Source organism: Podarcis erhardii, assembly GCF_964252035.2.
Source record: "Podarcis erhardii genome assembly, chromosome: 5".
Classification (NCBI taxonomy): domain Eukaryota; kingdom Metazoa; phylum Chordata; class Lepidosauria; order Squamata; family Lacertidae; genus Podarcis; species Podarcis erhardii.
The window spans coordinates 49,615,456-50,536,545 of NC_138509.1; the positions used below are offsets into that span (position 1 = coordinate 49,615,456).

The window sequence follows — 921,090 nt, forward strand, 5'->3', positions numbered from 1 at the left end:
CGTTTAGTCATGTCCGACTCTTCGTGACCCCATGGACCAGAGCATGCCAGGCACTCCTGTCTTCCATTGCCTCCCACAGTTTGGTCAAATTCATTTTGGTAGCTTTGAGAACACTGTTCAACCATCTCGTCCTCTGTCGTCCCCTTCTCCTTGTGCCCTCCATCTTTCCCAACATCAGGTTGTTTTCCAGGAAGTCTTCTCTTCTCATGAGGTGGCCAAAGTATTGGAGCCTCAGCTTCAGGATCTGTCCTTCCAGTGAGCACTCAGGGCTGATTTCCTTAAGAATGGATAGGTTTGATCTTCTTGCAGTCCATGGGACTCTCAAGAGTCTCCTGCAGCACCATAATTCAAAAGCATCAATTCTTCGGTGATCAGCCTTCTTTATGGTCCAGCTCTCACTTCCATACATCACTACTGGGAAAACCATAGCTTTAACCATATGGACCTTTGTCAGCAAGGTGATGTCTCTGCTTTTTAAGATGATGTCTAGGTTTGGCATTGCTTTTCTCCCAAGAAGCAGGCGTCTTTTAATTTTGTGACTGCTGTCACCGTCTGCAGTGATCATGGAACCCAAGAAAGTAAAATCTCTCACTGCCTCCATTTCTCAGCATTAAAGGCAAAGGTACCCCTGCCCGTACAGGCCAGTCGTGACCGACTCTAGGGTTGCGCGCTTGTAGTTGTATTTTTAAGTGTGTCCACAGAGTCTGTAGGGTTTCTTTTGTTTTTTTTAGAAAACACTTACAGGATTGTCATTGGCACCTATTAGATATCACTTGTGATGTCAAGGGTGACAAGTGAAATAATCCAATAATGAAAAAGTGAACTGCCAGAGTAGACAATAGCCCCCAATACATTCCCAGAAGCTTGAACCACCTGTGAGTTTAACTCATCGTCACAATCATCATCAATTTTCAAGGCTGGGTACTCCTCCACTGTACCAGTCTTGCTGGGGAATAGTTAGCTTGTTGGTGTTTTTTTTAAGTGAATACCAGTAAAGCTACCCCTGCAAACTCTCAGGTGTCCTGACCTTACCAAGAGGATCCTCTTGGTAGTACCACTGCCCTCAGAAGTTCAGGGTGGTGGTGGACTGAAAGAGGGCATTCTCTGTGGCAGCTACTAGGTTGTGGAATTTCCTCCCCACAGAAGTGCATCTGGCAGCTTCATTATAGAGTTTGCATCATATGCTGAAAACATACCTCTTGACCTTGGAGATCTGACATTTAAGTTAGTTTTAAACTGTTTTTAATACTGAACTTCCAAATTGTTCTGACCTGAGCCCTGATGGTGAAAGGCACGCAATAAATTGAATAGAAATCATAACAATGCTGTTGTTGTTGTTGTTGTTGTTGTTGTTTTGCTTTTAATTAGTGATCTGAAATATGTTCTTTTCAGGCACAATAATGAGCATATAACATCAAACGTATGGCCATTCTGCCCCCATGCTTCCATTCTTTGATATGGGATATTATGCATTTTTAAAATGAGGACTTGTTGTTAAAAGACTGTAACGGAAAAGAGGAACACAATCATTGATGGCTTGGCTGATCCCTCACAAGAATCAGCCAAAATATGAAATACTAATCTATGATACTGTAGATGCATTTTGTTCATTGTCTAAGCCAGTCTTCCCGAACGTGGGGCTCTCCCAGTATTTTGGACTACAACTCCCATAAGCTATGTTGAGTTGCAGCTGGGGGAAGGCTGATCTGAACTGATACTGAACTGAAACAGTATTGCTTATCTCAAGATGGATGCGCACTCTGACTTGTCTTTGAATCCTGTGTTTATGGAAGGCAATCAAAGCAGCAACATAACATATCTAGGTGGAATATGTTTGCTTCAGCCACGTTTCCCCTTTGAAGCTGAAGAATTACACAAAATGAACACAGGGATGACAGATGTGCATGCTTAGGACCTGTGTCACATGTTAGGGCACACAAGTGGGAGGTCAGGTCCCAATGCCTTACCAGTTAGGATTCATGGTTATGAGTGTCTCTGTACTCCAACTCAGTCTAAGTCAAGGGATATTATTTAGACATTGACACAGAACAGATCTGGAAGCATATGAGGACAATCATAACTTTTTTGCCTTTCTTTGCTAGCCAAAGTAAACTTTTCCGACATTTTCTTCATTTGCAAAGATTTGTTTAGATGATTGATGTTCTTAATCTTTTTTTGAAATCAAATCTACTGAGTTTCATTTATGAGCATTTTTCTTTGCTCAGAATATCCGGTGTATTGCTAATAATCCCATGTATCCTTAGCAATTTGGAAATGTTCTGTTCCCTAGCATTCTAATTAAAAATGACATAAGATCCATCTTTTCTTTCCTCATTATTTCAAGAATTACTCATCTTTGATTTAAGAATCATAGACGTTCATACACACACTTTGTGCAAGAATAGATTAAATGAGCCCCAGACTGTTCTATGCGTAAGACAATGGTGACTAATTTGAACATTTTCATATACAATATGTCACCATAAACTAAACTCACCCTGCATAAATGTTTCTTTTAACCATAACTTATTCCAGTGCTGCTGAGTGATTTGTTCAGACCATACTGATTTATATTGATCACAATTTTATCTGAGAAGGCTTTATTCCACTTTGTCGTTACACTGATTTTAAACATTCTATTCATTTTTGTTAGTATAATGCCACTTGTTCTTTTAAACTGAAACACATGCAAAATGAACACACCAGAACTGTAGGAGCTGTGAAAACCACATTCGGTTGGATAGTGTTTACTAGTAGAAAATAGGTAGTCTACTGCAAAGTCACTATTGGAAGTCCATTGTTGAGAAAATGAACAATGAAATCCCTAGCACAGTTATTGCAGGCCCAGGCCCAGGCCCTCTAAGTCGATGGTGAGGTCTGCAGGTGCCAAGTAAATATTGGGACACATGGGTTGGATTCAAATTGGAAACAACTCTATTGATTACAGACAAAAAGGTTCGGCTTAGACATTGGGCATGTATCCAATGATCAACCAGCCCACCTTCTGTTTGATGAATATAGATATAGGGGTGCCCCTGCAGTGTGAACTGCATCCGGTGAACCCAATTGGTTGGGGGGGGGCTATGGCCTACCAGCCCCTGAGTTGGGTGTCTGAACATGAAACACTGCCCTCCAAGATCCCATGTCCCTAAGGTTGTGATGATTGCTGTGAGGAAGGCGAAACCTGCAGACCCAGCCTGAACATTTTGCAGGGAAAATTACTCTGAAAACAGCAACTGATCAATATCCATAGCAAGGTCTGAAAATTAGGCTATCACCCTTATGACAGCCATGAAACCATAGCAAAATAGGACTTCCGGGTTAGCGCCATCGACTAATGGCGGATTCCCTCCGAGCTCCTGAGGGAATCGGCTCCGCAGGATCGGGTCTTGTCCGCGGCGGCGACGCGGGGACCCTTAAAAATCACAGGCGCGGATGCCTGTGAGCGTGGTGACTCGGCGGGCACCATTTACGCCCCCCAAGCTGCGAAGGAGCCTTTTTAAAGGCTCCGGAACGGGGACGGGGTGCGGCGCGGTGCTGTGAGTAGACTGCTCCTTCTGCGGAGTGAAGCCACAAGCCATTGTCGGAGAGCACTGACTTTTTCCTTGGAACAATTGGATTTTAAAGTAACAACCCGTGAGTAATATGGAATTTGGATTTAAAGAAAAATTTTGTTGAATCAGGAACGAGCGGGGAAGGGTTAAAAAGGAAGTCCGCCCCCCCCCTTTGTAAATAAGCTAAAGCAAAGAACCGGCTATCTAAGGTCGAGAGAATCCTTTTTTTCTTTTTCTAAAAGACTTTAACCTTCATGGTTTGACACTATAAGAAACTTTACTGGAGGATAAAAGATTAACTTTGAGAGCTGAAGTTTCACCCCCCCCCGGACCTGGGAGCGTCCCGCGAGAGAGCCTGACGATGAAGTATTGAAGAGTTTGACAGCTGTCAAATTGGCTGTCAGAGGAAAAAGAGAACTTTGTTTCTGTCGCTTCTGCTGGTTATATTTGTTACAATTTGTTGAAAATAAGGAAGGGCTGATACAAACTAACTTGATTATTGGACTTGAGCTGAAGACATTAAGGAACCAAAATCCCCCTAGAGGGGGTTTAGGGACGTTACAAGAATGGCTGGAGGAGGGAAAATTCAGATTGAATTGGATAGAACATTTGTTCTCTTGGGAAAATTACAAGGCCAAATCAATGTTTTGGCTACAAGCGTCACAACTCTGGTCTTAGCAGCAAATAATATTGTTGAAGTTGATAAGGACTTGAAGCAGGAAGCCTATACAATTGGACAAATAGAGAAACTTGAGAGCCATGAGAATATGGAGAAGGAGACATATGTTGCCCCTGAAGAAAAGGAAGGAGGAGCTGTAATTTCGCAGATGTTAAAGGAGAGCTGCAATTTGTGGCCTGACATGAAGGCAACAAAGGAGAATAAAAACTGGAGGTGGAAAGTCTGGCCTGAATTGGAGAGTGCAAAATTGAGAGATCTCCTTATGTGGGGATCTGAAGACCAAAGGATTATAAATTTGACCAAGGTGGAAGTTGGAGCTATGGGGACACTTGGACTTGAAAGGAGTACGAAACAAGATTTGGAGTACCCCATAGGCTTTACTTTAAGCATGAAGGGCTGGCTGGAAAAAATATGGATCCTGTTGGGCCGGAGCCTCTCCGAGATTTGGGGTCTAACATTAAGGACTATCAAAAAGGCCGATAGAGAGGAATTGAAAGAGATTTAAGAGCCTCGGACGTGAGATCTCCAGGCTAAACAGTATATTAGACTGATGAACATTTGTTGGGGACTGAAACCGGGAAAGGGGTGGGTGGTGTTTGGGAATCCAAAGGGTATATAACTATAACTTGCTTTGTTTTTTACTTTGTTTTGCTATTTGTATGGAATTTGGGAAAGCCGTGGAAGGGAAATTTTGGTCGACTTTAGGAAAAATGTTTAAGAATGAGCAACGATGTATAAGTATTGATGTTTAAGTCTGGATATAAGGATTTGTTGAATTAATAATTTAAATTGGAATACAAGAAGGGGAGGTGTGAGGAGGTCTGAGAAACAAGTTAAATGAAAATAAGTAATTGAAATTTTATGTGTTTTTTTAATTGTTTTTTAAGTTTTGGATTTTTGTATTTTTGTTATTTTTTGTCTAATTTTGTTTTTGTGTGGTTTTTGAAAATGCCAATAAATATTCATTTAAAAAAAAAAAGAAACCATAGCAAAATAGGGAGGGTGGAACAGACAGCCACGTGGAAACTGTGGTGCCAAGTACAGCAGAGCCCACATTATGTTCCCTTTGAGCTGACCTGGATGGGTGAAGTCTTCCCCCAGGTCTGCTCCAGTGGCCCCGCCCACTAGGAACCCAGGTTGGTGCTGATTGGCCCCCAATGTCTTGCAGGATCTCCCTGACCCCAACGTAGCCACACAGGGTGGGAAACCAGTCTGCCTGTCAGGCCAAAGCTAGGAGCTGGCTCCCCCCCACACACCCTGTTATAACACTGAGCCTACAATGCCACTTCTGGTAAGAAGGCAGGTGGGCAGGACAAATCAGCCCGAGTCATGTGGCTATGCTTCACATTGATTGCAAATTGCATGGAGAGGTACCCATCTGCAAGTATGCTGCTACGGTATCATCGGAAGTTCTTTTATTCTTATCACACTGTATGACACTCATATCTTTCATCCTATAAAGTTACTGCCTTAGGAAGCAGGGGTGATTATAGAGCTTAGAAATGAATTGATTAATCTGACTTAGGAAGTATCTCAGAACTTGAAATTTCTAAATGTTACTGGGACTGGTATAATTTACTGTGGGTAGAACGGTGGACAGTGTTTAGTAGTGCTGGCCTGCTTTTTATAACCGGGGAGTGGACCTGAGTGGAGACTGTAACACTCAGGTCCTCTGCCTAAGCCCTGCCCCCCAGGCAGCCATGGATTGGCTGAATTTGAACTGAGGTCCTGGCAGTGCCCAGAATTCTCTGCGGTGGCTGCAAAGGAGTGGCAATGATTGTGAAAACATGGCGAGGCTCAGTGGGCATGGGGTGGCACTGTGGCAGGCCACAACCACCACTTACCACTGAATTGACAGCCATTCCCTTTTTTATTTTAAACAGCACATGAAGTTCAATTCCGTGGATCCTGTGGTATCCCACTATCTGTAATCTGTTTATAAATGAATGTCCACAGGCTCATTATTAAATATACAGTATTGTAATATATATCTGGAATACAAAGCTTACTCTAAAATCAAGAGTTGTATTCTTCCTATAATGAGGTGCTCTGCCAAAGAAGATTCAGACGTGCAGCTACAAAGGAAAATGTGTTCTGCATAACATCCCATATTGACCTTTTTGGCTCCTCTCAACATTTTGCAGTAAAAAAAACCCCCATGTTGATACCAGAGTTGGATCACTGGTATGTTTTTATATACAACTTGCTCTTCCCACCCATTTGCTCACAAACGAACTCAGCTCCAGGCCAAGTCTGCATCTGCCAGTCCTATCTGTATGCTACTGTTGTATATTTCCTCATGCTCCCTCAAACACATCACACTACTGTCTCTTTACACTGTAGAAAAATGAAAAAATGTTCCTTAGTTGTCTCTTCTATTCCCAGTGTGATTTGTGGCTGGTGAAGAAGGCAGAGAAGGTAGAATATAGTACAATGAAAACTAAACTGAAACCTAAACTGTTAGATGCCAGACTTCCCATTGTGACCTGAGCACTCCATTACGTAGCCCACAATTACCAGGGCGAATTCCTCCCTCCCCACATTTTAAAAACCATAATCATATGTCAACTCATGAAAATATGTCTAGAGCGTGAAAATCTAAACCGGTGAGAAAAACTGAGGTACCAATCACATGCACAGGTGAAGAACTTGTGTGAAATAATTTTTATATCACAGAATAGTAGGCACTTAAGTGAAGCAATCAGTTTAAAAATAATGATTGTTAAGTAAGATTAATAGACAATATTCATATATGACATGTTAGATCTAAAATGACCTTTAGAGAAAGTTAGACTAAGTTCTACCTGAGCAAGACAATAAGAAATAACAAGCATCCAAACCTCTGCTGAAACTTATTAAAAAGGGATCATAGGCTGAAATAAATCTACATTAAACACTAAAAGAGAATGTGGCTAAATATTCATAGAAAATCTCCTTCTGGTAGCACTGACTCAGAAGGGAGCACCATTGTTTCCTTTTCCTGGTTTAAAAGGGGTCGGGGAAGCACACAAGGAACCTAACAGCACTGGGAAATTGCACAGACAAGCACAGAACTGAGATAATAGTGACAAGGTCCACGTTATGTTGAATTGTGTGCTTCTGCCAGAGCTGGTGAAGATAGAATGCAGGCAGGCTTTTAATGTTGAATATGGGAATGGGAACACTGCCAAAAAAAAAATCTCTCAGCAAAAAGAAAATGATTTGTTTACAGTTGCTAGACACCCTTGCTAATGAACAGACGAAAGAAAAGATACAATATGTGTTGCGAAAAACAGGTTCCATGTTTTACTAGCAGGAAATGCAGAGGATGATAAATTTAACAACAAAGGCTTACAAAAGCAGCATTTACTCAAATGCTACAAAGACTTGTTTCTCTGACATTTGAATCAATCCACCATATGTTATTTATTTGACTGGAGATTTTTTTTGTATAACAGTTTCTGCAACAATAAAAAAAGAGACAGTGGTAAATAGCTAATTGTTTTGAGCATTATCTGTTCTTTACTGTAAAAGGTAAAATAACTAAAGATTTTTTAAACATTCTTTGGTATTTGCTCACACGTCTATATCCATGCAAAATCTGTGGAGAGGCAAAGTGAATTGTGAGACAGAGGAAGGCCCCCACTCCGCAACTACAGAGAATTATTTTGGGATGAAGGAGAGAACAAAAGAATAAGTTTTGGTTCTCTGTTTCTAGAAATGGGGAAGGATTAGGTTCACTCCACGATTTGGAAAGCTTCTGCCTAGTCTGCATCTGACGATCAGGCTCGGATCAGAACGTAGACATGTGGCTTAGATCACACATCTACAAAACTTTTGAACAGCATGGTTTGATTCAACATATATTTCTTTGTATGAGGTGATCTGAGGGGCTTCCTGGTTCATTCGTTCTTTTAAACGGCTTGCAGCTGCTTGCAGCTGCTAGAAAGCACAAGGATTGCTGCACTTGTTGAAAATGTTTTAAGTAAAAAGCCCCTGGAAGCAGCAGTACATTATGATGTTCCAACTGTTCCTTGGTAATTGTATGGAGAAAAAGATCACTAACCCGAGGCACTTATAGGGACATTCTACATGGGGGCAGCCATCTTTTCCTCCATACAATTACCCAGGAAGCAGGATTTGTACGCAGCTACAAACAGTTTAAAAGAAAGAACCAGGGGAACCCTTGCTCCACATCATAAGTACTGTACTTACAAAACAATTTCCATCAGTTGAAAGCATGGGATTATTTAATAGGGTTTTCCCTAAAAACTTGCATGGATTTGGGACAAGTGGACTATTCAAATGCATAGACTGGATTGTGACTTTTTCTCAATACAGATGCTTCAGGTTACAGACTCCGCTAACCCAGAAATAGTACCTCGGCTTAAGAACTTTGCTTCAGGATGAGAACAGAAATCGCATGGCGGCAGCGGGAGGCCCCATTAGCTAAAGTGGTACCTCAGCTTAAGAACAGTTTCAGGTTAAGAACGGACCTCCAGAATGAATTAAGTTCTTAACCTGAGGTACCACTGTACTGCAAGACCCAGATCCCTCCCATTTTATATAACTACGGCCTCCTATTGTCCCAACAGCAGCTGTTAGGTTTAGGTTCAGCAATAGCACATGAAGGCAAGTTCAGTTCTTTCTCTGTTTCAATTCCAGGGATTACCATGGATGAGAAGGCAGGACTCACCCAGAAGCAACTGTCAGCAAAGAAGGGAAATATGCATGTAACAGCAATGGTTGGAGCTGTTTTGCAGAGGAGGCAGCATTTTATCTCAAATCCCTAATACTTTCCACTAAGGTAGGGAATCATTATCTACCAGTTCTCCCAAGCCAGTGCCTCTCTTGAAACAAATAAAGTCATGGAAGTCATGGGAAATAAAAGGAGTGGCATGGTTATAATGGGAACTAAATTTCTTCTTACTAGTAAATCACTATCTGAAAGGCAAAGAACTTCCACCTGTCTGCTAGTATATTGTTTATTCAGAAGTGTTGTATGTGCAGAAAAATAGAATCTCCCCAACTAAAATGATCAAACATGATAAATGTTAAGTTTAAAGGGCATACCATCTGCAGAAATTCAATTTCCGTTTGAAGAGCCTCACAGGCATTTTCCATTTCATCTTCTCTGTAACTCTCCAATTTCTTTTTAAGCCTGTGCCAACATTTAAAAACAAAACACCTGATATGGTGAGGCTGTCAGCTGAATCTTTCTCTTCTTCACAGCAGTCCTAGTTCTTAATTCAACCTTGATCATCCTAGCTGTCTCCCATTAAAAGTCCTGTAAGCTCCCCAACAATGTGTGGATCACATGTCACTATCCAGTTATAAATCAGAGAGACTAAAGTTTGCTAGATTGCTTGATGTGATTTAAACTGCATTACCCAAGACTGTATAAATCACTGCACAGTACTGGCAATTGTTTAGTGATGTGAAGAAATTAGACAATCTCCAGGAAGAATATATATCTCCAGAATAAGTGCTGTAAGACAAGCTTAAGTTAAAAGACTGTATTTTTTTCCTCTGTGGGTTTGTGTGCACATTATAACCTATGATGAAATTATATCCTAGTCATTCAAAAACTTCATGATTTTAATCTTTAATCCTTGCCTTTTATAAGTTCTTATGAAACTTGTTCCCAGAGTTGGTGATCTTCTCTGCCTATTGCTTACCTTCTCCAAGGGTTTCAATAATCTCTTTTCCACTGCCAAAAGATCATGTCATTCTTTAACATTTCATGGAACATATTTTAAGTCAGGAGTAGCCAATATGGTGCCCTCCAGACACTCTTGTGTTACAAGTCCCATCAGCCTCAGCCAGCATAGCCAATAGCCAGGAATGATGGAGCTGTAGTCCAAAACATCTGAACACCATCATGTTGGTCACCATGTGTTAAATAATGGATTGCTGGTGGTGCACCTCTCCTCCAATTTACTTTAATGAAATCAACGACATACATTCGAGGTTCTCAACTGCTGAAAAGGGAAAAAGACATCTAGTGTCTAATATTATATCTACATGGATCTTCTGTACCATCTGGATCATGACACTATCAAATCTCATTGCTTCTCATAAGCTTTTGTGTTATTTTACAACATAAAATTTTTAGAATCTCATGAAAAGATACTGTGTAGCAACATGCATTGCCTCATGACACAGAAAATGTATTCCAGATGCTCAAAGATTTCTTGCTACAAATGTGTCAGCACCACAATACACAAAGGTTATGTCCCACTGTTGTCCCATTTTCCAGAAAAGGGAGAAAAATGCAGGCAAAATATGAGGAGCTAACCAATATCTTCCATGCCAGGAGACAGACCAATATCATTTTAATGTCGATTGCTGGAAGAAAATGCTTTTAAAAACAAAAAACAAAAAAACAAAGCCCAGAAATATACAGGCATCCCTCCCACTTGCGCATGATCAACTTGCACATGATCATGTATACGTGCAACACCAGGAAATAAATAGATGATTTAATTCATACCAAGAAATGGAGGGAAAGAGCTGGAGAGTCCCCGTGGCTTGCAAGGAGACCTTTCCTGGAGCCCAGAGGACTTCAGTGAGGGAGGAGAAGAGACTGAAGCAGCAGCGGGGCTTTGTTTAGGCTGCTCAGCCCCCCCACTGAACAGCTGGTGTGTAGGGTACTGCAACAGCTGCCACTTTCCTGAGCATCCTCCTGCCAGCCCTAGCTTCAATTTCAGTTGTAGATATTTTTGGTACAGTGTTTTTGATTTTTGGAGAGTAGTATTTTGGAGAGAAAATAGCAGAGAGGGCATTTAAAGAGTGCTCCCTAGTTATGCAATGTTCAGTTATGCATGCAGGGCCCCGAAACATAACCCCCACATATGTGGGAAGTTCGTCTGTAGTGTGAATGGGAGAATAGGATATAAGAGACAATCTCCTTTTCCAAAGGTGTTTACCCCAGTCCCTCTGCCAAGAAACCCCTCTACGTTGTAGAGAATGTTCAGGCATTTTCTAAGGTGCACACTCGCAGTTCATGTAGGACACACAAAATGTTTTACCTAGAACAGTGTTCTCCTACAACTGCATGTTAAAGTCGATTATTAGTAGCGGCAGGCAAGCGGACATTCACCAATCATCACCTTGAGAAGCCTTCCCCAATGTGGTGCCCTCCAGATGTTTGCAACTCCTATCATCGTTGTTTGTCATCAGGAGGGCATGAAGTTGGGGGAAGTTGTTCTTCAGGAATACCTGGTAAACTTCTGAAAACCTTAGGTTCCCTGGAACATAGCTTCCACATAATGTAGGAAATTGTGCCCTTTGAGACTACATTGCATTCTTACAGAAACATTAGTAAGAGCTTTCCTTGAAGAGAGGAATTATAGTTACAGAGAGCAGCAAAAGATTCACTTTTCTGTTGCACACCAAAAATGTTTTGCAGAACAATAATCAATACTGCATGTTAGTCAGTTTTAGACTGAGCCTTCTTTAAAATGGAAGTAAGTTTGAATTTGACAGTATGTTCCACATGGGGAATGTTGTGAGCATGGTATGAAGTATATGAAGTGTTCCACTAGCACAGAAACAAGTTCCTACTTTAACACCTGCATAACATTTCATCAATGGCAAAGAAAGAAATTAACACAGAAACTTCCAATAAATAGGCTATATTTTGGTGGCAGAAGACGAAAGAAATCTACTGATGTTTGGGGATTATGGTCTTTTTATTCTGGCTTGTTCAGTGAAGCCTCAGGATTGAAGAACAGGCAGGCAGCTCATTGAGTGTCAGCAGCAATAACAAAGCAGAGCAGAAATGGCGACTAATATGGGAATGGAAGCTTCTTTATATGGGATGTCTTCTACTTGGGAATGGAAAAGCTCTGAAACTAAGGAGTCCATATACTGAGTACTACCCATTATATTTGCTTAAGTGGATACTTGCTGGACCAAGAAAAAGCTATTTCAGATCTTTTAATGGTCCACAGTATATGCAGCAATAAAGTTATACTGCAGTCCTTGTCATACCTGCCAGAAGATAGTAAAATGGAAGATAAGTATAAAGTTGTGTTAAACCCATTCATGATAATAGAGGAGCAATTTCTGGGGTCACAGTGGTTATTTTGGGATTGCTAAATGAGCCCATATAGGGAAAGGATTATATTCTGGTGGTAGTAAATACCGGTATATCACAGTGTGGGACCTCGACTGAGATTTTATATATATTGAATGTTAAGAAGATTCAGAAGCTTACCTTGTCTATAAACAACATTTCATTGTTTAAATATTACTTGGTAATATCTCTTCCACACAAAAGGGTTATGCTGAACATAATGGCAACATGTAACCTTGAATTAAAAGGAGTAAAAGGAGTACTAATCCAAAACCCAGCTCCATAGTTCCACTTTTTGTCTGCTTTTATTTGTATATGGTGGTCCCTATCACTTGCAAAATTGTCTCTTTCTTTCTTTCTTTCTTTCTTTCTTTCTTTCTTTCTTTCTTTCAATTACATTTCTTTGTTAACTAGAACAGGTGTATTTTCCCAAGTACAGCTGCAGTGTATGTGCCGATTTAAAGAAGAAAAAAGTCCTAAAATGAGCATGTACAATACCCTCAATCTTCCATCACATCATGCATTTTTGCTTTTTAAAAAAGGCACAGACCCAAAGCCTCTGAGCCTGATCCTATGGTTGTTTTTTGTTGTTTCTGCTATGCACTGCAGACAATAAGATCTGCCAACAAATTCATTTACCTTATGGAAATATAGTTTCAAGGATGGCAATACTGTGTTTGTGTCCTGATTTAGCTTAAGCATTTGAGATGGCCACAATACAATTAATGTATCATACACGTGATTTGGTGCACTTTTGCACCTGATCTATTGAGTCAGATAGCGCACAGCAGTATAGCATAAGACAGTCAAACAGCTGTGTAAGGCTGGTTCTTTGCTATGGCCAGGCCCAAGGGCCCACACACATCCTTACTAAGAACACAGGACCCCTCCTGGGTCAGAACCTGTTTACTAACAGCCATTCCCTCTTGTCTGTCCCTTGCGTCTGGTGCTCAGAGTCCAGGAATGCTGCAAATTTGAAGGGTCTGTTCTAGCTGTAGGGTAGCTCAGACGCACATGCAGGAACATGATTGATGTTGAAGAGGCCTGGAACCACCTTGGCTATGAATCCTGGAACACCTGCTCCCTGCCTTGCAGGCCTTTTTCCACCCAAGTGGAGCCCTGACTGGCCCTGACTACAAAAGCTGAGGCTGCTGAACGGACTCTTTGGTGGTGTTGCTGCTGTTGTTGTTGTAGCAGGGTGTTGCTGCAGTTTTTTTTGTATCTTTGTTTTAGATCTTCTTGTGATTTATGTGGAAATTGTTCTGTTAGGTTGTGTATTTTTTTTAATGTTTTACTGATTGTTTAGGACTACTTTTGTTATGTTGTAGTTAAGTATTTTTTAAATGCTTTAAGTCACCTTGAGCATGGTTTGAACAGTGGAAAGGCTGCAAACAAATAAAAATATGGATGTATGTATGTTGCTTTTGCTTGAGCTGTTAAGAGAAATGTCTAACTGCTACTTGCAAAGTGCTCTGAAGCTGTAAGGCACTAGATAAACAATTATGCATTTGGTAGAAACATTTGCTTTTCTCGCTGAGTTTTGCGAAAGGCAGTAAAAGACGTTTTTGTTGCTTCATGCTCCCATTCGGCTGCTTGATTTATATGGTTAATTCTTTGTTTTGTTTTGTTTTAAATAAAAAGCTTGGTAATTTCAATATACCCCAGACCCATCCCTTCAAGAAACAGGGAATGTATCTGAAGTTACAGGCTGCACAATCAATGTTGTGGAGACACTTAAGTAATGAATAAATAATGGAAATTTATCATTAAGTCTGGAGTGAATGAAAATATTTAAAGTTATACTTAACCAGAAATTTGTGAAAGTGTAACACTAAAGTAATAACAAGAATATTAACCATATATAAGGTTCACTATTTGATGCACTTTAAATGCAAACTTTAAATGGGATGAAAACATACTATGAATATTTAGCCACTTGTCTGAGCAGGACAAAATGCAGCTCTGAGCAAAATTATTAAATGCCAAAGACCTTACTGAGCTAATGTGTGCATACTGTGTTTCAACAGTTTGGTCAATTAGCAACATTATATTATGTATATTTGTTTAATAGTTCTGTGGGTTTTAGGTCTGTTTTACCTAAATTTTTATTAAGTACACAACTTAGAGAGCTCTTTGACTCAGTGTTTTATAATTATTTCTAAATAAATTAAGTAAATAAACAAAATCAGCATGAAATAGCTGGACTTGAAACTAAGGATATTCAATCCACATACCAGTTAAATGAATGTAAATTGATACAATCTAAAGAGTATTGTATAACAATGTGAGAGAGTGACTTTTAGAGCAGTCCTTAACTCCTGGCAACATGGATGTTTCTGTTTCCTGTTCAATGGGAAGAAGAGCTTCTACTAGTTATCTTAATATAATAACACTGTTCTTTCTATCCTTTTAAAGGAAGGAGTAAAGATTCGTTTTAGATTCTTAAAGGGTATAGTTATATTTTAACTGCCTTTCTCCCACCTTGCTTTTCTCTCGGCCTGTTAGTCTCAGCAATCAGCCTAACCATTCAGTAAGACTGGTTTTATTTTTGCTCTGAAAATCTATGCTTCAATAATTACTGTGAGATTTTGGAAGCTTGAAATGAGTTGATCCAATAAAAGATTATTTCCCGTACTATATGCATCTCAACCAGCAGAACGATCACGTTTCTGAAAAGTCTCCACAGCAGGAGTGGAAGATATAGGTCTAGAGGAGGACTGTTCTGGCCTAACACGTTTAAAAAAGGGTTACAAGCTAATTCTCAGAAACCACTTGCCTTTTTAAAAGACCTGAAGCTTGTGCCTGCTAACCAAAGGGCTTGAAGGGCTGCAGGGGAAAACTCATGAGCAATTGGTATTCTGTCTCCAAAGCCATGGGTAGGCAAACTAAGGCCTGGGGGCCGGATCCAGCCCAATTGCCTTCTAAATCTGGCCCACAGATGGTCCGAGAATTAGCGTGTTTTTACATGAGTAGAATGTGTGCTTTTATTTAAAATGCATCTCTGGGTTATTTGTGGGGCATAGGAATTTGTTCATTATTATTATTTTCAAAATATAGTCCGGCCCCCCACAAGGTCTGAGAGACAGTGGACCGGCCCCCTGCTGAAAACATTTGCTGACCCCCTGTGGACCAAAGCTAATGAAGTGACTATTCACATTCTGGTAGTTGTAACAAAGGTCACGAATTGGAAGTGCTCTTCCAGGCACCTTCATCACCGTCCAAATACTGCTTATGCAGCAGTATGAGGGAATTGTGCACTATTACATAAATATCAACACAACCCACTATAAATTAATATTCCTTAATCCAGCATATAGGCAGCAGGAAGAATGTCCAAAATATTATATTTGTGAGACATATAAACTGGAGTAATGTTTATAGATAACATTACCAAACTGGGCAATACAAGGGCATTCTCATGAAGTCAGAAGTTTGGGAACCTGAACCCTGCTGGTTCAGCCTCTTGTCAGAAGTACACTTTTTTGTAAGTAAGTAGTACTCTACCTAACAAGCCTGATATCACTCGTAGACAGAATGCTTTCTAATTGAAGAATTTTTTGTGAGGCAAAAAACATTAACTTTTTTTTTTCCTTTAAATGTTTTTTCGCTTTTCTGTTTTGGTGATGTTTGTGTTATGATGAAAGTCACTTAATAAAAAGAATTCAAAAAAAAAAAAAAAACATTAACCAAGTGACTAAAGATGCAAGCATCAAACTTCAAAGCTGGAGACAAATATCACTTGTGTTCATACCTACTAAAACTTACGTAAATTGATAGACGAACTGCTCTCCCAAACTTTCCTGTGTATGCATTTGTGTAAGGAAAATTACTCCCGAGCAAATTTCCAATGACAGAATTTACCCTAGAGCACGTTTTTATTGTTGGATTATAAACCTTGAAATTGGGGTTCATAATAGAAACCCTGACACAATTCTAACTATAATAACCCCACTGGGCATTGGTATAAAAAGTTTTAAGAAATCAGTTAGCACATTGTCATTACAGAAACTCATTCTGCACCCCAGAGATTACTCCAGAGATGGGTATTTCTTGCTTATAAAATTTAACATAAAATTAAATTGAACATATTTGTTCAAAACCAACAGAATCATGGCCCTCGGCAATGCACTGTTAATATGAAGGATTTGTTCAGCTCTAGTGGACATATTTCCTGGATGATTTATGTGAATGCAGTGTCATTTGTTCTTTCATGGTTTCAGTAATGAGCTTTCTTAGGCTATAATAAGAAATGTAAGAAGCAATCCTAGTTCTTTCAGATTAGTCAAGTAAACAAACGCCTTAACTATTAAATAACACAAAGCAACTTCAAACTATTTCAATATTTCCAGGCTTCTGAAAAGAGTGCAGAAGTTCACACTCTAAAAAGAGAAAACCCTTCTCTAAAATTTCCCTCTGAAATGGACTAACAGAAGAAGAATGGGGAAAAGCAGAATGCCATTCAAACTTCTAACTGTAAATGAATCCAGTCGCCTCATTTTATCTATGAATGAAAATATGGCTTTAACCTGTTCCTATGGGGGGACGGGACATGAAAGGCAAATATAAACCAAGGTTCTGCTTTTTTAGTATTTGTGCTTTCCCACTAATCTACAATAAATTAATTTTGCATATTCACTCCTCTTTTCACTCTGTTTTTTGTGACTTACAGTTAATAATAATTACTTTTTGGTTCACCTTAAATAGGTGGTATATACTGATAAGATAAAATACATTCGCTCTTCTAGGCAATATACTCAAATGCTTTTAAGGATTGTATGTTAGTAGCTGCAACACTGATATACAGATGTTGCACATAGTATGATCTACTACACAATAAGCTTTTAAGGAATGGGAAACTCCTGGTGTTGGTGAACCCTAAATCCCATCAACTGTAGCCATGATTAGGGATTATTCAGGGCAGCTGTAGTGAAGCAACATCTGGAGGATCACAGATTCCCCAATACTATGTTAAGCATTAACTCTCCCCACATGCAGTTAGCATCAATGTGAGTAGAGGGTTTCCTGCAAGGTTTCTAAATTGGCCCTGATTCCAATATGTAAGAAGTAATCCTAGTTCTTTGAGATTTGTCAAGTAAACAAACCCCACAAGTGACATATAGGTTTATGCATGTGAAGGACCTCCAGTACCAGGGCCATGTGTAGGAAATAATTTATGAACCAGAGAGTCCATGCCAACACCCAGCAAAGAGGTCCCACAAATACAAATCAGAATTCTCTCCATTCTTTTTCAAGGAGGGAAACTGTGTGAGGTTTGGATGTCAGTGTGGATGCCTGGCCCATATGTTACTTCTGCATATGGGTGTGAAAATGGGGCTGCTTTGCATGAGATAGTTTTAAACATACTGTGATGTTGTCTTCACAAATCATATGCCCACTGTAGGACAGACAAAGCAAATCAGATCATATTATAGGTGTCTCAAATTGACACCATACGTCATATGGCTGGAGAGTTAGGCCTGAGTGGTGCATTCTGAAATACCAATTTGCCCCAGAAAATAAATGTATCACAATAGTACTAAAAGCTTTAGGCAGTAGGTAACTCAAACTGATGATCAAAATAATCATCTTTATGCTAAACCTTTTACAGTCCCACAAATAAACTTTCTTATAAAGAATGCACTGCTTTATGACACGTTTTCATTTGGCTTTTACACTTAACATCTTAAAGCTCTGTATGTTGTTAAAGCTGTTTTGAAGTTGGTGGCTAGCATGCTGAGAATACAGTGAGATTCTGCAATTGATTTTCATGGAAGGAAATGGCAGTATTTTGTCCTGACACATGATCATATAATCCTGTAGGATAATGGGCCTTCTTCAAAGCATGCTACATTCTAGTTTGATGGCTTGGTGGATCTTTGCTGTCAGTGGAGTGCATTTTGTTACTGTAATATTTCTTTCAAACTAGCAGAACACTTCAAAGCATCTGAATCCTCTGCTGTGACACCTAACCTGCCACAACTGGTGTGAAAATGAAAGCATCTTTGTGAAAATGTCTTCTAATATTGAAACCCTTTTACTACTGTAGGCAATTTTCTGAACAAGGCTTTTTTTTTTAAAGGACCAATTCTTTTTTCATCATTAATAAAAAAAAGATGTCCGTCATGAATATAAATGAGGAAAGGGGAAAACAAAACGCAGGTTCTGCTCCAGAAAATTTGTGAAGAGCAAATTCAAGTTGGTGTGATCTTGCTTCTGGTTATACCCTGGTAACAATGATTTTAATGGAACTGTGGCACAGGATTGTAGCTTAACAGTCCACATGAAAAATGGCGAGCATTTTTCAGGCAGTCATTCTGCTTCTAATGACTATGCCTGCCTCAAGGTCTAGCTTGCATCTTAGTTCTATTATACAGGAAAAGTAGCTGGAGTGCAAAGACCTCAGTCTGCAGAGTCAGATCCTGGAAAGACTCTTGACAGCAAAGATGGCTGAGTCACTGTTAATTCAAAGGCTCCTCAAGCTGCCAGGTCTTCAATAAACATCATTCTCTCTCTTCAAGATGATACAACATTTTTGCTTTCTTTATTTAGTTACAAAATTAGTAAAAGAAGGGGTTTCAGCTCAGACGTAGATCACATGTACTGCATATGTTCAAGTCCTATTATTATCTTTGTCCTAGACCACTCTTACCTCACTTGACAACCTTTTATTGAATGCTTTGCAGACTAGACGGCTAGGAATAAGCATGGTACCTGACCTGCTTGTTTCTTATCTTTGTTACAGCTACCACCTACAGACTATGTATGCTGGTGAGCACTGGCTCTGATGCGCCAGAGAGGTTTGTCAGTAGAGGTGTCACAGCCTTCTCCTACCGGGACAGCTGCAGCAAGGTTTCTTCCCATCACCTAACATCGTATGATGCCATGCATGAGACAGGTAAACCCACATGTTAAACTGAAAAAGAACAACTGGGAGTACAATCTTAAGTCCAGCTGGTGGTAGAATTTGGTGCTTTTTTCTGTTGCCTTCTCCCAGGATGGAGAAGGCTAAAACATCTCAACTGGTGACAAACATCACTGGTCTTGAGGCAACAGAAAAAGCTGCCTAATTGAAAAAAGGGGTGAATTATAGATGAAAAGAATCAACTATCCCAATTTTTTTGTTGCAGCCCCAGCCTGAATTGGTATGATGTCCAAGAAACCTGTGAGAGGTGGGGGACTTCTGAATCTGGCCCACTGGCCAGATCAAGTTCCACAGCCCTTCTTCAGACAAAGCTAAGTTGTGGGTGCTGCTCTAAACAGTGGCTTGGCTGTGTTCAGCAGCCTGGCTGGCCCTCATTTTCCAAGGGCTTAGCAGACTGCCCAATGGAACAACACAAAATGGTAACATAATTCCCAGAGGAATTTCTATAGTTAAAAAAAGAAATAAACTACATCAAATTGGAAGTACTCCCACCTGAAAGGTGTGGTATTTGTCCACCCTCAAAGACTGTACAATCCTGTGAAATTACATAATAATAATAATAATAATAATAATAATAATAATAATAATTCATCTGGTCTTGGCTGCACAGCAGTCATGTTAGTGAGGGAGTTTCATTAGCCACACTTTGAAACTAAACTAAGCTGTTCTATATTTAATTAGTTCTGTCTCCAACAAGATTCCAAAGTGTGTATTGTCCTCAAAAAAGAAACAATTAAAAAAAATCGAACAATTTAATCAGTCAACCAACTCCTATGGAAGTGTGTTATTTTCCTGCTGAATTGTCTTCTTGTCAGGTCTATTGATGTTATGCCTCTTTCATTCAGTGTTAAGAGATACATAATGCAAAACAGCTTATCATTTTGAAAGACCAACCAAAATCCTTTTCCTTCTGGAAACTACCTCTATGAATCGAAAAGTAATCAAAGCTAACTAAAGTAATAGCAACTCTTGGTGCATGTTAGGAGGTATTATCTGTAAGATTACTTTCTTAATCTAGAGATGTTGCATGAAACACACCAGGTTCAGTTCTTCAACTAGTTGTTATACTTGCCTCCTGAATTAAAATTCAAGCCACAGAAGAATTACCAGCATAGCCCACTCCACAAGTGCCAGCAGGCCAACATCCATCCAGACTTCATCTTAGGTAAAGGTAAAGGGACCCCTGACCATTAGTTCCAGTCACAGACGACTCTGGGGGTTGCGGCACTCATCTCGCTTTATTGGCTACAGGAGCTGGCTTTCGTCCGCAGACAGCTTCTCGGTCATGTGGCCAGCATGACTAAGCCATTTCTAGTGAACCAGAGCAGCGCATGGAAATGCCGTTTACCTTCCCACCGGAGCAGTACCTATTTATCTACTTGCACTTTGACGTGCTTTCGAACTGCTAGGTTGGCAGGAGCAGGGACCAAGCAACTGGAGCTCACCCCGTCGTGGGGATTTGAACCGCTGGTCTTCTGATCGGCAAGCCCTAGGCTCTGTGGTTTAGACCACAGCGCCACCCGTGCTTTTCCTTTAACCTCAATTTATCCAGTCAGGTCACTGGTAACAAGAGTAGCATACCAGTCCCACAGCTACTGGAAAAAGAAAGGTTTCTCCTCCACCACCACCAACCTTGGCATGCAGTGTACAGGATAAAAGGCCTTCCTAGTATGTTTATTTTAGCAGGGATTTCAAGTCAACCCCCTTCCTAATTCAGGAAGGGGTCTGCATTAAACTGTGGCTAAAACGAAGTCATCGTCCACCCCAACCCCCCGTTTCAGCTGGCAATTGGGGATTAAATCCTGATGTATGGGCCAGTGCACAAATAAACCCTACCTCCTGTCCATTAAAGGATGTCACCAACTGATGTCAGCTGATTTGACAAGTGGGTGTGGTTTTGGGAAAATCATCTTGTGAACCACATTGGAACCTCTGGTGGGTCTACACTGGCTTGTGGGATGGAGGTAGCCTACCCCTGCACTATTCTATGCCCCTTGGAGATGCTTGAATGCTCTTCTTTCTCAAACTGAGTTTACAAGAAACCCGATGCTTTGCACAGCAGCCAGAGGATCAGAGCAGAACACAACACTCACTGGCTGACCCTTATGTCAATCATGCAGTCACACACACCTCCTTCTCTAAGCAGATTTTCAAGTGCCAAAAAATGCCTGGGTTTTAAAATGCTTAACAATTCACTTTAAATCCAGGTAAGTATGTAAGGGGCTTTGTAAAAGACCCAAAGTGGACAGTTTTCCTGAAGCTCAGGGGAAGGTACAAAGAGGAAGAGGTAATCATTATTTGATTTCTAGTCTGTATGTGCAGTTTGAAAAGGCAGGAAGAAGCACAGTTCACTCCAGTATACAGCTCTTGCATGCAGGTCAGGAACATCACCGTTGCCCAGAAAATAAGGTTTAATCCCTGAGCCCTTCATGGCGGTGAAAAGCGAATGTCAAAACATTCCTATTAGTAACGGGCTATCCCACAGTTACATGGATATCTTCCCACTGCTCTATGAACTGTTGACTAAGCATCTATCTTTTTTAGTTAAGGGTACTTCCTGTTTGAATACAGGAAAAGGCCTTTGCTGAAGAGGTATCAAGATTTAGGTAATACTGCCATAGAGGACCAATTTCATTAAAGAATATGGGGATCCCAGAAATAATAAACTGGTATGGTGTTTATCATTGTTGTGATATGTTATCTACAATTATTAATGCTGTTCCTTTATTCAATCCCTACAAAATAAAATGTGAGCAGTCATAGTCTAACTGAATTTTGTTGAGTTGGACAATCATTGCCTACTTGCCTTTATGCTGTTCAGTAGCAGGGCAGGAGCATTTTAATTGAAATCAATAGGGCTTAAATTAAACACCTTCACAGACCTTTGAAGGGCTTGGGTAAGGAGGTGAATACTGATGCTTCAATCTTAGATTAAGGAAATACAATATACATGTGTAAAATCTTGAATAATGGTGCACTCATCCAGTTCTGCCTCTGAAATAAGCCCAAGGTGTAAAATGGCAGATTTCCCAAAAGTGCAATCTTTGACGTGGTAGTAGCACTTTGTCTTCTGGTGTTCATCATATGATTTGCAAAATAAGTAACTATATTTATCAATAAATCTTGACAATTCTTTATAATTGCTTTGCATCATATTCAGCAAATTGCAGAACTGCATTGCATTACTTTTCATATAAACATCAACACTTTTTTCAATTATTAAAAAACAAACATACCTTGCACTATTTGAATATCTTACTGATTCAAATAAGATTATAATTCTGCACCCACTTACCTTAGGAATACAGGAAGGTGTTTTAAGCTGAGTCAGACCATTGGTTCATCTAGCTGATTGGCTGAGGCTCTCCAGGATTTCAGTCAAGAGTTTCCCCCAGCTCTACCTGGATATGCTGGAACTGAACATGGGATCTCTTGCATGCAAAGCTCATGCTCTACCATTGAGTTACTGCCCTTCCCTAAAGGGAACTTCGAGTAGACATGCAAAGGATTGTGCTGTAAGTCATTTGCAAGCCCATGCACACTAACTAACCTTGATCTTCAGCACGTTTATATTCATAGTAAACACCCCTTTCCTAATCATGCTGTATTGAATGTTAAATGACACTGCAATAGCAAGATACTCCAGGAGAAGTGTATTATTCAGAAGGAAGATGACAACCTCATACATCAGAAAAGCTAATGTACCATAATAGAATAAATAATGCAAAAGCAAGCTGTAGTGTGCTGTACCACATCAGCTTATGGATCTGCAACTAGTATTATCATTTAAAGTCCCCTTTTGATGTATGTTCCATACATACGGTTTTGCTCCTACACACAAATTCTGAAGCAAAACATTTCATTTAGAAGATTTTGTTCATGCTTCAACTACACTTGAAGAGAAGGAAAGGGGCTTGGCAGATCTCCTTTGCTTTACCCCTTTAAAATTCTTCATTCCCTATGGAAATGGTGCCAGGTTTAGGGAATGACTGAGCCTCCTTTTGCTCTCCATGATGCTTCCTCCCATACAGTCACTTACATAAACACACACACCATATCAACCAGATTCATGTTGTTATTTTACTTCATTATGAACGCATGTTAGCTAAAACAAAATTCATCTCAGATCTATGCATTTTGGCAGGATACCTTTACCTTGCACATTCTGGATCGGTCTGCGGTTTTTCAGAAATTTTATTTTTTTCTGTTTCTAAACACTTTGTGGTGTTTTTAGCTTCTCTTATTTCTTCTTCAAGATCTGAAAAAGAAACAATACCTTTCTATTATGATTTTATAATACAGTACTTTATTATGTAATGGAAACCGTAAGGAAGGGCTGTAGTTGAGTGTGCATGTAGCTGAGAACATACTGAAGGTCCTGCTTTCAGTCCTTGGTATCTCCAGCTAAGGATGGGAGGGAACCCTGTCCGAAACCCTGAGGAGGAACTGTCAGTCAACTCAGTCAATACTGAGCCATATGGACCAATGGTCTGCCTTAGTCTAAGACAACTTTCTATGTTTCTCAGTTGTTTTGCTGCACATTAAAAGAACCTATTATTAGAATGAAAAATTTGGATGATAGTTTTATGACATAAAAAACATTCAGCTGTATTTAAGTCATTCCCACTCTAACAAGAATATGTGATCATATATCAAAAGCCCGTGAATACTAAAGGCTGGAATACAAAAAATGATATGCAGGTGCATGGGAGAAATGCATGAAAGCCAAAGCTTCAATAGTAGGACTTTGTGTAGCAGGTCCTATTGCACAAGATACAGTATAGGATGTGGAATGATTCCTGTATTACAGGCAGTTGGACTAGATGACCCTTGGGGGTCCTTCCACTGCTACAATTCTATGACTGTATTATTTTTAAACAAAGCCTTGGATCCAATGCAGTCTGAATTGCTAAAGCTGCAAAGAAGGGCAGAAAATGTTTTAAATCCATATTCTTTAAATTATTTGTTCATTAATGCCTTGATTAATATTAACTTAAAAACTATTAAGTCCATGATGTAGATATAAACATTCATCTGTTGTTGAATGTTTTTTGATCAGAATCATTTATCAAATGTACTCACACTATGTCTGAACATCAAATCAGGTGGTGATCAAGTGAACAATATACCTTTGAGTTTTCTCTGAAAAGTACACAAATCCTTCTTCAGTTCATTCTTCTGCAGCTGAAACATTTTTAACTGAACATTTTCATGTTTCATTGACTCTATTTCTAAGAAATTGATAATTTTAAAATTAGGTTAAAGATTTAAGTTTCACCACATAACCAAAAAACTCTGTTGCAACTCTTCTCAAGATGTTTTGAAAAAATAATTACATATGTAACCATAAATATATAGGCTATGCTGCATTTAATAATCCCATATGGAATTACCTCTTATGTAGTGACTGACATATGTACGTTTTAACTATTGCACAGAAATTTTGGTAATTCTGGATGACATCCAATGTCATGCAAGTGGAATTCTCCTCCTCCCTACTGCAGCCCTCTGCCCAGCAACAAAAAATTATTCTCCAGAGAGCCCCCTAACTCTCTAGAGATTTTGGAAATATACTGGGCAGGGGCATGGTATCGTCAGGGGGGAAAAGGGGGGAATTCATTCTGCCAATGGTGTTCATTCCAGTGGTGGACAGATACCATTAGACTTCTGTTGGTGTTGGTGTTGCCAGCTGGCTTGGGCTCTATTTGTGTGGAAAGGCAGAATATAATGCATAAATTTAATTTGGTCCTAAGTGTGAACATGTCTTTTTTAGTTTATTAGAAACTTGGGTATTTATTATCAACAACAACAAAATTACTCAACATACTGTTTGTCAAAAGTAAGAGCTGCAAATGCAAGCAAAGCTAACAAAATTTATTTGTATGATGGCAACAGCTGTGCAGTATACAATCACTGTAGTTTATGTGTTTTGTTGGAGAGCTAACAGCTTTCTATTTGTTCAGGAGCTAATAGCACAGTTTGAACTCTGTTCAATGTTATATTAACTACTGCTGGTTCTCATTCTTTCCTTCTAAAGCTTCTTGAATTCTCGAGTACCTTGTACTAAGAAGGCAAGATAAAATCATCAGGTGAACTGTGTTACCATAATCCAATAAACTGTCCATGAGAGCCTGGCAAATTGTTCTACATTGGCACAATCCAACAGGGGGGAAATGTTTTACTGTTGGAGAACAATGGCGAGTGATTCAACATTTTTTTTTTGTATAATAGCACAATGATCCTGTGAGTGTCTAAGCATTTTAAATAAAGATTATGACTCTGAATGGGTGAGTATTACAGTGTTTATATTGTACCTAGTACTGTTGGGAAAGGGTAGTTCTTTAGGAGCATCTATGCAATGCATTAATGGGCTGAACCGAAGTTCTTCAAAAATGCTACTTGCATTTTTTGTTAAATCTTTACATTAAAAATACATTTTTTAAAAAGGCAAAGTTGGTAGCAGTGTCAAAACAGAAGCATAACAATTATTGTTATGTAGATTCTTTCCAATAATACGTATGGTTGAATATTTTCTTGAGTTCTGTTACACCAATACATAACAATGCTGCTCCAATTCTCAGTAAATAATTTATCAAGTTGTCTGCGTGCCCTCACTCTTACAACATTAGCTAATTTTATCAGATGAGTCAGTTCCCAAACTCTTACTAGCCAGTCTTCTAACACAGAGATAAGGGTCCCCCCACCCATTATAACATATCTATATGAGCAACTGTTAACAAATGTGTTACCAATTCCATATCCACAGGAAAAATTCATAGCCTTAACATACCCAGACAATACAACCAATGGGTCTACCATCAAACCATACCCTGCTGTGAGTTTAATTTTGTCTATTATAGTCTTCCTGAATATCACATTTCAGTTCACGAATATCACTATGAAGCATAACAGTGTTTGATGCTCCACACCTTCAACATATATTAACTGCCCCACTGCATATACTGCTAGGTGTTGCAGGTGTTAAAAACAGGCAAATGCTAATTTATATTTTTTTAACCCATATCTTATAAATTTGTTCACATTTTTGTGAAATGTGTTGCCAAATCCTTTTCCATACTTCTGGAGTGTTTTGTCTTTGCTCTTTGTCTCAGTTAATTTTACATGTGTTTCTAATTATATCCAGTTATGTGTGATGTTGCAGCTTGTTAGTGTAGGGGGGAAACACGTTGTGTTTGTCAGCTGAAATACAACTTTACTTGGTTTACAGCAAGTAAGTGGGGCTGGCATAGCAGTAGACTGTAGCGTTTTTTCCATCAGTCTTTGTTGTTGGAATGCTAGTTGCCATCAGTCAGTTGTGAAGCAACTAATACGTGTTGGCCATCATTAGACCTTGATGTGGTGCAAACCAGGTATCTGGGGGCCCCTGGGCAAATGAGGGGCGGGACTGATGCAAGGCCTGGCCCCTGCAAGCTAGGGATCTAATTGGGTCATAATGCAGTGTGTGCATGTTCCATATTTCATTGCCTTGAGCAATGTGACATGTAATATAATTTCCAAAGTAGTATCTTACTGGCTGCATACTGTCACATACTATTGCTTAAGGAAGCAATGGTCAGCTACAGGGGGCTAAGCAGTTACAGTGGCTTTTGAATTGCAGGAATAGATTTGGCAGCAGCTCCCAAAGCAACAACAGTGGCAGATTCTACTACTGTATTTTTGTGATTGTTTGCTGCCTTGCACCCATACGTGAGGACAGGCAGAGGATTATAATGTAGAAGGAGAAGACGTATTCTTGGGGGGGAGGACAGTATTTTGTGCATTTGTTAGAAAAGACAAACTATAGAAGTTAGGCTTTTGATTTGCTAGCAACACATGTAATTACAGTTCATGGATGAAAAATGCAAAGGCATTTTTAATTCAGTGTTATCTATGCTAGCTAAAGCTCAAACTGGCTTGCAATAAATATTTGCAATGTCTGATGTTTAGTAGTGAAAAACAGAAAACTGTATACAACAACTATTCTCTTCAATCTTTAGCAGTGACTCATGGATGGGATTGCGACTGGGGCAAGGACAGGTAAGAGTCTTATCTCTGACCACCTGTCGTGTTCAGCAATCTTAATATGTTAAGAGTACCATGCAGTTAATGTTCCCTGCAACAAGGAACATGCTTGGTGCTCCAGTATAGCATGCTGTTCTTCACTCTAGGAAAATCATTACCTTACAATTTAATGGGACTTTTCAGCTTGGAAGAAAATTGTGAAATTGTAGTGTCATGGAACTGCAACATAGTCATTCATATTCTCAGATAGTCCAAGATAAAATAATTAAATTCAAGACATACCATTTCTCAAAACATTTTCTTTTTCCTCTAATTCACATATTTCAGCCTTGACTCTTTTTTTAATTAAAAGCTCCCTTTTGGATGTTAACCCATATTCACTGTTGAACTCTGTAATTTCCTTCAAAAATCTCTCATCTTCTATGGCAATTTTTTTCTTTGTACCCATCTAATGGTGACATAAAATAAAGTAACAGAAAGAAAGAAAGAAAGAAAGAAAGAAAGAAAGAAAGAAAGAAGACTTCGTTAAAATACAATAGAATACTATATATGAAAATTATATATGAATGTATGTTTAGAGACATGTAAAAGACTACCTGTTATTTATTCTAAGTATTTAGAATCAACCCAGGGTGCAAATATGCAAAATGTAAACCACATTAAACAATAAAATCAAAACAATATAAAATAAAGCACAGATTTCAATTACAAACAAAACCACCAACAGCAACAAAAATTCTAATGCCCAATGTATGTTTGATTAAAGACATATGTTTGATGTTTGAATTGACTACAGGAAATATAGGAACTTCTTCATTCACAAAGATTTTTTTGTGAACATAGACGTTGTAAATATTCACTCTGAACGTGCTATGGAAATGAATGAAACATGCATTTTCCTAAGATCTACTATAACGTGTTTGCTTATGCACGGCTCGAAGACTCTGAAGTCTCCCTCCAATAATGCCTTTATCTGAATATTTCAGTGTCATGTTCCTGTCTGTGAACTTTTTCTATAATTAAGCGTACTTAATGTAAGGTATTTGTCTTGCCTTCCACCAACATGGTCTGAAAAGCTCATTCTGTTATGATCTCAGCTGCTCCTGCCAATCAGGTGGTGTTATGAGGTGGTCATCCCATGTAAGATAACACATGGTGTTCAGGAGACTCTTGCAAGAAGCACATGACTAATCAAAACATGAATTTGTGGATCCCCTTCTTATTTTTTTTGTAACATATATGGCATGAAGACAGTGCATTGATTTCTGTGAAGTGCTTGGGTGTGTTTTTTTGACACAGCCATACTGGCCCTGAAAGTTGCCAGAGAGCAAAGAGCTGCTAGAAGCTTCATTGAAAAGAAATAGATGCTTAATGTTAAGAAAATATTTGAAATTTAATAGTGGAAACCTATACATATCTACTCACTGAGTAAGTCTCATTGGGCTGCATTGGGCTTAGTCCTGCTTGGACCAAATCCTTAGTTAGTAAATATTAATAACTCTTGACAAATCTCAAAAAATTGAAAAAGGTGAGTTCTTTGGGGTCATCTACATTCCTAGTATCACTTTGTGTGCATGGATCTCCTCATTCTGCCCACTGAAAAGGCTGTCAGGCAGGACTCCTACTAACAGTAGCCCTTTGGAAAGCCCCATTCCAGAGGTATGGTGGAGCTGAGCCAGCCTGGGGTCTGCTAGATCTTGATCCATCACCAGTGCTGTCAGTTGGCAGCACCAATGTGGGCCCAATCAGTACGCCAGCTGCAGGCTGACAGCTCAGAGAACATTTTTGCCTGCTGCTTGCCTTCTGCCCCAGAGGGCCTAAGGAATGAGGCTGAGAATGTGTGTGGTTGGGCCACTACAGAGGTTTGTATTGTTCAGCTAGTTATCGCCCCACTGAAAGCTATGGGAGAACTTTGTTACAATGAACTTGTTCAGCTGCTTTCAACAGGACATATTCAAAACAAACAAACAAACCCTGAGCTGGACTGGGGACAAAGATCCTGGGCCTTTTGTGTTCAAATATCAGCTCATGTACAATTTAGCTAATGCTGGGTGTCAAAAGGTTGAAGATTTCTGGTCTAGAACAGTCTCACTGAGAACATACAAATGTTTCAAGCAGAATACTCTTCTGATTAAGAAGTTCAGCTTTCTGGCTTTCTAAGCCCTCTTCTCTTTTCTTCAAAAGCTCCAAGTCTAATAGCTTTCTAGATAGCAATTGAGCCTGTAAAAAACCAAATTTTAAAAAGAGTCATTAAAAAAACCCTGAGTACAGTTGTAGTTATACAAAGTTATTTTACATATGCAGGGCCCTTTGCATCAGAACTCTAGCAATGTGAGGTCTTCAGAAACTGTATTCTTTATACTGTTCTGTGATTTAATTAACCATACATAAGCAGTAGTGGCTGGTTTCAAGGAGCAGCACCATGGAGTCACTCTCACCAAAGACAGCATTGGGATAGGGCAGGGTGGCCAAGAGGTTAGGGTTGTGCAGACACACTTGTAGGCCCACCAGGTTCTGTCTGGACAGCTATGACCTAACCACTACATAGGTTTTGTTTCTAAAATTAGAATTTGTTTCTAAATCAGGTTGTGGGTGCTCAGTTTTACCTGACCAAAGGGTTCCCTCACTACTGATACAAACTTGGCATTATTGCTGCCACCATCAGAAGCCAATGCAATGGGGAACAACAGGGAATCTAAATTAAAAGTTTCCAATATTTTAACCTCTAGAAGAATACAGTGCCCCCAAATGTCCCTTAGGATATCCTCCTCATGTGACTGCAACCAAGGACTAAACTCTCAGAAGCACCTCCTGTCAGGCCTGGTCTTCCCTGACACCTCCATCCTAAAAGAATTGCAACACAGGAGAGTTTTCTTCTCCCTTTCCTTCATTTATTCTTTACAGCAGCATAGTAATTAGGCATGTTCAAATAGCAGGAAAAAAAAACAAAACAAAAAAACAAGCTGGGTCTTTAAAAAAAGGATTAAAGTTTACTGAGTACATGTTTATATAACTACAAATTAACAAATGAAAAGTTCACAAGTTAATGGCAAGCTCTCCTCTTTCCTGCATTTGACATTCCCCCTCCCCTTCCCACCAACCCCTCCATTTTTACAAAGAGTCTGCTTATTTACCTTGGTAACTGAGAATTTACTTCCTCAGGCCACACTGAAGGGTTTGGGGGTTGGGCACCTTAGTTATTCCCAATATCCGAGTCCTCAGGAGGGTAACCCAGATCAGCGATGTTGTGAGTATGACTAGGCAAACACTCCTGTTTGCATCTTATAGTTGCAAGTACAACCAATGCAGGCATGCACACATGAGCCTTGAATAGGCTTGTCCTTACTTACACCTCTCTCTTCTTCTACAAAGCACAGAATGGAGTATGTCACTCCTCCATATTGTGCAAAAGATAAAATTAACGCCACTGCCTGGGGAGAATGCTAGTAGTACCCTGGATAATGTAGCTACTCTTTTGCTGTTTGCATGGGCATCCTCCACTCTCTACTGAGCAGCAGAAGTGAGTCCTCTTAAAACAATACAGGAGACCCTCTGCACCCAAGAAGAGTCATTGAAGGCACCTATCTACACAGCGATCTGTGCCTTCTAAGGCTCCTGCAATCAACTGTTCATGAAGTGGCTGCCCCTTTCTGCAGGAATATTGGAAGTAAAAGAGTAAGCTGGTAGAGAAGACAAAACAAATTCCTTCCAGTAGCACCTTAAAGACCACCTAAGTCAGTTCTTGGTATGAGCTTTCGTGTGCATGCACACTTCTTCAGAAGTTTCCAGACCCTTCTATATAGTGAGAAGGTGGGGAGGGGTATTACTCAGAAGGGTGGTGGGAATGGGTGATTGGCAGATAGCTGTGATGAGCCTGTTGACGACTCTTAACGACTGCAATAGGTCTTACAGGAAAAAGCAAGGGGTGAAAAGGTGAAAAATGGCTTTGTCATGTATAATGAGATAAGAATCCAAGGTCTTTGTTCAGACCAGGTTTTTCCATGGTTTTGAGTTTGGTGATAAGTTGTAATTCAGCAGCTTCTCTTTCCAGTCTATTTCTGAAATTCCTTTGTAGTAAAACAGCTACTTTGAGATCTTGTATAGAATGTCCTGGGAGATTGAAATGTTCTCCTACTGGTTTCTCTGTCTTGTGATTCCTGATGTCCGATTTATGTCCGTTTATTCTTTGGCGTAAGGTCTGGCCTGTTTGTCCAATATAGAGAGCTGAAGGACACTGTTGGCATTTTATGGCATACACAATGTTAGACGATGAGCAATTAAATAGTCCCGAGACTATTCTTATCTCTTATCTGAGTAATACCCCTCCCCACCTTCTCACTATATAGAAGGGTCTGGAAACTTCTGTTTCAGTGTATCTGAAGAAGTGTGCATGCACACGAAAGCTCATACCAAGAACTGACTTAGTTGGTCTTTAAGGTGCTACTGGAAGGAATTTGTTTTGTTTTGACTATGGCAGACCAACACGGCTACCTATCTGTAACTGGTAGAGAAGAGATGGTGATCTCTCCTTCAGCCATCACATCCCACTGCAATACTAGCTGCTGAGAAAGGGGTTTTCTGGCTGGCCAGCCAGACCATTCAGTGGATCTTCAGTATGGGACTGCTCCCTAAACTACCTATTCAATATAGTCTTTAGAACAGCATTTTTGAAAAGGAAGCATTGAACCTTGAAAGGCAAAATGCTATAATTCAAGTTCTAATTACATGCTACCTAGTTTTTCAGAACACACCAAAAATTTATATTTCCTGGGAGCATTTCCTTGACCACAAGCAGTCTCTGTGAAATAGATGTCAAAACATCTTTGAACTCTGAGGTTCAGCTACATGAGGTTTTTTGGGTTTTTTGCTGTTGCCCTATATTTACAGATATGAGACTGTGCAAATTCCTAGACATATAAAAATGTGGAGTAAAACTTATAGGAATTTGGAAAAGGAACTTATGTGAGCAGCATTGCTCAGTGCTTAATATATATTACACTAGAGATCTCCAGAGAGACTGGCATAAGGTTATGTTTCTGTACTCGGGGGTGGGGGGAGATAAGTCATGCCAATTTTAATAGCGTTCAGTATTTATTTCATCCAGTGAAGGCAATGCATATTGGCTTTTCCTACACTTATAAGGTGTAGTCTTAAAAAAAACCTGATACTAACTAAACATGCAAGTAAATAGGCATTGACCTTCATGTAATTAATTCTATGGGTTTAAAGCTTTAATTGCTTTAGGAACGCTTTTCCAGTTTTCCTCATTAGTAATTCACAGTAATTGTTCCCTCACTTTCACAACCCTCTGTATCTACCATGGAAACCATAACTGTAAATTAGAATGAGTCAATAGCAAATTAGTGACATGAAAATAGAATTATGATTGTCATAAATTAGTTTTACAAGCAGCAACACAATGACTGTCATTGTGTAATCTGGCAGAAGGACAATGGGGCTCCTGTTTTGTGACCTGGGTTTACTGCTAAGGCAGAGGTCATGTAAAATACTCTATGTGATGCCAACCTAATACATACTTCTGCACAGCTCTGTAAATTCTGTCTTTCCATATTATATCTATTTGGTTTTTCCTGCAGATTTGTGGTGTTCAGCAAAAAAGGCCTACTGAACAGGGTTGAAACATTGTGGGCTTTTTTCATGTGGGAACTCCGGACAGTCCTAGAAACCAGGCAGCTACTAGATTTGGTTTGAATTGCCCTCAAAATGTTCTTCACTAAAATGACATAGTATGTATAAATAAATAAATAAATAAATAAGTAAATAAGTAAATAAATTTCAATACCACCTTTCATCCGGGGATCACTGTTTACAAGATAAACAAAACAAACAAAAACAATACCCCCAAAGTTTAAAAAACCATAGATGGCCAATTTTCTTTAACCGCCTGAGAGTTAATTTTATTGTGTACTATTGTATATTCTAATTGCTATCCTCTGTACCTCTGATTCCAACTTTCTTTTTTCTCCATCCAGTTGTTCTGTTAGTTGTTTAGCTCTTTCATTAGCTAGGGTTATTTCCTGTTTAACTGCAACACAAAATGAACTTTTAGACACAAAGAAGATATTTGTGCAAGCAGTATTATAAAATTTGCTGCAAAAGTAAAAAATAGGGCTGCAAAAGTTTCATTAGTGAGGGACATTTTACAGTGGGAAATTTACTATGAAGTTGAAGGTTGCATGTTTCTTTTATGTATTATGTATACCGCCTGAGAGTTAATTTTATTGTGTACTATTGTATATTCTAATTGATTACTAAATATTTGATTATTGAATTCGAGTTGTTTATTTTAAAGTCATATTTTATTATGACTTATTTGTATGGGATCAGACTGTTATAAGGTGAGTGATGTTTGCTGTATATTTTGTTGTTTCTTCAGCTTTTAATTGCCTTGTGCATATACAGAAAGGTGGTATACAAAGTAAAAGTGGAATGAAATAAGTCTGAAGTCAATGCCAAGAAGAATCACACAGCCTCATCTGAACTCAGTAAGCTGTTCTAGTTAGAAGTTATTTGTGGCTAGCCATAAAAAAGCTCATTTCCCAGAGTTCTGCTTCACTCAGTAAGAGTCTCACACAACTTCTCTAAAATCAAAAGAAGATAATCAGAGAAGGGGACACAATCCAAAGTTGTTTATACTTCCTCAGAAGTGAGCCCCATAGTGTTTTGCATACCATTTAAATTGCCTATTTTGCATTTTTACTGTAACTCATGAATGCCCCAGGATGGGGTGAGAGGACAGCCCCTCCCCCCAAAAACCCCCATAATTCCCTGGTTCTCAGTTTTCATTTAAAAAGCTCAAGTCTAGGATTCATAGAACTGGAGCTGTGAGACAAAAATGTCCAGGCTCTATTCCCGTTTTCTGGTGCTGTGAACACTTATTACGCAGAGTAACCCAGGATTGAGGTAGGCATTTAAAACAAAACAAAAAAAACCACAAACACATTAGGTGGGTCGAGGGGATTAATTTGGTTCATTTAACGTGTGCCCAGATGACAAGCGCTTGCTTCAAATTCCACAAGGATGGTGTGGCCACCAACCTTGATGCATGAGACGCTGCATGCCCTCTACTTTTTGCTCCGTCAGGAAGATATACTGGAACAAGGAGCCTAGGTTCATTTTAGCTGTGTCTCCTGGAAAGGGAAAACGAGAAATGCCCTTTTCAGCCAGAGCGCTGAGCTCAAATATGAGGGAGCTTGCTTGAAAGTGGTGCCTTGGCAACTACTTGTATTTTGTTCCTTTGCTCCTCGCCCACACAGAACCACCCAGCTGCCTCTTCCCTCTTCCTGTGAGGCGGCTCTGTCCATAACAAGGGCTGAGCTGGTAGAAATCTGGACAGAGCCACTTCACACTTCTGGCGGGGGTTACCTTTTATATTCCCTTCACCCAAAAAACCCCAAACCCCAAACAAATGCCTTGCATGACCTGAACTAGCACACGATGGAGAAAGTTTTATCATAGTTCCTCACCTTGGTGTGTTAATTTATTTACATCCAGGAATTATTTTTTATGACGGGGGAGTATTCAGAAACATAGCCTTACAGCTGCTGCTTTGAAGTGGTACAGTCAGCAATTCTCCCTGCTCAATTTACATTCTTATTTGCGAGGTTAGGTGTGTAGTGCATTTGCAAAGTGTCTTAACCTTTTTTCTTTCTGAGGCTTCCGCTCATCTCAAGGTGGCTTACTTAAATTTAAATCACAATAAAGCCTATCGGTGAGATACAACAAAATACCAGGTTGTAGTTAAAAAAAGAAGTACTTTTTAAATAATTACTGATAGAAACGGTAGATGGCAAGCACTATCGTGGAATACGCGTCCTATCTTATGCACAGCATATATTATCTGAAAAAGTACGGTTTTAGTTTATTATTTGCTTCCGATTGTCTGTTTTGCTCATATCCAAATAAAACTGAGTAGTCGGCTGATAAGACTGCAGCCCTACATCCACTTACCTAGAAACAGGCATACTGTATATGGGATTGTACTGTAAGGATGGGAGTGACCACTTGCTCAGAAGTTAGCTCCATTGAGATCAATGGGATTTGCTTTTCAATGCACTTGTATAGAGTTGCCCTGTAAGGCAGCAATTCTTTACACATTTAATTCAGAGTGAATGGCATAGAACAAAATGGAACTTATTTGTGAATAGACATAGGTTTGTGCTGCATAAATTATATGATCAATTTTAATTGAGTGAAAACACTAGTTAGAATAGTGCTTCAATTTATGAACATGATATGAATATGATATGAATATGAACATGGGATTAATTCATGGTGGAGAGCACTTTTGTCTTTTTTTTTCACCTGCTACCTATCTGCCTATCTTACTCGGAAGCAAAGCTTTCTCTTCTTTTTCTTTTTTAAATGTAGTAGAACAAGCAAGGTAAGGGAAAGGGTTTTGAAGGTGAACTTGTAGGAAACTATATTTTTTTAAAAAAAAAAAACAGCAGTGAAGCTTTTCACCCTTAAAGGTCAAATGAAGAATATAGGCAAAAATGGAGCTTTAGGATGTCTTGATATACTTGAAAAAGATTGGTGTAAAATTAGGAGAGAGCATAATGGTACGCCTGGCTCAAGATGGAGGAGACATTTTCCAACATTTTGAAGATGATATTGCTAAGGGATCAGCTGGTGCCTTGATCAAGCTGTGAAAAAGTTGCTCCTGCTGGGCTTGGTAGACACAGGAACAGATTGTCAGTAAAAGAAGAAAGTTAAATATCTGTGGACTGCTTTAGACATTATTTTCACAGCACGATTGCTGTCAGAATGAAGCACCACATGGATCCCTTGTGTGTTGGAAGCAATGGTTTGTATTCAATGTAGATCCTACTCAGAGTAGACCCATTCAAGTTAATAGACATAACTAAATGACATTCTTTTCAGTGGGAATAATAATAATAATAATAATAATAATAATAATAATAATAATATGCCGCCCATCTGACTGGGCCACTCTGGGCGACTTCCAACAAAGCATCAAACACAGTAAAACATCAAACATCAGAAACTTCCCTGTACAGGGCTGCCTTCAGATGTCTAATGAACCAGTCAGCAGATGCCCTGTACAAGGATTACCTCTTCTACTTTCCCTCTGCTCACCCCAAAAATGGCTCTGGGGAGGGGGTGGTCCAGAGAACCCCTAGAATAGCATGCAGCGGGAGGAGAGGAAGGATTGTTTCATCTGACAAACTGAAATGCTTGTGCTTTGCGTAGTGCATCATTGAATTCCTCCCTCTACTTAGACCTTAGCTGAATAGAGCCCCATATGTCCCCTGTACTGTGGTTCACACAGTTTCAACTACAGCAGCTAGTCACTCTATTTTCAGAGGAGGTAACTTTCTGGCATGCAAGAAACTGATTAAGCCATGTGGGGAGTCACTTCACACAAATACTGCCTGTGTTGAGCAGCATCTGTCTCATGGATGGGGAACCTAAGCGCCTCCAAATATTGTTTGGCTCCAATCCTCATCAACCCCAGACAGCATAGTCCAGTGTGATGGGACCTATAGTATAACATTTGAAAGTCCTATGTACTTCACTTCTTCAGTGGCTACCAAAACTACAAAATGAACTTTTAGACACAAAGAGGAAATATGTGCAAGCAGTGTTAAAAATGTGCTGCTTGTAGAAAGGTAGACTACATTTGAACCAGGGATCTCCTGATTCATGACTCCATATATATCTACAGTTTTATGTTATGTATATCTTTGTTTTTAGTTCAGGAATATTTCTCTCTCTCTCTCTCTATATATATAATGAAAAATATACATAAAGGGTTGCAAATTAGTGGCCAAATAGTTTGGAAAACAGCATAGCTCAGGCTGTTAATGACAATTTTATTGTACATCTTAAAAATAAACAGTAAGATTTTTGTAAACATTTGCCTTGCCCAAAGAATGATTCAGTTTTATCTTGTAGGTTGCAAAAGTACCTCCATGCTACCATCTACATCTGAATCTGAATCAAAGAGCTGTAATCAGGTCATGTTTTTTCCTAATGTACTTTAGAACTCATAATTTACTTTTGCAGTCAGCCAATGTAAGCTTATGTTGTGTAACATCCTGTTTTCAGATAAACAATTAAAGTAGGTCAATGTGTAGATTATTACTAGGATAGTAATGGATTATTTCAAGGGCAATGTTTGATACTCATAGCGCCAAGTTCTAATGCAAACAAGCCCTTAAATCTTAATGTTTGAGAAGATAATGCATATCTCTCAGAAATGCTAAGTATCGTAATATTATTACAGTAACCTTTGCTTCCTTTCATATTCTTTCACATCACCTAGTCTTGTTATATAATTCTTGCAAATGTTATTACTTAAAACTTATGCATTGGGCCTTTTTACCAATCCAGTCTAATAAATAAATGCCATTTCCCCCCTTTGTTCACTGGAGCAAATGCCTCTTTTCCCATATTTCTGTTTTGTGGAACTCCTACTCAGATCCAGTGTACCTGCCAAAACAGATTTCTAAACTGAAATGGATTCATAAATATTTGCAGAGTGTGTATATTGCTTTAGGACTAGGCTTATGTACTCAGTACTAGAATTGTATGAGCGATCCCTGTAGAGGATTTATTGCATGCCCAGTGTCTGATAGTTCCAGCATTTATTTTATTTCATCTATGAGTTTGGCCTCATCATCAGCCTAACAAAGACCAACATCCTGGGTCAGGATGTCGTTGTCACTCCACACACCAGCATTGGTGACCATGTGCTTGAGTTGGTAGACGATTTTGTCAACCTGGATTCCATCATAACCAGCAACCTCTCCATTGACATTGAGTTGGACATGCTCAACACATAAGCCTGAACTGGACTCCTTGGCAGGTTTTGAATAAACATTCACAAACTTTTTATTGATAATAATCAGCTAAATAGTTTGAGGATCTATACAACTTTGTAACATGCAGAAAACAGCAGTCTCAAAGAAACCAAAGACTGGAACTGAGGGAAGTCGGGGGTGGGGGTAGGGGTTGTGTGGGAGGGAGGAAAAATAGGGGAAAAACAAGGATGATATGTTTTTGGATAATATGTTTTGTTTTAATTTTGAATAAAAAAACTTCTAAAAAAACATAAGCCTGGTAAACCTTCATCTTTGTATTAGGAAATGGCTCACCTCAGCAAAATGCTAACATTTAATACAAAGATGAAGGTTTACCAGGCTTGTGTGTTGAGCATGCTTCTTTATGGAAGTGAGTCATGGGCAACTTACACATGACAGGAGCAATGCATCAGTGTGCTGTGTCAGGAAGATTTTGGGCATCACATGGCAGGACAGAGTCTCAAACAAAGATGCACTCTCCCAAGCCCATATTCCCAGCATGTTCGCACTTCTGTCTTAGAGATGACCGTGCTGGCTTGGAAGATGGCAGGATCCCCAAGGACATGCTTTATGGAGAGCTGGTCTCAGGCGCTAGGTCTGTTGGCACACCAACTCTGTGTTACAAAGATGTCTGCAAACGTAACATGAAGGCTGGCAACATTAACCCTGCCATATGGGAATCCCTTGCAGACGATTGCAGTACCTGGAGACAGACCGTCAGGTTGTGTATCCACAGCAGTGACGAGAGGAGGAATGACTGCTGGAAGGAGCACAGAGAGAAGAGATGCCATGGTGCACTTGTAGTAGTAGCAAAACTGGATGCTGTCATCTGCCCCACCTGTAATAAAGCCTATCTGTCCCATATCAGTCTCTACAGCCACAACAGGTGTTGTAACTTTCCAATGGTTTGCCTTTACCCGCGAAAGGGCATTGTTCCATTGTCTCCCGAGACAGGCGTGTGCCAAGAACAACAAGGGGGTCAGAGCTTCCATTCAGACATTATCAGCCATCCTTGAAAACTGCTCAGCCAACCATGGATAGCTGCTCTAGAAATCTGCAGCTTGCCAATATGTAAGAACAGTAGCATCTGAACAACTGCCCACTGCTGCATAGTGTTATCTTTAGAAGAAGGCCCATGTGTGTCAAAGATATCCTAAACACTTGGCACATTTGAAAAGTACACAGCCAAACACAGAAAGGACCAAAATATGGATAAATTTTAAAAAGGAAGGGAGTGGCTTTATCTACACATAATGCCAAATAAATCTAAGGCTTTAGCCTTAGAGTGTATGAGAAAGTGAGAAATGAGTGGTGCACACAGAGAAAAATCAAAGGTGCTTTGTTCCTCTCCCATTTTTGTCCTGCTACCTCAGATATGCAGATGACACAACATTGATGGCAGAAAGTGAGGAGGAATTAAAGAATCTTTTAATGAGGGTGAAAGAGGAGAGTGCAAAATATGGTTTGAAGCTCAACATCAAAAAAACAAAGATCATGGCCACTGGTCCCATCACCTCCTGGCAAATAGAAGGGAAAGAAATGGAGGCAGTGAGAGATTTTACTTTCTTGGGCTCCATGATCACTGCAGATGGTGACAGCAGCCACGAAATTAAAAGACGCCTACTTCTTGGGAGAAAAGCAATGACAAACCTAGACAGCATCTTAAAAAGCAGAGACATCACCTTGCCAACAAAGGTCCGTATAGTTAAAGCTATGGTTTTCCCAGTAGTGATGTATGGAAGTGAGAGCTGGACCATAAAGAAGGCTGATCACTGAAGAATTGATGCTTTTGAATTATGGTGCTGGAGGAGACTTGAGAGTCCCATGGACTGCAAGAAGATCAAACCTATCCATTCTTAAGGAAATTAGCCCTGAGTGCTCACTGGAAGGGCAGATCGTGAAGCTGAGGCTCCAATACTTTGGCCACCTCATGAGAAGAGAAGACTTCCTGGAGAAGACCCTGATGTTGGGAAAGATTGAGGGCACAAGGAGAAGGGGACGACAGAGGATGAGATGGTTGGATAGTGTTCTCAAAGCTACCAGCATGAGTTTGACCAAACTGCAGGAGGCAGTGGAAGACAGGAGTGCCTGGCGTGCTCTGGTCCATGGGGTCACGAATGGTCGGACACGACTAAACAACAACAACAACTGGAACTTAACTGTGGATAGGCTTCAAGTTACTTTTGAATCTTTGCTTGTGGTTTGTCTTCCCCAAAGAACAAAACTTGAATGCCGGCCATGGTTTATTTGGATTAAGCCAGCTTCAGTGTTCATTGTTCAGTGTTCAGATTAAACACTAAACCAAACCATGACTTAGCTCCTAGTAGCATGGCAGCAGGAATGGGGGAGAAGCAAAGTGGCTGTGCTTTGCTCACTGTGCATTAGCATGCATTCTCATCCACACTAAGCCATAGTTTGACTTAGCGTTACATGTGAACCAGGTCCCTGTCATCAGTGATGTCTGGATTGGACAGTTCTAAACTTGGTTTATTGGGAGTTTGTTATGGGCAATTTCAGAAACAGATTAATTCGATGTACTGCAGTATCCTGCTACTCCCAGAATCAATGGTGCATTGCCAATGAATTTGATTGGCTGAAACCACAACTTAGTCCTTTGTTAGTAAATTTGTTTGTACTACAACATGCCACTGAATCAACTTGTTCCTTTGGACTGGAAATGAATTACTTTAAATTGCATTTTTTAGCTTCCCAGAAACTGCTGAACTCAGACAATTACAACTGAGCTATATCCACTTTACTATAAGCTAGTGGATTCCAATTCCTTTAAATCTAAGGGTGCTTCCCACAAGAAGTAAATCTTTTTTTAAAGTCACTAGTCTCTTTGTTAATAACATCCTCACTGATACTACAAGTGTCCAAAAATTAAGTGTTTTTTCATTTCCTAGTACAGAAGAGTCTCATTTCTTTATGACATGAACAAGGTAGTGATTGGCAACCAATAATTTTCATCTTTAATTTAAATTATTGCTTTCTATTACTCTTCATTTCTGGAAAACTATCATTTGGATTTTTAAAAAAGCTTCCTATATTTCATGCTGTATTAACCATTTTTCATAAGTTTTTTTAAAAGGTATTAGCGATTAAAAGGCATCCTTACATCCCTATTTTTACTTTATTTACTTAAAAGTAAAGCAGAATAATTTCAATAGAAGGAAGAGCTAGGTCAGGGTTAGCTAACGTGGTGTCCTCCAGATGTTTTGACTACTATCAGGTCCAGCCAGAATGGCCAATGGTAAGAGATTATGGGAGTCCAAATTATTTGGAAGACACCATCTTTGCTACCCCTGGTCTAGGTGAATGTGCTGAATTTCACAACTTCATGACAGAACAACATGCTCTGTCTCTACCTTATTTCTTCTCTTTGCAAATGAGGCCAAGAAGGCAAGCTTGTGAGGAAATTTGTGGGTGAGGAGAGCGCTTTTACTCCTTCCTTTTGGCCATCACTTCCTCCTTCAACTCCCCTTGCAGAAACGTCCCCCAGCCACACATGGAAGGGTTTTAGACCCATGCTTCATTTAATTGTCACAGCACTCTCAGGTGTATTTAGGATCACTCCCTTTTTGGAATTAATCACCATGGAAATTACTGGTACTTATTTCTAAGTAAATTGAAGGGCTCACAGGTAATATTAAACCGTGCATAACATTATTAGGATGAGTCACAGTACTTGTGTATTTCCCCATTCCCTTACCTCCTCTGCTGTGACCATGAAGAGAGATCAGAAACTTGCAATACCATTTTAGATTAGCAACAGTTTAGCATTATGGCTGAGCTCTAAACTGTGGTAAAGCTTGTTTCAGCAAACCATAGTTATAAATGAGCACAGTTTGTCCAAATTCAGATGATATATAGAACTGTGTTTGATTTAAATAGAGATGAAAGCTTCTAAACTCCTAACGTCCATGCTTGGGCAGCAGGCAGTGGAGTGTGTGATCTTAGGGCCCCCTCGCTTCATTCTTGTAGAATTAAATTATGCTTTGCCTAAACTATGGCTTAGCATTACATCTGAACCAGCCTAGTGTATTTACTATCAGAGCACCAGATTTTTAAAAATAGCACAACAAACAAGGTACAAAATAATGTATTGTTGCAAGTGAATATTTTATTCAGCTTGGCTAAAATGGAAAATTGTATTTATACTTCTAGAAGCTGTGATATGGCTTTGTAATAATTGTGTCAGATTATATGGAAATTTATGTCCATTGCAATTCAAGTGATTGATGTGAAATGTCAGTGAAGAACTTGTCTCATTGTGCTTTTCCATATTAAGAGGCTGTTCAGTGTTTCAAGATTAAGGGAAATGGAATGACTTTGTTAAGTAGTAAACTGATACTTTTTGACATTTAAAAAAATCTATATGATTTCAAAACATTTAACACTTGAATAACTTGATGAATGTCTCTGAAAATCACTGGGAAGTGCACCTACCATTTTAGTTTTGCTTCAGAATGAATTAGAGTCCTTAGCATTTCTCTAGCAGGTAAACAACTTTTCAGCAGATGTTTTTTGTTAAGGGAAGCAGCTCTTTGTATTGTGATATCTCAATTTCTGTCTTGCATCCAGGATTTTATATAATTCCATCTGTGGGAAAATACATTGGCTCTCTTCCTCTGTAGGTTATTATAAAAGTGAGGATTTTTGAAAACCCTTGAGTTTTCTGTCTATTGTGTTTGTTCGTAATCACACTAACACCTGTTTTATTACTGTTTGGCAACTGTGCTAAAAATGAATAGACACCCACGAATATAACTACAGTATGTTCACAATAAGCCCCTTAATATTTGACTCGTTTTGCCCTGTTTATGCATTGAATAGCTGGGCTGTGCCATAATCGGCCAGGTTAAAAGGTGGCAACCCTACTGTGTATGCGTGTGTGAGAAACGAGCACTGTGTGTGTCTGAAATATTTTGCAGCTTCTCCTTTGTTTAAATTAACAATGCACCTTTCTAATATGTTGCCCGATTTTGTTTTCCACCTACTACTTTGGGTATCAGCCCTTTTCACACAGCTTGAAGTGAGTGCATGGAAAGAAGGCTGTTGGGATTGCACCTGCCAGCCCCACCCTTAGGTAAAGGTAAAGGGACCCCTGACCATTAGGTCCAGTTGTGATCGACTCTGGGGTTGCGGCGCTCATCTTGCTTTATTGGCTGAGGGAGCTGGCGTACAGCTTCCGGGTCATGTGGCCAGCATGACTAAGCTGCTTCTGGCGAACCAGAGCAGCGCACGGAAATGCCGTTTACCTTCCCGCCGGAGCGGTACCTATTTATCTACTTGCACTTTGGCGTGCTTTCGAACTGCTAGGTTGGCAGGAGCAGGGACCGAGCAACGGGAGCTCACCCTGTTGCGGGGATTCAAACTGCCGACCTTCTGATCAGCAAGTCCTAGGCTCTGTGGTTTAACCCACAGCGCCACCCGCGTCCCACCCCCACCCTTAAGTACCATGTATTTTGTCTGTACAAGGGCTTGTACACCTGAAATCAGTAAGTTTTGTATGTGAGAGAACTCTACTTGTCATTTTTGCAGGGTGCAGTTTTTACCCTGCAGTCTACACTCATTAGGATGAATATGCACAGCAGTGTGGATCGGCGGGGAAGTGGTTGCAGGGGTGACAAAAGGGGGCAAATGCCTTAGGCGGCAGGTTTAGGTGGAGCAGCAAAATCAGAGGCTATTATTTGGAGCTGCCCAATAGCCTTCCCTTTTGGGTGTGCCTTTACGCCAAATTAACAACACTGCTACGGAGTCCCATTAAATGGGGTTCTGACTATGTACAAGACCACTCCAAGGGTGAGGAAAGAAAAGCAAGATGCCCGGTGGGTGGCCTGTTCTGAAATATGTTCCCCACTTTAAAACAATAAGGCTGGCCCTTAAAGCCTCCAGGTGGTACATTTGTTGTCCTGCTGTCTGTGAGGTGTGGTGGTCCCCCCAGACTGCCAGATCTGCTGGGGACTTGTGAATAAAGTCTCTGCAATCCCAAGGAGAGATAAGAAACCATTGTAGTCACCAGTGCTGTCTAGATGTCTGATCTCACAGAACCCAAACCAGGGCTATTGCCTTGGCAATATTTAGAACCAGATCCACCAACTGCTTGTTTCCTCCTGCCTCTGAAGGCCTGTGTGGGTCCTGGATGGAGACAGAGAGATGATTGCACAGTGTCTGGAATATCACAGTTCTTCCTTCCCTGTCTCTCCCTCCCCCTTGTGTCCACCCAAATGAGCAGTGGTGCTGTCAAGGCAGGATTTTGGGGCAGATGTTCAAGGTTCCATTGAACAGGATGAACAGGACGCCCCCCAACACATCAGGACTGCCTTACCAATGTTTTAAAGTAAACAAAGGAATATACTGTACATTACCATCTAAAAGGTGTCAAGGGTGAAGGAGTAGGCAGATATATAAGGTGGTATGACCGGGGGTCTCCCAAGAGCAGGAGGCCTGCCTTGCCACATTCTGAAGTGAAATAATACACATTACTTTCCAAAGAACTCCCACACGCCTCACAAAGCTATGAAGTCCAAGTCACCTAAATGCACATTTTTAGGAACGGGGGGCAAAATTCAAAATCCCCATCTAGCATTACATTTAAAATGACACACTCCCAGCTGCTAGTAAACCAAGATACTGAGAATGACAACAATAAGCACAAATTGTGTTTGTGACCTATTTTTGGAAGGGCCCCCCTAGAAATCCTTGGACAGCACTCCACTTATCTTTTGGATTGAATGAGAAGGTCACCAGAAATCATACAAATTCAAAACCCCACCTGGGTGAGGATGGCCCAGGAGTGTAAGACTGCCAACCGAAAATAGATCTCACACTCTCTTGCCCTTGTATTTTCTTCTTACTTCATATGAATCAACCTTAAACCCCCCCCCCATATAATCCTGGTCCTTTTTCAGATGAAAATGAGGGCACCACTAGATGCACCACTAGCAGGCAGAGGAATTTTCAATGAGACCACAGTGCACAGGAGCAGAGGTTTAATTATTCCCTCCCCAGCTACAATTCCAACAAAAATCACAGCTCTTTTCTAGGGCCGATGACAGAGGAAGGGGGATCATCACTGGGAAATGGTTAAATTTCCCCAGCACACTGCAGACCCGATGAAATCAGCGCACTCTGTACCTGCAATCTAACAAAGCAAAAGAAAATGCCTTGCTGTGCTTCCTAGTGATGCTTTTAGCATTTCATCTTGGTGGTTTCTGGACTAGCCATCAAACCAATTCAATTCATATTTAGAATCTGGAATATAGTTATCATAAGGCTTTGGTATGTACATACGGCATCAACATGGCTTCAGCATTCTGTTGGTGGGACTGCCCCGAACATAACTCAAGAACAATGTTTTAATGCCTTTTGGTTTCAATACTAATTTCTGTTTTATTTTGAACAAGAAACAAATATTCTGAGATAGCAATGAATGCAATGTGACACTTCTTTGGGGGTTTTTGCTGAATATCCTGAAATATGTGTCTGACTATTGTAATTTCCTTTTGCTGAATTGAACTATTGATACTGGAAGCATGACCTCTTTTGTGACAGTAGATCTTGACTGAAGAATGCTCCATTACCTCATTTGCACAGCATGGAAAGAAGAAAAATTGGACTATTCATTGGCAGTCATGGTGGATGAGAACAGGAACTAAATACATCTGGGCATTGAATGTAGCTGAAATGTATGGTTTATGGGTTCAGACCAGGTCAACTCCCAAAAAAAGCAATATTTTCTCTGGAGAAGACAGGCATCCCAATCCACAAATGGTGTAAGTTTCAATGCAAGGGGACTGTAGGGCAGGGAGCCAAGAGGAAAGTGAAGCCATTGAAGAGGACTGGGTCAGGAGCCATGGATGACAAAAGATGATTTAGTGCTACTGGATTCTGGCCTAACCAGTTTGTGGATTGCAATCTAATAGAGAGGTTTCCCTGAGCCAGGCTACAAAAAATATATATTGGGGGTTCATTAAAACCTGACTCAAAGGAGAGCTGCTCTTTATAAGTCCCAGCTGGATCAAAATTTGAGACAGAGAAGAATGGTTGACTTTCTCAACCCACCAGTTTCCCCCTGTGGTACGTAATGGAGCAGTACTGCTTTCCAGCTCTTTAGCTACATGCAGGTAGAATGAGCATCATGCTACCTCTGAGAAAGGGGTCATTTTTTCAAGCCCTCAGTTTGACGAGAAAAAATCACCAGAGCTCTTCCATATCTTTTTCAGAAGAATTTGTGTAAATTCTGAATCAAGAGCTTTGGAAAGCACACCCATCTTTAAAGTCTTCTCCTTGTGCTTTAATTCAATTTGACATTTGAATCCCTTCTAGAAATGTGTCCAGAAGGCAAGCCTTTCAAATCTGTTCAGCACAAGGGTCTTAAAAAAATCATTTGTAAGTTCATACATTACTATAGTTCTTTTCAAATAGTAAAAAAAAAGAAGGCTCATCACCATATCACATGTTTAATTACATGTTAGTTAGAATTGTTATAAAATTAGATATTCAATTATAACATAGAGAAAAAAGCATTAGGTTGGCTATGACCATCATATTTTTTTTAATCCAAAAATGAATGAACAGGATTATTTCTTTATGCATTTATCACTTTGTGAGCTATAATGACCTCCAGGTCCAGCTATTAGTGACTACCAGTGGTGGGGTAGTGGTGCTTTCCTGGCCTCCCATTGTTGGCATTGCTGCGGCTAATAACAGGACCTCAATCTTTGATTCTTAAATACACGCGTGGGTGACTGTGTCTTCATGTCTGAATTTCAGCGGTTTATTTCAAGTACAGGTCTCTGTTGGCACACATCATCACGCTCTATGCATAGGTGAAGCATCAGTTTTGAGAAAAACATCACAGATAAAAACAAACCAAGTATTATTTATCAGAATAAGCACTCTCACTATGGCTATTTGAGTCCATTTGATTGGCTGTTCTTACTTATGTGAGACACACAGAAATAAATCTTGTTTTATCTCACTGGAAATACTTTGTTTTGGTAGGGAGGAGGAATAGGAAAAGGAAACAAAATTGTAATGAACAACAAATGTTGTTTTCTTGTCCAATCATAACACATTCTCATTCAGATTTCTGTACATAAAAATTACCTGTGTGTGACCTTCTCTTTAAATACAGTAATGTAGAAGATGGCACTATGTGATTAAAGTTTAAAATGTATATGTATTTATATTGGCTTTTGCCATACATCTGTATGAATGATTTTCTTTATCTGATAATAGCTACATTACCCATCTAATTACATCTCCCTCTCCCTCTTGTTTTTGATAAAAGAAGGCAGTTCTTAGACATTTCCATAACTGGATATTTAAAATTGAGGTTAGTGTTGTTTTTCATTGATATTGTCAAGTCGTTCAGGGTATTACAAAGAATAAAAGGAATGGTGTCCTTTTATTAAAGAACAAAGGCACCTTCACGTAACACCCACAAACCTGATCTCCACTATTATTCCACAATGGCATACGTGAGCTGGCATTCTGTGGAAATTACTTCACCCTATAAAAGGAAAGGCATCTTGGATTTTGGGATGGTGAAGAGACAAATAGTATGTTTGACAGTCAATTCTTATGTAGTGGGAAATCTTGGTACAGAGGTCCTCCAGGCCACCAGCAGCACCTACGCGTTGGAAGCTGCGTAAGCAATGCCACCCCGCCTGCACTCTTCTGCTGGCTGCTACTGATTTACTGTAATCCATAGGAAGTGCAGTCAGGGAAGAAGGTATTCCCAGGACCACTCCTTGAGTAGCACATTTAATCTCCATGGCTGCAGCTCAATGGAGACAACAAATTGTGTGCGCCTGTCCATCATTACAATTTTTTCTTCTTCACAGAACTCCTTAGACTACGTTGCAGAACAGGGGGACTGTGACAAAAATGGACTCTGTTTATTTGGATTCAGCTTTGATAGGAACTGTTGTTTATTATATGGGAATGCATCTCCTACTTGGCTGTTGGGGAATTATAGGTTTAATGTGCTATACCTGACCTACCCTGAGGCTCTGTTCAGAAGGAAGTAGAGCTTCATGGTGGATGTGAGAGATGGCACCTCTCTTGTCTGAGGGTGGAAAAATTAAAAGGCTCCTAGGCTTCCCGTCATCTGTAACCACCAATTCTTTTCCTAGAATACTCTTTGAGAAATGCTGCTTTAGTTACTGATCCATAATGGAACCTTTCTTCTTATCTGATAACTGCAAAGTTTATTCAGGAGTCTGTGTCGAGGGATTTTATCGAAAGCTTTTGGAAAGTCTAAGTACACAATGTAGACTGGATTAGAGCTATCATATGCTTGTTGATGCTCTGCAAAGAATTCTAAAAGGTTAGTGAGGTAGGACTTACCCTTGTAGAAGCCAAGCTGGTTCTGTTTTAGCAAGACTACTTTTTTTCAAAAAAAGAAAATACAACAGATATAAAGCCATAAAGTAAATCAACGAATACGCCTCCTAAACAATTCACAACTGGAAAAGTAAACAAACAGAAACATAGGTAAAGTAGAATCCGAACATGCACTGAACTAACACATGAATGAATAAATGAAAGATCCATCTCATTTAAAGCACTTCCAATGAACATTTAAAGCACATGACATATCCCAAAGAATCCTGGGTATCAGATGTGCTGCCTTGCCCCCATGACAGTGGGTGCCCGGGGCTTGCTGACATCACCATGGTGTGTGCGCATGCTGACATGACGTTGGCACACCCTGCAGCGTGCTGACATCACGCATGCGGTGGGAATGTGCGCATGCCGCCAAATAGAACCTTTGAGGTCTGGGCCCCTTCATAAAAAATTTGTGGGTGCCCGGGCACCCAGGGCCCTGCATAGTTGGTGCCTTTGCTGGGAATTGTAGTTTTCTCCTGACAGAGCTGCAGTCTCCAGCATCCTTCACAAACTATAGTCCCCAGGATTCTTTGGGGGGCGTCATGTGCTTTAAATGTGATTTGGACATGCGTTAAATGTGTGGTGTAGACCTGCCGCTAATCATAATTAAAAATTGCATTAACCATAAATATTACAGTAAAGCAGGCATGGGGAATCCCTGGCGCACAGACCCAATTAGGCCTTGTCGGGGCCCATTTGTGGCCTGCAAGGCCATTTCCCCAAGGCTACATCCACCTTCTCCTCACCTCGCAGCATATAGTCTCTTGAATCCTTCATCCTGCCATTTCTTCCTATCTTTCAGAGTAATCAGGGCTTGTTCTTCATTATGCCTGACAATTCCATCTTTAACAATGCTTTCCACAAGTTTCCCAAGAACAGATGTTAACCTAACAGCCATGTAATTTCCCAGATCCTCCCAGGGTCCCTTTTTGAGAAAAACTGTGTTGCATTGGCCACATTCCTGTCCTCAGGAATGGTTGATTGAGTAGTTATTAGTAGCTCCACAGGACTTGAAATACTGGATAATATTGCGTGTGTGATCCCATTTCCTCTAACACATATGCAGCAGAAAGGAAACAGATGTCATCCGTTTACAAATGCCAAATTGTGCAACACCACATGTATCCATAATGCAAGAGGTTTTGAAATAGCATGAATACACTGCTAAAGCAAGCTGATCATATGAAAACCCAAGTTTTAAACTCTATAATGGGATTGGCCAGCCTTTTTGCCTGACAGGGGCAATCTATATTGGTGCCTATATTGGCTGGAGCCAGAGCCTAAGTCAAAAGTGTTCTGGATTGCTCCTTTTGTGGTGGAATTACACTGAAAGGAGGGCACCATAATTTTGTTGTTGAGAAATGACAAAAATTGTGAGAGGGACAAAACTCTTGGACATAAAAAGCCCTGGAAAATGCTATAATACAAGAAAGCTTCCGCCTCCTCATGGACCATCTAGTCTAACGGATCACTGCAACTCATGAGGCTGTCTCCATGTATGGCATCTTCACAAAGATTAAAGCAGCTCGCTGAGTCACTTGAGAATGAAAACGTTAAACTTACATTGTCCAGAAATGCTCATGTAAATTTAAAAATGTCTCCCACATTCTGTCAAACAATAACAATCAGATGATAACATAAATAACAAAAGAAAAGCTTCATATATGAAACCATGTACAGTCCCACATCACCACTGGCGGCTGTGGGATATTCCCTTCTACATAATGAGGACTTCCTCACTCGAGTAGGTAGATAAGTTGAATTTTTGTAGAATTTTTTTAAAAATAGTTTTTGTTTTTGATTCTTTTGGGTGGGCATATTTCAGTCAACCAGATGTCAGTGCAAAAGAGGTTCACTTCGAATTTAAAGAATCTGAGCCCAGGAATTTCTGTTTTAAGTACCAGAATGGAACTTCTGCATAACAATCCACTCCGGGTCGTCGTCCCCCCCCCCCCAATACTTTCTTCATATCAGCAGTATAATTTTGGGGTAGGGTGGGAGTGTTGTAATTGTTGGGATTGTTTAAAAAAACTGGGAGTTGGAAATCCTTGTTGATCTACTTCAAATCACCCCAAGATCTACCAGTAGATACTGATCTACCTTCTGGCCACCCTTGCATCAAGAGGGCAAATTATAACAATACCGAACACATTTCATTAGTAATATGTCATACCTCTAGCAGTCCCCGAAGCTGAGCTCCTTCCTGAAGTGCAAATTTATTGCTATGAGCTTCTTTAGGGCCGGGCCCAAGGAGTATTTTCCCACATACATTACATAGTAAAATAAATTATGAAAAACATACCGATTATCGTTTCTTGAAATTTCATTCTGAGAAATTAAATACCATATTGACCCGAATTTAAGCCACACTTTTTTCCAAATTCAGGCTGTGAAAAGTTAAAGTGTGGCTTATATTCGCGACCTTACCATGCCCCACCCCCCCAAGGAAGCAGCCCAGGAGCACAGGGCAATGGTGTGCAGCCTGCCCAGCACTCCCAAGTCTCCCCCGGTGCCAGTTTGGGGAGGTAGTGCCTGGAGTGCCATAGTGCTGGGAGGCGGGCTGCACCCACAAATAAGCCTTGAATTTTAAAGACGTGGCTTATTTGCAGGTGTGTCTTATATTTGGGGCAATACGGTAGATTCAGAAATTGTGTCAGATCTCACCTGTGGCTGATTTCTTTAGCACTGTCTTTATGCAGTAATATAAATGTTACATGAAGAGAACACAATCATTCATACAGGATATGTCATCTGTCTCCAAACTTGGCAACCCTCAAGTAAAAAATATGGAGTGTTATGGTGAGATTAACAATGATGATGATACAAATATTGTTCTTGCCCTATTAGATGTCACTAGAGTTGTGCAGTTTTCAAAAGGCAGTTGTTGACAGTTGGCTTGCATATATAAATACAATTGTATGGAACTCTTGACTCTTATATAAATAGCAGAGATAATTGCACTGATCGGTGGAGAGACTAACAGAAGGGGAACTGGGATACTTTGTTAGCAAACTTGATTACCGGTATTTACTCTGGTGTTATATCTACAGTTCCCCCTGGAAGGTCCAAAACTTCAACCAGGATAAACATTGTACACAGCACTTGCATGAATTTAAAGAGCTAAGTTTGGTTGTTTTACCCCTCCAGCCTCACTTTGTTCAAACCTCTGCTGTTATTTAATACTGCCACTTTCCTGTGCCCTCCATCCCCTCTCCCACCCGGACTTCATGCAAATCCAGGATTGTGATGCAGCAGCACAAATCCTCCAACAGCAGCTGTGCAAAGACAGCCGTACAATTTTATGAATATAGGGTGTGTGTGTGTGTGTGTGTGTGTGTGTGTATCCTAGATCCCTAAGTTACTTAGCACCAAACACAGCAATTATATCAGTAATGAATTTGTCCATCCATGTCAAATAATAAATACGTTTTAGTGATATAGGTATGTATGTATCAGGCTCAGAGTACCTATTTAGCATTCAACAGACTGACTTGCCTTCCAAGGTTTTGGCACGCTTTTCCCTTTCAAATTAATTTGTGTGTTAATCCCTTGCAAGAAATCAATTTGAGTCCAAAAGCTCATTAGTTTGAATATATATTTTTAATTAAAGTATGGTTAGCTTTGCTTTTTTAACTCCACCATTTTTTTCTCTCAAACTGAGCAAGCATCTGGGCAGTAGAATAACAATGGGTTTGTGTTTGTTGTTCTTTGCTGCCACTCCCTTTTCTTCCAGTTGCCTCTCTTGTTTCTCAGGGGCAGTCTGAGATTGGAAGTGTTATCTCTAAGTGGGTGTGCTTGAATAATCCACCTTCAGTTCCAGAATATGCCATGGATTCTAAGATGACTGTATAGAAGGAAATCACAGAAGGAAAGTGTCCCATCCTTCCCACTGCAATCACTGGCCTCTCCAGAGGGCGATGGGGACCCCCCTGAAAAATATGGAGTGGGAGAAAGGAGCTAATAGGGGAGGGGAAATCAACCAATATCAGGCAGAGATTCTCCTAATTTTGGCTGATTCTCCTCTCCCACTGTACTCCCACCCCATTATTATTCAGAATGGCCACAATCCTCTGGAGAGGCTTTTCGGGGATTCAGGCAGGTGCCTTCTGTTCACTTATCTTAGAATCTGAGCCTATGAGAGCAATCTTGTGCAAACTTACATGCGAGTAAATTCCACTGGACACAGTGGGACATAAAAAGGTAAAGGTAAAGGATCCCTGACAGTTAAGTCCAGTCGCAAACGACTCTGGGGTTGTGGCGCTCATTTCGCTTCTTTACTGCTGAGGGAGCTGACGTTTGTCCGCAGACAGTTTTTCCAGGTCACATGGCCAGCATGACTAAGCCGCTTCTGGCGAAACCAGAGCAGCGCACGGAAATGCCGTTTATGTTCCCACTGGAGCGGTACAGTGGTTAAGAGAGGTAGATTCGTAATCTGGGGAACCGGGTTCGCGTCTCCGCTCCTCCACATGCAGTTGCTGGGTGACCTTGGGCTAGTCACTCTTCTCTGAAGTCTCTCAGCCCCACTCACCTCACAGAGTGTTTGTTGTGGAGGAGAAAGGGAAAGGAGAATGTTAACCGCTTTGAGACTCCTTCGGGTAGTGATAAAGCGGGATATCAAATCCAAACTCTTCTTCTTCTATTTATATACTTGCACTTTGACGTGCTTTCGAATTGCTAGGTTGGCAGGAGCTGGGACCGAGCAACAGGAGCTCACCCTGTCGCAGGGATTCAAACCGCTGACCTTCCGATCGGCAAGCCCAAGGCTCAGTGGTTTACACCACAGCGCCACCCGCGTCCCTATACAGTGGGACATACTTCTGAGTAAATATGCATAGGATGCTGCAGCATAGCAACCAGTTGTGCTTCGATGGAATCTGAACAATTCACATTTTTGGAAGAACCCAGTGAACTGTGGTAGTTGAAGAAACCTTGCAAGAGGATAGAAGTGGAGTAGGTTTCTTTGAAGACAAGGGACTCAAAGAGCAAACTGATGAGTGAAACAACCCAGGATGTTTTAGTAAAACTGGGGAGACTTGCTTGCAAGCAGTAGCTTGGAAGGAACAGAAGGGAAGAACTGAATTCCTCCTATTAAGTTATTTCCAGTTATCCTTTCAAGTGTCTCTTGCTGTGAGTCATCCTCGATTTTGCAAAAGTCCTGGCTTCTTTTCATGTGTTGAGAATGAGATTGTCAAGGAGTTAAGAGGAGGACATGAGGCTTTGGAAAGAGAAACAGCTTTTTAAAAAACAAAAACAGTTTGAGATTTCTTGTAAAAGGATATTGAAAATGTGTGTGGCCAGCCCAAATGGTCTTTTTTTGCTATTCCTTCCCACTACATATAATGCCACATTGCCCAAAAAGTTTTTCTTTTAAAACAGAAGCTGATTCAGGAAGTGGAGGAGCACCTGGCAAGTAGCATTTAACTATAAGAAAATTAAAAAGTTCAGCTGGATCCAAAGGCCGCCTGGTCCAACATTCTGTTCTCACAGTAGCCAACCAGATACCTATAGGAAGTCTAACAAAGGACCTTAGTTACCACAGCATTGTTCCCAGTTATGATTCTGAGAAACTGGAATTCAGAGGTATACAGTGGTACCTCTGGTTAAGAACTTAATACGTTCCGGAGGTCTGTTCTTAACCTGAGACTGTTCTTAACCTGAGGTACCACTTTGAGGCTTCTCACTGCTGCTGCCACACAATTTCTGTTCTCACCCTGAGGTAAAGTTCTTAACCCGAGGTACTATTTCTGGGTTAGCTGAGTCTGTAACCTGAAGCGCCTGTAACCCGAGGTACCATTGTACTGCCTCCTGCCGTAGAACATAGCCGTTGTAGCTGCTATTCACTGATAGCCTTCTCCTCCATGAATTTTTCTAAAGCCATCCAAACTGATGGCCCTCACTGCATCTTGTGGGAGCAAATTATGTAGTTTAACTATGTACTCTGTGAAGAAGCACTTTCTTTTGTCTGTCTTGAACCTTCCAACATTCAGCTTCAGTTGATGGCCCCAGGTTCCAGTATTATGAGAGAGGGAGAAAAAACTGTTTCTATCCTCTTTCTGCACACATGCATTTTGGACCTCTTGCAGGAGAACAGCAGCTAATTTGGAGTAGAAAAAATGACCAGTAGAGAGAGATAAGTGCTGTGCTTTCCCTCGAAAGAGGTACCTGTTTTTCTGCCTCAATCACAGGGTGTTTGTTTACAATTTTGGTGGGTGCAGGGTTGTGCTTACCATATAATTTCAAAGTACTGTAGTCAACATGTGTGGCTGTGTTGCTCTCAGTGTCTGTTTCTTTCCATTAAACAGTTCTCCAATGTTCTGCAGCTTCTCTGGCTATATGTGTTTCCTGGGCTTGTTTGTTCATACAACTCCAGCTACCTGCATGACACTTCAAAAAGTATAGAGGAGAAGTCCCTGCACTGAGGAACATCTAATTCATCACGGGGGAAACAACACAGGAATCAGGAAAATGGAAGCAGGTAATCTGGCCTACGTTTTATAGAGTCTGCAGACTTCTGAAAATGGCAAACATATGTTTTTCCTTGTGTCAGCTTGAGATTTGGAGTCCAGTTATTCCGAGTGCTTCCAAATGGGACCTTAATGTACAAACGAATCACTGAGATATCGTAAAATAGTCATTGACAATAAGGTTTTGTTTTGTACTAATAATATTTTAAGATGTATTGGATTGCTCCCCAATAGGGTAAATTCTGATTAAATACAGGGGAAGGATACTAGGTGACATTTAAATGCCAACAATGTTGTTTTGGCCATGCAAGAAACTTGCATGCATGAGGCACACCGATCCCACATTAAGCACCAGTTTGGAAGCACTTTCAGTCTCTGTTCTGTTTTCTTTCTGTCATATTCTCTAATTCTTTGAGTTTTAGATTATTTTCTGAAAAACGAGAGTTGTTATTCGCTTGGATCAATGAGAAAAAAGAAATTAAAGGAAGCCTGTATTTGTTGAAGCTGAATTCAAATACTGAGAGTTGTAGTTTATAGAAAATAACTGGAAATCTTTTGTGTTCAATTTGAAATTTCCTTTCTCTTTTTTTAAAAAAGTCATTGCTCTAGAACGATATTTTGTCAGTAATCGAGTCAGAATAATATGTCCATTATTTTAATACTTTGATCACAAGCCACAAAGCAGAGATTTGGAGTTACTGACTGTTTTGCTTACTTTGGTGTTTCAAAAACTATCTCTAAAGGAGGAGCAGGATTTAATTCTCTGCCAATTGGATCATCAGCGTCTGCATTCAGATGGCTAACAGGTTTGTTTGGGGCTTTCATAGTATAAAAATGGATGTGCTGCATGCTGAATTTTGATTATGAAAACATTTTGACAGATATTTCCAGACAGACATGAAAGAATTAGACCCTTTTATCACCGCAAAAAAATAACAACAAAACCCTGAGGTGGTTTCGGTTTACATGCTCAAGATTCTTTTATCAAATCTATTACCCATTTTCTTGCCTGGGTGTGCAAAATTTGCTTATGATGATTGCCAACTGAAATGAATTCTTAAGTATTAGTGTGTATAGTTGAGAATTTAAGTGGTGTATTGTCCAGTGGTTAGAGTTCTGAGAATAAAATGGTGTGATATCTTGCTTCTTAAAAGGGCTTTTACAGTATATTATTACACTGTAAAGAAAGTATGGTATTTTCAGTCACAAACCTACAGTTCCAAGTGCTGCACACACTGTTTAAATCACATGGGAGTCAATGGGATTTAAGCCTCATAACTATGTTCAAGATTACTCCCTAACATAATATATGCCTCATAAATTAGACTATCAGTACATACTCTTTCTTGGAAGTAAGTGCCACAGAGCTCAATGGGGCTTGCTCCCAGGTAGATAGCATAGAATTGCTGTCTTAATTAGCTTTCCTTTTTGACCCATAAAAAAATCAGAATAAGGGTTATTTAAAAAGGACATTGACTTGTCAGGAGTCACCAAATTTTCAACTTTTATTTAATAGATCTTGTCTACATTGAAGTGAGCTATTACAGCTGCCCGAAAAGAAAGCACTGTTTGATGTCTTGTAAGCATAGTCAGCAATCAATAATTTGAAATTTGTGCCATTTGTACCTTTAAAAACTGGCACATCGTTTTTTATTCCATTTAATCTGCTTACTGTAGATGAAAGTGGGGGTTGAACTGATGCCACAAAGAACATTTACTCATGAAATGGTGCTCGTTTATCCAGCAGTAAGTATATCATTTTGACATTTATTTGCAATATTAATTGTACTTATTGATTAAATTTTTGCACATATTGTAAATTGATTCAAAATACCGCAGAAGGTGACATTATTCTGGTAGCTGTGTGCTGCTATGGTAAATAATCACAATAAAAAGCATATTGTCTGTTAAATAATATTTTTTAAAAGAAACTGTAAAACATAGAGCTAATAAATTAAAATCTTCTACATATTTCATTCCTGGCAAATTGGAAATGGAATGATGAAACATTAAATTAAGACCTCTAGAGGGGATCACATTGCAAAGCATGCTTATATTGACCCCATCTGCACTACACATTTAAAGCAGTATCATACCACTTTAAGCAGTCAGAGCTTCTCCCCCCCCCCCAAATTATGTGGAAGGTAGTTTGTTAAGGGTGCTGAGAGTTGTTAGGAGATCCCTATTCCCCCTCACAGAGCTACAGTTCCTAAAATTCCCTGAGAAGAGGGATCGATTGTTAAACCACTGTGGAAATTGTAGCTCTGTGTGGGGAGTAGGAGGTCTCCTAAAACCTCTCAGCACCTTTAAAGAACTACAGTCCCCAGGATTCTTTGGAGGAAGCCATGACTGTTAACAGTATTATAATACTGCTGTAGATACATAGTACAGGTCTCTATCCTGCCCCACCCAGAGATCAGCCCATACAGCGGTGGGACACATGCTTGGTCTCCTTGTGTGACTCTGGTTTCCCACTCCAATCCAGCAATCAGATGATAGGCTCCATTGCTGGATCAAGGAGGCTGTCTGAAGACCACAACAAATCTTATGTTAACAGAAGCGGGTGATAGAATCCCATGAGGTACACTCACCATAGCAATATCAATTCTCAGTAGTTTTATGGCTTATGCATCCAAATATGGCATCACCTGAATAAAATAAGGAGGTATTGGCTGACTCAGAGGAATTTCCAAGTTTGCTTGCAGAAATACTATGTTAAAATTTTTAGTAAAAAACTTAAAGCTGTGAGGGCTCTACCCCATTTCCTCCTCAATGTAATCCAGTTGAGACTGAGCATTCTTTGTGGCCATGGAATGCTAGCTGACTGTTGGGGAGGCAGGGGAAACTCAAAGTCAAGTGGGACAGGGAATATAATGGAGTGGAGTATCTAGAATCCTGAATAGGAAGCACTTCATGGTGCAGTATATTGTGGCAGGTCCAACCTTTGTCTATTTACCCTAATGAGTCTTAGGACTTTAAACCCTTAAGGATCTAAGCCACAAGAATGATTAGTGTTGCTACAGGACAGCATTTAGTAACCATCCAGAGATTTGGGTGATTGCTGCTAATCATTAGCAGGCAGATGTCCCCCAATTCTCCCTTGACCTGCTTTCCTACTGGCTAACTCTTCTGCTCTGTGCCACACTCACGAATGCTCCAGGCCCAGTGGGGCTGGGGAGAGGAGATCACTGATAATATCTGCCAGTTGTATTCTGTGCTGCTAGCCTCAGTTGGTTGTATTTTTTACTGCTAGCCTTTGTATCTTTATTCTGCCACTAGAGAAGAAGAAAGCAATGGAAAGTATGTGTCATGTGATATGAGTTATAACATCTAACTATTACATTCTGCCACAGTCTGCCTGGAAATAAGAAATGGGCAGTCCACAGGTTAACTTAAACAATAAAACTTCTGGGAGAAGAATGACATGAACTAGTCTTTGGGGCTACTCAGACATAACACGGAATTAAACCATGGTTTATCTGCTAAATGTTAGCATTATGACCATAATCAGGCTTGAACCTTGGGTTCACACATTCCTTCCTAGTTCCCCTTTCTCCTTTCTCCTTCCTTGACGCGGAGATTAGAAACTTCCAGTCACGGAGACTTCCGGGTTGGTGCCTCCGGCAATGGCGGAATTCCTCTGATCGGGAGGAATTAGCCCCGTGGAAATTAGGGTCTGGCCGCCACGGCAAAGGCGGAGACCCACTAAAAATCACAGGCGGGAGAAGCCTGTGAACGTGGGATTCGGCTGGCACCTTTTGCGCCTCCCCTACTCGCGGGGAGACCCGGTTTCGGGGATCCAGAGCGATGTGGGGTGAGTGGCGCGGTGCTTCGAATTGACTGCTTCTTTCACGGAGTGAAGCCGCATTGCTGTTGTCAGAGAGCGCTGACTTTTTCCTGTGGACAATTTGATCTTAAACAACTACCCGTGAGTAGAACGGAAAATTGGATTTTTAAACGTCTTAATTTGGCACCGAAACGGGGAGGTTTCAAACAGGAAGTCCGCCTTCCCCTTTTGTAAATAGATTGAAGCAAAGAGCTTGTAAGCTAAAGTCTTGGAAAGTCATCTGTAAAGGATTAAACTTCCATCGGCTAAAATCATTAAACCCCCAGAGAGTGAAGAGAGTGAAGAAAGTTAAATTACCACCGCTCTGAACCTGGAAACGGGCTGCTAGTAAGACTGACATTTTGGGAAAGTTCATTGACTGTGAATAAAATGTTTGTTGACAGCTAGTTAAATAAGAGAAATACATTGCTTCCATTGTCTTCTTCTGCGTTTAAAAAGGAGTAAAAGTAACTGAAAATTGAAACTAATTTTATTGCTTGAACTGTGCTTAAAAGGATTGATACAAATAGAAATTGTTTCCCTCTAGAGGGAGCCTTTGAAACTGTTACAAGAGTTGAGCAGGGGGATTCTCCAGCTGCAAGATAAAAAACGTGAGAACCAGGGATTGACCTTGGATCGGTTAAGAATGTCGACAGAAGAAGCCTTAGTGATTGCACTATGTAAGATAAGTGATTCATTGGAACAGCTCCACAAGAAGACGGATGTGATGACTATTAAAATTGATAATTTGGGACAAAAAGTGACTAATTTGGGACAAAAAGCGAACATCTATACAGAAATTATTCAGGAATCGATACAGGAACCTACTTTGACATGGCAAACTGTGGAGAAGGCGAGGGAGAAAGTTGTTGTCATTGAACCTAAAGTAATACAAGTGGAGAGGGAGAGAGCCCCAGCCTTGCAGAGGCAATTTGATGACTATAAGTTGTTGCCTTCTGCGATTGAATTTAGAGAAAGTCAGATTTTGAGGATTGGAGCCCTGCTTGGACTGGAGAAGGAAAGTTGGACAGATCACCTCATGCAGGGACTTACTGACCTTTGGGACCTGGACCTGGGTCAGGAGGAGATTGGAGTTGTGGGGACCTTCAGATTTGGAGGGATTTTGAAACACGTCCTGAAATATCTTTTGGATTTTAGTTTTAACTACGGAGATTTGGCTGACCTGTCAAGAAGGAATAAAAACATTGCTAGGTCAGAGCTTCCCCGAGATCTACTCTTCAGTATCAAAGGAAGGAAATTAAGAACAAGATCAGCAGAAGACAAAGTAAACTGCATGTATAAATATGAAGAAGACCTGCAGAAGGGACTTGGAAAAGAGTTAAGAGCCTCGGACAGAAGATCACCAGGTTGATGGACTACATGGAATTGACGGAAATGACTGGCAGAATCCGAGACCAGGGAAAAGAGACGGTGGAAGAAGATTGGAAAAAGTTTAAAGTTTATTTATAGAAATACTGTAAAATTAATGAGTGTCAGAAAAATGTTGGAATGAAATTATATGGCTTTAGTAGAAATGTTATAAGGAGTTAAGCATAAATAAGTATTATAGTATTAATGGAAAATAAGGTTAAAATAAGTTAAGATAATTATATGACAGAAAATAGAGAAAGATGGAAAGGAATTGCTGAAACAATTAATAGAAGTGGAACACAAAAAGGGAGGTGAGAGGAGGTCGCTGAAACAAGGGAATGAAAGATAAGGTATTGAAATGGTATGATGTATGTTTTTAAATTGTTTTTGCTTTGTTTTGTTTAGTCCAATGTGTTAATGTTGTGTTGTGTATTGTTTATATATGGTACTGTATTGTTTTTTCTTTCTTTTTCTTCTTCTTTTTTTCTTTTTTTTTCTTTTTTGTAAGGTTTAAAAGTAATAAATATTATTTTTTTAAAAAAAGAAACTTCCAGTCACAAGCAAGTAGCACACTACGGTTTGCTATTTGGCCATACCCAATTAACTTGATTGACACAAACCATTACTTGCTTGCAAATCAGGATTTCAAACCATAGTTTAATCCTAGTGTTGAGGCAAATCATAGTTTCTCAGGTTTGGTTGGAATGACAAATTATGGTTTCCTTTGCTAAACCCGTAATGGAAGGTGAGGAGGAAGGGGAAAGGAAAAAGTGTACAAGCTTTGACTCATTTGTTTGTTCTCATACCATTAAATCATAATTTAGCCTTATGTCTGAATACAATTCTTATGCCCCAGATACAATATATGTATGCACACATAAATATACACATACATATATATTACCTGACATGTGAGAAGCCCACCTACTGTAGACTAGTGAGAGCCACTGTGTGCTGCCTGGGAGCTCTATGCCTTGGAAATAAAATGCGACATTTTCCACTGAGTTATTATAGCCACTAAAATAAATGACACTAGATAGAAAAAGCCATGTCAAAAATAAAATTAAACATACAGGAAATTAATCCGTGCAGAACCAATAGCAAAAATTATGGTTCTCTTTCAAAGATGGTGTGGTCTGCTATACTCACTCACAATTATGGCTATGATTGGCTTTGCAAAGCTTCATCTCCCCCTCCCCCATGCCAAATCTCTCCCTCCAAGTGCAATTCTGGCTCAACCACTTAAACTGTGAATAAACAGCATATTCTCCAGGCACATCATCTTTCCTGCTGACTCCTCCTTTTCGTTTCGATTTTAATACAATGAAGAGTTGCTGGAACTCTCATCTTATGCCTTATGTAAGATTTTCTTCAGTGTAATTTCACTGAATGTCCAGATGGAGAATAAAAATAGTACTTTATTAAAAGGGCAGGGGGCTTTGATGGATAGGCATTGCCCACTCATCAGACTGCTCTGGTAGTTGTGGAAATTAAAAATGGTTCTCCCACTTGTACCCAGACATGCGCTGAAAATTGTATTACAAAATATCTACTTGCTAGGCTGTTTTAGTCCATGCCACAAAAACTTCAGATATTGAGAACTTTGGGGGTTACATAGGATATGCTTATAAGAGCACGCACAAAATAAAGCTGATCACAGTCATTAGCTGAAAACTATATATTTTGTAGCTAATAATTCCCGCTCCCCAAAAATGTGCATTTGAAACAAAATGCTGATTTTATAAAAAGATACCTGCAGATGACAAGCACCTAAAGAGACACCCTCTCTCCTTTCAGGCACAGGACTTCTATGATAGACGTGTGCATTGCCTAAAAAGAAATTGCATTGCCTAAAAACAAAGAAAACTTGTGTCTTGGTTCAGAACCATTGTTTCCCTGTGCAAATATTATTCAATCGACTGATTAAAAAAAACCCCTAATATGAATAATATGAATAATTAGGTAAACGTGTCTTTAATCAAAGTCCTAACCGTTGTGGATTAGTGGTTTTCAATCTTCCTACACCCAGGGGTCCCCTTGACTTTTTTGTTGAAGATGCTGCTGGAGTCTGCTCTAGAATGCATGCTCAGTTCATACAGAGTGCTCCCCATGCCACTGAGGCTTCATTGATGCCTCTTTGGTACTGAGAGAGCACCCTAAGCATACTCTGCATGATGCAGGGGAAGATGGCCAGTGATGGGGGTCTTTCAGGGAAGCTTGTCCACCACGACTGATCTTCTTATTGAGCAATCTTGATATCCCTGTAAGGAACCAGGGGATTCCCTGCAACACTGCAGACAGCAAGGATCCTCCCTCTCAAAGTATCACTTGCATTATCCACTTGCATGTTTCCCGTCTTTATGCAAGCCATAGATTCTTTAAGCTACAGCTAGGGGGCTCTGCTTGTCCATCTTTCAGCTAACAAGGCCCTACTGGGCAAAAGGGATAGGAACAGGTCACCTGAAAAGTAACTTCTTTCTCTAGGTCTTAAAGAAAGCCCTAAAGTCTTAAATAACAACCCAATCTCATTAATTACATCATTTTAATAAATGACTTGGTATTTCTCTATATATTTAATTCATGTGTGTGTTTTTATTTAATGAAAGATTTAGGAGTTCCTTCGTTATTAAGGTTATTCTGTATTAGAATCTTTAATGGAATTTAGAAACTAGCACTGTAATTCTATGCATATTTCATCAGAAGTAAGTCCTAGGTGAATTTCCTCCCAAGTACACTGTAGGTATATATAGAACTGCAGTCTAAACCATATTTGGAAACAAATGTGTAAAGTGTAAGATAATCTGTTTTTAAAGAACATATTACCGTATTTTTCCGTCTATAAGACGCCCCCTTTTTGGGGGGACTTCAAGAAAATGGGGGAGATGTATCCGTGTATAAGACGCCCCCTAATTTTTGACATTTTTTTTTAGGGGGAAAAATCTAGTCTTATACATGGAAAAATACGGTATTTAATTGTGTATAAAGCTTGGAAGTTTAGAGAAACAATTATTTTTGCAAGTTATAAAACTGCATAGGTCTAACTACAATCCACTGGTGGAACATTACAAATGCAAACATTTGCTAGATAGTGGGATCAGCACATCACATAGAACAATGTCTAAATCATGCTACCATGCCCGCAAACAAACACACAACTTGTCATCTGGCTCCAGGCTTGCTAAAAAAAAGGCTTCTCAAACTTCTTTCCAAAGGAATATAAGTTTATTACACTATTTATATCCTGTCATTTTTGAACCAGTGAGTCTGAAAGGTAGGTAACAGACTTGAATAGAACAAGAACAAAATACCCATTAAAACAATAATTTTAAAAATACAAAAAAAAAAAACCCACAGAAAACCAGCCAGCAACTAATTAGGCAGCAGTAAACAAACATCAAAATCCCAGATGAAGAAAACAAAACAAAGCAGCAGAGTATCCAGAGAAAGCAGGATGTTTAAAACAATACAGTCTAAACCTCTTGATGCTAAAAAGCTAACAGAAGAGAACAAGCTTCACAAGGAAGAGATCTCCAAATCATCTGTTGTACTGCAACAACCCTGTGTCTTTCTCTAGTTGACCAATGGTAGAGGGATCTAGAGTAAGGCCGCTGTGGAAGAACTTAAAAGTGTTAGTGGGTGTGTATGGGAGAAGGTGGTCCTTTCAGTATCCTGGAGCCAGATCATTTAGGATTGTGATGGGATGGTCCTTCAGACACTAAACTCCAGACACCAAAGTTGAGGCAATAGCTAATGTCAGGGACTGGTTGAACACAGAGAAATGGTGGGAGGAACCAGCTGGAGAACCCCCAAGGGAACAAGGATTGGAGCCAGGGGATTGATGGTGGGATAACGATGAGTGATCAGAGGGAGAAGACTGGAAGGAGGAGGTATCAGAAGCTGACGAGGTAACAGGGTTTAGTGAGCAAGAAGAGTCTGTGGCAGAGAGAAGTCCAGAATCAGAAGCTGAAGCAGGAGATGAGGGAGACCAAGAGGCAGAGAGGATTCCGTCTGGTGAAGAGGCACGGGTGTCTCCCCCTCCTGCTGCGAGGCATGAAGCAGGAGAAGCAAAGACATAGGTGCAGTCTCTGATTGCTTGGGGAAAGCCCTGGGGAGGAGGAGACTTTGACAGCTGTGGGAAGATGGGGATCTTCAGTTGCTACAACTCCTTCATAGGGGCAAGACCTACCAAAGAAGAGTTGCTATGCTCGTTAGACCTGACACTCCTGTGCAGATCCTGATTCTTCCAATCAAGAGTTAACTCTGCTTACTTTGTGTGATTTAGTGCTGGCTCGCCTCTGACAGCTGTTGAGCATCTTATTGGTGAAAGAAGGAGAAAGCTGTCTTCTAACCTACTTCCTCATAGCTGCATTAATATGAAGTGCCTAAAACTTTTAATTGGAATTCTTTTGGGAGGAAGCAAGTGAAATGAGAGATGCTGTCAGCAAATGCAGTTGCATGGGCTGTGATATTTAGAGCAAGCAAAGCAAACAGGCATCAGTCTCTGGTGATTTTGATATCTTGGCTCTCTGTCACTAATGAAAGGAAAGCTTTCAACGGTGTCATTTTACATAGGCCTTGGACTGCCTGATATGATATTACATCAGTAGTTTAGCCTCGGCTTTAATTTGTGCTTAGGCTGAGCCCCAGAACATAAGGGAGTATGACAACAATAATGCATTTATGAGCAAACTCAGGCAGTGAGCGGTCACAGGATGGTAGCCCAAACAGGGCCACTGAGTTATAAGAGAGAGGTAACAGCATGTTCTTGGGATCCTGGGGTTTGGAGAAGTAACAAAAATAGCAACAAAAAATGTAAGCACCTAAGGAAGGCAGCCCCTGCCCAACAACAACAAAGGTCCAATGAAAACTGAGCATGTACCATGGAGTGTAGAGTCCCAATTGGAAAAGAAAAATGAAATGGCGATAGGTAATGGATTGTCCAGCTTGGAGATACTGGCTGACTGCAGCCCTGAACAGGAACACTCTTTTTAGGAAGTGGGATACACTGAAACGTTTTACTTCAGATCCCACTTGTCTCCTGCTAAAGGACAGTCTTCAAGGCATTGCCAGCATCTGTCAAAGGGCAGGCCCTTCTCCAAGCAACTTGGCACCTTCAAGGCAGTCTTTTGCCCTCAATCTCGCTTCACTCACCTCTCTGCCCTCTCCTCAATATGTTCCTGCAGTTTCTGGCTTCTCTTGCTAAAAGGAAAATATTATCTGTGCCTTTTCGTTTATTTCACTGAGACTGAGTCTATGCAAAGAGTCCCAACAAGGTCTGGCAAATATGTAACATGTTCTCTGGATGTGGTCCAGCCACTGTAATAATTTAGCCTACCTGTCAATCTAACCTTACATTGACTTTCACGGTGTCCAGCAGGAAAAGACTTAATTAGAAAAGAATCTACACATGGAGATGGCTTGCAAAGCAAACCCTAACTGTGGATGGATATACTAATTATTGTGCATTGCCATTTTTTGTTTGTTTGTTTGTTTATGTATATATTCCTGGGATTTTTACCCTGCTTCCCCGCTAAATCTCCTATGACAATCTGTTTTATAAGCTTGTTACCTGGAAGTACAGATTCCCAGAAAGAAAGAAAAATCCAAATTGTTCCATCTTAATTATGGCTCCTTTATGAAAAAACTAAATGAGACTTACATAGTTGAACATAGAACAAGCTTCACTTTTCTATTTTAGGGGAAATAGCAAGGGTTCCAATGAAAATTATTGCATTATTGCACATTTTCTGTTTCCATTTCAGTCTCTCCCCTTCCTCTTCCATCATTCCGCTCTCAAGTGTTGGCAGCCATTAATAAATTCATTTTTCAGGGTAAAAGGTATTGCTTGGCATTAAAAGTCTTATACAACAGATTTGGTGGAGGGGGACTGTTGAATGCTGCTTTATACTACAAGGCATTTCAGATCTGCCGAATGCCCCTTACACTATTGAAGTTAGATATGGTAGAACTGACAGGGTCTCATTTATCCTATATGTTCCCTACTGCCCCTATTACATTATCATCATTCTGTTCTAGATTCAACTTTAAGGAACATTCTCTCAGAATGGAAAACGAAAGGCTACTTTAGGAAGCATGATTTATTTATTTCTAAAAGAAATTATAGATTTATTATTCAGAAGCAGCTTCCTCTGCCCATTGGTGACCTGTACGTAGGACGGTTGCTTCTCCTTCAGCTAAATAATCTTTGGCCAGATTCACACATCCACACCCAGGACACCAGGCCTCTTAACAAAATCATAGGCTTGCAGAACTGTATAAAGAACTGGTATTTATTCTATGGGATAATTTGATGGACTAAAGTCTGCACGGGAAGGTGACAGTGGGAGTATTCTGGAACCTAAACAGTGGGATAAAATATGGACGGAGAAATCAGTGTAATCTATCTCAGCCCATATGAGGGAGACCACATTATATCAGCAAGAATATCTGACTCCAAATTGTTTAACAATAGAAACAACAACATCCTCTAAATTAGACTACTAAAATGAAGAAAGCTTGGGGGTAACCAGAGATGGATTTGTGTGTGTTGAAGAACTATGCTGTATACTTGATGGCGCCTCCAATGGTCTTGAGAATCAGAAAGAATTCTGTGCAGCTCCCAATTCTTTTGCAAAGTCACAGTTTATTAATATGCTGCATTTTTTTGCTTAAAGCAATTTACAAAAATTAAACATACAATGGTAGCACTACAGCTGTAACCATAATGCATAATAAGAATCACAATGTTGCTACAATGTAACAGTGGCAATTCAACAATTAACAATTCATTTAAAATATATCAAAATTAAGTAATCATACAGATTACAGTATCTCAAAGTAGTTCAAAAGGTGATAGTGTTGGTACCTTGCAACCCCACCAGTGTTTATAAAGGTAAAGGGACCCCTGACCATTAGGTCCAGTCGTGGCCGACTCTGGGGTTGCGGCGCTCATCTCGCTTTATTGGCCGAGGGAGCCGGCATACAGCTTCCGGGTCATGTGGCCAGCATGACTAAGCCGCTTCTGGTGAACCAGAGCAGCGCACGGAAACGCCGTTTACCTTCCCACCGGAGCGGTACCTATTTATCTACTTGCACTTTGACGTGCTTTCGAACTGCTAGGTTGGCAGGAGCAGGGACTGAGCAACGGGAGCTCACCCCATCGCGGGGATTCGAACCGCCGACCTTCTGATCAGCAAGTCCTAGGCTCTGTGGTTATACCTAGACTCAAAAGGTCAGAAGAGTTCTTCTGTCAGCAGCTCCTTTGTGAAGAAGACTCTCAGGTCAGGAGTGAGGAGCATCAGAGGTGGAAGAAACTACCTTGATATCTAGCATAATAGCCCCCACCTCTCTCTCTCTCCCGCATCCACTTCTATATGCACAGAGTGCTTCTCCCTTTCTCCTACTCCTGTTTTACTCTGTCCATATTCAAGATATTCCTTCCCCAGTTCTAAAGCAAACGTGAAATCATTTCCAAATTCTATCAATATTAGGAAGCAGAATGCTAGTTAAGCACATTGACCATTAAGTGAATCTATGTAAGTATATCCAGTTTACATAATTGATCCCACCTTAAAAATTGGAGTTTTCCTTCCGGTTATCGGCCTTACCCCACCCTTCTACTAGTGTTTATGATTACACTTGATAATTGCTTAACAGTGATGTGGTCCTCTTAGGAATCAAAGCAAAAAATGTTTGAATGAAACTAGGCAATCTTCTGAGTATAGTGTTGTTTTGAAGGCATCTCTTTGACGGCTATCACTGCAAAAACTTTTCTTTTTCTTTTAACAAACAATTGACCCACCAATGTGCTGAGTTTTAAGCTCTCTGGTATATTATTCTGAACCATGCTCATATGATTTTTTTTGCATTTTAAAATAATTTTATATGTTTATATGTTGGTTGAATTTGTGATCTTGTCTTTTTATGTTGTAAATTGCCTTGAGCAATTTTAATGGAGACAAGTTAACAAAATTTTTTAAAAAATAAATGAATACCAAAATGGTACTGGTATAAATTATTTCATTTCATTTTGATGTCTTAAGAATTGTCCAAAATGTATCTCATGGATTCAGCGGCCTTTCCCAGTGTTTGCTCCATAGCTGTGTATTGGCAAATTGTCAGTAGCCAGGTATGTGGTACAAACTTTTATTTCCTTCTGCTTATTTTAAACCTGTTCTATATAGTACAAAAAGGGACAATATAAGTTTGTAGGGAGTATATTTAAGGAATGACGGCACTGTATGAAAGGAAGTCTGCATACCTTGAGTGCACTTTGTGGCATGAGTCCAAAGTGAAAAAGGCTGTAAAAAAATATAATCATATTCTATAAATATACTATTGCACCTGTATTGTATCAAAAAAAAATGGGCATGCTGATCCTATAGTCCTTCTAAATCAGCAGCTGCTATGTCAGGGCTAATGATGGTGTAAGTAGTCATTATGCTATGTGCACACTCAGCAGCATAGTCAGAAGGAAACTGGAAAGCAGTCATAAACGTTTCCTGGAGAAGGCAGATCTGGCCACATGCCTGGTTGTACACACACATACCGCTGAAAAGACGCAAAACTGCAGTTAATGCAAAATGCTGCAGCCAGAGTGCTGCCAACAGCCATTGTTCAGAAAATGAGGCATCATTATTGTTTGATCTGCACTGGCTTTTTGTAGTTTCAGAGCACAAATGTTGGTCATTCAATACCTTTAAAGTCCTAAATGGTTTGGGACCAGGATTTTTAAAGGACTATCTTTTTTCTCATGAATTTACCTGCATGTGGAAGGAATCAATACAGGTCCTGCTCTGGTTACCACCACCCACAGAGGTGTGATGGGTAAAGACATAACAGGGCCTTTTCAGTTGCTGCTCAAATACTCTGGAACTCCCTCCCCTATGAGACCTATCTGGCTCCCTCTTTGTTGGCATTTGCACAATCAAGTCTGTCATACTATGTTTTGGAATAGCTTTGTTTTTCTTTCTTACTTTGATATTTTGTTATGTTGTGCAGCTGGAGGTTTTTATTGCTGCTGAGGTTTCATGGCTTGTTACTATTTCTGTTAATGTTATTAAAAATGTGGGGGGGGGGCAGAAAAGTGGTGGGTCAATATCGGCAAAGAGAGAGAGAGAGAGCTACAGAAACAAGTGCCAGAATAACAATGCTCACAGGCACTTATAACTTGTAAATTGCATGGTTAATTGGTGAAGACAACAAGGACACCAGACAAGGCATGGTGGTGGCCAAATGACCCAGTGATATCATTTATCCCAGTATGCACCCCAATGCACTACCAGGTAATCAGAAAGAAGACACAGCATCTTTCTTCTACAGAACAAGCCACCATAGGACAAGAATAAACACATAGTGCTCTAATCTCCAGGACTCTCTACATGCAGGAATATAGTCCCTTGTCAGCACTGATTCAGACAGCCTTCAAACTGCTACACTTTTACCAGAAAAAGCAACTAGATGCAAACAGGGAAGGGCTGTTCCAGGTGCATGCATAGTAAGTAGTGTTTGGTCCAAGTCTGGTTTGAAGATAAAGAACCATAAGGGAACATAACAGGGGCATTGAAGTTGTCCATCAATAGTTAGTGCATAAACAGCAGACTGAGCAAGAACAAAGGTCGCCTGGTCATTGTCTTCCCCACTATGGTGAGATGTACTGTGTGTCTGCTTTAAAATGGCAGTAATTATAGCTAAATTTGCATCTACACACAAATTAGCCTATGCAAATTTTAGGTATATCTGTGTCCTCTTTCTTGCAATAAGTGGCCACCTTAATGCACAGAGAATCCTAGGGCACAGTGGAAGGAATCAATTCCTGCTGTCAGAATAATGGTCCCACATCGGCAATTATCAGAACACTGCCAACATCACCACCATATATTGTGTTTTTGTGAGGGGGCAAAGCACTTATATGTGAGAGAGGGCCACATGCACAAGGAAGAAGAGCAGAAATGGGAAGCACCAGGAGTTGCCTGCTAGATCAGAGAGAAACAGCAGTATATGGAAAACAGAAGGTGGGGATTTTAGTCATGCCAGGAGGAGATGGTGGAGTGACCACTCCCAGGTAAAGTGTACCTCCTGGGTGTCCTGCTGCCAGCAACAAAGATTTGGGTGTAAGGAGGGGTGAGCAGTACAACAAACACTCAACCAGCCACACTATAGACAGATTCCCAAGTCACACAGCTACAGGAGCAGATAGAAGGTAGACTCGTCACTGGTCTTTCTAGTCTCTAGCTCATGGTATGCCCCTTTCTTTCTCCTCATCCCATTCATGGCACCCAGGGACAGCACCCATATAGACTAGAACAAAAGAGGGGCAGTGTGGGCCTGTAGACCAGCAGAAACAGTGCAGACATGTAGTCCCATCTTAATCCTTGATCATATTCTCACAGAGAAATGGGAAAAGCCATCCAGATACACTGAAGGGACTGCTATAATATAGGGGGGAAAGGAGGATGGTACAAGGATCAATTCAGGTACATATTTGGACTCTAGCAATGTCTTTCTTTTTCAGTCACACCTCCCCATGATCTCTTTGTTGATTTCCAGTGCTCTGGCTATTTATCCCAGCTAACCTTACTGCCAATTCCCATATCACTTGCTTGCAGACCTCTGCACAGCTTAGCACACCAGCAATAGTAATCAAGGTGGGTGCATTGCTCTGGCCAGTATGCAGATCACAGCTTCTGATGGAGTACCATGGCAGAGAACCCACTGTTAAAAGTTATAATTTCAATATACGTAAGATGCTTTGCTTGGATGCATTGTATTTTAAATGCTGTAATGGGAAGTTTACCTTAGGCAAAAAGGTTCCACTTTGGTAGAAGCGTCAAAGAAGGTTGGTCTTTTTACATTAGAGTGAGATAAGCTACCTGATGATTCATCTCTGAAATCAAGAGCTGCAGAGCTCTCACAGCAGGAAGCTGAAACTTGAGAAGCTTGTGTGTGTGTTTGTTGGAGATGGCTAATAGCAGCAGCAGCAATGGTTGTGCATAAGTTCTGCAGTGATGAACAAGCTTCATATCTCCCTCTGGGACCAGAGAGAGGAAAGTTTGCTGAACTACAGAAAGGACTGAACCTCATTGCTTGTTTGCAATGTGTTACTTTTTTATTTTGTATCAGTTACCTTATAGTCACTAGTATTTAAGACAGTTCTGCAGTAAAGCTTTGGAGAGCATTCTTGTGGTAGAGAGATTTGTTTCTATACAAGGTTCAGATCAGTGATTCCGCTGAACAACTCGTAACACTCACTGCTTCCAACCCCAGTGTGTGCCCCATTAAAAGACAGCTGAGGTGAGTAACAAGTGAGAGTATCCTTTCTGCTCACCATCACAAAGAGCAGAGGCACAGCAGAAACCAGGTTTATTGAACAAGATCAGTGGTAGAATGCAAGCAATGCACAGAAGTCTTATCAGTGGGGTGGATGAGAAGCAGTACATACAATAGGCCAATTCTGCTAATTTATTGATATGGTTTACAAAGATTCCATATTATAGCTGGTGAGTCATAATTCAGATGTGTTTTACTGAGGATACACACACACACGTTATCAAAAACAACAGTCAACAAAGCAGAAATAAGGATGAGGTGATCCCAGTTCTGGCACTGGCTTCTCAGTGCATGTTCAGGTTTACGCATTTCTCACTGCAAATACTAGAGCTGCCTGTAAAGAGAGATTGAGTCTTAAAACTAATACTACAGAAATTGTAGCTCTCTGAGGGGGACCCTTAACAAACTACAGTTCCCAAGATCCTTTGCAGGAAGCCACAACTGTTAACTGTTATTTGAAGTGCTTCAAATGTATAGTGCGGATGTGGCTGAAGTCTTGGACATGGAGGATAAGGCTATCAATGGCTATATTCTGCTTCCACTGTCAGAGGCAATACACCTCTGAATACCAGTTACTGGGCACTGGAGGTTGGGAGAGTGGTATTGCAATCAGTTACTGCTTGTGGGCTCCCCTTGGGCATATGGTTGACCACTGTGAGAACAGTATGCTGGACTAGATGAGCCTTTAGCCTGATCCAGGTGGATCTTATGATTCCCTTCCACTGTATCTCAGCTCTGTTCATTTTTTACCCTTTCTGCTGGATCTGCTCCTCTGATGAATGACTTTGAGCAGTGGTATCCTCCTGCCAGTACAGCAGTATTACTATACACGTGTATATGCTTCCTGCTCAAGTTATTGTGTTCCTCTGGTGTTGAGGTGTTCATGTTAAGAATGATCCTATATAACTTGAGGACTGGATTGTTCTACAAAGTTGATTGAAACATGAGGTGGAAAATACGTAGAAATATACAAAAACATATTGAGACTTGAGTCAACAGACAAAATTCAAGGTATACACATCAACCATTATACTAAGGATAACACAAATTTCTTGATCTTTGCAGGAAACTGTTTAGATTTAATGTTCTGCTCATCTGTGAGTGTAGATTATATTAATTATATATGTAATGAAGCTTCTAATTCTTAGCCTGTGTCCTGACTTGGTTTTATTCCAAATAAAAATAAAACACACTGTTGGCTTGTTAGGTCTGTTTGGATATTAGTTGTTTATTTTGCCATTAATATGGAGCTGAGTATCAGTTTTCAAGCCTTCTTAGCATATGCTTTATATTGTTATGTTATTTAACATTTCTGTTGATGTTTTTGCAAATGGTAATTCCTCATACACAGCTGCCATACCTCAGAGGAGTTATTGCTGATTTATAGTAGTGATAGGAATGGCTATTTATACTGTGTCTATGAAACCTATTATATTATATTTTCAAAAAATAAGATAGCCGGATCACATCATCCAGATTGTACTTGAAGACATTTGCAAGGTCAATTTGTGGCTATATTTAATTAGCATTTCAGAAGACATGATCACACTTATCTGCTTGGAAAATTACTTAAAATAGCTCAAGTTATGCAGCATGTAACACCCTTGTATTGATATTACAAGGAATTAAGTTCTATTTACATAATATATTTAAAATTGAAGTGCAAGTCCCACTCTAGATTGTGGGCTTAACCACAAATGTTCCAAAGTCATTTAGTTTAATGGCAAAATAATTACTAGATGCTGCCTATGGTCACAATCCAGAGAAATGAAGGAATCCTATATACCCTTACCTGGGATTACATTTCATTGAACTCAGTGGGTCTTACATCAGAGTAGACATGCATGGGATGGCTGTTAAGGTTGCACCCTAAGGCAGTGTAATATAATGTGCTGAGTGCTGGATTTGGAACAGGGAGTACAGCAATCTCTGATTAGCCATGAATCTCAGAAGCAGCTTTGATCAGATCACAAACCCTCACCTGACGTAAACTATGTCATGGGCTTTGTTGTGAGAACGATGAAATGGGATATCTCTATGATGGAAGAATGGGATGCAGTATGATCAGTAAATTGTTGTGCATACTTCTGGCTTCCCACAACACGGTGCCCTTCAGATGATGTTGAACTCCAGCTCCCATCAGCCGTAGCGAGTGTAGCCAGTGGTCAAGGGTGATGGAAGCTGTAATCTAAAATATCCGAAGGACCCAGGCTTGGAGAGGCTCATCAGTTCCTGGAAGTATAATTAACTACTATAACAATTTGGCATTTGTATTAGCTCATCAGCTATTTTGAGCCACCAGTGTATGTATGTGTAACATCTCCTTGGTTTGGTTCTTTCGCTTATCAGAATGCTTAGCTATCCATAGGTTTCAATGTTCCAAAGTCATTTAGTTTAATAGGATTTTCTATATGGATCCTCATATAAACAGTTCTGTGGTTCATGATCTTTTTTCCTAGGGCAGATTCATGAGCTGACCAGTCATTTGGCATGTGGCAAAGCAGACCGGCAATCATTTCAGTTCACCTTCAAAGCCCTCCATAACACCTAATTACATTCCCTGCAGTGTGTGAATAGCATTGCATGCATTCTTCCTCTGAACATGATGCGCTTCCCACACTTAACATATTAACAACTTGTAAGAATGCTGGGTATGAGCCATAAACCTGCTGTGCTGCTAAGGGTAAACATAAGAAAGTGGCTTACAGTTTCAACTGGGTGTCTTTTTCAGCCTAACTTGGAGATGCCAGGGATCAAACATTCTACAATCAAAGCATGTGTTCTAACACTGAACATTGCTCTTCCCCCTGTGCTGTGCTGTGTCCTAAGCTACATTCAAACCCGCCCCCCCAGGCCTTCCAGCCCGAGAAACTCCACAGAAATCTGGGGTCTTGATACTACATGACTTTACCACTTGCGCAACAATCTCTAAGGCTATTAGGAACAGTCATAGCAGCTGCTACCCCAAAGTTGCCCAGTTCCCAGCTGAGTCCTGTTGCAATAGCAAAGACCAGTCACAAGCTGCATCATAAACTGTGTATGGGCCATCTAGTACCCTCACAGCATATATGGGGTGGGGTGGCATTCAACTATCCGCACCGCTGCTGGAAGAGGTTGCACCAGTACAGCCCAGCAATATTGTGATCCTATCCTTAGGCTGTAGGACAAAGTAAGGTTACTTTTTAAAGTTAAGCTCCACTGAAGTCACTGTTAAGACTTCAGTTGACAACATGTGGCTAATGATATGGTCATCTTGTTCCATTCAAAAGTCTATTAAGAAATAATTTGTGGCCTGCATTTGTGAGTTTTTAAAAATAATGTCAAAGGTTCTCTCCTTTGCCATTTAGTCATAATTTACCTCTCCCACTGATCAGTTTAGGCTGCAGTCCCAGGCACAGTTTCCTGGGATTAAGCCCCATTGGATTGACTTAACTGATGAGTAAACCTATACAGTGGTACCTCAGGTTACATATGCTTCAGGTTACAGACTCCACTAACCCAGAAATAGTACCTCAGGTTAAGAACTTTGCTTCAGGATGAGAACAGAAATTGCGCGGCAGCTGCACGGCAGCAGCGGGAGGCCCCATTAGCTAAAGTGGTGCTTCAGGTTAAGAACGGACCTCCGGAACGAATTAAGTATGTAACCATAGGTACCACTGTACAGTTAGGATTGTGCTGTTACCTTTATGCATACGAATAGACACTATTCATCATGATATGAACTCCGTTCTTTAAGTAAATGAGAGACAGTTTTTGTTCTACTGCCCAGGATCTTTGTGAAACTTTTGACTTTTCCTTCCTGCTTCTTTGCAAACGCCACAACATCTGTAAATATTAAGCTGACTTGAGTTTTGCTATAAGTGCAAAGGGGACAAAATCTGGAATTTTAGCCTAATTTGCATTTTTGTTAGACTTTTTGGGGATCTCTATATAAGTAGCAATTGTGTGAAAACAACGAACAGCTCTCTGCTTGAACCATCTGTCATGAAGTTGTGACATATGTTAGCTTTGTCTATTCAGCAGCCAAGTGAAAATTGATACACTGAACTAGTATTTGGCTCAAATTATTGCATATCTGAATATATATCATAACTGCATGCTTGCGCATACATCTCTAAGCCTCATGAAATTTGCAAGAGATCTGTCATTCATGGAAAATTCAGCATATTTTATGTGTAGTTCTGCATATAAGCCAAATGCACACAATAGCTTGCAGTACTGTTCTCTGGGCTCCTTGTACTCTTCAGGCCAGGCTGGCTATTGTGCAGCCTTTGATAGGCTGTGGACCACAACTTCTATCAGCCCCAACCAGCATGACCAATAGTCTAGGATGATGGGAGCTGTAGTTCAGCAACATCTGGAGTGCACCATGTTGGCTGACTTTGTCTTGATTTGACAGTCAAATCTTATGCATGTTCACTCAAAAAGAAGTTTCACTGTATTCAGTGGGGCTCAGTCCCTAGGAATGGTGATTAGCAAGGGTGCCAACGAATAAAATATTGGGGGGGGGGTAGGAAAGCCCTGCCCCACATAATCACAAGACACAGAGCATGCACACCATTTGAATAGCAGTGCCCATCGACTGGGGTGGGGGGGCTCAAATATTTTATGGTGGGCACCTTACAGTGTATGTCTAGTAAGAGGTCCCATTGAATTCAGTGGGCCTACTCTCAGATAAGTGGATACAGAATTGCTGCCTTAGTAGGTAATAACAAAGCTCTTCTGAATAGTCACTTTTCCTCTAAAAGGGGTATGTGTGTTCTCTAACTTGCCCAGGGCCGAATTTAGATGAAGAGAGGTCCCAGGCTACTCCACTTGTGAAGCCCCTCCTCAACCCCCACCCTCACAACTAGAAGAAAATGGAAGAGTGTTATAAACAAAATTGAGTGAAGCCAAGGTGATGATGGGTATTTAAAATTCTGCAATTCACAATTTCTCCTCTAAAGGACATAAGATATTATTGTTAAATACCATGGTGATTTTAAAAAATGCATAAAATTAACACTGAAAAACTTTTGCAATAACTGAACTTTGGGCAGGCCGGGCCTTCCTATTATATACTTGCTGTGATTGACAAGGCATCTGACCCTCACCTGAATCTCATAGCTCCCCTGACGAGTGCTTTGGTCTGCAGCCACAGTGTGGAAATAAAGGATAAGATTGCCCACCAGATACCAGGCACTCTACTATTCAAATTAGGCCCCAGTGTTTTTGTTACAATCCCCTTCTCAATTAAGTAATCAATTTTAATTTAGAATTTAAATTCTAAAAACTTTCTTATTGTTAATTCGAGCAAGTAAACTATTGCTCTCACTTCATTACAAACAGTATTTCTATGTGTAACACACTTGCAATTAACCAGCTATAAGGATTACTGGTAATAGCAACAGTTTTCCTATAACTTGATATTATTGCTGGATAGTTTTGATGAACTGCAAAAGCATTTTTTAGTTTGCTTTCTGTTGCCACCCTGGAACTTTTCATTAGTGCTACTTTGTTTGTACGATTCCTTGCAAATGAAGGAAAACAACTTTTCTGCTTGTATATGTTGATAATATAATTTTGGTTACTGAGTACAAACAAGATGATACAAAAACAAGATTGGGTGCAGGCTTGGCCAGGACATAGGCATCCTGACTGTGACAAAGGTGACCTGTGTGCTTGCTTGCTTGCTTAACAGCTGTTGGGAACTTCAAGGTCCCTGCTCTCCCTTCTTATGGTCTTTGTACTGGACCTGGAGACTCCAATAGAGAGCATTCCATGTCAAGAAGGAGGGCAAGTGGGCACCCTATCAAATGACAGGGCAGGAGCTACATGGAGCAGGGCCTTTTCAGTGGTGGTGCTCATTGTATGCCTTGCTCTTCCAAGACCTGCTCTCTTTTGGCCTGTATTTTGGAGCTTTATAATTTAGGAAAACTTTGGAAGAACTGGTTGACAAGTCATCAGTCGCTGATGTATGAGCGGATTCTATTTGCTGCTATTCTGGGCTTCTGGTGCACCAGGGTTTACACCAGTGTAATATAGTTGGCCAGGATGCCAGAAGGGATACAATTTAGAGCTTTCTCCATTATCTGCACAGCAGGGGGTGTTCAGTCCACAGTGCAAAGGCTGAGCTGAAGCATTCCCTGATGGTTACCTGCTTTCAGCAATAGGGGTCGCTGTTTGGTAGTAGCCAATTGGTTAGCTGACAGATTCTAGAGCTCCCTATTGGTGGCTCTTAGGTAATTCACAAAATACAGAGTCCATTCATAAAACACAGTGTTCATAAAGCAGTAACATAAATCTCCATTTCTACATATTGGGTGTTTATTTCAGTGGTTCAACGTACAGGTTTATGGCCATGCTGTAGTGTAGTGCTTATGCGACTGTGAATAAAAGCTGGCTGGGCTCATTGTCTCAGGGCTTGGGGAGGGGGCAAGAGGTGACAAAACTGATTTCCAATAAGTGCCCTCCCTTTATTTCAATAACAAGTCCTTGAGTTTGTACTCTGAATGGTGACACCAGGGGCCTAGAAGGTGCAGGGCTTGTCAGTCCAACCCCTGCACAGTCTCATCAGGGCTGGCCTTAAGGCAGTTGGAGCAATTTGGCCAAACTGGGCCCCACGTGCTGCTCCTAAGGGGGCCCCTGCACCAGGGCAATCTAGGTGGATTTTATTTATATCTATAAGATTTTGCAGACTTTGGCTGTGAACTGGAGCCCTACAATATATATATATATATATATATATATATATATATATACCCCAACTTTTACACGGGAAGACACCCGAGGACACCAAAACCTGCATATATATATATATATATATATATATATATATATATATATATATATATATGAAGCTGCTCCTCACTGCTTCAAATTGGGCCCCACGTCTCATAGTTGCTAGACCTGAGTTTCCCTGCCCTTGCATGAAGTCTTGGGTTTACAATTTTGGGAGAGGGGAGACTGTGGCACTGGGGAGAGGGCAGGTTGGTGAGGCCCCTTAGATTTAGACGCTCCGAGTTGCCCTGCCTTTGCATGAAGTCTTGGGTTTGCAATTTTGGGAGAGGAGAGGCTGCCCGCTGAGGAGCGGGTGGGTGGACTGGCGAGCCCCCCTACGTTTTTAAGCAGACGTTGGACGGCCCACTGCCATGGGTGCTTAATAATGGGCTGTTCAGAAGACCCCACAGGCCATAAATTCACCTCTGACTCCACCTATCAGTTCCTCATTTTTCCACCCTTAATGCCAAATTCCTTCATTTCTTTGTGTGTCCTTTCCCTCTTCGTCTAGGTCAGCGCCGGCGGCAAGACCCTGGAGGAGAGGCGTTCCAGTCTGGACGTGGAAATCGACTCTTTGACCAGCATCCTGGCTGACTTGGAGAACAGCTCGCCTTACAAGCCGCGGACACAACAGGTCAGAGTTGGGGAGAGATGGCAGGGGGCCACAGGGCCCAGGGGCCACACTCTGCCTCTTCTCTCGGACGGGGGCTTGAGCTGGGGCCATACATTGTCGCATGTTGCCTGTTGCATTCAAAACAGACTGTGAAAAAGTGGCAAGGTATTTTTTTATTTTTCATAAATACCGCGTAGAGCAGCACGCTGGTTCCTACCACATCGGTGTTCCATGCCTCTATTCTGTTAGCAAACTGTCTTGAGAATGATGCAAGCCACTTTCCTTGGAGGTTTTTAAGCAGACGTTGGATGGCCCACTGCCATGGGTGCTTAATAATAATAATAATAATAAATTTTTATTTATACCCTGCCCTTCCCGGTTCAAAAACCGGGCTCAGGGCAGCTTACAACAAATTTAAGAGGCCCTAGGCTTCAGCCTACTTAGCCTATGCATAAATCCGGCACTGATCATGCCTTTATAAATGACATTTGCTTGCTTTCTATAATCGCTTGCACTGGGTGCTATAACTAGATTTTAAAAACCCCTAGTGGTTTTAATATGATAAAATCTTCGATAATAAAAAACATGTTAGTGCTTTACTGTTTAACGGGTAGCTTTAACTGTGTGGCATTAAGCAAACATTTGGTATCAACAGCCGCAGTAAATTGAAGCTAGTGGGAGTTTTATCCTTGAAAGGAGGGAAAGGTAATGTTGCAAAACCTTCACTAGAGCATTTCTTTTTGGCGAATCCCCTGCGTGATTTCCTCATAGCCCAGGGCTGAGAGGAATTGCCACTTCTTTGAAGTCTTCCTATCAGTAACAATGATCGAGGCTTCTGAGGCGCGCGAGGAGTTGAGAGACCCCCCCCCCCCGCTCATGCGGCGTCGATCCAGACCGCTGCTCCTTCCCCGGCGCGAACCGGAAAGGCGGCGTGTTTCTGTGCGCCTGAGCGCGTCCCCCCAAGCACGAGGACCCTCGAAAGGCGAGGCGGCCTAAAAGTTTCTATCCAAGACAAGTTGGGGAAGGGAAGCGAAGAGGCAGGAGCCGCTGCTGGGCAGTACTTTGAAAACTGCAGGCCGCCCGGCGAAACTTAAGTCACCTTTCCAAAATGGACACCCACCACCTTGGTTTGTTACGAAAGATTCCTTCAGGTTTTGCTTGCGGAAGAGTTCCCGCTCATTCCGAGACGACATTGCTAAAGAGCTACCCTAGTTGGGTCGTTTTTTAAAAAAATAAAAAATCCCGCCCACTTCCACGTGCGAAGAAAAGCGTACATTTTGGCGCCTTCCTTTGGCCATAAAGAGCGCCAAATGCGTCGTTGAACCCAGATTTGGGAGCTTGCTGTGAGGGCGAGAGAGGGGGAAAACTTTGGGGAAGGCAGGTTGGGTGAAGTTCCCCGCCGCGTTTGCGTTCGAAAGAGTGGGACCTATGGACATATATACGTCTCCAGAGAAGCAAGTCCCATTGAGCTCATTGGGTTTCCACGCAGGTGAGCGACGCCAGGACTGCAGCGCTGCCTTAAGCTGGGCGAACGGCGACACCCGGGCGCGCGGCTGCACCTGCTGGAAGAGCCTCCTCCGCCGTCCCCTTCCGCGGGATCAATAGCTCCGTCTGCTCGCTGCGTGCGCCTCGTTCTCCAACAGAGGGGGCAACGTGAGCTCAGAAGAAAACCCCGGCAGCGATACAAAAGGCGTCTCGGAGGGTTTACCAGGCGCAGTCTCTCCCGCTCTTCTGTGTCTCCCCCCTCCACGCCGCCGCTCAACGAGGTGATGGGCAAAGCTAACTAGAAACATTTCTAAAAGCGCCTGCGGACTCGAGGAGGTGTAAACTCCGTCAGGAAAGAGACGGGAAGGGGTGGTGGTGGAGGAGGAGAGGAGGAGGAGGCGCAATCGGGCCAGCCCGGAGCCGCACAGACACCATGATGAGTTGGAGTCGCCTGTAAAGGAGAAGGAAAAGCGGATTTGGCGGAGTGATCGTGTGTGGCCGCGGGAGTGGGGACAAGCGGCTGGATATTGATTCCTTTCTACCCCCCCCCTCCTGGTTTTTTTGTGTGTGCCTCTTTCTTGGAGTCGCTCCCCGGGGGCGAAAAAGTGCCTCCCCTCCCTAAGAGGCAGGCGAAAGCTGCTCTTGTGTGTCGCACTCGCGCGCTCCCCCGGCGTGAGTCCCCCTTTCTCCCCCTCCCTCCCTCCCTCTTGCTCTTTCCCCTCATTGAGAAAAACACACTCCTGTTTTCCAAGATGCTGGGATGTAAGATCTGAGAAGAGAGCCTTCGTCTTTTTCTTCTCCCTTTCCTCTTTTTCTTCTTGCAGAGCAGCCGCTCTTGCTGGTACTGGTGCTGTTGGACGGAGAGGACAGAGGCGGGCGGGGTGGGGGATTTTTCTCGGGAATTCCGTGGATATGAACTTGGGGGCTTTGGAACCGCGCTGGTTTGGAATATCGACGTGCTGATCGCCTCTTGGAGTGGCAGAAAACGAGCGCACTTGGGGAGGACGACCGGCAAAAGAGCAAGATGTCTCTGGCCACCTTATACTTCGTTTTGCCCTTAATGGGTAAGTGTCTGGTGTTTTCAGGCTCGGGCGGGGAGGGGGGGCTCTGTAAAGTTCAAGGCTTTGCTTTTGTGGGGATCTGAGATGTGCCAGCCTGCTCTTTAAAGAGGGATCCCTGAAGTTTTCTGTAGTTTTTAAATCACAGCTTTGGCAAACATCCTTTGACAGGGACAGAGTGCTCATCAAAAGATCAGAGGAGATCTCAACTATCTGTTAGCAAGTTGGAAGGGAAACTTTCAAACCATCTCAACCTTGGCAACTTGCTGAGAAGGGAAGTGGGGACGTTTATGCATGAGATGGATGGTTGCATCTTCTGTTGGGGAAAATGGTTTATGCCACAAATCTGCTCTGTTTTGACAATAGGCATGATGTACAAATGTGTGTGTGCATGCCTGTGTTTCCATAAGCGAGAAAAGAAATGCGGTAAGGAAGGATCTGGGGTGGCTACGGTCTGCTTTGACTGCTTCTGTGAAAAGTCCTGGATGGAGAGCAATACCAGAACAAAACCCTTGTCAATTTGTACCTTTCCTGTAGAAAGTATAGTAATCACAGCCTTTTAAAGAGATCTCTCTCGCCTAGCTGTTCACGACTGTCATTAAAATCACAGCAAACCCTTTGTGAAAACTGAGAGCAAGCACTTAACCCACTGTTGCTGCTCTCAGCAGCGCATGAAGGAGAAGAGCATTGAATTGAGAGAGGGAGTAGATCTTTTACTCCACAAGTGAACCCCTGTGGTTTGTCTTGTAAATTGAAGTAATCTGGGGATTCCTGGTCTGGCTGTAGTTAATCCAATAAAATTTAATGAATACTTTTCTGGGAATAACGTAAGGTCCAGGATCCAGGTGTAGCAAAAATTCAGTTATGTTCCCAAACTCTTTTGATGCTGGAGAAACTGGCTGTGTAATAGGGAGGGAGAACCTCTCTGTATGTTCTATTGGGGCATTCATTTTGTAGGGATGCAGTTTTAAGTACTTGATTTGTAGGGGGGGGGGGTAGGGAAGGAAGCTGGATTTTCTGTTGGGAAGCTCTGTTTCCCTCCTCTACTATGCTTGATGGGGGAGGAAAGGGAGCTCGAGTAAAGCATTCACTCCCTTGCTTTCCCCAGTACAATTATTTATGTCCTTTTAGAGTCCCTCCTAAGTTGGCATCTCTGTCAACACACAGCCTCAAATGTGTTTTCTTCTCCTCCTTCTCTTTGAATGTAGAAGTCCTCTTGTCCGCAGAAGTGAGTGGGCTGCTTGGAGGGGAACGCCTGGATTGTGTGAAAGCCAGTGACCAGTGCCTCAGGGAGCAGAGCTGCAGCACGAAATACAGGACACTGAGGCAGTGCGTGGCAGGCAAAGAGAGCAACTTCAGTCGGGCGACAGGCCTGGAGGCAAAGGACGAGTGCAAGAGCGCCATGGAGGCTCTCAAGCAGAAATCTCTCTACAATTGCCGCTGCAAGAGAGGCATGAAGAAGGAGAAAAATTGCCTACGTATTTACTGGAGCATGTACCAAAGCTTACAGGGTACGTTACAAAACACTGAACCATTCCACACTCCCCCCCCCACTTTCTGATTAGCATGGGGTTCCCCACCTCTGCTCCTCTGATCTACCATGAGCTGACCTTGTAATTCTCGTTGTGTTCTAAGGACCTTTTCCAGCCACCCAGGCAGAGCAGCTGTTGCTGCTGCAGTCGCCTGTTGTTGGGAAATGCAGGATAAAAGATTTCCTCCAGGGGGACTCAGCTGACCTTTGTAAACTGAAGTCAAAAGATTAGGGCATTAGGTACTTTACTTCTCTACCCCAAAGGTTCCTCAGCACTTGTTAATGAGATCAAACTTCACAGGGTTGAGGGGGTCACTCCTCACCCACTGTGTCAAGCTGTAATTAATTGTTTCCTAACTGACCCGAAAAGTTACACAGGGTCTTCATTTTAAAAGCGGCCTCCTTTCCGCTTGTGTACTTACGTAAGCATATGGCTTGTAGGATTGTAGATACTTTAGGGGAAAGGGTCCAGATGCAGAGAACCTACTAATTGTTCACTGTTTAGAGTATTGAACTTGACAAAATGTTCATTGATTCCTGATGCAGCAAGACAATACAGTATTGGAATCTGACTCTGTTGATTTGGGAATTTAAGACCCAGTTCTGTTGTCCTTGATATGTTTTATAATATCTCTTCCAAAGCTTCCACACCTGTGGCACCTAATTGAAATCAATATTTTAGTCAATGACAACACTGAATAATTTAATGACTTTGGATTTATTGGTTTTAGCTTTCACACTAAATTATACCTATTACTGGCTAGTCTCTACTGGATATTACATCCTCTCACTTTTAAAAGAGAGTGGCTGCTTTTACTGGGCACATCTGTACTGATGTAAGTCCCAGTGAGTTCAATGGGGCTTACTCCCAGGTAATTATGTGTAAGATTGTAGCATTTGATTCAGTTTCATTGGTTCCCCTTGTCCCAAGTAAGGGAAGATAATATCCAAATGCAAAGTAAGTCACAACTCTGGATATATGGGAATTTACTTAATAGTCTTATAACCACACCACACCACAAAACTTCCCTCCCCTTGTATCTCTTGAAATCAGGATTATTTCAGGTAACCACCTGTTCCATAATCATTCCATGTCATGGTGGAGGAGGAAGGGGAGCTATTGGCAAAATACTTCTCTCCTGAAGCTTCTGTAATGTAAAAGAAACCAGATTTTAACACTAGCTTCTTAAGAATAAGTGATATAGGATGGGAATGAAAAAAGACCTTCCCTCATTATTTTCGACTATATACTGGGGTGATGCAGCATGATGCTATTTAGCATTTGTCTTCACTACAGCCACAGGAGGGAGGCGATAGTTCTGCGGAAGCTATATTTCTATGGTAGAATCACTAACCCTACAGCAAAGGGTACAAGAAGATGGGGCAGGCCTAGGTTTTGGAGAAGGGGCCAGGGGAGGAAGTGGTGACCCAGTTGGGGCAAATAAGTAATGGCTGGTTGGATTTGTATGTTGAGCTTTATAGGCTGGAACTTCTGGTTGTATTGAGGTTTCAGAAGGTAATAAACATGGGAGAAAAACAAAGCATTTTTTTGCATTGTCCTTAGGGAATGACTTGCTTGAAGAGTCGCCTTATGAACCAGTTAACAGCAGATTATCAGACATATTCAGGCTAGCACCAATTGTATCAGGTAAATGGATTTATGTTTCTTTTTCTGAACTGTGGGCTACTAGCTAACTTTCAAAATTGCTTGTGAGGTTGTTTAATAATGTATTTCCTTCCATTTCAAAATGAGCACAACTGGTTCTGTAGTAAATGTAAGTTATAGTCTGGGTACCTATGGAAAAACCATATGGGCCTACTGTACCACGAATTCTACTTTCACACATCGTACAGTCCTACACAGGTTTCATTGGATGTTCAACTCAATTGTGTATAATGGGGGTTGATTGCTAGTAAGTGTATTTAGTATTATAGCCCAAGATTGCAATCCTAAATGCATTTAGTTGTGTGTGAGCCCCACTGAAAGCATTGGGACTTATGTCCGAGTAGAAATGTATAGGATTGCAAATGTAATGATGTAAGCTCAATCACTGTTTGTCCATTATAAATGCCTGACTCTTTAATAGACAGACTGGGCGAGATTGCATATGTCTATCTCATCTCTGGATGACTGCAGCATCAAGTGATCACATCAGTTTGTGAAACAGTCATCCCAGACCAAATACCACATATAGAGCATTCAGATCATCTGACATCAACTCAAATACAGTCCATACATTAATTTGTGAATCACCAAGTACTAAGACATCCAGTGATGAACACGTATTGTGTGTGAATAAGATATGTGTCACTGGTATTTATTGGAAATTATGTTTTACTTTTTGTTCAGCATAAGTAGCTATTGTTAGACTGCTGCAGGCAGTGTATAAATGATCAATACTTCTAGTAACATTGCATTTTTTACAGTGGTGCCTTGCAAGACGAAATTAATCCGTTCTGCGAGTCTCTTCGTCTTGCGGTTTGTTCGTCTTGCGAAGCACGGCTATTAGCGGCTTAGCGGCTATTAACGGCTTAGCGGCTTTAAGAAAAAGGAAACAAACTCGCAAGAACTCGCAAGACGTTTCGTCTTGCGAAGCAAGCCCGTAGGGAAATTCATCTTGCGAAGCACCTCAAAAAACGGAAAACGCGTTTGTCTAGCGAGTTTTTCGTCTTGCGAGGCATTCGTCTTGCGGGACACCACTGTACTACTTATATTGTGTTATTAGGGGAAAGAAGTGTGTGTGTGGGGGGGGGAGGCTAAGTACACCTGCAGGTGGCAATCTAATTCTCTGCCTCCAGAATTTACAGTGCAACACCTGGTGATTAACGAGGCCTGTGTAGATTACCTCGTTTGACACTTAAGCACTTAAGGCAAATGAAATAATACCCTATCACTTCTGGGACAGGAAGAAATGAGTGTCTCCTTTATAATGATTTTTAAAAACTGCTTGCATAAATGATTCGTTTTCTCGTTGTTCTTTCAGCTGTTTTGCTTTCAAAAGTCTCTCCTTGTATGATAATCCTTAGCAAGTCTAGTACTTTCTCCTTTATGGAATGGGACTGGATGCATTTGTGCTTCCAAATTTAAATTACATTTCTTGTGGATAAGAAATATTTACTGACACCATATTTTTTAGGCATTGCCACAATCTTGCAGTCTGTTACATTCAACTATAGAATTCACTTTATCCACAAAATAGGACATTTCTGTTGAAAACTGGTAATACAGTACCTGAGATACCAGCCAATATAACATTTGCATGTTTGCACTTAAACTCACTGCTCAGTTCCTTGGTGAAGACAGGAACTGTGTTGGCTAGACTGTGAAATGGTGGGGAGGGAGGAGAGACCTAAAATATTAGAGTAGCAGAGTGCCAGGATAAATGGTGTAGAGAGGAAATGGTTTCTTGAAGGCTTTCCAAATAAGTAATATATGACAATTTCATCTGAATAGGCCAATGCAAACTTTGCAAAGCGAGCTCTTAATGTTCCTTTAAATCATTTTAAGATCAATGTTTATCTTCCTTTTAAAATTAATTTGATCAGAACATAAGCTTCTTTTCTGCCTCAGTTCTGATTTCTTTTTCTTTTTTAGCAAAATGGGTAGGAGTGGGTTGGAGGTGTTTATTTAGGTGTTAGATTCCTGGAACTTGGTGCAACAGTGATTATAACTGATAAGTATAATCTACTTAGGCAAATTGGATCTGTTCAGTATTCCTCAGTCTGGTATTTCCACACATTCAGTAGAAGTTAGAGATGTGCAGGATTAGTTTTGGAAAGAATCACGAAGAAGTTTCATTAGCTTAAGCTTTTTGATGAATGTGGACAACAGTATGTATATGTGTGTGTCGTGCTGTGTGTGTGTGTGTGTGTGTGTGTGTGTGTGTGTGTGTGTGTGAGAGAGAGAGAGAGAGAGAGAGAGAGAGAGAGAGAGGTGTGTTCATTTTCTCAAAATCGAAGGCATAAATAATATTGCTTGAAGAATGTGGTTGATTTTTCCAGTAATAAATATGTATTTATCAGTTTGGAATAAAAAATTATTGTAAGTCTGCTTCCATTCTTGTACACATATATAATTAGTTCATGCAGTGTATTTTCTACTTCACATAATTTAGTTATTGTTGACAACTTCCAGTATCTGGTGCACCATATCTTTGCTCTAGCCATGATATTTCATATTAACTCTTGGTTTGCCAAAGGCACAGTTTTTGTTGAAGGTCAATAAAAGCACCAAAGGAGCTAAATGAAGTTTAATATCTGTTATTTTTTCACTTTTTATAACAAAAATTTTCCAGAATTTCTGTGCTAATTCACTTGACTGCAACATATGAAGATAAGTGTCTTTTTATACTTCTAACTATAACCTGGTTATAAAGCTATTCTAACAGATTGGTAGTATTGAACAGCAGTAGATACCTCTTAATTATACTTTACTGTGCAGCTAAGGTTAAATTATCAAACCCTTGCATGTACTGTACTCTTTCCACTTCACTGCCTATTTAACCAGGGTACCAGAATTTTTGTGCTGTATTCTCTGATTTTGATTTTTGCTGATCTGATTAGCAAACTTGCTTAAGGCAGGGCTTATATCTGCTCTTCTGCCAAACCTGGTCAGTGTTTACATATTAAGCATACTTCAGACAATGCTTTCTCTTGTTTGGGTTATATATAAGTATAACTGAGGTCAGATGTTGGCCCTTTTATAAGACAACAATTTTGTGTGCCTTCTGTGTAGCTTTTCCTTACTGTGCTCAGAACAAGCTTCTTAATAATTGATTTGATGCAATTTGGGAACTATCCATAACTGTCTTTTGGAACAATTGTGGAGTGAACAGTAGACTGATGAAAATGAATTGTTCACTCTTCTTACTTAGTGCATGCTTCTTTAATAAATGCAAGTTATGATTTTCCGGTGTCAGATATATGATGAGCTTAGCAGTTCTCATACGTGTGTGTGTGTATTGTTTTTTACTGACTGCGTGGTTGCTTTAGCTGTAGTTGTAAGTGTATGCTGCTGCAGTTGAAAGGCACATTGTGCTAAGCAAATAGGGCACAGTTATGCAGCTTTTGATTTTAGAAATTATTTACTTTTCCATGTGGAGGGATATAGTTGGTAAGAGTGAAGGAGGCTGGACTGTGCAGACTTCTCTTATATTAATGTTCAAGGGGACATCAGCATTTACACCAGCCCTCCCCAACATAGTTCCCTCCAGATGTTTGGAACTACAACTCCCATAATCTCTGACCATGGATCCAAATCATCTAGGCTGTGGAAACATCTAGAATGGGGAAGGTTGTGTAAAGTAGGGGTTTTGAGCTATTTGTGGACTACAGCTTCTGTCATCCTTGACCATTTGTTGTGCTGGCAAGGGCTGATGGGAATTGTAGCAAACAACATCTGGAGGGACTTTGAATTAATTCTGAGACTTTAGAGTCAAGTCCTACAAATCTGTGGTAAAGTTGTTGTTTTTAAACCTGAACAGTCTTTCAAATATAGAATTCTAGAATTTTGTGTTTGAATAGACATGTTGTGGAAGGAAGTGGGGTATAGCTAGGTGTTGTGGAGAAATGGCCTCATTTAATAGGTCCTCTCTTAACTTTTATCCTGCATCTACCTGAAATACAAGGCCAATGCTTGAAACAAGACTTGTCTGGCATCCTTTCCATTATCCTGTCTCCGGACCACATGTCCTCTGAATTAAGGATTTTCAAGCCAAGCAGAACTAGACCCCAGCTTACTTAATTCTTGTCTTCAGAATTTGGATATGCAGCAGTAAAGTACCAGGAGCTATCTTCCAAGTATACTTCAAATTAGATAGAATATTTCTCCTTTTTACCAAGAAAACCACACACTGAATGTCCTCCTTTATTATTACTTATTATTTATTGAATTTATATACTGCCCTATATACGGAGGTCTCAGGGCAGTTCTCAGTAGCTGCAGTAGGTCTGTTTCCTTTGGTGTGATCATGATACTTCTGTGAATGGAGAAGGCACATGAGTCTTGCAAATTATTATGATGATCATTTATTAAATTTCTATACCACCCTATACCTACAGGTCTCATGTGTTGGTCTTTCCCACCTGATCACCACTGGGCCAGAGTGGGAAAAAGCCGTGTGATCTATCCCATTCATTTAAAGACTTTCTACACATACAATCCCCAGTGGCAAAAAATAGCACCAAGTGGCTTCATTCTGCTGTGGATGTGAGAGGAGAGGGCTTTTAAATTCACCCCATTTTATTCGGATGCATTAATTTCAATACTTACTGGCAGTCCTGCTGAAGACTTCTATTAATGAAAACAAACCAATAAGTAATGTCAGCAGGGGATATCCAGGTAGACTTCCACTTAGGTATGGGTATCTTAGATAGCTCGATCAGCTCAAACTGTACTTGCATGTAAATTTGGCAATGGCTGCTTGGTATCCTGACCAGTTTTGCTTGGACCCATTTGACAGGTGTGGCAAAAACATAGGCAGAAATGCACATGACTTGTGCCCGCTGGTCTACCAGAGCTTTTGCTGCATGAATGAAGTGTCAGTCTGAACCTTTATAGCAGGATGTTGTAGGACTGCAACTCCCATCATCTGTTACCATTGGTCAAACCTGGACATCAATCTTCATCTCGAAGGCGACAGATTAGCGCCCGCAAGGCAGCAACCCAGCATTATTGGCAATAATTGCTTACTGTGGTGGTCCCTATTTAACTCTAGTGAGGAAAATAATGGCAATTAGGTATAAGTTTGGGTTTTTCTGTCCTACTGAATGTTGGACGGCAGCTGCAAGACTCATTTGGGAAGGAATTTTTATGCATGGCGACCAGAGTCTTTTGAGTATCGTTTGCAGTGGCTGATGCAGCATGAAATTGAACAGGCCCACTGAGTGGGTGCACACACCTGTACACATTTCTAGATCAGAGGCAGCGTCCAATGGATCAACTTCTGATACAAGTGTGAAATGAAATAATCAGAAATACAGAGGTGGGTTGTGCTGTGAATTAAAAATGAAGATATATTCATCTACTTTCGTATTGCTTTTATACAATTGAGCTGGGATATTGTGTGATAACAGTTGGGGGTGGGTGGTTTAGAATGCAGGAGTCAGAGCTGGAAGGGGGCTGTGCATATGTATTTTCATTGTCAAAAATTTATTCTGGAAACTTGATATGGTGGGGAGCTTGCTCTTACAATGCTACTGCGTTGGCACACAGGCAAAACATAGCTTTTAATAGTAGCATTATTGTGCCATTATATGCCTTTCTAAAAATAAATACAACTCAAGATGTACAGAACATAAGAATTCTTACCAAAGTCTTTTCAGTAGCAAAGCATATAAAGTTTACATTTTTGATTATCCTTACGAATGAGAAACCGGTTACTCGCTGGTGGTGGCAGATCTTGATACACGTACAGTGGTACCTCAGGTTAAGTACTTAATTCGTTCCGGAGGTCTGTACTTAACCTGAAACTGATCTTAACCTGAAGCACCCTTTAGCTAATGGGGCCTCCCACTGCTGCCATGCCGCCGGAGCACGATTTCTGTTCTCATCCTGAAGCACAGTTCTTAACCTGAAGCATTATTTCTGGCTTTGCGGAGTCTGTAACCTGAAGCGTATGTAACCTGAAGCGTATGTAACCCGAGGTACCGCTGTATTAGGAAGCAACAGATAATTAAAGAAGTGTGAAATTCAAATATGTTAGATATGCGTACTAGAGAGTAAATTGATGTATAAATTTCACTTGCCTGAATATGGAAGGGTTAAAAGTTGGTAGAGTGGTGGAGCCATGCACACAAGCTTCACCCCAGTGTCCCCTTCACACACTGGCTCCTCTCATAATTTCATGTGTTGAGTGTGAAGGTGCTTAGAAGCCACTGTGCTGTCATGAATCGTGTTGAAGCAGGTTTCCCTATCCCTTGAGGGCTCTGAAACACATTCAGCCAAACAAACATCGAAGCCTCCTGCAGACCACTCCCAGTGTGCAAAAATCTGAAAGAAAGTCCACTTTTTGAGAATGTTAGCATGTGTTCAATATGTTACTACTTTTCTGTAAAGTGTGTCTGTGCTAACCGTTATTTTTTATGTTTATACCTTTTCAGAAGCATTTTCATATTGTGTTGGTACTTTTCAGCCAAAGCATTTGTATTTTTGACTTACCTTGAAGGATGAGAGTGGATATGAGCTATGTTGTGGCATTGAGGATGGGCAAACCTAGCAAGGAGAGACTTGGGGCGCTGGCCTCTTTTGGACCATCCTTCAGCCACCAATATTTGGGTTATCATTTCAACCAGCCTTCCATCCTGTCTAGTGCTACCGTTGCCAGATACCAAACAAGCTCATCATAAAATAACTCACATCCGTAATTTGATGCTGAACACCTTACTATACCTTTCACCTTCATCTGGCTCTTGTCATATTTGTTTACCCTCCAGTTCTCCATCTCCAGTGGTAAGTGTTGTGCTATGGGTCTATGGCTGTTGGAGAAATGGGAGATTTGCAGGGGATTGATATTTAAGAAGGGAATTCTCATGGGATGACACGATTAGAACTCCTTATGCCTGGTGATTTATCACAGTTGCTTCAATCTCACTTGTCGCATACTTCAAATCTAAGGTAGGCAGAGTGAGTGGGGGAATCCTTTGCCTGCAGAGCTTCCCTGGGAGTTCTTCATTATGGGGAAGTGGAAGGGGCTAATAGAGGACAAAACTAGAAGGTGTCTGTGATGAATCAGCTCGGTGGTGCAATTTTGAGAAAGGAGAAATCTTCGATAATAAATATGTTGTGGGCAATGACTGAGAAGGGCAACAGCATAGGACATTTCTCTGTCTGGATCAGAAAAGGGGAAGTTTTATACTGCTTTCACTTTTTATATATTTATGAGTTGTTATAAAACTCATAACATTGAAAAAACAACAACTCCAAAGCAGTGCACAAGAATTTAAAAAATACAATGTAAACACCCAACAAGGATAGGATAAAATACAGTTTTACAGGGCCACAATAAGTAAAATACAGGGTACATGTCCTTACTCTAGGAAGGCTTTTGTAAACAAAAGGGCATTGGTTCATGTCTTGTGTCAGCAGAGAAAATATTCCAGAGTGCGTTCCACTATGCAAAAGGTCCTGCTCTGTGTAACTACAGAATCGGGATGATGTGGGAAATGATTATTCCCCTCCCCCAGCTTATTGACTTCCGCTTCTTTTTACCAGAATATGGAACAAAATGTAGGGGCATTAAGTAGACTAGGACCTGGAAGACCAGGGTTAAAATCAGCAATGAAACTCACTGTTTGACCTTGGGCAAGTACTGTTTCTCAGCTTAACCTACCTCAAAAGGTTGTTGTGAGGATAACATGGGGGAAAGGAGACCCATGAATGCCACTTTGAGCTCCTTAGAGGAAAGGGGTCATGTAATACTGATAAATAAGATTTGGAATCCAGAAAAAAGCTCAGCCTAAAAAAGAATTTTGGTTACAACTAGGATATTCAGACTGTCAGGATAATGGTGAAACAGGCTGCAATGAACATGGTCAGGGACTGGAACAGCCCAGCCTGGTTCACCACAAACCCTGCAACTTTCTCTGCTCCCCTATGTGTGAGGGGGAACCTTCACAATGGGGGCTGAAAAGCGGTAAGTCCTAATACTGAAATGTCAGTCACATTGTTTTTCTGCTCTGTGACACATGGGAGGAGCATTTTTGCAATAGGTGTGTGTTTGGATTAGGATTGACAGAATGGTGCAGACACCTGATTGACTAGAGAGCAGGAGATTGACAGAAATGTCTCTGCAAGCCTCTGTAAATTCCCCGAGGTAAATAATGTGTGTGGGACAGGCAGGTGTGTGTGGCTTTGAGATTGGGGTGGGGTGTCTTGGTGTTCATATTGGGAGAGCTGTGCTCTGGTAACCCTAATACAGAGCTGTCATAACTGTGTTGCGACATGTTATTGGGTCAGCTGTGGTGTGTAGGTGTGTTGCGTGAACGCTCCCAGTGCTCTTCCTGGGGCTGGAAAGGGGCTAGTTTAACCTCTGGTTTGCTAGTAAAACTGAATTACTGTGTCGCAAAATGATGCATGTCTAAAAAGTGTGTCACTAACATGGAAAGTTTGGAAAGCTCTGCCCTAATAGAAGAGCTTCCAATGCTTCCCACACAGTGTTGATGGTGAGGCTGCTCAGTGTGACTGATCCCTTTTTATGTGTTTATCTTGCTTGTGCGTAGCATGTATGAATAGGACTCTTGTGTCACTATTAATAGCAGAAGTTTTGCTGGTCTGAATGCAGCTATAATATTGGAAATGGTGTTGGTATCGTAGCTGCATTGTTTAGAACAGTCCTGTCTGTCTTGTAGTAACAACAACCAGAATATGCTTTTGACCTTGATGTCACCTTTTTGTCATACAAGTCAGGCATCCATTTTCAAGTAGTTTTACATAAGAAGCTGATATGAATATGTGGAAGTGTTTGTGCCCACTGACATTTCTGACTGTAGATTCTGGTAGCAGAGGCAGCCAACTTTGCTTCCAGGCAGACAGCAATTATCAGCGTTGTGCATGGATGCTAGTAGCTGATGCCTTTTTGTATGTGTGTATTTTGTGTGTGTGTGATCAGATTGATCCTTGCAGAGAAGGAAATCTTGTTGCTTCACTGTTTCAGCAACTTGCTGTGTGCATACTTTGGGTTTAGATAGCTTTCTTGGTTCTTATCTGAATATCTTATGTAATGTTGTGACTTTCTTGGCCTTTTTTAAAAAATGCAGTTACTCATGGAACATTTCCAGTGTCCAGTCTTCCTTTTCTGCTAACACAGTTGCCCTCTCCCCATGAGGAAAGGGATGCTGTTGTGTCAGTGACATGTCAAGCCTAAATTCCCCAGCTGAATGACCTCCAGATTATGAGTTGTGGAACACTTTTGGATGGGTTACCCCTGGCTGCTTGGTTGTGTATGCATTAAATTTTGCAGAACAGAATATTGCTTCGGAAAGTGAGTGGGTGAAGGAAGACAATAAGACAATCCAGAACAAAGGTCACTTCTCTGTTGTTAAAACTTTGTAAATCGTGACGTGTAGATTGCGATGTGTTTACACTTTATAGAGTTTGGCTTTTCCTGATACTCAAATATCTGGTTTTCCCCTGTCTTTTTTATTATACTATTTACAATTTACTGCCTTGTATTACTCTGGCATCAGTTAGAGTTTGCAGCATACATCAACTGTTGATGGTTTGTTAGGAACACAAACACAAAGTGTGTGTGTTTTAATAAAAACAAAGAAGATTTCTTGTATTTTAAGAGGCAGTGTAAACAGGCTATTCTGGGATTAATCTTGCTTAAGCTTTGGGAAAGAATATTGTTCTAGTATATAAATTTTAGAAGCATGATTTCATGAACAGTTTTTGCTTTGCTGCAGAGCAGTTTTTCCACAGTAAACTTGACAATTGTTTGTGTGTGTGTGTGTGTGTGTGTGTGTTTTCATATTAGCATTTTGCTAACATTGTAAAATGAGCAACATGGCAGTTTTCTGTAGCTAAAACTCATGCAATTACTTGGAATCATTGCTATTGAAATAAGTCATTAACACAATTTCAGTTATTTACTTGCTCAGAAGCACTTAAATGGCAGAGTCGAGTGAATGAAAGGCAATTTTTGCAAATGTCAAGTTATTGTCCTATGTAGACTGCTCTCCTGCTACAAATGCAATGTAAGAGATACGCAGCACAGCACAAAAAAAGTAATGGCAGAAAAATAGCCCATTTTGGCTTTAGAAATGTGTAGAAGTGACAGGTTTTTTAAAAGAGCTGATGATATCAGACAATTTGAGCAGCAGAGATGCATCCTTGCCCTCAAAATCTACATGAATCCTATTACTCTCTAGTATCCAAAAATTACATTTTTCCATTAAAGTTTTGACACCAGCAACTGAGGTGCAGAAGATGTTTCTGATTACTTTAAAAAAAAACAACCACTTTGTCTGTAATGCCTAGTGCTCAGGCTTGGGTATGTCAGCATAGAATTCTCCATGCTTTCTTAATCAAGTGTCCATCTTCATTGCCCTAATGGATAATTCCATTGATTTCACTTGACATTATTTTTCCCCTTCTGCTGTTCATTCCTTACTCTTTTAAATCCAGGCTTAGTGAACTCCCATCAGTTCTTTGGGAAATATCTCTAATTACTCCAGATCCATAGTTCCTTATGCCTTTGGTTATGTATTGTCATTGATTGTAGCTGCCACAGATAGAGCTCTCCGTTTTGGCCCTCTTCCATTTTGAGTTCGTCTGCTATCATCTCTTGGGCTTCCATTTCGACTGCAGAGGTTAACTGGCAAAGTCTAAGAAATGAGGCTAGAATGCCTTTGCAGTACTGACACTCTCTGTTGCAGCCTTTCCCTTCAGAGTTGGACTCGCAGCTCTCCATCAGTTCCGGCCAGCAGGGCTAGCAGGGCCAGTGGGCAAGGATGATGAGAGATGTAGTCCAAAACATCTAGAAGGTACCAGTTGGGGAAGGCTGTTTGACTGAAATAAAAAAGAGAGTGCCCTAGCCAATATACTGGCCTGGGAACTCTTTGAGGATGCATAAGTCAAATCTCCTCCATTTCCTATTCCAGTTAATGTAACACTCCGCCACTCACTAATTATATGAGCTATGGAACTCCTGGGCACAATAGAATTTAGGAATTTCCAAAGATGGATTAAGATAGTTATAGAAACTGATGTCAGTATTTGCAGCTGATTGTGCCAAGCTCTACCTCCATCTGCCCACCATTTTATGACTAGTTTAGCCTTCACCACAATTTTGTGACTGGTGGGCCTCAGTAAAGAGTTTAAACTTGGGTAGTCTCTTGCTTGCTGTCTCTTGTATTAATGCTCAGAGCAAGATGATTTGCAGATCTGCATGGTTTACTTCGTGTTTAGATGTTACTAAATAAACATATTCCAACTAAAATTTCTGTTGTTCCCTGACAACATTAAAGCTATTCACATATCAATAATTTAAGTATGGATATTTTATGATAAAACACTGACCCTTTTTTAGATCAGTAGGGAACTGATCTAACTTTGGGGATGAGAGAAGACATTTGGAGTGTTGTTATGGGGCAGCCGCCGAGACCACATAACACCGGTCTTGAAAGACCTACATTGGCTCCCAGTACATTTCCGAGCACAATTCAAAGTGCTGGTGTTGACCTTTAAAGCCCTAAACGGCCTCGGCCCAGTATACCTGAAGGAGCGTCTCCACCCCCATCGTTCTGCCCGGACGCTGAGGTCCAGCGCCGAGGGCCTTCTGGCGGTTCCCTCATTACGAGAAGCAAAGCTACAGGGAACCAGGCAGAGGGCCTTCTCGGTAGTGGCACCCGCCTTGTGGAACGCCCTCCCATCAGATGTCAAAGCGATAAATAACTACCTGACATTCAGAAGACATCTGAAGGCAGCCCTGTTCAGGGAAGTTTTTAATCTGTGATATTTTAGTGTATTTCTGGTTTTTATGGAAGCCGCCCAGAGTGGCTGGGGAAACCCAGCCAGATGGGCGGGGTACAAATAATAAATTATTATTATTATTATTATTATGGGAGAAGTAATGCTTTTCAACGACAAAGCCACAAAAGGTGCTACCTGCCCATTGGCTATCAAAGTTAAAAATGTTATTGCATAGATATATAGAGTTTAACAGAGATGAACACTTAGCAGATTTACATTAGTGATACCTAAAGTGGCAGATTAAGATTATCTCAAGCGTTCTGCAGAAATGCTAATCAAGCCCATTGATAATTATTAATAATTATGGATGCTGCTTGATTGAGCAGAAGAAAAGCTATTCAATTTCTCACCTTTTAAAGCTTTCGGAATGAAGTTCTGATCAGGAAAGCAATCCTACACGCTTATTTACATTGAATTGGTGTTCATGTGCATAACTGCACATGTGCATACTGTAAATGGATGTGGACCCATTTGGGTCTGTGGAATCCTTGTTAATTGTCATTGATGGGTGCACAAAAGATGGCGAGTTTGCAAACTCTCCATGAATGTACCACAGATGTTGTGCAAAATTGTGTGAAAGGGTGTGTTGGAGTAAAGAGAGAACCCTGAGGGCGGAATAGTTGTAGCTCAGTTGCAGAGCCCATGCTTTGCATGCAGAAATCAAACAGTTCTATCTTCTAGCAGGGCTGTTACAGACCCTGAAGGGCCACTGCCAGTCAGGGTAAACCTGACTGGGAATATTTTTTTCCTATAAAGGACTGTGTACCCACAGGAAAAATGAGCTGCCAGAGCCAAAATTTGGGTGCAGCCAGGAATGGGATCTAAGAAGCAGCTACGTAGGAGACAAATATAAAATGGTCTAGATGTGCTCCTGCTTATGACAAGCTTCATTTAGAAAAAAAGACCTTTTTGCCTCTTTCCCTCTTACTGCAGCCTTTCTCTCTTCTCCCATCTCCCATCTCTCATCTCTCGTGTGTGTGCGCGCACACACACACACACACACACACACACAATTCTAAGCTTAGGTATGCAACCAGGGTGCACAGTGCAGAAGGTTTCTTGGGCATGCTAATGGGTGCAGTGCTGCACACAATGGAATCCATCGATCCCCTGGCCCAACCAAGAAGATATTGATACAGATGCTATACTTATGCCCATCTCATTCTCCAGCAGGCTAGGCAAGGGAGACAGGCACTTTGAAAAGCCCAAGCACATTACCAATCTGAGAGCTCTGTCGCATGCACTTCTCCCTGGACAGATCCTTGCCATCTGCTGATTGCTCTCCCTTGTTTCCCCTCAATCAGAAAAATAAGAGAGAGTAGTGCAGATGCAGCCAAGAGGTACAGAAGAATCACTGCAGGAGCTAGATTTTGGAGGGGTGGGGCTGGCCTATCAAGTCTCTTGTGAAACCTCTTCATGATGGGGATGAGGGACAGCAAGCACTGCAGCCACCTCATGGTGGAAGGAGGAAAACCTTCCGCCTTCTCCAGTGGAAGGAGGAGAACCACCAGAACAAGCTGTCTTGGGGTACTAGATGTCATTTAGCTGTGGGCCATATTTGGCGCAGGAGCCGGGTGCTTCCCACCCCAGGCATAGATACCAATGGATCTGTGGTCTGACTTGGTATAAAGCCGTTTCCTGTATCCCCAGCTTATAATAAACCTTTCAATAAAGACTTACATCCCAACATTCTGTCACGTAGTCAAAGTGAGGGGTCAAAGCTGACATCTTTCCCCCTGCAAATTAATAAAAAGATTTTAAGCAAAGGTATTTCCTCTTATAGAAAGTCATGAAAATGATGTGTGCTCTTATATTAATTGAAGGAGACAGAGAAAATGTGGCATTATTTTATTTGGCTGACAGCCATCTCACTTAATTTTAGTTTTCTTAAACATGAAATGGAGACTGCAAAACATGAAATGTTCAGATAGCTGATGAAGTAAATGGCTTTGATGCTTGGAGAGGTCAAATTGTATGTGTTTCTAAGCAAGCATTCCCCAAGGCAGACGATGTGCAAGATGTCTCTTCCTGTTGTTAATGCCCCACCTTCACAGAAGAAAATTAAAGAGGATACTATGAGGAAGATGACTATGGCTTTAATCTTATCTGTAATTTTGGTGTTGAAATCGTTGGCAGTTTGGAGAAGTGGGGTTTATTTGACAGCTTTGTAGTGCCTACTGTCAGAGGGGCAGGGGGAAGACTTGAGTTGATCTATAGTTGTGCTCTAGGGGAGATGTGGGAAAGAAAGCAATGATTTCATAATGTTTGCTGTGACTAAGTGGAAGTTTTATAGTTTTTATTTTAGTTCATGCAGTTTTAGGTTCCCTTTCAAGCAAAAATAACGTTTCCATTCCAACAGCTGCAAGCCTGAGTAAAACTATTTTTAAAAAGAGAAAAATTAAATAGAATAATTCATTACATTGGTTCTTCATTTAAGAAAAAGCCATTGAGCAACCTGGCTGCTGAATTCCACACCAGCTGAAATTTCTGAACTGTCTTCAGAGGCAGCCCCATGTATAACATGTTGCAGTAATCTAACTTAGATGATACCTTGATTGCAGAGTGAGTTCTTAATGGTGTATGGCACATCCTTCCAAGAAGAGGAAACTGTCTTATACTGGTGGCACTGGTATTTCATTATGTTTCCCTTCTCTCTTCTTGTATGGATATAGACCAGACACGGTCCAGTTTAAGATGTTTATTCCAAATGATCTTGACATCCCTTGAGCTTTCCTCAAGGGCAATAGTCACTTGGTAAGTTTTGCACAGACTATATATAAGGTCCATTTTAAAGTGCTGTTTCTTATCCTCTTGATTGATACATTTCATACAATTTATATACCCCTTGAATGTAAAAAACCTCGGGCCTACAAGGAAGGTGGAAGACTACCAGGCAGAGGAGATGCAGCTGGGTGGGAATAGATTCAGTCTTCTCAAACAAATTCATTTACTGTGAATTTGTTTTCATTGTTCCCCAATAAACGTATGTTAGCTTTGTATAATTATCAGTGAAATGCAAACTTAAAGAGCCTGAACATCTTCTCCAATATGTACAGTACATCCACACAGTGTTGTTGGCACAATAAGACTGTGACAGAAACATTTACTCTGGAGCACACTGATGAAAATTGGAAGGTACTACATTGACTTTTGGGAGCTTTGGTGTTTCAGGACCACAGACAAAACCCTGCACAGCAGGGGTTTTTATTTGTTATTAGTCTTTTTAATAACACTATAATTATGCTTTCCAGAGTTAACTGGTGCATAATTTAAATATGCTTACATTTCTGCAAAATGTCAGGTTTCTTCTTTCGTTTTTTTAAAAAATGATCAGTTAAGTTACACTGGTAATTGTGTGTGTTCCCTTTAAAGAGTTTTAATTAGGCATTTCAGAGTTAATTTATAGCAGGCCAGGAATGGTCACAGTTGGCTGGCTAACTTTGGTTTATGTCCTTCAGTGCCTCTGTCACAGCTTCACAGTATGTAGGTAACTTTCATTAATGCTAATGGAGCTTAAGCTTGTAAATTCTTCATGGTATCAATAGGAGAGTAGATTGCTTTTTATTTCATTTATAGAAAACTCTAAAAGTAATGGGCTGTGGAACTACTTTTATAAATCAATCCCTTTTCAAAGCCTACAAAACAGTAATACACTATTGTTCCATTTTGCCTTATTCCAAAATTAAGACTGCAGTCCCAAGCATATTTACTTACTTCCAAGTCCCACTGGCATCAAAGAGCCTTCCAATTAATATGCTTGGGATCAGGGTGCAAATCTGCAGAACCCCAGCACAAACAAGAGATTACTATTCATTGCTTTAAATGAGCAGGAGATTTAAATATGTGCATGTAATTCCATAGATGAAAGAAAACTAAACAAAAGGCATATCAAGAAGCTAATCAATAAGTAACTATACCCAGGACAGTGACTTGAGGCAAAAGAAATTGATTTGGTAAATAGCAATTTTTCCTCTCAAGCTAAACTCAGTGGGATTTTTAGAAAACAATTGCAAAAGACTGTAATGCAGGCTATAATCAGTGTCTTGGCCAAAGTACTGTAAACAGAAGGAAATTAAGATGCTGTCATTTAAAAGAAGGCTTTGATTTACAAGTTGCTGAAATTATTTTCCACAGACCAAAGAGGACAAATGTTTTCCCCCACTCCTTCAAACAGTAAAGTGCACTAATTTAATAGCTTGGGATTTTGTTGTGGGAATTAATATTGAAGTAAAGTGTTTCTAGGCACTTGATTTACTCTGAAATCAGAGTGACAACAGAATCCGGAAGATAACTGCAGGACGGTTTGGTACTGTGTGAATTCATGGTGGCCAGAGAGGCCACAGCTCTGCTCCGGTAAGCCACATTTCCATCTTACTGCGGACACGGGCACAGTGTTTCTCCCATGGATAAAAGATGGACGTATTGACAGGATAACAAATTGACACTACAACTTTATGGGATTAAAAATTGGCCAAAACTTTATTGATTACAGATCTCAGTAGGCTTTGAGTATGTATCCTGAATTTGCCTTAAGATTGAAAGCAGAGATTTTGGTCAAGGTCATGCCTGGGTTAAGGACCATCTCGAGTTGCAGGTCGACTAAGCTGACACTCCCCAAGCTGCAGTTGGAATTTCTATCTGCCCTCTGCTTGGCTTCAGGACAGAAACTTTTGTCCTTTACTATAGACCCTTTTACCGGGATATACTGTAGTTTAGCACCTGCATAGGGTTGGGGTGATGCACCAAATCACCCCCACATCCAATACTAGACTCCATCTAATGCCTTATCCACTGAAAGTTGTGATGATTGCTATGAGGAAGGCAAATCCCTCAAGTGGGCCCAGTTTGATTGGAGGCAAATTACTTCCCAGCCCTGAATATGGTGACCATTTAGAACAACAGCAAGGTCTTGGAACCAAAAGAGCAGTATATAAGGTGGGCGGGAGGGTTGCCATTATGCCAGCTGCACTGGTTTAAATGTTTCCACAGTGGACTGGAGTGAAGACTTCACTCTGATCTGCTGCTCAAGCTCCACACCCCGCTCAGGCCATGATTGGCTAATTCAAATGAAGATTTTGGTGGGCAATCCCACAAGCCCTCACAGCCAGCCAAGGAGAATTCCAATGGCCAGCTGCAAGGGGAGAATGTTTTCTTTGTGCCCTGGGAAAGCTGCGCCAGGCCCCAACTGTCGTCCACCCAGAATTGGGGAGAGCGTCCATTCTGTGATACGCAGGTGCTTTGCCACATGTAATGCTATGCCAAACTGAGTATGAATGAGCGTGAGAGTCCTCACAGTAAAAATCTTGGCCTATTCACTCCTCCCCAGGTTGTGCTCCTGCACTACACAGAGCTAATCCAGAGCATGGCTTAGTTTTATATCTGAACCCAGGCTTGTGGTGTGTCTCCCTCAGATATACCATGAACGATAAACTAGGAACAAACCTTGGTTACAGCTCATGGTTCGTCTGGATTCAGTTTTAATGCTGTATGAAACTATGGCTTTGGTTCTGGTTGTTGCGGCTGCAGGAAGATTGAGGAAGGAGCAAAATAGAAACATGCCTGTAGTTCATACTTTACCATGGTTTGGCTTAGTGTTACATGCAAACTGGCCCCTAAAGAACACGAGCCATGCTGGATTAGACCAAAGGCCCATGTAGTTCAGCATTTTGCTCTCCAAATAGCCATGGGATACCTATGGGAAGCCCACAACCAGGATATGTTTGAAATAGCTCTTTCCTGCTCACAATCCCCAGAGACTGGTATTCAGTGACATGCTGCCTCTGATACTGGAGGTAATATATCACCATCATGAGTAGGAGCCATTGATTAGTCCATGATGACCGTCCATGAATTTTACAGCTGCCGAAGTTGGCTATTATCGTCTTGTGACAGTGAATTCCAAGTTAAACTATGTGTTGCTTTTATCTCCTAAATCTCCCACTTGGTTGATCTCAGGTTTTAGTATTATAAGAGTGGGGGCAGGGGGAGGGAGGGACAGCCTCTCCTTATCCACTTTCTGCACACCATGCATAATTTTATATACCTTTATCCTATCCTCTCCCCAGCTCACCTTTTTTTATAAACTAAAAATCCCCAAATCTTTTAATCTTTTCTCATTGGGGAGTTCTTCCAAATCGTTGATCACCTTTTTGCCCTTTTTCCAGTTCTATAATACCCTTTTTGATAGGTGGTGATCAGAACTGCACATGTATTCCAGTTATGATTGCACCATAAATTTGTATGAAGGCATTATGACATTGGCAGTATTATTTTCAATACCTTGCCTAATTACCCTTAGTATAGAAATCATTCCCCCCCCCCACAGCTGCCACACACTGATATTTTTATCAAGTTTTTGATCATGACTCCAATATCTGAGCCAGTCACCAGTTCAGACCCAATTACTAGAGTTAGGGGTTTTTGTTTTTGTTTTTTTGTTCCAGTGTGTATCACTTTGTGTTTGCATACATTGAATTGCATTTGATATTTTAATGCCTGTTCACATAATTTGGAGGGACCCTTTTGAAGCTGCTTACAGTCCCTGTTCGTTTTACCACCATGAACTAACTTTGCTGCTCATTCCTAACTATTTATGAAGAAGTTTTAAAAAAGCATATAGTCTTGGAGAGCCCAACTTCTTATATCTCTATATTTTGAGAACTATGTTTATTCCTATTTTCTGCTCCCTGATCTGAAACCAATAACTGATTCATAAGAGGACTTATTATGGCTCAAGAGTCTCTGGTAAGGAACTTTTGCAAAAGCTTTTTGAAAGCTCACCATGAAATGGCTACTGGAGTGTCTGTTCACCTGCTTGGGTTCAAGACAATATTGTCTGTGGTTAGGATGCAAGCTTTTCAGGGCAATGCAAGCCTGAGTACAACTGATGGAGCACGCCTACTTCAATAATATTTAAGACAGAAAGGCCAGGGGCTTATTTTCAAAATGTAAATTTTGTAAACATTTGCAGAGATGCAGAACAGGTGGTAAGCAAATCATTTTTTTGCACGCAGTTGTGCCATCTGCCTACAACCTGATCGTAATCACTTTTTTTTTAATGTGTATGTGACAAAATTGGGCATGGGCCCATGTTTGATTTTTAAAATGCCATTGTTAAATCACATTTAAGTTGTTCCAGGAACAAAGACCAAATAGAAACTTAGAACAAATAAAGATTTGAGCTGTCAGCTTTGTATTGATCAATTATTGCTTGACCACATGGAGATGTAAGAGGCTTGACTGCAATTGAGATGCACATACCCTTTACAAAAACAGTATAGTATCATTTATAGTGCAGTCCCATGCATGTCTCCCCAGAAGTCAGTCTCATTGAACTTAATGAGATTTACTCTCAGACAAGTGCGTAAAGGACTACAGCCTTAATATGAAAATTTGGAGGGTTTAGACATTTGACTGTAACAAAGTTGTCTGCATATACAGGATAATAAAATAGTACAGGGAAATAGTAGTGTACATGTTGACAAACAGGACTTCTGTGCATTGCTCCTGCATGAACTCGTTCCACCCCACTCATTCCCATGGAAAAGGAAGCCGCACCCCAACATCATTTAGGAAGAAAAAGTCATGCTCATAGTTTCTATCCAGAAACATTCAGCCATTCTTCATTTTTTGATTGTGTGCAACCTCTGCTTCCTAGCAGAAGCCTTGCTTGTCAAGTAGCAAGGGGCTGAAAAATTCAGCTGGAACAAGTTACTAGACAAGCTGTCAGGTAACAACTGTTGCGTGTTGAAGTCAAGTCAAAAGAGGTAGCTTCTAGTTCACCAGCATTCAGTGAAAGCTGCCAAGGTAGCTCTGTCAATTGCATTTTTGACTTTATTGTTTGGAGCTATGATATTAGTGCTTTTAGATGTAATACTGTTGGCTGGTGGTCAAGGCAAGCAGGATGGGACCGTTTCACAGGCGGGGAGAAGGTTGTAAATTCGTTTGCAACCTGACTTTTTTGTAAGGGCAAAGATTTCTCATTTCAGAAAACACTTCCAGCAGTTTTTACCCAAATTTCTAATAGCGGAAGAAAAGTTTTTCCTTCTGACCTATTCTGTTCTTTTCTGCTGCTCGGTGTCTTTTGTCATCGTGGAGAAACTCATTGAGGCTAAATGTTTTATCTCCTCATTTCCAAAATAAATGTTGAAAGGGTAGAGGAAGGCCACCTCTATAAATAAAATATCCAGTCTATCAACAACATATAGAAGGATTTGATTTGGAGGTGGTGGTGGTAAGGGTTTTGCTTTTCAAAAAAAGTGCCTGTGATTTAAGCATTCAGTGGGCTGCCTTCTAGCTGTGACTCCCAGGTGCGTGCTTATAAAACCGTAGCAGCATGTTAGAGGTGTCACTTTTTGTGCTTTTATGTTAGGCATGTTTTAGTTATAAAGCAATATTAGCTTGCGTTCAGCAAAGAGAGTATTCTGTTATGGGAATGTTCGCATTGGTGGACTGCACATACTCTCTTGCTTTCACTTTGAAACCGTTCTCCGAACAGGAAAGATGGGGAAACCTTTCACTGACAGTATTCATGCACTGATGAGAACTCTGCTCCCTGCCCTGATACAATCATGTATAATTTTTATTTAATGCATTTTTATCAAGAGAGGTAATGTAGTGGCACTGCTAAGACAATAAGGACCCAACTGCACTCAACATTAAAAGCAGTACCAAAGGGGGGGGGAGCAGTACCGAATCAATTTAAATAGTTATGACTTCCCCTAAAGAACCCTGGGAACCATAGCTAGTTAGAGGTGCTAAGCATTGTTATGAGACTTCCAGGCCAGGCATGGGTGGGGTGTCATTGCTCACTTGGCTTCCTAAAGCTATACATCGCCATCAGTTACAAAGTGGAGGAGGGGCAAGGTGGCAGGGAGCTGCATACGGGCGGTGGGGGAGCACACAGCTGGTTGGCACTGCTGCTGCATCCACACTCCCCCTCTTGGTAACTTGAAATGACTCACTGTATTGAAAAGCCAGGTGATCAAGACCATTCCTCCCTCGCTCTCCTAAGTGCTACTGATCCAAGCACAGAAATGTGAGGACTCTATGAAGCTAGCTCAGTTAACTATTTTGTGTTATATATTTCTGGATGACTGCTTGGAGTTTTGGGAATGTTAAATGCTTTTGAACTTGAATGTTGGTAGTCAACACTTGGCTCCTCCATTAGAAGGTTAAGAAATTTCCCATGTAAGAGGAGCCCTGTGGGATTAGCCAGAAGTCCATCTGGGCAAGGATTCTTTTCTCACAGTGGCCAACCAGATGCCTACGGAAAGGCCACAAGCAGAATATGTGTGCAACAGCATTCTCCCCACTTGTTATTGCCAGCGACTGATAGATGGAGGCACATTGCCTACAACAGCAACGGTAGAATACAGCCATAGTCATCTTTTTCCTGCTTCATTGTACATTATATCTCAAAAAGATACGTGAGCCTGCTGGTGCTTTGTTCCATTGTCCTTTGGTGATGTCATATGTGTTCCTGGCTTTTGAAATGCTTATGGGAAGTAGATAGGATTCATAGGCCAGGAGTGCTCTGTTTCATTCTTTTGGTGGCTGTTGATCAGGAAGTCCCAAGTATTCTAGAAAGTGTTACAAAGTCAGTTCAAGTCATCACTGAAATACTGGCATCATCATCGCAGTCCACAGCAAACCACTCCTAATTATCAATTGCTCCAAAGAACATGGCTCAGCAGAATTCTGCCATTCAATGAACCAAAGTTATCTCCGTCAGCAACCTTTACTTAAATCTTCCAAGAGACATTTTATTCAAAGAGTACTATCTCTCATTGCAGTTCTGAAATGTATCCTAGGATGTCTGTCATGCTTCATTACATTTTATACTATAGTTAAAATTTAAACAAGCATATTTTCAGCATTTTTTCCTTGACTGGAGATTAGAAAATGTGGAGATCAATCCAAGTAAATATGAAAGGTGTCATTTTTATGTTTTGGATGGGTGGGTGACAGAACAGAAGAAGGTGACATTTTATAGTTTACATAAATAACTTTTTTTGATGCTGAGAAAGAAAAAGCTTTGCTCTGGTTGTTATTCCCTGCATCATATAAAAAAAACCCCCACAGCATTTAATACTGTGCTATACAGTTTGGCAAGATTTATTTTCTATGAGAAGAAGGTGCAGCATTTGAGTCTTACTCTAAAGCAAGTGGAACATAGCTTTTCTCATAAATGTGTTTTATTGTGGCTAAACTATTAATCAGTGATATATAACTTAAGTTTGTAAAACTTCGCATTGAACTATTAATTATGTTTTCCTAATGATGAAAAAACAGAATTGATTCAGAGCTAAGTAAATGATTTAAATCCATTGATACATAGAGAATATGGAAGCTATTTCAGAGACAACGTACATGGGATTTGTGTGTTTCTTTTATATCTTGTGTATGCACAGTATTGCCGGAACTTAAGAATGTTGTAAACCAAAATTCCCTTTGTGCAAGCAAAATTAACAACCAGCATTTTTTAAAAATGTGTCCTGCTCATCCATGTATGTTCATTACCTAAGCACTGCAGTATCCAGTGATATCTTGCATATGTTTCATGGGCAAACACCACAGGTAGAATTTTATTATTTCATCAAGCACAATGCTTTTTAGTGTAGGCATTTCACACGTTTAGTCACAAGCTGTAGATTCTTTGTTCCCTTCTTGAGGTTGAGGCTGCTACTCTCTCTGGCTTGCTCTGCACATCACATTATCCAAACCATAGCTTAGCGCAGAAACACAGACTCCGGGATGGGAGATTGCCGCCACTTATTTTCTTTTGCCATGTTCATTTTGCTGCCCTGCCCTGAGTGAAGTGATAGTTTGCCTTAGATTGTGGCAGTACCTGAACTTGTGGTTTAAGTCTCCCAGACAGACAGCAAATAGGGACCCCTTAGAGCTGGTGCCTATGCTATCTCTCCTCTGAGGCTGAGCCTGCAGACTGACCAGTAAGAGAGCATAGGCTCAAAACAGATGTCTCCCAAGCCACACCCATCAACCTAAGTCCTCTTGACACAGAAACAGACAGTGCTTTTACACCTGCTACACAATGAAAATACTGAGGATCTGTTTTGAATATTTCACAAAAGTCAGGTTTTCCCCTCTCCAGTACAAGAATAACAAGGATGCTGTGTTGGCAGAATGCCCAAAAAAGGAGAAAAAACAACAACTGTACTACTATAAATAGTAAGCGCAGAAAGGCCCAAGGTAGCATTACTTTGCTAGCAGACATATCTCTTAGGTTTAAACAATGCCCTAAACTATTAAAGGTTTGAATAGGACAATTTAGTGTTCTACATTTTATACGTTTAATCATTGTTTAAAGATAATTGTAGTAAAAATTGTTCCTTTTCCAAATATTTGTTTTAAATTATGTAGTTCGGTATGCTTTCTGAACCAAGCTGATCTGGAAAAATGTGTGCCTTCTAAATACCCCATGCAAGGCCATGTGTCATTTGGGAAAATTTGTGCAGAGAATTGGCATCCCTAACCACAGGAATTAATAAACGTAATACTGGAAACAAGGGACCTTTTGAACCTCTTTATTCAGAGCAGCATGAATTTTATAACTGCTGAGTGTACTTCTAAGATAATTAACATTTTAAGTCTATACAAGATAATTCTCCCTAGTAAAGAGGGAAATGAAAGAGATTCTAGTGGTTGACAGCCTTCTCTTTTGTTGTTTATCAACATAGAACTGAAATAATACTTGGTAGCCATCTTTGACTCATAGGTAGAAAAGTTTATTCCATAATACTTCCGGGTTAGCGCGAACGGCTAATGGCGGATTCCCTCCGAGCTCCGGAGGGAATCGGCTCTACTGAGGACGGGTCTTGCCGTGCCGGCGACACGGGGACCCTCAGAAACCGCAGGCGCGGAAGCCTGCGGACTTGGTGACTCGGTGGGCACCTTAAGCGCCCTCCCCGACCCACGAAGAGCCTTTTTAAAGGCTGCGGAGAGGGTACGGAGAGTGGCGTGGTGCTGAGAGTAGACCGCTACCTCAGTGGAGTGAAGCCGCAAGCCATGGCCGGAGAGCGCTGACTTTCTTCCCAAAATTTGGACTGGATAACAAAGGACCCGTGAGTAGTGGAATTTGGACTTTAAAAATTTTATCCTGTGAATTCGGCACGATCGGGGGATGTGTTAAAGGGAAGTCCGCACCCCCTCTACTTATAGACGATTTAAAGCAAGGAACGGAGAATTAAGGCGGAATGAATACTGTTTTGATGATTTAAAAGTTTTTCACAAATTTGATAGAAGAAGATTTTGTGCTGGAGAGAAAGGGAATTTTGGAACTTTGTGTGTAATCCCCCCCAAAAACCCGGGAGTGTCCTATTTGGGTGCCGGAGGAAGAAGTGAAAGGAGTTTGACAGCTGTCAAAGAAGCTGTCAAACGGGCGGACAAAGTAAAGAATTTTGATATTTAACAACTCTTGGAATTAAAGTTGATACATTTGGACTGAGGCGATTGGAAACAAAGTATTGATAATAACAAAGTAACAGATTATTGGAAAAGGACTACTAAATAACTGAAAGCCCCCTAGGGGGAATTAGTGACATTACAATGGCTGCAGAGGGAAAATTACTGGCGGAGATAGAAAAAATGTTCTTTCTCGTGGGAATCCTGCAGGAGCAGAGTATGGCTTTGAGTAAAGTTTTTATGACCTTGAATTCTGAAACAAACAACTCTGCTGAATGCACAAAGGAGACGCATGATAAAAACTCTGCAGCTGAGCAGGAAGAGATGCCTTTGGAATTGACAGAGAAGAAAGAAGGAGTTCAGACACTACAAGTGGAAAATATCAACCAGGAATCTGCATTGTTAGAGTATGAGCAAGAAGACCTTTGGATTACAAACCTGCGAAAGATGAGAAAGAAGAAGAGAGAAGTCCCTGGAGTACTTGGAATATTAAAATTAAAAAGAATAAAGCAACATGATTGGGACTTTCCTCTTGAGTATGGAAAACTAGATGGTCTTTCGCAGCAAACACTCTTTAACATTCTGGATGAAAGAAAATATGATGTGACTCTGACTGAACTCCTTCGGGGTCTTAGGACCAACAAAGAGGACTACCAACATAGTTGGCAGAGAGGGACTGACAGAGAATCAGACGCCTCGGACGTGAGGAATCCGGGCTAAGAACTATTTTTTGTTTGTTTTTTTTTAGACATTTGTCTGGGAAGGGACAGAAACCGGGGCAGGGGGGGGAGAGAATAGAACTATAAAATGTTTTGTTTTGTTTTACTTGGTCAATGTGACCTATAATTAATATAATAAAGGGAAAATTTGTGGAGGGGAAGTTAGATCGACCTTAAAAAAAAAGAAATTAATGATTATAAGAGAATTGGATAAGTTGAATATAGATAAACAAAAAGAATTTAATTTTTAAAAAACAATATGAATATCTTTAAGAGGTTAGGTAAGAACTTGCTGAATTAATTTTGGAACTGGGATGTAAGAGGAGGGGGTGGGGGGAAGTCAATGAAAGTGGGTAAAGAAAATTAGGGTATGTAATTGTATTTGTGTGTTTGTGTGTTCTTGTCTTTGTGTGTGTGTTTGTTGTTATAAAATGTAAAAACCCAATAAAAATTATTTTTTAAAAAAGAAAAGTTTATTCCAAATGATGTAGAATAAGCATTGCATGACAGCGAGGGTAACTTGCCTGTGCCACATCTTTAAGACATTTTGCCCATCGTAGAGACATTAGAATTGATGCCATCTTTTCCACCTTGCAATTTAGTTAAGATTGCAATTCACAGGAATCGGAGAGTAGATACCTCGTACTTGGCACTTAGGGAATGGCTTCGTAGCTCTGCTGTCAACCATCCTTTGTGCTATCATAGCTACACATAGCTTCAGGATTGCGGTGATATTTTTCCTCCTGAGAATGATGATTATGATTTATTGAGGCTGATATCAGCTAAGTTATCTAACAGAAAATTGCCTCAATTCAGACATCATAATAAACCATAGTTTGTACAAAAACATCATAGCAAATCACGGTTTAGAACTGCCTTCTTGTTATTATTTACACCTACTCAGCTCCCACTCAAAAGTTTGTTCCTACCTATGGAGCTGCAGCACCTGGAGGCATTGTGATGGCCGTAACTGTGGTGTGTCAGTTCAGCCCTTGTGCCAAGCTAAATACTTAGCTTTGCAAACCATGATGTGTGCAATGTTTTCTGATTTTGGCCTGTCAGTTGATCATGAACCTTGATTTGTCAATTTGGGCATCACAACAAAGCCTAGGGCAGGCTGGTGGTTAAGCTGAGACTGTGTGGATGTACCAGCGGGAGTGCCAGATTGGCTCCAGCAATGCACCTGTCCAGGCTTAACCTTACCACTGCTTTGCACCAGCACCATCCAGGTAAGCTGCTGTGCCACAGTGTTGGGATCGTAGCTCCATCATACCAGCTGCTATTTGGCATATGGAGCTGCCCCTGCATGGAAGTCAGTAGGAAATACTTTGTGGGAGTGCTTTGTTCACATCAGAATGCATACAAAGAATTGCTGGTTTGGTGCAAATGTCTTGGTCTAGCTCTATAGAAGATTATACACCCCCATATTCAGAGATTGTAGTGTACAATACCTTCAGCACCTTTGCTGACAAAACACTGCACTTGGTTAGTTTTTGATATGTTGTTGCATTTTATTGTATTTTATTGATTTGTATGTTTGTATACTACTCAGAGGATTTGGTTGATGTGCGGTATAGAAATGCCACTGACAAACAGTCATTGGACTAACAAAGGATGGCTGTGTTTCTATTACTGTAGGATAAAACCCAAATTCCTGGAGGATGCTCTGTGTCTTATTTTGTATTCATGTACATGGGAGTGCCTTCTGATTTGAGTCAGATTTTCAGTTTTCTCATTTAGTTCCCCCTTTTCTTTTATGTTCCCAAATATATGTTAGAGAAATGAAAATATTGACCCAGTTAGGAAATGATGAGCCGCTTTCTGTCTTTTTTTCCTGTTGTGTGTGTGTGTGTGTGTGTGTGTGTGTGTGTGTGAACTTCAAAAGTATTTTGTTTCTTTCATGGAGTGGGGTTGTTCTTACAGCTTTTACTTGGGAAAGACCACACTTCCTCACCCCATTTTCAAATGGTTGACTTAATTTTTAGGTCAACCAATATATCATGTTTCTTACCCTTTGAAGTCATAAAATTAGACTAAAGGTAGTGTACAGAGCAATTTTAAAACCGTAGCTCCTTAACAGGTGACAATTGACTATATAACGTTCTCAAGAAAAATGAATATTCAGTTGTGTAAATTGCAATGCTTGCATCAGGGAATTTTTTCTTCTGTATGGAGATAGGTATCAGTTTCCTAAAATTAATTATAGAGGTATGTATAATTGTGTGTATGTTAACTGTGTATATGTTGAGCTTAAATATCATTTGACAGAAGGAAATTCCCCTCGCAGAGTTCCTTGGGTAGAGTCATTGTCTGTTAAGCATGTCTGAAGTGGTTCAGTCTACTCTTCCACCTTAGCATTTCACCACCTCATTCTACTGCATGTGTATACCCAGACTGAAGTGCAATATGTTCATATGGATACACATTGGAAGGCTGTCAATTTGCTGCCCTGCTTGTCTGAGGTATCTAGCTGGCTGCCATTGGAAATACAACTGGGTTCACCCTTGGCCATATCAAGGCAATTCTTATATTATTTTGCTCTTTTCTCTTCTTGCATACTTCTTTGGACCGCAACGGTTCACTCTGTGCCTCTTTATACTTGACATTGAGGTATATTTTTAGGGACCTACTATAGTTGTGACTGTAATTTGTTTTAAAGAGTTTTTAATGTTGTATTTTACATTATTCTGACCTATGATGAAGGGTGGGTAATAAATAATAATAATAATAATAATAATAATAATAATAATAATTTAGCAGGTAGTTTTGTTATTTTGTAGCTTAAAGTAGTGTCACTTGAGTTGCAGGACAACTGGAAAATGACTAATCTATTTGCCTACTTCTAATGGTTTTGAACGCCTGTTGACTTCAGATTCTGCTCACTTGAACTGTGGTTTGAATAAGGAAAGAACCAAAAATCATTTCTTATCCTGATCTTATCTATTCTTCTGTGCAAGTCAGATCAGACTCTGCCACTTTCCCAAGCCCTCTCTGCTTTCTGACAGGCTTGAACGAGAGACAGAGTTGTGTCATAAGTTACACAGTTGAGGGTTTTAAAACAACAACAACAACAACAAAAACACAGAATAAACTGCTTCTTTTTCTTAGCTTCTCTGCACTACAACACAAATTAGAGAATTGGCTGTTCCAGAAGCCTTCTGCACATCCCAGAGGTGGGGATGGATTTGGTAGTGAGGATGGATAGAGTCTAGTCTTATAAGCCAAACAGATAACTGTAGACTTACGGATGTTAATAGTTGTTACACATTAGGAGAGATGAGTCCTCTCACAATGTCTTCATGCACCTCATCTTTAATTTTTCTGATTGTGACATTAGGTTGGCAGTTTTCCTATGAACCTGCCCACTTGCTGCATTCACCATCAGAAGCCTTCATCCAAGTGTTGCTACTGGAAAAACTGCATTTGACTGGGTGGCACAACAGGGCCTTTTTTGTTGTGGTACCCTGTCTCAGGAATTCTCTCCCTAGAGAAGTCTTGATTGGCTCACTCAGTGATTTTTTTTGGGGGGGAGGGCTCTCAATTTTCCCCCAATAAATAAATAAATAAATAAATTGGTCTTTTAACCTGCTAAATGGATATTTATTTCTTTTCTCTGTTTAAATGTTATCTGTTCTGAGTAGAATGATTTTAATGTTGCAAGCTGCCTCAGGGCCCTTTTGAGGTCTGAGAGGCAGGATACATATAATTTTTATACATCAGTAAGTAAGTGCTTGCATTGATTCAGAGTTCCCTTTAAAAAAAGAAACAAAGGGGGAAAGTGGGAACAGAAAGAAACAGCAGACGTTTCTCTCACTTTCTATGTCCTTCCTGCCAGTCAGGCAAGGCATTCACTAACATTATTACAGCATCTTTCTCCAGGCAGCTAATCTTGATGCTCTGGCAAAAATCCAATTTTGTTTATTTACCCCTGTGCTTCAAAGGTTTTCTTTTTAATTTTAATAGCTTTGGCTATTCTTCGCTTCCTTTCCTAAACTTGTAATGTAACATCACTGCTTCATTCCTCCCACCTGAGTTGCTGTGGTTCACAGCAACAGGACTTGCACTTGAGTGAAGTGTAATTGTAAAATGGCAATAATAGATTGTTTTTGCTAAAGGATTTTGGGTGGAAGAAGTCACCTTGTATAAAGTGTATACTTGAAACCATAAATTGCGGTTCATCTTTTTTTTTTAATACAAGTTTTTAAGACACTTAGGAATGCTCAAAAGAATTTGTTAGGAATCAGTCCAGTCAGCAATATGGACCCAAAAAACCCTGTCTCGGAGCATAAGCTTTAATTACTGCAGACACGCAGAGGCTCTCTGGCTAGACAATGCTTTGGAACCAAGCTCTCTGTGTAATGGCTATTGACATCCCTTTATATATTATTTTAAAATTTGCAAGTTGAAATAAAAGCCTTACCAGAGAGTTATGTCTTATACAGTCAGGTTCAGCAGATGTTTGCATTTGAGTTTACTAGCTGTTAGCATTCAATAAGACCTGTCATATACCCTATGAGCTCTCCATGGGGAGTATGTATGTTTATGATTAAATTAGCCAGTGGACTCATAAATACAACTCAAAGAGCATTTATCTAGAGAAGTCTGAAAATATTGATTTGCAAAGTAGGAGACATGACTTTAAAAGCAGTTTGAGACACATCTGCTTATACAAAGGAGAGGAGGGAATGCTTCTATAAACTTAGGATAAAAATATATAGACTCGTTAATTATAACCTTAAAAAATGATAAAAAGAAAATAAATTAACTGAGTGTGGCTTTGCTCCCATAACGTTGAAATAGGTCTTTGTTTTGATAGCAGTGCTCATGTACTTAAGGGATGCCCAGCATCCCAGTCCTGTGATCTCCCTAATGACTCAGTAGCTCGCTAGAACTTTCAGTCTTGTGCCAAGGACCATGTGTGTTAATAATAATATGAATAAATAAATAAATAAATAACTTTTATTTATATCCCGCCCTCCCCGGCCAAAGTCAGGCTCAGGGCGGCTAAGATCAAATATGTAACTAGTATAAAATCAAACAATAATGAAATTACCTCCTAAAAACTCTTTCTGGTACTCGTGGATGGTCTGGTACTGTGACTGGGATGGGGAAAGGAATAGGACAACTTCTTATGGGCCCATAGAATATGCAGAGCCAAGCACAAAGCTGGGTTAACTGTAACTTGAGCCCAGTACTGGCTTGTGTTTTGGGGAAGAGCTGTGGAATTGCCTTCGCATTGCAGGCGGTACTGCAGCTTTACATGATGCAGTTGGGGCAGAGCAGCAACGAGGTTGGGGCTGAAGGCTGCAACAGCAAGAATCCTGGATTGGCTCTGCCATCCTGCTCCAGCCCCACCTAGGTAAGTTGCAGCAACAATGCTTCTGCTTGAGCCTAGTTCAGGTTAACTTTTGTGATGTGGTTGCTGGCTGTGTTAGGCTCCTACATTGCAGACCTGAAGTTTCACGTGATTTGTGTGATTTGAATTCCTCCACACTCCTCCCCATCTAACATAAAAGGTATGTATCTATGCCAGGATACCATGATGATGGGCACTTTGGGGCATTACCCATCATATGGGGGAGCCAGTTATGCGAGAGTAGAAGCCTGGCTGCATAGCTAGTGTTGGAGTAAGGCAGTTGGGGGACTTGGGGAAGTTAGAGGTATTCTAGGAAGATGAGTAGAGCCCGATAAAGAATTGTGTTGTTCTTGCAGCAGTTCCACTAATACTATGGGTGCAGGTGATCACAGGATTAGAGTGTTGGGCTACAATTTAGAACTGATCTGTTCCAGGTAACAGTGATAAGTGGCATTATTTAAGGATGTGCACTTTAAATACACATGGATGTACTGGAGTGCACTGTCTGCCTGATCAGCATACCACTGAACTAGAGTACTTGGGTTTAAGCCAGTTGAGTCCCATAAATCCAAGTTTATGGATTGAACTCTTTAATAGTTAATACCTAATTGGTCAAGTTGCATAAGTCTCTCCTAATCTGACCTGGTGAAGGCCGGGGGGGGGGGGGCGGGACGACGACAACGACCATATAGACTTATCCCTTCCATACAGATTTGCATCATTCATTTTTCATTTTTCTGTTGTGTTCTTTTGTTGTTCTTCCAACATTTCTTTAAACTCAGCTGTTATGGGAACATTGCACTTCAGAAAGCACTTGAAGGAGAAAATCACTGATATTTAGTAGACTTGCTGTCCATTTTGCATCATTCCAAAAATGATGATCAAGGCTGACTATTTGAAATGGATAGATATGATGTGAAGAGAGCTGTAAAATCACTCGGAACAATAGTATCAGATTTGGGTGCAGGAAACATCTGCAATTTCATATCCTTCTCAAAGGCAGAAATAAATACTGGGGGAGAATGGCAAGTCAAGACTTGCCTAATACTAATAAAGGAAAGGAGGCCAACAACTAAAGAAATAGCAAAACAGTTCAAAACATGTTTCACAAAGGGATTTTGAGCAGCAAAAGTGGAACAATACTGTCATAATTGATCTATAAGACTTGCAAAGAATAGACATGAGGATCTAAAAAAGCTGTTCTTTTCTGTCCACAGTCTTCAGTGTCACCAAGTTTCGGAAGGTTGTCTTCAGGAAAAAAATTACCTTGAAAAACATGGAACATTGGCATTGAGAAAAATGCTATAAAACAATTTGACTGGTTCACACATTTAGAAGTCAATTCTCATTCTTCTCTGTGTCTCTTTGTCCTTGTAGTTTCTTCCTCTCCTAGTGCAAGCCTGTACTTTCACTTCCTTTGCTCTTGTCTCTGTTCTTCCCCAGCACTTGACTGAAAGCTGAGGCAAAAGTTTCCAAATTTTGTTTTTAAAAGTTGTCAATTCTGCAACAAACCAAGGTTGTAAGTGAATTAAAATGTATAGCACTTACACAATTTATTCTAGGTAGTTTTAGAAAAAATACTACAGGATTCTAACAGCTTCTTTTCTTACGTCTGTACCAATTGAGTTTGGATAGCATGCATGCATGACAATTAATTGTCCATTGTTCTTATTCAAAGTCATTTCCCTCCCAATTAGCTTCAGGAACTCTCATTTAAGCAGGCTAGCTCCCATTTATGTTTGCAACAGAAATTAGTTTTCTTTGTTTCATATGTTTTCAGGTTTTTATTTATGTATTCTTTATTAAATGTATTTCCCAGTTTTCAGTAGTTTTGGAAGTTACTGTCTACTGCAGTCTAGACCAGTTTTGTTAAAATGTAGCTCCTAGTAGCCGTTGGCAGGGCAGGATCACTCTATTTACCTGAATCCCCTCACCGCTAATGCTGTGGCGTAACTGGAAGGGTGAGAAGGAGGCTTGAGGTGGCAGCAAGGTCAGTGCAGTGCAAACACACTTGCGGGAGGGCTAGCTAGGCTTTCCCAGTGCATAGTTATTTGGAAACAATCAGTTTTTATTTATGGCTTCTCCTGTCAGACATAGTGAAAACTGACCATTAATAAAACAGTAAATGTTTCAGAGAACATTCAGAACAATCAGATTCTGTAAACTTGCCGTTTGCAAGAATTCCATCCATTGACAGCTTTTTCCTTCTTGTAGTGCCAGAACTCTTAAAACTTTTTAAGAATATGCACAGGTTGGTGGTATACAAGACCTGCCAAAAAGTAAAAAGCCACCATGAATCCACAGGTCCAAAGTGTAAACATTAGAGGGTTCACCTGTGTTTCAAAGGCCATAGAAATCACTTTAGCACTTGGGGACGCCCTTTGTGACAAGTTATATGAGATTGACAATATTGTGACCAAGGTGGTGGTACCAGGAAATATTAAAACTGGCAGTCTTAATTGGGCCAAAGCTACATGAATCATATATGTATATAAAAGAGTCTTCAAAGTACGTTAATCAGTCCTCAATGAAGAAATCCCTTTGAAACAATTTCAAGGATCCTCCGACTGCCACAGAACCAATGTCAGCTTTAAGGAGAGAGTAATTGTCTGGTGGATTCATCACTGTAATGAGAAGTTGGCCATACGTTGACCTCAGACACACTTGTAAAGTGCAAGTCTAAAGCTATGCATCCCCTAGCCTAGAAGTAACTTGTGTAATCTACACATCAGAAGTTTAACATCTGACCACCTACCTCACAACTATATTAGTGGGTTAAAAAAAAAAAAACACCTTTAAAAAATGCCAAACCTATTTATCCTCTGCAAAATAACCTACCATTCAACAAGAAATCAATAGTTTAATTTTAGCATCTCATGTGCACAGGATTGCCTCTCAGCAACCACACAGGTTAACAAATGTTTACTTCATTTGATTACTAGGCCAGAATGGGGAAAAATAGAAATCAACCCCATACACTTTCCTCTAAAGAATTAATGCAGCACATTCCTGCAGTAAAAGCAATTTCAGCATTCTGTGCACATGGGGCCAACGAATATGGACGAAACAGCCCCCACTACTGCAGTTATTCAGTAATCTAAAGTTTGCATACAGGCGAGTAACTGATCCAAGAATTTTCTGCTGACAGTTTGTTTTATAATCCGTGTGTGATTAAAAAAGAGCACTGCACAAGATGTAGGGTTGATTTCTAAACTAAAATAACTCATCTGGATCAATTATTTCAAAATTAACTGACTGAATTAAGCATAGCAGAATTATGTTTTCTGTTGTGGATTAAAAAGTAAATTTTAAATATTAATTGAACAATATTAATAAAGTGCTTATTTCATTTATTTAGCTTTTGGACGAGTTAGTAATTTCATTCCACATTTCCCACATCTTAATTTTGCATTGACACTTATGTTCAGAATCATTTAGAAAAAGGGTGTAGAAAGGTGAGCAATGTCTTGAAGTAATCAACATTTAAATATTTTTGGATCAAATTTGGAGTGAGATATAGTACCAAAGAGAGGATCATTGGCAGTAACAGTGAAGTGAGCATTATTTGATCAAACTGCTCCAGAAGTGGATATGATTTTGCAACTGCCTGTTCTTGTCCTAGAAATCACTCTTGAGATGGCAAGAAGTTGACAGGGGTAAAATATACTAGCAGTTCTTGCTCACATCTAAAAAACAGCATCTCCCCTTTTCCTTATTTCCTCTTGAGAGCTTCCAGATACATAGATGGAAATTGGTGGCTTTCTTACTAGCAAGTGTTTCGAAGATTTGGAGTAGATGCCTAGCACATGGTTTTCTATTAGTTTTGAATGCTGGGTGGCAAGACAAGTAAGCAGAAGGGGCTACGTTGTTGACATTGTAGTTGAGACCATACATAGTACTACAGTGGTACCTCAGGTTACATACGCTTCAGGTTACACACTCCGCTAACCCAGAAATAGTGCTTCAGGTTAAGAACTTTGCTTCAGGATGAGAACAGAAATCACGTGGCGGCGGCACAGCAGCAGCAGGAGGCCCCATTAGCTAAAGTGGTGCTTCAGGTTAAGTACCATTTCAGGTTAAGTACGGACCTCCGGAAAGGATTAAGTACTTAACCTGAGGTACCACTGTATTTGTGAGAGTATCAGACAAGAGGAATGTCTCTGTATATGGGCTTCGTGGGGTGGTGAATGCTTCCCTCCATGAGGGAGCCTTCCCAGACCCGCTGAAAGAGGCGGTTATTAAACTGCTTCTTAAAAAACCATCTTTAGATGTGGCCACGATGGCCAACTATCGCCCAGTCTCAAATCTTCCATTCTTGGGGAAGGTGACTGAGCGAGTGGTTGCTGAACAACTCCAGGCACATCTGGAAGAAGCGGACCATTTGGATCCCTTCCAGTCGGGATTCAGGCTTCATCACGGGACTGAAACTGCCTTGGTCGCACTGGTTGATGATCTCCGGCGGGCTAGGGACAAAGGTGAGAGCTGTTTCCTAGTTCTCCTGGATCTCTCAGCAGCATTTGATACCATCGACCATAACATCCTTCTGGACCGTCTTGAGGGGCTGGGAGCTGGGGGCACTGTCATACAGTGGTTCCGCTCCTTCCTCCTGGGCCGTGTTCAGAAAGTGGTGGTGGGGGATGAGTGTTCAGACCCCTGGGCTCTCACTTGTGGGGTGCCTCAGGGTTCTGTCCTCTCCCCCATGCTTTTCAACATCTACATGCAGCTGCTGGGAGAGATCATCAGGGGGTTTGGGCTGGGTGTTCATCAGTATGCGGATGATACCCAGCTCTACCTCTCTTTCAAATCAGAACCAGTGAAGGCGGTGACGGTCCTGTGTGAGTGTCTGGAGGCGGTTGGAGGATGGATGGCGGCTAACAGATTGAGATTGAATCCTGACAAGACAGAAGTACTGTTTTTGGGGGACAGGAGGTGGGCAGGTGTGGAGGATTCCCTGGTCCTGAATGGGGTAACTGTGCCCCTGAAGGACCAGGTGCACAGCCTGGGAGTCATTTGGGACTCACAGCTGTCCATGGAGGCACAGGTTAAATCCGTGTCCAGGGCAACTGTGTACCAGCTCCATCTGGTACGCAGGCTGAGACCCTATCTGCCTGTGGACTGCCTCGCCAGAGTGGTACATGCTCTGGTTATCTCCTGCTTGGACTACTGCAATGCGCTCTACATGGGGCTACCTTTGAAGGTGACCCGGAAACTACAACTAATCCAGAACGCAGCAGCCAGACTGGTGACTGGGAGCGGCCGCCGAGACCATATAACACCGGTCTTGAAAGACCTACATTGGCTCCCAGTACGTTTCTGAGCACAATTCAAAGTGTTGGTGCTGACCTTTAAAGCCCTAAACGGCCTCAGTCCAGTATACCTGAAGGAGCATCTCCACCCCCATCGTTCTACCTGGACACTGAGGTCCAGCACCGAGGGCCTTCTGGCGGTTCCCTCACTGTGAGAAGCCAAGTTACAGGGAACCAGGCAGAGTGCCTTCTCGGTAGTGGCGCCCTCCCTGTGGAACGCCCTCCCACCAGATGTCAAAGAGAACAACAACTACCAGACTTTTGGAAGACATCTGAAGGCAGCCCTGTTTAGGGAAGCTTTTAATGTCTGACAGACTATTGTATTTTAATATTTTGTTGGAAGGCACCCAGAGTGGCTGAGGAAACCCAGCCAGATGGGCGGGTATAAATAAATTATTATTATTATTATTTTTATTATTATTATTATTACTCAGAAGGCCTATATCTACCTTTCATTCTGCTTAATGTTCTCTTTGAGGTAACAAGTCTGTCGTGGGCACTGACCTTTTGAACTTTCTTTCCTCAAACATGATGGCTAAACTTGTGAGCTCACAGGAGAAAGAAAAGAATAGAACTTCTAAGGTCACAGGAAGGAGAACAAAAGGAAAGACCCGTCCACAGAGGAGGGTATAGTACTTGCATCAGTGAACTGTTGGTCTTCATATGCCCTGAGATACCTTTATTTTTATTTTGTTTTATTACATAAACTTTATATACTGCTTGGTTGCAAAACAAAACAAAACAAAAACCCTCAAAGCATTGTACAAAAATGGTGCTGACTAGGGGTGAGTGAATATTTCAGTTGAGATTTCTCTCATTTTCTCATTTTTCCAATCTTCAGTTCTTCACATTTCCACATTAGTTTGCAATTCTTAAATTCTCTTGAACATTTGTCAGTATTTTAGTGTGAATTTCTTCTAATATACGCATTCTGCAGAGCATTTTTGTATGTTATTGCATCTATACACATCCTTTACCCTAATGTATGGATTTTGGTGCACATTACCTCGCTGAAGAACTCCTTTGCAAAATTTGGAGAAGTGTGAATTTGCAAGGATGGCTGTTTGGGTTTCTGGGATGCCCCACCCATCAAAAAGAAAAAGAAAAAGTGAATTAAGTAGGTTTCCCTTTAAATGCAAGCAATCACATTTCTTTCCCATCCATAGTACTGCCTGTTAAAGAAAAAGAACAACAACCTTGACTGGTGAGTGTGTTTGATTGCATTATCACTCCAAAGACTGGATGCATTAAAAAAAAAAAAAAGTACAGCACATGTGATAAATGGGAACATATCTTATGCTGCCATTTTTAGACAATATCTCAGCCCTTCACCACATGGTAACTTTATTTTCCGAGATGCTGTGGAAGAGTCAAAAGTAGTTTAGACCTGTCATCAACCTCAACGCCACTTTCTCTAATGGTGCTGAATCTCTGCAAGTTATTTCCAAGAAGAGTTGACGGTGCCTAAGGGGCGCCTCAGTGATTGACAGCCATTGTCAGCAAAATGTCATTTGCCTGTGTCAATAGGATTGGGTTCCTGTTCTTTCTCATGGGGAACCAGTTAGAAATACCCCCCACTACACAGTGCTTGCTGAAATTATATAAAACACAGAATCCTGATTAATTTCTACCCCACTTGAGCAAAAGTGGAAACTCATTTTGATCCTAAAAACAAAATTGTGCCAGTTGTAATAATCCTGGCCAGTGCTGATGTAAGTAATCTTAATTTACTACTTAAAAAGTCTTTATATGTTTTTGTGCTATTCAGCAGACAGTTCATTTTACAGCTGTGACTTCATAGTGACATGTAAAGCTTGTGTGTGTGTGTGTTAACATCGTAGCTTAACCTTTGCTAACTGACAAATGTGCACCCCACTGTCCCCATATCCAGTAAATATTTCTGGCAGCCTGTGGATGAACATGAAATCTAATCATACGCCTAGTAAAACTGACAAAATGTTAATATGGTAAATGAAAATGTGCCTCTTATGTGTACAAAACTCTCTTTTTTCATGTAGCATCATCTGCATCTTGTGTATTACATGGGTTCTGTTTGCATCCTAACTGGAGACGAGATGTCACTTGAAAAAATTGCTTACTACTTCATGGGAGACCAGTATGAATACAAGAAATGTTATTCTAATTTCCCTAAAATGTTCCTTAAACTGAAAATACAGGGCACAATCCAGTTGACAACCTTTAGTGGGAGTTTTAAGTATGTCTTTATGTTGCTCCCTTAAAATTCATAGGACTTTCAAGTGCTTAGCTTTGGCTGGATGGTGTCCATAAGTTCTGCTCCCCTTTAAAACGTTAAGCTAGACAGGCATGTGTTATTCTTTGATTGTTGTAATTTCTCTCTCTTCCCTTTTCCTCCCTTCCAATGCAAGAGGGAAAATGTTGATGTTCTATAACCATCAGCAGAAAATGGCATTTGCCAAGGTTTAAATCACCTGGCGAGGCTCCGCTCTCAACTGACAGACTTACACAAAGACTTTCTGTCTTGTTTGTGTGTGATCCATCAATGAGAAGATAATATGGCCAGCCAGCAGAGAAGAAATCAGAGCTTGAAGAAACTTTAAATGCAGAAAGAAAAGTAAACCAATATTTTTTAAAGCCTTCCTCCACATTCTTCCATCATGGTGCCACATCTTTTTGTTCAGCCTCAGACTGTTCTTCCAGTGACCATTTTGGATTTGGCATGGTGTTCAGTGCAGAAAATGCATCACACATCATTACTGTGTAATGAAGAACACCCGCTCTCGCACACTCCCCGGTATCTGACATTGACATGCTCTCTGGTGCTTAAATTGGCTTTGACTATTTCAGCCACAGTATTGCAATGTGTTACTCTATATTCCATCACAGAATTACCCCTACCACTGTATAGGACTTTACCTGTATCTACCCTTTCACTTCCAAGCCTCTAGTTGCTGCTTTATATTGCTGAAGGAATCAGCAATACTGAGAACCAAATATGACCACCTACTCTAGATAAACCTACTGTTGACCCCAATAAGCTTCTGCTTATAAGGTAAAGCTGTGTCATAGCAACTGGAATTGCATTCACAAGATCAGGAGGAATGCTGTTTTATCATAAATAGGTAACGTGTGTGTGTGTGTGTGTGTGTGTGTGTGGAATGAGTTAACTTGGAACACGAAAGGAGCACCAAGACCAGAACAGAGATGACTGATTCAACCTCAGTACTGTGATTCAAAGAGCAATCTGATTTGAAAACACTTGCCTTCAGATATATGTGATTATGAAGCATGCATCTCATGTGTGCAAATTTTGCACATCATGAGTGGAAACATTCCATGGAGACCGGTATGAATACAATAAATTTTGGAGGGGTGGTACTGTTACTCTCTTGCAGCAAAAATGGCCAAAAGTCATGTGGCAACTTGAAGGCAAAGAGATTTAATCAGTTCTTTAATTATTTTTATACAAGAAATGCCATTCTAATTCAGAATTTGCCTAATATATGATGAACAATGTTTGAACCCATGTCTCCAATAAGCTACACAATAAAATTAGAAAATACAGTGAAGGGACGAAGCAAAACAAATGTTGAGATGCATTGCTTAAGCTTCATGATCACTAAGAAATGACTGCAAGGGATTTGGAGGGGAGAATTAAATATATTGTATGTGCCAAGTTTATGCCGGGTGAAGAACATGTCATTGAGAAGGCTGCTTGGAACCAACATGGCCACTAATATTTCAAAATGGTGCATAAATTATGGCTTTGCAACTGCATGCCTCAACATTTTCTAATTGCCCTTGTCTCTGCGAGTCTAAATAACTATTTTGTGTGTTGGTGTTTTGTAACTGGTGGTTAAATACTTTTTCCACACTAGCTTTGCTGTAGCTAGATTATTGGCTTCTGGGAACAAGATGCAATACTCCAGGAAACATTCAATGCTGTTTTTGATGGATTATTCTGCAGTGATTATTCTTGACGTTATGTAAGTGTGAGTGTGTTTATCTGTTTTGGCTGGGGAAAGCCTTCCTATGTGCTTTTTATTTCCTACACACCACCCCTTTCCCAGCTGCTCCTGCTGCCAGCACAGTTTTCACCTCCTGGCCAGTGTGCGTAATGTTCAGCTTCTGTAGCTGCTAGCAGTATCTGTCAGTTACTCAGCCAAGAGATAGGGCACACATACAGAGATGTTTGGCATATTCACTTCTGTTCCCTGGTTACCAGGCACATGCCACCTGCTACCCATTGGCCCAAATTCTTCTATCTGATCTTTGGTGTGTGGCAGTGGGCTCAAGAAATTCCACTGGGCTGGATTTTATGGTGGCACAACGGTATTGGCTTGAGTATTGGGTATCAGTTCATTTAGAAAAGCACAACACCGTGCAATATTGTTTTGCCACTTCATGTAAAACTCCAAGTAGATTTTTGTGCTTATGTGCAAAGCCTGTGGTTTGATGGATTTTAAGCCGCCCCACCCCCACCCCATGACAGGAGCAGTATTCATGCAGGGAGGTAGCACCACAGATTTCTTTGCTCTGTCCCCTTTCCAAAGAGTTGCACACGTCCTCTAGAATGTATGGGCTGTACTCCCAGCTTAGAAAAGGAAGCAGATGTATATCAAAGAGCCACAAACTTCTTGGAGCTTCTTTTGTAATTCATTAAGAGGCTGCCCAATTTGGTACAGGGGATGAGGGAGCATGTGCTTCTGAAGCGTAGTCATGCTTTTAAAAGAAGAGTGGATTTTGCATGGGACATCCTTTTCCATCAGATAGTACCAGTCAGATCGTTTAATGTCTCCACCTCTCTATCCACTCAGATACAGTTAGTTAATAATGGAAATTTGATGTGAATTATTACTTTCTAGATTAGGGCCATAGAGTTTGAAGAAAACCTATATGTCATCTAGTCCAGAACTAGGTGCCCTTCTATAAGACATGGTACCATCAATCTGGATGCATCCCCAACAGTTGGTCTTTCAGACTTCCTTTGAATAATAAAGGACGGGTGTTATGTGGTCTCTGCAGCCGCTCCCAGTCACCCGTCTATCTGCCGCATTCTGGATTAGTTGTAGTTTCTGGGTCACCTCCAAAGGTAGCCCCACATAGAGCACATTGCAGTAGTCCAAGCGAGAGATAACTTTGAAAACTCTCAAGAAAGGAAATGCTGCCATCTCTATAGGATGACTGTTCCAGTACTGAATAGTCAGTGAGTCCTTTCTAATATTTAATTTCAGCCCTTAAAAAAACAACAAAAAAACTCCAGTGTATACAGTTAAACACGGGTTTCCCTCTTCATTTTCTTCTATTATGCTATTACAGTGAGAGCTGACAGTCAGCATTTCCAGATGTAAATACCTCAATCTGAGTTCTAAAAGGGCACACATTTGCTCTCTGTTATATGTAAGCTTAAATCCTTTAATTGTACAAGCCGCAACAGTCAACAACATATAAAATGTATGTCACTCAAGAGATTGATTTTTCTGAGTCTATTTAATGTTCCCTCCAAACCAATAAAAGGGGGATGCATCTAGAGGTTTTATTGACAAGTATACTTTGTTTGACAGGGAATGTAAGCACTATTTCAGCTTTTGTACCATCACTGTTGCATCTCGCATGCTGCCTTCCGCAGGGCTACGAATGCTTCTTTCTGAGGGAATTACTATGTGGTCCATAGGACCTCCCAGGAACTTTTACATGCAATTATAATGCTTCTTGTCATAATGGCCTCTGATCCCACCCCTCCTGCAGCCACTAGTACCACCAGTCTGCTCTGGAGGACTGGAGGGCTCTCCTGAGTGTGTGAGGTGACATGGAAGGCTAAAGTGGGACGGAGGAATGCCTCCCCAGGACCACAGCTCCTTCATTGAGAGAACAGGAGGCTGGGCTAGATGGATCATTGGCCTGATCCAGCAGGCTCTTCTTATCTTCTCAAGGGCCCCTCTGGATCTAGCCCTGAGCATGGGGTTGGCAACTTAAGGCCCATGGGCCACAAGCAGCCCATGGGGGGTCGTTTAACCGGCCCATGGACCCCCCCACCCGCTCGGGGACCCCCCCCACCTGCTCGATCGGCTCCCTTGTGTTGCAGAGCAGAGCGGGGACCGCCTTCCGCAATGCTGGCTCCTGCAGCCAATGGGACACTGCACACACCTCCGTGCCAGAAGGAGCACCGGAAATGGCGTTTGTGCATGCGCTCGCGCAGTGCGCACTCCAGCCCACCACGGCGTCTGCGGGACCGTGAACCGGCCCAAGCCACACAAAAATTTGCCGGCCCCTGATTTAGAACAAAGCACAAAGGTAATTAAGTGGGTGATGTATAATTTCACCATTTGAACAGTTTAGGGAATAATGCTCCTTTCATTTTGAGTTTTTAGATGGGCCTCCATCTCGTTGTGGGAAGGAAAAAAAATTTGCTAGAATTTAAGGCGCTATTATTACCACAGTTCCATTATTGACTTCATACAGAATTCAACCATGACCTGGTTTATCCTGCCATTCTTTGAAAACTAGGAAGACGCTGGGGGAGGGTGGTGAATATGAATAGATAGAAAGGTTAATTTTGCAAGAATTAAAATCTAGAAGTGCTGTTAAAACGAATATAAATCCTGTTTCCTTTATATTTTGTATTACTTAATAGAACTAACCTGGATGGACCCTCTTAAATGGGCATTTGAGTTTTTAAAGACTTTTAATATCAGATGATAAATAGGAGGATCACAAGGAGAGTGCAGAGTAGCACCATAGTGCTGTGTAATAATGACAATAGTACAACTTTTCCTGTATCAGGTCATGATCCTTACGTTTTGTGGACATGTAGCAATAATGAAAAATATGTCAAGATGTTTGGAATAATGAGACATCCATTGGGCCTGCTTATTATAATAGAGCAAATCAATTGGTGTTGTTACACATCCCAAAGCCGGTTACCGGGAATTGAGCAAGTGACCTTCAGGACTTTGAATGGGTGTAACAAGGAAACATCCACAAAGGCTGGATCTAGACACATCAAAGAAGTGTTTCAGTTTAAGGCGTTGTAAATTTAAACAGGGAAAACAGGTAGAGAAAAACGGGACTCCACATTGCCATCTGGTAGCACAATGTTATACTGCATATACAATGCATATAAATCGTTTTTTCTTTACCAGTCTAGCTGAGTCCGAAGACAGCATTGAAAAATGAATGGTGGGTCCTTACCAATTGCTTCAAAATGTTTCCATTAATTTAAGGGACAGGTGTATGTATAATGCAGTTAAAATGCTGCAATTTAGCACTTGTAATGTATGTTGCCATTTCCTACAGAGTTAAAGGGCATAGTTAGAACTGTGCCAGTTTAGTTGATGCTGCTGGATATATGAGGCCTCTCCTCATTCACATTGTAATGGCTGAAAACTTTATTACCTGTTGTCAACAAATGTCATTTAAATTTAATTTTTGAAACCAGAATTTAAATCTTAGGCGTGTACTTCCGTTATAATTATATGTACTCATTTGAGCAACATATGGTGAAAATGTATAAAGCTTATCAGAGTTAAGAATAAGAACAAGAAAATGAGGCTTTTATGATGATTGCACCTGTATGGGGGCTTTAGAAGCTTGTGATCTGAATCATTTATAGATGCACACTCAACACGGCTCGAACATAACTAGTACTGTGTGCTTTTATGCTGACTAAATGATAGGCAAAGCAGTTTTCAACAAATGTCTCCCAGTAGGCTGTCATCACAGAAGCCTTGTAATATTGCTTTTTAACCTTCGCGCTGGCAGCTATCCAGAAATTATTACATTGATACCAAAGCGCTTTGCACCAGCCTTGTGCCCTTTGGGCTGTATGGGAACAAATGAATTTTTAAGTTTATCTCTCCCTGCACCTCTTGTGTTTTATGTGATAAGAACATCTTTCAACCTCTTTTTTTGCTCCATGCTTGCTAGAACGTAGGGAGCCAACATAATGCTCGTTCTAAGGGTGGCTCATATGAATTTAATTTCTTTGATAGAGTTAGGGTTTTGCTAACAAAGGATAAACTCTGCTTGATAATATTCAGCTTGAATGTTGTTCATTGTAATTGATTTAATTGGTTTAAAAGCCTTGGCTTAAATTGTAGTGTGGGTAATTCAAATAGCGCTGCAGCGACTTCTGTACTTGTAAACCTTTTTATTTGTTACTATATGTTTATGAATATATTCAGTTAATATTCATTAAAGCATTATATCACTGGAGGGTATGGAACTTCTGAAGCTATTTAGTTGAAATGATACAAGGAGACAAGCTTTGGATCCAGTTTATGTATCTAAGCTATGTTTTAGGGTCAAGCTATCAGGAAGTGTGTATGGTCTATTTCTTAGGAAGCAGAAGTGTCCACTAGACAGCTTTCTAAATTGGGATTAAGACATTTTTAGGTTCTGTTCCAGCTCTGACACTCTCCTGTGTAGTGACCTTGGGTAAAACAGTAGTGGACTTTCAAAGCCCATTTCGCCCCCAGCACCCTTTGCATTTTCTGGATGATTGATTCTAAAACAGCCTCTTTGAAAATCTAGTCTTCAAAGATTTGTTGGCTGTTTTCTCAATGTATAAGAGAGCAGTGGAAGCGACCAGTGTGCCAAGTGGTCAGAATTTATGTCACAAATTTGCTTGGTCATATGCATGATTGCAAATGGGGTGAGATTTTTGTTTCCTTGCAATGCATTCCAGCACAGCAGTGGCTAATATGGTGCCCTCAATATTTTTGTTAAACTCAACTTTCCCTAACCAGGGAAATTGTTGCTAGTAGCTAGGGATGATGGGAGTTGGAGTCCAAGAGTTGTCCTAATCTGGTTCTAAACAGTGGTAAAAGTTGGGGACCTTATCAGGTGATAAACTTCCTTATATATTAACCACTTGGCAATCTGTAGTCTGTATATTTAATCTGTGGCAGAGGCTATTGAGTGGGGAAAGGTATACCCCCCAAAGACCTACTGCTCTCCAGACTCCAAACTTCCATCATCCTGTGCCAGCATGACCAGTGATCAGGGTTGATGGGAGTTATAGTTCAATTTCTCTGGAGAGCACCATTTGGGGGAAGGTTGCAAGCTATAATGGCAAAAGTTGTATTTTAAAGAACAGCATGTCTTCCCTGTTTTTTCTCTTTAGTTTTAAAATCTTAAGATTGCTTTTCTAGCTGTTGTTTATGTACAGTACGTTGAAAGACTGAAAGATTTGCAGTATTTGTGAGGAATTGAAAATACTAACTTCTCATGTGTTTTGACAGAAACACCTTTTAATATATAAATAAAATACATTCTTGCAGCCTAAGAAAATTATTTATTGTTGGAATACACAAGGCAGAAACTGAAAGAAACTTCACTTTCTTTCTGAAAGAAGCTTGAGTGCTACAGGTGGGATCTTGCTCTAGCCCAGAAAAGTAAAAGATCCTAAATATAAATGTAAATTGTCAAATTACTGTAATGTGTTTAAGGGGGTGTCTTTCTTTTAAAAAAACTGTCTGAAATGTGCTTCCCTGAGTGCTTTGTGATGAGTGGACTGGGGTGTGTTGGGGTGTGTATGTGTGATTAATGTTATTTTGGTGTTTTCACAGTTTTAATAGAAGCACAGTATTCAGTTAGAAAGCCGGAGGGGGGGGGTGGGTCCTAAGAGAAAATTGTTGAAAGGGAGAGGAACATGTTTTATTGATTTCTGTTGTGGGAGGTGGTTTGCACCAGTTTGACTAAGCTTAGCCTGAACAATAAGCATATAAGAGTAACCAGCATAAGGGAAAGAACAACATAAAAGCTACTGCAGCAATGCATGGAGGGATAGGTCTTCATTCCATAGCACAGTGATGGGAAACCAGGAATCTTCCAGATACATTTTTGGACGACAGATCCCATCATCAAAAATGGCTGGCAGAGAGGACACTGACATCGCTGCAGCATTCTGGGGCAGAGCAGGGTAGCTATGAGGACGGGGCGCAGGAGTCCTGCCCCAGCACAGTTACAGGAAGTAGCAGTTATGTTGGGAGGCCAGGTCTGTAATTATGAACCCTCCCCGCTGCCTACTCCTGTCCATCATCCTTGGTTATTTGCCATTCCTGCTGTGGTTGATTTAATGTCTGGAGCAGAGTTTCCCAAACTTGGGTCTCCAGCTATTTTTGGACTACAGTTCACATCACCCCTGACTACTGGTTCTGCTAGCTAGGGGTGATGGGAGTTGTAGTCCAAAAACAGCTGTAGACCCATATCTGGGAAACCCTGGTTTGTAGGATAACAGACTCTCCATCCCTTCTTCTGTAGCAACAGAAGAATTCAGCAATGTAGGGTGGAGCAGTAACAGCTGCAAAATGCTACAAAGCCAGCGGTGGTACTCTGCATTGCTGTACTTTGCCATTCTTTTACCAGCTTTGGGCTTATTGTTCTTCACAGGAAAACCTCAGTGCCTTCAACTTTCACTCTATGATGTTTATCTCAGGAAACACATAACCTTCTCCTGATTGGTCCCAGTTGGTATTGTATTTCCTCCTGTAAACAGGCTGCATAGGCTTGGATGTTCTCCTTGGAAATATCCTCTCTTTTCCTCTATGGCTCAGCAGACAGTCATCTCTCGTCTTCACTGCCTCCTCTCAGTGCAGCTGTTCCCAGTTGGCTTCTCTCCTAAACTCCCTGGGAGCTTGGCTTGCAGAGTTCTTCAGTAAGGTTTCCTCACATGATAGTACTGATGTGCTTTCAGGCAAACTTGAGAAGCATTGCATAAGAGTGTAGCACTTACCTCCTGCAGTAAGTGATAGTGAGTGCTTCCCCACCCACCAGCCCTTTCCATTAGTCAGTTACTGTGATGGGGAGGGGCAGTCCTATGGTCACACTGAGTCCTCTATGGAGTCATCTGAGTCTGAAGATGGCAGTGTCATGTCCTCTGGCTGGGGTGGAGGGTGTGCCCGCTGGCCCTCCAGGATCATCAGGCATCAATGCTTTTGGAGAATGGTCTGCATGCCTTTCACCTTCTGTTTTGGAGTCCTCTGCTTCATCTCCTGAAGAGGACTCAGACTGCTGGTCCCTGACATTAGCTACCAAATGACGCTCTTGTCATTGATATGTAAAGCCCCAAACGATTGTGTACTCATGAGGGTGGTAGATAGTTGGTGGAGGACCCTGGGTGCGGCATGTCTGTTTTCCAGGGTGAGAGTCTGGGAGGAAAAAGGAAGAATCCCAGGTGAGAGATGGGAGGGGCTGCTACTTTCTGTGGGTGGTGGGGACTGAGAATTGCCATTAGGAGAGGGCTGCACATTTTACTGTTTCTGTTGTATTTTTGTAGCTGTTATCTTATTGTATTGTGAAAAACTTTAATTAAAAAATCTTACTTAAAAAAAATAATAAAGCCCCAAACAACTTTGGGACCAGGATAGCTAGTGGACTGCTTCCCTTGGTACTGACCAAGCCAATCTTTAAGATCTCTCAAGGAGACTCTGTTGGTCATTCTGTGACTGGTGAATTGCCATTTGGCGACAACACAGAACTGTGCCTTCTTAGTGATTGTCCTCCACCCTCTGAAATAGCTTGTGAGGTGGAGACAGCAGTGGCCTTTATATGCCTTTGATATGTTTGCCCAAGTTTTCCTTGTATCTGACTCCATGATAGCACCAACCCTTTGGTAATTTGTGAGGCAAAGGCACTAACAACCTTCAAGTACTGTTTAAGATCTAAATGCTTACTGAAGTTTTGACTATTAATTTATTTTTGTTTTTGTACATGGCTCAGTTTTGATTGTGATATGCAGCTGTGTTTTGTTTTTATCTTGTTGATTTTTGTTGTGTTTGTTTTCATGTAAACAGCTTAGCTTTTTTATTTATTAAGCAGTATAAAATGTTTATAATAAATAAATAAATATTGGTAATAATGGTACTTGCAAGATTCTAACCTATGAACGTGGGTGTGGGTGTCCCTGCTTTTCTTTCATGCTGTGGGATTCTTGTCCACCAGCCAGACATAATCCACAGTATAAAGATGTCAGCCAGATTCCATTAATATATTTATTGGAGTCTCACGAAGCCAAATGCTCCCAACCCTCTTTCACTTGCGGGAAGAACAATTGAGCTCATGAATAAGTAGACTGTCAGACCTGGAGGTTTATAGCCAATCTCCATTAAAAAAAAAAAAGAAGCTACTTGAGCTGTTGCTGGGCTTTTACAGGTCATGAATACCTGTGCCATTTCAAGTCACTGAAGACGGGCCAAAACGCACCCTTTAATATAACAGATTTCAATCTTTCTGTCAGGTGCTGTGTCTCTGGGCCTTGACAGGAGCAGACTTCAGCAATTATAGAGGACTGAGGTAGATGGGGGCAAGCTGTTATGAAGGCTATGGTCAGGGGAGATATCAAAATGGTCCTATTAGAATGCAAGGCAAGGTAGGTCAAGGCAGAATAAGCCAGGCAGGTACACAGGCATAGATGCCAGCCAAGTCAGGGTGGGAGAAGATTGTCTGTCCTGGTGTAGAGGAGCTATGAAGTGCTTTCTGGGGATGTGCAAACTATATTCATTTAGTTCCATGCAGTTTTCTGCGTTGCCTCCCCTTGCTCCCTGAGACTTCCAGAAAATTAACAGAACATTTCAGATACAGTGGTACCTCGGGTTACATACGCTTCAGGTTACAGACTCCGCTAACCCAGAAATATTACCTTGGGTTAAGAACTTTGCTTCAGGATGAGAACAGAAATCGTGCAGCGGCGGCACAGCAGGAGGAGGAGGCCCCATTTGCTAAAGTGGTGCTTCAGGTTAAGAACAGTTTCAGGTTAAGAACAGACCGCCGGAACGAATTAAGTACTTAACCCGAGGTACCACTGTATGCTTGTTTTTCCTGTGGTTTCCAGGAGGTTCCCCCTGAAAATAGCACTTACACAAGTGGTAAGGTACATGTTTAGATTTAGCATTCACAAAATCATGCAAAATCTTGCTGACTGTGCCACAGTTTCCATTACACCTTGCTACTTTGCGCATGTGCGTGTGCACCAAGACAATCTGAGAAGAGCAAAGGAGTATATGCAGGCATGTGCATTCAGACCGTACTAGAAAGTGCCACCTGCAGGGTCAAAAATGTTTTCTCCTGTTTATGTTGTGCATTTGGTTTTGCCCATATTTCCCTAGCTGTATTTCCCATATGCTGAACTTAAAGATGGAAATGCACATTTGGATGCACATCCCAATGCATAATGAAATGTGTGCTCAGCTTCTCTCACTTTAAATCCTGCCTCCTAGTCTTCCATGGCAGAAAGTAAATTGGATAGATTTGGCCATCAAGAAACTTCAGGATATTTGTCCACACTGATTGGGGGGGGGGGGATATCTATGCCAGATTTTGAACTGGCAGGTTGCCATGACATTCTTGTGCTTTCCCTTGACCCCAGGTTGCTCAGGTAAGCATAACAGGCAGTCCTGGAGGTTATATACAGTCATACCTTGGTTCTCGTACATTTTGGCTTCCGAACACCACAAACCCGGAAGTAAGTGTTTCGGTTTGTGAACGTTTTTTGGAAGCTGAACATCCGATGCGGCTTCCAATTGAGTGCAGGAAGCTCCTGCAGCCAATCGGAAGCCGTGCCTTGGTTTTTGAACATTTTTGGACTCCCCATCCCAAAAAACTTGCTTGAGAGGCCTTTCTGTTTGCACCATCTTTCAGTCAGATAGAAGAGCAGTGGGCCATTGCAGGCAATACGAGTCATCTGCATGCCATCCATATTCCCATGCAGGTGTCCTCTCAAGCAGATTTGTCAAACTCAAAAAACTTGGCCAGTTAGAAGGGGGAAGACATAATGGGGATTTCTCGTTCTCCATAATGGGTCTATTATGCTGCCTGTTCTTTTGCAAAGAGAGTTCAGGCATAATGCTCACACATGGTTTGTTTTAATGTCTGAACAAGAGTCTGAAACTGGTTTGTAGATCAGAGTTATTGCTAACAGTGGTTTGCAGTTATGTCGCATTTCATACAGCCAGGCTATTGGCAACCCACCCCAAGAAGGTGTTGAACCATAGACATGGGAGTTGATGTGCCTCAACAGCCTGCTTGCTGTATTATGGGGATGGGAGTAAACCTATGAAGCACAATACTAGAATTTCCTTTTTTTTTACACCTGGAAGTCTAAACCATGGTGTGGGTCAGCCCAAACTATGGCTTCATGCCACATGTGAACACAGCTGGGGGGGGGTTATGTTGTTATGTTGTTTTTACATGGTTTTTATCGAGTAGGTTATTTCATTCTCTTGTATTTAAACTTTATTGTTACTTGTGTTTTAATGCTGTACTGTGTTCTGAATCCTTTAGTTAATAAGTGTATTTAATAAGTACTAATAATTAATAAAGGCACAGCTTGAGGAACATCAGCTTAGAACTCAGTAATATAAGCAGAACCAAATATTCTGAAGCTATGTTGCAGGTGCTTGTGGTACTGTGCTTATTTGATTTAGTTTGCAAGAAAACATGTTTCTTATATTGCTCTTCCTTTGTTAAAAACATGTTACTTCCTGTATGGTTTGTGTGGCACTGAAGTGCTACGGGAGCTGTGCTTACAATTAATGATGATCATGATAGATAGCACCTTAATATGAGCATTCAGCATCTTTTCATTTGCATGGAGAATTCAAAAGATAATTGGAAGGGAAAGAGTATGGCTTTTAATGCCACTATTTTTTTTCTAAAGTGGCACATGCCCCCTCCCAGAGATAAAGAGACATCAGTCTCCTAGAATTATATAATATCATAACATACAAGTAAAGCTAATCAGATATGCCACATGCCCTCATTTTGTAAGTGCAATAACTCATTTGGCTGTTAGCAAAGCTTTGCTTAGTGATGCATCAATAATTAGAAACTGTCACAGTCTATATATGAAATAACACTTTTTCTCCCTTTGCTGTTTTGTCCCTTATTAATAAAACGTGTATATCACATTTTATCTATACAAACATATTTTCACATATTAATATAACTCTGGACTACTTTTAATTCTGTGGCATTTTTAGAAATGTAATTAAAAAAGTCAAGCTAATAAAATTTGTTATGAAGCAGGCAAAGAGGACAGGTTGTTTTCCTAATTTCCTGTGTGCATGCATGTGAGTATGTGTGTAGCTTAATAGTTTGCAGTTTGTGGTGTGTAAGTAAAGCAGATATAAATGGACATTTACAAAGCCTCTTAAATACAGTATATTATCAGCACCTATATGCCTATACAGTCGTTCCTCCGTTTACCTAACCCCCTGGTTACATAAATTTTGGGATGCGCGTGTCGCAAACCTGGAAGTATTTTACCAGGTTTTGTCACGTGCGCATGCACAGAAGGTTGTGGAAACCTGGAAGGGATCCCGTCCGCAAGCGGAGGTACCACTGTACTGTTTGCCATTGTTTTTAGCAAGCCTTGCCTGATGGACAGACTTTTTCTATGGTTGATCTAGCAAAAAAAGACCCAGATAACTGTGATTATGGTGCAAAGTCTCTATGCCAGTACCCTTTAGTGAGGATCTAGAAAGCCGTAATGTAGTCAAGTGATGGCACACCTGTGATGAGTATAACATGCAAATCAATCCCCACATCTGGTTCATATACATATGCTTGTCACATGAGCACTGCAGCATTAATTGGCGAATTACATGTGCAAATAAGCCATGACAGATTTAACTTTCACATTGGCTCACATTGTTCTGTATTTCAAGGTTAAATTAATTGTTTGGCAGAAAATCCAGGTCTGATCAACCTAGTTACTGTCAAACTGCTGAAAAAATGGCATGGCAAGGGTGCAGTTTGGTGTATGGAAGCAACAGAAAGGGGGCAAGGTGCTTCACCTTCATGCTGCCCCTCCACAGTGGCAGTCTGGACAACGATTGAGCACCTTCTCCTCTGCCACAGTCGCTATTCTCCTCCAAACCATACTGTCTTTTGGTATTTTTCAACTATTTAATGATGGTTCATTTTGAACTCTAGTGTGCTATTAAACTAGTTTAGTGCTATTAAATCTAGTTTGGTTCTCAACAGAAAAAGTTCACACTGACCCAGCTGAAGCAAAATGAAAAGCAAAACACATGCATAAGTGGCCTATGGTGAGCCTTGATCTCATGTGCCCCCTCCCCTCACTTTTGTTTTTTAAACAAACATAGTGTACCCTGTGACACCTGAACTCATGGAACTATGGTTTGTTTAAATTACAGCTAGTAAGAACAAGGAGTGCATGCCTAGGAAGCACAACCTCGCTCAGTTGCATACTGGAAAAACATTGTTTCTTGTTACATTTGTGTCATCGCATGATGAGAAGAAATCATGTGAAGCTCTAATTCTGTGGAGTGCAGGGTGTTTGACCATATATTGTTTTATTGGTATTATTTAGATGGTTGTATAATAGATTTAAGAAATAAGCCCTATTCAGCCACTCACTGGCATCTGCCTGTCTTGGGAGACGATGGAAGAGTGTACCTTTGGGGGTAAAGTCTGACTGTTGGAGAGTTACAGGTCCTTGCTGTGACTGTAGACACTGATATGGGAAAGACAATGTTATACTTCAGGTGGGGCAGATGAAGACGTCTGGTTGTGCAGCTACAGGTGCACCAGGGCGTTTCTTCTCTTTGTGTTCCTCCCAGACACTATCTGGGTTAAAATCAACTCATGTAGAGGACACAAGGACACACACATTGTCCCCACTCCAATGTCCCTGTCTGTTCCATTTCCAATCTTATGAAAGCCCAAAGGGGGCTTTCGAAACCTTCCCCACAATTGGGGACCCTGTTAATCCAAAGGTGGGAAGTGAAGGTGAGTGACAGGGATGTTTGGAGGCAGGTGACATGTGTACTGCCACATCATCCCTACTAAGGTTTACTTTAACACAGATAACCCCAGGCCTGAATAGGTGTACATGATATCACAAAATATAACTATACAAAGTATTCATTTATTTTTGCTGTTTCATATCATTGAAAAGTCTGCTTTTTACAAAAAAAATTGTAGAGATTCTGCTCTATCAGCTATGCTATCAATTTACCTGCATTTCACTACAATGATCTGATCTGTGGAATTCAGAAATGAAACACTGGGCTCAAGCCCAGTGCATCACTGATTATAGAAGTGATAAAAGCCACATTAATTAGTTTAATACCATGTTGAGACTACAAATTTATTCCATTGTTATTTTTTTAACAACAACAAAAAAAAAATCAAAGCATCAGGTGACGTTCTCATTGTAACCTTAAAAAATATTGTACCAACCATTCTTTCCTGTTGTTTGGAGGTGCTGTTCCTGAAATAACCTGTTTTGTCGGAACCAAAAGTGAGCAGCTTTAAGTGACACCATCAACGGGGGAGGGGGGGAGGATCACACTTCTGCCTGAAAATGTGTTACTAATGCTACTTCTAACACCTAAGATAACTATAATTGAAAGTGATCTAAGGCAAAACAATTTCTCTGCTTTATCCAGTTTTTTTGCTTTGTATGTGTTGAAGGCACTCAGTACACAGCCATTTCCTGAGCCATTCAACCTTCACCAGGCAATAAGTGGAAAACACGTATTCTTGCGGGAAAGGTAACATGATCATAAAACAACAACCAAATTTTATCCAGGGAGAAGAGTAATACCTGTAAGTCTTGGTAGCCATATAAACTATCTTACAAGTGACTGGCTTTTTGACCAGGTTTTGGTCAGATAAGACTTTAGACTGCCATCTAATTGTAACACTCTCAATTATACAAGCTTGGCATGTGGGAAAGCAAAATGGGAGAGTTTTACACACTCCCTTCGGTGGCTTTCTATGGCTGGGTGCAGATCTAAAGTTTTTTGATCTCTTAAACGCCACACGTGTCTCTCTCTCTCCTTGACAGTAAAAATGCAAGAATAATAAATGGTGTTACTAATCTTTCATGATACCCAAACCAGCTCCCTGAGGCACATGCTGCATTCTGACTAATGGTAAAGCCAACATTTATTTTTTGCACTGATGCCAGTTCTAACTGTGGTTAACTTTAAACCAGAGTCTGAAATCAGGATTTCAATCTGGTTGCAAACTTAAGATGAAAGGAGAAGTGAAAGTGGAAGGGTAGGGGAAATTTACACAAGGAGGAGGAAACAGCTAAGAGATCACGAAGAGTCAACAGCTTGCACTGGGTCTCTGTGCATAGAAACAAAGAAGGAACTAAGGGCACTCTTTGAGGATGTATGCCCTCCAGGTGAGCCATTCTCCTCCCTCCCTCCCTCCCTCCTTCCCTCCCTCTTCCTCCTCCTCCTCCTCATGAAAATAATCATTTTATTACCATCTCATGTGCTTGGTCCCCACTCTGTATTCATCAGTTGTGGCTCCTAGAAGCTGTTAGCATGCAATAGTGGCCACAGCATGGAAAATGACTTTGGCTGGCTAGCTAAGCCAGGTGAGGGGAGCCAATGAGACTCAAACCCTCAGTGAGTTAGGAACTTCCCCTGCATGCAAAGGCAGGCTCTGGTGAATTGAGCTGACAAGACCAAAAGTGGTTCCAACAGTCAAGAAGACAGTTTCTGCACATGCTGTAGAGAGAATGCTGGGAATGCAGCCCTTCTAGAAGAGGGAAAGCTTTGATCTTAAACCTCTGCAGCCTTGCAGGACATCTTTGGGAAAAGAAAAGGCTAAGGAGTAAACTACACAAATCTGGAGTGGAGTCCCTAAGGCAGTTGGATGGCACCTTGTACGCCTCCTTCCAGCAACTCCTGCAGCCAAGCTGGTGCCAAACGTATTGCTTTCCTTTCCTTTGAACCACATCAGTGAGGTCTGTGTAGCCCAGGACCTTCATATACACTGCCCAGCCTTGCGCCTCAGAAGGTCACTTTGGTGCTGCTATCACAGCAGTTTGACTTCACCCCTGGAGACGCACTCCATTGTCTCTCGAGACAGACGGATGCCAACAGCCATTTCATGTGACATGTGACATTCGGTTAATTTTTTATTTTCAGGTGACATAGTGCTCTAGTATACATCATCAAAATCAAATATGTTCTCTGGCTTGTCTGGACAACATCAGAGCATGAATGCTAAATATGTTACTGGTATAGTTGGCAGAGGGGATTGCTGCTTACTGGAGAGATGTTACAGAGTCTATACAAATGCATCAAAATTCTTCATGGTGATTGAAAGACATGCAGGTAATTGAAAGAGGATTTTAAGAATCATGATTGTGTGGGGTCTTAAAAGGCAACAGTTGTCCAAAGCTTCCATTTGTTTCCTTTCCTGTAACATTGTGGCTGGAACTCTTTTGATGTGAATTGTTCTTACCAGTGTGACTGTATTTTTGGCAGTCCATTTTTTACATAGGGTGATCCTTAAATGGCACTTTGAAGCTACACGTAGTCGGAAAAGGTAGTGTAGCTGCCAGCTTGTTCAGGAAGTATATTATACTAATTCGCCAAGGAATTCATGGTTTTTCTGGCTCATTTCTTGTGCCGTTCAAGATGTTGCCATCATCCCACTATGGAAGTTTGCTTTCCACCTGGAGCATTACTGCTTGTCACATCTAGAATGAGATGCCTGGAGACTGTACAATTTGCAGACAGTTAGACATGAACACTAAAATATTTATTATATGTGTGCTTTATGTAAATTAACTTGCATACGAACTACTCACAATGAAAAGAGCATGCTGCTTCAGTAATATGGTGTCACAGACTAGGACAACTAGTTCAGCACAGTGGGAAACGTTGAAATGTTTAAAGCATGAATGGCTAGCCCCCAAGGGCCTGATCTGACCCTCGAAGGGAAAAAAGGCAGGCAGGCAGATGGGTTCCAAAAGCCAGCAATAAAGGAAAACATAACCATAGAAACCCATAGATGGGCAGGGTACAAATAATAAATTGCAATTACATAGATTCCTCATGGGTGGCACCTTCTCCAGTGGAATGAATAGTTCAGACTAAGTAGTACGTTCTGAGGCTGGGACTTTAATAGAAGTTAGTGGACAGGGGTTGGCAATTGCAGGTAAGCTCGGTGAGTTCTCAACCAGGTGACAGGGTTGGTACTGCAGTTTGAAGCACCGAGCTCGGTCTACCAGCATTGTGACTGATGCAGAGCACCAGGTTGGTTCAAGCAGGCCCTACGTTGAACCCCCACAGCATCTTATTCACGGTCAATCCGAAACATACTTTGTTGGGTCAGACAGGCAAGTGGTCTGACTCAGTTTAAAGCAATTCCGTCGGAGGTTTTTTAAAATAAAAATTCACCTTAGTGCAGGAATTGACTTTCCTATGAAATACAGCATCACAAAGAGCCTTCTGTCTAGCCATTTCTCATCAGCAGCTTCTAACAGTATAAATCCTTTTCACTACTGCAAACCCTACATATAAAAATCTAAAACTCTGAATTCTAGCCATTATGTGTTTCTAAATATGCATTGATGTGGCCTAATAATTCAGAATGCACAGAGAGAATCTGCTGGCTCCATGGAACTAAGGGAACAATGATACTAAAGGTCATGGTGCATAACTAGAACAATCTATTCGTTGTGCGGTTTCTTGTTTCTTTTTTTAAAGGCTATTTTAAAGGAAGGGCTATTGACTTGTAACAAAGTCTTTGGACCAAAACACTTAATACTGGAACTTCTGAGGTTGTACCTAGAAATACATGAATATCTTTTGGAGGTGGGGGGTGAATGCATACTATAGAAGGTCAGTAGAAATGTATGAGCAGTATTTATTTCCTTGCCTTTTGTTTCACAAATTGCTTTCTTGTCATATGCACCAAATTTATGGTGAAATGTGTCTGATTACAAAAGAAGTAACATGAATGGTAAGCCTTTCCTTTAGTAAATGCTGTGGCCTTTCCTGAATTCTCACACCCCTCTCTCAGCTGGAAAGGCTTTGGGTCAGGATGCTGTTGTCTGACTAGATTAGATGTTTGATTAGAAAGAATTACCGAGTAGACAAAATGGATTACAATAAATGAGCATGCATTGCCTCCCATCCAACACAAGGAAGCTCTGAATGCACCATCATAACAACTAATAGTTTATAAGCGATTAAGTGGTCACCTTCTGCCCCATTTTCCCCTTAGGCATTTGGTGTCAGCAGTTGTGGAAATGTGATGGGGGAGAAAAAGTAAATTGTGGCTGGAGGATAACATTGGGACTGAATTTCTTCGTATTCAGTCATGGATGTGACATGTCCATCAGGAACACGAACTGGAAAACCTGCTATCATTAGCAGGAATCCAGAAACCCACTTGCTGAGCACAACTGTCCCTGAAAGGCACCCAGTAGCTCCCCACAGGCTCTCATTTGTGCTTTGGTCCGAAGAAAATGAGAAGCAGCAATTGTGTCTCCTCCTGTTCCTTATTGTATCAAACTTCAGTGCAGGTGAAATGAAATCCTGTCTTTCTCCTGGTCTTCTTGTTGTCTGGCAGAGGGATATTTTCAGTTGTGATGAAAATTGGAGGAGTGTAAAAAATGAAGAAGACAGGAGCTGATGATTGATTTTAAGATTTTCAAAATTGAAGGAAAAACGAGAGAAATGCTGCTACTTGTTTAAACATTTAGCACATCCTAAAGGACTTTGTCAGTGGAAGCAGTTGGTGGCAAGGAGTTGGAAAACAGGAGTTTCCTTTCAGTTGTGCTGAGCTGTCGGGAAGATACAAAACATCAGGAGTCTTTCCCACTCTTTCCTTCTTTCTCCATACTCCAGTGCAAAAATGAGAAATTCCTGCATTTCCCCAGACCAACTGCATGTGACTGGCTGGGGCAGTGAGAGTTAGTGGCCAAGCCATGCTTTGTGGATCCCTGATCCTCAGTCTTAGTTTAGAAATAGAAGTAGAATGAGAGAAAAGGATACACCCATATAGGGAGATGTCTTATTAGTCGATCACACATTGAATTAAATTAATAGCAACCATCAAATGCATTAAAATAATAAGTTTAGTGATATACATCAAAGTAGTTGACTGAGTGAACTACATCCTACACTGGTTGTGTGTGACCTTCTGAATTACAAAGGGGGAAATATATAGGCTGTCCAATAAATTTTATGTATTCATTGAGTATGCAAGAATGATGGCTGATATTACATCTATAGTAATGATGCCGATACAGTCATATATGCATTATTTTTGTTTGATTGACAGAATAATTAAATCTTAAGTCAATATGCCAATGATTAGGTTTTTTTCCTGAATTCTAAAATCAACCTGCCTGGAGATTTTCAAAAAGTGAGATAAACTCACAACTCTTCCAATTCTTAACATTATTTTTAGTTTTAAATATTTGCAGATAAATCATTTTTTAAAGCTTATTAAAATGTAACATGAATATTTTTCAACTATAATTTATGTTATCACTGGTGCATAACCTTTCAAATGAATAATTTACAGCTCTGAGTAGTCAGTTTTGATAATCTATCATAGTATATTATGTTGGCATTCTACTGAGAGATCATTGGTCAAGTAATAGAAGTTGGGGTGGGGAATTGAATCCGTTTGCCTATCCTCAGCCACAGACATTCCTTTCAATTAAAACCTATTAGTTTGATTCCTGAATGCTAAAACTAAATCTGTTTTGACTCATTTTGGAGTCTTTTAAAAGAAGAAAATGGAGCATAATATATTGCAGACCCAAGAGTAAGACACTGAAAAATGTTTCTCAAAAAATTAAAATGCATAGTATATTAAGCTGAAGAATGTTTTGAAAAGGTTGGTTGGATGATGGAAGGAATTAATTTGCTCTTGCCTTTTAGTAAATTGGATATTGCATTTAGAAAAGCTGTGGAATTAACAGTGGTTCTGTTGAAAGGAACTGGGTTTAGCTTATCAAATGTGGGGGAAATCAAGAATGTCCTATTTATTTGTTTTTATTTATTTTAAAATATTAAGTGTCTGTTTTTTTGGGGGGGTGAAGTCCATTCAAAGCTGCTTACAACAATAAGAAAGAGAAGTTATTACCAAAACCAAAAATAAAACAGCTTCAAAAGAATAAAACACACTCTGTAGTACGGCAGCATAATAATACTCCGGCCTCCATCCAGCAATTTAGACACAAAAATTAGCCTTCTAAAAAACCTGAATTGTACTCACACACTGCAGTTCTGCTGGGAGGGAGGTCTAAAAGTGTGGAGCCACCATAGAAAAAGCCCTCTGTTGTGGTCGCCTACATCCATAGAAACCAAGGTCTCTTCAGGCCCTCCAATAAAATATTTGAGGGGACTGCCCCCCCCCATTGATGGGCATTGCCATTGAAGTGGTGTGTGTGTGCCATGTCTTGTGATTGTTTGTGCAAGGCAGGGCTTACCAGGGCCCCCAAATATTTTATTCAAGTTGGCACCCCTGCCTACATCACAGACCCAGGAGGTGGAGACACCAGAGGACCTCCAATTGAGTTCTCAGTGTTCAGGCAGGATAGTATGAGAGTAGCTCTAGCCAAAACAGTTCAAGGCTTTAATGGTTAAAACCGGCACTTTAAATTGGGGCTGGAAATGTTCTGGCAACTGGTATGGCTGGTATAATACAGATATTGTTGAAGCTGACCGCTGCACACTACATGGAGTGCTTTACAATAGTCTAGTTTTGTAAAGATCACTGTGGCTGGGTCTGCCCCTCTTGAGAGGGGTGTGGTTGGTGTATCAGCCAAAATGGATAAAACCCTTGACTACCAATGTTATCTAGGCTTCTTAGTCGCTTCCAAACTTCAGGTTAGATCTTTTAGGGGACGTACTACCCTATCTTAAACCAGTTGTAGTCCTCGTTCCAGAACTGGCACTCTCCTTACTCACAGGACTTCCATCTTCCCTTGATTTAACCACAGGTTGTTTGTCCTTGTCCAATTCAGTGCCTCCAGCACTGCTTCCCAGATTCAGTAGCCTATTTGATATCTGAAGATGGAAAAGAAAGGTAGAGCTGCATGCTATCAACTTGCTGCTGGTGTTTTAGCCCAAGCATCCACATGGCTTCATACAGAGGTTTCCTGTAGCATGGGGGCAGAAGTGACAGTCATAGCTGTCAACGTTTCCCTTTTTTAAAAGGGAAATCCCCTTATTCCAAATAGGATTCCTCTCAAGAAAAGGGAAAAGTTGACAGCTATGGTGACAGTACAACAAACTCCCCGCCAGTAATTGATCAATGCCAGCGCCCCCTTAAAGTTCTCAGGAACCACTCTTTTGTCCAGGAGATACATCAAAATTTAGAGTCCAGCTAGACTTACCAGTTATTCACTAGATCCTGGCAATAACCTTTTTTACGTCAATTTATGTGTCAATTGCATGTTAGGTCGAATTTTGATATTATTCCCTTATTATTATTGTCCACTTTCCATTTGGACTATGATGGCAGTAATAAGCTTTCCCAAACTCTGTAGTCCAAATTGATAAAGCAAATCTTTATTATAAATCTTTCTTCAAAAATCATTTACTCCTCTCATTTCATTGATGTAAGCTGCTTTAGGATCCTATCCAATCTTTGTAAACTATTAAAAACCAGTGGTTTGATGTTGAAGCACTATACTTCTCTTCATTTCCTCCAGTATGCAGTACCCTTGATGTACAAGACTCTTTACAGAGCGAAGAGCCAGTCTTGCTCTAAAAGAGCGTACAGTATAAATATCTGGTTTTATGGTTTGTTGAGCAAGCACACAGGTGGTTGTTGCTGGAAAATTACTTCCATACCATTGTAGTAACATTGCAGCCTATGGGGCTGTCCTGATGAAACAAGGAGATTCAGAAAATTGTATCGGCACTTCCAATTACATTGCTGGAAGCAGTACTGTAGCCATGTTCAAAGCTGTTGCACAGCACAAAGATAGGGTAGAGCAGGAGCACAGCTATACACATGATGCATAATAGGGCTAACCTATCCTCCTTTTCTCGCACAGAACTAACAACTTTAGGTTCTCATCTCTTTTGGATTTATGTTTAACAAAATTTATATAAACAAAATTTATTTATATAAATTGTTAAATTTATATATTTAACAAAATATTATATATATTTTTAAAAAATATTATATATATATAATTTATTTAACAAACTTTATATAAATGGCTAAGCCATTTACAAGAAATATTAAAATTATCAATACAAAACAGTCAATCTTAACTGTTTTTAATTGTTTTAAACAGTAGGATAGGTTAAAACACATCAACATCCATGTGTCTGGATGGGCTTGCCTAAACAAAAACATTTTAAGCAGGTGCTGAGAAGGGTATGGAGAAGGCATGCGCCTGATGCCAATAGGCAGGGAGTTTCAAAATGCAGGTCTAACCACTCTAAAATATTGATTTCTTAAAACTGTGAAATGGGTATTTTGTGGTACTTGTATCAGTGGCTGAGTGCGCATATATGACAATCCTGCAAGTAAGCTGGTCCCAAACAATTAAATTCTTCATAAACCAATAGTAACGTCTTGAACTTGGTCTTGTAACGAATGGGCAACTAGTACAGCTCTCTGGGACATCAGTGCTATATGCTGTTGCAACTGTGCTACAACTTTCTGCGCTAACAGCAGTTTCCGGGTCAAGTGCAAGGGGTCTGAGATTTTTTGTATTTAAAATTCAACCTTCCTTGTGAGCTTAATTGCTTGTCCATGTCATTGCAGAAATGAACATAATAGGATGTAAATATGTACTTCATAGATATACGTTATGTTCACAGAATGCCTTTCCACTAAAGTCAGGACACCCACCCTCTGTTCTGTGGTACAGAGTGGTGGCCTCAATTAGGTTCTGCCCCAGTTGCCAGGATAAGATGCTGCATTTGTTGCCTTGCTTTGGCAGTAGAAATGGTTTAGGGTCAGGCTGCTAGACTATGCTGAGTGCCTCATTTTGCAATAAATGTTCAATAATGGTTTTTGCAAAACAAAACAGCAATGCAAAACAATTCATGATACTCAATAAAATTACAACCATTTGTCATCTGCTAATTTTTGCAAATCATTCAAAGCGTGAGCTGTGTGCCATTTCCCTTTAAGACAGCTAGATCTTTTAATTTAATTTCTGTAACATATTTAAGAAGAGAACAATGTTTTATTGTGCAAGTTATTACTTTAATAATAAGGAACCAAAGAAAAGCCAATATCTTGGATCAGGCTTGGCAGCTGCACAAATATTGAAACTATTGTTTGAGAAAGTGGAAGAAAAATAGTTACTTCAAGGTTTACAGCAAAAAGCAAAAAGAGAAAAAGCAGGGGGGGAGAAGAAGCAAAATTGTACCGTAAGTTAAATTAAATTAAGATAATAATTGTTACTTCTCATTATGCTGTCTCTTTCCCCCAAGAGCTGTTATTTCTTAGTAAATATTGTTTGATTGAATGCTTAAGGTGCAACCTTTAACATATTCTTTGAAGAAATAAATTCAGCTGGGTGTTCGCCCCACAAAAAAGTAGGCTAATATGGCTGAATCAGAAATAAATGTATAATTAACCCCTTTTCATGAGAAATTAACATTCATTTTCTTGGGATTAGCAGGAAAGAGCATAATACAGGGCAGGTTTAGCATTCTCAGTAACCGTCTCAGGGGACCTTTAACACTCTTACAGGATTAGTGCCGCCAGTGATTCATCTGGTTACCATGCATACAGAAATAGTGCACAGCTTCTGACCATCAAAGAGGCTTTCCTAATTATCAGCTTTTACAAGTGAACATAGAAAGATTAGAATATAAATATTGTAGAAAGATGGCTTTAGGGTTCTTGAGGGAACAAGATAAAATGTGCTCTTCCCTCCAGGGAATAGTAAGATTGTTGAATGAAACTTTGCTGTATTGTTTGTGACATACCAGCATTTGGAAGATAAATCAGAATGTGTGTGTCCCTTTCTACAAGGGCATTGCATACACATCTCCTCTAACTTGGATTTATATTTCCTCTAAGGAGGTGGCACAGAAGATTCTCTGGGGCAGCCCCAAAGCTGTGAATTTCCCTACTCGCAGAGGTGTGTATTTTATATACAGCTTTCAGCAAATGCTGAAGATGTACAGTGGTACCTCAGGTTAAGTACTTAATTCGTTCTGGAGGTCCGTTCTTAACCTGAAACTGTTCTTAACCTGAAGCACCACTTTAGCTAATGGCACCTCCCACTGCTGCCGCGCCGCCAGAACACTATTTCTGTTCTTATCCTGAAGCAAAGTTCTGAACCTGAAGCATTATTTCTGGGTTAGCAGAGCCTGTAACCTGAAGCGTATGTAACCCGAGGTACCACTGTACTTCTTAACCCTGGCCTCTGACACCTAAAATGTGTGTTTTCAGGGCCCACCCTATTCTTGCACCTGCACTCTGTTTTAACTGTTTTTCATTCTGAATTGGAAATAGTTGTAACCCTGGTGAAAGGCGGATAGTTTAATGATGATGGCGGCGGCGGCAGCGATGGTTGTATAACACAATGATGAGTTAATGGACACTCTAGGACTTCTAACTTTGGAAATTAAACATGGCAGGTGACTGACCTGGATTTTAACTCAGCAGGCATTTACATACTGAAAAGTGAGTCAGTCATTATCAAATTTCTTCAAACATTGTGGTGTCAGTTGCAACCCATTTGATCATTACAAGGAATTTGAGAGAATATGAGTGATGCATGAACATGGTGATAAATTGGTTAATGGCTTAAAATTGCCCCCCTCCTACCTCTTACTGAAATCATTTAATGCAGTGCTGCGGCCTGCTGTTTTTCATTTCTCTGCTCATGTTTCATCAATTAACTTCAGTGACTATATTTTGGTACAGTTAGTCTAAAAGCTGCCTCATATGCTACCTCTCTCTGCTCGTATTTCAAAATCAATGAACTGGACTGGCAAAATGGATCACAATGCACATCCTTGAAATGTGGGTCTAGTAAGAAAACAAAGTTTGCTAAATACCTCTTACAGAGGAGGTACACTAAAGTCCCACTGGGCAAAGTGAGTGAAATGGGGATTCCGTGCTAGGTTACATTTTAAGAATGAAGAGTAGGAACAAGTATGAATGGAAGCAGCTACAAATAGCCAAAGCACAACTGTGTCCTCAACGCAGATATTTAGAGGAATGTAATGTTCTTTTTGGCAAAAAGATGTTCAGACTGAAGCTTTCTCCATCATAGCACCTGCGGTCTCTCAAGTTGCTAGTTGCATCCTGGAGATGCTGTGTTTATCTTGGCAGTTCTTCTTCACGAGTTCCATTCAGTCCCACATATGGGGTCCTGTGTAAAATAAGTAAAATCAAGGGGTACAGATTCATAACTGAAGACTGTAGTAGGCTTAAGATCATGTAAATGCATCTTCCTAGTAAATTCAATATTAGCCTTATGTTGTGAAAGGTTGGGCAATGGTGACCTAAAAATGTTGTAGACTGTAGTCTTTGGTCAGTTAGTCAATGGGACCATGGAACTCAGGCAACCAGGGGAGGGTTGGAATTCTGGGATTTAGAAGATTCCAACACCATCAAGTCACAAGCCAAGGACTTATATATAGCAGGCAGGGATCTGGATTTTGAGGAATTTGAATTGGCTGATTTAGACATCACAAGTAACTAACAGAATCTCCTCATATTATTCCAGGAAGAACGAATCAAGTTGGTTCACTTAAAGATACAGGTGGGACAAAGTCCTTGAGCATTGCTAGACAAGACTCATGGATTTATGACTTGGGGCTCTTATTTTCACAGTCACAACATTTCTTAAGAAGGGCTTTTTGCTGTAATGTGAACAAGAATGGAGGTGGCAAATATGAAGGATCTTTAAAAGAAGGGAAAATACTGAAAGAAAATAAAGTGAGACAACACATGACTCTCTAGGGGAAAAGGTCTGTTCACCTGGTGCTTTCTGTGTGGTCAGAAAGGAACTCTTTGGGAAGGCATTGGCTATCATGCCATGCGTGGAATGTTGCTGAACATGAGTGAGCATGAATAAACTTACACAGCTTTCTAGAGGGTCCCATTTGTGGTCCGCGTATGTGCTTTCCTACAACAGTTATAGGAAAGGAGCTCTGATTTCAGCTGTAATGAAAAAGGATGCACCATGACTTTTCCTTCCTGTAACCCGTCAGCCACCATCTGCTCCCACCTCTGAAGAAAGAAGGACTTCTATTTGATCCACAGAACTGGGGGAAGAAGAGAGGGTGGGAGGTGAGGGAATAATGGATTCCCTTTGGTACCATTTAACGGTTTAGGAGTCTTTCAAGAAAAAGTTGGTAGCTGTACAGCACAGCTCTGTGCATGTTTACTCAGAAGCATGGATGGAGGAGAATTTTGATTCAGTTATGGGTGAACTTACCAAATTTGTTCTTTCTGGAATGATACATGAGTTGAAACACAACCTTCTTTTGAAATTCACACGTCTCCAAATTTTGCAGTGCAGTTATTCAGTCAAGTAATGCATGCAAAAATGCATGTACTAGGTTAAGCAGGCATGAAAATGACTATATTAGTTAAATAATACACAAAATGCATTATATTAGGGAGTATTGCTTTGCAAAAATATGTATAAGGCAAAACTGCATACAAAAATGTATATATTTGGAAGAATTCATAATAAAATCCTGAAAATTTTCATGAGAACTTTTTAACAACAATTCACAAACTGATGTGAAAATGTGGAAAACTGAACTTAAGAATGAAATAATGAGAAGCTGAGGGTGACTAAAATGGACATATTCAGGGCCCCATCTCTACTCAGGTGTAAATCCTACTGTGTTCGATGGCTCTTACTTCTTATGTTTAGGTTTCAGCCATACTGTTTTTATGAATATCAAGCTTCCATTTGTAAATACCATGATTTTCCTGAATGCATTTTGGTGATATACATGACATATCCTTAACCTTCCTTTTCTCACTATCGCAAAATGCAATATATACAACAGTGTAGGAAGCAGAGTAGCTCCAGTGAAAAGTGGCTCTACATTTGTCTTCAGTGAGTCTCTTTCCACAAATCTTTAAGATTGCAGCTCTGCAATGGAAGGGGTCATTCAAATAGCTCTATAAACATAAGTATCCCCCCATGGATTTTTTTATATATTTCTAATTATTAAGTAATAACAATTTTATGTTGCATGGGAAAATATTAATTTCTGATAAGTAATAGTAGTCCACCACTCTAATGTGGCTTTGCATATGGGATGTGATCGTGGTTCCCCAGCAGAACAAAATGCAAACGAACAAAATGCTTGATGCACACAAAACAGGATTTGGGGAATTGAAGTGAGAGATTAAGTAGGTCAATTTAATCACTGAGCGTGGAGAAATTAAATATTAAGCAATATGATGATTAGAAAAAGTTAAATTAGCTAATCTTACTATTTTCCTGAAGTGGTTCAGCTTTTGCTTTCCTGTGCTTTTAATACATTATGGCATATGCTCCCTCAGTGCCATTCTTCTATGTTAATATCCTCCAGTAGTGATTACATATTCTGATGCACTGGAGACAAGCATATATTTACCCAGCTGTGGCCCAAATGAGTCCTACAGAATCTATAAAATGTTTTAGTAGGCTGGTTATAACTTATTGGATTATTATTATTATTATTATTATTATTATTATTATATTTTAGTTAATGTATGTGGAGCTGTACAGATCATCCAAGTGGGGAGTCAAATGGATGCCCCTGGTATCTCAACCTTACGGCATCTCTAGTCCCTGGAGCCACTAGGAGCACACCAAAATAAATATAATTCAGTAATAATTGACTTCCCCATTTATCTGTGCTCTTTTACATTAAAACAAAAAACAAAAAGAAACTCAGCCCTATATTCACTAGGTTTGATAGATGTTCATGACTGAGTTTTATGAGATTATATAAATGCATTTTATCATGTTTGTATAGCATTCAGAATTCTTTTAAAAACCAGATTATGCTTTAAAAAGAGATACTGGACCTGGCTCTAGATTTAGTAATGCTTAGAGGAGATCAGTTGAAATTAATGTGAATTAAGTTAGTTATTAGTAGCTTAACACTATTAATAGGTCTTACTCTAAACATGACTAAGCCTGGATCTTTGTACAATTAATATTTTTAAATGGATATATATTATTTTATCCATCTTTTTAGTGATGCTCATCTGGTGTCGACAGCCATGTTTGGTAGACACTTGATTCTTCACAGTTCTTGGCTCTTTTTGGGTTAGGGTCAAAGGGTCTATGTGGCAATATGAGGAAATCAATCTTAGTGACATATGAGAGAAATCTTCTGCTTTAGAAGGTCTCCTTTGTGCTCATTTCTGTTATATATGACATAACTAGCCAAGAAACAACTTCTTTTACCCTTCATGTCTGTTTTTCACTTCCTCTTATATCCCTCTCCTTTCTCTTTACACCTGAACTTCTGTAATTACCCACATCAAACTCTAACACAAAGAAATATGTAGTTACTTGGAAGTAACAGCCAAAGCATAAGTCCATCTGTTCTATAGTGTTATAGCACAGGGACCATGTTCAGATATTAGCCTATGCATGGAATCTGTTGAAACATGCTGTGATAAGCCATAGCACAAATGATTTTAAAGGTTGTGACAGGAACCATGCCACCTGTGGCCTAAGTTACTCAGTTGGAAATAAACCTACAGGAACTTTAAGCCCTTGCATGCCCACCCAAGGAAGAAGCATGTGAGTAACACTGCTGCCACCTCCCTAGGCCTCTCAGGTAGCCAAAGATCCATCTGAGAGGAAAATGGAATCTTGGAAGCAGTCTCATAAACATCTCCAAGATTGGAGAGGATAAATAAATACCGATGCCGAAACAAATCCCCTCTGCAGTATTGCACTCCTGGGAAAGATTGCTTGAGAGTTTGTGCCAGACTGTCTTTGCTATAGGGACAGCGTGCCACAACTGAAAAGGCCCTGTCTCCAGTCACAACACTCCTTCCTTCAGATGGCAGCTTGAACTGTGCCTGGAAATGGACCATCCAGAAATAGACAATCCGTCCTATGTAGATTAACCCTTGAATATACAGTTTGGAAACTAGCTAGTGCAGAATGCTGTAGCTAGGTAGTACTTCTCTGTGCAGTATACAGGCGGAGACGGTTTTGCGTGCGTCCAGTTGACCCGTGACCTCTGACGTACGCGTACTTTTGGACCTGGAAGAGGGCAGAAGGGGAGGTGGAGGGGGAACAGGGTGGAATGGGAATATGCACACTCTGCTGGCATTTGCAGGGGCCAGGAACAGAATCCCTGCACAAAATGGTCGCTGCCTGTAGAACACCTACCTGATGAGATCTGCACTTGCTGCCTGTATGTTACAGGGCCCAATTTAAGGTGTTGCTGTTTAATATACAGAGCCCAGAATTACTGGGGACCTAGGTATTCCACCTGTCTCCACTCACACTAGCCAGCCCAGGTGCCAAGATCCGTGGAGGGGGCCTTTCTCATGGTTCCACTGGTGAGTGTTGCTTGCTGCTTAGGGATGCAAGAGGTTCTTGTTTATAGCTGCACCCTGACAATGGAGCTCCCTTTCCCTAGAAACATGGATGGTTACTTCTTGGATGAGTTTCTGTCACCTTCTTAAAACAAATTTGTTCCTCCAGGCTTATGCTTTATCTGGTTAAGCTTGCTCTGGATCACAGGATTTTTGCTATTGTCAAATCTTTGATATTTTACTTACATTGCAGTGTTTTAAATTTGTTACTTTATTAATTATGTTGGAAATGGATTTGTCACGACACAGTCTGCCAATACTGGAAATTAATAAATAGCTGTCCAGGTGTGCAAGGGTTGAACTTTAGTAACGAAAACTTATCCATCGGCCACCTGTTTGCTTCATGGATATGTTCCAGTTTTACAAGTCCATATAAAATGTTTTTCCACTCTCCCCAGTCACTCAAAAGTTCTGTATATGAAATTAACTAGGGGAAAAGATAGATACCAGTAAGTTGAAATCTGCAGTAAATGCATATATTTTTCTGATTGCAGAAACTGGGGTTTTGGAGTACAAACTTTACAATATTTGGCATAACTGTAAGACAGGTGTTCAGAAAACTAGAATGATGCATTACTGCTGGACAGATATAAACTAACATCAATAGCACTGAATATGATCAGAGAAGCGTGGGTCTGTTTGCGCATGAAAATTCAGTCTTGTGAAATTGTATTTTCCCTTTGAGTAGAAACTGTTCATGTTTACCACACGGATGGATCATTAGTGTTGTGCTAGATTGGCATCTCATTTTGGACATGATGTACCTGATTGTTTGAGCAAACCGCAGCAGCGTGTATCAATGACTGTAATTATCGTATTTGTCACTGTTTTCTGCAACAAGTAAAGATACATAATTCAAGCTGACAAGTACAAAGATTTTATTGGTATGACCCTCGAAACCCTAACTCCTCATTAATATACAGACGAATGCACAATATCAATTAAGTGTAAGATATAGCCTCAGGGCTTCTTGCCATTAGAAGCAGTTAACAATTAATAGTGTGACTGCAAGTTGTTTTTGTTACATGTTTCCTGTCACGACATTGATTAAAAAAGAAAAGAAAAACTTTTACATTTTAAAACTCTGTTTAAAAATTAGCACGTGTATGTGTTCCATGTTTTGAATTATTATTTCCTTTTGTGGTTTTTTGACTCTACCTCGGAATGGAGTAAAAGTGAATACCCTTTAAAATGAAGCTATTGTTTATTCACAAATCAAATAAGCTAGCGACAGCTGCCCTAGTGGCTTCCTCATTCAGTTAAATTAATGCCTTAGGCCTCAGGGTGAATAGTCTTCTGGGGAGAATGTGGGCATTTATTTTCGATTCCCATTCAGTGTAGGGTCTTTTAATGCCAAATCCTATTTAATGTGCTCATGTTGTGTTGAACTGCGTGCAAATGTATACTGTGGGCCACTTGATAGAATTCATACTGTTAAAGTCACATACAATTTATGCTTGAAAAGTAAGGCCTTCTGTGTGGAACAAGCAGCACATGCTTTTGTTTTTACTTTAATTTAAGGCTCCAGAGAAGCTGGTGAACATTTTATGTGACAGATTACTATGCTCTTTTTTAAAAAAAGTTTATAAAACTTAACTAATTAATCAGGACTTTATGGGCAACTTACATATTTAGTTCTTACATTTCTGCCTCCAAGGAGCTCAGGCAGCATACATTGTTCCCCTCTTCCCCTCAGTCTTATCCTGACCGCAACCCAGTGAGGTAGGCTAGGCTAGGCTAGGAGAGAGCAACTGCTGATAAATTTGCATTAAAATGCTGGCAACTGTTCATGAGGATTCTTTTTTAAAATTGTTGCAGAAATATGGAGAGCTCAAGTTTTAAGACTGGAAAAACGAGAAACTTAGGAGACTTGAAGTGGACAGATTTGGCCATCCCTAGTGTGAAAGGTGCAAGTATGGCGGGGGGGGGAGGCAGCAGCAGGGCTGTGCCCAACCCTCAAAGTTGTATGGCTCGTCCCACTTCCTAATAAGTTGGAACGATAATGTCTGAAGAAGGGAGACTGCTCTGCACAGTGTCTCTCTGTCTGATTTAGAACAGGGTTCAAAATTGCATGGAGAAGCTCCATGCAGCCAATGGCAGGAGGAGCTGCACAACTTTGGGGGTTCGGCTAGATACATGGGCTTTCCGCCACAATTGCCCTCTTCCACGTGGTAATTTGCAATGGTTGTCAGATTCTCAAAACAGATAAAATGGGATAGACTGCAGAAGCACTGTCCTGGCCCATATAAATCAAGCTGCTCTCCCGTTATAGTGATGAGCGTGCATGCCCTCTTCCCCAGCATATGATGTACCATTTGGTGCTCCATACCAATGCCTGATCGCTTGGAGGATCTTCTTCCTGTTTTGTTTTGTTTCTTGAGTGACAGAAATAATACTAGCATAAACTGAGCTCAGTATACGTTGCCAGGATCTATTCATGCTAAGCTGTCACGCTCTGATCAAAATATGCACTGTGAAGTGAATTCCCCCCTTCCTACCAGGCCTATGTCCTCCATTGTAGCCCCATTGATTTCCTGGAGCTGGCTGCACTTTTTGCAGATAGCAGAAACCATGCAAAAGCCCCATGTGAAATGGAATGAGACCCAGACTGTTCTCCTCTGGCACGTGCCAAGGACTCGGGGAGAGGGAAGGCTTGGTGGCGACCACAAATGCTAGTGAGAACTCCTTTTATCCTACGTGTAGAGAATCATTTGCCCATTTTGGCAAAACCTGCTTGAATATACAAAAGCATGAGTATGATGCCTGCTATCTTTTTCTTTTTACATTGCTATTTACTTACCTATTTCTTTGCTTTGTCTTTCTTACCCACCTGTTCAAATATGACACTAGGAACTGCTTTCCTTTCACACACAAGTAAAAAAACCCAAAACCCTTTCATATTTTTAATTAACCCCCTCTAGCAGGCTAGAACAGAACTCTTCTTGCATATATTTTCACTAACTAGCTTTTTTGTCATTGTCAAAGATCTAAGCAATGCTATGCTTGGGCATAAATTCAATTAGCATTTCAATCTTTGCTTCACTTGAATAGTTCAGCCGTGTGCTTAAAGAAGGACAATTCTGCGACTATAGATAAATAGAGAATTTAATTTTTCTTTCTTTAAAAGAAATATGGCCTAACCATGTCAAGTGAAATTGAAATGGGGAGAGATTAGCCATAGCAGTTACATTTACATTGGTTTTTCCAGCAAGCCTTCGAGATTCCTTCCGCTTCTTACAGGCTGGAAATTAGTAGCTTATATAAACTTGCTGTATACGCTGCCTAGGAATGGGCTAAATCCCATTTGCGTGTATTGTATTAAAAACATGCCATTCTGCATGCACATACAGAAGTATAATTTTTGCTGCCAGTTGAGGCAAATCACCTAAATGCTTAGATAGTTTCAGTCTTTCTGGTGGCGTGGGGGGGGGGAGCTCTAAGTCTTGGAGTTCTATGTTACAGTAAATAATTTACACATAAAGGCGGCCTTTTGCTGGCTAAATGTTTTTCACTCATCATATTATTTCTTTCTATTCACTCCCCTTTGGAGATGCATTCCAGGGGCAAGATTCACCACTCGCCACTACAGTAGGGCATGGTTAGCGAGAGAAGGAGACTGTGAAAGGAATACTTTGAAATGTTAACAAGCAACTCTTTGGCAATTGTTTTACTGACAGCTCTGGAACTGGGTACTGAATCTTTCATGTGCACTGCCTGATGTAAGGCGGCTTTGTTCTTGTGAACATCCCTTCTGTCTGAGGCAAGGGATCCTCCAAGCCATCCAATATGCAGTTTATCTGCATACCAGATTTTCTTTCAAAGATAAAAAAAACCCACTCTTCTACCTCTCTACTGTGTAAACAATCTTCTTGTGATTTCAGAGTACTTCAGTTTATATCCTCTCTTTGAAAACAAACCCCCTTAATGATATTTGAACATGAGTTCCAGATGTGACAGTTTCGAAGACTCTTCCCATGGGACTTTGCTAGTAGTTTCATTTGCCCAGGACGCTTTATTAGAACAGCCTTTTGCCTTCCCCATTAATTTATTTCTCTTTTCCCCTCTGTACATTGCTCATTCCTAGCAACCATTACCAGATCATATCCATAGCCTAATGAAGTAATGGGAAGAGCAACATTATACAGGCGACAAGCCCTTAAAGTGCCCTCTTTCTCTCTCTTTATATATGTGTGTGTGTGTGTGTGTGTGTGTGCGCGCGCGCGTGCGTGCGCACACACACGCACACACGTCACAGTTTTGCCTTTCTGTAGAAATATATTTTTAAAGGATCTGAGGATATTCACTGGCCCAAAACGTAAAACTTTTCTCAAGTGAGAGAAATCAGGTTGGCATTGAGTACCAGCCAATATGATGTCTCCAAAAGTTACCGGTAAATACAACACAGTACAAAAAGATAGAATTGTTACAGAGTACATCACACCAAAGACTCGGGAATGTCTTCCCCTCTCAGGTGTAAGCAGCAGCAATGCTAATGAATTCTTTAACACAAGGTAAAGAATGTGACTCTACATGTAAACATTTTACTGAAGTGGTGGCTTTCATTGTTAGTACAGGGGTAGCCAATGTGGTAACCTCTGGTATTGTCGGACTACAACTCCCATCATCCCCTCCATTGTTCATGCTGGCTTGGGCTGATGAGAGCTAGAGTCCAGCAACATCCAAAGGGCACTATGGGTGGCATTCAGTGTCAGTTCTGCTCAGAATAGACCCATCGAAATAAATGGGCATGGCTAACTCAGGATTTCAGTGGGTCTGTCCTGAGTAGGACTTGTACAATCCCATGTCAGACATCACTACCACCCCATATTGGTATATTGTATGTTTTAAGTTGCATTTAAATGAAATATTGTTTTATTGTCATTCATTTATTTCAAGTATTTATATACCTTTTTTTTTTAAAAAAAAAAAGCACAAAGTGGTTCACAAAGCACTTTACAAAACTTAATGTTTCTCACTCTCATATTGTGTGAACAATGAAGAGCAGGCTATAAATGGTTCAAACAAACAAACAAACAAACAAACAAGGATGCCCTTATCTGTCTCCTTCCATCCTTTCCTTTTCAAAACATGTGGAGAAAAGAATGCAGTGGAAATGGTCCTCATTCACATTCATTCTGCAGCACCTTCCATAAATCTGCCCAACTATTTATCTGTGCCATTTTGTATTTTCTTTGTTCTTCCCAACCATTTTGTTCTGTTGCTTATTTTGTTTCATTCTGCTAGTCTTCCGGTTTGCCTTTTTTCTGTGTCTGGAATAGCTGCCTTGGCTTCAGCCAGATGTCCTCTTTTCTTCCGGCTTTTCCTTAAAACCCAATTCCCCTACCCGCCCCCCCCCCCCCAGCAAACCTTCCTTCCTTTGTCTTTGAATAATCTGTTCGGCTTTTCTAGTCTGAATTTGTAGTGACATGCCATGCATTTGTTTTTGTGTAACAATTTATTTGATGCATGGATTGCGTATTCCTAATGTTGAGAAAACTTGAAGAGCTAAACAATTCCTTCTGAATTATTATTATTAGTATTATTAGTATTATTATTAAAATGATGAAAGCAATAGCAATTACAGTTGCCTTTATACAAGTTCACATTTTCTTTCTTATCAGAGGTTTAAAGACTGACGGAACAGCCTTTGTTTATGTCAGCTAAAACATTATTCAACTCTGAAGCAAGAAGAATGCTTTGAATTGTAAAGTGAAAGATTAGGGAAAAAATATGAAACAAAATAACTAATCCTTTAGAAAAGGAAGGAAATCATTCAAACCCATAACACAATTTGAATTTACTGTTAATGACTTGTAATTTACTTTTTTTTCTCCCTGAAATGTGCTTCTGTTGCATTAATCAATTTGGCATAGTCGTGATATATTACATTTGTGTTACATTTAGCATTTTCATATCCAGACAATCCTTACCAGTGATGATGCCTTATAGCTAACGCAGTTTAGTTAGGACAAGCCAAGAATAAGGCTTTAAATAGAATTTGCATCAACAACCAAACAGAATGTACACAAGAAAAAGATAAGCTGTAACCTAATATGTCTTGTTTTATTGAACAGGAACTAGTTGAATCCATTTGCTTTCTTTTCTCATGATGGTTTTACAGCTGTAACACTGGAAGGAGATGTGGGTGGAAATGGTGGATTTGTTTGTGTGGGCCAAATCATAACCGAAAGCCAATCTTTATGACCAATTGTTTTTACCAAGTCGATAAAGCTCGATAGATCTGGCCCAGAACACAACTGAACTCTGTTTCTAGATGATGATTATGTTGTTGCATGTTAGCAGTGCCATTTTATCAGGCAGCTAAGCTTTAAATATTTTACAAGGCATTAGAAGGAGTGCTGTTGTATCCAAAGATTTAAATCACATATAGTCTGTGGAGTTTGTTGTCTAAAAATGGTCCTGCATTTTTCATTTATGACCAAAGCAACATTCTTGTAGAAATCATTAGGGCACTATATCTGGGAGACTAACCAAAGATTAGTCAGTTTCCTTGGGGTCGGGCTTAATGTTCATATAGTTTTTCGTTTTGATTCATGAAACGTGAATCCTATAGCTCACTGGATTACTATTGTTAAATTATGCAAGTTCTTTTAACCTATTACAATGCTTCCATAGTATTTGTTTCAGCATTGTTACCACACTTGCTCTGGGCAGTGGATGACTGGGGAATTTCGTCTGGTGCTAGGGGAACATTTTGCCTCTGCAGCGCCTGGCTCTATGCTATCACATCAGTAGAACTGGCCCACTCACTGGCACAATTTGCAACATTAATATGAGCACAGTGTGGCTCCCATCAGTGGTTCTGCTTTCTCAACTCAAAAAAAAATTGACTTCCACTGAGAAAGGAAAGCAAAGGCTATCTATCTTGGATCTTCTTGTGCTCAAGGTTTAAGGGGGATATCGTTGCTTCTCTCATTCCTGCTAATATTTCCTCCAGTTGCAGCCATTCTCCTTTGATCATATGGTTCCTTTTTGCTCCTTTTCTTTTCACCTCTCTCTTCCACATCTGCATCTGTGCCTTGGTGACCATTTTGGAACATCTGTGATCTTTCTGTAACTTTTGCTTGCTTGGTCCCAATCATTCTTGTCATGAACAACTTAGTGAAACATAGAATCATAGAATCATAGAATCATAGAGTTGGAGAGACCACAAGGGCCATCGAGTCCAACCCTCTGCCAAGCAGGAAACACCATCAGAGCACTCCTGACATATGGTTGTCAAGCCTCTGCTTAAAGACCTCCAAAGAAGGAGACTCCACCACACTCCTTGGCAGCAAATTCCACTGTTGAACAGCTCTTATTGTCAGGAAGTTCTTCCTAATGTTTAGGTGGAATCTTCTTTCTTGTAGTTTGGAACCATTGCTCCGTGTCCGCTTCTCTGGAGCAGCAGAAAACAACCTTTCTCCCTCCTCTATGTGACATCCTTTTATATATTTGAACATGGCTATCATATCACCCCTTAACCTCCTCTTCTCCAGGGTAAACATGCCCAGCTCCCTTAGCCATTCCTCATAAGGCATCGTTTCCAGGCCTTTGACCATTTTGGTTGCCCTCCTCTGGACACGTTCCAGTTTGTCCGTGTCCTTCTTGAACTGTGGTGCCCAGAACTGGACACAGTACTCCAGGTGAGGTCTGACCAGAGCAGAATACAGTGGCACTATTACTTCCCTTGATCTAGATGCTATACTCCTATTGATGCAGCCCAGAATTGCATTGGCTTTTTGAGCTGCCGCGTCACACTGTTGGCTCATGTCAAGTTTGTGGTCAACCAAGACTCCTAGATCCTTTTCACATGTACTGCTCTCAAGCCAGGTGTCACCCATCTTGTATTTGTGCCTCTCATTTTTTTTGCCCAAGTGCAGTACTTTACATTTCTCCCTGTTAAAATTTATCTTGTTTGTTTTGGCCCAGTTCTCTAATCTGTCAAGGTCATTTTGAAGTGTGATCCTGTCCTCTGGGGTGTTAGCCACCCCTCCCAGTTTGGTGTCATCTGCAAATTTGATCAGGATGCCCTTGAGTCCATCATCCAAGTCGTTGATAAAGATGTTGAATAAGACCGGGCCCAAGAGAGAACCCTGTGGCACCCCACTAGTCACTCTTCTCCAGGATGAAGAGGAACCATTGATGAGCACCCTTTGGGTTCGGTCAGTCAGCCAGTTACAAATCCACTGAGTGGTAGCATAGTCAAGACCGCATTTTACCAGCTTCTTTACAAGAATATCATGGGGCACCTTGTCAAATGCCTTGCTGAAATCAAGGTAGGCTACATCGACTGCGTTCCCTTCATCTACCAGGCTTGTAATTCTGTCAAAAAACGAGATCAGGTTAGTCTGACATGACTTATTTTTCAGAAATCCATGCTGACTATTGGTGATCACAGCATTCCTTTCTAGGTGCTCACAGACTGTTTGCTTAATGATCTGCTCCAGAATCTTCCCTGGTATTGATGTCAGACTGACTGGGCGGTAATTATTTGGGTCCTCTCTTTTCCCCTTTTTGAAAATAGGGACAACATTTGCCCTCCTCCAGTCTGCCGGGACTTCGCCTGTTCTCCAGGAATTCTCAAAGATGACTGCCAGTGGTTCTGAGATCACATCTGCCAGTTCTTTTAATACTCTTGGATTCAGTTCATCTGGCCCTGGAGTGCATCCAAGAGTATTAAAAGAACTGGCAGATGTGCTGACGTTTCAAGAGACTTTTAGTCAAGCTTTGTGACCAGTGCAGATGAGCTGTGTTTGCATGTGACAGGAAAAAAAATCTAGCAAAAATTCTAAGGAAAAGCAGTTTAAGGAGAGGGGAAATGGTGTGGGGAGGCGATATTAGATCCTTTCCTATCATTTCTATCATTCAGGAGTAAGGACCTGTGACCCTCCAGATTCTGCTGTACTACAACTCCCATCATTCCTGGTCATTGGCCATGCTGGCTGGGTCTGACGGGATCTGGAATACAGCAGCATTGGGAAAGGCACAGGTTCCGCATCCCTGCGCTAATTCAAGTCAACCCAGCCCCCTCCAGCTGCTTTCCCTATATATGGATTCAGCTGTGCGTTTTTTCAGCCAAATAAGTATTTTGAAACTCATGGGTGGTGGTGGGGGGTGGGAGCCATTTGGAAGGATCAATTTGGAGCAAGAAATAACAGGTGGAGAAACAAGCACCCATTTCCTTTTTCATTTCTTCCCTCAAAATTGACTTTTCCAAAACTGATTTCCTTTAGAAAAACTGAACTTTAGGTTACATCCTTATATAAACAACATATAGTACTGTCAGCTGAGTAGATCTGTACTATGTTGTACAGTACGTCATTGAACAGTAGCACACTGGAATAGGAAACTGGCTGGAGGCGAATCAGTTTGGAAGAGAGAATATCTGTGGTGAAAGAGAAGTCCAGTGAGGCTCTTTTCCTTCAGTCAAGCGACTCTGACATTGCCTTGTGCCTCCAGGAACCAAGGGATGGAACTACAAACTCCATGATCCCTGGTGGTAAAAGATGCAGTTCACATCACTTACCTGAAGGAGATTCCTCATCTTTAGAACTCTTTGCCTACTGCTATCCTGGTTTCCTTCCCTGTGGTGAATTTGTTTCCTTTTGGACAGGGGGACAGGACTGTGGCCAGTGGAGATTTTGGGGGGTGTTATTAAAATGGAGGGTGGGAGGCTACTTGAGGTGGGCTAAGCTCAGCTGAATTACGCTTGCAGTAATTTGAGCAAAACTGATGAAAGTTGCCGTATCTCAGATTACTCCACTGGGCCATCTAACTTACCATTGGCTACACTGACTGGCAGCAGCTCTTAAGGATTTTGGTGAGGAATCTTTCCCATCCCTACATGAAGGTGTTGAACCTGGAGCCCTTCATGTACAAGGTGTGTACTGCAGCACTGAGCTATGGGCCCTCTCTCAAAGTTAAGCCTCCTTCTTTCTCACCCTGTAGAATGTGCTTTCTAGGTTCTGTGTTCAGTTTTTGGCATCCCAGGTTAAAGGATCTCTGGTTGCACAAAGTTGAGATTCAGTCCATGTTGCTTTCATATGTTCAGTTCAAAGTTTGTGCCTTCCAGATGTTTCTGAACTCTAGCTCTCATCAACACCATCCAGTATAGTTGATGGCCAGGGGTGATGGGAGTTGTATCCAGCAGCATCTGGAGGGTTCTGGGTTGAGAAAGACTAGGCTAGCTGCTTCAAGTGGCTATTATCTGTTTATGAAAACTTTTTTTTAAGGCAGCCATCAGACCAATTCATGGAACTATACTCCAGGCAGTCTGCACATTGGTCCAGGAGGTGCAGATCAGGTGAGCCCGCTTGAAACCATCAAATTAATCAGGCACCTCTAGAAGCCTAGGAAAGACTTCATAGTAAAACTCAGGAGAGCTGCTGTTAGTAAGAGACTTCGGCACTAAGTATTTAGTATCCCTGTACAAGTCTGGAGAACATATTTCCATCATTAATGTTGTTATATACAGTGGCATTTCTAATAATACTAAATTAAACATTATTTTCTACTGCTGTTCTACCGAGAGAGAAGAGATTGAAATAGTTCCCACGTTACTGGAAAGTTTACTGTAGTTGTTAAATAGAAAAGCAAATATGTATAATCAAGAAAAATGTGTGTGGGATGAGAAGACGAGCATAGCTGATGTTGATAGATATCTTATTTGGGAAAATCATTCTTGAACAGCTCATCCGTGTGAAAATAAGATCCTTGTAAGACTGCCAAGGTCAGTGAGGCCTGCAGTGATCTGATGAGTAAGTGCTGGTTATGCCTGGAGGTAGAATTAGCTTCTGAACCCAATTCCTCACGATATTTTTAAAATATTTGTACAGAGAGAAATACTTGTCATTCTTACTCATTTGACTGCCTCCGCCTGCTCTGGTTTTCAGACTGTGAGGTGCTCCTACAATATATAAGACTTATTACTGCTATTTTACCTGGTATTTAATGCCAACAATGTGGTGGTTGATGGAGAGAGTGCAGAAGTGACATGGTGACTGCCCAAGGAAATGGTAATCTAATTTAGATGGGAGGAATGAGGTGTGTGATGATGAAACATAGCTAGTGTAACTTGTAACAGAAAGTGTAGTAGCCTTCCATAAAGAAAAAACAAACAAATAAACAAGAGGAGACCTTGTAGGACTTTGCAGGATTTTACTCTTTGTGAATTGCCCTGGATGTATCTGTATGAAGTGTGGTATACAAATACCTTAATATATATATTTTTTTGGAAAATAAAAATTGTCAGATGTGATGATGTGCAGTCACCCAAGGTTAACGTCTGTTACTTCCTTGCCAGGAACAAGCAGAGGCACTCAAGAATAGCTCCACAACACTTGCCATGTCCCAGTGTGAAGCCATCAACAAACACCTCATGGGCACTATTACAGAAGTTTATTAAAAGGTGCAGTATGACCTATAGGACATAATTCGCTTGTCAATCCACAGGCATAGTCCATCAAACATAGCCAGAACTGCAGTTTTAATAACATATGTAGGCGAGACTTTAAGCTGACAACTGTCCAGGGTAAAAGCTGTAAAGGCTAGGCAACTACTGTATTCAACAGCCTTCACTGTAAAGTGAAGGTTGGGTAGAGGACAGTAGCAGGCAAATTGAAAACATTGGCTTCTGAAGCGAAGATGGGCAACCACAGAATTAAGGACGCTTTGTTTTATTTTACTTATTGTTACATTTTCCCACTACCTTTCCTCTAAGAAGCTACATTTTCCCACTACCTTTCCTCTAAGAAGCTACCTTTCTCCCCTTCCCATCTCATATGGTGCAATGTATAGGTTCTGATCGTATAAACACGAAACTGGAAACTTACCCTTGTCTCGTGGTTTTAGTGTATTTATCTTCCCTCTTGGTTTTAATGCATCTCTGTGGGGATTATTGTATGTCTGTGTTGTTATTGTTGTAAGTTGCTTTGAGTTGCCCTGGGCAAGATAAAACAACTGACAAATATAATTAATTAATAAAAATAATATTAATGCACCAATTTTCCAGGCCAACAAATGGTACTAACACCATGCAGGAAAGGAGTACAGTGGTACCTTGGGTTACATACGCTTCAGGTTACATATGCTTCAGGTTACATACGCTTCAGGTTACAGACGCCGCTAACCCAGAAATAGTACCTCAGGTTAAGAACTTTGCTTCAGGATGAGAACAGAAATTGTGCTCCGGCAGCGCGGCAGCAGCGGGAGACCCCATTAGCTAAAGTGGTGGTTCAGGTTAAGAACAGTTTCAGGTTAAGAACGGACCTCCGGAACGAATTAAGTACTTAACCTGAGGTACCACTGTACATTGGAGTCTATAATCTTTTGCGGCCTGTGTTCCATGGGGTGGGTGGAACTACTGAAAAGGCCTTCTGCCTGGTTCCCTGTAATTTCACTTCTTGCCGTGAGGGAACCACCAGAAGGCCCTCAGAGCTGGACCCAGTGTCCTGGCTGAATAATGGGATTGGAGACGCTCCTTCAGGTATACTGGGCCAAAGCTGTTTAGGGCTTTAAAGGTCAACACCAACACTTTGAATTGTGCTCAGAAAAGTATTGGGAGCCAATGTAGATATTCTAGGACCGGTGTGATGTGGTCCCAGCAGCTGCTCCCAGTCACCAGTCTAGCAGCTGCATTCTGGATGAATTTTAGTTTCCAAGTCACCTTCAAAGGTAGCCCCACATAGTGCGCATTGCAGTAGTCCAATCAGAAGATAACCAGAGCATGTATCACTCTGGCAAGATGTGACTAGGAAGGTAGGATCTCAACTGGTGTACCAGATGGAGTAGGGAAACAGTTGCCCTGGGAACAAAGTTGACCTGTGTCTCCATGGACAACTGTGAGTCCAAAATCACCCCCAGACTGCGCATCTGGTCATTTAGGGACAGAGTTATCCCATTCAGGACCAGGGAATCCTCCACACCCACCTGCCTTCTGTCTCCCATAAATGTTACTTCTGTCTTGTTGGGATTCAGTTTCAATCCATCAACCAACATGCACCCTCCAACCACCTCCAGACACTTACACAGGACATGCACCACCATCACTGGTTCTGATTTAAACGAGAGAGAGAGCTGAGTACATGCTTATGAACACTCGGCCCAGACCCCCTGATGATCTCTCCCAACAGTTTCATATAGATTTTAAAAAGCATCCCCTCTTCCACCCAAGTCAGTGTGAAAGTTTAGTTTGCAGCAAGCGTGGACAGCAGTTACTATACTAGCAGTTCCAAATTAATCTTCAAAAGAAGATTAATATGTGTAACCCTTGAGCTGCTTCCCAGCCATTCTCCACATCTTTTGAGAGGGTTGTCCTTAATCACAGAGAACATGGGTGAAACTGTAAGTGCATATAAATTATGTCAATTCCTGTGCCAAATATACTGTTTGGAATAATTCAGCATGTTATTGTCTTGCTTGTCTGCACAAATTACAGATGCAAACTAAAAGGGGTCAGGACAGCAGGGCTATTGCTGCTACATATATTTAATGTCAGGAATACATGTTGAATAGTACTGAGCATGAAAGTGGTATAGCTCCTGTCCAGAGAGTTTACACTCCAAGGTGGATGTACAAGTCAGAGATGGAGAAAGAGGTTTGGGACTGGTAATGAAAATCTCTGACTAAACTAGCCTCTATCTCTTCCTAAACAAACAGCTGCTCCTTACTAAACAAACTAATACACACACACACACACAATACTGTACATACAGTGGTACCTCGGGTTAAGTACTTAATTCGTTCCGGAGGTCTGTTCGTAACCTGAAACTGTTCTTAACCTGAAGCACCACTTTAGCTAATGGGGCCTTCCGCTGCCGCTGCGCCGCCACAGCATGATTTCTGTTCTCATCCTGAAGCAAAGCTCTTAACCCGAGGTAATATTTCTGGGTTAGCGGAGTATGTAACCTGAAGCGTATGTAACCCGAGCTACCACTGTATTTAACAAATGTTATCTTCAGGGAGAATTCAGCATTCTTTTAACCCTCCCGCGAGTGACCATTCTCACCAACAAATCTGATGCAACAGAGAGACTGGCTTTCCTGTTTCCTTGAGCTACACTTCCCTTACCCCATGTCAGACAGGTTGAAACAACTACCAACCAGCAGGAGAACTGTGAATTAAAGCTCAGATTGACCCCACTTGCCTGTTCTAAACTGAGGCTTGCATGGGTGCTGGCTAAGTTTGGCTATATACACAAGGTCAGGACCATGGTCAGCTCACCATGAAGTTGGCAGGAAAGGACATCCAAGACCAACACCAACAAGAATAGAAATGCATCTCCAGACAGCTTGGAGTCAACCAGGAGTTTTTGTGGAACGCCCTCCCATCAGATGTCAAGGAAATAGACATTTATCGGACTTTTAGAAGACATCTGAAGGCAGCCTTGTATAGGGAAGGTTTTAATCTTCGTTGTTTTACTGTGCTTTTATAAATTGTTGGAAGCCTCTCAGAGTGGCTGGGGCGGCATATAAATTATTAGTATGATTACTATTTATTTATTTATTATACCCCGCCCATCTGGCTGGGTTTCCCCAGCCACTCTGGGTAACTTACAGCAAATATAAAAAATATAGTATTGGTGTCTGGAGATCCCTCCATTCTTAGAAAGGCTTTTGGGACTTGAAGGGGTGGTGTCCTGTTCCTTGACTGTTGGCTTCAGCATTCCTGGGGAGCAGTTTTCAGCAAGGCATTCCCCACTGTACTTCCAAGAGTTCTGATGAGGAATCCTCAGAATTAGAGAAGAGGTTCAGAATGACGTCCCCATGCATAACAGATGAATGCAGCCCTGACTCTTGAGATTCTCCTACCATGGGAATCTCTGGCAAACATTTGAGGCACTCTTAGGGGGCTGTTCCTGCCCCCTTGTCTTTCTTATCCTTTGTGTCATCCAACTCCTCTAATAGCAGGGAGCCCATGTCCTGGGCCAGGACTCTACTTTAGAGAGATGGTGGGAGGAAAAGAGTGGGGGAGGAGGTTGCTGAACTTTCTCCCACCTTGTACCTCATCTCCTTGCCCACCATCTCCTGATGTTGTGATCCCCTCGGTTGGATTCTTATACTGGAATTGAGCATGACTGAGAAAAAAGTGCCTGGGGGGGAAAGGCTGACGGGAGGTTCATGGCGGGGCAGAGCGGGGTGGGGGGAGAGGTCCACGCTTCTCAACCACATACATACATACTTTCTGTGTGATTGGAGTGTGCTAATTTGAGCCTCGGTATCAACACATAAATAGCAAGCTCTCCAATAATGCCAGTCTTGTTTTAGTACAATTGCATGTCTCAATCCTTACTATGCCATGAAGTCTGAATTTGCAGCGCAGTGTTGCACCCCTTCAGCGTTCCAGTTCTTTGATCCCCTTGCTTATTAAAAAATGCAAATCTAAATTGTATCTTATTAATGTGTTTCTTTGTGTTAAAGCTATGGGGGGTTAAAATCCCAGCTCTCCCAGTGCATTTGGATTTTTAATGTGCAAAGTGCAACAAGAGCTAGACTTTCTGCAGGCTGTATTTACTAATCAAGTGTTATGAAAAGTTTTTATTATGCTTCTACTTCTTGCTTTCACAGAACACATGGATATTAAAAGAGAAATGAACCTCATTGTTATACAAAAGCTGCATCTTGCCATAAGTAAGATGGAGTAGTTTTCTGAAATGTGATTAATAAATTGATAATGGGACAAGTAGAACACACACTTCTCTCCACCATGTTAATATGATTTTTTTTTAAAGGTGATGGTTGTGTGTGTGCTTTCCCATAAACTTAAGCTATGAGGTATATAAGTGCTGTGCAACAGCTTCGTCTTTGTCCAGCTCATATATAGCAGCTTTTAGTTGGAGTCGACTCCCTTTCTCTGTCTGGGGGAATCAGTGGGAGATGGAGCTTTTTAAATATACTGATGCAGTTAAAGCCATTAAGCTGCTCTTGACATTCTTGTATTACTCACCATGACTGCTGTAACTCTACCTACCTCTCTGGTCAGTAAAAGCTTTCTCTGCATGCTTAATGTTTCTTCCCTTATCTTTACAGATTATTTTCCAATCTTTTTTTGTTTTTGATAAAAACTGTGCATTCACTTAAGCCATCGAGACTTGATGTGGATCATCCTGACTTAGGGTTTTATGGAAATGAATCACAGGGCTTGTAGAACAGTGTGGTAAGCCTAAGGTCTCTTGCCTTTAGTATTGATGCTTTTTTAGGGTGTACTCTGAACACACATGTTTATTGTACCCCAAAGTGAGGTTTGTCTTCGAAGGAAACCTCCTTTCAACCTTTAATGAGTGCTGGGGTGTTGACAAATGCTTTACACAAGAACTATACCTTGAATGATTAATTGTCAGGGCTTTTCTGCAAAAATGGGGAAGGATATATTCACATAGGGTATCATTGCTGCCTTGATCCCAGAGAATAAGAGAAAAGTAGGGTAACAGGAAACCTTCTGAACAGAGTGTAATCCAATAACACACATCCTTATGCTTGCTTCATCTCTCATGGAATGACTAAAACCAAAATCTGTATTGCATTGGTATTTATATTTGGACTATTACAATGGGTCTTGATTGGCTTCAGTTCTTGGATGTACAGGCTTCTGCTTCTGTAGTGAATAGCAGCTTACTTTCCATAGTAAACATACATAAAGTAAATCTTGGTCCAATCCCTTTGATTTGTGAAGGCATTGCTGTACTTCTTCTTGTTGTTGTTTGGCAAACACACCTCTCGTGATTAAAATGTGTGGGATACAATGCTGTATCTCCCTTGTTTATAATGCCATTCCATGTTACATTCTCCCACAAAGTGGACTAAAAAGTGGGGAGGTCTTAAGTTGCATGTACTATATCATCTTCCTTTGTCAGTAAACCCTACAGCTAAAATCTCTGAAATCAACTTTACTTGAATGAGCAATGAGTGGTGCTTAGAGGGGGCCCCTCCCCCCCATCCAACAATGGCCACTTTCAACAATCCATCCTCGGTTGCTTAATGAGGACCAGGGTTCCCAGGGATAGGAAATATGGCACAGGGAGAAGGATGTGCAGTTTTGATTAGAATTGCATTAGGGGTGCAGTGTCTGACCCTGTCCCCTCTGTTGCATAACTAGGTCCGTTCCTACCACCCTCCTCATATGGTAACTTCTTAAGTGGGGAGCTTGTGATTCAGAACCCAGCTCAGTCAGGGCTCTAAATTGTGCAAGGAGTCAATGTGACTTCTGCATACGGAGGGCAGTGGGACAATGTGATGGAGGGGCTGAGACCAACCAGCATGTTACCACTCGTCGTAATAATATAGGAATATAGGCAACTGCCTTTTCCTGAATCAGACCATTGATCCGCCTAGCTGAATATTGTCTACACTGACTGGCTATGGCTTTCCAGAGTCTGGGGCAGGAGTCTCTCCCATTCCAACCTGGAGATGCCAGGGATTGAACTTGGGTCCTTCTGCACGCAAGGCAGATGCTCTAACACTGAGCTACAGCCCTTGAGGAAAACCTGATGTGTGGATATTACTCTTGTTCCATTCACTTCTTTTGCTCTTTCTCCTATTCACCCTCCCTCTGATATCAGTTGTTAGCCATCTCTTCCCCTTGACATTTTTTCCTGCTGCTCCTACGTTTATATTCAAATGTCTTGTTACCCTTCACCTCAGATTTTCTTCTCATTTCATTTTCTTTTGTTGATAAATCTCTTTTTAACTCTCCATTTCTTCCATTCCCTCTCTTTACCTATCTTGCATTTTTGTATTTTAGAGCAAGCCACAGTTTTGTTTTCCCCATCAATTGTAATGTGCCTTGGTTGTGGATGTCATATATGTACATGGCCTTAGGATGAAGCGTGGGGTGTAAACATTAAACAAACATACATACAGTTACTTAAGCATCTCTGTTCCATTGATGGAAGGAAGCTCTCTCAGCTATTGTGGCTGGTCACTATCCAGTTTACCACCTTTGTCCAGAGATGCATGGTGGACCACAGGCTACAGCCTTTCCTGACATCCCTTAGGTCATTAGTTCAAGACCAACTGCTGATAACCTTTTGTGAGCTTTGTAAGTAATCATCTTCATTTGCACAACACTTAAATGAAAATGGCTGAAATCCTGTCTTTGCATCTGCTGGAATGAGAACTGCTGCACTGTGATCCTTATATGTTCCAATTCAGCATTCTGCTCAATAAAACCAGGAGCTGCATAGTCAGCCTGAGATGTGGAAATGTATTGCACTTCAATTTTAACCGATTCTTCCAAGATGACTGCTCCCATGCTTTGAAGGTTATCTTCGCACCTACAAAGACTTGAAACGTCTTTCTCACACTTTTCCTTCTTACTAAAGGCAGATACTTTCAGAATCATGACAGGAAACCAAAAATGCCTCTAGGCCTATGTGCAGCCTTTGGGCTGCATGTGGCTTGTTCCAGAGGCATTCGAGTGGGAGAAGTGTGGCAACGCAGAGTGTCAGTACCATGATAATTCCCTGAATACTTCAGGAGAGATAGAGAAGGCTGCTTATTTACAGGCAGACCTCACTGTGTGGCAACAATAGTATTATTATACTTCTGTACAGCATAGCAGTTTTGTCAAAGGTGATGATTTGTGACAAATAAAAATGTCCATGTTTTAAAAGGCCACCCCGTTACCTTGATCTGATTTCACGTCAAGGACATAAGGTGCAATGGGTCACCAGAGATAAGAATAAGACTTAGAAACCTGTGGTCCCCATTAAAGACCGATCTAGATTAATCACATGGCTCCAGCTGCCACGCACATTAACATTACAAAATAAAACCCAGTTTAACAGCCTAATGAATCTGGTCATTTTGGTAGATATTCTTCACCAGGACATCACTGAATGGCCATTCCCTCCAAACAAATAGCTCTCTCTGTGCCCTTTTATTTGAAAGCACCCAAAGGTTTGAGTACAAGCCTCCTAATATGGAAATAATGTTCTTTGCCACCACCTTCCCTGAGAAAAAAAGAAAATGGTCATTGTTCATTTGCATGTGCCGTGTGTGTATACAGATTTAAAATTGCCCTAATCACTGGGCAATTTTCAATGAATTACTTCTGCTGGTACAAAGATTTGTGCCATAGCATGTGAAGCAAACCCTCTGAGGATCCAGCTACAGCCCCCCAGCAGTGATTTCTCTCATCTAAAAATAAACTGCCACAATTTAAGGAGCCACCACTGAGAAAGTTACTTGTATAGTTTTGGAGGGCTTAGCCCACATGTTTCCCTTTACATGTGAATGTGTCATCAGGGACAGCCAGGGTGCATCGTATGGAACATTTCCCCAAGTTTCCCATTTTCTATAGAAAAATGCAGCTATCCAGTGCTTTAGTGCACTTTTTTCACCTATGCAATAGATAGGAGACATAAAATCATTATATGCCACCTATTAAGACAGAATGTCTGGAAGGTCAAAGTGACCCAATCATAGCATTTCTGCGAGCCCCGTGTGATGTTTCATGAGTTAGCGGGGCAGAGAAATGTGACATGGAATTGCCCTTGGTTCCCCAGGTGACCTCCAGAGTTCAAGGACCTCACTACAGCCTATACATTCTTCCTCAGTAGGCAGTTATGTACAAACTGGCTCCCAGTGTGAAGCTTGCAGAGAGATACAGCGGGGAGAATGGAGGATTGTGTCAGGCCAGATCTGTCCATATTTCAGCATAATTCAACCCTGGTGCTCCCACGTTTAGGTCAGACATGGGCCTGTTCTGAACTTTTATTTGGTTTGCCTTCAGATCTGGTGTGAAGGAAAGAGCAAATTGTTTGCATTAGCAGTGCTAGGGTCTAAAATTACTAAATCATTTCTTTTCTTTGAATAGAGAACTTTCCCAAAAAATTTAAATAATAATACCATTCTCTAAAGCAAAGTGGAATGGTTCAGGTTTTGATCCCTATCAAGATGGTGGTGCACTAGGGTATAGGAATGGGGAACATGTGGCCCTCCACATGCTGTTGGACTACAACTCCTGACTGGGGTAATAGGAGTTAGAATCCCACAGCATCTGAAGGTCCACAGGTTTCCCATTCCTGATACAGATAATTCACTATTCTTACTGTGAAATATGTTTCAGAAATTCACAGCAAGAGATCTTCTATCTTGTTTTTGAAAGCTACTTTGTGCCTTGGAGACTCTACTACAGTTGTGCAGGAAAGGCTTACACAATCAGACCTTTAATGTTCATTTCATTACAACTTAGCTGTGAAAATGTGTGTTGATCATGGAGGAGATTGGTGGCAATGCTCTGGCTTCCAGTATTCATTAATTCTTGCACATCCAACACTTCTTTCCCATATTTAAGAGCAATTTTATTTCATTTTCATCAGCTTCTGCAGCCACTATGGCTCTAAAAAGATATGAAATGCTGTCATCAGGTAAAGCATTACAGTTATTAGCATGTCAAAAGTATAAGCAAGTCAGAGTGTATGTTTTATGTCATTTGTTCTTCGGCTCCACTAGGCAAGAAGACATAAATTGCAGCCAGTCATTTTATGCAATTGACAAATAAGTCCAAGTTTTGCTTTCATCTGCTTTACTATTAGTTGTCGTTCTCTTGTAAAGGGATGAATGGATGCACCCCATTTGGCTTAAAGCAGCAGATCTATATACAGTTAATTTGTGGATAAATATGGGTTTCTACTATTGATGTTTCTCAGTTCCCCACAAAGTGGTTATATTAATACGGAAACGTTATTAATCAATAAGTAGCTCTTTAAAAATACATCAGTAAGACTAGCCAATTGCCTTTAAGTACATATCAAAGGCCACAGAGCAATTTGATGTACACTCATGGTCCATTAGAGAATATCAGGCATTTTAATTATAATTTTTTTAAAAGCTGCAATGAGCCTAACAAAGCAATTTAAAATTCCTTCTTTGGGCATGAAGAATTTGCAAGCCTGGTTGCCTCTCAAACCAAGACCCGGTTCTGAAAACCATTTAGCCACATGATCACCCCTGTCTCATTTTCCTGAATAAAGGATATACACATTTAGATTATAGAGATAAAGGGCCAGACCCGAGCAATAAAGCTAGAATAGCTCCGCTGAAGCTTACAGAGATGCTTTGCTTTCATGGCCCTATAATTGACTCCCAATAGTTTCAGAAGAGTTATTCTATATTCACACCACTATAGCAAGACAGAATGTGGTCTATCTTGTATGTACAAAGGCTGCCTTAATTTTGACAGGTATTTGGCTGCAATCGACAAACCACTTATTTTGAAGCAATCTCGGTTACTTTAATAGCTTACTCTGGAGTAAGTGGTGTGTAGATTGCAGCTTTTAAGTTACAGAAGTTAAGAGTACATTTGGTTGTTATTTGGCAGGCCTCTATTCATAGATGGTATTGATGGTATTGATGGAAATGATATTGTGATTGTCCAGAAAGAGCAGGCGTTAGGAAGAAGCAGTGATTACTGGGCACAAAAGGGGAGAGTAATAGGTGGGCCTCTATATATAGAATGTTGTACGAGCAGAGCAGGTGACAAAACTACGGTTACTAGACATGTACTTTACAACCCAATCTTATATCCTATATCCCAGTTTTGTCTTTATACACCATTTACCCAGCCTTCCCCAAAATAGCAATACACGCACACAGCCCAGTAGAAATGCAATGCACAATACATTTTGCTGCCCAAGGGAAAAGACAAGATGCCATTTCCTCCTATTCCATATTCAGATGCTGACTGGACTTGTAATTGAATATTTTTTCAACAATTGGCAGTGGGGAAGCATTCCTCACTTCAACGGAGGGCAACAGGCTAAGTGGTTACAACTACAGCTCTGATCCCCAACTTAGAGGATTGGCTTGGAGGAATAACTGAGGATGCTGCCAGTGCCACCATCCTTCCCCCGGCCTGTATATGAGATAATTTGGCATACTCTGCCTAATAATATGGTTGATCCTGGTAATGCATTTAAATGGCAATGACTTCTTTTCTATTTTTGAAGCCTAAAATGGCAAGTCTTGTGAGAAGGGCAGAAGAGCAACACACATCAGATTTTAAACCTTGGTCAAATTCATCCCTTAGAGGTCGCCGGCAGGCAATTGTCCCTTTCTATTTTGAACACTTAAGGTATGCTAGGTTAAGACAAGATCCTCTTTTGAGAGCGAATAAAGCTAAAATACCACCAGCAGTGCAGTCCAGCATTTGGACATGTGTGCGAAAGCCAGTACCAAACAGCTGGAGAGAGACCAGGTCTCAGAGTAAGCTGAAACATCATCTTCAGGAGCAGAAAAGGCTCCAGAGTTGCTCCAACAATTGCCAAAGTCAAAGTGAGCTTTTCTATCCTAGTACAAATCCAACTGTCTTCATAGGCTCATCTGATTTATAATCTGGTTTTGGCTTCCCAGATACTGAATTCTAGGGTGTTAAACCTGCTATGGGGTACACAATTCTCTTTGATGAAATTTCAACATAACATTTGAGAGACAGGCTCTCTGCCATTTTCTTGAGCTGGGAGAAGGGCAGGGGCTCCCCCTGATGCCATGCTTTGCTTTGGGGGGTTACTTGGAGAGCAGGAATAAGTCATGGAAAGCAGCAAGAGCTGTTGCAGTCTTTGAAGTCCCAAAACTAAGCATGATACCAGGGAGAACCTCTACTTTGAGAACCGCTACCCTTATCCAGACGGAATAAGGGCCGCTGGGCGCACACTAGCATGCTGCTGACAACATTCGCCAGCAATATGAGGACAGTGCCACCATAAGATTTGGAGGGATGGTCCCATACTCTTGCCGTGGCCACTGTTTGAATCTTGCACACCAAGGACGGGAAAGCTTTTTGCAGCCCAAAGGCTGCATTCCATTATGGACAATCATCCGGCGGGGGGGAGGTGTCACATGCCAGTGAAGGGCATGGCCAAGAGGCAAAAGTGGGCAAAGAAAAGAATTAACCTTTCGCCCTTGCAACAGTAGGCTATATTTACATACATTCACATATTCTTCTCTTCCTTCCATCAAGGCAAGCAAGAAGCAAGATCAGAATTCAAGGCACAAACACGCAAGGGTGTGAAGCAAGTGTGTTGAGGGGCATGTCCTGGGAAGAAGGGTATGACTGGGGATGGCATATGGCTGGGGCAAATCCTAAGGGTCAGCTGGTGAGGCCTGGAGGGCCATATTTGGCCCCCAAGCAAGACATTTCCCATTCCTGCTATACAGTCTCGGAGCCATGGTAATTGTGTATATACATGTACGTATGTATGGACACTCCCCTGGCTTGCACCCTGCAGAGGTCACTTTGGTGCTGCTAATGCAGCAGTTTGACTTCACTCTTGGAGAAGCTTTCCATTCTCTCTCGAGACAGGCAGATGCCAATCACACAAATGCACCACAGCCACACACGGCTTCCCCTTCCTCTTTATCAGTCCTTTTGAACCTCATTGTCAGCCTCATTGTTATTGGTAGGCATTTATTCTTACAAAGGCTGATGTTTAGGTTTGGTCCTGCACTTCTAATTTTCACTGTGGCCCTAGTAAAACCCATTTCATTTCATGTGTCTTGTGCCTTTATTCCTGTGTTCAGTCAGAAAAATAAATTTGGGCTGTTCTCTCTTTTGACTACGCTCTTAAGCTTTTTACAAAGCTCTTAAAGGTTGATGTAATCATACTTCGGATATCCATTGTGTGATACCTCATTTTTGTGTTATAATTTACAGTCAGGCTACTCTCTCTCTCTCTCTCTCTCTCTCTCCCCCCCCCCCAATCCAATACATTCTCGAGTTCTATACTGTGCTCCGCTTGAGCTTCCGTGTTTAAATAGATTTTCCGCCCTCTGTCTTCTGTCCACACAGTCCATTATCATATACAAGCAATCTGCTGAGAATAGTGCGAGGTGTAACTGATCGTTGTCCACTGCAAGTGAAATATTTAGGTGAACATTAGTCACTGTTTTAGACATGCTAGCTTGAAGTGGAAGCAGTCAATTATAGACTAGAGGCTTTATGGCTACATTATTACTATCATACTATTAGGTTTCAGTAGCAGTATTCTGTTTGATCGATCACTTCCTGGGACATTGATGGATCACTTTGTTCTCCAAATGTCAAATATGTGGGACTTCTATGCTCTATATATTTACTGACCCACTAATCTACTCTGGATACCTTTTATCTTCACTGTGTTTTGCTTTAGTAGGTAATCATTATTCATATTGTTTAAAGTCTCTGCTGCATTTAATAGTATTCTTAATCATGCCATGTCTTTTGAGGGCCTTTGTACAAATTGACTACAGGCAACTGCATCTTTGATACTGTATTTCTTTCGCACAAGATGGGTTTGCACAGAGGTTTTCATAGGCTTCAGATGCACATCCAACCCCAACCAGTCTTGCCCAATGGATCTTCAGTGTGCATTTGAGAGCCTCACCAGTGTACACTACAGGCAGGAGTAACTCAGCAGGGGTGGTGGTGGTCCTATGCAGGTGGTGTGGTGTGTGACAACCTTGAGCATTTCTGGCTATTTCAGGGACATTGTGCATACATCTGGTTTAGCACTGCAGTGTCAAAGTGGGAAGAGGGGAATATTTTTTGAGCAACGTAGATTGCAGTATAATTGGAGTCCCCCTGTGGAAAAGTGGTTTTTGTACTTTTTCCTTCCCAGCTGCAAATGCGAACAGAACATATGTTGCCAAAACCCTGTCCACTGTTGCATTCTGAGCAAACAAATACAAAGGCAGCCGAGTTTCAAAAGGCAATGTGTAGAGACTCTGACATGATGCATTTGAAAAGCATCATTTTAACGATGGCCCTTTACTGTCAAAAGCATTCTGTTAATAGGAAAACGTACATCTCATGTGCTATTAATCTTACTGCTAAAAAAAAACAGGAAGAAATCTTTGGAGGGGAGAAATAACTGCTCACTTCTCTTTTCCTCATATCCTGCTGGCCCTAGGTCAGTGACATGTCAGTCTTCTATAGTATTAATATTGCTTATTAAAATGCTCCTGATATATTGTGTGAATGGAGAGGAGGAAAGGCTAATGCAGGCCTGTTGTTCTAGCACACATGGTAGTTTCTGGTTATCTTTTCAAATCTGAGGGGTTGAATCCAGGCTCAGGGTGCAGTCCAAACCCCTGATCTGCTGTACTGTGAGGTGAGGGTGGATGGGGTGGAGATCTCTCTCTGCCCAGAACAACTCCAACAGCTTCCTACTCTGGCCATTAGTGGGCTTCCTGCCAGTGGTAACCCATGGAAGACTCCCAGACTAGACGTTGCAGGGATAGGGAACTGTTCAGTTAGGCTGAGATCAACTGGATCCTAAGACAGCCCTGTTGTTGTCACAACAGTATCAGGCCTGATCTGGGCCCGATCACTTGGGTATATCCTGGACAGAATTTTGCCTGTCCCCTGCCCCAGCTGCCATGAGCAAGGGACTGCAGAAGTAGCAGTGGCTATACTGCATAGGAACATAGGAACCTGCCATTTTCCCAAGTCAGACCATTGTTCCATCTAGCTCAGTCTTGTCTACACTGATTGGCAGCAGCTCACCAGAGTGTCGGCAGGGAGTCTCAGCCAGCCCTAGCAGGAGATGCCAGGGATTGAACATAGTGCCTTCTGCATGCAAAGCAGTTGTTCTCCCTTAGAGCTACACCCCTCACACTTCACTATTGCTCAGCCTGTCATTCTTAGAATAGACAGATTTCAGCATCTCTGGTCTAAGCACAAGCCCGTCTGTCTTCTCAATCGATGACATGTTGTGCTGCAGTTTTATTGGATCCCACAAACTGAGCACCTGTTGATAATTTAAGTGGCCTATCAAAAAAGCTTGTACATTTAAAGAAAGAACAATGGGAATGCTCATCATGTGCCAACTGTGCTTCTTGAATCAGTAAAGAAAAAATGTCACAACGTGAAAGGAGCACACACTTGTTTTGGCTATATAGTTTAGACTGGAATGCAACAAAAGAAAATGACTTCTGGCACTTCAATAATATATATTCTACCTGAATGAAATATTACTACGGGGCAGAGTCTTAAGCTGAAAAATTGCCCCATGGTAACAATGATGGCTTGGGTTATAAGAGCTTTACTCACAGAAGTACACAGAGGAAAAACATTATCATTTCTTCATCTTTCCTGCAGCTCTTGGGATGGTTGTGGCCCCTCAACAATGTGGAAAGGGGATTGGAAGGTTACCAGCAAAGGGCACCCAAAATATTGAATCTTATGACAAGGATGTTCACAGAAGGAAGCTTCTCATCTCTACGGCCCCCAGCAGTCCCATGTGACACATCCTATGTTTATTTACAGAACAATAGAACATAAAACCATAAAATAAGAACCATATACAAATTTGATACCAGACATTAAGTGGAAAGATGTGTTCTTAATTGAAATGTTGTTCAGGAGCAGACTTTAAAAAGCTTTCTGAGGCTGCGGGAGATAGAGTGGGTGAGAAACTTTACTTGCATGAACTTACCTTAGGATTCAAACTGCTGCTTTTTAAAAAGAATGTCTCCAGTGGTATTGTTGATGAACTTGCCAGAAATTAAGGATGCTGTTTTTTGTTTCTGTTTTTCATTATTTTTAAGATTGTGTTTCACTGGTACATGACTCAAGTGACTCATTTACAGAGCTGTGGCTACCTTCTTTTTAAATGATAATAGGTTTGCACCTATCCATGCCTCACTATTATTACTTTTTTTTAAAGGGGAGAAGTAATTAATTTATGGAGTTAATGATTTTGATGGGGGAGAAAGTTGGTGTTGGATTGATTTTAGTTTATTTATATGCTGACTTCCGAAAATGAGCTGTGCCCAAAGCAGCTTATAGCAAATGTCCACCTTTTAACAAAATACAAAGCATTGGGTGGGGAACAGGGAGCTGAAGAGAAACCAATTTACAAAACACATTAATACATTCAAATAGGGCAAAAATAAGTATAAGCTGAGGAAGAGAAATGCATGGGAGAGCAATTCCAGCTGCTGATGCTGGTCTGAGTAGAGTGATCACACTACTTACCTACTTATTTTCCCAGGCACTGAGTGCAGGGCTGGCAATGCTGCTTTCTGCAGGGATCAGCTGTGCAATTGAGATTTCCACAGGGAACATGGCTGTGCAGCTGATCTAGGAAGCATGACTTCCTACTTCTGCAAGTATTGCCTGCACAACTAAGTTTCCTGTGGGGAACTCAGTCCCACAGTCACAGCTCTACCTGCCTCACACCTGACGTCACGCATGACTTCAAGTGTGGGGCATGCGGGTGTGGTTTGGGGGAAATGGTCTCACAGGCCAGATTGGAGCCCATGCTGGGCCAGATTTTGGCCACAGGCTAGAGGTTTTCCACCCCTGATTTATACTTTCTTTCCAGTGGAAATGCTTGAAGTGGCTAAAGACATGCCACAATCAGCATCAAAAGTAAATTCCATTGTTAACACAATCAGATAAAATGGAATGTATCACTATGATTCTTACAACAAAAAGATATATAACACACATATTTGCATACGTTGCTTTAATAAGATGTAGTAGATTTGCAGTAGCGCACACCAGCTTGAGTACAGAACAGCCAGTTGCTGTTTGCAACTTATATTGCAGGAAATAAACTTCTCTCTGCCTACTCCCACCCACAAAAACAGTTTTTTTCAGTTATCAGGAGGGAAATGAAGAATCTGGTTCCTTCAACAGCTGCTGTAGTACCTTCTGCTATTTCTGTCCCGTGCTTGTTTCACTTTGACAGCTCTAGTCATGTCAGACATCACCCTACCTCTCTGCCTGTTGCCATCAGTGCAGCATCTGCCCCATCTATCTTGATGATGCTTGGGACAGATCATTTTTAAATCTTATACAGACTTTGTGTCACTGTGTTGACTAGGGGTGGCTCAATCTCCTTGTGCAGACACAGCAAGCAGGTAATTATTTGCTCAGGGCTTGACCCTCCTATGTAATATGCAGGAGTTGCATATTACTGTAGACACCTTGGGGGATATGCTCAGGGGCTGCCAATGTTCTTCTTGGGGTGACTGTCAGGGATCAGCATTGCTGGGCATCTGCCAAGTCCCACATCCCACTACATTGGAAAGGCCCACTGCTAATTCCCCAAACTCCTCCTTACTCTGGATGCCAGCTCACTTTGACAAGCCAAGGAACAAGTAGGGTGAATTTTCATGAGATTCTCCCATCCCTGTGTCCAGGATAGAAAAATAAAAACAACGCTGCCCTTGAGGCAAAAATGAAGAAGTTTCCCTAGTGCCAGTGCTAATGGTGAGGCCCACCTCTGAGGAACTGTTGGAAGAATTTCTCCTCCCTCTTGAGAATTTGCTGAAATGGTCCCCTCAGCTTCTATCCCTTGATTAGGCTGAAGAATTCCAAGAAGCCATTTGTATATAGCTCTCTTGTCAACCTTTTCCTGTAGTGTTCTCTGTTTTTAGATTATCTTTGAAATGAATGCTTTTCTGAGTATGTCAAAGATTGCAGGAAAATCTGTATCAAATACCTAGATGCTGGTTTGCTTCTTCATACAACCCCTTTTTGGAATAACCCAAGTCAACTTTTTCTTGTAGTACTGCAGAGTATTACTGAATAATCACAGGTCGTGAAAGCAGAATCAAAATGCTTTACCTACTAAGCACATTATGTGGATGATGAAATGTTGTGGACCATGTTCAGTTTTTATGGAGTCATTTCAGTTTTTCCTGTCCTTATTCAGGTCAAGCTTGGTCCTCAGTATTTTCATCCTTGGTACTACTACCGTGTCCATGAAGCACTTGCAAGCTGAGAAGCTTTGGAATTTCCTGTCCTGCTGGGTAGATTCAAATGCTAGGTTAAATAATGCATGAACCTCAGATTTGTATAATTGATCATTGTATGATTTATATGGTGTAATTATAATTAGGTTGAGAGAGAAATTTTTGAAAAGCCAGCTTCCTGGTAGCCAGAGCCATTAACTAGCAGTAAGCTGCCAAAACAAAAATTAGGTGGGAACAAAGCCACAGAGTTCAAAATATGTGTCCTAGATCTGATTTATAACAGTACTTTCTTCAGAAACATGTACAATGCCTTCTAATTTGTAAGTAGCAAGGGTTATTTTACAAATTGGAGGGATAATTTTTCATTTGATTGTTTTAACCTAATCAAATGCAAACAACTGCAAAACTGCAAAGAGCTAATGTATAACTAAAGTAGAAGGTGAAGGAGGTTGAAGAGGTTAATTAAAAATGTAATGATTGCATTTGCTGAGACAGCACTATTAATCACTTTACATCAGTGATCATATGACTTGCAAACCATTGATTATGTTCAAGCATTTCGTTTCTAATGGTGGAACATTTTGTATACTCAGGAACACTTGTTCACTTCAAGTATTAAAGGAAACAACCTGGACACATGTCCCATCTGAGTTTTGCAACAAAGAAGTCCAGTTTCTGCAAGTTTGGCATAGGAAGAATAAATTGCAACAGTCCCACAAATCATGCCACAGATGTTGCTGATGAACGAGCCATTGGTCTACTGATCACTTGCAGCCTTTTGCACCATCAGATAGATCAGGCTTCCTCAACCTCGGCCCTCCAGATGTTTTGAGACTACAAGTCCCATCATCCCTGACCACTGGTCCTGCTAGCTAGGGATCATGGGAGTTGTAGGCCAAAAAACATCTGGAGGGCCGAGGCTGAGGAAGCCTAAGATAGATTTTGTTGGAATGTTGCATCCCTTTCCCTTCTGCCTCTCAGGACCTTAAGCTAAAGTGAACTATAAAAACCCAGGAGCTGAATACACAACAGAGATTGTTTCTTACTGCTCTGGCTTTGCCAGTTTCTTTGGAGTATATTTTAAAACTCCCGGTGAATTCTGTGTGGGGTGTGGGCATTGCTGCAAGAATAGTTTTTGTGTTAGATACAGCTCCACTATCCTCCTGCAGGGATGGCCTAGCTCCAGAGACAAACTGGATGTGGCTGGCAGAGGGAAGGGTCCTGATAGGGGCTATCCGCTTTAAAACTCTGAGGGCACACCAAGCGCAGAGTCTTGGCAGCCACCCAGAATGCGTTCGCTGAATGTGCACTCTGAGAAAGCACAAAGAGAAAGTGCTTGTGAAGAGCTGGTCGTGAATAACTTAGTGAGGACGAATGTGAAATTAGAGGGCAGAGAAGTGGTGATATGTTCATCAGATTCATCAATTTCTACCACAGACTCATTCAGTTGTTGAACAGTGTTCTGTTGAGGATTAATGCATGCTCCAAAACCAGGACGTGCAAAAGAAAACAACAAGATCTGGTATTTTCTAAACTTCTACTGGTTTTACTATCATAAGCTTAAGCAACTAACCTTTTTCACCTTACAAACTCACTCTGTCTTACTTCAGCTTACTAAGAATAACTATCGACTTCATCTAATTAACTGACCCAAGAATTAGTCTTGAAAATAACATATCCAAGATCACAGGAAAAAGAGTCTTAGAAGACTCATCGTAGTAAAGGTGTGGTGACTAACACCTCCATTACTAACCTACTCAATCAGATGGGGGGGGTGGAGGAAAATTTGAAGCTGAAACACCTTCTCCTTTATTTTTTATTTTTTTCACGGGGCTAAAAAGGAAAACTAACATTAGCTAACTGTTTTGGCTTATATCACCCAGGGACTAATTGGGAAGTAACTAAGTAACTGTCTCCCAAGTTATTCTGTAGTGACCAACATAGCATTTGTAAACTTCTTTACATAATATTTTGTGTTTTAGCTAATATTTTATTAGCTTGTGTGGTACAGTGGTGCCCCGCAAGACGAATGCCTCGCAAGACGGAAAACTCGCTAGACGAAAGAGTTTTCTGTTTTGGAGGTGCTTCGCAAAACGAATTTCCTATGGGCTTGCTTTGCAAGACGAAAATGTCTTGCGAGTTCCTTCGGGGGTTTTTTCCTCCCCCCCCCCTTTTCTAAGCCGCTAAAAGCCGCTAATAGCGCTAATCCGCTAAGCCGTGAATGGGCTTGCTTCGCAAGACGAAAAAGCCGCTAGACGAAGAGACTCGCGGAATGGATTCTTTTCGTCTTGCGAGGCACCACTGTAACTGGCTTGATCTTCCCTACAAAAGTAGCCATGCCACATGCATTTTAAATGCATTCACTTTATTGTGCTTGAAAAGATATGGAAAAAGTAACTGCTTTGCAACCTGAAAATTTACCTGTAACTTGGATTATTGCTTTCTCTAAAAGTATGAATTTTAAAACTCATCTGTGACAATATACATAACTAATTATTTTTATGGTAATGTTTATTGGATACTGAGGGTGTTCTGGCAAATGACCTGTGACCAATGTAACATGAGCAATGCAGTATGTGACAATTAATTGATAGAATCCCACAACCACATGCCCTCAAAGCAAACCCTTGTGCACTTGACACTTTGCTATGCATTCACAGCCTTGTAATAAACTCTGAGGCAGCTGAATATACACAAAAAGTAACTTGAGTTATTAAACACATACAAAAACATACCAAACAGAGTTCTCTGTTTTTGAAACAGAGAACATTTGAATGAGGGAATAAAGCAAGGAAACTATTGGTGTACTAAATAAGGCAGAATCAGCAAAACAGTCACGTCTTCCCAATAAAAAGAAACGTCGACAGGCCATGACAAATGAGGAAATTGTAGTGGAATTCTTAGAAAATTATTCCAACTTAAACAAACAAGACCCAGGAAAAGGGGACATAGAACAGTAGTTAGCAGATAAAACAGTGCCATGTTTAACAGAGGGGGAGAGCAATAGAACCTAGATAAACCAGTAACAGAAAGAGAGATATTGGAAGTGATTGAAGAATTGGATTTACAGCATTGTATTATAAAATATTTGCACCACAAATAGAAATGTTCCCATAGGAGATAATGGAAATCATCAGCTCGTTATGCAAACATTTGCCTAACAAATGATTTCCTGAGAACACATTGTGTTGGTAAGTGGGACCTGCACATACTACAGTATTTACCGTATTTTTCCCTCTATAACACGCAGATTTTTTCTCCTAAAAAGGAAGGGGAAATGTCTGTGCGTGTTATAGAGCGAATGTGTGGTCCCTGGAGCCGAAAAATCAGGCAAAAATCAAATCGCGGCGCTGCACTGAGAAGCGAAACCTGAAAAGAGGAAGTGGCTGCTTTCCTGCATTCTGCCTCAGGGTCTTACTGCCCACCCTCCTCTGTTTCGTTGCTGTGTTTGCTGAAACGGAACAAAGAGCAGGGAAAGCCCCTCCCCTCCAGGCAAGCTCCGGTGCTGCTGGGGGAGAGGGAGAGAGAGGGGGGAAGGGAGAGAGGGGGGGAGGGAGAGAGAGAGGGGGGAGGGAGGGAGGGAGGGAGGGAGAGAGAGAGAGAGAGAGAGAGAGAGAGAGAGAGAGAGATATGGCTGGCTTGGGTGGGGGGAAACTTTTGCCTTTCTTTCCTCCAACCCGTTAAATCCCTCTCCTGCATTCTTAGCCAGCTGCTTCTCTGCACACCCCTCTCATGTCCCTTCTTTGTTTTTCCTTCGCTCCCCACTTAAAATGTGGTTACCCAAAAGGCATCAGAAAAGGATTCTTGGATTTCTACAAGCATTTATATGCAAGACGAGAGAAAAACAATATAAAGAAGATAGAGAAATTTTTGAAAGAAAAAAAGGTGCAAAAGATCCCGACAGAAATGAAAGACAGACTGAATGCCCCAATAGAGAATGAGGAAATTGTGGAAACTATAAAACAGATGAAAAAAGGGAAGGCACCAGGACCAGATGGATTTACAGCAACTTATTACAAAGAAATGAAGGGCTCCCTGACGGTACCACTCAAAGAAGTTATGAATAATATTTTGAAACATCAGGACATACCAGAAACATGGAAAGAAGCCTTTATAACACTCATACCAAAACAAGACTCCGATCTCACACAAGTGAAGAATTATAGACCGATATCTCTGCTAAATATGGATTACAAGATTTTCTCGGGTATTTTGGCAACAAGACTTAAGAAGATACTGCAACAGCATATCCATGGAGATCAGGCAGGTTTCCTTCCTGGCAGACACATGAAGGATAATGTAAGAAATATAATAAATATTCTGGAATATCTGACTGCCAGTAATGAGAGACAGGCCGTCCTAATGTTTGTGGATGCAGAGAAAGCGTTTGATAATGTTTCATGGGAATTTATGTTGAAAAATTTAGAAATGATGGAAGTGGGAGAAGACTTTTATAATGGTATAAAGGCAATATATTCAGAACAGAGAGCAAAATTGATTGTAAACAATGTAATTACAGAAGATGTGAATATAAAGAAAGGTACAAGACAGGGATGCCCTCTTTCGCCACTGTTATTCATTACGGTTCTGGAGGTCCTGTTGAGTTCTATTAGGCAAAATGAACTAATAAAGGGGGTAACAGTAGGTCAAAATCAATATAAAGTTAAAGCCTTTGCCGATGATCTGGTAATTACAGTGGAAGATCCGACAAGAAGTTTAAAAGAAGTTATAAAAGAAATTGACCAATTTGGAAGAGTAGCCGGATTTGTACTAAATAAGAGGAAAACTAAACTTATGGTGAAGAATTTGGACCAAAGTCTGATGGAAGAAGTGCAAAGAGAAACAGAGATGGAAGTGGCGAAAAAAGTAAAATATTTAGGAATATGGTTAACTCAAAAAAATATTGATTTATATCAAAACAATTATGTGACAACTTGGAACATTATTAAGAGAGACCTCGAAGTGTGGAGTAGGATGAAATTATCTTTTTGGGGCAGAATCTCTTCAATTAAGATGAGCGTGCTTCCAAAGATGTTGTTTTTATTTCAAATGATTCCAATAATCAAGGGGACAAAGATCTTCAGAGAGTGGCAAAGAATGATTTCCAAATATATCTGGCAGGGCAAAAAGCCACGAATACAATTTAAGTTACTAACTGATGCGAAAGAAAGAGGTGGCTTCGCCCTGCCAGATTTGAAACTTTATTATGAAGCATCTTGTCTCTGTTGGTTAAAGGACTGGATAACACTAAAAAATAATAAGTTATTGGACTTGGAAGGGTTTGACAACAGGTTTGGTTGGCACGCCTACTTATGGTTGGGAAAGAAGAAAGCTCACAAAAGTTTTGCCAATCATATTTTTAGAGGTGCCCTAATAGAAATATGGGATAGGTACCAAAATATTTTGGAACCAAATGTACCTCATTGGTTATCCCCACTGGAGGTCATGAGTGTTAAAAAGACAAACATGAGAGAGGATTGGATGACTTATGGAGATATTGTAATTAAAGAGGGGGGGAAATGGAAATTGAAGCAATATGAACAAGTTAAAAAATATGTATATGATTGGTTGCACTATTTCCAAACAAATGAAATGTTTAAAAAGGATTGTAAAGAGAGGAAATATATTGAAGGAGAGTCTAGATTTCAGAAAGAGATAATAAATAATGATTATAAGGTTTTGTCAAAAATGTATAAAATGCTATTGGAATGGCAAACAAAAGACGAAGAAGTTAAATCGGTTATGATACATTGGGCCAAGGATTTTGGTTATAATATACAGCTGACAGATTGGGAGAAGGTATGGAAGGAAAATATGAAATTCACTGCATGTATGACGATAAAGGAAAATATCATGAAAATGGTATATAGATGGTATATCACTCCCGTTAAACTTGCAAAAATGTATAAGACATGTAATAAATGTTGGAAATGTAAGGAGAAGGAAGGGTCGTTTTATCATATGTGGTGGGAGTGTAAGAAAGTAAAAGGCTTCTGGGAAATGATATATAATGAGTTGAAAAAGATGTTTAAATATACGTTTGTGAAGAAACCAGAAGCCTTTTTGTTAGGAATTACAGGAAGTGAGATCAATAGAAGTGATTATAAACTTTTTCAATATGCAGTGACTGCGGCAAGAATTTTAATGGCTCAAAAATGGAAACAAGAAGATTTACCAACATTGGAAGAATGGAGACGGAAATTGATGGACTTTGCTGAATTAGATAAACTGACAGGAAAAATCAGATACCAAAAGGATCACAAGTTCATACAGGACTGGAGAAAGTTTACGATTTATCTGGAAAATATATGTGATGAACAGACAACGCTAGTCGGTTTTAAAGAGGCTTTGTGAGGAGAAAGGGTGTTGTAAGAGGGGAAAGAGCTGTAAAGATTCACTAACTAGCAATACAATTATAAAGGAAATGTGAATTAAATTTTAAAATCATGAGGATTGTGGAGGGAACTGGGGGAAGTCTAAAAGAATTTATGTATTATATTGGAAAGTATGTGTTATTTAAATTTGTAAAAGAAAAACTTTTCTAAAAAATTAATAAAAAAAATAAAAATAAAATGTGGTTACAAAGCATAGATCCACATGGATCCTCAGGATCTTTGCATTGAGTCACCCCAAATTCACCATCAGATCACATAGCATGTCCATGGCTACAGCCTGCCCCCCCAAAAAATCACGCACCCACTGTTGCCTGGGGCTGCAATGGTGCAAAAACGTGGTTAAAAAGCATGGATCCACATGGATCCTCAGGATCTTTGCATTGGGTCACCCCAAATTCACCATCAGATCACATAGCATGTCCATGGCTACAGCCTGCCCCCCCCCCAAATCACACACCCACTGTTGCCTGGGGCTGCAATGGTGCAAAAATGTGGTTACAAAGCATGGATCCACAGGGATCCTCAGGATCTTTGCATTGGGTCACCCCAAATTCACCATCAGATCACATAGCATGTCCATGGCTACAGCCTGCCCCCCCAAAATCACGCACCTACTGTTGCCTGGGGCTGCAATGGTGCAAAAATGTGGTTACAAAGCATGGATCCACAGGGATCCTCAGGATCTTTGCATTGGGTCACCCCAAATTCACCATCAGATCACATAGCATGTCCATGGCTACAGCCTGCACCAAAAAAATCACGCACCCACTGTTGCCTGGGGCTGCAGTGGTGCAAAAATGTGGTTACAAAGCATGGATCCACAGGGATCCTCAGGATCTTTGCATTGGGTCACCCCAAATTCACCATCACATCACATAGCATGTCCATGGCTACAGCCTGCACCAAAAAAATCACGCACCCACTGTTGCCTGGGGCTGCAATGGTGCAAAAACGTGGTTAAAAAGCATGGATCCACAGGGATTCTCAGGATCTTTGCATTGAATCACCCCAAATTCACCATCAGATCACATAGCATGTCCATAGCTACAGCCTGCACCAAAAAAATCACGCACCCACTGTTGCCTGGGGCTGCAATGGTGCAAAAACGTGGTTACAAAGCATGGATCCACAGGAATTCTCAGGATTTTGGCATTGGGTCACCCCAAATTCACCATCAGATCACATGTCTGTGGCCACAGCATGAAGCCCAAAAATGATACATCCACTGTTTCATTCAGAATGTTTTTTCCCTTGTTTTCCTCCTCTAAAAACGATGTGCGTGTTATGGTCAGGTGCGTGTTATAGAGCGAAAAATACGGTACTTCCTTCTGAAAGTCTGGTATAGGTTTTTAGCCAATGAAGTCATCCTGTGAGTGCAAGGACTTCCACTTGTGCATTGGATCTCTCTTCCTTCTCCTCCCTCCACATGCCCCCTCCCCATCCTGCCATGGTTTCTTCCTAAAATGGCTGCAGCCCACCAGCTAAAAAGAGGCAAGGGGAAAACTGTTTTCTCCAATCTCTCCCTTATCACCTTTTCCATGGTTTGTGCCTGAAAATGGCTGCTGTCCACCAGCAAAGCACAAACAAGTAAGGAAGCAGAAAAACTCCAGTTGTTAGGGTATCTCAATAAGCCATGTATATAGCGGTTTGGGTATAATTCTTTGTGTTTGGATAAATGAATTTTCACAAAGGAAGCAGTTGGATAGTGTGATCTGCATGTAATCCCAAAAGAAAGACAAGTTGTGTCAAACGTATCTTCTTATCTTTCCTAAATATAGGGAGAATTCAATGTCTGCTTGGCCTCCCCTCTCCTTCCTTTACTTTGCTGTTTTGGGGTTTCCTTACATTCACCCCTAGCAGATTAACTCTAGCAATCTAGGCAATGTTGTGTCAGAATCACATACTAGAAAGTCAGACAGCCCTAATGGGGGAAGAAAAAGAAGGTGGGGAGAAGAAATGTCTCAGAGCTACTCATAAATATGACATGAGGGGAGAACTCTTGGCCAGTCCCAAACAGACAGTTCCTTATTCCTAAGCATAAAGTGGAAACTTCTGCCTCTATTCTCTTCAAAATAGAATGCTAATGTATTGTAAATGTTACACTGGCTTCTGATCTGTTATTGAGCACAATTCCAAGTGGCACTGACCTAGAAAGTCCTAAATAGCTTGAGACTAGTGAGATTACTGTTATGTACTGAGTTGAGTAGGATCCAAACTGCAGCAGTCTGATTGGTCCTAGAACAATAGGATCCAAATTGCAGCAGTCTGATTGGTCCTAGAACAATAGGATTCAGAATGCAGCAGTCTGATTGGTCCTAGAACAATGCAGCAGTCCACCCAATCATGCTCCAGATATAAGTGAATCCACAACCTGATTGGCTTACAGTATAATTCCAGAATTAGCCAATCATGTGCAGCCCATTGTGTAAATAATGTATATAAAGCAGATACTTTGAGGGGACTTTCATTCATTCCTCCTCACCACTATGAGCTGAATAAAGAGCATGAAATCACTTTGCGACTCTGAGTATATTTCAATTACATTTTCTACAATGAATCTGCCAGGCATTTAGATCATTTGCTGTGGCCCTTCTTCCTTCTGAAGCAAGTTTGATAGTGACACTACAAAGGGTTTTTTCAGTTATGGTGCCCTGCCTCTTGGTTTCAACTTTGTTTTCTTTTCAGAAGCAGGTGAAACCCTTCTTATTTGTCCAAACCTTTCAGATGCTTTGTTGTTGTTTGGTTGTTGTTGTTGTTGTTGGTTGCTGTTGTATTCATTAATTAATTTTCTATGCTGCACTTTATCCAAAGATCACAGGGCAGTTTACAAATAAAAACACAAAACACATAATAATAATAATAATAATAATAATAATAATAATACACCAGCCCAGCACATTTAAAAGGCCATAGATTGTCTAACAGCCAAAGGACTAGTTGAAGGGGAATGTTTTTGCCTGGCGCCTAAAAATATATAACAAAGGCACCAGTTGAGTCTCTCTGGAAGGGGGCACACAAAGAAGGTCCTCAGATGGTGATTTCAGGTTTGGGTCGGTCCATGTGAGAAGCAGTGATCCTTGAGGTATTGAGGTCCTGAGCCATTTAAAGCTTTATAGGTCAAAACCAGCACTTTGAATTGGAGCCCAAAACTAATTGGCAGCCAGCACAGTCAGGCCAGGATTGGCATTATGTGCTCAAACTGCCTTGTCCTGGTTAGTTAGCCAGGCCACTGGTGCTTTGATTTGTAGGTGTTGTTTAATACTGGTATTTTATTTTATTCTGCTCTGCTATGATATCCTTCTTTCTATGATTCTTTAAATTATACATTGTTGATTTGATTTTGTAAGCTGCTCTGAGAGCTTTTGCTGAAGAGTGGCTAAAAACAGCTTTAAATAAATCTACTCCACCCACCATTCTGATTCTTTAAAGTGAAGCAATGTTTCTCACCCACAGTAGGCTTCAGCAGAAGTAGCAGAATAAACCTGGAAAAGAGCCTTCCTAAACTCCACTTACATGGGAGTAAGCCTCCTTGAGTTCAATGGTGCTTATGTCTGAGCAGACATGGTTAAGATTGCAGCTGAAACATATCATTCCCACCCTGCCTTGAAAAGGACTTCTTGTAAATGCTGTGCAGAAGGTCATTCCTGAATTTTGACCCTCTGATAGTCAAAGACTTACTTTGGATTTCCACCCTAAATTTATTCATGGCCAATTCATAGCTAAATCATCCTTGCGCTCACAAAGTCACAGTCCAGGGGTCATGCCTCTGTGCTTAAGCACATCTTCTGCATGCAAAATATCTCAAGTTCAGTCCTGGCATCTCCAGTTAAAGTTCTCAAATAGGCTGAGCTGGAAAGAAACCTCAGCCTGAGATGTAAATTACATATTGCTTTGATCATATTGTGTGTCCTTGAGCGTAACAGTCTTCTTTCACAAAGAGCCACACAGGGAACCTAATAAGAGTCCCCCACTCCCTGCTCCAGTGCAGGCAGCAGTTGCAAGGGCCCAGTCTGGATTAGGACCACAGCAAGGGGCAAAAAAATATATTGCAGTCAAGGGTAAATTGACTAGAGCTTATCATGGGCGGAAGTCAATGTAGTGCTATGACAGTAGTTCTTCCAACACAAGCTTACCAGAAGGAACAAACCTCTTCCACCCCCTGCACGGTGTTTCAGGGATTCTCCCAATGCCCAAGAGCCAGTTTTGGAGTTAATGGGTGAAAGTGGAGGAAAGCCCCATTACTTCCATAACTGAGTGAGCATTTATAAACCTTATTTATCCTATTTATTTTGCTTTAGCAATTTATTTATTGTGTGCATTAAAAAAAGAAGTAAGCAAGAATTTAGCCTAGGATCCAGAAGTGCCCACTTTGCCTTCAGCTGAAGTCTCCATGAAATGAATGGCAGCTTTGAGTATAGAGAATGGTTTTCACCGCTTAGTTATTATAAACTTAAAATGTTGCTCAAGGGGAGGCTTCCTTTCAGATTAATGCTTAATGTGGTTTTGGACACGGGGTGGGGGAACATCCAGGGAGTAGAAATTAATCAGTAAGTAATGCAATCTCTTTGAAACAGTCTACATGACACTTGAGAACTCAATTTGTTGATCAACAAGTGCATTTAAATGTAACATTTGCCAAGTGGCAGAGAGAGAGCAGCAACAGCAGGACCTCGAAGGATCAGTTACAAGAAGCACCCCCTTTATATTATCTGATTTTCTATAATATTCATGCAAGTTTTATTGGAAAAGAACATAAATTTGAAAAATAAGGATAATTAAGTGGGGCTGCAGTACTAAAGCAAGGAACTAGAAGCTTTTTCCTGCTTTATTTTGCAGTAGCAGCACTTTAGAGAGAGGCCATTTATAAGAAAGAGAACAGTAGTTATGTTAACATGGTAATTAATCAAGTTGGAAGGAAAGAGGAAACAAGTTGCGAATTGACTTCTGCAATAATAAAAAGGAATACTGAATGATACTCTGTAAATTGGCAAGGGGCTGGTAAACAGTCCCTCACTGTGTTTTGGGGATTTTGTATGCACTAAATCAGCTCTCATTTTGACACCCTAATCCAGCAAGAGAGTTCTGCAGGCAAAAGCCTGCTCTTGCATATGGATTCCCTTACCGCACCGGGGACCACACAAACAGGTCGGATACACAGATGTATCTTTGCATCTCTTGGTATACATCCTCATGTACATCGTCAACTGAAATCACCAGCATCATGGGGGTGCTTGTTGCCATCTGTCTTGCTATACCAATAGGAACTAGCTTCCTCAACTGCTGTGTTAGGCCATGGGACAGCCTGTTCACCAAAATCTGTGTATTAGGATCTGAATGTGTAAAAATCTCTCTCTCTCTCTCTCTCTCTCTCTGTGTGTGTGTGTGTGTGTGTGTGTGTGTGTGTCGACATGCCTTTGTCCTATCTTAACTCTATTCACATCAGCCCTCACCCCCCCCCATTTTACTTGGAAGTAGGGATGTCAGCGAACTCTGACAAAAATGAAAATGGAAGTGGAAATTGCTGGTGCTTGCTTATTTGTCACATATCAAGAACGAATATACCGGTAAATCCAGTGATTATGATTCATATTTGCTGTTGTGGTTGCTTTCAGTCTGGAAACGATGTGTAGTTGTGCCCCTCCCACACCATTTGCATGGTGCTTCCTTTACATGGAAGTGAATTGGAAGGAATAACATAATGACAATGTAATTTATGTAATTATGTAGTATACGTAAGTTACACAATTGTGCCACAGTGGGCAGCAAGAGGAATAACATAGGTTTGGGTGGAAGAAAAACTGCAGTGGAATAGAAACAGTTCTGGATGTGACTAATACACAGTGGTACAGAAGGCAATGTCTTTTTACAACCCTGCTTTGAAGCAAGATGTGACTTAAACAGCACACAGCTAAAGCGCTTACTGTTCTGTGCTTTCCCCTTTGTGTTTAAATGCATTTATTTGTATAGTCCCATTTGAGTGTTTTAGTCACCCATGGGATTATCATTGTGTGAGGGACAGTAGGGACAATGGCATTAGCTCCATCCCCTCCATTGCCCTCCCAATTGCTTTCCATATGTTATAAGCAAATGTCTGCAGTCTGGAACCTTGCTCTACTTGGCTAGGTTCCTTGTATGATGTAGAACCTTGGAGAGCCCCCTCCTCACTTCAGAAGTTAATCTTTCAGGTAGCTGAAGGTGACAGTGATAAAGGAGAGAGCTGCTATGCTCATACCTGCTCTCCCTTATAGCCTGGGGGAATGGATTGCCTAAATTGTGCTCATGTAATATTAGCATGCCCACAATCAATAGCCTTGAGTACTTGAGTACTCTGCACGTGTGCTAATGCAACCTTTGCCAACCAGGTGCCCTCTGGATGTTTTGGACACATCAGCCTTCAGCAAGCATGTGCTGGTTGTGGCTGATGGCGGTTGTAGTCCAAAATGGCTGGAGGGCACTAGGTTGGTGAGGGCTGCACTAATGAACATTGCATGCTGATGATCCAGTGGCTGTAGTAAATGTAGTTATAAATGATGGGATGTGCATCATGTATGTAAAACAGAAACAGCCACAAGTTGCTCCCCTGCTTACCCCTCCCCTCCCACTGTCATTTCCTCTGTGTGTCAGATTTTAGATAGTAAGCTAATTCAGGTCAAGGACCTGTCGTTTTAGTACCCTGTAAAGCACCATGTACTCTGGGTGTAATATATAAATAAATAATAATGTTTTGAACACAAATGAGGTGTTTGCTTATACACTGTATCCTCTGCAAATCAGGCCCCGAAGTCCCTGTGGCGACAGTAGCAATTATTCCTTCATAAATGTGCTTGGGAGAGAGACTTTAAGCATAGTAGTTGGCTTGGTTATGTGCTAAGTCAATGGTAGAACTGGGAGACGTTTGCCAGAACAAGTGGCCACACTGTATTTTCTAAATTAAATTAATTAATGAGGTTTACTCAAAGTCTTGTTTTTCTTGTTTTTCTTGCTAAATCACCCACAAATCCTCACCACTGCCTGGTTCCATATAGCTTGTGGACTGAGAGTGGATTTCTCTGCCGGATGCATAAAGAAAGTTATTCTGATACATAATTCCCTCTGGTTTAGTGTTGAAATCATATAGTGTAGTAACACAAGAGATAGCTGCCCAAGCCTGTATCAGTTGTCTTTGTGTGGTTTTGCTAAGCAGTTTTGCTATTACAGCTTTGCAACACCGCCTCTCCCGTGAGTTTCTTACACTTCCTTTCTGAGAAATGGAAAGGGAGTTCTCTAGTACATTTCCACAAGCAGAAGCATCACACCCTGTGGCTACATAGCAGGGAAAACAACAACTCATCAGCTCCTTTGTACTAGCTTGGACACTGGAGATTACTCCTCCCAGTGGGGCTGGAAAGGTGGACTTGTGTGCTCATCTTTCCTTCTGTGCGATCAGGATGTAGAATATGGGAAGTGGGGGAGAAAGGAGTTTCATTTTTAAAAATGAAACTTGGATACAAGCCATAGTTGCAATCTCTGAAATATTCATAATGTTTATTTTGGAGATAGAATCTGAAAGGCTGCTTCACTTATTGGGATACCAGTATTATTAGGATACTTCCATATGATCTAGAAGGGCCTTCCCCTTGTACCCTCTACAAGTTTCTACAAGCTCCCATCAACCTCAGCCAGCATGGCCAGTGGTTACGTATGATGGGAGTTGTAGTTGTAGCCTTTGGGGAAGGCTGATCTACAACAACAAGCAGTGATCGCTAGGATGTCAGAGTCAAACTACACATTACGTCATTTACATGGTTTGCCTCTATGTGCATTTGTTCAAATGTACAATTTGTTCATGTGTACAAATGCAAGAAATCCTAAGCCTAGCTGTAAAAGAAATCTAAACATATAAATAGTTGGATATCCATAGTTAGGCTTTGTACTCCATCTTAATTCTGTGTTAAACATATTATTGTGATTTATAAAACAAGTCGATACATATTTCTGGGAAACAACTCCCACTGTGTTCAGAGGGATGATCCCATTCCCTAGTAAGTGTGTTTAGGATTGCAGACTTAACATTTATGACCCAAAATTACACAAACCACAATCCAGCAAGGGCGAAGTACTTTGAAGTCCAATTGATTTTTAGGGGAAGGTGAAATAAATTTCTTCACATTCCCTTTGAAATTGATGAGATTTCAAAGTGCTTGACTTTGCCTGGATTGTACCCACTTAATTAGATATAAGATGTTCTTGTCCTACCAATATTAAGATCAGCCAGATTCGAAGGAAATAGTTTTGTGCTGATCATAAATGTGCTAACTCTTTAACAAATTAACAGCCCTCTCTGTGAATCCTCATAAGGTTGTATCTGAAGTCAGAATAACAGGTGTAACTGGGGAAGATGCATAGATTTTCATAAACATTGAGCCTCAACATCTGCTTCTGTGAAAAATTCGTCTCATTTATGAAGAAAATAGGATATAAATCACCTAATAACCGTCAAGAATGTCCTCAAAGTATTCTGCAGGCATGTTCCAAGTTGAAGTTAATGCGACTTGCATCTGCAAACTGCTTTGAAAATTAAGGGGTGTGACTGTTCTGAACGTTAAATACTTTCATGTTTTATATAATTCCAGTTGCTGCTAATCATAAATTTGCATGTCGCAAAACATAGGCACTCTAAAGGGATCTCAATACGTGCAGTAATGCTTTTCTAATCTGTGGTTTGTGGGTAGAATAAGGAGATATTTGTATATTGTGGGTTGTATCCAGTATCCCATTCACACAACGAACTTCCCATTCCTCTGCTTGTGTGCTCCATGTCTCCCCTTAAATCTGCTCTGGAGGGTTGGGGGAACCCCAGAACTGTTTTGCCAGCATATTGGGGGGGGGGGAGAGAGATGTAATCGTTGGTTGCAACTCATGTTTTTCAAAATACAATGTTATTTTTGCCTTGACAGAGGTTCTGAAGTTATAATCTGTTGCCCAGCAAGAGCTGGAGGGTCACAGGTTGGCTTCCCTGCTTTAGGATTTTTTTTAAAGCCCATGAAAAGTGTGAGATATTATTTGCACCCAGTAATCTCTCATTTTGTTTGTTGTTGTCATTTTTGAACTTTGCAGCTTTACGTAAATATATATTAAAAAGAAAGGGCAACATAAAATTTGACTCTGGGTTACACTAGCCAGGCTGTCTTTGTGGGACACGAGAGACTGGTGTGATGGGTAACAACAATGTGTATGTCTTTGTCTCCTCTACTCCTTTGGAGACGCTCAGGTCTCAGTGCCGTTGAGGAAGACTAGCAAGGTGATGAGTAACAGAGATCCAGTCTAGGCATCACCTCCCCTCTCTATTTCATTCTTTTCTACAGTCTACTATGGTGGGCCCTGAGCTGATGGTAGTTTAAGAATGTAATCTCTGTTTTGATATGTGACAGCTCAGAACCCATTATCCAGTAGATTCTTGGTAACTGCTTATTGAAGGCAGCCTAGTTTAAGGCATCCTGCATAGCATTTGCCTTCCAGAAACAAATAGGCATGTAATTACTCTGTAATCACATAGTAATTAGTGTCTACTATGCCTATATTGCATAATTATATGCCCTGCAAATTACATGGAAATTATACTTGGATTTAGTATGCATTTCTGCATACTGTGTTGTAGACAAAATAAACTTGAGGTTTAATATATAATTATAACTGCAGTAATGTTGAAATTCTGTAGAATGTTGTAGCTATATTTTGCCAGTTACAGGTTTTTACTATGGCATAGGGACTGCCATCCTCAAAGTCCCGTGGTCACACTGCCAGCGACTAGAAGTAGCAGTACATGGCCTATTGGTGGAGGTGATCATGCATCTAGAACCTGAAATGTGAACCAGGACATATATGAGTAACCCACCCACATGGTCCATGTTCACAAAATCATCCCGCTCTCTCTCTTTTTTTGGGGGGGGGGTTGTGGAGCTGGAAGCATCGTTCAAGGGGATACACCTAAGTAGGGATTTATGTAGATCCTAGTTTTCATTGAAGTACCGTACATTGGGCAGCTGCATGTGAGCTTAGGGCTGCACATTGCTGCATATATAACCTACCCTCATCTCCATCTGTTAGCTCACCTTGGTGGCTTGAGGATCACAGCTATGAACTTGCACGTAACTCTGAAATCCTACCACCTATCTTTTATTTTATTTGTTTATGATCAGCTCTGGTGCCAGAAGTTTCTTGAGCTGACAAATGTCCTTGATATCTCAATAATACAAATGTTGAAGCAACTCTATAATCCTGTTTCTCTCCTCCCTCCCTTCTTTTTATATATGTATAGTGGAGCCTGCCATATCAAAGGGGAACAACTGTTTGGATGCAGCAAAAGCTTGTAACCTCAACGATACCTGCAAGAAATACCGATCAGCTTATATAACCCCCTGTACCAGCAGTGTGTCTAATGAAATCTGCAATAAGCGGAAGTGTCATAAGGCCCTGAGGCAATTTTTCGACAAAGTCCCCCCGAAGCACAGTTATGGGATGCTCTTCTGCTCCTGCCGAGACGTTGCATGTACAGAGAGGAGACGGCAGACTATTGTCCCTGCGTGTTCATATGAGGACAGGGAGAAACCGAACTGCCTGAATTTACAAGATACTTGCAAGACGAATTACATCTGCAGGTAAGATAGCACATGGCAGTGGAGTGATTAATGAGGTAGCAGAAGGAACCTTTGGTGATGCTGAAATTGCGAAGGCTGGCAAGTAGTATTTTCGCCAGGGAACAGGACAATCAGAAAGGAAAACCTGACATCTTTAACAGAATAATAACATCTCCTTAAGTCTACACATTTTAAAAATACCTGGTTTCCCTTGGAGAAACCTAGGAAATGTACGAACTTTTTCCAGGCAGAGTTCTGCAGGTAATACTTTCTTGGCAAATAATCATGAGTGAACACTTAATTAAAACATATTTGAAAGGATGAAAGAATAATTTGGTAGAATTGTGAATAGTTTCTGGAACAATTTGCAGTTTCTTGTGGATTAACCCCTCCGTTTGGACTCTGACTTGCTCACAGCCCTGATAACAGGGCCAAGGAGGAAGGGTATTTAGCAGGTTGAAAGGGGAAAGAGATTCCTTTCAACGATATTATGGAAATGACTTACTAAGCATCAGTTTGAGCTATTTTACAACAGATGTGGGAAATCTGTATTGCTGAACTAAACCGCCCATCATCCGTGATGGGAAGCCATGCAGGCTGGGGCAAATGGGAATTGAAATCTGTCTAGGACAGTGGTTTTCAACCAGTGTGTTGTGCATCCCGAGGTGCCTTGAATGATGGTCAGGGGTGTCACGGGCAACATTGGCCTCTGTCACTCTTCCCTCCCTCCTCTGATATCCTCTTGAGTGTCTGTCTCCCAAAGGCTTGCACAGCTGTTTATTGCAGCAGCGCTGGCTATAAGCTCCATAGGTGAATGGTGCCTCTGGGAGACACCTCTCTTTAGGGCGGGGAGGGGGTAGCTCGGAGACCAGAGACAGCAGCAGCAGCTGCCTGGAGAGAGGAGTCTGAAGGAACACTCCACAAGAGAGGGTGTTCGAAAAAGGGTAAGAGGCTGCCAGCTCTGCAGGCAAATAGAAACATAACTGGGCTCCTGAGCCCCACAGGGGTGCCGCACAAAGAATGTTGTTGGTTAAGGGAGCCGTGGACTCAACAAAGTTGAAAACTGGTCTAGGAAATCATGTTGTTGCAGTAGATGAGCTCATGAGAAACCCCTAAGCTCCAAGATTCTTATTTCTATTACTACCAGCCTTTTCTTTCTGCAGTCCCTGTGCTATGCAACACCTCTCCACCCCTATGTTAAAGTATCTATACTCAAGTTGCAGTAGAGCCCTCATCTGTCTCATGCATTTATTACTAGCTCTGCTGGCAGGACTCATTAGTTGAATCTGCCCGGAGAGAACAGGCTAGTTTATGCTTGAAATACAATGTTTTGCGAATTGCCTCCTGTGACCTTCCCAACAACTATTTCCATAATCCGTCCTTAGCACTAGATAGCATTCCCTTGATATGTAGATCACATGAAAGGCCTGCACTTTCCTATGTATATTTCTGCTAAATTGCACAGTCCTGGAATAAAATACAGCTTCAACTTATAGGCCTTCTGTTCCTTCTCTTTTGCTCCTTTTTCCTATCTGAATGGTAGCATTTTCACTCCGATATCTGTTGCATTTGCTTGTGGGAAATTGGAAAGGGAATGGTTAACAAAAATTGTCCTCATGTTTGAATGTGCAGCATGAATATTTCCTTTAAGTGCCATCATTACTTCTTGCGCTGTCTTCATTCATTTCAGCGTCCAAGTTGCTTAATGCTATTTCATTTTCTCACTTTTCACTCATCTTTCCTGACTTTACGCCTTTCGTTCTCCATCATTGCACAACCCAGCTTCCTGGTCAGAAAAATGTTATTACTATTTTTGAAAGCGACAGGAGTATGAAAATGGATTTCTTCACAGATTACCAAATGCAGTTCTCTTTCCATTCAAAAATGCTGTACAGTGGGTTTTACCTCTGAGAGCCTATCTATTTGGGGTAATTGTCTGAGACCTAGTTCACACTGGCAGTTCACCCACCTGATTGCTGTAGTGCTAAGTGATGACTTGCATGTGTGAATGAGCCATCTCAGGTTTAATACCACCAATGTAATTTTAGTATTGACCAATAGCGCCACATTTTTCTATGAGGCTAATTTAAGAATGGGCAGGTAGACTCACTCATAATGGCTTGGGAGTTTCTGAACTGAGAGAGCTTGTCTTCCATTTCCAGTGTTCTCCATCCCTAGTGCTAATTTTGACATTCTGCCTATCTCTTTAAAACAGAGGTGACGCCCTTGGCATAATTTAAAGTTACCCTTAATATCATTTCATGGAAAGGAGGGAGAAAATTAAGCAGGGGGCAGCAGAGAGAAGATATCAGGGAGAGAAGCTACATCCACACCATACCTTTAAAACACTATTATACCACTAACATTTATGGCTTCCACCAAAGAATCCTGGAAACTGTGGTTTGTTAAGAGTGCAGAGAGTTCTTAGGGAACCTCTCACAGAGCTAAAATTTCTGGAGTGGTTTAATGATCAATCCCTTTCCCCAGGGAATTCTGGGAATTGTAGCTCTGTGAGCTGAAGAAGGGTTTCCCAATGGCCCTCAGCACTCATAACTATAGTTCCCAGAATTCCTTTCGGGAGAAGCCATGACTGTTAAAGTGGTATAATATGAATGGTGCTGATATGATCAGATAGAGAAAAGGTGGCTAAACCCACTTTAGTACCCATTTCTGGCTCTGATCTGCCCACTGCTAGTATGTGGCTCCTGCCGGTATATGGACCTCTGAGAGACAAAAGGATGCACAGCCCACCTTTAGGGGCTTGACACATGCTCCCACTGCTCCAACAGAACCGTTTCTCATCTTTCTTTTCTGTTTTCTGCAACAGCCTAGAAATACTTGCAACTTACAGCACATGGGTAAATGTGCCACAGGAGCACCTGGGAGTCAAAAGTGCATAACTGTATACTCTATTGTTTTTTTCTGGCCCTGTCAGGGGAAGTTTCTTTTGGACAGCTGGAAAATCCTAGTTGCATAGCATGGAAAGGGACAAGATCCGCAGCACTAGAGGCCTTTTATGTAATGGCCTAGCCTAGGCCTTAACCTGCCAACCTAGCAGTTCGAAAGCACGTCAAAGTGCAAGTAGATAAATAGGTACAGCTCCGGCGGGAAGGTAAACGGCATTTCCGTGTGCTGCTCTGGTTCGCCAGAAGCGGCTTGGTCATGCTGGCCACATGACCTGGAAGCTGTACGCCGGCTCTCTAGGCCAATAAAGTAAGATGAGCGCCACAACCCCAGAGTCGTTCGCGACTGGACCTAACGGTCAGGGGTCCCTTTACCGTTACCTTTTTACCACTAGTGCTCTTTCGGAGAAGTTGGGACCCAACTGTTAGAACCCAACAGGGCCCAGTCCTGTGAATGGCTTGTGGGATCCAGACTATTAGTGGATTGAAAATCAAATTAAGGTACATAATCCAGCAAGTGTAGCTTCTGCATGGATGCTCTTCATATCAATGCAACTTGCATGGAAGTGCATTTGATTTATTTACGCCAAAGAAGGCAGCATGCCTGAGCGTGAAACTAGATGTTGTACCCAACATGGAGCTGCTCTCTCTTAAATTTTAGGCACATTCACTTTACTTCCCCTGCCAGGAGTAAACAATGATTTGGGAGAAAGGGTATATATATTCTCTCTGACCTTCTAGTATTGTGATTTGCAATAACCTCCAAAACTCCTGAAGAGACCTGATGCTCTTGGTCAGCCTTTGCCAGCCTGGTGCCTTCCAGACATTTTGAACTGCACCTCCCATCACCCCCAGCCAATGCAGCTGATGATGAGACTCATAGTCCAAAATCTCTGGAGGGCACCAGGTTGGTTAAAAACTGCTCATAACTCTCCCTTACAACCTTCTTTTAACCAGCCCCTAATAATGTGCAGTGAGGACAGAGAAATGCCCAGTAAGTTTGCCTAAATGTTACAAGAAGATCAGAGTGGCCATGAACAAAAGGCTGGTGTTTTTGGAACATCAGTCCCACCCTCATCAGTAGGAATATGTTTTGATTAAAGAAGCCATTGGTCCTCTGAACATTCTTCTTTATCCCTTTTCATTGTGGTTTTCATAGCCATATCAGGTTTCATCAGATACATTTGCTGATGTTTCCCACTCTCTGCAAGAAAGCTGAAGTGAACCTTTCCATGTCCCCATGTCCCAGTATTGTCATACTGTTTGTTTAGCAGTTGCAGGCTAAACAAGCACAATTATATGCAGTGCCCTCTAGACACTTCTTTTGAACAGTGAGAGTTTTGTTTAATTTTGTTTTCAAATTGGAAGGAATAAATCAACTGAACAACACTTAAAAACATGTCTGGTAGCTATCAGGATCCCTGGTCTTTTGGGAAGATCATTATCCATTTACATCACACATATTAAAACAATAAACAGAGCAGTTTGCACCTGGGATATATAGAAGTCCATTTCTAAGGTCTTGGAGTACTTACTGAGGCTTTCCATGTACTCTCAGTGTTCATTAAGGCAAAATGGACTTGCAAATGCTGACATGCAGACTGTCTACTATCTTTCTCTTCTTTAGCTGTCGACTGACACTCCTTCCTTAGATGTGTTTGTGTATAGATAGTTAGACGTTGCTAATGTATTTTACAAAGAGTGGCTATAAAGTGTAGTATTACTCAGAGTAGACTCATTTAAATTAATGAACATGACTAAGTTAGGTCCATTGAATACAGTAGGTTTAACCATGAGTAACACATAGTTAAATACCACCCAGTGGAAGTACTTTCAGTACTACAAGTACTATGGAAGCACAACTGGCTGTGTAGGGCCACTTTCATTCATAAGTGTACTTTTATTATCTAAAAAAATAGAGATGTGGCTGAATCAGCTGCAATCCCAAGTTCCTGATGGGGAACCCAATCTTGCAGCTCATCTCTACAGAAAGCAGGCTTGAACTCACCACCCATCACCAGTTGTTGGATTGAAAGTGTTGTGCAAGAGACTCTGACATGTGGACAACACAGTGCACCTGTCAAGCATCTGACTGTCATAATGATGCTAGTGATTGACAGGTGGGTTGTCCCACCCACCTGTCAAAGTTGGCCTGTTGAGGTGGGGAAAGATAGTGATCTGGCCAGCTGGACCAAAAGGGTTCTCTACCCCTGTTTTACTTGGTGCACAATGTCTGCAGTCTCTAAGCCAGGCAAGTACTCACGATGTCTGATCCAAACCCATCTCTCAATAAGCATAATGACCAACTCTCTCACTACCAAAACCCTTTCAAATATATATTGGATGCAAGAGTATATGGGTTTCTTCTAATAAACCATTGGCTCTTCATCAACACACAGAAATCTTCCTTCTCCAGGACAGCATGGAGATCTGACAGCATAGGAGTGGAACTGCTCTACGATGTATATTTTGTGTACATACCTCTCAGCTTTTCAGGTTACCTACCTTGGACTCAATGGGAAATACATGTTCCCTAAGAGCCAGGAATTCATTATACTGCTAACACACAAACACACACACCTGCCTAGAAAAGGCACATAGTGATACGTTCCTCTTCCTTCCACATTCCTGTTTCCTTTCATATCCTGTAGGTTGTGAGTCTTCGGACAGGTACAATCTTATATTTTAATCTCTATGCAGTGCTTAGGAAATGTTAGGTATTTTATAAGTGTTTAATAACAATAGTAATAATAATTCAAAGTGCATATTCACTGAATAACCCCCTTGACCCTGGTGGTTTCCTAGCCTCATTACCACTTTGTCTTTAATCCAAAAGCTGCATTCATTCTTTTAAAAAGTTATGAGATCAAGTGTAGTTTGTTTTTAAGTTTACTGTATTGGGAGACAGGAGGAATGGTCTCCTTGCCTGCCCTCTTGCTGTTGCTTAATCTGCCCTGCTGGGTCTCCTTTGTTCTCACATATCTCTGGCACCCTAGCAAAGTACCCTTAAACCTAGCCTTAGGGTTTCTAGGAATGAGTTATTGCACAGAATTCCAGCCAGCAAGCCTAGCACGAATTGGTTTTATCGTATATCTTTATATTTTGATGAAGATGGAAATAAATGTGCCAAACTTAACTTCCAGTTGCAGCCCTTGGTGTCTTGAGGCTTGAGTTTGGATTCACTGGGGGAAAAGTTTTGCTACTTGCTTGCTTAGTTTCTATATATTAGTCTTACCTTATACACCCTCCTAAATTATTGATGTGTTTAAATAAAATTACAAATGGAATGTATACCTAATTGTTTTTAAAGAAGCCAGGCAAGGCTACGGGGTTCAGTATTAATCCATTCATACAATGTAATAAAGATTTGGGGAGAATAGGGAATACAGCAGAGCAGAACAACTCAATATCTCTTAAAATAAAAATGTAATTAAAGCATATTCACATCTTGTCCTTTGCAGCTGCTGTATAGATAATGGTCAAAGGAAACAGCTTGGCTGCTGTTGGGGTAGAAGTAGCCAAAAAAAGATATTTCTTTCTTGGCTTGCTTCAGAATCCAGATGTGTTTTTGTACTTAAATAAATAAAACATAGTTCTTAAATAGGAGTCTCTGCAGGTAGCACCATTAAGGACGTTTTATGTCACATATGCCAGCTCCACGCACCCCTACTGAATACCCACCAAAATTTAATACAATGAAGCAACTTTCAGAGCACAGAATTTAAATAGCATTTTAAAATATATATATTTTCACTGTGTTTTGTGGAGCTATTTCAAGGATCTTATGCAAATTCTCTTTGTATATTCATTGGCGTGGGTCTCCTTTAGACACAAAGAGCAAACAGGTGCACAATCTGCATGTGAAAATCTTCTCTGAAAAGCACAAAGGAGAGCTATATCCGAAGTGAACAGGAGACAGTTTGCTCCCATATGTATGCGATATGAAATAGTAAACATTGATTTTAATACCAGTTCCTTCATGTTTTGAAAATGCACAAGCATTTCCAGTAGACAGCGGTCTGCAAAATATATCACGTAGCATCCTCTGTAACTATAGGATTGGCTAGACATGCAAAGCGTATTATGTGTCCCAGTCAGGAGCCCTATGGATGTGATCTGTTCCCAGAGCTTCCATGCAAGGGAGTTTTTGCAGTACTGTAGAGAACTCTGTACACAAAGAGATTCCTATCCATTATGCAAATGCATAAGCTTGTTTATGCACCGTGGTTCATATGCTTACAAGGCATTATCTAGCAAACCGCACAGTATTGTCTCATAGTTGAAGGAAGACAAAACAAAAAACACCCCCCTCCCCCATGACTGAGATTCATTTCACGGCCAGTAACATTTAAAGTTCTGGTGTACTTGCAGTGGTCACCACACATTTGTGGGGCTACCCCCTAATACTGTTCCAGAAGCAACAATTAGTGTGGAATATAGCAGCTAGGTTTTTGAGATAGACCTATAACACTGTCATTAAAGGCATTGCACTAACTGCTGATATGACACCCGAGCAAGTTGAAGGGTTTAGTATAAGTCTCTAAACAACTTTGAACCAGGCTACCTTCTCCCTGCCTGGTCACCAAGATCACCAAGAAAGGCCCTCCTGGTTGTTCCACAGCCTTCATTCATCCATATGGAGATATCTAGGGAAAGGGCCTTCTGAAATAAGGTAATACACCAATATTGGTGAATCTTCAGTGCATACTGAAAACATTTCTGTTTTTCCATGCATAAAAGCATAACCTGCACTGTGCTTCTACAAGCAAAGGAACCTATTGGGAATCGCATAGGAATCGCATATTGAGTCAGTCTGGCTGGTAGATCGAATGCTGGTTTGAAGTTGGGTTCACAACCAAGTCTCTCATTGATCTGATTTTAAGCTCTGTTCCTGATAACCAAAATGGGAATTATAGTGACCTACCACATAACATGCAAGGACAAGCAGTATAAAGACTTTAAAGCACTTTGAACATTATAACTGCTATATAAATGATTAATATATATCAAAGAAGAGATTATTGAAGCATGATATGACTTACGCCAACTATAATGTTCATGTATATTTTGAAACATTTTAAAAACATACATTATTTATTCAGTACAGAGCCTATTACATTTTATGCCACAATTTATGAATAAATCTACAAATGTGTACTGCAGGTTCCTTATTGAAAGTGTGAGCTTTCATGTGTGAAACTCTTTCATTACCTATATTTCAGTTCCTCACATTTTCAAGTTATTGGAGCATTTAGAGTGTGCAAAGAATGCAAGGCCAGGCCAAGAGGTTTTCCGGTAGAACATTCTCTTTTATGTTACCTGCATTTGATCTTAGTGATTTGTTATGTACACTGGTTTTTAATGCATAGGGTATAGGGGCAGACATTTAGTGACTGCTTATTTTATTCAACTGCTGAACAAACAGTAGAACTAAAAGTTAGGCTTGCAAGAGGAAATAGAGGAGGTTTTCAGTGAGCATTGGTTATATGGACAATGACAAGTTTTGGGAGGTGCCAAAAGAAAGTGATTTGACTGAAGCCACAAGGTTGTTCATGTGAGTAGTCAATCAAGGCTACTCTCACACAGCCATTCAATGAGATTTGCACAGAAGTATCTTGTGGGTACAGTTCTAATTTAGGGGATAAAGTTAAAACAGTTTCCACAGCCAGAGGTCATTGGGTTATTGGTACAATTCATTTAAGCCTTGTTGCTATATTTCCAGAAAAGCAGCCTCCTTATTTTAGCTGCAACATTTCCAGTGACCTGATATTATAGCAAAATATGAAAATGAACAAACAAAAAGTTTGCCAACCTTGATAAATAACAAGCAAAGAATAAATACTTTGTGTACAACATGTACAATTTCACAACTTTAGTGTCTGAGCTACCAGCTCTGAGCCTAGCCTACCTCACAGGGCAGTTGTGAAAAATGGGGGGAAAGGAAAGTCAGTGTACACAGTCTTGAGCTCCTGGAGGAAAGCAAGAAAGAAAAATATATAACAAGCAACAAATATGTGCAGTTTCACAACTCCCAGCAAAATACATACAGAAAACATTTCGGCAACCTTGATTTAAAAATGTCCTTGTGTTTAAAATACAGCCTATAGGAATTTTAATATGTTGTAGCTTTAAGGCAAATAATTATCTTATGGTTGTATTTGCTTTGCTGTGTGTACACACACACACACACACACTACTCTTACTCCTACTCCTACTTTTATTGCCTAGCCTTCACCAACAGGAGTTGCAACAATTCAAAATTTGGTGTTAAAAACAGGTAAAACAAATCACAGTTACAGGAGTAGGATGTCGAAGTCCAGGGTAAAGACGGTTACTGCACATTAATAAATAACAGGCCAGTGATGACAAATAGACTGGTAGTGGTCACATGGGAGACTAATAATAATAATAATAATAATAATAATTGTTTATTTATACCTCGATCATCTGACTGAGTTTCCCCAGCCACTCTGGGCAGCTCCCAATCAAGTGTTAAAAACAATACAGCATTAAATATTAAAAACTTCCCTGAAGGGCTGCCTTCAGATGTCTTTTAAAAATAGGATAGCTGCTTATTTCCTTGACATCTGATGGGAGGGCATTCCATAGGGCAGGCACCACTACCGAGAAGGTCCTCTTTCTGGTTCCGTGTAACCTCACTTCTCGCAATGAGGGAACCTCCAGAAGGCCCTCGGCGCTGGACCTCAGTGTCTGGGGTGAACGATGGGAGTGGAGATGCTCCTGCAGGTATACAGGACCAAGGCCATTTAGGGCTTTAAAGGTCAGCACCAACACCTTGAATTGTGCTCGGGAGCCAATGCAGATCTCTCAGGACCGGTGTTATATGGTCCTGGGGGCCACTCCCAGTCACCAGTCTAGCTGCTGCATTCTGGATTAATTACAGTTTCTGGGTCACCTTTAAAGGCAGCCCCACGTAGAGCGCATTGCAGTGGTCCAAGCGTGAGATAACTAGAGCATGCACCACTCTGGCGAGACAGTCCATGGGCAGATAGGGTCTCAGCCTGCATACCAGATGGAGCTGGTAGACAGCCGCCCTGGACACAGAATTAACCTGCACCTCCATGGACAGCTGTGAGTCCCAAATGACTCCCAGGCTGCGCACCTGGTCCTACAAGGGCACAGTTACCCCATTCAGGACCAGGGAGTCCCCCACCCCCACCCACCCCCTGTCCCCCCAAAACAGTACTTCTGTCTTGTCAGGATTCAACTTCAATCTGTTAACCGCCATCTATCCTCCGACCGCCTCCAGACACTCACACAAGACATTCACCGCCTTCACTGGTTCTGATTTAAAAGAGAGGTAGAGCTGGGTGTCATCTGCATACTGATGAACACCCAGCCCAAACCCCCTGGTGATATCTTCCAGCAGCTTCATATACATATTAAAAAGTTTGGGGGAGATGACAGAACCCTGAGGCACCCCACAAGTGAGAGCCCAGGGGTCTGAACACTCATCCCCCACCACCACTTTCTGGACACGGCCCAGGAGAAAGGAGTGGAACCACTGTATAACAGTGCCCCCAGCTCCCAGCCCCTCAAGACGGTCCAGAAGGATGTTATGGTCAATGGTGTCAAAGGCCGCAGAGAGATTGAAGATTAGAAGGTGGGACTGCAGTATCATATATATTTTCTCAGTAGGAAGGAAATCTCATTTATTTCAAGGGCATTACTTCTGAGTAAAACATACCAAAACCACCCAGTTGTGTTTCATCCTGTAATGGCAGAATACTTGGGGAGTGTTCTTCTTTTGATTGCTTATCAACAGTGATCAAGTGTCCTTAGCAATGGCGCTGCCTGTTGACTGCCAAAGCATTAGAGCTGCCTCTGTGTTGTTCTAACTTTGTTCAGAAATTTCTGATTGAATTCCTTTTTTTAAAAAAAAGAAAACTAAGATTCTGGGACCCTAGAATCATAGAATTGTAGAGTTGGAAGGAATGTAGGAATCTCAGCTAAAGCATCCAGGACAGATGACCATCCAATTTCTGCTTAAAAATCTTCAAGGAAGAAGAGTCCATACTACTGTCAAACAGCTCTTACTATCAGAAAGTTCTTCCTGATGTTTAGTCAGAATCATCTTTCTTGTAACTTGAAGCCATTGGTTCAAGTCCTACCCTGCAGAGCAGAAGAAAACAAGCTTGCTCCTTCTTTCATGTGGCAACCCTTCAGATATTTGAAGATGGCTATTGTATCTCCTCTCAGTCTCCTCTTATCCAGGCTAAACATATCCAGCTCCTTCAAGCACTCCTCACCCAACTCCCTCAACTAACTGTTCTTCATAAGGCTTGGTTTCCAGACCCTTGATCGTCTTGGTCACCCTCCTTTGCAGTGCGGTGGGTATTTTAAAGTGTGGCCAATCCAAACTAACAATTATTGTAATCATGCACAGTTATCTTCACTTTGCGTTGTTTTTAAAGGATGACCATTTATTAACAGACTCCACAGCTTTCATGAAAATTGGTTTTAAGAAAAAGCTTGCTGCTTTCATTCCCAGTGCCCACCCTTTAAAATGAACCCAGAAGTTCCTTACTTTTTGTTTATAATGACCCAAGCAGCAAGGATTTATATGAGAGCTGGGTCTAAGAAGGAAAAGAGAGATGCTTTGGAGTTTAAATGGAAAACAACATTTCACACTTCCTCCTTCACAGTTTGCTAACGTTCTGCTGGGGAAGGTCATGAAGATGAAAAGCCTGGCAAGATGGGGGTGATGGAGCCTTTTCAAAAGAACGGGAAATGGCAAGCAAGGGGGCCAAAAAATGTAATCACCAATAGTTGCACATTGCTCTTTTCCTTTTAATAGTTCCTCACACAGCTCAGCTTCAAGCTTTAGGACTCAGACAATAGGTCTTTTGTTAAGCAGTTCTGAAAATTGCACAGCAGTATTTTGCTCAGAAATATAGAAGCTTATCAAAACCAAAATTATCCAAAATGAATGAATGCTGCTTTGTAAGCAAATGACTAAAAATGCAGTGTTCACATTAATATTTGGCCTTCTTAAGTTAGGTTCTGGCTTTTATTATAGAACTCCTTGATTTGCTATCCTGAACCAATCAAGTCATCTTTGACACCATCTGCACTATAAATTTAAAATACTATGATACCAGTTGAAACATTCATGGCTTCCCACCCCCCACCCCCTAAGTGTAGTTTGCTAAGGGTGTTCAGAGTTGTTAGGAGAGCCCTGTTCTCTTCATAGAGCTACAATTTGCAGAGTGCCCTAGGAAAATGAATTGATATTCAAATCACTCTGGAAATTGTAGCTCTGTGGGAGGAATATGGGTCTCCTAATGACAGCCTTAACAAATTACACTTCCCAGAATTCTTTGGGGGAAGCCAAGACTGTTTAAAGCAGTATAAAAGTATTTTAAGTTTATGGTGCTGGTGAGTGAGGCCCATTAAGCCCTGTTGAAACCACTATGTGGGCAATGGCAATTTTGCTTTGGTTAAGTCAAATGGCTACTGAAATATTTTGCAGGAGAAACATTTGTACAAAAGCATTTGTTTAGTGGCACTCTTGGCTCACTGCCGTTTCCCCTTTTCTGAGAATTGTGAGGATCTAGAGAGCAATATCCTTCATGCCAGCGGTCACCATCAGGGGTTTTATCTTGAGATCAACAGTTTAGCTAATTTCAGACTCTAATTTGTTTACATGATCAAGTGATTAAACCAAGGCCACAGAAGCAAGCTGAAAGCAAGATAAAGAGACCCTGGTTAATTAGACGCTTCTCTTCCATTGTAGAGTAAGTGTCCATATGAATAGTACTTTGATCATTATCACTAACAGAGCTGAGTGGAGTTCAGAATTTACTGCCAGCACAAAGTGACCTAGAGTTTTCTGAGATAGTAACTCAAGAGCAGCCTATGATATTGAGAGTAAAGGTGTCTGGCTTTATTTTACTGGGATTTCCATACCCATGTAAAGTAGGATAAAACTGGATGAACTCATCCCTGCCCCCTTCCAGCACTGAAATTACTCTTGAAAGAAGCATCACCTGCAGCCAGTTGAATAGCTGCACTGTGACATGTTGCACTGTGCCCACAACAAATTATCCAGTTTGCAAATGTGCCCATGACCCCCCAAAACATTTAGCTATCCCTGCTCTAGCATCTTAGGCAGAGGTTTTGCGCATTATCTCCTTTCTTAAACAAGAGATACCATTAATTGAACCTGGAACTCTCTGCAGGCAAACTTACTCTTCCACAGAACTACGTATGATCTCTTCCACTATATAACTGCCTCTTAATGCCAAATGACTTTTTTTGAAACAGTGATTGCACAGTGATTATCTAATCCTGTCTTTTGTTGTAGTTGGATAGGATAGCGACTCTGAATCATCTTCAGAAAGCAACTGCATAAATCCGTATTCAGGCAAACATGTTGTTGTTTACCACAGGAGGTGACCTGGAAAATAGTTATTGACTTGGAAGGCTGGTGCTCATTTCCATGCCCTTTCTATGCATAATCTGCGAGCAATTTGCATGAAATTAGATACAAAATTCTGTCTGGTAGACATGTTGCACACAAGATCTGTGGATCTTTAACTCTTTGATTTGTGTAGCTTTTCAACTTTTACAAAATGCTTAATTACATATTGCAAAGCACATCAGGCCCAATCTCAGCAGTTCCTCCTTGTCATAAGATAAGGTGACTCAATAGCTCTTCTGATTGTTAAACTCAGAAGGACAAAACCTTGAAATTGCTCCCCTAAAGTATGAAATAAAGGTTGGAGCACTAAGATGTAAAGCTATAATGCATCCTAAGACAGTTTAGCTTTAATTTCTTAGCTATTCAGACTTTGCTTCAGCAAGTTTTTCTGCGTGCCCAAGTGCATGGTGGGCTACTGTTGTTTTTTTAAGATGGCAATTAAGATTCATTGGCTTTGATTTCTTGGTATTTTTAATTGGCAGCTCCTCAACTAAAATAATAAATATTGGATGCTTCCTTAAATGTTGGGTAAGTCATATGTTGATCACTCTGTTTTGCCTGACCTAACATTCATTTTAATAGAACATCTACTGCTACAACTGATAGTACTATTGCTACTGCTGCTTGCTGCTTCAAGTATAGGTGGCTGTGAAAGAGTAAGCTGGTAAATTATTTGAATGGGGCATGGTGATGAGCGAATAATCCGGCACCATGTAAGGAGATCAGGAGCAAGTCAGCTACTGAGCATAAACTAACAGATAAGGAACCTCTGGGCCTCCAGATGTTATTGAACTTCAGTCATTCTTGACTGCTGGCCATAAAGGCTGGGACTCATGTGAGTCGAAGTGCAACAACATCTGGAGAGTGCCCCATTGCTGAAACAGGATCCAAAATAACATGTGAACTAGCCATTAGGAAATTTCTCCCCTTATAAAGGATTGCATACCCAATTGGTTGACTAAGTGTTCCAAACGTTCAATGCCACTGTACAGCAGGGTTTAAATTTTCAAGGAGTTAACTGCAGAAGGTTTATACAACTCTAGGAAGACCTTGTTCCCCATTTCTGTAAGTTAATCGGGATACAAGTGAGCCTCTAGTGGAACTCACCCTGCGAACTTCCATAAATTGACATCAGGATAGATTTGGCTTCTTGTGTATTGTATTGCCCATCTGCAGGCAGTGTTAAGGGAAAAAAATGTCAGCTAATTCCACCATTACACTGTGCTGGGTTTTCTAAAGGTTATGTATATCAGTGTGCATTAGAACATAGAATGAGAATATTTCTTTTGGCAGTTTATATATCATAACAGCTCAGTGAAAATCTAAGTGAAACTAAAAATAGAGTATGATGTTATGCTTCTCAGCAGTTTATGTGCTTGCATAAACAGGAATGTTAAATATCTTAATATTCATTTTGCATTCAGTTTTAAATGCTACCATATTTCTGTGCCAACTAAAAAAGGCAAGTTCACTCTCCCAGATTTGAAACAGAAGGTCAGTAATATGCATTGCAAAGCGAAGCTTTGAGTTCCCAAGACTTGGAAGTGAGTGACATAAAAAAGTTTCATGGTGCATATTTAGTCTAGATTTCCTAAATTGGCTGGCTCTGACCATTAAGAGATGATCTTATGTTCAAATATATCTGTGTAGGCTATATTTATTCAAGTGCAGACTGTAAACCCTTCAGATTCACACATTCTTATAAATCACAAGAATTGCACCTCTACTCAGTGATATCAGCTAGACATTATTCAATGTTTCTTCATGTTCAAGAGCTGTCTAGGATTCAACCTATCCCATTCATCATCCTACCATTTTTAATCACTCATAATGAAATGTCAGTCTCCATTTCAAAGTACAGATGACTAGAAACACCATGGCTATGACAGCTACAGTTCTGTGGTTGCCAGGCCCATTCACTGTATTGCCAGGTTGCCCTAAAAAGTCTGAAACTGGCACAGATTTTTTCAGAGTTGGTCATTTGAAAATGTAGACAACTCATATATATATATATTCATAATAGACTAGAAAACAGATGGCCTTCCATATTATGAGAATTTGTCAAGCCTTCCATAGCTATACATCAACACTCCCCCTTAAAAGTCTTCCTAAAATATTTCAAGGGTCTGGTGACACTGATGATGTTATGCATTAATGCAGTAAAAGCCGCCTTCAAGCTCTAAGCTGAAATCTTATCCTGATGACTAAAGTAAAATAGAATTTTTTCATTTATTTTAATGGAGATAGGATTTCATACACAGACTAAAGCTAAGGCTGGATTTACCAGTGAATGAGCTGAGATTCATGAATAGATTCATAGGGTTCTGACGGTGTGTTCTGGAAACCCTGTACACAGTATGGCAAAAGGCTAACATCAAGTTTCAGATATCAAAGCACCTGCATCCAGCTTGGATAGGCAGGTGCCCCAACTCTTCTCGTTGATGCACTGCTGCTGTAAAGTGCAAGCAGGAATTTGCACAGGAAAGCTTTTCAAGCTCTGGATTCACATTCAAGTTCACCTTGGGACAGGAGCAGCAGGAGCACACTTATTTTCAAAGGAAGCTTAAGATACAAATGGCAGTGGATGCTGCAATGTCTGACGCCACTGGCTGAACAGAAAGGGGATGGACCCAAATAAGAATCCTAAAATATTCTGCGGTTGGTCCCCTGAGCACACTATTGTAGTGCTGTTATTATTGTGGAGATAGGCTAGGAATGTTAAAGCCACAACCATTACATGGAATTTAGAATGTAGGAGAACTTAATGAGGCCAGGTAAAACCAAAGCTTAGTTTGAGCAAAGATCTCCAGATAATAGCCTAGAGGGTTTTTTTGTTTGGAAAAAAAAGAGGAGATTGGGGGCGGGGACATAATAGAGGCATTTAAAATTATGCATTGTTTGGAGAAAGGGGAAAGAGGGAAGTTTTTCTCCCTCTAATAGAACCCTGGCTTGTCCAGTGAAACTGAGCATTGGGTGAATCAGGACAGACAAAAGGATGTACTTATTGAGACAGCACATGAACTGTGGAATTCACTGCCACAAGATATAGTGATGGAGATTAACTTGGGTTTAGTCAAATGCATGGAGGATGAGGTGGCTGATGGCTACTCCTCACAATGGCATGATACCTTCAGTATCAAGTGGCATGCCTCTCAACACCGTGTGGAAACACAAGTTTGAAGAGCGTTTGGTGCCCTTGTCCTTCATTTGGATTTCCCATAGTCATTTGGTTGACCACTGTGAGAACAGGATGCTGGGCCAGATGGGACCTTTGTTTGATTCAGCAGGGGTCTTACAATGAATATTCTTAGGTTAACACGTTTTTAAAAACCAAAGTTCAACCTGAGGACCATATGCAAAATAATAATAAAGTGTCCTTTTGATTCTGACCAACAAGCATGACATAAAAAAAACCTTCAGTTTAAGGTGTGGGATTATGACACAGAGACCATGACTTCTAGGCATCCTTAACTCTGGCTCCTTTTGATTTTAAATAAGTGTTCCAAACAGAGAGAGGGGGGAAAATCAGTGTGGCACTAAATGGGGTGTGCACACAGGGAACAACAGGACTCACTCCCCCACCATATTTTTCTTCAATACGCACCCAAATGTATTTCAGGAAGTTCCCCCAACCCCCCATAACAGATTTAGGGGGCATGTGGGGAGGGGAGAGGGATGGAAAGTCCTGTTTCATGAGTGGACATTGTTCTGCACTTGTAACAATTTAGTTGAATCCCACCCAGGAACTATGTCTCAGAGGTTAAATGCATGTTTGGAACTTACAAGGCTCCATGTTCAATCCCTGGCCTCTTCATTTAAATGGCTCAGGTAGCAGGTGATGGGAAAGACCTCACTGGAGACCCTAGAGAGTTCCCTCTAGAAAGCTAGCCTGGTAAAGTATAAGACAGCTTCCTATCTTTAAGAGAAGTTGAGTAAATATTCACAATCCTAGCAGTGTATTTTTATTCAGATAAGTACCCCAAAGCCCATCTTATCTCTTAAATACCCAATCAATCACTACACTCTGCAGGTGAGGGCCTCCTGCAGGTAGTATCAGGAGGTTTGTTCCTTTCCATACAATGTAGGAATCACAACTTCAGTGATGTCACCTATTTCCTTCAGTTGAACATTAGTAGGAGCTTTCTCTTAAATTAGGGTATTTTGGCTATGCGTCTCTCTCTCTCCCCCCCCCTTCCATTTTTCAACAAGTCTTTTAAATTAACATCTTTTCCAGTCTGCATCTGTATTGGAATTGTTTTTAGGATGTTTTACCACCTGTTGTTTGCTGTCCATGGCTCCTTTAGGAGAAAGGGTGGGAAATTTAATATTAATAATAACATAGAAAGATGAGAAAGAGAGAGAGATTTTGTTAAATATCTGGCTACTCTATAGCTGTGCTCTGAGAGTAGAGCACATTACAAGATTAAAAATAAGACACCAATAAGAACAGAGGCTTCTTAGCCCATTGTTTTCATCTGGGAAGGCAGAATCACATTATAAATGTTTAAAGTCAATGAAAGGAAGCAAAACCTCACAAAACATGTTTAATATAGGATTATTTCCTGTGGAATGCCTTCCAGATGTTTTCTCACACCACCTTCTAGAAAATATAGTCTGAGGTCATTTTTTTAAAGGCGATAAATAAAGTCCTGTTTTTTGTCACAGTGTCAGAAAATTGTCATTCTCGCACTTTATTAAATTACCCTGGGTTCATGATTTGCACCATATTTTTCAAAATTCTTTGTTTCACATTAAGGCCAATGTTATAAGAATATTTTTTCTGTTGACTATAAATAATCTTCATTTGGACTTGCTTCCGAGGCCGACAATTTTCCCTTTGATCTCATTGCAGATCTCATTGCAGACCCGATCTTGTAGTACTAAGGATTTTAATGCTCAACTGTCATTGGATTACATCTGTGGCAGATTCTTTTGTCTAAATATGTCAGACAAATAACCATGTTATATGCAGAAAGTGGTGAAGAGAAAATATTCTTTGGCTGTTTTAACTTCTACACAACACTTTCTATCCAAGGGCAGCATCAACAGAGCAGCAGAGAAATGGGAGGGTACAGTTATTTACTTAGCATTTCTATCATGCCTTTCAATTCACAGTGGATTACATAACAAGATAAACAAGATAAAACACAATCAACTATATATTGCATCTGAGTTGCACGCAAGCTCTGGAATATATATATATATGCCACATTAGATCGGAACACATTGCTTCCTTCAGCTGAAAGGTGGCCCTTTATACAATTTATGCTCACTTGTCATTTGAGCACCTCTTTTTCCTTTGAGCATACAACCATGTGGTTGATATGGTTGTTTCTAGTAAGCATATTAAGGTAGGGGGAACCCTCTCTTCATACTGTTAGTTTAAAGTAGATTGGCCTTCGCCAACTTGGTCTTGTCTCATTGTTTTGGAACATAGCTCCCATGAGACCCAGCCAGGATGGCTGATGGGAGTTGTAGCCCAAAACATCTGAGGGACAGCAAGTTGGAGAAGGCGGTTTAACTAAAGGGTGCCTCTTGTTTCTACACTGGATAGTCCTTTGGTCTGATCTAGTAGGGCTTTTCTTGAAAGCTTCTGTGCCTTGGTTCTGTGCTTCCTCATATTTTCATGCTTCTTTTCAGATTGATTTTTCTGATTAAATGGCTTTTATGGATGCTCCTGTCTGAAATTGTCCTTCCTGAAAACTTCAGTGGTGCTTTATTGTAAATTTTGATGTAACATTCCCCTTACGTAAAGGGGGTATGCCTGCCAAATGGTGTCTAGACACTTGAGCAGAGTTGGCTAATTATTAGTCACCCCATGCCTTTGTCCTCAGGAATGGGAGAGAATAGCAAGTGCATCTCATGAATCCAAAATGGAAGCTTTAAGATCTTTTGTTTTGCTTTTTCTTACTTAGCTATCACAGTCTGCCTTTTCTACTGGAAGATGTGTTCACAGTGGAAGTTAATCCATTAGGGTGAATGGGACACTGTCCCATCAACCACAGTATTCTCTCAGGCAGCCCCAACCTACATGCCTTCTAAGCAGTGCAGGGGTAGCACTGCCTGTCAGTTTCATCATTCTTAGTCCATGTGTTGTCCTTGTAGAATTCAACAGGTAGGAGGATGGGGGCAAAACTAGAATTAGCTAACTCAGCCTGTCATTGGTTCTAGCTCAACCTACTGTTTGGGCTCTTTGTCTTCTGCCCTTCCAGTCCCAACAGGCACCAGGCGCTACTGTGTGCTAGACAAACAGGATCCATAGTCACCAGTCTTTTGTTCTCCTCCTTGACTGCCCACCACCTTCTGAAATCAACCTTGGATCCAGTCCTGGCTTAGTGGGTAGGATCAGCAGATTCTGTCTTCTGCCATCTTCAAAAGAGTACCAGATTCTGACTGGATTCCAAGAGCCTTTTGTTGTTGTTGTTGTTTTTTGTTTTTGTTTTTTTTACATTGTACCATGTGCAAGCCATACACAGAGACAGATCCATCCACTCACTCAGATTGCAGTTTTGGTTAATGAGGTTCTTGATGTTCTTAAGTGAATTTTACCTCACTACACAAACTGTTGCAAGTGAGTTCAAAATCACTTCTGTTACTTCTAATCACCAAAACAAATTCCTTCCAGTAGCACCTTAAAGACCAACTAAGTCAGTTCTTGGTATGAGCTTTCGTGTGCATGCACACTTCTTCAGATTCTAATCACCAGTAGATCAGCCAAGGTCTAGGTCAATAAATAAGTATCAAAAGGAGAATACATTTGTAGAAATTTGGCACAGTTTTCTGAACACAGAGGCCTCAGTTCTTTTCAAATGGATAATACACACTTTACAAATAGCATACACAGGATTTGCCACAGTTTAGTCGAGCAGCCATAAAAGGCCAAAGTGATAATTGCTTCAGATAATTTCCAAACATCAATGAGCTTTTCAAGAATTTGGAATAAAGAAAGGTTTAAAGGTCTCAACTATTTTGATTACAATGTCATCACATTTCAATACATACTGATATGTGTACGGAAATGTAATACTGTATATACTCGAGTATAAGCCGACTTTTTCAGCACATTTTTATGCTGAAAAAGCCCCCCCCTCAGCTTATACTCTAGTGAGGCAGTCGGCGGCGGTGAAGGGATGAGCGGCTGGTCCTGCCGCCACTGCCCGCCTCTCGCAAGAGCAGGCACAGGAGCCACGGTTGGGAGAGGTGCTGCACTGCACTGTACCTCTCCCAACCGCAGCTCCTATGCCTGCTCTTGCGAGCAGCAGAGGCGGCGGCAGAGGGACAAGCAGCCCAAAAGGAGCCTTTTCGGGCTGCTCCTTCCTCCTCCACCGCCTTTGCTGCTGCCGTCGTCGGCAGAGGAAGAAAGAGCAGCCTGAAAGCAGCCCTTTGGGGCTGCTTGTTCTTCCTCCGCCACTGCCGCCGCCACCAGGTATGTGGTGTGGTGAACCAGCTTATACTCGAGACAATAAGTTTTCCCAGTTTTTTGTGCTAAAGTTAGGTGCCTCAGCTTATATTCGGGTCAGCTTATACTCGAGTATATACGGTAAGTATAATTTTCTTTTGTGAATTAGTGGATTTGCCCTGGCCTTTCCATTATTATTCTGTGTTTTTGCTCTGCTCCACATACTGCTTGGCATTCCTTCCAGTCTAACATGGAGAAGTTCTAAAATTATCCCAGTATTGTTAGTAGTGGATGCTGTGGTTGGGCTCTATGACTCACCTGACCTCCCTCTGCCTGGGTCACTGCTGCATGCAGGGACAGAGAAGACAAGGGACAAGGTTGTCACAGGGCAAACATGCCAGCAGAACCAATCTGGTGGCTCTGCTGGTGCATTTACATTGGGCCAACCTTGCCACCACCTCACCCTCTCCATCCCACTATGCAGCAACAACTCAGTCAGACAGAGGACATGTGAGCAGCACAGTCCCACCATGCTGCCCCCTACAAATAGGTGCATGTGCAATTTGACACAGTCTTCCATTTCTTCTATTTAACTGCATATTTTTTTCTTTTTCCATTCAAGTTACTGATATGCACAAATGCGTCTGCACATTTATTCAGCACAGCACAAAACAGAAATATTGATGCAGTCACGGTCACCATCACATTAAGATTTGTTTTTGCACTGTGCACTGGTGCACGTTACAGATATGGTTGAGGAAGAATATGAACAAAAGGGAGTGGCAGCTTCAGCTTACTGCACCTAAATAATATCCAAAGCAGAGGAGTTATAGAATCCTCAGACTCAGTAATAATCTGCAAACAAGGCCAGGGAATTGGACTTCTGGGGGTTATTTTCATGGGGACAATATTGTATGCATCCCTTCCTGACTCCAGTGATTCACATAAAAGCCATCAGAATAAAGTTCAAAAGTTATCCAAACAGTTTTATTATTCATCTCTGAATTAATCCTAGCCTGCTTCCTTCCTTGATGTTTTGCATCCTACAGTCTCAAGGTCAACACTAAATTATAAAAATTAATCAAGTATATATTGTTCTGTCTAGTTGGCCTGCTCTGCCCTGATATGAACTGTGAACACTGGAGATTTCTGGTTGAATAGGTTCCTACTCCTAGAAGAGTAGTATAACTCTATGTGCATTTAAGATTAGAAAAGTCTTTGAACTTTTGCAAGCTTACCCATCCATCTCTGCTTTCAATCCACTCAATAAAGCACATTAGCTCTCTTTACAAGAATAGATCAAATGATAATAGCAAACAAAATTAATTAGTCTCCAGAGACCTTTCCTTTTAAAAACTTGCAAGAATTTACAGATTTGTTCTTGGTTTTTTGCTTTCCAATGGTAAAATGTATACAAAGGATAACTGCATAAAGTGACAGTTGACAACTGAAATATTCAGGTTCTCAGGAACCTTTACTTCTTTACAATCACTTGTGTAGGTTTTTAAAATTTATTTTTTGTGGACAAGAAGTAGCAATAACTGCAGGCTTGCCCTTGAGTAGGAAATCTAAATAATTAAGATAATAATAACAATTAAAGCGCCAAGGTGGAAACAGAATGGTTCACAGTAGAGTAGCAAGTTCATGATTTTCCTACATCCTCAGAGAGTGTCAATATGAAAGAGATCATACTGTGTTTGAGGCTGATGTGGAGTTATTGATCAAATGGGTGGGGGGAGCATTGCTGACTGGTAGAGCACATGCTATGTCTGTCTATAGTCCCTATAATCTCCTGTTAAAAACTTTCTCCACTGAGAAAGTTCTCTCTCTTTCTGCCTGACATGCAGGAGAGCTGATGCCAGTCAAGGGAGTATTCAGGCATCTCTTGCTCAGAGACTGTGTAATAAGAAAACAGAATCACATTCACTGGCCCCACCCCTTTCATGTTTCCTTTGGCCACAACCCTATGGGGTTGTATCGGTTCTGGGCGGTGCTTTTTTTCTAGAAAAATAGGTGCCGGTACTAACCATAAAGTTGTTACAGTAAGTGTCACACTTTTTAACAACAACAAAAAGAGGTGTCAGTACCACGTACCCTTGAGTACCCCTTGAAAAGAAAAGCACTGGTTCTAGGTAAGAAAAGAATGAGTTTATGCTATCACTTCATGGTGTTGGGTGATGGCTGGATGGCCATCTGTCATGGATGCTTTACTTGACATTCCTGCATTGCGGGGGGTTGGGCTAGATGACCCTTGGATCCCTTCCAAATCTATGATTCTATGAAATTATTCTTTGCTAAGTCCTCTAAGCACACGCAGCAATTGTTTTGTTTTTGTTTGTTTTACTTACTCTTCTTAAAATACTATGCAAAGTTCAGCAGGAATGGGTTTCTTATAAGGTGAAACTATAATCATTAAGCTGTGATGACAGTCATGTGCCTTCATTGAGAGAACTGCTTGTAGAACTTTGGTTTCTTAGTTTTATACATAGATAGGCTATCTCTGAGATGTACCTGTAGCCGGACTGGGGGGGGGGGGGAGCGCCTCTTTTCCTGAAAAACATTAAGCTTCTACAGTTCTGCCTAGCACAGCATTCATCTTCTGTTTATTACACTGTCAGCCATTTATTTCATTAATGGGCCTAATCGTGTGAGCGCAGCATGTCATAGGATTGCGGGTAAGCACAGCTGTATTTGCTCTACCAACAACAAAACTAAATTCTGTGCTGAGGGGAACTGAATTCTCTGCCAAGAAAGTTTTGTTCTTTAATCTGCATGCTTTGTGCCAATCAGGCATCTTTGCCCCATTTTCTTTCTTTTAATTCTGTTTGCGCTAACCACAGGGAGGGAAGGAGTGAGTGAAAAAAGGTTCAGAAGCTTAGCCCACCCATCACTGGAACTCTTAGGTCACATCCGCACCATACATTATAAGCACTCTTGTACTACTTTAATGGTTGTGGCCTAGTCCAAAGAATCCTAAGGACTGTAGTTTGTCACAGAGCTATACTTCCCAGCACCCTTAATAAACTACAGTTCACAGGTTTCTTGGAAGGAAACAACAACTGTTTCAAGTGATTTTTTTTATATATATATAAATATTTATTAAAGTTTTTAAATATAAATGCACAAACAATAAACAATCTTACTTCTGTCACAAACATAATTTCATCACTTCTTTGGACTCCCTCGCGTCTCCCGCTCCCATTTACATCGTTAAAAGTTTTTTCCAAACAAATTATCAACTTGTTTACAATCTCATGTCCACTCATTCAAATATAATCTAGCACTTCTTCTAAAAAAAATTTTATATTTTCTTTTAGTCTCACTTATCATCAAATTTAAATCTACTTTAGTGGTGGCCAATTTTTTATAATCTAGCATCCTCCTTAACATTCAACCAAATTACAATGTTTTTGTAGATACATCTTGAATTTCTCCCAGTCTTCCTTGTTTCAAGTGATATTAGTGTGCTTTAAATGCATAGTGCGGACGTGACCTTAGTCAACAAACCTCTTGATATTTCACTAGGTACTACTCACACACCTTTAAACTTATACATCTTGAATTTCTCCCAGTCTTCCTCCATCTTCATGACCCCAGTTAAACTTGCCAAAATATACCATTCGTCTGATAATAAATGTTGGAAATGTAAAGAAAATGAAGGAACATTCTTTCACCTCTGGTGGACATGCCCTAAGGTGAAGGTCTTCTGGGAAATGATATATAATGAGCTGAAAAAGGTATTTAAGTATACCTTCACAAAGAAACCAGAGGCCTTCCTTCTGGGTATTGTCGGCCAGAAGGTGTTAAAGAAGGATCGAACATTTTTTATGTATGCAACAACGGCAGCAAGGATTCTCATCGCAAAAAACTGGAAAACTCAAGATCTACCCACACTGGAAGAGTGGCAGATGCAGCTGATGGACTATATGCAACTGGCCGAGATGACTGGCAGAATCCGTGATCTGGGAGAAGAGAAGATGGAGGAAGACTGGGAGAAATTCAAGATGTATCTACAAAAACATTGTAATTTGGTTGAATGTTAAGAAGGATGCTAGATTATAAAAAACTGGCCACCACTAAACTAGATTTTAATTTTGATGATAAGTGAGACTAAAGAAAATATAAAATTTTTTGGAAGAAGTGCTAGATTATATTTGAATGAGTGGACATGAGATTGTAAACAAGTTGATAATTTGTTTGGAAAAAATTTTTAACGATGTAAATGGGAGCGGGAGACGTGAGGGAGTCCAAAGAAGTGATGAAATTGTTGTGATAGAAGTAAGATCGTTTATTATTTGTGCATTTATATTTAAAAACTTTAATAAATATTAAAAAAAAAAAATAAACTTATATTTGTGACCATAGAAAGGGTGGAAATATATTTATAAATTAAAATTAAATGTCATATTCCTGCATCCTAGTGCTGCCTGCAGCGTGTACCCCACCAGCTGGAATGTGGTGAATGTCCAGAATGGGCAGGGCCTTTTCATTAATGGCACCAACTTCATTGAACTCCTTCTGCAGGGATTCCCTCCTGGCTCCAGCATTGTACCATTGTATGCCTGGTTTAAAAAAATGGCTTTAAAAAAGGAAAGGCCTTTGGAACTGGCTGGTTTTCTTAGTCCCTGTTTTCTTGCTACTGTGCTGGGGATTGTTTTCCATTTATATTGATTAATCCTACTGTGTTAATTTGCTGGGGGGTTATGCCTCTGATTATTTCTGTTACCAGGTATTCTTGTTCTTTTTGTTAATTGCTTTTTGTCTATTGTTTTAACTTTTTTGCTGTTAGCTTCTCTGAGGTCATTTGAAAGATAGAGTGGGCTATTCATTTAAAAATAAAATAAAATAAACTGATACTAACCAATCCAATAATGTGAATATGTCAATTTTTCAGCAGTCCCATAGTCACTTTCACGTACTACACCCACAATTGCTGGATTAGAACCCTAAATTCAGAACCCACTGTGCATGGACACAACAAGCACGTCATCACAGTTTATACATTGCACAGTTTTAAGGATCCCTTCCTCTGCCTCAGGCAGTGGTAGTTGTTAGTGCTGCAGCTTTTCTCATGCACTTAAATTATAAGCTGAGGGAGGTCTAAGGGAGGCTTGGGAGTGCAACAGCCATTTTATGTGGTATTGAGCAAGCCATCCAGCACCCACCTTAAAACTATTCTGCACCTTTCTTCTTTTTGTAAGTGAAAGTATTTTTGGGTTTCAAATGACAAGCAAAGAAGTGCTGTGTGGCAATTTGAAGGATGCCACTGTAAGTATTTTTGCAGTGCAAACCACTTGACGATGAGGCTCCCAGGCATTTGCTACATGATCAATTAGCCCACCTGCTCAGACAGATCTATGGGTAGAAGAATTCAACATAATATTCCTCCAGTCATTCCATCAATCCAAGCATTTCAGCTTGCCAGGCATAACATTCTTCCTTCTTGCCTCCCAAAAACACGTGCTTTTGGAATTTTTCTGACACCCCCCCCCCGCCAGTTGCAGGGGGCACGCAGGGAGAGTAGTGGGGAAAGCCCCACTGCACAAGCGGAAATCCTTGCACAGGGCTTCTGCTGAAGGGGCTTGTTAGGTGAATCCCTGCCATAGTCTCCTTACATATTTCAAATGCTGATGAAAGAATCTCACCAAGCGAACACTTCATTGATGGATTTAGCTGTTGTCTCTACTTAGCAGGAGTGTTCTGAGTGCTCTGTCATGTATAAAATGTGCATTTTCCAGAGCACTGGCTGTAGGATTTTATCTTATTTTTGCCCGTTTATACCTTAACACTTCTTTGCTATGCACCATTGAGATAAATGCTGTGTTTAAAGATGGTACTCTTAACAGTTTCAATGTGTACAGTGTATGTGTGTAAAGGAGAATTAAATATTGACAAAAAGAGAGAAGAGTGCAAAAGGTAAGACAGCCTGGAGGTTTGGTTTTTAAAGATATGTATTTTTTTCTTCTTCTTCTTACCACATTGCAGATCTCGCCTTGCAGATTTTTTCACAAACTGCCAGCCTGAGTCACGATCTATTAGTAGCTGTCTGAAGGAAAACTATGCTGACTGCCTCCTTGCTTACTCCGGGCTTATTGGTAAGGCTTTCCCCCCCTCCCTTGGGTTTGCTTTTTTGCGGGGTGGGGATGAATAGGTGGGTGAGAAGAGAGGCTTTTTTTGGTGTGTGGTATGAAAATGAAACAAAGGGCAAGGGGAACTCCATGAAGTTGTTGTTGTCGGCATCCATCTCTCTTGGGAGAACATGGAAGAGTGTGCCTTTGGGGGTGAAGATAAACTGTTGGAAACTGCTGTGGTGCTAGAGACATGTTTTGTTGCAACTGGGGCAGATGAGCGCATCTGGTTTCGCTGGTGCAGATGCACCATGGCATTTCTTTTCCCTGCGTTCCTCCCAGTCGTCATTTCTGCTCTGGTCACTGCTATGGATACACAATCTGACTGTCTGTTTCCAGACTGTGGTCATCTGCAAGGGATTCCCACATGGCAGGGTTGCTGTTGCCAGCCTTCATGTCATGGTTGCAGACACATGGTTGTAACACAGAGTTGGTCTGCCAACAGTCCTTGTGCCTGAAGCCAGCTCCCCATAGAGCATGTTCTTGGGGATCCTGCCCTCTTCCATTCTGTGGACATGACCACAGGAGTGCAAGCATGCTGGGAGTGTAGGCTTAAGAGAGCACATCTTTCTTTGAAACTCCGTCATCCCAAACCCCAACAACATCTCAGGCATCTTGAAGATTGTGTTGAAAAGCAGAGATAAAAGAAATGCTCATCAGCCACGTATAAGCACAATACCAGGACACAATCCATGCATAGCTCAACTCTTAAAGTTCTTTTCTATTTACCTTTGAGTTAAAATTAATGAAATTTCCAAGGCAGTAAGCCTAAGTAAGCCTAAAGTTCATAGAAATGAAAGCAAATGGGCAAAAGGTTTGTGTACCAGCGAAGGAAGAATATTTTGAATGAAAGAGCCCACATGTGAAGTACTCTTAAAGAACAGATTCTGAATTACCTCTAGTTGGGGACTACTACTAACATACTAGTAACCGGTAGCTTTGTTAGGGAATGTCCCTCAAACATCATATCCAGCTACTCAATGCAGCCATACCAGGTATATGCATGGAAAACTGGTTCCACAAATGGATCTCCTTTGCTGTATTAGATCACCTGACTGGTAAGATTTAGGACCCCCCAGAATAATTAAATATGCAGCTAATCACTATATTATTTGTCAGTCTCTGTGCCCCCACTCTGCATTCCTGGTATCTACTTGTGGGTGTGGAATAATGTAATAAGATAATGGTGTGGACAAGCAGGTTTCACTACTGAGACAGAGACTGTTTACCATAAGGAACATGTTAATGTTCTGACTTTCTGTTGGCAGTTCACTTTCTTTTTCCCCATATAGATGGGGGGGGGGTGATTGCATGCACAGTTAGTCTTTATGTTTATCTGAACTATTGTTTAGAGCAAGCTTTTGAATATCCCACAAGTAACCTGGGTGAAATTTCCTTTGCTATGAAAACGACTTCTCCTTTCTAGGGAAGGATAGTTTCCTTGATGAATGAAACCAATTATCTTCTAATTTGTTTCCAAGAAGTCTGTTTGTGAATGACCCCCTGTGTCCTTATTAAATGGTTTCTGAGGTACCTGTCATTCCCAGTGAAGGCAAAACTATCCCTTCAGATCGTTATCGTAATTAACATTTGGATTTATCATTGCTACTTCTGCTTGAGTGACTGTCAAGTACCACTGGCTTCACTTCAGAGCAAGACATTTGCCCACAGTGGACATCCCTGCATTATAAGAATGAACCGCAATGAGCTTTTGGCTCACATTATCCCACAGCAACCTCAAGGAGGAGTTTGGAAGTTTTCACTTCTGGTTTAGATTAACAAGAGCTAGTGGTGTCAGCTGAATCCAACGAAGTTTTGACTGTTTGAAAGACAGTAAGTAAGCATTAAATGATGGATCAGAAAGCTAGCTTAACAGACTGATGACAGAGATATCTCTTGATTTGGAAAGATGGGTATTACTCAGGTGTAGTATTTGGGGTGGAATAATACACATAAGATGAATATCTTGCCATGGACAATTTTTGATGCTTTGTAGTATTCCTTTGTTTTTCCTGAAGTCATTTTCAAAAACATAATACGGCAATTCAGAAGTTTCTTTGTGGGACATTGCTTCCCTTTTTACTTTAAAAACTGCAGCTGTCAATATTGGAAGAAAGATTTAATTTTCCAGATCTTAGACTGTACCATAAGGCATATATATCTTTTAGCTCAAACAAATGATTGGCAAGCTTCCCCCGCCCCCCTGCAAACAGCCCTGGACAGGTAATCATAAAGATGATATACTTGGCACCCCTTTATGGATGGATGGAAATAGGGTCTATGTGTATAAAAAGGAAAGGACTATTTCCACCTGCAATTTCAGCAGCTAGAGTGGTGTGGCATATAACGTATCATCAATTACATTTTGACCCATATGCTCATGCTAAATTAACTCTGTGGGGAAGGATTTGGACATAATGCTTAAGTATGCTTAAGTGAAATGAGAAGCAATTGTTCCATTCTGAACCTCACCCCAGAGGGACTCCCTGGATGGACTGTTGGGCCCGTGACTTGCTGTGATTTGTACTCACCATGTTAAACTGTTCTTTAGGAACATAAGAAAAGCCTACTGGATTAAGCCAATGGCCCATCTAGTTTAGCATTCAGTTCATACAGTGGCTAATCCGATGGCTGTGGGAAACCCGCAAGCAGGACCTGTGTACACGCCCCACTCCTGCACGTTCCAGCATCTGGGATTGTCGAACATAATGACTCTGACAGTGGAGGCACACTCCATTTTGGTATTATGCTGGTTTCTTAGTGAAAGCGCTCATCTTAAAGCAGTGAACGTCCAGAATGTAATAGTCAGATGGCAGACTAGATAAGGCTATGTACACCTTAGCAGCTTAAAATGCAGTGAGGGAATTTCCCCACCCCACTGCATTTCAAGTTGTATTTGCATGTTGCTGTACACACCACAGAGGGGTGTGGATATGTACACTTGATGAGCATTACATATTTGATTTCCCTGCACGTGCAACCTCCCCCCCCCCGCAAACTCCTATTCATGTAGCTGCCATCTGTGTGTGTTTTGAGACACACCTCAGCTTAACTGTAAAGTGAATGTGGCACACTTTTTCAAATCAAATGGAAATTGGTTTGAGAGGAAAGACATCAAACAGCAATATTTCTCAAGAAACTACAGGATAGATATGGATTGTGGCTAACATCATGTGTCTACGAGTTGAAACAACAACAATGGGAGTATGCTTGAGCTAGAGTGAATGGTAATATGTACACAGCCTAAGTATTTATTTGTGAGTGAAACATGAGAAGGAAATGGCATGAAGACTTATATATTAGATTTGTTTCAAGCTCAGAGTCTACAGCTGTCATGAAACTTTTCTAGCTGTTTATGGTAGGTGTGAAAACCACAGCTCAACTCCTATAGCTGTTAAAAACATCTTTTCTGATGAGATACCACAGAAGCATGAGCTGGGGGAAGCATGAGCAAAACAGAATGCTCTCACTCAGAAAGACTATGTGTTAAGATATATTACTAGGTTAGGGGTGTGTGTGTGTGTGTGTGTGTGTGTGTGTGTGTGAAATACTCAGTGATCCAAATAGCTGTACACCATGAAATTTCAGGGATCTCTCTCTTTGTATGTAGATATGTACAAGTTAATTAGTAGCTTTCTGTTTTTCTGAAAAACAGTTCTATGTTATTCAAATAACTGCATACATTTTCACTGACAAATAGTGATGAAGGAAATACAACTACCCTGTTTTATTTTCTTGGGCCAAAATGGCAACACTTCTCAATACTTATTGGCCAAGTTTGCTAATCATAAATAAGTATGATGACTGGGGAAGTATGGTAGCTTTCAAAAATCTTGGGAATTGCTTTTTTTATTGAAGCAAAGGCAAAAGGATGACTTAACTAGCTGCAGACAAAAGAAGCTGACTCCTGGACAAAGAACTCGTGTATCTTAGACATCAGATCCAATCAAGTGATGTATGGATGCTAGCTGCTGGCAAGAAATAACTTTGGTACTAATGGATAACTCAGAATAACAGCTGCTGGCAAGTAGTTCCCAGACACAGGGACTTTTGCTGAGGATTTTATTGGAGCCATTATGCAATTTAACCTTAAGGATAACCCAGTTCCAGCAGAGAGGTACTTTTCTGTTTCCATGGGCAAAGATACTGCACAAATGCTTGAAGAAAGACTGCAAAAACACTCTCTGGCATCAAGATCAAGGGAATGGGTCTCTAAGGAAGCGAAATCAAGTGGAGATCTGACTTTGGAGGGGAAATGCACATTCTTCTTCCTTGCTAGCAGCCCCAAGACACAGTCAAGAGGATGGAAACTGACTAGTGTAACAAGAGTTCATGCCTTGCTTACTGCTGTTACTTTGAAAAACTCACAGGCTTCCAAAACCAGCCTTTCATTTTCTTTGGGATACCAAGAGCTCTTGTCAGCCTAGTATTAATCTAGACTCCAAGGGCATATATGTTCATTCTGTGGTTGTATGGCTACCTGTCCAGGATTCCTTTCTCAACTCTCTTACCATGTTTTTTCCTACCCATATTGAGAGCTAATTATATCCAATATGTGGAGGCTGTCCACACTACAAGTGTAACCTTTCAAAACCACTTGCTATGTTCCCTAGCCCAGCTGCATGGAGATTCTGCATGCTGGCAGCATCTACCTCCACAAATTAGCACTGCTTATATGGATACTCTCCATGTAAATGTGCCAGTGTGCATAGCAAGTGGCTTTCACATGTTCTGGTCAAGATACAGTATGTGGGGTCCTGCCAGTTATCTCCATGTGGGAGCCATAATATTAAAGTCAAGTTAGAGAATATAGACTGCAGATGTATAGAGAGCCTGAGAAGTGGTTTTTAAGTGATAGAAAACATTTACCTCTCACTTTTTAGATGATAAGGTGATTGCCACAGAATGGTGACTTGAGGTATCTATCAAATAGGAGTCCACTGCAAAAATGCCTTATGACATGGAAATGATGGATAGCAATCATTCCAGCACACATTTGCCACATTAAAGTGGTCATGGAAATTAATATGATACTCTCTGATGCACAGGGAACAAATGCTATGTCCTAATTGGATGTGTTAATGGTGACCAGATAGATCAGTCATAACATATTACTTTTTTCTGTTGAAGAAAAATAGTGGTTTGGTTTTGTATTATGCTTTTGGGAACACTCTAATTTGCATTAATACAAATTGTAAACACTTAGTGGTATGTGATTGAAAACACCAGAGGGACAGAATGCTGCGTGGAGTGCTCCTGTTCAGGGAGCCAGCCAACCATGCCATCTTATAGAATACACCATTTCATTCCCCCTCATCAATAGGTAGGTAGGTAGGTAGATAGAGATATGAACGAACCTTGGGGTTTCTGTAAGCATGCCAATTCCTCCCTGTTGCTCCTCAGTAGTTTCATTTTGGCTATATAGCCATCATCACTGTGTTATCTGAGATTAGCATTAGTACACATGACCAGAGAGCATCTTCAAATAGGTTCACGTTGTCTACCACTTCTGAAAATCATGTAATTATCCACGCAGGAGAGACCGAAAGACAATGGGGGAGGGGGCAGGGACTCAAGTCCAAGATGTTGGCTAGAAGAACAAGTCAAAGGCAGGAGAAATAACCTATGTGCTTAATTTCACATCTGTACTCAGGTTCATATTCCATATTTATGTTATTTTTTCCAATGTCTTTCTAATAGGGAGCACTAAATAAACATATACTTGCCTTTCCCATCCCTGGTGATACTAGCCATGCCTTGGCAGCATTTCCATAATTGCATTTTATCATTTCAGAACCTAAATGGTTTGATGCATTTATTTCCTGTTCTGTTCTGGCCATCTTTGGTGCCATTCAGAAAGTACCCAGAGCTCTTAACCTGTTTTCATGTAGTTAGTTTCCCATTGCTACACTGAGGAGGATCTTTCTTGTTTGCCCCCTGCACTCAGCACCCCCCAAAGCATATCATCATCATCATTATCATCATATACACTCTACCACTCCACTTTAAATACTCAACATTACAGTTATTAAACACGTATGGTGGAGTATCTGTGGCAACACTACCATAGATTTTAATGAGACAAAATTACACCAACAATGTTTAACCCTATTACGTGCAAACAACTTTAATTTGAATTGTGCCTGATATTGATGGATTTCTTATTGCAGACATAAATTCAGAGACAAATACCATAAAGGAGACCAGAATACAAATACAATCCATTTGTAAGCAACCACAGAAACCCATTTAAAAAAACCCCACAAGGATCCCTGGAACAGCAAAATCAGACCCTAATATTTAATGAGAAGCAAATAATGAAAAACAAATTTTAACTTTGAATAGTGCTGGAGATCTACCATGTTTCATTCCTGTTGTGTTCTAATAAAACAGGTGTGAGGAACCTCTGGCCTGCTGGCCTTATTAGACCCAGCACGGGTCACAGTTTTGCCCTCAAGGCCGTTTCCCCCCAAGTCACACCCACCAGCCCCACACCTGACAGATACAAATCAGAGCTGGCTGATGATTATTTTCTGAAAATGTTAATACCTTCTCTGTATATTACCTTGTACAAAATACCCCCAGTTCTAAATCAATAAATAGATTTCTTGTATTGGATCAGCTGTGGGCATATTTAAGGATTTCAGACATGTAAAAATAGTCATAATCCTCCAAATTCATTTGGTGCTTTCTATAGCATTGTCATTCCTACTTCAGATTATCCAAACATAATGGTTGTTCCTCGGTATCACAAAATAAGTGTAGTTGCAATGTTATTCAAAATAAGTGATGATCATTTTAATTTAAATTGTTGTCCTTAAAATGTTAATCTGACCTTTGGTTAATATTTGAGGAACCACCTGTTTGCAGGCTCAGGACAACATCATTACACATCAGTGACAGTTTATGTGTTCTGGCTTCATACTCTTCCTCAGAATTCATCAGGCCATATTTACCCACTCCCACCCCCCAAAAAATATTCTCATCTCATATCTACTCCAAGCTTACTTGTGTATTTTAGCATTTCAATCCTGTTCTCCTTCCTTCATCTACAAGATGATATTCATTTCTTGATTGGGTTTCTGGGAGGATGGTGGGTTATTGAAAAATAAATAATCACGTTTTGTTTTGTTGTTTCTTTTTGTTAATAGGCACAGTTATGACTCCAAATTATTTAAATTACAACAGTCTCAGTGTCGCTCCGTGGTGTGATTGCAGCAATAGCGGGAATGACCTAGAAGAATGTCTGAAATTTCTGAATTTCTTCCAGGATAACACTTGTCTTAGTGAGTACCATATTTATATTCTATAAAATATCTTCAGTGATGTGTTTATAGAATAATATATGCAGCAACCTACAATGTAGGGGCTCGTTTACATAATCAAGAATTAACCGGGGGGGGGGGGAGTCCTGTATAAATGAGCACAAATTCTGGGGTGTTTCTTCCACAACATGCCCTCACTATCTATGCTGAGTGATTCATCAATTGCTGTATTTCTCGATGGATGCTCTCAACTCCACCCATCAGCATGAACTTCCCTGGTGGTACAGCTTAGATCTTTGTTTATGCCACCTCTGTACAGAAGGCTGCATTCTGGCCATGCAAAATCCAGAGGCTTTTACAACCATACTCACATGTACATTTCTCCATCCTCCATCCAGGCAAGCAACAGGCATTATCACAGCTTGAGGACACATTCCAGACAGACAAAAACATAGAGCAGGGCTAGTGAAGGGTGTGGCCTAGGGAGGAGGCATGGTCTGGTGAAAGGCCAGATAGAGAGGCCTGGGAGGCCATATAGGGTGCCTGTGCCTGAGTTTTTCCATCTCGGGTTTAGGGAACAAGTAACTTAAAACCATGGTTTTGATCCTGGCTGTTTCCCTAAACCGTAGTTAAGACTAACCTCAGTACCAGGTTTGCACATAATGGCAAACTACAGAGAACTGCAAACAGAAGGGAAAGCGTCCAACCTCCTTGCAGTCACGCTAGAGGAGGAATTGGGAGGGGAGAGTGCTGAGCCTGAGGCTCGTACCTATAGTGCTAAACCATAATTTGGTGTTCCATCTGAACCTAGCCATTATCTCCACATAGGAAAAATATCGTATGGGAACTGGGAAATGGCCTTGTGTTGTGCAGCTTTAGATCTTGGTTAAATGTGAAGTGCTTAACTAGGCTGTCAGACCTGTTTTCCAAATTAGAAACGTGCTTCAGGAACAGTCCACATAAATTGAGTTTAAACTCAAGTTTCTTAAAAAGAAGTAACAATGTAGACGTATGGATGCCTAGCTAGTTAAGCATCAACAGGTCACACTCAGCACTTATGTATAAACATACTTAATTGTTTGAATAATTTGCCAATTTGGAAATTGGAAGCATTGCTGCACCAATAGATGCTCTGTTTTAAAAGAAACACCCCAGTTCCATTGTCCTCTCTCTTGCTGTCGGAATAAAAATGTTAATGAAGATAAAGCAATGACATTAGAGGACACTGTGAGGAAAAATTATACTCACCCTGGCAAAGCGACCTTTTCTTCATGAAGAAATTAAAGGTGTCCCTGTTTTAATAGCATTTCACAGAAGGGGGATAAATGTTCCATTATCCTTTTTTTTGTTAATGGGCTGACTTTTGTAAACCTTTATTTTAAATAAAAAAATATTAACGATGCACAGTGTATTATTAAGTGCCGGGCTGTTAATCTGCATGTGTTTTAAATATCTGTATAACAGACTGTCACATTCTGTTGGGACAGTAGCCCTTGCCTCTAATCTTTCACCCTTCTTGGCTACCACAGTGGCTCAAAGGATAGGGCAGTGTGTCATTGTTTTATTGCAATTATTAAAGGTTTCTCAGCCGGCTTAAATGCAAATTACTGGTGCAGGAAAATCATGTGGTACAATCTTCCCATGAATATAGCACTTCAAAATGTAGGTGAGGGGACATCATGACTGAATGAAGAAAATACCCTGCCTATCAAAAGCTACTGACAAGAATGATTGTAGGTTAACGCTCTCATTGACATGCACAGTAGCTTTCTATGTGCACATATACATGCTATTTTTCTGTGTGCAGGTAGTCTCATTTTCTTCAGGGGTTCATTAAAACCTGCATTTCCCCCTGTCTTTATTCAGAAGAGTTACAGCCCCAAGAGGACTGTACCACTGGATCTTCTAAATGTGCACTAAATGGTTTGCACATAATAGTCTTTAGCTCCATGAATGTGGGTGATGGTGTTTTTAACAATGATATGTCGGTTTATTTCATTCAGGGTAACTATCTGTCAGTTCTCTGGGATCATTTTTTAGTTTTCTATAATGTGCTGCAAGGCATGAAAATCCATACAGATTTTCCTCACTTCTCGTCACATCAGCCTGTGCATTTCTGAAGTCTATAAATCATTTCCCACATTTATTAGAAGTTTTTTTTAAAGTTAGAATTAAATGCATCTTTCTAAGATAAGAAGTAAAAGTGAAATAATTTATAGTAAGTTGTGGATGCTATTGAAGGAATGTATTAATAACTCCTTGCTCACGTCCCCAGTGAAATGGTTTATTTCTTATACAATGTGTTTGAAATAAGAAATCCCTAAATCCATGCTGAGTCCCCAAAGACCTGATTAAAAACTGTTTTTCTATTCATTTGTATGTATGTTTGTTTGTTTTAAAAACCCAGCCAATTTACTCTTACCATAAACAGAGTATTTAATCCCATGAAAACCTACAATAAGCCTTTCAGTTTTTCCATTTTCAACTTCTAGTGTGAGTGTGCTTCTCCCACCTATTTATGTATATTCTGTTTGAAGACTAGAAAGGGGAAAAGAAAAGAAAAATCTTTAAAATACCTCTTATTTTTTGTTGTATAAAAAAAGCCATTATTATAAATAAACCAGTCAGTTCCTTGCTATTACCATTTGGCTTATCAAACATATTGCATTGATAGTATATCCTGGAATGGTGAGCTCAATTATTTATAGACTACCTAAATGTGGGTTCTCTAGATTTAGGCCTCATCTACCCTGTATATTTAAAGCAGCATCTTACCACTTTAAGCAGTCATGGCTTCCACCACAGAATTCTGGGAGCTGTATTTTGTTAAGAGTGCTGAGCCTTATATTTCCCACACAGAACTACAATTCCTATAGTGGTTTAACAACCAGTGTTTCCTGGGAACTCTGAGGATTGTAGCATAAATTGGGTTTTCAACTGCCTATAGATGTACAAATATTTTGTGTAACTTCCACACTCGGTGCCTTTGTGCCCTGAGCAATCCCACTGCTGATGTGGCTCTGTGCTGGCATGTTAAAAAGGCAGCCTGTAAGTCTGAGTTTAAACCATTCTATTATTATTAAAAGCATTGCATTCCTTTGTCAGATGAAAATAAATATGTGACCCACAAACTTAACGTTGTAGGGGTGTTTCCCTTCAGGAAGTTGTTGAGGTAGTGTTGTCCATTTTAAACTATTTCTTCATAAACAGAATTGGCTCTGTGATTTTTTTCTGCAGAAAATGCAATTCAGGCCTTTGGCAATGGTACAGACGTGAATGTGTGGCAGCCCTTACTACCTGTCCAGACAACCACAGCTTTAACTACAACATCTTACAGATCTAAGATAATGGGACCCGAGAACACCAACAATGAAATACCCACCAACAATGACTTACCAGCATGTGCCAATCTTAAGGTAAGGAACTCCTCAGGCAAAGAAGTCTTTGGGTGAAGTGCAAAGAAGGAATAAAGAATTGTGTGTCAAAGGAAGGATGCTTTGATGCACATGCAGAGTAATCAGACAGTCTTATCTGTCCCCTGCTACCTCCAAAATATTGTTGGTGTGATATCGGCACATATTGTATTAAACCAGTCACTCATAATTTCAAAAACCCTTGAATCAATCATAGGCTGAACTGATATAAAAACGGAGGATCAGAATGTGGTACTCTTCCTTGAACTGCAACAGGTTTGGATGTTTTTTTTATTTTATCAGTGTTCCCTGCCTGTATAAAAACCAGGTATGGGAAGAAAGTAGGTTGTCTTAATGGGTCATTGGTAAATGGCTGGTGACTTCTGGTTGACCAGATTCTTGCTAAGAGAGGTGGGCCTTGACCTGGTCCAACTAGACGTTTTGTGTTTTTAAGCAAGTGTGTATGCTCAAGATTACTTGAAACAGATTAATTATTGGGGAGGGCCATAGCTCAAGTGGAAGTGCCACAGCTCAGTGGATGGGCATCTTCTTGACATACGGAAGATCTGTGGTTCAGTCACCAGGTAGAGCTGGGAATGTTCCCTGCCTGAAACCTTGGAGAGCTGCTGCCAGTCAGTGTGGATACTACAGCTAGAGGGACCGAGGGTTTAACTGGGTATATGGCAACTTCTTCAGTGAACCATGACAAGTCTAGTAAAAAATAATAATAGGGAGAGTAGATTGTGCAATACTGAAGTCAGGCCGCCCCTGAATAAAATGTTTAAAAATCTGTGGGCCTAACTACACACTATATGCAAACATTTAACATAAAAACCATTCCAGACTCATTACAAACTGAGCACAAGCACTGAAGTTTTGCCTACTCTCATAATCTCACCAGCACAGTTGAAATACTCCACCGCCACAGCTGCCCCTTCTTTCTAAACATGTGAAATTCTCTTAAACTCCTGTACTGACTTCCTGCTACAGCATCAGCTTTTTGTGCTTCAGCCCCCTAAGTCCGCCTTGGCCTGCCCTCTCTTATCTCTCTGCTCTTATATCTCTCTGCATCCCTGTCCATGACCTTCAGTTCCTCCGCCACCTCTGGTGAAAGGTCTCCTGCTCTCTCAAACAACTCTGCCTTTTCTCTGTATCGTTGGAACTGCACTCAATACCACCTGTGTGATGTTACATATCTTACCTTGCAGTTGCCTCTTTAAAACTTACTTGTGCCATATTTTAGATTGTAAGCTCCTTGGAGGCAAAGACCTATCCTCTTGCACCCTATATACCATCTGCACTATAATGTACAAATATATACCGTATTTTTCCATGTATAAGACGCCCCCTATTTTTTTAACCCAAAATTAAGAAAATGAAACCCTAAAATAGAAGTGAAAATCTGGATGATTGGCGGTGGCAAATTGTTTATCTTTTTGGGGGCGATCACCCTCAAAGTTTCCAGCATGAGGTGCATGCAGTGCACTGTGGTGCAGAAGCAAAGGCAGTGACAGGGGCACCACATGCTCCCCCTCGGTGGCAGCTGCTGCTGCAGAGAAGCAGGCTCCCAAGCAGGATGCCAAGGAAGAGCCGGGGGAAGGCAGCAGCCACTCTGCATCAGGCCATGCAGTTGAGCAAACTGAGCTGAGGAAGGTGGTGAGCGGGCTGGGGGCAGAGTGGGAGTTTGAGAGGGGAAGACAAAAAAAAAGGAAAGAAGGGCAAGGAGAGGTAGCTGAGGCAGCTCTCAGCAGCGGCTGTGGCAGCTGCTCTCAATTCGATGGTTGAGCCAGCGGGGGCTTCAGGAGGTGAGCCAGTCACCAGCATACAGCCCGGGGGGTGGGGAGAAAGGGGGGACGGCAGCAGGAGGGACCACCTCAGCCCAGCCAAGCCAAAATTCCTCCAGATGCCCATGTTCCGTGTACAATACGACCCCCTATTTTTTACTATTTTTTTAAAGCAAAAAACCTTGTCTTATACACTGAAAAATACAGTAAATAAAGATTTTCTCTGCCATGGATATATCTGGTCAGGCTGCCCTTGGAAGCACCAGTGCCATCAAGTCTACCCTAGACCACAAACGATGACAATGTAAAAGATGGTTAATTTTTATTACTGTGAGGATTCATCCTGAATATGGAATGTTTGTGAGGAGGAGACTTCTGTAGGTGAAATGGGCCTGCTGCCATGTTTAAAAAAAATGCCTTGCATTTTTAAGGGGAGAGCAGCAACAAGATTTCTGTAATGAGCAAGTGTCAGCCTGTTGACCGCATTATGTCAGATAATGCTGGAAATTCAGGGGATAAGTGTAAATCTTCTCTAGTAATAAGCATTTACCCAATTTTCTAAATGTTTTAAATATAAATTATTATAAAATGGCAATCTCCGTTCTGCATTCATGGTGCATCTTTTCCTGCAAAGAGACAAACCCTTTCAGAATGGTAGCAACATCAGGAGGAGCAGCAGCTTTCCTGCTCTGGCAGAGCCACAACAATAGCCTCCCACCAGCAGCATCGCTAGGAAGTTGTGGGAGGAGCAACTTTGGGGCTGTGCAGATGCACTGGCAGTCAATCTGCAGACCCACAGATGTGTCTGCGCAATCCCAATGTCACCACCTTGCCCTTCCCCCTTTGGGGAAGGGCCAAAGCTCAGTGGTAGAGAATCTTTGCATTCAGAATGTCCTGGGTTCAATCCCTGCCGTATTCAGGTAGGAATGGAAATGTCCCCTGTATGAAAACCCTGGAGAGCTGAGCTGGATGAACCAATTGTCTGGCCCAGTATAAGGCTGTGTGCCCCTTTCTCCCACATAGTATATGGTAGGGACACTCTTTCCAGAGCCACTCTTGGTCAGGAATAAGCCATGAAAACAAAGGATTTTCCTGAGGAACTGGAAAACTTTGTTCCTCTTACAGGGCATGCATGCAGGGTACCAAAGTCCCCTTTAAACACCACCCTAGCTGTTCCAAAGCTACTTACTTGTGAGCATCTAGAGAACAAAAGCTCAAAAATAAATTATCAGTGATGTGGGTAGGGGCCTAAGGTTGCTCCTTTCCACAGAACCATCCTTTCCCTTTATAGCTGGATCATTTAAACATTACCCCAGCTTATCAGGAGATGCCAATGAAAAAACAGCTTTCATGCAGGTAGGGTATTTGTTTAAAAAGGCCTCAAAGTTAGAAGGCTAAATTAAAAGAATACTGGTATACCATGAAGCAAGGGGAAACAGGGAAATAACCATGATAGGGCCACAACAATAGCCTCCCAGCAGCAGCGTCACTAGGAAGTTGTGGGAGGAGCAACTTTGGGGCTGTGCAGATGCACTGGCAGTCAATCTGCAGACCCACAGATGTGTCTGCGCAATCCCAATGTCACCACCTTGCCCTTCTGCCTGCCCTCAGAGGCCAAGATAGTATAGACATGGGGAGCCTGTGACCTGCACTCCAACTCCCCTCAGCCCCAGCCAGAATGGTTAGGAATGATGGGAGTCCACAGGTTATTCACCTGTGCTCTAGGGGCTTTTAAGTGATCGTAATCCCTTACCCCTCCTCCCTATTTCCGGCCCACACACTATCAGCATTGAAGCCCACACAGACAGTGACAGGGACCAGTTACAGGCAACTCTTTTGAGCTACTCTGTTCTCCCTTGATCTTAGCAAGTACAGCACCGCCAGTGGATACAAATCACGCTGCTTTTTCTTGCAGCCTTTAGATTTGTCCCCGTGTTCCCTCTTCAACAAAACACCTACGTCCCTTGCTGCGTTTCCTATTTATGTTCACCCACTAACCAATTACAAATCCATGAAGCTTCCACGCCTGCTGTGGCTTGAACCTCTGAGTGCCGCATTGAAGCTTTTAAGCCCAACTTCTGACTAAATCCTGCATGCCGCTTGCTAATAACAATACTAATAAACACTCAGCTTTAATATAGCTGCTTATGATCTCCAAACACTAGGCATGGCGCTAAACACCTGCAATTTTCACTGAGGCTCACGAAGGGAACCCAGAGCTAAGTGCTTCCCTGCATGCTGTGAGTGGTGCTTAAGCCCTTGTCTTGAAGACTAATCCTTCCCCTGCACTCCCCTTTTAGAGCCTGTTCTTCTAAGGAAGTAAAAGATCATCCACACTTATTTGCACTCTGCACTGAACAGCCATGCCAGGCCTGAGAGCACATAGGTATTATGCACACATTTGTTAATTGCAATATACAACTAATGCATTGTATGTTTCCCAGTAGCGTTCTGCAGTATCATAGAACTGCAGTTAGAATACTCTCAAGCAAAGGTTTTATCCGTTCAGATATGTACCGTGTGTGCTGTGGTAGAGAAAAGGGGACTATAGGAAGGATTCAGCTGCTGTGTCTCACACGGATTGTGACTGCAAAAACCCATGAATGCAACCTCAGCTCAACTTTTCCCTGCATGTCTCCTGCATGTTGTGGCTGCCAGAACACTTTCCAGGCAGACAAGGCCACTGAGCCTGAGGGCTCATCTAGACTTCCGCTTGTCCTACTTCATTCCCTCAGGAAAACTTGTTCTTTAGCGCTGGATCAGAGCAAACATCAATTGGGTTTCCTGCAGATGGATGTTTGCTTCGATTCGGTGCTAAACAGCAGCTTTTCCTGGGGAAAGATGTGGAGCAAACAGAAAACACCCTGAATCCATTCCTAGAAAGCATGAGACAAGCAGAAAACTGCTTGGTCCCAGGACTGTGGGTGCCTGGGGCTGTGCATGCTGTGGGCGCTCGTGCGCCTGATGTCAGCATGCCCCACAGCATGCTGACATCACACACGCATGTCAACATGCATGCTGACATCACACACGCACACCCCCACGGCATGCATGGCCCCAGCACAAAAAAATGTGGGTGCCCAGCCCCTTCATGGGGAATGTTGTGTTTACACCCTCAAATCTATGTATGCAAGTCTGCTGGTTCCCTCAACCTTGGCAGCAGCAAGGTCTTATAATGGGAACTCTTGCAATAGGCTTCCCTTTGATCCTGCAGCAGCATCTTAGGCATATGGATCAATGTGAAATGGATAGCAGAATCCATGAGAACTACGTTTCCCATGGATTGTTGCAGCTTAGACAGTGCCAGTGCAGCACTGAGGCGCTAATAAAGGCCCTACTGGAAGGTCTCTCTGTTGCTGACAGAGCTACAGCCTAAATAAGTTTATAAAGCTTCCAGTTCAAGTCAACATTTCATTATTTCAAATTGCAAAGAGATTTTAAAAACATTACGAGAAGAGTAGAGTATTCCACTATGTAACAGAATACTACTATTAAATGAAATCTCATTTGGAAATGATATTAGTGAAGCAACAATTGATTTCAAGGCCTAACATTTCTAACAAGCATCTGAATAATGACTTCAAAGATGTGCCATGTAAGCCCTATGAAGACCATGAGTTGTATCCAGAGAGTTAGTTGAATTGAGTTCCCATTGAAATCAGCGGTATTTAAATTAAGTAATGACTACCTTGTCCCATTGATTTCAGTGGAACCTAAGTGCAACTAACTTAGCCTGGATCCAGCCCACAACACTTAACAATGGTTTCTTAAGTGTTACGACCAAACACCTTGGTTTGGCTACAAACCAAAGTATGATTCCATGGTTTGATTCCATGGTTTGAAGCAAATTTTCAAGTTTTGGTTAGTTAAGTATTCAATCTGCCCTGATAAAACCATAATGGGTGCAAGGTGATAAGCATTCCTTCTGATGTCTCCTAGGTTAAACCATGGTTTTACTGTAGACTTGCTTGGGAGAGGGGGGTAGTTCTTAACCAGGGTTAAGTAACAAACCTGTTAATCACTAACCATAGTTAAACATCCTGTCTGCACAAGGCCACATTATGTTTAACTATCTGTAGCTTTTCCACATACAAGAGCAGGGATCATGGAAATTAGTGAAATCTTTTATTGCTCTGGGGCATTTTTAAGACCACTTACAATAAGCCTGAAAAAAGAATGCATCAACAGTGGCTTAGCCTGTATCATTCTTGCTGATAATATGATGTGCAATTAATTCTGACATGGCAGTTTGGCAGGCTACCTAATGCTCTGTACTTTACTACCTCAGGAGGTTAGTACTTGGCAATTTCTATGACATTTTATACAAATCAATCAAATACTTACCATCATTTTATTATAGAAGAATAATATATCTTCCAAGCACTTTTCAAAGGAATGATTTGTATGTGAAATGCATGCACCCCAGAACACCTGCACACACATTGGATGGGTGCTGTGTTGTCCGGTCTTGTAATCCACTACAGTCATACCTCGGGTTGAATGCGCTTCGGGTTGAGCACGTTCGAGTTGCGCTGCACGGCAACCCGGAAGTAACGCAGCATGTTACTTCCGGGTTTTGCCGCTTGTGCAGACGCTCAAAATGACGTCACGCGCATGCACAGAAGCTGCGAAAAGTGACACACGCGCGCGCAGACGTGCCGTTGCTAGTTACGTTTGCTTCTGGATGCAAACGGGGCTCTGGAATGGATCCCATTCGTATCCAGAGGTACCACTGTACTCTGCTCTAGAGCATTTTAGAAAGGAGCTTAAAGGCACACTACTCTGACACTGCTGTTCTGACACAATTCTGACTGGCAGCAGGACACCAGAGAAGAGAATAGTGCCATTGTCTTGGTGAGAGATAATCAGGGTGTATTCAGAGATTTTGCCAGGGAGTCACAAAGAATGGTCAATATTTTCTACTATTCTGCAATCTCACTTTCAGACACGAATGGAAGTATTACCAGTACCACTCCACCTCGGTTTATTGTGGCACTATTTCCGGGAGTAGAAAATGGGTCTCATGATATATTGTAAATATGCATTTTTTTATACTTCTATTATATGCAGATATTTGGCAAAAAGCTCTGTATGAATTTACTCTCTGTAAGCAGGTTACATTCTACAGTTTTCTGGATCCTAGCAGTGGTCTGTCTCTTGATGAATGGGGCAAGTATCAAATGCAGGGGGAAAGAGTATATATATAGTCACAGAGCAACAACAGAGGTTTCAATTCCCTGCTAAATAAATGGCTATCTGCTGTACACAGTTAAGTATTTTGCCTGAGTCCATATGCCTAAACTATCTTGCTTAACAGTTTCCACTTCGGCTGGAGCTGTCTGCTCCCCCTTTTCTGATTTTGGTTCCTCCTTCCCCCTCTTTTCCCCAGTAGGCTTCCAAGGGGCAGAAAGCTCATTTATAATGAGCAACACTTATTGCACACTCTCAGGTACCTCCATTTTCTCCTTCTGTACAGCAGGCTCCCAGGAAGTGGGGGAACCAAACTGAAGCAGCTTTGCCAGCCAGCCCTTCTCCTCCTACACCTTCCTTCCCATGACATGTTCCACGGGAGTAGAAAAATCAATCAGCAGCCCCTCAGCTCTTTGACTGCTCTCCCCATCTGGATGCCTGGCAGCTGGGCTTCTAGGTTACTTCCACATGGACTCTCACTTTGTTCTCTAAAGAGGCTTCTTACTGCTCACCCACTCTGTTTTGGTTGGTTTGTCTATTGAACAGCTGTCTCAGCGATTGGTATGATCGCAGAAGCTGCTCCAGTCTTTGGTTGCTTCTCTGCCTGCTCCATTTGCTGCTTGTGGCGCTCCTCCATCAACTCTGCAGCATCTCTTGGAGTACATGGTGGGTTGTCACCCAGTGATCAAATGGAAGCAGTTCAGGTTCATTAAATTCAGAACCTAAACTTCTTTGTTTCAAACTATCCAGGAGATCCCAATTTCAGTCCCTGGAATCTCCATTTAAAGGGACCAGAGGGAGGGTGGTGAAATGACCTCTGCCTAAGGAAGCCAATGCCAGTCAAAGTAGGGAGTAATGAATTAGATTGACAAAGAGTCTGGACTGGTAAAAGGCATTGACCTATGTTCCATATGTCAGTGATAGGGACTGAAATCATTGGTCTAGCCTGGAGATTTTCAAATACACAACTGGAGGAATCAGTTTTGAGTGTGTACTAGTTGGGGAAATGAGAACGGAACTGATATACTGGGACTAGAATTTCTGTGTGCATGCATTATACTTTGTCAACCTATCCTATCCTATTCCAGAGAAGCCAAAAGTCCCTATAGTTCTCTTCTCTTTGACCCTGCAAAACATCCTTTAACTTCACCCTATTCAGCCAAAACTATATAGCCATTCCTTATTCCTTAGTCTAGTGCTTTTGAAACCTAGTTATATTAATTGTTACAGCAGCTTTTTTTGTGACACAGAGATCCCCAAACAATATGCCAGAGGGCAATTCTGTGAAAATCTAAACCAAGGCAACACATGGAACTTTCATCCCAAAGTGTAAATTGTCTTTGAGTCATTCTTTTGAGCTACTTTTAGAAAAACCCATTATCATATGGACATCAGGGACAAATCTGGCTTTGTGAGGCCAACAAATTCATTACTAGTTTTTTAAAATATATACCTTCTTTTATATATTGCTATTACTTCATTGGGTCTAAACCAAATGCACAATGGTAGCACACTCATCAGCAGTTTAGAATGCCTTATGGAGACATTTTCTATATTTTACTTTTACTATAAACCCAAGGAAACAATTATAATCTCAATGAATTGTAACTTAGCACTTCAGTCATAACATAAATCTAGTTCCCCTCTTTTGCATATATCAAGTATATATCTACATTTTGGATCTTTTGAGTGTCCTGTTCATTTGTCCAAATACAGTGTGTATATGTGTATTATTGGATTACAAAACAGTAGAATTATTTCATCAATAATAAAGATTTATCATTCTTTAAAAAAGAAAGATTCTAGTAGCCTGAGCATCTTTCTTGTATTATAATACACCATTTTATAGTTAACTGTAAAACCTGAGATTACGCCTTTAAGAATCATGCCGTTTTGTTTTATAGTTTAATAATTGTTCATTTGAAAACGAATGTGAACTTCCTAGAAACTAATGTAATGACTTATAAAAATAGCATTTTGCCAAAAGCTACTGAGCACTTCTAAAGAGCATGGATATTTTACTGTTATAGTTGCTGTTCTCAGGGAGTACTTTGCATATCATTCCTACACAAAGGAGAAGCAGGATTTGCCATTAAACCTCAGTTTGCCTTCACTATTTTACTACAAGATCTCCTCCTGTGGGAATAATGAAGAATAGCTAAGCATGGGAATAATATTATATGGCAACATTAGGTCATATTAGTTCATACCAGGTTCTATACAGAGACAAGTGCCACAGCTTTATAAGGCCTTTTGTCAAGTTAAGAGTACTCTTAATGGCACCCTCCTTTACTCCTTGCTTCTGGGTCCTACTACTACACATAAAACAGCTACTACATGGGAAGAGGAATGAATTTGTAGCTATGTGGCTGTTCCTTTCTGCAGAGCGGCAGCTATGCACATTATGTCACCATGCAGATTGGCTGCTGCCACACCTCTCCCCCCCCTCTCCTCCCAGACACAAACCAGTGACAGGAATGTCATTCTGCCAGCACTGGAATGCATATCTGTCTCCCCTGGTAGCGGAGAAGCCTCTGCTCAGGTGCAGTTTTCAGCACAGTGAGACACTGCATGTGAGAAAGGCTGGACCTGGATACCATTACCACAATAAACTTAGGCCATTCTTAAAACTAAGCATGCAGTAAGCTTACGAAAAGCAGCCACAAGGTGGGAATACAGTGGGTCTGGAAGAAGGGAACCATAGGATTACCATCCAGTCCAATGTCAGAATTTAATTTTACAATATAACTGGGAGAAATAAAATTACTGCTCCTTATCATCTAAGATACTGTTAAGTCTTTCAAAAGACATGCAGTGAAGTTTCGAAAGTTATCTCCTCCCCCTCTTTAATCTTCCATTAGCGTACATCAGGGGCGAGTCCATTGGAATAAGGAAATATGACACATTAATTCAGATGGGAACATGCTTGTCTATATTTTAATGGGGACAAAACTGGATTCTTTCCTCTCTCTTCTTAATTGCAAGCCCTCTAGCATACTTTGAGCAATGTAAATAATGAGTATAATTTGCTACAGGAAACTGAGTTCATAAGAGTTCCTCACAAACATAAAGTACTTTTTTTAAAAAGAAAAAAAAAACCAAGCGAAGGAAATGGCTCCAGGGAAATAAGTGCATGAAAAACATTCACATTTATAACAGTCCTGTTCAGACCAAATTTAATTTTACTAGAACCTTTTGGATTTTTGCAAATGAGATTTCTAGAGGATTTTAGTAACCCATTTTCAAAGTCAAAAAAGGAAAAATATCCCGTTATCTGTTGAAACTTAAATTCTGCCAAGAGTGTAGGGTCTAAGAAATTCCTCAACTGCCTCGCCAACAATTTCATTTCCCAGAAGGTAGAAGTAGTAACAAGGAGGTCATCTTTCTTGGACCTGGACCTCATCAACAGGGAGGAACTGATAGTGGAATTACTGGATACCTTGGGAGGAAGTTATCATGACCTCTTGGGTTTCCTTATATGCAGGCAAGGGAAAGCTTAATGTAGGCGGACATCAGCTCTGGTTTTTGAAAAGCTGAAGGAATTAACTGAGTGAAATCCCATACTCAGAGAGAAGGGAGTCCAAGATGGATGGGAGTTTCTTAAAGGTGAAATATGCAGACTATTCCAACAAGAAAGAAAAGTGGGAGGCATCTAAAGACACCAGTGTGGCTGCATAAAGAGCTTACAGATGACTCTGCTGTAACATCATGTTTTGTGACATTGTGCTGATGCAAGGGTCACTACTCTGCAGTCCAGCATTTCTTAGTTTGTCACCACATCAGGTCTGATAATCATAGAATGGTTGAACTTGTCCAGATGAAAAAGACAAAGACTGAGCTGGCCAGGCTAACCTGCAAGGACATTGTTGACCATACTTCCCAAAGAGGCTAGATATGGCCTCTTGCTTACACAAACCTAAATGTACAGCTTCTCTGACATGTAACTCACAGTACCTCTACTTTTCCTAACTCTTTAATTCTATTCAAGATATTTCCCCCTTCATTTCAATTAGGGCTGTTTCCAAAATTCTCTTCAGCCAAATTTCTCCATGGAGTTTGAAGTTCTGAAATACATGGCTTTGTTTCTAGGTAGTGAACCTTTTTTTTTTAAAAAAAAAAAATGATTTACAAGACAGAGTGAGCCCAGGGAACACTGAAAGGAAAAGAATAGATGAAATCCACTCATCCTTAATTTCAGTAGCACTGACCTTCATATAATGTATTCAAGGTACAAGACATGGGCTATATGTAGCCAACTGATGAGATATTTGCATTGTTTTCTTCTCTGGATGAAATAGACCTAATGATTCTTTAAAACTGGTATTGAGAATATTATCAGGTTGAAATGTGTATCTTTGAGATATATGATGATAATTACTCCAGAACTGACAGAAGTGTCTTTCATAGAAAAATAAAATGTGAAACTTTTCTTGGGAATGATGTATTCCTTTAATATAAAGAATCAAACACTCATCCTCTGGTTTTCCTCTGTCATCCTGTTTCAGTTAGGTCTTAAGTGTCCAAGTCTCATGCAACATTGGATATATGCCTTTACCTACCTAGATCTTGGTTCACTAAAATTGGCTTCCAGGAACTGGAGGTCATGAAGATTGCATAGAGCTGAGTTTGCAATAATACAAGGAAGGCCATAGTATGATGTACACAAAGGCACAGAGTTAGAAAGTCCACAGTATGTTCGCTTCCAATACCACTATTCCACTTTCAAAGTGCCTGTTAATCCAGTTAGCTAAATTTCTTGGCAGTACAGCCACACTGTATTGCCATACTTTATGCAATTTCCCTGCAGTGGGTTCTAACTCTTTTTTGTTTAAATAATCATTACCTCATTGCTGCATTCCTTTCAATGAGGGGTAAATTTGGAGGAATGTACACGTGGAGGTCATTCACAAATAACTTGCTGCACTTCATTATTATTATTATTATTTATTAAATTTGTTTACCACTCTTTATCCATAGATCTCAGGGTTGTTCTTTAATCCAGTCCTTGCAGTTGTTTCATTCTTTTCCTGTCTCTTAATTTTCTCTGTCCTCTTCCTTAGTGCTTACAAGCACCCTTAGATTTCACCATTCTTAAAAGAAAAAATTTCCCTCATCTTTTTTACAGCTACGGTCCCATCTTCTTAGATTCCATTCATTCTGTGGACTTCTGTGAGAATGCCTTCTTCGATTACTCATTTGTGTGTCGAGGTTACCAAGCCACCCCAATAAAACACAATTCACACAGAATTTTTGTTTAAGATTTTTGGTATAATTTTGGCCACAACTTTATTAAAATACAAAAAATGTGAGTGGTTGCTTAGGCATTGGTTGCGACTATCTGACCCCGCATGGGGACAGACTGAAATTCACACGCCCATGAAAGTCAGAAAGGGAAAACATTTTGGGGAGAAAGATGGAGCTGGGTACCATGCCCTCACCTCTCCCCAAATGCTCCCGGGGCTCTTGCGTGGCCCTAGCCCCTTGACAGGGGTTCGGAACAAAGCATGGTGAGCCCCTGGATTCCTTTAACAGAATACCCTTGCAGCAGCAGCATTGGAGGGGCAGACACAGCCAATTCATGCCCCTCCACCAACCAATTCTTAAAACCAATGCCTAACCGCAACCTTACAAGTTGTGACGATTTGCTACGCAGTAGGCAAAAACCAAATGGCATCAGCCAAGTGGACACAATTCCTACCAGCAGACGACCCCATGACAGGCATAGCAAGGTCAAGCGAACAACCCTAAATATAGGGAGGGTGGGCGGGTGATCCGATGCGTGCAGCGAAAAGAGGAAGCTAAACGCTGCGCGCATGGAATATATGGCTGTCAGTCACAAAATGGCAACATCAAATTCTCCCCAATGACAAGAGGAGCCCAATCGCAATGGTGGCCAACTATCTTTACCCGCCCAGCAACAGTGGGATGTCTTGTTAGACCCCACCGCAACACGTGCTCTCCATGAAGGAGAACACACTTTGCCCAAACTTACTGAGGCTGAAATCCATAAGATATTTGTTATGCCAGAATGGAGATTTGGAATCCCATTGGTGCCCTTGTGCTCACAGAAGGACTTTTGATCTAGAGACCGCGTCTGCCCATGGAAGAAGACGGGAGGGGATTTTTACCAGTTCCTTCTCCTACCTGCTGTAGCTGTTCCCCCCAGGCCACATCCCCACCCCGCTGTTTCTGGACTGCAGGGGAAGAGCAAGTTTACAAAAATGACTTGTCTTCCTCTTCCATTAGAGGAAGTGTCTGCTGGATTAAAAGCTCTTCCATGAGCACAAGCACGCCAGTAGGATTCCACCCCCAGTCTCAAATGTGTGAAGTAAAACGTCACTGCCCTGGAACCCTTACATAATGTTTTCCCCTAATACCAAACCACTCACATTGGATGACACAGCTTGTAAGACTGGTGCCATTTGCATGTTTGTATTTAATGCAGCATCTGACTCATTACTGCTGCTATGTAAACACCGGCCATTGTGGTTGTCTACAGATGCTCCACCCTCATGGAGTGATTTGTTGCCAGGTAAAGTGTGGCAGCATGGGATACTTAACTGGTTTAAGTTTGCCATGTTCAAATATTTTCTGAGAGCAGGAATGAGTGATACAAGACATCATCACATAAATGTTGCAGTAAAAATGTAGTAAACTGATCAGAAATACTTCTGGGTTTCAGTATGTATAGACAGAACTACTGAGAGATTTGAGAGACACTTTGGATGTTCCAAGGAACTAGCAGTAAAGAATGCACAAGTTTCCCCTTTCTAGGTGCAGGTGTTCCCCCTTTGTGTAATACCCAGCAGTGCTGTTTCCTCATATCATGTGAAATGGCCCTGATTTCCGCATGACACTTGGGAGCGTTATGTAAAAGACAGGAATGTCTCCTGTTAACTGCAGAGTCCCTATCCCTGAGAATACACAATTCAACCCAGAGAGAACATTCTCCACTAGCAAGACATCTGGTTCTCCAGCTCTTAAAACTTTCTTATGTTCTGGGAAAAGGCTTCCTTACTGAAGATTTTGCCTGCTTTCATTTTCTTCAACACTTGTCATGGGGAAAATTATACACAATAACTTGTGTGAATTTTGCTCTCCTCTCTACGAGAGATCATTTCTTAGGCCATTAATCTCTCCTTCTAGGGATACCTAAATCATGCCTCATTTAGACAGGCTGCACTTCTGCTTAACCACCAGTCTCTGTTCTAATCTCTTCGCCATTTTCCATATACATTTTTCTATTCCCTCCCCCTTATTTTTAACACTTCCCTTGGGAGCTTGATGTTGTTTCAATAAAAGGTGTGGTGCTTTACCTGCATGCAGCAATGAACAAAGTATATTTGTTTTTCTGTGTTTTTAACATAGGGGTTGTGTGTTCATCAGCCTTCTTAAATGCTGGGAACAAAGGCTCCACTGCAATCCTGTGTACGCTTCCTTGGGAGTAAGCACTTTGGAACTCAGTGGGACTTGCTTCCAAGTCTGCCTAGGATTTACCGTATTTTTCGCTCTAGAAGACTCACCTAGTTTTTGGAGGAGGAAAACAAGAAAAAAAATATTCTGAATCTCAGAAGCCAGAACAACAAGAGGGATCGCTGTGCAGCGAAAGCAGCAATCCCTCTTGCTGTTCTGGCTTCTGGGATACCTGCGCAGCCTGCATTCACTCCATAAGACACACACACACATTTCCCCTTACTTTTTAGGAGGGAAAAAGTGAGTCTTATAGAGCAAAAAATACGGTAGCTGCATGATCTGAAGAGATCTCTCCCCAAAAGTAAGATCAGGGGCAGAGAACTGCTTGGCTAATGAGGCAGAGCCAGGTAATAATCACATAAGCTAATAGTGAACTCAAGTTATCCATGTAGCAGTCTTTATGTAGCCAGAATGATATCATATATGCCCAAGAGAAAGATAGGAGACTTGAGGAAGTAAAAAAGAAGGCTTAAGGGTGTGGCAACTTCAAAGCAGCCCAATGAGGCCTGAGCATTGGCCACAGAACACTGGCTGACTGTTAGAGGGGACAGGTAAAAGAGGAGAATGGAATAGAAAGGCTAGAATCCTGAATGGCAGCACATCACACTGCAACATTTTGCTGCTGGCCCCACTTGTGTATACCAATTAATGGGAAACACTGTTCTCCAAAGGCCATTACTTATGCAGCCAAAATGGCACCACCCACAAACAAGATGCTTGGGATAAGCCCAAGATTTACGTACAAAATTCCAAAAAGCCTTGGGGTGGGGGGGAACCTAAATGGGCAAAACCTCCAAAGCAAGACAATGAGAACTGAGCATGTTCGGTAGTCTTGGACTGCTGACTGCTTGGAATGAGAGGTGAAATGGAAGAAGGCCTGGCTGATACTCAAGAAAGTTATATTTCTTGAATACTCAAGAAAGACTCCAGACTGCCAACATTTTTGGTGCAAGACCCACTGGTTATGGTCTACTTGCCAGACATGGAAAGCTTCTGTAATTCACAAAACTATAATGCAAAGTCCTCAGATCATCCTGGACTATAGAAGAGAGCCTCAAGAATAGTGATGAGTGTGTGGACAAAGTGCATTTATGGTAGCATATGGGTTATCAATGCTGCCCCACACAATGTAACATCTAAAATGGAACACATGCACCTCCCTCTGTACCTCTGAGTCCCCCGTTGCAAGCAAGTAGAAATGAAGGAGACACTTTTCCAGCAAATATGAGAGTCTGAAGCCATACTCAGCCTGACACTGCCAATAAAGAATTACCGTATTTTTCGCCATATAGGACGCACTTTTTCCCCTCCAAAAATGAAGGGGAAATGTGTGTGCGTCCTATGGGGCGAATGCAGGCTTTCACTGAAGCCTGGAGAGTGAGAGGTGTCGGTGCGCACCAACCCCTCTCGCTCTCCAGGCTTCGCGGACCTCTCCGCAAGCAGCGGGAGCCCAGCGCTGGGCTCCCGCCGCTTGCGGAGAGTTGCCTTAATGCTGAAGCCTGCGCGCGCTGAGCTCAGTGTGTCCAGGCTTCACGGACCTCTCCGCAGGCAGCGGGAGCCGGCGCTGGGCTCCCACGGCTTGCAGAGAGCTGCCTGTTTGGGGGCTGGGGTCGGGGGAAGCTCGGGCTGCCCCCACCCCAGCCCCGCGCCTGGGGGGAAAATAATTTCCCCCCTTTATTTCCCCCCAAAAAACTTAGGTGTGCCTTATGGGACGGTGCGTCCTATAGGGCGAAAAATACAGTATACATGCAGAACTTTATCACCTTGGATGAAGGACTGCTTTCCGTTATACCAGGGCAGGGATAAGGAACAACTGGTGAGAATTGCTTGCATTTGTCTGCGCAATAAAGAAGCTTCTATGAGGAAATTAAAATTTTAAAACCCACCCATATTCTTCCTGAATTTTTCTCCTTCATTCTCTGGAGTAGCACAATAGTGTTCCATACAACTGCTTTAAAATGAATGGTTTCTTCTTGCCTAGTTATCTCATGCTCCAGGCCATGTGCATAAAAATAAAATTTTCCTTAGAATAATACCTTTGATATGTTTTGGTTTTTTTAATAAAATGTCAAAAGCCTTAAGTACTAGGTATGAAATTAAACGTATTTCATTAAAAAAAGAAAAGAGGGGGAAGAAGAGTAACATGGGCATAGTTTTATTTCCACAATAATAAATGATAAAGATGTGAAGGAGCCTGTGAGTGTTTCAAATATAATAATGAAAAACTCAGAAGCATTCATTTCACACCATATGTTGGAATTACTTCATCACAACCTGCAAGGACAGCACATATAGAGGAGCTGTATCTTGCCACTTCCTCAACAATATGCCTGAACCTTTACAGCAGTCAAATCTTGTTCGTAAGAAAATAAGTCAAACACAGCCATTTAACTGAAGTGTTTAACATATGCTCTTAATAAAAGACATTAGCAGTGCTAAAGTTCTGAACATAAATATATTTTTATTCTGCTTTTAACCTGTCTTCTCACTTTGCCTATAATATTCAGCGTGCATTTATAATCAAAGACTGGAAATAAATCACATTTATTTCATTCCCCACTGACTTTTTATTCCTAGGTGTTCTAATCAGTTGCCTCACCTGAATAATAGATCTCTGCATTACCTTTAGACTGTTCTCCACACATTCCCTCCCCTCCCCTGCTTCCCAATCTATTATTTGGTTTCTGGAACACAATGAACTGTCACCCATTTTAGTATCTTGACTTTAAAATCAATGAGAACTTGGAATGCTGTTTATTCCTTCTTTACACAAAGAGATTCTGTATATTTCAGCTGGTGCAGTAATAGCTGAAATTGGCTCAAACCATCCCAGCCTCCTGGGTCTTTAGTGAGGACTGCAAATAGATTGGCCTTCACTCCTATCTTCACCAGTGCCTATTATTACACCATTTTGTACCAGGTTCTTAAATTGGGGTGTCTGAACGCAGTGCTGTGTTTCGGAGGACGTCATAATGTATAACTGATTAATACGATATTCCTATTGTAGTTTTATTCCTTGCAGGTAATCTTCTTAGAGTGGTTGTGTGGTATCTAAAAGTGAGAGTTGAGTGGTAGAGTACATGATTTGATCTTCCTTGGAGACCTGGCACTGGGTCTCCTTGTTATTTAAATTAAAGTTGTGGGGAATGTTACCTGCGCAAAGGCCATCCCTTCAATGGCAGTGAAGCTCGGGGACATCCTCGTGGGGAGATACATTCCAACCCTTTATAGTTGCCTTCAGCATTGTGCAAAGGCTGTGTTCCTCAACATGGCATTTGGGGTCATCTGTGTTTGAGGCAACTTCTCCCCAAGCTGATTTGTTGGGCTGTAATTGCCATACTAGGTATCAGGCTTGGAATGAAATTCTGAACATGCACAACCTTCATTCAGTTTAACCCTTCCTTCCTTGCCCATAATCCTGGAACGAGAATCCTCCCATGATGCAGTTAGCCTTAGGAAAATAGAGCCACTGACACCAATGGGACACAAAGGGTAACTGTAGTATGACAACATCATAAGATCCCTGGTAGATTAAGCCAGCTGGTCATTTAATAATTCTGTTCTCACAGTGAAGCCCACAAACAGATGAGTCCTACAGTGCTCTCCACACATGTGATTCCCAAGAACAGGCATTCAGTGGTATACTGCTTCTGATTGCGGTCATGGCTAGTAGCCACTGATAGCCCTATCATTCATGAATTTGTCTAATCCTTTCAAAAGCCATCCAAGTCGGTGGCCAGCACTACATATTGTGGGAACATATCCCATAGTATAACAGGGAACCATGTTTGTTGGGATAGTGGCTGGCAAGCAAAGGCATAAATATTCCCTCCCTGCACTGTGCACTCTCAGTGAAGATCACCTCCCCCAACATCTAGGATTATTATTTCTTAAAAGTTATCCTGGTTGCTGCAAGATATGCAAGTAATGTAATGTATAGTTAGTGCCTTAGTATAAAAGTATTTGTATATAGTGATCTTTGTTGAATGTTACTCAGTTCTCTGGAATTTTGATTGGGACTGATGGGAGCTGGTGAAAACTGTGCTAGAAATACACTGAGGGTTTCTTTCAAATACACACATAAGATTGCATTGTTAATGCTATTCCACAAAAACACAGCGAATGAAGCACAATATAGTTTTTTTTCTACACATCTTAGCAGTTAAATCTTGTCTCATGAAATTATGACTGGACGTACATGGTTTATGCTGAATATTCTCTTCTTGGCAGCTTTCTATAATTTCACTCATTTATGTAGCCAAAACATAACGCATTTATTTCCTGTGAACATAATTTTGCATAATCTGATAATTAGAATATAATCTGATAACTGGGGCTTCATACTTTTGTGAAATATACTGCATAATTATCAGAGAGATGTTATAATTGGTTTTTTGTTAAGTGAGATTTCAATTGCGGGGGGAAAATATGTTGCATTATAGTTTTTAATCCACCGGAAGATATTAGGAAGTTATACAAGGGAAATGGCAATACTTAGAGCCTAGTAATCAGATCTTCAGGCCCACTGACATTACTGGTGCTAATTTCTGAATAATTATGATCTCTTTGTAGAATTGCTTTTACACCCTGTTCTGCAACAATTCTGTCAATGTCCCAGCCACCTTGACTATAGAGGAGAATTAAGTAAATTCAGCATTGCATACAGTGCTATCTCACATTAGCACGGTACTGGCTCAGTTATAAAAACTACTCTGTTCAGATGTGCTCACCCTGTTACAACTATTCTGCAGAATAATGGACTGAGAGTAACCTGTTTCTCAAACTGTAGCTAGATTGGGATCAACACACCCCTGGCTTGGAGACCTCCCTGCACTGTTTAAATCAATGCAGGACAGCAGCAAAGGCAAGGTTTGGATGAGTGTGTAATCTGAACACAGGATCATGGTTAAGGTCTCTCCACCTTAACCATATAAGAAAAACCTTGGCTACAGGTTGTAGTTAAGGAGGACAGACCTGCTCCTTAACCACAGATGATACTGTGAGTAGCTTAGATGTTGCGCTGACCTAAAAAGCATATGGAAGAGCAAAGCAGCTGCAATCTCTTCCTCAGGAGCCAGGATGTTTGCACAAAACCATATCTGGCTTAGCATTGTGTGTGAACTCAACCATAGTAAGAAGTCAGTGGTAGGAGCTCTCTTAGGAAGCTACCTTTTACCATGTTAGATCATTGGTCCATATAGCTCAGTATTGTCTCCACTGACTGGCAGTGGGTCTCCAGGGGTCTCTTCCAGTCCTACCTGAATATGCCAAGGATTCAGCCCGAGACCTTCTGCATGCAAACGTTCTACCGCTAAGCTATGGCTATTCCCTTCACCTTCATCTCTGACTTCTCGGTACTCCCTTCACTGCCCTGTAAATTCCTTGAGATAACTGAGACTTGAAACCAGAAGTGAAACAAACAGAAGAGCTAGTGACTGACACTCCTAGTTGCACGTCTTAATGTGAGAATAGGCTTAACACAATTTAAGCATGTTGCTTAGAAGAATGGCTCTCAGCACCAACATATGTTCTGTGAAACCACCAGCTTTCTTCCAGACTCATGTCTTGGCCGTGAAACAGAACACATCTAATTATTCTCCAGTTGACATGCAAGAAATTGGATAAACGCCAACAGCAATGGACCTATCAAGTTGTATTGTACCATGCTGTTGTACCAAAAGGACAATTACTTCAGTGCTTTGATTTACAGAACACTTTTCATTTATTTTTTTTAAAAAGGTTTGAATATATATCATTGATATCATTTCAATGGTTGATATTCAGATTCATTAAATTAAAATTATAGAGCTCACTAAACATTACTTTATAGCTGTCCAAATTATGACACTGGGGGTGATAGCTTGACTGAATACTGGCAAGTTTTAATAATGTTATTATGGGTAGATTATAATTAGGGCTGTGTATAGTCAGTGCCAAAAAAGAATTCATGCTCGTCAGTAGGAAACCCACATTCTATATGCACATTGCAAGGAAAATTAAGTAAATTTATTCCAAGTACAAACTTGGGTGTTTCTGATTATAGAGCAGACCTTGACTTTTTGACAAGAACTGATGTGATAAGATTGAAAAGAGGCATAAGAAAATGGAGATTAGTGGACGACAATAATGAAAAACAAGTGAAAATGTGAAGGTGCTGTGAAGTTGGGAAAAGGCAGGAAAGTAGTGAGGGAATATAATTTTTAGAACTTTGAGGGCCAGGCTTGGAGCGACATGAAAAGTATATTTGCATTTAATGTACTCTTTTTAAAAAAGCAACTGATGGGGGCTGATAATTAGCAAGATCGCAGCAGGAAGGGAGTGGGAATTTGATAGGTTTTTAAGTGTGATTTTCAGCAGGACCCAGTGCAGAGGAGAATTTGTATAATTATCATCCCACCGCCACCAGTGGTTGCTATCTGCAAATTTGAAAATGCATCTGTGTTGCATTTAACATCACACGTAGTTTGGCCTTAAGAACAGAGGTGGCAGGGGAATTACCTTAGATGGGAAGTACTACAAACTCTGGAAGTTATGCAGGAAGAATCTACTTTGGGGCATTGGTGGTAGTGCAGAGGGCTGTACTCATGCCTAGTTTGCACCTACATATCCAAAACTTTTGGTCCACAGGCAAATATAGCTCTGCAGAAATGCCCTACTCACAAACAACTCCAAGCCTGAAGGTGTTTCTAGTCATCGTCACGCCTTGATGGTGGAAGGAGCCACAATACTAAAATCCAAAGCAACTGGCATTATTGCAAAGTGACTGTTCAGTTTTATATATGAAATAAAAAAAAAACCAGTCAGCCTAAGCTGCTGAGTTACTAAGCTAGCAAAAAGGGATTCCACAAATGCTTTTACTGTTCTGTTTTCTTCTTTGCCTTTCTTTATGCAGAAAAATAGTGCTAGCTGGAGGCAAATCAATTTTTTTAAGGTCACATTATGAGAATGGCATAATATCCACTAAAAATAGGAGGCGTAAAGCTCTAAGAGTTTATTTGAATCAAACAAATGAGTGACTGAAAAAGGAAGCTCATCCTTAGCTGGTGAGTACATCACACTGAAAGGCTGTTACCAGGACACATATTTTAAATTGATAAATCAATATCTGATGAGTTCTGCTCTCTAATGTTAAGCTGCTGCCAGAGAGAGGAGAGCAGGTGGCATCTTAGCACTGGCCACAAGATGTTGCAGATAGAACCATGAATGACATGGAATTCACACTTTGAATCAGTCTGCTGTCTTTGGACACATTCACAGCAACGCAAAGAGAAGAGAGGAATCAGCTTTGGCTGATTTGACACACATACCCTATCCAAGGCTCCCTGACCCAAATATCTGCACCTTAGCAAAGGTTTAAGCATTGAAATTGATCAAAAGAATGGGTTTGTGTGTCTAGCTTGTCAGTTTTGAACTATGCCCTACTTTCGAAGGTGCTTCTAGAAAAGCAGAACTTGCCAGATAGAACAGAAGTCTGCAAAAGACAGCGGAAAAGATTAATTACAATATGAAAGCCCATCAAATGAAAAAAAGACAGCAGTAGTGTTTTGGGGTGAGAAGCAAATGGCAACCAAGACTAGAAGATTACAGAGCAGGAATTTGTTGGCCACAGAAGTAGCACAGAAAATTTATGTGACATGGGGGGGAAAGATGGTAGTTGTGGGAAAAGGCATACCATGGTTAGAAAGTTATTTGCTGACCCTGCACAGAGGGAGAGAGTCAAGGTTGATTAGCAGGAATAGTATAAAAACCCCTATCTGCCTCACAGAGCTACAATTCCCAGAGTGGTTTAACAGTCAGTCCCTCTTTCCAAGGGACTCTGGGAATTGTCATGCAGTGAGAGGAATAAGGGTGTCCTGACAACTCTCAGCACCCTGACAACTCTCTGTTCCCAGGATTCTTTAGGGGAATCCGTGACTATTGAAAGTGGTATGGTGCTCCTTTGAATGTATAGTGCAGATGGGGACCAAGTCTCTTGACGGCTGCTTCCACCTCATTTACCTCCTTGGCAGCTGTAGTATCAAACCAGGCCCTCTCATGTCATTCTCCATTTCTGTTTTCCCGACCTCCCCCAAGCATCTAATAGAGAGCTTTGGCCAGCACACAATGTAAGGGTGGGAGCAGGCTGTGTCTGGATACTGTTGAAAGGCAGAATAGAAGATGAAACTTCTGACATCACTGAGCTTCCACCATGGGCTCTTTAGTACTCTGTTCTTCCTTTGCCTCCGCTTCAACAATAACTTCTACACAAGGAAAGGAAGGGTGAAGTAGGTTTGTATTCAGTAGAGTCAAGCATGTGTGTGCCAAAGCACAGAGGGGGTGAGGCCTCCCCAGGAGTGTCCTTGCACAACAACTAGCAATGTTAGGGAAGGGGGTGCCATTTTGGAGTGGTAGCCAGAAGGATGGGTGTGATCACTGGGGCCAGCCCCTGCCTGGATGGTGTCCCCTTTTACTAGGCTGAGAGGGGGCCCTTGCTTTGATCTAACCTTGATCCTGAAGCCACCAACACTGCCCACCCCCACCCCCAGCTTCTTCCCTGGCAGTTGCAGATCTCACCAGCTGCCCTACAAAGCACTTCAGCCAGTAGGAATGATCGGCAGGGAAAGGCAGCAACTTGCTCTTTTATCTGGCAATTTCCAGGTCTGATCCGAGTGGATCTCCCACCACCACCACCGTTTCCCTTTGAACCCTAGAAACAGACCTCTCAGACCTTTTCCTTCCTGCCCAATCCAGGATCATGCCTGCTCATCCCAGCCCAGATGTCACAGGTGATGTACGGTGTATATGGCTGATGGTGATACAAATGCCACCTTCCCAAATTTGCCACACACACACACACCCCAGCAACTCCCCAGTTTGCCCTTAAACAAATATATCACAGGGTGGCAGAAAAGGGGAGGGAGATTTGGGGGATTTCCCTACCATTGGCTCCGTCTCCAGTTGTATTTTCCTGTGAGTTAGCCCTTCATAGAAAAAAGACATCTACTTCTGCTTCATTGACTATGCAAAAGCCTTTGACTGTGTCGACCACAGCAAACTATGGCAAGTTCTTAAAGAAATGGGAGTGCCTGATCTCCTCATCTGTCTCCTGAGAAATCTCTATGTGGGACAAGAAGCTACAGTTAGAACTGGAAATGGAACAACTGATTGGTTCAAAATTGGGAAAGGAGTACGACAAGGCTGTATATTGTCTCCCTGCTTATTTAACTTATATGCAGAATTCATCATGCGAAAGGCTGGGCTGGATGAATCCGAAGCCGGAATTAAGACTGCCGGAAGAAATATCAACAACCTCAGATATGCAGATGACACAACCCTGATGGCAGAAAGTGAGGAGGAATTAAAGAACCTTTTATTGAGGGTGAAAGAGGAGAGCGCAAAATATGGTCTGAAGCTCAACATCAAAAAAACGAAGATCATGGCCACTGGTCCCATCACCTCCTGGCAAACAGAAGGGGAAGAAATGGAGGCAGTAAGAGATTTTACTTTCTTGGGCTCCATGATCACTGCAGATGGTGACAGCAGTCACGAAATTAAAAGACGCCTGCTTCTTGGGAGAAAAGCAATGACAAACCTAGACAGCATCTTAAAAAGTAGAGACATCACCTTGCCAACAAAGGTCCGTATAGTAAAAGCTATGGTTTTCCCAGTAGTGATGTATGGAAGTGAGAGCTGGACCATAAAGAAGGCTGATCGCCGAAGAATTGATGCTTTTGAATTATGGTCTGGAGGAGACTCTTGAGAGTCCCATGGACTGCAAGAAGATCAAACCTCTCCATTCTTAAGGAAATCAGCCCTGTGTGCTCACTGGAAGGACATATCGTGAAGCTGAGGCTCCAATACTTCAGCCACCTCATGAGAAGAAAAGACTCTCTGGAAAAGACCCTGATGTTGGGAAAGATGGAGGGCACAAGGAGAAGGGGACGACAGAGGATGAGATGGTTGGATGGTGTTCTTGAAGCTACCAGCATGAGCTTGATCAAACTGTGGGAGGCAGTGGAAAACAGAAGTGCCTGGCGTGCTCTGGTCCATGGGGTCACGAAGAGTCGGACATGACTAAACGACTAAACAACAACAACAAGAAAAAAGATTCACCATTCCTGCTGTCAAACCAGAAATTTAAGAATTGTTATTTTAAGAAATAATTTTTTAAAGGAAGTGTATTGCCTAATAATGTTGGTTTGAAACATTTCCCCTTCGTATTGCAGTTTTTTATTTACTTTCCTGCCCGTGAGTCATAGGGCACTTCTTTTACAGCCTCACTCTCAGGCTTATCACTGCAACCATAAGGACCCCAAATCCTCCCTCTCTTAAATAGAAATCTGAAGGTCTTACTATTTCAACATGAGTTAATGGATAAAAAAATAGTCGTATGGGCCATATGTTCTGTATCTCTTGGTTGGATACTCAGGGATTCTTGAAAATGTAGCTTTGAATGTATATCAGAAACTGCACTCATATTTTAATGGACTGGGGGGGAAAGTTAGAGGATTTCTTTATACAGCTGTACTAAGGTGCACATCTAGCTAAAAGCAACAGCTCTACAATATCCAGGGTTTGTATGGGGGAGATTTTGTTATTTGTTTTATCTGTTTGTAGCAGCTTTTCCTTTTTCTAGCTACTTTTAATACAGAGAGAATATTCAGGGCATTTTGTGTTTAAAAAGACACTCTTATAGGTAAAAATGTAAAGGTAAAACAGTCATTTTATATTTCACTTTATTGTTAACAAGCAAACAAAAAACAGTTCTGTTTTCCAGTATTTTGTCATGCATCCTTTAAAAATGTAGTCTGCTTTTCTTTGATGTCCTGGAAACGAAAAGGAGGTGCATCAAAGCCCCAACAGGTTGACTGTTAAGCAAGTCTGGCGCCATGATGCTGCCATTTGAAATAATTTCATTAAGATAACTGAGAAAATATGATCTGAATTGGGCAGAATATTTTTCTGACTAGTATGTAATTATGAAGCAATCGTATTGCCCAATCCTTACTTGAAAGCAACTGCCACCTACCTAGTGCAAACAGGACTTACTCCCAAGTAAACCTGTAGATTATTACATTCTTAAGCAATTTGACCACAGATAATATTTATGCTCTAACAGTGGATTTTCCTTACAGCTGATTCAGCACCCTAGTAAAGGTCAGGCTTCTTTGTAGTGCAAGAGTGCAAGGCTGATTGCCTCCACAGCTTAAATAGCACAGCACCTCAGCTTTGTGGACTAGAATTGTTTTATGCTGAATTGAATCCTTATTTTAGCAGGCTCTGCTTCTGATATGCACTTTGCTTGTTTTCCCAGTTGAAAGTAATTTATATTGCAGCGTATTGTTGGATCGCTGGGCTAATAAGAAAACACTATTGACAAGTCTGATAGATGCAGCTTGTGTTTAGGAAGAGCAAAAGAGTTAAACTGATTGCATTTTTACAGTCAAGTGCATTTTGCGCTTTATAGTTTGTGTCCTACTGTTAAGAAAACAGGTTGGATGAATAGTAAATCTCTGTAATCAAGAGAACAAAAGATTATGCAGTGGTGTTTGCTATGAATATTTCAAGGAGATGGTTGGCTGGAGAATAGTTGGGGAAAGGAAGATACTTTCCTCCAGCCTTTTGTTGCAAGGCTTCCTAACAGGGTTGTCAACTTACTACTCAGCCACTGTAGCTGTGACTTTTAAGCACAGCTTGAGGTTTTTATCCCCATACTGCAAACATCTGCTGATTTCTGTACAGAAGGAAACTGTTAAGGGCACAAAAGCCTACCATGCTGGACACACACACCCCACCCAAGTCAACTGGAAGTCCTACTATCTAGGGACACTACCAAGAAGAATTTACCCCCTCCAAATAAAAATGGGGGGTACAGTTTGAAGACCATTGGCTAAAACAGGATTGGACATCCTTCTGGAGGCCCTGTTCCAGTGGTGGACCAGGTCAAGAGGGAAAGTTGGTGGAGCAAGGGATGTAATTCTAACCCTTGCACGGGAGGCTGCAATTCATCCACACAAAAGTCAGAGGATTCTATGCACACCCATTTTTCTCCACCCACCATAAGACAAGCAAGAGGCATTGTCACAGTTCTTAAGGTACTCATGGAGAGTGTGTCCTGGGGAGAGGAAGCATGACTTGGGGGGCGGGGACTGTGGATTCTGCTCACAAAGTTACTATTTTGTTTCTAATGTATAAGAAGTAGGGTTTTAATCAAATTTAGTTTCAGTTGTTTGATGTTGTTTGATCATACTTGACAAATTATCAAAAAAATTCAAAAGTCAGGTTTTGCTTTTTAATGTAACCACCCCCACAAAAAGACTTTGGGCGGGGGGTTGTAACTGAATTCCACACTTGGAAATTCAATCAAAGCAATGAAGTCATTAGTTTTGTTGGAATCTGCATGCCACACTGTTAAGGGTTGTGGTGAAAAGTTCAGAAAGACAACTGGATATATAAAAGAAGTAATTACACATTCTCTCTCTGAATTCTGTAGTAATGTATGGCTTCAAGGCAAAGTAGTGGCGCACTGGAAATCCCTATCAGTTTCACCAGTGCTTATTCAATAATTACATTTCTGAATCTTTCATATTAACAATATTAATGTTATCATTGACATCTGTATTCCAGTTGGAAGATACTTTGTAAAACATTGCCCAAGTTACATTCAATTTTGCTAAATTTCAGACTTGAACATCAAAATTAGAAATCAAAATATAAATGCAGAAGTTAAAAGTTCTGTTTTTAACTGGGAAGATATAGTAATTCAGCCTATATACAGTTCCTTGCTCTTGAAATCCTGCTTTGAATTAATACAACATTATCTCTTGATTTTCTCATCAGCACAGAACACTAGCTTAGTGTGCAAGCCATTATTAGAGACATTAATTTTTCTTGCACTAGAATTACACCAGTTTCTCTTTGTCCTGTAAGATTGGGGCAAAAAAAAGAAAGGATTTGTCCCTCAGGATATAATTACTGGGTACCATGCTCTCTGCACAGAATTTTATATATATTCTTTCCATTGCCTGTGATTTAGTGATACACTGCTACTTTATAGTACAACAGTCTATGCCAGGTTTTCCATTATAACCCCTTTTTACAGGTTTATAACTCAGCAGTAAAATGTACTCTTCCAATTTGAAACTTGGCATGTTACATCTCAGTCTGGAAGCTAACTCCCCACCCCCCACCCACCCCTGAATTTTTTTACTTTACAGAAGTAAAACAAGTGGGCATGTATCTTTATTTCCTCTAACTACAGAAGCTATACTTTACAGGAAAAAACAGTTTACTATTTTTTGCTGATGTTGTTATTATGATCCATTTTATCTCCTACGCTGAAAAGTAACTGAAGACGGTTTTGCTGTGTAGCTTTGTTCCTGATGAAATTATGTTGTGGGGTATACAGGTTGCACCTAATGTGCTTAGTTAAACGAAGGATGGCTGGTTTAATGACACCTTGATAGCTTTGCTAGAGTCTTTCCCCTTTTCATGGAGACCTTGGAAGGTAGCAAGGAGATGGTCCCATGTGCCAGGGTTGCAACATATCTGTTAGAAAGTTTGTTTGTGATTTGAAATAGTGTTGTAATTAGCAGTGTTCTTTGGAGCAAACTGGGACGTGGGTGGCACTGTGGGTTAAACCACAGAGCCTAGGGCTTGCCAATCAGAAGGTCGGCAAGGTGAGCTCTCATTGCTCGGTCCCTGCTCCTGGCAACCTAGCAGTTGGAAAGCAGGAAGTACAAGTAGATAAATAGGTACCACTCCGGCAGGAAGGTAAACGGCGTTTCCGTGCACTGCTCTGGTTCGCCAGAAGCGGCTTAGTCATGCTGGCCACATGACCCGGAAGCTGTATGCCAGCTCCCTCGGCCAATAAAGCGAGATGAGCGCCGCAACCCCAGAGTCATCCACAACTGGACCTAATGGTCAGGGGTCCCTTTACCTTTGGAGCAAACTACTATGCATTGCCGTTTGAACATACACAGCATGTACAGTCTTAAGAATCTTATGCTGCTACTAATGGTAGGTTACTGATATCAAAAGGTATTTATTGTACTGCCTTTGAATTGTAATGCATTTGCATTTATTTGGTTGGACCAGGGAAGATCTTGTTCTTAGACCAAAGACTTGCACAAAATTGCTTGTAAGCTGTAGGATTGGAATAGATTGAAAAGGCTGAAAACATCATGAGTACCATCTTCCTTTCCCAATGAAGCATCTAGCACGCCCTTAGACCTCTAATTGCATATCAGCATGGCTCACTACAAGCATCAAACAGTATAAAATATTACTTGGAATAGTTAGGTGCTTAGTGGTTCAGGTATGTTTTAGTACCTGCTTTGAAATCTATGGCAAAAAAAAATCTCTTAAAGTTGTATTCAGACATGAGTTACATTGTTCTCCCATATAATAAGCCTGCAATTTATGCACATTTTATTTATGCACATTCAGCTTTATGTGCCTTGAAAAAAATGGAAAAAATAAAAATGGAAAGAGGGTGGATGTCCAAGAAAAAAGACTTTGGCAACCCCACCCACCATTGAACTCAATGTGTTTTGACTCTACACAATTTTTGGCTTTAGGCACACTTTCCAGAATGTAACTCCAATGTAAACTGCAGACTTAAAATTACAAGCAAATGCCAGTCATAGTATGAGAACTAATAAGAGCTGCAGCTGCAGTCAACTTTGGTCAACGACAAAACTATCCACCATTTGATTTGATACATTTATACCCAAAGGACAACTAGGTGACCCTTTGGGCTATGTGAATAGACCATTTACTCTTGAGTAATCCAGTTTTTATTATGAGAATAACTATTCCATTCAGGTTAGTGATTTGGGGGTACACTGCTTTTTCATTCTCTTAGAATAATCAGCAATGCCACCTCCAATATTATTGACCACGTATACTTATATAGTCACCTCTTTGTCTTTCTACAGGTACCAAAGCAGAGTTTCAATGAATCTGTAGCTACGGAACTGTGTGTGACTGGGGTAAGATTTTTCACCTTGTGTCAATTGCTACTAGCAAAAATATTCCTTTGAATAAAGTTTTTGAAGCCTTTCTTCTAAGAGGGCTAGAGGTTACACCCTACAGAGATTGTGGAGGCAAATCCTGCCCCATCCTATATTGTTGTAGTTAGTTCTGATAGCAATGACAGCCTCGAGTTCAGTCCCTCTTACTGATTAATCTGCCAGCCCTGCCAAATAGACAATGCTGGGAAGCAGTAGCAAAGTATAGCTTATAAGACCCCCAAGTCCTCTTGACCTTAGTCATCCAAAACAATTATTGCCTTTAATGAATTCATTAGAATTTTCAGTAATTGTATATTATTATACAATAGCATAGTATGCCCAGTTGGTGTTAACCCATGACATGGCCTGCTCAGTGGTGGTTCTCCCTTTGACAAATACCCTTCTTGGTGAGGTGTGTCTGTCTCCCTCATTACTGACATTTCAGAGGAGTGTTTAAACATTCCTGTTTACCTAGGCATTTGATAGCTGAAAGATACTAATCCTGGCAACACTGAAATCACTGGCTGTGAGAATGTGATTGCTTTTAGAATGTTTTGATGATGTTGATGTGTTTGCCTCCCTGGGCTCCTTTTGGAGGAAGGGTGGAATATAGATGGAAATAACAATAACAAACATTATTATTATTATTATTATTATTATTATTATCATCAACAACAACAACATTAGTAGTAGTAGTAGTAGTAGTAGTAGTAGTAGTAGTATTGGTAGTAGTATTGGTTAGGAGGCTCAGATCCATGTCCAGAATAGCCATTCACCTTCAGCCATGTAGCAGAAAGGTAATTGCATTTTTAATTCTTAGGAAGCATGTAATTTTCAGGTCACATGATAATTACCCTTTATCTATGAAACGTAATTAACTGGTAATCTGCAGGAACATGGCTCTTCGCAAGACCCTTAAACATAGTCGATCAGATTTTATGGCTGACAGAATACTGATCTTGAATAAATGAAATGACAGTTGCTTAAACCATGCCAGGAACAGGATTGGCCATTGACTACCACTAATGCTCTCTCCTGTAACTTTTGGCGTTCACCCTTAGGTTATTCTACCACCCGACATGAAAACACTAGCTAAATGTGCATAACCATCAACCACATGTGTGTCCCCATTTTTTAAAAATTTGTTTTTATGAAAAAGCTTTGCTTACTATCTCAAATCACACCTGGAAGTCTCAACCTCCTTTGTATAGAATAAGGGTTAAGATACAACCTTGATAGAGGGCTTTGTATTATTATTATTTTCTTCCTCCTCCTCTTCCCTTTGTTCTCTTTTTTAATCTTTTCTCTTTTATTTTTATTTAGATTAGTTTAGCTTTTATTGTATTCTGTGTTGAAAACTTGCAATAAAAAAGTTGATTATTGGATCACACTGAAGGTAACATGAGTATTACTAGAAGTTTCCTCCCCTGCCAAGACCTTCTGGATCACTTCATTCTAGTGAAGCTGCCTGGTCTGAATGAGGAAAGTAGCTTGCAGGCGCAGCAAAGTAGGGATCATTGAAGAGCAATGAAAAGATGCAAAGATATGCAGGTGAAAATTTGGTGACCAAAGGAAATGATTCTGTTTTGCAGAATGCTCTTGGGAAAGGAAGCGTGGCAGGCGGCTCCACTAGTCACATGTCCTCTGACAATTCATCTCCTCTTCGTATAAGCATCCAGCCAAGCACACTTCTCATGCTGGTGGCAATTGCACTCTCATCTTGCTTGTGCCCACGTTCATCAGAAACCTCATATCTGCTTTAACAAAAGGACTTGTACAAAGAAAAGGAAATAAAATGAAGCTGATTTGTTCCCTGTCCTCCTCTGTTAATTGTTCTGATATAAAAGTTCTAGGAGCTAAGTTGAAGCACTTTGCTTAAAAAAAATAATAGTTCTGGATTGTCATCCCCGTCTTCATTATATTATATCATATTATATTATAATTTCCTAATTTTTAAAGGACGCTTCTTGTGTTACTTAGGAGCCTTGTGAAATACTTGATGCAGTATTACATTCCAAACCCAGAAGGCTTTGGGACATGCAATGTTTTAAAAGAGATGGAATGTCAATTTGCATGTAAATCATCCAGATTTCATCCTTTCCTTTCTTTTTTGTTTTCCTTGTCATCGCCTTTAAAAAAAAAAAAAATCTGCCCAATAAAAAAGAGGCCATGTAGCTTAGAATCCTGCTTCTCTCATTTGCAGCACAATTAGCCAGGAAGTTCTCCTGTGCAAGACCCATTGTAATAAAGGGGATCTCAGCCAGAGCACTTGAGTGCTTTTGTGCAGTTTCCAATTATTTCAGTGTAAGATGAGAGCAAAGACACACCTTAGCTGAAATCGGTTCCAAAGCCAAAGTCATGGCTTCCAATTGGAGTGGACCTGCTTTCAAAGGGGATCCAGGATACCCTTGATTTTTCTGACAGGTTTGGGGCCCTTTTCATAAATATTTGCTATGTGGACCTCACAAAGACGTGGCTCCCTGGGAAGTCTCCTGCATACTGAGGAGGCAGCAGTCTTGTCACCTTCTCCCTTGGCAGACCAGAGACCTCTAAGAAGACAAGGGAGGCCTTGCATAAAGAATTTCCTGGTGGATTTTGGCCTTGACTGTTTTTAATTATTATTATTATTATCGTCAAATTAAACATATTTTGAAGTATATATATTAAAAAGGGATCAGGCTGTTGACATATGATGAATGTCTTCCTGGAGTGTGAATTTTATGAAACTTCTTCGTGTTTATAGATGGCTACCAATGTTTTAATGTTTTAGCATTCTCTTCCATGTTTATATATGTAAGTGGTTTTGCAGTCCTTGCTGTGAAACCATTGTAAGTCATATACCAATGTAATACACGTTTTCTTCAAAATTTCTGAAGAAATAGAGAGCGATATTAAACTTTCTAACACTGCTTTTATTTTTCTGATTATGATCATTTAGCCATGACAAAAAGTAAAAAAGAAAAGAAAAACATATCCTATATTAACAAGAAACAACCATTGTGAATATTTCAGTAACCTAAAATTCTTTTATCTTTCTGAGGATATATTTTAAAAAAGACAGAAAAGTTCAGCTATACAACTGTTGGTCTTCTTTATTGTAATTATACAGTTTAGTTATTTTACTGTTGATTGAATAAAAATGACATGAATCTTAATTATTCTAAAGAAACACCATTATCTGCCTATATTTGCTTCTGGGGAAAGAGGTACAGTATAAAACTTCGGCCATTTTCAATTCCTTGCCCAAATACAGGAAACAACAAGCATAGCAGATGGCTAGAAGGTTTGCTCCATTTTCTTCCACACAAACAGGTGTGGGTGTTGCTTGACCTTCTACGTGCTGTGCTGGATTGCAGAATATGGAGCTTCCAAATAGCTGATTATTTCACATGCTCAGTATATCTGATGTAGTAACTAGTACAATCTTTGAGCTGAGGTATTCCTGCAGACATAATGGAGTTTCCAATCAGCTGCTTGGATATACTAAGTGTGTTAATTTGGCACCCAGTGGTAATGTTCCATATGGCCTGTGTTAGGACATCTGAACTAGATCTAGTGTAGCTATGGGGAACCTGTGTCTCACCTGATATTGCTGGACTACAATTCCCCTCAACCCTGATCATTGACCATGATGGCTGGGACTGATGGGAGGGAGTGCAATATCTGAAGAGCAATCCATCTCTGTTCTACTGCAACGAGGGTAAATTGGTGTTAGTGTGGAGGCAGCATCCATTTTCTTCAAATGTGTAGTGGAAAAACTATAACATGATCCAGAAATCAGTAGAAAGGGCCCACAGTGAGTATGAATCAGTGACAGCACTGAAATAACTCATCTTACTACCATGTGGAGGATTCCCTGGTCCTGAATGGGGTAACTGTGCCCCTGAAGGACCAGGTGCGCAGCCTGGGAGTCATTCTGGACTCACAGCTGTCCATGGAGGCGGTCAATTCTATGTCCAGGGCAGCTGTTTACCAGCTCCATCTGGTACACAGGCTGAGACCCTATCTGCCCGCTGACTGTCTCGCCAGAGTGGTGCATGCTCTGGTTATCTCTCGCTTGGACTACTGCAATGTGCTCTATGTGGGGCTACCTTTGAAGGTGACCCAGAAACTACAACCAATCCAGAATGCAGCAGCTAGACTGGTGACTGGCAGCGGCCGCCAAGACCATATTACACTGGTCTTGAAAGACCTACACTGGCTCCCAGTACGTTTCCAAGCACAATTCAAAGTGTTGGTGCTGACCTTTAAAGCCCTAAACGGCCTTGTTCCAGTATACCTGAAGGAGCATCTCCACCTCCATCATTCTGCCCGGACACTGAGGTCCAGCGCCGAGGGCCTTCTGGCAGTTCCCTCACTATGAGAAGTGAGGTTACATGGAAACAGACAGAAGGCCTTCTCAGTAGTGGCACCCGCCTGTGGAACGCCCTCCCATCAGATGTCAAAGAGAAAAATAACTACCAAACTTTTTGAAGACATCTGAAGGAAGCCCTGTTTAGGGAAGCTTTTAATGTTTAATAGGTTATTGTATTTTAGTGTTTTGTTGGAAGCCGCCCAGGGTGGCTGGGAAAACCCAGCCACATGGGCGGGGTATAAATAAATTATTTCTTCTTCTTCTTCTTCTTCTTCTTCTTCTTCTTCTTCTTCTTCTTCTTCTTCTTCTTCTTCTTCTTCTTAGTGGGATTCTGCTATGACAGAGACAGCTATTTTAGTGCAACCCAGTGAGGCAGATATATATGTTAGCTATTTACAATGACCAATAATTGTCATGTGTAACTGATTGGTGGAGAGTTCTGCTTCTATTTGCCTTGCACAAAGTGACTAAGGCAGCAATCCTATATCTACTTACATAGGATTAATCCCCACTGAACACAATGGGATTTACTTCTGCATAGATATGTATAGGATTACACTGTTAATCTGTGACAACAGAAGCCAGTATGTGACATTGTCACATTAACACATTTAGGATTAAGATGATTTCAGTAGACCCAAGAGAGTTTACTGCAGAATGATACCATAGTTTGAATTGTAAAGCACTAAGAGTTGCAGGCAAAGTATCAAGTTTCTTTTCAAAAACAAAAACCCAACAGTAGTCATTTGCTTCCAGCTCATGGGACTGCTGCCATGAAAGGTTTGAAAGATCAGAGCCTTGCATGGTTTAAAGGATTTTATTTGCTATATTGCCCTTGTACATGATTCAAGTCATTTTGATTTTCATTCACTGAGACTGACTCTCTATGAAAGATCAGGAGGATATTGTTTAGTGTCTAAAAGGGATTCCTGAAGCCTTCAGATATCATCAGATAGGCAGCACTTGTCCTAAGGACTGTCTTTATTCTGAATCTGGTGGCTTGGTGGCACTTAAAGTAAAGGAGAAGTGGCTACATTATCAACAATGATTAGCTTTTGATGTTATTAAAAGTGGGAGACAGCTACACAAAACAAATGAATTCATTATTTTCCATTTAGTTTGTCATGTTTCCAAGAACTGCATGGCATATCAAGCTGTGCTTGAACTTCCAGATGTATTAAATATTTTTAAAAGACAATTCTATATCAGATGGGTAGGAAATAATAATAATAATGATAATAATAATAATAATCCTGTAAGTATTCTGGAATAATTTCAGGCCCACAACAACCTTACTTCTTTTAAAGTGATGAGATACTACAAATGGCTTTTCAATAATGCTTAAAACTTATTTTTGCAAAAATAAATTAGGGCTGTTGTGCACATTGACATTACTTGTTTTCAGGGGCAGAAAACGTTAGTTCCAAGTGCATCAACAACAGTTTGAAGATAAATGTATCACATGGGTACAATTGTTTGAAAGCCAGGATTGGCTGTGGTACCCTGTCAAGAGTATATTTGAAAAACCTGGCTTTGTGCTGTGTAATGTGTGAAATAACCCATGGAGGATACTATTACCAGTCAACTTTAGTGTATTTTTCCATGTAGAAACTAATCAAAAAATTGCTTGGGGAGGGGGTAGTGACAACATCAGATTGTTTAATATCCACAACTGTAATTCCTTGTAATGGTTCTAATGAGTTATTTACACACGTGACTTTTTTTACTTTAAGTAGCAGAAACTTGGCATTCCCCCTCCATGCATGCAGCAATACTGATCTACATGTGGAACAAGACTTGAACACAGAGAAGATTCAGGAGAATAGTCTACAGACACACAAGACTGCTGTGTCGGAAGCAACCACCACAAGTGGATAGGGGTATATGCTGACGGATGCTATTGTGTTCAGCAAAGGTGGTCTACCATTTGTGTGTGAATTCAGGCAGCCACTAGCCCCTCTTTCCACAAGACATGTTGTTGGTTTTATCAAAGATGACAGTGCTGATCATACTTTTGGCAAGGCAGATCCTTGAATAAAGGTAGGATATTTGTATCCTGTTCCTAGACTATCCTGAATTCTGGATCAGGGCCAATATCCACACCAATTACTGTTAATTCCAATATAGTGAATTACTTATTCTAAATAAATGGTCTGGACATTGACTGAAATTTATTTCCCCACAACATCTCTGGATAAATGCAGAGATTTTTTATTATTATTATTATTAGTTGACTACAGCATGGACAATGTCAATATAGCAAGGTGACCTTGTCAACATAGTCATTATCTACAGCACTGAAGTAAGCAAATTGTTCCTTTTTTATTTTTTGCCTGCTTCCATCTACTCTAATTGCACGTATTGAGTAGTTCTCACTGTGCATGTCTGTTAGCTATAGAAAATGCATGCTGCACAAAGACAGTTAAGAATGCAAGCACCTTTGCATGGTGATGACGGCCTGTATTGGTCTAACTTATATTAAGGACAGGGAAGCCAAAACCATTTTTAATGTTTTGTTTTAATTTTCATTGTAAGAAAGTACTGTCATTTCAAACTGCATACATATTGTACTTTTAAAGCACATTTCCTCTTCTCCCAATGAATGATAGGAAGTGTAGTTTGTTAAGGGTCCTGGGAATTGTAGCTCTGTGAGGGGTAAATTACAGTTCCCGGGACTGGGGCTTTAAATGTATGGTATGTATGCAGCCTCAGTATCCCCATCAGCATTTCTGCATGATAGTTTCTCAGATTTGCAAATGCACCGCTTGCTCCAATAAGGCTAGGGACCCCTACCCACATAATTGAACTCAACGGGACTTACTTCTGAGTAGACAAAAGCAGGCAGGATTGCACTATAATTCATATATTTAGCTGCAAGAGGTGCTTCAGACATTCTATACAAGTAAGGAAAATAAGAAGTACAGATGCATAATTGGATAAAAACCATGCACTTTGTGATGTGTTCTGGGGGCTGCAGCTCCAAGCAGATATTTATAATTACATAAGTTCTGCAAAACATTAAAGTTTATGAGGGCCATCGTTTTGGGAAACAAATTAACAATTTAAGGCATGCTCCATGAACGTGCTCTAAGATTGTGAAGTACAGTGGAACCTTGGGTTACAGATGCTTCAGGTTACGTGATTTCGGGTTGCGCACCGCGCTAAACCCGGAAGTACCAGAACGGGTTACTTCCAGGTTTCGGTGCATGCGCAGAAGCGCTAAATTGCACTTTGCACGACCCGTGCGTGCGCAGACCTGGTGATGCGAGTTGCGAACATGCCTCCCGCACGGATCACGTTCGCAACCCAAGGTTCCACTGTATTAGAGAAATGTATAGAAAACTACTCAAGCTGTGGGAAGAAAAGGAGAACCAGCATCTTTTTTACAAATGCATTCCATCTTGTGCCTTGCACATTTCCCCTAATTAATGTTTCTCAAATGAGGCCAGGAGGATGCTTGGGAACAATTCGAATCCTATGAGAAGCTATTTTCCCAAACTGTTGAATACTGAATTCAACAACAGCAATTCAGGATAAGGACTTGAGAAAGGAAAGATGAATGGAACATAATAAAGAAAATTGATTTTGTAATAAGTTTATTGTTGGTGGGTGGGCGAAAAGTCAGAATAGCGCCAGTGTCCATCCTCAACTAGTGTGTGGTGAGAGGTTTTGTCAGGGGAATAAGAGTCATAATGGAGGAGTATGAATAGCTTGCTTGATTAGCTAGTTAGAAGACAAGCAGGTGGGTCTGTACCCACCCCCACCCTGCACCCCCCAAAAACATTGCTAACAAACCTGATACTCTGGGATACATTTCCTCTTAAAATTAATGGTCAAGAGTGAGTCAGTAAAACTGTCCCTCTTTGCACCAGTTTAGAGTACCAGGCATGCTTGCACATACGTAGAGGGAGATCACCAGTTATGTCAAAGGAGGCAATTGATCCATCTGTCCAAAGCGGTGCACATGGGGATTGGCTCCCTCTGCTATAATGGATGTTGGAGTTCCAGCATCAGATAGCTGGATCAGAGCACCTTACTAATTCCTACTTAAATGACTCCAATATTATGGCTTGGCATTTCCCTCTAATTGCTGACTGAATGCAAACAGTTCAGGTTTGCTGGAAAATTCAACATGCTCATTTTTCTCCTGAAAATTGCTCTGTCTTTCCAGCTCTTACTTATTTACTTCTAAATGCTCTGAATAAAATATTATGGCAAACAACCTTTAACTGGCCAGCTCTTCATATACCTGGGGGCCAAGAGATCCCAGCAGTCATTATCTGCCCTCCTGCATTATGCATTCCTCAGATTTCAGACAATGTATGCTAACCCACCACTTTCCACAACATCACCTCAAATAGATTTGCTTGTGATGAACTTGGCAGAAAATTAATCCAGTTGACTGTGAAGGATTTCTCATCTTTTAAATATTTGCTTTCGCTTACCAGCTCACTTCCTCCTATGACATTTCAATTAGCGGCCATTCAGAGTCTCTCTGACTTTGGAAGGTCATTTTACTTTTGTTCCTTCTTGTTGCATTTTCCCTCTCAAACGTTAGCTTGGCATTCCCTCCCCCTGTCTCCACATTTTATTCTTTTTATGGAACGGAAATTTGATCAAGTCCATCAACATCTTAATTTAAAGGCTCTCTCATCAAAAGCCTGTGAAAACATGGCTGCAAAGAGGGGGAGGCAGCTGGGTACACTTCCCACGGGCCTTGGAGGGCTAAGCTGGCCAGGGGGCCCTGCCAAGGGCCTACCAAACTTATGGTGTCATGCCAAGAATGCCCCGTGTCTCCCAGCCGACTGGGGGCTTAATGGGCAAAATAGCCATGGGCAAGATAATCATGCCTATCTGTATGCACTGCAAGGCTTCAACATTAAATCTGGACCTGAATTACTGTGTACTAGCATGTAGCATCAGATCAGATTAGGTGCCACATGATGGCGCATCTTATGGACAAGACTCCTGCCCTAGGCCTCAGACAAGCTCTGTATGGGCTTGTGTAGTGATTTGCTTTGTTTTCCTCAAAATAAGACAGCTAGTCATTTTCAGCTTTCCTTTATCACTTACAATAGCCTTTCATTCATATTTCATAGTAATGGTCTTCAAAACAATCTGAACTTGAATCTGCCCTTTCTGCCACTTTAGTAATTAGTAATGAGGGGTAGCCAACGTAGTGCCCTTCTGGTGTTTTGGACTACAACTGCCATCATCCCCAGCTAGCACGGCCAGTGGTCAGGGATGGTGGTAATTGTCCACAACATCTGGAGGGCACCACATTGACTATCTGTGAATTATATTCACCTCTGTTCATTAAACATTTAACCTGTACTTCTGAAGTTGTTTGTATAGTATACTCCGTTCCTTTCCATTTTCCTCTCCACCACCAACACCAACACCCTGTACTCATAAGTCTTCTATATATTTTCATTCATTGACCTATAATAGTATTTGGGTGGGTGGGTGGGTGGGTGTGTTGGCTTTTGATAGGAATCAAACAAGGCTTACCATGTCCTATACTTTGCTTCTAAGTAACTTAGATATGGGATGAGTAGCATGTGCATTGTTAACATATAAAAATAAGATAATGGGGTAAAGGCAGTAAATGTGGTAGGTCAAATGAGATCAAAATGGATGCTGGGTGGAGAGAGTAATCTTATAGCTTTCAAATATATTTTCTAAATCACATTAAGTCACATCAAGACATCATCTGCACAATCCACTCTCAGATATTTTCAGTGGTTGTCAGCAATTGGTTGAACAGAAGAGTCATCCGTTTGTGGGTCTTCACTGTGAATGAGTATTTTTAGGTAGAAAGGGACCTGATGCAGTAACTTAGAATTTTATGAGTTGTATCAAATGCTACACCTATTCAGAGTTAACCTACTGAAGCTAATGGACATGATTAACTTAAGCATATTATATTCAATGGGTCTACTCTAAGTAGGACTCAGATACAACCCTATACTTTTACAACTCACTTTTTTACTCTTTGGCTAATTCATACTTACAAGCAAATGTGGCTTTTAGGCAATCAGATATTTAATTCATGCCCCTGCTTTATTATTTAGGAATCTTGAGGCTTAGCAATAAATACAATCCGCATTTCTCCACTTTGTTTCATTTGTTTCTCTTGGGATAGGCCTTGAGCATCTGGACTTTATTAAAAGCCGCCTCTTTTATCCTTCTTATTCAGTTCTGCCTGTTCTAAGCACTGCTCCTGTTCCACCAAGGTTTTCCTCCCTAAAGGTTTCTCTGACCATTTGACTACAGCAGCTGCAACTTCTGTCTCTTTTCCTCCATCAGGTGCCAACAGCAGAATTTTGTCATGCAGCCACTAGGAGTTAATTACTGACTGGATATAGCAGCCAAGTTTGAGGCCAGTCAGAATGAGATTTTATTTTTTTTACCCCGTCTTGCCTTTCTTTAATACTTTCACATTCCTGCATATTCGCTCCCTCTGTTGATGTGTCCTAATCTCATGGTTGGGATTTTCTATGACTTGGTGAGAATTGGTATTGTGTATTTAAGTATGATTGGATTTCTTATAATCACCAGAGTACCAGTCTAATCAACCTTCTTTATGATGGGCAAGATCTCCCTTATAATCATAATATCCTGAGTGTCTTCAGCACCTACAAATACTGGTAGAAAAGCAGAGGAAACAAAACAGCCCGCATAGCCACACTTTTATTTTGCCTTGAGGGGGGATGGACTTCCAGAACAGATAGCAGAGCTGATCTGGTAGATTCTGTTTGTTAGAGAAGCCATTTCCCTTCTAAGGTTGCATTTCCTTCCAAGTGTAAGAGCTACAATTTCCAGAGTGGTTTAACCACCAATCCTCCCAGGGAATTCTGGGAATTGTAGCTCTGTGAAGGGAATAGTGGTCTCCTAACAACTCTCAGTACCCTCAACAAACTACAGTTCCCAGGATTCTTTTGGCAAAGCCATGACTGTTTAAAGCATTATGATAGTCCAGTTTACTCCAGATCACCCCATTCTGTGGTCATGAAGCTGCAGGCTGTTACACCAATGGATTGTTTGAAATAGTGTTTTTCCCTACACCGCATCCCTAATTCATCCATGTGAACTGTGGGGCCAAAATGGCGTCCGGCACTCTTCTTAGCTGCGTCACTGGCTGTCCGTGCCGGTAAAAACCTCTTCCAGCTTCCTTAGCTCTCTTAGCAGAGTTTACACAGCGGGGAAAGCTGTTGCTTTGTGTGGGTAATAATTCTAGGGATAGGTCACATGCTTTCATACTGCAATATTTAAAAGCAGATTTATTCCCACCAATGAAGTAAAACTTCCAGGTATGAAAATAAAAGAAAAATCATTAAGTTTCTATGGTTTTAATATTACCCTCATATCAAAGCTAATTGCAAAAATGTTGTACTTCTTCTAGAGTCATATACAGGCTAATAAAAGATAATGATGCCCCATTTCTCAGTCAACTAACTTTGTTGCTTTCCATTGAAGTTACTATTTTTTTGGTGTTTGAGGGCTGGACAGAAGCTAGTAAGCTACTTATTGTGATAAGACTTTATAGGAATGTTACCATTTTTCTAAATGGCATGAAGCTCTAATCTGTCCCCTAAATTCCCTAAATCATTTCACACTGATGGGCAGAATTTCTGTGAAGCAAGGAACTTGAATGGGCTTCGGGAACTGGTGCTGGTACTTTAGTGACCTTTGTCCTATAAGGTCTTCTCTTTACCACACATACTGCATTGCTTTTAGGTAAGAAGAAAGCCTGTAAATCCAGTCACAAGGCCTACAGAGATTCACTTGAAGACTTAAGGGTGCCCTGGTTTTGCTTAAAGTGATTTCTATGAAGCTGTATCTCTCATTGTGCAGTATTGAAAATGATTAACTGTGATTAATCCTGCTCATGCTGGGAAAAGCTGTCTGAATGCCCCTGTCACCCATGAATTTGTTGGAGTTTGTGTTATTTTTGTATAACGTAAGTAGTTAAGAACTGCAGCAGACAGGAAATAGAATGCAAAGTTTGGATTAAATAATTTTATAGTCTATTAGAATATTACAGGGATTATATGGGGGTAGGGAGAGATCAAATAAATTATAGCATTTGATAGCCAGAATATTAATATACACTGTGAGTGGGCTCTATAAAAAAAGATCTTCCACTCAACTCTGATTTGAATGACAAATTGCCCACCTTAGTTTCTATTTGAAGGCTATCCTCGTAGCAAATATTCATTTTGCTAGCTTTTATAAATGATAAGTACATTGTCCTAGAGATTTCTGTATCCTCCTCCTCTACCCTTCCTGAAGTGTACAGTGGGTCAGGCCTCCTCAATCATTCTGTCAGGTACATTGCTGTTAAGGAACAAACACTGCTATCCACTGTTTCCCCTTGACGCTGATTTAGACTTGGAGTCCATTCTTTGAACTCGTGACTTTGGAAGCAATTTTGTTTTTCTTTATCTGTTGGTATAATGCTCTCACATTATGCGCAAAAATATACATAGCTGAAAAGGAGAGTGGGGTGGAATACCAAATAAACTTTAGTTCTTTTTAAATTAAAAAGAAATAAGTAAATGTCATCTTTTTGTGGGGGGTCAACAATTCCATTACAGGATAATTACAAATGCTTTGACTGTCTGGAAAGAGGCTGGGAAGAGGCAGTTAAGGAACATTGCATCCAATTTCTGATTGTGGCCTGGCAGACCAAGCAATAGACGGGTGGCCCTTTAAAGCAGCACACACGGCAACTGGCACTGTGCAACTGGATAGGGCGTCCCTCATATAGAGAATGAGCAATGGCTGTCAGATGGAAATGGTTATGTGAACAGAATGGTACACTAGCCATCTGCTCATAGTTTCTTTCTTGCTATCAAAATCCACAGGACAGAAACAAGAGGTGATGCAATTTTTCAACACAAAGCTACGGAAACAGTGGGATATAGAAGGAGATGGCCCTTCGAGACTCCAAACTTTTAAGAAGTTCCAGCCTTTTATGCTGAAAAAAACAACGGGCACTCTAACACTGCTTTAAGGAGCTATCCAATGAAAGTTGGGACTAGCACAGCAATCCTATACACACTTTTACCTGGGAGTGAATCTCAATGGGGATGCACTTTTGAGTAGACACAAGTAGGATTTTGCTGTATACTTACTGGGGAGTAAGCCCCACTGAACGCAGTAAAAATGCATTAGAATTTTGCTAAACATCTCATTGGTTTCATTGGAGTTGCTTCACAACAATAAGGATTTTGCTTAATTTTTAATGAAGCTACCTGCCCGTACCATTAAATTATAGCATCCTGCAGTGAACTGCATGACCCAGGAGCTCAGCAAAAATAGGAGCCACAATTTCTGTGAAATTGAAACTTGAATCAGCCTGGTACTATGCACACTTACTTCAGAGCAAGCCCTGTGGAACTCAGTGAACTGAACATTTGCTATGTATGGCAAAAGCCAAAGTTCTGTGAAATTTGCTCAGTGAATAATTTACAACTGGATTCTTGGCCCTGATTGAGGAATTGGTAAATAAAATAATAGTGTGCACGCTTTTGTTGGAAAGCGGATCATAAACATCCATGATGCTTTTGAAGAGCACCTTTCTGAGAAAACATGGAGAAGGAGTAGGATGGTTCCAAGCTCACTATTAAGATGTAAGTTACTCTGCCCTTGACAGCACATGAGACATTGGTTCAGAGAGTACAGGACATTTGTTTGGTTATCATATCTAAGTCGTGTGATAGCCTACTTAGTACCTCCATCAGTACTACTAAGGGTCTTTAAAGTGTCTGGGAGAAAGATGTGGGTGTAGAGAATGACAATGCAGTGTGGAATAGAATCTACAATTGGAAACCTTTCAGGTCTATCTCTGCACAAGTCACAGAAAATTTCCTTAAATTATTGCAACAGTGCACCTGGTGGGCAAGGGTCTCATTGATGCTGAAGAGGGTGTCCAGCTAGAGGTACTACGTACATCTTTGGTGGGAATGTGTGAAAGTGAAGACTTTTGGGAAGAGAGTACTTTGAGAAATGGAGCTCATCAAGAGAGGGGGGGCATGGGCTGTGCCTGTTATCTATAGTCATGGATGAGAATAAGAGAATTTTATGTAAGATACTGGTTTTGCTCATGATTGTGGCAACTAGGCCTGTTGCAACACAATGCTGGAAATATGAATGCTGCATGTCCATTGACTCTCTGCTCTGCCTCCGATGGAAAATCTTACACAGCATCAGCATGTTATTTGAGGTCAATCACTTTGAAACAAGGCAAAGCACTATTTACTTCATGAACAGGACTGATACAAGAAGACATATCCCATCACAGTATGACCATATCTTAAAAGCTTGAACTGAACATTTGGACTCCTCTGACATGCAGCATAACCCATAAAACAGAGAGCAGAAGCTGTCTAGTACTGGTTGACAGATGATGTTTAAATTTTCAGTTTATAAGTTTTCAAAATAATAATTAACTGATAAAAGTTTAAATAAAAGAACAGATACTCTAACAATGCTGTGAGATTCTTTGCTGTTTTCCCACAATAGTCTAACAAAGCACGACCACTTGAATTTGAACATTAAAATGAACTATTTATAGATTCAAATTTCACTTTATTTATTTGTTTCTTTAGTGAGATTAGACATTATTACACTTTTGACTTAAAAAGGAGGGAAAGCATATCCTATTCACAGTCTAGACTCTTAATATGATACTTTAATAGTTTGTATAGAATAAAGCTAGCAAAGGGATAAGTGGAATGTTGAAGCTGACGCGAGCTAGCAATAAAGCCTAAATTCCTTATATCCTCCTTTACCAATTATGGTAACTCTTATGCTGCAGGATTCTTACATTCTGGGTCAGGGAAAGCACATACTACAGGTGAAGATTCCAACGTTGAATGCTTATTTCTAAAGGGAGGGAGGGGGAGTAACAACAGCTCTGTGACAGAACACCTGCTTTGCCTCCAGAAGATCCTATGTTCAAGGCCTGGTGTCTCTAGTTTAAAACGATTAGATAAGGTCACAGGAAAGATCTCTGCTTGAGATCCTGGACAGCGGCTGTTAGTTAGAGTAAACCTAAGGTGGGGAACATTTTCCAGGCAAGGGCCACATTCCATTCTAGGCAACTTTCCTAGGGCCACATGCCCATTGGGGGGCAGAAGCAAAAGTGGGCAGAGCAACAAATGCAAATGCTACCTTTATACAGCAGGGTATTTTCTGCACACACATCCCTCTATCTTCCACCCAGGCAAGCAAGAGGCATTATCAGAGTTCAAGGACAAGGACACAGTTCTGTCAGGCAAAATAACCTCATGTTGTAAAGCAGAACTGATGAAATAGAGAAGCCTGGGCTATATTTGAACCCTAGCCCCGAGGTTCCTCCTCTCTGAAGCAAATAATATGGAGTTGCATGACCTTGTAGTATGGCCTGAAATAAAGACGTTTCCTGCATTTACAAAAAGTTCTTGTCCAAACAATGGAAAAAGAGTTCTGGCCCAGTGCCACATGATACACCAGGTTTTATGTGTAAGCTCTTTTCTTTAAATGCAGGGTTAAATCTTCTGACTTTATCTTTGTCCTGAGTTTTAAATACCACCAGTTGGTACAGCCCCAATGCATTAGCCATATCCAGATGTTAAACTGTAAGTGATGCCCTTTGAGGTATGCACACAGCATCTGAAACAGTTGTCCTGTCAGTTCATGGAGCTGCTACTGTATGTGACATGGGACCAGGCTATGGAAAGGTTGCCTGCTCACTTGAATGCTAGGACTATCCTCTATCAAAGGCAACTATCTCATCCCATAATGATCCACACAGTGTTCCTCTCTAACAGTGCAGGGTGCACCAAGGTAGGAGAGTCAACAGTGGATGTCGTGCAAGGCCTGTGTTCCACACTTGACCTCTATCCAGTTGCTTGCTGCAGCATATTAGGATGAAGAAGGGGAGGGGCACAGCAGCAGTGAGGTCAGTATGGTACAAACACGCCGGTAGAGGCAGCCAGCACATTAACATTGCACTGACTTTGGCATGCCCCTCCCTCCTTCTGTCCCAGTATGCTGCAGTAACTCAGCCAGACTCAGCCCCACTTTCCCATCCGCTGCTGGCCAGAGCAAAAGGCCCCAGGTTCAATCCCTGGCATCTCCAAGCAAGGCGGAGAAAGGCTTCTTCCTGGAACCCTGGAGAGCTGCTGCCTGTCAGTGTAGGTAATATTGAGCTGGATGGCTCAGTAGTCTGATTTAGTAGAAAACAGCTTCTTTATGTCCCTAATACGCCTCGCTCTGAAAATATTTCAAGAGTTTGAAGGTTTGCATACTGATATTGTAGCATTTTAATTATGTATTCCCCTGCCCCTCCCCTCTGATTAGCTATTGTGCTTGCACAAAACCTTCCAACTTGGTTTAGAAAAATGCTGGTAGTAAAAGATGCTGCCTAGTACACATGAAAAAATCTGTCTGTGCAACCCAGTCCTTGTCTGTGTTTCTCAGTTGCCTCCACTCAGAGGCATTCTGCATGAGACATTAACCTTACATTCGCTATCCAGAGCTATTAATTTCACTTGACTTCGTGTCTTAAGGTTAAAATCATTAATCAGAGTTTTTATCATTAGCTCACTTTCCTCTTCTATTAAGTGATTGTGATCACTTACTATTAATGAGTCATGAAGTTTTAATAAATTTTTCTTAGTGTGAGATTGCTAAACAGTAATTATGACACACAAGGTATGGATGGTTTCCTCCTCAATGTAAATTTTTGCCTTATGTTGATTAAAGAAAACCAGAAAACAACTTGTGGTTTTGAGATGTCCATCTCTACCATTTTTATAGGCAATTAAAAAAAAAAATCTAACACATATCTATTCTTTCATTATTGGTAGATCTGTTGTATATATGAATCTTTATGAATCTTTATGAATAAATGTTCTGGTTGTGTGTGGTTTACATAAAATGATTCCAAGCCAAAGAGGCTGATTACAAAGCCCACAATTAAAATATGTAATAGCAAAATCCCATGCATACGTACTTAGAAGTATGTCCCATTGTTTTCACTGCGGTTTATTCCCAGATGTGTATAGAATCTAGTGTTTTATACATTTAGGACATTTATATACTGCTTAATCATTAGGATTTCTAAATGATGGACATAATAATAAACCACACAGAGAATAAAACACTAAAAAGTCATCATAAAGCCAAACACTACCTTAAAATGCCTGCTGGAATAAGAAAATCTTTGACCTATTCCCGAAGTTTTGCAAGAAGGCTGCCTGCCTAATTACAGCCTAACTCTTCTTGGACTTTTATTTCTTTTGCAACTGTAGGTGGGCAACAAGATTAATATTCACCTTTCCGTTCTAATACCAAAACAGCATAGCATAGCATGCCATAAAAGTCATGTTTGCATATATGGCTTAGATTCCACCCCCCGCCCAAAAGAAAAATATCATGAGGCAACCAACGCCACATGCATTGCTCTGTCTTGGCTGGTTCTTCTGTGTTTAATTGACTGTTTAACACACAACTGCCACCCTTGCACCCATTTAACCATAGGATATATAAATGTGATATAAAAAGAAGCTAACCTGGACCATGAAACAATGTGAAAGGTGCATTAGAAAAACCTAATTTGTGCTGTTTGTAGCTTTACTCCAGCTTATATTTATACCAATATTGGTACTGTGTCTCATTAGCAGTCCACATTTTATTAGGACCATTACGCAGGCATTTATTGATGCATAGGAGCCAAATGATCTGGACGGAACAAATGGTAGAAAGGGCTATAATTGTGTCCAGATGGATTCACTAGTATCTTTGAAGACATTATGAGTACTGTGACTGCTGGAGAATTTGCATTTTGACAGTCTGCTAGAACAGTCTGATAGAAGCTGTATTTCTAATGTCTGACCTCAAATTGTGTCTTTTGATTAACCCAAACTTAGCTTTTCTTATCTCTGGAAAGGTCTCACATCCACAGAATCACTACTTTGAAAACTTCTCTTTCAGAGTCAAATGTATAACTTGTCTCATATGATATTGGCCATTGGCAAGAATTATTTATACTATCAGTTGTCATAATCTCTTTCAGAGGACCAGTGAATATGTGGAGGGATTGAGGTTCTTGGGATCATGACCCACTCCTGGCTTTCATGCATTCATCTGCTCTTTAAGATGTGGAACATGTATGCATGAAGGCTCTTCTCCCCATGCAACTTGGTGCCCTGAAAATGCAGAATACACACACACACACACAGAGAGAGAGAGAGAGAGAGAGAGAGAGAGGGAATGAACCTACATGTGCACAAGTTCTATATACATGGGCTCTGTTCAGAGAACCAAGTGGGAAGCAGGAACCACTGACGTGAACCTGACCACTGCCCTACACATTCACTGGTCCTCTGAAAAGCACTTTTGCTGTCTGGAATCTCAACTCGGCTTGTTTTCAAAGGTCTGAGGAACTGCTGGCTGTGATCTAAGCAAAGTAAAGCAAGTCACACTGAAGAAGGGGTTGCTGGTGATGCCTAATTAGTTGTAGAAGGGAAAATCATCTTTTGACCCAATTCATGTGACCACAACCATGGGTTAAAATGCAATGTGGATGGAGCCCAGTCCATATTTCATCAGACAAAATGGGTTGGGTAATTTGGCCCTGGAAGTCAGATGGTATTCACCTACTACACCATTGGTAGGTCCTTAAAACTTATTCCTATATATAGTTCTGATACAGAGAGATGCTGCATAGAACTGAGAATCTGTATGCTGCCTGCATTCCTTCCTTTAAAGGATGCCAAGTGTCATAGTTCAGAGATTTTGGATGTGTTTCCTTTGTGCCTGGGATAGCAAAAGCCAAATACTGCTAGTCTCATTATCCCAGCTATATAGGCGATTCAGAAGCTCTTGGAAGAAGTAGGAAAAATCTATAAAGTTTATTATCATTCTACAGACTGTCTCATGTTGGCAGAGTTCAGTATGAAACAATATTAACACTTTCAGTCAAAAACTTCTTTGGCAACTAAGGAAGGGCATACATTTAGCACATCCAATGCACATTTAAAGCAGATGACATCCCCCAAAGAATCCTGGGAATTTTAGTTTCCCCCTCAAAGAGCTCCAATTTCCCAGCATCCTTAACAAAACTTAGTTCCCAGGATTCTTTGAGCAAGGTTCTTTGCTCTAAGTATGTTTTGCGGATTTTCTCAAAGATTCAACATAACTGATTTCTGAGAGGGGATCAAAGGAGGTGAGGGGTCTGGAGGCCAATTCAGAAGAGGAAAGAATTGAGGAGTTTGGGTATGTTTAGCCAGGAGGCGAAAAGAGATGATACTGTCACATAATTGATGGAGCAAATTTGTTCCCTGTGCTTCCAGAGGTTAAGATTTGAACTAACAGGTGCAAATAGAGGATTTATAAGGAAGAACTTCGTGATGACACAAGCTGCACAATAGTAGATTGGGCTGCTTTAAGAGATGATAGATGCTTCTTAACTTTCCACCTATCTGATTGCCACCTATCTGGGATGCTATAGCAGTAGATTGCCTGCATCAACAGGGGTTGCTGACCTTTGGGATCCTTTCCATCTCTGTGATTAGAATACAGGCAGCATGCTTGCACACTGTCCCATGTCAAACTCCCTACCAATAGAAAAGAAGAAAGGTTCTAATGTAGTATTTTCTCTATGCCAGTTTAGTTTTCTGTATGCACCAAGCAAAATGGCACCAGGGCACAAGTAAGATAGGATTGGATCCAAGAACACCTGGCAGAAGGCAGGCAAATAGCAAGCTATATTACAGTATAGTACATCCCTCCACTTGGATGCACCAGTTATCATAAATGTCACTTCCATCTGAGTGTTGCCCACTGACATCCCCACATCTTCCAAAGTGATTGCATGGGGATTTCCAAAAGTATGAACCCGACTACATTTAAGCCTTTCAGTTTAATAGTACACAGTTATTTAAGTAATAGCTGAACATTAACAGTGGATAAGCAGGATGCCATTCTATCCAAAGTAATCTTTATGCCCAAAAAGCATTAATAATGATCATTTTTATCACTTTGGGTAGGGATGATTAACTGATTAGGCCAATATTGTCCTGTGACTATTGATTGTTTCCAATTATCCTTTCTAGAAAAGCCTATGTCCCAGCTTCCACTACTTTGCTGTAAGCAATACTGTGAAATCATAAATTCATAATTCTTATCTTTACTGTGCTGAAGAAGTGTCTGTGTGCTTTTTACAAGGCCCTGCAAGGCTGTGCGTTTTGCATTTCATCACTCTCTAGGTACACCTTGGCTTTTAAAAAAATAATGTGAGATTTTAAGCAAAGAGAAACACCATTTTAATTTGAAACAATAATGCAATACCAAGGGAGTTATGGCTGAAAGTTCATAACCATGTGTCTATCAGAGGTAATTTCAGTTTAATTGCACCTAAAATTGATGACCAGCTAACAAATAGAGAATACTCATAATGGCTTTATTTAAATATCCAAGGTCAGTTTATGTTTATGAGCAGCTTCCAAAAAGTGAGAAATGTGGGCTGGTGGATTCACCCCAGCTTGAATACTAGCGCACTGCAGCAGCTTTCCATTCCAGAGATCCCCATCTACCTCCACCAGTGAATGCCAAATTACAATGGGCTTTTCCAGACAAGATAGCACCCTCTATAAAATCCTTCACAAGAAAAATCTCTTCTAGTTTGTTTTCTGGGCCAGTTTCAGTTGCATCTATGCTTGCAAGCTATTCAGTGCTTAAGTGGTCCTCAAAGGTTACAATGTCCATATAAGTTATAAGACATGATATGGTAACCTAGGACACAACAGAGCTTCCTGAATTAACTCCCTGTGTTAATGAGTGAAATGGCTGGCCAAGCAAGAAAAGTGACTCCACAACACCATTGCAATAGCTACAACAGCTTCCCTTTTTATTTTATGAAGTGTTTTTCCTATCTTAGTGCCATCCGCCCCCCCCCCCATGGGAAAGGGCATGTGAAGATTCCAACATCTTCATAAACCACTTGGATTAAGGAATTGAGGGGATGCCAATCAAATTTGCAGATTACACCAAACTGGGAGGGCTAGCTAATGCTGTAGAAGACAGAATCAGGATTCTTGAAGTTTGATCCTTAGATACCAAATGGATTTCTGTTTTGGTAAGCTTCTGTCCTGTTCATCATTGAACCACCAGATTTTCAACACTATCCTAGTAAAAGCCTGCTCCTGATGTTTTCCATTTCCACCACATTCACTAAAGTTGGCTTTTTGACTTCCCCATAATGGAGAAGGGCTGTTGTTACTCTGACTACTAGTGACAATCTAAGCTTGACAACCAGCTGATATGGAGCCTTGATGGGCCATGCCTGAGTGACCAGCTGTAATTATGTACATGTTGAAAACACCATCTGACAAGATGCTGAAGTACACTAATGCATTGAAAACAATTGCCCTTAAGCAGAGCACTCTTCAAAATGAGGGACAAAATGAGGTATATAAAATCCCCTGGGAGGACCTTAGCTGTGAATATGAATTTAAGTGCACCTGAAGAGAAAAAACAGAAACAGGCTTGAGAATGAAAAGTGACATGAGTCTCTCCTTGTGTTTATTTAAATCTCCCACTTATAAAACTAGTGACTATTTTACAATCTGCAAAGCCTCTTCACAAAATATCTCCGCCACCTTCTGTCAAACCTCTAGCAGAGGACAGAAACCTTTTGCACAAAGCCCTGTCCCTACAGAACGCCAGGCATTGCTGTGGTTTTTATAAGTGACAGAGGGTGTTTATTACATGGGAAATCACCGTCTTTTCATAGGAAATTGGTCCCCTCGTGATTTATGTGTGGATTATCTCCATGCCAAAGTAACAGAAGGCTGAATGCTCTGATGATTTAAACTGTATATGTTGAACATTCGTAAGCTAATGTTTGTGGTCAAAATGCCCTAGGATGGTGATGTTACAAGAAACCAGAGGAACAGATCCATTTAAAAATATTTATTATGAGGCAAATATCACCTTTTTGCAGGAAACTAAGGAGGAAAACATTTAAGGAAACCTTTTGATGTTCATTCCAACTATAGCAATTAAAGCTTCATTTGAACAGGCACGGTGAAATATGCCATAAATCAATAATCTGCATCATATGCTGACTGGAGGAGGGGATGTTATGTAAATATGGCCTGGACACTGGCCATTTGGCAGAAGCAAGGAATTTGTTTGGGTGAAGGGGGTCCATCAAATTAGCAGATTAGAGAGTATAATTTATGGAGAGAGACTGAGGTAAAATACAGTTCTGCCTTTGTTATCAATCCCCTATTCACTAGCCTTGTAAAATACAGTTCTTCACAGAATCACATTCTCCAGGATGATAATGTAGCCATGAATTGATAATAAATAATCAAGTGGGAAAGGGGAAAAAACATAGGTTTTTTTCAGGGGGATCAAACTTGTAGAAGATGTACAGTATAATATCTGAGGAGCTAATACAGGCTAAATTCATACCATACATTTAAAGCATATTTAAATGACAGTTCCCAAGAGTATTGGGGGGGGGGGTTTTCAATGTGTGGCATAGATGCAGCCCTAGGTCCTGCTCCTCAATATCTCTAGCAGCAAGCAGTCTAAATCACCTTCTTAAAGGTAAAAAATTAAATTCCAGTGCTTGTGTGGGGATTAGGGAGTGTAGAAGGAGAAAAAACCCATAGGATTTCATTTAGTTTAAGTATGAACAATTAGAGAGGATAAATTCTTGTTATTTCATTCCAAAATGCTCTATTTTCTGTTGATACTTCCCTAAATGAAAGAATGATCACACCAAACTATAAGCATACAAATGTAAAAGGGTGTTGGAAAGGAATAAAGGAGCAAAAAACCAAACCAAAACAAAACAAAACAGGCATCAGAGGGACAGTCAAACAATGCTTCCTTGCAAAAGAAAAGTTCTCCAATTATCCATGTAGAGCAGTTCATGTAGGGCAGTTCAAAGGTGTGCTTATTCACCTCCCTCTGTAATAAATGTCTAAAATTTCTATTAAAATGTAATGTAGCCATGAATTGATAAGTGCTGTGTTTGAATGGGATAATTCTAGAAGATCTGTATGTGTGTTCTCCTTGCCTTACCCCATTTCACAAAGGATTGAGGCCTAGGGTTGCGAGGTCAGGAGATCAAAGACCCTGAAATTTCAAGGCCCAAATCTGATATTTAGGAGTAACCCTAGTGATGTCACAAGGAGGGCCCTGGTGGTATCATTAAGCATGAAACATTAACCCTGAAACTTAAGTTTGTGAATGGCTCTCATGAACAGCAGATGTTAATAATGAAATTGCCAGTTAGTACTTTAAGCATTTAATTTCCTTCTCACCTCACTATTTACCCACACACACCCTTCACCAATACTTTTATCATTATACAATTGACTACTCTTTAAGGTGCCCCACTACATTTTTGCTTGTTCAGAATAAAATAAAGAATATACACTGGAACATGTAACTTTAATAACAGCGCATGAGATCACCTGCAGTGCAGGTCTACCTTTCTGGCATATAAATCAATCTAGAAGAAGTGAGGAGCGATTAGGCGGGTGTGGTGTCACTATCACAAAAGAAATTAACATTCTGAACCTCTTTCTGAAATCACAATTTATTTCCCAAGCCCTGTGTTTAAGGCACAGTATGTGATGGGTGTTCCAGTCCACTTAAGTAAAGATGTCAAAGATACTCTTCACCTTTCAAAACTTCTATTTCATGCACAGACACAATTTATTCCCCAAGTTCTGTGTTTAAGACACAGTTGGAGGGGCCAAAAATACCACTGGGCTAGCAGAAGGCTCCTTTCAATCTAGATTTTATTTGAAACAGTCCTGGTGCTGGAAGGGAAAAAACCTTGCTGGACTGGGATTGGGAACTTCCCAATTCAGCCTTTTATTTTCTTCTGCCTCAAAGGCAACTCCCACATCAGTCATTTACCCCTGAAATGATTTTCTAGTCTCCACTTCACTCTAAATGAAGATAAATAAATAAAATACCTTTTCCAGGCTCTCCAGTCTCCACTCAGTCTCCCAGCACTCCTGTCTCCTTGGGTCAATGTTTATCCTTGCCTCCTCAGAGCTGGATCCAGAAGAAGTCATCCAGTAATTGTGGAAGGGAGAAGAGGCAACAGGTTTGGTTCCTGCTGCTGCTCTTCTTCATATGCTTTGTTACCTTTTGTGCCCCCCCCCCCTCATGCCAGGCTCATATGTGCACTCATAACTGACTGAACTCCCCTAAATCTGCCTCTGCTCATAACCCTTCTCCTATTTAGCCCAGTCCATTTTTTTTTTCTCTTCTTGTACCATGCCTCTCACCTCTGAACCCAGGAGGCAAGAGGTTAAATGGGAGGAGGAAGGCACCTGCCCTGAGAGGTTATGCATTTATTTGCAACCAGCTCCTGCTGTTCTGAAGCTTTCAAACTGCATGCACAGTCTTGATCTTAATAGTAATAAAAATTTAAAGGTGCTCTTCCCCACCTGGAGATCCAAGCCCTCTCCCTGCTACTTGGGGGGCTATGGCAAACTTGAAGAATTCAGATTTTCCCTGGGGGTCTGACAACCCTAGGAAAGAGACCAGGGGCTGCTTCCTCAAGTGTAGACTTTGAATCCTGAAATGTGGTGTGGAGAGGAGCTAGGGAGCTTGTCTCTTTGGCAGGAAATGGTGGGCACCATAGCACCTGCAGGCACCATGTTGGTAAGGCCAGATGTAGGTAATATTAAACTAGGTAGCCTAACTGCCTGATGGGGAGTCCTGCATTCCTGGCACAAGGCCGCAGGTTTAATCCTCGGCATAGTACTGGCAACTGAAAAGATTTGTAAATATGTGGGGCAGGGAGAAAGGAGGGATACTGAAGACATAACAACTCCCCCTCCTCCAAAGCATTATCTTGAGTTTGGGGGCAGAAGTGAAATTCAAACCCAGGTCTTTGTGGCTTATCATGGCTCACAAGTCGAGTGCCAGCATTGCACCAGGAGTCTTCTTGTAAAGACTTCTTCTTGCCCAGGCTCTCCCTGATCCATAAGATAGAACTGTTGTTTATGGCAAACACTTTTCTATTTTCTAAATTTCTATTTTAAATCTTTTTCTTCTTTCTTCTTTTACTCCTTTTTTCTTTCTTCGTTTATTCTTTTTCCCCTCCCCCTTTGTTTCTGAATATTGCTTTATAGATGTATAATTATGTTTATGTGTATATGTATATGTATGAAATTTGTTCTGTATTTCTTTTCTTATTTGATATTTTTTGTATTCAATAAAATTTATTAAAAATAAAGTAAAAAAAATAGGACCTTGCTTTTATTTGAATTCCCTGAAATCCTGTTTTCATTGGTTTTCAACATGCATTTATACTAATGTTTTACCAATTTTGTGCTGTATTCTTGTTTAAGTTGTATTGCTTTTACAATGTGTGCTGTGTGTTGTTTTTTTAAAAAAATATTAAGCAGTTTATAAATGATTTTAAATAAAATACATGATCACATTGATTGATCCTGAGGCAAGCACCTAACTAGGCCCGGCAGACATATTTCAACTAAAAGAGAACTACTCAAACCGTAGGGGATCCTAAGTTTATTTGGGATGGGGACCACACAGTGACAAAAACAGTGTTCATTTGTTTTACAGGTATGACAGGTTCAAAAGCCCTCAAAGCACAAAAAGTTGGCAACTCAAGCTGAAAGGAAGGAGCCAAGCCTCCGCTGCTACAACTTCCCCTCAGCCTGCTTCTCCTGGTCCCTCCCTCCTAAACTCCTCCCACTAGTAACTGCCATTTTCCCCCTCAGCCGCCATGTCCTTTTTGTGACATCATAGGCCGCCTGTAGCTAACGGCAACAGCTGAGGAGGCATCAGCACAACCTCCCTAGCTATCTAGGCCTGACAGTTGTGGTGGCACCTCAGCAATGATTTGATCATTATTAAAAATATTTATAGCCCATACTAAACTCAGGCTTTTGACCGTAGGTTATCTGTATTTGAAGAAAAATATGGAATGGACATTTGTGAGGGACAGGGATATTTATTTAGAAAGATAAGGTGGCTTGCACTTAGGCCCTGCAGCGCTCTTCATTGCTTTCACAAGAGAATGGGGGAGGGGGGCGTCTTAACAAAGCCTCACCAGCTTCTAGCCCTGTGGTCCTCTGCATTGATTTCATGTGTGGTTTTAAGAAAGCTTCTCACTGGACTGGCTTCACACATCCACAGGAGAAAAGAGCACAGAGAAAATAAGCTCTTACCCACATTGCTCCACCAGCTTCTGCTTGGCAACTTCGTCCGCTATCTTCAGCCTGCCACCTTGCATGGGTTCATCTATTCATGAATATCCACCAGTTTCCTTTCACAGATCATCTTCACACACATACATAGGCATATTCAAAACCTCCCACCAGCCAGCTTTCAACTGCCTTCAAGCCATAATCCCTTTCAGGAAGTGAACTTGCCTTATTATCCTGCCACAGTATCCCACAGCCAGATGATCACCTCCAGCCAACTACCAATTTGCCTCCAAACAACTGAGGGAAAAGACTGCTGAATGTCTCAGCTGTGTTCTGCTGGGGAAGAGGAAATGGCTCACCTTTATATCCACTCAGCTGCCATGTACTTTGTTGTCCATAGTCAACGGCAACAGCTGGAGATGCATCAGCATAGTCTCCTCAGGCTTCAGAATGGTGAGTGCACCTCGGCAGCAATTCATTTGTATGTTTGTTTGTTTGTTTGTTATTGTTGTTGTTTAGTCGTTTAGTCATGTCCGACTCTTCATGACCCCATGGACCAACCTTAATCTGTACTGATACCAGGGAGGGGCATGCCATAAAACAGTTGTAGGGGACCTTTTTCTGCACCCAGGGTTGCATGCTAGTGGTGAATGGGGGTCAGAGGCAGAGGGGAGTGCCCCAGCCAATGTAACTCTTACAGTTGCACGGTAGGCTATATCCCAGCAATGAAAAACCCAGAGGTTTCTGTGCCCCCCATCCCCACCTTTCAATCCACTTAAAGCAAGAAGCATTAACTAAGTTCAAGGAAACATTTCAACCAGGTAAAATCACTTCAGGGTGTGGCATACAGTTGGTGAGGAGTATGGGCTGCATTTGACGTGTGGGCAAGACCTTCCCCACCCCTATCATAAAGCCCAAGGGTTATATCTAACATGAACTGCATTCAAAGTAGACCTGTTGAATCAATAGGCTTAGTAACATAAATTCATTGATTTCGATGGGTCTCCTCTGAGTATTTGGATATCGCTTCAATTATTGAAAACACCAGCCCACAAAGACACTTAAAAAAGCTAAACAGAGCAAAAGGCTAAAACACTAGTTTACCATTAAAAAAACCCCATAAAAACTTGAGAGCACTTAACCTAGTGACCAAAATTGTTTGTAATTGATCCCTTATTGTGAGAGTTAAGTCTACAAAGATGCTTGAATTTTCAGCTCCACCAACGATTGCCAGAAAATGTATTAGGCTCTTCCTGTGCCTGTACATTAGGCTCTGGCCTTTTTCCCCCTCCCCCATTTGGCAACACTTCTATTGCATGAAACATCTAAGGATTCAACCCATTCTAGAGGTGGAAATATTTTGGGCCAAGAACAATACAAAGTAAATATACTCCAGAGTTCCATATCTTAAAACCGTGAAAATAGCAGGTCAGATTATCTATTTTCAGTGGTACAAGGTATCAAGTTTTATTTATTGTCCTTCGCCACAAAAGGCTGCAGGGTTGTGGACAAAAATAAGAGAATATAAAAGCATACTATGGAATTAACAGAAACAATAAAATAATCAACCTATAAAATAAGGATCCTTGGGGTGAGCTGCTGTTTCGTAGGGAGGTCATTCCGCAGACATGGAGCTACCAACAAAAAGCTCTTCAAAAGAGTGGGGAAGAAGACATTGCTATGTACACTAGCAACCAGAAGAGGGAAAGTGTTGGGATGTTTTCACTGTCCTCACCAATCACCTTGCACAGATGTAAAATATCTCAGGACACTAGGTCTGAACACAGGTCCTCATCATGGAGGTTTCATTCCACCCCCACCCCAAAAAAATGGCTCCATATGATCCTGAGCTGCTAGGAGCTTGTCAGCAACCATTGGCGCCTGCCCCAGATGACCATATGAATCCACCATATGAGCTAGGACTGAACCAAATCCTATGCAGCAGTCTGGTTTTTATGAACATTGCTTCAATGTGATTCCAACCAGACCACATGCTTGCTGGCTGCAGAGGTGCTTTTATAAGCGATCTGGTAGACTCACCAAACATGTAAAGCAGGTCAGTTATGGCATTCACATAATGCATAAACACTTCCATCACTATTACAACTCAGACTGCTTTATAACATATATCAATAAGATCCAAACAAGTAATTTTTGAATAGCTACATCAAAATCAGTGGGACCACTTCAAAACCCTGGAGTAACTTACTTGAAGATAGCCATGGTGTCAATGTGGAGTGATGGAGCATATGGAGTGATGACCAACTGCACTGACAAAGTCATAGTCTAGCTATTTATTTACTTTTTCATATACTTTCACATCCCTAAGTAGCCCCAAAGCCGATTGTGTTGATACCTAGCAACATCCCCAACTCTGCTTTTATACCAAGACTCAGAGGTTCAGAACCTCCCTCAGAATTCTTCTGTCAGTAGGCCCCTTAGAAGGCCCCTAAGGCAAGAGGGTGGGGCATTATGGGTGGAAGAAGCCATTGTTGTTGTTGTTGTTGTTTAGTCGTTTAGTCGTGTCCGACTCTTTGTGACCCCATGGACCAGAGCACGCCAGGCACTTCTGTCTTCCACTGCCTCCCGAAGTTTGGTCAGACTCATGTTTGTAGCTTCGAAGACACTATCCAACCATCTTGTCCTCTGTCGTCCCCTTCTCCTTGTGCCCTCCATCTTTCCCAACATCAGGGTCTTTTCCAGGAAGTCTTCTCTTCTCATGAGGTGGCCAAAGTATTGGAGCCTCAGCTTCACGATCTGTCCTTTCAGTGAGCACTCAGGGCTGATTTCCTTAAGAATGGATCGGTTTGTTCTTCTTGCAGTCCATGGGACTCTCAAGAGTCTCATCCAGACCATAATTCAAAAGAATCAATTCTTCGGCGATCTGCCTTCTTTATGGTCCAGCTCTCACTTCCATACATCACTACTGGGAAGACCATAGCTTTTACTATACGGACCTTTGTTGGCAAGGTGATGTCTCTACTTTTTAAAATGCTGTCTAGGTTTGTCATTGCTTTCCTCCCAAGAAGCAGGCGTCTCTTAATTTCGTGGCTGCTGTCACCATCTGCAGTGATCATGGAGCCCAAGAAAGTAAAATCTCTCACTGCCTCCATATCTTCCCCTTCTATTTGCCAGGACGTGATGGGACCAGTGGCCATGATCTTCGTTTTTTTGATGTTGAGCTTCAGACCATATTTTGCGCTCTCCTCTTTCACCCTCAGTAAAAGGTTCTTTAATTCCTCCTCACTTTCTGCCATCAATGTTGTGTCATCTGCATATCTGAGGTTGTTGATATTTCTTCCGGCAATCTTAATTCCGGCTTCGGATTCATCCAGCCCAGCCTTTCGCATGATGAATTCTGCATATAAGTTAAATAAGCAGGGAGACAATATACAGCCTTGTCGTACTCCTTTCCCAATTTTGAACCAATCAGTTGTTCCATATCCAGTTCTAACTGTAGCTTCTTGTCCCACATAGAGATTTCTCAGGAGACAGATGAGGTGATCAGGCACTACCATTTCTTTAAGAACTTGCCATAGTTTGCTGTGGTCGACACAGTCAAAGGCTTTTGCATAGGCAATGAAGCAGAAGTAGATGTCTTTCTGGAACTCTCTAGCTTTCTCCATAATCCAGCGCATGTTTGCAATTTGGTCTCTGGTTCCTCTGCCTCTTCTAAATCCAGCTTGCACTTCTGGGAGTTCTCAGTCCACATACTGCTTGAGCCTTCCTTGTAGAATTTTAAGCATAACCTTGCTAGCGTGTGAAATGAGTGAAATTGTGCGGTAGTTGGAGCATTCTTTGGCACTGCCCTTCTTTGGGATTGGGATGTAGACTGATCTTCTCCAATCCTCTGGCCACTGCTGAGTTTTCCAAACTTGCTGGCATATTGAGTGTAGCACCTTAACAGCATCATCTTTTAAAATTTTAAATAGTTCAGCTGGAATACCATCACTTCCACTGGCCTTGTTATTTGCAGTGCTTTCTAAGGCCCATTTGACTTCACTCTCCAGGATGTCTGGCTCAAGGTCAGCAACCCCACTACCTGGGGTGTACGAGACATCCATATCTTTCTGGTATAATTCCTCTGTGTATTCTTGCCACCTCTTCTTGATGTCTTCTGCTTCTGTTAGGTCCTTTCCACTTTTGTCTTTTATTATGGTAATCTTTGTACGAAATGGTCCTTTCATATCTCCAATTTTCTTGAACAGATCTCTGGTTCTTCCCATTCTGTTGTTTTCCTCTATTTCTTTGCATTGCTCATTTAAGAAGGCCTTCTTATCTCTCCTTGCTATTTTTTGGAAATCTGCATTCAATTTCCTGTATCTTTCTCTATCTCCCTTGCATTTTGCTTGCCTTCTCTCCCCCGCTATTTGTAAGGCCTCGTTGGACAGCCACTTTGCTTTCTTGCATTTCCTTTTCATTGGGATGGTTTTCGTTACTGCCTCCTGTATAATGTTGCGAGCCTCCATCCATAGTTCTTCGGGCACTCTGTCCAGCAGATCTAAATCCTTAAACCTGTTCCTCACTTCCACTGTGTATTCATAAGGGATTTGATTTAGATTGTATCTTACCGGCCCAGTGGTTTTTCCTACTTTCTTCAGTTTAAGCTTGAATTTTGCTATAAGAAGCTGATGATCTGAGCCACAGTCAGCTCCAGGTCTTGTTTTTGCTGACTGTATCGAGCTTCTCCATCTTTGGCTGCAGAGAATATAATCAATCTGATTTCGATGCTGCCCATCTGGTGATGTCCACGTGTAGAGTCGTCTCTTGTGTTGTTGGAAAAGTGTGTTTGTGATGACCAGCTTGTTCTCTTGACAGAACTCTATTAGCCTTTGCCCTGCTTCATTTTGCTCTCCAAGGCCAAACTTGCCTGTTGTTCCTTTTATCTCTTGGTTCCCTACTTTAGCATTCCAATCTCCTATAATGAGAAGAACATCCTTCTTTGGTGTCACTTCTATAAGGTGTTGTAAGTCTTCATAGAATTGGTCAATTTCAGTTTCTTCCGCACCAGTAGTTGGTGCATAAACTTGGATTACTGTTATGTTAAAAGGTCTGCCTTGGATTCGTATCGAGATCATTCTATCATTTTTGAGATTGCAACCCAGTACTGCTTTCGCAACTCTTTTGTTGACTATGAGGGCCACTCCATTTCTTTTGCGGGTTTCTTGCCCACAGCAGTAGATATGATAGTCATCCGAACTGAATTCGCCCATTCCCGTCCATTTTAGCTCACTGATGCCCAGGATGTCAATATTTATTCTTGCCATCTCATTTTTGACCACATCCAACTTACCCAGGTTCATGGTTCTTACATTCCAGGTTCCTATGCAATATTTTTCTTTACAGCATTGGACTTTCCTTTCGCTTCCAGGCATATCCGCAACTGAACGTCCTTTCGGCTTTAGCCCAGCCGCTTCATCAGCTCTGGATCTACTTGTACTTGTCCTCCGCTCTTCCCCAGTAGCATGTTGGACGCCTTCCGACCTGAGGGGCTCATCTTCCAGCGTCATAACTTTTATATGCCTGTTGTCTTTGTCCATGGAGTTTTCTTGGCAGGGATACTGGAGTGGCTTGCCGGTTCCTCCTCCAGGTGGATCACGTTTGGTCAAAACTCTCCACTATGACCTGTTCATCTTGGGTGCCCTGCTCGGCATAGTTCATAGCTTCTCTGAGTTCTTCAAGCCCCTTCGCCACGGCAAGGCAGTGATCCATGAAGGGGGAAGAAGCCATTACTCAATAGCAAATGCAGTGTCCCCACACAATCCATAAATCAAAAATTGTGTAGTAAATACAACACAGAAGTTGATTGTCCACAGTAATGAAGCTGTCTGATGAAGCAGCATTCATATTACCAAAGAGCTTTTCTGCAAAAAACAGAGGTGGGGGTGGGGGTGGGGGTGGGAGAGAGATTAGGTTACCAAAACCTATTACTGGTCATTCTGGCCTGACTCAACGACACATTGAGTTAGCTTGTATTAAGATTTCTTCCTAGCTTTTATCTTTCAGGATCTTAAACAGTCATTTTTCTCTAAGCATAACAGTTTTGTCTATTGACTGGTCATCTGAAACTTCTCCATGTAGCTTCTATGAGATCATGCCTTGGATGCCTTGATGGATGATTCCTTGGAATGTTTTCTTGAATTTTATAAATGCTTGGTAGCAGTGAGGAGTACCTTCTCTCTACTGCACTGATTCAATAGCTACTAGCTAGCTGTCTGCTACAACAAACGGATTCTTTTTTCCTATACAGTACAGTCATACTCATGTTATGGACGCTTCAGGTTACATGTTTTCAGGTTGCAGACCGTGGAAAACCCGGAAGTACCGGAACGGGTTACTTCCGGGTTTCGCCGCTCGCGCCTACGCAGAAGCGCCAAGTTGCGCCTGCGCAGAGAATGCAAACGTTGTGGGTTGCAGATGTGCCTCCGTCATGGATTACATCCGCAACCCGAGGTTCCACTGTATACATAAAAATTTGATGATGTTGCCCCACTGCAGTTCACATGGCTTCAGCGTGTAAATTTACACTAAGATTGCTTTCTTAGGCAGAGAAATAGTAGGGAGTATAGCATCAATAAAAGTTGTATATACTACTACTACTACTTATTATTATATAGCTGGCCATAAATATTATCTGAACAGTTTACAACAAAAAAATGCTAAAAATACAATCTATAATTTTAATAAACAAATAAACAAAAGAAGTAAAGGCAGTCAAACCTGCCCCACCCCACCCAAATCTCTAAACCTTCTTTACATAAAACAATTTACCACCAAGATTTAGAGAACAATTAATAACAGGTCCATTAATAAGGTGAATCATCAAAGGCTGTTTAAAGCACTACACTAAGCATGGAACTATGTCTGAAAAGCAAATTCCCTAACCCTAAATCTGCAACTGATTAAAAGATAAGCGATAGGAAGCAGTCATAATGGTCAATTTTTAAATGAAGAGAAATGAGAAGTGGGATGGGGTGGTAGTGGCACTTTTCAGTATCCCTTAATGGCCTTTTATGTGGTGGAAATAATGGAAGGACAGCAACCTGATGCATAATATCCCAGTCTTCAGTTAGTTCCTGCTGCTGGAGGTCATGTGGTTAATGATAAATGTTCCCATGCTAGGACACTGCAGTACCAGGGCTTGTGCTGTTGCTGTGAAATGAAAACTCCAATGCTGGTATTGCTGAAATAGCAACTTCCCTTCTGTTGAACCAATATAATGAGGGCCCATTCTCACTATTCCCTCAATGTGTGTTGGCTGTGGAAATAAGTAAGCCTATGTTATGTGTCAAGCAAGGAAACCCAGGGTGAGTGAGCAGTGCCAGTGTCGTACACTGAATGCAGGCTTGATCAACTTTAGACATTTCACCTCAAAATGTAGACACTAGATAGGCACTTGCTGCAACTTAGGCTGAATGTAGCATGTAAATTTTGCAGGTCAACCACCTTGCCACAGGCTGATGCAATTAGAACTCCACACTGCTTGTTCCTGAGGTGGAAATGATACCTCAGAATATCTGCAAATATATTAACGGGCATCAAGTGTTACAAACATTTTGACTTATCCTTTTCACTGGTACCCAGTCCTTCTCTGGACCTAATTCGAAGTGCTAGTTTTGACCTTTAAAGCCCTTTGCAGTTTGTGACTTCAGCTGTGTTATGGTGGGAGGGTTGCAGAGGAATATAGCTCCAAGACCTTTTTTCAGAGCAGTAGCAATGGCAAGTGATTTGCCTGAGAACCATGGTAACTGACAGACCCTCTTTGCTCCAGCAAGTGAATGAGTGAATTCAAATTTGGATGTGACCGATTAACATAGAAGAAATCAGAGGCTTGATGCTTCTTTCCTTTTCTTTTCTTGGGCTCCTACTTCAGGTTTGCATTTTAACTGCAACACCTATTTGCATGTTTTGCATTTCTGACTGAAAGCTTAAGGTTGCATTTCAGCTGGTTGAAGATCTTTTGTTGAAGCTCAGTGGCTTTCTCAAGCTGAACCTATGCACTCAGTAGAAAGGATATTGATTTCAATGATGTTTACTTCAAGCTGGGAAACATTTTTTAGGACTGCAGTCATGCAGATTCTAATAAATTGGATCTTGTATTATGTAATGCTACTCTTTGATGTGTATGTGTTTGAGTATAATAATGGATCAACATATTTGCCTTTAGTTTTGGACTCTTGAGGGTATAGCTATGGAGGCTGTCCTGATGAGTTCCTATACTTCAAAGTTTACCACAATACCATTGTACTTCACTATCAGAAGAATTCCCTGTTCTCACATTGCCTACTGTTCCTTGATATCTTTGTCTGACACTTCTTTCCAGTACCCAAATGAAATATGGTAAATGATAGAGAAAGGTCCTTTTCAACAGTGGTCCCTGAGTTGGGGAATGCTGCCCCCAGAAGGGCCACTTGTTGCTTACTTTAAAACATATATATCAGGCCAATATATGGTCTCAGGCCTTTTTAATCTTTATTATGCTGCGCCTTGCATTGTTTTAGCTTTGTGAAAATTTTCAGCTTTGCACCAGTTTTAAATATTTAGCGCTGCCATGTTTTATTCTCCTGTTCTCTGCTAAGTGGGTTGTCCTGATTTTAAACATGTAGTTCTGCTATTTTAATTAATTATAAGGTGAATGTAGTGCAACAGAATATTCTATCCCCTCCTCTCTCTGTGCACCCGCTAAATCTGATTCTTCATAGGAACATTTTTACTGCACTGCTGATGTTGATGGGAGGGCCCAGGGTTGGGGCTATGAACAGTCCTCCTCACATGGCTTACTTTTAACTCCTCAGTGTTGCAGCTGTCCATGAAACTCTGCATGCAGTAGTCCAAGTCCGCTGGTGGCTTTAAGGTTATGAAAAGGAGTGGGTTTTTTGTTTCTTTCTTTCTCCAAGGAATTGATGCAAAGCTAATATTAGAGTGATCAGAAAAGATTGCAGCCAGATGAACTAAAACCATATGCTAAATGAACTGAATCAGATGAGCAGGGTGACTTTAACTGATCAGTAGATCAGGGTCATTCAAAGCTTGTAAGTCGAAAGCAGGCTGCAAAGTGCTATATAAAGATAATTGAAACAAAGGGAGCAACTTAACAAAACAGCGAATGAAATTCAATGTGGATAAGTGCAAAGTGAGACACATTGGAGAAGTAATCCCATGTAACGATAATGTTGGCTCCAAAAAGACAGTTGCCAAAGCCAACCTGGTGCCGTTGTTGTCTTTTCTATATTTAACAGCCCTGGAATGCCAACTTTTGAGGCTGTGCTTTTTCAGACACAGCAAATTAGGCCTTAATTCCAATAGAGAAATGCATGCCATTATCTGAACATTAGAGATCATTGTCAATGTGTGCTAACCACCAAAAATTAAGAGATAGGGAGCCATCCATTATCCCCATGTTGTGTCTCCCTTATCTGTTCTAAATGCCCCCTTTCCTTTGTCACTCTAAAGTGACATATGTCATCAAGGAAAATATGATTTATTGGAGGATGCACATCATTTTTCAGAATGTATGATGACTGCTCCCGTAAAAAATAGTGAGCAAGATGATAGTTCCTTCCATGAGTTGTATAGAACACTATCTGTGAAGGTTAGGTCAGGTTTTATGTCAGCAAAGTACATTGCCAGCCCATGATAATAAACAGTTTTTAAACACCAAGACAATCTAATACCCTAATTATAGGTCTTGTCCAGTAAAACAGTTCCTGTCAATTCCGTTATCAGTTTTACACCACAAATGGTCCTTGCTAATGAAGTTCCCTGCTCGTGAATATGAACGGTTAGTGTTTTTCCTCAATATGCTATCTCATAGCTGCCATCTGGAGACACATTTTTCTTGTGATAGTGGTTTGATACAGAATGTCTAATATTTGAGAGCAGTTTGCCGCAGAGATCATACCAGCTCTGAGGAGAGTCTCCACACTAGCACTAGCACTAGCACTAGCACTGAAGTACTAGGAATCTGTGGCAATATTTCCATAAAGCAGATGTGAGGAACTTTTGCCCTCGTCCCCGATATTGTTGGACTACGTCTCCCATCAATACTGACCCATTGGCAATTGGCAATTCTGGCTGGACCTGCTAGGATCTGGAGTCAAACAACATTTGGAGGGCAACATCCCTGCCTAGAGCTTTCAGTTACAGTATTATGCCTCCTATATGGAGCCACTGCCATTCAGGAATACTTCTAGAGACTTTCACATGGTGGATATTACATAGGATCTAAATTTGAGGGTTCCTGTTCCGAAACAACTGAAACTTTTTTGGGGGGTGGCTAAAAGGAGTTCTCTATGATTAGCAAAACATTCTCATATTTATTTATTTAACATTTTTAATTACACCTTTCAGAAAACATTTCTCATCATATGGCAAATATATGAGTTAAGCCTGCAACAGTGTTTAAACACCACATAATTTAAAACTTGGAAAAACTGCCAAAGACATTATAAAATAGTCCTCACCCTTAAAACAATACAGCCCTGTACACAGTATAATAAAAATAAAATAACTTTACAGGAGTAGCCCTTTTAAAACCTTTTTTTTTTTAAGCTGCAGAGAATAAATATTGCAGGGATGGGACGAGCCTAATCTCCCTTGGAATATCAAAATCTGGAGAGAGGATGCTGCAATAAGAGGGGAAGAGCTTCTCCTCCTGCCCATTTGTATGAGTTCTGCACTATGTCAAGCTGTAACAAGAGGGTGCTGAAGGTAAGGGAAATAGATTCTTTATGGAAGTAACTATGGCAGGTGGCAGGGGTTGACTGAATGTCCTACAGCTGTAAAGACTGACTGATAAAGAACAAGCTCTGTTAAAAAGGAAATGAGGGGAAAGACATGACACCATACAGTTCCTGCCACCCAGGGACTCATTCATGTATGCTTCCTGAAAGGGAACATGATAGCTTGAGTGGAAAGGTCCCATTTATTCAAAGGCCAAAGGGGAAAGATTGTTTTAAAAAATCAAAAAACTTTTAATGGATTTGTGACAAAGGACACCAATGAAACAAAGTAACACCTGTTCTCTTGACCCAATCATTGGGGGAAGTGCTCCTCTAATCAGGAATGTTTTCCAGACAGAAATCATAATGCCAATTGAAAAAATGGAAGCATCCAAACAGTGTTGATGCTACCAATGGGGGGGGGGGGTAAGTTGGGCTGGTAGGGATGTGGGGGAAATTTGATTAAGTTCAAATTTAAATGCAAACCTACCTAAGGCTTCCCACAGGCATCTGGTTGACCACTGTGAGAACAGGATGATGGAAAAGATGAGCCTCATCCAACAGGCTCTTCTTATGTCCCTGTGTTCACATCTTATGTTCTAATTCACACTTTCTGAAACAATGTGTTAATGGAAACCCAGCTATAGTTCGCACTCTTCTGAAGTGTGCAATGCAGTCCTCCAGCCAAGTAATATGTATAACAATGCCTATACTGGGCCAAATTGTGCATAAAAATGCATATACTCATGAAAATAACATAAAAATGCAATATATTATAGGAAATCGCTTTGCAAACATTTGTATATTAAGAGAACTGATGTGAAAATGTTATAAATTGGCTGGAGAAATGAGAAAAAGAGAGGAGCAAAAATGGACAGATTTAACCATCCATGGGGACTGGTAAAAGGAAGTAAATAGTAGGAGCTGGTGATCAGGGATGGAAGAGAGGAAAGACAGTAATGCCAAATAATGAGGAGTTTGGAATTGCAATGGTGCTGTCATCTACATAAGAACTTTTTCTGTTAGAAGATTGGATATGCATAACACAGGAGTATTCACACTGAGAGACTCTACAAACACAAGGCATTTAGGAAACATGACCACACAGGATAGCTACTCCATGGAAGCCATGACAAGGAGGTATTCAGGTGATCATTACATTCCCCTGTGAAGATATTTCCAGCTGAAAGTGGCCATCTGTGACCACCAGCAGTGTCTGTTCAAATGCTGAATCCCACAAGGATATAATGCGCAAATCACAGGAGCCCTGTGTCCCTTGCCATAGACAGAGGGAAACAGTAGGGTGACAGGCCCAAGTGGAAACACAAGCACTCTGGTTTATCCAGACATTCTCTGTCCCCCTCCTGCCTTTTTTCCACCTCCCCTTGTGCCCTCTCAAACCCAGGATAGAAAAATCATCCCACTTTTTGGGAAGGAAAGTGCCAACCTGTCACTGAAAAAGCTGTAAGCGGAAGAAACATTTAATACCATGAAAATATCTCTGGGTGCTCTCACAAAAAGAAAAAGCAATGGGAAGGTGAGGCTGTATATGTGTATGCGAGAGAGAAGACAGTACTCACTGTACTGATAAACTTTAAAATGTGATTTACTCTGTGAAGGCAGCAGCCTCAGACATCAAAGCTTCAGATTCAATGCAGTGTCAAAAAACCATGAAGCTTTAAGACTCAACCAAGCATCGACACCAAGCTGAAGAAGAAGCTTTTACTCTCGACACCGCTGACTGAACGGATTAGGCTTTAAAACACACACATACACACACACACACAGAGAGAGAAAACCCTTCATAACCTTCTCTCTCTAAAAGCTGCTAGTGGGGAAAATAAATGACTGAATTTTGAGTGTTTGCCCAAGTGCCTCCTTATTTATCCACTGACTTCCTCCTAGTTCTCTGCAGATTTGTTAGGAGGCCAGTGCGAATGCACTAATGAATTAATTATAACCAAGATATCCAGTGCCCCTTGCAAGGAGCAAAGCAAATGGTTTGGAAAGGATGCCCTTCGTTCTGTCCTGAACTTTTAAATGGAGCAGTTATGCTGGAAGGGTGAGGCTTCAGGTTGCAGCCCCATTTATTTATGAGCTGAGTTCCTTTGCAAACAATAGCAGGCAATATTTAGCTTGGGGTTTGAAAGTGTATCTAATATTCAAAACCCACCTTGGAATTCCCTACCCTCTTTCCCCAGCAAGATTTCCCAGTGACTTCGTACAGCATATGACCTTCACATTTCAGCACTAAAGCCATTAGTCAAATGGCAGGTGCTTTCTGAGCGGTCAACCAAAAAGACTGGCATTGACTTTAATGAGCACTTTTTTAAAAACCACCTATTACTTTCAACCAAGATTGTGGTTCTACACAGGGAGTAAAAATGCTAATGCACAAATTAGTAAAATAAGATTAAAACTACCAATTTCTGACCACCTTTACTTTAGAAATCTACAATTTCTTCCGTGGGCAATTTCTGCTGCAATATACAGCAGCGTAAATCAGAAATAATAACATTGATTCTTCTTTTTCTTCTTCATCATCATGCATTGATCTCTCTTCTCAAGCCTGATGCAGAAAGGACAATTTAGCAGAGAAGAAAAACAATGGCATGAAACATCCCTAGTAAAAAAAAACCCTGGTTACCTCTAAAAGGCATCCCTCCTGGCTCTTATTAATGCTGAGATCATTTATGAAGCACTGCATTTTTATTTCTGGAGTCAGGGCAGCCAACCAAGTTTAGTGACATGGAACAAGTTGTCAATAGCTTTACAGACCTGCAGAGGATTTTAATTGGATAGGAGCATTTGGAAGTGTGTGTGTGTGTGTGTGTGTGTGTGTGTATGCTTAGATAGAGGGAGAGGGCATTAGCTCTTCTTAGGAGCAAAGGATGTGTCCATGCACTTCAATGCAAAAAGAAACTAATTCATTTTGTATCTTTCATGGCAAAAATTCACCAAATCACAAATACTTTGCCTCTAGCACAACAATGGAAGAAGAGATCTAAAAGTGTTCTATGGCAGGCAGTTTCATACTCTGGTATTGCCTTTTTGAAAGATAGATCATTTCAGACATTATCATTAGCTTGGAAACATTTTTTGAAATAAATTTGTCTTTGTTGCTATCCTTTCTTCCTTTATCCCCTTAACGTGCCAAACCTATTTTAACCATCCTAGCTGTTCAAACACAGTCCAGATTGGAATGTTAATTCCATAGTAGATCCAAGCCACAGTGATATGAACTTCGCATATCCAGACGCCTCTGTTCCAGTGGTTTTCAATCATTGGCCTGTGTGGATAAGTGCCAAACCACAGACTTTCCCCTGCCAGTCCACAGCAAGGAAGTCTACTGCTATGGGTTGAGACCCCTTCATTTGCTTCTCTATTTGTCAGCAAACCACCATCTATCCCCATTCGCAAATGCTTAGTTGCTTACTTGATATCCCGCAGGAAGCTGTCTTTGCACAATCCGGCCGTTTATCTATCTAGCCCACTACTGTCCACACTGGCTAGCAGCAGCTCTCCAGGTGTAAGACAAGAGATACTCTCAGTCCTTTCTGGAGATGCTGGGAGTTGAACCTGGGACCTTCTACATGCAAGACAGATGCTCTTCCACAGTGTTTCTTATATAAGGCAGAAAGTTGAGCTCAGCTTTTTACAGCTATGTGCATGAAATCATTCACCATAGACTCCTGCCGACGATTTGTTGGCAGGCTAAGAGCAAGATAAGCAAACTCTCCACAGAAGCCCTCTCAGCTCATTAGACTAGATTACACTACAGCACCACCCGCAGTGTGAATAAAGCCTCAGTATACAGCATGCATAAGTATATAGTAGCAATATCCTTGGTCAATTTCATATGTGAAGAATAATGGGTAAGGGAAACAAACACTAATTTTTAACAAAACAAACAAGAAGATTCAAAATGGAAACATTAACCCCATTAAAAGGTTTAACATGAATGCCCAGGGGGATCACTGACACTCACATCATTCACCATGTATTCAGAAAGGAGCCTTTTAAATTGTTCTGATACACGTGTTTATGTGTTGCTCATTACCAGTAATGTCACAGGAACAATCTACTAGGTGCCTGTGACATGTAATGGAGACACATATATTGCTTACAGCAGTGCTGGTGGTACTGCAAGGAGCTGCTTTTGGCTCTTTCCCTGGAGTGCATGAAGTACGATGAAAATATCCAAGCAGGTTACATCAGGGGGAAAGTTTTTATGCTAGGAGTAGTTTAAGTTGAGTGCATAACAAGCAGCCATTGTGCACATTCACCATGCCTCATGGAGTATGTACATAATGGCTGGTTGTTATGCACCCAGTTCAAACTACTCCTAGCATAAATGCAGGGAACAGTTGAGTAGTGAGCGGGAGGAGCCTGTGGCCACTAGAGTGAAAGGAGAATTTTAATCACTATTGCAGGGAGAGGGATGGGTTGCCCACCTCTGAATTAGTGATATTAACAAAGGGTATGCTACTTGGAAAGTGGGCATATTGTCCAGAGAATGTGTAAAATTCAGCTGAGACAGGCTTATTCCCTCAAACTTGTTGGAAATTATGCATGATGTCTGGAGAGCATACAAAATGTCAAGTTATGTGCATTCTTCATGGCCTGTGGGAGAGTCTGTTTATTGAGAGTCTGTTTATTGACTGGGAAATGTACACAATTTCCTCATGGACAATGCATGTGTATGTTCTTCATTAGGATGAATGTGCACAGGGTGCAGTTGCTCTGCACATTAGTCCCTCAGTTCACATTATCCATATTTTATATCTATATGTATACCTATATGTGTATGCACATGCCATAGGAAATATCAGCTCTACAATACTGCCATCAATTATCCAGCTGTGTTTCCTTTGACTTCACAAAATGCCAAATCATCTCCTACATATTGGGTAATACGTTATTGTCTATGTTTTAAATAAAGTGTCCTGGACATGCAACAGCGGAGTTAAAATTGCATGCAACTGATCAGTGTTCATGGTTAAATGTAATCCAATGAGACATTTCTCCTCTGATTAATTTCAAGTGCATTGTCAAAGATGGTGTAGACAACATCAAATTTGCAGCATGAGGCGGCCCTGATGTCTCTCAACTTCCCTACGATCTGTTATGATTAGTGGGTAACAATCATCACGCCCCCCCTCCCCCCCAGTTTTCAAGAGGGAGACGGATCAAATACCAAAATACAGAGGGATTCTTCATGCTTCGCCAACAGAGGACGGTCTTTTGTGTATTTGTCAGATTAACATATTCTCGGATGGCATTTCCCAGAGGGAAATATCTGTCTCAAGCTGTTTCTTTCAGGCTCTTGCACACTGTCTGAATGGATTGTTATGAAATTGCATCACTAATGCTTACAGCAGAGAAGCTGCTTGGTGCACAACCACAGCAAAATCATTCACATCCTAGCCACCGATGTGTACTTAACTAGTGTTCACACAGCCACACAACTTCCTCCTCAGTCACGAAGGGAGACCCACCACAGCCCACTAATAAAAGCAGCAGAGAGCTTTTAATTTTTTTGTAAGTCAAAGTCAATGAGAAAACACCAGAGGCATTAACGTTACCAGCCATATGTGACAGAAAGCTCCCTATCCACAGCAGCTATTTATCTTGTCCAAGCATTTTACAAACTCCTATACCTCAATATTTTTGTTCTCAGACAGGACTAGAACGTTGAACCAAATGGTGAGAAGAGTATAGCCCTGCTTGAGTATTCCTCCCCTGAACTGTATGAGCGGCAGGGCAGAGGTGCACCCAGTGACCCCAACCCAGCTCTTGCTGCCATGCTGCCCCAAGCCCTACCATCTATGCATAGGGCAGAGGACCTTTCCCAGCCACAGGGTTCATTCACTTATTGGTAATCTCCTGGGAACTGTGTGTCAGTGGTGGGCAGGATCAGAGGGGAAAGTGGGTAAGACCAGAGGCAAAAAGTAAGTGAAGCAATGGATTTGTCTCTTACCCTTGAACAATAGGCCACATTTCAGTCAGGCTTTGGCCGGAGAGGGCGGGATATAAATAACTTTATTTATTTATTTATTTATTTATTTATTTATTTATTTATTTATTTATTTATAAATGTCAAAGGCATCTACACTCCACCATCTACGCAAGTAGGAAACATCACAGTTCAAGGACACATTCCAGACAGAAGCACTCAAGGAGTGCACAGAGAAAGTGCTATTTTTGTTCTACGGCAGTTTGGTTTCTGACAAATACTGCATTATTCCTCTTGCTGTCTGCTCTTTAACATAATTTACGTAATTTACACAAGTTATATAACTAGTTTATTAACCTGCGTACCTTACACACATTTCAATATAACGGAAATGTCAAAACAATGTTTAACATACAGGTCCTGCTTTCTGCCCGCTCATTAAATGAAAACTCGCTTAACCAAATGTAAAGAATTATGTCCAAACCTCACTATGCACTCTGCAGATTCAGATATTCAAAGAGCTGGAATTTACCCACTTTCTTTTTTCCCTTGTCTCTCTTTTGCTGGTTGTTTACAGCCATTTCAGGAAGCAATAATAATAATAATAATAATAATAATAATACTTAAACCCCATCCATCTGACTGGGTTGCCCCAGTCATTGAAAAAGGGTGTGTGAAAAATCATAAAAAACCCAGATTAGAAATGTTCCCACAGGAATCAGCGGAACTTGTGGACTTGTTATGAAGTTGACATAATTAATAATGGAATTTCTATTGCTCCTCACCTTTGCCTTAGATTTCTACACCATTCATCATCAACTTCATTCTTCCAAAACACTTGACCAAGACCACAAAGTACCGGTAGTAAGCTAAATTATGTAATCAGAGCAATATAACTACAGTGGTACCTCAGGTTAGGAACTTAATTTGTTCTGGAGGTCTGTTCTTAACCTGAAACTCTTCTTAACTTGAAGCACCACTTTAGCTAATGGGGCCGCCTCCTGCCGCTGCACCGCCACCACACAATTTCTGTTCTCATCCTGAAGCAAAGTTCTTAACCCGAGGTACTATTTCTGGGTTAGCGGAGTCTGTAACCTGAAGCGTATGTAACCTGAAGCGTATGTAACCGGAGGTTCCACTGTAATTGACATGATTTTCTTCATTTATGCACAGAGCTGTAGAGTTCACATGGCCCTACCGATGGCTTTGGAAAGCTGAGCAAAGTAAAAGGAATATATTTTTCTCACACTCCCCAAAAATGTGTTGGGAGATGAACATGTGACATATCCTGAATGCATCTCTAAGCTGACATTATCATCTGTGCTGTTATTGGGCCAGATGGAAATAACTGAGCGCCATTTACAAACTCAAAAGCCAGAAAGGTCCTAATTTATATTGTTTACCAGGTCCAGCTGCTCAAAGCAAATGCTTCTCTTCTACTCCCACTCCCCCTTCTTTCTCCCCTAAGGTAAGTTTGGGCTTAACATCCCCATCAATCAGAGACAATTCTTTTGTGCCAAGATGTTGACGTACAAAGTTACACTTCCCTTTGGAAAGCAACATGGCTCTTTTATTAAACTCATCAGTTTCAGTTGCCAAGGCTGAGAGTTCCTAAGTTGTCAGAAGTTGCTTCAATGCCTGATGGGAATGTGAAGGGGGTGGTAGTTGTGCCTACGATTTCTGGGAAGACATGTGTCCAGGAAGAACACTTGTCATGACTGATGTGCCAGCCTTCTGAGAGCAGTGATTAAAAATGAATATTATGAGATCTTAGGTCAAACTAATTTGCACTTTCTCCATCCTGCAGACATCAGCCAGGGTGAGTTTATAATGCAGATACACTACCCAACAGCAGTACAGGCAAGGGCAAGATTCTGATAAGCACACCCATGTGTTGAAGTTGTCACTTGTACAGACAATTAGATTTACTAACCAGCTGTACGAGTGAAAGTACTCAAACACATAACTATCTGGCTTTTTCTGAGAGAAATGCTTAAAACATGTATATGGACAGGTTTATTTGATTGGTTGGATGAACTATAAGTTACTCTTAGGTTCTGTAGAGTAGAGCATTCAAAATAGTAGCATGCACTATTGTTCACTTTGTTTACAGTTTTAAGAAATGAAAAAGAACAGAGCAAGAGTGACAGAGATGCACACAGAAGGCCCCATTTTCAGTTCTGTGCACCTTTGTCGGAATGTGGAGCCCTCCAAACATTTTGGACTCCAACGCCCATCATTCCTAGCCAGCATTGGTCAAGGTACCACTGTATTGAGTCTGATGGACCAGTGGCCTGACCTTGGTATACTGCAGTTCTGACAATCATTGGAATAAATAAACATAAAAGTGAAAGTGGTGTATTTTAAATAGTATAAATGGACTGTATTTTGGGTAGATCTCGAAGTCCACCTTTTACATCAGCTTCATTTGATAATAATAGTTCTGACACTGGTCATTCTTTTTCTGTTTTAGTACAACTTTTATAAGAGGAGAGCCTTGTTCCAGACTAGAGGCTTATGACCATGACCCAGGAAAGACAAAACATTGGTTGTATCCAACCAGAGCTGAAGCATGTAACACCAAAGCAGTTTTGTCAACGGGGTGGGGTGGGGTGGGGGAGAGCCTTGGCTATAGCTACTGTTCATCTGATGGTGTTTTACTCTCTCTCTCTCTCTCTCTCTCTCTCACACACACACACACACCTTGCCTACATTTATTCATTATTGTGTACAGCTCCTTCACAATTTGCATTACATTTTGCCTAATTATGCTATGGTTGAAAACCTGCCACTGGTTTGAGTTAACTTATTAAGGATTTACAGTTATATGAACTCAGTATGCATGCTAGCCAAGCTGCTGCCTATTTATTGCAGCACATACAAAGATAGTTTTAGATGAATTCCTTTTCAAGTTCCTTTACACATCTGTGATAAAAGGCTTTGGATGTGAGCCTGATCCATTCAGTCACTGGAAGTTTTGCCTTTGATTTCAATGGGATATAGACTGAATATTCCATTGCACAGAACATCCCATCATGTTGTCCCAAGGGAATGTACAAGTCAGGCAAAGGTGCAGAGATGCCATATGTTAGATGTCTTTCTATTGCCATTTGCATTTCCTTTGGCACACTAGATTGAGAACTAGTTTTAGCACAGGTTAAATACAGAGACATACACATAACTAATTCTTTTTCTGGACCTCTCTGCCTTTGTGATCCAACCCTTTTCACACTTTCAGGTTGTTAGTAATGGAGTCTCATCCCTTCCATATGCTATATGGATTCTATCACTTTTCCCATTTCTGTAAAGGACAGGTGTCTACCCTGCCTGACAGGTCTGAAAAATGAATGATTTTCATTGCGCCATGATAGATACACTCCCTAGACAAATCTGATCATGATCTACAGACAACTTCTTTAGAAGATTGACTCAAAGCTTGAAAAATGGTGTGCATATCCCCTTGAGAAGTACAGCTTCTCTCTGAAATAGGAAATAAATTATCAGTGCTCCGTGGCTATTCCATCATTTTATCCTCTGATGGAAAAGAAAAGCTATTTGCCTGTTTATCACAATGATCATCGAAACGAGGAAACCTTCCTGAGTTAGAATTGGAAGCATGAAGATCATCAGTTTTTATTTTTTAAAAAAACCTATTTCGGGGTATATCTCAAGTACCTTGTTATTAGGACATTTTTGTAATGTTCCAGAAATCCTCTGATAACATCTTGGTAGGACTTTGATCTTGCCTCCCTAAAATTTATTTAGATCTGCTTATAAAGTTCATTCTTTATTAAACGCTTGATGGCAGAATCTTGTGGCCATTGTGTAATGCCATGAGCTGATCTAGGTTGTATTTTTCACTGCATATTGGTAATTGTGAACCAGTGTTATGAACACCCAGATATACAAATAATGAGTCACCTATCTCTTGGAAGAGAAGGATGGCAGAGGAGTGGCTCAAACCAGGAGCTGGTGAGTTGTGTCAAAGTATCTTACCACAGGGCTACTGAGATATTTTTTGGGCTATGGAGATCAGATCTGGAGCTGCGTCCCCAGCCCTTAGCCCTTCCAGCTCACTTATTCATACAGCCACCTGTTTTGTCAAACACATTACTTGTTCCCTCACAAAGTATTTCTTGTGGAATATAGAAAAGTACAAAATATTTAATTCTTATAAACTACTCTAATGAAAGAATTGTTCTGCTTTTAAACACTCCAGAGGTGGTCTTTAGCAGCATCAGCTGCTTGAAAGCGCAATTGCAAAATGCCCTGTGCTGTGCTGCATTTTGATGTCCCATTAGTTGGGATTTCAAAGCACAATATCACCTGATGTCACTATGATGTCAGGTGATTGACAGGTGGGCAGTTCATCCATCTGTCTGAGCCTATCAGGGGTGAAGAGATAAGGTACTAGCCTCCTGGGTCAGAAAAAGTTTCCAACCCCTTATCTGCAGCCAAGCCCCTCTACCCCTCTATAAATTACTTCTTGAGTCTCTCAGGTTAAGGCATCCTGTACACACCTGGGAGTTAGCCTATAGAACTCAGGGGTGAGGCTAATTTTGAGTGGACATGCATAGGATTATATTGAAAGAGTCCAAGCCAATTTTTTAACTACTTGGTCCTGAAAGAAATATACTTTCCTTTACAGAGATGTGAAGTTCTTTCTTCTTACGGTACTGTAATTCCTTCTCAGCTATACCCTGTTATTGTCCATGATAAAAAGGATGCTTTCATCTAGTGGGGGAAATCCCCCCACCATCTTCTAAAAAGTTCAATTAATTTCTTATCTTTATTAAACTGGTCCTAATTTAATTCTTATGGCTTTCTACAAAATGGAGCACAGTTGACAGACTGTATAGCATTTTTAAATACTTTAATTGTTTCTCTGCCACTTGGAACAGAGATAACATATTTCTCTTCAGCTTTAAGATTCTCCTGCAGCCATAAACTTTGAATATAAATATGATACATGGAAACTGGGGCCAGTTCTTGCACCTGCACAAAAGTGGATAAGATGACGCTGTCTTTTTGTGTCCGTCAGATTCTGTATGTATGTTCATTTGAAAAATGACTGGGAAAGAGCATGAAGCAATTACAGTAAGGGATTTAAGCACAAAGCCTGGCATTGCTGATTGCAGGCAGACTTCTAATCCAATTGAATCAGTGGCTGTTGCCCTGAAGTACTTAATATCAGCCTTCATGATGTCTGAAGCTTTCCTTCTTTTCTGTTTTTCTTTTTGCTGTTATTCACCAGCATGTAAGTTAAAAAGGTAAAGGACCCCTGGACTGACCTTGGGGTTAGGCGCTCATCTCACTTAAGGCTAAGGGAGCCAGTGTTTGTCCTCAGACAACTTTCCGGGTCATGTGGCCAGCATGATTAAACTGCTTCTGGTGCACGGAACACCATAACAAGTGCCAGAGCGCATGGAAATGCCGTTTACCTTCCCACCACAGTGGTACCTATTTATCTACTTGCACTGGTATGCTTTCGAACTGCTAGGTTGGCAGAAGCTGGGACAGAGCAACAGAAGCTCATCCTATCACGTAGATTTGAACCACCAACTTTCTTTCTTTCTTTCTTTCTTTCTTTCTTTCTTTCTTTCTTTCTTTTGTGTGTGTGTTTATTTACATAGTTCTTTTTGTCTGTATAATTCTAAGCACCATATCATGGGTTCCTTGGTGGTCTCCCATCTGGTCACCTCAGCAGACCCGCCAAGTGTCCCAATTTTCAAGGGACAGTTCCAGATTTACAGAAGCCATCCCAGTTTCTGATTTGACCCTGGAATGACCTGCTTTTCCTTAGGACATTCCTTTTTTTCATTGGGAAGGGAGGTTTTTTGGTAATGTTTAATGATGTTTTTGTATAAGTTGGAAATGGCCGAAAATCATCATCATCATAATGGAATAAGAAATTCCTATTTTCATGGGAGAAATGTCGGAGGGTATTAGACAGGTATAGGACATAGCTAGTGCTCAGTAGATGAAGGAACAACTGCAGCTGGAATCCAAAGGAATAGGAAAAATTTCGCATATTTATAAAAAGTGGAACATGGAAGAAAAGCCGTATGAGAAAACTTAGTAGCATCACTTAAGAGGAACAGTGCTTGTGGCTTCTCATTTTCTCAGGGCCAAGGGTTGCTGGGTCATCGGGTTCATTGTGACACCTCCCTCTGCTGGCTTATTGGTTACCAGAGTGCTAAAAGGCCTAGTGATCTCCTATGGTGGGATCATTTTGTCTGTGTGAAAGAAAGGAGATGGACATGTAAGTAGGATTTCTCTCAGCATATGAATTCTGCGATGATAGCGAATTCATACTGAGCATAGAGGAGTTAGGGAATACTAACTGTGAGCCCCATTTCTCTTTCTTTTCTAGGCTTTCCATACTGAGAAAAGTCTTTTCCCGTCTGGGGAGAAAAACTAAGATTTCTCCTCTCCCAGAGACCTCGCCCACAACCTCCCCCTCCACACCCCTCTTTGAGAAGACACAAAAGGTAAGCCCCTTCAGCATATAGATGTTGCTTTCAGAATAATATTAGTCCCTAAGGATTCTTAGGAAAGGTCTCTCTGTAACTGTCTGAGGCCTATTTGAAGGTTCAGAAAATAAACATATCCCATGTGGTTCTTTGTTTCCCTGTAAGCTCTGCAGACCTCCTGCCATCCTGATCTGGAGGAAGATGGCAGGAGGGAGAAACACCAAGGAAAACATGAAGGTAATGTCGATTTCCAAGGATATGTTCAGGGTAAATAGGAAAGTCCCTATAAAACAGTTATACTTGCTAGCCTTCTCTTCTTTTCCATTCAGATGATATAATAGTTGAAGACCTAGGGGGAGAGCAGGGGCCTTAAAGTTGTCCATCATCTGTGCAGCAGACCGAGAAGACAAACAGGTCACCTAGTCAAAGTCATCCCTGCTAAGATGAGAAGCATCTCTGCTATCTCTTCCAATAAAAAATTCAGAAACAATCAACCAGAGCCAAAGAATGGCAGTAGGGATGATAATTTAGGTAAACCCAAGAAGTTGGGTTTAGACCACAGTGCCACCTGCTCCCTTGCAGCAGCATGCTCATCAGCATGTATTGGTAACATAACGGAACATCTACATTAATTAATTAATTAATTAATTAATTAACTGCCCTATACCCAGGGGTCTCAGGGCGGTTCACACTACAAATATAACCCTCCTTTGAGAGCTGTTTATAGATTCACTGGTGTGACTTCCCCAGTGAATCTATAAAACAGATACTTGGGAAAGATGCTAAGAACTCATTTCATCACTGGCCCATGTGAGTTTTGTTTTGTTTTGCACCAATGATTCCAATATACTTGCCCAGTGAAAACTCTTCTGCTGTGCACCTGCTCTCTGCTCATAGTGCATTGTCACCTGGATGGCACAGAAAGCTCTATGGAGGACTGGTGGGTGGGTGCTTCACCGTTATGCATTTCCTCCAGTGCTACTGATTTACAGCTTTTGTGTTAACTGTACAAAGCAAATCCATTCCTAGTAATTCCACCAGTTTGAATAACCAGGCAACCAGGATACACATGCAGGGCATTATGTAAGCCCCAAGACTACATCTCTGTTTAAGTTCAGTGGGATGCTTTGCTAGCTCAGTGAATGTTGTGTTTTTCTACAAGTGTTACAATTTTATGACGTGACTCTAAGAAATCTGTTTATGCTGATACACTCATAGGGCTTATATAATTGGTTGCATGCATATCAAATCCTAATGGAAACTATTGCCATCACTTCCCAATTTGGGTAATTAGAAATAATAGAATGGAGGGACTTGTTTTTCTGTGGCCTGTATATGACCTTTGAAAGCCATCTCCCCCGTATGATGTGATTACAAACAACATGAATCTCTTTCTGCTTCACCTTATTAGCATTTATTAATACCTGTGGCTTCTTTCCCTTCAGTTTATTTTCTTAAAACTGCAGCTATTGATATGGGGTGGAGAACACTGATTTAGCACCTATGGTGTAAAGCTTATCTTGATCTTAACATTTAATCTCCACTCTTAATTTGCCAAGTTTTCTTTCTCACCATTGCTTTTTAGACCTTGCCTTTCACCATACATAGGCCTATAACTATAGGAAACCAATTCTTGGAAAAGTTGGCAGCTATTCAAAGTGGAACAGAGTAAAGACACCACATTGGATGATGACATGTTGGATGATGGATTCTGGTGCAATCTAAAGGATGCAACAGCTGTCCAAAACTTCTCCTGTGTGTGCGTGTTCAGCTGATAAGTGTCACCAGCTGTGGTGTCTTTGGGGGCAGGGGAAAAGATGGTCTACAAGGTGGTGCCATATTAGAGAACTGGCCCAGGATGCATGGCCACATGAAGTATTGATGCCAGAGAATGAAGCGCGCGCTCGCTCGCTCTCTCCCTCCCTCTCTCTCTCTCTCTCTCTCTGTGTATGTGTAGAAAAGCATCAACTCCCAATCTACTTGGGTAGCTTAAAGCTAAAGCTAGCTCTCTTTCTCAGAATTAGAATGGCTGCTAGTTTCTTACCAGATTTCATTATCTATAACAATAACAATAAATAACAGAAATGAAGCAGAAGAATTGTCATTAAATTTTGCACTAAATCTCATAGTTCAGAACAACAGATATCCTTGAGGATATAAAAGTATCACGGAGAAAGGAGGCTTCTAATAATGTAATTATGTCCTCGTTGCTATGGTCTTCGGCATCTGCAGATTTATTAAAAATCCAGTCTTCTGTTTTCAGTCAGATAAGGAGGAGGGTAGCTGAAGAAAAAGGGGAGCAAATAATGGGAAGAAGTGGAATGGGAGGTAAATTTCTGTGTGTCAACTGAGCAGCAGGTCAGAGTAGCACAGCCTTTGCCAAGCTGGTGCTCTCTAGATGCTTTGAACTCCAACTTCCATCAGCCCCAAACTGCATGGCCATTGTGGTCAGGGATGATGGGATTCGTAGTCTAAAAATACCTGGAGAGCACCAGATTAAGGAGAGCTGGAGTAGCAAGCAAAAGATAAGGAAGATGACAACAACTGTTTGTACACAGGAAAGGAAAAATGGGGGATAAGTTGTTATTAAGTTCTTCTTTCTGCTGCCAATAAATAATCAAAGGAGAATGATTCACAGCAACTGAGAGGATGCATGTAGAGTTTTTAATTGTCTTCTGCATCATTGCGACAAACCATCTAAGTCCAAAACTTTCTCCAGAATACAGCCATATTCCCCTGTGAACACATAAGCATAACCATCTCTTGTTTGATCTGTTATTCAGAAACTGATATAGACTCATCTTCCTTTATCGTTAATGACATACCAAAATCCATAATAATTATACTTAATCTTTTAATACATAACTAGTTATTTCTCATTTTATAGCCCTTTTGTTATTTTTAGTATGTTTCTAAGTATTATTATTATTATTATTAATAATAATAATAATAATAATAATTTATTATTTGTACCCCGCCCATCTGGCTGGGTTTCCCCAGCCACTCTGGGCGGCTTCCATAAAAACATTAAAAAATTATTACATGTAATTGTGCCTTTTCCTCATTATGGGGCATTTTGTTTTGTGCAATTGTTGTGTAAAACAACTGCACTGTTAAACAAATTTAAAGTTAAAATACTGCTTCTGAAACAGGGATGTTCCATTCTTAGTTATTGTTACAGAGTTTGGGGGTACAAGGGCACCCATAACTGCTAGAGTCAGTGAATGTTAGAAATTAATAAATGGTAGAATTTATATAATATTTGTAGTGTTGAAGGAAAGATGCCAGACATTAAATTAAAAATGCAGGCTAAACCAGGAAATCGCTTGGGGAGAAGGGCCACGAAGGTGTAATTACAAGACAATGGACAGTCATTGACTCTCTTGTTTGAGCTCTGAGTAATTAACAGAGTTGGGAGGTTACAGGAGGCAGAGGCAGATATAGGATAGCATGACTAGTTCTCCCACACAGGGCACAGGAGCCAAGAGTGTGCTGTCCTGCATGCTTCCCAAAGCCTAGTAAGTGCTTGCCCAGCTTTGGGAAGGAGTCAGGAGGGCTCTGGGATCCTGCCAGAGCCTCATACCAAAGCCTAGCACCTCCCTAAGCCGACTTTGAGCTGGGGGGAAGTCATCAAATTTTGGCCTCACACAGGGCGTCATATTGCCAAGATCTGCCACTGCAGGAGGCATGATGTCACACAGGAAAAATGTATTCGTTTGAAAATCAGAGGTCTGGGTTAAGCGGGGAGCAAGCAGACAGATGGGGAGGAGTTGCTGGGAGCAGGGGTTCTTGGGGAAAAGAAAGGAAGTGGGCAGGACTCCATGAGCTGCTGTGACGGCCAAAACCACATTGGCAGGCTGGGGCCCAGAGGCCCAGAGATGACAGTCAGGATGCCTTGGTAATCCAGTGCTGCACTGCTGAAGGAAGAAGCTCCTCTTGAGATATAATGCTGTGAACTCTCTCCAAAGTAGACCCAGATGTAAATATGTGTACAATGGACCATATTTCTTAAAGACAGTAGTCTCCACTGTGCCTTGATTTCCCAATGGAAACATAACCCTTAGTGATCTTCTAGAACCCCCTGGAATCTTGCTATTGCTCAGCAGAGACTGGGGGTAGCGTGCAACCTCTGTAACATTATGATAGCTGAAATCATTGATAGATTTATCCACTACAATTATGTCTAAATCTATTTAAAAACAAACTTACTCTAGTCACTAGTTTAAAGTATGCCTGGCATTTATTCTCTGATTCCTTGCTGAGTACAATGGATTTTCATCTCTAGGGTCCCTGTAATGGGAGTGCTTCTTCTATCATAACTACTAGAATCCACTAAGCTTGGAGCAGTAATGAAAATCATCCTGAAAATTATGTTTCTGGTGGAGATTTGCCTCCATAGGTGTCATCATATGAGGCAAGCACTTTGGAAATCCTGGTTGCAGCTTGCAGTGGCTCATTTGGCCTTGTATAGGAGATTGTAAAAAATGATACAGCAAGGCTTTGGTATAATTAAACAGACTGAACTGAGAGCTAAAAGAGGGCAATATGTTGTCCTTGCTATTGGACCAAGATGGAAAGTCTGTGTATATGTTCTTTCAATATTGCAATAGTGAAAAGTCTGAATTTGAGCTAGGAAGAACACAGGCAAACCTGCCTGGGGAGAAAATTCACCTTTCATTAAAGCTGAGCAAACTTGCCAAGACTGCCAGGCTCAACATAAGCTTGATTAAGGCCAATGGGGAACTTAAAAATCAGAGAAAGAGCATAGCACAGAGAAAATTTAAAAAAAATGCTAGATCAGTTATAACTAGCTAAAGGGAAATCTGGCAGATAAGGCAAGGTGGGAGTGGGGAGAGCTGAGGCTCAGTAGTATTGATTAAAGGATGGGCAATTGCCAAGAAAGACAATATAGCTTTATTTCAGCATCCTTGCAATGTGTAGGGCATCTGTACTTGTGCAACTGATGCCTTGCACTTGTATTTCCCACCAAGGATGAACGACCACTTAGCCCAGTGGTGCAAAAACACTAAGATACAAGGCATCTCAGTTTGCAGGGTGAGGTGGAAGCTATTTGATGAGCTTACTGGGTTCAAATGGCAAAGGACTTTCAGGCAGTAGCTACACACGTATGATGGGTACAATCCTAAGGGGCAGCATAAGGCATTTTGGCACCTGAGGCGAAATGCCCTGCTGCCACCCCTGTGAGGGCAGCACAAACTCCGTAAGGCCTCTCCCTTGCTGGGTGGGAAGAGCATACTTTCTGAATCTCCCTCACCCACCCACCAGTGGTGTTTTTCATTGGCTCTTTCCTTCTGGAAAAGCCAATTCAAAGCCCTGCTACAGTGCCAGGTGGCAGGGGGAAATGTCCCGTCCCCCCCGTCCAGCAGCAAAGCTGGGTGGCGAAATGGGTGTGCTGCCCTTTGGGTGTGCTGACTGAGGCAGCCACCTCACCCGGCCTCATGGGCTGGCCAGCTCTGCCCTTACTTTTCAGACTCAAATGCTCCACTTGCTACAGGTAAGGAGGAAAACTTCTGAAAGAAAAGTTTTAGGTGAGCTTTCTTCTTGCTCTGCTTGTTTTCTACTTGTATGAATTATTTTTAAACAGAGAAGCTGTGATTCCCTCACCTGTTGTCTGAAGTGGTACAGTCCATTCTACCACAGGTTCTGCAGCATGTGGATATCCAGCCTGTTTGACCCTCATATTTTCCACATCCATTAAAGCTGATATTTTGGATAGACTGAACAGATTGCATTGCCAGGCCTGTCATTAAGCTTGTTGTTTCTGTAAATCAGGAGTGGGGAAGCTGTGGCCTTTCAGATGTTGCTGGACTCCAGTGCCCATCAACTCCAACCAACACGGCCAGTGGTCAGGGACAATGGAAGTTGTAATCTAGCAAAATCTGGAGGGCCTTAGGTTCCTCATCCCTGTGTTAGGTCTTCCACAACATAGACTGATGTCTCTACTCTTGCTTATGTATTAAACCTTTTCTCCAGCACCATCTGTATTTCCCATCTCAAGTCCAAAAAAAGTCTTTGGCCACCCCAGACAGCTATCTCAGAACAAGGGTCAGCACAACATGGAAAAAATAGAAAAGACTCTGAAGTTTCCTGCCCCTAGAGGTTGACTTTTTTCGCAGATCAAAAGCTTCATGATGGAGCTTCCTTGACTGAGCAAGACAACTCGTGTAGCTGGTGTTTTCCTTTCAAGGTCACAGAAGCTTTCAAGAGGGGAGGTTTAAATATGCAAATCTCAGTGGTCCTGGCATCTACCTCTACACTTACTGTTATGAGACTGAAAAGGCAGCCCAAGTAGTTGAAATGGAGCCTCTTGGAGCCTTCATCCATTTAGGAAATTGGAATCAGCATGATGGCCAAGAGCAAGGTTCACTGGAGCATACTGGATAAATGTGACATGGCTTTGTGCCATTGCAGTACCCCTGGCACTATGGGCTATTGCAGATTGGTGAATACATCTTGTTTGCTTATACTATGAAGAATTCCCTTTGGCAATAATGCTTAATAAGACAACTCCTGCTGGCTTGTCTCTCTTGTCCTTCTGAGGGAGGCACTAAGAACATGGCTATTAAATGAAGAGGTCTCCCTGGTGATTTGGGATATGATCTACTGAGAAGTTTTCCTGCACAAATCTCATTGAACTGAATGAGAATGGCATGCAGATGGGACCTGGCACCTTTTGTATTAATTTCAAAGAGAATTGCACAGAATACCTTCTCCAACTGACTCAGTGCTTTATGCAGTATGAACAGGAGTATTGATATGTAGGGTAGTGGTGAGAAAAACTATTCAGCGTTCATGATATATTGCTCTGCAAACTATAGAAGCCTGTAAATGTGCTCTACTATGCAGATCCAGAAAAGAACTGAAGACATCTACTTACTAAGAAAGATATCAAGGCCTTGGAAAGATGGCATGACCAACACAAATGTTGTAGTTTGCAGTGTAGTGTTAAACTACATCATTTGTGTCACGACTAGCAAAGTTTTTTAGGAGGCCACTGCCTGATACTTACGTCTTGTGGAAGCAAACCTGGAGCACATTGAGGCATTCTGAGGAAAACAAAATGGCAGTTACCAAAATAAGCTCTACAGGCTCTCTCTGTGGTTCAAAATGATGAAACTCTTGGCCCAATATGTTTGACCAGTATCATTACTGTGTGCCGAACAAAGTCCACTCAGTTCTCATGTTGAATTGTACTAAACATCCTTGTACAAGCCTTTTTGCCTTATGCTTTTCTATTTTGGTTTTCTATTCTGTTTTTGCTGAAGCATTTGTCTTATAAGAGGTGTTCCGACACACTTCAATAAGCACACACAAATAGTTGAGCTGTGCACATGTGCAGTTTTTCACATGTAACATTCAATAGGTATATAGACTTTTGTACCTGTATTCAATAGCTGGGCTGTACCAATCAGTAAGTGTACATTCTTTTATACACATTTGTAGATGTGTAGAGTCAGTGTTCAGTGTAACATGTGAGAAGAAATGCTAAATAAATTCATTTGATGTGACCCTCAGAACATTCAGATCACAACATTGTTGGCATCCATCTGTCTTGGGAAACAATGTAGGAGTGAACCTTTGGGGGTGAAATCAAACCATTGGAGAGTTACAGCTTCTGTGGCTGTAGAGAGCAATACAGGAGAGACATATTTTGTTGCATGAGGGGCAGATGAAGGCATCCAGTTGTGCTGATGCAGGTGTTCTATGATGTTTCTTCTTTCTGTGCTCATCCCAGTGATCATTCCTCCTCTGGTCACTGCTGACTGATTTCCTCCAGATGCTGTGGTTGTCTGCAAGGGATTTCCACGTTTCCAGCTTTCATAATCACATTTGCTGACCTCTTTGTAATACAGAGTTGGTTTGCCAAATGGCTTGATGACTGCAGCCAGAGAGCACTTCCTTGGTGATCCTTCTATCTTCCATTCTGTGTACATGACCAAGTCAGTGTAGATGTTGCTGAGAGAGAAGTACAAGCATGCTGGGAATGTGGACTTGCGAGAGCACATCTTTGTTTGAGACTTTGTCCTGCCATGTGATGCCCAAAATCTTCCTGATGCAATACATATGGAAAGCATTGAGATGTTGCTCCTGGCAGGTATTAGTTATCCATGACTCGCTTCTATAAAAGAGCATACTCAACATGCAAGCCTGGTAGACCTTCATCTTGGTATTGGTCATTAGCACCACATTCTCCTATATCTTTTTGAAGAGGTGAGCTATTGATGGAGCTGCCTTGACAATATACTTGTCCAGCTCAGCATTGATGGAAAGGTTGCTGGTTATGGTGCAGCCCAAGCAGAATAAAATTATCTACCACCTCAAGCATGTGATCATTAATGCTGGTGTGTGGAGTGCTGATGACATTCTGACCCAGGATGTTGGTTTTTGTCAAGCTGATGGTAAGGCCGAACTCCCTGCAGGCTTGTGCAAAATGGTTGGTGAGTCTCTGTAGAGCTTCCTCAGACGGCAGAGTCAAGGCTGTGTCATCTGCAAACAACATAATCTCAACGTGATGTTTTCCTAACACTGTCTCCAAATGGTCTGTTTCTGAAAGATACAGGTAAAGTGGCACATAGTATTGGGGAAAGGGGGGAATGAAATCATGTCATATCATTATTTGTATGTTCAGCTAACACAGTAAAGATAGTTTCAATCAGACACAGTTTGTGATGCTATCAGGCTACCCATTTTCCATCTGTCTTTTTCCGATGTCTGGGTTGGTTGACCAATTTTTCTAGACACACTTTGGATTCCAATGGCTCAATTAAATGTGCTAATATGATCAGAAGAAAATGCCAAATGATTCATTTCCTTCCACTTCACCCACAGGGCACCTGTTCATCGCTGTGCTTCTTTGCTCACCCACCCACCCATACCCCAGCTTGTTGCAGAGCAAAGGAAATAGCAAAGAATAAACCCGCCAAGCCCTGGTGTTTTGAGAGGCAAAAACAACAGGAGAACAGCTAGTGCTGACCCTTGTTAAGGGGGCTGCTCCTTTTCTTTGGAACTTGCAGGACTGGCAAAGCAGCTTTTTAATTTGCTCATGTTTTCTGCCAGCTGTCATCTTCGGATTTAGCACTTTGTGCTGGCTGCAGTATGTATTGACAGTATGCAGGATGGGTGATCCCTGACCCAGGAACCTTGCAATTAATACTGACAAGCCATACAGAACATCAGACAGAATGCAGCAGGTGACTAGATGGTACATTTAACACAGGCCAGCGTTGGATATATAGACTTTAATATAATGGCAGCGCTACTGACTTTGGCTGACTGCCACTCATAAGCTTCACAGGGAAAATATGCACTTTCAAAATCTTCCTTCAAACACAGCAAATGCCATCAGCATTGGCTTTTAATCCTTCCCTGGCTTTTAATTCAAAGACATTTTGAGTGTCAGGTCATCTGTGTTTGTAAAGGCACCCCATTATTGCAATTTGACAGCCTAGTCAATGTATGCCACCCCCAGTGCTTCCAAGACCACAAAACAAGCAAATGTACATTAGAAGAAACAAAAAAAATTCCTTCCAGTAGCACCTTAAAGACCAACTAAGTCAGTTCTTGGTATGAGCTTTCGTGTGCATGCACACTTCTTCAGATACACTGAAACAGAAGTTTCCAGACCCTTCTATATAGTGAGAAGGTGGGGAGGGGTATTACTCAGAAGGGTGGTGGGAATGGGTGATTGGCAGATAGCTGTGATGAGCCTGTTGACGACTCTTAACGACTGCAATAGGTCTTACAGGAAAAAGCAAGGGGTGAAATGACAAAGCTCATACCAAGAACTGACTTAGTTGGTCTTTAAGGTGCTACTGGAAGGAATTTTTTTTGTTTTGACTATGGCAGACCAACACGGCTACCTATCTGTAACTGGTACATTAGAAGAGTAGATTGAAAGCAACGCTGGGCTATTGTTGCCCTGTCCTGTCCAGATTTACCATGGTGTCTGAAGCAAAATTGTGGATCCTCTGAAAACAGCATGTAGGATACGTACCAGGAAGATGAATGGTAGCTCAGATCTTTCTAGAATGCCACTTTGTACCGCCATCTTTGTAAAATGGAAAGATGAGATTAGGAATACTCCATGTACTTAGGCAGGATGGAGAGAGAGAGAGAGAGAGAGAACGAACTTTGGCTGATTATTATCCCATAGAGGTGAGGAACCTTTTTCAACCTAAGTGCTGCATTTTCTTGTAGGCAATATTTGGGGTGGTGGGTGGGGTATGTGCCAGTGGTAGGTGAGCCCAGACGCAAAAGTGAGTGGAGCAATGAATGAGAATTTAAGCCTTTGTACAGCAGACTAGTGTACACACACACCCCCACACCCCCACACACCCACACCCCTACCTTTATGCTGAAAACCAGTTGCTGGAAGTCACAAGTGGGGAGCACTGTTGCACCCATGTCCTTCTCATGGGCTTTCCATAGGCATCTGGTTGGCCGCTGGACTGGATGGGTCTTTGGTGTGAACCAGCTGGGTTCTTCTTATGTTTTTATACCAGACATGATGGGTGTCCAACAACACCTGAAGTGCCACAGGTCCCCCTTCCTTGTATTAGATACAGTAACTGCTTTCCCCTTTGCAGTGCTGTTGCTTAATAGTTTCTATCAGTCTCCAAATTATTCCCTTTCCCTTTTTCTTTTTTTGTTACTGAAAAGAATCCATTTCTGAAGGAGAGATGAAGTCATCCTAAGAAGTTCAACCTGGCCAAGCAACTGGCTCTTCTTGCCAGCACTTAGAGTTACTAGTCTGTCATTTGTCATTTTTATTTCCATTGAAATTTGCAGAGTGCTTTTAATCTTTATGGTTAATCTTCACATCTGGCTCATGAGGAGACTACTTTTATGTTTTTTTACACAGGTGGGGAACTGAACCTAAGAAATAGTGACTTTCCCAAGGCCACAAGGGAAAATGGGGGAGGGCAGAACCTACCCACCACCTTCTCAGATAGGAGGAGCCTTTTCAACAGGTGTAAGGAAACAGTTATTGAAATTAGCCCAGTGCATATCAGGTATAAACCCTCTTTTCTCAGGGACAACTAGTTTTATCAGGCACCACTTTTGAGAGAGTGGAATTGTGTAAGGCTAACCCTAAGAAATGTGTGATGAGGCAAAACAGCACTTGATACAAAATATTTGCAGAATCACAAAGGCCTAGGGATACTGCTCAAGGCTCACATGCATCTACCTCTTCTCTCCACAACTCTACTCAGGAAATTGCTAGTTTTCTCCAGGTTCATCCACCTGTGGTGCATGGAAGCTAAAATCTATCATAATTGCCTTCAGAAATCTTCTTTTCCCATTAGCAATTCCCTGATGGCAACATAAAGAAAATCGAAAGTCTTCCATTGCATCTTTAGCTATAACCTACTTATACATATTTAATAAGAGAACAAACTTACTGTACTACAAAAATATGGGAAACTGCAGACCTTAGCATTTTCCACCTCAAAATTAATTTTATTTTTAAAATTAGTTCTCTGTTCTCTTCATTCTCAATCGCGGATTGGTTGCTGCATGTTAAGTTATTTGTCAAAGGCTGGAAGGATCTGCCCTAAATATATACATTCTTGTCTCCCATGATGCCTTTGGGAAATGTAACAATGCAAATTCCCAATATCTCAGCCAACGTGCATCCCACAGACCCCCCAAAGTGTCCCTATTTTCCAGGGACATCCCTGATTTTAGTGAAGCTGTCCCAGTTTCTGATTTGATTCTGGAATGTCCCACTTTTCCTTAGAATGTCCCTATTTTCCTGGGAGAAATGTTGGAGGGTTTGGAGTTACCTGATCCCCAACCCATCTGAAGGCAATCCTGTATAGAGATTTTTTTAAAAAATGTTTTATTATGATTTTTTATATGTTGGAAGCTGCCCAGAATGGCTGGGGCAACCCAGTAAGATGTGTGCGATATAAATAGTAAAATAATCATTATGGAATGGGATGTCCCTATTTTCCCTTTGCTGAAGGGTATGATCCCAGGATTATCTCAACTATCGCTAGTTTAATGAAAGCATGACAACTTATGGCCATGAGAATATGAGTAATAAACATAAATAGAACCCTGATCCATATATTCAGCAAAGTGTTTGTTGAAGGATCTCAACCATAACCTGTTGAGTATTGCAGAGCATACACAGACTGTCCAGAAGCAGTCAGTTGCAAGTTGGCAGGATGAAGCAGGAACAAGACGTTGCTACTAGTAACTTGGTTACTTATAGGTTTATTAGAACTTCCTGACAGTAAGAGCTGTTCGACAGTGGAATTTGCTGCCAAGGAGTGTGGTGGAGTCTCCTTCTTTGGAGGTCTTTAAGCAGAGGCTTGACAACCATATGTCAGGAGTGCTCTGATGGTGTTTCCTGCTTGGCAGGGGGTTGGACTCGATGGCCCTTGTGGTCTCTTCCAACTCTATGATTCTATGATTCTATTATTTACAACACATTCACAAGTTACTATATACAGGATACAGACATGGATCTTAACTCTCTCTGAACAAACTCCAACTATCAGAACAACTACTGACCAACCAGCCAGCCAACCACAGGAAGGTCATGAGTCATCATGCCTATGTGGGTGACGTCGACCAATAGCAGAGTTGTATCCAAGGTCCTATATCTCTTCGGCTAACTCCTTAATTGCTTCTGTGGGAAGCTGCATCAGATAGCACATAGGCAAAAATCCCAACAGTGTTATATTAAAATATCATGGGGGAGGAGTGACACAAGTCGTCTTCCATGCATAGCCTCCAGTATGAACTGAATCCTCTAACCCACAAATTAGAAAAGTCCACACAAACCAGGCCTTCATGTGATTCATGCAAAAGGTTCACACAGAAGCAATCCACATGGAGGAGGAGCGTGGGTCCTCAAAATACTTTTTTTTTTTTTTTTTTTTTTGCTATATGGAATCTCTTTGCAATCTATGATAAAAACATGCTCCGGTGATCTAGTCTAATCTGAACCAAAATAATCTGAATGTAATCACAGCCATGTTTTCCATTTGGAGTTCATTGCAAATTCATTTAATGCGCCAGCTCAATAAGAATTGTGAGTACTGTCAAAGTTATGCAAAAATGTAAGAAATAAGCAGTGCTTTTTCTGGGGGGATGAAGGGGAATGCATACCCCTAAACATTTTTGTGAATCTTTGTACTTTTGTCCATTTACTGTATTTATTTTTCCCAATTTGAACTATAAATTTGAACTACAAAATGGTGATTTTCTTGAGTCAAAATGAGAGTACCCCTAAACATTTTTTTAAGAAAAAAGCACTGAAAATAAGAAAAATAAGAAAAAATAAACAATGTTGCAAGAAATAAAAAATAAAAAACTTTGGAAAAAAATGCATGTGAATGCAATTTGCCAAGGAATGCAATGGGTCTTCTCGGCCAAGGCTTGGGTTGATGGGACTATGCCAAAATTGGGAAATGGATATTCTGGTAAACTCTTGAGTTGGGGTATTGCCCTCTCTACTTTGACCCAATATGTTTGCTAATCAAGAATTACATACTGTTCCAACCATTAAAAATGTCTGTTATCCTGCAGTTTAGCTATTTGATGTCTCCATGTGACCATGCCTTTGTTACAGTTGAGGGGTTGTTTAATTAAAAGTACTATAATTTCTTTTTCTGTCTCAAAGCAGCTGGTGTGAATATTGTGAGAGGTTTTCTTCAGGGATCTCATTAGAGGGTCTCTTAATTACCATTTAGCAATGCTATCTTGACATATACCAGGTAGTGTTCAGTCTAAAATTCTTAACAGGTGCCTTAAATTTCATTTCTCAAAGCACTTATGCCATAAGTGTCCTCTAATGTCATTACGTTAACTATAGAGCAAGAGGATTATAGTTCAAGGAAATGTCAGCTTTTGCCTGGCATTTTAAAACACAGAAGCAGCAGGAAACATGATCAAAAAGCCATACATACCATGAGCTATTGCATCACTGATGTGGAAGATGCCACCAGTGGTAGAAGAAAATTCAGCAAAACACTGAACAGATGACTCTGCTACTCTAATGGTTCTTACACTGCAGTGCTGCACCAAAGCATTTTCCCATATCATTGTGGTTTTGTGAGAAACATTGGGGCATGAAAGCAGCTCATGTTTTTCCCCCTCTTTGTCACACCATAACCCCCGTTTCCAGATCTGACAATGACCTAGGGAGGGACTGCAGTGTGGATCTCTCACACATGCAGAGGTTTAGCAGTCCAGGGTTGCAGGACAGCAGGGTTGAAGACTTGTTACTATTTTTGCAGCAGGGTCCAAGTCTCCAGAATCTTAGAACTGCTCAATCAGCCCAAAAGGGGGCTTTTAAGCCACTGAGGAGTTTCCTCACCCTTTGTGCTGATTAGACCCAATCAGAGTGAAAGAAGGTGAGCCTCTGAGGATAGGCTCCTGGGTCAACCTGGAGCACAAGAGGTCAATAGGACTTTCTCCCACACAAGCAGGCAGAGGATTGCAGCCTTTGTTCCTTTTGCTTTCCTCTAGGGTTCTCTGTAAATAAATCATACAGCACAGAGGACCAAAGAAGGCTCTTATCTTCCTTCATTACACCCCAGTTACTAAATTGTAGTGGCACAATAGCAAACAGTATTTTTTAAGAACTTGAGTAGGCCCAGCTCCAGATTTGGCAGGAGGTGGGACATGTGGGTCTGTCTCATGTGGGTCTCAACACTGACCAGGGTCCCAGGGTCCCTGCAACCATTAGCCTCTTGTGTTGGTCACATTCAGTTGTGGGATTACCTGACAACTATGGTTCTATAATGTTCTAGCCTTTCTTCTTGTGTTCAATCATTTACTGGCTCCCCCAGTGGTGGTGACAGAGCTGTTATAGGCCAGGAGCTGAGGAGTTCCTCAGCTCATAGTACATTATAGCACTGCAGCCACCAGCCCACAAAAGGAAGAAGGGGGAGACAGACAGCTCCAGCAGCACTGCTGAGGGCCCTAAGGAAAGCATCAGCTCTGACATTAATCCTGGTGGGACTTGCCAGTGTAGGCCCCAGGAAATGCCTTGGTATGCTGGGTGCTAACATTCGGCTGGTATTCCAGCATAGGTTTGCCACCTGTCCTAAAAAAATGGGATTGTCCCTTTTTTTGGACAAAAGTGTCCCCTGTCCCATTTGGATTTCAAAAGGGACACCTTTTCCCCCATGTTCAAGCTCATCTTTGTTCTCCTCCTCCTTAAAACTGTGCAGGCAGAGGATATGTCCAGTGGGGAGGGAGGAGAGAGAGAGAGAGAGAATGAGAGAGAGAGAGAGAGAGAGAGAGAGAGAGAGAGAGAGAGAGAGAGAGATTGCATGGGCAGGGCAGAGCGTGGGTGCAGTTCACTGGTTGGCATCTCCCACCCACCTCCCTTCCCTTACTCCCTGTCACTGTTGTTGCCACTACTGTATTACACACCCCAACCCCAGGAGCAGCGCCTCCCTTCCTTGACACCGTTGGGTGAGAGAAGGAGGCAGCCAGCCCAAATGGTGGCTGTGTCACTGTTTGTGCAGCTGACAAGGAGCCTGGCCCAGTATGAGTGACAACAAAGAGAAGAGAGAAGGTGTGACCTCCTTTCCCTCCCTTGCACCCTCCTTCCTTTCCTCTCGCTAGTGCTCCTCCTCAGCTGCTGCTGCCAGTCTACCATGGTGCAGGTCTGCCACCACTTGGCCCCCTCTGCCGCCCCAACCTGCCCTCTCCTCCTCCTCCCTCCTCTGCGCTTGAGCCTCTTCTGCCACCAGCATTGGCAAGAAGCTGGAGCTGTGACTGTGGGAGCTGGCCATCTACTCCTGGCCCCTGCCCACCTATGTGATTCGAGGGAAAGAGCAGGGCCAGGGTGGTGAGGGAGGCAAGAGGCAGAATGCAATGAACTCCCCTCCACAAAGTGGGCGAGGATTTGTTGTTATGAGAGAGTGTGTGCCCCAACCTCCCCCCTGACCTGTCCTGTATTTTGCCTGACCAAAGGTAATACCAAAGGAGTAATCCTACTCCAGCATCATAATACTCCCACCCCCATCTGTCAGTTCTCTGCATCAGTAATAAGCGACTGGATTTCTTAGCTGTGCTTTTCTCATAATTGTTACTATTGCAGAGTTGGTAGCTGTAGTTTATTAGCAGCCTCTATGGCAGGCATACGCAAACTCAACCCTCCAGATGTTTTGGAACTACGACTCCCATCATCCCTAGCTAACAAGGGATGATGGGAGTTGTAGTCCTAAAACATCTGGAGGTTTGCATTTGCCTATGCCTGTTCTATGGGCAAAACCTGATCTATGAACTGAAGCTCTTATTCCCCCCCCCCCCCTTCTAGTTGCTCTGTTCCTCAAGGCTTGGAAATATATTTTTTGTGGAGTTTCTCCATTTAACCACACTCTCATCTACACACAGATAAGAGATTTTCCTTCCATCATAAATCCCTCCCCTTTCTCTTTTCCCGTTATTTGCTTGGAAGCAGGGTTTTCACATGACCACTTGAGGGAAGCAGCATCTCTAAACAAACAAACAAACAAACAAACAAACAAACAAACAAACAAACAAACAAACAGCTGTCTCTACCAGACAAAGTATTCTGTCTTTGAACTTGTATCTTTCCTCTCCTATATCTCTGCAAGCTTTTACTGTGGCAGGGAGTAAGGTGTTGCCTTGTAAAAAAGAATAACCACTGCCTACAGACAGAAAATATTTCTTTTCTACTTCTTCCTCTTCTCTGCAGCTCCATTCCCCCTGCTGTCTGTGTGCTTCTACCACTGCCTTCTGTAAAACAGCTACCGCCTAGATCACTAAATCTTATGTGAAGTTACCTTTTGTCTCCTGAACTGCTATTAATGACCATCTCTTATTCACCCACATGACACGTCTGCTCTCATCACTTTTACCCCTTTGACCCACCCCACCCCCTCCTCTTAGCGTCGTTACCATTTTACTATCGTCTTTGTGTTCCTCGAACAGGCAAAGCCATTAGTTTGCATGGCTTACTTAAGAGAGCATCTCTAGACAGAATCAAGCATTTTAATGCCTTACTAATTTTCCCCTTCAATTCTTCAACCTGACAGGCCTCACCATTACAGAGCAGGTTGCTCTGCTCTTTAGCAAAATGTCACTGTGTGACCACCCCCTTCCTTTTCACCATCTCTTGTTCTGAAGGCTGAACACTTTTCGCAAGCCAGAATTTGAGGAGCAGGAAAGAGTAACCAAGATGCAGAGGGCATGAGGCAAACCATACTGTAAATAAGCATTCTTCTTCCCTGTCTTACCACTTAACATGCTTATTTTCTCTCCCCCACCCCCCTTGATTAAAACAGAAAAAGCAACACTTCCTTCTGTTCATATGTTCTGTTTGACACTTTATGCCAGTGCAGCTTGTGAGGGCTTTTAAAAGTTCACTAATCCCACTCTTTCTAATATTATGCTGCTGTGGGTGATAGGAATCGAGAGGACAGAGAAAGGTGGAATAAGCAGGTGGGGTGGACACTCCATTGCAGGGGTGCTATCTTGAATAAAATATTGGGGGGCCCCAGGTAAGCCCCACCCTGCATAGTCAGTCACATAACACAGTTTACACACACCATTTGAATGGCAATGCCCATCAACTGGCAGGGTGGGGGGCTGGCTCCTCAAATATTTTATTGAGAGGGCAAGACCCCATGGCCTCTAGGAGTTGGCTCCTATGCTCCTTTGGCATCAATGGAAATTTCCATTCCCCAACAAATAGCAGGTTGTCAGGACCACGGTGGAAGCCCAAAGAGGTAACTCAGAACAAAATAAACAACAAAGAAATGGATCCCTCTATTTGTCAATAGAGAAACAGCACTGAAATGGATGCATTTAGCTTTGCTTCTAGTTTGGTCACAAGCATGCTGGAAATATTCTCTTTGGTATGGGGCCAGATAAGTGTAGAGGAAGATTATAATGCCACTCTCTTGCTCCTTTTGTTTTATACTGTCAGTTGAGACTATACAATAACCGTCAACACAGAAAAGTCACAACATGGAGACTTTCCACAGCATTTACTTTCAATGTTTTAGATGAAAAAATGACTCAAGATTGATTTACAGATTGATATGATTATACAAATATGTTTTCTAAAGCTCACCTTGTGGCAACATTTTTGTCAAAAGTCTGAGCACTGGACCAGGGGTAAGCCAACGTGGTGCCCTCCAGATGTATGGCAATAAAATTCCCATCATTTCTGACTACTGGCACGCTGGCTGAAGTAGATGGGGGTTGGAATCCTCCACCTTCTGGAATGCACCTCATTGGCTACCTGTGCACTAAGTTGATGGTGGGCCAAGGGCTCAGGTCTAAAACAAGAGAGATGCTGGTGGTCTTGTAGGAATGCAGCTCTAGAGAACAGACTAGAGAAATGAAACCTTGTCAGGGGCATAGGCAATACTCTGTAAGCTACCTTGAAGTACCATCTGCTGGCTTTTACATGCCATCAGGCCTCCCCTTTGGTCTGCTTGCCTTCTGGAGAGACTGAGAAGGTAATTTTGAGCACGGTAGTGGAGTAGTGCCTTCTTCTGCAGAACATTGTCATAATCACTCTCCCCACACACCATCCATTGCATGGATGATTCCTTTATAGCTTCCAATAGTCAGAAGCTGCTCTGCAGTAGCAGTCAGGCGCCTCCTCCTCTGAGGTGAACGTTTGAGTTAGATATTGGCATGATCCTGACAGTTTCCCCGTCCAAAATGGTTAAGTAACTTCACCATAAAACTCCGACATCCATTGCCTATCAGAAATTTGAATGTAGGTCTCCACAAGGAAACTTCATTTTTAATGCTTGCCACATGGTATCAAGTTAGGAAAGCATCCTAAAGGACCACGGATTCTCAAACTATTTTTTTGGCTGAGGGGTAGATAAATCTATATTAATATAGATCCATACCTGGAGGGTTGATTGATAGTAGCATTGGCCTTTCCATCCTATGATCTGTGGGAGGACTTCCCAAGGCCCAAAGGAAGCAACAGATCTCCCCCTCCAAGGGCAGAGAAAGAAGTCCAGCCTCAGAGAGTGATATCCCATGTTGGATTCCACCTCTCCAATGCTGTGGAAAGTTCTGAACCCTTTGTCCTACTGATGATGGACCTTTGATGTCAGTAGGGATAAAAATGGACTTCGGGGTGAACCAGAGGAAGCCATGGATCTGAAGGACCCATCACCTTCTCAGCCTTCCACTACCTAGCCCTCCAAAACCAGGGAATAAACAATACCATTTCTAGCCCCAGAACTTATTCTCCCCCCCCCCTTTAAAAATGAAAGTAATATACACAGTGAAAATGAAGGAGGAGCACAACCATGTTCCTCCAACTTCACTTTGGTCCAAGATGAGGAAGATGAACTGCTGGTTCTCACCTCCTGGCTCACCTTAGAATTGCCTCCTCTAGGAACAAGGAAGGCATGTCAGGATGAGAACTGTGTTGTCAATAACTGAGTATATATAACCCTTTGAAAAACCACCAGCTTTAAAATGTTATTCCAAGAGCTGAGTCATCCAAGATGCAGATTGTAATCCTGTACATGTCTAGTCAGTACAGGAGTAAGCCCCACTGTGTATAGGCTTGCAGGCTTAATAGCTTTAAATATCTAAGACAAATAATAAAAGGGAGCCCATCTGTTCATGGACAAGCCATACTTAATAGCTTTCAGCAGAAGTGGCTCTTTTCATATTCTCAGAAGCACCACTTCAAGCAGTAGGAGGTTCTGGTGGCATGAAAGGTGTGCTTGTCTTAGTTCCACATGGTTCTTTTACATGCACATTTATATGACTGCAGCACAGTAACCCAATTCTGTCTTTTCTTTTTCTTAGTCAGCACAGTATACAATAATCTCTCATGAGCCTAAATCTTGCAAGTTCTGTAGAGGTTTGGCAGACCTGTCACTTTCCTTACAATACAATGCATTCTCAGCTTGCATTCATTATTAGAGAAATATTATTTGTCCGAAGATTAGTCAGTCCCAGTGCTAAGCTTTAAAGTTAATTTGTAGTGATTTATCTAGGACAGATATCAGGAGGTTACAAACAGCAAAAGTATACACCCCCCCTGCCTCTTGCAATTTGAGGCTTCCGGGAGAGAGTGGCAACATGCATAAGAAAATGAGCAATGCTTCCTCTCCAAAACCAGCCTTGCTTCTCCTAAGAGCAGTGGCTATCAAGGGAAAGAAAACCAGATCCTGTCTCGCCATGAAATAACAGGAAGTAATTGTTCTGGGCATTATTATTATTAATTAGATTTGTATACAGCTCTACATCAGAAGATCACAGGGAGGTTCACAACATAAAAATAGAAAATGAGAATACAAAATACATAATAAAACAAAAACAAACCAATAAAATTTCTCACAAGCACATTTCAAAGGTCATAGAATGTTAATCAGCTCAAGCCCTGGTTACAGAAAAATGTTTTCATCTGCTGCCTAAATATACTCAACAGATGTGCCAGGTGAGCCTCTCTTGGGGTAGCATTCCACAAACGGGGAGCCACCACAGAAAAGGCCCATTCTTGTGGAAAAGTCCAGCAAGGCAGGGAGCAGGTCTTCCAGAAATCACAACCAATATGGCCTCCAACTTCTTCATCAGCCTCAGCTTTTGTAGCTGAAGTCAGTCAGCCCACCTCACCCACCCTAGCCAAGCAGAAAAGGCCTGCACTGCAAGGAGCAGATCTTCCAGGACTCACTGCCAATATGGGCATCCATTTTCTTTTTTTAATATATTTTTAATTAAAATTTTTCGCATTACAATAAATAACAGCTGCAAGGACTACAAACAAAACAAGTAGAATACAGAGTCCTCTCCCAGAGGCAATTCTTAGCCCCCACCATCTATAGGGTATCAATCCATCCCCGCTCTCACCTGGGATCCCTCCTTTTTCCTCCCAGTCTCTCAACCTGGGAGAAGAACATTTCCCTGCCTCCCATCTCTAAGAACTATCTATCACCTCCATGAATACTTAACCTCTGGAGCTTAACAAAGCCCCCAAACATAGGACTCCAAAGAAAAAAGGAACAAGAAGAAAAAAGGAAAGAGAAAAAAAGGACAAAGGGGGGGGAAACATTAGGGATAGCGAAAAGGGGCTTCTGATTTTCTGTCTGCCAGTTACATTTAAAAAAGATTATTTAAGACATTCAGTGCATGTTAATATCCATCTTCTCCATTTTCTATTGCACAATATTTCTTTTAAGTCAAAGTGTCTCAGAATCATTCATTTCTTTTCCCCATGAAAAGTCCAAGAGGGATTCCCAAGTTGTTGTTGTTGTTGTTATTGGTGCTTAATTTTACCTCCATTAATTCCCACCACCATTCCTCCGTATTTGGTAATAATAAATTCTGTCCATATTATGGGCATCCACTTATAATGTTCCGGCTCCAATGCTATGTCAGAATGAGCAATCATCAGCTGGATTTCTTGCTTGGAAAAAGTCCAAGATCAGCACAGAAGGAAGACAATAACAAAGAGAAGGGGACATGGAGAGAAATAGGTTCTGAAGGGGCGAGCAGGTACTGTCAATACAGATGCCTTGAGTACATGTTAACACAAGTGTGTGAATTGCTAACTTGTACAGGGAGAGCTGGATCACACCATTCAGCCTCATTCCCGGCATTTCACAGCTGCCAGCCCTGCCCTCAATATACATGCATTGAGCATGGACATCTGCAAAGGGGAAAACTGTGCACATAAGGGTGTATGAGCATATATGTCCACTTGATGGGAAAGCCATGCTATCGGAGTTACCAACTGTATAGAGACCTACATGTGTAGGTTTGCCCTTTGCAGACACCCAGTCTCAATAAATAGACAGTGGGACTGGCAAGACATGCAGCTTTGGGGGCAAGTTATGCAAGAGGTTCAATCCCACTCCTTCTTCAGGCATAGGGTTAACACATGCATAGGACAAGCGTGCCAGATAAGAGTGTGGAGGGAGCCCGGTCTTTTGCCCCAATATTTGGTATGATGTCTAATACCAGTGTTCCCAAATTACATGGGATCGAATCCAAGGTCGTGCTCAGGTCAACATTCTGTCAATTCTCCTTGTAAAATGGAAAGTTCTTCTCTTCTCCTTGTAAAATGGAAAGTTCTTCTCTTCTCCCTCTGCCCCCCCCCCCCGCCCAGAGGAGCTCATCCTAAAGAGTTGGTGAGGTTTAGATCATTATTTTAATAAGTGACAGCGATGAGAGTATACTACTGTATTTCTAGCACTAGCTCTATTGTCTGTTGCAAGGAAGTACCAGTCAAGGAGGAAATTTTATTTAGTGCTACATTTGGTAGAACACTAATACCATACGGAAAACAGGTATTAAAATATGCTTATTCAAGAGTCCTTTTTATGCACCTTATAAATATTGCTGACATGAAGATAATTAAATGGAGAACAGAAATTCATGACTGGTTCTAGAAGAAAGAACAATGGATTTAATCGAGACCTTGGCTTCATGAATTAATAGGAATTTGCCACTGGTTGATGTGCAGGTAAGACAGTAGTTGCAAAAAAACAACAACCCGAAAATATGTAAAGTGGTTATATATTTTATTAGAACAACTTTCACTGGTGAAAGCTTTGCAGTCACCAAGAAGTCTTCCTCAGGCAGAACTGAAAGCTAATTCTCAGCACTATAAGGATTTGTTACTTTTATTTTGAGAGGGCTTTTTAGAGCCAGTGTTGTGTAGTGGTTAGAGTGTTGGATTGGGATCTGGGAGACAAGGGTCACACTCACTCAGCCTAGGGTTGTTGCGAGGATAAAATGGGGAGGGAAGGGGGAGAACCATGTATGCCACCCTGAGCTCCTTGGAATAAAGGTGAGATATAAATGTAATAAACAAAGGAAAAATAATAATAACATGCTCTTATTATTTAAACCAAACAGTGTGATTGTCTCTGCTATATCATTTTCTGTTTCCTGCTTTCCAGGGTTGTTCATACATGCAGTATTTCTGCAGCTCTTAAATGTGCTATTTGTCAAAGCAGGCTCTCTCCAGATGTTACGTGTTTTGCTGTGTGGGACTCCTTCCTCATCTGATATGTTCTCCTAGCAGAACAGAATAGTGGTGCAGTTGTTTGAAAGCCAGTGCTCAAAGATCAGGAAAAGACCTTTCTGGAGCACTAGTATGTGTATAGGTGATCACTTTGAACCCTTTTGACTTCATGCCTTTAGCTATAAAACTGATGGTTGAAATATCCAACTTAAAGGATTCTGCAAGAATTGGCACTTTTTGTAGTGATTGTCACTACAGCATAGTGCAGTTAGACAGCTCTGAAGAAGGGAGGCAGCATACTCTTCTACTTAAATGCGCAAGCTGCCTACTGGAGTATTGAACTCATGTTCAATTTTACATTCCCCAGTTCTCGGAGTCAGGTGGCAAAAGAAGCACCTGTCCTATTTTTCAAGTGTTGGATCCTACTTTTACCATTAAACACAAACTGTTGTATGGGATTCCATGACTAAACCTAAATATTAAGATTTCTGTAAAGTTTTGGCAAATCTAAAATGTGCAGCAAATATCCCACTCCTCCATTTGGAGAATTGTCTGTACAAAGCTCCATTTCGTCACAGTTTCATGCAGAATTATAGACAGACCGCAGTTATTTAATTAATTTGCTGCCAACCTATTTTGAAAATTGATGGCACCAGTTCAAATGCTATAATTTAAATCCAGACTTGTTGCTTAACAACATCTACGCATATTTCCCCCCAAGATGTTTTCTCATTTGCTCAACATGTACTTTTCATCTACATGCAAATTTTTAATGACAGTTTTATGACAGCTGTAAATCAAGCCTAGTTTCAGCTTTAAGCTCAGGATCAGTTCTGACCTGAAGAAGAGTTGATGCAAGCTCTTATGAGAGAGATATGAAAGGCTGGTGTACCTTTAACTGTGATGTGACAAGCAAAATATTTTGCAGGTGACCCGTGTCCCCATTGCCTGCATCTCTTTGTCAAACAACAGTTAAAAGCATAAAAGCCCTGTAAAAAAAAAAGTTGGCAGACTGGAAGCAGAACTCAGATGCCCTGCAGCTGTATATAATACAACTGTTTTGTATGCATAAATTAATAGGTGAGGTGTTTCACATGAAGCTAAACATGATGCTCTGATGGTGTTTCCTGCTTGGCAGGGGGTTGGACTCGATGGCCCTTGTGGTCTCTTCCAACTCTATGATTCTATGATTCTATGATTCTATGATATTTTGCTAATTAATAGCCCATGGAGAGCCCTGCTGGATCAGAAAAAGGGCCCATCTTGTTTCCAATAGTATCTACCCAGACACCTCTGGAAATCCCATACACAAGAAATGATGACTAACTCTCTCCGCCCCCCCCCCCCACCTTCTATGTCTTCAGGAACTGGTATTCAGAGGTATCTGGCCTACGAAAGTGGAGGGTATCTTTCATAGCTTAATACATTGAAAGACATATCCACCATTAATCTGTCTAATCCCCTTTTAAGTCACCACACATTTTTTGTGTATGAAGTTCACAGATTAAATATGCTTTGTGTGAAGACATACTTTTTGATGTGGTATGTGTTGAATCTACTGCTTATTTTATGAGCAACTCAAATTTCCTGTATTATGAGAGAGGATGAAACATTTTTCTCTATCCATTTTCTCCACACTGTGCATACTGTTATAAACCTCAGCCATGTCTTCCTTTAAGTCACCTAAACTAAAAAGCCCCCACTGTAGTCTTTCATTGTATGGAAAGAGACCAAACCTCTTGATCATTTTGGTTCCCCCACCCACCCGCTTTTTTACACCTCTTTTCCAGGTCTTTGATGTCCTTTTTTTGAGATGTGGAAACCAGAACTGTGCACAAGATTCCAAATTGCTGTAAATCAAGCTGGTGTTAAAGGCACAGCTGCTAAGGGCTGGCTGAAAAGTTGTCAGCTCCTAGTCAAGTCTCCAGATCTGCAGGAACTGACATTTTCCCTCGTGGAAATAGCTGAGGATACATGTCAGCTCATATTGCCCTCTGGGGTTAACATGTTAAAATATTGATTAAGGGAATGTCAGAAACTGTTTACAAATATTTACAGGAGGTAGAAAGAACATAATCTTTTTTGACAAAAAAATAAAAATAAAAGAACAACTTTGGCTACAGAAGGGTCCAAACAAATGAAATTTATGAAAAGCAACCTACAATGCTGGTACTTATTCTGAGATGGCAGAGCAATAGGTCACACATCTAGTTACACTAAGAGGCCAGGAGGTCATGCAACATGATTAATAACTGGCAGGTATTAGCGCCTGTCAGAATTGTAAGATTTGAGGAGATGAGGCAGAACAGGTAAAAAAGTGAAGTACAAAAAGGAAACTGAAACCTTTCATTAGCCTTGCTTCTGTCACAAAGCATTGTCATGCATTTTGTGCCAGAGTAGCACAATACAGCATTCAGGAAAATGCAACAGCACATCAGAAAAATCATGATTAAAGGAAGTGTCTGGTCCTAATACTAGCTGTGATGTTCTCCTTTCTCTGAGAATGCAGCAAATAAAAACGTGCTGTTTTGTGCAATAACAAGACAGACAAAGAGAGTGGTTGGAATGTGTCGCCCCCCCCCCCCGATTCTTAAATTGCTCTGAGCTGGATGGATAAGTGCCCTGTAAGATCAGAGCATATATTCCCCAAGGACATAAAATGATGACCCTTGAATAAATGCCAAGTCATGTACTGGGACAATTTTTCTCAACAAACAAAAAAATATTGCAGCATTTTAAAAATACAGATCTTTATAGAGAACCCTATGATGTTCTGGTGTTTGTATATAATATTATATATACACATATACTAAAGTAGTTAAGGTATACTATTATTATGGCAAGTATAATAGCAGAATTATGGTAATGTGAGATGGGGAGAGCATGAGAGGTAGGTAATGAATGGCTGAGAGTTTGAAAGTGAGTAGTGAGAGAGTTGAGGGTCAGCCTGAGTCAGGAGTTCAGAAGATAGAGTGGAGTGTGGAGAGTGGAGTGTGACAGTGGTGGAAGGGAAGCAGGGTTGATTAGTATTATAGGAACAGCCGTATGGTAGCCACAGTTAGGACTGCAATAAGGTAATAAATAAGAAACCGGAATCTTTGAAACCATATGCTTATGTACAGAGTTATGTTGAAAACTGTGTTTATTTTTAATAAATCAGTTGTATTACACCACATACCTCATCCTTGGCTACTTTAGGGATGAAGTGTTCCAATAAGGGTTATCTTTGATGGCAGTGGAGATAAAGGGGGCATTGAGTGAAATTCCCAATAAAGACCCAACACACAGCTTGAATAAAATGGAAAGGTAGTTCAGGGGAGTGTGGGAAGTGCCAGAGTACCTCAGGGTAAAAGGCATATAGAATCATAGAATTGTAGAGTTGGAAGGGACCCCAATGGCCATCTAATCCAACCCCCTGCAATGCAGGAATCTCAACTAAAGCTTCCACAGGCAGAAAGGGGTTAAGATTGATTCATATTATTTCCCACTTTTCACTCCTAGATTACCTTTAAGCAAAAAATTATCTTGTTTCCCTTCATGAGTTACAGTTGCTCTAAAAACTTCATGGACCTCTCCTATCCAATTGTGTCCTTCTAGGGCTTGCCATTTGTGTGGCAAAGTCACACAATTTAAATTTAAAGCGGTTCAACCTTTTTTACTTTCAGCAAGTAATTTCCACATCAATTTGTCTGCCATGGAAGCCTAGAGGTGATGTTCTAGGGCTTGTTTTAAAGCACAGGTGGGGAAACTTTGCCTCTCCAGATATTACTGAACTACAACTCCCATCAACACTAGCCAGCATGTCCAATTATTAAAGATGGGAATTGTAGTTGAACAGTATCTGGAAGGCCAAAGACTCCCCTGACCTTGTTCTATAGCTAACATAACACTAAAAAGATAATCATGGTGGTGTCATGCAACTGCTACTGAGGTGTTCTGTAAATTGGGTACCATGACAGAAAAGGCTCAGTCTCTGATCTGCACTTGCCAAACACATGTAGTGTGTTGAACCTTAACAGTACCTCACCTTTCTCTTATCTACATCCTACAGTGGAACGAAAGGATGAAACTGCTAAGAAATCAAACATGTAAACTTTAAGGATTAGGCTCTCCATTCTCTACACAGAATAGCATTCAGAGATGGCTCATAGGACTGAACTGGGATACACTGAAAAAGGAGGTTTCAAGAATGTGTATCATTTATTGAACTCCACTTCTGGTTTTTTATCATTCACACCTTCCACAAACTTTACCTCCAGTTGATAAAATGGCCTTTGAAGATTATTATCATGCTGTTTTATGGGATCTGAATAAAGAAACAAACAGGAAGCTTAATTTATGATGGATGTGTCCCTCAAACCTTTTAGAGCTTTTCTGCTTGATTAAAAATTCCTTGTTCCTCTTCACTGAATTGTTTAGAGGATTCCACCCCCCGTTTCACAGTCTCTACCCTGATTAAAACAAATTATTATCAAAGATCCCCCCACTGAATGAGGAATCATTAATTGAGGAACATGCAATGTTCCTTAATTACCTTTAGAACAGTTGGAGAACAAATAATCTTGGGTTTCTAAGGGACAGGCGTGCATCATGCATTGTGGCCTCATTCTCAGCGTTTGCTGGAAGGAAACTCTATTTTCAAATACTTTGGGGGAATATCTCTACAAGCCTCAGTAAACACATTGTGAATTGTTGTTTTTTCTAAAGTGTGTGTGTATAGGGGGGATAGCATACTATTAGGTGAGTAGCTGTAATAGATGTCTCAGATAATTAATAGGGTTGCCATATGTCCTCTTTTTCCGGACACGTCCTCTTTTTCCATAATGAGAGTCATCATAGAGATCCATAGTTAAAAGTAGAAGTCAGCAAATGTGTCCTCTTTTTTTGCTCTTCAAAATATAGCAACCCTAAATTAGAATGATAATAGCTGTTCATTTGTTTTACAAGGGCCAACTTTAGTTAAGAAATCAAGTGTGTATTAGTGATCTTATTCTGGAAATAATATAGAAATGTCAGAAATATGGCAAATGTTAGCATTTACTGGTGAGATGTTAAGAGATACTAAGTCAGGACAGTATGACTACTCAGAAGGCAGAATTGAACAATAACCAAGAATACAGAACCTTGCCAGAGCTTGGGAAGACCTTGTTGCTAGAGCAAGCCTCAGCTGGAACATACCGTACATCTTCCTGCCTAGAAGGACCCAACAGTCAGCCTGGGTGAGCAGAGTCAATCCAAAAGGTTCATATGTGAAAAGGCTGTTGGCTGAAGTACCTGTACAGTACTGTGAATCACCCCAAGGGACAGTCACATACAAATCCAGCAGTTTCTTATAGGCCCTTATGGAAATGTACACACCCCACTTCCTGACTGCACCCAACTTTATGGCCCACTTCAGTCTTCTAGAAACAGCAGGGAGTGGCAAAGAATAGAATAGGATGCACCATTCTCTGTAATTTGAGCACTACACCAGTCTCTCTTTCTACATGGCCAGCAGGTTGTGATCCACATGTGCCAAGCTGGGTGAGGACAGAGAAAGCTAGCTTATTTAACTTTTAGAAGAGAAAAAGCTCACTGAACTCTTTCCTTAAATATAGGAGTGCCCATGAAAGAATGGGTCACAACCCAGTTTTCTGATATTTGTCATACTATATTGGCAAGATACACGCTACTATTGTAATTTTAAAACTTTAATAAAATGTTCTATTTACATTAAGTTTAGCTATAGAAGGAAGATGACAAAATGTTAGGGAGAGATCTGTGGAGAATAGGGTGATCAGATGCAAAATATAAGTCATAATAATAATAATAATAATAATAATAATAATAATAATAATTTATTATTTGTACCCCGCCCATCTGACTGGGTTTCCCCAGCCACTCTGGGCGGCTTCCACAAAGACCAAAAATACACTAAAATGTCACACATTAAAAAGTTCCCTGAACAGGGCTGCCTTAAGATGTCTTCTGAATGTCAGGTAGTTGTTTATCTCTTTGACATCTGATGGGAGAGCGTTCCATAGGGCGGGTGCCACTACCGAGAAGGCCCTCTGCCTGGTTCCCTGTAGCTTTGCTTCTCGCAATGAGGGAGCCGCCAGAAGGCCCTCAGCGCTGGACCTCAGCATCCGGGCAGAATGATGGGGGTGGAGAAGCTCCTTCAGGTATACTGGGCCGAGGCCATTTAGGGTTTTAAAGGTCAACACTAACACTTTGAATTGTGCTCGGAAACGTACTGGGAGCCAATGTAGGTCTTTCAAGACCAGTGTTATGTGGTCTCGGCGGCCGCCCCCAGTCACCAGTCTAGCTGCTGCATTCTGGATTAGTTGTAATTTCCAGGTCACCTTCAAAGGTAGCAACCATCTGAATTTGTGTTTGTCCACTTGGTACAAGAAGATAACTGCGCTTAACCCTCTATCATTTCACATTTCAGTAATTGCAGCTTCCAAATTCTGGTTAGCTTTGCAGAATATGGCAGATCTTGCTCTTCCTGGTATGAGAACTTCACATTATCACAGCCCAATATGTTAGTTCTTTACATTATGTGTCCTCCTTGAATGAAAAATATAAATGACACTCTTCTCATAAAAGCAAAATTTCTAGGTATGGGATAGCAAAGCAATTTTCCTTCTGTTCATTTTGGAGTTGTAAGTTTAATACCTTGATGGGCTCACATTGCCTTTACAGTAAAGCTGTTTGTTTCTGCTGAAATATAAATATTTTAAAGATAATGGGTGCCCGACTTCAACTTAAATAGCTGTTGATGGTAAATCGCTCAAGCAGGTCTCCCTAGAGGATGAGAATTGCTGATGTTTGCCTATACCGTATACTCATGCAAACACATGCAAAATAAACATAATGAATGGGTGGAATTCAATGCCACTCTATTATGAACTTGTTGTCTGTGCAAGCATTTCAGCCTGCCAGATGGAACAATCCCCCCTCTTTCCCCACCATGTGCTGTTTTGGGAGTTCTTCAGACCTGCCCAGAGCCAAATTCAGGGCTTGTAGAGGTGGGGGTGGGGGTTCCCCATAGCAAAAGCTGAAGTCCTTGTTCCGCTGAAGGGGATCCTTGGTGAGTCCTGTCCAATATTCTCCCCACAGCTATAGTGGTGCTAACCAATCTTGAGCAAAATGCTTTGCCTGCATAAACCACTAAGACCTCTGTATAACATGTTCACATTTCAAACAAACCCAAGATTACCTAAGATGAAAGAACGTTCAATTGCCTTTTTTATTAGATGCAAAAAACACTTACGAAAATGGGCTTGTACTTGCGTTGTTGATTCCTGCTCATTTACAGTATTGTGATTCATGTGATAATTGCCAAATGGAAAAGTAACCATAAGGTAATTTTGCAGTAACTTTGAGCCACAATTTTTGGACAACAGCAGCTTTTGAGTGAGCTACACACTTGATGAGACAAGCACTCAACCATGCCCAGGAAAATGATTTCCACTGTGTGTGAAAGCGCTCTTACCATGTGCGTATAAATTGTGCTTTGCGTCTTTTAGATTTCACAAACAAGGTGACCCAAAACTGCAGTGCCAAAAATGAGAGGCCCTTCTAAAAACACTCTGCTGAGTGACTAAAAAAAGAGTTTAAAAGTAACATTCAATTGCCTAATAAAATAGTGACATTATCAGAAGAGTATCTCCAGGGGATTTGCACAAAGAATTAATTTTGCCCATTTTCCTGAATGTGTGTGCTCCTTTGATAGGTCTGGCTAAGCTATAGTGAAAGGTCAATGGGTAGTCTAATAAATGAGGTCAAGACGGCTGCATGGCAGTCAGAATGCAGTAGTTTATTATTTCCCCGGGGGGGGGGGAACCCTCATCTTCAATACAGTTGTCAGAATGGAGTATTTATTAGCCATTGTAGCTTAGGGAGACATGAACATTTATGTAAGTAGATTGATTGCTGGACCTGTAGCCAAGGCTCAGTGTAGATGACAATTATTTTCTTCTCACTTATTCTACAACAGCCCAGCAAGGTAGATTGCTAACATTTCACTGTTGCACACAGAGAGCTCATGGACAGGGATATCAATAAGCATCAACTAAGACAGAATGGCAAATCTTGACCTCAGACTTCCAGCTCCCTCCTATCGCTTGAATTCTCACACACAACACATACCCTTTCTCAAGAGAAGTTTGATAAGATGGAGGCAGGTGGGAGGTATGGCCAATTCCATTTGGATTCCTCCTGCCATGCCTGAGGAGCAGCTGGATGGTACGTGTGCAGTCAGATGTGAAGAACAATCAAACAAGTGTCTCTTTTTTTGGAGAAAGAAATAGGGAGGGAGACAGAATGCAGCTGCTCTGTATTGACTAACTGGGCACAACAAAAAGAGCCAGACAAAAATGCAACAATCCAAGGATATTGTTGATTATAATTTCTTCTTTTTTCAAAGTATTCATAGCTATAGTTCCCCAACAAAATTTGGGTAACAACTCTTCCTCAAATGGCTTATATACCTCATTTGTGTGTCCACAGACACTCATGCCTCCTAGGAAGGTGGGTATATTTCCTGTATTCCTCACTATTTTGGACATAGCCCCTTGTGTGGCCACAGAACATAGAGAGCAGCAGTAAAGTGCCAGTGCCATGTGGTGGTTGGTGGCCATGGGAACTAGTGAGGCAGAAGACCAATGAGCCCAAACAGTAGGTGAAGCCAGAGTCAATAAAGGCAGAGCCAACACATTCTAGTTTTGCCTCCATCCTCTTCCCTGCTAAGTTCTACAAGGGCAACACTCAGACTAAGGAGGATGAAGCTGACAGCCAGTGCCACCCTCTGGAATGGTTGTAAGTAGGAAGGTAGGCAGGTGGCGGCTGGCTGAAGGCAGATTGAGGTTGGGGGGCAACACCCCATTTGCCCTAATGGACCAGCCTGAACAGGATTACACAAACTGTAAAGTATGCAACATCCTGACTGCCAGGAGCTCTACACACACACACACACACACACACACACACACACACACCAGTATCCCTGATTTTTTGGCTTTGGACCTGTTTCTAAGTGAATCTTCCAGGTTTGCATGCCATTTTTAGGGTGTTCAGTCACAATTAGGAGGAAGGAATGGGCAGGCCTACAGACTACAATAACAAAAAATGCTTAGAACACTACCTTCACAAATGCTGCCTATTGTAACGCAACGTGTTTCATTAAATGAAACAACAAACACATTCTTAGTTGCAAATGGAAAATCCATCAGACAATAACTTGAATTCTGGCCAGTAACTTACAGGCATAATACTTCCTCTTGTTCTGTTTGCAGCTGAATGGACAATAGCAATTGCCTGGCGATTTCAATTAGCTGAGCTGCTCAGCAGTTTTTATTAAAGATCACCTGAATGCCTCAGTGTACTCCGCTGTGCCATGGCCTTGCCTGATATAACGTATATGGTGGTTCTGCAGGCTGATGGATGCTCTGGATAAAACCAGAAGAAGACTGACATAAATCCCAGGCCCACCGGAGTCTAGCTTAATTGGACAGACTCAAGAATACTGAATAAAATATATCTGGTAATTTGAGAGTCGCTGGATTTAAAACACAACAGTGCCATATTATGGGATAGAGAAGGGACCAATGCGACCTACACATCATCATATCATTTTACTTCACTGTAATGAATCTGGATAAAATTCCTACATCCTCATTAGTTACAATTACTAGAATGAATTAGAATCCCAAGAGCATGCACTGGAAGGATAGGAATCAATCCACCCTTTTACCTTGTTCAACCACCCCAATCTTGTAAAACAGGATGGTGAAATTGTTAACTAATCCACATTAAAAGATCCTGAATGTATGTCCCTATCCTGTGTAATTGGGGGGTTTTGCATACTTTTTTGTAGAGCAGTGTACAGCTTGCTGCTTGTATTCTCTCAAAGGAGAATTCAGGGATGCTGCATTTTCCTGGCATTCAAATCATAGTATATCACACTGATAAAATAAGCCTCAGTTGTGTTTGTTGTTAAGTGTTGGAAGCTATAGGCTTTTGTTTGTTGTTAAGTGTTGGAAGCTATAGGCTTTTGTTTGCGATAGTGGTTGTGCCTTTGACATTATAGTTAATGAGCCACAGATACAGTAGTGCAACTCAGCAGTAAATGCCACTGAGTGCAATGGGACATATGCTCAGGTATCTGTGCATAGGATTGCAGAACTTGCCCCATGCTCTTGCAATTTTGTGCACTTTTATAAAGTTTTTAGTTAATTTTGCATTGTTTAATTTATATTATGTCTACTGTACAGAAGAACTCTAATGCCTCTTCATTCATAGGAACATGGGAAGCTGCCTTCTATCGAGTCAGACCATTGGTCCATTTAGCTCAGTATTGTCTCTACACCAGGACCCATAACCCTCCAGATATTGTTGGTTTTCAACTCCCATTAGCCTGATGAGAGTTATAGTCCAACAACATCTGGAAGGTCATAGGTCACACTCTTTAGCTGCACTGACTGGCAGATATTTTTCACTCCCCCTGCCTGAGTCTTCCCCCGTATCTCCCTGGAAATGATAGAGACTGTGCCCCTTTCTGTAGATGATGTATTCATTCATTCATTCACTCACTTATTTTATAAAATTTGTACACTGCAGTACCCTACGCAGCAGTACCCTACACAGTCCTTCCCTACTGCTGTCTTTCGAAGTAGAAAAGTGGCAAACACCAGCTCATCTCTTTCTACAATTGAATTTAGTCCTTCAAAAAATCCTGGAACTCCAAAATCTTAAAAGCCAGAAGAACAGGCCTTTTCTGTGGTGGCTCCCCATTTGTGGAATGCCCTTCTCAGGGAGGCTCACCTGGTGCTTTCATTACAAAGAAGCTGCCTTACCTGCCAGCTCTCAGCCAATATATGGTATCTCTGTCCCCTTCATCAAATCACTCAGTGTGTCTTGGGAGTCATAGAATCATAGAATTGTAGTGTTGGAAGGGACCCCGAGTCATCTAGTCTAACCCCCTGCAATGCAGGAATATCAGCGAAAGCATCCATGACAGATGGCCATCCAATCTCTGCTTAATAACCTCCAGTGATGGAGAGTCCACGACCACTGTTCCACTGTTGAACTGCTCTTACTATCAGAAAGTTCTTTCTGATGTTTAGTTGGAATCTCCGTTCTTGTAACCTGAAGCCATTGGTTTGAGTCCTACCCTTCATAGCAGGAGACAACCAGTCCATTTTCAGTCTCTTGAATGGCTTAGCTGGAAGTGGGCACCCTCATATGCATCTAATGAACAATCACTGTCTTGCTAGGTCCTGCCCCTGTGTCAGGAGGAGAATAATCACAGCCACACTTCAACAATTCCTTACCTCCCTAGTTTAAAAACTTTTTTGCAGTAGCAGAACCCTACACTTTAAACAAAGCTTTGCTGGCATCCTTGCAGCAAATTATTTTTAAACATTTTTTTTAAAGGGAGAGAGATTGATTATTGGTAGAAGAAGCAAGGGAGAGCCAGCCACAGCAGCAACTTTTAAAAGCAGCAACTTTGAGACTTTGAAAAACTTTGCTGCTGATCTCCTGATCTCCTCTGACGGGAGAAGCCTTTGTTTGTCATCCTTAAAGCTTTGGCTCTTATCAGAGAGAGTTCTTATATCTCCATCAGCATTAAAGGAGCAGCATATTTAACTCTTGCTGACAGGCTGCAGCTCAAAGAAGGTGCTAAGGGGCAGAACAGGGATTCCCATGACAAGTACTTAGCCCACTAGCAGTGCCGCGCGGACAGGGTGCCGCTGCTTATCTTGCTTCACACGACTCACATCTCTACTAGTGACCGAGGAGGGGGATGGGCGAGGCAGCGAGGAGCTGCTGTGTCTGCATTGCACTAAGGTGCCCACTCCCGTGCCCTTTCCCGTCTTGGTAACCTGTAGCAACACGCGGTGTTGGGAAGCTAGGAAAGCAAAGTAGCGGGAGGGAGGCCCAGGACCGCCGCTTGAATACTGCATTTAATTCCCATGAGCGCAGCTCAATGGAAATCATACATTGTGCATGCTTGCCTACCATATACCATTACATTTCTTTCTTTCTTTGGGGAATGCCCCTTAGCAGAACTCTGAACAAAATTTGAGAAAAGCTACGTTTCGTCACAGAGAAATTCCACCTACTGTACTGTTTGGACTGAACATGTATCTATTCTAGATAGTATAACTGCACCCCATTAGCGTGTCTGGAGGTCTTCAGAACACAGCCGTGTAGCACACAGAAAGGGCCAGCCTCATCAGTGCCTCCAGCCAATTGAATTGCAGCATTTTCTAACAGGGCGGTTCTAATTAACGCCCCCAACCAACCCAGCTGCAGTACTTTTCTTCGACTTTGTTAGGGTTAGAGCGGCCATTTTCTAGAGAGGGGGTTGCATGTCTCTGGGTGGGGAGCCGACTGCAAATATATGTATGTTATGGCCTTGCTGGCAGAATATTTGTTTGCATATGTGTGAGAAAAATAGAAGGGACCTGGAGAAACTGGAGTGAAGTGGAGCCCAGCATCAGGGGAAAAAATCACCTCAGTGGGTGAGTTTTTTATTTATTTATTCTTCCTCAAACAAAGCTACAAAAGTGGAAAGGGAGCTAACTGTGGTGTGTGTGTGCTTAGCATGACTAATATGTCCAGGCATTTAAAAAAAAAAAAAAAACTTGCTTTCCCCTTGATAAGCCTTTATTGGCTGGTTACACAACAGCACCAAGATGCATTATTTGAGTTCAAGGACACATTTTAGCCAGGCAGAAACACTTAGGAGGCAAAGGAGGGCTAGTGGGAAGTGTGGCCTGAGGGGAGCAGGTGGCCTGGGGAAATTTCTGAGGGCCAGATTAGAGTGGCCTTGGGGGCCATATCCCGCCCAACTGAGGTTCCCACCACTGCACTTGACCAGCTGTCCCTCAGCATAATATTCTGAGTATACCCTTTGTCACTATTCACCAGTAACTTCTAGGAAGGCAATTGAGCTCTGTGCTGGTCTCAGTACACTGATCAGAACATTGTAAAAGGAATCATATAGAACTAGCTGCATAATTTTCTAAATTTCTACACAACTTTCCAGGGAGGAAATAAAGTAGAACCTTTTTCATTTCCAGCGTACTTCTGTTTGGGGACAAACTAACAGGAATCTCAGGATCACTTCTCAAGACTTAATTTTGTACTTGGGTATAATACATGTGCGTACTGTATAGGATTGGTAAGTTACAGTTAGGTGCTGTGTTGGTCTGCTGTAGTCGAAACAAAATAAAAAAAATCCTTCAAGTAGTAGCACCTTAGAGACCAACTAAGTTTGTTATTGGTATGATCTTTCATGTGCATTTACACTTCTTCAAATACACTGAAACAGAAGTCACCAGACCCTTATACAGTGGTGCCCCGTAAGACGAACGCCTCGCAAGAAGGAAAACCCGCTAGACGAAAGGGTTTTCCGTTTTGGAGGCGCTTCGCAAGGCGAAAATGTCTTGCGAGTTCCTGCGGGGTTTTTTCCCTTTTCCCCCCTTTTCCTAAGCCCTAAGCCGCTTATCAGCTGATCCGCTGATAAGCCGCTTATCAGCTGATCCGCTAAAAGCCGCTAAACCGCTAATAGCGCTAATCCGCTAAGCTGTCAATGGGCTTGCTTCGCAAGACAAAAAAACCGCTATACGAAGAGCCTCACGGAACGGATTAATTTCGTCTTGCGAGGCACCACTGTATACGTATAGTGAGAAGGAGGGGAGGGGTATTACTCAGAGGGGTGGTGGGAATGGGTGATTGGCTGATAGTTGTGGTAAACCTGTTGATGACTGTTAGACTGCAATTGGTCTTACAGGAAAAAGCAAGGGATGAGATGGCTAAAAATAGCTTTATCATGTATAATGGTATAAGAATCCAATGTCTCTATTCAGACCAGGTCTCTCCATGGTTTTAAGTTCAATAATAAGTTGCAATTCAGCAACTTCTTTTTCCAATTTATTTCTGAAATTCTTTTGTAATATGGCAGCTACTCTGAGATCTTGCATAGAATGTCCTGGGAGACTGAAGTGTTCTCCTACTGGTTTCTCTGTCTTGTAATCCTGATGTCAGATTTATGTCCGTTTATCCTTAGGCGTAGGGTTTGGCCTGTTTGTCCAATATAGAGAGCTGAAGGGCACTGTTGGCATTTGATGGCATACACAATGTTAGAAGATGATCAATTAAATAGTCATGAGATGGTATGTTTGATGTTGTTGGGGCCAGTAATGGTGTTGTCTGGGTGTTTTTGGCAGCAAAGTTGACATCTGGGTTTATTGCAGGCTGGCACCAGTGTCCATGTTAAGTCTGGTTGTTGTATTATTGTGGGTGAGGAGTTGTTTAAGATTGGATGGCTGTCTGTAGGCAATGAAAGGTCTTCTTCCCTCCCAGAGCTTGAGAAAGAGAACTGTCATTGTCTAGGAGAGGTTGTACAGGTGAAACTCAAAAAATTAGAATATTGTGGAAAAGTTCATTTATTTCAGTAATTCAACTTAAAAGGTGAAACTAATATATGAGATAGACTCATGACATGCAAAGCGAGATATGTCAAGCCTTTATTTGTTACAATTGTGATGTTTATGGTGTACAGCTGATGAAAACCCCAAATTAACAATCTCAGAAAATTAGAATATTAAATGAAATCAGCAGAACAAGGACTGCAAATAGAGCAATATTGGACCTCTGAGAAGTAGAAGCATGCACATGTACTCAGTACTTGGTTTGAGCCCCTTTTGCATCAATTACTGCCTCAATGTGGCATGGCATGGATGCTATCAGCTTGTGGCACTGCTGAGGTGTTATAGAAGACCAGGAAGCTTCAATAGCAGCCTTCAGCTCTTCTACATTGCTCGGTCTCATGTCTCTCATCTTTCTCTTGGCAATGCCCCATAGATTATCTATGGGGTTCAGGTCAAGCAAGTTTGCTGGCCAATCAAGCACAGTAATCCCATGGGCATTGAACCAGGTTTTGGTACTTTTGGCAGTGTAGGAAGGTGACAAAGTCCAATTGGAAAATGAAATCAGCATCCCCATAAAGCTCGTCTGCGGAAGGAAGCATGAAGTGCTCCAAAATCTCTTGGTAGATGGCTGCGTTGACCCTGGACTTAATGAAGCACAGTGGACCAACACCAGCTGATGACATGGCTCCCCAAATCAACACAGACTGTGGAAACTTCACATTGGACTTCAAGCATCTGGCATTGTGTGCCTCTCCATTCTTCCTCCAGACTCTGGGTCCTTCGTTTCCAAGTGAGATGCAAAAGCTGCTCTCATCAGAAAAGAGATTTGGGGAGCCATGTCAAAAATTAGGGGGTGTCTTATACACGGATATATTTCCCCCCATTTTCTTAAATCTGAATCCCCCAAAATAGGGGTTGTCTTATGCATGGGGTCATCTTATAGATGGAAAAATACAGTATATTCACTCTGCAGTGGAGAGAGTGAAAGTGAAAGTGCTTCCTTTGTCCTGCATTGATGCTTTGGAACCTTACATTTTTTTAAAAAAAAAAGCCATTTCATGTGTGATTTTCTGGTGAAAACGAAAGGTAAAATATAAATGCAAGTCAAATACTATGGGAATTCTTTTTAAAAAATCTGTTATATGTTTCATGCTAATGTAATTTCACGAAAGTATAAATTTCAAATTTCAGTATAGGAGGGACTAGTGTATAGGAGTATTCATGTATCTTATCATTTTATTTCAGAATTAAAAATAGATTGACAGTTGTTTCCTTCCCCATTTCTTGTGCTAGCTTAGTCAGTTTTGTACTAATGATGAAATTCTCTTCATCAAGTTTTTACCCTGTTCAGGCAAGTACATGACACTAATTCAATATGTCCTATAATAAATTATTGTACTGATCTGCCTGTAGAGGCAGCTGGTGAGGTGGTTCTCTTACAGGGTTCACCCTATAAGTCAGTGGTCATGTGTGTATGATCTTAACAGTGCTTAGTTTATATTTCCGTTGCTATTTTCTTAACGTTGTTAATATGCTTCTATAGATTATAAATTCTGTATCGATTTGTTAATCGTATAATATGACTTGTTTTAATTTTGTTCTTTGGTTTATTTTTTTAGTTGTTGCTTTGTTAACAGTGTTTTATAGATTGTAACCCACTGATGATTTGTTATTCTGTATGATTAATTTTTTTATTTGTGATGTTCTATTATGTTCTATCATATCATTGTTATTTATTGTTTGTAAGCTTCTTTGGGATTCATTTGAATAACAAGTGGCATAGAATTATAATAAATCAAATTACTCGTAAGGATACTATAATTGAGTTTTGGGTTAAACAAACTTGGGGGGGGCGGTCCTATTCCAATCTCATGATTTGTATTGCTGTTAGTTGGGCTTCTCTAGAAAAGAGGACTGCTTAAACGATCAAGCCTTGGAGCAGCCACACTGGGCTGGCCGGTCCATCCTGAGATGTACTTCTCCCTCTCCCACTCCCTCCCTTCACCTCCATTGCAGGGCCAGGCGGTCCTGAGGGAGGAGCCAGTAAGCTTGTTCTGAGGTGCCCTGCTTCAACTGCCAGCCAGCCAGTGCTGCTTCCCTTTTTCTCTGGGGTGCGCTTAGAGCATCTGATGGCCATTGCCCCCACCCACTTCTTCACCCAGCTTGGCTCCCAATGGCTGGCCATAGTGGTCCCCCCCCCCCCCCGGGCTCCCCTCCGGCTGCTTTGGCAGCACTGTTGGTCCTTCCTCCCCTGGCTCTAGGGCTCTTGCAGGGACCCGACCCTGCTGTGGACACCCAGTCTGTGTTCCCTTGAGACACCTCTGTTCCAGGTAAAGTTAGGTGGGAAGGTGCGTGGGTGGGGGCTTTTAAAGCTGGCAATTATTAAAAGTGCCACGGAGATACAAAACACAGGAGTGTGAGGAAGAGCATTGAAGAGAATCAACATGTGGAGACAGCAGGGTTTCAAGACACGTGTCAAGCCTTGCCTGTGTGTGTGTGTGTGTGTGTGTGTGTGTGTAGGAGCATGGCGGGGATACATGTGAAGTAACTCCCTGGAAGGGATATACTGTATTGGCATTTCAGGAGTCAGATATCTGGGTTAAAGGGTGTGTTGGGAAGGATAAGGGAACATGTGAATGAGTGGGCCTGATGGATGTTGGGAGTGATATTGGGGTGGTAAGCAGGTAAGAGTGTACCTTAAAGGCCTTTTGGCAGAATCAAAAGTTAGGAATGGACTTGGGGGTTAGGTGGCCTGTGATCTGTGTGTGCGTCTACACGGAGAGGCAGACTGTATTTGGCAGTAACATCCCAGAGTTAGGATGACTGATGAGTAGAGAAGTTGAAGCAATATCAGATAGTGCCTGCTGAGAAGGAAAGCTACTTGGGGAATTTCACACAGTGAAATTCATGACTGAGTGGGAATTTGAACCCTGATCTCCCAGGTCCTAGTCAAACACTCTAACCACTATACCACACTGGCTTCCTAGAGTACTTCTGCTATGGGGAAGCTATATAAATTAAGTAGGTAAATAAATAAATAAATATGGGGAAACATGTTATAATAATAATAATTTTAATAATAATTTTAATATTTATACCCCACCCATCTGGCTGGGTTTCCCCAGCTACTCTGGGCATCTCCCAACAGAATATTACAAACACGATAAAACGTCAAACATTAAAAACCTCCCTAAACAGGACTGCCTTCAGATGTCTTCTAAAAGTCAGATAGTTTTTAATTTCCTTGACATCTGATGGGAGGGCGTTCCACAGCGCGGGTGCCACTACCAAGAAGGCCCTCTGCCTGGTTCCCTATAACCTCACTTCTTGTAGTGAGGGAACCACCAAAAAGCCCTTGGAGCTGGACCTTGGTGTCTGGGCTGAACGATGGGGTGGAGACGCTTTTTCTGGTATACTGTCACTTAAAGAAGGATCTGAAATACATTCCTTGAAGCTTGAATTTGCTTTATTTTGGATTGTTTTATTTGATGTTTTAATGTGTTGTAAACTGCTTTGAGATTTTTTATTTAAAATATAAAGCAGTATAGAAATGAAATGAAAATAATAATAATTATTAAAAAAAAACCTTGGGGTGGTGGTGGTGCCTAGACATTCTGTTGTGACGACCACAACCTAGGTTTAAGGTACCATTGGTGATTAGCTTATATATCTAAGTTTCTAACACTGCACCCCAATCTCCGTCCAGTGATGTAAGATTCCAGGGGTATCAGACAAGCTTCCAAGGGTCTGTGCTCCCTTTTGGGACAGTGAGGCACAGCAGAGACTGTGATGTTTTTGTGATATATGGTTTATTTACACATATATACAACCTGAACCTAGATGAAGGGATTGCAGAGTATTCACAGCCCGAATGGGTCTGGCCTTCTTCTTAGGCGCAGCATTGGATTCAAAGAACAGCAAAAAGCTGTGTTTCCTTTGTTCCAGCCTGCCACAGCCAGCCCACTTTGTATTCTACCCCCACTTTCTCTACCACCTTTGGTCTCTGCCCACCAACACACAGCTGGAGGAGGGGCCCCTCCCTCCTGATCTTCGCTCTCTTGCTGGTTTCCTTGATGAGCCATTATTCTGCTTTGTTCCTAAATGACTTACTCTCAGCTAGCCCTGTCAGATATGTCTGGCTTGTTAGCATAAGCTAAACCCAAGAATTTCTGTGTTTGACACAGTTTAATCAAACCTTGATTAATTCTAACTTTTACTAATTCTAGGATTTATGGATGTCTTGCACCCACAAAGCTCTGGCACCCCAGCACATAGCATTATGTTCAGCCTGTGTAAATAAACCTTATGTCATAGAAGCTTCATCATTCTCTGGTGACCGTAATTTCAAGGAAGTCAATTCCAAGGGATAGACAGGGACCCACTCCAAGATGGAGTTTGTGCATAAGAATATGCTTTTCCTTCTCCAGCACTGTGGTAGTTGAACAGTGGTGGGTGGCAAATGCTGGCATTCAACTGCCTTACTGGCCTTCACTGCATATCTGGATGTTCAGTATTGCCAGGACAATGTTAATATGTTGTGAAGATGTACTGGAATGTCTGCTGATAAATCACAACACAAGCTGGTATCAACCAGTACAAGAAGTCTTAAGATGGGGCTGTAACTCAAACTCAAATGAGTGGCACTAACGTTGCAAATATATGTTTAACGGGCTTGATTCCTTTGTAGGAATAAAGTGTAGTATGTATTTTGAGATCAAACTAATGTCAATGGCAGTGGTCAGTATATTGATGCTGCTATAGAAAAGTCGGAGCCATTCCTCTCTGTCATAAATCCTAGCCAAAACCGTCATCAGATCTGATGCAGTGGCATATTTCTTGTTGACTTCAGTGGGTGAGATATGCATCATATAAACACAAAGGGATGGTTCATTTGATACAGAAAGCTAGCAAAGTTAGAACAGACTAAAATAGTCTCTCCCCCCCTCCCCCATTTCAAAGAGCAGCTACTGTAAATAGGTGCTAGCATTTTACAGAAGGATAGTGTAGAATATAGGCCAGAAACTGACTGACTGATTAGCTGAGATGGATGAGAAGGCCATTCAGCATACTAATGAAAATAAACTAAATTTGGAGATTGCTGTAACACATTTGGATGGTGTCCTAAAACAAAGCAGTTTCTGTCAGCTATTAGAGAAGATGGGCTGATGCAGCAAGAAAGCCATTATATCAAAACTTTGATTTGCCATCAGCTATTTTTAATTAGCTGTGTAAAGTGGAGACTGTCTGTCAATGAGAAACAAGTAAAGTTTGAAGTCCAACCCACATTTACTCATGCTTTGTAGCAAACACTTCACCGTCAGCATAAGAACATAAGAAAACCTGCTGCATCAGGCTAGTGGCTCATCTAGGAAGGCATTTTGTTCTCATAATGGCCAGCCAGATGCCTAAAGTATCCATGACAGGGGCCTATCCAACCTCTGCTTAAAAACCTTCAATGATGGAGAGACCACCACCTCCTGAGGGAGTCTGTTCTGCTATCGAACAGCTCTTGCTGTCAGAAAGTTCTTCCTGATATTTAGTCAGAATCTCTTTTCTTATAACCTGAATCGATAGTTTCAAGTCCTACCCTCCAGAGCAGGAGAAAACAACCTTTCTTCATCTTCCATGGGACAGCCCTTCAGATATTTGAAGATGCCTATCATATCTCCTCTCAGTCTCCTCATTTCCAGACTAAATATGCCCAACCCCCTCAACTGTTCCTAATAAGGCTTGGTTTCCAGACTCTTGATCACCTTGGTTGTCCTCCTCGGCGTATGTTCCAGCTTGTCAATATCCTTCTTAGACTGTAGCTCCCAGAACTGGACACAGTACTCCAGGTGGAATCTGACTAAGGCAGAATAGAGCAGTACAATGTCTTCCCTTGATCTGGACACTATACTTCTGTTGATGCAGCCTAGAATGGCATTAGCTTTTTTTGCTGCTGCATCACACTGTTGACTCATGTTAAACTTGTGGTATACTAAGATCCCTAGATTCTTTTCACATGTACTACTGGCAATCCAGGTGTCTCTCCATCTTAATATTTGTGCAGTTGGTTCTTCCTGCCTAAGTGTAGAACCTTACATTTGTCCCTATTTATTCATTCATTCATTCGTTAATTTTGTTTTGGTTGTCCAATCTGCTAAGGTCATCTTGAATTCTGATACTGTCTTCTTCGGCACTAGCTACCCCACTAAGTTTGCTGTCATCTGCTAATTTTATGAGCAATCCCCTCAATACTTTTGTCCGCATTGTTTATAAAGATGTTGAACAATAAAGGACCCAGGACACAACCCTGTGGAAGCTCACTTGTCACTTTCCCCCAGGATGACGAGGACCATTAATGAGTACTCTTTGGGTTGGGTCAGTCGACCAACACCAAATCCACCTAACAGTTATCCAATCCAGACTACAATTTACCAGCTTCTCCACAAGAATATCATGGGGGGCTTTATCAAAAGCCTTACTGAATGAGTGAAGATCATACAATAGAATGTGAATAAGAATACTGATGTGAAAATGTGGAGAGCTTAAGGGTGGGAAAATGAGAAACTACAAGAAACCAAAGTTGACAGATATGCCCATCCTTAAACCAAGGGTGGAGTACTTCTGGCCCTTGAGCTGGAAATACAGTGGTGCCTCGCAAGACGAAAAGAATCCGTTCCGCGAGTCTCTTCATCTTGCGGTTTTTTCGTCTTGCGAAGCAAGCCCATTAGTGGCTTAGCAGATCAGCTGATAAGCAGCTTAGCGGATCAGCTGTTAAGCGGCTTAGCGGATCAGCTGTTAAGCGGCTTAGCGGATCAGCTGATAAGCGGCTTAGCGGCTTAGAAAAGGGGGGGGGGCGCAGGAACTTGCAAGACATTTTCGTTTTGCGAAGCACCTCCAAAACGGAAAACCCTTTCGTCTAGCGGGTTTTCCGTCTTGCAAGGCATTCGTCTTGCGGGGCACCACTGTAGTTCACAGCTGAATTTCACCTGGGCTTTTCAGTTCCTTTCCTGCTCAGCAGGCAGCAGCTGAGAGGAGAAAGTTATTTGGTGTTGTGCAGTCTGTGTAGCTGCAATTCTTTTCTCTGCAAGATAATCCGCTGCAGGAAGATCAAAGTAGAGGGGGAAATACTCTGGATGAAATCCTTGCAAACATGGTTAGCGTGTTGGACTGGAGAAAACAGGTTAAAATCCTCACGTAACCCAAACCCCATTGGCTTAACCTAGTTTACAGGTTGTTAGTCCTCCTAATCAATCTTAGTGTATTGGTAGAAGAGAGCCTTTCATGAGTAATTCTGTCCACATTTTTTTTAAAAAAAGTTCAGATGTAAATGCTTGTCAAACCAATTATGAGACCAACACAGGAACTCCCACCATTTATTGCTGATTTTAATTGTCAGCTATATAAAAATTGCTTACTATCTTGAAGTGTTGATAGCAACACTATCATTCTTTTAAAATTAAACATGAGGCCCTGCTATCGTCTTTTATATTCTGCATTCATTGATGGGGCATTATACCTGATCCCACTTCCAATAGTGTTTCCACCTGCAACAGTTTTGGCACACATACTGTTTTATTTTGTTTTTTGAACAGTGCGTGCCCAATAGCTGCTTGCTATCCAAACCTTTCCATTCCACAAATATTCTGGGTATGCTTTTTGTTCTGCTTTTTTGGTACTGTAGTACAATAGTGCCCCTATTATTGCCCTGGATAGCAATAATGTGATATTGTTTGGGAAGCACTGCAAAACTAATAAAGCTGAATGATGTGTGGATGGTCCAGTATACCGTAAATCCAGTGTGTCATGCACAATTACTGCTTCACTGCTATGTTGCAGAATATACTTTCAAAAAACGCTGGTTTGGTAGGGTTCATGCTTTGCCAGGGTAACTATTTCATAGAATACCTGTCCAATAAATGTAGGTAGACTCACAAAATACACGAACTTTTGGTAACTAAATCATGTTGGGGAAAATTAGGAAATTTATAGCCAAGTCTTTTATTTGTCTTTTGTCTTTCTTCAAATAATCATCTTACTCATCATACATGCCAATTCTAATGATTTGTTTTCTTTAAGCAAATCAACATTACAATGACAGAAGGGTTTTCTTTTTTAAGAAAAAAACCCAGACTCTTATTGGAGTTACAATATTTCTTTTTTTGATAATTTCTGACAGAAATCAATTTTGCCCTAATTCTGGAAAAAATTATATGTAAATAGGATCATATGAATAGAACATATTGGCATATAAGTGCTTGCAGAACTGGGTCCTTTGTTTAGAATAACAACAAAGTGAGGTAAGAACAGTCAACAAAAATCATCACACTGTGACAACATAACTTCAGCATAAGAATCAGGTCTCCTTTTGAAATGTGAAACTATTTCAACAATCATGCCAGCATAATTTATCAATGTGCAACTAATTAAAACAGCATAGCAGTCATGATAAAATGTAACCTAATGACCTCGGATGAGAGGGAACTACATACTGTACAACAGTTCCTTTTGATGTATTTAAATTCTTTTCTTTTTTTTATACATTCAGTTCTCATCCAAATTAAGTAGTCAAATGATAATACAAAAGAAAAACACCTACCAACTCACAAACAGGGCGTTATTACTGCTACTGCACCATCTTGGCATGCAAGTAACTATGTAGTCAAAGTGTAAACAGTGAAATGTCTCCCCCTTCCGGAAATAAAATGATTTTTTAATTAAAAAATGCAGGTATAATTATAAACATCAGTTATATTTGTATAGCTTTCATAATTAGCACAACTCCACTTTAAGTTAGAGTTTATACCTCTGCTGATAGATAACTCCCATACAGGCAGCTGTCAAACTAAGGACTGCTACTTTGCCCTTATGAGGAAGTTCTTGCAAGACGACTGGGTGGGGAACCTGCCGTGACCAGTTCAGAGTGCAGCTCAGCTCCAAAGAAAATTGTAAATTTAGTCTTCTTCATTTCAGTGATGCTTAAGTTGAAGAACTAAATACGTAAATTTAATTGATCTTGAATGCATTTAAAGTTCCCTGAATTTGAGACATTAAGCCTAAATATAAACGTGCTTCATCTGCCGCCACCTTCCGCAAACAACTTTTACATTAAATATTATGGTTGGACTCCAACATTAGTTATAACTGGAATAGACCTACTGAAACAAATGGATTTGATAATAATAATAATTTATAACAATAATATATTATTTATACCCCGCCCATTGATTTTCAGTGGGTCTACTCTGAGTATGACTTAGTTGGGTACCACCTTATCATTCACCTATTGAGTGACATTCCACTTATGATCAGAGAGTTGGGGGAATTTCCAAAACAACATGGGAGGTGGTGTGGCAGCAGAAGGGAAAATGAACCAAAAATTGGTCCCGCTCCTCTGTGAGTAGTTACCTCTGCTGGATCATTGTTCCTTCTGTGAATGGAAGGGCTGAACTGCATAATGAAAATAAAACAAGGACGCTGCTTGATCTTTTCTTTAAAATAGTCAAAAAATTCCCTTTAGCTTTTGTTGATAAGGTGATCTCACATACAGGAAAGTCATTCCAAGAGTTCCAAGTGACAAAACTTCCTACAAGCCACTGGGGACTTTATTTTAGGGTACAGTGGAATTACTTAAATGCAATGAATACGAAGAGCTTGGATCTGTTGCTCTGAGAGGGAGGGCTTTTAATAACTGTGATAAAGGGGTAAGTGTGGCCAGGGCAACATTATTCTGCAAATAAGCGGATATGGCATTAATTTTAACACTGGACATTGAGGCTACCATTTGCCACAAACTTGAGTATGCTTGAGACTACTGTAATCAATAGACATCAGCATGCTTAAAGCTACATTTGACTTCAGCCTTCACAATTATGTTAGTTAAAAAAGCATCAGATATTCTTCTGCAGAGAGTCTTGCAATTTTTCTACTCCTGGGTCTTGCAATTTTGGAGATGGCTATTGGGGGAAAAGGGATCTTGGCTGCTGGACACGCTTTCCCAAACTCAGTCGGATCTGATAATGAGTTAGCTGGTTGGCATGGAAGACAAGCATGTACTCTTTGCTGTATTCACCATTCTGAATTCTTACATAGTAGAAAAGTCCAGTCTTCATCCTGCTTCAGACCTTAGACTGTGGCAGGGTCCTTTGGAAGGCAGAAATCTTTGATATGCATAAATCCTTTCAGAGGTTTTTTTTGTTACATCTGGCTCATTGAAATACATGGTTTTTGCTATATCTGCCTATCACAAAGTTCAAATTATGCCTTCATATCAGGGTAATGATAATATTATTTATATCCCTAATAATGTCATTTTCTGCTTTCTTAAGTGTGTGTATCTCAGCGCTAATCAAGCTGAGAAACTGAATAACAACACTTCTAGCTATATAACAAGTCCTTTAGACTTACTTTAATTTTCCATGATATATTTCCTTCCACATTATAAAACAATGTACTATCTTTTTCCAGACATTTTTATTTATTTCCTGATATGAATAACAAGACGTGTGGAGAAGTATTTTTCATATCATTACTGATGTCAGAATCTTTTCATAAGGTCCTCCAGTATATTCACCTTTGTCATTCCAGATGCCCTGCTTTGGGGCACAGCAGAAAGAAGGTGCTAATCTATCTGAGCCTGGAGGTTCTTACCACCATTCTTACCACCATCCAGAGGTTGCCTCCATAAAACCTGAGGCTGTATTTTAGCTTACAATGGAAGCTCTTTAAAAAAGAAAAAAAGAAAGAAAAACATTACAGAATATACAAATGTGTTATTTTAATCTCAGACACAAGTTCCTTGACGTGTTGAAAGGTGGTGTTTTCGATTTCTGACTGCCGAATTCTTATCTTTACACTCTGAGGGCTTCTGTTGTGAAATGTCTATCAGTGCACTTGCAATTGCCAGTCCTGGAAGGAAAAGGAAAAGAGGAATTAACATTCTGCTATGAGAATACTTTTTCCTGCTTTCTCTTTCTACTTTCACTGAGAGGAGCTTCTAATTCCACTAGAAACTAGCTCATGAGCAATTGAATCAGACTTGCCATATGATTGCTTGAGCATTTCCTCCTGGTCTGGTACAAAAGTTATGAGAGAAAACATACAAAACTGCAGTATTTTAAGCACAGAAATAGTTTTATTTATGTATTGCCTTTAGGAAAGCCTGGTGGAAAAAGAAAACCCCAAACTAATAATACCACTAACTAGCAGCGAAACTGATATAGTAGAATACCCCTGTTTTCATCTAAGGAATGTTGGAGGGTATGACAAAAGTAAATAAGACACTTGTCACACACTGTAGCTGGGTTTTCATATAAACAACAACAACAAAGCAATACCAGAAGCCAGTGAAAGCAAAGAGTTATAGTCCTCTGTCCCTGTGCCACAGTCCCAATCCCACTCCTTCCCTGCTGGCTCTTTATTTTTTTAAAAAGATAGACGTCCAACTTGTTGCTTAGGGTGTATTACCGTATTTTTCGTCCTATAGGGCGCACCGGCCCATAAGACGCACCTCGTTTTTTGGGGGGGGGGGAAATGAATAAAAAAAAATTATTTCCCCCCCAGCCGCGGCTGCCGCCCCAAGCCTTGCACACACCTGCCCGAAGCATGGGGCACCCTCCGGAGGTCTCCGTGTGCTTCGGGCTGCAGGCTGCCGCCCCAAGCCTCGCCGGGCGCGCAAGGCTTGCGGACACTCGCCCGAAGCATGGGGCACCCTCTGGAGGTCTCCGCGTGCTTCGGGCTGCAGGCTGCCACCCCAAGCCTCGTGCGCCCGGTGGGACCTCCCTCCCAAGGCTTGCGGACACTCACCTGAACCACGGGGAGCCCTCTGGAGGGCTTCCTGTGCTTCGGGCGGCAGGCTGCCGCCCCAAGCCTCGCGCGCCCGGCGGGACCTCTCTCTGGAGGGCTCCCTGTGCTTCGGGCGACAGGCTGCCGCCCCAAGCCTTGCGCGCTCGGCGGGACCTCCGAGCGACCTCCTCGGCGTGAGGAAGTCCAAAGATGTTATGAAAAGATGTTATGATATATGTTATACTGTTTTTTATTTTTGCATTCATGTTTGAAAAATCCAAATAAAATATTATTTAAAAAAAAAAAAAGGCTTGCGGACACTTGCCGGGGCTGCAGGCTGCTGCCCACAAGCCTTGTGAGCCCACGGGAACTCCCGCCGGGCTTGCAAGGCTTGCGGATAGCTTCCTGAAGCCTGGAGAGCAAGAGGGGGCGGTGCGCACCGATGCCTATCGCTCTCCAGGCTTCAGCGAAAGCCTGCATTCGCCCCATAGCATGCACACACATTTCCCCTTCATTTTTGGAGGGGAAAAAGTGCGTCCTATGGGGTGAAAAATACGATAATTAAGGCTTGGGAGACACAGATTTGAGCTATTTTATCTAAATACTGCTTCCCATCAAGTGAATTGCGGTGGGTGGGTTAGGATTAGGGGTGTGTGTATTTATGAGACAAGCAGTACAAAAACCCAAACAACAAAACCAGTACTATAAAATACTATCTACAAGAAGCACTGGGTTTTTTGGATAAAAAAAAGAAGAGAGGTGCCAGATCATATCTTGATAAAAGTGCTGTGGGTACCAGCACAAAATGGCTGCCATGGGCTGCAAAAAAAAAGACATTATAGTTCTTTGTACCATTGAGCAGAATCACGAAAAGCACATTAAAATCCCCAACCATGTTACATACTTAAAACAAGATCTTAAAAGGCCTGGAAGAACATAAAAGACTTATGCTGGCACTGAGGACATCAGTATGTGTGCAAGGTCAGGGGAAAGGAGGCATCAGTGAATTGCCTTACTAACTACAACTCTGTGTGTTTTGTCAATTAAGAACAGCCATGAGAATGCTGATACTTAAATATCATACAATATTTGAAGATTCTTGACTTTGATTTCTAATTGTGCCACCATACACTGTTCTTCAGTTCACTGAGTGGATATATAGCTTGTCAACATGTCAGTATGCAAAAATTAGATGTATCTGTAAAATATTCCCTCTCATACTTTTTACTGAATCAAAATCATTTCCATGTTGCAAAAGCACAGATACAAAGGGCAAAATCCAACATGTGCAAAGAATGTTTCATGGCTTGTCAGAAGACCCAACGGGGTTCAAAAGGGACAGTTATTTCTCAGGGGGCAAAGTTAAAATGTAGAAGTAGCCTTTTGGATTCACTATATGCTTTTCCAGGTTCCACAAGAGTAGATCAACTTGTTGAAAAACTCTTCCCTGCTGTTCACAGAGAAGAAGCCTAGTTTATCTCTCCCCACATCATTCTGGATGCTGTCAGATGCTTCCCCATGATACTAATTATGGCAGCATCTCAGGGCAGGGCCATCTTTCTCCTCATGAGTCAGAGTATTCTTTTCACTTGCTTTGTTGTCCCACAGCCTGACTCTTGTTAAGAGCTGTGAAGCTCCTACAAAGATGCTTCCTTTAATCTTCCTCCCTGCTCAGGATCACTTCCTCACATTGCACTAAACACATAGTTTGGTGATGCTTGTTTATTATGCTTCAGGTAGCATGGAGGGGGGATCAGATCACATGTGGTGCGTGTGAAAAATACCTTTTGTAGTGGTCCCAAAGAAAACTTGCCTGGAATGCCTGTTTACCACAGAAAGGAAGCTGGCACTACCACCATTGGGAACTTCTTTCCTATGACAAATAGCAGTGTGTGTGTGTGTGTGTGTGTGTGTGTGTGTGTGTGTCATCTGTATCTGTATGTATGTATATATGTATAGATGTTTATTGGAACTGCAGCATGAGAAACTGCACCACAGTCCTTATTCCTTTTGCACATGTGAATGCTATTTAAATTACATAATCAAGCATGCCTTGCCACATTGTGTGATGTAGTTTGACCCTAATTCATATCCTTTAATGGATCCATACAAATTAACATACACAAGCATGGGGCCATGAAATCATTTCCCACATCATATTTGCCATTCTCTGACTCTGCATCATTCAGTAGCACTATGGCATTGGTGGCTGGAATAGCAGTGTTCAGCATGAAATTGTCCTTCGTAAGAAGAATTGCTAGGGGTTGTAGCCAACGGTAGTTGGAGTAGACCCACTGAAGTTAATAGAAATGGTTCATTAATTTCAGTGGGCCCTTTCTGAAGAAAGCTTAGTTGGACAGAAAACCAGGACTTGCTTTGAGCCCTTGGGATGAAAGAAAGATCCAAATTAATTGGTGCCCGCCAGTCTTAAAAATATAACCTAGGTTGCAGTCCAAACACATTTACCTGAGAGTATGGTTAGAAAGAAACATGCACAGGATTGCATCATTAATGTGGTTTCAAGGTGCAGAAAGACATCAGACATCCACAGGACTCTAAACCCAATGTTCAGGCTACTGAAGAACTCTTGAATTTGTGAGTAAGTCAGGAAGAAATGTGTATCCTGGAGGTTGGTAGAGAGCCCAAGTCAGCTTACCATAGCTGTCCAAGGACCTTTTACATCTTTATTTCTCCTTTTAGGTCATGCTCTGATAAATACCAAATACGGTATGTTTTCATATGTTGTGTGTGTGTTTCTGTACTGCCCACTCCTGCTTGTAGTTGAGAAACCTCTTGTTTCTGTCTTTCTCTTTGCTCTGAGAACAAGTTAAAAATTTCCATATGCATGGCTCTTGTCTTAGACTGGTTCCAGTTGATATTAGCCTCAAGTTTTCACTTTCATTGATGCCTTTCTAGCACATACGACTAGTGCTTTGGCTCCAGTGCAAGGCCAAGTCTGATGCCCTTGCACCAGACTATGACCTGTCCTCATTTCCAGTGCCAGTGCATCCACTTAAGTGTCATTCAGTCTCCACAGACCAGGTCATACTAGTGAATTGATTTAGTAGTAAGCAAACAAGCAAGCAAGCACCAGATTGATACTTGCTTGTCAGCAACTGTCTTTAGTTAAATCTTCAAATGTTACCGCTTTCCTGTTACAGTTAGTGAACTGATCTAGGATCAGGCTAGGGATAGAATGTGCTCCCCAATAAAACACATCAAGGCACTTTTTACCGGACACCCTGAACTCACAAAAGAGCTGAACCTAACATGCTTTTCCCAAGTTTTCATTTTCTTGAAATATGCTTTATTGGATGCTTTTCCTCTTACTCCACTATTCAGAAGGAACTGCTTCTTTTCAATCTAAAACTGCATACTGGGACATGCTTGCATGCTGTTAGAGTTCCATTAATATCAAGTCACTCCAGAAGATCATTTTTCAAAACGTCACACAAATCATCCAATGGAATTCACTTACCGTGTTCTCTAGGCCCAACACAGTTCCTTGTTATCAAAGCAGTACAATTAACTAGGGGAACAATTCATTACTTCAGACTGGCGGTCTAAAAGAATTTCATTTACCAAGTCAAAATGATGCACAGACGCTGCTGGCAAGTATAATTTACATCAAAATGCAACCAAAGAGTCAATAAAAATGCTGGGGCTTAAATATTTATTATATGCTTTACCTTTATTTAATAGGGTTGTGTTTCCAAACAGTTAGAGTTAATATTATTGGCTGGAAATGTAAATCCTATGATATCTCCCATTTGTCACCCCTAGTTTCATGGCTTGTTATAATTTACTTCATGCATTCCCCCTTTAAAAATACTCCCTTCTGAGCTGAAAGCCTCTGTTTCTTCAGTTCTGTAGCAGTAGTACTGTAGAATCAGCATGGTTCAGTATCAAATCACAGAAGCAGAATTAATGAGTCACATGTACAGGTCAGAAGCTTCTCTGTGATCTTGAGGTCAGGAAATTCCAAGTCCATCTTGGAATGGGATTTATCAAATCAGTTTTAGCTTTACAGAAATGGGGATGACTATTTTCATAACCTTTGGTTAGGAAACAATCTATAGTTTCCTTTAGTGAATGCTAGAGACACCATTAAAAGGAGCGGCCAATCCAGTATGCCAGAGAAAATGACATTATTATTTTTAAAAGACAACACCAGAAACAAGAAAAAACAATATTATCTTGGTTGTACATAGAACAACTATAGTCTTCCCTAGTGGCAATTTAGTGGTAATAGTTGATCCTCAAGCACTAAATGCCTAACTATAAAATTACTGGTGTGCGGATTTTTTATTTTTAACAATTATGCAGAACAATTAATAAGTACAGAAATAAAATGTACCACAATAAAGCAGATTGCCTTGCAAACTGTGGTGTGCAATTTAAGATGTAAGTGCAACACTTGAATTTTACATTTGAACAATAGGCTTTGAAAATGGATTCATTCTGAGATAGCTTTCCCCGCTCCCCACAACTTTTGCAAGAGCAGGCAGTACTATACATTTTAATTTTCCAGCAAAACAGCTTCATTAGGCGTGAAAGGTTAATTGCAGGCTTAAGTGCAATTCAGGGAACCACACGTGAGGCTTTGGTGAATAGAGCCGCCTGCTACAGAAGGCAGTGAGCTATAAACTGTTTGCCCTGCTGAAATGTTTTACTACCTCATTTACTAACTGTCTTCTTTTACTGCTTGTATTTGTAGTTCTTTTAAACCTTTAATAGCTACAGTTTTATTTCACTGTAATCAGATTTAAATAGAAATACCCAGGCTGGGATGTTTGAATCCTCCCCCCCCCCCATTTTGTTGTATACAGCTACATACTAACTGATGGAAGACCATATTACCTTCCAGAATAAGAAACCAACATTTTATACTTTAGTTTTATTTGCTGGCTGAGAAATGTAAGTTTCCCCATTCCTCTATTGTTCATTTTAATTAAAAATTTATCATGCTAACGCTTTCTCCTTTGTTAAAGTGAAGGGTGTTAAAGATGACCTGCTAGTTTTGGTTAGGCGGATAATTGGAATACATCCCCCTTTTAAATACATATTATTGTAAGATACCATTCTGGATAGATAACTTTATTAGATTAAATTACTGGCATTTCCACATTGTTATGCAGAATCTGAACATTCACAATACGGAACACACTATGATAATTACAGTAAAGACCCATCAGTGTAGAATCTTTAATACTCTAAATGAAAATTAAAGAAGTTAACCATAATGTCACAAAGAAATTTAGAACAACAACCAGATTAGGCAAGAGTTGTCATGCAGGCAAGTTAAAAACAGAAAAGATGGTGCTCTAATGCTGTTTGAAACCAAAAGCTTCACATTTCAGCATTGCTGCAATTTCCTTGGTTAGTTCCCCCCCCCCAAAAAAAAGCTCCTGTAAAAGCCCAGGAACTGAGGACTAAATGCAGCTGCATTAGTGCAATGAACTCATTACTTAGTATATTAATAATATCAGAGATCCCTGTACCTATGAAAGTTAATGCAAATGGCTCTAGTGAAATTTCAACCCTACTGAGAAAATAATGGGAATTAGAATGGCTAATCAGTGGTTAACATAGATCACCATGGAGCTCAACAAGTACATCTTCATTTTTATTTCATCAATACTATTTATAATTACACACTGGGCATTTTTACTAGGTTCTGTCATTTATTATGATCGTTTCAGTGCACTAAAGCACTCTGCAAGCACATATGAAAATATCCTGGTTCATCAACTCTCATTTATAATGGTGTGAGCACTATCTTAATGTTATGCCAGGGTTTCTACTCTTGCTAGCCTTATTTATAAACATTAACTTCACTTGCACCCATTATTCAGAGAGAGAGAGTACATTTACTGAATGCATCGTAAACCGAAGAAGAACTGAAAGGTACAAATCAGGTGCCCTTAGCCATCCTTTCCTCATCTCCCACCTCTGTGTTCCAAGATGCTGTGTTGGACTCAGCTCACAAAGCAAGGCTGCATTTCAGCCCCCATTCATTTCAACTGGGTTTATCTGTAGCCAAACCCTATTAAAATGAATCAAGGTGCTCTCATTTCCCATCTTCTTTTGTTTTATTCCATCATGGAACGAAAGATGGCATACATGTAGTTCTCAGGCAGTCACCTTTCAGTCCCCAGTTTACCGTCTCTGTTCCCTTCCTCCAGGCTCCCCCTCTCTAAGACCCTGGTGTCCTTCATCAAAACAAAACAAATTCCTTCCAGTAGCACCTTAAAGACCAACTAAGTCAGTTCTTGGTATGAGCTTTCGTGTGCATGCACACGTCTTAGAAGAAGTGTGCATGCACACGAAAGCTCATACCAAGAACTGACTTAGTTGGTCTTTAAGGTGCTACTGGAAGGAATTTGTTTTGTTTTGACTATGGCAGACCAACACGGCTACCTATCTGTAACTGGTGTCCTTCATGTCACCTTTAGACTTCTGCTTCCCCTCTCCCTCATTTTTGGCTCACTTCTACCTCCTTACCTAAAGTACCCTCTTGTTTTTCACTGTCAGTTTTTGGTTAGGATGTGGAAAAGTATGTCCATTTAAGTAATGATATGAACTACAACTCCATTAAATCAAATATTTGTATTGTAGGCAGATGAGTGCTATTTTCTTTTATGGAACAAAATCCCATTCAGTAGTACTTTGTCTTGGACTCACCACATGGAAGCAGCTGTCACCACAACTGTCATCCCTAAATATGTAGCAAAATAAACATTCTCTGAGAGGCAATTATGTTGGCAGATTTATAAACTAAAGTGCCTTGAAATAACCTTTGGAAGCAAATTTTGGAAGCTAAAAAGATCTGTGTTCAGCAGCTCCCTAACACTGCACCTAACTTCTTAAAAATCCAATTACACAGACTTCTTACTTAGCATAGATATTTGATGCATGATAGATCCTTTCCACCCAAATAATCAGTTTCTACTTTTAAAGTGTGTCTGCTCATTAATAGTGAATCAGTTAATCATAAGAAGACGCACCTCTGCTCTCACAATGCTGTTTGTTCTTCTAATTTGATTTCAAGGAAACCCTTATTCACTGATTTGTGACTTCACAAGAATATAGTGTAGTATGTTAACCACACCTGAATCGTGTGTGATCTCCAAGGTAGAAGAGAAAACTCCACCTTACCTTATTGTAAACAGTGAAGACTCTGCAACATTAGTGACTTACAGTTTGTAGTTTGCATTTTTCAGCTGATTCTGTTTTCTGCTATTAAATCAGTGTCAAAGCAGATCAACAAGAGCTAGGTGATTGGAACTTAAAGGATGGAAAGCTGTAACTAGGAAGTTAAAAATTTTCCCCACTCCAATTCTACAGTCAGTAACCTCAAATCTTATGACTGGAATAAATTATGCAAAATGATCAGTGCACATACATATGCATATGCATGTTCTAATTCATAATTCAAGCAGAACTGCTTGTTTCTATGTTTTGCTTCATTTTAGGGAAGTAAACTTTTTTAAAAGGGGGTAAATGCAAATAGGAGACCCTGTAGTGTGATAAGGATCATCTAATTTTATATATCCCTTATGACCATGCTTTGGAACAGACTTTTTTCTTCCCAGAAATACAGAAAACTAAAGCATTTATCATCCATTTACAGTTACTAGTATAATCTCCTTTAATCCATGTATTTACCCTGGAAATCTCATTCTGCTGTTATCCCACATGCCAATCAGAATGAGCTGTTGACAGAGAAATGTCACACATATCAAAGAAATGATAGCCCTTGAAACACAAAATGTATGTCTTCATTTTACCCAGACTTTTTCGCTTATGTTTTCTATTTTACCTGTTCCAGTGAAAGCCCAAAGCCTTGCTAAAAATATAATCTGTTGAATAAGAGTATTGGGTTTTGGAAATCCTGGTTTAAAATCTGTGGGGGAGAAACCTTTCTTAGCCTCAGTTCACCATCTGAAAAGTGGGTGAGATAAGGAAAAGCACACTATAAAGCACACTGCATACTTAAAGTAATATGGAAATGATCAATAATACTAAATTGGGAAAGCAACAGAATCTTCAGTTTTATCGGAAATGTCAGTGGCTTGTAACAATTTCTTTCTTTTCATTCTTTTCTTCTTTTGTACTGAAATTAATGATAACATTCTACAAAACTGATATTTGATGCTATCCCTTACAAAATCCTGCCATTTCCAAAGAGATTCACGGTGCTTCATTTTCACTTCAAATAGATGCCATATAATAGGGAAAACCTGCTCGATCTGAGTAATGATCAAAGCATCACTATCTTTGCTGCTGATATTGTGTTTAGGTTTGACAGTCTCCTGATAGGAGCTTAGCAAAGGAGAAAGAAAAACATTAGAAGCATAAAGTGTCCCATTTGCTTTTGTCTCAGATACTCATTTCTTCTTGGTTCCTTGTTAAAATCTATCCTTGTCAGACTACTTCAAAGCTTCCCCATACTCCACATTTTGCCACCTCCTCCATGGCAAATCCAACTCCTTAGTGGACATTAGCTGTGGCCCATGTGGAAAGCATGCTATTCTTCCAAGTCCCTATCACCAAGCAGTAGCCGAAGGAGAGAAAGCTATGTGCTTTAAAGTTTAATCAGTTTTGGATTTGTTTTATCTTCCCTATAAAACAAATGTACTGGTTGCCACTATCCAGTGAACAGGAAGAGGTGATTTTCACAGCACAAGCCATAGTTGTCATTTCAGAGGTTTACTGCAACAATAGTTTTCCACTCCAAGACAACAAAATTTGGGTACCTAGTCGGGCAAGGTCTGGGCTGGAGCCCAGTGCAAAAGGAACAGAGTGCATAGGAAACTAGCAGAGACGTAAGTCTGTTATTACATTACATGTACATAGGAAGCTTCCATGCCACAAGTCAAATCCATCTAGCTTAGTATTGTGAGCACTGACTAGGAGCAACTCTCCAGGGTTTCATACAGGGAGTCTCTCCCAGTGTTGCCTGGAGACGCTGGGGATTGAATTTGGGACTATCTACATGCAAAACTGATGTTCTGCAGCTATAGCCCTCTTCCAAGTCTTCTACTGCCAAGCAACCCTTCTATAAATGATGCAGGCCAACACAGTTGATATGACATAGGCTACAAATGTCTCACATAGGAAGAACTAAAAGTGCAAAACTAATTTAAGACCATGTCTGTCACTCACATAAATAGTATTAAGAAATTACACACCTGGAAAATATTCTAAAAATGTGTATCCATTTTACAGATGGGAAACACTGAGAGTATCTAGTTTGTAGACAGCTTAGTCTATGAATCCATAGCAGAGAACCCAAAGTATATAGCTCAAACAAGTGGACCAAACTACAGGCTTCAAATCAAGCAAGCCCATAGAAAGAACTCAATCTGCACAAAGCAGATTACCCAGTCTTAGGGCTTTTTGAGGGTTCCAGTCAATCAGTCTTAAGAGGCTCCTCAGTGTCCCCTTCTGATGCCTTCTCCATACTTCTAGGCAAGACACTCTTACCTAGGGGAAAGAGAAGGGGGAGGCAGTGATAGGCCCTCTCAAAGATGGGTGGCTAATCTTTCCCAATGGAGATTAGAATTCAGCTAAAACTCTTAGGTTTCCTGCTGGCAAAAAGATGCTCAGTGTTTCATTTCCCACTCACGGTATGGTTCCCGAATGAAGTCCTCAATCTCAATTCTGGGTAGAAATAGAGAGTCTACATCTGTGGGACTCACCTGCCCCAGTATGCATACTTGCACAAAGCATATATGTGCAAAATAAAAATAAAAATACACAACTTTAAAATAATAATGGGAAATCAACATTTGCATCCTTTGACTGGCAATACGGGGCCCAGAAATCCCCTAATTGGTCAAGTTGGTACCTTTCTATCAGTTTTGCAGCCCTAACATCAGCCCACTCTCATAGACAGACTTGGGAAATAGGATGTAATATACGGAAAGACGCCTGAAGGATAAATAAAGGTAAAATGCAGGAACAGAAAGACAGTGTGAGGCTGAGGGAAATGAATTTGGAGGGAGAATGGTCAGGGTTACAGTTATGAATCATTTATATTTGCCTTGCTTGTTTTCTGCCTTACAAGGAGAAATCCCTTGGCCTTTTGAAGAATGACTCTTTTGCATCTAAAAAGCCTGTGTTATCCAAGACCTCTGAGCAGGGGTAATTGTAATCTAATTGGGACAGTCAGTTCCAGCTTTTATGCAAAAGAGCAGCAGACAGAGCCTAGTTACCAATTGCCTGGGCATGTAACAGCATCTTTTTTAGTTTTAGTTTTGTCCTCAACAGCAATGTCTGAAGAACAAGTTGCTTTTCTAAAATTTCCTTTCAAAACTGGAACAATTAGTTGACCCACTTCTATCTCGCTACACATACTCTCAATATATTCATTTCTGGGGTGCCTCTAAACTCTGAATTAGATTTGTGTACCTAGATATCTTCAGATGGACTGAACTTAGTGCTGCAGTTGGCAAAGATGTTACACGACAACAGAGGTTGAAGGTCTTGTACTGTATTTTGTATTGTAGAACTATATTTTCCTTCACAATTCACAAACTTTACTTGGTGACGAATATCTTCTTAGACAAATTATTATGGTGAACAAAAATTCTGGTACACCACTTTAATCAAAAGTAGATACTATCTTCACCTATAATGTCTTCTATTCTATCTGCACCCATAATGTGTTCTCTCTTATACATTACATTCGGTAAGGCTGAGTAACTACCAGGATCAGAAGCGTTTGGGGGGGAGGCAGTTGCTAACATTCTGCTTTAATACATTGTCGACTTTTTCCTTTAAGTTTGGGGGTTTTTTTATGAAAAAAAATGTTTGTTAAGCAAAATTAAAATTTTCCAGTTATTCAGCATCCAGCTGAATTCTGCCATTAAATATTCAGTGCATCTCAGATTCCATTGCTAGCAGTCATAATGACAAATAAATAATCTTTGGTATTTAATTCAGGATTAAGTCAACCAGTTCTTAGAATTTGGAAAGCAGATTACTGTGTGAGACCTCCAGGCCTTCAAACATTTGTGATGCATGGCTAGTCAGATTATCTGCAGTACACCCATAAACATCAGACACATCAGGGGAAAAAAGAAAGCGAGAAAAGCAAAATACTAAATATCCTCCTCTCAATTTTGGCTAGCTCCATGACCAAAGCTGGCCCAATCTCATTCAGCATATTGATTTAACTCAGTCCAGCAGAAATGACTAGGACTTTGCTCATAGGTTTGAGTCACAGGAATGTTTTCCATTGAGCAAGCTAATGTGGTGAAGGAACAGTTACAAAAAATGTTGCAGACTCATAAATAATGGAAAAAGTTGAAGCCATACATCAACAAATTATGAAGGCTGCTTTCCTTTTGACAAATGATGTGAATTTTTTTCAAAACTGAATTTTTCATATAATATATATATATATATATATATATATATATGCTTTCGTAGATTTTCACGGGTACAGGAATGCAGGTTTTGGTGTCCTCGGGTGTCTTCCCGTGTAAAAGTTGGGGTGTCTAGGCGACGTTTCGACGAGGTCTCACTCGTCATCTTCAGGCTGGTGCTTTCGGCTTCTTGTTACTGGAACAGAGCTGGATCTCAGTGTTTGAGTTCCTATAAATACTGTAGAGGGGGTGTGGTGTATAGCCTCCAATGTTCTGGGCAGAGAGGAAGTTCCCAGGCTAGTGTGCCTTTTCTTCTTTTGTTCCTTAATTACTTGAGAGATATCTTGAGTGATTTCTTGAGTGATATCCTGAGTACCACTTAGGTGGGTCATTAGGTGTGGATTAGTTGTTAAAGTCTTTGTGTCTTGACCTCTTGAACTTTGTGAAGAGTTTTCCTGAGAAGATGGCTGTACTGTACTTTGTTGTGCTCTGGCTTGGCTTCGTGTATCGGGGCGAGCTGTGGTTTTGTGGCTTGTGTCAGCCAGGTCTGTGTAGGGATTGCAGGGGGGTGCAGCATCCGGAGGTGCCACCATGGATTGGCTACTGGATGGTGTCTGTAATTCATCTGTGGAGAGGGTCTGGGTTTGGGTCTGGTGTGGTTGATTGGTGTTGGCGTTCTGTGTGCCTCTGGATCTGGTGTCAGTTTTTGTGGGGAGGGCTAATTTCCAGATGTCTGGCAAGCGGGATGTGTCGTCACGCTTGTTCATGTTGTGAGGGTGTTTCTCTATCTCGATGGCTTCCATGATTATTCTCTTGTGGTGATGTTCCGTGTTAAAGAGCAATTTGGAATCTGCAAAATTAATTTCGTGTCCTGTTTCTTTCATGTGTTGGAAAAGAGAGGAAGTTTTTTCTTTTTCTCTCTTTTCCAACACATGAAAGAAACAGGACACGAAATTAATTTTGCAGATTCCAAATTGCTCTTTAACACGGAACATCACCACAAGAGAATAATCATGGAAGCCATCGAGATAGAGAAACACCCTCACAACATGAACAAGCGTGACGACACATCCCGCTTGCCAGACATCTGGAAATTAGCCCTCCCCACAAAAACTGACACCAGATCCAGAGGCACACAGAACGCCAACACCAATCAACCACACCAGACCCAAACCCAGACCCTCTCCACAGATGAATTACAGACACCATCCAGTAGCCAATCCATGGTGGCACCTCCGGATGCTGCACCCCCCTGCAATCCCTACACAGACCTGGCTGACACAAGCCACAAAACCACAGCTCGCCCCGATACACGAAGCCAAGCCAGAGCACAACAAAGTACAGTACAGCCATCTTCTCAGGAAAACTCTTCACAAAGTTCAAGAGGTCAAGACACAAAGACTTTAACAACTAATCCACACCTAATGACCCACCTAAGTGGTACTCAGGATATCACTCAAGAAATCACTCAAGATATCTCTCAAGTAATTAAGGAACAAAAGAAGAAAAGGCACACTAGCCTGGGAACTTCCTCTCTGCCCAGAACATTGGAGGCTATACACCACACCCCCTCTACAGTATTTATAGGAACTCAAACACTGAGATCCAGCTCTGTTCCAGTAACAAGAAGCCGAAAGCACCAGCCTGAAGATGACGAGTGAGACCTCGTCGAAACGTCGCCTAGACACCCCAACTTTTACACGGGAAGACACCCGAGGACACCAAAACCTGCATATATATATATATATATATGCTATCTTGTTTGTATAAAGTTGTAAGTCTGAGCACAGATTAGTGCTTCTATAGCACAGGAGAACTTTCCCCTCTTATTTACCACTATGACATCTGCTTTGATCCAGCACGGATAATGCTATAACCCTTGTCAGGAAGCAAAAGGAATATTTTGTTGATTGGTGGAAATACCTGTTTGCTCCATTTCCCTTTTTACAGTAACTTCCCATAGCCCGACCACACATAGTGTTGACTACACTAGATCACTAGCAGAAAGGTGAAGGAGGGAGAGAATGACCTGATTCTGATCTGCGTACTGAGCTCAGGGCAAAAAGGGGATGGGGCAGTCATTTGTGCTGGCTTGCACATAATACAAAAGTACAGTTTAGCACATCATCAGGGGTGGCTATTTTTTAATTACTGTTTTTGCTGTTGGCAGCAGTGGGCATCAGCAAATCAAGAGTGGGTATGGTCAGTGCATGCATACATATAGAGGCAGGTATGCACATACAGTGACTACATGGACAAGCCTCAGTGAGCCTGAGGAAACCTGGCTTGTGCATCTCCTTCCTCTCTTCCTCCTGCAAGGCTAAGAGGAGGAGGACTGCTGATGAGTTAGTTGAATTTCAAGGGTTTGCAACTTAACACCATGTGAGAACCAGGAATCCTGGTTTAGAACAACAATTAAACAATCTGGTTTCAGGATCCATAGTTTGAAGATGCCCTGTTTAGCGACTAACCACTATTTGTTGTAAGCAAGGATCCCTGATTCATACCTAGCCCTAAGCTAAGGTATCTTTGAAACTGAAAGTAATCATGGTAGAAGTCTTCCTCCCAGCAACGTGGTAAGGGGCGTGTGCAGTCCTGATGCTTTGCTCAGGCTTACTGAGGCTTATGTGTGAACCAGCCCACTGTGTGTGTAGCCACTTGCCTGTGGAGCATTCTTCATCATTGCTCAGAGCTTTTTGTGTCCCTTGGTGAATGCATGTGCACCACATTTCAAAGGCTGGGATAGGTTTATTGTTTTCTTAGTAAGAAGCAGCCCAAGTTTTAATTCTATCTCATTCCAGTTTGATTTTAAAAAAGATGAAACCAGCAAAAAATAAATAAAAAAAATGGATGCATTTGTCTGAGTAAATTGGTCCTCTTTTCTTTTCCCTCCCCTTCGTTCTTTCAGCTTGCCTTTCCCCTATGCATTATTTCAGCACAAAGATCTCAAGGCCACTTGTCTACAGAGATGCTAACACAGAGAGTTTTATTACTATAGCCATGCTTCTAGTCCAAAGGGAGACCATGACAACTGCTTGCTAATACTTCTCATTCCTGGCCTCATTCTTTATTTTGAAATTCAGTATTATTACAAGCAGATTTTAGGGCAACCTTGAATACCTGAAAAGGTTTAAATATTTATGTTATTTGTCAATTTTTCAATTTAATCACTTAGTAAGCTTTCCCCTTTCAGAAAAGAAAAGAAAAAACAAAACCGCTTTCCTTGCTTGCAATGAAAGGTATGTAAACAACTTCTCACATTTGGGAGGGTTTCTCTGTTTTCTCCTTCATTTTCCTTCTTTCATTAATCTTAATCCAAACAAACTTTTATTTTAACACCTGGAGATGAACAACATTTCAAATTTGCAATCTGAAAAGTTTGCAGCTAATGATTGCATACTGTAGCTTCCCTGTCACCCTTTTCCTTGACTTCACCATTCAGATTTCCTGCCACTGGCTGTGTCAGAGGGAGAAGAGGAAGCAGACTGGGAGGAGCAGGTGTTGGAAGCTGAAGAGGTAACAGGATTTAGCGAGAAAGAAGAGGCTATGGCAGAGAGCAGTCCAAAATCAGAGGAGGAAGCAGAGGCTGACGAGAGGGGCCAAGAGGCACAGATGAGGCAGGCTGCTGAAGAAGCCAGCACTAGGAAATCTGTAGCCCTCCAAATGTTGCCCTACTAACGGATCTATGGTGAGTGAAATGTTGAATCATTTGCAGGCGACAGATTCAGGGAGATGATTCTTGTAACAGGTTGGATGTGGACTAAGTTTAATTGAAGTAACCTTCCTCTGAAATCAATGGGACAACTTAAATTATGTCATGACTAAGTCCCACCAATTTCTGTTGCTACTAAGTTCAACTCTGGATCCAACTCAGTGATTGTTAAAATAGCTAATGAAAGCTCTAACCTGCAAAGACAATTTCATTAATAAGGGACTTCCTGTTGCACAGCCTGGTTTTTTGTTACCATTACTTGGTAGTCCGATATCTAATGGATGATCTGTAGTACCTTTATATTGACCAGGAAGACACTTATATAATCACTAGCAATGTGATTTAAGATAATATTTTTGGTCTTTCTAGCTCATGGGTTGGCAAACTAAGGTCCGGGGGCCGAATCCGGCCCAATTTCCTTCTAAATCTGGCCTGCGGATGGTCCGGGAATCAGCATGTTTTACATGAGTAGAATGTGTCCTTTTATTTAAAATGCATCCCTGGGTTATTTGTGGGGCATAGGAATTCGTTCATTTTTTTCTTCAAAATATAGTCCATCCCCCCCATGTCTGAGGGACAGTGGACTGGCCCCCAGCTGAAAAAGTTTGCTGACCCCTGTTCTAGCTGCTTTCCTCACATGTAAGAGTGACTTGCAAACGTGATGAACTAACAACTTCTGAGCCAATAGTTCATGGCTCCTCTCTGCTACAGGAATTTTCACAATCTTAAAGATTCATTTGCTAGGAGTATTTGATCTTAGCTGATGAATTGATCGCTGGCAGTAGTGAGGAAAAAGATAGAAAGCATTTTATGAGCTGGTCCATTGCTTGAGATTGCAACACATTTTTTTTCAAATGGTCCTCTATTCATACCCCTCACATTGTCCATTCTAGTCCATATGCTTTTCTAGGCAGCAATAAAGCATACAAATCTGAAAATAATTGGGTGTGAACAAATTCAGTGTTTAAGAGCAGTTTGCATTGGTGATGGAATATTTGCTTTAAGAATTATTTTCAGGAGATATTGATTGACAATATATTACACAACCACATCTCTGTGCTCTTGGGAAGGCGAAAAATCATTCTCTGCTTAGCATTTCAAATAGTGTCCTAATTTAAATGAGATTTCAACTTTAATGCTTCTTTTTTTAGACTTCTCATTTGCACTACTGCAGTCTTTCAATCCCTTATTAGTCCAAGTATACAAAGTATATTATCATCACCATCAAGATGTGCTTGATGGTGATGATAATAAATACAGTAGGTTAGCATATAACCTCACATATTCAAATGTTGAATGAAAATAAAACTGATTTATTTTCTCTTGTCCCAGCTCAAATATAATGGTACTTGCTGGTCATTATGGTTAAAAAAAATTGCTTAATTCACATGTTGTATCTGCATAAAATTTTATGAATCCTCAAGTGTAATCAAGTGATGCTCATCCATTATGTGTATAATTAGTAAATAATACTTATTTCCCAATAATTTTAGGCCGAAGCCCTCTGCAAACATATAATGCTATGCATAGATGAATGTATGGTGGTGGCCAGGAGTATGTTTGCTGGCCTAGCCCTGATGTCTGCATGTTCAATGGCCCATCTCCACAGACATCTACACTTATACATCCAAACGTACATATGCTTTGAATATGCAAACTGTATCTTGACAAAATGGGGCTGTATGCATTGAATTCAGAGAATTTACATGAGTTGACAGTTTAGGGGAAGAGACCAGCAGGCACAAACATAATCCCTTCCACACGTTTATCTGAACACAGATTGAAAATCAGGACAAATGTATTCATTTTAAATGTATGTACCTTTCATGCAGTACTTGTCATGAAGAGTTTGTGTCCAAATACAAAATCTTAAGTGAAGATCAGCCCTTAAACAATTAGGTAAATAGGCCTAAAAACCACTCAGAGGCTATGTACATATGACATTTTTTTTCTAGAATCAATGGAGACTACAAGTAGTCTCTACGTGTTGCCAAGGGCTGCCAAAAAAGGCCTCGAGGGTCGCATACACTCCCTTGGGCCAGGTGTTTGACCACCCTGTCCTAGAAGCTGCCCATGTGACCTAGGTCACATGACCTAAGTGCCCCACTAGGTCTAAGTTTTCCCAGCCTCCATTGGAGTGTATCCACTCCTGCCCAATGATATTGTGGGTGGGTGTATGCTAAGATTGCAGTCAGCACTTCCTTCCTTCACCTGAGGCATATGCAGGAAGGAAAAGGCATGGATAACCTAATGAAGGGGAGGGTTTTCAAATTTATATCAAGTAACCATACCCACTCTTGTGGATGGTAGGATCTAGAATCAATCTAGATTGAAAGTAGCATGTTGAATATGAGCATGAATGATTCCATAATGAGAAAAACTACATGTTTGGGCTACAGATGGGTTATTGTGTGCGCAGGCTGAGTATAATGAATGAGCTTTTTATTCTAACTATGAAAGTGTCTTGGAACTTGACATGAAAAGTTGAAATATTTATCATACTTGAATCACAGGGGACAAACCGAGGAAACTAAAGCAAGAAGTTTTTATTTGTGAATTGGTATTATGTTCTTGTCCCAGAATGATAAATGTATTTCTTTATTAGGGAGAGAAATGCTTTCAAGCTAACAGTTCCTTCTGTATATTCATGGCATGTTCTCTTACCAGTGATGTTTCTTTAAATCTATGTCATACACTGGGTCCATATATCAAATGCTTTTTATTCAAATTCTTTAAAAATGTAATTGTTCGACTATCTTAGTTCTAATTCTTAGTGGTTCTGGGGTTGAGAGGGTTGGGTATGCAAGAATGTCCCCGAGGAGCCTATTTTAGTGCTGCAGAAGTTGCTGGGATCAAAGCCTCTGGATCCTGTATCATTACTATTATTATAACATTTCTTGTACTGCAACCTTTCTCACCATCAGAACCCATGGCAGCTAGCAACATCCATAAAATACAACATTAAAAACAAAGTTAAAACCAGAATCTGCAGCAGTGGTTCCCAAACATCCCCCCATCCCAACTGGCCCACTTGAAAATTGCTGAGGGTCTTGGCAGACCACTTAATAAATTTTTTGCATATTACGTAGCAATTGTAATACAGCTGCATGGTTTTTAATGGTATTTTACAGACATGCTGCAGACTGCCTGAATGAAGCATGCAGAACACCGTTTGTGAACCTCAGCAGTACAGTAATCAATAGCATACAGCAATCAGTGGTGCTGATTTGTGGGGTCACTCCAGCTACGATTCAAAGGCCTGCATAACAAATAGATCCGAAGCTATCACCTGAGTGTGTAAAACTGCAAAATCTGTACAGGGATGTCACTGATGGGAGAGTCAAGGGGGCTATAATAGCAAGGCCTCCTCTACAGATCTCTGAACCCAGGTTGCCTGGTTATGAGAAATGCTCTTTTTCAAATACACACATATGATCCAAGATAGGCATCTTCTGTGACACTGAAAGAATCCTGCAGTTCAGTTATCGAACTGCACATGGATTTGCTGGCGTACCAACTATATTGGTGCTTCAAGCAACTGTGTGAGTTGCCTGTACACTTGAGTGAGCCGTTACAAGAGTGGTTTCATTGAGGAATTTGGTGCAAAAAAATGTAGGTAATGGTACCAGTCCCAGTACTGAAATAAGTCAGTACACATGTGAAATCAGTCAGTTTTATATGGATTTTAGTAGAGATGCCCACAATATTTTTAAAATAACATGCTCTTGTGACAAAATCCATTTGTTCCCTTTCACTATGTGTTAATTCTCCATTTCTTATCACCCTCTTAATTTCTGCTGAATGAATTCACAATTCCCAGCACCAATGGTTTATACTTAAGTTGCCTGTTTTCACAAGTTAACAAGAAGCATTCTGGTGTAAACATAACAGTTAACATATTCTCTATTGTGACTATTATATAAGGAACAGAAGAGCTTTTGATTCATCGCAACTCAGAGTAACTGGTGAGTGTTGTGTGTCACAGTTTATTAACTATTTAGAATTATAACTAACCCTTCAAATATATCATTAGAGCAGCTTTATAAGGAAATCTGAAAAACACCACAAAATAGCTACTGCATTAATAATCTTAAAAGTAAGAACAATTATAAATACAGCATCAAAATAAAAAATTATTTTTTTTTAGAAAGCTAAAAAACGACCAGCCCTGGGAAGAGTGGATTCCAAGTAAGCTCCTTCTGAAGCCAGGGCACCCCACTAAAAGCTGTCTCTCCAGTAATCACCTGCTGCACCTTGGATGCTGTGGAGGCAGATAGAGAAAGGCTCTGTTGAGAAAGGATGGATGGAACAGCACGTGTGGAGGCACAATTGTGCAGAACGGGATTCAGTTCTGACAGCTTTATTAAGCTAATATGCAGAATTGCATGGGGTTTTTTTTAGCAACTGTTCTCTGCTGCTTTATCTATTTGTTGGTAATATGTTTCTTGCTTTTATTACATTGTTATCAGCCACTTTAGAAGTTTTAAAATAAATGTGTTGCTGGAAGATTCCAGGTGAGGAAATAGTGTCATCTAGCTGGGATGGTTGGGTATTATCCTGGTAAGCTGCACTAAAAAGCCAGCTGTTGAGAAAAGCCATTTCTGTTGGATGCTAACCATCTGGCACTGTTGCCAAGCAATTGGCTAATGCCTCTGATTTTATCCTAAAGCTCCCACACTAAACCCCAACTGCTGGCCTGCAATCCCTTTGGATTACCCCAATGCTGAAGACGACGAGGGTTACAGCAACAAGAAGTAGTAAGTACTTTCACTAAGTAAACAAAGTGTTCTTCTAGGTAATTAGAAAATACTGTGAAATATCAGGAAGGTTTTTTTATTTGGTTAGACTTCGGCCTACAGGTGTCTTAAGTTTACCCTGACACTGACAGTCAGCCTCCTTGAGAATGTAGATCCTATATCCAGAGATCTTTGGGTAAACCAATTTCTTCTTTCACCTCTGCCTCCAAAGGCTGGTCTCATAGGACTCCGTTTCAAGAACAGACCTGTCAAATCTCCCAATTGCCTTTCATTACTGAATAACTCCTGTATGTCCCAGAGGACAGCTGTGTTAAAATAACAACTTCTCATCTGATCATTTCTAAAAGCAAGAAAGCTACTTCAAGTTATTTCCCTTTTTAATCTATAACTCTTTATCAAATGGGGAAGAATTTCATTTCTGGCTCAGGTTCTGATCCTCTGCTATTTTTCAAAAGAGTGATAATGTGTTCTTAGGATGTGTAATATTGAAGAGTTTTTAAAAATGGGATCGGATCTGCTGAACATACACTTCTGCAGTTAGTATTGATGGGCATTACTCAATGCACATCAAGAGAACAGTGAATGGCTCAAAGTTTTTAATTAGTGCTCAAAATCAGTAAGTATGTTTTACGCTGTGAGGCACTAAGAAGGCCAGAAAGTAGCTGAAATTTCTCCTTTCTTTTAGATGTGAATCTGTGTAGATTCCTGGCTCGGCCCCAGGTATTAAGGAGTGGGAAAACATAAAAGAATGTCATTGGACTTAGGATAGAATAATTTTTAGGTTGATAGTAAATATATGTATGTATGTATGTATGTATGTATGTATGTATATCATGAGATATACATTCTCTGAACTGGAACAGGGGGGATGAGAATCCTTTGCTTGGATAAGGCAAACAATATATTGGAGGACAAGAAAGCAATTAACAATGAAATTCACTGATGCAAAGAAGAATAAGAAAGGAAGTTCTAGAGATTAAAAGCTTCCTGAAAAAGTCTCTGCCTTCTATTGTAGTTGTCACAGTTGAAAACTCTGCACAATCCATATAACCATGTGTGTTATAAAAAAAGAAGCCATTTACTTTTAAGTTATAGCACATTGCTTTGACTTTAAAACCTCACTATAGAGCAGTTGGACTGTTGCAAATTTGAAGGTTTCATTTGAAAACTTAACTCGTTTCAGAGAAGACATGCATAAGGTTATGCTGTAAATGAAATATTAGTGGAATTAAAATACTGGAACTTATTTTTAATACAATAATGGCAATCGGCACACCACCACCAACCAACTTTCTACACCTACATGAGACGAAGAACAAAGAAGCAAACAAGACAGAATAAATAATATGGCCAGAGGAAGCAGGAGGAGTGACATTAACTCTTCAAGAGTGCACTGTGAGAACAAGTTCTTGGAAGAGAGGAAAAGGGACCAAAAATAAAATAAGAATGGCCAGAAAAATGAGCCATAGATACTTTTTCAGAGAATATTGCATTTTCTAGTCAGCCCTGAAAAGGTAGGATAAAGTTCTCCTGTGAAGGTCCAAAGCATCAACTGATGTGAGACGTTGATGGAAGAGGGGATAAACTTTAATTAACTGCATGGCTGAAGCAGACTGAAAAAAGGCAAGTTGAAATGAGCCAAAGCATGAGCTGACCAATCTGGAGGTAAATGAAGGTTGGAGCACTGAGATTTAGAGAAGCAAAACTTAGGGCTCTTCAGACCTCAGTGGCAGCATTGGAAACGGGCTGTCCCATTCCATCCTATAGTAATAGCCATATATTTCTCAAGTTTCAGGCTTCAGTCCTGCTTTCCTGCACTAAAATGGTGGCATCAGAAAAAAAATAATGGGCACAGAAGTCTATTTCTAGGTGGAGTTATGTCCCACATGCTAAGATCTCATAAAGAAAATACCAGTACATTTTAATGACAGGTATCCAGCAATGGGGGTGCATGTGTGCAAGTGAGGGAGAAGCTCCTTGTTTAGGAGGAGGCATCTGCCCCCCTCCAGCACTGCTCCCCCTCTAATGCTGCCCATGCTGCACTGTGTTAGTGTTTGGGACATACCTGTCTTGATGGGGGGTGGAGGGAGAAGTTAAGAGGGGCTGAATGTGAAAATGAAAGGAAGATTTTCCATCGTTCTCTGTGCGGGTTGGAGCAGTTCAAAGGCTCGAGGATGTGAACAAGGTGCTTGGGATTGGTCAGGGCGACCACTCTGCACCCTTGCTCTTCTTTGCTGATTAAATCTAGCAGGGAGAGGATAGCTGGCAGGGCCCAGGTGGTGATTAATGGTGGTCCCTCATAGAATTGTAGAGTAGGAAAGGGACCCATGGGTCATCTAGTCCAACCTCCTGCAATGCAGGAATCACAGCTAAAGAATCCCTGACAGGTGGCCGGCCAACCAACCTCTGTTGAAAAGCCTCCAGTGATGGAAAGCCCACTACCTTCCGAGAGAGTCCATTCCCGTCAAACCTCAAATAAAGCAAATTGGTTTATCGCTCTTAGTTTTGCTCTGTTGTATCTTCAGCCCAAGGCACTTTGATTGTCTAAACCAGAAAGTGCCATATAAATCAGCCTAGTGATGTCCGAGGATACATGAGATCTTACAACATGTGTACAAAGTCCTCCAGTGATCTTTAGATAAAAAAGCATCTGTGCAGGAAGAAAGTGGAATGCTAAACAGAGAGAGAGAGAGAGAACACTGTAGACACCACACAACTGCATCACATAAATATCAATATGTACTAATCTGAGCACACAATTCCAAATACCCTGATCCCAAAAATATTTCCTCAGAACTGTTCCACTTCCAGGTAAAGCTGAATAAATCTTAAAAAAAACCCTTATTTGTCTTAATTAAAACTAAAGCCAAATATAATTAAAGGCTTCTGTCTACCCTAGATGAGTACACTGTGCCCTCCCCAAGCATTCATTCATAATTAATGCTGCTTTAAAGGTACATTGAATTGAGGATAAATTGTTACGCAGTTGTCTGACTATTCCAATTCTGTATTCAGTCGCTTGGGGTCTGAATGCAAAATAAGACATTTCAGCTAATGCATACTGTAGTTATAAATGTATTGGTTGGACATCTGTATAAATTCCCACCGTACAGTCAACTAAAATAATATTTTTGTACTATCTATTACTCTTTCAGTAACTGAATCTTTGAAACATCAATTGTATGTGTACTCTTGGCAAAGTGAAAGCTTCATATTCTTCAGTGTTTGAAATTTATGGCTGTGGAGGATTCCAAATATAATTGGTTTATTAGAATTAAGATTTTAGCACTCTTATATGGGGATCTCCTTACTGCATTTCAGTTTACGATATTTTCCATGTTCATACATTTGCTTTTGTATTTTATGCAGCTTTTCATTTGTATGAAGTGAATGGATGATTTCTGTCTTGGGAGTAATGAACTTGAAGGCCATACCTAATCTGCATATGCCAATTTGATATATTTAGCATCATTTTAATTAATAGATTGGACACTAGACAACAACTGGAAGTGTTAACCCCAAGTGCATGAAATCCATGTATCTATGGACTATGAAAAATACACGGAAATGAACTTTCATCGTTCTTCTAACAGATGAAAAGAATCAATTGAGAAATCTAACATTCTCTTAGTTAATATCATTTGGGTATGGAAAGCCATAGTTTATTTTTAAGTTACTGATTAAGAAATAATATATAAATATTGTTACTGGGCCCTCTTTTTTTTCTACAGGAGGACTAGAGAGATACTACAGTCAGTTGACTAACTAGATGATACTCTTTCCTGGATTGCTCCCTCACGTGTGCAAGAGCACACCTTTCTCCCACCCACTTGACACACCTGTCACAACTCTCATACTGCTGGGAGGGCACTGCTACCGAGAAGGCCCTCTGCATTCTTTGGCTGGGAAGTGCTCTTGACACCATGTGCATTTACCTTTTTCACACGATGAGTGGCATTCAGCTAAGTTTTACTCCTAGTAGACCCACTGAAATTAATGTGTTCATTAATTTTATGTTCTACTTTAAAACTTAGTTGAATCCCATTCTGTCTCCATATGTGGATATCCAATGAGGGCAAGGAGAAAAGGTTTCATCTCGCTCCCCAGAACACACACCTGGATCAAAGCATCAGGCAGTCTAGCCTGTAAAACATTTTGGCATCCATTTTAAAGTCCTGCGAGAAGCATAGTGCTGTTTGCTCAAAATTATTTTGTAATTTCTCTGGAGATATTTGATTGTGTAACAGTATTGAAGCTGGGAGGGGGGTGGATTATCTGTTTACCTAGTTCATTCCCCTGCCACTTCAGAACTGCTTATTCCTGTATATTCTCTAGTGCTTTGCTTACAGTCTGCTATTGTTTACTAAGGACATTTAATCCTATCATGCAAAGCTCTAATTGTTTAAAGCATAATTATAGATGTTAAATTGTTTTGCTTTTTATGATAAAATGTCCTTTGGAGAGAATCAAAACAGAAATTAAATGAATGTAAAATGGAATTATAAAAAGTCACTAATTGAATACTAGGCAATTAAAATTAGAAGCTTTTTGATGAAATAATTATTTTAATTATACCGCGCACTTAGGTTCACCATTTGTAAACACTTCAGCGTTTATCATTAAGATGGATTTTCATGTACACTTGTTCTGCTTGTTTTATTTTAGAAAAACAGGCACTCCAGAATGCCCACAAGGACCATCCACAAACTGGTTCAATCAAAATACGTTGACTCAAACTGATTTAAGTTCAATTGAAGCAAATAGAATTTAAGCTCAATTTACATGGTGCACTACACCAGCAACATGGCTATTCCCACGACACCAAATTTCATGGATACCTATATATTTGTACAGCTGCCTGCTTTATGACCAGTTGCATCTAAATGTTAAGTTGAAAGAGCAGTATTTACATAACACTATTCAATCAGAAAAAGTCTACAAGAGCTATTGTAGGGGATTGTAAGAATGCCAGTAAGGTTCACTTCCTATATTACAGCCTTGTGTTACAGAACTAGATGAATTAGCAAAGGTACTTCCTCTTGATTGCCGCAAACTCCTGTGGGTCCTTGTAATGTTCCTAAGCATATTCATCCAGCCCAGGTTACCTTTTCAAATACATGATTAACTTGCAGGGATATTCCTATGCAGTTAAAATATAATGGCCACAGTCCAAAACCCCACAAGGTTTTCCGTGTACAGAGAGAGTTGCACATCAACAGGGGCCACCCTATGTTCACAATGTACTTCCCATCATAGAAGATGGTAAGGCAAATCCAGCAGACATATATCTGTCTGCATCAGTGCCACTGAACTGGGGTCAATGTAAAGGACAGTTTTGCATGATAAGCAAACTACCACAATAATCTTCTAGTATGTGGCCTTGAAATTAATTAACATTTTATAATTGTATCATTTATAATATGTATCTTCCTTTTAATATGCTGCAGTTCTTATTTCACTGACCATCTCAAATTCACAAAGGAGGTCATTAATATTCCTACTTGACTGATGAATAAATGTTTATGAGTAAATGTTGAATGTTTATATATTGCATGGTTTATTTGTATTGACTATATCCTAGGACATCACAGTGAATGGCAGGCTATAAATAAATAAATTTGGACCTGATCAGATTATATTTCCCCCTGGCCCAGCCCATCACATAGAAGGGAGCATAAGTGTTCTTATCTTCCCTGCCTACCAAGTGCTTGCAATCCCTGTTTTTGAAGCTTTTGAAAATGGCCTATGCACAGAAAACACAATGTGCATTGGCCAACACTATGCAGCCATCCTCTGGGAAAAAATATAAAAATCAACCAAACTATTTCAGCCTGTGTATAATAGATTTTCTGACTGTATTTGCTGCTAGGGAAATGCCCCATAGTCTACAGAGATACTTTATGTAGACCTATGGGAAGCTTAACAGAGGAATCCTATACATATCTACTGAAAAGCAATTCTCACTGAATTTAATGAGACTTGCCCCCAGGTAAGTGTATATAGATAGGATTGCAACCTAGAAGTGCTTCATTCTGTCCTTATGGGTGGCCTTCAACTAAGTTTTACAGTAGACCCAGTGAAATTCGTGAACATGAATAAATGAGGTTTATTCATTTAAATAGGCTTACTTTAAGTGTAACTGTGACTATAACTTAGTTGAATTCCACCCAATATCTATAAAAGTGTATGAATGCCATTAGAATCAAAACAAGGATGTTGTTGGCAAATAAAAAGCTTTTTGAGTGAGAGGTCGAGAGAACTTCAAACATAACAGATTAATTCAAACAGATTACCTTAAAAAGAACAGGGAGTAAAGTCCCATACCATTCCTGTTTCAGATTAGTAGAAAGCTTGTTTTGGTCAGCTCATTATTTGGTTAAGGATAAGGATCATGAAAATTGACTATTTTTGTATACGCCTGGTTATCATTACAGCATAAATTTGGTATTTTGTGTCTCATATTTTAAGCTTGTATTTTTAAAGTTTAGTTGTTAATTAAAAAATAAGTTTAGTTAAGTTTTATTCCTTTAGTTATAAAGGACATTATTTTTATTCACAAATGAGTATGTGTATGTATTCAAGTGTTCACCTTTAAAAAATATTCCCTGGGTGCACATCTTGATGAATGTGCTGTGCATGCCTTTGGAGATAAAGCCAGGGTGCTAAGAAGGCTGGGTATGCTTCCCCTCATCACCTCATAATGGTCCAGATCTACAAGTATTGTCTGATCTAGCCCAGCAAAGCTAACGTGGTGCAAAATGAACTTTTCCTCCCAGGAATTAACATCATGGTTCGCAGGGCCAAGACTAACTGGTTATTTGTCTAATATATGTTTTACATCAATGACAGCAACTAACTTTGACTGGAGACCAAAAGGACAAATAATGAACAAAAACAGTGAAGCAAGCCAAAGTTCACTGCTAGCCCCAAGTAATTCTTAAAGACAAAACAACACTTTGTTACAACACTGTTCCACACAGCACATTTAGCAGAGATATCCAGGGGCCACGACAGCTGAGGAGGGTGTGCTAGACAACCTTCCCTCATTCTTGTATAAGTAATGCAATGAAAAATGTTTTAAACCTCAACCTCTCAGGATTGTAAAACGCAGCAGTATAAAGAGATTGGTATAATTGTGCTATACAGGCTGTGCTAGCCCTGCTTCTCATTTAAAAAATCCTAAAAACGATCTAGTAAGGGGTGAGGTTCTTTCTAACCTACCCCTTGCTCAATCCAAGAGTCTTCGGTTGCTCCGTATTCCAAGAGTTTCTAATCCAGCAAGCATGTTAATGAATAACCCCCTGCAAATAGTTGTTTTCTTTTCTATAAAGAGTTATGATTGATTACTTTGTCTATTATGTTTTTCTATTAACTATTATTTATTAAGATTTTTACTAATCTCAGTTGATTACTGGTGTGCAATATCTGGCATTGCTACTAATTCCGGAAGACTCAGCACTTTTTTTATCTACCATGTTGTCCTCCACATAGATTAGTTACATGGACACCTGGTCCAATAGTACAGCTATTATGTATTTAATTTTTCTCAAGACAGCAGTGACTTATCTCTGATTTGCTTATCTGTTTGCTTCAAAATCCCCTGAACATGTGCAAGTGAAACTTTAAATAAGATGCCCTTGCATGGATTTAAATGTCTAGCTTTAGGCATCCAAAATTGAAAATTCTGACCTCATTCACCCAATTTCCCACACTATAAAATGGGACAAAGACTACTTAACTCAGCTCACCGGGTTGCTGAAAGGCCTAATTTAGGAATATGTTAGTGTAGTATGCAATTCTAGCGCTATAGAAATTTAAAGCATTTCATAACCGTCCATTCTTTATCTACAGTTCCTACCCGCCCCCCCTTTTAAATAGTTATCAAATCTTTTGACTAGATAAGTGAAGCTGGTTCTTTCACATGCCACTCAGTAAAAAAGAAAAGGGGAAAAGCGTTAACTCAGTTGAGCACAAGATACCACAAAATAGTCCCCAGTGGAGCCAGCTGATGAGAGGGTCCACTGTCCCTTGTGCCACTGCCAGTTCAAGCCTTCCTTGAGGGAGGGGGAAAGAGAGCCATATCCATAATGGCTGTAACTCGGTGTTACAGCAAATACTTTACACAGAAAAGCACCCAGGTTCAATCCCTGACATCTCCAGGTTGTGCTGAGCAAGATGTCTTGACTGAAATCCCAGAGGGTTGCTGCCAGTCACTGTAAACCATACTGAACCAAATCGAACTAGACCGACCAATGGTCAGACTCTGTATAAGGCACCTTCCTACATTCACAACTGCCTTCCTTAGTTGTGATTCTATGATGGCATATCAAGTATGGAGAAAGCCCTATCAACAACACTCTGCAACCTAATTCCTGAAGTACAAGCCTGTGTTAGGAGGGTCACTCAAACAAAGGGCTAGTTTACATGCTATCACAAGTGGTAAGTTTTTTGCTGTCACCATGGCAGTCTACCATCTTGTGGGCAGATGATGTATACACATTCTAAGGAGCAATATGGAAGCAGCCAAAGAAGCCATTTGCTACCACATTGCTAAGCATAATTTAACTATGTGATTAGATGGTTGCAATCCTTCCACATACAGCCAAACATATCATTACATAACAATTCCCCCTCCAACTGAAGTTTTATGGGCTACATTTCAGAAACTGACAGTATCATTTGGGGAGGGGCCGATGGATTATTGAGCAAACTATCAAAAATGAATAAAATATAAAGAGCTTACCTCTTAGATCATTTCCAAGCATATAAACTTTTATCATACTTTTGAAAAAGTGTCAAACCACTCGAAGGAGCACTTAAAAAATATGACTTATGAAAAACTGCTTTTACAGGTAATAGGAGCTCTGTAAAAGTCCTTCAGAAAATGGAGTTGCCTCCACTTTCAACATAGAAAAAGGTATAAAATTTGTGACAAATGGGAGTAGCTAGGACAGAATCATGGCCTTGACATTCAATCAAAGGCTTCTGAGATTGGTAAATAGTTCTGACAACAGATCGCATGTTTATGTGATAATAATTGTTCCCATGTTCACCTGCTATGAATGATATAGTGCCTAGCAGAGTGATATGGGTGTGATAATAAATAAATAAAAATTCAGAGGCAAAATAAAAACAGACAAGACAGTTTCTATATAGTGTTGTTTTCCAACCAAGATTGCCCTTAATGTTTTTTTTAAAACTGTTCCATTGTGAGACAAATCTTGGATTGTTTTGCTGTTTGAATACACAATTCTGTTATTGTTCACTCTCTGTGCCTCCTCTAAGGCTCCCTCTGTACACAGTGAGCCACATGGGAATTGCTTCCTATGAGATTATCCCAGGCATAGACAACATGCTGCCTCCAAATATTATTGGACTGCTTTTCCTATGGCCAATGGTCCAACCACACCTGGAGGGCACTATATTGGCTACCCTGTCTATCACATGTGTCTGAGGTATGTGTATTGGTGGGCAGGGCCAGCCACAATTGTAGAATGATGGGCTCATAAGACCAACCGAGGTTTGCAGACTACCCGAATGCAAGGGCCAGAGCTCAGTGGTAAAGTATCTGCCTTGCATGCAGAAGGTCCCAAGTTCAATCCCTGGCATCTCCAGGTAGGGCACAGAATGCCCCCTGCCTGAAACCCTGGAAAGCTGCTGCCAGTCAGTGTAGACAAAACTCAGGTGCATGGACCAATAGTTTGTCTCCATATAAGGTAGCTTCATACGTTTCTATCTTGTAGCAAAAGCAGCAGAGTCATGTGCAACCATATAGAATTATTAAGTTGTAAGCTTTTGCTAGCTAGAATCCACTTCATTGGTGGCTCTCTAAGCCTATGCCACATTAAATGTATTATTCTTGGTTAGATTTGTTGCAGCAGACCAACACATCTACCCTTCTGGAAATTAGTACACGGTCTAGTACACGCTTCCTTAACCTCTGCCCTGCAGATGTTTTTGGCCTACAACTCCCATGATCTCTAGCTAGCAGGACCAGTGGTCAGGGATGATGGGAACTGTAGTTTCAAAGCATCTGGAGGGTTGAGGTAGAGGAAGCCTGGTCTAGTATCTGCAGAGTTACATAAGAACCTATTTAATCTATCATCCTGTTCTTGCAATGGTTACCAGATGCCTGTAGGAAGCTCATTTGCAGGACCTGAGTAAAACAGCTTGTGTTTCCTAGTAACTGGTATTCAGAGGCATACTGCCTTTGACAATGGAGGTTAACATAGCCATCAAGGCTCATGGTCATGTGATAACTCTGTGAGCAAGTGGCTCCCACCGTGCTTAGTATTTGTGTGAAAGAGGATTAAAATTCCACTCTACGACTGCCATATATTAAAGGGCACCTGCTTGTAGCAATGTGGGCACATTCCCAGCAACAACTGTGTTACAGTTTGCTGGCAACACCAAAACGAGCAGCCAACACCACCAAACTCCCAATTAGCCAGGAGTAAGTCCCATGAATTGGATTGGATTATCATCTGTGTATACAATATATATAATATTTCAGTCCAGTAGGACAGCATCTCATGCAGTTTTACATATTTAATATTCACAGCTTTGACAACCATTTGAGCAACATTTAAGGTGATATTATATTAACATAATCAGAAAAAAAATTCCTGTGTGAATGACAAGAGGAGATGCCTCTCCCCTTCAGGGGCTACTTGAGGACCTTATATGTGTGTCCACAGTACTACAAAAGCTTGTACAAGTTCTTGCATTATCAAACAGGTTTGATAGCAGTTACCGTGTTTCTGGTTCCTCAAGAAGTTGCACAAGCGGAAGAACATCTTCAGACTTAGATTCACTTTTCTCATGCTACTACGTGTGTCTATTGGAAGGTTTTAAACAGAATTTCCATGAGTTGCAAGACAGGTTATGCATGCAGAAGGGGACCTTTAGATTCCACCCAATTCAGATAGCTTCACTGTTCCAGATAATTTTGCTTCTCTATATAGTATTGTGCATGGGTGTCAAATAAATTGTATTCACTGTGTCACATCAGAAACCTTGGAAACTGCTACAGGATGAGTGGAGTGTACTCAACTCCTTTATCTCAGGAAAGTTTAAGACTGCAATAATTCCATGGAATTTTAATGTGAATATATAAACAAAAGTATTAATAGGGTGAATACCTAGTAATTTCGCCTTTCTAAATCTTTAAGCCTCTTAAATGTAATTATCAAGTAATCTACAGAAGCATGTAATTAATGTGTGGATGCATGTTACTGTACTGTGTAAGAAAATCCTATGTATTTACTATATGATTGTATTCAAATTTCAGCACGTACCAGGAAAACAAAAGTTTCTTCAAAGAAAAAAAAGAGTATCAGCCTACACTAAGAATATATTCTATTACTTTGCTTTTAAGGAAATATCTCTGAAGAATGTCAAGCACAATAAAGGCATATTCCCCTAACATGAAAGCTCACAGAATGCTTACAGTACAATCCTATATATGTCAACTAAAAATTAAGTCCACTGAGTTCACTGGAACTTAAGTCTCAGGTAAGTATGTACAGGAATAGACCCTTACAAGACCAAATGATGGCATTGTGGCCTCTTAGGAATGTTCATGTAACATGCAGTTATGCCCTTACAAGCAGAGCTGGCAACCCTTGGTGGATTGCACACACAGAGGAAACTGCAAGTCAGCATGCTCTTGCTCTAGGTTGACATTTAACAGAAAATACCAATAATAAACATACACACACACTAAAATCAGAAATACTATGCTTTGGGTTTGGAATATTTAAGAGCCCAAGTTAATCCCAACACACAAAATTCAAGAGAAAGTTCTCATTTGAATGAAAGAAGGGGCATTTCCTCCTCTTGCAACGTTTCCCCTCTGGATTGCACACAGTCCATCTGGACTTTTAAGACAGTTTTAAGGAACCTATTTATTAAGTGTTAAGCCAATTTTCTCCATGCAGTCATTGCCTGACCCTCCAAGTTTGAGAAATCTGATATTTCAGACAACACAAGAATCAAAAACTTGGTAATGGCAGTAGGGTGAGGGAGGCAGATCAGAAATAGAATATAGATTAAGAAGCAACATCGGGGAATTTTCCCCCATGGTGCATATTTCTCATGCAGCTGAATGTATATGATATATGAGGAACAATTTCCTTAACAATATTTTTACTGCTTTGCTCTACTATTTTTGCTCTTGCTGCTGTAGTACCTGTCATCAAAAACATATCTCCAACTTCACAACTTTTTGTCTCATAGATTTTTTTTTTACTTTGTCACTCACAAACTACCTGCATAAAAACACACCTCAAGCTCCTGAAAATGCATTACTCTCACCAGCTTATTTCCATAGATTTAAGCTAAGGAGGATGCTTGATTAGCAAACATCTTTCACCAAAAGAATAATCATTGCTATGACATCGCCGCTCTGCTTTCACCAAGTGCCTCAGATTATACATCTGCCTTCCTAGGAAGTATCATTTGTCCCTGTAGCATGACTCTGAGGCTCTTGACAAGTGACTGTTCACCAAAAACAAAAATCTTTTGTGAAATATTTATATGCACATTCACTTTTATCCACCTATCCCTAGTACACATTCCAGAATAAGAAAAACCTGCTGTTTAACAGGATTGTGGCTGCAAATTCACTTACGAACATCTATTCACCTATAACTTAGCTTCCACGTACACACACAGTTTTCCATGGTTACTCAGTTGTGGCTTACTTCATCTACAGATTGTAAGCCATAGTGAAGCTCAGGACATTGTGGTGACACTGCCCATCTACTGCAAACACACTCCCTGCTTTACATATATGCTTTAATTTAACAGAGAGAGTGGCACATATTAAAAGTGATAAGACTGTACTGGTGTGGGGAGGATGGCTGGAGAGGGGCATGTATAAGGAAGACATCCATTTTGGGCATGTGTCTATATCATTCTGAGACAATATGTAACAGCTCAATCCTAACCATGCCTACTAAGAAATAAATCCTGTGGAATTCAAAAGATATGTGGAGCTAGGACTGCAGTCTAATGACAAACTTAAAAGAAAGTCTCACATTTATATGTAAACATGCCTAGGGGTTGGCGCCTTTGTTAAAATAAATTTAATCATTAGATTTTACAGCCAGAGCAACACTAACACATCAGTGTCACTCCAGAAACCAGATGAGATCATTTGGAACCCCAGAATCATGGGGGAACTTTGGGTGGGGTTAATTTCATTAGTATTGCTTTAGAAGCATGTGAATGACATCCAGTTATACAGTGTGAGTCTTTTAAAAGAGGCCCCGTGGAACATGTGCACTCTATATCCATGGGGCCTCTTTTAAAGGACTCACTCTGCATATTCCCTCCTCCCGAGGACTTTAAATAATTTCATAAAGTTCCCAATAGATGAGCCAGAATCCCCCCATTTTGTAGGCTGTGTAACTGGGGCAGCCTTTGGTACTTTTGAGAGATAAGGATATGCAAATTTTAGGGAGTGTATTACTGGACCACTGAAGTTTGATTATCTAGATGAACTGTTTCCCAAACTTGGGTCTCCAAATGTTTTTGGACTACAGTTCCCATCATCCCTAACCACTGGTCCTGCTAGTTAGGGATGATGGGACTCGTAGTCTAACAACAGCTAGAGACCCAAGTTTGGGAAACCCTGGTCTATAAGCTGCTATGTTCCTCCCCAGAATGTTCCATTCTGAAGGGATGGGGGGCAGAAGTGAACAGGAGCTGCCATTTTGTTCTCAGAATACCCTTTGGAATGAAGCATTTGGAGAAAGCATAGTGGCCTTCAGCAAATTGGAGCTTAGCTCCAGTAAGTCTCACCCTTCCAGATTCCTCCTGAAAATAAAAAAAGAAGGGAATCAGTTTTGCCCCTTCTTTCACCCTCACCCACCAAATTCAGGCTGAAGTTTGGAACTGCCAGAAGTTTGGCCCAATAGTATAGCAAAGATACTTCGCCATAACTGAATTGTCTAAAAAATTCCACCAGCTACTGGGAGACATGAGGCATTCCAATATACATTCAGCATGGATGCAAAATAATTATACTTCATGCAAACACAATCTATTTTTAATGATAATATTATGTTATACAAAAAAAAAATGGCTTGAGACATATGCTACTAGCAGTTGTGAAAGCATTATTTGCCTAATTCATTTTTTATTTGGAACATAAACCTCCCAATAAATCTACACTATATAGCCCTATACATAAGCAAGAAAATATATGCATTAAGAAAAAAATGCATATGGTAGTTTTACTCATACTTTGACAGTGAATTACATCTGCAGATTCCAGTACTTTCCTCTGAAAAGGGATAAAAAGTACATAAAGCTTTATAAAATATTAATTTTCTTATAGTAATGGAAATTTCTTGAGGTCTGGCTATTCCCAGAAAAACTAGCAATTTTCTGTTATTTCCCCCAGGAAATAGGCCATAATTTGCTGCATTTCTTGAATACAATTATTTAATATGTTGGAAGATAGAATTTGTTAATGATGTGAGTACTTTGCATTCCGGCACCGAATAATTATAGAAATTGTGTCACATGACTGCTATTGTGAAGTCTGAATTTCTTAAATGCTCTTTTTCTTCAAAGATAAATATTATTTGAGTCCTTTTCACAAGTTCTAAGTCTTAGCTAAGCATTTCAGCTGATACAATAAGATACTGAGGTGGCATTGTAAAGAATCCCACATACATTTCTCAGAGACACATGCAGGAAAATAACGTTTGCAGTATTTTTCTTCATGGAGGCTACTTTAAGAATAAATGACCTTTCTGTTCAAAACTAATAGCAAACAAAATTGGTCCCAATTGTGTGCCGAACAAAAGAAACGAGAAGTAGTACATTAGCTTCAATCAGATGCATTTTTCTCCATTTCAGCCTCACTGGTCTGTGAGCAGCAGGGAAGCATTAAAACATAATCAGGGTTTATAACAAAGGCACACAACTGTGGAGAAAATCACAAACCCACTCTTTAATTTGTAACAGGTCAGGTCAAGAATAAAGTGTGGCGTTCATATTTTGGATCACCAAAGCTAATGTGCTTTAAACTGGGATCCAGATACATGATCGGATGCTTTCTTTTTTAACAGTACAGAGATTCTGGCAGTATACCTAACAGGAAAATGTCTCTCTCCCCCCTTCCCCCTCTCAACATCTGACAGATCAGCTCTACAGTTAAAGCACAACAGGTGTATGCATTTGAAGTACCATCCAGATAGATTAGGATGCACTGTTAGCAAAGTCTATTGTAAAAGAAAATCTTCTAAGACTTTTTTTTATTGGGGGTCTGATTACTTGATGATTCATTCGGCAACCCATGATTTTCTGGTTCTCAGGAATGGTTAGAAAAACCAGGTGGAATCGATGAGTCCCCTTTTCATTCCTGATCTTTAGAATGGGAAGTTTGATTGCACCTTGAAAATGGTACCTTCTTCAGGTATGGTAGGTAAAAGCAAAGTAAATGACTTTCTCATCATAGCTCCCCAGCTATAAAATGCCTTTCCAGTGGAGATTTGCCCAGCAAAATGTTTTTGTTCACCTAGGCATTTTAACTTGTGCACATTTTAATTACCGTATTTTTTGCTCTATAAGACACACTCCCCCCTCCTAAAAAGTAAGGGGAAATGTGTGTGCGTCTTATGGAGCGAATGCAGGCTCCATGGCTTCAGCGAAAGCAACGCAAAGCCTCCGGAGCGCAGCGAGAGCACTCCCGCTGCACTCTGGAGGTTTGGGGCGGCTATCCCTGAAGCCAGGAGAGCAAGAGGGGTCGGTGAGCACCAACCCCTCTTGCTCTCCTGGCTTCGCTTCGCTGGAGAGGCACTGCGCAGTTTTCGCTCTCTGTGCAGCACCCCTTCAGCGAAGCAGGAGGAGAAATGGAAGGGGCTCCGTTTCTCCTGGCGCTTCGCTGAAGGGTGCTGCACAGAGAGGGAGAGAATATTTCTTTTCTTGTTCTTCTCTAAAACTAGGTGTGTCTTATGGTCGGGTGCGTCTTCTAGAGCAAAAAATATGGTACTAATGTTTTATCTGTAGTTTGTGTTTATGTTGTGATGTAATGAACTGTGCAGTGACCTGAAATTCTAAACAGAATAAAGGATGGTATAAAAAGCTTATAAATGAACAAATAATACCTCACCCCTATAAGAGAAAGTAAATTGAATAAAATGGGACTGTAATAATTGTATCATCCGTGAAAGTACAATACAGTGGACATTACTATGGCATCTCTAGAAGATTTGGGTTTCCAAATCTTCCTTTGATTTTCTATAATTGGTTGAAAGCAGATGTTAAAATAGGGGTGCCAGATGATAGCTAATATAGTGCTATATTATCCAGCAATGCCTGTCCCATGGCCAAGATAGTTCTATATTTACTCAGAAGTCCAAATGATCAAAGAACCACTACAGTTTTAATTATATCATTTCTTATTGTTCCTTGGTTAGTACAGCAGTGCATCACTGATGAACTGTGGTTTAATTTTGCTTAACTAGTCATTTCCTGATCTTTAATTAGATTTCTATCATGATTTATTAATCTTTTTATTACAAAGTACGACTGTTTCACACTTAAAGACTGAAAGGAAGCCATTAATTAAATTAATTCTTGAGGGAGCAGGAATCGATCTATTATGGGGCAATTAATGGACAGTTCATTAGTTGTGCTGGATACAAAACCAGGGTCAGAAGATACAAGTAAGAAACTTCTAATTAAAGGCACTGTAGCCCAGAAAAGACTTAACAACACTTTGCCATTTTAACAAACACATTGTGTGATAAAAGAGAATTGGACAGCAGAGGAAAAACTGGTATGCAATAGGTCAGAAATTGGTAAATTTTCTCTAAAAATAAATAGATGGACAACAGATGGAATTACCAAACTAAACTCAGTACAAAAGCAACCCTGATCTCTTTCTATTGTTGTATGTGATCCACTTCAAAATGGAACTCCTGCCTGGCTCTAACCATCGGTATGAGAAGGAGCGGCTGTAGGGTGGTTATCCCACACCCTGCTGGAAAGACCACTCAGATCCAACAGCATTGGCTAAAGGGAACTGCACGCTGCCTCCATCCATCAACCGGAGGAGTAAGAGCTGTTTAATTGTCATGTGTGTTGTTTTCTATTATTGCAATGTGTTAGAACAGTGACTTCAAAATGTGAAACAACAAATAAAATGGCTGCTTTGTTATGCATGCAAACTTTCTATGATATAATTATGGAGTTTTGGAATATCTGTATTTTGAAAATCATCCACTACACAGTCTTGCAGTTGCCACAAGTACATGTAGAAGCTGATGAGCCGGGATGTCCAAGTCAATGACTAATCTTATGAAAGCCCTGCCCCCACCGTTTTTCTCCCTCAAAAAGTACAACTGAGATTGGGATGTTGCAGGCCATACATTACTTCCTTTATGACGGAGATGATCCACTGGCGGAGATTTAAATATATGAAGCAGAGCTAATATTCAGTAAATTTCTAGTAGAATATCCAGTAGGAATTTCTAATAGAACACCAGTATGATCAAAATTCCACCCTGCACAGAAACTAAAGTGCTAAAAGTATTGAACCATCTAAATATCCAGATCTGTTAATCCAAATACAAAAATGCAGGCCCTAACAATGTGCATGCTTATGCTTGACAAGGTTTGCAGATTGTTCACTTGAACTGACAGAGCAGGGGGGATTTATGATTTAATGCAAGCTTTTATATAAAATTTGAAAATGGGAAAACTTAATGAGAATTTTCATTATTAGGAAACCATCCACCATCATGAAAAATTAATTATTTATGGTAAGAAGATGCATGATACTGTGTCTTTTATTGCAATTTCTTCACATGTCACTAGGCCTTTCTCTCTTTTTCTTTTTTCTTGATCAGTGGAAAAATCAGAGATAACCAAATACTTCACTGAAGCATAACGTCAAGGAGATAGTATTTGAATAAAACTCCAGATTTTTAATAAATGCAGGGGGTGGGAAATTACAGAATTTCTTAGCTCAGTATTGATGGACCTAAGTTATCTGATTATATAGCTGTATCCTAGTTTTAAAGAACAGCATTTATCCCATAGGTACAGATTATCTGAATAATTTACAAACTCCCTTTAGCGAATGCATTCTACCATTTAATCCTCAAAAGCAAAATACCTGTTGTATATCCCAGGGTGTTATGCACTGCTTACTCTCTTTGCTAACTTATAATGGTAAAAGTTCTTTCCTCTGTATAACATTTTTGAACAATTGATTTATTTTGCAATTTGATAGTGCCCTTGCATAGAACCAACTTATTAAAGAGGATCAGAGACACTGATGGACCATGTCCAACTCAATGCAATAGGCTAGAATCTGTTGACCCCATCCTGCTCATCAGCAGCTTTCATGATCAATGGGACTAAATACAAAGACCTGTGTAGAATGTTATACTAGGAAGTGATATAACAAAAGTCTTTTGCCTTACATATAATTGCTACAAAAAGAAGCGTTTACATCTCTGTTCTCATCAAAAAGTTTCTCTGGGGATGGCCCTGCCCTAATTGTTTTAAATTCTTTAAATTGCTTTTTAACGTGTGTTTTATAGTTTGGGTTTTTGTTTTAATTATTAGAGGTAAGATATGCCTGGGAAGAGAGGAGCAGGGGGGACCCCAATCACGGTGGTTCTGGATAAAGCTGGGTATGGTGTGGGGGTGAGGCAGGCTGGGAAAGGGGCACATAGCACAGTTAGTGCACCAGCCCCTGCTCCAACTTTGGGTATTGTGGTTATCCTGTCAGCCAGCCCTTGGGTCTGTTGAATGCCAGATTGGCTTTGAATACCACCTCCCACAACCATGGTCTGACTGTGAATGAGGAGATCCCTCTGGCCTGTATTTCTCTGAAATGTGGATGAAGTGAGCAAGGCAGAGTAGGTCTCACCCAGCTATGTCCACTGGGGACTCGGTCAGTACAGCATTAGAGCAGACTTGAGGCTGTAGAGATTCCATCTTTTTGGGCTCTCTGTCAAGTTGAATGGGGGTCAGGAATGTTTGCTTCTGGCACTGGGTAATCAGGACAGATGATGGATTCTGCTGGTTTACTGCCCACCTCACTGCCTAGCAGTCTTCCTGCTTTGATAAAGGGCAGTGATTCTCTTGGATTCTGAGTAGCATTCACAACCATTGGCAATTGTATCCTATGAGGGCTGAAGCCATGCGCCATAAGAGTTCAGCTCGTTTTTAAAATATGTAAAAGTATTCAATCGCTGAGTTTGAGCAGGTTTTAAAAGACTGTGGTCGATTTGTTTTTCAGTGGTTTTTAAAATGTTTTATGACTGCTGATTTCCCACCTCCACCCCTCTAAATGATTACCTTTTAATTTTCTTCTTCCATTCATAAGCTGCTGCTAAAACCTAGGCTGACATAGTATTGGGCATCAGTAATAAATGAATAAAAGTTTGAAAATAGATTTTAGTAACCTTTATTGTGGGCAAAAACTTGAGGATATTTGTCTAAATGTAGAATAAAGGATATGGCAAAAACAACCAACCTCTAAGAAGCAAATCCTGACAGGGTTTTGCCAAAGGCATATTTCAAATGGCTTCCATAAATAAATAAATAAATAAATAAGAAAAAGAGCTCAATAACTAAACTTTATGCTGCTATTTCAAGGTGGCTTTAGCAATAGCACTTCAGTCACTGCCCCTCCATTAACATATCTAGGTGTCTCAAACTATATGCACCAGCTGTGCTTCGAATTATACATGCCACAAACAGCTAGCACTCTTTGCATCCCCATCTCAAGGTTGCTTCCACAGAACAGCCCTTTTTGTGTTGCTCTTTTGCAATCAGCTGGAAGTGGAATTAAATTCAAGGCTGAAATGAAGCACTCCCTCCAAAATATGGTAAAGGTAAAGGGACCCCTGACCATTAAGTCCAGTCGTGGCCGACTCTGGGGTTGCGGCGCTCATCTCGCTTTATTGGCCAAGGAAGCCAGCATACAGCTTCTGGGTCATGTGGCCAGCATGACTAAGCCACTTCTGGCAAACCAGAGGAGAACATGGAAACGCTGTTTACCTTCCCGCCGGAGCAGTACCTATTTATCTACGTGCACTTTGACGTGCTTTCAAACTGCTAGGTTGGCAGGAGCAGGGACCGAGCAACGGGAGCTCACCCCGTCGCGGGGATTCGAACTGCCGACCTTCTGATTGGTAAGTCCTAGGCTCTGTGGTTTAACCCACAGCGCCACCCGTGTCCCATCCAAAATATGTTACCCTACCTGCAAACTCCCTCTTTGCACTTCCTGCTGCTTCCAGTTTCTACTTTCTCTGTAGGAAACTAAGTAACTTGAAGCATACTAAGCAAAATACCCTGCAACAGGGCACTTAGAAAAAGAACCTAGCAGCATGAAGGCTAATTTCTGCCAGCGAGAGGAGGTGGCAATGTGAACCTCATATAGACAATGGTTAGTGCAGAAGTAAAGGGTGTTCACAGCATGTAAAGAGCAGAGCAAACTTTGTTTCCTTTGTTGGTCTTCTACCTTGGACTTGGAAGATCAGAAGGTTTGTCAACACACAGAATATTACTATGTGAACTGGCATTTCATAACAAGATGTATCATCAGCTGAAGTGCCCATTAACGCCATGTAGAGAGAAAGGTGTAGGAGAACATATGGGCAAAAACTGAGCATTGCAAATAGGAATGTATAAAAACCGTCGAGAGAGCATTTTTACCTCAGTACATACTAGTCTAGCTTTCCAACTTAACAGAAAAATGTCAAAGGGCAATTGGGAGTGAGACGATGTACAGCCAGAATTTATTTAAAAATCTGATTGTATACATGTGAGGTCACTATCCTAACAAAAATGATAAATTGTGAGGCATGTATATTGCATCCATGATATGCCTGAGCTCTGGCAATCCTGGTGTGCTTTGTTTTTCCATTACCTTTAAAGTATGTCTGTATTAGCTCCCATTCAGGTTGGTTTCTTTGGCTTTCATTTCAGTTTGTCTCTCATTGTCTCCGATTAGCCCTCCTTTGTTTCTGTGCTGAGCTTTAGGCACTTCCAGTACTGTATGTGTGTACCTCAAGCTCAGCAGAGGAACTCAAAGGACAAGATGCACCATGTAGAAGAAACAAATCATCTTGCTGATGTAGGAAGCTGGGACCTCCTGAAAGGCAGGAGACATGAATCTCCTGCCAATCAGTTTCATAGGATGGAGCCTGAGGTCAAAAAATTTTATGAGGGAGAAAACTTTCCCCCTCTGGTTTCTCCATATCAGGCATTATATATATATCAGTTATCTCTCCCCCCCCCCAACAGCTCTGTAATATCCTTTGCAAGGTGTGGCATTTCTTGCAGCACCTGCCCCATCACCATGAGAAACACCGAATGCATCAATTACAACATGCCTCTCCAAGGGCCACTCAGATGAAAATCACGCAGCCGCTACCGAGTCATCCCCAGGCATTCAATAACTCTGATCTTTCTTCTCACATGACACAATTTACTTGCCTGAGTGCACACCTGGGAACAGCTGGGAACACTCACACAAATATAAAACTATTGTCTCAGCCAGCCTCCTTTTGTCTTCTTCTGGATATTGCAGTTCTAACAAACTGCATTAGGATTCTCTTCAAAGTCCCAGACACAATCTGTTATTCACACTTCTTTTTCATCATTTTCTCATATGACGACTAATCTGCACTTTCTTCATTGTAGGCAAAAAGATGAGGATATTTGATGGGAATCATTTGTCTAGAGAAAGGATAATGGATTTGCCTGCAGTTCTTTTAACAAAAACCAATCAGAGTATCTTGGACTTTGTGATATTGATCCAAAAATTCATCAACAATAAAGAATAAAAAAGAATTATTTTCTTTCTCCCTCAACTCACACCTTTGTACCTAGGCTAGGCAGGCACCTGTATATGTAACAAATAACATGGTGCACAAAGCTGTGTTACAGATGATTTTATCCTCTTTTTTTATTCCCACACAGCTTTAATATAATATTCCTAAATTATAAATGACTTGAGGTTTGCTTCACAGCCATTCCTATATGGATACTTTATTTCCATGTCCTCAATATCTGAATGAAGCACAAAGAAATTTAAGTGAAAATTACACAAAATATGTGTCAGAATCGTAATGAGAGCCAAAATAAATGTTCTCAGGTGGACATTATTAGTGCAAGAAAGGGGTTTGTGGGGTGGGATGGGGACATCTCAAAAACATTCCTTTTCCATCCCCGAATGTCTGCCACTCTGCTGTTAACTTGCTGCTCCAGGCAGCTCCATTAATGCCTTCTCCACCACCACCAGGGGGGCTTCTCCCATGCAGACTTCTTACAGCCAGTTGTGTGAGATCTCGCATTGTGAATGTGATGATTTCACAATGTCAAATAGCAATTCAGAAGTGGCACTGTGACAATGTCACTGAGGGCAAATGTTGCCAGGTTAGAGGGAGGACAATATTTTCACATCACCTTACCATCACTCTGCAAGTAAGGATGGCGGGGAGAAAGAATGAGACCATGCTTGCCCTGGATGCATATCAAGTGTGCAGGAAAGGAGAATATGATGTTGGGAAAGATGGAGGGCGCAAGGAGAAGGGGACGACAGAGGACGAGATGGTTGGATGGTGTTCTCGAAGCTACTAGCATGATTTTGACCAAACTGTGGGAGGCAGTGGAGGACAGAAGTGCCTGGCGTGCTCTGGTCCGTGGTGTCACGAAGAGTCGGACACGACTAAACGACTAAACAACAACAGTGGGAGCCACTGTCACCAGGGTGGTTACCCACCTCCCCAGACAAAGCTGTAGGAAGACAAATGTAGCTGCTATTGTGACTACTTTGCTACATCCTCCTAGGCGGCTGCCAACACACACACACACACACACACCCCGCAAACAATGGAGACACTCCCCCAGCATCCTGCACTTGAATTACTATGGGTAAGATGGGAAATACTCCTCTGTTCACAGCCCTCCCCAAACACTGAAAGCAAGCCCTCTTTTTTTTTATTGACTGCCAAGAGACCTACAAAGTTAATCTGTTTCAGCTCAGCTCTGCTTAAAACACTGAAGAAGATCAATTATAGTACATTACACAAGGAGGTGGCTCTTCCTCTAACTGTAAGGCGAGCATGCTGGAACAGAGACTGCGCTTTAGTCCTGAGTGAGAGCTAAGTCATTTAGCATCCCATAAAAGTGCTCAAGAGGTTTTAGAAGCAAATATATGCACTTCATGGCTTCAGTCTTGAAACTGCTCTGCCAGTACAAGTCTTGTTTACTTCAGTTAGAGAGCTGTAAGAATCCATTTGTCTTGAGTGAATTACTACAGTCAAGGCATAAATAACATTCTAGATTCTCTGTAATTATGACAGTGTGTGTCTGTGTGCATGTGGGACTTTAACCATAGCATTCCCCAGCTTAGTTTCCTACAAATACATCATATCTCCATGGATCATTTTCAGTATTTCAGACAAATTTATTATAAATGACAGATTTAGGGTGCTGACAAGATTGCTAGCTTATTTCTCACCATTTTGATTTAGGAGGCAAAAATAGTCAAGTTTTACTTTAAATTCATCCAAGTTTGGATAATCAGGGTCTTTATCGCTTTGTGAATGAACTGAGAGCATTATGGAGGAAAGATATGATTTGTTACTGAAATGCTTCAGAATTGGCTATGGCTTTCAACTGCATTTCTTATAATCAAGGTCTATTTAGGGTGAAGTCTTCTGTCTCCTCCATGTCTTATCTTCTCACCACTTCAAACTCTCTGGGCTTCTCATCTGCTTTTGTAAAAAACAACAACACAATGTCTTCATTCTCCTATAACCTAAATATCAGCCAATCTAGCCAGTGTTGCAGAAACTGTGGCTGTTATTAGCTTGTTTTTCAGACAGTGATTTTCTCAATTACATCCTTAAAACTAGCTCTGGCATTTTGTTTTTATTTTCTTGTAATAGCTTGCATTCTCTTTGGAGGCTTGCTGGCTTCATGTATTCAGCAATTAACTCCTGGCTTCTTGCTGTTATGACAGTACTTTGTCTTTAACATGTTTTGCGAATACATCCTTAGGAAAACTATCTTAATTGGATGCTATTAAACTCATTTTGTCTGGAATACAGAGGGCTTCTATTAAGATATCTCTGTGCAATCATTGATTTGGTTTTAATAACTATAGTGTGAAGGTTGAGGGAGGTTAAATAAGAATGCCTTCCATGTCCCAGAAAAGTCCTAAAATTGCCATTTGTCTTGACCTTTCTCTCTCCCCTACCTCAGTACACCACACATATTAAGACTCCCATCATTTATGAGATTATGAAAATTTATAACTTATTTCTCAGAATGCATTGTGGGTCCAATACCATTAGTATGTTATTGGTAGAAGGTATTCTTAACTTGCTCATCAAACACTCACCTACTACTGGTTTGGTGAGTATCCAGATTGCCAATTCAATGAATACAATATGCCCCTGTAGTATGTCAATTTAGTTCCTGTATGCATTTGAAGGGCACTGAATTCCAGCAAGGAATGGTGCCCACGTACTAAATCATTTAATAGCAGAGATAACAAACTGTATATGCTAAGAGTTTTTCCATGATTACCAGTGATAAGGGAATACCAAAACCAACAGGACTTAATTAACAGTAATAATAGTAGAGCTAATGGTGATATTAGCTCCATAAGAAAGCTGCTGGATTCAAAGACATCAAGCTGTTTTCAAAACTCAGTCGACTCTGTAGTTTTTCTGAAGCAACTACTGAGGTGCAAGTATTGCCTAAGAATTTTTCCATCCTACAGAAATAGTTGCATATAAATATCAAAATAGCTTGTTTGCTTTTAAATATCAGAATGGTTTGCTTACAAATATCAAAATGCTAATTAAAGCACAAGACAGTGCTGGGGAATAATTGCCTACATGAAAGTCCACAGCAAAGAATGTCAAAATACAACATTTTAGCTATTTGGAACTAATGTGTGTGGAATTTCTAGAATGGGAATGGTAGATGGGACCCTCCTTGTGTGCAGTGACCTTCAGGCCTGTTCTAAAGCTATACTTTGCTCAACTATTCTGTTGTTATGAATGGCGTTATTTATCTGGTTAGGTCTATTCTTTCACATTTTCATTTTTAGCTCAACTACATTGTCTTATTATTTTAATATTAGTATTTCAGGAATTTATAAGACTTTCCTTGATAAATTGGAATCAGAATTTATGCAATAAAACAGAAAGCCAAACATCCATAGCACATTGCTCCCAAAATTAGTATAATGGCTATTTATGGGTTTCTGGGTGCCAAAATTGGCCTAGGGAGGATTGAGCCAATGTGCTGCCCTCCAGATGTTGTTGGACTACAATTCCCATCAAATCCAGTCAGGACATCAATGGCTGGAGTGGTGGGATCTGTAGTTCAGTAGCTTGAAGGCACCATGTTGACTACTCCTAATTTAGAGAAATAACAGGGTGGGGACGAAAGACCCCTTGAAACATACAACAAAGAAAGGAAAAGTTGTTAGGATGCACACACATACACCATTGGAGGATTTGGAATGCAAGCAATTGCAACTTAGGGGTTTACGCTGGAAAAGTGACAGTTGCTTTGACAAGTGTATAAATTTGAAAAACTGCAGCTAATCATTCATAACTTTGTGAGAGAAAGGACAGCTACAGATTGAACCACAGCAATTTTTGAGACGGGTGGAGGCAGATTGATATAAGATAGACAAATAGTCCTTGAGACAGGATGAAAGACCATGCAAGCCAAGAAAGGGTATAGAAGGAAAATAAGAAAAGGGATAAAGAGGGGGAAATGTGTATCTCAGCAAAATAAAAAGGAAGAAAATAAGGCAATGGAAGTTATCACAAGCAAATTAGCATAGCCCATTAGTAACAGTTTGAAATAGGAAGAACTTAAGCAAGGAGAAGTGAAAGATATGAATGTAAATGATAAAGAAGAAATCCCTGTGAGAGAGAAAATATCTCTTGACAGCAGTGCTTAAGTTGAAGAAATGGAACTGGAAGGAATTTATAAAGTTAATAGAATTCACTATTTACTCTCAAAAAATGTAAGAGCATGCTCACATTACCTTTAACTAAAAGGCAGGAATATACAACGCAAAAGTAGTGAAAAGGGAGGGAAAAATTTCAATTTAATTTAACTCAAAAGACAAGAATAATAGTCCAAAACAGGTTCACATAACGTTATGTGGAAAAAGAAATAATGAATGTTTCTAAACAAGACAACTGTAATATTGAAAACTATATTGTCAAACAAAGAAAAAATATCAATAAAATTACAGAAGAGTCGTAAAATGCAGTGAAAGAAACATAAGGAAACAATGTATAAATGTAACACGCCCACCCAAAAAGAGGGAAAATCTATATCCAGTCATCAAAGCTTGTTATTAACATACCTGTCCCAAAGGAGAAAGCATTGAGCAAGGCATGGTTTTTGAATCACATAATAGTACACCAATGCTACTGGACCCAGACAATTTAACACTGGAATTCTGAATGGATCATTTGGTTGTTTGAAAAATTATAAAGAGCTATTTTTAAAAATGCAAAGAGAAAGGTAAGTCTTTTGGCATAATATATTGAATGGAAAAACTATGGAAACAGCAGTATATTGATGCCTTTCCAATCTAGGCAGATGTTTGCATACATCTGTGCATTTGAGTATTGTTTGTGTGTTGGGGGTGGGAACAAAAAATGATATATATGAAGCTTTCATCCACTCACCCAAAAGTGTCTTGCATGACAGTTAAGATTCCAGATTTTTTAAAAAGTGACACCTTGGAAAATCATGGTTTAGCAAATGAGCCTGCAACCAGCCCACAAAATCCGATTCAACTACCAGAAGCACAAATAGCACAAGAGGTGGAAATATACTTTTGGCTTTCTGTGCAAAGGCAGACTGTTTGAAATGGCTGAAGAAATCCTTTATACAGTTGATTGCAAGAATGGTAGTGCATAAACACATTTCTTGGATGCTCTAGGAAGTTGTGAGGAAACTATCAAACTTTGTTGCACGTAATGCATGACGAAAGATGAACTGCATTTCTGTGAGTTTGACTGGGATAGCTGAACTGGTTTTAGTGGGACTAAGTTAACAGCTACTTAAAAGGGAAGTGAGGGGCCAAGGCATGTGAAAGTTGCTGCCCTTTGCAGTCCTACCCCCAGCTGAGATTACCTGAGTTGTCCTATCAACTTGCCATGAAACCTTGTGGTTCTAGTGTTAATGCCAGGTTGATCCATAATGAAACACCTACGTATCCAGGACTCAATCCTGGATAAGGAGGTTTACCTGTCCTGAATCACCAAGTGCTGGCTGAGTAAATTGGAGAAGCAGATTTCACTTAGCTTTGTCCACCCAGTTTCTTGGGGCATCATCAGTGTGTGTTCCAAGGCTAGGCAGAGGTAGGATCATTGTGATCTGTAGAGATTTAATTCATCCAGCCTCGCTCGGTCAACCGCATGATCTGCACATGCAACCAGGAAGTCTTGGGCAGATTGGGCGACTGGTCTTGTTAATGCACTCCAGCTCCCACAGGGTGTGTTCATAGTATGTGTGATTGACATGTTTTATAGCCTTTTTCACTAATAGCAACTTTTTTATCTGTCAAGCTTTTACTATAAATGTTATCCTTTCCAGCATGTCTGTGAACCATTTTCTGGAGTTTGGATATGCCAAAGTGGTGTCTGAACTGGACAAGGAAAGTATAAAACTTGCAAAGCCAACCTGCTTACTTGAATCACAATAAATCTATTGTTTAGGCACTGCAGTTGTGCTTGAATCTGACATATTTATATTGTTCTTAGTACAAGGCTTCTGGGGCTTTGATAAGTGGTTAGCTTGGCAAGATAACTGGATTCCCATCAATCAAGCTTGATATATTCCATTAGAGATACAAAATCTCAGTGGTCAATTTTATAGCCCTGATAATTATATTCTATGCAAAACTGAGTTACCAAGGATGCATTTATCAATCATAAAAATTAATTATTTCATGATATATATCAGTTAGATATGTGAAGGATATATGTTGATGTGGACAAGCCAAAAGCACAATCTATGTTTAACTAACAGAGATGTTTTGAACTTTCTCATACTTGCCTCCAAATTAATTGCTGCTTTATATATGTAGCATAATAAATAATGACAAAGTGTTGAACTTGCACAATGACTGGTCATATTTCTGAAAATCCCACAAAGTACATACGGGAGGTGGGAAACAGGGGAACAAAAGTTGCTGGCATAACTCCAATGAAGTTACTAGAGTTATTATTAATCAGCACTTTCATTTCATGAAGCACAGATCCCTCACTATGCCCACATTAAGATTTTTGGTGTTTGAGGGAAAGGGAATGAACTGAGTGAAAAGATGTTGGTAGGAACTGGGTGGAAACAGTGGAGACTTTGGGCTCTCAGATTTCAGTGGTGCCCTGTGTGATGCTAAGATTCACACACCCACCCGCCTCTCACACTCTGTTCTACAGCATTGTTGTGGCACTCCCTGCAGCATGGCACACTGGCCATTCCACCCTAAAACTGCCTCTGGTGAGGCGTTGGCTGCCATCTATAGTATACAAGTTAATTGTGCTGAATATTTCATAGAATCATAGAGTTGGAAGAGACCACAAGGGCCATCGAGTCCAACCCCCTGCCAAGCAGGAAACACCATCAGAGCACTCCTGACATATGGTTGTCAAGCCTCTGCTTAAAGACCTCCAAAGAAGGAGACTCCACCACACTCCTTGGCAGCAAATTCCACTGTCAAACAGCTCTTACTGTCAGGAAGTTCTTCCTAATGTTTAGGTGGAATCTTCTTTCTTGTAGTTTGGATCCATTGCTCCGTGTCCGCTTCTCTGGAGCAGCAGAAAACAACCTTTCTCCCTCCTCTATGTGACATCCTTTTATATATTTGAACATGGCTATCGTATCACCCCTTAACCTCCTCTTCTCCAGGCTAAACATGCCCAGCTCCCTTAGCCGTTCCTCATAAGGCATCGTTTCCAGGCCTTTGACCATTTTGGTTGCCCTCCTCTGGACACGTTCCAGTTTGCCAGTGTCCTTCTTGAACTGTGGTGCCCAGAACTGGACACAGTACTCCAGGTGAGGTCTGACCAGAGCAGAATACAGTGGCACTATTACTTCCCTTGATCTAGATGCTATACTCCTATTGATGCAGCCCAGAATTGCATTGGCTTTTTTTAGCTGCCGCGTCACACTGTTGGCTCATATCAAGTTTGTGGTCAACCAAGACTCCTAGATCCTTTTCACATGTACTGCTCTCAAGCCAGGTGTCACCCATCTTGTATTTGTGCCTCTCATTTTTTTTGCCCAAGTGCAATACTTTACATTTCTCCCTGTTAAAATTCATCTTGTTTGTTTTGGCCCAGTTCTCTAATGTGTCAAGGTCGTTTTGAAGTGTGATCCTGTCCTCTGGGGTGTTAGCCACCCCTCCCAGTTTGGTGTCATCTGCAAATTTGATCAGGATGCCCTTGAGTCCATCATCCAAGTCGTTGATAAAGATGTTGAATAAGACCGGGCCCAAGACAGAATCCTGTGGCACTTTGAAGAACTGAAGGTTGCTGTGCTTTTCTTTTTTACGCTGTATACTACTATTACTCTAACTGTGAGAGTTCATCTCTTTCTTGTTTAGAGTGATGGGTTTTTTAAAATCTTATGAGATAGTGTGAGAGACAAATTAGGATGAAAAGGACAGAAAAATGTGAAATAAGCATACTGTAAATCAGAGAACGACATAGCCCTGTGGAGTATACTCTGTCTTTTGCTTTTTATTGGCATCCTGTGGTCCATCAACGAGAGTTAGGGGCAAAACTGTGGCTCAAGCAGGCAGACATATGCTAAGATTTAAGGGAGGGTGTGCCTCTGAGCGCACGTGCAGCCAAGGAATTTGTGAGCAGTACCAGAACCAAGTTCACAAGTCCTTTCACTCCTTTCACCCCACTCCTGTTTTTTCTCCTGATTCCTCCCCCACCCCACCCTGGTGGTGGTGGTGGTGGTAGTGGAAGGATCTAACAGAAAATTTCTATACATCTTCTTCCCACCCCTGCTATAAATCAACAGTACATAATTTGATGGAGCCCTATAGCAGAGTCCCACTAACTGTTCCTGCTAGACCCTGACATGTTCCTGCTTTCTTAGTTCTAGTCTAGCCCCCTCTCTCTGTGCCTGCTACATTGATGCATTATTCTATCCACCCCATCTGGCCTATTTGCATTGTTTCTTCTCCACATATTTGCAACAAACTTGTCCATCCCTCCATGGTACTGGCGAGCCTTGTGTCATTGCTCTGCCTGTAGCTTAATGGGCTGGGATGGCAAGCTATACTTCACACTTCCTAGTTAGAGACAAAGAGAAACAACAGAACCAGGGAATACTGAGCCCCTCCTCTCTTTGTAGTAGAGAACCCCCTTTGTCCAATTATTATATTACAACCCAGCCAATTAATCCAAGTATACTGGGGTGGGGGGTGGGATAATTTTAAATAGACCGTTTGAACCTTGGGCTGCAAATAGATGGTGTTAAACACAAAGGCATTCATCAGCACTGAGCACCCTTTTATAAAGGATTTCACTGCTTATAAGGTGATTTTTAAAATCCACATATTCATTCACTAATGATGAACTAATTAATACTTTCCAGTCTGGTAATTAATTATCTTAAGTTAGTGCATTTCAACAATCTTCAGCAGGAAGTCCCAGAGAAGTTATCATTCTTATAGTATCATGAAGGCACTTCTATATTAAAGTGATACCTCAACTGTATTGAATACCAGACACAATGATGCAATGAAACATCCTGACTAGCCATATTTCTAGCTCCCCCCAACTATCTGGCCAGATAAATGAAATGTTCAACATCCCTGAGAACTGTGATTTTTTGTTTGAATATATGAACTCTAGATTTACATATCATTTATGAGGTGCCTAAGTTTGAAAAATCTGGTTTCTATAGCTGATGTCTTTATAACATACAACGATGAGGGAGGTTAGCTTCCTGTTCTGTTTCCATTTTAATTTCTGACTTGACAACTACAGCACATATTATAGTAATAATATCTCTGCAGTCACATATGAAACCATTTCTTCTTCCAGCACTGAAAGGTGTGAGATGAAAAGATTCTTGAAATTGGACAGCTGCAAAGTTTTAAGTGCTACTTTTAAGCCAGAACTGTCCCCATCATGCTTTCAGAAACACTAATAATATATAAAGCCTTGACATCCTTCCGACAACATTTTCCTGAATCTCAAATTGCTCATGCATTAGAAATTTTCTTAAAAGGCTCTGAAGTATATGGGGAGGGCCATTTCTCAATAGTAGATTACAATCTTTGAGCTGCACACAGTAGTTTCTAGTTCAGCACCAATTCTCCAGTTTAAAAGGAACTCAGGCTGGGGAAGATTTCTCCCTGGAACCTTAGAAACCTGCTAGCACCCCTTTGAGGACCAGGGACACATTTTGAATTTTGAGAGAGTGCTGTGGGTGAAAGTCACAAAAATGGCTTGTGGTGGGCATGGCATAACACAAATTACAGGGAGTGCAGTCATTTCTGCTCCCCCCGCACAACCTAATGTTTACCATGGAAAGTCAGCTATATTCTGCTGGTCCCGATTGTAGAGCTACAGCTGTTTGCTCCAATTCCAATCTTAAATCAAAGCCTAAATTGCCATTAGGTACCCACTTACTGGGAGTAAGCCCCGTCAAACACAAATATTTAATTCTGAATCAGATATGTATACCATTGTACTGTAAGTGATATTACATCAATCCGTCTGTTCCACAGAACAGAATAGTTGTACAGCTAGGTCAAGAGAGTCCTTTTAATCATAATGTGTACTTTCTGCATATAACAACTCATATAGCGTTGTTACAGAACAAGACAAAACAAGTAGCTGATGTTAAGAGATGTAAATAAGTTTTTCTATTATACAAGGGATTTCGAAACAGCAACCCTCAACAACAGTAGTTGTTGGACTACAAATCACCTCTGACCATAGGCTCTGCTGGCTTAGGAAGATGGAAATTGGTGTCTAACAACACTTTGAGAGCCCCAGGTTGCATATCCATGCATTATACAACAGGTAAAAGTATTTTAAAAATCAAGAGCTGAGGTCAAATTCTTCTCTTGGGGCAAGAAAAAGGTTTTGTTTGCTACTCTGCTCTCGTCTCTCTCAAGAAACAGATGTGGTTAATAATAACCACAGTTGGTTTAACCAGCCAGCTTCAGAAACTATTGTTTGAAGGTGACTTGTTTTGAATACACCATATTTAATGTAGTACCTCTGCGGGAGAGCACCTCTTGCTCCTTCTGGGGTAATTTGTCTTCCTTTGGTCCCCACCATGCACTCAGCTTTCACCTATGACTCCTAGAAGCTGTCAGTATGCGATAGGGCACACCCCAGGGACAGCTTCAACTAGCTGACTAAATCAGGTGACAGTAGCAGATGGGTCTCAAACCCTCGGTGAGTTAGGGATTTACCTTACATTTGAAGACAAGCTCTGGTGGATTGAGTGGATGCGATTAATAGTGGGTCCAATGGTCAATGTGGTGGTTACTGCATGTTCTGTAGAGGGAAGTGGGCCAGATGGAGCTCATCAACCTGGGAAGGTAGCTCATCTAGCAGAAGGAAACTTTGATTCTATACCTCTGCTGCCTTGTGGAATACCTTTGGGAGAAGAAAAGGCTAAGGAGTAAACTACACAAATCTGGAGTGAAGCCCCTAAGAAGGCTGGATGGTGCCTTGTACTCCTCCTTTTGGCAACTCCTGCAGCCAAGCTGGTGTCAGAACTATTGCTCTGCTTTCCTTTGGATCACATCAGTAAGGTCAAGAGGGACATCTTGTTGTCTTGGCAGTTCACAACTTCCAAACTCACTTCCCAGACTTGTGCGCTGGGAGGTTACTTCAGTGCTGCCAATGCAGCAGTTTGACTTCACCCCCTGGAGTGCACTCCATTGTCTCTTAAGACCGACAGATGCCGCCACCACCAACAGTTTATCAGTCTAGATTTCATTTGAAGCTTTAATAATGGAAATAAAAGTTTCTGAACTCCTTCTCCCAGCTATGCAGAAGAAAGGGAGGGGAGAGCTCAGGGGTTGTTCATATCTTGCTAAACCATATGTGACATCTGAATGTGGCCATTTTTTAGGTTATATGACATGAAAAACATCAGAACATGTCAACAATTAATAGTCTTCACTGGCTGCAGTTTTAGCATCTGTTTGGTAGCTGCATAAAATACTTTCTGGGTCTTTCAGTTAACAATCAAGCACACAGTATCTGTAAAATATAGGGGACTCCTGTGTATCATCACTATTCTGCATAGCCTGAAGCTGCACATCCTGGAAGCATACAATATATCAGCATTTTGACTTATGTGATGTAAATTGCTCATTACCAAAATCAGAAGCCACCTTTTCACCCTGCACCGCAAACAGTTTACTTCAAAAGTTTGCACAAAAATGACATGGTTCTGGAGTTCAGCCAGTTTTTCAAAGAAGTCCCTAAATGGTAACTTCATGTGTTTGTTATCTATCTTGAAAACTTTTTGCTTTTCCTTTGATGGCACTGGGATGTTCATATCAAAAGAAGGAAAAGCAAACCAAGAATTCATGGAACTAAAGAAAGCTTATCCCTGTAAATTGCTTAAGGGCCTGCCTGAGGAAACTGGTTCTACTTGAAACAACATTTTCCCCCATTCATGAATTGGTTTTCTTTACAATTTTGTATCAATTTCGTTTAAGATAGTGTTCTACCTCAGACCAGTGTAGACTAGACAAATATGTCACCTTGGTAGTTCTGGAAAAGTGTAGAGATATATAAATATTTTAAAGTACCCCCAAAAAAGTTTGATGTGTTTTGTATAATGCAAAAATCTTTTCTGAGGAACAGCAAGGTCCCAGTAAAAAAACCAAAAACACCCACATTTGAATGCATAAATAAATCTATACGTGCATCAAAATGGTCTCAAGTTTGTTTTAAAAAGGGGGGGGGGATATATCAGACTTTGACTCATTTACTTATGGGTACAGTGATATGAGGTTATATAGACAAATACACACACATCTTATACAGATGATGTAGCATGTGATCACATGGAGGCTGGTATGGGGACTGCATTTGAAGACCCAAACCCTGAGCGCCACACATTCATTGGAACTTATGAATGGTGCCCTTGGGCATAAAGGTTGGATGGTCACAGGCTCCATTTCATAAAACTCATGGCTTGCATTTTTGCACAGTATTAATTATGTAGACAGAGTTTGAGGGGGCCCCTACATAAAGCGTGCTGCAGTGTGTCCTCTATTGCTGAGCCTAAGTCAGCTGTCAGCTGTTGGTTGAATTAGTACTGCCCACCATTGTTCCAACAAATTGGAGGAGAACACCCCTGAAGACTAGGCTCCCCCTCCACCTGTCATGTAGTCTGCACAGGGAGACAGTGACTAGTAAGTTTTGACAAAAAAAACCCACAGTGCCATCATACTTCACACTCTATTTCAGTAGCTGAATGGCACAAAGAGAATGCACAGCTCCTTCCTGCCCAGGTAGAAGCACACATAGTATGTTGTCTTCATATGCTTTAGCTTTTTGCTAATCCACACATGCAGAAAGGTTGGCTGTTTGAAATACTGCCAAGTGGCGTCTGCTTCACATAGCAAGTAGTTTGGGTGATGCGTCTTCTTATAGTAGCATTTACAACTACTGTTTTTTAAGTGATATCTTAGACTCTTCTTGGCACAGACTTAACGAATAAAACCACATGGATAAAAAGGCACATGCCAAAAGATTGGCACTTTAATGAATGCTGCAAAAACACATCTAATCTTAGAAAAATCTATGAAATGTTTCTTCTATTTATCTAACATGTTTGAAAAGACAAGAAAAGGGAAACAGTTCAGATGATAATGTGCCTCACTGTCTCTCCTATACATACAAAGTGGGGAGGGGAAGCAATATCTCACCTTCCAGGTCTTACAGACCTGTCCCACTAGACACTTACTAGTGAGCATAATGTTTGACTAGGCCTTATGCACATTGCATTATAGCTGAGCTGAAAACACCAAGAGATGTTTTCCAGCTCAAAACAGCTGAAAAATAGGCAGGGGTCAAGGAGTAATTTGGGAGAGATTAAAAGAAATTTAGGGGGACTTATCGTTGGTGGGTGGCAGTAGGTGATTTTAAATTAATTATTTTTCTTCTGCCAAGGTTGTGAGAAGCAAAACTGCAGTTGGAGGCTGTTATTTTCTTTTCCCCATAGTCTTGTTCATGGGCATTCTGGTGGGGGGGGGGATGGCTATTGCCAAAATAATTATGGTGGTTCCCCACTAGAGACCTCCAATAGCCAATTGCTAGACTGTTTTGTAATGATACTAAATACATATGTATTTAAATTGCATGCCAAAGGTAACACTCTTCCCAAATATCTAAATAAATGTTGCCCTCTAGTAGCCCCCAAACTTCAGCACTCACAAATTTAGGTGCAAGCCTTTCATAACTGCCATATGCAGAGTAGCTTCTATGTGGGTAGGCCTGAACAGAGTGATGAATATACCAGGCAAAATTCAGGCACATAAATGGGCAATATTGCCTTACACACCATCGATTGTACATATATGCACCCTAGTCAATCATTTTGTCCTAGCATAAATTACTGATTGCCCCGGAGGAGGCACTGGTGCACCAGAAGTGCAGGGACAGAAGCCACAGTTTTAGCTCTGCTAAATGTTTCCTAAATCTGTATGATATAGACCACTGCACTTGGATATGATCACCAAGGGTTATATCCAATGTGCAATAGACTTCTGCTTGTGCAATGGAGCTGACCCCCATGATTTGTGGGGCTAGTAGTGGGGAAAGAAGAAGTACCATTGTCTAAGTACAGGTCCACTTGTGTACACACACACACACACACACACACACACACACGACTCATTGGTCACTATTTACTACAATGCAGGCATTAGGAAGTTAAATACCCAATAAATAAGGTGCAAAACGCACTACAGAAGTATAGAAACTGAATTTTGTAATTAATTGTGAGATTCTCTCCTTGCTCCCCTTTTTGGCTTTAGTCTCAAACACATTTAACTTAATCCAACTCTAACTAAAGTTAAGGAAGGGGGAGAATCAGCCTTCATTATTTATTTGAAAGATCAGTAGACCAGACCTCTAGTATTATTAAAACCGTAATAACAACAGTCAGTCAATTGTGCTTTAACTATTAACATACAGTAACAGCCGCCCTTTGCCAGTTTTTGTTACCTCTACATAGCTTTGCAGGAAGCTAATCTACATTTCCTAGTTAAGTTCCTCCCTTCACATGAAAGTGCTTACACTTTGGGGCAAATGTATCAGGGGGAAAAAGAATGTAAAAGGAGAGAAGACATTTTGAAAAGGATTTATGTGATTGCCCCAAATCCACCTCAATAATAGGAAACAAAATCAATATATTTAAAGCTATTTTAACAATTATAGGGTGTGCAATCTATTCAAAGATTTTATAACTTAGGTCGTGACATATTGGCATATCTTATAAAGCAACCGTCTCCTACATCTGCCATTTACAAATGTGTGTCTTTTTTCAATATTGATTCCATAAACAAAGCCTCTTCTTCCTTTGTAGCTGAAAGGGAAAGCAAAATGATGCAGGCATAACAGGAATGGGAACAAACAGTGACATCCGGACCCAATGATGCTTTTTATTTATTTTTGATTGATTGATTTTCTTAATTAATCCAAAGTAGTTTGCATTACAACATCAAGGAGTGGGAAAACAAAAAATATCACTAGGGTCTTTTGTCAGACATAACATTTATGTGCAGTGTTAAATCTCTACGGCAGCTTTCATTTTATATGCAGGTCAAAAGCAAGCAATAATTCCTAGTGCTTGCAGCTGTGTTGATTCATCCATTGGGTTCCATTGCTCTAATCTTCCTTTCATAACTGTACTGAATGGTGATTTTTGTTGACTGCTTTCATTGTGTGTGGCTATGCCTTGCATAAGCAAAAACTGCTGCAGGTCCTTCTTGGCATACCTGCACTCCTGCTAATTCACTTATTTCCTGTCTCACAGCACTGCCTGCTGTTTCATCCCTAGGCTTCCTGTGGCCAGATTCCCAACTACTGTGCCAACTTCTCTGAAATTATGCAGGATCTTTGTGCTGCCAATATACATATACTATGTGGCAATCTCCCTTTCTTACCTGTCTTAGGCTAAAATACCAAGTCTTTGCTTGCAAGATCCTGTATTCAGAACAACTGCAATAAATAATAAAAAGTACTGTTTGGGAGTTTAAGGGAGTATTTTTCATGAAGAAAACAGTGGCATAATTTTGGTTATTGCTGCACCAATATGCATGGTATTAAGTCAGCCAACCCCCTAAGTGTGATTTCAGATGCATTTAGATTGGTAGTATCCCACTTAAGGCATTGTGTCTGAAGAGGGAACTGCATGGGAAGGGGGTGCAGGAGTGCCCTCCTAGTGTCCCTCTTATTGCCCACTCAATCCCTGACTATAGTGTGTTAAGCCCAAAGGGCTGAAGTATATTCAGTTGACGGGCAGGGGGAAGATGACAGGAGCTGAGCAGCGTCTGGTTTGGAACAAGTCATCTCTCCGTTGTCGAATGTTTCGGTTCTCAAACGCTGAAAACCCAGAAGTAAATGCTTCCATTTCTGAACGTTTTTCAGAACTCGAACATGCAACACGGCTTCCGCTGAGCACAAGAAGCTCTTGCAACCAATGGGAATCTGCGCCTCGGTTTTTGAATGTTTTGGAAGCCGAATGGTCTTCCAGAACAGATTACGTTCGACAACCAAGGTACAGTGGTGCCTCGCAAGACGAAATTAATCCGTTCCGTGAGGCTCTTCGTATAGCGGTTTTTTCGTCTTGCGAAGCAAGCCCATTGACAGCTTAGCGGATTAGCGCTATTAGCGGTTTAGCAGCTTTTAGCGGATCAGCTGATAAGTGGCTTATCAGCGGATCAGCTGATAAGCGGCTTAGGGCTTAGGAAAAGGGGGGGGGGGTAAAGGGAAAAAACCCCGCAGGAACTCGCAAGACATTTTCGTCTTGCGAAGCAAGCCCATAGGGAAATTCGTTTTGCGAAGCGCCTCCAAAACGGAAAACCCTTTCGTCTAGCGGGTTTTCCATCTTGCGAGGTGTTCGTCTTGCAGGGCACCACTGTACCACTATATGGCCATTCAAGAGAGGGAGGGGTAGAGCTAGGCATTGAGAATGTAGGGGCACATGCCAGCAATTCAGAGAGGCTAAAGTACCGTTGGCTAAAATGCAAGTGTCAAAGACATCTGAAAAGAAGTGTTTATATGCTTAACCTTCAAGCCAAGATGGGTAAGCTAGAGTCTTAGATGGCAGCACAGACATAGTGGGCATAACAGAAACCTGGTGTAATGGCCCCATTTTTACTGCACTGATTCACCTCACCCAGGGAGAAAAGTAGTGGTAGTAAAAAAAAAAAAAAGGTTGCCATAGGGATGATAGGAGGTAGGAGAGAGTGAAGGAGAAGAGGAAACTCAAGTGCATGAGTTGTTGTTGGCATCTGTCTGACTTGGGAGAAAAAGGGTGTGTGTGCCAGCAGAGCAAATAGAGGTGGAAGAGAAGAGGATGGGAGCCGAGATAGTTGTAGGTGTGTGATATCAGCCAAATTTGGGAGGCAAAGGGGGCAATGAATGAGGACAAATGGGAGGAAGGCCTAGAAGTGTCCTATACTAATAGCATGACACCTGTGAAATTTTGTGGGCAGTTCCCTAGTAATTTCTAGAAACAAGCTGATAGCTTCCAAGGTATCCAATCTAGTTAATGGATTGTTCCATATGCTAGCCTGCAAAATATGGGCAAGTAAAAGTAGCATTTAATCTTCATTAAGCTTTCCTTTAGAAACTTCGGATTTTTCTGTAAAATAACTATTGCTAGACTTTTCCACTGTGTCCTAAACATGCCGAAATGTAATGATGTGGTAAGAAATGCCATATGTATGTGTTGCAGTGACCATTATCACAGAGATATGAAATTCTTATAGCAGAACAGTCCTCTGCCTTGAAAGCTCTGACTCTGCATTTTTAGTAGCTTAAGCTCCTCATTGCACAACAAGTTTGCTGGGAGATTGAGTGGTAGACCAGCTTCTGTCTAAGAGCAGCTGTATCCAAGGTTCTAGGAAGGACTAAATTATAGCTCTCCAAGACTTTGGGCAGTAAACAAAATAAACCAGACAACAGGAATATAAAGGGCAATAAGGTAATGAATAAATTATCTGGAAAGAGCCAAGTGCCAATGGTGCGGCAGCAAGTGAAGGAAATAACGAACTCAAGGTCTGGCTATGTAGTTTGGATGAAATATTGAACCACATGGAGAGAACAATCTAGGAGCAAAATAAATTCTCAAGAATGAAGAGCTGAGAACGTGTCATTGCAAACAATAAAAAAAAACCTGGAAACCAAACTTTAGGAATAGGGGTAGATGCAAAGATTATAAATCTTGGTTTCAAATCTTTGTGGGCTAGTTCAGAGTAAGGAAAAATATGAAGAAAAATAAGAATCTTACAAAATATTTCACCCAAACATATAATTTAATGTATACTAAACAAAGATAGCAGTGAAGTAGACAAATTTATATCTGCTTCAGCTAAGTAAGCAATAACTAAATTTACACTTACTTGGAAATAAATCACACTGATATCAGTGAGGCTCACTTTGAGTAAACGTGCTTAGGATAGATTTGTAGAACTGTAGGGTTCAATGGAATTAAAAGGTCAGTTAGTCCAAGTTGGTACAGAGACTTCACATTCAGGCATCAGTCCCTGTTATATTAATTATGGTTTATCACAAATAGTGATCCTGAGGAGCAAAACATATCATGCTAGGGGTGTTTAGTAGGTCATGAAAGAGGTTTACTAAAGCAAATCCAAAAAGGCAAAAGGTAACAAGACATGGAACATTCCACAGGACAAGGTGAAAACCTGATTCTGATCAGTCATTGCTTTCAAAGTGTGTTCTTCTTGTTTAATTTTCTTGTTGCATTTGCCTCAGAAAATGAATTAATTTTATTTATTTATTTATTTATTTAATGTATTTACATCCCACCTGTCCCCCAAGTTGGGATTCAAGGCAGCTTACAACATTTTAAAAATGTTATTATAAAATCTAAAGTAATGAAAACAAATTAGTTAAAAACAATAAGTACAATAAAGAACATTGAGAACCAGCATCAAAATATCAATTGCCCTGACAGCAGCCCAATATCGTCTGCATCTAGTTTTCAAAGGCATCTCTGAATATGAAGGTCTTAGATTGCCAAGGAAAGATAACAAGAAGGGAGCCAATCTAACCTCTCTTGGGGGGGGGGGGGATTCCGCAATATAGAGCAGCCACAATAAAGGCTCTCTCGTTTGCCAACACAAGAGCAGTAGCAGAGTATGAACAGCGTGTGTTAAGCTAAGACCTGGTCCACAAAACCCAGAAGATTGTGTGATAAAAATATTCCTGGACTTCACTACTTCACTCATTTATTTATTTTTAGGCGGGTAGAATTGCAAGATTCAATGCCCAACTGAGTACAACAACAATCCCCTCCACATTAAACACACACACACACACACACACACACATATCAGAGAGAAGTTACAGATAGGTAGCCGTGTTGGTCTGCCATAGTCAAAACAAAACAAATTCCTTCCAGTAGCACCTTAAAGACCAACTAAGTCAATTCTTGGTATGAGCTTTCGTGTGCATGCACATTTCTTCAGATACACAGATACAGATATCAGAGAGAAGAATGAGTATGAGATTTTGTGTAAGAAGGTTTTTCTTTGAGAGGGAGAGGTTCATAGGCAAAAAATATCAGTCATGAGATCCACGTGTGAAATATGGAATGGTATGGTACAGCAATAGTTTTACTGCTTGATCTAGTAAGTTGTGGAGTTCAAGGCAAAGGAAATACCCAGAGCTGCAAACCAATCTCAGTATTAAAAGCCCCATAGCAATATTGTAGAAGATCCAACAATATCAGATTGAGTAGTAGAAGAATAAGACAACACATTTTGAGGTGCTGTTTGCAAGATAAGAGAAAAGAAACCAGCCCCATCCTCTAGGCTTGTGCCAGTCCTGTGAGAGAACAAATGCCAGAGCTTCTGACTGATTCAGCAAAGATCAGCACGGATGGTGCTACAGAGAGGCAGGCTTGAGATGGTTTACTATTTACAGTAAAGCACTGTAGGTTAGTTTCTATATTTTCAGCTTGCATATGGGAAATCTATTGACTTGTCCTGCTATTTGCAATTAAGCCCTAGCTATTAGCACTAAGGAACAGATAACTCATTGCTACTTTTAGTTAAGGCCTGAACGCAAGATATGTTAGTGAATTCACTTAAGAAATTTCAGATCTAATTAGAAATTGATTTTTCTCTCTTTTTATTGTATTGTTTAAAGAGGGAAACAATACATTTGCATTAAAACTTTCAAACCCAAGCCATAAAAACAGGTATTGAGAAAAAAGTTGTAACAATTTAAGTGGGTACACATTATTGTGTATCTTGTCATCTCAAAGCATTAGGAATATTACTCTTTTTCTAACAAAAAAATACTGTCCATCTACCTACCTTCTCTGACCCTGTCCTAATGCCTTGTGTAGGGTTTCCAAACTCTCGCCAGCCAGCTGTGAAGTGGGTGCTTGGGAACTGCAGCGCAAAGTGCGCTGCCAGTCCTATGCTCAGCACTTGGGGAAGGATTCATCAGAGGGCTGGCAAAGCACATATTTCTCCTCCTTCCTTTCTCCCCCTCCTACATTTCACAGGCTTTCTTTCGCTGTTTACACATGTTCCCTAGATGGGGTAATTGATTTTATTTTTTTAAAACTTTGTACACAAAGTTAATTTTTATCCAAGGTACCATCACAAGGTCCAAGTCTCATTCAACATAATAGTACCTAAGTTCCTTTCCCAATCCCCTTAGCAGAGAGTAGGTCTTATTTTTAATTTTATCATCATTTTATACAAGACCTTTTGAATTACTACTACAGATTAATACTTCAAATCTGTTTATTCCTCAATAGACATTACCAGTATACATAAAAAAATGTAAAGGACCCCTGACAGTTAAGTCCAGTTGCAAACGACTCTGGGGTTGCTGCACTCATCTCGCTTTACTGGCCGAGGGAGCCAGCATTTATCCAGAGACAGCTTTCCCGGGTCATGTGGCCAGCATGGCTAAGCCACTTCTGGCGAAACCAGAGTAGCGCACGGAAATGCTGTTTACCTTCCCGCCGGAGCAGTTCCTATTTATCTACTTGCACTTTGACGTGCTTTCGAACTGCTAGGTAGGCAGGAGCTGGGACCGAGCAATGGGAGCTCACCCCATCGCAGGGATTTGAACCACCGACCTTCCGATCGGCAAGCCCTAGGCTCAGTGGTTTAGACCACAGCACCACCCATGTCCCAACCGGTATACATATTTTATGACAAATCTGGAAATACTGATACAAAAGTACTCTCCAACTTCCCATAAAATCCATATATATAATGTTTAAAACTATTGTTCTGTACTAGGTTTCCTATCCAGACATATATTCCTCTCAAGCCTCAATATTTCCTAAGGTATCATTACCCTTGATTTCTTTATTTTCTTATACTGCTGTTACATAAAATAAACTGAGGAAATTTACAGATTTTAAAAACTTGGCCCATACAGAGGACACTACCTTGCAGGACAACCTGAAGTGACAATAGGGGTGTGCATGAAGTGTGTGTGTGGGGGTGTCCATGTGCACTGAAAAGTCTTACTGGCTTGTGCTGGCCAGGAAGGAAAAGGGAGGGCAGATGTTCTGAATTTTTCCCACATGGATCTTTGCTTTTTTTTAGTATTTCCTTATTGGCTCCAATGGAGGGAAATTAGTTACATCATATTGAGACTGGCAAAGGAAGGCTGATTCTGGGGCTTCTTCCATGAACGAAGGGCCCATATAATTCAGTACTGGGTATATCAGGACTATAGGCATAGACACACCTCCATTAATGGGTAAATAGTAATGGATGAGGATTTGATTCCCCCCCCCCACTTTGAGGGAGATGAACCAACACTCAATTTTCTATCCATATAAATAGAAAAGTCTTAGTTTGAGAGCTTAGGGGTTAGAAGGCAGGACATAACTACTTGGTACCCAAAGTTTGCTGTACTTTGTACTGTGCTTGCACTTTGGTTTTAATGGTGTACTTCTCATGAGAAGAAGCAGATGATGAAATAACAGCAACAGTCTCTAGCCTATGTCCTATATTAAATTGGGAATATTTATTCCAGTTTCAGAGTTTCCTTTGTGGCTATTTGAATTGCAGAATTTCCAGAGCATCTATATTTATATTGTGTGGCTACATAGTATTCCCCAGGCTGTTTATTGAAATGTTCCAAACTGCATTTCCATCACATATAATTATCCACTATAATTAGCCCCACTGTGGCATACTAGTCAATAATATAGGGGCTGGGAAGTGGCAGCTCTCGAACAAATCTGACCCTCTGAAGGGCAAGGCTTCAGCTGCCAACAGCAAATTTAGGTTTGCTTTCCTTGCCTTCTTACCTGACACAAACATTTTAGGCACTGGGGAGAGGAAGAGCAAAAGTTGAGGGCAAAATAGGGAAGAAATAACAGCTGTACATTCGGTGATGAAGCAGAGCAAACACCCTCAGGAAACTCTCCAAGAAACATAGTAGTCAACAAGGAACATAGGAAGTTGCCTTTGTCCATGTAGTTCAGTACTGTCTACACTGGCTGACAGCAGCTCTTCGGGGTTTCAAATAACAGACATTCTCAGACTTGCCTAGAGGCGCTGAGGATTGAACCCAGGACAACTACATGCAAAGTTGTTGCCTAATAATTTTTCTATGGACCTTTCCTTCTGCTAGAGTAAATATGATAGACTAAACCTCTTCAACTAAATCTCTAATGCCAGGCCAAAAGATCTCCTTCCAATTTTGCTACCCCTTTGTGGGTTGCAAATCAGAGAGGGGAGATTTTAGCAATAGGGAGTGGGTAAACCTTTGCTGAATAGTCAGCGCCAGCACTTCTTTGGGTGGCCATCCTGAAGTCCCTTCAGGATGATGCTAAGTAACATCATTTAGAGAAATGGTTTAGAAGCAAAATGGGGTTATTTCCCAACGTCCCACTTTGAGTAGAACGTTCACTGTAGCAGACTTCCATCTCAGAGAGACTAACAATTACAGTTGGCGTGCTGGTTTAAAACACATACTGCTATGTTTTAATCCTAATGCCCATCCTTTTTCTAAGCCCATCCTGGCAAACCTAAAAGAATCCCTTTTTTATATTTTACTGGAGGCAGTCTTGAGTTCCCATATTAGGTGGAAAGGCAGGCAAAAACAAACTAGACAGGATCATCTGGACACAGTACCTTGCAAACAGTTTCAAATGTGGCGTCTTTATAATGAATAGTTCCTTATAAAAGTGTACATATGTATACACAGGTGTGGTACTAGTCTTTATTTGACTGGTCTGCTGAGAAGTGTGAAGAAGCTGGAAAGGGGTTAACAGTTTGAACGGTAAACATAAAGGAAGCGCAACAAACCATGCCTTGTCAGCTTTGTTCTAATTTTCCTGGCACAAAGCAACAACTCAAAGGAAGCCAGCCTTTTCAGTGGTGGAGCAAAAAATGCTTATTAGCTCACTAGGCAAGGCAAAAAGGAAAGAAAGAAAGAAAGAAAGAAAGAAAGAAAGAAAGAAAGAAAGAAAGAAAGAAAGAAAGAACTAGACTTCAAAAGAAAACAGAAGTGATTGAATAATAAACCATGTCGTTTTGTTTATTTATTAAATGTATATACTGCCAACAAATCATAGCTCTCTGGATAGTTCACAAACCCATTGAAAGTACAACAAACTAAATTCAAGCCATGAAAACAGCAAAACCATTTATAAATAATGTAAACATAGGGGGGACCCAACACATCTAAAACCCAACAAAGGCATAGCATCTAGGATCAATTTTATATCAGAAAAACAAACAAACAACCAGAAGCAGAATAACATGGTACAGCTATCTAAAAGCACCAGATAACTATACCCATTAAAAGGCCTTGGAGAACAAAATAAAGGTTTTAATTTGTCTATAAAAGACCATAGCGTGGGTGCCAGGCTATCCTTTCTGGGGAAAGCATTCCCATAAGCATGGTGCCACCACCAAAAAAGCCCTCTCCCTAGTAACAACCCAATTCACTAGGTAGGGGGACCTGGTGAAGGGCCTCCAATGAGGAGCTCAATGAATGAATGGGCAAGTATATATGGGAGAAGGTAAGTTATAACAAGTTGACAAATTGCAACTGGTCCTTATTCTGAAAAGCAACTTGTATGGTTGGACAACTATAATGGAGGCTGATTCTTCTATAATTCTTTTTTTAATGTAAATATCCAATCAGTATACACTTAGGATAACAACAAATGAATCAGAGCCATAGCTGCTATTTAGGAGAATTCTTACCTGACTGACCAGGTGGTGGGACTCCTGATGATCCTTTTGGCAGGCATAAAAACACCGTAAGTACTGCTGCTTTGTTTCCTGAGCAAGGCTCAATGGCAATTGGCTTTGGAGAACCCTGAAAATGGAGAAGAAATTGTATTACGTGATCTAGGTTATTTTATATTGCTACATATTGGATTCTTCACACAAAACATTTACAACTATCCACAATAAAATAGGAGCCTCAATGTTTCCCTGTGAATAATCCTCGTTGATTGTTGTTTTAAATGAACCTTTCATTTCATTGACTTAAATACAGGTTTTCATGAATAACTTGCATTATTCAATTAAAGTGGCAAAAGAAAGAAAGAAATGACCTAAAAGATAATGATTTTCATTTCAGCAAATTTAGTAACATATGTTAATTACTGAAACATTCAGATCAGCAATATGTTTTAGCACTACAGTTTCTCATAGGATTAGTATCACTCAACAACTTATACAGAAAGCACAGTGGGAAGAATACTGTGTTACATTTTAAAAAATACTGTGTTACGTTTTTAAAAACAGCTGTGCTTGCAGTAGTTCCCCCACTCCCACCACACACAGAGAGAGAAGGAAAAAGGAAATATATTGCTAAAGCTAAAAGGTGAGGATTTCTCCCCTCGCATTTAAATTAAATCAAATATACATGAAGAAAATACTTTTGTTAAAATCAAAATGATAACAAATTGGACTGATCTAATGTGGTATACGGGACACGGGTGGCGCTGTGGGTTAAACCACAGAGCCTAGGATTTGCTGATCAGAAGGTTGACAGTTCGAATCCCTGCGATGGGGTGAGCTCCCATTGTTCAGTCCCTGCTCCTGCCAACCTAGCAGTTCGAAAGCACGTCAAAGTGCAAGTAGATAAATAGTTACCGCTCCGGCGGGAAGGTAAAGTGTGTTTCCGTGCGCTGCTCTGGTTCGCCAGAAGCGGCTTAGATATGCTGGCCACATGACCCGGAAGCTGTACGCTGGCTCCCTCGGCCAATAAAGCGAGATGAGCGCCGCAACCCCAGAGTCGGCCACGACTGGACCTAATGGTCAGGGGTCCCTTTACCTTTACATTTAATGTGGTATACAATATATTTTATCCCCTTGTAGGTAACCAGAAACATGTTGCTGCATTGTCAAAGAACACAGAAAGGGAGGGTGTTCTGAACCCAGGTGGCCTGTGCTAGTGGTTTGATGCAGGGATACCAAAGAAGGATGTCAAAAACACCAGAATGGCCAGTTCTAGTGCTTTCTTACGGGGAGATGTAAACTTGCAACACAGCCTCTAAAGCTTCACTGCCATTGCAGATATGGTTCAGACATTGCGGCAGTGAGAGGCCATGATGACTTGTCCGCAAAGCGCTAATATGTTAAGCATAACTTATACAAAAGACAGCATACGTCCATTGGGCCAGAATCTATAATCAAGCCACCTGACCCTGGCAACTATCAATTTCAAGACTCCCTTTCTAGGCCAACAGGCCACCATCCCAAGGCCCACAAGTAAACACAGCATCAAAGCACGGCAGTTAGCATATATCAAAGCAAGTGCATTCATAAGCATACATGAGCTCATACTTGCAACAACTGTCAACTAGTCCCAGGGTTATCTTGACTACCAATATAGTATTTGCAGCCCTTCTGGAACAGTCTTGCCTTTGGTTCAACACAGAGGGGGAAAGCAAAGCTCTGCAACAGGGGACAGATAGTAACTTGCTTTTGAAGCAAAGCTAAAAGAGGTAATGCAGAACATAGGGAAGAATAAGATCTAATAATTCAGAACAAAGGAAGCTGTCTTATTCTCAGCCAAACCATTGGTCTATCTATAGCTGTGTCCACTCTAGAGGTGTAATATGTGCTTGGGTCACTGTTTGTGTGTGGGTTTGTGCTGCTTTATCCCTATTTCTCCCTCAGCAACCTGTACAACTGTCTACCCCATTCAGAAGCATCCTCCAAACTTCAAAAAAGGGTTTTTAAGGAGATTTGAAAGCAGATGGGGGCAGGAAAGTCACTGTTAGTCAGACTTCTTTAATTGTTTGTCTGGACTGGGGAAAAGTGGAAAGCAAGGAAAAGTAGAAGAGTGTTCTCTGCTCTCCACCACCTGGTAAGCATACAGAGACCAACCTGCACATTGGCAATGCTCAGAAATAGCATCTCGAATTCAAATTCAAGCTATCACCCCAATAGTTCTTCCCTGGCTGGAGATCAGAGGAGGTTGGCTAAAGGGATTCCAATTCTGTTCCATTTCTAATGTCATCAAAAGTATTATTAGGTCCAAACTGGGCCCAGAACTAACCAAGCTATTCTGCAATTTTATTTAATTTTAATTGAAGAGACTTCAGTTCTGAACTGAACATGTCCAAGTGTGTCTCCCCTGCCCTCCACTCTGAACTGCAGTTGCTACTCTGGCAGACAGAACTCACCTTGGAATAGTTTAGTGCTTTTTTATCTTAAAATAATATCTGCATGTGGAATTTCAATTCTGGCTACACTTGTGTGACCATTCTTTGGGGTGAAATCCAGTTCTGTTTGCATCAGAGGCGAGGGGCACAAAAAGCTCTCCTCCACAAAAGACTTATTCCTATTCATTTTATTGAAGCAAATATATATGCACATTTCCTTGTGCACACAGATCTATTCCCTTTTTTGGACTTTATGGGGCATCTCATGGATCTTTCACTTGGACTGAATACAGATGCATAACTATTTTCTTTTTAAGAGGACTCCCTGGCATTCATATATGAGCACATCAATATAAGTCACAGCAACACAAAATTTCTTGAGTGTCTAAGAATCAAGAAGTAGCAAATACACACAGTACAGAATGCAAATCCACAAAATTCTTAGCACTTGAAACTGATTTATAATTAGTCATGTTTCCATATTTTGCATTTGATAAATTATATGAATTTCTCATTTCAGAGCTTACATGTTTAATTATGTATTGAAGCTATTTCTAAAACCTTTGCGGTCAAAACCAGTCATTTTACCCTCTTATGTGTAAATATTTAGAAAGCAATGCTGTCATGTTCTTAAGACAAAAAAGAAAAATATCCAAGGGGAAGCTCTGTCAATGGGTTTTGATTTGTAGTTCAAAGCCATTAAACTTTTCCATTTACATGCAAAATACAAAACTACATGTAAATGTCAACTGATTTAAGGATATAAAAACAAGTGACAGTTTAGCAATGCTAAATATGCTGACATGCAATTCTGCAGTAAGAGAAGAAAATAGTATTATTTTCCACTGCATAAACAATTATCAATTTCTATTTAATTAACAGAAAGTAACCTTTATTACTCTAGAAGCGGGATACATTTAGTGAGCAAACATGCAGAAAAACTGAGATGAGATATATTATACTTATCAACATTTCCCTGCACAAGTCTGCTTGTGAGTAAACTCCCCAGAATTTATTTTAATGTAAAGGTCAGAACTTAAAGGTGTTTACAGCAATTTGTGCTAGAATTTATTGTGATAAAGTTAAGGAGCAGAAAAAGGAGCAGCAAACGAGAAATTGTGGCAAACATATATATTGGCCATCAGAAATCATACCGTTGCTAAAACTGCATGCATTGAAACTTCCAGCCCAGCCAACCTACCTGGTCAGCTGATTTAAAGATTCTATAGCCAGTGGTATAGCTGATTACATACCTAGTTGTATAGAACCCTCACAACATGAAAAGTAAATTTGGGCACTGCAGACATTTGTATGAATCAGTCATGATTTGTTTAGGAATCAAATTTTACCATTCAGGTATTTAATATTTCCCCTACCTCAGCTTGGAGCAGCTTTGGGGAGGGGTATTATTTAAATCAGCGCTGCGTTGTTGAGATGTTGCCTTAATCCATTTAGTCTCTGTTGATTCCCAGATACAATTTACCCACTACCACCTGCTTACTGGCTGCGGAGGAAACTTACAAGTCCCTGTTTTGTAAAATACCAAAATTAAAAGACTTTATGAGATCTGATTATAGCTCTCCTAAGCCTGGGTAGTTTGGCCCTATGATTATGGATCAGGAGCCACTGGTTTCCATTTTTGGCATATCCCCTGCCCGTAAGACAAAAGTGGTTTAGTGTGATGCTGTTGTGTCAGTGTTCAGTTGCTCCAGAAGCAGCTTAGTCATGCCACAGGACCCGGAAAAACTGTCTGTGGAGCAGACAAACGCCGGCTCCCTCGGCCTGTAAAGCAAGATGAGCGCCGCAACCCCAGAGTCATTCGCAACTGGACTTAACTGTCAGGGTTCATTTAAAAATGGCTATATAGATATGTGAGAGACAGCTCTTGATTTTTGAAATTCACATCAATAAAATATTTTCAACTGCTAAAACTTACAGAATCTTAAGGGACTTTTGTTATTTTAATTTTGTGTCAATAAAATTCTGATAACATATCCTGAATCAAATGGTATTACCATTAACAATTTTCAACTGAACTTCATCAGAATCAAGTACATCTAGCATTTTCTGGTTTTGCCTTAGAAAATGTTTTATAGCAAGTTAAGGCTGGGAAAGCAGAAGTGCAATCTTAGTGTATATCATTTCAAGTTTGTAGGAAGAGACCCAGGCAGCATAGAGCAAATGATAATAATTCAGATACCCTTAGGTTTGTCAGTTGTTTAAAGATAAATACATAACCATAAATCAAAGTTATTTCAGTGGGACAAGACACATTCTTTGAAATGTACAGTTTATCATACACTTTCCACAGCTTTTGGGGGGAGAGATAAGGCACATGCTTGTTTACCCAAAGCACTTAAGAACTGTGATTTATTTGCTGGAATTGTCACATTTTGGATAGTAAGAAGAAGTAGCTGTTAATGGTGTGCCAAAAAACAAAGGGGGGGGGGAGAGCCGAAGACTGTGAGACAGTTAATAAACCATTTGGAGTGGATAATATATGGAGGAAACAGATGTCTTCTTAAAAATAAACTGGGTGTGGGTGGGTGTCCTCCCTGTTTTCCTTTGTTGGCCTGAATGAATAAAGCTTACAAAAAGTTGGGGGTGGGGGGAGATAAATACATAAGATACAGTCCAGTAAAGGTTAAGCACATCTGAGTGCCACTGATTTCAGTAAGTGACAGTTAAGCATATATCTAATTTTCTTGCACTGTTAATTATTTCTTAAATCATGGTGTCTGTGGCAATATGAAGATAAAAACATTTCCCATCCTTTAAAACTCATATAAGCCACAGTAAACAATTTATGAACCCAACAGTTATCCTAATTTGCATTTGATTTGAGTTTTCGTTGTTGGTTTTAATATTGTATTTAATCTTATTTAATTTTTGTGTATTAGGGGTATCTGCAGTTTGCCAAATATTTATATGCTGTGTTTAAATCAAAATAACAACAGTCCCTAACCACTGGCCACGCCAGCTGGGGCTGGAATGAGTTTTAGCCCAGAAACATCCGGAGGATCAGTTTCCCCACTTTTGCCCTGGGGTTTGCAACCGGTCAGATTCTTAGGTGGGGGAAAGTGATACATGTTTTCTGCATGGTAACGCCTGGCAGAGACTTACTCTGCTCGCAATCACCTTCTTGGAACTTAGTCCACGAGCTCAACCTTCTGGCTACAACATCAAACCAATTTTTTTCCTACTTTTGTTTGTTTGTGTCCCCCCACAATTCACCCCACACACCTGATGATGAGTGCGGGAAAACTCAAAAGCTTGTCACATTTTTCTTGACTTTTTCATTGGTCCTAAGATATTACTAGAATGTGGACTTTAATAATATAAGATCATTTTTATTGAGCTCAAAAAAATTGTCCTGATCCAGCTAGGGGCAACGTGCATGGCTCTCTAGGAGGAAAAGGAAACATATGCTGAGATGGATGCTGTACTGTTCCTAGCAGTGTAGAAACATAGGTTGTGCTTGCATAGCTCTGCTCAAAAAATCAGTGCTAGTGATCAGTTCTTTTGGGTAAGGCTAGGTTTCATTTAGACAAATGAATTTCTGTTCCTTTTTTTGCAGCAGTATGCAACTAGATTCCGGTAAAGATGAAAAAGGATTAATAAAATCCTTTAAAAATATTCACTATCATCACAAAGTGAAATGAGCTAAATGTGTGAAATGTTCTCTACTCATTTATATTCCAAGAAAAAGAACACCCATTTTATTTAAGTACTTGGTCATCTATTTTCTGGGCAGTCATTTGAAAGCTAGGTGCATCTAATTTTTAAAAGTGCATTATTATGCCATAAAGACAAATAGATCACGAAAGACTAAATGGCTGCCATCTCTTGCCAAAAAAGCAATTAGAAAATTGGATAAAGGAATTAATGTGGGTATGTTACACCTGTCAGCAGTAATAAGTATTTTGACATGAGCAGAATAAAATTTGACACAGTGCACAAATACTGATCTGATCCACAAAGTACTTAGAATGCAAACAACTACGCATTAATCACTTCCGTGTCGCCAGACGAAAACATCAGAAAGCTATTCTTATCACAATTTGTCTATAAATAAAAGTGAGTCCCTGAGCAGCCTGAATAAATTACCCCTTTGCAGATAATGATAATTTACACTAATGTAAAAATTAATTCTTAATCACATTATTAACACTGTATTTATCTGGTGAACACCAACTAGAGTAAACATGATTGCTTTGTACGTAAGCAATCAAGTGAGTTGATTTGATGCAATTAACATGGGCAAACTCAAATCCTCACAGCTACGTTCTATGGTTTGTGGCAACTCTAAGAGGTCTGTTCCCCACCCCCCCGCCACCGCCGCCAAAAGATCAAACTTCACAGGAGAAGAGTGAACAGGAAAATAAGTGGTCCTAATATCTGCAATGCAAGAAATATTAACTGTGCAATTCTATTTTTCTTCTGCTGGTGTACCTGGCTTTTGCTCCCACTATAACATGGGTGCAATGATGACACTGCACTGGAGAGCTGTTGGAATGTTTCATCGAAGAAATTTAAAGCTCTTTTTGGAAGTTCAGGATCCTTCCAAGAGTTCGCCAAACCTGGGCTTGGAATCCTACCATACTGTGCTGTGTTTTCAAATTTCCAAGCAAGGATAAACAAAAGACTATTGATTTCTCATTGTTACTGTCTGTTAAGGAGTTTGGGGGAGCTGCAAGATAGCTAGACAACTGCAGCCCCCCCCCCCAGTGTCCACCTTTCAGGGCTCTTTACAATTGGAATTCCTGCCCAAAATTATTAGCTTTACACTAATTGTTAACTATTCAATATCATTTTTGTTGGCTCAATTATTTTACTGAAAGAAAAAAATACTCAATGAATAATTTAAGCATTAATGAAATTATTACACAAATGCTTTGACTGGAGGAAAATCTATGGTTCAGGGGGAATATTCTTCAGAAAATATTGCAATTGCACATTTGTTCATAAACTGGATAAGGGATCTCTATTGGCTATCAGATTTATTTATTTTCACTTTGCTTTCTCACTAAATGTTCTTGCCTTTAAAGCCATTCCTAGTACAACAGAACATTTTATTTTCAGCTTACTCTCAAGAATGAACTTGAACATTGTCGATGTTTTTGCATTTCTTTACTGCAATGTTTACCAGCTGAGACTCTCTCACTGATTTACAACTTTAATTAATTAAACTCCAACCCCCCTATGTGGTAGGTTAGCATTATTATCTATTCAGAAACAGTGATCTACTGAGAGGCCTCTCTCCCTTGGCTTCTTAAAATTCTGCCACCAAAGTGAAGGGAGAATTGAGCTAATTTCCCTTTCTCTGGCCAATTTCCCTTTTGCCACAGCTAACTCACTCTTGTCAAAGGCATATTTATCCTCAGGGTTCATACAATTATATCAAATAAGTACATTATGTTCTATTTCCAAAATTCACTGAAACATTAGGGAAAACAACAACACAGAACAGTGATAAAGGTAGTCTGGACATTTCCCTCTACAAAATACACTGCAGATACTAACCATAGAAAGATGACTTCTAATCGCTTACACAGGTCTCACTCCAGCAAGGTTATAAAAGTCATACTCTAGCACAAATAGATGGAATTTCCAGCTATGCAATTTATGACAAAGAAAATGAATATGATCGTTCAGCAGGCAACACAGATCTTGATCCCAAAGCTGTTGATCAAGAACAGCAGCTTTTTAAATCACTTTACTGTGAGGCCATAGTTGCAGATATTACCGTATTTTTTGCTCTATAAGTCTCACCTTTTCCCTCCTAAAAAGTAAGGGGAAATGTATGTGCGTCTTATGGAGCGAATGCAGGCTGCGCAGCTATCCCAGAAGCCAGAACAACAAGAGGGATTGCTGCTTTCACTGCGCAGCGATCCCTCTTGCTGTTCTGGCTTCTGAGATTCAGAATATTTTTTTCTTGTTTTCCTCCTCCAAAAACTAGGTGTGTCTTGTGGTCTGGTGCGTCTTATAGAGCAAAAAATACGGTAATTTGTTCCCAGTGCATTAGGAGATCTGGTCCTAAGAAATAGGGAAGAGGAGACTGCCGGAAGGGAGAGCTAGGGATTTAGGGAGGACATTGGTTGTGGAAAGAAAGAGTGGAAAAGGGAGACTACATGAATAATGGGAATGGGCAAAGGAGAGAGGAGTCTGAATGGATGATTGCAATCAAATGTACCTGATACTGAGGTCCATGCCTGGCAAGTACTAAGATCAACAAATACACACATATACCTATTAAAAAATGGAGAACAAAGTGAATCACTCTCCTTAAAAAAATCAGTAAAGGACTATAAAATGCAAACTTGGCAATATGTTTTGGCAAGAGAAAAAATCAGCAGTGTAACAAATTACTCTGTGCTATAAATACTATACTCTTTGCAGGCAGCTGAATGTTGGAAAAACATGTGCAAAAGTGATGGAGGCATAAATGAGATTTCATTTCTCCTGCTCTTCAACCATCCACAGGCAGACCCAAAGTTGATGTCTTATCCTTTATAACATTTTGTTCCTAAGAGTATCATTAGTATTGAGAGACCTTACTCTTTATCCATAGTGGATTATAAGAAAAATACATTTGGATATTATAGAAAAGCTATTACTATTCAACCGTAGTTGAGAGAAAGGAAATCAATGAGACATTTCTCTCATACAGAGGAGCAAAAGGTTGCCAATGTTATAGTAAAATTCCCATTATCTCTGAAGCCTAACTGCACAATGGTACCTCCTTGAAGAGAACCATGCAACTTCATCCTATCATATTACGTACGGGTAGAGCTCATCTTATGTTGACTTTACATACACAATCACTGCTTTATGAAGATTGCAGATTTGTTTGTTTTTTAAGGGGCAGGATTGCAGGAACTGCCCCCCTCCCGAAGTGCTTTCTGAGATCTCATGGAAGCTCTTGCATGACCTACTGAGAGTCCAGTAAGCAAGGTGGGGTACTTAAAAAGCTCTCTGCATTGGATTGGGCAGGAGAAAGGCCCTCTCAGCACCAGCTTTGGACAGGTAGGGATGGTCACATGGGAACTTCAGAGAAACCATGCCCATACAAAATGACCTGCATTTCAGTCTCTGCCTATGGTTTTATGCCTGCCACACTGACAAATGTGGCAACAGGAAATATTTTACTAATTTGCTAAATAATGTGGCTTTATTTCCTATCTGATCCCTGTTCTGTTTTCACTTCACTTTTTGAGACCTGTGCTGCACATTGTATGCTGTTGTTATGTAAATCAGCTGAGTCCTATGCTCAAGCTAAGATGGCTGCCATTAGACCAAGAAGATGGTTGGTATCAGGGTTACCAAATAAATCAGTGTAATAACTACAAATATTCTGCTTTCTGACACAATCTAAGCTTGGACAATTACCCAATTATATCTTCCCCCATCTTCCAAACAACCCAACCACTTAGCTAACCATTGTTCATTGCAAGTAGAGGATAAATAGCAGGATCATGGCAGGCAAAGTTATTCTTTCATAGGAGTTCCACCTTACTTCAGTAGCAACCTACCTTCTCATTCTCTCTCTATCTCTATCTCTGGACTTTGGATAAAGCCTAGATCTGTGTTCCCTCATTGTTTGATGGAACATACAGGACAGAATCTGCTTGGCTATAGCATTGTATCCCGAATTCACACATCCAGGAAGCCTCTTTGGTCTTGGTGCAATGTGAATACTTTCTTGTTCCAGAAGACATTTTGGTTGGGTGTTCTCAGAACTAACCTGAAACGATGCTATCATTTGACCCTTTTTAACTCTTTCAACTGAGTGTCTAGCTGAAATTCTGCCACTATTTTAGTTATTTCTTGAACTTATTTTTAATGTGGTAAAAATGTTGTAGTGTGGAACAGGGGTGCCATCTCGCCCTCAGAATTGTGGGTGCCCACCACCGCAACATGTACATGCGATGTCACACACAATGCCTACACATAGTGTGTGTTCCAGCACAGATTAGAGAACTGGGCCAAAACAAACAAGATGAATTTTAACAGGGAGAAATGTAAAGTATTGCACTTGGGCAAAAAAAATGAGAGGCACAAATACAAGATGGGTGACACCTGGCTTGAGAGCAGTACATGCGAAAAGGATCTAGGAGTCTTGGTTGACCACAAACTTGACATGAGCCAACAGTGTGAAGTGGCAGCTGAAAAAGCCAATGCAATTCTGGGCTGCATCAATAGAAGTATAGCATCTAGATCAAGGGAAGTAATAGTGCCACTGTATTCTGCTCTGGTCAGACCTCACCTGGAGTACTGTGTCCAGTTCTGGGCACCACAGTTCAAGAAGGACACTGACAAACTGGAACGTGTCCAGAGGAGGGCAACCAAAATGGTCAAAGGCCTGGAAACGATGCCTTATGAGGAACGGCTAAGGGAGCTGGGCATGTTTAGCCTGGAGAAGAGGAGGTTAAGGGGTGATATGATAGCCATGTTCAAATATATAAAAGGATGTCACATAGAGGAGGGAGAAAGGTTGTTTTCTGCTGCTCCAGAGAAGCGGACACGGAGCAATGGATCCAAACTACAAGAAAGAAGATTCCACCTAAACATTAGGAAGAACTTCCTGACAGTAAGAGCTGTTCGACAGTGGAATTTGCTGCCAAGGAGTATGGTGGAGTCTTCTTCTTTGGAGGTCTTTAAGCAGAGCCTTGACAACCATATGTCAGGAGTGCTCTGATGGTGTTTCCTGCTTGGCAGGGGGTTGGACTCGATGGCCCTTGTGGTCTCTTCCAACTCTATGATTCTATGAATTCTATGAATTCTATGAAACCAGGTATGCCCCTTTTCCAGATATATTCAATTAGCCTTCCCTGTTGTTTTTCCATTCCTTACTGTTCCACAGACGTTCAGCATTTTTGGGCCACTGAACACAGTCCATATTTTGCGCCTTTTTCGTGACAAGGTGTGGGGTGAAGTGCCCCATTAGATTTCCTCACCTAAATATCCTGCAAACCTTGGGGTTCTGTAGAGCATGCTGATACCCCCCTCTGTTTCTCAGTGACTGTTTTGCTTACATTCTCACCAGCTGAGTTGGCTTTTAAAGGGGGTGATTTTTAAAAATCTGTATTTTACTTTTACCTTTGCTACCTGCCTTAATTTCCTGGCAAATCAGAAAAGCTTTTAAACAAATAAAGAAAGATAAGGACAAGATAAGAAATGGCCTTTGGTATAAGAATAGTGTTTACATTCTTTTTTATAAATTCAATCCTTTGAGGGTTCCTTAATCTGCTGTACCTCGTCCAATGAAGTGCTGAACAAGCATGAGATGTTAATAGTTATATATCACATTACGAAATTGTTTTGCAATTCATCTTATTAATGAATACTCCTGTAGATACTATAGGTGATAGCCAATTTGCACCTATCTTTTTCCCTTTAAAAATAAGATTCAGCTAGTTCTCTAATTAAGCAGCTGTAAACAGAATGGTTGCATAATATGGTTTCACCAGTGGCTTACTAATGGCAATATGTTGTTGTACTGTACTTCTGGGGATATACCACTTTCACTGCAATGCAGAAATTACTCTGAGAATGAAAGAATCCCACAGTCAAAATAGGAATTAATATCCTTTTTAATTAATTCAAAGGCATTTTTGTTAAGGGAGAACATCATGGTTCTAAAACATTTTGGCACTTCCTGATTCTAAGCACTTAACACAGACTGTGATGCATTCCATAACTATTATAAGTGATGATAGTAATGCATTTCAATAATGGAAAGTAATAAAATATGCTAGAAATGTTCCTTTTTCAAGGGAAACATACCTTAATTTTATTATGGTTTGTTGTAGGCAGTCATTTTAGAACTTGGTCAAAGGAGTCTCAAATAAAAGAATGCCCTTTTTATTAGATAAAAGAGCCTTGTTGTATGTTGTATTTCTTCAAGAACAGTGGAACAATACAAGTACAGTCCATGGCTTTCTAGAAGTACTGCCAGTATTCCATGGATGATCTAAAATTGTAGAATGTATGTAAGAGACTTGTACCACTACTCCAGATGTATGGCCAGAAAATGGGGTCCGCTCTCTAAGAAATCTCATTCTCCCCTCCCTTTTTAAACTTTGGCCAAGTTCTTCCACTCTCTACCTTACCCCTGACTTAAATCTCTCTACCAGTCTTGTACCCAGCAGCTCTCTCAGCCAATCCTGAAAGTGAAGCAGCACTACTGAAGGGAACTCTTACCCGTGGTTCCCAATTAGGGGTCTGCAGAACAAACCCAAGGGGCCTGCAGCCCCATCCCTTGCCTCCCCCCAACTAAACTACTGTCATTTTTGCAAGGCAATACTGTATCACAATTTTTACGGCCTGTTTTAGCGCTGTGCGATTTTTCAATATATTGGTCAAAATCGGTTTCGAAACCACACCACAATAACGATTTTGACCTGGCAATACCCAGCGATATATCACTCCTCGTGCAAGGGTGAGCAGGGCGGTCAATTTCAAGACACTGCCGATACCACATGATTATCTCAGCCGATAATGCTGCTGATCTGAGCTGTGCTCACACTGAGGAAAAACAGCACAGCCAGCTGCGAGGTGCTGCTTTCCCCTCATGCTGACATAGAACAGGACAGCTGATTGTCCTCACTTCAAGGCACCGTGGCACTACCTTCCTCTGGCACTAAGGCGGAGCAGATTTTCTCAGTCAGCAGGAAAGCTGCAGCAGCCACAGTAGTTGTGCATCTTTACTGGCGGCTGCCACCACCGGCTGCCCCACTGATGGAAGCATGATGCACCCCATCCCATCCCCTCCCATCCAAACCATGCAGTGGAGGTGAATCCACTTCCTCCTCCCCCCATCCTATATCTGCAGCTGCTCCTTCCCTCATCCCCACGCCTGATCTGCACGCCCCCCACCCGCGTGATCTCTGTGACTGCTTTTATTTTCAAAAATTAAGAGTTGCTCTAACTCCAGAATGGAGTCCTTGAGGATGACTTGCCTTTACTATGATTAGTACAACCATTCACACTTTTAAATTTCTTTTCTGGGGGGTTGAAATGGCTTACTTATTGTGCTAATATAAATAAATTAATGGTGACTGTTAGCAACTTGCAACAAATACAAGATATATATTATAGGGTCGCAATGTTGATAAGAATACCAACTTTGGTAAGCCTTCATGCAAGCTAGTAAAACCCCTCCAGCCCACTCAGTCTTGTTATACATCTGCCTATATAGGCATTTTTGTATGCAGCTACTCCCTTCAGATGTACCCAGTTTCAAAACAAGGACTATTTCTCAATAGTAGGTTCCCTTTGCCAGTAGTGACATCAGCTATTAAAATGTTACAGGATACTAAAGTCCAGCTGCCCTTTGTGAAAGAAGGGTGAGAGTATGCAAGTATCTCATATTTGTGGAATATGCTTTGTGTCCATGAAGAAAGAAGACCTGTGTAAACTTGGCAGGTATCACTGTATGTAAAGATATTAAAAGCTTAAATGGATGCACTACAGTGATTATAATGATGTAATTGCTACGCCAATTCCTGGCTAGCACCGTATTGCACCTAATTAGTCCCACATCATACCATAATTAAGGAGTAAGGTGCAAAGAATGCAGTCTTAGTCAACAAAGTCAGAAAGACAGCTATGAAAGGAAAACAAAGAACATTCTAAACCAAGCTAAAAGAGGAACAAATAAAATGCCTGCTACAATCTTGACAGATGTCTGTCTATTCAGCACAACCTGCTCATGATCATAGATTGAACAGTACAAGTCTGTTTTGTTTCCTGACTTCTGCTAAAAAAACACAACACAATTGTAACCCAGCTGAAATTACTATAAAAATACCTGTATTTCTCATTTATCTAAGTAATAGAAGATTCACAGCTGTGAAATATTATATTTAGACGAAGACTGCAACAGCCCACTTCTGATGGAAAGACATCTCTTTCTGCTTTCTACCAAGACACAACAGACAGGGTGTAGACACTCCCTGTTAATTAAATCTAATTGTCTTCTCTATGCCTTTCTCTGTCTATCTGATTTGAAGACCACTTCCCTGAGATCTAAACCTGTAATGTATATGGATCCTTTACTCATTAGGTAATCTTAGGAAAATTCCTAGGGTTCCTTCCTTGGAGTAGACAGCCAAAAGCCTCTAAGGAAAGAGGAGTCAGGTACACAAGGTAGGCTCAATAGAGATTTATTAATCATTAAGGCACCTCTGAATGATCAGCCACAAGGCTATTGCCACAAGCATGGTCTGAGAACAGTACAAGCCCTTAGGGTCTTCTTATACACTCTTCACTACACTATCAGGTAAATACACGCAATCCTTGTGCCCGTATCATTTATGCAATATTATTAGCTAAAGCTATGCGTGAACAGCTTGTGGACTCTCTACCTGGCCTTCCAATTGGACACACCATATTTGGAGTTGTTTTCCACTTAGAAACTCCCATTATCTTACTAAGGTGTTATCCTCAATCATTCCTTTTCAGCAGGTTTTGGCTTGCATATTTTGTTACCTTTCCCTCCCAAAATTGTCCTTGGCAATTCTCCTTGTTTGTGCTAACTCCTTATCATTACATTGCGATATGTTTTCTTCCTCTTATCTGAATAGCTATTAACCTCCTATTAAAAGAACATAGTTGCTGAGGTGTATAACACACACACACCTCTCTAACAGTAAGAATGTCACAACATCTCTTCCCATAAGTTGCTGTGTTATCCCTTGATACATTAAAGCTTAGAGTCTAGACTGAGCAACAATTTGCTGTTTAACCTTCATATACTCTCCCATTTAAGGATGGCTAAATGGCTATTTCAATATTTACTATCTGGAATCTTTCTTCTAGGTCAGGGATGGGGAACCTGTGGCTCTTCAGATATAGCTAGGCTTCAGCTTCCCTCATTTATGAGCATTTGGAGTTGGAGTCCAACAGCAGTAGGAGAGCAGCACTGATTAGGAAGCCCAAATCAGAGTTAATGGTGCTTATCAACTTGTAAAAGGATGTTTTACACAATGCCTGGTTTTATTTACTATGATTCCAATGTGGACATTTGGGAAGATGCTTTACCTGAGATATCCTGTTACCTACAAGACATTGGAAACATGTTTGTGCCTGTCATAGGACATAGGCCACATGAAAAACTTCATGCAGACCAAGGCCAAATGGATGGCCACATTAAATCCAGCAATGCTCCCAAAAAGGTATCCTTTAAGTTCACCCTTATTTTTTGGCTATCACTTGAGCAGCCCTGTCTGATTGAGCCATATGCCCAGCATATGCTTTCCCGTAATACCACAACCTTTATTGTTTATATCTCTGATGGTCAATATAAGCTAAGATAAAAGAAGAAGAAACAATAGGTACGGACCAAGAAAGGTTTGAGGCAGTGTTACTATATCAAGTTTAATCATGTAGTTACTGCTCTGTTGTGAAACAATATCTATCACTGCAAAGCTGATTTTACATTTCATTTATTCATTTATTTATTTATCTTATTATTCACTTGTCAGCTGAAGCTCTCCAAACAACTTACATTTAAGAAAAACATGCACATATGTTATATAAAATGGGTGATATTCAACTCAGCTTTTCTCAAAATAATCCCCTGAAATTAAAGAACAACTTAGCCATGTTAATTAATTTCAATGGGTTTACCCATACTTGAATACCACCCAATATTTTTATATGAAGAAATCAATCCAGTTCATTATCTCTGTTTAGACTTGTATGCAAAGTAACACTTTTTAATCTGGGTGGAAAACAAATAATGGTGACAGTGACTAATGGGCATAAATGCTAGAGACAAGATACACAGAAGACAAGGGTCAGTTTGCAAACTGGTTCAGAAAACAAGTTGATTGACTTGGACAACATTCAGGCATGGCACACTTCATATCAGTTCTGAAGAAAATCTGAGACTTCATATGTCTCCCCATTGACTTACATGAGGAAACAGAATTGGATAAAATTTGCAGGCATAGTGAATGAAGTTTGCCAAATTTCACAGAGATAGGTACAGGAGGTTTTGCACAAGGTGAGTATTTAAAGTTTGGGGGAAATTATTTATTCTTTCTTTTGGGGGGGGGCATTATCTGAAAATGACAAACATCATAGACATGCCCTTGGGTTTAACCTAAAAAAAAATTGAAAGATGGCTGCAGGGGGCAGAGGGGTTGAGAAAGAAAGTTGTTAAGGTAAGTAACAGGGAAATTTATATTTGAGGGAAATTTTTATGAAAATAGTGTGCATAAAATTTCAGGAGCTAAGGACCTTGTTGAATGAAAGGCAGCTTCAGGGGGGTTTTAGTTGGGATGTTTTCTGTTCCTTCTATTATCTCTCCCGAGAGCACTATGATTGGAAGGAAAAAGAGTCTTGGGACGGGAAAATTCTAGTTGTAAACTAGAGCTCTCAAGTCAGAAAACTACACCCCTACTTGTCCATCTGCCCTCCAGTTATTTTCCTTATATGGAGAGCTTAGAGGGGGAATGTAATCTTTTTAAATAGTCTGACATTGCCTGGGTCTTCCAAATGAGACTTCAGGAGCAGCACTTTAAGCTACTTTCTTGAAACCCTGCTTCACTTCCATCAAAGCCTGAATCACTCTGAAGCAGCCTGCTGTGGTTCGGGATTCAGGTTTCATCCAAAGTGGGTACACACTCCTACCTATCAAAGTAGTACAACTTACAAATAAGCATAGGATTGCTTTGCATAAACAGGTTGCTATAATAAAACAGCCAACCCAGTCTGAGGCAGGCACCCGATGCAAGCAACAGTTTGCAACCAAGTGCCACTCAAATATTGCCAGAACTGGCTCTAAGGCTATTCTTCCTCTTGCTAACCAATCCATGCAATCTAGGATCAGAACTCCTTGGGAGTGTCTTCAGATTTTTCTGTATGCCTTTTTTCTGTGAAAGATAGCCAACATATAAAATTGATTTATTCATTCAGACAGGTTATTTGTCACATTACTCAACTCTGCTAATATATTGTCTGCTATTATAAAATCCTATAAGCTGCCTCTAGCAAAGGTTTCTTCAAACGATTTGCATTGAACAGCTTTTATGGGATTATTTCTAAAGATTTAAAAGCAATCTTAAAATCAAAAAGCTTGTGAGAAATTCAGCTGGTTCACATCTGACCAAATAATCAGATACCAAAGCCTGAGAAAAGAAAAATGGCTAATTTTAACTTTAAAAGATGCTTACTGTGTCTACTACAATGAACTTGAGATCACTCAGCTATTTCATATTGCTCTGTGATATCCTAGCACTTTATGAATTGACTTCATCTTTTCACCAACTTGTTATTTTGCTCTCCCCCCCTTATGAAGTAAGGAATTTCTTAACTTTCTGTTCTTGATACCATAATCTTGATATCATAATCAGGTCCCTATTTTCTGCTTTTTTAAAGTTTGCTAAAAGAAAAAGAGAATGAACATGAATGGGAATAACAAAATAAATGGAAGGGAAATAAATAAGAAAACAAGTAGAATTTTTATGAATAGCAACAAATTAGTATGGAAATCAATGGTGGGTGAACAAAGTGAGGAAACTAGCCATCCAGAAGTTGTCAGACTCCAACTCCCGTTAGCTCAAGCCAGCATGACCAATGGTTAGGGGTGATGTAGGGGTGATGTAAGTTGCAGTTCAGCAACATCTGGAGGGACACAGCTTGCCTTAGAATGACTTTTTAAAATGTCTAAGTTGCAAAACTTATTTAAAATATGAACTAAAGATAAGCATTTTATCCCATTTACAAATGCAATTTGTCACTATAACACTGCATGTTTCACTTACACATCACTACAACCCAAATGCAAAGTAAATAGTTCAACACGTCTATTGACAGCTGTGATAAATTACAAGAAACTGAATGAATAAAAAGGTACAATGTCTACCATCACAGAAACTGGGAGATTGTAAAACAACAAAAACCTTTAATTAACTCAGGAAATTAAAACGTGACTTTAATAAAGCAACCTTAATAACCAGACACACTCAGATGAACTCACTACCACATATTAATCAAGAACAAGAAGTAATTTCAGGTACATAAACAATTAGGTGCTTACATACTGCTAAAATTAAGCAAAATACAAATACATTTTACATGGCTGCTCAGATAAATGATAAAACCCCGATATTAAGGCGCACATACACACAACCATAAATTACAAGACTCTAATTATCTTTTTTAAGGCAGTGTTGATTTAATCATGACCATTTATTATATAACAAGCAAGCTTAACTGGGAACCATGCAATTTTGGGGATGTGGGTTTAGTAAGCTTAGCTGAAAAGTTTCCTGTTTCCAAGTCCTGCTGATTTTTATTGCTTCCTGTTGATGATGCCTTTATCATTAATTATGAGAAGCCTCTGAATTGCCCCTTGAATTACCCCGATATCTGTTTCTATGCAGTGCAGCTTTAATTATCACTTTCCTTTCATATTTTCCCTTTTCATCTGAATTAGGGAAGTAACTATATTTTGATATGAAAGACAAAAAATAAATAGAATGAGAATAAATCATAATGATTCATTCCCACTTATGAAAACAAAGACAGACAGACATTGGATAAATTAACAGAGCTATTCAATACTACAGTGGTACCTCGGGTTAAGAACTTAATTCGTTCTAGAGGTCCGTTCTTAACCTGAAACTGTTCTTAACCTGAAGCACCACTTTAGCTAATGGGGCCTCCCGCTGCCGCTGCGCGATTTCTGTTTACATCCTGAAACAAAGTTCTTAACCCGAGGTACTATTTCTGGGTTAGCAGAGTCTGTAACCTGAAGCATCGGTAACCCGAGGTACCACTGTATTCATAAGTTGTGATTAACAGAAGCAATGGACAGACTCCAGGTTTTTTTTAAAAAAAGACCCAGAATCTCTGAAAATCCACAGTAGTGGAAATCTGGCTGACACAAAAATGTTTTTCCTTCAGTCTTTTAGACTTTTCTTTTCTTTTTTTAACCTAGTAGTTTGGCCTATAAAATGGGGTAGAACAGAGTGGCTTTTGGTTTTAAATCTTTTCGCTTTTTAAAATGTACTTTATTGTTGTGACCTGCCCTGAGATTGTTGAATTATGAAGAGCAAATGTAAGTTTCACATACAGTTTTCACTAGAAAAGTGTGTGTGTTTGTGTGTGTTGGCATGTTATGTCCCCAACCTTCCATAGTTACTAACACAGTATTATATAGTTTGGCTCCTGTGTTAAATAGTTTGGCACAACTGGCTGACACAAAACAACCACTTACACAGATACACCTTTATTACAGCAAGTCACTACAACATTATCACACATTTAAATATAGTTTGGAATTTACACCATTGTTTGTCTTTGGTCTCTTATTCCCTGAACCTTCATATTTGGATCATTTCCGTGTGTGTGTGTGTGTGTGTGTGTGTGTGTGTGTGTGTGTGAGAGAGAGAGAGAGAGAGAGAGAGAGAGAGAGAGAGAGAGAGAGAGAGAGATGCTATGAAGTCCTATAACCACTGTAACATCATAATGTGTGGTGTTGGGCTGGAACTGGTGTTTGTGTTGCTTATCTTTAGCACTTACATTTTGGAGCAACAAGAATCAGAGCAGGTAAACAATAAATTCTTCATACTCTCCCACTCCTCTACCATCATTTTAAAGAACATCTTAGACAAGTGAGGATATCAGAGCTTAGACTCTATTTAGCCATGTTTCTCAGTTTATTTAAATGCATTTTGGCAATTTACAGTTGTACTGCATTTATTTGCAGCAACCATTCCTCTCAGTTTACTCATTTCCTAAAGGAAATTGCAAGTTAATAGAAAAAGCAGCACTGGAACTGCCTCACATCCTATAGTTATTAATTAAGCAAAGTCTGGTTCAGTAACTCTGGATACTAAAAAAAATAGAGTTAAACAAAGTGCAGTGCTTCTTGAAATGAAGTTTCAACTTTAATAGACATTTTATTTTTTTTAAAAAAATATGTATTAGAATGTATATCTTTTTTTAAAAAAAGGAAAGGAGCTTTTTAAAATAAACATGCAAAATGACCATTTCTAGATTAAGCGGGCACAATATATCAGAAACCTACAGGCATCAACTTGAATCTCTAGAAATATATTATTCTGTTGAGCAAGGAATGTTGTTTTGTAATCAACAAAGCAAGAAATGAACTGTTCCATTAATCACATATAATATGCTTAGAAAACTAATGGACAAAACTTTTGAATGTATCTGATAGCCATAAACTGTATGGGCTAATTGCACTTGTAGCTGGCATAAAATGTTAAGGAAGTGGACAACATGCTGAGGAATTGTATATAATCCCAGGTTCTGGCAGTTCTGTTTCTTTCTGTCTCACTCCCTCTCCCCTCACCCCACCCCAAACCATTTTCCTGAAATGTAACAGGTTATCATTACAGAGACTATTTGAATCAGCTTCAACAAAAGATACAGACAAATCGGTCAAATGTATCTGTACATTCTGAAGAACAGTGAAAAATGCAATTGTTAAAGCTTTGTTGTCCTGAGAAGACAGAAGATGTTATGCATGTTAAGGAAATATCAACAGAGGTTGGCATCTTTAGATGCTGCTGATACAAGCTGCAGACAAATAGAACAACAAAAGCATTTGTCAGATGAGTACTCTGGAACAACACACATCTAGTTTAGATAAATTAAGAGATAGGAACAGCTGCCTGAAATGTGCTTCACTTTAAAAGCAAAACAGATGGGCTCTACATTTCACTAGGTTTCAAGAAAGGCAGAGAGAAAGCCACTTTTCACGAGCTGATCACCATTCATTCAGGTTTGCTTTAAGTAAGCCATTATTTCTATTAAGCTTTCTTTTGCGGTTCCAAACAGAATACATCTGTCACAGTAGGAACAGGGGGAGATAGATGCTGAAGGTCAGCTGGTTGGTAAATGAAACTTGCTATGGTGTGCTATCACAGGCTGACTTCATCTATGTGGATTCTGCTTCAAGCAGTGTGGCCAATTAAACACTTACACACACGAGCAGCAAAAGAAATGCATCTCCAAAAAAGATGACAAAAGAAGTTTGTAATAAATTTGAAAATGTTCATTTATATATAGAGATGCAAATTTAATAAATAATTTATATTATTTAAATAGAAATATAATGTGTCTCATATCTTGGTTGTGGGCAAAACTGTGACTAGGGTACCTGTGTGCCTGCTCAGTATGTAACTCAGGAGCCAACTGTTGAGAGGCAACTTCAGGACCTCTCCTGCTTTCCCTTCTTAGGCTTCTTTATCTTTAAACTGGAGTTGGGCCAGGCAGCACTGTAATGTAGGACTCATGGCCACCAGGGAGCTTGCAAGAGGAGGAGGGGTGAATTAATGCAATGCTACCTAGAGCTGAGTTAACACTATTTACTTTTGAGTTTGCTTTCATTGAAATTCACCACCCTTATTTTGGGTATTACTTTGAATCAAGCCTATTCATTTCATCATAAACACTGGAACGAACAGCTCAAAAGTTGCCAGAAGCTTTCTTGAAACTGTGAACCCCCCTAAGCTAGCCCATTTCAGGAAAGAGACACTTCTTGGGCTCACAGAAGCACAGTGAGTTTATCAGAATCAGCTCAGGGAACATGCCATCCCTCAACACACCTTGTGTGTTGGCAAACTTTAACCGCCACAATAGACTTCTCCACTTCCCCTGGTGCATATGAAGGCACATCTTATACTCCCCCAAACAGAAAAAAAATCACACTTTAATGTCAAATGTATGCCCAAGAATGACTACAACTGAAATCCTACACTCACTTTCAAGCAAACACACATAGGATTGTATTGCTAAATTATTAAAGAAGTTTTATGTAGTAGGGGCCACATATAACCCCTTCTTTTATAATGAAATAGTTGTGTTTCTAAGCTGCAAAAGTTTATACAACTGCTACTTCAACCTGCTAAAATGAAACCCTCTCCTATTAAAGCTATGGTTGCCATATCTTGAACAAAAAGGGGGAGAAAGGGGGGGGGGAGGACAGCCCAAGCCACTGCCATCCCGAGTCAGGGAAAGAAGGGCATGGGTGCACAGGGTATATAGCCTCTGCCAGCCTCCTCCAAACCCGGACATTTCCTTTAAAATGTAAAAGTCTGCCTGGATGCGCATGTTGGCCCACCCAAAAAAGGGAATGTCTGGGTTTCCCCCTGGATGTATGGCAACCCTAATTAAAGCTGATAAATTAGAGTAAATTAATATAGTTCATGTATCATCATGACAGAAAGTCTATTGTATCTTTGCTGACCCTATTTATTTTTAGTTTTGAAAAAGGAACAGACAATTGTATTCTTGTACTTGTGAAAGTGAAAATGATAGCTGATAGAAGTTGTTGTTCTTTTCTTAAAGGCCAGTCACTAGTCACTACCAAAATACTGATTATTTATTTACAGTATCTGGATGCTACCTTTTATTAATATAACCAATAAGCAGGTTTTGGTGTGTTTTTACAATAATAAAAAATTAAATCATTTAGGATTTATCCATAGCAGTTTATGGCAGCAGGTTATAGCTCAGATCAATAGGTGATTCTATCCAATAAATATCCTATATTTTACTTGGTTATTGGGATACAGCAGACATTTCCTTCTACTTAGCTGGGCTCTGTCAGCAGGGAGTGTTCTCACTGCATCCACCAAAGTATAGTCAGGCCAAAATGTACCAGCAGATGCATTTGTACTACCAACTGGGACATTTTGATGGCAGAGCTGAGTCAACCAAGGATCTGTTGGATCCCAAGTCAGTCCTACTACTGGCAATGTGCACATCAGTCCCTAACAAGCATGGTCAATGGCCAGGGATGGCAGAAGTTGTAGTTCAGCAATGCCTAGAGAGCCAAAGGCTCTCCCCCCCCCCACCTGCCCTAATGCCAACCCTAAAACAAAGCCTAGGCTGCAATTCTTACCTGGGAGTTAGCCCCATTAAACACAAAGAGGCTTGCTTCTGAGCAGATATGTATATCATATTTTAAGTTAACTATACAGAGAATTCTTAATGAGTGCCTGGACTTCAGCTCTTGCAAAGCAGGAAACATGCCTACACCTCTTTGCAAAGGTTTTACGCTTTGCATTTGTGTGTGTGTGTGTGTGTGTGTGTGTGTGTGTGTGTGTGTGTGTGTGTTTAGAAAATAACTTGTTTGGACTTAATCTCAGATGACCCCCACCACAGGGAAGATGCATCCTAGTTGCTTGGAAAAAAGGAAGAGCAAACTGTGTAGATTCTAAGGACTAGAAAATTAGAAAAAAGCAGGGAAAGTACATGAAGGGGAGTGGAAAACAAATGCTCTTTAGGACCCATGGGATTTCTAGTGCCTGGTGTCCACACAACTTACTCATCAATTACAGCTCTGACTTCACATAGCTAAAACAATGAAAGGCGGGAGGAGCCAGTCTCATTTTGCAGACTTTGCTTAGAAAGTACCTGCATATTTTGCCTCATACATTTCTTTCTAGGGGGCTATTTTCATTTTAAACAATACTTAATTGTTTTAAGCAAAAGGTCAGAGTCTGGAGGCCCTGCTGGCTGTGGGCCCAGTCCATCAGCATCCTCTGTACCCACTTCTCAGCAGCCTTGAGCATAAACTGTGGGCTATGCTACTGTGGGTTATGCTAGATGACTACAGTCCTTTAATGTTTTAATACTTTGATTATTTTGTTCATTTATACTACAGGCTTCAAACTAATGACTCTGCAATCTGTCCAAATAAAATCATACAAATTTAAAATTATTAACAGTCATTTCATAGTAAGAGGATTAAAACCAAAGCAGTACTATCTACGTTTATTTAACTAAGCATACTAGATAAATCAATATTTTACTTCTGGAAAGCAATTCAAATAATTTCAAGGAGTTCCAAAGCATTCATTTTGCAATACAATGGTTTACCGTATATACTGGAATATAAACCGACTTTTCCAGCATATTTTTATGCTGAAAAAGCCTTCCTTGGCTTATACCCAAGTGAGGTGGGTGGCGGTGGAGGAACGAGCAGTGAGAAAGGAGCCCTTCCCTCCGCCACTGCCTGCCTCTTGCAAGGGCGCTGCACTGTGCCTCTCCCAACCGGGCTCCTATGCTTGCTCTTGCAAGTGGCAGAGGTGGCAACGGAGGGACAAGCAGCCCAAAAGGAGCCCTTTCGGGCTGCTCCTTCCTCCTCCTCCTCCGCCTTTGCCCCTGTCGGCGGTGGCAGAGGAGGAGCGAGTAGCCCGAAAACAGCCCTTTCAGGCTGCTTGTTCTTCCTCCTCTGCTGCTGCCACCACCAGGTTTGTGGTGTGGTGAACCGGCTTATACTCGAGTCAATAAGTTTTCCCAGTTTTCTGTCCTAAAATTAGGTGCCTCGGCTTATATTCATGGCGGCTTATACTCGAGTATATACGGTAATACCAAGGCAACTAAATATAAAAGTGTTTGTTGTTGGCCACATGAACAATGAGTGCGATCAGACCTCTTTCCCAGTGGAGCTCTGCTCTGACCCTCTTTGGTCAGCCTCTAGATTTCTTTGGTTTATCTGCTCTGATGTCACAGGGCCTGTGCTAATGGGGGAATCAAACCCCTCAGCCTGGCATTGGACAGGTGTTCTGATATAAACTGTCTTGCATCTGCTTATATTGCAGATATTAATATTACACAGTTAGAAGTGAGTGTGAAGTTAGAAATGGAGTGAAAACTGACTCCATTTGAAATGAAACATTGTCAAGGCCCAGTAATTTAATACTTTACTTGCAGAACTTTCTTCAAAACAAAACAAAAACATCCAAATAGTTCCATAAGGCATATACCAGTCCAAGGCATAAACACAGCACCTTACAAAATATGAAATAATTCCAGCAGACCTAGAAGCAGATGTCTATGTCTTCCCACAACCTGCATTCCAGCCTGCATTCTGCCTGAGCCTGTTTACACCAAGAGCTTCATTTACATCCTTATTCTCACAAAGCCTGGGAACAAAGAGCTCCAGCCACCACCCTTCCAAGATTAAAATTCAATACCTCTCATGTGATCTAAGGTTAAGCATGTTAGCTAGCAGAAAACAACAATAGTTGATCAACTCAGTTAAAGCTCAGGCTCCCTTAGAATATTGCTGTGGAATGTTCCAGTTTTAAACTATTTCACCATTACTTATAGCCAGCGTGAATTAAACCAATTATACTTAACAGCTTAGGGAGCTGGATTGTTTGACATAATTTTAGAACTACAACATTAAACATACATCTAAGTGTAAAATGGCTGAGTAGCCTTAAATATATTTTTGCTGATTTTGTCTCTGCTTTTGCTAGACTTATGTGGACTATAAATGATTTACGGTATTTTGTTTTGCCAGATTTTAGAATATCCTTACATAAAATTAATATAGGCAAATGGGGGAATTCATCTAACCATACAAATCATTTTAAGTTTTCCCCTAGATCTTTGTCTCTCTCTGTGTTAATAAGGTTCCAAAAAAGTTATGTTGGTTGGTACAGAGCTGTCGGTTAAATATGCTGGATGTTAGACCAGTAGGACACTATGAAATCCACAGAGTTCTTTGTGGGATTTCAAGACAGCTGTAAGATGCTTTGCAGAACCTGCAGTGCAAATTTCTCTCCCACATGTTCCTCTTTTCTTTTCCAGCTGACAGTCCTGACCATGAATTAATCAGTCAGCTTCCAGAAACATAGTTCATAACAATAAGAAGGAAACCAGGGATGGAGAGAATGGGTTTACACCAGTAAGTCCACAGAACTGCTGTCCAAGCCTGTTGTGAATAATGATACAGCCTTTGTCCTCTGTTTGCTTGATCTGAATTTTTTTAACAATAGGAGCTCTTTAGCCAGATTTGAAAGTCAAATAAAATAATAACAAATGATTAAATCATTATACCTTCATTTAACATGGATAGGATGGAATAAGTCTTAATTGCACACATCTATCCCTTTCCTATGATAGGTGTGGAAAGCAGATACTTCTTCAGTCTAAAAAGAATCAATGAGTATGCTTTCCTTCTAATACTTAGATCAAATATTAAATATCACCAGATCTTTGGCGTTGAGGAATGGTCTAATGCCTGACAAGGATCCTGAGGGGAAAAGAACACTGAAACTGACTTTTACTGTTTTAGGTCCTAACACACTCAAAATCCTTATTTTTTTCCTGCCACTACCTCAAATACAAGGGGGAGAATTCAACATAGTGCCAATTTAAAGTCCTTTAACTAGTGGGATGACTTGTGCAAGAGAACATGCAGGAAGACATCAAGAAGCCTGGAGGGCTGCATTTGGCACCTGGGCCTGAGCTTTCCCACTCATGACATATATATGAATAAACAAAGCTTCCGCCCCAAATAATTGGGATCCTCATAATTTTCCATGGTGATTACTTATGCCTGCCTTCTTTCTTATTTTTCTTATTTTTCACGTATTTGCTAACCCACCCACAAAATGATCATTTTGTTCATTCAATATTTTTCAAGCATCTTTGTTAGTGCAAAGGACTCATCCAAGGCATTTGGAAATTCCAAGCAGACTATTAGCACATTTCTTAGTACTGCACGTCATGACAGTTGTCCATGTCCTGATGCCAGCACATAACCATAACATTTTACCACAGCACTAGTGCAGAGAGGCATAGCAGTTACTCTTGCCATAAGAACAACCTGCTGGATCAGGCTAATGGCCCATCTAGTCCAACATCCTGTTCTCACAATAGCCAGTCAGATGCTGCTGGGAAACCTGCAAATGGACCTGAGCACGAAAGCACCGCCTCTGCACTGCGGTTTCTAGCAACTGGTATTCAGAAGAATGCTGCTGCCATCCATGGAGGCCAAGCACAGTCATCATGGTTAGTAGCCATTGATACCCTATCTTCCAAGAAATTGTCTAAACCTCTTTTAAAGCTATCCAAGTTGTTGGCCATCACTGTGTCCTGTCAGAGCAAGTTCCATAGTTTAACTGTGCACTGCTGAGTGAAAAACAGCAAATAATAGTGTTTCATCCCAACTGCAACATTTAAGTGACACACTTCAGCAGCTGTGTCACACTGATGCAGGCCATTAACAGTTCTGCAACATCCTAGTAGCCCTCTGTTCTTTTTGACTAAGAAGAGTTGGCAAAATCCTATGCCTAGTCAGGCCTAAGGCACAGGCAGCTGAATCCGAAGCTAGGAACTAGGAGTCATGCAAGGAGTCAGTACTAAGGGTCATTAGGAGTCACAACTCACCAGATCAAGACATTTGCCACCCAAAGTCTTATCCTAAACAGGAAGTCATGTATAGCCCTTGTTAAAGAGCATCAGTACCTGGGAATCCTTTAATGTCAAGAAGATATTCTGAACTGTAGTCCTGCTGGCTGACCACGTGAAGAGCAGCTGAACCAAAAGAGAGGCCTCCTGGTATTGGGGCGTGTGCAGAGTGCCCATTCAGCACACCATCAGTATGTGCCAATGGAACATATTAATACCAGACAGTTTGGGTAGGGTCAGTACAATGCAGTTCCCCAGCTTAGCATAAAGTTGTAGTAGAGTCTTTCCCACAGCATACAGTCTCCTTATAGTATTCCAACACAAACTAGGCACTGGCCAAAGGCAGGGGGCCAAAAGCAAACTTGCTTCAAACACAGGTGTATTTATACTTTAGGTTGTGCTGAGTCACTATCACATGCTTGTTCACTCATGCTTAACTAGATGCAGGTGCAGGACGAGCACACCCAAAATTAACCAGCACACCTAACTTAACCCTTTCTTATCCTTTTTCTCTGCATGAATAAACCCTTATACATTAACACCTGGTTCTAGCGCTGGTGGATCTCAATATGACATGCACGTCTTCTCTTAAGAGGAACCTAGCCATATAGCTCTGTTTGTCAAGGCTAAGAAAAATGCTATAGTAACTAAGGTTGTGCACCCTATGCTTTGCCATTCCAACCAGATTAGATCACTTGTCTCCTTGTCTTCTATGCACGTTCTTGTTGATATATCCACTAAATAGACCATTTACACAATATTTAGGAAACTGCCTTAAATTTGATGGATAGAGAACAGTAATTAGGGATGGCATAACTGAGAAAATGTCAGTGGAAAAGGACAATTTTAGAAAAACACATGTTTCCACCTCTAGGGTTTTTTATTTTCTTTCTTTGCAGAGCCATGGGAAAGCAGATTAGTTTTCAATGATGAAAGATTTGGCGCTGTCAGTTAACAAACTAATGTGCCAAGTGCTGTGCTTTTTTGACTGGTATTGGCTGACTTTTAAAGAGTTTTCATGTGAGAAGTCCTCTCCAGTTTTTGATGTAGCTCCATTACAAATGAATATAAACCCTTTTAGACACAAGACTTATTTTTCAACCCACTTCTAGTTAACCTGGCTATTATTTAGACATGTGCAATCTACTAAAGCGTGATGAAGAGAAATTTTCTGAAGTCATCCTGAGGGCTCTCCAGGGCACAAAGCCAAGACACAATGTCCTGCCTGGATACTGAAGATGTCAAAGCCAAAGCAACAGCAGAAGCCCAGTATCACATTTTAAGCTCTTTCCAATCTATTTCATTCAGCTAATGAGGTGAGTTAATGAGGCTTTCACCTGAACACACAAGGGTTTAAAATGGAGAGGGCACGTATGCAAACCTCATTCCCGACATCTCCACAATATGCAGGCACTTCTTCATGTGTTCAGCACAAAGGTCTGACAGGGCCTTATAGATGCATTCAGTTAAAAACACACAGAAGCCCTCCTACTATCAAGAACCCAAACACAGGGAAGCTTCTAAGTGAATCCAACTAAATGTGCTCCGAAACTGTATTCAGATATTCATTCTGAAGTTTGTGTGAAGGACTGAAGAGGCTCCTCTCTGTGCGAATGTTAGGGGTGAGGTTTGCAAGCTACACTTGCAATTTCTGGTATCAATCACCATTGAAATTTTTAGCCCCTAAACATTTATACGTGTTACATATATTTCCAGGACATCAATTAAAAAAGCAACCAGCCTTTTGTGCTGACTATACATAAGCTGCTTGCCGTTAAGAGGTTTCTGATATTTCTCCACACAGCCACCTTACAGGTTTTCATTGAATGCTCATATATTACTACGCTACTGAAAACGTTTCTGATAGCTGCTTGGGGTATTGTGGCCATAGGCTGAAATAATTGCATCTGAGTGTACTGAATAACAAGCAAACAACCATTGACTTTTGTGTGCAAATCAGCTAGAATACAAATTCTGCATGTTGGCATAAGCCCAGAGTTGTTTGAATTGGTCTTTTGAGGATTTTTTTTTGAAGAGACTTTTATTGTGTAGAAATATCCAAAATTATTTTCATTATAAGTTTTCATTTGACAGCCTTATGATTTCTTGTCTAATTAGTGAAGGCATTTTGTTTTAAATAAGTTGCTCATTGCCAGCATCCTTCCCAATTTTCATCAGAAATGCTAAGTTTGTGACAGCATAATTTTCATTCAGTTATTATAATTGCAACATTAAAATGAAATACAGGAATTAAAACTTGAGGGGGTGCAACTGAAATAAAATATAAGAACTTTTACTCATACACATTTTGATGGCATTTACTCATTTATAGAGTTCTGCAACCTCTGGTAGGTGTTTGAGAATTTAAGAAGCCATCTAGGCGAGGCTACCAGAACTGTGAAGGCATCATCAGTTGATGGATGAGCAGCAGCAGTAGGACAATGGGAGAAAAATGGTAGTGAGCACATTCTTGATTTGATTCTGAAGAATGGGCTGGATCCAGACTTGTCTTCAGCAGAACTCCACTAACAGGTTGCTCCCAGATACAGAATAAGGAAGAAGTGACATAGATGAAAGTTTAAGATATATGAATAGCTAGTGTGTGTGTTTTCACTTACTATAGTAGAGACTGTAGTATGTGTTCTGATTCTAAAGCCAATGATGGCAGCATCTTAATTGGCGAGGCAAAGGCAAAGGCACAAACAATTTGTATGAAGAGTGCGGGAAGATGACATCCAAAGTGATGCTAGTCTTGGCACCACAACTCCTGATAGTCTAATTTTGACTTTCTGCTTTAGGGGCTTCCTCAGCTAGTGACAGTAGTTTGAAATCAGCTAGTGATGATTATTGCCAGACAACTAATTTGGTCCTATATTTGAGTCTAGAATTATTCTTCAACACATCAAACGCGGTGCCTACTACACTTCCTGAAAGATGGTTACACTACTTGGCCCTAGTATAAGACTGATATCTGACCACAGCATGAAGGGGGGGGGGGGCACTGGGCAAAATGTATCATGGATTTAAAAAGGCAACAACTCCTAGGCTGCAGTCATCAGACTAGACAAGGGATGGGAACCTCCAGATGTTGTTGGACTCCAATTTCCATCAGTCCCAGCCAGCCTACCAATGGTTATGGATGATGGAAACTGTAGTTCAACAACTACTGGAAGATTACAGGTTTCCCATTCATGAACAAAACTCGTCCCATTAAATGCTGCCATCTCACATCCAATTACACATGCTCAAGCCTGTTAACATCAATTGTGCTATATGAACATAATGAATCAAAGGATTCAGCTCAACAAAAGCAATACCTTGTAATATGTAGTAATATATAGAATTTGCTTTTGATTTTCAAAGTATATTTTGAAGTGAAAAAATTACAGGTTTTTCATCTTCCTAGTCTAAGTAAAGAACTGCCTTCTATTGTACATGTATGAATATTCTGTATTGTCCACATTTCAAGTGGCTAGAATTTTCTTAGGAGTAAATTGCATAGCCTGTCAGACTTTGCCCTGATAATTAGCATCTGGTTTTCCTTTGTTTAATTGTATTATGCTTAGGGTCAGACTTCTTAGTATTGGCAAAGAGAAGAAGTAATGACTCCAGTTTTTTGGCACTACCATAGCTTTTTAATGAGTTCTCAAAAATAAGTGCCTGTGGTAAATGAAGTTTGCTAACATCAAGTGTGTTCTCTGCTCTGTAACAAAGTCTCCTTAAATTGCCTTAAAAAAATAATCAGAAGCTATTTATTTACAAGTTGTAAAACATAAATCTGCAAATATAAAGATGATAGCTAACTATAGATCCCATTAACATGTAAAATATGAAAAAACAATGTAAAAATTATTATTATTATTATTATTATTATTATTATTATTATTATTATATGTGTGTGTGTGTGTGTGTGTGTGTGTTGTTGTTGTTTAGTCGTTTAGTCGTGTCCAACTCTTCGTGACCCCATGGACCAGAGCATGCAAGGCACTCCTGTCTTCCACTGCCTCCTGCAGTTTGGTCAAATATCTATCTATCTATCTATCTATCTATCTATCTATCTATCTATCTAGATAGATATAGATAGATATAGATAGATATAGATAGATATAGATATCACACAAGCATAATGCACACTTCTATGAAATCTTGAAATTATTTCATGTGACGTGATCCACCAATGTGAGTTGTCCAAAACTGATTTTAAACTAAAATATTATACATAATGGAGCAGCCATAAGCCTGCACTGTCTTCCATTTTCCTTTTAATTTCTATTCTGCAAAAGGATTCACTACATCCCAGACATCAAGTCTGAATATTAATTAAATTGCATCCTCTTTTCCGCCTGGTATCACCCCTCTCCTCTTCCTTTGTTCGTGTTCTACAGACACAAACTATTTAGAAAGCATCCACACATAAATATGGTGAGCTGGAGATCACAATGACTAGTACAAATGCTGTTAGAATTATTTTGCAGCTAGAGAAAAACAAAAGAAATCCAAGACCTCATGATATAAATCAGCTACACAATCCTACTACTTCATTTAACTTTTCCCACATAATGTTAATGGGTGTAATGTTTCTAAGAGTCTAAACAGTATCTTTTCATGATGCAGGAAGCAGATGCTACACAGCTAATATGTATTGATGCTTTCCTGATTACTGGAACTGTGTTATCATTCAGAGACTGAAAAGTGATTATTGTAGACTTCTGAGTAAAAGATAACTTCACATAATTAACATCCTCAAAAGCTATGCATAACTTAATCTTTATTAATTCCTAAAACACCTAGGTTGGGTAAAAAAAAGCACAGCTTGAAGACAGATGCCTTCAGAAAATGGAATCATTTATTATGCAACAGCCCTTCCAAATATAATTACATACTACTCTACTATTTAGATTAAGATCCGTCAAATAACCCAGAAGTTTTTATTGGTTTTTAAGAAATATTTCCCAAATAAAATAGAAGTTATGCTACAATAAAAAAAGTTACACTACAATCTCTATGGTTTCTGGAAAATACAACTTTGTGGCTCACTTTCACATTCTGATCTAGAGCAATTTTGGGGAGGGTTGTTTGTTTTGTGGGGGACTGTCAGCCTTTTCCCCCCTTTATGATTTGTTTAGGAGGGCTCTGAGTATTTTAGCTGGGGTTTTTTGTGGGGGAGGGATTTCTAAGCACCACCACTTTTTCTTCTGTGAAATGTGTGTTTTGTGGTGCCCATGACATTTCTTACATTTCTACTTGTGCCCCAGGCCCAAAAAGTTTAGGGACCCCTGCTATTCAACATGATAAATTACACACACATACAAAGGGTTAATTTTTTTTGAAAATCATAAATGTAGCTTTCTTTCTTTGACTAAATCTTTCATTATCCTTTGTTATACCTATTTTTATTTTATTTTATTAACAGACATGATCTTATAGAACTTTTAGGTTTTTTGAACACATTTGTATCTTATAAAGACAAAACAATTGAACCCCTTTAGTTGTAACTCTGGATGCTGAGAGAGGAACTCTCAAGTGCTATTATCTCTGGAGCAATCAAATACACTATAATTTGTGGACTACATGGAATTGGCGGAAATGACTGGCAGAATCTGAGACCAGGGAGAAGAGTCGGTGGAAGAAGATTGAAAAAAATTCAAAGACTACTTGCAGAAATATTGTAAAATTAATGAAAGTTAAAATGATGTTGGATTGAAACAAACTGGTTTTTGCAATAAGGGTAGATTGAATTCGCAAAAATAGATTGACAAATAGATGAAAATATATAGTTACAGTATGTTAAGATATTGGATTAAGGATAAAACAAAGAGGGAAAGGATTTGCTGAACTAAACATGTGAATTGGAATACAGAAAAGGGAAGTGTGAGGGGGTCAGGGAATCTAGTAAATGAAGTTTAAGCTATGAAAAGATGGACTTGTTTTTAATTGTTTGGTTTTTTTTCCTATTTTGTATTCCGTAATTTTTTCCTTTTTTTTTCTTGTATTTCTGTATTTCTGTATTTTTTCTTTAAATGTCATATTTTGCAACCCATTTATTCCTCCAAAATCTTAATAAATATATTTAAAAAAAAAAACAAAAAACAAAAACAAATACACTATAATTTGTGCTGTGTGTGGCAGTTTTGAAATATGTCAAGATGTGAAGTGATTCATGCTTTTTACTTTTATTGACAATGGATTTTAATACTTTCTGGTATTTATAGTGTCAACTTTTTGACAGCGAACTGTCAGGGAACTGCCATCGGAACCAGAGGTGGAGGCAAGGCTCCAGAGGGATGCCGGAGAGGGTCCCAGTAGGGAGAGAGGCAGCCCATCCGCTGGGGAAGGAAATCAGCGTAGCACCAGTGGAGGAGGGGGGCAGATGGGGGAATTGGAGAGAAGGCTCCAGGACTCCTCGCCGGAGACCAGCGGGGAGAGCACGGGTCCTCCGCTGCCCACACCCTCCCTGCACAGAAGACTTCTGAGCAGGGAGAGTAGGAGGAGACTGGGCATCAAAGAACTTCTTTGCTGGAAGAAGTTCAAGAAACGCCCACTGACGGATTCTGCCAGCGATTGAGACAGCCACGGATGGGTGGCTGTCTGGACAGAAAGGGTTCACCCAGGTAACCCAGCCAGGTGTGGCGCCAACTTACACACGAGCAACCCTTAGAACCATTACACGAGCATTGCATTTTATTTTCTCGTTATCCGAAAGCAAAATTATTTGACTTAGAACAAAATTAAGCCTCTCACTTGACTACCACTTCTGCGCCTTCTTCTCATGGATACTTCTGCAGAGACAATACTACTTGTGATAAGGGAAAGAAAGAAAATGAAAGAGAAGAATGAGAAGAACAGCTTGCAAAGGAGAAGATGCAAATGGGTCTTCTCAAAGGAGTATATCCAACATACAAGATAGTGAAAACATATCCCCTCTGTAAAAGCACTTGTATTTGTCCTTAATAGTAGTGCCAAACCTAGAAAGCACAACAGTCCGGTTTAGTGGAAAGCCCTTCTTGCTTGTGTGAGTGCACCCTTCATTATTCAATCAAGTGCAAATCTCCCCTGAGCTTTCCTGCACTCACAGAGTTCCCAGAAAAGCAAGGGGTTCCTTATCTATTTCAGTAAGACCTGGGAGAGTCTTTCTCAATTCAAGGAAGTGTAATACAGTGGTACCTCAGGTTACATACGCTTCAGGTTACAGACTCCACTAACCCAGAAATAGTGCTTCAGGTTAAGAACTTTGCTTCAGGATAAGAACATAAATCGTGCTCTGGCAGCGCGGCAGCAGCAGGAGGCCCCATTAGCTAAAGTGGTGCTTCAGGTTGGGAACAGTTTCAGGTTAAGAACGGACCTCCGGAACGAATTAAGTACTTAACCCGAGGTACCACTGTATTTTTATTCTACTTTACACTCGGTTTATGGGTGATACCCAACTAAGTTATATGGCGTGCAGATCCACTGGAAAAAAGCAGTGTTTAATGTTTTATTGTGTCTTTATATATGTTGGCAACTGCCCAGAGTGGCTGGGGTATAGTCAGAGGGGTGGGGTATAAATAGCAAAATTATTTTTATTATTGAATAGGGTGTCCCTATTTTCATCAAGGAAATGTTGGAGGGTGTGAAAAAGGAGGGTGCGGAGGAAAATGGCCTGTGTGGTCCCCTTACAGAAGGATCAGGAACTGCAGGTCCACAACCAAGAATGACTCAACAGGCAGCTTTGCTCTTCGGCCTATGCAGCTATTAAACTTGGTGCAGGGGGAACCTCTTATTGATGCCAATGAGAGCTTTTTTCTAAATGCTGCATGGGAGTGTTTTTCTTGGGGAGGGGTGGAGAGTGACAGCAGAGGAAGAAAGAGAGAGACTAATGAAGTGGTGGAAAGAGGAGTGGACTGCCAGAAATAGAGAAAATGGAGGTGGACCCACCCCACTGCTGGCTCTGACCCTACTCAGTTTTGACTTGAGCCCAACCTGCTGCCAACCGTGGCTCAGCACACCCCTGAGGGACTGTCTGCAGTCCTTGACATAACAAAGGTTTTCCCCTCCCCAACACTATCATTTTACAATATCTTGGAAGAAAGGATTAGGATTGGGAGGATTAGTTCCATGCACTTAAAAATCTTTCTCCTCCATGCTCTATAGGAAGGTTTCAAGAAGAAGGAAACGAAACAGGACATATTCAGTTGAGTCCCAACCCAAGCTTTTTCATGATATATAGCACAAAGGGAGAAAGCTTTAGGAGGGATGGGAAAGAGAAGAAAGGTGTTGTTTTTCCCCTACTCCCACTCCTGAAATCCCTTCCCGCTGCCGCACAGTTAGCCTCTAACAGTGCTACAAATCTCCTGAAAACGTGGTTTTATATTTTTCAGGTGAGCAAGTTTTAACAATTGAAGTTGAGATATAAATAATGCTAGAGTTTAAGAATGGCAGTGCAATTAAATATATCTTAAGAATTGGGATATAATTGGGATACACAAGAACCAAGCAAGTTAAATGAGAAACACGGTTATAGAAAATTGGTTAAAGGGTTAATATTGACTGAGCAGTCATTCAGTATATTAAAGCAACAAATCTATGTGAACACCCAAATATTCATATTGGCTGACCATAACTTTAATATCAATTCACTGAGTCTGTTAATGAATTCTTGGCATTTTAAAGTTGGCTAAGTCATTAAATATGACCCAAAAAGCCCAGCTTGGAACTACTTGTTCTGCTAAAGGAAATGGTATGGCATTAAGCCAGTGAACCAGAAGCAATGCAGATTGTTTTGCATTTACCTGAGCAAAATTCTTATCTTTATCTAAAATACACAAAAGTAAATCCTAGATGTGGGAATGTCAATGCATAACCTTTCCACCGCTCCAATTGAAAATATTTTCTAATACTGCCATTTCAAATTTTTACAATAGTGAAGGAAGAAATTCAAGATAATAAAAAGTCCGTATGACTTGGGCTGAAAGGAGAGATGAAGAAAAAGAGCCCTGCACAGTGAAAAAGTATTCAGGCTGAGGTTTAGACATTCTGGTTCTGCACCCTTTAAAAGTTTGGCTGTGAACCTCCAGGTTTTTTTTTAATCCGTTTCAGATTTGCAATTCAAGGATGGGTAAAAGGGTTTTTTTATGTGCATTATTCATTGTTCAAGGATAAACGGCTGCCAATTTCTAAAAAGGCCTCAGGAGGTCTATTGCTTGGTTGTCATAGGCTAAATTTATTCTTTCTGGAGCACTGTTCCATCTTTTCTGCTGGACATTAAAGAGGAAGGCTGCCTTTACTGTGAGAAATGAACATCTGAACAGCTCAGTTCTAGAAACAACGTACTATATTAGAAAACTGTAGAGTATCAAAGGTAAGAAACCATTCAAAAAGGTTTTCCCCACTCTATGAACATACCTTGTTCTCAGGTGCCGACATAGGTTCTACTTTAAATCATAATCAAATGCTGGCTGGGCATGAATCATAGTTACTTGTTGTCACTGAAGAAATCTTGCAGGTGAGTTAGCCGACTAATTCAACCCTAAACACCCCTTCTCAAAAGAAAAGTTCAGAGTTCAATGCAGCTTGCTTCCAAGTAAGTGGGTACAAGATTGCAGCCAAAGGTGCTCTGTGAAAATTGCTTACCTGAAACTTTCCTATAGTACTACAGGTTGTAGGGCCAGCCCAAAACATTGGGTGATATTCAACTGAGGTTTACTCAGAGTAGAGGCATTAATGGACTTAGGTTAGTCATGTTCAATAATTTCAATGGGTCTACTCTAAGTAAAACTTAATTGAACACAATTCACTGTGCTGCCTGAGGCAGAGAAGCAAATGGCTCCCACTCAAGTGAAGGTGGACATACAAACAACTGGACTTTAAAGGATTTATTATTATTATTTCACATCAGTAAGTAAAGGTGAATATGGACCTGCAAACCCTGAAGAACTGAGGTGGGGCCCAATATAAATATTTGTTATAAGGTAGAGTCTATCTTACTGGTTTGTGAACAGGCTGGTGTGCGTGCACCACATCATGTGATCAATTATGCAGGGTGGGGCTTACCTGCCCCCCCTAATATTTTATTCAAGTTGGTACCCCTAGCTGCAGCCACCACTAACACTTCTCAGCATCAGCTACCTGAGGCAGCATCTTCATTTTGCCTAATAGTAGGACCAGCCCTGGAGGGTTATAGCTTGAGCTAAACTGCAAACAGTGTATGAAAAAATCACATAAGAATCCACTACAATTTGAACCATATCCCTATCAGCCATGTGTAAGGGGGGAAAAGACATATCATATTAGATAGGTATTCTGGTAATCTGTTTCTATACGTGGACATCACAGAAACTTTCTGTTTTTCCTTTAACTATTCTGTTCATCTGACTTATAGCCTTTCTTTTTTTGGAAAAGAAAGAAAGAAACTTATATTTCAGAATCTACTGAAATGATAACACCTAATTTAAATTTAATGTTTAATTATCTTCCCTCCCTTATACATTTAATAAAAGAGACTAACCATTTAGCACTATACAGGATTGCTGAAAAACCACACAAAATCAAAGCAAAGTTCAATTGTACTAGAACCATTTGAGCAGAATTCCAGCTATTTTCACAACCGACACTTGAAATAGTTCTCATTTTTCCTGCTCTTGTAAATTAGAAGCTAATACCAAATGACCCAGAATAAACATTTGATTTATCAAGTGTTCTATTTTGCATTCTATCATATACTAACAATACTCACAAATAGCATATTTGAGAGAAGACATATTTAGCTTCTTTGGCAAAATTTACAAAATGGAAAAATGAATGTGAAGTGGTAGTTTTGTATTTGGGCACAATGCCTCCAGGATAAAACATAATCTCCAGATGCTGAGATTTCTTTTTTACAAGTTTCTAGCGTTTTTAGAACCTGAGATATGAGGGAACATGTACAGACACAATTCTTCTCCAAATATTTTCCATACCCCCATTATTTCACCCTGGTTTTAGTCACAGTATATTAGGATCATGTACATATATAATGCATGGTTTAAATCTATGCCCCCATCTTTGCCACCCCTTTGCTCTCTCAAACTGATTTTTCTGGAACTGTCCATACTAACTAGCTCCTGACACATGTCTTCCACTTCCACTAGCTTTGAAAGAAAAAAAAAAGGATTAATAAAGCTATTAAGGTGTTTATGTGAGAGAAAGAGAAAATTTTCCTTAAATATCTTATGACACTGCTATACAAATTTCAGCCAGATTTTGTGGAGTATCTGAACATTTAAATTGTAAGTTTTGGCTTTAATATTTTTAATGGTGTTATTTGTACTGTATTTATGAACTTCAATAAAAATAAAGAAGAACTTGAATATGAGCAAATACTACAGTTTAGCTACAAGATATATGTACACGGACAGCATTATGTGAGTACAAGGTACTGCAAGTAGTTGCAACCTGCAAGGAAGCAAACTAACGGCAGGGTTCTGTAGTTCCTGTTTATCTGCAATACTTTTGAGTCCCGATGTGCCCTTTGCACATTCTTCTGTGTAACTGTCTGTACTTTTTTAGTAATCAGTCCTTGTCTAAACAAAGATCACAAACTCCACCTCCAAGCAACAGTAATATGCACTACAGTTACTGTGAGATTCAGGAAGCTGCTCCCTATGTAGTAGTTGAGAATGCACTGTGAAATGCCACAGTTCAAATGACTTGAAATACTACCAAAAGCTGTTCTCCTGCTACGCTGTTCTCATTGCTAAAAGGTGACTGTGGGTCAAAATCAGTGCTTGGATAAACCAAAGCATTACAGCTGTTGAAATACTTAAGCCCTGTGAGATTTTAAAATGATGTCATAGCGATGCAGTTATTACACGTCTGCCATCAGATCCGCTGATGGCAGTTGTGGTTTGTATTCAAGGGGCCCGAATAATTGAAACAATCCATCTGCTCTATGTTCTTCTCTGCCTCTCGTTCTCTCACTCTCTCCAGCTCGAGTGTGATTACTTGCTGCCTTGTGATATTTGCCAGTGATGCCATACTTAATCAAACAGCCGCTTACCCTCTGGATCTCTGGAGAGATATGTTGTAGTTTTAACAACGAACTGTAGACAACTGAAGCTATCCACCTGTTCTGGGCATTTTTATTACCGCCAATATCTGATGAGACCCGATATTTGTCAGGGATTATCAGTCCTGCACAAGCAATTGACAGCCTTGTGCATATTTCATGAAAGCTGATGGTGTTCTAATTCACCATGGACCCCAAATCATTGAAGTAATTGACCCATTCCAGGGCTACTGCTTTAGTTTCTGTTAGAAAAGGACATTTGCCTATTGTCATGTTCACTTTAAAGGCTGCAGTGGGTATAAGCCTTAATTACTTTTTTCCACAAGACAGAGTAGACCGTAGAGGGAAAATCATATTATTTGCATAGCTCATTTTAGTGAACTCCCAGGCACTAATCTGCTCTCCCTGTTCATGCCTTTCGGTTTGGTTGCCATCTCAGCATAAATACTAGTAAATGAATACAAAGAAAAGAAAAATGAAAAAGAAATATGGTTTCCAATATCAAGCTACTTTCAGGAGCACTGCTAGGGGAGAAAAAGCCACGAAGATTACAGAGCCAAGCAATTTAACAGTGTCAGAGCTTGATTTTTCAAGTGCAGCTAAAGAATGGTGGTTCCTTCAAAGGAGCTGTCAAATATTTTACAGTTGGACCCTTACATTAAAATTACATGCACTATCTTGCCAAGGGCAAGAATGTTGACCAATATAAAGACTGTACATTAATCAAAACAGCAGGCTACCCATTAACAATTTTTATTATTTTCATTGCTATTGTGGCAATAGCGGCACAGTTTATTATTTATTCATTTATACTCTGCCTTTCAAGATAAAGCGTTTCCAAGATTGCTTTTTAAAACATTATTCACCATACTGAAAACTAAGACAATTAAACAAAATCAAACCATCAATACAAACATTTTAAACCACAATCTAAAAGTCAGGTGAGGAAAAAAATAAAATGTGCTCAAATAAGTCTTGTGAAATAAAAAGGTATTGTCGAATTTGCCTGGTGAGGGATTTCCACAGTTGTGGTGCTACCAATGAAAAGGCCCTGTCTCAAGAATCCATCAAGCTGACCGTAAGCCAGAGAGCAGGGCAACTGAAGCTCATCTTGGGGTTTTGGTTGAGTTATATGGGCATAAAGGCACCTTCAAATAACTTGGTGCTAGACTGCTTAGGCTTCAAAAGTCAGTACAAGATGTTTATACAGAGTTCAGAAACAGACCGGTAACCCGTTTACTGATGTAAAGCTCTTGTAATATGAGACATATGCCTACGGTAGTTCCTCTCAATATCCTGGCAGATGAATTCTATATCTATTGTAGATTCCGCACCGAAGGGACATAGGAAGCTGCCTTATACTGAGTAAGGCCATTGGTCCATCTAGTTTGGCATTACCGTATTTTTCGTCCCATAGGACGCACCGGCCCCTAGAATGCACCTAGTTTTTTGGGGGGGGAAATAAAGGAAAAATTTCCCCCTTTATCTCCCCCCCCAAACCAGGTCGGGGAACAGCGGGATGGCGGCGCTGCACCTCCCCGCTGTCCCCCTAGCTTGTGGGGCTGCCCGATGTCTTCCCGAAGCGCGGGGCACTCTGCTTTCAGCGTGCCCCGCGCTCTGGGAAGTAGGCTGCTATCCGCAGCCTAGAGAGCCCTGCAGGACCTCCCGCGGGGCTCCCTCGCTGCGGATATCTGCCCGGCGGCGAGGTGCTCTGCTTCAGGGCACCCCGCGCGCCGGGCAGCAGGCTGCTATCCGCAGCGAGGGAGCCCTGCGGGACCTCCCGTGGGGCTCCCTTGCTGCGGATATCTGCCCGGCGGCCAGGCACTCTGCTTCAGGGCACCCCGCGCGCCGGGCAGCAGGCTGCTATCCACAGCGAGGGAGCCCTGTGGGACCTCCCGCGGGCTCCCCAAGCTTGCTGATAGCTTGCTGAAGCCTGGAGAGTGAGAGGGGTCGGTGCGCACCGACCCCTCTCACTCTCCAAGCTTCAGCGAAAGCCTGCATTCGCCCCATAGGACGCACCCAGATTTCCCCTTCATTTTTGGAGGGGAAAAAGTGCGTCCTATAGGGCGAAAAATACGGTATATACAATGTTTAGCAGCAGCTCTAAAGGGTTTCAGACACGCTTTTTCCTAGTCCTACCTAGAGATGCTGGGGATTGAGCATGAAACCTACCACTGTACTATGCCCCATTTTAAAAGTAGTTCTGTGTAGAGAATATTGCAGTAGCCGGACCTGGATTTAACCTGTGCACGAGTAACCGAAGCTAGGTCCACCTTTTCCAACTAAGGTCATTGTTGGCAAGCCACTTGAAATTGGAAAAGGCACTCCTGACCAATAATGGCAACCTGTGGATCCAAATATAGCAATGGGTGCAGGAAAGTTCCTGAACTGAGAACTTGGGTCCTTGGGGTGGGAAGGGGACTGAAACATCATTCAAAACACACAAACTACCTCTCAATTATAAGCATTCCCATCTTGTCTGAACTCAGTTTAAGCTTGTTCACCCTCACCCAGTAAAAAAGCCTCTTGACAGCAGTTCTTGATGCAGTCAAATTACATTGGTTTGTTTGATTTGAAATACATATAAATCCTGTATTCACTAGATTATGTCATCCAATTCCAGAACTGACTGTCTTCATCTTTAAGGTAGGAACTTGGTTGTGTTCACAACTTATATCCTGGTAGATTTCCAAGAAACCTGTAATATGTAGATGATTGAAATTTAGCATACCTGCAATACTTACACCATGTAATATTTGCACCAATACCATCTAATGTTTCTGCAGTAGAGTTTTCACTACTATCTATGGAGGAGTTCAAACAGCTTTGAACAAATAACAAAATGTACTACTGCACATCTTCCCCTGCTTTGAAGGACTTTTTGTAACATCTGCTGTGTTTCTTAAGCTCCTTCCACTAAACTTGTCTCACCTTTCTTTCCAGCTCTGTAACTTTGCACATATGAACAATTTGAGAGAGAAATGATGTCGAAAGCGTAAAGGAGACATTTAACAAAACTGCTCATCTAGGGAGGCTAATCTAACAACACCAAATGGGGCAGTTAGGCATTCCTTGTACTCAAGCTTTCTTTACAGATATAGGGCATACTGTTTCAAAAAGTCAAGACAATCTTGTTGAAAAGGACACATTTTGCAACTAAATTATACCATGAAAATGAACACAATTTTTGTCAGATATTGTCTTCTGTTAAAATTACTTTGGAAAAAAGTACAGAGTTTTCTTTTTTAAAAAAAGGTCCACAAACTGACTTCTAGACATAGGATTGTTCAAAATCAACTTGCAAAACTATTTCAGTTTTTACTAGTGCACTATATACATTTTCTAATTTTAAAAGTGATCCTAATATACAGACCTGGTAGAAAAACGATTTGCAAAATAAAATTTGACATATTAAAACAATAAAAAAGAACTCATTTTCTTGTATCTGGCATTCAATGGAATGATTTATGGTCTTCTCTGATGACTGACCAATATACAACGAGGGGTGGGGTAAAGAAATTACTGTTGCATCTTTGCAGGCTGCGATGTGTAGCAATGAGAGAAGGGCATCAGACAGACAAAACAATGACTTTATTTATGTGTTGTACTGTGTACATGAAAATGAGTTGAAGAATTATAAAGTCAGAAGAGTGACTTTATTTTAGGATAATTGGTGCTGAATAATAACAGAACAATACACTGTCACATTTTGTCAGCAGTGGGATTTAATTACCCTCCATTAATTATATCTATGTGTCAACAAAAGGGCAGAAAACAGACCTTTAAAAGAAGACAAAGAAAGTCATTCTACAGACTGATGGGATTACGATGAATAAGAAAGGGAAGGGAATAATACAGTTTTGTGGCTCAGAGAAAGGTATTTTTATATCCTAGACAAAGTAGGTGAAAATGTGAGACTGAATCATAAGTGAAAGGAAAGGGTGGACCTATGATGCAACACCCACCAACGATTATTCCAAAGCACAGAGTCATGGGCTGTTTTATTTGGTATAACAAAGAAAGATTAGAGTTTTAGGATCTCTTCAAAATGTTAGGTCAGGACTCACCAAATAGACTGAAGGATGCTTGTTAATCAGTAACAAAGACACCAACCAAAGTGGGTGTTGAGGCATGATGGCAAAACAAGTGCCCTCTGGGAGGATTTTAAAAGATAAATCCAAAGGAGAATAATGTTGATAATCAGAAGTGTTTGTGTACCACACGAAGAGAAACACTTTCCTGTTTCCCCTCTGCCTAAGCCTAGGTTTTATTTAAATATTAGCAAAATGCCCATCATGAATTGTCTAAGGATTGGGGGAATGCTTATGTATTTCACAAATAGTAGATCCAGATTCATGAAGTACGGTACATGAAGGAAGGCTTTCTAAAATGTACTGAGACTGCCAGTAGTGTGTGATGAGGACAACTTTTCACTGAGGTGGTAAACCTGTGCCTCAGCTTTCCCAGCTGCAACCCTATCCAAAGAAAGCAGAGTTGGCCTTAATTATACAAGCACTGGTTGTATTCAGACTAGAATTAAGACCAGGACACACCATCTAGGCTCTGAGTCCTAGAAACCATCTAGGCTCTGAGTCCAGGGAGCAGGCTCTGAGTCCTGCTCCCTGCCTTGCAGGCCATTTCCCACCTGGCCTGGGAGAGTAGGGCCCTGACTGACCAGCTACAAAAGTTGAAGCTGCTGAACAGATTCTTGGGCTGGGGTTGGTTTGGATGGGGGGGGGCAGGGTTGTTGCTGTTGGCTCTTTATTTTAGATTTTGTTGTGATTTATGTAGAAAATGTTAAGTTTGGTTTTGTATCTTTGTTTCAAATGTAGACACCTCCTCTTAAATGCACAGTGACTGCAGCTTATGTTTTCAAATCAGATGGAAACTTGTTTGGGGGGAAATGCATCAAGCAGCAGTATTTCTCAAGAAAGTACACTATGGATATGGATTGTGGCTAACATCTTGTGTACATGGCTTCAGACACAAGCTGTGGAAACACACTGGAGCCAGACAGGTTACTTACCTGTCACTGATTGCTGAGTAGAATATTGGCTTTGTTTGTGTTGAAGGGATTCCCAAGAAAACAAAGCACACTAAGCGGTGTAGTGTCCCACAAGAGTCATTTTATACATATTACAAGCTGCAACAGAAGCACAAACTGTACCTAATGACTAAAATAGCTTCCCATGTGTAAAATTGACACTTAAGACACGTTCAGTTGCTCATTGTGTAAGCCTAAACCAGACTTCTGCTTAGTCATCTAGGACCACTCTTTCAGACAATGGCTAGCTAGCTTGTGCCATGGGTGGAGGATTATTAAGCTGCCCAAATCACTGTATTTATAAAAAAATTGCACTTGTTATGAACAATCTTGCAACAGAAGAAAAAGACTGAGGGTGAATAGACATTTCAGATAAAGCTTATATACTATTATAGTATAGCTCACACTATTATAGTAAAATTGAGCATTCCAATAAAATATTGCAATGCGCTGATTTGTAGCATTCATGGTTTTGTGGGGAGGTTTCATATTCAGGAGAAGTTGGGAGAACTGTGCAGCAAGTGCTATTTTTATTATCATCTTGTTGCAGGCTCACTCCTTCTGATAGGCTGAGAAAGATTTGAAGGAAATGCTGAAGGCAGGGCCCACTATGAAGTCCTACAGTCCTGGAGCAGAATTTCTTTGTGTCACCTGAATTCTTTATCCTTAGATGCTAGCACAGAGGTATTAAAATAAAGTAGGTGCCTGAGCATTTTGACACGTACAGATTATGCCACTATAACACATAGGGTTGGTAGAGCCAACAATAAACTCTTTCACAGTACCATTTTCACAGCAGAGGCAGCTCCTGAAAAAATAACAGTAGTAACAGTAGTAACAAGACAAAGAAGGGGCAAGGTAGATCATGGCAGGAGAAGCTCTGTCTCCTATACTGAAATATTTTTAAACACAAAGAACTATTTAATTCTAATTATGAGCAGATGAGGAGGCATTTGCTTTGCTTTGTGCTCTCCCAGAGCCATCTATGTCTAAAGGGCATTAGGCAGCAGTCCACACCAAGATTCATTATGCAAGCCTGTGTTTTGTATGTGACTAATAAGGGATTTGCCAAGCAAACAAAAGTAGAGCATGCACCATTTTCCATGCTTATGACACTGAATTGCGCTTTAGTTGCAAAAGCACAAGTCACGGTTTGCATTGTTGCAGCTAAACAGAATCTATATGAATGAGCAGCTGGCCTAAAAAAACACCACATCTCTGCTGTTTGCAGATCTCTAATGATGAAAATGAAACTTTAATAAAAAAAATATTTTAAAATAGCTTATTCATTATCATGCTTTCCATTTCGCAGAGGCAACAAGCAGCAATATCCCAAGCATTCTAAATAATTCAGGACACAGATAAGGCCAGCAGCAATGATGAGTGCATAATAGTGATAATAGGGCCTACCTTCCTTTAAAAAATGCATTATACACCCATTATCATTTTAGGATACTCTCATTCAGCTCTAGGCTGGTTTCAGAGTGAAGGTTTGGGAGAGGTTGTTTGGTTCTCCTCTACTGTTAGCAAACTTGGGGGAGTTATTATTGATACTCAGATGAATACATGAGCAAGAAATTCTAGGTAATGTAGTTTTCCCAATGCCACTTACTGATGTCTGTAAACTACATAACACAATGTAATATTTGCATCTGGCACACAGCCACAGACATGTGCCAGCTTTCAGACTAGCAAAGATGGGAGGGAGGTCCTTGCTTTGCCATTGCTGTCAGTGTTTGAAGCAAAAACAAATATTAAGTGAAGGGGACAAATGGGAGATGGGTAAGGGGCTGCCAGTTACTGGTGAAGGATGAAGAGAATCAGATCCAGTCACACTCCCAATGACAAGGTCCAAATCAGGCTTCAGATTGGACTCAAAATATCTCAGCATTGTAACACTTTTAAGACACGAAGCCAAGTTAAGATTGATATGATGTTTGATTAGTTGGCATATACCTAGAGTTTCATCCATGTAGTCCCAACTTTATTCAACACAGATCTTTGTGATGGTTGTGGTAATACAGCACGAGAGTGCAGATTGGAAGGAAGTGGAATCAAGAAGGCCAAAAGAAAACTATTTTGGTGCATTTCTACCTGTCAGCATGCACCCAAAAGAGATGTAAACTTGTTAATTCCAGGAACTATAGTTTAAAACAAGTTTATGCTCTCCATAAATCCTCCTCAAAATTATCTGCTGCAAATTCTGAGAATGAATATCCATTAAATACTTAATTTCTACATCTGTTTCAAAACAGACGTTTCATAGATTACGAACATCTTACAACTGTCACTGCTGGATATTTGACTTCTAATTATTGACAGACATTGACATTTTAATAATAATTAAATAATTGACATTATTTTATTTATTTATCTGACAGCAATTATATTTAGCATGCAGTATTCAACAGGTTGCATTTGATAATCAGTGATATTGTTTAATTTTCTCTGTGACTCTACCACTGTCAGAAATTCTGTTAATATTTTATCATACATTGCCTTTCCTATCACCACAGTCAGTGGGTGGAAAAGGTATATTTCTAAGTAAGCATTCTGACCTACTGTTTGACCCTTATTATGCATTTTACCCCTTAAGTGTTCACATCTTTTCTGCATGTATGCTGCTGCTCATAACATTTTTTGCAACAGAGGGACAAAAGAAAGACCATGGCAGACGATAAAAATTAATGATAGGGCCGATAGTTCACACATTCTTTAGCACGGTGTTGAGACATAGTGATTAAATATATCCACACTCACTCTAAAGCTGCACTGTTGACAATGCCTACTGCAACTATTGTGTGCTGGCCTCTTTTAGATATCAGATGAAACAGAGGAGGCAGTACCCTAGCAGTCATTCACAGTAAGCTATAGTTAGGCAGTTTTGATGCAACTGTCTTGGTTCTTAAGCTGTCATTTTTCTGAAGTATTCCACACATCCCACCTTTTCTACTACGTTTTAAGTAGTTTTATACTGCCTGTGGCAATCCATCTCAAGATGATGGTCAAGTTAAAATGTAGAATAATAAAATGCAAATGATAACCCATACCCTGGTTGCCATGGAAAATTGGGGTGTGTGTCCTCTGGGACACACTCCTGCGTGAGTCACGATCCCATGCAATATCACACCCAGCATCTTTCGGGGCTGTGCCTGCCAAAAAACCTGTGCCGCCATGCTCTTGAGAGCACATCCCCCCCCACAATGGGATGTCCTGATTTAACTGGGGCAGTTGAGGGGTATGCTGATAACCCAAGGGCACCATTAATTATTCCTGACATGATGGATACTACCACCAACAAACACCAGAAAATGCTTGAGTGCACAGGTATAGTGTGCAGGTTTAACAAGAGCTGAAATACCACCAATGTTGGCTGATGATAAAGAGTTGTATCCAAAGGCGTCCTTCTGTGGGTGGACGGCATATCCTAGTCACTGAAGGGTTATTTCATACCTCACACTAGAGTGTTGTTAAACTAAATTCCAAAAATATGTTCTGCATACACAAAAGCTCACACAACCCCAAAGAGAATTGCTATAGAACCTACTTATTAAAGCACTGTATGAACTCTTGTGGGTGCTTGTGTGCAAGCATTTATGGAAAAGCACTAGTGGTTAGTTTCTTCTCATTCAATTATTTGGATCCAACGCATAATCCATTAGGGAAAATGGCATTTTTACATGAGCCAAGTTTGAAAGATATACAAAGCTATTTCAGGAAGGGTACACACAGTGTTTCCTTTTTCTGAGCCACAGTAAGATGGGAATAGCAAACCCATCCATTACCAGACAGGCAGGTTATAAAAGTAAGACTAAAAAACAATAATAGCTTTAAAAAAGTTATCATGCCTTATTGCTATTACTGAAGGTACTGAATAACAAGCTGGTTTGTTTAAAAATAATCAGCTACAAACTGCTAGTTGTCCCTGATATTTTGCAAAGTTTGGATTTCTCCAGGGTTCGTGGAATTTGTTAGCCGCAGGACTGCATCAAAACCCATCAACTGATGTAAAGAGAAGTTGAGTTAATTACTAAGAGCTCCTCAAAATAGTTAAAAGTTTAATTACTTGGAATAAACTTGGTTTAACAAACAGCAGCCAGCATCACAGTAATATTTATTGGATCACTACACACTCTGTGATCCAGTTTCAACTCTCTATTGATATAATAAATTTATTTACTTACACACAGTTTTTTCCCCTGACAGGGACTCAAGGTGGCTTACGGATAAAAATAAGAACAGCTAAAATCATAGGGGGAAATCATTAAAAAATGACTGAAGACACACAGAGAGATAACTACAATAAAAGAGCATGGCACCAGCCCTTTCGTTAAAAGCAATATTGGCTACACTGACTGGCAGCAACTCTTCAGTTTCGCAGGGGTCTTTCCCAGCCATACCTGGAGATGCTGGGGGCCAACCTGGGACTCTGCATGTGAAGCAGATGCTCTACCACTTATCTGCAGCTGCTACCTGAACTCATTTACCCAAGTTCTGCTTCCCCCTTTGGTTGCAAATCTGCTCTGCTTAATGGGAAAAGGGGAAACATGAGGCAACAGAGAATCATGGATATGATAGTAACAGTAAATGTTTAAGAAAGAATAACAGGAATGGAGAATTCCCCTCAAAATCTTAACTTGCGCCTTTAGGCAACCACTGCTTGCCCCCACCTCAGACGAATATGGATCTGTGAGTATTTTAAACATGTAGCCCGGCTATATCCATGCTCATGTTGTGGGTGAAGTAGTTTTTATATTTTTGCATAAGCAAATATATATTTCCATTCGAGCTGCCCTGAAAGCATGGGATTTGTTGTAAATTCCATAATTTAGCACAATTTAACATTCAGTTTTGCATATAATTCAGAAACTCTTAGAATTTATTTAATTAGATCATACACAATAATTCAGTAATTCATCAAATGAAAACAAAAGTGGTAACAATATTAATAGTTAATTTTCTACACAATATTGGAATGCAAAAATAAAAGTATAATTATATTGTGATTACAGATTACCTGGTCTCTATTGAGAAATTATGTGCAATGAAGGCATGTCAACAGAAATTGTTATCAAACAGCCACCTTAAAAGGTATCAAATATAGAGGGTTCGGGTGCACAGAGAAACTAACTCGTGAATACTGATTTTCAGGGAAGGACTAATGTAAATGGGCTTTTAGCTAAATTGGAGCTGCTTCACACTATAGCAGGATCATCCCTTTGTTTCAGCAGATGGGGATATAGCCAGTCAAGTGGCAGAATAAGTTAGGATTGTCATATTTCAAGAGGTAAAAATCCGGACACAAAAGGTTGTTGAGCTTTTCTGGGGAATTGCCTGATAGCCCCTCCACCGTCGCCAAGCCCAAGCTGTTCACCCCAGAGTCTGAACCAGAGCCGCCTGCACACACAATTATTATTGTTATTCCTTTTTTTTTTTTTAAGGCTTTAAAATGAAAAATTCCCCTCGTATGGGCATGTAGGACCCCCAAAAGAGGACATGTCTAGGAATTCCTGGACGTATGACAACCCTGGAATGTGCTAAGTCAACATCTAGGCTCAGTTCATGAGTTTCCCCGAACATCATTATTGACATATTACAGTAAAGTTTGAAATAACTGTGTGTGTGTGTGTGAGAGAGAGAGAGAGAGAGAGAGACAGACAGACAGACAGACAGACAGACAGACAGACAGACAAAGAAAGAATGGCAGGTGTAATTATTGGAATGTCATTACATGAGGGCTTCTGAGACCAAAGGTGGTAATGGACTAGAATGTTGACATTTCACATGGCCTGTCCCTTTCATTTCTCTACTTCATATTTTACTAGACATCCCAAGCCATATGTGGGTATCCTTGTCAATACAAAAGGGTGCCAATATGAAGTCCAATGCTTTTAAATTAACAAACTAAATAACATATCCTTTGTACAGTACAGGTTTTCCTTGACCCATAAGATTACTAAATTTCTGTTTTTATAATATTCTGTTATTGGTCTTTATGTTTCATCTCTGAACAATGTTTTTATAATACTATTTATCATTTTTAATTTGTATTTCTGTACACTACTTTGAGATTTTAAAATATTAAGTGGTTTATAAATTCTTATGATTAAATAAATAAAGTGTCTTGCATAAGTGGTAGGACTCTCTTTAGCTTGTAAATTCCCAAGCTCAAAAAATCAGCATACTAAGTCCCATCCTGACAGATATCCCTCCACGTATTAATTTGAAACCCCCTGACTTCTGAGCACACATTTTTTGAGGCTCATACTCTTTGGATTTGGATTTGATATCCCGCCTTTCACTCCCCTTCAGGAGTCTCAAAGCAGCTAACATTCTCCTTTTCCTTCCTCCCCCACAACAAACACTCTGTGAGGTGAGTGGGGCTGAGAGACTTCAAAGAAGTGTGACTGGCCCAAGGTCACCCAGCAGCTGCATGTGGAGGAGCGGAGACATGAATCCGGTTCCCCAGATTACGAGACTACCGCTCTTAACCACTACACCACACTGGCTCTCTTGATTCCCTACTTTGTTTCTTTGATCTATGTTGTTAGCCTCTTTCATGAATTGGAGGCAATTTCATCACATGCCATGCTGTACACAGATACATTTACCAAAATTATCAACATGACATTTCATTTCTGAAAACTTGGCCCTAAGATACAAGTAAAATCTACTCCAGTTCATCACGGAACCATGGTTAAATTCCTTACAGAGACATCGTGTCTACTAGTATTGGTGTTTAAGGAACGACTTTGCAGGGTTTGAAATAGATTGATTTTTAAAAAGCTTGAACTGCAAAGTCTTTGAAATACCACCTCAAAAATAGGTCAGCCTCTAACTGCTTAGGTGCTGCTACAGAGCATGAAAGTCTGGATGTGTTTTCTCATGCCTTCTCTCCTTTTGGGAGTTCCCATGGATCATTTCTCTTTGCAAAAAAAGAAAGAAAGCATTGACTAAAAGTCTCTTCATCCACACAAACCGAGCTATCAGTGGGGAAGCATCAGCAAAGTTAGTTCAGATATTGAACAACAGTCCTAACAAACAGCAGCGTAAAATTATGCTGGTGGAATGTCATGGCTATTATTTAATTGTTGTATTCTTTTTATGAAAATTTCACTTACAATACAATCCTATACTATGTCTGCAAAAAAGTCCCATTCAGTTGAATATTCACTAAGTGGGTATAGGGTTCCAGTCTCAATCTACTTTTAAAATAGATTGACTTTATTGTAGACCTCCAAAGGATTTTATTTCATTCCTTTCCTTTCAACTTCCTGGAGTATAACCTGTCTGCTTTACGCATATTTTGATCCCATTTAAAATAATTACTACTCAATATCTTCTTGATCCTTATACTTACATTTAACAATCAAGCTAAACTGAGTACAAATTGCTAATCTTCATTTACTTGTTAATAGAATTCCACAGGATGTGTTGCTTAGATTTGTTGCAAAGCAATATAAGATCCACATTAATTGGAAAGCATGCAACAGCATTGTTTATCCACACAGTCTGACAAAGAAATGGATAATTAGAATTCAGAGCTCTGTTTTCTGAGAAACAGCATATATAAATCAAACATATATTAGGAAAATAATTATCACTAACTATATATTAATAGACCTTTAGTATAAGGTCAATAAATAATGCAAGATAAACGCAGACTTAGTTATAAATTATTGTAAGTTGTGAGTCAAATGAACTGTAACTTGGATAATTTACCACAACTGCTGAAGCTACATGAAGAGTACAGTGGTACCTTGGGTTACATACGCTTCAGGTTACATACACTCCAGGTTACAGACTCTGCTAACCCAGAAATAGTACCTCGGGTTAAGAACTTTGCTTCAGGCTGAGAACAGAAATCGTGCTCCGGCGGCACAGCAGCAGCGGGAGGCCCCATTAGCTAAAGTGGTGCTTCAGGTTAAGAACAGTTTCAGGTTAAGAACGGACCTCCGGAAGGAATTAAGTTCTTAACCCCAGGTACCACTGTATACTGTATTAAGATAGTGCAATTTATAGTGCAAAGCAATGAAAGGTTATTCACAGGAAAGAACAAAATGCTTTAATGGTGCCTGTTTTGGATGAGGTTCCAAGAGAGGATTGAGGAAGACTGGAAGAAATTTAAGACGTATTTACAAAAACATTGTAATTTGGTTGAATGTTAAGAAGGATGCTAGATTATAAAAAATTGGCCACCACTAAATTAGATTTGAATTTGATGATAAGTGAGATTAAAGAAAACATTATTTTTTTGGAGAATTGCTAGATTATATTTAAATGAGTGGATATAAGATTGTAAACAAGTTGATAATTTGCTTGGAAAAACCTTTTAACGATGTAAATGGGAGCGGGAGACGTGAGGGAGTCCAAAGAAGTGATGAAACCACGTTATGATATAAGTAAGGTTGTTTATTATTTGTGTATTTGTATTCAAAAATCTTAATAAATATTTATATATATAAAAAAAATGTTTTGGATAAGGTTCCCTCCCTCCGAAAGAACAGGTTTGTAGCTTTGGGATATAGGATCTTTGGGATACTTGAAAATGGAGGCTTAAGTGCCTTCAGTGTCTGTTCCTGGACAGGGATAGCTTGGTGACAGTGGTCCACCCCTTGGTAATCTCTAGACTTGATTACTGATATGCACCTTAGGTGGGGCTCTCCCTGAATTTGGTCCAGAAGTTGCAGCTAGCACAAAACGCTGCTGTACTGTAGTTGCTCACTGGGAAAACCTATAGACAACATGTGTGGCACATGGGTTGAAAGTGTTGCATTGGCTGTCAATATGCAAGCAAGCTTGACGCAATGTTTTACTACAGGTGAAGAAGCCCTATACAGTTCTTGGCCAGGGTATCTAAGAAGCTGCCTATCCCTCATACATCCCAAACGATCACTTAGATCTAAGGATGAATGCAACTCTCTCGTTCTCTCCTCATCCCGCACAGCCCCTAAATCTGTTTCTGGGTTCCCTCAATCCTCTGGAGTGAATTTACAGGGCATGTGGGAAGAGGATAGGGTGGGGAAATTGAATTGCATGGCTTAAAGTCCTTGCACTAGTGGAACTCTTTAGTTGAAAACAGCCCCATGTTTTAATAACCTTTTGTGATCTGAATTACGTTTTGTATTCTGTTTCTGTAAATTATTATTTATTCAGAAATAAATAACTATCATTAGAACCATTAAATTGATTCTGTTCACATCTGTGTTTTAATCTGTGACCTAACATTTTAGTTGGATTTTCTTTTTGTACTGTTATCAAATACCATGCTGCAGTGCATTCCAGTACCTAGAGACTGTGCTTCAACCAACCTGTATCTTTCCTTCAGATACTTTTAACAGCATTGCACCAGTATACTAAATCAAAAGCACAATAAGAATTTCACATGCTGCTTTGTACAAGGTTGGACTAATCCGGGGGGGGGGGAGTGTATATACTATCTTTATGTAAATACAGATTGGGGGAGAATCAATTTCCCCCTTGCATAGTTACTTGTTTTTGTATCATTAACAAAGTCATATCTTCAATGTGAGCTGACGAATCTCAGGAGGGGAAAAACCCCCCAATCTCAGGAGGGGAAAAACCCCCCAATGATTTTATTATTTCTTTGCTTATTTAGGGAGCTTTAGTTTTATCACTGAATTTTAAAGTTTAAAAATATTTCTGAAGACAGTGTAGAATAAAGATAATAGTGTAGAAATTGCTTTCTGTATACATGAAAGATACTTAATATCAGATTACGCCTGTAGGGCAAATGTGACTTTGTCATGTCAACCATAGAGGCCCAGCTGTATTCTATAGACTATAGAGGAAGAAAATGTAAATAGTTGCACTTTTAAATAAAATAAATTGTTCTCTTGAGCTATCCAGGAGCTGTGTATTATGCAACAGATATAGAAAGTAACCTCAATTTCTGTACTCTCAATATCATGAAGACAGCATCTTAATTTAGCAAATATAATTACAGGAAATATCAGACCCCTAAATCATTACTACTTTTTTCCTTGCCTCAGGGCAATTTGTAGCCTGAAAGACAGAAAATAATGCACATAGGGAGCATATTTTGCACCCTCAAATTCTGCTGTATTTTATCTTGACTCTAGATACAGTTTAAATCTTTTAGTGCAACATTAGCAAGACATATTTTGCTTTTTCTCTCTCTAATTCATGCTTATTTCTTTCTTTCGTTTACATTTTCCAGAATACCATTGCTCACACACAATGTAACAATGTAACTATAAGCAATTCTGGATATTAAGTGGCATATAGAATTCATAGAATTCATAGAATCATAGAGTTGGAAGAGACCACATCAAGTCCAACCCCCTGCCAAGCAGGAAACACCATCAGAGCACTCCTGACATATGGTTGTCAAGCCTCTGCTTAAAGACCTCCAAAGAAGGAGACTCCACCACACTCCTTGGCAGCAAATTCCACTGTCGAACAGCTCTTACTGTCAGGAAGTTCTTCCTAATGTTTAGGTGGAATCTTCTTTCTTGTAGTTTGGATCCATTGCTCCGTGTCTGCTTCTCTGGAGCAGCAGAAAACAACCTTTCTCCCTCCTCTATGTGACATCCTCTTATATATTGGAACATGGCTATCATATCACCCCTTAACCTCCTCTTCTCCAGGCTAAACATGCCCAGCTCCCTTAGCCGTTCCTCATAAGGCATCGTTTCCAGGCCTTTGACCATTTTAGTTGTCCTCCTCTGGACACGTTCCAGTTTGTCAGTGTCCTTCTTGAACTGTGGTGCCCAGAACTGGACACAGTACTCCAGGTGAGGTCTGACCAGAGCAGAATACAGTGGCACTATTACTTCCCTTGATCTAGATGCTATACTCCTATTGATGCAGCCCAGAATTGCATTGGCTTTTTTAGCTGCCACTTCACACTGTTGGCTCATGTCAAGTTTGTGGTCAACCAAGACTCCTAGATGCTTTTCACATGCATTGCTCTCAAGCCAGGTGTCACCCATCTTGTATTTGTGCCTCTCATTTTTTTTGCCCAAGTGCAATACTTTACATTTCTCCCTGTTAAAATTCATCTTGTTTGTTTTGGCCCAGTTCTCTAATCTGTCAAGGTCATTTTGAAGTGTAATCCTGTCCTCTGGGGTGTTAGCCACCCCTCCCAGTTTGGTGTCACTCTTCTCCAGGATGAAGAGGAACCATTGATGAGCACCCTTTGGGTTCGGTCAGTCAGCCAGTTACAAATGCACTGAGTGGTAGCATAGTCAAGACCGCATTTTACCAGCTTCTTTACAAGAATATCATGGGGCACCTTGTCAAATGCCTTGCTGAAATCAAGGTAGGCTACATCCACTGTGTTCCCTTCATCTACCAGGCTTGTAATTCTGTCAAAAAACGAGATCAGGTTAGTCTGACATGACTTATTTTTCAGAAATCCATGCTGACTATTGGTGATCACAGCATTCCTTTCTAGGTGCTCACAGACTGTTTGCTTAATGATCTGCTCCAGAATCTTCCCTGGTATTGATGTCAGACTGACTGGGTGGTAATTATTTGGGTCCTCTCTTTCCCCCTTTTTGAAAATAGGGACAACATTTGCCCTCCTCCAGTCTGCCGGGACTTCGCCTGTTCTCCAGGAATTCTCAAAGATGACTGCCAGTGGTTCTGAGATCACATCTGCCAGTTCTTTTAATACTCTTGGATGCAGTTCATCTGGCCCTGGAGACTTGAATACATCTAAACTAGCCAAGTATTCTGGTACTATCTCCTTAGTTATTCTGGGCTGTGTTTCCTCTGCTGAATCATTTGCTCCAAATTCTTCAGGTCGGGCATTGTTTTCTTTATCGGAGAAGACTGAGGCAAAGAAGGCATTGAGGAGTTCAGCCCTTTCTGTGTCCCCTGTCTGCATTTCACCATCTTCTCCTCTGAGTGACCCCACTGTTTCTTTGTTCTTCCTTTTGCTACGAACATACCCATAAAAGCCTTTTTTGTTGCTTTTAACCTCTCTAGCAAGCCTGAGTTCATTCTGTGCTTTAGCTTTTCTGACTTTGTGTCTACACGTGCTGGCTATTTGTTTGAATTCCTCTTTGGTGGTTCCCCCCTTTTCCATTTTTTTGTACACATCCTTTTTTAATCTTAACTCAGTTAAAATTTCTTTAGATAGCCACCCTGGCTTCTTTAGGCACCTTCCATGTTTCCGTCTCATTGGTATTGCCTGAAGTTGTGCTTTTACTATCTCCCTCTTAACAAACTCCCAGCCATCATGAACTCCTTTTCCTTTTAGTATTACTGTTCATGGGATCTCACCCAGCACTTCCCTAAGTGTTATGAAGTCGGCTTTCTTAAAGTCAAGAAATTGAGTCCTAGTATGCTTGGCTGCCCCTTTCCGCTGTATTGTAAACTTCAGAAGAGCATGATCACTCACGCCTAATGATCCTTCCACTTCTACCCCACTAACCAGGTCATCAACATTGGTTAATCTAAAATGGCTGTTCCTCTTGTTGCCTCTCCCACTTTCTGGACAACGAAGTTGTCTGCAAGGCCAGTGAGGAATCTGTTTGACCTTATGCTCTTGGCTGAGTTTGACATCCAACAAATATCCGGGTAATTGAAGTCCCCCATTACTACTATCTCCCTTCCTTTTGCATGCTTGGCCATCTGTTCCAGGAAGGCATCATCTATGTCCTCCGTTTGGCTTGGGGATCTATAGTAAACTCCCACAATATAAATGCCAGAAATAGATAAATAATAGGTGGAATTTGAAATGATGACTAGTCTGAGGAAATAAATTTGAAAGTTTATTCCTTCAGCTGTTGCCAACATGGCACAATGGGAAATCAGCTCATATTACTCTTTTTGGTGTGTCTTCGTATCCATGTTAACTCTGATCTTTATCAAAGTACATGCTAACTCCTACTGCTCATTAAAGCTGTCAATTCCCCCCCTCAGCTTCATCTGGCTCATAATTGAAATTCTTATTTTAAGAGTGTCATTTTAACGTTATTGCTAGCTATGGAATGTCTTGTGAAGATTGCAACATTAGAGTTAATTTGGCTCCACATCTCTGTTAATGGATACTGTCTGAAATATAATAAACTGTGGGTACTCAGACCTCAGCCAAAATATGTCAAGGTTACTTTCCCAATTACTGCAGTTTGTTAGACAGCAGCGAACAATTGGGTATCATTCTTCATGTCTCTCAGGTTTCAAATTGCTTATAAGGTCTTTGTTATGTTAGCAAAAGTGAGTTTTCTAACAGCATATGTCATGATCTCTCCTTGTGACTATTAATTAACAATGTTTATGTACTTCACTGGTATGTATTTACTCTTGAGAAAAGTTGCATTAAACCTAAACTTCTAACAATACACTAAATGACTCTATTTTTAAAATGTGCATTAGATGTGATTTCACCAATATTAACATTTTTTTCTATTTGTAAAAAAATAAAAATCTTTCTTTCTTTCACTGTTTGTGCAGTGTAGCTTATTTTAGAAAGTTGCATCTTCATGCTTCCAGTCATAAACCAGACCAATCTTGATTTGGATAGGAATATGATGATTAATTAAATTAAACATGTTTATTTGGATGTAGTTTCAATGCATTTTTTTCTTACTTTACTAAGCAGCCTCTAAGGAGTGTTATGCACACAGCAGATACTCCAACAGAAAAGATATGTACAGTTGCAATAGCACAGAAGATGTCTCACATGGTCATACCTGCAGCAGCAATGCTCTACCCTAATGGATCAACTATCCTGTTGTGCGGAATTACTGAATTTTCTATCAGTTTGTAGTGGTGGGGGAAATGGCTTTTGAACTGTTACTGGTACTCACTCCATTCATATGCCACACATTTTTCTGTTATGCTAGTATGCTACATTGGACAATGGTGGCTGCAGTTGGCACAGTTGCACCAACACACTCTTCCGTTGGAACAGCACTGGGTTAGTGTTGCATGCCAATACTATAGCCACTTTTCTCCGTCCAGCAAAGCTTTTTGCAAGCGTTGGCATTTATAGAATGAGGATATCAGTGTGTGCGCGCACTGTGCACTGTAGGTATCACGTGTGCATGGTGATGCCATTTTCGTAGTTATTTGGTGTGATTCTAAATGCTTTCCCTTTCCCCTCTTGTATGGAAAGAAGAGTGAGAAGGAGCTTTCTGTGTCTAATTCATAGTAGAATAAATTATAGTAAAAGAATATGCATATAAGTAGCTGAAGATCCAAAATTATACTCTCACTGTCAAGCATGTTTTATGCCAGAAATACATCAACACATTGTGACATTATTTTTCTGTTAAAGGCATTCCTTTTTCTGTTGTAGCAATTCACAGGAGAATTGTAATTCCTGATCTGATGGTCCTGTCTTCCTAGCTTAAGGAAAGCCACAAGGGAAAAAGAGGATTCAAGTTGGTTGTCTCTGGTATAAACAGTCTCTGCAGCAAGTGTGGAATAAATCATGGAAGATAAACATTGCTCTGGGGCAGAACAATTTCTTTCACACATCAGAGACACTGTAGATTTTCTGTAAATCAGTACCTTACACATTAACATTCAAAAATGCTATTTGTGAAGACTCTTGAAGTAGGATAATTTTGATGGTTGACACAGAAAACACAATAAAGGTACTTGCCTTTATAAGGGGCATAAGAGAAAAATAAGCCACGCAACAATATTATGTCTTATTATCTAGGCTGCTTTCATGTATTCATGTTTAACAAAAACTGGCATTGAGCTATAATTATCTCAGCAATGGATGTATGCCTGTACCTGTACCTTGAAATATGTCAAGGTTATTCACCTAATTACCTCCATAATTTTTAGTTATTCAAAGATTCTCTAGACTAATTTTTTTTAAAATTGCTTAAATGTTGTTCTTTGGGAACTAATATTTAAAATGAATTTACACTTCTGTTTGACCTTATTTTAACCTCACTTGGCATGTTAGCAAGTGCATATTATTAAAGCAAGTTAAGAGGTTATTGGCCCTAGTCACTAGATCTAGGGAATGCAAACCAATAATGTAAAGAGAAAATCCTAAAAATTAGATTTGAGCCTTGACAGAAGCACAGATATATGAAGACAAGGGGCTTTCTGCTAGATTTCTGAAGTTCATTTCTCAGTTTTAGCAACACAATAGAGCTAGGGTTTTGCATATGGCTTCTAATTAAAGGTAAGGAAAGTTATGAGGGATGGGGGTGGGGAAGATCACATTTTTTTTACTATCAATTTTTCTAAACCAACCCCAAATATTATGATATTCAACACAATTCACAAAATACAATTAAGCCAAGGATGAAGAACGTATGGGGCTACGGGTGTTGCTGGACAAAAACTTCCATCATCCTTGACCGTTGACTATGCTGATCAGGAATGGTGGTGGTTGGGAGTCCAACAATATTTGCAGGGTCACAAATTACCCATCCCTTGACTACTCTGTGTCTTGATCTGCCTTGCAGCTGGACGTGACTCTCCTTGGTTTGGTGCTTAAGCCATTCCATTAATCCCTGGAGTGCTGGCATGCAACGGATTCAAGAAGGCTGTCTGACATATGAACAAAGGCCTTGCATCCCATGATGAAAGAAAGTAGGGATATAAATGCAAGAAGAGTTTTAAAAATAACAGTATAGGTTGAGGCAAAATCTTCCCATCAAAATGCTACAGTTAAGTATGGTTAAACGTGCCCCCAGCTTCTCTCAGAATGCAGCTGGTAAGTCTTCAAATATTAGAGAATGCTCAGAAAATACTCTCCCCACCCCCAATGCCAAGAGAGATCTAAATTGGCTCCTAATTGCCAACTTGGGGTTTGATTTCTGTGCATTCTGATGGAAACTTGACATACTGATGTTTGAATTATGGAACATAAATAAGGCCATATTAGGTGGATGCACCTTCCCTAATATCTCAATAGAGGTTTACAGGCATGGTTCCACAGGAACCAAAAAACATTTAAGATGCCATGCAGATATTCCCCTTCCCCAACCTATTTCCTTTCCAAGGTGGCAGCTCCCGGGACATCATTGTCAACCCATACTACTTCAGTATCACAATTGCCTAAGCCAACTGTGTTAAGCCCTGCCTTGGGTAATAATGATATGTTGATCTTTCCATTTGTGGAGTCCCTAAAATGGCTGGATGGCATCTTGTGCACCTCCTTCCGGCAATTCCTGCAGCCAAGCTGGTGACAAATGTATTATTTTGCTTTGCTTTGCATTACATCAGCAAGGCTGAGAGGTGGGTCTTGTCATCTGAGCAGCCCACGGCTTCCATATACACTGCCCAAGCTTGCACCACAGAGAGGTCACTTTGGTGCTACTAATGCAGCAAAAACAATGCAGGAGGTAGAAGTTGCAAGCTGTAAGCTCAACCTGATTGGTGTAATGTGAGAGCCTTACAGGTTCCCTTTGTCAGTGGGGGAGATCATTGTGTCTCACTGGTCAACTACTGCCCGCCTTAAGCTGGGCAGACCCCAGTTAATTAGGTGCTGACCTGCCACTGTCCATCTGCTTCAATGAGCGCTTGGAGCTCTGAGTACATATGTGCTGCATTAGGAATATTTTAGGCATCACATGGCATGACAGTGTCTCAAGGCACTTCTGTATCAGCGATGTCTATGCTGGCTTGGTCATGTCCATAGAATGGAAGACAGCAGGATTCCCAAGGATGTGCTTTACGGGGAGCTGGCCTCGGCCATCAGGCCTGTTGGAAAACCAACTCTGTGTTATAAGGATGTCTGCAAATGTGACATGAAAACTGGCAATATTAACCCTGCCATGTGGGAATCCTTTGCAGAGGACCATAATGCCTGGTGACAGACAGACAGGTCATGCATCCACAGCAGTGGCCAGAGGAGAAATGACTGCTGGGAGGAGTGCAGAAAGAAGAAATGGCATGGTGTATTTGCGCCCATGAAACTGGAGGCCTTCATCTGCTCCAGCTGTAATAAAGCATGTCTCCCCTATACTGGTCTCTACAGCCACAGTAGATGTTACAACTCTCCAACGGTTTGACTTTACCCTCAGTAGCACACTCTTCCCTTGTTTCTCAAGACAGAGGGATGGCAACAACATGATCTTTTCATTTAGTAATTGTGCCCATTCCTAGACATTTATTTGACACAGATTGGAAGCCATTAAGGAGGCTTAAAATGGCAATTTTATTACTTCATGGATCAAAATCATAACGTAACAAGGAGAAATATGAGAGTTGTTTCTTTTCATTGTAATCTCAGCATGCACACCTGCTGACAGGAAGAAGAGAAGCACAACAGTGGCCTGGGATTGGTGATGGACTCTGAAATAACAGCAGTAATTATACTACGCAATCATCAAACAACAACAACAACAGCAGATGCCATCAAAAGTGATGGAGAAATGGACAATATATCATGATCCAAATCATTTGTTCTTTGCAGTTGGTAAAAAAATATAGTCCACTGTGACTCTTAATTGCTAATCAGTTGACATACTGAACACAAGAAAGCAGTTCATCTAATATATAATGGTATAAACCAGGCAACAATTTATTCATTTGGTCCCAAGATTAAAACTATCAATAGAATTTGGTGTTTTGCTTGCTTCATGCCCTAAAAGCTTTGGCCTTACCTCATCTGTCCCACATTTTCTATTCTTCACCACTCAGCAATCCATCATAACCCCAAATTTAATGCAGATAACTGAATAGCCAGCAATTTTTTTTCCATTTGGTTATTTATTATTTATTGGGAATATCTCTGTATATGCGTTTTGTTGTGCACAAATAGTTATTCATTCCTACAACTTAATTTGCTAAATTTTAAAAGATTCTCAGCAAGTCTTCCAATAAACATGGTTTACAGTACCATTTTTGAAGCAATGGCCCTGAGAAAAAGGTAAAATGTTTTGTTTTGCACTGACTAAAAATTTAGAACACAATAAAGTAGGGAATAAGCAACAATCCGTGTGTTCATTCCAGTGAATCGAGTCATCTACAGTGTCATTTTCTTGTAAACTTTGCATACACAGTACAGAAATTGTATTATGCTTGAAAACATCACACTTCTGTATTTTGATATTGTTAATCTCAGAAACGGCACACTTAAATATATTAATTAATAAATTATGCTATTACTATGTCAACATATGACAAAACACCTACACTTAATCAGTTAAACTTTATATTTTGTTCATGCTACTGGAGCATGAAATATTGTGCAGCTAGAAATCTTGTATTTCCATTCCAGTAACTTTTATAGCAATTGGATTAAGCAGAGTGTGCTTAAGGCATCATTTCTTAAATATTAAAAAATATTAAATCAGATTTTTTAATACCTTAAACTGAAAACATGGGCTGATATCTTGCTTTTTTGTTTTTTAAAGTGCTACCTCTACTGGTTTACTGACTGGTTTACTGACTTTGCGGTTTCCCCCATTACTGACTTAGCGGTTTCCCCATTCAGATTCCCCACAGGGAGAAATGATGTGCATATTCACTGTGCGCCTCATCACGCAGAGTGCAACCTCCTAGGTTCAGGTCCTGTGTTTATATATTCAGAGGGGCTTCCTACCTTTACCTTCAAGGATAACATGGAAGAGCACAAATAAATCAGGATAAGCTCAATGCCAACTCTCAGTCTCTTCCTAGAGAGAATCTGGGGTGGGAATGTGTGAGGGATTAATGTGTGAATATGCTCTCAGCAAACTCTTTAAAATTGCTTCTAAGTAAATGGTTTCCAAAATGCTGGACAAGCCATGTTTAAAAGATAAATATAGTTCTTAAGTCTTTTTTTTAATTTACTCTGGATTTGGCTTTAGACCCCAATTATTTTGTCTTTGCTCTACAGTGGTACCTTGGGTTACAAACGCTTCAGGTTACATACGCTTCAGGTTACAGACTCCGCTAACCCAGAAATATTACCTTGGATTAAGAACTTTGCTTCAGGATAAGAACAGAAATCATGCTCCGGTGGCGCGGCAGCAGCAGGAGGCCCCATTAGCTAAAGTGGTGCTTCAGGTTAAGAACAGTTTCAGGTTAAGAACGGACCTCTGGAATGAATTAAGTACTTAACCCGAGGTACCACTGTATTTTATTTCATTCTTAGGGTGATACACAGTACAATGTTAATAGGATTTAAATAGACTTGAGTCAATGGGTCTGCTCTGAGTATGATTAGTGTTGTATACTTAGTTAATACTGTGGAAAGAAAAATATCGATTTGAGCATTTCGAAAGTAAAACCATAGGCTTAGCATAATAGAAAAAAATGAAAAGCTAAGAGACATATATGCCCAAGCCACAAGAATACATGAAAAACTATTCAACCTGGGTGAAAACAAAACAAAACAGCACTATCCTACATGAGAAAGAGTTGTGGGTAGTCAAAGGTACTGTATTTTTTGCTCTGTAAGACGCACCCAACCATAAGATGCACCTAGTTTTAGAGGAGGAGAACAAGGAAAAAAATATTCTCTCCCTCTCTGCGCAGTGGCTCTCCAGCAAAGCGGAAGGATAAACGGAAGGGGCTCCGTTTCTCCTCCCACTTTGCTGAAGGGGCGGTGTGCAGCTTTCCCTCTCAAGAGGCTTTGCGTGGCTATCCCTGAAGCCAGGAGAGCAACAGGGATCGGTGCACACTGATCCCTCTTGCTCTCCTGGCTTCAGCGATAGCTGCACAGCCTTCATTCGCTCCATAAGATGCACACACATTTCCCCTTACTTTTTAGGAGGGGAAAAGTGAGTGCGTCTTATAGAGCGAAAAATACGGTATGTATAAAGTCAACTCTTCCTAGACATGACAATTATTATTATTGTTGTTGTTGTTGTTGTTGTTGTTGTTGAATTTGTTGCTCAAGCAAACAAAAGCAAGTTATAACCAATAAACCAACCAACCCATTACATTAAAACCAATGCAAAAAATATATACAATAAAAACATTCCACCCACTTTTATAAGGTCACAGACAATTAGGGGCTAAAGGCCTAGTTATAAAAGAAAGCATTTGCCTGGTGCATAAAAATATACAATGCTGGCATCAGGCAAGCTTCCCTGGGCAAAGATATGCTGTATGCTGAAGAAGCAAAAGCATGGTTGAGCTGAAATATTTCTGCCTTAACTCAATGCTAAGTCTTTTATTCTATTTACCTATTGGATAAAGAACAGAACAGAAAAGCTTTTAATATATATATATATACATATATGACAAATGTGTACTGTATCTAGACCATGTCCAAGTTCAGCCTGTATGTGTGTATGTTTAGTTATATAATTGGGGGATTCGAGTCAAAATATAGATTTGTGTTTAATAGTTGCAGAATTAGAAATATTACAAGACCAATGAATCTGAAAATAAACATGCAGCAAGATTTATAGGATTTTCTTTCCTACAGAAGGAAGCACTATTGAGAGTAAACCAAAATTCTGTTTTCCTTTGAGGCAGGTATTGTGCCTTGATATAAAAACGACAGAATATCTTTTTCTGAAAATAACATCCTTCATCAAGGTATCACAAAATGTTTTTTCAGAAAGAACCTGCCATTAGCTAAGGAAAAAAGAAAGGTCTTGAGGCAATATCTCAAATGAAGAGATTCAATAGCCTGAGAGACAAAACGTTTTCCAGATAAATGAGGCAGCCTGAGTGGAAGGGCAATTTCTAGCTACACAGAGTTCTGACAAGTTAGAGAAAAACATACTGGATGAAGAGATGGGGTGGGGTGGGGTGAGTAAGAGGTTGATATTGTATGTTTTGAGGTCAAAGTGTGGAGCAAATCAGTGGAGATGCAGAAAGGTAGAAAAGCAATTTGGAATTGGATTTGGAGAAAGAAGAAAGCTAGAAAAATGAAAGAAAATGGGCTGATACAATCTTCCATTTCCTGGGGGCAAGAATGGCATGAGGCTACACATTTATGGTCACTCTAGTATAGACTAAGGAAGGAATAAATAGAACTCCAAGAAATAATCCAAGAATAGAAAGAATAGCATTCACTGGATAGACAATGAAGAGTAGATATAATGCTAGTATGGACGTTAGAAACTATGGTAGAGACAATGAAAGGAAGAGAGGATAAGGACAGGGGAAACTTAGTTGTGGAATGGAATCACCAAAGTATTAGTTTCACCACAAAATTGGTGTCACACCTATTGATGTCACACCACAGTGGAGAGACTAATGGATGGTGGTAGCATGAATGATCAAAGGATGGGCTTTGTTGGGGAAGCATTGTAAATCAGCAACAAAACTGACACTTCACTAGAAGGTGACATTTTAAAAGCTGATCACACAAGTGGAGCCATGAGAATTCTGGAAAAAAAACCACCCTGTAAGGGGGCAGTGTGGAAAAAGAGAGAGAGAGAAAGAATCAGAAATGGAGTAATCAGAGCTCCTAGTCTTCCTGTCCCCCCAAAATGAGAGTGAAGATCAGTTGCTAGCAAAAGCTCCCAGTTTTTAGAACAATATAAGAACTGCTACGTGAAGTACCTCCCTTTGTTTGTCCAGAATCTCCCAGCTTTTAGCTTCTCTGATGACACTTAGTTCTAGTGTTAGAAATCCTTTCTATCCGCTTTCTCCACACCACTTATAATTTTCTGCAGTTCTGTCACGACCACTTTACTCACTCCAAATTAAAAAGCCCTAAATGGTGTAAATTGTCATTGTAGGGGAGTTGCTCCAACTATTAATTTGGTCCCTTTTTTCTGTACCTTTGTCAGCTCTACAATACCCTTTTGAGGTACAGTGACCAGAAATGTGCATGCTTCCAAGTTTATGTAGCATTATAATATTAAGATCATGTGGCATGATTGTATCTTCACAGTAAAATATGCTATGCTTTTCTATGAAGTCAATTTGGCAACAAATGTAGCCTTCTACACAGGAGAGAAATGGAAGTAAAAAGGGTCTGTGAAACAGATCAATGAGATGACCTGTGAGGAAGAGGTTGAAATAATGTACTTCCAGTTTCTGCAGAACTTTTGCTATCAGAAAGGGGTAAAAGAAGTGTACTGCTGATGAAGCACACATACCAGTTTCATTTTGTATAAAATAATCAAGTATGCTTGGGTTGCAGATTTTAAAATTGCTCATTAAATTATTTAAATTAAGCAGGAATATGAGCCCAGCAAAAAAATGATGTTGGTTTGCAAAGCAAGTTAAAAAGTCCTCCCACTTTATTGGCAAGGGAAAACAGAAAACTCGCTTGTTAGTATAAACTTCAATTAGCTGAACGCACAAAGCTCGAGCACTGGATTGTATTGTACGTTAAATAAATCACCCTGAATTCTTAGCAGCCACCAATGGCACAATGGCAGCCAACAGAACTGAAGCTTGGGCTCAAGCTTCCTGACAATACAGACTTCTAAAAATTGTTATAACTGCTTTTATTAACGAGGGGTGGGGTGGTGGATTTATTTATACAGCTTTGCAGAATAACTTCAAATCTCACTGGGACCAAGATCATTCAAATTTTAAATATATACAAGGAAATATACCACACAAGTAAGGTCTTGGAATGTGCTGAGTAGGAATGCACAGCTACTGAAAGTGGGAAAAATATAAATACTTCTATAGCACAAGAAAAGCAGGCAAATATAATAGTACCAGCACCAGTTGGAGACATATCCTCAAATTGAGGGGCACACTGCCATTTTAACCCCAAGCTGTCTGCACTGGCGGAGGAAGAGGAGTGCAGGGGGAGTGCACTGCCCCCGGCAGCGTGATCCCGGTGTGGTGCCATCGCGGCTGCCCCCCGCCCGCGCTGGGCACCACGCCCCCACAGGCGGCGCACCCCGCCCCAGGACGTGCACCCCGCCCCTGTGGGTGGCGCACTCTGCCCTGGGATGCATGCCAGCCCCGCCCCGCCTGTTCTCCACCCCCCGGTGCTGGAGCATGAAGCGCTGCCACTGGCTGTCTGAGGTCTGAGTTTCTGAAGGCTATTTAAGCCCACAGATTTCTGAACCGATCACAACTACATATATGCAAGGCTTCCCTGGAAAAAAAAACCATATAGAATTGTAGAGTTGGAAGGGACCACAAGTGTCATCAAGTCCAACACCCTGCAATGCAGGAATCTTTAGCCCAATGTAGGGCTCAAACCCATGACTAAGAGTCTGATACTCAACCGCCTGAGCTTTGACCTCATAATTAGCAAATGAAACAAGAGGCAGGAGAGGCTAGTGATCATGTGTCCTGCTTTACAGAAGATGCTTCTCTGTTTGAAGCACTGTTCAGTGAAACCATCCTGTATTAGAAGGGCTGTCTGGACCAATTCTAGTTTAGATATAAAGAATCATGTGACTGTGGCAGTGCTGTCACTTGCTGGGACCAGGATGGTGGCAGATGCAGACCTGCATCTGCTGCCCCTGACAGTTTGATGATACCACTGCCCCGTCCTGGACCCAGCAAGCATCCGTTCCTCAACTCCATCTTATACATGGTGGCTGACTGTTGATAAATATGCACCTATACATGTGTATTCGCAGGAATAGTACAAACGTTAAGCAAATATTTGACCTCTTTTTCAATGATGCATTTCTTATTTTAGTTGGTGGGTTAAGTGGTCATGGTAAAATATACTGTTCTAAAATCAATCATTCAGTCAATCAGCTAGTCATCTGGTTGCCTCCCCAACCATGGCTCAGCCAGAGATATGCCAGTAGAAGTCCCTCATTCCACCTGAAGCTGGTTCAGCTGAGGCCAGCATAAGTCATGTTGAAAATGCTAAATCCTCACTCTGCTAAATCTTATGCAAAATCCTCACTCTGTTCAGCTCAGTCATGAGTCCATGTAAACCAACAAGAACTTAAACTGGCAAAAAAGAGTGGTGCAAGTCTAACTCTATTTAAAGGCTTCTTTTCTCACTGCCAGACTTGGGCAGAATCAGTTGGCAGTGGCCTTGCTCCTGAACACGGTTTGTGTCTTGAGTACTTTATGCTGGTTTAACGTCAGGCAATGTAAATTATGCCGGCTTCCTACTCTAAGGTAATATCCAAAAAGTGAACACTGAATGTATAACATCACACCAGAAATAAAGGAACAGTACCTGACAATCAGCATTAAATGCAAATAAAACATCCATCAGTGTGGAAACTGACAGCATTATGTATGTCAGGAGAAATATTAATGTGCAACATTTTCACCAACAAACCAAGTAGAAGACCTATAGTACTGTGGGTAATGGCTACTCTGACATTATGTTTTGTCTAAACAACCCACAGTCAATATAACATCACTGGAAGTGACAGAGTTATTACAATGTCAATAAAAAAGTGGCACGACTTGATACCTGATCCAAATTATCCTTGAATCAAATTTGACAAAATAAGGTCGGAGAAAGAGGTTGAAGTGAACTTAACTTGCAACTGTACTAATGCTGTAAGTGGGAGGTTTTATTTCAACAATGCAAGGCCTACATGCAAATACTTCTACATTCTCTTGGGGAAGATAATCATATGAAAGTTCCACGTTGATTCAAAATATAGTCAACATTCGGAATGCTATGTCAACTGATGCCACCTAACAAATACAAAACACATGCAAGATTGCAGTGGTTGTTAAAACAAACACAATTAGGATAATGCTATGACCTCCTCTTCCTTGCAAATCTCATTAAAGGGATGGAGTTAGATAGTTTCCAATAAATCATACTGTAACTGTAGTAAATCTAAAAATGGGATAGTATGGAAATAGCCTACTTTCATCGTACCCTCTTCAGTAAAATAACTAGAATACAACTATAGGGCTAAGGAGAACTGTGACTATTTAATGTGATTTTTATTACAGTGGTACCTTGGGTTACTTACGCTTCAGGTTACATACGCTTCAGGTTACAGACTCCGCTAACCCAGAAATAGTACCTCAGGTTAAGAACTTTGCTTCAGGATGAGAACAGAAATTGTGCTCTGGTGGCGTGGCGGCAGCGGGAGGCCCCATTAGCTAAAGTGGTGCTTCAGGTTAAGAACAGTTTCAGGTTAAGAACAGACCTCCGGAACGAATTAAATACTTAACCCGAGGTACCACTGTACTTTCCTTTTGTAAGTTCAAAAAGACCTGTAATTTAATTTTATAAGACAAGGCTCATCCTTTGTATTGAACTCTATGCAGCAGATACCACACGCCAATCAATACATTGCACCATATTACTTTAATATTCAGGGCAATGCACCTTTTTGCTGCAGATTGCAATCCTCTAGTGGGGAAAAACTGAATAGTATCCAGACTGTGTATATGTTAATAAGGCTAGGCTGAACATATCCAAGGAGTGAGTACTAACATCAGAGTACAATTATAGGAGAAATAAAGGAGGAAGAAACCCTAATAAGAACTCAAAAATATAATTAAAATATTTCAGCTTCCACAGTTGTTTCTAAATAAAACATGTCATAGAAAATGGCAGCAATTAACTTTTGATGTTTACTTCTAAAGTTTAATTATATAAGCTGTAAGTAAACAATCCACAAGCCTGTGCTCCCACCACCCACCCTGTCCCTTCCCACCCAAATAGAGCATAACAATATTGCTTTCCAGATTAATTACATAAACTTTAGTTTTGTATGCAGCTGTTGAGTCATCATCCTGAATAGCTTGGAGCCTCCCTTTGTTTCTCTCCAAAAGGGAAATTCACCAGACAGCTGAAGATGGGGGTGTTGATGTTGACAGCTGCATTCCCTGGTCACAATCTAGCACAGCTTATTTGGCAAGACTGATTGTTTTAATGCACTCTGCTTTGAAAATACTCAAATTATGGCAGCAATAAATATTGTCATCAGTTTCTGTTTATTAGAAGGACTGAAAACTCAACAAGAGCTGGTCTTTGGGATTACAATGAGCCTGGTATACAGTAGCAGCATCTCAGCTAAGTACTTATAAAGGCATTTCCATGAAATCCTGTTATATTGCAATGAATATGCTGTTGGAAATACTGGTTGCAGGAAATCTAAGTTTCTTTACAGAGGTATCACTCTATGTTGGACTGCACAGTTCTTCAGTACTGAAACAAAAAAAACATTTGCAACCCCACTCCATTGCTAACACATCAGTTGCAACTGTACAGTTGTAATGGGTAATAATAATCCTATATTAGGATCAAATGGTACATTCAATGGAGGGTTAAATGGTACATTCAATGCATAAAAGGTAAAGGGACCCCTGACCTTAGGTCCAGTCGCGGACGACTCTGGGGTTGCAGCGCTCATCTCGTTTTATTGGCCGAGGGAGCCAGCGTACAGCTTCCGGGTCATGTGGCCAGCATGACCAAGCCGCTTCTGGTGAACCAGAATTGCAGTTTATCTTCCCACCGGAGCGGTACCTATTTATCTACTTGCACTTTGACGTGCTTTTGAACTGCTAGGTGGGCAGGAACTGGAACCAAACAATGGGAGCTCACCCCGTACTGGGGATTCAAACTGCTGACCTTCTGATCAGCAAGCCCTAGGCTCAGTGGTTTAGACCACAGCACCACCTGCGCCCCTACATTCAATGCATAGTATGCAGTTAAATCTCTGTTTTTTCTTAACTGCAGTCACAACATGCAACTGTTATTGGCAACACAGCACGTGGAAGGGGATATATATATTGCTTCCTTCTCCAGCTGAGATCCCCTCCCCAAAGAAAAACAAATCCCCCAAACAGCTATGAGGATTATTATTATTATTAAGCATTGTAATTGTGCAGAGACCAATACTGAGGACTTCAAGGGAGGGAAGGATAAACCTCCTCTCCCCATGAACTGCAGTCCTGATAACAAACACCTCCACAACCCATGCCTGCATCACTTTGTGACATTTATTTGTTTATTTAAAATAGAGACGGAACTAAACTATTTTTAATGAAAAAGAAAAGGGATATGAACAAATTTATCACCACTCCTTTATAGCTTATTGAGCTCTATGGCCATTTATCTGAGCATGGGATGGTACCCTGAGGTTTTTATAATTATCTGGGAGTGGGCACTTAGGTTCTTTTTTTCCCTCCTGGAAAGAGGGTACTGAGACAATCAAGACAAAACTTAGATTTAAGAAAAACTGGAAATAACGAAAGCTAATTGATAATTTGGAAGAATTCTAGAGCTGTTTTTGTTCTAGAAAAGATACAGTTCATAAACAAAATACTGTAAAAAAGGTATAGAAATATATGAATATGACTGAATAAAAAGAGAGTCCTAATTAGATTAGTCATTATCATCCTCTATTTGTAGTTCTTTTTTATTTTTAGGTGACTCTTCCAGAATCTATTTCATGCATTATTACACTATTCCAATACAGCATCCCACTGCTTAGCATATTATAATTTCTCTTTCAGAAGTACTGCCTTTACAATAAAAATGCCGTAATGTAGCCATTAGTCACAAACGACAACATACTCTGTAGACAGTACTCTCCAAGCCTCTCAAATAAAAGTAGAATAATGAAATGTAACACAAAGCTCATTTTAAAGAGCAATCTCAGTTAATTAAGATAGATGTGAACCATTAACTAGGGGGCACTATGTACTCAGAGGACTACATTTGAGGCTTGTTTAATATGTGCATCTTAAACTCTTTCAGCTCTTATCCACCAAGAAAGGGCTGCCAGGTGAGCAGATTGTCACTCCAACCTCAGCTAATAGATTCTCCAGTGGCTTTTGTTACTGCTCATGTCATGCTACTGAAACGATGAGCCTCAAAAACGGCACAACATATGTAGCTACGACTTGTCAGCTCCGGGTAATCACACTCGTCTTGGTTTCAGAAGCAGATGCAGATGAGAGTAGCATTATCAGTATGCAAATTGAAATGGTCCCCCATCCCCACCACAGTTCTTACCTCTAATGGCCCTCGTAGAAAGTCTGTTTGCTCAGCTCCTACTTCAAGTGCTACGTCCACAGAAGCAAAGGGACGGCTGGCCATCTGCTGCCGCTCCCGCATAAGTTGCTGATGGAAGGAAAAAGAGGTTTCAATGAAATAACTTCAAAATATGATGCTCAGTAGCTGAATTCACTTAACATTTATCCAGTAATGGCAACTGACATTTCCAAACAATATATACCAGGGTTATCTTAAGTGGAGTTTCGTGGTCTCCAGACATGCGAAAAGGTCCCAGAGGCCCAGGGAAGTATGTTCTTACATGGTCACATGGCTGGACATGCAACATACCACAGCTTTTCCAGGGTCTAACTGGATTATGGTGCAAACAATCCCATTCCCACTAATTCCTTTACTTTGCAAAACTAAGGAATTTCCATGGCTATCCAAACCAGGTTTTAGTGAGTATTGTGAATGGTTGCTTGAATTCAGTTCATCCTCAGCCTTGATAAAGGATGCCACTTTCTTTCTTTAGCTATCTTTTGCTAAAACTGTATTATCAGCATCTGCCTGTACTGAATCTTGAATCTTGAATACTGGTACAAGAAGGTCAGCTGACTTCAAAATTACTACCTCCTTGTTAATGTTTCAGAGTAAACCCCTATACCACTTGTGATGACTATTTGTATATTTTCACAAAGGTTGGAACAAGGGTACATAAATTATGCTTTCCCTTAGTACTCCAAGTAACTGTCAAGCCCAGCCCAGCCCCCCTCTTTGTTACACACACAGAGGATTTCTTTAAGGAACATGAAGAAATGGTGGCAATAAATTTTCATCTGAAGTCTGATCAAGAGACAAACTCAATGAACCTGTGCCAAGAACAAACACTGTCAGCCTTTAGATTCCCCATGCACTTGTACTGAAACCAGATGGAGTTATTAGTGACAGTGTCTGCAGTTTATATGCTGTCCCTTCCCTTATTACTTAAACATGAAGAATAATGTCTGAGCATTAGAGACCTGGTGCCAATGTAACTGAGGAACCTGAAGACCTACATTATGCTCAGGTTGCTTAGAAAGCCCACTGAGGTCATGCCAATGTTCAGTGAGCCACAGTCACATTCTCATAAGCTAATTTATATTTCCCCCTCAGTCTCTAACAATAATACTAATTAAACCTGAACAAATAAAAATGGTGAGCAGCACTAAATAATACAAATCTTTCTTCACTGGATGTATGAAATGAATAAAAGCAACATTAAATATTTAAATCAAATTAATTATCAAGTAAGTTTCATTGCTTGCTTGCTTTTTTACATGAAAAAAAATATCTCATGGTACCTAGAAGGAACAGAAGTCAAGAGCTGTCAGGACAAGAACCAGGAACCTCTGGGTAACCCAGTGTATTGAGCCACTGAGGCATAAACTTATATAGCTGCATGGACAGCAACAGGTTCCAAGCACTGGAATGACTGTTCACTGGCTCTTCTCAACAAGAAGAGCTATAAAGATTTGCTGGTTAGGCTGTTTCTGGGCAACAGTAGCCCTTCCCAGCTCTGACTCTTGCCTTGACCTCTCATTCCTGGTTCCCTACTCCAACACAATAGCTACTTACAACTCGGCTCTTAACACAAAATCATGTAATACAATTTCTTTTAATATTGTTTTCACAGTAAGTTCCTTAGAATTTTTCATCAATGCTTCAGAAGGCCCCTTCAATGTAAATTCAGCTAGTACTCTAACATTCTCTACATAAAATTCCCTTTGAGATAATAAAGGGTATGCAAGCAAATTCCTCATGACACCTTATTACTTAAGGCTTTTGATTTAAGGGCTACGACAATGCAGCAAGTACATCTGGTAATGTTTTTCAATCATCTTACTTTCACATTTGTATTTCAAATGTGGGGTTTCCTTTGTGAATAAAAGAACACGGCTCCAAAATGAAAATATAAAAACCCATGCAATCATGATATAAGGGGAATGATACTCAAAACAAAACCCGATTTCTATAATCATAGATCACGTCGGCTAGTGCAATGTTTATTCACAGGCTTTGCCCATACATACAAGATATGCAGAGGTAGAATACCATTTGCTAGTTGCATTGGCAAAACAATGCTTTTATCCAAAAGTAAATCAGAAATTGGGCACATTAGACACTTAGATGCTCTGTGAGAAGCATATGCACTATACTCTGTTCAATACTCTGGTAGCTTCTTAGGAGTAATTTAAGGGCTGAAAGCAGGGTAGCAAAACTCTGCCTGCCCCTTCAGAGAAAATGCTACTACATGAAAATAATACAATACAAAAAATAATAATAAATCAGGAGTATGCTGGTGAAGAAGATATTTTTGACTGTTCTTTTCAGCATGTATCCAAAAACACATGCTTTGAATATAAGAGGAAGTAGGAGACTTGGCATTAAGGAAGGCACTGTTGGGAAGTTGTTGATTGCATGACATCTCAGAAGGGTCCACTGTCTACCCTGCTGCTGACCCCAAATACCATCTACTGCCACCCAGGCCTGGCCCTCCTTTCCCTGATGAAATTCAGGTAGCTGTGGCTGGCACCTGCCCTTTGAATTCCCTCACAATCCCTCCAGAGCCCTGATACAGCATTGACTCTACAGAAGTTCCTCAAAGGGTTTTGCCGGGACTGTAAAGCTTTTGTACTGACCTCAACACCTTTGTTAGGAAAAATTCAGAACTGCCCAGAGCACCAGCTGCTCAGATTGTATGGGATCAGTTTCAATTGTTTGGGCCTGATGATTTGGACAAGATGCTTGAGGGTATCTGGGCTACCAAGTGTCTTCTTGATCCTTGTCCATCATGGCTGATAAAATCTGACCAGACAGGAATGACTGAGTGGTTTCACTGCAGGAGAGAGTTGTTCTGGCTGCCCTGAAGGAGGTGAGGGTGCACCCCCTGCTTAAGAGGCCCTTCTTGGATCCTGAGATCCCTGAGAACTACAATTCAATTGTGAATATCTCGTTTCTGGGCAAGATGCTCAAGAGCGTTGTGTGGTTATATACCTGCCTGCCATGATTCAGAGCAGGCCCCTTTCTTCCCCATGGGTGATTCCCACTTCAACCATCGGGTAAGGTTGATTTGATTCACAAACCCTACTGTTCCCAACATAGATATTTATTCCCTCCTTGTTCCTGTAGTAAATCTTCAGTCACCCCTTCTTCCCTGACATGGAGAGAAACACACTTCATTTTGTTGGGCTAGCCCTGAGACAACCATACCCTTCCCTTTGTTCTCTGTTTAAAACATGGGTAGGCAAACTAAGGCCCGGGGGCTGGATCCAGCCTAATCATCTTCTAAATCTGGCCCATGGACGGCCCGGGAATCAGTGTGTTTTTACATGAGTAGAATGTGTCCTTTTATTTAAAATGCATCTCTGAATTATTTGTGCGGCCTGCCTGGTGTTTTTACATGAGTAGAATGTGTGCTTCTATTTAAAACGCATCTATGGGTTATATAGTCTGCCCCACCCCCACAAGGTCTGAGGGACAGTGGACCAGACGCCTGCTGAAAATGTTTGCTGACCCCTGGTTTAAACCAATAAAGAATGCTAGATTGTGCCACTCAAAGGTAACTGCCAGGTGGTTATAAGAGCTAGATATATGTGGGTCACAATTCTACAAAAGCAACAGAGACTTCATGGTAAACTCTAAAAGCAAATTAGATTAGACAGCCTTTGTTAACCCAAGAAGAGGCTGACACTACCATTAAGCAGTGAGACAGTTGCATCATGTGGTAGGTTCTGGGAGCAGCAGCCCTCACCCCCAGCCATTCCTTCTGAGACCACCCTGACCATTACCAGTGCACCACTGGTATCTCACATACTCCCTAAACTAGCCCACTTCCTTCAGATGCACTGAATGATGTTATCCATCCTCAGTGTAGAAACAAGATTCAGTGGCCAGTCGTATACATGGAATGAGGAAGGACAGAAGCATTGTGTCTTTTTCCACAGGTGGCATGATATATTGGGCCGGCCCTGGCCTGAGACTTAAAACTGATGTTACTTTGGACAGGTTGCAGGAGCCCTGTGAGAGCAATAATTGCACAGGATCAGTTGTATGCAATATTTTACACCTAAAGAAGCTTTAAAGTACATTTCCTCTAGAACAAGTACCCAGCAAATGGTAGCTAAATAATCTGGATGGAAAGCTTTGACGGTTCAAGTTTGGCCCCTAGAATTTTGTTATTTCCTCTAGACCAGCTTAAAAAATCCTGAGGTATTTTTTCCTGTGCTTCATAGGCCCATCATATATAGCTCATTGGTTTTGAATGTTCAGCTTCACTAATTTCACACACACAAAATTTAAGTATGCTAGGAGATGAGTTCCAGGACTCTTCTGAATGTTTGTTTGGATTAAGAGTATAAATGATCAAGAAGGATACTGCCAAGATATATTTTTTTTAAGCCCACCCATTTCCAGGAAATTCTTAGGCCCTGTACCAAGAATTTTATTTTATTTTTAACTTAGGTGTTGTAGAAAGCACAACATTATTGTCTTCAAGGTTAGTGAATCAGGTACATAGTTCAATTTGTATTTCTTATCCTCAGTGGCCAACATTTACTTTCAGAGAAGTGAAGAATAAGAAAGCAAGTTATGAATTTACCATAATAAGGTAAGTTCTTGTCATACAACAATGACCCACTGCATTGCCAGAGGCACTCAAAGCAGTTGCATGAGCTCATTCAAAATGTCACTGAAATCAGAGATCACTCAAACTAAAGTTTTACTGGACATGTTTTACATTTATTCCCAAATATGATAATGGGCAGATGCACTCACAATGATTCAAATTAAATGGCATGATTTCCTGAGAAATAGTCAGACTCTGCCTTCTCTGAATTATTAGCTCAAATAACTCACATTTAGAGATGGGTGCACAATTATACAGCTACATCTGATTATCTAATTCTTGCATACTTATACCCTGCCCAAGTATTCCTAGTGATTTTAGTAATTTGAAGACTGTGGCCTGTCACCCCAGAATTCAAAGCAATTATACAATAAAATATTATTATTAGATGATTGAAACTTATTTTACTTCTTTCTTTAGCCTTACCTGAGTGTGTTTCCCCCCATGGAGTGGGGTAAGCTTTGAGCACTCTCAGATAGCTTTGATTATCTAGATTCATTTCTGCAGTTTTTGTACTTAGAACAGAGAACGTCTTGGACAACCTTGGTCAGGTGAAGGATAGGGAAAGTAAAAGTGCTTTACTGGGGAACTTGCTTTTCATGAGAAAAGTAACAGCTCCAGTCCCATGCATCTCCAGTTAGAGCTGGGGAAGACTCCTGTCTGAAAGATGAAATTCCTCCTGGAGAGGCATTACCAGTCAGTGTACAGTGTAGACAGTACTGAGATAGATGGACCAATGGTTTGACATATATCAAGGCAGCTTCCAGGACCAGTAGCTGTAGCATCATATCTTTCAGGAATTGTTCTTGCTCTCCTCTTTGAGGAGTTGCTTTTGATGATGACTACTTAAAAATTTAAATTTGTGAAAAACACAGCATCTAGATTATTGACTGGCACTAGCTGTGTGGAAAAATTTGGGCTCCTATAAAAACATATTCACTGGCTTTCTGTGTGATTCCGGCCATAATTCAAAGTACTCCTTTCTGAACATTACATCTATTTATGGCTTGGGATTTGGGAATTTGAAGAACTCCCTACTCCTTGAACCAACTCAGTCATAAAGTTCCTCTGCAGATACTCTTCACTGGGTACTTCTGCGTTCTGATTTGATTGAAATCAGGTGTGTGTGTGTGTGTGTGTGTGTGTGTGTGTGTGTGTTGCCTAGTTATACAACTACCTCCTCAGAGATGTTGACCAGGCCCTACATTTTAGGTGCCAAATAGAAGCACATATCTTTGTTCATGGTTTCATGGAATTACAATATTTGTTCTTGCTGCTTTTTTGGAAGCATACTGCTCTGTTGTGTACTGCTACTGTTTACCGGTATTTCAGTCTAGTTGCAGACTGTTTATTCTGTTGTTCTATAAATTTGCTTTCTTTTTAACACATTTGATTTTAAAAATTTCAATTTATGTGTTTTGTTTTAACCTGAAACCTGTTTTGGGAATCTTCTTTTAAGATAGAAAGGTTGAATAGTATTACAGTGGAGCCTCGCAAGATGAAAAGAATCCATTCCGCGAGTCTCTTCATCTAGCGGTTTATTCGTCTTGCGAAGCAAGCCCATTGATGGCTTAGCGGATTAGCGCTATTAGCGGTTTAGCGGCTTTTAGCAGCTTTTAGCGGCTTAGCGGCTTAGAAAAAGGGTGTGTGTGTGAAAGGACAAAAACCCTGCAGGAACTCACAAGACATTTTCGTCTTGCGAAGCAAGCCCATAGGAAATTCGTTTTGCGAAGCACCTCCAAAACGGAAAACTCTTTCGTCTAGCGAGTTTTCCGTCTTGCGAGGCATTCGTCTTGCGGGGCACCACTGTATCTTAAATAAATAATAAATAGTTTCTGAACCCTTGCTTGGAAACTTGTCAAAAGTGTTTGCATACTAGTTACATGTCTCAAGGAGACAGTTTTAATTTCTGTACAACAGAACTCTTAACAATGATGGTGATAGTTATTGGAAATGTCTCTTTATTCTAAATGTATAGAGATCTTGAATCTCTCAGTGTAGATGGCTACATCTTTTCCAATGTTTTTCATTCTGTTTTTATTCCAAACCCACTTCAGCTTCAAGTTAATTATATGAAGAAGCACAGGAGCTGATTTTCCTTAAATATGAAGCAGTAAAATATGTGGCAAGTTGGAAACTAGGTAATTTAAGAATGTGAATGATCACTCCAGATTTTTGAACATAACAGAAGAAAGATACCATTGTTGGGTTGAAATAAACGACATTCAACCCAACATACCATGATATTCAATGTGTATAGCAAATAACTGCTAAGGTAAAATCTGTTAGCTTACAGTTACTTACTTATTATTATTTTTGCTTATTATTTATAAACATATTTATATCCTGCCCAATCATAAAAACATCACAGCAGTTAACAATAATACAGCTATATAATAAAATGCATAAAAAATTAAATAAGAGAATATCAACTATCATAATTTTCAAATTAGTATATGACTATTCCTGTTTGGATTACATGTGAAATATAGTAGAAACAATGACTGGTCTCTCTCTCAAGTGGTTTTGTGTGTGCAAGCTTAAGGTATTTTAGCTACTTCTGTGTGGCCACTTTTAAATTCTAACAAGGTTTCCAAAGGGCTCATTATTATAAATTCCAATGGATGACATGCATTAAGTCTTACTTAAGAAGAAGTATTGAACACACTGAAATTCTGATCAGCTGTTCAGAAAATTCTATCACATTAAGTCTTTCATTTACACAGTTCTTTTGTACCTTGGATTCTCCATTACATTTAATAAGTTTGTGCACTGACACAATGCACTACTTATAGCAGGTTTACAAAACTGAAACTCGATAAGAAAAAAAGATTCAACCACCAGCAAACTCTCCACTGACCACACACTCAGAAGAAAAGCACTTGGTTCTTTTTGTCTGTTATTCAGAATTGTGCCTGGGGAGAAAGGAGGGGGATTTAGAGCATAGAAAGAGAAAAAGAGACTTCAGTGTTTTGTAATAAGCTTTGTATGAGAGGAAATGCTTACTAATTGAATGTAACGCTTTGTGGGATAAGGTATTTCAAAAGAAAACTCCAGTTGCACAGGGCGTTTTAATGAATGGGCTTACAGTAAAGTAATAAACAAAATAATAATTCAGGAATTTAGGAAAGGGCAAAGTTGAAAGTGAAAAACCACGTTCAAACATTTCCTCATGGCACCCTATATATGTATCTATAAATCAATGAACCATAGAATGAGTGGGAGAACAAGCAGGAGAGACAAAATATTGAAGACACAAAATTAGCCCAAAATTTAAACTCGAGGATTCAACTGAAATGCAGCGAGAGCAGGTACTCCTGGCAAATATGGGGCTATTGTGTGGTGGGGTGTAGTTTATTACTTGAGAAAAGTTAGGAAGAAACACTTTCACAATCTGTCCCACTTTTCCATGAAAGAAACAGTACCACTTGTCACAAAACTATCTCTAGGAACCCCGAAATAAATGTGAAAAGAGAGTGAAAGATGACCATCCAGAAATGCACAGATGTCTCACACATCTTATCAGATTGTGGAATACCACCATAAAAACAGCTGAAAACAGTTGCATTTCCTTCCCATCTCTTAGCTTCATTCTCCTATGCCAGTCCTGAATCTTTTCTTTAAAAGAAAGGGAAAGTACAGGAATGCACTCCTTTTTGTGTGTACACACACAACAAGAAATGATAATACACAATACATCTTACTACAGTGGGTAAGACTCTCACCAGGTGACCTAGGTGCTAACTGTTGACAATTTCAAGGCCGCTACTCTCCCTTCCTCTGGTTCTTTATCTTTAAATAGTACTTAGATCAAGCCCTTCCCACAGGAGACTGTAACACAAAGTACATGGCTATCCCAGCTGAGAGTTCTGCCTCAACCAACTATGATGATCCGTTAAGCTGGGATCTTTGGTCAGTTCTTTCAGACTGTGTGATACAAGCTGCTTGGGTAGCAAAATGTATTGGGCCAACCCTGAATGTGCTTGTGAAAAATTATTCATACAACTAATTTGTCACAGCACAGGATTGCCTAAATCCATGCATGGGGGAAATCATCCAACCACAAGTGGAACAGTTATTTAGTTCAGTTCATATACCCAGAAACTTAACGTAGTCTTAAATGCTACCTTAAAAATACCTTAAAAAATACCTTAAAAATCTGGGTAAATAATGATGGGCTGTTATTTGCATTTATAACAACTAATGACTAACACTCACACCGAACCTTCACAGTAAATCCCAGTAAATCCCAGTGTAGTGGTAAGAATACTTAATTACAGATTTTACTTGTTTTGCAGAAACTACACCCTGTCTCTGCTGGATAGTAATTAACACACATTACTACAGTTATAGCACATTTCTGAAATTGTATAATTAAATATTGTCTGCTGTAAGGCATTTATGACAGCATCAGAAAAGTACTGTCAAGTTCTTACTAATTCAGAAACTATGATATGTGAATTTGGAACACTTTCAAAAAACCATTTCTGAAATGATGAATACCTTACTCAATTACACACCAGTTTTATTTCCCATTTTACAGGTAGAAAGAGGTTATCTTAAACAACTGGTCTCCATTTTATTACTAAAAAACACAAAATAACAGTTTCACAAAAATCTGTGAAATAGGTTCCAACCTCTTATCACTGAAAAAGGCAACTTGGAGAGTTTCTTATCTTAAGCTCCAGTGGGGTACTATTTATAAGTCAGCCTGATAATTTGCCTTGGTTGAACATCAACTGGTATTTTACAGAAATGACAACATTATGGGGTGCTGTAAAATATTTAGTAGTATCTGAAGAGACTAAGTTGCAACTTTGTGGACCTCTGAGGAACTAAGTAAGGGTTACAGTCAAAACCATCCTATTATTTATTTTGTTCAACATGGGATTTTGGAAATACTATTTCCATTAGATAACTATAATTTCAATGTTTTTAATGCCATAATTTAAATTTATTTTAATTAATGAAACACCATGACTCATTAATAAATTCAAATGGAGCTTATGCCCAAACCTTAGGTAAATGTCATTCTACTTTGTCCCACAGGACACTTAAATCAAGTTTTGATTCCCTCCACCCCAAAATAATGTTGCCTCCTTGAGGAAGGAATATGAAAGAAGAAGGTATTCGGAATGGGAAGTTGGAGCTATTTCCAAAGTTGGCTTATTTCAACTAGTTCAAGAGTGAAAATGGTTTGTTTGGGTTTGGACGACACAGAAAGCTGCAGTTAATCCAAACTGAAGTGAAAGTTCCTGAACTCCTCCTCATGGCTGCACCAATGGATGAGGAACTATATTAGCTGAGGGCTTGCTGCAGTTTATTCTCATTACCACTATAGCCAAATGAAGTCTGAGTATGAAGCTTCCAGAAGAATGACTTGGAAAAAATCCCAGCACATACACAAAAATGATTTATCTCTGGTGAAAGTTTTAAAGCAAGGTAATTCTTTTACCAGTTTACTTGGAAAAGTACCATATAGTTGTTCAAAGTTTATATGAGACTATACCGACTGCAGAATGACAATTTCTCTATGCCTTTAAAAAATATCTGAGCACGGAGGTGGAGTGAAGCAAGCATTATCTGAGGAATCTGCTACTGTTTGCCACAGGGGAGACACGTGAAGAGCTTCATGTACTTTGTGTCCTGACTTTAGACAAAAAGATATAAAGGATTATTTAAACAAGGCATAATCCAACAGGCAGCAGCTAAGATACACTTAAAATAAAGAGTAAACTTGTCCTTCACCCCCTTTTGTATTTCCACCCCAACCCACTCCAAATGGTACCAAAAGGTCAATTCGACCTGTATCCTTTTTGGAAGCCAAATACCAGGTGCTTGTAATTTCCCCAGAACAAATCAAAAAGAGAAAAAGGATGATCACTGAAAAGGTCAATTTGTAGCTGGATCTAAGGAACATTTAGCGTACTGTATGTTGTTGCTCAAAGAACAAAATGTGAATCCGCCACTTGCTTAGTGCAAACAGAAGGCTACAGAATAAAACTGTGATTCTCCCTCCATTGCAAAAAGCCATCATTCCATTCATGGTGGAAACTATAGCTATATAGTTTCTTTCCCCAAATACATAAGTGTGTTCTATGTGCTTATAATGCAAAGCGAAAGTATGCTGAAGACACATACACGAGTGACCCAGAATTATAAAGTAAAACTAGAGATTACAGTATCTGAATGTACAAATTTGAAATTCTGCATCAGATATCATACATCTGGTCTTCTTCTCTCTCTCTCTTAGCCTATCCCATGCACTTTCAAAATGGAGGAAGGAAGGCATGAGCACTACCATCTTGCATACCCTCCAACCTTTTTCTGATGAAAATAGAACGTCCCATTCCATAATGATAATTTTACTATTCATACCCCACACATCTTACTGGGTTGCCCCAGCCACTCTGGGCAGGTTCCAACATATATAAAAACATAATAAAACATTAAACATTAAAAAACTTCCCTATAAAGGATTGCTTTCAGACCGCTCAGGGGGTTGGGTAACTCCATACCCTCAAACATTTCTCCAATGAAAATAGAGGCACCCTAAGGAAAAGTGGGACATTCCGGGATCAAATCAAAAACTGGGATGGCTTCACTAAATGAGGGACGTCCCTGGAAAATAGGGACACTTGGTGGGTCTGCATCTTGGAATTCAGTTTTATCATGGAGGCCACCATCTGGCATATATTGCCATATCTAAAATAGGCAGGCCAGTTTTGTATTAACGAACACCACATGCATATCAACATTCCATGTAACACTCATGCTTCAGTCAGAACGAAGCTCAATCAGAAACGTACATATGCCATAGCTGCCAACAAGGAAACCAAGAGCATGATCAGTTTCAGAGGACGTTAGGAACCTCCTAAAAGTCTGCCAAATGTTTTCAGATTGATCCTGAAAATGAAAGCAATCTACATACGACAGAAGCCCTATTCGCATGTTCTGAACACAATGCATGGGGAGGGAAAAACAGGAACAAATACTAGCCCTGCCCCCACTTCCCTTTCCTCATTGCCTTCTGCATGTTGAATGACAGCTCTCTTCAGCAAGGAAGCCTTCATGAAGGCTTTATTTTGGAGTCTTTATTTTCCACGGTTCTAAAATTCATGGGAGTCACAACAAGTGGAGGCAGTTCCCTTGTTGCAGAGAGTCATTCTTCAATATGTTGTGGGCAATGGGGGCAGGGGCGGGGCTAGAATGCTATCCCTTCCAATATGTTGGTTAAGCCCTATTCAGACTGTCTAAATTGGATTTCCTGGTATTAAATCCCAAACAGAACCTGGTACCTTAAAAACAGCTGCAAGGGCCCTGAAGTGGATCACAGAAGCAGAAGAGGGAAAGAGGATTAACGTTTCTTTGCAGTATTTTCTTATCTATAATCTAGACCACCACACCACACCCTGCTGCTAGTCCTGTTGGATGAACGGGGTAGTACCTATATCAGGCATAGGCAAACTCAGCCCTCCAGCTGTTTTGTGACTACACCTCCCATCATCCCCAGCTAACAGGACCAGTGGTCAGGGATGATGGGAATTGTAGTCTCGAAAACATCTGGAGGGCAGAGTTTGCCTATGCCTGACCTACACTGTGTGTGTATTTTAAACCTACAAGGTTAGCAGAAGCTTTGGACAGCAGGTGGGAGGAGAAAGAAATTTCTGATGGAGAAATGGTGTTGCCCTGATCCAGGGTCTCCCACTTCCAAAGCAGCTGTATATGATGAGATTGATCATGGCTGTCCTGAGGGACATGAGGTTAGCTTTTTAATGTGAAAGGTTATTCAGAAAGAAATGGCAGATATTTAGAACAAAAATAACATATCAACTCCTACTTGTGATATTATTTCACCTTAAGAATTCATCTCCTAAAGAAAGAAACAGGGATCAATATAAAGCTCTGGATTCAGTATGGTGCCATAGTGTTCTGGCTTCTTCTCACTTAAGTGTAGTGCTAAATGAGACCTAATCTGGTTATCTTTTTCACTTTAGCAGACTAGGAGTTCATGTTGAGCATTTATGTAGCCTTATGATAATCATGTTACAGGTTTCTCAAGAGGTACTTAAATCTTCCAGTAGCCCCACCTGACTCCTGCACTTATCTTTTCTTCTTAATCAAGGGCATTTTAAAAAAAAATCTATTCAGCAAAATTTGATTATTTTGCTATTAGCTAGTGAAGCTATTTTCTGTATGGGATAGAAGGGCCGTAAAAAACACTTACACTGCAAAATTCTTATATATGTAGCGAAAAAGTGAGGCAGGGGGAAGGGAACACAACTCTAAATTATCCAGCCTAAACATATTGGCTGCACTGCATGTTCTAGTATTATAGTAAAAGGTAAAGGTACCCCTGCCCGTACGGGCCAGTTGTGTCCGACTCTAGGGTTGTGCACCCATCTCACTTAAGAGGCTGGGGGCCAACGCTGTCCGGAGACACTTCCGGGTCACGTGGCCAGCGTGACGAAGCTGCTCTGGCGAGCCAGCACCAGCGCAGCACACGGAAACACCGTTTACCTTCGCCGCTATAAAGCGGTACCTATTTATCTACTTGCACTTAAGGGTGCTTTCGAACTGCTAGGTGGGCAGGAGCTGGGACCGAAAGACGGGAGCTCACCCCGCCGCAGGGATTCGAACCGCCGACCATGCGATCGGCAAGCCCTAGGCACTGAGGTTTTACCAACAGCGCCACCTGTGTCCCTTCTAGTATTATACCCAGGTTCAATAATATACACAGGAAAATATTTAAATATTTGTTTGTATAATTTCAGAATGCAGCAGACTAATCTGAACTACTAACATCATATACAGAAATGCTTTTTAACAGTCCAAGTCTGGTGTCATACTCACACTGCCTGTGGTTTAGGACTGGTGTCAATACACCCTAAGCAGACCCTCTTAGGAGCTGCCCATGCCCTGCACACAGCAGACCTGTCTGTACAGGATGAATGCATGCTTTGGGGGGCGGGGGGGGGGAATCAGGATAATGCGTGCAAGGTCCCACCTCAATGGTTCTCAATAGGCTCTGACCATGTGAACCATACTCCACAAAAAAATTACATGGCACGTAGTGGCTCTGTCATGGAGCTCAGGGACAGGATCACCAGGCACAATCCTATTCCCACCACCATAATCATGCCATGTGCTTCCAAAGGTGTCCTGCAGTATGAAATTCAATCCAGGGAAGTAGGGCTGGGTGTGGAAAGGAACCCTCTATCACTTCAGTGGCTAAGGTTTAAAAATTGCCCTTGCTTGTTCAAATATTGCCTCAATTGAGTTTAATGAGTTGGAAACAAAGAGCTATTCTTCTGGCTGCCACAGTATTTAATCTGCAAACACAGGCCACAGATGATAAAATACTTTTTTAAAAAAAAAATACAAATGCCTGTCTTCTCTTGGATGGCCACTATCATTGCGGCAGTGTAAATCAAACTGGCTTTTTGAGCTTCAGTCAGACTGTTTTAAGAGGGGAAAGTGGAACAATTTAGAGTTCATCAATTATATCACATCAAATTAGCCTCCATCATAGACTCAGCTCGACGGCTTTCATCTATTCTAATTTACAACAGAAAGGACAGCCAAGTACAAAATAGTAGCAATGACAGAGTCAAAGGGAAGCTCTTTGGCTTTACTTAGCAAGAGTGATGGTCCTTTTCAAGAGCAGCTTCCTTTTGGATCAAAATCTCCAGCCATAATTAGTTCCTTAAGTCCAGCTTCATCAGATAGCTTCTATCCTCATTTAAGGTACTGGAACGATAAACATCTTTTTATCAATCCTGTAGTTTCTGTCCTCCTACAAGTCATGTTTTATATGTAGTTTATATCAGACAGGGAACCTGTTGTTGCAGCTGAAGACCTTAAAGTGAAGCCCTTATCAGGCACAGCAGTTGTATGCCACAAGCGATCTATTCTGCTAGAAACCATCTCTTACGTTTACTTATCAATATATAATGAAATGCTATCAGTGTAACTCAATTGACTTTTATAATTTGGTATTCACTGTGAGCATTTCAATACACTGCAACAGCAACTATTTAAATCATTGTGAAAGGGTACATCACATATTGAACCATGTGCAGATTTCATCATTATTCAATTGTCTAAATTGGCAAAATCCACTCCCTTGTGAAAGGTTATTTCAACAACCTCTACACAAAGTCCTGCAACTAAAACACAGCAAAAACCAAATTAATACTGAGTCTTTGTACAAATGGGGTGCTTAAGAAAACACCCTAAAATTTCTTTGTTTTGCTTGGTGGATTTAGAGGCTTTCACCATTCTACCTTGTATTTAAAACTAATGCCCCATCTGCACTATACATTTAAAGCAATACTGTACCACTTCAAACCATCATGGGTTTTGCCCAAAGAATCCTAGAAACTGTGATGTATTAAGGGTGTCAAGAGCTGTTAGGAGAACTCTATTCCTCTTATAGAGCTACAATTCCCAGAATTCACTGGGAAGAGGGATTCACTGTTAAACCACTCTGAAACTATAGTTCTTTGAGGGGAATGGGGATCTCCTAACAACTCTCAGCACCCTAAACTATAGCTTCCAGGGCAACTGTTTAAAGTGGTAAGATACCGCTTTAAATGTATACACAGATGGGACCAAAGCAAGTTAGCAGATCTATTGACTTGACAAAGCATTTATGTTTGTTTGTTTTTTAAGTATTTTTAATGACTTTTGTCAGTGCAACAAAATAGCACTTCATGAGACAAAAGCTAAAACTAAACCAAACCAAACCAAGGCTGGCATGGAATGTTACATGTTTCTGATTACATAGTTTCAAAATTATTTCTATCAACTCAAGAACGTTAAATGACTGGCTCCATGGTTTGCCTAGGAGTGTCAGCGACCTTTTTTCTTGTTGCTAAATAGTTGTTTTTTTCTGTGCAACTTTATGAACTACCTTGGATAACGTTAAAGGTAAAGGGTAACGAGGACAACTCTGGGGTTTCAGTGCTCATCTCGCTTTATTGGCCGAGGGAGCCGGCGTACTGCTTTCGGGTCATGTGGCCAGCATGACTAAGCCGCTTGTGGCGAACCAGAGCAGTGCATGGAAACACCGTTTACCTTCCCGTCGGAGCGGTACCTATTTATCTACTTGCACTTTGACGTGCTTTCAAACTGCTAGGTTGGCAGGAGCAGGGACCGAGCAACGGGAGCTCACCCCATCGCAGGGATTCAAACCATCGACCTTCTGATCGGCAAGCCCTAGGCTCTGTGGTTTACACCACAGCAAAACACAATTAGAATAAACAAAGTTCCCACGATTCCCAGTAATCCAGGAAGCATATCTGGAATGTCCAGGAGATGAATTATAGTTCTCATTCTTCTACCATGTAGAAAATTGCTGCTTCTTTAGACTCAGAGGGAGAAAAGAATTTAATTTGTTTCCTTGTAATGGCACAGAATCTGCCATGTGTTGATTTTATATGACTCTGTAAAACACTTTCACAGCTGGTAACTATTTTATTAATTAACATGTATTTATCAAGAAAAAAGACAGTGTTCTGTAAGGAAGTGGAGAAGGAAAATAGTGATATATGATCTGGGATACAGAGGAGCTATATGCTCAAATAGATTTCTTCCAGGAAAATTGCATTTATGAAAACAGTGGGAGACCCAAGGATAAATCTGTGATGCCCAATTGTTTGCTTAATGATTGCTTCCTACCTCTGAGGTTTCAAGTATCTTCAATGTCTCGTATTAAGGGATGAGCACATATTGAACATGGCACACATGTAGGGCTCAGTGTGAGTAACAGCAATAGTCTCTGTCACTCTTACCCACAAGGGCTCAATCTTATCATGCAGAATACGCCACTCAAGCAATTTACAGCTTAGGTAGATGAAATGGCAGTAGTGCGTTCTTATGGGGTGAGAGAGAGAGAGAGAGAGAGAGAGAGAGAGAGAGAGAAGAAAGAGAGGGGGTGGGGAGAGAGATTCCAGCTCAAGGAAAATATCCAGGCAGCATTAATTAAGGAGAGACCTAACTGAAGAAAATGAGAGTATTGAAAAAAATCATGCTGTGGAATCAAGGTCAATGGATACAATCCAGGGGGGGAAGAGCTTGCTAGAAACCAGGCACTTCTCCAATAGCTGAGTATGCCAATATTCTGTTAAAATACAGTGAGCACAATGCTATTTGATGAAACGTACGGGTGACAGCTCCAACATTTAGCATATTTATATTCAAACTTCTTGAGTAAATTGTTCTTGGTAACAGAGCTAATTTGGAACTGGGCTGTAAATTAGTTGGAAGAAGAGGTACCAAACATATATCAGCTAGAAAGATACCGGGCAAAGGGCTTGGAGTGTCCTAAGGTAAAGGTAAAGGAACCCCTGACCATTAGGTCCAGTCGCGGATGACTCTGGGGTTGCAGCACTCATCTTGCTTTATTGGCCGAGGGAGCCGGCGTACAGCTTCCAGGTCATGTGGCCAGCATGACTAAGACACTTCTGGCGAACCAGAGCAGCGCATGGAAACACTGTTTACCTTCCTGCTGGAGTGGTACCTATTTATCTACTTGCACTTTGACGTACTTTCAAATTGCTAGGTTGGCAGTAGCTGGGACTGAGCAATGGGAGCTCACCCCGTTGTGAGGATTCGAAATGCTGACCTTCTGATCGGCAAGCCCATGTGAGTGTAGTATAATAGCAGAAGGAGAAGTTGGCCCAACTCTGTTATCCCTTACATGAGAAGTGATTGGATTTGCCCCATGGCAAGTCATTGCCCTCTGAAGTGTCAGAACAGAAAGTTGATCTTTAGACTTTCAGGGACTGATCCATGTCACTACAAAACCTTGTTAAATAAAAATGATCATGGTAGATTGCCTCTTTCAGAAACACCTTAGTACATAATTTCATTCTATGTCAGTAACTTCTTATAGAAATTTTTAGAATTTAAATTTTCACTCCAAAGTCAAGAATGCAGGTTTATTCCTACTGAGAGGTGTTCATGCTAGTCTGTTGCAGATAAACCAATAAAGTGCATTGTGACACATTCAGGGGTGCCAACTTGGACAAAATATTGGGAAAGCAAGTAAGCCCCACCCCACATAATCCATTACATGATGCATTTGAATCACAATGCCCATCTACTTGGTGAAGATCAGCCCCCTCAAATATTTTATTGTGGGGGCTGAAGCCCCCATGGCCCCTAGAGGTTAGCTCCTATGGGCAGATTAAAGATTTTTTTAAAAAAAAACTTATTATGGCATAAAGTCTCTTAAGACTAGATTCCTCTGATACATAAGGTTGTATGTATATATAAACACATGGGTCTGGTGTAAACAATGAAGCCAGAGGGAAAGTACAGGCCTAACTATAATAATTTAACTACCACCATCTGAACTCTATATATTTTATTTCTCTCTGATCACACAGTGTCCTAACCTGAACTATACCTGTAACTCAGAATAATATGGCTAATTATGTAGATTCCAGTCCATGAGGGTGATACTGTAATGACTATATTATTTGTCTTTAAGACAGCAGTGGGGAACCTTTGGCCATCCAGATGTTTGGCCATGCTCAATTCTTCAAGTATTATCTGTACAGATTACAAAAACTCATTCCTGAGTTACCGCATTTCTGAATTTATGTTTACAAATTCAAAATGTATCACCACAAATATTCTGAAATGCTGTTTGGGCAAATGCTCCTGTGGGGAAATTCATATTGCTGGAAATATGAAAGCTGCAGACACAGCTGCTTGGAATTTGTGCAAAGACTCACACGTGCATCAGCATACAATCAGCCACATGGTTGGTACCTGGTTTTAAAACAATGCAATAAAAGCAAGGGGGGAAAGCAGCTAATTATTCCATAAACCGTGTTCTTCAAGCCACACAATTTATTATAATTTTGAGTCATTCCCATTTCAGTTCTTGTGATTTAGTCAGCACAACTGTAATAGTTAGTTGCTGTTACGAAGCATATTTAAGTGATTTGTAAAAATATTAACATGCAATCATCCTTATCTTGTGGACAACAACAATTTCTGATATTTTCCTTGGTTTAAAGGAATGCCAATTACATCTCAAAGTAACTTTTAAGAAACTGACATATGAGGGGAGTTTATCCCAGCAAAAAGAACCTGTTCTGAGTTATGGTACCTGCCCTCCATTGCAACATTCTATAGTTCCCCTACCCAGTGCCAGGTTAAAATATAATATTCTGTCATAATTGTTCCTCCCAGGACTTGAGAGTACAAAACTGAATAATATAATCTAAACATTCTGGAATATGTATACATACATTTGCACACAGCAGAGCTTTATTTATCAGGGTACAATACATGGTTACAATAGATGGGAAAATAATAGGGAATCTCTGTACATATTTTCCCTTTGCTCTGCTGTGTTTCCAAACCTTGTGTCCCAACAGGCCAAAGCAGATTGAAGGAAGAGTATTTTGTTGTGTTGTTTTTTTCTACTCCTATAGACATGCTTAGTTGTAATGGCACATGGAAAAACTTGAACTAAAGTAGCTGCAACAGGCTTGTGTGCAAAACAAATGTTTTGTCTTGTGTGCAAGACAACAAGTGTCTGTTGTTTTCAATTACTTTTTGGATGCTCTTGGTGGCCCGGAGTGATATAGTTTTGACTGATCCTTCAATTTTATTCCCCCCCCCAAAAAAAATGTTTACATTCCTTGCATGTCACCTTGAAAAGGTATTCATATTTTTAAAAGCGGCATAGAAATCCATTGAATAAAAACCTCTATAGCTCATACAGTAGAGCATGAGACTCTTGATGTCAGGCTTGTGGCTTCAAGCCCCATGTTGGGCAAAAGATTCCTGCATTGGCCTAGATGATCCTCATGGTATCTTCCAACTCTATAATTCTATGATTCTCTCTCTTTTTTCACCAGCTGCATCTGCCACTCATATCCAGATGTATGGTTCTGCTGCTGCAGGTAACAGACCTGCCAGACAGTGCATATATAACCGCCAATACCCCACTATATGTCATGTGAAACACTGGGAACACGGAAAGGTGTTGTATACTGAATCAGTCTACTTTTCCATCCAACTGGTATCATACACTGTGAGTGGCATTGGCTCTATAGAATCTTAGGCAGAAGACTTTCACATCACTGCCTCTACCACTGGGCTATGGACCCTTCCCAATGCCACCAGTGCTGCCCCCTCCATCTATTTCTGTGGCACATTATGGCTTTTGTGTCACATAAAAGCTGGTACCCAGTAGAAGGAATCCAATAACTGCTATAAGGGCAAGACAAATGCATGATGGATAGGTCTATCAACCACTAAGAACTACCGGTAAATCATATGCAACCCTCATGATCCAAGCCAGCACAGGTCAGAGTACCAGAATGCTGGACTGCTATATTCTCAAGTTCCAAATTATTTCTTCACACATTCATTGCTGCCAGTGTTGATAGATTAGTTGCTAATTGAAAACCAGGAACTTTACCGTGTGCATGTTAAGTTGGATAGGAGATAAGTTATTGCGAAAAGACCCTAGATTAAAAAATAACTTCAGTTCATCACTTTTTTCATTCCTCTGTAGCTTCAAATTTGCCTCTCAATGATGTAAGTATATCCAAGACTGGAAGTGTTATCTCAGGATAAGTGATTGTATAATTCCAGAGCATGACGTGCATAGCTTGTACTCCACTGTGTTCCAAAATCTGAATGAATGGTACAGAGAAGGAGTGGGTACTGTGGAAGTAGCAGCAAGTAAGTATGCTCATTGATCTACCTTGTAGAATCTATGTAGCTTTATCATTCTGATATAATATTTTTCATGCAAATTTCTCCTTATGTCAGAAAAGAACCATGGTTTCTGCAAACAGGGAAGCAAGTAGGGAGGAAAAGTCCTGAATATCTCTCAAAGCTTATCTGTGAAGGATACAGCATATATTACATAAAGCTTCATTTACTTATTTGAATTATTTCAATAATTAAGGTCTTGTAATTAAAGATGTTTTAAAAAACTTTTTTAAAAAGGAAATAATCGCTCCCCTGCATTAAATCTTAACACAACTTGTGAGGTTACAGATATGATTTTATAATATTAGACAGCTTCTCCTGCAGCACAATGTAGTAAATATTCATGCAGTCCAGGGTTGCCCTGAAAAAATATTTGTATTTGAGGGGAAAGGGAGGAGGGCAAGGGCCGAAAACAAGGCCAGGGCATTGCTTGCACATATTTGCTTCTGTTTAAATCTTTTTTTAAAATGCACCTTTTGATACTTCTCATGACTACCATTTTTAAATTTAAGGCATTTTTAAAGCATAATCATGTATATATGCTGCAGTTATACAGCTTAAAAAAGTTATTTCATGTGGATGTCAACTTCATCCAACATCCAACTATCTAGTCATGTGAATGTACAGATCCAATTTCTTCCCAATATGACTATTGTTTATTAATCTGAATGGCTATTCTGCCTTGTCTTGTATTGTCAGGATAGCATCTGACCCAGACCCTACAGAGAACTCCCTCTGAAGAAGTGTCATGGAACTCAGCTGAGAAACCCAGTACAACTCAGGACCTGGAAGAACCCACAAAACTCTCAATGTAAGCTAAATTGTCCCAGTTCACGGATATCTCACCTGAGCCCCTGATAACCCATCAAACCACAGTCTGATCCCAGATTCCACCCCTCCCCATCACCACCTAGGCCTCAAGAGCAAAGGCAGTAGCAGACCAGTGAACATAGGAAGTTGGCATAGAAATGCTCTTTTGACTGTCAGAAGACTCTATTGCCCCGGGATCTCCTTGGGAGCAAGGGTTCAATGAGGAGGAGGAGGAGGAGGAGAAGGAGGAGGGGGAGGGAGAAGACTCAGCTGTGACCAATGATTCAGAAGACAATCCAAAATAGGAAGAGTTGGCAGTGTCAATATACGTCTCTCAGTCTCTTTTGGACCCTTTCTCAGTTAGCAACTCCCTACTGAGCTCATTGTCCAGCAAACAGAGCCTCAGAACTCTCTGGCTCACCTCCGGCTCTGACTCCAACTTCCACTCTAGGTGCTTGGCAAAGACATGTATATTCTGCCATCTCTTATCATCTTGGGAGTGGCTTACATTTCCTGCACTAGAGTGCATAACTAAGGGGATGGAGGTGGCCTGAAAAATGATGAGCATGTATTTAAAAACTGGAACTTGGGTGCAGATAGAAGTGCACACACTTATCCCATATACTGGAATGGGAAACCTTTTTCAACTGGAGGGCCACATTCCCCATAGGTAACTTTCCGTGGATGGAATGCCAAGCACTTTCAAGTGCCTCTGAAGCTTCTCCTGAGGGTTTGAGATGCTTGAAGGTGCAGTACCACATATAGTAAAGGTAAAGGGACCCCTGACCATTAGGTCCAGTTGTGACCGACTCTGGGGTTGCGGCGCTCATCTCGCTTTATTGGCCAAGGGAGCCGGCGTACAGCTTCTGGGTCATGTGGCCAGCATGACTAAGCCGCTTCTGGCGAACCAGAGCAGTGCACGGAAACGCTGTTTACCTTCCTGCTGGAGCGGTACCTGTTTATCTACTTGGACTTTGACGTGCTTTTGAACTGCTAGGTTGGTAGGAGCAGGGACAGAGCAACGGGAGCTCACCCCGTCGTGGGGATTCGAACCGCTGACCTTCTGATCGTCAAGTCCTAGGCTCTGTGGTTTAACCCACAGCGCCACCCGCCACCCAACCACATATAGAGCTGTGCAAATTACACAGCTTTAACTATACGGGCCCCAATCTTATACTGTATACAACATTGCCTCTATTTTCAGATCATAAAGTTCTTTTTATAGATCAGTTATATTCGATGTGAGACTTCAATGTTGTATACAGTATAAGATTGGGGCCCGTATAGTTAAAGCTATGGTTTTCCCAGTAGTGATATATGGAAGTTAGAGCTGGACCATAAAGAAGGCTGATTGCCGAAGAATTGATGCTTTTGAATTATGGTGCTGGAGGAGACTCTTGAGAGTCCCATGGACTGCAAGAAGAACAAACCGATCCATTCTTAAGGAAATCAGCCCTGAGTGCTCACTGGAAGGACAGATCGTGAAGCTGAGACTCCAATACTTTGGCCACCTCATGAGAAGAGAAGACTCCCTGGAAAAGACCCTGATGTTGGGAAAGATGGAGGGCACAAGGAGAAGGGGACGACAGAGGACGAGATGGACGGACGGTGTTCTCGAAGCTACAAACATGAGTCTGACCAAACTGTGGGAGGCAGTGGAAGACAGGAGTGCCTGGCGTGCTCTGGTCCATGGGGTCACGAAGAGTCGGACACGACTAAACGACTAAACAACAACATGCAAACACTATATTTACTCTTTGGTACTCACATCACTTACACTCACAATTCATCTTCTCTTTGTTTGATGAAAGCTGCAATAACTATATGAATGTTCAAGGAGATGCATTAAAATATATCTGAAAATTCACAAAGCCTCCATTGAATGCAAAGTGCTCTCAACCATTTATCAATGCTCATCTTTTAATGCTACAAGCAGACAATTCAAGCAACTGGAAATGATGATACCTGCAGCACCTAGCATTGGAAACAAAACATACTGGTACCATTTCCCTTACAGCCTACACAGGCCAAATTTTAGTATTTAACCAGTCAAAGATAGGTAAAGATAACTTTTTCTTGTAGGGGAAATGAATGCAAACATTGTAATTGATATAATTTGTCATTTGCTGTTTAGAAATGTGCTTTTGTCATTGACAGCATTGACATGATGGCTTGGATTTTATAGCGACCATACTTCCCTAACACAAACATATGCATTCATTCATACAGAGAAAACAAAAACTTGAGATATGTTTGTCCTGTGTTTACTTAGATGAAGCTAAAAGTGTGAGGTTTAGTAAAAAAAAATATTGAGGAAGAGTTGTTAAACATCCTCTCTCTAAACAGAAAGGTTGGATAAACTGAAAGGCTGGATACAATCACATCAGCTCATTCAAGGTAAAACCAAAGGTGACAGAGGAAAGAGAAACTGGGGCCAAGTTTGAAGCATTGAGTCATCAAGAGATGCAATTCTACAGTTAATGACATGAAACATATGGCTGCTTCCTACAAAATATATACCAATCAAGCAGAATGTATTTTCCCTGGGGTTTCCCAGTAACAGACACAACTATAATGGCAATGCATTACAAAAAAATAAATAAATCTGCCAGATATATCTATATTGACACATCATAAACAAAGTCATGCAACATGTTGCTAATCAAGTTTTGATCGTACAGTGGAACTTATTGGAGAAAATATGTGAAACATTAAAACACTTTGACTTTTGACTCCAATAGAAGCTTGTTAAAATTTTACTCTAATTTTTTCAGGTTCATGGCACCTGAGGCACTCAGGAGCTGGAGCTGGCTCAATTTAGTCAGAAAGTGGCTATTCCATTGCTTGATTATTTCTATGCTCCTCGTTGATAATTCTGTATTCTCTTATCCCATGAGATCCTTAATAGGAAGAAATCCCATTGGATGAATCTACCTTTCCATAATAACCCACATTATTAACAAGGCTATGACTCCTACAAAAGTGGAAACCATCTTCTGAGGATTGTAAAAACATTAAAAAAAAGAAAACCAAAGTACAAAGAAGAAACTGTTTCCTCCCCCACCAAAAAATATCACGGTCACAGTAATAGTTAATACCATGACAGACATGCCTCAAAACCATTCTTACTAGGAGCTCCCTCAAACAAAATGGATGCAGCTTCAGTCAGTATTTTAGAGGATTGATACACTGATAATTTCCAGAGAGATTCCTATTGTATTAATATTTGTCAAACAGTGCTTTTATGGGAACCGAGGAAGGATCTGGATGCAGGTTATGGCTAAGCTAGAAAACAATAGCAAGGGGAGGAACCATTCAATGCAGTATTTCTCAACTTGTTGTTGGGCTTCAACACCCATCATCCTTGACCACTACTCCTGTTAGCTAGGGATAATGAGAGTTGTAGTCCAATAACAGCTGGAGATCCAAGTTTGAGAAACACCGATCTGAGAATGTATTGTATTAGAAGTGTTGTAATCAGTGCTTTTTTCCTTTAAAAATGTTTAGGGGTACTATCATTTTCCTACTCATATTAAAATACTGTCTCTCAATGAGGCCAAACTTAGATTCACAAAATGTTTAGGGGTATGCGTCCCCCCAGAAAAAAAAGCACTGGTTGTAATAGAAATACACAATGTGTTGTAACAGAAACACATGGAAGAGATGGCTGTAAACCTAGAGCCTCCTTGCCATGATCTTGACAACTGCTCATCCACGTGTCTGGGCAGGTGGGTTAGAAAGTTAGAAAGTGGGGTGTAAAGGCAAGGAGATACCAGTAGCCATGTTACTGACTGCCTTCAGGGGGAACAGCTGCCAGTGAAAAGAGCAGCAGATCCTGGGATTGGACTCAGCAAGCCCAATCCCTATTGGCACCCAAAGAGAGAAGACAGGCAGACAAGAAGATGACAACTGCTGTTCCTTGCTGCTGCTGCTGCTGCTGCTGCTGCCCACCAACTCAGCAGAACAGTGACAATAAAGACCAGTGACTGTCATTAAGTGACCGTGAGGATGCTCTTTTTTGCTACTTACTGCTGCTTCTGCTTCAGTGGGTGACAAAACTGAGATAAACAGCAGCAGCAGCAGCAGCAGCCACCACCTGTCCTCTCCCTCTGGGACATTGCATGGCACTTGTAGAAGTGCAAGTTCTGAAGACTGAAGTGACTGAACTGGCATATGTGGGGTAAGGTGATCCCTTAATGTGCTATGCTTACAGACTCTCTCATCAAGCTGCCACATTTTTCATTAACTGTAGTTTCCGAACCATGCACATGTAGAGTCCATTGCAGTAGTCTAGTCTTGGTTACCAATGCCTGAACCACTATGGCCAAGCTGTCTGGTACAAGAACAGTTGCCTTACTGAAGTCTGTGTAAGATGCCCCTAGCCAATGAGGCTGCTTAGACCTCCAGTGACAAAGGTGAATCCAGGAGAACCACAAGGCTGCATACCTGTTCCTTCATAGGAAGTGCAACTCATCCAGAGCAAAGAATTGAAAAATATATCAGACATGAGAACCACTCACCCATACAGCCTCTGTCCTGCCAGGATCCAGGCTCAGCTCGTTTACCCTCATCCAGTCTACTACTGCATCCAGGCACTGGTCCTGAACCTGACCACCTCACTTGATTCAGATGTTATGAAGAAATAGAGCAGAGTGTCATCAGCATATTGATGGCACCTTGCTCCAAATCCCCCAAGACCACTCTGAACAGTTTCATGCAGATGTTAAACAGCACTGAGCACAGAATACAGCCCTGTGGCACCCCACAGCACAATTGTCAGGGGTCAGAAAAGTAATCTATCAACACATTTCTCTGGACTCTGCCACTTAGGTGGGATCAGAATCATTCTAACACAGTGCTCCCATGGAGCCAATCTTGGAGGATGCCATGATCAATGGTATCAAAAGTCACAAAAAAGTTTGAGAAGAAAGAGCAGTTGCACTGCTCTTCCCTTTGTCCTGCACTCAATACAGTGGTATTTCAGGTTAAGAACTTAATTCGTTCTGGAGGTCCGTTCTTAACCTGAAACTGTTCTTAACATGAGGTACCACTTTAGCTAATGGGGCCTCCCGCTGCCACTGCACTGCCACCGCACAATTTCTGTTCTCGTTCTAAAGCAAAGTTCTTAACCTGAGGTACTATTTCTGGGTTAGCGGAGTCTGTAACCTGAAGCGTCTGTAACCTGAGGTACCACTGTAAAGGTAATCTTTCAAGACAATTAAAATCATTAATTCAACACACCTCATGTAGGCAGTGCTGGTTTTGGCATAGACACAATGAAACAATCAATTAAAGGATTTCATTAAAATTTAGTAATTATAATCATTATTTCTTCTCATTAGCAATGGAACCATGGAACTTCTTAGGTGACATCAACAAGTTAATATCGGAAATCATACCATGACCTTTAGAAACATTTATTCACCATTACATTATTATCTGTTTTCTGTAAATTGCATCTCCATATTAAAGACATTTAGAATACACTAGCATATCAATAATTTCCTGATTTCCTGGGAACATACTCTGCTAAAGTCATGAAGCTCTATGTCATGACATTTCAACACTATTTTATCATCCAGAAATGTTGACAACATAAGAGAGGCATTTGTTAAGTTTAAAACTTTAGGAACCAATATTGGTCACAGATCAGTTATGTTTATTGCAATGGAATGTCTAAGTTATGTGCTTGGGGTGGGGGTGGGGACAAAAACAAGAGTGTGCTTGAATTGTATTATATGACATTCACAAACACAGACTGAAAGCATTGAGAAGTAGTACTACAAGGTATTTAATAACAGCAGTTTGTCATTTCCTTATAGGCAGTGCTTTTTTCTGGGGGGAGGCAGGGGTACGCATGCCCTAAACATTTTGTGAATCTAAGTTGGGCCTCACTGAGGAGTAGTATTTCAATGTGAGTAGGAAAATGAGAGTACCCCTAAACATCTTTTTAAGAAAAAAAGCACCACATAGGCAACCTTCCAGGTGCCACATACTGGTAATGAATGGGGCAAAACAACTAGATAGGGCATAAACATGTGACTGTTGCATTATAAGAGAAGGTATACAAAAAATAAGAGGTTTCTGTATGTGCACACAGATGCACACAGCATCTATGCATGCCTCATCCTGGCATTATCAAAGTTCAAGGGCAAATTCTAATTAGGCAAAAATCCTTGAGGAGGCTGGAGAGGGGCAAGTCCTGGGGACTCCCGAAGGTCAGATTAAGAAATTTGGAGGGCCATTTGGTCCTCGGCCTTGAGGTTCCCCACCCCCGCTCTACCCATTTCCTTCACTTTAACACAAGGAATAGGAACATGTGACCCTCCAAATGTTGTTGGATTCCAGCACCCATCAACTCCAATGACCAATGGAGCTTTAATCTATCAACATGTGATGGGCCCTTCCTAGGTTATGGCAAAAAAACCCACACAGTACAATAGTATATTTGTATACTATTTGTATATACCGTATTTGGGATGCAGCCATGGCAAAGTGCCTAATCAGGATGCAGACATAGTAAAGTGCCTTTTTTGCACTAAATACAGCTCACTAAATGAAGAGAGCATGCATTTTTTGGGCAAAATTTATCCATTTCTGGAACATCTTATACTTAAATTAGGTTACTAGTGTGGTGCTCTCTAAATGTTGGACGATGGCTCCCATAAGGCAGGATGGGAGCTGAAGTGTGACAATATCTGGAGGGTATCCCATTGACCACCCTCTGTGTAAATGAAGCAAAGCATTAAAAAAATACATATGAAGTTGTTTCCTTTAGAAGAATGAAGGAGAAGGTACATTCTGCCAGCACTAATGATTTACATTGGCAGGAAAACGTGACAAAACAATTGGAGATGGCATCAAATTAGCATTTGGTGTTAACCACTGGGGGGGAAAGAGCAGTGCTTATTAGTCTCCAATTGAAAAACTCATCTTGGGGCCTGGATTGCATGATTTATTTGCTTAAGCCAAACAGGCCCTTCATCAGCTTCTGTCTTTCCTTATGTTCTCATTTCCCTGCAAATATATGGTAATCAAGGTCCTTTTAACAGATGTTCCTCCAGACTCATTAACTTCTGAGCTTCATTGTTTATGTTATCCAGCAAAAGCTAGTTTATAATAGAAGACAAGGAAAAAAATAATTAAAAGCACAAAGGGCTACTACTAACACAGAATTCTGCTGATATAAATTACACGGTGATGCAGGCAATCAGATTTCAATATGTTTGCATGCTCTCTTAGGTGAAAGGAGAAATTTCTAATATCTCCAACAAGAAAGATGGTTTGTACCTATGTGAGACTACAGGCAAAAGAGTGTGAATTAGAGCACTGCAAGTGATCTAAATATTAAGTCCTCTGATTATTTGCAATGACTCAAAAATGCACAAAGCACATTTGAATCACAGCTGCCAGGGGAAGAGCTCCTCAAATTAGGTAGGGGTTTTTTTGGGGGGGGGGGTACTGTACATGCAGCCATCTTTGGAAACAAACTCCTCAGAAAGACAAAGGAGAGAGCAATTTCACAAATAGTTCCCAGCAACCGAAAACATTTTTTCTTTCCTAATTCTAAAGATTATAAAAATACCAAGAATCCATCTAACTCAGTGACTAGCCAGACTCCACAAACCACCCCCTTGTTTATCCCCCAGCAACTGGCATTCAGAAATTCAGTGATTCTGTATATGGATGTGGGCTAACAATGGCTAGCCCTGACTCCTGGTACTATATTTGAGAGAAAGTTATCTTTTCAAGTTCTCCATGCCATACATCATTTTATAAATTTCCATTACGTCCTTCTCCACTTACTCCTTAATCTCTTTATTTCTAAGCTAAAAAACACAAAATGCTTTAGCCTCTCCTTATAGATGTAATTCACCCACTTGGTCATTTTGTGCATGTTTTTCTGTACCTTTTAGCAAGAACATAAATCAAAAGTAAGGCACATGTTTGGCATGTAGAAGGTCCCAGGTTCAGGTAGCATAGTATATGGTGTGACATAGGGATATGAGAATATGTCAATTTCAGTTTCTCTGTATTTCTCATTCCCCCCCCCCAATATTAAATTTAGTTTGCAGCTTAAAAAAGTCCTCATGAAAATGCATCACTGTTTCAGTGCAAATTTGTCCTTATACCATTTTTTGTATACAAATTTGCCTAATACACATATTTGCAAAGCAATTTCCCCTATTATAATGCATTTTTTCTCTGTTGTTTTCAAGAAATATAAGCCTTTATTTGTTCACTTTACACTAGTATATACATCTTTGTAAACATTAGGTGATTGGAGAACAGCGTTGCAAAATTCAAATAATTACAAAGAAATTATCTGTTTCAATTTATGTATTGCTCCAGAATTACGTAGATCCACCTGTAAATGTGACCTGAATCAAATTTCTCCCCCATCCCTAAGTAGAGTGGAGCCGAGTATCTGCACTGACCCTAGCACTCAGTGCTTTTTTTCTAGAAAAATATGTACCTCACCATGAGGTTGTTACAGTAAGTCTCTCTCTCTCTCTCTCTCTCTCTCTCTCTCTCTCTCTCACACACACACACACACACACACACACACACACACACACATACACCTGGTACTGCATACCTTTGAGTACCTCCTAATAATAAAAAAAACTGCTAACACCACAGGTGATGCAAATCTTAAATAAATATATTGGACACAGTTTAGTCACTTGGGCTGGGATCAGTTTCATTTACTACAGTCTTCTCTTGAGACTTCCCCATCTTAGCTTATAAAAGCAGGTCTGAAAGGACAGATTGAGTGAATTGAGGGGGTTGTGAAGACTTCATTGAGGGGGGTGCAATGCCCACTGCCTTGAAAAAAATGGAGGTCCATCTATTCCTTAAGAAGATATGGATAGTAAGGATGCTTACAAAATTCTCTCCATACCCATTTCTCCTTAGATTCTAGAGCTCAAAATTACCGGATCTTGTTTGGCAACATACTGATCTCATAACCAAATCACTCATTCTTCCATTTCTGATTTCCAGTCTTTGTTTGAGCATAGGAAACTGCCTTATAGGGAATCAAACCATTGGTCCCTTTAGCTCATTATTGTCTACAATGATTGGCAGTGGCTCTCAAGGGTTTCAGACAGGATTCTCTCCCAGCCCTACCTGCGAGATGTTGGGGAATGAATATGGGACCTTCTGCAAATAATAATAATAATAATGATGATGATTATGATGATGATGTTTCTTCCCCGCCCGCCTGGCTGGGTTTCCCCAGCCACTCTGGGCGGCTTCCAACAAAAGATTAAAAATACATTAAAACATCAGTCATTAAAAACTTCCCTAAACAGTGCTGCCTTCAGATGTCTTCTAAACGTACTCTACCACTGTGCTACGGCCCTTCCTGTTACATACACAGTTACACATGTTCCAATTGATAACAAACTGGCAAACAGCACATGTACCTCTCATTCTGAATTCAACTCTATAGGTTTTCCACGTGAAACAAAAAGGTTAAGCAGAAAGCGGGTTAGAGGAAGACCGTGTAATGATAATAATAATGGAGGGGCATGTGCATAGTAGAATCCACTTATCCCTATATACCATACACACACACACACACACACACACACACACACCAAGAAATAACTGTGAACAAAAAGAGTTCTCCATTCATCAATTAATCTGTTGTTGTTGTTTAGTCGTTTAGTCGTGTCCGACTCTTCGTGACCCCATGGACCAGAGCACGCCAGGCACTTCTGTCTTCCACTGCCTCCCGCAGTTTGGTCAGACTCATGTTTGTAGCTTCGAAGACACTATCCAACCATCTCGTCCTCTGTCGTCCCCTTCTCCTTGTGCCCTCCATCTTTCCCAACATCAGGGTCTTTTCCAGGGAGTCTTCTCTTCTCATGAGGTGGCCAAAGTATTGGAGCCTCAGCTTCACGATCTGTCCTTCCAGTGAGCACTCAGGGCTGATTTCCTTAAGAATGGATCGGTTTGTTCTTCTTGCAGTCCATGGGACTCTCAAGAGTCTCCTCCAGCACCGTAATTCAAAAGCATCAATTCTTCGGCGATCTGCCTTCTTTATGGTCCAGCTCTCACTTCTATACATCACTACTGGGAAAACCATAGCTTTTACTATACGGACCTTTGTTGGCAAGGTGATGTCTCTACTTTTTAATCTGTACTTAAACGCAAATACATGTTACTCCAAGGAATACAAATGAGTTTATTAGAACTAAAATACTATTTTTAGTAGCTTTATCAGAGTAAAGGTTACTAAGAGCTATTATGTTAGCAACCCTATCCTTCACATTCCCAAATTAAATCATCATGCCTTGATATATATCCTGCTGACTAATAAATATCACCCACTATGGATTAAGAAATAAATATATCATATTTTCATAAAAATTGATTATGAAGTATAGGCTACAGCTTTTGTGAGTTCCAAGAGACTATTCCATTCATCATTCTTAAACTGAGATAAGCACTCAAATAAAAGAAATAATTCCGCATGGAGTTTGATTTTATTGTTTTTTCTGTTAAGAATCAAATTCAGCAGCAGGAAGTTGTCTGACTTTGATGATAAAAGAAAGAAACGTATGATCAAATGATGTGTGGAGCATGCATCCAACCCCTTTAGGGAAAAGTGTCTTGCAACATAAGAAGACGTAGGATGGTAAGGTTCAGTTTTTAGGGGTATTCTCTTGCCCCCAGTACCATATCAGTTCTTATCATGGATACAATAACACCTACCTGTTAGATGGTTTGGCAGTAATGCTTCTGATCTTGTAAGAGATCAAATGTAGGCCATGGAATTAGGTGGCCCCTTCCCCAATACAGTGGTACCTTGGGTTAAGAACTTAATTAGTTCTGGAGGTCTGTTCTTAACCTGAAACTGTTCTTAACATGAGGTACCACTTTAGCAAATGGGGCCTTCTGCTGCCACTGCGCGATTTCTGTTCTCACCCTGAAGCAAAGTTCTTAACCCGAGGTACTATTTCTGGGTTAGCGGACTCTGTAACCTGAAACGTCTGTAACCTGAAGCGTCTGTAACCCGAGGTACCACTGTACAATTCTTTCCCAGACACTGTGTCAGCAATTGGTCAGATTGGGCACAGGTTGAGGGCCACAGCTACTGAGAAGGAACCTCAACCAATCCAATCCAGCTGTGCTGCCACTCACAGACCCCACCTATATTTCATAGATCTGTAATATATCAATACACATTGCATTTTGGGTAAATTAAGATGGCAAGCAATCACTGAAGATGGGGGTCAAGCTGGGCTCCCATTCAAAAGTGGCACTGCCATCATCCACTACCAAAATGCCCCCAGAGATCTGGTGGGGGGTGACAGTGAGTTGTAATGTGAAGGGAGGAACTGCTGGACACTTTGAGGGACTGGAGTATGTGAGTTTGGGAACTCAGACTCACAAGGAAAGTTAAAAATAATAAGAATGTTTCTTTGGCTACATCTGAAGCAAGAGGAAGAACAAGCAACCAGTGGATCCCTTGCATGGAGAAGATAGAGAAATGCTGTTGGGTGACAGAGAAGGTGGAACTGCTCAACACCTACTTTGCCTCTGTGTTCATCCAGAATGAAAGCAGTGCCTAACCTGGGGATAACAGAAGAAACAATGCAAGGAGGGAGCTACAGCCCAAGATAGGAAAACCTAGCTACTTTAAATGAATTCAAATATCCAGGGCCTGATGAGAACCTGGTAATATGTGGACTGGACAAGGTAACTGTGAGGTGGATTTGTAGTTGGTTGACTGACAGAACCCAAACAGTTTTCACTAAATGTTCCTTGTCATCCTGGAAAAAAGTGACAAGTGGGGTGCACCAGGGGTCTGTGCTGGGCCTGTTGTTGCTTAACATCTTTATAAATGACTTGGATGAAGGTATTGAGGGGATGCTCATCAAGCCAAATGTATTGTTTCACTTTCCTTTGGACCACATCAGCGAGCCCAAGAGGGAGGTATTATCGTCTGGGTAGCCCAGAAGTTCCCTATACACTGCCCAGGCTTGCGCCATGGAGAGGTCACTTTGGTGCTGCAAATGCAGCAAAAATAACACGTGGCTGGGGACACTGGGGATAATGCACTTACAGTGGAGCAACTAGTTAATAAAGATGCTTGCAAAAGTCCTCCTTGATTAATTTCTTCCTTGAGTTTAGGTTGTGAAATTATCAGAACCTTTTACCAGACCAGTACTGATAATGTTGAATTCTGTAGTTCTTCCAAAATTGTATTTCCAAAACCATACTTCTACAATTTGTGCTGTACATAATGATGAATGGACTCTGGGAGGAAGGAAGACATTCTATTAAACTAAGTTAAGGGGTCATGCAGAAATAAAAAAGGGAAAAAGAAGTTTTAAAATCCTTATTTTAGAAATGCCACAATCTCTCCCCCCTCCACATAATTTACACTCTACAGGAATGCCACTGCAAAATAAAATACAAATACAGGAAGCACATTTATTTTCTTCACTAGAAGCAGTAGCTTAATTTTTAATTTTTAACTGGTGTACTCTTGAAGAAAATAAGAGTAAATTGTGTGTGTGTGTTCATTTTTCCATGCTGGAATGCTTGGGAAGAAAGTAAATATTTTTTAAAAAAGATAAAATGTGTGACATGCAAAACATACCCAAATAACTTTTTCATACCATGAAAACAACTGGCACAAAACTAAAGATTTAAGAATAAATGAGAAAATAATGAAAGGTATGAATCTTCTCATCCCTTTTATTTAGCTTTACTGTGACTTTCCCAATTCATTTGCTGGAAGTACCTGGATGTTTTAAAAAATCCTAAACCTATTATTTCCATAATAGGTGCTTTCTTCTGAAAAAAAGCACCTTCTTCAAAGCCTGCATTTTATTTTATGGGCTATGTATTAAAGATCAGTTTCTGACATCTTGTTATATCCAATATGTCCTCTAAAAAGAAAAAGCATTTTCAGATACTGGTTGATTACAAATGTCAATTGGAAAAGTTTGTTTAGTAAAGAAATAGAGGTGAAAGAATGCATACCCATAAGTCCTATTCTGCTTTGTTGTTACTGCAGATAATCAACATTTCTCTTGTGTACCTTCTGTAATTCACCTATTTATGAACCCTTTCAAAGAACAAAATGTGATTGGCATACAAAAGAGCCCAAAGTGGGTGGTTGTTGGTTTTTTTGTAAAGTCAATTCATTAAGCCAAAGCACCAGAACATTATTTTTCTTTCCCAGCAGGTATGTTTTAAAATGTACTGATCTGAATGCTAGGAATTGCTTTGTTTAATAAAGTAACTTGGATTTTGAGTTATTCTTGCTGTTTGCGTAACTACCAAGAAGCCTGTAATCAGGTTTGCTATAGCAAGAGATAAATGATTTTGGGCTACAGCTATTTTATATATGCTAATATATTTATCTGTATCTCTTGAAGATCAAAAATCTTCCATCCTGCCTTTATTTGTTGCTTTGTAGCCTTCCAGACACCTTTGGTCAATTGATAATTTAAAAATCTGTTGCTACTGAAAATTCCTTCAGCCTGTTTATGGGGCTTAAATTGAGCCACACCAAGGGCAAAGAGCAGTGTGTTTATGAGTGGGGAGAGCAGTGCATTTTTACATCATAGAGTGGGAAGCAACCACAAAAATGATCTAATCCAGCCCATTACTGATGCAAGAAATCTACAGCATCAATGGTTGGTGGTAATCCAACCTCTGCTTTAAAGGTACCTTCCGCTGCCTTCCAAGCTGATCCATTCTAGAACCGTTCAAACCATCATTTTCTTCCTAATGTTCAGTCTAAATCTTCTTTTTCAAAATTTATTTTTATTAGTTTTCAAATTATTGTAGAAACATGAAGACAAATGAACAATAGGAAAAATTCATAATATATCCAATGAAAGGCAGAGCATACAAAACCTAAACAAATTAAATAGCACTCTATTTAAAAAGAGCATAACATCCATGTTCCTCTAGATAGCATTGGGGAGAGATACCTGTAAATCTGAAACTAAACTACAGTGTATGAAATAGAAGCCCACCATACTGAGCAGAAATGACCATAATCTTCCTGTCCCTTAGAAACCCGTAACTTATGTCTTATTTTTCTTCTGCAATAACTGACCTCCAGAGATTTTTGATATCATAAGGATAAAGCCATTTTTAAAAAAAACAAACAAACAACAATTTCCATTTGTTGTGCTACAGAAATCCTGGCTGCTACCAGCACCAATGTCTTCATAGTACCTGTCTGCATATTCAGTAGGAGAAAGTTGAATGATTTTTAATAGTTTGGATATCTCCTAATAAATTTCTTTCCAGAATAAGGCAATCTTCTTTTCTTGTAATTTAAACCCACCAGTTTGGGTCCTATACTATGGAGCAACAGAAAACAAATTTGCTACACCATATATGAAGCACGATGATGATGGCTATCATGAAAGCCTCTTAATCATCTTACCTCTGGTCTAAACATACCCAACTCTTTGCCCTTTCCTTAATTAACTTACTGTCCAGTCCCCTGCCTCTGTTGCTCTTTTACAGTTGTTTGTTAGGAACACAAGAAGCTGCTTTATACAGAGTCAGACCACTGGGCCATCTAGCTCAGCATTGCCTACACTGATTGGCAGTCACTCTCCAGGGTTCCAGACAGGAGTCTTTCCAAACCCTAAGTGGAGATGCAAAGGACTGAAGCTGGGACTTTCAGCATACAGAGCATGTGCTCCAGCACCAAGTTCCCAGCCTTTCCCAACGCTCTCCTCCTCCACTGTTGCCAACTGAGTTTGCCAACAAATCCTTGAAGCATGTTCCCAGAGCAGGCTGGTGGGAGGCAGGAGACAGGAAGTCACAACACAAACAGCTTCCTTTTCCCTCTCCACCACAGCTATGTCTTGCGCGGGGTGGTAGAGTAAATTTGCCATTAGACTATATTATCCAATGTTGTAAAATCTTCACAAGTCTGTTTCCATGTGCAATTCAAAGTGCTAACTAATTCACTCACATAACTCACATTTAAAAAAGCTGCAGATGTGGGCAGTCAGGGTAACTGAAGGACATTGCGAACCTACTCATATAATGAGATATTCAGTGGAGACCCATCAAAGGTGTTCCTACCTTCAGAGACAGGACCGGGGAGACCTGGGTTAGGGCTTTTTCTGTGGTGGTTATGCAATACCATTACTGGATATGTCTAGCTTGCACCATCTCTTCTCTCCCTTGGAGTACTTTTTTATTCTCTTGAGAATTTGATGATGTATTAGAAAATTGTTTGGCTGCTCTTTTAAAATTTCCTATAGTTTGGTTTATTGTTCTTTTTATTAGTAGTATTTGTTTTGTTTTTTATCTTGTAAGCCTTCCTTCTTAGGGCATTTGAAATTAAAAAGTGGGTTATACCTTTTTCAAAAAATAAACAAGAAGCATGGCATCAATCTCCAGTTAACCCCAAACTCTGTTAGATTTGGAAAGAAGGACTACAGCTCAGTGGCAGAGCACATTCTTCATATGCTGAGGGGCCCAGTTTGAATTTGAATATCTACAGGCAGGATTGTAAAAGACTCCTGTCTGAAACCCTAGAAAGCCACCAGGAGTCAATGTAGATGAAACCGAGTTAGGTGAATCAGTGTTCTGACTTGGTAATAGATGGGTTCCTACATTCCCATGTAATATTGTCCGTAGTATTTTATGCATTCTAAAACTTTGTTTGCATTTTGATAAGTTATACACTTCTCAAGATGTTGCATGTAAAATACTGTATGTTTTCACTGCACTTTCAGAAACAATTGAAATGGCAATCAAATCATTCTATTTAAAACATTTAATAGGATCTGTCCTGTTCCAAACTCCATCCAAATGAAGTGGAGTTTGTGTATTATAATAGAAAGAGTAGCTCATATTTCAAGATTTAGATCTTGAAGGAACTTTAGACACCAGGGAACAGACTCACACCAGAAGAGCCATATGTAAAACCTCCCTATTTTCTCTGCTTGCTGACAGGATGTGAAGACCAGAGAGGAAAAGTTTAAATCTCTCTACACTCAAAGCATATGGAACTTGTCAAGCCAGGGGCAATCAAGCCTAGCTACTTTATGCAGGAGAAAGGAAGAGGAAATCTGGGATTATAAAATCCAATACACAGAGTGAGAAATCAGTCTGTCCATGAACCATGGAAAGGAACTCTTTAATTCTTTTCATTCAGTAAGAAAGCTGTGGCATGCTGAACTTCTGCATTCAGTTCATGCATGAATGCATGTCTTAAAATGTAACATAAAAGTAATATTTAAAATTTAATGCAACTGCAGTATAGCACTGGAACAATAAGGCGTAGGACTGATCTATAGCACAAAAAAACAAACTGAATAGCTTCCTGGTTCAGCACAGCAGGCGAGAACAGTGATGGCCCTTTAATAAAATGGAGTTGTTGCTTTTAAAAAAAATGCTGAAATGTTATGGGCTTTTAAATAAACAATGCTTGGTGTGTTTATATTGCTTTGTGTCTCCCTGATTGTATCCCATTCTGCAAACCACCTGTCCAACTTAAGTTTGATTGGCTATGTATTGTCTGCAAATAATTCAATAGGAAACAAACAGGTTACTGTTGTATTAAAAACAGAAGCGTTGTGGGACCTAATATTATTGGTCAGTGTAGGAATTTTCCAGGCATCTGGTTTTCAGTCCACATTAAATGCAGTGGATTATATCTCTGTAATTGAAGATGATGAATGATCTGACCCTTTGAAAATGCATAATGAGGCCCAGCACAGAAAAAACACACACCCTAAAATTAGGCTAAATATAATTTGTGCGTGTGTGCACACACACGCACATGTGCATAAAAGAGAAAGAAAGAAAGAAAGAAAGAAAGAAAGAAAGAAAGAAAGAAAGAAAGACAACTTGACAGTATCTAGAATCCCAGTAGGTGCTACTGGTTGGCTAGTAAGATGCAGAATGTGAGTAATATATCTTCCAATGTGAGAATTAACAGCCTACCAACACTGATTTTGTAAGCCATGAAAGAGACGTACAATGTCAAAATAAGTTATAGGATTTGAAGAGTATGATTTTAAAAATAACAACACTTAACCTTTTGTTTGGAGATTCCCTGACTTCTATGACCAAAATTGGTAGAATTACTATAAAATGTTAGACTGGCTTTTTAGTTGAATCACGGAAGGAAACTAAATTACTCTGACATATATTAATGTCACCTTAGCAAGGGTAATATCCATGTTTGTACACAGTAACTCATTACCACAGTGACTTTACCAATATATCAGCTTGGAGGGCACGCTTATGCGTAACTTAATCAGCCTGATAAATTAGCACTTCCACACTGGCATTTCACACTTGGATGCCATGCTGTGGCAAGAGCCTGTCTCCAGACCAATCTGCCACTCTTATAGGATATTTAAGTCAGAGGTCAGTTAATTTTCCTTATTGCCTTTCTCCTGTTTGCAGCTGGTCATCTGCTCTCTGCAATACATTGAAAGGGAGCAAATGCCAGATGGAGATTCTCTTGACAGATACTGCAAAAGGAATGAGGCTGTGATGGGCATGGCAGTGAGGGAGGGGTGAAAAGGAACAAGAGGGATTCTATGAGTCAACAACAGACATGGATGAGAGTCTGAACAAAAGAGAATAATTGGTTGCCATGCTATTCTCCCTTTGCATCAGAAAAGCATGCTCAGAATGAAGTAGGGTGAGGGGAAGCAGGGGTCTTTCCAAAGTATGCAGCCCCTGCTCCTAGCAATGTGCTTTAAAAAATTTAACACAATAAGGAAAGGGGAATAGGATCATGTACCAAGATACATAACAAGTGAAAAGGCATCAAATTTGAAGCATATCTCTTTTTGTTCAGTGCCCCTAGCTGCTCTCATTCCCCATATAGCATTCAAGTCAGTGGCTCAATGATGCAAACAAGATGGAAATTTGGGATCAACATGGCCTATTGCCTGAATTGTTCTTTCTCCATAAGGATTTAAATATGAATGGAGAAATCTAGCAGCTGGTGTGAAGAACCAATTGTATAGGTCCCCACTTCTATTGTGCACCCATTTTGCCAAAAGAAATTTAGATAATGGCTCTTGATTGTATTTTAATACAGAGTGATATAAAGACACACACACTGAATCACAACAGATTGAATTAATCAAGTATTAAGTGAAAAGTTCTCACTTGGCTCTAACTATAAAGATTATCACACAAGAGACACCATGAAATGTGATATATGCACCAGTGTTAATTTTATGGCATCATGCACATTTGTAGGGGAAAACTATTAATGGCAAGTTCAAGTGGCAAAACATACACAAATCTTTGTTGCAATTGTGCACTGCACACTGTGTGGAAAGAAGTGTCATCCCTGGAGGACATTTTCTGCACTGTAAAGTAAACAAACCTGGATAGAATCTCTTCTGACAGTTTGCTTTAGAGGGAATATTTTTTAGCATCCTCCTTCTCTCTCTCTCTCTCTCTCTCTCTCTCTCTCTCTCTCTCTCTCTCTCTCACACACACACACACACACACACGTACGTACATTTCTTGATGGAAACCAAACTCAGCTAAGTAAAACAGATTTAAATTTGACAACCAAACCAAATTTAGTAAGAGAGTACATCAGCTAGAGTTTCACAATTTAAAAACAAAACAAAATTGTTGAAGAGAAATTGCATGTTGCCAACATCTTAGGATCCCACTATCAGATCCGTGATGGTCATGGGAAAGTCTATGCTGTAAAGCTGGTTTTCCAAAAACTGTACCAACTACCAAGGGAAAACATTTTCAGAACGTACCAAAGGTTGCTATTATAGACTCTCCAAGTGTCCCTATTTTCCAGGGATTTTCCTGAAGTAGAGAAGAAGAAGAAGAAGAAGAAGAAGAAGAAGAAGAAGAAGAAGAAGAAGAGTAGTAGTAGTAGTAGTAGTAGTAGTTTGGATTTGATATCCCGCCTTTCACTCCCTTTCAGGAGTCTCAAAGCAGCTAACATTCTCCTTTCCCTTCCTCCCCCACAACAAACACTCTGTGAGGTGAGTGGGGCTGAGAGACTTCAGAGAAGTGTGACTGGCCCAAGGTCACCCAGCAGCTGCATGTGGAGGAGCAGACACACGAATCCGGTTCCCCAGATTACGAGACTACCGCTCTTAACCACTACACCACGCTGGCCGTTCTGATTTATGATTTGATCCTGGAATGTCCTACTTTTCCTTAGCAAGTCTCTATTTTCATTGGAGAAATGTTGGAGGGTATGATATTTGAGCAATATATATTATTGGAGAATGATGTTCATTTACTTAATGGCTCAGTAAGTAAGACTGTTGACTTTGCTAAAACACTGGAGACATGTTATTAACAGATGCCAGCAGGTCATCGGAAAAAATATCTAGGGGCCTTAGTAGACCACAAGCTTAACATGAGCAAAAAAAGCTGATGCTATTCTAGGCTGCATCTACAGAAGTACAGTGTCCCGTCATATTCTGCCTGACTGAGTGCTGGGTCTAGTTCTGTGCTTCACCATTTAAGGGTACTGACAAACTTGTATGCTTGGAGAGGAGGGCAACTAGCATGATCAAGGGTCTGGAAGCCAAGCTTTATGTGGAATGGCATGTTTAGCTTGGTAAAGAGGAAATGAGAGGAGAGAAAAGATATGATAGCTGTAAACAATTAACCCTTTCAGATGACATAATTGGGTAGAACAAACATGTAGGATGGCAGGCCCTCCCCCAAACTAGAAACATTCAGGAAACTTTCTGAACATATTTATGTACAGAGTTGCTGTGCAGTGCTGTATGCACCCATTAAGTATACCTGGTTAGTCTGTGTCCAACCTTCTGCTTTCATTATCCAATTGTGTAATTTCTAAGAGTGACAAAAAATATAATTTTATGCTAAATGAGGGAAATTAAATCATATAAAGAAGTGTTGTGGAGTTTATTTTGTTGTTGTTTTTTTACTGTCCCACTATAAAGAAATTCCTTCTCTGTTGCGATTTGCCACACTTTGGTGCAAAGCATCCTTCGGTAAATAAAAGGATAAAGGCAGGCAGGGGTAATCTGGATTCAGATCCCCCACCCCACCACTATTTGTGTATACTAACAACACTGAGCATGCTGACCATTTCTTAGGACAGGCACACACCAACCTCATCCAGTAAGAATTGTGGTTTTAAAATTTTGTGTACTTGTGTAAACTCTGATCATGGAGTAACAACCAATGGACTATGACTTATGGGTATTTTTTCTTAGTGAGCCTGACAAGTGATATACCTTTATTTGTCTAGGGTAGCTATTACTAATATGTTTCTGAAAATCATGATCTGATTGGTGATTGTTGTTATAGTTAATTTGGTAAAGAAATGGGGGGGGGAGGAAACCCTCAATAACATTTTCAGACATTTAGTTTCAATTAAGTTTTAGGCGTCATGGCGTCTTTTGGTAGCAGGACATTTACACACAGAATGTGAAGTTCAGTTAAATCTGTTTCCACATTATGATTAAGTACTAAAAATATATATGTAATAGTTTTCTTTTTTCTTTTTTTTAAAAAAGGTTTTACTTATTACGCTTCTCAGATTTTTCTTTCTTGAAGACATGATAAGCATCTAGGTTATCTGCTTTCTTACTGTGAATTTCTCCTGCATGTTTCTGTGTATCACTACAAATGTTGGATGAGGTGCCAAAGCACTTTGTTAACAAACTTATTTCCCAGATGTGGCTAAAGCAGGGACAGAAGGCTCAAATGTTCTAACATACCTAACAATTCAATTACAGTTATCTTATGGTGCCATCATGTATTTTTCTTCAACAATCAAACAGCCTCGGCTGGAAACTCTAAGCAATAACATAAATAAAGCACCATCTGGCAAGAATAATTAAGGAAGGCTGGAAATAAAACATTAATTAGCACAGTATTTCAAACGACCTTCAAAGGCCTGATTATGAAATTATCTCCAAAACAGGTAATCACTTATTTCATGTTGCAGTTAAATTTAACTAAGCATGAATAAATAATTTCACACTCTGAACCTACTACTGCATGTTATTGACACAAACCAATGATCAAATTGTTTTATTTTGGTATAACAACAGCCGTGAAATAGACAACAAATAAAATATATGTCAGAACCAGCTGCACTGTACTGTTGTCTCAGGTAGTAGAGACAACAAGTACATGATAGCTGTTGACCTTACAAGCTTCTATTTACAAAGGACTTCTAACATTTCATGCTGATTTCACTGTACTCCTTATTGAAGTAAAATATTAACTTTTCCTTTTAAAAGGTGTCTCATTATTAATGATACTATTTCTTAACCTCCCCTCTCCACACAGGATGCAGAAGCATGTGAGCCTTTGGTTTTCACACTCATTCAAGTTGCATTCAGACAGCACTTTATTCCTTTTTTCTCAGTGTTTCCTTAACTTGATTTTTTTGTGTTTCATGTGATCTTTCACACAACATAAAAGCCACTTCTAAAAACTTAGAAGCATTTAGTGGAGGTTCAGTGCTAATTTCTGTGTTCATTGCTTCCAGAAAAAAATCCGATTTCAGCCCTGCTAACCTGGAAAACCCAGAAAATAAAGGGATCAATTTTGGGGTGGTATCCCAGCATACAGTTGTTTCCCACAATTTTCATGGGGAAACAGAAGTGCTCACAATCGTAAAGGGTGTGGTGTGGTGACATGTCTGATGATTTCTGTTGTTGTGTCACACCACATCCACTAGTGTGAATGAAATTTAGTGCAACATGGTGGCATATCAATCAAAACGCCACAGTTCCACAACGCAACAGGTAAAGCATTGTAAAAGGAACATTAGAAACTGGGACAGATGTGATAGCACTATAACCAGAATAGCTAGTACAATAATGGCCACATCTGAATGTCCCCTTACTATTCCAAGATTATGCAAGTAAAACATCCTTTGTCCTGTAGGTGGAGGCCTCATCCAACTGTCCTTAGGAAAAGGGGGTCATTTCCCAGGTCTGAGTCTACTCAGCTTTTAAGATGCATGTTTTTCTAGATTCCAGGAAGCCAGCACTGATTGACTCCTGTACTTTTCAGGTCCTCAGCCTTTAGAAAACCTATACTGACTTTTTTTAAAGCCACCACTAGATGTAGATTCTCGGGACGCGGGTGGCGCTGTGGGTAAAACCTCAGCGCCTAGGACTTGCCGATCGCATGGTCGGCGGTTCGAATCCCCGCGGCGGGGTGTGCTCCCGTCGTTCGGTCCCAGCGCCTGCCAACCTAGCGGTTCGAAAGCACCCCCAGGTGCAAGTAGATAAATAGGGACTGCTTACCAGTGGGAAGGTAAACGGCGTTCCGTGTGCTGCGCTGGCTCGCCAGATGCAGCTTGTCACGCTGGCCACGTGACCCGGAAGTGTCTGCGGACAGCGCTGGCTCCCGGCCTATAGAGTGAGATGAGCGCACAACCCTAGAGTCTGGCAAGACTGGCCCGTACGGGCAGGGGTACCTTTACCTTTTTAGATGTAGATTGCTGAGCTGAATCAATACCATAACAATTCCTGACATTCTTACCATTCCAGTTGAGGTAAAACAGAATTGAGGTGATTCTACTGTCACTAGGCAGTTGGAAGTTCAGAAAAGCCTCACTAGATTTTAAAGGCCCTGGACTAGAGCCCAGAACAATGGATTAGGAATTCAGTTGTCACAGATTACTCATCTTGAGTTTGTGAATGAAATGGGGTAGGAAACAATGAGGGCAGACTCATTGTGTGCCTCAAGCAAGTCAGCAGCCATCAACTCCAATTCAGTATCTGGAAAATGGGAATGCTCATGGCCTCCTTTGAAGGGTTGTTAAGGGGAGAGGGAGGAAGCTATAAATAATGTATTTGCTAGATTAAAGGTGCCATGTAGATTATTAAGAGTAGCAGGCAGAGGAATAACCACTGGATGCAGTCCTGCTTCCCTTAGGCTTTGGGGGCTTGAGATCAATACCACTAGTCTTCAATTATTCAATATCTTAAAGAACGAGAAACAGACATGTAATTTGAAATACCTGACTCATTAACAAGTGCCTCCCACTTTAAAAGGCAAACAAATCCACTGGCACTTTGTTTAATTAGTGCAGATTTTAATGTCAGTGTCACCGAGGAATGCTGTAAATGTAAAGCCAACAGAGAAATTTGGATAATCAGTTTTACAGCCTTAACGTAACATGAGGTATGAAGAAAAATGGAGCAGACTAAACTATTAGATGGGATATCTGGCTAACATCCACTTATGTTACACTTAAGTACATGTGGGCAAGTCCCCGTAAGCTCCCAGAAATACAGATATGCACAGGTAGACATGTCTAAGGATTGTATGTTGAAACCACTGCAGATACTTTTATACCCCTTGTTTACACTTTACACCACAAATTTTATACATTTGTCAGTATAACATAGGTCCAATTAAAACTTATATTGTAGTATAGGAGCTACTGTGTGACATGATCCAGTCTTACACTGTCTTGCTAATGTTTGTAGAGTACCACTAGAGGGGCAAGAGGGATGGCTCCTTCCCAAACTAGTGCCACTACTTTACTTTTGTTGGGGTAATAGCATGGAAAGCAACCACACAGCTTCTGCACTGCAGAATTGTGTTTCAAAGATTACATTTCCTAGGTACTTAGTGCACAGTCAAAAGACACAGATGTATACAGAGTCATGTTTGTTATTTTTGACAATACAACTGCCCCAACTATCAATGAGACAATCAACTTAAAAATGAGCACTGCTGTGTCTGCTTGGTAAGAGGAACTACTGCAGCACAAAACTTCAGCTGACTACAACATTCTCCAGTCCAAATGCTCTGGCTGTGCATAGCCCATCTCTGGAAAAGGCCTTAGGTTGTAATTGTACACCTACTAATCTAGGATTAAATCCCATTTAACTCAATGGGACTTACTTCTGCTAAGACGTGCTTATGCTTGTGCTGTTGAATTTAGGTTGAGGAATGCTTAACTAAGCGGAGAACTGAAGTAAAGTTTGTTACTGTTCTGGTCAATGACTAAGATGAAACAAGCATGCAGGGGTGGGTGGAAGAGATGAAGTACTCTTAATACCTATGCCTGTTATATAACTTTCAATTGATATTTCCCAACCCACAACAAAAATTGTTGTGCAAAGTATATTCTAGGATCCATAGAAGTATTTCCTATATGTTGCATTTTAAATTACCTAAAATAAAATATATCTTAAAACATCATCAGTGGTTCTTGGCCACTTTCTGTTCTAGAAAGGTACGTATTTCACAAACTTGAGGAGCCTTCAATTCTCCTCTTCTGACAAATTTTCTATCCTTTTAATATTCACACTATTGTGTTTTTATAAAGGAGGACAATCTTCCACTAGAAAATAAAGTGGGCTAGGGAAGAAGATCATAAGAATTACCCCATAACTAATTATCTTCCCCATGTTTTTATTTTGTGTAAACTGTATGTTTTATTACACACACACACACACACTACCTTTTACAGCACTAAGAATATAATATTTCAAGGTGGAACTTCCATCTAAGAGCTAATTAACAAACTTTAATTACTGTATCTTGTTATAATATTTAATACCATGCAGACAATGAGCCATGGGTCTTCATTAAGTGACTGTCACCTTCTCCTTATCCCTAGGCTGTGGGATTTCAAATGACCTGGGCAAACTTCTTTTGGAATGAAGCCAAGAAAACATCCTTTATTCAATATCCAGACCATGATCAAACTCCTGAACATCCCAGACACCATCTGGAAAACCAGACACATGGGTCAAAAAGCTTCCTTGGGGAATCTGAAAGCCAGCCGCTCTGTATACAGATTCCCCTCTATCTGTAGAGATCTTCCAATTAGGGATAAAGGAGATTGTTGTGTTTAAGGCAGAAGGAAATTCAGAAGCTTTGGAGAATTTGGGCTGATGCAGCTGTGTCTCAACCCAGCAAGGTTTTTACAGATATTACATGAAGAATCCTAAACGTGTCTTCTTCAAAGTACATCTCCCTGAGTTCAATGGGACTTGCTCCAAAGCAAATATGCACAGGATTGCAGTTATAATTGCAAACTTAGAACCTGGGAGCACAGAGATTTTTGCATTTACACCAGTTACTAACAACTTTCAAAATCCACCTACACATGACAGGTGATATGCATGAACAGTCCCACTAAACACTGCATGCTTCCTGCCAGGTTTGGCTTTGTAATTATGGCTGTTGTTGTTATTTCTTTTTGTGGTTGAAGGCAATCTAGTACTAAAGCTCTCAAAAAATGGGTGAAGAAGCGTTTTGTCTTTGTAACAATCAGAGGTAACCCTGACATAAGAGGGTGAAGGAAACTTTCCTCTAATCTGTGGCCCTCCATATGTTGTTAGACACCAACTGCAGTCAGCCCCAGCCAGCATGGCCAACGTTCAGGGAAAGTGGGAGTTGCAGTGCAGCAACATCTGGAGGGCAACAGGTTAGCCTCCCATGCTCTACATGCTCAAAAGCATTTAATCTACAATATTGCAACAATCTTTATGAAAACCCTGTACAGAAGACCTCTCTTAAAGATGCTGCTGGAAAATTTTGTTACTATTTATTGAATTCATGATTAGCCTGCACAAAAAGCTCTAGATAACATACAAGTTAAAACAAATAAACACACATACACAAACACAACTAGCATCTATTACTATTATTTTTGCAATAGCAAAAGAAATTCATTTTAGCAAAGTGCTAGCATAAGCATTTTATATTAGATATTCACTCTAATCTGAATATGAGGTGAATATGAGTTACTAAAGCACTGGATGATAGCTAGATTTAAAATATGTTATGGCTAACGATTCCTGAGTATGTGGAAAGTGGCTCCATTAGGCTTAATAGACTCCTAAGTATATGGATTTTCTGCATATTATTTGCTTACTAACCAGTGCCCAATTAAACTCATTGTTCCAGTTTAATTTTAGCTGCCATAAAACTGAGTGTAGATTTCAGAATGGCACAAGTCCATCTCAGCCCAAACATAGGTATCGCAAATCTTCTGAACCATACTGTAAATAGGTCACTACTTAATATGGTTGATCAAATTCAAGTGTCATTAGAAACACTAATGAATTGCTTTTTTGTGTAGCATGAAATGGAAAATCTGTCTAGCTGAAGTCAGTCAGAGAACAGCAAGCATAAATTGGCAAAGATAATAAAAGTGCATGATAATTATGATATACTGCATATCAGAAATATGGATTTATTTGATACGGCTTAATACATTAAATAATACAGAAGAAAAGAAGGTTGAGGTTTTATCAAAATATTTTTCTTCATGCCTCCCCTCTTACATTTTTTTTAAAGGGGCATGCTTCAATGACATTATTATAGTTTCATTTATTTCAAAAGAACTGCCATAGTGTAATGTCTCTTAATGACACCCACTCCACCATTCCTTTGATAGTGCCCTACTGATCAAAGGTTATCATGCACAGATGGTATTAAGACAGGCAGAGATTAGAGGAAGTAATCAATTTGCAGGAGAAAATAAGTCTACTCAATTCCAAATTTATCTATTGGTGCGCAGCACATTCTTGGTAAATCACTTCATGTGCCTGTGGCTGCCAAAGTGTGGTCTATGGGCTAGGAACATGCTACCTACCAGGACCGATGCGACTGTATAAACAGAAATGTTAACGCCTTTGTCTTTAATTTAAATACAGGCAGAGTTTGGCTGGGAGAGAGTTGCTACAATTCTTTGCCTCAATTGCAGCTGGTGAGGAATTTGGGCTGCTTTCTCTCTCCACATGTCATGGAAGACAACGGACTTAAAAAACAGAAGCCCACACTGAAACTTCATTGTGCTATGGCTGGGTGGGGACTCAGTGACTCTCTCCCAGGTAGAACTGCCTCAGATGCAGACCATGGAAGCTTAGGAAGAAAAAAGAGCCACCCAAATAGCAATTAGAAAGAACAGTCTAGCTCTAATGGTGGCTATCCTTCCTGGCCCAGCTCCCACCTTCTAGGAGAAATAGGAAGGGCGCAAGGGGAAAAAACTATGGAGGCGGACCAGTAACCAACCTCAAACATCAACCTCTTATCTCAGCACCTTCCTCCATCTTCTGGGGGAAAGTGGGAGAAAGTGGGAAGAATATAAGAAGGGGAAGAAGACTGAGGAAGTTCAGGTGGAACTAGGTAGATTTTTTAAAAATTAGACATGTATTTGATTTATTGAGAGAGGAGGAAGCAGACTTCTGACAATTTTCCTGAAAATGTAACCCTAAACTCAGCAAAGTTAGTCAGCGAAGAGCAAGTGCTGCTATAAATGCTTTACACAGGTGAGTTGAATTTGCCAATATCAGGGTTGGCCCGCCCACCACAAGCAGAGAAGCAGCACTGGCAGCAGCTGGCACCAGTGGGGCGGGATGTCAGGATCCATTTTGCCAGACACAACCCCCCTGGACAATATCAGTAACCTGATATTATTGTGCTACATTAGTGATATTTCCTTAGATTCCTCCATTGTTTCCTCAGTTCTGGAAAGGTTTGCAGGTACATTGATGGCTGGCCATAGGAGCCATAAGGCAGATGTTGCTACAGCATTTGTTTGGCTCAGACTGAGATATTATATAGGAGCAAGAGACTCTGTCCCTTCTTGGCTCTCAGATCTAGGCAGATGTTTGTACATGCTTTCCTCTCCTCCTGGGTAGTCTTCCATGATGCAACTAGCCAGGCATCTTTCCCATGAGGTCCAGAAGTTCCTACCTGTCGCACTTTCTCCTCTGCTTCCACTGCCCTGTGTGTGACAAGGGGAAGGCTGGGCAACACTGAACACTGACATCATCATGGAATATTCTCCTGCTGAATTTGGCAAACAATATCAATGAAAGAAACAGAAGTTGCTCACTGCAATGTGATTATGACAGAAAAAAGTAAAGAAAGAAATGCCCTTGTACTTTTAATAATAGAAGAGATCAATTTAAAATCTTCCATCATTATATAACAACTCTTAGGATCATTGACTGTAATTAAAAGGGTGCTGTTTCCATTATTATTATTATTAAGGATGTGTGGACAAAAAAAATCAACAGACACAAGAGATTCTTAATGCTTCATGGGATTCAGAAACAAAATGAGTTAATGGCAAACTGTAAAATCCTCTTGAACAGAAAATATCTGTATACAGTTTCAACCCTGGTGCAAAAATATAATAAAAAAGAAATCTAATTTTTGAGTCAAAGGTAAAAAATATTATAGCATAGCACTGATTTTTATTTCTAAGTGGACTGGAAACAAAATATGCCAAACACAAGACAGAACATATTGTACAACTAAGGAATTTAATTCAAGGACAGATGCCTAAATCATATACGGTCCAAATACAAAACTGTTTAGTCCAGAACCCTGTTAGCTGTAAGCATCCTAATTACTCAGACAGCTGATGTTTCAAATGAACTTAAGCCATCTTGGCTGGAGTACAAGTTAGACATGCTGCATTGTGCTGTTTTGTCCTTAGACTTCAAAATCATACCATGATGAAAAGGGATATATCAATTATCTACAAAGAAATGTTTCTGTAGAACAGCCTACTGTATTCTGATGCTGAGTGCCTATTTTGCACGTGACTGGTGAAATACGCAATAGAAAAGATTTAAATGCTACCTGTTCCATGAAATGTCACATAGGAAAGGCTTTTGTAGCAACAGAAACATACAAATCAGCCCTGAAATGTTAATCAATACCCACTAGGATACAAATTAAATTGACACTTGAAACCTCTCCTTTTCTTCTTCAAAAAATGAAAGGCCAAGCAGATACAAAATGGAAAACTTCAACTAGATATAAAAATTGCAAAATTTAAAGAAGGAAAAGAAAAGCGGCAAGCAAGCAAGAATTAAAGAAAGAAATATGTAGTGTTAAAAACATATGCATTGACTTCTACATAATAAAAAAATTAATGTATAACCTTGCTAACATGGCATGAGGAAAATGCCTCTTCCAATATTTAGATCATGGGATGGCTTGAGAAGAGGGTTCACCAGGTTCACTGGTTGAATGAACAATTCTAGTCTGATTAATTGGAGCAGGACATGTGCCCATCTTCTCTCTCTTCTTTTTCCTTCACCTGGCACACCTGGCATTTTAAATCATAGCTGCCCATTATGTCCAAAACAGGAAAGTGATTTCAGAACTTCTTACTATCCAAGATATCAAAACAGTGTCAGATAAATTTGGTTGAATAGCAAGAACAAAAATTTAGCCTCTGGCTCCACAAAGCAACATACAGTACTTGGAGAAAGAAACCTTGTTGGCTGTGCTTTTCTGATACTCTTATGGGATATGCAAAAGGACCAAGTTTCAGGTCCCAGGATATTTAGCTATAAGAGATTTCACACTTGGATGCAGAGGCGTACTTAGGGGTTAGAGTGTATGATGTATATGTGTGTGGTGATGCGCCACTGCTCTTGTGGTGACATCAAACACAGTTTCCCTTCCTTCTTGCATCATGGCACAAAGGTGTGCTGTAAAGTGATGTTTTCAAGGGGAAGGGTGGAAGCTGGATGGACCAATGGTCTGAGCATATATAAGGCAGATGCAAATATTCAGCTTCCTAAACATCACAGGGCCAGAGAGTGCAGGCCCCCAGCTATGATATGTCCCCCTTTTCTTCAGAGATTCCAACCATATAGCCTTGTATGGAATGGGCCCTGCACGGAGCAGTAGCACAGTGGAAAATCTACTATATAAGTGGTATAAGGTTCAGGGAAAAGAGTAGAAACATACACAGTTTAATATTAAATCACAGTGATTCATGCATGGACCACGGGTCTCTCTCAGTTAAATATGCAGCTTATCCGTGTCATGAGATGCCTCATCATTTGTCCAGACACCTTCAACCTATCAATTCTATCTCCCCCATTTTCATCCAGTTGACTGTCAGTATTGGCTAGTTATTTATCCAGCAGAGCTCATTATCCACCACTTGATGGTAGCAACAATGCTGAGTTTTTGGCACTTCCTGAAAGAGCCCAGCTGATGACCCTGTAGCAGAAATCCAGCTGTCACTGACACTGGTTGTTTTCCAGTGCCAGCTAAAAACCTGTCGCTTTCGCCAGGCCTTTTGATGATCGGAGGTTTTTATGTATTAGGCCACTGAGGTTTGTAGAAAGTTGTTGTTATACTGATTGATTTTATATTGTTTTAATGTTTCATTGAAATTATATCTATGTGCATGTGTATATATTTAGCTTATGAAAGGAATATTATCTTGTATATTTTACTTAGCAGTTGTTCATTCTTGATATCTGCTAGCTGCCAGGTATTCGGTTCCTAATTCACCAGGATTGTTGCCATCCTTTATGTGACAGACAACATAACCCATGAAATGTCAGATGTCAAACTTCCATTATTACTTTAAATGTATGTCTTACATATTTGCCACAAAACAGTTTAGCATCAAAAATCTAATCAACACAGTTATGTAGGAACTTGTAGTCTTTTAAATTTATTTGACAGAGACCCTGGGGGCATGCCTTTTATTCTCATGCTTTACCTCGTCACAAGATAATTATTTTTTATGCCAGCCTCAATTCACAATTCAGTGAAGGACTAAAAATGATATAAATATTTTATACAGCATTTCTGTGTCAGTTATTGCCTGCCCTCCCCCTGCAACAATATGACCGTGAGCTCCTACTGCAGTTCAAATGAGATGAAGCTAATCACAATTTAAATTATATCATACGGTTACTGTTCACGAAAGCGTTTGCATAAAGAGGGGGTGAGTTGAGGGAGGAAGTGTACTATATTTAATGAAATTGGCTTTGGTATCTGTTGCCTCAAAAACTAATGGCAATTTTCTCTCAGGAATTTCACACTTTTAAAATATGTAGTAATTTAGGGATCAGCAAAAGAGACCTGCAGGATAAATATGATCCCCCTGACTTGATACCATTTCTCACTCCCCTTAGTAGGAAAGATGCAGAACTGAGCATATGAAAGAAAGAAGGAGACTCTCTTCTCATATTAACTACCGTATTTTTTGCACCATAACACTCACTTTTTTCCTCCTAGAAAGTAAGGGGAAATGTCTGTGCGTGTTATGGAGCGAATGCCTGCGGGTGGCGGGGGGGATCTGCTGCAGTCGTGAGCAGAGGATCCATGGTTCCCCTTCCTTCCCTCCTCTGTGATTACAAAGCATGGATCCACATGGATCCTCAGGATTTTTGCATTGGGCTACTCCAAACTCACTGTCAGATCACATGTCTGTGGCCACAGCATGAACCACAAAAATCATATATCCACTATTTCATTTAGAATATTTTTTTTCTTGTTTTCCTCCTCTAAAAACTACGTGCGTGTTATGGTGTGGTGCGTGTTATAGAGCGAAAAATATGGTAATTCATTTTCCTTCCTGCATTCTCTACCAAGAAGTAAGACCAAGTCCCAGGGTGTGTGTGTGTGTGTGTGTGTGTGTGTGTGTGTGTGTGTGTGTTTTAGGAAGTGCACCAAGTGGTACAGTTTTGTTAATTGGTGAGAAGGGGGCATTCTTATAATTACTTCCATTCTAAAGATTTTTTTGGGGGGGGGATGTAAAAATAAGAATATGCAAGGTGATTGAGCCCTGGGCTTAAGCCTGCTAAGGTGTCATGCTCTCTCTGTCCATTAGAAGTCTATAGGGACTAGCTGTGAGGTGGTTACTAATTAGTGAGGGAAAAGCTTTTCTGCACATGGTAGTTTTCAACAGTATGCCATGACACCCTGGGGTGACTTGAATGATGGTCAGGGGTGCTGCGAGCAACACTGGCCTCTGTCTCTCTTTCCTTCTCTCCCTCCTCTGATGCCCTCTTGTGTCTCTGTCTCCCAAAGGCTTGCACAGCTGTTTGTTGCAGCAGCCCTGGCTACAAGCTCCCCAGGCAAATGGTGCCTCTGGGGCTGGCCAAAGGGTGCTTCCCAGGCCCTGTGGGGCAGTGGGAGGATGCACCTCTCTTTGGGGTGGGGTGGGGTGGGGTGGGGACAACTCAAAGTCCAGTGGCTGCCCAGAGGAGTCCCAAGGAGAAGGCGGAGGAAAGGAGGCTGAAGGAACACTCCAAAAGGGAGCATGTTCAAAAAAGGGGACCAAAGGTTGAAGAACACTGGGCTACAACACTTCAAGACTGCAGGTGAAAGACAGTATAGCTTATCATGTTCAGTAACTTATTGCCCTTGTAAAATGATAATGTCAAGGAGAAGGATATAGCCTTGTCTTCTTCTTGACGTTAGTGCTTCTTTTTTAACTGGATGAAGCATTCAAACATCTTACAGCCTGAAGTGGTACAGTCTCGCAACAGATGCATAACATGGGGCTGCTGAATGTGTGCTTGTAAGAAACAGTAGACACAATCTGCATGGGCTGTAATACAGAAATACCTCTGTGAACGTCCATTTCGGAGAAGTTCTGCGGCAAATCCTGAAGTACCGGAACAAGTTACTTCCGGGTTTGCCGCTCGCCCATGCGCAAAAGCACTAAATCATGCTTCACTCATGCACAGAAGCGCAAACATCTCTGCGCACAGAGCGGCGCTTTGTCGAGCGTCCCTTTCGTCGAGTGTCCTGGGCTCCAGAACGGATCCCGGACTCAAAACAAGGTACTACTGTATATAGTAGCTATGTATTTGTTCATAGAGGTCTGTTCCATCTCACTTAAAAAAGCAAGGAAATACCATAGATTTTTCATGTCATTTCAAGCATCCTGATAAATTTCTCTCTTGTTTACTGTCTCAGTGATGATAATTGTTATCTACTGACAAACCAAATTCAACTGACTCAACAGCCTGGTTGTACAGGAGTTGCAGTGCAAGGCACTCACTCACTTGTGAATCAGTCAAGAAAGATTAAAGCTGAAAAGGCTGCAAGTAAAAAGGCTAAGGTAAAGGTTCATCAGGCTGAACAGATCATAAGAGACAAAGGCAGAGAAATTTCAGAAGAAAACCATGTCAGTAGGCCATATCATAGAGAGTTCTGTGGCAAGAGAGTTAAGAGGACAGATAGAACATGGGTCTGCTGAACTGGAGAGAACTGACTTGTAGCTCTCAGTCTGAACATTGGCTCAGACATTATGAATATTTGTTTTAATTGTTTACAAACCGTAGATGTGTGATTTTAAGATCTCTCTGAGAGGCCCTTTTTTGGTTCCCTCCACTCGCTGAAGCAATGTGGGCAGCATCCTCTGACAGGGCCTTTTCAGTCATGGTGCCACAACTCTGAAATACTTTCGCCAGGGAAACTCACCTGGTGCTGAGCATGCTGAATTTTTGGTGCAAGGTGAAAGCCATTTTTAAAAAAAATTCCCAGTTTTAAAGAGGGAAGAGGGAGGTATATGTGGTTTTATCTGGCCCTGGTTGTGTGCTGCTTCTGTTTTGTTATGTCTTATGTTGTTTTAGGCAATTCTTATGTTTGAGTGTATTGTTCCTATTGTAACTGTGCTCTACTCCAGACTGCACATGTGCTGAATGTATGAGATATTAAATGATGTAGTAGAATAAACAAACAAACAAACACTATACAAGTCAATTACCAGTTGGCTTGATTGGATAATTTTGTCTACATCATGGGCTTATTAGCTCCAAGTGATGGAATTTTGTTGACTTTAGTCTGTTTTTTCATGTATATTATTTATACTACTTCTTGATTATCTGATATTTGATGGCATCTGTCTGTCTCGGGAGACAATGGAGGAGTACGCCTTTGGCGGTGAAGTCAAACTTTTAGAGAGTTACAGTGCCTGCTGTATAGACCAATACAGGAGAGATGTGTTTTGTTGCTATTGGGGCAGAAGAATTATCTTCTTCTAAAACATTCCCTTCCTCTAGAGTGTTCCTTGTGTGTTTATCTATCCAAGGCTGATTATTATATGAATCTTATGAACAGACCTGCTTCCTGTCAAACTTAATGTACAATAATACATTAACCTTTAAGGTATTCACTGGTTTCATCATTGTTCTAGTCAAAGATTACACTAGAAGATTTTCCATAAGCTTCTGATTGGATTCAAACAGCTCCAGCAAAGAAGCTCAGTGGGGCTTGAAGACACCACAGATCATCCGATAAATAATGATTTCAAGTTCTGCTGGATTGGTATGAATCAGATGCACTCTGGCACCAAATTTAAAATGTGGCAATGAAAGCCCTGCTTCCAAAGAAAAATTAGGAATACATTTTGACGATCCTGACTGCTCCTTTACAACCATGTGTTCATCTGCCCCATACCTGATGTCAGGTGTGGGGCAGGTGGGCATGGCTTAGGGAAAATGGGCTTGCAGGCTATGTTAGGACCCCTACCAAGCTTAATTAGGTTTGTGGGTATCATAAAGTAAGTCATCATTATAATCACCCACAGTGCAGATTAGGGTGAGAGAGAGAGTGAGGGACAGATAGTGTCTGAAGCTGAGGCTGAAGGAGTGAGTTGTGTCGCAATCTTTTTAATGCGAGCTATATACAAGTATTTACAAAAGCAGTTCATACAGAGTACCTGCACCTTAGGGCAAACGAATACTCTCCACCACAGCACCACCACACCACACCACACCACACCACACCACACCACAGCACAACCACAGCACAACCACAATTACTGTTGAACAGGCTTTCCTTTTAAAACAGGTGATAGCCAATCACATTCCTGCTGAGTCACTCTGACCCAGCACTTCACAGAGTATTGCATCAGCCTGTTGAAGCCTGCAGACTTACTCATCATCCTGCGAATCCCAACACTCCTCCTTAAGTCAAAGGCTTGAGACCTAATAATTCTCTTAAGTCTCGAAATTTAGGAGCATCCAAACATTTTGTATACAAATCCGCCACATTACATTTTGTGTTACAGTGCTGTACCTTTAACACATTTCTTTCCAAATCATTTTTCACATTTCCGTATCTTATAGCAATATGTTTACTCTTGCTCTTAAAGTTCTGTTGGTTAGCAAGCTGTTGTGCAGCCATGTTGTCACTTAGCACAGTGATTGGCATTTCAGAAGGTATTCCAAGTTCTTTTGTTAGACAAGCAAACCACTCTATTTGTGACACACATTCACCTATGGTTGAGTACTCTGCTTCACAAGTACTTGTGGCAACAAATGTTTGTTTCTGGGATTTCCACTGAACCAGGGCATTTCCAATATATATGGCATAGCCAGTGGTAGACTTTCCATTTTCTCTGTCCCCCCAGCTGGCATCAGCGTATGCATACACTTGCTGATCATATCCTGTATCCAGCATCAGTTTGTAATCTTTTGTGCCTTTCAGATACCTTAGGATTCTTTTAAGTGCTACCCAATCTCTCTGAGCCGGGTCTGCACTTCTTTGGCTTAACATGTGCACTGCCAATGTTATGTCGGGTCTTGTCCAACAACTTAAATATAACAGAGAACGCAACAGAGAATGAAATGCTGTTGCATTCTCACATTTTTGTCCTTCTGGTTCATTTTTGTACTGGGTAGTTATGGGAGTGTCAACCTCATTTGCCCTCTCCATTCCATATGTCTTCAGTAACTTTTCGATTTTTTTCCTTCTGACTCAGATAGTAGACGCCCTCTTCATTTCTCTGAACCTCTGCTCCTAAGTAATTCTGAATCTCTCCCAAATACTTCAGTTTGTATTTGTTACCTAGGCTGTTTATAAACCAAAACACTTGCTTTTGTGCAGTTGTTATTAGACAGATATCATCAACATACAAAAGTAAATAACAAACACTTCCTTGCACCATTGCTGAATATAAACAGGAATCAGCCAGGCTTTGTTTGAATCCCATCTTTTTCAAAGTTGTGTCTATGCATTCATGCCATAGACGTGCACTTTGGTGTAAACCGTATAGTGCCCTTTGCAGCTTTAACACCATGCTGTCTTTTTCCAGCTCATAACCTGGTATTTGCTGTAAATACTGCTCGGTGTCAATAGGAGCATTTAAATATGCTGAGGCAACATCAAAATGATTAACTTTTAACCCTCTCAGACTTGCCATTGCTAAAACTGATTTTACTGTTTCAGCCTTTGCTGTTGGGGCAAACACTTCATCATAATGTATCATTTTCCTTTGTGTAAAGCCCCTTGCAACCAACCTGGCTTTCCTCTGACAACTACCATCAGCCAGCTTTTTCACTTTAAAAACCCACTTACAGCTTATGGGCATTTTACCTTCAGGATATTCTGTAGGTACAAACACATTGTTGTTTAGCAGAGAGTTATACTCTGCCTGCATTGCCTTTAACCACGCCTCTTTCTCTAGAGTAGGTAACTCTTGCACTTCTTCAAAGTTTTCTGGCTCAGTTACACAAACCTGGTTTATGGTGGCTGGGAACCCATAACGGTCTGGAGGTTGACCTTTATTACTTCTTGCAGACCTCCTTGGTTCATTAATCTCACCCCCTGGGCTACCTTCAGGACTGCTTTTGGGGTGGATTGATTCTGGAGATTTACCGCCTCCTGTCCCTGTTGCACTTTCTTTCCCCCCCTGCTCCATGCTAGCAGCTGGAGAAAAATGCTCAACCTTTACCTCCTCCCTTTCAGTTTCTCTGGGAGAGCTGCCAATTCTTAGCTTTGTTTCAGCTGCCTTATCAGGTACGCTCGGCAGTAAAACTTTTTCTGCCAGCAGGTTTGCATGTATCTTGGGCCAATTTCTTTGCTCATTAAAGCTGGCTGATCGACTATAACTCAAAAGATTTTTATCATCTTCAAACCTGTAGGCTTTCATACCACTTTCATACCCAAGAAATAGCAACTGCTGTGCCCCTTTCCCACCTTTTCTTCGGTTCTTTACAGGTATGTCAACCCATGCCTTTGTCCCAAAGATTCTCAAATGTTGCAAACTGGGACTTTTGTTATAGAGAATTTTATAGGGTATGTCATCTAGTACCCTTGACCACAAGTGATTCCCAATACAATTCACGGTCTTAATACTCTCAGCCCAGTACTTAATTGGAAGATTTGCATCTGCTAACAATGCTTTCATTTGTGTGTGCAAGACACCTCCCCTACGCTCTGCTACTCCGTTCTCCTGAGGTGTTGCCACATTGGTAAGTCTATGTTTAATCCCTTGGGAACGCAACCAGTTTCTTAGGGAGCTTGCCATAAACTCTCCTCCCCTGTCTGTCTGAATAGAGCACACCTTTTCGCCAAGTTGCCTTTCTACCCTTCTTACCCAGAACTTCAAAGTTTGGGCAACGTCAGACTTTTGCTTTAATGGATAGACCCAGCCAAATCTAGAATAGTCATCCACTAGGATCAAACAGTACTTGTTTTGGGAGACACTTGGTGGAAAAGGACCAGTTACATCAGCATGAATCAACTCCAGTGGTTTTTTGGTTTCTCTCTGGCTTGCTCTTGCTACTGGACAAGCCCTGCTTTTAACCTCCTTGCAGATATTGCAGTCTAAGTAATTATCACAACTTTTAATGTTTTTCATCCCCCCACACAACTCCAATGTTTTGTTCAGCACCTTAAAGCTAACATGAGCCAGACGCCTGTGCAGGAGATGAATACACATATCATGGGTTGGGACATTTTGCACATTCGCAACCTTAGACTCACACTGCAGTACATACATATTAGTTCTAAGGTTAGCATTTGCCGACACTGCCCCATTTTTCTTTATCTGGCACTGATCTCCCACAAAGTTTACTTCAAAGCCTGCTTTTGCCAAGTCTGGAATACTCAGGAGATTGTTTTGCAAACTAGGCACACACAACACATTCCTGAATCTGTGTCCCAGCTGTGGGAACACAACCTCCCCCTCACAAACCACATTAGCTTTCTGGCCCGTAGCAAGACTTACATGTTTTTTGTTTGAAGCCCTAGCATCAGTTAGCAATCTTTTTCTTTTACAAAAGGTTTGAGAAGCTCCACTGTCCAGAACCCACAGCTCTTCATTTTCTTGACCATCTGCAGACACCCAAGTGGTAGACTCTCTCTGCTGCCTCCTGTGCTTCTGCTGTTTTTGTTGTTTTCTCGGGCAGTCCCACAGCAGATGTCCACTGGACTTGCAGCAAAAACACCTTTTTACTTTGTTGACTACCGGCTGGTCTGCAGCAGCTCCTCCTGGCTGTTTCTCCGGCTCCCGACACCTCTGCTCTTCACGGCTGTTGTTCCCTCTGGGATGCTCCAACAGCTGGGCTGAGGTCATCTTTCGCTCTGCACGCCTGTCCTCCTCTGCATACAACCGTCCAGTAACGTATTCCAGAGTCAGCTTATCAGTCTCTACAGACTCGAGGGAATTGACCAGCATATCATAGCTGTCATCAAGGGAACTCAGGACTATAAAGACTTTGTCCTCTTCCCCCACAGGCCTCCCTCTTAAGGCTAGCTCCTGGAAACAGCCTGTTAGGAATTTTAGGTGGTTCACCAGGGAGTCCCCCGGTTTCTTCTGACACCGGTACAGTCTCCTGGTCAATGTTATCAGTAAGCCAGCTGTCTCTCGCACATGGACAGCCTTGAGCGCATTCCACACCTCACTTGCCGTCACCTTATCAGCTACGTAGACTAGCTGGTTGTCGTCCACTCCAAGAATGATCGTAGCCAAAGCTTTCTCATCCTTTTCTAGCTGGGCCTCTGCCTCTGCCAGCTTTTCATCGTCATCCTCATCCTCCTCAGGGGGCTGCGGTGGAGTTTCCACCACCTTCCACAGGCCCTCACGCTTGAGGAAGTGTTGCATGTGGACCGACCAGATGCTGTAGTTTGTGGCCGTCAGCTTCTCCAGCAACATGCCAGTTCTGGACTGCTCCATCCCTGTAGCTCACCTCCAGCACCCACGGCTAGATAACTGCTACCTGTACTCTTGCGCAGCGGAAGCGTGCTGGGCCCATAACCCTGTCGCAGTCTTTTTAATGTGAGCTATATACAAGTATTTACAAAAGCAGTTCATACAGAGTACCTGCACCTTAGGGCAAACGAATACTCTCCACCACAGCACCACCACACCACAACCACAATTACTGTTGAACAGGCTTTTCTTTTAAAACAGGTGATAGCCAATCACATTCCTGCTGAGTCACTCTGACCCAGCACTCCACAGATTATTGCATCAGTCTGTTGAAGCCTGCAGACTTACTCATCATCCTGTGAATCCCAACAAGTTGGTGGGTGGGAGGGGCTGAGGCTGAGAGAGTGTGGCTAGCCTACTTCATGAATTTATGGCAGAAGCAAGATTTGACCTGGGAACTCTCAGAGTCATAGCTCAGTCTCCTAGTCACGTTGCTAGTTCATAATGAAAACACAATGAATTTTTAGCAACGCAAGCCAGTGATTCTGAGTATCTTCGCTAAGCAATATACACCAATTCCACAGTGACCTTATTGCTGGAAGAATTGGATGCAGCATTCCTGGATGAGAAAGCCAAGAGAAATCTAATTAGACAAATGCATGATGGTTCCAGGGTGGTGGTGGGGGAGTGCATGAAGACTTAACTGTATGAAAATAAGACATGCAAATTGTGCCTGAGAATCGCTAAAGATTAAATGAAGGAAGCCAGCTTTCAAGATTTGCTGCACATTCACAGCCAGAAAGATTTTCAGACTCACAGCTTATTATTAGCAGGCAGTTATAAAATGAAACACAAAGTATCCATTGATAAAAGGCTCTAACCATGCTATACTAACTTAACCCCCAGAGCTGTGTTAAATCTACACACCAGTAGAAATCTATTCCAGGCATTACATAAGTTGCTTAACCACCACCAAAGGGATCTAGTCTTCTAGTCCTGCACGTTGTGAGATGACTGTTACCTCTTGAATATCATTTAATAAGAACCTTTCTTTAATCACATACTGGATATAGTATTGTATATCTCTTCTCTTCAACATCATAATCTAAGTGTTCCATTAAGGTGAGATTCTGAGGGGACAAGAGGAGTGTGTGGTCACAGACATGGCCAGTGCTACTCCAACAAGGTAAAACAGTCTCCAAGTCATGATAGGCAATGGCTCTACTGAGACAACATTGGTAACATATTTATTTGATTGTCTGCTTTTGTTTAATTTGTTGTTGCTTTGTTCTTTTGTGTAAATCGTTTGGGCACCTCCCTGGTCAAGGCAGAAAAGCAAAATATATACATTTTTTGTATGAACAAACTTGTTTGCAGGGCACATACATAATTTAAAAATCCAGACTGGCCAAATACACCCTGACTAATTGAGTGTTTTATTTAGATATTGCACAATTTATACATTTTATTCTTTTGAAACTGACTATGAATTAAATGTACCAGGGAGAACCCTGAAATGCTGGTGTTGGTAAACAAGACTTACTGGGCTTTCTGCAAAATATAAATGAAACGGAAGCTTCCAAGCACATGGTAATTAAGAGCCAAACACTGGAAACCATTCCTTTCTCTCTTTTTTGCAGTCTCTTAGTACTTTGCTTTTTATGTTGCTCAGTTCATATCAGTCTGCTTTTTTAACAACTCAATCTCATGGACAATTAAACAATACCCACAGAGGTATACAAATGTCCGACCCAATCAGTTCCACTTTATTAAACCTCTTTCATTGTTTTGTTGCATCCGGTACAATACAATAGTAAAACAGTCCTGTGGTTTGTAGCTGCCTTTCTGAATATATCTGATGAAGTGAAACTACCAGAGTAGTAGGTTCCATTAAAAGCTGCAGTAAATAAATATGCAAGGTTATGACACTTATTTATTTATATTTAAATTCCAGCTCCATTATAGCTCAGGGCTAAAAAGAACTTACAAGCATGACAGAGTAGTTGTTTGTGCTGTTACTGTGAATGGTTTCAGGATTTATGAAGATATCAGAAAGGAAAATTGAAGCCACTTCCACAGGCATTTACAGTGGGAGGAAATTACTGTTCTTTAGTGAAGATTCTAACTGGAGGTTTTGTCCCTCTCTCTGAAAGCAGGCTAACATGATTGTTGGGCATGAGTTTTGTCTTAAAATGTCACTGGAGTTTCTGTTGTAAACAAACAGCAGGTTTTGTCAAGCACGAAGTAAAGTCAGTTTTACAACTTACTGGGATGAAACATCTTTAATTCCAAAGATGGCTACAACTAGAGTATACCTTATCTTATGTTTTTGTCTACATACATTTTTAATGTTATGTATTTTGCCCACATAGAATAAAATAAATTACTTAGTGCATATCTATACTTTAGGCTCACAGTGTTTTCATAAAAAATCATGCCTTTCCTGGTAATAACTATCACAAGAGCTCCCATCTTTACCATTTATTGTGACCCTGAGCTATTACATTTCTTAAATCTCAACTGCCATCAACTTTCTGTAAGTCCTGAATTTCTCCTTCAGGCCATTTTGAGACTTTATAGTTTTTAGTATATATTTACAAATGTAATAACTTCTGCATACCCAAGGTATACCCCAAGCATGCCGGAATCACTACTTCATTTTTATGTAGAGATATTTCACTTCCAAACTAATAGGCAGTCACCCACCTGAGTATGCTATTAGAGGGAATGATAAACAAATACGTTAGGTATGGTTATGAAACTAGCCAAGAAATAGAATTAAATCATTTGATGCTAGGAAAAACAGTCGAGTATAAAACAGTACCAAAATAAGTAGTAATAGAAGCTCCTTCTCTGGATTTATTTAAAAGAAAATAGATGAGTTTCTATCACGCATTATTTAATTTCAGAAAATCTGGCTGCTGTTGCAGAAAGTTGACTCAGATGAGCCAAACAGTCCTTTCCATCTCTCTTCTCCCCTTAATGATAGCAATTGTTAACTTGAATGTCACCTTCAGTGTTCACTATAACCTTAAAACATACCTTCAAGTTTGATCAAATTTATTATGATGCAAATACCAGGAGCACTAAGGATTGTGCAATAACTGCTAGGAAAGAAGATGGATGGGATCCTTTAGTAGCAATATTTCCCTCTCTCCAGCCTTACAACACTGCACCCAGAAGCACCAACTTGCGCTGAAGACTGAGGGGGCAGCTGTCACACATGTGACGCCACACAATTAAACCCTGTGTGTGTGTGTAACCAGTACTCACATACTGTGTTAAAGTATTTGTGGAAGAGAAAAGCTTATTAAGGGCTTGGAGAGAAGAAAGGGTGCACATTCACAGAGCATTACAAGAGCTGTGACTGCAAGTGAGAGCCAGCTGGCGCACACAGCTCCCTTCCCTCCTTGTCTCACTCCCAGTCTCCGCTCCCAAGCCTCAACAAAGTGCTGATGGGCCACAGAGGGAGGGGACCTGAAAAGCGAGAGCCAGTGCCAGGTAGCAACAGTGTTCCTGGGACTTTCTCACAGGGGCAATGCCCATCAACTGCCCCTCCCCCCAAACGTTTCTTTTAGGGGGGCAAAGACATCTCAGTCCCTATGAGTTAGTGCCCATGACTGTATCTGGGAGCATCCTGAGGGCACCCCATGACCTTTATAGACCTTGGTTGTCCTCCATACCCCTCTTTGTCCTGCTTTTTGCGCCCACCCAGTCTATTTTCTGTTACAGTACAGGAATTACAGTTGTTTGGGGCTGAATAGGATTTTTATGCCTACCTGCAAATTAGCTGGCCTGGGCAAGTATTTTTGGCTGCTCTGTCTGGATGCTGGGGTGTGGCAGGAATATGGGGATGGTTGCAATGATATAGGTTAGTTTGACTGCATGATGAAGTTGGTCACATGGTTTGGCAGGAAGCTGCAGGAAAGGTTAAGGTTCGATAAGGTAATAGGTGAGCACTCTAGGTACCTTTGAAGATGAAGGGCATTTAAGGAGGCCAGCTTGTATGGGTTGTAGGGTCCTGGAAGTGGGTGGGGCAGGAAAGCCTCTTTACACACCATGAGTTGGGGCCCAGGCTTTGAGGCTATGCCTTGTTGAAATTAAGGCTACCTTCCCGTACTTCTCATTTCCCCAAAGATGTTATTAATAAAACGTGACTGTAGTTCAACCCATCACTTGTATCTCACCTCTTGATACCTGGGTCTGGTCACAACTGGCACATAAAGGTTTTGCACAAAAGGTTGATGACCCCCCAAAGTCTCCAGGATAATTCCAGTGTTTTCAAATAGAATACATAGCTTTGACAGTGCAGTACAGACCTTTAAGTAATAGTAAATGAAACTATTATATACGAATCATTTCTTAAAGTGACTGCCAAAATTAATGCATTGTTTCGGTAATAATCATGAATCACCTATGACATATTGGGGCTATCTAAATGTACAGTAATAATAAACTTTTGTTCAATAACATTATAGTTTTTGCAGTCTTTGTTCTCTGACCAAGAGGGCCATGACTAGCAAAATTTTGACTTGGGAGTTCAGTCTCTTCTTAAACTTTCCCTAGAGACTGCAGTGTCAGTATATGTACTGGCTTCAAGCTTTATCTGACAGTAACATTTAGATCTCCTGACTATTAATCTTTTCAGCAGGGAGGGCAGCTTTAAGGAAGGTCATTTTAATTGATGTCTATGAAACAATAATGCTTTAAGTGTTGATTATCTTTAAGAGATCTATTACAATTTGAGCTGCGATCTGAAAGTACTCAAAGGTCTAAGCTGCTGCTAATGCTAAAAATAGGAAGCATATTTTAGTGACACATATCTCCCTTTAATTTTCACTGCATGGCAGGCTTTTATGGCAGACCACCAGCGAAACTGAAATAGTTAGACTCATATCCTAACAGCCACTGGTACAGTAAATGTATACAACCTGTCACTAATTTTTATATAACTTCTTCATTATCTGCAGATTATACAAATTTTCTACATCTAAAATCTGAGTAGTTTTCAAAGGACGTAATAAGGGAGACTAAAGTGAATTAATGGCTACAATTGTGTCAAAAGTCATTAAAGCAAAAGCTCCTTTCATTAAACGGCAGCATGAAAAATAAATTGTTCCTGAGTAGTTGAAGTTGCAAGTTATTTCTAGATTATTAAGAAAAATCTATGATATAGTTTTACTTACTCAATGGGGGAAAGGGGGAAATTTCTCAAAGTCAACTTCAGTTTGGAGAAATTAATGCCAGCTTCAAGAAATAGTAGAGAGCTAGTAAAACATGTGGATCATGACATTTCTTTATCTGCAAAGCTCAAGGACAACATACCAATGTACAGTACAGCACAATACAAGACAGGGATGATACACCTGTTTCTGAACTTTACCATTCAGATGGGAGCTCAGATGATATAATAATCTCTCTCTCTCTCTCTCTCTCTCTCTCTCTCTCTCTCAGACACACACACACACACACACACACACACAGAGAGAGAGAGAGAGAGAGAGAGAGAGAGAGAGAGAGAGAGAGACTCTTGTACATGGAGAACTAGTCTTTAGACAGGGAAGACTACAATCCTTCTTCCCAATGTGAGCTCCCCATCCAGTCTGTCAAAATACATAGGGTTCTATCCAGTGCTGCAACAGACTTCATCTGTATAACAGAACTTCTCCCTCCTCCCCTGCAGTCCCCTGTGTACTCTCAAAACCTGTTCCAGAGGATTGGATGAGTGTCTGTAGCAGATTTGGGAGATACTTGGAGAGGAAGGGGAAGTTCTACTGTGTGAGCGGAGTGCTGGATATACCGTATTGGCCCAAATATAAGCTGCACTTTGCCCCCAAATTCTGACTGTGAAAAGTTAAAGTGTGGCTTATATTTGCAATCTTAAGGTACCGGTATGCAGCCAGGAGCGTGAGGCAAACAGCGACAGGAGCGTGGTTCCCAGTCCTCTCCCCCAAGGCTGGGAAGGCAGAGAACGAGGAAGGGGAAAGGCTGCCGGCAACGCAGCGCCCCCCCCCCCATGCAGCCAGGAGCAGCGAGGAAGGGAGCGGCTTATATTTGGGTATTTTTTCTTTTCCCCCCTCCAATTCTAAAGGCGCTGCTTATATTTGGGCTAATACGGTAACCTATAGAAAACTACTGAAGTTGGACTTTTAAGGAGCATTTTATTTGTGTATTTCTGAGGAAACCAGTATACAGACTGACACAATATCCGTAAGCTTTGTTAGATATCTTATGACATTTTCATGACATGTGAATTTCATTGCAAAGTCCAATTTCAACATGTCCACAATGATTTCGGCATGTTAGCAGTTTCAAAAGAACAAGCTATAATGAACACCCAGAAGCATTATATACCAATACCTGCATTTCAGCTCTTACTGGTATTGCCCTAAAAACAAACAATATCCCTGGGCGCTAAGATATCACTCGCTCTCCAGAAATTTGCTGGTGGTATGTGCCATTTGACAAACTCTAACCATTGAAGAGCATTCACCCAATTGTTATGTGGGTCAATGGAGGTGAAAAGTGTGAGGTGGATGTTTGACAACTAAAATGTAGCTATTACTAATGTCATTCACTAAAACAGATCCAGTTATAGCTATTGGAATAAGAAACCTTACAGAACAAAAACAAAGCAAAACAAAACAATATAGCCAGGAATGAGTTACAGTACCAAAGTACACCTGCCAGATCCAAATTCAAGACAGAAAGGTACCAGTTTGTACCTTCAGCTTCCAGCACATTTCCTTTGGCCTCTAAGTTTGTTATTGCAATGGAAGAAGAAATTTGTCATAAATAATTTCCAACTTTCCCCGCTACATAATTTGTTTGTTTGCTTGCAATGTGCGGCTAGACCTGAGGTATCCTAAGCAGTTTGCTGTGTTAGGACCTTCATGAAGGGCAGCTGCTCTCAGACTTTTCCACCACACTGCAGTCTGGACTGAACCAGGTGATCTCAAGTGGGTTTGCTATTGTCTATTTTAATTATGCACTGCTTTTATAGTTTCAGGTCATATAGAAGCCATTTTGGCATATTGTTGTTGTTTAGTCGTTTAGTCGTGTCTGACTCTTCGTGACCCCATGGACCAGAGCACACCAGGCACTCCTGTCTTCCACTGCCTCCTGCAGTTTGGTCAAACTCATGCTGGTAGCTTCGAGAACACTATCCAACCATTAGCAGTATATAAATTTAATAATAATAATAATAATAATAATAATAATAATAATAATAATAATACTCTCTTCCCTGCCACTGGTTTCAAAGCAAGGTGCTATACTAGTTGACCCTTTGGTTCCTCCAGATCTATTATGTCTGAATATTCATTCATTCATTCATTCATTCATTCATTCATTCATTCATCCAATACCCGGCGGTCTCAGGACAGTACACAGAATAAAATCAAAATATAAAACCACAAAGTACATTATAACAACAACCCAATAACCCCCCCCCCCAAAAAAACCCGCAGGCCTAAACCCCAATTGAAACAGATCCAGAAAATCAGTTTATTTCAAAAGTGCATGGATCTGGTCTGCAAGCACTCACTCCAAAAGCTTGCTCAGCAAAGGGAGATGAGCAACTGGCTAGTAGTTAGTTAGGTTTTCCAAATCTAGAGGAGGTTTCTTAAGGAGTTGTTTTACCACTGCCTCCTTCAAACAGGAAGGGACTGTCCCTTCTCATAAAGCGGCACTGATCACCTCCCTGGCCCAGCCAGCTGTTCCCTCCCTGCTGGATTTTATCAGCCAATAGGGACAAGGGTCCAGATCGCAAGTGGTCGCCAAGCACCTTGTCCACATCTTTGAGCATTACCAACTGAAACTCATCCAACACAACAGGACTAGACTGTGCTCTGGACACCCCATGGAATTCATCTGCTATAACAGCAGAGTCAAGGTCTTGGTGGATGCAAGCAATTTTATCCTCAAAATGCTTTGCAAACAAGTCAAAGCGAGCTACCATTGGTTCTACCACCTCCTTTGGGTCAGCCTATAAAAGGCCCCGTAAAAGCTCTGCTGGACAACATAATGAGGGTGCAATGGAGGCAGCAAAGTATGCCTTCTTTACTGCCTTCAATGACACTAGGCACTCCAATTGCATTCAAGCCATCTCCCACCTTGTTTTAAATTTCAGTTGCTAAAAAACTAAAGCATGTATTGATCTTACCAGTTTAGATCAGAGCTTATTTGTTTCAAGTAAACACCAAAGACATGGTGTTATGGTAAATCACAGCATACATCCCTCCTTACCCCTATTTTAGAAGTTTAAATCAAAGTTTGGGAATGTCAATTAGCCAGTGAACTGGTAAGTACCACAGACCAAGTCTTTTATGCTGACCTTGAACAAGAAGCAATTGTGGAGTATCATTACTGCATTTATACTGTTAGTTGTATAAGAAGTCTGCGTGTCCCTCACACATCACCGTGCATCAGTGAACTGTAACAGATTCTGACAGGTATACTGTACATCTCCACACATTGTGACACTTTTCTTCTGACAGCTGGAAAGGAAAAGCTAGACACTATCACAATTCTCACATTTACTTGGAGAGGATGTTTTGTCCATGCCCCACATGTTGCTGAGAAAAGTGTAGTAGGAGAATGGCATATATTTAAAACAACCAGTTAAACACCTCAGTTTTTCATAATGTCACATCAAAAGAAACAGGTATTTGCTGCTCTTCAGAACTTGGACAATTTATCTGAAGGTTCTGTGTGTAACACTGCCATAGAAACCTGTGTGTTTCTATATAGTGTTGCCCTCCTATATCTAGTAGCCTTGTTCTATTAAAAAAAAAAACCACGACAAAGGCTATTTGCTGTAGCAATAATATTTGCATAGTAATTGCATGTGAGGACTGAAGCTTGGAACATCACAACAGCTCTCCAAGAGATTCTCACAAATCACATTTTACCTCACTAAATGTCCATAAAAAATCTGAACATTATTATTTAAAAGAACTAAATGCTCTTTTAGAACATTTTAGAACTGTGCCATGGAAATGAGAAAGGGATAAGAGAATTAGTTAATGAACACTTTTGACAAAAGATTCAGGATATGGGTAAATTTTCTGAGACATGCTAATTAAAGTCACCGCCTCCTATTACTAGTTTTGGCAGCTATGCAATTAATTTAATGGAAATGGCAGCGCCTACTTACCCATATTTGATTCTAATATGCAGATTCTGTTTCACACACTTGATCTGCATTTTTTTCCTTTAAAAACATCTTAAACTGGCACAGCATCAGTCTACTACTGCCGGAACACTGTATAATAGTGTGTGTGTGTGTGTGTGTGTGTGTGTGTGTGTTTCACCATGATTTCCAACAGCAAATCACAATACTTATAGAAAGACTAATGAGAGACACTACCACGCTGACAGGGGTTGGAAAGAAAAGAACAAAGAGATAAACCAGATGTAAGGACAAGAAAAAGAGAACCACAATATGGGCATTTCCTGGGCAAGCTGCTCAAATCACTAGCCAATTGATGCTTAGTGACGCCTCTGGGGGAGACCTGTGGCCTTGGGCTTTTAGATTTCCATAGTGAGCTCTCCCCGCCCCCCTGTGAGGCTGACATTCAAGGTGATTGTTTTTCTTGGGCGATTGCAAAAAGGAGAGCCCCTTTGCAGATTGGATCACTTTGTCTACCATCTCAAGGCCTGGTGGAGGTGGTGGTGGAATTTGACACGCATGTGTCTGCTTGACATGATGTTTTTCTGGTACAGCAGTAGAGTCCATTGGAGAGGGTGGGTCCCTCGGCCTGAAAGTGAGATGAGCACCACAACCCCATAGTTGCCTTTGACTGGACTTAACCGTCCAGGGGTCCTTTACCTTTATTTTACTGGGCCTAGAAAATTCTGTCAGCACCCCTGCTATTCAGGAATATGTTGCTTGTACTTTGCGTTCTATCTTTGCTGATTTTGAACAGAGCACTGGGAGAAGTAAAGAATGAGTGATTAGTAGTTTAGTCAATAAGGTTGGTAGGATGACAAGAGAAGCTGCTTTCTAAGCTAAAACGGGGGAGGGGGTTTCAACTGGTCGTCAGAAGCTTCTAATAAAAAGCCACTATAAAAACTATTAAAGCAACATTATACACATTGAGGTTAATAAGCAAATAATAATAACCATAATTGACCTGAACTGAGCGGTAAGTGAATTGAAGCAGACACAGGCTACAGAATGTATAGATTTGGTGAATACTGCAAAAGGGCTTTAAGTATATGCTTTGATATTTTCTGAGCTTTTCACATGACAGAAACAAAACTCAAGGACCAATATCAATGAAGTACAGCAGCAACAACTGTGCCCCTGGGGATTGGGCTGAAGAATGTTATTATGATAGCCCAGTCAGTTTTTCTTTCACTGAATAAGCTTATTAATTCTATACACTTCACGGGTCTTATTGTGAATCAAGAACTCGTCCAGGGCAGACAAGTGTCACCCTCTCCAATCTACAAAGAGGGTAATTTAAGTTCAACAGGGACACTTATAGAGTGCTGGAAATAGTAGCCAGGTGTGCTTTTATCAAAGAAAAAATGTGTGCAGCTGCACTACTAGAAACATGTAACTTGCACTACCGCATATTTTTGTATTCCTGCAACTAAAGGGCTATGGATTTGTATTGTTCCTTTGTGATGCTGCAAACATTTGTATCAATTGTAAGGAAACCACTACTTTTCTGTGTAGAAAGTATAAGAATGTGTGCCATCAGAAGTGGATTTAAGCAAGCCCAACCGGTTTGGTCGCACTGGGCATGGCACCTCGGGGGTATCACAGGGAATGTCACAACTATGATTCAGAATGGAGCGCAAGAGGCGGAGGGGTGCTGCATTTTGGCATTGCATAGGGCGTCACTGAAATTTGAGACCCCAAGATCTGCCACTGGTGCCAGAGCAAATAACATTAGGGATTCTATCCATTTTGGTCAGATCCAAGCAGGTTTCCAATAAAAGGCATCAAATAGTTGCACTGAAAATTGGTGGGGCATTAATGTGAAGCTAAACATTATTCAGTCATCAAATTACTTGTATATCGCCCTTCTAAGCAGAACCCATAATCTAAATTCTATTCATTTTTATGAGATTTAGACCCCATGTTTCTCTAGATTATGACCCAGGATCTAAAGTAAGAAGGCCCAGTTTCACCTCCTAAAATGAAACACCCTATTGTGTTACTTTCACTAAAGTCTTTACTGAGCTTTCAATTTCTGTGTTTAGCATCCAAGGTAATTCTTCGTTTATTCAGACAGCTCTAAGCAAACCAATGAGCTTTCTTATCTATGTTCAACGCACATTATATCAGTTAGAAGATTACCACCAGATTGTTTGATTAATATTTCTAAAAATGAATAAGTGCATTAAATAGGTAAATCATAAACAATACATTTCTTGGGGGGGGACGACACTGAATCATGTTTTGATGGTTGTCTGGAAAGTTCCTGCTTAGCATTGGAATTTCATGACTCATTTTGCAGAAAGGAAAAAGATAACTTTGTTCTTTCAAGAACCTGACATATTTGGAAAAATCTTAAATGCATCACTAGGTTGCTTTACAGCACAAAGAAATAAATATACATTCCAAAGTCACAAAGCTAGAAGTCATGATAAGTCATTGTCTCATTTTTCAATGAGCCTGTCCTTGCAATAGCAAGAGAACAAAATAGACACCAAAAGCTTAATAAGGCATAACAGGGCATAATAGCCTCAAACAAAGGAAAAAAAAAAGATTGTTGTCCTAAGCCATTAGTCATATTACTACTCAAAGGAGAAGAGTAAATCAGGGATGGGGAGCCATCTATCTGTCCTCAGAAAGTTCCCATCTGGAACCGGGGGAATCTTCTGTTTTGCCCTATCCCTCCTCCTTTGAGCTCCATGTTGGCTGCATGAGGAATGGGGAGGGCAGCAAAATGCAGGCACTGGACACTACAGTGGGTGGGGGATAGTTCCTCTACCTCTCCCCCAATGCTAGGATCCAAATGCAGATTGAGGCCCCAGTGTCCGCAACAGAAAAAATCTATTTAAACATATTGATTCTTGTTTGGTAATGCATATCAAATGGTAATCTGGTTTTATGCATGTATGTGCATATGTGTTTAGGATATGTCAAGGGTGTGTGAGTATGGGTGGGTGTTAAGGCTGCGATAAGGGTTTATTAAGGGTGCCTACGGCAAGAGCATGTCTTGTAAATGCGTGTGTGTGTGTGTGTGTGTGTGTGTGTGTGTTAAGAGTGTATGTGAATGAGTTTGTGCTTCAAGAGTCTGTAATTGTGTTCATGTCTGGCCCTACCCACTGCTGGAATGGGTTTACACCAAGGTAATTCAGCCCTTGGGCTGAATTTTTTTTCTCAAACTTGGTGCAAAGGAACCAAAATTATTTATCTGAATTATTCAATCTGATACAACTCCAACTCTATGCAAGTAGTACTTTTTATATATGATGATCATCGAATATCTCCTTTCCCTATCATTTCAATAACTGAGTACAAAGTGTCATCCTTAAAGAGACACAGAACTTAGAAGTGCCCCAGAAGAAACCCCAATAAAATATATAAAAGTTATATCATCATAATGCTTGGAAAACTGCACCTCACAATCAAGAAACATTTTTTTGTACATGGAGGAGTTTCATAAATATCTTCAATGCAGCAATGTAGAAAGAGACAAGGAAAAACAGAATATACTAATGAGATCATTCCTGGTGTGATGGGGGGACAATGGGGGAGGGAAAGGTGCTCTCCACATGTTTAGAGGAGTCTCTTTTGCATGCAGAGAGCTTGCAAGGTGTCTTGGGTGGGGTGGGAGTTGGTGAACTACATGAGCTAATCCCACCTGGGTCCAGGATGACAGCTTGGAATAGACTATTGTTTCATAGTCAGTCTCTCATTTGTTTATGTAAGGGGTAGCCCATGTGCTCACTCCAGGATATTGTTGGACAACAACTCCCGACATTGGTCATGATGGCTGAGGCTGATGGAGTCCAACGGCATCTGGAGGGCAACTATCGTGGTTACCTCTGCCTTATATGTTGTTGTTGTTGTTTAGTCGTTTAGTCGTGTCCGACTCTTCGTGACCCCATGGAGCAGAGCACGCCAGGCACTGCCTTATATACTGTTGCGGTATTAACATTTGACTACTGCCTAACGGACAAGGTAGCTGTCGGGCGCTACATTTGAAATACTGAGAACCAAATCCCTACACAGTCAGAAATCTCTCTGCCTAACCTACCTCACAGAGTTGTTATGAGTTTAAAATGGTGGCAGTAGTAGATGATTTATAGATGCCTCTCAGAGCTCAGTGTAAGAAGGGTATGATATAAATAAATAAATTTCCAGATACAATGGTACTCAGAAAAAGGAAACCACTGAAGTAATTGCTGAAATTTATGTTGGATATTATTATTATTATTATTATTATTATTATTATTATTATTAGTGACTGGGGAAACCCAGCCAGATGGGCGGGGTATAAATATTGTTGTTGTTGTTGTTGTTGTTGTTGTTGTTGTTGTTGTTGTTGTTGTTGTTGTTATATCCAACATAAATTCCAGAAATAAATAAATAAATAATAATAATAATAACAATAATTAAAAGGATGGGGAAAAATAAAATCTGATAAACACAATACTAATTTACCTAAAATGCTGGCATGTTTTCTTTTCCCATTTCCACCCCTGAAGAATGCCTTTGTCCAGCTTCTGGATGAAATGCTACAGTATATTAAAATGAGTCCCCATCACCCAGACAATTTAATGGCTTCACATTATGTAGGACACTTTATAACATAAATAACAGACAAGAACATTTTAAAAATAAACCTTCGAACTCTGTTGGTAATAACATCATAATTATAATTTATGCACACCCTGGGCTTTTCCACTTCTTTCCACAACTCCTTTGTCATTTTTGTAGTTACTTATTGTGTCATGACATTATTGAGACTAAGAAAAATCTTCCGGCTAAGCATCATGCTGCAGAAAAGACTTTGTACTTTGACACTACAAAAGTTGCACAACTAAAATCACTGTTTTTCATTAACCCCCCTCCACTGTTGGTACGGTGTGAAGCCTGGAGAAAATGTGTGCGCAGTTAGGAGTTTTATGACATCTGAATCTCAAAAGGGAAACAGGAATGCAGCAGATAATGTCCCTTGGTTGCTTCTGACTTCTAGACTTAGCAACCTGATGCCTCATTCAGTCCCTAGGGCTTTGTGTCTGACAGCCATTGGGGACAAGCAGTATGATGCCAAAAACACAGTAGAAACAGAAAGTGCCACAATAAATAGTGTCAGCTATGCATTTGACTATAAACAATATTTGTATTTTTAGTTCCCCATTTGACTTTTTCCCCTTATGTTGCACAATTCTCTCTCTGCTATTTTCAAACTACTTTGCTCTCACCCATGAGCGAAAAGATCAGAGGACATTCAGGTTAGCCATCTTTGCTTTCATCTCACCCTTATTATTATTGCTCATCTGAGTAACAAGATGGGGGGGGGGGACCCTGAACTTAATACAAAGAAGGAATAATGTAAGGAGACATGGTAACAAATGATTTAAATATTGAAGAAGGTGAGTTTCATCTATAATATATAGCATTTCTGAAAAATACAACCAGTTGTAATCAGGTAAGATTAAGTAACTCTACATTATACTTAAGTTGTTTTGTGTGTGATATGGTGTTACTCTTCAAGTGAAATAACGTGCTTTGGACAGCTTTTCAATAAAGTTCTTGGAAGTTTTGGAAAACATTTCCTCCACTTTTGTGACATTCATTATCTTTTTACTTCAGAGCCATTGTCTTCTACTGAATGTGAGATGGGAATGCTGGGATTCAAATTAGTGAACAGCCATATGCTGGGCATATTAGCACAGCCACCAGACTTGTTCAGATGAACCCTCAAAGAATGGATCTAAGTCCTGCCCCATATATCTTCTTGAGCATCATGTTCCTCCCAGCCCTTGACCTTCCTTGACCTCCCAGCCCTTCCCTGTGTTGTGCAGTCTAAATGGGGTTTCTGTTCACTAGGGCACCCTTGAACACTAGTAGACTGCTGTGCTCAACTGATGATCCTGTTTTAACAGGATTCCCAACCGGCAAAGGGTTCTATTCACACTTTTGTTGTGATGGTTCTCACTTGTACAAATTACCAGCAACTCTGTTTTACTGTCCATGGCAGCCATTTTTTGCTGGCAGTCACATCATTTAGGGCCTACATCTTGGTGACTACAGTATGCAGGATTGCAATAAACACATATTATTCCCCCCAAAATCCTTATTCCCATCTTTGAAATGGAATTTAAGATGAAAATACCAAGTACATCTAAATTTAATGGCCCTTGCTTCATTATTTTAAAAAGAAAAATCAACTAATAAGCTCCCATGCCACCAGCTCTAGCATTTAACCTGTAACAAGTGAGACCCATCAAAAAGTTGCAGTGTGGAATGCAAGTAGGCCAAAATTCAGTGAGGAATAAAGGGGCTAGATTTATTGCCTCACTCCTCACTCTCCTTCCTGGTGAATACCTGATTGAGTGGGATCATCCACAGTCTTGGAGTACATTGTCAGCTCTACTTCTCCTTTTAATGCAGGTATGGCAGTGGATGTGCGGGACCAATGTCTTGCCTTAGTAATGGACTAGATGAGGACTGATAAACTGATGCTCAATCCAGACAAGACTGAGACAATAGTAGGTGGTTCCCTAGACCAGATGGGTGGGGGTGGCTTGTTTTTGATGTGGTTATACTCCCTCTGAAGGAGCAGGTATGTAGCTCAGGGATCTTCTGGATTGATCACTGTCACTTGAGGCTCATTTGGCTCAGTGGTTCAGGGTACCTATCATCAGCTTTGGCTTGTGACCAGCCCCCGCCCCCCTCCAATAATCTGGACAGGGATAGCCTAATTTATTTTGTCTATCTGTTAACTTCTAGGTTAGATTGGTTGGCATTTTTCTTGGGATAAAATTATTGCAATGCATTATACATGAGGATGCCTCTGAAGCAGATTCATGGAAACTGCAGCTCATTCTGAATTCAGTGGCCAGGCACCTCACCAGGGCAAAACGGACTGAGCACATAAGACCTATCCTGGCCCAATTTGCTTACCAATTAGTTTCCAGGCTCAATTCAAAGTGCTGGTTTTGACTTATAAAACATTATGGCTCACAAACCCATTGCCTTAAGGATTGTATCTCCCCATATGAACCAACCTAGACCCTGCAATTATCATCTGAGGTCCTTCTGCATGGGAGTTCTGGAAAGTGGCAACATGAAAATGGGCCTTTTCTGTGCTGACTCCTTGCTTGCAGAATGCTCTCCACATGGATGCTTGTCTGGTGACATCATTGCATAGCTTTAGGCAAAAATATTTCTCTTTTGCCAGACCTTTCACTTTTAATTATCAGTGTGTGCCTTTTAATCCTGCCTTTTAAGAATAAAAATATGTTCTTCTGTTTTGTTTTATATGGGTTTTAATATATGTGTTATTTATTTGTTGTTGCAAGTTGTTTTGAGTAACCTTTGTGAAAAGTAATGATAATGATGATGGTTATTATGAAGACTGCATATTTCTGACAGGGCTATCTGCATGCACAGTTGGATCAGGGGCAGTAACTGCAACTAAGAAATGGCACTTAAACCACAAACATATGTCTCTGCTGCAGGCTATATAAACAGAGATAATCAATGGGCAGTGTGTGCCATAGCCAAAGAGAGCTTTACATTCACACATTCATTTGGATCATAGCCACTGCCTAAATTTATGAACATTTCTGAAGACCGCTAATCCTTCCAAAGCTTCTCTTGGTGCAACATCTATTAAAGTACTTGCCACCATCTAGTATGACAAAGGCCTTAGTTCTTATAATTCCTTTGCCACATTTGTTTATCCAAACAAACAAAAATACTATTATCTCAGAACAAAAGAAACTGTCAGAAGGATTTATTATTATACCTATGAAACAATCTAGTCATTTTCTGGTGTTCACTGTCAATAGAGTAGCTATTATAGGAGCCTTGATCTTTAATTTCAAGACTGATAAAGAATTATTTGTTGAAAATTCTGAACAGAAATTCTTCTAAAGATTACACTAAATTGGTTGGTGTGTAGCATATAGTGGTCAAATAGGAATGTAGTGTAAAAAAGTATCATTGAAATGTTGTAATATCAAAACATCCATTTTTTGTGAAATGAAAGGTAACTGTTGTGACGGTGGTATTAGCTGAAAAATAAAATGCTACATAAAATGACTCTGAACTTGACTTTAGTGGCTTACACATATATGGTGAGGGGGTAGGACCAAACAAGGAAAAACCTAGATAAGAAGTATACAACACCAGAAAACCAAAGACATAACCAATGGACAAAGTTAAGAGGTTTCTTTCTTTCTTTTTTTGAAGTGACCCAGAAAGAGAAAAAACTGTATCCATGAGAACCAGACTGAGATCATGATAATCATACAATGATTCTGAGGATACAAGCTTGTTCAACAGGAAGAACAAAAGTGCAATTCACATGCCTGAATAAGCCAGCTAATCTTGTTAGGATATGCATTTATGTAAAATTAGTCTGTACATCTCTGTCAGAAAGCAGCACTTAGACCCTTTTAATTTTTATGGCCTATGGCAATAAACGATTGTAATCATTTAACAATCAGACTCTTTACCATTCAGATTGGTTTTCTAAGAGCTGCCACAGCCAATAGCTCTCCAATTTAACAATGGTGAAACTGAACTCATTTCTTTTGACTCGCCACATTCTGTGTTGTGCATTTTGCATTATTGAAATAAGTTTCTGGGCTAAAGCTTCCTGACCGAGTGCTAATACACCCACTGTGTCATCTAGAATTCCATCCATCTCATACCACCGGCTGATGAACAATGGCAACACAGAGGGCAGACTGCCTCGAGTCTCAGCATGATTGTGCTGTTATTGACCACGTTTCCCTGACCTTTCTTATTGGTGGTTCAAGGCCCTGTCTTTCATCAGGGATCATTTCAAATGAATCTGTTACAAGAGGCTTCCGTACAAATTACACATGTTAAATAAACACACTTTTTCGAAAGCAGGGCATGTCAAAAGAGCTTAAAATACAACCATCTGTGGATTGTATATGTTTGCTATAGCAGCTCAGCTGCTGTGCATTTGTAAATGCTTTGGCCCAAGAGATTCAAGGGAGGAAACTGTAAAAAAAGGAGAGGGAGAAGAAGCTGAGTAAGCAAACATCATTTGAAGAATTCAGGAAAGCTTAAAATAGCCACTGGGGAGCATAAGTATATTAATCTAGGTCACATTTGTAATCACTGCTAAGCAGCTAGAATTATTACATGACTATTCATTAAAACAGAAAACTTATTGAAGACAAATACTAAATTTGGATTTCTGTTAAAAGTCTATGTGACTCAAGTAACACCACTAAAAACAATTCCACCAGCCCATCAGTGCTGGCCTCAAGTATTTTCACACCTGAAATGAAAACACTGAATGACACCTCTAAACCATTCATTTCTCAAATGAGGAGAGAACATCATAAATTAAAAATTTATGCAAAGTTAATTACTATTGCCTTTAGCTATCCTTGGGGAGGGGGACTGTTAGCCTCACCCAAACTACAAGAATGTTTGGGTACCCAATTCCTCCAAAACCACTTACAGAATTCCTCTCGGAAATGTATAGGTGACCTAACCTCCCTTGTGCCTTTATGCTCAATTTAATGTCACAGGTACCAGAAAGTTCAGGGAACTTGCTTAGTTTAATGCTACTGGAATGTCCGTATCTTCAGCAGACCCACCCCCATGATTTCCTGCCACTTCTCTTTTATTATAAATGAGATTTCCAAATGTAGTTTGTGGATGATTGCTGAGTAGCTCATTAACACCTTGCCTATTGTAGCCATGAAGGCTTTGATCATCTTGTTCACTGTACTATTTCTGGTACATTTTCCCAAGCGCAACTTTCAAGAAACTCAAGATCAATTGGTCCTATATTCATAAATGCTTAAAAAATGTTGACCTAGTGAGCAGCAGCTGTGAAAAAGCCAAATTCCCATGCTAGGGATCATTAAGAAAGGAATTGAAAATAAAACTGCCAATAGAATGCCATTATACAAATCTATGGTGCAACCAAGGGACGCAGGTGGTGCTGTGGGTTAAACCACAGAGCCTAGGACTTGCCAATCGGAAGGTCGGCGGTTCGAATCCCCGCGACAGGGTGAGCTCCCGTAGCTCTGACCCTGCTCCTTTCAACCTAGCAGTTCAAAAGCACATCAAAGTGCAAGTAGATAAATAGGTACCACTCCGGTGGGAAGGTAAACGGCATTTCCATGCACTGCTCTGGTTCTCCAGAAGCGGCTTAGTCATGCTGGCCACATGACCCGGAAGCTGTACACCGGCTCCTTCGGCCAATAAAGTGAGATGAGTGCTGCAACCCCAGAGTCGGTCACGATTGGACCTAATAGTCAGGGGTCCCTTTACCTTTTTATGGTGCAACCACATTTAGAATACTGGTGGCATAAACTCAATTTATATAAGCAGAATTGGGGGGGCAATCTACCTTGAGCAGGCTGCCCCTTGAATCTGCTAATTCACATCCCAATGATTTATACTGGCCAATGAAGAGAGGAAGTTTGCTTTTACTGACTTATGTAAACGTAACAGTGCCACTGTGTTTGCTGAGGTTCTGGTGGATTGCTTGAGGAGACTGGATTCAATTTTCAAATAAGCAGCCTTCTACTCACACATTCCTATCCAACCCCCTTGTAAGTACAATTATCTGATATATTCTCTGGAGAAGCATCTAGTAGCATAAGCCCAAATTACCACAAATAAGTTATAATGCATATTAAAATGGATGGCAGTCTTGTTGATAGAATAGGAGTCTATCCCTTGCAGTTACAAAATATAATATTGCAGGTATTTTAAAAATAAACAAGCCCCCCGCCCCATTTTATTGGAAACCAGAGGAGCTTAGTAAGCTGCTTAGTTTAAGCACCAGTGTTCCAAGGTGGAAACTATTCTGCAATAACCAAAATGAATTATAATTTTCTCTGGCTTGCAGTTGATTCAACTTCAGTCCAGTGAAACCTCCATTCATCTTGCTGATTTTCAGTTACTAGCATTCCAGGTTGTTGTCAGTTTCTGTAATTTTACAGTCATTCATCTGTAGAATGTGAATACTAATGTTGCCTAAAATATATGAGCATGAGCTTGTGGTTAACATTATGCATAGGACTGGTTCACACATGTATGGACATCACTATATTGGTCACCACCTGAACCCTCTTGAGAAGTACATTCTGGTACACTGAACATATATGGATGGGAAGTGGACTTGTGCCATCAGCCGCCCGTCACAACCTATAGAAGTTCATTATAATGGGTGATAGCTAACAAAGTTATACTCAAAACAGACCCATGGAAACAAATGGACTGAAGTCCATTATGTGGATATCATCAAATATGTATACATACATAGTCGGTGACCGATAAACATGCAGGTATGAACTGGCCTTAATTTGAAAGAGGACAAATGTGATATCGCTGGTCTACTGCTGAACAGCATGTACTTGCATACATTTAATCCTTGCCAAAATTTTGTACTTGGATGACATACCCACCCCAACCACCTCTAACGGTTTAACGAAAAGCATTAAGACACAAGTGTCTGCAAGATCAGCCCTAGGCATATAACAGAGGAATAATAATTAGCAAAGCAGAGGGAGCTGGATAAGAGCCAGCAGACAAAAGGAGATTGGCAGAGTTACTCAAAAGCAAATACAATTTTAAAATACTTCCGAAAGCTTGGATGAAACCAGGATCTAGCATCATATGAAGAGGATATCTTAATTGCTCCCTTGTCCTTAATATCCCCAACACCTTGTTTCTTGTCATATCTGGCCAATTACAAAAAATAAAAATAAAAAATCTCAGAGCAAAACTGCAGCCTATACCACCCCTTTCACTGAATCATTAAATCAAGTGTTTACAAGTGTTTCTGCTGCAGAATTTTATCCTGTACTGTGCAGTAAATAGTTGTTGCTGAATGGGGATAATTTTCAAATTTGCTTGCAGTCAATTATGCCCCTCCCTTAGATGTCCTGTGAAGCCGAAGATTTTAGACTGTACAATCAGAACCCTATTTATTACCCGGGTGTCAACCAGAGGTATCAACTACATCTGCCTACTTGACCTAAGCATCTTTGAGTTGCTCAAAACCTGTCCCCTTCCTTACCCCCAGCACAAAGATGTGCCCCCTCCAGAAGGCAGAGAACAGAGATTTTAAATGGAAGTATTTAAACAAAAGTACTATTTTCATTATTCTGTAAAAATTACAATCCACTTTATAACAACTAGCTACATCGGCTGTAGCAGTGCACATTTTTGTTTTAATTGTCAAAATACTGACTGATTTCAGATAATGTATGAATATTGGCAAGCAGTTTATCACATAGGAAATGTGGGGAAGTTTGTTCATTTCTTATACATATAATAAAGCAGTGCAATACAGATGTGTCACTAGTTTTGAAGTACTACATGGTTCCCAGCCTCCAGATACTGGCTTGTATGTTTTCTGTTGAATGAAATTATTTCTACCTATCTTTCCATATGTTAGTACAGCCTTTTGTCAACATTTCCTGTTTCTTTGTTTATTGAAATACTGTTTTGTGCTCACAAAATAGTTAATATGCACTGAGATAGTATGCAATATGATAAGCTGGTCATCTATATTAGGTCCACCTACTTATACAAGACTCAATTTTGCTTCTGTATTAAAAACATCAATACTGTATTACTAGTAACTTTAGAATCTTTAGAACTCTGGAAGATTAATTAATTAATTAAACACACACACACCACTTCATGTGGGTGAAATATAAGTAATTGGGGGAGAACTGGGTCCAAACTAACAAAATGAATTTCAACAGGGACAAATGTAAGGTTCTACACTCAGGCAGGAAGAACCAGTTGCACAAATATAAGATGGAGGACATTGTACCCAGTTTTGGGCACCCGAATTTAAGAAGAGAAGATGGAACATGTGTAGAAGGGGGTAACCAACAGTTTTCTGTTGACACTCCCTTTGTTCTATGTGCACTTTGTGATAGGGAATTTCATTAGCGCAAGCAGTTTCTGAGTTCTGGGCGCATACTGCATCTAAGATTTTAGATTAGAACTGCAGAGTGGAAGGAAAGGACGGCCTCTTTCTGCCTCCCCACTTCCAGCTATTCTCTGAAGACTGGAGAAGTGACCCTCTTAAGAATATTAGGGGGGTGGACAGGGGAAGGACTAGACCATGTGAAAAATGAACAGAATATTTAGCTGCAGTTATTTCATTTTCACCTTTGTATTCTTGTTATAAAAAGTATGCCTAGACATTCCGCTGTTGCGCCCATAACCTAGGTTTAAGGTGTCATTTAACACCTAGCTTTCATATCTCAGTTTTTTGCACTGGCAATCAAGATGATACAAGGGTCTGGAAACCAAGCTTTATGAGGAACAGTTGAGGGATATGGGTATGTTTACACTGAATAAGAGGTGACTGAGAGGAAATATGATAGCCATCTTCACATATCTAAAGGGCTGTCACACTGAAGATGGAGCAAGCTTGTTCTTTTCTGCTCCAGAGAGTAGGACCTGAACCAATGGCTTCAAGTTAGAACAATGGAGATTCTGACTAAACATCAGGAATGGCAAGAGCTGTTTGACCATTCAAAGTGTTGGTGCTGCCCTATACAACCTCGGCCCAGTATACCTGATGGAGCATCTCCATTGCCATCATTCAGCCCCGACACTGAGGTCTAGTGCCAAGGGCCTTCTGCCGGTTTCCTCACTGTGAGAAGTGAGGTTAGGGGACCAGGCAGAGGGCCTTCTTGGTAGTGGCACCCACCCTGTGGAATGCTGTCCCATCAGATGTCAAGGAAATAAACAACTATCTGACTTTTAGAAGACATCTGAAGGCAGCCCTGTTTAGGGAAGTTTTTAATGTTTGAAGTTTTATTCTCTTTTTAATGTTCTCTTGAAAGCCGCCCATAGTGGCTGGTGAAACCCAGCCAGATGGGTGGGGCAGAAATAAATTTATTATTATTATTATTATTATTATTATTATTATTATTATTATTATTATTAACAGTGGAACAGACTCCCTCGAAAGGTGGAGGCTTTAGTTGAGATCCCTGCATTACAGGGGGTTGGACTAGATGATCCTCGTGATGATACTATGACAAATTTGATTTGTATGCATGTGTCAAATAGAAGAAAGAAAGAAAGAAAGAAAGAGGCGTGCTAGAATTGCACCAGTATCTTAAGTCATTGGAATTTACACTGTGAACTCATTTTGGTTCATCTTTTGAGGCAGTTTTATTTTGGCATGCAAGACTTTTTTTACTGCTCAAAAATACTGTGACAATATGCCATGTTAAGTCTGTCTGTCTCATAAACATCCACTTGAAGTGCACAACAAACAAATAAAACACTTTATTTTTATTGCAGCATTAATTAAAACATTTAAATGAGAACAGTGTTTATGCTCTTATGAAATCAAGGTTATATAGTGATGAAGTTTATGGGATTACATGCAACAACCATGAAAGATTCAATGCTAGCCAAACAATCAGACAACACTTTGCCAATGTGGTGAAAAGAAGGAGTGTTAATATCCGTAAGAGATCTTCACTGCCAGTTCCTACAATCTGGTTAATGGAAAATAAAACCACTTAAAACTTGGCTCATACAGTATTGGCATGGGGTGGGGGGTAGGTTTAATGGGCAAAGGCTCTTAACCATGCAAAAATTTGCATTGCAAATAGTTGCTTCCAAGCTCAAGCTCTCCATTTTTCCACTGTTTGTGAGGAATTGAACAAAAGCACATTTAGTGAGGTAAAAACACGCTTGAGCAGAAATTCCAGCTCAACTAGCGCCAAGCAAGGTGTTTTTGTATAATGGAATAAACATGCATATCAAGTGTAAAAAGAGTCAAAGCAACATCCTTCCCAGATAATAACAGCCATTTTAGCCGAACAGATGGCCAGGTGGCGATATAATGCTTTGTTAACTTTGTAGCAAGGACATAAAATGGATTCCCCCCCGCCCTCACTTTATCATCATTGAAAATAAAAGGGGAAGTTGAAGAGAAAAGCATACCCTTAGAGCTGTTTATAATTCATCTGCTGGGTAAGATTGTTCCTTTTGCACAAATCTCTCATAAACTTTAAAAACTTTATGAGAATCTACTTATAAGACTTCTTTTTCCATTAACCTCTTGTTGGAGGCATTAACAATTCTATATAACAGAAAATGGCAAGGCTGAAGTACAAATAAACATTTAGATAATATTTCTAGTGTCATTCCCCCAAAATGGCATACAACACATTGTTTTATTGCAGTGCTTTCTTGCCGAGTTAAGGGTTTTTGTGTCAATATAATGGAGAGAATGGTGTTGGTCCAGTTAGAGAGTTTGAGTAACCTCTTCCTTTCAGGCATTACAGGAGTTTTCAATAGAGTTTGGATGAGAAACTATTTTTTTCTGAGGGAAAGCGCCTCTTCAATGGTGGTCCCCTTTTCCTCTACAGTACGTGTCTAGTGCCGACACTGTTTACCTTTTCATTTCAATTAAAAACACATTTCTTTGCCCAGGTTTATGGAGGGAATGAGGTCACTCCACAGACTAAAAATTCCTCATGGTGACTCAGCAAGCTTTTAAATAAAATTAAGCTTATTAATTTTGGGAAACCACTGAGAGCACCTCTCTATATCATGTGAATGTTGCATAGATGAAAAAACTACTTGGCTGCACTTGGTCCATCACAGGTATTGTGATGAGATATGGAGTTCCCCTAGGTATGCAAGTTTAAAGTAATTTAGTGCTTTATAGGTCAAATGCAGTACCTTGTATCATTCCCAGAAGCCTTGGCATTATGTGTGCATTGGCATTTAAGCACTGGCATAATGTGGTCTGACAAGCTGCCACTAACAAAACTCTCCAAAGAATCTTCAGATGCATCTATACTCTGATAGACCAACCTGGAGGGCCTATCATCAGATATGTTCCAGTGTTTTCTCTTGAGAAGTTCTCTACTCTACAAATAAACAAAAAATTATACTATCTACCAAGTAGCTTTCAAGTTTAAAATGACCTAAGCCCCAAATTGTTTTTCGGCACGGGCTAATCCTGTGTTTCTTGTCATCAAATGAAAAGGGAAATGTCATTAACAACTGAAGGTACAGTGTTTTGTGTCACAAAATGTTTCAAACTAGTATATACATAAATGTCAAATGCACATGAATCCTACAGTTTATAAAAATCACCCTAATTCACTGTGAAATCCCTACAACATAGGTGTCAGGGAACTGCCATCGGAGCCAAGGGTGGTGGTAAGGCTCCCCAATGATGCTGGAGAGGGAACCAGCAAGGAGAGAGGGAGAGCTTCCGCTGGGGAAGGAAATAGACGTGACGCCAGGGAGAAAGAGGGGGCTGAGGGAGCTTCGGAGGAAAGGCTCCGGGACTGTTCCAGCGAGACCAGCGGGGAGAGCACAGGACCTCCCCTTGGGACGCCCACTCTGCGCAGAAAGCTTCTGCGCAGGGAAGCTAGGCGACGACTTGGTGTCAAAGAACTTTTATGTTGGAGGAAATTCAGGAAACGCCCACTGACGGATTCTGCCAGTGATTGAGACAGTCACGGAGTACTGACTGTCCAGCCAGGGGAAAGTTTTAACCAAACTACTCAGCTTAGAGCAGTTTGCGCCTTACGCACAAGCAACCCCAAACCCCATTACAATAGGTAACTTTTAATTTGTCCTCTTTCAAATTGCTATGTAATGAGTTAAGATACAAAAGGTCTCTAGGGTTTACTAGACAACATATTTTAGAATATTTGCATCATACTGCATACTGTCAATCAGAAATAACATGGCACTAAATTAAGGAAGAGTACTGGGAATTCTTTGCCTTTTAAAAAAAGGCAATTTTGCATGCTTTTTAAAAACTTAACAAAAAACTCTATGCTCTGCAGAACAGAATTTGATATGAGCAGTATGCTGCTTCAATTCATTACAATAAAAAAATGACAACAGACCTATGGTATTAACTATGCAATGGGTCTTGCAGATATTGCTTGTGATTTTGAGTTTATATTGTAAGCAATAGTATTATAGTTTTAAAAATGATTGCATTACCATGTTTTACACTGTATTTAGGAAACTACTGGTACGTACGGGAGATCTAAGGATATGCGCCAGGACTGCATAATAAATGCTCACAATTCCATCTTATTTCTCCAGCTTCTCTTCCACCACAATGCATTTCTATCCTTATTTCCCTCACCACTGTGTTTGCCAGAAAGAAAGAAAGAAAGAAAGAAAGAAAGAAAGAAAGAAAGAAAGAAAGAAAGAATCTACAAGAAGTAGCAGCAGAAAGCAATGCAAATGTAGAATTCAACAGAGCTTGAAACAAGAACTCTGTGAGTTATCAAAAGTCTTGTCCCTTGAATTACTGTATTCAATTAAACATGATATAGGCAATCCAATACAAAAGATCTCACATTTTGTTAACATTTTAAGCATTTTAAAATAGTGACCATTGAGAGAATAATTTGAATTGAGACCAGGAAGCTAGGGTAGGGGTAGGATCAACGTTTTCCTCTCAAACCTTTTGAAAGAGTCAATGTTTCAGAGGAAAGAATTTAGACAAACTGCAATATGTTGCACATGAGCAGCATGACCAGATAAGGGCAAATAGCACCTGGGAGTCAATCTTAATTGGAATAGCTGTGCATAAAAAAGACCACCCCACTCCCCGTGTAGTCATAGCCAATCTAAGTCCCCCAACCTCTCGCCAGCTGCTTTTAACTTTTCTGTTTGCATGCAAGATATGCTGTCATGTCTACTTTGACATGTACCATCCACATTTGTTCAGCCCACATCAAAAATAATGCAATAAAGCTGGAAAAGGTACAGAAAAGGCCTCAAATGGTCAAGCAGTTTGAACAGCTTATCCCTGTCAGATGCTAAAGAAAAAAGATGATTTAGGAGAGGTGTGATAAAGGTTTATAAGTTGAGCATTGTATGGAAAATCTGAAGAGAAAACTTTGCTCCTCCATAATTCTCAAACTTCTGGCTGTTCAATAAAATTGCCTGGATATGGGTTCAGGATAGCCAAACCAAAAGGAAGTGGTTTTTTTCACTCAACACATAATTCATTTATAAAATTCCCTGCCACAAGATGTGATGATGACTTTAAAGAGGGAATTGAACAAATCTGACCAGGATAAGTACATACCCTCCAATGAAAATAGGGACATCCTAAGGAAAAGTGGGAAATTCCAGGATCAAATCCGAAACCGGTATAGCTTCCCTAAATCAGGGACATCCTTGGAAAATAGAGACACTTTGAGGTCTGTAGGTCAGTCAGTGGCTATTGTCTAGGAAAGCTAAATAAATAAATTTCAGGTTCAAAGGTACTATCCCCCTGAATACTGGCTGCTGGGGAGCTGCTGACTGCTGGACCAGGTGGACCATTGGTCTGATCTTGCCAAACTCTTATTTTCTGATAGGTAGCTCTTGTGGGTAGGATGAGGAATACACAAGTACAGAGAAAGAATCCAGTAGTTACCCTCTTATCTTTATTATCATAACAAAAGTTTGAAGGTAGATCTTTGGTGGCTACTCTTGATCATGAAGTATCATTTCTGAGAAAGGCCTTAAAAACGTCCAGCTTTGGAAAACCAGGTACAAAATTAACTCAAAAGTTCTGTTACTGTAATTCTAAGACTTGTAGGAGGATACCTATTTTAAAAATTAAACACCAAATTAAGAACCAAATGAGGTAATAATTTCTTTTTCGTGTTTCCCTTTTAATTGCGTACACTCAAAAATAATCAGGGGTCTTTGTTCTCTGGATCCTCAACAAAACATTTGTAAATTATGTTAAGAGCAAAAGGACCAAACATGTCTTTGAGAGAGGCTTAACTAGACACTCATTATTGTTTTCCTTAGCTCAAGTCACTGTAACAAAGTTTGTAAGGTTGGAATTGATAAATATGGGGCTTGAAAGGGAAAATGTGGGTGCTGGGCTGGGGAGAAGGGATAACATTTGCTCACCTTGTTCACCATTTAGTCTGACCTGACTCCAATCTTCCACTTTCAAAGCAGGCTTGTTTTATATAAAGTCACTGGCTATACCCTTTAATAAATCAACAAATTCCCCCTTTTGGTTGTGAAAGTAATATCTGATTCACATTCACAACAATACTGTGAGGTTTTCTCCCCAAAGGATGGCTCAATGAATATAGTAGTAATCTTCACAGCTGGTCAAAGTCCAGCACTTGCTGATTTGATACATATGATGACTTACTTCACATCATCAAGGGACTATTTTTCTGTTGTTTCTCATCTGTTATTTAGTCCTTTATTTCACCTAGGGAAATCTGGAAGTAGTAAAATCTAATGCACTGCATCCAGACTCAAACATACTTAGAATGGACCCATTGAAATTAATAGGACTTGCATTAGTGTCTAACTTAAATCCGATTCATTCCAATGAGTCTACTTTAAGCATGACTATGTCTGGAAATAATACAGTATTTTTAATACCCAAAGTGTTTATATTTCAGGTATAAGAAACGGTTGAAAAAAATGATCAGTTTACATCATCTGAGGCCCTTCTTCGTGTGCCTCCTCCTCGAGATTTCCGGAGGATGGCAACATGAGAACGGGCCTTCTCTGCAGTGGCTCCCCTTCTGTGGAATGCTCTCCCCAGGGAAGTTTGCCTGGCGCCTTCATTATACACCTTTAGGTACCAGGGAAAAGTGTTCCTTTTTAACCAGGCCTTTGGTTGATCTGGTTTACATCCTATGCCCTTTTAAAATGGGAGGGGGGGGGTTATTGGCTTGCTGTTTTTATTTTGATTATGTACTTTGTAGTTTGATTTTACTCTGTGAACCGCCCTGAAACCTCCGGGTACAGGGTGGTATATAAATTCAATAATAATAATAATTTGTATTTAGTCCTGAGTTAGCTAGTTAGCTAGTTTATTTCTTACTCCCCACAAAATGTCTCAGCTTGAAGGAAGAATACTTCAGCTTGCTGGCTTTGCTTGAAATTCTTATTAATCCATTACATTTGTTTTCTTTATTTAAGTCATATATTACAGAATGCCTTTTCTATTTCTGCGCTGCTTCACCATTATGGCAACTATACCAATAATGACAGAAACAGCTTCTTAAATTAAAAACATTAATAAAAGCATGGCTTGTAGAAATTGTAAAATTAATGCTGTACATAAATAACAAACCCAAGATCTGATTAGCTATCCTTTTTCTTTTTTTTGCTGTCCCTTAGTTCAGAATACTACTGCAGCAAACTAAATTGTCACAGAGAATTAAAAAAAAGTGTGAGTGTGCAGACAAATGATAATGTTTCATGGTACTATCTGTCCTTCAGTTGTGGATTTCTAGGTATAAATTGTAAAATGAAATCATGAGTCTATCAATATATCAGATTTCTCACTAATCACTTTCTGTGGAACTGCCATGCTTTGTTCACTCTCACATATTTGATGCTGTTAGTCCATTGCATTCCGATAAGCCTATGTTTTTTCAAGCCTGATTTCTAGGAATTTGGTTTACGTGTGATAAAACACAATTGCAACATCATGCTGTTGAGTGAGGACAGGCAAAGCACTCTTAAGGCTCCCTACTGTTGTCATCAGAAGAGCTTTGCATTGTGTCTACCATGAGAGTTGCAGTTGGCAGTAACATGGGACAGGACCCTCTCAGTAACAATCACCAGCTATTTTTAAGACTAATTTCCTTTTTTCAGGCTTTCTGTTTTGATTACAGTATTGTTGCTGCATTGGATTTTTAGCTTTTACCTGTCGCTTTTAATTGCTCTTTTCGATTTTATTTGCTTTTATTCTGGGGCATAAGCCTCGGCAGTGTAATATGGAGGTCCTGGGCTGCCCAAAAAATGTCTTGCAAGGCAACAGATAAATTATTCATAGGGTTTACTCGCAAGCCCTTTCTCATGAATGAGTGTAACCGCAAGGCAGTGGAGGTTTCAGATCAGAGTTTTCTTTCTCCTAGATGAGCTACCTTCCCCTGCCCCTCATCTCAGCATATGCAGAAACCACCTTCTTGACCTTGGATCCACTATTGGTCTTGTCCTCTCAATCCACTGGAGCCTGCCTTCCCTTGCAGGGGACAGACAAGTCCCTAACTCTCTGATGATTTAAGACTCATAATTTTGGTCCTCTTCTAATGCTCTCTTCCAGAAAGAATAGGCACCCCGAAACACAGCTAACTTTTGAAAGTTACACTTCTCTGAATTCTGCAATGCTGTTCTACAGCCATATAAATGTGTACAAGAATGCTTATAATGAGTGTGTGAAGATAAGGTACAAAAATACATATGGGGGAAATTGCTTGCAAAAAATATGCTTATTATAATAAATGTGAAATGATGACAAATGTTTGTGAGCACTCTTTACAGTGTGGGGTGTTAAGGGAGGAGCAGTGCTCTTTCTGGGGTACTTTGTGTATTCCAAAGAGCTTACTATGTACTATTTAATATTTAATATTTATAGGAAACAGAAAGACAAAATCAGTGACACTCCTAACAGCATATTTACAGCCTTCTTTCACAGAGGAACTAAGCATTAACCTTGCCAAAGAAATCCTGAAGCATTTTTCTCATTTAAATTGGGATTTTCCCTAGCTTGCAATTGAGTATTATTGCAAATCTCTAAGTTGTATGAAAAACAACCAATTTCCTTATCTTACCATTAGTCCCACATAACTACAATCATATTATCTTCTCAGAAACTTGTATTAAATATGCAGGACACGCACTACATACAACAATAAATTGCTGCCAGCCATGATTATGTGTACCCGCATTTATACAAGTTATTTTATTGTTATCATAAATGCCAGCCATTCAACATCAAAGGCACCTTCAGTTGAGATTTAACAAACATCTATCTTAGAAAAGAAAACTGCAATTGCAATAATGGAGCATATTAAATATGTTCAGCAGAGCAAATGGAAATGAGACTAAATGGAAAACCTTGGTAAGTGACCAGTGGTATCAAAAGAACAAATGGAAATGAGACTAAATGGAAAACCTTGAGAAGTGACCACTGGTATCAAAAGAGCAAAAGCGTGTATGGGAACTGCAATCTAAAATATCATAATTTCACACTCCCCCACCCCCTTGCATGTGAAGAAAACTACTTTGCTACCCTTTGCCAGCTGGCTGAAGATCTTGGGAGAATGCAGCTTCCAACCATGCAAATTGTATTGGCAATTACCTTGTTTAATAAATAAACACAATATATAATATGATTTATGAGCAAGTGGTTCATTGTTTTGTTGATAAACTATTGAATACCTCTGTTCCAGCAAGTTAAGTTATTTATTAAATTCATGAGCCACCTATGCCAAAGCCTCTAGGCAACTTAGAATAAAATAATTAAAGATATTCAATATAAACAAATACAACCTTTCAAATTAATATGGCGTAGCCAGCCTTAACAAACGAACAAAAAAATTGCCTCCTCAAGGACAGACCAAAGAAACTCCATAAATGATGTTAAAGAATACTAATAAAAATGTAAAAATTGTTTAAGAATCTGAAAGAAAGAGGTGTTCCTTCAGGTACTGGTATCCCAAGCCATGCAAGGATTAATTCAGCAACCTGAATTGTTGCCTTCCCAGGGTTCAAGCAGAAGACACCAAGAAATGCATCAGCAAATGCCCCATACCATTTTCCTCGTAAATGGCACAATGTGAGTGAGAGAAACAGAGTGAAGTTGGATGTGTTTAAGACAACAAGGTAACAGAATATGGAACTGAGATTCCATGAGCACTGTCCTCAAGAGTCCCTTCTCTAGCTTCAACTTACTGCTTCACCCACCTATCTTCTGGTTTACAATGCGTTAAAACAAACTCTTCAAGAGAATTCAGGGTTTCCAAAGATCTGAACTAGGGATGTAGCTGAGCAGTTCCAATTTGGAAATGTTTGGAATTATGCATTGAACCCATACCATAACACAGTTTGTATTACAATTGTAGCTTCCCACAGAACATAGGCCCTCCTTAGTAGCTACCTCCTTGTGAAAATCAAATCCCCATAAATTCTCCTGCCTGAAAAGCTGTTCCTCTATCAAGGGCACAATCAAGGCCACAGCAAGCATCTTTCTCCCTATTGTTGCTGTCTTAAAGACTGAGCCAATTATGAAGCTGGAAAGCCAGAAGGGTTTGAAAACTATGCAGTGCATCAATCAGAGTGTCACATGTAAAAGTATCAGCCTGTAGGGCAGACTTCATTGGCCTGTGCTTTCTACAAGTCTGTTCTTTTTTGGCTCACACAGCTGAACTGGAGAAGCTATGTAGATGAGACCTTCAGGGACATGGTGCCCTGACCCCAGCCTGATAGATACTCCCCTCCTAGAAACAGGGATTCATCACTCCAAGAAAGTGTAAAGTGATCTTTTAGAAGGATCCCATTCCCTTCTAAAATGGATATTCATTTATATTCTGAGTACACTCTCCTAGGGGTTAGGAACAGAGATAGAGAAGGGATTGTGAGGGTGTCATGCCCCCAGGGAAACAGACTCAAAACTTTTCTTGAGTCCAAGTCCAAGTTACAGCATTGTAGGGTCTCCTAACAGTACTCGGGCTAGGCTTAGGGCCAGGAGAAATTCTAGGGAAGGCTGATCTTGAGGGCTCCCTGGTAGGAAGCAGCCTGCAGATCCTGAAAGAGTCTTGCAGAACTTATTGGTAGCTGTCACTCCTAGAGCACTTTTAGATGGCCTGGTTCATTCTAATTTGTTTCCCCGTAATTTTCCTTATCACAAGAAGCCTGATCTTTTAGGGAAGTGGGTTTGTCACACAAGAGATCAAAATCAGCTTTAATACTACAACCTGAATTTGCTGGTATGTGAATGAATCCCACTTGAAAACCAGGAACATCTGGAAGTGCCCTTACTCTTTTGAGAGAGATTCACCAGCCTTCTGGGAATGAGTTCTGTGGCTGGGATTTATGGGACTTCTATCTACTTCCTGCTCACCCCTGACAGCTTAGTATATTCGAATATAGTTCCTTTATGAGATTCTGCTTTGCATTTCTTCGCTAGCTGGCTGTATCCAAACCAATCTCAACTCTTTCCTTCCTTACCTGTGTCCTCACAGAACTGCTGCAGCTGTAAGTCATGGTACTGAGTTAAGTCTGCTGGCAGCAACTTGCATACATCCTATAGAGAGCTAGAGCAGTGCCCTCCTTGTTTTTCCTTAATTATTCTCCACTTATGAGAAGAAGCATCAATTCCCTTCTCTAAGTGCTGTGGGAATCCATCAGCCTTGCTACCCACAGCTGCCGCCAATCAAGCTTTGAAGGCCTCTTTGACCATAGTAGGAAGAAAACTTGTGCTAGCCATAACCCACTGGGAAAGGGAGTAGAGCCTGCCAGCTTTATCTCATGTACAGGATGGAATTCATCACCAGCAACTGCAAATGAAGCATCTATATGACTTCCCATGTAATGTCAGATCAAATTAACAATTTATTCTAAGTAGACATCCCCAAATAAAAGTATAGAAATGGTTTCATTGTGTTGATTACTTGTGTTTCAGCCGATTTACCTCTCTTGTTCACTATACTCAAACCAAAAGAACCAGCTCATTTTTCACAATTGACTGGTGCATAAATTGAATAGCACAGATAAAAAAATAATGGTCTGTTCAAATATTCATGATATTCCCTATAGTATCGTTCAACAGTCCTAAAATAACACTGCATCCATTTTAATTAGATTTTGCATTTCAAAGCATTCTTTCCACATACAGGCTGATTTTATATGTCTTATATCAATACTTGAAGATAAAAGAAAAGCCAAAGGTTATATGTAAATTATTAATTATAAATAGGAAAAAAGTATGGTTAATTTATCTTGGCATCCATGTTAAGCAAATAAGTAGCTGCTCAGAATAATGGCATTATAATAAATTATGGTCTACAGTGAAAATTTTAGTTCATGACAAAGATAAATAACATTCTATAGGATGCTGTGGGCTCATCAACATTTGGGCATCATTTAGCTGTTAAGCCAGTCCCCCCCCATTCAAATTGTTCCCCCCCCCTTTCCCCCCTTTTTAAAAAATCCCTGCTCAAGTATGTGCAAAAGCACACAGGCAAATCTGAGTGATCAAAAGAAAAATGTATATAAAAAGCTAAGCTCCTGACATGCCCCTACTATCCCACTGCAAAAGAAATTAAAGCAACTGTAAATCCTCAGCACACACTTTTCAGATTGCTGTCCAATATATCTGGTGTAGATTTTTTTATGTAGTTTGGTTGTACAGTTTTCTGGTTTTGTGCAAATCTGAGAGAATCAAAAGAAAAATGTATTCTTCTGTTCAGGAGCACACCAGAAATCATTACAGTGGTACCTCGGGTTACAGACGCTTCAGGTTACAGACACTTCAGGTTACAGACTCCGCTAACCCAGTAATAGTACCTTGGGTTAAGAACTTTGCTTCAGGATGAATACAGAAATCGTGCAGTGGTGGTGCAGCGGCAGCAGGAGGCCTCATTAGCTAAAGTGGTACCTCAGGTTAAGAACAGTTTCAGGTTAAGAACGGACCTCCAAAACGAATTAAGTTCTTAACCCGAGGTATCACTGTATAAGTACAGCTGAAAATGAAATGAAAGCAGTGAGGAAGTAGGGCAAATGGAAAGGAAGGTAGTAAAAAATGACATCTGATCCACCCACTGAAAAACACTGAAACAAATTGTATGTGAAGGCCAATTTGAGTAGTTTGAAATTTCCTCTAATTTACCAGATTATCCCTGTATCAGGTGAACCCAAATTTACACGTGAAAAGCATTGAGATTGGATTGTCATGTGGACTACACAAATTAAATGGGGCAGCTGCAAGCACACAGTTAAACATGGTGTTGGCAAACCCTATATTTGTAATATTTACCAGACTTATAAGTCATTCTCTATACACTCAAATGTGTTTACTTCACAGATGGCTTGCACCAGCATTTCATGAAATCAGTGGGCTCAGTTTGAATCTCTTGCTGGATCACAGCACAGCTTGCCAGGAAGGAATCATCATACAGTAGGGGCAGCTCAATGCTAAGTGGGTCCCTAGAGTCAATTGGCAGGGTAGCCAGGCCAGGACTTGGGGTCTCAGGGACAGCTCTGGCTGATTGCATATAGGCTGGGGGGGGGCACAGCTTGCTGTTGTGATGCTGCTTCCTACCAATGTATGTTCAGTATGTTAGCTATGATTATTTAATTAGACCTAATAAAATTACTCACAATTTGAATTCAAATAATGATTTTCAATTATTTGGAAACAACTTTGTGCTGCTCAAAGAATTAAAATACAAAAGAGTGGTTTGTGTATACAAAGAAAGAGTGGTTATTTAAACAACAAAAAAGTGGTTATTTAAAAGGACAAAGAAGGCATTGACAGGGATCCAAAGAGTTAGTCTAGATAGGGCTTGGGTGAACCCAGTGTTTGCTTTCCTTTCTGCCTGTCTTTGATAAGTAAATGCTCACTAAGCCACCTCATAAAAAGGTCTCGGTGTAAAAATCAGTTCCTGTGGAGTCACAAGCCCAAAGCCATCCTGGGTATAGAGAAGAGTCAGCAGTTATTTCGATCCCAGCTCCTGTCAGTGAAAATGTAACAAGCTACTGAATGTGAAACCTGAATCTCCATTTTGACCTGTATTTGCTTCTTACTAATAACCACATGACTAAAAAAAAGCTCCAACTATAATATTCAACGTCAATAACATCAAAGCCTACACTTTTGCATAGGAGACCTATAAAGAAGAAAGCATTCACTTATAATACCACCACTTAAAAGTCTCTTCACTAAAAAGCTGCTGAACCTCTGGCTAATTACTTGCCTCAACTTTTGCAATGGATGTATAAATGCCCAATTCCAACAGAATGTAAAATTGTCATTAATGAGGAAGCACAGGGCCATTGCATTTCAAAGCAGTTCTGTTTCAAGTACTGATGAGGGGGATTAGTTAATGCAGACCCTTAACAAAAATAATTCATAAACTAGAGATTGTTCACCTTTGAAGGCAGACATAATTTTGGTGACCAACTCCCAATGTTACCTCTGGAGAGCAGAACACCAGGAACAATGCTAGTATTAATTCCACGGATACTTCCCATATACAAAATATTTTGTTCATAAAAATGGAAATAACATTTACTTGCGAAAAATATTTAATTATGTGAACAGGGTGAGGAACTTTAGGCTCACTATACAGCCCTCAAGACTCTTTCAAGACCACAACTCTCACCAGTTTTGCTCCATTCCCTCCTCAAGTGATTTACAATGCCTTCTACACCATTCAGCCTAAGAACCTGCCCAGCACTGTAGAAAGACATGAAGGAAATGGGCTTGGAGCATATAGCAACCAGAAGCAGGATGTAGCAGCAATTACAGTGCTTTTGGGGCATTGTGCCTTAACATGAAATGCAAATGAGGGCCCCTGACTGTGAGAAAGCTTTCAAGCATGTCCAACTGTGAAGATTCTGCTATTCACAGGCACCAATGATAAGCTTAATATAGCTTCTAGTTTGGCTCATGAGACCTTACATCTGCACACAGTGCCTGAGACAGGCACAGCCCATCCTTCAAATGAAGTTGCAAGAAAATAGACTGCCCTCTGGTCCACTCCTTGGGCATTAAAGGTGGGTCTTGCATGCGCACCCTACCTCAGTAATGGCAGACTTTCCCTCCCACTTACCCTCTATTGTAAACCTCTGACTCCTCTGCAGAAATGAGTCTGTTGACCAATGACGTTGATATAGACTGTTGCTCATTTTAGGGCTGGGAGGAATTTTGCCTACATGCAAACTGGCTTTAATTATGGGGAGTTTCCACCTACCTCATAACAATCATCACAACTTATCTAGATGGGAGAGGCACTGGCTGGGTCCTTAGGAGGAAGAGACACTCTACCCATCCCATATGTATGGGAATTCCCTTAAGTGACCCTGGAGGGTAGCATTCTCTGTCCAGAAGCCCAGCTTGGGGGCTGAAGGACCAGAGCATCCCCTACCAGTGGCTGAATGGGGCCTACCAGAAATGGTTTGTACCATGAGGAACCCCAGCATCAGCCAACCCCTGTCTTTTAGTGAACAACATATCAGCCAGTAAGTGGGCTGGTTGATTAATGGATATATGACCAATGCCTACACCAAATCTATTCTGCTGTAATCAATAAAGTTGTGGCCCAATTTCAATCCAACACCTGGCTATATGTTGTTATTTGCTGCATGCACCCCCACCTACAGCTTCACTGGACTTGGCCTACAAAGAAGTAAGCACCTCTGAACATAATGGAACTAACTTCCATGAACACATGCATAGAAAAACATGATGTAAATTTGCTAAACTTAAGTCCATTTTAAAATCAGTGAAACTTGGGTTCCTTTTAATAGAATATGAACTGAATCCAACCATTCAGGATTAGTAAACACTTGGACACAATCATTATTCAAATCTCTGACATGTATTTAACCATAAATAGCAAGACAACATGATATTAACAATGTTTACAGGTACTTAAAAAAATATATCCAATTTCTCTATTGGCAGAAAAACTGTTTAGATTGGAATAATTGACAGAGGTTGTGTTTTAGTTCTCTGTCATATTAATTCTAACCAAATATATTAAGTCATGCTTCATAAGTGATTTGTGTATAAGCATGGATAAAATTAATGGTTTGTTCAAATAATCAGAATATTCGCTCTGGTATTTTTTGCTGTGCCTTAATTTAAGATTAAATTAGTTTTAATTAGCTTTTGCATTTCAAACCATTCTCCTCACACATAGTATAATATTATGTGACTTATGTTGTATGCAGTTACATGCAAAGAAAGTCCAGAGCAGGAGCACTTTATTATGAAGAGCCTCGACTCATGAGTAGGAGCTCCCATGTTGGACTTTCTCTGTATACAACTGTGTGCAATGCATAGATGTTGAAAGAAGGAAATGTGATGTCAAGGGAGGAGCAAAAGACACAGTCCAGCTCTACACTCTTTAATGTGTTCCTCATGTGTAGAGCATATAGGCTACAATCTTCAGTTTGTAGATATAAAAGGATGCCCTTTTTACGTAAAAGGTTGACACATGCAAGTCTGTATCATTCTGCTTTGCATTTAAGCACAAAAGGAATGTGTACATGAAAGAGTTTTCAAAACATGTTTCATACCTAATATTTTCAGAGTGCATGAGTGCTATGTTTTGTGGAAAGTGTAACAAACAACAGTACAATGGAAGTCTCAACAGCTACATCATAGTTAAATCAATTTCTTTGCAATTAAATATTTTTCCTATGACTCTGGAATAGTATTCATTTTCCCACCTCCCAATTAAAATAACATTATAAATTGACCTAATTAAAGTAATTAAGATAATGGTCAGATGACATCATTATCGTTCTACAGTCAATAATGAGCTATTGGAGGATTTCAGGAAGGTTACAAAATATATCAGGCTATTTTAAGAAGCTAGCTAGCTAAGCAATAAATTGGGGTAACTTGAAGTAACTATTTAGAATCTGATAAGTAACTATTTGCACAATTTTATCCTAATGTTATATAATATTCAAAAGATATATCAATATTTAATTTCCATTAACCCCCCCTGCTTATGAATATTTATATATGAATTACTTGTATATTGGTGTGACACTATGCACCAGTGGAAAAGCACTTCTGTTCACACAAGGAATCTTCCTGAACCCCATCCTCATGAAGCTCACCGTGCCCCACCCCATGCCATTCCTCTGGAGAGGGCCTCAGGAATGGCTTTTGGAAGGCCAAAGTGGCTGCAGTGGATGAGATGAGTCAAGAAAGCATAATTTCATGAGCAGAGTTGTGCTCACAATTCCAACCCGATATCTCTTACTAATAAATGGACTGGATACACTTGCACAAGTATTTCTTTGTGTCCAAGTCATTATGTCTTAAAGTTTGACATGGAAGCTTTGACGGCTACAGGGGTGACATATTTCTAAGATCAGCTTAGCCGGTAAAACATTTATTCTTATCACAGTGATATTGAAGTTTCTCAGAGCAACAGTTTTAAATCACCATCTAATTTATTCAGTACTATTATACCGTCGTGCAAATGCTCATTGAGTCTTAAAAGATCCGACCCAATTTAAGCTGTGGATGCAAATGATGATTTTTTTATTTTTTATTTTAATCAAGCTGTGACCACAAAGTGTCCTCTTTTGCAGCAGCAGCTTGAACTGAAGCTATGGCTGTAAGTGCAAAGAAAGAATCAAGACTGCCATCTAAATGTACTTCAGATTCTTATTTTCAAGCTGAATACAGCAGGCACCATAACAGAACTGAGCATCACTTCATGTATACTAAACCAGGAAGAGGGAGAGGTGGGGCAAATCCAAAGCTATGTTTGCTTTTTAAAGTTAGGTGCTCCTACCTGCCCTCCAAACAAGCCAAGAAAAAGGGGCAAAATATCCAGGTGCACATGTAGAAAGAGCAGTTGTGGACAGAGTACACCAAATATATGAAAACAGGGCAAATATCGAACTAATCTGACCTTGGCCAACTTTGAAAAATTGCAGCTAACCCTTAACAGATATTTTTGATTTATTGCTTACAAAGGGGATGTAAAAAAGTAGCAGCACAGTTTTTTCACAGGTCAAACTTGTAGTAAACTAGCCACGTTTATCCAAGCAAAGAAAGTAGATTATCCTGTACTGCCTGAATATGGCAAGAAAAAAATGTTATGTGTGAAAAGATTTTGCTTAATTTCCCAAGTGTGACAAGCAGGTTGCATGTTCACCTGCAGCTCTGAGACAAAAAAAACCATCATAGTAATTCCAGTGTTACTGATACCTCTCTTCGTCGAGAAGCCCAGCAGGTTTGTTTGATTTTCCAGACCACGGCAGCGACCAACAACAACGACAAGAAACAGCTGCAAAAGTAAAACATGAAAAATGAATGAGAGACTAGAGTGTTTTTGCACAACCCTTTCTGAAAAGCATTGACATTTGATGGCATGAAGGCAATAAGACTGGAGAGCATATTCTAACAAAGGCGAACTAGCAACGAAACAAAAACATAGTCCACCAATCCCTAGTTCTCTTGGTGTCTGATAACAAATGCCACTTATCCAATATGCATATCCAGAAGCTGTAATTTGGTCAAATATTACGGTGGTCAACAGCACAGCAAAAACTTGCATTTATTTACTGGCAGATTTTCTGCTTTGCTTTCCATCACTACAAATGACCAAGGAAGTTTACAACAATAATAAATCACAACCATTTTGTACTGAAACCAAAGTTGAGGGAAAGTGCCTTCTTACCATGCACTCCTGACAACTAATTTTTATCCCCACTGAAACTTTTGGGGAAATATTCAAGGACATTTTGTATTTATTTATGGCATTGCATATGCCACCACCCTTTATAACTAAAAATCCTAAGGCAGTTTGCAACGTAAATAAAACAAAAGCAGTTTTTCAGAGAAAGCTAAATAAAGGGAAATTGCAATGGGGCAAATCAAGGGGAGGGACCTTTCCCACCACCAGCAAGTCAAGCCTGATTCTTAGAAAACTGCTGTTACAGAGAATCACAAAGTTCTCACAGAGAGAAAAGAGTCAGATGTTCATATGCCATAGACTTTTAAGCTATTACTGTCTCACTTGGGGTTGATTATTGGATTCCCCAACACCAAAATACTTTTAAAAGTACAGTAGATAAATATCAACAGTGAAATTAAGTTTGCATTAATATAAAAAGTTGGTTTTGTTCTTAGGCTCCCAATGCTTTCATGCTTTTGAGTTCCTGTAGTTTCACAGTATTCAGGGGTTTTAGATGGTCAAGATATTAATTTCTTAGATTGCTTGGGTTGGTAAATCAAGCAATACTAGTTTTTTCAGTGCACTGTGTGAAATGCTGTGAACAGCATTTAAAATAAAATTGTTCTGTTACACTTCTGTAGAGAACAGCACTTCAGCAAAACCAGTTTTCATAGAACTGCAATAAGCATTCTCTGATGAAAACAGGGATGTCCTAATGAAAAGCGGGACATTCTGGGATCAAATCAGAAACTGGGACAGCATCTGTAAATCCGGGACTGGCCCTGGAAAATAGGGACACTTGGAGGGGCTCTGAATTACATTCACAAGTAATGTAATTTCCTTAAATATGGATGCCAAAATTCTGCTAGAGAATATAAATCCCATGGCTCACATTTTGGAATTGCACACCAACTTGCAATTAAAGCAGTATCCCTAATACTATTGTATGTGAGCGCTTCTGGTCATGCATAGAGATTCCAACACACCACAGGAATTTATTACTTAACTATAGGGTGTTAGATGGGACTGAAAAAAACTTTTCTTATTGTTGTTAAAATGATTCATTATAAAGCCAGCCTATAGGTGGTAGTCCACTAGGCTTTACTCAGAGTAGACCCATTGAATTAACAACTGTTTTGAGTTAATGAATGCTTTTGTTTGTTACTATGTTGTGCATTTTTGCATTTTTATATTGCAAACCACCCTGTGATCCTTGGATGAAGGGCAGAATATAAATTTAATAAATAAAAATAATAAATATGACCATGATCCATTAATTTCAACAGGCAAACTCAGAGTACAACTTATTTGAATGAACCTTTTATCTGTATCTGCATGCTGTGCTTTATTGTTAAAACCACATTTACAATAAATACTTTCTTTTTCTATAATCTATGTCTTACATACTTCTAGCCTGGGAGGATTCAGCTATGCACACTGGACAGTGCTTTGTTTGACTCCACCTAAGGATTATTTGGGGAGAGAGTGTTTTGGCAACCACGTGGGTGATGGTTTCACAGAGGGATTCCCAAATACACATGCCTATCATTCACCATCTTAACATTAATGCCATAGACTGTTGTGTTTCTCTTGCACCTTCTGACTGAGATTGACAGACTCTCTCCCTGCTGAAGTTCCAGCACTAGATGAAGACTTTCCTATTTCAGCAAACATTTTGAAGCCATCTTCTGTTTTATGATAAATTTTAACTGTTCACATTATCTGTATTTTATGTACACAGCTTAAAAATCTTGGACATTAAGCAGTATACAAATGCCTTAAACAAATAAAATAAAGAAGTGACAGGATGCTTTATTTGCAAGCAATAGAAGTGATGAAGATAGTTTCAACCTATCATCCATTGAAACAAATGCTGAAACTCGCATTGATTATATTTTATGTTTCTCACTAGAATACATTCAGAATAGCACATGTATCATTCAATGCACAAAACTGCAGCAAACCATCAGAATACTTAATAATAAGCACATTAGTTAACAATTTGGTGCTGCCATTTCCTGATCAAAAGCAAAAGTCTTCAATCATTGGTTTCCCTTTTTAGTTTACTATATGTGCTTTCAAAGCATTTCATAACTATCATGACAGCATATTCTGCTCTGGTATGCTAATGAGGGGTAAAAAAACAAGATATATGGTAGAACTCTATTCATTATCACTATATTTCCTCAGCAGACAACATACAGTATTGTTACTCAAGGCTGTAATGAATTCCAGCTGTTATAGATCACTTGCCCATTGTAACTGAATTAGTATTCATGTTTAATTATGCCAATTTAAAATATTTATGTGCCAGTACAGACACAGACACACTTCACAACAATTATTTGTATAAATATACTTGAGTAATGAACATCACAAATTCAGGAAAGGTCAGATAAAATACAAACAGAAAATCACATGTCCTAACATTAACCTATAAGCCTTTTTATTTGGAAAATATTTTTTATTCATGAATGGCTCCATATCTTTCCATGCATAAAATATTTCACATGCTTCCAAGGCTTTTTGTATTAGTTTGATGAATGTATAACTTTATTTTCAAACAATTTTTTTATACATTCCATTCTAATTGATTTATATAGAAATATCAAAACAACTGCAACTTAGAGGACATTATGTTGAAGGCTTGGTGCTAGTATAAACTTCAGTAAAACTGAGTGGCAGAGATACTACTTTCTCAATTTATCTGTATACAAGTATTGCTGTAAAATGTATTAGAGATAATAAAGCTGTTAGATGATCTTGGATTTGTTACTCATTCAGCCTCATTTTGACTTTGTTGTGAATGCTAACCTGGATCAGGATTATAAAAATACTTAATATATGAAAAGCGCTCTAATGTGATTAAATAATTATCATAAACTAGCTTATCCTTGCTGTGAAAACAACAGCAGCAGCTGCAATCTGAACTTCCTAATCTGTTTGTAACTTGCATGCATGCAAAGGGATTCTATGTGAAAGGATAAGAAAGGATATTTCACCTCACAAACATTCTTAATTGATTCTCATTTATTTTATGCTTGGATTTTCTGGAGCTGGGAATGTGAAGAATCTTGGAGGGACTGGTTGATGACAGAAGCAGAGTGAGTGAATCACAGCTACTGGTAGTAGTTTGGAAGCAGATTATATCATGACTGATGTGTAAAGTACTGGAAGTCAAAATCCCAGGAACGTAACATCGTTATCTCACTGCTGGCTAAGAAAAGATGCTTCTGCTACAATAGCCAAGGGAATGAACTAATTCTGAAACAATTTTCAGCTGCTTAAAAGGTCTCCTCCTCTTATTGGTAGATCAGATTCCATGCACCTGCTTTCCAAAACTCAACATCTCATTCAAGTCTTAATGTGGAACCAGCATACAAACAGCTGGTCAATACCTCTCCTTTCAACATAGCTGAGCTGTTAAGGTACAGAAACACCTACTTCATAAAAATGAAATGCTGTGTGGGCCATGCAGCTTAATTAAATTATAGGACCAACTCAAATCATAATTATCAGCAACAAGATCTAATAGAATCTGCAACCACAGTATAGATTACCTGAGCATGATATCACATTTCACAACTGAATGAGTAGGACTGTCATGAACTGGCAGGGCAACAGAAGAGAAGGAAGATGATCCTGGTGAAGGGTGTTGCTGGGACTGGGACTGGGAAGGAGAGGTTGGTGTAGGAAGTACTCACGAGGTGATGGAGGATGGCAAGGGGATGGGGGCCAGTGCACAGGAAACAGAACAGAAGGACCCACGGTGGGCTCTGAGAGATAGAGAGGAGCTGGAGGGATGTTCTAGGAGGCAGAGGCTGAGGCAGGCAGGAGCCCACAGCCCAGCTCACTAGCTGACCGGGGGGGGGGGGTATTGCTAGCTATGGAAGGTGGTGTGTGATTTCTCAGGTGGAGTAGGCTCAGAAGAGGTGTGGGTTGCATGCTTCAACTAGCCCAGATGTTGCAGTCAGCATGCAAAGTACAAAGTGGAAGCAGAACTAATGTCTGCTCAACTTCCCAGGTTGGTTGGACCATGGCTTGGATGTTCTAGGGAGCTCTTTGAGACTATGCATGTGTGGGACTGACCTCCAGGTGCCCTGACCCCTGGATCAGCTGCAGAGATGGGAACCAGGCTTGATTGGACCATGGACTTTGCCCTGCCAGACTGTGCACTAGTATCTACTGTGGGATTGTGCACTCCAGAGGGACTTGCTACCAGGTGGCTCAGGACAAGGACAAATAGAATGGTGATATGAAGCACATATGTAGTTACTGTGTTAATCATGGAGACTACACCATCTCCCTTCCTTGAAGTCAGGAGGAGGAGGCCTTGCAATTTCTGAGACTGTCTCTCTTGACATCCAAATAAATCTGGCCATATATCTAGACTCAACTCAGACCTAGGTCTACCAGGATTACGTCATTGTGGGTTGTTCAGCTTCCAAACAATAGAGGCTTTTAAATCTGGCAAAGCCAACATATTGGCAGCAGTGTCATACACTAAAATCACTGCTTGTCATTTAATCATGTATATGAAAGTGTAGGTGAGACCATGATTTGCCAAAAAAACAACACAAAGGTACAGCTCAGCAAGACTGAAATGGAGGAATCTGACATCATGGATATGTTGCTCTTTCTCGATGCATGTTGGAATTTCTCAAATTTGCTTTTCTGCTTAAAGAAAACAACACTTAATTTAATTCTGATAGAGGAATTGAATCATTTTTTAACATCTCATTCAATCTTGTGAATAAATTCTAAAGAGATTTCAACAGGATGCATCTTGCACAGCACAAGAACAGGAAACAGCCCTGTCAATATTTTCAACTAGAAAATATGTAAGCTCTGCTGCAAATCAACAAATCAACCTGCAGAGGTTTTTTTCTGTGATGGAATGAAAAAGGTAAACTAACAAACATTAACTATATCTTACATTGCTGTTGTTGTTGTTTAGTCGTTTAGTCGTGTCCGACACTTCGTGACCCCTTCGTGATCTTACATTAGCAAATTCCAAAGTTTATGCATTGTGTGAAGAACTACTTCTTATAGTCTGTCCTGAATTTTCCAACAGACAATGGCATTGGGAATAGTGAAAGGCAAATTCTCCGTTCTTCAATTTAGAATTGGCTTTTTATATATGAAAATTTCAGATGACTCTTGGGGTGAAAAATTAATGTTTGCTGAGAGTTCTCTCTAGCTTATGATGTTTGCACATGCATGTTGAGAGGCATTATTATTTTTCCTCTCAGGAATAGTAGTTTGATTTCATCTCCCTGGCACCCATTTTACAGCACAAGCCATGATGGAAAGTTACTTAGAAAGAGATGAATTAAAGACAACAGCCCACTTTTACAAAGTTTACAAGAAATAATCAAAATAATTGATCAACCTAAATAAAGAAGATACTTGCCAAACAAAATGCTGCTTAACTAGTTTCTATGGTCACATATACTTCAAAACAGTAAACAAAGTGCTTCCTTTAGATTAAGAGGTTAATATATTAAGTTTTTTTCATGCACCTACCAAGCAGTTTGTTCAGCTTTAATGTTAATTATACATGTGCAGAATTTCATTTACTATTCCAGGTTGGAGATTATCGCCTTGAGGAAATGGCACTCAACTCATAATATATGTGAGCATTGTAGGCAGACAAATTCATATTCAAATCAAGTAATTACAGACTTCAGCAACATATTTAATTGGGGAAGCAAATCGGGATATACATGTGAACAGGATTCCTGCACTTTGTGGAGCCAACTAGAATAATAAGGTGTGATTGATATTTTGCTCATCAAGAATTATTTTAGTGGTTGATTTCCTATGAACTATGCCACATTCTTTCACTTATTTTGAAAATATGATTTGCAAGGCATGAGTATCACAGAACAGGATGTCAGTTGAAGCTGAGCAATCACCTCTTCACAACTTGTACGGTTCAACAGTGTGAAGAAAAGAAGGTACAATGACATGGCTTCTGAAGTTGTTCATCTAAGCAGAGCTCAAGAGATGTCAGTGGATATCTAGCTATAAACCTTCATGCCAAAGCAAGAAATCAAGAACTAACTGAAAAAAATGAATATGGCATGCTAGACAATTTGGCTGTTTTGGGCCATGACAGCACAATGTTATGTGGCTCCAGTTCTTCCTGGACTGTTTTCAGAAGGGGATACAGGGGGACTGGTTTGTAAGGCAGCTCAGTGCTCTATGCTATTTAGTATCTTCATGAAACTGCTACTATCTCAGCATATTATTACCATGCTAATATAACCATACTCAGGTGGACTATCTATAAAGAATTAGCTCACTTGCAACTCCTTCCTCTTTACTGGCATTAAAACACCACTTTTTAGCCAGAAATGTAAGCAAAGTTCAAACGTGGGTTATATAAAATAAAATAAACTATTAAAATGCAAGTGCAATCAAAAGCCATTTAAATGATAATGTGTGGTTTTGCTTCTGAAGTGGAATTCTCAAATTAAGTAGCAGAACCCAAATTCATTTCAAACACACCATACAGAGAACAGTGCTGTTTTGCATAGAAGATATAAGTCTATTTATATCCACTGCTTATACTTCTGTGAACAGTGCCACTCACTTAGCCACTTTACTCCCCATAAATTGTGCCTAGCAATTATACTTGTTTGTATTCATTCCACCGTAACACAGTAAGAACTGACAATGGATGAATGTCCACAGTTGACAAGATTAGTAATATCATTCAAAAACAGTTATTACAGGTAACTTCATCCTATAAACCAACTTGTTTCAACCCAACTAAATGTCACCCAAAACTTGGCAAGGTGGACAAATCTACCATTCTACCATAGAAAGGCCACTGGTCCTTAGTTTGAGGGCACAGATTGTGCTCCATATATTCAAACCTGGAGCCATTTTGGTACTTGGATGACCCATGAGACTACCTAAAACACATTCCCTCTACAGAGAATAACTGGAAGGACAAATCAGTGGATTTTACTCTTTAGAAATTCAACTGGATTTGACATATTTATGTTACCAAATTCTCTATCATGTCAAACACATGAAAATCATGCATAATCTGAATAGATTTTGGTACTTAATCCCGTGTGAGATAAAGGATGTATCAGATGCCAGAAAAAGCTTAATTGACAGCATGTGCGTAACATACAGTGACAAAGCTCTCACAATTTAACAACATGCTGTCAAATGAAAGCAAATACTCTGTAAACATTTTATAGTATATGGCCTAATAAAGTTCTAGATTTGAACTCTAGTAACTCTGCAGTACCGCCTTTCATCTATTTCAAAGAAGAAATAAAAAAGATTTATAGTCAGGGTGGTTTAATTTTTAAAAAACGGAAATAGATCTTTATAGGATAAATAAAACTTCTGACCCGCTAAGTGTGATTCTGTTTCTGTTACTCCTGGAAAAGACTTTCATATTTTACATTCTGCACCTATGCTGAAGGATAAAATATTGTATATTTCTTCAAAGAAATGAAGTTGATTTAAAACATAATGTGTGACTGGATGCATGAATGTCTATTTTATTCCACATAAATGCTTCAGGAAGCTAGTGCATGCAATGTGTTCCTTCCCCAAAGGACAAGGTGTTAAACAGAAATGCACCCCTGTCCTTCACATGATACATTTAGTATGCCTTCCACAATACATATGGCTATTAATTTCCATATCAGAAGAAGTACATGCAATAATTTATGCTTGGATAACCTACAAGAAGCTTAAAAGGGAGGGAAAGCTGTTCATCTTCTATTTTGACACCTGGCTATGCTAGTGCCCAAGCCTATGCCCCATACCCTGCTCATGGAGTCCACAGAATTGAGCTCCCAGGTTTCAACCATTCCACAGCTGGTTTCACTACCTTGGCTCTGGTGAGTATTTAAGGGTATCACCTCTAGATATCTCTGCTTCCAGGAACAGGATGCAATGGTAGGCGCAACTGTCCAGTGTTATTCTGTATCAGCTATCATATTTTATATCAGCTACCAATTAAATCAGACTATTTGGTCACAGCTCACAGCCTACTTTATGCAGTAAATTTCCACTGTATTTCCACTGAAATCTATGAGACTACATTATGACTGCACATGAGTAGACAGTATGTGGACTGCAGCCTTAAGATTTCTTTCTGCATTTTGTTATCTGTTGTTCTTTCCAAACTGTCCTTTAGAGTCTGATTGTAGGTTGTTTTCACTTAAATTGATTTATGAATATAAAATGTAATCAGAAAGCTATGCAGTCGTGCCATTGTAAACTAGACCTCTATATGGACATTAAAGTCATGCCTGAGCTGCAGTATGAACATTAGAAGGCTGATCCTAAATTCAATCAAGAAACTCAAAAGCTACATACCAGCTCATGAAAAAAGACAAAGAAATTCCAAGATCCTGTAGCCTTTTCATTTCAGAAAATGCCCTGACACATTTTGAGCTTTACTGCTTTTCCTCTCTATGCTACTACAATTCATACATATTAACCAGCTCGTATTGCCTTTTTATGCAAACCCTTTTATTATAAAATCAACATGTTCACACTGTGTAATGTATTTTTATTGGATGACATGAACAAATTGATTTTATAATAAAAGCACTTCAAAATAAAGGTATTCTTCAAACTTCCCCCATTGTCTATTTTATAGTGAATGTACAAGCCCCGTTCCCATGATATTCATGGCTCAAATCTGCCACTTGCAGGCCTGCCTGTTCACAGCTTCTCTGCCTGTGATCCAAGCCATCTGATTTCCAGTAACTGAGGGAGTTGGAATTCAGGCTCCTCCCATCATCAGCCAAACACCTAACCTGCTACTACCTAAGGAGGAAAATCATAATAGGTTGGGCAGTAATGGCAACAGGCAGAAACTCAGCAGGTCTTTATGGTCCTATGGCCCTTTGTCAACTATCTTACTCTTCTCCTTTCTATGTAACTTCTCCTTTTTTTCCTCTCTGCAGAATGTCCACTTTCTGTGTGCATGTCTGAAGTAACCTCCTTCTCTCTTAGCACCATCCTGCTATCTGCACCAAAGGCGCGCGCTCTCTCTCTCTCTCTCTCTCTCTGCAGGTGAGAGAGAGAGAGAGAGAGAGAGAGAGAGAGATTGCCTCTTGCTGCCATGTCTGGTGCTTTAAAGTGGACAATCATGTGGATCATTATTCAAAGGATTAGTGCCAGATGTTATTCTTAATACAGGATATGGAAACTGGTTGTAACTTGTCAGTGGTGAAAGCTACACTACACATGGTAAAAGGTTATTATTTCATATTTCCAGGACTAAGCCACAGTATGGAAATATGTTCTGATGGCTTGCTGTCAAATCATTCTTTTAGTTTTACAGAAATAATACTTTTGTTACTGAAAATCTGAACTGTTAAAAAACAAAGTGCATGCAACCATAAGTAACTGTTCCTCAACACATTAAAAGCTTTAATGTATTTGTTTATTTGGTTGGTCTGGTGATCACTGTGTTTGTTTCTTCAAAAACAGCATTTGAATTCAATATTTTATGCCATATGCTTAATTTCTGACTCAGAGGTGCTGGGGTGTGGCTTTGCCCAAAAGTCATGCTCATGATCTCCAACATACATTTAAAGCATGTCTTGAGTTACATTTTAGTAGTCTGTCAGGATCCTGCTGAGGGTCGTCTAGAAGTCATCTAGCCATAGGAGAGTTGAGAGGGCAAAGGTTGATGCAGGACATGATGTTTTAAGGAACAAGCCTGTTGTTTAATGTAACCTTCTCAACTCCACACCCAGCTTACACTCTGTTGCACATCCAAGTCTTAGAGATTCATTGTCTTAGGCAGAAGAGCCACAATGGGGCCATCTATAACTGGGAACTTTAGCTTGTCCATTATCGCTTGGATCAGGATGTAGTAACTGTTTGTGCATGTCATAGCTTTGCAATTTTATAGCCATTTGGCCTTGAACCTTTTCCTAAAGATGGGGTGGGCTGATATGGATTCTCACTTCATGTGTTCTTCTCACACCACAAAAGCACTCCTTGAGGTAAGGTAGCACAGAAATGTCTACTGGGTGATTTATTCTACACTGACATGACCTTGCACAGCAATGCTATGTCGTGCTGCTGTTGGAATGGCCAGTGCAATGAGCAATCTTCTGTATCAGACTCTTCGCCCCATTCATCCTCATTATCACTCATAGTCTGGGTGTGGTCTGTTGCCCCAGAAGAGGTATTGTCTGTTTCCTATAAGATTTGTACCATTGTTAGGTTGATGCACCTTCTGGTCTCTGCCCTAGAAACCATTTGCGCTTCAGCAGATGGATGGTTCTATTGCAGCTGTGGCTGTTGAGGAGGTGCAGACTGCAGGGCTGGAACTACAAATGAAATTAAAGCTTGAATCTCCTTGGAGGTGTCCACCTGCGAAGCTTCCTTAAGGGTTAACAGTAGTTCTCTGTGCAGCTGCAGTCGCCATGGCAAAGTTTGTGTCAGGAGCTGAACTCTCTGCTGTGGTTAAATGTTATGATTATGGGTTCCGCACCAATATTATTTTATTTGTTCTAATTTGTTTGTTTTGTTTCCTTTTGATTTTTTTGAATAAAATTCAATTTATTTAATTAATCCTCTCTTTTAGAAATGGCCACTAGAAGTAAACAATACACTCAAAATGACAACCAGGTGTTGTATGTTTTATGCTGCCACACTCAAATGGCTACCAGATGTTGTCCCCTGTGTCTGCTAATGGAGTCTGGAGTGGCATGATTCACAGGAACCTAATATGGAAGTTGGAGAACTGGCAGGGGGAAACGAGCCATTAAAATATCTTGCCGTTGCCTCTACTCTGATCTGATCTGGACTATAGCCTGTGGTTGCAGTTTCTTAGGGGCTAACCACTGACATTAATGGAGGCAAGGAAAGGTCATTTAAATGCTGCATCTGATTGTGGAGATAAGAAATAAAGGCTGGGGTCAACTGATTGTTGCGCGGCAAGGGGAGTTGATCTACTAGCAAACCCAGGTTAATCAGGTGGGCAGTCTAGGATTAAGTATTTATCATTCTACAATTAATTTTGTAATCTATCTACAATTAATTAATTAGAAAACTACAATTAATTATTTAGCTAATTAGAAAATGCACACACCATGAAATAAAATAAAATGACAAAAGTAATAACACAGGAAGGAAAAAAGTGGTAAATTCAGCCATGTGGCAAATTCAGCCAGTGTTTTAAAGCATCTGGCTCAGACCAGGACCCCTAGATGTTTCCACCTCCATGGGGAAAGGGAACAGTAGTGAAGCCAATGTAAGGCTACAGGCAGCACACAAGGCAAGCAAGCACTTGGACCAATATAATTCAAAGCATTTCTATGAAGAAAGTAAAGTTCCTGTCTTGGATCCCTAGACAGTGCTAACGCCACCCAGGTCCAAGATGATCAGTATGGGAGATAGGTGCATTACATTAAAAGCAACAAATAACTACAGTGAAGAGTCTGTACAGGGCTGGCCCAACCATTAGGCAGAGTGAGGTGGCTGCTCCAGGCAATAGTTGCTGGGATGTGAGGAGCAGAAGAGGTGTTGAAAAACAGATCTGTGTGTGTGCACCATGGCCTGCCCCATGTCCCCTAAGCAGTGTATTAGCAGAGTTGAAGTAACATTCAACTGCTAGTCTAGTTCGATTCTGTACATGGAATAAAGCGGGGTGGGCACAATCTCATAATTCACACTGGGCAGCCTTGGGCCTGTCCTAAGCAAAAGGAAGAAGCAGCTTCAAATTCTATAACTTATTTAAACATTATTTCCTCAAAGCTGTAAGGAAGAACAAAGAAAATATACACAAGCCAATATAAGATCCCTGTTGCAAGTCATAAAAGAACACAGTATATAAAAGGTGCTGGTAGGGAACCATTCCTACACAGCTGCCGAGAAAATGCACCTCTAAAGGAGCTCCAGGGAATACCTGAGGGATGCAAGCTATCTTGGCATTCCAAGCAAATAAATGTTAATTGCTCATTCCCAAGTAAGACTGCTATGAGAAAATGGATGGCAAACAACAGGATTTCAGGCTCTGAGTATCAAGCCCCCACTCTCAAAAAAAATGTATGAGAAAGCTAATATATACAAGTGTTTCTGTTTTGTTTTAAGGAAACAGCTTTATTAGTTACATTAAGCCAACTTATTAACTGTCAAAACACTTATTTCCATCAGACTCACAGATGCATTAATAATAAATTTCTGTCCCAGAGACTCACAAATGGTAGAATGTAAATCTGTTAAGCCATTGCCAAGAATCAAGCTAAAAAGAATTACAGAACCCCTTTTTTGCTCTACCATTTCATTGATTGGGATAGGAGAGCAGTGCGTCAAAGGGGGATGGAGTGTTTAATGGAAGGGCTTTCCGTGTGGAATGAAATGTCAAGGACATTTGCACAACTGAGGCTATAAATTCCACTTACTCTGGACAAGTGACATATGTAATTGTTCATAATGTAAAATCTAAAACATAAATGAACATTTAAACCAAGTTGAAATGCATTTTGGAGTTATTGTAGTATTTTCACTCTATTTGAAAATACATGATATGCAAAATAAAAAGTTATTAGTGAAAACTTAATAGCCAAGGGTTTATACTTGTCATACAGTCTTTGAAGCTAAATGGTGGCACCCAATATTGCTCATACTCAGAATGGACCCATTTAAATCAATAGACAAGTAATTTAAGTGTGTCTTAGTTGATTATTATCCATTATCTGCAATCCCTTGTTTGTTCCCAAAATGAACTGTGAAATAAGATTTACTCACACATATATTGGGGGGGTGTGTGTGTGTGTGTGTGTGTGTGTGTGTGTAAACAGAACCAAAGCAGATTCAAAGGGCTCATTGGACTGGTGCAGATAACAATCTATGGATAAGAGGTCTAGAATAAGTTGCTGCACTAGGTGCTTTCCTGCTCTCTCATACTAATTCCCCCCACATGACTTCATCATGGTTAAAATATGTTAGTACCAATCATAGTAATGGTTTATAACTACTCATTGGTTCATCAAAACAGAAAAAGGGAGAAATGATTTGGGGGAATGGAAGGAGGTTACAATTGCAGAGGGGGCAGAGGAAGAAGGGAGTAACATCCGTTCAAGTCCTCTTGCTACTCTGCTGCAAAAGCTGCCAGCAAAGTCAGGGCTTTAATAGCTATTAAGAGAAGAAGAGAAAGACAAACCAAGCAGCTCTCAGCCACAACCGTAAGCTCCCTCCCTCAAGTGGTTTGGCTCCCCAAAATGAAACTGGAAACAGCCAAAAATTACTATCCGCAAATAGGGTGGGAGATTGGAAGTGGCTGTTTTGGTTCACCCCTAGTTTAAGCTCCTTTCCGTAAAGGAGGCTCACCATTCAGGAAAAAAAAGTTTGCAATCAAACCCAAATAAGAGCACAACAAGCAAAGAAAAGTATGAGATAATCAAGAAGCGAGCCATGTAATACATACTTGTTATGATTCCAGTTTCACATGTTTGAAAAAATACTTAACCTTAAATATGGGAAGACAGCCGTCAGAATGCGAGTGTGACTATTCACAAGTCAAATCACCAAAACCGGGGGGGGGGGGGAGCTGTGGTACTTCAGTACCTGCATAATGTAGACTGTGTAGTCTATAATGTTTTTAAGAATTATACAAAAGGGGTAAAATATCCAAGTTTGAACATCACATAACTTTGCATATATCAATTGTAGAATTGTTGACAGTGGAAAATTTACCTGAAGAAGGTAACAAAAAACTGTACCAGGTCCATGATGGTATTGTGTTGTGAAAATGCGATCTGAAAAGAGAAAGAAAGTGGGGGGGGGAAACATGGTCATTTTTTACTGAGGCTACTTTAGACAAAGGTGTTCTTTCTAGTTGGTTAAATGAAAGCAGAATGGCTGAAGTCAACCTGTTGTTGATAATATACATCATTTTCTAAGGCCTACATTATGTAAGCAAATTATGTTACCAATCCATCAAGTCTAACCATTTTGAGAGGGGTTTTTGTTTGTTTGTTTTTTTACAATCAAGTGGTGTATACATTTTATCAAACAAACAAACTTGTCCTGCATAATATCTTAACTCCAGATTAAGAGCTGGATGGACTGGAAACATGAATGTATTATATACGAACCTAAGCCCAATTCAATATACGGTATTTGACTTGGGTAAGAACATAATTTTAATAGCAATATGTTATAATATTAAGGCTACAATCCTTTGCACACTTACTTAGGAATAATATGAGGGCTAGTCTTTTGTTTTTGCCTGAATTTGGAAGGATATTTGGGGAAATAATTCAGGGATAGGGGCTTATAATTATGGCAGGGAAAGAGGGAATATTGGTGACAAAACACAAAACGTATTTTATGCTGGTTAATTAAGATTGTTAAATTAGTACAAAGCAAATAAAATAATTCAGAAAAAACAAATATATTGTTACACGCCACCCTAATTCTGCCAAGCAATAGCAAAATGCCAGGGGTCCTGGCACTTAACCAGGGTTTTTGTTCCTTTGGAATGAGACACACTGGAGGCTAGTGTCTTTAAGAAATATGGTTTATTTTACACATATTTACAACCTGGGTTTTGATGCAGGAAGTTCAGAACACTACATTCCAAGAGTGTTTCTTGTTGCTCATCTCATAACTTCAGCAAGCTTGGTTACCAAGCAGCAGCCAGTCATGTTCCCCATTTTCTCAGCGTAGTCTCTCCCAGCCAGCACCGCATGAAGCCCCCACTTCCTCAAAACCTCTGATTTTGTGAAAGGACACATTTTTTCTTCTGTGATATCACACACCCCATTACCCTTGGCCATCTCCTCCCGTCCCAGCTTACATCACTGAACACTGAAATCTTGAACCTGACATTTGTCTTTGATCACTACATTTTAGAAAATGGGATACAAGAAGCTTGTAAGATATTTCAATCCAACACATGAAAAGAGGCTTCTACATATAGTTTTCTTGCTAGATGAACAACAATAGGCATGCATGCAAATGGCAATACAGGCAAGTTCTGCTCCCAGGTTCATCTGAATGCACAGAGCCATTTTCAAAAAATAGTGCTCTACTCTTCTTGCTGCAGACTGGATTTAACAGACAGTTGACAATTACAGATTTCCAAACCATGGTTGAATGTAGGTCTCTTGGAAGATTCAAAATAGTTTACACTAGTCTTCTCTTTCTTAAGTGTCAGGCAGAGACTACTGTATTTTTCGCTCTATAAGACGCTCCAGACCACAGGACGCACCTAGTTTTTGGAGGAGGAAAACAAGAAAAAAAAAATTCTGAATCTCAGAAGCCAGAACAGCAAGAGGGATCACTGCGCAGTGAAAGCAGCAATCCCTCTTGCTGTTCTGGCTTCTGGGATAGCTGCACAGCCTGCATTCGCTCCATAAGATGCACACAAATTTCCCCTTACTTTTTAGGAGGGAAAAAGTGAGTCTTATAGAGCAAAAAATACGGTAATTTATCATGGATGAAATCATTAAGCCCAGGGGTTTACCTGGGACCAAGGGCGCCAGCTCCTGGCGGCTGAGTCCTTTTGCCCTCCCCCATGCCCCAAAAACATGGAGGCAAAGCACGGAGCTGAGTGCGGCTCAGCTCCAGTGGTGGCTCCTTCTCTTCCTTCTCTTCCTCATGCCGTGAATGAAAAATGAGTGATTTGCTTGTGCGTGGTAAGCTATGGTTTATGTCTTACAGCAGAGCTTTCCAAACTTTTAATGTCGGTGACACACTTTTTAGACATGAATCATTTCGCGACACAGTAATTCAGTCTTACTAGCAAACTAGAGATTAAGCTAACTCCTTTCAAGCCCTGGGAGGAGTGTGGGGAACATTCCCGCAACACACCTACACACTGCAGCTGACACACTAACGAGTCACGAGACACAGTTTGGAAAGCTCTGGCTTACAGCTTCAAGAAAACAGCCAAAGAAACGCACGTGACTTGCAGAAATAATTTCCCCCAGTTAAAAACCAGTATCAGGCAGCAGAACTAGAAAAGACCTCTGCCTAAGGCTTTGGAGATCTGTCATTAGACAGGAGGGACCATTTGGGGCTACATAAACCAATGATGTAAGACATATATTTCAGTCTGTAGGGTTTCTTCAGAGTACTAGTTTTAAATGGGAAGATAAAATACAGATAAAATATAAACAATTTCCAACAGAGTTCTATCATAGTTATATTATTAAAAAGCCATTTGTTGAAGGAGGTTTTACATTCTGCATGATGAGAATAATTTTCACTTATGGTATAAGCATTCATTTGAATTGTTCATTACACACATACACAAATATATTATCAAGGAAAACTACTGCAATCAATAATCACAGTCCAGTTGATTATACCACGGTAGTCATATGAAAATATTTTAACCTCAGTTATTTCATAAGCAGGTAAGCATGTGAATTTTCATCATATCAAAAGGCAACCAAATACACTATTAATGAATAAATGATGTATAGATTACTGAAGAAGCTTGTGGATGTAATCTCAGAGCCTCGGTCAATACCAAATCCCTCTTTTTAAATGTTTCATAATCTCCTCTAGGAAGGCATCACCCAAATTTTCAGTCTGGCTTGGAAGTCTATAGCAGAAACACAGAGTAAGGTCACCGTTGTTTCCCTCCCCTACAATTTTTACTCATGTACTCTGAATCAGCCTTCCATGCCTCAGGCCATGGACCTCTTCACAAGTATAAATTTCCTTTACATATAGTGTTATAGATAGTCTCCTCAGTGTGGATGTTAAACTCAAATCAGAACCATTTCTCCCTCAGTCAAATCGTATCCTAATCCCTACCTCACTTTTGAAATCAAGTCCTATCTCTGTCCCTGTCAAACTCCAGCTCTTTCCTTCTCTATCCCTAATTTAAGAAACTCCCTCAGAAACTGCTTGTCTTATTCTCTCTCCTGCCCCCTGCTCTGGCTAGCTGTCTTGGTAGCTTAATCATAGAGAGGCTCCAGCACTCTGGTGGAATTTCTGAGGGACTGCATCACCGGACACTGGTCTGGCACTGCTGTCTGCCACACCATCTCTTACCAGAAGTTCTTCCTCAAGGAAGTGGAGACCTTGTCAGTAAGGCATGAGACACTTAATCTCAAGATCGTGGGTTCAAGCCCCACATTGAGCAAAAGGGTGCCTGCATTTCAGGGGGTGGACTAAATGACCCTCGTGGTCCCTTTCAACTCTACAACTCTATGATTCTATGAAGCCAAACCTTTCATGACAACAACACCTGTGCGGCCAGTAATTTACTTCCAATATTCTCCTCTCTCTTCCTGGTCCACAACCTTCAGCAGGAAGGAGTGATGAAGAAACCCACTTGTGCCCCAAAACCCTTCAGCTTCCTGCCCACAGTCTCACAGTCCTATACTATGGTAATTCAGACCATCATAAATGTGAAGGACATGCTCACAGGCATGATCACAAATCAAGTTTAGGGAAGTTAAGCATGATAAGCCAGATTTCAAACTTCAGATTTACAATAAATGACTCCAATCCACAAAAAGTCTAAACCAGGCTTCCTCAACCTCGGCCCTCCAGATGTTTTGAGACTACAATTCCCAGCATCCCTGTCCACTGGCCCTGCTAGCTAGGGATCATGGGAGTTGTAGGCCAAAAACATCTGGAGGGCCGAGGTTGAGGAAGCCTGCTCTAAACCTTCCAATACTTCTCGATGACTAGGTTTTTATTTTATTTCCTCCACACTAAAATACATGTTTCTGCCAGCACCAGTTATGACAGCAAAAAAAAATATCTTTTCACATTCATTAATTACATTCTTTCATTTTTCATTGTTAATAAATTAAGAAATTATAAATAGGAAAAACAAAAAAAGACAGTAAAACTTTAGCAGAGGGGTTACTAATCATTGAGCCCTGATGACATATTTAATATGATACGGTTGGGCACAATGCAAAGTAAACTGCCTGGAGAGTGCTGATATGGATACTTAAACTCTATAAAATTATTACTTCTTACAGTATCATCAAAAATTGTAATTGAATTTCTTCCTGGATAAAATTATTATGCACTCCCACAGAGCCAAAATGCATGTTCTGTCGTAGAAGGAGTTGGTATTGACAAAGTCTTAAGATTAACACATTTTAGTGTCAATTGTCTGCTATATTTTCCCAAGGAAAACTAGTAACACCCCTTCCGACTAAGACAAACTTTCAACTTTAGAAGTACAAGAGACAACAATTAGATACAAGAAGCAAATGAAAAAATGTTATGTGGCATTTTCATTTGGAGGAACAGGAAAAGAACAAATTACAATTTCCTGCCTCGTTTTACCTAAAATAAAATTCACTATATGTGAAATATCCAATTAATAAGAACTCATTTAAGAACACACGACACTAATATGGGCTAGTATTAAAAATGCCTTGCCATGTTGCAGGTTGTGGAGCTTCTTCTTCCTCAGTGTTTGATTTCCAGCTGAAATATGTGTACGTGTATAGACACATCCACCAGCTCTGTATTAAATCTGGGACACATGGTAAATGGGAGGGTGATCTCTGTGGTATCTGTTCTCAACAGAGTAGAGCAGAGTTCCCACCAGGTGCAACAGGGTGGATGGGGGACCACACAAAATACCTTGTGGTGCTCCATAAGCCAGTCATAAAAAAGTACTGTTTTAAGCTGTGCTACTGCCCTTGCATCCCATTTTTTGAGGTTGAAATAAACCCTTTTTAGGCAAATGCCTTCCACAGGTATGGAGAATGTGTAGGAGGGGAAATGAAACAGCATCTACTGACCCACCTCAACATCTGAAAAAGAGACAAATGCTCTCTACATTATCACAAATGCTGAACATTCAAAGATTCCCATCTGGGTGAAGAACCTATGGCAGGTTCTGTTTTCACATATCACATCCATCAGATAGATATTGGGGAACTCATGGATGACAGTCAATGTGGGATTAAAGGTAGAGATAAAGGTAGATCGGCAGTTTGAATCTGCGTGAAGGAGTGAGTTCCCGTTGCTCTGTCCCAACTTTTGCCAACCTAGCAGTTTGAAAGCATACCAGTGCATGCAGATAAATAGGTACTGCTGTGACAGGAAGGTAAACAATGTTTTCGTGTCCTTTGGCGCTTGTTATGGTGTTCCATGTGCCAGAAGCAGTTTAAGTCATGCTGGCCACATGACCAGGAAAGCTGTCTGCGGACAAACGCTGGCTCCCTCAGCCTCAGTGAGATGAGTGCTGCCTTTGACTGCACTTAACCATACAGGGGTCCTTTACCTTTAAAGGTAAGAGTCCCCTTCAATGTGTTTGCTGCACAAGAGGAGACAGTTAATTTGAAAAGGGCTCTAGTGACCAACTAAGTGGTCCCCTAGCGAGCATAACTATTATGAAAGGGTTTGAACCCTGGTTTTCCCCATCTTAGTAGGACACTCTACATACCACATCAGATTTCTCAATAGGACCAAAAGTAAGGTGCAAAGTGGGTCCCCCCCCCAAGGCCTCTGTTTCATGATGCCAGAAGTGCTTAGGCTCTGGTGCTCTGAAGCTGACAGGAACATTAGCACACCAGGGCCTGATTGCAATCCCAGACTGGTGTCTGAATGCTTACAAACTGAAATCATTCTTCTTCATAGAAACAATTTAGTTATAAAACAGAACCCACAGACACAATCCTCCATTATTATAGCCTACTACTGCATTTAAAGTTTAAAGTAACTGATGAGTTTTATATTTGTTTAAAAATATTCCATAACATACAGTGCTGGAAGACCCATACAAAGTTCAAAATGTTTACCCTTGCAGGCACTATATATAAATATGTGTGTTTGTGTGTACATGTATATATAATTTCTAGCTATCCTAGAGCAGCACGCTTATTAAACAAATGGTTTGCTGCAGTGACCTAATAAAAGTGGTAACAATCACATGTGGGGTTTTTAATACACATATAACTCTCTCTTTTAAAAATCAAATTGTCAAAGCGTTCTTGCAGTTTGGAAATGGTTGGTTGGGAAATGTAGAAAGTGAAAATGAGTTTTTTACCTGAATATTGAAATCATTCATAATTCTACACTAAGCCTGCAAATTACGGAGGTTACATTCCACAGATCACATCTAAAGTCAAAATTGTGTAAAGTCAAAACCTATTGGATTAAATGGGAGATGGGATTGCCAATGTCTTTCATCCCAGAACCCTGCCTGTTTTATTTTATTTTTTAAAAATGCTATGCACATAAGACTGAATACACACAAGTTAAATATTCATAAGTTGCAGGCTTAATGCATTTGGAAAATCTGCATGACATTGGTGAGATGCCAAGGAAAGGGTAAAGCAGTTTCCAAAATATAAAGACAGCAATTTTTCAAATGTTATTTTTATGAATGAAGCTAGTGCTATAAAACTATGGAAGCTATGGAATAATAAAAACTGTGTTTTTGCAATAGTGCTTGTGCTTTACTTGATTTCACCAGATTAGCATATTTATGAGGTTACTTGCAGAGCCTCAAGGTTTAACCCACAAATCAAAAGGTTTTTATCAGCGGGAGTAATAGATTACATGGAAGTCTGTGGCCTATCATATCCCAAAGGTACCCGCCTTTCATAACATTTATGTTTCTAGTGCTACTCTGTAGAAATCCCATTTTGTGATCTTTGCATGGCACCAATTCCATCTGTACTTCGTTGAACATCCAAACCAGGTTTCCCTCAGCAGATCATACAGGCTCATTCTTGTAGCACCTGCCTTTGTCTTGATCAGCCATTGATAATACCATGAAAAACAGAGATGCGCACAGTCTCTCTCGTTGGCATAGTCAGGATATTTCAATCAAATGAGAACCAAAAGTATATTTTTATATAAACATTATGACCACCATACTCATCTTGTAAATCCAGTGAAACTATTTTGATAAGGAAAACTTCATGCTGGACAGACAAGTTTTCATTAGTACAGCTCAGTGATGGCCTTACTATTAAGAAGAGTGAGGCAACTGCGCCTGGCAATTAATTTAAGGTGCTATGAAAGGGAAGCTTTTTATTATTATTAAAAATAATATTTGCAAATGAAACAACAAAGTAAAATACACCATAAAATAGTCATAAAGGCAAGGAGAATAAAAGTACATGCTTTTTTAAAGTTAAAAAATGAATAATATAAAATATATTCTATAGTGGGATACAAGTTTCATATTTAAACAAAATTTATCAAGTATTCATAAACCTCACCAGATAAACTAATATTTAGTAGCAATGTGACAACCATGAAATTGCTTGGTCATATAAATCCCAAACAGCCCCCAAACAGATCCAATGTCTGAGGGGTCCATGCTGCCCCTGGCAACATGTATCTCATGGGTCACTTATTCAGAGATAGCAATAAACACAACTTTTTAAAACCCTAAGTCCAAAGAGTAACAAGTTGCATCCTTCAATCCTTGAGAAATCACCAAATGAGCGGCGACCAGAAGATATAAAATTCCTGACAAATAATATTGACATTAGCACCATCAAAAATGAATAAAAGACATAATTTCGGATCCAAAGTGACCTGTTTGCCAATAACAATACTAATTTCTGTTATAACATGGCAGGAGTTAAGAGTTCAACAGCATCTGGAGGGCCATAGCTTCCTCATACCTGTCATACAGGATCTTGCACAGACCATTGCACCCAGCTGTCATCAAAAGCACCATACATTTGATAAACAATGAGTGTGGGGAAGCAGGTTATATTATCATGTCACCTGGAATTTTGTAAAGCAAGTCTTAATCTATGTGAGAGATTGGGTCTTATTTTACAGAAGAAGGTGTGGCATACAGCTAGAGAACACGAGAGAAGACTCAAGAGAACAAAGGTAACTTTCTATTCCTCTGGCTGAAGTGAGGAATAGTAAAAAAAGCAACGTCCACAGCAGCATTTCCTTATGAGATGGGAAACGATAGGTCACTCAAAAGTTTGGGATGGTTACATGGGTTGCTAGCATCCTAGAGGAAAAGCCTAGGAGATGGTGAACAGCAATGGTTGCTGACTGTTCCTAAAATGCTATCTTCTTTTACTCCTTTCTCTCACTACTTTGAAATAGGCTTATGGAAAAAAAACAGCCTGATAGCAGGATAGTGATCTGGCTGTGTACTCCAAACTAGTCCTTCCTTTAAAGGATCGCTGTGTGGATAGTTGAGAGCATTCTCCTCAGCTTGTTATCATACTCAGGAAAAGTCATTCACAATTTAATTCTAGTTTACCTGCCTGCATCTTTTCTTGCAAAGCATGGCAAACTGCTCCCTCTGCTAGTTTTATAATCCCATGGTAAACAAACACTGTACTTAAATAAGGGTGAACGCTAGAACAAGTACTTTAAAATTATTTATATGTATACCTGAATGTTACTGCCTTTTATTTGAGAACCCTGGCATTTTCTTATGTTCCTTAATTCATAAAGAGGTGGGAATATTTTATGTAGCCCCTTAGGGGAAATGTCAAATACATTAACTTGAGAGTCTGGTAACCTGAGATGCTCTTCTTAACATAACCTCTGATTGAAAGATGCCAGAACATCACCACAGCAATTCAAGGAATTGTAATATAGCACTTCATCGCGCTTCACACATATTCATAACAGTCCCATTGAAATTTCAGAAGTGTATTTTCAGTACTTCTACAAGATATGGAGTTCTCTCTTTGTAACTAAGGGGGATTTATATTCATGCTTAATAGTCCCTTCATGATATGATTTTTCCCCCACACATGGATTTATTCTGTTTGCAAGCTGCTGTTTTAATTAAGGAAACCATTTGCTATTTTCACAGCAAACTCCATGGCCTGAATGATGGGATCTTGTCGAGGGAAAAGGATGTACTTCCAGTGTCCAAGAACTGCAGGCTTTCAAGTTGCAAAACCTCTCAGTCAGGAATGGGGAAACACGCTTTATTGATCTGTGACTGCAGACACTTGCTCCCAAATATACCTGTGGTATATTTAGGGTCAACTGCCTGTACTATAGGAATATGGGGTGAAACAGTGAAACACAAAATGGGAGGGGTCATGACTTCCATTCCAAGAGCTATGAGGTCTGCTTCACAGCTGTAAGGAAGGATGCAGCATGGATCATGATGTTTCATCATAGCACAAAGCCAAATGACTACCCATGCATTCAAGCCCAATTTGTGACATACATAATCAGAAAATATAGGGACAGGGTGGTTTCAATTTTTGCATTTTCCCATAAACGTAATAAAATGCATTTTTCTTTCAATTCAAAAGCTTGTTGTATGCAGTGAAGTCATCCCATTAGCACAAGGTCTTCTGCCTGCACCATGAGGCTTCCTTTTCCTCTCTTCTTCCTGTGCACCCTTTCAAACAAACACTCAAATCTGTTTTGTGGGCACCCTCAACCTTCTGGAGTAGTTCGAGGGGGCATGTAAGAAGAGCAGAGGAAGAGGAAGTCCCATTGCAAAGACAGAAGTCCTTGTCGTAACAGGACAAATTTGTTGGCTACAATTCTACATTTTAAATACAGGCAACCCCCCATATACATGGGGGTTATGTTCTGAGGCAACGTGAGCATCAGTGAAATCACATATATTTGAAACACCATTGAAAAAGACTGCAGACACGCTGCTCCACCCCCACCATTTTGTGATGTTTTGTGACATTTTTGGGTCACTTGCTGGTTTGGAGTGATGTGTGTATGTGTGGCCACACACATACTGAACGCATATAAATGGGGGGGTTAGCCTTATATTCTTTATTGGTTGTACAGTCTGTTGAAAACCATTAGCATTAGCTTTTCAGTTCTTAGTGTTTGTACTCTCAGAAGACAGGCCTACATTTTGCCAAAGCATCTTGTTCATTACAAGTATTATCCCTGTGAGACATATGTAATTTGAACCTTCCAGAACCCTATGATATATAAACAGTAGTAACTTTCCTTCCTTGCCATATTAAAATCCCACAAACCAAAACACTTCTCTACAAGCCATGCACTTCCTTGAAAATCAATTATTTCTACCTACAGCCTTAATGGAAAATGCATCCTATGAAAAGTAAACTATCTACATATCACAGTGCTACAAATCAACACACCAATTATTTCTGCACATTTGTTTACATTTCCCAAAGCATCAGAATGTTGTAAAGGAAAAACTATTTATTTTCACTTCTGCTTATGTTCAATAATTATTGATCATTTTTCTCATTTCACATTTTGTGTTTTGGGGGGCAGGGGAGCAAATACGCAAATGTCAAAAAAGAAAATCGAACGTCGGCTATGAATCATATTCATATATATTCAATTTAAAAAAACCTTTGATGCCCTTTCTTTTTATGACCTAAAAGACCCAGAGAAAGACTTCAGTGTTTTTCCCCCTACAGTGTATTTCATATTCTTGCATCATTCCTCCCCTATACATGGTTAAACAACCCTGAAAAGACTTTGAGCATTTTTTACACCCCAACATGAATCAAAGACATCAGAACTCAGGTACATTTGCAGGTCAATCATTTGATTACAATATTATCAAATGCAGATTTTGCAAAATGAATGACTCCCCTGCTCGCATGGCGAACCTATTTGGGCTCATCCGCGAAAACTGATGGATCCTGATAGATTCCAACAAGCCTTGCGGGACCCTGCTCCTCCTGGCGACTCATTAGATGACCTTGTTGAGGACTGGAATAACCGGCTCTTGGCAGCCATTGATGAGATTGCACCTAAGCGCCCTCTGCGACCCCGTCGAAACCGGGCCCTTTGGTTTACTGAGGAGCTCCGGAAAATGAAGCGGCTAGAGCGAGTATGGCGACGGACTCGTGACGGAGCCTCCAGAACATCTTATAGGACGCTTATGAAAGCCTATGAGATGGCTATGAAAGCTGCTAAGAAATCTTACTTTGCAGCTTCCATTGCATCCGCTAGCTCTCGCCCGACACAACTTTTTAGAATAATTAGATCAATAACGTCCTTACGAGGACAACCAAATTTAAGCACAAATTCGACCCACAACTGTGAGGCATTCGCGAACTTTTTTTGCGGAGAAAGTCCTGTTGCTCCGCCGTGACCTCCCTGCCAATTTAGATACAATGACTGAACTGGAGGCCCCTCGACTGACTTCAGGTCCAGTGTTGGACCATTTCGATTGAATACTCCCTGCTGATGTGGATAGATTCCTCCAAGTTAGTAGGCCCACCACCTGCCTCCTTGATCCGTGCCCGTCTTGGCTGATTAGGGAGTGTCCAGATGTTGCGCAGACCCCCCTGGTTGAAATTATCAATTTGTCCCTTGACACAGGGACATTCCCAGGGGAACTGAAGGAAGCAGTGGTATGTCCACTCTTAAAGAAAACTTCATTAGATCCCTTAGACCTATCCAATTACCGCCCAGTTTCAAATCTTCCATATCTGGGTAAGGTAATTGAGAGAGCGGTTGCTGAACAGCTTGGTAGGTTTCTGGAGGAAACATTGGCTTAAGGACTTCCGGTCAGCGCCAGCGATTAATGGCGGACTTCTCCCGGAGCTCCGAGAGAAGTCTGCTCCGCGGGTTCGGGTCCTGCCGCTACGGCAAAGCGGGGACCCTCAGAAATTGCAGGCAGTGAAGCCTGCAAACAAGGAGGCTCGGCGGGTGCCTTAGGGGTCTCCCCAAACCATGAAGGAGCCTTTTTAAAGGCTTCGGAACGGCGCAGGGGGAGCGCGGCACTGAGAGCTGTCACCCAGTCTGTGGAGCGAAGCCGCATCGCCATTATCGGAGAGCGCTGATTTCTTCCTGCAAATTGGATCCAAAAACAACTACTCGTGAGTAGGACTAAAAAGCGTAATTGGACTTAAGAATTTTACAAATTCCGTCACGGGAAAAGGTACAAAAAGGAAGTCTGCCTTGGGAAACTGCTAGCATAGCAGTTGAAAAAAAGACAAAAATTAAATATAGTTACAAATCTAGAGATTGAAGGGAGAATTGTTCAGAAACCCGAGGAAATTAGAAAGTGTTTCCAGAGATATTTCAAAGAACTTTATGCACAAGGGCTGCAGAAAGAGTTTGAGGTGGATCAATATGTCAAAACCAATGGATTACAAAAAATACCCCAGGAAATGAGAACAATCCTGAATGGTAAAATTACACGGCAGGAAATCGAAAGTGTCATACAGAACCTCCAACTAGGCAAATCTCCAGGCCCTGATGGACTTACCTCCAAATATTACAAGGTTTTGAAGGACTACTTGATACAACCCTTGATGGAGGTCTGTAATCAGATTATGGAGGGGAGGAAGGCACCGGAAACGTGGAAAGAAGCTTTCATCACATTGATACCTAAACTAGAAACTGAAAAGACCCAACTTAAGAACTACCGTCCCATCTCACTCCTAAATGTGGATTATAAAATCTTTGCGGACATTTTGGCAAATAGATTTAAAAAAGTCCTTAATGAAGTGATCCATAAGGACCAGGCAGGCTTTCTCCCTGGTAGGCATTTGTTTGATAACACAAGAAACATCATCGACATTTTGGAACTTTTACAAACAAATCTTAACAGTAGAGCGGTGTTAATATTTATTGATGCGGAGAAAGCCTTTGACAACATTTCTTGGATGTTTATGAAGAAAAATTTGGAAGGGATGGGAGTGCGACGGGGGTTTGAAAATGGAATAGAAGCAATTTATTCAGAGCAAAAAGCTAAATTGATTGTTAACAATGTGGTGACAGAGGAGTTCAAAATAGAAAAAGGGACACGACAGGGGTGCCCCCTATCACCTCTATTATTTATTTCAGTCCTGGAGGTGCTATTGAACATGATCAGAAAGGACCGGTTGGTACAAGGAATCGAGGTCGGAGTGAAACAATACAAACTGAAAGCATTTGCAGATGACTTGGTATTAACATTACAGGAGCCAGTCTCTAGTTCTAAAAGAGTTTTAGAATTAATTTCTGATTTTGGTCGAGTGGCGGGATTCAAGTTGAACAAACAAAAGACTAAGGTTTTAGCAAAAAATTTGACATCTACAGAAACAGATGAGTTCCTGAAAGAGACAGAATTAAATGTGGTTAAAAAAGTGAAATACCTAGGGGTGTATCTGACCTCCAAAAATTTGAATTTGTTTAAAGATAATTATGAGAAATGTTGGTCAGAAATTAAACGAGACATGGAAATTTGGTCAAGATTGAAACTTTCCTTGTTAGGTCGAATAGCAGCTATAAAGATGAATGTATTGCCGAAAATGTTATTATTGTTTCAGACCCTACAGATCGTGGACAAGGTGGAATGTTTTGGAAAGTGGCAGAAGGATATTTCTAAGTTTGTTTGGCAGGGCAAAAAGCCCCGAATAAAGTTTAAAATTTTAACTGATGCGAAAGAAAGAGGGGGATTTGCCCTGCCAGACTTGAGGTTATATTATGAATCTGCAGCCTTCTGCTGGATGAAAGATTGGATTTTGCTGGAGAACACTGATGTCCTAGATCTGGAAGGGTTTGATAATGCTTTTGGGTGGCATGCATATTTGTGGTATGACAAGGTTAAAGTTCATAAACTGTTTAAAAACCATATTGTTAGAAGAGCAATTTTTATGGTCTGGACAAAATACAAAGACTTATTGGAAAGTAAGACCCCGAGGTGGCTTTCACCGGTGGAGGCCAAGGCACGTAAGAGACTCAATATGGAGGCCTATTGGCCAAAATATTGGGAAATAATTGAAAAAATTGGAGACAATTGGAGGTTACAGAGCTTGGAAAAATTAAAAAACAAGGTGCGAGATTGGTTGCATTATGCCCAAATTCAGGAGGTTTTTAAAGTGGACAAAAAGGTGGGATTCCAGGTGGAAAAATCGAAATTAGAGACAGAATTGTTAGAACCAAAAAATAAACTGCTCTCCAGAATGTACAACTTGCTGCTTAAATGGAACACACAGGACGAGATAGTCAAATCCGCCATGATAAAGTGGGCACAGGATATTGGACACAACATTATGTTTGAAGACTGGGAAAGGTTATGGAACACCGGAATGAAATTCACGGCATGTAGTGCCTTGACGGAAAATATTATGAAAATGATATACCGGTGGTACATGACCCCAGTCAAGCTTGCTAAGATATATCACCTGTCTGATAATAAATGTTGGAAGTGTAATGAGGCGGAAGGGACATTCTTTCACCTCTGGTGGACATGTCCGAAAGTGAGGGCCTTCTGGGAGATGATTTATAATGAGCTAAAAAAGGTATTTAGATATACCTTACCTAAGAAACCGGAGGCCTTTCTTCTGGGCATTGTAGACCAGAATGTGTTAAAGAAGGATAGAACCTTTTTTATGTATGCTACTACTGCAGCAAGAATTCTCATCGCAAAGCATTGGAAGACACAAGATTTACCCACGCTGGAGGAATGGCAGACGCAGTTGATGGACTATATGGAATTGGCTGAAATGACTGGCAGAATCCGAGACTTGGGAGAAGAAGCAATGGAAGAGGACTGGAAAAAATTTAAGGACTATCTACAAAAACATTATAAGTTGTATGAATGCTAAGAAAATGCACCTTTTAGGAAATCTTAGCCCCAGCAATAGCAATTAGGTGAAATGAAAATTAAGGTACAAGAAATTTGAGGTGGAATTAGGAAATAATTTTATTGTGTTTTAATTAAAATATATAAGAATTGGTGTACAATATTTGGAATTTGATAACATGATAAATTGAAAGATACAATAAGTTATGAAATAAGATGACAAATTGCTGAAGTTTGTATTATAAATAATGCAAGGTCTGGAGGATGTGGGGAAGTCCAGTAGATTTGATAAAAGGATTACGGAAATTTGAAACTTTTATATTCTTTTTCTTTTATCTGTTTTTCTTTTCTGTATCTCTGTATCCTGTAAAATTAATAAAAATATTTTTAAAAAAATAAAAAAACAAAAAAACAAAACAAAAAGGAAGTCTGCCTTTTCGATCTGTAGACACAGCAAAGCAAAGAGACTGCTAAACTGTAACCTTTGAAGACTGCTTTTGGTTAAAACAAAATAAAAAAATTCCTTCCAGTAGCACCTTAAAGACCAACTGAGTTAGTTCTAGGTATGAGCTTTCGTGTGCATGCACACTTCTTCAGATACACTGAAACAGAAGTCACCGGACCTTTCTATATAGTGAGAAGGTGGGGAGGGGTATTACTCAGAAGGGTGGTGGGAATGGGTGATTGGCAGATAGCTGCGATGAGCCTGTTGACGACTCTTAACGACTGCAATAGGTCTAACAGGAAAAAGCAAGGGGTGGGAAGGTGAAAAATGGCTTTGTCATGTATAATGAGATAAGAATCCAATGTCTTTGTTCAAACCAGGTCTCTCCATAGTTTTAAGTTTGGTGATAAGTTGCAATTCAGCAGCTTCTCTTTCCAGTCTATTTCTGAAATTCCTTTGTAATAGAACAGCTACTTTGAGATCTTGTATAGAATGTCCTGGGAGATTGAAGTGTTCTCCTACTGGTTTTTCTGTCTTGTGGTTCCTGATGTCGGATTTATGTCCGTTTATTCTTTGGCGTAAGGTCTGGCCTGTTTGTCCAATATAGAGAGCTGAAGGACACTGTTGGCATTTTATGGCATACACAATGTTAGACGATGAGCAATTAACCAAAAGACCTAACACGGACACTGGCACCAGAGCCTGCAATAAACCCAGATGCCAACTTTGCTGCCACATACACCCGGACAACACCATTACTGGCCCCAACAACATCACACATACCATCTCGGGACTATTTAATTGCTCATCGTCTAACATTGTGTATGCCATAAAATGCCAACAGTGTCCTTCAGCTCTCTATATTGGACAAACAGGCCAGACCTTACGCCAAAGAATAAACGGACATAAATCCGACATCAGGAACCACAAGACAGAAAAACCAGTAGGAGAACACTTCAATCTCCCAGGACATTCTATACAAGATCTCAAAGTAGCTGTTCTATTACAAAGGAATTTCAGAAATAGACTGGAAAGAGAAGCTGCTGAATTGCAACTTATCACCAAACTTAAAACTATGGAGAGACCTGGTTTGAACAAAGACATTGGATTCTTATCTCATTATACATGACAAAGCCATTTTTCACCTTCCCACCCCTTGCTTTTTCCTGTTAGACCTATTGCAGTCGTTAAGAGTCGTCAACAGGCTCATCGCAGCTATCTGCCAATCACCCATTCCCACCACCCTTCTGAGTAATACCCCTCCCCACCTTCTCACTATATAGAAAGGTCCGGTGACTTCTGTTTCAGTGTATCTGAAGAAGTGTGCATGCACACGAAAGCTCATACCTAGAACTAACTCAGTTGGTCTTTAAGGTGCTACTGGAAGGAATTTTTTTATTTTGTTTTGACCATGGCAGACCAACACGGCTACCTATCTGTAACTGCTTTTGGTTAAGTGTAACCCATTGATAAAAAGCAAGAACTAACCCCCCACCTAGCCAGCAGGAGCGGTGGGGAGAATTTCTGTTGAAAGTTTATTTCCTGCATGAAGGGAGAAGGGAAATTATATCCATTGTCTTTGCATCCTGAGGGAGGACTGCCTTGAAAGAGATAAAGACCTCTTAATTTTGGAATAACTTTAGGAACTTTACTGAACTTTACTGAAAGTTACTGTATCTGAGACTGTTTTTTAAAACTGTTACATATCTGCAACAAAAAGCTGGAACTAAGGCTTTCCCCTTTCTTTTAAGAAGAACTGGGGGGGGGCTACAAAAAGTATCCTTATTCTAAAAGACTCTGTAACTAAGCTGAGAACTTCCCCCCCTAGAGGAGACTTTGTTACTTTTGAAACAACTAAACTACTAGAAGCCCAGCCAGTGGAAATTTCCTATTGAAAACAAACTGCTAAGTGTGGGACTGACCTTGACTGGGCATGATAGTGGCATGGCAAATGGTAAAGAAAAGATAGAATCACTTCAGGAGAAAAGCCTCAGATCCGGTAAACATTACAGAAGGGCCTCATTGACAGGAGCAGCTGCAGCCTCACAAAAAAAATCTAAAGCTATGTCATCAGAAGATGTTTTGGCCAAAGCACTGGAAAAAATAAATCAATCTTTGGAACTTCTCACGAAACAAGGGAATGATACAAGTAAACAAACACTGGAAATTGAAGATTCTTTTGTGGAGATTTTTAAAGATATTCCTAAGCCTATTCTAGATGTGAGAGGTGACTACAGAGAGTTAGTCATATTATTGAAGAAAAGCAGAATCTTCTTTAGATGGGAATTTCCTCAAGGCCTGTCTTTTAAATACAGAGGGGGGAAAAATAAGAATTAAGACACCGAGCGACAAAGACAAATTTTTGAGAGAACACGAAGAAGATCTTGTGAAGGAGGCGGAAGCTGGAGAGGAACAAACACCATCGGGAAAGGGAATCTTGGACTTAGCAAACTTATCGTTTGGATTGCAGCTACCAACAGAAGAGGAACAACAACTAGGAGCTGTAGGAGGAGTAAGTAAATAACCCCATCATGGCTTTGCGACTTCTGAGCTGGAACTGTAATGGTTTGAACATCCCTCGGAAGAGGAAGAATGTATTTCATATATTAAACAAGCAACAATTGGACTTAATTTGTTTACAAGAGACACGTGATGAGAACACATAGAAGATTACTTACTAACAAAAAATTAGGACAAGAATTTGTCTCATCTGATAGAGGGGAAAAAAGAGGAGTTGTTATATATGCAAAAGACAAATTGATGCCGAAATTGAAATTTAAAGATGAACAAGGAAGATATCTGGCAATTGAAATTCAAATCCAAGGACAGAAATTTTTGATTGTAGGAGTCTATGCACCAAATGAAAGTAAATCTGAATTCTTTAAGAAGTTGCATGAGATCTTGTTGGACTTTTTAGAATGGAATGTAATTTTGATGGGAGATATGAATGGAGTTGTTTCCACAAACATGGATAAAGCGCAAAGACAAGTAATATTGAAGGATGGAAGACTACCAAAAACTTTTTTTGAATTGACTGACAATATGGATTTGGTTGACATTTGGAGAACAAAGAATCCCCTTGAAAGAGAGGGAACCTTCTTTTCTGAAGCCAAAATGACCTGGACTAGAATTGACCAAATATGGGCTACTAGAGGATTGGCACCAAAGATAAAAAAAGTGGAAATCTGCCCAAAAACATGCTCTGACCATAACGCCGTGAAGATGGAAATGAACCAAACAACAGCTGGCACCTTCAGATGGAGAATGAATGACACCCTATTCAGAGACAAAGAATTCTGTAAAAAGGCCCCAAAAACATTGAGAGACTATTTTGAGATCAACCTGAAGACAAACGTTGAAAAAAGAGTAATCTGGGACGCAAGTAAAGCTGTTATGAGAGGGTTCTTGATACAACAAAATGCAATAAAAAAGAGAAGCCAGAATGCGAAAAAGGATAAGATTTTGGAAAAGATAAAAGAAGGAGAAAAGAAATTAAGATCAAAACCAAAGTCTCAGGACATCTTGAGAGAAATTAAATTATATCAGGTCCAGTATATGGAATTGATGAACCAAGAAATAGAATGGAAAATTAAACAAATGAGACAGAAGACCTTTGAATCCGCCGATAAATGTGGTAAATTTCTGGCTTGGCAATTGAAGAAGAGACAAAAACTGAATACAGTGACAAATTTGGAAGTGGATGGAAAGAACATTTATAACCCAACTGAAATCAGAAGCTGTTTCCAGAGATATTTTAAACAATTGTATGCACAAGGGCGACAAAAAGACTCTGATATAGAACAATTTTTGGAGAAAAATGGATTGAAGGAAATCTCAAGTGAGGGTAAAGTACTTTTGAATCAGAAAATAACAGAACAAGAAATTAGAGAGTGCCATTCAAAGTATGCAACTGGGCAAATCTCCGGGGCCTGATGGACTGACTTCCAAATATTATAAAGCTTTAAAGGAATGGATACTACAACCTTTGAAGGAAGTCTGTAACGAGATTCTTGAGGGGGAAAAGGCACCTGATACGTGGAAAGAGGCCTACATCACGCTTATACCGAAGACAGAGACTGAGAAGACCCAACTTAAGAACTACCGCCCAATTTCTTTACTAAATGTGGATTACAAAATCTTTGCTGACATCTTAGCTAGAAGATTGAAAAAGGTATTGATGGGGGAGATTCATAGTGACCAAGCAGGCTTTCTCCCGAGAAGACATTTATCAGATAATGTAAGGAATATAATAGACATTTTGGAGATGTTAGAAGTTAATATAAACCTAACTCCTAATTCCTTTTTGTTAGGAATTACAGGAAGCGAGATCAATAGAAGTGATTATAAACTTTTTCAATATGCAGTGACTGCGGCAAGAATTTTAATGGCTCAAAAATGGAAACAAGAAGATTTACCAACATTGGAAGAATGGAGACGGAAATTGATGGACTTTGCTGAATTAGACAAACTGACAGGAAAAATCAGATACCAAAAGGATCACAAGTTCATACAGGACTGGAGAAAGTTTACGATTTATCTGGAAAATATATGTGATGAACAGACAACGCTAGTCGGTTTTAAAGAGGCTTTGTGAGGAGAAAGGGTGTTGTAAGAGGGGAAAGAGCTGTAAAGATTTACTAACTAGCAATACAATTATAAAGGAAATGTGAATTAAATTTTAAAATCATGAGGATTGTGGAGGGAGCTGGGGGAAGTCTAAAAGAATTTATGTATTATATTGGAAAGTATGTGTTATTTAAATTTGTAAAAGAAAAACTTTTCTAAAAAATTAATAAAATAAAAAAAAAGAAGTTAATATAAACACAAAAGCTGTTTTGATATTTGTGGACGCGGAGAAAGCCTTTGACAATATTTCTTGGACCTTTATGAAGAAGAATCTCCATGGTATGGGGGTAGGCCAAGGGTTTCAAAACGGTATAGGCGCAATATATTCTGAACAAAAGGCTAAACTTATAGTGAACAATGTGATTACGGAAGAACTTAAAATTGAGAAAGGGACACGTCAGGGGTGCCCAATCTCCCCGTTACTCTTTATTTCGGTACTGGAGGTTTTGTTAAACATGATAAGAAAGGACCAGTTGGTTAAAGGGGTCCAGGTCGGAGCGAAACAATATAAATTGAGAGCTTTTGCAGATGATTTGGTACTTACATTACAAGAGCCAGAATCTAGTACTAAAAGAGTTTTGGAACTGATGCAAGAATTTGGTCAAATGGCAGGGTTTAAATTGAATAAGTTAAAAACTAAGGTATTAGAGAAAAACTTAACAGATATTGAGAAAGAGAAGTTTCAGAATGAGACAGGTTTAACTGTGGTTAAGAGTGTAAAATATTTGGGGATCAACATGACAGCTAAAAATATGAACTTATTTAAAGATAACTATGAGAAATGTTGGAAACAAGTGAAAAAAGACTTAGAAATCGGGTCAAACCTTCAAGTTTGAAAGCTTCCTTTCCTTGTCTGGTCGAATAGCAGTTATAAAGATGAATGTATTGCCTAGAATGTTGTTTTTGTTTCAAACTTTGCAAATTGTGGACAAGATGGACTGTTTCAAGGGTTGGCAGCAAGACATTTCTAAATTTATCTGGCAGGGCAAAAAACCCAGGATAAAATTTAAGATTTTAACTGACGCAAAGGAAAGAGGGGGATTTGCCCTGCCGGATTTGAAACTTTATTATGAATCAGCAGCTTTCTGCTGGTTAAAGGACTGGCTGCTTCTCGAGAACACAGACATTTTGGATTTGGAAGGATTTAACAATTTCTTTGGGTGGCATGCATATTTGTGGTATGACAAGGTTAAGGTGCATAAAGGTTTTAAAAACCATATTGTCAGGAAAGCATTATATAATGTCTGGATTAAATACAAAGACTTGCTGGAGAACAAAACTCCAAGGTGGCTGTCACCAATGGAGGCAAAAGCTTTGAAAAAACTTAATATGGAGGCTAAATGGCCAAAATATTGTGAAATTTTAGAACAGGAGGGTGATAAATGGAAATTGCAGAGTTTTGAGAATCTAAAAGATAAAGTGCGAGATTGGCTTCATTATTATCAAATATTGGAGGTCTATAAGTTGGACAGGAAAATTGGCTTTCAGGTGGAAAAATCAAAACTGGAAACAGAGTTGCTAGAATCCAATACTAAGAATTTGTCAAAAATGTATAACTTGCTGTTGAAATGGAATACACAGGACGAAACAGTTAAATCAGCTATGATTAAGTGGGCTCAAGATATTGGTCATAACATTATGTTTGCTGACTGGGAAAGGTTGTGGACCACCGGTATGAAATTCACGGCATGTAATGCCTTGAGAGAGAATATTATGAAAATGATCTATAGGTGGTACATGACCCCAGTCAAGCTTGCAAAAATTTACCACTTACCAGATAACAAATGTTGGAAATGTAAAGAAAATGAAGGTACATTCTTTCACCTCTGGTGGACATGCCCAAGGATTAAGGCTTTCTGGGAAATGATATATAATGAAATGAAAAAGGTATTTAAATATACCTTCCTGAAGAAACCAGAGGCCTTTCTCCTGGGTATGGTAAGCCACGTGGTGTTAAAGAAGGACAGAACTTTTTTTATGTACGCTACTACAGCAGCAAGGATTCTCATAGCAAAGTATTGGAAGACACCAGATCTACCCACTCTGGAAGAATTGCAGATGAAGATGACAGAATACATGGGACTGGCAGAGATGACTGGCAGAATCCGAGACCAGGACAAAGAGACAGTGGAAGAAGATTGGAAGAAGTTTAAAGACTATCTTAATAAACATTACAAAATTAATGAAGGCTAAAAAGATATGGGTTTTAAAAATTAGTGGTTTGCAGGGGCATTGATTAAGGAAAAAGAATAGAATTAATAAAAACTATGGGAAATGTGGGAATGGATTTGCTGATAAAATAAATGAGATTAGAATACAGAAGGGGGAGGTGTGAGGAGGTCAGTGAAATTAGGTTTAGAAAATATGGTTTGAACTTATACTTGTTTTTGATTTGTTTGTTTGTTCGTTTATGTTTTTATTGTCCTTTGTGTTTATATGTGTTTATTCAAAACTTTAATAAATATCATTTAAAAAAAAAAAGAAGAAACATTGGCTTTAGATCCATTTCAGTCTGGTTTCCGTCCTGGTTTTGGGACCGAGACGGCTCTGGTTGCCCTAACAGACGATCTCCGTAGACAGCTGGATCGAGGCGGGTCAGGACTGGTGATCCTTTTGATCACCAGCCTTTGACATGGTTGATCATGATCTTCTGGACCACTGCCTCGCAGACGTGGGGATACAGGGCATAGCCCGTAACTGGCTGTGCTCTTTTATCTCTGGTCGGGGACAGAGGGTGGCACTAGGGAGGGAAATGTCGTCGCGCCACTCCTTGGTGTGTGGAGTGCTGCAGGGCGCAATCCTCTCCCCAATGCTTTTTAACATCTTTATGCGCCCCCTTGCCCAGATTATCCGGAGCTTTGGGCTGGGCTGTCACCAATATGCTGATGACACTCAGCTCTATCTGCTGATGGATGGCCACACCGACTCGGCCCCGAACACACTGACCAGATGCTTGGAAGCTGTGGCTGGATGGTTTCGTGGGAGCCGATTGAAACTAAATCCTTCGAAGACAGAGGTCCTATGGCTGGGTGGGGATGGCATGGGGATGAGGGACCAACTCCCTTCTCTTGCGGGGGCCCGATTAGTGCCATTGCCTTCCGTTCAGAGTTTGGGTGTAATCCTTGACGCCTCCCTTTCCAGCAACAGCCAAGGTGACATTTTTCCACCTTCGCCACATCAAGCAGTTGGTCCCTTACCTTTCCCTCCCCGACCTGGCCACAGTGATCCATGCGACGGTCATCTCCAGGCCTGACTACTGTAATTCGCTCTATGCGGGGCTGCCCTTGAAGCTGTCCTAGAAACTCCAGCGGGTGCAGAATGCTGCAGCGAGACTCCTCACGGGTCTCTGCCATGGGAGCATATTCACCCAGTGCTTTTCAAGCTGCACTGGCTCCCGGTGGAGTATAGGATCAGATTTAAGGTGCTGCTTTTGACCTTTAAAGCCCTTCACGGCCTAGGACCCTCGTACCTACGGGACCGCCTCTCCCAGTATGCCCCACGGAGAGCCTCAAGGTCCATAAATAGCAACACCCTTGTGGTCCCGGGCCCTAAGGAAGTTAGATTGGCTTCAACCAGAGCCAGGGCCTTTTCAACTCTGGCTCCGGTCTGATGGAACGCTCTGTCTCACGAGACCAGGGCCCTGCAGGATCTGATTTCTTTCCGCAGGGCCTGTAACACAGAGTTGTTCCGCCTGGCCTTTGGCTTGGAGCCAATTTGATTCCCTCCCTCCCTCTCTTTCTTTTTCTTTTCCTTCTCCTTCTGCGATGAGGCTACATTTTAATATTTTAATGTTTCAATATTTTAATGTTGTATTTTTTAATTTTGTTTTTAAGTTGTAATCATTTAACTTGTTTTTATTATTGCTTGTAAGCCGCTCTGAGCCCGGCCTTGGCTGGGGAGGGCGGGGTATAAATAAAAATTATTATTATTATTATTATTATTATTATTATTATTATTATTATTATATAGTGCACATATCTAGTAAGATTAGAATACAGTGGTACCTCGGTTTATGAACTTAAACCGTTCCGGAAGTCTGTTTTTAAACCGAAACTGTTCTTAAACTGAGGTGCGCTTTCCCTAATGAGGCCTCCCACCGCCGGTGCTCTTCCACCATTTGGATTACGTTCTTAGACCAAGGTAAAGTCTGCAAACCAGGACATTACTTCTGGTTTTGTGGAGTTTGTAAACCGAATCCTTCATAAACAGGGCTGTTCTTAAACTAAGGTACCACTGTATGTTGATGCATGTACTAGTTATCATATGAAGTACATTAGTATCTATTAGTATTTAGCAATACTTTCTTTCCAAAACAAGGTATGTACTAAAAACAAAAGAATTAATTCTAGTTGTAACATGCTGTATTATGGATAAAGAAAGAGTTGACACCAAAATAATGTGCTTTGGACCCTTATATTGCACATCCTTACTAACACTCAAACATCTGGTAAAATGATTAGGTATTGTTTGGGAAGAGGGAGGGGAGTGAATTCACTTCCCTTCTCTCCCTTCTGAATAGCCAAACAGTGGAAGTGAAGCATTGTTTAAGGGCTAGATGTATGTAGCCCTAATGGTGCATTTGATTCTCACAGTGAGAAAAATGCCCACAAAGTTTATTGGTATATGCATACAGCCTCTATCAGGATTGGGGCAAAGCTATTTAAAGGACCAAGACATTGGTTTTTTTATGTAGTGACATTTGACGTAATAGGAAAAGTTCTATACCTTAGCCCTAAAAGTGAGTTCCTAGTGATATGGACTATATTTTACAGGTGAACCTATAGTACTAATATTATTCAGACCAATTAAGATTTGAGAGCCCAAATTTCATTGGGTTGCATCAGGAGTGTGCTCAGCAGACTTCTATTCATACTTGAAGAAGGGGGCAGGGAAACAATCCTCACCTGAGCAGTACAAGAGGTGTGGTGAGGACTGCAAGTGGAAGGAGGAATCCGAAAATAGAGCCCGGCTCCTTCCTTCAGAGGGGAGCGAGCCTTCAGATGATCTCAGTGCTTTTGATGAGCAAATTGAGCCTTTCTGATCATGGAATAGTCAAATTGGCTCCAACCATTGTTTCCTACATTCTGATGCCATAAAACAACACCTTGCATGAAAAGATTCACAAATAATTCTCACAGAAAAGTGCTGCTGTCATCTGAATTAACTTCTTCTGGCACATTGATGTGGTTCACACATCATGCTAATCCATATAGGGGAGGGGGTTAAAAGTCATGGCTTGTTTAACTGGGTCTGGTCTGATCAAACGAACCATGGTGAAGGAAGCATGCTGGGTTCACATACAACATCAGTCACAATTAAAAACAAATCAAGGTTCATAAGGAAACAACCATAGCTTCAAATCATGGTTTAAGGACAGTGAGCAAACCACAGTTGAGTGGCTGAGCAAGGTTCATATGTTCACACAGACTGCTAAGCTATATTTTAATAAACTATTTTAATGAACCATGGTTGAGTATTATGACTGAACCAGGCCATCAGCTGCTTACCCGGTCACTCTTACTCAATATTTTTAATTAATATTTTTAATTAATGTCTTACCAATTCAAGACCTGCCAAGTAATACACACATTCACACTTATTAATTTTTAGAGCTTATCTTGGGGGGGGGGGGGATGATTAGCTTTAAGCCTGATCATCTTACTAAACACATCTCTCCTTTTCTAAGCCCAGAAATTGAATTTGTAAAGTGAATGATTCTGAGTATGATTCACATATATAAAGTAAATTTAAATTATGACATCAGTTGCCAATCAACTTAACAGTGAATTACCAAATCCAATTTACTTAGAACCATGTAATTTAGATTAAATTAAACTTAATTCAATTTAAACTGTGATGTATAAATGTTGATGAGTTCTGCTGCTGAAGAATGCAAAGTACTGTACCTCGGCGTGGTCGTTCAATTGTTGAAGATAATAGTGCTTCAACTACTCAGAGTTAATGTGCTTTCTTTTGACATGCCACAATACGTACTAGTGTTTCATATTACAACAAAGGGTATATGAACACCAGTAGGAAAATCAAGCTGCACTTCAATTCCTTGGCAGCTGCAGTTCAATTCCTAGATGGCATTAGGCTGGGGAAGGCTAATCTATAGATCTGATCTGTATTTCATGTCTTGCACACTGCTTCCCATATCTAAGGAGGGGGCATATTTGCCTTCACCTCCCTTCTTAATAAAATGATAGAGGAGGAGTTAGTTGCTCCTGCAGAGAGGGGAGGAGGCTAGTCATGTGAGGCCCTCCAGCAGATAGGGAGGAGCTTGGTTTTATAAGCCTGCTCGTCCCCCAACTGTTCTTCTTTGAAAATTTGAAGTGTCTTCCCTCCCATATAATAACAACAACAACAACTTAATATTTATACCCCGCCCATCTGGCTGGGTTTCCCCAACCACTCTGGGTGGCTTCCAGCAGAATATTAAAATACAATGATTCATCAAATATTAAAAGCTTCCCTAAACAGGGCTGCCTTCAGATGTCTTCTAAAAGCCCAATAGTTGTTTATTTCTTTGACATCTGACATATGTCGGGCTTGGCCAGCTGTCTGTTGAAAGGGCTGAGCAGGAATTTTTGGGGGGGAGATTCCTTGATTGGTCTTACGGTCTCCCTGCTTTTTGCCTACTCAACACTGCTAGGACTAATTTGATTGGCACTCTGGGAGTGGGGTGGTTTGGAAGCCCTTGGTAGGCATTGAGTATGGCAAGAAGGAAGTGTGTGAGGAAACAGTTGGGAAACTGTAGCATAGTTGGGTAAAGCATATCCTTCAGTAATCTGCCAGTGCTGATTGCCTAGGCGGGCTTGGAGAGGGTGCCTGGCATCCACATTTTAGGTGAACACTCAACAGTGGGGCCTAGGTGAGCATGCTGACTACATACTCAAGGTTTTCCTAGCAAGGTGGCAGTTATTTCCTCCCCATCCTTAGCTGAGGAGCCAAAGCCTGTGGCTGCATCACATACCCAGAGTCCTGAGTGGATGCGTCCCTACCAGAATAAATTCAACCCTCACTTCTTTTAATTTGCTTAATGGGGTCAATGTTGGTTTGCAGCTCCTCCATCTTGTCATATTTTAATATATAAAACCTTATTCCAATGCTGCCTCATGAGTCTTCTTTTGGGCATGGGGGCAATATCTACTGCTGACAAAGCTACGAAAAAGGCTTCCAAAGGCTGTTTTTAAAAGTCTCCTGGGCTATATGTAGTTTCTAAGCTACTAGTATCAAGCACAGTTCAAAGAAGCTCCTGAGCTTTGGTGGCAAAGGAGAAGTGCAATACAGTGGTACCTCGGTTTTTGAGCATCTCAGAAGCCGAACATTTTGGTTTTCAAATGCTAAAAACCCGGAAGGAAATACTTCCATTTTTGAACACGCCTCGGAAGTCGACCGGCTTCCGCTGAGGTTTTTTTCAATTTTCTCAACTGAAATTGCAGACCACCCTTTGTACCTCAGTTTTTGAATGTTTCGGAAGCCAAACAGTCTTCTGAAATGGATTATGTTAGAAAACCGTGGTACCATTGTATTTGACCTTATCTGACTATGCTTGGCAAAGCTCCCTGACCTTAAAGCTTAGCTAGAACCCTGTTATAGCCACACCTTACTACAATCACACTGGCTAAAAGAAGGGCCTGTGGAGGAAATAGATTAGCTGAACTAGTAGCTTCATACTCAGTAACAACTAGAAATCTCAAAAACTTACATCCTATATACCACACAACTCTCCTCAATCCTTTTACACCAATAACTCCAAGAATGGCTGGTTAGGACCTTATTTGTCCTGCCCAGAAATGGAGTTCTCTGCGCAAAGCGATCCAAGTGAGTGGAGTGGTAGTGATGGAAGTACCTAATATTAGAATATATCTGTCTGGCTGAGGCAGAACTCTCACAGGAAGCTAACAATTTAACAAAGATACGCTGAACTTAGAAACATCTATTAAATTATGTATCTAACAGTACAAATATGCATTCATAAGATGTAAAGAAATACAAGAGCTTCAAAAATTCTTAAGTGGGAATATAGTAACTCCAGAAGCTTCAAAATTAGCTTCTATGATGAATGATCCTTGCACCTAACGTAAAACATTTGTATCTAATTTCATCTGACAAATGTTGCAGAGCATGCACAAGGAGCCAGAGCTGAGGCAGGGAGTTAAGACACCTATACCAATTAAATGTATGAGCGCTTGACAAGAAGGCTGCTTCCATTCTCTCAGGAAGCAATTTTTATCACTTCTTTGAACAACCAATCAGTCAACAGCCCTGGCCTGAAAACCCAGCACTAAAACTCCCACCAGCTGAACTCAAACAAAGCAAGATCCAAGTTTAAGATAAGCTGAATTACCTATTCAGGCATGCTGAAGTTCAAGGCTGTGTTTACTTAGAACAGCCTTTCCCAACTTGGTGCCTTCCAGGTGCTTTGGACTACAACTCCCCTTGGGCTCAACCAGCATGGCTAATGGTTAGGGATGGTGGGTTTTGTCATCCAAAACATCTGGAGTGCACCAGATTGGAGAAGACTGCAGCGGAAACTGCACCGGTAAGGAACATTGTTTTCCCCTTCCTCTGTGGCATCAGTCACCACTCCAACCACCCCTCCCAAATTCAAATTTATTTGTATGCCTAGCAACTACCACAGCTAAGGAAAGAGGCAGGCAAAGATTCCTAAGCTTGGGTAAACCAGTGTTGTGAGAGTTAAGTTGGGAATTCCCTACTGAAATTCTCTAGTGGAATGGACAAGAGAGCAGTTCCATCCACTATTAAGCTCCAGTGGGACCCGCTGAGATTGTAAATGTCCAACCTTCCTGCAGTTTCCATCTAATCAAAGCCTTACTGTCCCTTAGAAGTACTGTAACTCTCACTGTGAAATAGACAGCTTCTCCGCTGCTCCCCCTGTTAAACAGCAGCTCCTTGGGAGGACATACCTGGACTTACTGGGGGGGGGGCAGAGGTGGGGTTACAATGGTGAGTGCTTCCCCAGCACAGGCATGGGGAATCTGTAGCTTTTCAGATGTTGCTGGACTACAACTCCCATAATCCCTATTCATTAGTGATGCTGATTTAGGTTAATGGCTGTTAGGAGTCCAACAACATCTGGAGGATTGAAGGTCATCCGCCCCTACCCTGGCACATTTGGGCTAAATCTACCCCTTCCCACGCCCTCCACACACCAAAAATAAAAAGAAAGAATAACTCATAGAAAAGTTTGTGCCCTGGACATGGAGAAGTGGTTTGCAAATGTGTTCAGAGAAGTGTGAACTTAGCAAGCATGGTAAGACTGTTGTCCTGACGCTCAGTATGGACAGGCCCTTTGGGGGCTCTTCACAGTTTGTTCTGGCTTTACTCATTCTGACAAATTTGATGTCTTCAGTAAGCCCTGTCTGCTTTACTGTACATGACTTTAGATAATTTAGAAATAAGTTGAACAGCATTGCTTCTAAAACAAAATTATTCTTAAACATATATTTGATTTTCATCCAGTACAGTAGAAACATTCAGATCATATAAAAAAGGAGACAATATATATTTTAAAATTAATTCTTTCATAGGTGAAACAAAGGAACAGTGTTTCCCTACTTAATGTTTTCTGTAGGTGGTATAGAAGTGCACTTAAAGCAATTTCTCCCAGGAGATTGGCAGTAACAAGACATTCTGGAGGCAAGAACAGTATTAGTAAACAAACACTGAAATATTTTTATGCTAGCAGGCTACCCACTGCTTTCATTCCAATACTGTTGAAATTAAAACTAAATACTAAGCTATGAATTTTAACATATGCCACTGTGTTTTCCATACAGAAAATTATGGAAGCAATGTCTATATGCACGATGCTGATGCACAGTGCATGTTAAAGCTTTCCATGAGTGATTTTAAAAGGATTTTTTTAAAATTTTACAGTATTCATTAAATGTGAACAATTGCCTCAGAAAGCCTTAGATTACATTATGGGAAATGCTGCGTTTAGGTAACTCAAAGAACGTATAATACCTATAAACACAGAGTTTTATAATTTGCTATTTTTCTCAAATTTTACATTGTTTCTAAATATAAGTATAAATGTTTCTTGCTTAAGGGATTCAATTTATTTAGATATTTTGCTCACTTTCTGGCAAAATGTTCTGCTTTGGGGTAATAAGACATTTGCTTGTGCTGTATTTGTTGCACTTTACAATAATTACATATTTGTTTTAAAAGGGTGGGGGAGGAGGGAAAGAGCTGCAGAACAGACATAACTACAAAACATTTTTTCTCTCTAGAATGAGGAACCTTTTCAGTGTGCATCCAAAATACGTTAACAAATATAAGGGAAAGGCGGCAGAATTTGGTTCCTATTCATTAATCCATGGTTCAACAATAATTCCTTGTCTCTGTACCAAGCAAGCAAGGAGCACAGACCTTGGTAATGGGCACCTAGGCACTATAAATAGGATTTATGCAAAGCTGCACATAGGTTTAGAAGATTTTGTGCCAAAGGATAAGAAGAGAACATTAGAAAAGGGAAAATGAAGCATATGTGGAAGGAAACCATTTGAAACACAAGTGTTTCATCCACCATAAATATGGCAAAGTACATTCCATTTAAGATAACTGCACTTTCTTGCAATAGCAATTAATTTTGCCCTCTGGTATTTGAGTTGTGATTTTATTTTATTGACAGGAAACTATATAAAGGTAAAGCTTATCAGATTAATAACTGTATTTACCAAACACTATCCCAGGTTCTTGAAACTTTTGTTGGAGAGACATAAAAGAGATGGATGGAAAAAGTTGATTTGCCCCACTTATCTGTGGTCAGGGGTTAATAAAATATTATCTCTAGTAGCAGGGAAAGTTTTGCAGTTAACCCTCCAAAATAGCCTACAATCTGATAAAAATGGAAGCAAGGTCAGTCTAGCAATTCTAAAAGGCTAAAAATAAAAATAAAAATGAGAATGCTCTAGCTAATATATAATGTATAGTGAATCTTGCTAAAAGGTCACAAAAGTACTATAACACATTCCAATAAGAACTCAAAAAATATCATAATTATATGCACTTTTGAGGTCCACTATGAAATAATAATGTATGAATTATGTACAATTTAAATTGTTGCCATTTATGCCCACACATTTCATGAGCATGACTTTGACATGCTTTTGATTGTCAATATGATTGAATACTTAATAATATCTTGGGCTCAAGCATTAAAAGCATCTCTCTTTTAAACAAATGTATATTTCATTTTAGCATTTATATAAAGCATGTTTTAATTAAAAAGAACACTGTTTCTTTTCCTAGCGTTCATATAAAATAGTAAGAGGTAGAGTCAGAGAGAAATTACGAGAAACCCATTGTCTTCAGCGGTCCAAGAAAACAAGCATTTAAGACAAAGGATAATTAATACAAAACAAAATTAATACTTAGCCAGTTATTATGGAATTCAAATCAGTGGAAGACAAGTGCAAGGTATTATTTAATACAATTGTTGTGTGAATTTCTGATGTTTCAGTGCTAAAATTCCAGATACCAAATCACTGTCTCACATGGGGGGGGCATTCTGGTTGTGTACATTAACTGAATGTGCTTGAGGTCATGGCCTAATGCACAATTTCATACAGTTATTTATTCTCATTATTTATTAAATTTATATACCTCCTTCATATAAAGATCACAAGGTGGTTTACAGTATAAAAACACAAAATACAAAAACCCTCCCCCAACACATTTAAAAGACCATATATTGTTTAAGAAGCCAAATGCCTGGGTAAAATGGAATGTTTGTTACCTGACACCTAAAGATATGTAGTGAAGGCACCAGGAGAGCCTCTCTGGGGAAGCTACTGCAGTAAAGGTCCATTCTTGTGTTGCCACCCTCCAGACTTCTCATGGAAGGTCCCTGATCGCAGGGTCTGCATCAGTTCATATGGGGAGCGGTGGTCCTTGTGGTATTATAGTTGCATAGTGCATCACATAGGCCCCTTATATTTATAAGTTTGGTTCATTTACAGCTATCAAGGCAGAAGGCAACTTGAGGCTTTTCCCTAGCCTGTGTGTGTATTCCAGACTTAGCCATACTTGGTAGCTATGACTAACTTAAGTCTCATTAATTTCAATGAGCCTACTGGAAGCATGAGAAAGTTTATATGCAATCTATCCATCTATCTATCTTGATATAGATATATTTGTGGAACTGCTTACTACCAATTTGTATGTTGGGAGGCGAATGAATGCATATGATTCTGTTTCCAAGTAGAAGATTGATATCTTTTGATACTTGCTTTAAGAGCCCAACAGGTTGCCAGCACCGGAGCATGCCATTTTACAAATCGTAACAATTTCTCCAAACTAACACAACTCTCTCACATCCCTTTTACATTATATGTTTGTGGCAAATCAGCCACAAGACTTTAAACTTTCCCTTCATCTGCAGATGGTCATTCAATCACTTTCATGAGTGAGCCTCCCTTTTTGGAAGAGCTAGGAGCAGCCAGAGGTCCTATGTTCTGTGTAATATGGCCGCAATTATTATTCCTTTTTTTAAAAAAAAAATTACTACTCTCTTGGCTATGCAGACAGACTTCCATCATTTGAAAACAAAAACCTCTGTTCACTCTGAACACATTATGATCATATTAAATAGGGCTGAGATTTCCAATGTCACCTAAGGAAATTTGAAGCACTGTTCCTATTAAAGTTAATGGACAGAGAATATCCAAATCCCTTTGAAAACTGCAGCCAATAGATATGTTACCAACTGCAAAACTTGACAGCTGATTAAGAGAAATCTATCTTTCATAATGATGCAGTGGATATAGTACAAGTGGAGCCTTATTAGAAACTTAACCAAATTATTCCAGAAATTCACGTTCTTCTCTGCATGATATAATAGGAGGGGAAACAAGCAAGAGCTATTTGATTTACTTCATGATATACTGATTTTGAAGCTTTAGCTCACTTCAGTGTGATAATAAATTGCATTAAGCCCCTGTGTGCTGTTCAATAGCTTGCTACAACAGTATTAATGAAATTAGAAGGTCGTTCAATCTAATTATGTTTGTTTTCAGTTCAAATTAGAAAGATGTCCGTTAAATATTCAATTTACACAATATCTGTGCAATTTTATATCAGAATGATTAAATCAGAATGAGGAAGTGGGACTCAAAATTGATTTAACCACTGGAACATTTTACAGACAATCAACATACACAATAGGAGAGGTACATAAGCCCTTAAGGAAATGGGGAATGCATACAAAATCCCCCACTCAAGGACTTCCGGGTTAGCGCGAACGGCTAATGGCGGATTCCCTCCGAGCTCCGGAGGGAATCGGCTCTACTGAGGACGGGTCTTGCCGTGCCGGCGACACGGGGACCCTCAGAAACCGCAGGCGCGGAAGCCTGCGGACTTGGTGACTCGGTGGGCACCTTAAGCGCCCTCCCCGACCCACGAAGAGCCTTTTTAAAGGCTGCGGAGAGGGTACGGAGAGTGGCGTGGTGCTGAGAGTAGACCGCTACCTCAGTAGAGCGAAGCCGCAAGCCATGGCCGGAGAGCGCTGACTTTCTTCCCAAAATTTGGACTGGATAACAAAGGACCCGTGAGTAGTGGAATTTGGACTTTAAAAATTTTATCCTGTGAATTCGGCACGATCGGGGGATGTGTTAAAGGGAAGTCCGCACCCCCTCTACTTATAGACGTTTCAAAGCAAGGAACGGAGATTTAAGGCGGAATGAATACTGTTTTGATGATTTAAAAGTTTCTCACAAATTTGATAGAACAAGATTTTTGTGCTGGAGAGAAAGGGAATTTGGAATTTTGTGTGTATCCCCCCCAAAAAACCCGGGAGTGTCCTATTTGGGTCCCGGAGGAAGAAGTGAAAGGAGTTTGACAGCTGTCAAAGAAGCTGTCAAACGGGCGGACAAAGTAAAGAATTTTGCTATTCAATAACTCTTGGAATTAAAGCTGATACATTTGGACTGAGGCGATTGGAAACAAAGTATTGATAATAACAAAGTAACAGATTATTGGAAAAGGACTACTAAATAACTGAAAGCCCCCTAGGGGGAATTAGTGACATTACAATGGCTGCAGAGGGAAAATTACTGGCGGAGATAGAAAAAATGTTCTTTCTCGTGGGAATCCTGCAGGAGCAGAGTATGGCTCTGAGTAAAGTTTTTATGACCTTGAATCCTGAAACAAACAACTCTGCTGAATGCACAAAGGAGATGCATGATAAAAATTCTGCAGCTGAGCAGGAAGAGATGCCTTTGGAATTGACAGAGAAAAAAGAAGGAGTTCAGACACTACAAGTGGAAAATATCAACCAGGAATCTGCAGCGTTAGAGTATGAGCAAGAAGACCTCTGGATTACAGACCTGCGAAAGATGAGAAAGAAGAAGAGAGAAGCCCCTGGAGTACTTGGAATATTAAAACTAGAAGGAACAAAGCAATATGATTGGGACTTTTCTCTTGAGTATGGAAAACTAGATGGTCTTTCGCAGCAAACACTCTTCAACATTCTGAATGAAAGAAAATATGATCTGACTCTGACTGAACTCCTTCGGGGTCTTAGGACCATCAAAGAGGACTACCAATATAGTTGGCAGAGAGGGACTGACAGAGAATCAGACGCCTCGGACGTGAGGAATCCGGGCTAGAAATATTTTTTGTTTGTTTTCTGGACATTTGTCTAGGAAGGGACAGAAACCGGGGCAGGGGGGGGAGAGAATAGAATTATAAAATGTTATGTTTTGTTTTACTTGGTCAATGTGACCTATAATTAATATAATAAAGGGAAAATTTGTGAAGGGGAAGTTAGATCGACCTTAAAAAAAAAGAAATTAATGATTATAAGAGAATTGGATAGTTGAATATAGATAAACAAAAGAATTTAATTTTTAAAAGCAATGTGAATATCTTTAAGAGGTTAGGTAAGAACTTGCTGAATTAATTTTGGAATTGGGATGTAAGAGGAGGGGGTGGGGGGAAGTCAATGAAAGTGGGTAAAGAAACTTAGGGTATGGAATTGTATTTGTGTGTTTGTTTGTCTTTGTCTTTGTGTGTGTGTCTGTTGTTATAAAATGTAAAAACCCAATAAAAATTATTTTAAAAAAAAAAAAAAACAAAATCCCCCACTCACATTAACTTGCCCATTCACTTAGCATACAGAACTTCTTTTTGCACTGGAGTAGAGAGGGAAAGTCAAGAACTTTTGGTGCACAACATAAGGACACACAGGGCTTTAAGATAATGCACTTACCTAGCGCTGCACCCATAATGGATGCTCCTGTTCAGGGTTTCAACTATGCCTCCTTCATTAAACTATAAATTAAAAGGTAAAGGGGGGCTCAAAGAGGCAAATTATTTTGCTCCCTCCTCTCCTTTTATTTTCCAACTGATACTTAACATATTCAGTTCCCTTTAGAATGTTTTTGGAAGGGATTCTGAGCTTTTAAAGCATTTTGTAATTTTATATAGCTGGAGATTAATCCAAGCATGTAGATACCTCCCTCCTAATTCACAATGGCCCTGTTTTGACTCCAATCCTGTTGACATTCAGGATTGAAAAATTGTTATCTTTAAAAAAAAGGCATCTGGTAAACAGATGTATACACTCGTTCCCACAATGGCCCTCAATTTCTGAAACCCAGGAAGGGTGGGGAAGTACTAACTGAGGGGAGGGGACAACACACAGTGTGAATACATCCCACCAAGCACTGCCCACCAGTGTAAGATGGAAACATGACAGTTGAAAGTGCTTGTGTGTGGATGAAGAAAAAGCACACAAAATTGCACATGAAAAATTCTATCTGTGTTACCCATGTGCACATTAATACTTTGGTGTATGTATAGCCATAGGCAAACACCATCCTTTGCTATTCCTGGTGAACAGTATTGCAGCCTTAGTTACTATTTTTAAACTCCTTAGTTTCTTGCTGCCTGATTTGTATTTAGCAACATATGTATTATACAGGAGTATAATACAGGAGTGACAAATGCCCTTTAAACACTGTTCTCTGATTGTGGTCTCTAGTGTCAGTTCTTCTATGCACTCTGGTGATCAAAGGCCCAATCAATTTGCCAACATGTGTTCTGAGCCTTTTAACTCAGCAGCAGCACAGCCTCCCATTGTCCCTGATTATGGTTTCCCCCTCCTGCTTCCAGTCCAGTGACATATGCTTCTATTTGTGTAAACAAGGACTAAGATTCTGTGATTTATCCTTGAGAGATAATATCATGGAGGAACACATATCTCTGTCTCTTTCAAAGAATGGGTCCCAGAGCTGTTAGACCTCTTTCTCTTTCTTACATAACTTCAGAAATTTATGATTTAATCTATTTCATGGATGACATCTGAACTTCAGACTTGATTGGACTTAGTCTAGTCCAAGTATCTTCAAACTTTTCACACCCAGGGTCCTCTTTTAACCCAAACATGTATTTGGGGACCCATTTTTAACATTTTACTATATATTTGCATGGTGGCAGTTCTCTTGCTGCGACCCACTAGCAGGCCCTGACCCAGCAGTTGATACAGCAGTTGTATATAGAAGGATCACCATAAGGTTTAATAAACCTCTGCTTTCTCTTTCCTGTGCATGGTCTGTGCATGCATGCATGCCCCAAATCATATCATTATGGGGAATGGGAATCCTGTTCACCCATCTTCCATATTTCCATATAGTTGTTCTCCTCCACAATTCTCTCCAGTAATGCGAGTTTGTAGCTAAGTGCAAATGCTCTCTACTATGTCCTGCAACCACACATGGTTGGAGGACTCTTAGTGGACTGGATTACACCCAGTCTAATTTAGTACTATATGGTACCATCCATATAATGTGATTTTTACCCTTTGGAAATATATAGCAAAGTTAAATGAAAGTCACTTGAAGACTCAATGGAATTAACATTTGTGAAACATTGCTTACAACCTTTTTATACTGCACTAGTTTCTAATTGCCTGATTTCTTCCCTTGTCTTGTAATCAATGTTAACTAGAAAAGTTAATACGTTTTGCAAAAGAAAATTCATTAGCATTTAATTTAGATCTCTTCTTCTGTCCCCTATATAGCAATCTTTACAAAGCTTTAAAAGTCTACAAGGTTAAAACAACAAAAAGTTTTGCAAACGGTTAGACAGTGTTATAAAACATTCTCTCACAAACTCTTTCAGCAACATTCTGTAGTTCAATGCCCCCACCCCTGGACCAAGAGCTTTCTAGACTAGCATAAAAAAAGTGGCTATGCATTATATATATATGTGCAAGGATATATAGCTATATTTTATACTTTCATTTACAGTTCTCCCCAAATATTGTGGCCTTTACTTAGAAAATTAGTTGTTCATATGTTCCACTGAAATAAACAGGATACTTTTCAATGAGACTTCAGTAAAACTAACTTTCTCTGGGTTTGAGTATCTGTTTTATGTTACATAGTAAGCATTCATAATCTAGGCATTCTAATATCTATAAAGCTGCCCAATAGACAATATTATATATAGACAATTGCCTGAATTTTTCAGTGTTATTACTTTAGTTCTCCAACATGCCTCTACTTATAAAATTAAGACCAATTGCAGTAACAGAGAGGGCCCACTCCCGACCTCAGCCCACCTGAGCTGCGCACAAGCAGGTGGAGACTATGCCTGTATGTAACCTGTTTCTGCTCCTCCTGCTTCAATCGTCTGCTGGTTCTAGGAGACAGTGGAGCATGAAAGGTGGGGGCAGGAGGTCGTGGTAAGCTCTTGACTCTACACCAGCCTGACCTATCTCTCCCTCCTCCTGCACCTATTCTTCACTCGCCATTCCTGCAGCTTCTCCTGCCTCTGACTCTTGTCTCCTGGCTGTTACAGGCTCTCCCAGGTCACTGATCCCTTCTTCCAAGTCAGATGCCAACCCCCTTCTCCCAGTGCCCATTCATCCGTATCCAGTCACCACTCCTCAGCGTCCAGTCAGTCCCTGACACTGCAGAGTGCCTTTTATCTGCCTTGGCTGGTGTCACAGCTGCACCCCTATCTGGACAGGGATAACCTAACTTCTAACATCTATTCTCTGGTAACCTCTGGGTTAGATTACTGCAAGACATTATATGTGGGGCTGCCTCTGAAGACGGTTCAGAAACTGGCAGTTAGTTTCCAATTCAAAGGTCCAATTCAAAGTGCTGGTTTTAACCTACACAGCCTTCAACAGCTCAGGGCTGCAATACCTCAAGGATCACCCTCCCCATATGAACTGACATGGACTCTATGATCATCATCTGATACTCTTCTTTGTGTGCCCCCTCCATAATATGTCCTGAACATGGAAACACAAGTGTACCTTTTCTGTGGTGGCTCCCCACTTGCGGAATGCTCTTGCCAGGGAGGCTCACCTGGCACTTTCATTACATATCTTTAGGCACCAGGCAAAAACATTCCTCTTCTCCATGTTCTTCCTCTATGATTCCCAGGCCTTTGGCTTATTAAAAAATCTATGGCTTTAAAAAAATGTGTGGGAGGGAGTTACTGTTTCTGTTCATTATTATGGCGTGTATTTTTGTGTTTTAATATTACAAACCACCCTGTGATCTTTGGATGAAGTGTGACATAGAACTTAAATTAATTAATTGATTGATTAATAATTGTTGGGGGAAAGATGGGTGGCCCACTTACAAGTGAATTATAGTGAATAAAGTATTATAACGAGACATTGTGGAAAACATGATGTTCTGCTGATAGCAAGGCTACCGTTGCTTGCAGCATTAACCAAACAACTTTATAAAAGGGAGGAGGCACTGTGTGACGCAGTAACTCCCCACTTGTAAATTTTCTCCCATCATCTCCTCTGGGAAAAAAAAAATCAATGAAATCTTTCCTTCCACGTGCACTACATAGCTTATGTAGGGAGTTGCACTACAATCTGAATTTACTTGAACAGAATTGTTGGTGCAACCCAAGAAACAGTAGATAGAAAAGCCACTACTTCCTTAAGGTCTACTGTGCAACCCAAGTGAGCTTAGTTTTGAAACTAAAACCTTGCTACCAGTTCTTAGAGCCAGTGGCACCACAGGAAACAATGTCTTTTCAACTTATTCTCTGCAAAATTTCTGAACATTAAAGCTGACAATGAAAGCAGCGAGTTTTCCCATGGCATCATACACTTATACTGCAATCCTTCACATTTCTACTCAAAGTAAGCCACATTGGGCTCAACAGAGCAGACTCCCTGGTTAATGGGTTTATGTCTGCACCCCTGGTGAAAATACTAAGCTGGCAGCTGAACTGTTTACTGAGAGACTTGTCAGAGGAGCAGTTCAAAACAGGGGATAAACCAAATTTATACAAACATTTAAATATTGTTCTTGTAAACTTTATATACACCCTGAACAATAATCAGAAGAAGAAAATGTGGCTCATTCACTTAAAGAAAGAAAAGAGCAGTAATCATGGATCCCTCTTTCAACCCTTCAGGATACGCCTTCCACTTACAATAGAAGCAAATTGATTGCTTTGCAAGTAATATCACTGCAATTGATTTTTCCCCCATACCACCTCACTGGCACAGACAAACACAATTTTTAAGAAGTATTTTCTAAACAAATGCAGGGTTTTTTATAGTGAATATACATGAATTTAAATTAACTTTATTAGGTTAGAAAAATCAGTGTAATCATTTCACAAAAAGTGCTTAATCAGCTTAGGGAGGTTATTACAGGCACAGTATGCATTAAGCAGCATTTCCCCCTTTTGTAATAGCTATGGGAAAAGTAGGAGCTGAGGGGGGGAAATCTATTTCCATTGATGCACAAGAGATTAACCACTTGAATACTTCCTAATATATGGGTTGTATAAGGTCAGGCGGAGAAACAACCATCTAGAGCTATTCATGACTATTTTCACTCAAGAACCGCAGCTAACCATTCTTAGGGTGTTGTTGAACATCACTAGCTCTGCAGTATGACTGCTGTGTTTTGAATAAGCAGTCAAAAATAATAATGTCACATTAACATCAATAGAAACTTTAGAGGAACCACTGGGAGAACAAACCCAAAATTTCATTCAAATCATTAGTACACTATAACAAATACTCCCATTTCTTATATGTCATCGATATGCACAATTTTGCTATTGTGGATCCTCCAGTAATATCCTAGAGGAATATACTCTATCCTTATTCCTTCCTCTCCATCACTTTGAAATGAATGCTTATAAATATTTAGGACTGTGGTATGAAAACAAACATTTCCTCGAGGAAATGCTTAATATCCTGTCTTATTCTCTTAACCAATGTAAGTATTATTTTAAAACAGCCAGGAGGATTTTAATGCACGGACACTGCCTTGAAGCAGATCCCTGGTGTCCTCTTCTGATAGCTAGAGTGACCATCCCCTGAAGTACTTGACAAGGCCAAGGGCTGAGAAGGGCTGATCACTGGACAGCCCAAACCATATATATATCTATATTTACAAAAAGAATTCTGAGCAAAAATTATCAACCATGACCTTCCTAGCTTTCCATGGCCCAGTACATCATGAGTATGAATTATTAATGCTTTAAGGTACAGCCAAGATCTCACAGCACACCCTTATGGCCTGAGTTACCAGCCACATCCTTTGTTTTGGAATGAAAGTAAAATCTATAATTGATTAGATTTGCTATTAAACATTAAATGTGATAGCTACATTTTACTTAATCGCATAAATTAAATAAACATTGCAGAAGCAAATCTCAGTATACGCTTGTAAAATATCACAGCTATATCTTTCATATGAAATACAGTATGTACATATATATATATCCTTTATGTTCTAGAAATCAGCAATGGATCATGTCTTGGTCTGGGTGAGGGAGAACCCAAAGCGATCAGTACATTAGTTTGTAAAGATCTTATCTCAGGCATTCAAATGATATACAAATTAAAACAGTGTGTGATTGGAGACTAATTATTTCTCAATTAGGTGTTTTGTTTTTAAAACATCAACTGAACTATGAACAGTATTCCCACTCCCTGACAAACTGTTTTAAATATGTTAATTTTTGTACAGTCACCCAAGAGATAGAGAATGATGCAGCTAGAAGCAGTGTTGAATGCCACCTAGTTAAACTCTTGGACTATGAAAGAAAACTATAATGTCCCCCAAGCAAATTTATTCAGATGTATCAAATCTTTTAATACCTCACAGTTTCCCAACCAAATTGCTCTATTTCCAAACAACCACCACCAGAATTTTCTCTTTATATCCAACTGCACTTATTTCCTGTTTTCCAACTAACATTAGTTACAATTTATGTTATAGCAACATTTTGTACTATGTAATGGTGAATAATATCTTGAAAATATTTTAAGTTAAATTTTACTTTAAACTTTTTCTGTTTAGAACTATCCAAAGCTAAAATGAAAGCAAAGTTAAATGCAGTGAAATATCCAGAATTTAAATTTTAAAAAACCCCAAAGTTCTCAATTTGATGCTTAAAGAATATAAATTTTGGTACTTTACAAAGCTATCTAAAAATAATATTCCATAAAATAATGTAAATGTATCCTAAATCCATTTGAGTTTATTTAAAATGACAGGATTTGAAGACTTCTGAACAGAGTCAACAACTATTGGCTTAAAGGTTGTCCCATACATCAAAGGAATGTTCAAGTCTTATGTGAAGTATCAAGCCCAAAGAACCATTCTGAGGGCTCTATGTCCTGTTTTTATTAGAATTCATTTTCTACCCTTATTTTACAACAGATTTTACATTTACTAAAATGATATATTCAGAATAGTTTTTTAAAAAATTAATGTGCCATGCCACAATGTTGTCAATGCCCAATCAATATTTCAAGATTTATAATATTCGCATACAGCCATATTACTAACAGTCACCCTGGAAGCCATTAAGGTGTTTAGAAAATTGAACCTTGAACAGTAAATCACTGTTATTACATTACTTACATTGCTGTGAATGGCTCTATTTGCAGCCTCTTGAGCATGTATGTGTGTATGCATGTATTTCTTCTATATGAAAATAAGAAACAGCCTTAAGCCTTAGCATATGAAATGGTTCATGTTCTTCTTCAGCAATTGACCTAATATCTGCTTGTGTTACATGAATGAATGAAAAAGGTTCAGTTCTTCAGAAGTTTTTTGGTTAGGGGTTTCCAAATCTACTGAAAATCTGCCTTAATGGACAGTGAAATCAGTGTTGTAAGTATATTTCTTGTTAACCATTTAAAATATATATTTGCAGAAATCAAGCCAATAGATCTGTAAGACAGTTTATCACAGAGTCACTGGGCTGGCGCAGACCACAGGTGATCAAGTTCAAGTTTCCATTCAGAGAGGGGATTATTGGAGAAAATACAAGTTGCAAAAAGGTTTATAAGTTAAACTGTCTGCTACAGGTTTTGGAAATAAAAGCTTAGCAAAAGCAGGTGGGTGGGCATTGGGTCTCACCTAACCCAAATATTCCAAGGTCATCAGCATCAGCCTTCCACCACAAGGTTAGACACTTCCATATACTAAGCCCCTTCCTTCAGCTCCTCAGATTAACATTCATAATCCAATTTTAGGTATGTCATAAGTAGTTAGCCAATAAATACACTTTCATTCACAGCTGTGCAAATAGATATTGATGAATCAAGCAACTGAGCAAAGCCACATTGACAAAAGTCTCAAAACATCACGAAAGAACAGTTACCGATTCCAAATGCAGCACACATTCATACCCAGAGCACGAATCATGAAGGCCCAATTTAAACAATACTTATTCTACACACACACACTTTTCTATATGTGCCAAGCCTGGTAGCAGGTTTTGGCCTCACATACCATTGTTGTGCCTCCCTCTCTCCCGGCAAGTTATAAATGGTAACACACAAACCAGATCAGTGAAGACCTCTTGTTTAAATAAATGGGGCATATCAACTTTGCTTGTTTCATATCCTACATCAATTCCTGGATAGTGATAGTGACCACATGCTTTGTGTGGAGGTGCCCTTAAACATGCCTTGGAAACTGCAATTGGTATGAAACATGGCTGTTAGACTGTTATATGGTGCATTGAGTTAGAGTCATATAACAATGTTCTGTTCTGAACTGAAGGTGCTATGAAGTCCTTAACAACTTGGAAAATTGATAACTGAAGAAACACCTCTCTCAATACTGTCCTATCCAAGCAATGGTCTTTTCAGGGGCACCCCATATTTGAATGTTACATATGATATGGTTACAGAGGAAAGGGCTTTTTCTGTACTGGCACCTCACTTATAGAATTTTCTCCCCACTGAGAGCCACCTGGCAGCAATCTTGCCTTCATTTTGGCACCATGTTAAAACTCCCAATTTTACTTCTTAGATGTGTGGTTTGCATGGTCTACTTTGAAGACAGCAGATGAAAAGCCTTTCACTGTAAAAGTTCTAAATGAAAATCCATTGCTATCTGGGCTTTGTATTTTAAACCTGTTACTTAATCATACTGTTTAAAGGAGGAGAAAAATAATGTTGTCCTACTGTACTATTTTCGACAAAAAAGTCGAATCATTATGACATAATTTCTGCATGATTTCTGCAGAGGTTACACACTGTAAAATATTATATTGAAACCTCAGGGTAAGCAAGAGAGGACACTACTGAACTGAAGAAGAAAAAACTTCATTGGAAAGTTCTTTTTGCTGAAGAAAGCATTCTGAAATAGCTCTGAACCACTAATGTTCGAAACAATCATTTTTATGTTGTGTGTTCAACAGTGCAGAAAGAATTAAGACCAATACGTGTTGAATTTTATTGCTGTGTTGTATATTGTTACACATCTGAAGTACATTGCCTTTGAAACTGTGGGGGAGAAAACATATTTAACTTTTCTCTCCCATTTTAGTACATTTGTATTTTTAAAGTTTATACCAATGTCAAATTTTAACCTCGGTATTCATGTAAAGAGCTTTTGAGGAAGGCAGTATGCTTTCTGCATGTATTCATTCACCTATATACATGTAATTATATAGAACATATTCTAAATATATATAATATATAAGCAAGAAATACCTTCCATGCATGATTCTGCCATTTAATGAACACAAATTCCAGCTGCTAACTGATTAAATGATGACCTAACAAAAATCAGTTACTCTTTAGTGATCTTTTACCATCCTTGCACACATATATTTCCTGCAATCAAGTTCTTAGCCTTTGGATTGTTTGTTTTGAATTAACATAGCAATCACTCTCTGTCGCTGTCTTTCAGTCCATAGCAAGCTAATGCTATATGAAGACAGGTGATACAAAGATGATTCAAAAATAGCCTAACCTAGTAGCAATATTTATAAACCAGCTCATTATCTTATTCCTTGTGAATAGCTTATTTTTCCTACTGGAATGCCCCACTGCAGACATATCCCATATGACTGAAGGTGTTAAAAGTATCAAAAAGCGAAGGCCAGTATAAGGGTATTTTATTCCAGTACTGTTTTTCATGTTCATAACGTTCACATATCCATGGATACTCAAGAATGAGAGCAGAGATGTCATGGAGATAAAGTTAAACAAATATTTTCAACAGTAGTTACGAAGAAGGAGAAAGTAGCAAGATTATTAGGTCAAAACAGAAAAGGGAGTGAAAGGTTTAATTACCTGGATAAAATGCTACCTTTCTAAATGGGACAATATATATACCATGCAGATAAGATATTAAGGTAACATAAGCTGATCAGAAAGAATTAAAAGTACAGCTGACTTCATTTGGATTTTGGAGGTTAGACCATAGGAGACAGTGTGGTGCTAATGATGATGGCATTTGTAGTAATAAAATACAATATCTTTCATTAGTTTTGCATACTTTTTGAATGCCCCATGTACACTGGAGGTCCAAATGTCCCAAGAGTTGGCAAAGCTACGCTATCAAATGGCCTACATTGGATGTAACACTGAAATATGCTTTATGTGAACATGCAGAAGCAAGCCTTTGGGTTGGCCATTTCCCCTTAGCATTGATTTGAAGGATGCTGGAAACATCCACTTCCCAGTTTAAACTATTGTTGTGCTCAAACCTGCAGGAAAATGTAATTAGTTTAAGACACCCTTCCCTAAGCTGGTGCCCCAAGTAGCATGTCAAATGCTCAGAGATTATGGGAGCTGTAGTCCAAAACATATCAAGGGCACCAGGTCGGGGAGGTCAAACAAGTCAAAATTAAACTGTGGTTTATGGTCATGGCTTGTTAACAAGCTATGATTTTGCATTATATCTGAAACAGGGTTAATACCTGATGTCTCTGCCCATGGTCTCCACATACGAATTAGCTCTGCACACACAATGGGAACAGTGTTTTTTAAAGAAAATAAAGTTAAGAATTTTAATTTTGGATCCAGTCATAAATGCCTGACTCATGGAGTCTGTTGTACATTTCTAAGTATCCCTGAGCCCAAGAACAAAGCAATATTGACTTAAATACATATTTTAAGGATTGAACTTTTGGGCTTCAATCCTATACTACCTTACGTAGAAGTGGTAAGCCCCATCACAGTTACCTCTGCGTAGGCATGTATATGTTTACACTGTCAGATGGCAAAAGAAGTATTAGAGAAGAGACACTGAAGCTAAATTTAAACATTGTTCATCTTAAATCAAATACTTCCAACTTTGTTTTATTGTTATGGAATACTTGGGTCCATGTACTAAATAATTATATATTTTCATAATCTTTGTATATATCCCAACATGTATAAATAGGTAGGTGAAAGGTAAGGAGTTTTGTATCACAGAAGCAGCTAGGAACAACATGACTAAGCAGTTGAGTTTAAGTTTCCATTCTGTAGAAGTATAAACTTTTTTCTTTCAGCAATCAGGTCTCATTAATTCACAAGGTTTTCAGAGAACTACTTGTTTTTTAAAATGATCAAAAAAATAAACCATGCATTAAAAAAATATGAACCACACAGATTTAACACTAAAGGAAACACCACAAGGCATTCACAATGACAGGGCCTTCCTCCATAGACAATACAGCCAGTTTTGCAATTCTGGTGGTCAGATCAGAGGAAAATGTTAATTTAATATAACAGAAGTATCATAGTTGTTATTTATACTAACCTGTATTTTGATTGGCCATGAAAAGTTGCTGACATATACATAGAAAGTGATGTTTGGGTTGCTCCGAAAGTTGAATTTTTCACAGGAAAAACTATCTCTGTATTCCTTTATATTAGCCCTTGAAACTACAGGAATCTCTTCTCCTGATATCGTTCCAGCTATGAGAGTACATAAAAATAATGAAAAGCAAGCCCATTAAAAAAAAAATAATTAGCTTGTAGTCCATTCCATCTCAAGGACACACATGGTGGGGCACAACAATAAAACTAACAGGTATCTAGATATCCATTACTATAACAAAACTGTAGACGGAAACAAATTTAAATTCCTCAAAGCTGCTTAATTCCACCCAGTCCAAGGAAGGAGAAACAGTTTCAGAAAATGCACATTCAGCCTTGGATGAATATTCAGGAGAAAAGAACACTGAATTGTGCTGGACAGAGTTCCTTTCTGCATACTTTGCTGCTTGAATCAAGCACACAGTTCATATGATCAAGACAGCACACTGGATTCATCTTTAAAATTATGATGGAATATTATGGGGAAAGATCTCTAAAGTATAACATCTCTATAAGTGACTTCTATACATTTTCAAAAATGGCATGAGGAATATAAAACAAACATTTATACATATATCCTTTATATACTAGCAAAGATTATGAATAGTTGTTCAGATATTATGAATGATTAATGAAACATAAAATGGATTTGAAAGTTATATCAACTTTATCCCATTTCACCACACAGCTAATACAGTTTCCTCAAGTTACACTAAAATTGAATAAGTTATTCAAGTGTGTAAAAAATGTATTTTTCTTGATTGTGAAATATTACTTTAGTATCTCAACTATTCTTAGGACATCTCATATTCAACTTATTCCATTTGTAAGACATGAGAATCTTCAGCAATTCTGTTTGATCTGTAAATTGCTGAGCTGGTAAAAAGAAACAAAAGATCCCCCCCCCAAAGTAGGGGATTTCAAGCAACAATGAAGTAAAAGTAAAAGAAACTACACCTCAAAGAAAGTATTATTAATTGGGAAACACACATTTGATAGCAAACAAGATACTGCCTCTAATATGCAGAGTACAGTGTGGGGTGGAGGCTGCAGGAAGAACAGCAGGGGGGGGCATTTGTCATTTTGCTTCTGTAAGTATTCTCCAGACTCGTGGAGGGGAAAGTACTGGGGAGAAAGAAGCTGGAACAAAGGATTTCAGTGGGAAATGGGTGAATGAATGTATTAAGCTCCCCTTCCCATGCTGCTTCTCCCTTCAAGTGACCACCCACACTCACTTTCATTGCTGGAAGTAATCATGAGAATGAAAATTCCATTTTTACCATGCATCTAGTTCCACACTAAACAGAACTAAGATTCAACAATGTACACTTTCAAAATCTGGAGTGGGAGTCCCATATTCTGCTTCACCAGTAAATGTTTGCATAGTAAATCATCCCTCAGTTTACTTAACAGTGTGTAGAGGGATGTGAATATGTGCTGCAGCACAACTCTCAATTTCTCTATGTGCAGTGCAACCCCAAAACTGCACTTATTTAGTGCAAAGGTCTGAAAGGGTCTTGTAAACATATTTGCAAGCCTCCTTACAGTTAGGAACAATGCCTGATTATGAGGAGGCTTCTTAAGTACATAAGGTAAATGTGATTGAAAGCTGCCCTCGGACCTTCATGCTAAACATGCAAAAGTCAGGCTTGAGGGGGTATAACTAGTAACAGAGGTCAGACCTACAGCTGTGCCCCAGTTTTCTGCAAATTTTCACCCTTGCATTTGCAGGATGAATACCTGAAGAGGATTTGTGTCACTGTATTTTTTACATGTTTAAACACAGACACACAAACACACACACGGACTAACTGAAGGACAAGGATGCAATGACAGGTCTCTTAGTGCTAGTTTTATGCAGTAATGAAACTTTGTCTCATTTTACTGAAAATCACAAAAAATTCTTTAGGGACCAGTACAGTTTGACTGCCCATGGCACCAGTGGCGTAGCATGGCTTGTCAGCACCCGGGGCAAGGCAAGTAATTTGCGCCCCCTAACCCGTGGATTTGCGCCCCCTAACCCTAACCCCCAGATGTTGTGCCTGGTGCGGCCGGCCCCCCCTGCACCCCCCACGCTACGCCACTGCATGGCACCATCTCTTGCCTCCCTATTAGCCCCTTGAACTATTAACATCAAGTTCTTCCTATTCAGCAGTTTGTGGTAGTGCACCTAGGTATGACACACAATCTGCAATGCTAGCACAGATCTCAGAAGAACAGGGAGTGCAGGTCTGCAAAATACATAGATATACAGTGGATACACAATGTGGAGCTACACCTGGCTGCAATTCATCAGTGTGTGTACACCATATGTTCACAAATGTGCATCTCTCTTTCAAATGTTGCGGTGTTCCACAGGTAAAACCATAATTGACACCTGGAGAAACAGATCTGTCACATAAAGTGTGAAGCGCCTCCTGTTCTTAACCATTCTGCATAATTAATTAAAAATGCAATCAATGGTGCTCTCCTTGGATATATTTTCAGAAAGTCAACAGAACCAATTCAAAGAAACTTTCTAAACAAAGCTTTTTATTAAAGCCAATGGAGAAACTGGGTTCAAAAGTTTGAAAAAAAAGATAAGCAGGTTCTTTTATCAGCACACACAGAAGGATTTTATTGTTTGATATCAACGTTAAGGTTAATAATTAAATTCCAGGCTTGAACACTGAAACAAAGAAATTAAAATCTCAGTCTCTGCAGTAGTTAAGAAAGTAATTTATCTTAATTAAAATCACTGCGTTCATAACACTGCGATTCTAAAAATTTAAAGAGCATACAAGGTTTTGCTACCCAAGTAATTTTAATTGAATAGGGAAGAAAGTTAACATGTTAATGAACCTTTATTCAGATTGCAAATTATCTGAGTTTTAAGTAATATCATTAATAATAGCATAATGAGAATGGAAAAAGAATACATTTTATTAAGCTTTACTAATAAGAAACAAAAAGGCAATCATGTAAATATAGTTAGATGATAAGTACTTGAGGGAATATGGAAGTAGAAATACATTATGGGCTTTCTTACCTGTAGAGCCAATTGACCAAGTGATATTCAGGTTGAAGTTGTTTGATGCATTAATTGATATGTCCAAATTTTTGTTTGACTAAAAAAATTAAAAAGAAAATATGAAAATTACATAAGACTATTGCTTAAACAAGAAATGACCTTATTTCAACTACAGGTGTTCAAACATATGCCCTGATCTTAAACACACTGGGCATGCTCCACTGACGTAGTTTTTCACATGCTACAAGGCCTTCGTCCTCTACAGCTGATGACAGTGAAGGCCTCCATGAACTTGCAAAACTGCCATAGCTAATAACGGAAGCTCTTTGTGCATGTTACCGTATTTACTAGAGTCTAATGCACCATCGAATCTAATGCACACCTCAATTTTCGGAACCTTGAAACAAAAAAAAAAGTATTTGCCGGTGAATGTAAATGTTCTATCAAACCTAAGGCGCATCTTAATATTCATAACATAATTTGGCCAAAAAAATAGAGCATTAGATTTGAGTAAATACGGTAGTTTCTGGAGTGCAATCACTACTGATTTCAAGGGGCTTCCCATTGATTTGCTAATGGACAATTCCCCACAGCCACCAAAAAAGCTGTTCTTCTAGAGCAGGCTTCCTCAAACTCAGCCTTCCAGATGTTTTGAGACTACAATTCCCAGCATCCCTGACCACTGGTCCTGCTAGCTAGGGATCAAGGGAGTTGTAGGGCAAAAACATATGGCAGGCCGAGTTTGAGGAAGCCTGTTCTAGAGAAAGTAGGCTGCTTATCATCAATACCAGAAGAAAGGAGTAGTAGTACCTTCCCTGCCCTTGCTAGTGAAGCTGTAGGGTTGTAGGAAATGGCTGATTACATCAGCATATTAGCTAATAAACTCAGGAATATTTAACTGAAAAGGAATATATCCAAGAGAATATAAGACTAACAATCTATCCATTTCACATGATAATATAAAATTGAACTTGAAATTTTATTTATAAGATTCAATGAAATTAACATGGACCCAAATGTTTTCCTATATTTTTTAGCTATAGTAAAGTCCAAATTAGTTGTTTTCTCAAGCAAGATTTCAGATTCACACCGTAGAAGAAGGTTGCAATCCTATACACACTTACCTGGGAGTAAGTCCAACTGAAGTCAATGAGCTTACTTCTAAGCAGATATGCATAGGATTGCACGGTAATTTGGTTAATTCAGAATTAAGGTGTGGAGCACCTCTTCAAATTGCATGCTCCTGAGAAATAAAAGCTCAGCCATCAATGTCAATAGCTCTACAAAAAGGCATCTAAATTGCTACTATATTTGTAAAGTATGTGATATTATTAGGAAAAATGCTACGAACTGCAGCATTCCCATCTCACAGCCACACAAGATATGTTTCAAGTTAATGTGTTGCTGATGAGTGTTTTCAGAGCAGAATTATTGCACTTCTCAGATCTGCTAAAGCATAAGGAATAATTTTACATTAACTCTGCATAGAGCTAGTGTCATTGCATAGTTAAAGGTTTTTAAATTTATCATGTAGTTATTAACAATATTTTTATACTGCCCATTAACAAACATTTATCTGCAGTACACACAAAATAGTCAAAATAAGAATACAGCTTGAACATAAAAATGAGTATCAGAATATAAGCAGGATAAAACCAGCAACAGTAAAAACAGTAGTTTCCAAGGTCTAAAAAGCAAGAAACTTGTTTCTAAAACTGAAAAATCTGGGACATATAGTCTACACCAGCTCCCAAAAAGTCTACAGTGTAAGCACCAGGTTAGCATTTCCATCAGTGAGAAGCCCTCTCCCTAATGGCTACCACCTAACTTCACTGGTAGAGATACCTGGAGAAGGAACTCTGAAAATGAACTTCAAGTCTTGAGAAGTATATATGGGTATCCTGGCTTTTAAAACAGCAACACTTTAAATATGGAATGAACACACACAAACACACACTTTATTTAACTTCTATAAACATCTGCCCTATCCACTGCCTTGTCCAAGAAAAAATAAATATTTTTCACACCTTACAGTACTATCCTAACCACGTCTACTAAGACATTAGTCCTACTGAATTCAATAGGGCTTACTCCCAAGTAGGTGGGGCAAGGATTGCAGCCTTAACAAGGGATTAATTGCAGTGACAAGCAGCTATTCATCCGCATACAAGTGAGGAGGCACTGTGATATGCTCCACTGCAGAAAGACTGAAGCTAGCCAGCAACCAGTATGAGAGCATTAAGAAACATTTGGGCATCTGCAGGAGTGAGACAACTTAATTTACATATGTGTGGAATGGAAATTGATTTGAGTCCTAATGGATGAGGATATATATTTTACTTCAAAATCTGAGTTCAGTTATTATTCAAAACCTGAAGAAACCACTTGTTTTCCCTGAACTGAAAGTTGTTTATTTCATCCCTTCTTACTACCTTTTAGTTCCTACAAACAGTTTTAGAAAACCACCAGATATAATGGATACCTAGTCTACGATCACTAAATAATCATATTAGAGGCAGTTACTTATATTAGCTCACCTGTTCAGGATTTGCAATGAAGTTTATGGCAGTGTGATGGCGATCATCTTCTTGTAATAAGCTGAAGGTAAACTGATAGTCAATCAGTAAGCTGTCTGTGGACAAAACATTTAGAAATTAGCAGATGAGATTGTCTTATATTCAGATATATCTGAAGAAGTGTGAATGCACACGAAAGCTTATAACCAGAACAAACTTAGTTGGTTTCTAAGGTGCTACTGGACAATTTGTTTGTTTATTTAGTCATGAATATTGTACATGGTTCTTCACTTGATTTGTTTGTGCTTTTATAATGGAAATAATCCATTTTGACCAGAGACAGGTGTTCCAACAGACTAACAAGTCCCTGGACTACAGCCCATGATTTTCATAATGTGGCACTGAACCAGTCTGCTAATTCCCCCCTAAAAGTTTATCAGTTAAAAGGGTCCTTTCCAGTGGTATTTGTAATGTTGCTGGAGGTTTTTTTTATATTGATGAGAGTGCTGGGGGGGTGTTGTTAAGTGGTCCACTGAGACCTGTCCCCCTGTAATTTTTAAGTGGTTCAAGAAACCACAAAATTTGAGAAGCACTGCTCAATTAATACTGTATGATTGGAAGATCATGGAATTGACCTACAAATCTTTTCACCTTTCTGTGGTATTGCATTGGTCTGCTCAGTCCTTCTATCTCAAGCCACAGCATGGAAAGAAGCAAGTGGAATGCAACAGTACTATGGGTCAGAGTAAAATATTGCCAGATCTTTACCATGAATTCTATTTGAAAAATTTAAATACTCCTGTAAAGCTGTACTATGCAATATATCTGAGTCACACAGCACAAAGGTCCATGAATTCTAATCATGGTCATATCTTTTCTAATATAGTTTTGCATTTCAACTGTTATCATTCTTGGATAACAGTCCTGGCAGGAGTCCTAATTTGTCTTTGATGTCATTATCCCCAAAACATGTTCTTGAACTTCTAGGACAGTGACAATTATCAGGAGAAAAAGACTTGCCACAAACCACTTAGCTATCATCCCATGTTGACAAAATGTTCTTTAGAGTAAACTATTGTAACTGCGAGAAGAAATCAGTCATTCCCCCATTACTTTTGCATAGGAAGTACCGACCCACAGCAACAGCAGAAATATCAAGATGATAACACAGAACCTATCCCACATAAAATGCAAGAGCACATAGTGTCTCCCCAACCACAATTCTACAGCTCACTAGTCAGGAGGCATACATGTAGAAACCCTTAACAGAAAGGTTAAAGTACATCTGAATGTCAATGATTTGACAGAGAACACCCACAAATCACATTTCTATTGGTGCTTTAAACATACACCACTCTTCACCCCCCCACCCATAACTAATGTTATGCTGATCTTGAGCATGGAATTGAGCCCTCAGTGAGCATATTCTTCTGACTAAACTGCACTCCTGTCATGCCCCAATTACACTTAACACTGACTTAACATTATGTCATTAATGTCATTGCTACGCCATTATGTCATCAAAATACCTTTACTTCAATGGTGAAATTTGGAGATCCACCGACATAGGAAATTTAGTAGCAATCCTAACTTCTTCCACCAGCATCAGTCAGAGTATGTGTCACCAGTATTAGCAAAATTGATGCCTTAATTTAAGAAGAATGGGTGCTATTTTCTCTGTTAGATTTCCTTCAGCTATATCCAATTACTAATGTCAGCCACAGGAGTGCTACATTAATTTAACATAAATACCAAAGGAAAAGAGAGCAGCTCAGCTGGGAGTGAAATTTTAGATTTCCATACCCAGCCACAACATTTATGAGGTTATCTGCAGTTTTATCATTTTTGCTCCTAAGTTTCAGTATGGGATAGCTTCCCCAAGAGGTTATGTTTCAACGATATTCCATATTACAGGTGTCTGTGATGTTTTAAAAAATTAAGATGTGGTAAAATATTGAACCTGAACAAGCAGCATATCACATTGCTATTTTTAAAATGCAAAATAAGCAAGATCCATGTAACAACACATGTTTACCTTGGTATATTAACAGAAGGTTCAGTTTATTACCAAAATTCTTCTGTTAGCAAACATGCCTGCACAAAGACTTTTAATTCTATCACAAACATTTAATCAAAGGTACAGATTATATATCCATAACCTTTGCATTCAAAACACAGACTATTCAAGAGCCTGTTTGAGTTTACATAAGACGGATTCACAAAAACAAATTACTTTAATTAGGAAAGAAGTCTGTATTGATTGTGACCAAATTAAAGTGAGATGTTTAGCATTAGGAGAGCAGAAAGGCTGATGACTTTAAAGCAGCCAGACATTATGTTCCTATCATCTCAGTGGCATCCATGTTAAAACAGCTTAAGCAACAGTATTTACCTACTCACTGGAGTAGGTAAAAGGGCCACAACACAGGGCAACTAATATAGAATTTGTTATCAGGAACCACTCAGTCTTTGTTAGTACAGTGGTACCGCTGGTTACGTACTTAATTCGTTCTGGAGGTCCGTTCTTAACCTGAAACTGTTCTTAACCTGAGGTACCACTTTAGCTAATGGGGCTTCCCGCTGCCGCCACACAATTTCTGTTCTCATCCTGAAGCAAAGTTCTTAACCCGAGGTACTATTTCTGGGTTAGTGGAGTCTGTAACCTGAATCGTATGTAACCTGAAGCATATGTAACCCAAGGTACAAGTGGAATTGTGGATGAGCCCTGAGCCACATTACCCATGGTCAAGACAACAGAATTCCAGCAAAAAACAACATACAGCTAATTTTCTAGCATGCTTTGTGACTTAATTTATTTGTTCCCCAAGTGGTCAACCTAATTACATAAAGGGAATAAAAAAGAAAGCACAACCATGGCAACAGATAACATATATCAGCACTTTACCCCAATTAATATAAAAGGGGTTCTTGTGAATAGAACAGCACATTAGTGGTGGAATGACATCTTGACTCAGGGAGGGAGGAGACAAAGGGAGGGGAAGTACCAATGGTTTTATTGACAGGCGGATCTTGGGGTATTCAAGTGCTTGAAATGCAAACATTTCAGAGGTCCTCCCATATTTGAACAGCATATGGTTTATACAATGTAATCATATGTAAACGCAAAAAAATTCATAATGCCAATGTGCATGGTGAAAAAATTGTAGATAAGACACTTCTCTTTTGGCTACAGATCTGTAACTATTATATTGTTCTGCAGCTTGAAATATATACTTAATGTAGTACTTGAGTCAAATTATCCAGATTCATCTTTACTTTCAAATCTTTTCGTTTTTATACATGTGTAATTCACAGTATGTTTTTCAATAGTAGTAATAAAAAAACAAAAAACAAAACCCCACAGTGTTAATTATAATGGATTTTCTTAGAGCTAGCTGTTAAATGTCTCACATTCAATACAGATTTCCTTCTTAAGTATGAGACAAAGTTTAATGAGGAGCAGAAGTTGAAGTATACATTGACTTTTATTGTATTAATATTTTAATTTCTAGTGATATTTTAAATAATTGCTAATTTACCGGGTATCAATTTTGAAAAAAATATTTTTCCTGAATTATTATGTTTATGTGTGCCCCTTATCTTCCTCTGACCACTCATTGTCATCCCACCATCAATCCCCTGACTCTGAGCCTTCTTCCCTTAGGAGTTCCCCAGTTAGTGCCTCCCACCACTCCTCTGCCTCCAGCCAGTCTACGACACCATTTGCGAAGCATGCATGTGTGTGCATATTTTCTTTTCTATCACATCTTGTATAGTCAATTACATGACTTCAAACTCAGTATAAATACTGCACTAAGTCAGAGCAGAATTTTTTTACACCCACTATGGACTCATTAAGGTCTACAAAAGGTCAGGACCATTCTCAAGCAAACAGTGCATATAAATAATTTGAACATTTTGCTACAAATAGAAGAGACATTAGTGGTTATTGCTCTGAAGAAAAGTTAACACATGCACAGAAGTACTTCAAAACTGGAGCATTCATCTGGATAAGCAAGAGTTGTCCGAATCAGCTCCACATGTCTGCAACGAGCACTGTAAAACTATATCTCAAGAACTAAAGAAAAACCACTATTTAAGTAAGGAAATAAAAGTAAGAAAAACGTGTAAGCAACCATTTAATTTCAGTAAAGCTGCTCAATTAAGGAGCAATTCACTTTCTAGTGAGCGTAAATGACTCTAGTGCAGGTTAACGAGTATTTTGTTTTTGTATCCTGTAGGGAATACGGACATTGTTCTAGTCAAATCCATATAAGATATGCCTTAACATTTGGCCTCTTAAAATGTTTGGCTGTAGCCCATGAATGCTCAGGAAAACAACATACTGAGGGAAAACCTAAACCTCCAGAGAGGCAATGTTAATGCAGTAAACTATTAATCCAACTACTGCCAACACACGAAAGTCACTTTTTCCATTCAACAAGTGGAATTTGGTATATATGGCTCTTCTAATCAACTACAATAGCCTGATTGGAGCAGTATACTTGATGTGGGAGGCATTCAACTAGTGCATTTTCTTTAACCTCTTCAATGTCCTCTCTCAATCTGGATGAAGGACTCAAGACTATATTCTCTGCCAATAACTTTAATGCTCAAATCTGTATAGTACAGAAGCGAGGCAAGGATCAGTGACACAGCAAGTGCAAGGCATGACTACGCATGGATCTGACCTTTGGGTGAGCTGGGCTGAGCCTGAGCTGTCCATTTGCACCAGAGCTAGTATCTCCAAATTCTGGGGAGTATGTTACCGTATTTTTCACTCTATAACACGCACCACACCATAACACGCACGTAGTTTTTAGAGGAGGAAAACAAGGAAAAAATATTCTAAACAAAACTGTGGATGTATGATTTTTGTGGTTCATGCTGTGGCCACAGACATGTGATCTGATGGTGAGTTTGGGGTAGCCTAATGCAAAAATCCTGAGGATCCATGTGGATCCATGCTAAAGTCGCCCTAAAGTCGCAGGGGCGCTGGAAGTCGCAGGGGCGCTGGGGGAGTGAACGGGAAGCAAGAGAAGGAGAATGATGCCTCTCACACAGAGAGACACACAGAGTATTAATCCTAAAGTTGCAGGAGAGCGCAGGGGCGCTGGGAGAGTGAACGGGAAGCAAGAGAAGGAGAACAATGCCTCACACACACACAGACACACGGAGTATCAATCCTAAAGTCGCAGGAGAGTGCAGGGGCGCTGGGAGAGTGAACGGGAAGCAGGAGGAGGAGAACGATAGCTCAAGCACACACACACACAGCCCCTACAGTGGCTAATCCAAAATCAGACAGCAAAAAACTGCAGGCAGGGACAGAGAGCACAGGGTTGTTTTAAAGCAGCCAACCCTGCTCTGCTTCTCTCCCTCCTCCCCAGCTGGGCTGGCTGAAAAGCTTTGCTGCTACTTAGCGAGCTCAGTGGGGAGGAGAGAGGGACATAGAGCACGGGGTTGTTTTAAAGCAGCCGACCAGACAGGAGCCACCTCTCCTCTCCTCTCCTCTCCCGCTCTGCTTTTCTCCCTCCTCCCCGGCTCGGCTCGCTTACACCCGCTTTGCTGTTTCAAAGGAAGCCACGGACTGCTCACGACTGCAGCAGATTCCCCCGCCATCCGTAGGCATTCGCTCCATAACACGCACAAACATTTCCCCTTACTTTCTAGGAGGAAAAAACTGCGTGTTATGGAGCAAAAATTACGGTAGTTTATGCTTGCTTGCAAAGAAAAAGCAGGTCATGGCCAGTTCCTTTTTTCTAGAAAAAAAAGTTGCCAGTACTCATTGGCGGCTTCTATGCCTGCTCTACCCCAACCATCACGAGCGCTGCCAGTGTGGTGACCAGGCTGCCATGGGCCAGCAGCAGAGCACAGTGCACGGTGAGGTAAGCTCGTCACAAACTGCGCTTCCCACTCTCATGCTCCTCGGGGAGCAGGACTCGTGTGCTTCAGCCAGTCCCAGTAGGTGGTGGCCAGACTCTGGTGGGACTTTGTTCATGCAGCGGCTCCCCATGCAGATGAGCATCTCTGGGCAGGGAGATGCCAGTACTGTGAACCAGTGAGTATCGCAAGCACTGATCATGACTATTTAAGGGTTATTGTCTGTGCCTAGATGAGCTCATATGAGGTATAAGTCAGAAGGAGCTGCCAGTCACTCAGCACAAATTAGAGTATAAGTAGCCCTGTATTTGTAACGCAGTTGGGGTGGGGTGGCTGGCTGGCAGGCACTGATCTATGCTGAATTTCTGCAGGGAGACTATTTGCTGAGAAGACCTATTTCTAAGCTGTCTGTCTAGAACTAAAGGCAGTCAGAGGTAGGAACTGCATTGTACTTTTTACTGAACTACCTGTCAGCGCTAAGGAGACTCAGCTTCCATAAAGCATGATTAGTTTGCATACTATCAGTGGTTGGTTTGGGGGGGGGCAATGGCATTTTGCTGGTGTCAGCAGCACTGCATTTAACTGAGACGGGGAGGGACAAGGCAAAGCAAGGGCAAGGCAGTGGAACTCTCTGTTGGTAGCAGCTCTCCAGGTGCCACTTGCTCACTATTACGAAGCCAGAGCTCCTCTGATATTGCTGCCACCTCACCCCATCCCTGTTCCAAGAAGCAGCAGATCACCAGTGGGAGGACACCACTGCCTCCAGCCTCCACCTGCTTAGTAAGCCACTACAGCAGTTGCTTAAATCGAAAGTGACCATTTTTCAAAAGTGTGGTTAGCAGTACTCAACTTTGCAAAGAACAGAGTACCACGCTGAACAAGCAATTTCAGCATAAGGGTGCAGGTTGTTTAAATGGCACATAAAGTCTTGATGCACGATATAGAGAGAAGGTCAACACATCCACACATTTAATAACTGTTTTGTGAAGAGCTTCCCTTTCCTTAACAAATTGCATTGTCATTAAAAATATTTATGAACAGTAACATACAGAATTAAGACTCAGAGCAGGGATAGGGAATCTGCAGCCCTCTCACATGCTCCTGGATGCCAACCTCCATCAGCCCCAAGGTCACAGAAGACAGGAGTGGTAATACAATTTTGAATTGTATAGATTGCATTCATCATCCAAAAGAAAGCTTCTAAAGGACCAGTATTACAAAATATATTTGTGCTATTTTTGCTCACTTGTTTAATAAGAACAACATTGTAACATGTGTTTCATCCATTTTTAAAATTCTTTTTAGGAGACTTTCTAGTATTAAACAATGCATGTCATTATCAAACTATTGTATATATATATTTCTTTTGCAAGCTGTACACTGTTCAGATGTTGTCTTTTATTTTTGCTAAGTTATTTGAATACAAACTAGTCAGATCCATTTATGTTTCCAGAAGTGTGACTTTCATGATAGTGCTGTTAGCAACCATACAGAATGTATCTGCAGACAAAACATGCCAGAATTGTTTATTATAATACCGCTGCCAAAGCTGTTTCAAATTGGCATAACTTATTTTTCTTAAGTGCTTAGGTCTATAACAGGCTGGGCTAAAAGTGAAGTTGTTTTGAACAACTGATATAAACTATTTTAATGTCATCCATGGTATATGGGATTCTCGTAGTTAGACTGCTTGATTTTGTATGCAGGTGTTACTGGACTCCAACTCCCATCATCCCTGCCCACTGACTACGCTATATAGGACTAAGAAGCTGCAGTCCCAGAGTCCACACCTGTTCCATTGGAGAAATAATCCCCATTCATCACACGCAAACATTCCACACCCAATGATATGAGTAGGTTCCAAATGCTTCACCTCTGATTTAGTTGGGATCATCTTCAGTCCAATGATCTCATCTATCTGACCCCCACTTTCAGACACTGATTTACAGCAGACACTGAAATATAAAGCTGGTTATCAGAATATTGATAGTAACTCACTCCAAAAGCTATGGTGTTAACCAGCCGTTTCATATAGATGTTCATCAGAGGAATTCATTCCATGAATTCTGTTTAACACTATAATCTAAACTCTAAGAAGCCATAGTGTCATCTCCAATGATACCCTATTAAAATAAATTGAGAGCCAGCAAACCTAAACTTCAACTGGTAAATGGAGATAACAATACCAAGAGAGGGTCATATACTCTCTGAATAACAAGATAAATTGGGGTGATGAAGATCATGATCTCACATTCCTGAACTGGATCAAGTCTCAAGGTAAATCAGGGATCCCCCTTAGCTTCCAAGTTGTTTGTAGTCTTGGGTGTTTTGTTTTTTTAAAGAAAGATAAAATTCATGACACATCCCTCCTTTCTTTCCTGTGAAACAAAACCAATTCAACTGTGGATATGCCCAGAGCTTGAGACAGAAGAGGAAGGAGAGGTGGGAGGACCTTGTGTTTTGACTGAAAGGTTTAGCTTTTAATCACGCTGAATTATATTCCAAAACCACCCCAATCAGCAAAATTTTGGGGGAGGCATATTAAAGTAAATGTACTGAGTTGTTCTTCATGTGAAGTCTTCTTCTCCAAGCTTTGGCTGTGAGAGTAGTGTGTAAAGGGTAAAATTATACTACAGCAGTACCTCAGGTTAAGAACTTATTTTGTTCTGGAGGTCTGTTCTTAACCTGAAACTGTTCTTAACCTGAGGTACCACTTTAGCTAATGGGGCCTCCTAATGCCACCGTGCCGCCGCTGCATGATTTCTGTTCTCATCCTGAAGCAAAGTTCTTACCCCAAGGTACTATTTCTGGGTTAGCCAAGTCTGTAACCTGAAGCGTCTGTAACCTGAAGCATCTGTAACCCGAGGTACCACTGTATTAGGGTGACCTGCTTCCTGGTTTAATTCTAGCTTTAGAGTTGCCTGAAAATGAAACCACTGGTATGACTAAGAGATTTCATTTATGTTTTTGCAGTCCTCTCCCTTTCTGCTATTCTGCCTGGCAACAATCCACATTTCCCACCCACCTACTCACTGAAAAACTCACTCTCTCAAACTCAGTTCCTTGTGTGGGTAAGAGGGATTCTTTTATCCTTATACAAAAGGCTTGTATTTTAAAAGCATGTTTGCCCTTAGCAAGTTATACCAACAGTTCAACAGATGCAATTACACAGTTTAACCCCAAATACTCCAGTAGTTGCCACTACACCCTCACTTCCTATTAATCTTTGCTTCTGCAACAATTTATCAACTTCCTTTTATAACCTACCGTAAGTTAATGCTAACACCTGTTCTTTGCTTGCTCAAGTTTTAACACTGAAAAAAATGTCTTTATTGAAAGAACAGCCACAGTGGGAAAGGATTGAAACAGTCTAGGAGGGGAGATATGCTTTAGGGTTGTTTTATGCAGGTGAAAATCTTCAAGGAGGAGATCATTTGTGTTTCTTGCCCAATTACTGCAGCTAGCTAATAGTAAGAGAACTGTTGATTCTGTGATGCCTTGTCACTTCTTGGGCAATGCAAAGAGATACAGTTTGTTTGAACGTCAGTGAGCCAAATCTTGGTTTATTTAACAAGTCATAGTCAAAAACAACCATGGCTTATTGTTATGTTCAAACCAGGACGATATCCGATATAATGCTTGCCGGATCAGCTAAGAATAGCACACCAGCAAGATTCCCAATCTGTACCTAGAACCATACACAATGTTCACAAAATCAGGGTCAAATACTTTTTGCAACGGATATCTGCAACAGGATAATATCTGGGGTAAAATAAAAGCTACTCTACCCACTGACTTTCATGCTGGGCTTGATCCTGGACAGAACTTGATACCTGTTTTTAACCTTTTTTACCTGTTACGAGTATTTGTACAATGTAGATGCAGTACATCACAGAGCATTGCCGAAGTTCATTGCCATATCTTTGGTGCACTTGTCCTTTCAACTATTACATTTTTTATATGGCTTTCCTACTGAAGGGCCCTCTAATTGCTATTGCCCCACATCAGGCTCATAAATATTTCATCTTAACAAAGCATATTTTTTCTTCTTCCCCACAGTTCTTTGCATTAAACAAATACCTTGTTTTATTTTACAATGGGGGAGTTGGACAAAAAATATTGCTGGACAAGCTTCCAGCAATTAATTTATTACAATACATCTGTCCTCTGTTCACAACAGACTAAAGTAATTTTGAATTTTATGTTTTTAATATACACCACTCTGGGATCTATCTGCAGATGAAGGGCGGTAGATAAAACAAATTAATAATGACAACATCAACAACAACAACAGAGCCATGAGGCAGTTACAGATAGGTAGCCGTGTTGGTCTGTCATGGTCAAAACAAAATAAAAAAATTCATTCCAGTAGCACCTTAAAGACCAACTGAGTTAGTTCTAGGTATGAGCTTTCGTGTGCATGCACACTTCTTCAGATATCTGAAGAAGTGTGCATGCACACGAAAGCTCATACCTAGAACTAACTCAGTTGGTCTTTAAGGTGCTACTGGAATGAATTTTTTTATTTTGTTTAGAGCCATGAGGAATAGCCTCAGTAGAAAATGATTTCTAGCTTCCCGTGATTGCTGAAGGTACACCTCTTTGCCCTGGCTTTTGACACAGATGTATATTCTTAGGATCCTCCTTATTTCTGTAATTGTAAGCTGTTTTAAATATTGTGTTTTAAAAGCTTTTGCAGATGACCTAGTTTTGACCCTGCAGGAGCCAGAATCTAGTACGAAAAGAGTATTACAATTGATTCAGGACTTTGGTCGGGTGGCGGGATTTAAATTAAACAAACAGAAAACCAAGGTGCTGGGAAAAAATTTGACAGACATAGAGTCAGAACGGTTTCAGAGAGAAACAGAACTAACTATGGTTAAAAAGGTAAAGTACCTAGGGGTAAACATAACAGCAAAAAACCTGAGTCTATTCAAGGATAACTATGAAAAATGTTGGTCTGAAATTAAGAGAGACTTGGATAGTTGGACAAAATTGAAGCTTTCTTTGTTAGGCCGAATTGCTGCTATTAAGATGAATGTATTGCCAAAAATGTTGTTTTTGTTTCAAACATTACAGATTGTGGACAAAACGGAGTGCTTCCGGAAGTGGCAGAAAGATATATCTAAATTTGTCTGGCAGGGCAAAAAGCCCAGAATTAAGTTTAAGATATTAACAGATGCGAAAGAAAGAGGGGGCTTTGCCCTGCCGGACTTAAAGTTGTACTATGAAGCCGCAGCTTTCTGCTGGCTAAAAGACTGGCTACTTCTCGAAGACACTGACGTGCTGGACCTGGAAGGTTTTAACAATGCTTTTGGTTGGCATGCATACTTATGGTATGACAAAGTTAAGATCAATAAGGCCTTTAAGAACCATATTGTCAGGAAAGCAGTGTTTAATGTCTGGACAAAATATAAAGACTTATTGGAAAATAAAACCCCAAGGTGGCTTTCACCTCTGGAGGCTAAGGCCCGAAAAAGACTCAATATGGAGGCCAAATGGCCAAAATATTGGGAAATATTAGAAAAAGATGGAGACAATTGGAAATTGCAGAGTTTGGAGAAAATGAAGGATAAGGTGCGAGACTGGTTACATTATGCTCAGATTAAAGAAGTTTTTAAAAATGACAAAAAGTTAGGGTTCCAGGTGGAGAAATCAAAGTTAGAAACAGAATTGTTAGAACCAAAGACCAAGGTACTATCTAGAATGTATAACTTGCTGCTAAAATGGAATACACAAGACGAAATAGTTAAATCGGCTATGATAAAATGGGCACAGGACATTGGGCATAACATTATGTTTGAGGACTGGGAAAGGTTGTGGACCACTGGGCTGAACTTCACCGCATGTAATGCTCTGAAGGAAAATGTTATGAAAATGATATATAGATGGTACATGACCCCAGTTAAACTTGCCAAAATATACCATTCGTCTGATAATAAATGTTGGAAATGTAAAGAAAATGAAGGAACATTCTTTCACCTCTGGTGGACATGCCCTAAGGTGAAGGTCTTCTGGGAAATGATATATAATGAGCTGAAAAAGGTATTTAAGTATACCTTCACAAAGAAACCAGAGGCCTTCCTTCTGGGTATTGTCGGCCAGAAGGTGTTAAAGAAGGATCGAACATTTTTTATGTATGCAACAACGGCAGCAAGGATTCTCATCGCAAAAAACTGGAAAACTCAAGATCTACCCACACTGGAAGAGTGGCAGATGCAGCTGATGGACTATATGCAACTGGCCGAGATGACTGGCAGAATCCGTGATCTGGGAGAAGAGAAGATGGAGGAAGACTGGGAGAAATTCAAGATGTATCTACAAAAACATTGTAATTTGGTTGAATGTTAAGAAGGATGCTAGATTATAAAAAATTGGCCACCACTAAACCAGATTTAAATTTGATGATAAGTGAGACTAAAGAAAATATAAAATTTTTTGGAAGAAGTGCTAGATTATATTTGAATGAGTGGACATGAGATTGTAAACAAGTTGATAATTTGTTTGGAAAAAAATTTTAACGATGTAAATGGGAGCGGGAGACGTGAGGGAGTCCAAAGAAGTGATGAAATTGTTGTGATAGAAATAAGATCGTTTATTATTTGTGCATTTATATTTAAAAACTTTAATAAATATTTATAAAAAAAAATAAAAATAAATATTGTGTTTTAATGTTGTCAACCACCTGGGACCTTAGGATGAAGGACAGGTAATAAATTTAACAACAACCCTAATTTAGTTCTACTATTTGAAATTCCTTAAATAGTAATAGGTCTTGAATTATATTCATGTATGCAAAAGTGTGAAACAAAGCAACATGAACAGAGCAAGAAAACTGGGTTTGAAAGAAATATGGTAGAAATGAATATTTATGGCAAAATTGCTTTGGTTTGTGGTGGGGAATGGAAGGACAAATTGATATTCAGAATGTGGGAAATTACACTGGGAAGATCTTGAAAATACATTAATATAAATTCTGAAGGGTACCTTGGAGGGAAATAGATCAGTAGTAGTAGTAGTAGTACTAGTAGTAGCTGTTGTTGTTAAAATTGTATATAATATATAATTGTATATAAAATTGTATAATAGGGGTTTAGAAATGATAAAATGATAAACAACTCCAGGCACGCCTGGAAGAAGCGGACCATTTGGATCCCTTCCAGTCGGGATTCAGGCCTCATCATGGGACTGAAACTGCCTTGGTCGCACTGGTTGATGATCTCCGGCGGGCTAGGGACAAAGGTGAGAGCTGTTTCCTAGTTCTGCTGGATCTCTCAGCGGCGTTTGATACCATCGACCATGACATCCTTCTGGACCGTCTTGAGGGGCTGGGAGCTGGGGGCACTGTCATACAGTGGTTCCGCTCCTTCCTCCTGGGCCGTGTTCAGAAAGTGGTGGTGGGGGATGAGTGTTCAGACCCCTGGCCGCTCACTTGTGGGGTGCCTCAGGGTTCTGTCCTCTCCCCCATGCTTTTCAACATCTACATGCAGCCGCTGGGAGGGATCATCAGGAGGTTTGGGCTGGGTGTTCATCAGTATGCAGATGATACCCAGCTCTACCTCTCTTTTAAATCAGAACCAGTGAAGGCGGTAAAGGTCCTGTGTGAGTGTCTGGAAGCGGTTGGAGGATGGATGGCGGCTAACAGATTGAGGCTGAATCCTGACAAGACAGAAGTACTGTTTTTGGGGGACAAGAGGCGGGCAGGTGTGGAGGATTCCCTGGTCCTGAATGGGGTAACTGTGCCCCTGAAGGACCAGGTGCGCAGCCTGGGAGTCATTTTGGACTCACAGCTGTCCATGGAGGCACAGGTCAAATCTGTATCCAGGGCAGCTGTTTACCAGCTCCATCTGGTACGTAGGCTGAGACCCTATCTGCCTGCGGTCTGTCTCACCAGAGTGGTACATGCTCTGGTTATCTCCCGCTTGGACTACTGCAATGCGCTCTACGTGGGGCTACCTTTGAAGGTGACCCGGAAACTACAACTAATCCAGAATGCGGCAGCTAGACTGGTGACTGGGAGCGGCCGCCGAGACCATATAACACCGGTCTTGAAAGACCTACATTGGCTCCCAGTACGTTTCCGAGCACAATTCAAAGTGTTGGTGCTGACCTTTAAAGCCCTAAATGGCCTCGGTCCAGTATATCTGAAGGAGCGTCTCCTCCCCCATCGTTCTGCCCGGACACTGAGGTCCAGCTCCGAGGGCCTTCTGGCGGTTCCCTCACTGCGAGAGGCCAAGTTGCAGGGAACCAGGCAGAGGGCCTTCTCGGTGGTGGCGCCCGCCCTGTGGAATGCCCTCCCATCGGATGTCAAGGCGATGGACAACTACCTGACATTCAGAAGACATCTGAAGGCAGCCCTGTTCAGGGAAGTTTTTAATATGTGACATTTTAGTGTATTTTTTATCTCTGTTGGAAGCCGCCCAGAGTGGCTGGGGAAACCCAGCCAGATGGGCGGGGTACAAATAATAAATTATTATTATTATTATTATTATTATTATTATTATTATTATTATTATTAAATGGGTTTGGTTGTTGCTGAAGAATTTAAGAAGCATTCTTTGGGGTCAGATCAAAGTGCTTCTCGTAAAGCCTTTGTGAGAGTTCAAACCGAATATTCACAAAATACCTGTCTCTGTTATGATCTCCCTTGCCTCAAGGCCCAAAAGATGCAGCAGAACCCCAGAGAAGTTGTCTTTTCCCAGCAGGGAATGGGACTATGTATCAGAATCTCCAGTGAGAAACTGATACTATACACACCATTCCTGGCAAGATGACAGCCTAAGGACACCCCGAAGTAAAAAACTGCAAACTAGAAAAAACTGCAGAACAAAAATTTCTAAATAAGGCTATGGTTATTTTTGTCTAACACCATCATTATGTTATATCACATTTTGTGGATAAACCATCTGCTAAATCTATTATTTCCTACATATTATATTGCTACTCTAATTCAAGATGCAATTTGTTCCACTAGCCATCCTTAAATACTATGGAGATTTTTAGACAGCTTTTATTCCTAGATTACCAAATATTGAAAGTACAATGACAGTTTGTGGTGATCATCACTACTACATTTAACAGTAATAAAAATAGCCTCAATCTGCAAAGTCAATTAGTGTCAGATATAATTGCTGAAGCTCATTACTCCAAGTCAAGCATGACAGCTTTACAATTACAGTAGGTATTTAGTTTAAACAAATGGTGTCCCAAAAGAAAACTAGCAATAAAAAGCCAGTAGCAGAAAATCAAATTGCTAGGCCGTATCTTACACTTCACCCAAATTATTTGTGGTAGGGTTTTTTTGCCTCTGAAACCTGCCATTTTTTTTTAGATCTTGATTGGAAATTTCAACTTCATTGATTATAAGCAATTTCTGCTAATGCATACTAATATTATTTTAGAATATAAACTAATGTCCACAAAACATTGTGAATATAACAAGCTATTTAAGTATAGTAAGGCTGCCACCTAGTGCTGGATAACACTTTCTACTGCTCTTTACTAACTAATGTTTAAAGTAAAAAATTAAATACTTTTTTACATTAAAAAATGTGGCATTAAATACACGTGATTACTTAGAAATTATATGTGTGCAAATGTATATTTGAAAGGAGCAGAATGCATTCTCTTAAGTATAAAAAGTATCTTTGTACAACAAGGTTTACTCATTTTAATACCTTTCAGAGTGGAGGAAAACGAATTTAATTACTATATAGATATATACATACAAATAATCTAGTAACATAATTAGGAGTGTTGTTCTCCACAGCTTGGTTTGGGGGTGCCCATGAATATTTCCACACTTGAATCAGAGTTCTCATTTGTTAATCCCAATCACTCTCCTCCACTGCCCTTTCATATAGGCAGTTACTGCAGTCACTATGTGGATACCTTGTTGTTCATCTGGTGACTAGGAAATAGCTCCAAGACATAACCCACCTTCTACAGCCACTAGATTTCTAGGGTGGTGGCATATCATTGAACACAGAATCACTTGCCAAAAAACAAAAAGAAAAGAAAACCCAATACAGTCATACCTCGGGTTACAGACGCTTCAGGTTGCGCTTTTTCGGGTTGTGGACCGCCGAAACCTGGAAGTACCGGAATGGGTTACTTCCGGGTTTCGGCAGTCGCGCATGTGCAGAAGTACTAAATCATTATTTGCGCATGCGCAGACGCACCAAATCGCAACCCACGTGTGCGCAGACGCGCCGCTGCGGGTTGCGAACGTGCATCCCGCATGGATCACATTCGCAACCCGAGCGTCCACTGTACTATTTTGGAGAGTTGTTACATGAAGATGACTCTGTGACAAGATTCCTCTTAGCCATTGCTCCCAAGATGAAGAAGTAAACACTTGACATTGTGGGGAAACAGAATAAAACAATTTCTTAGTGAACAGGAGTGATTAATTTTAAGGATACCAAATACCAGTAGCTCCTCCAAAAGTGGTAAAACAAAGCAATAACAAGAGAATGAAAAGCAGTCATGAGGCCACACCACAAAACACATACAGTTCAAGGCCTTCTCCCCACAAGGGTTTGGTGGCACTGACTCCAGGAACAGTTCTGACACCACCACAGGGTCTAGAGATGCAGGGCCCCTGAATGGAGCTCTTCCTCCAATCCAGTTCACGTTCGATGGTACCTCCTGGACCAGAATCGCCTGTGAAGCCACTACCCTCATCTGAAAGGCCCTTCCAATCTTCACCTCCAACCTGGCACAAACAACACACCCAGCTAGTCAAGCAGAGCAGTTACTGAGTGCAAGATTTCAGGCATCAAGACAAGCCTTTTATAAACATTTTTATCCATCCCAGATGGGCAGAGTCAGGGGCAGTTCGTCAGTCCAGACCACATCAGGATATTGAGGGTTATCTGGGCTATAGGCTTTGTTAGGAACAAGTGGTCACATCAAAGCCATCTAAGGTCCTGCCACCTCTTTGCCCTTGTGGAGTTACAAGGCCATTATCAGTGAAACTAAGATACTGTCTGATAACAGCTATTCCTGAGAAATATTTAAATTTGTTCAGGGCCTATAAAAATATATGAAAGAATAGGAGGGGGTTTAATGGTATATATAAAGGGGTCATAATCTGAACTGAACGCAGGTCGACGTTTGGATGAGGACTATATCTTCAAATCTAAAATGTCAGTTCCTGTGATAAAGCATCGTTCTTTGTAGCTCAACAGCTCTCACATTCAGGGAAGGCAAGAAATATATCTGAAGAGAATGTTATCGACACTGCTTGGAAATTGCCATCTCTTAATTTGGTTATATGTTCCATAATTATAGAGAAAGGTGTTAAGCCTCTACACGAGTCAAGTTCACAAAACATTAGCCCATCTTTTCTGTTTCCCAAACACTAGTGGTCCAGTTTTTACTTGGCTCACTAAACAATTGTTAACTCAAACATCTTTTTTTCTGAAAAATATAATTATTAATGATGTTGTGCTCTCACCATTTAGCTTAAATATGATTTGTTAAAACCACAATGGTGGCACCAGAGCCAACCAATTTTGCCTATCACTTAAAAACCATCTGTTTCTACAACTTATTCACTTATACCCAGGAGCACAGATTCTGAAACCGCATGCATTGCAGATGCTGATATATGAAGTACTAATCCAAAAATTTGGATGCTTCTTTTATGATCTAGGATCCATCAACATCTATAATTTTGGCAGTTACTAAAACAAAAGAAGAATAAATACACTGTGACAAAATACTGCATTTGCAGCCTGTCTTGGCTCATAAAACTATCATTTGCATCCAGTCAGAATTCACACATATGTGCCAAATCAATTTGTTCACTAGTCACTAAATATAATGTTGGCCTAAATCAAAATGGCTTGGGATATGTAATATGAATGTATAAAACATTTTATGTATACAAATACCAGATATTTAGTGTGCACATATAGAGATCAAAGAGAAAACCAAAACATCCAGCAATTTGTACCATCTGTATTTTCTTACTACACATTTACCAGTATTTCGACCTTGCTTTATATAGAGTTGTTTAGTCCAATGAGTGCCTAGAATACAATCCTAACTTCCATTGTTGTTGTTGTTGTTTAGTCGTGTCCGACTCTTTGTGACCCCATGGACCAGAGCACACCAGGCACTCCTGTCTTCCACTGCCTCCCGCAGTTTGGTCAAACTCATGCTAGTAGCTTCGATAACACTGTCCAACCATCTCATCTTCTGTCGTCCCCTTCTCCTTGTGCCCTCAATCTTTCCCAACATCTGGGTCTTTTCCAGGGAGTCTTCTCTTCTCATGAGGTGGCCAAAGTATTGGAGCCTCAGCTTCAGGATCTGTCCTTCCAGGGAGCACTCAGGGCTGATTTCCTTAAGAATGGATAGGTTTGATCTTCTTGCAGTCGAAGGGACTCTCAAGAGTCTCCTCCAACACCATAATTCAAAAGCATCAATTCTTCGTCAATCAGCCTTCTTTATGGTCCAGCTCTCACTTCCATATATCACTACTGGGAAAACCATAGCTTTAATTATACAGGCCTTTGTTGGCAAGGTGATGTCTCTGCTTTTTAGGATGCTGTCTAGGTTTCTCATTGCTTTTCTCCCAAGATAACTCACATTAGTTTAATTCAAACATCAATGGTGAAAAAACATGTTGTATTCCAAATCATTATCACATCACTTATTTTTGTATTTTGTTTTTAATATTGGCAAACAATTAATTTCAGTAGACTAGAGTATATAAAAACCAGCGCACAACAAATGTCTACTTACTGTGATAAAAAGGGTCAATTAATTTTTCAGTTAAACACTATCAGTCATGATATGAATGATTTAAGCAAGCAAGATGCATTGAAACCAACTGCTCGACTGCTTTTTATATGCCGACCACTGCTTTACATTTCAAGTGCCCAGTTGAGGAATGAGAAATCATAATATTCTTAATAGTATTCTTGGTATCATGAAATGTGACACACTTGGTGGGGTAGTTGGACTATTATGAGAGCTACAAAGTTTATCCTTCAAACATCTTCCAAAACTGATTTTTAAACAGTAGCTTCAGTTTTCATAGCTTGTCATTTTCCTTTCTTAATTGTGAAATCATGGCATGACAATGACATCATTTGGTAAAAGATTCCATAATTCTATATACTAATCGCAGATTCTTTCTGGAAGTTTCAGTTCTTATGCAACCAAAACAGCACCATCCATGCACATGAGTGTGGGATCAGTAGGTTTGAGGGAATCCCAAGGTTTGCAGAAGTAAACACTTTATGAAAACCACACTAGAGGAGAATCCAAAAAATAGCCTAATGAGGAGTAATTGTGCTCAGTAGTCATATAAGTGTCTGAGGTGGGAGGAAAACCCAGAAAACTGGAGGCAATAAAACAAAATCTTCTGGCTGATTAGCTGGAATTCTGAACAGAAGTACTTCACACTGTAACATTTTGTTGCAGTAATATATTAGTGATGATTACCATCACAGTAAGTGCCACATTTTTAACATGTGGGGGGGAAATGTGCTGGTACTGCATACCCTTGATTACTCCCAGAAGGAAAGCATTGATTACATCAGTACCTGCTACTTATACACGTCAGGCTAATTATGGTGCTGGAGGAGACTCTTGAGAGCCCCTTCGACTGCAAGAAAATCAAACCTATCCATTCTTAAGGAAATCAGCCCTGAGTGCTCCCTGGAAGGACAGATCCTGAAGCTGAGGCTCCAATACTTTGGCCACCTCATGAGAAGAGAAGACTCCCTGGAAAAGACCCAGATGTTGGGAAAGATTGAGGGCACAAGGAGAAGGGGACGACAGAAGATGAGATGGTTGGACAGTGTTATCGAAGCTACTAGCATGAGTTTGACCAAACTGCGGGAGGCAGTGGAAGACAGGAGTGCCTGGCATGCTCTGGTCCATGGGGTCACAAAGAGTCAGACACAACTAAACAACAACAATTACTTACAGTTTTCTTCAATGCTGAATAATTTATTGCTTCTAATGTCTGCAGTATCTTACGTTTTCACATAATAATTACTTATCCACCTATTCTATCTACACATTTGTGCATGTATAGATTTCTCTCTCTCCCTTTCATGTGTCATTAGGAGCAATCCAGTCTCTTTACTTAGAAAAAAAGACACTCAATATCTTGGGAGATCAGTACAATAGAAAACTCCTCCAGAGTTGTATAGCTTTGCTATGGTATCAGTATTTACCAAATCCAAACAAACAAAAAATATTCCACAAACCATGAGTATTATGTGAAGTTGTTAGAACAGTTGAGAATCAACTCTCAATAAATGCATTCCTATCCGTTCTTCCTTTAAATTATATAGGCACCTCAAACTGCATCCATTCCCATGAGGATTTGTAACCTGAATAAACTGGTACCTGTGCAAAACACCACAAAATAAACTCCTACTTTATTTTATCGTTGATCTGCTTTATTTTCTATAAAATTTATAACCCACATTTTGAAGAAGTTCCTCCAAAAAAAAAGCTTCTGCATGTTCACACATATGGAAGATCATGAAACTGTTGTCCTAGAAGCTACTGAGATATTTGGCAAAAGTTAAGCAAAATTGCTCAACATGATGTATACCACAAATTTCCATTGCTTTCTAAAACTGCTTTATGCATTCAAGCAGGATGTACCTAAGATTTCACTTGAGTATTCACGCCTAAACACCTGATTGGTATTTGTAATTTAATTTAGAAGATTATTTAAGGGATGAGGATGTTTTGTTTTTTTCAAGGACCAACAGTTACTCATCAGTAAAGCAAAATTCTGTTTTCATGAGTTTAAGACAGAACTGTAGCATGTGATCAGCATAAATCTTTGTGACATAGCAAAATATAATTTAAAGGAAACATTGAGTGACTTTTTTGAGAAAGGGTTGTTTCAATGTCTGGACAGTTCAGCTGAAGGAAACAGATGGAGGGGGACACAGTGTCTCCAACAGCATGCTATTATTGCTTTGTGCAGTTATAAATTTTTGCAAATATCTGGATCCAGTCATGGCTAGTCAGTGATGCTGGCAAGGATGGATCATTGGTTCGACTTGTTCTGATTGCTTTTCCAGAAAGTACAGAACATTTGGCTGTACAAAGAAGCAATCCACGTGAACGTGAATAGGCAGAGACCATCCAATGAAATGCAATTGACCTCCATGAAATTCCTTGTAAAACTGCGGTTTTAAAACCTTTCACCAATGCTCTGTTTCTTTCAAGTTTTTAAAATCAATGTGAAAGTGAAAGGTGATTAAATTTTGGAATTTTACTAATCACATTTTAAAGCTGTCTGCATTTGCATTCATCACCATTACTTGTGGCTGCAAAGAAATACTTCCTTTTGTTTCTCTAGAATATCTCACAAGAAGTTTTAGAAATGTATGGAATGCTTGATTAAATTAAAATGGGTGCAGACAGGGGGTAAAACCTTCTCCCTTAACTCAAACCCTCATATGAATGCTTTTAGGGTTTCATTTGGTTTCAGAGAGCTTATAATACATGTTACTATTTCCCATTTTGTGTTAAATTGCAACATGAGTCACATGGGTGTGGGTGTGGGTCTTACTGCCAGCATGATGCTACTATAATTTCAATGAGCAGGCTAACATCATGTTCACTTTGCATTAAAGTGGATGTTAATAGCATACTCTTCTTGATGCTAAGGAACTTTTATTGATTGCCATGCACCATGGAACTTACACCAGTATCTACATGGATTAGGCACCAATTTTCAATTCCCTGCACCACCCATCAAAGCCACTGATCAGTAAAAGAGTTGAAGGCAATTCAAGATGAGTTAATAACACCAGAGACTAAAATCCCCCTGGTCCTAGAAATTAGCTGTTTCTAGAGAGTCATTTCTGAATCACTGCATATTATATAGAAAGGTATCATGCATTTCCTCACTCCGGGCAACTGATGGTTGACAAACTAGACTCCTCGGTGGCTTCAGTTGGTCAGCGTGCTCAACCCCTGCTCTAGGTACTTGCTCTTTCTCCAGCAATTGCCGCCTGAACTGTGGGTGTCTGTGCTCACTGAATGTACTGCAAAGACACATTAATGACCTCAGTACTAATCCATTAAGATCAAAGGGAGCATGTCCTTTTATTTCTATAGGACGGGGACTGCATCTCTACAAATGTGAACAGCTTCCCACAAAGTCTAGCATTAGGGAGCAACATGGAACAATTGGATAGAATATATTTCCTCACGTAATAAAAATTGTGTGCACGCACATATATGACCATATGCACTTGATAAACTTCATTATAATTATATATAAATTCATGGTTCCTCTTTTTTAAATGCTCCACTGCAGAAACTCTGGACCATTAAGTGAAAATTCTGGACCATTAAATTATCTGTGAATTGAAAAGTCACTCTTGATATAGAAACAAACAAACCAATTAGCCTGTCATCCTTAGGCACTTTAAAGCAGAGTGAAGAGCCCCCATTAAACCAATGAAGTCCATTCTAAGGGTTCCACCATTAAGGTATCCCCCGCCCCCCAGTGAAACTCAACATGCCTTTTCTTGCTGCCAGAGTACTAACACCAAGAGAACAAAGGATCTGGTTAATGAAGCATCAAGAGGGCATATAAACTAATGCAAGAATTCGGAATTTATTCACACTATTGGGTTAAGGTTAACAACTGGCATATGGTATCAGTGCAACACTACCAAATCTTTACATTATTTAAAAACCTGATAGAAGACAAATAGCTCTGGTTATTTAGAGGTGAAAGGCTATCTGGATATGGCACAATTTTTCTCAGGCAAAGAAGATTTATGAAACAGAGCTACTAGAAAACAATAATGAATAAGACCTTCCTTGTAGGTGTCCAGAACCCACAGTTCTGTTGGTGTCACATCTTGTTCATCACTTAAATTTGTCTACATTTATTTTTAGAGGGCAAAATAAATCTGCAGAAAACCAGAATATCTACAGAAAGAAAACAGATTCTGTGGCTATCACTGTTTAGACCTTATTGACATTCTCTAAACTATTTAACGCTGCTTAATTTACATACTTTACACAATATCTGGCTGATGCCTTGGTTTTCTTTTTAAACCTTTGTCCAAGTTTTGAATTTTATCTAACAAGCTTAAATAAAATTAACACAAACTACATACATCTGGCACTATTGTCATTTAATATAGCAAGACACAGAACATCTAGAAATTTAAAGCTATCTCTTACTACCTTTATAAACTCTAGGTCAGCATTAGCCTCATTGGTAGATGTGAGCCAGTTATTATTTCCCACTTTTATTCTATTTATACTGAGAACTATACTAATTTCACACACAGGGCAATCACAATAACAAATAAGGGCTTATCCATACTTACCTTTTGCTTTGCTCTTTCCAGGCACAGGTCTACATTTAAAAGCTCCACATTTGAGTGTGTGTGGTTTTTTGTTTTGTTTTTTCCCCAGAGCTTTTCCTTTGAAAACCTACTCTTTAGTGCTCAATCAGAGCAATCATCAATTTGGGTTTTCTACAGATTGCCATTTGCTCCGATTGAACTTTAAGGAGTGTGTTTTCATGGGGAAAGCTCCAGAGGCCCCCCCCAATGTGTTCAGACATGGAGCTTTAAAGCACAGACAGTGCCTGGGAAGAGTGGAGTAAGAGTAAGTATGGAAAAGCCCTAAGATAAAGATTCTGCTTTTCACAAGTGTCTCTTGCCCTTCCCTAGGAATTCAGATTCGCGTACATGAGACTATCCCTCAAAATCATCTTGCAATATGATTAGCCTGAGGGAAACTCACTTGTCCAAGCCTCAGCCAAACCAGAGACAGAATTAAACCCAGGTCTACTTAATTTCCAGATCCATTACTCCACGGTGCCATTGACTAATATATTACTAGATGAAATACACATCACAAATGAAATGATAACTAATGGACCTCAGTCAGGAGTTAACATGCATATTATTTAATGTGCAACATGAAAGGGCAATGAATTATACTAATACTTACAGTAGCATGTTCCCCTGAGTGGATTACCAAGGTATCTGTTTTCAGAATCACAACTGCAGAAGAGAAAAGAAATAATCTGAGCATTATCAAATAACATAGCTAATTAAACATTTTTTGTATGAATGCAATATTTTGGCAATTAAACTTACATAAGAATTTATTTAATTTCCCCCAGAAAATAAAGTGTGTTTTTTGTTATTATTTATTCCATCTATAGCGGCAGATGGGGCTCATCAACCTGACAAGGTAGTCAATCTAGCAGAAGAAAAACTCTTGAGAGATACCTTCAGAAGAAGAAAAGGCTAAAGAGTAAACCCTATACAAATCTAGAGTGGAATTCTTAAGATGGTTGGATGGTGCCTTGTCTGCCTCCTTCCAGCAACTCCTGCAGACAAGGTGATGCCAAAAGTAGTGCTCTGCTTTCCTTTGGACCACATCAATAAGGCTGAGAGGGGGTCTTATTTTGTCATCTGGGCAGCTCCAGGACCTCCATACACACTGCCCAGGCTTGTGCCCTGGGGAGGTCACTTTGGTGCTGCTAATGCAGTAGTTGGACTTCACCCCTGTAGGTGCACTCCATTGTCTCTCGAGACAGATGGATGCTAACAATTCATTTATATTCTGTCTTTCCTCCAAGGAGTGGAGCTTAAGTCGACATCCTTGCTTCTCACCCCCCTCCCCTTGAGGACTCACTCACAGCAACCCTTCCCCAGTGAACAGGGCCCAAACAGAAACACTGGCCGGTGGGAAAGTCTGCCCACCAAAGTGGCCGGCTTGGGGAATCCCCCAACTGTTGGCCAACTGCCCAATGTTGCTCCCTGTGCCACGCTGCAACCACTCCCCATCCCATCACTGTATGGGGATTTGAACATGAGGACTCCTGCCACTAACTATTGCAGCACACTGGCTCTCGCAACATTCATCTAATAATGGTGATTTAAAAGCTATATAAGCAAATACAATAAAGAACTACAATAGTCATCCACGCCGTATATAACAAAACCAGAAGCTAAAAGATCCCTCTCATGTAAGAAAGAATCTAGTAACTTGTACAGTACTACCTCGGGTTACATACACTAAAGGTTACATACGCTTCAGGTTACAGACTCCGCTAACCCAGAAATATTACCTCGGGTTAATAACTTTGCTTCAGGATGAGAACAGAAATCATGCAGCAGTGGCGCAGCGGCAGCAGGAGGCCCCATTAGCTAAAGTGGTGCTTCAGGTTAAGAACAGTTTCAGGTTAAGAACAGACCTCCGGAACGAATTAAGTTCTTAACCCGAGGTACTACTGTATTTCCTATTACAAAGCTGACTTTCCAGTTTAATTCACCTTCAGTACTCAAATACTGTCTTTTGACAAGAGGAGGTAAAAATGAAGAAAACATTTCATCTTAGCATCTGTCCTCGGAAAACTGATGGAAAGTATTGTTGAAGATAAAATAACTAAGCATACTGAAGAACAAGCCATGCTGAAGCAGAGCCACTGTAGATTTTGCAAGAGCCAGTCCTGTCTCACTATCCTATTAGAGTTCTTTGAAGCATACAGATACAGGTGATCCAGCTGACATAGCATACATGGACTTTAAAAAAGGCACCTCACTAAAGACTCCTGAGTCAGCTTAGCAGTCATGGAATGAGAGGAAAGGTCCTCTTGTGGATCAGGAATTGACAGCACAAAACAGAGAGTAAGAATATGGAAAGCAACTGAAAAAGTGTGGACGAGCCTTTAGTTACCACTGAAGCTGAAGCCCATCTGTTTGTGTCTTTGGGCAGGAAAGAGCTAAGCAAAAACATGCTTGCCTTGCATATGCACAACCTCATGGCCGATGCAGGTATGGGTGCCTTGGCTTATCCCAAAGTTTTAGAAGCATCCCACACTTAGGCCTCCAAGAATATGGAAATGCATAGAGGTGGGAAGGTGAATTTATCTCCATTTTCATTATGTACCTCTGTGTTGTTCATCTTAATACTGTACATCCCAATCAAATACATAGTATACTCATTTTATGCTAAAAGTATGTGAAAGATTAGCACAGAATGATTTTACGTAATAGCACAAAATATATAATCAGCGACATTTTTAAAATACAACCTGAATCTTTATTCAGGGTTTTTGTTATATGTTTAACTATTTTGTCTTCTATATGTCTCAAACAGCTCATTTGTTTATCTTCAAGGTTTGAAAAGGCAGCATAATAGTAAGTGAAGACTTCTATAGAATCAAGAAACCCCTAAATGAGCCCATTAGTGGGGCTATACTAGACTAAGAACTTTAAAGCCATTATACATCCTCCTTTACATTTCTTTACTTCGTAATGCCATCACTTATGATTAGAGTATACATATTTTATACAGCAAAATCAATTTGCTGGTAATAGCTCACTTTCACTGCAACAATAAACTTCAGTTGCACCAATTTTTTATTTTGCTATCTTCAGCTACAATACTTTAGCAACTGCAAATAATACATGATGTATTCCTTACATTTTGTTTGCAAAAATGAATGACAAATATTTGTTTTCATAGATATTTTGATAGTAGAATCTACACCATCTCTCAAACCTTTTTTTTTTTTTTTGGCAGAGATAACCCTCCCTCACCTCTGTTAAAAGATGAATACAAGCACAAACTAGCAGTCTCTCTACTTTTCCTTGCTTATATTGTGGAACTTCCATGATAGACAAGAATTGGTTTTGAAAATTTGTAGCTAGCAACAATATAGCGCACAGAATATATTCTCAATATCACATTCATCCATTCATTCATTCCCAAGTGAGCAGGAATACAACTCTTTCATTGTGTACATATGCTAGGCATATTCACCTGGTATCATCATCATTATCCTTTAAATGTCAAGTTGGTCCTGGTTTTTTGAGTTTTCAAAAGCAATTAACTGATCTATTTGTTTATTTCTGCTCTTTTACACGTTGTCTTGTTTATTTAGGAAATCTGTAAAAGTCCTCAAAGAGGCTAACAAAATGCATATAAAATACAGTAAAATACTCTTGTCAAAATACCGTCAATAAAAAGCTGCAAATACAAGACAAAACCTTGGATCTAAAGGTGTAGTTGCATGAACAGAAGTCATTTCCATTTGTGCAAAGAGGGTTCCCAATTTTCAGCAATTCCCCCTTTCTGCTGCAAAGCTCTTGCCTCATGCTCCACCAGCCTCCAAGAGCAGATTTTCAGGTTGTGCAGGTGACAGAAGAAAGGTGTCTCTCTCTCTCTCTCTCTCTCTCTCTCTCTCTGTGTGTGTGTGTGTGTGTGCGTGTAGCTAGCTCTTGAACAACACTTCATAGAACTCTACCACTGCCAGAATTTCTTCCAAAGTCACATTTCTGGAGCCAATTCAACATAAATTTGTAGCAGTAGCAGAATTAAAACTAATCAAATACCTCCGAAGATAGGAAGGCCCCCTTTCTGCTGAAGGCCCCTTCTGTTCAAATGGGTAGGAAATTGGCTCCAGAGCAAAATAATTAAACTCTGCCAGACTTGCTGTATTGTTGAGGTTGGGGACTGGCTATGCAGCTTTACTCACCTCCTAGACCTTGGCCACTAACTTACATTGCTACAGCACTTAGATTTTGATCTCACTGTCCAGACCCCAGAGCACCTAGCCCTGACACTCTGTTACAGGGTTAGAAGAAAAGCTCTAAAAATCCCAGCTGGGAAAGTGTACAGGTTCAGGGCTGCGGATAAGCACGTGGATAGGAAATTTAAAGACCAATTTCCCACACTATGCTGTTGACCTGCAGCACTTCCTCTCCATCACCACTTCCCTGTCCAGTTAGCACTTTAAGGCATTATGGGGGCTGCCAGTTTTCTCGAGCTCACAACTTGAATGTGACTAGTTATAGGTAGAAAATTAAACATATAGATCAGTGATCATTTGTCCTAAATGGCACTAATGAAATACTACTACTGCTTTGGCATTATACCAAAAAGTACATTTCCAAGGACAAATGCAACAGCATTTTAAAAATATTAACAAAATCTCTAGTTTGTTCCAATAATACCCAGTCTGTCAAACTCATTACCCTTCTGTTGACTGGCTATTAATAGTTATTTCTTAATATCTCTCTGAGTCCTTCTTGGGAGGTCAATATATAGGCCAGAAGAAAACAAATCAATGCATGTTTCATGCATACAAGGTGGTCACTATACCAACACCCTGTTTTATTTTCAACATATTTTCCATTTGGTTGGTTAAAGGACTGAGGCTTTTAACTACTCACTTGCATTTAGCATTGTAACATTATTTACTTGTAGTAACTTGTAGTAACTAAGGTAAAACAAGTAGTGAGATACTGTGAATTTAAACAGCGTAAATTGATGGGATTTGTCAAATAACAATGTTGTCATTTGACAAATAGGCAGAATGTATGTCTTCTGTTGATGGGTGTCAACAGAATTTAGAATGGAAATCTTTATATCTATGTTGCAGAGATTATTTTTATTATTTTAAACATTCACACCCCACCTTTACAGAATGAATCCAAAAAGGTTAACATCATAACTTACCAATTTTAAAAAACAATTTGATAACAGTCTCCAGAAATGTAACATGTAACCATGAAAATAAGCTGGCTTTCAGAGGGACAATGTCAGTTTAAATATTATGCTTGAAAGTCTTATTTAAACATCCAGTATATATATAGTATTGAATATTTTATGAGTTCCTGAGAAAAAGGTATTGCTTTGTCCCTTAAGTGATTATTGAGAACCCCATGATTCCATATGCTCCCAACATACAGGGGATCCAAATCAGGATGCTTGGTTTTTTTGGTCCCGAGCTCTCACGACAGCCAGCTGACTCACACCAGAGCATAGGACCAAAAACCAGGAGATTCCTGGGTCCAACCATAAGCCAAGAATGGCTTCTGTAATTCCGGGATGTCCTGCTTAAATCGGGACAGTTGAGCAGTATATGACCAGTTCAGGGGTTATTCAAACCAACTGCCATAAACTCCAGCTGAATGAAACAGGCAAAGAATCAACCACAGCATCTGTATTTTTCAGGCACAAGTTGCAGGAATTTTAATATTATGCTCACTTATTTGTGATCCAGTAGTATCTATTCTCTTATCTATAACAGTTCATAGATCTATATAAAAAGAAATGTGCCCTAATGTGAAACCTGGATAGATTCCAAGCTACTTTGTCACACTAATATCATCTACTCTAAATAATCAAGGTGCCCCTTGGCCTTTCAATTCCCTTAAGCATACAGTACTTAAAAAGTGTAAGGTATAAAGTTTAACAGTTTTAGCTGGGAATTTCTAATAAAGGAAGAAGGAAGGGCTATGAATTCTTTTCATATAGTATATGCAGCAGACAACAGCATCACACATCATTTTAATCAACAGTATGCAGATGTAATTTCAGAGCCTTTGTCTATAATCTTTGAGATTTCTTGGAGAACAGGTGAGGTCCCTGCAAACTGGAGGTGGGCAAATGTTGTCCCCATCTTCTAAAAGGTGAAAAAAGTGAGCTTGATATGATACCAGGAAAGATCCTTAAACAGATAATTCAGCAGTCGGTCTCTGAGCACTTAGAAAAGGATGCTGCGATTACTAAGACATACCATAGGTTTCTCAATAACAAGTTATGCGAGATGATTCTCATTTCTTTTTTTGATGGAGTTACAAGCTTGGTGGATCAGGGGAATGCTGTAGACATGGTGTCTCTTGATTTCAGTAAGGCTTTTGACAAAAGTCCCCCATACTATTCTTGCAAGGAATATCTTGTGAGGAATTTACCACTGGTAAAATGTGGGCTGAACGAGGTAACTGTTATGTGGCTTTGTAGTTGATTGACTGACCGAACCCAAAGAATACTCATTAATGGTTCCTTGTCATCCTGGACCCATTGTTGTTCAACATCTTTACAAATTATTTGGATGAAGGAATTGAGGGGATGTTCATCAGATTTGTAGATGACACTAAACTGGGAGGGGTAGCTAATGCTGCAGACAGAATCGGGATTCAAAATGACCGTAACAGATTGGAGAGCAGAGCCCAAACTAACAAAATAAATTTCAATAGGGGCAAGTGTAAGGTTCTGCACTTAGACAGGAAGAACCAGCTGCACCAGAATAAGATGGGGTACACCTGGCTTACTAGCAGTACATGTGAAAAGAATCTAAGGGTCTTGGTGGACCACAAGCTTAACGTGAGTCAACAGTGTGACGCACACAGCAAAAAAAGCTAATGCTATTATAGGCTGCATCAACAGAAGTACAGTGTCCAGATCAAGGAAAGTGATAGTATCATTCTTTTCTGCCTTGCTCATAACACACCTGGAATCCTGTGTCCTATTCTGGGCACCACAATTTAAGAAAGATGTTGACAAGCTAGAACATGCGCAGAGGAGGGCAACCAAGATGAACAAGGGTCTGGAAACCAAGCCTTGTGAGGAACGGTTGAAGGGGCTGAGTATGTTTAGCCAAGAAAAGAGGAGACTGAGAGGTGATATGATAATCCTCTTCAAATATCTGAAGGGCTGTCACATGGAAGAGGGAACAAACTTGTTTTCTCTTGCTCTGGAGGGTAGGACCTGAACCAATGGCTTCAAGTTACAAGAAAGCAGATTCCGATTAAACATCAGGAAGAATTTTCTGACAGTAAGAGCTGTTCAACAGTGGAATGGTTTCCCTCAGGAGGTTTGTACTCTCCTTCATTGGAGGTTTTTAACCAGAGGTTGGATGGCCATCTGTCATGGCTGCTTTAGCTGACATTTCTGCATGGCAGAGGCTCACTAGATTATCCTTTGGGTCCCTTCCAACTCTACAATTCTTTGATTCTATGAATGAATGCATCAGATGTGAGGAACATGCTGTCCTACAGATGTTACTGGACCACAACTCTCATCATGCATGATCAGTGGCCAAGCTGGTTAGGGCTGGCAGGAAACAGAGATCATCCGGAGGACCACAGGTTTTCCATCCCTTGCATAAACCACCAGCAAAACTTTCCTTGGTTTTCCACACATGTAGACATGTAAGAAAAGGTGATCTCTAGATAAGAGAGTATAGAATTCAACACTTCACTTAGCACAGTCATTAGCTTTTCCCCAAGTCTATGTTTATCCTCACTGCTTCCTTCCTTCCTTTACCTTCCCCTTCTGTTTCTTACCCCAAGGAAGTGAATAAAAGATACGAATCAATGTCAAAAATCAAATTCAACCATTATGTTAAAGTATACAGCTGTCCAGTAGCAAAATCTGTATTTCTGGCTGAACAATCTATGTTCTCTAGTAAATAATTCAGTATTACAAAAGTCCTGGATTTTCACATCCCTCTGTTGTAGTAGTTCATACAAGATACCACAAGTCCAACAAATATTTGCTAATTTTGCCCCACAGATACACACAGAGATTGTTAAAATAAGAATTATTGTATGTTAATGTATTTCTAGAGGACAAAGGATCAATCATTGGACAAATCATTATGAAGAAAATGTTTTCAACCAAGTTTCTAAATGATATGATTAAAAATGTAACACAAAATGAGTCAGAGTATCTTTTTCCAGACACACTAAACCAAACAGCAAGCAAGACACAAAACACAGATTTAGAATGAAATATTTATAAGTGGTTTCAAAGAAGTAAACATAATAAATACGTTTAAAATGACATCCAACTATTATCCCAATTTATGTAAATTCTGACAATGCATTTTAAATAAGCATTTCAAAAACAAATCACCAGGAAACTTTCAAGTATTGCTCTAGAGCTAGTATCTTTTAGCGTATTATTGTTCAAGATGGTCTTTCATTTGATTCTGTGCATCTTCCTCTCTGCCTACTTCGTAATAGCTATGGCTCATGATGAGGCACTTTGGCATCACTATTATATAATGTTTCTCCTTGATGTTGAAATTTCCTCTTCACAGCAAATGAAAATTAGAGTATCTAAGTGCTGCAATATAAAGATTCCTAAACTGGCTGCTGGGGAAGCTAATTTGCAAGTGCTAAAAATCAATCTTTCAGATATTGATACATAAAGTAAGCAGTAGCCTACAGAAAACAGTAGGCTCCATTTTGTGTTGTCTCACTGGCTTACCTCATTAGCAAGAAATATGAACATGGCTTATATTTAACAAGGATTCCCCAGAATTCCTCTAAGCTCAGTTTTGATAGTTCCCATTTTCACTGATACAGTATAGTCCTAGAAGATGCACAAGTTGCAGTGGATATTGTGGGGAGAGGGCCTTCTCAGCATTGGTGCCCATGAGTAGAACCTCATTTGTGGAGTGGCTAGGAAGACTCCCCTTGGTGCCTACCTTAATAGCATTTCAATACAGGCCAAAGATCATTTCATTTTCCTAAGCCTTTTAAATGTGAAAAATTAATTCTGTTTTTAAGATGCTTTTTAAAAATCTGCTACTTTTAGATTTTATTGTAATACTACATTCTTTTTACTTTTATTTATGTATGGGTTATGCAGGAATAAACTAACTAGGTCTCCAGGTTAGCAGGTACACCTCTCAACAGGTACGAATCTTGTCATCCATTGTTTTCATCCTCTGTTATTGTTGTTATAATCCTCTATGTCATATTATATTTACTTTCAACTAGACGGAAGAATAAAGAAGATGTGATGCCGCAGGATATTGCCTGGATCTCCCAACTTTTGGATGGAGAAGCACAGGGAAGGTCCAATTTTGATTGGGAGAAGTGGAGTTTGATCTGTTCCTCCTTGAAAGTGGAATATATCTACACATACTATAAAGGGCAGCATTCTTCTTTTTTGGCAAGTGATAGATTGGGGAAACGGTGTGAGGAGGAAGAGCTTAATTACCCATCTCCCACACTGCCAACGTTCTAATAAAGAGTGGAGCCTATTGCAGTTGTTATAAACTAAAAAGAAGGCAATTGTGGTTCTCCAGCATCACAACTGTTTGATCCCAGACAATCAATGGCAACACCGAGCTAAATCTTATCCATCAACAAAGACAATATTTCCAGTGGATCATACAGCTGCAAGTATCTGGTGTAGGACAACTCACTCACAGGCTAGTCACTGTGGGCAAAGTTTGTCTAAGGAAAAGGCCCTAGTAATACAGAAACATTTTGCAGACTTTGTTGCATTGGGCAGTAAACTGCACACAAATCCAGAGTGGAGTCCTTAAGGCAGGTGGATAGTGTCTTGTATTGCCTCCTTCTGGCAACTCCTGCAGTCAAGCTGGTGCTAAACGTATTTCTTTCTTTTCCTTTGGACCACATCAATAAGGCCAAGCCGGGGGGGGGGGTGTCGTCTGGGTGGCCCAGGACCTCCATACATACTGCCCTGGTGAGGTCACTTTGGTGCTGCAAACATAGCAAAATCAATGCAGGAGGCAGCAGTTATGAGTTATAAGCTCAACTTGAATGGAATACGGTACAAGTGCTATGTTGTCTTTGTTGGTGGGAGAAATCATTGTGTCTCACTGGTCAGGTTAATAAAAATAACAATAATAATAGTAATTTATTCATACCCTGCCCATCTGGCTGGGTTTCCCCAGCCACTCTGGGTGGCTTCCAAAAGAATATTAAAATACAATGATTCATCCAGTATTAAAAGCTTCCTTAAACAGGGCTGCCTTCAGATGTCTTTTAAAAGTCTGATAGTTGTTTATTTCTGTGACATCTGATGGGATGGCGTTCCACAGGGCAGGCGCGACTACTGAGAAGGCCCTCTGCCTGGTTTCCTGCAACTTCTCTTCTCGCAGTGAGGAAACCACCAGAAGGCCCTCGGCGCTGGACCTCAGTGTCTGGGCAGAACGATGGGGGTGGAGACGCTCCTTCAGGTATACTGGCAGAGGCCTTTTAGGGCTTTAAAGGTCAGCACCAACACTTTGAATTGTGCCCAGAAACGTACTGGGCACAATACATACTGGGCACAATCCGCCTTAAGCCTGGCAGCCGCCAGTCAATAAAGTGTTGACCCACCACTGTCCACCTGCTTCAGTGGGTGCTTGGAGCTCAGATTATCACTTGACAAGAGGACTGAACTACTGCACCAGCAAAACAGAAAAGAAACCAATTCTCTTCCACCTAGCAAGCTGGAATGTCAGGACCATGTGTCCTGGCTTGTCCACTAATCTGTGGCAGGTCAACAACTTTTCTGAACCGTAGGCCCAACAGAGGGCTTGTGGGAGTGGTTAGATGCAGGTATACAGAAGAATGATGCCTTAAACACCAGAGTGATCAATTCTATTGCTTTATTAAAGAAGGGTATAGACTTACAGCCTGCCAGGTCTCCTAGGCATTACATGTGTAGAAGATGGGCATCACTGGCCATGAGCTGAAAACGCTTAACATTGACATTGCCACTGTACAGAGGACCAGAGTCACTTTGACTGGCAGCCTCTGAGAGAAGAACTACACCTTTTTCTGGCACAGAGGACATCCAGAAGAACCATGTATCCATGGCGTAGATTTCACAGTGAAGAACTCTCTTCTGTCTGCAATAGAAGCAACTGAGGGCTCAAAACATTTGCTTTTCCTCTGCCTCTCAACCACCTCCAGTCCAGTTAACATCTCGAGCTTCTACACACAACTCTGAACTGAGCTTGTGTCTGCCTCAATCAGTCTACCCAGTCCCTTTCTTTTTGCCTTCACTGTATGATTGTTGAAACACCTGAAACTTCTAAACACATCATAAATAACAGGCTCTAAGGACACTTAAAGACTTTTATCTTTATTTGAATTAAATTAGTTCTGCATGCCAAAATCTTCCTAAGCCAAACATATTAACATCTATTTTTAGTAGTTGTATTTAGACAATTTACTTTTTCTTTCCCCCTTTTTAAATAAAAGAAAGTATAAAACTCTTAGCTCTGAAGTCACACAAGTTCAGCAATGCTGTAAAACAGCTTTACTTGTTTTCAGCTCAGTTGCATTGCACTGGCCTTTTAAAAAGGACTTGCTTTATTCACAAGCACTTTTCTTTGCAAATGCAGCCCTTCACGTTCCACTCAATCCTGCTATGGAAGCCCCCCCCCCAACTTTCAGGAGCAGATAAATGGGCAGTGAAAAGAACTGTAGTGGAACCCCCTACCCCCACTTCACCCCCATAAAAGCCTTCTTGCATCTAAAAGCTTCCCGGTTCAGGATTTTAGCTTCAAAAACCACCTTCAAAACAAAGATATGCAATAATAATAATAATAATAATATTTGGAATGTAACAAAGTGCACTCTGAGTTAATGCCACCTCAAGCACTGTCTCCAGTGATGGATGAGGACTACTATATAGGAAAACAAATATTTTGTATAAAATCAGTAGTGAAATAGCTGAAGGGGAAATTGCTTCTGGGAAAGGAAAAGCTCTCTTGGCAAGTTCTGCATGAAAACATTCCAGAGAATCCACTCTATCATTATTTAATGTTTGCAGAATATTCTACAACCACACAACAAACTCTTCTTTGGTCTGGTTTACATAGCAAGTGTTTGAGCTTTTGTTTTAAGAGCTGTCAGATTAATGTGTTCATGTATATATTCTCAATATCATTCAGGGGCAAAATCATTTTCTTTCATCCTGCTAAAGGATGTAGCAGCTTTGAACACAAGTTATTTTTTAATGTAAGAACATGTTCTTCATGCTTACAATTTAATATTACTTGTTTCCAGGGGCAGTATGTTCCATTTTGCTGCCTGAGGCAAAATGTGAAGGTGTCACAATTCTGCCACCCCCACGAAGCCTCCTTTATCTAGGTTACGTAGCAGAATCCAGAAATCTCACAGGAAACTGCCACCACTGCTGATGCCACTTCTCCACAACTGCAGAGGCGGCGGGTTGGGTGGGGCACCTACAAGCGGCACTAACTTGTAGGCTTCTGCCACTTGAGGCGGTTGCCGCAGTCTGCCTCATGGGCTAACAGGCTCTGCTAGATAGCATGCCAGAATATGCACAGTTCTCCATGTTAAACAGTTTAAAGAAGAATATAAATACAAAACTATGCTACCAAAAAAAAAAAAGGTTTATGCACAGTTCCTTTCTCCAACTTTTTTCTCACTCCCCCCCCCCAAAAAACACAAAAAGAAAAGACAACAGGGGAAGACAATGGGAGTTGGGGGGATGGGGACTAATCTAACAGCTACACGAAAGAATGTACATAGGAACCTAGGTACCATTAGTCCATCTACTTCAGTATTGTCTGCACTGACTGATAGTGACTCCCCAGAGTTTCAAGTGAGGGTCCCTCTCAGTTCTACCTGAAGATGCCAGGATGAGAAAAGAGGATGAAAACAGAGTCCTTGGTTGAATTTTGCTCTAATTTGCATTCTCACAGTAAGCCCAACCCCTGCTTGAAGTGACAGAACAGACAAAATCATAAACTGAAGGCATAATGGAATATTTTGTGTTTGATCTACACATCATCCATTTTTAACATTTGTACTGCAGAGACTCTTTGAAAAAGGCATTTTAAAATGCATCAAAATTGGTGATGGGAAAACTTTCCTCTGGTCAGCTTGAAACTGGCTCTTTAAATTACAGTGTTATTCAGAGACCTCAGCGTGGGTGGTACACATATTTTTCCCCCAAGAGTTCTCTCCAGGCTCAAATGGTTGTCATTAGATATTACTGCTCGCCCAAATAAAGGGAATTAAGCCCTTTAAGAGCTCCACTTGAATGCTCTAAGATCTCAGTTCCCATGACTGTCTGCTATTGCATCCTATCCCAGGGAGTGGGAAGTTGACCTTCCTGTTCAGTACAAGGTAGCAAGTAGTGGCCCCTTGGAGCTCAAATTCTTTCCCTGCAGTTCTTAAGAATTTGAATAGGCTGTCAGCTCCCCTGCCTGAACTTTTATGAAATCCTAGCTCCTACATCTTATAATACTGCCTTACTGGTTTCAATTATCCCTCAAAATTTCATCTGCTTTTGCCAAAATCCCTGCATAATTATCACAGATTTGGTAGCCATCACAGGGTTACCTGGGAGCAAAGCCAGTGAAATTGCTGGGCCCTGGAAATGTGCATTATCTCGTGTTGTCTGACCAAGCAGATGAAGCTTAGCCATTTGACTATGCTGAATCTTAGGCAGAACATCTTTTCCTGCTCTCTTTTCCTGCCCATCCCAAATCCCTAATTCCTTGACTTTTTTAGATTGTGGTGGTGAGGTCAAACACGTTGTTCCACAAAGGCTGTGTAAATTCAATTATTTAACTAAGTTGAATCAAGAATATTCCCTGTGGTTGGTTCCAGATAAGCTCTAGGGATTGCAGAGCTCTCATGTTGCACGGGTTAGAAGCTTTCTTATGCTTGCCTATAGATCCCTGGAATCTTAAAAATAAACGTTTAGTGTCCTTGACTTGGACAATAATTAAATTAAAATCATGTTCTGAGCATGTGCAAAAGCTCAATCTACATTCCAACCCATTGAAGTATTTATGAGGATAACAATGCACAAATGGGATGCTTCTGATTATTACAAGATGGCTAACTTGCAAATTAGAAACTTGGGGGGGGGGGTTCATTTACATCAGAGGCACACACACCATGCATATATAAAATGAACTTAATCTGATTTATGCAAAAGTTTTAACACCTATTTCCATTCTATAAATACTGGTAATCAATTAGTTTCACTGAACACACATTGGAAAGGTTGAAGGGATCTTCTTATTATATCTACACAGGGGACTACAGATATTCTTCTAAGCAGAAAATAGTCCCTTCATTGTTTTTCGTATGGCACAGGTGTAAGAGCTAAAGCTCTGAAGGCAGCATTCTGTTAATAGGGTCTTTCATCAGTAGGTTCACATACCCCTGAGATCTTTCCAAAGTGTCTCCTTGAAGACATGATGGTTTCTAAGAAAATATTCCCCGTTGCATGCATGGAAATACTTACAACATATGTACTGGGGGAAATCTTGGCCAAGAAAAGTCAGAATTTGTTCCAATATTTAGTCCTACTTTCTCTAAAAATGCAAATCTAAGGGCCAAGCTAGATGTGACATCAGGAAACTTGTGATAAGATTTCCTGTGTTTCCCCCACCCACAAAGGTCAGCGTAACCACAAGCTGCTCAAATTGTTTCCCTGATTCCTTAATTGCTGCCCAATCTGTTATTTTCCCCAAGGAAAAAAATGTAGGTATAAAGCAGAACGAATAGCTATAAGGGCAGGTAATCCAGATCAGGAAGCTGGGGAAAGGGCTAACTACTCGTTCCTGAACATTCCAACCCCAGTCTGACTTGTGGTGCTGGGCAGCTGCTTTTACCTTGTAGGAGAAAAGTAAATCTCCTAACCATAATAGCGCTATTAGCTATTTCCCCCTTTTAAAACATATGAAATAATATGTATTAAAGAGGAAAGTTCTACTGTGATTAAACCAATTTCTTATATGAAGGACTAATTACCATGTGCTATAGGAGGGCAATGGCGAAGTTCAAATGATTGGATCCCTGTGGATAAAGATTTCACTCAGACTGTTATGATTGTGATTAGACTTAAGTCTTGGAGAAGCATTAGTCATGGGCTATATCAACAAGGTCATTAGGTCCCCTAGGGTATCATCTACATAATTCTGACAAGAAAATTAGTTTTATTAAGCATTCAGATTGCTTTATGGATCAATTTTCAAACTACATAAACATGGAAATATAAATAAAACCAGAACCTGACCATTAAAGTATCCAAACTTTCAGTTTCCAGGTATTTTCTAGGTTATCTAGTTAAATAAAGTTATAGTTAGACATTTTAGACATATACAGATTTTTTTTTAAAAATTAAAATACACACACCCCACAACCTTTCCTTTTTCAGACACTCGCATAAATCATTCAACCTTCAATAAGGAAGATACAATCACCACAAAATCTACCTCTGCATAAAAACAAATAGCTAACACCCAAGATAATGTGGGCAATGAGTGTAGCCAAGAACACCATTTCATCAATAAAGCAAAACAAACATACTGGCAGCAGTACAATCAACCTCATCTCCTGCACACCCACACCAAACAGGATACTGCTGTTTATGTTTTCCCATTCTGAGAGCTGAAGAGCTTGGGAGAGTTTCTATCACATTCCCTGAGTTCTCAGGGGGGAAACCCAAATACACCATACTTTATACTGTGTATTTTATTGAATGTAGTCTCAGACACTGTTTCCTAGAAACAGAGGAACTAACACCAATTAATCTGTTTATTTCTATAGAATTGCTTTTGACATTGACATTTAACTTGTGGAAAACATCCTACTCGCATCGTAATAATAGGAAGCTACCTTATACTTGAGTCATACTACCAACTCTAGCTAGCTCAGTATTGTCTTCACTAACTGGAAGTGGGTATCCATTATTTTATACAGCAATCTTTCCCTGCCCCATCTAGACACAACAAGGATTGAACATAGAACAGCATGAAGACAAAGCATATGTGCTATCACTGCCTGAGTCCCCCTCTCAATGAACAGCTACAAGCATTTGTAGCTGTTTTCCCAACATGTAAATGGTGTCATGATCTTGTCTGAGTTGGTAACACTGATGCTATGCTGCTCACACAAGTAGACCAGTCACAGAATGTTCCTAATGATAATTCCCTCTTTCTAATTCAAGTCTTTGCTTGCTCTTAAACATGTAGCCAAAACCACACAACCCTTACACATAAGGGAGTTATCGGCACACTTGGGGTAGCTCTGAGGTTTGCAGGGGATGAACACCCGCCCTCCAAGGTAATTCATTTCAGGCTAAGAGGCTACTGCAACACAAAAAGTTGAATGCTAAGCAACTGGTGATGGGACAATAAATATTTCCCACAAGAATTGCCAATCAGGGCAACTCGTCTGGAGTCCATTCCATACCTGAGTATCCCACATGCAGTATAGAAGTGGAACAACTTAATGTTAAAAGATGCATATGAATGTTGATAAGGTTACAGGTAGGACAATGCCAGACAGAAGAAAGTTTTTGATTGTGGTTAGATGCTTGTGTTGGCAAAAAAGAAAATCAATCAGATTCATGCACCCAGAGTTCTTGTACCTCTCAGTCACAGGATATATTTTCTCTTTTCAGTGAGAAAACCCAGTGGAAATCCAAGTTTTTGTGCTTGCAAGTGACAGTTCCTCCTCCCACCTATATGCAAAGGAAATGGTGTCTGGGACAATGCCTGAACATGGAGGCTTGTAACTGAGAAGAGTTTCATTCCAATGGTATTTTATATATTTTTATATCAAACCTTGAGAATAACAACCATCAGAGCATAGTACTTAAAATGAAGTCATTTTATACCATTATTTTTTATTGTGTAGAGTTGAGTTCTATTCTCATATCTCTATAACCTTGCTTAATGATCCTGGGGTTAAAGTTTTGTCTTTTCTTTTTCTCTCATCTGAATAGTGGAAGTCCAATTTACACTATGCTAAGTTTATTAATGTCAGACTAATCATTTTGATATATATGGAAGGAGTAGGCTGCAACTGGCATCTTTGTAGGCAATTAAAAAAGGCAGTAAGGTCAAAACAAATAGTATCTATGCCAGAATGAATGGATTTTAGTACCAATTAAGAATTTCTCAAATAAATATCAGCGCACAAGTGCAAAACTAAAAGAAATCAGAAAAACATAACAAAGAAAGTTTTGCTTTTGCCCATTTTGTATTTGTCAAAAAGTGAAACCCGTTTCTTATCACTGCCTAATTACTACAGACCCGTTATGTAATGGCTTTCTTATACATTTGAAGAGCACCAGAGCAAGTGGTATTAATGATAGCAGGCAACAAGATGGAAACGTAACATGAAAGGCTACTCTCTGTCTTCAAGCAGAAAGATGAACACTATAGCTAAAACATTCTTTATTCACACTTCACACTACTGCCTAAAAGAGAGGGGGGAAAGGGTAATGAAAATAGCAGTAGGTTGATGCACACTGCATCCATTAGAGGCCATAAAAAGAAAGCATTTCTTTGCTACTCCAAGAGCTTACTAATAAACACATCCTTTCACCAATACCAATCCAACTTAGTGTTTCTTTATTAGCTCCTTTTGTTCCACTTTCCGAATATGAATGTCAGGGACTGGAAGGACTCTGACCAGTGTCTAACAGAGGCAAGAGGCCAGGGGATTGACCTAGGAGAGAAGGCCAATGATTTATATGGTTTGGTGCCACCCATAAGGCAGAAGCGGCGGGGTGTGTGTGTAATGGTCACAGCCATCTGAGTCAGAGATGAGTGTGCAGGAAGTGTCAAGAGGAAAAGGCTGTACAGGTGAGGGACACACCAGTTGAATTCCTTCCCTTCCCTTCCCTTCCCTACCCCACTGAATCCTAGAACCAGGAGGGGTGATGGCTTCCATGTAGGAGAAGCCTCAGGCTGCACACGCACACCCTGTCAAATGATGGTACATAAGTTGGTTAGGAGGCAACTGCTCCTCAGGGCACAGACCTGAGGACAGCTGCCTAGAGGCTAGAAGTGTGTGTACATATGTATCTGGGCCACCATGGGAGTTTGTATGTTTGTCAATACAGAATTAACCCCTTGGCTGGGGGTGCCTAGGAAAAATGATAGAACAGACTTGAGAGAAGGAATGCTTCCTCACCCCTTCCCAGCTGTCCTTCTGTTTGTGTGTGTGCATGTGCCAGAACATACAAGCAATTATTAAAATCACAGTTTTCCAAGCAAGTTTAAAATCACAAGCAAGACAATTTACCTGCTTCCCAAGAATTAGAGAGCAACATAAAAGACATTCCTCTAGTTTTGTATTTTTTTAATATCTGACTTAGTATAGCTGCATTTTAAAATAAAAGGGATGGTATTCAACTAAACTTTACTCAGAGTAAACCCACAGAAATTAATGGATCAAACTTAGTTATGTTCCAAAGAAAGAAAGAAAGAAAGAAAGAAAGAAAGAAAGCAAGCTCAGAGTCTAGGGCATCTGCCCAGGGCACCACTCCAGACTTCCTTATTCACATATATGGGTTCAAGGCCCTGTACTCTTGACCTGCTATTCCTGCCTTATACCAAGTTAGACCACTGGGCCCATCTTGCCTAATACTGTCTCTCCACAGTTTCAGGTACAGATTTGCATCAGACCCTTTACATTGCCTAAAGGTAAATGTAAAAGACCCCTGACAGTTAAGTCCAGCTGCGAACGACTCTGGGGTTGCAGCACTCATCTCGCTTTACTGGCCGAGGGAGCCGACTTTGTCCGCAGACAGTTTTTCTGGGTCATGTGGCCAGCATGACTAAGCCGCTTCTGGTGAAACCAGAGCAGCGCACAGAAACGCTGTTTACCTTCCCGCCGGAGCGGTACCTATTTATCTACTTGCACTTTGACGTGCTTTCGAACTACTAGGTTGGCAGGAGTTGGGATCGAGCAACGGGAGCTCACCCTGTTGCGGGGATTCGAACTGCCAACCTTCCAATCGGCAAGCCCTAGGCTCAGTAGTTTAGACCACAGGACTATCCACATCCCCCAGTACATTGCCTATTCATACCCAAACAAGTGGAAGCTTTGCTCTAGAATTTTATAATTTCCTTCTGGGACTATTAACCCAGGAGGTATATTTGCAGTTTATATAGGCCCTTGGCAGAGGTCTAACTTTTCATATCACCACTATAGATCCATTCAATCAAATTATGTTTTCAGTAATATTTCATTTTTTCTAACTACTTCCAATTGTTAGAAAAATAGTTTTCTAAGAAGACTTCCCCCCCTTAATTTAGAACAATCTGCCAGCTCAACAAATGGCTTTACTGAAAACCAATTTATACAACATATTGATTAACTATGAAATAACAGAGTAACTATAATGTCAGAAAAGTTTTAAATACAGTCCACAATTCACTGAATCATATTTTTACACAGGAACCGATAAAAACAACAAAACCAAGCCAAATGGCAGACTCTTTTTTAAAAAATAAGAGAGTATGTTTTCTGTCTTTATTTAAAGAGAAACAACTATTAGGAAATTTGTTGTTGAGCCAGTATTTCATTGGGAATCAAAAAAATAATAAATAAATTACATACCACTATGCACTGGAGCACACAAGCAGTGAAAACTTTATAACAGGCTTCATTTACCTCTGATCCTATTGATCTACATCATCCACATTCAGCATAGAAAAAGAAACCTACAGTTTTCCATGGCTAAGACATGTCAGCTCTTATACAAAATAGTCTGTGTTTTAAAGTATTTCTGATTGTTTATGGATTTTATAATACAATTTGCATGGAAGTCCCAATACTGTTGTTTTTGACGTTAGTTGAAAACTTTTCCTTTTTTCTAATTCATGGATCAGTTCTTTTTATTTTGTAGTTTTTAATTCTTGTTGGTTTCATGTTTTTAGCATTGTTTTCTTATTTGTATTGCATTTTATGTTCTATTTTTGCACACCACTTTGGTATTGTTTTAATGTAGAACAGTTTATAAATCCTGAAATAAATAAAGTGCATATTGTTTTCTTCTTTTTTGTTGTAGTTATATTGAGCATCCTACAATGTATTTGATGCATAGACCAGTACAAACAAAACATAAACCCTCAGCTGACGTTCAGTCTGAAAATGGGGGAGGGAGACAGTGGGGAGAAGAATTCCAAAGTTAAGAACTACATTATTCATACTGAAGCATATTAAATTAAGTGTTTAACTGTTTCCTAATTTTTTTGGTTGTGATTTTAACGAAACTTTGCTAATCTTATGTTCTTATTCAAAGCTTATTGAAAGTTGGAGCAGGAAAATACTGTGGCTCTTCCCCAGCAATGACTCCCAGTATGAGCTTACAAGCCGTAGCACTACAATAACTGAAAACATTGTAATGGAAACTGTTAATACATTCAGAATGAACAAGAGCTGAAAGTCAAGTGAAGTACATGGACATATGAATCATCCCTTAATGACTGACCTAAACAATAATCTGACAACTCTCTTGTGGAAAGACACAAACACCATGCTGCCCTAGCACTTCATGAATAGCACTCAGCTATTAAGCAGTGAACAGCAAGGGTAGTCCACATGTTGCCCTCCAGATGTTGCTTGATGCCAACATCTATCAGCACCCACCAGCATGGCCAATCATCAGGGATGATTAGATCTGTAGTCCCAGAAACTTCTGGAGATTACGACGCCAGCTACCCACAGGGACATAACTGTTACTGTTTTTCTGTTGCATTTTCCACTGACTAGGAAAGCACCATATCCCCCAACAATTACAAACTGGTTATGACACTAAACAAGCTTGATACAGATTGTTAGAATTCCAGTTAAAGCACACAAATACCACGATTTCTAGCCATTACTTCAGAAAGTTATTTCTCCACATTCTGAAGTTGCCACATGAGCTTTTTGCAAGAGATGAATGTTTACAATAAGTGGCATGGGGGACCCATGTTCATCAAGCAAAAGGGGCACTTTAAAGAAGCCTTGGACCTTTGCTCAGCTGAAAACATCTTAGAATTTGGAATTGTTAACAACATTTTTATAGGCTTGGTGACCTGTAATGACCCCTGTTTCTCTTCCAGTTTCATTCACTGTTCAGCAGCTTGGCTGGATGAATTCATTCATTCATTTATACTTTTATACATTTGTATCATGCACCTTCAACTCCCATGTGTCCTTATGGCACAACTTTTAGTGTCCTACATTTATGACAAATACCCAGGGAGCAGAGATTATATACAGAATGCAGATAAGAAAAATGCAAACAATCACATTGATTATTCAAAATTCCTTTGAAATAAACCCGAAAGTATTTCTTGCTTGATAAATTGCCAAGTAAAGGGGATATGACAGGGCCTTGGCTGTTCATTTTAATTGTTTGAGATTTAACAGTGCCATTAACAAGACACAAATTTTTCAAGAAAGAAAAACTACTCCAGTTGAATTAAGTATCTCCTTATTGCCGCTGGACTTGACATGGCTTGGCTTAATTTCTAGAAGAACTTCCATAGCATTAAATGGGTGTGCAAAGGGAGGGATGGGCAGTGTATAAACTAATTTGGTATTTCTGTATAATGAGACACAGATTTATTTATTTTTGCAATTGATATGCAGATATGCAGATGACACAACCTTGATGGCAGAGGGTGAGGAGGAATTAAAGAACTTTTTAATGAGGGTGAAAGAGGAGAACACAAAATATGGTTTGAAGCTCAACATAAAAAAAAAACCAAAGATCGTGGCCACTGGTCCCATCACCTCCTGGCAAATAGAAGAGGAAGAAATGGAGGCAGTGAGAGATTTTACTTTCTTGGGCTCCATGATCACTGCAGATGGTGACAGCAGCCATGAAATTAAAAGACGCCTGCTTCTTGGGAGAAAAGCAATGACAAACCTAGACAGCATCTTAAAAAGCAGAGACATCACCTTGCCAACAAAGGTCCGTATAGTTAAAGCTATGGTTTTACCAGTAGTGATGTATGGAAGTGAGAGCTGGACCATAAAGAAGGCTGATTGCCGAAGAATTGATGCTTTTGAATTAAGCCTATCCATTCTTAAGGAAATCAGCCCTGAGTGCTCACTGGAAGGACAGATCATGAAGCTGAGACTCCAATACTTTGGCCACCTCATGAGAAGAGAAGACTCCCTGGAAAAGACCCTGATGTTGGGAAAGATGGAGGGCACAAGGAGAAGGGGACGACAGAGGACGAGATGGTTGGATAGTGTTCTCGAAGCTACCAGCATGAGTTTGACCAAACTGCGGGAGGCAGTGGAAGACAGGAGTGCCTGGCATGCTCTGGTCCATGGGGTCACAAAGAGTCGGACACGACTAAATGACTAAACAACAACAACAGGAATGTTAGAATCATTGTGCATTATCCTTCCTGTCAGTTAAGCAATAGCTGGCTTAACACTGGCTATCCTTTGCTCTGTCATGCCAAATCTGGTTAATCAATGATAAACATTGGTTTATGCCAGTCATCATCACAAAATGCACACATGCTCTTTCTAATATGAAAATTCAACTGAATGAGAAGTAAATCAGATTTTGTTATTGCTAAATATAGCATTTTGTTATCCACTGTTCAAACTCTACAACAGAGACTGAAGGGAGCATCAATTAGGTGCTGTTTAGCCACATATTCTGGGACAAGAAGGTGTGCACCCAAATATACAGTGCAGGCTTGGAGAGAAGAGAAACTTACTCTTTTTTTCTTTTATAAGAAATTAATTAGAATTCAGGTTTCATTAGAAAATCCACCTATTCTATTTTTTCTATTATATTAATTCATGTTGAGACTCTGCACTTTAACGAACATGTTAATTGATACAAAAGATAAAGGAAACTAATTACAAAATATATTTTTTGTTTAAAAAACACCTCTTCTGTTTTAGATTAACTGCTGTTTATTGTTTGTCTCAATCTGACAAACTGTGTTAAGTTTAGCTATGGCTCTTTTGAAACAAGCAAATGTGATGGCCTTCCTTTGCTGGGGCATCACTTCAACTGGTATTTTAAAAAGGGCCAGGTTCCTTTATTATGCATTTAGATATGATGTTTGCAGTCTGTGTAGAATCTGAAGATCATCCAAAGCAGCACACAAGAGGATTCAGGGGGATGCATGGATGTGCAAGCCCAAGCCTCACTGTCTCTTGCTCCTGTCATGATAAACCATAGTCTATCATGATGTCCTGACCAGCTCATTATAACAAGCTGATGAGCATTTCCTAGTATTGTTGACATTAAGAAAAAAGAAATTTTACGGACAAATGTTTGTCTATGAAATAATAAAGGTAATTGAAATGCACAAAATAGCTGAAAGGAAAATATGCACAAACATCAGCTATGTTAATGTAACTTGCACTGGGGGAGAGAGGGAAAGATTGACTTAAGGTCACTGACTAGATGAGGAGAAAAGGCAGAACATGAAATGCAGTTTTACAATGTCAAACACAAAGGCAAGTCTAATCACAGATTTCAAAAGGAAAATTCAGAGAATTGTTTTACCATGTTTGGCAAAGCAGTTTACAAAAGAAAAAATAAGCCCCACAAATGGAGAGCAATCCTGTGTTATTAAACAGAGACTTTGTAAAACCCCTATAAAGCACAGAAACCAAAGTTATTTTTGGCTAGTCCTATTAGTGGCAAAGGGAGAAAAAGAAAAACAGATTTCTTGAAATGATCTTTAATGTCTATTAACACAATGGAGATAGAAAAAAAGCATGTCTTTGTTCTCAAAACTGTTGTTGTGCACAATGGTGAACAAATTATTATCCATGGTTTACTATATTATTTATCCAGTTTCTGCATCACTTCACTCCTTAAAGAATGGATTCACAACATGGCCTCTTTACTTTTGCCTGAATGACAGTAGAAAGCAGTAAATTCAAAGAGGTGAGGCTGCACGTCTCTACATCATGCATTGCTCTCTCTTTTCCTCATCTAACTGAAGTAAAAAATTTCCTAGCTGTGCATATAGACCACATTTTTTGTCAGTTTCGGTTTTATCTTAGCCCATCTCTACAATCAAGCAATAGGAGAAGAACAAGAAGTAAATTGTTAAGTAAATTGAGAACAGGAAATGGTTTTGTCCATTAACTCTGAGTCTTTAATAAAGCACCAACCCTCAAATAGCAGCTCACATTGTTTTGTGAGTGTCTTTTCAAAATGTCTGACAGTATTGTCAGTATTGCATTTGGATAGGGCAGGCTTCCTCAACCTTGGCCTGCCAGATGTTCTGAGACTATAATTCCCATCATCCCTGACCACTGGTCCTGCTAGCTAGGCATTATGGGAGTTGTAGGCCAAAAACATCTGGAGGGCCAAGGTTGAGGAAGCCTGGGATAGGATGAACGTTTTGATGTGATGAAGCAATGTATTATAGACACCCAGAAGCTTAAATCACAGAGCTTGCAATAACTATATGGCAGGCCAAGCTATAGGATTCATGGGGTCAGACTGGGGGAGTGTGCTGTCCATGCAATGGATGGACTCAGGAAATACTATACAGTACAGTCTAACCTCTTCTTGCCACTTCCTGTACTTTTGAGATTTGTGCTGAGCCATATAACTGTGAAGATGTACCATGAGAATGCATAAAAAACAATTTGATAAGGAAGTCACAGGACAATGTAGAATCAACATAAGAAATTCAGCATTTTCTGGCACCTTAAGCTCTGAGTGCTCTGTTGAGAAATGTGGAATATAGATAAATATAAATAAATAAATATCCAATCTCTTCCTTCTGCATAAAATGCACTTCACATCTTCCCAGTTTCCTACTTACTTTCTAACTCATCCAAACCCCTCTCTTTCCCACTGAACCTGCCATCTCTTGCACATCCATTGGGACTCAGCCAAAACATGGGACCACTCTGACTGAGCATGGTTTGCAAACACTCCCAAACCAAACCATTTTCAGAAATTTATTTGCAAAAATGTTTGTGCTTTCTGCAGAGTGTGTGCACAGGAACATTCCCCCTTTCTTAAAGCAGCTGGGGATACCGTACTATAGTAAGCCACAATGAAACTGTAACAATCCTGGCTGACAGATGCTCTATAGCAAACGGCAATAACAAATGGGGCATAGGAGCAAAGAAAGACACTCAGAACCACCTTAAACAAAAATGATGTAAGCTTCTGGAGACATTTTGTGCCCTCAGATGTGCTACTTTTTGCACCAAATATCCACAGTAAAACATTTAGCATGGTCCTACACCTCACTTGCTCTAATTGGCCTGCCTTTACCATTCTTCAATCCCTCTATATGCCACTTGCTTTTATTTCAAATCACTTTCCCATTTCTATCTCCCTTGCCTTTTTTTGCAGAATAACACTTACCCTACTATTAGGTCAAGTGAGGTGATAACTTCAGGCAGCAAATGCATAAGAGCTGTGCTGGCAGCTCCTTTGCTGCTCCTTCTAGGTCTCCAGTATTCCGACATGTTTTGTTTATGTGTAAGCTGTACAAGTGAGCAGCATGCTTGAATAGGGCTAGGGACTTCACATGATCAACCCGAATCGTGTTAAAATGTTCAGAAATGTTTTAACTCCCACATGGAGGCTGCATTTTGCTTAAACATGATTTGTTTTAATATCTAAACACGAGCCTGTCCAAAGAAGATAATTGTTTCTGACAATGAGAACCAGGATCTGAAACCACAGTTCGACAGATCATTGACAGCCCACACACTGAGTGCTGTGGGGATAGGCATGAACTCATGAATGCTGAGCAGATGGGAAACAAAAGTAGACAAGACCTATAAATCAAGGTTTTCTTGTTGTATATCTCAGAGCTCAAACCACAGCACGGCTTCTTAGCTACGGTTAGCATAAGACACAGTTGGAGTGTCACAAGGCAGAAGCAGTGTTCAGCATCATTCATAGGGCGTTTGTCATGTTCAGGCAATTGTGTTATTGGTGTCAAAGGATACTGTCCACTAGCAGTTGAGCTCAGAAATCCAATAGGATTAAGCAATATGCCTTGTTAATTTAGAAAGCCCTTATATTACAAATCACAGTACAGTAATTAAAAACATTATTTAACATTATTACTCTTAACTCTTAATTTTATTTCTTTTTTTAAAACTAGAAATGAAAAACCAGTCACTTCTGAAAGGAATGCATTCATGTCTTGAAAGGGATAAACATATTTTTCTCCCTCTAGACTTCTGCAGCCTCTTCCAGTTTAAAATAATTTGTTTTATACAGCCTCTCTGATTTTTAAAAAGTCTCTCTTCATAGGGCACAGTATTCACTGCACACTGTGAACAGTTATAGAGGGAGGGGTGGGAGGAGCAATGTTCTGCCCTGCAGCTATGACTTTGTAATCAATACAATTCTTGACAGGAATATAAATCTAACTTACACAGTGAACAGCTAAAGTTTGAAATTTTCATGGAAATCCTTACTTTAGTAATCACAGATTTATGGGCTTGCTGCTGAGATTGCACAATGTCCTGCCCAACAACTGGGAAACAATTTATATTCTTAGCTACAGTTTACCAGTATTTGAGCATGTATTGTATATAGTTCATGGTCCAAACAGCAGTAGTGCAGAACATAACAAATATAACATTAACTAATATTGAAAATGACTGTTAGTGCCTTCATAATTGTGAACATCATTTTGTATGTGATGTGCCTTTAGGAAAAACACACACACACACACACACATTAATATTCTCATTTGAATTATCAACACATTACATACGTAGTTTAATCTATTGATTACCCTGCTTTAAACAAATTAAAGTTGCAATCATATGTGCACTTGCTTGTGTGCACAGCATTCTTGACTGTGATAGAACAGATGGATATTGGGGCAGTATGGGGGGAAGAGAGAGGAAGAGAGGAACAGCACAAAGAAAGGATCAAGCTCTGTAACAAACACTAAACCTTACCATCGTATTTCCTAAGTAGTGTTAATTAAAATTCTAATTTTAAAAAATGGTTTTTTTAATAGCAGCCGGAGACTACAACTAAGTCAATTTTTCTGAACAGAGAACAATAATGCAGTTCTCCTGATTCATTTTATACAAGTGTGTCTTGCACAAATGAAAAGTTTGCTTCTAACAGCTGTATGGGACAAATTAAGTAGGCTGAGCTCTTCCAACTTGGACACGATGGCTGTAGCTGCAGAACAGGACGATTGGGACTTTAGCACTCAAGTTCAGAAGGGCTAAGCCCATTACAAGGTGAGCCAAACTCCCCTCTCTATTGGGCTTGACATGCAACCAGCTGTCCTCTGCCAAGCAGCTTCTTACTGATATGTCCACATTAGATATTTGGCACTTCCCTTGTAACATTCCTGGCACAAAAGCCTACAGGAGATGTGTTTTGCATCAATCCTGATGACGTTACTAAAATGTTAGGATTCACAAAACTACTTTGTCTCTTGATGCTGCTGTACATCTAAGGAACACCTTGACCCAAGAGTAATTTAGTACTGGAAGTGTTCTATTATCCAGCTGCATTCATGTGTAACCCCAAAAATTTTGATCCCCTCCAAAATGATGCCAAAGTTTGGTGCTCATTTTGTGCTGTGAACCCTGCATTTTGTATCACCACCCCAAACTGAGTAATTAACACAGCAAGCCAGGGTTACAACTACCCTCATGTAGAATGGCTACATATGCATTCATTTCTAGATACCCCCAAAACATTTAATATTCTAATAAAGCCATTGCATTATGAGACATCACCACCACCAGACAATGAGCAGCAGGGGAGTTCAGCTGGGTTGCTCTGTGCACATTTCCCCACACACATCATGTCCTAGCTGTTGCAAGCAGTCTTAAGCATGTATAGGCTGCAAAACAATATTGATGAAGAAAAGGGGCTGAGAAAACCATAGGGTTCCCAATTACAAATCTCAATTGTAGCAATAGAGTTTAATATACATTTAAATGGCTGAGAGCTTGATTACTTGTACTCACAGTTGACATTGATCTCCTTTGATCCCTTTAGTTGTGCAGAAACATTTTCCTGTTTGCATGTGACAAATATTTGCATGTCCACTGCATGTGCAAGCTATAAAAAACAAAGAGGAAACTGCTAAAGTCTCTCATTCCAGTGTAGCTTTGTATACAGATTAACATACTTTGATAATTATTTATTGGCTAGAGGTAATGGTAAGACTAATTTTCTGACTGGTAATACATTTGATAAAATTAGAATAAATTCAGTTGCGGAAACTTAGCAAGGAATTCAGAGAGATTTGGAACTGCTGTATTTGTCATCTTGCACTGTGCTTTGTGTCATGCTGTTTTAATATTTTCTTGTTGTCGGTGCTTATTGACCAATGGAATGAACTGTACACAGAATTATAGGCATTTAAAAAAACAAAAATTGATATCGGCTATTGTGGATTGTATCTGAGCCCCAGATATGGAAATATCCCCACAGTGTGGCACTCTGAGTAACCCTCTAGCATTCTCCCCAAACATATAACATTATAAATCTTGTTAACAATCACCAAATTGAAAGAGGGAGCCAATGAAAACAGGTGTACTGTAGGCAGATAGTACTCATACATTTCCCTCTTAAGATGCTCCAGAATACAGCTCCATTCTTTCTTTTTGTATGTGTACATAGTGGAGAGAGAATCTGTGCGATTTGGTAATTTCATAAAAGGTAAGCCACCAAATACTATCCTAGAACACATGTGGAATTTGAAGAAAACAATACATATCAAAGGTTCCCAAACAAATAATTTCTTTTCAACACTTGCATCATTCCAAATATATATCACTAGAAACAAAGCCAAATCACGAAGAACCAATGGAATTAAAGCACTAACCAAAGGATTGGTGTGGCACATATGCCAATGAGGAGGAAGGAAATGTCCTCAATTGATGTTCAGGACTAGTTTTTAATCACTGTGAGCAATTATGGTTTCAGAACTTATCTAAATTTTGACTTCAATTAACTGTGTAACACCAATTATGAGGTATTTTCCACCGTGCAAATTTATTAAGGAACTTAGGGCAATGATATTTGTGACCTATGTCAATGTTGAGTATGTTGCTAAATCACTGGCAGAGCCTGCTTGTATGGAAGTGTGCAAGATTTGACAAGAACAGGTAATGACAGAGAATATATCAGATGAAAAGAACCATCTCCTTGTAATGCAATATTAGTATTATTACTAGATACTAGTGCATTATGCATGATCTGAAAATCCATCAGCAGCATGAGCTTCTCTCTAATAAGGTATGCTTCCTCATATCTGTATATTGAGTTCAAATATCAATCATAAACTAAAAGAGATTTTTGATGAATGATGATGAGGCCATCTTTCAAAGCATGCACCGAATTTCTATATTAGAGCAGAAACACATACTAAGCAAGACTGACCAAATAGATTTTTTTTTTCATTAGCCATGCATACCCTTTCAGAGTAGTATATCATATTACTCCTCGTACATTTATGACTGCTGAGGCAGACCCTGCACCTTTCCCCCTGATTTGAGGTCAATACTGGGAAACCAAGCCTAAGAACTACGCACGCTTGTGGTAGCATGTGTAGTTCTTAGGCTTGGCTTAAAATATTGTCCCACCTTCCCAGAAATATTGTCTCTTGGCTATATAACTTAGCCCCAGAACAGATGCAGTGAGCCTTTATTTAATACATTGGTACCTCGGGTTAAGAACTTAATTCGTTCTGGAGGTCCGTTCTTAACCCGGAACTGTTCTTAACCTGAAGTCCCACTTTAGCTAATGGGGCCTCCTGCTGCTGCCGCGCCGCCAGAGCACGATTTCTGTTCTCATCCTGAGGTAAAGTTCTTAACCCGAGGTACCATTTCTGGGTTAGCGGAGTCTGTAACCTGAAGCGTATGTAACCCAAGGTACCACTGTACAGCCAACCCCCTTTTTTAAAAAACTGGCACTTTAAAATAAATAAAAACATCTTGAAGTTCCCAGGCCACAGAGAGGTTAGGCTGGCCTCAACTAGAGCCAGGGCTTTTTTGGCTGTGGCTCCGATCTGGTGGAACGCTCTGTCACAAGAGACTAGGGCCCTGCGGGACTTGACATCTTTCCACAGGGCCTGCAAGACAGAGTTGTTCCACCATGCCTTTGGCCAGGGCGCAGCCTGACTCCCTCCTTCGGCAATCTTCGCGGAGCTCTGGCCCAATGGTTGCCATTGGTTTGATTTGAATTAATTTTATAATGAATGCTTTTAGAGTGTTGTGTTGTGTTGTACTGTTGTACTGTTTTATTGTTGTTAGCCGCCCTGAGCCTGGCTTTGGCTGGGGAGGGCGGGATATAAATAAAAATTATTATTATTATTATTATTATTATTATTATTATTATTATTATTATTATTTCACAACTAGAATTGTAAAAAGTGGTCTGTCAGGAGTTGAGTCTTTAAAGAATCAGTAAACGATATATACAATATATATTGAGGCTGGATAGCTCAGTCGGTAGAGCATGAGATTCTTAATCTCAGGGCCATAGGTTCGAGCCCCATGTTGGGTGAAAGGTTCCTGCATTGCAGGGAGTGGACTAGATTACCCTTGTGGTCCCCTCCAACTCTACCATTCTATGATTCTATTTTTCTATGGATTCAGTAAAAGTCACAGGCTTTTCAGTAAGATGGTAAAATGGTAAGTGTACAGCTTAGATTTACTTCAGCCATTTAAGAAGAAGAGGAAGAAGAGTTTGGATTTGATATCCCGCTTTATCACTACCCGAAGGAGTCTCAAAGCGGCTAACAATCTCATTTCCCTTCCTCCAACAAACACTCTGTGAGGTGAGTGGGGCTGAGAGACTTCAAAGAAGTGTGACTAGCCCAAGGTCACCCAGCAGCTGCATGTGGAGGGGTGGAGGCGCGAACCTGGTTCACCAGATTATGAGACTACCGCTCCTAACCACTACACCACACTGGCTTATCAGAGGTGTCACAATTTAGGTTTCAACAACTTGCGGGTTCTGAAACAGGCCAGTACTTTCTGCCAGGCCACACTAGTACTAAACTGCCTACTGTTCTTGAGATTCCCAACCTTGAGGCTCCTCTATTAGACTTACTTAGTAAACCAGACCAGGGGACAAGCGCACACTCCCTTTCTAACTGGTTTGGGATTATTCTCTCACTAGAAGATATTTTCCCTTCCTTCTGAATTGAGATTTAAGTAGAGTGTTCCCTCACAACTCCACTTCTCCTCTCCCAAAATTCAGCTTCCCAGTTATTGCATGTCTGTATACTCTTTAAAGACAATAACCCTGTCCTTTAAGCTAACCCCCCGCTCAGAGACTGCCTTCTCTGGCTAAAATTTTTCCCTCAGGGCAGATTTTACACAGCTCAGAGGTTATGCTGTTATTGAGCTGAATTCCAGGAACTGATTTTTTCCTTTCCCTCTCAAAGCGCTGTCTCCACCCACTTCTGGCTACCTGTACCTACAGCCAATCAGAGTGAAGCTCTAACTCAGCATACTGAGAGCTATATCTCTCTGGTTGTCAGGCAGCAGAGGAACCATCCCCCATGGCTGGCAAGTTGCCAGGAATGGATAAGACAAGGAAAAGTCCTTACCATCTGCTTTTTATTCAATATTTGCAGAGAGAGGCTTGGGAATGCAGCCTCTTGGAATAATGGTGCTGTCCCGAGTAAATCTCCACCCCCTTCTCTCCCACTTCCTCATTCGTCAACAGCACCCCCCCTCTACGGTTGCCACTTAGGGCCATCTGCCTTCAAGCTCTTTGCTCTCCTACTTTTAAAGCTTACCTGGTTCTTGGAGATGGTGGGTCTGGAATGCTTTCTAGTGATAACGTGTCAGCCAGAGGCTCCAACTCTGCCTCCTCCTCCTCCTCTCCCATTATTTCCCAACTATTCCCCTCATCTTCCTCTGAGCTGTGACCTCCTTCAAACCCTTCAAACCCCTGTTGTAATTCCAAACTACTTCTCTGGAATTGTCAGGCTGAGGAGGCGGTCACCACCATTCCTCCTCTGCCCAGTCCCTGACACTGGTGAAATTTTGCCTATATTGCACCATCGAACTCTGCTTCCGTGCACACAATATTTGATGCTTAAATGTACTAGCCATGGGCATACAAAATTCTTAAAAGGTCCAGGAAGTTAACTTATTAAAAAACCAAAAACCAAATAACTGTTGTCTCTTTATTCAGGGTACCTTTTAAGCTATAAGAAAACCTTTAATCAGATAACTTAGAAATAAAATGATGCCTGCTGGATCAGACCAAAGGTCTATCTAGACAAGTATCCTGTTTCTTGCAGTAGCCAACCAAATGCCTTCTAGTAGCCCACATACAAGACATGATGGCAATAGCCCTCTAGTCCTGTCATTCCATTGTGTCTGGTATTTACAGGTATAGTGCCTCAGAATCAGCTCTATCATGACACAAAATTAGGAATGGCAGCAGGAGGCAGAAAATTTGCACCCCTGGACTCTGCTCACTTATCTCTCTGCCCTCCACTCAGCTCTCCAGAACCAACCCCTACCCTCCTCTTCTGGTGGCCGTTAATTTATCTAATGATTTGTACTTCCAGCTAAATGAATCTAAAAAGGCCAATGAACAAAATGTTTCTTCAGCTGCAGCACACAAGCTGGCACTAAGGAGGGAGAGGCAGATGGTGAGGGAGGAGGAAAAAGGACATTTGCAGGGCTTGTGAAAACTGAGGAAATAATGACTGAAGTGAAAGAAGAGATACAGGCTTAATTCCAATGATCACAAATGAGTTGTAGCAAGCCTGAGGCTTGCAGGGTCCCTCCTCCTCCTCCAAGAGATAAGAAGCAGTTGGTTTTCAATTTGTGACAAAACCATAATTTGCCGTTTTGTCCCATAATTTGCAACTGAAACAGCACCTAGCTGTGATCCTGGTTGACACAATTTATACCTAGCTGCATTAGGATGAAGCTGCTAACTATGACTTGTCACAACTTAGAAGTTCAGTATTGAGTATGCTGACTGGCAACAACTCTCTAGGGTTTCAAATGGGGTACCATCCTAGTCCTACCTGGAGATGCCAAGGATTGAATCTGGGATCTTCTGCATACAAAGCAGATGTTCTACCAATGGGCTATGGTCTTTTTCAAGGAGAGGGGTGAAAGTCCCATTGCGCAAATGGAAATCCTTGCACTGATGGGACACGGTAGTTAAATGCCGCCCTCTACATTGCAAAATAAATATTTGTTACAGCTGCAGCTGGCAGCTATATTGCTTCCAGTTATATAAACAAACAGATTCCAGAATAGTTTAAATTGCTAATAAAATGACACATATTTACAGGGTAAGTCTAACACTAAATAGTGTAAAATCCTCTTCAGACGCCATCAATATAAATATTCCTGTTAACGTAAAAATGCAGGAGCAGCAATGGCATGTTTTTATAGCACTTTTAGTAAGAAACATACACTACACTTCATTATGTTTGCAAGTATGTGTTTCTTTTTTTCCACTTGTCTGCCCTTGACAAATGCAGAAGAAATTACAAGCTTTTAATATAAGCAATGTGTACTGTTTAATTTACCACAACCTAAAGTTTAAATGCTTGATTTTATAGTAAATGATTAAAAGACAGTCAGACAGTTAAAGAACCTCAAATTGTAGAATAGCTATTTGCAATTACACTGAACTAGTAAACATACTGAATGATTTTCATTGTAAGGGTAGTGATTATTGTCTTCTATTCCTGCACTGAAAGCTGGGCAAAATGGACTACCTACTTACATACAATTAAGTTTTGGGGGCACTATCATGGATTATAGCCGTCAGTCAGGCACCACAAAGCTTCAGTACTCATCTTCTAACCTGGACTTTGCCGAGTCACATAACATTTGGCCAAGAATTTGGGAAGAAAGACCACCCAGCTTTAAGATTACGATAATCAATAACTGATGTGACCGATATGGCAGGTGGATCTTAGGTCTGCCATTACCAATTTCATAAAGCATACGAAGATGACCGTTTCAAAATTATAATATTCCATGTAAGGCTCAAAACAGAGTGTCGTGTTAGATGAAAGGTTTCCATCAAAATTGCTCTTGAAAGTAAATCAGAGGATTGGAAGAAGATGTTGTACTTGAAAACCTTTATGAAATCTATGAAACACTGAAATAATTTATATATATGTTCAATCAACTATGTGTTATTAAGATGACAGTTATATCTGAACGGGCTCTGCGTCACATTTGACCACTCTATTCCTCCTTCTGAACATGCATCTGCTTAATATGTTATTACTAGCCCACTGTAAAAGTAACATTTGTGTATACACACAAATTTTCATCACAACAATAAAAAAATTCAGACAAATATTGGTCACTGCACAAAATAATCCTTTAAAAGCAGCAACTTAGGTACCAGCACATTCATTCATTCATTCATTCATGAAAACAGTACAGAAACGTCTTTGAGGCAGCAAGAAATTTTAATGCTATTTAGGGCAAATAAATATGTGCATACTGTTGTATGCAATATGGAGATTGTAAGAAGAAAATAAAGGTTCCTTGAAGACAATATAATTTACTAAAGAAAATCCATGCAGTAAAATTACCACCCATATAAAACTTATTTAATAATAAGCCTGTGGTGTGATTGTTTCTTGCTTGCTGGCTCAGCATAAAAAAACTGTAGTTACTTATGCTGACAACAGAATAACCACAAACATTTTCATGAAGTACACATTTTAAGCAATTTAATTTAAAATGCAGTGGTTGCTTTCGCCATTATTTCAAGTACTGCTGAAAAGGAATTTCCGTTTCAAAATGAGTTCACTACACAGGTTATTTGTTTACCTTGGATTATTACACAAAAAGGGTGTACATGAATAATTTTTAAATGCATAGTTTCAATGTGTCTCTCTCAAGAAACATTAATAAAATGTATGCTATTTATATTAACTCAGCATATTACACTGATTTATTAACATTCAGGGCAATACTGAACCAAACTAATGCAGACTGGAACATTCTAATGTTCATGGGCACTACTGAAACATGATAAAAGGATATCTGGAAAGATTAAAGGTATAACAAGCTATTGCACATTGTAGATAGTCTTGTAATAAAGTGCAGCCATTTACCTCCAAAGTCAACAAACAGCACTTTATACGTAAAGTATATTGCAATCCTGATAATCACCCACTGTCATTAAGAAAATGACAGACTAAATCATCAAACTCTGTATTCTAGTGGAATTTGAACAAACCCCAGCTGAAATGAAACATCTATAGGAATTCTAATGAAAGTGTTAAAAATGCAGAGATCGCTTACATTACTCACAAGATCTTGCACATTACTCTGTTGATGTTCAATTTTGACTGAAATGAAATTGGAGATGGATTTATAGGGTTTTGCCCAGGCAAACGTTTCTGTAACATTTATGAAAAAAGTTAGAAGCGTTTATGCTAGAATTAGTACAATTTTTGAGGTGTTACACCTCTAATAAAACACTCACAAGGGAGTTCACGAATACTTCCATTTTTTTTACAAATGGAAAATACTGAGTATTATGATGCCTAGGAAGTTTATTGGCCCCCAGGAAGTTTATTGTTATTTGTGCATACTCTCTCAGACAGCCCTAGGGCCATGCTAATGTTGCATGCGCATTTGTCAGCTTTCAAGATCAGAAAACGGTATTAAAAACAGAGAAATAGAGAAGATTATTATCTTAAACAAATAGGGAATGTAACATTGAAAATTAATCTAAAAGCATATCAAAATATAAATCTTTCTTAGGGTAAACTGAACTAAATGTCATTCAATGAAGAGATATACTGCTATGCATGACTGATCATACCATCTGAAAATTAATGAACTCTTAACACTATAAGTTCACAATTTTCATGGCTTATGCTTCATGCGTCAAAAATTACTGTACTCTCCCAGTACCATATGGTGAATATTAAAACAGAGAAAATCAAATTAAACTTTTGGAAGAAGCTTAGTTCTTTCTGAAATCACATTCTTTGTTCAATCTATATTATTCAGTATGAAAAATGTGTTGTACACATAGAAAAATGGAATTTGAGGCTGAGGGGTGAGAAAACATTGTTCCAGGACATTTAATGCACAATTAATATGGGACACAGTCTTGGCTTATGAAAACCCCTAGTCAATACAATTTAATGAGTCTCCTTCACAGCATTCTATGAAAAGGAGTTTGATCTTGCACACTGCTAAACCAAATGAGAACTGGCAGTACAGAGCATATATTTGGCAGAAACTCCTTTGCTTAAATACTCATGCATTCCTTCTCCCTCTGTGAGCAAGTGTTCTGAATATTTATTGTGCCTAGTGAAGAGTTATTTTAATTCAAAAGCTAGCAGCCTCTTTAAGACCACTGGTTAGTCTAATAAGAGATCACATTTTTATATCTATTTCTAAGTTACCAATAAAGTTACCAGCACGTAGATACCCTTTCCTTCGAGTTTTCTTAGAATACTGATTCCCCCAAACATCCCTAGAGCATTAGCTAAAGCAGGACTCTGAGATGGGAGAATATTTGGGGGGGGGGTATTGCTGCACTCTGAACCATAATTTAAAAATAAAAATAAAACTTCCTACTATTGTAAAGGATTGGTTGTAGAAAAAAGGTGAATAACATCTATTTTGCTTCTTGTCCTCTCTCTTGCGTGTCAATAAGACCTTGTGCTTACCTATGGATTCAGCCAGAATGTCCTTAAGGAACTTCCTCCTGAAGAGCTTACCACTTGTAAAGAGCAATGGAGAGGTTGGCATGAGATGGGGAGTCTGCATACCAGTGTCTAAGTCATTATGTGTGCCTAGCTACTACATTAGCCACAAGGGCACAGGATGCAGATTGAGTCATATCCATTATAGATCTGCAATGTAGGCAGCTGGGTGATGTAGCTTAAGTAGTGTCTGACAGGTATGCTTGATCAAGTTTTCATAGTGTAATATATAATTTTTCTGTGCATTCTCAAAGGAATGGTAGGATCCTTGCTAAATGCCATGCCTTTGGCATCCCCATCAGAATTATTTGTGGGAGCATTTTAAAGCCATGTAATCAGAAGGTGAAATTGCATCATTATAATCATTATAATTCCTGCAAACCTAAGTTAGCTGAGTGCTCATGCAAATAGAATTCCCACTCACTCCCCTACTGCAGTCAGCTATATCCACCCCACCCTCCAGAAACCCTTCCCTTGACTAACAGCTACCTTGAATATGGGACAGAGAGCTGAAGTGGGAGAGAATTGGGGGAAATTGGTTAGAGGGAGTTTGCAGGAGTGAAATGTTTACTTGAAAAGCTGGATACAAAATGCTAAACAATCAATAACAAAAATTTACAATGTAAATATAAATAATAAGGAACATAAAGTCTAGCTGGATCTAGAGATACATGAGTGAAATAAATTCTGCAGTGTTGTTGTTCCATTAATTAACCACTAGTGGAAACCATTGTGCATGACCTTGGCAAGACACTGTGTATATCTCTGAATTTCATTTCTCTTTGGTCATGCAATAATTTTGTGCTGTCAGCAAAATCCCTGCATGCAAAAAAGACTTCCACTCATGGAAGCATGCCTCTGACTGAAAAAGAACAAGTCAAGAAACCAACTCTAAAAAAAAGTCTGCTACGCCAAGAAATTTTGTACCAGAGAGAAAAATAGATAAAGATAAACAGAAAATTCCAAGCAAACATAATATTTCATTGCCACAACCAAGAATACCCAGTAGTTTGTAGGAAGGCTTGATCACTAACATCAAATGCAACCTGTTATAAGATTACCATTAATCCTTTGGAAACTATCAAATGAGCATGAAAAAGATAAAAGGATGATACATAAATCAAGCTGCTGGATCTCTTCTGTACCAATCGAAGTAATAAGTAGTCATCAATTACAGGGCCTCTGAGTTCAGCGTGTTCTTGGGATAAGTTGCTGAGTTAGCACAAAATGCACACCACTTAAAGGAAGTTGAGCCAGAACTGTTTCAGATAGTGCAATATAAGTGTTAACAAGTCTTATTTTTCCCACGGAAGGAAGTCTTTGTTACAGAGAACCTCAAATAAACTTATTTTCAGAAATTGTTAACAAGGCATGCATCCACATTAGATGCTACAATTCTCTTAAAAATCAAAGTTGTTAGCAAGACGCTTTAGTTACAAGTTGCTAGTCAGAATTGTAATTAAGAAACAAAAGGGTTTAATTTGTTTTGGTCCTACATCACTGCAAGTGGGAACACCAGAATTAAAGAAAATGAAACTGATGGTGAATAAAATATTGGTGAAAACAGAAACCTTTCATTCTTGAGATTCTCTCATTTTGAAATTATTTCATTTAGATGGGTGTACAAAATACAGTATTCCCTAAAGAAGACGTCAAGAGAATAATGTTAAGTAAACCAATCAAACTCTCCCACATGTTGCTTTTCTTTCCATCCCACATCTCTTACTACACTTTACTAGCTATTCATTGTCATGCTACTCTTTCATCTCCCTGTGCATGAAAATTCACACATTTAGCTCAAAAATAGTGTACATTCACATACATCTTAACCAAAATAAGAGCAGGAACTTCCTTGAAAATTACCTGAGTGTTGAAAACTTTTATTTGGAAGGTGGGTTAAAGGCAAGGAATAGTCTTATTATAACAGCAACTATTTTTCTTCTCAGTCTTGCCGTAAATAAACTTCTGCATAATATCCAAACATACTGAGTCTCTTTTTAGACATTAAAACTGGGTACAATGAGCAAGTAAGGTAAGGTAAAAAGGTAAAGTACCCCTGGTCCAGTCAAAGGCAACTATAGGGTGTGGCACTCATCTTACTTCAGGCCGAGGGAGCTGGCATTTGTCCACAGACAGCTTTCCGGGTCATGTGGCCAACGTGACTAAACCGCTTCTTGCACAATGGGACACCATGAAGCCAGAGCACACAGAAATGTTGTTTACCAATGAACAAGTAGAGTGGGTGTGGCACCATGAAAGCAGGCTCTATTTCAACCTACACATTATTTTTAAACTCATATTTATTGATTCATTTACTTACTCTGAGAGGGATACCAATATTCAAACCTATATGCAGACATTATCTTGAAACCCTGAAATTACTGTACAGGTGATAGATTAAGCTGTTATGAGAAAATTGGTGGGCAATATTAATAAATTATTCTTTTCCCATTTTAATTTTGTACTCTGGCCTATGTGTTTTAAATGGTTTTATGAATTTGGATTTTAAAATATTTTAAACTGCTTTGTGAAAGATTAATAAATCCCTGAAATAATATTGTATTTATTCTAGAAATATAAAATATGCAAGTGTCCAAAGCTATGTAATTTTTTTAATAATGTAACTATCATTTCTATTTTCAACCGTAATTTCTAACTATATTAAGTAGCCAGCTCAGAATTCATGTGTCCTGGGAACTCTCAGCATGTAGCTAGAACTCCAGAAAGTAGTAGTAAAATTTATAATTTCACAGGGCTCATAAATTGATTTTAGTCATTTTTACATTAATCATTCACTAAAGGTGACAGTATGCTTATTTAGTTAGATAGCTAATGCTTCCCTGAAGAATAAAAGCTGCTTTAATATATCACTTTGCCATTCAGCAACTAGTGAGAGCAAAAGAACATTTTGTCAACTTCAGGAAATAAGAAAACTATTAAGAATTATTTAAAGCTTCATAAAACACCAAGAAAATGTGCAACTGTCAATAAGGGTAGCCATAAATCTTTCACTTGAATATTCTCACAATGTATTTAGCTTTAGCTTATCAAATGTGCACGTCCACATAACCAGTGTTACATTTTAAATTGCCAAAAGGCCAGGAAAGCCTATTAACAAATTAACACCTTCAGTGATTAAAGGGTCCTGTAAATTAACAGATCGACTTAACTGTCACATACGAAATATGTCAGTTAAAATTCTGTGCCTTTTCAATGGATTCAAGACCTATCCTTGCATGAGTATTTTGAACTTTCCATTATAAATGCAGAAGTGGGTGCGATTCCACACATCCTCTTACAATGGTCAGATGAGAAGACTGCATTCGTTTTCAAGGTTACACAATGTTTCACTGTAATCTGAAACTGAGCAAGTGAAGAAGGAACACCCCTTGATAAGATCTAGTAATTGGCTCATCCCACTGAAAAGGACATCAGAACGGTACCTGGAATATACCTGAAGCTTGTGTATATCTTTACACCGTAATTCAGAGTTGACCATTAAACAAGCCAGTTTCATAACCCATGACTTGAAGTTGGTTTGTTTAGAAACTAACCTAGCTGCTAGGTCCTAGCCACTAGGATTCCTGGTTCAGGCATAACATTAAGCTAAGATTCTTTGCAACTGAAAGTAAAATTAACAGAAGTCCTGCTCTCAGCCACAAAAGAAGAGAAGGGAAGCAAGTAGCATGGGAGTTGAGCAGTTTCCTCTGGCTTATAGAGGCTCATCCACACTGTGCTAAACATGTGCCCACTGCCTCTGGAGCTTGTGATTCTATTTATCATCAAATCTAAATATGCCTAAGAAATGTTCTCCATATTTTCATGCTAACTCACTCAGCCAACCTGTCGACACAATAGTGCAATAGCTCCATCCCAAATAGTTCAGCAAACTGTAGCTCAGAGAGGGGAGGGAACTGGGGACATCTTTGCAATTCAAAAGAAGCTTACACAGCAACAATCCAAAGGTTCTTTGTGAGAGAACATGACAGCTGATCAGAAGTAGAACCTCTGTCCCATCAAATGTCCTAGCCAATTAGCAGAGTTTGTTTTCACTTTGTACTAACTTCTGCAGTGCAGCAAAATGGAAAATTCAATACGAAAGTGGAGATATTTTATAATCTGGTATAAATGGAATTCATTAGTATAGCAGCTAAAGTAACACATTTATGGATTACTCCCTAAATGTCAAATTTAATGTTTAGTATTTTTTTAAAAAAGTAATCCATCAAACTATGAAATATTTTTCCTGATATTCAATTATGAAACAGTTTTAAAGGCACTTACCTGTACACTGCCCACCGTTTGTTGGATCTCCATAATATCCTGGCATACATGTTTCGCACTGTTTTCCTGTAGTTAGGTTTTTGCACTGATCACAAACATTACCATTAACACAGGTGCTATGTCCATTGCACTGGCAAGCTGCAATTTAAAAAAGACAGAACTAGTTTTTAGCAGAGAATGAAAAAGAAGAGCAAAATACTAAGTCTATCAGGAGAGAGAATAAATGTGTCTCTGTTAATTCTCCTTGACCTCTCAGTGGCTTTCGCTACCATCAACTATGGTATCCTTCTGGAGCGGCTGTCCGAGTTAGGGGTGGGTGGCACTGCTTTGTGGTAGTTCCGGTCCTACTTGATGAATGTTTCCAGGCGGTGCTGCTTGGGGAGTGTTCTTCAGCCCCATGCAGCCTTCAATATTGAGTTTCTCATGGTTTGATTTTATATCCCATATTGTTTAGCATCTACATGAAACTGCTAAGTGCTGTTATCCAGCGGTTTGCAGTATGTTGTTGGCAATATGCTGATGACGCACAGATGTACTCCTTTACATCTACAGGTGAGGCAGTGGATGTGCTGGGCCATTGTCTTGCCTAGGTAATGGACTAGATGAGAGCCAAGAAACTGAAGCTCACTCTAGATAAGACTGAGGCACTGCTAGTGGATGGTTCCCTAGACTGGATGGATGGGAGGTTGCTTGCTCTTGATAGAGTTACACTTCCTCCAAAAAAGTGGGTACACAGATTGGGGGGTACTTCTGGATCCTTTGTTGTCACTTGCTGTCACTTGAGGCTCAGGTGATCTCAGTAGTGTGGGATACCTTCCATCTGCTTTAGCCGGTGGCCCAGCTACATGGCTATCTGGACAGGGACAGAAAACTACTATGCTCTGAGATCTACAGATCAAGGACAGTATACAAATTAAACAAAATAATAATAATTCCCCACAAAAATGATAACAGAATGATAACAGAATATTGTGCTTAGTACTTTAGAAATAATGGAAGGTTTTAGTGAAATTAACAATTTGAAACTAGCTAGCAGAGGACTATAAATAAAATACTGCAAGTAATGTCATTGCTTGCAGTTCATTTATTGAATAAAATTACCAGTTAATGAATAAGAAAGCAATTTTTCCTGCACCCCTCGGAAGAATGAAGCACAAAACTCCAGGAGTTGGTCTAGTTTGATGTCAGAAAGCAAGGATAGAGTGTAGGCTTGGCTATTTATAATGTTATTAACACACTCCGCTGTATAGTTTTCAGTGCTACTGCCACCATCCCAAGTGACCACTGCTTCAGTTTTAGTCTTAGTTTAACCCCTTTATCATGTCTAGGATCTTTATTCCATTTTACCATATACTGTAAAGCATTTTCTACAGCACCATTAATCAAGTGTCCAACTTTATACTGCTTAATCCAAGAGTGTCATGCTAGGAGAGAAAGCACGGCTCTGATCCTAGAACCTTCAATAATACACTTGAATATCATATACTTCATTTTTCCATTCAGTTATAGGAACCATATACTGAAGTACTAATGTACTCAGCTGCACAACTGTGATGAAAACAGTTTCTCCCTGCTGTTTTTACATTGGCTACACTAGACAGCAGCTATGTGTTAAATGAGTGAACAGAAAAAGTTTTCTTCCCACAATCCAATGCCTTAAGTGCCTTTTTCACTACACTGCATGTTTCACCTATTAAACAGATTATGCTTCAGTGCTTGTACAATAATCAGAGGTTAATAAGGGATTAGTCTCATTCGTTTTTTATGAGCAGATGTTACATTCTTTTCTTCACGGAGCACTGCTAAATTGTTTTGATTCGGCATCCATTGTTTCTCTGTTATTGAATTATTTCTTGTAACACTGATTAACTAAAGATTGCTGTGTAATTTAATAAACCTGATGATGGTCTCAAATTTAGGAATAGTTAACGTCACTTATTAGCTTTGATATTTATCTGGTCTGTTACAAATGTCACAGTGCTAAATTAAACCAACTGATCAGCAATCAATTCATTATTTGGAATAGTATTACTAGGACTGTGCTGAATGTTCATGAGAGTGTACCTGGGCTAAAGAGAAAAAAGAAAAAGAGAGTCTTCATCAGGATGCCCAAGATCATCCCTAGACACCAACCACACAAGCATGCCTTTGTTTCTCTTTGCTGCTCCACTTGGCATTGGTGCTTTAGTGTCTTTCTTCCTATTCTTTTTTTAAAAAACCCTACTTGCTGCCTATATCATGCCCAATAGCCAAGATTATCCGATGACCATGCAACACCATTGAGTCTATTAGGTCTGGATACTTGAATTGTCTTGTGATGTCAAGCTAATAGCAAGAAACATTGCATTGCCACTGTGTTCTGAATGGATATCAGGGAAGAGCATGGCTGTTATTCTATGAGCACTATGGTTTGCAGATGGTTCCCTTAAAGTTACCTAACACTGGGGGCATTTTTCACAAAAGACAAAAATGTTCATGAAAAGTGCCTCCCCCATCTTAGCTCTGCCCTAATTGTCCCAACAGTTACTAATATTGTCTTTCTGCTTTGATAACTTAGTAAGAGAGCATGCAGAGAAGGGCAAACATGCAGCTTGAGATTCAGACAGTTGTGACCTATAACTGTGTTCAAGGGAAATTCTTAAACCCAACTTGTTCATATAAGCCTTTGAAATTTGATTATAAAAGTACAGTGGTTTTGATTCATTTTTATTGTGAGTTTTTGTGTTCTGCATATCTCACTGGATGCTTGAATAAGGAGTTAGATTTATAAAATTCTAACAAAAAAATACAATTAAAGAAAAGCATAAAAGCCTATATTGAGTTGTCATTTCTTCCTTGCAGCAGAACAGCAAATCTCTTCAGGATTTTAACTGCACTGAAATTTGGTTTTTAAAACTTACTGGTGAAATGAGAAAAAATTGCAAACCCATGATGCTTAATCACTTGAGTCAGGAGTGGTGTTGACTGTAAATGCATCAAGATGTGAAGTTCCAGAACCTCTATTTATTCTGTAATGAAAAACTGCCTTTGTATCTAGCTGAGGTATCTGTGATCTATTAATCATGGATTAGAACCAAATTAGAATAACTGAATAAGTTCAAGGGTTCCACATAAATCTGCTCTAGAGTTCAAGTACTTTTCCCTTCTGCCCTTGACTTTACTTCTTCCACCTACTTGCTTCTTTCCTCTGCTTCCATTTATTTTAATATTCAGAAACTGGCAGAAGGAGTGTGCATATATATCTCCTACCCAGCACAACAGTTCTTTAATTTAATTGCATCTAGGTAACAATAATAATTAGGAGATCCTACCTGGGCACTGGATAAAAGACCAATCATAATTTTTCTCTTTGGGACAAAGATTGTTGTCAAGAACCATCTCAGTAGAATGTATCCCATTCAACTTCATTGGCCCCCTTGAAGACCCTTCCACACAATGGCCTTTGCCTGTGTTGCTGGGATCGTTGCACCATCCACATCCTGGGTGTTCCAAACATTGTCCACACGTTCTCAATCCAGAGCAGTTTTGAGCTATAATACACAGGTTATAAACAACAGTCTTTAAAAGCAGAGTATCTGTGAGAGGTCTCTAGTACAGTTAATGTTCTGAAAGTGGCTGAAAGTAATTCAACTTTTCTGCCAGCCTTTTATACTGCTTTCATGCCAATTATTCTGAAGAAAAGCATACATTACTATTGCTATAAAGGTGATAAAATACTGAAGATATAATACCACAAGCAAAAGTTGTTTCATCCCTCTGAAGCAGATGTCCACAACAAGGTATGCAATGTCCTGTTTAAGAGGTATTGTCAGGGAACTGCCATCGGAGCCAGAGGGAGAGGGAGGGCTCCAGAGGGATTCCGGAGAGCGTCCCGGGATGGGGAGAAGCAGCCCATCTTCTGGGGAAGGAAATCAGCGTAGCACCAGTGGAGAAGGGGGGCAGATGGGGGAGTCGGCGAGGCGGTCCCACGACTCCTCGCCGGGGACCAGCAGGGAGAGCACGGGTCCTCCGCTGCCCACACCCTCCTTGCGCAGAAGGCTTCCGCGCACGGAGAGTAAGCGGAGACTAGGCGTCAAAGAGCTTCTTTGCTGGAAGAAGTTCAAGAAACGCCCACTGACGGATTCTGCCAGCGATTGAGACAGCCACAGGCGAGTGGCTGTCCGGACAGAAAAGGTTCACTCAGGCAACCCAGCCAGGTGTGGCGCCGATTTACGCACGAGCAACCCCTAGAACCATCACAGGTATATACCCCCACCTTTCTGCACATATATAATTAAGGCATTTAACAAACTAACGCCACATCTAAATTTACCTAAACTTCAAGTGCAGATCAACAGTTTTATAAGCAATAAAAACCAGCACATCCAAATTCAATAGTATTAAAAACATGGAAATATATAGTGGTTCCTAAGGATACAATCCTACAACCCATGGAGGTGATTTGGAAGACATAAGATAGTGTGAACTTGACTTTCTATAGCCTGTAGAGAGGAAGTCTTCTACCAAAGGTCCTCCTTGGACAGTGGTGCAGCTCTCCATTACCATGACTGTCCTACATGACCCAAAATGGAGTTGTTTGGGAACATACCAGAGTATGACAGGGTGTCCAAGAATCTTCAGGAACCTGGGCTCCCACACTCCTTTCTCCAGCCAACATATTTCCTGCCCCACAAGCAGAGCCAAAAGCTACTCAAATCAGTAGCTGGTGTGGTTCATCCCTTCCCCTTAAGAGTTTCGAAGAGTTTTGTTTCTTCTAAAGAATTTGTTTGGCTGATTATATATTTTCCCTAGTAGTTTGAGAGTGATTCCCAATTTAGTTCCAAATGGTGAGATATATCAGAGATAACACAATGTCTTTTTACTAGACCAAGTCCTCTCTCTCAAAGCACTTATGTGTGCCCTTTGGGATCTTGTTAGAATCTTGAGCTCTCATTTTACAAAACAATACCAGAAACAACTGTGTGCTCAAAAGTTTCTACTTTCCAGAGTTCAAGTAATAAAAATAAGGTTGGTAATCTGTCAAGTCCCTTGTTTTTCAAACACACTTCACCATTTCAGGCTGCAACTCTAAACTCAACAGGATTTAATTCCGAGCAAACTTGCATAGGCTTGTTCTGTAAAGGAGTGACATCATTTGCATAGAATCATAGAATCATAGAACTGTAGAGTTGGAAGGGACCCTGAGGATCATCTAGTCCAACCCCCTACAATGCAGGAATATGCAGCTGGTCCATACAGGGATCGAACCTGCAACCTTGGTGTTATCAGCACCATGGTCTAACCAACTGAGCTATCCAGGCTCATTTAAAGCTTGTACAGAAGAATCATAAACAAGTTTACTCCAAGTTCAGTCTTGCTGTGTTCATAGAATTACAGTCTTCAAGAGATGAATTTTGAGAGAATATCCTGGATTGCACATATTGTTCAGTAAAATCTTTTTGCTATTGGTCTTTATGGGTTAAAGGTACAGTGGTACCTCGGTTTTCGACCATCTTGGAAGTCGAATGTTTTGGTTTGCGAACACCAAAAACCCGGAAGTAAATGTTTCCATTTTTGAACGTGCCTCGGACGTCAAATGGCTTCCACTGAGGTTTTTTTTTCCAATTTTCTCTATTGAATTTGCAGACCACCCTTTGCGCCTCAGTTTTGGAATGTTTCAGAAGTTGAACAGTCTTCCGGAACAGACTTCCGGAACAGATTACTTTCAAAAACTAAGGTACCACTGTAATGTGTTCACAATCCTTTTCATTGTGGGAAGCTTCACACATATGTGAGTATCTTTGTTTCATATATTGTTTCAAACTATGCCCAACATTTTAAGTCATGCATTTATCATTTAAATAACCACAGACAATCTTCTGTTATAAACTTACGGATGACAACTCCTTTCTTCCTACTATACATAGGAAAAGGCTCAGGCAAGCTTTATTGTCTCCAGCTAGAATTCCTGACAAACAGAAAGCCAGCAATAACAGACCACACACAAATCTAATGAGCCATATCTGGAAACAGAGGATGCTCTTGATAAGCAGGGAATCACCTAAAATGGTGTGCCATGACATAACCAGGGGCTAGGGCAACAGTTTAGTCAGTGTATATGGGCTATTTGGCTTTGCAAGGCTTCTCTGACCTGCACAATGGGCAGCAGACCTGATACTTAGTTGATAACATACAGTAATTTACGTCCCATACCTTCAGCATAAATTCATGTGCCCAGGGCAGCTAATAAAGTAATAAGATATAAAAAGTACAACACAAACACATTTTTTTTAAAAAAATAAAACAGAAATATGTTTTGCCTAGTGCCTAAATGAAATTGAGACGAAAGTCCAAGCAGGCTTCCTTGAGGATAGCATTCCAAACAGGCAGGGAGCAAGCACTCCACTAGTCACCAACAAGATGTTAAACTTAAACTGATTTTTTAAAAACAAAAAAAATTGAGTAAGTTTGAATAGTAGCTGTTTTTGTGCACAGGGGACACTTTCTAGATCAATGTGCATGTTTCAGAGCCCCTCGGTGTCTGCCACAGAACACCAGTATGCTGCAAAGGATTCAGAAACATATTTTAGGACCCCTGGGGACTGGCCAAGCCTGTTGGCACTAGCCATCGTACCACATTAGGACCCAATCACTTTTGGTACACTTATCAGGGAAAAAAACCAGTATACAATTTTTGCCAAAAAACATTCTATCAATGGGAAGGAAATAAATTACATCCTAAAGAGGGGAAATGTTCTCAGAACAAATTGGCATGTAAAAAATCAATCATCACTGCAACATGGAGCATGAATTAATAGCAGCTGACAATACAACACCCCCCCCCAAAAAAAAGATTCAAAGTGCAATTAAAGCTTCTATGTTGTGGGTAATGTGCACCACACTAAAGGCTGATTAGGATGTTCATTTTCAGTACCAGTTCTAAAAGATGCAAAGAAGGAAGAAAGAGAAGGAACCTGACCTATGCTTTTAGCGTCATTTGAAGGGTCACATAGATTTGAGCAAAAATATCCCACTGACCACTAGAAGATACTCAGCAGGGTACATGTGTGTCTGTGGACACTCCCCACACTTCAACTTTAACTGAACTAGGAGAAATATACCCATTAAGTTACACATATTTGTCTGTTGCAACATGATGATTTTCTTCTTTATTAATGTAAATCATTTTAATCAATGGAAGCCTATCCTTCCATGTCTAGCATGGGTTCCGTTAGTTGACACATGTATGAACTTCAGTATTGTGCTTCACACTTGCCAAGAACATTTAGGTTCTCTGATGATCACCGTTAATGTTCTAAGTCAGTGGTGTCCAAACTTTTCAATGGGCCAGATTTGATGAAGTGAACATGTTGAGCTTTTTTTAGGATTTTACCCCAAATTTGTTGAGCTTTCTTAAGGATTGAAGTCATCGTTGACAAACTTATTCCTTTTTGGGGGGGGAATGTCCCCCTGAAAATTGTTGCTCACTGAGGGTTAAATAAGCAGGCAAGAAACCCGCAGGCTGGAGGGTGGGAGAGCGAGCTGCACACCGGGCACCCAGCGGCCACGATAGAGAGCCGCATGCAGGGTGCCTACACAAGCCAGCCAGCGGCCAGAAAATAGAACAGGACGCATGTGCAAGCAAGCTGGTGGGAGGTTCCAAGGGTCAATGCTGGTGAGCTGCAGCTCTCCGGTGATGCATTGGTTCCTGGGCACAACAAGCCGAGCAGCAGGCGCTCGGGGGCGGCAACAGATTCATTTCTCAGAATTGCTTGGAGGTCCGGATTAAATCAACCAGGGGGCCGGATTTGGCCCCCAGGCCGGACTTTGGACATGCCTGCTCTAAATCAATACTAGTAAGAAAGCAGGCTCAGACAGAATTTGCCTACAAAACAATCACCTGTGGAACATTAATTTCCAATTTATTAAAAGGCCGTATGAGCTTCCACATATCAGACTTTAGTTATAACTTTGATGAAGGGGGATACATAGAATTAAAACAAAAGCGAGTTAAAGAATCTTCTACTAATGGCAATGTAAAGGAGAAGAGCAACTGGAAGGCCTTGGTCACGAAGAACCTTTTGGAACTTAATGCAGACTGTTACCATTAATAATCCTGGCTGGTGCAGTTTATGCCAAAGCATAACCTGTTCAGAAATATGATAGCATTATGTATTTTATCTCTAACACCATCATAAACCTCACGGTCTTGGAACTTTAGAGGATCATACACCCTTCAGAGCAGATAAGAGGATGTGGGGGTCTGAAAAAGGAAGAAAGGGAAGATGGCAGTCCCATTTGTGCAAATGGACATCCACTGTGCAAGCGGAATGCCCCAACTAGATAACACCCTGTTTTATACTTTTCATAAAACTGACCTGTTTGAAATAAATCTGGGCTATAGCCATCATGCCCTGTTGAGCTTCCCATGGGCATTTTACAAGAAGAGTTTCAAGACTAGATAGGTCTTCTGTCTCATCCAGCGGAGCTCCTTTAACGATCTTATGAATTCTTAATGAACTCAGTATTTTATATATTACCATTTTTAGATTATGTAAATGGTTTTTCAATGCATATTTTATACTATGAATAACATATGTAATTTTATATTAGGTAACATAGCTAGTATAACTGATATTATGGTTAATACAATTTGTATTACATATAATACATGGTATTCTTGTATTTAGACTGTTGTAACATAGTTTTTGATGCACTATGGGCACAATGGTTTTATGGAAAATGCAATACAATGTATATAAACAAACCAACTATTCTACATGTGGGCCAAAATGGTGGCATTTATATAAACCTCTGCTTCTACTTAAGTTTCTTACATTTATGATTAAAGGTTCTCTCTGGACTGCCTTCTATCAGTCTGTTGTTTTTCAGATCAGAAATGATTTCATAATAATAGTACTAGCATACGAGCCATTTGCAGGTACAGATTTAAGAAAGTTTCTTTGTTCTTATTACAGCAAATTTTTAATAGAAGATATTTCTATTAAAACACATCACTCTTGTTGACCCTGGATTTATATTACCATTACTGACATTAAGAGAACACAATGCCCTCCAGAACAGCAGGGATGCTAAACCATAGTGCAGAAACAATAAACAGTAGAATGGTAACATCCTGTCCTGCTATTAAAGGAAAGCATTAACAAAAATTACTGGTGCTGTAGCAGCATTCACTCCTTTAGAAGGAAAACCTAAGGAGCTAACTACATATTTCTTGGCAGTCATCCACTGTTTTCCCCATAATACCACAGTGCTCTTTGGAATGCTAATATATCTGATGAAGTAGAAAATTCTTGTATTGAAGTCCTTGCATAATAAACTAGTGAGTCTAGTCTGTGGCAAACCTTTTTTTTGTTCTTAGACAAAATTATACATTTGTGGGGGAAAGCCTATAACTACCCCACTTTTTAAAACATGAGATCAAAATGCAGAATGCGACAGATACACAGCCCCTTTGGGATTTGAAGAATGAACAATTGAGGGCAGGGATCTGCATGTGAAAAATATAAAGGAGAAATGGGATTGAAAGCTGGCTCTTTAAAATCCTCTTCTCTCTTCTCCCAATCCAAAGAACAGCAGAGGGTGACTTTAGCTTGCTGAACATACTACTTAATCACCACTCTAGTAAATGGTGCCATGCTACTATTGCACTTCTATACAGAACAAAAGGAGCAAACACAAGCCTTTCATACTTTGTATGTCAATGCTTTCCCAAAGCATTCATGTGATACTGTAGAAATAGGATGAAATAATAAGCAGATATAATATAAACTACACAGCCACCAAGCACTACACAGGCACCAAAACATTTCTCTTTAACCAGGCCTTTGGCTGATTATCATTCCATGTCCTTTCGAAGGGAGGTTATTGATTTGTTTTTGTTCTTACTTTTATTATGTATTTTGTGTTCTCATTTTGTATTTTGATGCTGTGAACTGTCCTGTGACAATAAACAATAATAATACAAAGGACAAAGAAAAGGTATGTGTTAAGTTGCTCAACTTTGGCTTACCATTACATGCATGAACCTCAGGCTCCTATATTCCCTCCACACACACTTTCCTCTGGCACAGCTGTGTGGAGATTGAAAGCCTTGCTTCTTTCTTCAGTTCTAAACCAAAGTTTAGGGTTATACCCCAAACCTAAATTAATCTTCACTATGTTGCTGTTTAGTCATGTCCAACTCTTCGTGACCCCATGGACAAGAGCACGCCAGGCACTTCTGTCTTCCACTGCCTCCCGCAGTTTGGTCAAACTCATGCTGGTAGCTTCGAGAACACCATCCAACCCTCTTATCCTCTGCCGTTTGATCTTCTTGCAGTCCATGGGACTCTCAAGAGTCTCCTCCAGCACCATAATTCAAAAGCATCAATTCTTCGGCGATCATCCTCCTTTATGGTCCAGCTTTCACTTCCATACATCACTACTGGGAAAACCATAGCTTTTACTATACGGACCTTTGTTGGCAAGGTGATGTCTCTACTTTTTAAGATGCTGTCTAGGTTTGTCATTGCTTTTCTCCCAAGAAGCAGGTGTCTTTTAATTTCATGGCTGCTGTCACCATCTGCAGTGATCATGGAGCCCAAGAAAGTAAAATCTCTCACTGCCTCCATTTCTTCCCCTTCTATTTGCCAGGAGGTGATGGGACCAGTGGCCATGATCTTCGTTTTTTTGATGTTGAGCTTCAGACCATATTTTGTGCTCTCCTCTTTCGCCCTCAATAAAAGGTTCTTTAATTCCTCCTCACTTTCTGCCATCAAGGTTGTGTCATCTGTGTATCTGAGGTTGTTGATATTTCTTCTGGCAATCTTAATTCCGGCTAGGGATTCACCCAGCCCAGCCTTTCGCATGATGAATTCTGCATATAAGTTAAATAAGCAGGGAGACAATATACAGCCTTGCCGTACTCCTTTCCCAATTTTGAACCAATCAGTTGTTCCATATCCTGTTCTAACTGTAGCTTCTTGTCCCACATAGATTTCTCAGGAGACAGATGAGGTGATCAGGCACTCCCATTTCTTTAAGAACTTGCCATAGTTTGCTGTGGTTTTTGCATAGTCGAAGGCTTTTGCATAGTCAATGAAGCAGAAGTAGATGTCTTTCTGGAACTCTCTAGCTTTCTCCATAATCCAGCGCATGTTTGCAATTTGGTCTCTGGTTCCTCTGCCTCTTCTAAATCCAGCTTGCACTTCTGGGAGTTCTCGATCCACATACTGCTGGAGCCTTCCTTGTAGAATTTTAAGCATAACCTTGCTAGCGTGTGAAATGAGTGCAATTGTGCGGTAGTTGGAACATTCTGTTGCATTGCCCTTCTTTGGGATTGGGGTGTAGACTGATCTTCTCCAATTCTCTGGCCACTGCTGAGTTTTCCAAACTTGCTGGCATATTGCGTGTAGCATCTTAAGAGCATCATCTTTTAAAATTTTAAATAGTTCAGCTGGAATACCATCACTTCCACTGGCCTTGTTATTTGCAGTGCTTTCTAAGGCCCATTTGACTTCACTCTCTAGGATGTCTGGCTCAAGGTCAGCAACCACACTACCTGGGGTGTATGAGCCATCCATATCCTTCTGGTATAATTCCTCTATGTATTCTTGCCACCTCTTCTTGATGTCCTCTGCTTCTGTTAGGTCCTTACCACTTTTATCCTTTATTATGGTAATCTTTGTACGAAATGTTCCTTTCATATCTCCAATTTTCTTGAACAGATCTCTGGTTCTTCCCATTCTGTTGTTTTCCTCTATTTCTTTGCATTGCTCGTTTAAGAAGGCCTTCTTGTCTCTCCTTGCTATTTTTTGGAAATCTGCATTCAATTTCCTGTATCTTTCACTATCTCCCTCGCATTTTGCTTGCCTTCTCTCTCCCGCTATTTGTAAGGCCTCGTTACATAGCTACTTTGCTTTCTTGCATTTCCTTTTCATTGGGATGGTTTTAGTTGCTGCCTCCTGTATAATGTTGCAAGCCTCCATCCATAGTTCTTCAGGCACTCTGTCCAGCAAATCTAAATCCTTAAACCTGTTCCTCACTTCCACCGTGTATTCATAAGGGATTTGATTTAGATTGTATCTTACCGGCCCAGTGGTTTTTCCTACTTTCTTCAGTTTAAGCTTGAATTTTGCTATAAGAAGCTGATGATCTGAGCCACAGTCAGCTCCAGGTCTTGTTTTTGCTGACTGTTTAGAGCTTCTCCATCTTTGGCTGCAGAGAATATAATCAATCTGATTTCGATGCTGCCCATCTGGTGATGTCCATGTGTAGAGTCGTCTCTTGTGTTGTTCGAAAAGCGTGTTTGTGATGACCAGCTTGTTCTCTTGACAGAACTCTATTAGCCTTTGCTCTGCTTCGTTTTGATCTCCAAGGCCAAACTTGCAAGTTGTTCCTTTTATCTCTTGATTCCCTACTTTAGCATTCCAATCCCCTATAATGAGACCTTCTTTGGTGTCACTTCTATAAGGTGTTGTAAGTCTTCATAGAATTGGTCAATTTCAGTTTCTTCAGCACCAGTAGTTGGTGCATAAACTTGGATTACTGTGATGTTAAAAGGTCTGCCTTGGATTCGTGTCGAGATCATTCTATCATTTTTGAGATTGTATCCCAGTACAGCTTTCGCCACTCTTTTGTTGACTATGAGGGCCATTCCATTTCTTTTGTGGGTTTCTTGTCCACAGTAGTAGATATGATGGTCATCCAAACTGAATTCGCCCATTCCCGTCCATTTTAGTTCACTGATGCCCAGGATGTCAATATTTATTCTTGCCATCTCATTTTTGACCACATCCAACTTACCCAGGTTCATGGTTCTTACATTCCAGGTTCGTATGCAATATTTTTCTTTACAGCATTGGACTTTCCTTTCGCTTCCAGGTATATCCGCAACTGAGCATCCTTTCAGCTTTGGCCCAGCCGCTTCATCAGCTCTGAATCTACTTGTGAAGATTCTTCTCCCCTTCATGGATCACTGCCTTGCCGTGGCGAAGGGGCTTGAATAACTCAGAGAAGCTATGAACTATGCCAAGCAGGGCACCCAAAATGAACAGGTCATAGTGGAGAGTTTTGACCAAACGTGATCCACCTGGAGGAGGAACCGGCAAGCCACTCCAGTATCCCTGCCAAGAAAACTCCATGGACAAAGGCATATAAAAGTTATGACGCTGGAAGATGAGCCCCTCAGGTCAGAAGGTGTCCAACATGCTACTGAGGAAGAGCGGAGGACAAGTACAAGAATCTTCACTATAGTTTACTGAAATAAACCATGACTTGGAGACAGTTTGTTCCAGTAAACTACAGTTAAGAATAAACAGTTATATGTGATGCAATATTTGTTAAGAAGCTACATTATACTAACTCAGACCATTGGTCCATCTAGCTCAGTATTGACAAAACTGACCAGCAGTGGCTCTCCAGGATTTCAGGTTGAAACCTCTCTGAGTCCTACCTGTAGGTGTCGGATATTGAACCTAGGAGCTTCTACATGCAAAGCAGGTACTCCACCAGCTATGGCCCTTCCCTAGTACATATGTGCTTATAAATTTGTGGAATAACAATACTGGAAGCAATGAAATTAACCGTCTCCCATGATGCATTTTGTTTTGGTTGTGCTTTTATATTAATCTATTTTATTTTCTTCTTAAAACAAAAGCAAAAGGAAACAACTGAACTACAGCAAGCATTCCAAAAGTAAAAACAAAAAACACCACGCATGGCAAAGTGTATCATGCACATGTCAGGTAGTCTGCTGTGTGGTCTAATAAAACTGTTTAACTGAAAGGAATATCACTAAAATTTTACCTGTGAAGCAGTCAGAATGAATGGACTGCTGCACCCTGTGGCAGATGCAACAAACATGCATCAAGTTTCCACTAATAAATCCTGCTTGATTAAACCTTTGTGTAGCATGTTTTGATTTGTGATTTTCTGCCAGGGCTATATTCCATATTCTATTAAGCCCAGTTGATATGAAAACACCTGAAGCTCACTTCCAGTTTTTAGCATGTTCCTGTTCTGCAAGTGCTAATTAAAACACAATTAGTTGTGTTTTTTTTAATTCTCTGTGTTTTATAAAACAGTTAAGGCCAGGCAAGGCTATACAACCTTTTTTGGCAATGTTAGATAATATAATAACTTAAGGCGACTAATAAGGGACAATGCCACCACATGTGGGAAAAGTGTGCCTCTCATTGCACCACCTCCATCATAGGGACTTCATAATATTATTTATATAATGTATCCTAACTGGCATCATATGTAATCAATATATTACACACTGTGCCCCAAGATACCATTAACAATAGCATAATTTTTAGCTATGGTTATAGCCACATATCTAGCTTTGAAAGAGCCCACCACCAGTATTTGAGTTCCAAAACAAAAATGGTTAAGGACTTTAGTGATGGAATTAGTAGTATTATCATTATTTTATTTGTATACCACCCTTCATCTGAAGATCCCAGGGTAGTTCACAACTGAAAAATGCAAAATGAGAAAACAAAACACATAATGAAGCAGAAACAAACCAATAACCCCTACACACACACACAAGCCATAGAATGTTTATCGGCCAAACGCCTGGTTGAAGAAAAAACATTTTCACGTGGTGCCTAAATAAATGTAATGAAGGACCCCGGCAAGCCTCCCTTGGGAGAGAGTTCCACAAACAGCAGAAACACTTGTTCTTGTGTTGCCACCCTCCAGACCACTCATGGAAGAGGCACATGAAGAAGGGCCTCAGATGATGATTGCTGGATCTGAGTCAATTCATATGGAAGACTTGTGGTGATTTTCTTGCAGTAGTATACCAGTGGGGATTTCCTGCTTTATTAGTCTCCACCCTTGCATGTTTCATAATACTGAGGAACCCTTTCCTGCATTTATAAGGCGGCCATAAGTATATTCCCCAGGAATAGATGTTCTCAAAGCTTCACATTTTTATTGTGACTTAATTGCCTTCAATAAGTAAATGTTTTATTTTCCTTCTTAGCTGTGAAAATGAATATGAAAATGTATTCACAGCTATGAAAATATATAAATAGTCTCATTCACACAGTTTATGTGGAAAATTTGCTCTTACACACTGACATTTATGGTGTTATCAAATACCTACTGCAGTCTTTAATCAAATATACTGCTATGAAAAATGACACAAAGTTCTCCCCACTCTTACTAGATAGACAGACATTTTCTGTGCAAATGAGCAAGACTTAAAAAAAATCATTTATGAAATGTTTGTTTCAGATGCAAGTCATAGGAAAAATGTGTTTTACAGTTTTGTTTTTGTTTTCTTCGCTCTCAAACTTTAAATAGCTAGGTTCTGATAAAATGTCTTATGGAAATTTAATTTTTTGTATTGGCTGGATAGAAAATACAATTTCAGAGAGAGCTTCTTACATATGATATTGAACTGACATGCAAGAAATCCCATTAGGTTTATTTAATATAAAATTTTATAGACCTGCCTCAAATGACAACTAAATTAAACATAGTTTTTTGCTGTTCTTCTTGCATGCAAGAAAGCTGGATGGCCTTCAACTAAATACACAGAAAGGTCTTTTAAATATAGAGCTTAACACAGCATACACACATCCCAGAAAACTCCAAGACACAAAAACAAGGCTTATATGCCATGTGCAACTTGATTTCTACAAAGATATAAGTTTGTCAGGTAGCTCTGCAGAGTTTTGACAAACGTAGAAGCTGCGGTGGGATCTTCCTTACTCAGCTCGATAAGAGTGAACTTGTGTAAGGTACAAGTCAGGCACGTGACCAAGCATACCAGAATACAGACCAAGAGAGAAGGGGCTCTTCTCTAGCTTAGGACTCCTAACTTTAATGGTTGAAGCTGAAAATTGGGTTGGTAAAGGAAGCAAAAGGTACCTTGTGAACCACGGAGGATAGTTCCAATGGCATCTAGGCCATATGATATTATTCATGTTACAAGCAGATGCCTCTGTATTTCCATTTAGATCAAGCAAAACCAACCCACTTCTCCAACCCACTCAGAAACTAGATGTATCATTAGTTAAGGGTTGACCAGGCAAGGACAAAACTCCAGTTTCTTTGTAATTATATTAAGCCTATCCAATCCATGAGCTCTGTACAGTCTGCCCATTGCCAAAGGCCAATGTTTTGCAGCTCTGTTTCCTTCCTCAGCTGATGTGAGGTATGACGCCTGAACACTTATACAGTCCACAGTAGCTCCCTAGCTTATACCATAGCTTATACCACAGTCTCAGAACACAGTTCAGGCCACAGAATCTCCAACACATTTACTGAAGAATGTCAGATTGACGTGATTGGCCCCAGGAGTGGTGTAACTTTGCTTTGCTACAAAAGCTATCCCTGATTTACAGGTAGTTGGGATGGAGAAAAAAGAAGGACAAGATTACTGGAGCACAGACAGAGTGCAACTATGCATTTGCTTTGCTAGAACACTAAAAATGATTGATGAAACATTCCAGAGTGGCTAGTGGTTAGAAAATAAAGTTCCTATTGACCATTGGTCTGCCTAGACCAGACTTTCTCAACCTTAGGTCCTCAGATGTTCTTGAACAACAGCTCCCATAATCCCTGACAACTGGCCATGCTGGCTAGGAATGATGGGAGTTGTAGTCCAACAACATCTAGGGACCCAAGGTTGAGAAAGGTTGACCTAGACAGTATCGCCATCCTGACTGCTAGTGGTTCCCCAAGATCTCAAGCAGAGGTCATTCTAAGCCTGTTACCCTACTAAACAGAAATGTGGGAAATGAATTTTGGAGCTCCCACATACAAACTTATGTTTTCACCTAGGAGTATGGCTAAAAGAATGATCAGTTCAAATTTCAGCAGACTCAGAGCCGGTGTGGTGTAGTGGTTAAGAGCGGTGGACTCGTAATCTGGTGAACTGGGTTCGATTCACTGCTCCTCCACAAGCAGCTGCTGGGTGACCTTGGGCCAGTCACACTTCTCTGAAGTCTCTCAGCCCCACTCACCTCACAGAGTGTTTGTTGTGGGGGAGGAAGGGAAAGGAGAATGTTAGCCGTTTTGAGACTCCTTCGGGTAATGATAAAGATCCAAACTCTTCTTCTCAGTAAGTAGCCAAAGGAAACTACAAACTCCATTGTTTTATGGGCAAAGGGCATCACCCGCAAACAAGAGGGAGGTATCAGGAGACATGGAAGAATTCCAAAGTTTGCAACTTTAGAGTGCGCACACAGTCCCATGCGGATTGAACATGCTTAAGTCGGAACAGAATGCTTGCTAACCTGGGGGCAGGGGGGCGGGACGCAACATGAACATTGGTAAAGAGAATGAAAAGACTTAGCTAGAACCTGGAACAGGAGCAATCCACAATGCAACGTTTTCTAGCAGGTCCCACTTGTTATATAAGTTTTGTACTTCAACTCATTACCATAATTAGCAATCTTCATTTCACAAAAATACTTACGAGAACAGGTGGTAGTCTGCCACTCTAGACACTGCCCATATGGAAAGGAGATTATGTAGGCATTTGAATCAACACATCGCTTTGTGCTGCTACACCACATGCACTCCATGCCACTGCTTGTGCAGTTTGAACACGTCGTCCTTAAGGAACACGGCTTTTTGCAGGGCCTTGCATTTTGATTTGGACTAACTGAAGGAGAAAGAAAGTGAAAGTAGAATTTCAGTATTTTCCCCAAACTCATGTTATATTAGTATATATGATACTACACAAATATCTTTCCTTTGCTTTATTCAGGAATGCTTTCACTTTGCTACATGTAGGGTCTTGCTCTTTGTGTTTTGTTTAGGGTTTTTTGGCTGCATTTATAATAATTCACACTGTTCCTTCTACAATTTGGGCTGCATTTTTTTCAAGGAAAAATATAATATACAAGCCATTATCCTTTTCTTCAGTTATTAGTATATGTGACATAGTAAGCCATACACATATTGTAAACCTTGACTGTGTATACTTGAATAGGTACAGTGAGGCATGACCTTTTGGTTCTACTGCATTTGTTAAATAGTGCATAAGCAATAGCTATTTACTTCACTGGTGATACATTCTCCCTTAAACAGTGTGCATTTTGTCTAAAAGTATGATTTGTCAAGTGAACATCTGCCCCCTGCTGTAGATATTTGCAGTCGCTAAAAATTCAAAAACAAGAGAAACATTTTTTTAAACATAAAAGAGAATATTTTTCAGCACAGGATGCATTCTGTCTCGCTTGGAATCATGCATTGCTCAGGAAACTGAATCAACTAGTTATATAAAACAGAGAGGTAGAAATGTACTATATATATATTTGTTTTGCTGTCAAACAACTGAAGTATGAGAAGAGAGTAATTCCCAATTACATACTGTCCACAGAAGCATACCTTTTATTATTAATGCACAGCAGTCTATATCCTTAACCACCTGATGAATTACCTAATGTTTTATACATGACAAACATTATTCCAGTTTTCTGGAAGGCAACATTCCAAAATAAAAAGAGAAAGGATCTTGCAAATTGTTCCACTGTTTTGAAATTTGAGTTTATTAGCAATTGCTTTATAATAAAACTAAGAAAGGCAGCAAAGATTCTCAAATTTGCAACAGAAGAAAAATTGGCAACTGCAAAGAGTTCTATGCTTCAAAAAGCATCTAACATCCACACTTAAATTGTAGCTTCTGTCTTTTTATAGGGAAAAAAACAAGATCACAGCATCTATGCATCTATTGTTCCAAAATGCAGACAGTTATATCCAGAGAATCAATATCATGAAACAAAAAATGCAGTAACTTTGATAGCTTCATCATTTTCGGTAGTACAAATGTGTGCATAAGCAAGCAAACAATTTGTAGAATTCATGTTTTATTTATGATATTTAGTAGTTTCCATGACAAGCTCCTTCTTTATATGTGAGAGCATAGGAAAGAAAATTATGTAAATCATCCAATTGTGTTGCTTTAAACTTCAATTTTTTTATAGTACTAATTTAACAACAAACTATTCCTAATGGACTCACACAATCACCTGTAACCATGTTGAATTTAGGGTTTGATAGCATAAAATACATATGGCTGTTTACCATCATGGTTTTACATGTCAATCACATTCAAATCTAGTGTATAGAGAACATGTTCCTATGATGTTTCCCTTTATAGGATATATTTATGCCAAACAACTGTGGCTCCTCATTCCCAAAACAGAAGAGTTGATCTATTTCTGTTTGATCTTCTCTATTCTACAGCATCATACCTCCATCTAATGACAGTAGAGAGGCTCAGTCCTTTCTACCAAGCTTCAGAAAAAATCTTTACAATAGATTTATCCAAAAGCCACTTTTCAATATTGCAAAAGAAATCTAAATATAGCAACCCTAGTTATATGAAACTCTGTTCATATACTCATGGAGCTGGTGTAACAGCTGCAGTAAAATTAGCTGTTCTAAAAGTGTTCAAGAGATGAATTTTATCCCTCAAGAGAAAGAACGTTCAATGTTTGCAGGTAGTGTAAGTGAAGTGATATGGAAAACTGCCTTATTTCTGCCATATCTATCCATTAAAAACATTTTTAGAATTAACTAACAACTTACACTGCCAAGGTATCTCACTATAAGACTTTCCACTGCATTTTTTAAAAAAATTATTTATTTATTTTTTGGTTAAAAGATGAAACATAATTCACTTAAACTTATTTGTGGTAAGGTTAATAAACTTAAAATGAATATTCTGCTATGGATAATATATGTGTTACAAGACATCTTTTATGTATTCCCCAACTATTTTCAAAAGATTAGTAGGTATTTTGGAAATTATTTGGGATAATCCTCCTCCTTACTTCTCACTTAATAAAATTCAGCTGCCAGTATTGGAAGGAGGATTAAATTTTCCAGACATTAATTTATTCCATAAAGCATACATTTTAGCGTGCACTAAAACTAAACTCATGACTGCTGTTTTTAAATGCTTATTGGAACTTTGAAAAGCACATGTTCAGAAACTCAGAAAGTATGGATTAGGGAATTAGAATGTGCTATGCAAACTGAAAAATGGAAAAGTGCTTTCAAATCTATATGAAACGTTACTCTGGATTGAGAGACTCCCCATTCTCAGAGGAAGAAGCTATGGATTCAAAGACTATCTCAGACTAGGAGGAGACTGTTCTCTCTGAACCAACCTTTCTTCCAACATTCATTATGCACATACTGTACTAAAGAAAACATGCTGGAGCAAATTGTTCGAAAAAGAATATTTGCAATATGGTAAGCTCTCTTACCGACAGGTTTCTCACATACGAGGCCATCAGCCATAGCCGTACATGGATTTGCTTTCAGACCAGCAACCTCTGCCCTTTCAAGATAGGCACAGAATCCAGAGTCATTTGGTTCTCCAGGAAGCCACTGCAATGTTGTGTTCGTAAAGGGAGACATATCATCCCATCCCCAATAGGAGATGTTGATCTTCCGTAGCCCAACCCAGGGTGATATTTTCTGTGAAGGATGAAAAGGGGAATCACATGAATCAGTAGCATTGCTTTCTCTCCTCAGCCCTCTCGTCAATTCTTTTGTATTGTTTCAAATACATTCATGGTGGTTTCTTCAACATTTGTGCATATGTGGAACATATTTTATCCTGTGTATTAGGTCTTCCTAAAAAATGCTGCAGTGTATAAAGCTTCTATTCTCTTAAAGTGAACTCTGCTCTAAACCCAAGATTAAACTCTTCATTCCACTTTCACAAAGTCTCAGATATACAGTATATGTGCCTTCCATTTGTAAGATTACATAGAACGAGTACAAGGACAAAGCATTCCACTTAGATAAGCAAGGGAGGTTCCACTAGGCAAGATGGAAGGCCAATGCCTAAACCTCACAGTCCCATGACTTCTAGTTGCTAAAACAAATATGGCTACACAGAACACCAGGACATTAGTGGTCCAGATTGTACACACAAGAACATGGGGAACAAGTACTGCCTCCACATTGGTAAGAATGTTCCGAAGAGAAAGGAGAGCACAGGCCACCAGGCCCTGGATGTTGAACCATTTGTTCATTGGTGTTGCGTTGGCTAAATTATCTGCTCTGCTGTATCCTTCTTTGAAGGGGCATAATTGGAGGATAAGAATAAGATTAAAGAAGCTGAACAAATATTGCAATGCAACACGATCCACTGTAAATAAGTGTCTCTTGATAAAATCCTATCTTCCAGTATACACTCTCTAGTAAAGAATGTAGGGTGACATGAATCACATAACCATATATTCAGAATGTGTACGAGAGGAGCTAGGTTGAGCCTTGTGAACTGTTCAGTCATGATCCTTGTCTTTAGGCTGAACTAGGTGTAGGAAACCCTTCGCCCTCCAGATGTTGCGGAACTAGAACTCATTATCATTCCTGGCCACTGGCCACGCCTGATAGCACTCACATAAGTTGTAGTTCAGCAACATCAGGAGGGCTGAAAGGTTCTCCACTTCTTGTTTAGGCAGCCCCTGAAAGTCTTTTCATTCCACAAGGCTTTTCATATATAACTTTTATATTGGCTTTTAATTCAACACTTTGTTGTAAAGGTAAAGAGACCCCTGACCATTAGGTCCAGTCGTGACCGACTCTAGGGTTGCGGTGCTCATCTCGCTTTATTGGCTGAGGGAGCCGGTGTACAGCTTCCGGGTCATGTGGCCAGCATGACTAAGCCGCTTCTGGTGAACCAGAGCAGCGCACAGAAACACAGTTTACTTTCCCGATAGAGCGGTACCTTTTTATCTACTTGCACTTTGACGTGCTTTCGAACTGCTAGGTTGGCAGGAGCAGGGACCAAGCAACGGGAGCTCACCCCGTCGTGGTGATTTGAACCGCTGACCTTCTGATTGGCAAGTCCTAGGCTCTGTGGTTTAACCCACAGTGCTACCCGCGTCCCAACACTTTGTTGTATATACTATCTATTTAGCTGAAACTCATTCTGGAGATGAGATAATTACCTTGCTTCTCTACAGGTAGACATGCAGAACTCACAAAGGCAAGGCCAGTCCCTCAACTGGTATTTGCCATACAAACACTAGCACTCAATGGATAAGCAGCTGTAATGCACTGATGTTGCTTCAACCTACTCTGTCCCTAACAGTCTTCAGTCAAATCCTGGCATGGATCAGTTTCTCGGTCTTTATTGTTGTTTTGAATCTAGGGAGTCCCTCTCCTTTAAATACGCATACAAAATTCATCCTTAAGGTAAAGGGACCCATGACCATTAGGTCCCGTCGTGGCCGACTCAGGTTGCAGCGCTCATCTTGCTTTATTGGCCGAGGGAGCTGGTGTACAGCTTCCGGGTCATGTGGCCAGCATGACTAAGCCGCTTCTGGCGAATCAGAGCAGCGAACCTAGGCTCTGTGGTTTAACCCACAGCGCCACCTGCGTCCCCAGATCACAACTTTGGAAGGATGGAGAAAATGAGGGGTAGTCTGGAGTATGAGCATGATAACCTGAGTATGGTAACCTCCAAGGTTATCACATGCAGAAGAGGGAGGAAATGAAGTAAGTGGTGTCAGCCCTATAGATCTGACATTACTACTTTGCTGAGAGGTGGTTTCCAATTCTATGGATGAGAGGCTGCTTGAGTGAATGACATTAGGGGTATGCAGAAGACACAGTGCAGTTACATAAATTTTATAAATAATAATAATCCAAGCATTTATTCTTTCCTAAATAAAAACATCATTCAGTCAGACATACATTTATATTCTTATTTTCAAATAGTTTATATTAATCAAAAAAACTTTTATTTTACAAAAATCATTGCTTTAAATATGAAAAGGTTTTAAGACTCAAACAAGCACAAATATTTCAGATTAGCAGACATTTCTCAGCTGTTCTGCCTACATTTGTGAACCTTACTAAACTATCTGTAACAAAGAAGTCATCTGAAATGAAATCGTATGTCCTAAATCATTATGATTCGAGCCTGAAAGAGCAGGCATATGAAGGGAAATCAAGGGAAATCTCAGCAAGCTTCTCTGGCAACTGATAGCACATTCAAAATGACTTACACACAATAAATGGAATGGGACGGATAGAGAGATAGGAATGAAAGAGAAATTACTTTTTTGGAGGGGGGGGACAGAAGCGAGATAAAGCATAAATCACTGTAACATTTCATTAGAAGTTTTTGATAAGTAAATAATCATTTGACCCAAAATACCTCCTTAAAGTGCATGGATTTGTCTACCTGTAGTGTATACTGCAAGTGACTTATCTCAAATTTATATAGCTTAGGTGTCTCAACACATAATTCATTTGAATAAAGGTATGTTTGGTACAGTGTCACCTTCAGAAATTTCAGAAAATGAAAACAACTATTTCTCCAGTTACCAAACTTGTCAAAACGACAGGCTGTCATCAGCGGTATTCTCAGATTCATGGGGCTTCTTTTACCATTTCATCTAGAGATGTGTGTCTGTATATATGTGTGTGAGCATATGTGTGTGCAAACGTACATTAAGGCAGGTCAAAACAAAACTGTCCACAAATCTTGAAACTGCATTCTTAGGTGTTGAACTTTGGGAACTAGTCTGCTTGTTTTCAGAAGAAGATACAATGGATCAGAAGGAGAGTGCTAGGAGCTGCCAGATCTGTGTGAACCTCCCCCATGTGTAAAACACTGGATCCTTCTGAGAAAAGGAAAGGTGCTTGTTTCCAATTCTAGCTAAGCCTTGCTCAAGCAACACGATCTGAGCTCTGGTGTCTTCCTAAATCATTGGTTATTCTATGGTCCTCACTTCTGAACTGCTTTGCAAACCTGTGTGCAGGTTAGCCCTTTGATCTGGTGTTTTCTTTGTTCCAGCTTGTTAACTGGTCCCATCAACAGGCTTTTCCTTAGAGTGGGCACTTGTGCATTGCCAATAAAGAGGGAATGTGTAACACAAAAAGCTCAAAACGAAAGCAAAATATTTGCATAAAATTTGGATATGCTCATTTATATGAAGAGATATACATTTAGAAATAATTACTATCCCAAGAGATCCTGTAGGCAGAATTACCACCGTGTGCACTACAGCAAATGCTTCTAAAATGTACTGTATTTTTCCGTGTATAAGACGAGTTTTTTTTTACTTTAAAATTATGTAAAAAACACTGGGGCCGTCTTATACATGGATAGTGCATTGGGTGGACATGGGGGCGTGTTATACATGGAAAAATACAGTATATGGATTTCATCAATTTAATTAATAAAACCAATCTTTAACCTACTTTTATTCATTCATTCATTCATTCATTCATTTCATTTCATTTATAGCCGCTTGATTGTAAAAAATAAATAAATTCTTAGAGCAGTTTACAAAAACATTTGCATATATGCACTTATGAATTAGACACTCAGGTTACCTGGAGGGTATATTTCTGTATTTCATCCAAAACGAACTCAACTTCTTTTGAGGTTGTTAATGAAGCAAGGATGCCATGTAAGCCATAGCAGTAAAGTCTTGCGTTGTCATAGTTTTCACGACTAGAGTTTATACGAAGGCAGGCATCTCCAACATGATTCCATCCTTCTCCACACAGATGAGCTAGTAAAGAGTTACACAAGCTTAAAGTAGTTGTGAAAGAAAAAAACATCACATTTAGAACTAGGCTTTAGAATTATCTTTTCAGAACACAGTTCACCTAAAAGGCACATCACCTACATATTCAGCTAGAACCATGGTTCCCAACGTGGGGCACAAGCCCCACAGGGGGGGCAATTTGATTTTTAAGGGGGGCAATTCGAGAATGAGTTATTAACAGTTAATGGCCTTTTAGGCTTCCTCCATGTGAACAGGAGTTCACTTTTTGAATAATAATAATAATAATAATAATAATAATAATAATAACAACAACAACAATAATAATAATATGTCACAAGGGGGGGTAGGGAATCAGGATTTTAGAGATGCTTGGTGGGGCATGACCAAAAAAAGGTTGGGAACCACTGAGCTAGAACCAAGGTATGACTTCCATGGATGGAAGGGCTCCTTCTGTTCACAGAAGCAACCAAGATCCAGCAGAGGCTCCCTGCTCAAGGAGGAAGGTAGGGTATTTTTTACCATTCTCCCTTCCTGCATCACTCCTCACGCTCCCCAGGTGATCCCCCAAAAAAACTTTCTTGAGCACAGGGATCTGCGGGAGGAAGATTCAACAAAAAGCACCTCCTCCCCTATACACTTCCTCCAGAGTAAAACAGGAGGTCATGGCAACAAATGCTTTACATTAGAATAGCCAACAGAACTAGCATTTTCAATTGGTGAAGTAAAAGTACAATAATAGGAGCACAGTGTGATATACAACGGGTTACTGCCAAATCTCAGGAAAATAAGGTTTGTGATTTGTGCAAGATTATTTGCAATACTACGCTTTGCATCAACATGAAGGTGGCATGTGGATACCATCGAAAACTATACAGAAATAACATATTATCTAGAAGAACACAGCTAAACTTAATAAAAAAAATTCCTTCCAGTAGCACCTTAAAGACCAACTAAGTTAGTTCTAGGTATGAGCTTTCATGTGCATGCACACTTCTTCAGATAGGTATCTGAAGAAGTGTGCATGCACACGAAAGCTCATACCTAGAACTAACTTAGTTGGTCTTTAAGGTGCTACTGGAAGGAATTTTTTTATTTTGTTTTGACTATGGCAGACCAACACGGCTACCTATCTGTAACAGCTAAACTTGTGCCTATTCCTTGTCATTTTGGATGGATTACACCCAGTAGTCAAGGCTATAGTTCTCTGTGTTGAATTTTGAAAAGTCTGCATTCCTAACACGGATCTGAAATTTCTTCCCCTTTTACCCAATAATGTTTTAAAAATTATTTTCAAACACATTATTTCCCCTTTACCTGGTAATGCTTGGCATTCTTGCTGTCGTTGGTCCCACTGGCAGTTGAGGTTTAGTGAACAACTTTTACAGCTTGTCAGCTTATTACAGATCTGTTCATTTCTTACATGACATTTGGTGTAGTTTTTCACAGACTAGAATATAAGCACACATACATACCATGTCAATTCTCAGAATGGAGAAAGCTTAAAAATTCTGAAGGAACTGACTGACCTAAATATACGAGTAATAGGAAGGTAAATGTTAATAGAGTTAAAGTCATGGCACTTACCCATTTTTTTTTTAAAAAAAGAAGGTAAATAATACATTGCAACCATTTTCTAAATTTTAAAATTCATCATTTAAAAATAATCCTGAAAAAAATAATTAAACAATAAAGTCTAATATTAATGAAAACAAGCTTTTAAAGACTGTTTTTAGGAATCTGGCAACTGTCATTCAGTTGTTTAGAAACAGCACAGACTAATAATTACTTCATAAATAAATGTTAGATGCCTGTTTCTTGGGCTAGTGAACTTGTTTTTTTCCGACGGTTAGGGTCATGTGGACAGAGTGCTCAATTAGCATTGGGAATGCCTGAGTTGAAGGACGTACATAGTCACAATTCATTTGGTGGTCTAAAGTATTACCATCAAACCAGCATAACTATGAACCATCCACTTCTGTTTTGGCTAATTAATGATCTGATTTCTACTGAAACTGCTTGGAAACACTTCAGAGGCATTGTCACCTGATGTCATTATGACATCAGGTGACTGACAGGTGGACAGCCCCAAAGTTGGCTCATGCAGCTTGTGGAGATAAAGATAATGATATTGGTCCTGCTTTAGCACATAACACAACTGCTATTTTCTTTCAATTTCTGTATAAAAAATGTCAAGATCTACATGTGCATTTTCAGAAGAAGTAAACCCTATACAAAACTGGAGTGGAGTCACTAAGGCGGTCTGATGATGTCTTGTACGTCTCCTTCCAGGAACTCCTGCAGCTCAGCTGTTGCCAAATGTATTGCTTTCCTTTCCTTTGGACCACCTCAGCAAGGGTGGGGGTGGGGCTTGCCAACTGGGCAGGCCCAGATGTAGGTGGCCGCAGTTACAAGTTAGAAGATCAGTCTGACTGATGTAAGGTCCAAGTGCTACAGGTTGCCTTCGGCAGTGGGAGAGATCATCGTGTCTCACTGGTCAGCTACTGACCATCTTAAGCCGGGCTGCATCTATAGCAGTGACCAGAGGAGGAATGACCATTGGGAAGGATGCAGAGAGAAGAAATGGCATAGTGCATTTGCACAACCAGACAACTTCATCTGCCCAGCTGCAACAAAACATACCTCTCCCATATCGGTCTCTACTGCCACAGCAGGCATTGTAACCTTCCAACTATTTGACTTCACCCTGAAAGGCACATTCCTCCATTTTTCCTGAGACAGATGGATGACAACAACAATGAAGGCATATGGGGATTGTTGCTACATGTATTTTCAGAAAATGAAAAATAAAGTTATGGAATAGAAGAACAAAAGAAAGCATAGGCCTCCAGTTCCAAGTAATGTAATGGACACACATCAAATTTTACCTGGGTGCTCCCTTCACACTTAATTAGAGCTTAGTTTATTCTGTGCTCAGGCATCCATGCTAGAACATAAAATGTAAAGTGAGAGTTAGCCTTAAGAAGAAAGCAACAAAAAATGAGGAGAGTTTAGAATGTATGACATCTGGGGAAAAGCTGAAAGGAATGAAGCATGCTGCGTACAGAGAAAAACAGATTAAGGGGGGAACATGATAGGGGTTTTTGAAGGAAAAAACCCAGCTGCCGTAACATATGCACAACGGAAACAATGATGTTTCCTTCTGTGGGGGAGAACAGATAAGTGTTTGTGGAGGAAGGAATGAAGTGTAGGAAATCTTGTCGTTGCAGTATTTTGAATTAAGTGACCTGTGCCATCTTTTTCTTTGGCCAATTAAAAGCACATAGATTATTAAATAAAATTATTTAATGGACAAAGCAATTGCCTGTATAGCAGTAGTACAGTGCTGGTACTAATATTGAGAATTAGGAACGCTGTCCTTTTTAAATACTACAGTCATTTTTAAAAATACCAGTTGTAGACAAGATCATATTGAACCATGTAGAATACACCATGAAACACAAATTATTTTTAAGGTATTGAAGAAAGGTATTACAAGGTGTTTAGATATAAACACAGAAACACAACCATGTTCTGTTATAAGAACTCTACAGAGCTATGTGCATAACCAATTAGCTAGAGTAAAATATGCAAAGCGACAGAAGGTAAGCCTGTAAAAAATGCACAGATGAATTTCAGAAGACCTTTTTATACCTATTTGCATTTAGTTTGGCTCAGCCATTATACATTATTGACAATGCTGCCTGTGAGGTACATTACAATGAATTTTAAATTGCAAGTAAGCACCATCTGCTCACTTAACACTGTCCTCACCTAATATTCCTTGTTAACATGTCATTATCACAATGTCAAAATCCTGAAAAGTTCAGGCTGCTTTCGAAAATGAACCCATATGGTAGTAAGTAGCATTGAGGGTAAAAAAGAAAAGCTGGGGGGGGGGGAGTATTCTTACTGGTTTCACAGTATGGTTTTCTGACTATAGATAACCAAAGGCTATTTAACAATGTTTGACTTTAAAAAGAACTACTAATAACTACTGTCTGTATTCTCCGTAGTCACCTGCTTCCAAGCTTTATTTCCTTTAAATCCAATTTACACATTCGTTTCTGGACAAATCTCAGTAACCTAGTGTAAATGCAAATCCAATAGGTGGTTCTTGTTAACACTAAGGTCTTAGTTGGAGCTAACATCTGTTGCACAAGTTTTATTATAGGTGTAAGTGTAAAAATACATAAATAGAAGGGTATGAATAAACAGACTAATTTCCAACTGTCATATTTTCTTACACAGTGGGAGGATATATTCCAGGAAGTCCCACTATCTTCCTGAGTGGGATGTTGTTTCATGAATGGTAAATTTGCATGTGCACAAAGCAGAATCTACATAAGCATCTATGATACAGACCCACTACACCAGAGCTTTCCAAACTTTTCATGTTGGTGACACACTTTTTAGACATGCATCATTTTGCAACACAGTAATTCAATTTTCCTAGCAAACCAGAGGTTAAACTAACCCCTTTCCAGCCCTGAGAGGTGTGCGGGGAGCATTTGTGCAACAAACCTACAAACTGCAGCTGATACACTAACGCGTCGCGACACACAGTTTGGAAAGTTCTGCACTATACTTTTTGGCATCTATTCCCAGGACTTTCTCTCCACACCTGAATAATTGGGGGTTAGCACCACAGTTCAAATCAGTCGTAAAGAAAGCTGCTGCCTGGACCCAATGTCACTTCAAAACCCAGTTAGACTCACATGACAGTAGTTGCTCTTATATTTTCATCCTTATAAAACTGAAACTGTTTGTTCCACCTCCTCCCACAAAAAAATCTTCTGATGCCTTCAATGTTTTACATGACTTATCAAAAATAATTGCTAGCAGCTCAGTATGTTCATTAGTTTATCCCCTTAAGATCTGAAGAAGCATCTACAGTTGCCCAACTTATTGAAATAGTTCAAGGTTTGGTTTGTTTATGCCAGTTTCGGCTATTTTAAATACTCCCTTGTTCCTTATCAACACTACAAATGACAGTTCATTTTCTGCCTAAGTTTTTGTGAATGCTTGTGTTTTCTTATTAAAAGTTGCACAATGATTCTAAGATATCTAAACAGCAACATTTATCTACAGAAGGTCTAGAAAGACTTTCCCATCATATTTGTTTTTCCATTCCATCCTTGAGTCCTGATTTGCTAGATCTCAAAACAAGAGTTATCTTTTATACAGCTATAGACTTTTTGTTTGGCTGATCATAAGATATATTGTCGTTGTCCCCACACACGCACACGCAGCCCGTTGCTTCCTTCCTTTTCAGAGTGCCATAATTATTAATGTTGATGTTTATATTTATTTAAAGGCATTTATAACCTACCCTTTAACCAAAAAGTTTGGAAGAACCTTAGACCAACTTCAAAACCACTGTTTAAGGTACTGGCTTGTTCTAACCCAGGTAATCATAGTTTCCCAATCTGAATGAAATAGAAACAGGAATATATGTTTAATTGAAGACTTGTGGGTTTAATCACAGTGGGCTGAGAGAAGGGGTTGTTTGGATGGACACAAGGCTTATTTGTGTCTCAGCTTTCAAAGCTAAGAAATGATTATCTAAACAAGTATGTGAATAAAGTTTAGTTCTGAGAGGAATTAAGCAAGCGTAGAGTACAACACCCAAAGTATGTACTTTTGTGTTAAGGTAGAAGGGTGTGCTGGGAGTCATGGAATGGGATTCGCCTAACTAGTCACATCAGTGGAAGCCCTGCACAATGACTTCTGCTAATGCAATAGCACTTTCCCCCTTCTCTCCTACCCCACATGCCCCCCCCAAAAAAAAATTGGCTTGGGGGCTGGGATAACTTAAACAGAATGCGGGTGAGGATAGGGGGAATCATTACATCTGGCAAGCTGAAATGCTTGCACAGACAGAATCATTCGAAGAACACAACGCTGAATTTCACTCATGGAGCCAGACTTCTCATATTACAGGTGAAGAAAGGAATAGCATCTCAACTAAAGGTCCTTTTTTCATTAAGAAATTATGTGGCACTCAGGTAAATATTCTGAGTCATCCCTATAAGCTTGCCTATGTTCATGTGAACACAAAAGGAAGTGTCATTGTTCAATGCAGGGAAAATCAAACCACGCCATTAGTTTGCCCAAATTATATGAACTGATTTGTATTTGGCCTCTCATTCATACCAAGTTACAGTGTTACAGTCTTTGCCTAGAAAGGGTTTTCCATAGAGTGAACATGTATAATAAGCCTACCCAGCTAAAGTTCCTGAAACATTGCACTCAAAATTTGCAGTTAAAAACTGGGTGTAGGGAGTAAGTTGCAGGAGACGTATTAAATGTCTGTATCTTAAAATTTAGTATAGATTTAGCAATATGTGCCTAGTATATTAATATAATGTTGCCTTTTTATGTCTGAATAAATCCAAATAGTTTAGATGCTCTGGCCTGCTAGAAACTATTTGCTAAATAGCAACAATTTCAATCACAATGTCAAGAATTATACTGAAGATACATGAGCTTTGTATATCCCAGAAGCAACCAGAATTTCCCTTTTTGGATACAAAGATGTGGTTTAACGTTACCCCCCAAAAACCCTAGCAAATTATCTGACATTACAATAGCCAAGACATCATTCACATTATTCACAAGCTTGGGAGGTAATCTAGTTTTATACCACATTTCTGTATATTAAACACAGCTACAAGCGGAAAGGAATCCCCTGTCACACACCCAGATTAGGAACACATATACCCCCCATCGTGTGCACACAGAGAGCTACACTGGCACTGTGTACCTACTGCCATGTGTAGGGTATAAAATGGACCAGGTCTGTTTTTTGAAGGTAAAACAGTGGGCTGCAGGCAACAGCAAATGATTAAGCAAAATGAGCTTTAACACACTTTACATTTCAACTATGTTTTCTGCGGTTTAGCATTCCTGACCTGTTTGGAATTTCAGCTTCATTGCTTTCTCAATAAAGATAATATATGATGTGGGGAAAGTCTAAAGTATAATTTCTGTTCATTATCCAGCTGTCCTTGCCTAACAGGCCTTAAATGATATATATTTGTAATGTAATATTCTTGCTTTAGTCCTTCTCTTTTTTTCATTTACTATCTAGATTTTTTTACCTTTGCATTTCTAAGCACCATGTATGAAATATCACATAACCAGAGATTTGGAACTTTCTTTTCAAAAATCATTACATGCAGTTTTTTCTAATATTTGTTTGCTTTTAAAAGAGAAATATTTATCATTGCTATAAATGTTTTTATCAACTCATGAAAAATATCCACAGCATTTTGATGTGCTTCAGAGGGTTTGCCTTATCGCAAGTAATTTTACTCTGCTGTCAAAAGCACTACTGTATGCCACCGATAACACATAAGTCAAGTCAATCACTTTTGATAATAATCTTCATGTTTCTTCTCAAGGGAACATGTATCAGGGTAGTTAGGGGCAGGTGCAAAGGTGGAATCTTTTTTTAAAATGCAAAAAAGTAAAGTAGTGGTAGATGTTTCCCCCTTCATTTTCTTACTAACAGTTTTATATACTATAGAAAACACGTGAAGCCAGGAAAACATTTTTTAAAAACACAACTTAATAGTAATAAGAGGAAACATTAATGTATTCACATTGTTATGTTAAAGTTAACTGTGGGGATATATATATATATATCCGTTTATAAACGTGGAGAATTGCAAATCCCTAAATGTGTCACTATTGCTGTATCTCACAAATTAAATGATTAAATTAATATTCTCATTTACCATATACTGCCACGTGCATTCAAGGTAGCAGACAAAAATCAACAGAAAACAAATTATGAACCAAAAGCCTGGAAAAACAAAAATATTTTCAATTGATGTATAAATATAACCACCAGTTCAATAAATGGGAGACCACCACCAAGAATGCCCTGTCTTGCATCACAACCCTCTATCTTTCATTAAGGAGGCATTAAGGAGGCATCCAAGAGCAGTCATGCTGGATAGTTAAGGATTTTTATTATATTCTTCTTTTGAGAAAGATTGAACAACTACTTAATATTCATAAACTTTGCTATGTCTGGAAATCCAGTAGTTTAGACAAGGCTTTTAAGATGAAGATGATGATGAATAAGAGGTAGCTCAGGTGTACTTTTTCCTAGATGATAATCCCGCAATTCCCAAATGGCCATGTAAGAATATTTCAGAGAACTCTAGATAATGTGGATTGTCAGCTAAGGCTTAAACTATGTGCTTGGTTGACCAAACCAATTTGTAAAGCAGGTGGTTCAATTGCTTTCATTATTTCTCTTTCCAATTATATTATACGTCTTCGCAATTAATTTATGATGAAGTTTATTTCGTATGTATTTCAAGCATCTGATTATAATGTGACATTTACATTTTGAAGGCACCAAAAGAGCAAATAAATGGTTACAAAGCAGTGTCATTAATGAAACTGCCACATATAAATACTCACCACACTGCAGTTACTGTTTGCAGAAATGCACTTCTTGTCATCACACCATTGACAGCCATTTGTATTGGCAGTACAGCTGGCACAGTCTGCATATCTGTAACATCTGTCATCTGCTGCAGCTATAATACAAACGAAAGACATGGTGAAGCATCAAGATGAGAGACAAAGGATGTTGCACTTTTTAATTCACGCATTCTTTAACAGCTGCTGGAAACAATATCCAGCATTTATTCATTGTAAGTATGACCTTCAGTCTGAGAATAAAGTTTCTTAACATGAAGCTAAACATGTTAACTATATGTTATTTACCGGTATACCCCATTATCTGTCTGCAACACTTTTCTTGAAGGATTTCTGCCAATAATAAAAAAAATCCTTCTTGAAACAAAATCCAAAGCATGAGATGTGCCCAAATACTGTATACAAATGTGCTAGAAACTATTTTTTGTGCTGTCTTCTTCATTTATTTAGCAAAATGGGGATGGCTATTTAATTTTACTTTATTGCACAATTCAAAACAAGCATTTACCTGGACTGAGAAACTAACCAAAATGGATGCTTTCTGTGGCTGACTTGTGTATCACCAGAACTGAGCTAGCCCCTGAGATAGTGGTCGGCCACATCTTCTACTTATTTTGTAACCCTATGGTGAGCCAAAGACATATATCCAAATATGAAAAAAAGCTCAGAGTTGTGAACTTTGTGCCCATTTGCCTCATTTTACACTCACAGCAATTCTATGAAAATGTTAAGCTGTGAAATCACAGCTGGGCCAAGGACACCAACTGTGCTTCATGGCCAAAAGGGGATTTGAACCCAGCTCTCCCCAGGCAAAGCTAAATGTTTATTTATTTACAATATATATCACGTTTCAGGACATCATGAAGCATATAACTGGCATGCAGACTATAGCCATTTAATTTGTAACACCTATGCTGGGCTTCAGTTATAGCTGCCATTGACATACATTTTATTTATCTATTATGATTTATTAAATTTGTATACTGCCCTATACTCACAGGTCTCAGGGTGGTTCACAACATAAAAATTTTTTACTACTACTACTGATGATGATGATGATGATGATCATGTATAATGCTAAAATAGGGAGAAAGGGAGAGGTAAAGAGATAAAAGTTTGCTGACAAACAATATATTTGGAGGGTGGGTTTTCTTCAGGAAATAAAGTCCTAGATAAACACAGAAGTCTTGGAAGAAATGGAGTAGCTACAAGTTAAGTGACTCCAAATGTAAGGTGGGTGAGGTCTGGGAATGTTGCAAATACTGGGAATGCAACTTGAATGCTGAACTGCAGTTTAGTGTGCTCTCAGAAGGTTGTTTTCTACCAGTACCTTGGCAGGTGAAATGCTATTAAGTAAACTTGTGAATCAGAAATAACTGTGTCTCACTGGTTTTCAGCTACACTACAGGAATGGGCTTAACCATACAAAAGGCTAATAAAAAGAGGTTCTGTTAGAAAAGGACCTATTGAGAGATCAACGTGTAGGATTTAAATCTGTTCAAAAAGAGCCTGCTTGACTCAAAATAAAATGAAATCTGTCTTAAAGTATTCATAGAAAAGTTTAATTTATCACAAGCGTTGTACAAGCTCAAAGAGGAGCAATCATTTTAATCATTTCACCAAGGAAAACCATGAGAAGCAGACCATGAAATACTATCAAGAGGTTACTTCAGGAAAAAAGCCACCTGTCTGAACCAAATTTACGTCAAAATTCAACTGCAGCCTCCTGCTTCAATCATGTCATCACACTCTCTCCTACATTTGAAATCCTTTATTACATTCTGATCCTTGACACATTCATTTCTAACTCTTCTCCTTATCACAAAGCCCATGATGGCCTTTCTTTATGCTTTTGAAGCATCTCATCCTTACTCTTACACTTTTCAAAGACCTTTCATTTTACCTCACCTTTCAGTCCAGTATTCACATCTCATCTCTTTACCTTTTATTTATGAGGTTCTCAATAACTAAAGAACTGTTTTGTCCTTATTCAAGAAGTATCTTCTTGTGCCCTGAAAAAGCCCTTACAATATATCATCCCCAATTCATACCACTTCTCAAATATTTTCCGGTTTTACATGCTTTGAGCTGTTTCCCTTGCAATATATATATATTTTTACCTTTTCTAACTGTTTTTCAAAAGAAATGAACTGTATCTTTATAATATTAATGCGCTACAGTAGAATTAATCCTTATTGATTCTAAAAACCCCTCTCCCCAACTTTAACTAATTACTCCTTCCTGCTGCATCTCCACTACCCCCTCTCTCCTAGAGCAGCTCCCTCAAGAACAGTTGGTGGGGCAAGGCTACAGGAGCTATACAGTGGCAGAATGGGCCAGAAAGTCCTGTGCACAGGCCTTCGCTTGCATATTTATGGATAAAAGACTGTGAGGTTGTTATTTTTTCTTTCAATACTGGTATATTTCCTAATGAACTACTAAAATAATACTGAAGGAAATTGATGGTAATCTACAAACTTCAAGTACAGTAGTACCTCGAATTACGAACTTCATCCGTTCCAGAAGTCCGTTTTTAAACCGAAACCGTTCTTAAACCAAGGTGCGCTTTCCCTAATGAGGCCTCCCGCCGCCAGTGCCCTTCCACTGTTCGACTTTCATTCTTAGAGCTAGGTGAAGTTCACTAACAGGGACACTACTTCCAGTTTTATGGAGTTTGTAAACCGAATAGTTCGTAAACAGGGCTGTTCTTAAACTGAGGTACCACTGTACTAATTTAATATGGACATTATTCAATTTGGTTGTGTATTTTTTGATGTGTTTTATTTATTGTTTGACTATTTCTTTTTGTTATGTACTGAAGTTCTCACCCTGGGCCAGCAGGGGGATACTGTAGATAGTTTTCACTCAGGTCCACATATGCAAATAGGGGATTGAAAGTGACGTTCAGTGATTGGATAGTTACAGAAAATGGTTACAGTTGCATTGTAGTGGAGCTCTATATAAGCAGGCTGGCTGAACCCTTCAGTTCAGTTCTGTTCTGGCCTGTGAATAAACAAGAGCTGTTTGAAGAATCGCTGTGTCGTCTGATATGCTCACCCACAACTTAACACTTTTTATATTTGTAATTATGCAATTTCTTTCATGTTGTAAGTCTCCTTGAGCATGGTTTTAACAATATAAAGGTGGCATACAAATAAAAGGATGTATATCTTTATATGGCACTCAGCAGAGGTAAATCATATTCAGTTTACGAAAGGAATTATATATTTAGCTGTGCTTATTTTTATCTGTAAGATGCCCTGAATCCCTGTCAGAGAAAAAGGCAGGGTATAAATAAATATATTATTAAAATAATATATCTACATTGATTCTTTTTTTATCTGGGACTAAACACCTTTATAGATGCTAATAAACATTTCTAGGAATACCTTTCAAATTTATACAGAACCTGCATAGAAAGGGGGAAGTGGGATTATGGCTGCTGGCCCTGTCCCATACGTGCATTCATCAGAATTGCAAGAGAGCCTATGCATACCAATGCTACATGTACAGATTCTGCCTGCGCAATCATGGATCTTACCTATACAGTTGGTACACATGTACACATGTAGGAACTTTGACACCTCCTGATGAATATATTTACAGAGTTATGCAACAACAAAAATCCCCTGTGTTGCAAAACAGAACAATCTGATAAACATAAAGCAACACATAGGCTAATAATATACTAAGAATATTTATATAACACTATCAAACTGTTTCTAAATTCACAATCGGAATATATTTACAGAGCAGCACCAGCACACGCAGTCCCAATCCGTCTATACTTGCATTTCGTTAAACTTGTAGAAAGTGCTATGATATCATAGCACTGCTATCATTGCTATGATTAAAATAATAATTACCAAGGGACAATTCACTTACCTGTTTTTCTGGGACACTTTGCCCTAAGAATGTTGTTATCATGACCAGATTCCCACGACACACAGCGGTTTTTGTTCCATAAGCATCTTAACCCTGGCCCAGCAGTTTTACAAAGCTCTTCATCTCTGAATGCTTCACAGTTGGGAGGTTTGTACACAAGGATGTCATTTAACAGAACGCTTGAAAAACCTCCAAATATATACATGGACCTATAAAGTAATAGAAAGTAATATTGTGATTTTAGGACATGAATCATCCAAGGCCACGACTCTTGCCTCATTTGCCATCTCCATTTTATGTGAGAGAGTATTCACACTTACTAGTCCTAAGAAGTGTGTAGCTAACCTCCTTTTGGAAGATCCCACTGTTTTGGTTAGCATCAAAAAGAAACAAAATAAAATATATAGGGTGATGGAGGGGGCAGAGAAGCCTAGCCTGACACTCGGTAGCTCACATTCTCTGGTGAACCTAAAACAATCTCACACTTTTTCAGTGAATGTAATCCCAGAATGCTATACGGAATAGGCTTACACAAAAATTTCAAAAAAATCATTTGATCCAGGTGAGGCAGGCACTTTCAAAAGCAGCTCTCTGAGTCTTGAAGAAAGTTGAAGTTGTCTGTTTGAGTGCCTGTCTGCCTCTGCCGTGCATCAAGTTACAAAGAATATCTGAAAACTCTTTTGAAAGTATGTTCACATTTATTAGGAGTTTTGACATCATTTATAGCAGGCTGTATCCACTTGTGGGAGTGGTAGGCAGCCTGCACAACCAATCTTTTTCTTTCCCTCCTCCCCCAAGAGTCCCCTGTAGCACCCAACAAACTCTTCCAGAGATTTGACAGCACTCTTGAACAGTAAGATCTGTATCATGTGGAACAGTAGGGTAGAACTGTCTAAAAATTGGCCAGCAGGATCATGGTATTGATAAACAACTACAATTATTTTATTGTATGTATACCAATCCATGCTTGTTATCCAATAGATTATACAGTTCTTATAAAGGTGCTAAATGACCCATAGAACAAATTGTACTATGGCATACTTTGAAATGAAACTCTTCCACTTCCTCTCACCTCTCCTGCCCCTCAAGCACTGATGAATATAGTATATCAATGGTATCGATTTCAAACAGCTTCCAATATTCTTGTGTATGCTAACTATATACTGGTACATTATCACTGCTTTAATCTCACCCCAGTGTAATAACAAGGTCAGGAAGCTAATTATAAATGAACATACTTTTGTTCCAAGGTATACCAAGAAATATCAAACTCCAAATTTAATCATTATACTTTTAAACTTGATGTAGCATAAAGTTATTTTTGAAATTATTTTTTATTTATATTTTGTATTACTTTTATATTTTGGAAATTTGTATCATGTAAATCACAATGAGAGAGCTTTACATAGAAAGGCTGTCCGTAACTATTTAAATGAAATAAATAACATAGCATAAGATTTGTAGATCCTATCCAAACAATTTCAGCTCTCTTTTCTCTATCTTCTCAATCAGGTGAACAAAATTGGCAGTCGCCCCCCCCCTCAAACCAAGGGAGTCAGTTCAATGAAACAGAGGTTCCCATGACCCTTTTGTCTTCACAGTGGTGTTGCAAGGCCATATTAGGCCAAAATAAAAGTAAATGGCTGAAAATACCCAGCAAACTTCATAGCTAAATGAGGATTTTATTTCAGGTCTTCCCAGTTCAAGTAGAGTACACAACTCTGGCTTTCATAAGCTCATCATTAATAAGATAACAAAGAACATCAGTTGTTCATTAAAAATGTATATTTAAGATAATGTGTTAGAATATGTTTATTTTCTTTTGACTCGTTTTTAGAAAAGTATATTTACCCATTGCTGACAACTGCAGAGTGACCAAATCTGTTCACATCACGATGAAGATTAGGTTTTGGAAGAATTTTCCATTCATCACAAGCTAGTAAGACAAGGTAAGATAATATGATTTCCTCTTACTAAGGTTCAAGAAGATATAGCTCAGTATTAGAAATAACTGACATTTTGAAATCAACAACCACTAGCATTTACTTTCACTTGTCCCAAGTACTTCATATGCACCCTCCCCAAAATAAGGACATAAGGCACATACATGTATGATAGGTTAAAGGAAGCTTCCCATAGAAGCTTCTGTGTAACCAGAAAGGCCTCCAACATTTTCTCACTTTTAGTACTGAAAGGATACCCAGCCAAGATGTGGGGATTCAGCAGTGACATAATGGCCAGGGCTGTCCAGCCCCCAGCTACTTGGTTGGGGAGGATCCAGCTGAAGAAGGTGCTCATTCCTGTTCTAAATAAATTCATAAATAAAACCAAACTGGAAGTGTGAAGGAATAGCACTGTTCAATCATCCGATGTTGTGTGTCATATTCCTTGTTGTAAAAGGATTGGACTTACTCTAAGGGATCTGAGTATAGTGGCATGTTTGAAGATGCCATCGATTTTTCAAATAGACACAAAGTGATGCCTTATTAAATACTGATAATCAAATAACCATACTGATGTGCTGCTAAGATGAAGGAGGCTTTCATTTTGAAGGGTTTTTTTTAGTTCACACACCACTATAACAGCAGCGTATTTTGCAATGTGATAAAATCCTCATTAAGTGTGGTTTTGTTTTTTAAATCCTTAACATGAAATAGCATTAAAATCTCAGAAGTATACTACCAGAGGTCCTAAACCAAAACTGGAGGACCATCATACTTAATCATTGGTCAGGTTGTCTGGGGCTGAGAGGAGCTGGAGTACCAACAACATATGAAGGACCACAAGTTCCCCATCCCCATCCTAAACCAAAGTCTGGTTGCTGTTGTGCTATCTCAGATGCATTGGTTCAATTCTCAGTTCCTGAGAACACTTATCCTAAGCAAACCAGATCAATATTTACACTACAACATAACTCTGCAACCAATCTACATTATCTCCATTTTTGTCCAAGATTCTCACTTTTGTGGTCTCATGCCCTTGCTAGTCCTTTCATTCAATGATTCCATATTAAATCAGGCAGTTATGGCCTCTGACCAGAAGCTATGCTATCCTTCAACATCAACACACACCCTTTCAGACCCTTTCTTGCTCGCAGAAAGCAAGTTATGGGTCTGCCTTATGGCTCAACACCTGTGCAAATAAAAAACTAGAATGTGTCAATTAAAAACCTTCACCTAGACTCCTCAGTAGACCATGAACCTGCCAAGATTACTGTGGTTCATAATGTCACTATCTTCCTATTAGTGGGACAGGCAGTAATAAGTAGCATCAGGAATGTCTGAGCATTAAAAGAATGTCACCACCAATAATAGCGCAACAATGAATGGGTGCAGGACAAGGCTTGGGTGGTATTAAGAACAGGTTGTGTATTTCCCATATTCCAATGCATGAAACCCCTAGATGCACTTATACTATTTAGATTGCATGAGCCTTAGATAGTTATATTATTTATAGGAAAATAAAAGTGATGAACAATTATGAATTCTATTTCAGGAACATTTTTTCATGAGAACTATACAAGGCAGACATATTTTATCACAACAGCTTCCCAGCAAGATCCTTCAATTATGCTATAAATTCAAGTGTCTTCCAGTTCCTATATTTCAGTGGATGTTTCAGACAGCTTACTGGAGCACATAAGAAGATCTATGTGTATAGTGACCGGGGAGGGGGGGGGGGAAGCCTGCAAATAAAAGCCACACACAAAATACATTTTCATTTGATCAGGCGGCGGGCCAGCTCAAGGGCTTTCTTTGCATTCTTTTTCTTAGGGGGTAAAAAGGTGGGATTTAGCGTTGACCAAAAGAACCACACAAATATAATTATTAAAAGCCAAGTTTAAGATAAGGAAACCTTGCAGCCTCCAGATATAATAATTCCTTGCTTGCTCGTGTTATTTGTCAAACTGGCAGGTCTTTTCAATAGAGTATAGAAAGAAAAAGAAACATGATATAAATAGCCTTTCTTCTTATCTTCCCTAGCCTTCTCAATAACTGCTGAACATTGAACAGAGCTCTATGCTAGAAAAATAGTTTTGCTTAGCTTTAAAAATCCCGAGTATAGCTTTTCTATGAAGCACATATTCATTCACATCAAGTGCATTCATTTCAAAGCAGATATACACTTAACACAGGCTACAATATTATTTGTCTTCTGTGCAACCGGTTTCAACCAGTCCTTGCCTAAGGCAAACCATGTGAACGTTTATAGACAGTGTAAAATGTATACAAGTCTGTTCGCTTTAGACATATATTCCAAATACATATATTTCCAAGGTAAATTTATTAGTATGTGTACACCTTCTCTGATCAAAGTGACCTCAGGGACCTCAGAAATTCAACTAATTATAAATGGTATTTTATAAAGCATTATAGGAGGTGCACACATTACATTCAGATAATTGAGTTTCACTGAAAATAAAAAATTACTTCCAGCTTGTCTGTGCCGGGGACTACCAGGTAACATCAGTCATTGTGGACTTAAAATATCTGTTTGTTTGGCTTAGTGCTTCAGGACTCTGGATGGCAAGACAACAAATAAAATATCGTTGAAGTTTGGCACAAGTATAGGAAACTTCTTTTCCAGTTTACTTCATGTCAAATAAATCCCTGTCTTTATTCGTGTCATAAAAAAGGGCCCTTTCTCAGCAAAACACAAAGCCAGGCCTGTTTGAAATAGCATACAATAAATTTTAACTACAGGTATAACAGTCTACACTACAGCCTACATATAACAAAAGATTCTCCCCCAAACACCCTTAAAAAACAAAGAAGCTTGGTTTTCTCAACTAAATGAAGCAATTAGTGTCCTATATGGGTATGATGTTGCTTTTCTAATGCTGGAGCACTAAAGCCAATTTGCTGCTGCAGATTGCACCAGAGCTAAATTTATGACTTCTAAGTACTCACAAATACATAAAATATAATTAATTGCAACTGCTACTTTACATTTTGGGAGAAAACAGGTCCAAAAATCACTCATTTACAATCTTTTTGTACAAAGGTAGGTCGTCCCCCACTCCATTTTTTCTTATCAACATGAGTAAGGGTTTGTGGCAATATTGATATTAATTGTTGCTTTAAAAAGATATGGAGCACCTCTATTTCAGCTGTGAAAAATCTATTTTAATACCAAGAAAAGAAACAGTTAAACACAAACAAAAATAAAGTAATTCACAAAACACCAGTTTCAGTACAGAAACTTCCTTCCATATAGGAAAAACTATATTAGATTCATTTCAGTAAACCTAATGTAAGTTTATAAACCCATGGTTTATACATAAACAAAAACCCCAACACCTTGCCACTTTATCATGCTCTTATGAACTAGCATCAAATTCTTTGGCATCTACCAGGATATAGTCTACCTGAAACCCTTATTTATGCCACCCTGAGTTCCATCATGAGAGTGTAATAGAGAAATATTTTGGAGGGGGTCCAGGTTTCTGAGAAAAGCTTTTAGAATTTAGAAGGGCAGGCACAGTAGCTGCGGTTGGGAGAGGCACTGCGCTGCGCCTCTCCCAACTGTGGCTCCTATGCCTGCTCTTGCGAGCGGCAGAGGCTGCGGCAGAGGAACGAGCGGCCAAAAGGAGCCCTTTCGGGCTGCTCCTGCCTCCTCCTTTGCCACTGTTGGTGGCAGTTGCGGAAGACCGAGCAGCCCAAAAGCAGCCATTTCGGGCTGCTTGTTCTTCCTCTACTGCCACCACCACCAGGTTTGTGGTGTGGTGAACTGGCTTATACTCGAGTCAATAACTTCCAGGTCAGGCACGTCGCAGCGAAGCCAAGGAGCCTGCATTCGCTCCATAGGACACACACACATTTCCCCTTCATTTTTGGAGGGGAATAAGTGCGTCCTATAGAGCGAAAAATACGGTATATCCCGGTAGATGCCTGCCTTTGCGAGAGGTGGGCGGCGGTGGCGGGACCAGCGGCAAGAAAGGGCTCCCTTTTGGGCCGCTCGTCCTTCCGCCGCTTCCACCCGCCTCACTCAAGTATAAGCCATGGGGGGCTTTTTCAGCATAAAATATGTGCTGAAAAAGTCTGCTTATACTCGAGTATGTACGGTAAGTTTCTAGTATTTAGAGTCATAAAGCAACATGTTGGCAGCTTGGATTTATTTTAAAACATTCTTACCATATCTCTCCAAATGTCAAAGCAACTTTCAGAAAATAAGCATTGCAAACAAAAAAAAATCATCCATAGAAGCAACACTGTTTACTCACCAGCCAAAGGCTTACTAGAGGAAAAAGTCATAGAAGCAGAATAGCTCTGAACCTCATTGGGCAGGTCATTTCACAAATGCAACCAAATGTGGTAAAGGCCATGTTCTGTGTCACAGATTTCCGTAAGTCATACACTGTGAACACATGGAAAAGGACAGTTCCTTCGGTGTGTGGGCCCCAGGCTGAGTCAAGGCCACTCTGATGTTGAGCAACTTTGTCATCAAAATGTGAGGCCAGTCAGTCACAGCATGTCCTTCAAAGGTTCCAGGGGTCCTTTCCCTGTCATTGCAAGGATGCAATGCAGGCTGCGGAGTAAGCCCTCTTTGTTGCCCACACTGCCAGCTGGGAAGGATTATGAGCACTGACCTATGATTGATAGATTTTGTAGTGAGACTTGCACCATTTGTCTAGTCTTCATGCAGCTTGCTCCCAAGGAAACATTCAACTTTCGCAACCTAAACTTCACCAAACAATGGTCCAGTCATAACAAGGGAGAGCAATGCATGCTATACCTTCAGTCCATCTTTCTTATTATTTGGGGGAAAGACTACATCAAGGGCATGCCCTGCTTGATATGTTGGAGAGAAGATTCCTTGAGGAAGCCTCATGGTTGCCACTGAAGCCATTAACTCTCAAGCTAGCCCAATAAAAGTCTATGTGTGGATTATCACCCTTGAGTCATCCAACACCAAACTGAAAACTGTTTCAGCTAGCTCAATCAGGGAAGCCACCCCCTCAACCTTTCAGTCTGATCTCACACTATACCAAGTACCCAGGTGGCACAGCTGAGTTAGATCAGGACCACCCAGCTCATCCATCCAAGTCCAAGTCAGCCCTTTCATCCACAATCAAATCATGGATGCGCATAGTCTTGATCTGGGCCAACCTGGCATTAAATAATAGCACCACCTGACTCAATGGAAGGATACCATGAACTGCTGAATGAGTGTAGGGGCTGAGAAGGGGGACAAAGACAAAACATCTAGGCCTCCACCCAAAATGGTAATCAGCCCCCCACCGAAACTATATCTCTCCCTGCCCACAGCCACTGAAACTGAGGTATCACTGTAACTCTCTGACACATACAGACCCAGACACATCTTAGCACCACCATCCAATAACACTTTGTACAGGACAGGTGTTAGGGCCAAAGATGATAAGCTAAGGACTAATAATAACAAGCACACCCTACAGTACCAGGCAGAAGACTGTAATTAGATTAACTAAACTTGTCTGCCTGCCTCCTGCTGAAAGAAACTGCACCAGAATCAGACACCTGCTACCTCTGGCTATGTAGCCTCTCATGCTGGGTCAGGGATAACAGCCCTGCTTGTCCTACAGGACCTGGCCTTGAATCCCTGTGGGGATGCTCCTGTGAATCCCTGAAGTGAGGATCCAAAGAAGAAAATCCCTTTGGCATTGCCTCTTTGGCATTGACCTCACTGTACACAGCTAGGTCTGCTTTATAGTTCAGTAAAGGTTTTGGCCCACACACATATTAGCTGCACTTAGTAATCAGATAACAATCCTCAGCAATCAGCAAACACCTCACTCTAACCTTCAAGCACACAAAGCAAACAGGCAAACAGGCAAAAAATTACACTGATGTGGTCAAAAAACATCCAGACCAGGCAGGGGCAGGATGGTGCCAAGCAGCCCCTCTGTAACAGTGAGTATCTCTGAAGAATAAAGCAGTAGCTACATTAAATTAGTGTATTTAAACTACAATTGTCATGAATTTGAAGTAGAAACTAACATTTAAGCAGAGAAGTATGTGATCAATAGTTTCCAACCACTGTTGAGTCTTATATTCATGTACTGGTGCTGAATTCTACACTAGGTTGGTCTAGACTCCATTTAGGATTCTAGAGTGACTTCCCACCCCCAGAAGACTCAGTTGACTGTCCCAGGTACAACCTCTGGCTTCTCCAGGCAGGCCTGGGAAAGGCTTCTTTCCCAGAGAGCTGCTGCCAGTCAGTGTAGACAATGCTAAGCTAAGTGGACCAATGGCCGGGCTTACTATAAAGGCAACTTCCTATGTTTAAAATCTATACTAACCTGTGAGGCCCTGGGCAAAGGAAAGGGACTACAGGGCAATTATCAGCTTTAAAAATGCAATTTGGGTATCATCTGAATTAATACGGTTGTTTTTAATCAAACACATAATGGACTTGGGTGAAACTGCTTATCTCTGATGTACACATATTGCTATTTTTAGAAGTGAGAATTTTCACTCACAAACATAGGAGTATGTTTTTAATCTGGCCAAGGGAATGGTGTGGAAGATTAAACTTGCATCTAATTAATCTTTACATGAATTTTAAAATAAGAAAGAAATTATATCTGTTCCATTTGTATTCTATCAGATTAATAATGCATGGAAAATGAGACTGGTAAAAATTATATATAATATATGTTAAGTGCTTTAATTATCTAGGAGCAGAAATAATGTAACATTACAGTCTTCAAAATAAAGCAGATTGTTAATTTTTATGTTAAAAAAAAAAGATAAATTATGTAAAGTGTCTAGCATTACATTCATGACTGTCCAGTACACACATAGTTGATTTCCATTTCTATATTATGTGACAAGAAAATATAACCATTAGAGGTAATCAATTGAAGTGACTCATGGGGCCTACACATTTTAATTCAGTGTTACAAAGAAGAAACACAGCCTTTAAACAATTCAATACTTCTTCCCATAATAAATTAATACAGAACTCTCTGTATTAAAGTTGTAATCAAATTCAAACATATCTGAAATATTGATAATGCAGGCAGTTGAAAGAAACAAAATAGGATGTCATGAGTAAAGATGTGTGCTTAAGCAAAATTGGCTCAGGGGAACTGGTCTACATTGGTGTTCTTTTCACTTCAGAAACCAAGCCCTAGGCCAACCCCAGCCTCTCTCACCACCAAAAGAACACAAGTGAACAGCAAAGAACCCGCACAAGCAACGCTGACACCAAACTCTACATATAGTAAGTAAAATAGAAACACCCATCTTTCCCCCACCCACCTCTTTCCCCCTTTTCTTTCTAATGTCTCAACAAATGAAACGGATTTGTAAAAATGTTACATGGGGGGGGGGGAATACGAGAGAGAGACATTGCACACACTTTTGTAAATCAACAAAATCAGAAAGAAAGAAAGAAAGAAAGAAAGAAAGAAAGAAAGAAAGAAAGAAAGAAAGAAAGTCTACAAACCAACACTGAAGTACATAGCAGGAAACTTTTAAGCAAACAGCAATTTAAGGAAACGCTTTCTTCCTGTCATATTTCTTCAGCTCAGTCTAATAAAGTCCTGCTAACGAGGCTGTGACAAATGTAATAAACCTATTATATATATTTTTGTAAGTCACTGTGAGTTGCCTGTGGCAAAAAAGTACTAATAAGTTTAATAATATAATCTGAAACTTCATATCAGGACCCACTTTATGTGTTTTCAAAAATATCTGGGTATATGCTGATTTCAAATATCAAAGAACTATTAGAAAAGACTGGGTCACTAACAGTAGGCACATTTTCCTACTCCCCAATATAAACAATAACTTTTGCTAAGAAAATTCAATAGGATTGTGAGAATGCCAAACGTGGAGATTTTCCAGATCCTGCAGTGCTCTTTGTAAGAACATACAAAGAGCACTGCAGGATTAGGCCATAGGTCCATCTAGTCCAGATGCCTATGGGAAGCTTGCAAACAGAACCTGAGGCTAACAGTGCTCTCCCAATAGTGGAGGTAGCATATAAATATTGTGGCTACTAGCATCATAAATTTAAAGCCATCCAAGTTGGTAGCCATCACTACATCTTGTGGGAGTAAATTCTACACTTTAACTATGTGCTCTGTGTGATGAATTACATTATTTAGTCTACTGTGAATCTTCCAGCATTCACGTTATTGGAAGACCCCAACTTCCAGTATTATTGGGGGGGGGGGGGAATTTCTCTCTATCCACTTCTTTGACCCTTTGACTCTATCCACCCTTTCCATTCTACAACATGCATTCTGGAGACAACCAGAACTGCTTGTGGAGACTAGTGATCTGATATAGGTCTAGCAACACTTAATGTGTTTAGGCACAATAATTTTTCCCAGAATATTGATAGCAATGTATATCTCACTGAAAGCAATGCATATCTGATAAGATGGCATTCACACTCAGATGCTCATTCCAGCATGAATTTTGAGGTGCATATCCAATTTGCACCTGTTGCCCCTGATCCAGCTGTTAACAGAAACACAGAAGCTTGCTTATATAGATGGATCTCTTTAGATTGGAGCACACATTTGCTATATTGTTCCTATTCCTTTCAACTTCTCAGCTGGTATTTTCTACAGCCTATATCGTTTCAGAAACCTCCCTTTCCTCCCATTTGTTACTAATCTCATCCATGTGGTTACATTCCCATATTCCTGAAATCCACCTCAATGGGGGGGGGGGGCTCAAAAATCTACTTTTAGCTATTTGTCTTTAAGATTACCACATATTATGACATCTTTCTTTGTGTCCAAGAAAAAACTACATAGCATGTAAAGTACTATATTACTGAGAATTACTATATTACTGAGAAAACTCAGTTTCATATGCTTTCATATAATTAAACTGTAAATTTTCAACATCATTATGATATTAAATTTTTATTTATTTATTTTCATACATTTATATTCCACATGTCTTCTGTCATAGAACCTCAAGTGACATTCATGTGGTTTCTAGGCAGTCACCAGAACTAGACTGCTTAGCTTCAGCAAGGTGGTATGAGTTATAAGTCAGACCATACCTGGGACATGCATTCTAACATGCAGGTCAGTTACATCTGAGTATAACAGTAGTTAACGAGTATTTCATTCAGACTTCAGGAACTATTTCTGGGAGAACCAATTACACAGAAAACTCTTTGCCTAATCAACTTCAGACACGTTAGAATGATGCAGCATGCAAGAAAGACACACCCACTGGTCAATGCTGACAGAAATACCTTTATTTATGGAACTGGTAAGTGGTAAAGAAGGGATATATTTAAGGAAAAGACCTGCCAGGACTGGAACCCAAAGTGGAAATAACAGAATTTGGAGAAGGTGTGGACTTTATAATGTATTGAATTTTTGGTGTTATCCACAGGTTTTTGTGGATGGTGTTATTTCCACTTTAACAGCACAATAGCAATAGTTCAAATAGCAGACATTACTAAACAGTTGTAAACAGTTGCATCCTATTTATATAACTGAATAAAGGAGAGACTTGAACTCCTGTTGTTATAAGCCTGAAGCAACAACAAATTGGTTTTGCTTCCACAAACATTCCATATTTGTATCTATCTCAATGCTGTTGTGATAAAAATGTGGCCTGTCCTATTGTAGCAAAAATGTCTTAAAATTAATTTTAACATAGCATAACACATTTTTAAAATGAGATAATGTAAAATAATATTAACAATGCTTTACACATTAAGCCTAGAATTCTTACATTTCAAACACTGACTCTTACATATAATACTTACCTATGTCATAGGCAAGGAAATCAGCAGAAAAGCACTTTGCTCCATTACTTAATGAAGTATCATTATGGGTGTTTCCACCAAAAATTAACATAGCTCCACTGATCAAGACAGCTGAATGGAGATATCTTGCAAAACCACTCTCTTTCAGAATTGTCCTATTGTGCGGGTGGAGGAGAGAACATATATGTAAGGACGTATATATGGATTTAAGAAAAAAATTACAATGGTTTCATTTAGTCCATTTCCAGAGAAGGAACATGGCAGACTGAACCTCTTTTGTTGGCAGGCTGCCAACAGAGATAATTATGTGGTTATTAATGATAGCCAGGCATAAATCTTGGCTAGCAAATTCACTCTGGAGATAAGAGTGAACAGAGGATTAACCTCTGATGCTCTGAAAAAGCTGTTTTCTACGTTGAGAGACTGAGAAGCTCTCAATTCCTAGGGGGTGAGCACAGGGCTTTTTTTTCTATAAAAATAGGTGCCAGTAAGGGAAATTCTTACAATAAGTGCCACAATTTTAAACAATAACAATAAAGAGGTAGTGGTACTGCGTACCCTTGAGTACCTCCTGAAGAAGAAAAAGCACTGGGTGAGCAACCTATGAGCAGAGGAATCAACACCTTGCCCAAAATCCATGTAAGAGCCCTGAGGGGCATGGTGTCCCTTTCTCAATTTGGTTATAACAGGAATTATCCTTTGCTATTTCCTAACATGAAAAATCAAATAATGTTACATTCATTTTCAACTTGAAAAAAAGAATCATACCATGTCCTGCTGTTTACTTCGTATCTGTAAAGATCGTCAACCAATCCATATTTATTACCAGGCAAAGCTTTGTATCCACCATGAACATAAACTGACTTTGTTGTCTCATCATAGACACTGGTATGGCCATATCCACCTTGTACAATTGCACCTTTTGTTTCAGGAACAAGCCAAGAATTTGACCCTTGGAAAGAAAAATAATATAGCAAAAGAAAAAGGGAAAGAAATCAAATACAATGTTACTCTCACACCATAGAGTTCTTTCATCAAGTAATTAATTTAGAATAATTATGAAACTTGATGCCAAACCCTGTCTACATTACTTTATCCAAGTACTTCAGATATACAAAAATTCATCTTAATGCATTTAAAACATTAATTCATATTAACTATCAAATTTATTTTGCAATTAAAGCAGCATGTGCCCTCCTCAACATCTACCTTTACCAGGTACTGTCTTCACCAGGTACTACGTGTAAGAAGAGAGTTCTCTACATATGAAAGATGGACAAAACTTATTAGGTCCTTGGCATTAGTACTGTTTAGAATAAATAGCTAGAATGCAGAGGATTCTCCGTTAGGCTGCAATAACAGAAGAGAAATCACAAAATTGTAGAATTGAATTGTCCTTTGTAATTGTCCTTTGTAAACATGCATTGGCTTATATGGGCTTCGTACAGGTGAGTACTTACAGTGATATACAGTGGTACCTCAGGTTACATACGCTTCAGGTTACAGACTCCACTAACCCAGAAATAGTACCTCAGGTTAAGAACTTTGCTTCAGGATATGAACAGAAATCGTGCTCTGGCGGCGCAGTGGCAGCAGGAGGCCCCATTAGCTAATGTGGTGCTTCAGGTTAAGAACAGTTTCAGGTTAAGAACAGACCTCCGGAACGAATTAAGTTCTTAACCCGAGGTACCATTGTATCTTAGATTCTTTTTCCATATGATATATTATATTAACTTAAACATTGACCAAATTGTCCTGTTATATAAAAGTAAAGAATTGGTCATTCTCCGCACTATTTTAAAGCAAATGTATGTATATTCACAATTTTGTACTGATTTCCAGAAGCAGTGTTTTTGGTGGCCCCATTATTTCCTTGGCCTTCCCAGCTTTACTGGAACAAGAGTTGCATTTAAAGAAAACAATGGTTCCATTTCAGTGTTAATATTTGCATCCCCACATTTTCCTCCAAAAGAAAGCTCGAAGTCATCTAGCAAAAACATACAAAACCTATACAGTAATATAAAAAGAGCAATTCAACACATTTCACAATCCAACTAATACTGTGTCGCGAGAGCTGCAAAATTGATTATATGCCCTCACCTCGGACACTGATTCTGGGCAAGAGGAACAAGGACAGCAGTTGCAGATCTCAGAATACACTGAGGTGGCTGTTGAAGGTCCAGTGTACAGAACAATTCCTGCCACTCCCCAGAAGAGGAAGAGAAGTGTGGTGGCATCAGGTGACTCTCTACTGAGGGGGCAGAGGCAATAGTATACAAAGGTAACAGATTGTCCTGGGAGGTGTGCTACCTTCCACGTGCAACGAGGCTGGTTATGTTTTCCTTTTCTTTGATAGGGTTCCTTCTTCACACTAGCATTAACATATCTTTGCATATTGTTTGCGTTTCTAATCAAAAGCTAAAATGTGCATATCAGCGGGCTGATAATCTTTTAATAGGGAGTTTTATAAGCTGCAGTGATGCTGTCAGAAGTAAACACTACTTATTCCAAGGTAACTATCAATACAGTTACAGTCATGAGATCCTAATAAAGTGAGCGTGATGGTGGGTGGGTGGGTGTAATAATAGATCAATACAGCTGCCTACATATTTGGACTCTCCTTGCAACATGGATAAGGATTTTCCTTGGGAGATGGCTATTGCGGCTGTCATCATGAGCTCCTGCACTTCAATTTTTATCAATACACCAGTGGGAACACAGTATCATGTGTACGCATACAGCAACAATGCAAGTTGGAAGATAACACTCAGGAAAGAGAGCATTTGTTTTCTGAACACATGCCAAAAAAGCTCATAATTACCAAGCTGAGTCTGAATCAAGCCAAACGGAGTTTGCCTAGTTTGGATCTCTAGAGTAGAGACAAATATTTTCATATGACCAAGATGAACAAGCCTATATGCATATGAAGCATTGTACTGTTTTCCATTTTGCATTCTTTCACTTCGGCAACATGTAATATAGCAGATTTATAAGGTTTATGTGTCTTTTTGCTAGTGAATTCTTCTTAAGTATAGCAGCAGGAGAAAAGATTATGGGTAAAATGAACTACATAGAGAAAAGAGCTATAAAAGAAACTTCTTAAGAAGTCTCTGTGTTTTTTGCCATTCCCATCAATGTTGTTGAGCTATGTGAACTCTGGCACTGGAAATCATAGCTAAAAGCTAGCCTGGAAATGTGTTGTTGTGTTGTCTCTCATACTGTGAAGTAGCACCTTGAATATTAATTTACTCAGCAGAATTGTAAGATGTAAAGAGTATTTTCATTAAAATCTGAAAGCTGATTTAGCAACTTTACAGAATGACTTAAAAAAAGTATTCATAGATTATTTACATTTTATGCTGCAAGGCTTCAAAGTCTGTAGATTCTCAGTCTACTAGAAACAGGTGGATAGCTTGAGAGGCAGTGACTGTCTCAACAACTTCCAAATTTGTCTCCTTCACCATCTATAAAGCAGCCTCATGTAATTAATTAATTGAATTTATAGCTAAACCTCTAGTCAAAAAAAGGCTAGCAGTACCCAAAAACTAGACAGTTCCTGCTGTCAGGTTCATAGTCTAAAGCAGTGATGGCCAAACTTGTCCCTCCAGCTGTTTTAGGACTATAGTTCCCATCATCCCTGACCACTGGTCCTGTTAGCTAGGAATGATGGGAGTTGTAGTCCCAAAACAGCTGGAGGGCCAAGTTTGGCCATCACTGGTCTAAAGAGACATAAGTGGTATTAGAAACACTTACATTAACTACTTCTTAGGAAGAGGCCTATGAACATGCTTGTTTTCTCTTTCAAAAAGGTACTTATAAGTGTTAAATACAGCTCGGATAAGAATGCACAAGAATCTAGTCTACACACTTCAGATTTCTTAACTACGGACTTGACATCGCCTCCTAAGTGCTTTCCTCTTCTTTTAGACAAAACTCATATCCCTGCTATTTATACCACAGTGAGATAGCTTATCTCTCTCAGTAATTTTCATTTTGAGACATCACATAGTATTTTACTTGATCACATTAGTCACTGATGTCTCCACAGATAAACAAGCCAGAACACCTAACCAGCCCAAGAACCAGCTCAGCACAGCTCTAACTCGGTCTCCTGTCTAAACCCGGAATACACACAATGAGATACATAGAAACAGGCCAGTATTTTTAAAATATTTTAAATTGTGTAGCCTTCAATGTGGGGTTTCTCAGGGCTCAATTTTATCCCCTGTGCTGTTTAACATCATGAAACCACTAAGTAGCATCATCCAGAGTTTTGGAGTACGTTGTCAGCAATATGCTGATGACATGCAGCTCTACTCCTCCTTTACATCTACAGGTTTGGCAGTGGATGAGCCAGACTATGATCTTGCCTCAGTAATGGACTGGATGAGAGCCAATAAACTGAGGCTCATTCCCGATAAGACTGAGGCATTGTTAGTGGGCAGTTCCCTAGACTGGATGGATGGGAGGTTGCCTCCTCTTGCTGTGGTTACACTACCTCTGAAGGAGCAGGTACACAGATTAGAGGTACTTCTCGATCCCTTGATGTCACTTTTGGCTCAGGTGGCATCGCTGGTGTGGAGTGCCTTCCATGAGCTTCAACTGGTGACCCAGCTACATCCCTATCTGGACCAGGAAAGCTTTACGTACTTCTGTTGTCTATGCTTTGGTAATTACTGCAATGTAATTATATATGTGGCTGCTTCTGAAGATGGTTTGGAAACTTTATTTTATGGGAAAATTTCAGTGGACGAACAAAAACAAAAAGGTGGTTAAAACTGTAATACAATATAAGATATGTATATAAGTAATGTTACTATTCCAATGAATATATAATTATTAAGAAGTCACAATAGTTTCTATAAATGTATTCCAAATATCATGCACAATCTGCGTCTAAAAGCAATCTATTCATATGTTGCAAGAGTTGTCATATCTTCTATCCACTTATTCCAGTGAATCAGTATCAGTATTTTTGCAGAAGTAAGGGCATGAAGTGTCCATCTACACTGACCAGCTGTCAAACTCCATATAATTGGTATGTGGCTTAGGATAATATTATCATCTGACTTTTTTTAAAAAAGCTCCCAATTATGTATTTTGTGTTGTTGTTTTGTATTTTTATGTTGTGAACCACTCTGTGATGTTCAGATGAAGTATTTATTATAGATTTCTGAAGCAACAAAATTGGCATTAGTTTCCTTAATGCAGTATCCTAACATTTGAATCACAGAAAGGTAAGTTACAGTACTTGCCAACTAAATCTAATTTTAAGCATATTTGGTGGAACTGCCCTATAATAACTCTAGGAGAAAAATTTTATTTGCAGTGCTAATAACTGTCAGGAACGTCCTACACGCGAGTAGGAACCCAATAGAGACACATGCCCGACTGGCATGTTCTCTCCCTCCTGGTCGTTCGTTCGGGAGCTTCAAAAGCTTTCTCTAGCCCAGACATCACAGCGACTGATACCAAGAGGCATCAGCACACTTTAGGATCCAGCAGAGTGTTGGCAGTTCGCGTGACAGACTCAGCAGCACAGCATTTTGGCTAAACTACTTTATTTACATATAATACACTCGGAGCATTCTGACTCAGCTCCTCCTTTCTCGTCAGACAGCAAAGAGAAAGAACAAAGGATAATAGTCCTACATCATGGAACACAGTAATATAAACATCCTGTCTCTGTCACTTCGCACTATATGGAATGAGAACATACACCATCATGTGATAAAACAATCCCATGACTGCAAGCACGGGGCAAGAATCCTAACAATATCCCCACATTTCTCTATGTACATCCTATTGATTGGTTTTAAAGGAAAGCAGGTAGATTCTAGACCTAAAGAAATGGTTTAGAACAGGCATCCCCAACCTGCGGCCCTCCAGATGTTTTGGCCTACGACTCCCATGATCCCTAGCTAACAGGACCAGCGGTCAGGGATGATAGGAATTGTAGTCCAAAACATCTGGAGGGCCAAAGGTTGGAGATACCTGGTTTAGAATTTACTGACTGCAACGAGGATTTTGTTTGCTAGAAGTAGGAGGTACAATGTTGCACCCTTTCTGAAGGAATGGCTACATAAAGATAAGAGATAATGAAATAAACTGAATATGTATGCTTAAGAGAAGAAAACTATCTATGTATGTATGTATCTTCAAATGTATGGGGCCCTTTACTAACCCTGAAGAAGGATGTAATTTGGACACTGATAGAAATAAGAGTTTTTCCTTGTTACTCACTCTTTTCCAGATTTACCGGTAAGTTTATGGTCAAAGTAGGTGGGCAAAACTATATATCTATTCCATTAGAAGCTCTCATATTCTTTATTTAAGAACACTATATTGCATGACTATAATGTTCTTTGGAGAATAAATCTAATGATGTAGTGGTTTATGTTTCTTATATCGGGGGGGAATATCCACTTGAATTTTATCTATACCATGATATGGTGCCTTTCAGTATGTACTTCATTTCTTAAAATATTTTAAAAGAAATTATACTGCACATTTAAAGGTTTGGACAGTTTTCCAAAAGTTATACAAAGCTGCAGGACTTTGTCGGGAAGTGCTTAACGAAAGCATTATTGTTAAGATAATTGGGTTTGTCAAGTGCAAAAGAAAAGGTCATGTGCTGCCCCATTCCTAATCATCTCTGTCAAACAACATCAGGCATTACATATCCAGCATTTCCCCTGCCATTTCCATGAGACTAAAACTGGTCTCAACTGTGGTTAAATGTTTACATTTATTAAAACTAACTCATAACCATTGTTTGGCTCATTTTGAGTTTTATTCTAGTGTGACAAGAAAAGGAGCAAATGTTTCAGAAGTATAGTTCAGCAACATCAAAACTCTTGATAGAAAGTTTAGCCTGATTAGAAAGTAGACCAGTTTAGGTCAAAGCCAAGTAATACCGATGTCATATGCACATATAACCTATGGATAGCCAAGAAGAACTCCCAAAAGCCACCATAAGAACAGAAGCAACTAAACAGGCATGATCAGTAGACAAACACCAATGTAAGCATTAGTACTTATCAATCTGGATTCAGTAACCTGTTTATTTTTCCTTCCTGACAGTTTCTCCCCCTTCCCAAGTCCTTATTTAAAAATATAATTTAAAAAGAGAATCATCAGAGTAAGGTTTCAGCTTTGTACCTAAATATTAGCAACAATGTGGCCTGACAGGTCTCACAAGTGAAGTGTTCCCAAAGTTGCAACACAACCACAGAGAAGCCCCTGATCTGGGAATGCCCTTCGTAACAGGAAAGAACTGATGCTAAGGCATTCCGAGTAGATCAATAAGCAGTGATAGGGAACTTGTGACCCTTCAGATGCCACTCATCTGCTCTATCCAGCATGGTCAGTGGTTAGAGATAATGTGGCTTTCGATTCACCATCCCCATCATAAAGGAGTATCATTCACAACTATATGTGTGCTTTAAACATTGTCTCAGAGTTCATGTAAATGATATTGGTGTCTATATGAACACTTATTTCTTCCTTATTGTGTGGATCCTCTTCTCTATTGATACACTTAGACTAACAAATTGCATCTGCCCTCACCAGGTAAAAGCTAAAAAGCTATTATATTTGAAACAGAAATTAAAAATTGAGAAGAGGTTGATAAACGTTTCAGCAGGAGTTTCTGCTACTTGGAAGTCTAGAATTGTGTTTATGTTTTTGAGGTGTTATCATCACCTCTGGGTCTGATACTAGAGCAAAGGAGCTTCCATTTGCCCTTTCATTCTGTTATGAGAATTATGGCTTTGGTGGGGAATCTATAAATCTCAGGAGGGGAATTGTGTGGATGGTTTTACTAACTTGAACCATAAAGCTTTTCTGGGCTAGTCCACAGGGAAATTTATTTTGCTTTAGGTTAGCAATACCTCATAAACTCTCTAAGAATCTCAATGTGAGTCTCAAGGAGAATATAATATTATTGCTTTGCTTTAGCTAAAGCAAGACAGTGCTTTTGTATCTTGGAAAATTTCTGAATAAAGCTCTACTGGACTGACTTGTTTAAATTTGTAGCAGACTGGCGTCTGCATTCAGAGTCAATTGAAGCGTCTTTTTAAAAAACTATCCAAAAAAACCTAAGAGCATTTTTGGCTCTAAGCAGATACTCCTCACCACCCACCTCTTGCAGGAGAGTAATGTATGCTGCTTCTGCCCTCCCACTGAGATTTTGCCAAAATGCTCTAGGGGAAAATATCTAAGGGAAATGTAATGATAACTAGACTTTGAAGTTCATTTTGGCAACATTCTCCTTCCGAACACTCTCCCCCAATGTATTTTACACAGTAGTGGAAAGAACGTCAAGGTGAAAATTCTATTATAAAACCTTCTTTTTGGATAGGCAATTTCAAAATGAAGGATCACCAGTATGTTTTTAAAGCTGTGACTAACCATTGTGCAATCCTCACTACTGGAATCCATTTTCACATATGTGAGGTATGAGTAGATAGTAGCTACACACAGAATCAAGTCTAGCAATTATCAACAAATGGAGGTATAGTTTAAAAAGTGTAAAATGTCTCAGGTAACAGTTCATGTAAGAACTCTCTCAAGTGAACAAAATAAAGTATGTATATGGACCAGGAAATGTGCACAATTCCCTCTTAATGGAAGAATTATGTGCATGTTCTCCGGGAGTCTGCGAATATGCACAGTAGCTGGTTGTTAGGCACATTAACTGCTTTGTGATGATACTCATTGGCACAGAGTGGCACCCACTTTTTCTTGCTGCCTTTGGGAGCCACTTTGTGCTGGCATCATGGCATCAATGGCACTTTTGTCAAGCTATAAGTATCAGAACTTTTTTTTTTTAACCCACTTCCTATGGACCTCAGCAGACATGTTCAGTGAACCTTTGCATTCTGCCTCTGTAGGATTTCTATCTGTGGGGAAGAACGGGTTTTGACCTCACCACATGTGTGCGCTGCGTCTATCTTTGCCATAGGAACACAGGAAACCACCTTATTCAGAGTCAGACCAATGGTTCACCTGGCTCACTATAGTCTACACTGACTGGTAGGAGTTCTTAAGCATTTCAGGCTGAAAGGCTTTCCCAGGTCTGCCTGAAGATGCCAGGGACTGAACTTGCTCTACAACTGAGCAACCATTCACTCCTACAGAAGAAGTAAAGAGGTACATCCAGTAATACCAAGGAATATGGGGCAGGATTGTCCCTGTCAGCTGTGCCCCAGATTCAATTTCCTGGACATAGGAATGTAACACAAATAAAGTAGGAACAGAGATAAAAATGAACATATTTCCTTTCAAGGATTTATTTTTCTAAACAGGACCAAACTGTGCTTTTACAGTAACTATATCTATCAGAATTCAGATTTTCCTGATCTGTTTTCTGTGTTGCCGAGTTCCAAAAAAAGCAGGTTGTATTGAGTTAAGAGTCACCATCTGGAATTTTATAGTTTAAAAATGATCCTACAGCTGCAGCCCTGTAGATAAATGCTGCCTGGGAATTCACAAAAGTTTACTACAAAATGTATTCAGCTTTAGTGGAAATAAGGTTTGGAGGTGAAATGAAACAGGAGGATTATCAACTTCAGAAAATGAACTACATAGTATAGACCAGATCCTACAAACTAAAGCTTTATAAAATGAATCCATGCTTACATAAATACCCAGTGGCATTTGTAATAAAATAATTCCTGGCTACAATGCTTGTAACAGCAAAATGTGCCCTCTATTATAAATTTCTCATTAATATTTGATGTAGACAATCTATTATCATTATACAGAAACACAGAATGTTGAGATTAATCCTGAATCATAACAATAGCTAACAGTACAAAATGCATTTTGCCACCACACAAAGCTTAAAGCCATGAACTAAAGTTTATTAAAATCTGCTCTGGAGTAGAATCTGTTTTACTAATCCTCTACTAATATATTTTTAACATTTTAAAGGAAGTCATAAAATGGAAACAAGTCCTAAACACCTTCCCCAGCAATAAAATATTCAATGAACAGTGAAATTTTCATTTTAGTTTCTAAGTGAAGCAGAAGCCCTCTCTGTAATCTAGCTAACCATATATCTTACATACATTGGAGTCTGGAATTCCTCCAAGTACTTAGTACTCAGAAATATAAATTTCCACAATGCTGACTATTAATGAGCAATGCAGTGTCACAATAAGAAGTTATTATTACATGTTTCTCATTTTGCTTCATCATGTGTATTACAATGTCTACATAGTAAACTATACAAAGTATATTTTTGTTTCTGACTTTGTATAAGAGCTCAACTCCTGTCTGGCTTGTAGAGACCGTAGGGAATTGATGGCTCCAGTATTAGTTGTCAAGTCTTTCTTCAGGTGCAGAATTTCAGTAGAGATTAAAAGAAGCTAATGTTAGCGCTATGCTCATGAAAACAATATTTGATGTTAACAGCATGAGAAACTCTACAGCTATGTTCCAGCTCCATTTTAAACAAAACCAGTGCAGCAGAGCTAGGAGGCTAGTATAAATCCATATACTATTGGAGTGGTATTCAACTAACTTAATCAGAGTAGAACTATTGAAATTAATAGACCTAACTTAGTCATGTTCAGTAATCTCAATGGGTCTACTCTGAGAATATGAATATGAGTGTGTGTGTGATTTCTATATCTATATCACTTCTGAACCCTTCCATCTACTCTGTCTCTTTGGACTCCCTAGTCCTAGCTTAGGTAGACATAAATTTATTCTCCCTCCCCCCCTATAACTCTGTAGCAGAAAGTCACCCAATGACATTAATGGTAAAATAGATTCAGGACAGAGAAAATAAAGCCCTTCTTCACAAAATGAATAACTAAATATTGTAATTCACTGCTGCAATGGCTGCATCCACACAATCAAATCCTAGCTGAATAAGCCAGGATATGCAAAAGTTGCATATACCTATAGAAAATATTTGCTGCCACTTTATTTTTAACCTTTTATGTGAGCAGAAAAACAGGCCAGGAAGCCACGGGTTACCACGGCTTCCTCTTATATGTGTACCAGAAACTACAGTTTGTGGCTTCCACACAAGTCAGGATTTTGAAATCAATTTCTGAACTCTGGATTGTTTGGAAATCATTAACCATGGTACCCAGGTCACATAAAATGGGAAGCTATAGTTAACTGCACATTTCTAGTTTATCATACCACTTCACAGAAGCAAAGCAGCAGCTAAGGGGTTGCATGCACATGCGCTGAAATATCTGCTTCTGAGGACCTACTTGCTGGTGAAAGCTATTAGCTAGCTGGCGGGCACAAGGGAGAGAGGGCTTTTTTGGCAGTTGGGATCTGACAACCTCCTGCAAGCTTTTAACTGGACATTAAAAGCCTACTATTTACTGATGCCTTCCCATTATGTTAATCGAACTGCTGTTATTGCATTATTCTATTTTGTTATTTTATGGGATGGGCTGTGTTGTTTTAATACTTATTGCTGGCAGTTTTATTATGGTTGTGGTTTTAACTTTTTTGTTTTATATATTGTTATAAATTTGTTTTTCAAGCACCTTAAAAGTTATCCTTAAAAGGTAGGGTACACATTCATTAAATAAATAAAACACTGTATTTTTCGCTCCATAAGACGCACCTGACCATAAGACACACCTAGTTTTTAGAGGAGGAAAGCAAGAAAAAAAATATTCTGCGCAGAGCATGTAAGCGGCTCTCGCTTTTCTTCCTTTAAACCCTTCCATCCCTCCTCCCGCTTCTATGAGAAGCCAGCAGAGCAAGCTGCGTAGCTCTCGCTGAAGCCAGCAGAGCAAGAGCGATAGCTGTGCAGCGCCGCCTCTTCTGCTGGCTTCCTAGCAAAGCGCGATGAGGGACGAAAGGGAGCCCTTGCAAGGGAGCACTGAGCAGAGCCTGGCAGCGGCTCTTGCTGGCTTTTCTGGGAGGTGGGGGAAGGGACAGAGAGCAGCCCGCCAGTCCCTTCTCCCTCCTCGGGGAAAAGCCAGCAAGAGAAGCAGAGCCTCCCGCCTGCATTCGCATCTGGGTTGCATACAGGATCTGCTCAGCCCTCCCTTTAAAGAGCCATGCAGAGCGTGTGTGCGGCTCTTGCTGGCTTTTCCCCAGGAGGGAGAAGAGCAGCCTGTCAGTCCCTTCTCCCTCTTCGGGGAAAAGCCAGCAAGAGCCACACACACGCTCCGCGCAGCTCTTTAAATTGAGCGCTGAGCAGAGCCTCCCGCCTGCATTCGCTCCATAAGATGCACACACATTTCCCCTTACTTTTTAGGAGGGAAAAAGTGTGTCTTATGGAGCGAAAAATGCTGTAAATGTCCTGGTTTATTAAGCCAGAATTTGATTGTGTGATCTGGGCCACTATGTCATGATGGACCCAGTTTAGGCAGCTTTAAAGTAGGATTGGGCAAATTAATTGATTGCTAAATTGAGCCAATATTACTTTGAAACATCACATAAATCAAATTACAATTGAAAATTTGATACTTCACAGTAATCTTGTATACTTAATGGACTAAAAAGTTTGTGATTGCCTGTTTCTGAGCCCAATTCCTTCTCTCTACCCATAGTCAAATGCCTGAGATGCTACAATGTTTATGAATGTTAGAAATACTATATAGTTACTTTTAAATATTACTACAGTCCTGACTTAGTTTAATGAACCACTTATGGCTCACTAGTATAAAGAATGCAACCAGCAATTAAAGATCATTAAAGAGCATAGTGTTTTTTTAAAAAAAGATTAATATATCTGAACATTAAAAAGTATACTTTTTCACATCCTAGTTACTGTTTAGTGAATGTGACATTCACTAATTAATTAATTAATTAATTAATTAATTAATTAATTGCTATTTTTTCATGTTGCAACTACAAAACAATGCCCTTTAACACATTCAAAGTAGGAGAAAAAATGTGCAAAAGGATACTTTCAGCTGTTGAACATTATTTTTCTTTATACGGTACTCAATAGTGAAAAGGGTGGTGCAGGAGTGCATCCTGCTGGACTTTAGTAAAACTGCAGTTAAAAATTACAGATAAATTTTTATTTCTTTAAAGTAGTGCAGATAATAACCCCAAAGTCTAATATGCAAGAGCATTAAAATCAAACATGGTAAATACTGAACTAAATTGTTTTCAGAAGACAAGTGAGGCAGGAACCAAGTCTTACCCTCTTATCAAACCTGATGTTTTCTGCAATGGATCTGGAAACTTCAATAACAGCACCTGACCCTTTAGTCAGCTGCCAAAATCCAATTTTAAGGTCTTTTAATGTTCGAGAGCAGGTTTTGCTTCAGGAGAAGTAAATGTCAGATGTGCTGGGCACATGACTCAGAGAGAAGGTGTAAAATTGGGGTTATTAATGGTTGCTTTAATGGAATGAACTTTTAAGATAGGTGAGCTGATATTAGAAACTAGATCCCATTGGCCAGATACAATGGAGGGTAGTGTCCAAGCGGGGCTATTTCCTTCTAATGCTCCTTCTTTGGACATTTCCCAAGAAATGTAACTTTTTCCAGCTTTCACTATCTTTCCCCATTTCTTGGTGATCCACAAAACCTCTGTATGAGAATCTTCCTCACTTCAAATAAAAAAGTACATCTTCTTCACAGTTTTTTTTTTTTTAAAGGATTTGTATCTCTAACAGCACATCAGATAAAACATACTTCTGATAAAGGGTCAGCTCATGCATATCTCAATAAGGATTCATGTAATTTTAAAATCTATCTCTCTCTGTTGTCCCCTATTTGCATCAGAATGCCTTGGATCTATTAATATGAACACACTGAAAAGGAAAAAAACTTACTGATATAGTACTCTTGCACGCTGCTCGTGTAACCATATATGACAGAGTAACCAAAAATCACGACCATGACAACATCCCTGCTATCCAGCTCAACTATGTGTGCAGAATGACCCTCGACTGCATATTGCTGGCCATGAACAAGTACTGCTGGAATTCTGGTACTCCACGTCTGACTGGGTATGTTGAAAATCCATAATTCATCAGTGACATTACCAGTATTTGTTTCAATTTTGCCTCCATACATGTAAATGTCATCCTGTTTGGAAGGGGGGGGGGAGAGAAAACAAAATGAAATTAATACAAATGTCAAAAAGTACAAAGCAAAAACCAGCAAAACACTAAAATTGTGATAATGTTATGCTATGGAAATGACACTGGCTTCTAAATTACACTTGATTTTTAATACATGTAATAATTTAATTTATAATACATGTAAATCAGCTCTTACATGCAATGGACATAGTCCAGTGTTTACCCTTCAGAACCACAGGGTATCTACTGGTTTCTAGTTTCATTATTCATTTTATTATTATTCCAAGTTTAGAATAAACTGCACTCATCTTATCCCTCCCTATTCTCTCTCAGTACATCAGCAGATACACAGTGAGAAAACAGCCCCCCTAAAATAACATGATGCCTCAGAATAAAGCTTCAGCTGCAAATCCCACCATGAGGTAGGCCTTCATCTCTATCCACATTGGCATTCCTCTGTTACCTTCTTGCCCTTTGAACTATTGTCTTTTCCCATACATTTTGTTGTTTGTTGGGAACAGTTCACAATACCCATGCCACAATCTATTCCCTATTCCCATATGCTTCCGTCCTTTATGAAATATTGTTCCTAAACAATTCCCTCAAAATATATCTAAGTTAAAATGCTTCAAAGCTGAGATTAATCTTGTGGTTAAGTAATCTCCCAGTTAATAGCAACTGAATGTTGGAATGAGTTTTGCTTGCAGCAGTAGGTGAATCTGAGAAGCAGATTGTCCCCAACCAGTGTTGCCTGCATCAGCTGCTAGGGGAACTTGATTACATATCTCCTCATTAAGAGAAAAACATGTAGAATTCATTTATACTGCATTCCAATATAACACACATTTAAGTTGCAATCGTATAGCCATTTACTTGGGAATATGTCACACTGAACTCACTTCTTCCAAATTAAAAGTATTTACTATCTAATGGTATAATAATGTAATAATGTACACTTATGATATAACAGTTTAGGTAGAAAAGCAGTCTTCAAAACAAAGGAATATAGCTCTGCTACAATCCTATGCCTGCTTACCTGGGAGTACACTCCACTGAACTCAGTGAAACTATTTCTGAGTAGACGTTTGAAAAAATGTATAAAGGAATGTGAGGACACCTTGCTCTTTTAACTTAACTTCATAGAACTGTAGAGTTGGAAAGGACCCCAAGTGCCACCTAATCAAAACCCAACTTGCCCTACATCTTTGACAATACTGTTTGTTTGTTTATTTAGACCATTCTATACTGCTTAAAGGTGAGGCTCCAATACTTTGGCCACCTCATGAGAAGAGAAGACTCCCTGGAAAAGACCCTGATGCTGGGAAAGATTGAGGGCACAAGGAGAAGGGAACGACAGAGGACGAGATGGTTGGACAGTGTTCTCGGAGCTACCAGCATGAGTTTGACAAAACTGGGAGGCAGTGGAAGACAGAAGTGCCTAGCGTGCTCTTGTCCATGGGGTCATGAAGAGTCGGACACAACTAAACGACTAAACAACAACATACAGTGGTACCTCGGGTCACATACGCTTCAGGTTACAGATGCTTCAGGTTATAGACTCCGCTAACGCAGAAATGGTACCTCGAGTTAAGAACTTTGTTTCAGGATGAGATCAGAAATCGTGCTCCAGCGGCGTGGCGGCAGCTGGAAGCCCCATTAGCTAAAGTGGTGCTTCAGGTTAAGAACAGTTTCAGGTTAAGAACGGACCTCCGGAACGAATTAAGTACTTAACCCGAGGTACCACTGTACTGCTTAAAACATGAAAGTATCTCTAGGGGGTGTACAGAAAACTAAAACAATAATAAGTAACTTAAACAACAAATTATTAAAAATGTACATTGTTACATATATGAGACCTGTGGGTATATGGCTGTATATAAATTCAATAAAAATTTAAAAAAGAATATTACATTGATACAAATTGCTAACAAATATAGACCAAGATCAATTCCTACTTATTCTGACACAGCTCCCCCTCTCAGCCTCTCAGTTCACCCAGAGTCCAAACAAACTCATAATTCCCCCACAATATCTCACAACCAGGTTCCTAGAAACTCCTGACAGCATCCTAGTCTCTCACTGTAGGCTTGTTTATATGAGCAGGCAGCAAGGTGGATGGAGTTTCCTTAGGCTGCTGCAAACTATGTCTCATTCGACAGTTAGCTATGCTACACACCCCAGTTCTAGTCTACAGCAAGTTTGGTTTGGCAAGTTTCCTGGAGGATCCTAAGGATGGCAGATAGGACATCCCTCCACTCACAGATCTTCATCTGGCCTCTGCATATCACTCCTCCTCCAGCTGCTTACTAAGGAAAGATGAGTGAGTGTTACATTATTATCTGACTGTGGGGGGTGGTGGTGGGAGAAGTTGCTCAATATACTGAGAAGCCTTTCTACATGGCAAGCTAATGACTATGCTTGAAACAAAATGTATACAGTGGTGCCTCGCAAGACGAAATTAATCCGTTCCGTGAGGCTTTTCGTAGCCCATTGACAGCTTAGCGGATTAGCGCTATTAGCGGTTTAGCGGCTTTTAGCGGATCAGCTGATAAGCGGTTTATCAGCGGATCAGCTGATAAACGGCTTAGGGCTTAGGAAAAGGGGGGGAAAGGGGGGGAAACCCGCAGGAACTCGCAAGACATTTTCGTCTTGCGAAGCAAGCCCATAGGGAAATTCGTTTTGCAAAGCACCTCCAAAATGGAAAACCCTTTCGTCTAGCGGGTTTTCCGTCTTGCGAGGCATTCGTCTTGCGGGGCACCACTGTACAGCTGTACTGTCTCTGAAAGACTTGATTAATTCTCCTATCTTCTCCTATCTTCATTGCTCTTTGATTCTTGTCAATCAGCAGGTGGGCAGGAGAGACTGAGCAGTGGGTGAGATGGGAAAGGACCTGGAGAAAGGCCAGTGTGCTTGGATGAGGAGGCCCTGTGGGCTGTATCTAACCTGTAACTGGAGATTTCCCACCCCACCTCTTCCCTAGAAGTTTGCAGCTGATGTGTAAATGCAAAACTATCAAAGTTTGCCTAGAAAAGCACTGTGGGGAGGAGATCCAATCTTGTATGGTGCTTGTGGCAGTGAAGCTTTGCCACAAACATTTCGTGCAGGGAACATACACTCAAGCAGGAAGAGAAAGTAGAAAGGAAAAAGACTGAGAGGATGGATAAGAAAGCCAGAGAGTAAGTTTGTGTTAATGGTTAATAGAGATTGTGTTAATGGTGATTGGGGAGGGGATGAACATGGGGGAAGGGGATTTTCACACAGTCCATTGGAGGGGAGAGTTACTGTGCATGTAGGTGAGCTACTTATCAGTCCAAAACCATTTTTATTTGTAAGTCTCCAGAAAAAATGCAGTGCCTTTTAAATGCTTGAAGTTGGTCTAATTTTGTTCAGTGTTTAATCAAAAATGTCCCAAACTTTCCATAGCACAGACATAGGTATCTAATTAAATTGAAAGTTAACCAAGCCCAATCAGATGAATTGGTACAAAGTTGAGAAACGGGACTCTCCTGATTTTCATTGTGTAATACAAATGGTCACTTTTGAATTTGCTTGAGTCACTGTCTTATAAAATTCAATTCCATTTAATGTAACTGAATTACGGTACATTTTTTTAAATTGGAGGTGACATTGGCTAAATCCAAGTCTTCACTTCCTCACAGTTCTCATCCTTACGACCTCTAGAAAAAGGCTTGGAAACACTCCATGTTTCTGAGTGCTACAAGAACCCATTGTGCAAACTCAAAAAAGACAAGCCGATTTCGAGGTGAACTTGCCCATTATTGATGGGCAGTGATGAATTAACCACATCACCTTGGGCCATTGCAGCAATTATTATCAACTTTTAATTACTGCTATTCATATATCCAAATCTCAGCATGACTTAATTGTTCCTTTAATTACCAAGAGAGGTCATAAGTGATTATCAATTGCTCTTTTACATTTCCTCCCAAAGCTGCAAACTGTAGAATGGTACTGTACTACAGAACAACAATGTCACATTTATGAGCTACGGATCTGAAAGAGCGAGGAAGAGACCTGCATGAAGTGACTCAGCCTAGGCTCTTCCTGTCAGTGTCTGAAATTAAACTTTTCTATCTCCACACAGTCATTCATGTCTACCAACCCTGAATGTATTTCCAGGGCCAGATCCATAAAAAATCTGTCTCTTCCTAATAGATGGATAGAAATGATAACTTAACCAGCTATGTTTCCCTTGTCAAAATGCTGGATTACAGTAAAAAGGCATGCCTTGAAGAATTTGCCTTTCACTGCAAATCAAAGATGTAGGCGATTCCAGTGATGAAGACTGTACAAACCTATGAGCTTCCTGACTTACTGCCTACAGTATTTCATCATTCCTTGCCTGACCACTTCCTTCCTATAATCCATGTATATAGCCTCTACTGGCCACAGGCCCATATTCTGCTTTGCCACTCTCTTCTTTTAATTCATGGTGCCTGCACCACCTGCTGTTTTCTCAGCTACCCTGTTTCTCAGCCTTCCTATTACTCTTGTCACATTGTTTAGCAATTCTGACTCTAAGCAGGCCTGAGTCTACTCCTGCCTCTCACTGAAGCCAAGCCCATTCAACTTCTTCTGTCCTATAAAGTTTTCCATGACCATCCTGGCACCATTTCATTAACCACTTCTTTTCTCACCTACGTTTCCATCAGGAGCCTGGCTTTTAAGTATGCTGCCTGCTTTGAGTGAAGGGCAGAACTCAGAGCAGAACATTTCCACTTCAGTTATAGACACAATAATCAGGTAAAGATTTAAATAGTTTCCTTTTATTATAGACACAACTGCCACATGAATATCATGTCTGGATTACAAGCACTTCAGAATACACACACACACACACACACACACCCCCGAGAGAGAGAGCGAGAGAGAGCGAGAGAGAGAGAGAGAGAGAGAGAGAGAGAAGTGACTGGCCTAAAACTCCAAAAATGATATTAAACCAGGAGCCATCTAATAAATATTCCTACCTCTGCATCTCTTGCTTTCCTTAAACAAAATGAAAGACAGGGAGTGGGGGTGGGGATGGGGAGATGAGTTTCGCAGAATGTCAGCGACTCTCATAATCATTGTGTGGAAACTGCACAGAGACACCAAATTAATACAGGGAGACAAACTTATCAATTAGATAATTTTCTCTTCCTTCCACTGTGCTCAATAGACCTTGTACTGATGAATAGCAAAGGAATGAAATTAATACCCTGAGTCTCAAAGCACCATACAGGCAAGTTTTATTGAAATAAATGTTGTTTTTGCTGTGACAGTAGTTTTAGGATCACAGTCTAAAACGTTTTTAAACGAACTGTCACTTAAGATGATCAGTTATTCCTGCATAACATTACAACCTAAACTACAGCAATGAAATTAAATATCTGCAGGATGGAACAATAATTTGAAAAGTGCTTTATAAATAATCATCTAATTTATCCTTCCACAGCCTTGTGATGATTCTTCCTATTTTCTGGAACCTTTTGTTTGATATTCAAAAACATGATCAAGTTCAGATCTGTACCTACCAAATAGATGCCCACTTTACAACCTTAACTACTACACAGCCAAGAAGAAAGCAGAAATGTTAGAAACTAGCTCTTCGGCTCAACCAGTGTAAATCACAAATGCAAAACATACAACTTTGAAGTCATAGTCCAAGTGGAGCTTCAGAACCAAATTGTTCTGTATTTCCATACATGGCTAGTCACTGTTGGGAATGATCCCCTTACCCCAACTGATGTGCTGGAAACAGTACAATTGCAGCTATCTGAAATACAGTTTTATGTTCTCAATTAAAGGTCAGCAGACTGGGTTTGGGCTCAGCTCACAAGTTGAAGGCAGGCAGCAACAGTTTGGGTCATAAAAGCTTAATTCATAACCTAAGGTTTGGTTTCGTCTGGTTTTTACAATATGGTGATTTACTGCAAAATAGGATAAAATAATTCTTTACTCAGAATTCTGAAGTGTGTAGGAAACTACCAAAATGAATAGGACATTCAAAGAATGAACTGACAAGACCACATAGACCAAAAAGATTAATTGTCCGTAAAGAATGGAGTTTAAAGCATGGTTATGAAATAACTTCAATGCAGGTGTTCAAAAGCTCAGAAATTTATAAAGTTAAATATTACCCTAGATGAGCCAAACCTGATATAAAGCAATAGTGTGTCCATATCTCTGAAGAGGTCCTTTCGATACCGGTACTACATTCCAGATGCTGCTTTCCAAATTATAACTAAAAAGGGTAAAAATAAATATAAATAAATAAATGTGTCAACCAAGGGAATTCTAAGTAAATAAATTTTGGAAACAAAATTATTATTTTCAGTTTAGTCATCATAACTATATAATTTGGGAATTAATTGTTATAGTTGGGCTATTATTGGGGTTATAGTTGAAAACTAATTTTAAAATATTAAAAATACAGATGTATTCTAATCATAAGATGGTATTTTGAATTCTATGAGCCACTTGATCAGCTATATTTCACTTCATTTAACTCTAAGAATATTACTAAGGTGAAATAATGAACTATAATTCAAGAGGACAATAACCAGAGGCTGGGGTCAATGGAACTTAATTTCCTTTGTATAAAACAGATAATACAAGTAGCAAAAATGTTCTCACAGCAGTTTTCTTTTCAACAGACAATGTCTTTCTTCATCTCGATTCCTAGTCTATTTGAAAGTTATCAGTGTGAAAACCATAATATGTATGCTAGAACATACTCCCTCATTTTCCTGAGCAGCAAAATGTCCAGGAGTAATGCTACAAAGTTTAGAATCCTTCAGGCAAGAGAACCCTAAAGTTTAGGATGTTTTACGCTGGTGTGGGTGGTGTATAGGGTAAATGCTATTTATTAAGTAACAATAAATTCACACAAAACAGTAATGAAAGGCCAAGGAAATTACTTACTTTAATATCATTTGGAATGTGCTGTAGTTAAATGCATATCCCCCAATCACCCACATAAACTTTCCATGTAGAACTGCTTTATGCGAAGCCCGGCTTACAGATGGACTAAATGGCTTCACATTAGGTAGAATCCAGTATGACTCCGTTGAAGGAACATTCAAAGAACAATCAGGACCTGTGTATTTAAAAAAAAAAAATGGGGAGAAATAGTTACACCTGAGCTGTACAGCCTCCTAGGCAAAAGTGTTAAAATTATGTGAAGGTTAGATGGAAAAACTATGCTGACAAAACCAATGTTCACTGTAGAAACTGCTCTAGATTCACTGAAGAACCATCCATACAAAAGTAAAATATTGTAAAGTAGTTTTAGTAGTTGGGTAGAGAGGGAAGAGAGATAAATAATGTAAAGAGATAAAGATAAGTGGACAGTCATTGCAGAAAGCCGTATGATTTTTAAACAAAGGTTTACATAGGACCAGACTTTTAGGAATATAGTAGTGTGAAGTTTATATGCTTTCTTTAAAAAAAGGTTAGGTATGATGGCAAGCAAAAATGAAACAGTCCCATTTATTTAGGGGGGGGGGGTTCCCCAGCAAAATACTTCTTTTTCAATGTCTTTGGGCATATTAGTCTTTGTTCTAAAAGAAAATCTGAACAAACTTTAAAAGATTTGGCTATAAACTAAAATTCATTAGCTTGCTGAGAATTGAACAGAAACTTCGGTATAACTTGTGGCGACACATTTGAAATTACTTCAAATACACTTGCTACTCATTTAGGTTAATAATAATAATAATATTTATAGATGAAATCTGACATCACACTATTAAAACAGTTCTGCCACCCAAACACTATCCTAAGAGCATTACAAGTTAATGGATCTGCCTTTGACATAGGTATGAAATCAATTCAGTTCATAATCTTAGACCATACCTATATTTCTACTTTAATAAAGGATAGTGAATAGATCAAATCTTCATCTCATCAGAACCCTAAACACAATCTAAGTTCTTCAATCAGATTTAAGACTACTATGAGTTATAGCTGTCACATTTCAGCAACAACAAGCATTTTATTTATTTAAAGAAGTTCTTGAGCTATACACACAACCAACAGTTACATGAATCAACATGTAAGCAATTATTCTTAACAGACCGATTACATTCTTTTGTTTACAAATTATATCCTGGTTTTTAAAATTGCAAGTTGTCCCCTTACTTTTTTTAAATATGTTTAAAACCAAATGTGTATTAGTTTTAACTTATGGAAGGGGTATTTTTGGAAAAACAGTGACACCAAGTGGTAAAATATATACAAAGCACTGAAACATACCAATTTTAAATAAACATGTTTTTACTTTTTTGTGTAACAAATTTTTAATAAGCAAGTCATAAAAATATTCAAGACACACATAATGCCAGTATCTGATACTTTGACATGGCATACAACATTTAGAGTAATTGTGAAAAATATTGAACTTTACCATTTATTTGAAAAAAACAAAATCATGTTTTGTTTGGGGAAAATTCACTGAAATATAGGTGAATTAAAATATATCAAGTAGAGTAAAAGGTTGTGTACACAACAGGGTGTTAATATGTGCATGGGTTACATAGATCCAGTTTTTCCATGTGTGTTTTTGTTCACTTTTATTCACACATGAGCTCTTTCAATTAAAATCTATCTCAGTATTTCCCATCCACAGATCCAAGCAGGCAGTGCTTAATGAGATGCATTTACACTGTGTGATGTAGTCCCATCTCTCAATTACTATTTCCATGACCTCTGGAAGTTCAGGAAACCTGAAGTCTGTTGTGGGTATGCAAACAGGATTTTGTTTACCTATGCATGCAAACATTTTTCTTTCTTTTTTTAAGGCCCATGGAATAGCACAATTATGAACAATCACCACAGTTAAATTTTCAATTATGTTTCATAGTAGACAAAAGGGCCAATTTAAAAATAAAAACAAAAACTGAAATACATGAAATTTACACGCAGAGAGAAACATACACACACCATGCCTGACCACACCAGGTAGAGAGCCAGCAGCTCATCTACCTTGCTGAGGACAAAGAATGGTGAGGGAGGTAGAGGAACAACAGATCTCCTGACTCTTCCCCTGCCCAACGTAAAAAGTCATTGTGTTGGTTGGAGAATAACCATACATGGCCTAGGCACGGTGGGGAAGAGCAACTGCAAGTGGGATTATAGAAAGTGTTTTTTCTTTTTCTTGCCCCTTTTCCTTTCCTGCCTACTATTAGCTGTGAGGACTAATCCTATTTTTATTTTAATGCAGCCATTTTCGACAAGAGCAGGTCTGCACAGCTGTTTTAAGAATGTGAAATTGTTTTTAAAAATTTAAAAACAATGGTGAAAAATTGCCTCCAGCAACAACCAGTAGCACTGGACACACTATGTTCTTTCATTTGAGCGGAAGAAAACAGAATAGCTAGGCTGTGCTCAGGCACTGAGCAAGCAGAACTGGGAGTTGTGGTGACAGCACCCATCAAAACATTGCCATATATATAACAAAACAAAACACAGTGTGATTTAATGCATCCACACTCCACCAATCAAGAAAAACAAATTTAAAGGGGGGAAAGTGTAGGCTACTAGAGGGCCTTCTAGGTTGTGGTGCCTGCCCTGTGGAACGCCCTCCCATCAGATATCAAGGAAATAGGCAGCTCTGTTTAGGGAAGTTTTTAATGTTTGATGTTTTATTAAGTTTTTAATCTGTTGGGAGCCGCCCAGATGGTCAGGGTATAAATAATAAATTATTATAATAATATTATTATTATTACTTGAATGGAGATGACACAAAAAAGGAAAGCCCATGAACCCATGGGGTGCAATGAATCCACTTTAAACTGCTCCTGTGTGTGCATCCCAAGACTTAAATGGAAATAGATATTGTAATTGGTTAGAATGAGAGGCATTTTCTGTAAAAGAGTTGTTCATGGTGCACTAGGAATCTATTCACCACCAGTGCTGCAATATCTCTAATCCCTGTAGTGTCTGCAGCCTCACATAGTGGACAGCATAAAGGCGAAATGAGCAGAGTTCAGTTGTGCAGACTGCCCAGATGCAAACTGTGCATCTGGTTGGCTCCACCATGTTTTTTACTAACACCAATGCATAGTTTGGCCCCAGATAATTAACTAACTCCTTAGCAATTGTTGTCCATTTTTAAAAATCATTTATGTGTTGTATTTTTAAGAACAATATATTTGGTACTGCCAGAAAACCCACTGGCTGTACAAGAGTAACAGTATTATTAAATAACATATGTGCCAGGCATTTATGAACAGCTTGGCTTTTCATTTCCTGGAGCCTGTACATCTGTGTGATGCAGCTGATTACACCTTTACCTGCAATAGTTTTAATCTACATGTGCTTGCTGCTCTCTCTTGAGTTTTAGGGCATGCCCTCTACATCCTGGAGGGTGATTAAGCAGCAGGTATTTCTTGGTGGCTGGCATCATTAGGATAAAACACCAGAGATTTCTGCTGTGTGTCATGTGTTAGAAGGATAAACTCCTTAAAGGCTCTACCTTGCTGCTGATTGTTCTCATGCTGGAAAACACCTAGCTGGGATCAAAACAATCATACAGCTAGTTCTGTGTGCCCAAGAAAGTGCCTGGGTGCACCTAAATAATTTGCTTGGATCCTTGGTTTCTCTACATGTGTAGCTGGTGGTCCAAACTACAGAAATGAGCAGGCTTTTGTATTAAGTGAATTGTTACATTAGTTGGACACCTCATGGGAAATGCCTAGAAGCCATTCAAAAACCTACATCAACAAAAATGCCTAAAAGAGGCTACTAAAATTTATTTCAGGATTATTTTACCTGATGTTTTCCTAGCACATGTATAACTTCTGTTCTTGATGGAGCAATTTTGAATGCTGCAAGCATAACTCTTGTTCAAATACAGGACAACAAATATAGTTTAGAGAGAACAATAGGGCAAATAAGAACTAAAGGATGAAAGGGAAAAGAGAAAAGATGATTTCCTTCCATTCTCCCACTAAATGTCACTTACCTTCAGAATGTGAGCACTTTGAACTGAATATGTCACCATGCCCACTTATAGCTGAAGGTGAAACAAACAATAGATCTGCTTTCTTTGAAATTCACCTACAGGTAAAGACTGACAAGTGGGAGCTGTAGGCAATCTGACTTTTACAAGCTGGCTTTTTGTTACTTCACACTTTCCTGTAGATGCTAGAAATGTGGTGTCTTATGAAGTTTTCCAGAAACGGATTTAGCCATTTGACCCCTAGTTCTACACTTCTTTGGAAGGAAAGTCTATGTGTTTGAGAAATCTTTCATTTGATATCTCAGCTATGCCTCTGCAGAAACAGAAAGCTATCCACATAAAATCTAAGCTCACTACTTTTATATATACTTTTGTAGCATATTTCAACAAACGGTGTATCATTAAACTGCTATAGTTTTTACAGTTTTTTCTTCCATAGCAGGGAAAAAACCAGAGGAGTCGGTACTGATGTAGTGTGTTACAGCAGTGGTTCTCAATTAGCTAAGTAATATAAACCCCCTGTTTTTCAAATGCCACGCCATGGACCCTCCAATTTTGAAAATTTTAATATCTCTTATGATAGATTTAGTTATGTGAATGGTGCCACGGACCTCCTGGGTGCATTATGTGGACTCCTCAGGTCCCCGGGTCCCCGGTTGGGAACCACTGTGTTATCAAGCGTCAGACTAGGACATGTCATACCAGGGTTTAAATCCCCACACAGCCCCACAAATCCCCACACAGCCATGAAACTCACTGTGTGACATTTGACCAGTCACCATCTCTTAGCCTCATACTACTTAACAGGGTTGTTGTGAGGCTAAAATGAGGATGAGAACCATGTATACCATCTTGGCTCCTTGAAATAAAGGTGGGTAGTGAGGAGAAGGATGTCAACATCATGATACTGGCAAAAATATATTTGAGATTTATACTACAGAATTGCTTTACACCAGAGATATCTATATAAGCAATGCATACATCTTGTAATAGATTTTCAAACACAAACTGAAACCATAGTAGTATTTTGCTAATACGAAGTTTGTAAATGAACTTCATTATACCAAATAAGAAAATATCAAAAACAGGAATAAATAATACTTTATTTTTATTGTAAACCTTGTCAACTACCAAAATAGCCACTGATCTATTTAGTTCCAATGGCAAAATTATGAGAGAGCATGTTCACTACATGCTCTAATCCAGTCATGTCAACGGGGGGGGGGGGTGATGCTCTTGAGAATAACACTGCAGTAGGGCAAAACAGCCATAATGAACCTGACCCATATGCTAAGCTGAACCTATCATCTTTGACAATTTTTACTGTCTTGACTTTGCGGGGTTTTTTTCTGCTGTTCTGCTGTTGTTTAATAATTGAATTTTATTGATTCCACTGTTTTGTTTTGTTTTGTTTTCTGTAAACTGCTGTGATAAATTATATCCTGCTTGTCCTTCTGATGTGTCATCTAAAATAAATAATTCCTAGAGACTTCAGCCTGACTCCTAAGTTACTCTTTCTATTCACATAGTAGGAAGTGTTTTCTGCCAACTTCCTTCTCCTTTGGGGACATAAGAAGCTGCCTTATACCAAACTAAAACACTGGTTCAACTACAGCATCAACTTTACTAACTCTTCCCATACAAGTCATAGTTCCTGCCTCCCCCTCCCTCTCTACTTTCTAAAATTACTTTTTGAATCTGAGCACAGAGTACTACATTTAAAACAACCAGTGTCTGAAGTTAAAAATTAGTTATCCTGGTGTCATACTTAACTTCGGAGACTAAGCTAAGAATGCATATAGCTATATAGGTGTGTGTCTGTGTTAAAAGTAATTTTCACGTTCCAGTACTTTGGACAGCTCCTTATCTTCACAGGCCAACTAAAGAATGGTGAGATGAATGTAAAAGGAGATCCCCTCAGCTGTGTCACGATTTCATGCCAGGGATGGGAAATATTTTTCCTTCCAAGAACCAGAAAGAATGGCTCCATGAGCCACTTCAAAGCAGCATACTGTCAGCACAAATTAGTTGATAAATACAGATAGCAAACCTGGCTTTTGCTATTTGTAGGTGAGATTTGAATTCAAACTACACCTGCAAATGGACATTTTTCCTCTGCTGAATAGCAAAACTGTTTGCAAAGGAAAAGTGTCCAATTGCAGAAGCAGTCAGAATCCCAACTATGCCTGAAAACGGACTGATTTAATGGAGGTAGTTAGTGCTGTGAGCAAGCCCTGCTTACCAAGGAAAAACCAGAAGAGTACTTTAAGGACCCCTGTGTTTACCCATAATTTTTATTAACAGGCCAATGATATCACATTATTTCAAATCACATTAATTCCAAATTATACAGCCAAATTTTTCAATTTTGTTGGGGGTACCCATACATCAAGCTCCGGACGAGAATCCAAACATCACTTCTATTACTGCATTAATTAAACAGTTCTATCCAGTTCTATCCAGATAGTCTCTTTTTTACTTTCTTCATTCTTGTTGTTGTCATATATTCCTTTCTTTGAGATCTCTGATAATCTTCACAGGCAGGTTAAGAACAAACATCATCTGTGTGGGTTTTACGCACTCCATAAGTCATATTTCATAGGGACAGCCGCCATTCCACTCCTACTTCGAAAATTTATCTTCGGTCTGCCCTTTAGTTGTCCCAGGCTTGTAAAATATCTCCTAGAGGGCTCTGCCAGGTTAAAGATCAAATTCCAAACATCGTTCACTTTCAAACAGTCCTGGTTCTCCTCCCCCCGTCTTTCTTAAACAAGCCTGTCTTGCGAGACGCCATTTTAAAACTGCGTCATAAAATTTTTCCATTCTCCAATCTTTACCATTCCTCTCTTCATTCATCATTAATTCATCCCACACAGTTTTTAGATTCCTGCTTGTGTAGTAAAATACGGCGGTTCTTTTTTCTTTGGGGTGGAGGGTTATTTATGCTCATATAATATAAAGAAAGAAAAGTTTTTCCTCCACCCCACCTTCTTAGCTCCAAACATACCCATCTCTTAATGGCGCTTCATCTCTTGATTTATTAAGGACCCCTGTGTTTACCAGCCCTAAAACTGAAATTATGTATGATATCAGCTGTAAGGCAGGTAGTTGTGCTTTGGTGAAAATGGCCTACTTTGGTCTGTGAGGCCAGAGGTTTCTGACCACTATTTTATTTTATGATAACACAGGGCCTGAAAAAGCAGAATTCTTAATACATGCAGATTTCTAGTCAATCACAACATCATTTCCTATACAATCACAATCAATAAAATTTGAATATTCCAATGAAACATTAGCACTTGACCCTACAGCAGTTCTTGAACCTAGAGCCTAGGGAATAGCAGATGGAGTATGTACACCCATCACAAAACTCAGTACAAAAGAAGGGAACTACCGATGACACACCTAATAGCTTGTAGTCTTTGTAAATTGCCTAGCTCCAAAGTTGACATTATGGTTACTATGGGTGTAGTGGTGCTCTTAAGGGCATTCCTGCTCAGACTTCCCACAGGCATCCAGTTGACCACAGGAAGAAAAGGATTCTAGACTAGAATGGCCTAGATCAGCAAGCTTTTATAATGTCGCTCTGGTATCTGCAAAGCCTCTGAGCTCCACTTCCCACCCCCACCATCCACTAATCCCTTTGTCTTGAGGATGGTTACTTTTTTCCCCTTGGAAAATATATAGATCTGAAGGGAGGAGTTGGAAGAATACCACTCTTGCCCACATCCTTTTTCAGCTCTGTGTGCTTTTCAAGGTTTAGATCAGCAGTTCAGATCTGAAATGTACATAAAAATTGACATGGGAGAAGCTGGAAGGAAGGGGGAGAAATCTGAGAGAGGGAGGGAGTATAGATAGTACTGTCCCATTGCATACTCCCAGAATACCAAATGTACCCAAGGGTCAAAAAAAGAAAAGAAAAGAAAAGTAGAAAAGAAAAGCAAAGAAAAGCAAAGCAAAGCAAAGCAAAGCAAAGCAAAGCAAAGCAAAGAAAAGAAAAGAAAAGAAAAGGAGAAAAGATTGACAATATGTGGTATTAATTATGGTCAATCTACTATATGAAGTGGATATAATTTTATGTCTGAGTTGCTCCTATGGAATTCAGAGACAGTAGTAGGGAAAGCACTACAAATACTTGAGTGCAAGTATTTGGATTTCTTATCCGCAAGCTTTTTGCTGTTTTTTTGAGTACAGATAGGGGAAGACATGCAGAGGATGGCTGAAAAGCAAAAAACTATATTTCTTTCTATTCTTTCTGTATATCCCATCTTTAGTATTGCTATTCTAATGCATGTTAGATATAGTAAGCTAGGGATTACTAAATGCCTATACAAAAACCTTGAATGGACAATATTACAGTGAATACTGAGCTACCATATCAGAAATATTTTTTGCTTTTAAACGAACTTTTTAGAAGGTGCCTGAATACTAATTTTATTTTCTTTCATAATTCTGTTTCCTATACTAGATGCTCATTCCAAAGTATCCACCAGATGTCACAATTGCTCGGAAAAACACAGTATAGTACTAAATATTCTCTTTATACCCTGTACTAAAAGGTTTATTACCAAGCCCAGATAGCAGTTCAGCACCTTCACAGCTTCACCTGATACAGCTGACAAGGAGACTAATGACACCCATCTCCAAATGCCCCAGTAACCTCACCCAGCAACTTCATATTGATGTTAAAGAACCTGAAGGATAAGATGGAACTCTGCAGGAACTCAAAAACTCAAAGTCTACTGGCTGAAGCAGAAATCCCCCAACACTGCTTTTTGAAACCATCCCTACAGGTAACAAGTGCAACCACTGTATCACCATGGCTTCCAACCCAGACCTGCAAGGCAGGCCTAACAAGGTATCATGCTTGAGAACATCCAAAGTTATACATCAAGGTTTCCAAACACCAACCTAAACCCAGAATGAATTCAGTCTAGATAATCTATTTCATCCAAGCACACCTAGCTAGATAGCTGCCACTCTCTTGAGCACCGCACACAGAAGGAAATATTTGTGATTGTAACAACTAACATTCAGTCTTCGAGATCAAGTGAAAGTGTCTTAAGAGATGGTTTCCCAACCACTACCTTCATATCATTTCAACATCAAAATATTAGCTCCTAACATTGGAGTTAAGTAGGTTCACCTGTCAAATGCAGCTACTGCTCCACAGCCTGGGAGCTTCTGCTTACCATGACATTTCCTGACTGTTCATAGTTACACATAAACTCAGGCTTCAAACAGTATCAAAGAGTCCAAGAGATAATGGCTAAGGCATTATCCCTGTAAATAAAATATGGCTGAAGGACACCTGTCAATTAAGTGATACTCTATGGTAGGGAATTTGCATAAACAAGCTCAATGAGTAAATGACCCTAATTATGTGGGGAGAGAGTGCATGTTAAAAGCCACTGGTGTGTTTATTAGTTTGAAGAAAAAACAGAAAACTGGTGTACTTAATATATTCCAAAGGTGCCATTAAAATAGTTGCATATAAAATAGGAGGTGTCCCAGGTTAAAGTAAGTTGGATTGCTCAAGCAACAAGCTGTAGGAAATCTATTTAAATGTTTAACCAGATCCATCTTGAGGCTAAGGGACGAGGCCTTAATCCAGAGGCTCTTGCTTAAATAAAGCACTTAGGCTACACTTAGGCGAGAACTCAGAATGACATCTTATTCATCCTCTGTCATTCAATGACAGAGGATGAATAAGATGTCATTCTGAGTTCTCGCCTAAGTGTAGGTAGCAATAATTTGAAAAAGAAATAAATAATAGACGCTCTGGACATTTCAAGTAGGGCAGCAGCTTTCAGGAAAGATTTTTCCAACTCACCTTGCCAGCTGTCATTGCACACACAGAGTTTCTCTCCAGTCAAATCACAGTAGCCATGATCCGGACTTCCACAATTAGCTTTACAGTAAGGAATATCACATGATTCTCCCTTCCAGTATTTGTCACATTCACAATACACCTGGCTTGGAATGGAGCTACTAGTTGTACACTTTCCATGCCCTGAGCAATTATTAGGACATGAATTTATTCTGTAATAAAGAAGATCAGAAGAAAGGAAGGAAATGGAGAAATGACACGCTGATTTTCAGGCCTTTATTTATACTTTAATATAATTGGGGAGGAAATCATTTCATGAAAGAGATAAGAAAATGGTTTCTAGCTGTAACCTTCAAACTTCTTACATCAGTGTTATCTCACGGAAGTCAAATAGAGCTATCTGATGAGCCATTCAAACGGCAAAATCAGAATTAGAAACAAATTATACTATGATAAGCAAAATATCAAGAGGTCATTCAAGAGGTTATGTTTTTATATTTCCAGTCTAGTATCTTATTATACTGTTATAAAGTTAGACCTAGAGGGGCAAATCTGAATAAGTAAGTGTCAAGCCAAGAAAACTATGGACGCAAAATACACTTTTCTTTCAGCTGAAAACGAACATGACATAGATTTCAGCTTCACTGCAAGTGAAACAATTATTTGCAGTATTTTTCTTTTGATGGTTTCCATGCAGGAAATTTATAATATTCAATGAGTTCTTAATGTCATAACATTTTAATGCTAGCCTTACACTGTCCCTCAAAATATTATGATTATATTTATTGATCAAAGAATGAAAGGAATAAAATAATGTATGTGTTATGTGCAAAGAGCCAGAGTATTAATATCTTACTAATATGAGTAATCTTACTCCTCAGTTTGGTAAAAAGAACAAATCTATTCCAACACTTCAGGCACACTATCAAGCCTGAGCCTATATTAATAGACCTCAAAGGCCAATCCCAGCACAAAGTACCCTGTAAAGACCAGAGCTTGTTCCTCAGTCCCTCCAACCTGTCTCTAGGATGCAGGAATTTAGCTAGGTTTTACTTCTGTTCTTCTTTAATTATCTATCTGCTTCTTATTTATTTTATTTACTGAATTGGTACACTGCCCTTCATGTATAGATCTCAGGGTGGTTCACAAGATAAAAAATACATGAACAAAACAATAACTCTGCTCCCTCCATCCCCTCAGCAACGCATTTAGAAGGGTATAGGATGTTAATCAGCCAAAGGCCTGGTTAAAGATAAATGTTTTTGCCTGGTGCCTAAAGGTGCCTGATGAACTTCCCTGGGCAGAGCATTCCACAAACGAGAGGCTGCTGCAGAAAGGGCCTGTCCTCGTGTTGCTACCCTCCAGACCTCTCATGGAGGAGCCATATATAGAAGGGCCTCAGATGATGATTGCAGGGTCCAGGTAGGTTCATATGGAGAGAGGCGGTCCTTAAGGTATTCTGATCCTGAGCAGTTTAAGGCTTTATAATTTAAAACCAGCACTTTGGCTGCCAATTATTTTCTGGGCCAAATTCAATGTAGTAGGCATATCCTCAAACTGTCTTACCCTGGTGAGCAACCTGGCATCAAATTTTGCATCAGCTGAAATTTCCAAACCATCTTCAGATGCAGCCCTACGTTGCTTCTGACCCTTCAGAACTTTGTTTGCCTTCTCTGAAATCCAATTTCTGGCTGTTTGGGATCATGCTTTTGTCTCTGGACCACTTGGGATGACAGCCAACTCCCCTGGGTCCTAAAACTCCACTTATTACAGCCTGGCCTCACTGATGTATTTTTACCAGGTGGTAACACTTGCTGACTGCAGGATACTACCAAGCACTTAATATTTTTACCCACAGATGGATAAAATTATCCTAAGAACCTGACAGGATGGTGCAGATAACTGGTTTACCAAGAATTTACCCACACACTATACTATAGTATAGTAGAATTTACCCCAGGCATTGGCAAACTCGGCCCTCCAGGTGTTTTGGGACTACAACTCGCATCATCCCTAGCTAACAAGACTAGTGGTCAGGGATGATGGGAATTGTAGTCTCAAAACATCTGGAGGGCCGAGTTTGCCTATGCCTGATTTACCCCCTTGGTAAATAGCATCATCTAAGGTCAGTGTAGTAGTTCTAACCTGTGTTCCTATGAGATGCTTAGGGAGACTGGCATGGATCGGATGATAAACCTGGCAATGTATTTCCCTTGCAGACAGATGTAAAGAGGTCACTCACATTAACCTCCTAGCACTGGGTGTAGCATACCTTCACAACCCTAGGCCAAGGGACCCACTCCAAGAGCCATTCCAGCCAAGCTGTCTTATCTACTCAAGGTCTAATATACAATGTCTTGACCTGATTTGTTCATATCATATTAAAATCCTTTTGTTCTACCTGATTTAATTTGTTCCACAATAAATTATCACACAGCCTCATAAATCAACAACTCAGTCATGGAAGAACACAATATTTATACTAATTGTTGTTCCTGAAAGAACCTTTCTGATTGCATTTCTTCTCATGAGCATCTTTATATGAATTTGTATGAATTCTAACCGATTATTTGCCAAACTCCCAATTTGCATAAGACGTCTTCAAATAGCGTAAGCCCCAAAACTTATCTACTAAGAGAAATATATCTCTGCTGATTAATAAACAACAAAATGATACTTACGAGTAAAAAATATTAAATCCTGTTAGATTATAAGCAGCATCACTAAAAAAGTGTAGCAATGCATATCCTGATGTAGTAACAACTTCAGGTACAGTTTCATTTCCACGTACTTCAGGAACTATAAGACCACTGTAAAAGATTAAACATGAAAAGGTTAATGTAACAAGTAACATCGCAAATAAAAAAATAAGAATTTGAATAATTCAGTGGGTGCTCAGTACAATTTGGAAACATTCCAGAATTTCATTCCATTGCCCTGATTGAAGCAGAGTGTAAAAAATACAGAAATTCATGCATTCTTAATGGGACTGTGTCTTTTTTCTTAATTAAAAGAGCCTGTCTCAGATTTCTATGCACTGCAATTTAAATACTATATTAGGAAAATTCATATGAAAATAGCTATTGGTGTGAAAAGATTGCATGATAAATTAAAGTATGTAGAAAGCAATATTTACTCTTTCCTACATTAAGTGTGAAATGCTTGGAACCAAGTTCATGTTGAAAGAATAGAAAAACAGTGAAGGAACTTTTAGTTTCAATCTGTTTGTTTCAAAATGTACTGAGCTGACTTGAAACCAATAAAAATAACCATGTTCATAATTATATTTAGGGTTGGAAGAACTGTGCAGGATGGGATGCATAGAAAAGTCAAATGTGGTAAACTTTTAAGAACACGGGTTCACTCAAGGACTGATTAAAAACTGAACATGCCAATCCGTGGTGGAGAACCACTAGCCCCTGGGCTAATTGGGCCCAGCGGTGTTTCTCATTTGGCCTGCAAGGCCATTTTGGCCAAACCACACCCACCTGTCCTACAGCAAGTTTAAACTGTAATGCTAAATTTCCATTCACAAAAAGATTTTCATAAAATTGTAATAGAAGCTATTAAGCTAAAGTACTTACCTAAATACTGCTATTAAAGGTGCATATATTGAATCTCCATCGTAAACATACATATGGTCCCAACTACATTCTGTGGCAAAATGATTAAATCTTAGTCTTAAAACTGAATTAGGACTAGAAGAGAAGAAAAAAACAGCAAGAACGTTAGCAATAGCCTGTTCAGAAATAGCGTAGCTTATAATACAATGTAAATAAATATAAGGATGCAATAAAGTAGTATGAAAAAGGCAAGTATAATTTTCAAATGCAACTGTAAGCCTTCTTACTTATAATTGTGCGTGAAAGCAACAGTTTTGTATGTACAGTGTTACTGTTATTATTATTTTTTATTAAATTTGTATACTGTCCGTCATCTGTAAATCTTAGGGTGACTCAGAACATAAAAATAAAAAATACATAAAAACAAAAACAAATCAATAAACCTCAAATTATTATATTTACATACTGATTAACAGTAAACACCTATCTTACCTGTAAGTATATAGGAAAATGTTGTTAGTTCACTATCTTAAGTAAATCAGAGTTTATCAACCTGAGAACAAGCTATGTAGCTGTATGTCGTCCTCCCACAGGGGCACCATTGGGGGGGCCAGGGGACCAGCCCCCATATTATCAAGGAGGAGCCCACCCACCGCCCAATTCCACAGCACTACTCAAAAGAATGTGCCAGGGCAAAGCATCTTTGCCCTGGCGCATCCCTTTGACAAGCCAGGGTGCCTCCCAGGAAAGTGCTCTGTCAATCTCCGCCAGGGACATACCAGCGTGAAATGTCTTCACGCTGGCGTGTCCCTTTCAGGATTTCCAGGGTGCCTACCAGGAAAGTGTTCTGGTGATCTCCACCAGGGATGCACCAGTGCAAAGTGTCTTTGTACTAGCACGTCCCTTTCACGACTGCCTGGGGGAAGGTGCTTGGTGATCTTGACGGGCCTCAAGGAGGAGGAGGAGGGCTTGCTGAGGTGGCCTTGACCTTGCGGCAGCGAACAAAAAAAAAAGGTGGCTGGTGATGGAGGGGGTAGGGAACTGTCCGGCCAAGCTGGCCTGGCCAGGTTGGGGGCAGCATGTATGTTACATCATGCATGTGCAACATCCCAGCCCAGCCCCATGTTGGGGGCAACTCAGCATGTCCGTCTTCCCATTTCTCTTTTTCTCAACTTTCTGCACCTAGCTTCAGAAAAGTTATTTTAGTTTTTTAAACCACAGTTTTCCATGAACTGGTTAGCTGTGGTTCAAAGACCCCCTCCAAATGTGGATATGAATCCATAGCTGAGGGAGAAACCTAAAACCATAGCTTCCCAGTTCAGACATTATGGGAAACTATTATTTAAGAAACTAATAATAAAATTGTATACATGACGATTCAAATGTCAGTCTCACAGATATCAGTGGGGCTTACTCTCAGGTAACCAGGTTCAAATTTCAAGCAGAGAATGTATGGGGAGAGAAGAGGAAGTGTAGGGGTAAAAGGCTTGTTCCCATAAAACCATGGCATACTAAACCAGGTCTAGGATTGCTGGAACAAGCTAGAGAAATGCAAGTGCAAAACAGAAATCAAAAGTATTAGAAATGAGTAATCAGTTATTGCGATTTTCATCTTTAAGTATATTAATTTCAGTGCATGGTATATTTCAAGTGCAACACATCCATTAACTGTGGTTCGGAAGCAGCTAAATCAATAAAAGCCATTTGCAGATTAAGGATATGCATGGAGCTGGCACCAGTACCTGGCATCCTTGGCCTGGCACACTGGTACTGACACCTGTTTTGCTCTGTACCACCTGTTCTCTAGCTGCAGGATTGCATGCTGGCAGCAGCCTGGTCTAGGAAACTGTCCACTATGTTAAAATTGCCCACAACACCCAACACAGCATATATTTCAGAAACTGTGGGGAACTGAAATAAATTTAACATGACAGGTGACTACCCAGCCTCTGCTGCAAGGTAAGCCTGAGGCGGGCATGGCATCCATACTTCAAGCTGGACCCAGACATGCAACAAACATTAGTGTTAAGTCCTCCTGGTCCATGATGCATTTCTGATTCAACGTTCAATGCAAAGCTTCCCTATTCCCGTTTCCAAAATTAAGCTGTGTCCTGATTTGGAAATTCACCAGGAGATAGTGAAACCTTAGAGCAAACATTAGTAACTGTTTATCAAGGGGAAATGTTACACAGAACAATACTCTTTGCATAACACTATGCTCTGAAGTTAAAAGCCTAGTTTATTACAGTGTTGGAGAACCAGTCCTCCAGATGTTGTTCAATTACAAATCCCATCATCCTTTACAACTGGCCAGGCAGGCTGGTACTTATGGGAGTCCAACAACATTTGGAGGGCCACCAAATCCCCAGCCTTGGTTTGCAAGAAGACATTAATGAAAAATATATACTTACTATCCTTCAATTAACCATGTACATTTAGTTTTGTATTTATAATTAATTGGTCCATCTGTTAAATATCCAGAAGGTTCAGTTAACCTACAAAAGAATAAACCAGGAATAATTAGCCTTATAAGCCCATGTATTTTCCTCTCCTTAAGAACATACCTATATATAAATATATATTTAACTTGAGTAAAAATGTGTTTCAAAAACACAAACTTAATTGACATAAAAATATTTCCTACATTCCTCTTGTTAGTATTTCTCAGCTGCTTGCCCTAAAGTGACTTGTAATGCAATAATAAAAATATAATAAAATAATATTAAAATAAAAGGTGAAAAATATCTGAACAGGTCTATTATGCATCGAATCCCCTAAAAAAGTGTGTATTGTGGAATAAACTAAAGTGGGTGGTCTTAGTATTGACCTATCTTCAATGGCCATTATCATGTGTCCTGCTAAAATATGGTTTAATGTGATGTGCATGAACAGGAACAACCACAGTGTGCCTTCGGCTCTGTTACAGAAACCCTCCTATATGGCTGGGAGACATTCAAAATCTCTCACTTCTGCTTTTGGTTAACCCCTACTTGCCATGTTGTCCAGACTCAGAATTATGGTTTAGACTCAGAATTAATACAGTGGTGCCCCGCAAGACGAATGCCTCGCAAGACGAAAAACCCGCTAGACGAAAGGGTTTTCCGTTTTTCGAGGTGCTTCGCAAGACGAATTTCTCTATGGGCTTGCTTCGCAAGACGAAAACGTCTTGCGAGTCTTCTGATTTTTTTCGCTCCCCCCCCTTTTTCTAAGACGCTAAGCCACTAATAGCCGCTAAGCCGCTAATAGTGCTAATCCGCTAAGCCGCTAATAGGGTTGCTTCGCAAGACGAAAAAACCGCAAGACGAAGAGACTCGCGGAATGGATTCTTTTCGTCTTGCGAGGCACCACTGTATTATCAATGGTTAGTTAAACAAGCCATTAGAAACCAAAGTTTGAAGACAGCTTGGTTTAAACTAACCACAGTTAAATGATAACTGTTGGTCCATGCAGCAACAAAAACCATGAGTAACCAAACACAGAGACTTCCAAACCCTTGTCTCAGTCACATGCAAGGAGAAAGAGATAGGGAAGCATGCCACTTATTCCTGCTTGTGCAAGCCATGTTAAAACCATGTTTAGTGTGGCATATAAATACAACCAGTGGTCATTTAGTGCACATCCCTTTCAAACAAATTGGTCCATAATTATATGGCCAAAGAGCATTTGGAATTCCATTAGGAACACTATGAAGAATATGAGCATGGCTAAGAAGAGATGGAAGGAAGACAGATGTGGTGGCAGCAGTGGCTGACAACTGATGAAGAGTGAAGGGGTCAACCTATAAGTAAACACATTATATTATAAATTATATTTAATACGTTATTTGTCTTGAACTTTTAAGTATGAATCCTTCCTCTGTTTGTTCCCTGCCAATACTTGATATGCTATGTGTAAAACGAATAAAGGTGTGAAATAAATGGTAGCAGAGGAACAATAAAGCTGTAAAGAATGATGGTGTTAAGATTCAGTATTTAGTCTGGTGGCAGCTGGTATAATTAAAAAAAACCAAACATGTTCTGGTTAAGTGGAGGAGCTGAAGTGACAGTAAGCCCAAATATGCATTGGACCCAAACAATTTATAAATCAAAATCAACACTTTGCATAATATCTGAAATATGACAAGATACCATTGTAAAGCATTAAAGAATGCTGAAGTTCCATTTCCTCTCCTGAGACAGGTAGCGGTATTTTGAGGCATATGAAGCTTCTATATAATTTTCAAGAGCAATAGAGCATGTGGAAGTAATCAATCCAAAATAATTACCAATGCATAAATTAAAATACACCGCCAGTGTATCATTTGTGACTCTATTTGAAACCTTAGTTATAGTAAATAAACTCATATATTGTCTGCATGCTGTCTCATTTCCCCACCACTCCCATATAAAAGTATTTGCTCCTATGGGTGAAATCAACAAGGCAGCACCCTTAGAAGAGATTCACCATGTATAGCATTAGCATAGAATACTTTGAGAAGAGCATAGTATTGCATTTTTTACTATACTATACTGACAAAGGCCTGCAAATGGTAAATATTTGTTTTTGTGTGAGAAAAAAAATTCTTCAAAATATTTACTTTACAGCTGGAAAAAAATGGTCTGGTTGGTCAATCATAAATATTTCCATAGAATAATATTTTGCTTTTTATTTGCCTGAGGATACGTTACTGGCCAAGGTAAATTTAAACAATTACATATAGGCAATAGAAAGATACTGTTCTCATGAAGCTGGTGCAAAGAAAAAAGATAAGTTGACTGTCAAATCAGTACTGCATTGAGACAGCTGCAGTCGCAAAGCATGAATAAAGACAGATAAGCAATTATTTTTGACAGAAGTTTAATACTGCCGGCGAACGACTAATGAAATAAAAAAAGTCACTTAAACAGAAGACTATTGCAAAGTATCAAAACAGAATTACTCCTTTAAGAAAACTTGTAATGAATTTCCAACCTGCCTCTGAGGGCTCATTGTGGGTACCAACACACCAAAGCAGCTCAGCAAGCAAAATATAAAAATGGTTCTGGAAAATATGGAATACTATAGAAATTCATTACAGTGTTCATGGTTCAACAGACAGGAATATATTAAAAGCCAGCTAGATCACTGGACGGGACAGGTGGGCAGGACCTTTCTTTTTAGCAAGCCCTGCATTTGTTTGAAAGCACATCATTTAATCAAGATTTCAATGCAAACCTCATCATGAAAAAGGAATGAGTTTGCATCAGAATTCCCTGCTAAAAGGAACAAATATTTGTTTTAGCAGGCATCTGCATAGAATTCTGCCAAACTGAGCAGAGTTTAACCCCTGCTTATCGGCTGATGCTGGGTGTGTGGGTGTGGGTGGGTGTTAAAACCTATTGCCTTGGCTGTACAACCAATGCAGGATTTAACACTGTCCTACCACCCACCAGCTGGGGGAAATGGCCTTGGTTTTCAAACTGGGCAGCTTTGCAGGGTTAACCTGCTTTAAAGAGTTAGAAGTTGTAACTCCACTGGACACTACTAAAGTTGTGGCATTCAGTCAGTTTGGACCATGGCAAAGGATGTTAGGAGTTGGAACTCAACAATATCTGGAGGGACACAGGTTCCCCATCCCTGATTTAATAGGTAAGGTTAATTAGGGCTGCCATATGTCTGGACTTTCCCAGACATTACTGGTATTTCAAAGGCGGAATGTGGATCTTAAGCAAGCCAATCAAAAAATTGCTCAACAACTATAGCAACCCTATAAATTAAAACATATTTTCTTTTTACTTCTCTTAAATAAAACAGCACTGTGTTTTTTATATTTAAGCTTTTGGACAGTACAATTTTACAGATGGTGGGAACAGTTATTAATATAGTAGTGCTAGTTCTCTATTGGGACAAATGCAATAAAAAGTTCTAATCAATAGCTATTGCCCTCAAGATTTTGGACCCCAACACACCCACACACACACCCACAGAGAGAGAGAGAGAGAACGAGAACACAATCATGTTTTTCTTCACTTGCTACTTTGCCTCACTGGTTTCAAGCGCTTGGCTTAGTTCTTTCTGGAATATGCATGCCAATCTTCAAAGCCATGCCTGTACAAGCTGCAAATAATTACCATTGATAAAATTACACATACCCTATTGGATGTGATAAAAAGGCTAGTTATTTGAAATAACCAAATACTTTTTCTATATTTTTTTATCTCACTATTATGTACAAGGTTACTTTAAATTTTATGCAACAATAATTCTATCATCATGTGTAAATCAAATATTCTGCTTACAAGGCCATTATTATAATGGGAGGCCTGTAAGAGATTGACAAAAACATTTAACCCATTCCTGTATTATGTTAATATATAGAATGTGCATTTCCTTACATAAAATAGAAACATGGCTGCAAGTTTATATAATCAATGAAACTTAGAACTAATTCACACAGTAAGTATCTTCTGCATGCAAGCATTCCAGGCTCCTCCTTGGTCACACATGTGCCTTCGTGAAATATAAACTGGGCTGTAGGTTTTTCAGTGAATATGGCAGCTGAAAACACTGAAGTCACAGTAACATGATTCAGCAAATGCTCTAGCCACCACCAAAGGTGAAATGCGCAGCTGTATGACCAAGGTGACCAATGAGCCTTGAGCAAAGAAGGCCAAACTAGCAAGCCCATTCCTGGCTTCTAGGCATTTTCTGCTCCTAAGGAGGGGTGAATATAGGACACAGCTGCCTGAACAAACTCACAGCACTTGCAGGCAGTGGCACTCAATCCTTCAGGAAAGGTCAGGCAGCGATCGCTTCCGCATCAGTGTCTCAAGGTGCATAGAGCACTTTCTAGCAGCAGCACCCAACAGTGCATGTTTCCCCCTTTTCCTTGAGAAATATTGATAGGGTGCTGACAACTACAACTGACTGCATAACCAATATCTCTAGGCAAAACCTGTGCACACTTGATTATAATGGAATGGCTACCAGAGGTTTCCATGCCTGATTCACATTAATACTCCCCATCCACCACAGGGGTACTCAAATACAGTGGTACCTCTAGTTACGAACTTAATTCTTAACTAGAGGCATGCTTTCGCTGATGGGGCCTCTTGCTGCTGCTGTGCCACCAGGACACGATTTCCGTTCTCATCCTGGGGCAAAGTTCTCAACTCAAGGTAACCCTTCCAGGTTAGCAGAGCTTGTAACCTGAAGCATTTGTAACCTGAGGGGTTTGTAGCTCGAGATACCACTGTACAGGAGAATTTGACTGTATGAACTGGTTTTAGCTGAGGTTAGATATAGGTATAAATATATATAGGTATAGATAGACATACACACATATAAAACAATTAATTTCAAAAAGCATAATGTGTATTATTAGATTCATATACAAATTACTTGCAATAGAAACATCTCCTTGAAGCAGTAGCAAGGTAGCAGGTGCACTATAACATGAGCTTTCAAAAACATTGAAAGGATAAAAATTCCAGTGTTCTCAGAATATAACCACTATAAACATTACCAAAAAAGCCCAGCACTGCACAAGTGAAGGTTCATATAACAAAATAGGTCAAGTTTCAGCACCTGATATATGGACTAAATGAAGTGCTGACAGTATCCAAGCACACTTCTCCATTCCTTAAATAATTTATCTCCAGCAGAAATCAATGAAAATCTAATAGTATTCTGCTGTATCTCAAACAAGCCAGTAGAAACTCAGCTCAAACTACAGTACTCCCAGCTTTGTATGTCTTGTAAGCGAACAATGTCCTATAAATGACAAATATGAAGGTATCTGATAGGATTCTCTCCTAAGACAACTTAAATTGATAAGCATGTTTCAAATATTCTTGGAACCAAGGAAACAATGGTCATAAAAAAACTCTATTAGACAGCTATAGAAACATTACAATTAGGGGGAATTAGATAAGCAACTATCTCAGCCATCACTCTCAATTAAATAGAATTATAACCTTGCATAAAGTCTATGGAAATTGAGGACATTCCAGCACATGAGCAAGTTTGCAAAAAAAAAAAAAAAAAAAAACCAACACCAAAAAAATCCTTAAAATTTGGTAAGACAATGATCCTATATAGGCTGTGGGAAAGGCCATATGGATGGTGACATACATGTGGAGGAAGTAACATTTGAACTATCCTTTGGCATATGTATGGGACGCGGGTGGCACTGTGGTCTAAACTACTGAGCCTTGGGCTTGCCAATCAAAAGGTCAGTGGTTTGAATCCCCGCGATGGGGTAAGCTCCCGTTGCTCAGTCCCAGCTCCTGCCAACCTAGCAGTTCGAAAGCACCGCAAAAAGTAGATTAATAGGTACCGCTCCATCGGGAAGGTAAATGGTGTTTCCGTGCGCTGCTCTGGTGTTGGTGTTCCGTTGCGCCAGAAGTGGCTTAGTCATGCTGGCCACATGACCCGGAAAAACTATCTGCGGAGCGGAAAACGCCAGCTCTCTTGGTCTGTAAAGCAAGATGAGCACCGCAAACCCAGAGTCGTTCGCGGCTGGACTTAACTGTCAGGGGTCCCTTTACCTTTACCTTTACCTTTGGCATACGTAAAAAGCTCCCAAAGTGCTGATGATGCAGAGGCCACAACAGTTTTCTAAATCACTCAAGGTGTGTGTTCTGTCACTAAAATGCCCATGTTCTGGGCATTAAAATGCATTAAAATGCATTAAAACATGGGCATTAAAATGCCCATGTTCTGGGCATGTCACTAAAATGCCATGCACCTTGAGTACATTGAAACATATTGTCCCTTTATATACTGGCATTCACCCAATGATCTGCAAGGTATTGTCCTTTTAACTCCCAAATTTTTCTCTACCTGCTTGAATCTCAAGATCTGAGCCTCAAAAGAATAGGTGATGCTGGGCACATAAAAGCTGCAGAGTACTTGCTATGAGGTCAACCTCTCTTTGTGAAGCAGCAGTTGCTGTAACACACACTCTCATCTAAATAGGCCTAATCAGGCTCAGTGAGCGTATCATGAAGTTCAAGGCCTGGCTGACTTGTACTAACAGCAAACGCAAAAGCACATAATTTTCATTTTCAGCTATTTATTTTCATAATGAAAGTCTATCTATCTGAACAGAGTGAAATTAGAGTGAGGTGATGTCATATTGTATTGCAAAGGATGCATGAACAGAGATGAGCAGAATCCCTGACTGCTGCAGATTCAGTTACCTCTGATTATCGTGATCTTTCCCTGTATCAAGGGGATGACAAGGGGATGCTGTGATTCTGGGGATGAAGGTACTAAAAGTGGAGGAAGCAGCTTTCCTGGGGGGCGGGGTATAGAAGCAGCGGACAGCACAGTGAGAACAAGAACTGGGAAGAAATGCCCTAAGGTCTCTAGCCTGGGGAAGGATGGATGGATGGAAGAAAAGAAATCTAATAGTGCAGAAAGATTTGATGATTTGATAAAACTTGAGAAATGGCAATCTAGCTCAAAATATATGAAGCATAACAAGGCACTTATTGTATTATCAAAGCAGTGATTTTATTAATAATAGTGTGATTCTATTTAATAATTACATTTTTTAAAACTCAGAAGCTACTTTCAATCACTATGAGAAAAGTAATAAATAAAGTTATAACTGCGGCCCCATTATGAAGCCATTGATTCTCTTTCTGGGAGATGGGAATTGAGAAGAAACAGCAAAAGCTAACATAAGCTTGTTGTCTTTCTAGGAATTTGGAAAATGCATCTTCCTACATTGATCAAGTAATCATTGTTACTGCTCTTTCAAGCAACTGCACTTTTCTAGCTAAAAGCAAACAGAAAAGATTTGGCTGACATGAGGTCCAAAGCCAAATACAAACATTTTCCTGATTTCATAACTGAAAATAAGCCTGCACAGAGAGAATTTTGCATGTTTTATGTCACCCATACTACTTTGAAAGAGAGGCAGCATTCATACACATCAAGCTGCTGCTCTGAAGCAAGGCAAACTTATATTATATTCAGGCTAATCAACAATCACAGTAAGAAAAGACACAATAAAAATAGCACTTATGCCACAAATGGGGCTTCTTCCTCCCGTATTCATGAATATGTTGAACAAACAGAGCTAGCCTATCATAATCTGTAAACAGAATAAAGAAGAGAAACACACTGGCAATTTATGGTCAGGTAGAACCACTTTAATATAGTGCATCAGTTTTTAAAGTCATTGTTACCTACAGCCTAGTTCAGAGTTTTAACTTAAGCCTTCTGAGGTAGCCAGCTAAAGCTTTCTAATGCTGCATGTGTCTTCTAAGTTCTCACTTTCTCATATATATATATTTATGACAAGCTTCTAATCAACAATTACCCCCAAGAAGACAAAGGATTTCTACCTACATTCTGAGCCACAAGATAGATGATTATCATGCAATGTGCTTTCTGGGGCACTGGTCTGCTTAGCAAAAATAATTGTATCCTGCTAAACATAATTTAAGCTGCAACCTCTGACAGAAGAAGCAGAGGCAGTTTACTTGGCATTCTCACCCTTTTAGCAAACATTATATCAGGGCAAGTCATTAGCTGCATACTACTTTAAAGATTCTTTGGGGAAAGAAAAGCATACTGCTGAAAGTTTAAAAGTCATCCTCATGCCAACTATGGAGGTAGTCATCTGCACACCAGGGCTTCCTTTGAACCTGGTCGCACCAAGTCTCAGTATCAGAATTTGTTAAGAAATGCCAAGGCTCAATCTTTAAACACCATACCATGTATTATTTATATGCTTTACAATAATTATTTATTTTGAAAATACAGTGTTACCTCAGGTTACATACACTTCAGGTTACATACGCTTCAGGTTACTGTTGTGACGTGGGGTTTGTGATTTCAGCTCTCTTGACATAATAGGTTGGAGGCAGTTCGCTAGTAACACTTCTTTATTAAAGCAACAAGACTAAGACTTGAGGAGGGGAGAGCTACATTTATAGGGACAGGGACTAGCTAGAAAGGATACATTTTGGAGGGAACAATATCAGGCAATCACAGTCCTGCCTTTTGGAGGCAACCAATAAGACAGAGGATCCAAATACAGCAGCTTAAATGAACCAATAGTAGCTGTACCCTCTGGAACCAAAAGGCAGTTACTTTACCCTAATGCAAATACAGACAGTAATAATACAGATATAAAATCCTTTGACTCAATACACAACACCCCTCCCCCCCTAGTGAGCACAGCAGACGTAATCTCTCAGGTACTGTGGGGTCCTACAACTTCTACTTGATCTCCTGACAACTGGTGTTGCCGGTTCTGGATTGGGTGTCACCTGTGGTAGGGGGGCTGCTATAGGGGCCTCGTCAGGAACAGATGGAGTCCCAGACATCTCAGGGTCCCCCACCTGTACCTCATCATCCTGAGGACTAGCAGACCCTGGTTCATTTGCTGAAGCCCCTGGTGCTTGCACCTCTGGGCCATTTTCACTCTGGTCTTGCAGCTCTGCGTCGTTAGCCAGGGATGAATTATCAGACTCCTCCCTGCTGAGCGCCCGGCGCCTCAGCTGATCTATATGTCTCTTCCAAACTTGCCCATTTTCCAAGGTCACATAATAGGACACAGGTCCACTAGCCCGGGTGACCACACCAGCCACCCACTGCGAACCTCGTGAATAGTTCCTCACCCAGACCAGATCTTCAGGGGCGAAATACCTTGTTGTGTCAGTCTCAGCCTGGGGGTGTGCTCTTGAATTACGGTTTGGCATTTTATCCGGGTGGACATAATCCAACACCGTTACCAATCTTCTACCCAAGAGCAGCTCAGCTGGCGACTTGCCCGTCGCAGTACACGGCGTCGCATGCTGCAAAAATAACATTCGCGCGATGCGAGCTGACCAGTCACCCTCCATTAAGCGCGCAATGGATTCTTTGGCTGTTCTTACCATGCGCTCCGCCTGCCCATTGGAGGATGGGTGAAAGGGCGCGGATGTGACCCCTCTTATGAAGTTATCAGCCAAGAATGCCCTGAATTCTTGGGATACAAAAGCTGCCCCATTATCTGATACAATGGTCTCAGGTAACCCGTGGGTTGCAAACAGCTGCCTCAACACCTTGATTACGGCAGCTGATGCCATGCTAGGGACCATTGCTACTTCTAACCATTTGGAATATGCATCAACGATAACCAAAAAGACCTTCCCCTGGAATGGCCCAGCAAAATCTAAGTGCAGCCAGCTCCAAGGAGATCTGGACTGCTCCCACCAGTGAACTGGTGCTCTGGCCACTTCGGGCCACACCTCTTGGCATGCCCTGCATGTTCGTACCCATTGCTCTATGTTCTGGTCCATTCCAGGCCACCACACATAACATCGGGCTAGCGACTTCATCCTGACCATTCCCGGGTGTCCCATGTGAAGCGTCTCAAGAACCCTGTTTCTCAGTGGTGCTGGGATGATCACCCTATCTCCCCACAGGAGACAACCCTTATGCATGGATAACTCGTGCTGCCTTGTCGCATAAGGCCTGAATTTGTCTTCTTGCGGACCACCTGGCCACCCCCTCCCCACCCAAGTGAGCACACGGGAGAGAACAGTATCTTTCCTCGTTTTCTCAGCAATATCAGTAGCCGTTACAGGAGCCCCCGGAAGTGTTTCCAGCATCATTATGTGCTCCGCTGGAGCAGAATCCTCATTGCTCCCACCAGGAAGGGGCAATCGACTCAGCGCATCAGCGTGGCACAACCGTTTCCCCGGCACATGGGTCAAGGTGTACTGGAACCCGTTCAGGAATATAGACCAACGCAACATTCTGGGGGAGAGAATTTGTGGCGTTTGTTTGTTCGGGTTGAACAACCCCAACAGTGGTTTGTGGTCCGTTTCAATGGAGAAATGACGACCGTACACATAATCATGGAACTTTTTGATTCCTGCCACAATTGCAAGCGCCTCTTTGTCAATTTGAGCATAGTTGCGCTCCGTGGGCGACAACGTACGGGAATAGAAAGAGATGGGCTTTTCCGACCCATCCGGTTCCCTATGACTCAGCACCGCCCCTAGGCCATATTGAGAGGCATCACATGCCAGGACCAGCGGCTTCGATTCATCATAATGAGCAAGGACGCTCTTGCTACTCAGCATTCCTCGCAAGGAGTCAAAAGCCTTCTGCTGCTCCTGCCCCTATCGCCACACATTCTTTTTCTGCAACAGTCTATGTAATGGTTCAGCTACCGAAGCTTTCTGGGGTAAGAATGAATGATAAAAGTTATTAAGTCCCAGGAATGACTGCAACTCCGTCTTGTTCTGTGGTCGTGGTGCCTCGATGATGGCCTTAACCTTAGCATCTGTGGGGTGGATGCCTGATGCATCAATTTTAAACCCCAAGAATTCCACAGTTGGCACCCCAAAACTGCATTTTTCCTTTTTTAGTTGCAACCCCACCTCCTTGAACTTGAGCAACACTGCACGGACACGCGCAACCAGTTCCTGTGGGTCTTTTCCGGCAATCAAAACGTCATCAAAAAATGGCAAGACCCCCGGCAGACCTCTTAACAGGCGTTCCATGAGCCCTTGAAAAATCCCCGGGGCCACACAAACTCCAAATTGTAATCTGTTAACTCTGAACGCCCCTTTATGTGTGACAATAGTCTGTGCTTCCGCTGATTGTGGGGTTACTGGCAGCTGTTGGTAAGCTTGTGCCAGGTCAATTTTGGCGAACACCTTGCCCCCAGCCAGTTTAGCCAACAGATGTGATACGACTGGAATGGGGTATGAGTTTCCCCTGAGTGCCTTATTGATAGTACATTTGTAATCAGCACAGATCCTGACCCATTTGCTTTAAGGGGCGTGACGATTGGAGTCCACGGGTGAGAGAACTCCCTGCTTGACCAATTTATCCAGCTCTGCTTCGATCTTGGGTTGCAGTGCAAATGGCACTCGCCTTGGTTTGAGTCAGATTGGGGCCACCCCAGGGTCCAATTCGAAGTCAACTGGGGGCCCTTTATAACAACCCAGTTTTCCATTAAAGAGACCAGCAAATTCTTTGCATAATGCCTCGCTCATCTCAGGGCAGGTTTGGATTGAATTAAGCCCTGATATACTCAGTCCCAGGGCGGGAAACCAGTCAGTGCCCAGGAGACTGGGGCGACTGCCCTTCGCAATCACCAGTTTGAGTACCGCCTGTTTGTCCCGGAACTGTACTCTCACGGCACACATTCCCATGACATGGATGCGGCCCGCTGAGTATGACTGCAAAGTTGCCGGGAAGGGCTCCAGAGGGGGCAACTTACCCCTGGGGAAGAATGTCCTCGCGGTCTGGTCCGACACGATAGTGAATCCAGATCCGGAGTCCACCTCCATGTCGCACAGCTGACCCTCAATCTTCACCTTGACGTGTGCCTTGCCTTGCGCTGGAAACTGCACGACCCTCCCATTGATCTCCGTTACGTAGTGGCAGTCCTTTAGAATATGGTTCGCTGTGGCCGATCTGCGATGCTCCAGTCTAGGTGCTCCTGTCGCTCCCAACGCCGCCGATCTACAGACCCTGGCGATGTGACCTGTCTTTCCGCACGTCCGGCACATAGCATCCCGGAAACGACAACTCTTCCGCTCATGGTTTCCGCCACAACCAGGGCACCTGCCTCGGTGATCTTTGTGCACTGTGCAGGCCTGACGCACTGACTCGACCCCACAGACTGGGCTCTGGCTCGGAGTAGCCTCTAGCTCGTCCACGGCATGCGCAACTTCTATCTGTGGCTTAGGGACCCTGCAACTGGCATCAAGCTCCTCTCTTTCATAATTCTCCATGGCGGTGGCCTCCTTCAAGGCTGAAGCAAGGGTAACCTCTTCTTTAGCCACGATGCGTCTTCTGGCTTTCTTGCTGCTCAGACCACTGACAAACCGATCCAGGAGAGTCTCTTCCAGATCTTGGAAGTCGCAGTGCTGAGCGAGCTTCCGCAGTTCAGCTAGAAATGCAGATACAGACTCCCCAGCACGCTGCTGCCTCTTATGAAACTCCATCCGCCGGGCCATCTTGGTCTCAGTAGGCGCTAAATGGCTTGTTAGGCAGGCAAGAATATCTTTGAGAGATGTCTCACTTAGCTTCGCTGGGGCAAGCAATGCCTTGGCCAGCTTGAAGGTCTCAGGCCCACAGTAGCTCAGGAATGTGGCCCTTCTTTTGCTGGCATTGGTGATCCCTTGAGCCACTGCGAAGAACTCGAAGCGTTCGACGTAGTCTTCCCACGTGTGGGGCTCTGATGGCTGGAAGGGCTCCAATACCCTTGGACTCTCCATTGTCCTGTGGGCAGGGTCGTCTTCTCAGCTGGCCAGTGAGTCTTGTTCTTAGCTACAATCCGGACTCTGAGGCAGGGCTGCGTTTAACCGCTCCTCAGCATTCCGGATCCCACCTTCGTCGCCAGTTGTTGTGACGTGGGGTTTGTGATTTCAGCTCTCTTGACATAATAGGCTGGAGGCAGTTCGCTAGTAACACTTCTTTATTAAAGCAACAAGACTAAGACTTGAGGAGGGGAGAGCTACATTTATAGGGACAGGGACTAGCTAGAAAGGATACATTTTGGAGGGAACAATATCAGGCAATCACAGTCCTGCCTTTTGGAGGCAACCAATAAGACAGAGGATCCAAATACAGCAGCTTAAATGAACCAATAGTAGCTGTACCCTCTGGAACCAAAAGGCAGTTACTTTACCCTAATGCAAATACAGACAGTAATAATACAGATATCCTTTGACTCAATACACAACAGTTACAGACTCCGCTAACCCAGAAATATTACCTCGGGTTAAGAACTTTGCTTCAGGATGAGAACAGAAATCGTGCTCCAGCGGCGCAGCAGCAGCAGGAGGCCCCATTAGCTAAAGTGGTGCTTCAGGTTAAGAACAGACCTCCGGAATGAATTAAGTACTTAACCCGAGGTACCACTGTAGTTATCATCCTTTCTTGGAAGTCTGTAAAGGGGATTTAAATATATTGCATTTGTACAAGTTTTATAGCTAGTCCAGCTATGAAGTCTATGGATTACAAATGTTTGGCAACTGAAGACGAAAGACAGGGTTTGGCCAATTCATCTAAGGAGCACTTGCTTTTAATTGGCATTTGGCCTATAAGTAAATATAGGATTGCATTCCTAATATTTGTCTGTAGTGTACATTTTATCTTATGGGATATATAAATACTTTCATGTTTGTGAACTCATAATTTAGTATTTCACCTTAACTCTTGCTCTTTAGCAGAGTATGGAACTTTTTTCTACTTCTATTTTAGCAAACAACATTAAGCATATCACCAACAGAGTCCATCAGTGGAAGAAGGCCCCCACCCTAGAGCTCAGTTGGTTAGACCATGGTGCTGATAACACCAAGGTTACAGGTTCGATCCCTGTATGGACCAGCTGCATATTCCTGCATTGCAGGGGGTTGGACTAGATGATCCTCAGGGTCCCTTCCAACTCTACAGTTCTATGATTCTATGATTAGAAATCTAGCTCAATCAAAAGAGCTAAGAAGACAGAAAATACTTTTTTTGCAACGCAAAAATTTTACAAGCAATTTTTCTTTACTCCCATTGTACTTTTAATAATCACAGAACAAAAACACAGAATTGTAGCGTTCAAAGGGTCATACAGTCCAACCTCCAACAATATAAGAATCACAGTTAAAGAATCCATGACACATGTCCACCCAACTTCTGTTTAGAAACATCCATAGAAAAAGAATCTTCAAAACACAGTACTGTCTGAATACCAACTGCTTCATGAGCCCCCACTACTCCATGATCTGGCCTAGATTCTGAGGTAGCCCCACTACAGAGGTGGGGAAAGAGTGAGGCCACAAAGTTTGGCACTATTTCCCCCATGTTTTAATACCAAGCTGACTGTTTAAAAATGAATGATCATATCCTCAAGCAGGTCATAGATAAAAGAAATGTAGACTTGAAAGGAACCACAAGGGTCATCTGGTCCATCTCCCTGCAATGAAGGAATCTTTTGTGCAGCGTCCACAACCCTGAGATTATTTTGCCCAACATGGGGCTCAAACCCAGAACTGAGGTTAAGAGTCTCATGGTCTACTGACTTAACTGTAAATTCTCCCCCGCTGCCATCCCATTCTCTGGGAATAATCTCCTTCCTTTGAGGGTTCCTCTCATCTCTTCACTTGACCCTGTTTCTGTAACTTAAAATTTCTGGACAATTTCTTTAGTTCAAGCCAAGGTTGTAGTGATTAGAGATGTTATAATTTATACATCCTAGTGTTTTAACTTAAATTATTCATGTGTGCTGTCAGCTTTAATTGCACCTCACCATAGCTTTTGACTTAGTATAGAAAGTGTCTGAACCACTCCTATTTGTGGATTTCATAAGATAAAAGGAAACTGTATTTCCCTTTCCCCATGTTTTACCTTGCAAGTGGGAGAGAAGAGAAAAGAGGAACATAAAACATTAAAATTACTGGATCCCTGGTCAACAAGCAAGTAGGAACAAACATAAAATGCATTTTTTCTGTGGCCAAACTATAGGTTGCAATGCACAGAACTATCATCTAACGGCCCATTTTAAATTTGCATTTTAAACCCTGTGGAGGCAATGCTGTAAATATTGAGCAGAGGTGAAGTGTTGTGCCCCCTTCTCTAATTGCTCCCACTGGAAGCTATTTTCCCTTATATAAATGAACCATCACATTACAGGCCTTTGCATTTAACTTGTATCTTGTTCAGCCTTCTTAATTTTAAAAACAAATATGAACAAGAGATGATCAGTCTGCCATTTTCTTCAGCCTGATTTATTCATCACGGGTAATCCTGTTATTATTATTTATTAAATTTATATACCACCCTATACCTACAGGTCTCAGGGCAGTTCACAAGATAAAATCACAATATTAAAAACATGAAATACACAATCAAAATAAAAACAAAAGCAACCCAATAACCTCCCCTCAAACACATTTCAAAAGGGCATTAGATGTTAATCAGCCAAAGGCCTGGTTAAAGAGGAACGCCTTTGCCTGGTGCCTAAAGGTGTATAATGAATGCACCAAGTGAACCTCCCCTGGGAGAGCATTCCACAAACGGGGAACCACTGCAGGAAAGGTCCGTTTTCATGTTGCCACCCTTCAGACCTCTCATGGAGGGGGCAAACAAAGAAGGGCCTCAGAAGATGATCTCAAGGTCTGGGTAGGCTCATATGAAAAGATGTGGTCCTTGAAGCATTGCAGTCCTGAGCCATTTAAGGCTTTATAGGTCTAAACTATGGTTACCAGACTTTTTTCAAGGCACTGCCAGGGGCAAGGGGTGTCACAGCACCTTCCTTGCTCCCCCCGTTAAACTCACCATCTCTGCATTGGCCGTTGGAGAGAGAGGAGGGAGAGAAAGCAAAGGAGCCCGCCCGCCCGCCTGCCTTCCTCCCCTCTGTTTCCCCCTCAGCCTTCACTTTTGTGCCTCTTTGTTCCTGTGAGAAGCCACCACCGCACTCCATCTCTATCTCGCAATGCAGCACAGCTCTTTTCTATGCTTCTCCTCCTCTTCTTCACCACCTCAGCGCCTCGCTCGCCCCCCCAACTTGGGTTCTTCTGCTGCGGGCGGCTCTGCCTGAGTTCAGGGTGAGCATTGATCGAGGAAGCGAGCCAGAAGGAAGCTCTCTGTCTCGTGCCTCGGTTTAAATAGCCCCCCCCCCCCCGCCAGCGGATTGACTGGCTGGAACTGGCTGTTGCTTTGCCGGAAGTCCCCAGGCATAAATCCGGGGACATTACTTAAAATCTGGGGACATTCCGGGGACAGATTTTGTCCGAGAATGGATTGGTGAATCCGGGGCCTGTCCCTGTGAATCTAGGGACTGTGCCCAGGAACCGGGGATGTCTGGTAACCCTAGTCTAAACCAGCACTTTGAATTGGGCCTGGAAACTAATTGGTAGCCAGTGCAGCTGGGCCTAGATAAGTGTAACCTGCTCCTTCAGAGGAAATGTAACCCCATCTAGAACAGGCAACCTCCCAGTCATCTGGTCAAAGAAACCACCCACTAACAGTTTCTCAGTCTTATCTGGATTGAGTTTCAGTTTGTTTGCTCTCATTCAGTCCACTATCGAGACAAGATACCGTTCCTACAACTAGTAAACATGGAAATCCCTTAAAATAAGGGATTGTTATTCAGCCTCCGCAGTGGGCACATGTCTCAGATACGTACCTTCTAAGAGTCTCATGTAGTTAGATCTTTAGACACTGGCAATAGTACATCTTGGCAAATTCATCCAGTAACTTATAGTCATAGACTCACAGAAATGTAGCGTTGGAAGGGACCATGAGGGTCAACTAGTTCAACTCCCTGCAATGCAGGGGGTTTTTTGCCCAATGCGTTAGTGTACTATAATTGTATATAGGCTTTCTTAATACATCCTGTACTGTAGCTGCTGTTGCCTGACTTTTCACTGGTATTCCAATTTAACAATCTATTGCCTTGCCACATATTGATATAGATTTAGTAAACAATTGATAAACTGATAAACAACAATACGACAATGGGTTACACTTCTAAAACAAACCCTACAGCTAGAGCAGCAAGCTCAAATTTATGGACAACAATGGTCTAAAGTGCTTTCACAAGGCTTTTTTTTTTATAAATGCAGAGACAACCTAAGACTGCAAGATAATTTGTGGAAGCACCATGAGTTGCAACAGGAGAAGAAGCTGTACACTACAAATTACAGGTGATAATGAATACTGCATATATAATTAAACACTGTTGTCACAACTAGCAATGAAAAGTTACTCTGAGTAAAGGTTTTCATTAAATTCGTTTTATTTTTTAAAATATGGCCACCATCCATATTGGTAATTGTATGTCAAAGTTTGGCCTGTGCATCTCTGTATTTGAATTCTTGTTTCTAGCTTGTTCAAATTTTACAGTAATATACTTCAGTGCTCCACTCATTTGAAATAATCATATATTTCTTTCTTCCCCAGCCACTAATAGGAACACAGATGGCCAGTGGAAAAATTGGTACATGCTTTTCCATGTGAAAAATTTAATTTCTGCAGAGAATTCAGAATGGGAGGCCCAAGGCAAACAGAAGAGACTGAACATTAAATAGAAGTAAGTGTTTGGCTGATCTTCTAAGTTGCAAAGGAAATATAAAGTGGCAGTCAAATGGGAAAATGAAATAAAAACTGTTATGGCGTTAAAAAGAGCATGAAAGCATTTGTGGACCATATACATATTCCGGAAACCACACTGTAAAAAAAGAGCATAAGCCTATGGATGTTTACATAGACATAAGCTCCAATGAACTCAATGGGACTTACTTCCAAGGAAACAGGCGTAAGATTCCATTGCATATTTATTAATTTTACCTTTTTCTAGCATGTAAGAGCTTAATTTATCAGTTTTTTGTAGAAAGATAAATGCAGGTGCATCAGTAACAGACCAATTCCTTGAAATAATTTCTTCAATCCTGTGAAAACCAGTAAAGGTCTATTAAGGACCAGGGACTTCCCATCAATGCAAGAAGCAGTTTTCCTTTACTCTTGGGACAAACTGATGCTGGACGTTAAACATCTGGTGCACAGAAGCAACCCTCAAAAATTCAAAACTCTTGGAATAATCAGACACGTTTATTGTATGATTTCTTTTTTAGTTTTCAAAAAGTTTGCTATATAAATGTTTTTAATCTACTACTAAGGAAAATTTCAAATCTTAACTTTCTCTCTTTCATGTGTCCTCAGTGACCTCTGTGCTGCATAATTTTATATGTTTTTCCCCCTTTCAGCCAGACCTGCTACATTACACTAACAAGGATGTTTTCAAACACAGTCATGTCTCGTCAACAAGAACCTTTCATCTCACTTATGTAGGACAAGCAATAGGAACTGACCTACTGCAAAACTTAGTTTATTTGCAAGGCAGTGAAGGAATATAATCCTTGTACCATTTCAGAAACAGACTCAGACTAACTTCCAAGCTCATTTTCTTATACAGCAGTGAACACTATTAGTCCTCTGCTTTCCATTACAGTGGTACCTTGGGTTAAGAACTTAATTCGTTCTGGAGGTCCGTTCTTAACCTGAGGTCCCACTTTAGCTAATGGGGCCTCCCGCTGCCAATGCGCCACCGCCACACGATTTCTGTTCTTATCCTGAAGCAAAGTTCTTAACCTGAGGTACTATTTCTGGGTTAGCGGAGTCTGTAACCTGAAGCATCTGTAACCCGAGGTACCACTACATAAAGTTCAGAACCAGCTTTGATTCTCCTGGACCTACTTCTAGAAGAAGTTACTTTTTTGCAGCACAGATTGACTCATACTAATTCATACTATTTTTTTATAATTGCACACTATTTATTGCACACTGTTTTATAATTGCACACTGTTTATTGATCCTGGTACTTATTTTTTAATGCATTTTCTCACACTTGCCTCTTTATCGGCTTCTGCTCCGTATGACCAATTTGTCTCAAATCAGTCACTGAAAAATATTTGTTATTCATTAACATTATCCTTTTCAAATCACTTCCAACCTCATATGAGTTAGATCACAGTACAATCAAATGATTTTAGTAGGTCACAAAAAAAATTGCAGATTCAATAAATATCAATCTAATCCCATCCAGATAATCACTGTATTTTAAATTAAATGGGAACATTATACAAAGAAGCTGTTCTATGATTCCCTGAATTAGTGGTGAGACAGTCTCTGGTTTGTATTTTTTCTATCTTTGCTGATGCAAACAGTTATTTTTTTTTTCAGCCTCTGCACCACATCTACAATATTTTATTTTGACATTTTTAAATGTCACCAATCAGCTAAAAAATAATAAAAATCCCAAGGCAGTGCACAACGAGCAACAATAAATTCAGGGCTCTTTTTCAGCCGGAACTTAGCAGAGTTCCAGCAAAGGAGGTGTTCCTGGTGAGTTCCAGCACCACTTTTTCTAGAAAAATAGCACTGAATAAATATATAAAATAATTCCACCACCCAGTGGCACCAACTTGGCCCCCAGACCGTGGGCGCCCAGTGCACGCATGTCACACCGCAACATCATGACCCCACATCAATGCGGGGTGCACACACATTCTGGAGACTGGGCCAGCACCTGCGCCTCTGCCATGGCGCCTCTTTTGGGGCCCACTGCAGCTGCGGAAGCACCCTAGACACATGTCCACAACCAGAGCAGGCCTGAACACAGGCCCCGCAGTGGAGGCACAGACCCCGGCCCAGTTGCCACCAGAGGTAAGGCAGTGATGGACAGAGGGTGCCAGAGGCCAGGCACCCACAGCAGAATTTTTGTGGGTGCCTGGGGCATAGTCACTCCATCCTCCCACCAATAATGCTACAAGAGGAAACTGGCTCCAGTTAATGTATTCCCACTGAAGCCAAGAGAGAATCCAAAAGGACCCCCTTACCATCATGTTCACCTCTTTTTTCCCACCACATCAGAGAAGATGACTTATAAGAGCCCTGCAGCCAATCAGAGCACATCACCAGAAGCATACAAGATTTCATAGAATCATAGAACAGTAGCATTGGAAGAGTTATCAGGGGTCATGGAATCCAATTTCCCACCTTTTTTCCAACCATGGCCCCCTTCTGACCTTGTTTCCTTCCTGTGGCCCCCTCATGGGCGTAGCAGGGGGGCAACTGCCCACCCTAATAAGTAAAAAACAAATACAAATCAATACAAATCTGAGGTTCTGTCCTCCCTAACAAAGACCTATCCCCCAGCAAAAATCCTGGCTATACCCTTAACCCCCCTCCTACCAGTAGAAAGATAGCTATTTAGATGTTTTGTTTACAAATTGAATATGTTTTACTTATAATTTTTATAATCTATACAAAATATAATTACACAAAATACTACGAACATAATGAAATATTGTTGAAGCAGAAAAGCATATAATCATGGAGCTGGAAGGGACCCCAAGGGTCATCTTTCTAGCGCAACCGCCTACAACATAGGAAACTCAGCTAAAACATCTATGACAGATGGCCATCCAACCTCTAATTAGAAACCTCCAAGAAAGAAGAGTCCAGAACCTCTCGAAGGAGATCCAACTTTCATGTACAGTGGTACCTTGGGTTACAGACGCTTCAGGTTACAGACTCCGCTAACCCAGAAATATTACCTCGGGTCGGCCAATTGGTGCCAAAGGATAGAACCTTTTTTATGTATGCTACTGCAGCAGCAAGAATACTCATCGCAAAACACTGGAAGACACAAGATCTACCCACCCTGGAAGAATGGCAGATGCAAGTAATAGACTATATGGAACTGGCAGAAATGACCGGCAGAATCCGAGATCAAGGAGAAGAGGAGGTGGAAGAAGACTGGAAGAAGTTTAAAGCTTATCTACAAAAACACTGTAAAATTTATGAATGCTAAGGGAATTGTAAATGAAATGAAGGGGTTCTAGTGATTAAGATAAATAAGAGTATAAAAGGGAAGGATAAAGGATGAAAACGAATATGAATGAGCTTGCTGAAATAATTTTTAAAGTGGAATACAAGAAGGGAAGGCGGGTGGAAGTAAGGAAAATAAGGTTTTGAAGGGTATTAAATTGAAAAAAAGTTTTTTTTTTTTACTTTTTTATTACTATGTTAAATCTTTTTTAAGTTGTTTTTTTTCTTTCTTTATGATTCCTTGTTTTGTTTGTATTTTTGATGTTTGTTGTTTGTTGTTTCTGTGATTTTTGTGGACTGTTAATTTTTCTGTAAAACTTAATAAATATCATTAAAAAAAAAAAGAAATATTACCTCGGGTTAAGAACTTTGCTTCAGGATGAGAACAGAAATCGTGCTCTGGCGGCGCAGCGGCAGTGGGAGGCCCCATTAGCTAAAATGGTGCTTCAGGTTAAGAACAGTTTCCAGTTAAGAACAGACCTCCGGAACGAATTAAGTTCTTAATCCAAGGTACCACTGTATTATAAAAAGTAAACAACACTTATTTGACCCAAGTTATTTGACCCCGCTCGGCTAGGCGCCAGGGTGGATTTCCCCCGTGCCGTGCAGAGCTGGGCCAATGCTGCCAACGGGCCCTGTGCCCTTTGGCTGGGAAACACTGATCTAGTCTAACCCCCTGCAATGCAGCTCATGATAAAATGCATGGCATGGGGCAGTATCACTTAGCTCCCAGGTTTAAGGAACTAGAAACACACAAGCCTGGACCTTTAGTAATGGTTAAGATTGGTGAAAGAGTACTTGGCGCATGTATCACACACAGGATTCTTACTGTGCTTTGTGTTTACCTTGACTGTGTGCACCTATTCCTAGCACTGAGAAATGGGATGTTATCAAATGCAGTTAAGCAGAGAAAACTATAGCTGAGATGGCAACTTTAATTTTATTAACCTAGAAATGAACCTTTGAAGCCAGGCTGTGGAACAGTTGTAAAGCCTTTATCCTTTTTGAAAGTGTCAGCAATAGGTGATTTTGCTACTTTTCAGTGCAAGACAGCAGATTATAAAAAGCAAAACCAATTACAAGCAAAGATTTGGAAGCAGAATTAATGCAGCGATGTGCTGATGGCAGACTCCCTTATTTAAATACGAGGTGGTAGATTCCTCATCATGACAACTCCGGTTGTTGAAGGAATTGGGTAAGGAGACCGAAAGGATATATGATAGCCATATTCAAATATCAAATTTCACATGGAGGATGGAGCAAGCTTTCTTTCTTCTGCGCTTGCAATTAGGACCCAAACCAATTGATCAAGTTACAGGAAAGAAGATTCCAACTAAATATCAGCAAGAACATTCTGGCAGTAAGTGCTGTTCAACAGTGGAACAGACTCCCATGAGAGGTGGTGGACTTTCCTTGGAAGTTTTTAAGCAGAGGTTGGGTGGCCATATATGATCTAGACGAGATACCTGTATTGCAGGGGGCTGGACTATATGACCCTCAGGTTCCCTTCCAACTCTACAAATCTATGATTCTATAGTCATTTACCACTTCAAAATTAAAACTATAGTTGTGTATTAGTCATCAGATGAATGTAATCAAGAAAAATAGGGAAATATTGTAACCATAATTTTGGTAGAGCAGAGAAAATGTTCACATAGTCCAGCACAGTCTCCAACGGCAGCCAGCAAATGCCCCCAAAATGTTCACAGATGGGGTCTTTGAGATGCCAACTACCCTATACTTTGATCCCAGCATAGAATAAATTGGCTGTATGGACTGTGCAGATTCTATTTTCAGTCATCCTCACTATCCGCCCAACATACCCATTCACCATAAAATGTAACCTTATATAAAAATCCATCACCAAATCTTGTGACAATAAATACATTAAAATATGTGCTGTGCAAAAAAACAACAACCATACTTTATACATACTGCCAATACTTTATATATGCTGCCAAACAATTTCACAAGACTAACACACATTCCAGTGTGTGAAAGAATTATTTATTCCTTTAAAATATTTTAAAATTTTGTGCATTTCCCCAATAATTTTCAAGACAAATGAAAACTACTTTCATTTTTCCAATTACACAGACTTGGATCCTAAGTTAAAATAACTTTAGAATGTTCTCCTCTTCTCTCCACTACTACCTGTGACAATCAGAAAGCCTCCCTGGAGAAGTATTTTTTGGGTGGGGGCCTCCTGAACAATGTGGTATGCGGCTGCTAGGAGGAGAAGACATGAAATTCTCTTTCTGTGACCTGAACTGAAAGGTAAAAGGCAAGGTAAAGGACCCCTGAGCAGTTAAGTCCAGTCAAAGGTGACTATGGCTTTTCAGGCTGAGGGAGCTGGCGTTTGTCCACATTCAAAACACTACCAAACCCTTTGTTACATAAATACAAAACTGATAATATCACAAACAACGTAACAGACTGTATGTAACTAAATAAATTCTTTTTAAATGTGATTCAACATATCATGCCAAAATATATTGTTCTATAGACCAATTTATCATATAAAGGAAACATATTCTGAGAAATTAAAGTCCAGCAGATTGAACAGGAAATACAATCTATTCAGTTCTTATATTGGTATATTCCACAGTTTGGAATTCTTATTTCAATTTTGTAGTGTTCCATGTAAAGATAATTTTAAGAATTCTAGTGTTCCTTGTATGCAGGTATCAGACGAAAAATTTGGAAGAATGGCACATGAAGAAAATAAGACAAGGATTCCAGGATAATTCCTCGTAAAAGCATCTTCATGTGGAACACTACAAGATTGATATAAGAATTCCACACTGTGGATATTGTCCACAGACAGCTTTCCGACCCTTAAAGTTGATGGGCATTCCGATTCAAATGATGTGTGTGCACTGCATCATGTGATCAATATTTTATTCAAGGTGGCACTCCTACTGAACAGTGAGCAGAATTTAGTTGGATTTTTTTGAAAGGGATGTTCAATCACATATACAGAATGGGTTGATCAAGCACATGAAGATAGAGCCAGAATAGAGATGAAAATATATATCTTCTTTTGAAGTGAAGTACATAGGGCTGGTTTTTGGCTTGATCATTATTGTATTATCTCAGAGTATGCCAGCTGCCATTACAGAATACCATGCAGGAACAGACCACATGTATCTGAACTGATCCTTGGCATCGGTAATTGACTAGATGGGGGGGGGGGGGAATTGAAGCTTAATACTAGCACTGTGTCAAATAATTCGCTGTCTGGTTTTCAGCAGGTGGGGTGAAATGGCCTCTGAAAAGGAAAATAACTTCAACAAAAAAATTTATGGACAGGGTCTTAGTTTTATTCTACAGCATCTTCAAAATGGCCTCCACTCACAAAAATATAGGGCTCTTCATGCACAGGCTCTCCTGCCTGCAGCATTTCCTAGAATGCCTGTATGACCTCACAACATCAATGTGCATTCTATATAGTGCTGCAGGCAAGAAGAGCTGTATGTCAAGAGTCCCATATTGCTGTGTGTGTGCGGGGCCCTTTTGAGTATGTAGCAGAACAAAAATAAAGACCCACACCTCTTGACAACCTCATACTATTAGAAAGGTAAGTGCAACCTTCTGCTCCCTCATTTCTCCACAATATACATTTCTTCTAAGCTGTACCTCTACCCTGGCAAAATAAGCAGGAAAGAATGCTTTCTCTGAGACAGGTTTCAAAAAGTGTTTGGAAATTACACCTGTTCAATAGTAGTCCAACAAGATTAGATCATGTGACCTCACAATTATGGTGATTGCACTGGCTTCCAGTTACCAGTAGTATTCATGCCCAGTTTGAAGTACTGATCATGTCCTTAAAGGCCCTAAATGGCTTGGGTCCATTGGGGGAAGGGTTTGTTTCTGCATCTCACTAATATCGAAAGTGTATTTGACAAGGATGTGGTAGAGAGCTTTCCCAGTGGCTCTGCGCAAGCGTGAGAACTCCTTTCCTAGGGAGGAACATCAAGTTGTTTTTCTTATAGCCTTTGTCCAAGAGGAAAACACTTTGTTCGTTAGACAAGGTTTAGACCTGCTGTTGGCTTGTAGTTTTAGTTTGGCAATTTTTTACCTGCTCTCTTAGCATATTCTGTGTGTGCACTTTACTCTATTGCATCCTTATATTTTATTGCTGTTGGGTGCTGTCAGGGAACTGCCATCGGAGCCAGAGGCGGAGGGAAGGCTCCAGAGGGATGCCGGAGAGGGTCCCAGTAGGGAGAGAGGCAGCCCATCCGCTGGGGATGGAAATCAGCGTAGCACCAGTGGAGAAGGGGGGCAGATGGGGGAATCGGAGAGAAGGCTCCAGGACTCCTCGCCGGAGACCAGCGAGGAGAGCACGGGTCCTCCGCTGCCACACCCTCCCTGCGCAGAAGACTTCCGCGCAGGGAGAGTAGGAGGAGACTGGGCGTCAAAGAACTTCTTTGCTGGAAGAAGTTCAAGAAACGCCCACTGACGGATTCTGCCAGCGATTGAGACAGCCACGGATGGGTGGCTGTCCGGACAGAAAGGGTTCACCCAGGTAACCCAGCCAGGTGTGGCGCCAACTTACGCACAAGCAACCCCCTAGAACCATTACAGGTGCACAGTTCAAAAAGAGTAAATATACACTCTCCTGCAGAAGTCAGTGTACAACAGGTTTTTAAGAAATGCCAGAACCAGAAACCATCAAACGTCATAATATGAACTACAGTAACTGACTGTGTACTAAAAGCTATCCAGAAACATCCACCATATACTACCTGCATCCACTTATTTTGTCTGGAAAAGAAATTCTTTGTGCTTTATTTTTGAACTGCATTGGTAAGAATTTGCTTTAGCCTACAAGAATAGTCTAGTTGCAAATTCACATAATTATACAGATTACTAAGTGAAGTATTAAAATGACTACATTTTACACCATTTTTTTCTATAGAAATTTTGGTTGAAGGCTGCATGGCACTTAGCTATGACATTAAGTTTATATTGTGCTATAAATGAACCATTAACATTCAAAGATTTAAAAATGGTGAATGTACTAATATACCACAGCTGCTAAAATATTCTGTTACACACACAGCAAGGTATGTTTTGTTTCTATGGTGCTAGAGTTTAGTACAGAAGTGGCAACTCCTGGAAACATTTATTAAATACAGAGGCTGAGTATGAAAGGATTTCTGCTACTGCCCTGAAGTACAAAATTCTACAGTACTGAATAACCTTAATGATATGCCAAACAGCAATTGCAAGTAATTTATTCTCAAGGTTTTTATGAAAGTCATTACAGTTGCAGTATCATATCAGGTTATATTATTATTCATGGCTGTTGAGTAATCCATACGCTACTTTGTGACACATTTATTAACATAATTTTTTCTTGCACTGGAACTAACATTTTGTTCTTCTTAAAGCATGAGTGTAAAAGATGGTATTCTCTGTATTTAAAGCAATATATTCAGGAACACCTTCATAAGCAGAATGAAGAGCATCATTGTTCCTTGCCACTACATGGGCCTAGCAATGATTCAGGGATGTATCCAACTATGTCATACTCATACTCACTAAAATCAGTGGGCTTAAGTTATTCAGTGGGCTTAACTTGTCCATCAAATTCAATGGGTCTACTTCAAGTATAACTCTGGCCAGATGCAATGCATGAATATTAAGGCTGTAATTTACAAAGACAACAGCACTAAAAACCTGAGTGTTAAGTGTTCATTTTGCTATAACAATCATCTCCATACATAAATGATGGTTATCTTCAAAGCCCCCAAAAGAGCAATAGTATTTGCATTCAGCAAAGATCCTATCAGGGTAAGTGTTTGGGAGATAAAGTTATAATGTTGTTCATATGGAGTCCATTAAGATCTTAGGATAAACGATAGGCACAACTCAGGTTTTTTTCTGGAGTGTCATACTAGGATCCAAAGAATCATACAAATATTTTGCATACTTAAATAAATTTGGGCATAGGTTGCTCAAAATAGCCTCCCCAGCCTGCACTGCATGGCAAACGTCTTTTGAAATAGGAAGTTTAAAAGCAATTTGTGATATGGCATGAAGTCTGGTGTTTGAACAAGTCCCATGGGGCACATACAACACTTGGGGCCTATTTAAAGTAGCTCTTTCAGTCATGTGTGTAGGGAACAGGAAAGGAAGAGGAACCTTTATTGCACACATGGAAGTCCCTTGCACCAGTGGAACTGCAGTGCTGGATATGACTCAGTGTATTAAAAAAGGTAATACAGACTGAAGGACCACACATATCTGCTATTTGGGTCCCTGAAGCACAGATTTACACAAAGCGGCAAAACGCTCTTGCAGGTTATCAACAGGATTTTTATTTGAAGTGCATATGCAGAACAAAGGTACAGGGCGATCAGTACGCAACCTGTACACAGTAGTCAGGGTGCACCCCTTTATATAGATTTGCAAAATAGAATACCACCTGATCTCTTGTAAGTCACCTGATTTCTGGGAAATCGAAACTTATAATAATTCCTATTACCATATAAAGTCTTGGTCTTCTCTCCCTCCTTCCTGCAACCTCCCTCATCCTGGTATTACAAGAAATCCTTGTTCCTTATCTCTATCTGCCCAAGCTAGACATTCCAAGAGGCCCATTTGCAATGTAACATTTAAGCATGTCCTTCAATAATAGAATTATATTGTAATATGCTCCTTCAGTCCCCAATTTCACTGTTTGGACAGATTTCACTCAAAGAGCAGAATCTCGTTCTCCTGTGGAAGACTTCCAAAATACAAGTAGTCATCCCGTCAAATTAAATGTGGCACAGAGACCACCATGTCAGGTGAGGACATAATCCAGGCCCAATTTTCACAATTGCTGTGCTATCAAATAAGAACAGGTATGGTTTAAACGGATACGCATAAAATAACACATATCGTCTTTCGTTACTTGTGGCATTCAAACACTTTGTGGACGTGGTCTATGCTTTACATTGAGCTGGAAGGTCCACCAATGACTGAAAAAAAATGCTGTTCGTTTTGTTTCCTTTCCTTTTCCCATTCCCAGGTGTCAGAGTTAGTTCTCAGGTCTCACCCTCCAATATGCACAGCAACATATCCTGGTGAATCCTCGTAGGGCTTTCATCTTGACCATGTGCTTTGTCCCTGGCAGGTTTGGGCACGTCGTGAGGGAAGTGTCCTTGCCTTTTGCCTCTCTATGGGACCGCATCATTATTATTAGTGCTGGTCTCGCACTCTAGGAAAGTTGCTCAGTTGTCCTAAGGGGACCAGAGAAAAGTCAGTGCACCTGGGATACATGCCCAATCAGAACTGAGACCAATTTGAATTTATTTTGCCCCACGGTTTTCAATTTTCCCAACCAATCTGTTAAACAAAACCATTTGAAAGGGCACATGTCCAAATAAATCAATTTAACTCTATAAGGGATCATTTCAGCTAAAGCAAAGCATATACACCTTTATTTATCTGGTGGTATTATGGATCCAAAAACGTGTCCTTGGTAAAATGAGGTTGTAGCACATTTAAAAAAGAACTGGGGTATAAAGTGAGTAAATCTAATAAGTAGATTACACAATAGCCTGAAATATTGGAAAGCATGAGAATCCTCTTAAACTGTTGTTAGCAATAAAATACTATACTTTAAATTACACATAGACATTCCTTTCCTTTTCGTGGAAACAATACAATGTCAAACATATTTCAACATTCCAACATAAATAACATGTAATACAGAGCAAACTAATTAAACATCAGTTGCATATTTTGAGGCAATTATGAAGATTCTAGGTCTTCTTTCCAATCCTGGAGCACAGTCTTGAGGTTCAAAAGTGACAAAAATGTTCTTATAATACAACTTCTCCCCCCTTTCGTTAGCACCACCCCATCTCAGTCATTATCCTTTGAAAGGAAAGAGTTCGTGTGTCTTTGTTGTTGCTGCTGCTGTAGGTATTCAATAGTTTTGTAGTCAGGAGGAGTTGGGCCTAGGGTTCTTCATCATTGTCTGCAACAACATCTATAGAAGTGATATGCTGTAAGGGGGGGGGCAGGGACTTAAAAGACAGAGTTAGAAAGGAAGAGGGGGTAAAAAGCCCCTCCCCAAAAATGTCCTTAAGTTATCTTAGCTGCAGATAATAAAATTGTAGCATGTTAAGCATTGTATTCATTTCAACATTATCATTACATTTCCAGATAATTATAATAATTATCTGCTAAGGTTGCTTGTTTTCCTTCATTGAGTTACTCCACATATACGGACAAAAATAAAGAAATAGCTTAAAAATTACGTTTTCAGAGGAAAACGGACTTGACAGAAAGACACCATATTTTGGAAAGAATTATTATTATTAAAAAAAAATACAAAGAATACACACAAAAAAATATTATTAAAGCCACACATATGGACAACATGTAGCATATAAAACATACATAAATTACCAATCTTCTGGTAATTGTAAGAAGAAGTTTAGCTCGCGTCCTGTTCGTTTCTTTAAGCGAAATAGAACGGCCCCATATAAATTGTTTTACGACCCTTGTCTCCATAAAAAGGGTCTTTTGACCCTCCATGCTTCACCAAGCACTAGCCTGTTAATTAAACTGTCAGGGATGTCCCTCTGACTCCCTCTTTTCCCTTGCAAGGCAAATAGCCACAGACCTATCCTTAATCCCTAAGACGGATTCTTAAAATTCGTCCTTTTCTTTTTCCATTTCCAGAGGAGATCGTTCTGGGCGACTTATTCTGTGCGCACGTACTAAATCCTCATCCTCACAAGGAACTGATCAGATTCCTCTGCCCCCCCCCCATCCCTTGGGACCATCCATTACTCACCATCCTACGGTCGTATCATTTCTCCCCAGCCGCCTTCTCCTGGTTTGCTGCTCTCCATGGCCCGGGAGACTGGGCAGAACACCCCCTCTACTTCTTCAGCCAAAAACGGCTGGTGCGCGCTTTGAAGGCGGGGGACCCCCACCCTCCTCAGACCAGACAGCGAAGAGCAGACCTGCCTTTGTGTGAATTCTAGTGCTCATTATTATCCCGGGCGAGCCCCCAAGAAATGAAGGACCACACATATCTGCTATTTGGGTCCCTGAAGCACAGATTCACACAAAGCGGCAAAACGCTCTTGCAGGTTATTAACAGGATTTTTATTTGAAGTGCATATGCAAAACAAAGGTAGAGGGCGATCAGTACGCAACCTGTACACAGTAGTCAGGGTGCACCTCTTTATATAGATTTGCAAAATAGAATACCACCTGATCTCTTGTAAGTCACCTGATTTCTGGGAAATCGAAACTTATAATAAGTTCATATTACCATATAAGGTCTTGGTCTTATCTCCCTCCTTCCTGCAACCTCCCTCATCCTGGTATTACAAGAAATCCTTGTTCCTTATCTCTATCTGCCCAAGCTAGACATACCGAGAGGCCCATTTGCAATGTAACATTTAAGCATGTCCTTCAATAATAGAACAATTATATTGTAATATGCTCCTTCAAGACCTTTAAGATTATGCTGTCTGACCAAGGTAACATGCAGCACAGTTAAAACAGATTAATTCATGTCTGTTACACAAAGCTGAACACATTTTGTTCCCACCCTTTTGCTCAAAGGGCAAAAATTAGTTTTGATGTACTTTAGAACTGAAAATTTTCAGCAGTCAAAATGCTATCATGTATTCTTACTGTTCTCCTGTTTACATTTATTACTTTGATTGTCCTCCTCACCCATTTGTCCCAAACTAACTTCCTTCTGTTTGTAATAAAATCGCAGCACAAAAAAAGCCCTAGGGAAATTCTAAGTCAGATAACTTTCTGTCATTCATAGGAATATCCGGAGACAGCATCAGGGCAATCTTAAATTGTAATGGAAAGACAGGTGCTTCTGCACACATAGTTGTTGGGCGAGGGACATTCTTTCTATAAAGGTATGAGGAACAGCATGCCAAAGCAATACAAAATAAGATGCACAACTCTTCATGTCTCCAGTGTGGTGTAGTGGTTAAGAGCGGTAGTCTCGTAATCTGGGGAACCGGGTTCACGTCTCCGCTCCTCCACATGCAGCTGCTGGGTGACCTTGGGCCAGTCACACTTCTTTGAAGTCTCTCAGCCCCACTCACCTCACAGAGTGTTTGTTGTGGGGGAGGAAGGGAAAGGAGAATGTTAGCCGCTTTGATACTCCTTAAAGGGAGTGAAAGGCGGGATATCAAATCCAAACTCTTCTCTTCTTCTTCTTCCTTCAGGATACACTGATATGTGGCCAAGGAAACCTCTCTCGCAACTTACTAGAATAGGCTGAGGTTACATAAGACAAGGAAGATACCAAGAACATCAGTAATCACTAGAAGGCAACCAAGATGTGATTGATTATGTCAAACAAAAGCAGAGAGTAAAAAATTTAATCTTTCCCAAGAAATATTTTGACTTTGAAAAACTGGGCTGTGCCCTTTCCTCTAGTAAACAGAGAGCGTACTTCCTAATTAGATCAAAATGTTCCAAACTAGCCATGGGCCCCTGAGATTTCAAACATGAAGTTCTTTAGTGAGATATTTAAGATGACCAAACAAACCACAAAATCTTGACTGCCATGGTTGTTAAAGCAAACTCTCTTCCAGCAACTACCGGTACATTGTTTCAGGAACAATGGGTTGTAGTCAACTAATTTTTACTCAGAGTAGACCCACTGGAACTCATGGACCAAAGTTAGTCATGGCCATTGAAGTAAATTATAGTTGAATACAACCCAGTGTTAGCAGAATTTATGTGTTTTACTGATTTTTAGGATACTTTGTATCAAACATCACTGTTCTGCTTCATCACTGATAATGCTTTGAATGGTGCTGATCTAACTAACAACAGAAGGTAACAAAAATTGAGAATCATCAAATGAAAAAATAAAATATTGGGCTTATTATAAAAGACAACTGAGAGCTATGCTGTCTGACTCAAAATACACTCACCAGGTTCAGTGAGTCTAAGGCAGGCATAGGCAAACTTGGCCCTCCAGATGTTTTCGGACTACAACTCTCATCCCTGACCACTGGTCCTGTTAGCTAGGGATTATGGGAGTTGTAGTCCCAAAACATCTGGAGGCCAGAGTTTGCCTATCCCAGCCTTCCTCAACCTGGTGTTATCTTAGTATTGTTGGACTGTAACTCCTTTTACCATTGGCTAGGTTGCCTGGGGGGATGGAAGTTGCAACAACATCTGAACAGAGCCATGTTGAGAAAGGCTTTCATAGAACCATTATAATATAAAGGACCACACCATCTTTAAGACAATGCAAAGCAATTAATGCCAAACGTGCTAGAATCTAGTCTAGCGAAGTACTTTTTGATGAGAATTTGCCTCTTCCCCATAACTGTCAGTCACTCTTAACACAATTCAGGTGACTGAGTGCCTTTCACTTTGTAAGCAAAACATTGAGATCTGTCAAATAGGCCAAGTAAGACATGATTGTTAAAAAGAGATCAAATACGATCAAACAAGGAGTCAACACAAAGAAGGCCACTGCACCAGCTATTCACATTGGGAGGACAGTTCCTCAGTAGAATGCAGGGGGGAGTGGATGGATGTAGGGGAGGTTTAGTTCAGAAATGTGGTGGGGCAAAGGATTAAAGCACTCTTCTCCCACAACACTTCTAACTCCCCTGCTAACAGCTACCAGCAGCAGCATACAAGGATACATTATGCAAGTATCACTTTATTTAGTTTGGCCCTGACAAAAATGCCTGACAGCATTTGGCATACATGATATAAAGGTGTCATTAAAAGGGGGGGGGGATATTGAAGTGGACGCGGAAATCCCCTAACAGTATATATAGGAAGCATTTTGAAACTGGAAACAAAATAGGTTGGGCAACATGCATCAAGTGTTTTTTAAAAAACACACACAAACCTCTTCTCCCTGCACTTTAAGAGAAATATAAGACACAATAAGAAAAGAGACCTTTTCCCTTTCTCACTCTTCAGATCCACCAGTCCCCTCTGGGTAGCAATAAAATTATACAGTATAGAGCTCACAAGCAGCCACAAACCCAAATCTTCTAGCACTATATGGGAAGGCTAGGGAGCGAGGAGACGTTCCTTTCTCTTCCCTCCTCCTTAACTCCCCTTCTCCCAAGGTCTGAACTCCCCCAGGCTGCTGTTGCAGGCTGAATGGAGACCAGAATAGGAGCACTCATCTTAGAGAATGTTGATAACAGCAGCATTTTGCTGCTGATGCCACTTGCAAACTTTCTAGAAGCAAACAATGATTTCTGTGCAAGGATTAAAACCTCATATTCTCTCAAAGATCGTGAAGGTTAATACTTTCCATCTGCATAATATAACAATATATAACTTTGAGCTATAATTTTAAAATAAAAAGTGTGGCATGGCTGCTTCAGCATCTCTTGCAGAATGGTATCACAGATTATAAAGGCTTATTGTTAATTCTGCTTCAGTGTTATAGAGAATGGTATGAAGCAACTATTTACAGAGGAATCTGAGGTGAATGCCAATGGCTTCTAGCTGTAAGCAAACTTTATGTTTTAGGAATTTATATACAGCATAACCTACTCAATTGATCCCAGGGCAGTTTGCAAGATGTTAAAACACTAAGAAACAATAACATAAAAACAAAAAAGCAATAATATGAACTCTAGGAAATAAAACTGCTACCTCATAGTGAACTCACAGTACTTCCAATAATTGACTTTTAAAAATCAATTTTAAAATGTGCATCAGAAATTACTCAAGTCAGTACTATCAGGATGCTCCTTAACTTGAAATTTATTACAAAAGGAAAATGTCAAAGATTTAAAAAGATTACTGGTTCTGTGGCATCTCTCAAAAACTACAGACTTCTTAAGAATACTATACTAATATAATCATAATGCAACAGAACACTAGGCACATTTTCAGGTGTAATGAGGTTTGTTCCTGAATGGTGATGGGCTATTAGGACAAGCTGCTGCAATAGATATGGTAGGTTACATTGTGATACACCTGCTGAAGCATCACTTCAAGCTACCTGTTCAATGATATAATGAATATGTACATCACCTCCTAGATAAAAGTGTTAGAAATCGCTTTGCTTGCAGATTTTTCTTTAAAAGAAACATCTTTGTAACCACAGTTTTTACCTCTCTTTATTCCACCTTGCACAGTGCAGTACCACTACAACTCATTGCCAGATTATAATGGCTCAATTGGAGGGACTGAACCAGTGCCATACCTGCAAAGGGCCCTTTTGCCCTGCTGGCAGAAGCAACACATGACTAGGTTGGTTGGGAACCAGCACTGACAACATCATCAATGACAACAATGAGGTCAGCGCGCGCGCACACACACACACACACACCCCACAGCTGATTCTCATAATCATTAAGGACAAGGCAGCATGCATGGGGCACACACAAACATTTGTTGCAGAGTGGGCAGAAGCAAATACAGGAGGAAGTGGCTGCAGGCAGCAGCCATGCTCAAAAAGCATAGCGCACCAATGCTATGCTTTCGCTCTCACTGCTGCCTCAGTCTTGTGTGTTGTTGTAGCTGCCTGTCATTGTGGACTTCACTGCCATGCTGGTAACCAGCTGGCCACCTCCACCTGGCATGTGAAAGTGGACCTCCCAGAGCAGCGGCAAAAAGAGGAGCAACTTGCTGCTGCTAGCATAGAGCTGCCACTGAAGGCAGAGGAAAGGGTGTGGAAGACACTGGTCCATGCACTGTATGTACAGTAGGATACGTTTGCTTAAATACTGCTAAGTGTGTGCATCTTTCCTCTGTGTCCACATTATTTCATTCACTCTGCAAGACTGCTGCCTCTAAAGTGCACTGCTTTGGGTATGTTATTCATGAAATAAATTAGGCTTCCTGCTGGTGCTCACAAGGATATTATTTATTATTTCATGGTAAACCATAAAACTATAGAATTCAAAATACAAAGCCAACCAGCAAATACAAGCCATAAAATCATCAAACATCATACAACAGCAGCATTAAAATTCCCACTGCTTGTACTTTAACTTGTTTTCTGCTGAGCTTGTTTGTGGAGCTGCACACGCTCTGAGTATTTCTTTGTAATCCACAAAAGCTTATTCCATAATAAATTTAATTCATTTCTAAGATACCACAATACTTATTTTGTGGTCTTATTTCATGCCTTTCTTGGGGGCATGGAGTCGCTTTTGGGGAACTACACTAGGGCTCCCAGCTGACTTAATACCCTAAACCTAAACAAGTATACTACACCACACTTTGCTGAAGAAATGGCATGAACAAATGATCTTTCTCCCAATGTGGTAACAAGCATAAAATCCCCACAATTATAAAGTTCAATTGTAAATACCAGTAGACATTTATCAGTTAAAATCCAGGTGTTAGAAGCATAAGACCTAGGGCCACATTATGGAATACATCTTGAAGTGCCAACCTTTATACAATATATGCTAGTCTGAATGAATATATGCTAGGATACCACTCTGCTGAAGCTAAGCAGATCTGGGCCTGGTCAGTGCCAGGATGGGTGACCACCATGTATGCTGCCTTGGCTTTCATGATGGAAGGAAGAGGGGATAGAAATGTAAGAAAATAAAGAATGTGGGTAAACTGCATCAAAGCATAGCTTAATTGGCATGGCTCCCATTGCCATTTTAATACCTTGTGTGGGTAATGTAACATTATTCTCCATTGAGGTGTGGTGTCTTGAATGATATAAGATAAATTAGTCACAATTTATGATTTCTCTTTTCTACATCCAATATTGGGCTTGTAAATAATTTGGTTCCTATGTAAAGAATATATGGTATTTACTTCTTGAGTAGCACTGGTAGCTATCAACAAGATGGAAGATAAAACATAAGCCTGCAAGTTGCTCCTTGTTCATATAAATGTCAGTACAGTCTGTATAAGAATAATCTATTTCTTTAACAAAAATACAAAAGAGACCTGATAAAGTATCTGGACTTAATTTTCAAATACTTTGGAAATATCAGAGATTGGAATGCAACAAACTAATGGCCTCCAGATTCTTTTTTGGTAGTTCATAGACAAAAGGTTGAGGTGGAGATATGGAATTCTGTTAAGGAGAAGGATAGGAAGGAACTAAGGGAGGGAAATGTGTGAGAGAGATAATTTTAAATTTTTACATTTATGAAGTATTTCTGTAAACCATAACAATGCTTCAGTCTCTCTCTCTCTCTCTCTCTCTCTCTCTCTCTCTCTCTCTCTCACACACACACACACACACACACACAGCTAGCACCAGCACAGGCAGCCACACCCCTGCAGATATACCCAACAAGTTAGTTACTGCATACCCAAATAATATATCTTACATGACCAGGCAAATGTTGTACAGTAGTTCCAGTCTCCAGGGGACCACAATACTGCAAAGCTTAGGACTGCTGCCCAGAAGTATTTGATAGTGCATGATTCACAAGAATACTATGTGTTAGGATGCCTAATTATCACCAATTCCCATCCTTGAATGCAGCTCCATATGACACATGCCATGACATTCTGGAGGGTCCCTCGGCATTCTTGAGAGGATTTACGGGGAACTACAGTGTGGAAGGGGTGCTAAGAAAGCCCCACTGCTTTAGAAAAATTACATTCACAGAACTCTGTATCCAAACTTATATTTGAATGCAAATTCAACTGACAGTTTAAAATAAATTAGCCCTGCACATGCATACACTCACCAAATAAGTTAAGTGGTGCAATAACCTTTGAAAACACTACTTACCTAGGTGGCCAGAGCTGTCAAAACTGAAAAAGTCAGTATCTTTATTTTATTATTATTATTATTATTATTATTATTATTATTATTAGAATTATTATTAGAATTAGAATTTATATACCACCCTATACCCACAGGTCTCAGGGCGGTTTACAGAATAATCAGGGCAATTTACAGAATAGCCCCTTCTTAAGCCATATTTGTGTGTGCTGATCCAATACAACATAGATTACAGCCTAGGAACTGAATGAAGGCGTAGGGGCTGTTTTTATTTTACTGAGTTCTTGGATTCGAATAATATAGTTCACCCTGAAAGTCAAAAACTATTCATTTGAACTAACTGCAGATTTAATCTTGCTATTTTAGCAAGAGGTACTTGCTCCATAAAAGTCAGGTTTTGATTTATTTTGCTTAAGTAGGAAGTCAAGAATCTTGCAGAATCAAACGCTTTCATTGAGATACCACAAAATTATAGATCTATGTAAATTACAGCTATAAATTACCATACAAATAGGAGAGCAACGTTTAGACTTATTTCATGCAGATTCAATGTTAAATCGCTATTTGTAACTTCTACTGCTAAATCTCATAATGGGGTAGCAAAACATCACATGATTCAATGCAAAAACGAATACATTTTCTTACTCGTTCTTTATAGAAATGGAAGCAGACCCATACAATTTCTAGGTGACATGTTAGAAACCAGAAATAGATAACACTGGCATTAGCCATGAACTCACTTTAGTTAGAATGGGCACAGTTTCAAAGTAATTTGTCAAATTATTGCAGATTGCAACAGAAAGTACCATTTTGTCAATAAAAGAAAGTTGGAAGCGAACAACTGGAGCTCAGATTACAAGATGGAGACCAGAGGAGCCCCAGGCCCCTTACTTTTTGTGATGGCACCCTTAGCAGTTGTTGTTTTTGTTTTTTTACAGAAGGTACCAGGAGTGGGGCATGATTCAATTAAAGGCAGAAGTCATAGGGCAAGATTCACAAATGACTCCCTACCTTTCTCCCCATAATTTGAATATTTCAGACCACTGAACAAAGACTTGGAAGCATATCTGATCAACAACATGCACCTTCATCACTAAGCCACACATCATTCCAGCAATAGCGACAGCTACCCAAATAGGCTGTTACATGCCAAGGCAATGTTAACACCATACATATGTAATATGTGTATACACAAAAGAGCAAATATCAAAAGGATTCCACACCCTAGGCTGCAAAGCCCGCAGTCCAACCTAAAACACAGTGTGGGGCCTAACCAGCATTTTTTCTACATGAGCGGTGAAAACTGTGGAAAATATGTAACATGAAAATGCTAAAACCAATAAATTATCTGATCAATAAATTATCCGGTCTGTATAGAAGGAGAGAGAGAGAGATTATATATTGATTGAACAACAGATCAGCTGTTAAAAGCTGAAAGTGAACAGAATTCTTTTTTTCTATTGTTCTTTTCATTTTGGGTATTAGCTAACCAGAAAAGCTATTTAATTTTTGCTACTTCAGAATGTAATAGGAAGAGGAGCTAGATTTGTGAGAATCAGTGTTCTACTTGTAAAATAATGATTGGTTTCATAGCAACCGACACATGCAAAACCTAGGTTCATAACTTCATTATATATTCAAGCAACAAAGCTCTGTCAGAAAAAAAAACCCTATTGTAGCATCATAAAAAAGTCGAAACAGCAATTCTTTATTTCCAAGATCTCAAATATTTTAAGGAAGCTTTCTAAAATAAAGTGTCTATGGGATGAAACAGATGTGTCAACTAGTGAATGGTGACTACATTAAACTTCACTGAGAGGTGGCTCCCAGCTGCAGGGCAAATCCATTCATGTGGTATGGCTAGCTCAAGCAAAATTAAACTCACTTTGCATGGCATTTTGATTCTAGTTTTAGATGGATTCCAATCTCAATAACCCACTTAGGGACATAAAGAGAACTGTGCATGTCTTAAGGCACATCAGATTATCCTGCCATAACATCAAATGGAAGGAAGGAAGGAAGGAAGGAAGGAAGGAAGGAAGGAAGGAAGGAAGGAAGGAAGGGCTAGCCACAGAACTCTAATGCATGGGTAGGCAAACTAAGGCCCGGGGGCTGGATCTGGCCCAATCGCCTTCTAAGTCCGGCCTGCGAACAGTCCAGGAATCAGCGTGATTTTACATGAGTAGAATGTGTCCTTTCATTTAAAATGCATCTCTGGATTATCTGTGGCACCTGCGTGCCTGGTGTTTTTACATGAGTAGAATGTGTGCTTCTATTTAAAATGCATCTCTGGGTTATTTGTGGGGCATAGAAATTCGTTCATTATTATTTTTTTTTCAAAATATAGTCCGGCCCCCCACAAGGTCTGAGGGACAGTGAACTGGTCCCCTGCTGAAAAAGTTTGCTGACCCCTGCTCTAATGGCTTTTGAGAACACAGATTAGTCTCTCCTTTCTATTTGACCCGCATTCTTCATATGTTGCAAAAATATCAGTTGGAAATTAAGAACACCTGGGGCAAAGGCAATAAAAAATCTATTTTCAAATCAACTCTTGAATACATATTACAATTTTGCATGTGAACATATGCTTATATCAACAGCACACAGAAGCGAGCCTTTCAGGAAAGCTTCATTTATTTATAAAAATATCTGTATACTGCAATTCATTTAAAAAAATCAAAGCGGATTGCAACCATTATAATGCAATAAAAGCCACACAAAAATTAAAACAGATTACAAGATGACTATTATGGAAAATGTTTTTCTTAATAACAAAAACCTTGTGCTTACAATGTTCAAGCTACTGTAAAAGGTGCTAGCTTGCAGCATTCCAAATAAATCATATTTGAGATATGTTTTGTTACGGAAAAACCCTTAGCTAGATCTTTTGGACATGGTCTGCTAATTGGGATAAGCAATGCTGCACAGATTTGCCCTAGTAAGAGGTTTAGGAACTGGTAAACATCTGCTTGTTTTCTTAACATTAGCATCTGCATGAACTGTACACAAGTATTTCTTACTCCCTGTGAGACATTCATAATGCTACTTCTATCATGGTCCTCCAGCATACAACTTATTTTGGGACACACACACACAGTATCTCAAACAGTAGAAAAGGAAATTGCAAATATGTTTAAAAACAATACAAAACACACACCTAAGGTAGAGACCTTTTCAACCAGCTGGAAACGTTTGTCACTTATGTTAATACATGTCATTTTATCTTGCCTCTGGTTATGCTGTAAATGCAAGTCAGGAAGACAGAAACGGAAGGAGCTGAAAAGAGGATATAATGTACCTAAGGTAAATTCTTTTTTAAAAAAAAAACACACAGGCACCTTCATGGGGAGGGGAGAGGGGCACTATTACAAATTTATTATACTGGACTCTGATAAAGCCTGTGCTCAAGCCTTATTGGCTCCTGTATTTGCTCTCTTCTCTGTGGCTAGTCACTGTATTACCTTTTCCTGGTTACATTTCTATTTCCTGCCAGCATACTTTGGGCTAATCTATACATGTACCTGGATAAGGAGGTACAATGTACTGTGCCATTTTAAAGGAGGTACAGTGTACTGTGCCTTTTTGCTCTTGCTGGCACTTAAAAAAACACCTCACTGCAAACAGGAATCTAGCAGAGCAGGCTGGTTTGGAACTCTCCCATGATACTCTCCCATCTGGTCCAACCCCCTGCAATGCAGGAATCTTTTGCCCAATATGGGGCTTAACCCATGATCTTGAGATGAAGAGTCTCATGTGGGATATTATGCATGGGATATGCTATGACTATAATGCTTATGCTACAAATGTAGCATAAGTAGACACGTAGACACACACACACACACACACACACACACACATATAGTACACAACCAAACTGAACAATTTCCATGTAAAGCACAGTAACTAAAAATATAATAATAAGATATAATAATAATATTAACAACAACAACAACCCAACAATAACAGCCCAAGAGTCTGTTGACCAGCCTCAGCCCTGTCCCTTGGTCAGATGCCTCTATACCATCAGCTTATTGGATAAAACACACAATCATATAGGTACACATAAAGCCTCCTCAAAGATGGAGACCTTAAAGTGATACAAAGCAGAACACTCTCAGCGTCTGACAGCTACCTTTCTCATACACAAGTGATGGTTTTCCTGTAGCAATTTCTATTTTACTACATATATCCAGCAAGTTCCAAGAGTTTATTTTTATTTGACATGTTACCCTCCTGCCTATCACAGCAGATTTATTCGGTTTTTACAGAAGTTGTCTAGTACAGTGAATATAAACCTATCACAAAAAATATAAATTATGAAGAAATACTGGAATAAAATGTATATTTGAATTAAGGTTAAGAACTGTCTAAACAGCAACATTAGGAGCATTCATGTAGGTAAGTTATGACAGCTATCACTCCCTTTCAAAGAAGAATCAAGGGGAAATAGGCAGACAAATATGGAATCGGGATTATAAGCAGAAGCACACGAACTCTTAGAGGTTTCCCACGCGTGCTGTGGTGGGACTTGACACACCAGTACATACAGTTTGTTCATACAGCCCAGAGATCAGAGAAGTTCCCCCACCTCCCTTGAGATTCTAGCCTTCAATATTTCTGTTCCTAGGACAGTGATTCCTGCCATCAATTATCTACCGTATTTTTCGCTCCATACCATAAGACACCTGACCATAAGACACACCTAGTTTTTAGAGGGGGAATGCAAGGGGGGGGATTCTTTAAAGGGAGCGCTGAGCAGAGCCTGTATGCATCTCAGGCTCTGCTCAGCGCTCCCTTTCATGAGCTGCGAGGAGCGCATGTGCGGCGCTTGCAGGCTTCTCTTTCCTCAGGGAAAAGCCCCCAAGAGCCGCACACACACTCCGCGCAGCTCTTTAAAGGGAGTGCGGCTCTTGCGGGCTTTTCCAGGAGGTGGGGGAAGGAACAGAGGGCAGCCCCTGTCCCTCCCCCCACCTCCCGGAAAAGCCAGGGATAGCCGCGCGAAGCCTCCTCAGGGCAATGGGATGAAGGCTCCCCGTGCCCTGAAGAGGCTTCGCACGGCGAAGCTAGAACAGCAGGAGGGAGTGCTGAGCAGCGATCCCTCTCGCTGTCCTAGCTTCTGGCTTAGCCGCACAGCCTGCATTCACTCCATAAGACGCACACACATTTCCCCTTACTTTTTAGGAGGGAAAAAGTGCATCTTATATAGCGAAAAATACGGTATTTTTTTAAACCAAGAAGGGAGACAATGGCTATGTACACACAATACATTTAAAGCACATTACTTTATGTGAGGAATCCTGGAAACTGTACTTAATGGATTGTTTAATTTTAATTGTAAAGTGTGCTGGGAATATAATAATTGCAGCTTGGGAGTACAGTTCCCAGGATTCTTTCTGAAAGCAATGTGCTTTGATTGTATAGTGCAGTGTTTCCCAACCTTGGGTCTCCAGCTGTTTTTGGACTACAACTCCCATCATCCCTTGCTAGCAAGACCAATGGTCAGGGATGATGGGAATTGTAGTCCAACAGCAGCTGGAGACCCAAGGTTGGGAAACACTGGTATAGTGTATAAATACCAACAACCTGATATTTCAACAGGATCAGTTCTCAGTCTGAATTGTCATTCTTAGGACTAGCCAATTGGATAGTTATCCTTCTCCTTAGCTGTACACTACTATTCTCCTACAGCAGCGCATAGCTACATCTTACAGTCTTCTTTTTAAAAACCACATAGGAGGAGCATGGGCGTCTCTCTGCAGTACATCTCCTGTCTTTATTTCAACAATTTTTCCACATTTCATCTATGTGAGCAAGATAACAAACAAAGTAGATAGTAGGCAACTGCAGACTTGAAACAATACTATGAATAAAATCTGGTGGCAGCGTGCATTGGTCTCCACCCTCATCGTTCTACCCAGACACTGAGGTCCAGCACTACTACTATTATTATTATTATTATTATTATTATTATTAATCTAGAAAGCTGCATCCCACCATCACGCCCAAATATTTGCTGTTTCAGACTAGCTTGCAAAACTACCTTCCAAGAAAAAAAAAGAAAGAAATTTCTTCTGAATCAGATGTGTATACTACTTTAAATGCCCCTATGGAGAGAGAGTAGAACCATCCAGAAGAATGAAACACAATATTATTTGCTAATCACTTCTAACACACACACACACACACACACACACAAAATATATTTCACAACTGCTGTTTCTTACCTCACAAACTATACATTTGCAACAAAATTTGTCCAAGACAGATATTTGCTTCCCAAATGGCCAATTCAGAGTGACGGTCCATGATCAGCAACCAATTCTGACATTTGTTCATGTGAAAGCTGTTTTCCAGATCTAAACACATGTCACGACCACTCCCTTTGGCAACTAACTAACTCTGTAATCACTTTGGAGGCTTCCATTGCAGCACACAAATATTTTCAAGTATTATATCCCAGCGACTTGAAGAAGAGTGTGTGTGCATGTGTGTATCATGCTTTCAATGGACACAAAAGTTGCAGCAAACAGCCTGGCTACTGATGGTAAACAAAAAAAATTTTTCTCGCTGCCTTTCATCCATACTATAATTGCAGTTAAATTATGAACAATCAGCGTAAGAACTGTATACAATTGTCCATAAGAATACTTAGAAGCAGCCTTAGAAGCAGATAGTAATGTTACCCTTACGGAATTGGTTTGTGTGTGTGTTTTAAGAATCAGGGTGGGGGAATTATAAAAGTTACTTTTTCGTATTGACACATATTAACTGAAACAGCATCATTAAATGCATTCTCCAGATGCTGAGACAAATATATACCGTATTTTTCTGTGTATAAGATTTTGGGGGACTCAAAATTAAGAAAATGCACTATGCACTATCTGCATATAAGACGACCCCTTATTTTAAACTTCAAAAATTTAGGGGAAAATAGTCTTATACACGGAAAAATACAGTAATTTCTTGCAGCATTTTGGGGGCTAAATGTTAAGCAGTCCCAGATTCTGTACATAGTTATAACAATATTTTAAATTAGAAATTAAGGCATTGATAAGATTAAAATACTATGCATATCAATTTTATATACTCATTCTTAAAGTGATCAGACTAGTAAAATAAAGGATACTAAGATTAACTACTATGCATGTAATATTTCAAGACAGAATGAGATTAGGAAGTCTTATGTCTGTCGGCTTTGGTCTGCATAAACAAGCCTAACAAATGTGTTTTATAAAACATAGTGAGATTGGCCAATACACACACACACACACACTTTAACAAGTAAAGTACTATAATAATAAACAAGTCTTTACTTTTTAATGAAAGCAGCCAATATTGCCAAATTGGCTTTGACCAATTTGATAATATTGATAATATTTGATAAGTTGCTAAAAACAGACAACTTATCCCAAATAAAAAACACTGTCATTCAAACTGTTCTCCAGACTGTGTTTCAGGATAAAATGACATCAAATAAAATTTTCAATACTTTTTTTTTTTTTAGTTATGCACCCTTTGGCTGTGTCTGTAGCCTGTAACCTAAGGTTTAGTAGTGTTTTGCAGAAGCTGTCAGTCAGAAAGTAAGAATGCTCAGGAGCAGCACTCCGGACTGCAACATTTTGTTGCAGCTCCTTGTTATATATGTATGTCTTCTTTGTTTTATATAAAACTCCAGAGATACAAACCAACCAGTAAAAGCAGGTTCAACATAAGGTTGTCCAAGAGCTTAATCCTTTTATTTATTTATGGGCAGCCATAAAAATCAAACAACAACAAACTTGTACAGCTGTCCTCCATTTAGACCTTGAAACTCCTGGAACAGGAGGAAGTAAAATTGAGATGTAGTCCCAATGCTCCTGGCTTGTAGGAAGAAGTGCCTCATTGACCAGCATTAAATTGTGCTCTTATATATTACATCTCACCACATCACTACACAGCTGTGTATTAGTTCCTGATGAATCATCCATGAAAATTGAACCGTACACCCCTCAAGATCTTAAGGGAGAGGTGGACTAGCTTCAGACAGCAAAGTTCCATCCTCAGTGGGCTTATCATTGTAGAAAAATAGGCTAGGCTATGGTCTAAAGATTGGTTATATAAGGAAAATAATATGCTAAATGTGTGATGTGTCTGTAAACTTTGTTTCTGCCCTCTGTAAATCCTGCACTTGAAGCAATATGCTTATAGTCATACAAGCCACACAGGAGGAGACACAAAATAAGTGAAAACGAGAACCACAAAGTTGGGAAGGGCCAGAAGGGAATATCCCATCCAGTCCCACACCTTGAACCACTCAGTTTGCCTCTCCATCATCACAGATCCACCACATACCCAGAATGAAATAAAGGGCTCCTGCAAGCCAATTACTGCTTAATACTGCATGCCTTCAAGTCATTGATTTTTCATCCGTCACTGGTATTTAGGACAAAAAAAAGAAATTATACTACCATGAATGAAATATCACCTGATTTCTCCATTGGAAGAAACATGCTAGAAACAAAGCATGACTGGAAATGTTACTTGAGGAATGTTAACTGACCTATTTTCCTCCCCTCAACTATTTCAGTTTGGCATCATAGGCTAAGAATGCTGTATGCAGTTTTAGTTGAGTGTAAATAAGACACAAAGGAGCTCCAGAAGCTCCGGGCAAGCATCCAGTATGTATTTTCTTATCTCTGCTGAGGGCATAAGTCTCAACAAGAAAAGTGATGTTTGGGCTAATGACACCATAATGTTCAGTTCAGGATACAGTTCAATCTGTGAGCCTCAAATGATCCTTCATATTCTGCCTTTCTGGAACATATACATTCTGCAAAGGATGTGAAAAATGCCTAGAATTTGAGTGCTCAGTAAATCGTTCACTCTACCCATACACACAGATCCAAAAAACAGGTGTGTGTGTCCCCACCACCACCACAACACATGGAGGGTCTTCCTATACTTCCAATATGCTGGGTGAATGCTAAGAGGTGTCTTTTCTTTTTTATGCAAACTAAGGTTTTTTAGTATCTGAAGAAGTGTGCATGCACACGAAAGCTCATACCAAGAACTGACTTAGTTGGTCTTTAAGGTGCTACTGGAAGGAATTTGTTTTGGTATCTGAAGAAGTGTGCATGCACACGAAAGCTCATACCAAGAACTGACTTAGTTGGTCTTTAAGGTGCTACTGGAAGGAATTTGTTTTGGTATCTGAAGAAGTGTGCATGCACACGAAAGCTCATACCAAGAACTGACTTAGTTGGTCTTTAAGGTGCTACTGGAAGGAATTTGTTTTGTTTTGACTAAGGTTTTTTGGTTCCGTTTCTTTCAATATTCCATTGAACTAAGTAATCCTGTTTCTTGCCATTAGGAATGAGTGAGTCTTTCAGTTTCAGTTCTCCCAATTTCTTATTTTTCCATTCTAAAATTCAGTTCTCCACACTTCTGTAGCAATTTGCCATTAAAAAAAAAATCCTTAAAATTTGTCAGCATTTCAGGGCTAACTTCTAATAAGCGCATGTTTCTATGCAATTCTGACTAATGAACACATTTCCACAAGCCATTCCCTCTAAGATAATGATTTTTGTATGTTATTTAAATGAATACATTCATTTTTATGCACATTCCTCATATTCATATATATATATGTACACACACACACACAGAGAGAGAGAGAGAGAGAGAGAGACAGAGAGAGAGAGAGACAGGCAGACATTGGTTAGAAAACTGCATCACAAAATTTGGGTATGTATTTCAAAGTATAACTGAGTTTTGGCTCTCAAATTGTTTCAGAAAGTGTGAATTAGTTAAGTTCATCCTGAAATGAGTACTGAATTTAATTCTGCCCCCACCCCATCACTACTTGCCATAGAACTGTAGAGTTGGAAGGGACCATGAGGGTCATCTAGTCCAATACCCTGCAATGCAGGAATCTTTTGTCCAATGTGTTGATGGTGTATTATAATTGTTTATAGGCTTTATTAATACATTGTGAACTATAACTGCTGTGGCCTGACTCTCAATGGTATTCTAATTTAATAATCCATTGCACTGCCACAGATTGATATAGATTTAATAAACAATTGATGAATTGATAAACAGCAATAAGGCCATGGGCTACACTGCTAAAACAAACTAAAAGCTTCAGGAAAGCAATGGTCTAAAATGCTTCCATTATTTATAAATTTATAAATGCAGGAGCATCCTATTAAGGCTGGGCAATATATCAATATATAATCCAAATCCAGTTTGAAGCCCATATCATGATACTGGGTTTATAATTTGTGTTTTCTGTTATGAAGTCTATATGTTCCTGACCCATGGAGAATTTATTTTAAAAATAGTATAACTTTTAAAATGTTAATGTTTCCTAAATTGCTTTTAGGTTTGTTTATCATGTCACAAAGAATCAGCATATTGCAGAAGTACACTTTCAGTAAGAGAAGAAGTAGGCCAGTGCATGCTCCCTCAGAATTAGGTCAAAATTTAAACAAGTCATTCACAAGCGATTCAGGTTTTAACATTTTCCCTGGTCTCCTCAGTATTCTATATTTTACTTGTAAAATTAGAATTTATTGTATAACTCCCAAATAAATCTGCATTTAGAAATTTAACAGGCTATTAGCAAGTTAAACTGAAAGCTAAATAAATACTGCACACTGAGATAAAATTATTGAACAACTTAGCAAATAGTAAATACTATCATCCTTCATAAGCAGTACCAATCTTATTAAACCATTAAAATATACATATCTCTGCAGTCCTTTCTGCAGGCAGGCAGGGATTTGGAGAATGCAGAAATATTAATTTTCCACACTTTCCAGAAGAAAAAAACACTAACCAGATAGCAATATAAAGTGCAGTTACTCTCATCTGCAAGGTGGGCTATTTCCTTTGCAGATATTTAACATAGTATGCATTTCTATTAAAACCACTTGCAACCAGAGCACACTGTAGATTGAAGGTATTGGATTGGTCAGATAAAATACTTGTACTATATATGTATGAGAAATTGTGGTCTAACCAGGAGTGAGCCTGGTCAGCATAAGAAACCTGTGCTCAGAGATCTAAGAGATCGCCTTACCCCACATGTGCCCACTCAACCACTTTGATCCAGCAGAACTGGCACTCCTACAGCTCCCGCACAATACCCATTCTGCATTTTAAGAGCCCAGTTGTTTAGCGTAGTAGCACCTACACTTTGGAACTCCCTGCCTATTGATATCAAGCAGACACCTTCACTGTTCTCTTTTTGGCACCTGCAAAGAACATTTTTGTTTAGACAAGCCTACCCAGATGCTTAGAAAGTTGAGGTAATTTTAATTTGCTTTAATATTGCTTTTATTGTTTTACCTTTTTCAAAATTGCTTTGAGATTTGTTTTTTTACAAGAAATGAATAAGTGAATGAATGAATCTTCATTGTGCATCGTATTAAGGACCAAGAAACTACAGAGCAGCACCTGAGGACAGCAAAAAGAGAGAATGGAAACTGTAGCTTCCAGTGGGTTGGAAAGGGTAATCACTATGTGAGGACAACTTGCAATATGTCTGCGCGAATACTAGGAAGCAACAGGAGTTAGGGAAACTTCAATAGATGTATTTATTTGTAAACAGCAGATAAACAACTCAACATGGAAGTTAGAACTTGCTATTTGGGTAAAACTAAAGTTTCAACTAGTCCCCACTAAACTTTGGATGGAATCACACCCAGGGAGAGGTGGGGAGTTTCTATCACAGGCACATATCGTAAAGAGACATGACAGACACACAAACACACACTATACAAAGTTTCTAATAGTCCTCAAACTATTTGATAGAATTACTTTAGCAAAACCGCTCTACTTCCCAGGGGGCGGAGTTGCAGGCTGGCCACGAGCTCTCCCCGTGTACATCAGGGGGGCGTGGCGATGCCTTCCGCGTCATTGGGATTCCCGGCCTCGTCACACCCCACAGCCAACCAATCGGGTGACTGGGGGTGTGGCTTACCTGATTTAAACCCCGTGCAGCCAGGGCTCTGTCTCCTTTCTCCTCCTGCATTGGATCTCACACCCTCCCGCTCTATTTTCATGCGTTCACCATCTTGGCCTTGCTATGGACTACGGTTGGTCCCCTGCTGAGGGGGCCAGGTAGGAATTTTCCCACTTTACAAACTGGCACCAGTCATGTGGTTTTCACCTGCCTTGTAGCAATCGTCACAACTTTTAAGGTTTGGCGGTTAGGCATTGGTAAATCTGTTTTATGGGAGGGGAGGTTGTGGCCTTCAGCTGTCCCTCCTCTTTAAGGGTATTCCGATAAAGGGATCCTGGGGTGTGGATCCTGTCCAAAGCCAGGGTATGGGCTAGGGCCATGCCACGACCTCATTGGGGACCCTGGGGAAGCTCGCAGTTGATGTACATCAACAGGGCTCCCCCTACTGGTGGTTGACCCTTGCTGACACCTGCATGACGGGCAGGAGTCAGATATAGTCTGTTCGTTTCCGATGCCTAAGCCAGGGGTGGCCAACTCCAGAGGGACCGAGATTTACTTACTGGCAGTGATCTACTCCCCTTTTTTGTGTTCAGGTCAAAGTTGTTGAGCTTTTTAAGGGGTGGGAACTCCCCCGTTTTATGCCCATTTTGGGGGGGTTACATTGGGGGGGTACTTTTAAGGGGGAGGGGGTTAATTACCAAAAAGACAGTGCTGTGGGAGCATTTTGCCTCACAGCAAAAACTCTGTCTTCCGTTACAGAGATCAGGAGAAAATCCAGGCAGGGGAGAGGGGGCCAGGCCAGGTGCTCTTAGGCAAAAGCAAAGGAAAATGAGTCTGCGATCAACAGCGATTGACTGCAACCTCCTGGGGATCGACCAGTTGATCCCCATTGACCTGTTGGACATCCCTGGCCTAAGCCAATACCACTCACATCTGTAACCAATAAAGTTGTGGCCTTATTTATCCCATTAACCCAAAATTTTGGTGTCCATGTGTTTCATTATCTAAGAAAGGGGGTGGGGCTCAGGACCTTGCCATGAAATTCCAATTTGAGAGCCAATTTGTCAATTCAGGAGATAATGGATCTTACTCAGAACTGCAAGCATGGCTCTGTCAAATGCTAATAAATATCTGAAAATACTAATCACCACCTCTGTTTCATATTATACATCCAATTCAGCTGAATTCATTCCTAATAGCCACATGTGGAAATGGGCTTCTGCTTACTTGTTGAAGCTGGAAGTGAAGGTGTAAATCAAGATGCCTATACACATGCAGCTGATGGTTGCCCATGCATGCTGCATTACTTTCAATCACATGTGCATTGAGATGTACATCTGAATGTGCATTCCCATCGTTGTGCAACTAGTCATGCATAATCACATGTGACTAGAACTGTACCTGGGCATTAATATTTTATCAATGTTAAGCTCACTTGAGCGTTATAGCCATTATAACACATGACAAGAATCTTCATATAAGCATGACAGATCAGTTGACTACTGTATTAGCTTCAGGGGGAAGGGCAGTCATTTTAAAGTAAAAGCACACTAAGATCTGGAAGATAATAGTATCTTCCTTAAAACCATCAGTAAAGCTTCTTCCACAAATATTTGGACATAGCTAAAATAACATTTCTACATGGTTTCACTGAGGCATATGCCAGTTTCTAGTTTCAACTTCTTTAAAAGGTTTTTAAAGGCCAATAATTTTCAATGTTCTAATATGACTCCATAAATTATAGAGGAAATCACCATGTAATCAAATAAAAGTCAAGGATAGATAACTATATAGGTTTTCAACTTCCTATGGCTCTGTGCTGGAGATGTACATTTGAAATCAAGCTGATTTCAGATGTATCTGGTGAAACTCAGGGATACTGGCAATACTGGGGAAATGTAGTAAACAGAATAAAACAAATTACTGGGATAAAGTACCAACAGATCTTCTGTTCTTAGGTAAGCTTGATAGTGTGCACTCAGTTTAATGTTGCTAAACAGTATTATAGCACATTTGCCGGCAGCTCAAAACTGGAGGGAGAGGGAAATCGGAATGGAAAAGTAGTAAAAAGCTGGTGCTGGCTTTTGATACAGGAGTTTGCTATCTGCCTGCTGAATTGGGAGTGCCAGTGGCAGAAGAAAAGACAGAGGTCCCTGCTTGGTGATTACCTTACTAGGTATTGAATTGGATTCCCTTCACCAGTACTACCACCTGTCTTCCTGCTGGCAAAGCTTAGGCTTGGGGCCATTTCTGTGGGAAGGATACATCAGTTAATGCTTCAGAACCTGCAGAAATCAGCGGCCACCTTAACTCTGCCTGTCAAGCTATAGCTCTTGGTCAAGCCCTCTTGCATAGATTTTGTGATGCAATGGAGGACCTCAGTTAACCTCACAAGAGAATCCAGGTTTCCATGGACATGAAGCTAGACTTGTCTGTCTGATAAAATAAAATAAAAAGGTACAAGCACAATAGTATTTCCTTTTGGAGACAAGATTTGTTGCTGGAAAAGGAACTTCGTTGCAGTTGGGTTACCTGGCTTTGAGGTTATTTTCCAGGACAAATTGTGTTCTGCTATATTGTCCTAGAACTGGGTTGATAAAGGTTCAAGTAGGTTCAAGTTGGGACCTTTGTGCTCTGTTGTCTCCTTTTCAGTTTGATCTATCTTGCTCACTATGTTTTAGAACTCAGCATGGCACTGCCAATGTGTTGTCACAGAACCAGATGACACATTTTCAGGAGTGTACCCTAATGGCCTGGAAGGAACTGGAGTTTATGCCAGTAGAGCTATGAAATCTTGGAAGACTAAGGCAGACAGTGTCATAAAGTTGCCACTGGAACAAACTATTGCAGAACAGATATGGAGTTCAGTGTTTTTCAGATCCTAAAAGGGTTCTTGCAGGAGTGACCAGTTCCAGTGGAACAGCTAATGGGAGTTCTGTGTGGCTCTCACACCATGAAAGGTAAGTTGGGCACCTTAGGGTTTGGTGCCAAGGTGCAAGGCACAGACATGGGCGTAGCCAAAGGGGGCCGGGGGGGGCAACTGCCCCCATAAATAAATAAAAATACTTAACTAAGATTCTCCCTCCCCCTACAAAAGCCTGCCCCTCCCCCAACAAAAATCTTGGCTATGCCCATGGGTGCAGGCATGCTTTTTAACTCTAAGCAGGTGTTGCATCCTTCGCAGTTATCCAACTTGGGTGATAAAAATTGTGCTTGATTAATGGCAAGGCACTTATTTACAGGCCTGTATTGACTCGGGTATCATGGGGCGACAGCGGCCAGGGGTACTCACTGAGTCTAATAGCTTGCTTTAGTTTCCATTATACCTATGTGCATCCATGTTTCTATCACCTTCTCACTTGATGCTTTTAATACCGGTAAGTAGGCTGTTACCATTTTATTGCATTGGTTTTCATGTTGCTATAATGAGTATTCTTCAAGAATTTGTAATTTTAACTTGTCTCCCATTATTCTTGTATATTTCCTAGTACTTGGAACTGCAGTGGCCTCAGGGCAAGCTGATAATAGCAGGAAGAATGAGGTCCTTAGGCATGTTAGAGAAAACATGAACTAAAAATTGCTGCTGCCTGACACAAGATTTCAACATGCCAGATAGAAAATAGCTTATACTAAACCGATGGGAAAAGGAACCTTTTGCTTTCCACTTCTAAGCAAGTTTTACATGGAGAGATCATGGAGGAGATTTCACCCACCCTAAACACAGCTTATATTGTTCTGCTTTTCCTTGCTTCACACACGGAGAACCACTGATCTAAGCAACAGCAGCAAAAGTAGGGAACAACAATATTATTTAGTTAATATCAGAAAATCTTGATAGTTCATCAGACGCAATAAAGACACCTGCATATAATATATATAGTATGTTTGCTATGTCTATGTTCTTCAAAATCCCTTTAAAGCCTTTCTTTTATCATGCACACACACACACACACACACGTGTAGCTGTGTTAGTCCATAAGAGTAAACTTCATAATCCACAGATGGGCAATATCTTTATTGTAACCAGTCAAAATGCCACAAACTCCTTTTTTATGTCACAGTTTGCCTAAGAAAGAGTTCTTGGGAATTCAAAAACTTGTACATAATACTTTTGTGACATCTTGGTTTGTGCCAATAAAGGTACTGCCCAATGGAGGGTTCTCTCCCTGCAATTTGTGTGCTATGCTAATGCTAATTCTGTTTTGGAAAGGTTAATTTCATTTGACCTTTGGCTGTGAAAAAACAAGAGGCTGGAAGCCTAATAGTTTAATAGAGATATGCTTATTTTTATGGTAAAAAATCAAGTTGACCCCCAGTTGTTTCTTCCTCATCCTTTATCCATCCCTGAACAGCATTTAAAGAATAATCTTACAATCTTAACAAATTCCCTATAGAGGAAATGCTATGTTACCATGGAATCAGTCAATTAACTTTGACACATGCTTACCAAGATTGATCAATCATTTCTGATGTCTGCCTGCTAAGTTATTGTTTTTCAGGAATGGAGAGGAAATCTCACATGAGATTAACACCCAAATTGCCTAAACTGATACTGCCCTGGTGTCAATACCAGCAGCATTTGCTAATGCCAATCACTCATTACACAATGAGTTAAGCTTGCTGCATATCCTCTTAGTACACGTCATATAAGATAGGAATCAAGAAAGAACAAGAGTCTTATTTTACTGAATTCTTTTACAGATCATACAAGAAACACAAACCTTTACAAATTAAATTAATATATTTTTAACATCATTGAAAATTAACACATTAACACTTCAAAACAATGTAAGTTAGGGCTCTTTTATATAAATTATACGATTAAGCCTTTTAAACACACACAAACAAAGGATGTTTTAGAAAGAAAACTGAATGCAATGCTAATATATTAAAAGCAAAAGCCTTAATTTATAACAACTTATATCAAGCCATATGATCCAATCTGGGAAATACCTGAAGTACAAAAATTAAACCATGTTTCAAATTTGGCTTTTTCTCTGTCATATTTTAAATTAACCAACCCCGGCAATGGGAGCTGAGTTTAGGGCAGGGGTAAGCAAACTTTTTCAGCAGAGGGCCAGTCCACTGTCCCTCAGACCTTGTGGGAGCTGGACTATATTTGGAGGCGGAGGGAAATGATGCAAGAGCACCACGAGCCCTGGTGGCTGCTTACCTGTGTCTTGCAAGCGGCCGGGGCTGGTGAAGGTGGGATGATGAGCAGTGCACAAAAGGGCTCCAGAGAGGGGCTGCTTAAAATGGCGGCTGCTTGAGCGCTGCTGCAGCTGGCCCCAACAAAACCCTGCCCCCTTCCTCCTCTAGGCAGGGCAGGGAGAAGCCAGGAGGGAGGGAGGAGGCGCCGCCGCCACCATGTGAGGGAGGGAGAGGGGAAGAAAGCATGCGATGGCGATCCACATGGCAATTCCCGGACCGTCCGCGGGACGGATCCAGAATGCAATTGGGCCTGATCTGGCCCACAGGCCTTAGTTTGCCTACCCATGGTTTAGAGTGTAAGAACTGTGCCTTATATAGTTTATAATATATCTGATAATATATCTGTTTGGGATTCTTGTGTGCTACTGGGCCTACTTCAAAGTATAAGAAATGGTTTATACAGCCCTCAATGGATCAGGACCCAAATATACAGTATGTAAGAGTGCCTTCTCCATTACCAGCCAACTAAGTTTAAGACTGGCAAGGGAGAGCTCTACCCACAGTCCCAGTAGCGGACCTACATTTTTGGGAGCCTGAAGCTTGAACCGCCATGTAGGCCCCTTCACAACCAGCAACTAGGTCTATTATCTTCTTCACTGGGGTTGTTCCATGACAGATCAACACACTTTTACAAAGTACTGAGCTACTGACTCACAAACCTGGAATTGTTGAAATATATACATTTTAAAAAATCAATCTGAGTCATGTGATTTAAACTGGGTCTAACAGACACAACATTTTAAAGCAATGCGGACTAAAGTCGCTTCTGGGGTCCGTCTGGGATTAGGGGCCCTGAAGCTTAAGATTTATTAGTTTCATAATGGATTCCCACCGCCCGCTCCCCTACACAGTCCCAATCAGATTTTGAGGAGACAATTTGCATTGAAGGGCCTACTCTGTGGTGGAACTCTAACTCTGGAATTGTCACTCTCACTCTGCAGACATCAACTGAAACATTTTTATTTTTGTAGAATAACCATGGAGTATTTAATCCTCAGTAACTACATTTGAAACAGTGCTTTAAGGTGTTGTAAATATCTATTTTTAAGATTATGGTTTTACTGTTTATGCAGTTATGCTTATATGTTTGTTGTACATTGCCCTGAGCCCCTTTAGAGGAAAGTCAATTGATAAATATTTTAAATAAATTGAACTTCAAGTCTTGTGAGATACTTTATCAGGTATGTGGTTTGTTCTGCTATGCTTCAGATACAGAAACAGATGTATCTTATATCAAAAAAATACTTCAATACTACAGTAAAGGTGCATTATAACCCTTCTTTTTCAGATTAACTTTACAGCATTTACAGAATCCCAAACCTATTTTTCATTTATAGAACAATAATGACATCAATAACACGTTCAAAGTCATTCAACACAGAGATAAAACAAAAACTTGCAAGTTTATTTTTATACTTTACCAGAAGTCCTCAAGTTTTCCTCATTAAAACACTCTTCTGCTAATGGAGATACCTTGAACATTCAGCTAAATATTCCCAACGCTAACTTGGAAAAAGCATTACAATATTCTACAAGCAAGCTTTAGGTAATGTTCTCTCTGTCAGTTTCACTTTCCTCATGCAAATATTGTGTGTGTGACAAAGAATAAATCCTTTAATACTAAACAACCAAGAAAATCCCCCTATTATAGTATCATTACTGGAGGTACTGATTTTTGTAGACATTAGCTAAGGGAGACATTATCATCTGGAAATTTTACTTGTCTTAAATTATCAGAGACTTAGACTAAGGTATAAAATAGAATGCAGTTGACACTCAGATAAAATTAACTAAGGAATCACATTCTAATCCCTAAATGCAGACTTTCTGAGTGGAACTACATAGTAAGAAAAACTTGTTTTGTGGATTGTTACAAGACAAACAAGAACTTGGTCATCAAAATATGAACTTGCTTAAGTAACCACTTTCACTCTTACAAATACTCCATTAAAGTTGATGCCCCCCCATTTTCTGCAGAATGTTTCTTTCTCAAGCAAGCAAGTAGCTCACCACGTACATCAATAAAAATGAGCATGAGCAAAAAACTGTACTCCTGTAAAATATGGATTCTAGCCAGCTCTCTTATCAGATGAGCTGTTTTAATGTCTGGTTTTCCCAGCTGCCCAGAAATTGTGTGTGTAAATACACACATATTGCCTTATTTTAACACCTAGCTGTTAAAATTATCTTAAATTATAAATCTCAATTAAGTGCACAAAGGTAAATATTGATTCCCACTTTTACACACTGCAGAAAAAGAAAGCATGCAGAAGCAAATGAACCTGCACAATGTAACTGCTCAGATCAGTAACTGCTCAGATCAGTAGCAGAAGTGGGATGAAATCCTTGCATTACTAACCTTTACTCCATAACTCTAGCCACAAAACTGCACAGGTTCCTCTTTTTAAGCATGTTTCATATAAATGAACAAGCTACTACAACTTATATCCACAGCACACAGTCCTTAGTTTGCACCACACATCCAAACCACTATTTTCAATCCTCTTTTGCTGTCTATGACTCACTCATTCAGCTTTAACAGACGAGGTTTCTTAAATTACTGGGGATTACTATAACCTTCAGAGAAAGCTGGCTAGTTTGATAATGAGTGAAACGCATTTAAACAGGGTTAGGTGTAGATTAATATATTACACCTTTGTGAGAGAACTTGGATGAACAGTATTGGGGGAGAGGAACATTAAATGGAATAAACACCTTTGCTTTGAAGGAAAGACCTTAAGAATTACCGTAACTTTTTCTCTCTTTTTTCAGGGAGATAGAATTATCGCTCTCATGATCATATCAAAGGGAAAGTCCCTATCAGATTCCTCCTTGTCTTCTCATTAAAAGCAAGCACAGGATGCTCTAGGGATTCTTGGAAGACGGCTTTAGTTTTTGTACTTCTGCAAAGACACTTTGGGTATAAAACATAACAGCAAGAAAAGGAAAAAGGGGGTGAGGGGAAAGAGTATGACCAGAAGATGGTGAAACTTACTTGAACCTGCCTTGGCAGTGCTGGCACTGGTCTCCTACCCAGCCTTGGTCACAGATGCAGGTAGAATTCAGACATCGGCCCGAGAAGCAGGAGGTCCTCTCGCAAGGCTTGGACTGGGAGACTTGGGCATACAGCACCAGGTACAGTAATCCATAGAAAAGCAGCCAATTGTGCATATCCAGAAGGGTAGCGAAGCAGCAGGAGGAGCAAGAAAAAGGTCTCCAGGCACCAGAGATCACAGGAGGGCCTCCTATCCTGCGCAGGACTTTACCCAAAGGATCCAGCATCTTTGCCACAGAGCACATCCGCAAGAGCCGGGACCCGGTGCGCGGGGGGGGGGGAGGCGGGCCGGGAAGCGAGATTAACCCAGTTCCTTGTGCAGGTCTGACGAGGAGGAAAACAAGCCCCGCCGCTCCAGGAACATCACCCAGGTCAGGGAGAGAGCGAGTTGAACGCGGAGATGAGGAGGAGCAAAGACTGCGTGCCCCCTCCTCAAAAAAGCAGCACAAAACAAGAGACCGATGGGGAAAATGTGTCCTGAAGAGAACTGGTTAATTCGGTCTATAGTGCGAAGTAAGGGAGACCGCCAAGCCCTGCTTCCCCCTCCGTCTGTCCACAGGCTCCTCACAACACCTCCCGTTTATCCCTCAGGTGAAACGACGCCACCAGCAGCAGCAGCAGCAGCAGCCTTCCCGCCTCTTCTTCCTCGTCGTCCTCAGGGCTCATTGCCTCCGTCTTCCATGGACTCCTTCCTGACCTTGTCGCTTCCCCTCACGACATGCCCCCCCGTTCAACCCACCCAGGGTAACGCTGCTGCTGCTCCTCCACCGCCGGCCGCCCCCCAATATATATATCTCCCTCTCTCCGCACCCCCCCTTCTCAGTCTCCTTTGTAGCTCGCCCTCTTTAAGCAGCAACAGCCGGGCAAGGACGGCCGTGGAAGGGATGCTTCTTCCTCCCACAGGCGGGCGGGCGGCTGAGAGAAGCGCCCTCAGGATCCCCTCAGAGCCTCCCGCCCCAAGTGGGCCCCGAGTTCCTCGCCCGCCCGTCCGTCCCCGCCGAGATGGGGCGAGGGGCGCGCGCTTGCTTAGTTAAAAGCCCTCTCCTCCTGTCCCAGCTGACAGTTTGGAAGCAGCCATTTTTAAAAGGCTAATTGGTAATCTGCTTTTTTCCGAGGCGGGCGGCTCGCTGGGGCTGAATCCCTCCTCTTCCTTCCCCCCCCCTCCCGTTCCGCCGGGTCTGTGCAGAGCCGTCCCTCTCTCTCTGGACTGCCAGGCCCCTCCTCAGCCAGCGCGGGAGAAAGCAGGAATTCCCCGCGGCTCCGTCCCCGCCGCCTCAGGCCACTCGTTGCTGAAGCAACTGCGCCGAAAAAGGGTTTGGGGGGCTCCGAGCCCCGCTCCCAGCTGGAAGTGAAGGGAAAGAGGCGGCGCAGAGGCTTCTGCTGGCGGCAGGTTCCCTCCCTCTTCCCCCCCCCCGCCCTCTCCGAAAGTTCCTGTCCCAGCCGCCCCAGAAGGAAGCCTCGGGAAGGGCAGGAGCGTCACCCCGCCGCCTTTTTGGAGGCAGCAGAAAGGATTGCAACGCCGTGTGTATCTGTTTCCCCTCCTGCTGCTGCTGCTGCTGCTGCTGCTGCTTCAGCCTCCCCTACAGCTTTGCAGGGGAGTCGTGCCGAGAAACTACCACACAAAGAAGAGCTGAGCATGTGCAGCAGCGAAGCGCCCTTAAAGGCGCAGCGCATTGCTCCATTGCATCACTTTGGAGCGTGACACGAGAGAGAGGGAGAGAGAAACCGCTACTTGGTCGGGAGGGGGGCGGGAGCCGCCGCTTTTCCACATGGAAGATCGGAAGAGCGTGTCATCTTTTCCAACAAGGGAGAAAACAAGTTCCTGAACTTCTCATACGCAGGCACACAAAGGGGGTGGGGGTGGGGAGAGGCAAGGCTGGGAGCTTTCTCAGAAATATTTTGCCAGCGCAGTGACTCAGGGTAATAAAATTAAAACAAAAACAGGATGAGAAACAGCAGCACCAGAATGATTATTATTATTATTATTAGTCTGGTTGACTTGAGTGTACTTTGCATTTACTCCCCCCCCCCCCGGTACTGCTCCCAATGGGAGCCTTCAACAGCTGCATTCAATGGGTGGAGTTTGCACACGTCATTGCTATATCTTCATGTCAGGGTAGGCTTCAACTTTTGAATGTCTACCTGCTGTGAAGATGCTACGTGAAGGCACAGTAGCCGCTCCACAAAAGGACAGTTCTAGGATCTCTTGCAATTCTTTTTCTGAAGAAAACCACCAGAGTACTTTCAAGAGCTACACACACTTTTAAAACTACACTCTCAGAAGTTACAAACATTTACTCTAAACAAAGGATGTAAGCATTTATATATACAGGTCAAGCATTTTGATATTTGTTGACTCAGCACTTTTTAAATACTGTTCTAAAATGTGTTATTTTCTACTGACTTCTTTTGACATTTCAACAATCTGCATATCAGCAGGCAGATTTTGCACGGATTTCCTGGTCAAATGTAATCCATATTAAATCTTTTGTATGCTTACCTGAGAATGGGACCTGAATCAGATAATGAATTCATTATAGGTGATTTTAAATTGCTAAAGAGTAACAAGTTTATAAGTTAATACTGGCTTGCGTTTCCCTGGGCTGTGATCATCTTTCATGAAATAACTGACAACTGTCCTCTTGGATTAAAAAAAAACCAAGAATGCACGTTCTTAGCGCTGTACACATGCTAGGGTGCCTGCCCACCCTACGCTGAGTAAGGAGAAGACCTTTTACAAGTGTGCTCAGAAAATGCAGAGGTAGCATGTAAATGAATGGAGACTGCAAACTCTGCTTCTCTTTCCAAGAGTGAACTGTCTTGATGTGAGAAGGGCAAATATCAATTTTAAGAGTGGTATTTCTGGTCAGGAGTAATCAGCCACTTGCACCAGAGTAGCCTGCATTCAGATTGTTGGTTTGAGGGGGGAAATGGTTCAGATGGATGGGAGGGAGTATGTGTCTTTCTCATGCTATCAATCAGGAATCGTTGTTAAATGGCTGCAGAATGCCAATTCAAAATGGGGCCACCAACAAACAAGAAGTTTCGGCAAACTGGGGAAACCCCAAGGTATGCAGAAGTATGTTACCTCAAAAATTACCTCAGAAAGAGGCAAGCCCCTGCCCATCAAACCCAGTTAGACTTACCTCTGAGTGGACTTGCGTAGGACTGGAAATGTTAATCTGTGGTAGCCATGGTGAAAATGAAGCAGAACTGTATTCTAGATTGAGAACACTTGCGTCTGGCTCCACCAGCAACTTCTGGCCTTCAGCAGAATTCTCTCTGAGAGAATGCAGCCCTCAAAAGAAAGAAAATTGTCCTGTATGCTATGCACCCTTACCTGGGGGTAGATCTCATTGATCTCAGATTTACTTTTGAGTTGACATGCATAAGACTGCACTGCAAGATTGCAATCCTAAACACATTTACTAGAGTCAACCCAAGTTAATGCATGCAGACTTACTTCTTGGTTAACTAGTTCAAGATTGAGCTTTAAACCTTGGGTCTAATAGATTGACAGTGCAATCCTAAACACCAGTGAGACTTAACTTCCACATAATTGTGCCTCAGGCTGCAGTGGAATCTCCACTTACATGGGAGTAAGTTCCATTAACTCAGTGGGACTTCTCAGAAGATATGCTTTGGCTTGCACTGTAAATATTCCATTTTCATACAGTATACCTAAAAATGTCTCAGCACATAGCCATGGAGATTCAGTCGACCTAGTAATAATTTTACACCTTTGAAAAATACTGTTCTCATTTGACTTATGCTTTGGGGGCTGAGGAAAATTATTCAGTCCTGTACTGCTGTGCAGTTTGTTAATTGTTCTAAATAAAACTTGATTGAGTCCACTGAATAACTATCTGCTGTTAAAAAGTGATGTGAAACCAGTGACTGTTAATTTAAGATTATATATTGAACTACAAATGAGCTCGACAAATGAGCTTTTCATTTCATACCACATTAAGCAATCTGTGCTCACGCCTACAAGCATAGAGGCAAGTTTCAAACCACTTCTTAAAAATCTATTTTATGGAGAGGGTTAAAATCCATCTTTTTGTGGCTTTTTCTTCTTTTTTCTAGTTAGAAAAAGGCAGCCAAACTTTTTAAACTACCAATCAAAGTAAAGGTAATTTGGAAAGATAAGTCCTCTATCAGTGGAGAGCTCTATTTAACATTGCAAAGGGCCAGTGCTGCAATGCTGTAGCAATCAATGTGTCTGTGCATCAGGTTCTTTGATGAAGGACCAAATTATAGGACGGGGAGGGGGAGCCAGTGAAATGAGAAAAACAGAGGATTCAGAAGTGCTAAATAAGTGGGTGAGGACAAAGGATCACACCCTCTTACTTTTCAGAATCCTTATATACATATAATAATCAAGCAAATGTATCCAACCCTTTTAATAACTTCAGGGTCAATAAAGTTTTATTATTACATTTGTATCGCACCTTTCTTCCAAAGAGCTCAAGATGGCATACATGGTTCTTTGTTTATTCAGTCCAACAGTAACAGCTATCATAATAATTTTTAATAATTTTTACATTAATGTAGCAATGCAAAACTATGTATAGAACCAAAAAATAGTAATGAAAGAACAAAAATATCTAAGCAAGGAAAAGTGAAGGAAGAAAATGGTATTTTAAATCTATTCTGAAACAGATTATATGCCATCCTGTACATTTTTGCTTCAGTATTGAATGAAAAGGCTCTCAATAAATACACTGTTTTGCTGTTTCCCTTCTCTAATTCTCATATTAGGGTGCAATCCACCCAATTGATGCAACTTTATGGACCAGTGGAGCAACCATGGCATTCACAGCTGCTCACAAGTAGAAGATGGGGGGCCAGTAAGATGCTGCAGCAGCCTGAAGCCAATGTAGTTTTCAGACATGGATCTTGTCGGTGCACAACAGCAGTGAAACCAGCTTGGGATCCAGTGGCTCTCAACTGGCTCGGCCCAAGCCCCCCACAATGCCCTGCTTTGAGGCTTTCTGCTGGCTGCCTCTGAGGAGGATCCTGATAGTGACCTGGCTGCCTGTACATTTAACTCCTGGCAGGAAGCTAGCTTAGTCAGGACAGCTGAGCATCTCCACTCCACTCTTACCCAAACTTTAAGACACCAGTCATTTATGGAGAGCAGCATTACCTTTTTCCAGTTCTGAGTGATAGTCAGTTGGGCTGCTATTAAGAAATAAGTTACCATTTCCACATCTTCAGCTAGCACTGAGCCCAGGTCATTACTTAGATATTTTTTGTTTTTTAATTTCCATCACAACAGATACCCAAAGCTGTTTAAGTTAGGGAAGTCCAAAAATACTATATAAATTTGCTCTGGCACAACAACCATTTTGTGTTATGTCATGCACATATCGCAGCCAATTTTTAAAAATTCAAAATGTGCCTCCTCAATCAAAAAAATTGGTGGCAACTAACCCAAGCAATCAGCCAGCTAAATTTCTGCTCTAGTACACAATACAGTGGTACCTCAGGTTAAGTATTTAATTCGTTCCGGAGGTCTGTTCTTAACCTGAAACTGTTCTTAACCTGAAGCACCACTTTAGCTAATGGGGCCTCCCGCTGCTGCTGCGCTGCTGCTGCACGATTTCTGTTCTCATCCTGAAGCAAAGTTCTTAACCTGAGGTACTATTTCTGGGTTAGCGGAGTCTGTAACCTGAAGCGTATGTAACCTGAGGTACCACTGTACTTCTTTACAGGTATCTCTAGGAATTGTAGCTCTGTGAGGAGACTAGGGGTGTCCTAACAACTCTCAGAATACTTATAGTTTCTGATATTCTTTGCAGGAAGCCACATAATTTTTGATAGTGCTTTAAATGTATAACTTAGATGTGGCCTTAGTCTGTGGGAATTTCACCCTAGCATCAAACTGGAGAAGAGGATTTGTAGTGACACCTATTTAGAGAGAGATCAAGTGCAGTAGAAGCATAAGCAGTAGGAGAACAAGAACATAAATCCTTCTAAATTTTTATTTTATCTTCCATATATTTTTCTTTCAGATCTCCTGTTTTTATATGAGCAAATGTACCAGTTTAAGTAGGTTTTTAATCATGATAAGGAGTTTCAATGAAAGCCGAATGAACTTCTATATAAACAGAGGATTTGTTGTTGTACAATCATGGAATGCTAATGCAAATGAAGGAACAGTAACTTCTGCTATTTATTCAATTTGCATCTTTGCATATATATTGTATAACCATCATGCAATAAATGAAAACAGCTGTTATTGTAATTATATTGAAATAACTAGTCTATTTTATTGAAATTCTAATTATCCTTATTAAATTTCATTTTTCATGCATATTGTTATGAGTTGGGGTGTTAAACTGTATGTCACACCCTTCTAATCCCTGGACCCAGCAAGTGTTAAAATCTAATCAAGGTTTCTAATTTTTGAAATAGCCCTACTAGCCTCCTGGTGAGGTTGAAGGAAAACAAAGAAAGGGGGCTCTGTGGGAGATGGCAAATAGGTGGGGCCCCTCCCTCAACTCACAGTGAGAAAGACAAAAGCCAGAGTTTAGAGTTGAAAGGAGCAAGGGATCTGACCTAGGAAGGAAAGCAGCACACTAAAGAGAGAGCAGTGTTTGATTTCTGCTTAACTCCAGTGCTGCAACTATGTGGGAAGTAGGTCGGCAGTTCGAATCCCCGCGACGGGGTGAGCTCCCATTGCTCGGTCCCTGCTCCTGCCGACCTAGCAGTTTGAAAGCACATCAAAGTGCAAGTAGATAAATAGGTACCGCTCCAATGGGAAGGTAAATGGCGTTTCCGTGTGCTGCTCTGGTTCGCCAGAAACTGCTTAGTCATGCTGGCCACATGACCTGGGAGCTGTACGCCGGCTCCTTTGGCCAATAAAGCGAGATGAGTGCTGCAACCCCAGAGTCGGTCATGACTGGACCTAATGGTCAGGGGTCCTCTTACCTTTACCTTAAGGCTCTTTTGGGGGCGCCGTGAACCCCTCCGTCATAGGCCCAGGTTGTATGTGTAAATAAACCATATGTGTAAACAAACCATTTATCATAAAGACACCACAGTCTCCGCTGTGCCTCATTCCCACAAGGAAACATGAACTCTGAGTAAAGTGCCTGGAAACCCTGGAATCTCACATCACATGAAGATTGGGGTGGTGTGCAACAATATGTGCACAGCAAGACTGAAATCCATGCAGTGCACACTGATGAATGCAAATGAAGCAACATGAAACTTTTTACTATTCTGTGTCACATAAAATCATTAGGGATGTCGGATTCCTAGGTTGTGTGGGATTTGTAAATGCCAATGTGGTTTAAGTATGCTAATTTAATGATGAACTTTACTGTCAGCTGAAGTTGTATGCCATGTCTGAATGAAGGCAAATCTGTCAGTCTGTTATCTTCACTTGTCGAACTCTTAAGTGATCCCCCTTCTCCTTGAATGTGGTATTTCACATCCTGAATGCTTTCTTTCTCAAGATATCAACACAACAACCATTTGCCTTTCTCAAAATGACTTACATCGCTAATAGAATTCTCTACAGAAGCCAAACTAAGCATGAATGGCTTTATTCAGAGAGAAATGTTTTTAGGGATCCAGGACTGAGGAGAGAGACTTTTTCAAATTAGATAACATTGATATGTATTTTGGGGGGGGGGTATTAGAAAACAAAATTATAAAAACCCTTTAATGGCTGTGCTTCCAGTATAAGACGATATAGCTGCAGATCAGCTTTCAGAAGCACAAAGGTATAAAATATTCACTCAAGAAGAGCACATGCATTCCTTATTTGAAGATGAAAAAAGGCACGGATAGACCCAATTTAGGCTGCAAACATATAGACAAATAGGCTGCTATACCAACCCTTATTACCTGGGTGTAAGCACAACAGAATTCAACAGGACTTCAATATGGTTAGGATTGTGTTGTGACTTGGGAGTAAAACACATTGAACTCAATGGAACCTCACTTTTGAGTAGATGTGACTAGGATTAAGCTGTTGCACAGCAATCCTAACTCCCCCCTGGGGGGTATTAATAGCTGGGGGTGGCAGTTTAGGTTTCTCCCCCAAATCCTCCATCAGTGGGCAGGATCACTGCTACTGGGGTAGGGCATCCTGTTGCTTTGGGAGGCAGGCTAGGTAAAGTTGTCCAGGTCTTCCCTCGTCTTGCTCAGAAGGTTGTAGAGCAACAGTTCTCAATAGTTTCGGTGGACCACTTAATGATCTTTCTGCCTGTTGTAGCAATTGTAGTGCACGGTGCTGGGTGCTGGGTGCTTGGTGCTTTTTAATTGTATTTTTATTGCTTCTTATATTTCTTATGTTTTACTTTATTGTATTGCAAATTGCAGTTCACTGAATTTCAGATTTTAATACAATATAGAACTAACAGAAGCAATAAAAATACAATTAAAAACCAATATGAATATTTAATGTGGGGATGCTGCAGACCCCCCAAATGAAGCTTGCAGACTGGTGGTCCATGGATCACTTTTTGGGAATGCCTGTTGTGGTGTAAGCCGCTGCACAGCAGCTGGAAGCAGCCAAATAATTAGGCTGCTAGCAGTAAAGAATGGACTGTCACCAAAGTTATCCAGAAAAATGAATATAAGATTTCCATGCAATCCATGTCATGGGTGGGCTTTGTTGCTTGTGGGTCTGAAAAACAGCAACATGAAATTCAACTCTTGCTACTGTTGTTATTATATTCTTATTATGTGGTGTAAGCAGGAAAGCAAAGGTAATAAAATGGGTCTGAAGTAAGATTGGCAGTACTGTGTCTAGCCACCTGGAAAGGTAGGTTAAAATCGAGAAATATCCTGTCTCAGCAGAGAAATGCCATGACATTAATTTTACCACATATTCACAGAAAACTCTGACAAGCTTGAAGGTTTGCCTCAGAAACTGGAATGTTTCCAAGTGCAGGGTTTTGACTTGAGAGGAAAAGGGACATTTATAAAGTTCCCTCATCAATTTCCCCACACAAAATTGCAATGTGTTTGCTTTCACATGGAACTCTAAAGTATTGTGTTCTATTTATGTATATATTTCAACCCTCATCACAAGGGATCCCCAAGGCAAATCAAAACAATATTTTAAAAACCAATAAAATGCAAGTGAAACATATCAACAACACCTCCATCTATCATATCCCTTCCCAAAGATTCAAAAAGCCTGTAAAAAAAAAAAAGTGGAGGAAAAGGGGTCTGACTTCAGCTGGCTGACACTGGAAAACAGACCGGAGGCGCCAGCTGGGGAGAATGCCATTGTAGAGAAGGTCCTCTGATGGGTTCCAAATCAGTTGATCTCAGCTGTTGTTGGAGAAGGGCTTCCCAAATGACCTCCAAATCCAGGTAGGGCAATATGAGGAGAAGTGCTCTTTCAGAGTTCTATGCTATTGAGGGCTTTATATGTCAAAACTAACACCTCAGTTTGGACCTGGCAGCCACCGCAGATCTTTCAACACTGGTGTTATATGGTCCCATGCAGACATGCCAGTTAGCACTTTGGCTGCTGCTTTTTGCACCAGCTGCAGTCCCCAGATCAATGGCTTCAAGTTACAAGAAAGGAGATTCCAATTAAACATCAGGAAGAACTTTCTGACAGTTCAACAGTGGAACAGAGTCCCTTGGAAGGTGGTGAGCCCGGTCTTGGCTGCGGAGGGCTGGGTATAAAAAAAATGTTATTATTATTATTATTATTATTATTATTATTATTATTTCTTGGATGTTTTTAAGCAGAGGTTGGATGGCCATCTGTAATGAATATTATTCTTTCTTTTCTGCCAAACGGGCTGTAGGTATGTATTAGTTCAACTTTGAAAACGTCGATTCTAATATGCCAGCATAAGGATGCACAACATGTAAAGTTGTAATGTTTAAAATGGATGGGTGGTATTTACCTGAGTATTTATAGCTAGCTGATTGCATTAATCAGATTTGTATCATGCTCTTCTTCCCTGCATTGCAGAATGGCATATATAGGGCTTGGGTAATCCTCACAACAGCCATGTGAGGTAGATTAAGCTAAGAGATTGACTGGCCCAAGATCACCCAGTAACTTTATTGCTGAACAGGGATTCAGAGACAGATCTTCATGATCACCGAATATCAACTATGAGTTTAGAGACAGGTTGTCTACCTGTAGTCATTTTCCTAGCAAAAAGATGTAAATGTGGTAATCTTCTGCCTATCGCTATTATGTGTGTTCTTGCATGTATTTGTGAGCTTTAGGAACTCTTATCTACCAAGCTAAAGATGGGTATTTAAAATACATTAACACTTGATTGAGCATTGGATGGGAGCCAAACAAATCCTGGATTTGAAAGAATGTGCTGTCTCAGCTTCTTGAAGAGCATAATGGATAGGCAACCTCTCCAAGCACTCATTAAGAGGGCTTCTGGTAAGTGATGTCTAGGAAAATTAGATGAGAAATAAATCACTAAATATGAGGCATATATTTGATAACATGGAATACTCTACTTTGTAGATCCCAGAGTTGAAGTGAAATGTATACATACCTCAAGGGTGTTGGGATGTTAGCTGCAGTAATTAGAGTGTCAATTTAGAATTGCATGTGTATATCCCTGAGTGATATGTATATTATTGGGGGGATGTTCTAAAGCTACTAAGTGAAAATGGTTATGGAATAAATACACAGTAATGACTCTGGTGGGTCTTGGGCAGATTGAATAACTTTATGGCATTTTACAAAGTTAATGAGTATTATCATTTTTGGATTAATTTTATCACATATATAATTTTTCTTCCTATCAGATTTCCAGTAAATCCTAAATGGAATCTGCCAAAGATAAACAAAAATCCACATGGAAGGGACCCCGAAGGGTTATCTAGTCCACCCCCTGCAATGCAGGAATTTCAACTAAAACATCAATTACAGATGGCCATCCAACCTCTGCTTAAAAACATCTAAGAAAGAAGAGTCCACCACCTTCCAAGGGACTCAGTTCCACTGTTGAACAGTTCTTACTGTCAGAAAGTTCTTCCCAATGTTTAGTTGGAATCTCCTTTCTTGTAGCTATTATTTTTACACAGTGACTGCAAGTGAAATTCATTGCAAAGTTTCTGGAGAGCATACAAAAGAAAAATACCCAGTTGATCATTGTTTTCTAACATCAAACCCAAGTCTGGCTGAAATTGGCTACATTTGGCCATGGTGATAAATTATGGATTACCATAGGGGAGCCTCAGACAGTATAGTATTCTATCTGAAGGACTGTCTCGTTCAAATTTAACATAAAAATAAAGACCCATAAGAAGGAAAATTATCCATCAATAGCACCTGGCCAGCCAACTAAACAAACACTTAAGCCACTTGGTCATAGTATGCTGAAATGTATTGTATTTCTATTAAGATTATTATAATTATTTCAAAATGTGCATTTGTATATATAAGTCAGCATGCATATATCAAAGACATGTCCTTGTTTGACCTTCTTTTTGGTTGTGACTGTTTTCCTCTTTGTGGACAATGCCTAGGATGTTTTGAACACAGAACATAAGAATCATCACACCAGATAGATGAGTATTAATATATCTCCAAATATGTGAAATGTAAAAAATCTGTACACTTTCAAAACGTTGCAACAACTTAAAAATGCATTAGAAGTTCTTGTTCAGTATGACCAGATTGCTTCTGTGCATAGATTGCTTAAAGGCATGTGGTACAAATCATTTTGTTCTGTGTCTCTGATTCAGTCAATTCATTGTGCAATTGTCTGGTGCCAACAAATACTGGCAAAGTCTATGTGATCAGACATTTCATAAGAATATTGGTAGAACTATTCTAATTTAGCTAATTTCTTGACTGGCAATATCCCCTCTGCTGTTTTATTCCTGGTCTACTTTCTGAATAGAATCTCAGCATTGTGCCAAACAAGTGCAAGAGGCCTTTCTTTTCTTTAAAGGTAAATTTGCTTCCTTTGAAGAATAATTCATTTGAAAGGAAAACAAGTGGGGGGGGGAGGTATTTTAAAGCCTTCATGCAGTATCCAATTCAGACTGAAATAAAAGACTCACTTTTCCAGTAATCGTCCTTTTTGTTTGTTTGATAAAGCCAGCAGGCTTCTTGCAGACTCGCCTACTAATACTAATAATACTAATACTAATACCAATACCAATACCATATCATAAGGTTCTGAAGCAGTAAATGCCTTGAATAACAGAAAGGAATGGGGAAGTGGGTGTCCTCTTTTCATTTTATTTGAGAATGTAAGAATTGCCTTGAAGGCTTACAATGCTCTCCTGATACAGTTGATTTTTTACATACAGGCTGACACTTGTGTACAAGGTGTTTACCTTGCAGTAAGTGAGAAGTATGCCCATGCAGTATTTTTGTCTTAATACTCACACTGGTATGTTGATCTATATGCTCTATAAACACAGATGTATTGGGCTGAAAACAAACACTGCAGCTGGCATGGCAAACCCAACGCTTAAAAAGCACCTGTTTATCCTTACGCACACACATGGACCTGCCAATTCGAGTCCAAACCCTGACCCAGACTCTCCCCAACAGTCACACAACTGTACTTTCCTCAATACCCAGCACAAATATCCTAGCAATCAATTTTTAATATTGTTTAGAGCCATTAATGGGTATTTCAGGCAGCTCTCAAAGTTCACAACGTGGGATTTATAAAACCAACTGGTTTGAAACACCTCGATAATCCTTTGCCCGAATGGTGCTCTCCAAATGTTTGGGAATGAAATTCCCATCAGCCCCAGCCGGCATGATTTGCGACTGTGGATGATAAGAGCTTTAGTCTAAATCATCTTAATGGCATCAGGTTATAATAATAATAATTTATTATTTGTACCCCGCCCATCTGGCTGGGTTTCCCCAGCCACTCTGGGCGGCTTCCAACAGAGATAAAAAATACACTAAAATGTCACATATTAAAAACTTCCCTGAACAGGGCTGCCTTCAGATGTCTTCTGAATGTCAGGTAGTTGTCCATCGCCTTGACATCCGATGGGAGGGCATTCCACAGGGCAGGCGCCACCACCGAGAAGGCCCTCTGCCTGGTTCCCTGCAACTTGGCCTCTCGCAGTGAGGGAACCGCCAGAAGGCCCTCGGAGCTGGACCTCAGTGTCCGGGCAGAACGAGGTTAATGAAGGTTGTATTATTGCAATAAAACAATAATAACTTTGAAATGAAAACATTGTGCCCCATCATTCGGATTATGGTGTCATTCGGGTGGTTCTGAGTGTGATACAACAAGGAAGGGTTAAGTCTTAGATGTATCATTTAAAATCTCTCACTTGTACAGTTTCCCACACATTCACATATCAGCAAGTGGCAGCATCTCTGATTCACAGGTACATCAGTACACAAATGTACTATAGATATACTGTCAGATCCCCAAGCAATTTCTGAGTTCACTAATTCAACAGCATATCCACCAACCACAGAGAGCAGCATCACTTTACACAGTGCTGTCAGAGCTACCCATCCTTATGCATTTCAATGATACCATTGTGGCCATTATATGAACTGCTTGCAAAATAAAACTACCACCCTGAACTTCCATTGCCAACACTTTAACTAAGCCATTCAGCTACAGTTAACCTTACTTCACCCTCATTAATTTCAAATTGAAAGTAATGGGCTTTGCACTGACCTAGAAATACATGCTTCAGTAATTGGGGGTGTAAAAAAACCAAAACAACCCACACCATTACATTACCTTCTCAAGAAGAAGAACTCTGCCTGTTGGTCTACTAAGATTGGGCCACCATTCTAATTCATGAGCTCTCTGGGAAAGTTCCCACTGGCCTTGATGGACGCTGCAGCCATTTCCCCATTACCCGATATGTGTAGCAGGGAATGAAATTGTAAGAGCAGCGTGCAGCAGCCCCCTGTGATATGCCTGCTCATTTGCCTGTCTGGAATGTGGCTACACACATACAATCATAGATTTATACACAAGGTCCAGGACTTGGCAAAAGGCATGGTACAAAAAGGCCTATGAACACATCAATGCCAGGGGACAAGATATATTGCAACAGTCCCAGTCCCCTCCTATACATGCAGGAATGTGAAAAGAGGGTTGATATGCTAACAACTTGTGGGCTGTTCACTCTGCCTTGAGGGGGCAGGTCTGCATGTGACTGATGGAACCACAATTCATTCACTAGAACAGAGTCTATATTTTGATCCAGACCAGCTTTTTAATAAGCAGGCATGGTGGTAGCTAAGAACCACATTCTTCACTGCAGAACAAATCAGGATTTCTTTGTCCAGATATGAGGCTTCTGTGATGACTTCTCTGTAGTTTCGGGACAAAGTTACAGCTTCCTACATTTGAAGAAGAGGCACGGTTTGATCTATCAGGTGTTCTGGTCTTCTCCCATTTTAACACTCTGGCTTCAATCTATCTCACTTGTTGATGGAGAGGCTGTGCTTGGCGGGCAACCACTTGTGAGCTGGACTTATGCCCATCCTGGCTAGTGAAAGGCAGCTGAGAAAATCTGAGCCCTTTGCTGGCTGAGGTTATTAATGCATCGTTAAGGAAGGCAGGAGGCCAGATGGCCCAAAAGATACAATTGTTTGGACTTTGTTCAAAGAAACAAACCTGGATACAGATACCTCAGCCAGACATACCGCTTTCAACATTTCATTTAGTGAGCAGCCAATATCCAGCTTCAGAGGCGCATGGATACTATCAGCTTTCTAAACTTGACTTTGGCATTTAGTGTACTGAGACTGCATTCGTAGCTTTGGCCAACAATCTTCATCTCAGTATTGATGGGACAGAGGTACCGTCTATCCATCATGTGAGAGCAGGGCAAGGGAAGTTGTGGTCCTCCAAACATTATTTATTTAACTACGATGCAATATAAAAACCCATTGAAATACCAATTTCATAATGATGCTTAAAAACCAGCACACAGATAGACAACAAAACTAACCAGATCCAAGCACAGCAGCCGCAATTTATATTAGCAATTAAAACCCACAAAGAGAAATGGGCACTAAAGGCTCATTTAAGGGACATAAAGGATGGAGTCTGCCTTATTTGAGAAGGTACTGAGTTCCAGAATTCCAGCACCACCACTGAGAAAACCCTGTTATAAGTGTTTGTCAGCCTAATTGTCTTTCCTGCTGGGCATTCAAGCAGGCTCTCTGACATGTATCTCAAGGTATAGTCAGGGTGGTATGTGTGCTTAAGCTATTGCCAACTTCCCACTCAACTCTCAAACATTATTATAATACATGGCATCATTTTCACTCAATGTAAGGCAGCTGTCCACAACCTGGTACTGTCCAAATGGCTTGTACCACAACTCTCAACAGCCCAGATCATTTGCCATGCTAGCCAGGGTGGTGGAATCTGTAGCCCAGAATATCCGGAGAACACCAGGTTGGAGAAGCCTGATGTAAGGTATTGCTTTGAAGCTGCATGCCACCCCCAATCTCTGCTGAGCGGTAGCAAGATTCCCTGGGCCCTCTGGACTCTTGCACCACCAGCAAAAATATACCACCGGTTTACATGATGCTGACACAAAAGCTTTGCTCATATACTATGTAAAAGAATTACATTTTACTATCTCCCACTTTCCACCCCTCTCTCTTCCCACTCCTTTTACCTCAACCCCCTATTGCCTATAACAGTCATGTCTCACTCGGACTATGATTGATTTGTTTGAATGATTCTATAACTTGAAAATGGGAACACTGTCTGTTCTATTTTTACCCAAGAAAATCTTTAATATAAAACATAAAAATCCTAGCCCAGGCAGGATAGTTTGTGTAGGCTAAACCCAGGAATTTTTGTGTTTGGCACAATTCAGGAGAACTTCTGCAGCCTGTATTTTCCCTTCAATATCCCAAATGTTATCTAAATTCTACCATTTTACTATTTTTTTAACATTCTACCCTTTCACCAGTTTCTAACATTCATTATTCTAGCAGTAACTCTTGCACCCTGAAACTCTGTTACTCCAAATCTGTAACAGTATACTGGCAGGACATCAATATGGAAAAGGGGTGGCGAAATATGTTGTCATCCAGATGTTGCTGGAGTACAATTTCAATCATCCCTGACAGGGGCTGTTGCCCAGGGCAGCTGGGAGTTGAAGTCAAACCAGACCAAAAGAACAACAACTAAGGAGAGCTTCCTGTTCTCATAGTGTCTAGCCAGAGGCCTATGGGAGGCTCACAAGCAGGACCTGAGTGCTAGAGGTCCACAAATTATCCACCACTGTTTTAGATTAATCCTAAACTTGGAAAACCAAGAAGATTTATAGGGAAAAGAGAAGTGTATGTGTGCATGTGTGTGAGAGAGAGAACACACACATACATATGTGTACGTCTGTGTGTTTGATATTGTCAGACCAGGGAATACACAGGTTCAAATCCCCACTCAGCCATAAAGCTCTGGATGATTTTGGACTAATCATTCTCTCTCAACCCCAACCTCTCCTTCAGGATTTTTGTGAGAATAGGATGGGTGGAGGAAGAACCATGCACTCTACTAGCTTCTTCAAAGAAGGACAAAAATAAAAATACAAGGAACAAATAAAATACAAGGAACAAACATTAAATATGACATAGTGACTTAATTAAATTCTGGCTTAGAAGTTCATAGGCAGATAATGACTTTTATTTCCCTCGTTCCAAGGGAAGATCTTACTACAGTTAGAACAAAAAAAAATAAATCTCTCCAGTCAATGTTTTGTTTTGTTCCTGTAATGGCTGCAAGCGCTAAGATGGCTTGAATCATAATAAATGTTACTCATAATAAGAGCCTAAACAACAGTCCCATTTTCCCTAGGTGAACGTAGTCTCATATTAAGTATCTATGTATGCCGTTACACAACTGACCTTTGATGAGCTAATTTATTCATCCGGATCTCATCAGATATGTATCCATGGTAATGGGAAGATGTGTGGTGGCTCCATGAACCTTTCAAAATGTCTTCAAGCTGCGACACAGATTTAATATGCAAAATCAAGGATGCAAGGAGATTTATGTAAATGTACAACTGGTTTATATTTCTCCATGATTCTTAATTTAAATAGTTTCCACGTATGCTATAATCTTGACTACTGCCGCTACTCATGTTTCCCCAGGGGCATCAATGACAGCGATTCCACATAAAAGGACCTGAGAGGTATGAAAAAAAGGGTTCATTCCTCAGTCTTAGTTAAACATCTGTCCTGCTTGGTCTCCATCCAACTCCTAATAGGAAAGCACATGTCATACTGTCATGCCATCTATGAAGCAAAAGATTTAGCTAGTTCATTGTCTCTTCAGGCTTTTGTAACACTCGTTTCATATTCTCTTGTTCTATTTTTGTTTCTCCCTAACACTTCTTTTATCAAGGGTTGAAAAGGTCAAGGCATTTTGAAACTACAGGCAAGAGACAGGCTTTCCCATTAGATAGGAGACCAAGAATGGTTAACTTTTTTGGTTCAAAGATGGCCAACACTTCAAGAGCCCATGCCAAAGGGAAAGCAGGTGTCACCCGGGCTGCCCCTGTCTCTCACACCTGCCCACAGGTGCAGGCATGCCTCATACGTGCATCTACACAGTGAAACCACACATGCAGAACGGAGAAAGGTAACATCCTAGATGAAGACTCTCCATTAAGAAATAGTTAGAAATAACTTTCTCATGTCAATAGGATTGTATCTGGACAAGGAAACAAGGAGCTCCTTTGGGGGAAATGAAGTTTTTGGCTCCTGAGCTTTGTAGCTCCTTTGCAGAGAAGGTAATTTTGCTGTTATTTGAGGGCTCCAGTGGGTGGTGTTTGTTTGTTTTTTACATCATGGTATTGTTTGCATATCATAGGATGTGCTCCCACAATGCAGCTATGCTAATAAAAGAAATATCAAATTCCTTAAGCATCCCTAGCCCAGAGAGAGGGAGGGGAAGTGAAGTGAAGTGTGCCAGCCTCCCTCAGTGATTTGGAACATATAGCGAGAAATGGTTTTAATGGTGAACGGATCTTGTCTACACAGTATCAAACACATCACTAGAAATTCAGGATCTTTGTTTCCAAAATTCACAGAGAACTCACCAATGGGCCTCCCATTGTTTCATCTGTTGTATCAGATACATAAGAACATAAGAAAAGCTACTGGATGGCCCTTTGAGTTCAGCATCCTGTTCTCACAGTGGCCACCCAGATGCCTGTGGGACACCCGCAAGCAGAACCTGAGCACAAGAGCCCTCTCCCTTTTGATGGCTTCCAGCAACTGATATGCAGAAACATGGAGGCAGAGCACAGCCAGCATGGCTACGAGCATAGCCATAATACATCATTTCACATTTTGATGGTTGGCTTAATAGAAAACTTAGCAACAGCTAATTAATTTGTATTTTATATTTATAATTAGTTACTAGTTATTTATAATTCAATATTGTTTATAATTATATAATTATATACTTATTTATAATTCATTGTTACAGATAATTAATAGTCTGCTATTTATGCCGCTGCAATTTACAAGAGAACAGAGAAGGAGAAGATGCCTTGACTGCTGACCTTCTAACATTTTGCAGTATTAAATTAATTCAAAACACTTGCCATTATGGCAAAACAGGCAAAATTCACCTACATTTCTACATTTAGGTGAGCTGTGCAGGCTTCTAAGAATACACAGACAAACCGCCCTGCCCCCCCAAACTAACAATTTCTTTGAGCAGACAGATACATTACTAAAGCTGACAAATCCATTTCATCAGCTGAGAAGGCTGCAAATAATGTACAACCAATTATTAGGTTATAAAAGCATGATCCAGGCTTTTGGGGGGGGGGTGAATAACTCTGTGCATCAGGCATTCACAGGATTATACTATCATTAAATATGAATATAGTCAATGTGTATGAAGTGGTGGGTAAGATCATACCCCTGGTCTCATCCCTTGGCTTTCAGAATATGTTGAGAACAAGCCTACTAGGGAAGACTCTGTACAAATGATCTGCTACTCAGCTTTTGTTGTTGTGTGACCATAACTAACAAAGATAAAGTTTTGTTTTCACGTAGCTCTTTCTTAACTATGCTGAATTTACACAGGTATCGGAAAGGGGCAAATAGAGGTGATCTCACTTTCCCCAAAACATACATTGATACATGTAAAATGGGTACAGTCCTACAATGTTGTGCTGCCAAATCGATGACCAGCAGTCCAGCATTGTCAGTTCTGGCAGGCCTAACAATCTATTTGGAGGTAAGAACCAGCCTCATTTTACTTGGGTTATATTCATCCCAGTCTTTCCCAATTCTGGCCTTTTAGGTGTTGTTGGATTACAACTCCCATCATCCCTGATGGCAGTTGTAGTCTGGAAACACCTGGGGACCCAAGGTAGGCAAAGGCTTGTTCATATTGTTTGCAGCCTGGGTTGTTGTTATAAGATGTCCTCAGCAATGCTTGTTTGGAAAGGCAGTGTGAATGCATTGAAAAATAATAGTGGTTTTATCCTTGTGGGTTGCTTGACAACCGTATCAGCAGCACCAAGCCTTCCTTTTCCACTAAATATAAGAATTAGTTAATATATGTGTATGTTTTAACAGTTAAAAGGCCCAGTGAAGGTGAAGTAGCACTGCTATTTAAGAGCTGATCCATTAAAGGAAAAGAAGAAGAAAAGCATAGTTTTCTCTTGCTGTCGCCTGAATGTAGGATGCAAACTTCACTCGTACCCGGGTGATTTCCATTTCTCAGTAGGCTTGGCCAGGCCCCCTTTAGACAGGAAGGTTGATGATCCCCTTTTTTCCAGCAGGTCTGTCACTATTAAAAGAGAAGTGTTTACTGTACAGCCAGCACTTCCTTAAAATAATTGGATATGTGCTGCTTCTAGAGGCACTAGAGACAGATTATCATCTGCAACACTTTCCACCTGTGACAGCCTGGGTCCCACTTTCAAAGAAAAGCTCCAGGCAATGCCTGCTTCACTGTATAGGTGGAAATCACCTTGAATTTTCTCCACCAAAAGTATAAAGCCATGGAACAGCACTCATTATAGAAAACAATGAATGTTGTATAACAATGCAGCTTAATTGTTACACTGCTCAATGAAAAGCTTTTATTTTACTTTAGCTGCTCCTGCAATTCTGTTCCCCCATGCTCGCTTTGACTGGATGTGGTCTTACATTTAGCTTCTCAAAGAAGTGCCTTACATTTAACTCTGAAAATTAATTGCTCTATGAACAGATTATGCACATTAACGTTTTCAGCAAAATGATTTTTGCAGCTTTAGTGAAATGAATTGTCTTTAACATAAAGCATATTACACATAGTCTTAGGATCTTCATCCTAAAGTATCTGAAAAGATTCTAAAGAATATTTCTTGGAAACAAGTGCCATTTTCAATAAGTATTGGGTGAAAATCACATCCCTTAATGTCAGTGGCAACCCTCTTAACTTTAGTGTATCAGAATCATGTTCCTCAATGGTGAAATCACCATTATGTATACAATTACATAATTACACTGTGTGGGGTCCCCCCCCCTTTATTCCAAAAACTATTCTTTTTTTTTTAAGATTAAATCACAATATGGAGGCCTCTGACCTTTTGTCCACATGAGTCAGTTTGCTTCTGTGGGGCCAAGAGTGTTTTCCTGTGTTCATTAGCTTTCTGTAGGATACAGAAAATGCTTCACAGTCTAGGCCAGGAATCTTACAGCTGAGGTGGAAATATTGCAGACTGTCTATTGTACTTGTAGGAGACAAGTAAAAGCCTCTTCGTTACGAACACATGTCAGAAAGATGACATGTTTTCATCACTCCCGGAATTAGTTATAGGTCTCTGAATGCATTAGCTGACTGAAGGAAAGCTATCAAGCAGGCTTTGAATCACAGTGGCAATCATCAAGTGCAAGTGGCAATGTAATTTTAACAAGCACTCAACATAGAGCTCAACGTTTCATCATTAAAAACGCATATGACACTTTCTATGCCAGGAAGGAAAACCACCTAAAGAGCAGGGTCTATAAATAGGCTGACTGTGGCACTGAATAGCATATATAGGCTAGAATATATAGTACTATAGATCTCCATCAATGTCATGGGATCTCATCTTGCAAAATGTCATAGGTGCCATTTAGGAGGGCTGTGGGAAAGAAGCGAGCAAAGGTGTAAAAGTGGGGTTCTTATCCATTATGATATGGATACCAATGAGTTGGGAAGGAATCCCTAGAGCCCAAGCCCATAACAATACACTGTGTGTAGTATCAAATTTCATTGTTACATCCACTGATTTGAAACTCTAGTGCCTCACCAGCACTACCTATTCCCAGCATCCCCTGTTTAAGGCAGCAGTTCACATACAGTGAATGAGACTTCTATCCATTATAATAATAATAATAATAATAATAATAATAATAATAATAATAATAATTTATTATTTGTACCCCGCCCATCTGGCTGGGTTTCCCCAGCCACTCTGGGCGGCTTCCAACAGAGATGAGAAATACACTAAAATGTCACATATTAAAAACTTCCCTGAACAGGGCTGCCTTCAGATGTCTTCTGAATGTCAGGTAGTTGTTTATCGCTTTGACATCTGATGGAAGGGCATTCCACAGGGCGGGCGCCACTACCGAGAAGGCCCTCTGCCTGGTTCCCTGTAACTTGGCCTCTCGCAGTGAGGGAACCGCCAGAAGGCCCTCGGAGCTGGACCTCAGTGTCCGGGCAGAACGATGGAGGAGGAGACGCTCCTTCAGATATACTGGACCGAGGCCATTTAGGGCTTTAAAGGTCAGCACCAACACTTTGAATTGTGCTCGGAAACGTACTGGGAGCCAATGTAGGTCTTTCAAGACCGGTGTTATATGGTCTCGGCGGCCGCTCCCAGTCACCAGTCTAGCTGCCGCATTCTGGATTAGTTGTAGTTTCCGGGTCACCTTCAAAGGTAGCCCCACGTAGAGCGCATTGCAGTAGTCCAAGCGGGAGATAACCAGAGCATGTACCACTCTGGCGAGACAGTCTGCAGGCAGATAGGGTCTTAGCCTACGTACCAGATGGAGCTGGTAAACAGCTGCCCTGGATACAGATTTGACCTGTGCCTCCATGGACAGCTGTGAGTCCAAAATGACTCCCAGGCTGTGCACCTGGTCCTTCAGGGGCACAGTTACCCCATTCAGGACCAGGGAATCCTCCACACCTGCCCGCCTCCTGTCCCCCAAAAACAGTACTTCTGTCTTGTCAGGATTCAACCTCAATCTGTTAGCCGCCATCCATCCTCCAACCGCTTCCAGACACTCACACAGGACCTTCACCGCCTTCACTGGTTCTGATTTAAAAGAGAGGTAGAGCTGGGTATCATCTGCATACTGATGAACACCCAGCCCAAACCTCCTGATGATCTCTCCCAGTGGCTGCATGTAAATGTTGAAAAGCATGGGGGAGAGGACAGAACCCTGGGGCTCCCCACAAGTGAGAGCCCAGGGGTCTGAACACTCATCCCCCACCACCACTTTCTGAACACGGCCCAGGAGGAAGGAGCGGAACCACTGTATGACAGTGCCCCCAGCTCCCAGCCCCTCAAGACGGTCCAGAAGGATGTCATGGTCGATGGTATCAAACGCCGCTGAGAGATCCAGCAGAACTAGGAAACAGCTCTCACCTTTGTCCCTAGCCCGCCGGAGATCATCAACCAGTGCGACCAAGGCAGTTTCAGTCCCATGATGAGGCCTGAATCCCGACTGGAAGGGATCCAAATGGTCCGCTTCTTCCAGGCGTGCCTGGAGTTGTTCAGCAACCACTCGCTCCATCACCTTGCCCAAGAATGGAAGGTTTGAGACTGGGCGATAATTGGCCATCGTGGCCGCATCTAAAGATGGTTTTTTAAGAAGCGGTTTAATAACCGCCTCTTTCAGCGGGTCTGGGAAGGCTCCCTCACGGAGGGAAGCATTCACCATCCCACGAAGCCCATCGCCCAGTCCATCCCGGCTAGCTTTTATAAGCCAGGATGGGCAAGGATCCAGGAGACAGGTGGTTGGCTTCACTCGTCCAAGCAGCCTGTCCACATCCTTGGAGGTAACAGATTGGAATTGATCCCACACAACTTGACCAGACAGGACTCTAGCACTCTCCCGCCCCGGCCCTGCTCCCACGGTGGAGTCTACTTCTTCCCGAATCTGAGCGATTTTATCTGCAAAAAATTTTGCAAAATCATTGCAGGAGAACATGTGGCCCGTACTGGGCCCCGATGTTACAGGTGGTTCTGCTAAATTGTGAACCACCTGAAAGAGTCTCCTGCTGCTGTTTTCTGCAGATGCAATAGAGGCGGTGAAGAAAGTCTTCTTCGCCGTTGCTATCGCCACTTGGTAGGCTCGACGTTGAGCTCTAACCTGTGTCCGGTCAGATTCGGAATGAGTTATCCGCCACCGGCGCTCTAGCCGTCTCAACGATTGTTTCATTGCCCTCAGATCCGTGGAAAACCATGGGGCTCTCCGGGCTCCATGCAATCGGAGAGGGCGCTTCGGAGCCAAACAGTCAATAGCCCTGGTTAACTCCACATTCCAGCGGGCCACCAGGGAATCGGCTGAAAGGCCATCAACATGGGATAAAGCATCCCCTACCACTCTCTGGAAACCATTTGGATCCCTTAAGTGGCGGGGGCGGACCATCTGAATCGGTCCCACCTCCCTGCAGAGGGGATGGGTCGCAGAGAAGTCCAGTTGCACCAGGAAGTGGTCTGACCATGGCACTTCTTTCGTTTCACTTTTACTTAGTGTCAGATCACCAACATCCGTAGAGGTAAACACCAGGTCCAAGGCATGTACGCGGCTATGGGTTGGGCCAGACTTATTCAGGGACAGCCCCATGGAGGCCATGCTTTCCACGAAGTCCCGAGCGGCCCCTTGTAAGGTCGTGTCGGCATGGATGTTAAAATCCCCTAGGACAACCAAGCTAGGTGTCTCCAGGAGAACATCCGCCACGACCTGAAGCAGCTCGGGCAGGGAATCCTTGGTGCAGCGGGGAGGTCGGTACACCAAAAGGAATCCTGTACTGCCCCTATTGCCCAACTTCCAGAACATGCACTCAGAAAACTGGGTCTTCCCAATAGGACGCCTGGTGCAAACTAATGACTTCCGAAAAATCACTGCAACCCCCCCTCCCCGCCCACATGACCTGGGTTGCTGTGCGTAAGAGAAACCTGGTAGACAAGCAGCGGCAAGGACAGGCCCATCTGCTTCATCCAACCAAGTCTCTGTTACACATGCCAGGTCAAGTCCTCCATCCATGATCAAGTCATGGATGGCAGTGGTCTTATGAATCATTGACCTGGCATTGCACAGCAACACTTTCAGGTCATGTGGGTATCCCTTGCTGATTCTAGTATTCATCCGGTCAGGACCAGACCCAGAGGCAGGGATAGTCCTCAGACAACGACTAAACCTGCCCCCTCTGTAATGACATGGTCTGGTCTTAGCGTAACTCCTCCTCCTACCCGTGATCACTGAGATCGGTTGTCCCAGTGCATTCCCCCCTGTGAAACATATCCCAGCCATTTTGTGGGCTGGGGCCCATTCCCCGGCAGCCCTGACCCCTCCCCTTAAGAACAAAATAACCCCTTTAAAAAAACAACAAAAAACAACAACACAAATAAAACAGTACAAACAAAAAACAATAAAAATTACAAAAATTTCAAAAACATAAAATCAAACAAATTCCCAGGCCCAATAAACATCCACCCCACCCCACCACCGCCCCATACAAAAAATTCAAAATAAAATTTTTAAAACATTTAAAAAGCACTCTGCACCCCTCCAGCAGTAACAGCAACTGTCCTAGTGAGGCTTCAGGCCCCGCCCCAGGCCAGGTGGTAAGTGGCAGGAAGGAGCAGGGCCCTCAGACACTCACACGCAGGAGAGTCCTCCTGGGCAGCAGAGCGCAGCAGTCCTTATGAGGCTTCAGGCCCCGCCCCAGGCCAGATGGTGAGTGGCAGGAGGGAGTAGGGCCCTCAGACACTCACACGCAGGAGAGTCCTCCTGGGCAGCAGGCAGCAAGCAGTCCTTGTGAGGCTTCAGGCCCCGCCCCAGGCCAGATGGTGAGTGGCAGGAAGGAGCAGGGCCCTCAGACACTCACACGCAGGAGAGTCCTCCTAGGCAGCAGGCAGCAAGCAGTCCTTGTGAGGCTTCAGGCCCCGCCCCAGGCCAGATGGTGAGTGGCAGGAAGGAGCAGGGCCCTCAGACACTCACATGCAGTGTTGCAAAACAATGTGTTTGATAACCAACAAGGCACAGCTAATCCATGTTGTTGTTGTTCTGGAATAAGGTTCATTGTGATTAGGAAGTATCTTGGCAATACCATGAGTTATGATTGCTTTATTGAATTGTATTAATTGTTTTGATAATTTTGTTGGTTTTTTGCCTCATTTATATGCTATTGAATTTAATATTATAATATTGCAATGTATGTTTGTTTTAATGCTGTTGTGATTATTGTGAGTCACTTTGAGCTCAACATCTGTTGAAAAATCAGTATACAAATATTATATCAGATAAAATATCAAAATCAAGCCACACTTTTCCTACCGATAGGTCTGATCCTAAATGGCTGGATTCCCAATGGAAAGGTTGCTCCTGGGTTGCTGGGTTGTGCTCTTAAACTTTAGCCGTAAATTTGCTCCATATCATATTAATTCAGTGCTGTATACATTTGGCAAACACATGGTAACCATGACTGGGTATCACCTGGATGGTTAAACACATTCAAAAACAAGGTGCTCTCACATTTTCTGCATTTCCCTATTAGACATGTTTTGTCCCAGACAGTTATGGTAGGGTTGGCATTAGCCATGAGGCAGTATACAAACAATCAAAGCATATTTTGCAAACTTGCATCTGTGAATAATCAAGCCTTTCAGACGCAGAACTCTGGAGAATTCCTCTCTGTTTCTTCTTTTGAATCCATGCTCAACCCACGTTCTGTTTTAGTTTTTCATAGGCCACCCCTCTAAGCCCAGGGCTCTTTAATCCTCCAATAGCAAGCATAAGTATGTTTGTGTTCCTAGAATTGGCAATGCTGACTAGGTTATGAACATGTGAATAAGGGAATGTAGGACAGCACTGGGTTAGCTTCAGACAGATGAAGGGCAAAGAGTGAAGAGCAAGGCTCCACCCACTAACACAGAGCCAAATGGACTGTTGTTCAGACAAAATGCCTGAGACCTGACCTAGAAACTTTATGTTGAGAAAGGGTCACCAGCAATCAATCTGTCAGCAGGAAACTCAGGGATGGCCAACCCAAGACTTTTTGCTCCTTGAGGTGAAAAGCAAGGCAGAGGCAGCCTCATCCTGCTGTAAATTCCACATGTAGAAGCCAACTGGTCAGGCAGCTAAATCTCGATTCAACCTACTTCAAAACACATAGGTTCCTTGATAGCAACTGAGACCAACAGACTAGTGTGTCCTAGTATTAGTATGTTCAGGGCAGGCTGTGTGGTACAAACACTTCTTTCCTCCAGCATCCAACCACCTCTCTCCAGTCCTTTACTATCTGCCAGTCGAGATGGCCTGCTTATTATGCCTTATGGCAGGTCTGGCCCTGAGGAAACTGATCACATAACCTTCCACCACTCATAAAAAGGGAAGTAGAAAACAATCCCCCTACCCCTGCTTTATTTCCTTTGCTAAACAGCATTTACAGGAACAAATCAGGTCAGACTGCTTGTCCATCTGACACGGCATTTCCTACTCTGATTGACAGCATCTCTCTCTTCCTTGAGGTCTCAGAGAGAGGTCTTTCACATCACCTGATAACTGGAGTTGCCAGAGATGGAATATGGTATCTTTTGCAAACAAAACATGTGCTTTACTTCTAAGTTATGGTCCTTCTCTGCAGCATCCATATACTGGGTGTCCCACCCCCTTCTTTTTCCTGTTGCTGAAAATTTATGAAGACTTGTGGAAAATATTACTTTATCCAGTATTTTCTAAATATTTATTTCATCATTTTCTTATTTTTGTTTGGAAGTGATTCCATAGATTCCTTTTTCGGGCTTGTTCCTTAAAATGGATCCAGTGGTAAAAAACGGGACCAAAATGGTTGAAAATAGGTAAGGCTGCTGCTCCAAGGATGCTCAATTGTTATGCTTTAGGATAGCATTCGTTATATTGCCAGACATTGAGCTGCAGTCTTTTTTCAGATGCAGACTAGATTCTGGGCTCTTGACCAAGAAGATTTTGAAAGTCAGTGGAGAAATCTGGTGATTATTACTGCAGCGCCATCAGTGTCTACTGCAGTTAACAACCAAAGAGACATGAAGGCAGTCCCAAAGAGCACTTACGGTCTCTTAATGCTTTCCTGTCTAACTCTAAATCCTGCAATGGTTAAGACGCTGCCATCCATGGAATCTAGATTGTAGATCTGTGTGGTTCTACCACCATAAAGGCTGAGAATCTCTCTGCAGTAGTACAGTAGGTGTCAGATGGATGGGCATGGGCTGAGAATGAAAGTATGTATCTCAAGAATCCAGGCCTGAACTCTGGCTTTGAAAATAATTTCTGGGGCTTAGTTGAAGATGTATGTAACCTACAGATGGATTTGATCAGTTTAAGTGATAGTGAGAAGGCAAACGCTCAGTTACAGTGGTGTCAGAGTCACTTCCCTTTGTGGGATCACATGCTATCCCATTCAACTAAATTGAAATTCTTAAGGCATGGATGCAATCACAGATTATGGCAACCAATTATCCCACTTTATAGGCCACTTTTCAACTTTGTACTTTGTAAAGCAGTGTTCGATCCAAACTGTAATTAAAGAATACTGCCAACTGAAAATATATCAACAACAGAGAGCATAAAATAAGTACAATTAAAAAAACAACCCACCAGCAACACAATGGTGTTAAAGCTCAGGTGGAATAAAAAATGTTTTAGCGTATTTTTGTTGAAAGTTCCATGAAATAGAAGCCACACCAAGAACACACTGTTCCCAAGTGGAACAGTGCCTCCAGAATGAAAAGAAACAAGAAAATCCACTTAATCCAGTACAGCCTGAAGCTGCCTTGCTTCTACAGAAAAGGGAGGTTTGATACCGGCCTATAATTTTTTAAAATCTAAAGAGCCAAGAGATTTTTTTAAAAACAACACCACCACCCTCTTTCAATGTCAACAGGCACTTTCTCCTTCCTGGTCACCACTCTGACATGCAAAGTTGTCAAAAGCCAGGATGAATAACCAGCTAGGCAAGAAGGCACAGCACACAGCATTTGACTGAATCTGATCAAATCCAACACAAGAAACAATCACAGGTTATAGAATGTCACTAGCCAGAACAGGGCACAAATCAAGGCCCTACAAAACAACAACAACAACAACAACTGGAGCTGAATTTCCATTTGCAGACCTCATTTGCTAGATTGGGCCGCCTGTCATGCTCATAAAAAGGACAGGGAAAATGTACAGTGGTACCTCGGGTTACATATGCTTCAGGTTACAGACTCCGCTAACCCAGAAATAGTACCTTGGGTTAGGAACTTTGCTTCAGGATGAGAACAGAAATTGTATGGCAGCGGCACGGCAGCAGCGAGAGGCCCCATTAGCTAAAGTGGTGCTTCAGGTTAAGAACAGGTTAAGGTTAAGAACAGACCTCCAGAACGAATTAAGTTCTTAACCCGAGGTACCACTGTATCTGGATTTTGCACATTCCCAACAGCCCTCACCTGTAATACTTTTGATTTTCATAGCAAACACACACATGTATATGTAATTCATCCTTTAAATCCAACTGTTATTTCCATCTCTGCCCTTCATTGCCAGTAATGACCCATAGATAACACAATAAACTTTGGGAGATGAATAAATCCAACTGAGAGTTTACTTCTTAATTATGAATTACAACCTTCTCACTTTCATTGTATTTCTCTGCATGTGTTACTGTCAGAAGCAATGCAGTATTTCAACAACCCCCCTGAACTCTGCTCTGACTTTATAATAAAATGTGAATGGTGGTGACTCAGAATTGCAAACCACTGTAAATTAAAACTAGAGTGAAAATGAACTTGTCATCAAATCTTCAAATATGAATGGAATCTGGGGGGATATTAGCAAGTCATTCCATTTTGTGGACTCACAATTCATTTTTGGGTAAGTACAGCCCTGCAAATGCTCCATTGTCCTTTATATTTATTTAGTAGTGCTTATGAAGAGCCTATCTTGGTGGAAGTAGGAGTGCTGAGTTTTTAGAAATCTTGGTGCTTCTTTTGTTAATTGCAGAGTGGAAATTTCATTTAGCCAAACGGTTTGGGTTATAGGCACCGCATACAGAAACAAAAAACATTTAGACAGCAGTGAGGAAAATCTCTTTCTATAGAGCTAACATGGAGTTCTACACAACACAAAGAGAGGATGTCAAGATAATGAGAATGCACTGCAGAGCATATACCGTATTTTTTGCACCATAACACTCACTTTTTTCCTCCTAGAAAGTAAGGGGAAATGTCTGTGCGTGTTATGGAGTGAATGCCTACGGGTGGCGGGGGGGGGGGGAATCTGCTGCAGTTGTGAGCAAAGGATCCATGGTTCCTCTTCCTTCCCTCCTCCGTGGCTCGCTTTGAAACAGCAAAGCGGGAGAAGAGCCGCTGAGTGGGGAGGAGAGAGGGACAGAGAGCCTGCTTGCTTTAAAGGAGCAAAGCGGGAGAGGAGAGGAGCCGCTTACACGAGTATAAGCGGCTCCTGTCCGGTTGGCTCCTTTAAAGCAAGCAGGCTCTCAGTCCCTCTCTCCTCCCCACTCAGCTCGCTAAATAGCATTATTAGCAGCATCCTTCTCCACACACCCCATGCGTGCTCCTTGTCCCTTGAGTGCTTTTCCTTCCCTCCCCACTTAAAACGTGGTTACAAAGCATGGATCCACATGGATCCTCAGGATTTTTACACTGGGTCACCCCAAATTCACCATCAGATCACATAGCATGTCCATGGCTACATCTTGCACCAAAAAAATCACGCACCCACTGTTGCCTGGGGTCGCAGTGGTGCAAAAACGTGGTTACAAAGCATGGATCCACATGGATCCTCAGGATTTTTGCATTGGGCTACTCCAAACTCACTGTCAGATCACATGTCTGTGGCCACAGCATGAACCACAAAAATCATACATCCACTGTTTCGTTTAGAATTTTTTTTTTCTTGTTTTCCTCCTCTAAAAACTACGTGCGTGTTATGGTCTGGTGCGTGTTATAGAGCGAAAAATATGGTAGGTTCAGCTGTGCTATTGTATTGCAAAGTCTAAGAAGAAAAATGTGTATGCCAGCAAATGTCCAAGCATCATGATGCATAGAGTGTCTGCAGGGTTATTATTAAGTAATTTCTTGCTCTCAGTTTATTCATCTGCATGTATAACCTTGTTAGTGATAATTGCAATCAAAGCAGTCATTGGTGCCATGTTAGCGCACTGGCCTTATTTCAATCCCTCTTTCTAGAGACAAAAGGCTGCCACAACAGTAGTTGACAGCTTGCTGAGATATTCAGATATATGTCTAGTGGATAGATTTTAATCATTTGTTTGCTCTTCCTTTTCTTCCATCTCAGGGGTAAATGCACACACCAATTTTTCTGGGAACTGGACAAAACAAACTGTGCAGTCTATTTTCTCCTACGACTCCAGTCTAAACCATTAGACCAGTGTCTCCATGACTAACGCAGAAGAAGGCAAGACCAGTACAAGCAGGACAGTTTACATGGCAGACTTCATTGCAGTATACTTTCCCCAGACTTTCCTGCACTTAAATGTTTTGTACCTGTTTCTTTGGGAAGCAGAGTGCAAAGCACCTTTTACGCACAGGCAGAGATCTGAAGACCTATTTCAGCTTCAACCTCTGGGGTAGGGAGGGAAAATCTTTTCAGTCCAGATGCTGCATTTCCCTTAGGGCAATCTTCTCAGGGGCAGGGAGTAGTTTCCAATGGTGAGGGTGGCAAAAGTGGGGGTAGTAGTCAGACATCCACAACTCTCCATCTTCCATACAGACAAACAAGACATTTTATCACAGTTCAAGGGCATGTCTCAGACAGGTAAAATCATTGGAGGGGGAACACAATTCAGGACCAGTGAGAAGTATGGCCAGGGGGGGAGGGCCACTGGGCAGAGTCCCGGGGGCAGATAGGATTTCAGTTCCCCCCTCTCTATTACAAAGTAATTGTGAAAATCCCATGGATTTCTACACCTGACATTCACAATTAATTCAAGAAACATTATGAAAGATTCACTGGGCATGCAGAACTACTTCAGATCCTGGCTGCAGCTATTAGGACAATATACACCCAGCACAGTACTATTATTAATGTCACTTGTCCGTCATGTGCAAATAGCAGGAAGGATAGGGATGCCTGTGTTGCTTTCCTTCAGTTGACTTTGCTTCCCACTCCTGTTTTTTAGTCATCCCCACAGAATTCCGCTTCTTCCTACTACAGCACTGAATAATGGTCTCTTTGTCCTCTGAAGGGTAAGAAAGCTGCATTGTTACAGAATACAGCGTCTGCATTGTGCAACTGCACAAGCAGCAGAAGGACACATGATTATGAAGAAGCAAATACAATAAAATGTACCATGGATAGTGGAAGAAAAATTAGCCGCTGCATGACCTAGAAAGGGAACTGGGTCAAACTGGTTATTTTAGGACATAATGGGCACGTGCACAATGTGGACTGACTCCAGTTTGAATACTTACACAGCATCTACCTAAAATCCTCCTGAAGAGATATGCTGCTTCTATTCTGGGTTCTGGGTTCCTCTGTTAAGTAATGGCTACCATAGCGTTTGTATTTAACTAGAACAGGCACTAGCAAGTGGGGGTAGATTTACTCCCACTTGCACAGCATCTTCCACTAAGACAAGGGTAGCTAACCTCTTTGGCCCGAGGGCTGCATTCCCAGATGGCAGGGGTGGGGGTGGGGAATAGCTCTCTCTGCTCTTCAGCAAAAAGCCCAGTTTTTCTCCTCATTACTGCAGTGAGAAGAAAAGCACTCTACAGGAGGTGTGAAACTATATGAGGCGTTAAGGACAATGGTGAGGGAGGCAAATTTTATTCCACCTGCAAGCTATGTTGCACACCCTATGTTTCACCAAGGGGGCTGCTGGTGTTGTCAGCTGCCATTGTAAAGGACCCCTGATAGTTAAGTCCAGTCGCGAATGACTCTGGGGTTGTGGTGCTCATCTCTCTTTACTGGCCGAGGGAGCCAACGTTTGTCCACAGACAGTTTTTCCAGGTCATGTGGCCAGCATGACTAAGCCGCTTCTGGCAAAACCAGAGCTGCACGCTGAGATGTCGTTTACCTTCCTGCCGGAGCGGTTCCTATTTATCTACTTGCACTTTGATGTGCTTTCGAACTGCTAGGTTGGCAGGAGCAGGGACCGAGCAACGGGAGCTCACCCCGTTGCGGGGATTCGAACCGCCGACCTTCTGATTGGCAAGCCCTAGGCTCAGTGGTTTAGACCACAGCGCCACCTGCTGTCATTGTACTATCCACTTATTGGGGGAAAGGTAATGCCCAGATAAGGTGACATCCCACCTTATCTGAGCTAACAGTCCCAATCAATCACAGCATAGTGAGAGATATGCGTGCAAGCACACTACATTTGGCACCACCTTGGCTGTAGGAGTTGCTGGAAGGAGGCAGACAAGGCACAATCCCAAAGCTGGGCAAGCATGAGCTAGGCTTTGGGAAGGATGTGGGAAGGCGCCCCCTTGGCCCCTGTGCCCTGTTGCAGGGGAAGCAGTTGTGCTGAAATAAATCAACCTCTGTTCCCTGGCATATATCCCCAAATGTTTTGACACCCTGCATCTACCATTCACATTTTCCATATTTCTGGGGAAAGAATTGTATATTTAATGCTACATATTACAGATTCTGTTTTCTTTCTTCAGTACGACCTTTAAGCCCCACTTTCATGGGTCCTTGTTTTTAAAATCCCATTTGGCCCCCCTTCCAGAGAATCATTCCAACATCTTTCTGGTTCCATGGCAGAAGCAGCTACAATGAAATGCAAGACAACAAAGGACATTTTCTCTACTGATCCCATTTCCTTCTAGATGTTTTTAAAGAGATTGTTCAAAGAAAACATCTGAGAAAGAAGCACATGTAATTCTATTTTATCTCACTGTCTTCTAATCTTCCTCCATTATTGATGGGTTTTTGTCAGAAGCCTTTTTGTGATGGGAATTTCCTCTTTATTCACTTAAAGGAAATCAATACTGTTTTAGGAAGTCCAATTTTTAATTCTCTATCTATAGTGGGAGGGGAAGTGGGCTTTTTCTCTTCTGTGTCAATGCAGATCACCATGTCATGGGTTTAAAATGTATTCCGTAGACACAATATTGATATTTCATTTGCATGACTTTGACAGGTTGAAGCCAGAACTTTCACATTTTGTTAAAAAAGTGGATTTCTCAGAATAAAAAAAAGGCAAATTGCAAACTAGAATAATCAAATAGTGCATTAACCTTATTTAACCTTCCTGCTGTTGCACCATTTACATGAGCATAGCTTTTAGATGTTGGTGTCAGATGTATATTAAATTCTCATCTTTTCAAGGCACTACTTCTGCAGTAATACCAAATCAAAACACCTATCTAGCCCCAGGAAACAACAACAAATGTCTATATTAAACTCCATCAACATTTTCCTGCTTCAGAGTCATGCCCCAGGATTCTCACAGCAACAGCAGCATCATTCATGCTCTTAATGCAAGCTACCACCATCTCCCAGCTCACATATGCACTTTGTCAATATGACCAACATCAGCTGTGCAAATCATCTCTTTTGCATATAGGTAATAGGCATCTCACAATGCAGGTGTTTAATCCTCACCCCCTGGCCCCCTGACAAAAAGAGATGGATCACAAGTAATTCTGGAGAACAGTGGAATTATAGCTGTGATTGTGTTTAAAGGCAGACCACTGTTTAGCTTGTATGATCTGCCCATGGACCACCTTAGCATTGTTATAAGTTTGGGGTGGGAGGAGACCCCTCCCCTTTGAGACCCAAGAAATTTAATGACTTTCAGAATGTGGCTAATATTTGAGAAAGGAAGCGAAAATGCAAGCTACAGAACTGGGCCAGACAAGGAATTCCTGGGCTGGTTTATGCAAATCGGCCTTGCCAGACTGGCTGAATGCAAGCCATTAATATGAAACAATGGCCAGGCATTTACACATCAAAGAAGGTTCTCAGGTCTGTGCAAAACTGGGATTGCCAAGGTGATCCCAGACACTCTTCGGTATGAGGTTCTGCACTCTCTCCATTGAAGACTTCCAAGTTGTTAATAAACCATATTTCTCAAAGAAACTAGTCTCCACTGTGCCAGCAGAAACACAACCCTGAGTAAGCCCCTAGAATCTCATCCAGCCACTCTGCAAAGATTGGGATGGTGTGTAACAGTATATGTATGTGTTCCATGTGCACAAATGACTGGTGCATGGGGAGAAAATTCAGCATCTATTGTTGCTGTCAGGTGGGGCAAGGGATAATCAGTACAAAACATTTTATAAACAATGGATTGAAGTCTTGGCATTGTGCTGCCCTATAATGGAACTCACAACATCAGCTGCCTGAGTGGGTGTCTCCTTGCCCCACCCAGTGATACAGATAAGTGAGTGGATATATGGGGGTGCCAACTCTAAAGAGCACAGTCCAAACAGATGGTTTGCATGCTCAGCAGCAACCATTACCTGCTGAAGGTAGGCAAGAAGTAGATCTAGCCCTGCTTCCTTTATCTGGCCCTATAGACCACCAAGCAGATGGAGATTCCTGCACTGTAGGGTCATATGTGCACCTGGGCATGCTGTTGTGCCCAACGACCCATGGGTTGTTGTTGCAGTTGAAATGTTTACGCCTCTTACATGCATAACAATTAATGCCTCCCCCTGCAAATAAAACCCCAACAACAGCAGCTAATTGAAACTTTGTTCAGGATACCGTTTCTTTCTTCTATCATATGGAGCATTTCTGCTGACTAAGGAAGGAACAAACAGATGGCACATTATGGCTACATTTTACAGTGGGGGGACGGGGACGCTTGGTCTTACCACTATTGAGAGTGCACGTGCCATTTAAGATTTTCCTGCAGATCCCAGTGAATTATGCTGAGCCTGTTTACAGCCTTGAAGCAAATGAAGCATGTCCAACTCAGGAGTTTGCACCTGTTAAACTAAATAAATCTCAAAAGGGAATATCCTTTTTCTGACCCAAATATCAACATTGATGCCAGGAAAATGTGCAAAACAATGAGAGAATCACACGTGTGCCAGAAACATGCCAGATAGGGGTGTGTTTGAATTTGGAGAGGTTGACTAGTCAGGTGTCTCGGTTGTGCAGACCAAATCCCATTTTTTATAAGTCACTTTTGCTAATGTACTAATCCTGAGAATGCTTCAAAAGGGAAATTGTGCCATTCTTCAGTGTGCAGCTGTCCTGCAAACAATAAAACAAATCCATCCAATTAAATGCAGAAAGTGAGTTCTACTGGTTGTCCCTAGCATTTTTTGTTTGTTTTATGTTTCTTTAGCTGCTGGGTGTGGAAATCAGATGTATATGAGCTAATGCATAGCTTAGAAATTAGAATATATATTTGGCCTTCTGAAAATGTCTTAGCTCAAAGGAACATCACTCCAGAGTAATCCAGTCGCTCAAAAAGTAAAGTTATAGTAGGACTGCTTCTTATGTTTCAGGGCCAATTTATATTGGACATTATTATTCATGCACAATTGCAAGGACACACTCAATAAGCTGCACATCTGAATGAGAGGTTGCATATGGTTCTCATCTCTTTGTTCCATACACTTGTCTTCTGATATCTCAAAGGACAACTTAACAGGCACTATCCTTAAATACTGGTAAGAAAGGAAATGAGATTTAGATTGTCATCAGGGCTATTAGTGGCTTTTACAAAAATTGGACCTACGGCCCTATGACAGGAGCCTGATGCCTAGTGAAGAGACAGAGCAGCTGACTATATTGCTTAACCCATAGTCCAGAGTAAAGATCACTTAGGAAGGTTTGTCCTGGGGACAAATGCCAATATCATGGAAACTCAGATGTTAACACCATTCAGGCTTGACCTGCAACCAACACTGGATTTTTGAGTAACACCCATCCTTTCCAACTGAAAAGCTAGTATGTAAAATAGCTCTAAGCCTCAACGTATAACACAGGACGGGGTAACCTGTGGCCCTCCAGATGTTGTTGGACTTCAGCTCCCATCAGTGAGTCCCTGCCAGCATGGCCAATGATCAGGGATGATAGGAGTGGTAGTCCAACGACATATGGATCACCACAGGTTCCCCAGCCCTGATTTAACAAGTGGTGGTATGTCTCATGCTGTAGATCTGAAATCTGGAGAGGAGATGGCTAACAGAACTATTAAGGCAACCTCCAGCTCCTGCATAATTTCCAAATAACTCATTTTTGTTTGGTAGATTGGTTGAAGGCTCTTAATGGTTGGGCCTTCTCGGTCACTGAGAAATACCTTAATCGGGGAATATCTCTTGCCTCCCTCCCTGCCCTCAATTCAGGAAGTAACAATTCAGGAACAGTGAGAATGATAAAAATAAGATTGCTCAGCAGATTGCAGAGTTTGGTCTCTGTACAGTATCTTAGGGTGCTGCCTCCCTCCCCAGAGATCTGATGTGGGAGCAGTAGACTTTGGCTGTCTGTTGCAGTGTTTAAGCCAAGTATTGGGAAAATTTTATTAGGCTCCAGTTGCCACCATCCCCATCCAGTATGGCCCACGGTTGGGGACAAAGGAAGCATCTGGAGGTCCCCCACCCCAGTTATAGGAGTCCTGTGGCCCTCCAGATGCTGAAGAACTACAACTTCCATGATTCCTGGCCACTGGCCATGCTGGTAGAGGCTGATGGGAGTTTAGGTCCAGCAGTAACTGGGGAGCCACAGGTTCCCTTCCCCTGGTTTGAGAAATACTACTACCTGCATATTTGCAAAGGAACACAAATATTGCAGAATTCCAATATGCCTCCTGTGGTTTCATTCCAAAGGAAATCAAACCTGGGTCAATGCTACACCCCCTGGAACTTCTCACTGCTTGGAAAAGTGGTGTGATCGTCACAATGCAAACAAATCTGGGCACAAGGGAGAGAATTTTTTCAAATCACTTAAAAAGGGATGGGGGGGAGGGTGAGACACCTAAACATTTTGCTGTTAATTTCAGTCCTTTCCTTGTGCAAGCTTTCAGTGTGATTGTACGAAAGTTAAATATTTTGTAGAGATAAATGTGGCAACGGACACCATTGGAACTCTTCATTCTTCCTGAAAAAAGAAGCCATTATCATATTCATTTCTCCAGGGCTAGGAAGTCATGAATACATCTGCAGCAATTTGACCTTTGAAATTTCTCCTTCAAGTTCCTTTAATGAAGGGGTGGGCCACATCACCAGCAGTCCTTACATTCCCACCTCCCACCTTTGGGACATCTACATGTTAGCCTACAGGCTCTGGTTAGAATCCCCCAAGGCTCTTGAGCTTTAATTATTATTTTTTAGTTTTATGAAAGGAGTACATTTCAACTCTCATTGTGCTGCATATACTACAAACGTAATGGCAGTGGGTTCACCATTCTAAAAAAACGAGATAGCAGATAAGGAGAACTTCACAGGGACTATTTCCAGGTTCCACATCTTGTTCACCTCTCATATAGGTTTATGAGGCCAACTCATCATTTTGAATATCTAAGCTCTGTGCCCACTGGCCAATAAAATCAAGCCTGTTGCCTGTCCCTGTCACATATTGCTTAAGGTGCTTTATGTATGATATTAAAAATCTATTTAAAGCATTTTAGAAATGAAAGGAGAAAGGGGGGATACGTTAAGGCTGGGATAGGGAACATTTTTCACCCAAGGATACTCAGTCTTGGAACATATGTAAGTGTGGCATAGTTTAGTTGGAACTAAACTGCTTTGGTTGCCCTGAAGAGAGGGTGTGTATGACCCTGGTGATTCCCTTGCGGGGAATGTTCTGAGGGCTGCTTGTCAGCGATGGGTGAGGCAAGAGGCAAAAGCAAGTGAGACTCTGGGTGCGACGGGTAGCTTTGAACAATAACCTGCATTCCAACCATGCAAAAACCATGCACACATATACACACCTCTATCATACATCCAGGCAAGCAAGATACATGATTACAGTTCCAGAACACATTCCAGTGAGGAAAAAGGGCTAAGGGAGAGCACAGAGCAGGGTCCATGAGAGTGTTGCATGGAGAGCTCTGGAGGAATGCACTTGGTCCCTAGGCCTGAGGGTCCCCACTCCTTCATTTTGATCTCTGTCAGTGAGACTTTTTTTGAAAAGCAGGTGGAACAATAAGCACTTCTTATAAGTGAAGAGCTTGCACTGTTTATAAGCTACTAGGGCCAGTTCAAGGCTTTAGTGCTTATGTTTGAAGGGCTGAATGACTCAAGACCCAGTCATCTGAAGGAGGGCCTCTCCTGTCTTGCCTGGGCTTTAAGATCTGCCACAAACGAAGAGAGAGAGATGGGCAAAGATAACATGGCACAAAGCTCAGAGAAAGTAATTGGAAGCAAACATAAGGTAGTTGGTGTCCTGCTTTTAGAAGGAGGCCACAGGTAAGGCTGCTGCAGCACCAAGAAGAACCTTTAGTGGGCTGGAGGTAAGTTAATACATACTGAGCCTCTGCCCCCAGCCTAGCTCTCAAATGCTCCACCCCTTTTGTTAGAAAACACCTCTGGCCTGAAGATGGTTCTCCCCTTCCTTTCTCTAGTATCCTGTCTGGTGTTCTTCCTGTGCCATTGGACTGGTGTGCAGAGTGCACTCAGTTTCTTGGGCCCAGGGGAATGTTCTACAGACCCTGACGCTATGGCATTCATTTCAATAGGCTCCTACCTACCAGGTTCAGGAAGGAGTCATAACTCAGTGGTAAAGCACTTGCTTTACAAGCAGAAGGTCCTAATGTCAATCTCCATAATCAGACCCCCGTCTGAAACCCTACAGAGTCACTGTCCATCAATGTAAACAATATTGAGCTAGATGGACCAAGAGTATAAGGCCACTTCCTTATGTTCCCTGATTATCAGCTACAGGCTCAGCACTAGGAACCTGGTCCATCTCTTCAGCTGGTGGCACTGTAGCCTGGTTGCTGCTGGACTCTAATGTGAAGGCAGTTGGTGGCAAGTGAGTTTGCATTGACTGGGAAGAAGGAAGATCCAGTACCACACCACAGTGTTTGACGGACATTAAATATACAATTTCTGTATGCCCAGTTACTGTTGTTACTGTTTAAGGTGGCCATGTTACCCATTTGCAGCCCTTTAAGTAGCTTGGAAAAATATAAAGAGAAGTGGGTCATCTACAAAGATTCAGCGGACCATTACAGCTCCTGCATTTATAACCCAAAGGAAGAACACCTTTTGAAAGCCTTCATCTCATGGAAGAAAGATGCTGCGTTAATGGGGCTAAGAGGAAAGCTGGTATCCTTTTAAAACTGCAACATCATATAAATTTTTCAAGCAGCAATTAAAAGATGCCAAATGCAATCTGGTACATTTCAAAAGTTAGCTCTGCTACCGTATGCAATGGCAATTTATCAATGTTTTGGTCCCAGCTGGAGAATCCCTGGCTCCAGGAACACAAACAATAAAAGCCTTAATGAGACAACAAATAGAGCTGCAGTTTCAGATTTACCCTGAATGTCCACACTTACCCAATTAGCTGTTGGCAGAGGCCTAAGCAGCTTTGCCGACTCTGCTCATCAGAAGAAAACGAAACGTTTAGCACAGAGGGGGGAAAAACCACACATACAGTCTAGCATTCATTATCCTAAATCCTATCTGAACAATATACTTTATAACACATATCCCTCCCCCATGCATACACCAATACATTGGCAGTCTCCTTTTCCCTTTTCAGGATTAAGCAGCAGATGTTCAAGCAACAGCTCATTTTAAGGCTCCTACCACATGCACACAATACATCATGGCACTCTTTTGTGTGCTTGCTGTACAGAACTGCAGATAACCTGACTCAGGCTTCAACTAATCAATGAGTGGAGCCAAGTGCATTTTGAAATCCATGATCTTTGAATTCTTGCCTGACATGGCTCACCTAGAAAGTTGCCTGTTTATACCATATGGTGCATGGCATGGATCTGAATCGATTCTCTCTTGTCAACCAAAAGCAAACAGCCATGTATTGTACATGACCAAAAGAGATAAGCAGGTAAGCAATATCTGCACTTGGCTGACTACGTACTTTCCAACCCAAGTAGCCTACATTATAAAGCAAACAGAATCACTTTAGAAGCCAAAGTTTTTACCTTTTGTTACATCCATTCCTGAACATACACACAGAAGTGTGCCTGCTGGCCTGTGCCTGGCCCCAACCTACCTACATTCATCAGACTAGACAGCTCAATTGGGTTAGAATGTAGTGCTGATAACAACAAGGCTGCAGGTTCAATCCCTGTATGGGACAGATGCATATTACATGATCCAGGACCCTTCTTCCAACTCTACATTTCTATGATCCAAAAGGCACTGTGAAAATGCAACTGTAATGGTGCTTTTGGGGCACAATAGTGCTCACTATTACTGAGTACAGTCACCTCTTTTTTGCTGCTCAAGGCAGCCATTTTGTGCTGGCATCCACAGCACTATTATCAAGGTGAGTATGGGCACCTTATTATTATTATTATTATTATTAATTAATTAAATTTGTATTGCGCCCTATACCCACGTAATAAAAAATTCCCCCCATACTTCATTTGTCACTCTCCGAAAGACTGACCTGTATGGCCTACCCCAACAATCGAGAAGACCACTTACACCAGGGCTTCTGATTGCACATGGAGCCCCATTCTCAGCTTCTGGTCAATGAGAGGGCAAAGGGAGGACATACTCCACACATTCAATAAATGTATGAAAGAGAAGGTGAGACAACAACTATTGACTGAATTCATGAATTGTTTCACATGGCTAGTAAAATGTTGGCTGTTGTAACAGGTAGGGGTGTGTATGAGTGGGAAGGTTTTGCTTATATAATGTAGGGATCCTGGAAATGGGGAGAAATAAAACGACCTGTTGTCCCTGTATGAACCCATAACTATGTAGTGCAGATTTGGTCCCATATTGCAGTGTTTATTTTTTCTTCTTCAAGAATATACTGTATATACTGCTTAACATGGTCATTTTTAAGTGGTGCAGCTGCTATTTTTCACATGAGCAGCTGGCGGCCACTCACTCACCTCCAAGGCCCAACTCTTTTTTAAAAAAAATATGATTCTAAGTTTATTTAATTAACAAATAATACAGCTTTTCCTGGCCAGTAACATTTCATGTGATGGGAGGAAGAGAGTTGCATGTTAGAATAACACACACACAGACAAAAATATCCATGTACTTCAAATTATGCTGTCCTATAGTTCTATATTGCTGGAGCATTTCATGAAAAATGTGATATAGTGCAAGATAACCGTGGTTACTAGTGTAATTTTAGAATTCAATTTCCTTGGCAACAGATGCTGACATCTCTAACTCAAACAAAGTGCTGAGAAACACTGCACTCTCTCTAGAGTGGCCTAAAAAGGCAGAAAGAGAGGGAGAGAGATCCATTTCTGCTACAACACAGGAAGAGTGAGCCTTTCACAATGCATCATTTATGGTTCTGTAGAACAGAAATGTTAATCCCAAACAGATTGACAGCCACAGGGCAGAATCCTGCCATAGCAAGGCAATGGTGGGAAGGAAGATAAGGAAGATGGGTTGAGGCTCTGCCTGCGTTGTAGGATAGCTGGGATGTTTTGTACTATGGCAGCCTACAGAAACTTGATTATTTAACCAGAGTGGTACTTCAAAATTGAAATCAACCACTGAAAGAGCTTATGCAACCTTTTCCCAGGGAATTTTTTCATGAAAGAGAGTGGCCCTGTGTCCATACAATATCCTGTGGATCAAGAAATGGGGAGGGTTGTGACCAAGGAAGAATTAGGCATTGGTCAAAAAGGGACAAATTGTGAAGCTGGCATAGGTGATTTAAAAAGCATTTGAATTTGTGACAAGATTTATGGATGGTCCCATTGCAAACCTTGCTGATCAGAAGAAATCAAGTGCCATCAATTAGGTTTAGGAACAGGTTTTACTCATTTTCCTTTGGATTCAGCATCCATTTATAGCTTCAATCCATTTGACCATAGCTCTACACTATGGTCCAATTTTTACTGCAAATTGACATTTCTTTATTTGTCTTTTTTTCTTCTTTCAGAAAGCACACACTCTCTCTATTATAATCACTGTGTGTCTTCTGGAGCTAAGGAAGGATGCAACACTGAACCCATTTTTCAGCCTGTACACTGAGATCCAGCTCCAGGGGCCTTCTGGAGGTTCTCTCATTGCGAGAAGTGAGGTTTCAGGGAACCAGGCAGAGAAGCTTCTTAGTAGTGGCGCCCGCTCTGGGGAACACCCTCTCATCAGATGTCAAGGAAATAAACACCTGACTTTTAGAAGACATCTGAAGGCATCCCTGTATAGGAAAGTTTTTAATGATTGATGTTTTATTGTGTTTTAATTTGTTGAAAGCTGCCCAGAGTGGCTGGGGCAACCAAGCAGATGGGCAGCATATAAATAATAAATTATTATTAGTATTTATTACTGTTGCTTTTACTAGATCCCACACTGGTTTTTGACACCACTGACCATGGAATTCTCCTTGACCATCTACAGGAGATGGGTATCAGGGACTGTGTTCTGCAGTAGTTCTGATCTAATCTCCAGGAACTATTTCTGAATATAGCGTTGCACGATTGCTTCTAAGTCTCATGGCTCTTGAGCTACAAGACACCACAAGTCACTATACTGTCTGCAATGCTATTTAACATCTACATGAAGTCATTGGGCATCCACATAAAGTCATTGGAAATCATCTGTATTTAACATTTACAGTTCTCTGCTATCTCATTTACAGTTCTCTGCTATCCCATGCCCCTAAGTGGAAAAAGATGATGTGATAATGAAAGTAGAAAAACAGTCCCCTCACCAAGAGCTTTGAAAATCACAAGAGGTTCCTTCCACAATTCTTCCCAATCATACTCATATTTCATAACAGCAAAACATCTTGGATTTTTGCCTTCTCTTTGCAAGTTTTTACCAAGCACAAGCTCACCTTCGGATAAACCCCTGAAATGTGGCTATAAAAACGTCACAGGCACCATTGACTATTTCACAATTATCTGGATTGTATTTATAGCCAAAACGTAATTCCAGGCCAGTGATCTCAGCTCACTTGCTTAACAGCTTCTTTTCCCTGGAGTTGTTTTTTTTTTTACACCCCGAGTACGGAAGTACAATATTTCCTACCTGCCAGGATAACTCAACGCTCTGTAAGTATCTACCACCAACCCACCCCCTCTCCCCTCTTAAGCATGCCTCTGAATACCAGTTGCTGGGAATGCAAGTGGGAAGAATGCTGCTGTGCTCAGCTCCCGATTGTGTTCTTTCCACAGGGATGTGGTTGGTCACTGTGAGAACAAGATGCTAGACTAGATGGGCAGCCACTTCCCATGTCTTTAAGCAATGGATGCTAGAATTTTCCTGCTATAATGTAACCTTCTACGCAACTCAATTTTTAAAAGTTGTTGGGCTAACACAGCTGCAAAACAGGGCTGGCTTAATGATCACAGCACTATACCCAGGAAAGGTCACAAGAGAAGTCCATGCACAAGGCCTCATTTCCTATAGCATGGATCAAAAGATGCCAGGGGATTGAACATAGGATTTCTCCATGCAAAACAGGTGCTTTTCTAAGCTACGTGCACCCCCACCTCGTAAGAGAAACCATCAACAACTGGGTCAATCAAGAGCTATTAGCCATTAATAGCTACATAGACCATGCAGATGCAATTTGTCTTTGAATACCAGTTGGATGGTGGGCAACGGACACAGTCTAACACCATCATGCCATGTTTGTGGGCTTCCCAAAAGTTATCAGATTGGCTACTGTAGGAGACAGGATGCTCCTAATAAGTTAAAAGGCAGGCACATTCAAGGCATCTATGAATTATAAAACAAGAAACTTTACTAACACCTCCTTTATTAATATCCCCCATGATAAAGTGCAAAATAAGGATGCTTGGATGTCAGGCAAAGTTCAAGCAAGCACTCATCATGCATGCAGCATGCCAAGTGGTGCTTACTCAGTAAATACCATGCTAGCCCAAACCAACCACAGCATTCCACTCCTCCAAAATGTGAAGTTTTTACTGTAGTCTTAACTATAAGTGAATAGAAAGCATAGTCAGGTCATTGGTTCACAAAGCAAATTGTCATCTGCTGCTATTGGCAGCGGCAGCTTTTCATGGCCTCTAGCAGAGGTCTTTTCTGCCACTGCTGTTTGAAATATTTTAACAAGAGATGTCGTGGATCAACCTTATGCATGCAAAGAATGCAACATGCTGCTGAGCTACCACCCCAGACAGTCAAGTCTGATTTACCAAATATAGCAAGGATGGAGAACCTGTGGCCCCCAAGAGGTCACTGGACTACCAACAGCCCTGTATTGCATAGCCAGTGCTCAGGGATGAAGGAAGTTGTAGTCCAACGATGGCTGGAGGGCCACAGGTTAAGCACATCTGATGTACACTGCAGCAGGAATGCCGCTTTTCTTCCGCAGGTTCACTTGCTATGATACAAATGTGAAACACAACATTCTCTTAAATCCTCAGTTCTGAAGATTCCAGCTGTGTCTCAGCCAACCTATTCCACGGTCAGGGATGATGGGAGTTGTAGTAACACGGCATCCAGAGAGCATGTCATTGGCTACACTTTCCTTAGTCTAACCTACTTCCCAGGGTTGTTGTGAGGATAAAAGGGGAAGAAACTATAAACTCTTTGCAATAAGGGTGGGATAAAAATGGAAAGAACAAAACATTCTGAACACCCCTGAGCACTAAAGATATGTTCAGTCAAACTAATGACATTGTGCTGGATTTACCATGACAGTAAGACAATGACAGCATTCCTCAACCCTACAGCACAACTCAAACTTTATTTAAGGCCATGTTTTTCTTCAATTAGTCAAGGAAGCATAGCTCTGCTTGTCCCTGGTAAGCATGACATTGGCATAAAAGCTGGAGTTGTGGGCTTGGGCCGGCAAGACCATTACACACAGGTTCCAAATGCAGACGAGTCTAGCCACCCTTTCAATGAACCAAAGCAAGAGCCCTTCCCATATTCCATATCCATCTTATGCACATTCACAGACAGGGAAACCAAGAGTTAATGATGCAGCATTTTGAGTACACCATCAAGAACATCATCTGGGAATAATTTGTGAACAGGGAACAAGCAAGCTTTTTAAATCAGGGAGGCAAGTGAGCTAATTGTGGAGCACCTGGCAAGGCCTTAGAACAGTTGCAACTGAGGGCTAGTTCATGTGTCCCCAAACAAAGACATTTCTGAAATTTTCTGCTTACCTGGAGTTCACTTATCTGTCACCAGTTCCCCATATCTGGGAACAGGATGAGCTGGAGTTGCCTACAGGAATCCAATAAGGTGCTGCTTTCCCCGAAAAGACCCAGGAGGGACTGCAAGGCTTATTGCTTCTCAGGTGCCCACTCCTACTCATCTGCTGGGTTCTGCTGCACACCTGAGCCCTTCCTCTTTCCAATCAGAACACCCTCCCCACACTCACACTAGCAAAGTCCTCTGGCTGGCATACAAGCCCAAGACAGGATTTGGGATGGGGCTCCAGGTGTGTTACATGGGTTTGTCAGTGAATCATGCAAGATATCTTTGGATACCATGACAGTATACTTTTTTAGGAAGCCCAATGGCTATCTTTTCAGAGTTGCAGACCTCTTTCTTGGCTGAGGTCCAGAGCCTACTGTGGATAAAGTTCCTGCTGATATTGCTACCTTCTCCACTTGCAACTAAGTAAAGAGAAGAGTTGGGAACACTCCCACAGCTGATAGGAAGGAGTTCATTTCCAAAGCCCATTGGATTAGCTCAGAAAATAACTGGTTTGCATTTTACCTTTTAAAAAAAACCTTTGTTTGTTTTCAGATTTTTAAAGTCCTAAACAACTTGGGATGTGGGTATTCAAAGAACCACTTTTCTCTTTACTCTGTTCAACATCTGAGGCCTTACTGCAAGGTACAGGGCCTTTTTAGTAGTGGTGCCTACTCTGTGGAATGTCATCCTAGAGAGGCTTCCCAGGTCCTGATATTTTATTGTTTTATTGTTGTCAAGCTAACACATGGCTATTAAAAAAGAAGTTTGGTTTAGTGCTGCAGTCCTGTGATTGATTTTTAAAAATCTACTACTAATAGTTTTGATTTTTGTATTATAGTGGATGTGTTTTATGTACGGTATGAAATTTTTCATTTAAGCTACTTTCAGGTTTATTTCTATAGCATTAAGCTGGATAGAGGTTGCTAAAACAATAACAATAATTATAAATAGATCAGCTCATTTCCAGTTAGTGTAAGGATGGTGTGGGTGAGATCATAAATTACTATAAAAGATACATCCTCTATCAATAACAGGACTGCATATGACTTCACCCAAACATTACTATGTGTTGGTATTCTACATAACTCCCTAAAACCTTATTTGGACTTAATGTCTATTACTTTCTGGGGGGAAATTGCAGGACAAAAATCACCCACTCCCCAAACAGCTGATATAATTATACCACCTTCTTTTTATGGCTAAGCCTTCTTTTTCCCTGAGAAAAGAGTTCATGTTCTGTCAGATAATTAGCATTCATACTATGTGCCCTGGAGAATATTTCTTTGGAAAAATATACTTACTCTTTTCACTGCAGCACTCATTTTTATTCACGTCTCCAATTAAAGGTAATTGCAAGGATGGAAAAGGTACTTGAGGCCATTTCACCTGTTACAGCTGAAGTAGCTATATGCAAAAAGTTTAGTATCCATTTCCACCCTATAACAAAGTGAGGCAACTATTTATGCAAGTGCTTATTGATCATAATTACATTAACAGGAACATCATTTCTTTTTCATCATGTGTGCAGAGGCAAGGAGGTTGTACACACATAGTTTAAGAAGATACTCTTGCAATTGTACGGTTGGATCCAAAGAACCATGAGCTACATAGAAAATATCTACAAGTTATGTTCCCCAGCAGCATGCAGAATACTTTGTGAATTGGTATGTAGGTACTATAGTAGTTTTTGTGCTTCTACCTATAAAAGAGGGGTGTTCTTATAAAAACATAAGAAGAGCCTGCTGGATCAGGCTAATAGACCATTCAGTACAGCATGCTGTTCTCACAGTGGTTGCCTTTTGGGAACTAGCAAGCAGGATTTGAGCACAAGAGCACTCTCCCCTCCTGAGTTTCCAGCAACTGGAATTCAGAAACATTGCCTTTAGCAGTGAGAGCAGAGCAGAGTCATCATGGCTAGTAGCCTTCAGTAGTCCTTCCGTAAATTGGTCTACTCCTCATGGAAAGCCATCTAGGTTGGTGACCATCACTGCCTCCTATAGGAGTGAGTTTCATAGGTTAACTATGTGCTGCATGTAGAAATGCACCTTCGGACCCAACCCGTAATTATGATCAGCAGAGTACGGTCATACCTTGTTTCACGACTGGGATCCGTTCCGGAGCCCCAGCTGCTAGCTGAAAAGGACGCAGGGCAAGAGCCGCATCTGCACACGTGCACAGAGCGGTTTGTGCTTCTGCGCATGCGTGAAGCGCGATTTAGCGCTTCTGTGCATGTGCGAGCGGCAAAACCGGAAGCAACCC

General features: G+C 40.3%; 4 protein-coding genes and 2 long non-coding RNA genes across 17 annotated transcripts; 3 read left to right on the forward strand and 3 right to left on the reverse strand.

Moving 5' to 3' along the window:
* Nucleotides 1-6,928: 6,928 nt before the first annotated feature.
* Nucleotides 6,929-34,575, reverse strand: CCDC172 (coiled-coil domain containing 172). The gene is given in 9 exon segments (XM_081863787.1): nucleotides 6,929-7,662; nucleotides 7,665-7,673; nucleotides 9,286-9,373; nucleotides 23,370-23,472; nucleotides 24,344-24,445; nucleotides 27,519-27,684; nucleotides 29,340-29,456; nucleotides 33,197-33,282; nucleotides 34,295-34,575. Coding segments are annotated over 9 exon segments (774 nt in total). The 5' UTR covers nucleotides 34,374-34,575; the 3' UTR covers nucleotides 6,929-7,638.
* Nucleotides 7,691-57,352, forward strand: LOC309342865. Of its 3 annotated transcripts, none has more exons than XR_014157022.1 (5): nucleotides 7,691-9,019; nucleotides 19,035-19,187; nucleotides 33,634-33,742; nucleotides 54,787-54,959; nucleotides 56,626-57,352. It is a non-coding gene; the product is annotated as an uncharacterized lncRNA (long non-coding RNA). The 3 variants fall into 3 exon arrangements; XR_014157024.1 differs by lacking the exons at nucleotides 54,787-54,959; nucleotides 56,626-57,352 and adding exons at nucleotides 37,176-37,237; nucleotides 50,310-50,756; XR_014157023.1 differs by lacking the exon at nucleotides 33,634-33,742.
* A 22,410-nt stretch (nucleotides 57,353-79,762) lies between these two features.
* On the forward strand, nucleotides 79,763-268,068 carry GFRA1 (GDNF family receptor alpha 1). The gene is made up of 9 exons (XM_081863743.1): nucleotides 79,763-81,394; nucleotides 82,597-82,899; nucleotides 84,484-84,567; nucleotides 197,849-198,188; nucleotides 224,899-225,008; nucleotides 232,193-232,327; nucleotides 235,544-235,722; nucleotides 265,085-265,138; nucleotides 266,752-268,068. Exons 1-9 carry the CDS (start codon nucleotides 81,355-81,357, stop codon nucleotides 266,920-266,922), a joined length of 1,416 nt encoding a protein of 471 aa, XP_081719869.1. The 5' UTR covers nucleotides 79,763-81,354; the 3' UTR covers nucleotides 266,923-268,068.
* Nucleotides 268,069-291,059: 22,991 nt separating this feature from the next.
* LOC309342860 lies at nucleotides 291,060-302,343 on the reverse strand. The gene is made up of 2 exons (XR_014157016.1): nucleotides 302,258-302,343; nucleotides 291,060-292,155 (listed from the first exon to the last, which is right to left on the reverse strand). It is a non-coding gene; the product is annotated as an uncharacterized lncRNA (long non-coding RNA).
* A 12,276-nt stretch (nucleotides 302,344-314,619) lies between these two features.
* Nucleotides 314,620-401,059, forward strand: LOC309342855 (uncharacterized protein). 8 transcript variants are annotated; one of them, XM_081863799.1, is made up of 9 exons: nucleotides 314,626-314,660; nucleotides 314,772-314,889; nucleotides 378,604-378,649; nucleotides 378,853-379,098; nucleotides 382,254-382,314; nucleotides 383,792-383,879; nucleotides 395,170-395,393; nucleotides 399,209-399,318; nucleotides 400,847-401,059. In XM_081863799.1, exons 1-4 carry the CDS (start codon nucleotides 314,653-314,655, stop codon nucleotides 379,086-379,088), a joined length of 408 nt encoding a protein of 135 aa, XP_081719925.1. In that variant the 5' UTR covers nucleotides 314,626-314,652; the 3' UTR covers nucleotides 379,089-379,098; nucleotides 382,254-382,314; nucleotides 383,792-383,879; nucleotides 395,170-395,393; nucleotides 399,209-399,318; nucleotides 400,847-401,059. The 8 variants fall into 8 exon arrangements, 5 of the variants coding, with proteins under 5 accessions (XP_081719925.1, XP_081719921.1, XP_081719922.1 ...); XR_014157009.1 differs by lacking the exons at nucleotides 378,604-378,649; nucleotides 382,254-382,314 and adding an exon at nucleotides 325,754-325,904 and having other exon boundaries at nucleotides 314,620-314,660; XM_081863795.1 differs by lacking the exon at nucleotides 382,254-382,314.
* On the reverse strand, nucleotides 360,237-875,129 carry ATRNL1 (attractin like 1). 3 transcript variants are annotated; one of them, XM_081863641.1, is made up of 30 exons: nucleotides 873,346-875,129; nucleotides 816,606-816,689; nucleotides 814,216-814,329; nucleotides 813,313-813,441; nucleotides 810,635-810,843; nucleotides 800,763-800,937; nucleotides 799,995-800,082; nucleotides 793,587-793,842; nucleotides 780,581-780,764; nucleotides 779,813-779,967; nucleotides 769,934-770,018; nucleotides 768,083-768,291; nucleotides 764,177-764,295; nucleotides 757,055-757,187; nucleotides 755,562-755,743; nucleotides 751,466-751,679; nucleotides 748,663-748,851; nucleotides 734,552-734,770; nucleotides 731,241-731,378; nucleotides 718,240-718,333; nucleotides 690,947-690,999; nucleotides 667,115-667,209; nucleotides 664,596-664,674; nucleotides 661,509-661,666; nucleotides 615,680-615,741; nucleotides 601,510-601,588; nucleotides 501,774-501,881; nucleotides 429,367-429,481; nucleotides 367,514-367,564; nucleotides 360,237-363,159 (listed from the first exon to the last, which is right to left on the reverse strand). In XM_081863641.1, the coding sequence occupies exons 1-30, from the start codon at nucleotides 873,648-873,650 to the stop codon at nucleotides 363,035-363,037; spliced, it is 4,206 nt and encodes a 1,401-aa protein (XP_081719767.1). In that variant the 5' UTR covers nucleotides 873,651-875,129; the 3' UTR covers nucleotides 360,237-363,034. The 3 variants fall into 3 exon arrangements, with proteins under 3 accessions (XP_081719767.1, XP_081719768.1, XP_081719769.1); XM_081863643.1 differs by lacking the exon at nucleotides 360,237-363,159 and adding an exon at nucleotides 366,369-366,418 and having other exon boundaries at nucleotides 873,346-875,128; XM_081863642.1 differs by lacking the exon at nucleotides 367,514-367,564 and having other exon boundaries at nucleotides 873,346-875,126.
* Between the last annotated feature and the right edge of the window lie 45,961 nt (nucleotides 875,130-921,090).

Bases quoted from the DNA above. Each gene is read 5' to 3' on its own strand.
- GFRA1 (XM_081863743.1), top strand. From the start codon at position 81,355: ATGTCTCTGGCCACCTTATACTTCGTTTTGCCCTTAATGG. The intron at 81,395-82,596 runs GTAAGTGTCTGG...CTTTGAATGTAG, and splicing joins CTTCGTTTTGCCCTTAATGG to AAGTCCTCTTGTCCGCAGAA. The intron at 84,568-197,848 runs GTAAATGGATTT...ATATATGTATAG, and splicing joins GCTAGCACCAATTGTATCAG to TGGAGCCTGCCATATCAAAG.
- LOC309342855 (XM_081863799.1), top strand. The intron at 314,890-378,603 runs GTAAGCCCCTTC...TTCCCCTTTCAG, and splicing joins TCTTTGAGAAGACACAAAAG to AAAAGAAAAGAAAAAACAAA. The intron at 378,650-378,852 runs GTATGTAAACAA...TTCACCATTCAG, and splicing joins TTCCTTGCTTGCAATGAAAG to ATTTCCTGCCACTGGCTGTG.
- ATRNL1 (XM_081863641.1), bottom strand. From the start codon at position 873,650: ATGTGCTCTGTGGCAAAGATGCTGGATCCTTTGGGTAAAGTCCTGCGC. The intron at 770,019-779,812 runs GTAAGTATTATA...TTGTCTTACTAG, and splicing joins TTTCCTTGCCTATGACATAG to CTTGTGATGAATGGAAAATT. The intron at 367,565-429,366 runs GTAAGAATTCTC...TTGTTCCCCTAG, and splicing joins CCCACCACCTGGTCAGTCAG to TTAATTGTACTGCTTTGATA.